Source organism: Myodes glareolus, chromosome 12 (genome assembly GCF_982192425.1).
Source record: "Myodes glareolus chromosome 12, mMyoGla1.1, whole genome shotgun sequence".
NCBI classification, from domain to species: Eukaryota; Metazoa; Chordata; class Mammalia; order Rodentia; family Cricetidae; genus Myodes; species Myodes glareolus.
The window spans coordinates 24,462,800-25,522,099 of NC_142037.1; the positions used below are offsets into that span (position 1 = coordinate 24,462,800).

The 1,059,300-nt window shown below is 44.1% G+C and overlaps 8 protein-coding genes, 3 long non-coding RNA genes and 1 pseudogene across 37 annotated transcripts; 7 read left to right on the plus strand and 5 right to left on the minus strand.

Moving 5' to 3' along the window:
- The first annotated feature begins 4,213 nt into the window (after window positions 1-4,213).
- Rcbtb1 (RCC1 and BTB domain containing protein 1) lies at window positions 4,214-45,149 on the plus strand. 4 transcript variants are annotated; one of them, XM_085698605.2, is made up of 14 exons: window positions 4,305-4,443; window positions 16,106-16,265; window positions 16,846-16,914; window positions 17,023-17,192; window positions 17,520-17,670; window positions 21,607-21,773; window positions 27,636-27,794; window positions 30,881-30,988; window positions 31,352-31,494; window positions 33,398-33,588; window positions 35,508-35,634; window positions 37,260-37,411; window positions 38,043-38,173; window positions 42,988-45,149. In XM_085698605.2, the coding sequence occupies exons 4-14, from the start codon at window positions 17,067-17,069 to the stop codon at window positions 43,126-43,128; spliced, it is 1,596 nt and encodes a 531-aa protein (XP_085554731.1). In that variant the 5' UTR covers window positions 4,305-4,443; window positions 16,106-16,265; window positions 16,846-16,914; window positions 17,023-17,066; the 3' UTR covers window positions 43,129-45,149. The 4 variants fall into 4 exon arrangements, with proteins under 4 accessions (XP_085554735.1, XP_085554732.1, XP_085554731.1 ...); XM_085698607.2 differs by having other exon boundaries at window positions 17,026-17,192; XM_085698609.2 differs by lacking the exon at window positions 16,106-16,265 and having other exon boundaries at window positions 4,214-4,443; window positions 17,026-17,192.
- A 2,314-nt stretch (window positions 45,150-47,463) lies between these two features.
- Window positions 47,464-108,778, minus strand: Setdb2 (SET domain bifurcated histone lysine methyltransferase 2). 2 transcript variants are annotated; one of them, XM_085698602.2, is made up of 22 exons: window positions 108,584-108,778; window positions 105,599-105,939; window positions 102,196-102,321; window positions 100,859-100,918; window positions 97,802-97,895; window positions 91,865-92,425; window positions 89,414-89,530; window positions 86,786-86,955; window positions 85,329-85,527; window positions 84,595-84,694; window positions 83,979-84,069; window positions 81,789-82,126; window positions 78,873-78,961; window positions 76,678-76,765; window positions 61,957-62,076; window positions 58,779-58,886; window positions 55,812-55,945; window positions 53,596-53,645; window positions 52,441-52,505; window positions 50,926-51,057; window positions 49,246-49,317; window positions 47,464-47,531 (listed from the first exon to the last, which is right to left on the minus strand). In XM_085698602.2, the coding sequence occupies exons 2-20, from the start codon at window positions 105,612-105,614 to the stop codon at window positions 50,980-50,982; spliced, it is 2,604 nt and encodes an 867-aa protein (XP_085554728.2). In that variant the 5' UTR covers window positions 105,615-105,939; window positions 108,584-108,778; the 3' UTR covers window positions 47,464-47,531; window positions 49,246-49,317; window positions 50,926-50,979. The 2 variants fall into 2 exon arrangements, with proteins under 2 accessions (XP_085554728.2, XP_048304069.3); XM_048448112.3 differs by lacking the exons at window positions 47,464-47,531; window positions 49,246-49,317; window positions 50,926-51,057; ... (3 more) ...; window positions 58,779-58,886; window positions 61,957-62,076 and having other exon boundaries at window positions 76,357-76,765; window positions 108,597-108,778.
- A 131-nt stretch (window positions 108,779-108,909) lies between these two features.
- Window positions 108,910-214,342, plus strand: Cab39l (calcium binding protein 39 like). Of its 7 annotated transcripts, none has more exons than XM_048448199.3 (11): window positions 108,910-109,050; window positions 119,603-119,741; window positions 120,919-121,018; window positions 159,630-159,771; window positions 162,850-163,014; window positions 176,036-176,154; window positions 185,631-185,799; window positions 195,298-195,357; window positions 197,410-197,475; window positions 203,001-203,144; window positions 204,776-205,555. In XM_048448199.3, the coding sequence occupies exons 4-11, from the start codon at window positions 159,661-159,663 to the stop codon at window positions 205,004-205,006; spliced, it is 1,065 nt and encodes a 354-aa protein (XP_048304156.3). In that variant the 5' UTR covers window positions 108,910-109,050; window positions 119,603-119,741; window positions 120,919-121,018; window positions 159,630-159,660; the 3' UTR covers window positions 205,007-205,555. The 7 variants fall into 7 exon arrangements, with proteins under 7 accessions (XP_048304156.3, XP_048304147.3, XP_085554737.2 ...); XM_048448190.3 differs by having other exon boundaries at window positions 120,949-121,018; XM_085698611.2 differs by lacking the exons at window positions 108,910-109,050; window positions 119,603-119,741; window positions 120,919-121,018 and adding an exon at window positions 121,751-121,859.
- A 15,446-nt stretch (window positions 214,343-229,788) lies between these two features.
- On the minus strand, window positions 229,789-231,457 carry LOC148120224 (uncharacterized). Its single transcript, XR_015739449.1, has 2 exons — window positions 230,316-231,457; window positions 229,789-230,229 (listed from the first exon to the last, which is right to left on the minus strand). It is a non-coding gene; the product is annotated as an uncharacterized LOC148120224 (long non-coding RNA).
- Window positions 231,458-238,278: 6,821 nt separating this feature from the next.
- Cdadc1 (cytidine and dCMP deaminase domain containing 1) lies at window positions 238,279-265,524 on the minus strand. Of its 5 annotated transcripts, XM_048448059.3 has the most exons (12): window positions 265,318-265,524; window positions 264,671-264,746; window positions 264,319-264,416; window positions 261,621-261,695; window positions 259,182-259,359; window positions 255,193-255,762; window positions 250,276-250,325; window positions 248,670-248,839; window positions 247,095-247,284; window positions 242,879-242,939; window positions 240,950-241,160; window positions 238,279-238,718 (listed from the first exon to the last, which is right to left on the minus strand). In XM_048448059.3, the coding sequence occupies exons 3-11, from the start codon at window positions 264,361-264,363 to the stop codon at window positions 240,991-240,993; spliced, it is 1,509 nt and encodes a 502-aa protein (XP_048304016.2). In that variant the 5' UTR covers window positions 264,364-264,416; window positions 264,671-264,746; window positions 265,318-265,524; the 3' UTR covers window positions 238,279-238,718; window positions 240,950-240,990. The 5 variants fall into 5 exon arrangements, with proteins under 5 accessions (XP_048304016.2, XP_048304011.2, XP_085554730.2 ...); XM_048448054.3 differs by lacking the exon at window positions 264,671-264,746; XM_085698604.2 differs by lacking the exons at window positions 264,319-264,416; window positions 264,671-264,746.
- A 46,171-nt stretch (window positions 265,525-311,695) lies between these two features.
- Shisa2 (shisa family member 2) lies at window positions 311,696-318,025 on the plus strand. The gene is made up of 2 exons (XM_085698599.2): window positions 311,696-312,835; window positions 316,141-318,025. The coding sequence occupies exons 1-2, from the start codon at window positions 312,502-312,504 to the stop codon at window positions 316,692-316,694; spliced, it is 888 nt and encodes a 295-aa protein (XP_085554725.1). The 5' UTR covers window positions 311,696-312,501; the 3' UTR covers window positions 316,695-318,025.
- Window positions 318,026-323,812: 5,787 nt separating this feature from the next.
- LOC125409380 (eukaryotic translation initiation factor 4B-like) lies at window positions 323,813-330,196 on the plus strand (annotated as a pseudogene).
- A 3,373-nt stretch (window positions 330,197-333,569) lies between these two features.
- Atp8a2 (ATPase phospholipid transporting 8A2) lies at window positions 333,570-910,892 on the minus strand. 7 transcript variants are annotated; one of them, XM_087912148.1, is made up of 37 exons: window positions 910,710-910,892; window positions 791,115-791,259; window positions 747,623-747,722; window positions 746,816-746,914; window positions 746,016-746,061; window positions 745,403-745,443; window positions 740,440-740,513; window positions 738,593-738,662; window positions 736,809-736,936; window positions 735,276-735,387; window positions 729,254-729,419; window positions 727,510-727,637; window positions 726,659-726,736; window positions 721,277-721,365; window positions 720,986-721,030; window positions 717,640-717,715; window positions 712,455-712,560; window positions 711,716-711,798; window positions 704,762-704,811; window positions 702,249-702,318; window positions 699,809-699,893; window positions 698,380-698,519; window positions 694,979-695,117; window positions 684,915-684,979; window positions 613,306-613,478; window positions 549,624-549,807; window positions 546,445-546,555; window positions 495,207-495,281; window positions 487,723-487,845; window positions 485,234-485,312; window positions 468,972-469,033; window positions 468,727-468,783; window positions 466,488-466,595; window positions 387,131-387,219; window positions 379,775-379,879; window positions 342,467-342,558; window positions 333,570-333,971 (listed from the first exon to the last, which is right to left on the minus strand). In XM_087912148.1, the coding sequence occupies exons 1-37, from the start codon at window positions 910,804-910,806 to the stop codon at window positions 333,874-333,876; spliced, it is 3,588 nt and encodes a 1,195-aa protein (XP_087768274.1). In that variant the 5' UTR covers window positions 910,807-910,892; the 3' UTR covers window positions 333,570-333,873. The 7 variants fall into 7 exon arrangements, with proteins under 7 accessions (XP_087768274.1, XP_087768281.1, XP_087768280.1 ...); XM_087912155.1 differs by lacking the exon at window positions 910,710-910,892 and adding an exon at window positions 884,428-884,632; XM_087912154.1 differs by lacking the exon at window positions 910,710-910,892 and adding an exon at window positions 884,395-884,413.
- On the plus strand, window positions 581,819-584,446 carry LOC148120225 (uncharacterized). The gene is made up of 2 exons (XR_015739450.1): window positions 581,819-582,275; window positions 584,018-584,446. It is a non-coding gene; the product is annotated as an uncharacterized LOC148120225 (long non-coding RNA).
- On the plus strand, window positions 902,450-911,464 carry LOC125409230 (uncharacterized). 3 transcript variants are annotated; one of them, XR_015739452.1, is made up of 5 exons: window positions 902,450-902,592; window positions 903,888-904,005; window positions 904,993-905,040; window positions 905,528-905,708; window positions 909,955-911,464. It is a non-coding gene; the product is annotated as an uncharacterized LOC125409230 (long non-coding RNA). The 3 variants fall into 3 exon arrangements; XR_015739453.1 differs by having other exon boundaries at window positions 910,826-911,464; XR_015739451.1 differs by lacking the exon at window positions 909,955-911,464 and having other exon boundaries at window positions 905,528-905,936.
- Window positions 911,465-918,476: 7,012 nt separating this feature from the next.
- On the minus strand, window positions 918,477-974,798 carry Nup58 (nucleoporin 58). Of its 4 annotated transcripts, none has more exons than XM_048448020.3 (15): window positions 974,540-974,798; window positions 971,019-971,161; window positions 967,023-967,172; window positions 966,075-966,212; window positions 964,916-965,026; window positions 961,804-961,828; window positions 960,504-960,569; window positions 959,605-959,779; window positions 956,023-956,102; window positions 954,212-954,330; window positions 953,738-953,820; window positions 949,876-950,077; window positions 944,478-944,576; window positions 942,760-942,855; window positions 918,477-918,847 (listed from the first exon to the last, which is right to left on the minus strand). In XM_048448020.3, the coding sequence occupies exons 1-15, from the start codon at window positions 974,644-974,646 to the stop codon at window positions 918,765-918,767; spliced, it is 1,677 nt and encodes a 558-aa protein (XP_048303977.3). In that variant the 5' UTR covers window positions 974,647-974,798; the 3' UTR covers window positions 918,477-918,764. The 4 variants fall into 4 exon arrangements, with proteins under 4 accessions (XP_048303977.3, XP_048303967.3, XP_048303965.3 ...); XM_048448010.3 differs by lacking the exon at window positions 918,477-918,847 and adding an exon at window positions 939,333-941,362 and having other exon boundaries at window positions 944,529-944,576; window positions 974,540-974,797; XM_048448008.3 differs by lacking the exon at window positions 918,477-918,847 and adding an exon at window positions 939,333-941,362 and having other exon boundaries at window positions 974,540-974,796.
- A 12,531-nt stretch (window positions 974,799-987,329) lies between these two features.
- Mtmr6 (myotubularin related protein 6) lies at window positions 987,330-1,028,975 on the plus strand. Of its 2 annotated transcripts, XM_048447999.3 has the most exons (15): window positions 987,330-987,487; window positions 1,003,708-1,003,824; window positions 1,006,173-1,006,335; window positions 1,009,122-1,009,279; window positions 1,012,808-1,012,936; window positions 1,016,791-1,016,925; window positions 1,017,957-1,018,070; window positions 1,019,284-1,019,416; window positions 1,020,235-1,020,344; window positions 1,020,696-1,020,821; window positions 1,023,243-1,023,292; window positions 1,023,661-1,023,861; window positions 1,024,912-1,025,043; window positions 1,025,697-1,025,823; window positions 1,026,872-1,028,975. In XM_048447999.3, the coding sequence occupies exons 1-15, from the start codon at window positions 987,464-987,466 to the stop codon at window positions 1,027,118-1,027,120; spliced, it is 1,968 nt and encodes a 655-aa protein (XP_048303956.2). In that variant the 5' UTR covers window positions 987,330-987,463; the 3' UTR covers window positions 1,027,121-1,028,975. The 2 variants fall into 2 exon arrangements, with proteins under 2 accessions (XP_048303956.2, XP_048303961.2); XM_048448004.3 differs by lacking the exon at window positions 1,017,957-1,018,070.
- The last annotated feature ends 30,325 nt before the right edge of the window (window positions 1,028,976-1,059,300 follow it).

Here is a 1,059,300-nt window from a genome sequence, read left to right on the forward strand (position 1 = left end):
AAATGGCAGAGGCAGAAGTAGGTGTGTCTCTGTGAGTTTCAGGCCAGCGAGGGATAGATGGTAAGATTTATTTATCTCAGTCTGTGGACGTCACAAAAAATTACATGGACTTTATAAAAAGGTCGCTGTCAGATAGAAAATATGAAGGCGCGTATACTACAGTTTGGACCCCGAGCCTCCATCAAGTGGCTCTGTATTAATATCTTAGTCACCAAGTGCTGGAGATAGAGCTTAATGGTTAAGAATTCTTACTGCTCTCGCAGAGAGCTTGGGTCTAATTCCAAGCATCCATATGGCAGACACCAACCATTCCAATTCCCAGGAATGCAATGCCCTTTTCTGACCTCTGAGGGTACCAGCATTATGGGAATCTCCCTAGAATAAGCACTCTGACACCAGTGAGAGGGGGAGAGAGGGGTTGTCACTGGTGGACTAAAACTCCTAAAAAGCGTCAATGCGAAGACTAATTTGTATTCCCTTTTATACTCTAAAACCACAAAGTTGGGCAAGTATGCAAGATTTTACAGACTCATACACGGCATTCTGCAGCTTGTTAAAGTCTGTGACCCGTGGTTTCAGTTATTTCTCCAAATCATTCTGTTCCAGGTAGCAAGGGAAGTCATGCTTGGCAAACAGGCAGTACACGCAGTGCTATAGTAAATCACTAAATAAATTAGTAAATCAATATCCAATAATGGGTCTTTTCTACCTAGTTCTATTTCAGAAGGAGAAAGTAAACTCCTAAAAGTTGTCCTCTGACTTCCACACCCATACTATGACATGTGTGTCTGCACACACACACACACACACACACACACACACGAACACACTCAAGAAGTCATGTAATCAACACTGGGTAAACAGGAAAGAAACAATATCGGGAGTCAATCAATGGAAATTCACTGCCCAGAAGAGGCCTTCCTTTGAGTGAGGCAGCTCTCCTCAGCTGAAGCGATCCAAAGATGTCTGTCAACAGCTGTAACTGAGGCAGGGCAATACATCATCCAGAATGGTTTACGGGCAGCAGAGCCTCAGAACTCAGCTGAGTTCTGGAGCAGCTCCTTTAGGATGCTAGAGGCCATCTTTCCATGGTAACAACAGACAGAGAAGATTAATGGAATGAGTAGCGCCCCTACTGCCACAGCCGACAATAACCCTCTCCCTTCTGTGCTGTGTCTTCCAGACCCTTGCTGGGGGGGGGGGGAGCACTTGTGAAAGTTTGAGTGATTTGTTGTAGCACGAACAACAGAAGCCCAGAGATCGATACTGCGGCTCAATCTGAAGATCAGAAAAGCAGAGCAACCAGACCACTAGAGAGCTCTTAGCGCTATGAAATCTTCAGACTGCAAAGAGAGTGAGCTTCTGTCTTATCCCACCTTATGTTCCTCTCTAGTGCTGGGATGAAAGGCATGCACCACCACTGCCCGGTCTCTATGGTTAACTAGTGTGGCTGATGGGATTAAAGATGTGTGCCACCACTGCTGGTCTGCATGGCTGACTAGTGTGACTGTTTTGCGTTCTGGTCTTCAGGCAAGCTTTATTTATTAAAATACAAATGAAATATCCCTACAAGAGAGGTTGAGTAGCAACTAGGTAGCCTTCTGTCCTTGTTTGTGTCTCCCCAAGAGAATATCCTTCAGTTCTGCCAAAACAAAATAGAAAAAAATCCGCGCCACTCCAAATTCCTCCTCACTATCTCCAGTGCGCCTCTCTAGCTCTTCCAGGTGCCCTCTGATACTCTAGGATTACCTTCTGTCAATTAGTAGGTGACTCAGCCTCCTGGTTCAAGGTGAATTTTACTTAATTAATGCAGATGCAAACTTCGGATTCACAGTGTGAATGAATACCCCCAACACCTGCCTATCCTATTAAAATAAATGGCTGTCCTTTCCTGTCCTTACTCGTTTATGAAATGATCAAAGACGTCAATTAAAAAATCGAGTTGGCATTTATTAAGTGATTTTTAAGACAGAGTTAATAGAGAAGCACTTGAACAGAGCGAAGTATACCCCCAAGCGCGTATCTGTCTGCTCCCCAAGAGAGAGGGCCATGATTGTCGTTTATCAGCTGTGGTGTAGTTGGGTTTGAGTCTGGGGGCACCTGCTGTTTCTTGCTCTTGTTTCCTGGACCCAGGGATATGATGGAAATGTAGGTTTCATAACAGAAGAGAGAGGCTGTCCCCAGAAAGGGAGCCATCTAGAGGGGTAGAACAGGACCAAGCCTCAAATGCCTTGGTCCCCCAGTGTCATGACCCCTTGTAGGTTAACTAGCTCCAGTCTTTTCCCACAAGCAGATGGCCATCTTGGAGGCTTTTCTCCAGCATGCTCTGGTTTGTTTCGTGGAGTTCCTGGGAGGGTTTTCCAGTCTTTTTTGCTAACTGGCTTCTTTCATGTTAAAATGAATGTTTTTTTTCAATCCCTACCATATTTTGAATGTGTTATAGTTATATATAAACAATGTTGGTGGTTTCTGAAGTTGCACTCCTAAGGGCTCCTAAGGAATATAGATGAGACTACAGTGAAATTCTGATAGATTTACTATCAGGATTCTGATAGAAATTGGATGGGATTATAGCCGATAGGTAAAAAAAAAACTAGACCAAGGATGTGCGGGGAAGTTGGATGTTTTCAATGTTTTCAGAAGTTATCATCTTATGAGAAGCCTACATAATATCTGGGAAAGAAGTAAGGCAATATTCAAGGTCAGATACGTTCTTGTGGTTCACAGGCATTTAAACATTCTTACTTGAAAATGTTTCTATATAACGGGAGTATTGTCTCTCCGCAGGCAATCTTGATTCTGCCAAAAAGCCTTCACAAAAACTCAGAAATAAAGGAGAAAGTCGTGTCCCCATAATTTCTCCTCCCTATTCTCCCTCAGGTCTACCAAATTGCCATTCTTTCGGTGGAGCTACTCCATTTAGGATCTAGCCAATTGTCAGTTATTGTAAATCCATACAGTCCTGTTTCAAATAGTTCGTCGCATATCAGAGCAGGTGACAAGAGAAAGCACCTTAGGGGAAACACACAATAGCACATTTCCTTGCATTGCGGAATCCCTGTTTTGAATATGCAGTGTGTTGGAAACTGAATGAACTTCAATAACTGAAGATGTTGAGTCTGCAAGAAGGAAGAGTAGGTGGTGTTTGACCTCAATTTTGAAAAATGAGAGGCCAATGAGTATTTCGGGAGTTGTTAAAACAACAACAATAACAAAAAGGCAGGGAATCATTACACTGGTAAAAATATGTTTTATTCAGGAACTAGTACACTACATTAGAGTACAGAACGGGGCTCAACTCCTATACTGCAACAATTTCTAAGTAAAGTCCGTTTTTAACCTCTTCACTGCCCAGCTCTTTTCCTTCCTCCTCCTGCTTTCCTTCAAGGAAGGTAGTGATGATTCTGGACATTGTAGATTGAAGAAAAAGAATGAACAAATCCAGAGAGGCCTACAGCAAGTTAAGGGAAAATGTAAGCCACCGAAAGTTTAAATACTCAAGAGAACCAAGAATTCTCGAAAGGCAGAAAGCAGTGTTCTAGCCAAGGAAGTCCCAGCGGATAGCAAGGTTTTTGTAGGAACCCATCCACTTACTAGGGCCCATTCTCAAACTAGGGGTCTCAGGTCAGATTTACAGAACGGGTCTTAACTAGCAAAATTACAACAGCTCTGAGGTAGCAACGAAATAATTTTATGATGTGTGAAGGGGTCACCACATAAGGAACTGTATTGAAGTGTCACCGCGCTAGGAGGTTGAGAACCACTGGCTTAGAGGCGCATAGCAAAAGAGGAAGATTTGTATTTACTTCTGGGAGCTCCAAAGGGAAAGGTGAGTCTGAACAAGATTGCTTGGATGCTGTGCCAAGAAGTTTGGACTTTATTCTCTAATGCCAAACGGGCGCTCCGAGAGTAGTAGGGGACTTTACAGCTGATAGCGTTCCTTCACGACCTTTCTGGCCTCAGTTTACCCGCTTAGCACAAGAAACGTGTTGAGACAGACAGCTTTCAGGATCCTGGCCTCTTTGTCCGCTTGGCCTAGGTGTCCCGGCTTTCCCTCCGGTGCTTTTAATCCGGGCCAGGGCGGGACGGAGAAACACGTGTTCAGATAAACAGCCGCTTGGAATAGGCGGGGCGCGGGGCGGGAGGAAGGCGGCGGGGCGCCGCCATTTGCTGGGTAGCCTTCGGGTTCCGGTTCTCCCTGGCGAGTAAAGTCCTGGCCGCGGCTAGTCGTGCCCTCGTAACCCAGCGCCGCGCCTCAGGCAGGATCTACTACCAAACCCGAGCCCGGGGCTTCAGGAGCCGGAGGGCGCGCGCCGCCCGGGCGTCACGTGACGCGAGCCGCCCACGTGACCGGCAGCCCCGGCGCTCGCACCGGGGCTGCGGGCGGAGCCGGCTGCGACGGCGGCGCTGAGGAGCTGGGGGAGCCGGGGCCCGGCGGAGCAGGTAGAGCGGCGGGCTGGCGGGGGGCCCTTGCCAGGCGGCTGCGGAGGCCGCGCACCGGCGCCTTTCGGGGGCCGGGGGTTAGCAGGCGCGCTCGCGACCCCGGCGCCGCGCACCCCGCACGCCGGGGTATCCCGTGTGTCGTGCGGGAAGCTGCCCCAGGGGTGCGGCGAGCTGAGGAGAGGTCGCCCGCGGCCTGCAGCCGACGAGACGCGGCCCCCGCCCCACCGGAGAGGACCGTCGAGGCGAGCCAGTTAGCGGTGGGTGGGAGGCTGGCCGCTGCAGAGCGGGGAAGCCGAGGGCTGCCGTTTTAGACGACAGGCGACCTCGCTTTTTAAAAAGAACCCGCAGGGTCTCCCGTGCCTTTGCCCGGTTGTTGACGAGGTCTATGGCTAGAAGGAGGCAATCTCTGGGTTTCTGAGGCTGATGTCTGCTGTAGCGGGGATAGCATCAAAAGCAAGGGATGCTGGCAGGCATGAGAAGCCGCTTGGACCCTGACAGGAGATTCGAGTATGCTGTGAATTCTAACTTCAACTTAAATCACAACTCTGTTTAGCTTCTCTTCTCTTCGTATGTGGGCTGGCTTATAACCTATTGTGTGAACACCAGTGAATTTATTAGTACTTCTAAGCGGGTCTTTTTCTTTCCCCCTCTGAGCTTGTGCCTATTGAAGAAGTGATGCCTTCATCTTTGAAGTGTTTCTTCCGCAAGCGACTTTTATGGCTTGTGATCCAAAGCATTGAGTAACATGAGTCCCAGAAAATATATAGAAAACCAAAGCTATGAACTTGTAGCTTCAAGTTTGTTTTTTAAGATTTTCAGTTGAGTGCCCGTGTGTTCCAGGAGCTGCAAAATATGCGATCTTTATCTGCCAGTGATGAAATTGCAGGGCTGCTTTGTATCCGGTACTTTAAGGAAGCATAGGAAACATGAGTCTAGAGGCCAGACAAGACCGCGAGACACATTTTTCTTTCCTGCTAGGTTCTATGGGTAAATTTTTAAAATGTTACATTACCTTGTATGTATGTATTGAGGGATGTGATGAGAATTCCTTGACTTTAGCTCAAATGGATTTCCTAGGATGTCAGTTAATAGTTTTCTGTTATGTATTTGACTCACAATATGGTCTCAGTTTTCAAGTTTTCAGGTACATCTAGGCCACAGTGTACTGCTTGCAAAATGTTTACAAGCAGAGAGAGGAGGAGACTTTAGGAAATGTTAATATGAAGAAGAATGTACATAGTCTGCAGTTTTACTACCTAGAGAAAACAGTTCGTATTTTAGGGTGTGAATTCTATTTACTTTGGAAATTTGGGGAGTTGCAGAGTTCACGTAGATTTCAGTTTGTAAACTAGCTAGTGTTTGGGGATTCAAGATGCCAAAGTCTGCTTGACTCTAGAATTTTGATAGTTTGCATAACAGTTCAAGTAACTAGGCTTACTACAGGAGTTTTGAGATAGCGAATATACTCTATAAAATATGGTCCTACTCATCTTCCCATACTCGCTGATGGCAAGGTGTGAAATGACTCCAGGAAGCACTGGAGTTCATTCTGGGAGGCTTTTTCTGGAACCTTCTCTGAAGTCTTAGGGAGTCCGTTGTTTGCAGAGGTGAGCGGCCCAAGTGCCCCACTGTTTACTGGAATGGCTTTGTGATGCACTAGAAAAAGTTGTGGTTATGGAGATGAAATGTGCTTTCTCAGATGCTCCGGCCAATCCTGAAACCAGCGTGGTGGAGGCATTTGGGTGCCGTTGCTGACAGCTGTGGGAATTTCTTTCCCGAGACCCCTAGAGCAGCCTCACTGCCTGCTTCTCTCCTCAGCAGGTGAAGATGGTGTTCTCTGCTGCATTGGAATCTAGGCTTTTGAAGGGTGTTCACCAGTTCTGGGAATGGCCATTAAGAGGCATGGCAGCTTTAGTTTGCTGTGGTGAAGGAAGTCGGTGGGCCAGCTCTGTGCTGGTAAATTACGTACCGAATCTCAACCCTTTTGAGATTGAGAGAGAGAATCTTGAGTTCAAGGCTGTATTGAGCTGTGAAGTGAGACATTGTTTAAGAACTAGGTAATTGAAGCAGCATATTCTTCTGTACTTTAAAATCCTTGGTATCAGTCTAGGCCACGTATAACTGAGTCCCAGGGTTGAACCCTGAGTACAAAATTATTGTCAACATGTCTGGTACCAGGCTTTGGTGATAAGTCTTTATATCTTATTTTGTAACACATAGAAATATACTGAATTAAAGGGAAGACTATATAGCTGGCTAAATATAAAAACCAGTTTCCTTCCGTGTCATTGTCTATTACTGATGTGATTATTACCACTGGTTTTACTTGATTGCTTTGTGATGTTATCCGAATGATGAAAGCGTGATGTTCCCTCTGTATTTTGTTATTTCATGAAGCTTAGCATGTAGTTTAAATCCTTGTTTTCAAAAGATGTTAGATCTTTCATGAACACATATGTTCACATATAACACATAAGCAAACTGTCATCTCTAATGTGTTTGCCACCAGTCCTAAGCAAGCAGATGTTTTCTGAGGAGTACTTTTGTCTCTGCCTTTGAGAAGGATCCTCTGAGCAGCTTCCTGTTCCATTTTAGGCTGGAGCTTAAAAAAGAGCAACAGAAAGAAAACCTTTTTCTTGGAGAAGAAAATTCTGAGATCAGACTGTACCTCTAGACTGTAGACTCTAGCGACTGTGCTATCCAGTTTTGGGGCTCTGCCTCACCTGGTTTATTTTGTTTCTTTGTTTTTAGGACATAGTCTTACTTTGTAGTCTTGAGTGGCCTGGAACTGGCTATGTAGTCAAGACTGGCCTTGAATTCACAGAGATCTTCCTGCCTCTGCCTCCTGACTGCTGGGATTAAAGAAAAGTATCCTTTGTCATAGCCCGCCTCACAAGATCTGTTTTCTCCTGCTAACCCTGTAGGCACTTGGGTCGTTTGTTTTCCAACCAGAGCATATGAGTTCATTATTATTTCTTCACTCATCAATGAGCTGTCAGAGTCTCTGTCCTAGAATTGCCAGAAACTTCCGGGCAGTGAAATGAAAGAAGCCCCTTGGGTGACAGGGGCCATTACTGCAGTTTATGCTTCAAGTCAGGTAATTTCTGCCGCTCAGGGAAGGACAACTATAGGACCTCCCATTCTCATCTTAAGTAATGAATTTGAACAAACCAGTTATACAAAATGTGGACACTGTCAGTGTTGGGAAATTCTAGGACAGTAGTCATGCTGCTTTTACACGAAGGTGGGAGGGTGATCCTCAGTGACCTCTGTACAGGTGGCCTTAGCTGTGGCTGATGAGGAGCGGATGCTGTGTTCACAGGTGTCAAGTCCTAACCAGACTCAGAGCATGCTTTCCCTTTGATTCTTCCAGTTCGGTCAGCAATCCTTGCAGCTGGGGCAGTGATAGAATTAGTCTCAGAAAAATTTTGAAATTGCATTTTATTTGTATCCCTTATAACATTGAAGGGGTGAAGTTTTAAGGCGCATTTCTGTTTTAAAAGATTTGAGGTTGGTCTATCTTAGAGGCTGGACCTGGACACACTATGAGTGTTTAATCAGGAGGGATAGCGTCTCGGTATCCCAAAGCCCACCAGAATAGGTCTGAAAGAAGTTCCTATAGGAAGCATTTGGCTCTACAGTAAGCCAAAGGATTTCTTGATCTTTTGCTGTAACATAGACGAATGATAGTTGCAAGGTTGTATTCCAAAAAGTTTGTCCCAAACCCTGGAACCCTTTTATTAGAAAGTTTTCCTAGAATACAGGTACAGTGAGCTTAGAAATGGAGACAACAGCCATATTGTTAAATCTTTATGCACAGATGGGCACTTAGAGCTGGGCAGGGCGGCACATTCGTGTCATCCCAGTGCCTACAAGACTGATCGGAAAGGAAGAAAGTTAAGGAGGCTTGCTCTGGAGAGAATACGTTGTTGTTTCCTAAGGAAATGCTTATACTTTATCATTATTTATCCTTGAGCATTTGACCTCTAGGATTTCATATTCCAGCATTTCTGTGATAATTTTCTTATAATTGTCGCTATTTTTGCAGATTCAGCACATGCTTGTGTCTTGGGTTGTGTGCTTGCTTGCTGTCTCCCATCATTTGCTCAGTCCAGTATGTTTTTTTTGCATTCGGGGTTTCCACTTGGAATCAGCATCTCTCTCAGGGCTTTTGACCTTCAGAGGGTGTGGGCCATGATTGTATTGCTCTTTACAGTGTCCTTAGCTTGATTCGTGTCTAGGGTGAGTGCAGAGGAATTAGTTAGCTATGCTATTAATTTGGTTCACATTATTACTTCGTGTTGGAGTTTTTTGTGAGGCCCCTTAGACTTTATCAGTAGACCATGAACTACAAAAAACAACTGAGTTGTGAGGCAGCTTAACTTCTTAAACTGATGACACAAATCACAACCCATTCAGTCTCTAAAATAGAAACACTAGTAGGAATCTTCATCATGTATCTTAAGTGCTTAATTAAACACAGCTGGAATTTAGAGGCCTTGTGTATTTGGCATTGAGACTTCTAATAGCATCAGTCTGGCTTTCGAGGAGATGCTGGGAATATCCAGCCCATGGGGTCCTGTGCTTTCACTGCCCAGTGTTTCCATGCTGGAGAAGGTGGAGACTCCCTTCCTGCTCCGCAGATCACACCCAATTGCTTAGAATTCTGGTGCTGACTGTCTTTGAAGAGTTGCTTTCTTTACTCTCTTTTTCTTAGTACCTTTCAGGTCAGCGGAAAAGCTGTTCAGAGGGAGACAGTCCTGTTGGTGACATCATTCCCTTTGTTCCAAATACGTTCTGGTTGGTCAGGGAACCCTGAGGTCTATGAAGGACATATACTTATAGGTCAGCCGTACATTCTTAGTATTTTTTTTTAATATTGAGACTATTACATCAAAAACAAACTTTCTTGTACTATTGATCTCAACTTTCTGTTTTTCAAACTCTGTAAACAAATTCAAATATGTTTTTTGCCAGGTCAGCAAAATAAAAATTTTCCCCGTCTTGGCCTTAATACTTGATTCCTAGGGGAAAGTAAAATAAATGGGCTCTTCAGAGGGCACAGGGGATTGATTCACTGCTCCTTCAGCCGTCTAGTTCTAAATTTGGAAGGTTTGTGTTTGTATTTCCTGAATTTACTTTTGAGAACATGACATAAAATAGTCTTTCCTCAGTATGCCACAAGCTCTCTGAGAGACAGCACCATAGCTAGGAAAGCCATGGTTAGCAGTGGGTTATTGATCTGCAGTGCTAATGGGCAGAGAGGGGTCAGGCTCTGTCTTCAATGCCAAAGAACCAACTGGGTGAAAGGTGAAAGGTGTTCAAAGTCTTCTTCTGCCTTTGCTTGTCATTTCTCTGTTCGTTCCGTTATTTATTATCGCCAGAATAAAAAAAATAACATGTTAATACTGTTGATGAGAAAGCATTTCCTAGAAAAAAAATACAGGTTAGCAAAAATGACTATCTTAGTTAAGCATACAGGAATAGCTATTGAATATGGTGAACGTGCTAATTACCTCTCCTGGTTGTGGTTATTGGTCCAGCCCTGGGAAGACTCTTCACCTTTGCAGTTTTATTGGGTCTGTTATATTGCTGTATGTGCTAGAAAAGCCTTTTTTTCTTTCTGAAAAATTGTAAGAAACTATTTCTTTTAGAAATATTCTGTTGAATATATCTCTAACCTGTATTTAATATTCAAAAGAGAATTAATGAAATATAACTATACTTTAGCAGATGCGTCTTTTTAGAATTGAAACCTTTTTATGCTTAATTTTAATAATGTATACTTGAATTTACTGAAGGATTAATGTAAACCTATTATTGCTTGAATTTTTCTTGAGACAGGGATTCAGATCTCCCAGGCTAGTGCCAGACTCACATTGAAGCCAGAGGAGAACCTTGAACTTGTGATCTTCCTGCCTCCACCTCCAGAGTAGCTGGTGCTGAGATTACATGTGTGTTTTGCTATGTCCAGTTTTATGTGGCATGTGGTGCTGCTATTGAACCCAGGCTTTTGTGCATGCCAGACAAGCACTCTAGCAAGTGGACTGTATCTCAGCCCATCAAATTGCTGGATTTTTTAAGATTATAGTAAAATATATGTAACATTAAGTTTACATTTTAAACTTTTTTTTTTTTTTTTTTTTTTTTTTGGTTTTTCGAGACATGGTTTTTCTCTTTAAAAGCCCTAGCTGTCCTGGAACTAGCTGCTATAGACAAGACTGGCCTCGAACTCACAGAGATCCGTCTGCCTCTGCCTCCTCAGTGCTGGAATTAAAGGTGTTCGCCACTACCACCCAACTTAACATTTTTATTTTTTAAGAATTTATGTATATGATTTTTTTTTCTACACTGTATGTATGTGTGTGCCTGATGCTTGTACTCCAGATCCTCTGGACCTCAAGTTACAAATAGTTCTGAGCCACCATGTGAGAGCTGGAAACCAAACCCTGGTCCTCTGCAAAAGCAGCTAATGCTCTTAATTGTTGAGCCATTGCTCCAGTCCTATATCATTTTTAACATTTATAAAAGTCTAATGATATTAACTACATTGATAATTTTGTTCAGTTACCCCTACTATTCATCTCTAGAACGTTTGTCATCTCAAAACTGTACCCCCAGAGCAGTAACCCTCCCTCCTATTTCCTCTGATGCTCACTTCTTGACGACCACTGTTCTTTCATTCTTTTGTTTGTTTGTTTTTTGAAACAGGGTCTCACTGCATAGCCCTGGCTGGCCTGGAACTTACTGTGTAGACCAGCCTAGCCTTGAACTCAGAGTTCCTCCTGCCTCTGCCTCCTATGTGCTTCTGATTTGACTGTTCTAGATACCACACAGTGGAACTGTGTATTTGTTCTGTGTGATTAGCCTGTTTCATTGTAATACAGTAACTTCAAAGTTTATCCTTGCTGCAGCATGATCAGGATTTCTTCCCAAGGTGAAGTTTATGGGTAGGTCACATTTTACTTCACTATTCACCTGTCAAATAATATTGCTTGTCCACTGCTGCATAACCGAGTTTATGCTTTTAGTTCTTTTGACTATACTAGAAGTGGATTTGTTAGATCATATTTCATTCATTTGAAGAACTGTGTCCTCATCTTACATTCCAACTTTTTGTTTTTGAGACAAGGTCCTGTTATGTAGTCCAGGTTAGCCTTGAACTTTCAATCTTCATCTCTAGGTTTCTGAGTGCTGAGGTCATAAGCATGTGCTGCCATGCCCAGCTTGATACTCCTACGTTTTAAATTTTTGTTAATGATTTTAGAGATTTTAACGTCAGTGCAATGACACTCTGGGTAAAAGCACTCCCTGTGTGAGCCTGGTGACCAAGATTCAATCCTTGGAACTCAAGGAAGAATTAGAGAAGCAAATCCCATAAAGTTCTCTAACTTCCCCACGTGCACACACACCATGCGAACTACATATGACAATATTAGTAATACATGCTTTTAACTATAGTTTTGTGGTGTGTGTGTGTGTGTGTGTGTGTGTGTGTGTGTGTGTGTGTGTGTGTGTGTTTGGAGGCCAGAGATCAATTTTGGGAATCTTCCTCTATTCCTGTGTCTCAGTTTCTGGGCCAAAGCCTGTCACTGAGCCATCATAACAATCACTTTCCCACTGAACCTTACTCCCAACTGTCGAGATTATTGTCTAAACAGCCTACTATTCTAGGTTAAAAACCTAAGACAGGAATAAATCTTCAACTCTTGAAGAATTAGAGACTAAAACATAATTCAAATAGATGTGATGTGAGGACTGCTGACTGGGGCTTCTGCCACCCTGCTGATCATCGTGGTTGAGTTGGGTGATTGGCCACCTAGGCAGGTGTTTCCTCCCTCCCTCGTGGCTCCATGTGCTTCCCTCCTGAAACTACATGCTTGGCCCTGCGTGGTGGGCGACAACCTCCCCCATGAATAAAGGAAGATGGGTTCTCCTTCCCATGCTAGAACCTTCAGACAATTCCCAAATAGTTAAACTTATATTTTTATTTAAAATGCATATTTAAAGGCTGTAAAGTTTTATTTTTTATTGCATGAGTATATGTGATATATTGGGGGGGGCATGTGCCACAACACCATGGAGATCAGAGGGCAACTTCGTGGAGTTGGTTCTCATCTACCTTTATGTGGATTCCAGGAATTGAACTCAGTTTACCAGGCTTGCATGGCAAATGCCTTTGCCTTCTCAGCCAAGTTTGCTGACCCTAAACTACTTACTTGTATTGGTCAGAAAGTATTAGAGAAATCTGAGGATATATTTTTAAAATATAAAGAAATGTCTCCTGTAACCTCTAGAGATATGTGTTAGCCTTTTCTTTGTATTTCAAAACTGTAACTATACAGTGTATAGTACTTGGTGACATAGCTGTTAAATCTCAAAGGTGCTTTTTGTGTTTTTGATTTGATTTTGAACTTGACTAAGCACATGGTTTGGCTATGTAAGATTTTCCTTAGTGTCTTTCTCTGTGATGTTTCCTTAGGAGTAGCTTGGTTTCTAGGTCACAGGATTGCATGAGAAAGGACAGCATGGCGTTATGTGTCTGAGGAAACATGACTGAATAGTTTTCAACACGTAACAGAGCCCATGCCTGTTGGAGTCTGGGCTAAGTAGGCAGTTACAGCTGCTTTCTGTCAGCAGTGACTCTGGAGCACTTCAGTAGAACCACTTCATGTCTTACCCTGTGAAGCACCAAAATTACTCTACAGCCTTTGAGATGATGTAAGCGAAGTTTAATTGAACTATATCTACATTCTTTTAAAATGAGGTTAGGAAGGGCTGAAGTATTGAGCCAGTGGTTAGGAATATGTACTACTGGTCTTGGAGAGGACACAGGCTCATTTCCCAACAGCCACATCAGGTTCCTACAATTTCCTGTAACTGGAACTCCAGGGGGATCCTACACTTCTTGCCTCCATGGGTACTTGCGTTCACATGCACATGCACACATACGCAATTCTAAAAATAATAAAAATAAATCTTTAAAGTGGGACTTGGGATGGCTTGGTAGGTAAAGTGCTTTGCTGTGCACACATGAGTTCATATCACATAAAGAGCAGATTGTGGCAGTGTTGGCCTGTGATCCTAGTGCTGGGGTATGGGGGGAAGAACAGGTGGATCCTGGAGACTTGCTCCAGACAGTCTAGCCTGTCAGTGAATTCCAGGTTCAGAGAAGAGAGGGAGACACCTGACCTCGACCTCTGGCCTCCACGTGCACATTCATAGACGTCTGTACCTGCTTATATGTGCCTACTTACCACATACCCCAATAAGTAAATTAATATATTTATAATATATGATTGCATAATTAATAACCCATGCTAATAGCAAATCTGTCAATAACTGTGTTTCTTGTTTGGGTCAGCCTAACTATTGCTCTTTAGACAATGGTCTTGTTAGCCAGGCTCATCTTAAAGACAGAGTCCGACTTGATCAGTATTAGCACTGACTTTCATGCACTCAAGAAATCCCCCATAGATGTTCTTTATATGTTGAATATGAATTATATAGTTTTAGAACAGGAACCGAATTTTGAGAAATCAAGCGTCAGAAAGATAAAAGTGTATCACACTGACTAGAGAATGTAAATGTGAGCCTAAAGCTCAGACCTTGCTCAGGACGTTGTCCCTGCTCTATGCGAAGGTCTCTGGTGATATTGTGTCGTGGGGTGGTGTGCCTGCGGAGATGTCTGAGCAGTTTCTTTTATTGACTCTTAAAAAATACCAGCCTTGTAAAATAAAACTTCACCTAATTCAGCCACATGCAAACTCAGCTCATAAAATTAACCCTCATTTAGAAGGTAAACTTGATCTGGAAGAAAATTGCCAAGCCCTGAAGGCAGAGTTGCCAGTCTCAGAGTAATTGTACTGTTGGAATTCGTGTGGCTTCAGGTGCTGGTGCCCCTGTGTTGTGGTCTCTGAGGGCAGAGTGAGTCCGTCTCTCAGTGCTCCCCCAGCATGCCTGATTTGTGTGTGTATGTGTGTGCGAGAGAAACAGACAGTCAGGCAGGAAAACATCCCAGGCTGCTCTCAGAATCATTGTGTAGGTGAGGATGCCTTTAAATTTGTGATTCTGCCTCCATTCTATCATGTTGGGACTAAAAGGACTGAGCCTAGGGCTTTGTGTGTAGGAAAGCACTGTATCAACTTAGCTATAGTCCACAGCCTGGGAATCTTGAATTTAACAATTTTTAAATTAACATTTTTTTAAAAAAAATTGTGGAAAGATGTGAATATGCTTCGGAAGCTGGTCTGTCCTTTCTTCTACCATATGCAGGGCATAGGACAACTTTGGAAGTTGGTCTGTCCTATGGGTCTTGTGGATTGAGCTCAAGTCCTCAGGCTTGACAAGAGGTGACCAGTTTTCACCAATCATTGAACAGTTTTGCTGACCCTGAATCATATGTTTTCAATAAATTATATATCATAAAATTCTGAATGGTTAAGATGAATTCTGTGTGGTTTGTATTATAAAAGAAAAGATGCTTCTGAATTTTCTTAACAACCACCTGCTTAGAGGCATTTACATCACACATGGCTTCTGCCCCATTTGTTCTGTAAGAGGTGCAAACCTGACATTTTGGGGACATTTCTTCCTGCTCACTCCTCCTCTCTTCTCTTTCCTTCCTTCTTTATCTTCCCTGTTCCCCTTCTATGTCTCTGTATTGACAATAATCTAACCCTGCTTATAGACCAAGGGTAACAGACGCCGATCTACATTTATGGCGAGTCATAAAGGACACTTTGAAACAATTGTCAAGGGTAAAGAAATTACTAAACCTGTACCCAGAAGTTTCATTTTTAGGAGTTTACTTTAGAAATTTATGTATCAAATGCGACATTTTTTTCAGTACTGTATGCAAACAGTACTTTCAGTGTTCTAGAATAAAACTGCCAAGTACTTAACTGTGTATTAGTAAGAGGTAAGCAAATTGCTACATCAGCGTCATAGACTACCTTAGAATGTTGAAGTGATGTAGCTCTCCTATTGCTAAGCGGGAGCAATTTCCACTAGTAAGATGGGGGTAAAGGGGATGTTTGTGTTTTGTTCTAAAATACATACATGCTATGTACACACATACAGATCGTGTACACGCATGCACTCACTATCCTCATGGGTATTCACTACCCCTGGAAGGAATTGCAAACCACTGATAATAGTGATTGCTTTCACGTAGAAGGAGAATTCTCTTTCTAGTATTCTTTTGTACCATATGAAACAGTTTTCTTGTGCTTATGTGTTTTACCTTCCCCCAATATCCTTAAGATGCTTAAGTTTCATGAGAGGTGCCTGGCTGCAGTGACAGACACATCTAGTGATGTTCTGTGGTGTTCACCCCTCCTTGACTGTGTGATACGTTCAGGTCGGTGCTGTTTGGAGAAGTGTGGATGCCAGGAGCTGAGGCATTGGCTGGTGTGCTGAAGTGCCAGAGCACTCTGAGAGAATGTCTTAAGTAGGGAGGTGTTATAGCAGAGAAAACTGCCTTTCCTGGCTGTTTTCAGAGAGCAAAGGGTGAGAAATGGGAGCTTGACTGTTTTGGGTCCTCATTAGGAGAGCCTGGTTTTGTTCTGTTTGCAGAGGTGAGAGCTGAGTGGAAATTCACTAGCTTGATGGGGTTTTGTGTTTATACAGACTCCCTAATATCCCCACCCCTTCTTTTCAGCCTTGCAGAAATAAGAGCCCCACCTAGGATTCTTTACATAAGGCTCCATAAACAATATCATTTACGGCACAATTTAAGCTAACCAAGCCTGACCTGAAGTTCAGAGTCACCAGCTCAGCACCCATGTGGAAGGAATCTGTCTTATCTTTGTAAATGTGAGGTGAGGACTGCGTGTCAGTATGTAGACAGTTTCATTCAGTTCCTCTTGCAGCTTTACCTACTCTCGGCTTTCTGAGGAGGGTTACCACATTCTTGTTGTGAAGCAGTGACTGTGCCAGGCGGTTTCTGCAAGAAATAAGTTTTTCAGGTACCCTGGGTTTGGGCATGTGTGAGTGTGGAGGTGGAGATGATGCTTCTGACTTTTCTAATTCCCTCCCTCTCCTGTTTAAGAACTGACAGACAATTTATGATGGTAATTTTTTTGAGACAGTCTCTCTTTGTTATATGTAGTTCTGGCTGTATTGGAACTTTGCTCTATATCCCAGGCTGACCTCAAACTCACAAAGATCCACCTGCCCCTACCTCCAGAGTGCTGGCATTAAAGGCATGCACCACCATGCCTGGTTTAGTATTGTAATATTTATCTGAATTCCTGAGTGAAATATCCCTAGGAGAATCCAGATCCATGTAGGTAGCCAGCTTTCTCTTTGTTAGATACTAATATGTGCATGTATGTAACAGTAAGTCTGCTGGAATTTGGCAAAAGAAACTCCTTATAGTATGCTGTGCTCTCATTTCAGGGAGAGGCCTGATTTTGAAGGCTAGAGGATTGGGCAGGCTGAGCAAGTGATTGTTTCATTTCCATAAAGGTGGGTCTGGGATTATCTTTTGGTAGCTTTTATTAATAATTAGTGAAACTCTTGTTAAAGTTTGCTTAGTGGTTATTTTTTCTTGAAATACTTCTTTAATTCTTGCAGCAGAGATGTCAGCTTATTTATAGGAATCACCCAAAGCCAGAGTCATGGTGGATGTAGGAAAGTGGCCAATCTTCACTCTGCTCTCACCCCAGGAAACTGCATCGATCAGGAAAGCATGTGTCTTTGGTACTTCTGCCAACGAGGCGATCTATGTCACTGACAAAGATGAGGTAAGACTAGAGTTTAGTTTGGGGCTTGTTTTGGGGTTGGACTTGAAACCCTATAGTTTGAAGGTTGCGAGTAGGTTTGGGATAAAGAGAACCTGAACTTCAGGATGGGTAACTCTTGATGCATTCCAGTTTCCTGTTAAAATGCCTTCTGTTCTATAGTATAGACTAATACTGCAAAGCCTGCAGTGTTCTCAGCAGAGGCTGGAAGTTTCCTGCTATATTAGTCTCTGCTTGCTGCCTGGGCTCAAACTAGACTTGAATGTGTCTTATTTTCTGAGCAGGGAAAGGAGCCTTAAATGTGATTAGACAAAGGTATTTGTTTTCTAGGTCTTCGTGTTTGGACTGAACTATAGTAACTGTCTAGGAACTGGAGACAACCAGAGCACTCTGGTGCCCAAGAGACTAGAAGCCTTGTGTGGAAAAAAGATCAAAAGCCTTAGTTATGGGAGTGGCCCCCATGTCCTGCTCAGCACTGAAGGTAAAGAACTCTGGCATTGGGATTTGTGAGTAATTGAACAGTTCATTCTGAGCAAGGAGAAGTGCTGTATCAAGTAACTAACTTTGAATTGTTCTTTATTTGTGGAAGAGTATATAATTAAGATAAGAATTTAGGACACTCAAGGACAATTGGGATAGCAGCAATGTGTCTTGTATACAGACAGTCTCTAAGATTCTTAGACTTTCAGTGTCAATTGCAGAATGCTGGAAAAGTCAAAGGATGTGGTTCCTCCAGTCTGATTTTTCAGTGAATGTGTGGTTATAGGGCAACTTTGAGAAGATTTCTTTTATATATTTTTTAAATTTATTTTTATTATTATTTGAACTATTTGTGTAAGCAGTGTGGGGGGATGTACATGCTAGCACAGGGCCTGCAGATGGTTGTGAGCCATGTGATTTGGGTGCTGGGAATTGAACTTAGGAAGAGCAATACATGCTGTTAACCCCTGAACCATCACTCCAGCCCTCTTTGGTATATTTTTATAAACACACATAATCTGGCTTTTCTCCTTTATGTAGCTGCTGAATCTTGAATCAAGATATCTTAGTTTATTCTGAAGAGTATCCATGTGGGTGCCATATTGAAGGGCTAGAAGAAATGGACAGATTCTTGTCCTTTAGACTGCCTCTCACCGAGGTCACCAAAGCGTAGCTATTCTCCTTTGGTAATTGTCTGTGCTGTGGGCAAGCAGCATTCTGAAAGTTTGTCATGTGTAACTGCTTCCCTTTGGGTTTTAGGCCTTTTACCCCTTACAGAGGCCCTCAGATTTTATTAGATGGTTCTGTAGGGCAGGCTGTGGGAGACAGAGTGCATCTCTGCTTTGTGTGTCTGCACTAGGAAAGCCTCAGCTCCCATGTGTGCTGCTTCAGCCTCTGTGGTCACCTGACTTCAGTGGCTCCAATCTGAATCTACTCCATGTTCTCTCCATCTCTCTCAGGCTGTGAGAGCCAGTCCCCATACAGCAGTCTGACGAGGTTTGAGCATAGCATGGCAGCTCTGTCACACCTGCTCTGAGTCATCATGTGGTTGCTCCACTCGGCCCTGTCAGCTGACACTCTACCAGCTGGTTCACTCTCACCCATCCTGACCTAAGGGTTTGAAGTGTTCAAACATAGCAATCATAACCAGTGCTTGATATCTGACCCTAAATACTGAAGAACATTTTTAATATTGCAAACACATTAAAAGACATACTTTCAAATTACTGCCTTTCTTTAAAGTTGTGTCCTTTGGAATATGTCATGATTCTTTTGAAATTATGCTATAGTCTAAACAATATGTTTTAAGTATCTTGAGTATTAAATTTAGTATACAAATAATTAGGGCTTGATGAGGAATATTTTCTTTTTATGTTTAATCTTTATATAGTATATTTTATGCAATATGTATTAAGTATACTATATATTGTGTGCCATATCTATGATTGATTACAATATCTAGGTTATGTGGTTATAACCAATCAAATCATTTTAAAAACTTTGTGTGTACGTGTGTTCACGTTTGAGTTCAGGTAGCTCTAGGGTGTGTATATGGGGGGTTGCTGGAGATTCAACTGCTGTTTAGAAGGAACCACTTTAAGTCTTCAGATGTTTCTTTGGAATTTGATCTCTCATATTATTGTTGTGTATGTGTGTGAGGGTGAGCACGTGTGCCACAGCGTGCATAGGAATTGAGAGGATAACTCTTGGAGTTGTTTTCTCTTGGGCTTGCATTTTTGGGTAACAAGTACCTTTGCACACTGAGCCATCTTGTTGGCCCATCATTCTACCTTATTGAGGCAGTCTCTTGTTTCTGCTGTGCTGTGTACTCCACTGGCTTCTGGGAGATTCTCCTGTCTCTGCTTCCATCCTCCTGTAGTGCTGATTACCCGCGTGTGCCACCACATCCACCTTTTCTTTTCGTTTTTTATGTGGATTTTCAAGATTGAACAGCATGAGCTTTTGCCCACTGAGCTACTTTGCCAGCCTGTTTTCTTTCTGATTTTTAAAGTAAGGTACTTATACGTCTACTTCTGAGTTTCCAGTCTTGGGTTTTCTTTCAACTTTGTATTGGGGCAGACAGAATTTAGCTCTTTGTCCTCTGTCTTTCTTCCCTTTATCCTTTAAACACATGGATACTAGTGTTTTGGTTAAATTAGTGTTGATGCTTTCATTATTGGGGACTGTGTATTTATAGCGAAGCCTTTCCCTTCTTGTATGACCCCCACCTCCACTTCCTGAGGTTGATAATTGCTTTGTGCATTTTCACTTACTGACACCTTGACACATTTATCATTAACACATGTCCACCTCTTACAGAATAGCACGTATCAGATGATCTCTGGAGCCTCGTCTCTCCTCCAGAACTGCTAATCTTGACTGGTTACACTCCCAGATTGCCTGCACAGGTGCCAGCACTATCATCCTCAAAAGTCTCTTCACTTTTTCCTCTCTAGTTCCTTTTTGTATATGTGTGTCTCATGTCATTCTCCTTAAATTCTACCCTCATCTGGGAAACACATTCTCTAGAACTTTTCAAGACAAGGATCTGAGAGGGATCCGTGAGTCTCTGTCTTAAGGTCTTTCACTCTCACAGATGTGACTCAGTGGCTTGGCTGACATCAGAATTCTAAGGTGGGAGTCTGTTTTCTCATCATTTTCAAGCCATGGTGCTTGTTAAGATTTAGCACGGACACTAACTCCTTCCACTCTCCTGTGTGAGTGCACACCTGTGAGCACGTGTGGACGCAGGAGGTCCGTGTTCTCTATTCCTTTCCACCTGTGGCTTTGAGACAGGGTCTCTCACTGAGCCTGGAGTTCACCCATTGATTAGACTGGTTGTCCCATGAGCCCCTGGGCTCCTCCTGTTCTGACTCCCAGCCCTGAGATCACTATGTATGCCGCTGGACCCTGATTTTTACACATGTGCTGAAGTTTGGGCTCAGTTTCTCATGCTTGTGTTGCGAGCACTTTATCCATAGAGCCATCTGCTCAACCCCACTCGTACTCCTTTGTGTGTGACTGTTTCCTCCTTTTTTGAACATTAGAGACATCTTTTTCTTTATTCCATATATTTTTAAAGAGTCATGATTGCTCTGGAGTGGGAACGTTTAGCTTATTAGTAATCTGTAGGTCCTGCCTTCATCTCTAGAAAACATTTTTATAACTTTTCATAGATAATTTTTTTTCCTGCTCTGTTCTTTTAGGACTTTTTCTTGTATAAAAGAGATTCTGATCTAATTTTCTTGATTTTCTTTTATATGTGTTCTGTAAAATTAACTTACTAAAACCATGTATAATTAAATTTTACTTACACCCATGTTTGTACAATGTCTGTGTGTGTATGTGTGTGTCTGTGTGTGTGTGTACCCCAAATTCTCACCCAATTCTTGCATCACCACACAACCCAGTCCCAACTGGTGTTAACAACAGAACCGTGACATACTCTTGCTATGAATTTCTCATAACTGATGGCACATCTTTTTGGAGTTTTCAGCTGGAATTGGCTCTGCACCCACTTCCCCTTTTGCAGCTGCTGGTTGATGCCTTTTCTGGTTTGCTTTGTTAGTTACAATATCTGTCTGCTTTTCATCTCCAAAGTTTTGTCTCACGTAGCCCAGGCCGTCCTCAGATGCATCGTGTAACCAAGAGTGACCATGAGCTCAAGATCCTCTTGTCCTATTGCAAGAGTCCAATATAAAAAAGCCTATTTTTATACATAAATTTTGACTTTGACCATCAAAACTGATCTTGTATATAGGTGCCAAGTCCTTTCATGAAAGGTTTGCTTCTGTCCTCTCTATTCTGTGATCCTTTGCTCTCTGACTCCCTACAAGTGGTTATCTTACAGAGAGAAGGGCACAAACGCTAGAGCAATGGAAGTTACAGGGGTTACCAGTTCTGTCAGAGCTAGTGTTTCATGTGCTTGTATGTTTAGATGGAGTTGTCTACGCCTGGGGCCATAATGGATACAGCCAGCTGGGGAATGGTACCACCAATCAAGGCATTGCTCCTGTCCAAGTCTGTACTAACCTCCTGATCAAGCAGGTGGTTGAGGTAGCTTGTGGTTCACATCATTCAATGGCTTTAGCAGCTGACGGAGAGGTAAGTGTGCACTTTGATTCCTTTTAAAGAATTATCATAAACTACACAATACAAAGCTTCTTATCATAAGCATGTTGAATGCACAGCTTGATAGCATTAAGTACATTCACACTGTTGGCTCTGTCCACTCACAGACCTCTTTCATCTAAAAAAGCTGAAGTTCCAAGTCTGTTAAATGTCGGTTCTCCTTGACATTACAACTGTGATCACTGTAGGTACTGCCTGTGCACAGAACTGGATAATATCTGTCATTTTGTGACCGATTTCACTTAGCATAGTGTCCTCAAGTTCATTCATTTCTCTGGTGTGTGACAATTTTGTAAATAGATACACAACGTATCTTGAGCCTCTCTACCTCACTCTTCCATTCTTCTAGGCCCCTCCAGCATGCTACCCCTACCTTTATGTCTTCTTTTTGGGAGGGGAGGTAACCCACTGGGTTAGTGCTTCTGGACTATTGACTGATCTTGTTGCCTTAGTCCTGTGCAGGCAGCCATAACTCCAATGAGTTCATTAGTGCAACATCTTTGTCATGTCCACAAGACATTTCACAGTATTCTTCCAAGTATTTCTTCTTCAAGAGTTAATACCATTGCATTATTCCATTGTAAATATGTTACATTTTGTTCATGTGTGTGTGAAAGGGGTATTGGGAATTGAACCCATGGTCTCACATACACTTGGCAAGTGCTCTACCCTACGCCTATTTCATTGACCTTGATGTATATACATAGGGCATTTCCACTATACAGCCATTGTGAAAACCCCTGGTTTTACTTATTAGACTTTGTAGTTAAAAACAAACAATAAAACACATATGAATGCATTCTTTCTCCAGTAGTACTTGTGTCTTGTCATCAGAATCACCCTTAGCTGAATGTGGTGTGTACGTGTCCATGGTCCCAGCACCGAGGACTTAAAAACAGGATGGAAATTTCTAGGCTAGCCTGTGTTGCAGAGGAAGAACTTGTCTCAACAAATTAAAAAATAAACTAACAAAAACCTTTTAAATAAAAGGTTTTTTTTAAATTGTTTATTTTTATTTGCATTGGTGTTTTGCCTGCATGTATGTCTTTGTGAGGATGTCAGATGTTGAAGTTACAGATGGATGTGAGCTGCCATGTGGGTGCTGGGAACTGAACCTGGGTCCTCTGGAAGATCAGTCAGTATGCTCTCAATATCTGAGCCATCTCTCCAGACACTAAATAAGTTTTTAATTGTATTTATATGTGTATTTATTTGGGGGCTATACCATGTTGTGCGTGTAGAGGTCAAAGGGAAACTTGTGGGAGTTGGTTCTCTCCTTTAACTATGTTTGGGGATAGAACTCAGGTGTCTTTACGTGCTGAGTTATCTTGTTGGCCTCAAAAAAAGTCTCCTTTGCTGTCGTGTGAACCAGCCTTCAGCAGCTCAGGTATAGAGGGGGAGCCACGAAGTTGGTGGACTAATTACTCAATTTGACATTTCTGTCTGAGTGAGTAAAACTTAACTCTTAGGGGCCCATGAAAAAGGGAAATAAACACACACACACACCTTTAGGGTCTATCATCTTCTTTCATTTCTTTATTTCTCTTATCTCTATCCTGATGTATCCCTTCTGTATCTTCTTAATTTTTCCTTTATAACTTATATAACCCAGCAAAATCTTTCAAGCAGTATAAAAATTACAATGTGGTTACATTCTGTTTTTAAGTGAAGAATTAACAATAAAACAACAGCATGTTTTCCGTGTCCCATACATGAGTAAACATTTTACATATTACAAGTGAAAAACAAATTATCCCCAAGAACCCAAATACATTCAAATCCGAGCAACTTGCTATAGATTAACTGAGTGTAAGCAGGCAAGGTATTTTTCTCAGCTAGTTACTCTTTTACTGGCAGACTGCATTTTGTTGTTGCAAAGAAAGGATCAATCACCTTATTTATCTCAAAATGTCATCTTATAAAAAATTCTTGAAAGAATCACAGATCTAAACTATTACACATGAAGCAGTCAGCTCTACTTTAAGTCCTCAGGGTGCACACCCACCCACTCTTACATTGTGTTTTTATCAGGAAGCTGAAGGCAGAAAGGGGTACAAGGAATTAATCATCACCTTGGTCACCAACCCATCCTCACAAGAAGGGTACTTTAGGCAGCAAGAGCCAGGCTGCCATTGTTTTTGTTCCTTACTTCAATGAGTCCCTCGCTCAACTATTAGAAGTATGCCATTCTAAACTTTAAATTGTTCCCCAAGATTTTGTTCCTCAAAGCCATTAACAAACAACATAACCCTAAGTCATTATGTAAAGCTTTGTTTTAGCTGTGATTCACACTGAAACCCGTGGACACATCTCCCAACATTAATACTGAAAGAACTTGAGGTAGCCTAGCTGGGACTAAGTTGTTTTCCTTATTAACCTAAGGCACGTCTATATGGCTTATCCAGAGATACTCATAAGTCCTAGCTGTGTGACATTTCCTTGTCCCTATTTTCTGTCCTACCTATGCCTATATTGATTTTCCCACTAAACTAACCTCTATTGTAATCCTTTAATCTATTTATTTAAAAGTCTCAATCAAAATTTTATTTAAACTAACGCTATTATTGTATAACACCATTGCTTCAGTTAAACAGTACATCTTAAGAGGAAATCATCTTCATAATCACAGGTAAAAATGTCAGTAGAATGGAATATTTCCATGAAATAATCACACTATATTAAAGGCAATGGGAATTCCCTGTTCCCATTCATACCGTGTTAGATACCAGAGAAAAATGGCATTGGACATACATACAAAGGCACAGCAGTAGCAAGAGACGTTCTGGAGCTGAAACCCTAGGGTCTTGCCTGTCCGAGATTCACCCACCAGTGTCTTTCATTCTGGTGGGCCAAACTCCTGAATTCAAGTGCCACCTGCTGCTCCTCTGATATGGTCACCGGCACCTTTTGATAAGGAAACTCAGTGTTCACATTCATGCTCTTTGCCATGATCTCAGATAGATGTGATATGTAAGCTTCTAAGGACCCCCAGTCTTCAGGTAGGTTATGTTTTTCAGTGTATGTAATAATTTTGGAGAAAACAACTTTTCCAGCAATGTAGTGAGTAACTTGCTCAGCCACATGCCCCTGCTTATGTTATGGTTCCTCGCCCTGTTCATTCTCCCTCTGACCTCTGGAACTGTTGCTCCACCTTATGCCTTTGCTTGATCCTTGCTTCCTGCCTGCACTGTTGCCATTGGTCTTTGTTAGTAACCTTGAGTTTCACCTTTCCAGTCTTCCTTGGCCCTCTGTGATTTCAAAGCACAAATTAGGTCAGTCACTTTGTTCTCTGTTTAAAGTTCTCCAATGGTGTTAATTAGTTATACCAGTTGGAAACAAGGTAGAGAGGAAAATGCCACAAAACTGATGGTGACCCAGGTTTCATTGTTGGGATGTATCAGATGTAGGCATAGCACACAGGCTGTGTCCAAACCTACCGTCTCCTTGCCCATTGCTTGTTGAGTGGAAACATGGTCCCCCCATTTAAAGTGAAAGACAGTGGTGCTTGTAAGGACCTTAGAATGTTCCAGAAATACCTGAGGAGTTATCTTTGAAGTTAGACAAATCTTGCTCATTTTGAAGCCTGGATTCTTGCTTTGTTTTAATTGTTAGCATGTGTTAATTTTAATAATGGTGCAGAATCCAGAATCTTTTCCTTATTAAACTAAATGTTTCTGTGACTGTCCCTTGGTGAAGTATATGTTACTTTTCTTCTACCTGTAAAATGCATATTTCATCAGGGTTTTCATAGTGAAGACATCGGCAGCATGTTGGACTGTTGTCAACATGTGAAATTAGAAAGTATCGACAGGGAAGAAAGATGTAGAAGCCAGACTGAAGGTGTGTGAAGACTGCTTGTCACAGGCCAAGGAATGGGGTGAATGTAGGCTCTTAGGAATCCTGCCAGTATTAGAAGAGGTTCTTTCTTCTTCTGTCCTTAAACCTCTCCAGTCCCTATTTCCACCTCCAAGTTGCCTATATCCTTCCCAAACACATCTCCATCATACGCAGAAACTCAACAGCTGTGCTTACCCTCATGAGACCAAGTCTGTCCAGATTCCCACAAGAGATAGGGAGACATCTCCAGACTCCACTCCTTACTGAGAGCTATTAGCAGTCGGTAGCTGCTGTGGGAGGGGCAGGGGGAGTCACTGTTTCTTTTTTAAGGGTGTGGCCATTATTTTCATTTCTCATATTTGTTTCTGGTTTTTGACAAGCATAGAAACCTGCCTGTGTGTCTCCAATAAAAATCTAGTGTTCAGATTGTGGTAGATAATAGCAAAAGTAGGTTGTGCAAAGTTGACAGGTAGCAAGTGAGAACTCTAAGTACTTAGAAGAACAATCTAATAATCAACGCTATTTCTGTAGGAACAGACACGCCCTTAGCACTTATGACTATTACTCCTATATTACGGTTGAGAAATTACAATGGAAAGTTATAAACTTGATGGTTTTTGTACTGTGTCAGAAATAGGCCAACATGTTTGTGTCTACCATCATGCCTTTTTAGTCACATAACAATAAATTCACAAGGTACAGCAACTTTCGTAGCAATTTGTCAAGTAGCCCTGCTTTCCTTGTTAGCCCTGACTGAAGGCTGTCACAAATTATTTATTCCAGTCTTTTAACATTCCAGTCTTAATTATTTATATTAGCTCTCAGAGCACACATTATATTGCGCTCTCTCTCTCTCTCTCTCTCTCTCTGTGTGTGTGTGTGTGTGTGTGTGTGTGTGTGTGTGTGTGTGTGAAACATAAATATTACAAAGGAATTAAAGAGGCCATGGCATTTCAAAGAGACCTGAGAGGCAAAAGCTGATAGAAGTCAGAAACAGTCTCTGGCAGTTAAGATGCACTCGGGCTGGAGCTCTCTGGGAGAGGTGATAGCTGCTGCTGCTGCTGCCAGAGTCAAGGCTTGGGGTCAGAACTGAGCTTCAGAAGTGAAGTGAAGCCGAGGCTCTAGAGGCCAGGAGTAGGCTTGGGTCCAGAGGGATGAATGGCAGGTGGATGGACAGTAGGTCCACACAGGTGCATAGCAATTTGACTAGAACTTGTAGGACAGTTGGGAGCTCTCTGCTTCCTGTACACCCTGCTCAGATGACAAACCTGTAGAGTCATTGTTGCCACTGCCAAGTGAGTGTTGCACTTTGTTCCTAGTCTGGTGTGTCTGGGAAGTTCTTGTGCCTGGTTTTTCTGATATAATTTTAATGGGCGGTTCCAGTCCCAGTTTATGTTTATGAATTTATGCAGTAGAGCTCTTGTTTATCATTCTGTGTCTTGTGGATGATGCCAGACGGACGGTGCTGTTTAGGTGTCCACCAGGGGCAGAGTCATCATCCTTAGTAGAGTAAAAAGCTGTTTATAAGATGGACCCTCTCAGGGCAAGGCACAGTCTGAAAACCATTTTTACACAATGTGGAGTTACTTAGGGCAGGGCACAGCCTGACCTCAACAGTTGTCCTGGGGCATCAGTTGTGCATTAGTGAGACAGGGAAAAGAACAGTATGGTTTGGAAAGCTTTCCATGAGAAACAAAAGAATTTCTGCCCAAAGAGCTGGGCATGCTTTTTACATCATCAATGCTTCACCTTACTAGTTCCCAAATTAACAAATGTATGTGTCTATCTCATTGCCAAACTCAGAGAGTACCATAGTAAGTTGTTGAAAACATAGTACAGTACTTGGGCTCTATATATCCATTGCCCAGCTGATGGGAATACTGACCCCAGGGCCCCTGTATGGGATTACTCTGAAGATCAGTGGGTAAGTGTGTGTAAAGCATTCAGAGACCATGCCAAAGGTCTAACGACTGGTTTTCCTTGTTCCTTCTCTTGTAGGTATTTGCGTGGGGCTATAACAACTGTGGTCAGGTGGGATCAGGATCCACAGCAAACCAGCCAACTCCTCGGAAAGTTACAAATTGTTTACATACTAAGAGAGTGGTCAGCATTGCCTGTGGTCAGACCTCATCCATGGCTGTTCTGGATAGTGGTGAGGTTCGTCCTCTTCATTTCCCTGTCCCCTCCACCTGCATGCAACAGTGCCAGCATGCAGAGGAGGAGAGTGTGTCTTGTTTACTGGCCCCTAAGGAGGACCAGCTAGCGAGTGCTTGCTCAGTCCTCAGAATGACTCAAATCTGAAGGTGTCAAGTAAAAATTCTAATGTGTCTTAATTTTAGTTTTTGCAAGATCCCTGTAGCCTCATGGTAAAGGCAATGGGTGAGGTCAGCATTAGATCGTGCAGTCTCATCAGTGTAGGTGTTTGGATTTAATGTTGGGACTGAGAATGAACGACCTTCCTTCCAGTGGAAGAGTTGTCTATACAGTTTTAAAGTCAGCTAATGAATTCTTCATAAAACCATCCATGACATCTCACGCTTTACTGGAGGAGGCATCTTGTTTTATGGGAAGATCATCATTAGCTACTTTTATAAACCTACTCTCTGCCCTGTAACCATGACACCTTTTGAGCTGATGGTTATGTCTATGAAATTACTGATGCTACTTAAATGGGTCGTGTACCACCTATGCTTTCCTTGTTGCGTGGGCACTAAACAGTCTTTGTGTATGGCATCATGCAGTGATGGGTTTGGCGTGCTGTACATGTTACTGAGAACTCAGGTAAGTTGACTTTTTCCTGTTTTATTAAATCCTGCTATCATCCATGAATACTTCAGAATCTGTGGGCAATCAATCATCTGTTCAGTATTCTTCATGCTTTTATTTTCTCAAGATTTATTTTTATCATTTTTGAATTATACGTGTATATGAGTGTCTATGTGTACACACAAGTGCAGTGTGCCCATGGAGTTTAAAAGAGGCCATCAGGTTTTCAACACATGGAATTACAGGCTGTGGGAGCCCTCTACTGGGAACTGAGCTAGGCTGTCTTCGAGAGCAGTACCCTGTCTTACCTGCTGAATCACTGATTTAACTTTAAAATGATTATTATGTGGTTACTTTTACAATGGGGAAGACAATGAAGCCTACAAAGTAAGCATTAAAAAGTTTTTTCCTAATCTCATTAGTAGTTTCATGTGTGTCCTTGTGGATTTTTCTTTATAAGCAATTGTTGTAGAAGGTTGCTTGTTCGTTCCCCAGTCACCCAGACTCCTGAAATAACCACACAGAAACTGTTTTAATTAAATCACTGCTTGACCAATCACTATAGCATATTCCTATCAAGTTCTTACATATTAAATTAGCCCATTTCTATTATTTTATATTTTACCACAAGGCTCGTGGCCTACCAGTAAGGTTCCAGCTGGCAGCTTGGGTCTTTCCCCTGTGGCGGCTCCGTGGCATCTCACTGACTCTACCTTCTTTCTTCCAGCATTCAGTTAAGTTTTCCCCACCTAGCTCTGTTCTGCCCTGCTAAGCCACTGGTCAAAACAGATTCTTTCTTCATTAACCAATAAAAGCAATACATATACAGAAGGACTTCCCACACCAAGCAATTATCTACAGATGAGTTTAATTTCCTTATTTAATTACCTATACATTGCTGCCTCTGTCTGTCGTTCTGTTCCCTGCCGGACTTTCCAGCATTGTGTTTTCTGTGCACTGTCTGAGACTGTCTCTGTAGCACTTCTCAGAGTTCTGCTTAGTTTGCTTCTGTGGGTGACGGACACCTGGACCTCTCTGGAGGACTTTGGGTTGTTTCTGCTGTTGTAAATTATGATGCACTGATTTCTGTTGGTGTATGTTTATCTTGGTGCATCATATAAGCATTTCTATAGAATAAATTCCCAGCATAGAATTTTTAGGTAAAGAAGTATGCCATTAAGAATAGGATAGCTGCTGCCAAATTTCTTTCCAGAAGGCCAGTACCTGTTACACTAATGGCTTTGATGAAATTGCACTTAGCCACCTCTTACCCTCTGCCCTTTCTGCTTTACTTTGTCCTGGAAGCCCCACTGTGCATTTGCCTGCATCTGTGTGGGTCTTGGTGCCACCAGAAGTTGTAGGCGTTTAATTTGAACTTGACCTTTTAAAATATGTTCTTGGTTAGAATTTATTACTATGGCCCACACTGAATATTCCAAACCATTAGCCCTCCTGACTAGCCCATGCCAGCTGCTGCTACTTTCAACAGATGGTACATGCTGCAGAAACACCTAAGGGACCACCCGGTTCTGTGATTCTCCTGGCCAGCTCCTTTCTTACCCATCCCGTCTCTTGGTCCCCATCACTTCTTAGCTCAGCACCATATGAAAACTCACTTGCTTACTGATGGAACATGAAATTACCTACTGCTGGGATTAAAGGCATGTGCCACCACCGCCTGACTTATTTATTTATTTATTTTATGAGCTTTTTTTGTTTCTGTGATCTTTTAAAAATGAAAATTTGATCTCTGTTTTTGAATACTATAGTAAAAATTCTTAAATATATTTCATTTTCTTTTTTGTTTTGTTTTTTGTTTGTTTGTCCCTTTGTTTTGTTTTGTTTTGTTTTTTTGAGGTGGTGCCTTGCTGTATAGCCTTTGCAGGTCTGGTTCCTATTATGTAATCCAGGCTTGCCTTTAATTTGTGGCAGTCTCCTGCCTCAGCATCCTAAAGCTGGGATTACAGGCATGTACTGCCTAGCTCTAGGGGGTTTGTTTTTATCAGCGTATTATCTGGCTCTTTGTTCTTTTCTTCCACTACTATTCTTCCCTCTGTCTCTGCCGTGACCCTCTGTGCCTTCTGCCTGGAGTGCCACCGTCTGTCCCGCTCAGGCCTCCATTTCTAACAGCTCTCCTCCTCACACCGCTCTCTGTTCCTGCAGTGCGTTGATCTCTGTGGTGGCTCTCACTACCTGTCACCAAGTGTGCACATGTTCCTTGCCTTTGGCAGGCTTGGGCTAAAGATTCCTTCCTTGTACCTCTCATTATGTAGGTCATGTGGTAGGTGCCTGCTAATCATTAATGACCCTCAGTTTTTCATTTGTGAAGTCATGGAATGGGAACAAAATCAGTCATCTGCTTTGCATTTGTAGGACCCTGTAGCCCACAGTGTAGGTTTGGAGATTCTGATCTGCGTAGGTCAGGACTTCTGTTCCCGTTGGCAGTTTGCACAGCTTGTCCTCTCTCTCTCTCGCAGGTGTATGGCTGGGGCTATAATGGCAATGGACAGCTGGGCTTGGGAAACAATGGCAACCAGTTGACCCCAGTGAGGGTGGCAGCCCTGCACAACGTGTGTGTGAACCAGGTACACATTGCATTTCTTGCCATACATTTTATGGCAGAGGTATTGGAGGTTAATTCTTTTGTCATTCATTTCTGGCAACTCTTTATACCTTCACTTCTCACGCTTAATGTTTTAGCCTTCCTCGTTTTCTGTTAGAAAAGGGGAGCCCATGGTATTGGACATGGTCTTCTTCACAGGGTAAAGAAATTCATGAAGACGACCAGTGGGTAAAGAATTAGACTTCCCTGATGCTTCTGGCTGCTCCAGCAGATGCCAGTCCACACATGCTGCTGGCCTGGCATTCTGCAGAGACCAACTGTGGCCCAAGCAGGGGGTTGCTCTGCCATGACTGCCAGGATGGTGACCATGTGTGTTTTCTTTCAGATTGTCTGTGGGTATGCACATACTCTAGCACTAACAGATGAGGGCTTGCTCTATGCCTGGGGAGCCAACACATATGGGCAGCTGGGAAACGGCAGTAAAAATAATCTGCTAAGTCCAGCACACATCATGGTGGAAAAAGAAAGGTAAATTTCCTGTGCCATTTCTTGGAGACTATGTGTGTGTGGCCTTGGGACTGTGTGGCTGTGGTGTTCAGCTTGTGACTCATATTTCTTAACATTCTCGTTTTGATCCAAATGGTTTATAAGTTGTAACATGAGGGCCGGCTTGTTGGGGTATCTGTCCTGCCCGGTACCCCTCAGCCGGCATGCCCCAAAGAGAAATCACACACAAGACTCCATAAGGTTATAAACTGATTGGCTCATTAGGTCAGGCTTCTTGTTAACTCTTATAACTTATATTAACCCATTATTCTCATCTATGTTAGCCATAATGGCTCTGTACCTTTCTCTGCTGGGCAAGTTACATGCTGCCTCTTCGGTGGTCTGTACAGGAATGGCCGAGGGAGTTTCTTCCTCCCTAGCCTTATCCTATTCTCATTGCCCCGCCTCTACTTCCTGTCTGGTTGACCCGCCTATACTTCCTGCCTGGCCAATCAGCGTTTTATTAAAATACATGATTGACAGAATACAAACAATTCTCCCACACCAATAAGTCAGAATGAACATGTGTGAACTTGCCTGTATCCCGCAGCACCCACCTGTGATTGGTGGGAACTAAGGCATCTTAGCTCTGAAAGTCTTGGAGCTGTCTGTTATGTAGGGAGGTTATTTAAGGTCTGCGGTCACACTGAAATTCAAAGTGTAGCACTAACTTTGTACCACCTAAATTCACTTTTAAATAATAAAAATTGCTCTTTAATGGACATTATTTAAATATTAATTTTGTTTATTGTATCCTACTGGGATAGGTGTGTAGTGTTTGTTCATCAAATTGTGAGTTTTATGCAGTTTGTTTGGGGTTCCCTGTCTTAGGAGTACTGTGAAAAGTGAAGCTGATCTGGCTTGATAACCTTTTGGTTTGGAATGTTCAGAGCCCATGCCCCTCAGCCCAGTGGTAGACATCCTAATGAAGATGTTAAGATTTGGGTGAAGATAAGGGAAAAAATATATGTATAAGAAAATGTTTATTGAAGATAATGTTTACGGGGGAGGGGGGAATGGTAGAGATGAGAGGGATATTTGAATCAGGAAAGCGCTTATAAGTCCCTGAGTTAGATCACCAGAACCTATATTTAAAAAGCCAGATGTGCTGGTGTGCACTTGTAACCGCTGGCTAGCTTGGCCTATTTAGTGAGTGCCAGGCCAGTTAGAGAGCCTGTCCCAATAAAAAGTTTTACAGTGTCTGAGGTGGTCTTCTGGCCTTGACCCAGATGTGCACACTACTGTCACCCCCCCATGAAAACACACACACACACACACACACACACACACACACACACTAGGTTTTTTTTTATTTAAAAATATTATATGTGTGAGTGTTTTGCCTGCATGTGTGTATGTGCGCCATGTGTGTGCCTGTTGTCTGGAGTCAGAAGAGTGTGTTGGACCGTCTAGAACTGGAGTTACAGATAGTTGTGAACTACCATGTGGGTGCTGTGACACAAACCCAGGTCCAGTACAAGAACAAGAAGTGTTCTTAACCTTTGAGCCATCTCCCCAGTATCTTTTATTTACTGCTTATCTTCCCAGAGCAGTGAAGACATTCTGTCATTGTCCACTGTCCTCATTGATTTTTAACTTCCAGTCTCTTTCCACATTTGCCTCAACAGTATGTATTATTTATGTGTTCCTACCTCAAGATGAACTTAGGTGAGAAGTGGGCCGTCAGAGAGAGACAGAGAGGAGGGAGGGAGATTAGGGGAGCCTTTTCTGACCTTTGGTTCTGTAGGCAGGGTTTGTGGCTTACATCACTGACCTTGGGCTGACTTGTGAGGTGTTGAAGCGTGAATTTCTAAATTACTCTGTAGAGTGTGCTGGAGGCACGTGTGGTAAAGTAGTAACATGGGTGTTTCTTCAATGTTTCCAGAGTTGTAGAGATTGCAGCCTGTCACTCCACCCACACATCTGCTGCTAAGACCCAGGGTGGGCATGTGTACATGTGGGGCCAGTGCCGGGGCCAGTCAGTGACCCTTCCCCACCTCACCCACTTCTCCTGCACCGACGATGTGTTCGCCTGCTTTGCCACCCCTGCTGTCTCGTGGCACCTCCTGTCTGTGGGTAAGCCACTCAAGCTGTTTCTCCCTGGGTAACCAAATACTATCCATTGCATATTTGGTAGCTGTGAGCTACTTAGGTTCTAGGATGTTCTCTGTAAGCTAGTTTTAATGTTTTTCCTGAATAATAATGAGATTTATTCATAGGTCATGAAACATTCTCAGAGACTCTTGTTTTTGTCCCTAAGTTCTTCTATTTTAGTTAATTCATATTTAATAACAAAATTAACCAGTACAATCAAGTGGAATGTAGTCCATTTATAATGTTTTGCACTCACTGTTTGTATTAAGCTCCAAATGCTTTTATTACTTTTAAGGCAACCACAACTCACTAAGCAGCCACACTTCATCCACATCCCTTTTCTTGGGGAAAAGAGGATGTTCAGGAAAAATTAAGCTGCTAATAAACTTCAGGAGAAATAAAGAATATTTTTTAAAAATACTTTACCAGCTCAGTTAGTGTAATACAGTATATGTTTGCAGTAAATACAATGACTATAAAGCATTTGGTCCAGTGAATGGAACTATTTGATTGAAATCACATTTATGTTTAGCATACACAGCCAAAAAGGCCAATACAGCACAGCCTGAGATTTCCATGTCCTGCTCAAGCTGGCCTAATTCTGACAGGCCTCTCTAGGTTCTTGTATCTTAAAATGCATATATCTTTTTCAGAACAGAATTTAGTAATGTTTGGAGAGGGGAAGAACTAGCCACTGACCTTGCAAATTGTTTCTTTCCTTCCAGCTACTAAAGTAAGAGGGTTTTCCCCTCTAGATGGGAGTTCCCCTGTTAGAGAGAAGTAGTTCTCTAAAAGCAGGATACACTGGCCATCACAGACAAAGAGGGAAGGTTATTTCCATGCTGTGATGAGATGCTGAGACACCCATAAAAACCTTGGTTTTGGGTGAGTGGTTGGCCATCACCCGTATTCTGGACACCTTAGTCATCTCCTTTCTTTTCTCTTCAGCACTCAGGCTATGGGGTCGGGGGGCTGGTCTTTAAATAAGCCGCTACTCCTGGCTCCTGGCTCAGTCGTTGTTCTCAGCCCAGGGGTGGGTCTTTCTTGTGTCATTTGTTATTTTGTTCCCCTGTATGTATGAAGTAGCGGATGGTGTGCACAGTAAGATCGTGTTCCTTAGGTAGACTGCTCACAGCAGCTCGTGTCATGGAACATCTTTGGTTTTCCTGTAGAATGCTTGAGTCCTTCCAGGGAAAGTTGGCTGCTTCTAGGTAGTGTAGAAGAATTAGTGTTATCAATCACATTAATTTTCAGAGTTAAGAATAATGTTTAGATATCAGATGACTAACAACTTTCTCTTCCTAAGAACTGTTTGCATGGGAAGGTGTTTTGGGTATTCCATCCTATAAACTGATCAAATCAGAACAAAGATGTCAGTGTTTCAGTCAAGGAAAATTGGTGAGCACTTAGTCCCAGAAGAAAAACCACTCAAGTTGTGAGAGATCAGTTGTATCCCCATAGAGTACCTATGAGGTTTATTTGTTTGGTTGGTTTTGTTTTTTTAAGACAGGGTTTCTCTGTGTAGCCCTGACCATTGTGGAACTTGCTTTGTAGACCACACAGCCTCAGACTCACAGAGACCCACCAACCTCTGCCTTCTGAGTATCATGATTAAAGGTGTACATCACTACCACCTGGCATGAGATTTATTTTTAGTGTGTATTTTCATGTTTAATTATACTTGAAGACTGTTATTTGGCTTTCCCAGATACTCATTTTGTTTTATTTGTAGTTTACAGATCAATTACCTTAATACTGTGAGTTTGATTTGTTAAATGAGTCATGAGCTTTATTGACCAGAAATAGAGTGGAATTAGGTACCATAATTTATCTTTTGAAAGCCTCTCATGCCTGATTCTGTCTCTTGAGCTTTGTGTTAATGGTGTGTCTGTTGCCTTCAGAGCATGAAGACTTTTCAACAGTTGCAGATTCACTGAAGAAAGAATTTGATAGTCCAGAAACTGCTGATCTGAAGTTTCGAATTGATGGGAAATATATTCATGTCCATAAAGCTGTTTTGAAAATCAGGTATTTTTGCATGAGTTTAGAGCCATCAGTAACTTACCTCCCTTTTGTTATAACTGTTTGTTTAGTATACTGCAGAGTAGACACTAAGAAGAAATTGTTATGGCAGTACAAAGAAGTTTGACAATTTAGTATTCTGGGCAGATAGTTATCAGTTCTACTTATTATCAAAGACTGTCTTGTATTCATGCAACTTTTGGGTGGTATAACTACTTACGTTTTTTTCTGTCATTTAGTTTTCTGTAGTCCTAGAAATTATAGTCAGTACTTGCGCATACTATGCAAACCCCTGATTGGGAAGTGGAGACTGCTTGTTCGTTTCCCGGCCACCCAGACCCAAATAATCACACAGAGATTATATTAATTACAACACTGCTCAGCCAATGACCCAGGTGTATTACTAGCTAGCTCTTACCTTGTGAATTAACCCATTTCTATTAATTTGTGTATCACCATGAGGCTGTGTCTTTCCAGAAAGATTCCAGGCATCCTTCTACTTTGGCAGCTACATGGCCTCTCTGTGACTCTGCCTACTCTCTCTGTCTCTGTTCGGATTTCGTGCCTGGCTTTGCTTTGCTAAGCCATTGGCAGAAACAGCTTAACTTATCAACCAATAAAAGCAACACATATTTAGAAGGACATCCCACATCACTAATTCTTACATTGTTTTTCAGATTACAGATTTGGCTGGGGCTATAGCTCAATAGTAGAGTACTTGTCTAGCATGAGCAATGCCCTGGGTTTGATTCCCCAACATTAAAAATAAATGAACTAATAAATTAATTGCAGCTCTAGTAGATACTCAATTTTATTTGCATGTTAAATTTGTGAGTAAGTCTCAGTATATATTCTCTTCTATTATTAAAGATTAATTTTTTCCAAACAGAAAAAAAAGACATGTTTTTACCTATGGCTCTGTGATCAGTGTGGCTGTGTGTGTCTTTCTCATAGCTTTTCTAACCTGTTACATCCATTCTGCATTGCTTAGAAATATTTTTTAACCCCTCAAAGTAACTATCACTGAATCCATTTTTTTTTTTAGAACTCTGAGTAAATATTGTGTATTTCTGCACCATACCTCACTCTGCCACTAAGCTACATCCCCAGTCCTCATTGTATTGTTTAAAATGCATTTCTGGGGGGCTGGAGAGATGGCTCAGAGGTTAAGAGCACTGACTGCTCTTCCAGAGGTCCTGAGTTCAATTCCCAGCAACCACATGGTGGCTCACAACCATCTGTAACGAGATCTGGTTCCCTCTTCTGGCCTGGAGGGACACATGGAGGCTGAACATTGTGTACATAATAAATAAATAAGTCTTAAAAAAATGCATTTCTGTATACATAAAACGTAAAACAAATGATTGGAACACTTAATTAGGATGGGGACTGATGGAGACAGTGCTGTTGTACTCCTGGGCTCTCTATCTAATTGATACTTTTAAATGGTAATATCAAGATGAGAGTGATTTTAGCAACATTGCACTTAAAAGTTCTTGCATAGCAAATACTTTTGGTGCTAATAGTGAGTGAATGATCCCAATTTGTGCCAGCCCAGAAGGTAAAGGATACCTGTAATACCTTTTGTTTGCTTTCAACCCTTTCATTGGTATGGTTTGCTTTTGTTGTAGGTGTGAGCACTTCCGATCCATGTTCCAGTCCTATTGGAATGAGGACATGAAGGAGGTGATAGAGATAGACCAGTTTTCTTACCCTGTGTACCGTGCCTTTCTCCAGTACCTCTACACAGACACAGTTGATCTGCCACCTGAAGATGCCATAGGTACCGCATAGGGACTGACCAGGTCATGTGCCCGTGACTTTGTCCTAGTCTTAGAGCAGTGATATATAGTTAATTACAAGTTTATTAACTTTTGTATACTTAAAAATAGTGTTTGCTGGGTGGTAGTGGCACGTGCCTTTAATCCCACCACTCGGGGAGGCAGAGGCAGGCAAATCTCTGTGAGTTCGAGACCAGCCTGGTCTACAAGAACTGGTTCCAGGACAGGCCCCAAAGCTACAGAGAACCCCTCTCAAAAACCAAAAACAAAACAAAAATAATGTCTAAAGTAAGCATCTCTAAACTGCTGCTATTGTTTAAAGTTATAGACATACTTCGTAACTGTAAACTTATTTAAAATATGAAAATATAAGTTTCTAGTGCATTTAACCTTTTGTAAACAAAATAAGGAAGAGACTCCCTTTCTTATTCTGTGTACTATGGAAGAAATTGTATAAAGTAATTAATTACAGGACAGGTAGATTTTGGGAGATATGAGGAATGAAATAAAAAGGTATTTACTCAGATTCAGAATAGCGCTTGCTAAGAAATCGCTCTCACGAACTGAACATGGCATGTACCAGCTGCCGTGGGTGCTGTGAGCTGGCGTGACCTTGGTGCTTCTGCTTTTTAGGTCTTCTGGACTTAGCGACGTCATACTGTGAAAACAGACTGAAGAGGCTCTGTCAGCACATCATCAAGCGAGGCATCACTGTGGAGAACGCATTTTCTTTATTCTCTGCTGCAGTCAGATATGACGCAGAGGTAACATAGAAGTGCCCAGCTCCCTCCCTACCAGCCCACCTCCCTTTCTCCTCTGACAAGGAGCGTGGCTAGCTTCACCTCTCTTAGTGACTCAGCGGCAAGACCTCAGATGAACTCGGCCTTGCTTCTTTACATCTCTGTTCGCTGTTTCAGGATCAGCTGTGTTTCTGCTTCTGCTTTTAACTGATTGGCTGAAGGCTGCACAGGGGGAGTGTAGAGTGCTGGACTCCCTGGACTGGCAGACAGCATGCTTTAGTTCCATCCTCTGATGTCAGCGCATCTGTGTTTCTCAAGGCCATTTTGCTAAGTTCACCTGTCAGAAGCCCACGATACTGTTTGCTTTACATCTGTGTGCTTGCAATTCCGTCATTGTCATGTAGCTCAATCGTTCTGGTGTAAAGAACTTAGTGTGTATTCCCTCTTTTTTAAAAAAGTCTTTGCGTGTGTACACGTATCTGGAGACTAAAGGACAACTTTCAGGACTTGATTCTCTTCTTCCAGTCTTGCATACACTCCAAGTCAGTTGTTAGGCTTACGCAGAAAGTGTCTTTACCCATTGAGCCATCTCAATAGTTCCTACTTTGTTTTATACTAGTTGAATGTTAAATCTGGGTTTCTCAGATTTCTAGAGTCTGATGAGTAGTGTTCTGTAGTATGTATGACATTGAACTTTCATAAACTTACCAGAGCCATAAATCATGAGCACATGCTGCACCTGACTCACCATGCTGCAGCACCTGGCACAAGCAGTGAGGCGTGGCAGATGCTCTTGCATTGTGAGGAGAGTGCCACAGAAGGGTGCAGCAGAGATAGTTAGTGAACTCATAGCTGACCTGGTTAGATTTATACAGATCCATAAAAATTAGCAGGTCCAAAATGGCTAGCTTTGCTAAGTACGCCGTGAGCCTCTCTTTTTGGAGGTGTTTTGTCATTTGACAAGACAGTCAGTCTCTGCTAGCCGGAAATTTATTAAAGATACATATTGTGGCTTTTGAGGTATAACAGAGGATAAACTTCCTATCTGCCACACTTAGGGATTGAGTTGACCATTATGCCTTTTATTTTCAAAGCATATCCTATTTTTGCTTGAGGTTCTTTTATGATAATAAATATTTCACAAGGTCAATTGTAGCTGACTCTGGAGCCTGGTGACAAAGGGGAAGATGGTCAGGTGTGGTATGTTTTCTTCCCTTCCTGTCACACCTTGAGCCTGTCTGTTACTAGTGCTGCTCTAACTTAGCCTTCGTTTCCACATAACTGTAATTTAAATTGGGTTGATGCTGTTTCTCTCCTTTGGGGATTGACTCCAGACTTGTGCCTCTCCACACTTCTCCATGCTCTGTGCTCAGTCTGTTGATGACAGCAGTCAGAGCAACCTGCTGAGAGGCCCGCAGCTTAGACTCTCTTACTGCAAATTTGTTCCCCACTTTGACCTGAAATCTACCTTTCAGAGTTTACAGGACAGGGCCAGGCACACACCTTTAGTCCCGGAATTCAGGAGACAGAGGCAGGAGGATCTCTGGGAGCTTAAGGCAGCCTGTTCTGTGTAGTGAATTGCAGTTCAGCCAGGGCTACAGAGAGAAACCCTGTCTCAAAACAAACAAACAAACAAACAAAAAACCAACAAACTCTTCCTTTAGAGAGACTACAAATGAATGTGATTACTTGGAGTTTATCCCCAAATAGGCAGAGACAGCACTCAAAAGCATATGCTGAATTGAATAATTGAACATGTTTGAAATTCCAAAAATAAATATTGAATGAAAAAATATGCTTAAAGCACTTCAGTACAAAGGGGCACCTTTGTAAACAGGTATTCATGGGAGCAGACAGACATGACACATTCAGTGTGGAAATAGAGTAGAGTCATTATGGTACACTTCTAGGACTTCGATACTGAGCTATCTGATGAACGGGTATACTTGTACATTTTATTTCCTTAGTACCTTGGAATGTAGTCAGTGACCATAGTGTTGGATGTTCAGATCAAACCCATTACATACCTTAGGTGATAGGAAGTGGCTGAGACTGATAATCAACTGTGAAAACTGATTTTAGAAGCCTAACTTTGGGGTAGCAGCTGTCATTGGGCCATGGCTGGTGCTTTGGAGATGAAGGCTGCCTGCTGCTCAGTTACCTGCTTCATTACAGTGACTGACTCCTCCATGTGCTCTTTGAAGGAAACTTGAGGTTAATGTCCAAAAGAAGTGCAGGCTTAGTAGTTGTACCTAAAAAAGCAAGGCCATGGTGGAAGTCTTAGGGTGTGTACTGTCAGACTTGACGTGTTCTACAGTGCACTGGGAGGAGTCACGGTCCTCCATCACGGAGTGGTGAGGTGCTGAAGTGCTGCAGGAGGACACGTGTTCAAACACAGAGGGAAATGCCAGCTGAGGGGCCTTTCAAAGAAGGGACAGAGTTTGTGGAAGTCTTGGGCTGCAAGAATTCTTCTAATTGCTGTTTTAGCATCTTAAACAGAATGTTAGGGCTCCAGCCCAATATTTTAAGAAATTGGTGGAAATAAAAAGCAATTTAGTTTTCAGATTTGTAATGATTGGAATGATTTCAAGATAAAAGATTGGACCAAGAGCCTGTAAGATGGCTTAGTGAGTAAAGGTACCTGCCACCATCCCCAGCAGGGGTCCAACTCAGCGGGAACCACACATGGACAAGGGGGGAGCCAACTCCTAAAGTCCTCTGAGTTCCGTGCCTGTGCCCCTGCCCACAGGTACTCTTTTTTATTTTGGAATATTTTTTCAAAGTAGTCATTTACAAGTGTGTTGCTCCCTGCTAACTACAGTCTAGGTCTGACGCTGAATCTGCCTGGAGCCACTTTGTAATTTCTCCACAGATTTATACATCTTAGTTCCTAGTACAAAGACCTCTCAGTTTTGTTTTCTCTCCTCTTCCCTGTCCATGAAGCTTATGATTCCTTAGTTTATTATGTATGAATTTTTTTCATCTGCTGATTAAATGCCTCTTCATCTACTTTGATTTTGTTGTGAACATCTTTTTTAATCTGCTGGTAAAACGGCCCCCCTTTTAAAAAAATGTTTTATATTTGAAGCATAGCAGTTCTTGATGGTTGGTTTCTAGTTGTGCAAAGGCTGTGGTTTCGTATCTAGTTGCATTTTCAATGTCCAGATCATTGAAGGGCTGGCAAATGAACACGCCCAGTGCATTCTTAGAAGGTGAGGATGACCCCGTCACATCAGAAGCAAACTGACTTATGTATCCAGGGTTGATGAGATGGCTCAGTGGGTTAGGGTGCCAAGCCTGACATCCTAAATTCAATCCCCAGATTGAACAATCCCCAGGACACAAGTGGTAGAAAAGGAGAACCAACTCCTGCAAATTATTCTCTGACTTCCGCTTGCTTACCTTGGCTTGCCTGTGCTACTCTCCACCACAAATAAAGAAATTAAAATCCAAGGAAGAAAGAAACATGAATCTAGCCAGGTGTGGTGGGACCCACCTATAAGCTCCCAACTTGAAGAGGATGAGGCAGGAGAATTATGAGTTTTTATCAGGGTCAGCCTGGTCTACATAGTGAGACCTTGTCTTTCAAATTATTTATAGTCCCAGGACAGGCACCAAAGCTACAGAGAAACCTTGTCTTGAAAAAATAAAAAATAAAAAATAAATAAATTAAAATAAAATAATTTATAAACCACACAAAAACAAACAAAACCTGGATCCAGAGATATGCTAATGTTGTAAATGCCCTTTGAGTTGTCTGAAAAGTAAATCTTGGGCAGCAGCTGGCTGAGACAAATTAGTTGTGGTTTCTTTCTTGGTGGTTGTTCATCTGGTGAGTTTTCTTGCAGCAGGATGTTTTCAGTCTTGGACAGAAAATCCTGTGGTAAGGAAATACAGATGTCCGTAGGAGTCTGCCTGAGTGCAGAGAGGGGCTCTGGTTCTCTGCTCTGCTTGCTGGGGTCTTCTCTGCACTGTCTAGAATTCTCACCTCAAGGCAACGAGGAGCAGGAAGTCACGACCCTTCAGTTTAAATGGAGAGTTCCTCACAGCTTGCCAGCTGGCCCAATACAAAAGGAAAAATCGAGCCATTTTGATTAAAAAATAAAACAACTTTTTTCTGTTGTTTGCTTTAATACATTGAAGTTCTCTTTATATCTATACCAATTTATATAATGAGTGTGTGTTTGAACTTCCGGCTTACTGGGGCCTTTCAGGGATGAGTGGATGTGATACCATATCTATATGATGCTTTACAAATTAATGTTGGCTATTGGTGACTTCATTCATCTGCCTGAGAACTCTAGTCTGTGTAAATACACTTGTCTGGGCTTGACTGGGAGCTTATTAATAGCATGCTGGAAGACATATTAATGAGGGCTATAAAAATAAATTCATTTTTATTAGACCATGAAAATAAAGTTTTGGAGATTTTCTTTTTAAATATCATTTTAGGTAGACCATAAATTTTCATCTATTTCCTAAAGCCTTCTGTTCTTTAAACTAGTCCATATTTTAATTTGTTTCTGTTTTCTTAAATGTACCAAAACATGTATGGACTAAAGTGGCATTGGGCTTTGTACAGTGTCTTGAGATACTTGTGCCAAGTGACAGCCATGAAAGGCCGCCGATGTGTGTCACACTTGGGTTATGGAAACCATGCTTTCACTCTTGTGAATGGATGGCAGGTGGTTTTCTGGCGAGATGTAGTCCTCTTGCTTGCCTCGTGTGAGCTATCTGGGATGGGTGAGAGAATTGGGATGAGGGGATTTTCAGAGAAACAGTTCACAGTTAATAAACAAAGGCCTCTTCCTGTTCTTATTTTTGTCGTGTATGTCCAGGATTTAGAAGAATTCTGCTTTAAGTTTTGCATCAATCATTTGACAGAAGTTACACAGACTGCGGCATTTTGGCAAATGGATGGCCCCCTGCTAAAGGAGTTCATTGCTAAAGCCAGTAAATGTGGAGCCTTTAAGAACTGAAACCCAAGGCTGCTGGGCTGGGTGTGAGTGGGTGATGTGAGACTGCAGGTAAAACCCGCCAGGTCGCTTTTGTCACATCAGAGTCAGTAGGAGTATATGAAGGATGCTTTTCATGAGCCTGTTTTTCACAGCTCTTCTTTCTGGATACGTGGACTTGAAATGTGATTTTCTTACATTTGGCTGAACACTCTGAAAGGATGAAAGTTTAGTTGCTTTTGATTTTTTAATTTTGATGAGAGGATCTTATGAACGGGGATTAAGGAAGCTGGTGAGATATTCCTGGACCTTTGGCGACAAGCCTATTCACACTGCATGTGGAGGACAAGCCCCGCCATTGCTCCTGAGTGCTGCTTGCTGCCACCACCTTCCTGTGGGGCACCAGACTGTGGGAAGCTCTCAAGAAATACTGTCGAATATGCATCAACTCCACGTAAACAGTCAAGAAATGTTGAGGCTTGCCGAGATTCTCTTGAGATGTGGGCACCTCAGGCTGGAAAGATGGCTCAGCGGGTAAAGGCTGTAATCACTAAGCCCGATGACTTAAGTCCCCAGGACCCTCATGCTGGAGAGAGCAAACTTTAAAAGTTGTCCTCTGATGTGACTACACATATGCACACAATAAAAAAGTGTAATAAAAAATAAAAGATTTAGGTACCAAAAGAGTAATGGCTAGAACTACTGTGAGACACGATAAAAGAAGATGCTTTGTTTGATAAAGGAGAGTGGTTTAGAACTCCTAATTCTCGACTTAGCCTGACACACTCACTCCCAGCAGTGTTTCATTAGGTTGCATTTGAGAGTGCAGTACACACTACCCCTCAGCCTCACCCTGTAACCACACATTCTCTTTATCTGATCTTTTGTGACTTGATGTGACTGTTAAAACCACCTTTCTTACAGGACTCAGAATGGTCACTTTGTGCCGGGGAGTCTGGGCCACATTCCATCACAAATTTATTTGAAACTTCACCTTCCAGGTGTTTTGGGTTTTTTTTGTTTGGTTTTTTTTTTCTTGCTTTACTTGTGTTAGGAGTACTTTTTGGCTTATTTTAGCCTTGCAAAAGGGTTCCTGAAGTTATAGTTTTCCTAAAAAGACTGTCATCTGGCTATGAATGTTACTGGGGTGTAGAATGTTGTTGTCCCAGCCTTGCCCATTGAGCTTGCTTTCAGAATGAGCCATTGTCTGTTTGCTCTCTGCTCCATGAACTCCTTTACATGTATGTGTGTTCCCTTCGTGTGTTCTGTTTCCTGCTTACAGAGGACCGTCTGGCCTTAGCCTGCGTTCGGAGCCACATTAACGGGGAGGGAGCGCAGCAGGCGCTGTGCAGCTTTCAGATGATGTGTTGGGGTGGAGTGCTGAGGGAGGCACCAGAGGCAGGATTTGTTGACAGGCCAGACAGATGCCAACCCAGAACCCAGTCCCCTTCTCTTGGTCGTGTCACAGGTGTATTGGTCAGTCAGAATTGGCTCTTCAGTGAGAGTTTTCTTCCTAGGACGATGAGTGCATATTGATACCGTTTGCTGGAATAGGCCATCTGGATAACCAGAGTTCTCTAGACTTAGAGTCCCAAGGTGGTAACATTGATATGTTTACTATTATTCTTACTTGAAAAACCTCTCCACAGAAAAGCACAAACTACAGCTGTAAATCCATATCCATAGATAATTCACCTGGCAAGAACCTACTGAGTTCTGACAGCTGTAGACACACTTCTCAGCTCACTGGGGGCTTGAGTGTGTATGGCAGTGAAAGAACAAGTCCTTTCAGAAAGGTTGGAGGATTTTTTTTAATGCAATCTTTTTATTTTTCTATTTGGTTTTGTTTTTAATCATCATAGAAAACAAAAATTATTCTTGAAACTGTTCTCTTCTGATGCAATAATGGAAGCCAGAGAAGTCACAATTTCTTAAAATAGCCTAAACTGTATCCTTGAACTTACTGGAACAATGTTTGATACTTGAGTATTTAGGATGCATTTGTGTAATTTCTTGAATGACATAATAAACAATCTCTTAAGGCAGGCCGTGTACAGTTGTGGTTATTTTCTCTCTTTAGAGTACAGTAGTATATACATCCTGGAAAAGGGAGGAACTTGTTATTTTGGTACAGCATGGGTCAATTTGTGGACTTAAGTGAAAAAGAAATAAGTCACAAAAAGACAATTATGTGTTCCTAGAGGTGGGAAGAGAGTGATTGTCGGGCTGGGAGAGGGAGCTCTTACATGGGCACTTTTCGTTTTACAAGAGGAAGATGTTTTTGGATGAATGATAATTTTTGACTATATTTGATGTTACTGAACTATATTTTTTCTCACATACATTATTTGAGTCTCTCACAGCTGTATGAATTAAGCACAGATTATTTTGACAGTTAGCAAAGCTTAATAGACAAAGAAGTTGATAATCTTAAAAGGGTTGAAATGGTAAATTTTGTTACATATATCACAATTTTAGAAAACTATATTAGAATAAAAAGATACCACTGTGAATGTGTCAACTACTTCTCAACTACCCCCAACCCAAAGATTTTTTTTCTGTTAAAAGAGCATAGTTGAATTATCAGAGGGGGAAATGCATTTGAATTGGAAGTACTTAAAGATGAAAAGTAGCAGCCACTGTCCCTGAGATACATGGCAGTTATTAGGGCAAAGTGGAGATTGGGTTAACAACCAATGATATAATAGGATATTTGTAAAGTTTTTTAAAGTTAATTTTGTACATGGGGAACATGCATGTCATGGCACTCTTGTGGAGGTCAGAGGGCAACTTGTAGAAGTCGGTTCTGCTGTGTGGGTTCCTGGAATTAAACTCAGGTCATCAAGTCTGGTGGCAAGTGCTGAGCCATCTTACCATCTTTTTATTTATTTATTTATTTTTAAATAATGGAACCAAATGGAGTTGACCCAACCAACAATGTTCAAAAGTTGGTTTGTGTAGAATGGGGGTTGTTTTTAGCTCATTTATAAAACAGGGTGTTTATGGGCTTCCCCCTAGGCTTACAAAATGCAGCATTGAATAAGGGAATGTGTGTGCGAGATCCCTAATGTTACTTCTCACAGTGCCATCTATTGTACCCTGGGCTTCCATACATTTTCTTATATAGAAATAATGGCTGGGATTATTTGGCTCATTTTCCAGTAGTAACAGTAGGTTCATTTGGTCAGTTTGACCAATATATGCCAACAATATGAACCCAAACACATGGTGCTTCCTTGTGCCATATAATTTATTGTGATTGACAAATTAAAGTTGAATGTAAGGCAGGAGGGGAAACTTTGGCGTGAAAATATCCCAGCTCATTCTAATGGGTGGTCATATTGCCGTCATTCCAGTTCACCCTTCATGAAGTGACATTGGAAACCACACTCGACACCATGCTGGAGGCACGGCTCAGTCCCGTACTGGTCGGTAGCATTAATGTGGAACTGAGAGGATCATGGTAGGAAATGAGAAATGTGAATGAGAAGGAGCCGAGGGTTGAGTGATGTGGGCATACAGATCTGAATTGCTTATTGTTAGGTGGGGGAAAGGTCTTCATTTTTCCCATTCCATATTCCTAATGATGCTCTTATTCAAAGAGCCAAGTTTCAAATGTTGGTGCTTGTCTTTAAGACGACACATGCCCTTGTAATAATAACTGTGATGAAAAAGACTGATGAAGACACATAAAATCATTAAAACCGCTGTGCATTCTACATTTTTACAGCTGAGGGCTGCTGTGAACTATTAAATAAACCGTCCACTCTGTACAGTGTATTTTACAAACATTTATTGAGTGCGCTAAGTCTTGGAAGTGTGGTAGTGAGCAGGAACCCTGGTTAACAGTAAGCAAACCACGGGAATGAGTTTCTGCTCTATTGTAATGGAGTTACTAATACAGAGAGGAGACTACCATGAGACCTGGAGGGCCAGCGGAGGCAAGGAAAAGTTCTAAGACTTCGCAGGAGGATGTGCAAAGGCTCTGGTGTTGCTGCAGTTGACTGGGGTGAGTAGGGAAGGCATCAACCAATAGAAAGACTTCCTTGTTCCTTGGCAAATACATGGGAAGATCTGTTCTCAGCTGATCCAGTTGACCTGAGGAACAGTTTTTACTAACAAGTGAGATGACGAGAGGTGACAAGAAACAGGCAGTCAGGTAAACAATGGCGATGGGCAGTAGCGGTCGGGGAGGGGAACCTACGCATCTGTCCCAGCGTGTCTTCTGAGCCTGCTTGCGTTTCAGTCAATAGACTCCTCACATTTGAACAGGGAAGATGGCGAGACTCTTGAAGTAGAACTTGAGTGGTCCAGGTCTCCGTTTTCTTGAAATGAGCCCAAGATTTGTTCTAAGTTCCCAAGTGCCTCAAGCCGCTGCTTCAGCTGCCTCTGCATTTCTTCTTGTTCACAAGCTCTACTCTTTATTACTTTGAAAGGAAATAAAGTGGCTTTAGTTTTATGCACTAATTGGTTAGGAATAATGTACTGCCTCTAGTCTGAGTCAGTTCAAATATACACTCCATGGTAGTTAGTTGTGCCTCAAAGGAGAAGACAGTGATATGAGCAGAAACGGCTCCTTCCAGGTCTTTGCGTCCTTTTGTGACTCAGGATGGGACCCCAGCATGTATCACGTGAGTGTGCATTCCTTTATAGTAGAACACGGTTACACGCATCATTCGTCAGAGACTGGAGGATGTAGCTGGACTGCCAAGGAAACTCATTCGTGAGCACATCTCTGGCTCTAAGGACATTGTGACGTCACAGCTGTGGGGGTCATTTAGGGAGGAAAAAGCTTTCCTATGGAAACCTCCCAGGGTCACTTTTGATAGCTCTAAAAGCTTCACAGCTGAAGCTTCAAATTCATAGTCGCCAGAGGGACCACGCACCGCAGTTAGCTTGAAATACCGGGTGAGGTCAGCCAGGCCAGAAGGGCCTGTGTCAGGTGTTAGCCTTTCCCACAGGTTCTCATGCAGTCCTGGCTAGGATCTCGAGGAACCCACATCATATGCTGTATGACATGTTTCAGACATAGAACTTTCATACCAATTGACAAGGCCAGTATCATAGGAAACACAGCTTTTTGATGACTTTTTTGAACTATTCGTATTAACAGACATGCTCAAGCAACTTTTAAAGTAATTTTTCTGACTAAAAATGAATATTTCAGAATTCGAATAGGAATGAGTAACAGAAAATCTCAATGAGAGAGGCTGTGCATACTGAAGTGACATAGGCAGGAAAACCTGCTGTCTTACCATTACGTACTAATAGGCGCACCTGTTGAAAAGAGCAGTCTAGGGCAGTGTGAAATGCAGTAATGAGAGCTATCCCTACCAGTCCTGTGGGAATCCGGCCCTCACCCAGTCCATAGGTGCAGCACATAGAGTACTGAAGGGGGGCATAATAAATGAATGCTTCTTAACATTTTTCAGACACGGTTTCACTGTGTAGCCTAGGCTGGCAATCCTGCCTCACCCTTTTAACTGATGGAATTACAGGTGTGGACCACAACACCAAGCTAACCACATCACTTTTTTTTTTTTATATAAACACAAAAACAAAACACTTTTCTTGGCTATTCTTGCTTTTTTTCCCCCCGATGAATTTTAGGATTCCAGTACTCGTTGCTTCAGGAGATGAACTCTGAAGGTAAAGCCTTAGGAAAAGAAATGACATTTCTTCAAGTGCGAGGGAGGCACACTGCAGGGAGGGTCACTGTTGCCTCCATCTTACTCCTGGGGTCAGAGGCTGCAGGAAGTCTCTGTGCCTGTCTATACATGGCTTAAAATACTCTTTCAAAAACATGTGTTCCTGTCTTTACAGTCAGTGTTTCTGATTACAGAAGCATGTGCGTGTCTCCCTAGAAAGCAGAACTGTATATAATCCACCCACTTACAAATCACTGCTCTTTCTAGGGTGTGGTCTTTCTATCATCTATGTCTGTGTGTGTGTGCGTGTGCGCGTTCGTGTAACTATGGGTTTTTGCATGTATTTCTTCTCTGTGTGTCATGCTGTTTTTGTAATGGGCTCTTTTCATTAGATACAAACTGTCTTTTAGAAGTATGTTTATTGTTTTGTCACCTGTCGTTTTGATCTGAATCATAAATGTCTCTAAACCGCATCATTTTATGAATCACCTACCTTTTTGGAATTTTATTAATGTGTCTTCAAACACTCCACAGTCAAATAGTAAAGTTTCAATGTCTTCATAGTCTAGAGGGAGAAACAACGTCCTGTGTTAGTTGTAATGTGGATAAATCACACGCGGAGAAAGCAGAACATAACCCCATATGGAAGAGTAAGCAGCCGCGGAGTGCAGCACAGTGCAGAGCCACCAGGGAACCCATGAGAAGCATCAGCTCAGCATCTCTGTGCGGCTGAAGCTTCTGGGGAAGAATGCCCATGTTTCGGCGAGCCCCCAGGTGATTATGAGGCACCCACAAATTTGAGAGTTCTTGTCCTTCAGAATGTAAATATTATGTAACAGCTGAGCTCTTGGAAATGCTTAGCTGTAGTTGGTCTTTTGGTTTTACCATATAGAAAATGGTTTTTAAATAAGTCCAGATTATACATTGTCACTTACAGTACGAAATATTCAGATTCCCCTAACAAGGAACTAACTGTAAAGCTGTTAGCTCATTCTGTAGGTTAAAAGAGGTCGCCGTAACTACATACCTGCACACTGCAAGTGGACCTTTTGATTCCCTAGGAACTCATTAAGAAAGAACTTCTGTTCCAGAGTTGATCTAAAGAACTATACTCCATGATCTGCCACGATAGCTCAGCAGGTGGGGGTACTTGCTACCACCCGATGACTTAAGTTCAGCCTCCAGGACCCACATGGTGGAAGTGGAACCGGCTCCGACAGCCTGTCCTCTAACCTCCATGTGTGTACTGTGCCGGGTGCACAATACGATTTTTAAGAAAAGGCTTATTTGTGTGTGGGTGGGCATACATGCACATGCGCACACATACATGGATGTAGGTATCCTCGGGGTCCATAAGAGAGTCGGATCCCCAGGAGCTTGAGGTACAGAACCCAGGTCCTCTGCAAGAATAGTATGTGTTCTTCATGTCTTTCCAGCCCCTGTAATAATTTTTTAAACCCTTTATTTATTAAGGAATAGAATTTGAGGCACATCAAAATTGGAGGCTGCTTCCCAGCACCCATGTTGGGTGACTTACAACTGTCTACAACTCTGGCTTCAGGGTATCAGACAGTTTTGTCTTCTATGGGCACTTGCACCCCCATGTCCATACAGTCCCATATATAAACATAATTAAACATTTTAAAAAGTATACTTTAAAACATCAACTGCAGCAGCGACAACACAACCAGCCAAACGAACACAACACAGCCGCAATAACTGCACCTTTACCCATTCAGCCCTGGGTGTCTCTGAGGAACAGCCTTCCAGGCTTCCGTGCAGTTTGCTGCTAACTAAAGAATCTGACTTTTCATGTCTTGTTGATTTATTGTGGACAGTAGATCTGGCAATAACTTGATTATTTTAGATGTATTTTTGTGTGTATGGGTGTTTTTGCCTGCACGTACATATGTGTACCATGTGCATGCAGTGACTGTGCAGGATAGAAGAGGTGTTGGCTTTCCCTCGAACTGGAGTTACGGTGGTGAGCCACCGTGTAGATGCTAGGAGCTGATCCTGGGTCCGCTACAAGAATAGCAAGTGCTCTTCACTGAGTGATCTCTCCAGCCCACAGTTAGTGCTTTTAAAGAATGGGGTAAAGAAAGGAGGGGAAAAGCTTGGAAAGAAAATGTTTTGTTTTCTAATATTTGTTTACATTTAGCCGATTCAGTACCTGATTCTGAAGCGGTCTCATTCAGGAGTTTTTCTTGAATTGAATCAAGTTTTTCTAGTATCCCTTCAAATAATTCATTAAGAAGTCCCGCTTCCTTGCATTTCTTAAGAAAAGGAACTTTGACACTTGAATCTAAGAACAAAGAACACAGCATTCATTAGCAGGAAATGGTCTTAGGGCAGCTGTTCATGCTATATGGTGATCACTCTACACTTTACCAGTTGATGGGTGAGTAAATTATCTATTTTTTCGTAGTTCAAATAGTAAATGGTACAAAAAACTGAAAGCTTTACTTATAGTAATATTTGAATACATGTGATTTTGTAAAATTTAGCTTCAAGTTTTGAGGTAACAGCCCTCATTTTTGTGGCAGATGATGTGTTGTAAGGACATCCCCTTCTCATAGATCAGAGGCCACCTGTCACCTGAGTGATAGCACACCACTGAATTCTGACCTCAGGCAAACCTGCCTTCTTTTTAATTGTGTCTCAGACTGAGAAGTAGGCCACTCCAACTCAAATAGTTTTATATGCAGGGCTCTAATAGAGTGCATAGTAGTGATAAAATAAAGACTTATCAGGTACCAGAATCCAGAAGAATAAAGACCAGAGCCTAACACTGGCATCAGAATAGATGGGCCAACATTTTTCTGAGTATTTGGAGGCCACCATGTTGGTACAAATTCTCACTGAAAACAAACCTTTGTGGTCAAGGGCCTCTTCTGTCATGCGTCTCTTGGATCTAAACTTCATGTTTGTTGGCTAGAAGAGAAAACCAGATTATGCTGACTTTTCATGTTGCCCTTGAATACCACATAAAAATGTTTTACTATATAATTAATTGTATTTAATTAAATGTAACAGAAGATCTGTATTAGGCAAACGTTTTGTTTATTCATTTTGTTTAGTCTTGGCGAACTCCAGGATCCAAATGGCACTCTCAAATAGATAAAACCTATGGGATGTGCTGTCTGGGGCCAGGAAAACAATGCCCGAATAAACAATAAGAAGGATAGTTTGCTATCTTGTTCTAACTTAGTTTATATGAACTGATAGAAATACTGTTTCAAATCTCTCCAAATTCTTTTACATTTTAGATTTACTGATCTAGAAATTGAAAGTTAGAAATTAGGCAGTGTAGCTCCCAGTGTGGATACGTAGCCGGAAAGCACTTGGTTTGGAACGAATGCTTGCCTCTGCTCTCTGCCTGTTTAGAGCTAAATATCCTGTAATGTCAGATCTTTTTCCTAAAATGGTGTCAAGAGATGCTTGATAGAAACCAAGGGAATAATGTCATCTGTTGAGCTTTTAGCTTCTTACTAATCTCAGTATGCTTCTGCCATGTCCGGGTTATTCCCAAGACGGTACCTGACAACTAGCTTCAGCCCCATCAACACACATGAAGGGTGGTATGCAAATGCCAACTCCTCCAACGATTTCAAAGTGTGAATCTCTGCTGTTCAGAATTTTAAGTGGGAACTTTAGGTGAGGAAATTAGATCTATAAGTTAAATTACCTGTTCGGGGATGCTTGATGGGACGTGTTTGGTCTTTCCTCTCTTCTTTTGTAAGCTTGAGCCCCCTAAATAGAAACCATTGAAAACTTAGAATATATAAAGCAAAAGATTGCTGAGTGGTGGTGGTGCACACCTTTAATCCCAGGAGACAGAGACAGGAGAATCTCTGAGTCAGGGCCAGCCTGGTCTACAGAGCAAGTTCAAGGATATCTGGGGTGACATAGAGAAACTATATACATATACATATATATACATATATATGATTCCTGTTTGCATAAAATAAAAAATATATGCCAAAAGTTGCTACAAAACCAGAATACTGGGTAAATTTGGACTTAAGTATGTGAACTTACAACAAAGTGTTCATTTTAATTCTAAGCTCATAAGCTAGTATAACACTGATAAATGGTATAGACAGATGGTGTTTCACTGAGCAGGAAAATCAGCTCAGGCCTTAGGTAGTTGTTGAGAAGATGTAGTAATGCATGTCCACGTCAGAGCTGACAGATGTTCTATCTAATGCTTGCAGGGATTTGGGCAGTCGTGTTTTCCTCGTTTAGAGTTGGCTGTTCAGAAGATTATTAGCAGTGGTTGCTTATCCAGAGTTTTACCATTTGTGTTCTTTGGCCCAGTGGTTGTTCTTTAGCAAGTGTACTTAACAGTGTGGTTAGGAAGTGGGACAAAGTTTTATGGTGAATAATTTTGTTTGAAATAAGGTCTAACTATATAGCTCAGGCTGGCCTACAACAAATTCTCTCTCTCTCTCTCTCTCTCTCTCTCTCTCTCTCTCTCTCTCTCTCTCTGTGTGTGTGTGTGTGTGTGTGTGTGTGTGTATACATATATATACATGTATTATCATCATTCCCTCATCCCTTGTCAGTGTATAGCAATGGCAAACAACCCTTTCATGGTACTTTCTAATGATCTAAAAACATAATGACTGTGACTAGAGCTAGCTCGGTGCTTAAGCGCACTAGCTGCTTTTCCAGAGGACTCAGGTTTGGTTCCCAGCACCCACATGGCTCTTGACAACCGTCTGTAACCTAAGGTATCCATGCAAACAGGTACACATGAAATTATAACTGAGAAGAAATTAGCTTATTTCATGTTTTACCTACATAATTAACTTTTCTTAAGCCCACTTTAGAAACTTACCACTTTGACTGGTCCCTGGTCGTTCTGGAGCATGTTGTTGGCAAAACAGTCTGAAAGTGCAGAGTTTCAAAGAGTCATTGAATCTTTTAATTTGTAGAGATCCGCCTGCCTCTGCCTCCCCAGTGCTGGGGTTACAGTTGTATGCCACTACATACAACTAAAGTATTTGTTTTTAAAAAGAATGTGTGTAAGTCTGTAAAATGATTGACCCACACCAAGTGTGGATGAGACTGGTCCATATCTTTGTGCCCTTTGAGAACGGGGACTGTTCTCTGAAGGCTGAGTCAGGATTTTGAGCAGCACTGGTTCCTGTGCTGTGCTGAGGGATGCCTAAAGAACTAATGTCTGAGGGTTTCAAGCTTCAGTCTTACTACCCAGAACTTTGCTGATCTTGAAAAGTAACACAGAAGCACATGCATTAATCTGGAGGACTATTCCAGACCAGAACATGCCTTCACAGAGCTTGTATTTGAAGGGCGTTGCCAGGACAGCAGCATAGCGGGGTAGAGAGCTGACGTTCTAAGGGACTTCCTGGCTCCTAGGCTTGCCTTGTCTTAGCCACTTATGGGACCTAATGCCCTCCTCCTTTTTGCACCAGGTCCCTCCATGCAGCCTCCCCAGCAGCACTGAGCTCAGACTCCTCTCCCTTAGACCTGATACTCTGAGCACTGCACATTTGGTCTCAAGCTGTAACCCCAGACTGACTTCGAACTTGTGCCCCCACCTCTTATGCTTTGACTTTAGGCATGTGCTACCACGTTTGGCTATAGGTTTTCTAAACATGTAAAAAAGTATAGGAAGTCTTAGCATAGACCCTCCCACAATGTCCTCCCATCCCCAGGGTCAGTAATTTTCAAGTCAAGGCAAAGTCCCTTCCTCCTACCTTATCCCCTCCCATGTGTTAGTGTTCACAGTGGCCTCTCTGTGTCCCTCCCCTAACCTGTGACACCTTCTAGGTTCATTCTATCTTCGTGTCCCTTAAGTCCCTTGTGAGGTAGTCTCTGCACCTCAATGTTCAAATTCCAATGTAAACTGCTGAGAAGCCCACCTCTTCCTTCTGGAAATGGTCTAAGTTAAACAAAACGAAACTTTTAAGGTACCTCCTGGAGTTCAAGGCAGCCTGCTCTACTTAGTGAGATGCTGTCTCCAAAACAAAAAGTAGGTACAGCAGAGTCTTCAGTCTCTTTCATTTGATTACGTATTTAAAGACTACTCTAATAGTAAAGCGAGCTGTTTGTGGAAGTAAATACTGGAAGTGAAGTTCCAAGAATATAACTACGTGTAAGTTTCACAGCAAATCAAATATTAAAAGTGCAGCGCAAAACTGAATGGAATTTTAAAAACTAATAACTGGGGGGCTGGTAAGATGACTCAGCAGGTGAAGGTGCTTGCCATCAGGTCTGAACCTGAGTTCTCTATATGGGTCCAACACTGGAAGAAGAGAACTCATTCCCACCAGGTGGAAGTGTAGACCCCTGAGCCTGTGCCCGTAGGATGTGACCCGAAGGGAGATCTTCCTGCTGCAGAACAGCAGGCATGAACTGGCTCCTGGCTCCGGGTGACCCGTTAGGAGGCCAGGCTGCCTACAGTGAGCCTCTCCACCAGGAAGAAGAGAGTACAGAGAAAACCTGGAGTGGCTCTTTGGTGTGGGAGAATTATCTGTATTCTGTCAATCATATTTTAATAAAATGCTGATTGGCCAGGCAGGCAGTATAGGCGGGAAAGCCAGACAGGAAGTAGGGGTGGAGCAAAGAGACTGGGAGTATTCTGGAAGCAGAAGCTCTCTCAGCCACTCCTGCGCAGACCACCGAAGAGGCAGCATGTAACTTGCCCAGCTGAGAAAGGTACGGAGCCATTGTGGCTAACATAGATGAGAATAATGGGTTAATATAAGTTATAAGAGTTAACAAGAAGCCTGACCTAATGAGCCAATCAGTTTATAATCTTATGGAGTCTTGTGTGTGATTTTCCTTGGGACTTGCTGGCTTATTGGGGTACTGGGCTGGACAGATATCCCAACAAGCCGGCCCCTCATGTTACAGCTCTTCTTCCTGTTCTGTGCAGAAATGTCGTGAAGCGGCGTTCCTGGTAGGTGACTTCAATCCTGTTCCCATGTGAAAACCACCTGCATAAACTAAACTTTAGAAGTATGTCTTAACCTAGCCTTTCATACCCACCCACCCCCTCCACCACCTAGTTTTAAAGAACATAATTACGTATAAGTTCCTTGATCAGCATCAACTTGTAGAACTGAGTTGTCCTTCCTGGCACAGAAAAAGTGGTAACTCTTCGCACAGGATTTTTCCTCACATCCCACAGTGGCTCCTTTTTTATTACAAACTGTGCAAGTCTGTAGAAGGAGAGATCAGACTGTGTAAGTACCTATTTCTTTGGTAAGAAGTAAGGATGTTGGGCGAGGGCGATGGCTCAGCCACTAAGAACACTGGCGGCTCTTCCAGAGGACTTGGGTTCAATTCCCATCACCCATATAACAGCTCACAACTGTCTGTAACTCTATTTCCAGGGGATCCGACACCTTCTCATAGAGTATATACAGGCTAAACAACAGTATAAATCAAATAAATAAATAATCTTTTTTTTAAAAAAAAGAAAAAAAAGTAGGGATGTCATTAAATGTCATTTACGCCAGCGGCCCTGCGTTTTTATCCTGGCTACCACTGGTATATCCCAGCCTCCATACCCACACTAAATGTGACTTAGATTTGGCAACCCATGTGGAAGTTTTAGCAAAACTGCAGCCAACTGGAATATAAGGCCTGGCATAGACAGTTACATCATGGTCTATGTAAATGCAAAAATATGTAGATGGCTTCAAAAAACAATCTTTCCATTTTAATAGCGATTTCTTTTTTTAATTTTTTATGATTTATTTAGCTTTATTTTATGTACATTGGTGTGAAGGTGTCAGATCCTCTGGAACTGGATTTTCAGACAGTTGTGAGCTGCCATGTGGGTGCTGGGGAATTGAACCCAGGTCCTCTGGAAGAGCAGTCAGTGCTCTTAACTGCTGAGCCATTTCTCCAGCCCCTTAATAGCGATTTCTAAAGAGCAAGACTGGCAGGCTTCTTTATCCCTAGGTAGGGAGTTGGCTGGAGGACCCGGAACCTGAAGCCAGAGCAGCTCCTGGTTGTGCCACTGACATGTGTGACCTCAGCTGGCACTTGCTATGACTTCCTCTTAGACATTCATTCCTGGGGTAGTGGTGACTGCTCTACCGAGTTACTATTGGGGATATTATGGAATAAAGGAAACCTGTCTCAAATTTGTAGAGACTAAACAAAAACACAACAGTGCAGCATTTTTCTTGCTCCCTTGTTCTTATTTCCCTATTGGGTTTTATATGAAGATGATATAGAGATGGTTAGGCATTGTGTAGCTCCAGGAAACCTTGTAAGCAGTGCTAGTTCTTATGCTGTGACGAGGGGCAACCCAGCCATTACCAAGGCTAACTGGCACCATCCTCAGCTGAATGAGGTCCAAGCCAATGAGACTATGCCATAAAGCAAGAGACAGCACTCGGCACTCATGGTGTCCCAGGTAAGCACAAGCAAGCACGTAAGGAAAATTCGAATGCAGCTGAAAAACAAGATTAAGACATAGGTAGAATTCTAAATCAGAGCATACAGGAGTGGCTGTTTTTAATTGTGAAGCTGCATGCATAGCAATAGAACTGCATGAGACTGCTACCTCAATACACTTGCTGTCAGTTCTGCAATGGTTTAAGTTAGAAGCAGAGTGAAAGTATTTTAGAAAGCTAAGAAATACAGTAGGAGAAAGCATGGTATTATAGCAAAGGGTGGCTATTTAAGAAACACGGTCAACAAACAGAAGCTCCAAAAGAAAAGCAGAAAGGCTGGTGGTTCTGTTTCTTACAGGGACGAGTAAAACCTGGAGATGCTAAAGGTGGGGAAAGACAGGAAGGAAAGTATTCACAGAAAATTAAAGGGTTATGATTTAGATTCCCCAGCCTGGTATGGTAGTGCACACTTACAATCCCAGCTATCCAAGAAGCTGAAGCTGGAGGATTGCAGATTCAAGACCAGGATGAGCATCTTAACAAGATCCTGGGACACTCAGCCAGGTATGCTACTGTTCTCTTTCCCGAACCCTCACTCCTACATAGCGAGGTCATCGCCTAGCTCAGTGACAAGTGTACAACTATGTTTCGCCATCACAGGCAGTGCCAAGACAGACATTTCCGCCTGACCTACTAGCGCATTTCTCAGTGTATACTGATAGTTCAGAACTCCATCTTAGCATGCTGGCCTGTATGGAGAAACCGTCTCTGGAAAAGGCTATGTCTGTTTAAGCTCCATGTGTGGTGGGCAGTTTCTGCAGAGAAGCTAGCCTTACCTTGGACCTCCAGGATCCCTGGAGAGGTTAAACGTGGTTCCTCTCCTCTTTCCATCCCAGCTAGAGCAGTTCCTCCGGAAGCCCTCTGCAGTCTGTGGACCACATCACAGTCCCAGCCCACCAGCATGGCACCCCTTCCTCACTCAGTGAGGAACCTCCCTCTCTATGGTCCGTGTTGACCATAGCACCAGCACTCACACAGTGCAGCCCCTAGAGGAAAGTCCCCTCTGCACTGATGCCCAAGTCACAGCTACAAACCGCAGCAGGGCCTTGCCACTTCCTGTTTTACAGCTCACCTTTCGGCTCCTCTGAGACCTCTCCCCGCCCAACAGCAAGCTCAAGTGTCCTTATTCATCAGGACTCATCACTCACTCACTCACCACACATCTGCTAGCAAGCCTACTTGACTGACGGGTGGGATAGTCTGTGGTGACTAGGACAGTGTTTAGAGAAGTCTCAGTTTCTCAGTCCTACTGTCAGCTCTCCAGGATGTCTCTCTAACCCCACTTTACCAATAGACTTTTTTTTTTTTAATGAGAATTTTTATTTTATTTCTGTGGATGTGTGTCTGAGTGAGTATGTTAGTGCAGGCGCCCCTGAAAGCCAGCAGAAGGTGTCAGATACCCCCGAGCGGGAGTTACAAGCAGTTGTGAGTTGCCATTTGGTTCCTGGGGACCAAACTCGGGCCCTCTGGAAGAGCAGCAAGCATTCTTAACTGCTGAACCATCTCTCTAGTCCCAAATAGACTTTCCCTTAACTGGAGCCCCCAAGACTCATTCTGTATGAGTAATAAAAACACGTCAACTTACCAATCTTCTTCCTCTCCTGAACTCTTTTTTCACTGATTTCACATCAAAATTTCTGGTTTTACTAAAGTGACCATGAGCTTCACATTCCACCAGTGCTGATGAATACAGCTGCAGGTTGGGGGGGGGGAGGAATCCAGAGTTGGCATGAAGTAGTCCTGATGGATACAAGTCAAGAGAGGGCACCGAAAAGGCCGAACCGGGCCTGGGTATTGGCCACTTTGCAGGTACATGAACACACATGAGCCATCGGACTGCCATGAGTAATCTCATTCTCAGACAGGGTGTGTGCTTTGTAACTCATCTCGGCTGACTCTGGACCCGGGCAGACAGTGGCCCCTACACCACTCTTCCTACCCAAGGAAGGTGCAGCAGGCTTAGCAATGGTTGAAGCCCTGCAGTCAGAGTAGTAAAAGAAGGACAAGAGGCCATTCCTGATGGTTTTCCAGGGCCCATTTCTCTAACTTCAAGAGCCATACCTACCTCCACAGCCCTTTGCTTTTGTTGTTGTTGAGACAGGGTCTCCCTATAGCCTGGTTGGCCTGGAACTCACTCAGAGGTCAACCTGTGTCTCTGCTATCTAAGTGCTGGGATTAAAGGCATACACTACTACACCTGGCTTTTATGATGTTTTTAAAAAAATATGATCTTGTGGCTGGGCTGTGGCAGCACACACCTTTAATCCCAGCACTCAGAGGCAGAGGCAGAGGCAGGCGGATATCTGTGAGTTCAAGGCCAGCCTGGTCTACAACAACTGGACATCTAGGACTGTTACACAGAGAAACCCTGTCTCAGAAAAAAAAAAGTGATTTTGCTATACACCAAATGTACCTGAACTTTGACCTCTTTCCTGAGCCTTCTGAGCAGTGGAAATGTGGGTATCGGCTACTACAGCTGGCCACAAACCTCCTTGTATGTTTAGCAGGCACGAGTTTCTTTCCTCTTCAGTATTCTAGGGGCTGGAGAGGTGGCTCAGCGGTTAAGAATGTGTATCGCTCTTCTAGTGTTCAGAGGACCAACATTCAGTTCCCAGCACCCACTTGGGGCAGCTCCCAACTGACTGAAGCTGGAGTTATCTGAAAGGAAGAACCCTCAATTGAGAAAACACCTCCATAAAACCTGACTGTTGGACATTTTCTTCATTAGTGATTGATGAGGGAGGACTGGGCCTACTGTGGGTGGTGCTATCCCTGGGCTGGCGGTCATGGGTTCTAGAAGAAAGCAGGCTAAGAAAGCCATAGGAGCAAGCCGGTAAGCAGCATCCTCCATGGCCTCTGCCTCAGTTTCTGCCTCCAGGGTCCTGCCCTGTTTGAATTCCTGTCCTGACTTCCTTCAATGATGAACAGAGATATGGTAATTTAAGCCAAATAAACCCTTTCCTCCCCAATTTGCTTTTTGGCCATGGTGTTTTATTGCTGCAATAGAAACCCTAACTAAGACAGCTTATCCCTGCCCTACTGTGTGCCTTTCTGTAATAATACAATGTAAATGCTGTGGAAATGTTGTCTGCTATAATTGTTAAGGCAACAGGGTAAGGAAAAGTACATGTATGCTGAGTAGCAGGTGCATTTTTTTCTGACTATTTTGAATGAGTACATAGATACAGAACCCAAAGAGGTCCAAATGCACACATGACATAGAAGAATCTCCAAAACACTACCGAGCAAGGGAATCTATACACTAAAGAGTCCTGTCACGTGGTCTCTGAGAAACGATCACTCTAGAAGGATTTGAAGGAGGTGGGAGCTGACTGCAAAGAGACATGAGGGAATGTTCTGGAGTCCTGAGAGCTCTCTGGATAGTGACAGTGATCACACGGGGACGTACATCTCTCAAGACTCAATTGCACGCCTCAGGAAGCTTCAGTTTGCTTATGAAAAGTATGCCAATAAAGTTTACTAAAAATACTGGCAAATTAACAGTCCATCAGAAATGGTTTAACAACAGGGAAAAATCTAAGTACACTCAGGTTAAAAGGAAAAGGCTTTGGGGCTGAAAGCTTCATGGAACCCACATGCTTCAACCTTAGGATAACAGGCAAAACTCCAATTTGGGGACTGGATAGTACTACAGACCCAATGCTAATGTCCGATTTTGTTGGCTAAATTCTAACTAAGTGAGAGAATGTCCTTGCTTGTAGAAATAGTAAGTTTACAGGACAGATGGCACATAATTCCAAACAGACCTGACAGCTGGGGGTGGTGGCACATAGCTTTAGTTTCAGCTCTCAGGAGGCAGAGGCAGGTGAATCTCCATGTGTTTGAGGACAGCTTCCTCTATATACCGAGATCCAGGCTAGCCAGGGAGTCCTGTCTCAAAACACATACAGAAAAAACAAACAAACAAACAAAAACAAACAAACAAACAAGCAAACCAACCTGAAATAAAATAATGTACCCTGCTGTAGCCAGAGATTAAAAAATAAATTTAGAAGATCGTTTCTTTTTTCTTTCCTTTTTTGGTTCTTTGAGACAGGGTTTCTCTATGTAACAGCCCTGGCTGTCCTGGAACTAGCTCTTGCAGACCAGGCTGGCCGTGAACTCACAGAGATCCCTCTGTATCTGCTTCCTGAGTGCTGGGATTAAAGGTGTGTGCCACCACCACCCGGCTAGAAGATCATTTCAATAGATGGAGAGAAAACATTTTTAATGTGCTAACTTTCAACACAAAATAAGTAAAAGATGACATCTGTGTAGAAAGAATAGTCGAGACATTTTTTTAAAAATGAAATATTACAGTATAAAGTATATGCAAATTTAGATGAGACTTGAAAAGCTATACTCCTGATTAAAACAATACTCTTGATAGAAACAAGACAAGGCTCCTAATTATCACTACAATAGAATGCTCCAGAGAAACTCAATAAAACAAATAGTTTAAGAGATCATAAAATTGGGGGTTGGAGGATGATTCAGTGGGTACAGTGTCATCAAGGGGAAAGTGCTCACATAGGTGTCATGTTATGCTTTTAAATCTTTATTTTGTATCTGTGGGCATTTTGGCTGCATGTAAGACTATTACCACGTGTGTAATAGATGCCCTCAGGGGCCGGATACACTGGGACTGGGGTTATGGGTGCTTATAACCGAGGTCCTCTGGAAGAGCATCCAGTGCTCTTAACCACTGAACCATCTCTCCAGCCCCACACATGTAGTTTTAAAGGTATTTTCAAGTAACTTACCAAACAGTTTTCATGAGCAGCTATATTCTCTGATCGCGCACAGTATATCACATTCCAGTCATGGTCTTCGGGGCAGAAGATACAGATTCTTTTTTCCATCATTTCTGGAGCCTGACAGTCCTCTACAAACAACATCCAGGTTAAAAACAGAAAAGCATTTCATGGCCTTGCTAGCTCTTCCAGTCTTAAGGAAGCCGGTTTTTATGACAGTCTTAACTCCCGGAACAACGACAAAACCAGCACTGTAAGGGGTAGCGTTTCTCGTGTGGTATAGCTGCTGTTCCGTGTTCTAGACCAGTGTTGTCAACAGAAGCTGAACAAGCCACAAAGGTGGCTGTGGTGTCATTGGAAAGCTTCTAGGGGCCTTACTGAATGTGTAAAATTAACAAGGAAATTCTCTGATTTCTGAGAGCTGCACTTATCTTTGGGCAGAGATGGGAATTTAGAGTGATGTTTGATACCGTGTCTATTTAGCTCTGGGGCCTATGAGCTCTTGGTCAGATTTACAGTATCAGGTATGTGCTGCCTCCTGTGGGCCTTAAATCCAGGTAGAAATCAGTTGGTTCCCCCTATAACACTTGTGCCATTATTGCACCCAGGAACATACTTTGCTGTGCTGGTTGTCATGGGAGCTTATAATGTTCACAGCTATGTAAGATTGTTGACTACTTTTTTTCTCCAACAGTCTACATGGCAACTTCCACAACTATGAAAACTAGTCAATAAGGAAGAACTTCTGGTAATTGCTTGATTTCTCTGTGTTTCTTGACTAAAAAGTGTGGCATCTTCAGCAATAGAGTCTTATTTTCAAGTTCACGACTCATCCAAGTGTATAGAATAAGTGTCTGTGGAATGCTCAGCCATAAATGAGACAACCACAATAACCCCACACCTTCCCCCAAGTCTGGGGAACATTGTGGAACAGGGGATGGAAAGATTCTAAGGTCCATAGAAACAGTGTCTTCTAGATATGACAGAAATGCTATAATCATAAATTCAAAGCAATTGTGTTTGCAGCTGTATTTGCACCTGTGTTTGCAGCTGTGGCTGTCTGCACAAGACCGGCACAAGATCAAAGCAGTCAAAATTCTAGCTGAAATGGCGGGGATGGGGTGGGGCAGAACTCAGGAGCATCCGCCCCATTGTCAGTTGATGGTTTGTGGGGGAGGGCGTGTCAGTTTTCTTTTAGGGTGTGGCCCCTGGTAGGTTCACCACGCTCCAGTGGGTGGCCACATACACGAGTATATGCTCAGGACAAATTGGAGATAGTAAACTAGTCCAGATGGAGAACAGATCAAGGGAAGATTTGAGAAACACAAGGCCAAGGATGGCACAAGATAAAGATCCCAGCAGACGTAGCAGAACACCCCAAGTCCGGATCAGAGGCTAGATACACAAAGAGAGAAATTCTACCCCACTTCCCCCAAGAGGGTTTTAGGTTTAATGTAATTTCAACCCAAATCCCAAGGTTAAAGAATTTGAAAAATGCAATTATTAGGGAAGACTACATGGGGATTGATAGTGAGGAAGCTTTGGAGAAAACAAGACAGGGTCTCACACCTGCTTGATTTAGAGTCGTATGTTCATAGAACCGCTTGGACAGATGGTTAGATGAACAAGTCAAAGGACATCATAGGCAAAAATGGGTCATACCCCACATTTGTGAATTCAATGGCTGACACGGTGTTATTTGCATTTCTTCCCTAGCAGCATTCTCTCAGCCCATTTTTCCTATTGAATTATTATATTCTTACAGATTTATAAGAGCTTGTCACATGTTCAGAATATTATCACAGAGAGCAAGACATCCGGCAACCTCCCCTGGCCTCTGCACGTACACCAGTGGACACCCCCCAACAATGCATATATATCATACACATACATAATTAGTATTTTAAAAGTCTGTGTGACACTTGGGAAGCAGAAACAGGTGGAGCTCTGTGAGTTTGAGGTTAGCCTGGTCTACAAATTGAGTTCCAGGATGGACAAGGCTACACAGAAAAACCCTATCTTGGTGTGGAGGAAGGAGAGTGGACACAATAGTCCATAGGCTTTATGTAATAAATTTAAAACTATTTTATGGGGCTGGAGAGATGGCTCAGAGGTTAAAAGCACTGGCTGTTCTTCCAGAGGTCCTGAGTTCAATGCCCAGCAACCACATGGTGGCTCACAACCATCTGTAATTCTATCTGGTCTCCTCTTCTGGCATGCAGATAGAACACTGTATAAATAATAAATAAATAAAATTAAAAAAAAATAAAAAATAAAACTGAAAGACCTGGATAAATCCAGATCCCCCAACAGGAAAATAGAGCCAAAAATCTAGCAGGAAGAGAAGAATCAGAAATCTAAGGTTAACCAGTTCCAGGGTTCCAGGAACTAGCTGAAGATAAAGGTGGATTGTAATCTTGAGAGTAATCTTGAGAGACAAAGAGATTCCTCCTAGTAATTGTCACCCCCTAGTAATTATCACCGGAATAGGAACTAGCTGATTACGACCTTTGAGAATGATCTTGAGAGGCAGGGAATTGCCCCTTTGTAATCATCACTGGAATTTTTGGACATCCTCCCTGTCCCCCCTTCAGATTACTGGGCTATGTGGTTTCTTCCTATAAAAACTACTTCTCCCGGTCACTCGAGGTCGAACTCTTCCCCTGCGTGGGTTATGAGTCTCGGCCCCAGTGCACTGGTCCCCATCTTATAGTCTTGTCATTAAACCTCGTGTGATTGCAGCAAGGATGGTCTCTCGTGAGTTACTGGGGGGGTTCGCGTCTTCCCGAGGGTCGAGTGAGAGTCTCCCCAAATCGGGGGTCTTTCAAAACTATTTTATGATTTCTAATCTTAGGTAAGGGAGATATATTTGGAAATAGTTAACTCTCATTTTCATATTATTAATATGGAGTTTATTTTAAAGTACAAGATGAACATATAACTCATATCCATAATGGTTAGCCATGGTTGTTTCTGGTCCTGTAGCTTCTATTTTGTTCCCTGACCTCCCACTGATGGAGGAGGGTTATCTGTATATTGTGTTATTTTCATTGGTCAATAAAGAGACTGCCTTGGCCCCTTGATAGGACAGAAAATTAGGTAGGCGGAGTAAACAGAACAGAATGCTGGGAAGAGGCCTATGAGGCAGACGCCATGGAGCCAGCCACCAGGTCAGACGTGCTGAATCTTTCCCGGTAAGCCACCACCTCGTGGTGCTGTACAGATTATTAGAAATGGGTTAATCAAGATGTGAGAGTTAGCCAGTAACTAACTCTCTAGAGATAATGGGCCAGGCAGTATTTAAATGAATACAACTTAAGTGTTACTATTTCTGGGGCTAAGCTAGCCGTGCGGGAGCTGGGCAGGATGAAAAGCAGGCCTGCCCGCAGCCCCTCACTACATCCCACTAATATTGTACTTAATTTTTTTATTAAAAATTGCGTGTGTGAGTGTTTTGTCTGTATGTATGCACTGCATGAATGCCTGGTGTCTATGGAGGCATAGGATCCCCTGGAATTGGAGTTGTTGTGATGGTTGTGAGCCAATGTGTGGGTGCTGAGAATCAAACCAGGGTCCTCTGCAAGATCAGCCAGTGCTCTTACCTCCATCGCCATGTCTCCAGCCCACTTTCAAACTTAAAAAAATCAGAACACTAGTTCAGGGACAAACCCATTCTGCGTGTGGAGACACAGAGTATGGGAAATGGCCTGGAGCCTCCTCTCTCTTGCCCCTCACCCTACAGACCATACAGATTAGGTAAAGGAAATGTGTGCCACGTTGGTATTTGGCTAGTGGTTGCCATGTATTTTGAAGATTGGTACCTTATTTGTGTCATCTTCTCTGCCTGGATCAACTTTTCAAGTTTTCTACCTATGACAGACTCCTGACCTGAAAAAGTAAGATGGGGGCTGGAGAGAGAGAGTGCTTGCTATTCTGAAGGATCCAAGTTTAGTTCCCAGCACTCATGTTGGGGAGGCTTACAAATACTTGTAATTCCAGCTCCAGGGTCTCCACACGCAAATACATAAATATGTATATACACATATCAGCCACTAGAGTGCTAGTTCAGCAGACAAGAACTCTTTTTGCTCCTGTAGAGTACCCAGACTCGATTCCCTGCCCCTACGTGGTGACTCATAACCATATCTAACTCCAGTTCCAGGGGGAGTCCCTATGCCTTCTTCTAAACAACAGAGGCATCAAATCCACATGTGGTACACAAACATATATTCAAGCAAGGCATTCATAGATATTAAATAAATCTTCAAAAAATGCTAGTGGGGGATGGTTACCAGCTGGAATGAATCAGTCCCCTAAAAGCTTTGCTGCAGACATCTACCAAGTGAGTCAGGATGATGGTGGCCTGGGTTAAGTTTCAGGGATGGAAGACTGCTTTTGCTGAAAATACTGACTTCACTTGGGCCAGGGATCACTGCAGGCACTCGCGAGTGAGGGAAGGGACTTAAGTGAGGGAAGGGACTGAGAAGGCTTGACATCAGGGCTTCCCTACTGGATCTGTTTTTTCTGCTTTAGCCTTTGTGTCAGATTTCTACTGGAGACACAAGGCGGGCTGTAATAGCCTGTCAACACCAGCGTTTGTTTCTATTTCCTGTCCCGGAAGAGCCCTTCGTTTACATTCCTCAGGACGTGCCTTTCTAAGACAATTCCGGGAATCTTTGGATCACAAAACTGACAATACCATGCTCTCAAGAGAAGATCATACCATCACAAGGAGATTGTCACTATGGGTGGACCTGAAACATCAGCCTGCACACCTGAGGGTTCTCAGAAACTGATGGCTACTTGCAACCCCTACAAGCTTTCCCTCAGTATTCCCCAGTTGTGCCAAACTGTTTCTCCTGTCCAGATTTCTAGCATCCCCAATAAAGTTTACCGTCCCTTCCCAACAGCACGTCTTGCGTACTAACTTTAAAGTGCAGAGCTCCCGAACCTGTGAAGCAAGGACCCAAGAGGATGGACCCAGAGAACCTACAGGTTTCCGCTTACTGAGGTCCCCAGTGCCTACAGCTTTCCCAGCTGCTGAAAGCCCAGCTCTGCCATTGGCGGTACCTTGCAGTCTCCATGGTAATTAAGGCTCGCAGAACTGGGGGAAGGGAGAGTGGAGAGTGGCCCCTTCCCGATGGCCACCACCTGGTACTCACCAGCAGTGCCTCGGCCACCAGCCAGTGGTATCTCTTGGGCCATGGCTATGCAGCTGTACTCCAGGAAGTGCCACCGAGAGTTAATTTCTAGTTTCGTTTCTCTAAGTTTCAGTGGCGTGAGCAAGCAGGATGCTGGGAGGAGGTGCAAACCAGGGCAGTTTGCTTGCAAATCTTCCGCTCTGAATAATGTGGGTTTTTTTGTTGTTGTTGTTTGTTTGTTTCGTTTTGGCTTTTTTTTTTTTAATGACAGGCTGTCTCTGCCTGACAAAGGTCAGAATGTTTGCTGCTCCTTTTCTTTGTGATTAGGTTGCCTTATAGAGATGCTAATTGAAGTCTACAGGACAGCTAGCATACTCAGCAGACAGGTAGGTGCGGACTTGACAAAAGGCTATTCACCTGGTTACCTAGGAGACAGAATGCTGATGTATTTTCCCGCTCAATTTATGTGTTGGTATAAAAGATGTCTGGAGAATAAACGCGGGGAGATCTTCAGGAGGAAGAGGCCTGAGATGCCCTTTTCTGTAATAATGGTGTAAGCTGTTTCTGGTTATTCCTTGCGCCTCTGTACCAGTCCAGTTAGGGAAAATAATTATCTGTGTTGGAGCCACATGGGCTCTAACACAAATGCGCCCAGCAACGTGCCCCGAGAGGAATGCCGGAGGAAGAACAAGAAGTTCGAAAAAGAACGTGGTGCTGACAGCCAAACTCCATGAAAAGCCGGAGATAGGGCCAGAAGAGAGAGACCGTGAATGCTGATTGCTGAATCCCAGAGGGAAACCGGACAAAATGTGGAGGAGAACGTGAGGCTGATCCGCGCACCCCAAAAAGCAAGGAAGAAGGGACCAGAAGTGAGGAACCCGCGAGAAAAAAATTGATGGATGTGGGAGTATTGAGCGCTCAGAGATAGAGATCAGAATTTAAAGAAATGTAGACAAGTGGGACAAAATTTAAATCGGGAATAAAAACTTGTAAATATAGAAATATGGGATAAGGGAAAAAGTATTCAGTTATATATGTTGGTAACTAAAGGGAGTGAGAGTAGAGCAGAAACAATGACAGAGTTATTGAGAATCTATAAGTGTGATAGATGCAGAATTGCAACTTTTATTGCTTGCTAAATGGGTAGGAAAGGTGAAGGAAAAATGACTTTTGGCCCAAGAATCACCAAGTTACCGCTGAGACTGAGTAACCACGTGGTCACAGTAGCCAGTAATCCAACTCACCTGTGGGTAAGGGGCAAGCAGGAACAAGAGTGTAGAGAGCAAATTTAACCTCACAGTCTATAGAACAGAGGAGAGGATTCAGAAATTTCCCTAATTTTATGATTTACAAGTTAAAATAAAAAAAGATAGTTAAAAATCCGCCCGCCAGAGCTCGGGAAGGCAATCTGACAAAGTGAGCCTGTGTCCTACCCCCTGCCGTGCAGCACAGCTTCAACTGAAGAAAAAAAAAGACAAGTTTAAATTAAGGTAGCCTCTGAGATAAGCAGGTTAAAATGCTTTTCAACTTCACGATTTTGCCTTTTTGTCAAAAGTCTGCTGTTTGTAGGTAGGTGAATTCGTATCCAAGGTGGATTGATTTCAGTACTGTGGCTCTGTGGTAAGTTTAATGTCAGAGATTGTAATGCATTCAGAAGTTCCTTATTGTACAGGATTTTAAGATTGTTTAAGCTATCCTGAGTTTTGTCTTTTCTCATAAAGTTGAGGACTGTTTTCTCGAAGTCTGAAGAATTTCGTTATAAGTTTAATGGGCATTTGCATTAAATCTGTAGATTGCTTTCAGTAAGATTGTCAATTTTGCTGCCTTTACAAGAGAATAGGCGATCTTTCCATTGTCTGATAGCTTAAATTTCTTTCTTCAAAGATTTAGTTCTTGTTATAGAGGTTTCTCAATTTGTGTGATTAGAGTTACTCAAAGATATTTAAGGTATTTGTGGCTATCTCATTTATCAGGATACATTTGGGTTGTTTTCAGATTCTGTGTATGATAAAGTAATTCTGTTGTGAACATGGTTGAGCATCTTTTGTATATAGGCCCAAAAGAGGTATAGTTGAGTTTTAAAGTAGTTTGTTACCTAATTTTCTGAGAATTCGCCATACTAGGATCCAAAGCAGCTGTGCCAGTTTGCATTTCCACAAGCGGAGGAGGTGTTTTTGATCTTGGTCATTTTTACAGGGATAAGATGGAGTCTCAGAGTTGTTTTGATTTACATTTCTCCAATGGTTAAGGATGTTATATTTGGGCAATTTTTTGATGTCTTTCAGTCATTTTAAATTCATCTATTGAGAGTTCTCAGTTTAGGTCTGTTGCATATATTCTTATTGGATTAATTGTTCTTTTGATGACGATTTCTAGGAGTTCTTATGTTTTTGAAGTGGATTAATGGTTAGTAAAGATATTTTCCCATCCTATGGCTATTATGTCTTGTTGCTATACAGAAGCTTCTCAGTTCAAGAGATCCCATTTATTGTTTCTCTCAATGTGTATGCCACTGAGGCTGTGTTAGTTGTGCGAGTGCATTCAAGTGTTAATTCTAAATTTTTCTTCTATGAGGTTAAGTATTGGTTTTACCCCAAAGAAATTAAGCCTCAGAAGATAGAAATTAGGAAGGATGACTTAAAAACTCTTAATGACTTTCAAAGGTTGTTAGGAAATATACAGTGGCTAAGGCCTTATTTAAGGTTTCCTTCAGGAGACCTCGAGCCTCTAAATGAAATACTTAAAGGAGACAGTAATCCAAATTCTAGCAGGCAGCTTGTTCTACCCATTACAAATGTTCTCAGTCATATATATTCTTAAAACCAACAATTCCCCAGCCCTAGCAGGTTCCAGGGACCCATAGAAAATCAGATAAGGGTTCTCCCCCCGCCCCCACAAACACACACAGATCCATGGGAGTGGCTAGTAGACGTCCAGTGAACTTAATGGAGAAAGTTAAGAAAGGAATTAAATGATCAGGGGATTCTTAGAGGTAAGGTTAGTGCACTACACTGCATTATTAGGTGGTAGATAAAGAGCTAAAATGTTTATTTTCAGGAAGATTATGAATAGGGCACAGATTGTATTTTAAATCAGCGCACCGCTTTTTTTCCTTCTCCAAGCATACATAGAATCAGGTAACCAAGCAAGCTACATAAAAGGCTCTTGATCAGATTAACACATACACCACATGCTGTAGATTCTATGGGTCTAGGTCTGGAGTTAGACTTACGGCTCTAAGGGAAGAAGAGACCCAGGCCTCTAAATGAGCAGTTCTGGGCTATGCTGAACAACGTGGGTGTTGTGGGTCTTTCTCTGAGCTGCAGTTAATTATCTCTTCTGTTGTCCTTGAGAGCCCTCAACTAAAATTCATCAGTAAACTGAGGCGAAAGTGAGCATAAGGAGTTAGGAGTCTTTTGAGTGAGGTAAAACCAGAGCAGCAGCTTGGTCAAGTAGTAATTCTATGTCCTTGGAGATCTGTGAATATCTTAGATGGGATGCTCTTGCCTGAACCCTAAGCACTGACCATATGTCTGCTGATAAAGATAACTGCAGGAAGGCAGATCTCTATTACCTAGGAGAGAGGAATGAGGCCTGACGGTAGGAAACTGTTCTGAACTAGGGAATTAATTCCCAAATATGTAACAGAAGGGAAGTCAGCTATAGCAAAAATTTATAGCAAAGGACAGCCACTTTATTCACAAAGCAATAATGCTAAAAAGCCTTGCTTTTTGGTTTAGCTCTTATCAGATCCCTGGGTTCTGATAAGTCACTCATGAAAAGATGACTGAGCAATTCCTATGTAATGCTGCAGCTTGTAGCGTTTGGTTTCTGTTGATGTGATGAACACCGTGGCCCAAGATAACTTAGGGGAAGAAAGGGCATTTTTCACCAACAGTTTATAGTTGCCATCCAGGGAAGACAAGGAAGAAGGCAGGAGCAGCCAGGCTTTCTGGCTTGCCTCCCTTGACTCTCTAACCTGCTTTGCAGTACAACCCACAACCGCCTGCCCATTGGTGGTGCTGCCACAGCGGCCTGTGCCCTCCTCCATCAACTAGCAGTTAGGAAAATGTCCCTCTAGTCTGATGGAGGCAAATCCTTGAAGTTTCCTCTTCCCGGGTCTGTCAAGTTGACAACCCCAAATAGTCATCAAAAAGTTTAAAAAAATAAAAAAAACAAAAAACACATCAGGAACCCCTATTCTTTTCCTGTTTTTACTTAAGAAACAACTGATCTGTATTTTTGAAGATTCTACCACACCCTTTGGCCTATGCAGTAGTATCTTTAAAGGAAACAAAATTAAGAATCCTAGACGGAGTTGCCAGTAAGGAATCTTAACATCAATGTGGCACAATGCACCACGCAAATCCAGACTTTTCAGTCCTGTGACAAACAGAAATATCCACGTAGGCACTAACATAGAGAAAATATAATTTAAAAAGCTCAGGGCTTTGCTGGGGATTTAAAGATAAGCTTCGGGGAGGTTGCACTGAGGACAAAGTGCAGACAGCCTGGCAGAAGAAAGGGCGACTGAACAAGGCAACTTGGACAGCTTGGGCAAAATGAAAGGTCCTAGCACAACATGGGTCCAAGAAAAGTCCTTTCTCACACTCAACAGAAAGAATAAATGAGCAAGCTGGGCAGTGGTGGTCTTCCTTTCCAGTCTCCTCTGGAAATAGATACCTCTGCGGGATATCTATTAAACCTGGGCTTTTTCTAATTTGGTTTGATTTGGTCTGATTAAGATTATTGCATCGGTGGAGAGGCTTGTTGCGGTGCAAAAACTTTACAGAAAAAACAGAGGCCTTTAAGGAACATATCCACATGAATGCTTGTATATGCAGGTACATACACATTTAATAGTATATTTTTATTAGTGCACATTTCATTGTGTGCACGTGGAAGGCCCTCCTGCTGTTGTAGGGGACCAGGTGACAGGTAAGGGGCAGAACTTGTCTCGTAAAGGGACAGGGTACCCAGGTGACAGGGCAGACCAACATAATTACACCACCAGGGACTGAAGTCAGGTTGTTGGGCTTGGCAGCATGTGCCTTTACTGCTGAGCCATCTCTTTGGCCCATAAATAATATCTTAAAAGACATATCTATTACAGCTATGGACCAAAACAAGATTCTTTAAAGGATTCTCCCTGGGCATGGAAGCACACACCTTTAACTGCAGTACTTGGGAAACAGAGACAGGCCAATTTCTATGGTTCTAAGGCCAGCCAGGGCTACACAGCGAGCCCCTGACTCAAACAAAGAATTCTCAAAGAAGATGAGAAAGCTCTTAGAAACAAAACTCATGCTGGGCAGTGTTGGCGCATGCCTTTAATCTCAGCACTCGGGAGGCAGAGGCAGGCGGATCTTTGAGTTTGAGGCCAGCCTGTTCTACAAGAGCTAGTTCCAGGACAGGCTCTAAAAGCTACAGAGAAACCCTGTCTCGAAAATCCAAAAAATAAAAAACAAAACAAAATTCACAGGGGCTAGAAAGATGGATCGGTGGTTAGAGCGCTGGCTGTACAAACATATAAACACAAGGACCTGAGTTCTCCTCTCTTCAGCACTCCATAATAAAAGTCAGGGGTGGAATGTGCAACAGAGAATGCTGGGCTTGCTGGCCACCCAGTCTGGATAAAATGGCAAGCCAGGTTCGGTGCAGACTGTCTCAAGGGGATGGGATGGAGGTTGATAAAGTGGAACACACAATGGCCATATTTACATAAACCAAAGAAATAAAAATTAGCAGACTAGAAAAACACAATGCAACAGATAGTTTGAAGACTGGGTACCCGTAAAGCAGAGGAGGAAGACAAAGCTACAAATAAAAAGGTAAGAAATCAGAAAGTGCAGGGGGTGGGGGTGGGGCAGGAGACATAAATACAGGAGAGAGGGAAAGATCTTAAAATAACAGTAAGGAAGTCTGAACAAGTCCTAAGAATCATAATTTATCTAGCAAAAACAACTCTAATACACTTCAGTCTGTGTACACATGTAAGTTTAAATGAAATTTCCCCATTTGGGCTGGCAGTGTTTCCCTCAAGACTATCTAGCAAGACCCCCAACACCAGGCACAGGAAGCCCTCTTCTAATTTGTTGGCCAGGGTTGTCCAAGAGACTCCCCAAACACACAGGCTATTGCTATTGCCCTCGGTTGCTCTGAGATGAGAGGGTAAGTCCCTATTGCTGAAGACACCATGCACTTCAGACATAGATCCCAGAGGACAAAACTTAGGTCCTCCCTAAAGACTAACTTCTATGGTACCAGAAGTTTCTACGCAAGCTTCTGAAAGAGGGCATCAATCGGCTATCTTAAAGGTTGAAGGCATGCATTTATGGAGATTGGCTGATAAACAGTATTTATAGTGCTGCTTCTTGTAGGGATCAATTGGGATCAGTTGAGGCCAATAACTCAATCCTTTGTAAAACTCTTCTAAAGGCTTATTCCTTTGCTCATGTGATCCTTTCTGTGCTGTTCAGTAAATACAGAACAAAGCCCTTTACGAGGGACCCTCACACAACACACACATACACAGGTACATGGCAGATACACACAGAACAGTTACACACAGTCAGATTCGCAAGACAGCAATCTTCAGGTGGGGACAGATTTAGACTCACGCAACAGACAGAAGATGGATGGCACAGGGAACATGAAGGAGACAATTCAAATCTGGACTTACTTGCCCTTGGTAAAATGACTCCAAGAGGGCGGAGTGCTTTTATTTCTTGCCTTAACACAACACTGACGTATCATTGGCAACTCAGTGTTAGTTCCTGATGTGTTGTCTAACTTAACTGCTGTCTTAACTGGTCTTAAGACCTGCTCAACAAGAAGGGAATCACACCTGGTACTATAAACCTAACCAATTTCCCAAGGCTAATGAAGTCATGGACCGTGGAGAACCTACAACGACCACTTTACTAAACCAGCATGATCCCTAATTACAGTCAAAATATTTGTCCTTGTATACCCATAAACATAGCTCTACCCTTCGTGAAGAAAACTTCTCTTTGCACAAGCAGATGGAGAGCAGTAAAGAAAACTACAATTCATCAAAATGCAGTTGTAGAGCCCAGCCCCAACAAATACATCAATACACTTCCTACACCTAAGGACCTCTGTGAAGAGCAGGCAAAAGGATGGCTGAGAGCCGGAGGAACAGTAGGTCTACTGTGAGATTGTATTTTCTAGAAATGGCAGGGAAGCTACAGCCATGAAGTCTCACAAGGCTGCCTAAACATAAGCTGAACAAGGACGACACCAAGACACGCTAGCACGGAAAGGGAAAAGCCCAGAAGGTCCCAACCCTAGACAAAGAACTGCAGGTTACTAAGGTGTAAGGAATGCTGAAAGCAGAAGAAATAGTTGTCCCTAGGAAAAACCACATCAATTGGTCATCCAATACCATCCTTAAAAATAGGTACATGCAAGTAACATTATAAAGGCTGAGCAGGATGCATTTATTTATTTAGGAATATGTATTGTAATATATATGAATATATAAATATTCCTAAATAAACATACACACACAAACGTAATTAAAGGAAAAGACCATGAATTTGACAACAAGGAGTGGGGTGGTACATGGGAAGTACTGGAGAGAGAAGAGGGAAGGGCAGAACGATAGGACTGACCTGAAACAGTCTTCGGGACATGACAGGCTCTCTGCTGCGGCTGCCTGCAAAGGAGCAGACCCGCCACGAGTCTTCTAGCCTGAGGTGGAGCTCAAGAGCCCCAACCCTGAGGACATATTCAGTTGATGACTTTTGGGGAAAGGAGAGTGAATTTTAAGAGTGTGGCACCTGGTGACCACAGGAGTATATGGGCAGCATAAATTGGAGTTGGGTTATTTAAAAAAATAAAAAGAAAAAAGAAAACGTAAAGTTGAGAGTGGGAAAATAATGGATGGACAGAGGCAAATATGACCAAAGTACATTGAATGAAATTCTCAAATTAATAAAAAAAATTACATTAAAAAATTGGAAAGCCAATTTGTAATTCTAACATTTTGGTACCTAATCCCAAAGAAGAAAAATTCTTTAATTGTTTAAGATTTTCTTATGGAAGGACAAAGTTTTCAGGCTGAAAACTCATCAAGCACCGACAAAAGGGATGAAAACAGACCTTGTCTGGAGACAGTGCAGCAGGACAAAGGTAACACTACAAATGTCAAGTGGTAAGAATTCTACACCCTGCCAAAACACTCACAAAGTCTCAAACACACATTCCAAGACTGTGTAGTCTCAAAACACTGACTTCTCATTCTTTATTTTCAAAAGTGACTGTTTCATCCATTTTGGGGGAAAAAAACAAGGAAAAGGATAAGTCTAGGCTGTCAAGTGGAGCGTGCTGGCAATGACCAATATTAGGTAATGTACTCAGGCTTTCTGAAAAACTTTTTCCAAGGGGATGACATTGATGGACTCCCTAAGGGAGACCTCAAGGAAACAGGCTGTTTGGCCATAGTCCACTTTGGACAAACAATTCCCCATAACAATCAGGTCTCCTCACTTCATTTTAGTAACTTACTGTGAATACTCACCTGCCTGCAGTGCCAACTGCTGTTTCTCTTTGTAATGTAATTCCTTTCATTCTACATAACACAATTTTCACTAGCTTCAAGATTCCTTTACTGGTAGCTCTATCTGTGTAGAAAAAAAATATGAATGTTCTTCCAGGTTTCTCTGCTCCTTTGGTCTTGTGCAGCCCTCACAGAGGAGCTGGAAAGGAAGTTTCAGAACAACTTCCTACTTACTGGACTGGCTAATGGGACAATGAAGTAATAAATAACTTTGGAGGGCTGAAGATGTAGCTTTTGGTAGAGTGGCTGCCTAGCATGCAGAAGGCCTTGCGTTCAATTCTCAACAAGGAATAATACTTTCAATTTCAATGTACATATAGTTAGTGTCTACGCGTTCTTCACTCTTGTCCCTCGTGTGTAGTTCATAATGGTCAGTGAACTGTCAGGAATTCAACATCAACTTTGTAGGTTAAAGATGTAAAATTTTGTCCTTTGGGGCAACACACACATACACACACACACATGGGGCAACACACACATACACACACACACATGGGGCAACACACACACGCGTGCGTTTGTGCTGGGTGATGGTGGCACATACCTTTAATCCCAGCATTCAGGAGGCAGAGACAGGCAGATCTCTGTGAGTTTGAGGCCAGCCTGGTCTAAAGAGGAAGTTCCAGCACAGCCAAAGCTACAGAGAAACCTTGTCTCAAAAAACAAAACAAATCACAAAAACAATTTAGAAACATACAAATTCTATTGTAATTTTTGTCTAAATATATAAACTATAAAGTATAAATTATACAATGGTATGTACATAAAATATTACATTCTACTCAAGTAAAGTTAAGTAACAATAACAAGTGATACTTGATGCATATCAAAGTGTCCTTATTTTGTTTCTGACCTAAGTTATACAAAATTAGATATAAAACATGAATACCCTGAGCAAGTGAAACCAAAGGATTAACCATGATTTCACTGACAACTGATGTAGTTCTATCTTGACAAGAGATAGTCAAGACAAGATTATATTATTTTTTTCCGACACTTATTAACCCCACACTGGCAGAGTATTTCCTTTTCAGGCACAGTCCCAGCTTCATAACCATAATCCCAGGTCAGTTCTGTTCTTGCTTTCACATACCTAGAAAGTAGAAATAAAAAAGAATCATAAATCATCCTAAATAATTCTTTCACATGAATCAACCTTGACTATGCCAATTTTCATATTCACAAAATTAACCATCCTCAAGTTGTTCTATTCTCTTTCCACATCATCTAAACGTTTGACTTTTATTTAAAGCCTCCCAAAATGCTATGTAACAAAGTTTATCTATGAGGAACGGTGTTTTGCAAACATAAAGGCTATGGCACACAAGCAAACAGAGTAATTCAGACTTTAAAGAAGATATAGGAGCCAGGCATATTTCTTATGTGGGACAGCTTTCTTTCTCAATTGCTATTTTTACTTCAGGATACTAAAGTTTTCCTTTGGGTGTTTTGACAATGATTTTGTGAATTAAAGCCATTTGCTATTTTTCCCAATATTTCTTCTTATAATTTTCTCCTACATTTTTAAGAACTGTGGAAGACTGCACTTCCCATTCAGTGTTGTTTTGGGACTCACTGCTGCATCGGGCTGTGAGCTGGTTATTCCAGCTCTGGGAGACCTGGCAGTCAGAAATGAGTGCCTCCAGAACCAGGAGGAACCTGCTGTAAGTTGTTAAATAAACCTTGCTGTCTGAATGGAGGGATCTGCATCCTGGGGTCCTTCAGGACCTGTCTACCTTCTTTCTATGGACACAACTGAGAAATGATATATGCAAACAATACTGTCTGCATCACCTGGCACAAGGCTGTCCAAGAAGTGTTCCCTGGGTAGGTACAAGACCAGTTCCACTGGCTTTCTCAGACCTCTCTACCTTGCTATGATGATCACGTGATGGACCAGGATCTCGTAACATCACCCTTTCCATGATAATTGGCATTTGCCCTTTCCTGTAAATTCAAGTGTAGGTGTCATATGTATTTGGTGGACAGTGTCCTAAGACAGAGTCAGTCACTTGTCATTTGTCTTAAAATAATGACTACATTTCCATGCTGTTTCAAAGCATTGACTGCACCTTACCTTTGCAGCACTTGTTCACTCCTGTGCTGGTGGTCAGAGCCATAGCTTTGTGTGACGGGTGTTCTAAGGTTGGGCTATATCCCAGCCTAAAGGCTACTTTACTTTTTAAACACTGTCTAACACATGCCCACACCCTGTTTGTTCATAAATAAACTCTCTTACATTTTCATACTAATACTTTTAAACAATTTTAAAGATAGTCAGTCGTCAATGGAACTGGGAGTTAATTTGAAGTATATAAAAAGTTATCTTTTTTAAAAAAAAAAAAAAGTAAAGGTCTAGGTGAGGTCTTCAGTCCTGGAACTCGAGAGGCAAAGGCAGGCAGACCTGAGTTCCAGCAGATCACACAAAGAATCACTGTCTCAAAACAACAACAAAACAAAACAAAAAGAAAACCAAAAGAGTTCATGGTCAACCTGGGCTGTGTCCTGAGTACCTGGTCAGCTAAGTGTAAATGGTAAGACCCTGTCACAAAAACAACAAAAAGCTAAATGAATCTCTTCTGCAAAATTACTGATGGTTTTTGCCAACATATATAATTTTATTATTGTTGTAAAAGAAAATGTTTATATTTAATGGTAAGTCAAATTATAAAACTACATATGGAAGTTTGTTCTAATACTATATTCTGAGTATACACAGTAAAAATGGGAACTCTGTTTATCAAAACAAAAAGGATAAACCAGTTTTCCTTATGTTCCCCTGAACTGAACTATGCAATCTGATGTCCTCAGTCCCTTAAGAATTAACTCTAAACCGGGAGGTGGTGGCACAAGCCTTTAATCCCAGCCGGGAGGGAGAAGCAGGCAGATCTCTGTGAGTTTGAGGTCAGCCTGGTCTACATGAGCTAGTTCCAGGACAGCCAGGGCTACACAGAGAAATCCTGTCTTGAAAAACAAACAAACAAAAACCAACCAGCCAAACAAACAAAATTCTAAATGAGAATAAGAATAGAAATTCCAACTGTTTAAATGTTTTACTGAATAGTAAACAGTTTAGGATAACAGTATTTTATGATATCAGATATTTGAGGTTATGTTTCATCTTTTCATTCTTTTTTCATATCTACTATTTTAAAAGTCATAGCTGCAGCAATAATTGTATAAACAAAATAACTGCAAACCTGTTGGTAAAGAAGGCGACCAATGGAAAATTTCTGTCATGTGTTTCTACAAAAACATTCTGTACACAGAGATTCGGGGAACAACTATGCTGTTAAAAAAAAAAAAAGAAGAATTAAAGGTGAGATAGAGTATAAAATTTAGAACCTTGTTATTTAAATATGTGAATACCATTGTTTCCTATATATCTCACTGATTTCATCTTTCTCATTTTAAGTAATACACAATCTACCGCAGCTCTTAACAGTGTAGTTTTAGCAGGAACCCATTCAGTAAAGCCAGATATCTTGCTGAAATATAAGATAGAACCCCCTAGATGGGAATTTTTTTCTCAGTATTTAATATTATAAATATATTTATATTTCAATTCAACAACACTATATCAAAAAATGTATTGTACAGAACCTTCTGCATAGATATCTACATGTAAGATTGTTAATGAACAGTTTTTAAACAGGAAACATTTGAAAATAAAAGCTGCCTGTAGGGAGCTAGTTAAAATTGACCCAATGGCATTCTATGCAGCATAAAGGGAGAAACATGCTAATAAGAAGAATCGGGGCCAGTGAGATGGTTCAGTGGGTAAACGCATTTGCCAATAATTAGCCTGATAACCTGAGTTTGATTCCTGAAACTTACATGATAAAAAAGGGAGAACCAACACTCCAATTTGTCCCCTAGCTTCCACATATGCATGTGGCATGTATATATCTCCACCCTATATACAAAATAAATAACTAAATGTAAAAAAGAAAGTACCAGGAGCTCCTGTGTACTGATACATATTGATCTTCAGGATAGTATTGTTCACTCAAAAAGCAAATATAAGAGGTAGGTCAAGCTGGGCAGTGGTGGTGCACATTTTTAATCTCAGCATGCAGGAGGCAGAGGGAAGCAGAGGCAGGTAGATCTCTCTGAGTTCAAGGCCAGTCTGGTATTCAAAGTCAGTTCAAGAACAGCCAGGACTGTACAGAGAAACTCTGTCTCAGAAAACAGAGAAAGAGCTCAATTAAAAATGGACTAAGTAGACTTGAGCTCAATCCCTAGACCCCATGTGAAAAAGCCAGGTGTGGCAGTACATGCTTGTGATATCAGGGCTCGGGAGGTAGAGAAAGGAGGATCCCTGGGGCTTGTGCCAGACAGCCCAGCCTGACTGGTAAGCTGCAGGCCATTATTGTAAGTACTCTTGTTTTAAAAAATCAATGTGAATGGCACTGAAGGAATAATACAATTGACCTGTGGCTCCCAAACACACAGGCACACAAATGCATGTGAATAAGCTATATAGAAAAGGACAACACATATGCATTTACCTGCATTTGTAAAGTGGGGGCGGAAGAAACAAGAGCCATAGAATGGGATCAGGGAAATTGGCAGCGCATTACTTTTCAAGAAATGGCCCTAGCTGGGCAGTGGTGGCACATCTTTCTTTAATTCCAGCACTGGGAAGCAGAGGCAGGTACATATCTGAGTTTGAGACCAGCCTGGTCTACAAGTAAGTTCCATAACAGCCAGGGCTACATAGAGGAGAAACCCTGTCCTGAAAAACCTAAAACATACATACATACTTACATACATACATACATACATAGAAAGGACTTGAAAATGAGCAAGACAGAGTTTTAACACAGAGAGTACACACAATATAGTTCTTATATCCTAATCCAAACCAGTATCTCTGAAGAATAGACATGTATAAACAGTCGATTTCTCAACACAGCCGTGTAACCCCTTTCCAAGGTTTGTAACATGGCAGTATTCTCAGTACCACCATCCCAGTTCTTCTTAGCTGCCCACTGTCTTCTCAATATTGACATCTATTATTGAAATCACAAGACTCATAGACACCAAGTCTCTCCAATACCCTTGAATATGTCCATCACTTAGTTTCAGTGATTATTTCCTATTCAAGTTTTTGTGCAACTTGGACAACTAAATTTGAAAACTGTGTGTTTTATGCACACGTGTGTGAAGACATGCATATATGTATGCCTGTCTATGGAAGCTGGAAGTCAATGTCGGATATCTTGATTGCTCTTCACCTTACTTTTTCATCATATAGCAATTTTTTGTAACCTTATTTTTTGAGACAAGGTCCCATTGAACTTGGAGCTTGATGTCTGGCTAGACCAGTCAGTAAGCCCCAGCATCTTCCTGTCTTGTCCCTAGTGCTAGGATTACAGTGCATGCCATGAGGCCTGTTTTGTGTGTGTGTCTCTGTATATGATGTACTGTGTGTGGTAGTGTATGTGTGTATACTAATATACATGTCTGCGTATGTGTGTAGGATGCAGCTCTCTCCTGCTCCAGAACAACCCCTTGAGAGAGCATCTCTCACTGAAACTGGACCTAACAAGCCTCTATCCCCACCCCTAAAGAGTGCTGGGGTTACAGACATGCATATTGCCACACAAGGTTTTTATGTGGGTGCTGGATCCAAACTCATGTCCTCCTGGTTGGCAAGCACTTTACTGACTGAGCCATTTTCCCAGCCCTGAAAACTGACTGATGTATTTAGTTTTCCTTGGTTTTATGCTTTGTTTTGTGTTTTAAATACAGGTTCTCACACTGTAGCCCAGGCTAGTCTAAAACACAGGAAATCCTCCTGCCTCAGTCTGAAAAGTGCTGGGATTATAGGCATGAGCCACCATGCCCACCCATTTCTTAAGTTTTCGAATGCAAATGTTTACTGTATGGTAAGCACTTTCAAGCAATTTATATTAATTAGTATGATCCTGAAAAAACCCTATGTAGTCATTCCCATATTAACAGCAGAAATTAAGTATCAAGAAGTAGCATGCAGAGGTACATAAACAGAAAACTGGCTCGGTCTGTTTTAGAATCTATTAGTTCTATCTTCCTGATAAATTTTAAGGAAAGGAGTGCTTAGAAATAGGAATCTTAACCCTGATACTCACATTAAGGAAACGGCCCACATTTCCTTCTTTTGAAGCATCCAATAGAAACACATCCTCTTTACTGAGCCTCATTAAAGAAGGTGACAGAGTCTTCATCCCTTCATTTGGCAACTCTTCATCACAGAAGCCCAGCTGACTGTGAGAGGCTGCAGATTCTTCTTCTCGGGATTTTACTGGAACCTCCAGCACCTTTTCAGTTTTCTCATCATTCAATGTGGCTATGTGCTTCCACCTGCCCTCCGGTGAAGTGTCTTCTCGACTTCTAGTTATATCTATCACGTCTGATTCCATCAGCTGTCCGTCTTCAGAGTAACCAACTTGGTTTGAACTTAAGTCCTCTAGTAGACATTGTTAGGAAGAATTATCAGGGCATATACTTGGCTGAGTAACAGTGCTAAGATTAGGTTAGAAGACAGCTGCCTTAAATAGCATAATCCTTATCATGCATTAAGGTAGGCAGTATTACTCGACTTTTATAAATGAGAACACTGAGTCTCAAGGACTAAAGAGATTTCCCTGACTCATAGAGAACTAGAGAAATACACAGGTATGCCCAAATTCTAAAGCCTGTTTTCTTTCTGTGGCACCACAGCTTTTCATGCATCTACATGTTGCTTCCTCATTAATGTATTCAATATCAAATTTAGTAAAAGTGGCTTTCCTTCCACTGACTCTGGAATCTGTATTTAAGTATATTCTAGATTCATGCAACAAGAGAGGGGAGAGGCTGCTAACATGTCATAGTTCTAAGGACACTGCCAGGACTTCTTTTTCTCAAAGTCCAGCAAAAACAACTGTGTTTCCGGGGCTCGCACACACTGATGATTGGTGCCTTTAAGACCAGTCAAAAATTGTACTCTTATAAACCAAAAAAAGGAGATAAACTTAGTCATTAATGGTATATTTCCAAATAGCCAATAAGGACAATTTTAAGTGTTCCCAGCATCAAGAAATAACAAATCTCTGAGGTAAATGATCATTACACACTGTATAATGACCGCCTTATCATACTCAGAAATACACACAACTAGTAAAAATATTTCTAGAAAAAAATTCTACTTATTAAAAAAATTAAAGTTCAAGGTTTAATCATTATCATATGGAGGCTGCTCCTATAGTACTTGTATTTTACTCAAGATTTCTGGTAGTTTCTACTAGCTATATGGAGTTGTTATTTGATCTGCCTGCTATATATACTTAGCAACTGATGAAAATGGGGAAAGAGCCAAAGCAACTGTACTCACTATGGCTCATGTGTATTAAAGGGTATAATAACTATTATGTAAAATGCTCTTTCTTAGTAGAATTTCCCAGTAAGGAGCAACCCCACCAATCTACCCTGTAACACTACCTGGGGAGTTGGGGTTACAGATTAAGGGTATGAAGTGGGAGAAGAGGCAGCAGTGGCAGGCTTGCTCTCCAAAACAGGGCATTTGTCATCCATCTCTCTACTGAGGGATTCATCAAAATACAAAAGTTGCAAACTCCAGTCTGCCCAAACTGTAACATTTGTCATAGAGAGGCGGAACTCCAAAAGACAGTACTCTGTGGAGGGAGTTTGTATTCTCGCTAGCATTATACTGAGGATCCTATACAGTGGTATGGGCAGAACTGCTAGAGAAATGCCCCTTTAGGAGTCCAAAGGGAAAGATGTGAAGTGGGCTGCTTTAGCTAGAGCTTCCAGAGCCACAGATGGCACCTGCAGACCACACAGTGAGAACAATCCAATCCACCCCTCCTGCCATGCACTAAGTCATTGCTGAAACCAGACCAGAAGTCTACAAACTCCTGTAAATGGAGGACTAGTCACCAAGGATTTGCTAGTCATAGAATCTCTGTGGTGACTATTCAGTTATGTTGATGTAGAGGGAAAGTAGAAACATGTAAATCAATGCCTGTAGCTACATTCCACCAAAACTTTATTTACAGACACTGGTATTACAAGTTCATATAATTCTCAAGTGTTATGAAATATTATGCACCATCTGATTTTTCAACTATTTAAAAATGTAAAAAGCGTCTTTTACCAACCATAATTAATATTTGGCAGGTCAGATTCGGATAGAGGTTACCAGTTTCCACATGACAAACCCACCAATTTGTTATGAAGTCTATGGAAAGAAGCAATAGACACTGAACAAAAGGGACAGAGAGGCGAGGGAGAGACAGCCATGAGGAAATGAGGCCTACCGTGAGCTCCAGCTTTAGAGCTCAGGTCTTCTGGAGCTGGCTTAAGTCCGTTCTCGTCTTCAGGGGCGGTAGACTCTGAAGAAACAAAACCCTTCAAAGAAAATAAGAAAGACAGCTCTACTCGAAGTCAGGAGAAAGTACTGAGCAGTTGAACCTCTTTCACCAAGTATCACCCTTTATAGGCCGCACATACTAGGTTAATTCTGAAAAGGCCCAGAGCTGATATCGTAAAGAGCCTTGACATAAGTGGAGCCAACACTTGTGCCCTTTCCCCACTATCTGTAGGCACTTTAGCAAGCAACAGCTACAACAATTGTCAAGATACTATTTGAACTAAAAATACAGTAATAAATGTGTGTGTCTCAGACTCAAGTAGCCTGTATGCTCAAAACAATGTCAATCCTACATTGTATTATGTAGCATAAATATTTCAGTGAAGGCTAGAAAGGTAAGATCATAGTTAATGGCCTTGGAAAGGAATAGTTCCTTTTGTTTTGAAAATAATGTCTTGCTATGTATCCCGAGTTGACTTCAAACTCATGATCCTCCTGAACTGGCCTCCCAAGCACTAGCAGAGCAGGCATGCAACCATTCAGTCTGTTCTTGTAGTTTTTACCATGTCTTTCTCATTGCAGTGAAAAATAGCTGTCTTCGATTTAGGGCTTCTAATGACTGAGTGACGCTGAGTTTTTGAAATACGTCTATAGTTCATTTCTCTGAAAAGGAAAAGAAAAGTTATTCTATATATCACGAAAATATAGGTAACATCTCTACTTCATAAACTTTCATTATTGTTAGAAATTAATCTAGGGACTGTAGAGATATCTCATTGGTTAAAAGCACTAGCTGCTTTTCCAGAGGACCTGAGTTCAATTCCCAGCACCCACCTTGGTCCCTGAATGCACCACCATATACATAAAATAAAATTAAAAAATTTAAAAAGAAATTAATCTATATCACATCTATATTATTTATTCGAGGAAGGAAAGGGTAATCATTAGCTACCAATAATTTGAAAATGTATTTAAAAAAATGATCCTAATAAAGCTTTTCAAATAGAATGGTGATATAAAAGTAAAATTCATAGCGTCAGATGACAGTTATCCACAGTGAACCCAGAAATGGGACACCAAAGGAAATGTGTGGCCAGATTTTTAAGGTTAGAATGCTGTATTTCTAGGAGTGTTAAACTTAATTTATGAGGTGAGAAGATGTTTAGGGGAGGGGAGGTGGGAAGACACACACACACACACACACACACACACACACACACACACACACACACGGAAAAACCCAAACATTCTTGATCCTTAACAAGGGAGGACACCATGATCTGAAGTTTTCACTTACATTACAGACTCTCTGAGATCACTGCTAAACTTAAGAGAACATTGTTCAGTTTTAGGACTGCTAGGTTGTGTTTCACAATCTGAACATGCAACTTCTATTTTCCTCTTTTTGGAAAACTCATTTTCCACATTGTTTTGTTGTTCTCTTCTGTTTTTATCAGTATTGGTTTTCTCAGGAGTGGCTCTGCTTAGTAATCTTCCTGAAATACAACAGACAGCGATCAAAACAGAAAACAGCCTCTGCCAACAAGTGGGCACCAGCTTCTCTGTAAATAAAAACTGTGCTAAGTGCACTGTGTTTCTAGTAAAGATAAACTCACCCTACAAAGTCTAGCCTTGAGGTAACTTATCCAAGAAAACCATTCCAAGACACTAAAAAAAAAGCTAATGGGAGACTCATTGTCTTACATTCATAATAAATATGAGCTATTTAAAAAGAAGCAATAGTCTTTTTTTTATTTTGGTATTTTAAAAAGAAATCCACAGTAATGTAAAATAAAAACGAAAAAAAGTCCTCTAGACCATGAAAAGCAAACTTGTTTAAATTCTTTTTAAGTTTGAAACCTTAGACTCTTGAAAAAATGATCTATTTAAAATGTGTGAGGTCTACCTATTATGCTCACACTCAGTTTAATATTAAAATCTTTGTCTCATTGAATGCGTTTTTTTCCAGGATTCAAAATTATACTTCTTAGGTTAGAATTAGTGGCTAGATATTCCACTCATCTTTCTAGGTCAACCTTAGGTGTATATTGTAGCTCTGCAGAGACTGCCAATAATGCTTCCTGGACACCACTTAGGGTGTGGTGCAGAGACAGCTTCCACTCAAGAGCTACTCTGAGAAACAGGATGAATGTCCACGCAGGCTGGGTGGAGTAGTGTATGTAGTGGTGTGGAGTCCCTGAAATAAGTGAGATGGTCTGAATCATCATGTGCAAATACTCATTACAATACTAACTTGGGAAAAACGTTGAGGAGCTTGAGCTTTGGTTTGATTGTTTCTACCTTAGTGAGCCATGCAGATCTCTTATTTAGAATGTTCCCTCCCTTACTCCAGAGTTTCTGTGGCTGTGAAGACAGTGTAAGTCCCAAGTCCTAGTGCAACAAAGCCTTTCCTTTTTTTAAAAAAAAAAATATTTATTATGCATATAGTGTTCTGGGCACCAGATCTCATTATAAATAGGTGTGAGCCATCACATGGTTGCTGGGAATTGAACTCAGGACCTCCGGAACAGCAGTCAGTTCTCTTAACTTCTGAGCCGTCTCTCCAGCCCCGAGCCTTTCCTTTCTGAAGTACCTATGGCTTTCGGGCACAAGACTTAGTGACTTGTCTCCTTTGGTGCTCCCCCTACATCTTGTTGTTCAGCACCCAGCTAAAAGGTGCCAATGCTGACTAGGACAACGTATATGTATACAGATCCGATTGGGAAATAACCAGAAAACAAATCTTTGCTTTACCTGAAAAAATGCACACAAATGTCCCTCTGTCAATGTCATCCAGGCAGCGCACTCCCCAGCCCTTCTTCTCACTCTTAAACACCTGCAGCCTCACCTGGGGACCATGCTGGACGACTCGGTTTTGACACAACTGACGGCTACACTTGCACAACAGGTTGCATTCGTAAATGCTGGCAATAACACATAAGACAATGTAAATTAGATGGCCTAGAAAGCAAAATGAAACATATATTGCTACTTCACTTAACTTAGGGCTAGATTGCCTGGGTTACTAGCTTTAGTTTTGTGGAGGCCCAAAATGTGAGTCTATTCCACCTTGTCTGAAGGTCAGAGTCTTTGAGGTTGTTACACACCCTGACCTAGAGTGTTTTGGACATTAAGATGGCTTGTAGAGGTGTATCCTCTCCGCCCTGAACAAAGGTCAGAGAATTCAAGCATACTTCTGCTTTTTCTTCTAAATTAGGAGGTGTGGTTGCTTTCAGGATACTTGATGCCTAAAAGGTCCACTGCCTATAGGACAGAATGCTTTTCTCATGAATTCATGACTTGATGTCTCAAAGCACTGAAGCAAGTAACTGTTCCCACTGTCCTTTGTATCATGTTAAAGCAGTTTTTTGGGTTTTTTTTGTTTTGTTTTGTTTTTTGCCTACTACTCTATGAGGATCTACGGATCTATGATGGACACGGTGGGAGACTGTGTGTGGGGGTTGTTCTGTAGGCCGCCCACTAGGGGACTGTATATACAGAACTATGTGCGGTGCCAGGCCGGGGATAGAACTCGGGTCCCCCGGAGGAGCGGGCGGGTGCTCTGCCCCGAGCCTTCTCTCTCCGGCCTTAAAGCAGTCTTTTGTCTTCTTCCACCCTTTCATATTGGCATTTAAAAGTATATGGAAAAATAAACATGGGCAAACTCAGGACTGAGAACTCAGTATGCAGGAGATTGAGTGGCCCTCCCGATACTATCCTATGTCTCTGTGATTCTTTCTTATCTTTGTTCCTACTGTCTAACATTTCTAATCCTCGTGCCCCTACCCTGGACTGTATAAACTCTCCGTGGCTAGGATCATAACAGTAGTCACCCCAAAAAGGTGGCATATGACATAAGGCAGCTCAAAATGGCCATGCTGTGGCTTACAACATAGTTTATGTTTTTAAAATGGAGTTTGTTCTATCTATCTATCTATCTATCTAACTTTATGTATATGACTGTTTTACCTATATGCATGACTGTACCACCTGCATGCCTAATGTCCACAGAAATCAAAAGAGGGCACTGGATCTCTGAGACCAGAAGTATAGTCCAATGTGAACCCTCATGTGAGTGCTGGGATTTGAACCTGAGCAGCCAGTGCTCTTGACCACTGAGGCATCTTTCCAACCTCAAGTGAGAAGTTTATATAATAGAGCTTAGCCTACAGGGCTGTTTCAACATCACAATATTTACCAGATATGTAACATGGTGCTCACCACACAGGAAATGTTAGCTTTTTAAATGTGTAAAGGAAATGTATAGGATGAAACTCTTCTAATTCTAGTTCTATGTTTTATTAGTTAGCATCAACTTTGATGGGCTGAAAATGATCAACTGACAAATTAGTTTCCTTCATTCTTTTTAATAAATACCTATTAGTGTATGTGAGTGTGGTCATTCTCATGCGTGTGTTGCACACAGCCATACAAGCACAGAAGCTAGAGAAGGATGTCAGGTGTCCTGCTCTAAACTGTCTGCATTGGTCCCTAGAGACAGGATCTCTTCACTGAACCTGAATCCACGCTAGGGCCAGCAAGTCCCAGAGGACCTGTATCTTGAACCTTGAATAGCTCTGTGGTTACAGGTGTGTATAGCTTCTTATCTAAGTTCTGGGTATTTGAACTCACGTCCTCATGCTATTTCCCACTGAGTTAGCTCCTCAGTCCCTTCATTTGTTTTTGAAACAGCTTCCCTATGTAGCTCAGGCTAGTTTTGAACTCAGTATCACCCAGCCTCTGCCTCCCATGTGCTGGAGGTGCAAGTTTTAATGGGAAAATTGACAACTCAGAGTCACTCATTTCCTAAAGGCCTAGGCTTGAAGCAGATGAGTGTTTGAGTATATTTTGATATATGTGTAGCCTCTGAGTTCCATTTCTAAGAATATACAATGCTTTTATGTTACTATCTCTCAGTAATTTAGATTTTCAGTATGAGAAACAAATATAAACAAAACCTGTAAGCCTGTAGACAATATTGAAAGCCAGTACTCTCTGGGTCTGGGAGATGAGCCAGCAGTTAAAATGTTTGCTATGGAAGCATGAGGATCTGAGTTCAGCTGCTCAGAACTCTTATAGAAGCTGGAGATGGTAGAGCCCATCTGCAACCCCAGGTTTGGGGAGGGCAGCAGAGGCAGGCAGACCTTGGGGCCTGCTGGCCAGCCAATCTAGCCAAAGTGGGAAGCTCCTGTCTTAGAAAGAGAACATATCAGAAAAAAATAAGTAAGGTGGACAGTGACTGAGGAAGATGCCGACTGTGACCTCTGGCTCCCAGTGTGTGCACACACAGGCACAAGCACCACCCCACCATGCACACAACTTACAACAGTACCATCCTCAACAGACACATGCACCCTGCAACAAATCTCTAAGGTTCCTCACCCGGTAGGTATAAGTCTCTGCAGTCTTTTATAATTATATCCAGTATATACTCCATCAGGTGACAAGGGACATGCTTTGGCATTCTTTGCTGTCAACTGAAGACATGCACATTTTTTTCTATAAGAAAGGCAGTAGAGAAGTCAGAATAAAAAAAAATCACCAAGTTATGGGACTCAGTAAAAGTGTAAATGACATATAAAAACGGTGTACTTTTATTTTATAAGAGGGCTTTTGCTCAAGGGTTATATGGAAACTCCTCTAGACACAATATGAAAAATAATACCAACCAAAAGCTTATTACAACTAATATCAACTGCACTGAGATTTAGTTATATGGGTTTTAATTTTTCAAAATGGACATTTTATCTAGCAAATACTCATTTGTTGATAGCTGTAGTTCTGCTCGTCCATCATAGGTTATTTTAATAGTTGTTCCCTCATTAGCTGAGAGGTATATTCAAGGACCTCTGAATGCTTAAAGTCTTATATTAGTACCAAAGTCTATTTATTTTGCTTTTCTTAATACTCTGAAACATTGCCACATGATGCCAGAATTAATCTGCCCTTGCAAGCTTTATTTTCCTGCATATTAATTATTACTTTTGTAGCCACTATTAAATAAAATTCAAGTCTTACTTGAATGTATTGCAAGTATGACACTTGATCTGATGATCAATGTGGTTGTTAAATGACTACCTGGCAAGTCATGAACAGTGTGGATAAAGAGACGATTCACATTCCAGGGGGGATGAAGTGGGGCATTCCGTCACATGACTCCAGAAAGCATGTAGTAAAAAACTTATGAAATGAATGGATGTAGAATTCTCCACCTAATGATTATTATTATAATTATCAATCTATGTAGTTTTTTTTTTTTAAATCTGTGCACCATTTGTGTGTTTGATGCTTGCTGCCCTGGGAAGATAGTGGATCCCTTGGTACTGGATGTGAACTGATATGTGGGTGTTGGGCATTGAACCTGGGTCCTCTGGATGATGCGGGAGAATTGTCTGTATTCTGTCAATCATATTTTAATAAAATGCTGATTGGCCAGGCAGGAAGTATAGGCGGGAAAGCCAGACAGGAAGTAGGGGTGGAGAAAAGAGACTGGGAGTATTCTGGAAGCAGAAGCTCCCTCTACCACTCCTGTGCAGACCACCGAAGAGGCAGCATGTAACTTGCCCAGCTGAGAAAGGTACGGAGCCATGTGGCTAATGTAGATAAGAATAATGGGGTAACATAAGTTATAAGAGCTAATAAGTAGCCTGACCTAATGGGCCAATCAGCTTTATAACTTATAGAGATCTCTGTGTGATTGATTTTCTCTGGGATTTGCCAGCTGTGGGTTACCAGGTGGGAACAGAAACCCCAACAAGCCGGCCCTCGTGTTACATCTGGAAGAGCAGTCAGTGCTCTTAATCTCTGAAACAACTCTCCAGCACTGTAATTCTAGACTACAGTTGACCATAGGAACTGAAGCTATTGTAAAGGAACTGCTGTAGTGTAAATAGTTTTCATCATGTTTTCAATATGAAATGCAAAGTGACAGGCAATCCCATGGCTTATCAGTCAGTCAGTCACTAAACAACCATAGGGATTATCAGGTCAAGATACTTGCAGTGCTTCAGGTTATGTACGGAAAATAAAAATAAATAGACTTTGTTACTAACACAAAAATTTAAACATTCAGGGATCCTTGAATATACCTCTTAGCTAATCATGGAATAATGATATTAAAATAACTTCCCTTTCTCTTTTACTTAGTATAGGTAGATAATTTGAATAGAGATAACTATACATGTAACACAAATCTACCCTATTAACTGCAAACCTACAGATGCATATGAATTACACATCTTTAAAAGAATGTTTCTCAAGGTCTTGACATATCAGAACATGTTTTCATTTTCTTGATGGAATGCCAATACAATGGTTAAAGAATAGAAGCTGTGAGTACACTAGCATTCTAAAAAATTAGCCAGTAATGATAATTAATTTGTAAAAGTAAAATATAACAAATGACACAGAAATTAGGAATAAATGTCCAAATACTGCCTCTCCTACTTGTCTGCTGTGACCTCTTTGAATCTGTTTCTGAGATTAATTCCTTATCTGTGTGATAGAAATACATCACCTAACAAACAGGTTTGTGTGGTGACAAAGAGAAGGAATGTATTTAAAGAGTCTGGGTATGTGTGATACTCAAAAACAGCACTGCAGTTGCTATTATAACTAAATTACTACATAAAAGGAAATACTCATCCTTAGAGGAAATAAATTTCAAATTACCATTTTTGGCAGAGTTATAATTAATGAAATGCTATCTTTTCATCTATTTTAGACAATTTGTGCACAGGTTTTAGACAGACAAAATGACAACCAGGAACGCAGTAAGACTGGACAAATGTGTCTACATGCGGATTGTCTGAAACATCACATTTTTCTACTTACATGTCTACGCAGCCCTCGGAACAGTCACACGAATCAGAAAACATGCTGGAAGAGCTTAGATAACATGCTCGGGGCCACACTGTCCTTCTGTACTTAAACTGTGGGAGTTTCCTTCTGTCTACCTCATTACAGAAAGAAATCGGCACTGGTTCCATTCCATTACTAATATCTACATCCGAAACAACTTCATCTTGCTTTGGGTGATTTCGAGTTAACTGAACGTATGTATTGAAGGAAAAGTTGTCTGTGAATAAAAAGTTACACTCTGTTTCAATAAGATAATGGAAAACTTCCTCCATGTTCCGTAGGCTCCGTCCACAGGGCGTTTTGTAATTCACGTGGAGGGCAGAAGAATGAGAGTTTGTCTTTGCGTGTCGTCTTTGGAAGTGACATCTGACTGGTAGCTGGAGAGGGTTTTCTCCCTTCAAGGACTGCGGTGCTTCCAGCAGACAAGCACTGGAGCAGATGTGGCTCCGGAAAGATACACTCAAAGGGCGTTCCTTCTCCCCCAGGTCTGCAGCCTTACTGTTGGCAGGCAGGAGTGCTTTCTGTCCTGGAGACCTATTAGAGTAAGTTAATCATTAGTATCTCAAATTCATAGTCTTGCTTCATTTTTTAAAATGCAGACTAAGGTGGCAATTGCTTTACTGTATCTTCTTGGACAGCAGGAAGATAACCTAGACTCTGAAACATTTCATATATCCTTGAGGCATTCAAAGATGAGATATAACTTAGACTATTTCAGGAAGCTTGAGCTAGCTGTGTCTTTCTCCTAGGCTCTGACATGCACACTCAGAACCTGCCCTTGTTCACAGGCTGGGAACAGCATTTCTTCATGTAGGATTAGTTACACCTTTGCCTAGTAAAACTAAGGTAGCTAAAAAAAAAAAATTGTTAAGATTCCTTTACAGTGCCTTCATCCAGCAACTATTTAGCTGATTTTTCACCCATAATATGTAATCCAGCTGCCAATCATATTGATACTCTAAGAATAATAGCAAACTCAGGCTGGAGAGATGGCTCAGTGGTTAAGAGCACTGCCTGCTTGTCCAAGGGTCCTGAGTTCAATTCCTAGCAACCACATGGTGGCTCACAACCATCTGTAATGAGGTCTGGTGCCCTCTTCTGGCCTGCAAGCATGAATGTAAGCAGAATACTATATACATAATAAATAAATAAATCTTAAAAAAAAGAAAAATAAATCTTAAAAAAAAAGAATAATAGCAAACTGGCAAGAAAGGATAGTATTTAAGGGGAAGAAATATAAAAAGAAAGTTCTTGTATTTTGAACCCAATCAAAGAACTTGAATTTTATTCCACTAAGTGTCTATTATACATTAAAACAGGTATTTTATTTATTTTGTCCCAAACACCAAGTACTAGACACCGAAACACACTGACCTTCCTGAGGTTACACATCAGTCGATGACTACTGGCATGTGAAGCAACTCCATGGTGTACAGCTATCTCTGTCATTCCTGTCAGTCAATCACATTATACTACTGTATAACAATTTTTGTTAATATTGTCAATTTTTTTCTCAGGGGACAAGTTCCTTCAACTGGTTATGTATACAATTTCATCAATGAAAGGGGTCTCAGTGTTTTTGGATTACAATCTAATGGGTAAAACAATATACTACCTCTTGTTTGTAAATCTTCCAATGTTGGAACTATTTTCAATTTGTCTCTGTGTTAGGGCTTTGATGAACATCTTCAGACATAAATCCTTGACCAAGTTCCTGACTATTCTTGCATCCCTTTAGAGGAATTACTAGTCAATAGGAATACACATTAAACAACAACAAAACCTTGATTAATAAAAATAATCAAGCACATACATAATATATTTTCTTACAGAGACCCAAATGTCTCTTTGAGAATTACAGATATCTTAGCAAATAAGGACATTATCAAAGCTTCTGCACTAGAAGGTAACTAAACTCTGGCATAATTCCTAGTAAGCATAAGGATACACACCCATGATGATCCGTGCCTTCCTTTAAAAAGCCCGAGGGACGGGGATTGCAGCTCAGTGATATGCTATACCTTAGCATGCAAGCATAGGTTTTGTTTGGGTATACAGAATGGTAAAAACAAAACAACACTAACAAAACCCAAATTCTTCCTGTGAAAGGTCCATACTACCAGGAGAATGTAAAGTTGTTCCAGGATCTAATGATGGGAAGATATACTTCTCCACATCTTCTCAGAGGACTATTAGGAGCTAATAGTCATGCATTTCCTATTCCTTCCAGTTTACTATGTGTGTGCCTCCAACACAAAATTATCTTTCTCAAAGATGTGAAAAAAATGCTTTGGGAGAACAAAAGTAATTCTGAGGTCTTCCATTTTCCTTAGGAGAATGGAATTCTAACTTCAATGTTAATGGCATTTTGTTCTGAGCCTAAAGATAGCAAACCTTGTGCATGGTAGTCATGGGCTCTACCAATTCACTATATCCTCACTTTGATAATAATGTTAAATGTTAACTAATAGACACAGCTGTTCTAACCATTCACACCAACCAAACATTCTTAAATGCTTATGTGAGCCCAATATTACTCTCTAATTCATAACCCTATTAGATGCCCAGTCACTCCTACACAATAAAGATTGGAATTTAGTTCTTTCTTTACTGGTAACTATTAATTGAAGTCTCACTAACATGGCTGTACCAACCTTTAACTTTGATCTTTGGCAATGGACTTTACTAATTATAGACCTTTTTAACTTAATTTATTCTATTCTTTTCTTTCTCCTGCCCACCCATGGTCTTCTGAAATAGTTTAAGGCAAGCTTCTGTCATCACATCTTTTTGCCCAAAACAATTCAGCAGGTGTTTCTAACAATGTTGGCTTTTTACTGACCCACATCACCTATTTGTCCAAACCCAAACTTCATGCTATCCTTGCCTCTAGTATTTTTTTCCTTTAGCCTAGTATCAGTGCATTCTCCACTTCATTTTAGGATATTTGTTAAAATTGAATTTTGTCACTTGCTCCATGTCATTTCTCACATTTGGAAATTAGCCAATGCCACCTAGTGGTGACAATATTTAATTCAATTCTCCATCTATTATAATGTCAGTTAGTTGGTAGTCCTAGAAACTAAGATTCAAATTCAAAATTTTGTTGGGGAGAAGGGCAGGAAGGAATGACTCCCTGGCACTGGTGTCAGTTTCCAGGAGGGACAAAGGTCTTGTTAATTCACTCTTCCAGATGCAAAGACTGTTAAGTGGAATTTGGGTTTTTTCAGCCAAACTGTCAGGATTGCTTCATGTTGGCCTTGTGATCATTTAAAGTGCATGAAAACTTTTACAGCTACATTTTATAGGACTATTGCTTCTTCACGCACTACAACTTTAAAACCAGAACACTGTCCTCACCACTAGATGGGAGGCGACTTACTGGTCGCGCTTGTGTTATGGAGGACACAGACTTGAAACTGAACCAATACAACTCTGGGCTGCAGTGGTTAAACACATGACTTTTTACATTTATTTGTTTATTGTGTATACATGTGGAGCCAGAGGACTACTTTTGGGAGGCTGGCCTCTCTTTCCATCCTGTGAATTCCGAGGATTACATTCAGATTGTCAGGCTTGAGACAAGTGCACTTCCCTGCTGAGTCATCTCACTGGCTGAAATTACTTTACAAAGAAGAAATTTCCTCTTTGAGTTATCCTGGTACTTAACTAGTATAGGGTAAGTGTAGTGTCTGATGCCTCCTCTCCTATGTACTAATAAAATCCAAAATAATGGGCTATATCTCAGCAAGTGTCAGGCTGACTTTTAATGTGATTAAGAATGAATGGAATTTATAATTTAATAATCTGTGCTGCCTAGTTTTATGTCAGCTGAGGAAGGAACCTCAACTGAGAAAATGCCTTCGTAAGATTGGGCTGCACTCAAGCCTGTAAGGCCCTTTTTAAATCAGTGATTGGTGGGGGAGGGCCCAACCCATTGTGGGTGGGCTACCCCTGGCCTGGTGGCTCTGGGTTCTATAAGAAAGTAAGCTGAGTAGCCACTAGGAACATATAATCATTAAATATCTAAAATCATCTCTCAAGATATAAATTAAAAATACATCAAAAGTAGCACGTGAAATTAGGAATTCGTAAGAGTTTAGTTGGGCAGCTTTGTAAAATACTATGGTAACAAGAACCTAGAACAAGGAAGCAGCATTTCAGCACCCACTTCCTGGTTCCAATTTAGTGCCTACACTGCTTGCTGTGCCACACTCTGAGTGTTTGTGAATGTATACAGGTGTGTGTGTGTGTGTGTGTGTGTGTTAATCTGCCAGATTCATGTGCTCATCTAATAGAAACCAAGTGATTTCTATTTATACCCATGTTTTAGCACCTGGAAGTTCACTGTCACTATGTGATGGCCAGAACTGCACCTAATAAATTCTACCAAGATGTTCTAGATAAACCAAAGCACTTGATTAAGAAAAATGAATTAAGCTAATTTTCATAAAAGGAGAAAGTCTTTTAAAAAAATGTTTTACTACATTTACCAATTTGAAATATCACCTATGTGGAATGGAAATCCAATTAAACTCAAAACTGAAATGCTGAAAGTCTATTGCCTACCCCTAAGACTTTCATACTTGATTTTGCCACTATGACACGGACATACTGTTTATCTTGAGCAATTCTGGGGCTGAGAACCATGTAGCTTATTAGTCTGCCTATGTGACTACTATCCATTAAGGAGTTTAACTACTGAAAGAAAAACAAAAACAAAACACACTAACCAAACAAAATACACATACACACCCCAAAACAAAATGTCCTCATAATCTCCAGGGGAAATCCAAATGGAATTATTTTAAAATGACTCTAGTTTCTAGAGTGATGGTACATCCCTTTAAAAATTCCAGGACTCAGGAGACACAGAGGCAGGAAGATGACAGACGCAGGCAGATTGCTGAGTTCAAGGTCACTTGGTCTACAGAGTGGTCCAGAACAGTCAAGCTACACAGAGAAAGCCTGTCTTGAAACAAACAAACAAACAGAAGTCTAGTCAAGAGTGAGCTGTAGCTTTGGAATTCTTAACACAAAGAAAAAAATTATGAGTCTAATTAGACATGTACTTTCATCTGGAAATATCTCTCCAGATTGCGAACTCAGGTCTTATTTCTGAGTGACAGCCCAGTTCGAGAGTTCTCAGAAGTACTAAAGAAATGAAGTTTTGAGTGTGAAATCACGAGCATGCCTAATCGATGTCTCTGGGAAGCTTACCTACCTACCTATCAATCAGTCATTCAATCAGTCAGTCAGTCAATCAATCAACAAGGTCTCCCAGTGGAGACCTCACTGGACTGGAACTCACTAAACAGCCTTGAACTCACAATGATTCTCCTCCTTCTGTCTCCTCAGTGCTCAGATTATAGTTATGCGCTCTATGACCCACTGAAATTTTAAAAGAATATAACAAAGGAAGGATGATCGGTTATGAGCAAAAATGATGGTCTAAATCTATAAGGAAGGTACTATTAAGACCAAGTCTGGTAATAATTGAGGCTTTCAAAAAAGCAAGTGAAAAATTTTCAAAATTAATCCTATGCTTAGGACAAGAAACTAGCATTAGGAGACAGACGGTACCTACCAGAGAATGAAGAGTCTCTATCCATTTGTTGCTACCATTTTCACCTGTTAAATATGGCTCTCAGGTTATGAAGATCAGACACAAATGGAAAGGAACTGAGGGTCTAACAATTACAAGAATTAATAGAATTTGACTGTACTAAAAGTATCAAGGACTTTTATAAAAATATTCAACTTCAGAGGTTTCGGATGGAAAAAAGGCACTTCAAATACTAAAGAGCAAAATAGAGAAAATGCTACCCTGATTTGCTAGAAGAGGGCACCAAGCACATGACTTCTAAGTATTTAGAATTTAAAAAGAAGACAACATGAATATATACATACAGAATGGTACAGTCCTCAGGAAAGTTCTCACATGATGTGGAGGGAAATGCATTTGATCTGTGTTCCTGCTCAGCCTGAGTCACAGGTATAGGATCTGCATGGGAAAAGTACAAATATGGGCAACAGAAACACAGAGTTAAAAATCATTCACTAAAACAGCCAAACAGTGTCTTCACTGGTTAGAAATCATGCTCATATGGAACACTAAAATTTCCAAAGATACTAAGATTTTTGAGACTCGGCAATAAGATTGTAGATATTTTCAAAAGTATCAAGAAAATAATTCAATATAAATTTAAAACCTTTGAAGAAAGTACTCCTGGAGAATGAGTTTGATATCAACTTAATCAAAATAAGTTATTCTAGGCAAATATCAAGTACTGGTAGTTCTGCCTACATTTTAAATATAAACAGCATGGTGTTTTAAGGCCTTTAGAGGTCATAAAACGTTAAATTTAGGTAACTTTTGTTTTCTTTTGTTTGAGAAAGGGTTTAAAGCATGTGACTACCTCTTTTGATCTATTTGTGATTTCTTTTTTTTTTTACCCAAGTCTATTTTTTCCTTGTTCTTTTTTTTTTTTAAACTGGGAAACAAGTGATGACAGTTGTAACTAAGCAAGGGAAGAAAGAGTAACTAGTGGCTTAATCAGTATCTAGGGAGTACAGACTAGATCTCTAAGGGCTTGTTTTGACCTCAACACCAAGTCTTTTTGCTTTTCTATACTGGCAAATAGATATGTTTTTGTTCTGATAAAATTGTTCCAGTTCAGGTGAACAGACTATATAAAACCTAGAATCATGATATAGTATTTCTATTGACAATGACTCCAAACAAAAACCCAACTGAGTTGAAAGTAAGTTGCTTTAGAGAGGAAAACAAATCTCTCTTAGGATTAATTCCTTGTCACTAGTTCCTCTGCTATAAAACTACTGCCGTCCCTTAAGGATGTGTTCATTATGAAAGGTGCAGAGGTGCTACAGGAAGGAGCAAAAGGACTGCTCCGAGCTGAAATATCTGAGAATCAACACATGCAGAAAAAGGTTTTCTCTCCCCTTAATATTCTAAAACAGGTATCCCCAAAGGAAAAGAAGGAAAGCTATAAACCTCCTCTTCCAGAAGATCCAACCAGAAGACTGACTATCACATGAAAATACAGGATGCTCACACCATACCCATACAGACCCTATCACAGTGGATAGTACATCCATCCCGTCTACTCTCCTCAGGGCTCACTGACCTTTCAAGTCACACCTATTTCGCTGTTCCCCACTCTCTTCTAAGAAGACATCTGCCTTAGAGTGCCCTTCTGTCTACCTTCACTACTAACATGACCTCAGCTTTCAAAGCTTGCTGCTACATCGAGTATTCACTTCTATGTACACTGAATTAATACATCTGCATACCTTTTAGACTACAAACGTTCTTTTGCAAGTTTAATTTACAGGCTCCAATACACACACACGCACGCACGCACGCACTCACACTCTTCCCCTATAAACTCCAAATGCTACTGAAGAATACTGAAAGGAAAAAATTTTTAAGAGAACCTATCCTAAAAACATAAATTAGCACTGAATGGAGAATAATGAGAGGGAAAAAAAATCCCAAAATACACTTGCATCACACTGGACAACTTTTTCATCGTAAAAAAATTTAAGGCTCCAAATTTTAATAACAAAATAGAGCTCAACAAAATCTGCTAAGAATACTTAGCAGGATAAATGGAAATTTGGTAAATGCTTTCGACACTTACAGTGAAGTTATGATAGACTCACATTTAGGGAATGATAACTGATAAAATAACTTCAAACTGTGTTTTCTACTCTTGATATATGTGGCATAATAAGAATTATGTATTTTATCTGTCCTAGTTCCTGATAGAATTACTGCAGTCCTTGTGATTTCCCCAGTGACAGTGAGAGCAGCATCTTCTATTACAGCTTTTGTTCTTACTTCCAAACACTTCTAAAGGCTTTGGGCCTCCAGGGTGATGTTTGTCTAGTTAGCTAGTGAAGTGAGTGCTACCTAGAATCCCTAGAGAGCTTCAGATGGTGGCTGTTCCACTAGAAAGACAGAAAAAAAGCACAATTACAGGGTTGGAATTTTCAGACTGAACCAAGTGCAGGAAGTAAGAAAGGCAGGAGACAGAGTCAATCACGAGTGGCCAGTGATTCCCACATTCATGCCTATGTAATGAGATCTCCACAAATGCCCTTAATAATGCGGGCCAGAGGCTTTTAGGTTGGTGAAAGCATTCATATACTAAGAGGGTGGGATACTCCCAAAACTTGAGGCTGGAGTACCTGCATTCAGGCTCCGCCAGATGACTCCCACATTCTTCATCTGGCTGTTAATCTTTGTAACACTTTCATAATAAACTGTGAAGAGGACAGGATGAATTTTCTTGAGTTTTTTTAAGTAATTACAGCAAAAATTTCAAGAGATTTATATTTATTTTTATATGATGTGCATGCATGTCTATGTGTGTGTGGATGTGTGGAGGAGGACATGGACGAGTGCAGGTGCCCACAGAGGGCACACATCTCACAGGTAGCTACATAAAACTGGAAATTTGCTTGCTGCAGAAAATGCACACATCTGATGGCAGAAGTCTTAAGAATAGTTTTCATTTGTTATCCTTGATCGCTTTAAACCAAACATGCTTGGCTCTTCAAAGACTGGTAGTTTGAAACCAAGAAGAATAAAAAGAAAGAAAAAATTAGCCATCAACTTACCTATAATGGGATGTACCTTCCTAACACTGCTGTTTATAGAAAACAGGTTTACAGTGCTTTAGACTCTTAGAAATCTGTCTGCCCTCTTTACATGGCATTTATGAAGAAAAGAAATAAAGTCCTATTTTCCTTGGGCCCTTGGCATGGGTGTGTTCCCTATCTCTGGAGGGATGAGATTTTTCATAAAGAAAAACTGCGGTTCATAAAACTTAGCAATGCAAATCTTATATGTTAATTCAAGTTACCTTTAATTAACTTGACAGATTAAGATTGGCAAGGAAAAAATAGAGATATTAGGATTGGAATAAGTAATGAACATACCCTTTGTTGAACTGTTACTTAGAGTTGCTTCATTTATCAGAATCATTGCTTGGACATATTCTGTTAAAATTTAAAAAAAAAGGAATAAGTACAATCACCATCACCTCTATTCAAGTTACCAGCTATAATACCAAACAATTTGCATTTAATCTTTATGACTCCCCTGAGAGAACCTTATGATCATCTGTAATAAAAAAAAAATTAGGCTGGGAGGTTAGCTATTTAGGTTAATAAACTAAAAGTCATAGAACTGTTTCAAACTTACATATATCTGACCCATGAAGGATTGAAAGTTTCTTTTATAAAATAAACAAAACAAAAAACAAAAATGAATAAACAGTGGAACTGTCACAGTCTGGAATGCCATTAGCATAGTATAGCAGAGATCCCATGCTGAGAGAAAAGGCTTCTGGCAGTGACAAGAGGTACCTGCTCCTTCCCAAAGAAACTTTTAACCTGCATCTTTGCTAAATCTATATGTTTTATGTAAACTTAATTTTTCACATACAATTTAATGTTCCTGAAGAATTAGAGAAACACATGAGCTTTCCCACTTATAAATAAAACTGTAAAAAAAAAATCCTCCCATTACCAGTTCATCTTCTGATTTTCTTTAAGATCAAGGGCGAGAGCATCAACAGCTGGGGACATCTTTGCTTTATGGCTATATTCTCGTGAGCTAGAGGAGGATCTTACATTTAGAGCCTAATGTTCTACAACCAACTAGAGTTGAAAACACACAGAAAAATCAAAAGCTAAAAGTTTGTTTTCATAAAACTAGTACAGAGAGTTCTGTTTGAAACAGGCAATATTTATGCTGTTGTATGCTGGCATAGGACCTAGGGCCTTACACATGCTGGCCACGCCTTCTACCATGAACAGACCACATGGACCAGCTGTCTAAATGATGGAGGATTTGGATTCTCCTATTTATGCTAAACTTATACGAAAAGCAGGTATTATCTATGCAACATCCTTCCCCTCCACTTCAAAGACATGAAGTATAAATAAAGGAGAAAAATGTGGCCTGATTTCAGCTACTAGGGAAGAGGTTAAAGGAGGGGGAGTGCTTACAAGGAGTTCTGGGCCACATATATAGCGTGAGCGTGAGCGTGTGTGTGTGTGTGTGTGTGTGTGTGTGTGTGCGTCTTCAATAGCTATCATGTACAGAAATCAAGTTTATCCTCTTTTCTGGGATATATGTGAAAAGCAGGTCTGTAGAAACAAAGCATACACAAAGTAGATAAAACTCAAATCAGGGTTTTAGAAAAGTAGTGTTATACTTTTTCGAGTATGTAACACTAGTAGGAAGGGTCAGAAGGTTTCATTTTGCATACCTTTATTTGTGGCAGACCCATCTTTTATCTTCTTTTTCAGAGACTGCAGCACATCTTGTGTTTTGTCAAACATAAAGTCCACTTTACCATCATCTTGTAGCTCCAACCAGAAAGTCCTTGCATCACCTAAAATAAAAGTGAGTAAGTTTAATAGAAACACATCAATTCTCTAAGGCATAAGTTACGGAAAAATCTACTTCATTTCTAAACAAAAATTAAGATTCACTTGGTCTATCACTTTTCTTGAGGAAAAAAAAGATTTTGGTCATATTTCCTTATGAAGAACTAGACACACAGAATATGAACCAAGTATCTTACCTATGGTGGTGCACGCCTTCAATGCCAGCACTCAGGAAGCAGAGGCAGGTTGATCTCTATGAGTTCCAGGACAGCCAGGTCTATAGAACAAGTTCCAGGACAGCTAAGGCTACACAGAGAGACACTTTCTCAAAAAAAAAAAAAAAAAAAAAAAACCAACAACAAAAACAGAAAGTGGTGCTGGGGATAGAACTCAGTTGGTAGAGAGTGTTTGCATCCCATGTATGAAACCCTGAATTTTATCTCCAGCACTACGTAAAATTGGTGGTACTACAGCCTATAATCCCCTTAGGAGGTAAAGGCAGGAATAAAAATTTCAAGGTCACTTGGCTACTTTGTGGAGTTCAAGGCCAGCATGGGTCTTACAAAACAGCTTATCTTAAAAAAAAAAATCAAAAACTTCAACGGCATTATTTCTTAACTGGAAACAAGAAGAATGACTCCAGGTTAGAATCATAGTAGGGCATATGTACAGATAATATTCATCCTTAACATTCCTAAGATACAACCTCCACTATGTGTAGAAGTAGATCATTTCAGAAAGAAACATCTCAGTGACTGTTGAAATAATAAAATGTCTAACAATAACTTTTTAAAAAGTCTTTCATAGGGGCTGGAGAGATAGCTTAGTGGTTAAGAGTACATACTGCTCATCCAGAGGGCCTGAGTTTGGTTCTGATGCCTCTGACCTCCAAAGATGCCTTCATTTAAGGCCACTCTGTCTCGATCTCTACCTCACTCTCTCACTATGTCTGTCTCTGTCTCTCACTAAGTCTCTCTATATCTGTCTCTCAATATGTCTCTCACTATGTCTCTGTCTCTCTCTATGTCTCTGTCTCTCCCACTCCCTCACTATATCTCTGTCACTCTCTCACTGTGTCTCGGTCTCTCACTATTTCTCTGTCTCTCACAAGTACACTTAAATATTTACAAAATAATTTTTAAAGTATTTTATATTAACTTTACCTGGTTTTTACAAGGGAATTTACATAAACTTTTCTGGAAGTTTTTCAAGTTGAAAACAAATGACACAAGTAACCAAAGTTAACAAAAACCAAATCTCATATTTACCTTACACTTAAATGTAACAGAAAACCCTAAAATGTCAAACACAGAAGCAGACAGACCTCTGAGTTCCAGGCTTGTCAAGGCTACACAGTAGAACTCTGTCTTCAACAACAACAAAATAAAATTACTTAACATTACTAGGATCTTAAGCAAAAAAGAAATATAATAATAGTCATCTGGAAAGGTTACTTGAGTAGTCACTGGGAACATTGATGTATTAATTTAGTTACATAAATCGTATTCTTAATAAAAATTGAGTCCTAAATGCACAAGTTTGACAATGGAGGCAGAATCTTCATAGGAAAGAGGCTGAGTGAGCCCTCTGATTTCCCAAAGCAGATCTCTGGTTAATTAGAACTACTGCCAAGTAGCCTCAAGAGGGGTGCTATTTCTCTGATACACACTCCACAAGATGAAGCCTACTTGTAATTCCCCATAGCATAGCTACAAGGTTTTTTAAGATTTGAAACAAAAAAAACTTGAGAGAGCAAAATGAATGGCAAGTGGTACTTACAGGCCAGGAAGGGGTGATGACATCAAGGGCCTAACAGAGTGAATACTTGTGAGCTATTGTTTATGGATAATTTACATTGGTATAGTTTTTGTATATTGATGCAAGTTCAAATTATATTTGTTACTTTTGTTTACATTATTTGCACACCTATACAAAGTTATTTTGTCAGATTATATATGTATGTTATTATCCCTGTTTAGGACATTTTGTATATTAATACAACTTTTAGGATATATTTTCATATTGCATTATATATTACTCCTACTTCTGATCGAGATACTTAGACATTGTTTACATTTTGAGGTCACTGTCCTCATTTGTTGCACATTTGTTTACAGATTATTTAATATTCTGACATGAAGTTTTAGTCTTTAAGTTATACAGGTACTAATTATTATAGGTCAATAGTTGTTCATGTTTGCTGTACAGTCAGATCAATTAAGTTCTTTAGATACATAGAGATTGTATTCTGTCTAGATAGGTAATCTCCCACCACTTCAAGGATCTGTGGAACTTAGGGTTTTGTTGACATGAGACACGACTGCTTCTGACAGCACCAATCTACTCCTGAGAGAATGTGGAGCACCAAAGACACTCCACTTGGAGCTTGTTTTCTTCTTGGCAAAACTGGCCTTTGGGCAAGGAACTGACAACGCCTCAACCACCGACAAGTTACATGATATCCAGAAATGGATAAACAGGACTGTCAAATCTTGCCAAGACAGGATAAGATGGTTTTGAAAAATTTCCTGCCTCAGAAAATGGTCTGTCAATTACCCTAGGCCATAGCCAAAATTCAAAATGATAGCTTCAATGTTGCAAAATGAGACTCTGGATGATTGCTCAGGTAACTAATTGTCTCTGTCATATATTGTTTGCTTTGGAAGCTACTTGATTGTACTTCCTGCCTGCTCAAGTAATATTATCTCCCTTCTCAGGCCTTTGACGGGGTTGAAGATTAGATAGTCGTAGTTACTGTCCTCTTATGACCTAGCCAAGCCATTTCCAATACAAGAGTCATGCTAACTTTACTTTTCTAGATAAGGCTACTCAGATCTAAGCATATTGTGTTGTGATTAGATAAGCCCCTTCCAGCACTTAGCAGCCAAGCATGCTGGCACACACCTGGGACCCCAGCACTGGGAAAACAGCTGAAGAAGGAGAAACACAACACCAAGGGCGACGTGGCTAGTCTGGGCTGCAAAGAAGAGATCACCCAAGAAGTGAGGAAAGACTTGACAACGGCCAAGGCAACCATATGGACAGGAACACTGTGCACTGAAGTAAGGTGAATTTGTAAGCACAGGAAAATAACCCATTTCTGACATTTGACATCCATAAGCGTGGACTTCTACACACAATGTATATATAGGCCACACACACCCCAAATGGGGGTAGGAAGGAAAAAGATATGGCTGAGAGTGAAAACGCTGAGAGTCCACAATTTAGAACAAACTGTCTACAAACATTTGGACATGACATAACAACACGCTCATGACCTACCATTTCTTTCTCCCATCTTTTGCTGTTACGTACATAAAATTCTTCAAAACTTAGTGAACCAAGAGAATCACTTTGATTGGAGAGTATACTGGAGTCCAGATGGAGTCTCTATGAACTCAAATAGAGTGTGTCGCTACGTCATTACCTAATATTCTTGGATACTTGAGTTTTCAAACAGAAGCTGTGCTTGAAAAGACTTTCAGAATGACTACGAGTTCAAGCAAGACAGGCACAGCATCTTCGTCAATGCCAAACTGTGCAGCTGCAGCAGGACCACTGACACTGTCTTTTCAAATATGAAAATTAATCCTATGCTCTGGTCCACAAATGCATGAAACATCCTGCAGAGAAAACAAAGAATGGTGGGTATTTACAAATAAATAAATAACAGGAGGAAAAAGATACTGCTACAACAATTCTATCTCTAAGAATAATACAAAGCATTATGAAAAGAATATACGTCAACTTGAAAATAAACTACCAAACACCAAAATTAGGAAAAGTACAGAAAAGAATCACCCATAATCCTGCTGTCCATGTTGAACATGTTAGTTAACCTTATACTGCATTACTAATCAACAAACTATTATTCTTCATACTTCATAAAACTTTACAAACTAGGAGTAATAATGGTATCTGCCTCATTTTATTGTTGTGAGAATAAAATTATCACACAGAATAGTATTTGACACAGGAGGAATTCAATGTTACAATTATTCTCAGAATAGAATTTTTAAAACAAAATTTAGATTTTAGTGTTTATGTTTTTTTCATGCTCACAATATCTATTCTTTCCCCATCATTAATATTCTTATATAACTATATGGCCACTTTATATGCTTTGGATAATAATTCATATAAAAAAGTTTTAATAAATTTTTAAAAATTATTAATTGGCAATATAAAGTTCTGTGTTAGTCACTTAAATTCTATTTTTTAAACTGTTATACATAATACCGGAACAAACATTTTAGGGTTTTTTTCTTCTGCATTTTTCTGATTGTTTCCTTAGGGTATATACCTAGTGGTGGAACTAATACAATTTTTTTGAATTATCCAAATGTCAGTAAATGCATGGTTAATTTTTCTGTCTTTTCTACATAACAAACCAGAGGAACGTGAGAAGACTTTAAAATTATATACAGTCATGTTTAAACTAAAAGAGAACTCTCAACAGATGCAGGCTGTGAGGCCTCTGCGAGAAAATGAAACAGGAAACAAGATATGAAGCAAAATCGGAACACAAAAGGATGATAGGAAGCCTCTGCACGAGGTGAGAGCACTGGAATAAATGAATACTATACCATGAAAATGAGAAGTAACAAGTCCACAAAACTGCGGGGGTTGTGCTTAAAGAGGGTTAAATATTTCTAAGGCAAATGTGAATGTATCTGGTATCCTCAAATGGCTGATGAGATGTACAATTCTGAAAATAACCAATGAAGTTTCATGGATCTAAAAGCATTTCTTCAAATAAACTGTTTAGGTGAAAACAACAAAGATTCATGGGAAAAGTCACTTAGTACTCTAGAAAATCACAGTTGGGAAGTTATGAGGAAAAATAAAGGAATGAACTGATAATGACTAAGAATTTCTCAAAAACAGGAAAACATAAGCCGCTGTCCAAGAGCCAAGTAGGATACACTTTTTCTGTTTTCTTTTGGAGACAGGCTGGCCTTGAATTGGCTATTACACCAAGGGTGGTTTTGAACTTCTGATCTTCCTGAGTCCTGGAATAACCTACACTGTGCCACCACACTGCATTTACAAAGCGCGCAGGATCCAAGCCAGGGCTATTACTTAGGTGAAAGCCTAGAACAGGCTTCGCAGACACCACCAATCACGATATGCTTCAGCATACCAAAAGAAGAAATGTTCTTAGAAACTCGAAGAAAAATCTGTTCATCAAAAAGGGGTGTGTATCGGACTGGTAATGAGACTCACCAGAAATGCAAAATGGTAAAAGATAAATATAAACCACGAACTGTACTCTAGCCAAGCAAACTTTCAATTGTAAATTAAGTCTACAGGTATCCAAGGACCCCTAAGAGATGCTGCCCAGCTGCCTTCCAGGGTGGTACCATCAGTAACTTGGCAAAGGGTTGGTGGAGACAGGAGGGCCAGTTGTTCAAGGTCAGCCTCCTCTAGAGTGGGCTCCCAGGTGGCAAACAATAACTGAAGCAGCAGCTCTCCCCAGGGAAGCGTGAAGACGACTGATTTACATTAGAAAAAAACAATAATTAACTGGCAAACTTTGCAAAACAGAAACGTTAAGAAAAAAAATTAAACCACAAACTCATCTTCCGGAGGTGGGGCTAACATTTCCCCGCCTGGGGAATTTTTGTTCGTCTTTCAGAGCAAGCTGGCCCTGAACTCTTAGGTGGACCCCTCGGTCTCTGCCTCCAGAGGGGTGGAATTAAAGGCGTAAGCCACCTCCACCAAGCTAGCAGTAAAATAGCAAAATTGGCTCTTTTCCGGTCTCGTAGAAAACACGTCCCCTTTTACTTAGATCTAAGTTTTCCTTTCACTTTTCAGGCTATGGGGGGGGGGGAGTAGGCGCTAAGCTAAGAAGGCTAAGATACCACTACCCCCTTGGTTCCTTGACAGGCATGCCATTTCCATCTGTCAGTCTGGGGTCGGGCAGGTTTTCCTTAACAGGCATGCCATTTACGTGTGCCAGTCAGGGGTCGGGCAGGTTTTAAGCTACTCTATGTGCTCCCATTTAATCCACACAACAGTAATAACGGGAAAACAGCACCTAGGGTAGAAAGCACGTCGGCTCGCCTCTGGCAGCCTAGCGCGGCTAAACGTAAATAAACTTCCCCACGCCCCAAGTTTCCTCACGCCTGAGAGCTGTCAATCATGGACTCTGTCCCATCTTTACTGGTCGCGGACTGTGGGTGGGAGCCCGTCGGTGGCTCCTACGACACCAATCGACTTCAGTCGGTAAGCAATTTCATCTATTTGGGGCGTGTGTCATCTTACCAGTGGAACGGACCTGGTTTTTAGTCAACCTCCGAGTCCGGCTCCGACGTTTCACGCTGCACTCGGCCGCCCACAGCCCGTTACAGCCGAGCTGCTCGGGAACCCGGCCGCCTCAGCTACCGGGACTGCGAGCCTCCCGCACGCGCAGGGACAGCCGGGCGAACCCGCAGCGCGCCCCGCACACCGTGACACCCTGAGACTCTCCACAAAAGACGTCCTTCCCTTCTGCCCGGGAGACGCGAGCCCACAGCGAGCTCCGCTGGTGCGTGGCGCCCGCCTTCCCCAGACGCTCATTGGCTACAGCTCCTGCCACTCAGTGTCTGGACGCCCCGCGCGCGTTCCGTGGCCCTGAGGCGCTGTTTAGAGAGCGCCGCTTCCTGATTGGTCAGCGCCGCTCTCGGCGGGTCTCGCGCTCTCCGCAGTCTAGAGAGCAGCCTCGCTGGAGTGGCGGTGGGGCTCTTCCCTCGGTAGGTGTGGGGCTGCCATCTTGTGTGTGGCTGACAGAGGGCCTGCTGCCCTGGAAGTGTGTGTAGCGGCTGGTTCTAGGAGACCCCGCGCGGGGACCCGACTGTCGGGAGTGATGGATGGGGAGACCTCCCTAGCAGGGGCTCTGCTCGGCCGCAACCTCCTCCCCGGGTTTGGGTGGCAGCGGCGAGCCCAAGCTTTGGCTTGCTGCTCTTTAAAGACGTTCATGCCTTAACCTTGATTCCGGACTTTCCGAGAGTTCTCTCGGCAGTGTTTGCGGCGGGAAGATTCCCGCCATCAATCGGTCCCTCTCCTGATTGAAGGAGGTTGACTGCGGGATTCAGAACAGAAAAGGAAGGGTGCCGGTGGATGTCTCAGCAATTGATCCCCGGGGCGATAGAGAACCCTTCTTTTTTTGTCAATTGCCAGGGACCGCCTGCTAAACTATTGCCCTTCTCAAAAGTTCGTGGTAGTAGCCCTTTAGACTATGGTCACATCCCTTGTTTTAAGTGGGCATCAGGTTGTAGGAGAGTACTTTTATTCGTAAGTGTACGGCCAACATTCTTTCAGTTGCTCAAAACGAAACAAAAACTATTGGTCTGCAGAAACGGGAAGTGAGGGGGGGGGTAATTTCACTTAATTTTTCGTTGTGAAACGAAACCTCACATATTCCAGATTCGATTCAAACTAGGTATGTAGCTCAGGCTGACCCTGAACTGATCCTTCTGCTGCCACTGCCCAAGTTACGGGTTCACAGGATCGCTTCACCGCAGAACCTGTCCTTGTTTCAAGTGCGTTGAAAATTTATTGTAAATTCCTTCTTACACATTTTTTAATTTTACAAACTATCATAGGAAAGCTTGCAAATAAATAAATAAAAATGTCACACCAGAATTAACCGAACTTCAACTCGGTACAACTCAATGAACTTCAATACAGCCAAAACTTGCTTTCAGAAACAGAGTAGAGAAGTTTCACCTTGAATTTACACATATTGAATATGTGATAGTGCCACAACCAAAACCAAAATATATCCTCGACGGAGTCGTAAATTTCTGGATCTGTCATTGTTATGCCTGGTGGTTTCATCGTAGAGGACTTTTTTCTTTCTTTTTTTTTTTTTTTTTTTTTTTTTTTTTTTTTTTTTAAGGAGAATGAGTTTTCAGTGGTCCTGGGAGCAGGACACTACCCTTTACTCTTCCGATTCTTCTGCTTTTGGAAAAAAAATTGACTACCCCTTGTGAAGTAGAAAGCAGTTGTATCTTGGAAGAAGCTGCCAGATCTGAAAATCTAGCCAGTGGGGAATATTTTGTGATTAACTTTCGCAGCTCTGATAGACTGAGAAGCTGAGACTTTCCTTTGTTGTCCTTGTTGCTTTATTTTCTTAAAGGATAGAGCATCCTTTCCCAGTCATCCTTTAACTCTGTGTTCACAATCTCATCTGTTCTGTTAGGTAAACTAGCTTTTTAATGCAAGTGAGAGTGATATGTCAATTTTTTGCTTAAGCACTAAAAACACATTTCAGATAGTCTTGACAGATCTTAACACGAACTTACTTCTTGCCTCGTGTTTTCTGTATTATCCTGATCATTGATGTGGGGAGTCTTCTGTGTGGTCAGATTTAAAATCAAATTAACCCTTTGTTACACTTAATAACCTGACTACAGCTGCAGTTCCTGTAACGACTTTCCTTTTGTCTTTCTGCTCTTTCTCCTTCACTAAATTCAACATTTTATCCTTGGGTGTGACAGTGCAGGTCTCAGTCCCCAGGGTGACTGGGATAGGCAGGTCTCAGTATTGAGTCTTGTGTAGTCTTTGTAGTGAGACCCTGTCTTAGTAAAACAATTTATATGCCACTGTATTCATGACAAGTCCTATAGTCCTTATAGCTTGGAATTTAATTAAGATAAAGTTTGGCTACTATGATAAAGATACTAAAAAGTAAATGTGGTCTTAGAGAATGAACTTTTCCACGTAGAAGAATACTAGCTATGCAGGTGCCCATGCTGCACACAGCTGTCAGAGACCCACACTCCCACCCTTCTGACGCTCTGACCAAGTGGCTCCCCTTTATGAACCGATGTGACTGTTTCGTGTCCTGTTTATACATATCACGTTCCTAATGGAATGATAAAATCTAATTTTGTTAGAGGACAAGTATTTGCAATGCTAATAGCTGAATTTTGTGCCTTCATTTATTTCAAGTAATTTTTACATGGTCACACACATTCATGTAATAATTTTATCCCTTTTGGTACCATTTATGATGGTTCTCTGAGGCTAGGTGGATAGACTTTGTCCCCCTCAAATATCATATGTATGGTACCTTATTTATCTGTGGACATAAAACTTCCTTTGCTTTTCATTTGTGTTTGCAGCAGTGGTTCCCAATACTAACAAGTACATTCCTTTGGAAGTAATTGCTGCTGTTACTTGATCCAGCCAGGTCTGGCTGCTCCGCACTGCTCCTCAGTGATTCAGGAAAAGATTTGGAAAGACAGATATCAAAGAAGATGGGAAACTGCCACCAGCAAAGACCACTTAGAGAAGAGTTTGGGTACAAAGAGCTTTTCCAGAGGGATAAGGGAGAAGCAAGGGTCAGGAAGTCTTCATGATGAGTAGGGTCTCTATCACCCAGAGCCTGGGTTTTGTTTTCTCTTCTACTGGATTAGCCTTGAGGCAACAATCAACTCTTGTAGTTTTTCAGGTTAAAAAAAACACATGATTTCTGAGCCAGTTTAAGATGAGTTATTTTTAGTTAGAGAATAAAATTAGCAAATCTGTGATCTATTGTTGTGTGATCTTTTACTCTTTTGGCTTTTTGAGGGGCCCGCCACCCAGCTCCAAAGTAAATCACACAAGACAGTGTGTTCTTAGTTTTGAATGCTGGGCTTTAGCTTGGCTTGTTGGTAGCCAACTTTTCTTAAATTAACCCATCTACCTTTTGCCTCGGGGCTTTTATCTTCTGTATACCTTTCTTTACTTCTTTCTTCGTGGCTTGCTGGGTAGTCGGGTGGCTGGGCACTAATGTCTTCCTCTCCTTGTTCTCTTATTCGCTCCTCCTTCTCGTTCTCCCTCCTCTGAGAGTTCCTGTGTTTATACTCTCAGCCTGGCAACCCCGCCTATCCTTGCTTCTGCCTCACTATTGGCCATTCAGCTCTTTATTAAACCATCGGGTGTTTTAGGCAGGCAGAGAATCACAGCTTCACAGAGTTAAACAAATGCAGTGGCAACAAAAGTCACACACCTGAAAAGAATATTCCCCAACAATCTATACTTTGATACCATCCAAAGATAGATACCCTGAGTTCTCTAAATCTAGAGAAAAGCAAGTTTTAAGATGCTGGCCTTGGAGCCTGAGTGATGGATGGCTCAGTGCATTGAGGTACCTGCTACCAAGCTTGAGAACTTGAGTTCAGTTCCAGAACACATATGGTAGAAGTAGAGTTCTCACAAGTTGCCTTCTGAACTGCACAGGCACAGACACACACAGTAAATGGTTTTTGTTGTTGTTGTTGTTTTTAAGGACCTTAGTTGTAAAAAGAACAAACTGTTTGGACTTCTTTAAAAAAAAAGAAAAGATGTCTGTCTGCAGATAGTTCCTTTGCCCAGGAATAGCTAACCTTGCAGTTAATCACTAAGCTACTAGTAGCAAGCCAGGCATGTTTTCTCATGCCTGAAATGCCGGGCTGAGGCCTAAGAATCATGAGGTCTAGACCAACCTGGGACTAGACAATATAACACAGTAGAAAGCTTATGTTCCTGAAGCAAGACTTAACAATTTGAGACTATTAGGAGCTCCAGCTGGCTAGTGGGAGACTGATCAGAATCTTGCTATGTAGCCCAGGTTGACAACTTCCTGAGTGTTGGCATTATCAATGCGTATCACCATCAGGGATTGTTTGCTCTTTTTGTGTTTGAGACTGTGAATTGTTTACTTGTTTTATTTTATTTTATTTTTATTTTTTTTAAATATATGTTTATTTATTATGTATACAGTGTTCTGCCTGAATGTGTGCCTGCATGCTAGAAGAGGGCACCAGATCTCATTAAAGATGGTTATGAGCCACCATGTGGTTGCTGGGAATTGAACTCAGGACCTCTGGTAAAGCAGGCAGTGCTCTTAACCTCTGAGCCATCTCTCCAGCCCTACTTGTTTTATTTTTGAGAGTGGGTCGTACTGTAGGCCAGACTAGGTTGGGACTTGAGAGTGTCTCTGCCTGACACATGCTGGGATTAGGGCCTAACCTAACAAATCAGACAGAATTAGTCAGGTTTTTGCTTTGTTTAAAACGAAAACAACTAAAACAAGCGAAGCAGGAGAGCTTATATATCTTTGGGCTATTGTGCCAGGCCCAGCTCTGGAGAGCGTAGACAGGGTTCCTTCAGTTAAGAAAGTTAAGTTAGTGAAGCTAGCTGGGATTCCTTGAGAGGAAATACCTCTTACTAAAAGTAGTGAATATTCTGTGTGATAAATATCTGCTCATTTATAGTATGTCTGAAAGCTTCGGTGGAGAGGCATGATAAAGACTTTCTCAGGCATTCCAGTTAGGTGTCCAAATTGAGGCCCAGGCAAGCTATTGTTTGTAACTTGATGGTGCAGTATCTTGTGGCAGACTTAACTGAGTTTATGGTTGACAGCATTGTTCTGCAGTGTCAAAACGTAGGATCCACTGGTGCAGAAAGTCTGTCTTCTCATAGTCTTGTTTTTTTCTTGCAAGTAAGTAACAGTGACAAAATCAGATAGAAAAGAACACACAAGGACGAGGAAAAACAACTTCTTTAAAAGAAAACAAGAACTTGTCAAAATGAAGGACATATGGAATCAGTGAAATTATTCTTTAAAATTTCTAGATAAATACCTCCGGGATATAAGAAAATAAAAGTCCTTAGTAACTGGTTCGAGTGGGTTTGCATCATTTTTTCAGGAAGCATCAACCAGGAAGTCTGTCTTGACCTTTTCTAGGAGAGTCTTGAAGAAATTAAATTCAAGTTTTATGCTCTCCTATAGCTTTATCCTTGTTAAAAAAAAAAAAAAAAAGAAAAGAAAAAGAAAATGGAGCTACCAGAATGGTCTGCACATTGTACATTGTGGCATGATCATCATGGTGGGTTGAGTCGCGACTTTTTGAAAGGGTTTTTGGGGGTAGCTGTTTTATTTCTAATGAAAAGTGGGTATCTGGAGAAACAGCTTGTGAGGATGAAAAGGGCATTGCACAGCAAGGACTAGACCGCTGTTCTAATGTACAGCACACCCTTGGGCTGGGTGAGTGCGTCTGCCGCTGCTGCTACAGCCGTCAGCTCCTGGGGAAGCACATCTGCACATAGAAAGCTCAGCCGGCATTTGGCACTGACAGTTCTTGGTTCTTGTTTACATTTCTGCTGTTACAGGAGAGAGACTGGTATCTTACATCAGGCTTAACCTGCATTTCTCTTAATGATGTTCTCTGATGAAGAGATGAAAACCTGTATTTGTTTCTCTGTAGGTATTTATAGCAATTTTGTTTGTCACCACCGCCAAAACTGGAAACAACTCGGGTCATTTGGGCAATACGGTTTCAAAAGCTCCAACTCATGCGTAAAACTAACACAAGAGCCCTCTTTTAATCCGGAAAATATGTAAATATATAACAAATTATAAGGAAAAATAAAAGTTCAGACATTAGATTATGTTATGAAGAGATACTGTAGAAATGTGGCCTCAAAGGAGATAAAAATGGTAATTTTTAGTATTTCAGCTTAAAGAAATTGTAGTGATGGTGAAATCTTTTGTTCTTTAATTTGTATGTTTTGTAGCCGAGGCTGGCTGAACTTGATCCTTCTGTGTCCATAATGCTAGAGGTGCAGGTGTGAGCCACTGTGCCTCGTTTAAATGAAATCTTCCAAAGAAACATGTAAACCAGAAAGAAAGGGATCTCAGAAGGAACATAGCTACACCATACGAGAATAACAAATGAGGGCTTATAGAACTCAGGGAAATCTTGAGAAAAGAAGGCATTTTTAGTGCCAAATTAGAAGATGATAAATATGCACCACAGATGGCACAGTAAGAGAAAAGGAAATACGAACTCAAAAGAGGGCAGAAGCCGGCAAGGATAGTGCAGACCTTTAACTCCAGAGCCTGGGAGGCAGAGGCAGGTGGATCCTCTGAGTTCCAAGCAAGTCAGGGACTACATTCTTAAAAGAAAAGACAGGACAGGCGGCCAAATAAAGGGTTTCTCTCATGTAAAGTGAAGTTCAGTGGTGGCTGTATAACATTGTATACTCAGTGCCAGTAGATTGAAAGGTTAAAAGTGGTTTAAATGGTAAACCTTGTGCTCATGTTTTCATAATGAAACCTGTAAAGCAGAGCATTGGACTACAATAACTGTCAGAGCCACAGTTCCTGAGCGTTTAACACTAAAGGCTGGCTATGTTGAAAGGCACCCCAAAATATGGAACTCAGCCCAGAACACTTAACACTGAGATGTAGTCGTAAAATGGTTGGATTTTAAAACTGGACCTTTTTTCAGTTATGGACCAAAAAAAAAAAAAAAAGTGACTTGGAAAAAATGTCGGGAAATCTATTTTAGAGGAAATAAAAACTCTAGACGTGCCTGAGCTGAATATGAGATAAGTAGCATGTCTTAGGAAGATGGATTCAAGTTATTCTGATTGATGAGGTCTTTTCTGGAAGGAATTGCATGAAGTTTATAGACGCAGTCATCAATCAATTTAAATTATTTTATTCTCTGCTAATTCATTACAAATACAATGTAACGTGGTTAGATCATATCCATTCCCACTACCTTCTCCAACTCATCCCAGACTCCATCCCCTTCCAACATCGTAGGTCTGTTCCCCACCAAGTCCTTTAACTACTGCCCGTACACCTATGGGTATAGGTTGCCATCCCCTGGCGTATGGGCAGATTGCCCTGGGCCGTACCCCTGAGGAAGACCTCCTCTTTCTTTCCCAGCTTCTGTCTACTGTCCTCATGCACCTCTCCCCTTTCCATGCCGGATTGCTCATCGGCTGGAACTTGTGCCCACAGCCACAGCTGCTCTGAGTTCGAGAACAGTGGCATCACCATGTCCCGAAGACAGCACCAGACTGCCAACCCTTCCTGAGTGTTCCCTGAGTCGTGAGGGAGGGCACTAAGGGGTGTGGTGCGGAGGTCCTATTCAGACCTGAGCATAGACATTTATTCTTTGCACTTGACCACTTTTCAGTCTTTGCACTAACTTCTGTCCACTATGTAAAGAAGCAATAATGGGTGAGAGTTGCACTGGTCTATGGGTATAAAGATAAATATGTAGAAGGCAGTTTGATGCCATGTTCCTTAAGCAAAATAATAGTGGTAGGGCTTATGACCTCCCCCGCCATGGGTTCTTGCCTAGTTTTAAAGTATCAGACTTTGTTGTTGGTTAACTCTATAGCATTTGTGCCTCTATCGCACCAATGGACACACCTTCCAGGCTAGATGTTATAGCTCACAGGTCCACAAGTGGGTAAGATTTGATGACTGGGCAGCCTACATGGCACCTTCTAGCACATGTAAGCTAGCCACCAGGAAAGAAGATTGGGGGTGATTGCCTGATGAACCAACTGTCATCAGATAGTTGAAACTTCTAGGGCTACAGAGATAGCTCAATTGGAAAGTGCTTGCCTTGTAAGCAAGCACCAAGATAGGAATTCAGTCCCCAGAACTCTAGTAAAAATCTGGATTTGGTAACTCAGGCTTGTAATCCCACTAAGGAGGCAGATATGGTAGGTTCCTGGGGGCCCCCTTGCCAACAACCTAGCCTACTCATACCCCAAAAGAGGAAAAACAAAGGGTGTGAAGATGAATTTTTGAACTAAGAAAATACATCTTTTAAAATGAAACTAAACTCTGAGGTACGTAAGGGGAAATGATCACGCTAAGGCACACTGAACAAGTCATGAAGACAGCCAAAAATCAGAAAAGAAAATGGGACTAGAAAGATACACAGGTGTGTGCGCACACAGCAAAGAGACAGATGTGTATTATGCTAAGGATTGAACCCAGGGCCTTATATTTTAGGTATGTGTTCTCCTCCAAAGTCGCATCATGAATGTCTATGAGTTGATTAAGATACAAGATGAAAGATTTAAGTTTCTGAGAAGAAAAAAAATAGTACAGCTGATATTTAAACTTCTGTCCTTGGAAGCATCCTTTAAATAGAGAAGACTCAAGTGTTCACACTGAAAAGGCCTTCAGACTAGAGGTGTCATTGGTACAGTGGTGACCCAGCATGACCAACCATGCAGTTGTAGGCAGTGCCGCCCCTTCCCCCATTTTAAAAGAGATCCTTTGTGTTAGGAGCATTGACCCATAGTGGTCAGCTTCAAGTTATAGATTAGTGAAACTTTCAAGACAGTGAAGAAAATTTCCCTTGAGTTTCCAACAAGAAAAGAGGCTAGCAGCTGACTTCTCATAGCAACACTGAGCAAAATAGCTGGGGCACAGCCTGGCTAAAGTGTGAAAGTATAAGCCAGGGTTTTTATAACCATGACTCACTGTCGGGGAAATCAGGATAAATCCCAATGTGTTGAAAAAAAGTATTGACATGGTGAAAAATGCAAGCAAAGATAAATGACAAAATGAGGTAAATGTTTGAAGCTAGTGTAAATTAAAACCAGTTTCTGAAAATCTAGGCAAATCATGGGCAGAAGATTTGAAGAGACCTCACAGGAAGAGAAGTCATATGATAGCTGGATAAAAGAGGTCCCTGCTTCAGTCACAAAGAAGTTCAAATTAAAGCCGTGCTGAATGAAGAGCCAGAACTGTTGAGGGAGGGCTAGGAAGATGGCTTCACTGGTAATGTGCTTGCTCTGCAAGCGTTAGGACCTAGGTTTAGATCCCAGCAACCACGTAGAAGCCAGAAAGAGCAGCCTGTTTCTGCAGCTCTAGGACCAGCTGGTGGAAAAGTAGGCACATGGGTACATTGCTTGTACATGTGGATACATTAACAAAGTATCTGGGAAGGAATCCTGCCGAATCCAGGGAAATCACATGCATGTATCCTTTAGCACAGGCATTAAACTTTTAGCAATCTCTTCTAGAAACACTAAGAAAATACACTCTCACAGTTTTGTATGGTTGGTCACTGAGCACTGCTGGTATTAGACAGGGTGCCCTGGTCTACAGAGCCAGTAAAATGAACATACATTTTTTAAAAAGATTCATTCAAGTGACTTACATGTTAGCAGGTGGGTAGTCCAAAAATGGCTATCTGTATGCTGGAGAGGCTAAGAATCCAGTAGGTATTTGATCTATGGAATTGGATGCCTCTGTCCTAATTTGGTGCTCAAGACTTTGAAGTTTCTTGGAGGATCTCTGGATTTCAGTTTTGGAAGGCCAAAGGAGCAGGAGTCTGAGCTCTGAAACATGGTGGCACTAGCAGCAACAGCAGCAGCAACAGCAGCAGCAGCAGACATACTCACTAGCAAGAAACAAGCAGTCTGGCCACAACACCATTTTCTCTGGTCCCTATATTTGGGCCAATTATGGGAAGGTGCACTCATTCTGAAGGATAGTTTTTTTTCCCTCACCTAGTCCTTTCTAGAAACTCTCACAGAACTGTCTTGAATCGTGTCTCTTAATTGACTCAGTATCTCACCAAATTGACATTTAATATTAACCATCACACGTAATTAAAAAATCAGAAACATTTCAAGTGCCTGTTAATAGGAGATTGACTGGATATTCTGTAGTGTAGTGCAGCCAAACAGTAAATAAAAGGACAGTTTCTAGGCCGCTGGTGCCCACCCGCTTTCTCTGAAGAAACAATATATAGAATCCCCTAAAGACTGGAGAAGATGCCAGTCGTTAAAGAGAGCTTTCTCTTAAGATAACTTGCTTATATTTTGACCTCAGAATCATTACTATTTACACATTCAGCCACAACATTAAATAAAATGATAGAATGAAAGAAAAAAACTTGAAAACTAAAAGATTTTTTACACTTTGGGATCATCAACACAAAACAAAAGGAACTTTCTTAGAGAGGTATATGCATTTACTAGGTGTATTTTGTGTTGCTCAATATTGATAATCATTCAAAGCAAGTTCATCAAGTCTATGACTTAAGAAAATTTACACTGGAAAGGCATTTTGTACAGACTGAATTAAATCAAAAGTACTTAGAAGAGCACTAAACATAATCGTCCCCCGAGTCAGATGTCTTCTCACACGTTTGCAGCCCCAGCACTGGCGAGGTGGTGGCAGGCGAAGGGAGACCTTGTGGCCATCCTGGGTTACAGATCAAGAACCTGTTGAGACAGAGGGAAGGGCCGGGGAGAAGGTTAGGGGGCAGAGAGGACATGACCAATTATACTGCAGTTTTATGTTATGCTGGCATTTATTTTTTCATTTTGTTGTGTCATGTGATCTATACATTGCCACCTAGGATTCTTTTTATGGGTCCAAAGAGTTTTCAAGTAATATGATTCAGTTTATACAAATATTAAGTGGAAGATTTGAGATTAAACACAGATCCATGAGACTCTCAGGCCTAAATTACTTCTATTTATTATTATACATTATTGCAGGATAAACATCCACTTTGAAGAAGAAAGAACACTAGGAGCTAAGAGTCAGTTTAAACCTGCTTGGAAAATGAAGATGCGGACTCCAGATTGGTGGTTTCTATGTTCTTCATGCAAGAGTAGTGTACTAAAGGAGAGAAGTGTAAGTTTTCCTAATTTCTGATGGGGGATTTTCTTAGCGAGGGTTACTATTGCTGTAATAAAACACCATGACCAACACAACATGGGAAAGAGAAGGTTTATTTGGCTTATTTGGTTTATTCATCATTGAAAGAAGTTAGAACAGCACCTCAAGCAAGGCAGGAATCTCGAGGCAGGACCTGATACAGAGGCCATGGATGAGTACTGCTTACTGGCTTGCTCTCATGGCTTGTTCAGTCTGCTTTCTTATAGAACCAGGACCACCAGCCCAGGGATGGCCCTCACTCACAGTGGGCTCGGCCTTCCCCCTGCAGTCACTAATTTAGAAAATGTCCTCTAGCTAGGTCTTATGGAGGCATTTTCTCAACTGAGGTTTTCTCCTTTCCACTGACCCTGTATGTCAAGTTGACCTAAAACTAGCCAGCACAGTGATGCATACACAACTGTTATTGACGTAGAGATAAATATTACAATGTCCCAAATGGCTGAGTAAAACGGTTTGGATTAAAAGTATGGCGAAGTTGAAAAGAACAAGACTTGGTTGTCATGTAGACTCATCATGTATAGTGTTTATCACACATGCGCCTGACAACCTGAGCTTGATCACTGGAATCCACAAAAACATGGAGAGAACCAACTTCATAATTGTCCTCTGAACTTCATATACACACCCTGAACACAAGCACGCACGCACACACACAAATGTTAACGTTGAAAAATAAAAGAGCAAACCGTTTTAAAGCCCAGATGTTCTTTGTGACGAATCAAAGTTGTGAGGGTTTTGTTTTGTTTTTTTTCCTTTTTTTGTTTGTTTTTTGCTGTGAAATAATAGAGCTAAAGTTTACCAGTCTGTGATAAGAGGAAAATAGTCTTACATCAGCCAACGTTCTCCACATCTTTTGTAGAAGACAAGAGATCAGCTGAAATGTGTTATTGTTCAGGTGCTGGTCCCAGAGTTCCCCTCCCCATGCTGACCCTTCATGGGAACTCGCTTCCTTGATGATAAAGCACTTTTTAACTTTAGCTACCTATTGGAATAGTTAAGTAGGAACTTTTTTGTTTTGTTTTGATTTCTCTGTATTTGATTATGCTAGAGAATGTAATTTGTAATTATCTATAACTGAAAAGTATGGGAAACAGTATTAGGTTTGCTATAATGTTTTCTATATGGTTTACAGAATTAACTCTGAGCGTTTTCTGGTTGTCAGAACTGTGCTGACCAGTGACTGGAAGCTGCAAGCCTTGGAAGACATTTGCAGAAGACACAAGTTTTCTGAGGTGAGATAATAAAAGCCCAAGATCTGGATTATCATTTCTCCTGACTATTTGCTAACTATATTGAACATTAAGAATTTAGCAAGAATGAATATACTATTCCAAACGGAAATTTTACAAAACCATTTTAGAAATAATAGAATTCCATTTGCTGTAGTGTGCAGTCAAGAGTTGGACCTCCCCCCTCTACCAAACAAGCAAATGCTCTTTAAAATAAATGGATGGGCATGTAAAAATAAAAACTTTTGGAGGTAGAACCAAAATCCATGTGTTTTATAAGGTAAATTGGGTGCTGGAGTCACTGGATACTTTGAGGATATCCTCAGAGTGCCAACAGAAAGTGTTCTCTCACCAGCAAAGACTATCCCAAGGGATGGCCTGAAAGGAGTTGTCTTCCTGATGTTGGGTTCAGGTGCTGGTGGAGATTACAGAGATCTGAGTTTCCCTCCCCAAACTGGCCCTTCGTATTCCCTTTGGCTTCCTTGATGATACGGAATTTTTTTAAATTCAGCTACCTATTGGAGTAGTTGGGTAGGGGATCAGCACTGACAGTTCATACAAGAGTTAGTTAAACTTTGTCTTTGACTGTCTCTTCCTCCATCCAGTTTTGGCGTGACTCACTTGTCTGTTGCCTTTTCTTCACTCACAGTTACTTCCTTTCCTCCACATGGCCCTTTCAGGACATTTTCCCTTTACTGTAACACCAGAACACTTCAGCACTTTTCTGTTGGCATAAATCTTCTGTACGTGATGGCTGGGTCCTAGAGAAAAACAGCTTGTTTCCTGCAGTAAAGTAGGAAGGATGCTCAGAGGCCATCTGCTGAGGCTTCAGGCCTACGTGTAGGTAAGAACTCTGCTAATAAGCCCTGGCCATGAGCTTTTACTTTCTTGAACTTTAGAGCTTCAATTTGTAATATTTTCACAGTTCTAAAACTCTACAAATGGAGATGTTTAATCAAAACTGGATATAGTTCTGTAATCTCTTAGATACGAGGTAGAAACAATCACAAATTCTCTGTGGATTGACATTTGCGCCCATAAGATAATTATAGTTAAGACTCTTACACAGAATGTTAGAAGAAAATCACAGAATGTAAGAGCGAAAATCAAGGTACTATGATCAGGACTCAGCAGAAACAACAAAAAACTAGCATCTTTAAGATTTCAGCTGTTAGAAATATCCAGTACATAAGTATTTTTATGTAGCACAAATTCTAATTGGTCTTAATAATAAAAACCTGGAATCAGATATTGGGGTGAAAGCTGAAAGATCAGAGAAGCAGAGCAGCCAGCCACTAGTTCTTACCTCTACGAACTCCTTAGATCAAAGGGGATATTCTGTTTCTACAAGTCCTCAGACTGAATGCTGTTTCTACAAAACCTCAGATTGAATGCTGTGAGCTCCTTTCTTCTCCTGCCTTATATTCCTCACTCTGCCCAGCCGTATCCCTTCCTATCTCCACCTGCCTATTGCTGGGATGTTACTCACAAGTACTCGGGTTAAAGGTGTGAGCCACCACTACCAGGCTCTGATTCTCTTTTAGACTGGATCAATTTTGTGTAGCCCAGGGTGGCCTTGAACTCACAGAGACCTGCCTGCCTGTGCAGAGTGCCGGGATTAAAGGTGTGTGCCACCACTGCCTGACCACTGTGGCTAACTAATGACTGGCTCTGCGCTCTGATCTTCAGGCAAGCTTTATTTGTTAAAGCTTTACCACTCAGTGAATCTGCTATGGCCTTGATCCTACACTTTCCAGCCCTCAGAACCATGGTGGAAATATCTGTGTTCCATCTTAGCAGCTTAAGCAGATCAAGACAGATGCTGTCAGAACAAAAGAGTTTATTTTATTTTATGTATATGCATGTTTTGTTTATGTGTATATCTGTGCACCACATGCATGTAATGCTTGCAGGGACCAGAAGAGGGCTTAAGTTTCCCAAAAACTGGAATTGCAGAGGTTTATGAGCTGCCATGTGGGTGCTACAAATTGAAATGTGTCCTCTGGAAGAGCAGTCAGTGTTCTTAACCACTGAACCATCTCTCCTGCCTCAGAACAAATAGCTTTTGAAGTAGATATAACTTTGAGTAACTGATGTGTAGTTAGTGGGTTTTGCAGATCCACTTGAATGAAAGCATGAAGTCCCGGTTTTAAGGAAACTGTAGATTCATGCCCTTTGATGAGGTCGCCAATTAGGACTCAGAAGAAACTCAGGGGAATCTAATTAAAAGCGAGGAAAGAGGATCATTATAGCACTGTCACCATAGTTATGAACAAACTAGAAAAGGTATGTTATGAACTGGGTGATGTGGATGAGCAAATTACCACCCATAGAGTTAAAGGTGTTGCCTAATTTATTCTTGCTCCTTACAGTAAATGGTTAGAGAAGTATGTAAAGAAAAGTCTACTGGGTAGGGTGGTGAATGCCTGTAACCCAGCACTCAGAAGGAGGAGGCAAAAAATTGCTGCAAGTTCAAGATCACCCTGTCCCATCTAGTGAGTACTAGGATAGCCAGGACTACAATCGTTAGAATCAGACTCAAAAACAAGCAAAGGGATCAGTAAACATGAAGAATATGGCTCAGTAAATGACATAAAATTTAAGAAGTAGCTGTTTTCATGGTTGGAAATTTTGCTTAGTAGTAGAGTGCTTTCCCAGCATGCCTGTTTCTGGGTTCCATATCCAACAGAGGTGTGGTAGGGAGAAGCTGGTTCCAGTCCAAGGTGCTGTCATGAAAATAAGTTCTGAGGATATGCTGAGAGTCCTGTCGTAAAATCCTGTGTTGATAAGAAAGGTGCTGCCCCGGAGGACTTTCCAGTCAGATGTATTTTCAGATTCCCTTGCGTTTCTTTCGAGCCCTACTGCCTTAATGGCTAATAGCGCTACTGGCGAATTCATTTAGTAAATAATAGGACTTCTCAGAATCTCGGGGGATGATCCTCATCTCTACTGTTTCATCAGAATGCCAAGATTAATGCTGAAAAAAAAAACCTGAGACTCCTAAGAGACCTATAAAGTTTTAAGAAAACCATGTTTTGAAGATTCATGCCACCTTGAACTTAAGTGCTGCACAGAGTACAAAATGCAAAGATACCTCTCCTCACAGGCTTATATAAGTGGGAAGAGCCAGTAAGGCAGTTCAACATGTGCTAACATTCATGGAAAAGAATGACTCAAAGAGTTGAGTCATGAAGATGGTGAGTTTATCTATGAGGAACTATTTCTGGTAGAGTCTTAACAAGGAGCTTATAGCCGTTACCTAATGTGGGATTCCCCTCTATATGGGAATATGTTTTATTGCCATTGGTTAATGAATAAACCTGCTTCCACCTATATAGCAGGGAAGAATATAGCCAGGCAAGAACAGATAGATAGATAGATAGATAGATAGATAGATAGATAGATAGATAGATAGATAGATAGATGAGAGAGAGAGAGAGAGAGAGAGAGAGAGAGAGAGAGAGAGAGAGATAGGTGAAGTCAAAGAGTTGCCATGTAGCTGCTGAAGGAGAAGGACACGCCGGAACCTTACAGACCTTACTGGTAGGTCACAACCTCATGGCGATACACAGATTGATAGAAATGGATTAAATTAAGATATAAGAGCTAGCTAGGAATATGCTAGAGTCATTGACCAAGCTATATTGGAATTAATATAGTTTCTGTGTGTTTATTCAGGTCTGGGCAGCTGGGAAACAAACGAGCAGTCACCTACTTCAGTTGTCTGCCTACTTCAATCTCGTTTCTTTTTTGTGTTTTTTGTTAGCTTTTGAGAATTTTGTGCAGTATTTAAAAAGTTGTACAATCTTTTTGCAGTAGATGTAGACTATTACAGAGACCCACAACTGGTCAGAATGTAGAGAATAAGTGTGTGGGTCCCTAACTCACAACCTAAGCAGGCCGCAACTGTAAGCTTGCTAAGACTCCATTCTGCCTCCACCAGAAATAGTTCCCAATAGAGCTGTTCTTAGACAGGATGTGAGAGTGAGAGTTACATTATTTATGGGTGTAAAGTTAGAAATTATATATTGATTTAGGAACATGGCAGTTGAAGATTCATCTCTAAGGTCTATGACCGCTCCAGCCATAGATCTTTGGCTAGCTTTGCAGTATCAGACATAAATTCCCTTCTGCTGAGTAGGCTCTAAATCCAATTAGACAGCTGCTTGTTACCCCCAAGATAAAAGTGCCACTATTGCACCGTTGTGGATAGCTTACTGTTCTAAGCATTGCTGTGGTTCATGGGCTTTACAGCTGAGTAGAGCTGCTGATGGCTTCTCTCTCTTGCCAGCTTGCATAACACCCTCTGGAACTGTGAGAGCCAGACCTCAGAGAAGAGGAACCTGGATCAGTTGTGGCTCAATTCCTTGAAGTCCTGTGTCTCAAGTGTGTGATATCTTCAGTATTAGAGTTTTTCCTTCAAGTTCTGGGTAGTAACCAAGGGAAATATTGTTTCGGGAGTCTCTTGACTTCCCTGACAGCAATTTGAAGTAGTTTCTAATGCCTAGATCCAGGGGTTTTGTTAATTTATGGCTCTTGAGGGTCAGCACACTGCCACATGATTTTCTTACTCATGGATCCTAGCTCCAAATCTTTAAGATAATGAGTGTATGACCTGGAATAGCCGCAGAAACCAGGAAAATAAAAAGGAACCACAGTGGGGTGGGGGTGGGAGGGGCAGAGGAAGGAGCTGTAGAGACAGAGATAGTAAGAAACAGGTACTGATGCATGGAGAGTGGGCCCTTGTTCTGTCCCAGCCGCCCAGCTAGCTTACACCCAAAATAACCACACAGAAACTGTATTCATTAAATTACTGCCTGGCCTATTAACTCTAGTTTCTTATTGGCTAATTCGTACATCTTAATTTAACCTATTTCTATTAATCTATGTATCACCACGTGACTGGTTTACCAGCAAGATTCTAACCAGTGTCTGTCTCAGGCAGGAGATCCATGGCATCTGCCACTCTGCCCTACTTCCCAGCATTCAGTTCTGTCTTCTCCGCCTACCTAAGTTCTGCCTTATCAGGCCCAAAGCAGTTTCTTTATTCATTAGCTAATGAAAGCAACACATAAACAGAAGGAACTCCTACACCAAGGTACTATGAAGAGAAAAATGGGAAAGGGAGCTTTGTTAGGATTGAGAGGAAGGAGGAAAAATAAGGGATACCAGGGTTGATTGAAAAAGTCATGGGGAACTATATTATTTTATACTTGAAAATGCATGTATAGGGGCCGGAGAGATGGCTCTGTAGTTAGAGCCCTTGTTCTCCAGAGGATTGAAGTTTCGAAACCAGCACCCACATAACTGGCGCCTGTTTTGCTAGGTCCATGAACTATGGTGCTCTCTTCTGACCTCTACAGGCAACCACACATTAGACAGACACCTATACATAAATAAATAATAAATATGCATATATAATATATAATTATAGGTATAATATAAAAATTTAGCCATGAATGAAGTTATACATGGCTGAATTTCAGTGACCTCCTCATGTACTTTCCATTTCTCCTTTTTCAAACTTAGAATTGAACCTAGGGCCTCAAACTTGCTAAATACATGCTCTACCACTGAACTGTATCCCAGGCCCTCCCCCATTCTTGAATAGGATTATATATAGGGTTATCTGTATCTAACCAAAAACAAATTTAAGCTAATTAACCAGTTTCTTTAGCTCAGGCACAATAAAAACACCCATACACATAAAAATAAAATATAAAATAAAAAATAAAGATATTATTTTTTGTTAAAAGCCAAACAATAAGTACTTTGACGTTGTGAGCCACTTGGTTATCATTGCAGTTACCAAACTTTATAGCATAAAAGCAACTATAGACAATGAATGAAGAACTATGACCAGATTTGGCCCAAATTTGGTTTGCCAAATGCTGTTGTCATAGCACGACAGAAACCATCCTAGGGAATGCTTGTGGAAACACAGGCCAGGAACAACCTGATACCTGGATCTAAGTTAAAGGTAGAGATACTGATGATATTTTAGGCTTTTTGCAAATTGACAAGTGAATTCAGCATAAAACATCACATTACCAGGAGTCAGAAGGTATAATAGCCAGCTTTTTAACATAATCCTCAATGTCTTGATGGTATGCTTACCTTTAACACTTTCCATACCAACACACAGTGGACCAGAGTTGGTATATTGGTTGCATAGAGTGACAGAAATGATAGCATCACCCTGAGATTGTTACGAGGGGTACAGGTTCTTCTTCTTTTCCCACAGAGAACACTTTCTGTGGGAGAGGTCTCATGCCCTTCTGTAAGCAGCTCTGGGAGGGAGGAGTAGGGCAGGCCTTTAGGCTGATTGGGAAGCCCTAGTGGAAAGTCTCCAAATTAAAGATGGTACTTCCCAGATACCTGTGGTCCCCTGGAACCTCAGAAGATGCTTTGAGGCAGAAGACTTCCCAGAGCCCCTTTCAGATTCCTGACAGCTCCAAAGCTGAGTGACACGGTACACACTTCTTGTTTAAAACCACTAAGTTTGGGGTAGTTTATCATGTAGCAATAAAGAACTAATACACTGTTCTATTGCTAGGTGAATTCCTTAAAGTCCTTTACATCCCTCTTTTTATTCTTTTCACATCGGCATAGTGTACATGTATAGATTTGCAGGTTCACTTATATCTGCAGTGTGCATGTGCATGCAGCAAGTGGATAGAGGTTTGAGGTTGGTATCAAGACTCTTCCTCAGTTTATCTTCTGTGTTTTTTGTTGAGGTCTCAGTCAAACTCAGAGCTTAAGAATAAGCTAGTCTAACTAGCCAGCTTGCTGCATGGATCCTGCCTCCCTGGTGAGGCTGTAGTTATAGGTGGGAAGCTCACCCAGCATTTATGTGTGTTCTGTGGGTTCGTTGAAGAGTTATTCTGGTTAGCATGGTAATTTGTTTTAACTGAAGACAAAGGTGATAGAAAAATAATGTTTTGTACATTTGCTGATGTGGTCTACATTTTTCTCTTTATAACTATAACTAATTTATTACTTTATAATTTACTAACTCTTAGTCTGTGTTACTGTTTCTGTTGCTGCGAAGAGACTACAGTAACTCTTATTACGCTAAATCATTTAATTTGAATGCTTACATTTTCAGAGGTTTAGTTTGTTATCATCGTGGTATGGCATAGTGGACTGCAGGCAGACATGATGCTGAAGAGGGAGCTGAGATTCCTACATCTTGATTTGCAGGCAATAGGAAGTGGTCTGAACCACTAGTCATGACTTGAGCATATCTGAGACCTCCAAGCCTGCCTCCACCGTAACACTTTTCTTCCAACAAAGCCATACCTGCTTCTACAAAGCCATACCTCCTAGTAGTGCCACTCCCTATTTTTGTTCAAACTACCACATAGGCTTTTGAAATTTTCAAGATGTTCTTAATTAAAGTTAGCATTGCTGGGGCTGGAGAGATGGCTCTGCAGTTAAAAGCACTGGCTGCTTGTCCAGAGGATCTGGATTTGATTCTTAGCATCCACGTGGTGGATTGCAACTCTAGTTCCAGGGTATTTGAAGCCCTCTTTTGGCCTCCTCCGGCACTAAGTGCATAGAGGTGCACAGAAATATGTGCAGGCAAAGCACCCATACACATAAAATAATAAACATAAATCAAAGACTGCGTTTTAATAAATAGCATTGCTTTGAGAGTCTTCCATAGATAATACTTCCACTCTTACGTTTAATTCTGTGTTTTTATGTAAATAGGGGTTGGATGTGTTCGCTACTATTTGAGTTATTGCCATGTTACTTTCCATAAAGTTGTAGCTGAAGGGTGTATCATCTTTTGTGTCCTCTTTCCCTGTGGTTTTGCTTTCTTCACTTTTATTTATCCATGGTCACCTGTGGTTCAGATGTAGCAGGTAGGAAATCCTGAAATAAATCATTCAAAAGTGTAAGTTGTATAGTGTGATAAGACCTCTTGCCGTCACTCTGTGTCCAGTCTGGGGCAGGAGTCATTCCTTTGTTCAGGGTGTCCACACTTCATCACAGTCTTTGCACTCAGTAAGCATGGCCTAAGGGTACAGGAGAGGATATGCTGCCAGCAGCTTTAAAATCTAATATTATAGTTACCCATTTTGTCATGTTATTGTTAATCACTTAATCTATAAAGTAAACTTTACCACAGATATGTACATAGAGGAGAAAATCAAAATAGACAGGGTTCACTGTTATCTAAACCACCCAGATATCCACTAGGTGTCTTGGAAATTATTCTCTCCTTATATAGTGGGGGACTGTTGTAAATTTGCCTGCCCTTGGAATTTACCAAATCATTTAGCTAATGTGCCTACAACACATTTTTCTGTGTCTTGGTTCACTTGTTGTATTCCTACTTAGAAATTATTCTCTTGATCCAACATAATTGAATTTTTATATTCATCTTTATATGTATATAACAAATGCGTGTGTAGCTTGTACACATGCATGTATTTTCATATGGAGTATTTGGGGGTAATGGGATATATAGTCTTATAATTCATCCTGTCTTTTTGCTTTATTAATTGTACAGAAAATTCAATGTTTTCAAATATCTGAGCTTGTTATTTTTCTTTAAGGTCACAGTTTCTTTCAAAGTAGTAAGTGTAGAAAATTATGGGTGTCTTTGTGATTTTTTTTTAATACATATCTCAGTCTCACGTGTCAATTCTGCCTATTGTTTCTAGAAAGTTCTTACTTATGTCTATGTCTTTTAAAAAATTTAAATTGTTTTATTGTGCTGGTATCTTTATTGTAATTTAGAAAAAGTGAGAGAAAGACACTATACAACAGAGTTCATAAGGAGGGATTTTTATTAAGGGAAAGGGGCCATAAAAAAAAGAGGGAAGGGGAGTGGGAAACGCCCCCTGGGTACAGGAGCAGCAGAAAAGGAGAGAGACTGATGGGAGGTGGGCAGGGCCCCTAAAAGGGAAGCCTAGTGAATGAGCACAGGAGGTGCTCTTAGTGGCTGCAGCTGAGGACAGATCCTGTCAGGACCCCAAGGGCAGACCTACATGTATGTCCATGCACCGAGTATATAGCTGGTGCCTACAGAGGCCAGAAGGGGGCATTAGATTCCCTGAAACCGAAGTTATGGACTGTTAGAACGCCTGCCATGTCAATGCTGAACCTGAGTCTCTGCAAGAGCAGCCAGTGCCCCGCTGTTCATCTGTTTCTCTCTGAAGGTCCATGCTATGCTCTCCTGGCTGAGACCTTTTACCCTTTGTGTTCAGGATTTCTCTGTATATCTTCTGCAGTGCCAACTTGCTGGTGATGAATTGATTTAGTTTGTGTCTTGAAATGTTTCTTTTTCTCTCACTTGATGTTTAATGTAATTTTGCTAGCTACAACAATGTTCATTGACATCATTTCAGATTTGTAATACATTATTCCATGGTTTCCATCTTTTCAAGTTTCTCTTTAGAGGTCTGTAGTGTAAATAAGTGGGCATTTTTCTTACAGCATTTAATGCTGCTATTGTTTTAAGGGTCGCATTAGAAGGATGTATCATTTACATAGCTTCCTAGTGATCTGCCAGTATCCACCCTTTTGGTCTAATCAGAGTAAAACATTGTGGCTCATAGATATTGTTTAACTGTATAAATACAATTTTTTTTGCTTCCTTTAGAAAAACACTGTCAGCTGCTATTGCCCAGCAGTAAGAGGGCATACTCTGGTTTTTGAAAAATCAGTACAAATTGAAGAATTTATCCCATTATCTGAAAGAGAACTTGCCTGATGGTGCCCTTGTTACTGGTAGTTTAAATGGCTTCCTTAAATTTTGGAGTTCCAAACTTGGGACAGACACAAACCATCCTAGAGAGCTATTATGCTTTTGTTTTTTTTGTTTTGTTTTGTTTTTTTTAATGAAACAGGATTTTATTGGGTAGTCTGACTGGCCTGGAACTCTAAATGTAGACCAGACTGGGCTTGAACTCACACAAATCTGGCTGGTTTTGCCTCCCAAGTGCTGGGATTAAATATGCATGAAGCACACCTAGTGTCCTTTTTGAGAGTATGCAAAGCACATTAACATTTGTTGTCAAAATTATGAGCTCACAGCTCGGCAGTGGTGACCCACACCTTTAATCCCAGCACTCAGGAGGCAGTAAAGTGGATCTCTGAGTTCAAGGCCAGCCTGGTCTACAGAGTAAGTCCCTCCAGCACAACCAAGGCTATACAGAAAAACTCTGTCTTGAAAAAAACAAAAACAAAATTAAGAGCGATTAGAGATAGGCAGTCTACCATCTTTGCTCAGAACATGCAAGATTAGGGATTTATGGTCCTAGTGCTGGCCAGCAAGTCAGTGAGGATTCCCCACCATCAGTTGTACCTGTGTACCCTGTGGGGCGGTGATGATCACAGCCTTCAGAGTCATGAGACTCCTTAGGCCTTGGTGAAGGCACCACTCTCCTGTCTTCTGGAGCTCTGCCCAGCTCCGCAATAGGTTGTTCCTTTTTGTTGGAGTTTAGGACAGCTGTTTCTGCAGTGTCTTATTTTTTTTTATGTATTGTATACTGGGCTTCCTTTTTGAATAAAGTCTGTGGCCCTAAATCCCTGGCTGTGGATGTTCTGAACAAAGATGATAATTTGTCTGTCTGTATCTTTCTATCACAATCATTATAAATTTTATATGCTATATTCATCTTCTGGGAATGGTTGGTTCTTACAGCCTGTGATGGCTGTTCTTGGTTGTCAGTTTGACTACCCCTAGAATTAACTAGAATCCAGAAATGGAGGGCATGCCTTTGAGGAATTTTTTTTTTTTTTGGCTTGGTTTGAAGTGGGTGGATTCACTTCTAGTCCTGACCTTTGAGGTGGGAAGACACACTCCTTTGATCCAGGTCTTGAGGCAGGGAGACACACCTTTAATCTTGGACACACCTTCTACTGGAATCCTATAGGCTGTAGAAGGAGGAAGCCTTTTCTGTTTTCCTTGCTTGCAAATCCTTCTTTCGCTGGCATTAGAGCCTACTTCTTTGGGATTCCAGTGTTTGCTGCAGATCAGCTGAGATATCCAGCCTCATAGACTGAGCAACTTCTGGATTCTTGAACTTTCCATTCATAGCCAGCCATTGTTGGGTTAGCTAGACCACATCCTGTAAGTCATTCTAATAAATCCCACATATATCTTTATAATATATATTTATTATAATATTTTATATGCATTGTATATAATTATGCTTATATATTGTTTACATATTGTGTGTGTGTGTGTGTGTGTGTGTGTGTGTGTGTGGAGAGAGAGAGAGAGAGAGAGAGAGAGAGAGAGAGAGAGAGAGAGAGAGATTCATTCTATAAGTTCTGCTGCTCTAGAGAACCTTGACTTCACAGTCAACTTTCTGTGGTTTTTGTCTTAACTGAGTCCTGGAAAAGATCATGGTGACCATCCTTATATTCTTAGGAACATCTGGATCTGAATCAGTATGTTTTCCATAAGTTTGATATTGCCCTTGTAGCCAAGATAAAGGGGTCCTTGATTGACCTACCTTGTAGATTCAGCATGGTAGGTCATAATTTGTGTCTTAATAATATGCAATTAAATAACTTCAACAATATCAAAGTGTATCAGCTATAATTTATGAAGTGTTCTGTGGGGCTTGTGCTTTAATTACATGCATGCTAGTTTTTGTTGGGGCTTGAGTGAGGTGTACTTTTTTATTATGGGACATGGTGCAGGTGGAAGAGGTTTGCTCAGGGAGGGGATCAAATTCTTCTCACTTGGAACCAGGCTGCTGCTCTGTGTTTGTTCTGAAGCCTCTTTAGAAGGAATAACATGTTCTGCTCTTCCTGTGACCCAGGTTAGATACCTCTGCTCGTCCGTAAGTAGCAAGACAATGCGATAAAAGCACGACTCTCCTAGAATATAAGGTTTAGCATACATTCTCTTTTATTATGAGGCAAGTTGCCAGCTGTCCCTGTTCACCTGCCTGCCATGGCGTGCACACACACACACACACACACACACACACACACACACACACACTCATATACACACAAAATAAATGTAACAAATTTTTTAAATAGAATATTTTGAACAAATATTTGTTTGTCTCACTATGTGTCAAGCACTATTCTAGATGTTGAGAATGGGGCAATAAACAAAGCAGACAGAACCAGCCCTCACACAGCTTCTATCCTAGAGGCATTGACATCAGCTCTTAGCTTCAACAGGACCCTTCCTGAGCATGGAGTTGTAACAGAAACACAAACCTTCAGGCTCACTAAATAAAATGCATGCATAAGATACCATGGCTATGATGGTTAATCTTCATTATCAACTCAATGGTATTTAGAGTTACCTGCATGGCTGTGGTCATTGACAGAGAAGTTGAACAGAGCAGGGAAGACCACAAATGACTTGGTGTCCTGGACTGAAGAAAAAGGAAATGAGGAAGGCAGCTGGGTGCCAGCATCCATTTCTCTCTGACCTCTGACTGCAGACATGTGACCCACTCTTTCACAGTCCTGTCACCAACCTTTCCTGCTGGTGAAACCACAAACCAAAATGAATCCTTCCCTCCTTGCATTGATTTTATGTAAAATATTTTGTCCTATTGGTAAAAAAATAACTAAACAATATTGGAAAAGGCTTATTTTGTAAGAGCCCATGTTTTTTTCTATGTTTTGAAACAGAGTCTACCTGTGTACCTCAGGCTGGCTTTGAACTTGGTACAATCTTCCTGTCTTACTGTGCTAAGGGCTAGATTTACAAGCATGAGCCACTGTGCCCAGCAGAATTCATATTTTGTCTTAAATGGCTATTTATATGTTTATCTCTTGTTTTTGAAATGTATTAGTTTTTATTTATGAATGCTATGATAGAGAGTTTGGTTATATAAACATAAAAGAAAAACACAAAAAAGTCATCCATAATCTTAACTGTAACTGGAGGTTTCTTGTCCTACCTCGTCCTGCAGCTGCTTTTAAAATAACAACTCAGGGGCTTAATATTAATTACATACTGTTTAGCCTATTAGCTCAGGCTTATTATTAACTAGATCTTACCATTTAAATTAACACTTTTCTATTAGTTTATATTTTACCATGAGGCTTGAGGCTTCTTATCTCACATCTGCTTCTCCAGTGGCTGTTTGCATCTCCCACTACTCTGCCTTCTTTCTCCCTGTATTCAGCTTGGCTTTCCCGCCTAGCTATAATCTGCCCTGCCATAGGCCAAAGCAGCTTTTTTATTAACTAATGGTGATAAAGCATATTTACCATATACAGAGGGGCATCCCACATCATCTCCTCTTTTCTGTCTAATTAAGAGTAAGGTTTTAACTCTAACATAGTAATATTACATAAACAAAGTGGTTATTAAGGAAGAATTATAGTTGCAATATTTAGTCTATTTGTATTAAACAAAATTAAAGAAAATACTCTATCATCTGTTCTCTCATTGTGAGTCTAATGTTTCATATGCAATTTGTTGTTTATCATAACTTAGGAAAACTATAATTATAACTATCTCATCTTCAACTCCATCAAAGGCCCCAGAAGGCTGTAAATATTACCTAAGTAAACAGGAAATACATTGTAAGCAGCTTTCAAAACTCTAGAAATGACAGAGATAACTGGCTGCCTGGACAGTCACCCAAAGTAATTCTGTAAGATCAGGACATCCATCTTCAGCCTATATGCCTTGCGTATCTGGCAGATTTTCCAGTGAAGCAGGAAATTTGAAATTGTCACACTTATATTGGCAGTTTGTTAGTCATTTTTTTCTGTATCCTGCAGAATGTTTGGCAGTCTCTTCCATGAAGCAGGAACCCTGAAAGACTGTCCCATCTTTCTTTGGCAAGTTCAGCAGTTATTTTCTTGTGGGTCCTGCATGTCTAGTTTATACAGCACACTATCAAGCAGTCTAAGCAAGAACAGTTTCTTGTCCAAATGACTAACCTTGCCACATTGAAAGCAAACTCCATAAGAAGCTTCTTTGATGTCCATCATCCTCTTGAAGAAACTGATGCTCTCTTTCACTGTCAAATAAAGTCTAAGTTCTTAAAACATTTTAGCTATGTTCTATAGGTCTTTGAAGTGTTTGAAGATTACCTATCCATCTGAAATACATCTCTGCATATCTAGAAAATCAAACTAACATGACCAACTATAAGTTTGAGTATTATAGATGACTATTAATTTGTATTTCTTTACTCTATATTACATTTTAAATAAGCTGCACAAACATAATGCCTTAAACAAGAGTAGAAATATACATACAGTATAACATACATACAGTTTAATTGACCTTAAATTTATATCAGTAAGCCAAAATCCATTCCAATATAATGTATTTTGAGATTAAGTTATTTTCTAATTAAAGTAGATTCAACAATCTGCCTTTTTTCATCATTTCTATATCATATCCCCCTTTTTTCTTTAGAAAGAGATGGACAATGACCATAATGAAAACAAACATACGCAATATTTTGGGAATTTAGGTGTAGTTTTTTTATACTACTTCCTGCTGGTTGGGGGCACTGGTAATATTATGGGGATACTGAGAAAATTTAGAATTATGTTTAAATCTTGACTGTAGTAGTCTGTGAGGATGCATTGTCTCAGTCAGTTGCCTGTTCTGGATGTTGGCTCACCTGGGCCATTACTCCCACGGAGACCTCTCAGGGTCTCTTACTTGATCAAACCATATTATCCTGGAAGAAATCCATAACTTCTCATCTTCTGGGGAAACAAAAACAGAACCTCAACATATCCTTAGACCCAAATTTTGAAGTCAAGATACCTTTTTTTGGTTTAGCTTAGCAGCCCCCACAATGAAATGTCTCTCTGCAGTTAGCTCATTAATAGTCAAAAAATCTAAAGAAAACACAGAATTATACATAATCCAGGATCTATGTATTTTCTGTTTTTATGTGACTTATTATAATTCTCTATGCTGTGACAGAGAATTTGGGTAGTATAGAAAAACATAAAAAACTAATCCATAATCTTAACAATCAAAGAACAGTATCATTAAAAACTTATTATATTTCCTGTTAGTATTTCAGCTGCATTAAATTGTGTGTATATGTAATATACATATGACTGCATGTACATGCACATATGCAGTTGCATGTATATATGTGTACATAATTTGAATTTGAAGGGCTGGAGATGTAACTCAGTGATAGAGCAGTTACTCAGCACGTGTGAAGCCCTAGAATCGATTCCTGGCACTAATAAAAAGGGAGAGGGAAGGAAGAAGGAAAGAAAAACAAAAAAATTAAGAAACAAAATTAATGTATTTCCAATTTCTGTCCTATACTGGGGACTGATCCATAAGCCAACATGCGGTAGGGCATTGCTCTGCTGCTCATTTCCTTTTCCTAACTTTCACCTTTCCCTCAGAGTGGTATACGCTTCTCTAAATTGTCCTTTGTCACAGACTTCTTTGGGATTCTTTAGAGAACACTGTGCCATAGTAAGCTTACAAAAACTCTGGAAAAGACTTCAACGTGATGGAACAATAATGGAGAATTAGTGAGATTCAGTTCTCAAATCACACTGGCTATGCAGTGCATTGCAGAAGGCTTTGTGTATAGCTAATTTGAGAAGCAGTTCTAGATGTAAGTTTTCAGAATTCTTGATAAGATTATATTGAAAACAGTGGGTAGTTTGGGGTTTTTTCCTATATGGTTACCAACTTTCAGGAGTCTACATCAGTTGTAAGAAAATGACTATTTCTCTTAGATGATCATTTCTTATAACTTGAACATAAATCTTGATTTGTGCTCCTGTTATAAGTGAGTATAGTATAAATTAGGAAAACAAACCTAAATGGCTTAAAGAAATAGTTGGGATTCAACAGTGAACACCATGCTGCTTTTTTAAAGGAATGAAGATCTAGCAAATCTAGTGTGAAGAAATCCAAGATCTACTCTAAAGAAATAAAAATAAGTTATAAAGCAGTCTGTTCAGTTTTAGAGACTTATCTCATTATGAATTCAAACAAGCATGTATGTGTGTGCCCAAGTAAAAGGTCTGCAGGGCAGCGGGCAGCTGGTACTTGTGGGTGATTGGAGTGCAGTGAAAAAGAGAGCAGGGCGTTTGCAAACGGTGGACAGGGTGTCAAACAAACACAGTCTAGTTCTGTTTTGTTTTGTTTTGTTTTGTTTGTGTTTTGTTTTTCAAGACAGGGCTTCTCTGTAGCTTTGAAACTCACTCTTTAGACCAAGCTGGCCTTGAACTCACAGAGATCCACCTGCCTCTGCCTCCTGAATACTGGAATTAAAAGCATGTGGTTCTTAAGGACTGTATATTTTGGAATTTAAAATGCAAAAGACTTTTTTTTAATCAACTAGGAAAAACTTTATTTTGTGTTTGAGTTGTGGAACAAGATGTAGTTCTGACTGCAGTTAGAAAAGCTATTTTCTGTGACTGACAGTTTTGAAAAGAAGTTGTGCGTAGGACTTCCTGAATGTGATCCTTTGGAAGTCAAGGCAGGAGGACAGAAAATGAGTTCCGGTCCTCGTTCCGGGGTGAGCTCCTACTTACTCTGAGCTCAGTGCCACATATACTGACCATGGAGTCCACTATGATTGTTTTGTAGAGGGTTTGCTGTTGTGTGAACTTTGGATAGGCTTTATTCAAATACTGTGTTTATTTATGGCTGTGTCCCATGTTTCCATGCTGTCTAAAGTATTCCTATTACCAATTTTTAACTTTGCTGAAGGAGACACTCTGAGACTGGTTTCCCTTGACATTTTCAATTGAATTTTAACTCAAGGTTTTCTGTCCTTTTATTCAGCCTCCTCTTTTTCCGGTTGTTTTTGGTTTTGTGAGGGTTTTTTTTCCCCTGTATTTTTATTAGATCCTATTTTTGGTCTTGCTTTAGAGCATCAGATTTATTACAGTATTGATATGATTGTACAGAAAGGGAATATTGTAGGTATTTTGTAGTATAGTATACAGTATTGTAGAGTATTGTAGGAATTTTAGAAAAGTGAAAGTTTGTAAGAACTTAGAAAATTAGCGTTATGCTAATATAAAAAGAAAAGGTATATTCTCCACAGGGTGAGACTTAACTTTTTTTTTTTTGAGACTTACTTTTTTATCTCCATTTATTTTTAAGATTTGTTTTTAATTATGTGTAGGTATTGGTATGTGCTTGCATGCATACAGGTGCCCTTGGAGGTCAAGACCAGAAGAGAAAGTTGGATCCCCAGAACTGGAGTTGCAGGGGGTTGTAATCCATGCTGAGACTCAAAGTTGGGTTCTTTGGGAAAGCAGAGAATGCTCTTAACCGTTGAACCATCTCTTCTACAGCCTCTTTGTTTATTTATTAAAGGGTATTTTATAGTTTTGACCTGCCCATATACTCTTTTATTAAAATGTATTTTTCATTCTTACCTTAACAACTGAAGAAAATGGATCCAGGAACAAAAAAAGAATAATGAATATTGTTACTATGGTCTGTGGATATAGTACTGAGCCCATTCTGTTGGTTATAATGCTGGTATGTTATTTTTGAAATTGAGAACTTAATGGAAAACCACAGCATGTATTTCACTTAGTGTTGTGATATTGTTCGGAATTGTAACTGTTGAATTCAGTATATGCCATACATGAATTGTATTCTTTTTTTTCATATGTTTTGTTTCTGATTTTTGAGAAGAACAGGTTTACCTAAGTGCATTCTATTCTATGATTTGGGTTCTACTTTTCAGGTTGGGGGAACAGAAGCCAACATGTGCTTCCTAACTTCGTTCCTCTTACCTGGACGCTGCCTGTCCTCACACTTTCCTTCTCACTGAAGAGAGACTGCAGACGTGGTGGTACACCCTCCTAACCTCAGGAGGTTGAAGCAGCAGTCAATAACTCTACGAGTTCAAGGCAGCTGGAATACGTAGAGAGAGCTAGAGAGAGCTTGTCTTTTCAGGAATTTAGAGAACGTGACTTCTTAAGAAGTCCCTTTTGTTTTCGTGAGTGGTTCTTTGAAGGCCCCCTTTCCTCTGATACTGTGTGTGGCCTTGAAGCAATTAAAAGTGGACACTGGAGTCAGTGCTCTCCGCAGTCAGAAGCGAACACTTCCTGTTCTTGAAGGTCTCTTCCCGACAGCAGTGATGGTGTAGTATGCTTTCTGCTCGTTCCTTTTGTGGCCGCTGTGTCTTCGCTACTGTTTTCTCAGCCCCATAGTTTCTCATACTCCACTGGCTGAACAAGCTGTCCATCTGGGTCTATTGCTCCTTCAGAGTCTGTGCCTGTGTCTGTTTGTCCCACTATAGCAGGAAGACAGTTATCCTGGAAAGAGAGGAAAAGAATCACTTCTCAGGTACAAATACCACCAATTAGAAAGGGATATTCCATGATTTGTTTGTTATTCAGCTTCTTCCTTCCCAAAAATAGCCGTAGCAGATGGGCAGTGAGCCAGGAGAAAACAGAACAGTTAAGTTTTGGGATAGTCCCAAAGCATTCATCCTTCAGAGGTTTCTCCATATTCTGATTTTATGAAAGCCAAATTAAATATCTAGGGCCACACAGTTGACTCTTCCTAAAATGAAAATGAAAAGAAAGAAAAGCTAGAGGCATCTCCACATACAAATGTCCCGGCAGTCTGCCTGGAGAAAAGGCAGCGGCAGGTTCTTTGCTCTGTGGCTCTTTTCTTGTGTCAGGCTATTGCAGAATAAATCCTGTGCTCTATATCAGCCAAAGGTAAATCCATAATAGTTTATATCTATGCTCTGTTGCTTAAGGATTCGAAAATTATTGAAATGAAACACGAGTGGAAAGTGAGAGTGTGCAGGACAGTGGGAGGTGTTAGAGCGGCCCACGAATGAAGAACATACACTACTCCCCTAAGAGCCAGAGTGTGGTTCCTAGCACCATGTCAGGCAGCTCACAACCAGCTCCAGGGGGGCTGTCACCCTCCTCTATTTTTCACAACACCTGCACGCATGTATCCATACCCCTCACAGACCTGCACATTCACCTAATTGAAAATTAAAGTCTTTCTGAAAATTAAATTTTAGAAAGACAGTGGGGAGAAGAGAGATAAATGTCATTTTAAAAGCCAAAGGTTTGTGTTTACGCATTTTAGAAGCGTCTGACCATGGGTCTCCACAATTTTAATATATCTCATAGTGTAAAACATACATGTATTTTATGAAGGTAAAGTACAACAGTCGTTTTTGATATAACTTGTTTTGAGTATAAACTTGCTGTATTACATACAATTGCTTTATTTGAGAATAATTAGAGCATAATGTAGGTATCTTGTGTGCTTTGGGGCAGTTTCAGAGGTCTCCATAAACACACACACACATAGACACACACACACCTACCTACTTGTTTGATAGGAAAGATCTCAGACGGGAACACCAACAGTGCCTGTCAAAAGAAACACATTTCCTCCCTTATAGGGTGGGCTATGTATGTTGATGTTTCTCCATCTTTGCTTGTTCATATATGTCTTAGTGTTCTATTGCTATGAAGAGATATCGTGTTCATAGCAGCTCCTATAAAGGAAACCATTTCTAATGTGGCTGACTTACAGTCTCAGAGGTTTGGTTCATTGTCCTCATGGCAGGGAGCACGGCAGGATGTGAGCAGAGATGGTAGCTGAGAATCCTACGTCTGGATTCACAGGCAGCAGTTAGAGAGAGACTCTGAGTTTGGCATGGGCTTCTGAAACCTCAAAGCCTACCCTCGGTGACACATTTCCTCAACAAGGCCACACCACCTAATTCCTGTCATTGAATGTGTGGGGAGGGCAGTAATTTTATAATCTAGGTATAGCCAGCCAACAGGTTGGGGTGAGCACACTGTTAATCTCATCTGGAAAACTTGCTTAATGTTAGGCAGAACTGTTCTTGAAAGTATAGATTTGGGAAGGGATAGGAATGGTTGCTTAGTAGCTAGATTGGACTGGAATAGCAGTACGCGAGTGTGACCAGCTGTGTGCTCCTTGCAGGTAAATCATGGTGCATATATATGATCTTATATATATGTTCCGCTTAATGTCTGACAGGAAGCTAACAGAAGATTTAAGTTGTTCTTTCCTCAGCCCCTAGGGCCATATAATAGAAGCCTCTCAATATATCCCTTTTTGACCTTTTAGGATTCTCAATCTCATACCACTCGTTTATACCTAGTAGCCAGGTGGTTCCATGGTTAAGGCCAGGGTCCTGATTCAAAGACTGACACAGTTATCAAGAGGCTTTTGAGATATTGATGACCGAGGGTCTATCAGAACCATCACCATGTGGAGAGAGCACAACTGTGAATGGAGAAAGTTCAGGAGATAGGAATGCAGAGAAATAAGCAACTCCGTGACGCTCTTTAAGCTTGAACTGAGTCAGCTTTTAATCCAGGCTTTCTCATTTTTGTGACTGTGGACATTTTTGTCTGGATGATCCTTCGTTGGGGATGTATTTTTCTGATTACAGGATGATTACCACTACACCTGGGCTTTTCTCTGTAGATACTAGCTATGACAATTAAAAACATCTTGAAACATTATCAAGTGTATAGTCTCTTTTTGTTGTTTTATAACTTAATGTTTTAGTCTTTTTTTCCTTTGACACATTGCTAGATATTTGTAAATTTTATCAAATTTTTTTCAAAGGATCTATTTTTTTCATTTATTTCTATTTTTCATTTAGTTGATATGTTCTTTATTGTTTCTTTGGTTCTTGCATTGGTTTAGTTTCTTTGTTGCACACGTGCATGTTTGTATGTATGATGCCCCATATGTGGTACATGTGCTCATATGAATTATTCTTGTCTAGCTTACCCATATGAAAGGTGAGGTCTTTAGAAGCCCATGTTCTTTTTTCTATATGTTTAAATGTGAAGCGTGTCTCTAAATTACACCAGCAGGCAACAGATGGTCGTATTTGGTAATTTTGTTTTCCATTAGTTATAGTACTTTCTAATTTATCTTTCTCCATTTTTTTGAAGACTTATGGATTTTTTGATAGTGTGGTGTTTACTTCTCAAATATTTGGGAGTTTCTCAGACACACTTTATTACTTACTTGAAAGTTATTATGACTTAAGTTGTTATTTAAGTTCAAGTGTATCTTCAAGCTTTTTGTGTATTGTGGAGTATGATGTGTCTTGATAATCAGCCCAAATACATTTAGAAAGAATGTGTGTTTGCTTTTGTTTCATCTTCTGTATACCTGCGGATAGTCTAACACTTGTCCTGTGAATTATTGAGAAATGACTTTATATTTTAGACTATAGCTGTAGATTTTTACTCTTTTAGTTCGCCCATTCTTTTCTTAATGTATAGGCACAAAATATTTAGAATGCTTGTGACCTTAATGGATTGACTCTTTTGTAAGTGTCATTATCCTAGGTAATAGTCTTGCCTGAAAGTAAAATAAATGGGTTTCTTGTAGACAGCATATAGTTGAATCTGGTCTTTCTTTCTTTTCTTCTACTTTTTTTTTCTTTCTTTCTTGAGACAGGGTCTCACTCACTACGCATTCCCAACTGACTTGAGCCTGTAAATCCTAGCACTTAGGAGGCAAAGAGGCCGGAAGATCTCTGTGAGTTCAAGGCCAGCCTGGTCTACAGAACAAGTTCCAGGACTGGTGCCGTAACTACCGGAAAGCTCTGCTTGCACCCCCCACCAAAAAAAACCCTCTTAAGTTGGTGTATGTGTATTGGCCAAGGGGCAGAGGTGTGTGCCAGGTTAAAAAAACAACTTGCAGAAATTGATTCTCTTCTTTTACCATATGGGTCCTGGAAGTCAACTCAGGTCATTAGGTTTGACAGCAAGCACCTTTTCCTGCTGAGCTATCTTGCTGGTCCTGAAAGGTATTTTCAAAATAAGGAAAAATATGTTTTATTCTTTCTAGTGTTTTTTATTGCTTTGTGCAGGTTTCGTGTAATTGCGATGATTTTTTATGCCTTCAGAAGGGACCTCAGTTTGTTTGTTTGGGGTCCAGGGTCTCTTGTGTAGCCTTGGCCATCCATTATGTATGTATAACTCAGTATGCCTTCCGAGTACGGGGATTAAAGTGTGTGCCGCCACCACCAGACTCTCCTTTACCGTTCCTTATGGTTCTGGACTGGCTAATGATCATATCTTCATTTCTGAAAGAAATTGACAGCTATTTCCTTTCAGTTCTTTGATGTCATTACTCTGATGGCTCTTCATGTACCATGTGTTTGATGCTTGCTATTACATGTTTCTTTGCATGTAGTGTGACTGTTTTTTCTTCAAGTACTTTAGTGATATTCTTAAGTGATTGGATTATAGTGTTCATTGGAATTAGTTTCTTCTTGTTTCTTACATTTGGTAATTTTTGAACTTGGATTTGTGTATTTATGGTTTCATGAAAATTTGAAAACAGCACTAAAAGATTGCTCAGTAGGTAAAGAAAGGCTTTGTCAACAAGACTTATGACTTGAGTTTGATTTCTGGAAACCACATGGTGGCAGGAGAGAACTGAGACTTGCAGGTTGTCCTCTGCCTCATACACATGCAATAGTGGGTTTGCCCATGCACCATGAATAAGTAAATATAATTACAGTTTTTTTAGACATTCGTTCATTTTTTTTTCCTCAGGCATGCTTTGTGTTTCCTATTCTGTTTCTTCTTTTGAGATCCAAATGCTATATTTATTCTTTAGTCTGATTGGGGTTTCCCATAGTTTAAGAATGCACTATTCTTTGGTTTGTTGGAAATGGTTCTTCTCTTAATGTTTTATTTTGATAACGGATTTTGTAGCATCTTCAAAAGCCAGCTTTTCTTAACCTAAATTACCTTGCCTACCTTTTACCTCTGAGCTTTTACCTTTCTCTATTTTTGTATTTCTTCTCTTTCCTTTTTTGGGGGTTGTGGGTGGGTTTTAGACAGGGTTTCTCTGTGGAGCCTGTCCTGGAACTAGCTCTTGTAAACCAGGCTGGCCTTGAACTCACATTGTATTCCACAACACATTGCCATGAGGCCTCTGTCAGCTCCAGGCCTCTGGTTGCTGCTACAGAACCAATAATGAATTCCCACTGGGGCTCCTCTTGGATATCCTATTGTTGTCCTGTATCATGGGGATCCTGTTGTTTTGGATCTGTAGGTTCATCCCCTTCACATGCTCCAACAGTTAATAGACTATGTGGATGTTGGGGTGGGCCAATACCTAGCCCTGGTTCTGGGCCTGGGTAGTAGCTGGTTTGGTCAGCTCACCAGCATTCCCTCATCCTTACTACCCACTGGCTACAGTGAACGAGAAAGCGGCCTCTGCTTCCCATATGGGCAGCTCACTAGAGCTGGCCCTGATGTTGGCGAAGCAGGTGTAGCCAGTGGGGGTCGGGGCTAGTTCTCCCACTCTTGTGACCTTAGTGCCACCTAGCTCTCTCCTCTGCTATAAGTGGTAATGGGTGAAAGGGGGAGAACATCTTTTCCTCACCCATGTCAGCACATGGTAGGCGAGGGGAAGCAGGGTCAGCTCTCTTGTTCTCACACCCTCAGGGTTGGCTCACCTACATCACTGACCGCAGGATTAGCTTTAGTATGCTTCCCAGAGAAGGTTTGGTGCCATCTTTCTGGGGTGGTGGGGAGAGGGTGAGCTGTCCCCTGAGGGGTTTGACCAGTTCACCGGCTGTAGTATCAGGCAAGAGGCAGGGCCAGTGAGGGGTGGGGCTGGCTCTGCACAGCATTGTTCCAATGACCCCATGTTAATTCGGGCAATGGACATCACCACAGACCCAGCAGCAGCTTGGGCCCAGACACCCAAGCACCGTGGCCCCTGTGGCAGCACAGACCATTCAAATCAGCACATCCCCATGGCAGCATGGCCCCAGGGCACCAGCGTGGTCACAGATGGCTAGCCAGACCCCGGCATCCACAGAGCCCTTGGTGGCAACTGGAGCCACGCACACCATCCAGGACCCCAGTTATCACGGGGCCATAGACCCTGACATGGCCCTATGCAGTGACCTCTGACTGGACGACACCATGGTCCCTGGTGGCAGCATGGCCCTTGGATACACTCATGACCATAGGTTGCAGCCCAGATCCCGAGCATTTATGTGGCTTTTGGTGGCAATACAAGCCACAGACATTACAGACCCTGGGTTTGGTAGGACCATGGGCACAGCCAGGATGTCACCATGGTCCCAGATGGCAGCACAGCATCAGCATGGCCTTCGGACACCAATATGGTCCCGGGTGGTCCCAGACCCCCAGCATGGGCATGGTCTTCGACTGTCTCAGGAGCCACAGACATCCACACAGACCCTGGCTGCAGCAGGGCCATGGACGCAAACATGGCCCCAGTTGACAGCCCTTGTCACCCAGTTGGCTTGACCCTGGCAGCAGCACAACCGTCCCTCAGCCACCAACATGGATACAGGTTCCTTGCTGCCCAGACCTCTAGAATCCATTTGGGCCCTAGCACTAACATGGTCCAGGGATGTAAACACAGACCCCAGCCACAGCAGGACTGTGGACCCAGATGTGGTCCTTGACAGCCTGGGCCAGCTTGGCCCCAAGTGGCTGTGCATGCCACCCAGATTGGTGTGACCCCCACAGCAGCACAACCCTCAGATACCAATAGGGCCACAGATGAAGCCCAGTCACAGCCCAGGCCCTGATATCTCCCTGGACTCGAATGCCCCTCTGGCCATTCATATCAGCTCATTCCTCACCACCCTCACCTCTCCAGATCTGCCTCTTCCTAGCCCACAAACCATTCTGCCTCTCCCTCTCTTCCATATCCCCAGCCTGTACTCTTTCACCACATTGATGCTCAGCTGCCCATTGCCTGGACTCTTAGTTGGGTCACAATGGCACTTGACTGACTTGTCGCCCCAGCCACAAGGTATAGCGTGGAGCTGTTGTTCTTCCTCTCTCCCATATCTAGGCCTAGCCACCAGGTGGGCTCCTGGTTTATTATGACCCCTACAGACTCAGAAGTGGTGAGGGGAGTGGGCACCACCTGTGTCCACCAGTGAATCAGGCCTGAGTGGGGCCAGCGACTTCTGGTTATAACGTCTGTTTCTATTACTGTGGTCAGAGAAAGAGGCCCATCCCATTTTGTCTTTTAGAAAAAGTAAAATCGACGTCTTTGTGGCCTAATAACCTTCTATCTATCTATCTATCTATTTATTTATTATGCAATATTCTGTCCGTGTGTATGCCTGCAGGCCAGAAGAGGGCACCAGACTCCATTATGAGATGGCTGTGAGCCACCATGTCGTTGCTGGGAATTGAACTCAGGACCTTTGGAAGAACAGGCAATGCTTTTAACCTCCGAGCCATCTCTCCAGTTCCTTCTAATAACCTTCTTACTAAGTCTGTGTATTCATATGAGAGGGGCAGTGGGGCCTGGAGTGGAGCCCTGGGCCTTTGTAGATGCAGGATAGACTGAGTAGGCGAGTGCTCTGCCCTCAGATAGTGCTCTGCACCCATGCTTATCCCCTATGGATCTTACTTTCTACAGTGAGTTTCGAAGCCATGAGGTCTTCTGATTTTAAAGACACTTTAAAACATTTACCTTGAGGTTTTTTTAAGAACCACCCTTACAAATTCTGAATTTCTTTGATTGTGGTAGGACTCTTGAGAATATATCCAGGGTACAAGGCACTTAATGGTCCTTACCAATTTAGAATAATTTGCATTGGACATCAAGAACTGGTCATGTCTGTTAACCCAGCACTTGGGAGGCTGATAGGAATTCAAGGCCAGATTTGACTTAAACATTGAGGCCTTGCTTTGAAAGGTGAGAAAAAGGAAGGAAGACTTACAGACTAGGACATAAAATTGATTTATTTTCAATTGTGATTGAAAGAATAATTTTTGGCTAATCTCTAGATAAATTTGATACCTGTTCTTAGATGGTAAGAAATATCTAAATAATTATGTATAGTATACTTAAAATTCAAAACTATGTGTTAGCTGGGACTTTGGCTCAATGATAAGGCGCTTACCTAGCACTCAGAAACCTCTGGATTTGATTGCCAGCTTGGGAAAACAGAATTTACTACCCCCAACTTCACTGCTTTAAATGAATTTCATTTAGTATATATATTCCATTTATTTATTGTGTGTATTTGTGCATGCGCCACTCTGTACGTGTGGTCAGAGGACAACCTGCATTGTCAGTTCCTGCCTCCTGCTGTTTGGTCCTGAAGATTGAACTAGGCTTAATGGTGGTCACCTTTATCTTCCTCGCTGTCCCACTAGCCCAGTAATCTCTATTTTAAAGCCAAATTTTATATGCTTATTTTTCTTCAGGCATTTAAACAGCTATTTAGAGATAGTTGCACTTTAATTGAGCTCATACTCTTAGAGAAACTAGTTCTGTCGAGGATTAGTGTCTGAGTGATAGGTCCCATAACTACTGTTGTCAGGTCCGTAAGTGGGAGTTCTGTCGGGAGGAAAACCAAGGACTTTTGCATATTGGAGGCTGGAACTCCAAAGCAGCTGTAACTGGCTTCAGTACAGAGCTGGGAATTCAATTCCAAAGAATCCTGAAAATGTCGTCCGAGTCACCTTTCCACTCTACCTTCCTCAGAGCCTAGTCTCCAAGTCATAATTTGAAGGTGTTTTACTATACAAATATGGATGTGAGAATTTTTAACTGTTCTCTGTGGCCTTTCTAGTACTCACTGAATAGGTATAGCAGAGCTTGACCACAAATGCTTAGGTAGAAAACTTTCTGTTGAAATAGTTGCGTCTAGTTTGCAATAAAACATAAGAGACTCTAGTTAGATTTCTGATGTCTGTATTTTTCTGTGTTCTTATAATTTTTTTCATTATAACTGCAAGTGTTAACTCTGCATCTGAAAACAATGTGCTAAAAGATTGATTGCATTTTTATAAAAAAATTACACTGTTAAAATTCAGTTATTAACACTCTGAAGTCTCCCTTGTTTTCTGGTTACATTGGTAGTGCCTGCATATCTCCTCACTGCACGTTCTCATTGTGACAGAGCATCCTCCCTGAGGAGCCGACACATTAGCAGTCAGGTCTCTTATTGTTACTGTCAGTGAGCAGTTGCTGGGAATCTACATTTATATTTTTAAGTAAGATGGTCGAGCCAGCTTAATCATTTGACAAAATCCCATACAGGAATTGGTTCAAGACGTAAAGGGAAAAAGTGATGACAAATTATTGTTTATCTTCAGACTTTTCTTTTTGCCCGATAATTAATTTTGCCTCTGTTAATTGCTTTACAGGCAGTCTTGTAACGTTACACAGCAGGGGCGGAAGGGAGGGGAAAAGGAGCTGTGACTGTGGTGTGCGTCTCAAGCCCCGTGCTAGAGAGGGAGAGCGAGCGAATAAGCAAGCTGGTTTGACCAGAAACAGAACTGCCTATGACAGATTAAGAGACAAGCAAGGCTTGGAATCCGAGAGCAAGCAGAGTGGAAATTTACTGCGGCTCTCTGTGAGTGTTCAAGTGATCATTTTCTGCTAACGTTTTCCGGTGGTAACTGTTACTCTTCAGAGAGTCAGAAAGTCCAGGCAGAATTGTGCAGTCTTTCTCCACCACACTTGAGTAGGAGGAGGCATCCTTTATTAAATGGAAGAGAAAAGCTACTTCATCTGAAGTGCTTTGACCCCGAGACAAGAGCTGTCTTCAGCACCTCACCATGGCTCTATGTTTTGTTGCTTAGACACGCTGGGGAGTTTCTATAGCCCTTGGTGAGTAACCGCAAGGTTTTCTGTGTTGGTTTGGGATGAGGAAAGTGAATTAATAAGAGATAATTGAGTTCTACAGCAATGCTTATATGTTAAATTGGACTGTTGCTTGTTTCTCTGCACGATGAACTGCTGTTACTAGGAGAGGTCCGGAAAAACAACAACTACAAAACAGTACTTCTCTGTTGCCTAAGGCACTTGAATCCTTACCAACTTTTCTGTGTCCTCCAAATATCTTATTTTGGAAATGGTTTTTTATTTACAGTTTCCAAAAATAGTGGCAGTTTCTGTTCTTCATGTTTTTCTATCAAGTGTTTGAAAATTTGGTTCTATCTATATATTGTCAGGAAATTTAAAGCTATTGTCATGGTGTTTGATATTATAAGTTACTATGAATTACATCCTTCCACCATAATTCAGCTTAAAGTATTGCTAGCATTAATTGAAAGTACATATAATTTAAATGTTAGATGCTACTATAAAACCCAAAGTAACACCTGATTTTTCCAAAGTTCTGTGAGGAAAATAAAAGGGAGATAATTTACCTATATAATTTATCATTGGTGTAAGATGAATAAATATTCATTTTTGAGTTAAACGAGTTAGGCATTTTCTTCTTATAGTGAAACCAAGTTCCCATATAGTCGGTCATGTAGCTCGCTTGCAGAGAATATAACTAGAAGTATGTGTGTAAAGAGAAAAGAAAGTAAATTCTTAACTGTGTTTATTTACATTCCAATGGAGCCTTCATTTGTATAATCTTTAAAAGGATATTGTATATTCTCTACAACTGCATATAGGTGTAGACATATGTATTATATAAAAAGGTATGCATATAAAGTGTGTGATTATTCTCCTGTAGAAGGAAGTATATATTGTTAACTATTAAATTGATTCATTGCATAAAGACAACTATTTTGAGCAAAGTTTCTATTCTACCCTGTGCAGCCTCAGGAAATATGTGCCTTAGGTTATTGATCCAAGTGAGTCTCTTAAGGCAGAAAACATTAATGAAAATGAAGATTCCTGCAGAGAGCCAGTAAACTCTGGGCAGGCGTGGAGCCTGGACATAAAACAGCTTGCTTTTCCCAGTAGCTCCTCTGTCCTACGTGTACAGAAGCCTGTAGAACAGGTTTTCTTTTGTGGCTTTTTTCCCCTCCAGTTTGTTGATCTAACATATAAGAAGCAATTCAGTTGGCCTGCGGAAACTTCTGAACAAACTCTTAAACGATTAAAGTCAGTATTTTTATTTCCTTATATAATCTCAATACTCCATCCTTAGGTGGATGGAATTTACATTAAACTTGACAATCTTCTGGGGAAAACTGCTTTAGTAATTTGCTAGTGTTACCTAGTGATGTCACCATTTCTTAAGCACACAGTAATGTAAACACGGAGAGAAAGAGTATGCCATCGCAGTTTACAAACGCCTTATTTCAGGAGCTCATTCGTGAGCAGACTGCTGAGGGTAAGAGCCTGTTTCCCTGGGAAATCATTCATCAAGTGGCTGTTAGCTTTTTATTTTAGGCTGAGAATGTAATTTATCCATGCTATAGAAAGACCATTATCACCTTTAAAGAGACTAAAAAGTCAGTTCTAGTGCCAAAACCAAATGAGAAACAACTGTGGCAAGGTGCTTATTTCTGCTACGTATCAATGCTTAAAGAACAGCAAGTATGGTACGAAGTCAGTATGTTTGGAAGGGTGCTTAAATGGGATTCTTAGTTATTTCCAAAGTTGGTTTCAATTTTTCTAGTGCCCAATCTAACATTGCTGTCAGAGATTTCTTTTGGTATATAAAACGTTCTAGCCTTTGCTTCTCTGTGTAGCAATTCTGGAGTCCAGTACAGTGTGAGTAGCACATTGTAGGCACCTGATAAGATTACCACCTGAGGACTGGCCTGTTTCTTTGGTCTACATCAATGGAATGGAGAAACTGGTGAGATGCTTAGTTGGTCCGGTGCTTGCCACCCCAGCACCCTCTTAAAAATCCAGGTGTAGGGGGCCAGAGAGATGGCTCAGAGGTTAAGAACACTGACTCTTCTTCCTAGAGGTCCTGAGTTCAATTCCTAGCAACCACACAGTACCTCACAACCATCTATAAGATTTGGTGCCCTCTTCTGGTCTGCAGGGATCCATGGGGCAGACCGTTGTATACATAATTAACAAATAAATCTTTTTTAAAAAATTTACAAATCCAGGTGTGGTAATACACTCCTGCAATATTAGTACTGGGGAGGTGAATCCAGGATTCCAGTGCTTGCTATCCAGCTAGTCTTGTTGAATTGCTGAGCTGCTGAGCTCCATGTTCAATTAGATACCCTGTCTTAGTAAAATAAGGTGGAGAGAAATAGAGGAAGACGCTTAACATTAACCTCTGGCCTCCGCTTGTATGCATACTTATATGCATACCCACTCACACATACATATGCATACGTGAACAACACACACAGACTTTTCCCACAAGAGGGAGGAGAGAGAGAGAGAGAGAGAGAGAGAGAGAGAGAGAGAGAGAGAGAGAAATAGCTTTCTCAAAGTGTCCAAAGAAGTATAGGGGCCCAAAGGCACACATTTTCCATTATAAGAAAGAGATGGCCTGAAGTGGATGGATTGAATTATGAGATATGAACAAGCAAAATAGGACAGAGTGGTCATAACTGACAAAGACTGTAGCACATCTAGGTGGCAGTCCTGAGTTAATGGACTTGGTGATGAGAGGAAGCCAGGGTATGTGTTAAGTATCTTGACTACATGAAACATTTTGAAGTCAGAAGTCAGGTGTCAACTCAAAGGGATTACCTATTTCATATATATAGTAGGAACAATATGAAGAAATGTGGCCTACTTGAAAAATTCAGATTAACTCTATCCAAGTTTAACTATCCAGTTCAGTTAGATTGGACCTGAAATTTTCTTAAAAGTGTTCATACACAAAATACCTAAAATATGAAAGCTAGCAGTACCATCGATGTGTTTTGTGAGCCAATAAATAGTTGTAGGCTACACTTAGCTGGAATCACCCTTTCTTTCTTCCATTCCAGAATAATTTAAAAGTAGTGATTTTGAGTTGTCCTAAGTGGCATATAATAGGTCTTTAATTAGTACTTATTAAATAAATTAATAGATTTGGATACTTCCCTGTTATATATACATAAATACACATATTTATATTACAACTTAGAGAAACTAGCCTTTTTCCTCTAGAAGCAAAAAGATCTATTATGACCTTATTGGCATGCATATTATAGTCATACTCATCCATTGGTAATTAAAGGAATTGCTTAAACAGTAATATTTACTGTCTATAAGTAAGAAAACAAACTTCCTAACTTTGTAATTTAAGTTTCCAGCAGAGACTCAACAAATTTCTTCCAACTTTGGAAAGACAAAGAATTATATTAGTATATCAGCCAGAAAAACTAAACCTATTGTGGGTGTATTTTGAGTAAGTAGCTTCAGCTGAGTCACCTTATGTCTATACCCTTTGGTAATATTTTTATAGACTGGCAGTAACAAGGGCAGAGCTTACTGATGCTAGGAAATAATTATTTTCACAGTATCCCTAGAAATCAGACTAATGTCAAGAATGGGATCTAACCACAATTAAGAGTTGTGTTCACTATGTATGCTTGCAGAAGACTGAAAAATGCTGGAGAATCAGTCTCTTAAGTATTTTTTTTTATATTTGCTAAGTGTGTGTGTGTGTGTGTGTGTGTGTGTTATGCACACACACTTGCTCATGTGCCATGGCGTGATTATGGAGGTCAGAGAATAAATTGAGGTTATTGGTTCTTCTGTGGCACCACGTGGGTTTCAGACATTGAACTCAGGTCACCAGGTTCAGCAGCAATTTTATCCTGAGCCATCTCAGCAGCCCTTGATTATTCTGTTGTAAAGGAAGCCATTTGGGGATTTCAGTGAGCTTGAATGCTGTCATTATGGCTATTGGTTTGGGAGAATGCTGATCTAACTACAAATCGCGATTGTGAAACTCTAATGTAAAATATCCCTCATTAAAAGTCATTCATAGTTTTTAAATGTAGAACACTTTTGCTCCTGTAAACGGCCGAAGCTGTCAGCGGAAATATTACTGTGGAACTAATAAAGTTCCTGGCCCTTTCTGGAGGAGTGGTATGTCCCTAAACTCAATGTGAGTAGTTTTATGTCTTCTTAATTAAGCTCATATATTATTTCTGTTTTAAATTTATGTAACATGGTGCACTGGAAATAAAGCATAATTACTAAAAGACATGAGTCTCTCTTACAAAAGAGTTTTTATTCTCATAGAAGTCACCTGAGGTGTCTAGATGAATGAGAATTCATAAGATATTTTCCACAAGTATTCTATTTCTATGTAAATTATTCATTTTTAGAAAATATTTCTCCCCCACAGACACTGTTAACAAAATAAACGTAAAAACTAAGTGAAGTCAGGCCTGGTGGTGCACACCTGTAATCCTAGCTATTAAGAGCCCAGAGAAAGGAGGCATTCAAATCAATTTGAACCTCTAGAGCAGTGGTTCTCAACCTGGGGGTTACAAGCCCCTGGGGAGTCAAACAGTGCTTTAATAGGGGTCACCTAAGACCATCAGAGCACAGATATTTACATTACAATTTACAACAGTAGCCAAATTTACAGTTATGAAGTGGCAATGAAAATAATTTTATGATTGAGGATCACCACAATATGACGAACTGTATGTATTAAAGGGTCGCAGCATTAGGATGGTTGAGAGCCACTGCTCTAGAGTAAGAGTTACCTGTGAAATCATTTTTTATACTTTACTGGTAGTCTGCTGATTTTCACTTGTCTGTCAAAGTACAAAATTCAGTGTGGTTTCTAACATTGGTATGCATATTTAAATTCAGTGTGGTTTCTAATAATATTAGTATGCATATTTAAAAGTTGAAATAAGTTTGAAAGGTACTTTGCCATATATAATACATGGTGCTGTGGCCTATCTAACTATAGTCATGCATTTTGTAATTTATCTGTGACAGTATTTCTCAATTTTTATTTGGTAGGGTTATCTTTGGACACAGCAAATATAGAACTTTTAGGTATACTTTTCAGTTTTAAAATTCATATCTAATCAAATTACCCATTTTAAAAGAACAATTTAATCAACACTGTTTACTCAAGATATAACTCCCTGCCATTGAGTTTAATAATACATCTTTATGTGCCTAGTCATTTGCTACTGATGCATTTTTATTGCATTTATTTCTGTTTGTGGTCCTCTTAGAATACAGTTAAAAGAATGCCAACCCTTGGAACTTCCTGAATGTTTTTTAATGTGGTGATTGTGGAGATTGAGAGTGTTTAAGAAAGGTGCATTTGGAAGACTGGGGTGTAGCTCAGTGGAACTCAATTGTGAAGCCAGGACGTCATTGCTAGCACTGCAAAAGCAACAAAAGTAGTAACTTGGATTTGTCTGGGGCTGTCTATGTGGCTCAGTAGTAGAGCGCTTGCCTAGCATACAGAGACACCCACACTCAGTTCCCACGCACATGTATGCACACAAGTACACACGCGCACACATGCTTTAACTTAAGAACTGTGGGAACCTTGGAAATGGTCTCAGCTTGTTCTCTGTCGGTTGAAAAATAAACTTAGGTTTAAAAAACAAAAAAAAAAACAAAAAAAAACCTGAGTTGAGATTTTTAAAGTAACGAGTTTGGCAGTAGAGGCCATACAGATGCTTTTGTGCTTGTTCAAAGCCTGAGATTTCTTCAGAGATAGACTTACCACTCCCTTCAAAATCCTGGTGAAACCTTTGAATTGAGAATTGTTATTGAACAGCACAATTGGAAGTTAGAAAAAAAAAAAAGGTCTAGAAATATTCACTACCCACCCCAGCCAAATACTTATAAATCCCTTTGAAATGTTTGACGTAAGATACCAACAGGGACATGCAGTGTCTCACACACCCCTTTCCAAGCACACCTCTCCATTTAAGTTGCTCAAATGACTGACCCTGGGCCATCCTTAGTGGCTCTTACACACAAGTTAGGAGGGCTGCCAAAGTCTTCTGCACAACCTCCCCGCCTGTGTTCGCTGGGCACAGAGCTAAATGATCTTTTTGGCTTTCTCTCTAGAACCTGCGCCAAGTACCACTCTTGATGAAACTTCATAGCCTAGGAAATCTTAAATGACTAATGACTTGAAAAGATGGGGAGGATCAGAATTCCAGTGCAGACTTTAAAACAAAGGGGCTGTTTAGTAGTTTTCAGTACTGTGTGAGAGGTGTTTTCATGATGAATGCATTTGCCTTTTATTAAATAGTTTGACTGTGTTGTCCAGAGTTTGCTACTATTAGCTCCGTGGGGGGGGTGGCGGGGGGCAGATCCTCATGCACACATATGTTTGGAAACTAAAGGACAGCTTGAGGTATACCTCAGGGCGGCTCTCAATCTTGTTGAAACAGTTCTCTCACTTGGACCTTAGACTAGTTTTGACTAGTCTGACTGACCAGCAAGTAGCCTATCTCTACTTCCCAATGTTCGAGTTTCAGGCACACACCACCTCACCCAGCTTTTAGGTCGTTTCTAGAGACTGAATGTGTTTCCTCATGCTTGCAATAAGCCCTTTGCAAATGGAGTCAAACTATTCACTTTTTAAAGTATTCTTCTTGTGCATAGGCTCTATGGGTTTGTATTTCTGTTTGCGTCACATAGTTGCAGTTGTGCCCTGTAACATGAACATGACAGTGTTTCTAACATTTAATTTCCATTCTATTTCACATTGTTTAGAGACATCTTCATAGTTATAAGCCATGTTTCATCAAATTTCAGAAGCTCTTGGTGGTAACGAACATGACTAATTTATCTGTCACTAAAGGGGGATGGGTGGGACCTTGTTAGTTGGTGTGAAGCACTATCAACCAAGGGACACACCCCATTTTGGGAGGTGTTAGTATTTAAAAGACTTTTTTTTTCCCAAGTTGGAAAAGCTCGCAACATTCGCTATTGGTGTACAGAGTGGTTATAGCACTGTTTTCTTTTTTTCTCTTTTTGGGTTTTTCACTGTTACAGTAATATTGCAATAAACCTGCTCTACACAAATTTGAATATTAAGGTGGGATAATAAGATTCATATTTTGATTATCTTAGGTTGTCAGAAATGCGTTTAACTCCTAAGCCAGAGGTTGTATCTAATATTCTAGAACCATAAGGCCAAATTATTATGCAGCTTTAACTCTCAGCAGTTAGTAATGAAAGAGTCAGTTGCATTGCACCATTATTCAGTTAGAGTTTTGTCAGCATAATAACAAAAGGCTGCATTATTTAGCTGGGTATAGTGCTGCACCCCTGTAATTCCAGGACTTAGGGGATAGAGACAAAAGAATCAGAAGTTCAAGGCCTCAACTATGTAGTCATTATAAGACCAGCCTGGACTAAGTAAGACACTGTCTCAAACAAAATAAAACAACAAAACCAAAACTCACTTTATTGTGTAGTGGGGAAAATAGTTTTCACTTTGAGTTTTCAGTTTTAAATTAAAGAAAGTGGTTAAATGTTTACTATGTATTTGTATTTCTGTGTTTTTCTATTGTCTATATATTATTTCTCTGATGGATTTTTTTTATTCTCAAAGAGATTTTCAGTTTTAGCTGGTTAATATGCAGGGTCTTACTGTGAAGCTCAGTCTAGCCTTGAACTCATGACCTTCCTCAGCTTGCACCATAGTCTTCAACCTGGCTAAAGTCTTCCGTTAGAGGGATGCTAACCAGTTCTCTTTTGAATTCCTAGCACAGAATTTTCTTGTTTGCCTGAAGTTTTAATTTTGTATAGAAATTTAATTTTTGTGTTTGTAGTCTATTTATAATAAATGCTTGGGTTGTTTGTTTTGCTGTTCTGGGAATAATAGAACCCTGAGCCTCATGGCTAAGCAAGCACTCTGTTGCTAAGCTGTACTCCCCTTCTTTGAGATTTATTTCATTGCTTCTAAAATTTTAGAAATGTATCTGTATTTATTTCGGGTATTTCTCCATTAATCTGTGTGGTTTTTGATGTCACTGTTGCTTACAGTAATTCATTACACTTTTCATTTCATTTCCTCCCTGCTGATCTTTTTAAATTTTGTTTTTGCCTGTGAGAAAGATGCAGTGATAGGAAACAAGCTTAGTATACTCACGGCCCTAGTTTCCATTTACATTTGCAAAAATATATTTAAAAAAAACCAAATCTGTTGTGCTTGCTTATCTGCTATTTGTTCATAATTTCAGCTAGGGGTGTTTTTGTAACCTGTGATTGGAACTATATCAAACCATGAATTTTAGGAATCATTGGTATTTTGATATTATTTAGACTTACCAGTCAAGCATAGAAACTGGTGCTCTGGAGAAACCCGGTACATATGTGTAAGCAGGCAGGCAAAGGAATATGTGATATGGTAATTCTTGCCATTGTTAGTAGTTAAGAGCAGTAAGAATCTGGAGGACAGATGAGGTCACTGGGACATAGTTATACAATAGGATGCTCCACAAGCAGCCTAAGAGCTTGCTCTGTCTCACCTCTTTCTAAGAAATGGATAGGAAGCTTTCTACTCCTTTAAAAATAGTATATTTAGGGGCCTGATGGCCCAGCAGTTAAAACATGTACTTCTCTTTCAGAGGACTGGAGTTCTGTTCCCAGCTTCCATGATGGTTGGCTAACAAATGTCTGTAACTCCAGCTTCCCGGGGTCTTATTGCCTCTGGTTTCTACAAGTACTTCTCATATGCACATACCTACATACAGACCCACATGCATACATATAATTAAAAGTGATGGAAAAAATTTTAAATTATTTATCTAACCATTTTATTTAGAGCATTAGAACTTTATAATTTGTTATATTAAATAAAATATCATAGTAAAATAGCAATTTCTTTAGATTAGAATATATTATTTCATTTAGCTTAAAGCATCAATGAGGAAAGTGCTAGTGAAGAATTTTATTTTCAAATATAGACCACATTATTACTGCTCTTAGTCACCCTGTAGTATTAGATCTGAAAATCAATCCCTTCTATCTGAAGTTCTCAATCAGCAACTGCTCATTCCCTCCCTTCTCAGTTGCCCATCTGGCAACCATCATGGTACTCTCAATTTCTATGAATTCACTTGTTTTAGAATACCTGTCTCTCTGTGCTTGACTTAATACAGTAATGGTCTGTGTTGTCACACGTGACATAGCCCTCTCCCCTTCAGTATTGTTTGTGTGTGTGCGTGCGCCACAGTGGGTTATGTGGATGTCAGAGAATTGGTTTTCACCTTCTGCCTTTACATTGGTTCTAGGGATTGAACTCGGGTTGTCAGACTTGTATAGCAAGTGCTTTACCCACTGAGCCATCTCGTTGGCCTGACTTCCCCCGTTTTTAAGATCAAATAGCATTCTGTGATATCTGTCTTTATCAATCCATTCATAGACATTTTGTGTGTTATGATGTGTGATGTGTGTTAGCTGTAGGAGTGGTGCTCGGTGTTCACGGGATGCAGATACCCCATTCACGCATTGACTTTTATCCCTTTGGCTATGTCTCCTGGAGGAAAAATATTGACCAACTAGTGGGTGGTTCTACCAGTAACTTTTTGAGGCCCTCCACACCATTTCTTGTCCTAGCTATACCAGTTTACATCTCCCTTTTGTCCATATTCTCACTAACGCTTGTTATCTTTCGTCTTTGTATTTGATTGGCTTGTGTCACAGTTCATTGAGACCTAATTGTGGAGCATGGTGTGGAGCATATCCTGGCACTGCTCAGGTGGTCATCCCTCCCTCCCATGGGTGGGGGTGTGGCCCAAGGCAGACAGATGCTACCAGACAGGGATGAAGTAACTACAGGATTGTTTCTGTTCTTTCTGCTTCTGTCACTATTCCTATTCTTTTCTTGGAGATATTTGACGTGGTTTCCTTTTGAACTTTTTAAATTCTTTTTTATTGTTCTTCTCAGATGAATGAATTATAATTGTAAATTCACAGCCTCCCACTTGTCCTGCCAACTATATGAAGGCTTCCTTTCAAGAACCATATCGGATTTTTAGCATTAATTTTGTTGAGCTGTTTGTGGGCTTGATTCCATTTATTCTTTTCAGCATTATATGTGTAGACATACATAACCTGTGTGTGCAGACACTGTATTAGCTAGAGATTTAATTGTGAGGCTGTACACTTTCCTTCCCAGAACCATGTTTATTTTCCCATGGTTCTATGAGAATGCATGGGGCTGCTCAGTCCAAAGTTTTTTTGCATTTTTTGCACGTTGCTGTTGTTTTTGAAAGGCCATTCTGTTGGAATGTGCTTTGAAAGAGGAATTTTATTTCTTTTAAAAGCCACAAGACAAATTTACGTTTATATCTGATCATTAATCTTGACTAGAAAAGTCCTTTAAGTGATGGAGTTTAAAGAATTCTTCTTCGTTTTTGCTGTTGTGATTCTATTTCTTGGGTTTTTTTGTGTGTGTGGCTGACTTTTCCACTACCCTCTCTGCTGTTAGGTTTTATGGGGTAACATTTTATTTTCTTCATATTGCTATAAAGTACCTACAAAAATATAATAATATTTACGCACATTTATATCCTTTCCATCATTTTAGGTTTAAAAATGTTACCATTATCATTATTTAACCTTTCCTTCTTTACTTTAAGAGCCTTTTCGTTTTAAAATAGAAAAATGATAGTCAAGAATATTCTGAATCTAGTCCATTCATCAAGACTAGGTAGGAACTCAAGTATTGTTTTCCCAGTCCTGACGGTAGAGTGGAGGGCCCTTGCACATGCTGGGCAACTGAGCCACACGCTAGCCCTGAGCTTGTGTTTATGTAGCAAATGGTTCTGAGTCACAGTTGACTCATTTTAAGTGTGAGTGGGCGAACTAGACACAGGTCGAACAATGCCCAGAGAGTAAAATCAGTAGCCAAGTGTGTGCCATGGGAAAGGTATCCAATCAAGAGTGGATGGGACTGGCCAGTCTGGAGAAGTGGGCAGGCTAGGAGCTGAAAGTTACCGTGTTTTAACTTGGCTTGTTTTTGTTTCTTTGTTTCTTTAGCATTCCATATTGGAAGAAGAGATCTTTAAACATGAAAAAAATGCCTTTGTTTAGTAAATCACACAAAAATCCAGCAGAAATTGTGAAAATCCTGAAAGACAACCTGGCCATTTTGGAAAAGCAAGACAAAAAGACAGACAAGGTATGATTTAAAACAAAACCATTATTAAAATGTGTGTTTCAAGGCCACGCCCATGTAAAAGTTTAATGAAGAATTAAGAGTCGTAGGTTGTTTTGGGTTTTTATGCAGCTAGTAAATGTTGGGTCTGTTGTACTGAACCTTTCTTCAGTGTCCCTCTGACCCAGCCCAAGTCTCTGCAGACATAGAGCTGTCTCGTACTGTGTTATGGTGATGGGAAGAGAGAACTGCGCAGTTCTCCACATTGTTCTGAGGTCTGACCAAGGGCTTTCTCATAGAGAGGCCTTTGTTCATTCTTTGAAGGAATTTTAAATCCCACATGGTTGGTTCTCTCTGCAATGACTAGATTCAAGATGACCTGTTATAAAATAAGAGATCTTAGGGTCATAGTGTGCTTCTATCTCAGTATGTGATAAACCCTTAACCTTTCTAAGAAATTGGAGAAATATCTTGTTCTAATTCTGATAGTTTTTGAGACAGCCAAATTTTGGTTTAAATACAAACTAAAAATAACCTTCATAAAGTATTTAAATGGCAAACATTAAAAAGAAAAATTAAAAACCTCCAAGTTTTCATTATTAACCGGGAGAAGGCCAGTTAAGCCCAGAACACATTCACGTTCGCAGCAATGCTGACGAAGATTAAGAGCAGGACCACTTCTGCTCGCTACACATGTGACAAAACACATGTGTCTGAACTTTGGAGACATGTTCAGTAATATCTGATGAGTAGGAAATATGCATTGTGAAGATCCTACAGGCCCACTAATGGTACGTGGACACATTCTGTGGGCATGTTTGTGAATATGCCCACTATACCAATCTTTTTCTTTTCAGCCACCAGCCACCACCCTAATCATGACACAGAAACTTATTAATAGTTTTGAATGCTCGCCCCAGCTTAGGCTCATGTCTGGCTGGGTCCTTTAACTTAGATTAACCTGTTTCTCCTTATCTACCTTTCGCCTTGGAGCTTTTTACTTCTCCCTTCTGTATATCTTACTTTCACTGCTTCTCATGTCCGCTTTGCTGGCAACTGCCTGGCTTCTGGCCCCAGGCATCTCTCTTGTTCTCTCCTCTTTTTCTCCCTCATTCTCCTCTCGAGCCAGGATTTCTCCTCCTGTTTATTCTCTCTGCCCGCCAGCCCCACTTATCTTTTCTCTGCCTAGCTGTTGGCCTTTCAGCTCTTTATCAGACCAATCAGGTGTCTTAGGCAGGCAAGGTGAAACAAATGCAACACATCTTTACATAGTTAAACAAATGCAGCAGAAACAAAAGTAACACACCTTATACAGTTAAAGTAATGTTCCGCAGCATAAACACATGTAACATATCTTTGCCTAGTTAAAATAATATTCCACAACAGCACACCAGGACAAACACATGCGAATGTATTGTAGATCACGGCTTCTTAATGAGAACAGCCCCCAAATTCACAAACTGTAGGACCAAGAAAGATGTTGCAGCATACCCACCCGTGAGTGGAGGAGTAGAGATGGGGCACTTGATGAATGACTGCCTCCATGCAGCCGCAGAGATGAGTTCCCCCAATGGAAAGCTGAGTGAAAGGAGTAGAGTGTGTGGGTGCAGGTCTTCCTTAAATTTCCAAATTAGAGGGGTTACAGCAACACGAAGGTAAGGAAAGTAGAGAAAGGTGAAACAGCCATTGTGCCTGAGGTTACTTGCTTATACAAAGGCAAAGTTTATTTGTTCTCCGAGTTTTGGAAACTTCAGTCTATGATCAATCGGCCACATTGTTCTGGGGCCTCTTGTAGGGACAGCCCATCATCGTGTAGAGAACCCATGACAGAGCTTGTAGCTGGGATGGGAAAGGAACAAAAGAAGATCATATGGCCCATCCCACAATCCCATTCAAATGCATATTCTCGGTGACTAGGAGAGACCTCCCCTGAACACTTGAGCCTTTGGGGAACATTTAAAATTCAAATTATTGTAATCTCATGAAGTGTATAAAGGTAAAAAGGTGCACAAGGTGACAGGGTGCTGAAAATATGGTCTCCTGACTCGACCTCATGATAGCAGAAAGCTTTTCTTATAGGTATTCTTAAGCCTGTAATAAGCTAAAGAATTTGAGAAATGCCTTTTAAAAAGTAGTGCCATGCTGACAGAAGTTGTTTTTTGTAATCCTGTCTTATTCCATTCATTTTCTTCTCATTTTTGGTGATGTGATACTTGCAATATAAAATCAACCAAAATATACTTTTTTAAAAATAGAAACACAAATTGTTAACTAGTCTTTCTTTTGTCAACTGTACTAGTTTAATGAGGGCTTTTGAGGTAGAATTCTCATGCCATATAATTTCTCAACTTTGGATTTTTACAACTCACAAGATTGTGCAACCATCACCGCTATTTAATTCAGGAACATTTCCATCATTCCCGAAAGAAGCCCACACCCATTAGTAGTCATTCCTCACATCCCACTCCCAGACTTGACACTAGCTGCCTTCTGCCTCTAGTTCTGCTTATTGTTCTTGAACTGTGGTAAACTGATATAAGCTTTACAAGTAGAAAAAATACGATTGTGTAGGAGGAATAAGCATGTCAAAAGCTTATGAGTTGTATATAACAACTTGGGATTTTATGCCTGGACTGTTGGAAGACCAAAAGAGTAGGGATCCGTTGAGAAATTGTAGCAAAAAATTTGTAACATTTGGTAATTCCTCAAAACACTCGACATACTTTTCAAGAATACACTTTCTTTTTAGCTTGTCTCAAATTAGACTATGAATAATATTGTTTGAGTCTTTAGTTATATTACTAAGAGAAAATATAAGGAATCTTTTCACATAAATTATAGTAACTTTTCTTCAAGATTAAAGAAAGCAATACCTACTAATGTTGCTGCTATTGTTTATAGTCAGAAAATGATCTTTGGTTATAAAATAGACAAGGCCCAAGAAGTGTGTGTATGTGTGTGTGTGTGTGTGTGTGTGTGTGTGTTGTTGTTGTTGTTGTTGTTGTTGATGATGGAAGTTGTTTGCTGTGTGTGTGTTGTGTGCTCCCTTACAACCTAAAATTTGTATTCTTTCTAACTATTAACATGCTTTCTGATCTCTAGGCTTCAGAAGAAGTGTCGAAGTCTCTGCAAGCAATGAAGGAGATTCTGTGTGGTACAAATGACAAGGAACCCCCTACAGAGGCAGTGGCCCAGCTGGCACAAGAGCTCTACAGCAGCGGACTGCTGGTGACACTGATAGCTGACCTGCAGCTGATCGACTTTGAGGTGAAGGCTCTGTCCGAGACTGCCCCTCCTGCTTCTCAAGTAACTAGTGAGCGTCTGTGTTTGACTTACAATGACTGATGTCCCTCCTGGGTCTCAGCAGTAAACAAGTTCGCACTTGACTTAAGACAGTTAATGTCCACATATGGTAGAAACAGCTTTCCTAAAACCTTTACAGTCAAACTCATTAGCAAGCAAAAAAGCAAATTGTAATGATGTTTTCGGCAGCTGGGTTAATGACCACTGTTCACAGGAGAGAACAGTTGCTTGTACACAAGGTACAATTTCAAGCTCACAACTCATTCTTAGAACGACCTTTATGGCAAATAAATTGTGTTAATTTATTGGTGTGTGTGTGTGTGTGTGTGTGTGTGTGTGTGTGTGCAGTTAGTTGTGTGTCCTATCCATGTCAGGACGACTCTTTGGGTTCTCTCCTGTCACCTTGTGGGATCAGGAGGTCAAACTCAGGTCATCAGGCACAGGAACCTTTTCTCATTGAGCCCTGTTTCTCATTGAGCCCTGTTTAACCCGTGGTATAGATAAAGAACCCAAAGCTCAAGATTTTAAGTAATCTTCTTAGAGCCATGAAGTTGCTAAGCTGTATCTGCGATCCAAAGACTGTATTATCAAGCCTGTTCTCATTAAAATACTATACCAAACCAATAATTTATTAGATGCCAATATGGTCGTATGTTTTGACATCATTTTGAAAGCAGTTTAACCAAATTTACCAAGCAATTAGATAAAATAAAAGCAGTATGTTATAAGCATTTTATTATTATATATTATTATTTATTGTATACCTTGCCTAGTAGTGGATAATGGGAATATTTGTGGCAGGTTTGTATATACACTGTTTAGAGGATAGCCAGCCTGTTTTCCTATTTCTTTCTTTCTACCAGTATACTTGGGAGTATTAGGTGTTTGTTTTTTGTTGCTTTTTATGGACAGAAGATAATGCAGATTTTTAAAAGCAAATTGCTGTTATCTTTGATTATAAACAGGTAGAAGAAAATTAACTACAGTGATTCAGCAGACATAAGGTCAGGGTTCTAGGAATCTGTGGAAAACTAACCCATGGCTCCCTGAACAGATGAGATGGGTATAAAAAGTGCGGACAAGACTGTTGGGGTTGTAAAATCAGGGTGTGCTGGAGAAGGGTTTCAAAGGACCCCAGCTTAACTCATTCTTCCTTTCAGATACGACTGGCTGTCTCTTCCTTTCTCTCCCTTATTCTGTTTCTCCATCTGACATTTTCTGACCCATAGTGTCTTCTGTTCCTTGGGCTTGACTTGTTAAATCTCTGTCTCCCTCCACTTGTTCTCCTTTTCACCCTGGCTATGCATGGAATCGAAGCATGCTTTTACTGTGTTCATATACGTAAATGTTTCTTATTTAGTTTAAAATTAGATATCATGAACATAGTAGAAGCTTGGCATAGTGGAAAACACTTGACTTGGTTATGCAGCTGTCTAGAGTCCAGCCTTTGCTACTCTTTGTACAGCCAGTAAATGAACTCTTTTAGGCCAAATCTTCTCATCTCTGTCGAGCAATGACGGGAACTGATAACACTTCTGACTGTGCTAAACTATGTAAAGACATGCATCCCGTCACGTGCACACAGAGCCATGAGGATGAAGGCAGTCTCTCCAACTTTCCTAGCCTGCCTACGGAAATGTGCTATGCATTTCCATGAACAGCAGGCAAGGCCTCGCAGCCTGGAGGCACTTTTCCTTCTTCAGACCAGAGTATCAATTCAAGCCAATGACTGCTTGATAAAATTCTTCCTTGTTTCAAAATGTATTCTAACCATACAGAACCCCTAACCCTTGTCTCTCAGTTCATGGGTAGCATTCAGAAGCCCCTTCGGTTTTGAAAGTACCTTGGATTCTAGGACTGTGTTTTCTACAACTGAGCTACTGCTAAACAGAACTTCTGAGGCACCTGGGATTTTCTTTGGTGCACTTCGTCCAGTGTTACATAGCACTTTGAACATGCTGTTCTGCTCCTGCCCTTGGTCATATGCTTTCCAGCAGCCCTCTGGAAAGGGACTAATCTTAGATTGGTTGGTTGGTTGAATATAGGATATAATAAAAGAAGGTACCCTAGCCAGGCACAATTGCACACTTACAACCTCAGAAAGGAGGCTGCGCTGAGAGGATCAGATGTTCTAGGCTTGTTGGGGGCTATGTAGAAAACTGTTTTTTAAAAAAAGACATCAATAAGCCACTTTTCTTAAGGAATTAATAAATTATTTGTTAGACAATTCAGGCTCTTTTGAATGGTGATCATAGCATTTCCCAAAAGGGGAAATCTTTCACCGTGTGTCTTTGAAGAGCACAGCAGGTATTTGACTAGAATTTCTGATGTTTGTATAACTGGGAGGAAAATTACTGTTTTAGGGATGGGCTGCTGTTCTTGCCAGATAACCCAGGGGAAGAAACATTCCTTGCAGAGAGGGGAAAGGAACAACAAAAGTATGAACTTTTGTTTAGAGTCCACCGAGGTGGGTATGAGGCAGGTTGTTAACTGTAAAGGTTGTATAGTCTCTGGGCAATGACTGGCGGGAAAGCAATGGACTTGGCTACCCCTTTCAGAGAACGGTAACAGAAATAGGAGAGTAGTTTTCTTTAGCAGAAGGCTAATAGAGTAGGAAATGGAGAAGTGTTTGGAACACAGAAAGAGAAGGCTTGAGAACACCACCAGAAAGGAAGGAATGTAAGGAAAATGATGAGTGGATGTTTTTCATGGGTCCCGGCTTCACCCTTATTATCCTGGAGCCTTTCGTAGGGACTGGTGTGAATGGTGGCTGTTGAGGGAAGGACACAGAATGGTTTTCTACACTCAGGAGGATGAGAATTACCTGTTGCTGGACCAAGACAGTTAACAGGGTTTGCAAACTGGGAGTCAGAGATTCAGAGCTCACACTGACAACAGTGGTACTGCAGAAAGCAGGGACATTAGCGTTGACATCTGGGACTAACGCAGAAGTATGTGACAAATTCATTTCTCCTTTAAGAATCTGGAGGAAAGGGGGCTGGAGAGATGGCTCAGTGGTTAAGAGCACTGACTGCTCTTCCAGAGGACCCGGGTATTCCCAGCACCCACATAGCAGTTTACAACTGTCTGGAGATCCAGTTCCAGGGGATCTGACACCTTCACACCAATGTACATCAAATAACGTTAAATAAACCATAAAAATATATATATAAAAAAAGAATCTGGAAGAAAGTGACCTGTAGGGAATGGGACAAGAGAGGAAGATTCTGCCATCAGTAAGTAAGAGCAAAAAGACAGACCTGAGTTTAAAAAAGAAATCTTATTTCTCAGCCATAAATTCTTATCTAATCCTTTAAGCCTTAAATTTGCTGACAGAAAAGAAGCATGTGAGTATATTATAAGGTTGAGGGGGGGACGGATAGGAAGGAAGGACAGACTGACCTAGCTTTACTGGATTCAGAAAGACTGATAGAGCCAAGGGGTGCTGACACAGCCTTCCCTTCAAACACCTCCAGACATTTCCTGGACCCCATTAGAACAGAGCCCATAGCACAGTGAGAGAAAAACCTGGAGACGGCCTCATTCAAATTGTAAGTTTGAGTGACTCCTGATAGTAAGTGAAGGGAAAGGAAAATAGGACAGGAAAGTCATTCAGTTAGACCATGGACTCACCCTGGAGTCTGGAGGTTGAGAAGCAGTTTAAATAGGAAGGGAAGAGTCATGTGGTGTCCAGAGCAGTTGCCAGCATCTGTCTCAGTCAGGTGAACATGGAGAGTTGCACATATTGGCTGAGCTTACAGGATGTGTATTGTACTGTCTGTAAGGCAGTGAGAGACTAAGGAGTGTAGACTGTTTTGTACTGACAGAAGTTCTGCAGAGCATCCTGGGATACAGATTGGAGGACAGTGACCTCCCAGACCTTCTTTATGATGCTGCTGAACTCCCGTGTACCAGCAAGGGGACTGTGGCATGCTCTTTCCTTTTTGGGAAACTGCAGTGAGCCCGTTCACTGGAGATCGTTGTAAAGGATCCAGTGGCACTAGGTCGGAGTCCTAGGACATGAGTTTTCCATAAGCAATTCCATTGCTACTTCCTGCCATTGCTCCAAGAGCCTCAACCTCAGCAGCAAGATCAGCCTCCTCAAGAAAGACAACAGAAAGTTTATTGTATTCTCTCTTAAAAACAGTGAAATGGTGCCATTTTGTAACTGGTGGCTCTGTCTTATTCTTTAGTACCAGCATTCAAAAGGAAGAAACACCAGAACTCTGTGAGTTTGAGGCCAGTTTAGCATACACATTAAGTGCCAGGCCAGGCAACATCATTAGACCCTGCCTTACAAAAGAAAACATGGCACTTATGACTAAAACAGCAAGACCTCTGATGTTGTGGGCTCAAGATTAAACTTAGAACTGTGTCTTTTGAAGTTTGGCCACTACTTAAGACATAGTTTTAGGTCATTTTATATTCTGTAGTGCAAGGTGGTAAGAGATCAAGGGGTTAAAAATGTATTGCCTGGCAGGACTGATGCATTTGCTTTAAAGGCAGGTATGCTTTGCCACGTAGGGGTGAGTGCAAAAGTCGTGTGTTCAGGCTGAATGAGCAACAACTCAAAGTGGCAGAAAATTGCACTGTGACCTAGCGATCATTTCTTACTATTGTCCAACTAGTTTAGTAAAGCAAGGGAACAAGCCACTGTCAACAAAAGTGTGTGAACGAAGGGTTTCAAGCCAAGATGAGGAGAGCCACCTGAAGAGGCAAGGATAAGTGGAACGAAAGGGGGGTGCGGAGAACTGGTTGGTACAGTTGGGCTGGTTGACTAGAATAGCACAAGCTCTTGACTGGTTGTTGCTCGCTGGTGTTACACATTCAAGGAAAGAAAGCATTTTTCAAGCTGTTTAACTCTCTCTAACAGTACTCGTTCTCAACACAGAACCAGGGATGAACCAGTTCAAGGTTAAATTAACCAGATCATGAGATTTCAGAGTCCCAGAGGGTGCCGCTGCTATGGTAACCCATGACTGCCTGCACAGTGAGGGCTTTCAGACCTTCTTCCTTTATATGCAGCTTTGCCATGGTAGAAAGCCCCACAAAACAGACTCCTCATCATTTCAGTAAGATGCTTTATTGTCCAGAGTTTATGAAAAATCTTAGTCCCTAAATATATTTCCCTCTTCTCTGGCCTCATTTAAAGCCATTCTTTTATTTTTATTACTTTGAAAAACTGAAATCATAAAACCTGATGGTCCCAACCTTCCTTGTGGAGGTCAGAGGATAACTTCGTAGAATCACTTCCATCCGTCCACCTTTACATGGGTTCTGGGGATTGAATTTGGGTTCTCATGAACACTTTACCAAGATTTCTCTTCAGCCCTTTAAAAAAAATCACAGTACCACAATACTGTTACAGTCAGTCTGTTTTGTTGTTGTTGTTGGATACTTGAGGTTGGATAATTCATCAGCAGTTATTTGTTGAATGAATGATGAATGACCTGTAAGGAACCTTATGTAGCTGAAAAGTTCAAGAGCATATCTAGGTGTCAATATTTTCTGGCTTTGGTTAAGGACCTTGTTCTAATTTAATTTCTCTAGGAAGCAGAAGGATCATAGCCTCATGTGGAGGGAGAAAGGAGACCCAAGTCCTGAGGTGACTAATCCATCCCTGCAAGACAAGCATTAGCCTACCCACAAGACCTCTGTCCTCCTGACTAGCACCCCACCAGTCCCCACCTTTCAGCACCCACTACTTCTGACCAAGCTTCAGCATGAACTCGGTGGGCACAGGGCATAGCAGCTGTGTTACAGCGCCCTTTTTAGTGCTTTGCTCTGTAATGGTAGACAGCTCTGACACCCAAGGTTTCCTTCTGCCCTTGGCCAATCAGCTCCTTTCCCTACCCTCAGCTTCTTTGCTCTGGTAATGTTTACCATACAGCACTAACCCCATTTTTACCTTCACAGAAAAGTCATGAAAACAGAAACAGTGTGCAGCCCTTCAAGTCTGGCTTCTCTTGATGCAGGGGAAGCTTGAAGTAGTGAAAGTAATGCCATAAGGGCTAAGAAACTTGCTTAGAAAATACAAAGTTACACAACGTAGAATTTACCTAAGGGGTGCGGCCTCCTGTGTGACTAGGAGATAACCAGTACTAGTGCACTAGGCAGCCATGTTAAAGACTGGGAAGAAAGTCTGTACTAGGAGATGACTAGTACTGGTGCACTAGGCAGCCATGTTAAAGACTGGGAAGGAAAGTCTGTACTAGGAAATGACTAGTACTGTTGCACTAGGCAGACATGTTAAAGACTGGGAAGAAAAGTCTGTACTAGGAGATAACTAGTACTGGTGCACTAGGCAGCCATGTTAAAGACTGGGAAGAAAGTCTGTACTGTAACTAAAATTCAGGGTTGCTGACAGCCCTGACTTAGAGTTGCCCATTAGCTCTGTCCTCATATCAGAGGACAGCCTCTAAGAGGTAGATTGAGGGGCTGTGGCAGGGTCACAAGCACCACTAAGTCCTGGTCTACCGAGAAGTACCCTGTACTCTCACCAGGAGAAGCCTTGTTCTGCCAAGTGGGCAAGAGGAGCCTGGGTAGCTGACAAGTCAAAAGGAGCCGCCGTGGTGTATGCACTTAAGGAACAAGTCTGAGAGCATCCTTCCTGTCTCCCATCTGTCCAGGTGGCCAGGGTGACAGTCTCCTGTCTCTGTAATAGTCTTAGTGATGATTTGGGAATGTCTCGTGATATACCACAATCACACTTACTTCCCAGGTACACTCCTCACCCTTTGACCCCTCCCAGAATAAAGAAAAAAAAGCAGAAAACTTTTTACCTATCTCTTTATAGCCTGTGTTTTGATATATGGGCTACAATTGTTTTTCTTTATACTTTTAGAATTCTTTTAGAAATCTTTATGATTGGTGTTACTATACCTTTTTTGAGACCAAGTCTTACCAAAATAGCAACAAATAAACCAAGGATGACTTTGCCTTAAAAAAAAAAAAATTGTTCAAAGTATAACCTGAAGCCTGCACCTAAGAGAGATTTAAGGCTGGTAGTATATGTGGGATGTGGAAGCCTAAGGTGTACCTCAGTTAATGCCATCTTCTCTTTGAAGCTGGCTCCTCTCTGGGCACCAGCCAGAGCAGGGCATGCGCTATTATTGAAGAGCTTTTCCCTTTGTTAGCCTCTAAGTGTGTAGTGAGTTCTCACTGAGAAGGTGAACTAACTCACTCTCACTCGGTGTGACACCCTTGAGATTCTCCTCAGCCTTTGCCTCGCCCAGTCTGTTTCTCATGGATGGGTTCATTGTATGGATGTTACATTGGACATTCATCCCTCCCTGCTGTGTTTCCAGTTGCTGTGTTTTCAGTTTTATCATTTACAAGGGAAGCTGTATGTCCATTTGTGTAGAGTGTTTTTCAATATGAAAACAGATTTTCATTTCCCGTAGACAGAGTGCCCATGAGTGAGATGGCTGGGTGCTGCTGTTTGGTTCTGTCTTGTCATTTATCTGTTCAGGTGCTACTGCTAGCTCACTGCCGATTGCTTTGCAATTTCTTAATAACTAATCAGAATGAGTTTATTTTCCTGTGTTTATTTACCATGATATCTGTTAGGAACTGGGGGCTCTGTTGTCCCTTTTTTATTTGATAGCTAAATTTTGAAGAATACTTTTATTTTCCTTATTATTGTGGGTGCGTGGACATGCAGACCACCGCATGTGTGTGGGGACAGGAGAACAACCTCATGGAGTTCTTTCTCTCCTTCCATTGTTGGGGAGTTCCAAGGATCCAGCTCAGGTCTTCAGCTTCCCGGCAAATGTTTTACATGCTGAACCATCCTGCTGGCCCAGGAATCCTTTATGTGCATGATGTCTGTAAGTCAGCGCCAGCAATTTTAAAGCAAGTATTGTCTAGCCCTCTCCTCTCATTTCTTGTCTCTACACTTACCAGCAGTTACTTCTGACCATTTTACTCCTTTGCTCATTTTATGATTTCCATCGATACTCCCTTGCTTGTCATTCATTGATTCATTAAACAAATGGCTGCTGGCCTTTTATGGATTTGCCAACTAAGAAGTGCTTTTCAGAGCCTGGCGGTGGTGGCGCACGCCTTTTAATCACAGCACTCAGGAGGCAGAGGCAGATGGATCTCTGTGAGTTCAAGGCCAGTTCCAGGACAGTCTCGATAGCTACAGCGAAATCCTGCTTGAAAAGTGCCCTTTAGGCTGAAAATCCATTAATTAATATGTAATCCTAAATTACTACATAATTTTGGTTCATTTTTGGTACATTTTGGCACATGTATTTGTGGGTGTGTGCTGCATCATTTTGGGATGCAGCTTATAATCTACAACATGTTAGTGGTTTTCTATTTTTTTACTTCTCTGGCAACTTCTGCATTCCCATTTTCTCTAATTCTCTTTATCTGGACCCTCTGGTCTGGTTTGAGAAGTGGTCTCTGGTAGCAAAACTTGTTCCTGTTACCCGCAGGGGTTCCCTCTGCCTCTGCACATACTTGCTAACGAACTGGAAGAATGCTTCCCTCTGTGTGAAAGTTGGACGGGGCTCTGTGGAGCTTCATTGCTGCTGTTCACCGGGATGCCGTGTGGAAATGTTCTTGTGGCATTTTACTGGGAGGTATGAAAAACAGAGTCTTACGACATTTCAAACAGGACTGGCATTTAGTTCACAATATTGCCCTGCAGAGTCTAGGAAGATTTGCATACCACAGAATTGCTTTCATTTAAAGCTCCATTTATGCTTCCAGAAATGCCTCTTTAATACAACAGACATAATACTTACAATGCTCATAAAAGAAGTTCAGGTATTATGAACATTTTTTACGGACTGAAGTGCTCCCCTCCCATAGTGGGGGTAGGATGGGACTAGGGCATGCCTCGCAGTCCTTCTCCTCCAAGTACATCACAGGCTCTCAAGAGTCCTGCTTTTTTTTTTAATTAAAATTTACATTTCGGTATGGTGACTTAATTTGCTTTTACAGTACTGAGTTTTTATTTCCCTGTCTTCTCAAGTCCCTTAAATCAACCAACACCCCCCCACACACACACACTTAACTTTTCCATCCTCTTTTCCTCTTCTGCCCTAATTTCTTAATATTTCTGAAAGAAAGTGACAGCAATGGAAAACTGTAGCTGTTTCGGATATTAAATCATCTGTTGATATTTTGATATTCCAATTTCTTACTTCTACTAGTTAGTTAGACCACAGTTTTTAGCACATATATTTGTGGGTGTGTGCTGCAGCAAAACTAGGGAGGTCAAAGGACAATTTGCAGACGTTGGTTCTCTCCTTCCAGGATTGAACTTAAGTTGTCAGGCTAGACCGACAACACTGATCATTACTAAGTCTTTTATTGCTTAGTTATTTTGTTGTTTTGTTCCTTGACACAGTCTCAGTGTGTAGCTCAAGCTGATCTGGAACTCACTATGTAGCTCAGGCTAACCTTGAAATTGTGTCAGGCTAGGATCATGGTTGTGAGCTGCCACACCCAGCAGTTGGCCGCTCTTTATTGTAGCAACTAGGATAAAGTTCTTTGTATCTACATAAAAACAGAGCTGAATTTTGTTATTTAAAACATGATCAACAAAGAAAAATGCCTTTTAAAAATTTCACCTCTTTATTTCTGAACCTCTTTGTTTTGGAGTAGTTGTTAATTGCTTGTAGTTGTAAAGAATGGGTCAGAGAAATTCCGTGGACCTCACCTTCTTTTCGGGAGAATAAAGTCCTCAAAACTGTGACACAGCCAGGATGTCAACGCTGACAGCATATAACGTGGATCTGTTCCGTTCCCACAGACATCCCTGGTTACAGCTGTTCAAACTAGACTGTTCTCCATTCCAGAACTCGGCTGTTTCAAAGTCCTCGTATGGATGGAGCTCTCTAGTGTGGAACCTTCTCCTTCTGGTTTTTCATAATGGACAAATTCCTCAAGACCCATCCAAGTTACTAAACTAAATCTATATATTACTCTGACTGCTGAATGACCACAGTTTGTTTAACCATTTGACTGCTGCGGAGTTTCTGGGCTATTTCAGGCTCGGCTACTACAAGTAATGCATGAGCAACATGGCTGGGTAACGCATGCACTTCTTCCTCCATCCTGAATGCCTAGAGTGCCTGATGGGCTAGCTAGTTATGTGTTTCTTAGAAAGATGCTGGAATGTTTTACGTTTCCTTTCTAAACCTTCATATTTATTTCTAAAGTGTGAGCACAGGCACACCTGCAACAGCTCACTCCTGTGGAGGTCAGGGGACGGCTTTCAGGAGTGGGCTCTCTCCTGTGAGGCTGTTACATGTAATGATTACCTGATTTGTTCTAGTATAGTAAAACCTCGTAAGTCAGAAATTGAAATAAAGACCCAAAAAAAACCCAATGAAAACAGAGTGATTGACTGACCCTCTCTCCACGGTTTTTCCAAACCACCAGCAGCAGAAACTCCCCAGAACTACTCCTCCTCTTGGGGGAGGGGCCCCTAAACCCTCCAAGAACTTTATGGCTAATCCTGGTGAGCCAGTCGCTGACTCCGTCCTTTGATTCAGGTTGCTTTACTGGCACAATGAATTGGCTGTGTGGTCAGTTCTCCTGCACCATTCCCGCCATGATTGGGAGTATCAGACTCAGGCTCTCAGCGAGGTCATTTATCCTTTATCCACTGAACCATCTCCCCGCCCCATGTTTTACATTTCCGTTAACAGTTTCTTCATTTTTGCTGTATTTCCTGTTGCCTTTAGTTTTCATTTCAGCCATATCTGTCAGAATGAGTAATGTACATCTCGTGGTGCTTTTGCCTTACACTTCCTGAAGGTAATGATGTTCCTGTCTTTAGCTATATGGCCTCTGTCTTCACCCGTTAAGTCTGTACTCCAGCTACTGGTGTTTTGTCGTGGACTTTTTTTTACAGTATTTTCCCCACTCTACCCAATGTTTTCATCTTATTGACAAAAACTTTTTGAAAGCGAAAGTTGTTGTTTTGGTTTCAGCATTGCTTGTTTGTGTTTTTTAATTTTATTTATTTTAATGTGTATTATATTTTCCCTGCCCGTACGACTGTGCACTGTGTATGTATAGTGCCCATAGAAGTTGTATCAGATCCTCTAGGACTGGAGCTACCGGTGGTTGTGAGCCTCCCATGTAGGTGCTGAGAATTGAACCAGGTTCTCTGAAAGTGCTCTTAACTGCTGCGCCATCTCCCCAGCCCCTGATTGTTTGTTTGTTTGTTTGAGTGTGAGTGTTCTTTTGAGACAGGGTCTCTCAACATAACCCTGGCTGTCCTGGATCTCACTCTGTAGACCAGGCTGGCCTCAAACTCACAGAGATCTACCTGCTTCTGCTTCCCAGGGATTAAAGGCATGCATGAAATCAGTTTATTACTTCTTCATTTATGTTGTTATTGTGAAGGCTAAGAACTTTTTGCCTAATCATAGATCTTGTATCAGTCTGGTATGGTGGCACAGACCCATCATCCCAGCACTCAGGAGATAACAGGCAGAAGGATTACAAGTTACAGTTATCATTAGCTATAGCAAGTTGGAAGCCAACTAGGAATATATGAGATCCTGGGGAGGGTGGGAACAGTTTTTAAACTGAGTTAATAATGAATAACCTTATTGATTTCATTTTTGGGTTTTGGGCCTTTTTTAAGTGTGTCTTTTGTATTAAAAAGTGACTAATTTAAAAATAGAGGGTTCCGTTCCCTGTTTATGGTAAGAGATATATGGGTGTTCCATGTATCTGATGACACACTCTTATTTGTTTGTTTACCTTTTATTGGTTTTTTTTTTTTTTGGTTTTTGGGTTTTTGAGGCAGGGTTTTTCTGTGGAACAGCCCTGGCTGTCCTGGAACTCACTTTGTAGACCCAGCTGGCCTTAGACTCAGAGATCTGCTTGTAGGCAAAGGGTATTATTAAATATAGTAAGGATATTCATCTCAGAGTCGAATATCCTATTGAGTCTCAGAAAATGAACTGTGAAACAGCACGTAGGACACAAGGAGAACCTGAGCCAGAGCTGCACAAACACCGAAGACTGTGAGCATACATCACACGGTCAGTCGGAAGCAATAGAGCCTGATGCAGAAATGCAAAGCAATAGGCAGGGGCCATGTAATGGAAGGCACTGGACTTTCCTAAGCATAAGGGAGGTATTGAGGAACATAGGGGAAGAGACTGCCGTCGCTTCTTGGTAGCTGATTTTGCAGAGTGAAGATGCTTTGAAGGGGACACAGAGTAACTGCCAGAGCCCTTGGCTGTCAGCTGACAGACAAGGAGCAGGATGATCGGTGTCATTCTTTTTGTATGGGAAGCATGGTCCAGCTCATGGGTTCTCTTAGCGGATCAGGCCCCGCTCAGGTGGTGAGATGTGTGAAGACTCACAAGCCCTCTCTCTCCAAGAGTAGCAGTAGTTCTCACTCAGTCAATTAGGGCCAAAAGTTTCTTCTCCTCTAGTCTGTTTTCACATAGGTAAGACATAGACATGCAAGTTATATATTACATAGGGGAAACTTGCATTTTAAACTTACATCTCATTTAAAAAGTAGTTTTTTAGAGGCTCCAAGATAAAAGAGTAGATAAACTGAAGGGATAGTATTACCCAGAATTATATGTCAAGAAAGAAAAATTTGACCCTCACGTTTTATTTATTCTTAACTTCTGTTCTATTTTCTCTCATTTATGAAGGTTTAAAAATATCAGTTACTATTCTTTTGGGGAGAACTAAAAGGAGAAAAAGCATAAAAATTCAATTCTTGCTGCTACTTTGTACCCGTCTGTGCCTTCCTATTTCCAGTTGTGCAAATGGACTCTAGCTTGCCAAGTTTCCCACTGTGTGCACTGGGTGAGGCGTTGCACCCAGTTAGTGGACTTTGTGAAGATAAATGAACAGAATAAACTACTGCTTCTTCATTTCGTGTAGGGCGACACTATCTCTGTGAGAATGTGTGTCTGTATCCCACGTGTCATCCAGTTTATCCGTTCAAAGTGTATTACTTAATGGTGACATGTCTCTTTAACAGGGAAAAAAAGATGTGACCCAGATATTCAACAACATCCTGAGAAGACAGATTGGTGCACGGAGTCCTACTGTGGAGTACATCAGTTCTCACCCTCATATCCTGTCTATGCTCCTCAAAGGGTAGGTACCTGGTTTCTTGGGCGTAGCTGTTAAAAAGTATGCAGTGTGCCCCCTGGCCCCAGAACTGCAGGGTCAGTGTCTGCAATGTGAGCGCAGCCCTCCAGATCCGGCTCTAAATGGCTAAACCTAGAGGACGTCCTTCCTTTGTGCGCTCCTCTCCGCAGTGTTGTTTGCATTTTCTGCCTCTCTTTCCTCTGCCTTCTTGCTGTTCGTGTCTCTTTCTATATACTTCTTTTGCTTCCTCATCTTCCCTGTGCATAACTACCCTATTACTATTTTTCTGCTTGCATGATGTTATGTCCCATCATCGCACACACAAATGCACCGACACTCATACATAATCTAGTTCTCCAACTCAAACAATAGGGCTAAGCCTTCTTGCAGTAGCTAACATGTCAAGGTGGAGATAAATGATCTCTGTGGGTATAAACAGATGTTTACACCGAGCTATAAAGGGGGAGAGGAACCCTGAACTCCAGGAATTCCTGGTCATTGCTTTCTGAGTCTACTCACACGTGTGTCTTGAGCATATTGAAGCTACCCTGAATCCTCAGCATTGGTGCTCTAGGTCCCATGAGACATGCAAACATGCATGTGACGGTCCTCCCCTGTGCTCCCTTTCTGTGCCTGTTCCGTATCTCAAGCCAGCACAGCTCATTTTACTGCCTAGTGTTCTTGTTTCCAATGCTGTGGGGCACGTGAAGTCTAGTCCTCCCCTGCCGATGTGTAAATATTTAACTGTGTTAGTGGCATATACACAGTTTGAAAGTCAGCTGTCCAACAAACAGGAGCTCTTTCTTCTCCATCCCTCGGTCCCGTTGCCCAGTGTCAGCCGTTCTTTTTTATTTATTGAGTTTTAAAAATCATACGTTTACCTCTGCATTACAAATAATTCTTAGCTTTTGAGTTGGTGGAATCCACTGGTCTATCAAGTTAATAGATTCCTGAAGGTTTTCGTCTGTTAGTCACAGGGTGTTCTGACACAGAAGTAAGCAAGAAAATGACTATTTAGGGGCTAAATCCAGCCCCAAGACAAGGCTCAGCTCTGCAATACAAAAGCTTCTCCACACCACTGCAGTTCTCCTCAGCCAGTCAGTTCTACAGAAACCACTTCTTCCCAGGAATTCTCATTCAGACTTAAGTGGGGGGAGGGGGAGTTTAATTCTTCTGTGCTACTGGGGACAGGGTGGATAAGGAGACACATTGGCTGGAATAGCTCTAACTCATCCAGTGTAAGAAGGGGCACTTCCTGTTCAGCCCTTTGTTAAAGTCAGCATTTTTACTAAATTACCTGCTGTGAAGGTCATTGAAAATTTAGGCTCTAACTTGATTGGTCCATTTGTATATCCAACAGTGGCATTGTTTAGGGGCTCACTGGTAACATGCTACACTGAACACAAGCCCAGCCACAAGGAATATCACATAGAAAGAAATTGATGCTTGTATAATAAGAAGAATCTAAATGTGGTGCATAAGGAACTTAGAGCTCACATTTTATGAAAAGGACTTTTGAAAGGACCATTTCATTCTAAATTAATTTTTTACTGGCTGAGACAGATGGTATTCCAGCTGCCGATGAGGTTGCTAAACTTCTCTCGGTGTTCCATAAAGAAATCATAGCTACAAGATGTTCCATCTAATGTTAAAACCACACATATTTCCTCAAATCTTAGTTTTTAAGTTCATTGCAAAAATTTTCAGCCATCTACAAATGCAAGAGCTCACGTTCTCATCACTCAGCCATCACTACTTAGCTTGGTGCATGCCATCTTGCCGCTGTGCAGCATCCAACCTTCTTTTTTTTTTTAAATTTTTGTTACTCATTTTATATACCAACTACAGTTCCCCTTCCTTCCCTTGCTCCTGCTCCCTGCCCACCTCCCTCCAAGTCACTTTCTAGCCACTCCTCAGAAAGGGTAAGGCCTCCCATGAGCATTAAGGCTGAGCAAGGCATTCATCCCACCACAGGGAATGGGCTCTAAGAAGTCAGCTCATGCACCAGGGATAGATCCTGGTCCACTGCCAGGGGTCCCACAGACAGATGAGACCACACAACTGTCGTCCACATGCAGAGGGCCTAATTCAGTCCCATGCAGACTCCTAGCTGTCAGTCTAGAGTCCCTGAGATCCCACGAGTTCAGGTCAGCTGTCTCTGTGGTACCCAACCTTTTTAGTTGAGGTATTTTAAAAAGCAAATCCCTGAACACTTTGATAAGCATCTCAAAAAGGAAGATAATTTCATTTATCTACAGTGTATTTAAAAGTTAATAAAATTCTGCAACAACCAATACCCTTCCTACACTCAATTTTTCTTACAGTTTTTTTTCCCTACACTTCACATATTGAAATAAGTATCCTAACAAGGTCTACTTAGTGTATTTGGTTATCATTTTTGTTAGCCAAAAAATTTTAAGTCCCTCTCACTCAACACCTCATCCATCCACACAGTTCTGTGCTATGAGTCTGTTGAAAAGTGGGTTGTCCTGCACAACTCTGTTGTGGCGTTGTCACGTGGCGTTCTATAGAATAATTTAAATTGTTACAGAATCTGGCATGGGGGGGCCAGTGGGTAAAAGTGCTTGCTGTACAAGCCTGACACTAAACCCGGGAACCCACTCCTGAATCCTGGTAAAAGTTGTTCCACTTTCAGGAGTGGGAGAGAGGCACATATATTGCCCCTCCCCATAATACTGAATTAAACAAGTTCTTAAAATAATCGTTAATCTTTCCATTTTTAAAGATCTGTTTAAAGACTTGGATTCAAATTGAGCTTTTATTTTGGCAGTAGTGTTTCCCCATCACATCAGTAAACATCCCTCTAAAGATGCTGAGACTGAGTCCTAGGCTCAGATGGTAGCATCTAATTCGTCATAAGGCTTTCCTGTCGTCCTTACATTGACCTTTTTATCAACTTAGTTAGGGGTCACAGAAAGTAATTTGCAAAATCAGTCCTTCGTTGGTTAGTTTTATAAAAAAAAAAACAACTTTCACCCACTATAACTGTTATTTTCAAGTAGAATTCATATCAGAAGGGCAGAATAAATGCTTATTTTCATTTTCAGCTTGGATAAGTTATTGTCCTAGAAACTTCCATTGGTATCAGTGACTTTCTGCCTCTCCTCTCTCCCTGTCTGCCTCTGTCTATACCTTCCTCTCCTCTACACAGCATGCGCATCTGGCATCTTATTAACTAACTGATGACATATTCCCACATAGCTCAGCATTGTGCAGAATTTTCTTAACATTCCATTAACTGTGGCCTTTTCTGGACACGGTCTTTTCACCTCACCGAAATATTCTGAAAGAGCTACTTTGCTTTCTGATGCAAGATTTCCTAGACCCAACTTCACATCTCCAGACAGAGATCTGGCCTCTGCTTCTTTGATGAGGAATAGTTCTTGGAGAAATTAGTCTGGACTCTCAGTTCTTACTCACATTGAATTGTTACCATTCCTAACCCTTCACAGTGGACCAAGGTAATTAATTAATTTTCAATTATGCAAAGGCTTCCAGATTAGAAGCAGATCTTTTTGACTGTTAAGTAGGTAAAATGTTCAGTAAATGGCATTTCATGAGACATTTTCCAACGACTGTCACATGGCATTATTTGTTCCCGGCAGTAACACCAAGTCTTTTTCTTTTGTATAATGCAGTCTTTGTTCTTGAGATGTTCTTACACAAGATCTTTCTTCTGGTACTTTCTATGTAATTGTCATTGCACTCATTACCAGTTGAAGCATTTGCTCTTTTTATCCTTTTTATTTTATTAACACTTTTTATTCTTTAAAACTGTTATATAAAGTATTTTTATCATATCAATGAATGCCTTCTGGTATTAATAACTCCATGATATAGGAAAAATCACACCTTGAGTCCAATTAATGCTGTCCACATGTACTCAGATGTGGAACCATCCACTGAGGTATGGGCAAACTATCAGTGGTCGTGTCTCCAAAAAAAGAGTGACTCTCATTCCTTCAGTAACCATGAATTGCTTTTAGCTCCTTTGCCTAGGGTGGGACTTCCAAGTAAAATTCTTACTGGCTTGGTCTTATGCAGGTCTTATGCAGGTAACCACAGGTTCTGTGCATTGATGTGTGCCGCTGTCATGTCGTGTCCAGAAATCTGTAGTGCATAGCTCTCCTCCCCATCAGTCACCTCTTCTCTTCTCTCTGGCTGCTCTCTAACTTTTCCCTGCACCTTGGATGGGAGTTGAAGAGTTAATCGAGATTTTCAGCTAAACACTTATGGTTTTTATACTCAGCACCCTGACCAGATGGGAGACTCTACATTCACTACTGTGCACTGCAAAAAGTAACTTCTTTAAGCAAGGTTGAGAAGAACACAAATCTGTGGGTATAAAAAAACATTTAGAAAGCAGTTTAACAGTATGATCATTTAATAAGAATAGTAAGTGTCGGGGTTGGAGAGATGGCTCAGCGGTTAAGAGCACTGGCTACTCATCCATAGGTCCTGAGTTCAATTCCCAGCAACCACATGGTGGCTTACAACCATCTATGAGATCTGGTGCCCTCTTCTGGCAGGCATACATGCAGACAGAACATTGTATACATAATAAATAAATTTTAAAAAAAGAAACCTGTGCATTCATTTAAAAAAAAAAAAGAATAGTAAGTGTCCCCTGTAGAGCCTATGATCTCCCTGGCCATAGGCATTTGACCAGTTTTAAATACCAGTCATTGAAATCCTTCGTATGGGCCAGGCCTCTTATCTAATTAAAAAAAAAAAAAGAAAGAAAGAAAAGAGAAAGTGTTTTGTTATCCCCATAACCATCATACCACTGTTTGCACCAATGGGTACATCTTGCCAGCCAGGTTGTTAATTCTAACATATGGGATCCAGTGGTGGGTGAGACTATTGGTGTCTTTCCTCCTACAGCAGCGTGCAGAGTACCCTCCTGTACTGCCTAAGCTAGACAGCAGGGAGAGAGTTTCCTGGTCAGTTGAGGTTGATTTCTCTAAAGAAACTCACTCTTCTGTTTTGCTTTAAGTTTAAAAGGATCTTCTGATCTGCTGCCATAATGAACATGCATATACTGTAGTACGCCTTCTCCATACTGACACAACTAGTCGGGCTCAGACTGTGGTTGTCTAACCTATAAATCAGGGAAGATATGATTCAACTTTATAAAACAGTGACCCGCCCTAGGCTAGCCATTGTGGCGTGGTTAGTCACAGGCCCTGTGACAGGAATAGAACAGATTAGAAAGGATAAAGACTAATTTCGAAACCTAAGACAGGCTTGGTGCATGGAACATGTCTTTATATAGTAAGCATTAACTTATGAAACCAGGATTGTCAGGTTGAAGTGATGTATGTGAGTCATGGACCCCGTAGACAATATTGAGGAAAATCAGAAAATTCCCAAACATCCCAGGGTTCCATACTTTAAGAAGTGCTGTGTCAGAGAATGACATTTTCCACTGCTGGGGACAAACTCCTGGGATGAATTGATAAGTATTCTCCCCAGTGGAGTACTTTATAAATGTTCTCTTGGTTCTCAAAAATAAACCATCAGTGTATCACAGATGGTTCCAATAAACTTCTTGAGCTGAAAGGAAAAATAGAACTAATTATACCCAAAACATAGAGTGGAAACTTTTTATAGATGGTCTCAGCTTGGAAACTAAATTCAGGAATGAGAGATGTTGGCTGGAGATCATTCAGCCTTTGTATAAGGCAGAGGGACTCTCATTAGAGTTCTCTGGTATTGGTAGATTCAGTCTGAGTCATTGGAGTCATCATGTGCCTACACTGAAAAGCATGCTAGGCACTAGAGGTCATGGGGGAGGGGAAGTAACAATAAACAGGACGTAGATGCCCACTGGGACTGGAAGAATAGGGAAATGTAAAAGGGCAAGTGAGACACATCCCCAGACATGAAGTTATTTAAAATGAAGTGATAGAAGCCGGCTTGTCGGGACTGAGTACAGTGTGACAGGATAGTACCCGATGGGAAGAATGCTGGTGTGGGGCTAGGGACGGCTCTGTGGGAATGCAGAAGAGGAAGAGCACAAAGGACTGGAGATGGGCACTGAGCTAAGTGCTGGAAGATGTATTGGTGGTGCCAGACGTATGAGGGACATTCCACCCGAGAGAACTTCGTCCTCTAAGGGCACAGGGGCTGAGATGGGACAGAAACCTGGTGGCCTCAAGCCAGAACCTGTAAGGTCACAAATATCTAACCAGTGAGTGTAGATTTTAATTAGTCCTAGATACCGTGTCTATCTCGTGCTGGTCTCCCCTTAGGCCAGTGCTTCTCAACCTGTGGGTCACGGCCCCTTTAGTGTCACACATCAGCTATTTGCCTTACAGTTACAGCAGTCGCAAAGTGACAGCTATCAAGTAGCAATGAAAGAATTTATGGTTGGGGCTCACCACAGCATGAGGAACCGTGTTAAAGGGTGGCAGCATTAGGAAGGTTGAGAACCCCTGCTCTAGGCCACTGGCCTTTATTTTATAGCCTCTTTAATACTCTTACTTGTAGTAAGGTAAGTGTAACTAGTATTTTTTCCTTGACATTTAAGAAAATATGCCCCTCTTTACATCTTTAGTAACATCTCATATCTAACAGCAGTGAATTCCAGTAGGCTGATTTCCAAATTTCTTTCATAAGAGGTTGCTAATAGGGCTGGAGAGATGGCTCAGAGGTTAAGAGCATTGCCTGCTCTTCCAAAGGTCCTGAGTTCAATTCCCAGCAACCACATGGTGGCTCACAACCATCTGTAATGGGGTCTGGTGTCCTCTTCTGGCCTGCAGGCATACACACAGACAGAATATTGTATACATAATAAATAAATAAATATTTTTTAAAAAAAGAGATTGCTAATATAAATTGCCACTATTTCTTTTCTAAAGAGAATTACGTTTATCTGAATATATTGGCATCTTGTGCTGCTGTGAGCTACTGAAGGAAAACTAAAATAGTACTGAACAGTGGTTCTCTTTTAGCATAAGTGAAACTAAATCAATACCACTCTGAATTTTCTTTGCTATTTCCCTTACTGGTTTTTTTTTTTTTTGTCAATTTGAATACTGTAAAGTAGCCTACTTCCTAAAGTGTAGGAAAGGGAATTTTACTTTTGTATTTGAATTTCATACAAATAATATGGTCATATGAAAAAGGGCACATTGTTTTTTATTACTTAACAAAATGTTAACATTAGTAGTTGGTAAGTTTTCATAAGCTATCTTAAAGTTGTTTGTATATTTACTTATCGCTATGTGTAAAACGCATCTGTGTGTGGGAATGTGCACGTGAGTTCAAGTGCCCTGGAGGCCGCAGTGTTGTCCTCCCCTGGAGCTGGAGTCACCCACGGTGGTGAGCCCCTCTGCAAGTACAGTAGTGCTTGTAACCACCGAGCCCTCGCCCCAGCCTCTTTAAGTTTTATTTAAGAATTATTTAGTTTTGGTTTTCAGACATTCGGGTTTTTTTTTATTTTATTTATTGAAAACATAATCTTCTGCCACAAAATTAATTTATGTTGCTATTTTTCCTTTTAAATTTTTAAAAATAAACTTTATTATAAAAACATTTGCAAATAAATAAAATTATACACCAAAATAAACCAGACCCAAAATCTATAGTTTAATGAGCTTATAAACAGAATTGGCATTCAAAATGGAAGTTGTGAAGCTTCACCTTAAATTTTATACTTTCTGTGTCAAATATAATTTATGTACTTAATCCACCACTAAACCCAAAACATCCATATCAAAATCAGAGCTAGAAGATATCCCCTTTTATAACTTGTGGTAAATTTGAAAGATAAACCAGCTCCTTTGTGGGTGTCACACCATCCTGTTCTCAGAGAACACTGCACTCGGGTGCCTTTTCGAGAGCTGAGACGTTGAGAGGTCTTCTCTGTAGGCCTTTTACTGAAGCCAGATCTTAGTGCGAATTTGATTGAAATGGGAAACGATGAATCTGTTTAAAACCGTGGTAGAATCTTGTTTTGACTCTGGTTCTCCAGTGTCCTACAGCAGCAGCCGCCTCTGCTCTGTCTCCCTGCATTTAGCACACAGTTGTCACTGGATCATTCAATACAGGAATTGTCTTCTCTGGACTGTTACCATTTCTTGAAGTGGAATGTGACGCAGTCCCGTGTTCATTCAGATGTTGAATTTAACATTTGGAAGACACGGTGTTTGGACATGGAGCTGATCTGGTGTGCCAGTCTTTCTCTGTTTCCTCAGTGGATACCATGTTTCTCTAGTGTACTTTTCTACGAGCCATAATTCCATTTCACGGTGTCAGTGAGCCAGGCAGTAGGTAGTCCTCTACTGTTCATCAGTTGCTTGCAGGCTATATTATATATAATCCTCTCCTGTCTTTTTCTTTAATTCAAGACGGGTACTCTGCTGACAAGGAGTCATCAGTGCTTAGGTACTAGCCATCTCCAAACTGAGGCTGACCGTCAGTGGCAGTTTCTTAACTTTTTCACTATCTCATTTCTCTTCAGTTTGTGCATGGTGCCACCTTCCACCCAACTAAACCAAAAGCACAGGAGTCATTCTTGAATCTGTAGCATGGATTCGTTCCTCATCAACCTCACGTCCTGTATCTCTAAATCTTGTTGGCTCTTCTTTTAGGCAGCATCAACATCTACCGACAGTCTTGTGTTCTGCCTCTGCCACCGTACCAAGCTGTCATTACTGTTGCTAGGCAACCCTTCCCCCTCCCCACCACTGCTCCTCAGCTTCCACTCTAGCTGCCCAGTCTACTCCTTATTCCCAAGTAGCCAGGGACTTTTTAAACTATTTTGATGATTCTGGGAGTCGAACCAGGGTCTCCAGCATGCCTGAACATTGCTCTCACTGCACTGCACCCCACCCCCAGAGCCTTCTGTTGAAAACAACATAACTTGTTGCTTTAAACACTCCATCACACTTAAAACCGAGCTCCTTACCTTAGCTCTCAAATGTATGTATAATCTGGTCCTGCCCTGCCCTCTTGTGATCCTACTCACTACTTTGTCCATTCCACCATACTGGCTACATTTCCTCTCCTCTGACTCACCAAGCTTGTTCTTGCCTTGAAGCTTCTTCCTTCTCCTTCAGTATAAATTAAAATACTCCCTCATATTCTCACAGGCACGCATGTAAGTAGTCCACTCGAGACTGCCGAGTTTACTGCCTTCAGCTTTCACAGCACTTCAGAGTATAGGAAATGACCTTTATATTTCTATTCAGCTTCTTCCTCCCAACAAACACACCCTCACTAAAATGCTAGGGCTGCAATGACAGTGACCTCCCTGTGTGCTCTTGTGTCCCCAACGTCTGGAATAGCACCCAGCACATAGCAGTCCGTGGGTTGAATGAATGGTGTTCGAATGAACTGTAACAAATAGTGTCTGTATTTCTGTGATGAGCAGAACTGAGCTGGTGCTTCTGATGCTGTTGATGGATTTTGTTAGTGGAATAACTGTTCTGCTTTCTCTCTTGTTTGTGCTTTAGATATGAAGCCCCACAGATTGCCCTTCGCTGTGGGATTATGCTAAGAGAATGTATTCGACATGAACCACTTGCCAAAATCATCCTCTTTTCTAATCAGTTCAAAGACTTCTTCAAGTATGTGGAGCTATCGACATTTGATATCGCTTCAGATGCCTTTGCTACTTTTAAGGTAAAATTCCCCCCTAAAGCAGAGAGGATATTTATTTCAAGTAAGTTGACCTTCAAAGAGGCACTTCTACTTTTTAGGCCTAAATGTAGCCAGCCATGGATGAGGTGAGACCAGCCTTTCACATGGCAGAAAAGTTTGTAAAGTACTTAACACAAGCTTAGTGGAATGCTGTCCAGTGAAGAGACAGAAGTTGACAGAAATTGGTAGCAATGGCAGTTACATATTCAGTTTCTCTATAATGGAAAACCATGTGTTAGCACTGCTGCACATTAATAATAGGTTAAGGTGATAAGCCCCCACTTCAGGCACGTGTTCAGGGTAGCTCTGGAAGGGTGTGGGGAAACCACAGCAGAGGCTCCCTCCAGGGCGGAACTGGGTGAGAGAAGGAGATGGGCACCACCTCGTGGAGGGTGAAGACGTGAAGTCACTATATCAGTGTAGCTTTCACACTTCCATGGGGTAAGCACAATATTAATAAGAATATTAATATTTTGATATGGTCGGTCGTCTATGTGGACTTGTGTTTTATATTTTCACAGTGTAATCATCTGTGTTTTTAATCATCTGTTGTCTCCTTGGTCGTTTTGTGGGTATACTTCTCCTAACTTAGTTTTTTAATTTGAAAATGCTTTAGTCATGGTACAGCGCATGTACCAATAGCCCTTCTTTAGGCATGTTTAATATGGCTAAGTCTTTGTCCATCCTTCACCAGAAGCTTTTTATCTTGCCGTATTGAAACTCTGTCTTACTTAACTTCCCTTTCTCTCCTCCCTCTAGTCCCCAACAATGATTCCACTCTCTGTTTTTATGTGTTTTACCATCAGAAGGATGTTCAGAGAGCATGTCAGAAAGTAGTATAGCTAATTTGCAAATGAAGCTACTGGAACTTAATTTGATGCATTCACCTTTAAGGATTTCATCTTAGAAAGCAATCCATTTATGGTTATGATTCTGCTATTATTTAATTTATTTGAAATTGGTATCAATGGCAGTTACATATTCAGTTTTTCTATGAAAACCTTTTCCTTCGAAGACAGCTGAAAGTTTTGGAAATGGTCAGACAGGGTAGTTCAGCAGCTACGTGCACTTGCCACCAAGCCTGTTGACCCTGAAACCCAACAGTGGAAGGAAAGAACCACCTCCCATCTGTATGCTCGGGTGCATGCACCAACACATAAAATATATAAGTAAGCAGATATGGATTTTTTAAATTTGAATAACATAAAGCTATTTGACACCCAAGTTAAGAGGACAGGGCAAATGACTCGCTAGCTACAGCTGTTTTTCTTTTGTCTTATAACAGAAGTCGCAATGGGAAAAAATAAATTCCAAGGTAACCAATATACAGTCTGATTTTGATTTTCTTCACTATTTATCACATTTGTTTTGAAGGTAATTTCTGAAGAGGAATTCCAAAAATTGTGTAAGGGCATCATTAGAAATGTAGACTTTGGGAAGTGGATAAAACTCATTTAAATATATAGATTAAGTCATTTCTTCAAAAATATTTCAGCAATTTAATCATTCACATATTTCTAAATGTACTTCTATTATTCTTTTCAGGGTATAAATACATGATATCTTTTAGAAAGCTTGTAACTTGTTACTTTTAAGTTCTATATATTATCTTAAACATGCATTACAGCAACATTGATACCACTTATAGTCTAATAATGACATATACTCTAATCTTATTTTTTAATAAAACTGCTATTGTCAGACTCATCACACAACTAAATTAAAGCATCCATTCAGATAGTAACTTGCTCAGTCCCATATTCTGTACATCATGGTGAACTTAGAGTTTATACAGTTGGAATGACTAGGTGATAAACAGTTCTTTACAGAGTAGTTCTTTAGAGGTGGAGAGAGGAGAACAGTGGTTTTCAGCTCAGGAAACCATTACTTGCACCTTAAGAACCTGCTTAGCATATTCTGAGAATGTTTGAAGACAAATAGCAGTATATGAGCTCATGAAAGCTAAGTCGGGGAAGCATCAGAAAATGGGAAGAGTCCAGAGATGGCTACAGACTGGGCTGGGAAACACAGAAGTGGGGACTGAAGGAAAGGAAAGTTGCTCTAGGGAAAGGAACAAGACTGGAGTGCAGTGGAGGCTGTGATGATGTGAGACTGGTGAGCAAAGTCAAAGTGTGGTCAAGGGGAAAGCAAGTCTGAGCAGCTACCTGGGAATATTACGAAATAATGGAAATTGAACTGACAAGAACCATCAGAAGAATACAGATTAAGATGATGGAAGTAATGATAGTCACTAACAAGTGTATTTGCTTGGTAGCCATGCCGAATCTCTGGGAGCTATAGAAGAAAGGAACTGCAGGCTGGCCTGCAGTAAACAACTTGGGGCTTGAAGGAGGGCCAGCACAGCCCACTAGGGTATTTGGCTCTTTTCAACTAGTCTGCATGAACAGGAAGTCTAGCAAGACTGAGGATGCGGGGCAGGGGACTAGTTCAGAAGTCAGGCCTAGTGTATGAGAGTCGGTGGTAAATGACAGAACCAAAAACAGCAGACAGATTCAGAGCTACACAAAGTGCAGCTTATTGGGAACTCACGGAAAGAAGCACGTCTTGGGCGGCAGGGAGGGAGAATTCTTGTGCCTCGGGCAGGAGGAAAGCTATGCAAAAGTGAGCTGTGACCAACTGAAATGTACTTGACCTTTCTCCAAAACAATTAGCATGTCAGGCGTTAGTTAGGAAACAGTCCAGACACAGGTGGCCATCAATAAAAGCATGGCCAATTATCTTAACAGTTTGATTTACCCTTCTGACTTTGGGAACTCCTTTGGGTTCCCAGACAGGCAAAATGTTTGTAACAACTAAGACTTCTGTAGCCATCTTGAGCTGGTTCCATCCAGGGGAGAATTAAGGAGACCATGAAAATCAGAGGAAGACATGCAGTGTAAAGAAAAAAAAAAAAACTGGGAAGACCGGGGACAAGGAAGGAGAGATTCTGGGAACAAACTGCACCAAGTGTGGAGGCTTCGAAGGTTTATTACCAAAACACACAACTGAGCCTCTGAAAGGGCAAAGCATTCTGGCTGTGGGTCTGTGTATTTGCTTCCATCTGCTAGATGATGAAGCTTCACCGATGATAACTGAACAAGGCCTGGATCAATGAGTGTACCAGAATGTCATTAGGAGTCATTTTATTGCTACATTCCTTTAGTAGAACAGTAGTTAGTATATGGTTTTCTCCTAGGTCCTTGGCCTATCTTACCCAGGTTCTTGGCTACCCAAGCAATGTGGAGTATAGGTTCCATCTCATGAAGTGGACCTTAATTCAAATCAAGTATTGATTGGGTACTTTCACAAGCTTTATGCTAGTATTGCACCAGTGTTTCTTGAAGGCGGGGCAACATTCTAGGTTGAAGAATTTTTAACTGGGGTGGTATGTACCTTTCTTCTTTGCTAGCATGCAGAGTACCTTCCGGTACCATGAACATTAGTCAATAGGTGTGGTGAAGGCTCTAGGTAGGCACTCTTGATTTCTCCATGTTCAATGGATTGTGCAGGTGTCGTCTTTAGCACTAGGTTTTTACCTTCAGTTTGTAGGAGCCACCAATGGCCTGAGCAATAGCCTGCGTTGTTTGGGTGTTCCCGTGGGACCCCTTTGGCTAAGAACTCGATTAGATATACCCTTTTCCTAATATTGGCAGCTTCCTTTGGTAGCAAGAGATGGGCAGTTGGGTCTCTGTCTTCCCCATTATTTCTCAATTTTATTTAGAACCCCTTCATATATGTGTATATTTTAAGAAGCTTCTACTGTATTACATTTTCATATTACATCTCAAATAGCTTAGTTTTATCTGGCCCTCTCTATATTCCCTCCCTTGCCCAACCCTCTTTCCTTTCCCTCCTTGTTTTAATCCTCCTGTTCCAGGGCCCCTCTTCATCCATCCCTGATTATCTATTCTATCTCCCCCTCCTAGGGAGTCCATCCTTACACCCTAGTCTCTCACACACTACCTAACCTCTGTGACTGTAGGGGTTGTCGCTTGCTTATGAATGACTTAAAAGTTAATACCCACTTTTAAATACATTTCTGGGTATTTTACTTAGAATAATTTTTACTTAGAATAATTTCACCCATTTACCTGAGAATTTAATAATTTCATTTTTTAATGACTGAATGTTGTTCCACTGTGTAACTGTTGCTTATTTTCTTTATCTGTTCATCCATACACAGATATCTAGGTTGTTTCCAATTTCTGTCTATTGTAAATAGAGCAGCAGTGAATATACATGGTTAAACAAGTGTCTCTGTGGTAGGATGGGTTCTTGAGTTAGATTGATTCCCCATCATCCTGAGAAACCGCCATACTGATTTCTGCAGTGGATGTTCAAGTTTGCAGTCCCATTAGCAATGGAGGAGTGTGTCCTTTACTTCACACCCTTACCGGCATGAGCTGTCATTTGTTTTATTGATCTTGCCCATTCTGATGGTTATAAGATGGAATCTCAAAGTAGTTTTGATTCATATTTCCCTAATGGCTAAGGATGTTGAACATTTCTTTAAGTGCTTCTCAGTTGTTTGAATTTCCTTTTTTGAGAACTCTCATTGTAGATGTATAACCCCTTTTTAATTGGGTTATTTTCTTGTTGTCTAGTTTTTAACTTTTATATATATATATTTTAGATATTAATCCTCTACTGGATGTATAGTTGAAAAAGTTCTTTTCCAATTCTGTAGCCTGCTGCTTTGTCCTACTGACAGTGTCCTTTGGCATACAGAAGCTTTTCAGTTTCGTGAGGTCCCATTTATTAATTGTTTTTAGTACCTGAGCTACTGATGTTCTGTTCAGAAAGTGTTTCCCTGTGGTGATATGTTTAAAATTGCCCCCCCCATTCTACATGGCAACCGTCCAGTTTGACCAACAGCATCATCAGATGCCATCTCTTTTCCAGTGGATATTTCTGGCTTCTTTATCAATAGTTAGGTGTCCATTGGTAGACTGATTTCTGGGTGGTTTGACCTTGCTGGCCTCTTATTCTGCTCCAGGATAACTGCTGTCCAGGTCAGTCAGTCGTGTCATCGTTGCCAGCTGTTTGCCCCTCACATTGTCTCCGGTTCCCTGGCACTGTCTGCAGTAGGGTCCTCTTCCTCTAAAAGGTCCCCTTGCAGCCATCCACCCTTCCCTCCAGGACTCCCGCTGACTCGGGCATTTCAGTTCTGGCGCTCTTTGCCACCCCTTCACCCTGTGTCACTGTCCTTGAGCCTGTGAGTTTCATTTTCCTCCTGTGGGATCTGGAGAAACCGCAGCAGGTGGCTCCTCCCACTGACTGTCTACCCCGCCCCCGCTGTCAGGTGTCTTCCTCATCTCACACCACTTTCTCCACGGCCGACTCAGTAGGAATGTCAACGGCAGATTTTTTTAAAGCTTAATATTGATACTGTGAAGAACTTTCCCTTATCAAACCAAATGGTTAGGAAATAAAGTGAAAGAATTCACTCAGTGATTTTTTTTTTAATTTAAAATTCTTCAAAATTTCACTTGTTTTTACTTTGCATGCTTCTACCGTTTCCTTCTTGAGTAGGATTCAAGCTAATGTTTCTGCATCTCCCCCCTCATATTATATTATGATCTATAGTAAATTAACAACTGTGTACATAGGCATGCACATGCAATATGATCCCTGAGTTTTAGCACATGGTCTCCATATATATGAACTTGAGGGTTTGTTGATGTGTTTATCATATGCTCAGAGACTGATGCAGTGGTTAGAGAGCCCCCACAGGTGCACAGCTTACAGCGTCTGCTGCAACCCATAAAGATACACCTTCTGCTTTCTCTGAGCATGGAAAATTCCCTAAACTGCACAGGGGCTCCTACCAGATGTGGGGAAGGAGCTGCAGCTACAGATGAAGATCCCATATCTGCTTAGAGATTGCCCCAAATGCTCTGCAACAGCTTAATGTCTCCTGGATGTCCTGACACAGAACTCATTAGAAAGGACCCCAGTCGGGTAGGAATGGAGCCCCCATAGAGTGTTTCCCTACTTGAAAGCCCCGGTTCCAAAACAGTTCTCAGTGCTCTGCTCCACGAAGAAAAGTTTCACCATATCAGCAAAGGGACCAGTCAAGTTAAAGGCTCATGACGTTGTGGTTGAGCTTGAAGATTGTAAAACTACAAATAGCCTCCTCTCATCTTCAAGAAAGGGTATTCTAAGAAAGACAGAAGCTTGCTGAGCTACACAGGCCTGTCATCTCAGTAGCTGGGAGGTAGACGCAGGAAGATCAGTTCAAGACCAGCTTCAACTACATAGTGAGTTTGGAGCTAGCCTTGGCTGCATGAGACAAAGATGTGAAGAAAAATAAACGGTTGCATATTATTTATATGAACTCAAAATGGTGAAGTACTGTGGAAAACAGTATGGACAAACCTCAGAAATGTAAAATGGGATTATTATAAGACTTAACAGTCCCATTCATGGGTATTGACAAAGAAAATGAAGTGTGTTGAAGAGTAGTTACTATAGCATTGTTCACAATAGCAGGGAAAGGAATCAGCCTGAGTGTCCACTGACAGACAAGTGAATAAATAAATGAGGTAGTGCCTGGTGAGAGGCCACTGCGAGCCTGGCATCCGGAATTTTATCCCCAGAATGAAGCCACATGAAAAGTCAAATGTGGTGGCATGCATTTATGATGGAAGCACCTCAGTAGTGAGATGGGAGGCAGAGGGAGGAGAATCACCCAGAAGCCTGGAGTGTGCCGCTCAGTAAGAAATGAGAGAATACTGCTCAAAACAAAGGTTGAAGGCAAAATAAAAACAGCTCCCCAAAATCGTCCTCTGATGTCCATTATTGCATTGTCCTGACACACACCATATACACATCATACACACAAACACAAAAGAAAGGAAAATGTGTTGTACACCTGCAATGGAGTACTATTTAGCTATAAAAAGAAAGAAATCCTGCCATTTACATCAACGTTGAGGAACCTCAAGGAATTATGTTAAGTAAGTAAGACACAACAGGAAGATAAATGGCATCGTTCATATGTGGAATCTAAAGATATTAAACTCATAGAAGGAAAAACCAGAATGGTCCTGGGGTAAGAGATGGTCTGGGGATACAAGATTTCCATTAGGTATACAAATATATGTTGGTTTATTATGGAACATGTTGGTCCCTGTTAATAGCAGTGTGTTGTGTTGTGAAAATCACTAAGAGTGTATTTTTTGTTATCAGTGCAAATAAGCAAATATATTAGGTAATGCATGTGCTAAAATTACCTGACTGCATCATGTGTTACCTTTCCACAGCTTTGTATGGCAAAATACTTGAGATACCCAACCGAAACTTCATCTTAACTTACAGCTTCAGAACATGGTTAGCTGGTTGGTACTTTGGGGCTGTGGTGAACAAAACCTCCTGGCAATGAGGGTGTGGTGGGGCAGTGCTGCACGCTTCAGTGTAGACGGAGAGTGGCAGTGCTGTCCCTTCAAAGTCCCCACTCTGTCCAGCTGAGCTCTTGTGTTTATAGCCACTAGTCCCACCCAGGCGGTCAAACAGCCTGAGCCTGAGCCAGCATAGTGAGACTTCATGTCCCTCCCTCCCTCCCCATACCTCAGGCAGCAGCACTGCACTGGCATTTGGGACCATTTAACCCGCGGTCTGTAGGTGATCCTAGCACCATGGGGAGATGATCCAAAGCATAGCAAGCCACAGACCAGTGCACACTGCGCCCGAATATCATCCACATACAGTGAATGTGTTTACAGCCAACAAATAAGGTTGCTTAAAAGCTGTGCAAAAATGCTTTAACCAGTCTCCTTTTTTATTATTTAAATAGAAGTAGGGGGCTAGAGAGATGTCTCAGGGGATGTCTTCAGAGGGACCTGAGTTTAGTCACAAGCACCTTGCCCAACAGCTCAGAGCAGCCTGTAACTCTAACTCCAGGGGATCTGGTATCCTCTTCTGGCTTCCATGGCAGCTCCACTCACATGCCCCTCCCCTCCCCCACCTACTGTGTGTCAGGGGAGGGGGAGAATTTTTTAATTAACTGTATTAAAGTATTATACTTTATTCTGGGCAGGTTAAAAAAAATTGTTTTTAATTAAATTTTTCACATAACCTAAGTTGGGTATTTAGCCTCTAAGTATATAATAGAAATTAGATGAGGCATTTTTTTTTTCAAACATTGGGGTGAAATAGGGATATGATTTAGGTGTGAGTTAAAGAAAACCAGAAGTTCCTTCATGGTTTTTTGCAGTTTTCTGCAAATTTATGTCTATGGTAAGATGAGATTGATTCTCTTCAACCCTGAGAAAACACATTACATAACTCAGTAACTTGCAGTGTGTGTCTATCTCATGACCTGAGGGCAGGTAGACAGTGCTGAGGAGACATGTCAGATGTCACGCCTGTGCTTCTAGAGTCCTGCTCTCGCCATCTGGGGTGGGAGCAGAGATGGCTCAGTGGGTCCAGCAGGTGCTTCACGGGCCTGGCCTGAGTTCAGCCCTCAGAACCCACTTCAGGGTGGACGGATGAAGCAGCTCTGCCGAGCTGCCCTCTAATCTCCACATGAGTGTGTGGCCTGCACGCCTCTCCCCAGACTGTGCACACAACCGCAATAGTAAAGTATAAAAGTAAGTAAATAATTGAAGTGGTTAAGGGTCTGGGGAAACGGTCCAATGTTTTAAGAACATAAAATATCTGAGTTGCCCACATACCTACCTGTTAACCCCAGAGCTGTGAAGGGCAAGAACAAGAAGACCACTGGGGCTTGTTTTCCACCAACTTCAGTGAGAGACCCTTTCTTAAGGGAATAGAGTAGAGACAGAGCAGGACCCAACATCATCCTCTGATCCCCCCACCCATACATGGGCAGGTGCACTTCAGCACACATTTGTGCATACAAAACACACATACATGCGTGCGCACGGACACACACACACACACACACACACACAGTGGTTAGGAAAGCGATGAAAGATTAGAATGTTGGGAAATCTTTTGTATTAGTTTTTGAGGTCAGGTTTTGTGTCATTCAGAATTCTTGTTTGACAATTAGTTACAACAAGGCGCTGAAGCATGCATGTGTCTCAGATCTCTATGCTGAGGCTGAGGCAGAAGGATTGCTGGAGCTCAGCCTATGTGGTATGGGGCTTGACAATTAGTTACTGGCCTTGATAAAGATCATCAGACTTTGTTTGCATGTTGATTATAATCATGAAGTAAAAATATTCTGTAAAGTTACCTCATAGATGTGTTTACCACTTAAATTTTATTTCTACTATTTAAACACTAGATTTGACACTCAGTGTTTTGCCATTGTTTTCATCTGAAACAAATTTGGACTTCATATCTTAAGGTATGGATGGAAATAAGTTTGTGTTGTAAATGAAAATGTTCTTTTCCAGCTTCTGTGTTTGAAGTGAATCAATTTATCAACCCATAGAAGCAAAGATTATCCTCCATTTTAATAACAAGGTCACTAGCTATAGTAATATTTCTTCATGGCTTGTTCTTTTTTAGGATTTGTTAACCAGACATAAAGTGTTGGTAGCGGACTTCTTAGAGCAAAATTATGACACCGTAAGTAAAGTCATTTTTAAGACTTCTTTCTTTTTCCTTCTTGTTTGTTACTCATGGCTGGCTGTTTAGATGGAACCTGCATATAGGTAGGAAATGAAGAAGACTTGGGGTCTGAGCTGACAGTCTCAGAGACTTATAGTTCTAAGACCTGAGAACTAAAGACCTGTGTCCTTTGAAGCCAGAAATTTGCAGGTCTAGATAACCAGGCTTGAGGCCTATGCCTCTGGGTTCAGATTGCCCATTGGAAGGAAGTGTGTTCAGCATAGATATCCGGTCTTGTCTGCTTTGGATGGGTGTTCTCCTCTTTGGCTGCTGTCACCCCACTCTGAGTCCTAGCCCCATATGGTGGCTGTAGTAGAAAATATTTCTGCAGTAGATGGGTGTCACAAGGAAATGGAGATGGACCAGAAGGAAAGGCTGAGAGGGACGGTGAGAAAGAACCAGGACTCTGGCTCCACTGTATTTATATTTTAGATTCACAGTGAGCATAATTTGCCTGGTGAACATATTAATCTATAAAATGTCAAGTGTTGGTCTTCTTTTTGTTGCTGTGACAGAATATAAGAAGAATAACTTAGTTTATTTTGGAATATGGTTTCAGTCCATGGTCACCTGGCTCTGTTACTAGACCTATTGTGGGTCAGAGCTTCATGTGGAAAGCATGTGGCAATGGAAATATACTCACCCTATGGCAGCCAGGAGTCAGAGGAGGAGTCCAGAGACAAAATGTACCCTGAAAAAGCATGCCCCTGGGGTTGGAGGGGATGGCTCAGCAGGTTTAACATGAGGACTGGAGTTTGGGTCCTCAGAACCCACTTAAAAACTCAGATGGGCCTAGCAGAACCCCAGCAATCTCAGTGCATAGGAGACAGAAACAGATGAACAGACAATCCTTGAGACAAGCAGACTAGCCACTAGCTGAACTGGTGAACTCTTGGTTCAATAAAATACTGTGTCTCAATATATACTGCAGAGCAATCAAAGAAGACAGCCATCAACGTGAACAAACATACATGTACACTACATACACACTCAGAGAGAGAGAGAGAGATCATGACCTTTAGTGGCATATCTCCTCCTAAAAATCCATTCAACTATGACTTTATCAAGAAATTAGTCTATTGATGAAATTAACACTCTTATTAATAATCATTCTTATTATGATTGGGGGGGAGGGGCAGATTTCCAGTACATGTACTTTTAGGTAAAACCTCCGTAGCTGAGCTATAATGTTTTCCCTGCGTTCAAGAGAACAAAATGGCTTATGAAAGAGAATAGTGTCGTGACTTTAATCTGAGCTGCATACTTGTACTTCTCAATTCTAAATCAAAAGTTTTGTTGGGTATGCACATAAGCCTATCACTCAGCCGCCTGAGGCTGTCCTGTCCCTCTCTGTCCCTTAGGTTTTTTGCTTCTGGCTGTTTGTTCCTGCAGCTCTAATGTTCTCTGAATGATGTGCCCACAAATGGAGGGCAGTGGATAACAAGCTTCCCCCACTGCTGTGCTCTGTGCTCCCAAAGGCTCTAGCCCATGACCAACGACTACATTGAGATGCAGCAAGATCCATGTCCCGGGGTCATGGCTTTTTGTGAGAATGGTGAAAGTTCACACAAGCCAATAGGAGTGACATGGTCACTGTCTAGCAATGGTCACCCAAGCCTCACCTGTTGACTCCTATTGACATTATGGATTTGACAGTCCTAAGCAAGCCCTAAGTATAGTTTACTCTTTTCACAAAGTGTGGACCTGCAGCCTCCAAACTATAGAAACAGATTTCTTTAAAATGTGTTATCTTGAAGCTTTTAATAGATTTAGAGGATTCAAAATTATTCCATCTTTCAACTGAATTTCTGGTTTGTAGAACTAATGGTCAGCATGGATCCCATATGCCTTCAGTTTCCTGTCCTGGTCCTGTGTCCAGATGAGGAGTAAGCTGCTGAGCCCTCTGTGTGCAGCAGTGTTGGGGCTCGGTCTGAGGACCTCTGGAGGAGTGAGCACACTCCTGCTACAGAGGACACTGCTGCTCTTACAGACTTCCTTTCTTCTTCTTAGGTCTTTGAAGAGTATGAGAAACTGCTGCAGTCGGAGAATTATGTGACTAAGAGACAATCTTTAAAGGTAATAGCAGATTTCCTTAAGTCCTTGTAAGCTGACATCTTGCTAGCAAACAGTGTCTACTCTGCATAAGTAAATACAGAAAATTCAGGGTCCTTCAGTTTGAGAAGTAACTCAACGGTTATGCTTTGTGCTCTGATTGAGCTTTGCCGCAAAATAATGGAAGTGTCCTACTTCGGATACTCTGGAAGCAACAACATGAATAATAAGTATATGCTGAAGTCAGATGTGGAGTATTTTACTTAGGAATATTACCAAACCTAAGTTGACATAATCAGAACCACACGGTTCTCTCCTGAGAATATTTTAGAGATGAAGAGAAAGAAGCTGGCCACAGTGACTGGGATGGAGGTGACTGTCGGGAAGACCTGTTAAAGCCCCTAGAAATCACGCCAGTGTACCTTACAACAGAAATGGGAGAATGAACCAATCCAATGCCTCTGCTGCATCTCTGTGCAGGACACTCAGAGAAGTGACAATTCCAAAGTATAACACACAAAACACAAATATTTAAATTCCCCTCAATGCTTTTAGTTTGGAGATGATAAACCTAATGTTTTCGAATGGGAACAGCTCTTAGCTATGATACAGGCTTATAGAGTTGAAATATCATGGGGATTCTAAATTAGGAGAAGCGTTTCTCTCCCAGGGTTGTAACTATTTTCCTAAAATACATTTGCCAACCACATTTCATTGTCAGAACACTTTTTATCAGCTAGTAATCCTGAGTCAGCCATGCAGTTTGTTTGCCTTCTAACTGCTGCGCAGCTCACTTGGGATGTCAGGATGGTGGTGACCACAGGATAGACAGGGTATATACTCTCAATATTCGATGCAATTTTAAAGTAAGGTAATGAACTAAGTCTGTTTTGTAATACTTCTCCATTTCTTCTCCTGTGGTTTGCTTTAGTCACGCTGTGTTTCCCTTTATTTATGCTGTCATTGCCCCAGCTTCTGACTTAGTTGACATCAGTTTTCAGCCAGTCATTCAGCACTTGTTATTGAGGTTCCCCTTGCATAGAAACCAATGAAAGGTGACCCATTTAGAGAAACTTTGTCCTGTTCCGGAGCTCCTCATATTGAGGCCAAGGAACTGACCTTAGACAGAGCAGTGACCTCAGAACTGTTGTACTATGTCCAGAGATGTGCTGAAGCCCCCTGCTTAACTGTCACTACTGAAAGTTCTGAGACGAGGAATCTTTGTGTTTAGTTGTGAGCTCCACTGGGTAGCTCCAAACCCGCGCTCACATCACTGGTCCTGGTTAAATGTGGAAAAGACCTTGTGGGGATTAATGGGGCTTAACAGGAGGGAGATGAGAGTAGGGGCTAAAAGTAACAGCAAAACAGTAAAAGTAACACAGAGTTGTCACTGAGCAAATTTAATTAGCAAGACAATTAAGATGTGCCCCAATGTCACAGCTTTAGACCCATCTAAGGGCAGAAGGACAGGCAGAGGAACTAAAGGACAGAGGCGCTGGAGGGGAGTGGCCACGGGACTAGTAGAAAAAGTGAGAGTGCCCTCAGACCAGCATGAGAGCTGCCTGAGAGCAGTGGTTCTCAGCCTGGGATCACAGCCCCTTTTGAACTGAACAGACCACTCATGGGGTTCGCATGTCAGATACCTACACTGTGATTCCTAACAGTAGCAAATAAAGAGTTATGAAATATCAGGGAAAATAGTTTTATGGTTGGTCACCATGACATGAAGAACTGGATTAAAGAGTCACAGCATAAAGAAGGTTGAGAACGGCTGCCTTTGATATTTCCCAAGTTCCTCTTTGTTTGTTTGTTTGTTTGTTTGTTGAGACAGGGTTTCACTGTGTAACTCTGTCTGTCCTGGAACTTGCTTTGTAGACCAGACTGGCCTCGAATTTACAGAGGTCTGCCTGCCTCTGCCTCCCGAATGCTGGGATTAAAGGCGTGCACCACCATCGCTCAGCCTCAAGTCCCTTTTGTCAGTGTGAGGCTGACAGATACTGAGCCACAGTAGAGTTTGTATGACACTGAGTGATTGAACCAAATTAAAAGAGGAGGTCTTTGGACTTTATTCTTGATCTTAAAATTTTATCCTTAAACCATTTTCAACAATGACCAGAAACCAGACCAAGCCTTTCCTGTCGCTGAGACCTCAGGCCCAGTCAGAAAGCTCTCCCCCTGGCCTGTCTTGCCTTTTCTTTCTACCAGGTTGTCTCCCCACCCACCTCTCCATTTTTTTTTTCTCTAACTGGCTTTGCCCCATCTCGTTCTCTTTTCCTGTCCATATTTTAATAGATTAGAGCAGAGCCTTACTTGTTGTAAGAACATACTGGCTTTTTAATTTATTTGTTTATTTTTATAGTACGGGGGATGGAACCCAAGGGCCTGGGTCAATAAGCTCCATTGAGCTCCATCCCTGCCCAGAAGTATGAACTATAGGTATTTGTTCAATGAATCAAACTAAGTTCTTCAAGCAAATATTGCTAGTCATGAACCCTAGAATTCACCTTCCTTAGAGTTCGGTCTCCAGAAGGGTCCAACAATATTCTGTTGGTAAAACTGGGATTGGTGGGCTTATGAAACTGGTTCCAACAGTGCATGTCTGCACCCAAGAGTAGAACCTACCCATCCAGCACCTGAGTGATGATGTGGGATCCCCCCATATGCTGTGGTTACCATTAATGAATAAAGAAAACTGGCTTGGCCTGATAGGGCAGAACAGAGGTAGGTGGGGAAAACCAAACTGAATGCTGGGAGAAGGAAGGCGGAATCAAGAAAGAAGTCATGCAGCCCCACCGCAGACAGATGCCAGAACTTTACATGGTAAGCCACCGGCACGTGGCCATACACAGATTAATAAAAATAGGTTAAATTCATATATAAGAGTTAGCCAATAAAAAGCTAGAGCTAATGGTCCAAGCAGTGATTTAATTAATACAGTTTCTATGTTATTATGTCAGGGCTAAGCAGCCAGGAACTAATTAGTAGCCTCCTTCCAACAGAGTGATGGACAGCAGAATGTGCAAGAAGCTCTCTGTCCTTGTGGCCTCAGTGCCCTTCCCCTGCTCAGAGGTTGTCCACTCAAGCCTGGAGCAGACTTTTGCACCTAGTTCAGAAACACCTGTAACACTCCCTTTCCTACTGATTTACAAACTTCTGTAACACTCCCTTTCCTACTGATTTACAAATGTTCCTGTGTACCCAAGAGCATTGTTAATCTCCCAAGACCTGCTTTTCTTGTCCGAATTCCTTTCTAGACCAGGTATCTCAAATTTGGCGGACACACATGATAAAGTCGAGCATTGCTTGATGGGACGGTGAGGAGCAGACTAAAGTGTGTGTCAACACACAGAGCTATGAAAGGGCAAGTTGGCTTCCGAGTGCTGGCTTGTAAGGCAGGGATGCTGCAGAAACAGTGCTGCGTCTGCCGCCCTTGCAAGGGAGCTGGAGGGTGGTGGACTGAAGTGGTCCACGTGTCAGCATCAAGCTTACTCAGCCTTGCTGCCTCCTCTCTCAGAGAAAAGTGGTACTCTGGGGAGCTCTGCTGACACCAGCGTGATTTTTCCTTTGAGGAATCAGATGTATGGCCACAGTAGCTGCTGTCCCTGTAACCACATTTACAAATACGGACCCTGTAAGGTTGTGTCTGTGATGTCCCATAGTTGTAGGAAATGAGAAGTGAAATAGTTGCAGGGGCAAACAGCTTCATCGTATAAACTGGCTGAAGTGCTAAGTCAGTTTCTGGTTCCAAAGCGTTGGCTACCCACTGCCTTTTGTCAATCATGTTCTAAAGTTTCCTAGACTTTGTTGGTCTTGGGATGCTTAGACTCCTGGGCCAAGAAAAAGTAATTAAGAGAGAGATTCCTTTCCCTCATGTGCTGGAGCTTAGGAACTTATTCCTGACCTCCTTCAGAAGCCTGGCATTTAATTACTAGCAAGAAAGATTGTAATTAAAAAGAAGCTTGGTGGAATTTTTTGGTGCTTTGGTCAATTTCATTAAAATAGCATGTTTTGGAGGAGAACCTCTTAATTACACTAGCTACATGATTAAGTAAAATGCGGATGTGTTCCCTTTACTTAGAATAATACTGCTTTGTGGTGTGTTGTATTGCCCTACTGTGCTTCACCAATGTCCTTGTCACTACTGATTAAAGTAGATTGTCAGTTAATGGCCAAAAGACTTTAAAAAACTAAACATACTGTTCACATGTTAATTAACACAAAGCTTGCATAAGCATGGCCCCCTAAAATAGAAGAATAGAGAAATATTTATTGCCTGCAGCACTAAGGACAACATGGGAGTCATTCCAAAGTAATGCCCTAATTACTAATTCCAAAGTAATGTTGAGTTAGAGATATAAGCTACGCATATCCATGAATATCCATGTAGGAAATCACTTTAGGGGTGGGTGTACTACTGAGCATGCTTAATTAAAAATGCATTCCTGAACATGCTTATTTTAAGGACAGCTAGTGATAGCAGTTTTGGAACACGTTGAGCTCAAGGTCATGGGTATTTTGTGTGTCTGTGAGAGAGAGTATAGGATTCTGGAGACACAGGGCCCTGAGCGTGCTGTGCGAGTGATCCTCCATCTAGCTATACTCCCGCCCTTCGCTTTTTCAAGTCAGGGTTTCCTCAGGGAGCTTAGGCTGACCTTGAACTTGTTTCCTTAAGTGTACCACACACCTGGCTAAAGTTGTAAGCTTGTATGAGCAGAAAATAAAATTAGAATTACTTAATCCAATTGAAGTCATAAATGGAACCTCAACAAATCCTTACTGAAGAATCAGTATAAATTTTTATGTAAAAAAATTTTATAGTATACTTATTGTATGTAGTATGGGGGCTTCTAAAGATTAATTTACATACTAGTATATCATACATTTAGAACATTCTCATTTCTCTTCTTCCTCTAGTTCCCTCATTTTCCCAGTCTTGACTTTCCTCTCCATGGTATATGTGCATATGATTTTCTATATCTGTATAAATGGGAGAAAACAGGAGATTTTTGTCTTTCTGATCTGTTTTGCTTAGTGTGGAGATCTCCAGTTGTTAACAACTTACTTCTAGCAAACAACTTACTTTATTCTTTTTTATGACTAAATGAAATTCCACCGTAGAGGGATTTTGTAGTTCAGTTGGTAGAGTCCTTGCCTAATGTGCACAAAACTCTGAATTCAGTCACCAAGAGTACATAATCCAGATGTTAGGACACATGCCTGTGACCCTAACACTAGGGAGGTAGATCAAAATTTCAAGGTCATCCTAACTACGGAGTGTGTTCTAAGCCTGCCTGGGCTATGTGAAACATTTCTCAAAAAAAAAAAATCAATTGTATATGTGTATTATATTTTCAATATGGACTCAAGTGTTCTTCCTGCCTCCACCTCCTGAGTAGCTGGGGCTGCAGCAGGTGCCCTGCCGCTGTACCTGGCACACACCTGTCATTTACAGTGCTTCACAACTCTGCAGACCAGCCTTGGGTTTTGATTCCATCCTGGTGAGCTGTATTTGAAGAGTCGAATAATGGCTTTGGCTTTGTGTCTTGCAGCTGCTAGGCGAGCTAATCCTGGACCGCCACAATTTTGCCATTATGACCAAGTACATCAGCAAGCCAGAGAACCTGAAACTGATGATGAACCTACTCCGAGACAAAAGTCCTAACATCCAGTTTGAAGCCTTCCATGTCTTTAAGGTAAAGAGCTGATACCTGACTGTGTTTTTCTTCAGCTGTGAGATGGCAAAGTACCTGTTTTTTTTCCTTTCCTTTCCTTGGGAGAAAATGAGATAATCCTTTTGTTTTGCAAACTTAGACTATATTCTAATCTAATTGCAGAAAACCAGTGCTTTGGTTCTAGCCACAACTGGGCAAATTTAAATTTGCCTCTGGTCTTTGCATAGAACTTTAGAGAAGTTTGACATCTGCAACAAGCTGGCCCAACTGCAGAGGGTCTGCCGTCCAGTATCATGCAGTAAGATAAGCAGTTGTTTTCAAATTAACATCCACTGAAAAGTAAATGATGTTTGACCTGCCTGGTAAAGGCCTCTTTAGTATTCACTAGAAGCCAAGAGGATGGGGAAATTCAGCAAGGCCAAGCTTTGTGGCTCTGCCACCATACTTAGCAGCTCAGTGCTTCCCTCATACGACCGGAGAGATGGCTCACAGGTTAAGCACTGGCTGCTCTTCCAGAGGACCCGAGTTCAGATTCCAGTACCCATCTGTGGTTGCTCACTGCCATCTGTACATTCCAGCTCCAGGGGATTTCATGCCTCTGGTCTCTGGAGGCACCTGCAGTCATGCACATGCCCATATGGAGACACACATACCTACACATAATTAAAAAGAAAGACTTATTTCCCCCACAGATTACAAGTGCGATCCGAGAGTAGCTAGAATGGAAGACCTAAGTGCTGCTGCCTTCTGCTTTCGCCAGTCTCCTCTCTGACCCCGAGGGACGTCCTGAGGCTGGGCCCAGCTCCCAGGGCTCGTTTGTTACTGCTTTAGAAATGGGAGTCTTTTTTCTAACATTGAGTAATAAGACTATCCCCTGAAATTTTAGATAATAGACTTAAATCTATACAGATAGAAGGTAAAAGTTAGTTTGTCATCCTGGACTCCTAACTACTGTGGACACATGTCCTTCGGCTGTATTGGCAGTATCCCACTAATATATCCTAGTTCATCACATCATGCTGTGCCATACGTGAACATTTGTGCCATGTGTAACGTTGGAACAGTAGACATCTTCCTTAGTCCTTGGGCATATTTATTCTAGTCTGAATGGCCCTGAACGGTGGCTAACTAATTGCATTTCTTACTACTATAAGGTGTGTTGCAGTTCACACTCTGCATCCGGCCAGCTTTTGCCAGGTTCAGGTTGTTTTCTCGAAGTTGATGTGTAGAGTAGATATGAAAAGCTTAGTGAGCTCCAAGAAGTTTTGGTCTTAAAGGTGTATGTTCAGGGACAGAGTTCTTTGTCTTTTAGTGGAGAACATAGCAGTTTATAAGGCTGTAGTTGCTTTGACAAGTTAGAAACTTAATATTTCTAGATATTTCCAGATATTTTCCAAGAAGCCACTAGAATAATTAAAATGTTAACTTAAAATTTTCATTTATTTCCACAATTGACAAGCTGATTTTTTTTTTTTAATTTGAAAACTTGACTCTGCCTAGATTTATAAATTGCAGGCCCAGAGGAAAGGTGTGGGGACAGGGGAGGTGTCCAGCAGTTGCACTGTGGTTGAAAGCAGGCCAGGCTAGCGATGTACAACTTGTGTGTCTGAGGTGCCGCGCGACATCTTACTCTACACTCTTCTCTGTGTTAGAACTGTCTCCTGAACAGTAAGCCAGCAGTGAAACAAAGAGTGAGCGTGTGGTTCCGGGAAACTCCCAAGTGGCCGAGAGCGGCAGACGAGCCTCAGACTCTGCTGAGGAATGACAGCACAGAAAGCCCTGTGCCAGGCCGCCCTGTGCCTGCGGGTGTGCACCCATCAAACGAGATGAGATCTGCTGTCATCTCATCTTGTTCAGAAATGCATAAATATAGGAAGATTTAGTATGTGGCCAACCAGAAATGGCCTGCTCCTGTCCCTGGACAATCTGAATTTCATTTCCCTAATCAGTTGACAGAGTAGGAACATTTAAAAGTGTTGACCACTGTTTGCTTGTGTGTGTGAACTGGGCCTACCCTGCACCTCAGCTTGTTCTTCCGCTCAAGCATGACTTGTTTACTTCCCAAAAATAATTTTTTGCTATTTAGAAAAGCAAAAGTCCCAGACCTTTTCAGTTTTTTATGAATAGGTGCCCTCCCCTCAAAGGGTCCTCTGTAGAGCTACACAGAATCTGGGACAGGCTCCTGGAAATGCCTTCGCAGGCCGGCAATGCCAACCCCATCACCTGGCTGAGTTCAGGGATCCTGTGCAGCTCCACTTCAGGACGTCCAGGGCCCTGGACAGTGCAGCTGCAACATGGGAAATCCTGGGGTGAGAGTCAGGAGAAGCAGTCTGGGTTGTGCACCAGTGCCAGCGGAAGGCATGGGCATATTCACCTGCTTTTGTATTTGAAAATGAAGTGCTTACATTAAAAACGAAGTTACTGGGCTCTGAGGCCTGTGTCTTTGTATCCTTGCTGTCCCAGAAAAGAACTTGAGCCGCTGTTAGCTCACCTCTCCCCGCTCCGTTCCTTTCCAGTTTCCCCAATAACAATGCCACTTCCCACCAAACTTTGAAAGGGGTTTGCCTATGATGTGGACTCACCCCTAAAGCCACTGGAACTCAGATATGGCCAGTGAGTGACAAGAGCAGTCCTGCATACACCATGCTTCACTCAGGCCCCCGTTACTACAGACGGACATGTGTATGAAAACGTCGGGTACAGAAGGCAGCCTGACAGTCCAGCGGAAAGTTAGTGCACAGTGCCTCTGGACAGGAGTAGCTTTGCCACCAGTAGCTCTGGAAGGAATGCCAGACCATAGGTCAGCTGCTGAAGAGCCAGCCATGAACCACTCACTTCCTTGAGGACAACCTCCCCCATAACACCTGCTCTGTTGGCAGCAGCTCCAAGGACATTCCTGGACTAAGTGAGCTGGAGAACTGGCAATGATTTACTAACGTCCCATATTGTAACAGTACCTGAAGGCTTGTGCATTTGGGCGTGGTGGTGCATACCTGATCCTCTTAGCTCCTCCAAAGGCTGAGACAGGACAGTCGCCTGAGTCCAGGTGTTTGGTGCCACCCTAGGCAGCTAGTGAGACTGTCTTAAGACACACAAACTGTTTATAGTACTGCTGGTTTAATGTTTCAAGGCACGCTTTTAAACAGTGAGTGTTCGACTTCACGCTGTCCTCATTTGGTGTTGCTTGACTCCGTTCAGTTACTAACACAGGCAGAGCAGGGAAGTGAGAACGCGCAGTCAAGACGCTGCTTCTTCCTATTTAAAACATGCTTCCCTTAAGAGATTCATAAAAGGTTTTCTTTGCAGTGTGTGTGTGTGTGAGAGAGAGAGAGGGGTGGGGAGGGAGGGAGGAAGAGAGACAGAGAGAGATTGATTTTTAAGAAACAAAAAACATAAAGTAGAGTGGATAGGATCTGGGAAGAATTGGGGGAGGGGAAAAATAAATTCAGAATATATTTTATAAATTTTTCAACAACAACAAAAAAGAAATTCCTAATGTAAAAGCAGAGCATATAGCTTAGTAGGGTTCTGCTTGGTGTGAAAGTACTCAGAGCGTCCTAAAACATTTTTAGGAGAATAAAAAGTGAAGCCTGTATTTAGTACCTGTAATGCAGAATAAGAAAATAACCATTTTTTTTCTATACTGGAAATTGAGCCCAGGACCTCATGCATGCTTAGCTATTACTCTACAACCCAAGTAGGCTTCAGTGCTAGAAAATTTTAGGTGGCTTTTGATATAATTTTGAATTGGATACATAATCTACATTATTTCCCCAGTTGTGTGAAGTCTCCAAGATGTATCTGAATACCTACCTAGTCAAAGGCAGTACTGGCAGGGCATCATCTGTGTTGGCAGTGCTTTCCCCAGCGGAAGATGCCTCTCGCCCTCCTAAAGTTAGGCAGGTGGAGGACCCTCATTTTGTGACTGAGGAAGCTGTTTGTGTGGGAGATTCAAGGACAAGTTTATTAGCATACATTCTCCACTGCACCTCATCGCCTAGCTGTGGGGCTTTAGTGTGACACTGGGTATTTGGGAAACAACTGTGTGGTTTGGTGACAATTTAAGAAAGGAGATAAATAATAATGTAGTCAGCAATTACTGTGTGAGGGTGACTGCCAAATGTATGTGAGCAGGAATTGCCTCCATTAATCCTTCTCAAAACTCAGCAATGTTTTGACAATAAGCGTGTGAGGAACTACTGCAGCCGCAGCATGACCAGGTCACGAGAACACTGTGCTGGGTTACATATTGTCATTGATTAGACTGTCTATTGATAGGAGGTAGGTGGCGGGGCGGGGGGGGGGGCACAGTAGATGTGACTGCTGGTGAGTGTAGGGCTTCTTTGGGGTGACAAAAGTATCTTAAAGTTGAATGTGTTGACACACAATTCCTTGACCATACTAGAAATCATTGGGATATAATTTTTAAATGGACAGACTACATGGAATATGAATTATGTGTCGATATGATTGGTTCTAAAACCTTTAAAACCTAAATGGCTTGCAAGTCATCAGAAAGCCTCATATCCGTTCAACAGACTTGCAAGGCTTGATTTATATGAGTCAAATTAATATATTCTATATCTCTAAGTAAATTCCTAGAGACATCCAAGGACAATATGAAGAAAGCTGAACAAACTTGAGAAGGAAGGTCAGAGGCACTCCGGTTCTCTTGCCCTGCTCTTTGCTTTTGAAGCTGTTTTACAGAAGTGTTGTGACCATACACTTCACCTCCCTCTCCTTGCTCTCGTCTGTGGGTAAGAGCACGCACTTTAAACCAAAGGCGTGCTCTGCTTGCATGTGGCACAGCTCTGGCATGGCACCAGCAGTAGCCATCACCTGTACCAGTGCTCTGAGCCTCACCTAGAGAGCACAGCAGGCAGCCTCTGCCCAGCCCACCCTCTCCCTATAACGATGAGAGTCTACGGCATATACAAGTCAGCTAGCCAATTCCCAGTGAGTCCACCCTGGCTTTGTTCAAGTGGAGACAGCTCTGGCGTATACAGAGACTCTGTGTTGAAGGCTTGTAAAGGCTTGTAATAGTCCAGCTGACCAGGAAGATCACGAGTTCAAGACCTGCCTGGGTTATAGAATGGTTTCAGGAGCAGCCTGACCAATGTCGTCCCAAAAAGCAAAACAGGGCTGGCATGTGTGTGACCAAAGGCAGAGGGCTTGACTATAATGTGTGAGGTGTTACCTTCAACCCCTGGTACCGCAAAAACAAAACAAAAAGGCAAAAATGCAGATTGATAGAACAGAGTACATACCCATGTGTAAAATAATGCAAGCTCAGTTTTCTTTAAGATAAAAACTGCGTAAGCCTTTCTTCGTAGTGAATCTGTCTGAGTGGAGGAGTTTAGAGGACTGAGTTAGTATTATTTATTGTGGTGCTGGGATGTAACCCGGGGTTTTACAAGATCTCCGCCACTGTAGCTGCTCTACTTACTTCACGTGTCATTTCCCTGGTTTCTCTCCTCATCACAACGAGAGAGCAATGACAGAACAGTGTCTCCGTTGTGGGCGCTCTGGGAGTCAATTTCCAGCCTGCTGGCCTCTGCCACCCTCGCTTCCTGCCTTGGTGTTCAGGGAGTCTGGTCATCCATGGCATGGCACCTCCCTTGTAGAGCTTGGCCAGTCATTCTGTAACAGAAGCAAGCTAGCCGTCTCTAAGATCACCAGTTTGTGTGTGTGTGTGTATGTGTGTGTGTGTGTGCACGTGCGTGTGTGTGCACGTGCGTGTGTGTGCGTGCATGTGTGTAAGAATGGCTACTTTATTTTTACTTCTATGGAATGGACTTGTACATGGGCAGCTCCATGTCACATGTACAAAGTCCTCCTGTGCCTCATCAGCTCCAATCCTTCCTGGTGAAAAAAAAAAATTTGGATGAGATCAGTGAAGGTGTATGCAAGGCTTAATATTCATAAGAAGCATTCGAATCTAAAATAAAGAATAAAATATTTTGTTTCCTGAATTAAATATTTGAATGTGGCTACTGCCTTTTCCTCTGTGCTTGAAAACTCCATAAATTACATTTCTGAGACCTGTCATGTAAACTGAGGGATGCAGGCCATGAGACAACAATCCAGAACACAACAGGCAGTTTTCATGTGTTTACATTGGTCTAGCGGGACTTTGAAAATCGCACATATTTTAGGATGGGAGCTACAACGGCTATTCTGTACACATCAGTCAGCAGTGAGCTCCCACCCTGAAGTCTCCTACACGTCACCTTGTGGTCCTGCCACCGCACCAGTAAAGCCTTAGACAGTGGCAGTGTGAGAGTCTAGTGACAACTGCCTTCTGAACAGAGGGCTCGGGAGTCATCAGCAGAAATACAAGGGACAGTGTTGAAGCTTTCAAGCCTCCTGTAGGTTTCTGCAGGTTTGCGTCTAGGGTGTGTGCTCTAGAGTTCCTCCAGCATGCCTGCCTGGTTTGTCCAGTGCGCTAGTCTCGCTCCTTTGTAAGCAGTGCTTCTGTGAGTTATTTCTGTAGTTCCCACAGAACGCCAGGCCGTTTGTAGTGAGAACTTTAGCGGCTCTCCTATAAACAAATGTCAACCAGAAAAGGCCAGAGAGTGACTGGCGATTCCTACCACACTCACGGGTATTGTGTGAACAAGACTGGAATGCCTTTTCTGTAAGTAAATTTTAGTTTATTGTAGCAAAAGCCATGTCTATCAAAATTCATATGTCGACTGTTTGAAAGGGCAGAGCTGTGCTTACAGTTGTCACCCCCACAGATTATGTCAGTGTTCCAGCACCCCAGAAGGAAACCCTGTGCACTAGGCAGTCTCTCCATTCCTTTCTCCGCTACACTTGGAAGCCACCAGGCTGCTCTTCACTCTGTGGGTCCGCCTGTTCTGACAGTTGTATGCATGGAGTCAAATCCATGTTGTGTCTTGTTCAGCACATTGTTCCTTGTGATGTCCATGGCGGACCCCACAGCGTGGGTATCATTCATCTGTTGATTGGTACTCAGGCTGTTAACACTTGGGCTGGTGACTGCTCCTGCTGTCAGCACTGAGCACAGGTGTTATTTGGACATTCCTTTTCCCTGTGTTGACAGCATGTTTGGGTCACACGGTCACTTGCTGCTTAGCTGACCAGGTAGATGCCAGACTTTTCCATGGCAGCTCCACTATGTGCATTCCAGTTTGCAGTGTCTCCTGTGCTCAGCACACATTTTCTGTTTGATATGTCAATGCCTGTACATCCTACTGCAGTGTGACCTGCATTGCCCTATCTCTTTTCTTGTGGATTACTGGTCACTTTTATTCCTCAAGTCCTTTGCTCCGAGGATATATTATGCCTTGTTGAGTTATATAGTTCAGATATGAGATCCTTAAGATTATGACCTGCAGATCCTTTCTCCCTCCGTCTTAACAGGGTCCTGTATACCAAAGAGTTAACTTCAGAGCCGCTCCTCTGATGGGTAGGGCCATGAGTGTGTCCTCTGTTGTTTTCTCCAAATGTCTTAGTAGCTCTTAAGAGTCCTTTGGTTCATTTTTAATAATTTTTGTGTAGGGTTTGAGGTGAGGACCCAGCTTCATGCTGTAATATTTTTTATCTGAAAAGTGTTGAACTTTGTCAAATTCTGAAAAAATTGAGATGACCGTGTGGTTTTCCTGCATTCACTCAGTGTGACATCAGCTTGCTAGGGCATGACAGAGCACTAAGAGCAGAATGTATTCTCTCCCACTTCTGCAGACCAAAGTCCAAGGCTGAGGTATCAGTGAAGTCGGTCCTCGAAGGCTTCGAGGAGAATCCTTAGGTCCTCTCTCCTAGCTTCTGGTGCTTGCCAGCAGTCTTTCCTCGTGGGCACATCAGTCCATTCCTCTCTGCGCCCATGTACCTCTGTATCTGAAATTCCTTGTTACCAGTCATGAGATTGGGGTCCTTTAACCCAGTATGATGTCATCTGAGCCTGATGAATCTGTAACGTTCATGTTGCCTCAGAAAATGACACCTTCAGTGCTGAGGGTCGGGCTGTAAATGAATCTGGAAGGGGAACACAGTACACCTGGTGTTTCACTGTCTTAAGAGGAACTAAGTTTTACTTGGTCACTCTGTACGATTCTGTTAATTGCCTTTTCATTCATAGGGATATTGACCTTTGAGAGCTCGCTTTGTCTGGCTTTATGTCAAGGTATTGCTGTCCTCATAGGATGGGCTAGGAATGCTCCTCCTCCTTTGAAAAATTGAAGAAACACTACATTCATTTTTTTTCTTTAAATGGTCGATAGAAATTTTAACAGTTGAAAGTCAGCTGTCCTGAGCTTTTCTTTGTTGTGGGTTTTGGTTAGGTTTGCTGAAATTTTCTATTTCTTGAGGAATTTAAATATCTTTCTCAGCTATCTGTGGTGGTTAATATTGCTTGTCCACTTGACAGGACCTAAATAACTGAAGAGACAAGGCTCTGGGGACATCTGTAAGGAACTACCTAGATCAGTTTGCCTGAGGTGGGAAGCCCCACCCTAAATGTAGGCAGTGTCTTCCTGTGGGCTGGAGTAAGGGACTGGGTGAGGAGGGGACAGGAATGCTGGCCTTGCAGAGACCAGGAACTAGGCATTATCTGGACTGGCCCACTGCTCGTCGACTTTTGTTTCAGCAAAGTTGCTAGCAGTGCTTCACTCTAAGTTTAACCTTTCAGAATCCAGCTCCTAACAGTCTAAGCAGAGGCTTGACAAAGTGCTTCATCTCACGAGCCAGTTTCTGGCTTAGTCATTTCTCTGTGGGTTTTCTCTCCTCTGCCTCGCTCCTTTGTTTATTGCTTTGATTCACTGCATTTCCTAGTTTCTTAAAGTGTGAAGTTAGCGCTCTTCAGAATGTAGGCATTTACAGCCACGATTTGCCTGCCTGAGTGCTGTTTCTCACATTTTCATTTTCACTTGTCTTAAGGTGTTTACTAATCACCTTTGTGCTTTCTTTGCTCTGGTAGCTAAGAGGAACCTAAGATACTGTGTAACCAGGAGGCCCAAGGCTGATCCTTGTCACCCATGGTTCTGGACCTGCTGGGTGGAAGTCTCAGGAGCCTCTTCCTGGACTGTGTGGGCCCCTGGCCCTCTAGGGATTGAGTCACTGTGGGTAGCAGTGCTAGAGACTGTTCCGTTACGAGCCGTAAGGACCAGGGAGACCATGGCCTTCTCGAGGGAGCCTGTGCTGCTTCCTCCTGCTGAGGAAGCAGATGCTCCAAGGCTGGTGATGAAGGAAACAAGCAACAAGGATTATTGAGTCATATTCCTGTCACTGGCCTGTGAATCATTCCAGAAAGACATTGCTCAAATGTTTCCCTCTGTTTTAGGTGTTCGTGGCCAGCCCTCACAAAACGCAGCCTATTGTGGAGATTCTATTAAAAAATCAGCCCAAACTCATTGAATTTCTGAGCAGCTTCCAGAAAGAAAGGACAGATGACGAGCAGTTTGCTGACGAGAAGAACTACCTGATTAAACAGATTCGAGACTTGAAAAAACCAGCCCCGTGAAGATGGACCCTACCCTGGCAGCTGTTTGTCTCCCTTACCCAGTGTGTGCAATGCTGTTTCAACAGTTTCTATTCTTGGGGAGGCTTTGGAGGTGCCTGTTTCCTCAACTGATTGTTCAGGGTAGATGGAATATAAACATTTGAATGGGGAAAAAATCAATCTAGAATAATATATTCATTTTAATCAAATCTCTGATTGCTTATATGGAATCAGCCATTATATTAAACATTGATAAAAGCAAGAGTAATTCCAGAGCTGGACCCTGGATCAGCCAGGCCACCAAGTAGAAGGATCACAAGTGTCTCTTGGGACAGAACAGGGAGGGAACCCTGTCTGTGTGTATTCATTTAGACAGGATTTTTCAGACACCAAAGAGACAGGAGGTGGGGCTGTATGTGTGTACACTTTTACCTCTGCCTGCCACCTCCAGTAAGTGACTCCTGGCTTCCGGAGGAACAGTGCTCAGTTTCTGCTCGCTGTCCCTCATTGTGTCCCAAGCCTGATCCAGGGCTCACGCCCATTCCCACTGTCGATGGCTAGCCTGGGAGCGACTGAGGACCAGGGGAGGTCAGCGAGGGCCACAGGGGCAGAGAGCATCCATGGGTGTGACTTTCAGAGGAGAGATGCAGACAGGTGGCTGTAGAGTCCACTGCTCTGTGCGCCCCTCAGGAGGGTCAGTGAGTGTGGGGGTATTTCACTAGCATCTGTTGTTGTGGGAAGAAGGCTTTGTGGTAACTGGAGAGGTGGGAGTCATAGTGGATGCAAGCTGTGGGGCCAGAGGGCTGTGGTTGGCTTTCATCAGTAGAGGGAGACGTGATTCATGCATAAAACTTTCTCAGATGACTGAAGGTTCTCTCTCATCCAGTTTGTTCTGTAATAAACTGCACTCTGTAATTGCCCACCGGTGTCTTCCATGAGAAGCTAAAAAGCCTGAAAGAGTTGCTCCCAGACACCCTCTTGTGTGCTAGAGTAACTGAGGCGCCCATCTGTGCCCCACAGGCATAGAAAGAAAAATTAATTTAAGTCCATGATTTGCTTTCAGACCTCAAACCTCTGAAAGGGAATTTGAAAGTGTTATTTCCCAGACGCTAATGCTGCAATTGCTTGTCTGCTCTCCATTACCCGAGTTCCCATGGCCCTTAACTGCTGAGAGACAGGAAGGGAATGTATTCTCCAGTGCAAATGCCTCTAGTGGGTTTTCCATCCAGAGAATTCCCTGGCAGGGCCCTTTGCCTTCTGCCCAGGGTTCAGGTATATTGCCTCCGTGCAGCCCCTGTGACCTGTGTTCTTTAGTCATAGGAGTCAGATTATTTTTATAATATTCCCTGATAGTATAGAGCCCCTTAGAATTTGACCTTTCTGGATTTGCTTATTTGATTAAAAGAGATTAAAAAAAAAACTTTTAAAATGTGTTTCTGTAGCATCATGGAACACGGACAAGGCCATGTACTAATTTTATTTCAGTTAAGAACATGTATTTTCCCTGCATTTGAATTGACTCACTTCCAGCATCCCTTTACCAAGGCTGTGTGCCTGCCCAGTGGGAAACTGTAGTGCTTGAGATGCTCTGCAGTCAGTGAGGTGGCCGGGGTGTTGGTTTGAATTTGTAGGTTATTCGCTCCAAAAGGGCACTGGAGCTCCCTCACGATGTGCGCACACACTGTAAGACTGGAGTTTGGAAAAGGTCACATTTAATAAGAAGCACAACTTAAAGACTGAATAAAAGCACCACACACTCTGTTGGTCTTGTTCCTCTCTCTTTACCCATGCGGGTTCTGTTGGATTCTTGTCCTGTCTCCAAACAGGAAAGGGCCCAGGCCAGGAGTACCCCAGGGCCACACTGAACCCCCCAGTGCTACCATCCAGTACACTGAACACAACAGAGACCCTATCTGCATCCCCTGACCACGCACTAGCCACTGTTGTAGCCTCCTCAGTTAGGAGCCATTCCCATCAACAGATGTGGAAGTCGTAAGAAGAATGTTCCAGACCTAGGGTGGGACATGCCACACAGGCGTGCGGAGTGACCTGAGAAAGGCCGTGGTGTTGGAGCTACGTGGTGCTCTCCTGCTGAGACCTGGGAGGTTCTCAGTGTCAGGGTCTTGGAATGCAGCCAGTGGGGATTGAGATCACAATGTTCTTGGATGCGGCTCTTGGCTAAAGCCAGGCATCTGCCCAAAGTTAGGACTGTTCTTGGAGAAAAGGCCGGGAAGCAGCACACGCCCCTCGTAAATGTTCTTGACTCCAAGCCTCAGCCATTCCTCATCCTGCGGTGCCTCTGGGGAATGATGTGTGAGCATCTCAAAGTCTCCATCACTAGCCATGCTAGCTGTGTGAGCCACGGTGGCTCCTGAAAAGCCCACAAGTCCCAGGAGTGGTTAGGATATGAAGGGAACAGAATTCAAAACCACCACAATTGTTTTCTGTAGTGTGTGTATTCACTGTCAAATTATGGACTTAATTATGACATCCTCATGCGTGTGTCATACACTTTGAGTATATTCGTGACCCTCACCTTCCATCCCCTCCCCGTCCTGCTGCTCCCCTTCCCTAATGCTCTCCACCGTGAACTGTTTCAGTCTGCAGACGACCATGGTAGCAGAGACAGCATTTTATGTGTTTGGGTTCTTTTCCTGCTTACCTGCCCGTGTGGTGTGAATAGCCACACCTCCTCACTGGCACTCCTTCAGGGAGGTTTTGGATATTGTAACGAGAGCACACCCGCACCGCACCTTTGGATAAAGACCTTGGAAGGCTAGACTTGGTTTGCCTGGGGCGACTGGACAGGCTGAAGGCTGTGTACAGGAGTGTGATTTAGTTTTGAAGTATGGGGAATGTCTGTGTGTGTGTGCCATGATTAAAGCCTAGCAGAGCTAAGCCTACCTATGCTGGACCATGCAGACATAGCTGCATCTGCCCTGGCAGGGAACATGTAGCCTCAGAAAGAGTGACGGGCTCTGCTCCTGATCAAGCAACAGGATCAGGGCCACCTCTGACCCAAAAGTCTGAATCTTGAAAGACAGGCTGTCTCCACAAGGCCATGCTTCAGCCTCCCTCCCAGGCAGGCCCTTCCTTCCTCCATGGCTCAAGAGAGAAACCAGATCCAGCACTACCAGTCACAGCCATGCGTCTGGGCCCCTCTCAAACCTGTGCACATACAACATGGTCATCCTAGCCATGTGAAAACCCAATCCCTACACAAAATGGGTTAACATTTAGTCTGCACCTACAGCCTTAACTAAGCTAGAAGCTGAAGCAGGAGGATCATTTGAACTCATGAACTCCAGACCAGCCTGGGCAGCATCCTCAGACCTGTCTCCAAAGGGGAATGTCAAGGCAGGAGGTGTAACTGAGTTGTTAGTATGTTTACCTAGCAAGCCTGAAACCGTGGGTTCCATTGCTGCATAAACCAGGCATGCTGGCATTCAGGAGATAGAGGCAGAAGAATCAAAGTCATCGTCCTCAACTACATAGCAAGTTCAAGACCAGCCTGGGATACGTGAGACCCTATCAAACAAACAAAAACAGCAAAAGGAAAACGAGCAAAAAACCCCTAAGTGCCATCATGTCCAAGTAGTTGACCACAGACCAGGGACTCGCTGTGTGCCCAGCCTGCCCTCTTGACCCAGGATTCAGAGGAAGGGCAAAGCTCTAACTGCAAACAGTTGTCTCTGTGAGGGGAAAAAAGCCTCTGCCATCTCTGCAGGCACAGAGTGTGACATTCACATGGCCCTGCCCTGCTCTGCCTGGATGAATGAGCCTCTGTATTGCCGTGGGTGTGGGAGGAAAAATAAGGGCACACCCACAGCTGGCCGGCCGGCTTCTGGCAGCTCCAGCTGTGACCTTCACCTTGACTAAGGCAGAGCAACTTTACCCAGCTGTCAGTTTGCTGTGCCCATCTGAATCCAGGTGGAGTGTGTGGCTAGCAGCCAGAGGGTATACACGATGAGAGAGCCAGGGCAAAGGAAGTGAACTGCACCCTGAACCTCCATACGGGAAAGGCTCCCACTCTGACCACAGCTCCACTGGCCAGATGCTGTCCCTTTCCTGCCAGGACCCTCTATGGGGGTCCTACCAACCCCTAGAGGCAAGTGTGCCAGTTTGCCTTAAATGAAACCTCCTTGGGGGTTAAGCTTGGAGAGATGTCAAGGGTTGCAGTGAGGCTAGCTTTGCCCTCTAAACAGTGACTCATCTGGGAACAAAGGCTGCAAGAGAACCAGAGCCCCAAGAAGCCTGTGTCCAACTGTGAGTGTCTCCACTTGTCCCTTCCCAGGTGGCCTGCATCTCTCCAACTTGGGGAGGGAGGGGACATTTTTGGCACTCAGGTACATTTACTGCTCTGTCCTGAAGTGGTGGGTAAGAGGTCAGTTGGTGTCACTCCTACTTGGGTACAGAGAGAGGTCACCTTTTGCCCTGAGGACTCTGGTTGGCTCTGGGGTTCTGTCTGCACATCTATGCTCAAAGCAATCAGCCCTAACCCTTTGCGCTGGTGCTGGGCACCTCCTGCTCAGATTGCTCAAAATCTAGTTAAGAAGAAAGTGCCCACGTGGAAGAAGGAAGGCCTGCCTTGGAGGAGACAGAAAGGGACTGATGTTCACGAGTAGTAGGCATCGCCTCTGCCTCCCTGAGTTCTTTGCACGTTTTCCGTAGCTCTGAGTCTTCAATGAGATCCTTCAGCTCCGTGGTTCTCAATCTTCCTAATGCTGTGACCCTTTGATACGGTTCCTTATTTTGTTGCTACTTCCTAACTGTAAGTTTGCTACTGTTACGAATCATTGTATACATATCTGCTCTGCGGGATACCTAATATACATCCCACAGGTTGAGAAGCACTGCTTTAGCTGAGAACTGGTTTCCATCTGTCCTTGCAGAGACCGAATCTACAGGCATCTGCTTTCATTTGCCCTCTTGACACCTCAGCTCGTCCAGGCTGGGAGAGATGTCTCCCACAGTCCCCTCCCCTACCTGTGTGGACCGCTAGGCTCTCCCTTCAGCCCGCTAGGCTCTCCCTTCAGCCCGCTAGGCTCTCCCTTCAGCCTGCCTCTGCTCATTATCGAGTTATCAGAGTGCATCTTCAGTTTCTAGTTCGCGGCCACCCTCTCCTGCTCTGCCGGCCTGTGGGCTCACCCCTAAAAGCTCCTTGTTTCCCTGTATTGCCTTTGCCAGCCAGAGATTCCCTGCCCCCTTCTAAGTCTTTTGCAACCTATGAAGTTTACACTCTGACTCATCATAAAGCAATCTTTTCATTCAACTTGGGAGCACCAAATCATAGTGGCCAAAGGGAGCCGAATAGGACAGGACCTTTGCAAGTTGCAGGGGATAGAAACACATCTCAAATTAGCTTAAGGGAAAAAAATATACATACATACATACATAGACATGCATATGCATACACACACACACACACACACACACACACACACACACACATGCATACACACCTGGGACCTCCTAGGATCCAGTTTCGGGTATGACTGAATCCAGAGACTCAAGCCCCATCATTAAGACCCTTTTCCACAACCCTAAATATATGGTTGTACTCCTAGGCAAGATGAGTCACATGGTGAGAAGGGTGTTATTGACCTCCCGAGGCCAATACACAGTGGCACATCATTGAAAAGGAGACAGACTTCCACCCAGTGTCTGTTTAGCTCCTCTCCTGATGAGGCTTTGATGACTACTGATGATCATGCTAACCCCTGAACATTGACCTATGCAAACTGTCACGTACAGAAATAATGTTGGGGCCAGGAACAGGGGCGCTGTGGAGTTGGAGCAACCTGGCGCTTTGTCCTTCTTTTCCTGTTGCAGGAATAAAGGCTCTACTAGAGCGACTTAAGAAGAAAAGAGTTGGGGGGTTGAAGAAAAGAGTTGGGGGGTTGTTTTGGTTTGTTTTATTTTCTTTTTGACAGCGAAGGGAGAGGTCACAGTTAAAGGGTATTGTAGCAATATTTTGTTTGTGATCTGAACAAGTAAAGCTTGCCTAAAGATCAGAGTGCAGAGTCAAGCCACTAGTTAGCCTTAGAAGCCAGGCAGTGGTGGCACATGCCTTTAGTCCCAGCTCTAGGGAGGTGGAGACAGGAGTGATATGGCTGGGCAGAGAGGGGAATATAAAGCGGGAGGATACAGGAGCTCATTGCAGTCAGGATTCAGTCTGAGCATGCAGTTTGACGTTTCGTAGAGACAGCAGCAGTCTGAAAATTTGTAGAGACAGGATCACCCCTATGGTCTGAGTACTGGTAGAGGTAAGAACTCTCTAGTGGTTGACTGTTCTGCTTCCCTGATCTTCAGCATTAACCCCTATATCTGAATCTGGGTTTTAATTATTGAGAACAATTAAATTCTTGCTACAGGGTATAATCAATCATGGTTGTAATGATCTGTCCTGTCCCTTTAAGAGACAAGCCATGCCCTCTCCCTCCCCATCCACCATCGAGGCAGCAGATCTTCCTTCCTACTTACAGCCCAAGCCCCTTTCCTTTCCAGCTCTCTCCCAAAGAGGTAGCTGCTACCATGGTTCCTCTCCTTCCCCACCCCTCTGTTTCTCTCTCTCTCTCTCTCTCTCTCTCTCTCTCTCCCTCCCTCCCTCCCTCCCCTTCTCCCCTTCCCTCTTTCCCGTTTCCCTCCATAACCCACTAAATAAATATCCAACCTCACTCTGCATGGTGTGCCTATCAGTCTGTCTCTCACCCGTGGCTGCAGCTCCTCATGGAACTATCTGCCCCACCGAGGTCTCTCACCTGCTGCGTTACTCCCTGCCTGGGATCCGCTGCCCCTTGTGGTCCATGGGCCACTTGGGGAACAGTGGGCCACTTGGGAAACAGCGCCATTTTACTTTTACCATAACAATGGTGGGAAGACATACAGCTTCCAGAGACGAGACGAGAAGTAGAGAGGCACCAACACTGCCCCTTAATTCACTTCCTCCAGGATCCTAGCTCAGGAAGCCAATCACAGATTAGAACCATCATGACCAATAGGCAAACAAAGCAAAATAAAGAGGATAAAAAAAGTCTGATTTGTGGTTTGAGGCCAGCATTGACTACACGATGAGTTCCAGGCTAACCTTAAAGAACACACACACAAACAAACAGACAAGCTAAGCTACCAGAGGTAGCTTTATACTCACTAGAATGGCAAGAATCAAATGGTTAGTTAACATGCAGATGCAGAGAAATTGAGACGCGTGCTCTGGGTGAGGATATGAAATCGTGGAAATCAGTCTCGCAGTTCCCCATCCAGTGAAGCACAGTGCTGATCATGCTGATCAACGGCTCAGCGATTTCCCTCCCAGCTGTACACTCGAGAGAAATGACAACATGCCCGCACAGGAACTCACACGAGGAATCGCGTTTAGAGGCATTCCGATGAGCGCTGAAGGCTGGAAAATGGACAAAATCTGCTGTAGCCACACAGTGACACTATCAGTCACAGAAGTAAACGACCCTCTGCTCCACGACACTGTGTGAGAGTCTCGAGAGCACTGTGCTAAGTGAAAAAAGCCAGACACCAAAGCTCATTGTCTGCCCACTTCCTGCTGCTGTAGCAGAGTGTATGAGCTCCAGTCCTGTGAAAGGAGCAGGAACGCTTCAGCTCACGGTTCCAGGGGCTGGGATGTTCAGTGCCGAGGCACCGGTGTCTGGAAGGACCCTCTCACTACATCAACGCATGATAACGGAAGTCATGGCCATGCATGAAGGCAGAGCCCATGACCTGAGCATTATGCTTTGTAGATTGTTGTGCCATAGGTTCAGAGTGTGATTCCCCTCTCCCAGGTCCTCCCCACCCCCACCCTCCCAAAACCACATCCTTTCCTGCTGTCATTTAAAAACAGACATCTAAATTAAAAGCGAGAATAGAATGAAAACAAACCTGACTAGGACAAAACAAGCAAACGTTCTCCTTTTGCAGCTTTTGGGAGACCCATTGAAGTCACAGCGGCTAACACTAAATGGTCTGTTCACATACAAAGTCCAGCGCAGGAGTCCAGAGACAGAAAGCTTCCTGATGGCCTGAGGCTTGGGGTAGAGTATGAGACAAATGTGTGAGGAGACAGCAAAAGGTTGGAGTTTCTGAAGGGGCAGAAATTTTTAAACTAAATATCATAGTGCTTGTACATTAGTAGGTTTTCCGTCCCCCATAATAGGTTTCTCCACACAGTAAGCCAGATCAAGCCGTATTGAAAAGGTGTAACAACAGGTACATTTGAGCAAAACAACTCTCGGACAAGTGCTCTGGTACCAGAAACGGAAGCCAGAGAAGGTACACCCCTCAAGCTGAAGCAGGGAAACTGTATAGGTTGTGGGTGACGGACGGTGACGTGTTTGTCACAAGCTGGGTTTGTGCTCAAGTGTGGTCAAAAGCTGAGCACTTTAGGTGGGAACTTGGACAGTTAGCAACAGGGGAGGAAGCTGCAGTAGCCACCAAGAAGGCAGAACTGGGTTTTCTGGTGCCTCCCCTTTGTTTGGTGGTTCTCTGAACTGGTGGGGTTTGAAGAGAGAGACAGGAATGGGGCTTTCCGGATCATGCAAGGGCAAGCTGGAGGTTCCAATCAAGCACACATATCTGGAAATTAACTCACTAAAACCATTGAATTTTTAGTTTAAACGGGTCTGTGAAATAGTAATAAAGCTGTTTAAAATGTTAACACAGACTTGAAATGCTTATTGTCCACAGAGCTGGGGCCAAACACAGGCTAGACAAGTGCTCTACCACTGAGCCACATCCATTGTCTTGTGGCCCAGTTTATCTCCATGTTACCTGCATTTTCTGTGTGATTTAATATGTGTCTTCATGCTACATATTACTCCGTGCTCTTGTGCCAGACAGCCCCAGCCAATTCTGGTGTCCCACTAGGTCCATGTGAATATCAGGATAATGAAAGTGTTTGTGCCCACCTACGAGTCTCTCCTCATGAGCAATCCCAGACTGTATGAGGTCACTCGTGCCGTCCTAGCAGCCCTAGGGAAAGAACTCCGTTCTCACATTAGTCCCTTGCTTCTCCGCCCTCTAGGTGAGCTTGATACTCTTCCTTGGCTTCTCTCTACAAAGCCTTCCAGTCTGATGTTCTTCCTTGGCTCCTCTAGAAGGCCTTCCAGTCTGATGTTCTTCCTTGGCTCCTCTAGAAGGCCTTCCAGTCTGATGTTCTTCTTTGGCTCCTTTCTAGAAGGCCTTCCAGTTTGATGCTCTCTGGCTCCTTTCTAGAAGGCCTTCCAGTCTGATGTTCTCTCCTTTCTAGAAGGCCTTCCAGTCTGATGCTCTCTCCTTTCTAGAAGGCCTTCCAGTTTGATGCTCTCTGACTCCTTTCTAGAAGGCCTTCCTATCTGATGCTCTTCCTTGGCTCCTGTCTAGAAGACCTTTCAGTCTGATGCTCTCTCCTCTCTAGAAGGCCTTCCTGCACAAGTTGTGTTCCAGACCCACACTTCTATAGCTCTCTCCTCCTGACTCTCAGACCGCACTTAGTTATGCTTGACCCTCATCCCAAACTCTTGATTTAAACCAGGGGGCCCATTCCCCCGTGGACCTCTGTGTAGTCAGCTTTCCCTCACTGTGACAAACCCCTGAGGAAAACAAGAGAAAGGAGGGAACGAGTTGGTTTGGCCCTGTCTGCTCCCATGCTTTTAGGTGTGTGGTGAGACAGAAGCATGCTTGAAAGGACCCACAGGGAAAAATGCTTCTCTCATGGCGGCAGGAAACAGAGAGGGGCATGAAGAGGCTGGGACCATAAGTCCTTCCAAGGCATGTCCCAGTGACCTACTTCCTTTACTAGGCCCTATCTCTGGCCCTGCCTCCTGCAGGTTCTATCATTGATGAACCCATTGATGAAATCAGCAGCCTCGTGGTCCAGTCACTTCCCAGAAGGTCCACATAACTCTCCTGGCCTGGGACCTGAAATTTCCTGTTCCCTGGACTGCCATTTTGTCCCCCTGTCATATATACTGATCCCCTGTTTCTAATCCCTGGCTGTCTCCGTTGGAATAGGCATCCATATGACCTCATTAGCTTCTGCTCTTCGCTGAGCTCTCTGCAGCCCACATTAAAACCCTTCCCTTCTGGAGCTCGCCCACCCCAAGCCCTGCTTCTGTCGCTCAACACTGATTGAGTCCATTTGTCAGCTCTTCTCAGCTAGAGGAACCACCCTTGCTGCCCTCTCGCCTCCCCCCTCCCCTGAGATCTGAGATCCTCTTTTTTCTAGGCCTTCCGGATGCATCAGGTCACATTCTGCAGTGGGACATGTCCTGTGCTCGTCAACACCCCTTCTAGCTACATGGAAAGAGACAGCCTTTCTTTTAGGACAGAGTCTCATGTGCCCCCCAGTTGGCCTCAGCTTCCCTGTGTAGCTTGGGACAAGCATGAACTTCTGGCCCTCTGTCCTTGCCACCTATGAAGATTGCAGTCCTAGCTCTACCAGGGATTGAACCTGGGACCTCGTGCCTACTAGGGAGGTACTCTACTAAGCTACAGTCCAACCATAGGCATCCTCATCACAGCTCCACCTTCTCAGCTCTCACAGGCCTCACCCTCCTTGAGCCTATGCAGAAGTCCAGCTGCAGTGGAGCGCAGGTCCCACAGAGGAGGAGGTGTGGAGTCTGTAAAAGGAAGGAGGAGGCTGACGTGATCTGAAGGTGAATCAGGATGGCTGCCCCTTTATTGCAAAAAGACTTCACCTTTTATACCCCAACCATTTAGTGACAGGCAAGACTGAAAATGGCCTCAAGGACTCAAGGCTGAGAGCAGCCTAGCCACAGCATTTTTCCTGAGACCAAAGCAAAGTTCAGCAAATATCTAAATACCTATTGTCCTCAAAGGGTATAGAACCCCACCAACGAAGGGCCACAAGTTCCTCCTGCCAGAGATGAGGAAAATGACTGCTTTTAACCAGCAGGAACTTTTCTCAAGCCCCTGAGGGGAAAGGGGGCCCTTATCCAAATGCCTGACCTTGGAGAAAAGGCTTCCTCTGGGGCCCAGACACTGCTCTATAATTTAAACCACTTTTACTCTTCAGGGGGCATGATGCAATGTTTGTGCTGAGCTGTTCCCTAACCACATCACTTTGTGTCTTGTCTTAATCTTACTATATGGGCCTGTTCCCCTCATTCACTCCCCAAAGGGAAGGTTCCGATGTCTTACTCTTTTCCTGTTATACTGTATCATTTTGATCACTTACTAACTGAACTTTTGCCCTTAATGGCTTCAGGCACTGGATCTGAACTGTAGGTGCTTCATCCTTGGGCTCAGGTGTGTCTAGTAAACCTGTTCGTGGTGTATTCAGGAGGGCACAGTAGGATTTCTGTGTGCAAGAGCCTTCACACCATACAGTTCCACAGTGGTGAGGAGTTTTTCCAAAAAAAACTTATTTTGTTTTTGTCTAAAGAGGCTGCTATTTTGTACATTTTCATCTTTCAGAGCACACACACAATTTCCCAAAGGGGGAGGCATCAGGGAACTCCCACAACACACAGTGGGGATCATAAAAAAAAAAAAAAACCGACAGGAAAGGGCTGCTAGAGAATTGTGATCCGCAAAGTCGAAATGCTGGAACTTTGTCAAGCAGCAATGATCACCATGAGGGCCACACCAACCCTACCTCTCAGTAACGACACACCTAGCGTTCCGCCCTTGCTGGTCTGCATCTCCTTTGCATTCAGAATCTAGACAGGCTGTTGACTTCATGGCTCCTGAGTGACCGATGACCTCCGAGCGCTCAATGCTCCTGCCTGTCGATAGTTCATAGGCTCTCAGCGGGGTTTCGGCAGAACTATCACTTCTTGCCTTTCTTCTCCTCCATTCCAGAATAACTTGAGCATGCATTACATCTCTTCCAAGGGGCCTCCCCTTCAACTTCTGGGACATGCTGCCCTCTGTTGGCTAAAACAAACCTTGTGCTTTACCGGAGTCCTGCTGGACTATAGTTAACAGGACCTGTGTGCCTTGGCCGAGGGTAACTCACTGATGAAATGCCTGCGTGTCAGGAGTCTGAGAGGCCCACTCGGGTAGCACATATAGCCAAACTTACAAGGAGCTTGGCAAGCTGCAAGGCTGGGCTAACTGTAACCACAGGTTAATACACAGTCACATCTCTGTCTCTGTCTCTGCCTCTGTCTCTCTCTGTTGTCTCTCTATTTCCCTCTCTCCTCTTAGCCTATGAATCAGAGTGTAGCTGTTAGCTACTTCTCTAGCAACATACCCGCCTGCTGCCATGCTCCCGTCATCTTGATAAGGGACTAAATTTCTGAAACTGTGAGCCACCAATTAAATGCATTCTTTGATGAGAGTTGCCATGGTCATGGTGTCTCCACAGCGACAGAACAGTGACTAAGACAAGTGTGGAGATAGGAAAGCTAAAACTTGGACCATCGATGTCTCTCACACAGGAAATGGTTCCTCGTGAGAATCAGATGATGTCAGAGGGAGAGGCTGGACAAAAGTCACAACTTCCTGCAGATTAGGAATTAGGAGCAGCAGGCTCAGGCGTTGCCCTATTAATCCCTATCAAACGGTGAGTGAGTCAGTTATCATGATGCTCTTTGGCAATCACCCCTGCTCTATGCTGTGAAACTAAACCCCTGGCCTGACAAGTCTTTTACAGTGATGTGCTGGCACAGTGCGTCTTCGGAATGGGTGGGAGGCTGTCATGGGATGGTGGAACACAATAGCCATCTTCAAATACTGATGGGTAGTCACGTGGGGGAGGAAACAAAGAGGTCTGTGTCCCTGCTGAAGGACCATTGACAGAGAAGAGGGAATGACCAGGGGTTGAGGCGACTCCACAAAGTTAACAGTTTGCCATAGAGGTCTGTCCCGATGCCGTTTAAAGACAGGGTGACTTCTTCCTCATCAGGGTCTTGTGACCCAGCCTGAGTGACTGGTCACACCTAGAGAAGACCTGAAAAGATGATGGGTCATACGGATGGGGTGGGTAGATTCGTCCGCTGCTTTTGAACAAGGGCTATCTATCAAGCACACCACTCAGTGTGAGGGCCCTGCTGTTTTCGAAGTTTCTGGTTGATAATGGAAAGTGACCACACACCCAGGACACCTGGAGCCCCTTACAGAGAAGCCATGATCAGGTGATGTCAGTGGTCTGCGTAAACGCATGTCCCAGAATTGGCGAGCCTTCCCTTTGTTTCATCAGGACTTTGCTACTCTGACTAAGAAAGTATTTGACCTTAGATAAACCTCAGATAAGACTCAATAAGTAGCCACAGAAGTAAAGAGTATATAATCTACCCATGCAGGAATATTATATTTGGTTGTATGAAAGGCATAGACATGCACGATTATTAAACTGGTTGTTTTACTATGTATGGAACAAAAGCCAGGAATCCTGCTTGGAGACAGCGCACGAGCTAAAAGTGGGTGGGGCTGTCGAGATGTAGACCACTGTTTATGAAGCCCAGTTTATCTACCCCCAGCACTTCAAAGCAAAAACAAACTATGCTCACTGCAATGAATGATGGACATTTACTGAATCGCTATTTCACTTACTTGCAGAGAGCCCTGAAAGGCTCCATAGAGAACCACTGGGCGGGCAGTTGGACGGCTGCCTTTCTAATTCTGGCCAATTCCCAGGGAGCAGAGGCAGGAACTGGAGTTTGACTGTCACTTCGGCAGCAACTTTAGTCAAGAAAGATCGAGATCCCCTGGCCGACATTCATCTGAAATGTAGCTTTCTGTTGTCGAGGAAGGTGGGTGGAGTCTTGCTAGCCGGATCCCATGGGGCTGCTCCTTGCACACGGAACGTAACCTTTCAGTAGCGCACATACATTTGCCTGGGATTTCTGAGGTTCACCAAGTAAGGCTGCAGCTGTGGGCCTGACAGCCGCAACTGCATATGAGCTGCAGTGTGAGGGCCGGATGCCATCATGAGATGGTGATGGTGGTGAGCGTGGTGACAGCCAATCACCATGCCTCCCTCCTTAGCCATTCTCTGAAAGATAACATCATTGGACTGAGAGAATGGAGCTAGGGGGATGGCTCAGTGGGTAAAGCACTAAAGACCCAAGTTTGGTCCTCAGAACCCATGTGAAAATGCCAGGCATAATGGTGCATGCTTGTAGTCTCAGCACTGGGAGAGAGACAGAAGGGTCCCTGGGACTCGCTGTTAGAATGTAATGGCCTCCTACAAACTCATCTGGAGGGCCACTATTAGGAGGTGTGGCTTTGTTGGCGTGGGTATGGCTTGTTGGAGGAAGTGTATCACGGTGGAGGCAAACTTTGAGGTCTCATCAATGCTCAAGCCACATCCATTGTCTCAATTCCCTCCCTGTTGCCTACAAGAAGTAGAACTCTCATCTCCTTCTTCTTTGCCATGTCTGTCTGCACACTGTTAAGTCCTGCTATGACGGCAATGGGCTAAACCTCTGAACTGTGAGTGAGCCACTCCAATTAAGTGTTTTCCTTTCTAAGAGCTGCCGTGATCATGGCGTGTCCTCACAGCAATAGAAACCCTAACGAAGGCACCAGCCTAACCTGGTCAATTAGAGACCTTGTCTCAATGGAAGTTGTTGTGAGACGCTATTCCTAGGGAGCCATGAATAACATTTACTTACTCTAGAACTGACACAGACCAAAGTCCAGATACCACTAAAGTTCAACTTGGTGAACCAATGAGTTTATTGGGGTTACTTGTAGGAACATGGGTGAGGCATTGCTTATAGGAGCGGAAGTGACTCAGAGACATATGCATCACCAATGCCCACCCCAGCCTAGGTGATCACTAGGGAAAGCCGGAAGCCTGGACCATACTGACAGCATCAGGTAGTTCAACACGGTGGAGAATATCCCTTCTAGGTAGCTCAACTGGGCTAAGTCTCTTCCAAGCAGCTGGAGCTTCCGGGCAACAGCTGATCTCTGCTTCCTTCAACACTAGATAATGAAACCATTATCCTCAAATTTTATTAAATTCTTTCAAAAAGCTCTAGTACTGTGGTCACAAAGAATGTGATGGGCCTTCGGTCTGACTTTCTTTTTTTTTTTAAAGTCAAATACTGATAGTTTTTAATGTCAGTGGCATTCGACATCTGCTCTGAAAACAGGAAATTATATGTAATTAAGATCCCACACGGTAACACATGCTAATCTACACAGTAAGTACTTGTATCCACTGCAACTTGTATTCCGGGGTGGATGCTGGAGGGTGGTCCCCATAACACAGCCCTAGAACTTCAGGCAGCCCCCCAAATGCCAGCGGTGCCAAGCACTAAAATACTCTGATCCAAATTGATTTTCTTATGCTATAAAAACAAAGGGGTGAACTCCAAGAGTGCCAGCACCGCGGCTGGAGGACACCAGCAAAGAGCTTTGTGCACAGAGGGCAGTTCAGTGTCTAGCCGGCACTCGGTGAATTCAAAACAAAACAAAAAAAACTCAGCTGATCAAGGGGACTGGAGAGGTGGTTCAGCATTAAAAACACTTGTTGCTCTTGCAGAAGACTGGAGCTGGGTTCTCACATCCATGTGGTAGCACGCAGCCATTCATGACTCTGTTCTGAACTCTTAGCACATATATCCATGTAGGGAAAACACCCACATTCGCACACAAAATAAATCTTAAAAGAAACTTTATTGAGTGTCTATGCTCTGTTAGGTGCCATTTTAGAGATCAGAATTAGGTAATTAAATGTGTATGTTTTAGGTTAAGTAACTTAAAAAAAGATCTTGGAAGAAACTTTTGATTTTTGTTTTCTGGGTTTTTTTTTCTTAACAACAAATACAGAGGTATTTCAAGAGCTAGTAGATAGCTCAATATGCCTATTATATTATTGTTTTTGAAAGGACATCCAGTTTCCCCCTAGGAAGGGGCCATTGCTCCACCAAAATGTGTTAGTGCATTTTCCCTAGGAGAGCAATGGGTTTTTATCTTTCTAGATAAATGACCCCGATCAAACAGGGTCTTTCCTATTATTTACTGAGAGCATAGTTTCCATTGTTGCATTTCAGGTATCCCCACAAGATTATGGTTGCATCAAATATCAAAGGCTTCAAAACAGCTAATTGGGTTGTTTTTTTTTTTCCATCTAAGGTGTCTAAAAAATTCTGAAGCTCTGTCATATTTGAGATATCATCCTTATATCAAAGACCAGACTTGGACTTTCCCCCTTGGTCCAGTTAATAGGCCTGTGTTTCAAGGCAATAATTAACATATCAGCATGGGTAGCCAATAAACCGTGGAACTGACTCTGCTATCCAGATCATGTATTCAGATCTCTGTTTAGCAATTAAAATCTTGTACCACCAGCCAGTCTGTCGGCATGGTCAGTGTTGGGAATTACAGAAGGCAATAGAAGCAGTTGTACATCTCTTTTGAGGCCAGCAGATGGAGGGCTTTGTCTACCAATGTCATGACGATTATCTGAACCATGATTATCTGAATCAATAACCCTTGAGCAGACATTTAAACCTTTAAGCGCCCAAATGCTTTTGCTAATAAGAACCCCATAGATCCTGTTGGCAGAGGGTCAAATATCTCTCTGGGTAGAAAATTTGAACATTTTTATCATGAGACCCACCAAGCGGTGGTGGCACATACCTTTAATCTCAGCGCTAGAAGGCAGAGTCAGGCAGACCTCTGAGTGTGAGGCTAAACTGAGAGTTATAATATATACGCAAAAGACCTGGCACAAGACCCATGCTGGTCCTTGCTTACTGCTTCAGTCTCTGTGCGCTCATACTAGATTTGCTCAGCTGATTTAGAGGGGCCTTCTTCTCCTCATCGTCCAGCCTCTCTGATTCCCACACTCTTTCTCCCTCCTCTTCTGAGGGGTTCTGTGAACTCTAGCGGGAGGAATTTGATGGAGACATCCCATTTAGATCTGTGTGTTTTAAGAGTTCTCTCCCTCTCTCCTCCTCCTCCTCCTCCTCTCTCTCTCTCTCTCTCTCTCTCTCTCTCTCTCTCTCTCTCTCTCTCTCTTTATTTCCCAGTTGTGAATCTCTGTATTTGTTCCCATCTGCAGCAGGAGAAAGCCCCTCAGATAATGGTTGAATAAGTCACTGATCTGAGTATTGTTGTTGATTAATGTTGGCCTGTTCCCTGGCAGGCTTGCAGAGCAGTCGCTAGTCCGACAAGGACAGCTGTGGGTCCCTGTAAGATCTCCAGGGTGGCAGGCGGGTCCTGCCATGTGGCCAGGCAAGTCAGGCGGGCGGGTGTGGCAGATGGCAGAGTAAATAAACATAAGGCTATACATAAAGCTAAACAGCTAAACATTTATTACTTAAAGAAGAGACAGAGAGACGGAGATAGAGAGACATAAAGACATAAAAACATAGAGACAGAGAAGACACGTGTGCACACGCCAAGAGACGGGGATAGAAGAGGTTAAGATGGCGACCGGGAGGTCAGAAGTGGCTGGGAGTGGACGTGGCTTGCCCTTAAAGGGACCAGAGCAAAGGAATAACATTCCCAGATCCTTTTTATAATAAAAAGTAGAAGATTAGACATTACAGTTTGAAGGAATTGGGGCGGCGAATTCTCAAGACTGCTAGACTGTTTCCGGCTGATTTGTGGGCGTCGTCTTTGGGAGGGGGGAGATCCAAGAGAAGGCTGGGTGCTGGTCACATCCTGGCATACTTGGTCTCTGCTCCCGACAGGTGTCTGTGGCATGGAAATGTCTGGTGTCCCTTGTACCTGGTTAGGGTATTAGCAGAACAGAGGACAAAGTTAAATTAAGAAAAAATTTTTAGGACCAGGGAATTGAGGGGTCTGTATCTGACCTGTTTACGGTGGGTTCTTTAATTAGGCTCCCTGGAACTCATAAGAACTCCTTGGGTTTGTAAAAACAGAAATTTTAGACATATGCATTGTATAATGGCTGTTACATATTTTTGTACAATGAAAGGTATTTTTATTTGGTGAGGCAACCTGGCAAAACCTCTCAGCTATCAAACTGTCAGAGATCTTTGAGAAGGATACAATTTTACTTGAGTTACTGATTAAAAAATGACAGAGAACTTATTTGCTTGGCACCCATAGCTACTCTTTTGGGTCCTCCCTGGTCGCTGAAGGTTGTATTTGACCTTTGCTGTTTAGCACAGAGCCTGTCAGGCTTCAGAAGACCCTGTGGGCTAAGAAATCTGTAGGAAGACAGGCCTACCTTACCCGGGCAGCTAGGCTGTCAATTCCAGTGATTCTGTCCACATTTGGAGGTCTTCAGTTTAGGTGAAAGGCAGTTTTTGCCCAATGGTCAGCGTTTGGCAGTTGAAGCGAACTGCAGATGGACATTGCTCTGTACTGCAGATGGATGTTGTTCTGTGACTGTTTCTCTTCTGTCTTCTTGGAGGAAACAGAGTGTTCCTGCTAGGAGCCAACTTGTCTCTTTTTATTATGAAAAGTTATTTAGTAATTAAGTACTTAAATATCACATTCCCCAGATCTCTGAGCAGTTGAGGCTGTTTATAAGGTATAGTTGCAGTACAGAATCTGTCTGGAAGGTTGGGTCTGAGCTTGACTGTACTGGCTCTTAACAGGTAAGATCCACACTTGTAAAAAGACAGAAAGAAAGAAAAAAACTGTTTGTAACATTAAGATTAGTGGTAGAACTGACAATGGTAGAGAACAGCTTAATATTAAATATAAGAGAGGTAAAAGTACATACCAGTTTAAAATATGAGACTTATGATTTTGTAATCTGAAATGAGATGTAATGAATAATTATTATACACAGAAAGAATGAACAGGAATTGGGCAAAGTACATGCTTCTGATGGGCCCTATGAGAAGCACGTCACTATGCAAAACACCTGTAATCAGAGTTAACGAGAGGATTTCAGTGAACACCGAGGAGGGGGAGGGGAAGGCAGGACATACATAAGAATGGGAGAGCTTGGTCACATGACCTGGCTCTCAGCTGAGATAGCAATAAACGGAGGGTCTCTGATAAACCTAGAGGAGGAAGAGGAATGGAGGGGACAAGAGACATGAGAAATGACAGTAAGACAGGCTTTCTGATCAAGCTGCAAATTTTACTTTTTCTCATGAACTATTATATAGGTAACAGGCAGCGGGGAGGGGAGGGTGTCAGGAAAGTCTGGTCTGCTGGTATTCTGGTCTGGAAGGTCTCTGGCTGAGAAAAAGAGATATTAAATAACAAAGGAAATGCTAATTGCTTCTAAAGCCTGGAGCCTGCAGGTGTTACAGGGAGGCAAGAAACTAGGTTAATTTCCTAGGTCCAGAACTAGCCCTGCAGAGGTGAATATTTTACACAATTTGTGAGCTTAAGATGGCTATAAATAAAATACAGGTCTTTGCTTCTGACAATTTTTAATTGAATTATTTTTTAATATCTAGTTTCTTGAGCTTTTATTTTGGATATTAGTCCTCTATTGGATGTGGAGTTGGTGAAAATCTTTTTCCATTTTGTACATAAATTATGGTGTCCTTTACATTACAGAAGCTTTTCAGTTTCATGAGGTCCCTCCCATTTATTAATTATTGATCTTAGTTTCTGAGCTAATGGTACTCTGTTCAGAAAGTCTTCTTTAGTGCCAATGAGTTCAAGACTATTCCCCAATTTCTCTTCTGTCAGGTTCAGTGCATTTGGTTTTATGTTGAGCTATGTCTCTTGTGTTCCTAATCTTTCCAGGACTTTTGTCATGAAACGGTGTCAGATTTTGTCAAAAGCTTTTTCTGCATATAATGAGATGATCATATTATTGTTCTTTTAAAAAATATATGATGATGAGATGCCCCGGGCGGCCTGCGAGCCAGGCAGAGGCTGCCGCCGCCAAAGCAGTGCAGGGTCCCCGGGCCAGCGGCAGAGTCAGGCGGCTGGATGCGGTGGATGGCAGAGTAAATGGACATAAAGCTATACATAAAGCTAAACATTTATTACTTAAAGAAAGGGAGACATAGACAAACATAGACAGAGACAGAAAACACGTGTACACACGGCAAGAGATGGGAAGAAAAGGGAGAAGCAAAGAAGGCAAAGAGGTCAGAAGTAGCTGGGGTGGGCGTGGCTAGCTCTTAAAGTGACAGCAAAGAATAACACATATGGTTTTCATCTTTCAGTTTGTTTACATTGTGGATTATATTTGTTAGGTTATAATCCTGTAACCTATATATAGGTTATATATGTTGAAGCATATCTGAATCTCTGGGATGAAGTTTATTTGATCCTGGTGAATGATCTTTTTGATGTGTTGTTTGATTCAGTTTGCATGCATTTTATTGAGTGTTTTGCATCTATAAGGGAAATTGGTCTGTAATTCTTTCTTTGTTGGGTGTTTGTGTAGTTTGGGTATCAGGGTAACCATGATCTCATAAAATGAATTGGACAATGTTCCTTCTATTTAGTGGAATAATTTGAGTAGTATTGGGGTTAACCCTTCTTTGAAAGTCTGGTAGAATTCTGTGCTTGGCCCTGGACTTTTTTTGGTTGTGAGACTTTTAAAGACTGCTTCTATTTCACTAGACATTATAGGTCTGTTTAAATTGCCTATCTGATCTTTAGTTAACTTTGGTAAGTGGTACCTATTGAGAAAATTATCCATTTATTAGAGGTTTTCCAATTTGGTAGAGTATAGGTTTTTAAAAATATGACCTTATGATACTCTGAATTTCCTTGGTATCTGCTGTTATGGCCCCTTTTCATTTCTAATTTTGGAAATTTGAATATTCTTTGACCTTTAATTAAATTGGATAATCATTTGTCAAACTTTTTCATTTTTTCAAAAAAAAAAACCCAACTCTTTGTTTCATTGCTTCTTTGTATTGTTCTTTGTTTCTACTCTTACTGATTTCAGCCCTGAGTTTGATTATTTCTGGTCATCTACTCTTTTGGGGTGTGATTTCTTTTTGTCCTAGAACTTTCAGGTGTAATGTTAAGTTGTTAGTATGAAATTTCTCCAGTTTTTTTTTTTAATGTAGGCACTTAGTGCTATGAACTTGCCTCTTAGACCCCCTTTCATTGTGTCCTGTAAGTTTGGGGATGCTGTGTTTGCCTTTTCATTCAGTCTAGAAAGTCTTTTTTCATTTCTATCTTGGCACATTTTCAAATAGTAGAGTTGTTCGGTTTCCATAAGATTGTAAGATCCTGTTGTTTCTTGTTGGCATCCAACTGTAATCCCTAGTGATCTGATAGGATTGGGGTGTTATTTCTATTTTCTTTTCTCTGTTGAGACTTGCTTTGTGTGAATGTGTGGTCGATTTTGTAGAAAGTTCCATGAGGTGCAGAGAAGAAGATATTTTGTTTCTTTTTATGTCCGAGTGAAATGTTCTATAAATGTTAGGTCTATTTGGTTTATAAAGTCGTTTAGTTCCAGTATGTCTGTTTAGTTTTGTCTGGGTGGCTGGTCTAAAGATGAGAGTGGGGTACTGAAGTCTCCCACTATCAATGTATCAAGCTATAGTAGTGTTTCTTTTACAAACTTGAGTGTCCTGGTGTTTGGGAGCATAAATGTTAAGAATTAAAATGTCTTTCTGGTGGATTTTTTTCCCCTTTGATGAGTATTTCATGTCCTTCCCTGTCTCTTCTGATTAGTTTTGGTTTGAAGTCCATTCTGTTAGTTATTTAAATGGCTATACTAGCTTGCTTCTTAGGTCCATTTACTTGAAATATCTTTTTCCAACCCTTTACCCTGAGGTAATGTCTATCCTTGATTTTGAAGTGTGTTTCTTGTATGCAGAAGAAGGATGGATCTTGTTTTCCCAACCATTCTGTTAATCTGTGTCTTTTTTATTGGGGAATTGAGACCATTGATATTGAGAAATATCAACGATCAATGATCATTGAGTCCTATTTGTTGTTGTTGTTATTGCTGATGTTGTTGTTGTTGGTAGTGGTGGTGGTAGTGTGTGTGTGTGTGCGTGTGTGTGTGTGTGTGTGTGAGAGAGAGAGAGAGAGAGAGAGAGAGAGAGAGAGAGAAAGACAGACAGACAGACACAGAGAGAGGGGTCGTGTGTTTCTTTTGATTTTATGGGTCTTAGATTGTTTATCTTTGTGTTTTCATGGGTGTAGTTAACCTCTTTAGATTGTAGTTCTTTCTACTACCTTCTATGGGCTGGATTTGTAGATAAATATTGCTTAAATTTGGCTTTATTATGGAATATTATCTATGGTCATTGAAAGTTTTGCTGGGTATAATAGTCCGGGCTGGCATCTATAGTCTCTTAAGAGTCTGCAGAACACTTATCCAGGTCCTTTGGACTTTTAGAGTCTCCATTGGGAAGTCAAGTGTAATTCTAATAGATCTGTCTTTACATATTACTTGGTCTTTTTCCTTTGCCTCTTTAATATCTTCTTTGTTCTGTATGTTTAGCATTTTGATAATTATGTGACAAGGGGACTTTCTTTTTAGTCCATTTTATTTGGTGTTCTAAATGCTTCTTGTGCTTTTATAGGCATCTCCTTTAGTTAGAAAAGTTTTCCTCTCTGATTTTGTTGAAAGTATTTTCTGGGCCTTTGAACTGGCTTTCTTCTCTTTCCTCTATTCCTATTATTTTTAGATCTTTTTTTTTTCATAGTGTTTCAGATTTCCTAGATGTCATATTTTGGGAGTTTTTCAGATCTAACATTTTCATTGACCAATGTATCCATTTCTTCTATCATATTCTCAACACCTGAGATTCTCTCTTCCATATCTTGTATTCTGTTGGTGATACTTGCCATTGTGGTTCCTGTTCAAATTCCTAAATTTTTCACTTCCAGATTTCCATCAGTTTGGGTTTGATTCTATTTCCGTGCTCAGGTCTTGAAGAGTTTTATTCATTTCCTTACACTGTATATGTTGCCCTGGATTTCCTTAAGGGATTTATTCTTCTTTAAGGACCTCTATCACCTCCGTGCAGGCTGTTTTAAGGTATTTTTGTGTACTCCAGCTATGTTGAAAACTTTAGCTGCCGTGGTGGCGTTACTAGGCTCCTGTGGAGACATGAGGTCCTGGTTGTTATTGTTTTTATACTACCACTAGGCCTCTGGGATCGGGACGACAAAGTTCAGGGTGCTGATATCTGTTTTGTCTTTGCTGAGCAGTTGTTTTGTTTCTCTCTGGATTTAGGGGAGTGTGATGGCCGTTCTGTTGCCTGGTAGGAAGATTTCCCTGGAACTTTTTCCAGGAAGCTTTTTCTGGCCTGCTCAGTGGTGGGTTCCCAGGAAATGTCCACCGGTATTGGAGGCTGGGACACTAGGATGGGTTGAGGGAAAGGAAGCTTGGAGGAGGAGATGTTTGTGATCCCTTGGGGACGGGGCTCAAAGAGGAAAGGAAGAAGAGCAGGTGTTCCGATACTGAGCTGAGGATGCCACTGGGATTGGAGGAGCTGGAGAGGTGAAGATCTACAGTCAACCTACCTGCTTCCCTGGCAGGAGCGGCCTGTGGGTTAGCTGGGATTACCTGCGGGAACAATAGGAGATGTGTGGGGGGGCATGGTGTGGGAAAATATAGCCAGGCTGGAAGAGATATCTATAGGAGAGTAGGCGGAGTCACTGAGAAGCCTTGTAGCCCATGGAGACAGAAGCACCAGAACCTTGCCTATAAGCCTCAGCCACGTGGCAATACACAGATTAATAGAAATGGGTTAAGATGTAAGAGTTATCTAGAAATATGCATAAGCTAATAGGCAATGCAGTGTTGTAATATAATTTCTGAGTGATTATTTGGGTCTAAGCGGCCAGGGAACGAACAAGCAGCCTCTGTCAACAGAGGGGGAGGGGCAAAGAGGGCTGCAGCAGGCAGGTGTTCTATTGCCGAGCTAGGGATGAGATTGGCGGATTGTATTTGGAGGAGAGGATGGAGGGGTTCAAGTCTTCAGCTGGCTTCCTTCCTTCCTTGGTCTGCTTAGCTACTGTGTTCTCCAGGAGTGCTGCTGGTGTTGGAGGCTGGGACGACGGGATGAGTCGGGGGAAGGAAGGCTGGAGATAATCTTTGTGATCCATTTGAGAAGGGGGTGAGAGGAAAGGGAGACCAAGTAAACATTTGCTGGTTGATTTAAAACGTACTTGGCATCGGCACAATATTCCAAATAATAATAATAATAGTAATAATAATAATAATCATGCAAGAACTTAAGGCATGTATGGCGACAGCAACCAAGAATCCTGACAGTGGGCAATCTCAGGGTTTTATATTAATAACAGGAAAGACTTAACTGGTGGTGTCCGGAGCAGCATTCCTTACCCGTAATGCTGCTCACACTCCCTCTTCATGTCCTGGACCTGTGCGGGCTGCTGCTACATGAGCAGGGGTCTGCTTTGTCCCGTTTAGCTCTGAAAGGCTTAGTGGGAGGATGCATCATACCCTATGATGCTGTGAAGGGGGCAGGGGAAAAGACAACACCAATCTCTTCTACAGAGCCATGAGGCACCCTCCCACCCAAGAGCCAGCCGTTCCCCCCACTCCCAGGTACTTTCATCTTTGGACTCATTTTCTGAAAGTTCCTCAGCAAATAAAGAGAACTCACAAGGCAGAATTAGGGATGGATCTGTTTCTCTTTTGAAATCCTGATTTGATTTATTCACTTTATCTTATATGTGACTGTTTTGCTTGCATGTGTGTATGTGAGGTCAGAAGAGGGCACCAGATCTCCTGGAACCACCATGTGGGTGCCAAAAACAGAACCTGGGTCCTCTGTAAAAGAAACAAGTGCTTTGAACCTCGGAGTCATCTCCCCAGCCCTTGGCTATGTTCATTTTTAAGACTGAGCATTTCTGAGGTCGGCAAATGTCAAAGCCCTCCTCTTCCAAAGTCAAAGCCATCAGACACGGCTGTTCGGTATATGGGTGGGGAGTCATGTAGGAGGTGGTACACAGAGGAAGAATTCTAAACAGTCTCTATGCTCCGCATGCAAATGGTTCATCCCCATCCACACCATGATCAAAGCTTGTGTGTATGTGCAGGGTTATGTGTGCATCTCACATGGAGAAACTTGAGCCCTTGTTCCTCAGCTGCTATCCACCTGATGTTCAAGACAGAAGTCACTGGGCCAGAACTCACCCAGCAGGCTAGTTCGGTCAGTCAGCAAGAGATGCCTCTCCAATGCTGGGATTACAAGTCTTCATCACCATGCCTAGGTTGTTTTTGGTTTGTGTTTGTTCTGTGGGGAATTGAACTCTGGTCCTCATACTTGAAAGGCAAGCACTTTACTGACTGAGCTATCTTCCCAGCCCTAAGCCATGATCATATTTGAGGTTCACCATTAGTGACTTCAGAAGTCACTGACATCAAACAGCAGAACTGCCCGAGAGTCAGATTCTCTTCCTGCTGCACCCAAATCAGTGGTGTAACTGCACTGTGGTCCAACAAGCTACCGAGAATCTACACAGCAGAAACATTAGGAGAGGATGGGCATGGCGGTGCGTGCCTCTGAACTCACTACTCTGGAGGCTGAAAGAGGCAGGAGACCAGCCATGAGTTCGAGACCAGTATGGACTATGTGATGATTTCTGAGGTGAGACTGAACTACAGAGTAAGCCCCTACATCAAAACAATAACAACTCGTTTAGGTGCGGTTGACGATTTATTAGCTTTGTGGTGCTAAGGGAGAAACTCGGGACCTTGTGCATGCTCTCGTGGCACTGCTCCACGGGTCTAATCCCCAGGCCACTTACAAAGCGCATTCCAAATGAAGGATGGGCACAGCAACCAAGAGTCGATCCTATCGCAGCAAGTTCTGGCTAGCTGGACTTAGTATAATGCAGCTGTTTGGTTAGCTATACATAGAGTTGTAAAAGATGACCATGCCATTTTATTTCCTGGAGCAGTTTATTGATCATTATCCTTGAATCCAACCAAAGGAATTACTACTTGTCAAAAGAAGATCCCCTCCTGTGAACGAGCCCTTTGGAAACTGGCTCCACAGAGTCCGGAGAAACAGCACTAGGTCCTGTTGGTCTTAGACTGGTCTCAAACTATTGCTACAGCATTTAATGTAATGAAAGCATATGCTGCGTGCTGAGAAAAACATCTAAAATAAAGGTCCTTGGTAAGATCGCTCATAGGCTAACTAGAATTCAGCTCCGTACAGGTTTCTCAGTCATTCCCAAGCCCACAGGCTGAATTGGAGAGGTGCGGTTAGAAAGCACACGTTACTGCAGTGTAGCCCGGCCTGCAGAGCGGGTTTCCAGATGCGGCCTCTTGCTGCTGCACTGTTCTTCCTGTGTAGACCTGCGCCTCAATACACCGTCTAGCATGCAAGAATAACTCGTGTCAGGAAGCACACACAGAACCCATGGGGACCTGTTCCAGCCGTGAGGCTGGGAGGAGAGATCATGCTTATGGCAAAGGAACAGGTATGTTAGCTTGACCTTCAGCTTCTCACCCATCTCAACATCCCATGCTCTAAATGCATCCAGTCTATACTGATTCTAGACAGCTCAGATAGTAGAGTATCTGTGAGCCCTTGAAACACCGGATTCACTCAGCAACGGATAGCAATGACTCACATAACTTTCTTGGGGTGGGGAGTACTCAGGAGCCATGATTCATCTGGAAGAGACACAGACTCATATTCACAGGCCTCCAGCACAGGAAGCTGGCCTTTGGCAGGGGCCATGCCAGGAAAAGGACTGGCTTCAAGCTCCTCCTAGCTTTTGGTTTCTAACAGCTTTACCGGCACCACAATGTACATGTGCTTAAAAGATATTAAGAGGGTAAAACCGAGTGAGTTTGGCGTCACCACACAACTGCGTATCTACCAGCCAACATACCTATCACTTGCAAGTTCCCCCGACCCTCTCCTTCCAGCTTCTTGATAAAAACTGTCTTCCCGAGGGGAGCTGGGAGCCCCACCCTTGACTTTTTCTGCTATATTTGAAACACTCAGAATATTTTTACAATTTAGCCAGGTAATAAAACAAGCACTTAAGAATCTACTATCCCTAAAGAATTCTTGCTTAAATTTGCAGCAACTTTGTATGGGGACAAAAGAACATGCTGTCCCAAACAACCACATCACCACTAATTCCCATATGCTGCCCAGTCTCACCCCGGCTCCCCTTTCAGCTCACTCAGAGGTAGTTGTCTTGTTTATTAGCTCACTGGTTCTTCAATACTTTTCTCAGATATGTGAAACCGTGCACTGCTTGGCTTCCTCTTGAGCAGTCTACAGTTTGCCACTGGCAGCTCACTCTCCTCAACACTGTATTTCTGATCCATCCATGCTGACAAACGGAGCCACAGGTCACTCGCTAAGTATTTCCTTAAAACCCTAATCTCTTAAGAGATACTCTCCTGTCGTCATTTCCAGCACCTGTCCTGAAGAACAACAGCATTACACTGAACTGCCTGTCACCTATACACAAGCTCCTTCGGGGGTTATACTTGCAAGATGACTTGCTGGACTACAGGATGTACCATGTGGGCCTTTATAGGTAATCTCTAATCTAGACCGCGTGGTTCAAAGTTCCAGCCCTGTCTGCCACATATGTGAACTCTGAACACCCATGTCCTGCTCACTTGGCCCTAGTGCCCTTGGTGTGCTCTCTGAAGATGCCTGAGCCTGCTCACAGATTACCAGGCATTTGTTTCTGCTGCTATCAAGTCCTTGCTAAGAATGTATCCTAATTTGTCAATTATTTTCTTTTACAATCATCATCTATCTGTATACTATCTGTATACTAAACAAGATATATATATATATATTTTCCAGGTCTAAAAAATATTAAGAATTTTTTTTTTCAAAAAAAACCCCTACCTTTTAAATTACTTTTTTCTCTAGTCTTTTAATTCTAGGGATTTAGTCTTGAGCATCACTGAGGTATGAGCTCATCATCGTGTTCCACATGAACAACTCACTTGGCAGCAGTATGTTTTAGGTGGTCTATTGTTAAGGTGTACCCCTAAAATACCAACAGTGTGCCTATTGTAAAACAGCAGCTTGCCTCACCTACTGTTTAACAATAATTTCCCATTTCCCCAAATTCCATTTTCAAAATTGCCTGATCCTTTTTTCATATTTTGTTCACATTTTTGTGCATGCTGTCCCCAATTCACAATCCTCCTGCCTTAGTTTTCCTGGAGCAGAGATTAGCGCACATGTCAGCACACGTAGCTTCCCTTTTCAATGGGCTCTTTCTCTGATATTTTACTCTCTCTGGTGTCTCCAGCACGAGTCCCCAGGTCTAACTGTGGGGCTAGCTGCTTCTGTCACCCTATGCATGGAGTCCATCTCCTGCATGTCTGCTGCCTTCCAGTTATGATGGCAAATCCCATCCCATAAGCCTATGCTGCAGCTTCCTCTTAGAAGAGACTGCATTTGCTTCTGCTGGGAGACCCCTGGGAGCACCTGAAAGCAGCCTCAGGCTCAGTTCCCCACCTTCCAGCAGATCCCCACTGACGGGCGTGGCAGCTTCCACGGCTGTCCTGGATCACCTGACTTTAGTGCTTGCTTAGATTCTAGCAACGTGTTCCGCTGACCTCTTCTTTCTTGAGGGCATCTGGGTCCCTGAACATTTCCTTTATTGTCTCCAAAGTCTAGTATCGATTTTTAAAAAGTGCTTTGTTTGGGCTCCATTTCTACAGCATAGGATGCTTGGGACATTATCCACAGTTCCACCTCCCTGCTGTGTGCTCCTGCCACTGTCACTGAGAGTGCATGAGGCAGCATGTCTCCTTCCCATGTTGACAGCTGGACAAACGATATGGCCTGGTGTCAAGCTTCTGTGTGGCAACAGAGCTGAAGTTTGGCTTTATTCCTCTAATTCTCCTGTCTGTTTCTTAACAGATGGAAGTTTAAAAGGGAACCACCTACTGTATGAGTGCATGCATATGAAATGGCCAGTGGAGACAAATCCATAAAGTTGCTAGCACTGACTCGGCTGGGGTGGGAAGGACAGGGCGACTATATTGAATATCATGTTCTTTGTAAAGCAATGAAACACTGTAGTGATGGGTACATAGCTCTGAATGTATGAAGGCCAGGTAGCTCTGTTCTTTAAAGGGGTAAATTCATGGTAAGTAAATTATACACTAGGAAGCTATTCCATAATTGAAAAGGAGATAAGAATATTATTTATTGGTATAAAATTCTTGTTTAAAAAGGCATCAAAACATAAGCTGAACTTAATGAACTGGCACAAAAAGCAAACAATTTCCTGGGTGGTTAAGAACCCTACCTGAAGGGGTGCATGGCCCTCTCTTAAGATTGGAGGGGGTAGGGTGGGAGGGTCTGTGGAGGGAGAGGGAGGGGAGTGGGAGTTTGGTAAAAAAGTTTAAATAAATTTAAAACAAAAACAAAAAACAAAAAAAGAAGCTAAAACAAAAAGAACCAGCAGCCTTTCTTGTCCTCGCACGATGGCGCCCACAGGCGTGTCTTCCTCCTCCTGAGACGCGGGTGTGGGAAGTCCTGGACACAGGCCCTTAGCTGATTTTAAGTGGCACATGTCTTCTGTTCCGTGGCTTGCCTTTGCACCCTCTTAGTGGGCTCTTTTGATGGACAGATGCTCTTAATTTCAACACAGACAAAGGAATATGTCTCTCTACAGTTGGAACTCTGCAGTCTCCCCCTAGCCAAAGCAACACTTTCACTGCCCCTAATACCTTTGATCGGTGTCATATCTTTTATTGCTTAATAAAATCTTAAAAAAATATAATGTAGCACTTATTTTTTTCCAGATTGTGGATAATAAATAAAACATTCATGTTTTCATAGAGACCTTCGTATTTTCTGGATTTTTCAAGATAATCAAATCATTGCTGCTCTTAAGAAAATATACAGGAGTCTCCATTTACCTAGAATCCAGACAGTCACAACCAAGATACTATTTTAAAATAAAACTGGAGAGCACCATGTTCAAAATCATGCACTTATGGAATTGTAAGAACGCTCAAAGATATATTACATTCAATATGGTTTTTCTTAGTATGTAAATAATTAAATGTGAAGACTAGTTACCCACTTGCAATATTTTTTTCTTAATTAAGTAATTGAATAAACAGAATCTTTCCATTCTTTGAGCAGCCTGGGCTACTGTGACTTTACTCTAGAAGAACACAGATACTCTCATCACTTAGCCCTCACACATCTGTGCTAAGCACTCTCTCACTCCCAAGCAGCTTTTTCATTGATGTAGAAGAGTGTTGTTGCTCACTGTTTCAAACAAATGCAACCTACACATTGAGTTTGTCCACAGTCATTTACATGACTGGAGTGGTTAGCATGCAGCACTTTGCACAGCTCCTCACTGACAGCACACACATTTACGAACAAACTCAATGGACCGAATGGACCTAATCTTTAGAAGGAGAATATCCTGCATCTACCCACACATGAGTCCATCTCCTGACTTAGGAACTTGCTCTCTCTCCTCAGCACACAGCCTCAACAGAACGCTCAGAAATACTTACTTTCTCTCCTTTCAGGCTCATTTGCATCAAAACTGTAAGCTTCAGATGGATTCAACTGCCACTGTAGGAGGCACAAATATTTGTATGTTTAAAAAGAAGTAATAACAGCTTATCAGTACCTTGCTTTCCATCACTAAAATAGCTTTTAAAAGTACAAGAAATGGAGTTAGTTTGTCTATGTTTACCTGCCTAATAAGACACTGACCTTGAATGACCCTCAATCAGATCATCCAAACCAGAATCACTAGAGGCGTGTAGTAACTTGTCCCAGGTCACAGGGACAGAATTAGAATCTGCATGCCCATGACGAGCAACACAGCCTGTCTATCTCCAGGACCTACTGAGGTGTTGTTTCTTTTATTTTTAATGTTTGTCATTATTGATATTTTTATTATCTTTATATCCCCAGTGTTACCAGAGTTCCTGGTGTTTGACAAACATTTGGTCAGATCACATTAGTGCAAGACACGTTTCTGGTTGATGTATGGGTAGCAGTCAGCATGGTTGGTCACGGGCTTATGTTTCCATCCAGGCTTGTTCAGGAGCCTTTCAATCTAGAAGTAGTTGAAGCTGGAGACACCCAGGACTGTTGTGGACTAGTATTTTAAGATGTATTACATTTGTTTATGCTGGGGAACATTTGTTTAATGATGCAAAGATGTGTTGTATTCTTTTATGTTGCATTTGTTTAATTCTGTGAAGCTGTGTTACTTTGCCTGTCTAAAACATCTGATTGGTCAAGTAAAGAGCTTACCAGCCAATAAGTAGACAGGAGAAAGGATAGGTGGGGCTGGCAGGTAGGGAGAATAAATAGGAGTAGGAATCTGTGCAAAAAGGATCTAGGAGCAAAAGAAGGATAAGGAGGAAGACACCGGGGACCAGTCACCCAGTTACACAGCAAGCCACAGAGGAAGAAGTAAAGACAGGTATACAGAAACAGAGAAAGATAAAAGTCCAGAGGCAAAAGATAGATGGGATAATTTAAGGGAAGCTGGCTAGAAATAAGCCAAATTAAAACTGGGCATTTACAAGTAATAAGCCTCTGGGTGTATTTATTTGGTAGCTGGGAGGCAGGACCCTCAAAGAGCAAAGCAAAGAACAACAGCAACAACACAGGACTTTCACTAACTCTTCATTCACCAGGTCTTCCCTGACCTTCCCCACATCCAAGAAGGTTATTTTACTGGTGAGAACATTGACTTTATCACTTGGGGAAAAGCTCTCTGGGCTGAAGTCCCCATGGCCACTGAATAAGCTGAGGCCCAAACAGTCTAGTTCCAGATCCTGAGGGGCTTCTGATGGCTCCGTTCAGCAGTTTTCTCTCAAAGAAGGTGGCCCACAACTTGCTGACAATGAAGAAGTCCTCTTACTTACTTCACACCCTTCTCTTTCATCTGACCTCGGATGTTCTCCCTCTTCATTCTTGTAATGATAAGCATATGCAGTCAACATGGCAATATCCTGCATTAATGGTCCCCTCATGGCTTTCCTGACGTGGTCTGGGGAAGACTTCTTCATGCCCAGGCCCACAGTGGCCATCTTGGCTTTGGTACTGAGCTCCATGAAGGTGCCATGCTTGCTGCAGACATTTTTCAGAGAGAGTAGATGTCTGTGTTGTTTGTTGTTGCTGTGTTTTTGTATGTGTGTGTGTTGTTCAGATGCATATGTGTGAGTGCCCATGTACTGGCCGGAGGAGATTTCAAGTGTCTCCTTCTATTGCTCTTCACCCATTCCCCTGAGACAGAGCCTCTCACGGAACCTGCAGTTCTGTCTGTCAGCCAGGCTGGTAGCCAGCAGTCCTTAGCAAACCTGTCTTTGTGTCTTCCTTCACCCAGCTCTGCGGTTATAGGCACATGTAGTCATGCCTGTTTTCATGGTAATTCCAGAGCCGCAAACTCAGGTCCGCACGTTTGCACAGCACCGAGCCATCTCTGCAGCCCGCCTACGGAATTTACATCTGCTAAAGAAGGCCTGAGCACTAGAGAATGAAAATGTGACTCAGACTTTGTCACTTCTAAAAACAGGATGGCTGAGGCTAGCCCCAAGAAAAACACACGAGGATGAGAAGATGGCTCAGTGGGAAAAGTGCTGGTTATATACGCAAGAGGACCTGCGTTCAGACTCCTTGCATCCACATAAATGCCAGGCACAGTGCTGAGTGCCTGTAACCCTAGAGTTGGGGGTTTACTTGCTGCCTGTCTAGCTGAATTTGCTGAACTCAGACTCAGTAAGAGATCTGGTCTCTAAAATCAAGATGGAGAGTAATAGAGAAAGATGACATCAGCCTCTGACTGGTATATGAGAATTCATCAGTGAGCTCACATATACATGCATGTGTATAAAACACACACACACACGAGGGAGGGATTTTTGAAAGCTGTGTGGGAAGTTACATAAGAAATTTTCAAAAAAGGCATGTTTTGAAGTAAACCAAACCACTAAAATCTATTAATTTGAGCAAAACAGTATAAATCACTAACTCAAAAGTTTCATTTTAAAATATTTATAGAAAGGATTTTATAATTATGAAAATGGAGATAATATAGTTCTCCAACAAAGAAAAGAATTATATAAGCTAGGTATTCTGGCTGGAATATGTTAGATTATTAAATATAATTTTAGGACCTTTTAACAACACAGAAAATACAGTGTTGACAGTGGTATTTATAAGTTACAGAATAACATAAAATTTGAAATGTTCCTAGTCTTCTGCACTGAGCACATATTGCTTTAATAACATATACATGTGTATATAGTACAAATATGCTCTGGCGCCCTGTGCTCAAATTGTATATAACAGGAACATAAGGCTGAAATTTTCAAAGAGTTTGTTATAAACTTTCCTACTCACTGTAAATTCTAGACTACTAATGGAGCACTAGGAGCTGGGACAGGACCCTGGATGACACAGAGTGGACTCTGATCCTGGACAAGATGGTTCTACTAGAGCATCACTGGGATAAGAGGAGACTGGCTAAAACCTTGATTCACTGTAGCAACATTTTACTTTATTTCTTGATTCTGTGGCTTCACCATGCTCCTTGCATTGGTGATATGGGATTCCCCTCTGTATGCAGTGAATACCATTGGTTAATAAGGAATCTGTCTTGGGCCTGGCAGGGCAGAATAGAGGTAGGCAGGGAAAACTAAACTGAATGCTGGGAAAAAGAAGGCGGAGTCAGAGAGACACCATGTAGATGCGAGAGGGGGAAAGACATGAGCTGTTGGCTGGAACCTTGCTGGAGGCCACAAGACTAATGGCAAAATATAAAATAATGGAAATGGGTTAATATTAGATATAAGAGCTAGCTAGAAATACACATAAGCTATTGGCCAAGCAGTCATTTAATTAATACAGTTTCTATGTGGTTATTTTGAGTCTGGGCAGTTGGGAACTAACAAGCAGCCTCCTACTACAAGAAGGTAATTTTATATCATGTCAACAACCTCTGGGAAAAGTATTTTTCAGAATTCTTATAACTTTTCTATATGCTTGAGAGTATTCCAAAGTAAAATACTTTTCAAAAAGCCTAAACAGAAAGAAGTATGTTAAAAATTCTGAGTTTTCCATGAACCATCTCTATTTCTTTTTTAAAAATATTAAGTAGAGCCAGGTGATGGTGGTGCACGCCTTTAATCCCAGCACTTGGGAGGCAGAGGCAGGTGGATCTCTATGAGTTTGAGGTCAGCCTGGTTTACAAGAGCTAGTTCCAGGACAGCTACGATGGTTACACATAGAAACCCTGTCTCAGAGGAAGAAAAAGAGAAAAGGAAAAACGCTAACATGGCACTGTAGCTTTCAGGGCTCTCATGAGAACGTGCACACGGTGTGTGTGCTCTGATGCTTTCAGGGCTCTCTCATGAGAATGTGCACACGGTGTGTGTGCTCTGATGCTTTCAGGGCTCTCTCATGAGAACGTGCACACGGTGTGTGTGCTCTGATGATTCAATGAGCTGCACCTCTACCCAAGCCCAGAGGCACGGTGAGCCACCTGAGGGCACCCAGACTTCAAAGACCAAAGAGCAACTCTGCAAGTTGTAAACGCCTGTGCAGGCCAGGGGTTCTGGGCTGAACACTTACAGTCTGGTAAACTTGTACACATAAAGATGAGCCCAGTGATGACAACTCACAGTCCTAGAAGAGTGAGAATCGCTACCTCGCAATGCTCAGCGGGTTACCAGACAGGAAGTACTCTGGGAAAAGTGCGGTACTTACTGTAAATTTGCGAACACCCTCAAGCTCCCCAAACTTCATGTAAGAGATGTCTGCTTTCTTTTTCCCCACATCGACATCCCCAGCATAGATCTGCTTTATGCCTGCACCTTTAATTAAAGGCACACATTCATCACAAGGGCATTTTGTCACAAAAATCATGCTGCGTTCTTCTGGCTTTATATCTTGACACCTATAAAATTACAAAGCTGTTAGGAAAGAGCAAGCACGTTTGTAGAGAAATCCTTAAACTTTAAATTTGAGATTTTGCAACACAAATTTGTGATATTACAAATAATGATCAAGTCTTGTGCTTGCTAAATTAGCAAATGTTCAAAATATGCAAAAATATGACAATCATTATAACTGAAATTCATTGATTGTACGGTAACATATCGGTACATTGGACATCATATTAAAAAGGAAGTGAGAACAGAGGATGGGGGAGGGAGAAATGAGTGCACATACATGGGAGGTCCTCTCTGCACATGCACTTCGTCATGATCCTGGAGAATGGGGTTCGGTTCCCCAAGAGCTGAGTAACTAATTGCTTCTCCTTAAGCCACCACAGCAGCTAAAGACTGAGCTCTACCTGGACATACACTGAGAGATGCTTCCTTAATGAGTAAGTGGTAATGCCCAGTTTTGAGCTACAGTTCTCTTAACCTTCTCCAACCATAACTTTTTACAAATGTTTTGGATATGATGTGTCAAACCTTCATCCAGAATACAGCAAGGAACCCTGCACTGAGGAGGATGGAAGGAGAGCTGAGGATATTCTTAGCATGCTGCGGAAGCTCGGACTAGAGGCTCTCGTGTGGCTGCAGGGACTGTACCTCCAGGTCTGGTGGATACCCCCCTCGGCCAACTGTCTTCAATTATGCACCTTCTAGATCTATCTTGCTGAGTTTCATTCCTGCTTACCCGGCTGAGGACAGCAGAAACTAAGGGGTCTGTGCAGTGTTGCTCTATGAATACATGTCCCAGCCCCCACAACTGCCTCCTAGGCAGTCTAAACTCAGAGTTCACCATTACCCCATCCCAACCCACCATGATCACACTTGTCTCACCTCTGGGCTGGTGGATCTGGGTTCTATAGGAAAACAGAGTGAATAAGCCATAGGGAGCAAGCCAGTAAGCAGCATTCCTCCCAGGAATCCACCATGGCCCCTGCACCAGCTCCTGCCTCCAGGATACTGCCCTATTCTTGCCCTGACTCCTTTCAGTGATCGATGGATTTTGGTCATGATGTTTCATCCCAGCAATAATAAACATGATGAGCCAGTATTTCATAAATGTAACAGATGTGTTCTGAATCTAGAAAACAAAGGGGATACTAACATCCAAAATAGCTGTGCAAGTCCCCAAGGACAAACTCTAGTAGTTCCTACTATGGAGAGTAAGGAGAAAGAATTTCTGAAGAAACGTGACCATACTTCCAGTCCAGGAGCAGGACCTAGCGTTATCAAAATTCTTTTTCTGAGAGTTTTAAAAGAAAAACATAAGACAATGAAAGAAAACTAGCTCCAACCAACCTCTGCTCTATCTTAAAGAAAAGCAGGCAAAATTATCTCATACCTAAATGTCAAAGCATTCTGCTCGGCATGTATGATGTATCTGAACTTCCGTATTTCTCTGTCCTTGTGCTTGTCATCCATGTGGGGGAAATCAGCATACTCTGAGCCGACAGGAAAGGCATTGTAGCCACATCCTATGAAGTACATAGCACCAGTTCCATCACAGCTTCTCTGCAAGGGTCAGCAGAAGCACCGTGTGAGTTTGCGCATTCTGAAAGGCACTTTGCCCTCACACTCCATGTAAAGAAGGTTCACTCCATTTCTATAATAAATGGAGCCATCGGGAAATACAAGATCTGAACTGGAGAAATGGCTGAGCTGGTAAAGGCATGTGCCACCACGTGGGGAGCTGAGCTCCATCCCTGAAATCAACAAGGTGAAAGGAGAGGACAACTGTGTGTCTTGAGGCATACACATCACCTACCACAAATAAGTAAACGAAATCTTAAGATTAAAATAGATACATAGTATCAGATCATCTTAAGTCTGCCGTCTTCAGAGGTAACTTCAAGATGGTCTTTGATGTTAGTAGTTCTAGCGGGACCTCAGAAGACAAAAGTGCTAAAAACAAAACAAACAAAAACCCCAAACAAACAGAGTGGAGGCCTGGTTCATAAGACTTTCTGTGGACCAAGAACTCCATCAGGAGCTGGGCTGTGTGCTGACACTGTGATATCATAGAAAAACGGTCTGGCTGCTTTCTTCCCATATCCGGAGAACCTGGTTGACGCTGTATTTAAAGTCATGATACATAACTTAAGACAGGATGGCCTTCAAGCTGTGTACAGTTACTGCTCATTGTTCTCATCCAGCGAGGAAGGGCAAAGAGCGGAGCAAAGGGTAAGAACATGAAGCTTGGGGAGTAAGTCTAAAGTTCTAGGGAAGGAGAGTGAGATGAGAAACCATCAGTGGTTTTTGGTTAAGAGTTTAGCGTTTTTAAAGAGAAGCCCAGTGTACTGGTTAGTTTTTATAGTCAACTTGGCAAAACTAGAATCATCTGGAATGAGAATGTAAACAGAATCGTCTCTATCAGACCAGTCTATGGGAATGTCTGTGGGGCATTCTCTTGACTGCTAGTTGATGAACCTTGAAAACTGTTGAGTGCTCTGGGACAATGGTCTCTTGTATTTTAAATAAACGCTAATTGACCGGTAGCCAGGCAGGGGTAGAGGTGGGGCAACCAGGCAGGAAGTAGAGGCAGGGTAATGAGAATTCAGGGAAGAGGAAAGAGTCAGTCTGCAGTCGTCACCCAGACACAGAGCAAGCAAGATGTGACTGCCTTGCCAAAATAAGGTACCAAGACATGTGGCTAACACAGACAATAATTATGGGCTAATACAAGTTATAGGAGTTAATAAGCTTGAGTTAATAGGCCAATCAGTTTATAATTAATGTAGGCCTCTGTGTGTTTATTTGGGACTAACTGGATGAAGGACCAGGTGGGACAGAAACTTCGGTCATCAGTTGAGGGAAGGGCAGATGTTTATACAAATTAGTAAAATGCATTCTATCAACCCAGTCAATACAACCCAAGACTTCAGCAGGTCAGACAGCATGAGCTGTAGTTGCTATCACTCAGATGTGAGAGGGAATGATTTCATACTTACAGCTTTCCCTTCTGCCCAAATGACAGCTCCAACTCCCGTTTTATGATCCTCTGAAAGACAGGATGTTTATCTCAGTAAAAATCAACACTCTCAGTTGGATGAGTCCCTCCTTATAAAACAATAAAAACACATTTACTGAAACAGACATCATAAATGTAATAGCAGGAATCCCTTGTCCTACCTACACAAAACTCTTGAAATAAAACCTTTTTGGTGTGGAATATGGGAATGAGGTACCAAATAACCAGACAGGGCAGGGCCACTGTCCACCCTCACTCAGCATGTCAACATCTCTCAAGTGGCCGTGGAAATTCGACCCACACTGTAACTGTGACAGCCCAGCCTCACTGACTCTTCTTACCTGGTCAGGATCTAAATGACCACTTTTAACACATGAAGAAGCAGAAGGAATAGGAAGTTTCTGAATGATAGATTTAGAGGCATAAACATGTGCTAAAATCAAGTTTATTTTTTTCTGACATTTTTTACACTCAACTTATGGAAAACTGACTTTGTGGAAATATTTTTGGAAAAAAAAATTCAAGTGGAAATTCTACTTAAGGTCTTGTTTTCCTTGTACATTAGGGTGAGTTTCAAATTTCTAAAACAAATTTGAATGAATTATAAACCCATAGCATTTATCAAAACCACAGCAAGGGACAAAGTAGGTACATTTATGTAAACGGAGTCTGCACTTTCAGTTCCTGGCCATGCAGACTCGAATAATCACACAAAAACTATAATAATTACAACAGTGTTTGGCCAATGGGTTAGGGATATTCCCAGCTAGCTCTTATATCTTAAATTAACCCATTTCTATTATTTTGTATTTTACCATGAGGCTCATGGTTGTTACCGCTTGCTTCTTGGGTGACTCTATAACATCTCCCTGACTCTGCCTTCTTTCCTATCTCTGCTTAGATTTCCCACTTGTTATATTCTGCCCTGCCATAGGCCAAAACAGCTTCTTTATTAACCAGTGATAATAAAACATATTCATAGTATATAGAGGGGAATCCCACATCACATTTACAGAAAAAATAAAACAAAACAAAACAGAATTATCTGTACCCTTACCAAGGGCCATTTATACAACAGAGGGTTGAGTACAACTGTCTTTCCTACAACTTCCTTCAAGGTAAGCTCGCCCATCAGAGTGCATTTAAGCATCTACTTTCCTATTACAGACAATACAGACAGAAGCCCTGCCACTGTTGTATTAAATTATAGTTTGCCTTAGCGTTAACTGAAAACATTGTAGTTATGCAATAAAATTTCTTATTTGCAATTCAAGCACATCCAGGTTTTCAAAATTATAGTGTAAAATAAGTATTTTTCTGAAAAGTATTTTTATATAGGTTCTCATTTTTGCCTATCAATAGTTAAAATTTCCATTTCTATATATGAAATTAACTAAAAGTTAGTTCTCTTAACCCAACCTAGCTGCCTTTTCTCCATCTCTTTCTGACATTAAGGATTCCCTAAAAATGATTTTCGTTTTCTGAGTGTCACAGATGTACAAAGTATGCGAAAGGCTGACCGTGGAGTGGGGAGGGATGGCAGTCCCATCCCCAAGCAGCTAATGGCCGAATGGGGGCATGGCAGGGAGGAGGAAGCTGCACTGAGAGGAGGTGCCTGTGACTCTGGGGAGCCTATGGCAACGGCTGCTACAGTGTCAGGGGCGAGATTTGGCAGCAAAATTCCCTTGCTTCCTAGACCTTTATAGTTTAATGCAGGGGAATAATATAATGTTTCATGCTCACGTCTAAGGCAGTGGTGGAAATTATAACCACAATATTATAATTACTTAAGATATCAAAACCTAAGCAAAGTTTAATACATGCATAAATAAAAACCAAACAAAACAGGAATTCTTCAAACGAAAGTCACATCTCCCGCACCAATACCTTTCTTATATTCAGATTCTGGTTTTGGGAGCTACCATCTCTATCTCAGTCTGGGGACAGACTGGACCTCTACACAGAGGGAAACAGCATTTTCCTATCGGCAGCACTTCTGCTTCTTGGCAAGGGCTAATTGTAAGAGAACAGTCACTACCTCCTTTCAAGTAGGGATGATCCTTGATTTTCAGTTTGTTTTAAGATAGGATTTTGCTGGATAACCCAGGTTGGCCTTGAACTTGCAGTCTTCCTGCCTTAGCTTCCCTGAGTGCTGGAATTAAAGGCATGTACCATATCTGTAATTCTTTCAAAATTGTCCCTTATAATCTGATTATTCTTCAGGGTTTTTTTTTTCCTGCAGTTTTGAAGGAAAGGCCAATTTATGACCACCAAACAGATTCCTGAGGCTTGCTGACCCCTGAAGTCAGAATATTCTTTAGTCTATTGTTCATGCCTACAGGTACATCTATTTCTTTAATTTTTAAAATTTTATTTGTGTGTGTGCACACACACGCACGTGCACGTGAATGTCACAGTGAACTTGCAGGAGTCAGAGGACAACGTGCAGGAGTTCTCATCGTCCACAGCACGGACGACGAGAACTCAGGCTGCAACTCAGGCTTGGCAAAAAGGTCCTTGACTCTCCAAGAAGCCAGCGGTCCCTTCCACATCAGCTTCTATTACAGATAATTCTATGTTAACACTGGCCTTGATCTAAGTGTGTTTTACAGAACACTTGATAAAAATTGCTGGGTGCCTGATAAAAAGACTGACTCCTGGCTCTGGTGAAAAGCCCTAATCAATCAGAGCAAAGTGGCCAGGGACCTGCGTTATCCACAGCTGCCTCCTGATGCTGTGTCACACTCATATCTGACTCAGTGGAGTGAGTAAGAACGGCGTTGGGGTTACTCTCACCTACTTTTATCAACAACATGTCTACAGAGCACTGCCCCAACCAGAATGGGGAGTGCCTGCCCGAATAGCACACACCACCTTACATTCTTAACATCCCCGAATTCTAAACTCCTTTACACTCGCCCCAAGGGCTTTAATGATTATGAACTCTGTATGTGTGTACCTGTGTGTGCCTCCAGAGGCCAAATGCTGATGTTGGGTGCTGTACAACACTTTTCACCTTACTTAGGAGGAAGTTCTCACTGGAATTTATTGGCTGAACTATAAATCTTGTTTCAGCTGCAGGCCTGGGGCTATAAACACGTAGCCATAGTCTGCTTTTCAGGGGTGTGCTGGGGACTCAAATTCAGGTCTTCATGCTTGCATAGCAAGCACTCGACCTGCTGAGCGACTTCCCAGCCCCTGAACCACTATTTTGAATATGAAAAGATCCCTCCATTTAATAAACACTCTTTAGTTCTCAGGGAAAATGCTAATTATGCCAGTGGTTGTCCTCTGGAAGAGGTCACATGAGTAAGTGATAGTCAAGTTTCATCTTAACTAGGCGTTGAGGTCCAGAACCTTCCCCTGCAAAAAAAAAATCCACTGACAAAAACTGTTCCTTGAAAACCCTTTTAATTCAAATGTACCAGCATGGATTTATATATAAAACTCAATAGTAAGTGGACATATGTATAATACAAAAGGTAATTTATAGTAGAGTATATAAACTCTACATTACAAAGCAGACTTGGATTATCAACCCTGATGAACATCAAAACACCTTGCAGAACTTTTAAAGACCTAGACTGTACCCAGTTGTAGATCTGGGTGGGTTTGAGCACCTGTACCTTTTAAGGTTTCCATGGAGATTCTGTACATTGTTGGTTGAGATCCTCCATTCCGTTTACTCGACCTGAGGTCTTTTAAAGACCAGTGCCATCTGTACAGGTCTTTCTTATTCTCCTTCTCTTCTCCTTTCTCGGGATAATTAAGTTTCTGGGCAGGGGATGTAGCTCAGTTGGTAGAGTGCTTGCCTAGTGTGCATGAGGCCCTAGGTTCCTTGCATCTTCAGCACAGCACAAATCAGGTCCAGGAGGTGCATGCTTGTAATTCCAGCACTTGAGATGGAAGTAGGAGGGTCAGAAGTTCAAGGTCATCCTCAGCTACTTAGGGAGCTTGGACTGCATAGGACCCTATCTAGTAAATAAATAAATGAATAAAAAAATAAGTTCTACTATAGCATATATCCCAAATAAGTCTTCACTACTTCTCCTGTCTGGATTTTCCCTCCTTACTTCAAAATTGGATTTTAAAAAGTGGTAGTTCTACATTGAAAAACATTATGGTAGCTTAGATATGAAAATAATGCTACATTTTTATCAAATAAAGAACATCACTGAGTAGTATTTTCCTTTTACACATGCACAGCAGAGTGAGATCACTTAACTTGCTGACAGGAATGTATCACCAGAAACCCAGTAACGGCATTCTTTTACCTTCATTTCTTTCCCTCTAAATTTAAAAATTCCCAGAATTCTAACTTTTTAATAAAAATAGAACGCACGGGCTGGAGAGATGGCTCAGCAATTAAGAGCCCTTATTGCTTTTACAGAGGACCTGAGTTTGATTTCCAGCACCCACATGGTGACTCACAACTAACCGTCCATGACTCCACCCCACCATCTTCTGGGCTCTAAGAGCACCAGGAACAAACAACATGGTGCACAAACCAAATACATGCAGACAAAACACTAACATATATAAAAAGCATCTTTTAAAAAACCGAGTATGAACAAAAAAATTGTGGAGTAAATAAAAATGAGAAATTCTAGTTTTCTTTTTGTGCCATTTTTACTGAGGGACTTAGTGGGTAATGGGGACCATTTGTTTAAGAAGCAAATAGGACTTAGGTCTCCTGGTCCTGGTTTGTAAATGCAGTGCTGAATTAAGAACATGGAATACACAAAGGTCGGGGTAACTCCTCTACGCTGTTGGAGCAGCAATGCTTTAGTACCTAAGAGTCCAGGAACTCTACCATGGATGATAGGAAGCCACTTCACCTCAGTGTTGCTGGTAACCCAACCATTCAGCCCGTTTATGAACTAAGCGTTGAACTCACCAGTTCGGTATGCCAATAGCCTGGCCTGCACCATGCAGTGCCTTGCAACTTCCTGCGGCAAGCTTTGGTTGTGACTGTCATTAATCTGTTCTGGGTTGCTACAGTAGAATCCGAAGTGTTTCAAGCTTGGCACACTGGAAGCTACTGTGGCCAAAAGTAGAATCAGGTCTTTCATGTTTTGCCTGAGATTGCTAAAATAGGGGTTTTCACACAGGTTCTCCAGACCTATAGTCATCAGTATCTGCTTATGCATGTCTTCATTTGAAATCAAAAATAACATTTCAAATTCTTTTATTCTTTCTTGTCTACACTCAGAATAGAAATCAGTGTCAGCACCTTGCAGTGCTTTTGCAGTCTTTTGGATAAAGTCACACTTGTAAGAGGTTTCCTCTACAAACTGCACCATGTAACACACCAACGGCTGGAGTAAGACACACACATGGGCCCGGCTGTTTGACTTCAACCTTTCTGCTGCTTTGGCATCTAGCTTTGCATCTTCAGAGCTAGAAGCCTCGGTGAGCAAACTTATTTCTGGGTCAGAAGGCCAGTAAGAAATTCGGTTAACTCCAGCTAAAATATAAAAATATAAAAGGTCATTGTTTTGATATAAGCATAATAGAGGCTTTCTATCTAAACCCAGCCTACCATTTCCAAGACAAACATCTACACTGTCACTGACACAATATGAGGGTTAGCAAACAAATACCCATAGGCCAAATGGGTCTATGGCCAGTCTTTTTTCAGTTGATGGGATAAATATGGGCTTTACAAGAGAATATTCTTTATCACATGAGATTATGAAAAATTAAAATTTCAGTGTTTGTATTCATTCAAAGACACAACCCTTTATTTACATATATAATGAGTACCCTCGAATGGCAGACTTGACTAACACAGTAGAAACTATATTGCCTGCAAAATCTGAAATATTTATACACCAAGGTTTTCCATATTGCCATGGCTGCCTCTGGAAATGTTATAGCCAATACTTGGTAAGGCCTAGAGTTTTGTATCTAAATAACTATAAATAATATATTTGTGCACTAAAAATGTTCCTGTCTCAGATTCAGCATTCTTCTGAAAAGCTATATTCTAAAGAGAGGAAAATGTTCATGCTTTTAATGCAGCATTCTTTGAATTAAAAACAACTCCAGACAATCAAAACGGGAATAAATAATGTGACTTCTTATCCAGACAATCAAGATGGGGAAACACATGATGGACCCCTCCTCGTTAACGCCCACCAAGAAGTTTCTGGTTTAAAATGTGTTGCTTTCATTTTCTTTAACCTTGGTTTTGTTAACTAGTTTTAAATTAGCATACGAAGTAATGAGTTTCATGATGGTATTATTTTACACATTTTGTTCTTGTTGACCACAAAGAATTTTTAACAGAAAAATTTCATAGATGAAGATGGAGTGATGAGAAGGGCATCACCAATCTTTAAAAAAGCCTGTAAGTCAAAGAGAACAACAAACTTGCAGAATAATTTTCACTCAGTACGACAAAGGAAAGGTAAGTAGTTTTTACTACACAGAAACACAATTAGCTCATTAAACAGAAGTACATGTTGATAAGAAAAATAAGACCTTAAGAGAAACAAAAGATATGGACAGGCAACTTGTAAAAGAAACATAGCTAGATAACAAGCATGAAAACATAAGGTTAAATGAAATTGCTATGCAAGAATCAAGCGTTTAATTATGAATAGTTTACAACAGAAAATTTTCTGCCACCATCTTACATCATTTCAGCTCAACAAGATTAAGTTTTTATTTTATTTATTCATGGACATGTGCAATAAAAACATTTTATTAGGTATGTATGAGTCCTAGCGCTCACAGAAGTCAAAAGAGTAGCTAGATTCCCTGGAGCTGGAGTACAGGCAGTTGTGTGCCACCTGACCTGCGTGCTGGGAACAACTTGGGTTCCCCACAAGAACAGGAAGTACTCACAACCACTGCACAGCAATAGAAAACCTTACTAAGACACATGCAGAAGTAGGCCAGTTCACTCTGAACTCATATCATTTACATGGTCCTTAATGCAACCCTCATACTGTGATTTGTAGTAATGCTTTATATACTTATAATTTGTAGCAATTGCTTCAGTTTTGATTCATGCAGAACACAAGAGAGGTGTACTTGGCTGAGGGCTAATGAAACAGATGACTTTTCTTATTTCTTATGTTCTGTTCCATAACATAAAACCAAGAGGCTATCAGTCTTCCGAGTGCTCCACAGAAGCCTGACCTATCACCTCAATCCATCCACCAGCACTCCACAAGAATACCTTTCCAGTTCAAATGCTGAACCTTGCTTCATGATTCCATTACTATACGTGCTGCTGCCTTGGCTAGCAACATGAGGACCCCTGTTCTACATCCAACCCACTATGCTGGTTTTAATGAGAAATGTCTCTTTTGGGTTTGATTTTTTTAACCCTTGGTCTGGCTGGTGGTCTGTTTGGGGGAGACTACAGAACCTTTAGGGGATACGGTCTTGCTGGAGGAACTAATTCCCTGGGGTGGGCTTGGGTAGCTTGTAGACTTGTTGCACACTTCCTATTTTCTCTCAACTTCCTGCCTTCTGCTATGTCCCCCATCATTAATGTACTATAATCCTATGGAACCAGAAGCCCAAATAAACTTGTGCAGAAGTTGCTTTGGTCATGGTACTTTATCACAGAAATAGAAGAGAACCTAATACAGCCATGAAGATCAGGTTTGTGCCACAGCTTTCAGCACAGCACCCAGGCCTCTGAGCTCCTGCATCACTTACAGTCGTGTTTGATACCAAGTCACTGAGGAAAAGGATGGGAGTCATATTTGTTGTCTTCTTTCTTCTAGAGCTACCAGGTGCCCATATGTAAGATACATTCTCTAAAATGATACAATCACCTGCTTATTTACCTATCTATAAAATAGAATGAGAAGCAGTCACGTGTTGTGTGACCTTCCAGGGTATATAGTAACCTTTGGGAGTGTGCTGGCTAGTTTTTGTCAACTCTACACAAACTGAGACATATTTAGGAAAAGGGAATCTCAAGAAATTGGAAAACTGCCTCCATCTGATTTGAAATTTGATTTGAAATTGCCTCTATATCCAGGACTGTGGCCATGTCTGTGAGGCATTTTCTTTATTAATGATTGGTGTGTAAGGTCCCAGAGAAGGGGGTGGTCCCATTCCCAGGGTTGTTCAGGAAAGCAGGCAGAGCATGCCATGGAGCAAGATAGGAAGCAGTTCCTGAACTGAGCTCCTACCTGACTTCTCTTAATGATCAACTTTATCTGGACTTGAAAGTCAAATAAATCATCTCCTTTCCATATTTGTTTCTGGTCATGGTGGTTACTACAACATAAAAGAAACTAGAACAGAAAGACAGCTGCCCAGCCAGAGCCTACAGCTCCCACAATGACGTGAACAGAAAGGATGTAATGTAGCTGCCAGTCATAGTTCTTGTTTGGTTCTATGGTGCTGGGAAAAACCTGGGCCTCACCCATGCCAGGCAAGCACTCCACCATTGAGCTACATACAATCCCCAGCCGCTCTCCCCCAAGCAGGATTTTAAGAAGCAGATATGCCTTCTCTGGATGCAGAGGACTCAAGTGAGATCTCAGTTCTGATGAAAGCAGGGAGAAGAATGATGTCTACCCCCACAAACCAACCACGTCAACAAAACCGCCTGCTGTTGTCAGCGCCTGCATGTTACAACTGTAGGGGTGAAATGCATTCTTGAGCCACTGAAATTTGGGGGTTCTGTTGTAAACTAGCGTCAGCCTATAATTTACCAAAGGTCAGTTAGCTAATCAGTAGGCAAGGCTGAGCTCAGAGTCCACATTTTCAGACCTATCCTCTGACAACGTGTAAATGGTCTTCAAACAAGCATTTCCACTCCCACATTATCTCTGTGTATTTGGGCAATGTCTTCCCTCAGGGCTGCTCTCTGATAAAGGAGCTGAATTCCAGCACCACCTTATCTGTACTCACCGTTCACAATCATTTTCAAACAAGCAGAACACGGTTTTCTTGAAAAATAAAGGTCACAGTTTTTCAGCCTGGACCCATGTTTGATAAGAGCAATTTGCCCAGTATGTAAGTCTTCACTAGAGCAGTGAAGACCAATGATTTTCATGTTTTTCACCACCACAAGACCAGTTTTCTTCACCTAATTAAGACACAAAATAATAAATTATTAGTTATGACTAATACTGTCCTTCCATGGGTAATACTTGATTTTCTAATGATGAAAGCTGTGCTCATTTCTTACCTAAACACAGTCTTCATAAAAATAGATTTCTAATTAGGTTCACAAAGAATTTCTGAGAACTTCATATTGACTTTAGAAGAGAAACTTCCAAAACTAAGACTATTGATTAATTACATGTGTGACTATTATTACTTGGTTCTAGTGAAAGATGAACTCATTTTAACCTAATAAAGGCCACAGGCCGAGCCAGCTGACTGGTTTCTTCCACCATCCAGGTGAGGATTACTTCACTACAAGCTTCATGATGGTGTAAGGAAATCCTCTGGGTTTCATGCACGCCTCAGAAGAATCACAGGTGGTAAAGGCAGAACTAAAGCAGGCATCATCTCAATTCTAAAATTACAAGTTTGTTTTTTTTTTTGAGTCAGGATTGCATTATATAGCCCAAGCTAGCCTTAGCTTATGCTAAAATGATAGCGCAGCTATTAAAGGTAAGGGCACAACTAAAACGTAATGCATTTGACTCCAAACTTACAAACCTTCCCCTCTTCATCTAAAGTATAGCTGTACATTCCCTGAATACAAAGTGTATGTTATCTTCTTTCAGCAAGTTTGAGTGCAACACTGTTCACTTTAGAAAGCAACCACTGAAAATTGCCTTAGCACAGGATCTGGGCACAGAGCCAACACTGTTAAACTGAGGCAACATGGCCAACAGAGTGGCTTCAACTCAGCTGAATGGCATTGGCTTTACACTGTCAGCAGACAGAAATAAACCAGAAATAAATGATGGGATGTGACACCGTTCCCAAGATACAGGAAGTGCATTATCAACCTCTTACTGGAACAATCTTTCAGGCCAAGTCTATCACTTTTTGAGTCCTTTTAAAACAAAATAAAAATAGCTGGGCGTGATGGCACATGTTTTTAACCCCAGCGCGTGGAGGCAGAGACAGGTAGATCTCTGAGTTTGAGGCCAGCTTGGTCTACAGAGTGAGTTCTAGGACAACCAAGGCTACATAGAGAAGCCCTCATCTCAAAACAAACAAACAAACAAAACACTGCTCCCCCATTCAAACAAACAAACAATCAAAAAATTGTTAATTTTGCTTCTAGCTAAAGCCAATGTATCTAGTTTGAGATAAAAATTTTCATCCCAAATGGGAAGCCCAAATTGTGTTCCAGCCTGGGACTTTCTTTTAGTTGCTACAGCCCCAGCACACTGACTTTCTGAGAACCGCTCTTCAGGGTCCTGGCTTGTTTCACTTCACGCACATCTTGGACCGCTTCTATGTAATCTTAGTCATAGGGGTTTACATTAAAAAATGATGGAACAGGACCACCTTTCAGTGTATTTACTTTGGTGATTCACTACTTTTTTCCCTTTGTGTTTCTCTTCTACTGAAAATATCTAGCAAACTATTTCTAAATCACACCAGGCAGTGAAGAGCCTCACTCCCAGAACTAACCAGGAAACTTATACAGACAGACATCAGAATAATAACGCTACAAAACACATGTGCTTATTCTCTGCATGTGATGAACAGCCATCTCCGGAAGCTACAGGTAGCATGACAAGGAATACCCGGTCTTTCGGTCTGATGGCCCATGTTTCTTAGATATAAGAGAAAACATGAAACTCCTGGGTCAGGGCCAGAGGACTCCAAAGAGTGAGAAGCGTGTGTGGTGGTCCACACCCTCTAGTTCCCCAGGGCGTAATGCAGCTTGGACCCACAATGGCTATGTAGAGAGAAACATCAAGGCTGGTATCCTGGTGTTTGAAGGCAAAAAGCAAACCAACCTGTTGTTGGTCCCAGAGGGAGATACTACCTCAGCTCTTCAGGAATGTCCAAGGTAAAGACTAATTAGGCTTTGCATTCTCACTATTATAACCAAGAAACACGTGTGGAGAAGCTCAGGAGCATTGCTCAGTCCATCCATGTGAAACAGAATTAGATCAGGAGCATTGCTCAATCCATCCATGTGAAACAGAATTAGAAGTTACACTTGAAAACAAAACAAGCAGGAGAACATTACAGACAACTCTCACTTGAGGTTTTCAAACAGAAAAGGCATACAGGCTTGTCAGTACACAAGAGGCCTTTTAGGAGAATCTGAGCAGCTCCCCGGAGCACGGGAGGTCTTGTACAGGACTCTATCCATTCCTTTTGCTTTTGATTACGAGCTTGTATATTTTTTTAAAATTCACAACAATTCACCTGTTTTTTGTCAGCAGATACTCTGGCCAACTCTTCATTATCTCCTAGGGGGCCACGGTTTTCCTCTTCATTTTTCTAATTAAAATCAGATTAAGAAGGAAATGATTAATATGAAGAATTATATATGTACAATGTATAGGATAAATACATTTCAGTATTTACGGGCTGGTTTCCTCTGGATCATCTTCCCCCTTATGAAGCTCTGTGTTGACATCTCACTATGCTTGAATACAGACTCAAACCATATCCAAGCTAGCAAGTAAGGCCACATAATTTACACTACAAAGAAAGCATGAACCAGTACCAAAGAAAGTAATGTTAGCCATCTTCACAGTACCTAACTTCTAATTCAAAACTGTTTATTAACTGTCCCCCAGGCTTCTTCTAAGCCTCAATAGACAAGTTCTTTTCCAATCATTGATTGGACACTTTAAAATTCTGCTTTTACTGCTGAACAATGTAAGTACTTGGTAGCATAGTGGAACTCAGACACTAGTCATATTTGTAAATATAGTAAACCCGTTAAATATTAAATTTGGCAAAAGTGGCAATGTAAATGTCCGCCAACACACTGTTCTACAATTTATCCAAACACAGTCTACACAGTGCAAGGCATGAAGAGAGCTTTCAGTTCATTCACTACGTGTAAGAACTCCACATGGGCTGGGAGTGTGCTCAGGGTTTGGAGCACTTGCCTTGCATGTACACGGCTATGGGCTCAATCGACAGGACCTCAGAACAAAGCAAGGCATGTTGCATGTACACGTGATTTTCCACTGTGCTAAAAAGGAAGCTGACACAAAAACAAAATATCTTACACAAAGTTACACGAACTACCAAGAGCTTGAGCTGGAATGGAACCCAGGCAGCCTGGCTGCTCTGAAAACACTAGACAAAGTTGCTGCCCACGCACATAATGCCACAGCATATGTATGTCTTACATTTGGTCAAAAAGATCCAGAATAAAGTATTTCAAGCAAGTATAATAAAAAAAGAAAAAGGATAAAATAATACAAACATGTCAACAGTCTCTAGGTAGTAAAGTGTGAAGACCTTTTCTTCTGTTCCTTTTAAAATAATGAACACATACTAATTTGGGAACTCATAAAAATATTTTATACAGTTACATGTCAATTGCATCTTGGAGCATCTGTGCTTACTCTGTGTGATTAGTTTTGTCAACCTGAAACACCTGGAAGCGTCTAGGAAACGAGAACTTCAGTTAAGAAGTTGTCTCTATCAGGCAGGCCCATAGGCACGCCTTTATGGTATTTTCCTAACTAATGATGGGTATACGAGGGCCCAGCCCACTGTAGGCAGTGCTACCATAGGCAAAACTGCAAGGTTATTTAAGGTTATTAACTAGCACAAAGAGAACCCTCCTGAAAGCATGCACAGTATGATTTTTTTAATGCTGCTGGTTTATTGAGTTATCTTCAGCTTCAATAAAAATGCTTAAACAAAAAGGATGAAAGTGGGGTGTCATGTGCTCCCTTTCATTTGTTCCTCCCCAAACCTATCACTGGTTTTCTTCTCTGCAGCAGCCATGGCACCAGAACTGATGAAACTAACATGCACATCTGCTTTCCTGACAGTAGATGCATCCAGAGGTGATAACGATAATCTATGCACTTTGTAAAATTGCTTTTTTAGTAGCTAAAACACATTTTCCATGGAAACCTGTTAAAAGTGATAACCAAGTCCTCAAGTGCACTGCTAGAGTACTCTTGAAGGTGCTTCAGTCCAGTACTGTGGGTCGCAAGGCTTAGAGCTAAGGAACAAGAGGGAAGCCTACCTAACACTTTGGCTTGACAGCTATGGGAAACATGGGCGTAAAACACATTCAGTTAAACATTAACACAGTGAACAGTGCAGGGAAGGGTCAGGATATATAAGTAGTAAGCTTTCCTAGGCCAAGCCTCTTCCTAAGTTAGCTGACTTTTAGAAAATAAGAATTCATTTTGATGACCCCTGTACTTATTTCTATGTCTAGTTAATATTTTAATTTAATAGCCGTAAACTGATACAGGTGTGAGCCAGATTCCTAAACAAGATTTCAAATAAAATATTTAAAATAAAACTAACTTATTTCTCTTAAACAAACAAAACTTTCCTGGTACCTGTCGGATGAAGGAAAGGACATCAAAAAGCAGACCACCTCAGGGTGAGGAGGAGGCACAGACACATTGTTTAAAAAGACAGGAAGCTGAATCAACTCTTGTTTCTAATGAAGTTTTATAGCCCTGAAACTTGGAGGCACTTTCATGAGAATGCTAATAGCTTTATCTCTGTCAGAATGAGGACATTTCATAATTAAAACTTACACATTCTAATTAAAAAAACTTGTGCATCAATAAAGGACTCAATTTATGTGTGTATAAACAGACTCATGTTGAGATCAAATGTTGCTAATGAAGTTAAAAAGATTTTCAATTTTAATATTTAATTACTAACAAACCTGACTTCTACAATGTACTTTTAATATCTGATAATCAAGGCATACGCTAGGGCTAACTTTTCAGACTGGAAAGATGAGCTATTGTGCTATGAGCTATTTATTTTTCAACAAGCAGAATGCCGTGATAATGCTATTTCTCAAGTCTTAAGGACTGTTGGGTTTGACTATGAGGACTACAAATCAAACTTACGACTACTGCTTTCTCCAAGGGTAAAAACTATCTACAGAAACAAGTTATACCTGAGACTTTTGCCCTTGGGCTTCTACTCCTGGGAAGAGCTCCATCCAGAGACTGAGCAGAGTGAAAAGGTTGACTTTAGAAAGCCTTGGTATTTGACCTACAAAAGAGAGGGCATTCAGAATTTCACTAGAGATGTGAAAGGCGCTAAGCTCCAACCTACTTGTGAGATGCAAATAGATTGGCGGGTAGGAGAAGCACAGTTTCATTAGGAAGAGCGGCCACAACTTCACTTTCAATGATCTCCGGTGGCTCTTTCTAAACTTGGGTCCCTTTTTCCCTCCAGGTCACCCCATAGGTAAAGTAATACAACCGACACAGAAGCTCCGGAAATAAACTGGGGCAAGTCCTCACCTCTGACGTCGTTGTCGTGGAGGAAGGTTTTTGTTACTTTGTTGTTGTTTTATTTTGTTTGCGTTGGAAGGCATTGCTAATAAGAAAAGGGTTAGAACTCGCCTGATTTTCAACCAGAAGGCAAAACTTGAGAAAAAGCATCACATGAGGTGAATTTGGAATCAAAGCAAAAGCGCAATTCCAGGCTCTTCATCCCCGGGATACTGTGTCTAGGTCCCGCAACCAGGAGTGCAGGAGAGCCTGGGGAGCACAAACCCAGGACACGCGTCTGGCAAGGAGACTGGGGCGCAGCCGGCCTGGCGGGAGTTGCTGAGAGACCGGGTGCTCGGCGGGAGACACGAAGCAGGCAGGGCGCGGGGAAGGAGGGAGACACAGGGCTAGCAGGGCATGAAGGAGACACAGTGCAAGCAGGGTGCCAAGCTGGAGGAGGACACGGGGCAGACCGGGTGCCGAGCTGGAGGGTGACACGGGGCTGGCAGGGTGGAAGGGTGCCGAGAGGGATGGAGGCACGAGGCAAGCACGGCGGGGACACAATGTAGGTAGGACGTGGAGCTGGAAGGACACCAGGGACAGGCGGGGCGCCAGACGAGGGCAAGAGACACCCCGGGAGAGAAGGCGGACGGCTGCAGGGCCCGCCCCGCACTCACCCGTCATGCTGCCAGTCTGCGTCCCGACTGACCGCCCGGCCCCCGAGCCCTCCAGACTCTGCATCTGATCAGCTTCTTTCAACCCCAGCCCAGAGGCCTCGGCCCAGGGCAGCTCGCCCACTCAGGCATGGTAGAAAACACCACACCTTCCTGCCAGCCGCCTCCACGGCCTGTCAACAACCGCTGGCTTCGCGCAGCAAGATGACGTCTCAGCTTCCGGCGCCCGATGTGACGTCAGAACCCGGGCACGCTGGTGGAGGAGACTGTTTTCGTTGTCTGTAACTTGCGGCGATGTTTGGCTGTGTTCAGTGACTTCTGCTGAGAAAAAGGGCGCTTGAAGTTGGCTTGGCCCGAGACCGTAGATGGTGTAGCCCGCCGCAGGGACCAGGGTGGCGGAGTTGGGCAGAGAGGGGCGAGCGTGGAACCGAGTGGGCGAGGGAAGCAGGGCAGCCAGAACCCGGCCATCATAGATGGACGGATCTAATTGTGCTTTTGGGATTTTGGGATTTAATTGTGCTTCTTTTTTGTTTGTTTATTTTTTGAGACAAGGTTTCTCTGTAGCTTTGGAGCCTGTCCTGGGACTAGCTCTCGTAGACCAGGCTGGCCTCAAACTCAGAGATCCGCCTGCCTCTGCCTCCTAAGTGCTGGAATTAAAGGCGTGCGCCACCACTGCCTGGCCTCTTTTTCACAATTTTTAAGAGTTCTCTTCATTGGTTTACTGTCTAGGCTGTTACTTTCAGGGAGATATGGTGGGGTTGGGGTTGTCACAGAAGCCTTTGTCGCTCTTTCTCAGTCATTGATGCCACTGCAAACGTGTAGACAGACTTTTCTTTTTGGACTTCCAGTTGACAAAAAAAAAAAAAAAGACACGGATATTTGTTAATTATGAAAGCTCAGCCTTGGCTTAGGCTTATTTCTGACTAGCTCTTATAAGATAGCCCATATCTTTTAATTTTCATTGTTTTACATGACTCGGTTATCTTTACTCAATATCTATACTTTCCATTCTGCTTCCTCTCCCGATCTGGCTGGCAACTTCCTTTTCTCCTTCCCAGAACCATCACTGTCCAGAAGTTCCACCTATACCTTCTGCCTAGCTATTGGCTATTTAGCTTTTTATGAAACCAGTCACAGTGACACATCTTCACACACTATAAAGGAATATTCCAGGTTTCCTCTTTTTTTGTCAAAAAAGAAAGGTTTTAACTAACACAGTAAAACTATATATAAGAACAATGATCAGGTAAGAATTGCATTTACAATCTCCAGTCCATTTGCACTGACAAATTTGGAGAAAATGTTCCATTATCTATCCTATCTTAGACCTTGTATTAACATCCTAAAAATATCTTTTTAGATTTTAAATATCTTTTTAGATAAACAACTCAAGTTGTTCTGGATGTAGAATTCTGAGGAAACAACAGAGACATTCTGAGAGACTAACTCACCTGGGCCACATGTTTTCATTGGTGTCACATTGCTCTGAAAACATAAAGTTTCAAAGATAACATACATATCTACATTAACACAAGTATAGACTGTCTCTTGTACATAAGCCTGGCAAAGATTATTTTTGTTTTATGTTTGAGTAGGCAAAATATATGTTACCTGTCTTGTAGTTTTTCTAGGTTTATTTCTTTATAAAGCCAGGATTTTCAGGGTGGTCTCCTCCAATCAAATCTGATCTCTATCAACCTTGAATGAATCCAAAGCCTTTTGTTTTTTTGTGGAAACAGAAGCATAACCTCTTCCCCAATGTAAAATATTTTTGACTTCCTTTTTGAAATTAAGACGTTTTAAAAATATGTAGGTTGGTTTAATTTAGAAGTTTTATAATTCCAATTCCCCCAACAGCTGTTGTTCACTTATCAGCAATCAAAAAATTTAAAGTCAACAAGATACTATAGAGGAGTCAGACTCTCTGTGTATTTTCCATCTTTACTTGACTTATCTTCTTTTTATATTATTTTTTCTTTAAGGATTTTATCTTTTTATTTATAAACAATTTTTGGATGACTGTCTATACCTAATTTTTTCTTTTTTAAGCCTATGCACATTTTTTAAACACTGTAGCCAGTTTAGAGGTTTTTTTGTTGTTGTTGTTGTTTGCTTGGATCTGTCTTTACTAAGCATTTGTAACATTCTCTGATCATGTGAGATAAATTTTAAACTGCTATGTCAGCTGCTGGCTCAGTTCAGCTTGGTGCATGGCACTGGTTCATAGTGCTGGTGGCTGGCTCCAACCAGCAGACAGTCTCCATATGCCAAGCTCTCAGTCACCAGGAAGCTGTGTTTGACTCCATGTTTTGAACCTTTTTTAACTTTCTTCAGGCCTTATGTGGCTGGACGTTGGGTGCCGTATGTAGATGGAATTTTCTTTTTGGGCTGCCAGTTCACAAAAAAAGATATGGAGACTTATTCTTAATTATGAAAGCTTGATCTTAGTTTAGGCTTGTTTTTAACTAGCTCTTATAACTTAAATCAACACATATCTGGTGTAGGAGGGTCTTCTTTCTATGTGTTGCTTTCATTGGTCAAATAAAGAAACTGCCTTGGCTTTTTGATAGGGCAGAATTTAGATAGGTGGAGTAGACCGAACAGAATGCCAGGAGGAAGAAAGCAGAGTCAGGCAGATGTCATGGCTCTCCTCTCCGAGATGGACGCTGGTTAGACTCATGCCAGTAAACCACAGTCAAGTGGCAATACAGATTATTAGAAATGGGTTGAATCAATATGTGAGAGTTAGCCAATAAGAGGCTAGAGCTAATGGGCTAGGCAGTGTTTAAATGAATACAGTTTCCATGTAATTATTTCAGGTGTAAACTAGCCAGGAGCCAGGCAGTGGGAAAGCTACCCGCCACTCCTCATTACAACACATATCTTTTGCTCAACTTGGTTACCTTTACTCTTCACTGCTGGTCCTGCTTCCTCTCCATCTGATGGGTGACTTCCTTTTGTCCTTCCCAGAGCTCTCTGTCCAGAAGTCCCTGCTCTACATTCTGCCTAGCTATTGACTATGTAGGTTTTTATTAAACCGTTCAAAGTGACACATCTTCACACAGTATAAAGGAATATTCCACAACACAAAAGTAGCTTCGCTGGCTTTGCCCATGGCTTCTGGGCAGCAGCATGAACCCCAGACATCCACATGATCTGCAGCATCAGCATGAGATGCAGCCCTAAACATGGTCTCCAGCGGCAGTACAGACTGTGTACATCAACACTGCCCTCGGCCACAACATGGGCCATGGGTACTAGAAAAGAAACTCTTTTCAATACAAATTCTAAAAATTGTTTTATTTTTAATTAAAATACATCAGTCCTCTTCTCTCCAGCTCTCTTCCCTCCCCCAGGTCCTGCTCACTTTTAAATATGTAATGGTCTGCTCTGTTTCTTTAAGAGACAAGCCATGCCCACTCCCTCCCTGGTCCACCGAAGAAAGTTAATCTTCAGTTTCCAGCCTGAGTCCCTTTTTTGTCTCCCTCTCAAAGAGGCAGCTTCTGTCTCTCCCTTCTCCCCTCTTCTCCCCCTCCCTTCCCCCTACTCTGTCCCTCCCTCACTAGATAAATATCCAATTTCTCTGCATGGCAGGCCTATCCATCTGTCTCTTGCCCACCCGTGGATCCCTGCCCCAGACTAGCCATCTTCTGAGGCCTGCAGCATGGTCTCCCTGCGTGCCCATCTATCTGTCTCTCCTCATGGGACTGGCTGCCTCATTGAGGTCCCTGCCTGGGACTCACTGCCCCTGATATCTCACTGCAGCCAATTGGGGAACTGCGCTGTTACTATCTGGTATTTGCTGCTCTCAGGGCCTGCTGCCGACTGTCACCACTCAGGGACCTGCAGCATTTTACTTTTACCATTACAATATTACTATACATATTTTATATATATAATAAATAAATACATTTTAAAAGCTGGTGGGTCTGTTTAGTGGTGCTTGTATGTATATGCTTTGGGGACTAATCACTAGGTACTGGATAAGCAGTTAGGGACCTTATTCCTGTGTTGTTAACAAAATCTCAATCATTTGATTTTACCAATGAAGACTTGGGAGCCAAATGCTGGGGTCAAAGCATGCTAGCTCAGAGAGGCAGAGAAAGCACCCAGCTGACCTTCCTCCTCAGCCAACACCCCAGAAGCCCCTCTCTTCTATGTTGTCTCAAAACAAACTCCCCAAACTGAATGTCCCCCTTCTCCTCCAGTGCCCTCGAGAAAGGAGAAAGACAGTCACTTTTTCTTGGACTTTTTAAAAGTGGAAATTGGAAATAATTCTTTTTTGGGAATCCAACTGTGTGGGAAGCTGTGTTTTCATTTTCTTTCTTTCTTTCTTTCTTTCTTTCTTTCTTTCTCTCTCTCTCTTTCTTTCTTTCTTTCTTTCCTTTCTTGATTTTATTTATTATGTATAGGGCTCTGCCTGCAGGTAGACATGCAGGCCAGAACCGGGCTCCAGATCTCATTACAGATGATTGTGAGCCACAATATGGTTGCTGGGAATTGAACTCAGAACCTCTGGAAGAGCAGCCAGTGCTCTTAACCACTGAACCAACTCTCCAGCCTGTGTTTTCATTTTCACTTGACCCTCAGAATCTTCTTCTTTTCTTCCTATTTTTTTTCAAAGACCCACGATCATTGCACATTGTTTAATCTCTATTTTTAAAATATTTTCTGCAGTTTTAGCTACTGATTTCTAGTTGCATTCCTTTATGTTTGGATAGGAGAAGAGAAGTTCTGTTCTATTTTTAAGGAGTGCTCTGTGGCCTAAACTGTGCTCTGGGCTGCTGAAGAGTACGTGGTCTGGGACTGCAGGATGCAGTCATCTCTAAGTGTTATGTCACACCCAGCTGAACTAGGACGTTCCGTCCAGGTGGTCTGTCTCATGTTAGTGAGCGTGAACGTGGAAGCCACTCACTGTTACCGCGTCTGGACATAATCTGTCCCTTTACGTCAAAGAATTGATCTTAAACTGGGGCAGCAGCATTCCGTGCATATATACTTACAACCACTGTGTCTTTGACTGTTCCCTTTATTAGTGTGTCAGACAGTTTTATTTCCTTGCCGGATTTTACCTTGACATCATCTTTGTCAGGTATAAGGCCTCTGTTGTTTGCACTTCGTTCTCCACCTCCCACTTCCCAGCTTTTCTGGTGTGGAATATTCCTTATTGGACAGCAAACAGTTGAGCCTTGGTGTTAGACCAACCCATCATTTTACATTTTTTTTGAAAGGTAAGGTCATTTATGTCTAGACTAATAGGTAATGGCAGGTTCCTGAGATGCTGCCCCCCACCTTGGCCCTTCCCCCCTAACACCTGTTGGTTTGCTTTCTTTCGTCCTGTTCATCTTAGGAATTTGATGAGTTGAACATGCTAGATGCTGTCCTGATTTTTACTTGCTCTCTTCTCCCTCCTGTGGGATTGGTTTTCCCGAGAAGCTGTGTTTGCATCTGTCTCTTCCTCTCCTCTGTGTCTGCGGTTCCTCTGAGGTCCTTATGCCGCTCTTTCCTGGATGTTGGAGTGCTGCTGAGGGGTCTGATGCTCTTCTGGCAAATTTGCTCTTTTAAGTTTTTCTTTTGCACCTGTTCAGACAGCTTCTTGGTTCTGTGATCTTAGAATTTAGCTGTGAGGCAACTCGTGGAGATAGATTGGACTTCTGAGTGCTTCTTCGCTTGTTCGGTATTTTCACTTGATTGGGAGACGTTTCTGTTACCATTCCATTGCGGCTCCGGCGAGTTCTGCAGTTCACGTGTGGCATACTAGCTGGGGCTTTTGGTGAACGGGAAGTTTCTGAACAGAGGTCTTACCATCGAACCTACTGGTTGGCCATAAAAAGAAGACAGCCGTTCACTCTCGTCTTCAAGCCCCAAAGTCTGAGCATGCGCAGTATGCACAAGAGCCTGGGCTTGACCCTCAGTGATCAAAAGAATTGATCATAAGCAGGCCAAGTCAACTGTAGAGTGGACAAAAAGAAAAGTTTTGCTATGTTTGATGCCTTTTAAGATACTTGCATAGCATTTGACCATCTTTTTGGCCCAAGAAAATTATTTAATTGAGCAGAAGTGTAAGCATAGATAGCAACTAGTTTACACTTTTAAAAAATTCCATCTCAGCCCGTGTTTGGCGGTGGCGTGATTGTTTTCTGCACAGAGTGGTAAGCTTTCACTGGGCAAGCTTGTGTCCTCAAAAATGATAGAATAGAAAAATTTGCCCAGTAAAAAGCATGAGAAACATTTGCAGATAAGTAGCTTAATAGGGAGCAATAAAATGACTTTTTCCATAGCCTGGAAGCCCCCAGCCCCCTTACTCAGTCTCATTAGCTTAGCCTCATGTTTCTTGGAAAAGTTGAGCGGACCCGCGTGTGAGCCCCATAGAGCAGTGGCTGGGAGTGGACATCTCTGCAAAAGGAGAGCATCAAGGGCTTCCCTACACTGTGAACACCACGCGAGTGGAGAACTTCCGCTTTGTTTCTTACCGGAAAAATCAGAGGCCAAACTGGTTTTCCAATGTGATGATGTAAATGAAGGCCTGATTAAGGAAAGTAAGGGGAGAGCCTTTCTCTTAGCATTTGGAGAGCACAGTTTTTAGTTTGAGGGATGGGTGGATGGTGCAAGAGTGAGGTCTGGGGTCCAGATCCCTAAAAACCATTTTGAGTGACAAATGGGCTAGGTGTTATCATTTATAAAACTGGGTGACCCGAGGCTGGTCCCCTGGCAGGTGGCCTGAGGCCAAGGTGGGTTAGAGACAGATATGCCATGCAGAGAGAGTTTGGGTATAGAGTTTATTTAGTGGGTTATGGAGGGAAGGGGGAAAGAGGAGAAAGGGAAGGGAGAGAGGAAAGAGGCAGAAGCTGCCTCTCTAGAAAAAGGAGAGAGAGAGAGAGAGAGAGAGAGAGAGAGAGAGAGAGAGAGAGAGAGAGAGAGAACAAGCTTGGGCTGGAAAGGAGGCTGGAAAGCTGCTTGCCCCAGCAAAAGGGGAAGATTGACAGTGGGTGGGGCTTGTCTCTTAAAGGGACAGGGTACTAGGTGACAGGTCAGGCCAGCAGATTATAACACTAGGGTGATGTTGGAAAAGACTGTTGTGTTGATAATTCCTTAATGCGAGATGATAGTCCATAGTTTATTAATGTTAAAGGCTCTCAGTAACGGCCTCTACCTTCATATTATCTTGTCATTTCTATAAGATGTGTTTGTAATACTGTTATCACAAAGAAGTTCCAGAGACAGTGTCTCAAGATACTGGGACAATACTAGGTAAAAATCGATGGGATGTCAGTCAAGCAAACCTGTCTTCATGTTCCAGACCTTGAAGGCCTTGTCCATCACAATGGCAGCCCTGCCACCAAGCGCTTAGTATGTTCAGAGAACAATGATGTTAGCTGTATTGGGGGCGCTAGGAAACCACATATAGGATAGTTTTTATTCTAATGACCTAAGTAAAAGCATTAGCGAATATAGTTTAGAATATATAAATATTGCCTAATATATAAGATATTCTCTCTCTATATATAGAGAATATATAAGATATTGCCTAAATATCTCATAACTAGGTAGATAAGTACTAATTGTCAAGTATTTAAAAAATTGGTCCTACTTTCTGCAAAGAAATAAAATTTACAACGAGAATGAGTTGTTTATTGCTTTCCTATTTTCTGTTCTAGAAAGTCCTGAATCAAACTGAAGTATAAACACTGCCTCTAATCTAGATTCACCTTTTATCCCAAGCCAATGAACACATAAATATTTGGTATTGATCAGGGACTGTAATAATTCAGTATGTCTGCCAGCGGCATTTTCACATAATGTTATGATACCATCTTTCTCTCTCCATCTGTGCATGTAAGGTTCTGTGCTAAGAAATTATCATCACAGGTCATATGAAACTTTCTGTTACCTAGAAATAGAAAATAAAATGCTCTCCTTTAAAAAAAAAAAAACAAAAACTTGTGCTTGTTGCCATATTGGAGGATCGGCAGGTGGCAATTGATTGCAAGGGATCTGCCCACCAGGAAACAAACCCTGATGGGTAAACCTTGGAGATACCCAAGGCTCCGAGAACCTCAGCTCCAGAATGTTTTTTTTTGCTACTGCTGTGTCTTTGCATGTTTGCTGCTGCCATTTTTCTCTGGTATCTGGCATGATGTGAATAGGCGTGGGGAGAGCCCTGCTACCTTTAGTGTAATGTGATTATCTCATGACAATATCCTGTTCCACTGGACATTTCTATCTGTGGATTATTATGAAGATAATTTTCTCTTAAACTATAACGTTTAACTGAAGCAATGATTTTATACAATAACAGTGTTAGCTTAAATAGGATTTTTATGATTGAGGGTTTTTAATAAATATAGTAAGGGATTATGATAGATTAGTTCAATGACTCCATGGCTCCCCATTGAGCCCTGAGCTGGCAGAGGTTGGTCCTCACAGTGGCAGTATTTTATTTTTTGTTTTTTAAATCAGTGTTTCTCTATGTTGCCCTGGCTGTCCTGTAACGTGGTCTATGGAGCAGGCTGACCTTGAACTCACTGAGATATTCCTGCCTCTGTCTCCTGCATGCTGGGATGAAAGGTGTGCACCAACACCACACATTTTAATGGAGTGTCAGTTGAAGCAAAAAAACTGATTAACCTTTTTATTTATTTATTTTTTTTATTAAATTATAAAAGTTTCCATTTCAGCCCCTCCTCCCAACACCCTCCCACTCCCCCCACTCCCTCTCCTCCTCCCTCTCCATCCCCTAGAGCAGTCAGGGTTTCCTGCCCTGTGGGAAGTTCAAGTTCCTCCCCCCTCCCTCCAGGTCCAGGAAAGGTGAGAGTCCAAACAGACTGGAGCGCCAAAATCCAGTATATGCAGAGGAAGCAAGTCCCAGTGTCATTGTCAATGGCTTTTCAAAAAGGCTCCGGGCCAGCCACATTCAGAGAATCTGGTTGGATCACGACCTCGTTCAGTCCCAGTCCAATAGGCCTTGGTGAACTCTCATTATATCAGTTCCCTTGTATCAGTGGGTGATCGCATCCCTCGCAGTCCTGATTACTTTTTTTATTTTCTTCATCTTTCTGTTCCTCATTTGGACCGTGGAGTGCTCAGTTTGGTGTTCCAATATGGGTCTCCATCTGTATCGCCATCCAACGTCGGATGAAGGTTTCCTCTGCCCTTGCCTTCTTTGCTCACGTTCTCTTTCCTTCTGCCTCTTATTTGGACCTAGGGAGCTAGGTCCAGTGTTCCAACGTGGTTCTCCGCCTCCATCTCCATCCATCTCCAGATGAGGGTTCTCCTGGCGGATAGCTAAATAATCTTCATCAGGTTCATCTTCTTATTTAGCTTCTCTCACTCAGTAAAGCGTTTTCTATTTCCATCCATTTGCATGCAAAATTCAAGATGTCATTGTTTTTTACCGCTGAGTAAAACTCTAATGTGTATATGTTCCACACCTTTTTTAACCATTCTTCTATTGAGGGGCACCTAGGCTGTTTCCAGGTTCTGGCTATTACAAATAGTGCTGCTATGAACATAGTAGAACAAATGCTTTTGTAGTATGTTAGGGAATCTCTAGGGTATATTCCCAAGAGTGGAATTGCTGGGTCCTGAGGGAGGTTGACTCCCAGTTTCCTGAGAAACCGCCACACGGATTTCCACAGTGGCTGCACAAGTTTGCATTCCCACCAACAATGGATGAGTGTTCCCCTCATTCCACATCCTCTCCAGCATAGGCTCTGATTAACCTTTTGTCAGGGCAAGTTTGTTGCTGATCATCACAAAATAATGGTTGGTATAAAAATGTCGATAGCAACCGGGTGGTGGTGGCGCATGCCTTTAATCCCAGCACTTGGGAGGCAGAGGCAGATGGATCTCTGTGAGTTCGAGGCCAGCCTGGTCTACAAGAGCTAGTTCCAAAGAAACCCTGTCTCGAAAAACCAAAAAAAAAAAAAAAAGTCAATATGTCAATAGCACTATTGCTTAGCCATTTGCTGATAAATCATTATTACCACACAGACAGCATTGCACCCACTCCACATATGTATTATTTTATTGGAATAAGATATATCAATAAATTATAATTAAGAAGCAATTTATTTTATTTGTGTGGCTATTTTTAAGCATTCTTAAAATTAGATCGATTCTTTTACCTTTTCTATTGATGTACTGTTGCCGTGGTATTTCTTTCTTTCTTTTTTAAACCAAAGATTTATTTATTTATTTATTTGTTTATTTATTTATTATGTACAGTGTTCTGTATTGCATGTATGTCTGCAGGCCAGAAAGAGGGCCCCAGATCTCATTACAGATGATTGTGACCCACCATGTGATTGCAGGGAATTGAACTCAGGACCTATGGAAGAGCATAAATTATCTGTGTCTTATCAGATCATAGTGCAGCCAAGCCAGTGAAGTTGCAGAAGCACATAGAGGCAAATGATACCAGAATATTTGGTATGCAGTAAAGATAATTTTAAGTTCTAAGATCTTAGCTTAGCAATGAGCGCTTATAAAATAAATTAGATAAATCTCAAATAGATGGAGATGGACACCTGCCCACAATTGTCTCCTGCAGCACTACCATCAGAGCTAAGAAACAGGGCCAGCCTAGGCATTGATCTACAGATGGACAGGTTTAGGTCAGTCTGCAGTTTCTTTGCTGACGGTGTGTGAGTTCCTTTATGTCCAATTAGTGTTTCTTTTATAAGCCTAGGTACCCACATAATATGCCCTTACATGCACATGTGTGCACACGCGCGCACACACACAAACATGCACACCCTGATGAGGTTGTAGGGGTGTGTGATGGGGTGAAGGAATATGTGTACTATATATGTGGCAATATAAATTAGTAAGGGCAATATGGAAATCAATTTGACAATTTATCAAAAAATGTGACACTTGAGGTTGGGGTTTACTTCAGTTGGTTTAATGCTTACTTAGCATGCATGAAACCCTGGAGCCACTAAAACTAGGTATGGTGGCATACCTGTAATTCCAGTACATTCAAAATGGAAGCAGGTGGATCAGGAGCTAAGGTCATCCTCAGACGCATAGTGAGTTTGAGGCCAGCCTGGACTACATGAGACCCTGGATTTATAAATAAAATAAAGTACACATGAAGAAGAACTATAGATTATATTAGGGATTTCCAAGTTGCAGAATCAACCTAGATGTCCACGAACAGATGAACTACTAACATAAAATTATAAGATATGATCATAGAACATATACACTATATATAACTATAATTTTTCAGCATAGTGTTTTTTATTGATTCTTTGGGAATTTTACATTATACACCTCATCATATTCCATTCCCAGTCTTTCCATGTCTTCCCTCTGCCCCAAGAGATCAGCAGCAGCAGCAACAACAACAAAAACAACAAGAAAATCCAATTTGTGTTATCTATTTTCTCGTTTGAAGTGTGGTCAAATTCTCAGTGGTCTGTCCCTTAAACAGAGCCAAGTCCTTCCCATTCTGTACTGCCCCTAACTCCCCAGCCCCCCATATCCCCACCTCTGCCAGAAGCCATCCTTGTGGAGAGATCCACTTCAGCATCCTTATTACACCTTTAAGAGTTCTCTTTGATAGCCTTCTGTTTAGGCTTTTGGGGGGCGGTTAGGGAGATAGGAATTGTCGTAGAAGCCATCCATGACCTTCTTTCTCAACTGTGTCTGCAGTCGTCTATATAACTGCCAAAGTAGCTTATTTGCTCCTTACAGTCTGAGAGAGCACGAATCATGGGCTCCCACGTGGTTTCTGGCATCAGCAAAGACCATGCACACAGCCCCCACCAGCGATAGTACTACAGACCCAGACAAAGCCCTCGGTGGCAGCATGGACCCAGATATCTCCGTGGCCTCAGGTGACAGTGTAGGCCACTACATCAATATGGCCTCTGTCAGCAGTATGGCCCACAGACATCCATGTGGCTTCAGTCTGCAGTATAGACCACAGACATCCAAATGGCCTCTGGTGGTGACACAGGCCGTGGACATCAACACAGGCCTCAACTACAGTAGGACCTCTGATCCAGATATGGTCCTCGGTGTCAGTATGGACCCTGACATCACCACAGCCTTGTGGGATGGCACAGGCTTCTCACAGCAACAAGGCCCCAGGTGGCAGCTCAGCCTACACCAAAAGCATAGACCATGGACATCTGCCTAGTGTTAGGTGGTAACATGGGCCTTGGATATCAACCCAGTCCCAGGCTGCATCGGGACCACTGACCCCCGCATGGCCCTCAGCGGCATCACAGGCCACAGTGGTCTTTTGAGAGGGTCCAGTTTAGGACATGAACGGTTTCTCGTCTTGGGCCTCCATCATTGCCCAAGTACCTTGTCAAAACAAGGCTGTGACAGGAAGTTAAATGACCCCATTGTGTCTAAAGGAGGATAAACAACACACTGACCATTAAAAGTTATTCTAGAGTAGGATCTAGAAATCTGCTCCACTAAAACTGCAAAGAGCTGCCTGCCAGTACAAAGGAACTGACTTAAATATACTTAGCTTGCTTAAACCTTTGATAATTGGCAATAAAGGAATCATTGCTTTGGGGTGAAGATGTTATGGTGGAAAAATTAATACAAAGAAAGATGTTTAACCATTTGTGGGCTTCTAAGAAAAAAACATGTAACATGATCTTAATATGATTTCTTATGTACAGATTTTAATCTGTTTTGGAAAATATGTAACTTGTGATGAGGTCATATTTTCTTGCATAGAGATTAGGTGGTATAAAAGGGATAAGGGAAAATTGTAAAATGGAAGAACAACCAGCAGAGGGAAAAATAAAATTAAAATTTAAGCCTTGCCCTCATGCCTGTCTGTTCATCTGTCCAGTAGTTTGCCTACTCTACATTTCCTCTCCAGTTTCTCTGATCTGCTGGGGGGTAGGCTCCTCAACAGCAAAGGAGAAATAGAATCTCTAATGGAAACTCAAACTGAGGGAAAACTGGAAAAGAAGCCAAACAAAAGCCTCAGAGGTAAGCTTCATTAACAGATTGCAAAACATGGAAGACAAGGTAGAAGAAACGGATACTCAGCCGAAGAAAATGTTAAGTCTAAAAAATTCAGGCATAAAACATGCAGGAAATCTAGAATACTATGAAAAGGCCAAATCTCCAAATAATAGGAATAGAGGAAGGAGAAGAAACCCTGATCAAAGGCACAGAAAAATAATTTCAACAAAATCATAGAAGAAAATTTCCTCACCCTAAAAAGGAGGTGCCTATAAAGATACAAGAAGCATACAGAACGCCAACTAGACTGGACTAGGAAAGAAATTCCTCATGATGTATAACGAAACACTAAGCATACAGAATAACAAATATTAAAATCTGCTAAGAATAAAAGACTAAGTGGCCTATAAAAGCAGACCTATTAGAATTACACTGACTTCTCAATAGGAACTCTAAAAGTCAGGAAGAAGAGTCTAGATGAATTTCTACAAAGGCTAAAATACCTCAGATTCCATCCAAACTACTATGCTCAGCAAAACATTTGATAAGAGACAGAGAAAGATATTCCAAGATAAAACCTAACCCAATCAGTATTGTCCACAAATATAGTCCCACAGAAGATGCCAGAAGGAAAACTCCAATCTGCAGAGGCTAATGACATCCAAGAAAACTCAAGGTATAAGTAATACCGAACCAGCAAATCAAAACCCCACACCATAGCAGCAAAATAGCAGGAATTAACAAACACTGCTCATTGGCAACTCTCAACATCACTCAACTCCTCAATTAAAAGGCTCAAACTAATATACTGCATGGAAAAACAGGATTCATCCCTCTGCTGTATCCAAGAAATACACATTAACATCTAGGTTAGATGTCAACTCAGGATAAAAGGGTGGAAAAAGATCATTCCAATCAAATGGACCAAAGAAACAAACTGGTATAGTCATTTTCATATCTGACCAAATAGATTTCAAACCAAAACTAATCAGAAGAGATAGGGAAGGACATGAACTATTCATCAACGGAAAACTTCACTAAGAAAGGACATTGTAGTTGTAAACATTTACACAAAAAACTTAGGGGCACCCAAGTTCATTAAAGGAACACACTACAGCTAAAAATCACATATTAACCTTCATACAGTGGTGGCAGATGACTTCAAAATCCCACTTTCACCAATAGACAGGTCATCCAGACAAAAACTGAACAGAAACACTGGAGTTAAATGACATCATAAATCAAATCTATCTGCAGATACTACAGAACCTCTCACAGAATCACAAAAGAGTGCCTTTTCTCAGAAGCTTGTGGAACTTTCTCCATAACTGAACACATACTTGGATAGAAAGCAAGTCTCACCAGATATGAGAAAATCGAGATAACACCCTCATCCCAGCAGATTACAATAGATTAACGCCAGGTGTCAACAACGAACACAACAAAGTTTGCAAACTCATGGCAAATGAACAATTCACTACTGAGTAAAAAAAAATGGGTCAAGATATAAATTAAAAGAAAAGTCAAAAACATTTTAGAATTGAATGAAAATGAAAACACAAAATATCCAAACTTATGGACACCATGAAGGCTGTTATAGAGACAAATTCATAGCACCAAGTGCCTACATAAAATAATTAGAGAAATTTCATATTAGTAACTTAACAGCACACCTGAAAGCCCTAGAACAAAAAGAACAAGATGGCACCCAAGGAAACTCAAGGGTTAAATAATACAAGATCAGCAAATGAGAAACCCACACCATAATAACAAATCAGTAAATGATAAGAAAGAATCCAACTCATGGCCGAAATCAATTAAAATAGAAATAAAACAGTACAAAGAATCAGTGAAACAAAGAGCTAGGTCTTCGAGAAAATAAATAAGATTGACAAACTCTTATCTAAATTGACTTAAAGAATGTCCAAATTAACAAAATTAGAAGTGTAGAGGGGACATAACAGCAGATACCAAGGAAATCCAAAGACTCATAAAGGACACACTTTAAAAATCTGTACCACTAAACTGGGTAGTGGTGGTACACACCTTTAGTCCCAGCACTCGGGAGGCTGAGGCAGGCGGATCTCTGTGAGTTCGAGGTCAATTTGGTCTACAGAGTGAGTTCCAGTACAGTCAAAAGCTACACAGAGAAACCCTGTCTTGGAAAAAACAAATCAAACAGAATCCACAAAAATAAAAATCTGTACCCCACCAAATTAGAAAACCTAAATTAAATGGATAAATTTCTTGATACATACCACTTACCAAAGTTAAATCAAGATTAGGTAAACAATTTTAACAGACTTATGACCTCTAGTGAAATAGAAGTGACTCAACGTCTCCCAACCAATGAAAATCCAGGGCCAGATGGATTCGTGGCAGAATTCTGTTGGACCTTCAGAGAAGAATTCATGTCAGCTCTCCCTGATTATCCCACAGAATAGGACAGAAGGAGCATAGCCGAATTATTTTCCGAGTCCTCAGTTGCTCTGATACCTAAACAAAGACCCAACGAAAAATGAAAATCACAGACCAATTTTTCTTAGGAACACAGACGCAAAAATTCTCAATAAAATACATGCAAACCAAATCCAAGAGCACATAAAAAATATCATCCACTGTGTTCAAGTGGGCTTTATCCCAGAGATGCGGGGATGGTGGCTCAGTAGATGTAAATTGTCAAATGTAAGCCACCGTGTAAACACACGAAAGACAAACACCTCATGATCATCACCTTACACGCAGAAAGGCCTTTGACAAAATCTCTTCTCAATAAATAAAATGAAATAAAGAACCCAGAAGGATGGGAGCTAAGGGTGTAGCTCAGCGGCAGGTGCTTGCCTAGCAGACCTGAGGTCGGGAGTTCACATCCAGTTCTTCTATTAATGTCTGGCTGGTGAGTGGCGTTACTGGTCACCTCTTAGCCCCTCTTTTTTTTTTTTCCCCCCCCCGGATGAGAATGCTCGCTGTTCCCCATGTGCTGTAGTTCAGAGCACTAGGCAGCCTGGGCCCCAGGGGACCCCAGTTATGGAAGAGTGAGTCCAGGACGATCATTTCCTCTATGGGGATGGTTCTTTATTGTTTCTGACTAAGTTAAAGTTTACCTAAAAGCTAGAAGGGATCCACAGCCAGGCCACGAGGCACCCCCACCCCTTCCCAAACAGGTTATCAGACAGCGCAGGTCAGGTCTTTCAAGGTCAAGTTTCCCACTCCTCATTTGCAGCCCTGCCACTTTCTGCTGCTGGCGATGTAAGGGAAGGGAGCCTTGGATTCTCTTGGCTTCCCTGGCCTCTGTGCGTGAGGATAGCCACAGCAAGGGAACCACGCGACAGTGTGCGAGTTCACTCGCTCCTGCCCTCTGCAGGCCAGTGCATGTTTCTAAGAGAGAGCACACCGGGAGAACACTCTTTTCAGAACTGAAAGAGAGGTGAAGAGCCATTGAAAATGTTTCCCACACACCCAGCTTTCTCCCTCCTCACCCAATCTTACCAGCCCCTCGAAATTCCTGCCCCTCACAGCGACAGTTCTAGGTGTGCGAGTAAGTCTTCTGCACTCGGAGGTGTGTGACTTGTACAGGGCTCTTGGGTGTGCTATCATCAACTCCCAAATCTGTTTCTAATAAGCAGCATTGCAGGTAATTCGGACATGTGCTAGCCAGATTGTGTGTGTGTGTGTGTGTGTGTGTGTGTGTGTGTGTGTGTGTGTGTAAGAGAGAGAGAGAGAGAGAGAGAGAGAGAGAGAGATCTCAGTGCATACAGTCACACCCACTATGGATTTTAGTGCTTAAAACCAAACATGCACAGGCATTTCTAACACAGAACCAAGAATGGGTAAACTGGTCCTGCTTCCTTGTAGGCAAAGCAGGTGCTTCCAAAGGGAACGCAGATTTATTCTGTGCCAGATGTGAGTCACTATCTCTCAGCAGTGTAGATGGGTATGCAGGCCTCTCCACAGGGCAAGCTCCACCCCAGAAGTATGACATGAATTTGTATTACATAATGCCAGATTAAAAGAAAGGCATACGCCAACGCATTTGCTGGGTGGGAACATGAGGGAGGCAGGTTACAGCAAACAGGGCCATCCCTGTTGTAGGCTTCAGGGGCTGTGTGATGGCATTAATAGCTTTCGGGCTAGAGAAAGGTGGTGTCAACATAACACATTCCAATTTTACCCAATAGTAAAAGGATGCTAGGTCTGCACAGGGATGGGTAATACATGCCTACAGAGGGAGTCCATGATAGCTGGAGAGAGCCTGAGCTTCACTGAGCAACACTCAGCCTCTCATGACCACAGAGTTCTAGGTTAGTCAGGCCGCAGAAACTTCATCACAGGCCTGGCATTTTCAGGGCCCTTCAGGCCACACGTGTATTTCTTCATCACAGTTTCCTTCGTCTTTAGAAGATCAGAAATTTGGTACAATTTAAAATTTGACAGTTCAACTTCATGCATAAATAACCATGTTGTGGAAGCTTGTTTCTCAGAAACTTAGCTTATAAAAATACCTTCAAAGAGAATTTTAAAAAAAAATGAAACAAAACTGTAGGCAGAGGCTGTTCGTTTGTTTCTGGTCGCCCAGACTCAAAATAATTACACCGAAAGTATATTAATTAAAAGTGCTTGGCCTATTAGCTAAGGCTTCTTATTAAGTAACTCTTACATCTTAAATTAACCCATTTCTATTAATCTGTGTGTCACCACAAGGCTGTGGCCTACCGGTAAGGTTCTGGGCTGTCTGTCTCCTTTGGTAGCTATCTGGTGTCTCCTTGACTCTGTCTACTTTCTCTCTCTCTCTCTCTCTCTCTCTCTCTCTCTCTCTCTCTCTCTCTCCATCTCTGTTTGGATTTTCCACCTCTCTGTTTGGATTTTCCACCTGGCTTTACTCTGTTAAGCCATTGGCTGAAAGCAGCTTCTTTTTTAACCAATGGCAATAAAACATATTCACAGCATACAGAGGGGCATCCCATATCACAAAACAAATGAAACCACTGTTCAGGGCGATCCTTCATTGGAAGTCAGAGCTTGATTTGGGGACATCATGTGTGTGCGGTTCCCACCTGCTCACATGAACACTTGATCTGAACACTTTCATCTGAGTAAGATATTGGGGTCACAGAAGTGAAATCTGTGGACCAGGCTGGTGTGGGGGCATACTGCCCTCTCTGGGTGCTGTGGCTACAACAGTTGTCTTGGTTTAGTTACTGTGTGTATAACTTAAGATCCAGGCATAGTCCATATTCTCTTGCTTCTTGGGGAATATAAGCCTGACTGTTGTTTTCACTACCCTGTGACAGATGGGCAGGGGCACATGTATTTGAAAATGCTCTCTGGGCTGGGAATGCGTCTCAGAAACAGAACATTTGTTTAGCACTCTCAAGGCCATTGACTCCATCCCCAGCACCGCCAGAAGATAAAATATTCTCCTCGGAGCAGAAGAACATCAAGCAGGAAGTTGTGGGCTTGAAACATCTATTATTCCCAAACTTTGGATCCACATATAGTAAAACAGGGCATTGTTCAATAAGGGGAAATTATCTTTTTCCTTTGAATATAATTACCTTATGATACCTTGACCAGTAAGATGTTAGCACTTAAACCTCACAAAGTTTGGACTTGAGTTTTGTGCATGGTGATAGATATGGATCTTTTTTCATTCTTCTACATGTTGATATCCAGTTATGCCAGCATAATTTGTTAAATATGCTTTCTTTTTTCCATTTGATATTCTTTGCTTCTTTGTCAAAGCTCAGATGTTCAAAGGTGTATGGATTTATATCTGGGTCTTTGATTCAGTTCCATTGGCACTTCTGTCTGTTTTTATGCCAATACCAGGCTGTTTTCAGTACTGTAGCTCTGTAGTAGAGTTTGAAGTCAGGGATTGTGATGCCTCCAGAAGTTCTTTTATTGTACAGGATTGTTTTGGCTATCCTGCGCTTTTTGCTTTTCCAAATGAAGTTGAGTATTGTTCTTTCAAGGTCTTTGAAGAATTTTGCTGGGATTTCGATGGGCATTGCATTGAATCTGTAGATTACTTTTGGTAAGATTGCCATTTTTACTATGTTAATTCTGCCTATCCAAGAGCATGGGAGAGCTTTCCACTTTCTGGTGTCTTCTTCAGTTTCTTTCTTCAAAGATTTAAATTTCTTGTCGTACAAGTCTTCCACTTGTTTGGTTAGAGTTACTCCAAGATATTTTATGCTATTTGTGGCTATTGTGAAGGGTGTTGTTTCTCTGATTTCTTCCCCAGCCCTTTTATCATCCGCGTACAGGCGGTCTACTGATTTTTTAAATTAATCTTGTATCCTGCTACATTACTGAAAGTGTTTATGAGTTGTAGAAGTTCCTTGGTAGAATTTTTGGGGTCACTTATGTTAACTATTATATCATCAGCAATAGTGAGAGTTTGACTTCCTTTCTGATGTATATCCCCTTGATCTCCTTTTGTTGTCTTATTGCTCTAGCTAGGACCTCAAGAACTATATTGAATAGATATGGAGAGAGTGGAAAGCCAGCTACACCGAACCTCATAGAAGAGAAAGTGGGACGTACACTTGAATGCATTGGCACAGGAGACCACTTCCTAAATAGAACCCCAGTAGCACAGACACTGAGAGAAAAAAATTAATACATGAGACCTCCTGAAACTGAAAAGCTTCTGTAAAGCGAAGAACATGATCAACAAGACAAAACAACAACCTACAGAATGGGAAAATATCTTCACTAATCCCACGTCAGACAGAGGTCTGATCTCCAAAATATACAAAGAACTCAAGAAATTGGTCATCAAAAAACAAGTAATCCATTAAAAAATGGAGTACATACCTTAACAGAGAACTTTCCACAGAGGAATCTAAAATGGCTGAAAGACATACTAAACATCCTTAGTGATCAGAGAAATGCAAATCAAAACAACTCTGAGATTCCATCTTACACTTGTAAGAATGGCCAAGATCAAAAACACTGAAGACAACTTATGCTGGAAAGCTTGTGGGGAAACACAAGCTGGTACATCCCCTTTGGATGTCAGTGTGGTGATTTCTCAGAAAATTACAAAACAACCTTCCTCAAGACCCAGTAATACCACTTTTGGGTATATATCCAAAGGATGTTCAATCGTGCCACAAAGACATGTGCTCAACTATGTTCATATCAGCATTGTTTGTCATAGCCAGAACCTGGAAACAACCTAAATGCCCTTCGACTGAAGAATGGATGAGGAAAATGTGATACATTTACACAATGGAGTACTACACAGCAGGGAAAAAAACAACATCTTGAATTTTGCAGAAAAATGGATGGAGCTAGAAAATATCATTTTGAGTGAAGTAACCCAGACACAAAAGACAATTATCACATGTACTTACTCATAGGTGGTTTTTAAACATAAAGCAAAGAAAACCAGTGCACAAATCACAATCCCAGAGAACCTAGACAACAATTAGGACCTTAAGAGAAACATACATAGATCTAATTTATATGGGCCGTAGAAAAAGACAAGATCTCCTAAGTAAGTTGGGAGCATGGGGATTGCTCTCTGAAACAGAACCTGCCAAATTTGATAATGATTCTTTGTAGAAAAGTGAAGACCTGGGCAAGGCTGGAAATGTCTTTGGTTGTCGGGAGGGAACAGTAGGTGAATTGGCCTGCAAAGAAATCTTAAAGAACTCCCAAGCTTCTCAGCCATGAGCAGCTGGCCTCCCAGAGACCTTCATGCCTGTAAGTGAATGTTAGAATAGTTAGTACAAGAACAAGCCTTGACTGAGATTTAAGGCACCAGTTAGGACAGCAGGGCTCGGGCTCTGGTCTTAAGGATATGGAAATTTGACTTTCAATGCAGCATGAGTCAACAAATTTACTGAGCCCTGTGTTCTGTTTCCTTTCCTACCCAAACCACCACATTCACCCAAGCACTTATTCCCCCCCAACCTGCTGTCCATCTTTAAAACCTTCCCATGCTCTTTGGAGCATAGCTGCTTCTGCTTCTGCTTCTGCTTCTGCTTCTGCTTCTTCCTCTTCCTCTTCCTCTTCCTCTTCCTCTTCCTCTTCCTCTTCTTCTTCTTCTTCTTCTTCTTCTTCTTCTTCTTCTTCTTCTTCTTCCTCCTCCTCCTCTTCTTCCTCTTCCTCCTCCTCCTCCTTCTTCTTTTGTCCCAAATTCCAGAGACTTCTAATCCAACTGGTAAATATAGAGGTATAGAAATCATTTGTCACCAGTTGTTTGGACAGATGAACTACTTTTCTGAAACAGGATTCTTCTTTCTGGAATATTCTGAAGCATGTAAGTTCTACTGTGCCTTAGATCCAAACTTAACTCCAAATGCCCTTCCCTTCGTGTTTCTCGTCCTCTTGTGTTCAGCTCTGCATTTTGACTTCCCAGAGAGCACCCACTCTGGCCTTGAGTGTTTTCCATCATAGCTGTGATCTCTGCTTAGGTCTGCTGCAGGTTTTCTGACGTCTACTGCTCTCCGTGGACATGCGCCGCTTAGCCCCATCCCTTCTCAGTAATGACGTCAGAAGATGACATCACAACCATTCACTGTAACTACACAATGGTCATGTTCTCCAGCTCCTCGTGGCTCTTCAGTTGGCCTCATTTTATAGCTAGCATCAAGTTAATGACAGCCACCAGCAAACACCAGCCTTCTTGGCTCCCCCACTTAGATATCTGAATTCCATTACTGACGGAGTCTTTCACAGATAACGATGGAGAATTAAAATGCATTAACAGTGATGGCAAGCGCTTTGGGTCAAAGAAAATTACAGGAATCTTCTTCTCCAGTCATTCACACTTTGTACTGTTCCTGTCAGGCTGTGGACACCAGGGGGCGGGAGAGGCTTCATTTCTAGCCGGGCTTGCCGATGAGGCACCAAGGTCTGCACACTTGCTGACAGCTTTTCCATGTGTAACACCTGCGTGTTTCCTGAGGGTTCATACAGTTCTGCTGTGGTGATCTTGATAGCCCTCTTGCGTTATGTAAATATCTAAATGACCCTGTACTGGCTGGAAATAAAACATCCAGGCCAATCAGTTTTTGTCACTTGCTCCCCTGTGGTGCTCTCTCCTGGACAGGCAACATCCTCCTTCTTCAGAATCTTAGGATGGGTTCAAAGGGGTTTTACAGAATCAGAGACATGTGGCACTTATTAATCATGTTCATGTATGCCTAATAAGGAAAACATCGCTTCTCTTTCTGGTGTGTGTGTGTTTCTCTAAATGACACTGGACATTTCAAAGCAAGTTCTTTGACGAGATAGTTTCATTTTCTACACAGTGAACTAACAACACTGCATTTTGTCCTGGAGGGGGGTGGATTCTGAAGCATTTGGCTGATTTGGTTGGAAAAGTCTCATCTGCAGTTTGGGGAGAGTTAGGGTTTTTTTGTGCAATTAACAAATAGGAGAACTGTGAACGGTTTCTCTGGTGGTCTCTAGTGAGAGGGTCCCAGTGGAGTTGTCAACCAGCTGGCTCTGGAGACTGACTAACTCCCCACTGCCTATCTTCCCTCAGGTTCTTCCTCGCCCCCACTCCGCTTTCCCTCAGACTGTCTTCTGGGCTCACTCCTCTGGCTGCTGGAAATGCCTTCCTGTCCCTCAACCCCAGCAGAGAAATGACCTCTCCAGGGGGGCTCCCTTCCTGGCCTCCTTCTGGCCGGAACTAAGCTCCACATATGGCAGCCTTGTTGGGTCTTTCAGCTGGATACCCCAGTTCACTTGTATTTAGCTTTGAACACCCGGAGACCGGGAGGCCCCAGAAGTGAGGGTTCTCTCCTTTCTCCCTCAAAGCCTGTCTGTATAAACCTCCATTGGCTGCCCATGTAGGAACTGTACCTCTTTTTTTTTTTAAAAAAATATATATATATATATTTTATTTATTATGTATACAAATATTCTGTCTGTGTGTATGCCTGCAGGCCAGAAGGGGGCACCAGACCTCATGTGGTTGCTGGGAATTGAACTCATGACCTTTGGAAGAACAAGCAATGCTCTTAACTTCTGAGCCATCTCTCCAGCATCAAATCCCCATCAAAATCCCATCAAAATTCTTCACAGACCTTGAGAGAACAATAATCAAATTTATATGGAAAAACAAAAAACCCAGGATAGCCAAAACAATCTTATATAATAAAGGCACTTCTGGAGGCATTACCATCCCTGACTTCAAACTCTATTACAGAACTATAGTATTGAAAACAGCTTGGTATTGTCATAAGAACATAGAAGTCGACCTATGGAATCGAATAGAAGACCCGGATATTAACCCACAAACCTATGAACACCTGATTTTCGACAAGGGAGCTAAAGGTATACAATGGAAGAAGGATAGCATCTTTAACAAATGGTGCTGGCATATGGATGTCAACCTGTAGAAGAATGAAAGTAGATCCATATCTATCACCATGCACAAAACTCAAGTCCAAATGGATTAAAGACCTCAACATTAATCTGACCATTTTGAACCTGATAGAAGAGAAAGTGGGAAGTAGTCTACAAGACATAGGCACAGGAGACCATTTCCTAGGTAGAACCCCAGTAGCACAGACAATAAGAGAATCAATGAATAAATGGGACCTCCTGAAACTGAGAAGCTTCTGTAAAGCAAAGGACACTGTCAGTAAGACCAAAAGGCTACCTTCCGACTGGGAGAAGATCTTCACCAACCCCTCATCAGACAAAGGTCTGATCTCCAAAATATACAAAGAACTCAAGAAACTAGACACTAAAACTCTAATTAACCCAATTAAAAAATGGGGTACTGAACTGAACAGAGAATTCACAACAGATGAACTTCAAATGGCCAAAAGGCACTTAAGGTCATGCTCTACCTCCTTAGTGATCAGGGAAATGCAAATCAAAACAACTTTGAGATACCATCTCACACCTGTCAGAATAGCCAAACTCAAAAACACCAATGATAGCCTATGCTGGAGAGGATGTGGAGTGAGGGGAACACTCATCCATTGTTGGTGGGAATTCAAACTTGTGCAGTCACTGTGGAAATCAGTGTGGCAGTTTCTCAGGAGACTGGGAGTCAACCTCCCTCAGGACCCAGCAATTCCACTCTTGGGAATATACCCAAGAGATGCCCTATCATACTACAAAAGCATTTATTCAACTATTTCATAGCCGCACTATTTGTAATAGCCAGAACATGGAAACAACCTAGGTGCCCCTCAATAGAAGAATGGTTAAGAAAGGTATGGAACATATACACATTAGAGTTCTACTCAGCGGTAAAAAATAATGACATCTTGAATTTTGCATGCAAATGGATGGAAATAGAAAACGCTTTACTGATTGAGGTAACCCAGACACAAAAAGAGGAATATGGTATGTACTCACTCATAAGTGGATTCTAGCCATAGTTAAAGGTCTTTGAGCCTATAATTCGTGATCCTAGAAAAGCTAAATAAGAAGGTGAATCTGAAGAAAATCATATGGTTATCCTTCTGGATATTGGAAGTGGACAAGATTGCCAGGCAAACTTGGGTGCACGGGGGGTGGGGGGTGGAAGTAAGGGGAGATGGTTAGAGAGAAGGGAGAGGGGGAGGATAGGGGATGGCTTGGGGGAATGGGATGGGGGGGAGGGAGGAAGGATGGATATGGGAGCAGGGAAGTATATATCTCAACTAAGGGAGCCATTTTAGGGTTTGCAAGAGACTTGATTCTGGAGGGGTTCCCAGGCCCAAGGAGAGGTCCCCAGATTGTTCCCTGGGCAGCAGACAAGAGGGTGCCTGAACTGGCCTTGGCCCATAACCATACTGATGAATATTTTGCATATCACCATAGAACCTTCAGGCGATGGATGGAGATAGAGTCAGTGACACATATTGGAACACTGGACTTAACTCCCTAGGTCCAAATGAGAAGCAGAATGAGGGAGAACGTGAGCAAGAAAGGCAGGACCAGAGGGAACCTTCATCTGACGATAGATGGAGGTAGAGACGGAGACCCACATTGGAGCACTGGACTGAGCCCCCAAGGTCCAAATGAGGAGCAGAAGGAGGGAGACCATGAAAAAGGAAATCAGGACCATGAGGGGTGCGTTCACCCTCTGATACAAGGGACTGATCGAATGAGAGCTCACCAAGGCCAGCTGGACTGGGACTGAACGAGCATGTGATCAAACCGGAGTCTCTAAATGTGACTGACATGGGGGCTGACTGAGAAGCCATTGTCAATGACACTGGGTCTTGTTTTGTCTGCATGTACTGGCTTTTTGGGATCCTAGTCTGGTTGGATGCTCACCTTCCTAGACCTGGAGGGAGAGGGGAGGAACTTGAACTTCCCAGAGGGCAGGAAACCCTGACTGCTCTTAGGACTGGAGAGGGAGGAGGAGAGGGAGTGGGGGAGAGGAGGAGAGGGAGTGTGGGGAATGGGAGGGTATGGGGAGGAGGGGAGGAAGTGGAAATTTTTATAAACATATAAATAAATAAATTTGGAAAAAATATTTTATTTATTATGTATACAAATATTCTGTCTGTGTGTATGCCTGCAGGCCAGAAGGGGGCACCAGACCTCATGTGGTTGCTGGGAATTGAACTCATGACCTTTGGAAGAACAAGCAATGCTCTTAACCTCTGAGCCATCTCTCCAGCCCTAGAATTGGATCTCTTACAAGCTCATTTCACCCTTCCCCTTCTCGCTTGTCCTCTGAGGACCTCAGCCCAGAGGGTCTCGAGATACTAACATTTTCATCAGATGATCCCAGAAGGCCATGCAGAGGCCAAGAAGAATCAGCAGCCATGCTGGATTCCCACTCAGCCCACTACCACTAATGTCTATCCCCTGTCCAGTCACACCTCTGCAAGGCTGTCTATTCTCCATCCAACCTAGGCATTAAAATGCACGTGTCCTGAGTGCTCTTGTTCCTGTGGCATATAAACTATGCTGATGTTTATTTGTTATGGTTTTCTTTTTCTAACCTGTCTTTCCTTATGGGTGCGTTGGCTGTGACCCTGAGATGGAGAAAAGGGGTTTGCCTACTACATGCTCACCATATCACATTTAATCCCCCATTTGCTCCTTCCTTATTATGGCCGGTGACCCGCACCACATCTAGCTCAACAAGTGACCATTGGATCAATAAAGTGTGGGTCTGAGCTGCATTGTTTTCTGGTGGCTGGTGTCTTTGGACAATGGTGATCAGCCAGTTTTACGTGGCTCTTTAAAACTCATTCTTAGTGAGAATAAACTTAGAGACTAAACCTGTCATCTAGTATCTCTTGGAGTATTCCAGAATATGAGCAGATGCTAACCCAGGCCAAGCAGCCAGCTAAGGGCTCACTTCCCCGGAGGCCACGTGGCAGATTTCATCTTCAACCTCTACATCTCATGAGCACATGGCAGGTCCATTTCTTGATATTGACACAGGAAGCTGGTGACAATAAAGTTTATAAAGCTCAGCCTATTTGAACAACACAAAAACCTAGTGTAGGAAGATGACATCGCACTTCTTTGTACATTTCTTTCCCTCTGTGTGTTACTCCTTAGCATTGGGGGTAAAAAGTTGAGCGCGCACACACGCACACACTTCTTGTCCAGTTTTAAAATAGCAAGCGCAGCTGCTGGCAGACACTCTTCAAGGGTTTTAAAGTCACTAATCAATTTCACAGCTGGAGGCAGAGCACTTTCCCGGGAAGCATTCTGCACAGGACATGTGCTCTGACCTCATCAGGGCAACCATGGCTCTGAGGGAACCAGAGACGCCGCCTCAGAGCCTGTGGTGATGACAAGATGGCTGCAGGCATCCAGGCCTCAGAGACTGGCTACATTCTTGGGGGCTTTGCCTCTTCTTCAACCCCCACTCCCATTTTTGGCAAACTGAGCCAGAAACAAAGGAACCCAGCTTCAAGAACTTCTGTGGAAGCCCTTTTGGTTTGCAACCAAGACTTTGAATGTGGGAAAAGCAAGCACTTTCTCCTACCCCCAGGGCCTGGGGAGCACCATAATCTAGAAAGGTTGCATTAAAACACACCACAACTGGTTGTGGTGGCTCACACTGTCAACTCAGGGCTTGGGAAGCTGAGGCAAGAGGATGGCCTCAGGTTTCAGGATAGCCTGAGCAGCGTAGTGAGATTTAGGCCAGCTCAGGCTACAGACAAGATCCTGTCCAAGAAGCTAACACACACACACACACACACACACACACACACACACACACACAGAGAGAGAGAGAGAGAGAGAGAGAGAGAGAGAGAGACAGACAGACAGACAGACAGAGACAGAGACAGAGACAGAGACAGAGACAGACAGACAGACAGACAGACACACACACACACACACACACACACACACACACTGATGGTACTGGGGTCATTGTGCTCAGCAGAGAGTGTATGAAATGTGTGCTTAGCATGCAGAGGTCCTGCCTTCTTGACTCTTTGTCCCCAAACAAGGACTCCTCCTGCAGCCGACTGCTGAGAGAGCCCGGATTGCAGAGTTCTGATACAATGTGTTTAGAGTGAGACCTGGCATTTGCTCTTGCTGCCTATGGTCCTGAACCACCCACAAGAATGTTGCTTTCTTTCACTGAAGTGTTTGCTTTATCATAGTGCTGTGTGAGGAAACAGGTTTTTGTTTGTTTGTTTTGTGTGGTTCCGTAGATGGAACCCAGACCAAGCAAAGTCATGCGAGTGCTCCACTGACGAGCCACAGCCACTTCTCTTTGCCCGCACATGGGACACATGGCTCTACACTGGACTCGCCTTTGTAGATGTCAGTTTGGTAGGACCTGCGGGAAGTGGCAGATGAAGATTCACAAGCTGAATTACTTCTCTTGTGTCATCCTGCTTCAGGATGGCAACTGAAAGGACTACACTGTGAGATCATTTTAAGGGCTTTCTGGTGTAGGATGGTCTTCTGTCTATGTGTTCCTTTCATTGGTTAAATAAAGAAGCTGCCTTGGCCTTTTGATAGGCCAACCCTTAGGTGGATGGAGTAGACAGAACAGAATGCTGGGAGAAAGGAGGCAGAGACAGAGAGCTGCCATGGAACCAGCCACCAGGTCAGACAAGCTAAATCTTTCCTGGTAAGCCACAACCCCATGGTGATACACAGATTACTAGATATGGGTTAAAGCAAGACGTGAGAGTTAGCCAATAAGAGGCTAGAGTTAATGGGCCAAGCAGTGTTTAAATGAATACAGTTTCCATGTAATTATTTCAGATAAAGCTAGCCGGGAGCTGGGCGCCAGGAAACAGCCTGCTGCTCCTTTCACTACAGATTTTTTTCCTTGAGCCCCATCATACACTTCCCTGAAGAGTGCCTCACTCACTCTGGTGCTTTATGGAGGGAGCATCTGTATATCACTGTGCATGGGGATTTTCCTGCTCTTCAAACCTTTCTCCCAAGAAGCAAAAGAAGCAAGGTAGTTTAAGATAAAGAGGCCGATTTTCAAAGGGAAGCAATGCCCTTTATTTCCTACCTGGAAGGAATCACGTACCATGGGGGACTCATCTATCGCCCTGGAGCTCATTTCAGACACGGAGTTAGAGAATGGATGTGGATTGTTTATGACATAGCTCTAGGACCCTTGAGGCAGCTCAGCTGTAGGTCATTTGCACAGTATGTGCAAGGCCTAAGTTTGTCCCTACCACCATTTTTAAAAAAGGTAGAAAAGAACTTACAGGATAAGTGTGTGTGTGTATGTGTGTGTGTGTGTGTGTGTGTGTGTGTGTGTGTGTGTGTGTGTAACCACAAACTGGAGATAGTCCTTGCCTAATATAAATGTAACAAATCCACAATTTCTCCAAATTCTAGACAGCCAAGTATTAAATTCAAAGCCAATACTTACCACCTTAACACAAATTTTCGGAAAAAAAGAAAGAATAAAGTTGAAACAAATATAAGAGGCAATCATTGATCCTATCCATTATCCGCTAGCCCTCAAGACGGTGTCACCAGCAATGAGACATCTTGGTGGTGTTTGATCATAGTCTTGTGTCCTGTACCATCCTACAGGTTGACTGGGTGATGCTGTTAATGCTGAACTAGGCCAAATTCCATAGTTTCTTTCCTGGGCTCTCTAGTTCTGTGGCTACAGTCACTTGGGGGGACTGGTTGGTATAGGCTGCCCATTGTCATCTCACTGCGGCTATCCACCCTCTAGCGGGGATCTGAGCTTGCTCTCATAGTGGCACCGGAGGGTATGATGCGGTTTGCATGAGATATGTCCCCTATGGGGACATTTGAATAGTTAGTGGTACTGTTAGTGGAAGGTTAGGAGGTGTGGCCTTACTGGAAGGACGTCCCTGGGTCCAGGCGCATTGAGAGCTTAAAGCTTTGCTCTTCTTCCTGTTGACTCACTCTACTTCAGCTTGAATCTGAAGATGCGCATTCTTGGCTTCCTGCCATGCCCTCCACTAGCTGCCGTGGCTCCCATGCCCTCCGCTCACTGTCATGGCCACCATGCCCTCAATTCGCTGCCGTGGCCTCCATGCCCTCTGCTCACTGCCAGACTTGTCTATGCTGGTGACTCCTATGCCTCTGGAATTGTAAGCCTAAATAAGTTGTCTTGGTCCTGGTGTTTTCTCAGGGCAGCAGAGACATAACTAACACAAGTGTAGAGACCGACGGAAGAAGGAGGCAGTCACCAGTCCTCTTCAGCACTGGGCTGGGACCCACACATCAGTAATTGGTGTTGCACTCTGTTAGCTAAAGCCACACAAATTCAAATTTGGGTATGAAGGCCTTAATCAGGCGACTCCGAGATCATCTTGGGAGAGTAAAGAATTAGTGTTCTGTTGTAGACAACGTTTATTCACATAGTTTTTTTTTTAATATTTATTTATTTATTATGTATATAATATTCTGTATATGTGTGGATTCTGCAGGCCAGAAGAGGGCACCAGACCTCATTACAGATGGTTGTGAGACACCATGTGGTTGCCGGGAATTGAACTCAGGACCTTTGGAAGAGCAGGCAATGCTCTTAACCACTGAGCCATCTCCAGCCCCCTATTCACATAGTTTTTATCATTAAGATTTATGGGCCCTAGATCTGATTTTCCCCACCCAACAGCAAACTCCTCAAATCCTTTGCCAGGTAGGAGCTACAAACTTGATGTGTGCAAGAGGAGCACTGCTTTCTCCATTATCAGCCACTGTTCCTCTTGTGCGGTAGCTGCCAGCGGGGCTACAGAAGCAAAGTGGAGCTGATCGACAATAGAGACCCCATGTTCTTCCCTTAGTCATCACATCTGGAGCAGGAATGACTTATCACAGGCTTTGCTGCAGAAACACGTGGGAGATTTTCTTCCTTGGGAAAGTCTAAGCAACAAGGTCAACAAGATGATTGTCTAGCCCTCACAGAATGCTGCAGGAGCACCTTCCGCTCCTTCAGCCAATAGCCGCTGAAATACCAGCCCACTGGGGTGAGGTATATTTCTCTTTAAAAAAGAGCGGCAAGCCTCGACTCGCTCTCTTGGTTCCGGCGCTTGGTTCCGGCTCCTGCTCCAGCGACGAGGCTCCTTTTCTGACGATTGGTGTTTTGTAAGTTTTACCCCCCAAAATAAATACCCCTTTAAAACCTAACTGGTGTGGGATTGTTTTCGCGCATTAACAGACTACTTCAAAGCAGCATTTTCCTGTGAGAAAAGTATGACTTAAAGCAGGATTTATAAATGAAAGCTAGCCACAGCTCTCCAATGTTACTCTAGCATGTGAGAATGCTAATGTGCCGGAAGAAGCTGTGAAGGGTAAAACTAGGATCCCATCTGGTATCCTTCATCATCCTTCTTTGTATTATTATGTAAATTTACATAAACATTTTCTGACTCAAAATATAGGACTTGTAGAAGCTAAAGTGATGGGTCAGTGGTTAAGAGGACCTCTTGCTCTTCCAGAGGACCCACGTTTTGTTCTCAGCACCCACTCGAGGAGACGCACAACCACTTGTTAACTCCCCTGAGGGAACCACAACAGCTCTGGCCTCCTTAGGTAACTGCACACCTGTGCACATACACATGCACACACATACACACACAATTAGAGGTAAAATAAATATAAAAGTGTATGTATACTAAAGCTAGCATGCTTGCTTCTGTGTAAAATTAGTGACTGTCACACTAATCAGAGTCTCATGATACCGAAAATGAACTCCCGTTTCAGCCGACCCAGACGACTGTACACATATAGGAGAATTCATACTCTGAACTTCACACGGAGTGTCTGTCTTTATTTGAGAATGGATACTGTATTTCAATATTAACAAATCCAATCGTCTTTATTTCTGAAATTATATAGCTAGCTACAGTGGGAACTCACACAAGCAGATGACCGTCAATCATCCACAAGTTCAGAAAGGCCAGCGATATCATTCCAACCCCTTCCAAAGATGAAGCCAAATGCAGACGGCAAAGGTTCCAGCATTCTACCCAACCAGAGCTGAGCCCTTGTGTCTCCAAGCTCCACTGTGGTGACAGAAGGTGTAGAAAATGTGGGGTACAGCAGGCCTTTGATAAATGACTGATAATCTTTGTTTCCTTGCCATTTTTGCCATTGGTCAGAAGTAGTTATAATAGTATATTGTTCTTTGCCTCCCCGTCACCCCTGGGAGCTCATCAACAAGGCTTCTTGAGTCAAAGCAGAGAGGAGGGAAAAGTAGGAGACACCTGCAGAAATCAAAGGGTCCTGGTGTCTGGGGGATTCAATCTGAGTGTGCCTAAGAGTCGTCTTGGGCCCTTGTTGCTTCAGCTGTCCAGAACCGCCACCTTTCACCGTGTGGACCCTCTCAAGGCCACAGCATCAGCATTACAGCCCTGCCTCACCTCTTGCACGGCTGCACATCAATGCTATTCCACCCAAAGCAGATTCCCAAAGGGCTTGGACTTGGCTGCTGGAATCTAGAGAATTATTTAGGATGGTGGATTAAAAACCAAGTAGGTAAGTGTGGAGAAGAACATAAAGCAGATAATCATTGTAGGTCCTGCTGGATCTGGAATATTAGAATTTTAAACAAGCACAATATTTCTGCAAGTAGATTTTAGTCGCAAACTGAGAGGTGTCAATTTAGGGCTACGTGGTTTAGTTAGGGTACTAAAAATCACAGTTCCAAGATAGTTTGTGTGTGTGTGTGTGTGTGTGTGTGTGTGTGTGTGTGTGTGTGTAAGAGAGTCATTTTCTCTCCTCGCCTTTTCCTTTCTCCCCCTTTCTCTCCATCCCTTCCTTCATTTATTTCTCTTTCTTTCTGGTAGGATCTTACTGCACAGCTCAGGGTACCCTCAATTTTAGGATCTGTATTAGTTACTTTTTATCTCTGTGATAAAACACCATGAGCAAGGCTACGTAGGGGTAAGGGTTCACTGGGGCTTACAGTCCTGAGGGTTAGAGTCCGGAATGATGGGGCAAAGGCATGGTGTCAGGAGCAAGAAGCCAAAGACTCACACTTTGAACAGCCAGCATGAAGTAGAGAGAACTAACTTCAAGTGTCAAGAGTCTTTAAATTCTCAAAGTCCACCTACAGGGACACACTTTCTCTAACAAGGTCACATCTCCTAAACCTCCCAAACAACACCATGAGTTGGGGGCCAAGTATTCAAATGCCTGAGACTATGCAACATCTCACTGAAAGGGCCACAAGATCCTCCTGCTTTTGTCTCCCATTATTACTTTAATATTTATATTTTGGATTAAACATAACTTGTAGCATGATTAATAAAAACCCAGAGACATAAATTGGGGGTTCAACCTGAAGGTCGGAAAAGCAAAATAGTCAGCCATTCGTTCTTACCTCTACCTCAGTCTGGAGGCAATCCTGCCTCCAGAAATCTCAGAATGAGACTGTGTGTGAGAGCTGTCTCCTCCCGTTTTGTATTCCTCTCTAGTGCTGGGATTAAAGGCGTGAACCACTATCACCCAGTTTCTATGGTAAACTAGTGTGGCTACTGGGATTAAAGGTGCGTGTCACCACTGCCTGGTCTGTAAGGCTGATCAATGTGGCAGTTTTACTCTCTGAACTTCAGGCAAGCTTTATCCATTAAAATAATAATGAAATATCACTCCATTAACTGACAAAGTTCTGCATGTTAAAGATCACCCTTGTATTTTTTTTCTTGGCTACTTCTTTAAAAAGTATTATGCATATTTAATATATAAAATATGATGTTATGGGATCTATATATTCAGTTAAGTGTTTATTAAAGTGAAAAATAGTTTATTTACCTCACATAATTACTCATTTTAGATATCTGTTTGCAAGAGCAGCTAAAATCTATGTATTTTGCACAAATCCCATATAAACGATTTGATCATTCTGATTTCACTCAACAAGAAAATACCCAGTCTATAGATGACACATTGGTATTATCTAGATGAGATACAGTGGACTAGGCTCTTGCCTTCAAAGAGCCTAGATCCTGTTTGGAGGAAGTTTACTTATGATTTAAAGTAAGATCCTGATCATCAGAAGGTTGTTTGCACTGCCTCACACCCAACTTTCACTCTTTCTCACCCCCAGCATGTGGCCACGTGGTCTCAGTTCTGGGTCTGACACCCTAAAGTCAGATGAAGGCGATTGTTCCCACAAAGAGAGTACAGAGGAGGACGCTGTGGCTTCAGCTCCCCCTGTACTCGCTGGTCGCATCTCAACTCCTTATTTGTTTAAATGGACTACCCTCAAGACCTACACCTTTGAGGGTAGTAATTGATGTGTTCAATTTTAGGGTCGCAGGTCTGTTGTCTTTCAGCCAGAAGAGGGCGCGCAAGAGCCCCGACAGGGAACGCGAGAATTTTTATGACTTTTCATATATTTTCCTATGTTCTGTAACACCTGGAATTTTATTCTTCAATTTAGCACTTGGAATGGGCTACCAAAGCCGTGTTCTAACAACACATGATTTATATTTAATAATTTGTTAAAAACAGAAAAAGCATAAATCAGCCACTGATACTGAAGAACGGGCTTGGGCTCCAACCTGCCAAACAAGAGCAACCAGGAATGCTGACCCTTTAGTGTCTAAATGACAGAGCACCGAATCAGAAGGGTAAGGGTTAAACCATTTCTATGTCACCGTGTGAACAGGAACCAGACTGCCATGAATGCTAACAGTTGGTGAACTGGAATAGGAGCAGTCGGGAGTCTTTTGTGCAACTTTTCCTGCATTTGAAATTAGGTGTAAGCAAGAAAGGAAAAAAAATTGTCATTTGCTTTGGTCAGTCAGGCCCAGAGTGATTTTACTATTTGGTAAAGTCAGAGCTCTTGGACCCACTTCTCGGGGGCAAGAAGCAGTGGTGAAAATAACTTGGCAGGGATCTGTACTTATAGCTGGCTGTCAGGTGGAACACAATTGCCACTGATGAAGGAGGTATGGCGATTGGTGCGCACGGATGATCTGAATTCAAGTTTTCTTTACCCTAGGAGTCACAGCGTCTCCCCTGCTTTGAAGACGCGACCGCCAATGGCAAGGATGTTTCCACAGAGAGGTGATGTTCGCTCGCAACTGTGGAAGCTGGAGAGAAAGAACCGCCTGGCTCAGAGCCCTTGCTGCTGCTCATGTGACGTCACTGTGATGTCAGCCTGTGTCATAGCACGCTGCCCCTTGGACTGGAGCTCAGCAATTGCAGGGTTATGTCGTGAGCGGGAGAGGCAGACTCTAAGCTGACACTCTGGCCTTTTCTCTGCATTTGCGGTAGAGTCTCCCCATGCGGCCAGGCTGGCCCGTCACTCCTGAGCTCAAGCAGACTTCCTGTCTGGCTCAGTCTCCTGAGTAGCTGCCATGACGGGTGCACACTACCATGCCCAACTGACACTTGGATCTCAAAGTCAACCAAGGCCAAACCTTCTGTTTCACCTGCGGGTCCACAGCCAGGACCCGTCATGATGAATAAAACAGAGTGAACTCTGTGCTGGAGAACTGGTTATTCACGCTTTCAAAAAAGTTATCATTTTAGAGTCTGACTTTTTTTTCTTCCTAAGCTGCATATGGATTCTCTCTCTCTCTCTCTCTCTCTCTGTCTCTCTCTCTCTCTCTCTCTCTCTCTCTCTCTCTCTCTCTCTTGTTTTGTAGACCAGGCTGGTCTTTGCCTCCCAAGCACTGGGATTAAAGGCATGTGTCACCACTGCCCGGTGGATAGTATTTCTCAAAAATTCAGTTGAGCTTGTCTTCTGGCAATACATAAGCAGGCAGCCTTTTGCTCTGTGGGTTTGTTTAGCTTTACATTGTTTCTATGTTTTGTTCTTAGCGCCTTTGCCCACTCGCTCCCATCCGGTATCGAATGCGCAAACGTATCTGAACTGTAAGAAGGAATTTGGAAGTTTTGCTTCAGTTTGGCCTTTCCTGTGCCCGATATCATGACCGGTGTATTCAGTCCAGCCCGCAAGATTTCTCCAAGTGGAGAAGGACAGAGGTTTTACTACAGTCCATAAATATGACCGTTTATTAGCCCCAACATATTTATGTTCTGCTCATTCAATGCTCACTTAAACTGTCCAATTTGCTTGACCCAGTCTATAAACGTAAATTGCCTATGTCGGAAAGAGACTCAGGATGGTTTTCGACTGTGTATTGAAATTCTACAATTTCTACAGGTGAACTAGCACCCTGGCAGAATGTACCAGGTCTCCTGGGACCCCAACATAAGGCTGCCCTTTTCATCTTCCTTTCTGCCTGTTCTTAGGGGCACTAACTGGCAGGACTGTAGTGATCCTCAATGATAGAATGCTTGCCTAGATTCTCAGGTTCTATTTTATTTTGTGTTTTTCATTTCTAGTGTGAACCCAAAATAGTGATAAAACATTAAGCACGTACGCGTTGCCAAAACGTTCACTGAAACACCGTTGGATATATATGACAGAGGTCACAGTTTGTCATGTATACAATGCTTGCTTGAGAAAGTTTGCAATCTTGCTCAGGGTCCTAAGTGTCATATTTACTATTTTACCTAAACATTCTTGTTCTGTATCTCTTGGTATGATCCAGGAAATACCAGTGAGAAGTCTTGAGCATGGACTGCTCTGGTTCTATCAACTGCAGTAATTACACCTTAAGATCACTCAGCACCTGCAAGGGAAGGCTTGTTTGGTTTGGTTTTGCTTTGCAGGCTGGGGACCAAATCTTGCATATTAGACAAGCTCTTGAGACACCGGGCTGCACCTCCAGACCACTCCTTCATATTATAGCTCATGATTTTCTTTGTGCACAAGGATAATTATCTCAGCCTACCTTTTCCTGTTTTCCAGTTCCCCTCAGTGTTCTCTTTGTGACCTTGTTTCCAGCATAAATTGACCCACTTCCAGGATTAAAATAACGAAAGATGTGTATGTTTGTATATATCTTTACAACAAATATATATATATGTAATATATATATACATATTTATGTGTGAGTGTGTATGTGTGCATCTTTACAACAATATATATGTATATATCAAATATATTTACACATATTTGTGTGTATGTGTTTACCTTATAAAATCTATGTGTGCACCAACGAGGAAACTGGTGTTGGAGAGTCTGAGCGCCAGTGACTTGTTCATTTCCTATTGAGACGTCATCTCATCTGGGCAATATTAGAAGACACCCATTGCAAATGAAAAGGGGTAAAGGAACCTAGCAATTACTTGCGCCACAATTACTTGCGTGACATTTTGCAGGAACTGGAAATTTCTTTTGAACTTATTAGGAAATTCTAGCAAGTGGGGATGAACTCAAAACCTCTCAAAGCTTACTTAATGACTTATTACAAGAGCCACTATGAGGATGCCAAGAAATCCAGCAAGATGCCCAGGATATGTCTGATGCCTAATCTGCGGTTATTACCTGAGCTGAGCTATAGTCTGTTCAACTATATTTTCTAGCATGAGAACATTTTTAAACCTTTCCTTCTAATTAGGCACTGAAAGCTCACGAGTTGGAGGCTCTCCAGCTAACTGTGATATAACGCAAGAATCCACGCTACAAAGCAAGATACGTCTTGAACACTATACGCTATAAAAGGTCTGAAATCCCAAAGGAGTCTTCCTTCAGCTGCCACTGGGATGCTGATCTTACTTGACATAGATTGCCTTAAACATTTCCTACTCCTTAGAACGCCGCACCACACAGAAAAGTCTCCTCTACTTTTCCAGCGAGGCCGTCCCCCTCCCACTATTCAGCATCCAGGGCCTGATACATGCTGTGTCAGGTCTCTGCCAATGACTACAGCCCCAGCCCAGGGACAGATATGGATTACTACGTAAGAACTCTTTAAACAAACAAAGTTTAATTCAATTGTTTCATGAGAGACTGGCTTCTTGCAAAAGCCAAAGAAAATCACAGATTAATTCAAAAGGTACGAAACTAAGGTTGAGACTCTAAAACTAAGGGGCGGGTGGAAATGTTAGTGTGCAGGACGGGGTAATTACTCCTGCTCTCAGGCAGTGCAAATCCCTCCATCGACTTCCTGCCGCCCTGAGCAGCACAATGGCTCTTTTATCTGGGGAGGCTGCTTTGATAAGGGAAATTATTGTTTATATCAAATCTCAACACCTACAATAAGGGGGACTTTTCTTCTTCCTCCCCTCTCCCCTTTTCTTCCTCCTTCTCTTCTTTGACATGGTCAGAGAAAAACAGTGGTCTTGCTAATTAGAAATCCCAGGGAGAATAGGGTCCAAAACCACCTTCTACATTATTTCAGTGAAAGACAATGAAATTATCTTTGCAAAATCCAGTTTCTCCGCCTGGATGTGGGACCATAGCGTCTGTCTGTCTGTCTGTCTGTCTGTCTGTCTGTCTCTCTCTCTCTCTCTCTCCTGTTTTGTTCTGGTACAGGATTTCTTTGTAGCTTTGGAACCTGCCTTGGAACTTGCTCTGTAGACCAGGCTGTCCCTGAACTCACAGAGATCCTCTTGCCTCTGCCTCCTGAGTGCTGGGATGAAAGGCATGCACCACCACTGCCTGGCAAGACTGTAGTCTCTCACCACACCATAACATCAGACATTTCTTCACTTCTTGCTGTTGGGACGAGGCCCACCTCACTCAGAAACTGCTCCCGCTGAAGTCCTATTATAGTGCAGGCAAGTGTTTCTCTGGTATATGGTGATCACCTAGTGTATGGGGGTTCCTGGTTGGGATACTAGGTTTCGGCAATGCCTCCTCCAGAGTGAGACTTATGCTTACAATCGGTGCTAGCCCGAGAGCACCCTTATCAGTCTCTAGGAAGTCAAGGGTAGAACACAGCGGCCACCTTTCCCATAGAGCGGCTGACAGCTCTCTATAGAGCCTGGCACTTCTCTTTTTCTGGGTCACATGGAGAAAGCAGTTTCTGTGGAGAGCAGAGGAAGCTCTGAGCGAAGTCCTAAAGGAATGTGTTCTCTTGATGCGAGCAGGCTGTTAGGATACCATAATCTCAGAACCATGAGAAAATGGCAATTACTTGTCCTCCACCCTGCCAGGGCACGGGTTCAGTAAGGCTCAGAGGAATGGAAACCCTTCCTCTAGTCAGAGTGCGAGTATTGGCAGTGCGTACAGTAACATTTTCCCCTGGATATTTATGGCCTGAAGACTGCTCCCTACAGAGACTGCTCCTACAGAGATTAGCTAAACCCATTGGCTTGGTCCAGCTCTGCACCATAAACCCCGCCCCCTTGTTTATCTCCTCCTTCCTGTTTAGTTGTGTGTAATAACCCTACCTCTCCATTCAACTGTATATAGCAGACACTCAGAGTTTCTGGGTGGCTGGGGCCTCTGCATCAGAGAGCCCAGGTCACATGATTCCAACCCTTTCCATGTCTGGCTGTCTTTCCTTTTTTCCCCTCAAATCTGTCCCTGGTCCCACACTGAACAAGGCAAATTTCCTTTCCTCATGGTCTTTCATTGCAACTATCTCTCACTTATTGAAAAAAATTAATACTTATTTATTTCTGAAACAAAGGGCATTATGAATCTATTACAGATGCTAGTCAGAAAGTACAGACCACCAGGGCAGGTTCCTGCAGCCCCCAGAGGCAGGGGTGGGCAGAAGATGGAAATATGTCCACTTGAACAGAATCAAGGACACTTTTTAATAAAGAAAACGTGGGAATACACCAGCGTTTCTAAGGACCCTTCACTGTAGAGGAGGGATGGAGCTGTAAGAAGCAGGGAGACTTTTGTGGCGGAGGGAGGACCACCAAGAAAAGTGCATGCTAATTCTGAAGGGACTGGGCCTAAAGGATCAGATGGAACTCGAAGGTTTAATGTATCTTTGAGAATGTGATCTAGCACTGTGTTTTTCACTGGTCTGTGGTTGGTCATCTCTCCCCTCCCCCATCCCTAATGAGCGACTCTCCAGGTCCTTGAAGTTAAAGTTAGGAGACTTCCTGGTGTTCCTCTCTCCATTCCTTCAGCTTCTCATCTGTGCACATGGGAACCACAGGATGCTCCGTACAGTATTTCCACTTTGTCCGTTAACTGGGGGTCAGCTGCAGCCTGAGGTGTTAGGTGCAAAATTCCAGGAACAGCTCGCATTTTAAGCTGCATGCCCTTCTGAGTAAAATGATGAAACCTCACACGGTCCCACTTTGTCCAGCTCAGAACTGGAGTCATTTCCTGTCAGTTTCATGAGCCGCACTCCGCCATCTTGGCTACAGCAGTCACTCGGCGCCCACCTCAGACACCAGCCTGATTGCTAAGGTGTCACTGTGTTACATTCAAGTAGATTGTTCTTTTATTTAATAATGGCCTTCAAGCACAAGAGTAGGGATGCTGGCAGTTTCAATATGCTGTATGTATTTTATCATTAGTTATTGCCTCCTGTTGTACCTGATTTATTAACTAATCCAACATAGATATCCATGGGGGATGTGATACACCTGTGGAATGTGTATACAGGTAGATGACGTAAGAATCAGAGGTGGGACACTCGGCTGGTCAGTTGTTGGTGGGCTGCTTGCTTGGCATTGGAAGGGAAAGTTCCCATATATATGAAGGCACAGGGGTACCTTTCTATTGTGAGAGTATGGGAGAAACTTTCCCCCCCATATCCTCAGCATAACAAAATATGTAAATATAAAGCGTGCATTCCCAGTGTGTGTAGTCATTGCCACCCTCTTTTCGAGGACAATCAACCTACAGCTCCACAGCCATTGTCAGCCATTTCCTCTTCCGTCCTCTCAGCATCTGATCACCGTTAGCCTGCTTTCTGTCTCTTTGGATTTGCCTTTTCTAGACATTTCCTGTAAGTCTTGGTTCTCAACCGTCCTAATGCTGTGACCCAGTTCGTCATGTTGGGGTGACCTCCGACCATAAAATCATTTCATTGCTACTTCATAACTGTAATTTTGCTACTATTATGAATCATAATGTAAATATGTATTCCAATGGTCTTAGGCAACCCCTGTGAAAGGGGCATCTGACACCCAAAGGTGTCTCAGCAGACAGATCTAGAGCCTCTGCTAGAAGCAGATTCATATAACGTATGCTCTTTGAATCCGTCTTTTGTCCACAGTGTTTTCAAGGTCCATGCATGTTGAGGCATGGTTTTACTTGGTTTTACTCCTTTTGTAGGTAGAATCTTATTGTAATTGTATGAATTTAGTTCATTTGGTCTATCCATTCTCCAGTTAGCAGATAGCCAGTAATTTCCACCCTTAGACTATTGTGAACAGTGGTGTTGAATATTAATGTATAAGTTTACGTATGGACATATGTTTTCAATGCTTTGAAATATATATATATATATCCGTATATATATATATATGGATCAATAGAATGGTGGAACCACATGGCCATTCTGTACGTAATTTTTTTAGGAACTCTCAAACTGCTTTGTACAATGGCTAAGCCATATCTCGTTCCACTAGCAGAGTTTTCAGGTATCAATTTTACCATATTCTCATACGCAGTGTTTGCAGGTATCACTTTTACCATATTCTCACAAGCACTATTTTTTGTTATCATCATTATTTCCATCCTAGGAGTAATGCTATATCTTGAGTTTCTGATTATGGCAACTAGTGACTAATGACAAAGAATATCCTTCCCTATGATTAACCATTTATTAGTGAGGGAGCTGTTCAAAGCTTTTGTAGGTTGGGTTGTTTTTATTTTCACTCTTGAGATATGGAATGCTTATGTTATAGACACTAGACTCACTATATATGATTTATAAATCTTTGCTGAAAGGTGTGTGTGTGTGTGTGTGTGTGTGTGTGTGTGTGTGTGTAGGCCTGAAGTTGATGTTGGATGTTTTTCTTGATCACTTTCCACTTTATATACTGAGATAGGGTCTCTCATTGAACACACGGATTGCAAATCTGTCCAGTCTCTCTCCTAAATTCTGGGATTGTGGTGTTGCGGAATATTCCTTTACAATGTGTGAAGATATGTCACTATGATTGGTTTAATAAAGAGCTCACAGGCGGGAAGAGGTTGGGTGAGACTCTGGGGACAGAGAGGTCTTGGGGAAGAAGAAAGTCAGAGTAACCAGCCAGACACAGAGGAAGCAGGACATCGAGGAGTGAAGGTAAAAGCCACGAGCCACGCTACAGCACAGAGACTAATAGAAATGGGTTAGTTTAAGCTATAAGCGCTAGTAAGAAACAAGTCTAAGCTAAGCCTGAACTTCCATAATTAATAACAAGTCTCTGTGTCATGATTTGGGGGCTGGTGGTCCTAAAAAGCTTGCTCCGTTGCGGGTAGCCAGTAGACCTGCTGGGGTTATAGCCCACAGCGGCAGTGGGTGTGAAGGAGATAAACTCTGGTCCTTCATGTTTCCATGACAACTGCTTTGCCCACTGAGACCTCTTCCCAGCCCCGCTGCAATCATTTTTTATAAACTGGCTGGTTTTGCCTTCATGTATACAAAATTTCTAGATGACTTTTAACTCCACATTTCTAAAAGAAAAATATAAAACAGTAAACATCCCAACAGGAGTTGTATAAAGAGATGGAGCAAGATGTAGAGTTGAAGTAACAACAGCAAAAAAAAAAAAAAAAAAAAGAAAGAAAAAAGAAAAAGAAAAAAGAAAAGAAAAGAAATAAAAAATAACATAACTATTTAGATTTGAGCATGTATTGGGTAACAAATACTAGAGCTTAAAAGAACATTTAGTGTAACAAACGTGAAACTTACAATACTGCTCCTACTCATGAAAAAAGAAGGGAAAACCGTGAGTGAACATTAAATTGTTCTGCTTTAATAGACTGCTGCTGTGTGTGTGGAGGGCGAGAGACTTCGGGTCTTGCTAAAACCCACAGAAAATCATAGTGGAGCTGAAGCTTTTACGACTACCAGCCACCCGAAATAACATGGCCTTCATATGATTCATATCAATTCCAGATAGCAGTTAGGACTAGTCATAATTAATTAATTAGTCTTGTAGTGCTGGCAATCAACCCAGGGCTGGTACTTGCTAGGCAATTGCTCTCCCGCTTGCTCCAGCCCACCCTCGAGACAGACGATTTTCAACAGGTGCTAGTGAGATGTCAGGAGTTTCTTTTCTTTCTTTTTGTCAAGTGTTGACACTGTTTTATTAGTTAACTAGACAATCCTCCAGTCCCGGAAAGTGTTAATTTTATCCTTTTCCTCAGCATCACCTACCCCAGCACCACCAAGGCCCTTCTTGGCGTTCTTCCTCTTCACACAGCCTGGGCCGCCACCGTAAGGAGAGCGGAGGGAGAACTCAATGTGTTTCTCGGAGTCCAGGTGGACAGCCAAGGATGGGCTTTCAACTACGGGCTTGTGGACCCCGATATGATGCTGGCGGGTGAACACACAGGCATGGCGTGGTGAATAGATTTGGCCAGGTCCAAATCTAAGCTGGGTCTGCAGCCGCCTGACTAAGAATTCCTCAATCTTCAGGCCCGATGCAATCCAGCTTGATCTTGTTCTCATCAGCACCCCAGTGAGAACAAGTGGCCTCGGCTAAGCATTGCCTTAAAACAAATACGCCATGGGTTCTTTTCGCCCAGCATCAGCAGCTCAGGGCAGCCTTGGGGATCTTGACCAGAATAAATTTGATCCTCGGTGCCCCACCTTTGTTCGGGAGCCCGCAGTCTCTGAGCAGCAACAATTCCTGGTTGAGACACAATTTTTTGAAAAATTTTCATACGGTCACAAAAGTCTTGTGACAAATCCTGCTTTGGAGAACATGTATATTGACTTCTCTAAGAATGCTGTGCCAACAAACTTACCCACATGACAAAGACCAGAAGTTTCTTTCAAAAATTATTTTATTCACATAAATGTGTTTGTATATGCACCTACAGGAAGGAAAAATGGTCCGAGAGTGTTTTATAGAATTCAGGTTTTAAAAAAGAGGGATCAGACTTTTGCATGTTTTAAATATGTCTTGGTCAGAGTGTCTAGATTTTGGTTTTTATTATAATAACCCCAGCACTGGGTTAGAAACAAAGAGAAACAAATAAAGAGGTACACAACTATTTATTGCTGCTACTCATACGCTACGGGAGCTAGTTTGGGTGTCTTAGGAGAAAATAGAGAAACCCAGCTGGCCTGTGAAGGAGAGCGATGGAATTTCTTTAGGTTTCCTCCAGAAAGAGCAAGGTCATCTTAAGCCCCCTTTGCAGCACCCATAATAGAAAAGTAGTTGATAAGCTATTTCATAAAATTTCAACACAGCGTATTAGGTACACAGTAAAAATAAAAACAAGCCAGAAGATGAGATAGAATGAGTGGGGCCTTTGAACACTGAAGACAATTATCACATTGAGTCACAACAAAACAAGTCTCCCCTTAATTTGAAGGAGATGTAACTCAATAGCAGACATCTGTTTAGAATGGACAAGACTTTGGGCCCAACCCCCAGCACTGGGTTAGAAACAAAGAGAAACAATTATGAGATGTACAGCTTTTTAAAAGAGAAAATGAATCTCCTCAAAGCACCATACTTCCAAATTTACCTATTATAGACTAATAGTTGAATATTTGGGGAAAAAAAACCAACAGCATTGTACTTAAACCAAAGTAAAACCAAACCATCTGACCAATTCAATGTGAAGTGTTGAAGAATTTTTTTTTCATGAATTATGGCAAACTGTGAGTTTTAGAGACCCAGATAAAAGGGACAGGAAAGGGGGGTACAGAGCAGGTGCTCTCCGCACTAAGTACAAATATCTTGTATCAGACAACAGTTATGGAAAAGACTTCAAGTGCTCACCCTCTTACAGGAGATGGAGTTTTCCGGCACTCCCAAGTGGACAGATCACAACTGCCTGTAATTTCAGATCCAGCGGCTCTAACGCCCTCTTTGGGCTCCTGAACTTACACGTGTACATACCCACTCATAGACAAAAATTTATACACATAATTATAAAAATAAAATAAAATTTAGAAAAGTATTTAACCCTCAGAATACCAAGTAAATCAATTTATACTGATATGGGAAATGGTAACTGTGGTGACCAGCAGGTTGGTAAATGGTCTTTGGAGTCAAGCAAGAAATGAGTCCAAGAAAATTGATACTTTCTGTCAGTGTGGGCTGGGAAATTTATCCTCACCTATAAAATGAGCAAAGTGATGTCTTCCTTATTAAATGAGACCACAGATGTGAAACTCTTGACAAGGTGCCTAGAATATAGACAGGTCCCAGTAGATGGTAGCTGACAAGATTGACCAAGAGAATGGCTTCCTCTGACAAACCTTGGCTTGTCTGGGCCTCAACTTAAATACCAGTCCTCTGATGTTTCTCTAGGCCTTTCCCCTCAACCCTGTGCTGTGAAGGGCAGGGAGATGGATCAGTCAGTAAAGCGTGTGCTATATAAGCCCGAGGACCTGAGTTTGAATCTCCAGCACCTACAGAAAAAGGCAAGTGTGGTGGCATTGGCCTGTAACCCCATCACAGCACACACACACACACTGGGGCATGGGCCGGGGCTGGGGAGCGGAGGGGCGCAGATAGGCAAATCTCTGGAGTTTATAGGCCAAAGTCAGTCTAGCTCAATGGCTGAGCTCCAGATTCAGTAAGAAAGATACCCTGTCTCATAATGGGGAGTAATTGAGAAGGAGGCCTTCCATCAATCTCTGGCCACCATACCCATGCTCATGTATGTGGACATACATGTACATACCCATCTCTCACACAGAGATTGGCTGTGAACATGGCTGCTCATAGATCCCATCATACTGCATTGTTTTTACTTGTTTGCTTATGTTTCAGTCCAAATTCTCTCTCTCATCTCAGAGACTTTAGGGTCTGCCTGAGTTTATGGTCATACCAACCTGATTGTGCCCAACGTCATTTGATCACTGATGCTAAGCAGGTTTGGATCTGGTTAGTATGTGGGTGGGAGACCACCCTGCTCGAGGGAAATGACCAAGGCATCTGGCTTCAAGGACGCCACACAGAATGTGTTTATGAAATGAATGGCTCCTCCATGTTGGAGTTGTGTTCATTTCTGAGATTATAGAAGGTTGGCATTTGGTTCAATTAAAATGCATGATTTCAGGACTGGGGTGGAGCTCAGTGGTAGAGCATTTGCTCATCGGGTGCAAGCCCTGGGGTGGTACTTGGAGGCAGCTTAAATAAGAATAAAGTGTTTTGTGGGAACAGCAGACACACAGGACAGTTTTCTCTGCAAACATTTTGGGGTGATAACTGGAGGGCTAACTCTCACTGTCTGAGGTGAGGGGGTTGTATGAAGAGCCCTATAATGGTTTAACCCAAAATGTCTTTGCTATGGATAAAATTGCTTTGTATTCTGTAGCTGTCGACCTGAGCAGGACACGGGTATTAGTCACAGCTAGTGCTTCATTAAATACACAACGAAACAGAATCCAGCAACACGCGAGGGCTCCCCCATCAGGGACTGGGCCCAGAATTTCCACGGACTGACTCCAGGCTGAGAAAGGCGCAGTTGGTCCTTTAAAAATACTCATCGCTCCTTCAATAGCATCAGCACCTGTTCCGTTCTGCAAGAGCGGAGCTGTTTGTTCCTTCTTAGTGTCTCTTGTGTCTGGATCCTTGCCTTCCTGGCTGCAGCTGTCTAAGCCACCGAGGTCACATGTTTCACGGGGGCACCTTTCTGCCGGACTTCGACAAGCACCACACCCAACTATGGGGGAGGCAAATAAAGTGACATAGACCATTTAGACTGGCCATACTATTGGTGTCCCCGCTGACCTCTTCACTCTTCCGTGCAGTGGCACCAGGAGGCCACGCACGCAGCTTAGACCGTATTCGTGGTTCTTCGTGAGCCGGGAGGCTGGAAGCTGAGCAAGACAAGTCTATCCGAGTGACGGCCGCGTCGTCTGTAACATGGAAAGTAATTAGTAATTATCCTTTGGAAGGTTGTCAGAGTAACTCGAAATGTTGGATGTTGAAGATTCGCACCAAAGTTTTGCTTCTGCTCTCTTTGCTTTAATTGTGCTTCCAAGGCGTGGCCGACTTAAAACGCGTTTTCCACACGTCTGTTCAGTTCACTCGCAGCGCTTCCTGGCCACCGCCACACCTTTGGTGTAGGAAAGTGAAGGGCTGCGGGTGTCCCCTGGCGTCCCGAAGCAGAGGGGGAAGCCCTCGCAGCACGCATGCGCGCAGGGGAACCGCCAGCCCCTCTTAAGAGTGGAGCGCAGCGCGCAGCCCGGCAGTCGGAGCTGGTTTGCAGCCGTGCAGGGCGAACGTGGGGCGGCCGCGCGCTCCTCCGCTCCCGTAGCCCGAGGGACTGAAACTTCCGTGGGCGGCTCCCACCGGTGCGCACTGTCCCGGACGCACCAGCGACAGGGAGAAGGAGACGGGACGCGAGCTGCAGTAGAAGTCGGGGCGGGCAGCCCGCTGGCCCCGCGCCCAGCAGCAGCCGCGGCCGCCGCCAGCCGGGCGGGCTCCGGGACTACAGGGGAGGTGCGGACACTCGCAGCGTCCCGAGCGGTGGCTGGAGCCATGAGGAGGATCGATCCCGGGGCTGCGGAGCTAGAGGGCGGCCGGCCGTTGCACTTGCTGCCCGGAGCTCTGCTCACACTGCCCTCTTCTTTGGCGGCTTCTAGCTCCGGAGGTAAATAGAGGAGAGACGCACCCCAGCTGCGCGGGACCCCGACACTGAAACGCTCCAGCGATAGCTTGACTCCTGGCCCACAGCTCGGCGTCCTCTCGGGGATGCACAGGGAGGGTTGGATCGCACGCCAAGCCTCCAGGATCGTTCCTTGTGATGCCCCCTGAAGGTCGAGTCTAGTCGGGACCGGCTCACTAGCAAGGAGGGATGACTTAGACCCTGGCTGAGCTGCCTGGGTGTCGCGGCAGAGGGGAGTGGCCCGCACAGAAGGTCCCTGGCGTCGCCGAGCCATAACTTCTTGGGGAGATCTGCATCCTCCAGAGACAGCACCTCCCATCTAGGGCAGTGCCATGTGGGGCGGACGCGGCTCACCCGCCACCTCTTCTGGGCACCGCGCGTCGCTGCTGCAGCTGCTGCTGGCGGCGCTGCTGGCGGCGGGGGCGCGGGCCAGCGGCGAGTACTGCCACGGCTGGCTGGACGCACAGGGCGTCTGGCGCATCGGCTTCCAGTGCCCCGAGCGCTTCGACGGTGGCGACGCTACCATCTGCTGCGGCAGCTGTGCGCTGCGCTACTGCTGCTCCAGCGCCGAGGCGCGCCTGGACCAAGGAGGCTGCGACAACGACCGTCAGCAGGGTGTGGGGGAGCCTGGCCGGACAGACAGAGAAGGCCCAGACAGCTCGGCAGGTAGGGCATCAGCGACCAGGTGCAAAAGGGGAGGGCAGTTGCTTTGCCTGGGCAACAGGGACCTGGACGCTTGGAGAGTTTAGGAAAAAGCCTGGTAGCAGGAAAGACCTAGTTTGTTTGTTTGCTTGTTTGTTTTGGTTTTTACCCCCTACCTATTAACTTTGTGTGCAGTAGGGCAAAAAACTCAAGACAAAACACGTTGCTTCTGTTCACCAGTTTCCAGGGAACTTAATGGCAAGGGTGTGCCCCCTCTCTGGAGAAGACCTGCCCAGGGTTCTCCTCCAAGGGTCCTCAGAAGGAAGGCAGCTGGGGGAAGGAGAGTGCGGGGAGGGCAACTTCCCGTGGGCGAAACTTCACCTCCTAGGGATCTGGTCTCTTCCGGATGAGCCAGTGCACAGTTCCCGGTGCCCACCTAGGCCTCTAGAAATCTGGTTGGTCTCCCGAGGCAGACTTGATAGATATGACATTGGAGCGGTGCCCAACTTTGCTCACTGAGGCTTTGATTATTTAACAGTCAAAGCCAGATTTTGAAAAGAAGCCTGTCAGATAACTCAGCAGATAGCATTTCCTCGTGAGACACATCCCCTCAGTGGAGAGGCTGCACAATCGTGTGTGTGTGTGTGTGTGTGTGTGTGTGTGTGTGTGTGTTGGCATTGCCAGAACCTTGGCATAGGCAGCTTCTGGCTGACAGTGCGCCCTCCCACCCATCAGCTCTTTTCAGTTGGTGGGGTCTTAGCAGTCAAGCATTTTATAAGTTTGCCGCTCCTGCTGTTGCACAGAGTCTGAAGGGAGGAGAACTGAGGGTAATTCTAGAGAAGGTACCATCCGAACTCCAGCTCAGCTTTGCAGAGTGTGTGGTCTGGGAATAAAGCCTGCAGAACGGAGCCAAATGGCTACAATAAGGTATCTGTTAAGTTGGGCTTGTTAATATTTTCTAAAAAGTCGGGATGGCGTTGATCAAAGCTGGAGGCGGCAGCTTGTGCATTACTGCCGCTATGGGTCATGGGTACCCTCCGTTCTGCTCCTAGGTCATGGGTACTCTCCGCTCTGCTCCTAAACTTTCCCTTTAAATGTCCTGCTCCTTTCACAGCCCTGATGTAGTGAAGGACAACGTGCCCAATTAAGCCACTAGGGGCTGGCTCCTGGTAGCACCGCATTCTTTACCCCTGTATAGTTATTTACACTTCCAATTAAAAATCCTGGAAAGAGAACAGTTATTTCTCCCCAAAACTCATTATGTGGGCTGAGACTGGTTTCAGCTAGTTTTTGCTATCGTATTGGAGGTGGAGCTCACCTGTGTTCTTTTTGTTTACCTCGTACAACATGCGGGGGCTGCTATCTCAATTTAGGGAGTGAAACATTTGTAGTGTGTGTAGGAAAAAGCTTGCCTTTCACTGCTCCCGTCCTGGACTTACTTGGCCTGCAGGGCTAGTCTAATGAGCGCGGTACAGCTGTGGGAGCCAGCTGGGCTGCAGATGGCAGCAAGCCTTCCGGTCTGCTGAAGGGACCCGGATCGTAGAAGTGGCTCTGTTCAGCCATGGCCACTGCCCAACTTGTTCCATACCTCTGAGATGTGTTCAGTTGTAAGTCATTATTCCTCCATGCTTCCGTGTGGTATGTGAACAGCATGACTCCCCGAATGGAGTCTGTGTGAAGGGTCTTCGCAGATCTAACCTTTGAGGTGTGGGGCTCCATGCTGCCCCATCAGAAGCGCTGGCAGCTGAGCTCCACCAAGGCTGGTGGGATGGAGTAGTTAGAGAGGGCTGGGCTCAGTGGTGAGCTGCTTCCTTAGCATGGGTGAGGCCCCAGGTTCAATTCCCAAAACCTCACGCCCACGCCGGCGCCCAACCTGCGCCTAACCCCCGCTAACAAAGGGACCGGAGTCAGGAACACATCAGAAAAGGCAAGTTTCTTGGATGTAGGTAGAATTCCACAGAAGTGCCTCTGAGGTTTTCTGCAGGCTCCTCCTGCCTACTTGTGTCCTGAACAGTTATCGGACCACTTGCTAACATGACTTGCTAGCCCTATAGAGTTGCCATTCCTATAACTTCCACAAACATTTTTTAATTCTTATTTATCTTAAAATATAATACATAATTAAAAATATATATTAAGACAAAGTCTCACTTTACAGCCAAGGCTGGCCTAGAAATTACTGTGTGGCCTAGGCTGACCTTGAACTCAAGACAGTTTTCTTGTTTCTGCTTCCCGTATGCTGAGGTTAAAACTGTGAGTCACCCTGCTAGGGTCCCAAAAGGTTTTGTTCATTTGGTTGGTTTTATTTATTTATTTTTTAAATAATTTTAAAAAGGTTTTGTTCATTTGGTTGGTTTTACTAACAGGCTTTTATTGCTATTTTATGAATTTATTTTTCAGACTAACTCAATACCCACTGGCTCTTCCTATCCCTCCCTCTTCCCCCTCTTTCTCAGCCTCTGGTAACTATTTTTCTATTTTCCCTTTTTATTAAGATGGGTTTTTAAGACTTGTGCACTTTTTAAATATTATATCTTTTAAACTTTTATCCTTTTTTTGGCGTGAGTCTGTGTGTGCACATGTGCGTGTTTGTGCTGTGGCATGCATGTGGAGGTCAGAGGACAGGTTTTTAGGAGGACACTCTCTCCTTCCACCGTGTGGGTTCTGGGGGTTGGACTCAGGTCGTTAGGCTTGGTGGCAAGAGCCTTTATCTGCTGGGCCATCTCACTGCCCCAGCGTTAATTAGTTTGTCTTTCCCTCCCGTGACCACCCATGTCTTATATAATGTTTGGAAATGATAGCAGTTCATAATCTGATCCAAGTTACTTGTTTTTGTTTTTTTTTATTGTTCTGCCTGTAAGAGAAGAAACTTGTTAAAAATAATGTCTAGAAGAAGTCAAGGAATGTGCAGAACTTCCTAGAAGAAGAAGACAGATTTAGAGACGTGTAAACTCGGTTCCATTTAGATCCCGGGGCTTCCTGTTAGGGAAGACTTACGTAGGCTGCTCGGCTACTGCAGGGTCATCTAGATCAACCTGGACAGGGCGTCTGGTGTTAGATTAGGGAAATCTAAACGGGATTATGACGTTTAGCTTCCGGGGCGGGGGGGGGGGGGTGTGTCTTGCCACGTCTGCGGAGGCCTTGACCACTTTCCAAAGCACTTGGCCCTGGGAGTTGCGCCTTGTGCACTGGTGACCAAGCTGACCCAGCCTTTGTCCTTCGCTTCTGAGTGCACTGTTTGTGCACACCTGTCCCTGGCGTTCGCTGCTCCCTGGGTCTTACGATCGTCATATGTGAGCCGTAACGTTACGTTTCTGTTCTCTCTCCAGTCCCCATTTATGTGCCGTTTCTCATCGTCGGCTCCGTGTTCGTTGCCTTCATCATCCTGGGATCCCTGGTAGCTGCGTGCTGTTGCAGATGTCTCCGGCCAAAGCAGGATCCCCAGCAGAGCCGAGCCCCAGGGGGCAACCGCCTGATGGAGACCATTCCCATGATCCCCAGCGCCAGCACGTCCCGGGGGTCATCCTCTCGGCAATCCAGCACAGCTGCCAGTTCCAGCTCCAGTGCGAACTCTGGGGCCCGGGCTCCCCCAACCAGGTCACAGACCAACTGCTGCTTGCCCGAGGGAACCATGAACAATGTGTACGTCAACATGCCCACAAACTTCTCTGTTCTGAACTGTCAGCAGGCCACCCAGATTGTCCCCCATCAAGGGCAGTACCTGCACACCCCGTATGTGGGGTATGCGGTACAACATGACTCTGTGCCCATGACACCAGTGCCCCCATTCATGGATGGCCTGCAGCCGGGCTACAGGCAGGTCCAGCCCTCCTTTGCCCACACTAACAGTGAACAGAAGATGTACCCTGCTGTGACCGTATAGCTCACAGGTCTGCACGAGTCGGTGGTGTTTTCGTCGGTGATCTCCTGGATGACTTCATTTGTAGGAGAACGTCTCCAGAGCAGCCTCTGTGCACGCTTCCTGACTCACAATGGAAAGACACAGCCCCTGGAGTCGCCACCTGTACCCTCAAGCATGTGACAAATGCTTGAGCCCCTAAGTGCCCTTGAGGTGCGGCTGCCGGAGCCAGAGCTTGTCTGTCGCCATTGTTACCTTCTGTTTCGCCCCACGAGAGAACACCTGTTACCTCCCCTTCACCTAGGCTGGTTTGTAAATCAGTGTTCAAGGCTGAAAGGAGATGTAAATAATATAATTATTATGAGAAGAAGCCGGTTTGAACTCGGACACTCGTCAACAGCCTCAGTCCTCCAGAGGCATGTCTTAATTTCATTGTAAAAGATACAATTTGTCTATTTTTATGCTTTGGGGGAGCTATTTTGTGCTATTTTTTAATTTGATAACCGTGTGTATAGATCATATTACGAAGTGATTTTCTATGTTAAAGAGATGAAAAAAACGAACGTATCTAAAGAAGACATTCAGAATTCTGGGGGTGGGGTGGATTTGCGTTTTTCGATGGAGCCTTTTTATTTCCTGGCTCTCCACTGGCACCTGAGAAGTAATTTGATGCTTTTGTATTGAAATCATGAGCTGCCACCTGCTGTGTTCCAAGTTACTTCTGACTTTGCCATGCGATGTCGCCTGGGGCTCTGTTTTTTTCTGCCAGGTTTCTGAACCCCCTTGGGTAAGCAGTACCAAGGGCAAGGAATTATCGATGTGTGGATGAAAATCAGTAAAAGATGCAGAGAAAGGCACTGTGGAGATGCTTGGTATAGGTCTTCAGTCATCATGGGGACCCCAGACACGAATCGCTTTGCAAATCAGAAGGCTTTTTTTATACTCTTGTTATCAGAATGGTCTATTTTTCCAGCAGCAGGGGCTAGGAAAGCCAGAGCAAAGTTCTCCAAGGAGACACGACTTCTGGGTCTTCAGCAAACTCTGCAATCACTGCCAATGTTTTAAGTTATCAAATTCAAGTGAATTTGTATGCTGATTACTTATGGAAAAAATTAAATGTGTGTAAGTAAGTTTTCAACTGCTAGAAAAGCCAAAATTTGTTCAATAACTGTGAGGTTTGGTCTTCTGTAGGTCTGGCCACAGCATCTGTTACCTGTCCGTTGTCTCATGATGACGGGAATTGTGTGACGTTGTTGTTGGCAACCGGTATCACCAGAGATAGGAATCAAAGAGTTTTCATAGCCAAAGCAGGAGAAAATCACTTTAAATTTCTAATAAATATTTTATGGTGTGAATTCCTTGGGGAGTGTTTTCTTTATAATTAGTCCTTAGTAGAATAGTTACTTAGAACCAGAACTACCGTGAATTTCACTGTAGCTGGTATCCAGGAAAGTCAGATGTATTTGTGGCAAACCTTGACATGCCAAAGACAGTTTTTTTGGGGGGTCACCTGTCATCAAGCTAATGTAAAGTCCACGGACCAGTCAACGGAAACATCTCAAAAGTAGTCGGGGATGACACTTCTCAAATACTTGAGCTCCAACAAGACCTTATTTATATACTTATTTATGGTTACACCTATTTAGTGTGTGTGTGTGTGTGTGTGTGTGTGTGTAAAATACTGAGATCTGAAGTCCATGAAATCGCAGTGTCTCAAAAACAGTTTTCACCCCACCCCCTTCATCCCAGCCATCTCAAAGGGTAAAACCCAGTCTAAATGCTATCTCCACAAAGCCAGGCAAAACCCAGTTTTACCCAAGGAGCTGTAGGTGGCCAATTCTTCAACTGACACCAGGACTTTGCTTGATGCAGAGTCACCTCTGGGTGCTTCTGAAACAAAGGATGGTTGGTGAGCGCTTGCTTGTACCTGAGTTTCTTCCCTTTTCTGGGTATTGAAGAAGTAAGTTTTATTAAATAAAACAGGAGTTTTTGCCCAATGAAACCCCATCCTTTTTTTCCAAAGATGACGTCACCAGAAGCAATTGCTGAGCTTTTGGATTTGGGGGGGACCTGGAGAGAGTCGACAGAGTAGAAGTACAAATACCTGGTTCTAGCATGCCTTCCTTGCTCTCTTGAGAATATAAAAATTTCTGAGCCTCTATGATGTAATTTGCACGCAGTTGAAACATTTTACAGTCTGTCTAAAAGGGGGATCATTTGCTGATGGAAAAATAGTCACATTTTCTACTGTGAATAAGCCAGCAGCTTTTCTCTAGATTTTAGGAGAGAAAAATCAGCTCTTCGCAAGGAAGAAGAAACTAAGCAGCTCATCTGTTGAAAAGTGTGGACCTAGCGCGGTGGCTCAGGCTTGTAATCTCAGCACTTGGAAGGCAGTGGCTGGGGGGGGGGGGGGAGGACTGCCACGAGTTCAAGGTCAACCTGGTTCAGAGGGAGCTGGCTACAAACGAGTGTGAACTGGGCATGGCGGCTTCTCCCTGTCATCCCAGCACTTCGGGTCTAAGGCAGGACAGTTTGAGGCTCTCATGGGCTAAACAGTGAAACGTCTCAAAGAAAAGCCCGACAAAATGCAAGGGGAAACTCCGTTTCCTCTCTGCTATCTCTACTGCAGGGGAACAGTTAAAATGTGCCAATCTCAGACTGGGAGATGTAGCTTAAGACTTCACCTGGCTATATGTGGGAGGCCCCGAGTTTCATCCCCAGCCTCGAAAACTAACAATGACATCAGCATTTAGGGTGGTCAGCCGGCAGAGGCGAATGTGATTCACGGGTTTATTCTGCAGCCTGCACCTTCCTTACCCAGTCATTTCTGAGCGAGTTCCCACAAGCCCCTTGGTCTCAGGCTTTTAAGATTAGAGCTTTATTTCCCGAGTTCAGTGACCCACATGGCCCTGGTTTCGTTCTAAACTAGATTCCGCTTCCCTCGGAACAATTGACAACCAAGCTGTATGTCCATGAGTGTCCTGGACTGTAGGAGGGAGAGGGGGTGGTTCTCAAAGCTGAGCCCAGCAGGACTTCGGAGCTTGATGCTCTCTCTCCTCAAGCAGTCCCACCTTGAACCAGCACAGTGACCTTTCTTAGGGTGCCAAGCCCCCAGCCCACAAATGCACAGTGATTCCTTGAAGTGGCTCAGCCAACTGGTAAAGGGCACACACACTTGGGTTGCTTTAGCCCCCCAGATGCCAAGGGATAAAGTTGATGGACTTGAGAATTGTGATTCCTGCTGACTTAGCCTGGTCAGTCAGAATGGCGTCCCTAAAGTTATGTGTGTTTTTACTGCGAAACCCAGGGCAGACCTCTGTGTGTGGTTTTAGAATCAGATTCTGCTGGGATCTGGAAGAAGGGTGACCAGAGACAGAGAACTCAGATTGTCTGTTGGTCATTTGGGCAAAAAGCAAGTCTCTAATCATGGGCTACCTCACAGGACTTTGCTGAATAAATAGTGAGTCTGTATTAATGGCTCATCGAACTTTCTGGAACTAAGAAAAAAATCTGATCACTTCCTGCATATTCTTTTTGCATTTTGAGCAATAAAGCAAAGCTGCCCAGTGTGGCGAGGTTAAAGGTCTTGAGCAGATGACTCAATGCGTGGAATAGGCCCTGGGAAGCTTTAAACATTTAAACACATCTGGGGCACACCACAAGACAGGGCAGGGGCCAGAGCGGACTGGACAAGGTCACCGGGGGAGTGCTCTGCACTGGACTTTCACAGACCTTCTCGTGCTTAAAAGGGCAGCCCAGCAACACAAGGTTGACAAAAGTCCAGAGGCCCTGTGTCCAGAGGACTGGTGACAGCATGAGAAGGAACCTTCCTGAGTGCCCAGGGCCACGCCAGCGCCACTCCCCTCCCCCTTCATCCTTCACACAAATCAATCAACATTTCTTTGCTTTCTGAAAATGTTGCTTCATTAATTAAAAAGCCCGGATATTCCTTTGACTCGAGAGCCTTCCAGGGATTAAGTAAGAATCGGAAACTCTTGAATCTCTTCCTGACAACTGTGGCAGTGACTCCCTGAATGTTTTGGGGCTTTGATTCGCTGCCCTCTTTCTGTTCTGTTCTTCTGTGTGGAATCAATGCTCAGTGGAAACCTGAAGAGAAATCCCTAGGAAAACCCTCAAGTTCCTCATGGTAAAGACATTGGGTGTAAGACTTCCACACTGCGAAAGAATGATTTGGGGGGTTGAGACAAGGTCTTCCATATAGCTCAGGCTAGCCTGGAGCTCACTATGTAGCCCAGGATAGGCCTCAGACTTCTGGCCATCCTCTTGCTTCTGCTTCACATGTACAGGGGTCGCAATTGGGAACCACCAGTTCTGGATGCAATGCTGCAAAGTTTTGCCGGAGAGTTTGACTCTGAGAGTCATTTCACCTCCTACAGCTGTGTCTTCCAAATGTCTCCGACATTTATGCCCAGAATCAGAGCACCTGGACTCAAATCATAAATGTCCAGAACAAGAAACTAAACTTCTAAATGAAAAATGGTGGTGGCAAAATTAAGACTGATTTTTATTTATTTATTTATTTTTAAATATTTATTTATTTATTTATTATGTATATGATATTCTTTCTGTGTGTAAGCCTGAAGGCCAGAAGAGGGCACCAGACCTCATTACAGATGGTTGTGAGCCACCATGTGGTTGCCGGGAATTGAACTCAGGACCTTTGGAAGAACAGGCAATGCTCTTAACCACTGAGCCATCTCTCCAGCCCCCTAAGACTGATTTTTAAGCACAAAAACTTGCTTTTTAATTTCAGCCATCTTGAAGAGTAGGCCATTTAGAAAACTCATACCTTAATAACAGTTTTTACTCAAGAGACTGAACAACCACAGGCCACTGATTGTCATCTGTAACTATAACATAAAATTGCTGTGTGTGTACACATGCATGCAGACTCATCCCAGGACGTTTTGAGCACAACAGACTATGCATATTCAGGTGGCTCACACAGGACTCTGCAGTACTGAGCTTGCTTGGACCCACTCAAGATCAGGCAAAACCAATTTAGAATTATTAATACCTCATGCCCAGTGACCTCTGATGAGAGAGCCTAGTGTCTCTGAACCTGAGGATTGTAATTCTCACCTCTGGGGGACAAAAGGACATCACGTAGCAGGCACCAACGGCACCCATAAACACAACCCCAACTCCTATCTAGATATTTTTAACTGTTCAATATAGAGAAGTACATATATTTATATAAACAAATATATCTAAAAGAGAAAGAACCCTGGAAGTAACTCAGGGCAGGGTCCTTATTTTCCTTCCACTATAATAGTTTACACTTCCACTCAGTAGTGCTCCACTTTGCCTGGGTTAACCTAAGTGTCTTCTTTCCAGCTTTCTGTCCATTGATCAATACTTTCTCTGTGATATGCCTGGTGGGCCAGTCTTATTTCCTTACACAATGGTTTTATTACCCATAGAGGTTCCTCTCATCCCTGGGTCTCTCTCTCTCTGGCATGGCTGGCCATCTGAAGCCCTCTCTTGGATGGAACCAGATTCAGGAAATCATAGAGTAAGGGCTGGGCTAGGGCTGAATGCTGGAACTTTTAACAGGCAGGCAGTTGTGTTCCAGCAACACATACACACATACACACACACACACACACACACACACACCACATACCCCATCCCATCCCATACCACATGTCCTCTCCCCAGTTATTGCACATACTGAAACATTTAATTTTATTATTAATTTGAGTTTTAATTGATACTGAATCACTTCATTTAACTTTCCTATCCAGTTAATTACATTCACACACAGCAACCACATAATTATAACCATCTAGTTCAACAAACCATCCCCAGATAAAGCAGTTCTCTTCCTTGGGACATGAACTGTGCCTAGAATTGAGCCTCATATATAAGAAATTCCACAGCATCAAATCTTTTGTTTTGTTTTCGTTTTACAAGAGACATGGTTTCTCTGTGTAGCTCTGGCTGTCCTGGAACTCACTCTGTAGATCAGGCTGGCCTGGAACTCAGAGATGCTCTTGCTTCTGCCTCCTGAGTGCTGGGATTAAAAGCATGCGCCACCATTGCTTGGCAGCACGGACTCTTTTGGGTCTGTTTTTCCTTCTGTGTAATGACCACTGTTGGACAGAACAATGACTTGTGTCTTTCAATTGTAGTGTGGTATTCCATTGTAGGACTCTTACCTAATTATCTATATTACTGTTAATGGACATCCAGGAAATTTTCCATTTTATGCATTCAGGAACTTTTAAAACTGCTTCTCGGAGAATATGATACTTGCCTCTCTCAGATGGGATTCCAGGGGCTGGACTGTCATATCCCAAGATGCCTGCTTTGAGCTTAGCAGGGAGTCACTTCTGATACTTGGGGCCTTTGGAGAAGCAGCAGTTACAAGTTGGACAGCAGGTGATGATGAGGTTGTGTATGTGTGCATACGTACCTGTGTGTGTGTTTGTGTGTGTGTGTGTGTTTGTCTGGTGTTGGAGATGGAACTCAGAGCTTCATCTATGCTAAACAAGTTGTCTACTACTGAGCCACATTCTGGCCCAGAAAATAACGCATGAAAGAATACTTTTGGAAAGTTGGGGGGAAATCAAAAACAATTTCTCTGCAAATAATTTAGAATAGTTCAAATCAAAAAATATTTAAAAAGTTCAGAGTAGATGGCAAGAACATGATTCTCATTCAAGTCTGTGGACAACTCATTGATAATGTTACAGCATCTGCTGGGGCAGGCCATTCAGAACCCAGGTGTGGGAGGAGCCTTTAACAATCATCACTCGGGAGTATCAGATCCAGGGCATTTAATTGCAGCCGACAATGGACGTTTCAGGCCAGTCTTTAAGAATTTTACGTAATTTTACCCATGTGTATGGCACACGAATACCCAAGAGCAGCGTTGTAAGGGAAGGGTTGCAGCTGGCTTTGATAGTGCCAGCTGTGACGGACAGCTTTAATCATCAGCCTGACAGTTCCCAGAGTTACCTGGGAAGTCTTGATGTGGGATTACCTACACTGGGTTGGACTGTGGGTGTGTCTGTGAGGGACTGTCTCAATGAAGTCAACTGATGGAGGAACCAGTGCACTGTGGGCAGGGCCTTGGGTTTAATCCTCCATTGGAAGACGGCAAGAGTAAAATGCCCATGTCGTGAGTTGGTGCTGTTCCCAATGGAATTTGAACAGCTCCCTCCCAGTTTGCAGGTACATGAAGATGACCCAGGAGGAAAGATTGTTCTAGACACAGTTCTTTCCTTTGGCTGACACATCGAAGGCTAGTGTGACTTCTGGAACCTTTCCTCATGAAGGGTCCTGTAACATGACGGGCCGGCTTGTTGGGGTTTCTGTCCCGCCCGGTACCCCACAGCTGGCATACCCCAAGAAAAAATCAATCACACAGAGATCTCTATAAGTTATAAAGCTGATTGGCCCATTAGGTCAGGCTTCTTATTAGTCCTTGCAACTTATATTAATCCATTATCATTATCTATGTTAGCCACAAGGCTCAGTACCTTTCTCAGCATGGCAGCTCACATGTTGCCTCTTCGGTGATCTGGGCAGGAGTGGCGGAGGAAGCTTTCTCCTCTCTAGCCTTCTTCTATTCTCATTGCCCCGCCTCTACTTCCTGTCTGGTTGACCTGCCTATACTTCCTGCCTGGTCAATCAGCGTTTTATTAGAATACATGATTGACAGAATACAGACAATTCTCCTGCATCAGGGTCCTGGCTACAGTAACTGCTTCTGGGTACAAAAGGGCATTCCAAAATAAAACACAGTCCAATCTTCTGCTTTAACTAAAGGTTTATTTGAAATGTGTTTGTGCAGATAGACGCCAATTAACAGGATTGATCAAGGCCTGATTAATACAACCAATGGACAAGGAGATCCCCTTGACATGATCCCCTGCCAGGAAGGAGACTGACTTCACACCACCATGCTGTTGTCACTTAACGAAGGGCCAACATTAACAACACTGAAAATTACTCCTCTTCCGGATAGAGGGAACAAACACCTGCACGTGTCATGGAAGCACTCAGGTACCTCCTGAGAGACACTCTAACAGGACCCCCAGCCAGCTTCCCTCGCATGGCTAGATTAAGGGCCGTCCTTGGTAAACAGTATCTGAGCAATCTCAGAACAGATATAACAGGAGCCGGGGCGCACATGGCTTTGCTTACATGACAGATACGCCCTCACTGTGGGTTCAGAGACATGTAGGATATAGGTCTCTACCCTTGCTGTGCAAGCTGCATTGCTCTGGGAGAGAGGTGCAGAGGGAGGAGCCCTGGTGCTGGGCTGCACTTGGTCATCCTTGGCAAGGAGAGAGAGGAAGCAGCAGGCTCAGGCCTGGCATAGACTTTCTGACTCGAACACCAGACAAGTCTTTACCAGCATAGGGATCTTGTTTGTAATTGCCACGGGATAATTGTACATAGTTATGGGCTATGCTGCTGGGATCTTTCTGGAAGGAGAGAAACTCCATGACCAGGCAGGCAGGTTTCCTCTTTTTTTTTTCTTTTTTAAATTGGTGTTTGTTGCTTTCCCTATAAGCACATACCAAGCTACCTCTAGGAACACAGCTGGATCGAGTCCAGCCCCATGGCAAGTGGATTGCTGCCTACTCCTCAGCTTTCCTCCCCTCTTTCTCACACAGGAAATCAGAAACTCGTCCCCGCACAAACCTTGTTTTTATCTTATTTTATAGGACTTTGCATGTGGCCCAAGCTGGCCTCCAACTCCTCATTCGCCTGCCTCAGCCTTCAGAGCACAGGGAATCGCAGGCATGCACCACCAGGAAGGGCTCTGGGCTTTTGATAAGCCCTCCTGACCCCTGCTTTCCAGGACAGGATGATGATTTGAGCGGTGATGCTGTTTCAACTTCCCTCTTCCCATCTCTGCCATAAATCGCAGGCACCTGACACTTTGCTCCTGGTTTCTCAAACAAACAGGTCTCCTTCCTCTCTTGAGCCAGGTCAGAAGAAATGCCTGTGGGCGAATCCTGTGAGCATGTTTTTCTTGGTCCTACGCCTGGGAGAGGGAGCAGAGCAGCTATCTCAGAGGCAGCGAGAGCAGGAGTTTGTCATCCGAACAGGAGCCAGCCTGGGTGGAGAAAGAATCGGTCCTTTGTCTCCTCTCCCTGGGGATGGCTGAGAGGTGTTCCTAAGGCTAGGCTGGGCTGGGGGTGGGGTGACCTCTCCCCTCTCGGCTCAAGGCTTTCACTAACTCGCAGAGCTTCTGACTACTTGGATTTATGTTGCTTCCACCCCCTCCTCTGTCCACGCAAGAAATCACGCATCTGGGGTGAGTGGGGAGCTTTAGAAACACCAGGGCACACACAGTCTGAGATGTGGAAGTCAGTGAAGTGCGGGGAAGGGGAAAGGATGGACACGGGTGCTCAGAAGACATGTGTGAATGAAGGGTACCACACTCCATGCTGAGTACTGGCCTCTCGCTTCTAGGCACACTTAATAGTGCCGCTGTGGGAATCTTGTGGGTACCTCTGCTCCCCATGGGAAACCCTTCATTATGACGTTCAGTTAAGGCTAGCCTGAGATAATATCCCCTTACCATACTGACATAGACAACTGCCTTCGACCCAACACAGAATTACCAACACAGCCAACTGATGCACGCGCTCTTATTTTGCGGGGCCTTTATTTTAACTTTCCCATTGTTACATTTGATAATTCAAGCATGTTCATGCAGAGACTATGACATCTGTTCTGTTCAGTTTTTTTGAGATAGGGTCTTCCTATGTAGCCCAGGCTGGCCTAGAACTCACCATGTGGCCCAGGCGGATCTCCAATTCTTGTTCCTCAGCCTCCTGAGGGCTGGGACCACAGGTGTGTGCCGCCACACCAGAAGGCACACCATCTCTTGATTTGACCCAATAAACCAATTTCTTTACTGAGTTCTCACTTCAGAACTGTCCGGCCAATTTCTCTGTTGAGTTTTTAAAGAGCCCAGGAGGTGAAGGCTGCATTCCAAACGCTGAAGCTAAAGCACCCCTTGAGTGACTTGGGAACAATGACCCTGGGCAGTGATTCACACCGTGGCTGCACTGTGCAGCCCCTTTCATGCATTCCAGACAAAGCCCACCTCCTCTGCCAGCAGGGCCGCAGACACTCGGCTACGGCTTAAGACAAATCCCAGGACAAGAAGGGTGACGGCAAAGGGTCATCTTCATGATTCAAAAGAAAGGCTCATTATGATCACAAATGAGAGATTATACAGGATAGCTTTCTTTATTTTTTAAAAAAAAATTGACCTGAAAGCCTACCTATCCATTTACATCTTCAGACTCTTGTTACCTAGTTTTGCTTAAGAAACAAAACAAACAAACAAACAAACAAACATCCACCGATTGGGAACATAACGTGGCTCAACGGCAAACATTAGTCTAGCCTTTCACAAGGTCCTGAGTTCCATCCCCAGCACAGCTACACAAGCATTCCATACAACACAAAGGAGGCAAAAAGGGTCAGATGTTCAAGGGCAGCTTCAGCTGCATAGTGAGTTCAAAGCCAGGCTGGACTTCCTAAGAATTTATCTCAAAACAATAACCAAATCACTCATTGCTTCTTGATTAGCCATCATCGATTTTTGCCGGGCATGTTTGAAGGCTTGGCAAAGAAAAGCAAATGCCCAGCTGGGCTCTGCAGGAGCCCAGGGTCACCGGCTGGTCCATTTCTCTCTCAATGTTGAAGAGGCAGCACCACTTTCACTTTTCACCAGAGCAGTTTATACCTCGCTCTCATGCTTTTGTCTTTGTGTTTGCATGAGTGTGGGGACTTGGGGAAAGTAACACTGACCCAGAAATCTGGAATATTCTGCACCAAGACAGAGTAGATACATCAACTCTGCTTCCTGGAGTATCACACTGTAGATCCTGACCAGCTAGGCGGAGCTGCCAGGCTGCCTGGTAGACTTGAGCAGGGTATTGTCTCCAATTATAGTGTGGGTTATCCACTCAGCAATCATCCCTGTGGCTGTGAAGTGAGCAGCTGAACCCAGAACTAAGCTGAAGGGACACTGGCTGCACTGTTTACAGTTTCAAGTACAGGATCGAGCCACACATAAGAACCTCTGGGAGCGGCCCCAGCCCCAACCCCATCTTAGCGCAAACCCGGAAGTGCTGACCAAATGTGACCTGCCAGCCCAAGATTCACGGCTATGTGACAGGAGTGTCATGACCCACATGACATTTCCTCTGAGCTGACAGCCAGTGTGCATAACTTAGTCCAGGCTACTCTGTTCCCCAGGGAGGGGTTGTGTATGAGACATTCTGACCTCAGTTTAAAGATAGCCCAATGACCTGACTCCCCAGTGGGCCCTGCATAAATAGTACGCATCACACACCATGACAGCTGCTTTGCCTAGAAACCCAGTTTAGTCATTTGGCTAGGAGAAAGCTTAATCAGGACAGAAAAAAAAAATTGAAAACAATCCCTCCCAGAAATGATTTCTCCTGCCTGTATATCTCATTACTGCAGAGACAGTTTAGTACAGAGAGTGTTTAGTCTGCTTCTCAAAGGAAGTAAATACGCTCCAGAAAAGTACACAACATAGCATAAAGTCAAAAGACAAGAAAACAAACAAACAAAGAACCCAAACAAACACCTTCATTCACTAATCTGGTTTAAAAGCCTTCAAGCCCAAGAGAGGGCTAAGTATCTGACAAAAAGCTGAATTTTAATTCCATCTTTCCAAATGGGTTTGGTTCCCACATGAAAATTATTTTTGGCTCCTGTCTTCCCCACCCACTCCGGCCCCCAACATGGTGGCCTCAGCAAAACAGAAAATTTGGAAGGGGAGGCCCATCTTCTAACAGACTTTCTGGCTGAGGATGGCTGGCGGAAGCAGCTATGTCTCCTAAACAGTTAGCTGGGCTGATGTGATAAGTGATCTGGAGAGGTGTGTCAAGGACTCGCATGGTACTGTTGATGGCGTGTACAGGGCACCTCCAACGGATCATTCCGTCCTCTCCACTGCTCCACAGGCTGCTCAGAAACCAAACACCCACCAGAGCTGTCTTCCCAACTCACCACCCTGCATTATTTTCCTAGGGAACCTGCCCTGTGATGTGACAGAAGATTCCGTACGAGTTCTTTAGAGGATGAAATACCAGTGTGATAGACTCGTCACGTGAACCCAGCCATCCTGACAGGTTGAACAGGCTGGGCTATGCAGACTTTGAGGACCTGGGTGATCTGCTCAGTGCTCTGGGTCTCTAGGTAACAGGGGGAAAATCAAATGAGTCGCTGATCAAGCCCTGGACAAAGACAGGGATAATCGTTCTTTGGGTCAAGACAGAAATTTAGATTTCTAACAAAACACAGACCAGAGGACCCATCCTGCTGCAGACGGCTTTGAGAAGTACCCAGTTAGAAGAGGTGATGGTAACTTGGGAGACAAGTGTTGAGATCGGTACGATTCAGAGCAGAATCAGGATGGGTTTCAGACAGGTATCAGGATGGCCCATGCTGAGATGTGGATATTGCTCTGGAGGCCAGGATCGCTATGATGACCAAGGCTGTGACTGCAGGCTAGGCACTGGCAGAAGAGAATTTGGTAGTGGGTACTGTAGGGTTGCTGACTACAGAGAAGGTGGGGACTGCTATAAAGGCAGGTATGACAGATGGGACGAAGGGTCATAGAGTTCCAAGGATGATTACTCTCCGGATGATTATAGGCATGATGACAGAGCCCCCCAACCCCAACCCCAAACTGAATCTAAAGCCTTGGGATATTCCCAAGGAAGATGCTTCCTTTGCTAGTACCTCCCAGTAGAGTTGAGCAGCTTCTATCTTTGGAAGGGCAAAGCCTGTTGACACAGCTGCTAGAGAAGAAAAGTAGAAGGGGGCAGGGCTACAGAAGGAGCAGAAGGCATTGCAGCATCAGCTGGACGAACCAAAACCAGATGGTCGACCCCACGAGAGACACCGGTGGGTCAAACGAAGCAGCTCAAGAAAGAGAACAGTTGCGGACAGGAAGCGAGTCGTAGCAGACCGGGGCTGCAGTGACATCTGGCAGAAACACACAAAGAAGAAGACTCTAGAAAACAAACCATTCAAGAGAGAAGACTGCCATTTTCTACTCTCTAAACCTCCTAAATTGACTAGCCTCTAAAGGTAACGCCAGCCTCTCTACCAGAGGAGAATGTGTGGGGATAGCGATGCCCTAACCCTCCTGCTCGACCTCAGAGCTCAGACACAGTGACAGAGAGAAAGTCGCTCTGGCTCAGCCCTCTGAGCAAGGACCAGCAAGGGAAGAAGAAAGCTAAGGAGATGGGGTGAGGGTCCCAAAGGCCAAAGTGGGGACTCCAGCTGTGGTCCTGGAGATGAGGGGAGCAAAGACCATGGGAAGGAGCTGGGGAGGAAAGGTGGGACAAAGACTCAAGACTCCAGATCTGCCCAAGCGAAAGACATTTGAGGAGAATCCAGCCTCCAAGTTCAGTTCTGCAAGCAAGAATGCTTCTCCCGTCGTGGATGGAGAAGACAGAATGGAGGAGGGCAACCACACTGTGTAGACCTCCACCTCCTGTATTTTCTCCTAGTCTCTCTGCCCTGGAGCATTCAAGGGCAAATCAAACTAGTCTTGCACATCCTGTTTTGCCCCTTCTAAACACTGCCCTGTCTAAACTTTCAAATATGCCCACATTCTTTTAAAACCTTGTCCCTCTGGTCACCTCATGTTCCTGATGACAGCATCAGCCTCCCCAAAGCGGTCTCTGTAAATCGCACCCCTGAACTCACAGGCCTGGTATCTTGGCCACCAGAAGCTGTGGTCTGAGGAACCACTGTTTCTCTCAAGTGAGCCAGCTCTGTGATGTCTTTGATTCCTGCTCACACCCTGCCCCCAGTCTGCCTGTTTCCGGTGCTTCACATCTCCCCCACTTGGAGGTCAGAGTACTCCGACTGGTGGACATGCGTGTTGACTAGGGGTCTATAAACGAGGAGGATGGAGTGGAGGCCTTTAGCCTTGACTGGGGTGGTTTAAGGTTTCTGTAAGTTTCCTTCATGGGCGCTCATGCTAGTGCTTGGGTTTATAATGTGACCTACATTGTGAGGTTTTTCTGCTCAAGGGGGTGGGTTTCTTAGCTTCCCTCAAGAATAAAGGATGATGGGGAGCATGGGGACCATGAAGGGGAGGGGAGCAGAGAAAAATGTAGAGAGCAATAAAAATCAATAAAATCAATAAATAAAAAGAATAAAGGATAATGCAAAGAACTACTGAATAAGGCTTCTCTTGCAACACAGTTGCTTGACCTATCTGCATTGCTGTGCAACTTTGTAGAGGTCAGTTCCAAAGACGGCAGGTTTCCCTGTTGCGGTAAGTCAGGGTCCCTGCAGACAAATGAGACTTTGGTCTTAATGTGTAAGCCTTGGGCTTGCTGGGCAGGAGGGTTGGTTTAGTGGGCTGCGTCAGTGGGCATGGCAAGAACTTATCCAGCGGGCTTGATTGGCCATAGCTAGGAAGCGTGCTTTCAGAGAGGTACCCATAGCTGAATGGGTAAAAACCCATCGGCTGTGGACAATGAAGAGGTAACTACCCTCTTCATGTCTATTTCCCTTCCAGACAGAGGCATCTGAGAGGAAGTCGCCATGCCCCACTCTTTGCTCCTCTGTTAAAATAAAATCAGGGGTCAACTTACACATTCCTGAATACATCAAAATTTGTGCAAAGATATTTCTATGAAAATTATTTGTAATCTGTAGATGTTACTTGGGGGATGTCTTGAGATATTAAATTCCATCCTTAGGTTTGAGGGTTTGTTCTGTATTTTTTTTCCTTCAAATAAATCTAGCCTTTAAAGTAGAAAGAAATAAAGAGAAAGAACAGAAGAAAGAAAGAAAGAAGGAAGAAAGGAAGGAAGGAAAGAAGGAAGTAAGGAAGAAAGGAAGGAAGGAAGGGAGGGAGGGAGGGAGGAAAAAAACTTGCAAAGAGCCTAGAGCACATCCGGTTGGTTTTCCTTTGCTCTCCGCAGTTCTGCCCCGACCCCTCTGGGTAAAATGTACACCATGGCTGGCCCCCCTAATCTGAGGCACACTTCCTGCTGTTTCTCCCACATGGTACAGTCTGTCAGGATTCCAACTTGCTGGGCACACTAGAGTTTTTACTTGCCTCAAGGAGCAAAGAGAGGTGACTTGCAAGATTCTTGTTAATTGTACCACCCTGCCTCCCTTCAGGCCATCTCAGCCTCCTGGACATGCTCTAAGTGAGAATCAGTTTTCTTACTCAAAGCAAATCATAACCAAATTTTTTGTTTGTTTGTTTGTTTGTTTGTTTTTTTGGTGCCCATTCATCTCTGATGTTCCAAAAGTAAAGCGTTAAGTAAAGCAAAGTGTAGCATCTCTTCTTTCTGAACGCGGCACCTTGGACTGCTCAGCCATTCCCCCCTAATGCTGCTTTATTTCCTAAGCTAGCATGCATCCCTGGTGGTATCGTACCAGTTCACCCAGTAACAAGTGCCCAGGGGTATTTACTTTAAGCCATCCAAAAACTCCAGTTCGGCAGCCAAAATAAAGGGAAGAAAGCATGCTGAGGCTGGCCCGCATTTTCTGAGAGCCCCCAGTTCTCGCACGCAGGCTTGGAGCATCCAGGTTCTGTTCCAGTTCAGAGTGGGGGCCTGCAGTGGCCCAAGCTTGGAACAGGCACTTCCCTTCCTTGATTGAGAGACCAAGTCACTGTCCAGAAAGAGGCCCTTGGGCTTAACACTTGCCAGGTACAGAAAGGGGACCATGTTAATATTTTTAAAAGTTATGAACTTGAAAATGTTTGGAATTGTTTTTCTTAGCTGTGTATGGTGCCGAGCGTGGCAACTCACACCTATAACCCTAATATGCAGGAGGCTGAGGGTTGCTGAGAGTCTGAGGCTAGCCTGGACTGCAAAGTATGTGATTCAATGCTAGGTGGGCATCAACCAGACAAAATATCTGCAGGACAAGGTCTGGTTTCTGCGACAGCATACATGGGTTGATCATTATAACTGTCCATCAAAAGTAGGACCTTGAGAACTTCCAGTATGATATGGTGAAAACGTCCTCCGTGTCTGCCTCCTGAGTCTGGTGTCCTTTGCCACCTTCCAGAGAGATCTCAGGTGGGGTGCCCTGTGCTTACCCTCCACCCCAAGCTCACCCAGATTCTAGAATTTCAGAGTGCCAGTTTTGCCCCTTCAGTGCACAGACACAAACTCACCTCCAAATTGCGGAAAGCCTAAAATGGGCTTTGAGCATCTAGAGGCAGGTATCGATTCTGAGATGCTGCCAGAGGCCTAGCTCAGAAGTGATATGCAGGGCCTGCTCCCCTTACCCACGGGATCCCCTCAAAAAAGACAGTTAAGTGTTTAGGTTAGGTGTGGTTCAGCCACGGAGCTTGAAGGCAGCAGTGGGGCGGGGCAGGGCAGGGCAGATGAGGCTAGGTAAGAAGATTCTGACATCCACATCTGCATGGAGAGAGGAACAAAGACACATGGGACCTGAATGGGTGGCTGCCAGCTGCGAGGCACCACACCCAGAGGCCAGCTGTACAGATCTGCGGACAAGAGCACAGGGCAGCAATGGCAAGACCTAAGGCCTGCACCTAAAACCGGTGGGTGCAGAAGGCATGGAACTCTGGCTGATTGCCTTGCTGGGGCTGGGGCCAAAAGAGCCAAAGAAATGTTCTCAGGATTGTCCTTCAACCATAAGGTTTTCTGATTTCAGTGTAATCAAGAAGTTTATGCCGACTTCACGCAAACAAAACGGGAATCAAAGTGAGTGAGCAGTCTGCAGAAAGCGAGGCTTGCATGATCTGGACATGCACCGAACAGGAAGTAAGGGTACCCTGTTCCAATTACACAGGACTGGTCTCTAGTAACATAATGCCCCCTTCCCTTTCTTCCAGAACCACTAGCGTTGATGTTTGAGCATTGGTGAAACGTAGTTTTTTAATTTCACACCTCACAGAGCCCAGTTGAATGCTTCATAACACCGTAAACAGAAGTTGGGCCAAGCACGGCGGACAAGCTGGGAGAAGAGCTTCCCGATGCCTATACCCTGGGACTGCAAGGGGACAAGACAGCTGCTAACAAACTGGTCGGCTAAGGCCACAGAAATGTGTTTTCTGGTGTTGAGCTGCGGGCGCCAGTCTCTTCTCACAAAGTCGTGTTAACACTGCTTGCGCCAAAAAGAATCTCTTTCCCTGGAGCCGTGCGGGAAAGTCGCCTCATTTCTTCCTTGACTTCGTTTTGGTGGTGTCATAAGCACGGACTATTTCCTCCTGGGTGACAGCTCCATGCTCTTCTTGAGAAAAGGCATACCCGTCTACAAAGAAACGCAAAGGAAGAAGTGGGTTAGGGAACATTCTAGATCAGTGATTTTCAAGCTTCCCGGTGCCACGCCCCTTTAATACAGTTCCTCATGTTGTGCTGAACCCCCCCACCATAAAATTATTTTGTTGCTACTTCATAACTGTAATTCTGCTACTGTTATGAATTGTAATGTAAATCTCTGTGTTTTCCCATGGTCCCATGAAAACCAGGAAGACCCCACTGAACTGCGTGGTCACTGAACTTTCTTAGCGGTGGGTACAGATACCTGAGAAGAAGACACCTGCAAAAGCAAAGGGGACCATGGTCAAGAGGGAGTGAGGTGGCAGGGGGCTGATCAAACGGGTGGGAATGGCTTACAGTGGAAGGACTATGTTTTTTGTGCCTGGAAAAAAATACCATGGACCAGGTGAAGTATAAACTGGCAGTTTGTTTGGTTTACAGTTCTGCAGACTGGGAGTCCAACGTCAGGAGGCCGGACCTGGTGAGGACTTCCTTGCTGCGACATAGCGTGGCCGGTGCCAGCCTCACTCCTGGACAACAACGTTAATCCATTGGCTGCAATAGAGCTCACGTGACACCGTCACCCCTAAAGCGTCCCCCTCCACTCGGTCATCAGAGCAATCGCAAGCCCACATGTATTCTGCAGGGCACTCAAACCATAGCAGGCAGGTTTTCTAATTTTGGGGGGCTCAATGTAGAGAATGTAAACATGGACTAGTGGGCCACGACCCCACTCCCCTACCATCTATCAAGATGCAAGGTCCCTCATCTGCCTGATGCTATTTATAAACACGTCAGGAAAGACACCCTTAAGAGCGAAGCCGTCAAAGCGCCTGGGATGCTCGGAGAGTTCCAGTCTGTATGTCGGACTGGTTCCGGCAGGTGAGTAATTGAAGTGGGTTTGTTGCTGAGTAATCAAGGAGAAAGAACACACGAGAGGGCAAATTTAGTGAATGGCTCCGTGACCACAGAAGGACTGAGCCTCACAGGGTGATGAGACAAGCGTCACTTCTATACACAGCTGGAAAACGGCTCAAGGAACCCGCCCATCGGCGGCACAAGATACTACGTTCCCGTTTCACGGCTGAGGAAACTGAGGCCCAGAGACGTTTCTACTTCCCCAAGTCACAGATCCAGGAAGCACAGCTGGGCAGGGTGACAAGTCCTGAGAACTCTTGCTGTGGCAGAGGGACAGAAGTCCTGGTGCTATCAGTTAGAGCACAGTCAAATCCTGACAGTTGTCGGGATCCTGTCTTCCTGCTGTGCTTCATCAACGGGGCGGTCTGATCGCCAATGTGCTATTTTTAAACATTTTTTTAAAAATTTTTCATAGTGTGGGTGATGGAACCCAATGGGGAATGGAACCCAAGGCCTCCTGTATCCTAGGTAAGCGCTCTGAGTCATACCCTCCCTCTCTTGCCATATTCTCTAAAAGGAGAAAAAGAAATCAGAAAAGGCAGGCAGCTGTCAGCTTGTTGATTTGGGTCGGTAATCTCCTCAGATGTTCACAGAGAGAAAAGTCGGCAGGGTGGGAAGACACAGTCACAAGTAGGACAGGCTGGCAGAAGGTTGGAGGGGCAAGCTCCATGCTATTGTTCATTTGTATGGTCAGAACCCAGAATCCCTGTCCCTAGGGTGGCTTCCCGTCCTTCAGGAGAATGAGCCTGCCAGCTATTCCACAGAAGTCTAAGGGCTTGGGTGGGCCCTAAGGATTCCTAGGCATAGTGGGCATAGACACTGGGGGTCCCCTGAGGACACAGGGTCTGGGCAGTCGGGAGGAAATTTCAGACCTGGGAGTCAAAGGAGGGAAGATGAAGTCAGGGAGACTGAGGAAGCAGAGACAGTGGGAAGACGGACCCTGTGTGAGCAGAGATGCAGAGACACGCACTCCTGCCTGCTGCCCATATCCAATAAAAATGACACCCCAAACAGGAAAGCCAACCTGTGATATTTTATTTGTATTTTAATAAATAGAGCTTGCCTGAAGATCAGAGTGCAAAGCTAAGTCACTAGAGGTCAGGGAGTGGTAGCACATGCTTTTAATCCCAGCACTAGGGAGGTGGAGACAGGAGTGGTATGGCTGGGTGGAGAGAGATCTATAAAGAAGAGACAGGAACTAACTGGAGTGTGGAGCCTGAGGTTTGATGGGGACACAGCGCTGGCTAGGCAGTCTGAGGATCACCCACTTTGGTCTGAGCATCGGGAGAGGTAAAAGGTCTCTCTAGTGGCTGACTGCTCTGCTTCTCTGATCTTCAGCTTTAACCCTTATATCTGTCTCTGGGTTTTTATTATTGGTGCTGGATCCACCACTTGGTTGTCGTAGGGAAGCAGCTCCCAGTGTAGCATGGATCCCATAGCCAGGCCAAAGCCAAATGGAGGCTGGGGAGAGGGTTCAGCAGGTGCTTGCTATTTAAACTTGGGAACTGACTTTGAACCCTGGAACTCACATAAAGGTGGAAGGAGAGACTGAGCCTACAAAGTTGTCCTGTGACACACACACACACACACACACACACACACACACCCCTGGTACTCCCCAAAAGTGGGGTGATTCTTGAGTAGAGGCAGAAGCCAGCCTGGCTGGGAATTTCCACTGAAGCCACACCCTGTCCTCAGGCCCTGGGGACAGGGGCTGCTGTGGGACAATGGTTTTACCCTGTAAAGATTTGTTTCTTGTACTTGTTTAATAAAATGCTGATTGACCAGTAGCCAGGCAGGAAATATAGGTAGGGTGTAGGGAGCCACCTGGAGGCACAGGTGGTCCTGCAGTTTGGAGGTATACAAGTCCATACCTGGCTTAGCCACATGGGGCTGAGCACCCTTGCCTGCACATGCTCAGACCAGCAAATGGCATTAACCAATCAGGACAGCATTCAAGCCTCTCCACCGTTTAAAAGCAGCTGCCTCTGGGCTCTACTCGCTCTCTCTAAGTTTTCTCTTGTCCCTGCACTCTCTCTTCCCTTCCCCCAATTTTCCTCAACCGAGTGCTCCGAATAAAGACGTGATAGAGAAGGAATTCTCGTTTTTAGTGGCGTTCATTCCTGCTGGTCAGGAAGCGCGCCGCAGCAGGGCGACCAAGCAGGAAGTAGAGGCGGGGCAATGAGAACAGGAGCATTCTGGGAAGAGGAAAGACTCAGTCTGCAGCCGTCATCCAGACACAGAGGAAGCAAGATGTGACTGTCTCGCCGAAAAATGTACCAAGTCATGTGGCTAACACAGACAAGAATTATGGGCTAATATAAGTTATAAGAGTTAGTAAGAAGCCTGAACTAATAGGCCAACAAGTTTATGATTAATGTAGACCTCTGTGTGTTTCTTTGGGACTGAAGGGCTGCAGGACCCGGTGGGACAGAAACCTCTGTCTAGAAGGGGTTTCCTTATAGTGCTGTCCACACAGGTAAGGACACCTCAGGTAAAGTGAGGTAAGGAACAAAGGCTGTGTCTCACCCTGTTCCCAGAGATATTCTAGAAATGGGCCACGGCTTGCTGGAGTTCTTTGTGAAGAGGAGGAGCTGCTGCCCCTCTGCCTCAGCTCTGCCCTGACCACATACAAGGTGTGCTTTGTGAGGCATTTTTACTGCAGTCCAAGAGGACAGTCTTTCTTGGAATAGTTCAAAGCAAAATCTAGTTCAAAACAAAACAACAACAACAACAACAACAAGAACAACGAAACCCCAGTGTGTCCTTTGGTACCAAGGCTGTTTTCACCACAGTTAACCTTGGCGATGTGCATTCCCTGGGCCTCTAACAAGGAATGTTTTGTGTGTCCCTGAGGACTGTCAGGTCTCCGCAGCTGTCCCTGGATGGGATGTACTGCTGGAATGACGGCTGTGGCTGCTGTGACCCACCGGGGAGACCCTTTGGTCTGAAGGAAGCCATTGTGGTAAAGGGCAGGCTTTCCAGAGAGAGTCTAGGAATGAGGCAAGAGAGGAGAGGACTACTGTGCTCCCTCTAAGAAGACAGCGTTCTCAGTTGGCTGGGCAAGTATCCTGGGTGGTGACCAGATGGCTGGAGTACAGGGGGCACAAAAGGGAACTTCTTGTCCTTGCTTGGCCGTTACTAGGCTTTGTAACCTTGGACTGGTGAAGCTGTCTGGGTTTGGGTTTGCTTCTCTGTAAGATGAAATGGCCCGGGACAAGGCAAGTCCTACCTCTAATCACTCCAGTCCTTCTCTCTCTCTCTCTCTCTCTCTCTCTCTCTCTCTCTCTCTCTCTGTGTGTGTGTGTGTGTGTGTGTCTGTGTGTGTGTGTCTGTCTGTGTCTGTGTGTGTGTTTGGGGGGTTGTACTGATTGGTTTTGTGTGTCAACTTGACACCGGCTAGAGTCATCAGAGAGGAAGGAGCCTCCAGTTGAGGAAATGCCTCCATGAGATCCAGCTGTAAGGCATTTTCTCAATTAGTGACCAATGGAGGAGGGCCCAGCCCATGGTGGGTGGTGCTATCCCTGTGCTGTGGGTCCTGGGTTCTATAAGAAGGTAGTGCTGAGCAAGTCATGGGAAGCAAGTCAGTAAGCAGCTCCCCTCCATGGCCTCTGCATCAGCTCCCTCCTCCAGGTTCCTGCCCTGTTTGAGCTCCTGCCCTTGACTTCCTTCAGTGATGAACAGCAATGCTGAGGTGTAAGCCAAATAAACTCTTTCCTCCCCCACTTGCATTTTGGTCACGGTGTCTCATCACAGTAATAGAACCCTAAGATGTGGGTTATAGATGAAGGTTGTGAATGAATGCATGTTAAGATATAAATATTATTAGGGTTAACTCAAACATAAGTAATCAAAACATAAGTAAATGAATAATAAAGACCAGTTAGGGGTGTTGTTTTGAACACGCAACTCTGGAAGAGTCTTAATTTCTTGGCAATAGGGGCTGGTAAGGGGCTGCCTCAGTTAACTCTGTGTGAGGGTTTTTAGGCTTCACTTCAGAGAGACAGGCAATACTCACTTTCATCCTGACCTGTTCTCAGGTGAGCGGAGTGTGACCAAATGGCTTTCTTGAGGCAGGAGGATAGTAAGTTCAAAGCTAGGTGGGGCAATAGATTGAAAACCATCTCAATGGGAAGTAAAAAGAGCTCTAGCACTCTTGGTCAACGGCAGAGGGCTTGCCTGGTATAAGGTTCTAGTTCCCTCTTGAATGCAAAGGAAGGAAAGAAGTAAGGGAGGGAGGGAGGGAGGGCAATGTGCTGATAGATTTATTCTAGGAAGGGGTAAGGTTTTCCTAGGCAGAAAATCTCTTCTTTTAGAAACCAAGTCTGATGGAAATTAGGCTGGCACAGGTCCAGCAAAAAGATAGGTCACGGGGTCACTCACTGACTATACCTGCCAACCCCAAAGCCTGGCCAGGAAACAGGGTGTCTTTCTAGGTTAATTTGGGGGACATTTATCTGGTATTTGCATCCCTACGGTGTAACATGAGTGTCTGCTTATTGAGGTTTCCGTCCTGCCCAGTTCCCACAGCCGGCAAGTCCCAAAGAAAATCACACAGAGAGTCTATATTAATAATAAACTGATTGGCCCATTAGCTCAGGCTTTTTGCTAATGCTTATAACTTATATCAACCCATTGTTTTTATCTGTGTTAGCCACATCCTGCTTCTTTGGTGGTCTGTGCAGGACTGTGGAAAGATCTTCCTTCTTCCCAGAATACTCCTGTTCTCATTGTCCCACCTCTACTTCCCGTCTGGTTGACCCACCTTTATTTCCTGCCTGGCCAATCAGTGTTTATTCAAAACATGATTGACAGAATACAGACAATTCTCCCACACCACTATGGGGAGTCAGGAGAATCTCCAACTCTTTGCATTTCTCACTTGAGTTCATCATAGGGAGTCTTGGTGAGGAGCTGGGGACCTAGAGGAAGCATTTCCTGATCCAACTTGGGAACCTCCCTTGCTCCTACTCCTAGATCCCACCAGAATCTACAAAAGGCTCACGAGAGGGGCAGTGATGGAGGGGTGTGTGATTTATTTCTTTAGTTGTTTTGTCTTGTTGGGGTGGGACATTTGGTGAAAGTCAAGCTGACAAACTCAAGTTATTCCCTCACCCCCCCCATTTTAGAATAAAATTTTTACACTCTATTTCCTTGATACTGAGATCTGATAGTAGTTTAACAAAAGTATTATTTCAGAGGTGATGTGAACCATGGTTCTGATGAGGAAATTTAGGCTGTGTAGGAAATACTGATTTCAGTTATTAGTGCTGCACACCAGCCGGTAATGAGAGCTGTATTAGTCTAGTTTTCATCACTACAATGGAACATTCAAAGATGAGAACCTCACAAAGATTTATTTCATCTCACAGGTTTGGAAGTTAGAGGTTGAGAGACCATATCTACTGATGTGTGTGTTGGCAGGGTCCCAAGGTAGCATAGGACATCACATGGCAAGAGACAGGGATGTGCACATGACTTCTGGTCTCTGTCTCTCTATCCCTCGCCCCCAATATAGTCACAGGATTCAGTTATGAGGCTCTGCCCTGATGCCTGAACCTAGTCGCAACCATTGCTAAAGATTCTGACTTAAGTTCTGTCCCTTCTACAAACCATGGTGACAACAGAGCACTGAAGATCAGAGTCTCTCAGGTTTCCAGGAGGCTGGGGTCTGGGACAGTAGGACAGCTGGAGGGGGGACAGCCAAGGCTCGGAGATATTACACAGGCCTTCTGAGATCCAGAGCTAGCTCTGGCACTTGAAAGTCTTGCTGGAAACGGCAGGAGCATTCTAAGCTGTTTAACAGGCTCCAATACTACTCATTGAGGGTTTAAGGTTTTGTTGAGATTTTATTTATTTTTATTTTTTGTGTCTGAGTGTGTATCTAAATATAGGTCTGTGCACCCTGAGTGCCTGCAGAGACCAGAAGAAGATATCAAATTCCCTGGGCCTGGAGTCACAGATGATTCTGAGCCACTATGTGAGTGCTAAGTATTGAACTTGGGTCTTCCGGAAGAGTAGCTAGTTAGTGTTCCTAACTGCTGACCCATCTCTCCAGCCCTCCACTAAAGGTTGGAATCAATGTGGTATACTTTTAGAAGCTGTCTTATTTCTTGCATCTGTTCAGTAGACTTTTTTTTATTTTGACTTTCAAGTGTTGATTTAAGAAAACCATGAGGTCATGTTAAGAGTTCTAGCTTTCCTTTTAGATGTATGAGAACACATGTAATTGTTTTGATACTGAAACATGAGCCTCGGCCTTGTGCATGCTGAGTAAGAGGTCTGTCACTGACTTCTGTCTCCAGCCCTCATTTCACTTTCTGAGACAGGATCTCACTGGGTTGCCCAGGCTGGCCTTCAACTCACTTTGTAGCTCCTGCAACTTTGAACTTGTCATCCTGGCCTGGCTGCACATATTCTTCCTGTGATTATTCTGAGACATTTGTTAGGGAAGCAGTGTGGTCCATAGTGCGAATGTATCCATCCTAAAGGCTTTATATACTTCCTGTGATAATGTGTAAGGATGCCATACAATTCTATTTTCTTTTTCCAGAGGAAAAAGTTGAAACTGTGAGAAATACATATGCTGTCCAGAGCTACTCAGCTAACTGAACAATAACCACAATATCTAACACCTACTGAACTCTTTAGGTCCAACACCCTTCTAGAGCTCCATATATATGATCTCATTTTACTCTCCCAACAACCCCAGCTGGGTTTTCACATTGCTCCCATTTTACAAATGCAGACACAGAGGGGTAAAGTGGCAGGATAGGAACCCAGTGCTGTGAGTCTCAGAGGGGACCCCCGCAGTGTGAGTCCAGAAGGGACCCCCACAGTGTGAGTCCAGAGGGGATCCCCGCAGTGTGAGTCCAGAGGGGACCCCCGCAGTGTGAGTCCAGAGGGGACCCCCGCAGTGTGAGTCCAGAGGGGATCCCCACAGTGTGAGTCCAGAGGGGACCCCCACAGTGTGAGTCTAGAGGGGACCCCTGCAGTGTGAGTCCAGAGAGAACCCCTGCAGTGTGAGTCCAGAAGAGACCCTACAGTGTGAGTCTAGAGGGGACCCCTGCAGTGTGAGTCCAGAGAGAACCCCTGCAGTGTGAGTCCAGAGAGAACTCCTACAGACTGCTCTCCTTGGAGAATCCCATCAATCCTCATGCCTTGACTTCTACCTCACCCCTTCAACATGGCTGTACCCAGAGCCCATGACGATGACCTAGAAGCCACAACACAGCACTACGGCCTGTTGTATATGGGTGCTCTCTGCTTGAGTCTCTGATTTTGTGCCCTCAGGGCTTTGCTATACCTTTCTTGGGCTTGGGAAATAGGGAGGAGTGGAGGGGCTGGCAGGTAACATAATACCATCCTTCTCTGCCCACTGAGAATGTCTCTGTTGGCAGGCAGAGTTCAGCGGAACTTCCCAGCAGACCATTAGTGTACTCACAAAGAATTTTGTGACCTTCAGTTCCCAGAAAGTATTCTCACTCTGTCAGGTGTGGTAGCCATCCCTGGCCTGGCTGTCTTATGCCCCGTGCCATCTGCCACCCACTGCTACCCACTGTCACTTACGGGTGACACACTGCTGGATGGAGCCTGCTCGGAAGAGGGTCGGGGGTGTCTTCCTGCTAAGTCGCTTGATCAGACGGTCACGCTCATTCATCCTGCAAGAGAACAAAGAAGGTCAGGACCCAGATCACCCCAACACCTCTCTGAGGGATCCAGATAGCTTCAGACCGAGAGGAGTAGAGTGGCCTCCTGTATCAGAAGGTTCGTTCCTGTTCCAGAGCCATCAGGCAGGATGTATGCCCTTTCAAGCCAGGAAGATATCTATCTCCCTGCTCCACCTCTCTCTCCATGTTGAAGCCAACCCCAGAATGATTATGTACTTGGAGACTGGACCTGTCATAGGGTAAAATGACATACCAATGGGCCTGATCTGTATGGAAAGGCGATCAGGAGTTAGACAGGCACACACATGGAGAAGTCTATGTGAGTACCCAGGCAGAAGACACAGGGAAGCTGCAGACATCAGCCCTGTGGACATTTCTGGCTTAGATTCAGAGCTCAGGACAGAGAGGCATTTTCCTCACTGAGGCACTTGGTCGAAGCAGCTGGAATTCTGAGAAGACAAGTCCACCACTCTCACTACTGTTTGCCGAAAGTTCAAGCACCCTAAGAGCCCGGAACCTGAGGATATCTGTGCAGACCACAGCCCCTGCATGTACCCAAACAGTAAAGACTAGAACTGACTTCATAAAATTAAGAACTTTAAACTGGGCACACCTGTAGCTTCAGCTACTCGGAGCCCGAGACCTGAGCATCACTTCTACCCAGGAATTGGAGGCTAGCCTGGGCAAATAGGTAGGTAGCAAGATCCAATCTAAAGAAAACAAAATAAAACAAACAAAAACCAAAACAAGTGGAGCTGGAGACATGGCTCAGTGGTCAAAAGCACTTGTTGCTCTTGTGGAAGACCTAGGGTCCGATTCATTCATTCAAATCCTTTCTTTAGTGTTTCTGCTGGATCGTTTATCTTTTTGCTGTTAAGTCATAGTGGTTTCTTATGTAATTGACATGCCAGATGACATGACGGCTCACAATCATCCATAACTGCAGTTCCAAGGGATGTGATGGCCTTGAACACCATGTATACATGTGGTACAGATACACATAAGCAGGTCAAATACTCACACACGAAACTTTAAAAATCTAAGAAAAGTTAAAATATATCAAAGGATCTTACAAAGGAGCAAGAGAAAACTGCAAAATGGGAGAAACTATAGTGGTATATTATTTGTATTTTAATAAATTAATCTTGCCTGAAGACCAGAGCAAAGCTAAAGCCACTAGAGGTCAGGTAATGGTGACAACACCTTTAAACCCAGAATTTGGCAGATGGATCTCTGTGAGTTCAAGGTTACCCTGGTAATGAGGAAAGTCCTTCTGTGTGTTGCTTTTATGGTTAATGAATAAATCTGTTTTGGTCAGTGGCTCAGCAGAATAGAGCTGGATGGGAAAACTGAACTGAATGCTGGGAGAAAGAAGGCAGATCAGTGAGAAGACAAGGAGCCGCCAGAGGAGAAAGCGCGAACTGCCAGCCAGAACCTTGCTGGTAGGCCATGAGCCTCATGGTAAAATATAAAATAATAGAAATGGGTTAACCAAAGATATAAGAGCTAGCTAGAAATATGCTTAAGCTATTGGCCAAACAGTATTATAAATAATAAGGTTTCTGTGTGATTATTTTAGGGTCTGGGCAGCAGGGAACAAACAAGCGGCCTCTCCCAACACCCTGGGCTACACAAACTCAATGCAGAAGCCAATCCAGGTAGTGGTGGTGGCTTACACCTTTAATCTCAATACTAGGGAGTCATATGCCTTTAATCCCATCACTAGAGGAAATATAAAATACAAGGAGAGATTAGTGGCTGCTTAGTCTGCGGTCACCCAGTCTTAGGCGAGGTAAGAGTTTTCTAGCGACTTGGCTACTTTGCTTTGGTTTTTGGGTTGAGCCCCAATTTCTGTCTCTGATTTTTATTATTCATGCTACAAGGAACATTTGCTAATTAATTGCTAATTAATCATATCTGATAAGGACCTGGCATCTAGAATACATAAGTAACTCTTACGAATGAGCAGCAAAATGATGAATAATCCAACTGAAGCATGAACAAAGGACTTGAATACATTTTTGTACAATGAAGATGCACACTGGTCAGCAAGCAAATGCAAAGGTAGCCAACATATTCACGACTGGGAAAATGCTAATCAAACCACAATGAGACACCATTTCACACCCACAAGGATGGCAATGAAAACAATCAAAACAAACTCTCAGGAAAGGATGAGGGTTGGAGAAGGTGTGGAGAAACTGGAACCCACTATATCACTAGTGGGACTACAAGATGGTCCCTCAGAAGTTAGCCTGAATCAATGATATCAATGATATCACTGAGCCACTCTACTCCTAGATGCAGATGCTCCACTCCTAGAAGCAGATGCTCGACTCCTAGATACAGATGTTCTACTCCTAGAAACACTCAAATTAACTGAGACTGGAATCAGAAGATCCCTGCATACCAACACCCATGCCAACATTATTCACACACATGAAAGGGTGAAATCAAATATCCATCAATTGATGAATTAATGAACAAAATGTGGTATGTCCCTAGGAACTCATTACAAGGATTATTATGTTGTGTAGTATAGAAGAATTCAGCCATGGTCCACGATACACACAGGCATACTTTGAAAACATACCTGGTCCCAAAGACTGGGCATGAACATACAAAATTTCCAGACTAGGCAAATGTGTGAAAACAGAAAACTACAAGTTGAAGCTGCCAGTGACTGCAGGGCATGTGTGTGTGTGTGGGGGGGGGAATAGAATAAATGTTTCAAGTGTGATGAGTTTCTAGGGAGATGAACATGCTCTGAGACTCTGGCAGGGATTCATAATATTGGGAACACAAACACCACAGAACTGTAGACTTGAAAATGAAAATTATAAGTTCTGTAAATTTTTTCACAACTGAAAACAGAAAAATTCAATTTTAAAAAAGAAGAAGTAGGTCTTGACTCAAGACCAATTCCCTCCCATCCTCCAAACTGCTGGCATCTTGATAGCTCATTTCTCCAGCGCCCGCCGCGGGGGTGTTGAAGTAAGGTGTTGTCTTCGCTTACTCCCCCCTGTGTGCTGGCACAGGCAGGTAAGCTAGCTGGGATCTACTGGTATGGAAGGTGTTAGGTAAACATGAACTCAGCCTAGCTATGAGCTACGTGCGGTCTTGGTGCCTCCCCAATAATGACGTTGAAACTGAAGCTCTGACAAGTCCTCACAAACGGGCCCTTTTTAGAAGCTGACATACCTTGGAGGAGGTGTTATGTTCCTGTCCTGGAAAATAAGTCATCTGAGGAAAAAGGTGCATGCTGGGAAGGGTTGTGCTGGAGAAAAATAAACTCTCATGTCCGAATTTCTGCTAGGAAGAGCTCCCCTCCCCTCGAAGTCACATAAGGCTGGAAATTGTAGGAGCACTGCAGCCAGTGACTACTGGCCTGTTTTTACCCCCACCCCAGCAGATCCCACATCACAGAAGATGCCATAACAAAGCCTCGAAGAGATAAGTTTTAGAAGTTCATCGTTAAATTAGCCACTGGGCATTCTTGGAAACATAGATGTGCAAGGCTTGCCTAAAGAGTTCAAGACCCTAAGTTCATCCCCAGCACCCTAAAAACCAAAAACCAGCAATAAGAACAACATGAAGATGATTACAATAGGTCCCTTCCCTTCAGGTAGAGCCAGGCTCCTCCCAACTCAGAAGGCACTGCAAAGTCTCCCTTGCCTCACGTGACGGCTGTTCTTGGCAGTCAACTAGACTACATCTGGAATTAACTAAAACCCAAAAATGGGGGGGCACACCTGTGAGGCACTTTTGCTTAATCTGAAGCGTGAAGATCAACTTCTAATCTGGATCTTTGAGGTGGGAAGACATGTCTTTGCTCCAGATCTGATCTGGGCCACGCTTTCTGCGGGAAGCCTGTAGGAGGACATGGAAGAAGGAAGCTCTAGCTTTGCCTGCTTGCTCTCATCCTGCTGCCAAGTCCATCCCTTCACTGGCATTAAAGCCTACTTTTTCACACACACGCATATGTAAAGAGAGAGGGAGGGAGAGAGGGGTTCATTCTCTGAGTTCTGTTACTCTAGGGAGCCTGGCTAATGCACCCCAGGAGCAACCGCAACACTTCACATCTAGAACGGAATTGTTGTGTTTCCACAAAACCCATTCTTGCAAAGACTTGATCTATCTACTATTCAGAGTACAGCTTTAGAGCTTATTGCTCTACAAAATTTCTAGAATCTTCTCTGAGTTGTTTCTTCCATTTCACCCTGCTGAGTCTACTACAAGCTCTACCAGCACGCTCAGGGCCTTATACTGTGTTATTTATGTGCACAGCGAGATTCCTCAGAGACTGTCTTTCTTTCTGCATTTCTCCCAGTGCCAACACCAGGCTGAGCACAGAGGACTTGGCTAACAGTAAGAAGTTTCATGGACTATGCTGTGACCGCTTGTCCTCTTCTCGTGTGTACCTCGATGTGATCATGCCAACTTTTGCCTCTTCATGTGTCTTCCAGGACAGGACCGAGCTCAGGCTCCAGCAGATTTGCCAAAGTGGCCCAAATCAATACCTCTGTATTGTGCTTTGAACACCATAGAGTATCTCTTGTGTCCTAGGGAAGAGAGCTCATCTAAAGTGTAAAGACTGTGAGCAAAAGTCTGAATTTGTAGAGAAGAAACACTGTATTTTCTTTAAATTCAGATCGCAAGGAATTGCAGCAGGCCAGCGTAGCTGAGCGTGTGACAAGGTTAATGAACAATCTTAAATTCTATTCCAAAAATAAGTAGGCAATATTTCCTGTCCTCCCATCTCACTATCAGAGTTGGGGGCCAGGAGGCAGAGGCTGGCAATGGCCTGCTGCTTAGGTTACTTAGACAAGCTGTCAGATGGTGGGGACTAGGGAACGCTTCCGAGCGTCGAAGAAAACCTTATTTTCTCACAAGGTAACTTGGGCAGATTCCTGCCAAAAGGAGAATTTGTCTAGGGAGTACAATACCAAATCGGTACGCAGAGTAAAGGGGAAAGAAACAGATCCTCAGCCTCAGAATGGGTGGTATCAGCCCACAGTATCAGCCCACAGGGCCAACAGTCAGTGCAGAGGTAAAAGCTGATAGGCTGTGAGCAGGATGCTGAGGGCAGCATCCACAGAAGAGGGCGGGGCGCTCCTGGCATTTGAAAGTGTTATGTTGTGATTAACAGCTGGGATAGTAATGTGAACAATTCAGTGAGGTCAGGAGGGAAATTCAAGAGGAAGCACATTGTCAGCAAGCAGTTACCCTGTCCTCGGACCTGCAGCAGCAGCTGAGAGAGAAATGGTCATAGAGCTTCTTCTAAATGGCATTGTATCACCAGAACCTGCTAGCTCAGAAAACTAACAGCGATCATGTCAAATCCCTGCGTGGAGAGACCTGGAGAGCAGGAAGGTGGAGGGGGGCATCCCATCACTCCTGTTGCCGACTCCTGATGAGTCTGGAGTCAGGTGTGAAAAAAAAAAACAAACAAACTAATAAGCCAGAAAAAGCGGTGGGAGGAAGGGAGAGCCCTGAGTAGCCACAACATGGAAACCCAAGTGTCCACTGACCTCACACCTCAGGTTGAGAGCTGAAAAGCTCACAAACGCTCACAAGAACAGATAAAGAAGAGCTCAGCCTTTACTCTGTAGCCACAGCAGGGAAACAGGGCAGCCCAGCCAGTCGATAACCTTCTTAATCCCAGCCAGACACCCTAGAGGAAACCGTGATTCTCTCCCACCCATCCCAGCTGTGACCAAGGGGAAGCCTGGGCTTGCATCCTGAAGACACCGTCAAGAGGCTGTCTGGCAGCACCTCCTGCAAACAGAGAGCCCATAGTCCTCCCTGGCAGCCAATGGTGTATTAGTCCTGTTCCCTGAAGGGTCAGCGAGACCAGTGGGATGTCCACAGGAAACTGGACGTCTACCTCCAGCCAGCCAGTGTGCGGTCTTTCCTCCCCCTGCTCACTGCGAGTCAGGGGAGCTCAACTAGAGAGCCAGAACCCATAGTGTCTACAGAGAATATCTGAAGAGCAGGAACTTCCTCTTCTGCCCAGCAGGCATCAGCAGGGAGAAGTCTGACAAGACCCTTGACAAGTATAGGCTGCCATTTAAAACCCGAGTCTCTAACGTTCAGATTTTATCATCAGGATGACAGGGACAGTGGAATTATCTAATGGACTTTAAAGTGGTTATGACAAAAACGCTTCAACAAGCAATTATGAGCAAACTTAAAACAACAAAAAATTTTGGCCAGGAGATAAAAAGAATTTTAGAACCAAGATACATAATAACTGAGATAAAAAAAAAAAAAACCTTTAGCAGACGGGCTCCCCAGGAAAATGGCTGGAGAGGAGAAACAGTCAACGGACTAGAAGGAGATGGAGTAGCAGAGATCACCCAGTTTGAATCGTAGAGATAAAACAGATCAAAAGGACTGAAGAAGTCTGGGGACCTGGGGCGGGGGTGGCTGAAGATCTAAGATCTCTCCACAGTCACAGACAGGAGGAAGCATCTGGGCTTGAAGGCACTGGGAGAAATCATGGCTGAATGAGTCCCAAATTTGTTGGGAAATCTAAACTTACAAAACAAAATCAAAAAGAGAGAAACATTGAAGAAATGCAAGACAGGAAAGGCTTTAATTTGGCTTACCAAGGCTAAGATAAAGGTAAGATCTCCAAAGTAGCTAAAGAGAGACCGCACCTTATCTGGAGGGAAGGCTAATTGGAACGTTAATGTGTTTCTCATGAAAAACTACCAAGGCCAGGAGGAGGGACAGTCTCCCCCCTGCTGGAGAGCAGCCAGTCAACCAATGAACTGTCAGCCCCAGGAAACCATCCTTCAGAAACAAGAAGGAATAAGACATTCTCAAACGGAAATTGAGACTTTGTATCTAAAGACATTCTTATGCACACACACACACACACACACACACACACACACACACACACACACAGAGAGAGAGAGAGAGAGAGAGAGAGAGAGAGAGAGAGAGAGAGAGAGAGAGAAAAGAGAGAAAACGGACTGGGGTATACAGTGGAAGGAAAGAGAACATAACGGAACGAGTCTTTCTTCTGCAGTTCTCCAAGTTATGGTGGACGAGCTTAAGTAGAAATTAAGCACTACCTGATGCATGGTGAGGAGACAATTATAAGTAAAGATAGAGACAGGATATAAAGGGAAGGAATGTTTCCAAACGAGCAATTGAGTAAGCAGTTATGTATTGATAATGAAGTGCCAAAAGCAGATCTTAAAAAGGATTCTAAGAACTCACAATCACAATAGATACATTACAGTGGAATTCTGAAAACATGTTTTTATAGTGGGGATACAAGGATAGTTCCATATACAGACATCAGTGGAAGGAACCCACCTTGTTAATAGGCTATTTGTTTTCACAGTCAAAACATGTTATAAAGTTTGACACCCATTCATGGCTTTTAAAAAACAAAATTCCTCTTGGCAGATTAGATGGGAACTTTTGTTGTTTCTTTGTTTATTTTAATTTAAGTTTTTTTTTTCTTGAGACAGGATTTTTCTGTGTAGCCTTGGCTGTCCTGGAACTCACTCTGTAGACCAGGCTAGCCTCGAACTTGGAGATCTACTTGCCTCTGCCTCCAAAATGCTGGGATTAAAGGTGTGCAGCACCACTGTCTGGCTAAATGGAAACCTTTCAACTTGACAAGAAATTATCTACAAAAAAAGCCCTACAGCTAAAATCATACTCAGTGAAAACAGAGTGCTCCCCTTTGGGAACATAGCAAAGGTGTTTGTTCTTACTTTCTTGTTGCTGTTTCAAGACAGGGCTTCTCTGTGTAGCCCTGGCTGTCCTGGAACTTGCTTTGTAGACCAGGCTGGCCTCGAACTCAGAGATCCACCTGCCTCTGCCTCCTGAGTACAGAAACTAAGGGCATGCGCCACCACCTGGCTGTTCTTACTATTCTTATTTATCATGGTGCTAGAAGTTCTAGACTATGCAATAAGGCAAGAAAAGAAAAAAAAAAACCCTGGGGTTCAGGATATAAGTAATAACAGTGCCTGCATTTGTAGTTGATAGAATGTCTGGAAAACTTCAGAAAATACATCATCAATATTTAGTCAGAACACTTTCAGTAATAATATGTGAGTTCATCAAAGTCACATGATACAGACACCCCAAAATACAAAAATGAGCAAGTAGTAATTAACATATGGACTCTGGAACTAGAAATACGCAGCTTACAACTGTTCAAAGAAATATCTGGGGCTGGAGAGATGGCTCAGTGGTTAAGAGCATTGCCTGCTCTTCCAAAGGTTCTGAGTTCAATTCCCGGCAACCACATGGTGGCTCACAACCATCTGTAGTGAGGTCTGGTGCCCTCTCTGTATTCTGAATATTGTATACATAATAAATAAATAAATAAACAAATAAATATTTAAAAAAAAGAAATATCTGAAATATCTATATGCAAAGCTAACAAGTCATTAATACTATTGTGAATTGAAAGCTGCATGGCTCAAGTCAAGATTTAAATAACTGTGGAGCGATTTGTCATTTGTAAGGGTTACAAAACGGACTACTCTTAACTCTCCTCAGTTTGCTAAAGCAAAGGCTTAATGTAATTTCTAACGAAGTCCCAACAACATTTTTGTGGCATAGGTAAGGTTATCCTTAACACGGCTGGCTCAGGGGTTAACATGCTTGCTAAATGAGCACCAAATGTGAGGACTGGAGTTTGGATCACCAGAACCCATATTCACTAAGAGTGCGTGGTGCCCCGTTGCAATTCTAGCACTCAGAGGATGGAGTCAGAGGATCCCCAGTACAAGCTGGCTGTCTAGAGGAGCCATACCAGCCAGCTCTGGCTTCCAGCTGAGAGACTCTGTCTCAATGAGTAATGTGTGGGCCTCCACACATGTGCACCTGCTCACACACTTGTGAGCATACATGCACATATATAGTTGCACCACACACAGAGACACATGCTGAAAAGATTATATTAAATATGGAAAAGCACAAGCAATTGTTATATTGCAGTGGGGTAGCAGTCTTCCCGACTCAAAGATACATGATATTCCTGTAGTTATACAGATGCCGTGGCTGTAGTATTTTTATTCATTTAAAAATTTTATTTTATTTTTTAAATTGAATTACTGATTGGCCCATTAGCTCTAGCTTCTTTTTTTAACATTATTTTTATATATTTATTTTTTATTGATTTTTATTGAGCTCTACATTTTTCTCTGCTCCCCTCCCTGCCTCTCCCCTCCCTCTTCAACCTACCCCCAATGCCCCCATGTAGCATGGACCTTTTAAGCACACAGATATAGACGGACTAGAAAAAAAATAGAATTGAATAGAGTAGAAGAACCCAGAAGCAATAACCCCTCCCCAAACGCTTTCCATGTAATTGTTTTCCATTCCTTTGTTCTGCGGCAGGGATGGAGTCCAGAGCCTCACATGCAGGGGTGGTTTGAAAGAAAATGCCCCCAAAGGGAGTGGCACTATTAGGGGGTGCTGCGTTGTTGGAGGACGTGTGTCACTGTGGGGGTGACCTTTGAGGTCACCTTTGCTCAAGCTTCACTCAGTTCACTTCCTGTTGCCTGCAAGATGCAGGACTCTCGGCTACTTCTCCAACACCATATCTACTTGCACGATACCATGTCCCACTCTGATAATAATGGATTACATCTCTGAAACTCTAACCCACCTCAATTAACTGTTTTCCTTTATATCATGGTCATGGTGTCTCTTCACAGCAATAGAAATCCTAACTAAGACACATGTGACAGGCAAGCTCTTCACCACAGAGTCACACCAATGCCCTCCATTTAACTTTTGACAAATGATCAAAGGAAATTTAGTGAAGAAAAAGCTTTCTCAACAAATGGTTCTGGAAAAATCATGCACACACAGGCAATAAAAGAAAACAACACAAGAAGCCTTAAGTCATGAACCTCATAGAAGGTTAACTTAATATGCAATGCAGACTTTAAAGCAAGGTATAAAGATAAGACTTTGAGGGGAAAAAATCAATTCAGGGGGCAATGTGGGGTGCAAAGAATTCTTAGACTAGTCACCAAAAGCATAAGCCATGTGAAATTGGAACTCAATTGAAGTTCATGGCTTTCTTTCTGAGATTATTTTACTATGAGGCTGGAAGGGCAGGCTTTAAGAGTAGAGACAGAACTTATGGACCACATATCTGACCCAGAGTCAGTATCTAGACTATATTAAGACGTCTCAGAACTCAATAACAGCAGACAATCCAGCTAGAAAATGAACAAGAATCATTGACAACATCTCAACAGCTAAGACCCGGGGGGCACAGGAACACTCGACATCAGGGATGCCGGGGAAATGTGACTCAAACACATAAGATACCACTTGAACAGGATCACAATGGCCAAAGTAGCAAAGAAATGGCGGCAGGGATTGCTCTCAAGGACTGGGAGGGTTACTACTGCACCACCGCCAGAAATGGAAGACGCCTGGTTTTTCTGTAAAACAATTTATCACCAAATATGCTACAATCTTGTGAAAATACACGTTAAGAAGATGGTGTTTATATTTGCATTATATCTCAGACACTAAGTCAGATGACTGTGGCTATTGGGCAGCCCAAACTGTCAACCCACAGAATCATGAGCTAAATAAATGGCGGCTTGTCAAAGCAGACAGGTAGCCCAGTGCAGGGCTGCGCTCTTCCATTGACGGCACTTAGAGGAGAAGCGGGATTGCCCTGTAAGTTTGAGCCCCCTCTGGTCAACACAGCGAGTTCCAGGTGAGCCAGGGTTACAGTGTGAGCCCTTGTCTCAAAAGATTAAGCATCAACCAGTTAACAAAAATGAAATATATGGGGTTGGAGAGAGGGCTCAGTGATTCGAAGCACTTGCTACTTTGTAGTGGACCCAGGATCAGTTACTAGCACACGTACCATAGCTCCTAACAATTACAGTTCCAGAGGATCTGCCACCCTCTTCTGTCCTCTGTGGGTACTAGACACACATGTTGTACACATACACACATTCAGACAAAAACACTAATAAAGTAAATACATCTTAAATATATAATATAAAACACTAATATATATAAAATAAGTAAGCCTTAAAAATAAGTATATAGCTGCCATAAACAGAGCTACTGTACTCCTAGACATTTGTCCTATAGAGATGAAGATAATGCTCTCAAAATTTTGTGAATATTTATAATTGTTTGTTTCCTCCCCAGGCCCAAACTGAGAACCGACATGTCCTTTCATGAGTGAATGGTTAAACCAGGTACGGCATGCCAATATCCCAGAATACTACTCAGCGATAAAGAGGCAAAAACACTGATAGAATCAATAAGCTGGAAGAATCTTTAGAAAATTAAGTTGGGGGCAGAGGCACTGCACAAAGGGAATACATGATGTGATTCTACTTAAATACTTACTACTCTTGAGGTGACAACATTGCCAAACTAGAGAGCAACTCAATGGTTGCCTGGCGTCAGGGACAGCAGCTGGCAAATGCAAAGGAGCCACATGCAGGACCCTGGTGGAATGGAAACGTTCTGATGGTGACCATATCAATGGCAATTTCCCGGTCCTGATGTTGTGCTAAGGCTTTGAATGATGTCACCACTGGAGGGAAGCGGGAAAGGGGACCTGTGACCCTAAGTTATTCCTTGATTGCATACGAATCTTTAATAATCTCCAAAGGAAGGTAAAAACCCCTGTCTATTTTTTATGTATCTCCTGTTTCATTCATGTCCCTCTGTCCTCAGGCCTTTCTAAGCATTGCCAAGCTTCCCCAAGGGCCAGATCTCTTGCCTCCACCTCCTGCGGGCACTCACTAGCTGAGCAGGCAAAGGAGAATTTGAATGACAGTCGCAGCACATGTGGAAGCCATTACCTCATTCCATGACCCGAAATGAGGTAGGAAGGCCTCTTTCGAAGCAGGCTGGGCTCCATGGTAGGGCGGGTGAGCCTAGGGGAGGCCAGGCTGGAGTCACAGGGCTGCGAGGAACAGATAAATTAGGAGGCCCCAGGGGAACACTATATGGTAGGTTAAGGAGGACTAGGCGGAATGGGGCGAGGGACCGTCTAGGCAAATTGCGCAGATTTGCCAGCAGGGCAAAGGACAAAGCGAAGGACCCTGTGAAGCAGGAAGTTAGGCGTGGAGACTCAGCTGCAGAAGCTGGAGCCACACACAGGACCATGCATAGTGTTTATTTCAAAGCCACACAGTCAAAAATTCAAAAGACCTACTTCCTCTCAAGCTGTTTCCAACTGCTTCCCTTCCTTTGCTCTGCTCCAGCCATACGACTGTTATCCCTGCCATGGCCAGGCCTCTATATTTGCTTTTGCGCTCTTGCTAGGTTTATTCCACGGACTCCCTCCCAGCCTCCTGCCCAGCAGGATGAAAGCCCCCTCCACAGTACTCTCCAAGACAGCACCCACCTTTGCTTTGGTTTTCTGACCATGTAGCTAGCATTAACTTTTGGGTTCTCTGTCGGGAACTATGTTCTACAGAGCAAGCAGTTCATTGCTTGGTTTTATCTCCAGCACCATTGTGTCTGGTACAATGAGGATGCTCAGAGCTATTGGCTGGGCTGACAGGTGACTGACAAGTGGCCGAGTGGTAGATGCTCACTGGTAGAAGCTGGACCACTGATGTTTTAAGATGCAGTTGAAGGGAACCCCTTTTTTATAAGATGGGATTTCCAGGACAATGGGATGACCGGGTCCACATCTTGTCACTGTTATTTCTCAGACCTCGTCACATCGCTGGGATCCAATTTCCTGCTGGGTGGAAATGTCACCCGGGTGCAGTATTCAGTCTTCCCTAAGGATGAGCATACTTCTTGTTAGGGATGAAACAGGGAAGAAGGGAGCCAAAGATGGTGGCAGGAGCGTGTTTTTTTTTTTTAAAAAAAGGCAAAGATAGGGCTACAGAGATGGCTCAGTGGTTAAGAACATTGGCTGCTCTTTCAGAGGTCCTGAGTTCAAGTCCCTGCAACCACATGGTGGCTCACAACTACCTCTGATAGAATCTGATGCCCCCTTCGGTTGTGCAAGCATTCAAGCAAGTAGAGTGCTCATATACATAAAATACACACGTTAGAAAAAGGCAAAGATAAACCTTTTGTGTGGCTGTCACAGCTAAGAGGCAGGGGAGAGAGCAAGCCCTGGGTGATAAAAGGAAGTCGGGTGGGGCGAGGCTCAATGGTGGATGCTTGCCCAGCACAATTCATCTCCAATGCTCAGCCAGCCAAGGAAGCAGATTAGCTTCTGAACCAGACCCTGATGGTCTGGGATGTGAGTCCTTACAGTACTCTCTCTCTCTCTCTCTCTCTCTCTCTCTCTCTCTCTCTCTCTGTGTGTGTGTGTGTGTGTGTGTGTATGTGTGTGTGTTGGCGGGGAGAGGGGGGATGCGAAAGTGGGGGGACAGCTTCTCATGTCAACACCGGAATCTTAAGTGCTGACAACCAGGTACCACCGATGACTTGTAAAGATAAGTTGTAAGACTTCTCGGTCTCTCTCGCCTCCCCCAACTTTCTCTCTCTGTTTCTGTCTTTTAGCTGCATTGTTAGACCGATTTTTCACATAGTTTTATGTTTTGAACTGCACACACTCACTGTACACAAAAACGGGATTCCTTATGGCATTTTTGATGTGTGCCTGTCATGCACTTTGATATACCACTACCATCTCTTTCCCTCCCCCCTCCTCCCCTCTTGTTGGCTCCCTTTTCTCCACAAATAATCCCCCTTCTGCTTCATGTCTTGCTGTTTTGAAGTCTAATTTGACATAGAAGAGAAACCATGGTCTTTCTCCCTGGGTCTGGCTTCTTTAGCTCAATAGATTGGTTCTAACCATCCTCCTGCACACGATACACCGTTGTTGTATAGAGTGTATATACATCATATTTTTTATCATTCATTTATTGATGAACTTAACCAGCTCTAGTTTATAATCAATTAAATTCTTTTAAGAACTTGCCCTTACATGACAAACAGATTTGCCTGTTGGGGTTTCGGGTTTGGATGAGGTTTGAAACTGCTGTCTGTCTGACGGTTATGCTCCCGAGGTCCCTAAACCTGCAAATTAATTACAGTTAAAAACAACTGTGTCCATCACTCTGAAGTTTCCCTAGCAGCCCACCAAGGCTCATCTGTGCAGTAAACATCCGACTTTATCAATTCAAATTAGCACGAAGACAAACAGAATAATTCAAAGCTGGCTTCGAGGACCCCCTGCCTCAACCGCTGAAGTAATTAAAGAAAGATGAGCCCTGCCACTAATTAACCTCCTAAACACTAATTAAAGATAATGAGGGTTCAAGGTGCTTGGCACAGCCTGACCTACTGGCAGAGTCCGCACAGAGGGAGAGGACAAAGTGGATGCAGGTGTCCGCTCTGAGCGTCTCCCTGGGAAAATGGCTGCCCCGTTGGGGGAAAGTAGTCATTCTCTGTGCAAGAATTCCAGATGGGATGTTCCTCCAGTCCCGGCTGGAGTGCTGGTCACAGCACTTTTGATCCCAGGGGGACATTCAGCTCAGCTCAGCATACAGACTGCGTCAGAGGATGGCAGAAATTATCTTTTAAATTCCAATCACGCCTTGGGTTGCCTGGAGTCCTTCTTAGAACACATCTGTCATGGGAGGAGATGGTGTCATGAAGGGCGAACAAACTCAGGTCAGGTGCACTACTGTTTTGTCTCCTAGAGCCAATACACAGAGGCACAGACTCGGCATCCACCTTCTGCTTCCCCCTTAGGTGAGGATACCTTCTTGGCAGATGCAGGAAGAGCCAAGGAGGAGGCAAAGGGTGCACTGTCTGCAGCTGAGCCTCCTGCACCCCAGTGATTGGGCTCTAAGCAGGAGAACACGGTCACTGGGCAGGTGGTGGCTAGGCACTGCAGAGCAGGCTGGGCAGGAAAACAGCATGGGGCTGCCACCATCTTCACTGCGCAAGGCCACCGCCACGAGTACCAGGGGAGATGCCATCACGCGAAGTTCCTATCCAAGGGTCCTCAGGGCTAGGCCAAGGCCGCCACAGGTCACAAAAAGCTAAGGCCAGCGTCCTCATCCGTGCTTAGACACAAGAGGACCCTGCCTCTTGTCCTTTAGTCACAGCCTGTGCTGGTCCAATAACTGACTGAGCTGCTCTGTGGTAGAAGATCCAAGGGGTTAAAAATTCGAAACTCCGCCTTTAAATCATTCAATGTGCCTCACATGAGCAAGTTAACCTGTGGATTTTAGATTAAGAGCAACAGGAGGAAAGCATGCAGTGGCCACCTCTCCTGGGGCTGCCAGCAGGACGCTACCATAGCTGCCTTCTCATTTCAGGTATGCTTTAAGGTTTATGGTAAACGGTAAGCAGGATGTGATTCAGCGCAATTGCGAAGCATTCAGGAAACCCAGTTAGATCCCCAGCACCACAAAAGAATAGGAATAAAAGAATCAGAAGGATAGATCTGGGGGTATATCTCTGCAGGGTGCTTGTCTAGGATGTATGAATTCAAATCCCTGGGTTCAGTCCTTGGTAACTAACTGGCTATGGTAGCATAGATCTGTAATCCTAGCACTTGGGAGCTGGATGCAGGAGAAACAAGAAATTTAAGGTTGTTTCTGGTTACAAAGTGAGTTTGAGGCCAGTCTCAGCTCAAATTTGTGCTATGTGAGGTCCTGGCTTTAAAAAAAAAGAAAAAAAGGCTGGGTGATGGTGGTGCATCCCTTTAATTCCAGCACTCGGGAGGCAGAGGCGGGAGGATCTCTGTGAGTTCAAGGCCAACCTGGTCTACAGAGCTAGTTCCAGGACAGCTAGGACTGTTACACAAGAAACCCTATCTCAAAAAACAAAACAAAAACAAAAACAAAAAAAAAGGAAGGAAGGAAGAAATAAGAAGGGGAGGAAGGAACATTTATTTATTTATTATTTTATTTTATTTTAGTTATTTTGGTTTTTCGAGACAGGGTTTCTCTGTAATTTTAGAGCCTGTCTTGGAACTTGCTCTTGTAGACCAGGCTGGCCTCGAACTCACAGAGATCCTCTTGCCTCTGCCTCCCAAGTGCTGGGATTATACGCGTGTGCCACCACCACCCAGCAGAACATTTTTTTTTTAACATGGTACCCACTGAAGGTCATCTTCAACAAAGAATCATGCCTAGAGTGGAGCTGTGTTGGGCTAAGAATGGGTGCCCAGCCCCATGTAGCTATAGGTCATATTTAATGATCTCCGGGCCTCGCATTTAAAGGGACTTAGAGTGACGCAGTGTGACGCACCAGCCTTGGCCAACCTTTCTCTCATTGCCTTCAAAGCCATTCAGAGTTGATCAGCCCTTCAGAGGCCATGGCCCTGTCTCCCTCCAGAAGCACTAAGCCCACCCAGGACTTCTGGCAAGGCCTTTCACTTCTGAGGTGAGATGCCTGTCCTCACCAGAGCTCCTGCTGTTCAGCTGTGATTGGAGTTCCTCTGGAGGGCTTCTTCGGGCCCCATGAAGTGAGGCTGTCCCCGCAAACAGGTATTGTGAAGTCATCTTTCTCTTGGTACTCTCGGTACTTTCCTGTGTGTGGGAAGATCCACAGAGACCGGCCACACAGAAGCAAGCAGGAAAGAACGCCTGCCGTTCCCGCCCACGGGGCCAAAGGATCCATGGGTTATGAGATGGTTGAAGAATGAAGTTGGTCTGAATTAATTTCTGCTGCTGGGATAAAAATACCGGAACCAAAAGCAACTTAGTGGGGAAAGGGAATGTTAGTGCCCAATCCCAGGTTTCAGTCTATCGCAGCAGGAAAAGTCATGGTGACAGGGACTTAAGACAGCTAATCACACGACGCCAGCAATCAACAGCAGATAAACAAACACACGCATGCGCAATACTCAGCTAGTTGTGGCCACTTCAATAGTCCAGAATCCTAAACCTGGCTATTGTGCTACCGTCTTTCAGGCTAGGTCTTTATATCAATTAAGGCAATGAAGACAGTCACCCCATCCCTGCCCCAGACATGCCTACAGTCTAACCTGATGTCGGTTACTGATTGGCGGCTCTGTCTGGTTGACAGAGCTAACCATTACGGGGACGCATATATGAAAGTAAGTGTTCTTAAGTTACAGGTCCTCTCTCTATGCCACCCATAAAAGTGAAACCAAAAGAACTTAGATCACCATTTAACTTCAGTGTCGACTCCCCGTATTCCCTGACAGATTAATTACTCCAGAACATGCTGGAATCCAAGGTGCACTTTGCCTATGAGAGGCAAGGCCATCTAAGCGACTCCTGCATGGTGCTGGTAGGGAGGTAGAAGGGTACGGCGGCTACAGAAGCATTATGGAGTCTCTTCAAATAATGAGTCATGAAACTGCAACTCCACTACAGAGTATAAATCCAACTGGGTAGAAATTAATATTGAAGAAACATCTGCCTGCACTCTCGCATTTTTTACAGCATTGTTCATGGTAGCTATGGTACGGTTAACAAGAGGATGAAGAAAATGTGCTTCCATACAGAGTTGACTGTTTTTCTGCCTTTCAGAGGAAGAAATCCTTTCATTTGACACCGCGGATGAAGGTGAAGGCCACGGCACGAGGTGACAGGAGCCAAAAGCTGCATGGTTTCAAGAAAGAGAGTCATCGGGATACAGGGAGTAGACCCATCCAGAGTGTAAACGCTTGGCTTTACCCTGAACAGGTTCTGGAGAGTCAATAGGCAGGACGGTGTCCGCCATTCGTGATGACGCATGCTTGGAATCTGCTGGAAGGGTTCACTAAGCATCACTGCACGTGTGAGCATGTAACTGTGAGGATCGCACATGCTGATTGACTTCCTGGTGACAATCATGTCACAGCACCAATAGCACGCCGTGACCCGAGAACACTCGGAACACACAACTGAGACACCCGATTTCGATTTCTCGCTTACACCCCAGTAAGTGTGGAGAGAAATTAAAGAATTGCAGACCCCCAAGGATGTAGTAAATCCTAGTCAAAATGTGTTCTGAGAGAGATGGAGCTTGGTACTCTGCTTACCAGTGGTCTGGAGGAGACATGTGACATGTTAATATCCCCCCAAAGCCATCCCACCCTGACCCAAGGACCCACCCTCCCATACAAGGAGCCGTTTGGGAACTCAAGCCTAAAGCAACTCAAAGGCGTTTGCACAACTGAATGGCCCAGCTTTTGATGGTCTCATTGAGGGAAACAGGAAGTTCTGTTACCTACCTGTGAATAAGGGTACATACAGTACCTGAAGGGTACATACAGTACCGGGTAGAATGGCTCGTGCCTGCAAGGCCAGCATTTGGGAGGCGGTGTTTCTCAGTCCAAGGCCATCTTCAGCTATACAGTAAGACTGAGGCCTGACTGGGCTACGTGAAACACTGACACAAGAATGTCATCTCAACCCCCCTACTCCCAAACCTGGTCTCCGCCACTCAGGACAATCTCCTTGTGATACCAGGTAGCAGGAAATGGGTTTGCACACCCCATGGAAAGGCTTCTCATGACATCCCACTGACATGACATCCCACTCCTCGCACCCAGAAAGTCGGGTGGCCTGGGTTTCTCTAACTTGCAACTCAGAGCACGTTCTTCTGACCCAGAAGTTACTGCTCCAGACCAACTCTGGACCACTGACTTGGGACAGACTTTCAGGAACCCGAGAGTAGGTTGCAGGGAGAAGGTGCATTACAGCATCAAAGAGGGGAGAGCTTGACTATTTTTGCCTCCAGGCCTTGTGAGATTCTTAGTGATTACAATTTTTACAGGGTACTTCCTGGATGTTGGCTCATCTTCTTTGTCAGCCTGGCTAGATTTAGAATCAGCTCGGAGACATGCCTCTGTGCCTATCTGTGTGGGCATTTCCAGAGAGGTATCAATGAGGAAGAAAGACCCACCCTGCATGCAGGCTGCACTGCTCTGTGGGCTGGGGGGTCCTGGCCTGAATCAAAAGGAGGAAGCCCCCTGGGTACCAGCATTCATTTCCCTCTGCTTCCTGTCCGGGGATGCATGTGGCAAGCTGCGCATGCTCCTGCTGCCATTCCTTCCTGCCATGGTGGACCGTACCCTCAAATAATGATCCACAATAAAGCCCTTCTTTGTTGGCTTGGTCAGGTATTTTTTAAAAATGGCAACAAGAAAAGTGATTCAGATGGGACTCCTACCTGCTGGATTTTAGAGTTGTCATGGTTTCCGTCCTCATGCCTAGCACGCATGACTTGTATGAAGCGAGCAGCTGCTCGTGTGCCATTAAATGGTCAGCCATGCTTCCCCCGTGAAAGTGCTTTGACCTTTAGTAAGGTCAGCCAGGGAGCAGCACTCTCTAGTCACACGTTTGGCTGTTTTGTGGTTGTCTTAGTTAGGGTTTCTATTGCTGGGAAAAGATAGTATGACCATGGCAACTCTTACAGAGGAAAACATTTAACTGAGGCGGCAGCTCACAGTTTCAGAGGTTTAGCCCATTATCATCATGGCGGGAAGCATGGCGGTGTGCCGGCGGATGAGCTGCGGGAGGAGAAGCTGAGAGTCCTATATCATGCAGGCAACAAGAAGCTGACTGAGACACTGGGTGGTATCCTGCTCATAGGAAACCTCAAAGCCCATCCCTGCAGTGACACACTTAACAAGGCTACACCCACTCCGACAAAGCCACACCTCCTAACAGTGCCGCTCTCTATGTGCTTATGGGGGCCAATTACATCCAAACTACCGAAGTGACTAAGGGAAAGACAATTAGTAAACTACAGTTTTTTTGTTTTTTTTTTTATTACCCAATAGGCGTGAGGTGACTCTGAGAAAACCTTCCTACAATACAAACTATTCCGGAGAGGAGGTAACTCTCAGAGGAAGTGTGTGTTCCCTAATATGTTCTGCTTGGGTAAAGATCTCTGGAGACCTGTGACTTTGTTTCTGCATGGCTATGTTGCAGAGGCCTTGACGAAGGCAAGATTTAATATTCTCCACTCACGATTTCTACCTGTAGACATGCCTTGTAGGCAGTGCTCCAGTGACTCACAGTGCAAAGCTCCAACTTAATCCTGCAAAATGATTCAGCCTTTCTTACGTATCCAGGTTACCTCTTACTATCTTTCTGGATTCAAACTGTAGAGTCCAGAAATCTCATGATGCCTACCTGGGCACATCTACCAAGTCATTCTCTTTAGCTGGAATTCCTTTCCTATTTCATTACCTGGAAAAAAACTGGGATCCACCCTAGACTGCCCTGGGATTCACTGTGTGTCTTAGGGTCACTACTGCTGTGAGGAAACACCACGGTCAAAGCAACTTGGGGAGGAAAGGCTTTATTTGGCCTATGCTTTCACATCACTATTCATTGTTAAAGGAAGTCAGGAGAGGAACTCGAGCAAGGTGGGGACCTGGTGGCAGGAGCTGATGCAGAAGCCAAGGAGGATGCTGCTTACTGGCTTGCTCTCCATGGCTTGCTCTGCCTGCTTGCTTATAGAACCCAGGACTACAGTCCAGAAATGGAACCACCCGCAATGGGCTGGACTCTCCCTCATTGGTCACTAATGAAGAAAAAGCGCCAAGGTTTGCCTACAGCCTGGTCTTCTGGGGTCATTTTCTCAACTGAGGATTTCTCCCTTCGGATGACTCTAGCTTGTGTCCAGCTGACCTAAGACTAGCCAGCACAGTATGAAAACACAGTTAACAATGAATTTCTATTCCTGGGCTAGTCACCTGTCACCGTTACCTTCCATCTTTACTGCCCACTCTGATGTCTGACAAACTGTCAGGGTTTAGCCCAAGGACTTGCTTGCATCAGCGCCGCTCAAGGGAGAAGAGGGGAGTAGCTCAGTCGTATAGAAGCCCTGATGGCAGCCGAAAGGCCCAGGTTTCCATCCCCAGCACCGCAATGAAACAAACCCCTAACCACACGAAATAGAAAAGCAACAACATTGGCACTTTAAGTGAGAAACATGAATGAAACAGTCACACAAGTTCTCTGATCCCAGTTGACCCTGATGGTTAGGAGGGAAGCTGATCAGATGTTAGCCTCTGAGCAGGACTTCTTCACAGCATGTGATCCTCACAGGGACTTCTCAGAAATTATGATGCTACAAATCCAGCGTTTATTTGTGGGCAAAACTTTGGCAAGGACTAGTACGTGAATGGCAGTTTATGGAGAAGCAAGTACTTAAGGGAAAGATGCTGGCCCATCTGATCCCAGATGCATGCACCAAGATCCGTAAGATCACTCTGCAAACACCACCCCTCACTCCGCTGTCATTGTTTCCTCCTGAAGCTAACATACAGATGAGAAAGAAAACAAAATCAGGCAGGCAGAAGGTGCATCTGGGAACCAGAGCACTGTGGCTGCTGCTGTCCTGGTCGGACACTCCCGCATAGTTATATAAAAGGAGGAGAGTTGGGAAGCAGGAAAATCCGTGCATGCTGCATGCACGCTGCCTGCCGTGTCCAAGAAGCAAAAGTGCAGGACAAAGCAATGGCAGGGACAATGAGGAACCTTGATGGGATGCTGCGCTTCTGCATTGTGTGCTTGGAAAGCACACAAAGGAGGAGGGGAGAATCACACAGGATGGAGTGTGCACTGCGGATCTAGAGCTCTGACAAGAGGACATCCGCAGGCCTTGTGAGAGAATTCCCCAAAGAGCGTGGTGTATTCCTTTTCCTGGAGTCATGTGACACAGTTGTCTGTAGACACTGTGTGCGTCCGGGAACGGACAGGCGTCAGCCGTCTTTGAGGATATGTTTTCCTTTTGAAATGCTGAAGAAACTAAAGTGGAAACTCCGCAGAAGGGCAGAAGGGCAACACCAGAGGGCTGCATCGCCACCGCTGCTGGTGCAGGAGCAGAGGCGGAAAAGTATGGCTGTGCCATTTCTCGGGGTGATGGACTGAAAAGCGTATTGGGACCTTGTTGTGAAATAGTCCTGGTGTGTCAAAAGCTCTTTATCCAGCGCATACCTATAGCTGTCCATCACAGAACCCATCCGTCGGCAGTGCGGCAGCGCACGTGTTGAACCAGGCCAGGCTGCTCCTGGTTTCTGTGTCTCCTCTGCTTTACATGAAAGGGACTGTCCACAAATTGGGTACAAGCTGGGGGGCTTTGTTGCCAGCTTGTGACAACCTGGGCCATTCTTGAGCCTTGAAAAGATTTAAGAGGGTGCTGAAAAGATAGTAATCTACCCAAGGAGGCCTGCGGTGGCTACACAAGGGTGTTTTCAACAAAGGCCCCATCCAGGTCTTTTTTAAAAGGCAAATGCTTTCTGAATAGGTGAAGGACAAAGCAGGTTCACGAAAGGCCTGGGTGACAGATCAATGCTATAATAAAACAAGAGAGCCGCCATTAAAGAAGTACCATGATATCTAAAATGTCTTCCATTTGGAAATTCTTTGGCTGTGTGATGAATGAACAGAAGAAAACCAACAGGAGACTTAAGGAGCTGAAGCTGCTGCCTTGAGAGGTGACCATTGTTAAGAAATTCAGTATAAAACTTGGGCTACACCCTTTAACCCTAGTATCAATATTTAAGTATTGACATTAATCAATTTATGATCAGTTATAATCAATTTATCCTCAATTCTGAACTCTTGCATAATTAACATGAAAATAATTAGATGTGCTTTACTCTCTCTAAAATGAATATTGTTATGAAATATTTCAAGTCTTTTGAAGAACGCATGAATCTGGATTTTGTGACCATGTTGGAATATAAAGTTAATAAATGTCTGTAGAGTTCCATTCATGTTAGCTGTTTTTTCAGCACTGGTTTTTAAATTATAATTTTATATATCTAAGAATATTTACCCCAAGTGAGAGGACATGTTTCATGTAACCCACGTCCAGTTTGAACGTGTTGAGACCCACAGATGTTTCTATGTGAATATGTTCATAAATAAGCTTCAGGGCAGAGGGCCTTCTTGATCTCACAAACAGGGCATTGAGGAGGAAGGCTTGAATCACAGTCTGCCCTGCTTTCAAAACAAAGCCAAACAAAACAAAAAACCATTCTTATTCTTCATATAAGAATGGTAATCAATCGATTCACTTTTTTTCTCCCCTGAGACAGCCTCACCATAAAGGCCAGGTGGCTTCCAACTCGAGATCCCCCTGCCTCTACCTCTTAGTGCTGGGATTATAGGATTTTGCCATCACACCCAGGGAAATGAGTTGGTTCTGTTCAAAGCATTTAAACGGGTCCGTGGTCCTGTCTGCACAAGCTCGCCATAGTACAAGAACACCATCACTGTTATTTCTGCATTCTGGTACTGACTTGTGCGTTTTGATAAGAGATTTAAATTAGACACAGAGAAATAAACAAATGAAGGGTCACTCGAGGCAGCAAAGTGCACTATGAAGACATAAAACTGGATACTAACTGGCACACACGAGGGTTTCCCCGTCACTCAGAACCACTGCAGAGTGCCTTGACTGGGGGAGACTGAAGGCCTGCAGAGTGGAAAGTCACTGTCAGCTTCCTGTGCCAGCTGAAGCAAGGGGGTTCTCTGACCCGGTTTGCCAATTTGATTAGATCAGTGCTTCTCAACTTGGGGGTCACAAATCAGATATCCTACATATCAGATATTTAGATCGTGATTCATAGCAGTATCAAAATTACAATTATGAAGTGGCAACAAAATGATTTTATGTTTGGGGGTCACCACAATATAAGGAACTGTATTAAAGGGTCGCAGCGTTAGGGATGTTGAGAACCACTGAGCTAGAACAAAGACCCTCCTTCTGAGGTCCTGCCCCACATGGGGGCAGAGGTTGCTGTACACAGTGGCCTGACAGAGGTCTCCGAGGCTGATTACCATTAGATAACCCTTCTTGATCTAATCATATTGCTACAGTATTGTCCATTCTTCATGGACCCTAAACACGAAGGACCCATTTATTCCTAGCCCTTTGGGTACTCACTTCCGAGAGTTCTCATGCCACGCACAACCTTGATAAGTAGATGATGGGCTTTGCTGTTCTCTCACGAGTCTGAATTTTGCTATAGCGGTGTCAGCTTGCACATTCTGGTGAGGAAAAGACACGACCTTCCATCCTATGCTTCCTCTTAGGCTCCACAGAACCCTGCAGCCATCTCCTCTGCTCATTCCTCCCAGCAGCCCTCCCTTCCCTTGCTTCTCTTACTGAGTTCTTACTCCAGGGCAGCAGGAACCTGCCCCGGCTGTCTAGTTGGCCACACTCTCCCCTGGCACGTCCTTGGTTTTCCATACTTGTCTGTGGCGGGGATGGATGGATAATGACTCGCCCCCTATTGTCTTAGGCCAACCTGCGGGCTGCATCTGCAATGAAGCCAACTTGTTTACTCATTAGGAAGGCTGACTCCCAATTACCACCACCTGGGGTGCTCGGAGAGCATCCTAATTGCAGAGGGAAGAGAATAAACACTGAATGAGCTTATCGTTGCTGCCAGGCCAGAAGGGGAAGGCTTCACTGGGGCTCAGTGTGTCGCTGGTGACTGGAACACCATGGTAAGCAGACCGTGGATCAAGGTCTGCAGAGAGCCATGATAGTTATATTCAGAACCAAGAACAACTGTTAGGATTATGCCAGAGTTCCCTGGCAGGATGAACCCAGACAATACTCTGTCCCTTTAAGAGACAAGCTCCACCCACTTCCAATCTCTCTTTCAGCCTAGGCAAGCTCCTCTGGGGGAGGAGGAGAGCTCTTCTCTCCTCCTCTCACCGTCTCTCCCCCCTCCCAACTCTGCTAGTCTGTATCTCTCCCCAAGCTGTCTTTGCATGGCGCTCCTCAACCACCATGGGACCCACCAAGGTCCCTCTTGTGCCGGATCTCACAACCACTCCCCTCCAGGGGGAGGGTTGGGATGCTGTTTTAAAAGAATTCTACTTCTGTTAATTAAAAATATCTCCAAAATTCCTATAAGTAGACTGCTAAATGCATATTGAATCCTAAGGACTGTGTACCAGTGGTAACCGACATTCTCTGAGTGCTTTTGAGCCACCGGCTACTAAGTCAGGCCTCGCCTGGCTTTCCTAAAGCCCGATGGAAATAGAACTCTTGCACCCGTACCAGAGGCCACAACTGGGGAGGGCAGGCACGCTCTGTGAGGCCGAGTGTCGGTGAAGCCGGCTGTCCAGGACTTCCCCGTGTATTCTCCTTTCCTCCCACAGTCCATGCACCAAAGACCCTGGAAATTCTACATGCTGTACACAAATCAGACGGTTCTAAACTCCAGGATGCCCCCACTAGAGTTTCCCCATTCTGCCCTTTCAGGCAGCCAGACCCTGGGAATGTTGATTGCTAACTCAGTTTCAGGATGGCTGCAGGTGGTCACTGCCTTCTGCTGCCTGGAATGTCTTAGCCCGAGAGAGCTGACACTCTTGGAGCTGGGAGGAGAGGGGTCAACTAGAAAAGCAAACAATTCCCCAGGACTTAACAGCGCTCAGCAGAGACCTGAGAGTGTCTGAGGAACCAGCTCCTGCCTGGAATGTGTGAGGCCACTGTCCCGTATACCACCCGCAGAAACACCACCCAAAACATCAAAAGTCTCCTATTGATGCTCAAATGGCTAAAGCAGAACCAAGCTGCAAGGAGCGGAGAATTCAAGCATCCCCGTCGGTACATTCAAGGGGGTTCAAGTATCCTGTCAGTACTTCCCAGGGAGTTCACAAGCTTGTGAGCCCTGGTTGAGCTTGGTCCGGGACATTCAATGTTGAGTAGAAATGAGTCTTGAAATGTAGAGAAAGTGGGCATGAAACTAACAACACGCGACTCCGAAATAACTTTACTAGCGTCTTCTGAAGCTGAGACCTGAGACTGGGCAGCAGCAAGCTACCAACTGACCCTCAGTCCCACCTCCTCAGCACGCCAGCCTCCCTCTCAGCTCTGCCCAGGCAGTTCCTATAGTCTGGTCTGTCTCTGCAGCAGGGAGCAGCCGAGCCTGTAAGACGTCTCATCAGCCAGCACATCATCTTCCTGGGGAACAAGCGGCTTTTGCTTGCTTCAGTAATCAGTATCCAACCAGTGCTTAAAATTGTTTCAAATTATTAAACATTAGCCCATCAAAACAAAGGCTCTGGGGATTTAACACCCATAAAGTGACAGAGAATCGATTCTTTTCGGTTGACAGGGGGAGCTCAGGGGTTCCCGAAACGCTAATGATGTGTTTTACTTTGGTAAGTGTTTACCCTCCTCCTCCTTCCTTCCTGTGCCCGGGATGCAGGTCTCAGCAATCCCCCAGTGGGTAATCCAGTCAGCCCTTCTGCAATTTCCTGGACCATTTAGTCCCTTTGTTCCGCTAATGCCTTTCCTCACCTGTGTTTGTCAGCCCCCCTCCCCCCAGACTGGGCAGATCTCGCCTTGAGCTGCTGATTTCTGCACTTGTTTTTCTAAGAACACTCCCTCCCTTGTGGGTAGGCCTTACTGGTTCTTCTCTCCCCGCTTCCAAAATGAAATGCATTTATTAATTTCTTTCACAGACCATACTGGAGCCCCTGAAAGCAGTTCTGTCTGGAAGTCAGGACAGTTCATGGGCCCATTAGCTCCTTCCCTCCTACTTTGAATTCGTCACTTCAGCCTGCCTTGGGGAGTCGGGGATAGTTTCTCCGCTTGCTTCACGATCCTCCTGCAAGTAGGCCTTGAGAAGACAGCAACAGGACCCGAGCGACGGCTCGGTGGTGAGGAGCAGTGACTGCTCTTCCAGAGGACCGGGGTTCAATTCCCAGCACCCGCATGGTGGTTCCCAACTGTCTGTAACTCTGGTCACAGAAGATCCAATGTCCTGTTCTCAAGTCATCAGGCGTCACCAGGCATGCAGGTGATACACAGACACGTATGCAGTCAAAACATCCAGACACGTGGATGAAATAGAGATAGATGTTACCTTAAAACAAACAAAAAAAGAAAGAAAGAAAGAAAGAAAGAAAGAAAGAGAAAAGGAGAAGAACAAAACAAAACAGGCAACACCATGCAGCCTTCATTCCACCATTTCCTCCAAGTTCTCACACCTTCTTGGCAGGCCTGTCTGCTCTGACCCTGTCCATCAGACGTCTCAGACAGGCAGGTGGCCTGCTGAGCACCCCAGGGAGAATGAAATTATATATGGAAGCGCTGCAGAGATGCATTACCCTGAATGTCAGCTTACACCGACATGATCACAGTGGGGAAAGACTAAACGTATGAGTGATGTCCACGAGAAGGCACTTTCCCCCCAAGGCTCTGAGTTTATCTGGGACAACTGGCAGGGGTTGGTTGGGACACTGTTTCGGGCAGCCATCAGGAGAGCCTGACGTGTAAGCCGGCAGCTTGCATGGGCCCAGCCTCTTGTGTGTGAGAGGAGCTCCTGGAGGCAGTGACCCAAAGGCACATTGGGTGAGCTGATGTCACTAGATAGTCCCTTTTTCCCAATCCAAAACTTAATCTGTAGCCTGGGGGTGCGGCTTAGTGGTAGAGCACCTGCCTAGCATGTGTGAGGCTCTGGGGTTAGCCTTAGCACCACAGAAAAAAACTAAACCTGTTTCCGGATGCCTCCACCCTCCTGATAAGACCGGGACTCAGCTAAATTTCTGCACGGACCCAATAGGAAACAGAGTGCCTGCTGTGTTCACATCCTCTGTTGGAGAAAAACCTGTGGCCTTTAAGAACGGCCAGTTAGGAATGGTCAGTAGAGATGGATTATCTAGCTATCAGGCTAGAGGATGAGATGGGAGTTACCTCTCTCCATGTCTATACGTGTTGCAGATTTACTGCGGATTTTTCCATTTCACCCTCAAAGCGGACTCATGACTGGAAAAGGAAAGTTCAGAGAAGTTAATAACCCAACCAAGGTCTGCAGAGCTAAGAGAGTGGCAGGGCCTGGAGCCCCATTCCGTCCCGTCTGTCTCCGCTGGGCTCCTTGCTCTGCTTCATGACACAGCCATGGAAAAAATGCAGCTGGAAGGCAAATAAATCTCAACCAGGTGTTGGAAGCAGACACTGGCCACCTGGTCTGGAGAAGTTTGCTGAAATGATGCCATAATTTCCTACCCTTTTGGCCAATAAAAAAAAAACTAATAGTCATTTTAGGAGAAAAATGTGGATGGGGTAGGAGGGGAATAAGGAGAAGATGGAGGTACATGATGCCAACAGCCATAACTCTGAGAAAATGCACTTCCCCTGCCCCCGAACTGATGCAAAGTCCATATTGGAGAAACCTGCACTGATGTGGGCTCTCTCATGGGGAAGCCTTGCCTAATCCCACCTCCACGTGGCGGTTGTACCACCACCAAACACCTTCAGCGGTGTTATGATTTCACTTAACTCATTCATTTGAGGCGTTGGCATTGGAGCTCAGGGCGCCTTATGAAAGGGAAGAGCCCTTCTCCTGAGCCACACCCCAACCCTTAAATATTCATGGAAAGATGCAAGAATTTCTGTTTAAAGGTCACAGTCAACAGGTGTTTTGGTTTTGGAATGATCTGGTTGTATTAGGAATTTTCTTGTTCTACACAAACACACACACTCACACACACATGTGCATGCACCCATCCTTTTCCCCAACCCAAAACTTAATCTGTGACCTGGGGGTGTGGCTCAGTGGTAGAGCACCTGCCTAGCACATGTGAGGCTCTGGGTTTGGCTTTAGCATCACAAAAACAATAACAACAAAAACCAAACAAACCAAAAAACTAAACCTCTTTCCGGAAGCCTCCGCCCTCCTGATATGCCTGAGGGTCAGCTAAATTTCTGCAAGGACCCACTAGGAAACAGAGCGCCTGCTGTGTTCACATCCTCTGTTGAGGAAAAACCTGTGGCCTTAAAGAATGGCCAGTTAGGAATGGTCAGTAGAGATGGATTGTCTAGCTTTTAGGCTAGAGGATGAGAGGGGAACTTACCCTCTGCATGTCTACATGTGTTGTAAATCTACATATGCTATGAATATATATAATTATGTGAATATATACATATATACAAAATATATATATACATATATGTACGTACACACACACATGATGAATATATATATTTTTGCCAGTTTCAAAGGTAGCCCTGGGAAAGCGTGCTGTGGAAGGGCAATTTGGTGGACTTGGAAATCCTGGGAAGGCTGCAGGCAGGCGCTGGCCCCTATTCTTCAGCAGGGAGCACTGTGTCAGGGCAGTAATCCGTCCACATTGTCTGTCCCGTTGTCCCCACTCCCCACCTTCCTACCCCCACACCCCGGCCCCGGCTTGTCAGTATACATTCAGTCTGTCATGGAGGCTGAAAGGGAGAACTCAGACTTTGCAGCACACAGCTGGGATCAGATTCCCTCCTGAGGTCGCCCTATGAGAGGCCCCAGAGCCAGGCATCAATGTTCTCAGAGAACACAAAACCAGAGGGAGACACTTGATCGCCGGCAGAAGATTCCAAGCCAGACAGGCTGCTATCTTTACCCAAGGCCCAGCCGGCCTTAGGTCAGGGAAAGCACTTAGGTGAAAGAGAATCTGCCTTCTCCTGGGAAGCCCGAGGCAGCAACCAGAACGGCTTGGCCTTGAAAGCGGAGACAACTAGGTTGGCCACCTGCCCTCCTTGAACCAACTGTGATGAACGGAGAAAAGGATCTAGAATGAACAAGAACCTCCTTGTTGTTTATCCGGACTAAGATGACACCATGCCCAGTCCCTTCCCTCCGCTATTCACCTGTTTTCTTGCCATATGTGAAACTCAGCATCACAAAACATACCCTATTCCTCACCAAGGAAGAAAAAACACTGCGGGGGAAGCAAGTCTGTTCCCGTACGTGTTGTTTTGGACATAGGTTTGTAGTATCTACAAAAGTAAGTAGTCATGGTAGATTTTCTTCTACCAAAAAAAAAAAAAATCTTGAGTTACACATTAGGAATAAAGAAGAGAAAGTATTAAAACACTGAAGAAAGAGTTCTGTTCCTGTATGTGTTGTTTTTGACATAGGTTTGTAGTATTTATAAAAGTAAGTAGTCACGGTAGATTTTCTTCTACCAGAAAAAAAAAATCTTGAGTTACACATTAGGAATAAAGAAAAGACAATATTAAAACACTGAAGAAAGAGTTCTTTCATTTAAGCCTTTGTTTCTTAAACAAGATAGCGCTATCCAGGGTGGCCCTTCTACAGAGACCAGTGTGCCTGCCAAAGGGCACCTGGGAGGATGGCTTAGGGGAGTGTCCTGACCAAGCCAGACAGCAAGAAGTGTTAGCATTTTTACAGCACATAACCACACACAAGGAGCAAACTCTGCTATGGACAAAGAAGATTGAAACAATGTTGCTCTTGGTTACCAGGCTCTTCTCTGTAACCCTGTGCTCGCCACATCTCCAACCCCCTGACCCATCCTTAAGACCAATGCCTTAAGCATAGGGCTTATTTGTGCATGAATCCCACGGGTTAACTTGATTTACTGAAGGAACAGCATAGAACTGTTGAAGCAGCTATATTTCCATCACTAGGACAAAACTGAAAAAGGAACCATTTGGGGGGGATTAAGCCTGACAGGGAAGGGAAGGCGTGGTGGAGCGTCCCCGTTCATTCACGCCATGGTGGTGGGAGCACGTGAGAAGACAGCTGTCCACCTCAAAGCCTACTGGGAAGCAGTGGGCGAGGCTGAAGCCTAGGCAGGTACACCTCCAGAGGTTTTTACTTCTGTTCAACCACACTCCTCTTTCCAACGTTTCCAGAACCTCCCAAAATAGTGACAAGAATGAAAGGCCAGGCATTCAAAAACTTGAGCCTATGGAGGACATTCAGATTCAAATGGAAACAAAAGAAAATGTAACAGCTAGTTAAACTATAGGCAGAGACTGGTATAATGGTCTGCTTTGTCCTTTTAAGAGGCAGGCTACCCCCACCTCCCCACCCCTGTCCGCTGAGGCAAGCTGATGGTTAGCTTCCAGCCTGAGTCCCTTCTCTCTATCTTTCTTCTCTCTTCTCTTCTCTTCTCTTCTCTTCTCTTCTCTTCTCTTCTCTTCTCTTCTCTTCTCTCTTCTCCTCTTCTTTCCTCTTCTCTTCCTCCTTTCTCCCTTTCTCCTCATAACCCACTAAATAAATATCCAACCTCACTCTGCATGGCATGCCTATCCATGCCTCTGTCTCTCACCCACTATGTGGCTTGCTGCCAGGGACCAGCCATTTTGGGAGACCTGCGCTGTGGTCTTATATGGTGTGCCCATCTGTCGATCTTTCCTCGCGTGACTGGCTGACCCATCGAGGTCTCTCACCTACTGCACCCTGTCCTCAGCCTCCAACCCTCACACCATTCTCCAGGGACCTCTTAGGGATGTTTGCTGAGCCATGACATCTAGGTCCAAGTCACTGACAGAGTCCAGTACTGTCCGTTAGGATTCTACTCATGGGAAATAAAAGGAAAATCTTTAGGCACTAACCTTTAAAAACCCTGTTGCACCAAATTTGTAGCTACAGTCTTGAGATGGTGCGGAGGCTGGGGACAGGGTGCGGAGGCTGGGGACAGGGTGCGGAGGCCAGCCAAGGCAGGCACTGCTACTCTTGGTTTAACCCATAGCACGGAACTAGTGCCACTCTTTTTTAATGTAAGCATATATGTGTATGTGTCTGTATGTTTGTGTGTGTGTGTGTATATATATATATATTCATTTTTTAAATTTATACATATACATTTGAATGTATGTGCTTTGGTGTACCACAGCACATGTGTGGAAATCAGAGAGGACACCTTTTTTTTTTTTTTTTTTTTGATTTCTCTGTGTAGACCAGGCTGGCCTTGAACTCACAGAGATTTACCTGCCCTCGTGTCCCAAGTGCTGAAGATTAAAGGTGTGTGTCACCACTGCCCAACCAAAGGACAACTTTTGAGAGTTGATTCTTTCCTTCTACCATGTGAGTCCCAAGGATCGAACTTAGGTCACCACCCCTTAGATATATTCTTTTAAAAAAATTATTTTTGCTATTTACAAATAATGAGTATACATGCACGCCTGTGTACTAGCATGTCCATGAACTCAGGTATCTGCTGATCCTAGAAGAGGGGGTCTTCTTCATTAGAGCTACAGTTGGTTGTCAGGAGTCTGAGGGGCGTACAGAGCTAACTCTCCAATTCCTCTAGTCTCAACTGTTAAGAGCAATGGTCTGGAAACGAAGTAACTGAATCTCTTTCAGCTTTTTCTCTGTGGCCACCTCCAAGATGAGCCAGCAAACCAGACCCCAGGTCACCTTCCTTCATTACTGTCACCTCACTGAGCTGGACTTTTGCATATCCAGATGGTCAGTCAACTAATATGTATGGAACTTCCTCTATGAGCCAATATCACACACACACACACACACACGCACGCACACACACACAGAGTCAGGGGAAGTGAACTGACAGTCAGATAGGGTGGAAGAACAAACAGTATGATAAATACTTTAGCCAGAGTCTAGAATATCTTCCAAGGGAAGGCCTCTGCCCATCCCCCAGTAGTCCCTTCCAGCATGGAGGTGCCCAGGCATCCAAGCAGGTGTGGAAGAAGCAAACAAAAGTGATCAAAGAACAGGGATGGAGCAGCTCTCAGGAGGTCAAGTGGATGAAATCGCCTCCTGAAGAGAACAGCATGCCTCCACTTTCTAGTAGGCAGACCGCCTGCAGCAAGCCTGGTGGCCTTAGAAGGGAGAAAAACAACTGGTAGAGACTGGGGAGGCCAGGGGGTCCCCACACCACCCTGGTGAGCAATCCCAGAATGAAGTGCTAGACAATAAGGAAAAGGACCGACTGACCTTGTGGTGGTGCGCTCACTCTGAACATGTGTTCACCTAGATGTACACACATAATCCCAGCAAGTACAGCCATGAAACTCACCCTAGGTTAGGAGCATGGATCTTCAAATGCAGCGATTAGAAAACCACACACGAATTTTGCCTTTTGAGATCTGCTAGAATGTTTAGGGGTAGATTTTTCTAAGTGGATGCTTATTTATTTGACTTTTTCTTCTCTCTCTCTCTCTCTCTCTCTCTCTCTTTTTCTCTCTCTGAGGCAGTTTCTTTGTGTAGCCTTGGCTCTCCTGGGACTTGCTTTGTAGACCACGCTGGCCTCAAACTCAGAGATCTGCCTGCTGGCCTCAAACTCAGAGATCTGCCTGCATCTGCCTCCTGAGTACTGGAATTGAAGGTGTGTGCCACCATGCCTGGCAGATGTTTAAAACATATTCACAAGGTCTGGGAAGGGGGTAGGGTGCTTTCCCCGTGTGCCCAAAGCCCATTGCCACAGAAAGCTGGCTGTGGTGTAGCAGGACGGCACAGGCCCACCATCCTGCCACTAGACAGACAGGAAGATACATGTTAAAGGCGAGACTGAGAGGCAGGAACACCTCAGTGAGAAGAGAAAGGCCCACTCACTGGCCTGTCCTTAGCCACGAAGCAGAAATCCCAACAGCCATCAACTACTGCAAACCTGCAGGAATCTGACCAGAGACTCAACAGACACAGAAAGGACATGGACTGCACTCCTTGTGTAACCCTAGTGGCTCCTGGCTCTTACTTTATCAGATTATAAATCAGCCCAAGACACCCGACTACCTTATTATTTCTCTTATCAAGAGAGTAAAGGGGGAGGGTCCCTAAAAAATTTTTGAAATGGAACTTCAGAGCCACCGAAATGGCATCTGTGAATAATCCTAAGACATTCAATCGTGTCTCCTCCCACTCCCCCTTGAGAAGCAGAGGCCTACACACAGGGATGACTTTCTCAGTGTCTTCTCCTAATTCTCACGCTCGAGACTCTATTAAAATACCTTTACTACAAATCTCCAATTCTGCTTCATAGTGGCTAAGCCTGAGAATTTTTTCTGAGTTATAGCCACAAATCCAGGCTTAGCCTGAGTTCCCTTAGATTAGGGAGACTCCTCCGGCTGCTGAGGGTGAATGCCTGACACAGTGGTTGGTTGGACTAGGGAGACTCCTTAGGCTGCTGAGGGTGAATGCCTGATGCTGTGGCTGTGTCTCTGTCCCCTTTTTGCTGAAAAATCCAAGGGTTTTGTGTAGTTCAGGGATGGAGCATACGCAAGGCCCTGAATCAGTTCCTAGTATAGCACAGAAAACAAAGCAGAAAGGAGCCCATCTTTTTATGAAGGAGGACGGGGTTCTCTCTTCTTTCAGGCCAACAGTCCACAGCTCCCTCCCACACGCGCCTCTCTGGCTGAACCCACACCTGAGACTCTGCACTCTCATAGTGGTTCAAGCTGTCCATATTACTTCACACACCTCCCTCTTCCCCTCTAAGTATTAGCAGTCTATGACCGATGAACAGACAGTGTGACTTCGCTCCTGGGTTGTCCAGGTGCACACAGTTAACGGCTCAGCTAGAGGTCACACAGATTCCAGATCTCTGCGGAGTGTCTGTGGCCCTGCAGACTAGGGTGGAGCCGGGTCTGTGTCTGCCCATCTCTATTGATGTCTTTACAGGGGTGCTCTCTGCCTGACAATGCACTGCTGTAGTTCCCTTGGGCCCTTTATACCTTAAGCTCTTTCCCAATCCCTCTCCAGGATGGTCCCAGCCAGATGGTCCTCTGACTGTTCATGCTGCCAAGTGCAGGCCACACAAAGAAACTTTGGGGCCACATGAAGCCCCCGCCCAGATCTGCAAACACAGACCACAGTATAGGAAATGCTCTCCTCTGGTGTATCTCATTAGAGTTGACAATTACTTTACTTAGATATTCTGTATGCTTGTCTAGCGATCTCACGTAGACTTGAGAATCTGTGGTACGTAAGAGGGTCCACGGCATTCTGAGGATGACAACTGTGCTTACCCCATTTTTGTGTATGTTATCCCTGTGACTATTCACCAACCTCAACTTGCCTGAGTTCCCCACTCCAGCTTTTGCAGCCTATGGCTATGACTTTTCAGGTCTCAAAGAACATTGAGGATGGGAATCTTGTAGGTACTGAGTACTGCGTCTAAATTGTTTGACATACAGAAGAATCCTGCCACCTAGTCACCATGTTACAATAGGATTGTTTCTTGTTTTTCTTCCAGCGATGGTGCTGGGATCCAGGGCTATGGGCTGGCTAGGTAAGCGCTTTACCACTGAGCTACATTCCTAGTCCCAGTTCGAAGCTTACGGAAGACAGCGATTTCTGTTTTGTTGCTTTATAAATACCAACACAGTGCTTGATGCATTCACTCATTAGCCAGTACACCATGGGGGCTCAAGAGGTGGCTCAGTGGTTGAGAGCACTTGTTCAGTTCCCAGCACCCACGTGGTGGCTTGCAGCCATTTGTAGCTCCAGTCCATGGACTTCTTCTGACCTCAGAGAGCACGAGGCACACAGATGGTACACATACATATATACAGGCAAAACATTCATATACACAAAATAAAATAAATAAACATAAAACATTTTTTTAAAAAAGTAAACCATAAACAAAGCCAAAACTACAATGCTAATTGCATGCTCTGAAGCTGTCCCTGAAACATCTATAGCTATTTGAAACAATGTTTCTAAAAACCCAAAATGCTTGACTCTTAACAGGTGTGTGTGTGTATGTGTGTGTGTGTGTGTGTAGGCCAGAGGACAACCCTGGGTGTCATTCCTTCTACTTTAATTTTTGGAGACTGGTTCCTCACTAGGCAAGACTAGCTGGCCAAGGAGCTTCCAGGATATACCCATGTCTAGCTCCCTCACTGTGTGTTACACTGACTTCTTTCATGGAGCCTCCCGTGGTGAGGTTTCTAATGCATCATCTTACCCAGACATCTCTCCAGTGGTGGGCGTGCAAGTGCTGCCATGCTTGGCTTTCTACACGCTTGGGCTTGGTGTTACACACAGGTCACTATGCTTGCCTGCGAGCACTTTGTGGACCGAGCTACACTCCCAGCCCAAAAGCCCCTTTGTTACAAACCAAGTATCTTTGATTCCATTGATGTAAAAGATTCTAACAAATACAACATAACATGAAGTAGAAACTTCTAGAAGTACTTCTATTTCTGTGTTTCATTAGAAGCTAGCTACAGATTTCCTTCCAGTCACTTAGGAGAAGAATACTCAAAAGTTTCTAGACATTCCGCATTAAACAAGGCCATCTTTCCACACTGCAGCTGATCCTTGGCCCAGAACCATACAGATTCCTGATAAATTTATCCTGATTAGAGAACTTACGTGTACTCCTCCCAGGTACCTGTTGAGTGTAGGACCGAGCAGCTTGGTGACCAAGGAGGTGAAGCGGCAACTTCTAGGCTGTAATAGGTTGAATGCATTTGGCCCCCATGAGCTCATAGGGAGTGGCACCACTGGGAGATGTGGCTTTGTTGGAGTAGGCATGTCCTTGTTGGAGGAAGTGTGTCACTGTGGGGGTGGACTTTGAGGTCTCCTGTGTTCAAGGTACCGCCCAATGTCTCAGTTCACTTCCTGTTGCCTCTGGATCAAGATGCAGGACTCTCAGCTCCTCCTCTAAAACCATGTCTGCCTGCATGCAGCCATGTCCCACCATGGCAATAATGGACTAAATCTCTAAACGGTAAGCCAACCAATTAAATGGTTTCCTTTATAGGAGTTGCTGTGGTCATGGTGACTCTTCACAGTAATAGAAACCCTAAGACATATGCCAAGAGTGTTCTCAACCTTTCTCAAATCTACTAAGTTGTGATAATTCATGAAAAATATCCTCCTTCAGGGGACTGGAGAGATGGGTCAGAGGCTAAGAGCACTGGCTGCTCTTACAGAGGACTGGGGTTTAACTCCCAGTACCCAGATAGTGACTCACAAAACCATCTCGTCAACTCCAGATCTAGCAGATCTTATACCTTCTTCTGGCCTCTGGGTGCGATATCCACACCCTCTGGTACCCTCTGTGGGTACCGCACACACGAGGCACACAGACATATATTACGTGTCAGTAAAACACCCACATACATAAAATATAAATAAAGAGGAAACCCCCTCAGGTCTGTTGACGAAGACTGTAACAAAACTTTTATGGACAACTAAGGCTCTCCATCATTAACCACATACCCCTCTACTTACTCAGCCTTGGGTAACAGGGTTGGGCCTGAAACCAAAAGGCCTGTCTCTTGAATCTGCTCTAAATCCCACCTCCTTCCCTTTAAGAAAATATTGATCTGCTGTCGATTATGCACAAGACCGTTTGGTCGACATCCCAAACCCAACAAAACCACGACTATTACCTGGGGACAAGCCCAGTGACCCAGAAACTCCGATTCTCATGGCTTCTGAGAAGATGCAATCTGAAGCTCATCACGACCGCATTCTTAGCAAGTAATCAGGATGCCTGAAACGGAGCCCACCGTGCTCCCCTTGAAAGCTAGCCAGCGAGGAGAAACAAGAGACGGCGGGGGACAGGAGAACACTCTATGGGCTGCCCACCTCTTTCCATTGCTGTCTCGCAGCATTGCCTTCCCCATCACTCGGGACTTGGTCTCCAGCTCCTGCACCTCCTCCAGCAGCGTCTTTTTGCAGGTGTGCTTGGTCCTGGAGCAGAAGAAACAGAAGATGGCATGTGACCGTGGCATAGCTGCGAAGACTTCTGATCCTCCTCCCTAGCACACTGAGGTGCCTTCTGGACACCCTCCCTGGCACAGCGAGATGCTTCCTGGACACCTTCCGTAGCACAGCGAGGTGCCCTCTGGATACCCTCCCTGGGCAAGGTGCTCCCTGAACATCTTCCCTAACACACCAAGGTGCCCTCTGGACATCCTCCTTGGCACACCAACATGCCCCCTGGACACCCTCACTGGCACAGCGAGGTACCCTCTGGACAAGCTGGCATGTCACAGGGGTTCACCTCTCCAGCCCAAATCATCCTGAGTATCTCAGATGAGACCTGGATTGTGAAACATAGGTGTCCTACTCCATAAAAGCTGGGGACCAGGCTATTCTAACCAAGGACAGGAGGAGGCCCGAAGATCAAAGAGTTGGTCCCTAGAGCTTCTGCTGTAGGCTATGAAGCCCATGAGATAGTCTAAGCCTTTCTCTTTGCACAGATTCTGGTCCCTGTTTCCTGCTCATTTGGGTCACAGGGACCGGAGTTAGCAGCACTTGCCTCCCTATTTACCCTCACAAGAGCCACTGCTAGAGCAGAGATGAGGTCTAAGATATCAGAATTCATGCTCTCAGTGTGAAACCTTGGTCTGAGGTTTGGAATCAATACACATCCAGTGTAGCTTTCCCATCTTCCTCTGGCTGTGGCTTACTCAGGAAACCCAGGGCTGGTTTCCTGCCACAGTGAGAAACCTGGCCTGAGGCTTAGTCCCTCCTGGGTAGCGGAGGAATTACCCACTACTGGCTAAATGAAATCCCTCGCAATGGTCAAATAATCTGTCGGTCTCAGGTTCCTCTAAATTAAAGCTAAACTCTACCCTGTTGAACACACATACTTAGCTCCTGCGCTGTACCCCACTGCCAAGCACACTCGGTGGAACTGAAAATGACATCGTCATCACCAAGGTGGTGTCTTCAAAAGAGACACCAACTTTCTGGTTTCAAGGCATCTTATCTCTTTTTGTTTTGGCTATGCTGGGTATTGAGCCCTGGCATGGTACACACTTGGCAAATACTTTGTCACTGAATGACCCTTCCACCACCCCAGCTTATTAACTCTCTCTCTCCATTCTATTTCCTCATTAAACAAATCTTATGTCTATGCATTAATATTTTAAAATTTGAAACTAAGCAAAACTACACAAAACTAAAATTGATCCTCTGGTTGGAAACATATAGATGAAGAAATGGGATTTAACAAGAAATAGGCTGGGAATGTAGCTTAGTTAGTAGAGCATTTATCCCTCTGAACAAGGCCTGAGGCTCAATTCCTGGCAATTCCATTGCCACCACCACCACCATCACCGCCACCACCACCACCACCATCACCGCCACCACCACCACCATCACTACTACCACCATCACCACAATCATCATCACCATCACCGCCATCACTGCCGCCACCACCATCACCGCCATCACCACCACCATCACCACCATCACCACCATCACCACCACCATCACCATCACCGCCACCACCACCATCACCACCATCACCACCAACACCACCACCATCACCACTGCCACCACCACCATCACCACCACCATCACCACCATCACCACCGCCACCATCACCACCATCTCCACCACTACCACCACCATCACCACCAACACCACCATCACCATCACCGCCACTACCACCATCACCATCACCGACATCACAACCACCACCATCACCGCTGTCACCACCATCTCCACCACCACCACCACCACCATCACCACCACCACCACCACCACCACCACCATCACCACCACCACCACCACCACCATCACCACCAATACCACCATCACCATCACCGCCACCACCACCAGCAACAACAACAACAGAAAGGAAAAGGAAAAAAGTAGGCTAGAGAAAGGAAACAAAACGCTGCGTACAGAAAGTCAGGATAATCTTAAGGGAGCAGTGCCGGTGGTCTACTTAGGAATGGCTCTGCCACATCCTCATGCTGATGAGCTGTGTTTAAGGAGTTTTTTCTGTTTTCCTTTCACCAAGCTGTAGACAGGCTAGGACCCAGAAATAACTGAGTGTGACTGCTCAGCAGAGGAAATGGTGACTGGGAGATGGGGTTTGCTCCTCCCAGCAGTCCTCTGCACGTAAGGACAGTGGACCTGCTGAGATACAGCGGGTCACCCAGCACTTCATGTTAATCTCTAATGGAGTACTAGCAGGAAGACATGGGCGATGTGCCTGCCATCCTTCCCCACAGAGTAAACAAGTCAAAACCACACAGGCCTTAACACATGATACCTTAATTACTTCGAACGGAGTTCTGAGGCTCAGTATCGATAAAATACCAAGTTCAAAGCGGGAGCCATGGAATTTTTAAGTTAAACAACAAGTGAGAATATGGCCAATATTTTGCAGGAGAGAGAAAGGACATTTACATGTATGCTGCCCAGTATTGCTAAATGCTCCTGTGTTGATAATAAACAAAGTGACATGTTCCACCTTCCAAAGTCGCTTTCGACTAGGGTGGGCATGCTTCCCCACATTGGCCTCCCTTCTGCACAGGACAGTGCACCTCTGGGCTAGCCCCGTTGCTGTCTTCTGGGTCAGGAGGGACAAAGTTGCTGGGGGTTGAGACAGGAAGAACGGACATGGAATGGGCATAGGATAATGGAACCTGAAGCTTAGGCCAAGAAACAAAGAACGTGACACCCAGCATTGCAGACACTGGCCTTGGGAGAGCAATGGCTTGCTTAAATGGTTTCCATAAAGCCAGAAACACTGTTTTCTCTGAGGATGCAATGCCAGGCTGGCTTCTATGAGCTAGGCTTGAAACTCAGCCCCCATTGAGAGCCCTCGGTTGTAAGCCGAGGGAGGCATGTAGCACTTGAGTAGAAGGCTGTCAGAAATTTAAAAGCACTGCCTCAAGTACTATGGATGACCTACTAAGGGCTGAAGTCGGTAGAAAAGCGGGTTAAATCTCCCTGGAACACACGTGTGTAGTGATTTCACACGGACCCGCTATCAAGCAAAGCTAGATGCATTTGCCATTGGTGTGTGGTCACGTTTCACTGAGAGCTCGGAAGTCAGATTATTATCTGTGTCTTTCCCACAGTGGCCCAGCTCCCTTAATTTCATCCCATTCAAGACAGTAGGTGACTACAGGAGGGAGAGACTCAAGCTATCTGGGGGCCAAGAGATAAGCTCACTCTGAGCTTTTTGGTGCAGGAAAATGCATCTCTAGGTTTTAAGGGACTTTTGTCTTTTGTATTAGCTTTAGTTGCACAAAGGAGCGGGTTTTACTGTGAGATTTTCACACACACGTGTGTGTGTGTGTGTGTGTGTGTGTGTGTGTGTGTGTGTGTGTGTGTAAAATCATTTTCAGCCCCTCACTACCTTTTCTAGCCCACCTCCCCTGGTCCCAGCCTTTTTCTGCTTTCATGTCCTAGGTTACTTTAGAAAAAAACAGCTTGGGGTGGCATCTTTAACATCTCGTAGTTTTGTTTCTAAAACTTATCATCTGAGCTCGCTCTTTTGCCCTCAAAAACAGCCAGCCATTTGGAAACAGCAAATTCCGTGGCTGAGAGCGGAAACACAGTGTGCTTCTACAGAAATTGGTTTGGTTAGAATGTTAAAATACAATCAAGGCCCATTTGTACACAGAAATTGCCTTTATTGCCATTTAACTACCTAGCTGAAACTATCCGGAAATGAAGCCATTCTGGGACTGGGGAATGTATTGTATGCTGCCTAGTGAAAAAGATAGGAGACTAGTTTTATAAAAGGAAGCGTGTTCCTCCGTGGTCGGTGGCCTTGAGCCCTGCACCGCTTACAGAGCGTGACAGTAACCAGTTTCTCCTGGATGCTGAGCCATACGTACTGGGCAGTTTGCTTACGCTGTCACAGGTGAGCATTCTGGGAGAGCGCAGGCTAACAGATATTAAAACAGTTCTGCACGGTTTACACTCCACACATCTAACAAGACTCCTCATTAGCCAGGGGTCACAGAGAGTCAATTATGTTAATAAACAATAGGGCCATTTGGGCCCTCATCAAACTTTTGAGAAATAATAGGGCAGGCTTTTTATGGTGTTCCAAATCTGACTTCAGATAGGCTAACAATGGACCTTCATCCAGAAAGCTGACAAACTGTGGGAAAAGTGAATGACCTCATCTTGACTCTTTCTTTTTACTCTTAGCAGCCCAGGTCCTGGAATGGAGATAAGGGGCTGGCTAAAGAAAGTAAGAGGTGCCTAGAAGTGAGTCACTCAACCTCTTAGGTGCTCGTGATGTCCCCTCAAAAAGCTCAGGCCTGCTCTGTAAGAAAGACAGGGCGACAGCCTTTGGCAGTGCCTGCAGGATCAACACTCATGAACTGAGGCACGGGAATCTTAACATCAGGGCCAGCCTGGACTAGGCAGAAAGAACTTATCTTGAAACAAAACCCCAAAAACGAAACAAACAAGGGCTCAGTGGAAGAATCTTTGTTAGTGTGAGGGCTGTGTTAGAGAAAGAGAGAGTGAGACATCAGAGATCAAAGGATGGGTGGATGTAGACAGTGACGTTGCAACCCTTTAATATAGTTCCTCAGTGTGGCGGTGACCCTCAAACGTAAAATTATTTTATTGCTACGTCATAACTAACTTTGCTACTGATACGAATCCTAATGTAAATATCAGATATGTGATCCCCGAAGGGGTCGCGACCCACAGGTTGAGAACCACTGTGTAGAGCATGGTGGGCAGTGGGAGTGTGGAGAACGTTTTCTAAAGCTTTGCAGAACTGCAGTGCAGACACAAGGGCCACAGGGGAGCTCTGTGGCTTTGCCAGGGGCAATCAGTCTACCACATAGTTTCTGTCCTTGGGAGGAGCCACCGGATTCACTGGCCTTGGCAAATTCCAGCTCCCAGTATAATATGGGCCCATATACATTCACAAAACTCTTGTTCTTCAGGATGGGGACAGCAGAAGTTTAGGCATCAGGCAGATATTGCAAATGGGCATATATGCTGGGCGGTGGTGGTGCACACCTTTAATCCCAGCACTTGGGCAGAGGCAGGCAGATTTCTGTGAGTCTGAGGCCAGCCTGGTCTACAGAGTGAGTTCCAGGACAATCAGGACTGTTTCACAGAGAAACCCTGTCTAGAAAAAAACAAAACAAAACAAAACAAAACAAACAAAAAACAAAAAAAAACAAAAAAACAAAGACACAAATGGGCATAAACTTTGGGCTAATTTAATACACTGTTCTAGCTCCTCTCAATAATGCAAGAACAAAATGCATTCAGAAAGTGGTTATGTAAGTCAGTAGGGCCCCTTCTGGCTCTGCCAAATGATAGGATGCCATTTCTAGGAAAAGCTGTGCTTACCAACCCTGCCAGGCAGCAGGCAGCCCCTGCCAGGACCCAACAATACAACCAGCAAGGGTAGCCCTCCCTGCTGGCTCCTCAGACCTCTCTGTGGGGTTCTGGTCCCGGCTGGAACCCAGTTGGCAAGCTCCTTGAAGAGAAAGTGATTTTTACTCTTCCCATATGCCTGAGCGGGAAGTCGTATCATCTGATTTATCATCGTTAAAATGTAAATGGTGCTAATTTTATAGCCTGGGTCCTACAAATGGGACCGAGACAAATCTTGCTGGAGGCAGGAGATCATCTGTCTGCTTCCTAGTGACAGAGAACTTGTACTTGCAATGTATTAGAAGGGGTTCTGGAGACACAGGGGAAGGCAGAGCCCTTGCAACCCATAAACACTCTTGTTGGAATGAAACAAAGATACTTTTTGCTGAAGACCCGCTTGGCAGAAGGAATGAGCCTCAATAAAACTCTGCTTTTGTGACATTAATTTAAGATAGCTGAATTAAGATAGTTGGGGACGAATTTGTAAACCCGTAATTACTTCCTGTCAGACGCAGCCAAGTCAAGAAGAAGCTCAGCCCTGAGGCTAACTTATTTGCAGAGCTGTACAAACTCAGCTAGGGAATAAACACGTTGTGTCAAAACTGGGCCTACTGGCTCAAGGAACATGTGATGGAATGACTGTTTCCTCACAGGGCGTCTTGTAGGTTAAGGAAATTTCTTTCCTGGCTTTAGCCATCCCGAAGGTTCCAACTGTGCCGTTTACAGAACACAGTCGTAGCAGACAAAACAGAAGCAGTTGGTTAGTTAGCAAATGAATTTAAGAATTTAAAATGATTTGGTTTTTTGGTAGTAGTCGAAAAACTTAGCAGAAGATAAACATAAGCAAAATATTCATTCTAGAAAAATTATTGCTCCCCCTCTCTGCACCAGCATAATCAGCTGTCAAGACAGTGGCCAAATGAAGACTTTTTCAAAAGATATCCCCGTCAGGCAAGAATAACTCCTGCCGAGTGTGGGAGGAATGAAGAGATATAAAAATGAGGCCTGATGTCTTTTCCTGGAAGGCGTGGGTTAAAAATCTCATTTTGCTACCTCAGGGCCCTGAAATAATTGTGGTTTGCCCAAGCTAGGAGTCTCAGTTTTCAGGGAAATTGGCCATATTTCTAGGAGGAACTGGGCCCATCTGAACCTACACCAGTACTACGGGCATTAGAGCCATCTCATCTCCTGAATGAAGTTAGAGGCTAGATTCTCTTGGGACATCAGTGTTTCTCTTATATTTTAGGAAAGGTATGAATGGAAAACAGAGGAACAGAAAGCAAGTTTGGATTAATTCCCATGTAATCTGCATTATAATTTTATATTTGTGATGCGATTTTCTTACAGCTCTTGAGAAGACTTGATTGGCAGGGCTCCTGCGGTGAGCTGGTGAGAAGGATGAGGCCTCCTTCCCTTCTGTCAAGGGAGTGACTGACATGCCTATGATTTTCTACTGTACCCGGGGCTGCGAGCCAGGCACTATCTGGGCTTGCTTGGCATCAGCTTTAAGGTGTGAAAAGAGTCTTCGGTCGTGTTTTCTAACCGTGATGAGATGCGTCTGTATTTGGAAACAGACTAATAGTCACACACAAGGCAATGGCCCTACTGGCTGTCAGGTGACCTCTGCTCTCTGTTCCTTTGCCTCTGCATTCTGCTATCAAAATAAAGCACAAGCTTAAACTTAAACAATGTCCCCCAAAATAAATAAATAAACCTTTTTTTGGGGGGCAAGCATTAGGAGCCCTGTTTCTTCTTAATTCCCATAGCCCCCACGTGAGAGACAGCGGCAAGGAGAGAGGTGCAAGGCCTGACGGCATGACATCACTGGGTACTTACGCTCGCCACATCACGTCTTCAATCAGACACGCAGTTGGAACCAGGAACAATCCCAGCCAGAAGGATGCAGAGCTCAGAACCATGGTCGCCTGCAAGAAGCACAAGTCACAGCCTGTTACAGGTTCTCCGTCAAACAGCGGGAGGCGATTTAATCAGTGTGGCGCTTCCCACAACATGGAAGCAATGGGGAGGCTGGGGACAGTTGGCCTGGCTCCTTGTCTGGTCTCTGCTGGCTCTCACCTTCATCCTTTCAGCTTGGCTTGTGGTGCTGTCCCTGCTTTGGAACTTCAAGCTCCCTCCTGAAAAGAATGCTGCTCTAATTTCCCAGAGAGAAACGTTAGCGCCATCCTTCTGCGGAATCAACTGCTTCCTGGGGCTCCCTTTGTTCATCATGCATTGGCTTCCCTTTACTGCTCTTCCCAGGCCCAGCATCCCATGGCTGACCAGTGTAAAGGTCATTAGTTCCTTCCATTCGGAAGTGGAAGATGTCCATGTTACCTGGCTTCAAGGGTTGAAAACATGGGGTCTGGCATGGGCAAGCATGACCGTTATAGGAGAACTCCTTTGTTAGGTTTTATTGTAGATTTTTATTTCCTATTTTTATGTCTTATAACTTAGGTCATCTTTCAACTCCTGAGCCTACAGCCTTACTATCCCCAGGCAGGGATCACAGGTGTACACTACATGCTGGGCTTAAGAAGACAAGGTAAGGAAGGCAGAGAGTGCCAGTGATGGAGGCCACAGAGTCAGCCTGGTTATGTGAGGTGCTGTGTCAATATCCACCCCCCCCCCCAATTATCAACAGCACCAGCAGCACACGACAGACCAACCCCAAGCACCACAAACCAAAGGGCAGCTAGAGAGGGACAGAAGGAGATGACAGCAAGGGGACAGAGGGCACGGAACACAGCTTTTGGTGGACTTTCTTGCTCCCAGCCGTGTAAGCGCAAAGCAGTTTGGGTTGGCAGCACAGAGGCTGGGAGGCAGAGAGGCAGCTAATTGTAGTAAGGGAGATGCTGGGGACTAAAGCAGAGGGCAGGAACAGCTTGCTCTGAACAGAAATGGGGACTGGAGGGGGGGGGTCCTGACTCCTCATAGCTTGGTTCTGAGTCAACGAGGTCAGAAGCACGGAACCGGCTGATGACTGGCAAGGCAGTTTCACAGGGCAGCTGTGGGGCTAAGGGAGCGGAGATAAAGTATGACTAGGTCCTGCTTCTCCCTGGGTTTTGCTAGAACTTAGTGCACAGTGGGGTTAGGGTCACAGAGGTGAGGGTCGCAGAGGTGAGGATCCCAGGGGTGAGGGGTACAGAAGTGAGGGCCGTAAAGGTGAGGGCTGCAGAGGTGAGAGTCGCAGAGGTGAGGGCCGCAGAGGTGAGGGTTGCAGAGGTGAGGGTCACAGGGGTGAGGTTCACAGAGGTGAGGGCTGCAGAGGTGAGGTTCACAGGGGTGAGCGCCACGGAGGTGAGGGTTGCAGGGGTGAGGGCCGCAAAGTTGAGGGTCGCAGAAGTGAGGGTCACAGAGGTGAGGGCTGTAGAGGTGAGGGCCTCAGGAGTGAGGGTCACAGGGGTGAGTGTCACAGAGGTGAGGGCCACAGGGGTGAGGGCACAGGGGTGAGAGTCGCACGGGTGAGGGTCACAGAGATGAGGGTCACAGGGGGAAAGAGCAGAGAACTGAGACTGTCATCTCACTACCTCACAGGGACTGCAGGGGTGGAGAATCAGGGGGATCCCGGAGCAACTCCTGTCCCATGGATACACCCTGGTCCCAGCCTGGCATCTGAGCATCAACTCAGGTTACTTTGTTGCTTTTTTCTACCTGCAGCGCCTCTGTGGGAGCATCTCCTAGTCAGAGCTCCTACGCAGCCTGTCTGGACAAGCCCACAACTGATCACAGCTTCTTGCCTCTGAGCTCCATCATACATATGGTCCTGCTTGTGGTTCTTGGCATTCATGACAATTCTGCTGACCCCCAGTGAAGTTTGAGGCAGGGGAAACAAAAGCACAGCTTGGTCCCTGACTTTTCCCAAAGTTGAGAGTATCCCTTTTTGTGAAAGAGACATTTAAGAGTATGCAAATATGTGAGTGCATTTTCCCATCAATTACCCCTCTGGGAATTCATCCCACAAAAGGGAAGCATGAAGAGGCAAAGCAAGAATATTCTTGAAAGTGCTCTACTAACATAGAAACAAGAAGGGATACAATGGATTCCAGAACAGATTACGGTCCGCAGTGACAGAAACACTACACTGTACGGACAGAGAGATGTCACATCACATTGCCAAATTAACCAGATGCTTTCGAAGACTCTCCATGGGATGTGTCATAGGGTCCGTGGAGAAGGCAGGGCCACTGATCCAAGCCTCAAGCTAAGCCTGAAGTGGTCTTTCCAGACACACTGAGGAAACCCAGGGAACATCACCCCAAACACTGCATCTGGGAACTCTGAGGAATTTTAATCCTACACATAAGGGTCAGCAAGCAGTGCGGAGACTTTTCTCTGCTTCTCCTGTTTCCACCTGGAGGAGAGATCCAGCAACTAGGATCCTGGTGGCCTTTAGCCTTCTCACTGGAATGCTATCAGTGAAGAGGATTCAATTTCCCTCCCAGAGGAAGACACCCCAAATCAAACAAGACACCGGGGTCCAACAGGCCACCAGACAACTTTGGCCCTTCGGGCCCATTCCCACCCCTGAAGATTTTTCTCTTCCTTGACAACTCCGTGTGCCCCCCCCTTCCCTCTCCCCTGTGGAGCTTCTAGATCTCAGAGATCACTGGGAGCTCTATTTCTTGAGAAAGAGAAGGAAAATACAAACACACATTTCCCCAGATACTATACCACTGCCAGTTGATTTCAGAAGATTTGAAGCGTCATGGATTGAAGGGGAAAGAGAAAGGATATTTCCCCCAATGATGAACCTATACGTTTCTGCATCTTGCTTAGTAGGCAGTGGACGTACATCAGTCTCTATCAACACACATCATTGTGTTTTCAATGTGTCTTGTCATACCCCCACATTTAACAAGGTGGAGTGGTGTGGTGGAGTACACCTTTAATCCCAGTGCTCACGAGCAGAGGTTGCTGATCTCTGTGAGTTCGAGGCCAGCCAGGTCTACAGTGAGTTCCAGACCGGGAAGGGCTACATAGGAAGACACTGCCTCAAAAAGAAAACAAAACCCACCAATCAACCAAACAAGAACTTTCCAGAATGCAAAGTCCGTGGAGTGGCTCATACCCTCGAGGTCTGGACAGGATCTAGCCCATCATACATGCATCTACTTATGCAATTGGAAAAAAAAACACACACACAAATGACACATCGAACATGTGTCTCGGTGGTAACCAGAAGGAGCTGTATCCTCACATCTCTTTGTCTATCTCTACTTCCTGTTTTTCTACAGAATACAAGTGTTAATACGTGACAGCAAGGTCAACTTCACTCTCCACCCAGGCAACCTAGGCAGGGGCTGGATCAGCTCCATGACTAACGTTATCTACAGAGTCCAAGGATGCACTGTGACTGTGAATGGCCAGGCTGGTGCTTAGTTCATGGAAGGATGGGATCAGGCTCTCCAGCAGAGGATACGGACAGAAACGTCTGCTGGGTTCACTTATTAAAGAATCTAGTCATCCCACAACCATAATGTAGTGTTTCAAACGGAGCCCAAGACTCAAAGATAGCCATAAGTACGCTACCGTTCCAAGGTTGTTCTCTAAAGCTAGGGGCTACGACTATGAAGCATACAGAACTGACATTAAAGGCGTGTCTCAGAAACGTTGGAAAGATGTGGTGAGTGTGGAGAAGGCTACAGTTTCCCTGCAAGGAACAGGGACCAAGGCTGTTGGGTGCCACTGTGTAGAAAGATGTCCCTTCAAGTGCGGTACTTAGTCTTCTTCAGACATTTTTAAAGGAATGAAAACACTGCGGTGTCTTCACACACCTGCCTCCAGAGAGGAATCCCCCCAGCTGTGGTGTCCTGACCTTGAACCAGCTCCCTGTCCTAACTTTAGGGAGACCAGCCCCTCCCGGAGTGAGTGTCCACAGAGAAAGGAAGCCCCAGAGTCCCAGGCGAACACAGGTACTCACTACGGGGCCTTAGCATCTGCTTTCGCCAGAAACGACAGTCACCAGCTTCACCTTTTAAATAAAAGAATTTCTGTAGAATGTAGGAAATAATAAAAGCAGAAACATTGAAGGGGATGAGAGCTCCAGCCTGCCCAGTAACACAAGGATAGGTTAGGATGTGAGCCTGCGCTAGGCTTTGCTTGGCCCATGTAACCTTCTCGACCCATCACTTACCCCACGCTTGGAAACTGATTTTCAAGTCAAAGGCTAAAGAGCTTCAGTCTGGCTCTGGAGGTGTGTCTCTCCAAGGCTGTGCTGTCTATGAACGTGCGGGCGAAGGCTTAGGATGTTGTTCTCTGCCCTTTCTACTGGGAGCTGATTTTGTTGTGTTTGCTTTTATTTTGTTTTGTTTTTCGAAACAGGTGTTACTCTCTAGCCCAGTGGCCTTGAATCCCAGCCTCAGTCTCCTGCCTCGGTCTTCCGAGTGCTAGAGTTGGAGGAGCCAGCTTTAGGGTGAGCTGTTCTCTGCGGGGCGGTGACAGCTTGGTCTGCCCAGGTTGTTGGGCAGCAGCCTACACAGATGGGTGCTGTGTGGCCCTCGGGAGGCCTGACCGTCAGGCAAGTGCGCTGCGCACGCATCGCTGGGAGTAGGGCATTCCTGTGTCTATCCTTTCCAGCCCATTTCTATCCCACAGAACAATGGCCGCCCTGATTTATGGCATTGTAGCAGTCTGTCTGATTCTAGAATGTCATCTAAAGGACACAACAGAGTACGGGTTTGTTTGATCTGGCTTTCTTCACTCAACATAAGGCCGTCGAGACGGAACCATGTTGCATGGTGGATCTGTGACACACCCCCCATGCTCTCTCCGGCAGGCATTGTGCGCGTCTACGGCATCTTGTTTATTCCCTCTCCTGCTGATGGACATCTGGGTTGTTTCCACCTCGGGCCTGTTGCTAAGGATAAGGCTGCTGTGCAGGTCTCTGTACAGCCTTGTTTTATGGACACGTTTCCATTCCTTTCAGGAGTGGGAATGCCCTGTCACCAGGAAGCCCGTGATTCACCTCACAGGAAGTCCAGGAGGCCACCGATGGCCCCACAAACATAACAGTGAGAGTCCTCCGGGTGCTCCTTAGCCTGGCGGTGGCTGGCTTTTTGTCACCCCAGTGGCTCCCTGGAGCAATGACATCCTTCACAGAGTGGGACCTACTCTCACCAAGGGCCACCACCCCTGGGGATAAAGACAAGGAAGCTCCTGGAGAGAGGGAAGATGCTCTTTTCTGAGCAGGTGTGGTGGTGGCTCATGCCTACTGTCAATCCCAGCCCTCAGGAGGCTGAGGCAGGAGGCCTGCTTTGAGTTCGAGGTCAGCAGGGGCTACATATGGAGTTCCAGGCTGGGTTGGAACACCTAAGACTGTGTCTCAGAAAATCAGAAAAGAAGCAAGTAAGCAACACATAAACAAACACATGCTGTTGGAAGAAAAAAAAAAAACCCTGAAGCAAGCAAGGCCCTCTTCCTCTCCAACACACAACACAAGACGCTCTTGTTTTGAATAACAACAGCTAAACTCTAGGACGGTCACCAGGCTGGTGAGAGGACACTGCCCAAACAGGGTATGGACAGCAATTTTCTTACTAGATTGAATCTAAAATTTCTGCAAATTCGTAACTATTTTTTCTTTTCAAATGCTCATATGGTTTCTCCATTTTTCTCTTGGGGATCTTGTTGTAGAGAAAGGATGGCTGATTTCACTACATTCCTGGGTTATTTGTATTTGTTTGGTTTCCAGTAACTACTTCCACAGTCCTTTATATCCTGGGGCCCCCCAGGATACCCAAACCCATAGGTGCTCAAGCTTGCCACACATAACTGTAGTTCTGCATAGAATCCACACGTCCTTGTAGACTTCCAGCCCTCTCTAGGTGACTGTGACACCAAACACCAAGCCGGCACTATGGGAACGGATGTCATGCTGTATTATTTCAGGAATATTGAAGAGAGAACAAACTTGTGCAGATTCAGCCCAGATTTTCCCCAACCATGGTTGGCTGGATCCCCTGGTATGGAGTCAGCATACACAGGTACTGAGGGCTGAACTGATCTGGATGTCAGGAGATGTAACAGTTCTCTGTAAGGCATAGGGTGTGGTGTGGAGAATTAAGGCAAGGAAACAGCTGCTGCTGACTTGTATGGCTCTCATTCCTGGGGGAAACCGGCCAAGGTTAACACTGTGTTGGGTAGTTTAAAACATGGGGTCCCTGCTTCCACCCTCAGGAGTGATGCATCGAAGCCAGGCTTGCAGCAAATGCTTCTGCCATGTCCATGCCGCCTGTCGGCCAACCTCAGCAAGCTGCAACTCCTCTGGCTGGGGCACATCTGTGGCTTCCAGAACCTTGCTGGGGACCCGTGCACACACAGGATATCATGTTTATTTATAGTCAAGTTCAACAAACCTCATTTCTAGGCTGCTAAGAGAAAGCTGGACTTTTGTTGCCAGTGTGCACGGAGAATAAGAGCCAGAGAGCTCCTGGCTGCCCCTCTTAGGAGGCGCACAAGCTACCAGAGGAAACCAATTCACAACTGCTCTGATCGGATTTACCTGTTCATGGCTCTATCTCTTCTGCCCATTACAGTGGAAGAGACTGCTTCCACATCTGAATTTGGGGAGTGCCACGAATATTCAAGCCTCACTAGACAGGGATAAACTGCCACCAACATCAGAGCTGCCACTTATTTCTTACTTAATGACGGTGCCTCAGTTCCTCAGGCCCACCTGAGGAGCGGTTACCTGAGGTTTAAATGAGTTAATAAAAGTGAATATGTCACATAGGTTATTAGGCTTCACTGGTTTCTTTATACTGATGACTCTAATCACAGTTTCTGCTTCTACGTCCTAGAAGTGGACAAGATCGTCACACAATGATTCCTGAGTCACATTTGGGGGAAAAATGGGTTTAAGAGACTCTGACCTGCTGTGGGGTTGTGCTGAGGGTCAGACCCTGCAGGTCTCAGGCGGGTGACCCATGGAGCTACACGCTACCAAGTTCCCACACTACATCACCGGGGAGTTGCTCACTGGTTTCTTGCACAAAGAGGTTTCTCAGCGCTCTTTATATCCAAGGCTCAGCACTGCTCACGAGTGCTGCCACGCTGGGTACCTTTGAAGACACCACCAGGCACGCGCTCAGGCGCTGCCCCTTGGGGAAGGATGTTAGCAGTAACTTTGTACTCAACCAGAAAAGAGGAGAAAGGGGATATTTGCTCATGAAAATGTCCCCCCCCTCGCCCGCCCCCGGGGCTGGGCATCAGAAAGGCTGCAGATGGAACCTCTTGGATTCCCAGAACAGGAAGAAGGAAATGCTGAGTGCAAACTATTCCAGAGCCTCAGCTGAGGTTAAGGATTAGTTTGGGTGGAACTGGAATTCCACAGATTTCAGAGCTGGAGACACCAGGCTTCCGGACAGACGGGAGCCAAGCCGGAGGCAGATAGCCACCACCTCTGATGGTGACAGATTCTGCTCCCACCCGGAGTGCGAGCTGTCCGGGGTACTAAAGACAAGCTGCGATAATTGACCAGATAGGGATGGTGCTGGGAAGGACCACCTCCCAACCTCTGCTGTTCTTGTCGGACTGAAGGAAGACACAGCAACGGAAACCAGGTAATTTACAGCACCTTAAAATGCACAAACATCCTATCTGTGAGGCATTTTATCTCACTGAGCAGCCCCTGTCGATCAGTTCTTGGGGCATCCTCAGTCTCAATGACAGGTTTGGGAAGCAGATAGTTTTACCAAGCAAGGACCATTTGACCTAACACCAGCAGTGTAAGATGACCTTTGAGAATCAGTGTCAGGGGGTCAATGACTGGCCTCCTAGGCATGTGCCCTCTGTCCTCCACTATTAGAGGCATCCATTCCTGTGGCAACTTCAAGGGAAGTAGGACGCAGAGCCAGGGATGAACGTCAGCATTTGAAAGGTGCTTGGATGTCAGATGACTTCACTGGCATAGGAGGCTCACGGGGGTAACACACGCAAGACAAGCACGCCTCGGTGATGTGGGATGTCTTAAATCTGTTCTGTATTCTAGGATCCTCCTGAGACTTGGTCTTTTCTTGGTGGGTGTTGAGCATCCAAGACATTTTCTCTCTTCGCAGAGAAAATTTTCTCTCTTTGGTAGAGAGAGTGGTATTTCTCGGTCTGCCTCTTATTCAATATCTCAGAGCTATGTACTGTGAGTAGGATGCGCAACAGGGTGTCCCCTCAGAGACAAGGCCCCAGGGCTCTTACCCGCAGTGAGAAGAAGGTGCTAGAAGGGTAGTGGGTGGGGCTTATAGCATGGGTCCCAGTAGCTAAGTGGTGGAGGTGGAGACTGGACCTCCATATTCAGTAGCCTCAGAAACACCACTGACTCTGGTCACTTAGCTTCTTGGTGGCATAGCTCCTCTCCCGTAAACCAAGACTGCACAGTGCCCTCCTCATGGAGTCAAAGGCCTAACATTCACTTAACTGTTTTAACTGCATTCCGTCTCCCCAGAATCTGAGAAGCCCTGGGGCGAGCCCTTCGCAAATAAGCACCTACGGCAGCTTGTTTCCTCCGCGTCTGGGCTGCTCCTCCCCTCCCGAACGTCTGCACACCGCAGCAGTGTGCTAATCTCGAGACAGCTCTGCCTGTAAAATGACTTCTCTGGAGCAAATGAGCTCAGGGGCTGGCGCAGGTACCTGGTGTCTGAGCCCCTGCCAGCTGGCTGTCATCCACCCCTCAGCTGCCTGCCCAGAGCAGAACAATCCAGGGACCCCTCGATGAGACATTTTCTCCAGTGTTTTCTTAAGCCCTGACAACTGCAACTGAAATTTAGCAGCAGCCTGCAGCCCCCTCGAGATCTCGAGATTCCTCTTGTGTATTTCTCTCTCTCTCTCTCTTTCTCTCTCTCTCTCTCTCTCTCTTTCTCTCTCTCTCTCTCTCTCCCCTCTCTCTTTCTCCCTCCCTCCTCATTCTAAACCAAAGTCTCCATCTTTCTTTCTTTTCTTTCTTTTTCTCTCTCTCCCTTCCTTCCTTCCTTCTTCTTTCCTTCCTTCCTCCCTCCTCTCCCCTCCCCTGATTCCTTCTTTCTTTTTAACGAAAGTTTCCCCTGGAAGAAGACTGATGATAAATCTATGATTATGGAGGAAGTCTGGAAAGTCTCTGCCATCCTGAGGACTAGATTAAGAACCTAAACCAGGACTTTCTGACTTTCACTTTTTAATGTATTGGTTTATTTATGTGTGGGGGTACAGCATGCGTACCCCAGTGCACACATGGAGGTCTTAGCATCCTTGTGGGGGGGGGTGAGTTCTCTTCTTTTACTATGTGTGCTCTGAGGATAGATATCAGGTTGGCAGTCTTGGTGGCAAGTGCCTTGACCCCCTGAGCCACCTCTCCAGCCTGCTTCCCACTTGGCAAGTTTATTTATTTCTCTCATGGACGTACACTGCACAGTGACAGCCAGTCTTCCCTCTTGACAGCAGTGTTTGAGGCCTCATGATGTGCCACTCTCTCGTTATTCAGGGGAGACCATACACCTTCACCACAGGCTTTGGCAGACATCTGATAGAACCTGGTACACATTAAAGCAATTATTTGTCACATGACCACCCTATTGGGTGCCCAGGGTTTGCCAGCACATCCTGTAAAAACTTTCAACTCCTAATAGGGATATCGCAAAAATATATCTGTACGTTGTCTAAAACCAATCTTCACTTCCTCATCCGTCTCTGTGTCCATCAGTGAGACCACCAGCCCAGGATACACTCGAGAGGTGGGTCTTGATTTCAGCATCTATTCTTCCAATCAAACCCCTTTCCTGGCTTCCCCTGCATACTGCTTTTTAGACCCTTAGAAAGGGAGGGGACCTCGCACAAGGGAGACACTAATTGCTCCTGCTTCACAGAGGAAGCAACCAAGGCGCTACAGTTGAGAGGCTTGTCTGAGGTCACTGAGCTGAGTCAGGATGTGACTGCCGGCGTGTGGGACTCTAGAGCTGGGACCTGTCCTGCAGTTGGCTTCAGAGCCAGTCCTCGCAGACAGCAGCTGCATAGCCGACTCGGAGCTGAGCCTGTACGCCCCTCATACCATCTGCTGGCGTTTTCACAGCTCTAATTTTCATGAACTGCCAATTTTTCAAAATGTACAACCCAGCTTCCACTTTCCAGAAATCCCAGCCTGGCATTACCGACACACCCTCCTCTGTGGTCCCTGGAATGTAGCCTCTGAAGATGTAGGGGCTGGACTGTTTCTGGGGGCTGTTGTTAAATACTCTGAGCGGGCAGCTGTGTGTTTTCACTCGGAACAGCAAAGTTGTTGGCTCTTTCTCAAGGACGCTGGATGGACAGGCTGAGGAGTGTGACTGGCTTTCCTGCTCACTCCTGGAACTCATCATTGATCACTGTGAAGAAAATGTCATCTCGCTTTTTACACCCTCCCCAGAGGGTGTCCACAAGTACTGAAAGACCATTTTTTGAAAAGGACAGTAACTGGACAAGAGAAACGTGACTCGGCTCTACAGTCTTGACGGTTCATCCGTGATTACAGTGAAGACACTGGGAATCTGCTAAGAGTCTCTCCACAGACTAAACCAGCCACACAGGCAGGGAGGCCCATCTCGGATGCTCTGGGGGACAAGGTCTTGCTCCTTTCAGCGTAGAAAGCAGTGTACCCCAGCAGCTTTTAGGTGGCCCTTTCTGCAGATGCAGCGGACACACAAAGAAAAAGCCTAATATGTGGCTCTAAAACAAGCACACATCATTGAGAAGGGAATTTATGATATAATCTCTCCTTATATATAATTTCAAGTCTCTGCAAAGTAATGTTGTACATTATATTTCCACAGGTTGGTATATAGAGGATTGATGTATGAACACAGTCGACAAATGAACTAAGAAGAATGTTTCTGTCATGGGGGAAGAGAATGCTGGGAGCAACATCGGCAAAGGTAGCTAACGTTTAGTCAGCATTAGACAGATTTACATACGTGGTATGATCATATTTGAATACACAGAATACTTTATCCTGTGGCTTTTGGTCGTTTTGTGTGGAATTTGCCACAATTTGGGTAAATTCATTCTTGGATCTCAGTGGTTGGCATAGTGGGCGTAGAGGTCTAGCTTAAAAGATGTTTTTTTGTTTGTTTCTATCATTGGTTTGGTTTTTTGTTGTTGTTTTGGTGGTACTAAAGTTGGAATCCGGGTTCAGGTAGAATCCAGGGTTTGGTGCTAACCAGGCAAATGCTCTCCCACTGAGCACACCCAAGACCTTGAGATTCCAAACTCAAGTGGCTCCTGGCCACAGACAACAAGGTCCAGCTGAGCAGGTGCCGCGGCCAGGATTCATGGGGACCCAAGGAATAATGCTTGTCCTAAAGCAGAACCTGGTCAGTGTCAGAGGGCAGGGCTCTGTTAGGGCCGATGCATCTAGAGAAGAGAACATTGGGTAGAGTTCACTTTGAACAGGGAATAGGAATTGGGGGCACCAGCTATGAGAGCCGTCCAAGTGAGGGTAGGAGTTACGCCAAAGAGGAGGCCTCTTCAGCAGCTGGGCATGAGCTGGAGCTACAGTTGGCAGGAAGGTGTCAGAGGGGGAGCGTGGAACCCTGCAGGAGAATGGGCTGGGCATAGGGGAGGTGAGACCAAGGCCGTGAGGCCCAGCGACTGTCTGTTAGAGAGAAGGCAGAAGGTGCGGGCTCCGGAGAGAACCTTAAAAAGGCAGGAATGGGATGTTTAGAGACAACGAACACACTGAGACAATGAACACACTGAGACAGCTGGAGGTGACCGTGGAAGAGGAACTGAGCACAGTTGCTCCTACGTGAGGGGGAGGGTCCTACTCCACCCTCACTGGATGTCTGAAGCCCACACATGTGCTTGGTGGAGGTGGGGGGAACTTTTTTTTACCAGAAGGTAAAAGCGAGTGCAATTTCTTCACGACAGAATAAGAGCACTAAAGATGGTGGTGGTGAGAATGGTCAGAGCCGGCTGTGGACTGTAAAGTGGAGAGACTGGCTGACGGCAGTGAGGAGAGGGGAGACTGAGGGACTGAGAGGTTGAGGCAACAGGGGCCAGAAGTCAAGGGGAACCCAGAAATCAGCTTTAAGGTCCTAGAGGAAACTGGGTTACAGAGGAGGGGCCTTCCTCAGGATGGTGAGGGAGCTGAGGAGGGGGACTTCACAGGCACGGGGGAGGTCCGAGGATCATGCCGACATGCTAATAGATGGATGACCCACATAGGAAAGCCTCCAGCGATGTCGCAACAGTCAGAGAGAAACGCGAAAAGTCAGTGTTTTGTGGAGGGAAGGCCACAGAATGGAAGACAGCTGGTCCAAAGGATGACTCAGGAGAAGAGTCTGGGCGCCTACACCCATGGGGCTGAAGAGAGATACCCCGGAATAAACACTGCTAAAAGTTGATGAAGGTCAGTGTCAGCAAAGGGCAGCAAAAAGTCAAACATCCAGATCTATGGTTCGGAAGCTTTCAAAGGAAAACACGGTTTGATTGCCAGTAACGAGATCGTATTAGTTGACACAGAGAGGCCCACAGGAGGCTTTCCAAGGGAGGAAAACTCAGGGGTGGGAAAGCATTTAAAGCTAATAGGGCCCCCTGGGGTGAGCTACAGACACCCTTCCTCCTAACTTGTTAGTGGTTATCTGGAAATGGCAACCCTTTCCACTCAGGCTCACTTCCCAGCTCCTTCTGCTGCAGCGCGCGGAGCAGTTAGGCTCCCAGGTCCCTCAGTGACCTGGCACCGAGGCAGGCAATCCATTCCTGTTCACACCTCTGCTCCTATTACAACGCTGACTCCCGCCAAACACACACACACACACACACACACACACACACACACACACACGTATGTTTAGGTGTAAAAGTTAACACCGGACCGTGATATGAAATACTACACATATGCAAAGGAATTAATTTATAGTTACTGCGGGATCCATAACTTTACAATTTCCTGGCTTTGGTTCGTGCAGTTTTTCAGACTCAACATGTTATTGGCTTTCTCTCTGAGGCAGCTCTCTGTCTCTGGGCTGGTATTCCCCGCTGTATTAGCTCGCCTGTTTCCAAGTGGGATATCGTGTTCTGAAAGTTTGCTCACTTCCTCTCTTCTCTCTCAGTCCATCTGTATATTTTACATCTAATCTCCCGGGGCTTCACCTTCCCTGGCTCTGTAAATTTAATTAATGTACTTTTGACTCTCTTCCCCGGGTCACCCTTGAAAATTTACATGAAACAGACCTCCTTTTTCCGCATCGCGGCCTCATGGAAACACATTTGCTCCGTTTCCTTTGCCAATCTATTCCAATTTATCTTTCCCATATATCGTCCCGCATTTCAAAGTTCTCAGACACAATCAGGCAGGAATACGGCGCAGTGACCCTTCGGTGGTGGACAGCCCCGCTGTTTGGGGCACGTCCCCATCTGAAAGCCGAGTTACTATGTCCATCACACTTGCTATCATGTGCTCTCTATGAGCCTCTAGACCTTTCTATGCCTTTGCTCTCCCACCGAAGCATTTCTTAGGCTTTTAGAGACCCGTCTCCTGTTTCTCCACTAGTTCTGGACGCTTTTGGAGAATGCGAAACAAAAGACAACTCGTGCTTTCCTGCAGTTTTCATAACCAGAACAAAGGAAATCACCAAAACAAAACAAAACAAAACAAAAACTCCAGAATGAATTCCACTAGTACAGTTTAGATTGCCCTGCCTTGGTTTATGAAGTGAAGGAACAGAAGTTCAAGGCCATCCTCCTCCATGTGGCCAGTTAGTGGCCACCTGGGCTATCTGAGAGCCAGTGACTGCAGGAGGAGCCAGGTCACAGCCATTCTCTTCCTCCTGACCGGCTCTCGGAAATGTCACTGTGCTGCACTGGAAAGCAAATGGCCCCGGAGATCATGTGCCTGAGATTCCAGTTGTGGGGCATCGGCTGCCGAGGTGCACTGTGTTCTGGCTCATGCTTTTAGAGACTTAACTCACAAGGGTGCTCAACCCCAAGGAGATATAATTTTATGCTGATTTTAATCTGCTTTTCGTTGAAAATGTCGTAATGACCCTATTGTCAGTTATATTGTTCTCCCTAGTAGCAATGAGATGTTTTTCCCTAGCAGAAGCATCTCCATATTTACTCTAGACAAAGGCATATCACCGACACTTGCAGAAAGTAACCCTAATGTCATGCTGAGCCTGAGCAGCCCAGCTGGGCACGCCCCTCACTGCTCCTCCTTCTACCAAGACTTCAGAGCATGGTAAATAAATCGGCAGTGAGAGCCACTGGGGGAGAAATCGGAAGATGGTTTCTGAAAATTATTTCCTCAAGAATCTTTATTTAAATTCTTGGCAAGCAATCTGGTTCTTAAAGTTACAGCGCATACTGAAATATAGGTACCGATATATTTGGGTTGCTATGAGAAGTGTACCGTGTTCACGACGTCTGCAGTGCACTGCTGGGGGTGGATACAGCTGTGGAACGCTTGCCTAGCTTGGCAGCAAAGCCCTGGGAGCCATCCCCAATGAGGCAATACATAATAAGTAAATAAATAAGTTTTGTTTTGTTTTTTTTTTTAAAAATAAATATGAAAACGGTCCAGGTATGGTGATGCCCAGTTCTTGTGAGGTAAAGGCAAGAGGATCAGGAGTTCAAGGTCAGCCTGACTATTCAGCATATCTCTGGACTACACACTACCTCAGAAAAAAGTCAGAGTGACTACATGTTAACACTTCGGCAAATGTGGTGCCTCTGGCCGGCTGCCTACTGAGAACTACTTCAGTCTTCAAGGGACCGTGGATCAGAGCTGCCCAGCTCTGATCTAACCTTTGCCACTGGAGTCCTGCTGGTGGGGTGGACGATGCCAGGAGTGGAGCCACTAGGGAACGACGCCGTGAGTGGGGCCACCAGGGGATGACACCGTGAGTGGGGCCACTAGATAAGCTCAGGGCACCAAGGAAGAAATGCCACACTGGGGAAGTTTGGGCTCAGCCTAGGGGGATGAACTTACCCATGCACTGCAAACTCTTCCTAAGAGTCTCCATGGAAACCAGAGGATGCTTCTCCAAGGCCTTGGTACCAAGGTCCTGCTAGTTCATTCACAGATCGGATGAAATTGGAAATCTGCGTGGCTGGGAATTTTTCCTCTTCTCCATCCAGTTTGCCTTAAAAACGCCGCCTTACTTGTGCCCTTCAGTTGAACACCAGGAAGCATTTGTTCTGAGCCTGTGGACATGGGCCCACTAAAGCCTCCTCAAACTATGGACGTGGGCCCACCAAAGCTTGCCTCCTCAAACTTCTTACTGGAGTTTCAGCAGCGCCTGTCTGCGTCTCGACAATGAATTACTTCCACAGACGCCACAGCCTACAGCCTTCTCAAATCCTTCTCTGTAATCCCCAACATCTGTCCTGTGCTTGGTGCTGGCCAACATGGGACTCGGCCAGGACCGACTGTCAGAAGAGCAAGTGTGCTCACATCAGCTGGACTGGTTTTCAGCAGAATGTGCTCGACTTTGGTCTAAGACATTACAACCGAGAGGAGGCACCTGCTTAGCACTCTTCCAGGGCAGATGTGCCCAGAGACCCTCACTGGGCGGAACCAATAATAGTTCAGGTTCTAGAACTGGGTAAACGGTGACATCACAGTCCAGATTTCTAGGAGAATGGCATCACCCGTTTCTAATCTTTTGGCGGAGGATGGTACATTTGACACTGGTTTAAACTCTTTGGTGACATGGGAATTCTCATGAGCCCATTCCTTTGACCTCTACCAAAGTGTCTCATGCAGTTTATAACACGCTGATTGACTTATGTGGGGGAATGACATGGCTCAAGGTAACAATGACCCAGTATCAGTAAGTAGGCTAGTGAGTCTCCTCTCTACTTCTCCCAGCTAACAGCCTGCTGGGGAAGGGACACACTCAAAAGCCGAGATTGGTGGAGAGTTTCTTTGATTTCTTTGGTTCCAGGTGAATGTGATAATCATGGAGATGAAGTTTTAAGAAACGAGGCAACAAGATGATGGATGCCACGACCGATGAGACAAGGTGTCCTCAGACAGGCCCCGGCCACGCCTGCTGGGACTCTATGCGGTGACCTCTATGATTTAGTAACCTAATCCCTACATGCCCAGGTTTGCCCACCAGTCCAGAGGCCATGGAATCTGACACGGTGGCTGTTAAGCAGACAATCACATACACAAATAGTTTTGTATAGTACTTAACAAACGAGAGCTGGAGCTTTTGGCACATCCTTCTGAAATACAGCAAAACTGAGCTCCCTAGACTACTGTTAGGTCATTTATAATATAGCCCTGATCATTCAGAGCCCTACTCCTGGGTCCCAAACACCACAGCCCAGTCTAGTTATGCTGAACCATTTGAATTTCTTGAGAATCTGACCATCCCACTCCCCCCCACCCCCGAGCCTGTCATTGACATCTTGTCCTCTAAGCTGACAGTGTTCTGCTCCATCTTTGAGAAAATGCCTTACTGAAGATTCAGCTTTAATCTCACCTGCGCAGCTTTGGGCAGAGTGCATGCTCCTTCCCTTGAGTTCCTCTAAGGTAGTGGTTCTCAACTTGTGGGTCTTTAACAAACCTCTCTCTCTAAAAATATTTACATTATGATGCTCAGCAGTAGCGAAATTCCAGTTACGAGGCAGCAGCTAAAAGACTTTCATTGTTGAAGCCCGTTAAAGGGTCGCAGCATGCGAAAGGTTGAGACCCACGGCTCTAAGGCGACAACAGTTCCATAGCTTCCACTTGTGGAACAAAGAAAACATGTCAGGGGAACAGAGAGGTGGCTTAAAGGGTACGGGCACCTGTTGCTCTTGCAGAGGACCTAGGTTCAAGTTCCAGCACCCACATGGTGGTCCACAACCACCCACAACTCCAGTTCCAGCACCCTTTTCTGACCTCCCTGGGCACCAGGTATGCATGTCATGCACATACATGCAGACAGTCAAAACACTTACACACATAAAATAAGATGAGCAACTATTCTTTGTAGAAAAGAAATGAAACTGTGTCAGGCCCCATGCCAGTTGTGCACCTCCCCCTCCTTCGGCGCACACCCTCCCCCTCCTTCGGCGCACACAGATGGCCCTAGAAAACAGTTGTCTTCTCCTGATCGAAGAGGACAGTTTTGTTCAGAGAGGGCAACAGTTTCACAGAGTCTGCTCTTACCACTGGGCCTGTTATTTTCTAATACTGGTAAGAAATAAAAATGCTCTACTTTCAAGATGAAGTATCTTAAATCAGCTTAGGGCTAGCTAGAGATAAATAGGAGATTCCGGACCCTGCTGGAACATACTACTATAGCTACCTCCATCAAAACCGGCCACGCTTGCCTAACAACCTGCAGATACATCAAAGTTCACAGGCTTGAAAAGATTTAAAATATATAGGATTTGAAACATAGAGACCACCGGGCACAGTGGTGCACATTTTCAATCCCAGCACTCAGGAGGCAGAGGCAGGAGGACATCTGTGGGTTCGAGGACAGTCTGATTTATAGAATGGGACCTGTCTCAACAACAATAACTCAATAAAACAAAACAAGCAAATACCACCACAAAATCTACAGAGAGAAATGTGTGCATAGACTTCGATGAGAACTAGGCACAGGAGCGGATGATCTGCAAGAATGGAACCCCCTGAGTGCTCAGCCAATGAGCAACAGGAGGGACCTGCACTCAGAATTACACACACTGCCCTCTGTGCTTGATTGGCATGGCCACCCTTCTCTGCACTGGGACTCAGTATCACAAGACCTCTTTTAGGCTCCGAGTCTCTAGTCTCATTATCAGAAAGTGCTCCTCACAGTGTTGGATGATGATCACGTTTACTTGCTGATGGCATCTCTTCCATGTGACAGCCTTCTAAAAGGAGGCACACATTTTCAGGATTCCTGTGTCCTTAGGAGCTAGCAGCTGTGAATGGAGGCACTGGAGGCAATGGTGGGCATGAGATCGCCTTCACTGAGGTCTAGACCTGTGGGGAGGTGGTTGGGGCCAGCACCTGCACACCACTGTCACTAAGTACTTTGGTGAGGATTCTTGGCGTGCCATCAGAGGAAGATTCTTCTTCTGACTTCCCGCAGGTCAGAGTCAGGTCCAGTGCCTGCCCATGGTCTGTTTGAGCTGATGAGTCGGAAACTGTGATGGACCGACAGTGCGTTCCCAATCAGCTCGATGCCGCAACCTCTGCAGCTAGAGCTAGTTAATGGTGATCGGTTCCCCTGGAGATCTGACTCTCGAGTCCGCCTTCAGAGCAGGACTCAGAGGATGTAGTTACAAACGGCTGCTGAGGGGTTCTCATCACAGATGGTGGTTAGGCCAGGTTTGGGGAGATAACACCACTGACTGTGTGGCTCACATGTGTGACTGCCTTAAACTGGGCTTGTGGGTGGCCTTGAAACCAAGTCACTCACGTCTTTGGGAAGGCAAATCGCACAGAGCTTCCAGCCATCTTTGTCTCCCAGGCCCATTGACTGCAGGTGACAGGGATGGGGCATGTAGTGGGGCAGTCATGGTCACTGTCACTAGTTAGGGAACACTCCTCTGAGTAATGGTCACTGTCACTAGTTAGGGAGCACTCCTCTGAGTCATGGTCACTGCCACTAGTTAGGGAGCACTCCTCTGAATCAGGCATGCAATATGAATTTTCTTTTTTAAGATTTAGTTATGTCTACTGTGTTATGCCTGCAGATCTCATTACAGATGGTTGTGAGCCACCATGTGGGTGCTGGGAATTGAACTCAGGACCTCTGGAAGATCAGTCAGTGCTCTTAACCTCCGAGCCATCTCTCCAGCCCCGCAATGTGAATTTTTAAAAATCCGAATTAGCCACGAAACCTTAGGGTAGTGGCACAGTTTCTTCAGTTCTTATCTCTGTTTTGCAGCTGATGGGACCAGACACCAGATACAGAGAGTTTGGGTGACACACAGAAGGTCAGACAGGCGAGGAGGGGTCCATCTTTGAACCCTGCTACTCTACCTCTTGGCAACCTCATGTCTTATGACAACAAAGATCACAGTGAGAAGAAGAATAATCCAGGAACATGATTATCAGCCCAGAAAAGCGAACCACCGAGCTGGCCTGCTGTCAACCAGCAACAAGCTGGTTGTGAGGAGGTGACCATGCAGAACTTCTATGGGGCGGGGAGGGGGGGGCACAAAGCCTTGGGTGGCTGGACAAGAAGAAGGAAAGTGAATTGGGGGATATTAACTATGGCTCCTTTCAGGTCTAAACTCATGACTGACTTCCCCAGCAGGCCTTGAGCAATCAAAACACCCAAGACAAATCCCATACGCGTACCTAATTAAATAATCCAGATTCTGTTTGCTTGGGTTTTCCACAGCATCAAAACAGTTCCTCTCTGCGCTTACCTTGGCTCCTCTGCAGTTTTAATTGAGCCTCCCAAGGCTCACAAGTATATTAAAATTAGTGGAAAGAAAACCTGCAGCCTTTGATGCCAAGGACCACAAGGTGCAAGCATCCTGGCGTGAGCTCTCCCTTGAGATGTTCAGCCCCAGCTGATGTTCAGAGGCGACCTGAAGGGAAATTTTTCTGTTTATTTTCCTTTGCAAGGAGGGGACAGCGATTGTCCCGGTGATGAAAGGGTTCCTTCTTGTGGGAACCTGTGACAAAACAGGCACAGGAACTCCCTCTGCAGAATATTCTCCAGTGTTCCATCTCAGGCTGGCTGAACCAATACACTCTGGCACTGCTCTTTCCCACTAACTTAGGGGGATTCAGGTCCCAGCAGGCCTGGGCCTGAGGGTGCATTCATTACAGTTCCCTACTCTCAACTCTCTAGCTGTGATGTCACTCTGAATTTCTTACTAAATATCTCTTCCTATGCGGGGGCTGGCCATGAACTTAAAGATTCTTCTCTGATTTCAAGCCTTTTTGGTTTGACTTCAGTTCGGTTCAGATATTGTGAAGAAGCTCGTTCAGTTTTCTCCCTGAGACTGCGGCACAAAGAGCTGAACTGCCTGGGCACCCTCTTCCCAAACAAGACTTTGTGTCTCGCTATGGAGAAGTGGGGACAACACTAATACCTGTGTGTGTGTGTGTGTGGGGGGGAGAGACAGAGAGAGACAGAGACAGAGACAGAGACAGACACACACACAGACAGAGAAAGAGACAGAGACAGAGACAGAGAGCAAGACAGAGAGAGATACACACACAGAGAGAGACAGAGAGAGAGACAGAGAGAGACTTGCTTCTCTGGCATCTTATATTCTAGTTCAGCAGAGAGGAGACACACGCATTCTTCACAGCTGCACAGCCGTGGACAAACACATGATGCTGGGCCAGGTGCTACGGTTGCTTCTTGCTGGGGACAAATTCAATGTGCATCATAAATGACAGGACTTGGAGCCATGAAGGAGAGGTTGGGTTTTGATAAAGAGGAGAGAAGGCTGAGGTGAAGGACCAGCAACAGGGAAGGCATGCAGTGACCAAGAAGGGGTGGGATTCGTCTCCTTCACACAGGCAGACAGCACAAAGAAGGAAGGTCGCTGGCATCAGACCTAGAGGTCACTCAGCAAGCCTAGAGGCTCAGATTCTGTCTGCTAAGTGCAGAGGTAACACAGGGCCTTCCTTTCTTATTCATTCAAAATGTGCTTTTGAGCCCAAGTTCTGTGAGGTTGCTGGACACACAGTGAAAAGGACCCTTCATTTACAAGATGTTTCACGATTTGGGATAATGGCAATGGAGCTTGGAATATAGATGGTGTTGACGTTATTGTCTTAAGTGGTAAAATGAAGGAAAATATTTTGGTATCGTTACCAAGCATAGAGAGAGTGCTTAGGCCTTCTCTTACTTTTACTTAGGACATAGTATTTGACAGCAACTCCCAAAATGATGTGAAAGTAAGGGAGAAGGATCTGGAAAACAGTGAGCAAAGGTCTGAGCGGGAAGGACTTTCGGGAATGTGAGGAGCCAGATGTTCAGTGTGGATGGATGGTGCCTCACCACAAGCCCCAGGAGTGACAGGGATGGTCCATCCTGTAAAGGATTTTGGTTGTAAATATAAATGGAAATCAGTGAAGAGTTTGAACAAGGGAGGTATATAATTTGATTCACCTTGTTAAAAGAATGTTCTGGGGCTGGAGAGATGGCTCAGTGGTTAAGAGCACTGGCTGCTCTTCCGGAAGTCCTGAGTTCAATTCCCAGCAACCACATGGTGGCTCACAACCATTCATAATGAGGTCTGGTGCTCTCTTCTGGCCTGCAGGCATACATGCTGGCGGAACATTGTATCCATAATACATAAATCTTTTTGAAAAGAAAAGGAGACTCTGCTTTTAAAAATTTGAAAACAAAATCATATAAAAAAAACAAAATAAAGAAGTTACTACAAAAGAATGTTCTGGATTCACTGTGGAAACAGAACATGGGGGAAGGAGGCTAGGAATAGAGAATCACGTGAGAGGCAATGGCATGGTGGTGGCTTGAGGGAGGAGAGGGGGGTGATGAGAACAAACAGACAGGACTTAGTGATACGCTTAGGTATGGACGGAGGGAGGGGAAGTACCGAGGAGCTGGTATTTCAGATAGACTGAAATAGGAAAATCAATTGAGTTATTATGTACTTGCCCTGGAGAGGAAGAAAGGGCTGTCATACAGGGGTGTAACAGTGAGAGGAGACGTTTCAGGAAAAGGATAAGGAAGTTTACTGGTGAAAACTGAAGACAGGCACTGAAGGAAAAGAATGGGGAGGACTCAAGGAAGGCTTGGAGAGCCATAATGTGGAGTTGGAGGTGGCTGGAAAGGGAAAACAGTGGGTGATTATTCGTATGGACATGATGTTTGAAGTACAGGTACAGAACAGATGGGAGAGAGAACTGTGGCAGAATTCCATGAATCTCTCAGGAGATGAGGAAAAGGCTAGATGGGGCCAGGGGCTGGAGCTGGACCAGAGCAGGAGAGAGAAAACATCAAGTACAACTGAGACAGGACAGAAAACGATAAGAGGGACTTCCCAAGGCTAAAAGGATGCTCAGGACTGCTCAGAAAGAGGCCTAGCGGAAAGTGCTTCGGTGCGGTGCAGGGAATGTGAGGATGCAGGCCATGAGGATGGCAGAGGAGCAAGTTAGGTCACTCTCTCAACAAGTTCGCAGATGCAGTGGAGCAGCACGGCACAGAGGTGGGGTAGATGGGGCCAAAGTGTTTGCGAAGCTCCTACCAGAGAAGTTTGAGCAAGCAGGAAAAAAGACAGAGGGGGAGAGAGAGGGGGCGAGATCTTGGCTTAGGCAAAGTTCCTAATGGGTTTTGCTCTGGGGTTGAGCTAGGGCAGAAAGATCTGTGAGGTTGTTTTTGTGTGTAGTGGGAATTCTGCTAACAATGAGGACAGCGTGACAACTTCCCTTCCTAGGTATGTGTGGAATTCTGTAATTGCTTCTCGCTGCTACCAAGCACCCAGGTCCTTTTGGTCCTGATGCAGCACCATATCTGCCAATGGCTTGCTTTCCTTCCTCTTGGATATTTACTGTGGCAATGTGCACTGTGCCTGTCATCAAAGAAGAGAGAGAGAGAGGGCAGCCCACCCGGTACCATTCTCATGCTAGAAGCTACAGCCACCTTCTCTAGCACCCACTGGACAAGTCACATGACCACAAATGGCTACGAGGCAGTCTGGGGAACACATCGTCTTTTCAGCGGCTGCTGAAGAACATGGCAGATCTGAAAGGCGTTTTAGTCATGGCCAGGGTGAGTGCTCACCGAAAGCTTGGTCTCTAGGGTAGGAAGGTGTCATTGAGACATGGTGGAACCCAGAGGAAACAGGCCCTGGGGGAGAAACTTATGACTTTGGGGGCATAGTTTTGAAAATGATGGCAGGATCCTGGCCTCTCTGTCTGTCTTTTGCCTTCCTGTATGAGGTGAGTGGTCCTGTTTCACTATGAGTTAGCACCAGGAGAGTTAGTACTCACAAATGAGATAATTGATTATGGGATGGAATCTCCCATATCAGTCAAAACAAACCTTTCCAAGAGATTTATAAGAATTATAAAATTAAGCAGATCATCTCAGTGTTTAGTTACAGGATCCAAAGCTGTCTTGGTCAGCCATGTGGGTGCAGTCTGTGATATGGGAGGAGGCTGCTAGGCCTTGGTGCAGAGAGGTCATGTTCCCGAGGAGAAGATGGATCACACAGAGGAATTTGGGGAAATAGAGGCAGAAACCTACAGGCGTGTGAGGCTGGCTGATCACCAGCCAGAGGAGGTAGTTCATTTCTGGGAAGAGAAGCAGGCTGAGAGGAGGGGGTTGGTGAGTGTCTCACCTTGAGGGACAATGACAGAAGAGCACAGGGAACCCCCAAGGGCAGACCACAGTGAGGGTGGTCTGTGCAGGAGAGGTGGCTGAGTGGTTAAAGTGTGCACTGCTCTCGCAGAGAATCTGGGTTCAGTCCCCACAGCCCGCGTCAGGCTTCTCTTATCTGTCTATAACTCCAGCTCCAGAGTATCCGATGCCTCGGACTGCCCTGGTCACTGGCGTGCATATGACATACACTCACACAGATACACACATACATGTAACTAAATAATAAAAATACACTTCGCAAATGCACACAGTCCTTGACATAGTTCAGGACTGATGACATCACCTTCGAGAGGGAGGGGAGAAGTACAATGTCCATGCCACGTAAGAAGGGAGAACTGAGGAAAAAAAAAAAACAAACCCGACTGGGATCATACAACAAAAGCTAGTAAATGATTCTTTCATGCTCTTCAGTGATGGGAAGAGATAATTCTGTTCTTTTTTATTTTTTAACTTTATTTCATGCACATTGGTATAATGATGTCAGATTCTCTTGAATGGAGCTACAGACAGCTGCAAGCTGCCATGTGGGTGCTGGGAATTGAACCCGGGTCCTCTGGAGGAGCAGTCAGTGCTCTTAACCGCTGAGCCATCTCACTAGCCCGGGAAGAGATAATTCTGAAATGTTTGAAGAGATTCCTCTATCTACTGTTACAAAGGAAGGCTTTAAATGTGCACTACTGGCCTCTTTCCTCCCCTACCGCAGCCTGCCCGCCCCCCGCCCCCGCTACAGGCTTCCAGAAGCCCCTGGTGTCAAGGAGGTCACCTCTTCTACCAGCAGGAGCTGCTTTCTCACTGATGGGGAAGATGTGGGACTGTAGAACTCACTCCCTTTTTTCTCTGGGCCTTGAAACCATCACATTTCCATCCAGAGGAAACAGTCTGGAATGTTTATTTTTTCAAACCTCATGAATATTAAAAAGTGCTGTAACTGAAGCCAAAACATAAGAAAAATGAAGGCGGCGGTATCAAGTGTGGGTGTTCCGCTTTCAAAGCTGTCTCCATCAGTGTCAAATGTTTGAAGCAGAAGAAGATAGATGTTATAAACAAAGGGTAAAAGCCAGCCTGCCTGGAGATGAAGCAGGATCAGTTTGACTCTGGCTCCTCCCTCCCCGTAGCCCTAGGAAGGGAGGCAGCCAAGAAGGAGCGGAGAGCGCTGCTGTTTGAGGAAAGGGGGGGGGGACACATCTACTGGAAATTCAGAGTGCCCATTCCGTCGTTGTCATTACAGTCATAAAGGTCCGGATTTATTTGGCCTGGATACACCAGGAACCTCTGAGGATTTGCATATCTTTAACATAATGTGAAGAACTAATAACCAGTGAGCAGCTTAGATAAGACCTTATGAATATTCACACTCTTAAATCTCCAGTGCATATGTCTCCACGATGCAAAGTACATCCAATTTAAACCCTGCTAGTTCAACAGCGACCCCAGGACTGGGGAAAAAACATTACGACAGAAAAATAAAAGTTTGGAATGGGATGCTAGAGTAGGCCGCTACTTTGGATTTGAAAATTATTCGGGATTGTCCAAAGTCAAACTTAGTGGTGTGTGTGTGTGTGTGTGTGTGTGTGTGTGTGTGTGTGTGTGTGTATGTGTGTGTGTGTGTTATGCATTCGCACACTCGTGTGGGCACATGTTTATGAGTGCACATGCAGAACCTAACGGCTGACAGTAGAAGGATGTCTTCTGTTCTCCAGTTCACTTACTGAGACAGCTTCTCTTGCTGAGCTCAGGGCTGGCTGACCCAGCTAGTCTCGAGAGCCAGCCCGCTTTAAAGACTCCTCCTGTCTCAGCTGCCTGAGTGCTGACATTTCACACAGGCCTCCCTCCCTTCCTGGCTTGTGGCTATGGAGATCTGAACACCAGTCTTGACGCTTGCACAGCAACCCGCTGAACACCGTCTCCTCAAACCCTGATTTTATCTTTTAAGATGAAACCAAACACGGAAGTCACTATTGACATGGAGATGTCATTAACTTGCTCAAGGAAAGAGATAAAATATAGAATCGAGCATCCTTTATCTAGAAAGAAACATTTAAGATATTTTCTTTCAAGTTTTAGAATTGACTTTACAGAGCATCTCTAATCCCAAAAGTTAAATTCAGAAGTGCTCCGAAACACCAGACATCAGTTAAAAGTTTTAGATATTTTTGGATCCGGGGTGCCTGGTGAGTACAAACTTCTCATTTTTTCCCTTGGTGCCATGGAATAAACTCAGGGCCTCCTACATGCTAAGAAAGCACTCCACCACTGTTGATGTAGAGGTGACAGACAGTCCCAAGTGCAGGGCCAGTCTCCCGGTGCAGTGCAGACAGCAGTACTGAGCCATGATCTAGGCACTCAGATCAGCATCAATTGCACATGTGAGTCACTGGGAAGGGAAAACAGCATGTGGATAGGAGGAAAAGGGAATGGAGGTCAGCAGCAGGGGAGAAGAGAGAGGCTCTGGAGGCTGAGGGAAGGGATTTGTCTGCTATTCCTTGGCCCTCTCCTATCTCTGAGGCATCATGACTGATCAACATGGAGTGACTGCTCAGTTACTTCCACTCCACCGTTCTTCAAACATTTCTGAGCACCAATTTAAAAAAAAACTGGATAGGTTCTGCCATGATCTAAAAATGCAACTTATTTTGTGACTGCAAACTATTTTCTCTTCCAAACTTTATTTCTGGGACAGCACCCATCCACCTATTGTTCGTTTCTTATTTATTCATTCATTCATTTAGCAAAAACAGTCACTGAACACTTATCCCATGCCAGATACAGTACTGCAAGCAGGAGACATGGTGGTCTAGACAGGAGACACAGTTCCTGCCTCTAGAGTGTTCTGTCCACTGGGAAGCAAAGGAAGTGAAGGCCACATTCAGAAACAAGGCGGGTGCCTGGGGAGTTGGGAGTGGCTGTGAGAGGTGGCCAGCAATCAGGAAAGATTTCCTGTAAGCCTGAAAGGTAAATTGGTCTTGATCAGGTGACAGGAATGTCACAGCATGCCAAGGAACAACAACAAAAACCTTGTTCTATGCACAGGCTCAAGTGCATGGGATGCAGGCCCCAGAGCTGGGACTGCCAATCGGGAGTTTGAGAAGCTAACATGGAGGACACAGGAGAGAGGCTGGAAGAATTGAGTGCTGAAGGTCCTCACACCCTAGCTAAGATCCTGGATCGTCTCCTACTGTCAAGGTGCAAATAGTTTTAACATCAAGATGACACACTCAGATCACATTTACAACAGATGATTTAATTCTGGAACTTTTCTCTTCAAACTGATGATTTTAGTCTGAAACCTTCAACTCTGAAGATAGTTTTACAAGGATAAGCTTTTGCACTTGGAAACATATTTACTAACACATCTATATTTATTTTAGTTCTAACCTATAAGTTAATCTTCATCCTGGACACCGCTCGCATCATACCTTTCTCTCCTGTGTCTGTTAAGCATTTTTGTCCCCAAAGGAGTGGGAGGCCCTGCCCCTTCCCTCTTTGATCTCATCTCCCCAGGTCTTGAAGCGTGCTGCTCTCTCGTACTGAGATGCAGTTCTGCCCTTTAGATACCACAGGGTTGGGGGTGGATCTCTTTCTTTCCCCAAAGAATCTGTACACATGTGTGGAGACCACAGGTCAACTTTTCATGTCATTTCTCAGATGCCACTTACTTTTGTCTTTGAGACAGTATCTCTCACTGGCCTTCAAATTCAGTAAGCAGGCTTTGAAGCAAGCCACTGAACCTCAGCAATCCTCCTGAGTCTACCTCTTAGTGGCGTGATGTATGCCACTATGCTTAGTTTGCCCTCTCTCTCTCTCTCTCTCTCTCTCTCTCTCTCTCTCTCTCTCTCTCTCTCTCTCTCTCTCTCTCTCTCTCTCTTTCTCTCTCTCTCTCTCTTGGTAGGCTCTGGAGAGCATTTGCACACTTTATCAAACAAGCTATCTCCCTACCCAGCCCCTTCCAAGACCTTTCTGGAAGCAAGTGCCACTACTGTCCTTCTCCTTGACTCCCAACACTGACTATTCATCTCTCTCTATTTACATGGAAATTCAGGCTGTATGTGCTCACATGTACATATTTCCATCAATGCACAGAACAGACTGAACTCTGGGTCCATTCTCTTCACGAGCATTTTGAGGGCAGTGACCAAACATGGCATTTTTATAGCCCGAGCCTAGTTCAATCAATGCCTTGCAGAAACGAAACCCATTCTGTGATTCTTTTCCTTTCCTGAACTATTAATAAGGTAAGAACAGAATCTCAAAGTCATTGTGTCTCTGAAGAAACAACTGAGAACTCTGAGAAACAGGAGCTCAGCCCCCCCCCTTAGAAAGGAAGGGAAGGAAGGAAGAATGGAGAGGCGCAGAGGGAGAAAGGAAGGATGTAGTCGAGTAGTCGAGTCTGTTGTTTAATGGGTGCTTAGAGGGGGACTCAAAACGCCTCTGTGGAAAGCCCGCTAAGGTCTCGTCATAGGATGGATTGTGCACCCTTAAAATGTAGATGCTGCTGGGAGCCAGTCACTGGGAGAGTGCTTGTCTGTGTGTGTGAAGTCCTGGGTGTGATCACTAGTATCGGGATAAAGAAAGAACTTCTCAAAGATGATAGTGATGAAACCAAACCAACCAACTAACCAAGCAAAGACAACAACAATAACAACAACAACTAAACAAAAGTCCAAACACCAGCATTCCAGTGTCTCCAGTATCTCAGTGGATCTGTGTATGACTTTATTCAGAGAAAAACTATTACATATTAAGTTACAATGAGGTTATTACAGTGGTGGGCCCTGATTCAAAGTGACTGGTGTCTCTATAGAAAAGGAACATTTGGACAAAGATAGGCACATGGGGTACTCTTCTATAAGCCAAGGAATACCAGAGATTGCTAGCAAACTACCAGAAGCAGGGAGCGAGGTCTGGCACACACTGGCTCTTCTAGTCTGCCAAGGGAACCAGCTCTGCCAGGTCTGTGGTCTCAGACTTGCAGCCTCCAGAGCTGGGAGACAGTCATTTCTGTTGGGAAAGCCACCTTGTCTGTGGCACTATCTGTCAGCTTAGGAAATGAATCCTGGTATTTATGGGAGTGCATTCTCCACCACTTAATTGCTTTTATCAAGCCCGAAGTAGCTTTGCACTAAATGGAAAAGGCCCGGCAAACCCCTGCTGGAAATAGGATTATTTTCTGGGACGGACTTTGCAGGACATGGTGAGCCCATCCTGTTTGTACAAAGACAGAAGAAAGTAGGTGGAGAGGCAGCTGGCTGGCGTGCTGTGTGTTTCCTTCGTCCATGCCAGCTACTTGGGAAAGAATTATTCTTCAATAATGGGAAGGTCTGCCATTTAAAAAGCCGGGCACCGGGAGTCTACTAGAACTCTCTGGTACTGGTTATAGAGGCAAAGAGCAACTTCAGAGACAGAAGATGCCAGAGCAGTGGCTCTTGACCTTCCTAACGCTGCGACCCTTTAATACAGTTCCTCATGTCGTGGTGACTCCCGACCATAAACTTATTCTCATTGCTCCCTCATAACTGCAATTTTGCTACTGTTCTGAGCTGTGATGTAAATATCTGATATGCAGGATATCGGACATGTGACCCCTGTGAAAAGGTCAGTTGACCGCCAAAGGGGTCACGACCCAAAGGGCGCACAGGTAGAGAGTCACTTTGGTGGATAAAGGAAGGAAGAAAAATGTTTAAATCATTCAACCCTATGTCACCTGAAAGGTGAAAAATCAGGGCCCATAATTAAATGCTCCTAGCCTGGATAATGTGGCTTCCTTAATGAGAAGCTTGCAAGGACTTCCTCCTCTGCTGTTTTGATAGGCTTAAGGTTGAGTTAGCACAAGTTAGGACGGAAATGGTTGGTAGAATGGAATGCGGATTTGACCACTGAGATTTTAGTTTCAAATCTGTAAAACTAGGTGTTGGTTGGACAGCCATCAACAAGAAGCGAGCCATGTTTCCCAGATTACAAAAAGCACCGGTAAGAGGTGAAAAATGACTTTAGGAGCTGAGCATTTCACGCTCTCGAAACCCCAGGCTGACCCTCTGGCCACAGACCAGCTCGCCCTCTCTGTCCCTGGATGGGTGGAGAGCTGGCTTGGGGTGGGAAAACAATAACTGTTCACTGAGAGTGAAACACAAGACTTTAATAAAGGAGTATTTTAGAAAAGACTCCATGAACTGGCATCACGGAGCAGCGGCTCTTGGCAGGACTTCCCTGGTGGATCTGCTCATGGGAAAACTTCACTGTTCCGGTTCAGCTGGAATGGAGAATCACCAAACCTTCCCCAGTGTGAGCAAGGGTGGGTGCCACATTCCCCTGTAGTCCCAGGCAGACATAAGTTCCTGGGTCATTCTTTGGCTTTCTGAGGTGTCTGCCTCCACAGTCTCACGGCTCTTCCCGCTTTGGGATCACAGCAGGGACAGTGCCCCTCAGAATCAAGACCCACCCAGCCCAGAATTGGAACCTGCTCTCCATCAGAAAACCAATTGACAGGGCTTCCTCATAGGCAAGGCTCTGGGCACATTTCAAGCCAAGGGGCTGCAGGGCTCTAGTGAGCTGGAGCCCGTACGGTTGGGAGAAGGCTGACTCATAGTACCCTTAGATACGAACAGAAGAGCAACACATGTGCCCGGAGCCCACCAAGATCCCGCCCCCTCTTGGGGACTCGCACCCTCAATACCCTTGTGTGAGGTATGCGGACACATGCAGGCGCATTGGCTGTGGCCTTCTAATTCCAAGAGTGAGCCAAAAAAAGAACAGAAAGTTGCCAGCCCTTCTGCTGAATGCTTTTCCGAAGGAGCTCTAATAAGCGCCTATTTATAACCCTGAGCACTTGGTGGCCTTCCATGGAAGGAGCAGGCAGCTGCCACAGGAAGCCAACTGCCCTGCCCACTGACTGGAAACAGATGTCCTTTTCTGTCATCTTTGTGAATAGTTGCGATATTCCATGAAGCGATCATTGTCAACGTGTTTCCTTGTGTTCACGGCTCACTAGGACTTCAGGATGTAAAGAGCTCATCACTTTGTCAGCAGACACGGCTCAGGCCTGGAGCAGAAGTGTCCCAAGGCAAGCCACACCATTCCTTCACCTTAAACATCTAAGTCTCGGTTTGCAATGCCAACAGGGTTACCTAAGAGTATCCAAATTCCGAACCTTACTTTAGAAGAAAAACTCATATTCTTTTCGGTGATGCTAGGGATTGAACCCAGACCCTCACACAAGGTAGGTAACTCTTCTAACACTGAGTCACACCCTTGGCCAGCTCCAGTGGTTCTCAACCTGTGGGTCGCGACCCCTCTGGGGGTTAAATGATCCTTTCACAGGGGTCGCCTAAGACCACTGGAAAACAGATATTTATGATTCATAACAGTAGCAAAATTACTGCTATGAAGTAGCAATGAAAATAACTACGGTTGGGGGTCACTGCAATTCAAGGAACTGCATTAAGGGTTGCAGCATTAGGAAGGTTGAAACCACTGCTCTAGAATAAGAACTCTCCCCAAGCATGATACTGACCAGTTCTTTTCAGTTGCTTGGTGCTGTAGCTGGGAGGTAGGTCGCTCGCCTAGCGCATGTAAAACCCTAGGTTTCATACCAGTGCTGCAGATGAACGGAAAGCATTAAGGATTGGGCTGACGGATCTGCGGGCAGCATTTTACAGTAGTGAGGCAGCTAGTGACGGTGTGGGTACCTTCGCCACCTCCTTTTATATGAAGTGACAGGCAATCAGAATGGCAAGGTCTTTCTGATCTATTCCAACACTCTGAAAATTCAGCTGATTTTTAATTTTATTTTAACCACTTATTTTTGAGAATGAGCCTCATGTATCTCAGGCTGGCCTTGAACTCGTTTTGTAGTCAAGGATAACCCTGAACTTTGGGTATTCCTATCTCTATCTCCTGAAGGATCTGAGAGATTAAGAGTGTTAGGCAAACTTGCCAGATGCAATGTAGATTCTGAGGGTCACTGTAGGGTTAGTGCTAGGCTGATGGAGCAGCAGGCAGGGAGACATGGCCAACTGGTTCTTGATTCTGTAAGCTGGTAGACAGAGGAACCATTCCCTGAGTCACAGAGTGTACAAGACAAGGAGGCGTGCAGGGGGGATATGGGGACTCTTGTCACACTTGTGTGACCTAGGACGTGTACCATCCACAGTGAGAAGTCTTGGGGGTTCGGGGCCATTGAGACTGGTGGGTATAGGAGTGACGTAAGCTTTCGTTCAGGTCAGAAGAGCAGCAGGTGCCTGACCATCAGGAGGAACCGGAAGAGGAGACAACACTCTAGGAAAGCTGAGCCAAGAGTAAAGGCTGGCCTTGGGGAGCAACACAGAGGAGAAGGGCGGGCTGGGGGATGGAAGGATTCCCAGGGGAAGGCATAATGGTGCAAAGGAAGTGTGAGTTCAAATGAAAAGAAAAGGACAGAGGTATCTGGAAGGAAGAGTAAACCTGGAGTCGCAGTAAAAAGCTGTCTGCACTGCTGGATGTAACCCAAGGGAGACGATGTTCAACGGAATGAGAGTCGCAGCCAGCTGAAGGCCTGACCTGGGAGTGAAAGTATGGCTGAGGAAGGACAGGACTCCCTGAAGAGTGACTGTGAGTCTCTCAGGATTGGAGCCAGAGGAGGGAGACAGTATCCCTGCATGCAGCTTGACGCTCTTGCTAACTCAGGGTTCCGGAGCCTCACTCACTTCCCCAGCATGCATTTCTCAGTTCATGAGAGTATACATACACTGCTACATCTTAGAACGAAAGTCCCAAGCCCTGTTCTTCAGATCTCTTAGGTACAATGATCCAAATATGATTTAAAAGAAGGTGCCACACTCAGATAAGAGTCACCAATCCTGTGATTACTGTGGCTGATGGTGTGAGGGTACTTTTTGCAATATAGAAGATACAATATAATATGTGCCATTATAGTATTTTGAGATTTCACCAGTATGGAATTTTCTAGTCAATTATTTATATCAATGTGAGTGATGATTCCTGATTCTATGTTATGGATTCTAATTTGCCAGTTGACAATATAGATTCTAACATTGCACAGTGACAGACATTATTTATTTTAAAATAAGTATGCCTGAGTATTTGGATGAAAAATATCCATGTGTGTAGAAGCCAGTGGCTGAAACTGGGTGCCTTCTTCAATCACCAACAAACCTTATTGTTTGAGACGATTTTTTGTTGAACCTGGAGCTCATGGATTCAGCTACTCTGCTGGCCAATAGACTTTGATTGTCTCCCCTTCCGCCTGCACTAGGGTTACAGGTATGCGTCACAACATGCAGCTTTTGAGAGAGTATCTGGGGTCTGAACTCAGACCCTCACTGTTATGCAACAGGTATATTTACTAATGGAGTCATATCCCCCCAGTCCCTAAAATACATTTTAAAAGGTAGATGTTTAAATAAAGAGAGAAGACTGTAATCAAGGTAATAGTCATGACAGACAGATAACATTTTATATCTTAAAATGCATAGAATAGCCTCTATTCTAATAGGTTGTAAAGAGGAACAGGCAGCAGGGACCTTGCTGAGAACACACTAAGTGTGGCCATGCTTAGGACTGCCATAACCATGGCCAAAGCTCTGAGTCCTTAAGCCCATTCAAAGGCCATCCCAATGGTCTGGGGACTAAGGCGCCCTAAGGGCACAGCCTCATGGCATGCCAACCTTCATGAATACACATGGATGCATTTCTGCCCTCCAAGGCTAGCAGGGCAGCTTTTTGTGATCTTCCTCACATATATGAACAGCATCAGACACAGCACAGCTGCCCCTCCATGCTCATGTGTTCCACATCCATGGATCCAGCCAACTACGAATGAACAATATTATTAAAAATAAACTTTCTCTGTACTCAATGCATACAGATTTTTCTTGCCACAATTCCCTAAACAGTGTGGCATAAGAATGACATAAAGGATCTTTACACTGTACTAGGTGCTGTAAGTCATCTAGAGAGGATCTACTGATGGATATAGCATCCGTGCCAATACCACGCCATTTTATGCATCCACGGATTTTAATATCCACAGGGGTTCCTGGGACCAATGCCCCATAGATACTGGAAGATAAGTGTGTGTGTGTGTGTGTGTGTGTGTGTGTGTGTGTGTGTGTATTACAATAAAATTAATCAAAGGGAAATTTTATATCTAGTAAGAATTAGAGGCCATGAAGCATTAGTTTCCAATCCCACACTTCACTCTTGAAAGACATTTAGTGTTCACCTCCATGCCCTGAGCTGCAGGTTCGAAGTCATGCTAAAGACAGAAGAGAACAGGCTGCATGTCACATGCTCAGTGTTTTAGCAGAGACCTTGACTGTGTGTCTCTCAGGTGAACGGGAGTCATTTTTCCTTCATCCTCGTCTTACTATGAGCTCATCCGAGCATTGCAGTGAAAAGAAGCATGCGAAATTTTAGAATGGAATAATATCACACCCCTTAAATGTGAATTTCATCTTTCCAGACAGGATTTAATTAAGTGTTCTTTAAAAAGGTTTTTTTTTTTAATTATCTGTGATCACGGTTTATTCTGTCTTCGAATGCATTCAATGTTATTAAATCTCTCGTGGCAATCATGATCATGGTTTATTCTGTCTTCAAATGCATTCAGTGTTATTTATTGAGTCTCCTGCGGCAACCATGCCTATCAGCAGCCTCGCTGGAGCGGAACTCTATTTTAGATGTTTTCTACTGTTTTAACCTCCATCCAGGATCTATGCACACGCAGCATTTTACTGTACAAGTTCATATATTGGGTTTCAAGGATTTTGGTGTCTGATGTTTTCATATGTAAGTTTTTTTAAAGAATAAAGTTTATACAATTACAAAAACAATTGCTTATTAAGACTGTATTGGGGCATTAATTTATAATAGTCACAGTAAATAGGATGGCAACCCATCCTCTGGGACAACAATCACGTTCCAAGTGAGGCCCAAACAAAATGAAATGAAATGTGAAGGCACTTGTTCAGAAGAGCCCTTCTTAAACTTTTTCTTCTTGTGATATATCTTTTCGCCTGAGAGATGTTCATGGGAACCCAAACATACAGGTGTATGAAATGGGTATGCAAACCAGATATTTACTCATGATAAATCATAACAATTCTTTGCTGCATGTCTAATTTTACCATTCACTAAAGACAAGGGTGCATTTGTCTATTGGATGCATTTGCTTGTCTGCAACACCACAGCCAAAGACACAATGTGATAGGAACAACGGTAGGAAAACATTACATTATTTGTTTTCTGTAATTAAACCATTGTGTTTTTTTTAATCAGAGCTGAAAACTTTGAATGTACACTGAAAATGCTGTAATTCATAATATAGAATATCCTAGAATTTTTGTTTGCTGGCATTGCGTGGTGAGAAGGCCTACACAGTACAAGCTATACGTTTCATGTTCAGAGCCAGGGTTGTAGCCATAGGAAGCAACATGCCAAGAACACTGTCAGAGTCACGTTGGACTCATTATACCTTTGGGTTTAAATTAACTTTGGGTTGTTGTATGTTCAAAAGCCTTTTGCTGTTGCCACAGTGTTTTCTATTTTTTTTTTGTGATCCCCATATTCATTTATGGGGTCCAGATACAGGTGGCCAACATTTAAGAACTCAGAACAGCTTCTGATGGGCTACTGGGAGGGGTGGGAGACAACCGCCAATCAAATGAACCTCAAATCACATTCTCACATTAACCTCATTGTATGTATGTGTGTGGGGGGAGGGGCATAAATGTGTGTGTGTGTGTGTGTGTGTGCACGCATGCACGTGTGCAATATCTTTCATAAGTGAGATGGACTTCTGGACTGATGGACTCTTGGTGCCCCAGGAAACACACTTTTCACACTGGTATGTACTCTGTGCACTTGAACCTTTCTCCCTCTGTGCTACAGAGCTGGCTTTTACTGGGGCAGGCAGTGGTGAAGAGCAACCACATGACTGTACTCTCAAATAGCGAGGAGCATTTGCTGTCAAATCAGCGAGGATGGCAGTTTTTTGGCCTGCTTGTTTCCTGTTGCAAATCGTCCGCTCCTATCCTATTTCAGGAACTGGTGTTCTCCCTTGGGACACCTCCTGTCTCCAGCATCCTGAGATATCTGGTTTCTCCCCAAGCGCTCTGGGGATGTAGCCTTTGGGCTGTAGCGCTGTCCCTGTTTTCTGAACAGCGCTGACCTGGCTCACATTTCCAGGCTATTCGTGTGTTTGGCCAGAATCTCCATTTCATAAAAGACACCCCCACTGATCCAAAAGCACATGTCCCTCTGCAGACGATCACTCTCTTCAAACATCCACCTTCTCTTATTTGCTTTCATCTGTCATCTTTTGGGGCTTCTAATATACAAAGACAAATACATATTTTTTAGTATGATGAAAGTTTAGACTTAAATATGTTTCCCATCATATGTTTATGATACATCTGTTATTTTAAATAATACATAAAGAAATTATTTTTATTTAATGGGAAAATAAATCTTTCTTGAAGTATTCTTAGTACAGGGACAATTTTGCTATTTTTAAACCTTATGATAGAATTTTCGAGAAAATTAAGCCCACATTAGTGATTATTTATGAAACTATATTTATATGAATTGTAATTGCTATCACCACCAGTTGATTATGAAGATTATAACACAGCACCGAGTGCAATATAGTCTAGTTAGTAACACGGTATAGTGGTCAGGTCCACAGTCGATCAGACTTGGGGCTTGAACCCCAGCTTTGTGCAGCTCCTCAGCCCTGTGACCTCGACTACACTACTCACCTCTCTCTCTGTTCCTCCCGGAAGCACAGCCATAGAAACAATGCTTCAGGGCTCTGTGAGAGCTGATGTAGACAACAGAAAACAACCGCTGTCTGAGTTGTCTTCAACAAGGCACTCAGTCATCTGACCTGCCCAAGTCGGTCAGACTGGGTCACTGAAGACTGGGGAAGTCTTTATTGTTTAGTTATTTATCTTGTGATGTCCTTAGTACTAGGAATTAAACCCAGGGTCATGTATGCACTAGGCACATATTCTACCACTAAACTATATATACCTGAGCCCTACAGAGTCATTAGATAAGTGGAGGGGAGGCAAAGAAAATAAAAAGGGAAGGGAGGAAACTAGTATACTATCATTACGCTTAACTGTATCCATGGCAATGGCCAGGACAGAGGTGCCATTACTCTGGGCCAGGAGGAGACTACAGGATGAAGTCAGAATCTCTAAGGCTCTATCTACCAATGGAGGTTGCCCCAAGGGGAGGGTGGCTAGGTCCAGTGCCTTATGAATATTTTCATGTATGAAGAAGAAGAAGAAAAAGAAGAAGAAGAGGAGGAGGAGGAGGAGGAGGCAGAGGATGAGGAGAAAGAGAGAAAGATAAAAGTGAGATTAAAATTAAAGGACAGGATTTTGGTGTGAGAACAACTGAATCAATAGGAAAGACATATAGAAATGAAAAGGAAAGGAAAGAGATGCATCCTGAGCACTGCACTCATCACAGCACGTGTCCAATACATGACTTATGACTTCAATCTAAAGTCATCTAATACAGGAAGTGTAGAAGGTTGTGCAGATGGCTCGGTTGGCAGAGCACTTGCCACACAAGCATTAGGACTCCAGTTCAGATCCCTAGGGCCCATGGAGAGCAGACACAACAGCACACCTCTGTCATCCCAGTGATCCTATGGTAAGATGGGATGCAGCTAGCAGAAAATCCCTGCAAATCTATGGGGCAGCTAGCTTGGTACACATGACACAGCACAGACGTAGGGGTCAAAGGACAAGCATGGTGTCAGTCATTATTGTTCATCATGTTTCAGACAGCATTTCTTGCTGCTACTATGTACAGTGGGTTTGTTAACAGTACACCTGAGCCTATAGCCAACTTGCCCTATCCCATAGCATCTTGTTTTGCCTGGGTACCCATCATCGAACAAGAGACTGTATCTTAGACAGGGTGGAAGGGAGTACTGGCCCCCAAGGCTGTCTTATGATTGCCACATGTGTGTTATGGTTCACACAAACACACACACCACATATATAACAAGATTTTAAAAAAGAAGTATATACAGAATACTAGTGTAGACATATTAGTGTAGAGAAATTACAGGTAAGAAAGAAGGGATGATCAGAAAGAGGAGCCGCAAACTAATTCACGAACATAGTCAGTGGCGACACAGGAGGTGGTCCACAATTCACAATTAAACGGTTTCTAGAATTGGATACACTGGGTACTGGCTCAGGCATGCTCCTGTCAAGCTATGGTGGCCACAGAGCCCTCTGTCAACTTTCTTAGCTTTAGCTTTCTCTCGCAGAAGCAAAGGATGTGGGACATTCTTTAAGGTCTCCCCCAGCTTTGTGGGGTCACATGGTTCCAATGCGGGGTCTGTGTCACACTGTCCATTATAACCTTAGAGCAGAACGCTGTGGGGACAGCCTTTGTCCCTGAGACTTTTCCCTCTCAGGGAAAGGAAGAGCTATTAGAAAGGAAGGCTGGAAGGCTGCTGGGGCCGTGAGCTGGGCCAGCTGTACTCTGCTTCTGTAAGAGTGGCTGGAATTCTGAAGGGTTGGTCTGAAGGGCACAGGGAAGCCCAGGAGCATATGTAGGGTAGGGTGGGGTGGGGTGGGAGGTGTTGGTTCAAAGGTACATTTAAGACGAGTTATGCGAACAAGTGCCCACAGCGCATCCGTTTCCCCTCTCACACTGTTAGTGTGGGCTAGAGCAAAGTCTCCATTTCTGCTTCTGTATTTAATCTGAGGCACAGTTGGTCAAAATGTTTTCAAAACCAAGCTGGAGCTGATAGATAGTCCTGGCTTAATGTTAATAGAGAAGAGGGTTGAGACTGAACTCAAGCATGGGTTTAAGTAAATAATTACACAAAGGCTATGATTTTTATAAAGAAAAAAAATTCAGGGAAGTGTTTCGTGTTTTCATTTCAACAGCATGACAAATGGGGCCATGTATGGCTGAGAATAATATAACATCCATCTCAGAAGGAAACATGAGTGTTCATGTCAATGCACTAAACATTAAACCCAATGTGGTGCTAAGCACTGTGGTTGTAAAACCCACTAAGAAGCAGATCTTGTTTTCCAGCAACTCACAACACATTAAGAGACAGATGCGACCGTGTCCCCACTTGGTCTCCTTTGCACTAGAGTCTATTCCCCACATGCCCTGCAGAGGTCAACTCAAGCAGGCTGTGGTTTCTGGAGACTTCTAACTGGATTCTGCCAATGGGAAACTCTGGCAAGAGATCAGAAGGAGGGAGGAGCCAGAGGTTTATGTCCCTCCCCATCGGCCCACCTGGGGAGCTCGAGAAGTTGCTCAGTTGGCTCGTGGTTTCTTCTTCTGCAGAGACCTGGTGTAGGAGGTCCTTCTGTATTTGTGTTGCTTCCATTGGTTATTAAAGAAACTGCCTTGGCCTAGTTGATAGGGTGAAAGTCAGGTAGGCGGGGAAGACAGAACAGGATTTTGGAAAGAAAGGCAGTGTGGCAGACACCATGAATTTCCTGCCTGAGATAGACGTAGGTTAGAATCTTTCCGGTAAGCCACGACCTCATGGAAATACACAAATTACTAAAAATGGGTTAGATCAAGATGTGAAAGTTAGCCAATAAGAGGCTAAAGCTTAGGGGCCAAACATTAATTTAATTAATACAGTTTCTGTGTGGTTATTTCGGCGGTTAAGCTAGCCAGGCAGCGGGACATAGCCCGCTCCTCCATACTACAGAGTGGGGCCCAACAAAGTTCAAGTTTCCCGGTACTAATAACGGTACTCTTGCCATTGTCTTTCCAGCCTAGGATGGTGGTGGTCTGCTTTCACCTCTAGGTTTTCTCCCAACCTCTTTTATCCCCTCAGCAAATAATTTTTGACTTAGTACAATATTTTTAAACTAAGCAGCCTAGCTTCTGGTCCTTAACTAAATTCTGACTTATCTATCTATGGCTCAACACACAGAGAAACATGGATTTAGCCGGGGAGTTTGGACAGGATTCTGTACAGGAAGTATACCTTCCATGACAGAGCATTGACAAATGGAGAAGGTTTGGTGCTGGCAAAGTGAGTTGAGTCTTAGCAGGGAATGTGGAGAAGTTCAGGCACAGGTAAAGAGCCTACAGGGGGTGGCAGAGGGAGGCTCCATTGTGGGCATTAGAGAACTCTAGTTTAAGAACAGTGTCCAGAGCTGTGACCATGACCATGTTTCTGAGCCACGGCAAGCTGTACTGTAGGACGAAGCCTCGGGTGAGAGAGATCCTGACACTGTTTGTCCTGTGACAGCTCTGGCATGGCTGAAGGGGACAAGACCTCAGTCAGCATGGCATCATCAGAAATGTAGAAATGAGGAGCGTACTTACAATACATGCCATTGAGGCCGGGGCCGAGCAACTTAAATTGTGTGAGATGTGGCTGTGTATTTCCAACATGCTCACACACACACACACACACACACACACACACACACACACACACACGCACACACACACAGAGTGAATGAGTGGGGAAATGCAGCTATAAGAGGGTTCAGGTTGGAGCCCAGGGATGACTACTGATGTCTGTAGATTGTAGAAAATGAACTTGATTTAGGGGTATGTCTTAGTTGTTGTTCAATTACTGTGAAGAGACACCATGACCAAGCGAACTGTTATAAAAGAAAGCATTTAATTGAGGGTTTGCTTACAGTTTCAGACGTTAGTTCATTATCATCGTGGTGGGAAGCAGACAGATATGGTGCTGGAGTAGCAGCTGAGAGCTTCAGATCCTGATCCACGAGCAGCACACACGCACGGAGTGACACTGGGTCTGGCATGGGCTTTTGGAACCTCAAGCTCACTTCCAGACACGCGGCTCCTCTGACAAGGCCACACCTACTCCAACAAGGCCACACCCCCTGATCCTTCTAAGCAGTCTATCAACTGGATGAGCCTGGGGGCGGGGGTGCATTCTCATTCAAACCACCACAGGTCATTAAGTGACCACACTGATGAAGGATATGAGAGGCCCTAGAAATGCAAGTACGGCACTCAATGGAGGTCTTGGCTAGATGTCTTTATTTACTACATGGACACACACACACACACACACACACACACACACACACACACACACACACAGAGAGAGAGAGAGAGAGAGAGAGAGAGAGAGAGAGAGCAACATACCTGATGGGCATTAGAAGCAAATAGATGAGCTGGATAGTCAGGGGGAAAGTCAGAAGAAGCAATTAGGATAATTAGGATGTTTGGAGAGCGGAATTTTGAGGAACAGAAGCTACTCCGAGTGTGTCTCAGGGTACAACCACCAAGGGAAGTTCTGGCTATCTTCTGGTGAGAAGCTGAGGAGTCCCACCAGACTGTCTGGCTCTATTCTTTCATTGCACGGTAGAAATGTATCCTAGAGTGATGAACTGAACCAGGCTTTCAGTCTGGGGCTGGAGTTAGCATGTGTTCTACTGTTGAGCTAGATCCCTGTCTCTTTTTGTTTTTTGAGATAATATCTCACTATGTAGCTTAGATCAGCTATGAATTCACTACAGAGCCCAGGCTAGCCTCAAACTCACAACCCTCCTGCTTCAGCCTCTCTAGTGGGAGGATTGTAGCCAGGGGCTACTATGCCTGACTTCATCTAAACATTCCAGCCGCAAGTTAGTAAATTACACTGGCATGTATTTATGGGGTACAAAGACACGGTTTATGACTACAATAACAAATGATGAAATAAAACTAATAAATCCATCACCTCAAATAATCACCAGTTTTTGTGGTGGGAACATTTTATTTTTCCTATCTTGGGAATTCTGACAGTGTCATACATATTGCTAACTAGATCCATCTCGTCACACCGTGTACTACCTACAAAAGAATAGAATCGCATCTTCCTAGCTACTGGACTTGGCCATTATCTCTTTACCCCTCACCGCTCACCCCATAACCCCCTTAAGACTCTGCTGCTGTGGGCTGGGCTGCCTTAGAGTCCTCATCTAAGTGAGCAGCGGAGGCTGCCCTTCTGGGTCAGGCCCATTTCCTCTGATCTGCTTTTCAATTCTGTTCATGTTGTTGCAAATGACAGAACTTACTTTTTTTTAAGGTTGAATTTTTTAAGGTTGCAGTGTGTGTGTGTGTGTGTGTGTGTGTGTGTGTGTGTATGTGTGTGTGTGTTGTTCACATTATCTTCACCCATTCATCCACTAACTGAGAGGCTGATTCCATGACTTTACTATTCTGAAGAGTATTGAAATGAACATAGGGGTGTAGATGTCTCTCTTCTAAATCAATAAGCAGAAATGGGATTTCTGAATCATAGAGAAGTTCTATTTTAAACTTTTAGTTTTTAAAAAAATAATTGCACTAATTTGCACTCATACCGATAACAGGAAACCAATATGGAGGCTCTTAAGGAAGTTAAATGCAGAAATACTTTAAGACCCACTAATCCTCCTGAATGTACAACCAAAGGAGACAAAAGCAGCTCAGAGTGCAACTAATATTAAGACGCTGAAACAGACCAAGTGTAAGTTTTTCTCCCTCCCTCCCTCCCTCCCTCCCTCCCTCCCTCCCTCCCTCCCTCTCTCTCTGTCTCTGTCTCTCTGTCTCTCTCTCTCTCTCTCTGTCTCTCTCTCTCTCTCTCTCTCTCTCACACACACACACACACACACACACGACATTCAGCTGTTTAAAAAGAAGACCCTGAGGCTGGAGAGATGGTTCCCTGGTACAGGTTTGGTTGCCCACACCCACATGGCGGCTCACAGCACTCTGTAATTCCAGGTCCAGAGATCTGCCTCTGCCTCCTTCTTCCAGTTTCTACTGGCACCAAACACACATGATACACTTACATACATGTGGGCAAACATGCAAAACCTTAAAGGAAAAAAAAATGATTTTTCTTTAAAGGAGATCCTGCCATTTGTCACAGAGTGGTTGGTGGCAGAGGATAGTACACTAAGGGAAATAAGCCAGATACAGAAAGAAAAATCTTGCAGGGTCTCACTTCCATGGGGGTGGGGCTGCTGAAATGTTTAGGTGAAAGGATTAGAAACAGAAGCTATGCAGGGTGGAGGCAGAGCTCAATGGTAGAGGGCTTGCCTTGCACACACAAGGGCAAAGCCCTAGCCTTCATTCTTAGCAAAAGGAAGGAAAGACACGTTGAACAGAAATCCTCGATTCTTGTTACTAGGAAATTCCAGGATCTGTTTGGTGGGATTTTAGTCTCACTAATTAAGCAATTTAAAAACAGACACAGAGGATGCTCAAGGACCAGATAGCTGATTAGCGTTGATCGATTAGCCTTTGAGAGAAAAACAAGAGGACAGGCAATCTGGAGGTCTGTGGCTTCCGGGGGGGAGGGGATGGAGAAGGGGGAGAGGGAAAGTCATGTCTTTCCCAGCCGAGGTCCAAGAAAGTCAGTGTGTTCTGCAAGGGGCAGGAACGGCAGAGGGGGACGGAGAGAGAGATTATTCAGAGGGTCCCAGCGGGCTGGGAACACGAAGATAATTCCCCAAAGCATCTCCAGCTTTGTCCACTTCTGCATGCTCTGGTTTTTTAAATGAAACCCATATGAGGAAAAGCTTCTAGTCTTTTGTCTGGAAAATGACCTGAAGAGGCTACACAGTGGGAAAGACTTTCGGGCTTTCTCTGCCAACTGGATTTTTGAAAATATGTTAATCCTGGTGGGTTTCTTTCTTACCTTTTTTTTTCCCGGTTTATTCTCTTAACAATTTAATGCACTACATGAAGACTAGTGTGTAAATTTGCATTGGGGTCACTGTTAGTAAAGTAGTTTTTAGATGCTCTTGTTAGAAAACAAAACAAAAAGTGTCTCTGAGGTGATAGGAGGGTCAGGGGGATTTCACCAGAATCTTCTCACGTCACTATTTATAGCTACATAATCTTGTAAACTTCAAACATACAGAATAAGATTTGCTTTTAAATACTCTATTCTCCCATCCAATGCTATACAATTTCCCTCTTATCCATTTTTTTTTGTATTGTTAGGCACTGAGCCCAATTCTGTATTGAATTCTGTCAAGAATTGCTCCAGTGAGCTTCACCCCAACTTTTCCACAAACACTTTTTAAAACAAATTCTTTAAAAGTCACTGTTTTTGTTTTCTAAAAAAATGTGGTCCGGATCATTTGCAGGTGATGCTAAGGATGAACGGGGACTAGGTTTTGCCCCCTTGACCTGAAAGCAGGGGTCCAGACACAGCTGGAAGAGCACAGCCTTGCCCAGGTAGAAGCAGACACAGCGCATACTTCTCCCTGCATTCCAGCCCTTGGGCCTACACCCTGCCGCTGACCACAGGAGCCCCGTCACACTGCTCTGGGGCCTTCAAAACTCTCTCACTCTCTAGCAGCTCCTTTCTATTCCGATGTCTCCCTGTCAAGCACAAATTAGTCCCCTCTCTTGGACTCCCACTGCGCAGCCTTGGTACAGCACAGAACACTGGCTGAGAAAATGGCTCTTTAGTCTGGACAAATCACTCCCCTACCTGCTCCGATGACTAGGCCTGCGTCATTATTTATTATGGAACCAGCACTAGCTGTTGAGGGTCAATTATTCCATTGACCAGGCATTACAATAATTCCCGGTAATTAAAAGAGGTACTTATGTGAATCTGGATGCGTATTGAAAGAAACGTTAGTCCTTTTGTCAGCTTGGCAAGCCCATTGTTCTGAGCCAGGCCCAACCAATTAACATCTTTTGCCAATCCCTGTCATCAGGGGCTTGAAAAGAGGAGAGAAAGGGGGGCCGGTCAGATGCTAATTTAGATACAATTGTGTCAGGGTGGATGGGAGGGGTGGGCTCTGGAGAAGAGACTGTGGTTTAATGAAGCAAACAGCTTGGGTCCCAGTGACCCTGCAGGGGTAATTTTAAAAGGCCCTTCTGTGTTCCCGTGCCAAATAGCAGAGGGCCATCACAGAGGCCCTTCCTTAAAAAAAACTAAGAGAAGGATAATCATCCATTTAACCTACTCATTAAACAAACCTCTCAGGCGGACGTAACATGAATTAGCACTTCTCTGAAAAGGCAGCCTTGACATGCAGCAGACAGCTCAGATCATTTGGAAGGTCACAGTTTTTTTATTAGATGAGCCCAGTTGTTATTAATGTATTCATATTCGAAGAAACTGAGCAGAGACCACTTCCATTCAATCTGGTGAGCAAAACAGTATGTTTTCCTAAGTGGAAAACAAAAGCATAAATGCTAATCCGGTCCTTGGAGAGATCAAAGCCAGCTAAATATAGCAGGCACCTTTTGTTCCCTGTTTTTTAAAATACAGAAGTGAAGAAAAAAAAGAGGGAGAGGAGGAGGGGAAGGGGAAGGGAAAGAGGAAGAGAAAGAGAAAGAAGAAGAAGAGAAGAGAAGAGAAGAAGAAGAAGAAGAAGAAGAAGAAGAAGAAGAAGAAGAAGAAGAAGAAGAAGAAGAAGAAGAAGAAGGACATTGTTGTCTTCCTTTCTGCTCGCCCCCCTGACACCAGTTAGGTTCACTTGGGGCCAGAGACAGATGGAAAGAAACCCAGTTTTAACAAGACCTCGGTTCTACGCAGAACCTTCGGAAACCATTCACATGTGCTCCTGGGCCATTATGTTGAGAGAACCACATTCTGGACTCTATGACTTTCAGCCCCCCCCCCCCCGGAAGCTCTCCTTCATTCACACATGAGCTCATCTTTCTCACAAGTCTCCCACCCTGACTACATTCAGACAATTCCTCTTCCCGTTCCATTTACTTAGTCATTTCTAGGTACAGCGAACGGACTTGTTGAGATGGATGGAGCCCATAATGAGGTCTGAGGATGGAGCAACCCCCCTAACTAGTCAGCTAGACCACAGTGGCTTCCTATCCAAGTGTTTCCCCCTGGAAAGCAGCAAATGGCCGGACTATACTACTATCAAAAGAGATGAAGAGAGGGACATTTAGAAACAAATCTACATGAAAATAGGCACGGAGCAGGTTCCTAGCAGCAGGACTTACAAAGCCCAAAGGGAAAAGCCACAGATGGCCGTCCACAGAAGAGCACACAAAGACGGAATTTACGTGTATGGGGGAAGTTCCTTAGCCTGAAGGAGAAATGAAAGCTGATGTGTGCTAGGATGAACAGAGAGAACGCAATGCTCCCTGAGAGAAGCCAGGCACAAAGGAATACCCTTTGTGATTCTGCTCCTAGGTGGCTTCTGGATTCGATAAATCTTCAGAGACAACAAATATACAGCAATGATGGCTGTATCAATTCATGCAGCTCCAACGAACTGTACAAATAAAAATGGCTGAGAAGATTAAAATTAATACAACATGGATAAACTCTGTCATAATTTATCTTACTAGCTACAGTTTGTGGATAAATCATGTTGTTAAGCTTCTGAAGCTACTACGTGGAATAATTTAATTGTTTTTGTTATAGTAACAAGATTTGTAAAGATATTTAACATATGTTATTTGCAAGAGATAACTGTAAGAAAATCAATCAGTTACTATATGGTAGAATTTTTATACATAGTTAGGATGTATCTTGTTTAAATAAATATGTAGAGTGTGTATATTGCATCTTCAAAGCTTGAAGTTTGCACCGTGAAACCTAAACATTAAGAAACAAGAAGAAAGGAGGTCGGAGGCATTACATTCACTGTTTAGCCGCTTGTCTCCACGCAGTGCATCCAATAGACTACTCAAAAGGAAAAAAGAAAAAACAAAAACATCAACAACAAAATACCCTCAAAACTAAAAAACCCAACCCTAAAACTCCAGGAGCCCGATTCAATTAAAGCCACATACACATTATCTAAAGTTTCAGACTCAACACTATTAGCCCCTATTTCTATCCAAATAATATTTTCCACTTTATAGGCTTGTTGCATAAATTCTGAGGCTCCCAGGGCATAACCATTTAGCAGGGCAGGGTCCCTACTGTCCCCAAAGGAAACTGAAGTGCTGCACCCAAACCTCCCTTCTGAAATCACTTCTTTGGAAGACGGGTGCAGTTGGTATTTAAATGTTTTGTCTGTTTGGAGCTTGCTGCTGGAATGAATAGTAAGCCATGTCAACTTTAGCTCAGCTCCCTTGAGGCCCAAACCAAGTGCGGCCTGAAGTCACCAGTGGTCTAGCAACTGGAGCAGCTGTGGGTGTCTGGAATTTGTCAAATGCATGGAGCCTTCAAACAGAACAGCTGCTGTGGGACGCTGCTACGGGACACCTACGGGGACTCAGGCCTCAGGGACACTCTTGTGTAGTCCAGGGAGGGAGGACAAGTCCACTCCAGTACCGGACAAATTGAATTTCAGAAGTCTGGAGGAGTGGTGTTGGGATTGACCAACCGGAGACTCTGATGTCCTGCACAGTCCCAGCTGGACTGGATTATTCAAGCCACGGGTGTCCCCGTAAGAGCTGACCACTCTGTGATGCACAATGACAGTGACTTAGAGAAGCTGCATTAGAAGGTCTGCTGTAGCCAACCCAGTGTCAAACCAGTGTCTCTCCAAACACACTCTCCCTGAAAAGACCCACCGAGCACACGCGAGAAGGCTAACTGTAAGTGCGCCCTCTATGGCCTCATACTATGGTGCTTTAGCTATCTCGATCTCCACCACTGGCAGAGGATCCATACACTCTTCATCTCTGCTTCTTTACCAGAGGAAAGAAAAACCTGCTGAGCACACACACAAAACTCCAGCCAGTTCTAAACTGAAAAGCAACACAATAGGCATTTCTAGAAATGCCTTCTAGACCCTTCTTCTTAGCCTGAAGGGCAGAGTGCCGGCACAGGCTTCAGCCTCCAGCACCTACTTCCCCTGCTGTCCTCAACTGAAAAATAATCCTGCTTTTATGGAGTGCAAGATGTGTTCCCTTTATTTTAGACCATCATTTAAAAGCTGAGATCCTCGTGCAAGCGCACACTCGACCACCAAGCCCAAGCGCCACCCCCCAGATCGCTTCACTCTCTGTTCTACTCCGTAGATTCTGAACTATAGCATGGAGCCGATAGCTAGAAGGGCAGGGGGCCCATCTCGTGGAAGCCATAAAATTAAGATCTAAGAAAAAAGTAGGAGGAGAGGTTGTAAGAGATATGAAGAAAGACTGGAATGGCGAAACGGAGAAAGATTTCCCAAACAGACTTACTAACGGAGTGAGGTTTTCATCGTTCCCTTTTAGGAACTGCCGTTGTTGTCTTAAAGTTCAAAGGCTGAAAGGCCCCTTTAAAGACCAACAAGGCCCGCTGTAGATACTCATGAAATGGTTGTTAAGTGGCTAAGTCCATAAAGTCTGAGAAAAGCTAGCGAAGGAGATGCGGGACCTCTGTCACCCAGAAACCCAGGGATGTCTCTACATGACAGAACATGGCTCAGCCACAAATAAAGAATAAAATCTTATCACTTGTGATAACACAGCCATCATGTTAAGTGAAATAAGCCAGACACAGAAAGACAAACACTGCATGAGCTCACTCACACGCTGTTCTCGTTAGCTGCATGTCAATTTGACACAGGCTAGTTATTTGGGGAAAGGCGCCTCAATTGAGAAAACGCTCCTCCATTAGATTGCAGCAGGCCAGACTGCAGGGCATTCTCTTAATTAGGGACTGATGGGGGAGGGCCCAGCCCATCGTGGGTGGTGCCACCCCTGGCTGGTGGTCCTAGGTTCTATAATAAAGCAGTTTGAGCAAGCCACAAGGAGCAAGCCAGTAAGCAGCACCCTTTCATGGCCTCTGCATCAGCTCCCGCCTCCAGGTTCCTCCTGCCTTACTTGAATCCCTGCCCTGACTTCTCTTCACAATGGATTGTGATGGAGACGTGGACGAGAAAAGCCGGCTTTTCTCCCTCAGTTGCTTTTGGTCAACTTTATCATAGCCAGAGAAAGCAAACTAGGACTCACGTGAAAGCTATGAAGTTGATCTCACAGATGATGTGGGCACAGTGGTGGTGACCAGAGGCTGGAGAGAGTGGGGGGTGGGGGGAGACACCCCGGTCCATAGGTACATTACAGTAGGCGGGAAGATTTTTGGTACCCCCCACCCCAAAAGGACAGTAACTAAAGCTAACACAAAAAGTAAGCTTCAAAAGAGCTAGAGATTCTGATGTGCTCATCATATGATGTGTTCAAAGGGAAGACCATGATATTTACGCTTCACTGAAACATGACATCATACTCCTCAAACATATACAGTTATGTACAGATGCTAGCACCTCATACCTGCTATAGGCAAGGGCACTGCCACTGAGACACCCTCAGCCCAAGAAGAAGGAATCTCAAAAGAACCTGTTGCCAGAAGGCTGAGGAAGAGAGAAGCTGTATTTGAAGCCTGTAATACGGAAGGTAAGGTTAGCGTGTGCTGTGTGCAGTAGGCAACACGGACCGGTGCTAGGAAAAAACGCCTGTGAGAGCCGGGGTAAGCGTATCATGTTAATAATTTGCTAGATGCTGAAAGTGAAATAGTGGAATGTTCTCATCGTTCTTTAGGACTTGAGGTAATGAGGAGCAGATGCGAGAACTGTAGGTTATAATGGAATACGATCCGGATGGAGCAGACAATGGCTTGTGAAAGTGACCACTAATTATAGGAGAGAGTGGAGGGCAGGGAAGGTGTAAGACAACACTATACTTAAACCCTGACATTTGAATCAGGACTTTATCCACGAGCAATTTACCCAGCACAGCGGGAAGGAAGCATTGGAGGCAGAAAATGGCCTGTGTTTGGGTTGAAGAGGGCAGAACACCGCGGCGCACTAGGGAGGACAAAAGCGTCTCCAGGTGGTAAAGAGTGGAGGCAGGTGAGAGGCGGTCATGAGTCTGTAATGCCCCGCCCCCTTCTGGGGCCCAAGAGGTGAAGGGTCTTGAATGTCCTCTTCAAAATCTCGTGTGACTCTGGAAGAAAGTGGAGCTGGTCAAAGGCTTAAGAAGTTTGATAGCCGTGGCTCTCAGTCAGACAGGACAGTGGACAGGGGAACCGTGTGAAGATGTCCCCTTTGCTGGGCTCCACACCTGAGGCTTCTGATTCCGGAGATCTGAGAGAATTCCCAAAATGTCTTTGCTGCTGTTTATTTTTGAGACTGTATTTTAATCACCACACTTCCCCCTCCCCTTGCTCCCATGTGCTCCTCTCCACTTCAAATTCATGACCTCTCTTCATGGATTGTTTTTGCATTCACACAAGTATTTGTATACATAGAAACACACACACACACACACACACACACACACAAAACCTGTCGAGTCTATATCATGTTACTTGTATGTATGTTTTTCAAGGCTAGCCTGAACAGTCAATTACTGTGCTGTTCCCTGTTGAGGACCACCTCTCCCAGCCTTGCTCGGTTGTCTGGAGTTCTTCCTGTAGGGTTGAGGCCTTGTGGGCCTCTTTTCTGTCTACTTTGTTTGTTGGTGTCTTCCTTGTTCATCTCAGAGTTGGGCAGTCATGTTGGTGAGACTTTCTGGGTGTAGTTTCTATAGGTGCTAGGAGACACAGTCACCCAGCAAATCCCTGAGCCTCTAGCTCTGACCATCTTTCTGTACTCTCTTTCTCTATGTTCCCTGAGCCTGAGGTATCACACAGTGTTCTAAAAATAGTCCTTAGAAGATTCTCATTTATTTCTTTTAAATCAACTTTATTCCTAGAACTATAAAATTGAAGATTCATATTAATAGGAGATATACTCCAAGATACCTAGTGGATGTCTGCAATGCAGAATACCAAACCCACACCACACACCCATACTGTGATTTCCTGCTATATGCCCTGCAGAACTGCCACACAGAACCAGCATTAATTTATCCCTCCATGTTTTTTTGCTTTTTTTGTTCTGAGACTTCCTTTATGTCACCATTCCAGGCCTTTGCTAAGCAAAATAAAGGTGACTTGATCACTACAACACTCCTACCACTGTCCTGATAATGGATCCAACTCTGAAGTCACTCACAGGGCAGGTAGCTAGGATTTGCAGCAGGGACAGGCTAAACAAAGGGATGAGTCATGTCTCATTTGGGACAGGACAGAAATCCAACATACTAGTTAGAATGAAAAACTTATGAGTCGTTATCTTTGGAATTTCCTACTTAATATTTTGGATCATCCACATGTATGGGTAGCTGACTGTCAAGAAAGAGGAACTGGGTAGGTGGTGACTACGATGTATGCTTTGCCAGGGGATAGGCGGCAGCATGGACTGGGGATGAGGTGGGTACGGATGGAGCGGGCACTGTGAGCCGCACAGAAGACAGCTCTGAGACCCAGGGACTAGTAAAGCAGGTTGACAGCATGGCGGAGGAATGGACATCTGACACAGATGAGTGAGGGGAACAGTACGTAGAGAAGAAGGCATGAGGTGACAAGGGCAGTCTTGGGATCATGAGGGAAATCTGACTTCGACTCTCCAGGAGGCTTCTGAGAGACAGGTGATCAGCCTGGATGACTTAGGTTCCAACAGGACGATGGCAGTTGAGGATACACTGGAGGTGGTGGTGGTGGGGGGACGTAAAGGGTGGGACTGACAGGAAGCTAGGGAGTTTGGATACTTACTGAAGGATACAGACAAAATACCAAGGAAAGAAAGCACAGGGCAACAGAGGGTTAAACCAGTCATCTGGGTGCTGCTGGCTCAGGAGAAGACAAGGAGAATTAGCGCGGGGAAACTAATATATAGACCAGGCTGGCCTCAAACTCAAAGAGATCTGTCTCTGCCAACTGAATTTGTCTTCAAGTGCCTGAAAACCTTAGTTATTTAAGAGGGAACAACCTTTAAGTGAAGTTGAAATTTGTTTAGTGAGAATGAGCCTGAGGTCTGAGAAGCACCGTGCATTGGGGCCTGGAAATGAAGGGACATCAGAGCAAGAGCCCCGGGTTGAGAGACTCACATTCAGGGGTGAGGGAAGGAGGAGGGGAGGGTAGACTGAGCTAGCATACTGCTCTTCAATCATTGAAGCCTGCATGTGCGTTTTGAAATGCAGAGAGGGTGAGGGACCGGTTCCCAAATCCGGCAATCTCCATTCCTTTCTTGCTAAGTGGTTGAGTTTTTCTGTTGTCCCTTTTAAATCCCACATGCTTAGTCCACTTGATTGCCAAAATTGTTTTTAGCCTTTTCTATAGCTACTGGGCCAGGTCCTCTACAGGTCTCGAATCTTGGTTAATGTAACTAAAGTACCGTGAATTAGCTCTAAGCAGTCATTTTCAAATTTGGCAGGACCGCCAGTGTTTATATGCTGTACATACAATGTTTTCATTCAAATCATCTTGCTACGTCTGTTTAAAAAGAGATATTCCTTTGAGATCATTGTCAGAGAGACACGATCATTTACAAATAATCACTGTATCCTGTTTGGAGACAGATTCTGGGCCAAAAGGCTAGCAGAAGCCTCCATGGCCTTATTAGCTTAGCCGAGTGAAACCAAACCTAATGCTGAAACCTCAGCCCTCCAAGGCAGCCCACTATTCAGGCCAGCATTAAGGTTCACTCCTCTCTGAAAGCGCTTTGCTCCTGCTTCTGAAAGACAGAACTCAATCCTGTATGTTCTCCTTTCTAGCTGATTTAATTTTTTTCCTTAAATTCACAAATTCGAGGAAGGCATGTAATACAGTTGTAAATTTAGATCTCTTATTGAAATTGTATTTTTACAGTAAAATACGTACCTACAGGTATAAAACTTCATTCCTATGAAGGCACACACACACACACACACACACACGCACACGCACACGCACACGCACACGCACACACGCACCTGTAGCTTCCTGACTCTGAGCACCGTGTCTAATCTCTTCATTTACAGGCAAACAAACGCCACTGCAGCTCCTTATTTAAATCAAGCCTTCATGCCTCACAAAACTCCCAAGGCCCTTCAGGTTCTGACCCCCCTCGCCTGCTTCCCTCACAAACACAGATACTCGCAAAGCCTGTAACCCAACATTATCCTGCAGCCACTTCCAGTGCCACCCAGGCTGCTGGCAGAGCTCCCAAGAGCCGCTTCTCTCCCAGGTCGGCCAGGCCGCATTTCTTGTTCCTCCTCAGCCTACTCCAGCCACACTCACGTTGGCCACTCTGCAGCCCTGACCTCCTCTCTCCCGCCCAGCTTCCCTTCAGCCCCCAGTTTCTCCTAGACCAATGGGAGGTTGTTTCCTGGTTCTTTTCTATAATTTTATTTATCAAAAAAGAGGAGGCAGAAATGGAAAAAAAAGTTTCTTAGCAATGTTTTGAGATAAAACTTGGAGCCACTAAAGTCACGCACATGGCTACTGCTCGGACACTCATGTAGTGTGTCCTTTGCGAAGCCACTGGGCACCTGAGAGTTATGGTCTTTCCCCCTTTGCCTTTCTAGCGGGCACGCACTCACATTCAATCCCTTCTTAGTAACCTCCACTTCTGCTTCCTCCCAATGCCCCTGGCATTCTTTTCCGTGGCACAGCCAAGAACTTCACCTTTGTTGTGTGGTGAGATGGCTCCGCGGGTAAAGGCTCACTTCACCTGGGTTGAAAGGGACTTCAGGCTGCTGCAGGTGACATCATTCAGTGGCGTCTCTGTCCCACATCCCCACGGCTGCTGGTACCACCAACATTCACACGTTGGAAAATGAATCTCAGATTCATGTGTTGGTGGCACTCGGGGGTGGGGCCCGTGGAGGTTAGGGTGACTTGTCACGGCATGGATCCTCATGATCACAATAGTGGTTTGGGAAGAAGAGAACCCTAAGTGGCCACACTGGCCCTGTCGCCATCTGAAGACTCAGTCAAACTGGAAGAGGCCAAGGGCAAGCCCTTACCATCCTCTCAAATTGGAAGCTAAAATAATCTTTATTTGACATGAAGCATCCAGTCTGAGGTTATTTTGCAATAGCAACAGGAAACGAACTGAAACAACTGCCCACTAGGTTCTCAGATGAGCTATGCTTCAGACTGGTGAAGAACTGGTGATTTCTTCCACCTAGGTCTAAGCTCCAAACTACACTCTCCGGTCCTGGGGCTATTTTTGTGCATTTTCTAATTAGCAGCTGACATGACAGGAGTAGAGATAAGTGTCTTGTCATACCCATCCCTACCCCAATACATATACGCATGCACGCACGCACGTACGCATGCGCATGCACGCACGCACGCACGCGCATACACACCCTTCCGCTCTAGGCCTTCTGCCCTAGGCAGCAACCCTACTGCCTTCCTACCCGCACTTTGCTCAGGACAAAACTCCACTGACGTCTCTCTGTCACTCGGTCCACGCCTCGTATGGGCTCTGTACGTTCAGAATACAGCCACCCCCCCTCACTGCTTCCCGCCCACACTCTAATCTGGCCTCCCTGCTTGTCCTTTTTTGTTGAGCCCTCTACTTCCCACAGAGGCTATCTATCTTCTATAGAGTAAAACTGTTTGTCACTCTGCCCTTTACAAAGACCTCCAAGCTCCGGCCTCCGCAGACCTCCTATCCTCTCCTCTTTATTCCGCTCTCCCCACCCCGGCTCCCACCTGGCTTACACTACCCTCTACTATGACCACACATCCACCGTGTTCTTGGGACACAGGCTCTGCTCCGTCAGGTCCCTGCCAACACAGCAGCCCCCTAGAGGCCTCTACGCCCAAGACATCTGGTGAGATGTTCATCACTGTCCTCTCTTCCTGATTGCACATCATTTAGCTCCACTCGCCTGCCATCTCTAAAAGAGATGCCCCATGGGCATCATGGTCTGTGTGGGACTCGGTCCATAAACCTCAGAAGAATGCCTGTACCTTCTAGGCATGTATCTGATGTAGTGGATGGATACACACAGAGGTATTAAAGGAGGTGTTCCTGAAGAGAAATCTTTCATGTGTCATTTACTAAGCCGTTATTAGGAGCCAATAGACTATCTATTGCCCATTATAACTGAAAGACTCTCATGAGGTTGGGTCACTTGACCTCCATTGCTCAGTCATACCTAGGACACTGAATGAGCCCTGAGATGTTATGTTACAGGGCTAGTTACTTAGATCATTCCTATGGAGTCTGTTAGGGCACACGGGAGGCTTATCAGGAGCTGGGCCAGCATCCAGACTGGGAGCCAAGGTAGGCTACCTCTAGGCTTGCCAACAATAATCTCTGCTGATTTACACCAAAGCCGTGTGATTAATAGGTCTAATACACTGGATGGAAACAGTCCTAGATGTGAACCTGTCGAAGGTTCCCTCCCTGCTAGCACTTGAAACGAACTCTGACTGCTTTGCTTCTGGGCATTCATCTAGAAGTGTTATCAGTGGTCATCTGAGGATTAGCCAGTCCTCACTTTCATGCAAAGGGCAATTGCAGACACAAAACAAAACTTGTAGGCCATGGAGGCAAACACCTTGGGAGGCAGAAGTAGGAAGATCTCTGTGAGTTTGAAGCTAGTCTGGTCTACATAGAAAGTTTCAGGCCAGAGTTATATAGAAAAAGCCTGTCTCAAAACAATAATGACCCCCTAATCAAAAACACTATGGACTTTATATAGAAGCAACATAGTTTGTGACCCTATGTAAGTCACTGGTGCCATCAACTAGACCATGCGGAAGGAGGGGAAAAGGACCCATCCGCAAAGGAGAGGGAACACTGGGTTCTCAGAGCACAAATGACACAAATCGGGGGGGTCAACAAAAAGTTGGGGGCAGGGAATAGAGGGAGGAAGTGAAAGAGGAGGAAGCAGGAAAGCGACTTTTGTCTCCATGGTGTGTTTGTTTGTTTTATTTTTGTTTTTTCTAGACAAGATCTCTCTGTGTAACATCTTTGGATGTCTTGAAACTCACTTTGTAGACCAGGCTGGCCTCAGATTCATAGAGGTCAGCCTTTCTCTGCCTCCCAAGTGCTGGGAATAAAGGTGTGCATCACTATTGCCCAATATTTTTGTTGTTTTTTAACTTAGTATCAGTGAAGTTTCACTTCTAAAACCAAATTGAATCTCTCATAATCAAAGAGATGTGTACCCACTGACACTGATCTGTCCATCGGTGTCTATCTATCTATCCATCCATTCATCATTAATCTATCTATCTATCTATCTATCTATCTATCTATCTATCTATCTATCTATCTCTGTATCTGTCTCTTTTGTAGGATTAGAAAGACTTTGAAAGTCCCATACTTTTATTTCTTCAGTATACCAAGTCTTAAAATCAAGTGAACAGCAAAAGACCACCAATCCAATCCAATTGCTAAATATGCCCCCACCCCCATGCCCAGGGGTGTTTTCTAGCATGTCAGTCAAAAGGCAAGCTTTGTGGCTTTTCACTTTGGCTCTCCTTGAGGTCCTTTAGGTATGGAGGAGGACACTGTAGCATGACAATGTGGATCAGAACCATCTCATGGGGTTCCATCATGCATCATTCATAGAGGTTTTTAATTCATTGGCGGGGGGGGGGAGAGCGCATATGGTTCAGATCTAGGAAGCAGGGTTATTTCTAGACCATTCCCAGTAGGATGAGCTGGGAACATGATCGTTTTCCAGTGGAAATGCCTTCAAGCAACATTGAGGATGCAGGGAAGAAAAAAACCACAGATAACTTGAAACCAATAGCAGTGAACAGCGTCTGCGAAGGTGCATTTTCATTAAGAAAAGGTAACTCTCAGGACAGCATGGCCTGCATTTTCAACTTGTTCTTCACTGACTCAACCTAGGGAAACAAGCAAGGTCCCTCTATAGCCACGGGAGCCTCATTTCCTCATCTCCAGCTCGGCAGGAGCCCGTGGTCCAGCCCACACTGCAGTCCTGGGGCTGCAGATCCTCCATCTCTGAAGTTGTAAAAATGTGTTCCAGGTTGTAAGAAGGCAAACATGACTTAACCTGAGAGTAATGCTTTAAAACAAATTTCATAACATCTGCCATGTCATTTTTAAGCAATACCGTCTGTTTCCACCCAACTTCAACACAGTTTTGTTTTTAGAGGCTAAATTTCACAGGTCTTTGCTTTAGCTCTACAGAATATTCCCCTCTGGCAAGAGAAGGCTTCCGTGCTGAAAAAACATGTTCCCAAGGGTGGTGACATTTCTATGCTGCAGACTTATGCTCAGAATGTTCCAGTATCATAAAGAAAATCCTTCAGTAAGGTGTCATCTTAGTTCCCACAATACTCTTTTGCAAGAAATCTAATAGAAACTCTAATTAAGAATGAACCAAATGTGACAGGGTACAATCAGGACCAGGGAGAGAAAAAGGCTACATTCATCCTGGCAGTATATCAATGGAGGATAATTCATTAGAACAAAATTCTGAAGCTGAAATGGAAGCTACTAAGGAACTCTAACCAATATAAGCATGCTTCCCAGCCATCTGATACTTATTACGAAGGTACCACTAGGTATTTGAAGAAATACAAAAACGTGAAAAAGATCTGTCTCCACTTTCAGTGAACAGCCACAGCCTAGCATCCTCAAAGGGATGGCTTTCAGGACCCCCACCTCTTCCCCCACACTAAAATCCATCGGTGTGAAAGCCCTTTATGTAAAACTGGCACAGTGTCTGCATAGAACCTGTTTGCTTTACATAATCTCCAGATGACTTGTGACACCCTATACAGTGCACATGCTGTGGGAATCATCGGGCTGAACTATTGTTTGGGGACCAGTAACTAGAGAAATGCCTCTCCCTGTTCAGTACAGATACAACGTTTTTCTGCGCCCCCCCCCTCCATAGTTAGTTGAATGCATGGATAGGGACTCCCATGCATACAGATATGGAGGACCAGCTGTCAATCAAATTGTAGAACAATGTTGCACTAACGGTAAATAAATTTCTTTGCTGAAATTGATATTTGAGCGGCTATGATAGAAACTAGAAAAAAAGTAAAAAAAATAAATGAAGTCACCAAGAAAAGGGCCTTTTAGACCAGATATATTTAAGCAATGGGCCATAAAGAAGACTAGCCCAAAGTACTAGGAAATTAACAGTCATAAGATATAGGAAAGAATCATGTCTTAGGAGCAAGCGCTGGGGAGGTGAGCAGGGAGGGGAGAACCAGGGCAGAAGAGAGCGTGTGCTGGGAGGTGAAGCAGATCTCTGGGTATGGAGGAAGGATGCAGGTGCTAGAACAACATCCTCCCGGAAGGGAGCTAAAGTTTGCATAAAAAAATCAACCGTAGGCCTAAAATAACAGCCCTTGTAGAGGAAGGCTTCATTAACCCCAGGACTCCATACCTGGGAACAGAACTGTGGCCAGACCACATGGCAAAGAGCTGTGGAATTATTTCCCAAACAGTCTTCTTGCCAAGAAACCAAGAAAAAGTAAATTGATGTAAATAAAACGTATTCATACAATCCTCTACCTAAGGGATGCCCAACTTTCTGATGTTGTAAAATATTTACTTAAATGATTTAAGTTATATAAATACATGTGATTATATATTATAACCTGTCACAATGTGACAAATGAGCGGTAAAAACAAATCTAAGGGCAACCAATAGACTTTGGTCTCTGTTGAGGGGGAAAGACGAGGGAAGAAGCAACAAGATGGAGAAATAGACTATTGTCTGAAGATGGCAAACAGTGTTTATCTCTTCCCTGGTAGAGGATGCTGATCCACAGTGACGGAGCACAACACTGTTGCTTCCCTGCCGAGTGCAAAGGAAAAGCAAAAGGCCACACCGAGGGACTAGGGAGATGACTTAGGGTAAAAGGCTTGAGATGCAAAGCAAGAAGATCTGGTTGCCATCCCCAGCATCCACACCCACAGCCTGATGCATGCTGAGAATCTTAGTCATGGGGAGGTAGACACTGGAGGAGCCCTGGAGCTCGCTTGCTAGTCAGTCTAGCTCCATCAGTCAGTGAAGGGACCCTAGCTCAAAAACCAAAGTGGAGAGCTGCTGAGGAAGACATCCCATGTCAAACTTTGGCCTCCAAATGCATGTGCATGAGCACCCATGCATGCGTGCACACCCCTTCACATGCATGCACATGAGCACCCATGCATGCGTGCACACCCCCCAACATACTCACACAACCCAACACCATATCAAGGCAAAGAATTCCCCAGGAGGGATGTCTCCAAGATAGAATTTCCACATAAGCTTAACTTACATGGGAATCTAGAGCAATCTGTGGACTTGATTTTGAGTGAATTCTCTCAGGCAGCGTGGGAACTTTTGCGCAAATGTTCGGCTACGTTTAAGGTTAAAGTCCCCAAGTCAAAAGACCTGTGCTGACGGGGAATTAACACATCAGATGGCTGCTTTCACAGGAACTTCCTGCCGTTCTCCCTGTACTCCCGGAAAATAAGTCCAATTTAGTTATAGTCCACTTATAATGTAACCGCTGTGCCGTGTCTCACTAACCCGTGCTCCCTTTGGTGAGTAGAAGGTCTTTTACCCACCTTTAAAAATGCTGTTTAGCAAATACTAGGGGCCCTAGGTCCTGGCCATTTTTTGTCTTTCACCGCCTTTGGAGATGGGTGTTAGAAATTGAAGCCAGGGCCTTATGCATAATAGGCCCGAGTTTTACCGTTAAGTCATGGCTCCAACCTTCTTTACCCAAGTTTTTAAAAATCATCAGACTGGGTGAGATGAAGTCATTTTCCTGCAAATGTATAATGCACTTTGAGCTGTTGGGAAGGTGAGCTAGTCCAGGCATTATGGAAATCAGCATGGAGGTTCCCACTCCTGGTAGCCAGTGTCATTTACGTCCATGACCTTTAACAGGATTCCAATGGTGGCAATTTCCACGTCACAACGTTGAAACAATGTTCTGAAAGTTATGCATTGCCAATGCAGCCAAATGACACATTTCTTCCAAAGCATTTCACAGGATTTGAGAATGTTGATGAGCTTACAATTGGTCTGTTTTAAAAATCATGCAGGCTGTGGTTAGTTTGAATGTAACTGGCTCCCATAAACTCATAGGGAGTGGCACTGTCAGGAGGTGTGGCCTTGTTGGAGGAAGTGTGTCACTGTGGGGGCAGGCTTGGAGGTCTCTTTTGCTCAAGATACTGCCCAGTGACACGGTCCTGTTCCTGTTGCCTTCTGATCAAAATATAGCCAAGACCAGGTCTGCCTGCACACTGCCATGCTCTCCGCCATAATGATAATGGACTGAACCTCTAAAACTGCAAGCAAGCCCCCTAAATCAAATATTTTCCTTTATAAGAGTTATCAAGGTCATGGTGTTTCTTCACAGCGGTAGAAAGTCTGACTCAGACACAGGCAAACAAAGCTGGGCACTCTTGACTGACAAAGCAAAACTTCCTAAGACTAGGAGAAGGTAAAGTGCTCAGGGTGGGTGTAAAGGAAGCCTCGTGCCAGGATTCCGCCTGCTGAAGGCATCCATTGCCCCTTCCTCCTCTTGTAGGCAGTGACTATTAATAACAGCTGACCAAAACCATAGAAATTTTTCTTTTGGTTTTTTGAGACAAGATTTCTCTATTGTCCCTGGTTGTCCTAATTCTGTAGTCCAGGCTAAACCTTGAACTCAGAGTTCTGCCTGCCTCTGCCTTTCAACTTGACTGGGATTAAAGACCTGTGTTCCACCACCACCCAGTGCCTCATAATATAATTTAATGCAAACTTTTATCAGAGTACCCTCTATATAAAGATGCACATGTGCATCTCAGATCTTTATCCTCCCTCTCTCCCTTCCTTCCTCCTTCCCTCCCTCCCTCCCTTCCTCCCTTCCTTCCTTCCTCCTTTCCTCCCTCCTTCCTTCCTTTTACAAAATGCCATGCTGTGGACTTATTCAGATCAAAATCCCCAGGAACTTAGTAGACGCCTCTGTGGCTACATTCATCAACAAAAATAAGCGGCACATACACAGAAGGACATCCCATAGCAGGCCGCCTCAGGCCTCTCCCATTCCTTCCTCATCTCTGCCTAATCCGGCCTAGCCACATCCCCGATGCTAAGACTACAGGTTAGTTTTGCACATTTGGAGACTTCCTACAGATGAGTGTAGGACACTGACATCTGTGGAGCTGTCTCAGACACTATGGACGGCTGCCTTCTACAGAAGGAGACGCAGTCCGTGTCGGCTGTGCAGCCAGCTCTTGGCAGTGCCGTCAGGCTCACTCTTTCGCTGTAAACTCAATTCTATAACAAACAACCTGTAATACCACAGAATAAAAACACGGCTGGGGCTGGCAGCCGCCTCATACTGTGCTCACGTTTTCCACGGCGCAGCACGTCTCTGATTGTCCCCTCAGAGGCCTAGAGCCTCAGACTCTTACAGCTCCTTGTGGCACTGAGAGGCTCAGGGCTGTCATAAGATGTGGATTTCCATGGGCTGGCCTGGGAGATGCTCTGCCCTGTCCTGCTTAGGCCTGCCTAGCTCACTGTCAATGTCCAGTGTCTTCTGAGAGTGTGGTAGCAGCCATGGTTCATACCTGGGTCAGGATTCAGTGAGCCATTTACACAGCACAGACTGTGTGCAGGTGGCACGCAGGAGAGTACAGCTGACAGGGTACCTCCCACATGGCATTTTGTAGAAGGCAGAGACATAGAACCCTCTTCCAATGAGAAAGGCTCACTGGACATATGCCGTCTAACCCAGCGAGAGCTGTGTGCCACCATTTCCACACGGAGAATTTCTAGAACGAAAGCTAACTTAGATGTTATCTAATGCCAGCAACAAAAACTTTATCCTACCACTACGGCCCTCAACATCATTTCTTTTGGGTGTGTATGTGAGGGGGATGGGTGGTGTATCAGGTAACGTGGTTACTGATGGCAACAGTTACATAAAAATATACACCTTGTCTGTGAGTCCCTACATTGTTGCCCTCCAATCTCGGAGTTAGCAGTTATTCTCCTCTATGGAGAAAGAACCCAACTTCCTCTGACCATGTGCACTGGAGCCCGTAAGAGTGGGCAGCGGCACAGGGCACCATTTGAACCGGAAGCTCCTGCTCAGACGGCTGCTGCCTGGCCCACTTTGCTAGACTTTTCTTCTCTCCTTCAGTGGAATCTTAAACTAGGAGCCTTCCTTGGTTTTCTTTGAAAAGTCCCTTCCTGCCCGTAGGAATCTTGGGTATTACCAGTTTATATTGGATTACCCAGGGCAAACGGGAACCGTGTCAGGCTAGGTAAATAAACACATCATTAAGGCACAATGCATGAAAACAACCCCCATGGCTGTGAAAAGGCCAATTTTAAGTGGAGATAAGTGCCCCCGCTCCACAAATACCCAGCTCTGATCAAATTCCCCTCATCTCGGGCTGTGATTGTTTAATTCTAGGATAAACAAGACTATAGACTTAATAGGAAGAAAATGTCATAATCAGGAACAGTGGGTTGCCCAGATTTCCCTGGCTCAAGACAGACTCTGTTCAGGCTGTGGCAACTCCCATCAGCATGCCGGGGAGCAGGGGACCACATTCTTCACACAGTTATAACCTCTTGGACCACCTCTGAAAGAGTGGGTCAATCATCTCACATGGAAGGATGGAAGGAGAGAGTGACTGGCCACACAGAGGGACAGAAGACAGGAGAGGCAGATAAGAGAGACTGATGCATAGGTTAGAGGAAAGCCCTGGACAACAGTGACTGCCTCCATTCCCAACACTGGGGACACAGCAACTGGAGGCTCCCAGCCAGCCTAGCTGAACTGGTGAACGCCAGGTTTGGTGAGATGCCATGTCTCCAAAGAGGAGGTGGAGAACAATTGAGAGGACACCTAGCCTTGACCCTTGAACTCTGCATGCATATGTGCCTATATACACAAGACACACACACACACACACACACACACACATCTCTCCCTACAGACACACCCCACCCCACCTACACCACCCCCACCTCACACACACCACCCCCACCACACATACACACATATACAAATCTCCCCCTACATACACACACCACCCCCATACCCCACCCCCACTGCACCACCCCACCTCACACACACCACACATACACACATGCATACACCATACACACACAGATACACACGGACATACCACCCCCACACATACTACACATACCTCACACATGCACACACATGCATGTACCATACACACACAGATACACACATATCACCCCCACACATACTACACACACCTCACACATGCACACACATGCATACACCATACACACACATATACACTCACACACACACACATATACCCCACACATACCACACACACACACACACACACACACACACACACACACACACACCACATTTCTAAGAGGGTAAACTGAGCTTCCTGTGCCACCACTCTGTGATGGAGAAGGACACAGAGGTGGAACCAACTTCTGCTTGCTCTGGTTACTGAAGGCCACCAACCTCCTAAGGGTGGACATTTGTGCCAGGCAGGAGTGAAAGGTCTCTGTCCTCTCACAGACCACTCTCCCAGGATGTCCTCACAAAGAAACCACTGTTGAAGGTGGGTTGGGTGGATGTACCAGAAGGCCCATATCTCTCACATCCTATGGACCAGGGTCTCCCCATCTTACAAAGAGAAGAGCCATTGTAAAATGGGATAAACTACAACACTGACTTGGGCTGGGCTATGACCAGGGGGTAGAGCTAGGTATCTGATGTCTACAAGGCTACAGGTCCTATGCCCAGGACCCAGGGCCTGGGAGGGGAGGGGAAGAGGGCCTTATTTTGGTCCCTGATGATTTTGCTAGGCTTTGCTTCATCTCTCCTAAGCCACAAGCAATGTGTCCACCCAAAAGGCCCGTCAGTGTCTCAAAACCCCGGGGCTAGCGCTACGCTGGCTCATACGGGCATGTCAACTGCACTGTTGCCCACAGCGGTCAGCAGCTGCCTGCACTGCTGGTGTTCCTTTCGTCCTGCCTGGAGGCACCCGCAGTGGTTTTTGAGTCATTTGAAGAAGCTGGGAAGAAGCCACATGACAAGCCCTGCTCCTCGCCAGTCTTCCATTGCCACAGGACCTGCATAGAGACGGAGATACTGGCTTACCAGCATTTGGGAGGGGCAACTTGCTGCTCACTGGGGGGCTAGTCCCTGCCATACCTCATCTATGGGTCCTTGGTGAGAGACCCGCATCACCGATACTTATAAAACAAATTTTCCACAATGAAATGATGCAGTTGGCAATGGAGCCTAGGAGAAGGAGAGGCCAAAGGAGGGGGCTATGTTTGTAGTGGCTCAAAGAGGAGGTATTTTCCGGGGACTGCCGGCTGCTGTTAGGGTTCTGAGACCTGCCAGAAGGTATATCCCAACTGCCCTCCAGGTTTCATGACCATGACCATGTGCCTGAACTTCCACAAGGCCTTCGTTTCTTGTATGAGTAGCAATTATGGTGCAGATTAAATATATAAAACATACAGTAAGTTGTGCAGTCTCTGGCTTAGCCACCATCACTGAACCACCACCACCACCACCACCACCACCACCTCCACCACCACCACCACCATCATCATCTTGACTCCCTCCCAGGCACAAAGGAATTCCAGACAATTTTAAAGATGCAGCTGCCTCCCTTCATTTGCCACCCCATCAGTATGCAGGGACAAAGGCTCCACGGCTAATTAAGTTGGGAAACAGGCAACTCTTTAGAGTAAACAGTGCTTGCTGAACCTTTGAGAGTATCAGGGTGGTAAGAACCATCTTCTTAGGGTCAAGCATGTCTTCTCTCGGGATTCCACACAGGGCTTAATAAATCAGCCCCCCAAACAGTCCATGAATGGGAAGGGCCCCAAATCAAACCCAAATATGCTTTACGGTCTCATGGCACCTCGGGCTTGTCCTTCACCCGCAGAATTCAATGCACTCAGCCTCGTTTCTTCTGAGTTGTCCTGTCTGGGAGTGTGGCTGTGAACAGGTTGTCTGGAACCGGTGCCAGGTTGAGGACAACAAGACACCGTCCTGTGTTCATTAACCCAGGAAATCGGATCTGTAGTTATCTCTCCCCCACACCCCCCGCCCAGGAAAGAGTGGCCATGGAAGCTTAATCTCTTCAAATAATGAAGATTTTTATCTGCACCGGGGCAGCCTCTCTGATTCCATTTGGCTCAGTGATTTCTGCATTTAAAGCCCCTTAATGTGATAATGATAATACCATCCCTGCTGTCATATTCCCATGGTCCAGCATCATCCGCAGAGGCCCCAGTCAGGTTCCTTGGCCCTCTGGCCCTGCGTCCTGCCTGCACCCCGCAGGACACACAGCCCTGCAGCTGCCGCCGTTTATTTACACACATTCCTGACACAAATTGAATTAATGAGTATAATTTGACTCAGCCCATGCGGTGTCCTTCCCAGATCTCTCTCTCTCTCTCTGCTCCTCTGCCCTCCTCCTCTGCGCCCCACACCTTCCCTGGTGGCCTTCTTGAAGGGGGCTCAGGCAGACTGGTCTGTGGGAGAGTAGGACATGGTTTCTATAGAACATACACACATCCTTTGGTTCATTTAGGTCAGTGTAGGTGACTTAAGTTCCCAGTGGAAAGCAAAGCTACATAAATCAATGTTGGGCTATATTGTTTAAGGTGGGATGGCAAAGAAAAAGCAGCTGGTTGTTCTCTATAGATTTTTTTTTCTTCAAATATTTCCAATCTGAAGTAGGTGGGTGAATACCCGGATGGGGAACCTAAGGTCGAAAAGGACAAACAAACACCAACAGCATCTTTTCCCCTCTCTATAGGTGATGTGTTTAGCCTCATCTACCTTTATTGACTGCCAATGAACAGAGAAAAAGTCAAACCACGAGGCCCACCAACTCCTGAACGCAAATTCCAAAGCTGGGGAGCTAAAGGAAGCACGGGACGGGAAGGCTGGAACCCTTAACTTTTACTCAGAGAGCTAAAGTAACCCCACATGAGAAACTTCAGCATGGATGTGGTTAGATGCAGGAGGTCTGTTTATTGCCCTGGGCAGACCAACGAGGAATTTCCTGCGTGCTATGCCAGAATCCAAGCGCAAGTAACTCTGTCTGAAGCCTGCGTGATGAAGCCAGCGGCTGTCCCGTGTATTGACACATTGTATGCCTCTGCTACTTGTTTGCCAGCGGCTGCCCCGTGTATTGACACATTGTATACCTCGGCTACTTGTTTCTGGCAGAGACCCTTCCTTCCACGTCCTACAAGTGTAGAAAAGTATTAAAAAGGGGAAGGGGGTAAAATTCCCTCTAAAATATCCAAAAAAGTGAATTAAAAGTGAACCTCACATCAATGTGTTGGACTTTGTTCTTCCAGAATGCAAACATGCGTAGTGCCTCTACCAATAAAACCCTAACCTTGGACCCAAGACTGTTTTCCTAGGTCCACACAGCTTCAGCCGCTGGCTGCTTTAATAGAAACGGCTTTCATGTTGAATTCCACCCAGAAAAGTAGATCTGGGGATTTTTTTTTTTTGAGGAAAGATTGAATTTATCATAAAACATTTTTCATCAAGGTCCCAGTAAAACGAACCACCTTTTTACCCAAACCACAAAGGCTGTGGATTCCTTTGCTGGGAAAGTTGGCCACGTCTGTTGGAAAGGTTAAGTTCTGCTGAGTAGTTTGGGGAAGAGAAAGAGAGGAGATGGCTTTGTCCTTAATGGAAGCTCTGAGAAACAGAAAGGGCACTGCCCGGGCACCATTTCCTTACTGCAGATTCTCACGGCCGGGTGACATGAGCTGACCTAAATATGCTCTAGAAGGAACCTAAACCATGCAGCCAAACCCAAATTCACCTCAAATCTTCCACTGCCCAGAAAGGACTCCCTACAAGGATGATGGATCAGGGGCAGGTTCCCTCTGTGCTAGCAACTTGCGTGCTCCAACGGAAAGCATCACGATTTCCATCAACATGATGAAAGAGTGTAGAACACACGCTTTCCCCTCCCACTCCCATTCTGGTGGTTCCTGACCCGATAGCATCTTGAGGAAAAGAGCACATTTTTTAAAATATGGTGGGATATTTGGACAGTTTAGGAAAAGTGAGGGTGCCTATGAATTAGCTGCTGGATTTTCTTGGAGCGAAAATACAAATTATTTTTTTTTTTCAAATTGCTTTAGATACTGGCAAGTTATGAATTGTTATACACGGAGTTAAATTTGACTTTTGGAGGATCTGGTCCTAGCCATCTGCATTTCTCTGCCCCACAGGCATCCCAGGCCAGGCCCCAGGTCCTCAGGCTCTCCGGAAGCCACCTCTTCCTTCCTTATCTCTTCCTAGTTCATTTTGGCACAGGGTTTCACTATGTAGCCTCGGATGGCCTGAAATTTCTAACCCCCTTGCCTCAGTTTCCTGAGCTCTGAGATTCCAGCTGTGTGTTGCCACAGCTGACCCTCCCCCTCCTCCCCCCCACCGTGGAGAACCTGGTTCTCCACGCAACCTTTTCATATATAATTGGGGCCACAGTTTATCCTATGATTGCCTTGTCTGTTTCTTAGCTCAAAGCCATTTTGGTGGGGTTTGTTGGTGTTCACTACATTCAAGGATTCTGACCACGGTAGCTAATGAAGTTTAGCGTGTTTAGGTGAAGCCAGCTGAGCGCCCGGTTCTCCTTTAGTAATTCCTACTTGGTATCATCACGATGAAGACTTTCTCCTAAGAGAAATGCTGATATGTCTTTCAGCTTCCAGATATGCTTCTGTGGAGAGAAGCCACACAGAATACAGTATCCGGAGCTCAGGCTCCTTGACCTTGCTGTAATCACCATCCTTGGTGTCTGACACAAACCCTCCTCCTTCTTCACCGTCCCGGCAGACGAGGGTGCGGTGGAAATTGCGTTGTCATGGATGCTCTAACCAGAGGGGCACCTGCTGCTCTGATGAGAGTGGTAAAGGGAAGGGTACTGAAGGATTTGGGTATGATGGGGAGAGGATGGCGCCAAGTAGAGGGTAGCGTGAGCAGACGACGGAGGAGTGTTCGGAGTCTGAGGGACCAAGAAGCTATTTGCATGCATGGGTGACATGGAATTAGCCAGAATTACTTCAGTTCACAGTGTGGTTGTGATGCCATCATTAGTCACTAGTCACTGCTCTCCGTGGAAGCTCCACAACACATGGTGAGGTGATCAGGAATGGTCGGGGGAGGGTTCCTGTGGCTGATCTCCTCCCCCAGGTCACCCCTGTCCTCACTGTCTCCGTGGGGGCCATCTGGACAGTCCTATTTAAGGGACAGCAGGGACCCCTTTTGCTGACCAGAGAAAGCAAGTGGCTAAACTGTTAGCTTTTCTTCTACAAACTTCTTAGCAAGTTGGTTATTTTCTCAGGCAACCTTCTCAGAGTGGCCTTCACACTTCAGGTCTCTACGCACAATAGAGGCTCTGTTAGAAAGTCATTAGAAAAGGACCGGTTTCCCCTTTGTCAGCAGTTGCGTATGGTAAGTAACGTCCTTAATGAGTCCTTAATGAGCAGAACTACTTTACTCCAGCAGCCTGGAGGCTCAGGGGCTTAGAATGAGGATTCTTTGGTATGAACAGCTCAGGAGGGCTCTCTTGGCAAAGCCGGAGCAGAGCAAAATTCTGACCTAAAACTGAAACTTAAGCTGCCACGCGGGTCTCAAAAGACGCATGCTGTAAAGAGCTGCAGAGATGGGAAGGGGCAAAGGTAGCGGCTGGACTAGCACTAGCGAGGACTCTCTTTAAAAGTGGAAAATTGAGCAGCAGGGATGCAGAGTCAACAGCGGAGAGAGACATGGAGAACTCACAAACCACGCTTTCTTTTCAGACTACCTGTCTCCTACAAATTCAAGACGCAGGGTTTCTAAGTTTTGGAAGCTCATTTAACTCCCTCAGTGGTGTGTATGTGTGGTGTGTGCAGTGAAGAGTACATGTGTGTGGTATATGTGTGTGTGTGTGTGTGTGTTGTGTAAGGGGTGTTGTGTGAGGTATGTATATGGTGTATTGTGTGAGTGTATGTACAAGATATATATATATGTGTGTGTGTGTGTGTGTGTGTGTGTGTGGTGTGTGTGTGTGGCATTGTGTATGTGTATGGTGTATGTGAGTGAGGTGTGAGATGTGTGTGGTGTGTGTGTTTGTGTGTGGTGTATGTGTGTGTGTGAGATATATGTGTGTGGCATATGTGTCTATGTGATGTGTGTGTGAGGTGTATATGAGTGTGCTGTATGTGTGAGATGTGTATGTGTGCAGTATGTGTGCCTTATGTATAGAGGCACATGTGTATGCAGAGTTCAAGGGTCAAGGCTAGGTGTCCTCCCAATTGTTCTCCACCTCCTCTTTGGAGACATGGCATCTCACCAAACCTGGTGTTCACTGGCTCAGCTTGGCTGGCTTGTCAGTGAGCTCCAGGGAGCCTCCAGTTGCTGTGTCCCCAGTGCTGGGAATATAGCCAGTCATTGTTGTCCAGGGCTTTTTCCCTCTGTGTTCTGAGGACTGGAAGCAGGCTCTCAAGCTTCTACAGCACGAACTCTCACCAACCGAGCCATTTCCACAGGCCAAAGGCAGGTTCTGCTGAGCGCAGGCTCAAGCACACCTCTTAAGAAACAGCACTTCTAATTGAGGGAGTTACATAAGGGACACAGGGGAATAAAGAATAATTACTTTTCTTAAAAAAAAAACGAGAAAGTGGTCTAAAATGGCATCTGGTAAATGGTATTCTTACCATGATGATCCAAGCCAGAACTACATAAAATTAAACCACTTTAATGCTGGGAATGAGACTATTACTCTAATAAATTTACCAAACACGGGATAGGGTAAGTCTTTAAACAATGGTAAGTCCTTCAGAGAAAACCCCTGCTAACTGCAGTTGCTTCTTGACTTTTTTGTTTTGTACTAAAAATAATGTTGCTTCTGGCCACAGTGGCACACACTGGTAATCCCACGTTTGCCAGGCACGGTGGCACACACTGATAATCCCACGTTTGCCAGTCATGGTAGCACACACTGATAATCTCAGGGCATGGGAGGTTGATGTAAGAGGATTGTGATCCGGGGGCCAGCCTGAGCTACACCACAAGGTCCTTTCTTCACAAAGTCAAGGGTTGGGTAGAGCACTTGTGTTGCTTGTGAGGACCCTGGTTTTCTATCATTAGCACCGCAAAGACAAACCCCAAATGAACATCCATTTGGCAATCCATATTATGTTTTAGAATCAAAATGCCAGAGTTTCAATGTTATTTATTATCATCAAGTTCATGTGACATGGAAGCCTTAAAACGCCCTAATGCAATGTCTGATTCCCTGTGAATAGTAGATAGTCCTTAAACATACAAACAATAAACAAACAAAAACAAACCAAACAGGACAGGACTTTCGAAAGACTCTTCTAAATAACCTAGCAGTCAGGCAGACAGCTCCCAAGAATGTCCACGCTCTCTCGTGTTTCTTGAATTACTCTTCCCACATTTATCATGAAAGAGCAAAACCCAGACTTATTCAGTTACAAGACATTTTCCACGGTCACTCTTTCTTTCCTTACCAGACCTGGCGAAGTTTCCCATCAGGCTAGTTGGTGGAGCCTCAGCCTCTCCCTGCAGGTCTTTCCCTCCACCTGGCCTTCTCCATCACACTCGTTGTTGGTCCCCCGCCTCTGCCCTTTCCCCTGCACCTTCCTGTTCAACAGAGTTCTCGACCACAGTGTGCACTGCTTTTTTTCCTTTCATTGTGACGCAGTGTTGGGGACAGACTTCCAGATACGAGGTGCTTTCTTTTCTTGCCACATCAGTGAAGTTGGCACTAAGAATCCTGTATCCCCTTCAGCAGGGACGCCAGATCTACTCACTACTTTCAAGCTGCGCTGAGCAGCCAGTGACCTGGAGCTTCCCGGTCCCTTATCCTCCTAGGAGCAATTCCCCAGGAAGCTCACTTCACCCATGAAATCACCTCCATGATTTATTGGAAGCCAGATGCTACCAAAGCCTTTGCCTGACATTTTTTTCTGTCCAAGCCTCTTCCACACTTCCACAGTTATTTAAATTTATTACTCCAGATATTCCAGGCCCTTGAACATCATTTTGTAAATGTTGTCCAGCAATGTGTTGGTGACTTCTGGTGTGGTCTGGGGAAAGCCCATCAGAAATACACTCGATGTGGACTAGATTAAAGGCTCCTGGAATTAGGTACTTCAAAATTTATCTTGTTCTCATTTTTACCTTTTTTCCCACTACCACATTCCAAATAAATACATTCCATGAAATAGTGAAATATGCTTATTAACTAACTCTTTACAAATACAAATATCAGTGATAGTCCATATATTCTCACGGGGTAGCCAGCAACCTTTAGCCATTCCTCAGGTAAGAGAATTCAGCTTCTTGAATATACTTCTCTAAGGAAGAATACTAATTCATCCATGTAGCCATCCTTTCCCATGTGTTGATCTTTGGTTTGCTAATGGATGGAAGAGTTCACCGGAGCCAGTCTCAAGGGCCCTGGACTCTAAGCCATTTTTGAATTGTTGGCTGCCAGGAGAAGGAGAAAGCGCCTTTTTTGTTGTTGTTACAATTTCAAATAATTAGCTTCTAAAGTAGTTGAAAGAAGGACATTCGAAAAGAGGAGGTCACTTTGTATTTCATGAGCTAGATTCAAGTTAACCAGCTGGTTTTCGACCATATGATAATGACTGGAGATTTTCCAGAAGGAGTAAGAGTTCTCTCTACCTTAATATGACCCAGACAACTTTGCCTTCCATGTCTGTAACTTGACAGATCAACTTTTCCATTAGTCAAACGTTTTTACCGGAGTATCAGCAACCAAACTTCGGAAGAAGTGCAAATACAGGGTCCTATGGTTATCTGAAAGTCCAGAGATGGCTATGGCTCCAGAGAAAAGCTGCTTAAGGGATGCATGCCTTGCCATCAGCCCTCAGTTCAGCTGCGCTCCTTGCGAGCCAACAGCAGACAAGTAACTTCTCTTATCCCGACACAGCCCCTGGTAACTCCAGGCTCGTACAGCAAACTTGGCAGCCCATAACTTTATTCCCAGCATTGGTTTTTATAAAGATCCCTGACGTATCCCCAGACTGACTAGTGTGAGCTCGGTGGCCATTCCTCACTGAGAGCTGCAGTTTATGAAAAGGGACAACCTTGGAGACAATCCCAGGCTGAAGATCCAGCATCTAGGATCAGAGCAGAGGTACCAGAGTGTCCTTCTTTTTCTTTATAATTTTTTTTAGGGGGCTGGAGAGATGGCTCAGCGGTTAATAACACTGACTACTCTTCCAAAGGACCCAAGTTCAATTCCTACCACCCACGTGGCAGTTCACAACTGTCTATAACTCCAAGATCTGACACCCTCACATGGATATACATGCAGGCAAAACACCAATGGACATAAAAATAAATAAATATATATATATATTTAATTTTAGTAAGTGTGTTTGTATGTGTACACAAGTGCACCCACTGGTCACACATGGTAGTGTTGGTGGGGTACTATGTGTATATGAGTGTTTGTACCCATGGAAGGCAGAGAAGGGTGTCAGATCCCTTTCAACTGGCGTTATAGGCAGCTATAAACTGCCCGACATGGTTGTGAGCCACCTGAAGTGCATGTTGGGAAATGAACTTTGGCCTCTGTAAAAGCAGTTCATTTTCTTCACCTCTTTCCAGCCCTAGAAGAGTACTTCTTGAAAGAGAGGGGTGGGGGGCTGGGAGCACAAGGAAGGGAGACAGAATCAGGGCAGGCAGATGATGATGAGAAGCCATGGGACTTTGCAAGCTGCTTCTGGGTCATGTGGGTGGGAATAGCCCTCAGAGCACACTGAGAAATGTAACAAACATTTTTCCAGTCCTCCTGCTCCTCATCACAATCAGGACTCAACCATTAACATGAACTTGGACACACACACACACACACACACACACACACACACACAATAATGCCAGACTGCCTAATCCTAAGCAACTGATAACTCTCTTTTGTTATGTTTAGCCAAAGGAACACTAACTACTTACCACAGTCACCCATTTCATCTGACTTCCGCAGAGGCAAACCTGGCACCTGGAAACACCTATTTAGATCCTGTTTGCTGAATTGTCCATCACTAGCTCAGCACCGACGTTCACACAAAAGCTTTCTACTACCAGGTATATAAATCAGTCATGTCCTGGCCATGGTTAATAGTATGTTGTACCTCCATTTCAAGCCCCTCTTCTTATCCAACTTATCTTGGTCTTACTTTCTTGTATAGGTCTTGGCTTTCTCCATAACCCTTTGAACAGGGCAAACCTGAAGATTCCCACCATCACTGGGAAGGGCAGCTGCTGCATTGGTCACCTGCCAGCAGATAGGGCCACCACCCTCTGAAGACGTCAGAGAAGTAGGCCTCTTTGTGGAACGCGAACAAAACTTGCGAAAGCCCATCTCCACATGTTGTGTGAAAGGAAAAGCCCCAAACCACATGACTCAGACTCCGTGACCACCGGGCTTGAATATTACAAACAAACAAAATCAGTGTGTAACGTGTACTTTAATTTGCTGACAGATTTTTAAAGAAATGAACACGAACGGATGACAAACGGTAGGAGCCCCACAAAGCGTCTCACTGAGGAGAAAAATAACCAACAATCAAGGCCACCTGGCTTCTGACACACAGCACCTTTGAAAGAGAGGGCAAAACGAAGTAAACTCCCCAAGGGGAGAGAAATGTGCACTGGGGGAGGGGAGAGCTGGTCTCCCAAAGTTGAAGCTTTCCATTATGTTTTCAAAAAAAAAAAAAAAAAAAAAAAAAACTCCGGTTGCCTGAAACCCCACACCCCTGTGTTTAAGACTCCATCTCCTTGCAGGGCAGGTCACGTCAGAGAAAATGTAACATTTTAAGGAGGGTTGACTGGCGTTCGGCAGATAGCTGGTTTGTTATCATCGTCCTTGCTGCTGTCTGCAGTGACAGAGGGAGGTGGCTCAGACCCTGGCGTCTAATAGACTCACGAGAATCCCCATGCTTACTCCGTCCGGCCACAGAGCTTCCTCGGTCTAAGCCTCAGTCTCACCAGACAGTGGCAGATTCATGAATGAGCTGTTTCATTCATTACGTGTGTAATTGCACATGTACAGTGTATCTATGTGCAAAGTATACAGTCAACCCTCTACATGGGCACACTGTCTATCTGTGCATTCAACCGTACGCTCAAAACCTTTTTAGAAAATTGTGGGCAGGGGTTGGGGAGATGGCTCATTTTGTAAAGTGCTTGCTGCATAGACAAGAGGACCTGTGTCTGACCCAGAACCCAGGTAAGGTGGCACTCCCTGGTCACCCCAGTGCAGGGAGGCAGAGACATAGGGCAGTCTGAAAGATTCTGGAACCAACACATAAGAACGGAGCCACTGTAATCTTGTCTGACAATCAGTAACTTTGGACTGGACTACTCACTGATAGTTACATGCACATTCTCTCTGGTTTCTCTATTAGTCCCCAGGTACACACTCTCTTTCTACATACCTTTGACTCCGCACACCTGGCAAAACTGAAAGATCAGAAGTAACACAAACAAGGACACTACAAACAGTGAAGTTAACTGTCTAAATGTTTCAGGTTTCAGGGGTTAATTCAATGCAGGTCGCACAGTCACAGACAGAATCCATACTGAGTGGGAAGAAGTTGGACACGGCTCTTTTTATCACAGCGATGCAGTTACTTCTGAAGTTCTGCTGAGAAGCAGGTAGGCTACAGTGGTGAGCTCCCACGACTGCCACTAGCAAGAATTGGAAGGCACGTCACAGGGTCTTCAACTTAAATATACAGACCCCCTGTTTCTTAACCAATGAGAATAAGCACAAATGTACTTATTTTCATGGTTGACCTCATGCTCATGATAGAAGGAGCATCCCAACCTCCACTCAAGCCTGAATAAATTCTTCCTTCCCAGGGTCTACACACAAAGGCCACACAGTGCACACGGAGCAGCTCCCAGGAGAGACTGACCAGGGTGGATCTGCGGCAGCTGCCGTCCATTCGGTTCCTCCTTCCTCCACAGCCGCCCTTGAGACTTTTGTTTTTGTCCTTCCAGTCTGTCTTTCACACAAGTGTTAGGATTCTGGGGGCGGGTTGAGTTCTGTTAACTGAACAATTCCTCAGGTCTGCGGTAGCCAGATTTCCATTACTATAACAAATTCCTGAATGATTAACTTGTGAATGTTACTTGATTCGCTGTTTGGATCTATGGGGTTGGCCATGTTGCTTTAAGCTTGTGGCAATGCAGCATATCATGAAGGGAGCACATGACAGAACAAGCTCCCTCCTTTCCCAGAGGAAGCAAAAGAAAGTCTGCCACTAGTGCCAGAGGCTGTGAAACTGGGTATATGCTAGCATTTGAGGAACATTCAAGAACTCCAACTGCATCAGGCTCACAGTTGCATCCACACTATTGAGAAGGTGGGTGACTCTTGCTGGATTTCTTGAGTGAGCTAATGCCTCCCCCAAACTTCTGAGCCACTTACTACTAGCGAGGGGAAGAAACAACTCCTGAGGGGCTGTGCCCCTCAACATGTTGACATGCCACAAATGTGTGAAAATACCTTGGGAAAGGTGAAGGAGGGCAGATGACCCCATACCAGACCACGGACATCCACCCGAAGACAATGCCTCACTGGTGCCTGGACAATGCCCACCAGGCAACCCTGGTCCTTGGGAGACACTGAGGAAGGACTGCAGCTGAGCAAGGCGGCCTATGCAGGCCTTTTCAGCCTGCCTTTTGGAGCACACACAATTTGCAAACTAACTCAATGTTTTCACATTTCATGCGGGCATTCCCAGACCTGAAATCAAATGGGCAATGCAATCTAAGGAGAAAACTTTTGGGGGAGGAAGAATCACAGATCACTTTGACTTAGTGACAGCAAAATGACATGCCTCCACCATGTCTCCCTCTGCTGGCACTTAGCCCAGTGGGGTGTACACTGTATCCCCAAATGTGCTTGGTAAGCTCACAGATAAATCCAGTCCCATATTTAGGATGAGAAAGAAGAAGGAGGAGGAGGAGGAGAAGGAGAAAAGGAGGAGGAGGAAGAAGAGGAAGAGGAGGAGGGAGAGGAAGAAGAGGAAGTGGAGGAAGAAGAAGAAGAAGGAGAAGGAGAAGGAGAAGAAAGAAAAAAAAAACCCGCTCCATGCCAGTAACTGGCTGGGGCCTGGTGTTTGGCACTGAAGTTAGCAGTTTGTACGCTTTGAAGTGCGAGGGCTTTAGCCTTCTTTTATTAGCAATGAAATGAACTTTAAAGGGAAAAAAGTTGATGAGGAGTATTTTTCCATGGCAAGCCACGTAATGTCTCTGGTACAATTCCCTATTTAGAAAGCCGAGCTGCCCCAAGGCACTTGGGACTACCTGGGATAGCTCACACAACTCCTGCCCGGGAGAACTTGGTCAAGTGTGCGGGATATTTCAGAGCAATGACTTCCAAACCAGGCCTCCACACACAGCTCTCTCTCTTCTCCCTCCCTGACTCTGTGTATGCATAATTACTTGCACACATTATCTTGAGGGACTGTCATTTTAACAGACAACCTGGGTGAGGCCAATGCAAGCCCTTACTGAGAAATCTCACTTAGAATCTTTAAGATTCGTTGGCTAAAAGAATCGGGGTTTTACATTGCACAGAGTATTTCTGTGCAGAAAGATTCAGACTCATTTGCCCGTCCAGGAAAGGAGAATGCATGCTTTGGACCTCCCATAGGCTATTTCCACGACTGGAGAGATGGCTCAGTCATTCTAGGCTAGGCTCACAGCCATGGGTTATTTATCCAGAGGGACTAGGCTGGGCGACCTTCTTCTGACTTGGCTGAGTAGGATGTCACTGCAGGTCAAGAGATGTGCCAAGGGGGTGGTGGCATCTGACTGGGGCAGGGTCTCCATCTCCTGACTTGGGAACAAAGGTGAAATGTGGGGCCTCCCTTCTCACAGCCCTGAAGTCAGAAGTCCTGGGAACTGCCTTGAGAAAATTCCAGCACATTACTGTCCTGGCTTTTGACCCAGTTTCCCTGGAAGCCCCACACCAGCAGGGACCTTTGGGGATGGAGGTCAACTAAGAAACTTAGCTGTGTTCTACTTCAGCGTATTTATGCCATGGCAGAGACATTTCTATTGCCTGGCTATGCTATCCTGGGAAAACCATCCACAACAATTCTCCATAGCCCAGGGCCATGCCATTCACCGTGATAGACAGATGCAAGCCAAATTCTCCAGATCTAAGTGTGCTCCTAGAAAAATGAAGAGATGTGGTGTCCCTTAAAGGAATGCTGTGTCTTTAGAAGAGTCCACCGGTAGCTTCTTTGATTTCACAAATGTTCACCGAGACTTCCCGGGTGGCGGCTGGGCTTTTCCTCACCACACCATCAAATGCCAGGGGGAAAGTAAATCTCTGACAGTGGGAAAGACGCCTTTCACTCTACAGCCCTTCCTTCCCTTTGCCCGCAAGGGCCTTCCACCCTGTGAGAAAAACTCCAAACAGGATGGACTAGACAAAGAAATGTTTAATCATATTGGTGGGGGAAATCTCAGCAGACACAATGCATCTTTTCAATGGCTGAAGATGTTATGAATAGACAGAATGCTTGCTGCTATCGCTGCCCCAGCTCTGGGGAGAGACACTATTTGCCATTAGATCCTAATTCAGTCCCGGAGCGTCCAAGAATTAGGTTCATCTGCTAAAACCCCACTGTGAAGTCAACTACAAAGCCCAGTTTATGAAAATCACTAGAAGCATTCTTAAAATAATAACTTCCAAAAAAAGCATCTTTTTTTTTTTTTTCTAGAATGCTTCTTGGGAGTGGACGTGGCTTGGGCATGCTTGCAACAGTGCCCCTTGGGACTCTTCCTTCTCTGATCACACCTAAACTCAATCGCTGTCTCCTTTGATGACACAGTTCCTCTGGTCACTGGAGCGAGCCCTTCTGAGGCTTCATATGGGATGTCAGACTAGTTCCGGGCACGCTCTAGACATTCCTGTCCAGCATCATCACATGGTGTTTGATAGGTCCTTGCTACTACGCAGAGAATCGACAGACTGCCAAATCAGGCAGCAGGTGTGATGCTGCCGTGGGCTATGGCTTGAAAGCCACACATGGCACTCTCATGCCCTTCCCATTTGGATCTCATCCCAGAGGAAGACTAGAGATGCTAAATATGTCTTTGATGAAAGCTCTATCTGTTCTCTCAGTCGATGCTGAGCAGAGGCCTCAGTCTTACCCAGCTGTGTTGTTCCAAAACGACCCATTTGCTTCCCATCGAAACCGCTCCACAGGCAGGAAGAACATGCCACAGTTTAAGTAAAATACCAAGTGTTCGTACCAAAGTGCTGTGCAATTTAACCAACCTGGAGTGCTTCTTGGCTCCTTCTTGATGAGAACAGCCCATTGTCTGCACAGAGAGCCATGTGTCACTTGAGGAAGGGGACATCTGGGAGATGAATTCTAAGGTGACCTCTCCATTTCCCGTCGAGAATACCTATATATACCAAGATGACTAAGATACGATGTCACCGGGACATATGATACCAAGGGACTGTCTATAAATGTACGCTGTCTTTTGTTGACTGAACTATTGTCGGCCAGCATAAGACACACATGACCTTCGCCCCAGCCCTGGGGAGCCGCGAGCACCCTAGCGGCTCCATGAGGAACTCAGCCCCTCTGTAATCTGAAAGGCAGACACTTCATGAGACTGCAACTTGGCAAGTGGCCTGATTCACCACTTTAGAACTGGAGTTACTGAAGCCAACATCCACAGAGCGGGGCTTGCTAGAGCAGTCAAGGAAAGGAAGCCTTTGCCAAGAAAGGGTTTTGTCTGCCAGTCGGGTGCCTACTGACCCCATCCTGCCAGCAGTGACTCTCTGCTATTTTAGACATTTGCATACTGTTTGATTCCTTTTCCTAAAGACACCAATGAGGGGCATGCAAGGCCCTTCCTGCAGGACAGGGCCAGCATTCGTGGAGGTCCAGTACACTTAGGGGTATTGGCTGACTTATTTACCAGGTAAAAGACAAGTGATAATAGCTATCTATTGATATCCGGGCTATCTCATGAACAAAAGTTCTTGGACATGTCACTAGATCCAGGGGTTTGTAGTCATTTCTGTAGAGCAATGCTGAGCCGGTTGTCAGGATTGCCATGCCTTGATGCTCAGTTAATCTCTTCCTAGCCCTGCTTCTGTTTCCGGTATTGTAAACACCCAACTGCACACTCAGTAGGCTAAACCAACATGAACATCCACTCTAAGAGCATATGTCCTATAAGAGATGTCTAGTATTAGTGACAATGACAGTCTCACAGATAATTGAGACCTAGGTTTGTACATGTTGGTTTGCATCCAGAGAGATGCCAAGGCAGAGCTGGAGAGCAGGTTTCTGGCTATTTGGGAAGGAAACCCAGAGCCTAGAGAATGGGCCTACAGTGGTCAGTCAACAGTGCTTCACTTTACAAAAAGGGATGAGCCTAGCTAATGAGGCTCCTAGCAGCTCCTAAAGCCTAGGGCTTGGAGCAGCCTCTCTTGGGGATCTAAGAGGATCCTGACTATGTGTAGTCCAGCATTTATGGGGTGGGCTCATACAGCCTCACTTGGGAACGGAGGAGGCTAGTGCTATAGGCCATACCAAATCCTTTCTCTCTCTCCACACTGGATGTGATAGAGTTCAATGACCTAAGTGGTCCTTGTTAGTGGCTCAATGTTAAGACAATTGGGCATAGGTAATGGAAAGTAAAATCAGAAACAATTCAAACAAATGTAAGATCTCCAATCTCAGCCTCTCTGGCTGGCTTGAAGAGATGAACAGAGAGAGAGATTCTGGCACATTAAGTATCTGATTACTAGAGTTCTGAGGTAGATATTTTACAAGTGACCAGTTAGCAATTAAGCAATCATACACTTGACACTGAACCTGTAATCAACACACGCTTTGATCATGACGGCCTTAAAACCACTCCCATTCTGTATACAATTACAAACAGCGTTGCACACAACCAACACATAACTAAGGAAATGTGGCACACAGCGTAAGTCAGAGGACCTAGGGTGACATTTTTCACGGTACTTAAACGTCTCATACCACTTCCGTGGACGAGGCAACCTCTTCCAGCTGCGCTTGAATTGGTTCCTCTACTGTTAAGTTCTGACGCAGGCAGATGGCAACAGGCTTTCCTGAAGCTCACGGTCACAAGACACAGAGAGCGGGTTCACTCCCATGTGCACAAACACAGTGGAGAGACGCACACAATTCGTGGTACTGACCTGCCCTTTCATGTCAGGAGCGATAGGGATGGTTGGCCAGATGGTTGAGTAGACACCAAAAAATACCAGCCAGATCAGCATGCTTCCCCACACGGCCAGGTGACTGAACTGTGGAAGAAACACATGCTTAGACAGGGCTTTCTGCTAGCCTGGGCGGTGCGGGGGAGGGTCCACTCCAGCCCATAAGCTATCCAACCCCCATCTCACATCCAAGCCCCTTTCTTGGTGGGGAGAAACTGAGGATGTACTAGTTACTGGAGAACTCTGCCTTTCTCAGTAAGTTCCTTGTCTTAGGATTTGTAATGATGATGTCTAATTAATGGAGGCTTATACTACCCTGAAGAGGAAGGTGCTGTGTGCCTCATCTTCTTCTAAAATCCATGCCCCAGTCATGACCCACCAATCCCTGGTCTTATCTCAAGGGTCTGCTTTTTGAAGCAAGGGTGCAGCCATCTAGTGAGAGAGAGGTGATTTGGACGAATGGACAGAATATTCTTACCACCTAAAGACAGCATCTCTCCTAGTTATTGCAGAGATTATTTAAAAACAACTCAGAATGACTAATACCCATTCTAAAAACTTGAAAGAGCCTATTTGATAGAGTTTTAAAAATCTACTCGCAATTGTTCACATTCACAGGTACACTGTGACACTCCAAAGCATGTTCATAGTGAGCAATGACCAGACCAGGGTAATTGGCATATTCACATTCACAAAACATCCACAATTCTTTCTTCCAGTTGTTCTGAAAGTGGGGGCTTGATGTGGGAGAATTGTCTGTATTCTGTCAATCATATTTTAATAAAACACTGATTGGCCAGGCAGGCAGTATAGGCGGGAAAGCCAGACAGGAAGTAGGGGTGGAGCAAAGAGACTGGGAGTATTCTGGGACACAGGAAGCTCCCTCCGTCACTCCTGCGCAGACCACCGAAGAGGCAGCATGTAACTTGCCCAGCTGAGAAAGGTACGGAGCCATGTGGCTAATGTAGATAAGGATAATGGGGTAACATAAGTTATAAGAGTTAACAAGAAGCCTGACCTAATGGGCCAATCAGTTTATAACCTAATGCAGACTCTGTGATATTTTCTTTGGGACTTGCTGGTTGTGGGGTTTTGGGCGGGACAGAAACCCCAACAAGCCAGCCCTCATGTTACAGGGGCTCAGTAGAGCTACCCCATATCCGACAGAACACTAAAGCGAGTCCCCCCACCCTGCTCCACTCTTCACCCACTAGATCTCCCTGTGTGTCCCCGCCGCCTTCTCTTCCTTGGCTCTAGAAACTAAGACTCTATTCTTCACTTGGATGAGATAAACCTTGGGAAGCTTATGCCTCTTTAAGTTGTTGGTCTCTCTTCCTTGTGCTCTTAATACAATCCCTGACTTCTCTCTTTACAGCCCTCTAATCCCTCGCAAGCTCTGCCTTTTAGGTTCTATTTTTGAACCAGCATTTCTGTATTGCAACCCTCCCTGCCTCTTCCTGCAATACTCCTGGCTAAGTTGGTATTTCCACCTCCCGACTGCCATCATCCTTTAAGAGACGCCCTGGCTCCCTGATGACCCTTCCGTCCTACCCCATTTGCTTATCTCCAGAGCGGGAGGTAGGTGAGCTACAATTACACCTTGGTAGACAGACACTGTGAAGCGTGGTTGTTAGCCCATCTTGGAAATAATAAGAAATGGGATGCTGATAGAATGAACCTGGATAGCTGCGCAAACAGTATTCTTTACTCATGAGCACACAGAAGTGTGCTTTAAGGACTCAGAACATGAGATTCAAGGAGAAAAAAAAAGTTGACAAAACTGTCCGTGCCACAATGCGCCCTCTTCTTGGAGAATGCACACAAAAGTCAGAGTGTGAAAGGCAGCACAGGACTGCCATAGTAAAGTTATGTGCAAATACCACACTTTCTGATCTCTCCTTCTGTGTGTTTTCTCTCTCTCCTCCCTCACTCTCTTTACTCCTTTCCCTCTGCCTCTCTCCCCACCCCGTCAGTTATAATGAGAGTTTTCATTTCAGGCAGATTATAGTAAGCTTGCTAGGCGCCGGGCAAACAGAGCACCAGGAGTAGTTGGAGTCCAAATTCCAAATTGCCTTCATAAAGATCGAAAACAATTTTACTTGCAAAATTCGAAACAAGACAACTGTATAGTATTTATTGTTTCCCCCAAGGATTAAATGGCAGTGATGGCATACAACTATCTACCATGGAGAAAGAAATAATTCCAAAGACAACTCACTTTAGTCCAAGCTGTCGTCTCCAAACCAGCTTTCAGACAAACTGTAACCACAACGTACTGTGAAAAATAAAGACAGGGGTTTGGTGTGACGTAAGTATTTCTCGATCGGAAGTCTGAACTTCAGGGAATCTGATAGCCCATAAAGACATAGAATATCTCACTTTAATGTGGAGAGCCTTGCATAACCGGGGAGCTACAACCCACATGTGTGCCCTTTAAGGATGGCTCGACGGTGCTAAACTTACCGTGTAAACAATATTTCCGACAAACAAATAGTCTGTGGCGTGACCGCTGGCCAGCGGAGTATCTGGAAAGCAAAGAAGTGCTGTGAGTATTGAGAAGGCTACAGTACGATCTGTTGTCCGCCCCCCCTCCCCGAATATAGACAATGGAGCAGTAGGAGTATCTCTCAAAGTCTGAGGTCATTTCAAAACAGACTCTTTTGTGACTCTAAAGGAACTTTCTCATTATAATGGTGTTACTTTATCATCTCATGTCTTCCTCAAATGAAGAATACAAAGTGGCAGACCTTCGAACAAAACTAATGGGTTATTTGTACTGAATATATAGTTTCCCAAAATCAAGTTATGGTGTGGGAGGTCCTTCTGTCTATGTGTTGCTTTTATTGGTTAATGAATAAAGAAACTGGCTTGGCCTGATAGGGTAGAACAGAGCTAGGGTGGTGGGGGAACTAAACTGAATGCTGGGAGAAAAGAGGCAGAGTCAGTGAGAAGCCATGGAGCCCTGCCAGAGGCAGATGCCTGAACTTTACCGGGTAAGCCACAGCCTCATGGCAATACATGGATTAATGGAGATGGGTTGAATTAAGATGTAAAAGTTAGCCAATAAGAATCTAGAGCTAAAGGGCCAAGCAGTGATTTAATTAATACAGTTTCTGTGTGATTATTTCAGGAGTCTGGGCAGCCGGGAAACAAACAAGCGGCCTCCTACAAGAAAGTTATTTTTTGGTCTGGCTTGAAAATAAGCAGAACAAGGATGATGGGGAAGCTCAACCAATCACATCTGGTTAGGGTGTGGCTGCTTGGAGCCCAGGTAGAAAAACTGGGAGATGCAGGTGTGCACCCTCTCTGTGTGGTGCCCGCCGGATCTACTGGATTTCGGAACTCCCATTTTTATAGTGTAAGTTTCCCCTCTTTAACCATTAAAGTATTCCTGTTACTCTTGAGCTAGCCTGGTTAATTATTGTAACGACCTAATTTGCCAACACAAGGACTGGTCTTGAGCACACCAAGTGCCTCAGCCAGAGGACCTTCTCGAACCTTTCTCCTTTAAGTTTTGCTAACATGGGACTGTGAAGCATCAGAAGTAGTACAAAGTGATTGACTCTATTTGGGGAGATTTTCACTGCTCTGTTCTCTCATAACCACATGAGCTTCTGGGAGTCAAACCGATCCAGTGAGAGGTGTTTCAAGCATAGCTAGGACTTTAAAGCTTCATTTTCACACTTCCTTCTTCCCAGGAGTCCCTAGCAACGTCCCTAGTAGCTACGAAGGCAGAGAGACCCTGCTTGGTGACATCGCTCAGTGGAAACCTGACTCTGATCCTGAGCGTGCAAAAACTAGTTTTAAGTCAGGAATAGCTTCCCATCTCTGTCCCTCCTTGGCACTCAGGTTCAGACTGGGAGGAGGGGTGGGGAATGATGACAACAGCACAAGCCAGGTCTCAGGGACGTCTGTGTTCACATTACCAGTGCAGCTGCTGCTACCCACACGTATTTGGGCTGACTTACTCATCCAATCTGCTGAAGATTCTGTTTATTTTCCTACAAAGGTGTGCTAATCAAATTGCGTTCCTGGTGAGTTCTGGTTGTGGGATGGCCCCTGGGTCCAGTTCTAGGGTACAGCTTTGATCCTGGTCCCAGGAAGTCAGTCTGTGGCCAGAGGAAACTTAAGCCCAGAGTGGCAGGCACCAGGGCTGCATTAACCGCAGTCCTGAACTTCATGACTGTTGCTGGGGGTTGTTAAGAGTTACATTAGGAGTTCAGAAAGAGATTCCACCATGGACAAAAACAAAGCTCTGGGCACCAAGGGGAGAGGTAATAAAGAAAGGGGAGAAGGTGAGGGAGAACCCCATTTAAAGCAACCACAGAGAAACTTGGAAAAGGGAGCTGCTAAATTAATTTCATTAAGACAACACACTGACCTGTGGGCCGAGTACCCCTCATCTGAAAACCTAGACTCTCAAGTGCTTTGAAATCCCATGAAAGCCTTTTAGGTGTTGGGCTATGGACAGTCAATGAGTGGAGTCTATGTTAATTATTCCACAGTTCAAAATCTTCGAGCAAGGAAATGCTTCCGGTCCCAAGTTGGGGATACTCACCCTGTCCTTGCGGACAGCCGTTCTAAACTGACAGTGTCTATTTCTAGAAACTGGGTCTGAGGTTATCGTAACAGTGGATGCAGCTCTTCAAAGACACGCTCCACTGAGGGTCACGTGACATTAGACAGGGGAGACTTATTTAACAAAGATCATAGCCATGAAAGGAGTAAGTTCAGTGTTTTATGTACTCAAATCTACCCTGTGCAAGGCACTGTGGGAACTGGGAAGAGGAGGCTCCCGCCTTCATGGAGTTTGAATGACAGAGGGGGAACAGAGCATACACACACGAACAAATTGATACTCAGTCAGCTATGAAGGAATTTAAGCTACACTATTTGAGAGAGGTAACACATGAACAGATCAGAATGACAGAGGGGAGTTAATTCAATGATCATTAAATATAGGCTCTGGGAAGGAAAAGGAACGGCTAAGAATCTTAATGAAGACAGTGCCTGACGAGCTCAAAGTCTCTCACGAAGACCAGTCTGGAGATTCAGGGAGAGAGGAAACAGCCAGAGGCCAGCAGAGGCGGGCTGTCCCAAAGCATCTGCACTTCCATGGTAATCGTGGCTGATGATGACCGGGGGAGGGGGGATGCTGAGCCTTCGGTGAAATGGTTTCGAATATTCTCAGAGGAACAGTGCGACTCACAGGCGAACAGAATAGGGATGGTGACAAGTACAGTGCCAGTTTGGCCAGGGACGGCGGCCAGCTGTGTGGGTGACGAAGGGTGACACTGGTGACGGTAGAGTGGCACATCGGCTATGGCAGCCGCCGGCTCCATTCACTCGCTTACCTTTAAATTAACTGAAAAAACATTGGTTCAGAAAGAACCCCCAGAGGCTTGGGAGGAGGAAGAAGGGAGAATGAGATGTTGCTCGCCGGGCACAGAGCTAAAAGATGGAGGTGACGAAACAGTTTTGCAAAAGCTAGACCAGTAAGCTCAGTGTAACTAGGGTCTCTATTTCCACATGGAGGAGGGCTCAAATTTCAGAGTTTACTTATGTCCATGCCTATCGTCACAATATAAAAAATTAACAGAACATGATCAAACATGATCACAGGGCCCAAATAATCTAACCTTTAGAATAAATGGAAGAAGCACATCTTTCTGGCCCCAGATTTAAGAATGATCTCAAGAAACGGTGCCTCAAGCGTAGTGATGAACCAGGGCCAAATAGACTGAAGCAAAACTAGAGACTCTTGTGTTTCAGATAACACCATCAAGAAAATGAGAAAAAGAACAAAAGAACGAAAGAAACACATTCATCATGTGTCTGATGAGAAGCTTGTGTCTAGGACATGGAAAGACCCCAACAGCGTGAAACTTCTCAATATGAGCATGGGCAAAGGACCTGGATAGATAGATTTAGCAGAGAAGATACACACATGCTGATAGGGAGTCAGAGAAACTCAACATGATTGGGAATAAAGGAAACAATTTCATATCCACTAGGATGGCTATACCAAAAGTGACAATCAAAGGGTCGTAGACAGGTGATGGTGGCACCCACCTTTAATCCCAGCACTTGAGAAGCAGAGGCAGACTCTGTGACTTAGAGGCCAGCCTGGTCTACAGAGGGAATTCCAGGATAGCCAGGACGGTTACACAGAGAAACCCTGTCTCGCAAACCCCCCCCCAAAAAAAAGGGAGTCAACAAGAGTGCGGAGACCTGTAATTGTTCCCACACGGCCGGAAGCTGAGTAAGCTGTGCAGACATTTTGGGAAACTATTGGCACTTCCTAAAAAAGATTGTGCACATTTATTACATGGCCCAGTAATTCCCAAGAAAAATGAAAATGCGAACGGAACACAAAAGCTTATACATGACTGTTCATAGCGGCATTATTCACAACTGCCCATGAAGCCTAAAACAATGAGCATCATTATTCCTCAGCCACAGTAGCCTATTCATAATGCAGATGTCCATCAACCGGCGAATGAACAAATAACTGTCCATCACTCAGTGAGGGGCGCATCAATACAATAGCGCATTATTGAGAAATAACAAGGAACGAAGTACGGGTACATGCCACAGTACGGACGAACCTTGAAAGGGGAAGGAAACCAGGATCAAAAAGCCATATGTTGCATGCTTCTGTTTTTACAAAACGTCCAGAGTGGACAGATCTGCACAGACAGGCTGCAGTTGCCAGGAGCTGAGGGTTTGAGGGCCGGGTGACAGCTTTTGGGAGTGATGAAACATTTGGAAGTTAATGACGATGACGTGGTTGGGTTGTGTAATGGAATGATACTTTGAAATGGGTGAACTACGGAACAGTGGACATATAGAGATACAATTCTGTAATGATGGAGCTGCTACAGAGACTTGGTTCACTGGTCACACTGGACACACTGGTCATATTTCAGAAGCTCAGAAGCCATAGGTGGCCCCTGGCTACTGTCCTGGGCAGCAGATACATATCCCCCCCCCCCCCAAGTCCAACTGACAATACGGGCCAGAAAGGCCATGTCAGAGGTACTGAGAAGTGACAGAAGCTGGCAAATATTTCAAAGTAGAATGTCCTTTTTTCTTTTTGCTCAAAAAAGGGAGAGTGGCAGGGAGTGTGAGGGACCTCAGGCTGAGCAGGGAGGTAAATGGGTGGCTGACTTGTCACGGAGACAGTCGCCTAGTCTTTGCCATCGGAAGATTGGCTGGAGGAGGAGCCGTGAGGACCCGTAGCAGCGTTTGTAGTTTACGATAGGAACGGCCAACATGAAACATGACTGTATGCAAGAGAAAGACTTTGGTGAACAATGTAGAGGAAGGAATTAGCTTAGCAGGCAAATCCGGGTCATGAGAGTTAGGAGACATTGGCACAACCTGGCTTTCTTAACCCAGTTCCACTGGCAGAGAGGTTGTTTTCTTTTTTCTTCTTTCTTTTCTCTTTCTTTCTTTCTTTCTTTCTTTCTTTCTTTCTTTCTTTCTTTCTTTCTTTCTTTCTTTCTTTCTTTCTTTTTAAGATTTGAGACTGAGCCCTACAAGCCTCATTTCTAACATGGAGGTTTCATGGAGGGACAGAGATTAAAGAGGAAGATGTAGTGACAATGCCTGAAATGAGCCCTAAGTTTCCCTTTGGGCAGGAAATGTACAATGCTCTTAGCTGTTTCACCAGCCCCTTGCATTCAGTGGCAGAGATGCGAGCCTAGGCTCCCCTTCCTCTACTAGGTCCAGATGGATTTTCCAGTCTACCCATCCTGTGTATTCACAGGCACAGAGAGTTTTAGCTGGGATGAGCAGTGATCCGGAGCCTTGATGGTCCATCTGCACTAGCCTTGGGGAACCTAGAAAAAACTCTGGCCGGGTGGGAGTTAGATGGAGAGGAAGACTGAGCCAAAACACAAAGCCCACAGTCACGGTCTCGCAGCTTTGGTTGTTGTTTGAGTGTTGGGACAATCCCCAACTGCCAGCGTTACTGACGTACACGACCACATCTGGCCTGACATTTATTTTCTTTTATCTGCTATACTGGTGACAGAACTCAGGACCTTCCACATATTAGGGAAGTGCTCCTTGCTGAGTTCTAACTCCCCTATGCCCAGTCGTTGTTTTTTGTTTTTGAGACAGGGTATTGCCGTAGCCTCGCTGGCATCAAGCTTATTACACACGCCTCAGATTTACCAGGGTCGGAATCACAAGTGTGCAAACCACACTCACTCCGAGTCTCCTTCAGTGTCAGTGTTTCCAGTGGAGGCTGATTCATGGGACTAAAAGAGATTTGAAAATGTGAAGCATCTGTCTGCTACAGAGGGCTCAGAATGCAGTCCGCATTTTATGCACACTGTAAAATAAATAGGAAGGGATAATCTGAGAGGAAGGGGGGCTGACCTGAGAGAGGAGGGAGGGCTGACCTGAGAGAGGAGGGAGGGTGGACCTGAGAGAGGAGGGAAGACTGGCTTGGGAGAGGGAGGATGATCTGAGGAGGAGGCCTGACCTGAGGAGGAGGGAGGATTAACCTGGAAAAGGAGACCACTCACCATCGATTCCTAAAGCCTACTGAATGATTTCCACGGGGTGAAGAAAAAAGTCAACTTACTATGTATTGGCTTGACACAGCTGAGCTGCCTTTAGATTGAGCTGCAGCTAGCTGTATGTGACAGACCCTCTGTCATGAGGGTGCTCAGGCTCCATGCAAGGGAGGAGAGCTGTCCTGGAGAGCAGGGTACTCTCTGAGACACGGACAGTCTGAGGTGTCAAGAGGAGCCCCATGCAAGCAGCTTGGGAGTCTGTTCTTCCAGACACATGTTGTTTGCAATTTTTATGTTGGGTTCAGGGACCAGCATAATGTAGGCTTAGAAAGATGAGGTGCTGAGGTAGCCATTATAGCAAGCTTTTGTGGACAACTGGGACAAGACCACACTGGCTTCCGTATTAAGTAGTAACAGTTCCTAAAACGTTGTATGCTAAATTTCTTTGAAAATAGTTGTGGGAAAAGCCACAATTTATAAGAAAAGTATGTCTCGTTTTCTGAACAGACAGAATGATCAGGGAACCCCTTTAGAATCCTCCAAAGAGGAGACTGACGACACTTCACAAAGATGCAATTAACTGTTCATTAAAAACATCACATCGTTACCCAGCCAAGTCACAGCCTTCAGGAATGGCTCCGACAAAAGGCAAAAGGTCCTAGCAGGATGCTGTATGGCTAATACGATAGGATGTGGCGATCCTGAAAGCAGATGGGAGATACGTATGTGTCCTTCTGTTGGAGTATGAACCAGGGGACAGCTGAGTGACAGCCACAGGCATCTTGTCCTGGAGAAGGCATTAGGGAGCAGTCAGGAACACCGGCCTCTTCTCCTGCCATATGAGCATTTGCCAAGACATTTTGGTTGGAACCGATGCCAAGTCCCCACTGCCTTCTCTTCCTTTGCTCCGAAACTTTCAGCAGAAGGATTTCAGAGCAGAGCAGACTCCAGACTCTCAGGCGGGACCCCACCCCTTGCCTAAGCAGCTGGGCCTCTTAAGATTCCAGAGGCTCAGAGAAGCTACAGATGGCTTGCTACTCCTGGGTTTATATCCAGAGCAGAGATATTGTCCAGGATTCAGATAACTTTTGCAAATAAACGTTCAGAACCGAACCTGTGGACATGGCTCCACTATCGCTATCGCTGGCACTGTTATTTCTGCTCCCAACTACACATTCATAAAGAGGACATTTATTTTCTTCCCTGTCTCTATAGAGAGTGGGATGAAATGTTGGAAAGCACTCTCTAAAAAGAAGGGTTTATACAAGTGGTAGCGATTATAATTACATTCATGACGGCGCTGGGTTAAGTTCCTGGTTACATGAGCCTTTGGGTTTTCTTCTTGCTTTGCCATCTCAGCTGGATGAAGTTAAGGATACGGAACTCAGATTTCAGTATCTTTTTCCCCTTGTGTTTACTAAAAATAGACTTGAAAAGGGAAGTTAAAAATGAGAGAAGGTAAACTTGATGGTGACACCTAATATCCTAATATCAATGTGGCCACGGATAGGTGGTTTTTTTTTTTTTTTTATCTCTGGCGGTCAGATAATGGACATTCCCCAAGTGCTGGTACCTGGACGGGGGGGGGGGGGGCTGACAAAATCCTGCTAACAGTTATCAATAGAAGTGAGAGATTCATTTAGGAAGGAACAAACAAATTTCTCCGGCTCGTATGGAAGCTGAGGGTGAGCTCAGGGGCTGTGGGCTCAGGGGAGCCTGTGGGACTGAACCTGATGGCTGTTGGCACCAGGTGCAGTGCCCCACTGTCCTCTCTAAGCACAAGAATGGCTCTGGGAAGCTGTCCTTCTGTGAAACCCACTGGTAGCCATATCAGCTAACAACAGATAGAGACAAAAGCTTGTGTGCTAGCCTCTCTCTGCCTAGAAAGGACTTGGGTTAAGGATGAATAGATGGAGGGTCTGATACATGGTCCTCACACAGATGAAAGCAGGTAGCTGTCACCTACATCGTGAGGAGATCTCAACAGCAGCTGTGCCCCTCCTTCCCCAGTCTCTCACAGATGGAAGCATCTCCTTCCCACCAAAAGAGCATGTGCCTGTTTCCTTGTTAAGGGCTGTGGGTTCAGCCACACTTCACTCTGTGGCCATGAGGCTCCCGAGCTTAGGCATACAATGGGAATGAGCACGTTGGTGGCTTGTCATTTCAGCATTTGCGAGGCAGAGGCAAGACTGAAAGCTCAAGGCATTAACGAGTGAGCGTGGAAACCAGAGTCATTCGGCCAAATTATCGAGGTTCTACTTCTGAATTAAAAAAAAGAGGAAAAAGTAAGAAGAGGGCTGGGGATGTAGTCCAGCAGTAGAGAGAAGAGGGCTGGGGATGCAGCCCAATAGTAGGGAACTTGCCTAATATGAGCAAGGCCCTAGGTTCACCCACTACCACCCCAGATAAAAAGAATATATTCTCTTCACTTGATAGACTAGGATCATCAAGACTTTTATGTTGTTTAAGACTTCCTTACCATGGAAATCATGGACCAGAGGGGTACACAGGAAAATTCCATGGAGGATCCCATTAGAACTTGCAGGAGAGGAGGGCAAAACATGGGCCAGAACTTTCAGGGTTCTCAGAGAAAGACGTGGTTAAGGTGCCCTGAGCACATTTAGGATTGGGAAGCCTGAATAATGTCAGCAGATCTGGATCACAGGGGTGTTCCCTGGTGCTTGGAGCACTGGCCAGAGCTAACATAAGGAGGAGTATGGGTGTATAGATCTGATGAGGAGATGCCTGGAGGCCTGTCTATCTGCCGAGGTCTTGTCACCAGGAGGCCTATCTACTGAGGGCTTGTCACCAGCCACCCATGGAAATTAACCCGCCCTGGAGGAACAGCTTCTCCAGGATCAAAGGCTTAAGCGGGAGTGCCAAGAGTACAGAAAACACACAGTTAATACACTCCTGACCTGTGCACACCCCTGACCAGCACACGCCTCTGACCAGTGCACACCCCTGACTGGTGCACACCCTGACTGGTGCACACCCCTGAATGGTGCACACCCCTGAATGGTGCACACTCCTGACTGGTGCACACCTCTGATCGGAGCACACCCCTGACTGGTGCACACCTCTGATTGGTGTACACCCCTGACTGGTGCACATCCCTGATTGGTACACACCACTGACCGGTGCACACCCATGACCAGAGCCACTCCCAAGTGGAGTGCATCCTGGTTAAAGATACTCCCTTGAGCTTTTTGCCAAACTACAGAAACAGAAACGTGGGATGCTGTCTCACACCCGTTTATTCACTTAGGTGTTTGCCTCTGTCTGGTCTATTGCTACATTCTCAGAGTGTCCTTATGGTCTGGAAGGTTAGGTTTCCCGGGAACACATTCCATCTGACCTGGGGCCCCCCTCTTCAAGCCTTCCCTGGCTATGAGTTCCAGAGCAGAAGGGGTCATGTGTTCTGTGCATCTCTAGCACTTGGGAGTCCCCTGGTCTAGACTCTAGAGGAATGTGCCCATTCCTCTGCTTTGCCTCATGAAGAGGTGTGATGGAGTTTAAGAGCTCACAGAATGCTGGCAGACTTGCCTAAATCCAGCTCAGTGTGGAACAAGTCATGAGTGTTTACAGGATGCACATCGGAGCTCACAGCAACAGTGACAGTCATACTATTATGGGCTAGCACGATCAACAGAGTCACTTCCCAGCATCTGTCACAGACCCACTCTCACAGTAGTGACACATTTGGTGCATAACTGCCTTCTCCAATGCTGAAAAGCCCGTTTCTTAATCGGTGTCAATAGTGAAGTACCGCCATGCTACATTTCCTTCTTAAAAGTGACTGATTATTTCCACTGCAGACTCCAAGGAACTGGGGTCAGCATTGGAGCATCTACCTCTCTATTGCCATGATAAAACACTACAGTCTACGGCAATTGGGGGAGAAAAGGGCTTATTGGTGCACAGGCTCTGATCCCAGCCCATCACAAGGGGAAGTCAGGGCAGGAACTCGAGGCTTGAACCTGGGGTTCGGAACTGACGCAGTGACCATGAGGGAATGAGGGAATGCTGTTTCTCAGGCTCACACTCAGCTCCCTTTCTTATACCTCAGGACCACCTGCAAAGGGATGGCATCGCCCACAGTGGGCTGAGGGACCTCCCATATCAATAATTAATTAAGAAGCACCCCCACCCCGCCACAGACCTCCCTATAGGCTACTCCGACAGAGGCATTTTCTCAGCTGAGGTTCTTTCTTCCCTGATGACCCTAGCTTGGGTCAAGTTGAAAAACAAACAAAACAAAAAACAAACTAACCGGCACCAATATTTTAATGGAAGCTTTCTCTTCTGAAAAGCGCATTCCTTCTTCTATTTTCTTCCTTTATAAATTTCATCAAGGAAAATCAGGAAAAAATTTCTTTCAAATCAAAATTAATTTTATGTTCTTTTGCCAATAATCACATTCTACTTCAAGGAGGGCCGTCCAGCTGGGTAGGCTGGAAATGCCAGTGGAAGCCTGAGAGCAGCCAACATGGCCCTTGAGTTGTGGGACCTGAGACCACGCCATCCATAATCTTAACCTATGGACATGTTCAGATCAAAGTGGTGGTGGATTTAGGTAAATCACATCGGGTGCTTGATGGTAGGACATTGAGAGAAATCTGATTTATTGATTTTCCTGAGAGGAAAAATTTATTTTGAAACTTGAAAGGAGTCCTCACAAACTCCATGAACACGACTGCTTTGGAAGTCTATCCAAAACCAAGCAAAAATAAGCAAAGGAAAATTCTTGGAAACATTCTAGAGAATGAATGACCTGCCCACACCTTAAGAATATTTCTTCCCTAGATCATATTGCCCTGGAAAAAAATAAATAGAGCTCATAGGTACCCGAGCCTTTTGTCACCAATGGTTGGGAGAGGGTTTTATAATAAAACTCATCAATTTTTATGACATAATTCACATGGTAGCATAAGAAGATACAAAGTCACTCTAGAGACCTTAGTCCTGCTCAAACAAAGGTTCCTCTGGACTTTGAGTAGGGGTGAGGCTAAGGAAGGGCTTCAGGAAGTAGCTGAGGAAGGAGGGAGGTAGGCCTGAAGACAGTCTGTACTAGATGGGGTCCTTAGCTTTGGAGAACACCCAGGATTGTCTCAAATTGGCACTATGTTCCTGTACTCTTGGAGACAGAGTACATGTTTCTTATTTTTTTTAAAAGGTTTTTTATTGCCAGGCAGTGGTGGTGAACTTGTGAGGCAGAGGCAGGCAGATCTCTGTGAGTTCAAAACTAGCTTGGTCTACAGAGTGAGTTCCAGGACAGGCGCCAAAGCTATACAGAGAAACTCTGTGTTGAAAAGCTAAAAAATTATTATGATTACTACTATTACAATTATCTTAGTTATAGATTTATTATTATAACTACTACTATTATTATTTTAATATTTCATGTATATGTGTGTGTTTCTTTCTGTATGGTTTTGTATATGGGAGAGTAGGTGCCTAAAGAAGTCAGTCGCATAAGATACCCTGGAGCTGGAGCTATAGATGGAGGGAGGAAGGGAGGAAAGAAGGAAGGAAGGGAGGGAGAGAGGGAGGGAGGGAGGGAGGTCGGAGAGAGGGAAAGGAAGGAAACAGAAGAAGGAAGGAAGGGAGGGAGGGAGGGAGGGAGGGAGGGAGGGAGGGAGGATGGAGAGAGGGAAAGGAAGGGAACAGAAGAAGGAAGGAAGGGAGGGAGGGAGGGAGGATGGAGAGAGGGAAAGGAAGGGAACAGAAGAAGGAAGGAAGGGAGGGAGGGAGGGAGGATGGAGAGAGGGAAAGGAAGGGAAGGAAATGGAAGAAGGAAGGAAAGAAGGAGTAAAAAAAGAAGGGAGGGAAGGAAAATAATTTACTTGTATTTAGGACATTAAATCACTTTCTGGATTTTTACCATTGACATCCTACAAAATCTATCTATCCAAATAAAATGAAACACACATGATATGGGATGTCCTTCTGTATATGTGTTGTTTTTACTGGTTAATGAATAAATCTCTTGGGTCAATGGTTTAGCAGAGTAAAGCCAGGCAGGAAATCAGAACAGAGATAGAGAGAGTAGACAGAGTTGGAGAGACACCATGTAGCTGCCTAAGGATAAAGATGCCAGAAAATTTTACTGGTAGGCCACAGCCTCGTAGTGATACATAGATTAAAAGAAATGGGTTATTAAGAGTTAGCCAAGAATATGCCTAAGCTATTGGCCAAGCAGTGTTGTAATTAATATAGTATCTGTGTGATTATTTGAGTTTGAGCAGTCAGGAAATGAAGGAGCAGTCTCTGTTTACAAATGGCATGCCAATGGGGGGCAGCTACATTCACATAACTGAGAAAGCTTGAGAAGGAATTCTAGACACAAAAGAAAAGAATTAAGCACAGCTTCTTGGTGGCCACATTTTTTTTCAGACAGACTCTGCTTGCTGGCAGCAAGCAAAGGCACAGCTCCTTTAAGAGATGTCTTTCTGATTTAGTGCTAGCAGCAAAAAATTACATGGCTTCTTTAAGATCTGGCTTCCCGGTTTGAGCTGGCAGAATGAACTCTGGTTCTTTCATGAGATCCTGCACTTAAAGGGGTCTGTGAACAGCATGTTACAAATTGCTTAATGGCAACATAGACCTGTTGCGTCTCTGAAGCTGGAGCAGTGGCACGGCTCACAGAGCTGGTGATAAACATATCTCCACCATGTTGGACTGGGCAGGGCCAAAAAGCAAAGCAGCCTTAGTCCTAGCCATGCTGCTTAGTATTTTAAGAAGCACTCCTAGTCAGAAAATGATTACAGATATGCAATAAAGACAGATTCAGACAAAAATAAACCTCCGAACAGGTCACCATGTGTTTAAAAAGTATGTAAGATATAGTCAGTTATAAAAAGAAATAAAGCTTTTAAAGAGACAGTAAAAGTAATATAAAAGAGTACAGTCATAGATCAAAGGAGTAAAGAAAAATAAGCCATGTAAAGATAGAATATACTACACAGAGAGTCTGGATTATTTATGTTATTGTGTTTTCTTTGAATTTTTTTGACTGCAGAGAAATGTTTGATTCTGGGGGCTGCTAAGGTAAAGCAACATATATATTTTAAGGGTATCTTGACTTAAAAATTTGAGTCTAAGAATATGTTACTTTGGAAAAGAGATTAGCTTTTGTTTCCACAGAAGATGAGAACCTGTGGATTCCTTTCAGGCTAATGTGGTTTTATAAAACAAGATCCCTGAAAGGTCTCCATGAACCCCTAAAAGTATTTTGCCCAACAAACAGTAGGAAGCAGTTTGGAGAAAACTACACCCAAATTCCCAAAATGATTGTTTATAAATGTTTATTTTCATTTAAAAGGGTTGATTATAAGTGATTAATGGTTATAGTCAATTTCTCAAAAAAAATAGAATATGATATAGAGATGAATACTTTGCATTGGTATGGGTCTTGGTCTATTAATACAAATTTAATGTTGATTTTATTACATTGTACATATGTATTTCTACTCTTGTATATGGTATTATGTTTATACAGTTCAATTAAAAATGTAATGTATAATTGAAAATTGCAGATTAATAGTCATTCATAATAGTCAAACTTGTAGTCATCTTAAGCTTTCTAGCTATATAGAGATATATTTCAGTTACATAGATTATCTTCCACACTCCAAAGCCTACAGACTATGGCATTTAAAATGTTTTAAGAACTTAGACTTTTCTCAACAGTGAGACATGTCTGCTTTTGGCAGCACCAATTATTTCAGAGAGGTTGATGAGCATAGAAGAAACTTGTTATGGAATTTGCCTTCAATGTGACAAGGCTAGCCATTTGGGCAAGAAGCTGCTCTTGCCTAGATTGCTTTATGCTATGCTATATGAACTGGACATGCAAGACCCACAGAAAAGTGACTGCTGAACTTTTCAAATGATGGAATGGTCCTTCAGGGTTCCCTCCATAGAAGAAACTGCCAGACATTCTGCAGAACATAGAAGAAAGTAACTGATGAACTTTGCCAGTACAAGACAGAACAGATCTTCAAATTTCCTGCTTCACTGAAAAGTCTGCCAGGTATTATCAGCCTATAGGCTAAAGATGGATGCCCCAATGTTATGGAAAAACTTTGTGTGATTGTCCAGGCAGCAAGATGTCTCTGTCAATTCTAGAGTTTTGAAAGTTGCTTACAATGCACTTCCTGTTTACTTAGGTAATATTATATCCTTCTGGGGTCTTTGGTGGAACTGAAGACAGTTATAGTTTTCCTTAATTATGATATAAGATAAATTAGATATAAAACTTTAGACTCACAAAGATAGGATAGATGATAGAATATCTTCTTTAATTTTTCCAGATACAAAAAGACTAAATATTATAACTGTAATTTTTGCTTTACCTGTTTTGTTATATGTAATATTACCATGTTAAAGTTAAAACCTCCCTTTTTAATTAGACAGAAAAGGGGAGATGATGTGGGATGTCTTTCTGTATATGTGTTGCTTTTATTGGTTAATGAATAAATCAAGCTTGGCAGCAAGTACCTTTACCTGCTGGGCCATTTTGCTGGCCCCTAAATTTATCTTTCACCCTTGAAATCCAGCACATGAAAACATGAATGCATATGGTCTGTGGTATTAACAATTCCTGCTTCTAAGTGAGAAACTTTACAAATTGGCTCAAAAAGAGTCATCTACTTTGTTAGGGAAATCAGATCAAGAAGAACAAAAATGACCCCTATGCCAATGCACCTAATATCTGCCATTTAGTTCCCTCTGACACTTTGACTTTTTAGGCTACGTGCAACTCTGCTATAAGAAAACTCTTACGCTAAAAATTTATCAGATGACACCGATGCTGACAGTGACAACAAATGCAAAACCCCAGTACTCTCTGGTTCACTTGCTGGGCAAACAACAGAACTGGAAGGGACAGGTAAGGGAAGCAAACCCCAACTTTAAATCCATCGGCGATGCATGCTGAGACAAGTCACGGGCCACATCTGGGGAGTGAGGGAATCTAGACAGACAGTAGCAATGCCACCACCCCCTGTAGGTCACAAGCTCAAACATTAGAGAGCCACCCTGTAGCACATAATGGCCGTCTGAAACTCTGCCAGCGGGAAGGCCAACTTTTCTAGGGCCGTCCTGATGTGAACACAAGCCTGACTTACAATCACCAGCCGCCGAGTGCTCTCGAGCTCCAGAGTGTGCCACACTTGTCACTAGTCCATCCTGCAAAGGGGACGGCCGCTCTGTCACCAACATGCCACAGCTTCTTAACTGAAACCATAGCCCAGGCCCTTCTACTCATGAACACTGACTTCAAGAGCCCTCAGAAATCGAATCCACCGCAAATAAAGATGAAATGCAAAGGGGCTTTGGAGTTCAAAGACAATTGGTTTGCTAAAAAGTTCTTTTTTGGGGTGGGAGTGAGGGATCTAGAAGCAGTCAGTTTCATTTTCTGACCTAGATCTTTAAGGGCCCTCTAAAGAGAGGGAGCTGTGAGGTGTCTGAAAGGAAAGCACATGGAACATAAGCAGCTGTCTGTCCATCTGACAACAAGGGATGGGTCAGAGAGCATCAGTGCGATGAGCCATTCCGGCGGAACACGGGGCACACCGACAGGAACAGTTTGTAAACTTTATACTCCTATGTCCTTCGGAAAATCCAGGGCCTTGTCTAGCCAACATTAGCAATTACTTTTTCCCCGGGGAGCTTCTGATGATTTGAGAGGGATGGCATTTTTATGGTGTGTTTTCATCAAGAAGAGGGAACTAGCACAGGCTATCCTGTGCAGAGGGACTAAAGCCAACCTGGAGAATCAGCTATGACTTCAGAGGGGTGTGTCAGGGAGAATGCTCTCAGGAAACATGGGATGGGATTAAATGTATAAGACCTGCATACAGATATGAGGAACTTGAAGCAGAAAGCTTAAGTGAGTAACAGAGGCTTTTAAATTCACGGGGAAGAGACATAAGTGCTCCCTCAAGGTCAAAGACTCAGTTATCACAAACCGAGTGTGGAGTTTCTAGTATTTACATAGCCATTTCAAAGAAAATTCCAGAACTGACAGGACTTGCATGCGATAGACTTGGAACCAGCTCCTGCTGGGTGACTGGTCTGTGTTCCCTGTCTTTAATCTCGTGTGGTGCACAGCTGGGGAAAAGGGTCCACATGCTGGCCCCATGGCAGGCGACATCCCTTGCTGGTGGCAGAAATCACGAAAGCATTGCCTACCGTGTTCCAGTACTTTCATGGGAAGCCAGAAGAGGATGAGGGAGTGGACCAAGGCATTGATGCAGTGACCCCAGAAAACCTGTGGGGAGACAAACCAGGGGTCAGGGCGCTCAGGATTCGGATCTCGTGTGCAGCTTGTGACAGGTGAGGCATGGGGAAGGCCCCTGGTATGGCGGCGCCCCTTCTGCAAGGGGTACTGCTAGTCTCACATTAAAAAAAAAAATCTGAGATTAAAACAAACAAAAAAACTGTTCTCCCCTGTTTACATGTAGATGGCAGGACGACCTCCAGATACTATTACTTTAGTAGAGCCTGCATGGAGATGACACACCATCCATCCACATCTGAAAACTGAGCTTCAGTGTGTGAGCGCTCCCCATCGTAAGAGGGCACGTCACAATCACTCAGAAAAGGGGGTACAGGTTAAAGGTGGAAAGCAAAAAAACAAATTCTATTTATTTTGAAAACATTAAAACCCATTTTATGTATAAATTTTCACTTTTTTCACCTTAATGTCTTAAAATACCCGCCATTCTTTTTTTTTTTTTTTTTTTTTTAAATCATCTTGGAGGTCAATGCCACACACACTAAAAAATTCTCTTTGGGGGCAGGTAAGATGTCTCTGTGGGCAAAGGTACTTGTCACCAAGTCTGAGGACTTGAGTTCAATCCCAGGAGTCTCGTGGCGGACTGCTGAGGGTTGTCCTCTGACCTCCGCGCATCCACAGTGACATGGCACACTGCTTCCCAAGATACAAAATGAATAAAAAATGTGAAATTCTCTTTTAATGTTTGCAACATTAAACAAAAGGTCACAGAGTTCTGCTTATCCTTAATGAGAGTGTCATGAGCCTTTTGACGCTTTTAAAAGTTGTTTTTTGAAGCCAGGTTATACATGTGCTGTGTTACTAAGCCCCAGCCCAGGAGACACATGCTCAGGGGTCTCCAGGTCGCTACAGAATGTCACGAAAGTGGCTGAACCGCAGTTAGGAGCACCAAACAGCATGACTTGTCACTTTATAAGGCAACCAGATTTGTCCCCAGTTTTATTTACCTGTAATTTTACCCTGATGACTGGTCTCAGATCCAGGCCCCGTGTGTGCTGGGAAGACTGTACCATTGCTCCTTAAGTTCAGCCCTTATGGGTTCATGTTTGCCCATCCTTTTCCTGACCTCTCCATTAAAAAAGTCAAAAAAGCCTCCTAGGTGCCTGCAAGGCCGAGGCCCACCCAGTTCTTCAGCTGGTAGAGTGGATTTATTTTCTGCTTACACGCCACCCCTAAAGATCCAGACTGCAGACAATAGACTTGGTTTGTGAAAGCAAAGCAGTGTGGCAAGGAGGCCTCTACCTCCCCACTAACAGACTCAGTAAGCAGAGGCTGGCAGATTAGTCAGCAAGCATGAGAAGTGGCAGAATCAATAGAATGCCTCTTATTTTCTCCAGTCTTGCAACTGCCCAAGGATAAGGCAGCCGCGACAGCCAGCCATCCTCAGTAGCATCTCCTCGGGAACAGCCTGAAGAGGTGGGTGGTCCTCTACACCCTTGTAGTCCCCTCCCACTCAGCACCAGGGCCATGCTCACCATTTGCCTTCTCTGCAGAGGAGATCCATGGCTTCCCTTCAGGCAACATTAGCCAATGTTAGCATGTATATATGGGCCCACCTTGGTATTCCTGGGCCCCTACAGAATAATCTGTCCAGGTTGAGCATCTCCATTCTGAAAGTAGCAAATGCTGACTCCTCCAAAACCCAAAACTTGTTGAGCACTCGTTGACTATTTAGACTTGATTCCGTCTCCAAGACATATTATACAAGGCAAGTATTCCAAATTCTATCCTTTCCCCCCAAAGGCCTCTGAAATACACAACACTTTTGAGTTCTAGGCATCCCCAGAAGACAGAAGGACCTTAGTTTGGATGCCCAGCTCATTTGAAAATCAGAACAGGCTGTGCATGCCTTTAAACCTGGCACTGGGTGGTGCATGGCAGAGACAGGCAGATGAGAGCTTTCTGGTCAGGAGGCCACCCCAAAATACCCAAACCAGTGAGTTTCGGGCTTCATGAAGGATTTCGTCTCAAAAAACAGAGTGGAGAATGATAGACACCCAATGCTCTCACCTGGCCTCTGCATGCACCTGCATCTGTGTGCCCCTCCCACCATGTGCAAGCATGCATATACCTCACACACAAAATTAAAACCAGTAAGCTAGGTTTGTAGCCAGCCTTAACAAGGGCCACATGAGAGCATATGGCTGACTGTAATGGGAAGGGACATGGGATGCTGCTGCCCACAGAATACCAGAGCTGTGGGTAGTAGGCAGGAGACGCTGGCTGGATCTGAGGGAATTTCATCTGGCTCACAGGACCCGATGTGAAGGCCCTGTGTCAGCGCCCTCTGTAAAGGACCGCTCATCTCATGGGAGGGTACTCAGAGCCGAAGGAGAGGCAGAGTTGTGCCTTTTGTAGACGAGAGTTTCATCACATCGTTTACCTTAGTGTTGAAGCCTTCTGCGTTCTGAGTGATCTTGTAGAGCTGTGGAAACCTCAGCATGCTCTCCTGAGTACAAGACCTCTCAAAGATTCCCAGAGTGAAGGGCGGCAACGCGGTGAAGATCTGTGTGGAGACAATAAGCCATTAAACACAGCCCTCTGCCTCACACTGTGCCAGGGTTTCGGTTCTGCGGGCAATGACTTAACTTCTGGTCAAGTCCAAACCCGAGACTCCATGATTCACAACTCCCCACTCATCTTCCAAATAGGACAAAAGAAATAAAAAAATTAAAAATAACAATTTTTTTATTGTTAATCCATGTAAATGGATGCACGGAGTGCTAAGAACATAAGTCCCGATGAGCCCAGAACTCAGTGGTGAAGGCTGCCCTCTTATCTAGAACCAGCAGTGATGGGGCTCACGCTACAGTTAGCTCCAGGAAGTGGCGTGTGGGTTGTACAACTTTTCCTCCTGGGTCTCTCTGCATGGTTTAGGAGGCACTGGTACCCCATTTACTGTGGTCACTTACTGTGAACGAGACGGGAGCAGACAGTGTGGGCGGCACTGAGAATTCAGACATGGCTTCAGTGAGGAAGAAAAGCCAGGAAGTTTCTGAGCCCCTGTGTGTACTGCAGAGGAGGTAACCTGTGACAACAGGGTGATGGGGATGCAACGGTGGGAAGCGTGGGGGCTTAGCGAGGTTGGTCAGCCAAGGATGTTCCTGTGCTTTTGTGAAATAAGGACTCAGTGCATCAGAGTACGGGGCTCACAGGGCATGGGCCCTACAGGATTGGGCAGGATGATGCTGAGTATGGGGAAGGGTGCTCCTGGTACCTCCTTTGAGAAGAGCACCCTCTAACACTCTCAGGCATTGACAGCGTGTTTTGGGGAAACCTGTAGCATGTGAAGGATGTACCTGACTGGGGGCACAGTACAAAGGTGAAAGGAGACCACAGAAACACTCCCTGGGGCACTAATCTTGGGTAGATAGAGTCTCTGAGGTGCCAACTTTCGCATGCTCTCCTCAGGCGTCAGAGGTGCCCATTTTTCTGTTTTGCAAAATAAAGATGATGAAGACGTGTTTGGAAGGAGTGAGCTATCTCCGTCCAGGGCACGTGAGTCACTCTTACTTGATCCTGACAAGTTCAAAGAGACTGGCCCATGATTTATCCTCTGTTTTGATGGAATCTATATCCTCAAACCCAGTCAGCTCTGCAGTCATGGAATCGAACAAGCCCCTCTAAGAGAATCTCAAACCTACACCAGTTACCTGGAGAGAGTCTGACCAATGACACACACCTTCCCCAAGGCTGCTGGGGTCAGACAGGAGAGCCAGGCCAGGGACTCTCTCAAGTGCTGGCTTTAGCCCAGGGTTGATGGGAAGCAGCCCTGCGATTTCACCAGGCTATAAGGAGACTAGGAATGACTGCTGTCACTTCTCTACAGCGACGGCAGCTGGGGTCTCATGGCGAGCAGAAGGCGTGGCCAAGGGCTGTCTCAGCAGCTCCGCATGCATTTTTGGGTTCATCTTTCTCCTCCGCTGTTCCGTGTCGGTACACACATCGTACATAGACTCTGCTACCTTTCCCCTTTCTCTCTTTTATTTGAATCTCTCCTCAATACACTTCAAGCCCTCTCTACCCCTCATTCCTGGGGGCTAGCCCAGCAAACTCTGCCACACTTCCATCTGCTTAGAGCATACTGCAGTCACCTATGTAGCCTGCTTGGGGGACATTTTTTTTTTAACAAAATGGAGACATTACACACACTTATCCTCATCATGAATTTTGCTGCACAATACAACACAGAAAGCTCTGCAAGCCTCTTGGATTTAACACCAATGCAGTCTTTTTAGTGTTCTTTAGTGTTTATACAATAATTCACAGCAGGGATGTGCCATGCTTTTGAGTTATTAATCCATCGGCAGACATTCACCCTTTTTTGGTTACCACGAACATGCAGCAAACATTTATTATATGGTCCCCTATATGCTCTGCTTTTATTGCATGGGAGGAAGAGCTGCTGGGTAAGGAAGGAAACATGCAGTTTGAATTTTATAAGATGTTGCATGCCTGCACTCTAAAAAGAGTTCCAGCCTTTTGTATCCTCTTTTGTAAAGAACATGCACGACCTTTTGCCAGCTTCCTGTCGGGCAGGGGTTATACTCTACGTTTATTATTCTCTTGTCTCAAAAAGTCAAGATATTAACTCTTCCTTTAAAATTTTTACACTTCCCTGTCTACCAGTGAGTCTGCACATGCTGACCATCTGGGTCTGCCTCCTTCGGCAACATTCAGTTCCTCCTTGCTCTCCGCCCATGCTTAGCTGAACTGGGGAGTTCTACGGGGTCCCAGTTGGGTCTTCCAGTTGCGTTCATTGTTTACCAGCTTCTTTTCTTCCCCACATGGTTCTTTTGAAACCTAAAAGTTTTCAAGTTTTAAGTGGTCAAAAAAGAACCTTGGACGGCCCACGTGGGGACGGTTTTCCCACCCTGGAGTTTACGTGTAGTTTTTAGGAGCCTGTGAGGGGAGTCTCATGGTTTTATTTTTCCCATTGAAGTCTTTAATGCATTTAGAACTTATTTTTCTATGAGGAATAAGCAAAGAATTCATTTTTTTCCCAGATAATGAACCAGATGTGAAAATACAATTAATTCACACTTTCCCACAACGTTGAAAAGAAAAAAAATCCCCATTAGCACTTATTAGACTCTGATGTATTGTTTAGACTCTGAAAGTAGAACCCGGCTGTAGAGTCCCTGAGCCCGTGAGAAACACACAGTTCGTGATGGTCTTTCGGGGCTGGTCTGATAATAAAGACTACAGTCTCTTCTGAACGTGTGCTGCGTATCTATGTTCAGGTCCTCCCTATTTTCACTCACACCTTCTATAGCGCCGCACAGCTCCTCTCGCACCCTCAGACCTGTTCACATGTGTAAACGTGTACGCTAGCTTATGAAGTGATGCCTTTGTAATGACCTTGGAGCCCTCGGAGTTTGGTCCATGGACATGTCCATAGAATTTTGTGCAGTTGTACCATACGATTTTATTTTCATTTATTTATTCATGGTCTCATTTATGTTCTGTTTAATATATAGTTCGGTTCTGGCCATCTTTAATGTTGGGCTTACAAGAGGCTATACTGCAGTATTACAGCTTTATGACCAGCAGATTTATCGCTAACTTTTTGTAACACAAAAAGTCTCAGACGAGTACTAAAGAATAAAGTGTGTCTCGGGCTGGTAACTCACAGTTGTGACTCGGGGGCTTTGATTTTACAAAAGATGCTCATTTCTAACATGACAGAGAAGCTCATTCCAGTAGAATCCTTTCCCCACACTAAAAGTCAGCAACAGTGTTGTGGATTACACGCAGCTTGACTAGGCTGTCACATTTGTATTAACCCACGATTCGAAAATCATCTTACTAACTCAGTCACGAAACCATACGGGCAAATAAAACTTTTAATGTTATTAAAAATATTTTTAAAGGTAGAATTTATTCTGGACAGGATAAAAGAATTTAATATTTAGCTCTCAAGTTTGGATTATCAGTATATTATTACAGTTTTATGTATCAGACTTTTAAGTGTGACAGATACAAAAAGAGTATTACTTGTCAAGTGAACAACGTTTAGCTGAGTCTCTGCAGCATACAAATTAAATACATTTTAAAAGAATTTGCTATGAATTTAAATTATATTAACTATGAGAAGCTCAGGACTGAACGAATGTTTAACCAGGTTGAATCCTGCATATACTTCTGTTCTCATATGTGCTATGTGTAAAAGTGTTCAAATATATCACACGGACTAACACAACAACAAAAACCCAATACGAAAAGTTTAAGCCCTGGTTTTAAGTCTTTATTTCCTTGTCCTTTCTCAGTGGTCCTGGGGACTATGCACGGTAGGCATTTACTCTACATTGAGCTGGATTCCCAGCCCTGCTTCTGTTTTACTTTCCGTTGAATTCTGAGACGTGTCTTACTAAGTGGCCTGGGCCAGCCTTGAACTCACTCCACAGCCCAGGCAGGTGTGAAATTTAACATCCTCCGGCCTCAGCCTCTACAGTAGCCGGGACTGTGGGAGGTGCTCTGAGGCCCAGGTGACTTACTCATGAGGACAGTGGGCCATTTCATATGGATACCATAAAATCGCAACTATGGAACTTATAATTTTAAAATACATGAGCAACAGAATCATACTGTGCTACCTGGCTGGTCCCCAAATCTTGAGGCCAAATAATTCTCCCTGCCTCAGTCTCTCAAGCAGCTGGGACTTGGTCGTGGGCTGTCCTGTCCAAGTTTGCTTTCTGAAAGGACTTCTGACTACTTCTGCAGTTTTTAGGAGTCCATCGAAATAGGAAAAGACTGAGATTTAGAATTTAGAAATAGCTCATAGACCTAGAATTACTGGCTACAAGGACAGAAAAAATGTCGCATCTGGCTCTTTTGGGATTTTCTCATATGTCTAGCATTTTTTTTTTTTTGGTTGGTTTCTCCTGGATTTTCTGGATAAACGATCGTAAATGATCACATTAATGCAACCATTGTTTCATTTGCAGGAGCATTGGTATAAGCATTGAAGCTGCTCGTGATTTCCCTAACATTTGCAACCCTTGTCTAACTTTATTGGTGGCTGCTGAGAACTCTAGGATGAGGCTGAACTCTGCAGTGATGATGGCCGCTCCCCTGGTGATGGCCGGTGCCCCCTACTCCGCAGTGATAGCTGGTCCACCAACTGGGAGCTTGCTGGGGATGGCAGCGTGTGCAGCTTTGCAAGCGTCTGAAATCTGGCTGACTGGCTTCTTTGTGCCTGCATTTTTATTTTTGGCTAGGTCTTATCTTGGGAACACCAGCTGAACTACTTCAAACACTTGTGTGGCACTTACTGATGGGACCTCATTTTTATTCATTTTAGTGACATAGTCAGGTTGATTTCCTTTGAATTTGGAATTCTTGTATTCATGACATCAGCCTTCCTTTGTCAAATGCATTACTTTTTTGTTCCTCCTTTGGTTTTTCGAGACAGGATTTCTCTGTAGCTTTGGAGACCAGGCTCGCCTCGAACTCACAGAGATCCTCCTGCCTCTGCTTCAAGAGGTAGGGCCTAGTGTCAGGGAATCAGGTGAGGGGTTCACCGGGGCTGAACAGATAAAAAGGTTGGCCAATGTGGGACCTTCAGTTTCCTAGACTATGACCATCTAAGTCTGTTTTCTATATAGAGAATTCAGCCTCGGATACTTTGCCATGATACTCACAAATGAATGAAAATCCCTTCATGTTCTCAAAAGGTTTCAAGCTTCTAGTGGAAGAGACTGCAGGACTGCTGGTCTGGTGCAAGTAGAAAGACCTTTCTGACCAGCACCCCCAGTCTCCCAAGCACCCTCAATCCCCCAAGCACCCCCAGCCTCACAAGCACCCCCAGCCTCCCAAGCACCCCCAGCCTCACAAGCACCTCCAGCACAGCCGAGCACTTCTATCATGCCCCAGCACCCACGTTAATACCTATTCTAGGACTCTGGTAACTGAGGGTCGGTTCACCTCAGAACTGATTTATCTACTACAGAGCCTTCTTCTCTATTGGTTGGTGGGCACTGTGTACACAAAACATGTTCCCTACCCTACACATTAGCGGTCACAGTGATTCCTAACTTTCCACAGGCACGCACTCCCTGTGAGCAATCGTTTAAGAAGATGCACATCTCTGAGGCACTCTCTACTGAGTGACTGAGGGCTCAGGAATCTGTGTTTTTAAAAACAAATCCTTGTTTTTTGTTTTTTTTTTCCTGTGAGTGGACTATGGGCCTTGCTTTGATCAACACTGTCCTTCACCCTTCTTCAGCCTCCTTCAGCCCATGGGGCTCAGGCATCACCTAAAATTTCTTAGGTTTAAGTTGAATTTTCTGAAGCTATCTAAAGCGAAGAAAACCATCCTGCCCTCATAACCTGAGCATGAAAACAGGTTAAACTCTACTCATTCCGTAGGGTGACATGCATCCTAGGCTGTCCTTAATGCTGAAGCCTATCCTCCAAGGGATCAGCCTCATGTCTGAACTAGGTGTACAGCATGGGTTTCTATGTGGCTTCTCTAGCTATCTCTACTCTCTGTCTGCTATCTATCTATCTATCTATCTATCTATCTATCTATCTATCTATCTATCTATCTTCTTCTTCTTCTTCTTCTTCTTCTTCTTCTTTTTCTTCTTCTTCTTTTTCTTCTTCTTCTTCTTCTTCTCCTCCTCCTCCTCATCATCATCTATCTACCATCTATCTATCTACTATCTATCTATCCATCTATCTATCATCTACCCACCCATCTATCATCTATCTGTCTAGTTTCTAGCCATCTCTAGTCTCTCGTCAGTACACAGAAGTGAGGCCCTTGAGCCATGGTTGTGGGGGTAGGTGGTTTGAGGAGAGCTTTAACACACTAAATTAGCCCTTCTCTCTCTCCGGCTCACCTTTTAGTAGCTCTGCACAAGCATGTAGTACAGGATGCAGCAGGTAACATGGTCCACTAACTGACCATCACAGCTCACCTCAAAAGCAGAACCTAGCCTGGCCAGTGTCTGAGCCCACACACTGATCCTTCTCACCACTAAGTCCATAGGCCCAGGTCATGCTGTGTAGTCAGCATTTTACAGCTACTGAGAAAAGCGGGCTGGAGGATGTGGCTAAACAGCCACTGATACACGCAGTCCCATGAGCTGTTTTAGCCACGCGCCCCCCCCCCCCCAACTCCATCTGCACCTCCCTGGGGCGGCTACTTCCGAGGTGAAATTCCATGAAGTGCAAGAAGCCAGGATTGGTGTACCAAGCAGTAGGGGAGAGCAAAGCCATTCAAGAGACGAGCCACTACAGTGACCCATAGATGGGTCACCATGGCGTTTAGCCACATCTGCCCGCCCCTTAGTTCTTTCTGCCAGAGAAACAAAAACCAAGAAAACCAGGCATTTTAGCTTATACTTTATAGTTATTTTTGACTTTTGTATTTATCCATCAAGTAATGGAAAAAAAAACCCAAACCCAAGCAAACAACAACAACAAAACCCTCAAAGACACTGCTGAGAGTTCTTCAAGGAACTAGAAGTCAGAATTCAAAGACATTCTTCCAAGAAGGGCAGAAAGCTCACTAGGTCCTATGCGTACTTCCTTTGCCCGTATCCATGTAGGACAGAAATTTTTACTTGAAAATGTTGCAGCAGCATTTAGCAAAGGGGTAGCCAGGGGGTCTATTACCAAGATATATGGGTTAATAATTTCATGGGGCTCCTCAAGAATGATCTGCTGTGATTGAAACCACGTGTGGCGAGCCTGGGCTTCTGCAGGATGTGTCACCGCAACAAAGGCCCAAAAGATCTATTTGCACTGCCTGCTAAGTACACAGACGATTGGCTCAGATACACTTCCCAGACATAAACAGTGAAGGAATGCCCTGGGGTTCTGCGTGCTATCAGACAGAGTGGGGGGGGGGATGCTTACCACATTGTACAAGCCGATGCACCAGCGCTCAAACAAAATCTGCCCAGAAAATCCATTAACAAAGGCGAACCAAAGCTGCAAGAGAACAAAATTCGTCAAGTTTTATATCAATATTGACCTAAATATTTCCACTCACTGGAGAAGTAGCCAAGAATGCAGACCACCAGCTGGACACAGCTGCCAGGAGAGACTGTGTGCCAGGACTGTGACAATTATCCTTTCAAGGATTATAAATCCCCAATATCATAAATATCAATATCTTAAAGAATATTTATATTAAGGATGCACTGACTTTGGGAGGTCATATATGCCATGTTCACAGGGATAAAGAATTTATAACAAATACAAATTTATACCAGAAAGTCAACTTTCTGGTTGACTGAAGGAGTCTGAACTTCATGCATTTTCACCTATAAAAACTGATTTGATAAATATGCTTTCTGTTTGTAGGACTTTATCAAATAGCTAAAGATCATAACTAATTAAAACCAAGAAACACTTCTGTCGGTCATATATGCTTTTAGTTGACACAATAGTAACTTCTGTGATTGGCTGTCCTCTACCTCGGCAAAGGCCAACACAGATGAGAAGGAGCAAGCATGCTTAAATCATCTTTTATGGTAACCTGTGGGTATTAGTGAATAAAATGCTGGATTATCATTCATGAGCAGTTATGGAGCAAAGTGTTCTACACCAGATCGCAGATTAATAACTGAAATATACAAAGCTCTGGAAAAACTAAACACTAAATAAACACTTCTATCAGTGAATGAGAAAATGAGTTAACTGGTCAGGTCATTCTCAGAAGGTGATGTAAAAGGGCCGGTAAACACATGGGAAAAGTCAGCAACCTTAGCTGGCAGGGATATGCGGATTAAACTACAATCTTAATCAGAATGGTGGTATCAAGAGGACAAATGGCAACTGTGGTGGCTGGAATGAGAACGTCCCCCAGAGGCTCACAGATTTGGGTGCCTAGTCAACAGGGGGTGGCACTATTGAGAAGGATTTGGAGATGTGACCTTGTTGCAGTGTAGTAGTGAAAGTGGCCGGCTGCCTGGCTAGCTTATACCCCGAAATAACAACACACAAATTGTATTCATTTAAACACTGCCTAGCCCATTAGTTCTAGCCTCTTTTTGGCTAACTCTCACATCTTAATTCAACCCATTTCTAATAATCTGTATGTCACCACGAGCTCGTGGCTTACTGGGAAAGATTCAACATGTCTGACCTGGCAGCTTCATGGCGGGCAGCTCTCTGATCCTGCTTTCTTCCTCCCAGCATTCAGTTCTGTCTCCCTGCCTATCTAAGTTTTGCCCTATCAAAAGGTCAAGGCAGCTTCTTTATTTAACCAATGAAAACAACAGAAATACAGAAGGACCTCCGACGCCATTGCAGGAAGTGTGTCACTGGGGGCAGGCTTTGGGATTTCAAAGACTCAAGCCAGCGTTTCACTTTCTGCCTGCTACCTGCCCATCTCGGTGTAGACCTCTCAGTTCCTCCAGCACCACATCTGGCTGCATGCTGCCATGCTTCCCACAATGACGACAATGGACTGAACCTCTGAACTTGTAAGACAGCCCCAATTCAACACTTTCTTTTATGAGTTGTTGTGGTTATGGTGTCTCTTCACAGCAACAGAACACCGACTAAGACAGCAATCAAAGCTGTCGAGGACCAATTCTCTAGGAGAAAACTCAAGACACACAGAGACTCACTGTGGTCCCACAGGAGTCCTCTCCCAAGAGAGTGGTTTGAAAAAAAAAAATGGCCCCCAAAGGGAGTGGCACTATTAGGAGGAATGCCCTTGTTGAGGAAATGTAGAGGTGGGCTTTGAGGTCTTTTTGGGTCACATGTCCCTCAGTGTGACTTTCAGTTGTTAAAACTGTAAGCAAGTTTCTTCAATTACATGTTTTAATTTAAAGAGCTGCTGTGGTCATGGTATCTCTTCACAGCAATAAAAAACTAAGACCGAGGTTGGTACCAGGGACTGGGTATTGCTATGATAGGCTGGACCATCTGCTGTTTGGAGAAATTTGGATTTTGGTACTTTGGGCTGTGAAAGCAGTGGAATGCTTTAAGCGCTGCTTACTCACTGCTTACTGGGTCATACTAGTAGGAGCATGGATATACTGCCTAGAGTGCAGTTTGGTGATTTTTTTTTGGTGAAGAATGTGACTGCCTTTTGCCCTTGTCTAAAGAACCTGCCTTAAGATAAAGTGAAGAGCTTTGTATTAGTTCCATTGGCAGGGAAAAAAAAATCTTAAAACAGCCTAGTATAGACTCTGTCATGGAGGCATAGCAGTTGAGTGCCTTATTGGCTGAACTATCTTTCTGACCCCCGCCACACACACACACACACACACACACACACACACACACACACACACACACACAAATGTAAAGTATATTAAAATAACAAAAAAAATTTAGAAAAATAGTCAACGATACAATAGAAGAAAAATTTCTAAAACCTCATTATGCAAATGGAGGATGAGCTGACATAGGAGATAATGTATTTATTATTTACTGACTTCTGGGGTTGAGGCGCCTCTAATCCACAGCCACATGTATGCTAAGAACATGCTCTTTAACTAGATCTTTCCCCCAGCCTGAATTTTGAAATCTTATAAAATTAATGGACTATATTTAATGAGAAGAGGCCATTAACATGCAAAGGGACACAATGGAGCTGGCTCCCCACTTCTCCCCAGAATGACGTCAGAACAGAGGCAGGTGGCTAAAGTTTAGAAGGCTCAGTGAAACAGTGTGGCCAGAACTTTAGCAAGTCACAAAAACTTAAAAAAAAAACCCAGCCCTGACAACATACAGGGATGAAGGAAGTAATACCATCTGTCTGTTACATTGGTTACAACTCAGACTGCCCAACAGATAAAAACAAAATCTAAAACATGTATTCTAACCAAGAGAGACATTTTTAAAAGCATGGGAAAAAAATACTTAGAATGAAGTGGAATTCCTAACTCTGTCTCACAAGCTAGCAGAGTCAGAGCACACCCTGCTGCTGCTTCTTTTCTTTGCCTTCTCCTCTTCCCCTCTTTTCTCCAGTCCCTCTCTCCCTCTTTTTCCTGTCCTTTCTTTTCTCTTTCTTCCTTCCTTCCTTCTTCTCTCTTTCTTTCTCCTTCATTCCTTCTTTCTTTTTTCCTTCCTGTCTTCTTTCCTTCCTACCTATCTACCTTCCTTTTTTCTTTCCTAATCCCTTCCTTACTTTCTTCTTTTGTTCCATCCTATCTGTCTGTCTGTCTATCTATCTGTCTATCTATCTATCTATCTATCTATCTATCTATCTATCTATCTATCCTTTTTTCTTTCCTAATCCCTTCCTTACTTTCTTCTTTTGTTCCATCCTATCTGTCTGTCTGTCTATCTATCTGTCTGTCTATCTATCTATCTATCTATCTATCTATCTATCTATCTATCTATCTTCCTTCCTTCCTTCCTGGAAGCAGCAAGCAGAGCCCCAGTAGCCCGTTGCATTGTCTGCCTCTTTGCTCTGTAATTGTGGTGCTAGGAATGAACCCAGAGACCAGGTTATTCCAGGCCAAGCACTCCACCACTCAGCTACATTTGAGACCCTCAGAAATTTCATTTTTAATTAAATATCCCCCAGAGTTTTCAGATTTAGTCATGTAGTACTCAACACAAAAAAAAAATGTTTGCTTTGACATTATCTGAAAAATAGGACCTGCATACACTACGCAGTGATAGCTGTAGAGGACTCATCTGTTTAACAGGCACAATAACCCATCTAGAGAATGCTATAACTCCATATGCACTGACTGTCATAGAACAAGCTCCTAGACACATCATGAAAAGAAAAATCAAGGTGCAAAACAAGGATGTCTCTTGAAAGCCCTGCACTTCAGAGGCTGAGGCAAGAGGATCTTGAACTTGGTGTCAGTCTAGACTCCATAGCAAGACCAACTGACATAAAAACAGACAAACAAAAAAATCCTTCAAAACAACAACAAAATCGAGCCTAAACCTGAAATGCCCCGAATCCAACAAAACTCACACTGAAAAGTCAGGACTGTAAAAAGGAAGAGCAAACTCAAGTACCTATTACATCTTGCTGGGACATACCATGGGCCTGAACTGCCATTATTGCTAGATGGCTCTTTCTGAGTGACTAAGAGGAGACTCACATGTGCCTGTTCAGTGAGACTCACATGTGCCCTTCCAGTGCTTTGAGCTTTCAAAACATCTGTGCTTTATTTCCATAACTGAGGCAGTTTTCAGCTACAAACCAGTCTCCAAGGAGGAGACATTTCACACTGTGTGGAGATCCCCTCCACAGTCACCGCCTGAAGGAGGATGCTAATTGTCACGGAGTCTGTTGAACCCCCTACACAGCCCAGGAGAGTCCCAACAATGACCTGACATGACCCCCAACTGTCAGTAACGCACTGGGGAAAAATGCTGCCTATAGGCTAGCCTGGTGCATCAAGCTGTGTCCACGGCAGATTCCTAAGGGACCAGCGTAGCACTGGACGTGAGTTAGGCAACTTCACAAATGTGGGCCTACACACGGTCATATATTCCTAAAATAAATCACTGAAAGGTTACTGAAATCACTGAAAGAGCAAGTACAAACTTTGTGTGACCACGATGCCCACACTGGTGAAAATTCCTAGTAAGAAGGAAGGCAAAAAAATCTTAGTAGAGTTCTTGTCTCCTCTGAATTGACTCTCGGGGACAGTGAAGGCACTCTTCCTACCAATCACCTCCGGGGGGGGGGGGGCAAGTCAGAGTGAGGACTCTGATCACCCGCCCCAATCCCGCTCCCCTCCCCACCCCCCAGCAGCAGCTGTTCCCACAGCTCGGCTCAGCTGGCACAGGCCTGCTTCCTCACAGTCTGGCTGGGCTGGCGCACATTTTTATCATTTGCAGGTGCTGCCGGGGTTTGGCGTGTAAACAAACTCATTTTAACATCTTCATCTGCAATCACCCGTCATTGGATGATTAGACGCGCTTATTTGACCAGAACTCTTTTGGGGGGGAGGCGGGGTAGAGGAAAATGAAACCCAAAATATGCAAAACAAGCTCCTCCCCCAAACCCATTCTATAATTTCACAACCCATGAGCTGTTTATCCCCCTCACCCCCCCGTAAAAATTCAAACTTGATTTCATTTTAGGAAGGTTTCCACAGGTAAAGGGAAAGTATGAAAGTGTACTGTACTTTCAAACATTTATACCAACGGACTTAGTTTTTTATTTTATTTACTTGCGAGGCAGGTACGCGATGCCTCTCTGACACACTATAAAATCAGGGTTTCACACCCCTTAGTCGTATACAAATGTGAATTCATATGTAAAAAGCAGCACCACCCAATTCCTGAACACTAAGGTCATTTTGGATGGGCCACTGGCTCTCAGGTTCCTAGACCAAACAGCGCCCTCAATGCAAACAGACGGCCTGTGCCCTCAACTGGCAGCTCCTGCAGGGCGGCAAGCTTGCGGCCGCTGTGCTCTACTCCTGTGGATTAATGGGAGAAAAGATTCCTCTGCCTTAGCTTTCTTATTAACCAGGAATGCTCTTAAACGAGCCAAGCCAGAGCCTAGACTGGGCAGCCTCAGACTCGGTGGGTTGTTGGGAGGCCTGCCAAGCACTGCCGCGTGCCAAGCTCCTGGGGTTTGGGTCCTCAAACGTTGGGCTGTTATGAGCAAACTGACCCAAACTTATTAAATGGCTTTTCCTTCTTGGAGAAAGATCCTTCTTTGCTCTAACTGCTGCCGAACTGGAAAGAGCAGGAACCTTGCTGGTTAATGGTACAGGCTCCCGTCTGGAGGAGCGGCTGCCATTGTTCAACCTTGGTGGAACAACGCTCATACCTGTCACTGCTCCTGCTGACAGCCATCATGTTTAATAGATAATTGTTGGTCTGGGGGAAGGGATGGCTTGTCCTTCCAGGTGCCCGGAAGAATAAGAGAGGGGAAAGAGTCTTACAGAGGATGATGGAATAAATTAGCCATCTGACTTCATCCTAAAGGGAAACTGTAACATCATCTAAGAGTTTACACATCAAGTCTGAGACAATGAACTGGGATTAAAGACATTTGTTTTAATGACAAATTGCTGCTTTCCTTTTTCTCCCATTTAACCTGACCATCTGAATCAACCCACCCCCCAAAAAAACTAAAAACCAAACCAAAACAAAACAAAACAAAAACCCAAAACCTAAAGATGTCCTTTGCCTAAAATTCTATTTCTGGAAATCAATTTCCCATTGATAAAAGCACTGGTCTATAAAATCATTGCCTTATTTTACAACATTGTTGGCAAAGGGTAAGGGGCTGAGACTCTTTCTAAACGAATTTTTGTTATTGTATATGATCAACATGTTATTGAGTATGTGTGAGGTCAAAGAAAATGCTGGAGAATCCATTTTCACTTTATAGTTGATGTGTGTTCAGGCACTTGTTGTTGATGATCAAGCTTCCTCAGCAAGTGCTGTACCATCTCTCTGGCCCAGACACTGAAGTTCATCAGTAGAGATCACGTGACTGCAGCAGATCTACAAAATATTAAGCACTAAAAAACGTGCATAGGAAATCAAGGGGAAAACACAATCAAAGGTGTAATAGAGAGGAAGGGGTATGAGACGCAACAGCAAGGCAGGTGACAGGCTTTAGAAACTTGCCCCTCAGGTGATCTTTTGTCTGATAAGTTGTATGACTGAGAAGCCAAAATGAAGCAGAGACTCAAAAAGATGATGTGGTAGCCAGGCACGGCCCCATTTTAACTCTTGGGAGAGTTTTCCCTTGTTCAGTCAATATTAGATGGGTAAAAACCAGAAGCAAAAACTGCAGACCTATAAAACGAACAATAAAAGGAGAATGGTGTGCATGGGCCTAGGTCTTGTAGGAGCGTATAAAGAGGCACATTCATATGCGTTTATTTGAACCCAAGAGAGAACACTAAAGGCTGGTCCCACCGTTTCTGTGGATGGCTGAGCAGAAGCAGGGGCAGATGGGAGGAATATTGTCAGCTATAGGCATGACCGTTATCATCACAGCACATAGATGTTACTTCAACTTTTGAAATTACATGGAACTCAGTCTTCTGCATACCCCACTACACTCGTGTTTCTCTTAGCCTGTCACACTCTTTAATCTTTGCTGCATTTTCGGATTACCCCATACGACCAAAGGTTGTATGGGTTTGATTCATGACAGCATCCTGCAGACCTGGTCCAGGGCTGGGAATACAGCAGCAGTGGATGCTCACAGAATATTAACACTTCAAGAGGAAGCCAAGTGAGCACATGATACATTCACCTTAACTCAGCTGTTTTCTGAGAATGGACCCTTACTCTCACAATGGATCACTATCTTCACTTTCCAATGAAATATGAGAATGCTAAGGAGTCCAAGGCCTTGTTACACCCCCAGTGGATTAGTTCACTTGAACCTCATCGCCACCTTAACAACTATAATTTCATCTCATGGTGAGGAAATCGGAGCACAGAGAGGAGAAAGGCACAAGGGTCCACAATAAACTGATGCCTAAAGACCACAGCTATTCATGGCAAATCGTGCATATTGAATAAGCTATTTTCAAAACATTTAAGTGGAGGCAATTCAATATCAAATCTGTATCTCTAACTAATTTGCTCCTGATATTTTAAGACTGTAATATCAACAAAACACTTTCCAAATGGAAAACTCATTGAGAAAATAACCCAGATTTTTCTGAGATTTCAAGTTAAAGATGCAGAGGTTCTTTGGGGTTTGGGAAGCAGGTTACAAAAGTCTTCCTCACCATTCCAGTCTGAAATAGTTCCCAGTAATATTCTGAGCTAGTTTATTGCTAAGACAGTTGAGACTGACCCAGCAGACAACAAAAAGCAAACTTAAAAGAAAAAGTAATGTTTATTATCGAAATTCCTTGAGTAAAAACATGCAAATGAATACTCTTGGAACAATCGATGTTGTTTAAAAGGAACAGAATCTGAAAAAGCATAAAATAAAATGGAAATTATCACATCAAATGAATTATAGCATAAGATGCGTGATTATACATTTTATTACTTTTTTTTTCTTTTCCATTCAAATTTCAGATGATCCAACAAGTTCAATGTTATGGCCCAAAGCCACAAAGTTGGTAAAGGGAAGTCTGGTAAACATTTTTAAAAGTGTCTTTAATTACTAATTTTTCAGTACTATGAAATGCCTCTGCTTCTACATAATTACATGGTTATACTGCTAAACTATAGAATATCAGGTAAATATGAAGTCGTGTTTTCTCCCCATAAAAGACTATAATTCTGACCAGATGGGGTATGCACAATTAAATTGATTTTTAATAAGGAACTCTTGGCACAATAGAATGTAATCGTTCTAAATTGTATCAAGGACTACGTCAAGTTTTTTTTTAAATAGTTCAAGGTTTCAGCTCCTCAGCCCAAATCCCGTGTTGGCATGCTATGGGACCAAACGGCTCTGGAGACCCATAAGGAAGTAATGAGCCTTTCATCTGGAGGTCACTGGCTAGAATCTGCTCTCGTTCATTAATGGCGCAGCTGCGTTCAACCTCCTGATGCTGGAACGGTGGCGGGGGTTTGCTATGCAAGGGGTAGCAGAAATATGTGTAAGATCATTTCATTTATGGGCAGGACCTGTGGCAAGTATTTGAGAACATGAGTTTTATAACCAATAAAACAATGCTCTTAACTCATCGACAGTAAGATTTAGTGCCTGGCTCTGCAGACCGGGATGGTCAGAGAGAACTTAGGTGCTCTACTGTGTCCCCATCAGTCGCTTCAAGCTACTTTCAGGGCGAGCTGTGGGCTTTGTGTTTGGGCTTTGTGTTTTATTCTGGGAACTGGAGGGAAAGGCCACTGCCGACTTTCTCAGAGGAGTACTATAAGAGAAGATTTCAGGTTTCTTTCTTTCTTTTCTTTTTTCTTTTTGCAGGAATATGTATGAGAGAGAGAGAGAGAGAGAGAGAGAGAGAGAGAGAGGAGAGAGAGAGAGAGAGAGAGAAGTATACAGAAGTCAGGTAAACCTCTGTATCATCATTTGAGGATGGGTATCATCCTCAAAAACTCTATCTATCTCCTTTGAGGCAGAGTCGCATTAACTATGCTTGACCCACTGGCCATCAAGCCTCTAGCCTCTGCCTCCCAAGTGTTAATTACAAGCTCATGCCAACAGGATTTTATTTATTCATTCTGGGGACCGAGCTCAAGGACTTATGCTTGCAAGGCAAATGATTCTCTGATCCATCCTATCTGTTTTAAAAACATGCCATAATCAAGCTATCTGCGTAGACTTTGTTTCAATTCATGCTTCATGCTGCCAGCAGCAGCTACCTCCGTGCTGAAACAATTCAGTGTGGTTGGGGACCGGAAAAGTCTTTTGGGGATATCATAGAGGGAGGGTGATCATCTCTCTGGAGGAGTCCGCACAGTATCGCCAAAGGGGGTAGGGCCCCAGAAGATAGGGGGGCAGCTGGAAATAGAGAGGGCTGTTTGTAGGGGGTATACAGGGTGTGAATTTGGGGGAAAAGAGGAGGAAAATGAAGGAGGACCTTCAACTAGCAGGTTCTTCCCAACAGAGGCACATATGTCCTCTGATAGAGACTTTACAATCCACGTACCTGGACATTTGAAAAACTACCTCAATATAGTCATGTTTTACTGTGGAAAAAAATGTATGCTACAATTTAACTATTTTGAGCTATTTTTTAGCTTTTAGTTCAGTAGCACTAAGTATGCTGACAGGGTTAGCAAACACCAACAGCCTCCACCTCCCAAACCTTTGTACATCTTGACATCAAGATTCTGTCCCCTGTAAGTCACTCTCCCTTGACCTCACTGGATATCTCTGGGACCATTTCATGTTCTGTCTAGAGGAATTTGGCTGCTCCGGTTATCTCAGTAATAAGGCATTTGCCTTCTTTATTAACCTTACAAGGCTTGGTTCTTTCATTCTTTTTTAAAGTTAAAATGCCAAGGTGGGTTCATCTACATATGAATACTTGGGTTGTTCCCTACTTGGGGTCCTGATCATCAATGCAAAACATCTGTTTGGGTCCTTGATATTCTGATCTTGAGGTAGAGAGGAGCCACTGAAGCCAGGAAAATCTGACTAACACAAAGGACCTACTAAACCAGTGGTGCTCAGTCTTCCTAACATCGCAACCCTTTAATACAACTTCTCGTGTCGTGGTGACCTCAACCTTAAAATTATCTTTATAGCTACTTCGCAACTGTATTTTTGCTTTTGTTATGAATCTTAATGTAAATATTTGTGCTTTCTGATGATCTTAGGTGACCCCTGTGAAAGGGTCATTCAACTCCCAAAGGGCTCGTGACCCACAGGTCAAGAGCCACTACACTGAACCATCTTCCACAGAAGCTGTTTCACGCTGCCATCCCAGCAGCAGGATGAGTTCTCTTCATCCTCAGCAACACTATTTCCTGTCCTTTCATTTCCTGCCATGCTTTTCCAGTATCTTTTCTAACGGGCATGCCATGACATCATTGTGATACCGATGATGAGTGCTGTTGAGAACAATTTCATATAGGAATTGGTCACTTCCACATCTTTGTCTATTCAATTTTTTTTCTTTTTTAAATAAAAATCTGGTTTTTGTTATTATATTGCAGTTCTTTCTATATTTAGAATACCAGTTCCTTATCCTGTTTTGCAAATATTTTCCTATTGCATCTCTTGCTTTCCACTGTTGATAATATCCTTTATACAAAGCACATGTAATTCTGTTAAATCCCCAGTCCTCTTTTCCTTCTGTTGCATGTACTTTTGGTGTCTTATCTAAGAAATCTCAGGAAAATCAAATAGTATGAGTCTGCTTCCTCTCTTAGCTTGTTCAGTCAGTTTCTGACTTTCCCGGTTGAGCGGTCTTGGCACTCCTACTGACAGTCATTGCATGGGTTTGTGTCCAGCCCTTTTCCCACCTCCATGGCTCCCATTTCTGTCTGTTCCCAGAGATACATTGCTGTGGGACAATAGTCTGTACCCTGTCACTTGTATTTTAAATAAAATCTGATTGGCCAGTAGCCAGGCAGGAAGTATAGGTGGGGCAACCAGGCAGGAAGTAGAGGCGGGACAACAAGAATTCTGGGAAGAGAGAAGTTTCAGTCTGCGATCATCACTCAGGCACAGAGGAAGACAGACACAGAACAAGCAAGATGTGACTGCCTTGCTGAAAAAGGCACCAAGCCATGTGGCTAACACAGACAAGAGTTATGGGTTAATATAAGTTATAAGAGTTAATAAGGAGCCTGAGCTAATAGGTTAATCATTTTATAACTAATGTAGACCTCTATGCATTTCTTTGGGACTTAATGACTGCAGGAACTGGGCAGGACAGAAACCTTAGTTAACACTACACTTTTGTGAATACTGCTTCCTGGGCCCCTAAACTTTGCTCTTCCTTGTCACGACTGTTCTGGATAGCAGGGAGTCTATCCACATGCCACAGGGAAACCTTTCCATTTCTCCTGTACTTTGCCTTCTATTTTTTTTTTGTTTCATTTTGAGATAGTTTCACTAAGTAGCTCAGGTTGGCCATGAACTTGAAATTATTCTCCTGCCTGAGCCTCCAGAGTACTGGAAGTACAGGTAGTTGTGACCTAAGCCAGCTTAAGTTTTTCTATTTCTGACTTCCAAGATTAGGACACCACCCTCCTCCTCCATCCTGTGATCTTCCTGTATTACACAACACACCACTCTCCTCCACCCTGAGCTCTTCCTGTACCACACAGTACATCACTTTTCTTCTCCATCCTGAGCTCTTCCTGTACCACACAGTGACATCACTCTCCTCCATCCTGTGCTCTTTCTATACCACACAGTGACATCACTCTCCTACATCCATCCTGTGCTCTTCCTGTACCACACAGTACATCACTCTCCTTCTGATCCTGTGCTCTTCCTGGAACACCTAGATTGCAGCTACAGCCTGACAATCTCTTATTCTAAACACTAGGGGACAAATGGTTTCAGATTTCAGACGTATATGCTTTGAACTTTGAGAAATTTCCATTTATATATAAAAAAATGTCTAGGAAGATGGAACCCAAGTCTCACTAAAAGGTCAACTTTTATCTTGGTTAGGGTTTCCACTGCTGTGATGAAACACCATGATCAAAGCAAGCTGTGTAGGGAAGAGTTTATTCACCTTATGCAGCCACATCACTGCACACCACCAAAGCAAGTCTGCACAGGAACTCAAGCAGGGCAGGAACCTGGAAGGAGGAGCTGATGCAGAAGCCATGGAGGGCTGCACTGCTCTCAACATTTTTATCTTTCAAACTCCCACAGAACAGCCCACTGAACTCTCAACGGTCAATGGTTGTTTTAGCCCAAAGTTCCAACACCCTTCCATAATCTTTCCCCAAACAAGACAGTCATACCTGTCATAGCAAAATCCCCACTCCTGGTACCAGTTTGTATAGTCTCAACTTGTGTAAATAGTGCAGGGTACAAATCTAGGAAGGTTCTAGAAAAGCTGAAAGAAGACAGAATATATAAAATAGAATGGAACAGTTTACATAAAAGCAAGCTGAACCCAGCAGCATCTGCTTACAATCCCAGTCACTTGGACAGTTGAGGCAGGAGGATCACATTATTGAAAAAGAAAAAAGAACAAAAATCATAGGTTAGAAAAAAATAAGTCTATAGGTTAAAAGGCAGAGCGAGAAAGGGAAAACCACAAAACACACACACACAGCTTTGTAAATGTCAGAACACTAAGCATAAGCAGAAAAGAGGAAAAAAAACAGGGTATAAATAAGGGTAGAAATTCAAAGTTACAGTGAGCATCTTGCTCCAGCCAACCAAAAGAAAGCTAAAGGACACACAAAGTTCTAAAAGAAAAGAATGTCAACCTAAACTTTTGTAACCAACCAGTTTAGCAGCCAAATGAAATCCTAGAATACAGATGCATCAGAAACATCATGGGACACTTCTTACGAACCTACTAATATATGGGCTTCATGAACACAAGTCAGGAAACAGAAGAAAGAAAGGATCCAAGAGCCATTATGTCCTTGAAAAACACCAAAGAAGCAAAATCCAGCACCAAAGAGAGACCTACAAGTAGTGTGGATAGGGACAGGAGAACCAGATAAAAAGGGCAGGGAAGGGAAGGTAAAAATGGTGTAGGAGGTCCTTCTGTATTTGTGTTGCTTTCATTGGTTATTAAAGAAACTGCCTTGGCCTAGTTGATAGGGTGGAATTTAGGTAGGCAGAGAAGACAGAACTGGATGCTGGGAAGAAGGTCAGAGTGGCAGCCGCCATGAAGCTTCTGCCTGAGACTGACGCTGGTTAGAATTTTTCCTGGTAAGCCACAACCTGTGGTAATACACAAATCACTAGAAATGGGTTAAATCAAGATGTGAGAGTTAGCCAATAATAGGCTAGAGATAATGGGCCAGGCAGTGTTTAAATGAATACAGTTTCTGTGTGATTATTTCAGGAGTAAGCTAGCTGGGCGGCAGGATGCAGCCCGCTCCTTCTACAACATGGAGGTGAGAGTTGAAAACACCTACAGAGATGAAATCCTGGAGAGTGTCAAATGCACATGGGGTTCAGATAGGATAAGAGACAAAAGAGAATAAGAGACCTTGTCCAGGAGCTGGGCATAGACTTATATTCAACTGTAACCCTAGCACTCAGGAGGCTGAGGCAGGAGGATTTTAGTTTTAGCCCAGTCTGGGCTACAGAGTGAGACCATGTTGTAAAAGATCAAGACCTGGGGGCTTAGTTCAGCGGCAGAATACTTGTCAGGAATAAGCAAGGCTCTGGGTTCCATTCCCAGCACCATGAAAATGAACCAACGGATACAATACAAATAAGGAACCACTCACACTGAACAAGAAGAAAACCCCACTCCCCAGCTCTACAATAAGCATTATTTGCATAATTTTAGAGAAGCTGATGTGGACTCTCTGAGTTAACACAAACACTGTTAGGGAAAGGCTGCGAAGTCCACAGGAAAGCCCCACCCACCAGGATAAGAGTCAGCCCTGTGGTGTTTAGCCTGGGCTCATCAGTTCAAACACATTATTTCGAAAGACGATGATAATTTTGAGAGGAACAATCTAAAAGGTTTTCTTTAGAGATTATGACTAGGAAGGAAACATCTTTGTAATAACATGTAAACATATCCATTACACTGTATGTACATATATGGATGTACACATATGCACTATGCCTTGGGTACTTCTCTGTGAGGTCTGAATTAACACTGGAATTGATCAGACTTTACAGGGGCATTGAGTAAGTCCAGAACTACCTGGCACTGTTCAGCTCTACACTGGTGGTTGGATCACGCTTGGCATTTTTCGACTGCCAAAGTCATACCACTGATACTGTTGTATCGCGCTGCCAAGTGCATTCTCCACGCTAATTATCAATTGAGGTTGTGTTACTACATCACAGTCAGAACAGTTTATATAATGAAACGGGGAAACAAGTATGGAAGCAGCTGCCTCCTAATTAGGATGGACAAGGTCTTTTAATAGACACACAGTCTTTTGTTTTGTCTTTAAGGGACAGTAAATCATGGAAAGTTTTTACAACTCTATTAGATAGTCCCTTGCCATCTTTAGCTATAATGTTACAGGTAAAACTCACAGACAAACTGAGAATAAGATTATGAAATAAAATGTAAAATTAATTCATAGTTCTTTTAATATTTACTTTCCAAAAAGCTGACAAAGTTCGATGATTTGACATGCCATAATCATCACATCAGTTAACACACACACACACACACACACACACACACACAATGGTCTATCAGGAAACACCTGACTGGCTGGTAACTGTAGGTTAGTTTTGGTTTGTTCTCCCCACCCTTTCTTTTCAATACCCCATCTCTCTAATGAAGCCACTAGTGCCTCTCTCTGTATTGGAATTTTATTTACTTTTATAAGCATCGTTACATGAAACCGAGGCTGGAAATGGATCTCTGAGTCAGTTATCAGCACTGGGCAGCTGGAGGAGATGAACTCAATTTATTTTTACTTCCATTACTATATCGGGTATTGGGGACCAGTGAAGAGAAAGTCATCTCTACTCTCAGAGGTTTCGAGGTTGGGATTGGAGGCAGCGGCAGACGGCAGAATTGATTTCTTTCATCTTGAATGCGATAAATGCTCCCAACTGGATGGGAGGATGCCCAAGAAGAGGCCCTGTTTGGTCAACAGGAGGATGCCCAAGAAGAGGCCCTGTTGACCAAGGCCCGAAAGGCAGGGAAGTGAGTGCCCTTCCCTCAAGCTACCATCTTTACCTCACTACCCAGAGAAACAAACTTCTGTGTGAATTGGGAGCCGAGGTCAGAAGGGTGGATCAGTTCCCAGGCAGGAGGAAACTTCATTCAGAAAAAGTGCTTTTCCCTCAGCAGCCAGTGGTGAACGGTCAGACTACAGGCGTGGAGAAAAAGTTGTCCTGGCCACTGTTTTTATGAGACTCAAAATAAGCAAAATGAAAGAAAACCCAAGCAACTTTCTGTGTTTCAAATGCTCGGAGCTGTCTCCCCAGGAGCACACTGCTGTGACTAGAACCCAATGACCGTGAGGCATATCTGTTACCTCTTTGCACATGCTTCAGGCTCCAGCCTCTGGAATACTGCTTGAACACGAGACCTGGCGCCACTCCAAGTTCTAGAGATACACGGATGTAGATAACATCCTGCTTCCCAGGCCATGATGGAGGGGGACACATGGGCAATACAGGCTGGAGTGAAATCAGACCCTTAGCGTGACAAAGAGAAGCCTCTCGGAGGGGAGGGGACAAGGCATGGCCCATGCCATCTGACGGAGAGGACACTCCTCCTCTGTTCAGGTTACGGTAGGGCTGGCCACCCAGCAGCAGCATGCTAAGCCTGTGGGTGAACGGTACAGGCAAGTTTGGAGTTCACCGGAAGTTTACCAGGCAGAGAGAAGAGCAGAAGGGCTTCAAGGGAGACCAGCAACAAGAATAGGTTCTGAGACAAAAGAGTCCACAGCTTTGTGCCCACAAAGCTTGAAAGGGCAAGCTGTAAAAATTTTCATTAACACACTTCATTTTGAAAAGCAGTATGGCGCTGCCCGATCATGTGAAGCTGATCGTGTCTACGTCAGCCAACTCACTGCCCAAATCAGATCATTTAAAATGCAGCACGTGAGTATTCATCATGCGATAAATGTTAGCAAATATAAACCATTTCCCATGGGTGGCTCTTAAATAGCACACATCCTTCCTTCTGGGGGGTTGTATTTCTGTCTTCTTAAATTCTCTGGGAAAAAAAAAATCTCTTGCCTCTGAACATATGGGCTCCTGCTTTAGTTCTAAAGCAATTCGTTTATACGGCCACAGAGGCTTCTGAAACTTAAGTCACGGGTATTAGAGTGCAGGTATTTGAAAGATCTTAAAGAAAGCAACTTAAGAAGAAATAGTACAAACATACTTTAAATCGATATTTTGGTATTAAGAGGGCTTTGGGGAGCAAGGGAAATGGTTTGAACCTTGCTTTAAAAGATGTTTGTTTGGTTCAGCATGCTCTTACTTCTTACCCTTAATAAATTAAGGCAACTCGTGAATTGAAGTGAGGCTGAAAATGCCTTCAAGTGTGTATTGGGTACAGACTAAAGCACCCGGCTGATGACGAACCTCAGTAGGGTATACACTGAATAATTCTGTTCCAATGGTTGACCAAGATTGCTACAAAATCCAAGAGACCCGACTCCTTCCTCTGTTTTTGTATCTGTGAGGGAGAGAAGTGTCCCGACAGGCCTTCTGTCTCCCAGAGAGCATAGGGGAAAGAAGTTCAGCACGGCAGAACAAGCCACTAAATAGGTAGAAATAATAATTCCAAAATGTTAAATGGCTTAAATAAGACAGGAAAGAAACCCACCTCTTCTGGGTCGCTGGGCAGATGTGAAACATTGGGTAGAAACCACTGCATTAATGATCGGATCTTTGAGTCCACATTGTAAGTACTCTTTCTGACACTCATGTTTCCATACACAAGCAAAGACACTGGGAACAGGGCAAAGTGACCCTCTGAGTAGAAGTTGTTGCGTTTTTCTGTTCTGCTCTGACTGCCCAGAGTAAACAGACTACCCACCTAACAGATAGACAGGCTACCTTATGTCAACGTCAATTTCCTTAATGCTCCAAGATGCCTAAAGATAACCATGCCAAGGTCACAGCTCACTGTCCTGGCTCCTGAAGCCCCAGCCCCAGCCAGGACAGCAACCACAGGTCTCAACAGACTCTAGACAACCCTGTGGCCATTTCACCTTGGCCAGAGTGGTAGGAGGACCTCTGTGGCTGGTTCTAAGCTACATGGCTGTGACTCGCCCTAACACATAGCTGAATTGGTCTACAATAAACAGCGGTGATGGCCCAAGCTCCCATTCTTGGGCTATATAAGCCACACAATTTTATATATATAAAAAAAAGGACAAAAAGCTCCCACCATATGATTCCATATATATAAAAATCCAGAAGAGAAAAATCCATCCAGACAGACGCTAGATTAGTCACTACCAGGTGCTCGGGCCGGGGAAGAGGTGGAGCAAGTGCTGACAGATGGAAACCTCCTTTTGAAATGATATAGCCACGCTACTTTGAGAGTTTTCTGGAACCACTCAGCTCTGTTCTTCAACAGGGCCAATCTACTGGCTCGAAGTCACATCTTAGCTTCATAACAGAACAGTGCTGCTCAGTTCAGACCCCCCACTCCAGCAGCCGTCTGTCTACAGCTAGTAACCAGGGGCCTCGCTGACTCAGCTTACAGCCACCTGTGTGCAGCAATGGGGAAGAAGAAAATAAAACTCTGCTGAGACAAGTCCTCTGCTTCCGCCCGCATTCTGCCCCTCCGTGGACACTGGATTTCCAGACAGAAACTATAGCCTCTCTGTGTGATGCTCTCCTTTTTTTTGGAGTGGAGAATGCTTCCCCTTGTGGGGGATTTCAAATGCAAAGGCCTCAGAATTTCAACTCAGCCAACGCCATCAGCACACTACATGGATGTGAGGTAACTCTTGACTGAAGACAGAGTTGATAAAATGCTGGCCTGCTCTGTTAGCTTTTCTTTGAAACCCCAAATCTTGGGTATAGCAAGACCACCTTGTGTTTTTTCTGATAATAAATCTCCCGGCTTCTTTTGCTTGCCAGGCTGCTTTTCCTTCTTTCCTTCCTTCCTTCCTTTCTTCCTTCCTTCCTTCCTCCCTCCCTCCCCCTCTCTTCCTTCCTTTTTTTTGTTTTTGTTTGTTTGTTTTTTTTTTGAGACAGCGTTTCTCTGTAGCCTTAGCTGTCCTGGAATTAGCTCTTGTAGACCAGGCTGACCTTGAACTCACAGAGATCAGCCTGACTCTGCCTCCCCAGTGCTGGGATAAAAGGCCGTGCCACCACCGCTCAGCTCACAAGGCTGTGTCTTAAGATCCACCCTTTCTACCGTTTCATCCACTTCTATCTCTAACAGATTTGTCTCCATAGCTTTATCTTGGAGACTGACTTTTATAGTTTAAGAAAACAGTCAATAAAAATAAAAAAGCCACCTTCCAGTTCCCTCAAAGGATGCCTATTTGTTCCTTCAAAGGATTCTCCATTCCTGAGCCCAACTCTCTCACTGTCACCGTCTTAAATGTTTCCCCAACCCCAGGTCTCTCCTCATCATCCTCAGGCTCCGTAGATATTTTCAGTCCTCTTTATTCTCCCTGTCTTAGAAAAAGCGCTAGTAACAACCAATTCCCCACCACATTCTTCCCTCTCCTGCCTGCTGGACTCTGCTGGGACAGCTGTTCTCCGCTGTAGTTCCATTTCTTCTGGCCTTTCGAGCCGGCCTCCTGTCCATCCAGGAACACGGCGGTGGGGGGCGGGGCTGGAAGTCTGACGTTCGTGCATGCTTGCCTGCCTGCGTGCGTGCCTCCTCTATCTCTCTTCTGAGAGTTCATCTCTCCTGAAATCCCAAATCTTTCCGTAAGGCTGATGATGGTGATTTTCCGTGGTGATCAGCCCCTAAAGCATGCTGTGATGGTTAATCTTCATCATCAACCCGACTGCACTAAGAAACACCATGGAAACATACTTCTGCATGTTTGTAAGGTTGTTTCCAGAAAGGTTTAAATGGGAGAGGTAGGGCCACCCTGACTATGGGCAGCACTGCTCCACAGGCTGGGGTCTGAGCATCACTGTTCCTCTCTCTCTGCTTCCTGATGGAGGAGGAAATGTAAGACCAGCTGACATAGGCTCCTGCTGACATGCAGACCTGTATTTCCAAACTATAAGCCAAAATAAACCCTTTCTTCCTTGTGTGTGTGTGTGTATGTGTTGTGTGTTTGGTGGGGGTATCTTGTCACCACTGAGTTGTATGCCCTCAGTTCTATGTTGATGATTGGCTATTGCTGGATATCTTCATGGTTCTTCACTCTTATTGTTTGGGATGGAACCCAGGGCTTTGCACATACAGTCACATCTTGCTTCTTCTGAGGCTGGGTCACGATTGCAGACTGTGCTTCTCTCTCCCAGCATTTTCATTGCCCCACCTCTACTGGCCAACCAGCATTTTATTAAAAATAATACAAGTGACAGGATAAAAGACTGTTGTCCCATAGCACATCCCTACCCCGCCCCCACAGTGACACAGTTCCAACAAAGCCACCTCTCCTAACCCTTCCCAACAGTTCACCAATGGGGAAACAAGTATCAAACACGTGAGACTGTGAGGCCGTTCTCACTCAGCCCACCACAAACATCCTCCCTCAGCACAGTGTGTCTGTTACAACTGACGAACCAGTATCTGCCTCATTGTTACTCACTACAGCCTACAGTTTGCACTAGGTGCAGTCTGCACTGCAGAGTTCTGCAGGTGTAGACAGGAGCATGACAGTCTGTGTCCGGGACCACAGTGTCAAGCAGAACATTTCCCCTGCATGACATGACTCCTGACTTTTAGGCCTCTACAGTTAATGCAACACTTTCCCCCAGACAGGTTCCTCTCCAGAAGTCTCCTCTTTTCTTCCATGTGTCTCCCATTTCCACACGGTGTCTTTGATATTCCCCCACCTTCACTTCAGACTGCTGTACTGTTCTACTGTGTATCCCGTGAGTTACTTCGGGTAGGAAACGAGCCCTGTGTGGCTTTCTAGGGCACACGCAACATCTCCAGGCTGGAAATGCATGTTTAAACACGTGAGCAATGACCCCACCATGTCTACCACTCAGGGATTGCTCTTACGGTTTACTTTCCAGAGCGTAGCGCTGTTGTGTAGCAAGTGTGTACCTCAGTGTCTTGAAGGGAAAAGAAAGTCTGTAATTGTTTTACTTTCTTACAAACATGAGGGATACATCGTGGAAATTAAGAACTATGATGACGACAATCACAACAACAGGAAACGAAGAGCTGTCCTGGCCATCCTTGATCTGCAGCCTTCATCTGGACAGTAATAGTTCCAGCTTCACAACTGAGCGTGTCGTGTGTCATTTTATGAACAGGGCTTGTGTTTCCTCTGAGTGCCACTTTGATTTCAGTTGGCCACACAGGGGCTACGTGAATTCATGTGTGAGCTTCAGACTTGGGGGGTGGATGTTCAAAGAAATCACTCCTTTTGAGTAAATATGCAAAGGAAAGAGCTTTTATGACTAGACAAAAGATGTCTTGTCTCATGGCCTTAAATAAAGGGGCAGAAGGAAAAGGATTCTAATTATTTTTTTTCTTGGTGGAGGCTAAAACAAAGAGAAGGTTTAGGAAAAGAGGGTGCCAACAAGAGATGTTTTAACAAAATCTTTAGCAAAAGCCCACAACAGAGACTACGATTTAGCCAGGAGGACAGAAGCTGGCAACTGAACACTTAACCTTGGCGATTCAGCTAACAGTTACACCCCAGTCCTGAGACTCCAACAGTTGACAATCATTAAACATGACTAGAAACCTATGGGTATCATTCAGGGTGTCATATCTCATTTTTCTCCTAAATGGCTACTGTGCTCAGTTAGCTTCGGTCTTCTCTTTAATGCTAGCAGCTCCCTTGGATGGGAGCTATGCTTTTAGCGTCACAGAACTCCTGTCTGTATACGCCAAGTCAGGAAGTCATTTAGTGGGGTCCCAGTCCAATCCAGGGCAGGCAGCTCGGTAGCAGGACCCCTTTGGTTCAGAGTGCCCCTCCCTCACGAGCCCCAGGAAGCAAACAACGGCAGCTCAGGGCAAAAAGAAAAGAGAAAGTTTATATTGAGACATTTTTAGACTTAGGATGTGTTTACAGAAAGTCTGCGACAGATTCTGGGAGCCAGTGATAAATGAAGAAGCTAGCCATATACACTAGCTCTCAAAAGACAGATGGCCAATTCCATTTAATTGCTCCACTGGATACCTGTAAATCTACAAAACTCATTAGATGAAGTTGGTCAACAGGAAGATGTTTTATAACTTCTATTGTTTTGTGCGGATAAATGGCTTGTTTGTGTTTATGTCTATGTGCTTGTTGCCTACAGAGGCCAGAAGAAGGTCCAGATCCCCTGGGACTGGAGTCACAGACGGCACTGAGCTGCCATGTGGGTGCTGGGAATCGAACCTCAGTCGTCTGGAAGAGCAGCCAGGCTTCTTATACCCTCAGACATCTCTCTAGCTCCACGTCGGCCAATATTAAAGAATACTAAATCATTTTTATATATTCTAAACCCCTCCAAAAGTGTCTCTGCATTTGAACAAGATGCTTGATCAAAGTCTAGAATACTAGTTGCATCGATCATCTCTCTATAGAATTATTATTGATATTCCTCCTGCCCGAAAGGGGCAAATGACAACTTGTCATCTCTGAGATGCAAGTGTTCTTTATGCGCTGACTCCTCATCTCTCTCTCCCACCTCATCTGTGTGTGCACACATGCATGTGGCATGTGGTCTTATATCAGGGAGGCGAGAGGGCTGGGGTCTGATACTTAGGGACAGAGGGTGCTGCTTCTGTATGGATGCTGTGGACCACAGTCTGATGCGCTACCGCGCACAAGTCTTCAGGGCGAAGCAGAAGAACCGGAAGAGGTCGTGATGCAAAGACAGCCTCTGAGTCGGGGTGTGAAAGAAGAGTAGAATTCTACTATTAAGACATGAGTATTGGTGGGTACAGCCTTTGGGGTTCACGGGCCCGTGTGAACCGAAGCATGGGAACAGTTTTGGCGCCTGAAACCTGGGCAATGACTACTTGCTATGTGGTGATAAATCAAATCTGTATCTAGGTCATGTCTTGACAAATAGGCTATTTAATAATATACACTTAGAGTTTCATATATAAATCGGCACCACGAACCTCTACTAAATTATAGTGCTGTAGGTTTAAATATCCCCCCAATACTGAGATTATGGTTTTAATGCATTTTTAGAAAGCTCATTTACCGATCTGTTACGATTCTGTCGTCGAATGATTGAGCTTCAACCTGCAATAAGTCACTTACAATTGGAAAAGCAGCGAAACCTGATATATAAATATTGTATTTAAGTTAGAATACACAAGTGTACATTCATCCATCACAACTTGATCCCGTGGCCAAGAATGCTAGGCTGGAGTGCCCTGCTCCCCGTCACACACAGCTGCCACGGCCCAGCAGCGCACTCCAGCCATTAGGAAAGGGAAAATGTGCAAACCAGTTTGAGTACAGAGCCTTCATGAATAGTAAAGGCTTTCGCAACCATCTTACCGATCTCTAACTATTTCGGCCCCCACTCCCCAAACTCACCTTTCTGTCCTCCCAAGGCATACAAATTACCTTCCATTCAAACTCTTTTTCACACACATGATTTGACAGCTTGTCCCTTTCATGGGATGGTGGTGACTGAGGGCTGTTTTCCCAGAGGAGTCCCCCTGGGCACACACGGAGCCAGCCAGGTTTTCATTAGGGGCTGGAGCTGTTTGTTCTATATACAGCTGGCTGAGAGCAAGACCACAGTCCCTCCCCTCATCCAGAGCAGCAGACCGCAAGTGATTGACTCTTTCAGCCCCCAAATCACAGCTCTCTGAAATGCCCTTGTGCATGGGAGTGAATCACACAACCCCTAGACTCTGGGGGAGCTCATCTATTAGTGCGGCAGTGGGTTAACTGTGACTTGACCAACTCATGCATCTTGGCTAAAAAGGCATCATAGAAACAGTGGGCCCAAGAAGACCACACTGACCTTTCTCTGGTTCCTTGAAGCAGGTGACGTTTCCACCTTCAAGAGGCTCTTCCTGACTAATGAAGCGAATGAAAGTAAGACCCTATCAAGATAATGGTAAGCTGGCCACAGAGGACATCCTCACAAGCAAACCCAGGGAAACTCCAACCTGCTCGGTCACTTTCACAATGAGCTACCCTAAGCCCAGCCCTTGCACCTGTCCCACGCACAATTGAGCATGCTCTGTGAATCCCGACTATAAGTGACTGACATGGACTGCGGCTTTGGATCTTTAGAGTCCATGTGAAGCCTTTGTCCCAACAGAATCCCATGCTTTCTTCCTGATCATCAGGCCCAGCTGGAACCTCGAGGGTGAAGATAGAGTCGTCCTTGCATCCCTGGTACTTTTTAGGGCCACAGCTCCCCTGAGAGGTCACTTAGATTGCCATCTGCCTTCAGGCCTCAGAGTTTAGCTCTTTGCATTATGCAAGTCCTGCCTTCTAGCTCCTCCCAAGGATTGGCTTTGAAAGCATCTGTCTGTGCAAGCACTGTCTTCATGCAAAGCAACTCAACGGCTATATTTTTAAGCATTGGAACTATTTAAACAGTCTCTCCCCACTGTGAGGAGACACCTGGAACCATCTGTAAAGTAGCTTTGGCAGGAAGTTGGATCAAGTTGGATCAACAGTCTCTCCACTGTGATGAGACACCTAGAACCATCTGTAAAGTTGCTTTATCAGTAAGTTGGACCAACAGTCTCTCTCTACTGTGAGGAGACACCTAGAACCATCTATAAAGTAGCTTTGGCAGTAAGTTGAACCAAAGGTCTATGTCAAAGCACACAGATGCAGACGGCTGGATGCTACAGTCACCAGTTGTGGACAGCAACCTATCACGGTCCTGTGCTTCTCTCTAGAGCACACGAAGTAAAGGATCTTTTTAGAGAACCAGCTAATGCTTCTCTCAAGGAGTAGATATTTCCCAGAGGGGTTTTCACTTAGGGGCAGTACTAGCTTTTATCATGTCTTTACATTACAACAGAACCCTACAATGCACATCAAGCAACTTGCTTTGATTTTAGCCTGGAAGCTCACTGTCTGGCTCATGTGGCTGTTAGTGGCCTCCACCACATTAAATAGGAACACAATATGAGTGTCAAAGAATTCTTGAAATAAATTGAAAGTTGACTATAAAAAGTTTTTTTGCACAAATTCTCTAAGCTTCTCAAGATAGGTCAGATTTAACCAAGGCTGGCTTCCTGTGGCACACGTGAAATGGAACCAACCTGCTGGTTATATGCTTCTTTCCTTTTGAATATAATGAAACAGCAAGGACTTCATTTTTTCAGGAGTTCAGCATAGAAGTTTAACGAAACCTTAACATTCCAAAGATGTGTCATTCTGAGAAATGACCTGGTCCCAAAGCAGTAACGGTCCTTGGGGACTCTACCTATAAACAGCTCCGCCATTACACAAACCAGCATGGGTTCTCTAGAACGTTAAGATATGGTCAGATATAGGAAGGGCCTACATGCAACAAAGCCTGTAGCACCAACACAACCAGTCAATCGGGCTGCTGAAAAATGTTTGCGTGTGGTTTATTTCACAGTCTACGGAGCCGCCCATCATTCTCCACGAGACTGCAGTAAATGCAAAACCTTGATCCCAGCAAAAGGTCCGTCTAGACACAAAGGAATAAACAAAGAAATCACAGAACTGGTGACTGGAGCAGGAACTGAGCCCCTCTGGTTAGTAGCATGGTCAAAAGTTCAAAAACAACAGCAATAAGAAAGCCCAGAGCAATGAATGAGGAAGACAGACTTGGGGAAGGTGATTTTGTCTTCCTATCACATCGTGGCGTTCGTGGCCTCATCATGTAAACCCAGCTCATGCAGAACAGTGAAAGTCCATGGGACTGACAGATGATTCTCCATACCTGCTCACAGTGGGGCACTGCTGAATGGCACTTAGTAGGGAGAGTTCTTTGTAAATACAAACAGTAGCTTCCTTGACAGTTAAAGGGCTTCAGACGCGTCCCGTGATACCCTGACTCACGGTGCCCTATTTCTGTCCTTTGTTCTTGGAGTCTAAGGATAATCATTTTTACCTTAATATGTAAACCAGACACAATTTCTGGTTCCCTTTCTCTCTAATCTCCTTCATTACAGCACCTATTCAAAAGCATGTATGACTGAATCGTGTGTACTTTACTCAGGATAGAAAATCAACATATCACTTTAGGACATTAAAACAATTCTGTAAAAACCACAGAACATAGCATCCATAAATTTGGTAGTCTAATAACAGTATGCATGTTAATATCCTCTCCCCTAACCCACCAGTGTGTTTTATATGCACATATATTTGTGCCCTGAGTTTCCATGGTGTAAAAATATCACTCTCTACCTTAACAAAGCTTCCTCTTGGTCATTAAAAATGCTTATTAATCTTATTTTTAAGTATACACAGGGGCCTATACCTACACATAAAGTGAGAAATAAATGTTTGTGGTCCAGACCAGTGAGGTAAAGCTCAGAAAGGTTCTGGAACTCTTGCCTCAGCCTTCCAAGTGCACAGATTACAGGTATGAGCCTATACACACAGTTTAAAAAAATACACGAGGGAAATACTGTCCTATAAACTTTAGATTTTTAGTTTGAAATCTAACAAATAAATGTAAAGAAATATTTTCTCCATCTGCCAAGTTATAACCAGTCCTCCACTTAAAGGGACCGATTAGTTGCCTAATAAAACATAAGAAGCCACTAGAGGCTCCCAGGAGAAAGCCTCAGCAGTGTGGTGGGCCATGGCAATAGCAGTGGGCTCCAGAAATTATCTGACCACTGGAGCCTTAGCCTCAACCATGCATGGACCTGGAGGAGTGACACTCTCAGCCTTAATCCTGTAGGCACACAGAGGAATGATCACCGAAGGCTCTGCCCTGCTTACACCTGAAGGAGTGTTCAATGGAGCCACAGTCCCCAACTACACCAGCTGGATGAAAAGTGACCCTTCTGAAACACAGGCTCTACCTGTTCCAATTGGAGGAAGAGATGGGTAGACACGGGTAAGAATGTACTCAACAACACAAAGAACAATACAGCACCACCAGAAACCAGTGGTTCTACAACAGCAAGAACTGAACATCCCAATGCAAATGAAGCAGAAGAAAAAGACCTTAAAAATAACTTTATGGGCAGTCCTGGCCCAGTCACAGAAGAAGCAAGATATGACTGACTCACTGCAAAAGGTACTGAGCCATGTGACTAACACAGATAAGAATAATGGGCTAATATAAGTTGTAAGAGTTAATAAGAAGCCTGAGCTAATGGACCAATCAGTTTATACCTAATATAGACTTCTGTGTGATTTCTTTGGGACTTAACCTGTGGAAACCAGGCAGCACAAGGACCGGGTGGGACAGAAACCCTGACAACAGAATGGTGTGCCAATGTCGGGCTGACCAAATATACTTAAAAGCCTAAGAGAGCTTTGGAAGTTATTCTAAATAAAAAAGAATAGAGTTAAGCTTGGCTTCTTAATAGCAGCATTTTCGCATATGGGTTCTGCTTGCTACAGGCAAGCACTCTCATTTAAGAGAGGCTTCCTGACTGAGCTTTAGCTGCAAAACCTTGCAGTTCTTTTAAGAAACACTTAAATGGTGTTGATAAAAAGCTGACTGCATGCTTTTTGGTTTGTAGCTGTAACAGGAAAAAAAGTCATGCCATTTTAAAATGCCGGCTTTCTGAACCATCCTGCCAGGACAAACTCTGACTCTTTCAGGCAGGAGGTCCAGCTACAGAGCATTTGAGTGTGGTTTGTGAGCACACTGCTGCAACTTGCTTGCTGGCAGGGATCTTGAAATGCCATAGAGTTGTGGCAATAAACATGGCTATAGCCGGTACCTCCACCATGAGGTTGGAATCTTAGAAAGCTAAGAAATGGGCTGGATCTAGCCATCAAAGACACAGCTTTAATCCTACCCATATCACTTAGCAAATTAAAGACTCATGTGATCAGAAAAAGAGATATAGAAGTAAAGGTAGATTCAAAGATGAAAAGAAAACCTCTAAATGGTTTACTATGTTTAAAAATATATGTAGGCTTGGGAGAAAAAAGCAAAAAGAGAGTAGTTGTGTGTGGTGGCATACACTTTTAATCCCAACACTGGAGAGGCAGAGGCAAGCAGACCTCTGTGAATTCAAGGTGTGGAGGCACACACCTTTAATCCCAGCACTTGGGAGGCAGAGGCAGGTGGATCTCTGTGAGTTCAAGGATAGCTTGGTCTACAGAGGAAGTTCCAGGACAGCCAAAGATACACAGAGAACCTGTCTCAAAAAGCCAAAAATTAAAATTAAAAATAAAAGAAATAGAGGTTAAAATAAAGCCATGTAAAGATGAAAAATACATAGAGAGTCTGGATACTGTATCTTATTGTCCTCTCTTTGAATTGTTTGAATGCTGAGGAAGGAGCAAAAGCTGCTAAAAGATATTTGTTTATAAATGCTACTGAATTAATCCAAGATAGGTATTTTGAAAATACCTTGATTTTAAAATTGAAGTCAAAAGGTATGTTACTTTGAAAAAGAGGTTTTGTTTTTATTTCCACAGAAAATGAGAAGCTCTGGATTCATTGAGTTAAGAAAGATCAGGTTTGGTCAAGGAAGACTATCTGAGAAATCTCCGGTTGGAACAGATGGCCCAGATGTCTGAGTACTGCATCCAGAACAAATTCAAGACTGCTGCCTGAGATGATCAAGCCTCACAGGATACTCTAGTCAGGACTTGATCATAATTCCAAATTTTCTTTAGGTCCCGTTAAGATTATCAGTGCCCTTAACCAGTAGGAAGTATCCTGGAAAACTATGCCCACATTCCCCAGAAATGGACTATGGATATTTTCCTTTGTTTAGAATGTTGATTACAAGTTGTTATGGCTAATGGTCAGGAGAAAAGCTAAACAAAGGATATTAGATTTAGAGTTCTTATTTTTTTATTAAAGAGGGGGAAGTGGTGTAGGAAATCATCTGTATTCTGTCAATTATATTTTAAATAAATGCTGATTGGTCAGTAGCCAGGCAGGAAGTATAGGTGGGACAACCAGACAGGAAGTAGAGGCAAGTCAGTGAGAACAGGAGAATTCTGGGAAGAGGAAATCTTGATACACAGTTCTGACCCAGCCACAGAAGAAGCAAGATGTGGCTGCCTCACTGAAAAAGGTACTGAGCCATGTGGCTAACACAGATAAGAATAATGGGCTAATATAAATTGTAAGAGTTAATAAGAAGCCTAAGCTAATGGGCCAATCAGTTTAAACCTAAAAAAAAACTTTATAAAGATGACTGAGGACCATAAAGAGGAAATGAAAAATTCTCTTAAATAAATGGAGGAAAGACAAACAAAAAAATAGAAGAAATTAACAAATCCCTTAAAGAAAACCCAGAAAATAACAATCAAACACATGAAAGAAATGGTTCAAGACTTGAAAACTGAAAAAGAGGCAATAAAGAAAACACAAACCAAGGGAAATCTGGAAACAAAAATCTGGGTAAAAAATCAGGAACCACAGAAGCAATCATAAACAACTGAATATAAGAGAAGGAAGAGAGAATCTCAGGCATTGAAGATATGGTAGAGGAAATAGATTTATCAGTCAAAGAAAATGTTAAATCCAACAAATTCTTAACACAAGATATGCAGAAAATGTGGGGCATCATAAAAAGACTAAACCTAAGAATAATAGGAATTGAAGAAGGAAAAGAAGTTCAGCTCAAAAGTACAGAAAATACCTTCAACAAATCATAGAAAGAAACTTTATCAACCTAAAGAAGGACAGGTCTATGAAAACTTACAAGAAGTTTACAGAACACCAAATAGATTGGATCAAAAAAAAAACCCAAAAAAACCAGTCCCCTTGCCACATACTAATCAAAACACTATACATACAGCATAAAGAAAGAATATTAAAGAGCTGCAAAGGAAAAAGGTCAAGTAACATATAAAGGCAGACTTGTCAGGATTACACCTGACTTTTCAATGTAAACAATGAAAGCCAGAAGGTCCTGGTCAGGCATTATGCAAACACTAAGGGACCATGGATGTCAGCCCAGACTTCTATATCCAGCAAAGCTTTCAATCAACATAGACAGAGAAAACAAAATATTCTATGACAAAACCGGATTTAATCAATACTTATCCACAAATTCAGCCCTATAAAAAGCACTAGAAGGAAAACTCCAACCCAAGGAAGTTAGCTATACCTACAATAACACAGACAATCAATAATACCATTGCATCAAATCCCAAAGATAAACACACACACACAATACCACTACCAATAGCAAAAACAAAAATAACAGGAACTAGCAGTCACTAGTCATGAATATCCCTTAATATCAATGGGCTCAATTCGCCTATAAAAAGACATAGACTAACAGAATGGATACAAAAACAAAATCCATCCTTCTGCTGCATACGAGAAACACACCTCAAACACACCTCAACTACAAAGACAGACATTACCTCAGAGTAAAAGGTTGGGAAAATTTTTTTACAATCAAATGGACCTAAGAAACCAGCTGGTATAGCTATCCTAATATCTAACAAAATAGACTTCAAACTAAAATTAGTCAAAAGAGATGAAGAAGGTCATTTCATATTCATCACAGGAAAAACTGTCAAGATAAAGTCTCAATTTTGAACATCTGTGACCCAAATACAAGGATACCCCCATTTGTAAAAGCAATTTAGAGACATTACTAAAGCTTAAATCACACATCAAGCCCCACACACTAATAGTGGGAGACTTGAACATCCCACTCTTACCATTGGACAAGTCTGCCAGACAGAAACTTACGTGAAAAATAAAGGAACTAACAGATGCTATGACTCAATAGACATCTATAGAACATTTCACCAAAACACAAAAGAATATACCTTCGTCTCAGCACCTCATGGATCCTTCTCTAAAACTGACCACATACTCGGTAACAAAGTAAATCTCATCAGATACAAAAAACAAACAAACAAACAAACAAAAACCAAAACAAACAAAAAGAAAATTGGACACAGGTTATTCTCTGTGTCTTATCAGAGCACCATGGTTTAAAGTTAGAATTCAACAACAACACTCATTGCAGAAAGCCCACAGACTCGTGGAAATAGGTCAGTGCTCAACCGACTCACCACTGGGTCAAGGAAGAAATAAAGAAATTAAAGATGTCCTAAAATTCAATGAAAATGACCACACAATATACCCAAACTTATGGAACACAATGAAAGCAGTACTAAGAGGAAGGTTCTTAGCACTAAGTACCTACATAAAGAAGATGAGAAAAATTTCACAATAGTAAAATAACAGAACACCTGAAAGTTATAGAACAAAAAGAAGCAAACTCACCCAGGAGGACTAGACAACAGGAAATAATCAAATTGAGAACTGAAATCAACAAAGTAGAAAAAAAGCAACATAAAGAATCATTGAGACAAAGAGTTGGTTCTTCAAGAAAATCAAAATAGACAAACTTTTATTCAAACTAACCAAAAGGCAGAGAGAGAATATCCAAATTAATAAAATCAGAAATAAAAAGGGAGACAAAATAACAGACATAGAGGAAATACAGAGAATCATCAGGTCATACTTCAAAAACCTGTACTCCACAAATTTGGAAAGCTTAAAGGAAATGGACAATTCCCGGATAAGTACCACATACCAAAATTAAATCAAGATCAGATAAACTAATTAAATAGACTATAGCCACCAAAGAAATAGACACAGTCATCAAAAGTCTTCCAACCAAAAAAAGCCCAGGGCCAGATGGTTTCGGCACAGAATTCAACTGAAATTTCAAAGAAGAACGAATACCAATACTCCTCAAGTTATTTCACATGATAGAAACAGAAAGAACATTGACAAGCTCTTTTATGAGGTTACAAATACCCTGATATCCAAGTCACACAAAGACACAACTAAGAAAGAGAATTACAGACTAATCTCCCTTATGAACACTGATGAAAAAATATTCAAAAAAAGATACTGGCAAACTGAATCCAAGAATACATCAGAAAAATCATCCACCATGACCAAGTAGGCTTCATCCCAGAAATGCAGGGATGGTTCAACATACGAAAATCTGTCAATGTAAACCACCATATAAACAAACTGAAAGAAAAAAAAAGATCATCTCATTAGATGCTGAAAAAGCCTTCAAGAAAATTCAATACCTCTTCATGATAAAGGTCTTGGAGAGAGCAAGGATACAAGAAACATACCTAAACATAATAAAGGCAATACAGCAAGGCAACAGCCAACATCAAACTAGACGGAGAGAAGTTCAAAGTGATCCCAGTGAAATCAGGAACAAAACAAGGCTGTCCACTCTCCCCATATCTATTCAATATAGTACTTGGCTAGAGCAATACAACAAAAGGGGATCAAGTGGATAAAATTGGAAAAGAAGAAGCCAAACTTTCACTATTTGCTGATGATATGATAGTATACATAAGTGACCCCAAAAATTCTACCAGGGAACTCCTACAACTAATCAACACCTTTAGTAATGTTGCCGGATACAAGATTAACAACAACAACAACAACGGCCCTCCTATATACGGAAGATAAATGGGATGAAAAAGAAATCAGAGAAACAACATTTTACAATAGCCACAAATAACATAAAATATCCTGGGCGAACTCTAATCAAACAAGTGAAAGACCTATATGACAAGAACTTTAAGTCTCTACAGAAAAAATTGAAGATATCAGAAAATGGAAAGATCTTCCACGTTCTTGGATAGGTAAGATTAACATAGTAAAAATGTCAGTCTTACGAAAGGCATTCAATGCAATACCCATCAAAACCCTAACACAATTCTTTACAGACCTCGAAAGAACAATGCTCAACTTCATATGAAAAACCAAAAAAACTCAGGATAGCCAAAATGATCCTGTATAATAAAGGAACTACTGGAGGTATCACAATCCCTGACTTCAAACTCTACTATAGAGCTACAGTACTGAAAACAACTTGATATTTGCATAAAAAAGACAGGAAGACAAATGGAATCAAATTGAAGACCCAGATATCAATTGACATACTTACGAATACCTGATTTTTGACAGAGAAGCTAAAATTATAAAACAGAAACTTCAATTAATGGTGCTGGTATAACTGGATTGTCAACATGCAGAGAAATGAAAATAGATCCATATCTTTGCCATGCACAAAATTCAAGTCCAAATGTATCAAAGACCCCAACATAAAACCAACCACACTGAACCTCTTCTAACAGAAAGTGGTAAGTAGCCTTGAACCCATTGGTATAGGAGACCACTTCCTAAATATAACTCCAGTAGCACAGACACTGAGAGAAACAATTAATAAATGGGACCTCCTAAAACTGAGAAGCTCCTGTAAAGCCAATGACAAGGTCAACAAGACAAAATGGCAGCCTACAGAATGGGAAAAGATCTTCACCAAACCCACATCGGACAGAGGGCTGATCTATAAAATATACAAAGAACTCAGGAAATTAAACATCAAAAGAACAAATAATCGAATAAAAAATGGGGTACAGATCTAAACAGAGAACTCTCTACAGAGGAATCTCAAATAGTTGAAAGACACTTAAGGAAATGCTCAACATCCTTAGCCATCAGAAAATATAAGCAAAACAACCCTGAGATTCCATCTTACACCTGTAAGAATGGCCAGTATCAAAAACACTGATGACAACTTATGCTGGAGAGGATGTGGGGTAAAGGAAACATTCCTGCATTGCTGGTGGAAGTGCAAAGCTGCTTTGGAAATAAGTATGATGGTTTCTCAGAAAATTAAAAATCAATCTATCTTAAGATTCAGCAATGCCACTTTGGGTATATACCCAAAGGGTTTTCAATCATACCATAAGGACATGTGCTCAACTATGTTCATAGCAGCATTATTTGTAATAGCCAGAACCTGGAACAACCTAGATGCCCCTCAACTGAAGAATGGATAAAGAAAATGTGACACATTTAAACAATGGAGTACTACTTAGCAGTAAAAAAAAAACTGACATCTTAAATTTTGCAGGCAAATGGATGGAACTAGAAAAAAAAACATACTGAGTGAGTTAACCCAGATCCAGAAAGACAAATACAGTATGTACTCACTCATAAGTGGATATTAGACAATAAAGCAAAGAATAACCAGTCTGCAGTCCACAACCCCAGAAAATCTAAACAACAAAGAGGACCCTAAGAGAGACATACATGGATCCACTTAGGAAGGAGAAAAAGGCAAGATCTCCTGAGTAAATTGGGAGCATGGGGGCAGGGGGAGGGTGAAAGTGGAGAGGTAAGGAAGGAAGGGGAGTGGGAAAAAATGTATAGCTCAAAGAAAAAAACCAATAAAAAAGAGAAAAGGGGGGAAATCCCTCTCCCAGAAAAAAAAGGCACCAGAAAAAAAAATTGAGACTATTTTAAGTTAATTTTTATCTCTTAGGTAAAGGAGGTCAAGGTAAATTTTTTCTTACTGTTTTTTTCACAGTTATCTTCTAAATACCAGAATACTTTTGAACAATCTTGACAACTTTTATTTAAGACATTTGTTAATAGATACTAACTAGATTGACCTTTAACCCTAAAAGGGAAAAATGTCCCATAAATTTGACAGATGGAATAACATGGAATAACAATTATTCTTGTTGTATTTCTGGAAAAGCTCACTAAAATCATCCGTTCCCACTAAAACTCTCCATCTAAAGCAATCTTTGTCAGTCTGCTGACAATCTGCCACACCAGAGAAGCCCGTCAGCTGTCACTGGGTGGATATGGAAGAGAAACAGACTAGATCTGCTAAGTGTGGCATGGAGGCGCTTATATGTAGGAGCGTATATATGTTGCGGTTGCTGTAACAGTCACAGTAAAAGGTTAAGGAAATATACACAACACACGAGCATTGCAACTATCCTATCTTTGCAGGTCACAAGTAATGAGGAACATGAATCTGTGGGTGACCAATGGTACAAAAGAAGATTCTGCCTTCCCAGAATGAGACCATGGGATTGGAGGCAATCTCTTGTGACTAGTCACAAACTTCATGAGAAGCACTGCCCAGACTTCTCCAGGATCTCATCGTCTTGCAGGAGGCTAAGTGTTGAGTTTTTCAAATGTTCTCTGTGTTCAGAAAGTATTAAGCAATACTGTGATCACAGCCCTGTTGCTTGAATGAGAACCCAGCCAGGGATAGGTGGACCATGCTCAGCAGGTCTAACTACAAAAGATGCAGATGGATGTGGGTGAACTGGGAACTTGCTATTCGTTATAGAAATTTTACCTGCATGTGTGCATGCGTGTGTGTGTGTGTGTGTGTGTGTGTGTGTGTGTGTGTGTGAGAGAGAGAGAGAGAGAGAGAGAGAGAGAGAGAGAGAGAGAGAGAGAAGTGCAGAAGGGAGCAGAGGGAAGAGGAAGGAAAGGGAGGGGAGGGAAGGAAAGGGGAGGGGACAAGGGAAAAGAAGAGAGCTGAGGGAGATAGAGGGAAAGGGGAGGGAAAGGTTGGAGGTGTTTCTTAACTTACTTTCCACTTTGTTAAGTGGCTTAAACAATGACAAAGTGGTCTGTCTCAGCAGGGATTGAATTAATTCAGTATCTGTTGTAGGGCTAGGGCTGCATCCTAGAGGTTCCCTCTCTCTTATGGTTGGCAGCTGACACTTAAGAGAGGCTGTTTGTATGTGTCTCAGTCATGTCCCCCCTCCATCATGTGTGTCCTGTCTCAGTCATGTGTATGTGTGTGTCCCGCCATCTCCTGGGGAATTTTCTTCCTTCCTTCCTTCCTTCCTTCCTTCCTTCCTTCCTTCCTTCCTTCCTTCCTTCCTTCTCTTCTTCCTTCCTTCCTTCCTTCTTTCCTTCCTTCCTTTTCTTCCCCCCTCCCTCCCTCCTTCTTTCCTCCCTCTTTCCTCCCTCCCTCCCCTCTCCCCCCCTCCCCCGCTCCCTTCCTTCCCTTCTGCTCTTGGAAGTTTTCAGAGTCACTGACATGATCATGCTTTGACATGGCGGTTTCACTTCTGCCACTTTATCCAACATGGCAGCAGCGTTTTCTAGAGGAAACCTGGGTAAGATCCGGAGGAGTTGGTTAAACACACTGTTGACCTCACTGGACACTCTGCAAGTCTGTGGCAGGCAGAGGGCACAGTCTGGGGCCCTCCTTCCAGCCTGGACCAGAGAGGTCCTTTAACACTCCCAGGAAGAATTATTGACTGAAAGACCTGTTCTACATCAGACAATGGCATCGTGAATACACTAGGGACAGCAGAAACTCCAGTGGCCTTCACCCCAGACCGATAGACACCAAAGAACTCGTTCCCACTGTTGCCTCGTTCATGGTCAGCACAAACATTTTCTTTTATAACCAACAAAAATTTCCCGGGGAAGATTCAGAAAGGAAGAATGCTATGTCTCCCCCCCCCCCAGCTTAAAGGTGTGTTGGGCTTATTTGTATGTGTACCCCCATATATTTACATACATACATGTAGATATACAGAAAATGCAGACAACGCACAGTAGGAAAGGAGGCGCACTGGGGATGCAGTCCAGTTGGTAGCGTGCTTGGGTACCACACACAAAGCATGAGTGTCATCCCCAGTACTTCATAAACAGAACAGAGTGGTACCCAACTGTGACCCTGCCACTTGGGAGGTGGGGGAAGAGCTAAAGCCAGCCTGGGATGGGGTACATGAGACACTGTCTCAAAAACCAAACCAAAAAATTCTCTGCAGTCTTTGGGGGAGAAGAGGGAGGTAACGAGGCAGCTAAACAGGCATTTGCCGGAGCAATTAAACAGGCCGATCAGGACATTCTCTCATGAGAGTCATTTGAAAGAGTCACAGAGGCACACATTCTTATGCAATGGGGACCGTGTCAAATGTTAACTCTAAATTGAAGTCACAGAGACAGATGCCAGAAATGCCTACAGCCAGTTATTCCCAGAGATGGGCGGGCCCAGGAAGAATCCGAGGTGTCTGCTACAGGGCACAACAAAGTCTGGCTAAAAGGAGGGGTGACAAATCATTCCAAGGACCTCCAAAGAGACCAGTGAGTGGTGAGATAGATTAAGAGGGAGGCTGGCCGAGCACACATGACTTCCTAATTGCCACTTCCAAATTGCTTGAGGCCTATTAATAAGATAAGGAGAAGATTCAGTTCTGGCCATCTAGGGAGTTTATGGTCTAGTTAGAAGGATTAGAAACCACTTTGGAAAAGCGTTACAGAAGTGGTGTGTTTCACCACACTGGGTGAACGGAGGTCAGAGAAGCGGAGGTCACAGGCAGGAGAGGCTGTGTGGATGCCAGCAAGGCTGAGGCACTTGACCTGGGCCTTGACGAACGTGGTGCACCCCACTGACAGTGTCCTCTCTGGAGATGAGCATGCCTTGCTGGGTGTGCACGGCACACAGCACTGTTCTGGTATTTGAATAATTTGGGGTGAAAAAATCAGAGTCTTTAACTTCAGTTATGCAGCAAAGACATCTGCCCCACCAGTGGTGTCTGGAATGAACGCATTCTTCATGCATGGCTTTTGAGTTGCAGTTTTTACAACTTGGAGATGAGAGCTTATTGTTTCAGTTCCCTTTCTGCTTCCTCAAATTGAGTGCATCAGCTTTGGTCATAGATGCAGACAGAGGCGAGAAATCGCTTTGGCAATGGGCCTGCTAGGTTAAGGTCCAAGCATGTCAGTGAGCACAAGAAGAAATCCTCCTCCTCCTCCTCCTCCTCCTCCTCCTCCTCCTCCTTCTCTTCTTTTTCTTTTTTTTTCTTCTCTTTGTCTTTGCAAACTGAATATGACTAAGTTAGCCTTGGGAGTAGATTTCCCTTGCAAGTTCCCCTCACCAAAAAGTCACCACATATAAAGTACACCTGAACTTCATAAAATTGGAATTCACTTATCCCCAAAACCAGCAACGCGAGTCTGGAAAGTTGGCTTTCCATCTTCCTATTACACACTAGTTACTCGATACGCACACTGGCTTGCTCGTATGTGCGGAGCAGGTGAGGTTTGTATGTGTGCACGCTGAAGGATTTAAGAGCAACAATGATGAGCCAATGTGGCGGACAAACTTCTGACCCGTTAAACCTACACGAATGCTCTAGATTTGGCATGGCTCGATGCACAATGTCTCAGTTTTCTTCAGGTATTTGCTAGGGCTTATGTTGAATTTTGAGAGTTGCTCTTTGCCCAGACGGTTGCTGAGTGATCTGGTGTCTTGTGTCAGGCAGCTATAATGACCACAGGTCCTAGTTAGGCCCATCAGCATCTGGGGCGAGCAACCGGTATTCTACAGCGTGTTGTGCAACCAAGCGGTCTTGCGGCTTGTTGCTCAGGTAGATTGCATGTGCTTCTAATGATATATTTGTCAGAAATAGGCTAACACAGCAATATGTCTATCTGAAAGTCAGAGCATTATTTTTATTAGTAGTTTAATTACTAACCAGGACCTCAGAGAGGTAGGAAGCATATCTTCAGTTCATCCGTAGTTCCCCACAACTGGTGGTCTTGTCCCCTGCCTTCCAGCAGACATCTTGACTCAGTGTATCCTGGAGAAGGGGTTGGGGCCCACAGGAGATGCTTTGGCTTTGAAAGAAATCATCCCAAGTTACATTCTGAGAACAGTGGAATCGCTTTCAAGTGGATTCCTTTATGGTGACATCCAGGTAGACAGGACTGCTGGGGACCGTGTGACAGGCTGAAGGTGCAAGGTACCAAGCCCATCGGCTTCCTCCTTTCATCTACCTGCTCCTGAGGGAGCTCAGAAAGGGTGAGGTGCCTGGATCTAGACCGATGACCGCATCTGTAAACTATTCCTGGGTCAGTGCAAAGGCAAGGGCACAGATGTGTGAGAAAAATGATTTCTGGTTTTGGACAGGGGACCACTGGGAATTCCAGTGTTGGTTGCTGTCTTGGCTATTAGCAACACAGACGTGAAGCAGGGCAGCTTAATCTAGCAGAGGTGGCCATGTTTCTTTGCCATGGTGACGACACAGGGTTAGAATGTATCGTAATGAGGGGAGACTTGCCACCTCCTCCAGGTTCCCAGCAGATGATATCACTGTTTTGGGGTACAGAATTTTGAACTTGGGATAGGAGTACCTAGACTAGAGGAGTCACAAGTTCTATAGTTCTATAGTTGTGCCTGCTAACACCGTGTCTCTAAAAATGGCGCTCCTGTTCACTCTACAGGTTTACTACGTGACTGACCTTTGCCACGGGGTTTCCTGATACCTCACTTTATCCTCTCCAATGTTTTAGCGTGTGAATTTCTGTGACCATCATTTACTAAGGATGAGGTAGTACTGGGACTGGGTCCAAGTTTGCATGCCTGGAGCTGGAATCTCAGTGTTCCAAGGTCCTAACTACAGAATGTCACCCGGTGACCAGTAAAGATAACAAGGTAAGCATGATCTACGGAGAAGCCAAGCCCATGGCTCCTGCCATTTCTTCTCTATAGGAAGGGGAAATATGGGCTGGGTACCAGGTCACCTTCTACCACCTTCATCATGCAATGCTATTTTCCCCAAACTTTCCTCAAACCCTCCTGTAAGGCTGTGGTGTTCCCTAGTGTCCTATAATGCCTTGGTCCTGGGCTTCCAGGTCTTGGGGCTGGGCCTAGGCAACTATCAGCTTTCTAGCCACGGGCAAGTAAAGCTAGGGCAGCCCCAGGTCAGATACTCTGTAATATGGACCCAGAGGCCTTCGGGTAAAAGTGCTGCTTGACTTCTTCCTCATGGAACCCAGATAAGTCAGATGATAATGGGAGCCATATTTTTTACTGCTTGATATGAAAATGAAATTTTCTTCAGTTTGATATCCAACTAGGCAGTTGCTGAAAGATTGGAGGTAGGGTAGCAATTTGCCTAGACATGCAAATCGGGTTTGTAGAGCAAATTCTCTGGCAAGGTAAAAATGGGAAAATCCATTATATAGCAGACTGCTTTTGCGGGAGCAGGCAGGGAGGACTCTGAACTTGCTCACTGACCAAATGCACTATCTAAAGTTCTGCAGTACCAAGAAAGATGTGAACAGACACTTCAGCAAAGAAGACAGGTGGATGGCAGATGGCTTCACAAAATAACTGTCAATGGGAAAATCATACAGCATGCCCATTATTTGGTATCTACCAAGTGAAATGAAAACCAGTTTATGCTAAGATGTAAAACTGCAGAAAGTTGGAAGAGGCCCGAATGTCCTTCAGTAGATGAAATGAACTGGGGTACATCTGTGCACATCCATGCACTGGAGTGCTACTTAGCAATGATGGGTAACGAAGAATAAACTCCTGATGCTCACAGTGGCAAGGGAGAATCTCCAGTGCATTAAATCAGGCAAGAGGAGCCATGAATGTACATCCCATTCACATGACATTCTGACCAAGGCAGAACACATACCAGTGACCTCTAGGGTCTGATGCAGGGCTGAGCAATGGCAGCAAAGACACCTGGGAAATCTCTGACACAAAGGGCAATTCTGTACCTGACTGTGCGTGTTTATCTGGTAAGGCTCAGAGAACTGTACACCAAAAAGGGCTAATTTAGTGCATGTAAATGATACGTTATTAAAAAGGGGCTATACCGTACTAATAAACACCTTCAAAAGAATTAAAGAAACCTCTATGGTCAGGCTAACGAGGAGTAAAGGCTTCTAGTTAATAGCTCATGTTATGAAAAAGCGACCTTCAAATTGGCAAGGGACTGACGAAAAGATTACCACAACAACATGCGGCTTGTTCACAGAGCGGCAATAAACTTCATCCTATAATCCCCGGACTAAAGAGAGGCCAATATTTTAATCGATATTTTACTGGCAGACGCTGGAGGCATAAATGGCATTTAATAGGATGAGTCTGTATTGCTCCTTCACCTGCCCCGTTGGCTTGAAAAGCCAGGCAGGAAATTCTGTACATCCCTCCTCTGCCTGGCTCTGCTTTAAGGGCACTTGGCCTATGAGGACTTGAGACTGGAGGAACAGAAGGCAACCCAGCAGCCTAGAACATCAGTCAGAAAGCAGTCTAGCTGCTAAGGTGATGGTCAAAACGCAGCCGATGTAATTTAGCACTGAAAGAAGAAACACTAGAGAGGCAAGCTTCCTGACATGAGGCATGTAACAGAAGCCATTTGAACTAAGAGGACAGGCAGCAAAACCCAACCCTAGGACTAAGAAAGCAAGTGTGCTAGCATGAACAGTTAGATTGAACTTGTGCATCTAAGAGGGCTTTAGAAACAGGCTTCCAACATTTAGAACATCTCCCTCCCAAGTTGGGGTGACAAGCCGATAGCTAGAGAGGAGCAGAGGAGCTCACGCCCTGCTTGGGACTCTCCACAAGCCAGTGCACAACTGTCGAATGCTGGTGATAGGTTCCCACTCATTGACAGTATTCTAGAAACACCAGCCATTCACATGGTCTCATGCCATGATTGTCTACTCCTGCCACAGAACACGTTCTTTCTGGGCCATAGCTTTCCTACTACCTATTACAGAGTGTCCACTCTCGAGCTTGGACGTTCTGTCATTCCTAACCAAATACCAATGAAATCCACCTGCTCAGAATTGTGCTGCTCAGGGACATAGGAGCCAAAATGGAGAGACTGACATGATCAGTAAATCTGTGTTCAGACTCTACCGGAGTTAATTTTGGAGTGTGTGTGTGTGTGCTCATGTGGTGTACACAAATGTGTGTGTGCATGTGTGTTCACGTGTGTGGAGATCAGTGTAGATGACAAGTGTTTTCCTCAATTGGTCTCTACCTTATTGTCTGAGACAGCTTCCACGGATGCTAGAGCTCACTGACTCAGTTAACGTGACAGCGTGCTCCAGGGACCCTCATATCTCCAGCTCCTCAGCCCTGGGATTATAGGCAAAGGACACCACAGCTGGCTCTATGACGTGTGCACCAAGGATCCAGACTCGGGTCTTCACAATGGCTTGGCAAGCACTGTAAAGATCAAGTCATCTCCCAGTGCAACGAACCAGCTTTAAAAAATTAAACAGTGAAAATTTTAGGTACGTCGCTAGTGCAGTGGTTCTCCACCTGCGGGTCATGACCCCTGTGGGGGTTGAATGATCCTTTCACAGGGGTTACCTAAGACCATCTGCATATCAGGTTTTTATATTATGATTTATAACAGAAGCAAAATTACAGTTACGAAGTAGCAAGAAAAGTAAGTTTATGGTAGGGGTCACCACAACATGAGGAACTGTATTAAAGGGTCGCAGCCTTAGCAAGGTTGAGAACCACTGCTCTAGTGGCCAAAAGAAAAAAGAGAGAGAAGCCATAAAGGAGAATAATACAAAAGAACTATAAATAGCAAAACCAAACCAAAACAAAAACCACTAGGAAGAAAAAAAAGACCATTGCTAAAGTCAATTTCACAAAGATCCAAACCTGAGAATTTTAGGCAAAATAAAAATTAGGTTCGAAACCGGGCGGAAACAGTGTGGCCTTAACTTTTTGGGAGGGGGGCGGAAATGGAAACTTTTATAATTTAATAAACTTTGAAAAAAAATTAGGAAAGGGCAGGAATGCGCTCAAGATGTACAATTAAAATAATTCATTATTCTCCGAAAAGACAATGCTTGACAGATGCTAACATACACCCTGGGTTCTCAGGGGGTACAAGCTTCTGTGTGAAAATGATGCTACGGAAGGTTTAGGTTAAGTCAGAAAGCCACCAAAAGGCGAGTCATGTGTCACGGCCCTCTTAGGAATCCCCCATCGCTGGAAACAGAGCAGCAACCACAGACTGGCAGGTGCTCACGGGACTGTCTCTACTGAGTGCGGTCAACCTGTTTAGTCAGGAACAAAGAGTTCAGGAATGGATCCTGTTCTCCGCGAAGTCACAGCCGATCTCTGAGATAAAAGCAAGCAGTGCAACAGGAAGGGGAGAGAGTAGGAAGTCTTGAGGCTTTCGCTCAGGAGTGGAGCATGCCATCCCACACAGCTGGCGCAGTTTTGTTTCTTTCTCCCCAGTGCCAGTCAGGGAAGGAGCGGGCACCGAGTGGAGCTTTGGAACCATGACAACCTCTCAAGGTCCCATAGTCCGGCAGGTCCTCTACTCAGCTATGTTTTCAGACTTAAAAAAAAAAATTATTATTCCAAGGAAATTTAAGCATTTTATAGAGTTTCAAATTCTCAATTTTAAACCCATCAATGTCTAAATATGTTTTTTTTTTAAATGCTGGGTATTTATAATGATCCTCTTAGATAAAACAGCTGCAAAAACATCATTTAAAAAAAGTTCACACTGTCACATGTAAAAGGCAGTAAGAGTCTATTTTTATAAAGTTCAAAGCGACTGTGAATCTTGCGGAGGAATCCCTGAGGACGCCTGGTCGGCTGTTTCTCTGCCGCTGGGCCTGCCTCCCGCCTGCCCCTACTCCCTCTCCACCTTGTGCTAATAAACTCCCAGCTCTATGCACTCGCAGCAAGCCTCTGGCCTCTCAGAGAACATTCCCGGCACATGGCTAACGACTTCCCCAGCCATCTTCTGACTGAAATACAAAACCCCCTGTGTTCCTCACCCAAGCCTCCGCTAACGTTGCCATCTATCTGAGCTAGAATGAACGCTGAGTGTGGATGGGGAAGACAGGTGCTGGCCTCTCTTGGCACACTGACCTACGCCTCTCCCCTTGCCCAGTCCTTGCTCCGCATGGCTCCTTCCCATCCATCTATCTTAACCTATTTCACCCCGGGACCCGACAGCTTCAACACCCATGACCGCTGTGAAGCACCACTTCTTGGAACAAGCACTGCTTGCTCTGCCTAGCCAGCAGCGGCTACAGGACCCCTCACCTGCATCCCCATTCTCCTCCAACAGCACAGATCTTGGGCCCAGAGCATCTACTTAAAGAATGAGGTCAAAAAAGTAAACTTCAGAATACTTCTATTTTATAGTAGTTTCCTCATTGCCCCCCCTCCCACCATAGGAAACCCCTTCGAATGGTTTTAGGAACCACCCAGGTACTCATGGACTCGATAAACTGGGATGCTCTCAAGACAGGTTGGCACCAAGCCTGTGCATGCAGTTTCCTGGATACATGGTCTCTAGGACACTAGGCTACACTCACCTGCGAATCACAGATGGGAACATGGTAAGGTTTATCCTGTATCCCCTAATCTTAGCATTCCACTGGGTACAGGGCTTCTATAGAGAATGCATGGTCTGTACCTGTCATGGGGTCACATCTCTGGTGGGAACACTAACAGGTGGGCTGTCTTCCATGCCTCTGATGGCTACCATGTGCACATTAAGCTCACAGCTTCCCATTAACATCAAAACATATCAAGGAACATCAAGTCACCTCTGCCAGGGCAGGCACACAGATCACAAGGGAGCTTAGCTCTTGGGAATTTTGTCTTTTGATACAGTGACATTTCTTGTGTTAAAAAAAGAACACCGTGTGTGTGTGTGTGTGTGTGTGTGTGTGTGCAAATGTGCACACACGCACATGCCTGTCTCTGTGTGTATATGTGTGTGTGCACATGTAGTATGACTGCACACATACATACATTGTACACGTGGAGGTCAGAGTTCAACACCGAGTAGCTTTAATCACTCACCACCTTTTGTGGAGACAAGCTCTCTTACTGAACCCAGGCTTATTGTTTCAGCGAGACTGTCTAGCCAGCAAGCCCCCGGGATCCACGCCCTGTGCAGAGATTACAGGTGTGTGCCACCACATCCTGGTTCTAGGTGGACACAAAAGATCTCAGGTCCTCAGACTTGTGCAGTAAGCCACCTCACCTACTGAGCCATGTCCCTATCCCCAACACACATTTGAGGGTCGTTGAGCTACGTTCTGTTTTCAAGAGACTGGGTCACTGGATGGATTGTGTGAGTGTGTGGTATGGCAGGGCCCTGGCAGCCTAGTGCATCCTGGGTAGGCACACTACCACTGAACTCTATTCTTAATTTCTTTTTTTTTTATTTCTTAATTTTAAAACAAGGTCTTATTAAACCCACAGTGTACCCCAACCAGGAATTTGTAATCCTCCTGTCTCAGTCTCCCAAGTAGCTGCAATTACAAAGCCTGAATCAACATGCCTGGTTTGGATGAATTTTGTGGCATTGGTTTAGACAGCTATTCTCTATAGGTGCTAACATGAATTGGTTTTAGATTCATTTTTCATGTATATGTTTTTTTCCCGCATGCTAAGCCTCTCCTTCTGTTCTGAATGTTGAGGGGATAAGAAGAGGGGAAGGGAGCCTGTGGTTTATCTGCTTGTTTTCAGCTTGCCAGGCAAGGTAGATCGTCACTGGCCATCAGCCAAATTCTGCTAGTTCAGGCTCATTTATGCCCACGAACCTCTCTCACTCACCGGTAGTATTTGCAGACCTTCATGATGAATGCAAGACTTAGAGCCCCGTATTCTGTAGCAGCTTAATGCCCCCTCCCAAGCCCAAAATGTCTGATAGGCATTGCCATAAGTAAGCTGGCACTTCAGATCCCTATAATCCCTATAACAGCCAACATCACCGATGCTCTCTATATCCAGACCAATCTCTTCTCTGAGACAATGTGGTACACCGTTCCTAAGTGACATTAGAGCTTATGAGAGGCCAGTGTCATCATCTCCTGAAATATCAGCTACATGCAAGTAATGATTCTGTTAATCTACTTAAATCTAATGAGTACTGACTTTTAAAAGGAAACTCTGTTCCAAAACTATTTTTTCCCACGGGTTCAGGGAGGCAGTGGGGTAGTACCATTCCAAAAAATGCTTTAAATGCTGCTGGAGGTCAGTCAAGCTGTGTGTGATTTAGAAAACTGAACAACTGGGTAACTGATAGCCCCACACTGATAGTGTGACATACCGCACAGATGACACATCAGGATTTCAAAAATTTACACGCATCCTTCCCTAACTTCTTTATCTTTTGCAGTTAAGGCAAATTCTTCATATTATCAAAATCAAAGAGGTTTTGTTTTGTTTTGTTTTCAGAAAATCTGTCTCTGCCTTTCGTTTACAAATCACACAAGAAGATAGTTGCATAAGAATCATGAGCTATGATTAGGCTTAACATTATAAAAGCCATCTAAATTCTCGACTCGCTGTCTGCCCTGCATATTGATAGGCAACTCTTCTGAAATCACTTTAACCACAGAATTTGCCTGCTGCAAACACAGGAAGGGATTTTCAGTTTCGTAAAGCGACAAAAGCCCTACCCTGTTATTAGCTCACACTCCTCAGACACTCATGCATCTTGGCCAGCCATCTCTCCTGATCTTCACTGTTTTGTTCCAACTCTGGAACCCAGTGCAAAGGCACAGGGATGTTCTTCTCCAGCTGGCTCCAGCAAGCCCATCTGCACAGAGCTGGAATCTCCCAGGCCTTAGCCAGCTTAATGTTTGTAGGACAGCCCATCTGGCTGCTGTGACAAAACTTAGCATGTAGCTGGTTTAGTGCAAAAGAAAACTCCATGTAAAATTCCATACAATCTGCCTCTATACTGCATTTCTCAAGGTGGCTAAGGGGGCACAGGGCTGAGACCCTTCTAGCCTTTATTTCAATTGTGCTAAAGTCAATCTAACACAAACTCTCTTAAAGTGCACCGCTCTGGACATTCACATCACTGCACAGCCAACACCCCATTCTTCTCCAAAGTTCTTTATGACATTCTTATTACCTGTAGGAGGCAGACATTAATTAATTTTAATTAATGGAACTGTACACTAGACAGGGACCATCTTGCAGTATCTTAGTTATATGCCAAAAGCACTGACTGAACACAGAGGAAGATGGTGCTGTGGGAAATGAAGCCAATGAGGAACAGGCTCACACGGGGGCAGGCAGATGGAGAGAGCTCACTGGCATCCCGGGTACCTGGCAGCTCATGGCCAGTGCTTCTGAGCACCTCTTCCCCAGCCTCCATGCCAGCTACTGGAACTGGTCATGCGTATGCTTCTGGAGTCCTATCCTGGCTTCCAAAGAGACAGCTGAGAAAGTGCAACCCTCAGGGGTGAAGGTCCTAAAATGAGGTGCTCTCGAAGGAACAGAGGCAATGGCTATGATCTGTTCTTAGTGTCGCCTGCTGCAGCATCCTTGGGGGAAGCCACAAGGACCACCTTTTGTTCCTATTTCAAATTTCTTGAACAATAGCCACTTCACCTCAATAAATTTTATGTGGTGCATTCAATTGAGTGCTTAGTAGATCTGTTGGCAGCAATGAATCTGTTATGCAGACAGAAGTCCCCACATTAAGCCCGTGGTCTGTTCAAGGCAGTGTGATGAAATAGACTAACTAGACCAACATCATTTTGGAATATCTGTGACCTAAGGAGCAGGAACACTGCTATTCTACAAGGCTTCTGAAACTGAAGACGACACAAATGCTCAATCAATACAGAAGGGACTAAACAGACTGTAGGGGATCATATAGTGGGGTGGTAAATCCAGACTCTATTTGAAGGGGAGGAAAATGGTTCTCAAGGGTGCATACCCAGGCTCTATGTGAGTGGGCAACGGTTCTCAAGGGTGCATACTCAGAGTCTATGTGAAGAGAAAGTAGGAAGAAGGCTTGAACACACTGGCACAGGAGACCACTTCCTAAATATAACTCCAGTATCACAGACACTGAGAGTAAATTAGTAAATCAGACCTCCTGAAACTAAGAAGTTTCTGTAAAGCAAAAGACACGGTCAACAAGACAAAATGGCAGCCTACAGAATGAGAAAAGATCTTCACCAACCCCACATCAGACAGAGGGCTGATCTCCAAATATACAAAGAACTCAAGAAATTGGTCATCAAAGAACAAATAATCCAAAAAATGGGGTACAGACCTAAACAGAGAACTCTCAACAGAGAAATCTAAAATGGCTGAATGACACCTAAGGAAATGTTCAACATCCTTAGTCATCAGAGTAATGCAAATCAAAACAACTCTGAGATACCCTTACACATGTCAGAATGGCCAAGATCAAAAACACTGATGACAACTTATGCTGGACAGACCGTGGAGTAAAGGGAACACTCCTGAATTGCTGGTGGGAGTGCAAACTGGTACAATCACTTTGGAAATAAGTATGGTGGTTTCTCAGAAAATTAGGAATCAATCTACCTCAAGACCCAGCAATACCACTTTGGGGTATATACCCAAAGAATTCTCAATCATACCACAAGGACATTTGCTCAATCAAGTTCACAGAAGTAGTATTTGTAATGGCCAGAACCTGAAAATAACCTAGATGCTCCTCAACTGAAAAATGAATAAAGAAAATGTGGCACGTTTACAAAATGGAGTACAACACAGTGGTAAAAAATAATGACATCTTTATGCAGGCAAATGGAAGGAACTAGAAAAAAACCATACTGAGATAACCGAGACTCAGAAAGACAAATATAATATATACTCACTCATAAGTGGCTTTTAGACATAAAGCAAAGAATAACCAGCCTGCCAGAGAACCTAGACAACAAAGAAGACCCTAAGAGAGACACACACGGATCCGCCTAGGAAGGAGAAAAACACAAGATCTCCTGAGCAAATTTGGAGTGTGTGAGGCAGGGGGGAGGATGGAAGGGGAAAGGAGAGAAAGTGGAGTAGGGAAAAATATATATCTTAATTAAAAACAATAAAGTTTTAAAAAATCTATGTGTGACTGTAGAGAAACAGGCAAGAACAGATAACATGTAAGTAGTAAAGACTTCCAGTATGCATTCCATACAGCATCCAGAATAATGCATATTTTCCTTGTACAGAACCCCACTTTCATGGACTAGTATACCAAACAGGAAGAACCTGCCATGCCCCAATTTTCACTGGAAATCTAGATAACAGTCCTTGTAAAATAAGGTAGGTCACAGAGTGGGTGCGCATATGCATGCTACCCAAATTGCCTTTAGACTATACTTTAAAATGTCTGGTAGTTATGTATATTGGAGGGTGTTTGAGATGAGTACATATTACTACTGCGTAGGTGCCTCAAGGTGAGCCACAAGGAAACCACTTAAGACACATAAGTAACATGCTTAGTTTGTTCTCACTTAAATCATTAATTATAACTTTATCTTCACTTTTTTTTTTTGCAAATGAGCAAGTCTTTCTTTGATCTTTGATCCTGCAGTTGAAGACCCACCGAAATAGCATGCAAGCAGTGCCTTCCCACTCCAAAGGTCATGCTTAGAGCACTTGCTGGTGCCAGGGCATTGGCATCGTTTGAGGGGACACTCTGACCAGGAACCAGTCAAGGGCTTTGTTCTTTTGGTTTCCAAATTAGAACCTCCCAGAAATCCTAACCAGAAATGGAGACACAGAATTGCCAGGGTTTTACATTCTTAAAAGCTTTCTGGGGAGTGTGTGGCAGAGCCTTTTGCAGCAGACCATTTAGCAATTCTCAGCCTAGTCATTTGAGGCACTCACTCAGCGCCGTCGGGGCCCCGTTCCAAGCAGCTCTCTGCAGACAGACTAAAAGGGGGCTCTACTAAGCTACAGCCCACTTGAAGAGAAAAAAAAGGAGACAGAAGTAAGATAGTAGGTGTTAAGTGACTAGGAGGGCCCTGAGCACTGCTCTGGGAAGCGGAAGGCTCGGAGCCCCATGTAGAATGTCTCGATAAGAAGCCTAGCCCATCAGCCATCTGCTGATGGTGAGGAAAACCAGATTATAAAGAAGCTACATAAAGCCAACAGCTATAGGGACAGAGTCCTGGGAAACTTGGGAGGATGTGTAGGATCCCAGCTCCTTTTATATTGCCCATGCTATTATCTGTGACCCCAACTGACACTAAGGAGTGACTTCTATCATGCGTGCAAAGAAAAAAAGAAAGAAAGAAAAAAGCTGGCAGCTTGCAGGAGAGGGACAGACATTTCTAAATTCCAAAGGGGAGCAGTAAAGACGAGAACAGGAGGAAGATAGTGATGACCAAACATGCGACATGATCGTCTATATGGATTGGAACCTCCCTACCCTGAACCAAACAGTAATTACACCTACAAACACTGCCAGGTCCTGCTATGCATGTACTTGCTGTTCACCATAAGCAGGCAGGGCCTTTGACACAGAGGACTCAGGGTAGGAAAGAGGCCAGGCTGCAGGATGTTACCCAGGTCTCTTCCAATCACTTGTAAGGTTCATTTAAGGATCAGGATGCTCCCAGCACAGTGGGAGCTACTGGGTCAATTAGAGCAGCCGTCCTCTATGCCGAGGCAACTGCACTGTGGGTACGCAGAGCAGCAAAGAAACTGTCCTTTATGTAAGCCAGCAAAATGTTGTTTCCAGGTGGGCTTGAACACGGAGGCACAGACTGCTTCTGTCCCACTGATGCCTTCGGCTGGGCAGTCACGCAGTATAAACAACTGCACAGCTTCGGAAATGCCCTGTCCTGGTTTTGGTTACCCGACAAATAGCATCAACCTGTCCATGTGACCTGATGGATTCATTAGCAAGGAGTTAGCCTGCTGGTAAAGTAGTAATTGGTCACTGTTACAATAGCCAGCCACCTGCTTGAGCTGGGGACTCTAGGAGACAGCACCGGGAAAAGTCAGTTTCGTCCTTCACTAGTATTTTTGCTAAGAGTTGAAAAAATTATACCATAATAAAATGAGATATTAAAATAGAGGCAACTTTGATTTCTATTGCTCTCAGATGGCCTTCCATCCCATCGGCCTCCTCCACCGCTTCTTCCTCCTCATCATTTTAGAGAAGATCTCATGTAGCTCAGGCTGATCTGGAACTGATTGAATAGTTGAGGCTGATTATGAAAGCCCCATCCTCCTGTCTACCTAACAAGTGCTGGGATTACAGACATGGGCCACCCTGTCTGGCTGAAACATTTTTATGGTCTCATTGACAGCAGCCAAACTTAACCCCCATGCCCACCATAGAACCCCATCCTAGTTCTCTCCTCCAAATGCATTTGACAATCTGATGTGTCAAGATAGCCTCACAGACACACTTTTAAAACAAAGCTGTTCTCAGGAGGGAAGACCCAAGTGACCAGTACCAAACAGCAAACATAAAGAGCCTCCTCGACTCTGGGGCCTTGCCCTCCCCGTAGCAAGAGTGTGCTTTTCTCATAAATGAATTAGCATCTTGGAAAATTGTAGCCCTGTGCTGGTTAGCTTTTGCCAACTTGACCTAAACTGTAGTCATCTTGGAAAGGGGACCTCAGTTGAGAAAAAGGCTTCCATCAGATTGGCGTATGGGCAAATCTGTGGGGCATTTTCTTGACTGACAATGGATGAGGGAGGGCCCATCTCACTGTGGGTGATGTTACCCGTGGGCAGGCAGTCTTGTAAGAAAACAAACCAAACAAGTCACGGGGAGCAAGGCAGCAAGCAGCCCTCCTCAAGGGCTTCTGCATCAGCTCCTGCCTCCAGGGTTCTGCTTTGAGTTCCTTCCCTGACTTCCCTCGTTGATGGACCACAACTAAGCTAAACCAATCCTTCTATCCCCAAGCTGCTTTCAGTCAGCATCTTATCACAGCACTAAAAAACCTAAACAAGGACAATAGAACATGAACTCAATGTAAGATTTTTAAATGACCTCATCCACTTCCTACTAGACGTTCCCCAACCCCTATTCCCACCTTTGCCACATGAGCCTTAGCATCCAAAAATCCCAGGGGCAGTGAGGACAGGTTCAGGAAACAGCGGATGCCATGACAAACACAGCAGGGGATCATGCCCCGTTCGTGCAAGGAAAGAAAAACACAGAACAGGCTGCCTGGAAATGTCTCAGAGTCACCTAGAAAGATGGGTATCTCTGTTTCCTGGCACTGACCACACTGGTCTCATTCTGCCTTTGCAAGCATTCTCTGCCACCACTGGCACAAGCTAGGGACAAGGAAAAGGAGCCCAGGATCAGGACAGGGAGGGGGAGCTTGGGAAGAATACATGGCTGAATGAGGAAGAGAGGCTGCACTAGCCCTGGTTACTTATTACAAGCCTCATGGTACAACTTAAAGGAAGCTGCAGGACACGGATCTTAGTAAGACCCAAGAGTACCTTTAAATTTCCATTAACCAAACCCTTTCTTAAGAAGGATTTAATGTCGAAAAAGAAGGAAAAAAAAGATGGATTTGCTGTCTAAAGATGCCCTCTGCAGAGGCCTGCCTCCTTGAGGGAAGGGATATCCTTACCTCAATGATGTAGAGGACCACATTCTTGTAGAAGCAGTAGAGGATGCACTTGGTCACCCGATTGTAGCTCCAGGCTCCATGAACTAAAAGCAGCTTCTCCAGGTACGAAAACTGAAAAGAGACAGTGACAAAGTTCAGAGAAGCCGGCCATGGAGGAATAAAAGACATAGGCTGTCTTCATTAGCAGAAAACAGACAGCGAAGGGGAGGAGACCAGAACCTTAGGTAACCAACAAAACAAACAAACAAGATGCAAAACCTGTTCCCCTGCCATAGAGCTTTCAGGGCAGCTGAGAAGGAAAAAAAAAATCTTTTCAACTGACTAATTACTGTTGTCCCCAAACAAGCTGATGGCTTCTCACTATGACTGTTTTTGGAATTCTTTGAGCTAAATGCCTTTCAGGGACTTAATTAGGCAAAGAAGGTGACTATGTGAACTGTAAGAAAGGTAAATGGGAACGGAACAGCTCCATAAGATCCGGTCACACATTTTATGGTGACCACAGGAGGAGGGACACTCCCTAGGGAAGGTTTTACTCAAGAAAGGGTATGCACATGAGGACAGTGTTCTGTCAGCTTGTCAGCTAAAAGCAATTACACTTCCCATACCCTACAGAGGCACGGGGACAGACTTACCCAGGGCACATAGATATAGAGACATACAGACATACAAATGTAATACACACACACACACACACACACACACACACACACACACACTGTCTCCACTTCTACATCCGTAGTACAGTCCTTTTTTATCTCCCACTCAGAGCACCCACCTGTGCAATCAGGGGCAGCTGATTAGCTCTGGGTAGGAGTGATTTAAGGGCTCTTGTCATGTGAGACAAAGCCACAATATTCCAGGGGCATGTAGTGTAAAGCGGCTGTCTCCCCAGAGTCAGTCAAGACAGACAAAAGCAGGGGCAGATGGAATGTTCTCTGGCAGACTGGGAACTGAGGGCTGTGGACACACACTATACCACACAGTCCCTCTGCCTAGTTTAAGTGGCCAACAGTGGCCAGTCACCTGTCCAGCAGCTGCTGTGTGTGCAGCATAAGGCGGATAGCAAGGGCTGGACCCAGGCTCTGGCCACTATAAGACTGTCTTGGTATCTTTTCTTTACCTTATGGGTGCTTTTTTCAAAACACAAATTAAAAAAAGAAAGCAACTACCCATATCAAAATAATAAAGAACATGGTGTTAACTTCTACCAGACACGGTTATCACTTCAATGGGGCAGAGGAACTCACCCTACTGATGGTGTTTCTGGCATAGTAATTAAGGAAGAGGCAGTTTAGAGTCCAGTGCTTGGCACAAACTCAGCCCTGAGATGACAGCATGCCTCTGCAGGACGATGAACAGGGAGATTCAGGCATGGATATCAGTGACTGCCTTAGGTTCCTCTGAGAGTGGTGGCCACTGCCCTGGTGGGCAAAGGAAACCCCCAAGCGGACTCAGAAGGCTCTGTCCCGCCCCTCTCAGATGCTTCCTTTTAATAAAAACGGTTGCTTCGCCTTCCACATCCTATCCCTGTGCAGCTTCAGTAAGGAATCCCTGCTCCCTAGACATCCTAAAGAGAAAAGCAGACAAATATTTGCCTGGAACTCCTAGGAAACCTCTTAAGTTCCCTTCCAGCCCCATGATGTTATAACTCAAGTATTTAATAATGCTGGGGTATATAACATCCACAGTTGCTGACAGCAGACAGGAAGCGTGGGTCCCACGGGCCTCTGCGCAGTTGATTCGGCAAAGTAAAGGAGCAGGTGTGTGTGGCAGCCTCCGAGTTCACAGGGGTCTGCTGTTCTCTGATGTTGGGCCTGTGCTCAGCCCCGGGGGCCAGTCGTTGGGTGCGTAGGACCTGCAGATTTCTCACCGGTAAAATCAGAATTCCTTCTGCCTACCTCAGGAATCAGCTCAGGGGTTTGATGTGCACAAAGAAAGAAAACTGACTTATTCCGTTTTCAAAGCCACGTGGTCTGGATAACTTCTCGCTGTCTTTGCCGAACCTCAAACCAGAAGGAAACCTGAGAGGCAAACAAACTGAGCTTCCTTCAGGGATGGGGAGCCCCCAAAGGAGCAAAGGACCAGACCATGAGCCCCAGGGATTGGAAGAAGGTGTTTTCTATGCATTGTAGCTGCAAAGGTGACAAAACCACTGCTCCTTGTAACCACACAGTTAGGGTTGGCACATTCTACAAAAGCCTGTTCAAGGAATTGGGGGTGCGCGGCCGGTGCTACAGCAAGTACAAGCATTTAGCCACATGGCCCCACAACTGGGTAACTGGGAGAACATGCCAGTATTCCCTGGGACTACACTTCTGGATGATCCACCAGGACAGAGAGCCCAGATCTTCCGTAGGAGGGTCCTGAGGTTGACTCTTCTGATTAGCATGAAGAGTTAGATGTTTTTTGGATTCTTGGGGCACACGTGAGGAAACTAGGAAGCAGATCAGTGTCCGTGACTACAGAGCCTATCAGAAACACCCTGGCGACACTCAGTTTAGAGAGGAATGGACCGAACTCAGCCTGACTGCAGGAGGCTGCTTGCTACTGACCACGAGTCACCTGACTCCTGCCCTCTCAGTTCTCCTCACAGCAGGGGTCCTCGGGGGTCCCCAGGCGTGATTGCCAAGGGTGGGGGATATCTGTAAATGACTGCTTTGTCCTGACCTGAACTACTCGGCCAGAGCACGCCAGCCCTTCAAGAAGAAGGGAGGTCCTGGAGTGAGAGTCCAACTGAGAAAGGTACTCTGAGAACAGCTGTTTTCAGTGGAGGATGCACACACACGTGCACACACACATACACGCGTGCACATATACACAGGCACACACAGGCACACACACATGTACACACACACATGCACATGCACACACACACACAATAGCAGCAGCAGCAGCAGCAGCAGGAACAGGAGTAGAGCTCAAGAGGCCTAGGGACCTGTCTCCCAGGAAAGACACATCTTTGAAATGACAGCTCCATGAGCCAGTCCCACCTCTGGCCCAAGGCAACCCAATCCAGAGAAGGGGTCTCAAACTGTTCAAGACTCAAGCAACAGAGACATCAACAGGTACCTGCTATTAATCCAGATGGTAACCTCCTAAGGTGGGCAGAACCCTTGGGCTGAGCTCCTGTACCCAGTTGCCATCACTGTGATGAGGGGGGGTCTGGGGGGGCTGACCTGTGCAATGGCGTAATCTGAGTTGTTGGTGGCCTGCATGCCCTCGTTCCCGCTGATCCCGACCCCTACGTGGGCTGTCTGGATCATCCCCACGTCATTGGCACCGTCCCCGATGGCCAGGGTGATGGCTTTCACCCGCTTCTTCACAACATCCACAATCTCAGACTTCTGCAGAGGGGACACTCTGTGAGAGAAGAGAGAAGAGGGAGGAGTAAGGACAGCAGGCACCCTTCCTGAGGGGACAGCTGCGGCACATGGGCTACATTCAGAGGCAGACACCAGACAACCTCCAAATCCAGTGTGTACATTTTACGTTCACATGGGAAGAAGCGTTGAGCAAACAGGGGTTTGTGGCTTTCAAGTGTTTGCCAGGTTCACAGATGCAATACTTATCTCTAAAGCAGCCAGTTTTTCATCCAAGGCTGAGTGGAGTGAGTGACAAGCAAACCTTCTGGGGCTATGGGCATTGCCCAAGATCGAACACAGGTAATCTAGCTACCAGAAGTGAAAATATCTTCCAAATAAACCAGAACACCGGAAGAGACTCCCTTTACCCCCTGTATTGTACTAGGCATCCTGGACATGCTGGAGCTGCAAGGAAAATTCCAGAGAATTCACAGGAAGGAAAGAAAATGGGGCAGGGCACAAGAAAGGGCAAGGAGAAACCAGAGCGACAGGAAAGAAGATCCCCTCTGTCTCTGCCCAGAGATGATGATGTGTTTGCTAGGCAGCCAGGGCAAGAGGCTGAGACTGGATATTCCCAGGCCTGAGGTCATCTGCTCCTGGAGGGGCAGGAGCACAGCCCAGTATGGGAAGACAAGAGTAGCCCTTGCCTGGGAGGATGGGCAGATGTCAAGATCCCTCCACACTCTGGGAAGAGGCCTTCTATGATCTAAGGACCCCATGGGCAGCCATGTTGGTTAACGAACTGTTCCACCACAGTGTAAACCAGGATGACTCAGCGGCATGAAAGGTGCCACTAACATCTCAGGGCTGAGTTCTTTTTAGTCCTGAATTGGTAAACTGACATTTGATTTGGGGAATTTACAAGGAAGCCTCCAGTTATCTCCAGAGGGAAGGACACAGTGGCTGTGTATAAACTAGACCTGTACTTTTGCTTTTAAGTAATTTATTTATTTTTATTTTATGTGTATTGGTATTTTATCTGAATGTATACCTGTGTGATAATTTTAGATCCTGGAGTTATAGACAGCTGTGAGCTGCCATGTAGGTGCTAGAAATTAAACCTGGGTCCTCTGGAAGAGTGGTCAGTGCTCTTAACTAGGGATCCATCTCTCCATCCCCAAGACCTGCTTCTTAAGAACTGTACCACTTGGTATATCTTGTCCTCCACCCCTAAGCTCAAGGGCACCCTGGGCAGACATGGGGCTGCAGATTCCTGGGTTTATTTGTCACCCAAATGAGAGTGAGCTGGTCTTTTATTAGGTGGTGCAGAGAGAAGGGACATCACTTGGAGGGTGGCCACTGCTCACTGAAGGAGGGGCTAAGAGAACTGTGGACATGAAATGAGGGTGGAATTAAATAGTGCAAGGATGTTGTTTGAGCTGAAAGTTGTTGGATTTCTGTTGGGGGTTATAGTTTGGTTTTTAACATGTCCTACAGAGGCCCACATGTTAAAGGCTTAGTCCCCATGTACTGGGAGTGGTGGAGCCTTTAAAAGATGGGGATTGTGGCTGGAGAGATTGCTCAGCCGTTAAGAGCACTGAGGTTGATACCCAGCATCTACATCATGTCTCACAACCACCCTTAAGTCCAGCTCCAGAAGATCTGATGCCCTGGTCTGACTTCTGTCAGGGCCAGGCACACACACGGAACATAGACATACACCTAGGCAAAACACTCATACACAAAAAGCAAATGAATTTTAAAGTTTTTTTTAATTAACAAAAAGATGGAGCCTAATGGGAGATCTCTCACTCAAGACGAGCATGATATCGTGGGACCAAGCTCCTCCTCCTTCTCTTTTCCACTTCCTAGGCTCGACGTAAACATCTTTGGTCATGTACTCCCTGCCATGGCGTCCTGTTTCCATGGGCCCCAGACAACAGGATGATCAATGATGGAGACCCCCAAGTCCCCCAAAACCAACAAAACAAAACAACAATCCAAAACCCCCTTCATCCCAAATAACTTTCCTTATAGTAACAGAAAACAGGCTAAAGTGATCAACAGGAGCGAGCTGCAAGTCACCAGGTTTGTTCAGCCTGGCTCTGAGATTTGGCTCTGAAGTCACTCAGTTAAGCTTACTGCAATGGCTGACCGTACACTCCATGAATATCCAACAGCTGTCTCTTTCCAGCTAGCAAAAGCCAGAGGCGTATAAGGCAAGTGCTACCCTGGCACTGTAGGCGCATGAAATTCTCATCAAGACTTTATTACGCTCTTATGCTGTAAGACCTTGAGAAAATGTAAGTCGAGCACTCGCTCAGGGTTCAAAACAGATGTCAAACGGCCAATTTCTACAGAGCCAACGGAGCACCGCTACACTTCAGCCGCGCGAAGCACTTGAGGATGCCAAGTTGCCACAGAGCAGAACACAGCTCTTTCCTCATCTTAATTTGGGACCTGGAACCATGCACCATACTTAATAAGCATTCCCAGCATATAATAGGTTCACCCCATAAAATAAAGCCCCAGACCACATCTGAACTGAGCAGGGAGCTTGGCACACTTCTGCAACCAATTTTGGTGCGTTATGAATGAAAACATAAACGCGAAAAGTTCCATCAACTGAAGAAGTAATCTATGTATATAGAGAATGCAATCGATTCGCAAATGAAAAACTCCCTCTTGAGGCTTAAAGGAGGGCTCAATGCCCCCACAGCATCTCATTTTCTCTGTCTCAACTTTTTAAAGCTCATTTTCCCAAGTTACTGCGAACATAATGCACAAGTCAAACCAAGGGTGGATGCTTCCACAGAAGTGACGTCATACATTAGTTTACCTGAGCTATCTTTCAGAGTGGCATAAGTGAGCTTAGCAAATCCCTTTCAGACGGGGCTGGGCCTAGATTATGGATCCGAGTACAGCGTTCCCGCGAGCTGGAGGGGTCGAAAAGGATTCCTTTCAGAAGCATTCAAGAGAATGCCAGGCAGATCATTAACACCAACCGACGAACCAGACTCACTGGAACCTTTCACTAGCTGATCCCAAATGATTAACGAGACAAAGTACAAGAAGTTTTCAGGTCACTGTGCCAGATCAGTGATTTTTCAAGCGACCAAGACAAGGACCAAAGTAATTGGCAGACCCTCATTCGGAAAGCCAGGGAAGGGCCTGTGCCATGGTTTGGATGAGAGATTTCCCCCATAGGCTCACGGATTCAAGTGCTTGGTCCCTGGCTGGTGGCACTCTTTGTGCGGGCTAGAGAACCCTTAGGAAGCACGGCACTTGGCCAGCCTTTGAGTTTTAGAACTTGTGGCCCCACTTCCTGTTCTCCGCTACTTCCGGTGTTTCTTTGAAGTGTAATCCGTACGCTTTCTGCACCTGCTGCCACGCCTTTCCAGCATTAAAGGGCTGGATCCCCTCTGGAAACAGGAGCCAAATCAACTCTTTCTTTCTTCAGCTGCTTTGTGTCAGGGCACTGCCACAGCGACAGAGAAGTCACAAAGAGCCTGCGATGGGCATTTCTAAGCAGCTCCTAGGTAATGCCGAGGTGGTTTGTGTCAGGGGCGATCAAAGTACTTCCTGGTTCCCATGTTTCCTAGCCACACTTCAATGATACCACAGGTGCACAGAAGAGGTCAGATAAATAGTAACAACAACAACAATAATAAATAATCGTTTTTGCAAAAATCATTGAACCTCATTCAGTTCTTAAACCTTACAGAGTTTTTCTTCAAAATCAAGATGTAGCCTCAATTCAGGCTGGCATTTCATTTAAGATATTCTACAAGTGTGAGTACATGACAGACGACAGTAATGGGGGATGTCGGGGTGAGAGAGATAATATTTGCACCCCTCTTTCCTGTGCCACGCCGGAGAAGATTGTCTATATGAAGTCTAAAGCCCAGGACTGAGCGATACACTGCCAACATATCAGATTTCACTTGAAAAAGTGTTCACTTTCCTGTAATGGAAACGATTCCACGATGAGGATTTTTCTTTGGGTAGACAAGCACTGACATAAAAGACTATGGCACATTCCTTCTAGCTGCCACTTATCTTTCAAGGTTACAGTTCCTTTCAAGATTTATTTACTTTTACTTAATGTATATGAGTGTAGTATGTAAATGCATGACATGCATGAGGTACCTGGAGAGGTCAGAAGAGGACATTAGGTTCTCTGTAACTGGGGCTACAAACAACCGTGAAGCTGCCATGAGAGGGCTGGGAATTGATCCTGGGTCCTTTCATGAAGTCATCTCTCCAGCCCCGTGAAAGACTCATATCTCAGTCAGTGAGGTGGTTCAGTGGGGGAAAGAGGCTTGCAGCCCAGCCCAGTGACCCAAGTTTGAACCTCTGGGTCCCAGATGGTAGAAGAAGAGATTCAGCTTCCTCCAATTGTCCTGTGATCTCCACATATACACCATGACATGCTTGTGACCATATGTATATACATATATCCAAACAATAGTTCATATAATTTAAAGTTCTTATTTTAAGCACACACACACATACCTAATTTGTAGAAGCCCTCTCATAAGGAGTCCTGAGGAAAGCACCTCCACACGATGCAGCAATCAAGGGCCGGGTCTTCCCTCTCATGGCTCCCTTTGTTGTCTCATGACCCCCCCCCATGCATGCACACCCCTTTCACACGGTGCCTTCAAAGCAGTGAAGATTGCTTCTCCACCACCCGTACTCCCCACCAGACTCCTAACACCAAATTCTATCATACAGAAGAAATTCCATAAATAATGTTGAGATTTAGATCCTGCTCCCCGGATGCAGTACACCCCTAGTCCTAACTACCAAGCATGACAAAAAGCTGCCTCAGAGTCCCACACAAGCAGCAGACCTGGGAACACGCAGCTGTCAGACAACCACGAGAGACCACGGAGACAAGCAAAGAATTCAAGATTGTCTGGACACCTCCGTGAAATCCGTATTTTCCATGAATGATAGTTCACAGAAAGCAGATAAAAATACGTCATTTTACCGTGCTCCGGGGACAGACCCTGTTTGCAAACTTCCTGACCAACACGCTGGTGGTCCAGACTCTATTTCCTGTTAGGGTCCTTGAAAACATTCCAGACTTCTTCTGACAGCTCCCATTGACAAATGGGCAGCAGCGATCTCTGGCCTCACCAAGGCCCTCCTGGGAAGGGCTAACATGTGAGCCTGGTCTTTGCTTCCACCTCGCTTTTGCAGATCACAATGCTTTGATTGTTAGAAGCCAACCACTAGCCCCTGGATATCATCTTGCATAAGCACTCTATGGGCTTTGTAGATACTTGCTCTCTGGGCATCAGGACTTCTCACGTGGTCGTTTGGCAGCATTGGGTAATGTACGTCAGTATTTGCCTAGAGTCACCTTCTCCTACCATCTGACATGCCTCACGAGGACCCTGGCACTATTAAGAACTATTCAGCAGTCTCTGGTAGGATAAGCATTTAATTGGTGGATTAAATGCAATGATGAACCTCTATCTATATTTGTAATAAAACCTGGCAAAATATGACATGATCCCTGGTGTGGTCCAGGCACCTTTGTGCACTGTAGACCAGACAACATCTGATAACACTCTCCGTTTCTTTACTATCATTCACAAGGTTTTGCAGCGGAGGCTGCTATGGTCAAAGCACCAAGAGTCTGCAAGGGAGATGTGGAGAGCAGGCAGCAGTGTGAGCAACTGGCTTCTGTCTTGGTAGTGTAACTAACCAGTAACTTTGGAAATTTCACACATATATTAAATTTAAATTGCAGGAGCTTACTATTCCTATGATATCATTTAAGCCCTGAAGCTTATTAACAATAACATATAAGTATTAATGATCAAAATCACTAAGGTACAATGTTTCCATCTTCCAGGATAGATCATTGCTATATGTTCCCCACTTTGAGGTAGGAAGGAAGGTAGCCCAGGATAGCAAAATGTGTGTGTGTGTGTGTGTGTGTGTGCGTGTGTGTGTGTATCCCAGGGTAGGATCCAAACTCTCAATTCTCCTGTCTTATCTCTCCAAGTCCTGGGGTGACAGACAGGTGTCATCATGCCTGGCATACACAAAGTTTTAAAATCAAGATTTGAACGCTGGATTGTACTTCACAAAAAAGGGGGTGCAAGCTTCAAAAACATTCTTGTATAACTGTTGCTGTGGCAGTGTGCCCTTTCAAGGCACATTTAACTCATTGTCAATAGCAAATCTTTACTCATGCAGTTTGTTCTTCCAGTGCATGCATCACCCACAAGACAGTCTTAGTTCTTCTGTAAACCATCCAGGTACGTTGAGCTCTCACCCTGAATGACCTACCCAGAGCTATAGATTGATGCATTCTATCTGTCTTTCTCTTGTGGTTCCAGGAAAACAAGAGGGAAGGTGCCCTAGCACTGAGCTACTTACTCATAACCCTTGGAACATAAGGATGTAAGACCAGCTACTCTAGTAACCCAAAGCTATTCTATCGCATCTACAGCTAGTCAACTAGCTCAACACTGCAAAAGTTTCCTTTAAAATCTAGACTTATATAGAGAAACTCCCTAACAATTGATTTAGAGATTATCTATCTATCTATCTATCTATCTATCTATCTATCTATCTATCTATCTATCATCTATCTACCTACCTATTATCTATCTATCTCTCTATCTATCTATCTATCTATCTATCTATCTATCAATCATCTATCTACCTACCTATTATCTGTCTATCTATCTATCTATCTATCTATCTATCTATCTATCTATCTATCAATCATCTATCTACCTACCTATTATCTGTCTATCTATCTATCTATCTTCTATCATCTATTATCTATCTACCTACCTACCTATTATCTATCTATCTTCTATTTATCTATCTATTGATCTAACATCTATCTATCTATCTATCCATCTACCTATCTATCTTCTTTCTATCTATCTAACTATCTATCTATCTATCATCTATCTACCTATCATCTATCTACCTATCATCTATCTATCATCTATCTATCTATCTATCTATCTATCTATCTATCTATCTATCTATCTATGATCTATCATCTATCTATCTATCTATCTATCATCTATCTACCTACCTATTATCTATCTATCTATCTATCTATCTATCTATCTATCTATCTATCAATCATCTATCTACCTACCTATTATCTGTCTATCTATCTATCTATCTATCTATCTATCTATCATCTATCTACCTACCTATTATCTGTCTATCTATCTATCTATCTATCTTCTATCATCTATTATCTATCTACCTACCTACCTATTATCTATCTATCTTCTATTTATCTATCTATTGATCTAACATCTATCTATCTATCTATCCATCTACCTATCTATCTTCTTTCTATCTATCTAACTATCTATCTATCTATCATCTATCTACCTATCATCTATCTACCTATCATCTATCTATCATCTATCATCTATCTATCTATCTATCTATCTATCTATCTATCTATCTATCTATCCACCTATCATCTGACTGATATCAGTGACTGTGTCACTGGTGCCTGCTCTGACCCTTGTAAGCCTTCTCTTCTAGGCACCACACATTATCCTACTGCTCTGAGTAGTCATGGCAACTTAATACTCTTTATTAGCCGAGCAAATCTTTATAACTCGATCCTGCCTAAGGCTGTAAAAGCTGCTTCAGCAGCTGAGATTCAGAAAGGGGCTGTGAGAAAAGGGGAGGCTGCCCGCCTGCCTGAGATCAGCTTACCCTGCCACTGAGAAAGGGCACACTATGAAGCACAGACATTGTGTTTGCCAGTTCAGAATATACACACATTCGTACTTGTATCAATAGCAATTTTATCACTTCTCTGGATACAGAACAATTACTGTGATGTTCTCATCATCTGAACAGAACCTCGCATCTGAACACCTAAGTGGGCCAGGAAATGGTGTGGAATGTTCTAAGATCTGGGCGACCTTACTTGAGGTGGAAACGGAGTGTAGTGCCCATTGCGAACTGCACGTGGTTTAACAATCACTGAAAGTAACTGGCTATAGGGACGCCTCTTCCTCAGTAAGGTTGAAAAGAAAGGAGCAGTCTGGGAAGGCTGGGATTTAAGTAAAAGATATTAGATCCTCCTGTTCCCAGGCTGGAACGAGGATTAGAATAACACATTTAAATACCTTAATGTTTTTAGCACAAAAGCATTAATTTGATACTCTGCTTCCTTGAAGGGCTTCATTAAGGCCTGCGACCCTCTCAGGAGTGTCTACCTTCCTCAACGTTGACATGCATGGACTGTCCCCACTGTGACTTCACTCTGTTTCCCCGACAGTGCGTCTGACCTCTGCTGTGGGGGAGGTGGGAAGAAGAAACAGAGCCCAGGAAAGCTGAGAAGTGCTGGAGTTCCTCACGGTCCCTACAGGACCGAGCCGCGTGAGCTCAGGCGGCTCTGGAAATTAACGACGGTGAGGAAATGTTTTAGATCGGCTCCAATTCGGCTTTCCCTTCCGCCATCACCTGTGTCAGGGGCCAAAAGTCACCTGACTCCCAGTCCGACAAGCGCCCACTGTGATGGCTTGAGTTCTGAAAAACAGTTGGTCAGCCTGTCCATTTTGTTGTTCCATCTGACCGAATCAACTGAGAGACCCCAGGGCCAAAGGAACAGCCAGGGCCAGGGCCATGCGTGTGCCAGAGTTGGAAGCCATCTGCGGGTCAGAGGATTTTTCTCCTGATTTTTTTTTTTTTATCTTTTTCAAAGTGGGATTTGTGGAGTGGGAATAGGAGTCTCACAAAGTTCTTCCTTACAAGCAACACACACACCTTCTAAGACTTAAGCCCATATTTAACCATTTTCTAATGCTGTATCTCAATAGCAGGGCAAGAGGATGTTTTCCTGCCCTATGGCCATTTGAATCAAACTGTCTAAAACAAAAAAAGCTGGAGGCATTCTCTTATTCCAAACCAACATGGAAGTGATACCTACAGAGTATACACACCTAGTAAAACCCCAAAAGAATGACAGAGAAAAACAGACGGAAAAGCATCAGGTTGATGGTGCGGAGACACAGTGATGGTAGGCAGGACAAATGTGGGCTTAAAGATTCATGACGGGAAGGTCTGGATGCTCAGTAGAAATGGTTGCAAGGCACTGCACACCCAGGGGAAAGAAGCCCCACCGAGGGTAGCGCTTTACATTGAATGTCAACCGGAGAGCATCTAGGCACAACTTGGAGGCAGATTTCTGAGCACAAATGTGAAGGATTTTCTAGACTGGGTAAGCGGAAGTGGAAACCAGAAACATGGGGGGAGGTCCCAGACTGAACAACAAGGATTTATTTATTTATGCCAGCCGGGCACCATCATGAGTGCTCCCCGCTTTCTGACTATGGACACAATGAAACCAACTGTCTTCCTCCTGCCTCCATTTTACAGCTTGAAAAAAAAAAAAAACCAGCTCAGAAAGAGTGACTCCGTGTGGCCAAGGTCACGTACCTATTCTAGACCTGAAGGCAGCTGGGCCTTCCAGGGTCTGCCTCAGCTGGGATGATCTTAGCTTCTGTGGAAATATCCAGAAGATTTTGTGCTCTTCTGCTGGGCAATTGGGGCACAGCTGAATGCAGGGCGCAGAGTACAGCAGAACAAAGTCTATTCCCAATGCCAGCCAAAGCCAACAACTTTATTACTCCTCCAGTTCTTACGACATGGAGCCACCAGCATCGCCATCTGTCTTATAAGACAGTTACAAAGACCTAACCACTGCTAACGGTAGACAAACACCTCCCTGGATCTTACCTCACTGCTAGGTTAGGCACCTCTACTGCCTGTGAAGCCCAGCACCACCCACTATCTCTGTTGAGGGTTCCGCGGGATCCCAGATAGTCTAAGAGTAAAGACTCTCTCCCGCTGGGCACCCAGCCTGGGAACCTCTCAAGGTCTTCAGAATGGAGATGGATTAGAACTAGGAGAGGAATCTTGGCTGACATGTTCCTGCTTGGATTTTTTTTCCTCTTCCCTTTAAGTCCCATTTCAGATCATTTCCTTATGTAATTTTATAGAGACCTTTTACAGGACATCGTACAAGTTAATCATCCCTAAGTTAAAAAATTAGAAATCTCATATACAAAACCTTCTGAGTGCCAACACGATGCCACCAGTGAAAACTTCCACACAACAAGGTTTCATTCACAAAACTATTAAAAGTACTCTCTAACATTACCTTCTGGCTATGTAAATGAGGTGTATGCAAAATGAACAAATTTCAGTGTTAGGGTTGGGTCCAACTACCGAGGGATTTCATCATAAATATGCCAAAACCTGAAAAATTCTGAAACCTGAGATCGGTCTGGTGCTGAACATTTCCCGAGGAAGGCCAGCCTGCCGCCCTCGCACACCCTGGAGATGACGAAGCAGCAGGAGCAGGTCTCGGGAGAAGACCCAGGGCTCGGAGCTTTGGCTGCCCACACTCCCACGGTTTGCTCTCCCTTCAGTTCCCTGTGCAGCAGCAACCACAGCACAGCAACCAGCGCGTGTTATAAGGAAGCACACAGGTGTGGAGCAGGGAGTCCTTAGGGCGGTTGGAGGGAAGGCTTTGGCCACTCTCCCTGAGGTAGCTTTGTCCCCCCCTAAAGTTGAGAAGTACACGGAGTCAGCCCACTTCTGCGGACTGTAATATCATGCTTTTTCTCGAATGACAGAATGGGACAATCAGATCAATCTGTCCTCATGCCCTAAGCCCACACCAGCTGTCTGCTAGAGTAAATCAGAAAAACAGGGGAAACCTGCCGCCGCAGGCATCACCTCTATGATGTCAACCACCACAGGGGGATTCTTTTCCCTTCAGTGCTGGAACAGGCTTCCCCCTTACTCTCAACAATGCCATTACAGCAAAACCAAGAACCCCGCCTAGCTGGCCAAAGAGGCAGTGGTGATGCAGGTCTACGAGGGGAAGGTTCTAGTCTGCTCTCTAGGAGAGCATGGTAGATGTTACAGGAAACAATTTTCAGCTCTCAGAGGACAGGGGAGATGGAAGGTAAAGTGTGCTTGCCTTGCAAGCTAACGACCTGAATTCAATCCCCAGAATTCGAGTTAAAACAAATGGACATGGTGGAGTACACTTGTAAGCCTAGCTGGGGAGACACAGGCAGGCGGATCCCTGGGGCTCACCGGGCATCTAGCCTACCTGATTAGCAGGTTCCAGATCAGTGAGAGATCCCATCTCAAAAAACCAGCAGATAGTGCCTGATGGTAGGAGATGTGCTCTGACCTCCACGCGCACACAGTGCACACACCCCTGCATGCATACAAGCCCCCACCACACAGATGTACACAGGCAAACATATATGCAAGGAAGTCCAACTATGTAAAATAGCACTAGATGGTTAACAAGTGATGAGCACAGCTGTCCACTCCAATGGGTGACCTAATGAAATCCAGTTATTAAAACTAATGGACTTTCAGGCTGACCAAAATGGACTGAGTGCCAGGCCTTCCTTGGGGCGAGCAGATGCATGGTAGTAATCCATGATTGCTGGACAAGTCACGCAGATTTGTGGCTCTGCCAGGGGAGTCATTCTTTTTGCGTCCTTGAGTAAATGAAAGAAAAATGCACAGGAATGTTGGCTTAATGCGCTTCAACCGTGATGAGGATGGAGCCCACCCCTACGTCTTCCAGATGGTGTGGCAGGAAAGGAAATGGTCTCTCCCCTCACACTGGGGAGTGAACGCTTCCTCAGTTTTGTGGCGAGTGGCTTTTATCTTTTGAGCACTCCCTAAGCGCAAGAATAAGGAGACCCTCAACATAATCCAGGGCTTTGCCACAAGACTCCCATGGGCTGAGATGATGCCAGAGAAGGGCCCACCCCTCCAGTCACCTCCCTGCAGGTGGGTTCTGTGTCCGTCCCTGGTACAGAGCTGGGTCTGTGCCATGGTCTGCTCCACTACAGAGATTGACCCCATTACAGCTGCACCCGCTCCGCTCTGCGAGGCAGAGAGAGCTCTGTGTATACAGCAGGGAGCGAAGCCAGGAACCACACTGCCCAGAGCGTCTAGCCAACCCTGAGTTCCATTGCAAGTGAGTTACAAGCGACTTCTTTTTGCTTTTCCTTTTATTTTTTAAGACAGATTCTCACAACACAGCTCAGGCTGACCAGGATCTTACTATGTGGCCCAGAATGGCCTCTAATTTATGGCAGTTCTGCTGCCACAGTCTCCAGCATGTTGAAATAACAGCAGTAAGCCACCAAGCGAGGCTATCAGAGGATTGTACCCAGGAGAGGTCACACTTGACAGTGGGCTTCTGATTTCAAGGTTTGTCACCTCTTTCTTGCATAGCAGTCTGGGATATGACGTGGCTTGCCATTTTCACCTTTATTTCACAGTGTCTCAGCCCTGTCTAGGCTTGTCTCTTCTCTTGCCAAGCAAGCCTGAAGTCACAGAGGGAGGGCCCAGCTCCCCCATCAGAGCAGACCCTGTGTTGTTATTGGTGCTCCCTAGTGAAGTGGGGGATACAGCATTCGTTGACACATTGCTCCTGTCCTGTATCAGGCTGCTGCTATGCACAGCCCAGCTAGGTACACAGTTGAGGGAGGTGACACAGGGAAAAATAGGTTAGAAAAACTTAGGAAGCTGGTTCTGAAATCATGGACAGAGGTACTGGCCAAGCCCCATCCAAGGAAGTTTGGTACCAGTGACACTGAATAATTTGGCAGAACATAAGCAGACTGGAACTATACAAAATGCTTGCTCAAAAAACAAAACAAAACAAAACAAGCCATGAACCTTATTTTGAACCACAGTTGAGGGTAAAGCCCATTATGGTGGAGAAGGCATGGTGATCAAAGGGGCTCTAACTGTGGCAGTAGGAACAGAGGCAGCTGGCCATACTGCATCCACATACAGGCTCCAAAGGAAGATGGATGCTGGTATGCCAGGCTAGCTTCCTCAGTTTCCCCTTTTTATTCAGTTCAAGATGGCAGCCCATGATATGTCTCACTCACATCTAAGGTTAAACTTCCTCGGTTAAACATCTCTGGAAGCATCCTTACAGACATGTCCAGAGCGGTATCTCCAAGGAATCCTAAACAAAGTCATGCTGACCATGGAAATTTACCCTCACAGGACAGAAAACCCATCAAACGAGTTGAGTTCTATTTACACAGAAAGCTGCTTTCCCAGGAAAGGGGGAGGGGGCTTTGTATGCAGAAAATGGCAGTACTAGCCATGATCCCAAAGGTGCTTGGAGAATGCAGTAGAAGAGTTTATAAACCCAGGAGTCTTCCTCACAGAACCTTTGGCTTCTTTGTGCCCATGTAGCTGGGCACAAAGTCATTGCTCAGGAATGCAGCGATGGCAGTAAGAACCCCAGGCTCCCAAGCCTACCTCTCCGGGACCTGAATGTAATGATTTCTGAAAACACATGACATGGTTGACACGGAATTGAGGTCACCTGACCTCAAGGACTAGACTGGGAGGGGATGACAGCATTGGGGTGAGGACAGCTGGTGGGAGGTGACAGGAGAGGCTGAGGGGGGCTGGCTTAGGCTATCTATCTAAGCGGGTCACTGATTAGAAATTGCAGACAAACACAGGTTTCCACAGGAGGGCCGTTCCAGGGGAGAATGTCACATTTGAACCTCCAAATTTGACTCTGGTCAGTCCTCACAGTTGTGGGTTTTTTGTTTGTTTTGTTTTTAGTTTATTTTTTCTTCAGATTCTTCTCCATTATTTGTGGAAGCCTGATAAACCCACCATGTGCTAAAAAATATTCTAAGCATTCCTAACCTGCTCATCACACTAGTTTAGCCTGACCCATCTTATAAAACAGGGCTAGGAATATGTCTATTTGCCTATACAGTCAGGCAAAACCACCTAAGGCAAAGCCCATCTTATGATTAAGAGTTGGATAGATCACAGAATTGACCCCATGATCACGTGGTTGACTGTCTAGGTCCTGAATTTAAGATGTCTTACAGTTTTTCGGTGTGGCTTTATGCATTCCAGAAAAGCATCCCATGACTGACCTACATCCTCAGACCAAGGTTTTGCTTTTATTATTATCTATTTTGTGTCTGTGCACCACATGTGTGCAGTGCCCATGGAGGCCAGAAGAGGGCACTAGATATCCCAGGACTGGAATTATTTACAGAAGATAGTCAACTACCATGTGGGTGCTGGGAATAGAACCCAGGTCCTTTGGAAGGGCAGCCAGTGCTTTAAATTGCTGAAGCATCTCTCCGGCCCCTGCTTGACTTTTTGATGGTGTGAAAGCACACACATATAAACATCTATTTTTCCATGTTCACTATAATATTAATAAACTCCATGAGATAGTCAACACTCTTGTTATAAAATTAGCCTTGGGCTGGATAATTTTGCTCAATTTCTGGCTAAGAAGTGTTCTGAACGTGTTCAAGGTAAGCTGGGTCCAGATGTAGTGTGCAGTAGATTCCACATATTAAATGCATTGCCCATGTGTTCAACTTATTGTGGGCTTATTGAGGTGTGAGTCATTGCAGGCTCAGAAGCATCTGTGTTTAACTGGAATGTTACCCAGTCGTGTTTGATGAAAAGTGTAATGTGTGCTCCAGAGAGCCCTTATGAAACAGTCTACTACATCCCAGCCACAAACCACTGGACACGGGAATTCCAACATTTGACACCCCCACCCAGGCCACAGCATCACCGAAGTCTCTGTTCTGGGCCCTAGAGGGATGCGGAGGAGCTGATACCCACCAACACAGTGACATGTGACCTGTGACCTGTGAACTGCTAGCATCTAAGCCAGGGCTCATCCACATGCAAATGCTCTCTCTGAAGTAAACATAGATGTTAACAATCAGAAACAAAGGAAAAGTGTGACAGCCAATTAAGCCATTCAATGACAAGAATATTCCGTCTATGCTTTTTAATAGAAAGCCTTCAGGAGCGTAGCAGGTCCACTCCTATTCGCTGCCCAGCTACTTCCAAGACCTCCCTTGGCTCCTAAGAAGCTGCCATTACCTCCCTCAGAAGATCCTTTGTGGCCTCTCCCAGGCAAGCCTGATTCAGGAGACAGCCCCCTCCAGGGCATCCTCCTACTTTCTCCTCTAAACATGCCCCCTCCCTCAGGGAGGCCCCACTCCCTACTGCCTCTTCCACTAGCTGGAGCACATGGGTCCTGACTGTTCATGACCCAAGCACTTGCCCCAGTCCTGCCTTTTCTGTTGACCAAACCTCCTTCTGTCCACCTCCCTAGCTCCCAGGCTACAACTTGTAGGTTCTCCTTTGGTCCCACCTCCTCACCATCTTGCTCTAAGTCCTAAGACCTCCTGGAAAGGGAAAGGACCAGTCAGACCCCTCCTCCATCATCCGGAGACAGTCACTGTGTACCTGGAAAAGCTGTAAAGCTGTCTCCTTCAGCATCTCCATGCGCGGCAACCGTTCAGCACAAATGGCCCTTATCCTAATAAAAGTGTCAACCGGTTCTAAGAGGAAGGAAAACTAGTAAGTGCTAAGGCCCCCATACCATCACGATGGCAAGCTACTCTGAACGGCAGTACGTCAACTGCTGTTACAACTTCACCATCCTCCGGCTACCAAACGTACTGTCGCTTTCCAAGCTTAGGACAACGTTCCTTTGTTTAAGCCTCTGCGTATGAATGATGAAAAATGCTGAAAGTATATATAAGTGGTGGTGGCGGTGGGGGTGGCCTCTCACTACTACCCAAACATATGAAGAAGAAAAAGAGAAAATCCCATCTTGGAAAAGCCACGAGCTGAGCGAGAATGACTGCTAATACAAACAGACGCCTCGTGCCACCTGAGCGGGTCACAGTCACTGCTGGACCCCAAGCAACCACAGCCCATCTGCTGACTCCCCAGCTGGTGCCCTGAAGTGTTTCAGCTGATGAACAGGCCCTGAAGCAGAAGCCTCTAAAGGCAGGCTAACTGCCCAGCAGAGCAGGGACTTCTTTGGATTAATTTACTATTACCGAAAGCACAAGAAAGACAAGAAAGAAACTATGTTCCACAAGACACAATTAAACAAGTAAGTGGCTGCTACCTCCTCCCGAAGTGCCAACCATGAAAGCTGGGTGGGGCCAATGGAAAAGTGACAAACACTCTATGTTGTCTCATGCTTATGGGGTTTCCCCTTTCTGTGTTATAGCATTTTGTTCAGCGGCTCAACCAAAGAGTTTCTGTAATGTTATTAAAAAGTTTCAGTAAGCTTAAAAAAACTTCAGATAGATATGTTGTGGGGAAAATCAGATTACTCCAAACAGTTCTAAGGAACATTTAAAACACGAGGCAGACAGAACTCTGGTTGCTTTGCTGGAATGTTTTCAACAAGAAGTTTCACAGAAAAAAAAAAATCTCTTTTCATCAAAAAATTTTCTACCATAGTTTTTTTTTATTTTTAAGTTTTATAATAAATAAAATAAGCTTGCATATATAGTACACTCCTACCAAGGCTAGGCATTTTCCTCTATCACTCTGACCGTATTTTTTGAGCTAGGATCCCCCACTCGGCCTAGAGTTTGTTGACTGAGCTGGCCTGGCTGGGCAGTGATCCCGGGATCTTCACTCTGCCTTCCTGGTGCTGTGCCCAGCTTCTACCTGGGAGCAGAAGATTAGAACTCAGGTCCTCAGGCGTGGGCAGCAAGCCCTCCACCATTGTGTCATATCTGCAGCCCCACGAGAGAAACCTTCCTAACACAAGCAAGTATAGCTCACTTATCATGTTAGCGCCACTCATACACTGCTGGGAAACAAACACAGAAGGCGGGGCTTCCACTCAGGGGCAGAGCATTTAGCATGCATGTGTGAGGCTCCAGCTCCGCCCCTCAGTGTTGAAAAGAAATGTAGCCATGCAGAGGAACTGCTTACTCACTGATTTCCTTTCCCACATTGGGCTTTAAACACTACAGTAATGCCACAGTCAAAGGGAACTAAAATCATATAAGGAAATATTTAACTCTCACAAACTTTAATGAATGACCAGCCGAGTTAGGTTCCAGAAATCGAAAGAATGTCTGAGGTGAAGCTAACTTACATGTTTGTAGAGAAATGTCTGAACGCAGTCAGAGGAAACTGTCATCATACTCCAAAGTCCAAATTGGGTCATTTCCTTTTCTGAGGACCACTTTGCAGGTGATTTAATTTTATGATTACAAATATCATTTGAAGTCAACACTCATTATCCAACTTGCCATTCTCCTGTGTCCACCTCCCAAATACCAGGTTTACAGGTGTGAGTCACCACACAAGCTCATCTTACACTAGTTGAAATAATATACCGGCATTTCTTGGGCAGCTCAACACTACTCTACCCTAGGCTGTGAACTGGAGATGAAGATGAATACTTTATAAGATTTCTGAGATTAAATGAACAAATATTGGGTAATGTATATCTACAGACTTTAGCAGATTAAATTCCTCCCTACATTCTGTAACAAATGGGTTTCAACACCCTCACAGTGGGTATTGAAGTCAGTGATAGTAACACACACACACACACGTATGCACACCTGCACACACATAAGCATGCACACACGCACATAAGCATGCAGGCACGCACATAAGCACACACATGGGCAGGCACACACCAGTTCATTACAGCACTCGTCATGTGCTGTAGCCCTAACTTTTACAGTTTGAGATGGGACGGCACAACTGGCAACCTCTTTTTTTTTTTTTTTTTTTTTTTGGTCCTTCACGGTTTTGTGGAGAACAGCAAGCTCAACATAGAAGCTTTCTTTTCTCACCAGGTCTAGGGCTTTCACCTTTTCACTCCAGGGAAACACTTCACAAGCTCTTCTTTGGCAACCAAGTGGCCGACATGGCTGATCTCACACTGTGGGTTATTCCTGAGCAACTAAGGGTTACTGAGCACAGGCATCATGGTCCTGCAACTGTGGGCTTCAGGGCCGAATGGGCTAACTGGTGATAGTTTATGAAGCTTCCCCCTAAATATTTTGCAGCACAGTAGACCATGGGCAACTGGGCCATGCAGGGTGAAACTCCAGGTGGGGAAAGATAATGTTCATGAAGTCTCTGTTGAACTATTTGCAGCACATTCTCTCTGCCTGGAATGTATCCTGCCTGCACCAATTCCTCCCTTGTGTCTTAGACATAGCCCCACTGCTTACATCTATTCCCACTTTAGTCTTCATTTCATTTACGCATACAGAAAAACAGATATTTGCTATTCTAAATCTCTCAAAGATAATGACACCATCCCTATTAAAAAACAATTTAAAAACTCTTGGGTGAGAGCAGGAAACATGGGGAGGAAGGATTCTCATGTTCCAGAGGAGGCCGGAACTCAGCAGTGGCTCCCTGTGGTCCCTGAAATGCTCCAAGATACAACTAAGATGGGTTCATCGACAGCAATTTAGTCACAGTGGTATTTTGAACATACAGTCCAAAAAGCTGGAGCTGTGTCTACATTGTTAAGTTAAAGTTGAGAAATATCTATGGATTATTCAACAAGGACTTGGACCCCAGCTGTACAAACAGCTTTCTTGCTACCTGACTATGCAGTCCAGTATCCGACAGACTTTCCCTCCAATTTCTGGCAAGAGCTGTCAGATGTTTGACTTTATTAAGGATGGGATCAGGATGGCATAAATAATACTTGTCCATGCAAGAGAACACGTCTCAACTACAGCTACATTTTCCTTTCTAACTACAGTGCCATCTCATAAATACTTGCACAAGTATACAAAGTTATACAGAAAATAATATACAATCTCTATGAGATACTGTACAAAGTTACTTGAAAGATTTTCCTACAGAAAGATCATTGCCTGCATCGAAGGACCAAGAGTCCAAATTCAAGCTCCAAGTCTTTGCTCAGCTTCAATCTAAAAGGCTTCATTTACCCACATGCCAGACTTCCTCCTCATGTCCCAGGCTGAGCACTGACAGGAAACCTTTACACAATCATCCCACATCCCACTTCACATCCATGTTATCATCCAAAGCCAGTGATAGTCTGGAAATCATCACCACCAAGTCTCCCTTCTTGTTGCTGGAATGTCTGCTTGCTTTTAGGTTCTTTGGTCTTGAACTGGCTATATTATCAGTTCACTAAAAATGTCATTGAGAATGCCAGTCCCAACTGGAAAAGTATCAATCAATATGAATAGCGTGTGCTTAGGAATTTTTTCTGAAAAGCATCTTTTCATTTATAGACTAATGTTTATCTGTCTGTCTATCTGTCTGTCTGTCTGTCTGTCTATCTATCCATCCATCCATCCATCTATCTATCTCCTGATTGGCATACAAAGCACTGGGATATGACCTAGTATCGTCATCATACATGCCATTCTACTTAGTTTTCAGTTGTCTGAAAAGCATTTTCGACGGGGCATCTTTTAGGTGCTGAAGAGCACTTTAACAACGACTCACTGTGGAGGTATGAGAAGCCAGTCATGACAGCATCCAAAGTTAGGCAAAACCCATAGGAACATTAAAAAATAAAAGGTAGATCTCAGGGTCATTAGACTCAGCTCAGCGTTCTGTCAGGCCTGGGGAAAGCAGAACTTAGACTTTCTCACTAAAGTATTTCTTTGAAAACCACCACCAGCAGCCATTCTGTATTCACAGAAAAGGTTCCGAAATATTTAGGTACTTTTATTTGCTTACTTGCTTTAAAGTACTCTTGCTTGGAGAAAAAACAACCAATATTCTGCTAGCATTGGAAACTAGTGTCAGTATCATTCACAAAATTATTTACTTGAATAATTATCTTTTTGTTTGTACCAATTATATCTTGGTTGAATTTATATTTATTCTTCACAAAAATACTCCAGCACACCCCAGCTACCAGAAGGATGCCAGGCTTGGTCACCGAGCAGACCCTTCACCCAGAGCATAGGCAAGCATAGACCAAACAAACAGAATCAGCAAGAGCCCCATGCAATGATCTAACAATGATGTCATAACGGTTTGGGGAACTCAAACAGGGTAGCAAAGCTAAGTTGACTATAGTTGACTTTTACTTCTAGGCTGATCCTCTACTGATGAGCATGCCAGTTCTCATCAGTGTTGACTGGCTTGTGGCATCGTGCACATGGCCCCTCAGATTAGCGTCAGGGAAGCAACCGGGGCAGGCAAAGCATCCGCCACCTGCACGCTCCTTTACAGCTCAAATTCCCAGCCAAATCAGAACAGCGAGGCCTCCATCTACTGCTCTCCTGCAGCCTCCCCTCAACCACACAATGCAACCGCAAAATGCTGCAATTTTCTCCAAAGATGCTCATCTCCTGTTTGCTATCTACAGGATGCCGGCGGGGAAAGTCCCTGAAGACAGAATGTGTGTGGCTGGCCAAGGCAGAACACTTTCTCTCTGGGGTGAATATACTTTAAGATCAAAGCACATCTTGTAATGGGATTGTACTATTATTATTACAAATATTTATTTAAGGCAGGTTACTATCACTATGGTGACTTTTGTTTGGTTTTTCAGCATCAAGGATTGAACAAGAGGCCTCACACGCAGGAAGGATGTGATCTATCCCTAATGTACTCTCCCAGCCATCCACGCTGCTTTCATTTTGAGAATTCTACTCAATTATCATATAAGGACTTAACTATTTTGATGCCTAATCTATTATCATCCCATTATCACTTCTAATGATTAATATCATTATAGTATGTCATATCATATCATTAATATATCATTAGTATATATCAATAACACATTAATATACATTAATATATTATTTATATATTAATATACCAATATAATGTATGATATATATTAACATATAATTCATATCAATTACTATCATTATTAATATCACTTCTAATTATTAATATCATTGTAGTATGTCATAATTTTACCTGTAAATATTATGTCCTCCCCTTCCCTGATCCATGCTCTTTAGAAGGACTAGGGAAGGTGACCTGGGCAAACGGACACCTTCCCACCTTTTGGAAGCATCTCTGGCCCACAAACATGGCCCACCTACACGCCTGAGCAGCCAGAACCATCCCCTCACACAGTCGCACATGTGCACGGTGAAGAAGAGGCAAGCAAGTCCTTGGGCAAAGTGGTGACATTTTATTTTACTAGTGATAAAAAAAAGGGGATGAAGGAAAGAACATTCTATCTATAGTTTCATCACTAAGTAAAATTTACCACACTGCCATTGACTGGTAAGCAGAGAAGTGAGGAGGATCCAGGCAGCTGCCTTAGACAATTCACATTCAGGACATTCTCCCAGTCTTACAAGATCAAGGCACCCGTTGGTGGATGTAAAAAAAAGGACAACAGCACATCCGTGCAGTCAGAGAACTGATGACTTCAGATGTCTATTTTATACCAAAGGGCGGCGGGGCTTCTTCTCTCCTAAGTAACAGGTGCAGGCACAGGACTAACTTCCAGCCTCCAGCTTTCCTGGTAACCCAAACTGCTCTTTCCAAGGACAACCCGTCAACGAATAAATCAACGGTTAACCAATAGCACGTGTGCTCCTTGGAGGGCCTTTACCTCACTTATCAATATAAGTTTTCACAACTAATCAGTGTCCTTGCCAAAGGTTAGGGCAACTGAGCAGCCGGTGAAATGGATGGAAGCGGCCAGCCTGTCAAGAGCGCCAGAACAGATCACCCGCTTCACCGTGTTGCTCCATACCTCACGCACATCTGTCTACTATTTCTTTACACTTTTCCTACCCCACATCTGCCAGAAGCTGGTGCACCATCTCCCATTACAGATGAAAAATGCAACTGCCAAATTCCTCCCACGAAAGCTCAGCTCAGCTCCCAGACTCTTGCGGCCACCCATACTGGGAATGGTTCGCAGTACCTCCTTCCTCACCTCACCGTTGAGCATGTGGCCCACCACTTGCTAGAATTCTAGAACAGCCTGTGCGGGACCATCTCCCCCACTTTAATGGGTTCTTGGGCTTCTATAACAGTGCCATAAACTGGGCGGCTTCAACATGATGAGCTCCCCATCTCTGCAGTCTGAGGCATTGGCACGGTGGGTTCCTTCCCTAGCCGGTGAGAGCATTTTCCTCCAGGCCTCCCCAGTTTGCTCTCCAGGGCTTGTTGGCAGTCCTTGGTAACCCTTGGAGGATGCCCCTCAGGTTTCTGCCATTATCTTCACACGGAATTCCGTCTGTGTACCCATGTCTAAATTTCCCTTCTTATAAAACACAGTCATATTGGATTAGCGCCATTCTAACAACCTCATCTTAATTCTACAAGTGATTCTTCTCCCAAATAAAGTCATATTATAGGGCATTAAGGGCTAAAATCTCAACCCCCCCCCATTTTACACTTACATTTCAACTTACAATCCCCAATCTCCCTCTCCCTCTCTCTCTCTCTCTCTCTCTCTCTCTCTCTCTCTCTCTCTCTCTCTCTCACACACACACACACACACACACACACACGAGTTCCCTACTCACTATTGTTCACCTTTACAATGGTGAGGAAACACACACATACAACCATTTTGGTTTTTTCTTTTTTCCTTCTCAGTGCAGAATTCTATTACAGGGGTGAGATATTACACACTTACTATAAAGCCAGTTTTGTGCTGATGGTTTTGCCTAATCGTAGACTATGGAATATTCTGAGCACAACTAAGGGAGGACAACTGGGCTAGGATACTCAGTGGGTTATGTTAGTAAAACACCCTTTACTTTCCACTGATGTATTTTCCAGCGTAAAATAAGGTTTCCTAGGGTGGGTGACACCATGGTCAGGGGAGGGGCACTCATGGCATCTGCTCCCCTACACATACTCTATTAGTCACCATTGGCACCACTATGACAAAATACCTGACCAAAAGGCATCTAAAGGGAGGAAGGACTTTGTTTGAGGGGATAAAGTCAATCACAGTAGGAGGCATGGTGGTGGGAACGTGAGGCAGAGAGTCATACCACATAATCAGAAAGCAGATGAAAGCCGATAATAACTCACTTTCTCCTTTCTTCCTTTCTATTCAGTTCCAGACCCCAGTCCATTGGGTGATGCCACCCTCATCCAGAACGGGTCTTCTCTCTTCCGTTAAAACTACCTGAAAACACCCTGGACAGACATGGCTAGAGGTGTGTCTCCTAGGTGACTCTAAATCTAGACAAGCTGACAAAGAAGATTCAATATCACACAGGCACACTTACGATAAAGCTTAATTTATAAATCAGACAATAATGGAAATAGCTAACCATAATATACTATAATAAAGTTCTGTAAGTGTGGTTGGGCCTTACTGTACTGAACTATGTTGATTGAAATAGAAAGAGCAATATATATATATATATATATATATATATTGGACCCAGTATTCACACAGGTCTCGTTGACTTTTGAGAATTGGCTGTTGAGTTTGAAACTGTTTTATCTTTTCTCAAAAGGTCTATCCTATAAAACTAAGGGGCTAGGATGAAGCTTAATAGTGGGGCTCCCACACAGCATGTGTACAGTTCTAGGTTCTGCCCTAGCACCCAATACACAAGATAATAAAACCAACCTCAAAATACTCTGAATGCAAGAACTCGGGTTTTTCTTTAAAATTGTTTTTCATTTTCACAAGCATTTTAAGAGTCTGGCTGTGTTTAAGAAGGGTAGAAGTCTCATGAAAAGGAAAGAGCTCTTAAATGATTGGCTTTCATTATTGGCCAAAGTAGCTGGGATCACCACATTTTCTTAGCCCTTTGAGAGAAAACACTAAATAAAGGTAGTAGTACACACTAGCTGATCAAACTCTGCTACAGACCTACCCAGCTGGACCTTAGTGTTCACCACTAAACTGCAAACATCTACAAATATCCTCTAAGCTGCTGCAACCCAGCCAGGGTGGAATTCATTATCTTTCCTGCCAGGTCGGAAATTCTGCTCAGAGTCTGTCTCACAGGGAGTAACCGCAACCACCATTACCACCAAGCTATCAGGGTGGATGTATCGGTGCCCTCTCCTTTCTCCGCCTTGGGTCGCCGCACTGCTGACACTGCTGCCCACATTTGATTCATGTCCGCCATGAAAACCGGCCTGAGAATGAGCATCTCAGCTCCGATCTTCAGCATTCCGCTTGCTCTATTCCAGTCTTCTGGTTGTGTCACTTTCTGCCCATAACTAGATGTCTCTTAAACAGGAAATTTGCAGAACCTAAAGGAAACACTGTTGATTTTCTGTACAATCAGCCGCCCTTCTCTGATGGGGGTGGGCAGCCTGGGTGGTCCCTGCTGGCCAGCTCATCCCAGTGTTTTGCAGTTCAACGACTATTCCGCAGGGTCTCTGTGAGCATTTGGGTGTGCCTGTCTTCTGCATTGTACATTATTTCCCCCCAGCTGTGTCCGCAGGCATCTCCCAAGCTGTACCTCATTTTGTTATTTCCTGTACGTTTCCTATATTTTGATCTCCTTAAGGTATAATTATAATATTTCCATCCTCACAGATTCTTGACATCTCCCCCGTGATCCAGGATCATCTGCCAACCTCATCAACGTGACGTTTATTCCTCCTTAAATAAAGTGAGACGCATTACGCAAACCCCACGGCTTCAAGCCGCAAGTGCCCACTGCCTTTGATACTCCATTTTATCTACTGCCTTCCCACTGCTCTCCATCTGTGACTCTTCAAGCCAGGCTGAATTTTATCTTCCAATATAATAGACTAACATCTTATGTTGAAAAAGGAAAACAAAATACCCCAGCCTATACTTTACTAGTGCGGTGCTCGAGTCCTCTACATTGACTTAGTCAAGCAAAAACTCACGGGCTCTGGCTTTAACCCCTTCTGATCCGCACTGCCTTTGTTCCAGTATATCTGATGACCTTAGCTGCTTTCATTATATACTATTCTCGGATATGACTAGTTTCTAATAAAAAAGAACTACTTTTTTCTTTATAGACAGGAGCCTAAGATCTTTAAGCTTCATTCACAATAAAGGGGCTGGGTAGAATGGGTGAGCAATGACTTGGAGGCTGTGTCGCTGTAGGCTGGTGCTCCAACATGTGTGCCGTGACTAAGGTCACACGGGAATCATGCGGACACTCAAACAAAACAGATTTTTTCCTTCCTCCAATGTGTGTGGCCACTCTCCTGCCTCCTGCAGCAGTTCAAGAGAAAAGAGCCCTGGCTGTCGCTAATTTCACATGTCCGGGTGCTTCCCAATCCCCCCTTCTTCCCAACAAGGTAGGGAGAGTTTCCTTCTGCCGAGCGAGCCTGCTTTCCAACCAACACTGCCTTCAGACTTGGAGAGTTTCCTGTGCTCACGTTCCCCTTTCCAAAGCAAAGCCATAGTCGGATCGCCCGTGGCCACAGCTGGGACAGATGCAGACTTATCTTGCCACCTCATTAGAAGGAACAAACAAGCAGGAATCTTGTAGGACATCCAGAAAGTTGTCAGACGGAAACAAACTCTGGCGAGGATCCAGGTGGCATGTGCCCCGATCCCAGCCATTTCGCCTGCAGTTCCACCGTATGTAAATCGAGAAGCTGTTAGCCGAAGCAAGCCAGATGAAAACTGAAGTGTTTAGGGTACACAGACACATCTGTGGGCCCTTCATACCCAGGCCCCTTCACCACAAATCCCTTCCTACTTCCTCCTCTGCACGCCCCCACCCCACACTTGCTCCCCCACCGCCACCGCCCATGACCACATACTTTTATCATCTGCTACCGGCTGAGTTCACGTGCCCAAGCCACAGCGGTAGACCTCAGAATGAGAGTACAGGATGTAACAAAATTCCTGAGCCCTATAACCTTCTTAAAGATTAAACTTCAGCAAATACTGGCAGAAGAAGGAGGAAAAAAGAGGGGAAAGGCGGAGACCACATAACCAACCAAGGCCGGGCTAGATGGCATTATGGACCAGGATTTTCAATCAGAGTCTGTTTGTGAGAAACCCTGGAATCTTAGGATTGAAACCCAGACCGCGCCGCTCTCTGAAGACACCTTGAAGTTGTAAAAAAAAAAAAAAAAGCCACCAAACTATAATTATCACAGCAACAATAACACCTCAAGTATAAGGTACAAACACAGGAGCTTGGGTTTTGGTGTAGGCTTGAATAATTTACACTTGGAAGAGTCTATTTCCCACTATTGGAACAGTGAACGACATCCCTGCCTTCCTCCCTTGCAGGGACCTTGTAGACTCTGAAGGGCAGCATGCATGAAACATTACCTAGATTTCTGTCTTCAGGTCCTTGCCCTCTAGTTGCTCTTCAAACTACTGCTTCTGGCACACCCCTAAGACTCCCCTCCTGTCTGACAAATGAATCCAAAAGAGGTGCATTTGTGCACACACTCCTCGCACTGAACTCCCACACCCACCTGATCTCCCTTTGCTTACTTCACAACAGCTGGAGCCCTCCCCCTGCCCCCGATCTGTGTTTACACACTCACATGCTATTTGCGCAACCACTTTATAATTAAAAAAAAAAAGTGGCCTGTCTTAGAGCAGTTATCTGCACCATGGTCAAATCCAGCCCACCGCTCCCTTTTATAAATAGCTTCATCGAGTTTTATTGGCACCCAGACCGGTGCATACACGTCCATGGCTACTTCTGTACAGCGAAAACGGAAACATGGCGGCACAGACAGAAAGCCCCAAATACCTATTAACCCACCCACTGCAGAAAAAGCTTGCCAGCTCTTGGTGCAGACATGCCTCCGAAGTCACACTTGACTTTGTGCCTCCGGGCAGTCTTGCTGGCCTTCTGTCCCACGGGCTGCTCCCCAAACGACACAGACACTTTATAAGTAACACCTTCCCTCGTGCCACAGTTTGAGTTAAGTATGAATCTCACGCAGGAGCAGTAGCTCTATGTCAGATTCAGCCTTCTCTTACCCTTCCCACACATCCGCCAAGTCTGAGGCTGTCTGACCTTGTAAGTCTCCCCCATACCCCATGACTCTGCCTTTCCAGCCTTTTCCCGTGCCACCACCTTTTCTCCCTTGGCATCCACCCACCTCCTGCATCAGTTGTATTCCCAACACTTACCTGTTCATCAATGTTCTCTAGGACATGGCCACCAGCTCCCCATCTATATCCACAATGGCACGTTCCTTGGCATTAGGTACTACAGCTACCCAGTAAGAGTCAGCTGCCCTGGGATTCCTAAAATTGAAGACTAGCGCTCATCTTCAAACTGGGGACCTGGAGCTGGTAACTGAGTGATAATTTTAGGTGCTGGGCTTGTGCCCACATTAACCGCCTTTCCTTAAATGTGTCCTGACCATCAGGTAGACTTAATCCCCATTCCGTTCTGTGAGCATGGGTCTCTCTGGTCTCTCTCTGTCAGAAGCCATCATAGTGAATCATGACTGGGTTCCACTAGCCCGTGAGCTATCAGAGGACAGTCTTTGCACATTGGAAGTGATGAAGTACAGAGGACGCTCAATGTACACTAACGCACAAACGACTTGTGAAACACATAGAGCTCTTTAGACATCAGCGGAGGAGACACAAACCCACACTGCTGAGTGTTCTAGCTTCAGTTCACTGCTCACTTCGACTGTCCAGAGACACTGAAGAAGGAAGAATCCTGCCTTACAGATGATCCTCCTGGGGATCTCAGGAGGGGGCCAGTTCTCAAGGAGACACATGGCTGGGGTCCTCAACAGGATAGAGATGCGGGTAGAATGTGGAGAAGGCAATGGGGGAGAAAGGTGGTGCTTCCTTCAAGCAGCAGCAATTAACACTAAATTTTATTCAATCAAAACGGCCTAAGGCGAACCGCATGTCAGGCACCTGTGCTGTGCCTAGCACATTTCTTGTGGTAAAAGGAAAGGATGGAGAAGAAGAAACTGAACACAAAGAGAAAGCAGAAGGGTAATTTGATTTTGTCTTTATATTGGGAAAAGGCGATTTTATGAAATGGGCAATCACTATTCCCTTCTACCAATGAAGACAAACCAAAAGGAGCAGGGCTAAGGTGCAGGTGAGGCGTTCAGAAGTTAGGTGAAGGGAACGTGACGCTAACACCAGAAAGCGAAGGCACAGAACCTAGTGCGTGGCTTACAGTTTTCTTCCCAAGAGGTCCTTGGACAGCATGGGAGGTCCTGGGCAGCGCTTTGGAGGAATGAGCTAAAATGCCAAGATGCCTCTTCTGATCGTGACTGATTTTATTCCTTATCCAGGCCCCCATATAAAATAGATCATGTGATTCCGTCCTTTCAGCTGCCATCTACCAAGTCATTGGAAAAACTATTAAAATCGAGGGTGTGAGAGGGCGGACTACGTTTAAAGGGAATAGGATGGAGAGACGTGACTACCAAGTTGACAGAAGATAAAGACTAAGCCTCCTCGTGGGAAGCAGGTAACACTGGGCTACTGACTGGGTCCCGGTCTCCTCTGTCATCCATGACCAAATATTTGACACAGGTCACCAAAAGATGATGCATACATGAACAAACTCACTGATATTTGCCAAGTGTCCATAACAAACCGAGAATGGCTTAGGAAAGGTGACATTGCTGGGAACTTCTATTCCCTTCGTTGCTTCCCAGTTCTACAAGCATCTAACAGTCTTGCTTTTGGGGGAGGGGTTGTCTCCTCATGCCCAAAGCTCTGGCTTGGGTTTTGAGGAGTAGAATCCCTCATGGCTTCTTTATTATGCTCTAAATGGCTTCTCTGCTCACTGGGACACCTGCTGTCATTCAGATTGCTCCCTTCGTGGGCGCTGATGGTTTTCACACACATGGCTTTCTTCATCTACCATGCAGGCATGGAGCGTTGTTACATGACTGTGCGCTGTCCTTAGATCACACACTTTTGACTTTTTTATGTGTGGGGAAATGGCACCCTTGATATGGAACAGAAACTCCAGCCAGCCATAATTATTCTCCATTTTGGGTGGGAGTTTTAAACGCTGTCAATAACTTCCAAATGTGCATGCTTTCCAGGTTTGTTCACACCCGTGGGACAAAATAACACGAAGGTGGGAGACCACGCCTCTTTTTAAAGCAATAGGCCAGTTATTTCGCTGGGGGAAACTATGCTTTTAAGGTGAGTATGGGAGTTTTACCCATTTGCAAGGTGACTGACAGCCCATCCTGTCATCAGGGAGTGGGCAGGCTGCGTCAGCTTAGGGGCTGAATCCCTTACAGAGGACACAATGCGACCAAACATTGCAAGTAAAACATGGACCCACAGAAATGATTCATTTATATCAGCTAACATTCTTGACAAGGAACTAAATATTAGTTTAGGAAGTGCATTTCGTTTATTTCTCCAAGCATTGAAATTTAGGTGGCGTCTCCAAGCACCAACTAAAGAATACATACATCCTGCTTTAACAGTCAGGAGAAGATCACTGCGATCTCCACTTCCGTGCAGAGCTGTGGAAAGACGATGGCCTCCTTTTGGAGAACACAGGGATGAGGCTGGGAAAGCTCAGCCCCCGGTGCTTTGATGATAAAAGGTTGATATTTTGTTTGTTTTGCTTTTGTTTTTGTTTGTTTGCTTGCCTTGTTTTTGTTTTTGCTTGTTGGCTTGCTTGCTTGCTTGTTTTCTCAGAAATTGCACAAGCAGAAGTCTGGGAGAGGACCACAGTGATCCACAGACATGGCAGCAGCTCCTGAACTGCACTGTCCCTCACATCTACAGTAAGAGCCTTCTCTTCCCTCCCAGCATCCCCCCGGGAGCAGGCATGCTCTCATGTCACTCACAGACCACCAGGGACACCAGAGTTCTGAGTGACAGAGCATTGTGCAGGCCACCAACAGCAGATACTCCTGGATTCCACCTTATCATCAAACCAACCGCTGCCATCGTGAGTCTAAATAAACTCTCCACAACCTGAAATGTGGCTTAAATAAACATATGATCATTCATAAGCCCTTGGTGGACTCCTGTTTAAGGGAGGTGAACAAGCCCATTGCCGCATATTATAATAATGTGTTCCTTGATCTAGTGGACATACGCTAACATTAGTTCTATCTGTAACTCAAGCACGTATGTATTAGTGTATGTGTGTGCGTGCATTTACTATTTGAATTCTGTGATCGAATTTGGTGTTTTGTTTTGCTTTGCTGGTGCTTACGGGGCGGGGGAGCAGGGTGGAACCCAGAGCCTTGTACACATTAGCAAAGTATACTTTCTGCCCATGGGCTTTTGAAACAAGGTCTCACTATGTAGCCCAGCCTCAGTCTGCCCTAGCCTCTTAAGTGTTGGGATTACAGACATGCAGCATCAAGCCTGGCTCCCTCAAGTTTATTTTTTAAGCTGAAGACGGTTTTCCATTCTACACTCTGTCCATTTGATTACAACAGCACCTGGGTGGCCCAAGACGTTTATATCAGCACTCACAGACTCAACCCGTCATATCCAGAAGAAAGAAAAGTCAAGAGTAGAAAGCATTTCCCCTAAATATATAGCCTTCTGGTCACAGCGGTTTGTGAAGAAAATGAGGAGGCTGCTGGCACAAGAGCCACATTGAGTTAGTGTGGCTTGAATTCTTACCTGAATTCCCTCTTTAAAACAACAAACAGGTCCATAAGGTCCAAGAACTCAACATCCACCTTTTGCATAATGCATAGTGAGCTGTTAGGTAACAAGGCAGGGATTCCACACTGGGACTCCTCTAAGGGGTGTGTGTTAAACATGAGAAAAGAATAGAGACCAAATGAAGACGCTCAACCACGAGGAGGAAAAAGTGCTGAGCACGACCTGTGGGTGGCTGGTGTCACACCACTTGTGGCTATCAACACTAAGAAGGCCGGAACAGCAACACCAAGGCTTCCTTCAGGTCACATGTTTATTACCGGAAATAACAGGAGGAAAAACAGGGGCCTTGGTGTACCGGTTGCGCATCCTCATTCACATAGGCAGAGCTGCTAATCTCTACCTTCCTCCCATCTCCTTCTGCATTGCTTTCTAGGCATTTCCACCGGAGGGGTGGACACTTTGGTCTCTGCCGGCTGGATGCATGTTAGCATAGTAAGGCTTCTAGAGAACAAGCCAATCATATATTATTTATTATTATTTGTGCATGGAAACTCTGCCCCTGATGTGCACCACAGCTTCCAAATCATCTCCTTTGACTGCGGCTTATAAAGTACTAGAACACAGGAGAAGCCAAACTGGGGACGGATCTTCTGTTTTATGTCCCTTTCTGGCTTCTCCTTTCACCTTAGGAAAAGGGAAACCAAAATCAAACAAACACGCCAACAGGTGCAGAACAGGACTGACCCCACGAAAGCCTGGGTATCACTACATCATTATTTAATAATTTTGACACAGAGAAGGACAAAAATGTCACCAGAGTTTAAATAATTGGTGTCATCATTGGTTTCAGACCCAGGTTCTAACTAAACAATTCCTAAAAGGGACAGAAGGCATAAATGGCCCAGTTTCTTTGAAGCCCAGTTAAACGGGGTCATCAAGGCCAGCCATGAAGGACACTAATTAGGGTCAAATGAAACAACAGGCAAAAGGCCCTGCCACAGGGCCTGGAAGCCCTGAGGGTATTCAGAGTGGAGGAATGGAAGAAAGGTGAGAAAATGGCTCTGAAACCAGAGCAAGGCACTCTGTGATTCTGGGGTGTAAGGTTTCATTTGCCATCCCAGACCAAGAAGAAGACAGAACACAGGGTGAGGAATTTAAGGCATAGCCACAGAAGGGAACCCCCGATATCAAGGAAAACCCTACACAAGGACAGGGTGGGGGGCGGTATCTTCAAGATTAACCCTGAGCCTCTGACTACAACAACGAAACATGGTGAACTCACGTTTTATGAAAAAAAATGCTCCATCTTCTAACACCTGAAAGGAAGTTATTTCCAGCCCCCTTCCACCCAGGGAATCAGTGTGAAGTGTGTCTAAATAGCAGTTGTTTTCCAAGAAGCACACTTCTGGAAACACGCCTCCCAGTTCACCTGTCACACCCCCTTATGCATCTCTACATGCTGATTCCCAGTTCCCACCAGGCGCTCAGGGGATGCCTGCTGAGAAGCCCAGGCTTGCAGAAGCAGCCCTCTGTGGAGGATCTAGGCTTGTCCTGTCGGCCCTTGCAACTGTGTGATGGGGGCACTTCTCAGCGTAAGATGTCCAGGGGACCACCTTGAATATCTGCTAGCGAGACAGAGAATGTTACTGCCTAAAACACTAATCTCTTTTACACCAGAGATACACTATCATCTCGTGGATTGCGAACCACCCACTGTTATTCCTTTGGCTCTGGTCCCTTTAAGAGGCAAGCCACGCCCACTCCTAGCCACTTCTGACCTCCTGGTCGCCATCTTAACTCTTTCTCTTCTATCCCCGTCTCTTGGTGTGTGCACACATGTTTTTTTTCTCTCTGTCCTCTTTTCTATTTCTGCCTTTCTTTTTCTCCTTCTTCTTTAAGTAATACATGTTTACCCTTATGTTTATTTACTATGTCCTGTGAGCCTTTTATACGCCGCACCCACCCGCCTGACTTTCCAGGCCTCATGGCGGGACCAGCCTGCCACCCTGGGGACTTTGCAGGGACCCACAGCCGTCCTTGTCAGACTAGGGCTGCTCTGCGAGCCTGCCAGGGAACATGCCGTCATTAAACAACAACATTGGTGCCACGTGACTCGGATATCCTGAACCGGGTTCTTTTTCCACTCCTACCACTGGCTTCCCGGATGGCTTCAATCAGTGAGTCGCTCCTCGTTCTGCTTCATTCTGCTATGGTTGCTTTCCTTTACCGGAATCGTGCTTGGACAACCCCAGGGGTTGGTCTGCCTGCGTTAGCACTGCACACTTCCTGTGCTGTGCATTCGACTGGGGACCGGGTCCTCAGTTTCTTTCATTCGACTGAAGACCGGGTCCTCAGTTTCTTTATCTTTTTTCATTTTCACTTCTTTTCTTTCCCTTTTCTCTCCTCTCGTCATAACCACCGCTACAGAGTGGTCCCAGCCCCTGGTTTCTAAGTAACCGACCCAGATCCAGCTAGGCCCATAGCACCCCACCCGTGGATCGAGGATGCTCGTCCACGTGGTCCTGGGTGTTCGTTCTGTTTACGCGGGTTTTCACGATTCAGACTCTGGATAGCAACTGCCCATGACAGGCAGTCCCCGGCTTTTCCATTCCAGCCGCGACATGGTACAGTTTTCTCCGTTCCAGCCTTTTGCCCCCCTCTGTGGTTTATGGTTCGGCATGGTGACTCAACAACAGGGCAGATCATGCCTTCAGGTCCCTCTTGTTAAGCTTAAAATCCTTACAGCTCAAAAATTGTAACTTTTCCCTCACAACACGTGGCCGCTGCCATGTTCATTGGGGTCAGGTGACTTTATCGCTAGAGTCACTGAGAGCCAGGTCACATGACCAAGCTCTTCCATTCTTATGTATGTCCTGCTTTCCCCTCCCCCTCCTCAGTGCTCACTGAAATCCTCTCGTTAACTCTAATTGCAGGTGTTTTGCATAGTGACGCGCTTCTGATAGGGCCCATCAGAAACATGCACTTTGCCTAATTCCTGTTCCATCTTTCTATGTATAATAATTATTCATTACATCTCATTTCAGACTACAAAATCATAAGTCTCATATTTTAAACTGGTATGTACTTTTACTTCTCTTATATTTAATATTAAGCTGTTCTGATACAGTCAAGCTCAGATCCAACCTTCCAGACAGATTCTATACTGCAGTTATACCTAATACATAGCCCTCAACTGCTCAGAGATCTGGGGAATGTGATAGTTAAATATTTAATTATTTAAAAAACTTTTCATAACAAAAAGAGACAGGTTGGCTCCTAGCAGCAACACTCCGTTTCCTCCAAGAAGACAAAAGACAAATGGTCACAGACCAGCGTCCATCTACAGTTCGCTTCAACTGCCAAACGCTGACCATTGGGCAAAAACTGCCTTTCACCTAAACTGAAGTCCTCCAGACGTGGACAGAATCACTGGAATCGACAGCCTAGCTGCCCGGGTAAGGTAGGCCTGTCTTCCTACAGATTTCTTAGGCCACAGGGTATTCTAAAGCCTGGCAGGCTCTGTGCTAAACAGCAAAGGTCAAATACAACCTTCAGCGACCATGGAGAACCCAAAAGAGTAGCTCTGGGTGCCAACCAAGTAAGTTCTCTGTCATTTTTTAATCAGTAACTCAAGTAAAATCTTATCCTTCTCAAAGATCTCTGACAGTTTGATAGCTGAGAGGTTTTGCCAGGTTGCCTCACCAAATAAAAAATACTTTTCATTGTATAAAAATATGTCACAGCCATTATACATTCTAAAATTCTGTTTTTACAAACCCAAGGAGTTCTTGTGAGTTCCAGGGAGCCGAATTAAAGAACCCACCGTAAACAGGTCAGATACATACCCCTCAATTCCCTGGTCCTAAAAAATTTTTTCTTAATTTAACTTTGTCCTCTGTTCTGTCAATACCCTAACCAGGTACAAGAAACACCAGACATTTCCATGTCACAGACACCTGTCGGGAGCAGAGACCAACTATGCCAGGATGTGACCAACACCCACCTTTCTCTTGGATTCTCCCCCCTCAAAGACGACGCCCACAAATCAGCCGGAAGCAGTCTTGAGAATTCGCCGCCCCAATTCCTCCAAACTGTAATGTCTAATCTTCTACTTTTTATTTTAAAAAGGATCTGGGAATGTTATTCTTTTGGCTCTGGTCCCTTTAAGGGGCAAGCCACGCCCACTCCTAGCCACTTCTGACCTCCTGGTCGCCATCTTAACTCTTTCTCTTCTATCCCTGTCTCTTAGCATGTGCACACATGTTTTTCCTCTCTCTGTCCTCTTTTCTATTTCTGCCTTTCTTTCTCTCCTTCTTCTTTAAGTAATAAATGTTTACCCTTATGTTTATTTACTATGTCCTGTGAGCCTTTTATATGCCGCACCCGCCCGCCTGACTCTCCAGGCCGCATGGCGGGACCAGCCTGCCACCCTGGGGACCTTGCAGGGACCCACAGCCGTCCTTGTCAGACTAGGGCTGCTCTGCGAGTCTGCTGGGGAACATGCTGTCATTAAACAACAACACCCACCATTCGGAAAACATGATGTAAACTTCATTCCTGGCTTGACTGAAGGTGGAGGCTCAGCGTAGAGAAAAAAGTGGACAAGACACCGCTCCTGCTTTCACCTCCACTTTTAAAGGCGTTTACTGGCTATATATTGCACTCCCTACACTTTCACAGACACTTTCCTGGGGCACCCACAGCAAATGCGACCCCAGTCACTTCCTCAACAGCTGGTGAATGTTGGCGACAGGATCCAAAGCCAGGTGTGGTTCACTTCCAAGCTTCATCAGTTTTCCCGTCGGAGCTTCACACTGGGAATGTAGGCACTGTTAAACTTATTCTGAGTTTTTGACATATAATAGAGATTATAAAAACAGGCTTGTGTTTTAACTAGATGGGACACGGTATGCGGTTCTTTGAAAGACGAGCCCGGCATTCTGTGCAGGAAGGAACCTTGCAGGTGACTTGATCCTGCTTGCTGCCCCCCTGAGCTCTGAGAACTCGGAGGCACAGAACAGTCGGGCAGGTGAGCCAGCCAGGTCCTGTGACTCTGGCTTGTATAGCAATGCCTGACCCAGGCCAGGGCTTCCTCCCCAAAGCCAGGGTTCTGGCCAGTTAAAGACTTCCGTCTGGGGCAGTTTCCCATGTGGAGGTTTTGCAGAGTTAATGTCCTGTCCATAACTGGGGCGAGTGGGTAGGAAATTACAAAGGGGACTATATTCCCAGTGGCTCGTCATGCTGGAGGAAATGAAAGGATTTAAGCAGATCTGGCCTGAATAAATATTTTCTCTATAAAAGTTAATCTACAATTACACTGAATGTGAAATATTATATAGAAAAACATCCCATGTGTTTTTGTTGCTGAAGGACACTTGGAGTTTGTGTTTTATTGCTGATCTGCTGCTTGGGTTGGAAACCTTGCCCCTGGGGAAGTTTATTTGGGTGAGGCCTGACTTGAGCACTGCTCAGCCCCTGGGACACAGGTTCTCATGGGCATGCGGGAGGGCATCATGCTGTCCAAAGGCTTCGAGATTTGCTTTCTAGAACTGCAGTATGGAGCTGCTCCTTTGGCTTCGAGAGGAGGGAGCACAGGTGTGGCAACACCACGTTCATTTCTCTGGTTGCCTACAACTTTTTGTGGCATATTATCTTTTACTGTGTTTTTAAAAACACCAACAGAGACACAGATTTCTTTTGATATACTAAATAACATTCTTTTGTTTGTTTTTTGAGACAGGGTTTCTCTGTAGCTTTGGAGCCTGCCCTGGCACTCACTCTGTAGGCCAGATTTGCCTCAAACTCACAGAGATCTGCCTGTCTCTGTTTCCCAAGTGCTGGGATTAAAGGCGTGCACCACCACTGCCCAGCTCTAAGTAACATTTCTTAGCATGGAAGAAAGTGTGTTACACAGGGGCAAGCGTAAGCACCTGTCAGGTCTCCTGGTTTATCCATCCTACCACGTGTACATGAGCTCCAAGGAGAAGGACCACTTTCAAGCCAGCCGTGGTGGGCTGAGCAACAGCCCCAAGCATGTCTATACCCTAATCCCTGGAAACTGTCAATTTTACCTTAAATGTCAAAAAGGAAGTTTTCATCTATAATTCTGGATCTCGAGAAGGGGAGATGATCTGAGATGTTCCGGGTGAACACTAAATGTCATCTTAAATGTGCATATACGGGGGTTTTACCACCAAAGACTGTACCTGGGGAAGAGATGCAGGGGTTGCTGGACTGGCAGGTTGTAAAGAGGGAGGAAGCTGAAAACAGGGAAATGGATTCTGCCCCTGGAGGTCTCAGAACCTTCAGAGAGTACCATTTGAAATGGACCGAAATGAGGGACACTGGGAATAGGGACATAACACCTTCACATCCCTACCCTTTCCTGTCCTTCCCTTTTACCCTGTCACGTGACTTACAAAGTTAGCGACAGCAACACCTGCCGTGACTCCATGGCCTTTCCTATCATCTTATCAAAGTACCCCGCGCCTCTCACAGCAGTGCCTCCGGTCCCATCCACCGTCTCCCCTCAGGGTCCCCCATTCCTCTCACTCTCTCACTATAGAGACCCCTCCCAGTCCCTACACAAGACCAAGACGGCACCATCTACTTCACACCAATAAGAAAATGATTCTCCCGGCAAAAGAACTCACCAAAGCGCTTCTTTAAAGGGCGCACGCTGCTGATGCATTTGAGAGGGACTAATGCAAAATAATGTTCTTAGTTTCCTGCTCAGCCTGTCGGCAAGGCAGCACATGGAAAGGTATCAGGTGACAGGCAAGTGTTAGCTGGTGAGGCTATTCACCTTTTCTGAAGTTTGGTTTTCTTGTCAGATGAAAGACAGCGCCACATGAATGGGATAAAAAACATGAATAAAATGTCTAGTGCAGAATGTGGCACAAAACGAATGTTCAATACGTGCTGGTTTTCTTGCTATCACACGGCACATCATGTCTAACCATAAGGTCACCAGACCGAACTTCTGGGGTCCTTTTGGGCATATGATTTAATACTATCAAACTGATCTATAAGTGATCCCCCCCAATCCGTCTGGTTCTCTCCATCTTACCATATGTGTATTTATGTGTATTTCCTCATAGATAAGACCTTCTCAATGTCAGTATGGGGTCATGGCTGAACACCAGAAACAACAAAGTAGTCTACAGTGGCGGAACTGAGAATGTACAAGGAATTGTTCTCAGCGGAATGTCTGATACAAAACCAAGGTGAAGTCAGTGATAAAGAGACGAAGAGAAAGCCACACAGGAAGCAGCATCCGGCATCAATGGAGCAATGGAGCTGAAGCTCCAGGAACAGGGCACAGCGAGTCTCGGCTTCTCAGCCCTACCTGCCACCCTCCCAACACGCCTATCATACGCTATTTCAGCATCCCGTCCACTGCAGGATATGTCCCCTCCACATCCATAAACTGCCAGGGTTAAGGACAGCTATCACAACGTGGCACCGACGGTGATGGTATCTGATAAAGGCAGTCACCGGCTTCCCAAGCTAGACTTTGTGAGGGTCACTCTTGGTGACCTGGCCAACTTAATCAGAAAGACAACTTCATGTCCAAAGAATAAGTGACCGTATCTCCAAGATGGCTCCTATTCTCTCCCCCCCTCCACCCCCACCTTGGTTGGTGGAGGAGGAAGCTTCCTTGTGGTGACCACGACCTGCAGAGACGACAATAATGAAGTAGGCAGCGTTTCATCTCAGCTTCTTCAGAGAGCTTGAACATGTTGATTTTGTGTGACATTTATGCTCTAACGCCCAGGACATAGTGCAGCACATAAGTCTTTTTTCACGTGCTTTTTCTGGTAACGTTTGTTTATGATAACTATTAACAAGGAAAGTCAATTGCTATCCAACATTGGTATAAAATGAAATGAATGTTGACTTCATATTGATTGTCCAGACTAAGGACTCACGCTGTGCTAATGGTCCTGTGATACTTTAAAGACACAGACATGGTCTTCGTTAATTAATCTGTTCCCAATACAAGATATTTCTATTGAAGGAGACATCAACATAATAGCTACTATATGTCTCCCTTATCTAATAGAACAGCCCAAGGATTAGAGGTAGGTCCTGTGGGGCCCTATGCCAAAGTCAGCTTGTGAAATGGAGAGACAGCACAGGAGGGACCAATTGTTCTCTTAGAAAGCAGTTAGTCCGTCATGAAAGCTCACAGATTTGATAACTTATATTGCCCTGAGGTAGGACTTTCATCCCCTCCGGCCCTGGCTCCCATTCAACCCCAGACAGTACTGCTTTAGGCTCTGTGCTCACCGCCTGCCAGCCCAGCTAACCCTCGGGTCACATTTTCTCAGCTCCTCTGTGCTCAACAGCCGCTGCTAGAGCTGTCTCCCAAATGCTCCGCACCTGTGCTAGCTGTCTTCTGAAACTGCTCAGACAGTGTCGCAGAATCTTCTCCAAGGCACAGGATTGTCAGCACTGAACTCGCTCGCCATAGTATGTAACAACAGCATCTATTTATCAGTAACTTTACAGACACATTGTAAAGTGGGCAGTGAGTGTTTGGGGTAAACAGGGAAGGGGAGAAATGAATTTATCAGTGCGGCATAGGGAATTTTCTTTCCTTTCTTCTCTCTTTCTTCTTTATTTCTTGGTTTTTCGAGACAGGACTTCTCTGTATAATCACCCTGGCTGTCCTGGAACTCTGTCTGTAGACCAGAATAGCCTTGAACTCACAGAGAGCTGCCTACCTTTGCCTCCTGAGTACTAGGGTTAAAGGTGTGCACCACCATGCCTGGCTGGGGCGGTTTTCTAAGATGCCATCAGGATTTCTGTTATATCATTAGCAAGTAGAAAAATACAAAATAACTTGGAAATACCATTTCACATTTAGAAGGTGGGCAAACATCTAACCTCCCTCCCATTTTATACTTCATTAGAATAGGTTTATCCTTATGGTCTCCTGGGGTCAAACTCCAGGCATTACACAGACTGAATTAGCTGGATCACCTTCCAAACTTATATTGTCATGGTAGAATTCACATCCACATAGCTATGGAGCCGAGATCTCCATGATCATGCCAGAAGTCACCTGGACCACTCCAGGCTCCCAGAGGCCACCTGCTTATCTTAGTGTGCAGGCTCCTCCTTAACAAATAAACAGTACCCCATCAAATTCTATTCCCTTTAAGAACCTACGTGACTTGATTGATTGACAGATTACTTTTGTGGTAGAATAGAATCCAGAGAATTATGCGTGCTGAGCACGTATACCGAGTTACCTTCTCAGGCACAGCCTCCCACTCCCCAGATTTAAAAGGCTTACACAGTAGCCTAGGCCCACTCGGGTAATCTCCAGCTCTTACAGATCAAGTGTACCAAGTAACAGAACCTAGTGATGAGGCCAAACCCATACTCTTCTTGGTGATTACGCAGAGGGTGGGAATCCTGGTGTGTCTTAGAAAGTTGCTCAGTACCACAGCTATGAGCTCTCCTCTCTCTTTCTCTATCCACTCGGACACCAGTATTCAGCACAGGCCTTGCACAAGTGGACACAGCTCTCTAGCTACACAGATCTTCCCACAACAACCAAACTCCAGCTAAGAGATGTTTTAAAAGAATTCAGAAAATTCCAATGTAAAAAGATAGAAAAAGAAGTTATGGCCACATGATAGCTAGAAGAAAGCTTGTGTGTCCGGTTCAGGTAGAATGAGAGCCACTACTGTAAAACCACCATGTCACTGCTGAAGACTCGGCCATTTCCCTAGCAACCAGAGGGACAGAAAACCAGGAGACACCATTTCATAGCCCGAAGAACCCTAACAGTAATCCAGGCAAGATTTTACACTAAAGACCTTTTATACACTCGCTCAAGGATATAATTTTTGCATCATCTAGTGAAGTTAAACATGTGTGTTCTCCACTACCAAGCATTTCTACTCCCACACACTAAACACTAGAAAAATATTTGTGCAAGGAGACTTTTACTATTTCTGTCATCCGCATTGCACGGAAAAGCCCAAGTCTGGCAACAGGCCAAGTATCTATTGCCAGGAGAGTAATAATAAGTTGTTCTAGTAATCAGACAATGGAATTTCTGCAGCAGTGACGGTGAATAGACCGTGACTAAATGAATTAATATGGATTAAACATCAGGAACCTTCAGTGACAAAAGCCAAATTGTAGAAAACAATACAATTCCATTTATTTGCCTTTAACAGACAGGATAAAAAATATGGAGAAGGGGCTGTGGGGGGGGTCAGGAAGGGGTAAAGGTGCTTGCTACCAAGCCTGATGACCCAAGTTCAATTCCTGGGTCCCACCATGGTGGAAGGAGAGTATGGATTTCCATGAGTTTTCTCCTGCCCTCCAAATGCATGCTGGGGCATGTGCACATGTGTGGGCACACACACTTCACTAAGTGAATGAAGAATAGAGATAACATGTTTTATTATTAGGGAACAAGGAAGATAATGGAAGTATCAAACTGAAGACAAAGGAAGGATATGATTTGAGGCACATAGATCGTCTGCAGCCTCGGTAAGGAAGGGTTCCTTGGTCAGAGACTGAGAAGGATGCTTTATTGTGGCTTCTACGCCACATGCATTCTCTGTATGCACAAACAGCAGTCCTAACTAACACAAAACAATGCATTATGTCCACACACTAGTAAGTGCTGTAGTAGTCTGGGAAAAGTCTCTTCCAGATGGCAGAGAGTCACCACGTCAAAGAGACCTGCAGGAAGGAAGGTCAGATGTCCCAAAGCACATGCCACACAAGCACGTGACACACACGGGATGCATGAATACATCAGAGCGAAAACAGGAACCAGGCTGAGGCAAGTTATGGAGTTCCTGTACCTCGCCAATGCAGACCCCACTTTAGGAGATGGGGACCTCCCACAGACCTTCATCAGGGAGAGCTAGAACCAAGAGGTTTGGTAAGGCTCTGAGGGTACAGCCTAGCTACAGGGTCCCTAGAAAGAGAGGGACAACCCAAAGCCACCCAGAGGAAAGAGAAACTCAACCGGGGGCTATTTCTTAGCAGTAGGCATTGCTACAGGGTTCAGATCCATGGCTTCCTCAGTGAGATGCCAAGGGTACATCCAACATGATGGCCATTAACCTGAGAGTCACAGGACATGTCATAGTATAATATAATAATATATACAACAATCAGCAGTGGTGACAACCCGAGGGAACCCTGAACACTGGTGGGAAGGGGCAGGGTGCCTGCGAGAACAGTTTGACAACACAACACACTGACAGGCATACACCTGGCAGCAATGAAAACACATCCACACAAAAACTGGCTCACAGATGTTCATAGGAAGAAAAGCAGGGAATCATCCAATTGTCCATCAGCTGACAAACAGATAAATAAAATATGCTAGGTGCATTTAACAGAAAATCAGCCAGTTGACAAATACTATTGGCTATAGGGTTGGCTTCGCACCAGAGACTTAAATGGTTGCATCTCATAGAGACAGAAAGTAGGTAAGTTACTGCTTAGGGCTTGAGGCTACAAAGTACCACAGGGTTTCTTTTCAAGGTGATGAAAGTATTCTAGAATGGATTTGAGAAGAGGGTGTGTATATCTGTAAGGGGATTATCAAGAATTGAACTGTACACCTAAATGGCTGAGCTGTTGGCATATGACTTATATTTCAATAAGGTTATTTTCTTTAAGTACACACATGGCTTGAACTTTCAGAACCAGGGTCTCTGCCTCCATTTTTAGGGCTGGGACAGAGACATGGCACAAGACTTTGTAAGCATTTACTAGGAGGAGGCGGCTCATGAAGTTTGAGTTGAGCAAGGCCACACCACTGAGCTTGCGGAAGGCCGTGACTCTCATCAATAAGTAAGAAAGAGGCTGGGGGATGATTCTGTTGGTAAGTCTCCTGCCTTACAAATGTGGAGACCTGAGTTGGATCCTCAGACACTGTGTGGTGGGGCGACGAGGAGTGGAGACTTGGGGACCCCAGGGCTCTGTTTGGTGTCCAAGTCCTTGTATAGCTGGAGTTATTTCTTCTCCTGGCAGTCAGGATAACTGCACGAAATGCAGAAGATTCAGCTCTTTAATCATCTATCATGGAGGTAGCAAGAGGCTCGTGAGGCCCCTCCTGTCCCCGAGGACCAGACAGCCACCGAAAGAGGGACTCTCTAGGCTTTACCACTCTCCGGGAATGTGTTCGATTGCGGGGAGAAACACTGTCTTCAGTGGTATAGCCACTGGTAAGTTACCCACGTTCCCGTAATACTTTGAATTATTGCTCACCAAGTTCCCCTTGAATGGAATTGTTTCCTTGGCCTGTTTCTGGTACCCAGTCTGGGGTGAAGAGATGTTTGCTTACCTCAGGAAATAGTCACACAAGACACATGCTCACCCACAGGTCACATCCCCCCCCCCCGCCCCGATTCTGAGCGTTCTCCTCACTAACTACTCCTACTAAGGGGGAGGAAGCACAGCTGCAATCTCCTTAGGAAAGCATTGAGAGAGCTCATCATACTGCAGGGAACAGGAGTCTGATTTTCCTTCTGAGCACCAACTGACCGATCTGGCCAGTCCTTAAGGGAGTGTGCAGGCTGCCCAGACAGTCAGGCTTGGGTTGTGCTAGTCTTGAAACGTGAAAGTGAAAAGACATTCCAACCAGAAGGAAGGCCTGGAGCCAGGCACCAAATTCCTCCTTGTACTGGTTTGGGGGATGAGAGCTCAGTGGTCCACCATGAAATCCCAGGCGGCACTACATCCCCACACCACCCAAGAGCCCTTTACTGTAATCCTAATTCAAGCGAGAATAGGGCAAAGGCTCACTGAAACCGAGACGCTCACGTCCCGAGTGTCCACATGCAGGCAGGAATGCTCTGCCACTTGAACGGAGAGAGGCCCATTCCCTTCCACTCCCGCTGCCATTCTGTAGCAGCAGGGTCTGTCTGTCTGCTTCTAAGCAATGCCAGAAGCTAATTAGAACAGACAGCCTTGCTGTCATTCAGTAAGAGAGCATGCGTGTATAAATACTCCCTTTGAAATGAAAATGTGAAACCTCGATTTAAAACAATTTACTGGTGACCTAATCTTTGTTGTTCTTGGCTAAAAAGACCCAGAAGCCCTGGCTTCCTTCCTTGGATTCACATTTTATGTCTCAGGAGGCGACTTGGGCAGATCTTCCCCAGTTGCTGCTGGCTCCTCCGCAGCCTCTGTTTTGCTTTCAGGGCAGTGTTAACAGCACATCAGCAGCAGAACAAAGCACCACAAAATCAACCAAGAAAACAACAACAACAAAAAGAAATTGTTAATTATTTAATGGCAGAGAAAAAGCAAATTGGCGCTCAGTTTGTTTATCGGTCATCACTCACAGCCAAACCCTAGAGCATAGGTAGAAAGGGGCCATGAGGTTCAGGATGCTAGGCCTAAAAATAAGGGCAAAAGTTAAAAAAAATGGAATAGTAAGTAAAAACCATGTATTCATAGTAGTCATTTATATTTTTTTATGTCCCAGATACTCTGAGCTATTAAGAAGTTCCCTAATAAACTTAACAACTCAGGAGTTGTTTCAACTCAAGATATATGTGCAAGCATCAGGTTTTGAAATATTTGCTCTCCCTTATGTCAAAATGGTAATCTCATCCCGATTTTCCTAACATCATTATACTGCTGTAAAACCCAGCACTCGAGGAAGGCAGGTCCTGGGGTATACATGACATAATTGTAGAACACACACACACGGCCAAAGCCATCCTGTATCCACTCCCCTGACCGTTGCCTACTGATGCATAATTACTATTTCCTTTTCCTCCTCAGCCTGGACTTGTAAGTATTATCAATCAGAAATGCATCATGGGAGGAAGGATGTGTCAAGAGCAAGCAGGCTTCACTTCAACACTTAAATCTACCTCTATGCCTTAGGCGTGTGCCACACCTTGGGAGAACCAGATGCCTGGCATGAGCTACAAGACTAGAAGCAAGGGTAACAAAGCAATCAGGTTAGGGCTGACTTCTCGGAAGGGCCATGTGGCTGTTACTGTGTGCGGTCTGAGGGTACGGGCCACAGTGGTTTTGCTTTAGCTGAGTTTTCCCTCGCTATTGGGTTTTTGATTGGAACTGCTATTCATCCAATGCTGCTCGGAAAGACCTAACAATGTAAAAGCAGCTCATTATACTGGTAAAAGGCATCGTTGTATTTATCAAGCTTTACAGCTTCGGGGTCTAGAGTGAGTGACTTGCTTCCCTAAGCAGAGGTTTGGTCCAATGAAGGTGGAGGTTTAGTTTGGAGGTTTGGGTCACTTCTGAGTGTCACATAAAATAATGCCTGGACAGAGCTCAGTAGAAAGCCTAGCTCATCCTCAGGACTTAACTAGCATTACCATCAAAATCCTGAACAACCGCTAATGCCATTCTTAACCCCAACCCTCCTCACCTCACTTTTTGTGACACCATGCCACCACTAACTCAAGCCGCCATGACTTAATGTCAGCATAGTCCTCAGTCAGTCTGCCACGCCCTGGCAGTGTTGCAGCTGTCAGACACCACCATGCATGCATGACAACAGCATGCATCTGGCCACAGGTTTTGGCTATGCCTGACTTGCTCATTACCAGGCGTCCAGTGTCTCCTGTAACATCCAACACATGGGCTGTGGTCAATTGTATACTCTTCTGCCCTTGCCCCCTTTAAGCCCTTCCCACACTGCACTTAAGAGTGATCTTTTAAAAATGTATATTAATTAGATCTTTTCTATTCCATCCATTTCCCTGCCAAACTCATGCTTTCATTTTCCTTTACAGCTATTGGAGAGTGTTGCCAGGTACTTTTATGTCAACCTGACTCAAACAAAAGTCATCTGAGAAGAGGGAACCTCAATGAAGAAAAAGCTCAGTAAGATGGGGCTGTAGGCAAGCCTGTAGGGCATTTTCTTAATTAGTGACTAATATGGGAGAGCCTAGCCCTTTGTGGATAATGCCATCCCTGGGCTGATTGTTCTGAAAGCAGGCTGAGCAAACCATGAGGAGCAAGCCAGTAAGCAGCGCTCCTCCATGGCCTCTGCACAGAGTTTGAGTTCCTGTCCTATTTTCTTTAGTGATGAGCTGTGATGTGGAAGTGCAAGCCAAATTAACCTTTTTCTCCACAATGTGTCTTGGTCATGGTGTTTCATCGCAGCACTAGTGACCCTGACTAAGACAGAGAGGTAACCCAGACCCAGAAAGACCAGCATCTTAGTTCTCTCTCATCAGAGCGCCTAACTCCAGATCTTCAGGTTTGAGTGTATATATCCTGAAAACCAAGAAAACAAAAAGGGACCATGGCTGAGGTAGGGGCATAGAGAGCGGAATAGCAGGGATAAGGCATTGATTCAGGAAATGGGAAAGGGGAGGGCTCTAATTTGAGAGAGAGAACAGAGATAAATACAGGAGGAGGAGAGAGGAAGGCAAAATAACAATAAGGATGTTTGGAAAAAGTCACAAGAAATAATATGATTAAGCAAACCTATAGTTTAAATACATCTGTGTATAGATATATTGTTTAAATAAGATTTTCTGGAATAATAATGTGGTATGGGAGAATTATCTGCATTCTGTCAATCATATTTTAATAAAACGCTGATTGGCCAGGCAGGCAGTATAGGCAGGAAAGCCAGACAGGAAGTAGAGGTGGAGAAAAGAGACTGGGAGTATTCTAGAAAGCAGGAAGCTCCCTCCGCAGTTCTGTGCAGACCACTGAAGAGACAGCATGTAACCTGCCCAGCTAAAAAAGGTACTGAGCCATGTGGCTAACATAGATAAGGATAATGGGGTAATATATGTTATAAGAGCTAATAAGTAGCCTGACCTAATGGGCCAATCCGCTTTATAACTTATAGAGATCTCTGTGTGGTTGATTTTATCTAGGACTTGCCAGCTGTGGGGTACCAGGCGGGAACAGATACCCCAACAAGCCGGCCCTCATGTTACAATAATGCTTCCTCCAAGAGCCAAAGACCACTTAACAAGAATCTCAATACCAGGCATGAAAGTCCTCTTTTGAGTTGTTGGTCAGGTTGTTCAAGATACTTCTAAAATCAACAGGCTGTTGATTTCTATTGCCCTTGATTGTCCCCAGAGGTAGAAGGTGAGTCTCTATTGCTGAAGACACCAAGCACCTCAGAAATAGTGCCCAGAGAACCCAGAGATGGAACTGACTTGAATGTCCCTTCTCTGGGGGACCAGCTTTCATGGTACCAGAAGTCATCACGCAAGCTTCCACAGGAAGGAAGTAATCAACAGTCCCACTCAGCTGTGATGCCTATGGTACAAGGACCACCATGGCACAATAGCCCTAAGGCTGTAGTAGTGCACACATACCTTAACATCTCTCTGATTGGATTTAAGAACTGAGCAAAAGAAAATCATGTCTGGTACTGGAAATCTAGCCCATTAACCAGGGCTAATGAAGTTATGGATCGTGAAGAACCTACAACCACCACTTTGCTAATTCTGCATAATCCCTAACTGCACTCTTAATATTCGTCCTCATACCTACAGATGACTGTGTCCTCACCCCTCATCAAGAAAACGCTGTTTTGTAATAGATGCAAACTATTACAGAAAACTGCAACCAATGAAAATGCAGAGTGGTGGAGTCCAGTCCCAATGTGTATATCCGCAAAACACCCTCTCTACACCTGCAGCTCGGGAACCATGGTGGAAGAGGAGGCAGGAAGACGGTAAGAGTCAGAGGACCAGGTAGGGAGCTTGCTGTACCTCCTAGGAATGTCAGAAGCTACAGCCCACAAATTCTCATCAACACAAATGCCTCAAAGTGAGCTGAACCAAGGCAATAACAATAGGCTTGCTGAAGGGGACAAGGGAAAGACAAGGAGGCCAACCTTACACAAGGACTACAGGCAACTAAGGAATGAGGAGAGAGGGAGAAACAGTCTTCCCCAGGGAAGGGCACACCAACTGGTTATCCAATACCCAATAGTCAGCCCTGCAAACATGCACAGATGAGCTAACGTTATACAGACCCAACAGGTTAGATTTAGAAACCTATATGTAAATGCATATACATAAAATGCATTTAATGGCAATTAATGAAAACAGAGGCCATGAATCTGAAAGGGAAGTATAGGAGGACAGAAAGAAGAAATAATTTAATTATATTATAATCTTAAAAATAAAAGAAAAATGTATACCAGGTAAAGACTATTCAGAAATCAAAGGCAACTGTCTGCAACACGGTACTGGATATTCACATGGATAAGTGTTAAGTTGGAACCTCATGCCTCATGATACATAAAAAATGATTCAAAACTGAGCAAATGATCACATGGAGGAGCTACAGTAAAATCTCTAAGCTAAACTCCTAGCAGAAAACAGAGGAAACTATTATGACGTTGGTTCCAAAAAAGACTAATTTGGCACAAAATTAAAGATGACAATAGTAAGAGAAAAGGGAAATAAACTGAGACGTGACAAAATGAAGAGATTCTGTGCAGCAAATGATGCCATAAGGAAGGGAGAAGAAGCTGGGCATTGTGGCACGGGCCTGTAATCCCAGCACTTGGTCACCCTGCAGGAACTGGTTCTCTCCTTCCACCATGTGAGTCTCCGGCATTAGAGTCCAGTTCTTCGGTGTGGCATGGCCACACGCTCCTCTACCCACAGAGCCATCTCACTGGTCCTGTTAGAACAGTTTCCCATTACCTCCGGCCAGAAAGAAACCTAGACCCATTTATCGCGCCAGATCCCCAACCCTGCTGCTCCCTCCTGGGCTCTACATAGCTGCTGATCTCAGTTGTCTCTGTAGACTTGTCTATTTGGGGCATTTCATGTCACGGGGACTCTGCATGGTTGTGGCGGTTGACTTCTTTGTTAAGGGTCATGTTGTGATGCCTTCCTATACATATAATCTCTCTCCCCCCGCCCCCCTTAACTTTTTAAAATGTTCTAAAATGGATGGCACCAACAGCTAAACCGGTCTATTAACAGAGTAAACATGATTCGATTGCAGACTTCAAGTGTGTGAAGTGTGTGTGGTCCATGACATATGCATAGCAACAATGCTACTGAAGCTATTATCACAAACAAATATCTTATGCTGCCAATCAGTGATCATGATTTTTCAGCTTCGTCTTGTGTCTGTTGACAATCAGGCCCCACTTTCACCCAAACTTGAAGACCTGAGTGTTGGCTCAAGCTTGCTCCTCCTGCCCATCCTGGTTCACTGACTCCAGTAGCACGTATGCACACAGTAGTTAACCAAACAACTGATTTGGAGAGTAACTCCATAGTAACAGCTACAGATGAAGTCAACGTCCCCTTAAGAGATGGCATGAGAATAAGAAAAAATAAAGAATGTGAGTTTGAAAAAAAGTATTTGTCCATTTCTTGGGGCTCAATGTTTTGTTTTCTCCTAGTACCCAGCTATCACGTAGAATGTAAATTCAGATACAAGAGGCTTTCCCCCTAACAATGGATGGCAGTTTCCTACAATAGAAGGATAAAGACGGATGGGCAGAAATGCTGAAGAGAAAAGAATATAAGAGAGAGTACAGGTGGGTCTGACACCATTCATGACTTCCCTGCCCGTGTGACAGCCACCCTCGTTTTCACCATACTTCAGTGGTTGTCACAGACGGATGTCGCCTCAGTCAGTAGAATCAAGGCTGGAGTGGGGCATCATTCTAGTTGTCAGGGATAGAACAAAGGACAGAAGAGACAAAAAATCCCTGCTCTAATGAGATAAAAATTCTATAGTGGAGATAGGAATATCAGTAATTAGATCGCTGAATGCAGGAGAAAATGATGCAGGCCCAGAGAACCTGTCAGGGAGAGAGAGCCTGCCAGGGAGAGAGAGGCTGTCAGGGAGAGAAGCTGTAAGGGGGAGAAGCTCTCAGGTAAGGAAAAGCTCTGGGGGAACCTTCAATCGGGGGTAAGCTCTCACTGGGGGGATATCAGGTAGGGAGGCTGTTAGGTGGGGAGAAGCTGTCAAATGGAAGAGGCTGTCAGGTGGGAGAAGATGTCAGGTGGGGAGAGGCTGTCAGGTGGGGAGAGGCTGTCAGGTGGGGAGGAGCTGTCAGGTGGGAGAGGCTGTCAGGTGGGGAGAGGCTGTAGGTGGGGAGAGGCTGTAGGTGGGGAGGAGCTGTCAGGTGGGAATGGGAGAGGCTGTTAGGTGGAGAGAGGCTGTAGGTGGGGAGGAGCTGTCAGGTGGGAAGAGGCTGTCATGTGGGGAGAGGCTGTCAGGTGGGGGATGAGCTGTCAGGTGGGGAGGAGCTGTCAGGTGGGGAGGAGCTGTCAGGTGGGAGTGGGAGAGGCTGTCAGGTGGGAGAGGCTGTCAGGTGGAAGAGACTGTCAGGTGAGAGAAGCTTCCTGGCAAAATAAACCAAGCAGAAAGGAATCTTTTACAACGATTGCTGCCTCTGGTTTTCAAGACTAGTTTGCTGGACTTAAGTTGAGACAAGATGTCAAGTCGATCTGAGGATGGTTTTGGTGGAAGATGAGGCACAGCAAACTAAACACAATAGCTTGCATGAGCATATTCCTTATTTGCCTTCATTAAATGACAATTCCCCTTTGTTGGAGTGGCAGGACTTTAAAGTCAAGAATTCAAAGGACCCTTTTGCAAGGAAATACATGCAAAGCTATTGTTTCTGGCTCACAGTAACCCCATCCTCTCCCATCCTGCTTTCCAACCCTTTTATTTACACAAACGCTGAGCTTATTAAAGAAACTGTAACTGATCGAAACAGTAGTGAAGACTTTACTGATGCCTGAGCACTGTGGTGCCCTGGGCTTGGCTTCAGGTTCATCTTCACTGCCTGTGGTCTGCAGATGAAGCATGGGCAGAACCGAGCCCTCATATCCCTCCTCACGAATAATCTGGTCCCTCTAGGTCCTTGGTCTACCCTTGCCATTAGTGGCACGTGGTTGTCCAGCAAGTAAGCTTATTTCTCAGCAAGAATGCTCCAAGTCTGGCCAACCCTAAAACCTTGCGGCCATACCTCTACATTTCTAAGTTGCCTTTCCAGAAGGACTGAGTTATGGGAGAAAGCATCTTTCACCCCTATGTCCTGAAAGGACACTTGAATGGAGGAACTTCTTACACGATCCTAGACACTCCATGGTCCCAGACAAAACAGTTCGAGACGGTGTAGCCCACTGCAGCACCTGGAAGACAGGCATTCTTGTGGTTCCTCACAAGAGAGGGCAAGAAGAATCCTCTTCTCGTGGGAAATTGTACTGCCCTGTGCAGGCGACGGCGGACCACACCAAACACTGGCACTGTGTTCCCTCTCCAGGCCCTGCTCTGACACACCCACCTTAGAGCAACCTTAGTTGTCCCTCAGTCCTCTGAAGACCAGTTTCCCTAAGATTTACTGCTTAATGACTTTGAGTGTGAATCATAGTATCTTCCAGAAAGCTAGGAAGTTCTCGGTTTTTTTTTTCTTTAATATTTACAAGTGTGACAGAGACTTAGATTATATCCTAAAGGCCTCATCATTGCTAATCTGAAGCATGACCAGAGCTTCACACATAGACTCTAACGTGACCATTACAGTGTTGTCTTCTAAAACCATTATAGCGCTAAAGCACTCAAAAGCCTTTGACTTCGTTATCTTTAAAGTTGTTTAGCCAGATTTTGAACTCAGTGTTAGCTTTTTGTTGCTGCAACAAAAATGCTTGAACTAATGAACTCTTGTGGGAAAGATCTTGGCTCACATTTGAGCCCTTAGTCATTCCGCCCTACTGTGTCCGGCCCTGAGTGAAGGGAGCCCACTGCGTGTGATGGAGGACGGCTGCTTACCTTGCGGCCATTGAGAAGCAAAGCATACAGGGAGGGCCAGCATCCAGAATATCCCCTTCCAGGTCATGCTCCCATTGATCAAACTTCCTTCCATTAGCCCCTGCCTCCTGAGGATGCTACCACCGCTTACTGGTGTCACAAGCTGGTGACCAAACTTTTAATAGACGGGCTTTGAGGAGTTAAGATTCAAACTTGGACAACTTGGAATCATTTGCTAATGGTGACAGGACCTCAGGGAAAACACACATGTTCTGTGTCTTAGTTTTGAAGCGTATAACTGGGGTAATGAGTTTGCTTTCTGGGATCTACTCTGCAGATGCCCAGAGGCAGGACATGACCAGTGTTTACAGTGTTTATAGTTGGGACACAGTGACCACTGGGGTGAACATCACTATCTCATAGACACACCTCACCAGAAACCAATCAGTCTCCTTTCAAACAACATACTGTACACTGGATTGCCTCTGGTCACCCCTGGACGTGCCCTCCGGCAGGCTGATCCACAGGGCAGAAAAAGATGGCATCGCTTGTACTTAGTCAACTAAGCTTCACGATAAATAGGTGACTCCTTCCTTGGGCCTGGGTGAACCCAGGGATGGCTCTTAGCAATGTGCTTACCTGCTTAACCACACTGAGATAAAGACATCATCACCATCATAATTCTCATCATCATCACCACCACCATCATCATCACTACCATCATCACCACCATTATCATCATCATCACCATCATCATCCTCATCACCATCATCATCACATCATCATCCTCATCACCATCATCATCACATCATCATCCTCATCATTGCCAACTAGCACCACCAACACCACCACCATCACAATAATCATCACTACCATCATCACCACCACCACCATCACCATCATCATCCTTATCACCACCACCGTCATCATCATCATCAACATCATCATCCCCATCAGCACCACCATCGTCATCACAATAATCATCACTACCATCACCACCACCACCACCACCACCATCATAGCCTCAAGTGCTTCACAGAATAGACAGAGCAGAAGGAGGTCTGTGGGGGTGGGGTTAAGACAATGCTTCTTATCTACATGATCTAAATGTGTATGATACTGGGACCAGGTATGTTGTGATACTTTTGAGGGAGAAGCCTAGAGATGCCAGGCACCAAATCACAGACTCATATTGAAAATTCCTGGTAGCAGTTTTTAAATCAAGGACATAAAATACACATACGCAAAGGAAAATCTGGTTGGTTCGTTTCTTTACCTTTCCTAATGATAAATATTTTAAACTCATGACTTATGATTGATCTGTGTCCTAATTCATTCCATTATTTGCTATGTTCACAGTTGCCTGAACTAAATCGAATTACAGTTCTACAGGACAGAACTGAACTAAATCTAATTGTAGTTCTATAGGATAGAATTGAACTAAAGTAAGTTACAGTTCTACAGGACAGAACTGAACGAAATCTAATTACAGTGCTACAGGGCAGAAGTTCATCCTGACCACCATGAACAAAGCAGTGAGAGCCTGCTTGACCCTAGCTAAAGCGCCTGCATTCATAAAAACAGAAATTAAAGCCAGGAGACGTGGCTCACACTGTGACCCTTGTCCTTGGGAGATGAGGCAGGACAGTCACAGCAAATCTGAGGCTAGCCTGGGCTCCATGAGGAGGTTACAGAGTGAGACCCTGTTTCAACCAAACAAAAGACAAAAAAAAAAGGAAGGAAGGAAGGAAGGAAAGAAGGAAGGAAAGGAAGGAAAAAAGGGAAAAAGCAGAGAAAGGGAAACTTTGAAATTCTATTAGTAGAAATACAAATTAGTATATTCATTATGGAAATCATTAGGATGTTCCTAGAAAAAAGGAAAGAAAAGAACTCCCAAATGATCCCCTTTATGAATAAGCCCAAAGAACAGCACATTGTTATAGTAGAGATGACTGCACGCCCATGTCTATGGCTGCTATTCACAACAGCCAAGTTACAGTGCCTACCAACAGATGAGTGAATTGAAAGAGGGTTTTTATCCAGTCACTTAATAAAGGTTGAAGTCCAGTTGTTTGTAGCTTTGTGGGTAGAACAGGAGTTGCTCCCGTGAAGGGAAAGAAACCAAGGGCAGAAAGACAAGACATAGTAATCACTGGAGACCTGGAAGGGCAGAGAGGACTGGAAAGAAGTGAGATCCGGGTACCAAAATACACAGGAGGGGTTAATTCTATTATTCCACAGCAGTGGGGCAACTACATTCTCTAAGTTATATCTCACATAGCTAAAATTGAAACATCAGAATTGTCTCCAGACAGAGCAGTGAGCAGTGATCCAAATGTAAACTTCAGCTAGTCCAATCTTATCAGCACACATGTAGACGTGTATTGGATGAATAACTATTACTCTCCACTAAAAGGAAACTAAAAATGGCTATCATTCAAAAAGTTCCCCTTTCAAACTGATTCTATCCCCTTTACATTGATTCCTGGGTTTGATAATTCAGTGTCATTATCTTGATGCAGAGCATCGGGAGTCAGAAGCGCTGGGCTCAAAGGTATACACACACACATATGTTCACGTTTTAGATAGAAGCCTTTAATCTCTTATTGTTGTTATATTCTATTTCAGGAAAATTAATTAAATGTGTGTTTATCGTGATTTTTCCAAAAGGAAAACAAAGCCATAAGGTTCAAGTATCTATAAAAAAGAAAAAATATTGTGATAACACAGGACTAATTTCTAAAATTCTAATACCCTCAAATGCCACCCACCCATTAAAACAAACGAAAGTAAGGAAGAATGAACAAAGGACTGACAGACAGATTTAGCCCGGCGTTTGTGTGTTTGAACAGGGATTATCTCCACACTGGGCCACTTTGGTCTTAATGACTGGTGTGTCCGAGTGGTGACAGACACTCGTAGGAATACTTGCTTGGAATGAGAACAAATGCCCGCTGTATTTCTCAGATGACCCAGGTGTCAAGAACTTGATGGACAAGTGTGAGGAGAGGGTGTCTGTCTGTCTGTCTCCCCCTCTCTCCTTTGTATGCCTGACAGGGAACAAACCACAGGAGATTCGACCCTGGAAACCTGGCAGAATTCAGCCAACATCAAACAGGAAACAATGGGAACCCAGGCATTCAGCAGACATGCTCCCTCTGCTGCCCCAGGACCTCAGTAACAAAGACAGGACTTCATTACCATCAGAAAGAGAGCCCAGCACAGGCTCCCAAAATGTAGCCATTTCAGTTAGCTCCTTCATCTACCACAGCAACTGGGAAAAGCTGCGGCCTAGGTGGAGTCAACTGAAAATAGAGCATTAAGAAATTAGGATGTGTTTTAGTGGCTGTTTTCGTCAAGCAGTGTGGTGTTTTTGAGTTCATTACAATGAAGTGATTTCATTTAATTACGATAATAATAATAAACTTATGTGGGGAACCCTTAAGTACCATTCCCTTGTTATCTCAAATAAGAGGCTGAATCACAGAAGTGTGTGGTGGGTGCAGGTTTCATGTCGTTAAGTGACTTTCTGGGGCATCCTAGTAAAGCCACAGCTGTGAGAGTGTCTGGGATGGAGAAGGCCCAGTGGTTAGTGGTTCTCAGAGTGGCTGGAGAAATCAGAAAAGGGAGCAGGTCAATAATTCTAGGAGCAGGACATTAGACAACATGCCAGATGTACGCACAGGAAAATATAAAACATAATCTTCCACGGGGCCAATTAGTATAAGAAGGGCTTGCATTCTCTCAGCAAGAAGGCGCTGTGAGGAGAAAGGGCTTTCTGTTTGTTCCCATAACGGGAGTTAACATGATACCTTTTTGTATTGATGAATCCCATCCTGAACCTCCTCTGAAAGGAACAAAATGAACACAAATGCTCTTGAAGTACAAATGTCATCACAAGGCAGGACTTGGGGCAGACATATTCATGATGTATTCCACATGCTTAATTAAGCTCCGTTCTCTCTCCCTCTCCCTCTGTCTTTCTCTCTCTCTTCCGCTATTTTAGCAGGAAAAAACTGCCCAATATTAGGAGCTTCTACTTCAGTGTTTTGCAGCACAGTTTGGCCTGGAAACAGGAATCACCCTGTTTCATTTGGCAAGCAGCATTGTCAGGAATGACCAGCAGCCATGAATTCATCACTCGTGAACCCAGGCAGCAGGAAAACACAGCAAAAGCTTGGACGCGCCAGTTTGCTCTTGTGGCGCCGCATGTGGTTCCACACGTGGTTCCGCACATGGACACGGGGCAGAGCCAGTGGATACAACTGAAGTTTCTAGACTACTCCACCCAGGAAAGGGCTTCGGGGCTTCTCTTGTCCTTCTTGACCTGGCTTCTGTGCAGAAACCCTGGTGCGACAGTCATCTGAGGGTTATGGTTTCTGACCAACATAGAAAGGAAACTGACCGACGTAAGCATTTCCAGAGCAAGCAGGGAGAGCTCTCCCAGAGCTGCTTCCCCAGCAGCACCACACATCGCCAAGGGTCAGGCTCGCCCTGGACTGTCCCCCGCGGCTTCGCTGTTCACCTCAGTGTCTGCCCCAAGCCTCTGCAATCCTCCATCTTACACCATTTGTCAATATTTCTGTCAGTTATATGATAGCTCTGCCCAGTTCAACAAATAAGCAACCAAGTTGAGATGCTAAGTTGTTTCTTGTTTCCCTCTGAGTTTAACAGTGACAGTTTGTAACTTTCCTGGAGGGGGGAAGTGAAGGTGAGTGGGGACAGCTCATTGCACAAAGTCCAGGGTTAAATCTCCCCAGATTCTCTTTCAGTCTGTCTGTTCTCATTTTCTCTCTCTCTGTCTCTCTCTCTGTCTCTCTCTCTGTCTCTCTGTCTCTCTCTCTCTCTCTCTCTCACACACACACACACACACACACACACACACTCACACAAAACCAAACCAGCCAACCAAACAAATAAAAACAAAACCCTACCAAATCTATAATATTTGGTTGGAAGGGAACTAAAATCCCTAGCTAATCAAGAGTTGCTCTTGTAGGGGGTTGGTATTAATTATTTGCTGTAGGAATTATTTAATATGAAAACAATCATTCCTTTATAAACATGTTTTCTTAGACCTAAAATATTAATTTTTATTTTTCAGCATCAGAAATAACTACTTAGAAATCATTCCTTTTTCTAGTTTGGATTAATACTGCAAAGATGAAAGCTTTTCAGATTCCTAGCATGGCTTAAATATTTGAGTTATGTTTGTAAGACCAATAAATGCAAAGAGGTATGATTTTCACATTGGAGATACATTGGTAAAGTATATGGGGAAATATTTTCAAGATTCTCAGATTTTTAGAAATAGTTTTTGTTCAAGAAACAATCTATCTGAGAGTACTCAGTCTCAGAAGAGTATCAAAACTAAGGAAGATGAAACCGGGCGGTGGTGGCACAGGCCTTTAATCCCAGCAAAAGCAGGAGGATCTCTGTGAGTTCAAGGCCAGCCTGGTCTACAAGAGGTAGTTCCAGGACAGGTTCCGAGCTACAGAAAAATCCTGTCTCAAAAAACAAACAAACAAGCAAACAAACAAACAAACAAAAACCACCAAAACAAAACAAAACAAACAAAAAACTAGCAAAGAAAATTGCCTTAACCTTGCAAATAACACTGTGTTAGCGCTAAATGAAAAAAAGACAAGTGATAAATTCTGCCGTAGTTGCGTACGATCTAGAGGAAGGTGTGCAGCCCTGACAAGTCACTAACGCTCCTTGGATTGAAATGCCGACCAGGAAGCTGACTTACACCGGACATACACACTGCTGAGAAATCACGCCGCGTGAGACACTAAAGCAAAGCTTTATTTTTGCAAGTGTCTGACTGGATCCCTACCTACACGCAGGCCAATGAAAACACGGTTGGTGATACAATTCCAATTACCGGGTCTGAACTCTGCTTTGACATAATTCTGTATGTCATTTGAAGGTTGAAGGGTACCACACACAAAATACCTTGAGTTCTGATTTCCTGTTATTGAGCCGGAGTCATTAATGTAAAAAGCTAAATGGGGGAAGAGACCAAACTAGAAGCCATTTCTAAATAATCAAAGTTAGGCCAGATGTTCAGGGTTCTGGACGCAGGCTGAGTGAGTGACAGGTTTGAGTCCAGAACATGACAGGAGGCTGAGTCAGCTGTGAGAATGAGGTTTGACTAAACTAATCAAAGCTGGGCACTTCTGCTCAAGACAGCAGCATGGGTTGATTCTTGCCTTTTTTAGATTATTGCTTTATTTTTGTGTGGTGGTGGGTTCATAAGCACACACACACGCATACACATCTTGTTTGGCATACACATATAGCATACATATGTCCACGCCACACACACACACACACACACACACACACACACACACATACACACACACACTCTTGCCACAGAACTTACGCTCAGACTCTAGGCTTGTCGATTAAACAGACAGAACCAAGTTTGCCCCAACAAGGACAAAGCTACTGCCACCTCCCTTGCTCTAAATCACCTCACTTCCTCAGGCGAAGGGCACAACGTCTGTGACACACCTCTAGGTTGCTTACCCTTGGACTCATTATCGTCTTATGGAAATTCTCAAGTGTTCTCCTAAAAGTATAGCTGTAAAAAGTCTTTACAGCACTGGTCACAATAATGGAACACTATTCAACAGTGCGTGCATGCATGTGTTTGTGAGTTGAACCCAGGGCCTCAAACATGCAGGCAAGTACAGTGTTTGCCACACCCCAATCTCATTATCCAGCCTCTTACAAATGCGTTTTCTATTTCCTACTTCACACACTTTGACTTTGTACCCGTGTCCCCCTTCACTTCAAGAAAATATCTTTCCACAGGCAGAGTATAGATCACAGCACCAACTCCCAACTCTTTTTTTTTAAAAAAAAAGTTTCATTTACCTTCTAAACACAGTTCTCCCTCCCACCCTTCTTCCTACCCCCCTCCACCCCGCCCCAGCTGTAGGATAAGGCTTTTGTACACTCTCTGTCAGTAGTCGGGCAGGAAGTCTAGGCAGGGTGAGCAGACTAAGAGAATTCTGGGAAAAGGAAAGACAGAGAGACACAGTCACCAGTTAGATGCAGAAGAAGCAAGATGAGAAAAGGTACCAAGTCATGTGGCTAAACAGAAACAAGAATTGTGGGTTCATTTAAGTTGTAAGAGTTTCTTATTAACTAATAAGAAGCCTGAGCTAATAGGTCAAACAGTTTACAACTAATATAAGCCTCTGTGTGTTTCTTTGGGACGGAACCGCTATGGGACCGGGCAGGACAGAAACTTCTGACAACACTCCCATAGCCCCAATTCTTAAGAGCGAACAGATAGTCAGCGTCACTTCTGTGAGTGCTGCTTCTGGTTTGCACATCTCTATTTTCTAATTTTCTTTTCTATGAGGAATATAAACAATTCTTAGGGAGGGAAATAAACCTCCAAAGTCTAGAAAGACATTCGGTGTGTCCTGTGTTGCTCACTGCTGTCTCTGTTCTGTGGCTTCCCACCTGGTTTTTCATGTTTACTTTTAAATCTATCTTGAAAGACGGAAGTCTAAACACATGCAGAAACATAAATGATGACCTCTGCTATCCTTGCCACGCACGTCCAGTGCGAACCCCACTGTGGGCCTCGTCTCCACTTCATCTCCTGCCCAGACACTTGGAGTCATCCATCATCCTCGCTAACTAGGCACTGCTGAGGGACCACCATCGTCACCTGCACTTGCAGGGGTCTGTGGAGGGGCCATTGCTAACTTCCTCACATGGGAGACACTGATGGGCCTTTCACGACCCTCTTCCTGATGAGCCACAGCCACTTAACGTTTCTGCATGCTCCCAGGAGGCCGAAAGTCTGCCCACCCGCCACTAGTCTCTGCTATGAAATTTATTTCCATTTTGACAAGAAACAAAGAGCTTCAAAGAAAAAGGAGAAAGGGGGGAAAGAGAAAACAGAGAAGTTGTTCTTGCACACATGAAAACGGCTTACACATTTTCTCTACAACATTCTCCCTCTGGAGAGCCACAAATCCTCGGAAACTAGAAGGGGAGAGCCCTGAACTGGGTAAACTGTGAGTGAAGCTGTGAACACTGACAGTATTATGCACATGTGATGGAAGTAGCAGGCACAGTCAGCTAGACAGGCCCCGGCATTAGTCAGATCGACCCCCATCCCAGCGGGTCTTCCTGCTATCTCAGACCATGTGCAAGAAAACAATTTTTGAGGCTTTTATTTACTCATTTGTTTAAAAAAGAAACCCCCAAACCAAAGGTGATGCTTGTTAAGGATTGACAGAAGAAATTACTTGAATTTCTGACCTCAATTGCATAATCTTTGTATGTGGCTCAGTCTTGCAAAAGGTTCCTAACTTGTGTACAAAGCTGTATCTACTGATGTCAACAAAAGGCTCCCCTGTCCTGACCGCCCATCACAATCACTTAGTGATCTGTAAAGCTCTCAGGTACAGGCTGCTTCCTCTGTGCGGGGAATGGCCTAGGAACCGTTTTTTTTTTCTTTCACTTGACCTATATTTCATTCTTTTTAACTCGGTGAAATTTAATTTAATTAGGTAAATTCTTGTACTCACAAGTTACATATTTTATTGTGATAAAATCACAGAACATAAAATTCACCCTTTCAGGGCTGGAAAGGTGGCTCCATAGTTAAGACTCTTGCTCTTCTCAAGAAGACCTGCGTCCGGCTTCTTACTTATGTTGAGCGGCTCACAACTGCCCGTAACCACAGCTCCATGAGATAAGATTCCTTTTCCATGTACCCACACACATGTGGCATGCACATGTGCATACACACACATACACACACACACACACACACACATAAATCTTTAGAAAATTACCCACATTAAAGAATAATCATCTAATGGCATTTAGCATAATCACAACACAACCATCCTCTGCATGTAGATCCAGACCATTTCACCAACTTCAGAAGCCAAGCCTACACTCACGAAGTAGCTTCCCTCTTTCTCACTTCTAGCTGCTTAGCTATGGGTTTGTCCCCTCCGAATATCCCATAGGGTTGGAATAGCACCATATACCACCTCTTGCCATCGACTCCCTTTGCCAGCCATAGGTTTGAAGTTCCTCACACTGCAGCATATATCAAGGACTCATTTCTCTCTACGGCTGAATACTATTATACAGATGGACCCCATTCTTCTTCCCCACTTCTGAACCGATGGACATTGGAGTTGTGTACGTAGTTTGGCTATTATGAACAATGCTACTTTAAATACATGTATATGAGCTTTTGCTCGAGTACCTGTTTTGAATTCTTTAGTGTCTATTCCTAGGAATAAAATTGCTTCATCATTTGGCACATTTACATTAGAACACTCTCCCCATTACGCCCCATCCTGTAAAGTTCTCTGGATGGTTCTCTGTAAAGCTGAGACCAATGTGGGGAATGCATGTAGGGAGAAGAGACGAAGATGAGGCCATGACAGGTTCTGTGACCAAAGCTCTGGAAAATATCCAGAAGCTTCCAGAAATACAGCAGACACAGCGGGATATATAGGGAGGTGATAGAGATGTCACAGAAATAGAAAAAAAACAAATCATATCAGGAAGGAGTCATCAGTGGCCAGTAAGATGGCTCACCTGCTCACTGCACAAGCCTGGTAACCTGAGATTCAGCTTTAGAATCCAGGTAAAGGTGGGAGAGAAAAGACTCTATGGATTTATCCACTGGCCTTCACAGGTGTGCTGTGGCAAAGCAACTACCCACCCGTCTCACTCACACACACAACAATGACAACAATAATTAATTTTGAAGAAGGAGAAACCACGTGCTAGTTAGTTTTTGTGAACTTGATACAAACTAGAGTCACCAGGAAAGAAAGAACCTCAGTTGAGGAAATTCCCTCCAATTGGCATGGGGGCAAATCTATGGGGCATTTTCTTGATTAATGATTGACAGGGAGGACCCAGACCACTGTGGGGCATGGGACCCCTGGGCAGGTGGTCCTGGGTTGTATGAAAAACAAAAGGGATTAAACGTCGTTCCTCCATGGCTTCTGCTTTAGTTTCTCCCTGGGGTTTCTGCTTTGGTTTCCCTTGAGGACTGACTGTGACCGTAAGTTCAATAAACTCCTTTCCCCGAGTAGGGTTCCATCAAGTGTTCCGTCAGTGCAACAGGGAAGCAAAATAGGACACACCATCAATGACAAATGCGAAAAGGAACTAGAAGCCAAATGAGAAACGGAACATGGTAGTTGCTTATGACAAGTGGAAGTGTGTGAGAGCACAGCCTCATTGAAGGCCAGTGCCCAAGACCGGGATGCAAGGCGATGCAGAGCATTAACACCGATACGCTAAGACACCCTGACCTGGAAGAGCAGAGATCACACATCTTCAACTCTCTCACAACACCCAGAATGTACAGTGCAAATATCAAACCTGCAACTGCAGTTGTCTCTAGGTGGAAGTTTACCAGGTCAACAAACAATACAGCAGCATCTAAGAATCCCAACAGGAAACTGAATGGCACCCGTCCGGCCGACTACAAAGGACCTTGCTAAAGTTTTTAACTGCATAGAAAATACTGGAGTACAGCAAACTGTAATTAGCAAAATTGAGTATAATTTAATCAAAATATGTAATAGACTTTCAAGGTCAAAAATTATATAAATAAAGACTAATTTATTCCCATTTACCTAAATATTACAGAGCGGGTATTTGAGCGTGTATCGGTTGAGCCAGGCACACTTGAATGTCCGAAGACATCACTAAGGAGGACCTTAGGCTGAGATGGAGTTTTGCATGTCCCTACAAACTGATTTGATCTCTTTGACTCAAGCAATCCTCCTGTCTCAGTTCTCTGAGTACCTGGGACTACAGTGGCTTTCCCATGTGCTTGGTTGAAGGGTATTTCTGTGGGGTTATTGCCTTTGGAATACAGGGACATTTTTCAGTGTAGAGACGAGATCTTTGAGTGTGGCTGGTCTCACTGGGGACCTGTGGGGGTGGGTGAGATTCCTCTTCTCACTACTTAAATCTTAGTTTGAGGGAATTTTTACATTATGTTATAATTCTTACACAACATTCAACCATCTACAAATCCATACTGATAAGAAAATACATAATGATTTCCCAGAAAATTATTTTTTGAGAAAAAAAAACAGAACTTTTTCTTCTGTGTTTCAAGAAAAGAATGACTCAAAATGATTATCTTTTCAACACAAAAAGTGAAATAAAGCCAACTTTCTGTGGAAAGTCACACGTGAAATTTGGCTCACAACTCTAAACACAGACGAAGCAACTGAAAATTTTGTTTATAAAGTGTGTATTCAGTTTTTATTGTTGCCATTTTTAAATCAGAGGCGTGACATTGGCCAAGAAATGTCTGAGAGCAGGGATGCTGAAAACTACTTTAGATCTTTCTGATGGACACTTTTGTGTAGGAGATGGTCATTGTATTTAGTGTGAAATTGACTCTCAGTGCCTACTGAAGTTCGAGCTCTTTCCTGTGCCAACCTAAGGTTTGCACCTGTGGGACACACAAAGCCGGGTGAAGGCAGCCTAAGCAAGAGGAGGACATGGTGTCTTCTTTAGTACCCAGCAGTCTGATGTGTACACAGCCGTACACAGCAGCTAGGATGGAGCCTATTCCCGCAGTCTGGAGACCCAGACGGACACATTTTGATTGGCCCATGAAAGCTTCTTTAAGGGGTTAGCGTGCTGGTTTTGAGTTGCAGTTTACTAGGCTGGTCCTTCTGCTACTACTGTTTGCTTCAGCCACTGATAAGCTGGGGACTGTTTCTTGAATAATGCAGGCAGCAGGCGGAAGGGACTGGACAGCACTTATGGATCAGGTAGAACGATAATAACTTCCAAGTGTGGAAGAACCCATAGAAGACAGGTCCCATCCACTTAGCAACTCAGCATCTTAAACACAATAAGAAACAAGAGAACACCGGGTTCCCAGCATGCTTGTTGCTCTCCTGGCTGTCATGGGCCCTTTACCTACGGTGGCCTCTTATCCTCCTACTAGAGAAGTGGATCCCCATGTTATATGTAGTCAGTGGAATGTTAGCAACATCCACCCTCCAAAGTCTTCTCAGACGCCATAAAGAACCAATGAGGACTTTCAGTTGTGGGGTGCAATGATTGATTCTAATTGTCAGTTTGACTGGGTTAAGAAACACTTATTGCTATAATTAAGCACATCTTTGGGTGTGTCTGTGAACGTGTTTTTGGAGTGCTTTAAGTGGGGAGGGAAGACCCACCCTGAATGGGCATGCCACCACCCCATGGAGTGCCAAGAAACAAAAGCGCAAAAGCCACCTGCTGCTTTGATCAAAAACCTACGAGTCAATGGCCAAAGAGAAACTCCTGTCTTTGTTTAGCTTTGTCCATTTCTTTTAACGTAGAATTTGAAGCCTAGAGTTCCTGTGCCTCAATTCCTCCAGAAGCCCACAGCGCAGACACACCAAGCTTGCAGACTGGTCCCAGCCTACGCGTTCTCACCTGCAGCAGATGACCGCCTTGCACGAGAGCGCCAGGTCCAGGAAACTTCTGCGGACTTCAAAGGAGAGGGCGTACTTCAGGGTGTGGCCATCGATGATGAGGGCTACATCGTTCTCTTTGCCCAGCAACTCTCCCAGGTCTGTGCAGTGCTGAGTGATGGCAGCCCTTGTTGCCTGGAAAAAGTGCAAGAGGGTGACGTCTGTGGGCTTCATACATAAAAGGCGGACTTAAAGTTTCTTGAAATGAGAAGATGGGACATGGAAAAAAACACACGGTTCAACTTGGTACAGTCACTGGCAATGTCATCTGTGGCTGTCTGATGGGCAAAACAGCCTCAGAGTTAGAGACCCCATGACAGTAACAATGATTTGACTTGGTTGAAGTGTACAGCCTGGTGATGCCAAAAAAACCTCTTCCCCAATGGGACTCTGTGTCTGCCTGTCTCTGTCTCGTCTCTGTCTCTCTCTCTCTCTCTTATGTGTGTGATGTACATATAGACATATACATTCTTTTAATACTATTTAAAAAGGAACCTCAACCAACGCACATATGCTTTTTTTTAAAAAAAAAAAGCATTATTGGAACTTACCTGAGAAACACTAACATATCTCAGTTTGCACAAGATAAAGATTTAAAGAGCCCAGAAGGGGTGTGATACCAAAACATATCTTGACATGACGATTAACCTTCACACCTACTGAGCACTTCAGATTATGCTGCTGCCTCCATGTATCACAGAGATAAGAAATGAGCTGGTCATTCTCACATGAAGAAATCTAATCAAGCTAAACTGCCCCTACCAACCAGACCACTGCCACCACTGCCACCACTGCCACCACTGCACCCGCCTAAACAAACACCAGGAGGTGTCTGTTGTTGCATGCAAAGCCTGAAAGTCATTCCCATGATTAATAAAAGATGTTCTTGCATGGAGGAATGCACAGGCTCAACCAGAAGAATGCACCTTTTGGCTGATTAAAAACGCAGCTTATGTTTATTCAGAAAGCACGGAAATCCACCAAAACTATTCTTCCCAGACAATGGATCTTTTATCCATGAAGTTATGTTTTCATGTAATTTACCTTATGGTAACCTAAATTATGGTTTAGCAGCAGTGAGTTTAATGGACAGGCATTTTTCTTCCCCTGGTTTCACTGAAGCTCACTGGTGCTGACAGTAAGAAACTGTTTCCATTGTCTCTAGGCCCAGCGTTCATTATCAAGATCCCAAGACGCAGAAAGATTTGTAAGGATGCCCACTCCAGCACCTCACACTAAGGTTAGACATCCTACTTTTATAAGGAAAATCTATATATAACATAGCTCTAGTCCAAATTCCACGCTTACCATCTCTTTGGCATTGGGCAAGAGACTTCATGTCTTTCAATTGCCCTCTCTTCATGTATAAAACGAGGCTAGGAACACTTGCCGGCACATTCGTTATGAGCAAGTGACCTGACCCAAATAAGGGACTGAGCATGAGTTTGGCATCCAGTTAACACTGAATGAAGCCCTTTCTTTTTCTCCTACTGTTTATTCATGAGGAATGTCTTCTATCGAGGAAGACACACAAGACAATGAATAAACACCACTAAGGAAGTCTTGCCACTCTAGAGAGATGAGTAATTAATAGAACAATGTGCTCTCAGTCAAATTACACTGATTTCTATTAAAAATAGAACATAAGGCATTTTATCCTCAGTTCTACAATTCTGAGTCTATATTTTTTCAATGATTTATTTATTTTTATGTTATGTACATTGGTCTTTTGCCTGCATATGTGAGGGTGTTGGATCCTTTGGAACCAGAGTTCCAGACAATTGTGAGACGCCATGTGGGTGCTGGGAATTGAACCAGAGTCCTTTTGGGAAGTGGCCAGTGCTCTTAACCACGAAGCCATCTCTCCAGCCAGGAAACATCTATGTTTATCTATGGAAACGACCTGGCCTTTAGCATTCAGATGGATAGAAGAAAAAGCTTTTCCACTTTGCTGAGACCTGGTTTGACAAGACAGGCTTTTATTCATGCAGAATAGGAAACCTTCCTGAGACCACATCCTGCTGCCTTGGCAGTTCAGTCTAGCTCAGTGCCTTCCATCCCAATGGCTGCCCCATGGGTATGTCTTGGCCCAAGAAGGAAAAGTCTGATGGATAAAATTTGCTGAGACTCAGGGTTCACACCTTTGTACAAGGGCATAGCGTACAGAGAGTGGAATTGGGGAGGGCAGTTTTCATATCAGGGCTGTTTCTAGATTATGTATGAGGATAGACTAGACACTAGTCACCTTTCACCATTGGAGGTAGAGGCTCTATTGGCTGCTGAATATCATCAGCATGGGGGTTGTAGGTGGGCGGGCTCTGGGACTGGAAGAAGAAGGGTGTTTTCAAAATAAGAACAAGCAATGGGAAGATGGATGGCAGAAAGGTGATACTATGGTGTGAATGTGTTCCCAGAGTTCACTTGGAAACTTCATCCCAATACTGCAATGTGAAAGGCAGGACCTATTACAGGTCATTGTGTTACTGTGTCCAGAACGAATCGACAGAAGTATTGCAAGAGTGTTTTTTAAAAGCAACCCACTCTTGTCTGTCTCCATCTCTCCCAGTCTTCTGATTAGGAAGGCACAACAAGAAGACTGGGCAGACTAGTTTTGCAATAACTTGACTTGAGCCAATCGTTTGAAAAGAGATGACCTCAGTAGAAAACAAGCCCCACCAGATTGGTCCGTGGGCAAGCTTCCTGGACATTTTCTTCACTGATGATTGGTGTGAGAGGGCGCAGATCACTGTGGGCTGTGCCACCCCTAGACTGGTGGTCTTGGATGCTAGAAAAAATCGGGCTGAGCAAGGCATGAGGAACAGGAGGGTAAGCAGGAGGGTAAGCAGCCCCCCCTCCCCTCCCCGTGCCTTCTCCTTCAGGGCCTGCCTCCATGTCCCTGCTTTGAGGTCCTGGCCTGATTTCCTTCAGGGATGGACTGTGACATAAGCCGAAGGAACCCCTTTTCTCCCCAAGTTGTTTTTGGTCATGGTGTTTTATCACAGCGGTAATGGTATTTTATCACAGAAACCTAACTAAGACAAAGACCTTTGCTGGACGCAGTCCTCAAACTAGGACTTCTCATGCCATACAACCATGAGCCAAATACATTTTTGTTCATAAACCACTAGGTCAGGGTTTTCTACCACAGAGCGGACAGTAGTGTAAGACACGATGCCTAGGAAATCTATGATTCTGAGATGTGTACAACCTTCCTTTCCCAGGCAAGCAAAAGAAAAGACCTGAAAAAGTACTTGAGTTTCCATAGCAACAGAGGCCCTGGGACAGAGCAGCACTCACACCCATTCTTTGAGAGTCTCTTCCTATCTTACAACTCAGGAAGCAAAGGTCTTAACCGCAAAAGGTGTCCCTGGAATCCTCCCAGATTGCTAAATCAAGCCCTATTATAAAGCAGAGATTGGAGTGGGTGATCGGAGCACAAGGGTGGAGGCTTGTAGTGTGGTTAGTGTATGCAATAGATGGAAGTGTACTTGCATTTCTTCCCCTCCCCATCCCTCCCTTCTCCTCCCTTTTCTTCCCCTCTCTTCCTCTCATCCCCTTTTGCTTCCTTTTTCTTCTTTCTTTTCCCCACCACGTGCAGGACACAGCAAGATGAAAGCCATCTGCAAACCAGCATCTAACCTTGATCTTGACTTCCCAACCCCCAGAACCATAAAGAAAATGCCTGTTGTAGCCTCAGGGCCCGTGGTGGTTTTGCTATAAGAGAAGGAGCTGACTAAGTAAAAGGCAAGGTGGTTTTTTTGTCATCACAGATACTTAGATGAAGCCAGCACGGCACTGTGAGGCCACAAGTGACTGGAGGGGCAATGCTGTTATCATGTTGAGTGTTTGGAAGAGGCCTTCCTTGAAGACCTCCACTATAGACACCTGCAGAGTGTATGGAAGCAAACCACATGCACAGTAAGCTCCAGAATCTGGGAGACGCTGTGTGCTCTAAATGTAGGATAACTTAGTCTAGGAAGTCTATAATGAACAGAAACTTATTGGCTCATGATGACAGAGGCTCAAAGGCCATGATTAAGAAACCAGCATTGATTGATGAGTCTTTGCGTTGTGTTACCTCAGGGAAGAAGGAAAATGGAGGGGCAGAGAGAGAGAAAGAAAGAGAGGAATGAAGGGAAGAAGGGAGAGGGAGAAAAGGAGGAAGGGAGAGAGGAAGAGGGAGGGAGAGAGAGAAAACTCTAAGCCCTAAGTTCTTCTAAGCAGCATTAACCCATTCACAATCACCTATTGTTAGGCACTGCCTTCCAACATCATTACCAGGGATTAAATTTCCACACATAAACTTCAATGAACACATTCACAGAGTAGCAGCCAATAATACATAGTGGGAAGACAGGACAATGCTCCTGTAGCTGGGATACATGTAAAAGTGAATGGTGGCATCCCATGGCTGTATTAAACATCATACTGCACATACAGAGAGGATACACTCCCCACAGAGAGAACCAAACATACTAAGCTGTTTCACATTTTATATCCTATTGATCACGAATTTTCTCACCTAGGTTAAAATGCATGCATAGCTTTCTCAAGCAAAGAAATCAGCCATGGTTAGTTCTAGTTATGTGAGCTAAACCCTATTTTAATCATTTTAATCAACAAATCATATCTACTCATCAGAGGAGCTACCATCTACCTAGGTAGTAAAAACAACATAGCAATTAGACATACACACTTTATGTAATCTATTCTTACACATCTTACAGCACAACCAAAATGGCAAGTCTAAAAAAAGATGCGTACACACAAGGAAAGATTAAGGCAGATAAGTTTGACATTCCTTTGAACATTCCATGTGTCGCCACCATCATGTCCTGCCTCACTGCCTTGCTCTGGTTCATGTCTGTGGTTAACTGGAATTATATGAACTTGCAAGTTTGATGAAGTCATTAACTCTTCTTACCAACCTTTGCCCACCCTGAGCCATGGCAGGGGCCCTATGACTGTGCTCCACCCAGAAATGAGCTGATATACCTAGGCATCGTTTCTAAATCTTCCCCTTCGATAGCCATGGGAAAATATGTGTAGGTCTGAAGTAGCTCTTTGCCTTCCTTATAGTCAACACAGTCTTTCAGGGACACATTTAGTTGTATTTGTCTTTTTTTTCTTTAAAAATGATTGGTTCTTCATTTTTTTTCTTCTTACCTCATGGCCTTCTTGCCTGCAAAGTCAGCTCATTTTTCATAGTGGTCCCTCCCTACTCCAGCCATTCACATCGCTACATTTGCCTCGGAGATTTCAAACTCCTTACATCTGTGCCTCTATCCCCCCAGCTCCCACTTTGACCCTCCTGAGTATATGCCTTGTCTTAACTCTCATGCTCTCCCTGTATACTCAGCAATAATCTTTGATCAAACCCAGACCAGCTGAATTCACCACACATGTATGGAAGAATATAGGTCCCTTTGGTGCCATTGGGCGAGTCAATGGAAGGCATTGCCATTGCGTACAGCTCCTTAGTCTCAAGTGGACTATGATCCTAAAGTCTATTTGTAAGGTAGTTATTGAACACTTAGAATCCTTTTCCCAAAGGAATGATGCTATGCATTGTGGTTGGATCCCAGGGTCTTTAATGCCTACTTAGCCTGGATGCTAAAATTTATACTGTACTCTTTTTATTTTAATAAAAAAACCCAATTACTAAAAGTTACAATGGACTTTGCTGTTATTAGGGCCATAGGGAGTTGAAGCAGGGGAGTTCATTCGCAGAGGAATAAAACACATTCCAACCTTCTTAATTGGCATTTGCCTTCTAGGTGTTAATACTGAACTTTCTGTTTCTAGCTGCTCATTTATGTTCTATAATCTCATCTTTCTTGGGATTAGAAGCATACGTGATTAAGTGCCAAAAGCGGGTGACTGCACTTGATGGTTGTCCCTTAGTCATGCTGAAAAATCACTCTGGGTTGCTGTCATGAGGCCAGTGCTTGTGGTTGCCTCTCCAGTGTTTAAATAAAACTGTGTAAAACCACAATGCCACCAGTCATCTCAAGGGCTGACTCTGCAGTTGCTCATTTATAGACGCTCCCTCACCCCAGGTTCTGATGATCCCTGGAGCACCACTGAGGTCTGCAGTTGCTCATTTACAGACACTCCCCAAGTCCAGGTTCATCCAATGGTCCCTGGAGCAACACTGCAGAACAGACTTACTCAGTCCCTGAGCAGATAGGCCCCCTATAGTGCTTTGGATTTAGTAAACAAAGCAGGAGAATGGAACATTGTCACACATTGGCTATATTCTTTTCAATCTGCAGCAAGCAAGGACCAGTCCTCAGAATCAACCTTGTTCAGCAGCTCCACAATCCGTGGAAGGAGAGAGCCCTTCCCCTCCTTGAGCTCAGCAGAGCCATAAAGGATTTCTTAGAAGCCTTGGGAGCAGCAGCTGCCTTGGTTGTCACTTTGATGTTCTGCAAATTCCAAGTGGGCCCCTGAGCTGACTATGCTGAAAGCTAGAAGGGTTCAAGTTTCATTGCAGCAATCTAACCAGACCATACTTAGTTTTTAAGGTGGAGAGGAGACAGCCTGCAGACTGACCTTGGGCAAATGGGTATCTAAGGGTGATACACGTCCAGGAGTCCACAGGCTCAGTTGGGTTTTGTTGCTGCTTTTAGCATCCTGTCCTATTCTGCCTGTGCCCTGCTTTGGGCTCTACTCATCCTCATTGTCCCCCCACCCCAATTCTTCAGACCCTCTTATTGCCTAGCTCTCACATTTGGGGTAGGTGGAGACATCGTTTCCCACCATTCTTCTTCTGTTATTTTTCTTTGTGTGCATGTCTAAGAAAATCATACCTCCTTCTCAACAGCCCTGAGGTTTGATGCTTTTGCACTTAGGGAACCTAACGGATGCAATGTGAGTTTGGAAAACTTGGCCCTTCCACAGCAAAGCCATTGTAGGCTGTCACAGGTTGCCAAAATCGATCCCAGAGGACGAGAGCCGGGCCTTTGTGCTCAGGATGTTTGCTTTGCTCTCATGCATGAACATCCCTGGATGTAAAGTCCACAAGCACACAGGCTGAATCTTGGTTAAAAGTGTTAGATTCTGAGACTACCTAGATTTCTAATCATGTTAAAGAGACAAGGCGGCGGTATTCCGCAAGAATCACTCCACCATTTTCAAGAGACATTTGGCTTCTTGCCTGTGAATACCAGACAAGAACCAGGCAACACCAGGGACTCCCGTCTAGGTGTTCCAACATGATACCAACGCTGGTGCCCTTGGGTATTCCTGTGCTACCAACTCCCAACTTTATACTTCCCTATAGCACCCATCCTTCCCTACCACAAAATGTTTCTACTTTCATTCTAAATAGTGCATCTCCTCAGACAAAATCAACTCCACTTACTACATTTACTAGGCCATAATTTTTGACAGGAGTATCACAGCAGTGAGGAGCACTGACTGCTCTTCCAGAGGTTTGATCCCCAATGGTAAGAGCATGCGTGCATGCACACACACATACACACACTCACACATATGCATGAGTGAACCTCACAACTGTCTGTAACTCCAGTGTCAGGAGATCCAATACCTTCTTCTAGCCTCTGAGGGCACCATACACACACATGATAGTACAGAGGGAGACACTCTCACACACGCAATACTAAAATAATGTTTAAAACACTTCAAGTATGTACTTCTGCATTGCTATCACTTATGACTGTTGCTGTTGCTAATTAGTGTCCTTGTGGCTCAACCAACCTAGGGTACAACACAATTCTGTGAGTTTTTCCAAGGATAGGCTGTTCTGCAGTCACGATACAGAACATACCAGCCATGCTCATGCTGGCCTGAGTCTGGTGGTTAGATTTTACCTCCTGTAGATCACACAAAAAGAAACACTATTGTCCCACCTGTCTGGCCAATTCAATTAAGCGGATGTTTTGCGACTTGTTTTGTGACTTGTTCGAATCATTTGCTTGTATCAATTACTTTTGTGGCTGAGTAGCATTTAAAGACAATGGAGAGCACACGCTGCTTATCTATTTATCCCAGTGTGCATCTGGGCTGCAATCCCTCTATGGTCAGCCACCACAAGCTCTGCAGTCACCTTACCAGGTGCTTCCAGCATGACGTGCAGCCTCATTAGTGCTCCAAACCCAATTGACCAAGCAGCACAGACAGAAACTTCTGCAACAGTCCAATAGACTTTCCACCTCTGTAAGTTGCCTATTCCAGGTATTTTGCCATAGCACCAGAAAGCCTACTAAGACACAAAGCAAGGACATCTCTAACTTCACAGGATCTGTGAGGGTTTTCCGAAGTGCATGTGCCATTTTGGTCCCCAGCAATTATGTGTGAGACTCTCATTCATTCCTTATCTTTACCAAATCTTGGATGGAGCATTTGATTTTTTGTTCACCTAGTGATTATATGGATTGACAATTAGTTTTACTTTGCATTTCCCAGATGATAAATAACGAATATTTGTTAGGGTTTAACTTATATTGAAAATAAAATAGTATATATTTATTGTATATATGTTTTAAGATATATACTGTAGCAGAAGTCTTAAGTTACTAGTAATTATATATTTCTGAATTTCATTTAATGCTTACTGAAGTAAATGGATTTCTTTTGGCCGAGATTTCAAGAAATATAACTAAGGAGGAATCATGGAGTACCACACCGTACACACAGGACCCTCTCAAGAGTCTCATTGCATGGGGTTGGAAAGATTGCTCAGTGGTTAGAGCACTGGTTCCAGAGGACCTGGATTCAATTCCCAGCACCCATGAGCAGCTCCCACCTGTCTGGAGCTGAAGCTCCAGGGATCCAGCACTCTCACACAGACGTACGTGCAGTCAAGACACCAATGTACATTAAATAAGATCCTCATTGCATGGCGAATGGGAAACCCTGTTTTTAGGTTTCTTCTCCTTCTTCTTTCTGCCCCTTCCCTGTTCCTCCTCATTTCAATTCTCTAAGAAATTTCTCGTTTTCCTGATAAGGCACGCCAGACAGCACTCCGTAGGAGAGATTTGGAAAGCGGTAAATGAAGATTTTCTGTGACTGCTTGTGAATTCGCAAACAACACTCAGGAGGAGGAGGCTACTCATTCACTGGTACTTTGGAGCCTGCAGAATTTGACCGCCTCTAAGTACCCTGTTTACCTAAGGAAAATGTGGCCAGCATTTGACACAGCTACCTCTCCGAGTTTAAAAGACGAACCCTAAAAACATGCCCTTCTCTTCCCAAAGGATAAAAACAGTAAGCATAATAGCTTCATTTGCGTTCTTCCCCAAAACTAGATTTTTCATTTTAGACCCATGAATCTCCTTGCACAAGAAGCAAACATATTCTCAAATAGCTGTGTCCAAAAAGATCGCCAAACAAACTGACACGCTTTAAGAAGCATTTCAATCTGAATTTGGACTGTGGGTCCTTTAGGCAGTTCTTTAGAACGTGAAATTCTTTTTAAGAGAACCATTTCCCACAGGCCAATTATTTCAAGGAGTCACAAGGAGAAGGTGACAATGGCACCTGAGAGCTGTCACTCAGCTAGGGTACAACGACCCCTGTGATTCCTTAGAGCTCTGCTCGACCCGCAGTTGGCAGCACAGTGATCCTGAAGACACTGGACAGTTGACACATAGTGACTCATCTGCCACGTTTAGCATCTTCACACTTGGTGGGAATCATTTTACTAAGCACTTCTACATAATCACCAACGTCTTTCATTTTGAAGGGTAAGACTTTCGCCTGTAACATGTCCGTTACAGTCATTGCGCTGACTATGTCTAAAACCCCTAATGTCTTTCATTTTTCGGGGTAAGACTTTCGCTGTTACATGTTCGTTACAGTCATTGCACTGACTATGTCTAAAACCCCTTGGTTCCTAGAGGAAGCTACAGCCCCTAAACCAAACACGAGAGCCAAATTTATAAAGAAAACTATGGCAGAGGCTTCTTTCTAGACAACTACAGTTTGTAGAGTGATCTCAAAGAACTGTGTGATTAAGCAGCTCAGGTAAATTTTAGCAAAGAGAGCACGATAAATCGCATTACCGCCTGTGCATGGGAACATGTGCTAATATCTGCTCAAGCAAACACATGTTAATCTCCGCCAGCCCAGACGAACTGCACGTCACAAGAAGCACACTGTGCTTTAATGACTGACAGACTTTCTGCTTCATGATCCAGCCAGTTTCTCAAACAGGCCGCGCTAGCTTTCCAAGGCTGTGTAAGGAAATAAACACAAGTAGCTAAGCTTCCTGCAGCCCCTGCCCCTTGAGGACTGAAACTTTGAACTTCATTATTTTAAACAGACCCTCTCTAGTTAATAAAGGCAGCAGCATGTACTACTATAGGTCTAGAAAGGAAACTAAATAAATAGGCAAATGCATAGAAAAGATCTAATTTCTTTGGGAGTACACGCCACTGGAGAAAGACTAAGGACAGAGTCCCAGTAACCTCTGTTTGTGACTTGAAGGTTGTCCTGGTGGTACAGAGGCAATCACCAACTGAACCAGGTGGGTAGTGAATGGACCACTGGGCAGACTGCAACCCCATTCGTTTTGCTACATAGGCAGGCAGAGTTGAGATAATGGGACTTGATGTCAAAGCTAAAAGAGAGCAGGAAAAAAAAATCCTAGAAGTAGTGTTTTACCTGTAGGGGCCTATGAAACACAAAAAAATTCTAGGACGTATGCAGCCCCAGAGGTAGAGAGTAACGTACACAAACATACAAAGGAGCCAAACCACTGTGTGCCTGTCACATATAGACAGGAATGTCCCAGACACGAAAGGCGGGTGAACTGCAAGTCAAAGGAGCAAGATGCTATGGCATTGGGAGTCTCGTGGGTACGGGGGAAGCCTTGGATTTATCTGGAGCCTGTAGGGGACCCGTGGAGACTTTCATGGACAAAAGCACGATATTCATAATTTGATTCTTAAAATATCTCCATCCACAGTGTGAAGGACAGACTGGGTTAAATGAGAGAGATTCACACAGAGGCTTCTGGGGATATGGACCTAGATCTGTGAGAAGACACAAAGCAAATTTCAAAGCCGGGTGAGCTTCTGTGTTGGTCCCATCACCTTCTGGCACACGTGAGGTGTGAGGACAGCATGGGTTACATAGAGAGTTCCAGTACCATCTCAAAAAGACCAAAGAGGGGGTGAGAGCCGAAACAGTACTTGGCAGATCATCTAGGGTGAGGAAGAGGAGATGGGTGTTGACCCACATGAAAAGACTTCTGCCATTGGTCACAGAGCAGGAGATGCCGAAGGGGAAGTAGGATGCTTGTGACTGGGGATGGAGGCTTATGCTGCTAGAGAGTTGACTGTAACTTCACCTATGCTTGCAGCCAGGTGGCAGCGGGAAGGCCCGTCACAAAAGGCCTGGACTGGGCCCTCAGCTGCCCTTGGGGACACTGCCACATAGGGCACCCCCCAGAAAAAGTCTGTCCAATCAGGACCCCCTCATGAGCGTCAACACATTCCTATGGAACATCTAGCAGCTGTCACTATGTGGACCACACAACCTTTAAATTGGCATTCGATGAAGAGTAGAAAAGAGGAACCACTTAAGTTATTTCTTACCACACTCCCTGGTCAGAAAACAAACAAGCAAGTGACCTAGCCTAGAGCAGGTGTTGAAAACAATGCTGACCACCCCTTGTTTGGGGAATAGTTGCTGCGGCCTGAACTCTGACCCTACCAGAGCAACTGCGCTCTGGCAGCTATGGGTCCCATAATCCTCTACTCCACCACTCTTACTTGTAGCTACGGTGAGAAAAAGGCCTGTCATCGAGAGTCTGAAGAGTACTCGGAACATGGGTCCAGGGTGGGGATGTTTACATTCAGGATGGAGTCATGGAACGTAACCACGACGATGCACTAAGCAACAAAACGGCAAGGGATCCGCTCTCAAGGCGAGTGAGCAAAAGGGCGTTGTAGAAGTGACACAGGGACAATGCATGGGCTGCAAGTGCTGGAGGAAATTCACACACAGCTTAGGGAGCTGAAGCCAAGAATGAGATAGACAGAGAGGCCTCATTGAAGAAGGCTGAAACTGGCTCAGGGCCCTAAGTGCAAAGGTCATACCAAAGGACACAGAAGGTCCTTGACCATTGTGCATGGCCAGGAGAGGAAACCATGAGGTTGGGCAGATAATAACTATTCATCCTATGTCAAAGGGAAAAAAATGCTTTGTATTCAACATTTAAAAGTTAGGAGATTTTTTTACAAAAACCACATATTTAGATTCTCTTGAAATATTATCCTATATGGGAGCCTCCATCCAGGTTACACAGGTATAGCCTTCTTGTCTCTGAGGAATATTCCCATGTGATGGTCACCTTCTAGCTCAAAGTCCCCATCCTTCCTATTCCAGGATACAGAGGCCTACTAGCTACTGGGAAAGTACTGGTTTGTTCCTCTTTAACGCCCTCTCCATTCATGGGGAACTAAGATCAGTACAGTGGCTGCAGACAGTTGGCATGGGTCCATATAGCATGGGCACTTCTTCAGTGTTCCTGTCTGTCGACTGGTGTCACACTTGCTCATTTTACGAACACTGTGTCCTTCATTTCTGGCTGAATAAAACTTGTCCATAAACACTGAGTGTCACAATGGCTCCAAACATCTTTTGGGGAACCACAGGTTGTTTCCAGCACGCACGCACACACACACACACACACACACACACACACACACACACACACACACACAATGTTCTTTATTCCCCCAATGGGTGAAGGCTCAGAATACAAAATTACATTAGAAATTTTTACAGACTATCCAAATACCAAGATTTAAAAGCCAACAAGGTATCCAAAGTTTTCCTGAAGCATCTTAAATTGCCTAGCCTCAAATTCACAGAGCTCCTCCTGCCTCTGCCTCTGCCTCTGCTCTGCTGGGATACCTCTAAAGAGGAGGCATTCAGGGAAGCAAATGTAATGGCTCTGGGGACACACAAGGAAGGGCAGACCAGCAAAGACGGTCTGCTCCAATATTCAGCTCACTATCCCTCCACATAGTTGGGCATCCAAAGGACAACAGGTCCCAGAAGCAGGAATTCCTGGTTCCCCCACTGAGGCCTGTTTTGCAACAGGGTCAACCCTATCACCACTACCCCACCACCATGAGAACCAGCCACCATATCCCCTGGTCTTTGCATCTCCTGACCACTATGTCATCTGGCCACTGTATCCACACATCACTATCCCCCAACCACTATGCCACTTAACCACTATGCCACTTAACCACTATTTGTCATCCAAACACTGTATTTTCCACCACAGCACTACCTGGTCCTGGTGCCATCAGACTGTGCCACGTGTGGCCACTGTGCCTCACGAGCAGCTCACACAGAAGCAAAGGCAGGGTACTGGAGAGCAAGTCTGCAGCCATAAGAGAAAGGTTCCAGCATAAGAAACTTTAGGCTGGAGAGATGGCTCAGGGATTAAGAACACTGGCTGCTCTTCCAGAGGTCTTGAGTTCAATTCCCAGCAACCATATGGTGGCTGACAAACTTCTATAGTGGGATCTGATGCCCTCTTTTGGTGTGCAGACATACAAACAGACAGAGTCCTCATATACATAAAGTACACATATACAAATAAAACGAGAGAGAGAGAGAGAGAGAGAGAGAGAGAGAGAGAGAGAGAGAGAGAGAAAGGAAGAAAGAGAGGGAGGGAGGGAGGGAGGAAGGAAGGAAGGAAGAAAGGAAGAAAGGAAGGAAGGAGCTTTTGAATCCTGTACTTTTGAATCCTACAAAAAAAAGTCTGGGGCTCAGTTCAAAGATGCTTCCCATCTGCATGGGGCCTCCCTCTGCTCTGACTTTAAATAGCATCTACAGGTTAATCTCAAATTTCTATCTCTGGGTACAAACTCTCTCCCAATTCCAGCTCCAGCTCCAACCCTCTTACTGTCCCTCTACATAGTCGGGCATCCAAAGCACAGTATGTCCCAAAGAGAGCTTCTGGTTCCCTCCCCCAGCCAATTTTTCTCCCGTGTGGGACAGTTCAGGAACATCAACCACACCACTTCTGCCTTCAATGCATACGCACACCTGGAGCACACCTCTCTAGGACAGTGTAAGCTCCCGGGCCCTCGTCATTCCTGCTTCCTTGATGTCACTTTCTCAGCGAGGTCTTTGGCCTTGTGTGAAATCATCCCCCTCCCTATTCTGGTTCCTTATTTGCCCATCCACTCTCCATCTTCATGGGGCAGATACTCTGGTCCACCCTCAATTTCTTCACCCTTACTTGGTGGTATCTTCTCTCGCTGCTTGCCGTCCCTGTTAAAATAGCAACTCCTGGGGACCTGCGATTTCTTGGCTAATTCTTTCACTATTTTTGTCTTCGAAGAGCATCACAAAGTCATGGAATATGTTCACATTCTCACGGAATAAAAGGAAGGGTTATAGAGGCAGAGATTAGAAGTGGGGAGTCAAGTTCAGAGAACAAAATAGTTCCTACATAACTACTGAGGCCAAGGCCGAATCAGGGGCAGGACCAGATAAATACAGTTTGAGGCAGAGATCCGCCAGAGCCTATGCAGATGGTCGGGGTTTGTTAGCTGAGATAATGCCTGATAACCTTCATAGAGAGGGATGGAGAAGGCTTGAACAGGAGGATGTAAGGGGGGAGTGAGAGGAAGAGCTGTCGCATCTCAAAGATGCTCGTTACTATATTTATGACTACTTCCTTCTTAGGTATCACTAAGGGGCACTAAAGTCTTCAGACAGTATTTCAAGGTTTAAATTATTCCTAAATTGAATAAGTCTAAAGTTTCATGAGAGCTCATCTTCCTGTGTAACACACACTATTGGCTACACAGCAAGCTCCAGGTAGAGGAAGGTCTCATGGAAAGGCATGTGTGGAAAAGGATGACTTGCATAAGACCCGCGACCCCACTGCTCACAACTCCACAGAAAAGAGCAGCCCTGGTCTTGTTCCCCAGCCTCACATGCAGTGGGCTCTAACTCCAGTCCAGGGTTGACCTTTACTTTAAATAGATTTTCCTGGACTGGGGGGAAGAAAACATTGATTCATCCAAGACTTCTGAACAACCTACTGTTCACATTGCTTGAAATAAAGTCTGCTTTAAATCAGAATTCTTGAGACACAGAAATAAATATACCAAGAGGTTTCTAATTTGGGGCTTTCACCAGCGGGTTATTTTCATTCACAACACTGGGCAAACTTGATACGGTCTTCCAGAAAGGCTGGCCGTGGAGCGCCTGGCCGGCTAGATCAGAGGGTCTGCCTCCGACTTCGGCTTGTCTGTAGACTGACACTTTCCATAGAAAGATCTAGGCATGTGTGTGAACGGACAGTGACTTCCAGACAGTGACTTCTCAGGCCTTTCCAAGGCCCATGTTAATTTAGCCACACTGAGCGATAGGGGAGATCTCTGAACAACATGTTTCCAGAGAATCAGAGCATGGCGGAGCAAAGCCTCCACTACTTGGGTTGCCCAAGAACAAACTCACAACAGGCAGCCTCCCCAGTCTGCTGAACTCACCCATTACACGTTGATGCCTCAGCCTGAAGACCCAGTGAGTCAACAGTTTGCTGAACAGAGGCCTTTTTGGTTGATTCTGTGGTAATGTAGTTTCCACTCAAGTCTTTTGAACACTTCACTGTTTTAAATCATTGTAAGACAGCTGGAGAACCAAACGATGACATAAACCTAATAAAAAAAAATTGTCCTTTTTGCCTTGGAGAAGAAACATGGTACTTGACATAATACAGAGGTAAATGAGCCAGTGCACCAGGAAAGAAATAAAGGTGTGGCCTAATCATTAAAGAGTGAGCTCACCGGCCAAGCACCTGCCTCACCTAGCCGTATTCTCAGTGCCATCTGAACAGAACAGCATTACCGACTACAGCGTCACAGGCCAAGTGTGACCTGCTGGTCCGCAGTCGGCCAAAGCCAGGCACAATCAGAGACAAAGAAAAGGATGGTTCAGGACTCTGAACATTTCAACACATGTCCCACGGGAGTGGCCATCTGTAGTCTGCATTTGGTCCCCCGCCCACTCCTGACTAGAGGAGATTAATGGCACCAGGCAGCTCAGCTGAGGTGGGAACTCTTGATCTACCAGCATTCAAGTCACGGCTCGACCGATGAGCAAAACACAGATGCGCGGCTTGAAACAATGAGCAAACCTACAGATGCGTGTGCACACGTACATACACGTACCCATCCATACGAGACATCCAGCAGAAGTGTGGCTCTCTGCTATCAACCCAAGCGTTCCGAGAACCTGTGCATCTACAACACACACAACCATGAAAATCAACAGGCGTCCAGAGAGTCAGAACTGATGAGGACCACAGCAAGCCCCTCACCTGCACACTCAACCAGAACCTCATCGTGAATGCTTCAGGCTTGTACCAGAAATCACTAGGTGCGCACAGCACTCTTCCTTCTAAATTGTCTGCCCAGCTAGCTCATCCTAGGCCCCATTACCAAAATACTGTAATATTGACCCAAGTGTGTGCTTATATAAACACGCCATACTTAAAATGTCATGATAGCCAATCATTTTTCTCTATGGCCCTTTATTCTGTTCTATCAAATGCAATATTATTTCACATTTACTTTCTTGATATTTTTAAAAATACAGTTAAGGTAAATGTCCACAGATTTTCTAATTGCATGAAGAATTTCTCCTTGAAAATCAAAGACTGGAAGATATAAAAGAAGCCCCAGGTAGCCATGGAACCAGCCAAAGGGAACTAACTAACTGGCTATCACCACAAGCCGACATGAGCTCCAACCCCAAGGATGCCCTGCCTTATTGCACTGAATAATTGAGTGATTTAATATTCTACATGTGTGAATCCTTGGGGCAGGCCTGACAGGGCCAGATCCAGGGAAAGACAACCACAGTTGAGCTCAGAGTTCAAGGAGCTCAAGGTCTCGGGCTGTGACTCAGTTGCTGGGCCTGCACACACTCACCTAACGTCAGCAGTGTTCTGAAGACAGGAAACGGAAGAGCCCACCTGAGGGCCAGAGGGCCCTTAGAAAGAGAACTCTGGAGGCGGATGGGGGGAAGATGGGCTCCAGGATTCCTGACTGACGAGAAGAGCTGTGGCCAGTGACAGCAGAGACATGGTTAATAAAACAATGGGCAGAATGTGCAGGGCTGCAGCGGCTTCACCCCTGGAAGGTGGGTGGGGTTCCAGCACAGATGTGGGAAAGGATCTTATTCCCCGATTAGCTCACCCAAAGCTAGAAAGCTTGAGAGGGGCTGAAGGAAAGATCCAATTAACCAACCATAAATCCCACAGGGAGCCATACCAGGCTGGGACAGCAGCCTTGGGAAAGGCAATGCCCACCAGGTTCTGGCATTTTCCCTCAAGTCTTACACACACACACACACACACACACACACACACACACACACACCTCCTACTAACAAAGAAATCATCTCTTTAAAACAACAACAATAGTCATTAATTTTGCTTTTCTCCAGCTTGTCATTCACTAAAGCTGTCATACACAGGCCACAACCATATTGCCTCTTCTTATTCTTCCATACATTGGCCCGGGACCAGACTGTTCGTTGGGGTCGGGATGACATTCCAACACTGCCACTCAGTGGGGACCTATCTCTGTCGGTTCCAAAGGCAGCCAGCCCAAAGTCCTCGTCTATTCTCACTTCATTTAGAAGGTATGCACAAGGATGGAACAAGCCGCCCAGGGTTAGGTTTTTCTTTTAATATCTAAGATCACCATTTTCACACTTCTTGGGCAAACAAATTTTCGAAAGTGTTTTTAAGGAGTTGTTTGCTGTTTTCACAGGTGTCTCAGAGAGTTAGAAATAAATGCTTCATCTATCAGGGAGGGAGCAAGGCTGTCTACAAGGTTGCCCTGGTTCCAGCTCTTTTTACACCAGCCTCAAGCAGCTGTTCCTACACCTCACGCCAATGGCTGCACAGAGCGGCCCCTGCTGGATTATTTTTCAAGCATAGACTGAACAGTGTAGGCACCTGTCCTGGACCTGCAGGGACAGAGCCTGCAGGAGTCACACAGTCCAGGCTGTCACCTACAATAGGACCTGCCAATCTCTGGAAGAATTATTAGCATCGAGAAGTTATTATTAGCATTGATAATTATTAGCATTATTATTATTATTAGCATTATTATTATGCATAATAATTATTATGCATAATAATTATTAGCATTATTAGCATTGATGGCTTAGTGACGGGCGGGCGTGCAAAGACTTAATTCTGTTCCCAGTATCAGCAGATTCTCCTAAAATCCATGTCAAATTCATTTCCTAGTGCAGTTAAAGACACTCGTTTTCATGAGACAGTGTCTGGAGCCCTGGGAGAGAAATAGAACGAGTCACGCCCTCGGTCACTCTAAATCTCCAATACTGTCAAGGCTGGATCCTTTTTTTGTGCTTAATAATTTGCATTGATTTAGTCTTTGACAGTTCCATACATGTATGTAATATGTTCTTCTCATCATCACCCCGTGCCTCTCTTCTCCCATTCCTAACCCGTCACCCCTACCAAGCCCCCATCACACTCTCAGGTCTCTCTGTCTTTTCTTCGTGGTCCACTGGGTTCAAGTAGGGCTGCCCACATGGGCAGGGGTATAGATTTGTGCACTGGAGCAGGAGCAGCTCATCAGTGGCCACACCCCTGAAGACAGTGACTTCCTCAGCTCCACCAACCCTTGACTGCTATCAGCTCTCCTGGGTGAGGCTACCAACTGGATTCTGAGACACCCATTTTTCTTTTTCCTTTTCCTTCCCTCCCCATGTAGTTCCCGGCTAGCACGGCTCTTCTCTCCAGAAAGGCAGTCGAGAATTCTCATATTTCTTGGAGAGGAATTAGCCACTTCAATACTAATTGTTTTCTTCCTTCAGAGTGATGTTCTGCAGCTGACTGTTTATGTGTTTTTCTGTGGTGGGAATTGTGGAGGCAGAGAGTAGGAGGCCCTTGAATTGCTTCATCCAGAAACACTCAGCTCCGTTTAGAATCACAGACGTCTCTTTCCCAATTCTTCCCTCAACAAGCCAATGCCCACAGTAGGCATCCTCTGACCTCAAATGCCAGGAACTAGCAGGTTTGTTCACCAACATGAGCAACACTGTGATAGTAGACGGCACCTTGGTGACAAGTGCAGAAGTGGATTGGTTTCAGTGAGACAGGGAAAGAGGACTGATGGAGGCCCAGAGCTCCGCCCCTGTAGCCTTCCCTTCATCTCCTCACACTGATCTCTGAACTCCTTCATTGCTGTTGAAGACTCATACCACTTTGGTCTCCATGGCCTTCTCTTCCACTTCACCTTGTGCCGCAGTTACCTTTTTACCAGGGCTGCCATAACCAAATTCCACAAACTGAGTGGACCGAAGCGACAGAAAGTTATTCTCTCGCAAACCTCAATGCTAATGTCTGATTCAAGGTGTCAGTGGGGCTATGATTCGTCTGGAGCCTCATTCACACATTGGGTGACATCATCAGCTAAGTGCAGTTACAGCCAACTTCAATCCCTGCCTGCCATCCTGTGGCAACCACGGCTCCCCTTTGGTGTCTCTTCCTTCTATGATAAGGACACCAGTTGTTGGGTTAAAGCCTCAACCCCAGTCAGAATAACTTCATTCTAAGTAGCCTGTCTTGACTACATTTATAAAGTCCTATTATCTGTGGGACACAGTCATTTCAACCCACAAAAGCAACACAATCGCCATGGCCATGAACAAGAGGCTTTGGCATAAAGCTTCTTCCACTAACTAAATGCTTCCTATCTGGTTTTTAAGAGAATGTATATTGTTACTAAGCCACCAATGACCTACCCTGCAGTTGAGTTTATTGCGATTTTGCTTCCCGGTTGTACCACTCTGAATTTCATGGATACTGAAACTGTCCTAATCCCTGGATCCCTGTTACTTCTACCTTTTTGAATCTACAGTCAACAGTCTAGTGTTTCAACTCATATCCGCTACACACAGACCACCAGACTAAAGAGACAGTTGATACCAGTGGTTTCGTCTTAATGTCATCCAACAGTGAGCACCTTGGCCCAGTTCTCTCCTGAATTCCCTTCACAGTGACCACCTCAGCTTCAGATCAGCCCTCCCTTTCAGTCACAAGCTGACTACAAGGAACACAGGAATATTCACCATGGGACAGTGCACACTTGTCTTATCATCGGGATTTTGAGGTTAACCCAATCCCTATGCTCCCAGAATGGAGAGCGTTGGAAAATTGAATCAAAGAAGAAGTGTGACAAATCCTCTAGTCACCGAATATGAAAATCATGTTGGTTAGTCTTTGTCAACTTGACACAAACTAGAGTCACCTAGGAAGAGGGAATCTCAACTGCCACTATCATACTGGCCATGGACATGTCTGCGGAGCTTTTCTTGTTCAATGATTGATGGGGGTCTCTCTGCCCACTGTAGATGGTACCACCCCTGGGTAAGTAGTCCTGGGTTGTATAAGACAGCAAGCTGAGAAAATCACGGAAAGCAAGTCAGTAAGCAACGCTCCTCCATGGTCTCTATGGAGACCTGTCTTGATGTCCCTTGATAATGGAATGTAACCTGTAGGACAATAAAGTCTTTCCTTATCCAAGTTGTTTTTGACCAGTGCATTATCGTAACAACAGAATCGTAACAAGAACAGAAATGATGCCTGTGTAAGGAAGAGCCAGCAACAAGGGAAGTGAACTCGCTTATGTGACTGTAAGTCTATCCCCAACAAGGGATGCTAACTCACTTACATGCTGTAAAGTTTATCTCCAATCAAGGCAGTGAACTCACTTAGGTGCCTCTAAGTCTATCCCCAACAAGGGATGCCAACTCGCTTACATGTCTATGAGTCAATGCCTTCCTCAAAGCATTGCTGCACTCTGCCCCACCGACAGCAATCCATTCCAACATCTCAGATACTTCTTTTCAGAGACCATCACCCAACTCTAGCCTCAACTTTCCCTCGGAGACTACAGTCACATTTTCCTCTTGCCACCCATATCAGGATGTTCCAGCAGTACCTGAAACTAAGTTCAGGGCAAAAGCTGTTACCCAGTTCCCAATCTCCATCCCTCAGCTAAGTACAACACCAATGTCTCTGTCATTCAAATTCAGAGACCCGGGATCTCAGTCCTTTCTTTCCTTTATTCTGTGTCATTTTTGTCTCACTAATTCTTGCTTTATCAATTCCTAGTCACACCAACTTGTAGTACAGCCATTATCATGAAGACATTCTCTCACTGGGCTTTCTCTGAAAACCTTCCCCATTGACACTGACACACACACACACACACACACACACACACACACACACAGAGAGAGAGAGAGAGAGAGAGAGAGAGAGAGAGATTATATTTGGTAGCATAAGGGTATTAAATGCTTTCATATATATATATATATTTGCTTTCATATATTTTATATATACATTATATATTCATATTAAAGCATATGTATTTATATATGAAAGCATACCCACACACACACACACATAATCACATATATCACTTTGGTCCCTGTATCAGCCTGGATGACAGAAGAGGAAGTAATTCTGGAGACTGTAATTGATTTGCCCAAATTCACTGAGCAAGTGAGCAAAGAGCTGTATTTCACCCCAGGTTCGATGTCAAATACACTGATCCCGATCCATAGCTACGTCACTGCCAAAGTTATCCTGCTACAGAACGGCTGGGACAGCAAGTCTGCTTCAGACGAGTACTCATTGGTAAACTAGCACCTGGGACACACGTTCCAGGGATGGCTGTAGAGGTGTGGTGACACAATCCCACCAGCTCTGTCCTCCTGTCTCAGACACAGCCCCGCCCCAGGTTCAGCTCTCACAGCCAGGTTGGGCTGATGGGGATGTGCTGGAAGCTGAAGCAGCAGCATCCACTCTGACATCTTGGATCTAGGGAATCTAGTCACTATGGCGGTTCCCCAGGAGGACTGTTGGCCTCCGTGACATCATCAGTGCTCCCAATGGCACCATCCTCTTGCTGTCGGCCACCCGCTAGGCATCTCCTCTTTTCTCCCCAACCAGATCTGTTCCTGAAAGTCTCACCCGAGGGGAGGCCTGGAAATCCATTCAGCACCCAGCTCCCACGACTATTCACCTTGGAAGCCCAACCTCCCTGCCAGGAGACATTTAATCGAATCCATTAATCACCAGATAATGTACAGATGCTACAGATGGCTGGAAGCTATCCTGCAACCAAAAACCTACTTGTAGGTCCATCCATTATATTTTTTGCTGTATCCTGTGGGAGCCCTGAGACGCCATGAATGAATACTCTTCATCTGAAAGGTCTTGAATTCCTTCATTCATTTAATCATTAAAAAGTCATTAAAATCAGGCTTCCTCTGAAGCTGCCATTTGCACTTTAACCCTGTGTGACCCCGCACCACTCTCCATCTCCCATTTCTCTCAGCAGATCACCATCAAGTGTTGATCAAGACTCCATCACTGCTGATCTTCCATCCGAAGCTCACACTGTCAACCGCCACCCTGGCTCCCATCTTCTCTGCAAACGTGGGACACGCTCCTGTGTTCTGTTTTAAAGGCTGACGAGACTGGAGATGACTGACTTCGAATAGAAGATGACAACCAAGCCCGTGAGGACATCTGTCTCAATCCCTGATGGAACACAGGCCGCCTGGCTCTTTCCACTTGGCTTTGATGCACTTATTCTCGATGAGACTAAGCTGTTCCATGCTCCTCCAGCTGATGTTTACAGTCATACCCTGTCCTAGAACCATCTCCTGCTGCCTTCTGTCTAGAAGAAAACTCTACACTCTTCCCGAAGGAACTGAGAACCAATTACCACTCGAGTCCCTGGTGCATTGAGCCCACTGCATTTTCTTCACCAGCTTCTACATTGTGTTCCATCTGAACAGAAGGTGGGACTTGAAGAGGCTGGGAAAGTGGGCAAAATGTTTACCTTTTAAACTTTAAAAAAACAAACAAACAACGAAACCCTCAGAGTCACTGTGGGTCTAGATCGTCAGTGTCTTAGTTACTTTTCTACTGACCCATGACCAAGGCAACTCAGAGAAGAAAGCATTTAATTGTGCGCTTGCTTATAGTCTCAGAAGGTAAGTTCATGGTCGTCAGGGTGGAGAGCATGGCAGCAGGCAGGCATGGTGCTGGAGCAGCAGCTGAGAGCTTACCGCTTGAGACACAAATGTGAGTCAGGAGTGCGGTCAGGGAGGGAAGGACTGGGATGATGTGAGGTTTTTGAAACAAGGAGTCGGGAGTCAGGAGTTTCCTAAATCCTTTCAAAAGAACATGAGCGCAGAGTGCAGGTTACTCTGGGTGTCTTAATTTGTCAAACTGGAAGTTTCCTGTTGAACAGCTTGACTCAGCTGAGATTTCTGACCTCTCTCTCTCTAATGTGGATAAACTTTCACCAAGACAGTCACAGTCGCCAAGGAAGATCTATATACTTTCCAGAAAAATCACTTCACACACACTGTCAATCTGTTCCTTTTCGATTTCATAAGTCAGTTTTTAACAACTTAGAAGTACATAACACAATGGGTTTCCAATGAGGCAGGCTGAGGCTGGTAGAGGCAGGAAAGTCACATGATTTGCTTACATGAAATGAGATGCACGGCCAGCTGACGGCTGGTGAGCTTTCAGCAGGCATACATGAGGGCTCTCAGCTCAGTAAGTTTACCACTCTGTCATGGACCCTGACATGACTTGGATAGTTCCTTGCCATTCTCTCCTCTCTCTCTCTCTCTCTCTCTCTCTCTCTCTCTCTCTCTCTCTCTCTCTGTCTCTGTCTCTCTCTCTGAGGGAATTGGGGTGGGTACCTACATGCCCCAGTGCATATGTGGAGGTCAGAGGACAACCTCAAATGTCAGTCTTCGCTACTCTACCTTGTTTGAGGCAAAGTCTCTCATTGGCTGTTGCATACACGAAGCTAGCCAGTCCATGAATTTCTAGGGATTCTCCTGTCTCCCTTTTTCATTTTGCCCCATGCACACTGGATCTCCTCTGGATCTTCTGTGGGATCTAGAGTTCTGAATTCCATGCTGTATGCTTGTCTGGCAAGTGCTCCAGCCACTGTATCACCCCTCTCCCCTTTGATTTCTCCTCGGATTCTTTCATTTATTCCCCTTTATTTATTCTCTGCCTCTGTTGTTGTTGTTGTTACTGATATTTTGCATATATGCATATGCATGTTTACAAGATGGCTGCCCTTGCACATGTGTGCACATCACATGTGTGCACATGGATATGGGGGCCTGAGGTTGACACCCAACGTCTCCCTGTATTGCTCTTTACTTAGTAAGGAAAGGTTTCTCCGCTGGACACAGAGCTTGCCTATCAACCAGGCAGCTTGCCCCTGAGGATTACCTGTTTCTACCTGCAAAGTGTTAGAATCACAGGCTGCCACCACACCTGCCTGGCTCTTACGTACCAGAGCTGGGTACCTTGGCCCCAACCACCTGGGGGACAGCAAGAACTTTATCTGCAGGCTCAGCTCCCCAGATATTTTCTTGTATTTTAAGATAGACATTCAATGTGCAGCACTGGTTGGACTTGAACTCACTGCTCACTATGCTGCCCAGGATGACCTTGAACTCACAACCTTCCTGCTTCAGTCTCCTGAGTGTTATAATCACATTGTGCACTGCCACACCCAGCCTCTTGCAGGTCTGTACTTTACAGATACAACTCAAGCCAGAGGGCGATCTGTTAAATAGAGCAAATATAGACCTACATAAGCCATACAGACCAACAAAAATAAAAAATAAAAAAATAAAAAAACAAAGAAACAAAACAATCTAGCTCAAGTTTCCTTAAATATTAAACACATAAATAGTAAAGACATTTAAAGCTACCTTTGTTATACTGCCCTGTTGGAAACATACTCCCTAATTTCAAATTCCAATTCTTCAACCGTCATCCAAACCTGTCACTTATGTATGTTGTCAGCATCTATGTGATAGGAATCTTTCATGACCTTGCTGATTTTATATGTTATCCATGAAACCAGTATCCTTATCCGTGAAACCAGTATACTTACACGCATAAAATCAGCAATGCACATACAAACACAACAGCCCTCTGTATACGGAGGTTAAACTAATTTTGGGTTGAAAATATTAGAAAAGGAATTCCATCTGCATTAAACATACACAGACCTTTCTCTTGCCATTATCCCTAAACAAAATAGTAAAACTACTATTTGTGTATTTCCAGTACATGAGATATACTAAGTCAGCTAGAGATGATTTAAAGGATAAGAAGGCATGTATTTGTGTTCCATACAAAAGACAGGAAACAAGAAAAGACTGTGTTGTCACAGTTTCCAAAATATTAACATGAGAAACTTCACACGCCAGGCGACAACTTCCAGCAATTCACAGGCAACTCAAATAGCCAGAGGAGCTTTGTCAGGCTTCGTCTGGCCTCGCTGGCTTCTGCCTGTTCCTTCCAGGGACCCTGTAGTCCAGATTTGATTTCCACAGCATGTGTGAGCAAACACGGGGTGCCCTCTGGACGAATAGAATGCTAGACATTCTAAAGCGCCTGCAGATTGACAGCCGCTGAGCAGGGGCCCCAAACAAAGCCTATGCTGTAGACACAACACTAACACCATTCCAGAAATGCTGTCTTGCTGTGGTGTGGAGGCTCCACCACGTCTGCTCCATCTGCTCTCTCCTTCACAAAACCGAATGCTCAGATCTCACTCAAGCACGTGATTGGAATTTAGGGGCAGGGCAAAGACAAAGAGGAAAGCCAGAGCTACCCCCACAAGGGCCTTCTAGAAAAACTCCACATTCCTTTGGTAGCTAAGTAATTTGCTCTCGCCTGACTCAGAAACATAACCTTTGAACCGTATGTGTCTAAAAGGCCACCAGTAAAATGCTTTTGGGAGGCTGACAAGAAGGCTCAGCAGGGAGAGGCACTCGCTGCCAAGTGTGACAACAGGAGCTTGGGCCCCAGGACTTAAATGGTGGAAGAAGAGAACCAGTTCCCGTCAGCTGCCCTCTGACCCTCACACGTTCTTGTGAGCATACAAGCATGCACATTAAATGCACATTTTTTCATTTTTAAAAATTATCCTTTGAGAGATAACAGAAGAGTAATTTGATCCTACATGCAACTTCTCAATCAAAACCATTCTGATTATATTCTATTTACTGTTATAGCTAGCGTATAATTTTGAGATTTTTTTTTTCTTGTCAAGTTTCACTGACTTGCTGGACGAGAGGCAGGAGGAGGAGCAGTACCACTGAGAGCTGGGGAAACATAGCCCTGAACACTCTTGGGCTTGAAGTTTTGCTCTCATTTAGCTCCCTGTGTCTGGCGAAAATCTCACATTCTTTGAGAAAAGGAGGAATTAGCTTGCTGTAGGGGAAAGAGTGGTGGAAGGCACACAGTTGGAGAGACCACCACCACAGGGAGACATTGGAACCCACTCTAACAGACCGGGTCTCCAGGGATCAGGGACACTCAGGAAAGTTTATCTCTGACAACCCTAGAGAGGTCGTGATTTGACTTGAGAGCCTGAAACTGACCACAACGAGAAAACAAATGATTTAAGGGTGATGAGTTATCCAAAGACCGAATTTGCACACTGTGCCCACACATGGCCGAAAGCTAGAAAAAAACAGGTAAGAGGGTTCACAGGACATCAGAGGGCAGATGGAGTTTCTCAGATTAGTCCGGCAAGATACCATGGTCAAGATCACTTTATTTATGCAAACCCCAAAGGGGGCACTGGCCTGGAGGTTTCCTTGATTGCAAAACTGTTAGCCAGGAAATGACAACTCTTGTATAGCTGGATTTTAATTACAGAAGCCATTATCATGAATCTTCCTAGATGGTTCCAAAGTCTCATGATCATAGCAGAAGATAGTTGTATTGGAGTCAAAACCCAACAGGACCCCATAATTGCAGCTGCACTGCTGAGCTCAAAACACTGGCTTCATGACAGCCAAGAAGGTTACGGACAATTTAATCTTCACCAAACGACTGACACCATCCTTAACTTATTTCCCCTAACCTTGTTGCCCTTCCTGTCCCTCTGTGAAACTAAGTACAAGTAGGCCCACACAGGCAAATAACATTAGACACATATTTTCGAATTACCGGGTTCCTTCGGTAAGTTAGTTCAATGGCTTCCTGCTTCATTTTCTACTTTGTAAATTGCCTTCATGAGCCCAAACAACCATTTTCTCTATCATCAACAGCTGCGTTTCACAAGAAACAGGGAAGATTTTTGAACAGGTTTGATGCTGGGGTAGGAAAGAGAAAGCTTAGGAGAGGAGCAAAATTCTCCCAGAACACACTGGGAGAATAAAGGCCAATTTGTAAAATATGCAATCAGGGGAAACTGGTAGGCTGGTATGATTTTCAGGACCACATTTGTTCAAATTTTTTGGGTTCTGTTCCTGTAATTACACTTGTCCACATGATAGAGTCGGAGTACTGAGACTTGTCCCCTGGGTGGTATGTCGAAATCACCCTTGGCCTCAGAGCTACATCAGGCAGTGCCATTTGCCACAGCATGGCAAACTTCTTTAGCCTACTCAGAACCTCTGGGAAGTTAAACAAGAATTACCAATTAGAACCCACAGGTATTCAGAGAAGAGCCTCATGTTGCCCAGCACAATTTCTACAGCACCCTGCTAACAGCACAAGAGGTAGGAGCCTTCTGCCTCTCCAGCCCTCACCATGGTTGGACAGAGACCAGGACTTGCCACTGACCAGGGGATCCTGTGGTTTTAAACCTAATTGTTACTCACATCTTTATTCTGAAGAGGGAAGGCAGAGAGATTATTTTTAGGGGCAGCTAAACAATGACTGTGTTGAGCCCACTTCCCTCTTTTCTACCAGTGCCCTATTTATTCACATTTACCAGAGTCGCAGTGCACGCAAGCCTGTGTACAGGTTTTTGGCCATAGGGATGCTGTAACCCATGTAGTCTACTTATCTCTACTCCAGAGAAATAGCACCTGGCAACTGGGAGAGGCTCCAAAAATGGTACTGGAAAAAAAAAAGCAACCTCAGAGAATGAAGAAAATACACAGCATTCCAAATTATAAGTTTAGAAGGGATTGGGAAAGAACAAAATCATTTTTGAATTGAATGTACACATTTGAAGAAACTATTCCTTAAAGCAGAGGCCAAACACCCATCATCAAGTATGTTAGAAAAGAATATCCCACCCTTCATATACACCTCTAAGAGAAATGAAAAGGCTCTGCCAGCGTCTAGACGCATGGCAGTGACATCGTAAGAAGCAGTGCAGTCCGGGAGAAAAGCTGTTGACACTGCCAGTGAGAACAGAGAAGACCTAGGACATCTTTCCCCAGGGCTTTTACAAGGACAAGTTGAAATGACACCCAGATAGCCATGAGCCTATCATGCTCCCCCTCCAGGAATATAGGGAATCTTCAAACACAAAATCGAAGTGGAGAAAGGGAAGCAGAGAGGCAAATACTGATTCCAAACTGTTCCTGTCAAGTAACTCTGTGACCATCACATTCTTTACTGGGCACTGCTTGCCTGTGCCTTGTCAGAGGCTATAAATGTGCATAGCTCCAAGCTGTCAGTAGAAAACCTCAACACTCACTCAGTGACAACCCTCCTCCAGCAAGGCCACACCTCCTAATCCTTCCCAAACAGTTCCACTAACTGAGGACCACATAGTCAAACCTATGAGCCTGTGGGGGCCATTTTCACTCAAACCACCACAGCCATCCTCAGCAGCAAATAATAGCCAAATTTGGTGAGAGAAATCAGATTTCCTGAGTTACAACACAATCCTAATAGTAAACAGTAAAATAGTAATAATGGCAATATAAAGCTGGCAAGAAGTATCCAGGAAATTTAAATAATAGACCTGATAGACGTGTACTTTAATTAGCTATCTGTACACACAGTACTATAAAAACAATAAATAGAGGACATTAACACAGAAACAAATAGGTCATCAATAAAGAGGAAGACATTAGACAATGGAACCAAGTAGAAATTCTGGAGTTGAAAAGTATAACACCTGAAATAAGAACCTCACCAGAGGAATTCATCAGCAGAGCGGAGTAGGAGTCAGCCATTGTGAAGACGTGACAAGTGAAATTCTAGACTGAGAGGTTGTGTGGACACCATCAAGCATGCCAAATATGCACGTGGGACTTCCAGGAGCAAGAGAGAGAGATTAATGGATAGAAAGCAGACTTTAAGAAATACTGGTTAAAATCCCCCAAGGTTTACAACACATAACCCACACATCTATATAACCCAATAACCTCCATAAAGGAGAAACCCAAGACCTACAGTGAGACCCGTCTGTCACAATCAAAGGCGAAGCAAGAATCTGGAAGACAAAGAAAGAAGCGATGGGCAGTGAAGTGTTGGGCAGGAAAGGCTACCTCATTCCCAGCAGAAATCGCAGCAGCCCGAGGCACTGGGATAAAATACTTAAAGAAAGAAATTACTAAAATGAAGGGGAATGAAGCTGGTCCACAGTAGGCAAAGGCTGAGCAATCCCATGACAAGACCCTCTTAGAGAGGAGGTGAAGATGAGCGCTTCCAGAAGAGATGGAACCAGCTAAAGCCCTAGAAATAAAGGCCACTGCTAAGACCGTGCAGGCAACCACGAACGCTGGTGTGGCTTAGCATTGGGTCTGGTGCGCCATGCTGTCTACTGTGTGATTAAAGGACAGGAGGAGTCACCAATTATAAATTTACACGAACACAATAAATGAAATGAAATCTGTGACAATACAACACAGAGGCAGAGGCACAGACAGCGCTCTCACATGCAACTGAAGCTAAATTAGTGCTAATTCAGGTTACATAGGTGTAAATGAATGACATTAATTATGACTCCCATGTCTGTCACCAGGAAAACAGTGTAAAACCGTGCAGAAAGGGACAACAGAAGGGACTCCACAGATACACTAAAAACAAACAAAACCCCACAAAGGTAGGCCAATAGTAGTGCATAGGTGGGAAAAGTCAGATATAAAATGTCACACATTAATAATTTCATGATATGAAAAAAATCAAAATAGGTAAAGCATGCAGTCAGAGTGCAGACTGGTGACTTCTAGGTCCTGGAACAGGGAGAAAGGGCTCCGTAGCAGCTTGATTGGTGCAGGGCTTAATTTGGGATGATAAATGTTTCAGAAATAAGTAGTGGCAGTGTTCACACAACACTGGATGTGTACTCACTACTACCAAGTAGTTCATTTTAAGATGCTCAGTTTATGATACGTAAACAAAAAGTAAAGCTAGAAAATATTAGCTCTAGCTTTCTTTTCATCCTGCTAGTGGTGAAGTAAAATGACTAAAGCTTAGCCTCCCAATGAGCAGTCCTTAAAGAAAGGGCATGGGGCAGTCGGGGTCATTGCAGCCTCACCTCCATCCAGGACCCTTGGATCAGTTCACAACCCACCTCAGAGTTCTACTCCTCAGCCAAAACCCCCTTGAAGGCAGAGTTCAGCGTATGTCCATGTGTGTGGTCAAAATGCCGGTCAACATACGTGATATGAAGACCAGAAGCACCAGGGGACTCACTACAAATTTCTTCCCCAAATCAAGCCGTTGTGACTGTGGTTAGCCCATACGTGACACACTGACGCACACATTTGGTGTTCCCCATGTTTCCAGGAGCACAACTGCTGAAATCTTCTAACTGATGTCTTTGTATATGCTAGGGAGCTGACTGGTCTCCCTTGTAGGCATCAGGTTGGGGCTGGTGACTGAAAGGTGGAGTGAAGGATCGAAGGTGAGGGCTTGTCATCCACTTACTCTACTGAAGCTCTGAGGAGCAGGGAAGGGCTGAAAGACAGGTAGTTCACAGATGGCCAGTGACACAGGCATGTGTCTGCCAGGAAACTTCCACACAACTCAGAAATGCCTGGGCTCAGCCGGCCATGTGGAAGTTCTTGAAAGGTGGCACCCAGAGAGGGTATTATAGTGTTGTTCCACGCCTTCATGCTCTTTCTCTCCTTACCCTGTACATCCCTCCTGCTGGCTGGGTATCTGCATCTTCTAGAATAAGTCAGAAATTCACTTCCCTGACATCTGCTAGCCTAGCTGGCATACAAACTGAACCCAGCAAAAGGCTCACAGGAACTCCAACTGACAGCCTCTCAAGCAGAGGCAGAGGAGACAGTGTGGGATTTGGAACTGGCACCTGAAGTGGGGTGGGGAGACAATCTTGTGAAACAGTCTCAGTCTGTGGAATGCGATGCTACCTCAAGTCGCTGGCACCAGAAATGAGTTAAATGAGAAGTCAGCTCCAGCAGAACTGGCGAGGAGAGATCCGCGCGCATGCCAGTGGCTTAGAGGCGCGCAGCTGTATTGACTCTCATGAGAACAGAAAGAGAAGCCGAATTCCCTTTCAACTCAGTTCAGCAAACTTGAATCCAGAATCATTAAAATGAACAGGCTCAAGCTTCGCCAGTGAACGTGTGCTAAGGAACAGCTCTCCACAAATCTCCAGTAACTGCGTTGTGCCATGTGCTTGAATACAAGAAGGCAAACCAACCTTGGCCTGGGGAAACACATAATCTGCTTAGACCCCTTGATGTCCTTCCCACTGACCAACAACCAAAGGAAGGAAAGAGCAGTCTTAAGTTTGATATTTCTGCATACATTTTGTCAATACATAAGCCTTAGGAAACAGACCCGATGAAGACCTAGGCACCATGCTGTGCACCCCCAGATGTGGTGCATCCTGGATTTGCTGTGCAGCCCAGGTTTCTGGACAATTTAAGACCAAATGATGGAAATGACGAGGGATTTTGATTAAGCCCTTCTCTAGCACGGACACAGGCATACCAAAACATATGAGTATCCTTCCCCACAAGTCCCCAGTCCTTGGCTTTATTTCATACATGTTACTGATGAGAATGGAAGCCATATAAAAGGGACATAAAGTCTGTCCAGAGGAGATCTGCGATAGGGAAAGACTAATACATCATCCTAACATTCCGAAGCAAAACGTGGATCTTCTTGAGTGTATCAGCAGATGTTTTGTTCAGAATGGCATAATTTATTCAGTTAAAGTTCTCTAGCAGGCAAGAAGATTGGTGTTGTCCCGTACTAGCTCATGGGGAAAGGTGTGGAATCACTAATTAGGTGGGAGGAAATGAAAGCCAAGTCTGAGGAGTCCAAGAACTAAGTGAAGCAGCAGTCGGGATGTGAGCAAACTTCCATTAACACCTCAGTGGAGCCTTCACTCCTCTCTGAAGTTTTCCCTGTGTCTCCTATGTCTTCTTGATCAAACGTCCTCTTCTGACTACCTAACTTGGGCTCTTTGGACCCATCAGAGCCAACCCTATTTGAACTCAATTTGGCTCCCCAGCGCCAGCAACCCTTGCCCAATAGCAACTGTTCACTGTGTGCCCAGCGGTCTTCTGGGCATTCTTAGTAAAACAGTGTCTGGGAGCCAATAGCAGCACCTCAGCCGACCCACTGAGGACTGATCCCTAACTCCTGTAAGGGCAGTGACTGCAAACTTGTGCTTCTGTCTGATTATACCACTGTGCAATTCCAGTCAGGAGTTTAGTCAGTCATACAGAACATTATAATAATATATATATATTCATATATGTAATTATATATATTAGTATATGTCATATATATATAATAAATCATAAATAAGTTAGACCTTATCGGTGCTTGATAAAATTAAGAGAGCAATATTCCCTAGGTGAAGCTGGAATGGTGGCGTTGACTTGAGACGCACACCCCTCTGGAACCAGACTACACAAAGGCTACAGCACACATACCTTTAGCCTCCAGACTCTTTCTTCCTATGAGAAGGGAAGTTCATCTCGGGAGCCCAAAACTTCACCAGGGAGGCTTTCCACCAGACACTTTCGCTCTGACTCTATGAGCTGCCTTCCTGTCCCACTGAACTTCTGCCCATCACAGAGAGTGAGCAAATGTGTGTCAGCTCTTGCTTACGCCAGGTCGTGTGTCCTTCAGAGATGCACACACGCCCAGTCACTTCAGTGAGTGGTGTAGGTGGGTTTTATTACGATGCCATTTCACACATGGGGAAGCCTGGGCAGGGAAATGGGAATTCATAGGTCCCCTGTCAGGGAAACTGGGAACCAACGACAGGGACTTCAAAGACAGGCAATCTGATGCCTCCCTACCTAGAACAGAGCTGAGTGCATACAATCCCTTGTTCCCACGGGCTCTCCAGATGAACCCTGTCATCAAGCCACGTTCTCATGCAGCCACTTCAATTGGCATCTTGGTACTTTCGCTCATATTTTAACCTAACGTTATGTGGTTGTTATTAATGACTTCATGCAAACAGCACATCTGCTCAGCAGTACCCAAGGATGAACTCAGCCAAGTGCTGTGCTCCCTGGTGCTAAAAATATAACACACAGAAAGAAACATTATACAGACTGAGAAGGCTGTAGTTATCTAGGAATATAAGTGTGTGTAACAATAATTAATAAAGAAAGGGATCGTGGATTTGAAAGAGAGTAAGGAAAGGGAAGGGAGACATGTGAAAGGGCTTTTCTATATAGGCATCAGCAATGCAGTCCCCACAAGAAACTTATTATTTGGGAACATCCTCTTACTCATCCACATTTGTGAGCATGGCAAAGCCATGAGCATTTCCAGCATGTGTTAACCTGGCCTAGGGGATGCTGGTGTGGGAGAGTCACCCAAGCCGCTGTGGCGTTGCCGGGAACTCCACTTGAGGAGGTCTTATAATAAAAGGATTTTTTTTTAACATTGTGGCTCAGTTTAGTATCATTATTCTTTCTGCTACATCTAGTGTGATCCTTTTCAATCCCAACCTATCTGTAATATCTTTCTTGTTACTTTACATTCAGAGTGTAGAGACAGAAACATTAGGTTCCAGACCTCCATCTCTCTCTCTCTCTAGGCCAACATGGGTCACAAAAATCTCTTATGTGATGTTAAAGTTGATCCAGTTTGCAAGTTAGTTAGCCTCTCAATTGTCTTTTGGGGTGTCTGCTTTCCGGCTGGGTATTTCCCACTGAGTCCTACCAAGTGATGGGGGTATCCCCTCTTCTCAGGTCTGCTGTTCCGCAATTTGTCACTGACATTTCTGATCCACTAAGATTCCATATGGATTTTAGAGTCATAAAGAAGTTTCAGTAAAGGTGCATTGTTTCACCATAAGGAAGAAAACTCAAATGCATCCCCTGAGCAGAGAGGTGGTAATGGGTTGTCTATTCCATTTTACTCAAGGAAGAAATGGACTTCAGAGAAGATGAGTTTCAAATTCTACCATTTTACAAGAGTCAAAGTGATTAAAAATAAAGGGTCTGACACAAAAGATTTTTTAGTTTCTTGGTCATTGTATCCTACTAGGAACAGCTGGTGTCCTGTCAGTCAAATTTAATAAAAATGAATCTGGGAAGAGGCTAACAGCAAATTCAGGGGAGTAGCCAGGCTCTCAGTAACTCAATTCTCAGTGTAATGGCGTGCTTATTAGAAATGGAAGGTCACTCGCCTCAAAATTTCCCCAAAGGCAGAGTTGCCAAACTGACTTCTGAGCTAGTCTTCTTAGCACTATTAATTCAATAAAGCAGTAAGTTGGCAAGCAGAGGCGGCCTGTTTGCAAAGGGAGATAGCCGGGCTGAGGGGCTGAGGACCCGTGCTTGCTAGAAAAGTGATCTGGGAAAGGAAAAGCTACGCTTGCTCTCTCTCCAGCAAACACCTTCCTGATAAAGACCTAACACACTTTTTCTTTAGGGAACAGTGGATTGGGATGGACTGCCTTCCTTCCCCAACCTCTGGTTAGCCGCAAGGCCGTCTGCTTTCAGAGGAGCAGAGATTGCTTATCTCAGGATAAATCCGAGGTTTGGTCTCAAGAGTGATGCTGGCTACAGCGCACAGGGCCTCACAGGTTCTTCTCGGCCTGGGCACTGTTGAAAGACACCTGGCAGGGAAGTTGGCCTTGAAACCAGGACTTGGCAGCAAACTGTAATTAAATGAAATTTGACCGCGGAATGCTTGTTGATTTTAACTTGTCTAAGGTTCCAGACTTGGGCAGCAGGCTGAAACCTGCTGTGATGGTAATCAGTGCAATCGATAGCTTCTAGAAAGAAATTCTTCTAAGAGGGTCTCCAAACATCATCTTCTATCTGCAAGGCTAATCAAACCGTGTCAGCAAACCTCCCTGGTGTTACTCACCAGCATTCCCGGACGCCAAGGATCGGGCTCACACACAACCTTTCAGGGGACTCTGCTTGCTAATGGCTTTTACAAACACCAGCACGTTTTCACCAGAAACCTTCCTTTTAAAAAACGTGGCTCCCTAGGGGATAACTTCCCACCTTAAATTTTCACAGACAGCACGTAAACAGCCAACATCGCCACCTTCACCCACTGGTCACCGGGCATCAACTTAGAGAAAGCAGGTCAGATTCATCAGCTCACTGCAGTGACGGCCCCAACAGGCTCCGGGCCCTCTGGGTGGTCAGAAGAGAGGGTTATGTGGAACCTGCTACAGGTTTGGGCGCGTTGGGCTTTGCTCTGAATTTGGAGGTGTCTAAAGCAAAGGATTTTATCCAGCAAGAAGAAAACAGAAAGACTGACCCATGGTCAGTCTAATATTGATGGCTCAAGTTGATTGGATTGAGAGGTGCCTGGATAAGTTGAGTTCCTCTAGGGTGCCTGGGAGGAGGTTTCCACAAATGACTAAGGAGAAAGACCAACACTGAATTCAGGCAGTGAGCGCTATCCCTCAGGCTGGAGGCCCAGAGAGAATGGGAAGGGTGAGTGTGCTGCTAGCTCTTACAGGCTGCCATGAGGTGAGCATTGTTCTTCCACCAGGCTGTTCCTCCAGGCCATCTTTGCCGCCATTAGAGACCTAAGAACAATGGAGTCAGGCCAACACCTACTGAAAGCCATTCCCAGGAGTCAGAATTTCTCCTTTAAAATTGCTTTGGGCACTCTGTCACAGTGACTGAAGAAATAAAGTCATACAAAACACCTCCAAAGAGTAGAGAGGCAGCCACTCACTTTAGATAGCCAAGGAAGCTGCCTAGACCTTTTCTGTGGTTTGGACACAAGTAATTCTATACGCACATCTGCCTGCTAATTTTTTCTTTTATTCTTGTTTTTTGAGTAATATAACTTAGGGGATTTTATAGACAAAAGCAAGCACTGGTCTGCTGAGGTAATCATTCTGTAATTCAATCAACTATGACTCAGTGAAGCACAAGTTTGTACATCTAGACCAGTGGGCTTGGTACCAAGGGGCCTGACATACCCTGCCGTCTCTGTTAGATCCTAACGCTTCACTGAGTTCAAGACTGCCATTCAGGAAATGATGGTGCTATCAATTACGCGCGCTAAACAGGAAAACGCCGCATCACTACCCTCTGAACAATGAAACACAAAACAAAACACAGGCAGCTCAGACACTTTACAGAAGGGCAATTTCTGCTTCTGGGCCTGTGTCCATCAAATTGCTCACTCTCATGAGAAAATGTGAACTACAGTGTGTGCTAACTCATTTGCTAGGTATACGCCAAATAACCAAAAAGGGGCACAATAAATTTCACAAAAAAATTCAAGTGTAACTACTGGACAGCCTGTCTTTAACATACCACATGTTAAAGGACAGACATTGTTCTACGGAGAACTACTAAATAGAAGAAGTATTTCCCTGTCATGGCAGAGCTTGCAAATTCACCCCTCAGCTTGGATCTAATCTAAAGGTATGATTTGGCTCCTCCGATAATACCCTGTAAGTGTTGGTTTATAGAAGGCTCGTATTTTTAAAATTCTGGCTTTGGGGACAAGGGATTCTCCCATACTCAGCAGTGTGTTCACTGAGCCCTGATTACTCTAGTCCTATGCCACCCCCACAACCTGCTAGAGACTTGCCATGAACACAATTTATAAGGCAGGAAACTGAGGCACAGAGTCTCAGCATTGAGTCCCAGGTCATACAGCATGGGGGTCACTTTAAGTCCCAGAAATGTGACCCAGCCTGTGAGATCCTTTCAATTTGTTGAAAGGTTTAAAACAAAGACCCAGTGGAGAAGAAGAACCTATCTGTTGACATATTGCAATCAGGTGACATCTGGACAGCTGCCCAAGTACTTTTCAACTTCTTTGGGTAATTTTCCACAAGTATTTATTTTGTACAAATTAACTTTGGGCCGGGTGGCGGGAAGCAGGCCACCACTTGTCCTATAACAGTGTTGTATGTGATCCTCTGATATCCACACATGGTGTGGGATGACCAAGGCAGGTTAGTATATGCAGTCAGATCCCTCATATACTAAGCATTCTCTGTGTTAAGAACATTTAAAATCTACTCTCTTAGCAATTTCCTAGTAGATGATACGTCACTATTAAATATGGTCCTTATTTTACATGTATGAAATGTCTCTGGGCCATATTCATCTTGCCTAACTGAAATTGTGTATCATTTGATCAGCACCGTGCCAATGACACCACCCTTAGTAATCCTCTCTCTGCTCTCTGATTCCATGAATTCAATAGGCATTGAATTCATAATTTATTCCACATATGAGATGATGTTGTATTTGTCTTTCTTAGTCTCGCTCATTTTGAGCGTAGTCTCCACAAAGTTCATGTGTGCTGTGTAAATGATAGAATTTACCATGTAAGTGGAAACTGTTCTTTCGTTTTCCTGGCCACCCAGGAAATAAAACTTTCACAGCCTATAGAGGGGAAGCCCACATCAGAATACTTTTAAAAGTCAAAAATAATTCCACTATGTAGGTACCACACTTTCTGCATCCACTCATGTGTTAATAGACACTATGTTGATCACAAATCTTGGCGATTGTAAATAATCACGCAATGGAGGTAGTAAAGCAGGCATTTGTTTGACAGTGATTCCATTTCCTTCACAGATGTATTAGTTACTTTTCTCGGTGCTGTGACAGGAAATTCTGATAAAAGCACTTTGAGGAAGGGTTTATTTTGGATCATAGTATGAAGATACAGTTCATCATTGTGGGAAAAGGAACTTGAGGCAGCTGACTACACTGCATCCAATAGTCAATAAAAAAGAGTTATGAGTGTTGGTAGCAATCTCTCTTTCTCCCTTTTATTCAGCCTGGACAAGAGTCCACAGAATGGTGCTGCCCGCAGTTAGGTGAGTTTTCAGACTCCTTAACATAATCTAGAGAATATTTCATAGATATGCCCAAAGGTTTGTCTCTTGAGTGGTTCTAGATCCTGCCAGATTGACAATATATAAAAACTATTACAAAATGCCTTTGCCAAACTGGCATCCAAGCATATCGCTACTAAAACATAATCTTCCATCCCTTATATCCATAAGCATACGGCCATCTTATAATTCAAAACACATTCAGACCACTTCAGAACCCCCATATTTTTGAACACTTTAATACAACTCATTGGTATAAGGACTGAGTCACTCCTGAGACTCAAAAAGTCTCTTAACTGTGACTCCTGTAAAATCAAAAATATAAGGTCCATGTTTCTGACATACGATGGTAAAGAGTCAACATTCCTGTCCCAAAGGGAAGGATGAAGCTTAGCAAGAAATAATCAAACCAAAGCAAGATGGAAACGCGATAAGGAAGGCAACAATCCCTGCGGCTGCATGTCTGGTACCTGGGACTCAATGACAAAATCATCTGGGAACCAAAGGGCTTAGCTAGCTCTGTCCCTCCGGCGCTACTGCCTGTAGCACGTGTGCTCGCACACACGTGCATTGGGCACACACACACACACACACACACACACACACACACACACACAGCCTCTCTTGTGAGTCAGCTGCACTCCACGCTTGCATCTTTCCTCGATGGGCATCACATGGTCCTAGCATCTCCAACATCCTAGAGTCTCTACTGAAATCTAGAATTCACCTTCCCAGCTCCATGCAGCGGCCCCTCCGGGTTTCCTTGCGGGAACTACCACCTTGCCTCACATTGCCTTGCCTCAGCATCACTAGAGAACTGTGATCTAAGACTCCATGGCCCCCCACAGTCCTGCATCTTTCATGCCTATAAAACCATTCCCCGTGGACAAATTTGCCAAGTTCTGTTGGCCAGCTTGGGGTGGAGCCTTGTTCTTTTTAAACCTGGACCACCTTCAGCAGTGTTCTCAAGCATCTTTTCAGGTAGCATTGCACAGGTAGTTGAGTGAAGTGCCCTTTAGTGGCCTGTGTCCTGATGCGGCTGCAACTTTGACAATCAGCATAAAGTCTGGTGACGCAGCAGGCCACCCCTAGGCAGATGCCAGGGAGGTACAAGAATGTTACTACGTCAGGAGAGGTATAATAATGTTCACAGAGACACTGCTCCTAGCAGAAAAACAGATAGCAAGTGTCTGTCAACAAGAGAAAGGAAGAGAACATGACCGACGGTGTGAAGCAGAAAGGGGGGCCGTGTCTGCACGAGAACACAAGCACATTTCCACATCCAGGTAAATGAAAACAAACAAAGTTGGGAGACCACACACGCTATTCTCCAGCCTCAGCGTCAACCAAAGCCTCACCATACAATACAACTGCTACTGAACTTGAGCTCACAGCTTAGGCCCATGAGCTGGGTCAGGACGCTTGTCCTCAGCAAGCCAATTAAAGAACCTAATTAATAACGGAAAGCAGAAGTAGGAGATTTATTCAGTGTGGTCCCTCTGGAAGAGGGATAAAGAGATCCAGTGAATGACCCCAACCACTACCCCTACCCCAAAGCTTTGGGTTTTGAAGTGAGACTGAAGTTTAAACACAGGGCCAGGATAGACACATCGGAGTGGTCCCAGATCAAGGTGTGCCTGGGTTTCAGTGTCCTGGAAGGTGGTCGCCAGGTTAACCTGTAAGAAGTGTCTTTCCTGGAGACAAGCTTCCTCTCTGGCTAGGCCCTTATGCTGACGTCAGCGTGAGACTCCTGGGGAAACACTCGTTATTTCAACAGTCTGATAATTAAACCAAGAGATGGAAGCGACTCTTCAGATCTCCATTTCTACCAGGCTGCTTGCCCACCCATACGGAAAAAGACCTGCATATAAAGCCAAGGGAATAAGACACAGACTTCAAGGTCTGCATGAAAGGAGACAGACTGTGGTAGGGGAAGTCACATAGGAGTCCCCAAGTTGGGTGCTGGGTTCATGGTTACACGTTACAGCTTACCATATCAATTTTATGCACTATTGATAACAGATTCCCCCCAAAAGTGGTAGGAATGTATTATCGCCAAGAAACAAATCAGAGGTGGAAATACTTAAAAAAAAAAAAAAGACTAGGGGCTAGAGAGATGGCTCAGAGGTTAAGAGCATTGCCTGCTCTTCCAAAGGTCTTGAGTTCAATTCCCAGCAACCACATGGTGGCTCACAGCCATCTGTAATGAGGTCTGGTGCCCTCTTCTGGCCTGCAGGCGTACACACAGACAGAATATTGTGTACATAATAAATAAATAAATAAATAATAAATAAATAAATAAATAAATAAATAAATACAAGACTACAGAAATGTGTATATGGCCAATGATAATGGTCCATTTACAATTTTACTATGCATTAACCACAAAATGCAGAAACATGATGCCATTATGTATTGATCTCTAAGTAACTGATATTTAGTAGATAATAACATTGAATAATGCAAGCTATAGCAATCTGTCAACTTACACATAGGAATCCTATGTGTACACGTGCAATCTTGGATGTATGTGTGTGTGTGTGTGTGTGTGTGTGTGTGTGTGTATGAGTGTGTGTACCACTTGGGTCTGTGGGTGTGCTCACCTGTGCAGGAGCATGCAAAGGCCAGAGGTTGATGATTATGTCTACCTCCACTGATCTCTCCATGAGTTTTGGAGACAGGGTTTTGCACTCAACCTGTGGCTCACAGTTAAATGGCTGCCCAGTGAGCACCCGGGACCCACCTATGTCTGGCTGCCAGCACTGGGTGTCAAGTTCAGAGAGTACACTTGGCTTCTGTATGGTGCTGAGAATCTAGACTCAGGTCCTCATGCTTGGACAGCAGGCCCTGTGTCTGAACTACCTGTCTCCTAAGTTCCTACTCAGTCTTGCTTTGTAAATTATAATCATATATTTTATTTACTGCAGTAATATCAAAACATTTGCAATTCAGGCTGTAGAAATGGCACAGTGGTTAAAAATACTGGTGGCCCGTCCAGAGGACTTGGGTTCAAGTACCAGCACCCACACAGCAGCTCACAAGCATCTGTAACTCCAGTTCCAGGGGCCCCAATGCCCTTTTCTGGCCTCCATGGGCACTATATACACCCATATGCATACAGTAAAGATCAACAACTTGTGAAAATTATTTTCAACACATGACCAAGATTTTAGAATTGCTAATGATATCATATGCATTTCATTTTAAGTCTTCAAAATGTACTGTGTATTTTACACTGTTGGGGATAGGTTTAGAAGCGTCTTTTGCCATTGTTGAAGGAGGCGTATCACTGCGGGTAGGTTTTGAGGTTTCAAAAGCCCATACCAGGCTTGTTCTCCTATCTCACTGCCTGAAACTTTCAGATCAGACGTGAGTTCTCGACTACTGCCCCTGACCATGCTGGCCTGTTGCCAGGCTCCCCAATATGTCAATCATGGACTAACTAACCCTCTCAAACTGTAAGTAAACCTTCAATTAAATGCTTTTCGCTATAGGTTTTCTTGGTTATGGTGTTTTGCCAGAGCAGTAGAACAGTAACTAAGACAGACAAGCTATTAGATTCCATTGTGACATTTTCACGTATCATATGGTCAGTCACCTACAGTGATCACGGCTTCTTGATGTGCACTCTGCATAGAGTAACACTGCACATGAAGACATGGCATGGCTGTGCTTCTTTACAGCTCTGCCCAAAGGGAGAGCATCTGACAGCAAGTTACCTCACATAAAAATTTGCAAAATTTGAAGACAGTCCTTCCTATCTTCAAAATCCACTCCCACAAACCTGCAGCTCCACCTTCTCTGTCTCTCTCACCAACCCCATGGCCTTGATCCTGGCATAGTAATGTGTTCTGCTCCCTGTAAGGCAGCTTGGTCACGCCTCTAGGTCTTCAGACCCATACCTAGTCTTCCCAATCTCCGCGGTTCAGTCCCCAGCGTAGAACAAGGAGCACATCGCCCTACGGATAATGCCGCAAACACTGAACTTCAAACATCAACCCGGGAGCCTGACAGCGTGCATGTCTGCTTCCCATGAAGCTTTGAGCCTCTTGAAGATGGAGTCCAGCATTTCCATTTATATCCCTCCAAAGCCACGAGTGCCCCCGGAATTACACAATTCCATTCTAGGAACGCGGATGCACTCCAGCTGTGAGACAACAGAAAAGACTCCCAACTCCAGCACATCCTGAGAGGCTCGCAGCGTCCAGCCCCGGTCAGCCCCTCCAGCTGCCCTTTCACCCGGACCTAACAGACAGCCCTCCAGAAACCCACCAGCAGGAACTGCGCTGCCGACTGGAAGAGTCCACAGGCTGCAAAGTTCTGAAGTTCTGCAAGAAGTCACCTCTAAGAACTGAAAATGCCATTGTGATCCAAGGCTCTCCCAAGGGGATCTAAGACATTGTGCTCTGAATCTCACCTCACTATAGTCACCCCTTCACCTGGGCACCTCCGAACAGACTTGTAACTGAATGCAACAGCAAAGTCTCCAAACCACGAAGGTTTCCCGTAAGGAATGTTTATCCTGCTTCATATTGCCTTAGGCTTTCTCTCCAACTTTGAGTACAGTCCTGTTCCCCGATCTGTTTTACTTCTACCACGTTCTCTATGTCCACTTATGTGTTTCCAACTTTTAAAACATCATGTGAGCCATCCTCTTTGGACGTGAGAGATTGGTTCTATGTCACCAGCACAGAGCAAAACCCCTGGCACATGACAGAACTTCATACAACCTGGCAGCACTGGCACAGGGCTGTTATGCCCAGGTATACTATTCCCAGTTGAGGATGCTCTTTCAGGACGCCCAGGGATACTTTCTCTTGGCTTTGCTTCTTCACTTTTCAGGTTATAGGGAGCATTCCTCAAGGTGATTATGCAAGACAGTTTGCAGGTTCTTAGATAAACAAGTAGAGCGCCAAGTAGGTGCTTTCATAACTTTCAAGCTAATTGCTAAACGCCATGATAAGCTTCTTAAGTTTCCTCTTCACTGTGTCACCAGCACACTCTGAGAGGCCTGTGTTTGGCCACAGTTAATTATAATTGGAGTGAGAGGAAGGAAATGAAGAAATGTTTAATATAGACTTTCATTTCTTCTACACGCAGGGACACACACACGTGCGCACGCACACACACCCCGAAACCCCACAACCTCAGGAGGCAACAGCACAGGTTGACTTTCAATGCCACCATTGGGTGAGGGAGCGCAAAACCAAACCTTAGTTCAAACTTCTCAGTGAAGCCTTGGGAGATGATATCAGCCCTTGTTTAACACCTTCAGATACACCGCAACTCATTAGATTTTGATTGGTTTTTGTTAGCGTAAGCAATAAAGACTCATTAAGGAGAAACTTTTTCTGGACCAGAATTTCTGGCCTAGGTGGAGACCTAACTTTGCAGCTGTGGCCGAGGGCACCCGCTGGAAGGCTGTCTCACCTTGAGCCATGTTGGAGAAATCGATGGAATAATAGTCCTTTGATGAGAGCTGTACTTTTTCTTCCCAGAACTCCCCTCTCCCCACTAGCGCAGTAGATTACTGGACCACAGCCATGTGGCTACGCAATCTGCCAGCTTTTTCTAACTTACTAAGAGTACTGTAACTTTCCTTTTTCTTCTGTCTTTTTCTAAGCGTGCTTTTCCTAATATTTTGTCCCTTTTCACTCTTTCCATGGTAGCTTATCGGGTTCTTTTCTTTCTCTCCTCTGCCCTCCTTTTCTGAAAAGCTGCTAAGATTTGCCTGCTCCCCGCCCTGGATGTGTTTTTCTTCTAAACTCTACTGAAACCGTCCTTAAGCTTCTCTTTGAATCCATTCTTAATGCCCTTTATTAATGAGGCTAAGAACCCCAATATTTCCCCCATATCAGTTTCCTAGCTTAGCTTGGGGCTGAAGGAGCACCACGAGGGACAGTTAGCGCACACACCTGTCCCGACCCCACCACAGGGACAGCATTCTAGGGCACGAGATTTAAAAGAACTATGAATGCTGTGGACTGGGTGCATTTCTCCCTCATTCCAGGGGAACACAATTCCCGACTGCTGTTTCTGCCTCACTAGGAGACTGGAGGCTTGCTGACAATTCCTGGGGAGGTGCTGTCTCAGGCACGACAAGTTCGGCTGAGTCAATCTTCTTCAAATTCCCACAGTTCCTGCAACGTTTTCATAGCTTTCAGAACAGCACTAACGTTGGCTTTTTAACCCATCACTCAATACTTCGGCTTTTGTCCATCAATCAAAAATATGTGCGAGAGAGTCTATGTCCTTATGATCTTGGTTATTGATTGGTTAATGGCACTGCACAGCCAGTCAGTTTATGTCACAGCTGAATTTCAGGATAGGAGCACTTCCCCTGGGCAAACTTACAGGAAGCGGCTACTGCAAGACTGTCACCATTGACACGGTGATGTCACTGTGACTAAAAAGCAACATAGAAAATGCCAGGTGACTTGCTGCTGGCATGCAAGATTTTCAAATAGACAGAGAGATGATCATTTTTTTTTTATTTTGCTCATGCCCCTGTCCCCATGAGAGGTATGTGTCAGGGTGGGGGGGGGGAATCTGTCTGTCTCCCCTGCCCCAATCTCTCTGAAAGTAAGCAAGGTTGAAATTCAAGCCAACTCTTCTCAGCATAAAGACACATTACCGCCCTGCATCTTAGAAACTATCATCTGTAAGACCAGTCACCCAGAAAGCAAGCCTGCCAGCATAGCCTGTGGAATCCATGATGGATATTCAGGAGTTGGCCTGCACACTTCTTAACATGCCGCTTTGTAAGAAAGGCTAACGTGCCTGGTGTGCACACCTGAATCTGTCAAGTGCATCATTGTAGAGCAGTATGAACTAGAAATCCATTTTAAAATTTACATTTAAATTGAAGATTAGGAAGGTCAATCAACTGATTTTGTGTGTGTGTGTGTGTGTGTGTATTGGAGAGTGGGAATGCTGCGTATCAAAAGCCAAGATGGCATTGAACTCCTCCATCCTTTCATTGCCCCCCTCTGACCTGATATGCTTTTGACAAAATGAAAATCCTTGGATTGCACTCACTTAACACAGTAAGTTTCAAAAAACCCAGGAACTAGGAACTCACGAGACAACACTTGAAACCTGCAGCAGAGATTTAGCTGCTTTGCACAATATGCTGTTCTCATGTCCCCACCACGGCCTTCATGACTTTCTTTCATTCCGGAACTAGTAAAAACGCACAGAACAATTTCAGTGTTGGAGCAGGTCGCTCGCTCAGAGCAACGTGCATCTGTGTTCTTGGGGCATGGCCACTCATAGCTGGCTGAGAATGAATGCTTTTTTATTCGTTTTGGAACAAGGCTGTTTCAGGTCTGCATCTGTAACCGTCTCAAGGGACTATTGCAAAGGATGCCCCTGAGCTCCTGAGGAGGAATCATGCAGTTTCTTGGCCAAGGGGATAAAACGGATGCAGAATTAAACAAACCAACAGTCTTTAAGGACTCAGCTGAACACTTGCCATTCCAAACACATGTCTTGGGACTCGATATATTTACTTAAAAGGCTAAATTACAAACATTTTGTCACTTTGGCATACAAGCGTAGCTAAGCTGCCTGCCAAGAGGAAAGCCTTGTGTGGCCCGCGAGTGTCTTCTGCAGTCCCCTCAACGGAGAGCTGAAGAGATCCCTGGTGGGGAGCAGGTGGAGGCCAACTTTCCCACAAGAAAGAGCAGCTTCGGGGTTGAGTTAGAGACCAGAAGCCACCCTCAAAAGAGCTGGTTTCCACTCATATCCAACGCCATCCTAACCATGGTGGGACTCTTAGGTTATAGCCTCAGTCTAGACCTGCAGTAGCCAGGCAGGACGGGGGCCTTCACTTCACAGAAGGAGGCAAAGGAGTTGTGTATGAATGTGTGTGGTACTGAAAAACACATCACCCCCTCTCCAGATACACACAGCTCCTAAGGCCTTGAGACTCTGTGGAGGCCCCGTCTCCCGTGTCTCGTCTCCCGTGTGTCAGCACAACAGACTTAGAGGGTGAGGCTCCTCACAGGGAGGACTGAGAGAGGACAGAGAGCTGCATCTGACCCCAGCTCTGAAGAGAGGGGGAGCTGACCTCAGGAGCCCACAACTGTATCAGTCACAGCCATGTGACAAAGCGGTCGCAAAAGCCCCAATGGCAAGATGCAGAGTATTACAGATGATATCTCACATCCCTCAAAGGCCAGGCATTGACAGCTTGGTCCCAAGCCTAAACAGCTGGGAGGAGGTGGAGAAACCTTTAGGTGGAGCAAAAAGCAGTTAGGTCCCTGAGGCAAGACCTTTACTGAAGGGAACAGAACAGTAGGACCTGGCACCTTCCTCTCTCAGTTTCTTGGCCATAATGAGCTCAGCTGCTTCCTCTGTGCCTTAAAACGTCCTCCAATGTGACCATGGTCTAAAATCTTAAAGAACCATGAGTCTGAGCAAACCATTCCCCCTTTAAGTTCTTTCCCTTTGATATGTTGTCACACGACAAGAGGCTGCCTACCACAGAGAGACAGGGGACAGCTGAACAGAGGCTGCCTACCACTGAGAACAGCTGAACTGGGCACTCCCGGCGGGAGGTGCACCTGGAGAGGCACGGGATTCCACCCCGCTTCTCACCTCACCCTCTGACTCTCCTCAGCTGCGTCTCTGATAAAGTCTTTCCTTGTCCGTGGCCATGCTTGAGAAGTGTGTTCCCGTGAACGAGGTGAACTGTCCCAGGCAATCATCAAACAAGGGGAGGGGTCATGGGAACTCACCCATTTACATATGGCTGGCTAGTGAGAACTACAGGTCACCATCCAGGGCTTGTGGCTGGCAGCTGAGAAGGCTGGGGGCAGAGATGTGAGCCCTTCCCAGGTGGGATCTGACTCCAGCTCCAGATAGATTGGATCTGATGTCTGGACTGAGTTCAATTGTGCAACTCCACGGGTGCCTCCTATCTGAGAAATGCTGGTGTGCAAAGGATTATTTTGAGTGTGCAAGGAGAGGGAAAACCGTGTCTCAAACTACGGAAAGCTGAAAGAAGAGCTCGGAGGGGCTGCAGTTTTAAATGTTTGGCAAACTCGTATCCTGATGTTCCCTGGGTCACTGCAAGGCAAACGAGCAGCAGATGTCCTTCCTGTGTGTCCTTTCCAGCATCTCAATGAGGAAATCGCCGATGAGCTGTGAGCCTTTGCTTCGGGACAAAGACAACCCTCGCAGCCCCGGACAAAACGCTGCCGGGGAAATAAAGGCTTCCAAGATTCCGAACCACAAGCCTCTCCTCAAAGCATAAGGACCAACGAGATAGACCTACCCTGGCCTAAAGCCAAGTCCAGCTGTCTTCCGTCCAAATAGTCTCATCTGCCCCACCCCACATGGTAGCCACTACGAGTTGCGTGGCACTAATTACATTTAAATTAAAATTAAGTAAGCATAAAACTTCATTTCTGCAGCGGCACTAGCCCATGGGTCCCAAGGCAGCATTGCCATCACCCACAAAGGCCCCACAGGATGGCGCCACTGCCCCTGCTGAAGAATCATGAGTAAGACAAAGTTTTAGAAAACACAGAGCCAACAACCCAAGATGCAGACACTGTAGCTGATCAGTAACAACTGTCCCGCTCCAGCCTTTGCTTGTGAAGCCTGTGGTCTCTGGCAGAGCCAAAGGCTTCTGAACCAGAATCAGTCCCCAGAAAACACCCCAGTCAGTCCCACAAGCAGTTACTGTTATCCTAAATTAAAATGAAGGATGAGAAAAGGGACTTGAGGGAGTCTGCTTGTTTGTTCCCCCCCCCCCCCGCTACATGAGACAGTGGCCTTTGGTATACACAGAGAATCAGGAGGAAACCAAATCCTGCTCACTGGCCAATCAATAATCATGCTCACTTCACCCTCCAATGTTGTACTCACTGGCTGCCACCAGCGTGCACAGCGAGTGTCACCAGCATGCACAGTGAGTGTCACCAATACACACAGTGAGTGTCACCAGTGTGTACAGTGAGTGCCACCAGCATGCACAATGTCACCAGCATGTACCATGAAGTGCCACCAGCGTGCACAGCGAATGTCACCAGCGCGCACAGCGAGTGCCACCAGCGTGCACAGTGAGTGTCACCAGCAGTGAGTGCCACCAGCATGCACAGTGAGTGTCACCAGCAGTGAGTGCCACCAGCATGCACAGTGAGTGCCACCAGCGTGCACAGCGAGTGTCACCAGAACGCACAGCGAGTGCCACCAGCGTGCACAGTGAGTGCCACCAGCGTGCACAGCGAGTGTCACCAGAACGCACAGCGAGTGCCACCAGCGTGCACAGTGAGTGCCACCAGCGTGCACAGCGAGTGCCACCAGCGTGCACAGCGAGTGCCATCAGCGTGCACAGTGAATTCCACCAGCGCGCACAGTGAGTGCCACCAGCGTGCACAGTGAATGCCATCAGTGTGCACAGCAAGAAGCACATTCAGCAGGTATCAGCACCATGGCCCGTCTCAGGACTTCCTGTGCAGCCACTCCCTTAGAAAAGGTTCAGGAGGTCCCTCCATTCATAAGTGTGTGAGTGTCAGCTAGCTGTACTCAGCAAGTCACAGCCCTGTCACTTGAAACTGCTCTCCTCTGGCCAAATTTCATCCACGAGAGAGGCACAGCGATGCATGTGAAGTGAGGATTAAAGCAGGGGCCGCTGGCAGGAAAACCGACACTGTGAAATTAGTGTCACAACATATAAGTGTTGCCTCATGAAAGGGGGGAAAGCCTTGGTTCCAACTAATTAGGCATCTCTCTGGAGATCCGCACTGTCACGACTCTTGGACACACCACAAGTCTTGGAATGGACTTGCCCCAGAGGATCCTGGGAGTTATACATGGCCGCAGAACACATTATCTTTCACTAATTGCAAGCAAAACTAGGAGCGCTCACAGTCACGCAACTAAATCCCTGAGCCACGAAACTTTGGAGTTTCCATGACCAGATGGCCCCAATTCACATAGAAATAAAACTTCAGACACACAATCTCAAGCCTGGTTTTCTCCTGCTCAGGGGGAGGAAGAATAAAAAAAAGCCTTTGCTTGCATGAAGGTGGTGGGGTTGCCTCTGCTGGAAACATAACAACCATTTGCTTTGAAAGCAGTCACTGGCAGAGTTTGACTCTTTCAGCAAGGTATACTTTGTACAAGTCAAAAAGCCACTGGTTTTACCATACGGTTAATCTGTGCTGCCATGAAAATTATAACACTGTCAGTGCTGGGTAGTGACTGCCAGCTTGACATAGAGTCACCCGAGAAGAGGGATCCCCAATGGAGGATCTGCCTCCATCAGATTGGCCTGTGGGCATGTCTATGGGGTGTTATCTTGATTTGATGAGGGAGGGCCCAGCCCATTGTGGGCAGCACCACCCCTGGGCATGTGGTCCAGGATTATATAAGAAAGCCGGCTGAGCAAGCCAATGAGTAGAGAACAGAAGCAAATGGGACACTGTCTTCCCCCTTTCTAGGCATCCTAAGTTCCCTCTAGATGGTAGGCTAAACATATTAATGTAAGTTAGAGGCTAACATTATTAATATAAGTTACAAGTTTAACAATATATGCTATCCTTTACCACGGCATTTCTTCCTGTGGCCAAGGGAAAATGGAAGCTGCTACTCTAAAAAAGAAAAAAAAAAGGGGAGTGGGGTGGGAGTGAGGGAAGGAGATGCCCCCGAGAGAAATCGCCAAAAATAGAACTAAGACAAAGACGACTGAGGCCTGCTCTGTGGCTTACACCTCCACAACGGAGGATTTTCTACCAAAGCTGGAAAACTGTGGTACTACACACACGCTACCTGGAGCAAAACATTCAGCGGGCCTTCAGCTAAAGATACTTATTTCTCAGTTGTTACTCTTAAAATTAAAATAATATTCCTGAAGAGGATTGTAAGGGATTTATGAAGACTGTGTATTCAAGACTGGAAAACTAATTAAAGACTATGGTTAAGGTCATCTTTTTAAAGCGTGAAAATGGTGAAAGGCTAATGGAATCTTATGGATTCATTAGAGTGGACTTTTAGGCTCTGCTGGCAAAAAATAAAAAAGGCTTTTGGGGGAGGGGGTGCAGAAACACACATGCAATAGGCACACACAGGCTAGGACCCTCTGCATAGCTCAAGGGGTACTCAAGACGCCAGAGCCTGGCCTCTCCCTGACGGCTGGGAGTTTTAAAGTCTTTGGAGTGATTTAGGTAGGGTTGGTCAGACTGAAGAAGGATGGGGAAGCTGATTGGCTCACGACTGTTGTTGAAACATGCCCTGATCTGGCCCTGAACTTGGTGAGACAAGCAATCAGTAGAGGGCCCCAAAGAAGGGAGGAAAAGCCCACAATGCCTTTGTTTGAAGCTGCCAGGCTTTTGCCTCAGGTCAGGAGGATGGGGAAGAAGCCAATCCAGCTTGAAAGTTCACCTTGCTTGTTACTTAGCCATGGCTCCTCTCTCTCTCTCTCTCTGTCAGTCTACCAGGGAATCCATCTAACCCTACTCCCACATTCCCCCTTCAGGGGTTACCTTAACTCCTGTCCGGAGTTTAGGGGTGCAGACCAACTGCTTCTGATGCAACGAAAAGGGCAATGCAGAAGGGTGACCAGTCGAGTGACTCAGAGGAGGGCCAATCTAAAGGGTCACTGGTAAGTACTGGAGCCCAGTTACTGGGTTTCTCCATCAATGAAATAAGCCAAATCAGACCAAATTGATAAACCCAGATTTAAAAAACAGAGCATAGCGAAGCAACTCCTGGGTGACTCTAGGGAAGGCAGGAGAGAGAGAGCACAAAGCTGACCTATAGGTCCCAAGACCCTGTAGGCATAGTCTTGATCAGCCCTGGGGGAGGAGCTGACCCTTGGAGGACTTTCTGAGGGGCAGGGTCTGAAATGGGAGGAGTGAAGCCAGAGCGGAGATTCCCAAGATCGGGATCAATCTTAACAGATGGCAAAGGTCTAAACCGAAGAGAGGCCTGTGATGACAGCGTGCCTCCTTGGAGCACGCTATGCAAGTGAGGGAGCATCAATTACTGAAAGAGCGAGCCTGTTGGTGCTGCTATAATCCCTGCTGGGAGCGTAGTTAGGAAAATATTTGGGGCATATTAGCCTCCAAAGAGAAAGGGGGCAGACAAGAAAACCATCCAAAGACCCCTTGGCAGCTTCATCAGAGGCATTAGCAAGATTGATGGTTTGGTTTAAGAGCTTGAGACGCTTTCCACTGGCAGGGCGAGTTCAGAAGTCAGCCATCAGGCCTCGTCAGTTACAATCCCACGGGGAACATTAAGAGGCAAGGTTAATGAGGAAAATTCTTTGACATTATGATTAACTTAGTAATCTTACAGCTGGGCGGTGGACCGTGCTCCAGAGCCCCACAGAAGAATAAAAAGAGGGGAGATGGACTTCTCCATTTCTTGATTGACATGTTTGGTTTGATGGGCATGTTTTGTTTTGACAGATGGCAATGTAACTGCAAATGACTGTCCGTTATGTCAGTCTTCTACACAAGGGACTGGACACCTAGAACTTGGCAAGGGAAGTCACTTAAAGTCATTGTCTTACTGGCAGTGCCCTCCCAGCAACAGATGCTTGCACCTGTGTTTCTGATGCAATGTCTGGTAGGGATGGGCAATAAGGGCCGAACCTGAGGGAAACCCAGATTCTATTTGTTGAGGTCACAGACATCTGTATCCAGCTGATAATCTAAAGGGGAAACATAATGCCCCTGGGTCTTTTAAATACCCAGGAATACCACTCAATTATCCTGGATATTAGTTTAATTTTTAGAATAGTTAAATACCTATACTTTTCAATGATAAGAACTAATGTATTCTTTTCCTTTATAAATCAAATTGTGTGGAGTTCAACAATGCTGACTGACGTGGTGACAGAAACCCACAGCCACCGGGTGCCTTGACAGTAGCCATGGCTGCAGGCACCTTCTAAGTGCCCAGAGGGGTTGCAGCACTGATCCTGGTTCAGGTCCTCAAAAGGAATGTGGGCTAGAGAATAGCAAACATGTCACAGTATCAAGTCAACAGAAAGAGTCCAGACAGTTTTTAACTGACCTATGGTTGCACTATCCATAGAGATGGTCCATCCTCTTATCAAACGCAGGCTCGGGGTGTTTCCAAGGTAATGCCTATCCTCACCACAAAGAAGAGACAGGGTTACAGGGTGGGGCACGTCCAATAGTAACAGACATGCTGAAGGACAGACCTCCAGCATCATCAGAATATAACCTTATTTGGAGACACGGCCTGTAAGAAGTAGTTAGGATAAAGGAATTAGGGCACCTAACCCAACCCCTAGGAAGAAGAGAAATGTGCACAGAACTGTGGACAGAGAAAAGGTAATGAGGAGACAGCCATCTACAAAACAGAGGGCAGAAGTCACCAGACACCATGGAACCTTGCAACAGGTCTTCCTTCACAGCCTCGGAGGGCGCCAATCACCCACACCTGGATGTGATGGCTATTCTTGGTTGTCAAGTTGACTATATCTGGAATTAACCAAAACCGAAATGATTGAGTACACCTGTGCTTGACTTCTTCTTAACTAAATCATGCAGAGGGTGAAGACCCACTTCGAATCCAGATCTTTGAGGTGGGGAGATCCACCTTTAATCTGGACCACACCTTCCGCTGGCAGCCTCTATAAAGGATGTAGAAGAAGGAGGCTTGCTCTCTCTTTGCCTGTTTGCCCTCCCCCTTGCTGGCAAGTCCATCCCTTCACTGGCATTACAGCCTATTTCTCTTGAATTCTGGTGTACACAGAAGGCCAGCTGAGACACCCGACCTCATGGGAACACCTACTGGCTCCTTAGAACTTTGTTGGTAGACAGCCATTGCTGAGCTAGCTAGACCACAGCTTGTAAGCCATTCTAATAAATCACACACACACACACACACACACACACACACACACATACACACACACACACACACACAGAGGAGGGGGGGGAGGAAGAGGAAGAAAAAGAGATTCCTTCTATAAGTCCTGTTCCTCTAGAGAACCCTAACAAATACACTTGATATTAGCTATAATAAGAGGGTGACTTTCTGCTGTTTTATCTCCCGGTCTGGGGTGGTCTCTCTCTGCAGCCCTAGCACGTAGACAGTGCTGTGGAGGGAAGAGAGGAGGGGCAGCGAGGAGAAGGGAAGAGAATGCACACAGGCAGAGAACAGCACATCTGCAAGTGTGAGCTGCAGAAAAGACTCAGAGGAAAACGGCTGGCTCCTGCACCAGTGGTTGCAACTGGAACTTGTCTGCAGAAACTTACATTAAGGCAAAACCTTGAATCATAAAAAAAAAAAAATGTGAGGCCCCAAGTCAAAGACTTTCAAGAGTCTTAGGGGCAAACAGCACAGGTTTCTAAGTCAGCAAAAGTGGAGGCTACCTGGGAGTCCGGCAGGCATGCAGGAGTGTGTCACAGACACAGCCGTGCAATTGATGCCGTAAAAGTTTAAGTCACAGAACGAAGCATCTACTGGAGCCCAGGTTCTCTAAGCAACCATCTGATAGACAACGCAGATCCTCAGGCAGCGTCCTCAGCCCTCAGCAGAACCTTCACTGTGCACCTGGCACCTGGCATTTCCATATGTTGTCAAGTCTGCGTTCCACAGGGCAGAGGGTACATTAGCATGGCTTGTCAAAGATAGGATGTCCAGCTAGACTGTGAAATAGCAGGCTTCCTCATCTGCTGTGATTTGAGTCTTAAAATGTCCCCCGAAGGATCCTGTGTCAAAGGCTTGGCAACTATTGGAAGGTGGTGGCGCCTTCAGGGTGTGAGGCCTGGAAAGAGCTGCCAGGACGACTGGATCCCTCTCGGCTTCCTGGCTGGCAGGAGGCGGACAGCTCTACCTGAGCCTGCACACCTGCCACAGCGGAGTGTGGACTCACCACAGGCCCCCGAGCATCCAGACCAAATGATCCCGGACTTAAGGTGTGTGAGCCAAAATAAATGTCCTTCCTCATAAGTTGCTTACCTCAGAGTTTTTGTTTCCATGGTGACAGAACGCCGACTACACACTCTCTTAATCAATGACAACACACTTCCCTGTGCTGGCTCAGGTTTTCACAATTAAGTGTGCTGACCACGCAGCACAAGCAACTGACATTTGCTTCTTATATTCTAGAGGCTGAGCCAAAACTAAGGATCAAAGCAGTTCTGTGACTAGCAAGTCCTTCCCTTCCCGGCTTTTAGCTAGAGGATTTCTTGTGGCCCTGTAATGGGTTTGCAACGGGATGTGATGGTCAGTCTAGATCAGTGGTTCTCAGCCTTCCTAATGCTGTGACCCTTTAATGCAGTTCCTCATGTTGTGGTGATTCCTAACTACAAAATAACTTCCATTGCTACTTCATTACTGTAATTTTGCTACTGTTATGAATCACAAGGCAAATGTCTGTTTTCCACTGGTCTTAGGTGACTCCTGTAAAAAGGTCATTGACCCCCTCCCCAAAGAAGTCACAACCCATAAGCTGAGAACCACTGATCTAGACTGTCGACTTGACTGGACTGCCCGGGAAAACAGGGAAGTATATATCTGGATGTGATTGTAATGGCGTTTCTAGAGATGATTATCTGATAGTGGATGATTTAATGATATAACAGCATTATCGGTGCTTGGTGAAAAGTAGGAGCAAGACCCAGCTAGAGGAAGTAGGCGGTTGGGGCGTGCCCTATAGGATTATGTCTTGCACTAGCAAATTTCCTATTTTCCCGTTCTCTGCTTCCTGTCTGCAGTGAGGAACAGGATCCACTCCCACTGCCGTGATGTGCTGCCCTGAAGTATAGGGCCAAACCATCACAGACCGAACTCTCTAAAACCATGAGTCAAAATAAATCTTTCTTCCCTTTTCCTAATTGTGTTAGATCTTTGGTCAAAGTGGGAAGATAGCGCACCGGCTAATACTGGAGGTTGCCAAGGGTTCTCTTATCTGCCCTGTCTAAAGATGCTGTCTGTGGGACTGGGGCAATAACTTGGCTAATGAAGTACTTGTCTTGCAAGTCAGAAGATCTGAGCTTGATACCCAGAAACCACATATATAAAATGAAAGGCTTTGTAGCATGCACATATAATTCCAATGCTGGGGAGGCAAAGATGGGCACGAGAGGATTCTTAACCTAGTGAGCTCCAGGCAAGTGAGAGGCACTGTCTACAAAACAAGTATATGTGTCCCAGAAAACAACCCCACCCCCTCTCCTTTACCCAACCGCAAGCACCTCTTCACCCAGAATCTTCTTAATGGCCCTTCAAGACACTTGCGCTATTGTGTTCACTCCAGTTAGACCACCAGTGCCATTTAAGCATCCTTCTGTGTCCTTCCTGTTTATCTCCAGTTGCTCACAAGTCTGCTTAGCAACTAGGAAACAGCGAATAAATCATTTATCCCATCCACACCCAGGCTTCCCTCCCTCAGCTAGAACCGGTGCTTCAAATTCACGCCAGAGTCAATGTGGACTGCGAAATATTGGGAGCACCAGAAAAGCTGAGATGGAGAATCTAAGATAATTACTTTGGAGCCAGGAGGTCGGCTCTTGGTTGTGTGACCCTTTAAAAGCGACTCAAGCCTGGCAGTCCCACGTGTGAAGGCAAACGTGCCACGGCAAGGGTTCAACAAAAACAACTGGCTACATACCGAGACCTCTTGGTTCTTAAGTAATTTTATTTAATTTCTAGCTATTTAGAAGATCAACACAGAACTCAAAGGAACCGGTAAATGATGCGAGAGACCTCCAGTTTTGAAAACATTCTACGAACTGAAGCGCTAACAACCCAGAGTCTGTGAAGGGCGGGGGCTGGAAGGAGACCCCATCACTCCTGCCTCTCCCCAAACCTTCCCTGCTCACTGCTCCAACACACGGTGTTGGTTCCCACACGAAGGCATAATTTAATAAGCTTTCAATTGCCGAGGCCTGTGTGTTGTAGAACCCGGAGGGTCAACTAGCACTAGAGTGCAGGCACTAGGGTAGTACTCGTAATTTAAGACCAATACCTCCGGTGTGCAGGAGCACGGGGCAGTGCGTTTCAAGGCGCATTTGGAGTATTGCATTTCTTCATCGTTTCATGAATATTTGATATTTTCAGAGACCATATTTGCTTGTTTCCAGAAAGGGACAGACAAAGGTAGGAAGCTAGTCTCTCATTAACAAGCCCTTGTCAGGCCTCCGTATCCCACGTCTCCACCAAGGCTCAGTCAAAGGCTAGGCTCAGGGAGGAGCTCATTACCCTTCGACCACAGTTCTGATTGGTCCACTCTCACCTTCAGCACCTTCTTAGCCCAAAACACAACTGCATGAGCACTGTGGCTACGATTGATTGCCTTATACCGGGGAAGGAGAACACAAACGTTTAGGATCTTTGGAGAAAATTTACATGCAAAAAGACCTTATAGATCGCAGCTACCTCAAGTTTGTCGAAGGCAGCCCACTCCTGCAGATGGAAGGAATTAATTTTTTTAAATAATATCCTTGGTTAAACATACAGGAGCCGAAACAGAAGTGAAGAGCTGGAGAGGGCCGGGCGTCAGGAAAATTGCACCGATCATTTCATTCGGGTAAGTTGACTATTTTCCTGCAAAGCAGCTCAGAGACAAGACCACCCCTGGGCCAGCATAGTTCCCACAGCTTGTGCTTATCCAACTAATAACAGTAAATCACTCACTTGGTAAACACATAGCCATGTGTAGGCTTCCGTTGCTTTTAGAGCAGGGCATTTTTTTTTTTTTTGAAATACTGTAATTTGTGCTTGGGAGGTAAACTGTTTCAAGGCCACGCTCAACTCTGCCATATTTGTGCTTTCTAAAACATTAAATTATCTTGTTAAGATTACCCGGGACACCTGACCACTTAGCAAAATGTAAGTTACAGAGAGACACGCTATGAGACACTCTGAGTGTCTGTCCACTGGAGGTGACAACACAGCCACGTGGGAGCACATCCCATCCCACACTCCCATTTCCTCTCTTTCTCCTCTTCCGTCTCTGTAACCTATGAGTGAGCCGTAAGCGACTGAGGAATTCCAGCCCCTTCACCACTGTCAGCCAAAGCCATGGGGACCGTGACCTTGAACACAAGACTAGGGAAAGCAAGCTGTGCTGCTTCTCCTACAGAAGCATGGCCACTGCTAATACCCAAGAGAGAGCAAGACGGTTTCCTGTGAGGAATAAACATCTTCTCAGGGTTTGGATTCAGAGAGTGTCTGAAGCACTCACTTGGCACCAACTGTTTTAAAGACGAGGTCCCTGGGAGGAAGCTCAGTGGTTAGGTATTAGTGTGAATGAGGCCTAAAGTTGAGTTCCCAGCTCAAAACCCACAAGCAAACGAAGCAATCACACATATGTAATCTGCATTTATATGTACATTTTAAAGATAGAATACAGTTTCTCTACCGTCAAGAAATAGTATAAATCTGGCTTCCTTATACAGCAGCGAGGAGTGAGTCAAAGGCCTGGTTATTGCCATACTTTAATGCCTCGTGTGTGTGTGTGTGTGTGTGTGTGTGTGTGTACGTGTGCATGCACATGTGTGAGCAGGCATGTGCATATGTTCACCCATGCATGTGAAAACCAGAGATGAATGTAATATTTCTTCTATTGTTCTCCACCTTGATTTTTAGATGTGGGGTCTCTCATTTTACCTCACACGTCTCAGCCCTAAGTTGTCGTTTTTAACTGGCAACAGTCAAACAATTCTTTCAAAGGACTACTCCACTTATTTTAATGGCAGCCTTTAATTTTTCATCTCTTTCCTATTGGATGCAGCCAATGAGAGGAGAGAGTGGCCACATTCGGGGAACAGGAAGGCTTGTTAACATGAAATATCACTTAAAACCAAGGCACTGTGACCTTGTGAGCACTGCAACTGAGAATGTTGTGTTTGTAGTGTACAAATCCATGAAATGGGTGAGTGCTAAAGCTCGGTGTACAAGCCAAGCTATTTCCTCAGCGTCTGTGTGCTGACCTGCTTTTACTGTGTGATTTGTGATCCCCAAAAGACATTTTTAAAAAGCACATCTCTACACATGGGTGACTCACATTGACAAAGAAGTGTTCATTCCAGCAAAGGGGATAAGACAAGCTGGAGACCATCGCACGGAGCAGACATACCCTAGCAGGAATCCATGGAGAACTAAATCTTCATAAATGGTTAGGAAGCAATCCTATTTCACACGAGCAGAGCCAGGGCTATCCAAGAGAGAAGGAGAGATGGCAAACAGAGCCTAAAGACCAGGCAGCTGACCCCTCAGGTACTCAGAACACCCTTCACAGTCAGGGGCCGGGCCACACACTGTGACAGGATGTGGGGGGCTCCAGCTATGCTACTAAACAAAGTGCCAGGGAGATGTGGAAAGATAAGCTTGGGGTCTACAACATAAGCAAGGTCTGTGTACCTTAACTTCCTTCAGTGGAAGTCCAGTGTCCTAAAGTCATCAAGGGACTGACCCAGGGCAAGAGAGAAACTGGCCATACTGACAGAAAGAGGTTTTCTATAAAAACATGCATTTTGTAGACTTGTATGACTTTTCTATTTTTGACTGATATTTCCAAATCCTGCATAAATTAAAAAATGGAGGGAAAACCCTTTCATGACTTCAGAGTCTGCAATTAGATCTGTAAGGAAAATCAAGATGCAAGTGAATGAAAATGTCTTTACTAATAAAACCACCGCTATGTGCAATGAATTTCCATCTAATACAATGTAGTGAGTAATACATAATGCTTTTAACACCACTTTACATGATATGTATGTGTTTGCACAAGTGCGTACTTGTGCATGTGGAGTGTGCCTGCATGGATGTGTGTGTGCTTGTACATGCATGTGCATACATGTGGAGGCCACAGTACAAGTTCAGGTAGTGATCCTCAGAAACTATGCAGTTTTTTGAGACAGGGCCTCTCACTGGCCTGGAGCTCACCTAGTATGCTAAGTTGGCTGGCCAGTGAGCCCAGGGCCAGGCTGTCTGTGCCTCTCCACCCAGCTCTGGGATCACACGCAGAAGTCACCACCTTGGTTTCCAGGCAGGTGTTGATGGAACTCCTCACCTTACACACTGATCCATCACTGATCCATCTCCCCCAGGCCCTTGCCGTGGCTCTTAGAGCTACCAGAGCTCGAGGAGAATTAGCTCCAGTCCGTAAACTGTTGTTTTCCACAAGTTTCCAGTCTTGACAACAGGACAAACCTCCAAGCCCTTGAAAGGAATCTGTGCTTCAGCAGCAACGCTAATATCAGCACTGGGTTTGGTAACTATCGATATTAGTGAAGAAACGAGCTTTCATCCTGACATCTGCAGGAAACGACATTCTCTGTCCATAAGGCCCTGGCTGCAGAGAACACAGGTTACAGCCTGTGTGTGTCTAACTATGAACAATACAGGACAATGGCAAGGAAGTTACAAAAGGGTTGAATAAAACAAAACAAAACTAGATTCAGTAAATGGACAGATTTCGAGGTTAATTTCTCCTGGCATGTCCCCAACAGACTAGGAACCTGAGTCCAACCTGCTAAGTAGAGTTCCTGCTCATTAATTCACAGAGCAAGTTACACTGGCAGCATCTTTCCTAAGTGTTAACTGAGCTCCTCCTACAACAACCTTCCTTCGGCAGGAGGGTAACCTCGCCTCCCTTCCTTGTAAACCGAAAGCAGAAGCTCAAGCTTTTTCTTAGTACACTGCTGCCATGTCCAGAACGGGAGTTATTTTCCTCTTGGTGTTCAGGGTTTTTTTTCTATTGCAGGAGAATCTCACAGAGCACGCGGTTGATATACCTAGCAGAAATGTCACCCCATTTGTCCCTGGGACAGCTCAAGGCAGTCACTAACTACGTCTAGGCAGAGTTCTCCCAGCAGGATGCAATCCCCGAAACACACAGGAATCCTACTAGGAAGGGCATAGTAATTATTAAGATTCCTAAAAGACCATTTCATTTTTAATCTGGTTACTGCCATTATTACAATTCTCCATCACCCTAGGGTGGTGGTTCTGGACCTTCCTAATGGCTGTGACCCTTTAATACAGTTCCTCACGTTGTGGTAACCCTCAACTATAAAAATTATTTTGTTGTTACTTCATAACTATAATTTCGCTACTGATACGAATCATAATGTAAATATCTGTGTTTTCCGATGAGCACAGGGGTCACGGCCCACCAGTTGAGAAATGGTGCTCTAGAGCCTCGCAGTCACAAATTACCTAATTAGATTAGTCTCCAGTATCCTAAGCAGGGACTCCGACTAGTGTGAGCACAGGACCAGGCAGGATATTATCTACACAGGGAGCAGCCACACGCTTCCTACCCCGCTGGTACCTGTGCCATCTGACTCTCCCACTACAGATCTTACCTGGGACAAGAACGCAGACTTGCTGGAGAAGGGGCAGTGGGTACAAAGAACCACCCATAACCAAGACACTATTTGCAATTGATACCTGCTGGGAGAGGGAAAATCAGTTTAACCAGTGGAGCGACGCTGGGCTGTCACCCAGGCAACCGCCAGGCCTGGTGCTCAGCAGCGGTAGGTGAGCAGTACAACATGGACTCCATGTTTTCTGTGTGCCTTCATTGTTGTTAAGGTTTGGTGGACTGTTTTTCTTCTTTTTTTTTAAAAAAAACTTTTTTCTTGTTCTTTTTTCCCCTTCTTTTGTGGGTTTTTACCATTGTTTGTTTTTGAGAGAAAGTAAATGAAATTGGGTGGGTGAATAAGGAGGTGGGAAGGATCTGGAAGGACTTGGAAGGAAGGAGAAGAATACAAGGAAAATACACTGCTCAAATATTCTGAAAATAATTTTGAAATGCAATAAAGAAAAAAGCGGGAAGGAAGAATGCAGCACTCCCACACAGAACTGTCCACCCATGGCACTCCCACGCGAGAACTGTCCACCCATGGCAGAACCTTCTCCATGTCCTCCCTCCCCAGGCTGCCCCACAGCTCCCTCATCCTGCACATACACACAAAGGGCTCTGACCCAGCAGTCTTGCTCAGCCTTAGCAGTGACCTTTCAATCTCTCTTCCTCTCTTCACTTTCAAGACTCATTGAAGAATGACGAGTTCTGGTCTAAAGTATAGCCAGGTACAACGTCTACCGAGAGGTAGCAAAACTAGGGATCTACAGTACATTACTAGGTACAGTAAATTACTTGGGCCATCAATGTCTTCAATTCTTGAGCCCACCGAGGAGTCGCCTCTAAAACTGTAACCTTATTCATTCATAGACATGATCTTTCAATTCCTAAGCACATTTCTGGAGAACAGTTCTGTGAAAATCACATGTTTACATGTTAGGAACATGAACATAGTCTACAGACCAATAAGCAACTTCTATGGTCTCTAACATGGGAATGTATAAACCAGTATCAACAGGAAGTCATCAAGCGGCAAAAGCCATTGGTTAAACAGACATTAAGTCCAAACGTGTGTGCACACCGTGGCTTCGTGGTGTGCAACACATGCAAAGACCTCGCGCCCTTCTCACGCTGCGTGCGTTCTCACCCGGACACTGAACGGCAACCTCTGCCTTAGGATGAAAGAAGAGACACTCGGAGGGAGAGCAGAGGAGGGGCTGACTGCTGCCTACGCCAGTTTCCCAACACTGCTCTAGCTTTTCCAACTCAGCATTAAGAAAGAAAATCCAAAGGGAAGAAATGAAACCTTGGCGATTTCAGTAAGTCACATGATGGAACTCTGGCAAAAACTAACCAGCTCAATTCACCCATAAATGCAATCACTATAAAAAGTCAAATCAAGAATGCTTCAAGGAGGAAGGGTCAGAAAAGGTCAGCAAAGATCAGGGGAGTATCTGCTGCTGCCTCTGCTCCTGAAGAGTCGTAACAGACCACTGAGTTTTCACTTCTATGCTGTCAAACTGTCCAGGCTGCTCCCTAGTCATAAAGTAATCCAGTCATTTCTCAGAGAAGATTACTAAAATACCAAATACTCAGATCAGCCATAAACGTAAAATAATAAATAAGTGTAAAAAAATTTTTAGAACATCAACTCTAAGAATTAAAACACAACGCTCACTTTTAAATGGCTTGAGAATAAGGAAAAGACAAAATCTATTAGGCTATAGTATTTTAAAATTGGACACGGCCACTCGATAACAACTATATTACTATATTACTGGAGTCAAAACAATTAAAACAGAGGAAATAAAACCGTTTCTCCATCCGGTCTGACATGGCAGCCTCTGCCATTTTCATACAAACGCCCAGGGTTTTCAGTCCTGCTTGAATCTGGTGGAGATTTATCAGTTGAATCTTGTCTTCCACCCAAACTCTAATTAAAATGAACAATAAGCTATTTGTATGTCTGCAATGATTTCCTTTGCAGGGTACACCAGACTTCAGCTTTACTCTGCAAAAATCATTTCCAATTAGCTATTTAATCTCTACATGTTTGCTTAAAATCCACCTGCGCCACCCTGGAGCTCAGTGGCGGCTGCAGGCTGGGCAGCAGCTGCGGGAGGAGTCAAGGGGCTGTTATTAAGTTCAATGGGAGCCACATGTACATGCGTTTGACACAGTGATTTTTGCGGCTCATGACCCAACTCGACCTATTGGATTTGACTATTTAAAAAGAAAAAAAAAAAACACAAAAAACATGGATCCCTGGCATGATTGAGGCATAAAAAAGTGAATGTTACAGAGGCAAAACACTCTAGGACCGCTGTTGTTTCTCTAGATTCCCCCCAGCAGGGGACGGTGAGGGACACTGAGAACCTGAACAAGCAGAGCTCCAGCAAACGCCGCTCCCCAAATTTTAGTTTTGCAGCTGGTTATGAAAGATCAGAAACACGGAAAGGATCCAGATTTATCACCTGGGAAAGAAAGACCTGTTCTCCGAAAGGCTGCAACCACACAGCAGCACACAGCAGGCCAGCCATACGGCACCAGGACACACTACTAAGACCACGCTACTGAAAGAGAGAGGCTCTAAGTGCTGACAGGGGATGCCTTACACAGCCCGGCAGACTTGTCCTGAATCAGAGGGAAGCTACCCACTGGGAACCCCCACAGTCAGGAAGCAGGCGTGTAACGGAGAATCCTAGCATACATCCCTGATGATCACAGGACAAAGGAAACTCCTGGACAAGGTGAGCATGCTAGAAGACTCTGGCTAGAAATTGAGCATGTCTAGATGCATTCAAGACAGTTGAGTGGCTCCTTGCCTGCAGATGTGAACCCGGGAGATGCCTGCCTCTGCAGCACTCGGGAAGACAGGAAAAGTGAAAAACTTCCAAACTGCCTCCCACCGGCTTTGAAACACCAAACGCTCTCTAATCTAAACACTAATCTAGCTGCCTGAGAAAAGTGACAGAAACGTGAACCAGACACGCAAACTGTACAAAGATATCTCAAATATTATTTCATTGACATGAAAACCAAAAATCCAACTTAGAGACCCATAACTTAAAGACATTATGGAAAATTATAAACAGGATTCAGTGATTTCTCCAAAGCTACTGGACAAAAGTAAGGTACAAAGAAGCTTTAATTGCCCTTGAGGCTTATTTCTTTCAGATACATCCAACAATCCATTTTGACCCTAATTATGATTCATCTATGGCTTCTCTTCTAACGTCTGCATAGCCAATCATACCGTTAATTATAGGTGACGTCCCCCTCCTGCACCATAATGAATCAGGTGCCTGCAGTGTACTGTTAAAAGGAACATGACAAGGACATGCCTACATCATGGTTGTCTTCTCAGAGAACTGTCTGTCACTTCACCACCAGCGTTGGTGGGAGATGGGTGGATTAAGTCTTGACAGGTGCACTAGCTCAATAGGATTCACACCCCTGCCAGGCTTCCAAGCGTCTTCCTGGTGCTTAGCCATAAACGAGTATTGGTTTTTTCCTACATCAAGTGAAATGATTTTATGGTTTTTCTCTTTTCTCTGATAATAAAGTTTTAAAATAGAATGAAAGGATTTCCCTAACTAAAATACTTGGTAAAGAAAATGCATGCTTATGGAAGCATAATATATCTCCTTTACACTACATGATTTGGTTTGCTAATCAATCCTATATTATTTTCCTTCTTCATTGCTGCGATAAATCGGAATTTTTTCTTTCTTACCCTGCCTCTATTGGCTTAGATCGGAAGGTTATAACAATATCACACCATATTAGAAAGTGGTGCGGTATTCCCTGTTCCATGGGTAACTGTGTACAGCTGGGATTCTCTATTCTCCGGGTACTCTAGAAAATGGGACCACAAGCATCTCACAGCTTGTGGCACGCTCCTTGCAGGACACACTGTGAGCTGTGGCCCACATCCCTCCAGCTGCACACCCGCACACACTTCCTACGTCTTCAAGTCTGACTGTACAAGTTCCACGTTTTTCCTAAATAACTTCCCACTCCCTTTAGTAGAGGGGTTTCCGGACATTTCCTTATGGCTATGGCTTTCCATTTCCCCAAATTAGCACAGATCCCATTTTCCCAAGAATTCATTTGAACTCTTAAAATCACCACTTTAGAACAGAGGGATAATTGAGCCGTGTGCCTACAATTGAGGGCCTTTCAACTTGCCAGACATGACCAGGCCAGGGAACTCCGTAGAGAACAGGATAGTGACTCTCAGCATTTCCTGCTTGTGACCTGTGTTGCCCTCCACTGGCCTCTGCCCTGGTAGCATTGTAGCCGTCACTGGCAAGACATGGACAAGCGTGCACAGCTGTGTTCCAATAAAACTTTACAAACTCCATGTGCGCATTTGGAACCTGACTGGATCGCTGCCCTGAGAGTTTCTAAATTCCCTGTACTGCGCCTCTCAGTGTGGGAGCCAGCAGCCACATGAAGCCACTGAAACCCAGCTTACTTGCAACTGACAGTTCTTCTTGAAACCTAGTCAGTTTCCAGTGGTTATTTACCATACCTGGCTAGTAATTTACCTGAGGGCCAGCAGAGACACGGGTGTGAGAGCCCAGCACTCAGGAGGGTGAGGATCATGGATCCTGAACAAACCTTCGCTAAAAGACAAGTCCCTAGCTGTGGAGGGCCGCAACCACATTCTCCATTGCTTCAAGGGACAAAGGTAGAGATTGACCTCTGTGACCTCAAGGTGTGGTGGTACACGCCTTTGGTCCCAATGCCTGGGAGGCAGAGACAGGCAGATCTCTGTGAGTTCAAGGTGTTGTAGCACACGCCTTTAATCCCAGCGCGTGTGCTTGGTAACTTACTACTGCTGAGTCCCTGCCTACTTCCGAGGCATCATCTGGGATAATGGGCAGCGGACCAATCCAAGAGTGACACGTCAGAAGCGAGGACTGTTTCCTTTATAAGGGCTGGGTTCCCCTCGTTCTGGGTCTCCGCCATGTAAGCTTATGCTCTCCCTCTCAAGACGCATTAAAGCTTTGCTGCAGAAGGATCCTAAGTGTCCCGCGTCGTTCTTGCGGGCGAGATGGTAGCGCGGGGCACCTAGCCAGTCTTTTGCTTTTGAAAATTTATTTATTTTTATTTGACGTGTATGAGTCTGCCGAATGGATCTCCGCACACCACGAGCACGCAGTGCCTCTGGGGTCCATGAAAGCACATTGGATCCCTTGAGGACTAGAGCTACACACAGTTGTGAGCCTCCATGGGGGTATTAGGAATTGAACCTGGTTCCCCTGGAAGAGCAGCTGGTGTTCTTAACCACTGAGTCATCTCTCCAAGCCCCCTCCTAGCCTGTCTTGACTACACAGTGAGATTCTCTCGGGAAAAGGAAAGGGACAAAGAGAGGGAGAGAGGAGAAACAGAGAAGCAGGAAGCGTTTTCATGTTTCCAGACACTAACTATTGAAGACACATGGCTCTTCCAATCATTTCGTTTTATGTTGTTTTTAAATTGAAGTTCCTGGTGTGAGGTATAAAGGTCTGAACGAAGTGTAGGAAGATCAAATGAGTAAGATTGGTTGGAGGTTCGAATTCTCCAAGAAGTGGTCAAATAATGTAAGGAAATCAAATTCCTGGATATACGAGTAGAATAGTGACTTCTATAATCTGCAGATAAGGTGAGAAATAAACATTATCATTTGTGTGTGTGTGTGTGTGTCCATCCATCTACTCATGGAAGTCAGAGGAAATGTCAACTGTCCTGCCCTTATTCCCTGACTAATTCTCTTAAGAAAAGCTCTCACACTGAACCTGGAGCTAAGCTGGTGGCCAGCAAGTCCCAGTAATCCTCCTGCGTCTGCTCCCCAACCCCAGCTGGGGTTACAGGTACACACGGAGCATGTGCAGCTTTTGACCTGGGAGCTGGAAAGCCACTGCCCTCAGGTCCTCATATTTGCACACCAAGCTCTCTTTTGCCAAACCATCTTCTGAGTCTGGAAGATGTTATCTAATGGGCACAGAATTTTAGTCTAGAATGAAGAAAGGCGCTCTGGGAAGGGATGGTGGTAATGGTTACACGACAGTGTGGATGTCCCTGATGTCATCCAGCTGTGCGTCAATGTCAAAATGGTTACGGTTTACCTCACAATGTGAACATGTGTGCATGCATGCGTGCACACACACAGCATATTTCCAGTCATGAAAAGCAAAATAAAGACACATGTGCTGGCGAGTGCTGGGAACATCAGGACACTGTGTCCAAAGAAGGTTTCCTTAGTGTTCCAGAGAAGGAAGGAAGTGAGTCTGGGAGGTGCTCCATGACCTGGGATCCTAGGCTTCTTACCTAGTTTGGTTGCTGAAAACTCTACAAAGACCCCTGTGCTAATTAATGCCTTGGTCTCCAGGGTGATGTTTCTGGCAGATGGTGAAACCTCGAAGAGGTAGAACCTAATAAAAGGTCTTGGAGTCACCAGAAGCATGCCCTGATGGGGATTATGGGCTCAGACTTCATTCTTTGGCTTTCCTGGTCTTCTGACCCTGAGGTGAGTGACAGTATTCCACCACATGGTCCCACTAATGCTCTGTCTTGACACAGCCCAAAGAAATGGGGGGACCCAACCATGAGGGCCAAATAAAACCCCCAAAGAGTGAGATAGATGAAGCTTTTCTCTTTGCAAGCTGATTGTCCCAGGTATAGAGTTGACTAGAAGTTTGCACAGACAAGAACAAGCCTCATGCAGAAGCACCCTAAAGCACTCAGCGCAAGGCTGGCATCTTACACATGACATCCTGGACTCCACACTGAGCCTGGGCTCAGCTGCTGACCCATGAGACCCTAAGGGAGTACAAAGAACTGGTCTTCATAGTAGGGGGTCTCCCAAGTTTTCACCAACAGAAACTCCACGCTCTCTCTCCCTTTTCAAAGTGTAACCAGAGCAGGCATTGCTCCCAACACTGGCGCTAGATATACCACCTAGAGGGGCACTGTGAATACCAACAGAACCTGCTGGAAGTCTGGGCAATGGAATGAAACCTCATATTCAACTAATATTTTCACATCAAATAACTTTACAGGGTCCTTGGTTCCCCTTGAGTCAGCCCCGGTTGTTACTTTCTCAGGGGGCTTTACGCCAGGGCCTTTGTTAGGGTTTCTACCGCTGTGATGAAACACCATGACCAAAAACAAGCATGGGAGGGAAGGGTTTATTTGGCGTACACTCCCACAGCACTGCTCATCATCAAAGGAAGTCAGGACAGCAATTCAAGCAGGGCAGAAACCGATACAGAGGCCATAGAGGGATGTGCTTACTGGCTTACTCCTGATGGCTTGCTCAGACTGCTTCCTTATAGAACCCAGGGCCTCAGCCCAGAGATGGTACCACCCACAGTGACTGGGCCCTCCCCATCAATCACTAATTAAGAAAATGTCCTACAGGCTTGTCTATGGCCCAACCTTATGGAGGCATTTTCTCAGCTGAGGTTCCCTCTGCCCCAGTGACCCTAGCTTGTGTCAAGCTGACGTAAAACTAGCCAGCACAGCTGACCCCTTATCAACTTGACACACAAGTACATCGCTATTAAGACACAACCTTTCTCTTCTTATTTACCCTCAAGATCTCCCATGAAAAATATAAGGAACTTTAAAAGTTCACATTCTTAACAAATCGAAACACATTAAAAGTTCAGTCCCTTTAAAATATCCAGCCTCTTAAAAAAAATCCAAAATCCCTTTTAAAGGTTAAAAATTTCTCAGCTGTGGACTTCTGTAAAAATCAAATTTAAATGTAATACTTTCTTCAAGAGGGAAGAACCGAGGCACAGTCACAATCTGAACAAAGCAAAAGCAAACTCCAACTGTGTAGATAACTCAATGCCTGATTATTTGGGATTCACTCATGGTTTTCTGGGCTCCTGCAAGGGGCTTGGGTCATCTCTCCAGCTCAGCCCCCTGCAGCACACACAGCGTGTCCTCCAGGCTTTGGAAGGCTCCACTCCACTACCGCTGCTGTTCTTAGTGGTCATCCATGGTGCTGGCATCTCCAAAATGCTGGGGTCTTCTGCTGCACCTGGGATGCACTTTCTTTCACCAATCCCCTCTCCTAGGCTCTCCTGATGGTGACGAGCCTCAGTTTCTCTCCATGACCCCTTCAGTTCTGGGTCTTCACCTGCTTCTGAGGCTCCACTTTCTCCACTGGTCTCTCACAGAGGTAAGGCTCAGCTGTTCTTCATGGCCGCTGCATGTTTTCAAAACCAGTGCCACCTGGGGGAACTCTTACATGACGACAGTCCCCAAATATACAGTGAATGTACCATTGAAGGCTCTGTTCTATTAGACAAATCCACAGGAGTGAGGACACTCCATACGGAGAACCCGACTTGCAAAGCTTCGGGAACACCTGTCTTTTGGATAGCCACTCTCAATTCTGCAGAAATCTTGTGAAATCACGATGTTTCTCCCTTCCAAAATATCCCAGCAGTGTATAAACCATTCATTGAGATAACTTCTTCCCATACAGGCAACTGTATACCTTTTTCCACACCATGGAGCCCTTGTGTGGAAGCATTTGCTCAGCCAAACCTGTATTCTCATAGTCAAATCTACATAAGTTAATGTCCCACAACTATCTTTATTGACAGGACTCATTGACAAGAAAGGAGCCCCAAGCAGGACGCACTGAACACAGAGACAGTATGTCTGTTCTTACTGATAAACAGGCCTGCGTGGCCCTGAATTCTCTAGCAGCAGACTCAGGAAGGTGTAATCTCCTGGCTTTTTGCTCTAACCTAACAAGCTATTAATATTCTGTATTTACCCTTCACCTCGGTTTCAATTAACGTAAGATCACAGCCCAGGAGATTAACTGTTTATGCCTTTACCCCTAGAGACCCAGGAAGAAGGCTTGGGTCAGTAAACCGGACCCAGAGAAAGAAATTCCTTCTGACCTGGGTGCCAGCAGGTAAGTCAGGTAGCTGGACGCAAATCAAACACCTTTGCCTTTCCCCCAGGCCTGCGGGTTACTATGGTTACCAGGGCCGTGTTCTCAGCCGCCAGGGAAAGACGCAAAAGTGCTGAAAAAGCGCCACAGCACTGCTGCATCTTTCCACAACAATTAATCCCAAACTTCCAGCCTAGCTAGTCACACTTAAGAAACCAAGTCAGCGCACGCAAACGACTTCTTAGAATTTTGTATGGGTTCTGAATTAATCCTCCCGGTATCTGCCGGGGAGCTTCACAGCCACGCCCCCTCTGAGACACAAGGCACCTCCTTGCCGGGTCCACCTGGTTTTTAGGATTCTGTGAAATGCACACTTGTTAACTCTGTGTGTGTGTGCACACTGGAAGCCACGCGGGATGGGAAGCAAAGCAACAGCGAGAAACATCGAAGGGGAAACATAGAGCAAGCTTTGGAGACAGCACAGGAGTAGTAAATGAGACATGATAAAAAGACTTAAGTGAGCGAATTTATTTTATTTACCCTCAGATAACTTTAGCCGGTTTTTGCCTGCCGTGGCGGTCCTTCTGAACCCTGAGAGGCTTAGTGGGGTTTACCCCCAACGCTTACACGATCAAGTTTGGCTGCCGGCACCAAGCACAACTTCGGCCACCTCTAAACATAGCTTGTGTATGCCGACTCTGAGGAAATATTTCCCAGATCTCACCTCAGTGATGCTGGTCTCTTCCTAATGGCAGATTCTCCAAGCCCAGCAGACTAACAGCCATTGTCCCAGCAAAACAAAGGTTTTACCTCAGTGGTTTTGGTCTCTTGTTAATCACGGCTGATTCTTCAGCTCCAACTGACTAGACACTACAGATTCTAAACACAAATGACCCACCAGAGTTTTTTTCCGTCCCTTTGAGACTTCGTAAGTCAGGCCTTTATCATCTGCACTGCCTTCAACATTCTTATCTTCCACGCTCCTCCAGAACAGCCCACTGAGCTTTCAACACTCAGTGACTTTTCTAGCCCAAAGTGCCCACGTCCTTCCAGGATCCTCTCCAAACACCAACAGGGCAATAGTCCGTTACGCCTGTCTTAGTTAGGGTTACTTGCTAACTGCTGTGATGAAACAATCATGACCAAAAGCAAACTGGGGGTGGTTTATTTGGCTTACACTTTCCACATTACTGTTCACAATCAAGGGAGGTCATCACAGGAACTCAAGCAGGGCAGGAACCTGGAGACAGGAGCTGAGGCAGAGGCCATGGAGGGATGCTGCTTATTACCTTACTCTGCATGGCTTGCTCAGCTTGCTTTCTTGTAGAACCCAGGACCACCTGCCCAGGGATGGCACCACACACAATGGGCTGGACCCTCCCCTGTTGATCACCAATTAAGAAAATACTTTGGAGGCTTTCCTACAGTCCAATCTTTTTTTTTTAACTATCAACTTTTTTATTAAAAAAAAAACCTATCTTATATTACATACCAATCCCAGTTCCCTCTCCTTCCCATACTCCCCGTCTCCCAACTTCTCCCCATCCCACCCCCATCCACTCCTCAGAAAGGGTGAGGCCTCCCATGGGGAGTCAACACACTCTGTTACATCATTTGAGGCAGGACCAAGCCCCTGCCTATGTCCAGTCTTATGGAAGCATTTTCTCCCTTGATGCTTCCTCGTCTCCAGTGATTCCAGCTTATGTCAAGTTGACACAAAAGTAGCCAGCACAGCCAGGAATACACATACCTATAAAAATACTCTGGTACCCATACTGTACCATTCTCCATGATCTGTTGGCATCTGGTTTTGGGGAATTAAATGCACCTGAACCCTATTGCTGCATAAAACTAAGCAGCTACCAGAACTTGACTATTAGCTGTATTGGGAGGCATCTACCCAAAAGAACCTCCCTAGGAACCTCCCTTGGAACCTTGAATCAGCCATTACCACTTTATGCAAATCAATAGATGCCATCATGCCATGTAAAACTTCAGAGTTAACAAAGCCAAACAAGAGCAAAACCGACCCATTGAAAATGTTTGGGACTATGAGAGTATAATATTACCAGGAGGTAGTATTCTAAGCCCACAACATTTTGATGTTTAGCGATGAGGCTTTATGGAATGCATTCATAAGGACATACTAAATAGAGTAGTTTTACAATTGTCTTTAACAAAAAAATTAAACTGATTAATAATCACAGTAAATAACTTCCTGCAGCTGTATTAGATATAATGTTTGGCAAAGTACTTACGTCTAAAGAGTCCTCCTTCAACAGGATAAGGGCCATGTTCTGTGACACCAACCGACAGGAATACCCTGAAATGGAGAAGGGACAGCATGTGAGCTTCATCCTTCCTGGGAATTCCTAACTCAGTGACTGAGACTTCTCTTCTCTTTTGAAGATTTATTAAATTTTTATTCGTGTATGTGTGAGGGTTTGCACACACGGGTGTGCAGGACCCAACATATGCACTTGAGTGAAAGTCAGAAAAGGGTTTCTGGGGTCCTCCCCAACCACCCTCTTCCCATTTCCTTGAGACAAGGTCTTCCCCTGAATAAGAAGCCCGTGTTTTCTCAGTTGGACTGGAAGCCAATAAACCCCAGCCACCCTCCCATCTCCACCCCCACTTGAAGCTGAGGTTACACGCATGCTCAGAGATCCACCTCAGGACCTCCCCGCCCCCTTATGTCAACCTCGTCACTATTGGCTAAAGGACTAGGGGCACGAGCCTAGGCTCACTGTGGATCTTGCAAACAGCTTGAAGAGAGAAAGCTGGGAAGGTCTTTATAACCAATGGCTAAAATAAGTACTTGCCAATTTTCTGTGGATTTTTTCCTTTATTTTGGATATTCTGGAATAACATTAAGACAAACTTTGGTTTACCTAAAATAACAGCAAACAGATTACGGAGATGGATGGAATCTATGCTCCTAGTTAGCATGGCTACTGTACAATAAAGTTCCCTGCAGTAATCTTTGAAGTTTCCAAAAAGAAGATGGGGCTCCGCAACAATGATTACACCTGTCTATATGATGGCATTATGCTGATAGCACCAAGATTGGTTTTGGGTTACAAACACCTCAAGTTGATTCTAACTTGGCTAGCTGACATAGTGCACCTTCTTACAATGTTCTGGCAGAACTTCAAATAAGAACTTCAGAAAAACCCTACCGACTACTCAGAGACTATCTGCAACTGTACTAGATACTAATCTTGAAACTCAACCATGAATTTAGTTTTACAGGATCCCATAAAAATAACATTGCCCCATGACAGCTGGAAATAATTCTAGAAGATAATGTCCTCTCTCCCAACAAAGTTTGTCCTCAGGGTTAGGGACATCTATTAGGGGTTGGTTATAAGTGGTATAGGATTGGGAGTGGAAATTAAGTAGGCTCTGGAATCTCTTTTTTTAAAAAGGGAACTGGAAGTGATAATAGGTAGATTAGTGTGAACGTATTTCCACTAATAATAATAGTGAGTAACAGTGAGAATACTCTTGAGTTATTATTTATAGACAATTTACATTGGTATAGACTCTTGTTTATTGATACAAATTCAAATTGTATTTGTTATATTGAATATGCTCCTATTTCTGTTTACAATATTTGTACACCTATGCAAAGTTATTTTGTCATATTGTTTTATTTATGTTTTTATCTCTGCTTAAGATATTTTGTATATTGATGCAATTTTAGGATATATTTATCATACTGCACTATACATTTCTACCTCTGATCAAGATACTTATACATTGTTTACATTTTAAGGTTATTGTCCTCATTTGCTGCATATTTGTTTAAAGATTGTTTAATATTTTAATATGAAGCCTTAGTCTTTAAGTTATATAGGTATTAAGAATTGTAAGTCAAAAAGAAAATGAATTATAAGTCAATAGTCATCATGTTTGTTATACTTAGATGACTAATCAGGTTCTTTAGATGCATAGATATTGTATTCTGCATATATAGGCAATCTTCAAACACTTCAAAAACTATAGAATAAGGCATTTAAATAACTTGGGATTCTGTTGACTTGAGACACGGTTGCTCCTGGCAACACTGATCTATTCCCAAGAGAGTGTTGGGCACCAAAGACACTCCACTTGGATCTTGTTTTTTTTTTTTTTTTTTTTTTTTTTTTTTTTTTTGCAAAACTGGCCTTTGGGCAAAGAACTGCCCCTGCCTCGACCACTGACAAAATGCATGGTGTCCAGACTAGACAAGCAGGATTCACGAAAAAAAAAAAAAAAGATTGCCAAACCTTGCCAAGACAGGCTAAAATGGTTTCTAAATTTTTCCTGCCTCTAAAAATGATCTGTCAGTTACTCCAGGCCTTAGTCAAAGTTGGTTGTGTTGCTTCATCATTGCAAATGAGACTTTGGGTGATTGCTCAGGTAACTGGTTGTCTGTCTTTTTGTAAGTTGATTGATCACACTTCCTGTTTACTCAAGTAATATTATTTCCCTTCTCAGGACTTTGAGGGGGTTGAAGACTAGATAATCACAATATTTTCCTCTGATGACTTAGCCAAGCCATTTCTAATACAAGACTTAGCTTTCTTAGGATAAGACAACCATTAAAACATCTAGCACATGCTTCTTGCTTGAGGTTGTTCATGCTGGTTGTAGTTATAATTTTAATACTTAATATTTATTCTTATTGTATATAGTTTTGTATTAGGTTTAGAAATCTCTTATTTAAACAAAAGGGGGAGGTGCGATGGGAACTCCTTCAACCAATAGCCTTTAAGATACTGGCCCACTTTGGGCATGGTCTCATATACTATGTATGCAGACAAAAAGCATGTGCAGGGCCCTTTGGCTGCTGGATTCAGTTCTGGTTCCCAGCACATGCAGAAGACTATGGATCACTACTAATTCTGTGAGTTTACCCCCAATAAATAAACCTTTATTATCCTCCATTCTGGACTAGTGTAGAAATATTTCCTATCGCAACAAGGGCCTATTTAAAGAGATTCCAAAGCTCTCTCAAAACCTGCTTTGTGACGATGGGGTGGAGGACGTAGGTCACGGGGCCACCTCACCGCTCTAACGCAAACACCGTGTTTACATTTTAACAACTTAACATCAAGGTGCTTAGGGCTCTGGGTGTTCAATTTAGTTGGCAGCATTTTTTTAGTGGGACGCATCAAAAAGGCTCATTTGTAGATTGGTGATATTTCTTATGTTTGGGATTGTTGGTTTTTTTAGCAATTGTTTGTCAATATCCATCTCTACATATACTAGTTTCAAAACTAAAAATCAATTAAAACTTTTTAACACGTGTGTGTGTGTGTGTGTGTGTGTGTGTGTGTGTGTGTGTGTATACATTAGAGGATACCTCCCAGAAGTCACTTCTCTCTATCCACTATGTTGGTTCTATGGATCATGTGGGTTCCAGGGATCAAACTCAAGTCACCAGGAATGGCACCTTTACCCACTAAGCCATTTCAACAGCACTAGAACTTACTTTTATGATACTTGGGTTTAAACCCCGAGACTCCCACTTTAATGCTCAACCTCCATCTAGTCTACCAACTGTCTAATTTTTTTTAAGTAATTTTTCTATAATACATTAGAACTAAACTTAGTCAGATTAATTTCTGGAATATTTATGTCTTGTGAGCAACAGTGGTTTGTGTGGCTAAATGGCCATCTTGCCCAAGGAGACCACGTCCTACAGAGCTATGCATGCTCACTAGCTGTGGGCAAACTGGAAATTTTCTTTTCTTTCTTTTTTTATTAAGCTTAAAATTTTGACATCTGTTGTTTCCAGTTTCCGGCTATTATGAATAAAGCTGCTATGAACATGGTTGAGCAGGTGTCCTTGTGGTGTGGTAGAGCATCCTTTGTGTATATGCCCAGGAGTGGTATAGCTGGATTTTGAAGTAGGTCGATTTCCTCATTTTCTGAGAAACTACCATATTGATTTCCAAAGTGGCTATACAGCTTTGCACTCCCACCAGCAGTGGAGGAGTGTCCTTCATGCTCCAACATGAGCTATCACTTGTGTTATTGATCTTAGTCTTTCTGACGGATAGAAGATGGAGTCTCAAAATAGTTTTAATTTGCATTTTGGTGTGGGAGAATTGTCTGTATTCTGTCAATCATATTTTAATAAAGCGCTGATTGTCCAGGCAGGCAGTATAGGCAGGAAAGCCAGACAGGAAGTAGGGGTGGAGTCAAGAGACTGGGAATGTTCTGGGAAGCAGGAAGCTCCCTCTGCCATTCCTGCCCAGACCACCGAAGAGGCAACATGTTAGCTGACAGCTGAAAAAGCTACCAAGCCATATGGCTACCATAGATAATAATAATGGGTTAATATAAGTTACAGGGGTTGACAGGAGACCTGAGTAATGGTCCAATCAGTTTATAATCTTACGGAGTCTTGTGTGTGATTTTCTTTGTTGCTTGCCAGTTGTGGGGTACTGGGAGGGACAGAAACCCCAACAAGCCAGCCCCTCATTCTACAGCATTTCCCTGATGGCTAGGACACTGAACATTTCTTTAAGAGTTTCTCAATCATTTGAGTTTCCTATACTGAGAATTATCTGTTTAGATCTGTACCCCACTTTTAATTGTATTGTTTGGGTTTTTTTATATCTAGTTTTTTGAGTTCTTTATATATTTTGGATTTTAGCCCTCTATCAGATGTGGAGTTGGTAAAAATCTTTTCCATTCTGCAGCATAAACAATGGTGTCCTTACGTTACAGAATATTTTCAGTTTCACGAGGTCCCACTTATTAATTGTTGATCTTAGTCCCTGCACAATTGGTGTTCTGTTCAGGAAGTTATCTCCTGTGTCGATGCATTCAAGGCTCTGCTCCACTTTCTCTTCTACCAGGTTCAGTGTGTCTGGTTTTATGTTGAAGTCTTTGATCCACTAAACCCTCTGCACACATGTTATAGCTGAGCAGCTTAGCTTCCTTGTGGGACCCCTAGCAGTGGGCTGTCTCATCCGGCCTTAATAGGAGATGGGTGGCTAGTCTCACTGCAACTGGATATGCTGTAGCTGGTTGATAAACATAGGAGGCCGGCCCTTTTCTTCTCCTTTCTTTTTTAAATTAAATTTAATTTCATTAACCCTTTTTTTAAATTTTATATTCCAATCACAGTGTCCCCTCCCTCCTTTCCTCCCATTCCCTCCCTGCACCTCCCATTTACCCCTCCCCATCCTCTCCTCCTCTTTCTCCATTCTGAAAGGGGCAAGATCTGCTCTTTTCTGCAGAGAAAGAAGGAATGGATTGGGGGAAGAGGGGAGGGGAGGTTGGGGGAATTTGATGGAAGAGAGGAGAGAGGGAGGGGAAAATGTGATAGGACTGGAAGAAATTATTAATTAAAAACAGCATTTTAAAAAATTTGGCATTCCAGTTTAAAGCTGGATTTCAGAGGAGACCTTTTCAGATCCCTACGGCTGTCGCTTCTTTGCTGCCATGAAATAGTCGTCTATCAGACAACTGTACCGTAAATACCAGGTTCCCACTCTGTTGTTCTTCTTAGGAATGTGGGATTAAGACCCCAAATGCTACTGTGTACTCATTCCATTTTAAAGTCTTGATGATAGAATTAATTTTCATCTCAAATGATTTCGAAGTTAGCAATGTGAGCTTGTCTCTCACTGTCCCTGAATTTTGTCACTTATCGACTGTGGCTTTTACACACTTATAGTCTTACAAATTTATTTTAAATAATAAAAAACTCACCGTATGAATTTAACATATAAGATGAATAGAAGCTTACTGTCACAAGTTTGGGTGCCTGTTCAGACTCCTATTGACTATGCATGGCCTGTTCCTTCGGAGGAGATAAATCCTTATTCCCAGGTGAATTCAGGCCACACCAATTATTTTAATGGCAGACATTCCAACCTTAGTGGTTACTGATCAAAAAAAAAAATTAAGACTTGCACTTCTTTACAGTGTGAGGCTAGAGCAGTTGCCAGCACTCTACACTGGAGTTGGGGAACCTAAATTCTCCAGCTGGGGCATGAGTCAATGATGAACTCTTCAGAGTATGAATGGATGGTAAAACGTTCATTGTGTAGCAGATTGTGAGCCTGGTTAGCTCTGTAATCGCTACTAGTAAATGTAACGGATGATGCTCAAGGTACCACGCTAAATTCTTTACATCTGGAGGTGGCCATTACTTGCTTTAAAGGTCAAACCGAAGTACAGAGAGATGAAGTAACTCAGCCTGGGTCCAACACCCCAGGGTATGTGGGGTCCAATCCCGGGAGGAAAAAGAAATATATAGTGAAAGAACAGAGACGGGAGAAAAGCTAAAGAGTTCCTGAAATATATAAACAAGCCCAAATAAAAAAATACAACAGTTTATAGAATAGACAAGGTTGGTGCACTCGATGCTCACAAGATAAGGCCAGCTCAGCACATACTTCCATGGGCGAGGGTTCATGAGGGAGCCTAAGAGTCTGAAGGAAAGGTGCCCAGTAACCAGGTTCTGGGAGGAGCCCTCTGCTCCCTGGCTCTTTAGATGACAGGCCTTTGCCTGGACCTTCTGGTTCCTATTGGAACATCTTGTGTCGTGATGCCTACCAATGGTTTTCATCCATCCACATGCAGGCATTCATTGGCCAGATTCTCTGGAAAACAACTGAGAACCTCCAACACAACCCACTTTTGTGGACTGGCACCATCTTGAATCACAGTGGTGGCCGCCTGGTGTTGCTGAGATCCCAGAATGTACGATCGGGAAGGATAGATAAATTCTTTCCAATCTTTCAAACATGTCTTCATAGAAATTTAGATTTAGACACACTTGGGAGTGTGTGCTTCCTCTCTCCTCTTTCCCTCCAAAGGCAAACACTAGTTGGCAGAGCTGAAAGCTTTGGGTTGTAAGAAGATGAACGCCTATGCTGTGTGCTGTTAATTTTAACCGTGGTGGGAAGTCACCCCGGAGGTGTCGCTCTCAGCCCCTGATGGCTGGCCATCTTACGGATTCCAAGATTAAAGAGCTAGATCTCAACTTACAAGTGTGGGTTGACTTCTTTACCTGGCTCTTCTCCAAGAGTTGATCTCATTTCATCCAAAACCGTTAAATATCAAGAGTGGTAAACTTGGGTCGATGCTCACAGTTAGCAGCGTTAAACATCACAGGCCTGTTGAGGGCAGGTGGTCTCGGATAATTTTCTGTGCGAAACCCAACTTCATTTTCCAAATGAAACAAAACAGCTTAATCTGCTTCTCCTCAGGAGCCTTTAGCTTTCTCTTTCAATTCACTCAAGTGACACTCACTTACTCATTGCCCCCCTCCCGCCATGCTGGAGGGGAAGTACTTAGGGGGTTCTCCACCATGTCTTTGTGGACCCTCAGTTGTCAAATAGCATTGTGCTTAAATTGCAAACTACGAAAATGAAGCAGAAATCCAGGGTTTAAAAATTACAGCTTGCTTCAGCAGCTGTTGGTCAAATAAAATACTTCCAGTAAATCCTTCCGCAAGAGCGCCAGTAAATCTCTAGCAGTCTGGCGCCTAGGGCTATGGGAAGTCCCTAGGGATGAAGAGGTAGGCCAACAAGCAGGGAAACAGTTAGTCAAAATGTCCCCCTTTTGAAAGCGAAAATCAGATATAGCTCTTCCTTCTGGAGCTAATCTAAGAGCGTACAAGAGGGAAGAAAGCATTTGTGACTCCCAGAACCACTCAGCACTACCCACCACTGCAGTTAAGATGGGTCTGTATCTGTGTACAAAACTGGTTTGTGTTACCTCCCTGTCTTTAATTTTTTTTAAAGGATCCTAACATGTTTATTTGTCCATCTGGCTTTGGAGTTTTAAATGATTCCATCTCTTTTCGTTTTAAAAACACTTGGTAGTTTTAACCAGAGAAATAACGACGTTCCCTTGATGTAGCTCAAACAGCTTGGGTGATACCCCTGGATCTCTTAGGGATGAAAGAGTACTGCGGAGCAGGCAGAACACATCCATGCTCAACTCTGCCTCCTGCCCACTAGTCTATCGCCTGTTTGCTGGCGGAGTTCAGCATGTGTGCGCATGGGCATCCAGATGCTCTGCAGTAGAACCCAGGCTCCTTCTCATGTTAGGAGCACGGTCAACCCTTTCCTTCAAAGTCGTCACCTACTTGCTTGACGTCTGCCTTTTCCCATGCTATGACGCATTTCCCTCAGGATATGGGGAATTGAAGAAGTTTATGTATGACCCTAGTAGGCTAAACACATTTTTCTTATCAGCATCAGAGGCAGAAGGCATCCACCCCGGGGCAGCAGTCAACTTGTTCTACCCTCTGTGATCGGGGCTCATAGGTTGCAGCAAGGAAAACCCTGCTTACAGAGGGAAATAATGCATGAAGGACCGGAACAAATACATGCAAGGAAAAAGCAGTACTGAAAAACCAAATATGTGCCCTTCATTTGAGACTGATACTGGCACATTCAAGGGCTACACGCTTGAAGGTTTACTTTCTAGTAATAGCAATGGGTCGGCAGAGAAATGTCGCCACACTGCTGTCCACAATCACACACTTGAGTGACAGCAGCACGGATATGCAGTGTCCACTGTGGGTGTCCTAGAAACTCAGCAAGCACTTCCTGTTCTCGCGCGAGTCTAGCGTCAGATAGTTGGGAGCCTAAAGTGCATATATTTAGTAATTACCTCAGATTTTTAAACATGATTAAATTTTTGAAAATGATCTGCCTAGTTTTTAAATAAAATTCACCCCCGTGGGAAGGTGCTGTCTGCAGCTGAGGTTGTCTGGGGACAGCTGATTCCAAAGAGAAGGGCGTGAAGAAAGGGCAGCCATTGGCATAAGGCACAGAAGCCTGAGGACCTATCCTGAGGAGGGCCAGGTCGTTGACATCAGAGTTTCTAGAATGTTTTCTTCTAAGATGAGCTAGGATAGAGTACGTCCATGAATAAATAGGCGACATAGCTCCTGGATTTTTTTCATTTTTGGTGTGCTGGGGATTTGTGTACACTAAGCAAGCATTCTCTACCACTGGTCACGCTTCCAGCTCATGAGGTTTACAAACCTATGTATTCGCTTTACTACAAAAATGCCAGGTCTCATGAAGCCATAATGCCAAAGAGCCAGGTGGTTTAAAGTTAACTGAAATGAGCGGAGCTAGATTTATTTTAAGTCTAAAAGTGATTTGGTTTTTATCTAATTTTCTTAACAACTCATTAAAGTAAGCAACCAATAGTGGTTTTTGATATTTCCATGCATATGCATTCTTGTTCTTTGCTCATTTTCGCCCCTCATCACCTTTCTCCTCCCGCCCCCCTCAGTAGTCCTCCTTCCACTCTCCAAATAAGAATCCCCTTCGGCTTTTATAGCATTGCGAGTATACATTCTTAGGTTTACATCTAGGTTCTCACACCGTTCATGTGCAGTACTGAACTCTATTATCCCTGCTTCCCCCTTCAGACTCCGTCCTCACCCGTGCATTCCCCTTTTAACCTGCCTATCATATGTGTGTGTTCATCTAGATTTATACCTATGAGATGGTACCTGTTAGAGAAACATGTGGCATTGGTCTTTCTGAGACCGGCTTATTTGGCTTAATATGGTAAGACTCTCCAGTTCCATCCATTTTCCTGAAAATGACATCATTTCCTTCTTAACAGGCTATGATTATTGTGCATATAACACCTGCGTTTTACCCATTCATCTGCTATGGAGGGCACCTAGAGCCTGGTCCACATCTGGGCTACTGTCAATAGCACAGCCGTAAACGTGGATGTGCACATCTCTGTGGTATGCGGATTTACACTCCTCTAGAAACATACTCAGAAATGGTGTAGCTGCATCACACAGCAGTTCTACAGAATGTGTGTCATGATCGTCATTCTGACTTGAAGTCCCTTTCCTTCATCCTCAGGATGCTCAGCAGCAAGGATGTGAAGAAGGGTGGGGAGGACAAAGGTGAAAAGCCCCTAGAGAGGCCCGCCAGGTAGTAAAGTCACTCACGCTGACTGTAATGATAGAAAGTAGCAAGGAACCTGTAAACCTACTAAGAATATCCGTCAAAGAAAACTCGGGAAAGAAAGCCAACAAAACTAATCTACATTGCCCATTCCTAAATTCTCTTTCCTACCTAAGAGTGTTTAATTCTTTTCAGGAGGCCACAGTGACTTGTTTGCGTGAGTGTGTACATGTGCGTAGGTGTGTGTGGGCGTGGGTGTGTGTATACATTTGTAACAGGCAGAACAGACTCATGAGCATTTCATTGGCGTCTTGGTGGATCTTTGAAACAAAAGAGAGATTAGTAAACTGCCAACACAGCAGAAGGACACACATTTTTACAACAGAAACCAGCATCCGGAATTTTATAGAATTGATTACCGATATTGATTGCAGTTTCTTGCTTGTCTCCTGTTAACACCCATATTTTAATTTCTGCCTTCAACAGAGTAGCTATGGTTTCGGGAACCCCGGCTTGAAGACGGTCTTCGATGGCTGTGGCTCCAAGTAACAGTAAATTCTAGATCAAAAAACAGCATCAGTTAAAGGACAGTTCATCTTAGGAGCAGAGACGCTGACATCCCTGATAGGATCATCACCAATGAATGGCATTCAACGGTGAAGCAGTAACAAATCATTGATTATGTTGAGCTATTCAAAACACTCCCGCCAATCATTCAGTGGTGCTTGGGTGTCCTGTTTAGTTTTTATCAAGTAGACACAGGCTAGAATCACCTGGGAAGTAAAGTCTCAGTTAAGAAAATGCCTTCATCAGATTGACCGGTAGGCTGGTCTCTGGTGCATTTTTTTTTTTTTTTTGCATTGATTGATGATTGAAATAGGAAAGCCAGCAGGCGGAGCAAGCACGTAAGCAGTACCCCTCCATGGCCTCTGCTTCAGTTCCTCCCTTGAGTTCCCACCCTGACTTTCCTCCATTGTGGGGAACAAGAGAAATCCTGAATGTGTACTCTTTGACACGGGCATGGTCACATCCAGGACCAACGCTTCAGGCCATGGGCACGGCAAAGCCTTCCCTGGGTGAGGTTTAGACGGATGGCAACACTTCCCTCTGGGCCCAGTGCAAGCGTTGACAGTGTGTGCAGAAATGTCTATCACAGCTTTCTCTTCCCCTGGATGTTTACGGCATGAAGACTGCTCCCCTACAGAAATGTTCCTATGGAAATTAGCTGAACCTGTCTCCTTGTTCAGATGTATAAACCTGTCTCCTTATCTGTATGTGATAACCCCGCCTCCCTGTTCAGTTCTATGCAACAACCCCACTCCCTTGTTTAACTCTTTATAATAAGTACATTGCGCTTCCAGGGTGCTGTGGCTTCTCCAACCAAGAGTTCAGACCACTCAATCCCAGCTTTTCTGTGTCCATGTGTCTGTGTGTTTGCCATTTTTCACCCCCTCACTGTCCTGGTCAGGATTTGGGAACCCAAGCTGGCTTGGACACAGCACTTCATGATAGATTCTAGCCTGTGAGTTGAGATAAGCCCTTTTCTCTCCAAGTTGCTTTTGGTCATAGTGTGTGTCACAGTGCCAGAAAGCAAACTGAGACCCTGCGCATCGTCTGGAAACAGGGTGTGTGAGGGTTGGCCTAATATTAAACACGTGAATGAGGACATTATCAAGATAAATTTACCTATCAAAGACTTGATTCCCATTGTGACAGTTATCTGGCAGGATAGGAATTAAAAGCCTGTGATTGAAGAATTCAATAGTGGGGTGCTAGAAGTATAGCACAATGGTACAGCAAGCAGCCCCAACTTCCATCCCCAGAACCATGCAATGGTTAGTGGAATAAACTCAAGGTCAAGGAAACTACTAACGGCTGCCCCATCATCCTCTTGGAAGCAGAGGAAAGTCAACTCATGCAGAGGACAAGTGTCAATGTTTCAAACTCCCTAGGTGCCTACACTATGCCTGACAACCTGGCAGGTACCTGAGAGACTGTGTAGAGGGCCTTCTTACTTATTCATCCCCCTTAGTCTGTAATACAGTACCTCAGTTTGGTTATCCAAGTAAAGAAAAACCCAACTGCTGTGTGGTTGCCCACTACATGGGCATGGCACCCATTTGATCACTTTTCTGACCGTAAGCATAATATTCAATATTTCCAGTGTTGTTCATTGTACTTTTTTCTGTACTTGGGTAATAAAATGTGGCCCTAAATGGACTCTACACGTAGGAAATGAACAGGAACATAGCTTGAAATGCAAAGAAACTGTAACCTAACTTAAGAGTGTCCCAGTAACCAAACAAATGAGTCCTAGACAATCAGAGGAACTGGTCCTCTAGCCAACCAGGGACAGAAACACACCCATAAAAGGTAAAGGTAACAGAAGCACACAGTTCTTTGTATATGTCACGTCGCCATCTGACAATGTGTAATTCGCAAGCGAATTGTTGTGGGACATCCTGGGCATCTTTTTCCACCAGTAATGCTGCCTCGCTCAGGACCTTGTCTCCTTTAAGTGAACTGATAAATGTAACTGATTTCCATCAATAAAGCAGGGTGATAGACGCTTAGCTTCGGTTCTATCCCCTACCCCAAATAACTTGATATAAGCAGCTGAATATCAAACTCAAGCAGAAACTGGATATGGAAAAGTAAAGTGAAAATATAAAGCTAGAAAAGGAATGAGAAAGAACAGCGGGCGATGGCTTCAAAAGCACAGAAACTAGAAGATGGATAGTCCAGAGGTGGCTGACATGATCCAAAATGGTTGAAATCTAACTTCCAGACTTCAGGGTATTGAAATAAGAAGTATAAAAATTAGCTAACATACTAGAACACACAAAAAACACCAGGACAGAAAGCAAAGCAGGCAGCGAGGGACAGTAACACCAAAGCATGGGCATCATTTGAGTGAGTGTGGAAATTCTCCACGGATACAGGGTCTACCCAGCATACACAGTGCTCCATGCATGGGGCTCAGCAGGTGAGCCAATCTTAGAGCCAAACTCAGGCAAAGCAGGAGCCATCAATGCTGGTTTGCATGTGTGTTTTTGTTTGTGTGCTTATCTACTGATGCAAATGAGTTTGTGTGTGTCTGTGCTTGTATGTGTATATGTGTGTGGGCATGCTTTGCATGTGTGCTTGTTCACATGCTTATATACTGACATATGTGTGTGTGTGTGTGAGAGAGAGAGAGAGAGAGAGAGGGAGGGAGGGAGGGAGAGGAGGGAGGGAGAGAGAGAGAGAGAGAGAGAGAGACAGAGACAGAGACAGAGACAGAGAGAGTGCTGTGTGTACCCACAGAGGCCAGAGGCCAGCCTTGCGTGTTGTTCCTCGGGCATCATTCTCCCACTACCCTTTGTTTTGAGGCCAGGTCTCTCAAAGGCTTGAAACTTGTCACATAAGTTAATCCGGCTGATCATCAAGTCCCAGAGACTCTTTTGTCCCCACCTCCCCAGTACTGGGGTCCCCGGCGGTGCCATCATTCTCTGCTCTTTTGTTTGGTTTATTAAATCCAGGTTCAGGGGAGCAAACTCAGGTCCTTGTGCTTGTAGGGCAAGCCCTTTATAGACGAGCCAACGTTTCAGCCCATCAGCACTAGTTTTGATCAGATAGTTAAGGTTTCATCAATTCCTGATTGAGGGTGACTAGATGTTTTAGATAACCTAACCTGAGAACATCCCAAAGCAAAGGAATGACGAAAACCTGAGGTCCATGGGGGACGCTTAGAGAAAGCAACAACAAATGGAGTCTTATCCAAAGACTGCTTGGAAGTGTGCCATCCTCACTGGGCAGACGGTTTGACTCGTGTAATTACCTTCTCGATGATCTCATAACACTCTTCCAGCCTCTGCGCTCTGTCCTTCAGTATGATGCTGGCCTCTTGGTAGACTTTCAGCCACTCCTCATACTGATTCTCAGAAAGATCCGCGTAGGCCACACACAGAGTCCGCAGGCCTGCAAGAGAGTCGCAGGTAAGTGGTGGCGAGAAGGACATCACATCATACTCTTCATGTCAGGGCGGCCCAAAATTTAAAAGGTCATCTGATTCTCAGGCCTCTCTAATGTAACGTTCACATGTCTACAAAGGAATTTGAAAATTGACTATCGTGATGGTTAATATTGATTGCTAACTTGCTAGGATGTTGAGTCGTCTAGGAAACACATCTTTGAGCGTGTCTGTGGAGTCTTTCTAGGTGCAGGGAGGAATGTCCATTCTAACTCGGAGTGGACCCACTCCACGGGCTGTGCCCTGTGTCCCACACTGAATACAGCACAGAGGCAGAGGTGAGCACCAGCTTCGTCTCCCTCTGCTTCCTAAGATGGAATGCGAAAGGCTGCCTCAACTCCAGTCGCCACCCTTCTCCTCCTTGATGAACAGCACCCTCAAACTCTCAGCCAAAATAAACCCCTTCTTTCTTAAGTGGCTTTGGCCAAGTATCTTGTTGTAGCATTAAGAAAAGTAATTCATATCCCCCCTGTGTTTTCATATAAACTAACATAAGCTGCCCTTCCTATAAATTTAGGCATGTATGAGATCCCGTGAGTGAATTTCCCGATGCGGACAGGTATAGAATCTGTGTAGCTCACATGTGTGTGTGTCACTGGCAGCTGGAAGCAGAGGAGTTAGGAGGCACATTTTAAGGCATCCATAAGAAGCCTATCGTGTTATGATTTGGAGAAGCTGGGTTCTCAAGCAGTCATGTCCTCGTGTGTGTGCATGTGTCTAGACATGGGAGCATGCTACACTCAGAGAGGAACACTCATTGCTTAAGCCTCTGTCATCACATTCTCTAGCCGGAAAACCTGACATCACCATTATCCCAAGGTTTCCAGAGAGTTCCTTTCCTGCTTACAGTGAGCAATGAGAGTTATTATCTGCTTACAGCCTGGACAAGCCAGTGATAGCACAAGAAGATCAGGGAAAGGACCCCTAGAGTATCGGAGCAAAGGGACAGTTGTGATTCTGTATGCTGTGGGTTAGCTGCCCTCTGTTTCCGTGCCACCTGGGAAGAGCAGAATCAAACACAGGTAACTAATTTTAGACTCTGCCAGGACTCTGTCACCTACTTCCTCACTGTCACAGAAGATGGGAGAGGACAAGGGAGGCAGCTGAAAACTCAATCCTGCGAAGCAAGTTGGTCCTACATGAGAAGCACATATCTGTCCACAGGCACGCCTGTCTATCCATGTAGCAGCCATGGGCACATGAAAGCTCAGCTTCAGAGTCAAAAATTTTTACTTACCTTCTGTGGCAAAATATTCCAGATGGCACAATGTCTCCTCCATGTACTTCGAGTCTTTTGAAAGTCTTTCAAAGATTACATTATCCTGCGAAAGAGGGAAAGACTCACTGAGACGGGCAGAACCCAGAGAACATCTGCCAGTGGGCACGCAAAACACCACTTTCTTCGTAAGGGTTTATGTAATGTACATGAAAATATTTAAGGGAGCAAAAGGGGGAGCTCTCGGTTGGGCCAAACGTGAGCTCTGTAAAAATGCATCCAAAAATACCAAAAATTGAGTACATGTAAAAAGTCAAAAAGAAATAATGGGGGGATTCTGTGAGCAGAGACACGATTGAGGTTACCTCAGTGCACACATTTGCACATACGTGCAAAACTCAGACCGCAAATGGAAGTATTTCAGATTTGGAGTATTTGCAGATTTCGGAGTATATGTGTACACATATGATGTGATATCTCAGGGATGGGAGCTCATCTAAACATTTACATTTCGTGTCTACCCTATTCACACAGCCTGAGGATAATTTTATACCCTTCCCCCAGCTACATTTAGACTGGAACTCATGTCATGAAGTCGGATGTGGAATTTTCTACACCATGTCAGTGTTTACGATGTTTTAGATTGGAGCTTTTTTAAAGTTATTGTATTTTTGTAGTGTGTGTCCGCCTGTGTGTGTGTGTGTGTGTCCGCCTGTGTGTGTGTGTGTGTGTGTGTGTGTGCCTGTGTGCCTGTGTGCCTGTGTGCCTGTGTATCTGTATGTGATGTGATGGACCACAAAGAGAGAATGGTAGAATGAGAGGTAGGGAGGTCAGAGGACAGCCAGCAGGAACCAGTTCTCTCCTTCCAGCATACGGGTCTAAGGATCAACTCCTGTGGTTAGGCTTGGCAGCACGCATCCCCACCTGCTGAGGCATCCCATCAGCACAGATGTGGGAAATTTTTGCTGGTAGGTTGTTTTCTGTTTGTCTGTTTTCTGCTTTTTTGAGGCAGGTTCTCACTGGAGCCCACAGAGGTCTGCTTGCCTCTGCCTCTCAAGGGCTGGGATAAAAGGTGTGAGCCACTATGCCCAGCTAATTTGGGATGTTTTTATTAGGGTGTTATCACCCCGTAACATCTTTATGCAGAAGTAGAAAGAATAAAGTAATACCCTAATTTATTCTAATACAACCTTACTTGCCAATAATGGAAGTTTCCATAATCAAAGTGACCACGGGCCTAGAGCTTTTGACTCACGTTTGATGAGAAATACCTAGTTTGGCTCAGCCTGCACCTCATGACTGACAGGCAGGAATGGGTGCCTGTATGTTCCTGATAACCCACTATATAAATTAGCATCTCAAGACACTAATAATTTTTTTTAAATTAAACTAGCTTTTCAGAGGGGAGGGGAAGGTTTGGACAAGACGAACCCTACAAGAGTCCGACGGGCACGAGCCGCAATTTCACATCAACACTGCCTGCTTTCACCGCGGTTCTCTTCCAGCTGCTGCAGCTACAAGCAGCACACAAAGCCAGCCCCAAAACAAGGTCATGTGTTGCTATGACCTCAGTGGCCTTAACTAAAGCTGTCTTTACCATAAAGGTAGAATTCCTTTAGCAGGGCGGTGGTGGCACGCACCTTTAATCCTAGTACTTGGGAGGCAGAGGCAGGCAGATCTCTGTGAGTTGGAAGCCAGCCTGGGCTACAAAGCAAGTTCTAGGACGGCCAGAGCTGCTACACACATTGCATTCCTAACCATGACTGATGAAGATGAGTATGCTTGGCTGCTCATCACTGACCCAGGTATATCCCAGCATTGTCTCAAACTAAATTTGATCATGTGTCCCTTCACCCCGCAGAGCCACCATATAACAGGGTACAATTTTACAAATATAATTTCGTAAGCAGTAATAGTTTTCCTTAGCAATAACGCCTTTGGCATTTGGTTATTATTTGTTAGGGATACTGGAGAAAAAAAGCCAGACTTCAGAAACAAGTACAAAAGGAAGTGTAAAAATAGACCCACACGCAAGCACACTCTTGTCCCCCATGGCGCCGCTCTCTCTCTCTGACACGAGGAAGAAAATGATCCCCAGCAGACGGAAAGACAGCTGCTGGGGAGCCAACAATATCGGAGGGCAGAAAGTTCACCACAGGCCAACACAACGCCGTCACCTTTACAGACGCAGAGCGATGGTGGCAAGACCAGATCTGGAATCCCTGTCCAAAGGATTCTGGGAGGCACACCGTGTGTCCAAAGCTCACTACTGGATAAAAGTAGGCTTTTCACCGACCACTCTTATCTAATGGCGCCTCGAACCCACGCTCCTGGTGTCCTATGGGAACTGTGTTTCCGCTTTGGGCAGACTGTGGAGGACATGTGCACAGCAGTTTGGGAAGCAATATTTTGGCAAAGCAGCCTCCAAGGAGTTGGCCACTCCTTGTAAGTTGGTACTTACAGCTCCCTTACAGTAGAGTCGAAGTTGTCCCGATGGAGTTCGAACAATGACAGACATCCTTTTACGGTCACTGGAATAGTAAAGGGGTGGGGGTGGGGGAGGAAAAAGTCATCACCTGTTTGCTTTATAGGACCCAGCTCTAATAACTGAGCACAGAACAAAAGGTGCCGAGTCTGGAAACAGTAAGCTCCATCCCTCCGCAGCTTTGTCCTCCAAGTAAAACTTCAACTGTATGGTTTACTGATTTATCCCAAAGGGACAGAAGCTCACATGCCTTGCCCTGCCATAAGGACCCACAGCACGACTATTCGCCAAAGAGCCAGAAACGGAACATTTGCGCATGAGCCGGGCACGCGGAAGCACTGTCGAGTCCTTCCGGGACCACTCTATTTCACAGCTCCAGAGTCGCCCCCCCCACCATAAACAGTCAGGTGGGAGAGCCAGCACACTTCAGAAGCCCCTTGTTGGATAAGGAAATTACAAATTCGTGGACTTGGCTGGCCCAGCACCAGCTACTTTCTCTCCTTAGGGTCAAGCCCACTTGCTGAGCCTCAGGGACTTCTGCTGCCAGAGGCCCCCTAAATTCTCTTGTCTTACTTCTGTAGTGTTGACTCACTTCCCAGTGGCCCTCTCATGCGCCGCCACATGCCGGCCGAGACAAGACCCACCATGCTCTTTCCCTACATTTTCTGGGCTGTGCTTTGCCAACACTTCCCTACGAGAACACATCCTCCACCCCCGGTGCCTTTCCTCGTGGTGATTCCCACAGTCTGAGCCACAGCACTCTCTGGGATGGGTCTTCACTCTCTCTCAGCTCCTAGGCTGCTTCAGTTTCTTAGTGTACAAAGCAGATGACCAGAGACTCCTCCAAAACAATCTTACGGAAGGGAGTGGAGTTAGGGAAATGATGTGTCCATTACAAAGTATCAGAACCTGTAGCCACAATTGACACTTCTGCTCCTTCACCTCAGACACTAGACCCCTGTGTTTCCATCCACAGCCACCTGCTATGATTTTATCCCCTTTCCTCTTCCTTCTGGACTGGCTGCCAACAGCTGGCTGCAGTTAATGCAGCCCAGGGCAGCAGTTGCCAACAGGAGACATGCTGGGGCTGGAGAGATGGCTCAGTGGGCGAAGGGCTCCCAGTATGAGTATGAGGATCCAAGTATGGGTCACCAGCACCCACACGGAAGCAAGCCATGGTGGTGTGTATCTATAACTCAGGGCCAGGAGACTGGACAGGCAGATCCTGACTTTTCACTGAGCAGCCGGTCTAAACAGTGGGCTCTAGGTTCAGCGAGACACTGTGATAGCTGTCTGCCTCAAACACCAGGTAGAGGATGAGAAAGAAGACGCAGGATTTCTACTTCTGGGTTCCATAAGCACAGACACAGGAGAGCACACACATACATGTAACACACATGCATTATGAGCCAGGAGGAGGGAGAGAAGGAGGAGAAGGAAAAGGGGGAAGAGGAGGAGGAGGATACAGGAAGTCCCAGGAGGCATCTAGCATGGCGGACGCTCCACGCAGGCACACCATCACCGCCCCTATGTGAACTGCTACCATCAACATCTCTGCGGCTCATCTCCCCCACAGAGCCAAGCTCACGGCTCCAAGCTCCAAGTTAGGCAGGAAAACATTTCCTTTGAGAGGACAGGAAAACATTGCACCTTTCAAGCCGTGGTGAACCATTTAACAAAGGTGTCTAGGAAACTAAGTGTTTTCATTTTGTTTTTTTTTCAGACTAGCCCGGGACTCACTATGTAGCTTACACTGGTCTCAAACTTGAGGCCTTTCCTCAGTTTTTCACAGACTGGAATTACATTGCCTGAGCAACCATATCAATTTTTTGATATCAGGAAAAGGTGGTCTCACTCTAGTATTGGAAGGCAGCTCTGCTCACACGGCATAACCACAATGCCGTCCCTCTGCTCTACTCCTGAGCGTCCAACGTGCATGAGAGAGACCTTCAGACACGGCTCCTCAGAATAAACCATGGATGCTCCAGGGGAGCCAGAGAATCTGACAGATATTCCTAGATCTAAAAGAAGCTGTGCTGGGTGTGAAGGCTTCAGGGAAGGCCTAAGGGAAGGGCCTTGTGAAGGCCTAGCCTCCTGCGAGGGTGAATGGACTCTCTCTCCTCTGTGGTCACAGGTTAGTTTCTTGCTCAGATGGCAATGGAGGGTGACCTCACAGAACCTGGGCTGAGACAATGAGAACAACGAACGCCCTGGCCACGTTCTCCCAGCCACGCTCTGCGTCTGCAGCTGTTAATGCAAGAGCACCTAGCTCGAAACAGCAAAAGGATCTCTCAGAGAAAACAGAGGGAAGTGGTGAACTTCGCTCTCCTCAGTAAAACCCTTAAATTCTAAGATGGGGGCTTGTGGGGGGGCTTTTATCATGATTAATGCCTAAAACAAATCATGCTACACAATCAGAAAAATCTTTAAGTGAAGCAGTTAAACATATATGTAATGTTTCATGTCTAGTGTAGGAAAGAGAAACATACCTAGAAAATTCCAGAACATTGAGGATTCCAAATGTCTGTTCTTGCCCCATCTACAAAACAAAACAAAAGGGGGGGCTCTTATCTAAAGTGGAAAAATATTAAATCAACCACCCCTCCTAAATACCAACACACACACACACACACACACACACACACACACACACACACATGTTTGAACCAATTGGAGTCCTGGCCTTCAGCTGCTCTTCCCTGCTAGAGCCTTCTAATTGAAGTTACTAAAAGCTGTGCCTAGCCTAGAGGATCAGAGGATTGGATTTTCACCTGTTGGCCATTGACTGCTGGGTATTTAAGCCTCCATGGTGCTATTAAAGAAGGGCCTTTGTACCAGAGATTGGAGGTCCTGTGTTGGTCTGTCTCTGCGTGTTTCCTCAACCTTCAGCCCCTTGCCCAAAGCTCGCGAACTAGATTCTAGCGGTGAGGGTGGATTGGGGTCTGTATTAATCCTGACGTCCTTAGATCGGTTTCGGGCCCGCCGAGATAGAGAGGTAAGCAGACAGGGTCGTTTCTGGCCGACGGGGACGTATTGAGGAATTAAGATGGGAATTGTTAGCGGTATCTTTTCTTCCTTGTTCAGAGAACAGTCAGTCGCTAGGGAGGAGTTTGATGATATAGAGTTTGTAGAGGATAGTGAGGAATCATCAGAAGATGGGAAGAAATTATACGTAAGGAAATAAGAAATCTCTGTAGAAAACTGAGGAAACGTAAAGTAAAAAAAGATTCACACCCAACTCCCTCGGCCCCACTGGCTTATAATGATAAAGGGTGGTGGTCACAGTTAAGCAGGGGCTCTAACACTGAACACAACAAAAGGAGTTTGCTTCCGTCCTACACACATGGTTGCACCAGTAATGGAGGAGCCAGACACCAACAACTCAAGGCAAATAATTCGCCAAATTTTGTGTTACAATTTAAAGAAATGAAGCGATTGAAGGAAGCTGTTGCTGCATATGGGGCTCAAGCACCCTTCACGTTGGCCATGGCAGAATCTTTCTCCGCCCTGAATTTAACACCAAGTGATTGGCAGCAATTATGTTGTGCTGTCTTATCTGGGGGAGATTATCTCCTATGGCGAGGGGAATATCAGGAAAATTGTAAGCAAACGGCCCAGTTAAATGCTCTAGTGGGTCAAGCTCAACGTAATTTAGATATGTTAACTGGGGCTGAGACTTATGCTGATTTGTAGCAGCAAATTCTGTATGATCCAGGTGTATTCGCCCAAATTGCTGCAGCTACCACTAAAGCTTGGAAGGCCCTACCTGATAAAGCAGCTGGGGATCAATGATCAAGTTTTACAAGGACCATCTGAACCATTCCAAGATCATGCTGATACTGTTACAATTAGCAGATAGATTGTTTGGAGACGTGACAACAGCCACGCCTATAATAAAACAACTTGTATTTGAAAATGCCAACAAATATTGTAAGGAAGCCTTATGCCCTCACAAAACAGTTTAAATGAATATATAAGGATATGCAGAGATATAGGTGGGAATTTCATTCAAGGCCAGGTTATAGCGGCAGCTATTCAACCTCGGAGAAACATAAGAGGACTGGGAGAGAGGGCCGGAGGCCATAATTGTTTTAACTGCGAAATGTCTGGTCATTTTCGAAAGGAATGCCCACAGCTGATAATGAAGGGAAGGAGGAAACCTGGCATGTGCCCTAGATGCAGAAGGGGAGCACATTGGGCTAATAATTGCCTTTCCAAAACAGATATAGATGGGAAACCTCTGCCATGTGCCATTAATCAACAGCAGGGAAACTGGCAGAGGGCCCTGCTCCAGGGTGCCAAAACCTCAGTTTGTGGAGCAATGACCACGGGACCACAGGGACGGTACCCCAGCAGTGGTCGTGTCCAGTTCTTTCTGCAGAGAAATCCTTTCACATTGCAGACCTTGTCGAAGGCACACCAGGGAGTGCAGGATTGGTCCTCTGTGCCTCCGCCAGAGCAGTCTTAACTCCACAAATGGGAGTGAATGCACTCCCTACAGGAGTACATGCACCCTTACCACCGGGTACCGTGGGATTTATATTAGGCAGAAGCAGTACCCTTTTAAAGGGGATCCAAATACATCCTGGGATAGTAGATGCAGACTATAAAGAGGAGATTAAGGTTTTGACGTCTGTATACAACAGGGGGTGGTGGTAATTCCTCAAGGTGAGCAGATAGCACAATTAGTGTTGATTCCCAAAGTTCTCAGTCCTTAGGATAGGTACGATGGAATGACCTTACTACAGGACAATGGAAGGACCCCACACCCCTGTTGGCTAGAGTGAAAGGAGCTGTTTGTGTTTTTCCTCCAGAAATGGACAAGCCCATTTGGGTACCAGAGCGATATGTTCGGGCTGTGGAAAATGATGGGAAAGGACCCTGTGATGAGCCTGAGAATGACACCTGTCAATCTCTTGATGAGCCTCCTGGTGAGTCCCCATCAAGCGGAAAGCACTGTGTGAAGCCTGGTAAGGAACCCCCTTGTATTGACCAGTGAGCCAAGCTAGTTCTTTGTATTCATCTTTGTATTGCTCAAAGTATACTGCTGGAACTGCTTTGAGCAATATGGTGATAAAACAGGCTTCTATCAATCAAACCTTTTCCTTTGTGAATACCTTACATTTTGGGGGTTATGAATATTACTTTAAAGAAATCCTATACAAGTGAGTGTAGTTCCTATCTTTCTTTTTTGGAATATTTCTCTGAGAGCCCAGGCACTATTAAATCCCGTGTTTGTTTTAGTGTCTTTCTTTTTTTCTTTTCCTTTTTGAAGTATGGAATAGCACCTTTGGGGGAAAAGACATTCTTGGTTGTTCTTTCAGAAACTGTGTCCTGAGCGACTGCTGGGATGACCACTCCAGTGCGGCCTTGTTGGTTCGGGTACCAGTCATCGTCCCACTGCCAATTACCAAAAAAAAAAAAAGGGCTAAGCAGACTGAGATGATCCTGTATCGAGAGAAACGAGATTCTGGAGAGACAGCTGCCGTGGTTGCTGTCATGGTGGTGTCTGCTGCTGCAGCCATGATTGCAGGACTGGCAATAGCACAAACATCGTTGGCGTCGGACACCGTGGAGAAACTGGCGAGACAAGTCAACGATGCTCTCCAGGCTCAGAATGCCCTGAATGTCCACATTAAATTTGGACTTTCCAATTTAAATTAAGAGACTGCCCTATTGTCGGAGCAGGTGGACCTATGGCTAGTACAACAAATATCTTGTTCACACCTTTATCATTCCATTTGTGTTTCATCTGTTAATACTGCTAATGCCTCTTCTGTGGTGAAACAACTCAATGGTTACTAGAATAGCCCTTGGAAGGTTACAATTAGCACACCAGATTGATACCCTGTTTTAGCCAAAGGGTTGGTAGAATACCATAGTCCAAATGGAAGACTGTGTCCAGTGGTGATTGGGGACCCTATTGCTGGGTCCCCTTAATGCCTGCTTCACTGGTGCAGCAGAGGGTCTCTTTGCCGACTGCTTTATTCTCTCAAGCCTGCTCATGTCCTTCTCTGAAAGATTTCCGATCAGCTTGAACACCTGATCTCCACGCAGGCTCACCTTTCCATCCAGTTGCTACTGTCTAGAAGCAGAATACAGGTTGGGAAGAACAGCCGGAGCCTTTTCTTCACCCTTCCATCGAGAGCTCCGGCTCCATTTCTTTGGTCTCCAACCCTTCCTTACTCTTTGTTCCAGTATTCGCTGAACCACCTGGGGCAGCAGTTTTGCCTTTCTGAGGCGGTCCACCAGCCTTAGTAGTAGGTGCTTTTTTTTAAAGGTCCTGGTTTGGATACTGAAACATCCGTTGTGTCTTTGTCCCCTGCAGCTCCAGATGCAGCAGCCCTTCCCGGTATAGGCTTGCAGTCCTTCTTTTCAGCTGCAGAACCAGCTTTTTTTAACCATGAACCAGCTCTCCTTTTTCTGACCATTCTTTGATCTTGTCAAGTTTTGAGTTTTGTCAACATCAGCTAAGTAAGAATGGATTATCCTCAGTGCCCTGCTTGTTTTACTTCAGGACAGCCTGCTAGCAACAGCTACTTCTCCCAAACACTCAGAGCTTGTTATGAAGTGTCTATGGAGAATGGTTCGACTGTTGCCTGATACCATCAACAGCATCAACCTAGACAGAATTCTTCTGGACATCCACATTTTCATGAAAATCTTGCCCAAAGAAACTGAAGCAATGCAAAAGCGACTCTAAAGACCCTTCTGCATACCTTATGCAAACTGAAAGGACCTAATATCCTAGACCACCTCACAGTGATTGATAATAGGAGTCTGAGCTGGAGGCCCACCTGTGTCAGATGCTGAAGCACAGTATGGACCAGACTGGGAGCAAGTCTGATAAGGAAACAGAAAAGGGAGCTTCTCGAACCGATGAAAAATCGTCAAAGGCCAAAGTAAATGATCTCTTAGCTGAGATTTTTGAGAAGACTGTTTCTAAGGAGAACACTAAAGAGGGCTTAGCAGAGTTATATGAATATAAGGAGAAATATTCAGATGCTGACATCGAACCATTTCTGAAAACCTCACAGTTCTTTCAGAGTATGTTGAGAGAGGCCTTCGGGTGATTGAGATGGAGAGGGAAGGCAAAGGCTGCATTCCCACTTCGACAGCCATCTCTTCTCAGATGGAGGTCACATGTGTGCCCACCCCCTGCTATTGCTGGCAATCTTAACGCCTGTTGTCGTGGGCATTCATCTCTGAATTCTGTGTAAGATCAGACAATCCATGAGAATGCAGCATATGGTCACTTAGCAAGTCCTTCTGAGCCTGTTGGCCAGTAACTTGAACGTACTCCAGGTTTGGTGGCAAATACTGCACCAACAATGAAGACTCCTCCATTGACGTGCAACTTCTACCGAAGAGGGCCCGCCTAAGACAGGGAAGGGGCCTCCCAAAGACGGGTAAGAGTTTACCCTTCTGAGATGACCTAAGACAGGAGTGTCTTCCATTTTATAAAAATTTTATTGGGGAGATGTTGGGACCAATTGGAGTCCTGGCCTTCAGCTGCTCTTCCCTGCTAGAGCCTTCTAATTGAAGTCACTAGAAGCTGTACCTAGCCTAGAGGATCAGAGGATGGGATTTTCACCTGTTGGCCATTGACTGCTGGGTATTTAAGCCTCCATGATGCTATTAAAGAAGGGTCTTTGTACCGGTGATTGGAGATCTGTGTGTCTGTCTGTCTGTGTGTGTTTCCTCAACCTCCAGCCCCTTGCCTGAAGTTCGCGAACTGGATTCTAGCGCATAGAGCGCAGACGGGGGATGGGGGGTGGACGCGATGTGCAGTACACACACACACACACACACACACACACACACACACACACACACACACACACGCTGCCCCTACCCTCCACTAGCCCTCTACACCAGCATTCACAGCCTGGACTGTGTTCTCACAGTCTGGCGGGGTCAGCGCGCCCTCTTCTGGTAGAAGCTCTCATTCTCTTTCCGAGACAGGCTCCTAAACTCTGTGCGCTCACTACAAAAGCTTTGAAAATGAAAGATACAAGCTGCACAGCAGCATCTGAAACCTTGGGGTCAGCTCTGTTTATGAATGATGTAGGAATCCACACATGACCTCAGGTCTCCCAGCAGGTCTGAGCACTTCCACACCCGCCACGACACCATCACACTGAGTTAGCATCAGAAAAAGCAACCAGCAGGCTCAGGACAGCTCTTCCAAAGAACTGTCCTCAAAGTTAATGGGAAACCTTGACATTTAAGGATTTGAAGATTCTGAATTTCCATGTAAGGGACTCTGGTTCTGAACCTGTTTTTTAGGGCAATCAATCAAACACTCCTTTCCCCTGTGTTCGTTGCAGTGGGAGATCAATATATGTGTGAGCCATTTTCAAACACTTTAATTTGCTAATTTTGACACAGCACAGTGAAAACAATGGGGGCTTGGGCATCCACGCACACTAAATTCTGACAGACTTGCTGTGAATGGGAACAGTGCTCCTGACTAGCTTATCTGCCCACTATAACACTCTCCTCTGGCTGCATCCTGAAATATAACCAACAGCCGAGTTCACCTAGCCTTGTAGATCCTCTTACCTCTCTGTACCCACCAGCTTACCCCTCAGCCCACCCAAGATTATCAGGATGTGGTTTAGAGAGGCACCCAGCTCCCCTTTCCTGCTCACTGCCAGGTGCTACCTCATCTCTGCACGTTGGTTCCATGATCAGCCCATGCACAGCCCATGTGCTGCTGGGATTATCGGCGAGGATACCTGATGTAAATACCAGGCGACGCAGGGAGACTCTGGGCTTCAGTGATCCCCAGAATTAATGATTGACTAGGCATTTTAATGGTTGTTGATGAGACCTAATTAATCAGGGATATTACCTCTTAAAAAATGTGGCCTTAAACCTTTGGTAAATTCACAATGTAGCCCCTGCTGGTGAGCTATGGCCCATTGGGTCATCTACAACAGTCTCTTTTGAGGATGCTCACTCTGCTGTCTTTGTTAATCAACCTGCTTAAAATGACTGTGCTTTTCAGCGGAATTCTTTTCTTCAGGAAGCTAAGAACTGTAATAAATGTAGGAGGAGAAAACACCCATCCAGGTAAGAGAAATCCTAAGCTCCAACTTCTTTCTCTCATAGCCAGAGATGGATGCCCAGTGGTCTGAGGCCCTACTGGTCAACCGTGAGACTGAGGGGGCTACAGAGACGCAGGGCCAGCCTTAGAAACAGAGGGAAAGTGAAGAGGAGGCTGGCAAATTCCCTTACTACAAATAATTTCCTGGGAGTGAGAAAGATTCCAAGGAGCAGCCCCAGGGTTATACTGCTGCCTCCCATGTGACCATAGCATTCCCACAAAGTGTTTCTAATCTAATCTTTCACTGAAAGACAAATAGAAAATCTGCCATCTTATGTATGATCAACACACTATTTCATATGCACATCTTCCAAAGTACCGGGCACCTTACCGCTTCAATGATGACTGAGTACGGCGTCCTGCCCGTAAACACGAAGCCAAGTTTCTTAGCTCCTTTGACCAAAGCAGCTTCATCTGTCAACGATACGCCAACACACAGGTTCATCCCTTGTCATGACAGAATTCTGCTAAATGTCGAATCAAAACCCATCATGATCGATAGGGCCTGGCGCTATCCGCACACAAGCAAGGACTTGAGACAGACACACTGACACACAGTGGGGCTTGAGATGTCTATTGGACAGACTGCATACCAACCAACAAAGTCTCCAGGGCCGCAGGATTTTACACCCCTATCGGGCTCTGCTGGATCAGTTCAAGGGGAACTCCCTCTGCTGATCTCTCAGCAAGGCTGTGCTTAATTGCAGTACTGTGTGGGTCAGACCACTAGGAAAAGGGCACACGACAGTGGTTCCGATGCTCCATGGTGTGTGGTAGATGAGGCAGTCATGGAGCCAGCCTGGTTCTCTCTGGAGACCATTGTCTAGCCCAAGATCGTACACCAGAATGTGCAAGATAGCCCAGGCTCTTCCTTGCCACCAGAGCACCCTGAGAGTCGGATACCCCAGCACCAGCTCTCCTTGGTTTTCATGCCTATAATCATGAACTGGAGGTGCTGTCAGGCCAAAGGGAAACAGCAGGTCTTACAGGGCAAGGCGCATCAAAGCATCTTCCAAAAATAATAGAAAACACCTCCCAAAGAAACAAGGCACTTCCAGGAACAGCCTCACCTGGGGAGGAAGCCTGGTAGATGATTTCATCTCCATCCTTCTCAGGGACTACGGTGTGACAGACGGCCAGCAGGGTAAGGAACTCTTGTATACAAGGGGCTGTGGGCTAAAAACAGAAGAACCAGTTAACCAGTCACCAGGCTTGTAACACACAATGGATTCAAGCCATCCTGGTTTTAAAAGTCAGTGAGAAGTCACCGGCACACATCTTTGACCCCCAGCACTTGAAAGCCAGAGGCAAGAGGATCTCTATGAGTTCAAGGCTAGCCTGGTCTACATGGTGAGCTCCAGGCTAGCCAGAGAAATAGAATGAGACTGGTCTCAAAACAAGACAAAGAAAAAAGAAACCCAGTAAGAGTTTGCCATTGGCTTTTGCACAGATCTTAGGTGCTTATCTAGCCAACTCTAGGACCAGACATTTGTGTTCCACAGAGTTCACCTCCTGCCGCTCTGGTCTTCAATCAAGCCATATCTTTTCTCATTGTCCCTGCATGCCCACAGCCCTCCACCTGCCTTCAGCATGCTCTCCTGGACAATCATTCGAGTCACATCCTGCAAGCCTATTATGCTGGGCCTCAGAGCAAAATCACCCTGTGCCACCAGGAGACATTGTCCTTTCTACCCAGTGAGCTGGCTAGTATTCTGAATGTCTGATTTTTCTAGTGTCCATACCTAAAATCCAAGATGTCCCTGTGTAATCAATATTTTCCTACCATCCCTAAGAAAAAACAAATCCTGGGATTTTAACTGAAATCTCAGGCTACAATATACTTTCACATTTCCTAAAGACTTCTAAGTCTTATAAAACTAGAACCTGGGGCTTACATATTGTTATTTTATTTGTTCAAACATACTCAAGTAACTAGTGTGATCAAGCACTATGTTCACCAAGGTCGGGGGTTGGGGGCACTAAACACATGCACTGTGTGGGCCAGCTGAGCAAACCAAACCACCACTGCAATTGCCCTCCTGGGCTTTGGTCTCCTGCAGGGCCTGAGGCCAATTAACCAAACAGGAGGAAGCAAAGAACTAGTTAAGGTATAACCTAGTAGTTGGCACACTAAGCCAATAAGGTTCTTTCCTATATTCTACCCCTACTCCATTTTTATCCTCTGTCTTGTCTTGCTTGGAGCAAGCCTCTCCATATACTAACCAAGACGTGCACTACTGTTGCTACATATAGGATCTGGATTCCAGAACCTTCAATTAAGACCCAGGAAGACTTCTCCACTCCCTTTTGCACAGAGTTCAGACCCTTGGTTGAACCCCAGGTCCCCCATGACCTGCCATCCCTGGCTCCGGCATCATTCCTTTGCTTTATGTTTTTTTATTTTTGTTTTTTTTTTGTTTTTGTTTTTCTGGTATTTTTTGTTTTTTTTTAATTTTGTTTTGTTTTGTTTTTGATTGCATAGACTCTGGTTTAAAGGTCTAAAGGATCTTCCTTTCAGGCAAGACACTTTGTCTATTGCTCCTTATTATAAATCTTATTTCCATTATGTTTGTCGTGGTTTACTCTCCAGATTAAGACACATTGTTTGTTATTTGGGGTGGTGTCACTGGGCTTAACTTAGTCTCCACCTACAACTGAGCTCTTACTCCCTAAGTTTCAGTTCCTTTTCTAAAATTCCAAAGATTGCTTGCTTGGTTTTGGTCATTGTTGTTTTTCAAGACAGGGTTTTCGATGTAGCTCTGGCTGTCCTGGAATTCACTTTCACTCTGGACCAGATCCACCTGCCTCCGCCTCCAAGGGCTAGGACTAAAGGCGTGCGCCTCGACAGCCTCCTGGCCCTAGGCTGCTTTCCACTGCTGCAATAACCACCAGGACCAAAAGCAACCTGGGGAGAAAAGGGTTATTTCAGTTCTCAACTCTCAGGTCACACCCCATCACCGAGGGAAGCCAGGGCAGGAACCTGGAGGCAGGAACCGAAGCAGAGGCCATGGAGGAGGAATGCTTACTGGCTTGCTCACCGTGGCTTGCTCTGCATACTTTTTAAAAATAGTTTTTAATTTTTATAGTTTGAAATTAAAACACAACTACATCATTTTCCACTTTTCCTCTCTCCTCTCCATCCCTTGCACTCTCTCAAATGCATGGCCTCTTTTTAATTAATTGCTGTTATATATTTTCCTTAAATGTGTAAATACAACCTGCTCAATCCTGATAATCCAACTTGCTGTATACTTCAGGGCTGACCACTTGGTATTACAGAAAACACTAGGTCAAAATGCAGAGAACAAGTGCTCACATGGTGCTCAGTCCCAGTGCATCAAGAATATAGTTCCTGCCTCTAAGGCTCAGGGATCATTGTTGGGAGGGGTGCTCAGTCCCAGTGCATCAAAAATACAGCTCCTGCCTCTAAGGCTCAGGGATCACTATTGGGAGTGGGTGCATCTAAGAACCAGAGTAACAAGGAGTCTGCTGGGAGAATGTCTCCTAGAAGAGCCAGGGAGGCTACAATCATGACTTCTCAATAACATGGCTACCTAAATAAGGACCTGGACAAGGACAATACCAATATACACGCTAACATGGAAGCGAGGACTCTCATGGGGCCCCAAACCTCGCAAAGACTAAGGAATGCTGAGAGCAGGAAAAGATGCCTTGTTGGGGACACCACAGGTGACTCAGGAGGAGCTCAACCCCAGGGTTGAGTTGTTATGATCACGGTCCCTACTGATATTGTCATTCTAGGAGAGGTGGCTGTCACCTACTTGGGTACTGCCTAAAGCCCAAGAGGTCTGAACCAGATAGTGGCTGGTGCCTGGAAGGCTCACACTACCTGGTGGCTCCTTATGTCTCCTAACACCTTTTTCTGTCCCACATTGGTGATTGGTCTCCAAAGAGAGTTACACAAGTTTCTGCAGTGACATATCAGCTAAGAGGCTTGGAAGCCCAAATGGGGGCTAGAGCGGATCGCTCTGTGCCTACCCAAAAGGAGGTCCCTCATTTCAAAGAAGGGTGGAGGCAATAATCAATGAGGACCCTGAGCTTAATTTAATGGCAAATGTCTTCAGTGTGGCACTGGATTTGATGGATGCTCCACAGAAGAAAGTTCATGTCTGATGCTATAAGCCTGGTGACAAGCCCTTGATTGGAGAGTGTAGGGTCCTATGGTGAAACCTTCTATTGTTGTTTTGTTGAACGGTCATGTTGTCAAACTGCCTTCTGAATGCTGGTGTTTATAACAAAGACATGCTCTACCCTCTACCTAAGGATCAGAGAGCCTTCCTTTTGCAGCGGTCAGCAGTTAGTGAAGAGACTTGCATGCTGTGGGCCAAACTTTCTTTATGCTGTGAATATGTTTTGCTACAAATCTCAGAATTATTTCATAATTAATCAGCCTTGTTTCGCGGAGTCGCCCCATCAGAGTCAGGAACTCCACGTGGAGGATTAAACCAAATGCAAGGCATGTTGGAATTATTGCCTTTGGAATAAAGTGGCTATTTCTTGCTGTAGATTTCTCACTGTACCTTGTCCCCATCTGTTATAAATTTGGGATTTATCTCACATAGTTCAGCACTGGTTGGTCATTTATTGGGCACAATTTTCCCTATGCGTTTGGGGTTTACTGATTACATCCCCTAGCTATGTGTGAAGACAGTCACACAGTCAAGAAACCTGCTTCCCACTACCAGGACTGTGTTCCTTTCTTCTGTGTAAACATAGAGATCTGCCTTCCTGCAATTATCTTTACTGGCAGGAATTTGGTCAGTGTTTAGGGTCCAAGCAAAGTTATTCCATTTAAGACATTCCCAGCTACCCAAGGATTTACAATTACCACAGCCTAAAGCTGTTGAATCATAGCTGCTCAGATAGATAGAAAAAAAAAAACAAGCATGCCCTGATTTTATCTCACTTATAGATAAGAAAAATGATGACCTAAAACTAACCTTGCATTAAAAGACTCCTAACTCCTCATGATCACCTTCACCTCAGTTTACTGATGATTTTAGTTCAGGAGATTTACTGTTTGTGTCTTACTCTCAGGGATAGCAGAAAAAATAATTAACCATCTATCCACAGTGTGGAGGAAAACAAACCTCCAACTTCACATCTGATAGGCATGAAGCCCAGGTTCTGACCATTTAGAGGCTTGGGTCTGCTCTTTGTTTCAACCACTTAGAGTAAATTGTGTAGACTTCACATCTAACGGGCCCTTAGACCTCGCAACATTAGGCAAAAGTGCTAATGGACCAAAGGCCATAAACTTCCCTTGTCTGTGTACTTGGGTTGCCTGGTTATTCTGTATGCTTGCAGGATTTTGTGGGTCTTTATAGCTGGGTTATAGCAAAGAGAGTTAAGAGGAGCTGGAGCAGAAGTTGGAGCAGAAGCATCCCAGAAATTAGCAGAGATAGGAAAATGAAAAAAAAGGAGAAGAAGAAAAAGAAAGTAGCAGAGAATTGGAATTGGAATTAGCATTGAGACAGAGAATTAGAATTAAGAAATGATAGACAGGACAGAAGAATTGGCATAGAGAACAAGAAAGAGGGAACAAGAAAGAGACATGGATAGAAAGAACGTGCCATGAGTACATCTCTTCCTTTTGCTTATTGTTGTGTCTTTTTTTGAATTCTGAGAGAAAACTTTAGAGGCTGGTCTTTTAAAGTTTTTGATAATGTTTTACTCCCACTGGTTAATAAAGAAGCTGATTTGGTCTGTAACAAGGCGGGATAAGGCCAAGCGGGAAAGCCAGACTGAAAATACAGGGAAACCGAAGGCAGAGTCTGAGACAGACACCAGCGAGCTGCTGGAGCAGCCATGTGTACTGGAGAACAGACAAAAGCCATGGCCACGTGGCAATACATAGATTAATAGAAATGGGTTAATTTAAATGTAAGAACTAGTTAGTAATAAACCTCAACTACAGGCCAGACAGTTTTTATTAATATAAGTTTCTGTGTGATTATTGGGGACCCTGTGGTCAGGAAAAGAAAGCTCTGCCTCCGTTTATAGTTGCAACTGAACAAAATGCTGGGAAGTAATGGTAGTGAACGTCCTGCCTCAAATGGGTCATCATCAAATGTGGGAGATGCTGTCTTCTGGACAGGACAATGATATTTCACTCACGAACTCACTGCAGCTGGGATTATCTGCTAAGACTTGTAGAAGATCAGGCCAGCATCTGTCACATAAAACAGTGAACCGCAAGCCCCTCTTTGTCCTAGAGGTAAGAGGCACACTCACGTGTTGGTCCTCGATGTTCTTTAACAGCCTGGGATCATTAAAGTCACATGAGTCACTGGGGCAAGGAGCCATTCGGCTGGAAGAAATAGCAAAATTCATTCATTCAATTTCAAAGTCAAGACAGTTCACACATAGAGAGAATCCACCCTCAGAAAGAACCATTTAAAAAGTTCACAGTCTTACACTCACCATCTAAGGATCTGAAATAGTGAATCAAGATTTAAGACATCTTAGGTCCCTAAACTTTACTATAAAGAAACTGTGTTACAAGTTTTTATAGAAACCAACAGATTTACAAGGGAAAGGATCCTAAGCTATGTGCCAATGCTGTAGCTTTCATCTGGGGGCAGTAGGGAAACAGAGGAAGGACTGTGCCATGCTTCATCATTCATAGCCAGAGTGCACATAGAGAAGAGAAGGCAGCATGCAATGGGAAGAGAAGACACTGGATATGACGGCTGTGGACCGTCAGGCTGGAGCAAGCGAGAGCATCACACACACTTCTTCATCTCCACCAGCTCCTGAAAGCCACTCTTCAAAACCACAACAGTGAAAGACCAAAGGGCAAGTTGATGCCAGTCTTAACTGTGAGTGGATATCAGAGATTGCTACAGCAGATGAAACAACTATTAGCTCGTGGGAGGGGGCATATGAAGTGCCAGCTGACACCACCACAGGACGCCAGAGAAAGCCGAAGAAGGGCACTGTGTGAAGAGTGCAAAACACCTGTGATGCATGGCAGGGAGCTGAGGGATGTGAGGGCATCAGGGCCCTGTGATGGATATCAGGTACCTGGGAGGGGCATGGGTACCTGTGAGGGGCCTGGGTACCTGTGAGGGGCATGGGTACCTGTGAGGGACATGGATACCTGTGAGGGGCATGTGTACCTGTGAGGGGCCTGGGTATCTGTGATGGATATCAGGTCCATGGGAGGGGCATGGGTACCTGTGAGGGGCATGGGTACTTGTGAGGGGCCTGGGTACCTGTGAGGGGTATGGGTACCTGTGATGGATATCAGGTGCCTGTGAGGGGCATGTGTACCTGTGAGGGCCATGTGTACCTGTGAGGGGCATGGGTACCTGTGAGGGGCCTGGGTACCTGTGAGGGGCCTGGGTACCTGTGAGGGGCCTGGGTACCTGTGAGGGGCATGTGTACCTGTGAGGGGCATGGATACCTGTGAGGAGCCTGGGTACCTGTGAGGGGCCTGGGTATCTGTGATGGATATCAGGTCCATGGGAGGGGCACGGGTACCTGTGAGGGGCATGGGTACCTGTGAGGGGCATGGGTACCTGTGAGGGGCATGGGTACCTGTGAGGGGCATGTGTACCTGTGAGGGGCACGGGTACCTGTGAGGGGCATGTGTACCTGTGAGGGGCATGTGTACCTGTGAGGGGCACGGGTACCTGTGAGGGGCATGTGTACCTGTGAGGGGTATGGGTACCTGTGATGGATATCAGGTGCCTGTGAGGGGCCTGGGTACCTGTGAGGGGTGTGGGTACCTGTGAGGAGTATGGGTACCTGTGAGGGGCATGGGTACCTGTGAGGGGCATGAGGTACCTTTTATGCATGTCAGATACCTGCGAGAGGTGTGAGGTGTGTGTGAGGTGAAGAACTTAAGATACTTGAAAGGAACATGAGGAACATGAAGCTGCTGAACCAAGAAAGGCCATAAGGGAATGCAGATCACTGAGTAAAAGAAGTCAAGTTAAGCCGGCAGCATGCTGTAGGGTCCCAGCACTGCCTTTCTGGAGAAGGCAAAACTGTAGAGACACGAGAAATCCCAGTGGCTACCAAGGGTGGGGTGTTTATGACAGGGGGGTGGACAGGCAGAGCAAGGACTTCAGAGGCAACGGAAACACCCCTCATGACACTGAGATGACAGATGTACATACATCATACATACATACATGTGTGTGTATACACACACACACACACACACACACACACACACGTCCATACTCACAGGACATAGAGCACTGAGCGACCCTGCTATCTGATGTGAACTGTGGGCGATCATGAGTTGTATTGGTCCCTGAATTATGCTGAATGTACTGTGGTGGGAAACTTCCATCTTGGAGGTCATGGAGTTGGGCAAGGTTTTCATCACTGAGGTCATCGGGTGAGCCCGGAATTTTATGGGAAAACCTTGTGCTTTTGTGATTTTACCGTGAAATCAAAACTCCTCTTTTAACTGGTCTCAAGTGGTTAAAATGGTTGGTTTCCCATTTACTACGCTTGCCACAATGGAAATGCTTTCTGCACAGACGACTCAATGGTTAAGAGCATTGCCTGCTCTTCCAGAGGACCCAGGCTCAATTTCCAGTACCCACATGGTGGCTCACAAATGTCTGTAAGTACAATCCCAGGTGATGGAGCACCCTCTTCTGGCCTCAGAGGGCACTGCAGGCCCACGGTGCACAGACACACAGACAGGCAAAACACCCATTCACACAAAAGAAAACTAAAGATTAAAAAAAATTAATATAAGCCCACAGCCAGTGGTCACCAAGTTTGTGAAGAAAATATAAAGGTAGGTGTTGGGCACAGGAGACAGAGCAGAGGAGAGGAGCAAGCCAGAGCAAGAATTGGGGTGAGTTCCTGAAAACTGGAAATAAGCATTCATAAAAATTATTAAGGAGGATGAAAGGTTAAAAATGAATGAAAACAAATACATGGCAAAAAAGGCAAGATCGATAACAAAATCGGAGGGTCAACTCAAAGACTGCCTAATAGGAGATGACAGAGACAGGAGGGGAGACAGATATTACAGAAATAATACAAGGACATTCTCCAAATACTAATAAGAGGAATTTACAGACAAAAATGGCCCGATAGAAAGTGAATTAACCACCCAACATAATAAAGAAAACACAGCCTGCCCAAGGGTTGCAGTTTAAGTTCATAAGCTAAAGAAATACCGAAAATGACAAACTCTTCCAAGGGCTGGGAAAGATGGGGAGAGGTTGGGAAAATGGCTTTGGGGGATGGGCTCTGGGAGGATGACCTGGGGGGATGGGATGACCACAACAGGGCAGGGAGCTGAATCTTCCCCAGAGACACAAAGTCCCACAATGTCTATAATTTTTAATTAGTATAAAAGTATTATTTTGAAACACAGGAATCTGAAGAAAATAAGTACAAAGGCTGCAGGTGGCTGGAAACAAAAGGGCTGGATGAGGGAATATTGTTAACATCAGAGGCTCAGGGGCATGGATTTACCCCGGGTCTCCACTTACATCTTGTCCTGGCTCTTTTTCAAACTAGCATACTCACAATTTACACTTAGATCTAAAACTGTCCTGCCGCATCCCAGCTAAGGAAGCAAGACGTCCTGGACTCTACTTACCAGAAGTCATCTGAGGATGGCTCTCTGGCTAGTTCTGGGAAGTGGCTGGCAGGAGAGAACAGAGCGGTCAGAAGCAAAGCCAGTTCTTAGCGTACACACACAAACCCACGGGTGCCCGGTACCTCTCAGGAAAGTTGAAGAAACACGTTCTCAGGGAATTCAATAAGTGTCACACGTACTTTCACAGCAGCTACACACTCAAATCACTCACAACACTGGACAAAATAGAAAACCCTATGCCCTGTTGGGAGACCAGAAATGCGATTTCCTGAAACTGATAAGCACGCTCACCCATAGGTCACGCCGGCAATGCTACACTTCTTGAAGTTCATGATATTGCACGTTAGCGTTCCAGTCTTGTCGGAAAACAGGTATTTGACCTAAGCAGAAGATGAACAAGATTCATGAAGGGGCAATAGGAGTGGCTCGAGGGTAAGAGAACTGGCTGTTCTTCTAGAGCTCCTAGCATTCCATTCCCAGCACCCACAGGGGAGGTCACAACCATCTGCAACTCCAGTCCCAGGGGACCCAATGCCCCCTTCTGGATTCTGAGAGTGCTAGGTACTACATGGGGGCACAGATACACACATGATCAAAACACTTCATTTTTTAAAAGGATGTAATAAGATGCAAGGACCGAGAAATGAAGTGGTCTTGTATGTCTGTGAATCAGAATGAAGTTTAAATGAGAGTCTACAAAAGGAAGCAAATAAAAGACGCACTTTAAATCACAGACCATTCACAAAAGCTTTTCTGTTACTAATTCTAAAAGCTGGGTAATAAAGAATAAAAGCTTCCGTAACTGCCCTGGCCACCGTCTATCACAGTGGCTCTCCACCTTCCTAACGCTGCAACCTGCTTCCATAACTGCCCTGGCCACCGTCTATCACAGTGGCTCTCCACCTTCCTAACGCTGCAACCTTAACCCAGTTCCTCGTGTTGTGCTGACCCCCAACCATAAAATTATTTTTGATGCTGTTTCATAACTGCAATTTTGTGACTGCTAAGAATTGTAATGTAAATATCTGATATGCAGGATATCTGATATGCGACCCCTGGGGGAAAAAGTCACAGTCCGCCCCCTGCAAAGGTGTCACAGCAAAGGTTGAGAACTTCTAGCCATAAGCATCACCACAGGTCCTGCCACTTGGCCTTCAAGTCTCACAGAAGATGCAATTCTTCTTAAGAGTCCACCCCTGACTAGATTTACAACGGTCACCATGGCAAGATACCCCTAAAGGTGCAGTAAAGGCGCTTATATTTTGGCAGTATCCAACAGCTGTCTAATCAAACCTAAGGCATCAACAGGATGGAAGTCACACAACTACCTGGGGCTAGTAAGGGCACAGATTTTTGAAGAAAGCCTACCACCCCAGACCAGCATTATTTCCTAGTTTTTTTTTGTTTGTTTGCTTGTTTTTTTATGGCAGTCTTCAATGTAGCCATGGTTGGCCTGGAACGTGCTTTGTTGCCCTTGAACTAACATGTCTTCCTGTTTCTGCCTCCCAAGGGCTGGAAATAAAGGCATTGTGCTACCATGCCTGGCCCGACCAGCATGATTCCTAACTAAATTCTGAATGCCTTTACTCACAGTTAAATGCAGCTCTTACCCCTCATCAAAGAACCTGCTTTCTGCAGCAGACAGAGATCACCACAGAAAGCCACAACTGGTCAAAAGGCAGAGATCAACAGGGGAGTCCGACCCCAAGGGGTATTTCTACAACACAGCTCCTACTCCTAAGGCTCAGGGATCATTGAGGAAGAGGAGCTGAGAAGACTGGAAGAGGCAGAGGAACCGGAAGTCTGCTGTGAGACTGTGTCTCCTGGAAATGACAGGGAAGCTAAACCCAAGGTACCTCAACAATATGGCTGCTCAGCAAGACTTCAACAACGACAACCCATCAGAGAGCTAACACGGAAAGAGAAAAAAAACCTCACCTGACTGCACTCCTAGACAAAGAACTAGAGAGCTAGTGGCTGCTGTCTTGGGGCTTCTATTTCCACAGTAAAACACCCTGAGCAAAAGCAGCTGGGGGAGGGAGTTTCACCTTCCAACTCTCAGTTCACACTCCATCACTGAAGGAAGTCAGAGCAGGAACTCAGGACAGGAAGCTGGAGGCAGGAGCTGATGCAGAGACCATGGAGGAATGCTGCTTACTAGCTTGCTCTCCATGGCTTGCTCAGGACCGCCAGCCCAAGGGTAGCATGCCCCACAGTGAACTGGGCCATCCCACACTAATCATCAATCGAGAACACGCACCAACACCTTGCCAATCTGGTGGTATCATTTTCTTAATTTGGGTTCCCTCTTCCTAAATAACTAGCTTGTGTCAAGCTGACCTAAAACTAGCCAGCATACCTTCTGAGAGAAAACTAGTTTTTCCCAGGGATGAGCCTCTTAATTGGTTGTCTAATACCAAGTGGTCATCCCTAATCATATATGCACAGTAACACTAAGTGGACTCAGTAGGTTGTATTTGCATGCTTATGCATTTATATAAATATATGTGTAACAATAATAGTCAAAGAAAGAGTCCATCAATTTGAGAAGGAATTGACTTGATAAAGGTGTGGAAAGAACTTGAGTCGGGAGGGATTCGAGGAAGGAAAAGGAAGGGCAAAGTGATACAATTACATTTTAATTAAAATAGTTTTTTAAGAAAGATTACATAATTATAAAATCATGACAAGCAGCTTTCCATGCCCTTTACATTGAAACTTATCTAAAAATAATAATTACATATATTTATGACATATACATGATATTTCAAAACATGTATACATGCTGATCATATTGATCAATGGGATAATTAATATTTGTTGTTTCAATTAACAAGAAATTTTATAGTTCATACAGAGCAAAGTCTAGGAACATTAAAAACACAGTAGAATCAGTTCCATCTGTCTTTTTTAAAAGAAGAATTAGAAGATTATCAACAGAATAAAAAGGAAAATCTATAAAGGATTATAGAATTTGTACTCCCTCTCCCTCTTGACTTTTCACCTCTCCTCCTTAGGTAAGCCACCCTATGCCTGGTCAGGACAGGGTATCTCATCCTGGGCACTTTCTTAAACATCTTCAGTCCATCTTGCTGGATCAGGGCATATTGTGGGAGCCCACAGAAGCGGATCCATTCCACTTTGACCAAAGATCAGAGAGTTCAGTCCTATTCCTGTTCCTTCAAGGATCTAACAGGAGGTTTGACCCAGGGAGAGGCTGTCTACAGGCTGCTTGGCCTAAGGTGTGGCTGCTGCATATTCCATCTAAAATACAGAATACTTAACTCAGGGTATAGCTGCGTGGTGCTTCAGGTATTGGAGAGGCAATTGCTCTGTTTGCTCTTTGTGTCATGTAAAAGCAGTCTTTTGCCTTCTCCCCTTCCCCCCCCCCACTTTTTTTGGATTGTGGTATGTATGGAAAATAAACACAGGTGAACTCAGTATTCACTGGACTGCCCTCCCAGTTCTATTCTGTGTCTTTGTCTATTTCTTTTGTGTCTCTGTTCTGTCTGCCTGGCATTTCTAATGCACATGCCCTCCCCTGGAATGTGCAAACTCCATCAAGGCTGCACTATAGCACATGAGAACAGCCATATACTTAGCCCTGGGAACTGACAAGGGTCACTGAAGGCTACATATGCAGTTATCCCCAAATATCCCCAGAGGTAGTTCTAAGAACCCCAATGGGTACCAAAATTATCACATGCTCTAGTCCAGTATATAAAATGGTAGTGTTTGTATAAAATCTACATACAACCTCTGGTGTGTTTCACATAATCTTAGATGGTGTATGACACCTAAGACATTAGAAATGTCACACTGTAGTAGCTGAGGAACAGTGACAAGAATCTTCTGTGTGTGTTTGATACAGGCGTAACCATCACAGGCACGATCACACTTTTGACCTGCAGTTGGCTGACTACACAGGGCTCACACCCGCTCCAGATGGACTCAGATACCATTTAACTAACCACATTGTCATTTCACTGTGTGTGTGTGTGTGTGTGTGTGTGTGTTTGGAAAGAACGCTTAAGAGAAAAGAGCAGACAGACACTAACGTTGCCTGGAAATACTGGGTAGGATTCAAAAGCAGCAACCCATGGATTGTTATAGGAGTAGAATTTTACCAACGACAACGTCATTGAAGAAGGAAACAATTCAGGTAGATGATAGACAGACAGACAGATAGACAAATGATAACACATGATAGGTAGACAGATAGATAGACAGACAGACAGATGATAGATAGATGATAGATAGATAGATAGATAGATAGATAGATAGATAGATAGATAGATAGATAAATAGACAGATATATATATATAGATAGATAGATGATAGATAGATAGATAGATAGACAGACAGACAGACAGACAGACAGATAGATAGATAGACACATAGATAGATAGATAGATAGATAGATAGATAGATAGATAGATAGATAGATAGATAGATAGGGTGGATAGGTAGATATTTAGACAGAAATACAGACGACTAGATGATAGACAGGTAGCACTGGATTCTGCCTCTCATCATGTGTACCCGAAGTACAGGTGCTCAGGTGAAGATAGGAATGCGGCCTCACTGAGGAAGCTTTCTGCTTTATGACAGAGTATTCTCTCTAAATGACAATCTCTTTCCTACACCAAATAAACAAGTAATGCCTTTAATCCCAGCACTCGGGAGGCAGAGGCAGGCAGATCTCTGTAAGTTTGAGGCCAGCCTGGTCTACAAGAGCTAGTTCCAGGACAGGCTCCAAAGCTACAGAGAAACCCTGTCTTGAAAAAAACCAGAAGGAAGGGAGGGAGGGAGGGAGAGAGGAAGGAAAAGAAAATATGACTGCAGAATTATATTTTATTGCAAAACCTGACTGACAGATTTGAGTTTCAGCTTTCTAGCAATGAACTCAAAAACGCTCCAGCACAAATCCTGAACTGACTTAGTCCTTAAGTGGGGAGAAGAGGGAGAGGGCACCTGGCCCAACTCTGGCTCAGAAAATGTCAGGTTTATATCTTCCCAGAGGGCCATGAGGCGGGTGGTCAGTCCCAGGAACCAGCTTTCCTGAGGTGAGTTAATCATTTTCTTATCTAGAAAAATGAAGATGTGGCATGCCACCCTCCCATAGGATTGTTGGGAAGCTTAAGGTGCATAAAATAAAAAAAATCATAGTTTTTAATTACTTTAATTCAAAAGTAAGTATTATGTATTCAAAAAAGGCTATAGACTGCAGTGATTCAATGGAAGAGGCAGACATAATGCAACATGAAAGGAGAGACAAGCAGAAATCGAGACAAAGATACAAATGTCGCCGACTCTCTGGACTAATTCAGGATCCCTGTCCTTCCAATGGCCCCATGTGCACTGTGAAGCGGTCTAGCAGCCATTGTCCTCCCCGTTTCCCTTGTCATATGTTCTAAGAAACACGTTTAAATGGGTCCAAACTGACATTATATTGTTGTACAATGTTCTGTACTTTCTTCCCAGATATGTTCTTGGCAAAACGATCTACGTGTGCCTCCAAAACCAAGGGACAGCTGCACTCACCGCCACCTGCAGACCAGATGTCACAAACACAGTTGTGCAAACTATCTCCCCAGGGCTCCTCTGCTAACGCTGGCTTCCTGCTCATAGCACTGTCCCCCAAGTCCCCAAAGTCCCCAAAGAGACTCTCACCTGCCCAAGTTCTTCATTAAGGTTCGATGTTCTGGCCATAGCAGGAGTGTCGTTTTCAATATAATACATATCTGTGTCCTGAAAGGGAACATGGGGGAAAGGAAGGAAGAAGGTAGGAAGCCTTCAGAAAAACATGTAATTCTAATATTTCATTAAGATTACCACAGACCCTGGCAACTTCAAATCTTTTCATTTTCATTCAAATGCCAACTTGTAACTTGGGTTGAAAATGAAGTTGCAATTAAGATAGCAAACCCCGTGACACAATATGACCATTGTATTTATGTTTGGGTTCAAAGTGATCTGCTTGTGCCCTAGCTGTGGATTTGGCCAATGCCTCACTCAGAGGCTTGGGGAAATCAAAGCAATACACACATGAAAGTGCTTGGTTTGGGAAAAAAGTTGCCAAGACCCAGTGCCTAATGGCCATGGTCATGACAGTCCCTTAAGAACTCCACCTCAACCCCTAAAATCCATCCAGGGTGACTGTCATGCTGAAATCCATGCAGAATGGACACTCTGGTGAGCACACTTGAGAGGCCTGTTCATGCATAAAGGAGACTTGGGAAGCACAGCCATGGTGTCCAGATGACAAGCGCCCACTGAGCATCCTCCCCCACTCTCCCCACCCCTGGGGTTATGGCACGGCTTGCCAGTCATCAGTTTGGCTGGCTGATGACTGACAAGCAATCCAGGTCCTAATAATAAGCATGACTTAATAATAAAGAGCTCCTGTTACTTATTTTCTGGGAAGCAATGAAATGACAAAGGCTGCTCACAGAGAGTACTAGAAAGCAGGGGCTGGCAGGCGCCCAGTAGCTCATGTCCCCACACAGCGCCTTGAAACTCACCCAGTTTATGAAGAGAGCTTGCGTGTACTTCACAACCTCCAGCGTCACCAGCAGGCTGATGGGAATCAGATTGTTGTACAGGATGATAAATGTCAGCAAGTTGTATCCAAAATTATCTGAGCTCGTGTCTATGGATAAAAGCCAAGACATCCACACAGCTTTAGTAGAAGTCGACATCTCGTTTCTTTCCGTTTGATTTCAGACTTCTTCCAACTCTAAAAAGTGCTCACAACAAAAGCCTATGTACTCATCTTGAAACTGAGGGGTTACTGTGCCAGTTCAAACTCCTAAGATTATTTGAATTCAGTCCCTGTAGGCAGTGCTGGCTTCTCCTTAGAGGATAGGGAAGGAGGCAGAGGAGGAAGTTTTCCTGCATTTCAAAACCTGAGAGTCTTATGCTTAGAGAAATTGAAAAAGTAAAATTACGTCTGAATCAATTTAAATAATGCCAAGGCAATACCCTAAAGTTTTAAGATTTATCATGAAATTTTTATCACTAAATTATATTACTTTTCTTGATTTGCTGAGATCAGAGAATGGCAGATCTTCCTTCTATTCCCTAGCCAAGCAGCAAAATGAGGCAGAATCATCAAAATCAAGTTAAGTCTCAAAAAATGGATCAAGTGCATATATTAAGAAAATTTGCCAGCTCTTGTTAAGAACAGTTGTGCCTTGGACTATTATGGCCACTCACAGGCCTTTGCCATGCTGGTTCTGCCCTAGGGGGCGGCAGTGGTCATTGGATTGACTACCATCACCTACGTGCCCTTACCCCAGCTGCAGACATGCCCTAGCATAGAACAGGAACACCAGGGAGCTCACATCGTAGGAATGGAGAATGAAAAACACTATATGCAATGCCCAATAAAAAACAATAGATATCAGTGGCTAGTGGTCAAGGAAGGCAAGTGTTTCCATACAATAGCAGGGAAAACACAGAACACTGGGGGTATTCAGGGAAGTTCTTCTAAGTTCACCCTGGTCAGCACAGAAGACCGTGACTATGGACAACCTAGATGCCAGCACAGACAGCAAGAAGACAGGGAGATGGACAAAGCAAGGAGATGATACTGGCTAGTAACTCATCCACAGGAAGACACAGAGACTACCAGGAATGGTGAACAAGTAGGTTAAAAGTAACAGTTTCATAAGCATGTATTTTTTTTTAGCTCTTTTAAGATATCCAAGATTATACAAAGCACTGATGATAATGCTGTGCTATTAGGTTGATAGTACATACACACCGCATTTATATGGCAATAGTAGGACTAGCAGGGGAGAGCCTGGGGATGAGCTGGTCTGATGTAATACAAAGGATGCTCATGTTATCATCCCTAGAGTAACCATAAGAGAGCGTCTTTAAAAATAGCTGAGAAGTGGTGGCTCACGCCTCTAATCCCAGCACTCAGAGAGGCAGAGGGAGGCGGATCTCTGTGAGTTCAAGGCCAGCCTGGGCTACAGAGTGAGTTTCACAACAGCCGGAGATACACAGAGAAATCTTGTCTCAAAAAAATAAAAAAAAATAGCTGAGAAATTATCATTAGAGCATACACAGTCCCCAGATACACCCATCTTTATTTCACCTTGTGATTCCTAATCTGTTCTCTCTCCAAGAAGATTTGGCATAGGCAGGGTAGCCATGGGGACAGAGAGAGGGCATGGCTATCACCCACAGACCCTACGTGGAAGGACCTTCCCAGAGGTTTGTTCCACAGAAGGCAGCAGCAGCCACCCCAGCACTCACCCATCTTCTTGATGTACCAGCTCTTTCCACCATGGGACCCATTCCAGAACAGGGCCCCCACTGAGCTCACCAGGGCCATGACCAGGAGGATGCCAAACAGCACCAAGATCTGCACGTTGGTTACCTTCTCGACGTTCGACCTCTTGAGAGGAGCTTTTGTTGAATTCTGTAAACCGGTATTGAAAATCAGTAACCATCACAGAACAGGTCCGGGGGCAAAGGTAAGGAGAAACTGAGTAAGACAACCACATACAAGGATGGAAATGAAAAATACCATTTCTCTTCCAAATTACAGATGGAATTAAAAGATGCACCATACTCTTGAGTAAGCAGCCCAGAGTTTAAAGAACTCACCTATGGCAGTTTGAATAAGAATTACTCATATATTTAAATGCTTAGTCACCAAAAGTGGCACTATTTGCAAGGATTAGAAGGATTAAGAGTGGTGGCCTTGTAGGAGGAAGTGTGTCACTGGGGATGGATTTTGAGATTTCAAAAGCCCATGCCAAGACCAGAGTCTCTCTCTCTCTCTCTGCCTACTGATCAGGATGTAGTTTTCAGCTCCAGTTCCAGCATCCGCCTGTATGCCACCATGCTGATAATGAACTAAGCCTCAGAAACTGTAAGCCTCCAATTCAATGCTCTCTCCTAAAATAGTTGCCTTGGTCATGATGCCTCTTCACAGCAAGAGATCATTGACTAAGACAACACTCCAACTCTACATGTTCAAGTCAGTACTTCTATTTACATATTAGCATAACATCAGCTACTTTCGTAAACATAGCAGGCTCTGGGTAGCCTAAGTGTGGTCTAAAAGAAACCAACACACTGGCAGTTCTTCACCATAAAAATCTGAGGAGAACCTCCAAAGCAACAATCCAGTTCTGTGATAAACATGAGAGACATTTAAAGTGTACGTATTCTTTTCAGTAGGAAGGAATAAAAAAGAAAGAAACACAAATACAAATGCATCAAAAAAGCAAGAGAAAACATAGGTAGGTGTCAAACAGAACAAATAAAAGATTCACTTGGAGAGGCGTAAATAAATAAGCTCCTTAAGTAAGGCAGGATCATCTTGAGTTAAATGAAGAAGGTAGACAAGATGGCAGACAGAGGACAAAGCCTCATTTCTGGTAGAAACAACTCAGTTGGAGCTGAGGCCTGTGATGGGACCTTTAGGGAAGTTGCACTCAAGATTCACTGCATCTCATATGGAAGATGTGAGACAGCATCTTCTCAGCAGTGGAAAAGTCTATCATGTAGCATCAACAAGACAGTTATATACCCAAAACCTTTTATAAAAGAAATTCCCAAAGATGAGCTCAGACTAGTGCACAGGGATCCTCACATCCCAGTCAACACCCACAGGGTTCTGAATCCCATTGTAGACCCAAGATTCTGTCTACTGTGAGCACCATGAATTTCACTGAGGGTGGGGAAGTTGGGGAACAGTTGCACTGGGAACTTTAGCCTGTCTTCGGTGTATCTTCCATTCAGTTCTTCCCTGCTCCATGGTTAGTTCACTAAGTTGCCTTTTATGAACTTTGAAGAAAAGTCCTCCACGGTCAAGATGAAAATTTGCTAGGAAAGACCATCTTCTAATCAGTCAGGCACCTCAGGCAGGCTCCCGGGACAGCACACCCAACTCTGGCCTCACACTGAGAGACAGGAGCTCTTCTGTTACAAGACTGATTATTCAAATTTTTTAAAGATGACCCTATTGTGTTTAACTGAGTTATAAAAGTTTCAGGAAGGAGAAAAATGACAAAAGCTGTCACTTCCGTGAGCCTGTCAGTTAGCTGAAGTCACTGAAAACCAGCCAGTCACCAGCTTTAGAAAAATAGACTTTTCCTTCAATACAAGCAAACAACCTAACACTCCAGGCTTTGACACGCGCCCAGCATGGAAAGTCAAGTCTGGCACACTCACCCCCTTTTCCAAATATGTCTGCTTACAACCACGAGTTTTTAATGCCCAATTCCTATTAGAATAATAAGTTCCTTTACAAAATTCTTAGAAGACACTATCACTTTGATGTCTGGTACTACAATAAAATGGGTCAAACTCAAAAGATTTTGTACAACACTGGAACCTGACCTGAATTGTATACCTCTTATGCCTCCTGAGAAAGTAAACATTAGAATGCTCATCAGAATAAGTCTGAAGTGTGTCAACCTGGATTTCAGTCCAGTTCTTGCTCCTTCTAGATTCGTAAGCTAAGCTGGGGTTAGTTCAACAGTGTGCTTTAGTTGCTCTATCTTTAAAGTAGCAGGGCTGGGGCTAGAGATATGGGTCAGTGGTTAAGAGCACTGGCTGCTTCTGCAGAAGACCTGAGTTTAACTCCCAGTACCCAGAGTGGCCCACAACTATCTCTCATTCCAGTTCCAGGGGATCTGACACCCTCTTCTCTCTTCTGACCTCTGCCAACACTGGCCACACATGGTGCACAGAAATTTATGCAAGCAAAATGCCTATACACAGTGAATAAAGATAAATATTTTTAAGCAATGGCTGTACCTTCCTCACGCCAAAGATAAATGAACCCATTTATATGTGAGTCGCAAAACAACGTATGCTTTGTTATAATCAATGTTTCCTACAATTATTGATTACCTCTTTCCCGGTAAGCCGACCAACAGAAAAGATCTGAGTGTTCGCTGTGTCTAAGCACACTAAGCATGAACTGAGGGAGCTCTGGGAGGTGAGAGGGACGCAGTGGAAACTCGAGAACCCTAGGGGCACCCAGCTTCCCCACTGCTGTCCAAAACTCAAATGTAGACACAGTGTTATTTCATGAACAGAACGGCTTTCAGCTGTGTGTGTTATTTTATATTCCTTTTGAAATTTCATTGTTCCTGCTGTTTCAGCCCTAAAGGGACAACAAGTCTAGCACAGATGTTTCTGGGGTTTTCCATCACTCTCTGTATGTCAACAACAGTAAGTCTTGCCAAGGTTGCCACACAGAGGGCAGGGAAGTGCCTTGTGACCGTCACAGGATGTGAACAGCATAGACTCATCTTGTCCACGAAAGACATAATGGTGATGTTCTGATACAAATTATACTTGGCCTGATCTCCAAACCTATAATATTAATATGTGATCTAGAAGAACAACATTATACCCTGAAAAATCATCCAGGGTACAAGGGAACTTGGAGGAAGTTTGAACTTTTAATAATCCTGATCTAAACCCTAGCCTTGGGACTCTACCCAAATCTGAGCTGCCCTCCCATGGTCTCCTCACCACTTTATTACAAAAAGACAGAAGCTGGGGTGAGCACAGCTGCAAGGGTTGGCTGTGGCTACTGGTAATGGGCTACGAATGTTCATGGCTGCTTCAGAGGTGGCAGTGTGAAACTATCCGTCAGGATGGTCTTTGTATGCAGACTGCTCAGAGACAATGAACTTGAAGTGTTTCAGTCCTGTAAGTGAATGAGGGCTGAGCAGGAAAGTAGATGAGACACATCTCAGGCATACTGAACAATTTCCAGTCACTCAAGGGCTGCGCGGTGGCCATTTTTCTCCTTGCTATGAGTGCTCTCCAACACACACCTTCTATGAGTACTCTTCCAAGCCTGGAGGCCTCCCTGGTACGCCCTAAAATGCTGTGTGTCTTCCCCATGCTTCTGGATCTCTCCTCCTGTCCCTTCTCAAACCCAGCTAAGGACACATGACACCCAAAATCAGACACCTCTCCCAAAAGGCCATGTTTCTGTAAGACTCACACCCATTGGCACCTGGAGGTAGTGCTCCTGGATTGTAGTATTGATTGAACCACTGATCCTCTAAGTCCCTGCCTATTGGACATATACCTTCTTCCCTTCCCCAGTGGGTCACCTTCCCCAGCCTCACCAGTACTGCAAACTCTTCTCTGCCCCAGCCCCATTTTCAGCCTACTTCACAATCCCAGCCCATCGTCTGCCTTAAGCGCTGAGTCCCTTTCTACTCAGCATCAGGAATCTGACACTGATGGACCATGAGCTTTTACCGCCATGGACCAGCCACACATCTCCCAATCTACGACTCCTCAACTTCAGAAACTCAGAGGTGAGTACCACACCCTCACATCCACCTGTCGCTCAACTCCAAAGGTCAGCTTCAGTTTCAGGAACTCTCAGAGCCCTCAAATCCAAATTCCGTCCATGCCTTCACTGTATTCACAGCACTCTAGACCTGGGATGGGAGACTCTTGCATATACATCCACAGAACTTTACAATGGCACAGTTTACAATAAGTGCATCCCTACTTTCTACATTGTCCCATGTTACTCCTTTACCTACTCAGTCCCCAGCAGTGAAGATTTAGCCTTTACGCTAATGTACCCAGATTTCTTAGCACAAGACTCTGAGGACAGTGACTATAAACATTTTTCAACCAAGACAAAAACCAAATGTGAGTCATAATTAAGAAAACACAATGCTGTTATGCAATAATTTCCTCTGATGTAAAACCTTTCATCTAGAAGGAAAGTTTGTTGGTTAAGATGCAGGATTTTCTAAAGGGAAGTGACACAGTCCATCGGCAGGGAAGCTACTCAAGCTTGGGAGGTAAGCAACCCAAAGGCTTCAGGAAGTCCCTGAAGCCGATCAGATTCACTATGCCTTCCCCTCCCCAAGAATTTACAAATAATAAGGACTGTGCTGAAAGATAATTTGAGCCCACTGACCTGCTTAGAAGAGGCTCAGACCAGCTGAGCTGTCTGGAAGAAACAAACGAGGCACAGACCAACTAAGGTGCCTGGAAAGGACATCCCTTGGCCCACCAAGCTGACTACAGACTGTGTGGTGTGCTCCAGATTCTGTGAACCATCACCAGTGCTGGGTGGGTTGTAGGGGGCCTGCTTGTTCTTCCTGGCCACCCGGCTAGCTTACACCCGAAATAACCACACAGAAACTATATTATTTAAATTACTGCTTGGCCCATTAGCTCTAGCCTCTTATTGGCTAACTATCACATCTTGATTTAACCCATTTCTATTAATCTGTATATCACCATGAGGTCGTGGCTTACCGGGAAAGATTCAACATGTCTGACCTGGTGGCTCCATGGTGGCTCTCTGACTCTGCCTTTCTCTCCCCCAGCATTCTGTTCTGTCTTCCCCACCTACCAAAGTTCTGTCCTATCAACTAAGCCAAGGCAGTTTCTTTATTCATTAACCAATGAAAGCAACACATAAACAGAAGGAACTCCTACACCAGGTGGGCTCTGGTGATGTAACTATCTTTGAGTCAGTTCTGTTTCTCTATGTAACCCCTCCTCCATATTCCTATGGGTGACCCCAATAAACGCACTGATTCACCAAGTTGGACTTTGGTGGTATCTGTACTTTGGTTTGTCATAGTTCCCTGTCAGAGGTGAACAGAGGTTTGTCCACATCTCTCCAGGAATAGTGGCACACAACAAATGCCAACATATATCAGAGGAATGTAAGAAATGATCCAGAGATTTATGTAGAAATTCTGTAGTTATGTATTATATAGAAGATATTTGGTCAAATATGTCAAATATAAATATGGGCTATGAACCTATAAACAAAAATATTAAAAAAGCACTAACAGTGGGAAAGAAAAATTCTTTTAAATTAATACTGTTTCTTTGGTATATGAAGAATAAACATTAGTTCAAAGTCCTTTTCTTTTAAATGCCCTAGAATTCATATAATAAGAGTTTACTATAGCATCCTAATTAGTGGGATTCAGAGGACAAATGGAGCAGTTATTGAAAGGTTACTAAGCCCTCCTTACACCCAGAAGGCAGAGTTAGAGTCAGCTGTCCCTCTTGAACCTAGACAACAAAGACCACTTCTATTCAGAGAGAACTATGGCCAAGAATGTGATGACCAAGGGTCAGAAGGAATCGCATAAGGAGATGAAGCTGTCACTCTTCCCAGGGTTTATGTTCTTGGATGAATTCCAGCCTCATATTTTCCTTTATTTTCTACCCTCAAAGAGAGCAGAGACTAAGGGTGAACCAAACAATAAGGCAACCAAAGGCGGCATAGCTTTCCACGGAAACATTTTACCTGCATGAGCTTGCTGTCATGGCCGGTATATACAACAACGCCAAAGACCCACTGAGTGTTCCTGAGCTGGGTGCCTCTCAGTAAGAGCTGGTCGGGCCCGAGGGCAACAGAGCTAAAAAATAAAAATAAGAAAAACATTTGTACTTCCTGATAATCTGTCCAATAATTATGTATTTTCCTTTACATAAGCCTAGAATAAACCAAAGTCAAATCTGTGAATTTATTCTTTGCTTAATCTACTTATTCCACCCCAAATGCCTGCTTCTTCTTTGCTATAGAATAGAATGGAACTTTTTCCTAGAAAATATCAGAGAAGATTATATCTCACTATCTTGTTATGAATACTGAAAAGGGAATGCTAAAAGCCATGTGTTTACTCATTTCTGAAAAAATCAATTTACTTTATAGGTTATGAAAGAAAAAGACAGCAGTAAACTCATCCCAAATGTTGTAGTGAGCGGACGAGAATCTGAGGGATGCTCCATAGAAGGAGAGATGCTGGGATGGCTGGACAGGAAATGTCAACCGAGAAGCAGCCTTACTCTTGCATTGAGCCCCATAGTGTCTATCCACCAACCCCCCACAGCTAAGGGTCTATTCAAAGTACAGGGAAGAGCTCAGACAGCGGACTATGAAGTATCAGCAAGCAGACTACATGTCAACATCACAACACACACACACAGACAGTAAATCATTCAACGTGCACGCACGTGTGTGTGTGTGTGTGTGTGTGTGTGTCTGTGTCTGTACGTGTGATAGCTACATGTTCATGTGTGTACACACATGTGGAAGCCAGAGGTCAACATCATTCATCTTTCTACCTTGATTCCAAGACAGAGCCTCCCACTTTCATTAATCCAGCTGGCTAACCAATGGGTTTCAGGGATCAGCCAATCTGCACTTCCCCAGCACTGGGGTCGCTCTGATGTAGACTGGGAGTCCAAACTAAGGTCCTCATGCATGCATAATAGGCATCTCACTGCCTGTGCCTGTGTTGTGTTCACAGCCCCGTTTCATTCAGCTTTCTAAAGCCAAGCAGAGTTGCAGTGAGACTCACCGAAGTGTTGCTCTACCATGTGCAAGACCCAGCTGCAATGCACAACACCGTACAATAAATTAATGTGATAGAAACAACGCTTTTTAAAGGAAAGCTAATAAGAAACTGTGCATCTGTCTCTATGCATCTGTCGTAAGCCGAGTACACATCTCCTGCATCATTTAATGCAACTTGAACTGCTTGGCCTCAGCAGTCACAAGCAAGAAAGAATAAGCCCCTGTCTATGAACCCCGTGTGAGGTCTTTGGCTTGCTTCTTTTTAAAAATCTCTTCGGTCCTTCAATATACAGGAAGTTTTAAATGGATCTAAATAGTGTGTGTCAGTCTCTCAGAAATGAGCTAAGCATGAAGAAATCTCACTATTTTCAAATACTATGAAACTAGGATTCGTCAAAGTTCCAGGCATTCTTGACCACATTAAAAAAGGAGGAGGGGGGAGAGGAGAGAGAAACATAATTAAGAGAAGGTGATTCGGACCTCTTCCCATCCAAGTGCAAGTTGCCGGTGAAGTCGTAGAGGTGGCGATTGGGCCCTTCACACTCTATCCTTCCCGTCAGCTTCATCAGCACCTCTCTGGTCTGCATGTCGGCCGTGTGGCTCAAGCCCTGAAACGAAGCGACAAGCCAACAGAGAAGATCAAATGGTGCCACCCGTGTTTAAGAGACACTGTGACGTTCTGCCAGTCACAGGGACATAATGAGTCATCTGCCATGCAATAATTTGTCATATAGCACCCTCAAAACTGCACACAGCTGGACACAAAGATGCCACGATTTCATTGGTGCAGAAGAGGAAACCCAACCCCTGCTAGAAACCCCCATATTTAAATAATAGTCTAGGTGCTGAAACATAGGACAGAGAGCAGTGCTGCCACCGCCCTGCACTGCTGCTCAGACAGTTAGAAGGTCCTTTAATATTCTATAATATGTAATATTCTATAGTGTACACCACTGCACTCAGACAGTCAGAGGATCATTTAATATTCTATAATATATAATATTCTATAGCGTACACCACTGCGCTCAGACAGTCAGAGGATCAATTAATATTCTATAATATATAATATTCTATAGCATATACTACTCGCTACACTTAAAACTTTCAGCACTTTAGTCTGAATTTTCCTAGCAAAAATAGTTTGACAAACCTCATCAATGCTTCTTCAAACAGAATAAAATTTATACCACAGAGAAAGGAAAGATACAAGGACAGAATTAGTAAATTCAGCTTCAGGAAACAGAAAAAAAAGAAAAAACCCTCATGGGTCTTAAGTACTTAGTACTTTTTATTCACAAAATTTACTTAAATGCTTAGTATTTTTATTCAAGAAAGATTTTTTTTATATTTCAATACAACATATGGTAAGAATGCTTTTCAATTTTTATCTATTTTGTGCTGAATTTATTTCTCTGACATAAGGTCCTTTTTTTCCTGAAAAAAAAATTTAATTTGGTATATTTGACCATGTTTTTCTCCTCCCTCTATTCCTCCCTGTGTCATAAGGCTTTGTTCTATCAGTTTCTCCTAGGACGTTTTTTCCTTCCAGGTAACTTCCTCTTCTGGCTTTGGAACAATGGTTTTGCAGCCCAAGCAGGGTTAACTCCACTAAGGGCACTCACTGTACAGGTGGTGGCCCATCGGGAGATCTTCAACAACTAGAGAATCTACAGCTAAACTTCTGCTGCGTGTTACTCTGTATTTTTCAGCTCTCTTTTACAGTCACAGAGCCGAGGTCTGGCCTGGACACACCTACCAGCCTCCCCACTGGGACATGTCTTTAAACATCTTTCAGATACTTTGTAGCTTTGCAGATGTACAGATCCCGGAAAGCCTGGTCAGTCTCCTAAGCGTCCTTAAAGTGAACACAAAGACTTGAACCCTTTGTTTTGCATGGTTTATAGGGTTTGCGGGGGAGGGATGGTTGAGATGGTAGTGGAACATTTTCACCAGTGAGCCCCCGCAGCTTCCAGAAGAGTAGTAGGAATAGCTCAGTGTTCGGAAACAAGGATGAGGATGCCCCTAACCTGACCGGAGTGGGCAGAGCTTAGGAAGATTTAAATGAGTCATGACCCACTGAGCTGAAGAATCTCACCTTTCTGAGTTTCCTTTCCTCCTAATCCGAGGCACCGACTTCCACTAGAGTTTACCATGTAAGGTTCACAGCCAAACAACGTTTTCTCCACAAAGTGTGTGGGGGATATTTGTATCATATATTTGCAGTCTGACCTCCTGTAACAAAGTGAGTCACGAAGTGACTTTACCTGTCGTATTTTAAGGTTCGTCTCCCCATCCAGGTTAGCGGTTTCAACATAGCACATCCCCTGAGGCTCACTGTGAGGAAGGGGAAAAGCCAAGGTTAGTACAGTCCTCTCCACAAAGCCCCAGTTCATGAAACCTCTGATGTGGAATATGGGGGCTAAGTTTAAACTTCCTGATGCTACTTTTAGGGGTCATATGACTTTGGAATGATATTTAACCTCTCTGTGCCTTGGTTTTTCCACGTACTAATATGAAAGCTATCAGAGGTTTAAAACCACTGATCAGGCGACTCACAGAGAACACCCACTCAGATACAAGGGGTACCCCAAAGCCGCTGTCGGTGTGACAAACCATCTACGGTGAGCCAGCTTACCTGAGGTCACAGACAAGTTTCCCTGCCAAACTGCCAACTGACTCATATTCTAATAGTGTCCTCGTCACTACTGAATAGGGCCAATGAGTCACACCCCTTGCTTATGGCTCTTTTCCCCTCCATTGGTTTGGGTCCTATCTTTAAACCTTTTATCCCTTGGTTTCCAACACAGGACAAATCCTACACAAGAAACATGGCTGTGATCTAAGAAAAGGCAAACTGCTTAAACACCTGCACTTCCCAGTGGCGTATAAATAGAGGGGTTAGAGTCTTAACAACGCATCCTATAACCTTGAACTCCAGAAGTTCTTGGTGACCCTGGATTTGGCTTTCTTCCTTTGCAGTATGTGTTCCACATATAGAGCCAAGAAGGCCAAGGGTGGCGGGACCCAGCTCCGCCCATCCCTGTGTGGTGATGATCATCTGAAAGCCAAGGGTGATAGGTTCCAGCTCCGCATATCCCTGTGTGGGGATGATTGTGTGAAGGCCAAGGGTGGTGGGACCCAGCTCTGTACATCCCTGTGTGATGATCCCGTTTGAAAGCCAAGGGTGATGGTACCCAGATCCACCCATCTCTGTGTGGTGATGACCGTCTGAAGGCCAAGGGTGATGGTACCCAGATCCACCCATCCCTGTGTGGTGATGACCATCTGAAGGCCAAGGGTGATGGTACCCAGATCCACCCATCCCTGTGTGGTGATGACCGTCTGAAGGCCAAGGGTGATGGTACCCAGCTCCGCACATCCCTGTGTGGTGATAACTGTTTCTAGCACAACACTATCCAGAGAGCAGCAACTGTTTGGGGCAAGAGTGAAGCGCAGGGCCTCCTGCAGGTGGTGTCTATGCTTAGAAAATACCTCAGGTCCTCAGAACAGTTGTTCCCAGGCAACACTGAGAGCTAGAAGACAGACAGCTGGCTGCACTGACCAAGAAAGGGCTGAGGTCTCAGCCACGCTGCCTCCCGGGGTCACTGAACATTCAGTCCCTTTAACCGGTGTCCTGACCAGTGAGGACTACCCTAGAGTGGCTGAGAGCTAAAGCTGTGAAAACCAGCAAAGGGGTTCTAAAAACCTAATGCGATGAAGAGGGGACAAAACGAAGCCAAACCAAAAAGCAACAGCCAAGGCTCACAACAGGGAAGGCAATTGACCAAGCTCCAGGCTGAGGAACCCAAACTTAGCCAAAATGCTTGAGGCTAGATATACTCCCCACTTCCACTGCTTCAGGTTTTTAGATGTTTGCATAGACTTGCACAACAACTCAACATCTCAAATCTCAACATCTGAAATCCAAAATGCTCCCCAAATTCGAAACTATAGTTCATTACGGATGCTCAGGTTATAAAGGAGGTCAGGCTTGTGGGAGGGGAACTCGTGGGCTAGAAGAGAACAGATGAATCCAGATTTCTGCAGTTCACTTAGTACTTTACTGTCTTTAACGTTCGTTTCGAAACCTGTGCCCACCGGCACTCCTGACCTGGAGGAGAACAGGACCATGTCTGCTGGAAGATACTGTCCATTGAGGACCTTCACGACGTCTCCCACTGCCACCTAGAGACCAGGGCCGAAGACAAGGAAGAAAAGAAAGCACACATGTGATAAGGGCGGTTAAATACGCGAAGAAGAAAGTTAGTCTATAACTAAGCCACATCAGACAAGAACACAGGGCAGATGTGTCTACTGCGCCACAGCTGGTCTCCCTACCCACAAGCTCCACATCTGTGAGTTCAGCCAAATATAAACGCAAAATATTTGCCAAGCCAAGCGCATCTGCCCTAGAGTGGTGGTGTGCACCCAGGATCCCAGTGCATTTGCCCTGGAGTGGAGGTGTGCACCCAGGGTCCCAGCGCATCTGCCCTGGAGTAGAGGTGCACACCCAGGGTCCCAGCACATCTGCCCTGGAGTAGAGGTGCACACCCAGGGTCCCTGCGTGCTGAACACCACAGACTATTTCCCTGGCATTGTCCACTAAGCTGCACACCACAGAACTGTTCCCATGGTGTTTCCATTGCATTGGGTTTTCTGTAATCTAGAGGTTTTACATTCGTGGAAGGGCATCATATGAATGTCCTGTGCAGTGTTTCTCTACTTTACATAAAGGGCTTGAACATTTATACTCTTTGACATCGGTTGTCAGCAACCTGGAACTAGTCCCTACAGACACTGAGAAATGACCACACTGCATTTTTTGGTTTTAATAATAGCTTTTGTGTGTCTGTCTGTCTGTCTCTGTGTCTACACATGCATATATATGCACCTAAGTGTAGGTGTCTGTGGAGAAGAGGGTGTCAGAGTCCCTGGGGCTGGAGTTACAGGTAGATGTAGGTTGTTCTCAATCACTGAGCCAACCCTCCAGGCCCAGCCTTGCAATTTTGTGGTGATGTTTTCTGAAAAGAATGGAAGAAAGAGAAAGGAAGGAAGGAAGGAAGGAAAGAAGAAAGGAAGAGAAAGAAGGGCAGAAGGAAGGAAGGAAGGAAGGAATAGAAAAAAGGGAAGAAGGGAAGGAAGAAAGGAGGGAGAGAGGAAGGGATAGATAAGTATGAAGAACATATTTTCCTCCAATTATCCACTGTCTCAAATACTCAAACGTTTCAACAGTTGCTCGTGGTAGAGGGGTTACACGTGTGGCTCTGAAGCTGGCCTATGCAGCTGGACTGGAGTCCCTCCTAGGTCTCTGAGCAGCTGTGTACCCTGGGGAAGCTATGGAAGGTGTGTGCCTTGCTTTCTCACCTGTGTGACAAGGTTAACAGCACACATCTCACGGGACTGCTGATGGGATCAACTAAGTCAGGGAGCTAAGTTCTCCTGCGCTGCAAAGGGAGAAACTTAGCCCGAAGGCAAAATAACTGACAGAGGTCACACAGCTGGAGTGTTACCGCCGTTGGTTATTTTTTAAATATGTATTATTGGCGTGTGTGCATTCCACGGTGTCTGCGTGAAGGTCAAAGGACAACCTCAGGCTCCAGTCCTCACCTTCCATCGTGTTCTCGAGACAGGACATTTCTCGCTGTTTGCCACTCACTACACTGCACAGTCCAAGCAGCCCTTGGCTTCTGAGAGATTCTTCTGCTTCTGCGGCCCATCTCCTCATGGGAGCTCTGGGATCTCAGACACATGCTGCCATGTCTGGCTTTGACATGGGTTTTGGGGATCTAAACTCAGGCTGTCAATATTCCATGGCAAGTGCTTTTACGCACTGGGCTATTTCTCCATACAGCCGTAGTTTAGAACTGACGGGACACTAGTGCAGTGCATCGGTTAGAGGGTAACCAACTGCATCCTCCCTGGGAAGTGCATTCTAACGGGCTCCGGGACCCTCACTTTGAAATTGGGCAACACCTTTGGATGGGTAGCACATGATATTTAGTTCTTAAAAAGCCAGCTTGAGTGTGTGTGTGCATTAATGTTGTGGCATGTGTGCAGAATGGTGGTAGCTATGTGCATAATTCACTACAACTTCAAATCCTCACCTTTCACTTTGGATTTTTGGTTGTTGTTTTCTATTTGACTTCTTTGTGTGTTTGTGTGTGAGACAGACGACAGGCAGAGACAGAGAGAGCTGGGTGAGCATGAACATATATGTCACGGCGCATGTGTGGAGGTCAGAGGACAATCCCCAGAGGTTAGCTCCTTGTACCGTGTGGGTCCTAGGCATGGGACTCGGGCTGGCAGTAAGCACCTGTTCCTACTGAGCCCCCTCACTGGCCTCCATTTATGTTTGAGATTAAGAAGTGAACGCGGTTCCACGGCTTCAGGCACGGTACAGGTACAGGATAAGCAGATAACCCCTTAGTGGGCTGGGTATAGCTTAACAGACTGTGTCAGCGTGAAGGTCAAAGCCAGCAGAATTCACTGGTGACAAGGGAAACAATTCCTAGTGCACTAAAAGGTGAGAGTACAGAAGAGGCGCGGAGGCTTCTGCTCCTGGTCTACTCATTTTATAATGAATTTCAAAAGCTACCCTTGTGGAACCAACTGGATCACACAGACCAGCAGGTACCACGGAACTTTCTTTTGGGCGATGGAGGTGAGTCCGTGGTAAGAGCTTTTACCCAGCATGCACAAGGCCCAGTTCCATCTCTAATACCACCACCACTACTAAACCCACTGATTTTCTGTTGGGGAAATGGGAAGGCTTTAAACAACTACCCTACAGGTGCAGAATGCTTATCAAAGGCCAGAACAGCAAACATTAAAATCCAAATGCTGGGTCACTTGAAGTTAGCATCAGATCACAAGTCAGTATGCAATCTGAAGGCAGAAGAAAGGCACAGATCAAAGCCGACTCCTAATAACACAGAGCAAACACAGGGACTGCTCATGCACACTGAAGAAGTTTTTAAGTAAAAATACGTTATATAAACAGGTTAGAAAATGGAGCAATTGATTTTAAAAAAAACTAGAAAGAAAAGTTAGTCCTTTTAAAAGAATTGGATTCCCTTTCCCCGATTTGAAGCGTGAGGACAAGCGAGACAATCTTCGCTCATCTCCAAAGGACACTCACGCCCCAGGAACTGGGTGCTAAGAGGGTCCAACTATAATAAGAAGCTGCTAACTCAGAACCTGAAGATGGCTTTCTGTTGGGGTGTCCTAACACATGACCAACCGTTCCGGGTGTGTGTGATACCCACTGAAAGAACTAGCCCAGTGAGCAAACTGTTCCGGGTCCCTGGATTTGCTGCAGCCTCAGAGGGCTCCTCCTGTCCCTCAACTGTAAACAGCTAAAGGACCCTTCTGAGTTGATCCCACTAGTGAGATCTTCCTCTCTGAGATTCCCAGAGTTGAGCAAAACCCAGGGACTGCTGCTAGAAATATAACAGGTTCATGGAAGCGCAGCTGTGTGTGGCTCTCCAGGACAACTGGGCGTTTCCTACCCTCTGTCTTGAATGACATCTTTTCGTGTCCCCTGCCAAGTTCTCCAGGGGCACTGTGCCGCAGTGAGCTGCCCACGTCGCCAGCAGTAGCCTCGCTGTGAACTTAAAACGGCAGCTGCAGAGCCTCTGTATTCTGGGCATAGGGTGCATGTGTGCTTGACCAGTGCTGAGTACCCACCCAGTGGCTGAGGGCAGCTCCACAAGACCACTCCAGTATGAGCTCCATTCCTGACAGTCTCTGGCCTCTGCTAACAGACCCACTTAAGATGGCTCACCATAATGCACTGAAAATTGAAATCACAGTATATCCAGCCAGGCTTATAACAAGGGGATGATGTTCCAAGCACCACGTGGGAGGAGGAAGGAACTTCGGGTGTCCATAATGCCACCAGCTCTTGGATTCAGAAATAATGAACACCATTCAGGTCCCGCCACTACTTCAAGTGGTGTCAAGACATTTGGACGCAAGTCATTTTTTATCTGGCCACTGCTTGTACCTTTCTGAGGATGGAGCAGCCATCCTGTGATTCCTGGGAAAAGGAGGAGCTATGAGGATTCTCCACTTCTCATTGGGCAGGTACCAGCTCTCCCCTGGAAATTCTGCCTTTTGACCAAGAACCATCACACTGAACTAACAAAGTTCAGGAGCCCCAGGAGACCACACGGGTTACAGTGTTCCACAACACTACAAAGGGGAGTTTTCTGGAAAGGGTAGATGGTTCTCATAAACTGGTAAAATCAAATGAAAAGCACAGTGGGTGCTGTGGGCAACCTGGCAACATTGTTTCCCACACAAGGGCTACAGGAGACACTTTCTGGAACTTAGATATTTAAGCAAGAAGCAATACTTGAAGTTGCCTTTCTAAAACATTGTTTTCTCTTAAAATACAAAAATAAACAAACCATCAGTTTTGAATGTCAGAATGACAGACTGTGGCATCTCTAAAATCAATACCATGTGTCCACCAACAAAACCCAGCTAAGATAGTTAGATGAATAGCTGGCTTGTCAGGTACAAAACACCAAGGCAGCACAGTTGATTTCAGCCGACAACTGACGACGTCTTTCCTCCATGAATGGAACCCTCCCACTGCCGTAGGCAGGGAGGAAAACCACCCTTGCTACCACTCTAAGGATAAAAGCAGCAACTGGCTCCACACCCTGCCTGGAAACCTGCTCACACTTTCCACCAAACACATCTGAAGTGAGACTCTCGGAAGTTAAAAGACAACAGCTCTAAACATTTGAATTTAGGTGAAGAAAAGACGGGAGGCAGGCGGGATGTTTCTCACGTGGGATTTTCAAGCTAGAAGAGCTATGAAGTTCTGGAACTATCCTCGGAGAATAACGATGGTCATAGCTTGAACATTAGGTCCTTATAGAAGATGCCGGAAAGGAGGAAGCACATGTCAGTTCTCACAGGAAAGCAGACTACACAAGAAAACTTTTACAAAGTGGTCAAAGCTTGGGCCTTAGAGCAATTTTTACATTGCCATCAACATCAGCAATTTGCGACAAGTCTCCAAATCAGTACTTTCTGGCATTATCTTTAAAAATGGTTCTTACCTCTTTCCACACGATGGTATGCCACATACCATTTCTTAACACTGTAAAAGAAGAAACAAGGAACTGATTAACATTGTTGAGACTCAGAATAAAATGCCAGCTTTCTCCAAACCGAAAAGGCTTCTGGGAAGCTTGCACTTATTAATCCTATCAAATCACATCCTTGGTGGAATGGTAGATGACCAACCATGCCAACATATATGTCTCTCCATATATGTCCCTCTACAAGATACAAGCTTCTGTGTGCAGGTAAGCAAACCAAATTTATGCCCAGGTATAGAAAGGCCTGGTGTTACATAATTCCAACAGGAGCAACAATAGCAACAAAAAACTGAAGTGATACAAAAAGCAAAATAATGAGGAAAGCAAGTAACAAAGCATGGCCATGAAGCTGTGAAACTTGTAGGGACAGAAACTGAAATCCTGTCTTCCAGAGTATACGAATCCCATCGATAAAAAGACAAACATCTTATTTTAGCACTCTCCCATTTCTTTAAAGATTTTATAGATAATGTTTCCGACTTAATCTCAATATCCATAGCCATGACCAAGCATTACTTAAGCCCGGGACTGGTCGTTCAATCAACACTGGGAAGAGCAATGAGCAGCTTACCTATTGTTTTTTTCTTGTTAACTGCGCTGTCTGCCTTATGTCGTTTCTGTCACAGGAAAAAAAAAGCAAAGGTTCTTACACTCAAATGTTCCAAATGAATAATTGAAATGGAAAGCAGTAAAATCAGCGGGTGATAGGGGCCAAGAACCCTACGATGCCAATGCTCTAGATTTAAGCTGGGTGGTTGGCCATCTGACTAGATCTAGATGTGGCGACTTGGGGCTTAAGTGACCTTTTGGTTCTAATCATTTGCAAGCCTTTCAGAGTTTCAAATTCCTCATAGTTATTTGTGGACAGCCTGAAACAATGACTCAGTATTATAAACCTGACAACAAAGAGCAGGTTTCATTCTCAAGTTAATTTACTATGTATTCCATGAAATATGTATGTAGGGGGGTGGAAGAGTCAAGTGTGTGTAGGGTGTGTGCATGCAAAACAGAGACAGGGAGAGAGATAACGGCAACGTGGTAGTAGCCAATGAGGTGTGAGGGAGGTATTAGGAGGAAGAGTCTTGGGGAATTGCTTCAGGCACATTTGATACCTGAGTACAGGAGCTCTAAAGTAGGATACAAGGACTAACAGCCATAGACACTGGCAAGGTTCTAACCAAATGACCCAGGACATAGAAGCGCCTCAGAGCACAGGCGTTTAGGGCTCTTGGAGTGTACCTTCCTCCCCAGCAAACACTACCACTCCACTAGCAGCTGTTTAATCTGTAGCCGTTTCCTGTACTACCACCCAGTCACATACATCTCAAATGTCATAACACCATGTTTTAGTATGCATAGTCGAAAACTTACAAAATCTTCTACAATCTCTTTGATGCCTGCAATTGTTAAAATGATGATCAATGGCACCAGGGTGGTGTATCGTCCGGTTGGAGATACATCTGGAATTTGCTGGAAGAGAACACAACAGAGAATGTGGCACATGGACATCTCCACAAAGCCGGAAAAAGTTGTCTGAGGTTTCTGTCCTGCCTGGTTCTCGCAGTCATTAAGTCCCCAGAATTCTCCTGTTCTCATTGCCCCACCTCTACTTCCTGTCTGGTTGTCCCGCCTATACTTCCTGCCTGGCTACTGGCCAATCAGCGTTTATTTAAAACATAATTGATAGAATATAGACAATTGTCCTGCACAAGGAAAGCATGGTGCTCAACCCTCGCTCTTACTAGTCTAGTCCATTTCTATTATACGACAAAAGGCCTGCTAATTCAAAACTAATTATGTAGTTTACATGTTTGGAAAATGGGTTAAAAGTATGACTTGATGGTCAAAATACATGTGTGGTACATATGTTTACAATATCACAATGGAATATAGTATCTAATATAATAAATGTGTATTAACAAAAAAAGAGAAAGTGAACATGAAAAGCATGACCCATGAGAACGAGTTCCCCCTCCTCTTTTAGTAACGTCTCTTCTCAAGGCATTCCCTCCTGCATCTGTTTTATACAAGTTCATGTCTGTTCATTCCAATGATAATTTGAGAAGGAAACTATCTGCAAATATTCCAACACTCTTCCAGTAAAGATACTCGATAGAAAAGAAATCTCACTTTACGTGTAATTGAATTTGCAAATTTTAAGCACTTAAAAAATATTACCTGTAATAAGGCAATGAAGAGGAAGAAGGCATTAGCAGCCCTCCTAATCTGCTCATACAGGAATCGAGGTAGAAATGTCAACACGCTGTACTTGGCCGTACTGAAAGAACAAAGAAAAGACCGCTAAACAAAGTGACCCCTACCAGCATGTCCTGGGTAGGAGGGCACAGCTGATCAGAGAAGTTTCCCAGGTGATTTCAGTTCAAACTCTGATGCGCACATTCAACCTTCCCATGTGATGATCAGGCCATTTACCCCCATCTGGGAGCTACATGCTAAGAGCAACACGTGTGAGAAGCAGTTCAGTGAAGCCCCGTGCACATGACACGCTGCGGATTCACCCACACCTGAAGAGCTTCCATTCCCCATCCCCACCATGCATCCTTCACTTGGCAACCTTTGCTTAGACTTCGACTTCACCTGGCTACCTTTTCCCTTCACCTTGTAGCCTTCTAATGAGTGATCTTTCTCTCATCTCATCCCAGTTACATCATTAGCTTCCATTAAATTTGGTCAAATTCTACAGCACCCTTCTGCCTTCAAACCCACATTGGTTATTCTCAGATCATATTGCCTCTGCTGGATTCATACATCAGTCCTCTGCATTCATAGACTAGAAGGAAACTGTATCTGAACTGAACACATACAGGCTTTTCCATTCTAATTCTCTGATCGGCACCCTATAATGATGATTTCCATGGCAATTATATTGCACTGAAATATAATCTGACTGTCCTCTCGATGCAATCTAAAAGTATGGGAGGAGGTGTGTGTGTTCTATGCACAAGCAATTGCATTTATAGAAAGGACTAACAGCCATAGGTTTTCATATCTCAAGGGGTCTTGAATGAATCCTGCATGGCTACTGAGAGATGACACTATTTCTCTGTCCCCAGAAGAGGTTACTGGAACAGGGAAAATGTGCCTATGTTTGTTCCCCACCATAGGACACAGCAGTCAATGAACAAGAAAATAAACTAAATCAAAGATAAACTGAGAGCCAGAGTGACTCTCGGCCTACTCTCTGAAAGCACGACCCTAAGACTACTATTTCCTTTATTTGGTTATTTTTATGTATTGTTTATTTTTATGTGTTGGCTGTTGAAACAGGGTCTCGTGTTGGCGAGTGTACTCTCAAATTCACTATGCAGCTAAGGGTGACCTTGAACTCCTGATCCTCCTTCCTCCACCTCTCAAGTGCTGGGACTGATGGTTCTAAGCCTATCCTTGAGTATAGTCACACAAGGTATAGCAGGTTCCAAATGCACACACCAGAAGAACCAAACCAGAGAGGCCAAAACCCAAGAGACGGCATATACAGGATGATGTGGACTGCTGGAGGCCCTGACAGCAACTGAGGCCAGAGCAACCGAGCAAAAGCCAGGCTGACAACTCAGAACTACAACACGTTCTTACTTTCGAGGTTCCCAGAGGGAAGAAAAGAAGAAAAGACCTGGTGGTTGAAAGCGATTATCAGTTTAAAAAACACAAAAGGTCACACCAGTAAGGTAAAACTATAGAAAGCATCTGATTATACATTAGAACCTAGGATTCCATCTGTGTAACAAATGCACACAGTGCACAGACACACACACACAAATACACACACACATACATACGCATCTAGCAAATAACTCTTTTGAGGCTGAACGCCTTCCACTTGAGCAGAGTTCTGAATATGTTTCAGCAGCCCATACCACGAAGGTGGAGAGCTGGGAAGGATGGGAGTGCTGCTTACACCAATGAAAACAAAGGGAATATGTGCCAGATACAGGAAAAAGAGCCAAAGGTTTTTTCCTGAGGCAGAATGAGCAAGGTCAGCAACCCTTTCCTCTAGGAGAGAATCATTGTGTGGCACCGAATATGATTAGTTATAAAATTATATAAATAAATAACTCAGTACACACTTCTCTCTCTGATGCGCAGAGGAGATATTCTAGGTCCCTCTGAAGACACCAAATCCAGATTTCACGGGAGGCCAGTGCTGTTGGTCCAGGGACCATGGCTACAGGAGTGGGATTTTAGAGAAGCTCCCAAAGGAGCAAAGTAGATCACACTTCCCATCTGAGTGTAGTCCAGCTGTGGAATTCACATTGTGAGATTTTACAATGTGAGGGGAACAGAGTGGCAGGTACTTTAGCAGCCATGTGGCAGGAGAAAGACCATCTATAATGCTGACCACGCAAATGAAGAGCTGCTGGCTGTACTGGCTCCCCAGAACAAGAAAGACTGGGACTGATAATTGTGAGTTTCACCAGTGGCTCAAAGCATGAGTTTCCCTGAAGAAGTCTCCAGAAACCTGCCTGTTGAACCGGCTTAGTACGCATCTCCCAACTGTGAATAGTAAATCCACAAGAACCTTGAAGGCAGCCATACCACCTCTTCTCTTGTAGACATGCAGAACATATATCTATCTGCTCAACAGTAAAGGTGTCATTTAATAGCCACCAAGAGAGTAGAAGGCCAAGCTGAAGTCCGCACAAGATGCTGGCTTGATGTACAGACTGGTGTTTCAGGTCCATGTTCTGGGAGCCGCACATCCTCCCAGCTCCCTGGAAGACACCATCCCATCTCCTCTTGAGGATGCTCATTTTGCAGACTGGAGGTGAAATCCAGTGGCACGCACTCTCCTAACATGTTCAAGGCCTGGGTTTGATCCCTAGGACAACCAAACCAAGCTGCTACCAAATCTGCCAAGCATGATAATGCACTCCCATAAGCCTAGCACTAGGGAGGCCCAAATCATGAGCTCATGGCCAAGTTAAGCTGCACAATAAATCAACATGTCAAAAATTGACGGGGAAGAAAGAGGCAAATGGGGAAAAAAGAAAGGTGGGAGGGAAAGGGAAGGAGGAGGAGGGGAAGTCACTAAGGGGTTCTAGACTACAAAGATTTGAAGGGAAAAAGAAGACAATATTAAATGTCCTAAGAACTTATGCGTGTCTTTATATAAGTTTATTTATTCTTAATTCATTTATTATGTATTCATTTTATGGTGATGAAGATTAACAGGTTCTATTGAAGTGCTTAGTTCTACCTGAAGGATTCCTGTTTCTCTCCCACATACACACAGGATTGGGCATAAAATCAAAGTATGTGGTCTGAATTCTCATACTTATGCGTATTCTCATAGACAAAAGTTGCCCCCATCCTTTAAGAGAGAAGCCTCTCTGACAATGAACAGTGATGAATGCAGGCTCATGGCTGCCCAAGATGCTGAGAAGAAGTGAAAGCTGTGAGCTCACCTCTAAAGGAGTCGTTTTCACCACCCCCTCTAAGGCCCAGGGAGCACTGCAGAAGAGGAGGCAGGAAGTGTTTAAGAGCTGGAAGATAGGAGTTGAAGAACCGTGGAAGGCTATTCTCTAGACCAGCGATTCTCAACCTGTGGGTTGCAATTCCTTTGCGGGTGGCATATCGGATATTTACATTACAATACATAACAGTAGTAGAATTACAGTTATGAATTAGCAACAAAATAATTCTATGGTTGGGGGTCACCACAACATGAGGAACTATGTTAAAGGGTCTCATCATTAGGAAGGCTGAGAACCACTGTTCTAGACTCGCACAACCATGGTAATCATTAGCTCACAATAACTATGCTCTCTCCCACTGGGTTCACATAGGGCTAGCCCTGGCAACAATCGGTCACAGAAGAAGGAGGGCTCATAGTGCCCTAAGGTTTACCACTGAAGTGTTGGCTATTGATAGATTCTGGAAGAGAATCGCTGCCTTTAGTTATGTCCAAATTGACCTGGTTAAACTCAGCAGATCCCAAAATAAAACAGGTAGACATGATCATGGAAGGTAATGTATGGAGAAGGGGCAGGGAGATGACAGAGTTGCTGGAAATGACCATGAAATGAGACAACTGAGTTGAAAGCCAGGACGTGGTGTATTGTGTGCATGCAACAGGGCCAGGGACATTGGTTCCAAAACTGAGCCGCAAGCTCAGTTAAACAGCTTTTTTACGCCCTCTTTTTCCCCCTTAGCAATCTAGAGTGACATACATTTTGATTGAATAAGTTTGCTTAAAAGGATTTGCTGAAGTACCCTACAGAAGAAGGAACTTTTCCCAGAGCAACAGAATTTGCCATAAGCCATTTATAGGGCAAAGTGGAGGAAGGAGGAATTTAGTTACACATGAGTCGTGGTAAATATTACAAGGGTGCTAGTCTGCTGCAAAAGTTTATAATTGCACTATAACACATGTTTCCTAAAGACACAAAGCTATAAAAAAACATATTTGCAAAGAGAAAAGAAATCAATTAGACATTGGGCTTCTTGCTAGTTACACAGACAGCTAGAGAAACACTCCAGATTTTTATAACCCAGCCAAGCTCCAAATACAAATACTATGCGTATTCTCCACATTTCACGGTCTTAGGAAGCTCCTTACTGTACCAGGTGCATCAACAGTACTGGATAGCAATTACTGACTTACTGGATCATTGCACACTACCTATAAATTGAAAAATCCCAATGAACACTATAAGTAAGTATTACAAGCAATTACTTTTTTAAAAGAAAGAAGACATACATTTCAGCCAAAACCTGGGGATGTAACTCAGGAAAATCTTGTGGTAACCATTTTAGAACATAGCTCTACAGTGACCAATCTGTCCAGTGAGGAGCTTGCTAGTGTAGACATAGAGACCATTTGACAGGATTACTTCCAAAATACAGAGAAGAGCCAGCGTGAAGCTTAGCACTAGAGGGCTCCCCTAGCATGTCAAGAACCAGATTCAATGCCTAGCACTGCAAAATAAAACAAAATACAAATATAGAGAGGATGGATAATATAAATATGTAGAGATGTTAATATGCAAAAATTGTTTAAGCTGAAAGGTGAGGAGGGAAAAACAAGTTATACTAAAAAAGAAGGAACCACGATCCACCACTTCACCCTTTAGCCCTAAGGTTGGTAAGTTAGATCTTCATTTGTTAAACAATTCCATGAAGACAATTTCTAAACTTAATTTTAAAAAAATTACAGGGAAGGACAGTGTAGCTCAGAGGCAGAATACTTTCTCAGTACATGTAGGGCTTTGGGTCCCATCCTCAGCACAATGATCATAGTATGCACACATTCAAATACATGCACACACATGCAGGGAAACTACATTTCTGATTCTAATTTTGAAGTGTAGGGTGCTGGAGAGATGGCTCAGAGGTTAAGAGCACTGGCTGCTCTTCCAGAGGTCCTGAGTTCAATTCCCAGCAACCACATGGTGGCTCACTACCATCTGTAATGAGATCTGGCGCCCTCTTCTGGCGTGTGGGCATACATGGAGGCAGAATGTTGTATACATAATAAATAAATAAATCTTAAAAAAAAGAAAAACCAAAACAAACAAACTAAAAATGATTTGTGTTTGTAAAAAAAAAAAAGTAGAAATTAAAAAAAAAAAGAAGTGTGGTAGAAACTAACAGAAATCAAGACAGAGTCCAAAGTGGTTGCTTCCAGAAGAGTATTTTAAATGAAGATTATTGGTTGATTTCTATCATAAGCCTGTCCAACTGCTTGAACTTTTAACCACCTATATATGTTTTTTTCATATTAATTTTATATCGTCTGTGAGAAATTGAAGAGTCTCCAGATAGAACTAGGAAGGAACAGTTGTTCTTGGAGTAATTTCAGAGTGACCACACCTCAGCAGCTGTTATTAGAAGATGATGTTGGGCTAAAGACCAGCTTGTTGTTCTGCTGCCCCCACCACAGAATGGTCTGGCAGCCCTTCCTGTCCGTATCTTCCCATCAGTGCCCAACAACCGCTTCCTCTGGCCAGCAGCCATGGAGGAGCCCCAGGCTCACGGATGGAAGGGGGGAGAATCCTGGCCAGTTTCACAAGGGCCTGGCAGCCATTAGTGCTCTAATACACATTTGGATAAACTTTCTGGTCATCATTCTTGGAGGTGAGCTGGTTGGATTTCAGCACCAGGCTCCCTTTCTTGCTACCCTACCCTTTCACCCCTGCTCCCCACAATACACACACACACACACACACACACACACAGAGAGAGAGAGAGAGAGAGAGAGAGAGAGAGAGAGAGAGAGAGAGCACAGCCTTCTCCTGAAGTGGAAGTCACTTAATTGCGGAGAGAGCTAGTCCTTACTACGTTTCCTGGCTCCTTTCATCCTCTGCCAGATTCCCATGACATTTTTCTTTCTTCTTTTCATCAAACCACATCCTCCTTTTCTGAGCCAACAGCCCAAGGGGTAATCTACTCCAGCAAGCTTTTCCCCATTCAGGTCAAAGCAAAATGTACACTGTGCATCAACTCACCCATGTCAACATAGCGTAAATGAAACAGCGAGAGGGCCAGGCAGACAGACCGTCTGCAGAAGTAGCCTCCTTTCTTATGTGGCTATCTCTAAGATGGCCACATCAAACATGCTCTTTAGTGCCTCCCCGTGCCTTGTAGCCTAAGTGGACTCTGCAGACAGACCAACAGCACAGTGCCCTCTGCTGGCCAGCACCACAGCAGCACGTGGTTCAACACCATACAACAGTGTGGCTCAGCAATTCCACAAATCCTCCTAGACAGGATGCTTAAGGCACTACTTCAGTGGTTCTCAACCTGTGGGTCACGACCACATTAGGCTCAAATGACCCTTTCATAGAGCTCACATATCAGATATCCAGCATACCAGGTGTTTACATTACAATTTACAACAGTAGCAAGATTACAGCTATGAAGTGGCAACAAAATACTTTTATGGTTGGGGTCACCACAACGTGAGGAACTGTATTAAAGGGTTGCAGCATTAGGAAGTTGAGAACCACTGCACTACTTGCATGTCTCCATATGCTTTGTTCTTATCCATCCACTGATGGATATTTTGTGCAAAAACAACACACTAGCCATTCCTACAAAATTCTATTGACCTTTTCATTTGACATACTCCAAGGTACAAACCCAGAACTGTATTCCAATTTTGTGGGTCCTGGATGCAATTGCACATACAGAAGTGGGTGTGATCGTGAACAGCTCACAGCACAATGCAAATACGCATAAGAGATTTCCTCACAATATTATAAAGATCCTTGCAAGTCCTTCTTTATAATAGCTACATAATATTCCATAATTTACTGTGATTCTATCATGAACATTGCTTTATAATACATCACAATATGTAGTCATATTTCATTTGTGTTTTAACAAATAAAGCTTGTCTGAAGATCAGAGTGCAAAGTTAAGGCACTAGAGCCCAGGTAGTGGTGGCGCACACTTTTAATCCCAGTACTCGGAGGACAGACAGATCTCTGTTAGTTCAAGGTCACTCTGGGCTACACAAAATTATCCCATCTAAAAGATAAACAGAGCTCACACAAAGGTGACCCCAACACTTGGGATCACACGCCTTAAACCCAGCACTAGGGAGGTGGAGACAGGAGTGATATAGCCGGGCAGAGAGAGGAGTATAAGACGGGAGAAGACAGTGCAGTCTGAGGAGCAGGGCAACCTGAGGATGCAGTCTGAGGACAGAATCGCCCCTTTGGTCTCAGCATTGGCAGAGATAAGAACTTCCTAGTGGCTGGCTGCTCTACTTCTCTGATCCTTTAGCTTTTGCCCCCTGATAGCTGACTCCAAGTTTTTAATTGTTAAGACCAATTAGAATTCATTTTACACAATAAATGCTTGCACTCATATGCTCATGTTATTTTGTGAGCATAATTCCATAAGACAGATTACCTGAAGGAGGGTTAGCGACTCCAGGGGGAATGTGGCATTTTAAAAGTAGCAAGTCACTTTCCTAAATTCTAACTAATACATTTCTGTTCCCAGAGAATCACAGATATTTGATTATAAAATGCCATAGAGAACATCCCAAAATATTTTGAACTTCATACTTTACACAAGAGAAACTCAGCTGCTATTTTGTGTCTCTGTCCTATGATGCTGGGGACTCAGGATCTGAGCATGACAGACAAAGGGTCATCCCCCACAAGCAACAACCCTAGCTGTGTCATGTCTAACTGCAGTGAATGGGAGCATTCACTATAGATTCTCATACAATAGCCTGCAAGCAGTAGCTGTCAGTACTTTTCTTTATGCTGCGGGAGTGCCTTCCGCTGCTTCAGCCAATAGTCGCTGAAGCACGAGCCCACAGTGCTGCGGGAGCGCCTTCCGCTGCGTCAGCCAATAGTCGCTGAAGCACGAGCCCACAGTGCTGCGGGAGCGCCTTCCGCTCCGTCAGCCAATGGCCGCTGAAATACCAGCCCACTGGGGCGTGGTATATTTCTCTTTAAAAGAAGAGTGGCAAGCCTTGGCTCGGCCTCTTGGTTCCGGTGCTTGGTTCCGGCTCCTGCTCCCGTCTCCTGCTCCAGCGACTAAGCTCCCTTCCTGACGGTTTATGGTGTATGTAAGTTTTACCCCCCAAAATAAATACCCCTTTAAAACATAACTGGTGTGGGATTGATTCGCCATTATCTTTATAGTGCTGAGTTTCACGTCAATAATGTATCAAGTTACATAGTTGTTTCTTGATCATTATTAAAGTCAAACATATCTTCATAAGTCTAGAGCATATGGTTTTCCTCCAGTATCAATTTCCTCATATATTTTACTCATTTCACCATCTCTCTCTCTCTCTCTGTGTGTGTGTGTGTGTGTGTGTGTGTGTGTGTGTGTGTGTTTGCAGGCATGCACCTGTGTATGGAGGCCAGAGCAAGATTTCAGGTGGCAGCTATGGAAAGACAGACTGACCTCAGACCTTCTCCAAGGTCCTGATGAGCAGATGAAGTGAATTTCACCTCTATGCCATTATCTAGGATAAGATTTGGCCATGCCTGTTTGGGGATGGAGCCAGAGCTTCCAGAGTCAGGGCTGTGGTTTCTGGGGAGCCAGCTCTTTTTTGGGCTCCCGTTATCGGTCCTAAGGTAACTGTGTCTGAGATAAGCCATCTTCTCTTCGCCAGCATTGTCTGATTTAACTCTGTTGACCTTGGCCATCTCCCTATGCCCTGGAAACAATATGTATGATGTCACACTTCTTAACCAACTCGTTAGGCATAAATGTAGGGTAAAAGGGACAGCTGGAGCAGGAAACCAACCAATCACTGAGCACCCTGACTCTGAACCTAGAGTCAGTGAAAGAAACACACCCTGGAGACCTGAGCCAGGGAAAGAAACAACTTTATCCCTGAGCCCAGGACCAAAGAAACACGACCTGACTCTGAAACTAGTGTCAAAGAAACACACTTTGTCCCTAGAATCAGAACCAGTGAAAGAAATATGCCCTGGTCCTAAGATTAGAGTCAAAAAGCTAAAAAGGACCAGTGAAAGAAACAGTTTGACCATGAAGGCAGAGCCATCTCTGCCCCTGATCAGCTAAACTGACCAATCCCTGAGCAGGGAAAAACTAATCAATCCCCCATCTTCCTGGGAAAACTCTTCGCCTACGAAGCCCTATATAAAGTCGGGCAGTGGTGGTGCATGCCTTTAATCCCAGCACTCAGGAGGCAGAGGCAGGCAGATCTCTGTGAGTTCAAGGCCAGCCTGGTCTACAAGAGCTAGTTTCCAGGACAGGCTCCAAAGCTACAGAGAAACCCTGTCCAAAAAAAAAAAAAAAGCAGTTAAAGGTTGACTATGAGGGACTGCCCTTAATCCCTCCCTGGAAGAGGCAGCCACTCTCCTGGACTCCTCCTTCCCAAATAAATATCTTTCTCAAAAGAGTCTTGCCAGCACAGACTAGAAGAACCTGGCAAAAGAAGAAGCATCTTAGGCCAGAGAAGAAGCAGATAGCTCTGCTAGGATGCTCCCATAAGGGAGCAGAGCAGAACTCAGCTGTAGCGACTCTCCAGGAGAAGAGCAGGACACCCTATATCCTGCGAGGAGACTATCCCCCACTGCACCCAATTTCAGGTAACCTGACTTCCCAATAGTCAGGACACCTTTCCTCCAGGGCTGAGCTGTCCTATTGTGGCTCTATCATCCAAAGTTGAGCTGTCCTTTTGTGACTCCAGCTTTCAGAGCTGTCCTATTGCAGCTCTAAGTATATCGGGGCTTCCCCATAAGTCAGGATATCTCTGTAACACAATTGTAGCACATTCCCCTACAATATGTCCTCAGTTTCCCCAAGGCCTCCTTATCCGAGGTCACAGCTGTTGCTTTTTGTCTTCTTGATTCCTCAATCTCCAGTCCTCCCACTCACCATTTGGGAACCCTATACCTGCAGGTTCAGGTCGGTCAGCTCTATCACTTGTCACCTCATTCCCCTGAAACACAGCCAAGCAATCTCCCTATTCCTTCCCCCATCATCCCCCCCCACCGCCACACACACACACACTCTGCTCTCACTCCTTCTCTGCGCCTAGAGCTAAAAGCCAGGACTCTCACAATCTTCTGATCCCTTGTCCCCCACAGCACTAGGGTATAGTTGGTGTGTGTGTGTGTGTGTGTGTGTGTGTCCATGCCAAGCTTTTGAATGTATCCTGGAGATCCAAACCCAGGTATCCTGCAAGCAAGCACTCTTACCCACTGAGACTTTTCTAAGTTTTTTTTTTTTGAGGCTGTTGCTATTTTTCTGTTTTGAGATAGTCATTCTGTGCAGCCCAGATTGGACCTGAACCTCAGGTCCTCCTGACTATATTTTCTAAATGCCAGGTTTATAGAAGGGTACCCATATATCAGTATTCAGCTCTTGTTTTGTTATTATTTGAATTCTTATGTAGTCATTGGTAAGAATTCTTGTCAGGGAGGTGGTAGATTCTAGCTTTTAGTATTTAGATATGTGTGTTTCAATTGAAATACTCATAGCAGTCAGGAAATTAGTAAGGGGTCGTGGGGTGGAGTTCCAAGGGATGGAAGAAATAAAACAGTAGAAAGGGGTAAATGGTAATAATGGAACAGGAAGAGTTAAATGGGGTGGGAGCATAGAATTGAAAAAGCCATTATAAAAACAATTACCAAAGAAACTTCCTAAAATACAAACATGTACACATAAAAAATGTTTAGATGATGTTACCCTATTATAGGGGACAACATCCCATCTAGACACCACAGAAGAACAAATGAAACCTCCAGTACCAGGAAAGAGTTGCCATTGTTTTGAGCTGTTGGCCAATGGGATCCCATAGACCCACACACAGACTATCACCAATGTTCTTAGTTATTCTCCAGAACTTGGTAGTGAGACTCTATTACTGAAGACACCGCCTACTTGAGTCAATGAACACAAAAGAAAGGTGGCATTGAACTTCATCCCTGCTGGCTGGCTTTCCTACTGCTGAGAAGAGCAATCATCAGTCTTATCTAGCTGCAAACCCTGTAAGCCATAACAGCCAGCCTGACAAGACACGCCCACCAGCCTGACAAGACACGCCCACCAGCCTGACAAGACACGCCCACTAACGCATCAGTGGCACAGCTGTCGTGGAAGTAATTAACCACTTTACTTGTGGATCCTTCAGAGGAACCCATACTTGGCACAGTTATGAGACCTAGAACAAAGGTTCAGGTGGGTTGTAGGCCCTAGGGGACCATCTACTACTGTTACTCCACTAAAGGAAAATTGAATTAAACTGACACCTACTGACTTATCACTGTACCCATAGGCTACTGCAGCTCTCAAACCTTGGCAGAGAATGTCTTACTCAGCAGAAAAATTAATACAGAGACTCTCAATTGGTCAAGGTGCATAAAACAAGAGGCAGTGGAGTATTCATCCCTAAATGGAACATCTATAACATACTCTTATCTGTCCAAAGCTCAGCATCATTGCAGTCAAGGAGGCAGAAGGATTGTCAAATAAAGGTGGCGGATGACAGCAAGGGAACAGTGTTTCCAAACACAGCAGGGTAGTTGCATGTGTGTATTCACAGAGGTCATGAAAGCATGCACAAGACTTTTGAAAAAAATAAGTCAAAAAAAAAATCCCAGCATAGGAAGGAAAGCCCTACCCCAAGCTAAGAAGTTACTGACAATTGATAGCTATCAGTAAAGAGAAAGTTAGTTTTCTATAAGTGTGTGATCCCTGGTAGCTCTAACATGCTCCAGTGGACAGCCATACATGCAAGAGTACATGAGAAACACTAATTGGACTGGATGAATTTTTTAAAAAAGACTCAAATTTGGGAGGGTAGGATGGGGTGGATCTGAGAAGAGAGAAGGAGGTATACAGATGATCAAAGTACAAGGTGAAAAATCCTCAAGAAATTAATAAAATATGCATTTATTCCATAAATGTGTGTGTATTTGTATGTTCTTCAATAGTCTGTCTATGGTTATGTTTTTAATCATGAAACAAAATCTGGGATTGGACATCATGACTAGACAAGAGTGTCTCCATCCTAAGCTTCTCTGGAGGGTCCCTTAAAGCTATAAGCCACATGCTTTGTGCTAAAGCAGAGTCTCAGAAGACAGGGCTTTTAACACTGCCAAGTCATCATTTTGGCAATATACACCCGGAGTTTTTCTATAACTTTCCACATGAAGATTAATTATTCCAATTACTACTAATGAAAAACTCATTAATCTAAGATAAATCCATAGTATTTGTCCAACAGTTTGCTCAATTTTCCAGGGCAAAACAGATTCTATGACTCAAATGTGAAAATCTTTGTTTACTGAAAGTCAATGACAATAACGACTCCAAAATGTTTCTGGAAAGCAAACAATGAAGACACACAAATTAGACAAAGGCGCAAATGCTCTGCTAGAACAAAAGCAGTTCTTCATCAGAAACTGAATTACCTCCCTAGACAAGAGTCTCCTGTAATTCCACTAACACAGTGAGTTACTTTCACTCCTGACTCTACAGAGTCTGTAGAGTCAGGAGACCCAGTGCTGGCACCAGCAACAATGTCCCAGACTTCTCTACCGCATCACAATAGCCTGGGCGGTCCCTCGATTGATTCCTGGCTGTCTCCCCATAGCATGGAAAGCAGAGGACTGCACACTTCTCTCTGGGCATGGGGGCGTCCTCAAGCTTCCTCAGCTCCCGTGCTGTGGGCCCTGATCCAATTCCACAGCCATGTCTAGTGTAGCACAAGGCACACTTGGAACACAATTGCTCAGGAGTCCCTGTTACAACACCTTCCCAAGACAACATGTCTCCTGGATATGGCCTCCCTGATTTATTTATAGAATAGTCCCCAGTGCATCCCCAGAGGGAGTCAGTGTTAAGTGCCAAGGTGAACAGGGACCTTTGTATGTACTGCGTAGACAGAAAAAGAAACAAAAAAAAATATTTGTCATCTCCCCTCAAGTGAGTCTAACTGAATTAGAAAATAATCAAAACATTTAAGATAGGAACAGAAATTGGGCTGGAAGGAGAGATGGCTCAGAAGTTTAGAGTGTATGCTCCTCTTTCAGAGGACCTGGGTTCAGTTCCCAGCACCCACATCAGTCAGCTAACAACCACCTATAACTCCGGGGTATCCTTGCCTCCTCTAGGCTCCATGGGCAATGCATATATGTACATACACACCACACATATACACACGCAAACACACACATGCATGCACTCACAAGTACATACACTGCACTGCTCACCCTCTCTGGATGTCACCGTCACACATCACAACTCTTTGATTGTGAGTGCTATGTCAGCTTGACATTTTCCTAACATTTTCCTCCATATATTACCTCACAGGAGGGTAAGATAAGCATTCTTCAACTTACGTCTGTCCAACTTGAACTAAGAACCACTTTTGGTTTGAAATCTAGTCCCCTTTAGGTAGCAAAAACATGACCAGATGTTCACTGTAAGTAATGGACCTCAATATTTGACAGTAAAGCCGTTTTTTAACGGTATCGTGTCGCAGTAAATCTGGAAGCCTAAAGATTTCTGGAGATACTTGGCTATTTCTCCCGTAGTTCATCACTTCCAAGGCTACTCTGGCTAGTTAGAAGTTTCCATCACCATCATCTCCCAATTCATTTCCAACTGTTTTCCAATAGAATAGTGCCATATTCAAAACCACTCTAGGACCCAATAACAGCTAGTGTTGGAGAACATGCTGTATGCTGGATTCTTGACCCAGGACCTGGGTCAGCGTGAGCCACAGCATCATACCACCTGCTCAGCTCAGGTACTTATCCTCTGGCATCCCGAAGCCCAAGCTTACTATCAAGCATGAGACATTCTGATCTGCCTTCTCTTAGGCCATTTCCTTTATGTACTGATTTGGAGGAGGACCCTGTATGTGAGTTTCTCAGCATTCGGGTCTCAGTATCTTTCTGCAGGCAAACCACGGTTGCCACAAACCAGACTTCTGGCTCGCTATGAGACACTGGATGGGTTATTCAGCCATTCCAGGTCTTGGTTTCCATATCTGATAATAAAAATCATCAAGTAAGTTAACAGAAATACAGGAAATACAGCCTTTACAGCTGGGATGCAGTGGGTTCTCAGCAAAGGTTTGCTCTTACTCTATATTTAAATGTCTGGAAAGAGAGAGAGAGAGAGAGAGAGAGAGAGAGAGAGAGAGAGAGAGAGAGAGATTGGGGACAGAAGGGCGGAACCCAAGGCCTTGCACACACCAAGAAAGTATCCTAAAACTGGACTTCCTGCCCCGCTCCAAATTTTTACTTCAAAACCTTTTCAGATGAGATAATTACTCTTTACCTTGCACCCAGATCCCTGTGCCCCAGCATCCTATGAGGTCGGCTAAGGTAGGAAACTAACCAAGCTATGGCACATACACAGCCCTTCTCACAACCAGAAGGGGAAGTCTGTCAGGTTTTCACCATCCACGTAACAAAGAGCACTTCCTGGAGACATCAGTCTCGCCACTGGAGACTCTGTGACCACCAGAGACGGACACTCACTGTGCGGCAGGAAATCACTGAACAGCGCCCAGCTTTCCGATCTCTCTCCAGGATGGGACATTAGAGGTAAAATTTCAAATGCTAATAATGGCAGTCAGCCACCTACAAGGCATGCAGGAGCACAAACAGAACACTTAGACGTGTGGCCTGAAGACAGCATGGAGTAAGCTCTGCTCACCTCTCCACACTGGAGACCCCAAACTTTACCTGTGGTTATTTCTCATGGTTCTGGGGATGGAACTCGGGGCCTTACTCATGCTAGGCAAGCACTCTGCCATTGGGCAACAACACAATTCCCCCTCTGACTTTGGGACCTAACACAGAGCAAGGCAGCCAGTCGTCAACCTGTGTTCAGAGTGAGTGTCCACATGAGTGGATGGACCAGCCAACAACTGTGATAACCAAGTGCCAAAGGATGGAAACTTCATTGTTATTTTCATGAGGCAAAGAAGACCAGGAAAAAGCAACAGTCTCAATTACAGCTGTCGGCTTAAACTGACTTAATAATCCGACAATTCCTCCCATTTGAGAAACAGTCATAATTCATATTCCACAAAAATTACTTCACTCTCACACCTGAAAGGGTTTTATCTTCTCAAATTTGGTAAAGATAATTTAATTTTTATCCAGCTTCTAACCTTCTCATTTCCCTAAGTAGTCAAGATAGCTCGTTAGGCAAAAATCAGCCCTAAAACTAACCATTCTACAGAGGTGTTAAGTCATCCTAAAATGTAGCTCCTGTACTCAGTTCCTCTAGGTTTAGTTCTGTTTACAAGGACATGAAGCTGTCAAGCCCACACGCTTTACAGAAATACAGTTGTCTCCCATCGCGTTAGCCACACACGGTATTCTCTAGATGACACGCACAGCCTGTCTCAGACTGCAAAGTATTCTCAAAACATGAGACTAACACACGTCAGTCGTTTATCATGCACCCACAGCCCAACCTCACATGGGGGACATGCACCTGCCAGAAGTGACCAATTCCCTGTGGGATCCAGAGCCCACCTGGGACAGGGTCAGGACTTACCCTTTGATCTCTTTAGCTCTACCTTTTCCACACTAGGCTAATCAAACTTAAACAGTGCTCGAGGGAGGCCTCGGTACAGGAGACCAAAGCAGAAGCTCACACAGCAGGTTCTAACATCAGTCCTGGGTGTTGGACCTCGATACAAACAAACAAGGTGGGGGGGGATGGCTAGTAACTTAGAGGTTATGGGGCTTGCTGCTCTCAGGGAGAGCCAGAGCTCAATTCACAGCACCCACACAGGGCAGTTCCCGAGCACCAGAAATTCCAGCTCCAGGAGCTCCGAAGCTCTCTTCTGGTCCGCAAGGGTATGTGCATTCATATGTTCACCCCCCTCCACATAATTACAAATAAAATAAATAATAAGGTACATTTTGGGAAATGTACATGTACTGAACATATAGGGACATTCTTACTTTTACTTGGACAACACAGTGCGTCGTCACCTCACTGAGAGGGGACAGAAGTTGCTGCAGGATGTGCACAGGTTCTGTGTACGCACTGAGCCATTTTACTCATGGGTCTTAAGCATCCCCAGGTTTTGACATCTGAGTGGATCCTGGTACCAGTCTGCCATGAATAGCAAGGGACTATACTGAGAGTTCCACTTTCCCAATCCTAGTAAGGTTGTTAGAGATTCAATCACACACACAAAAATCCATGAATGCGTAAGTGCTCAGTTCATATTTTCATACAGTGTTCAGCTCTACTGGTGTCTGGCTCCGAGAAGAAATGCTCCCTCTGTGTAGAAGAAGTTTTTAAAACTCCACATTTGGTTTATCTTTTCAAAGCAGAATTTGGAGGGCAGGCCGATGGAGAGCACTGCATCTGTCAATCACAAGTCATAGGCCCTCCCAGTTTACTGGGGAGGCATTTCCTGAAACCCAGCATCCTGGGCTTTCTCTGAGCATTTTGTCGCCATGGGGACAAAATGTTTTTCATCAATGACCTCATGTTCAAAAGTCCCCTGGTCCACACTCCTCGTTTCTCTAGTGAAGAAGTTGAGACCCACTGAGATTGCGTTGCCACCTGCTTTTCCAAGTGTCTATAACTACAGCCATCCCTGTCCAGAGTTTAATGCAAAGAAACAAGCAACACCAATTCCTGCCTCCAGGGCGCCTTAAATGTGGGGTTCCAAAAATGCCAAGAGGTGGTGGCTCACGCCTTTAATCCCAGCACTTGGGAGGCAAAGACAACGGATCTCTGTGAGTTTGAGGCCAGCCTGATCTACAGAGCTAGTTCCAGGACAGCTAAGGCTGTTGCACAGAGAAACCCTGTCTCAAAACAAACAAACAAACAAACACACAAACAATTTAGGTTCAAAATAAACCAGAATCAGTGAGAGGGGAGGGATGAGGTTGTGAAGGTCGTGATGGGGACGGGGCAGGTGGGGCTGAGTCCAGCGTACCAGTTCACTCTTCTTCTACAGAATAGAGGCTCTTGGTTTTTGCTTACCCCTCTGTCTCCTCTTCCACAGTTATTCATTCCTTGTAAGACTGCCCTTGTGCATTCCCTCCACCAGGCTGCCACTTCCAAAGAAACAAAAAGCAGGACTGTGGACACCACGGGGGACACCATGGCATGTTGTCTGTTGGGAGTGATGATCTGAGTGCAAATGTGTGTGAGGTTCTGGTGGATGAAGTCCTCAGGCAAAGACAGACAGGATCAGGCCCTGTGTGCAAAGGACTTAGATCCAGGGGGAAACCCGGAGCATGGGCTGTGCAGCTCAAACCAAGGGACACTCTGCATGGATCTGTGACAAGCTGGCTGTGGCACACACACACACACACACACACACACACACACACACACACACACAAAATATTATACAAAAACAGACCAGGCGGCCAGATATAGAAGCACACACCTGAAATCCCAGCATTTGGGAGGTAGAAGCAAGAGGACTCAGAGTTCAAAGCCAGCCTCAGCTACACAGAAAAGTCACCAAAACTGGAACATGGTGGGGGAAGGCTGAGAAGCCCCTTCAGCTCCTGCACACTGCTCCTCTCCTAACCCCGAAGTGACACTCAGGGGACACCAGGTTCAGTCCTCCATCCTTCCAAAAGCTATGGCTTCTCAGAACCAATTACCCCACCCCCAACCTCTCGAAATCCATTTCCGAGCTAATGGTATCCTTTGATTTTTCCTGAATATAGATGGGACAGGTAAGATGGGCTCTAATAGACACACAAAGGAGTTGCAGGAGTGGAAGACTGTCACCAGATCAGCTTCCTGCTCCACTGTGTTTGCCCAATTGTGTTTCTGAAAGTCACCCCCATCACCAATGGTGGACTTGCAGGGGTGTCAGCTCTGGGAGTCACCACCAGTCAAAGCGAAATCTGAAGGAACACCAGACTCAGACAGTTAGGGAATGGCAATGTTAGAAGGGAAGTCTGCAATTCATGCAGCTAAGTGGAGAAAAGGTCGCTTGGTAGAACTTCAGACGGTGATGGCTCATCTTGGTTGTCAACTTGATGGCACTTGGAATCAATTAAAGGCAAGACTGGGAGCTGCTGTGGGAGATTTTGCTGGTCGGATTAACTGAAGTGGGAAGACACACCTAAATATGCGTGGCACCTCCGGTAGACACCCAGCTAACAGGACATGGAAGAAGGAAGCTGTGCTCTTGACTGCTTTCTTTCACCCTTGCTGGTACATTCATCTACCCTGCCTCCGCCACTGCTACTGCTGCTGCCGCCACTGCTGTGGTTGCTGCATTCCAGGAAGCAGAACCAGCTTCTTCAGGATTCGGGGAGTAGAACTAGCTCTCCAGAAAAGCAGAGGCTCTCCAGGAATCCTCCCTGTCTCCAGCACCCAGCCTTGCAGAATGAGCAGCTGCTAGGGTCTCGGCCTCTCTGGAGTGAGAAGTCACTGCTGGGTTACCCAGCCCATATCATGCAAATCATCAGATAAATCCCTTTAAGTATAGAGATGTGTGTGGATTAAATATAGATTGAGTCTGTCAGTTCTGTTCCTCTACAGAACCCAAGCACAGCATGACCTCAGAACATCTCTGCAACAAAAGAAACCATCACAATGCCAAACTCACTCCCGGGCGGGGGGGGGGGGAGTTCAGACAATGTCCAAACAATACATAGGAAGATGGTGTTAACAAGTCGGTGCTGGAAAATAACTACTAAAATGTTGTAAGCCTCTAGGCCTATGCTTCAACTTTTTAAAACAGAAGTTCCTATAAATATCGGAACAGCAACATCCCTCTATACATGGGTGCTGACACTAGGGATAATATGCTCCAAACCAGGGCAAACCAAAACCAGTCTTGCCCCACTTCCCAAGTAACCTGCTATGCAACCTCCACCCCAGCTACCACACATACACAACGTACTCACCTACACCCCCCCCCTCTCTCTCTCTCTCTCTCTCACACACACACACACACACACACACACACACACATACACATACACGCTCCATGGGCAGCATGGTTAAGGACTAATAGACTATCTACAACTGGTTCAGTGCTGGCAGCAGGAATGCAGTGGTAGGAAGGTCAAAGCCACATCCCCAGCTGTGCCTCCCACTTAGGAGATTTTATGTGCTACATGCAAAGTCAACGCAGCAAGTCAAGGCTGGTCTTTCGCTGCACTTACTAGTTTTTGTCTGCAAGATATCGAAGCTACTTTATTTGGTAGAAATGTGAAGTGGGTTTCTGAACATCAAACCCCAACTTCCAGGACACCTAGGTTCTAGGTGCTGGGAACTGTAGATACTTCCTCTCCAGGCTCCCGGCTGGCTATTTCTACCCTTCCTTTCCTCCATCTCTCTACAGCCTTTGCCCTGGTGCTCTGCTCAGTCCTGTAGTGGTATTATTATTTGTACTTTGATAAGTAAATCTTGCCTGAGAACCATCCTGACCCAAGTAGAGGTCTCTCCTCTTGTCCACATCTGTTTACTGTGCCTGAGCTCAGAGATGCCCCACAGGATCCAAACTTGCATGCTCCCCCACCAACATCTTCCACCTGTCCATCCATCTTTCTTCTACACTGCTTTGCTGCATACTATGAACATCCTTGAGACTCCTTGAAATGAGAAAAATATCACTAGAACAAAAATCTCTCTCCACCCATTACCTGAAGAATGCTTTCTGAGGCTTTAGTACAGCTGAAGTCATGAACGGACAAGTTTTCAGCTCTGCCACAGTCTTACAGGGCTGCTGTCATGTGCACATGGCCCACAGTGCCTGTTTTACTGTGTATAACTCTTAGAACCGCTCTGTGTTTGCCTATCCAAATGCCCCACGGACTGCACAGGTCAACAGGACCAGGAGTGATGTCTGTATCCCTCACTGTTCTCATTTCCTTAGCAACCCTACAATAAATTTTACCAACCAATAAAAAAAAAGCCAAGGAAGCAAAACTCAGGAGGATAAAACAAAAATCACAAAGTTGTCACAACAGACTAAGTAGCTCCCCCTGCCAGGCTAGAAAAGGGTCTCTGAAGTCATTTTATTTAATTCCAAATTTTTCTTTAAATTATGAGCCCAGTTATATACCACAAACTTGAGTGAAAAGAAAGCAAAAGATATTAGCACCAAAGTCAAGGTCAAGCCACACCCTCTCCATGTCCCATTTATGAAAATCTTCACTGTTAGGGAAAGCCCAGGACACAACATGACCACACCCTCTCGGACCAGGGAACTTCTGGAGCAGGTTCTCAATTTCATTTCTTTATTTTTTTTTAATCATTTGGTTCAAGAAGGTTTATTTACGTGCTTATTATTTTGAGACAAGGTCTCATGTCTCCATTTCGTCTGAAACAATGGTTTCTCTGCACTCACTGTTGAGAACAAAAAGAGAATGGAGTGAGAGGAATCGCTGTGCAGTGAAGGGTTACTGATTTGTTCATTCTTCAGATGGAGAAAGCATGTGTGAGACTCTGTATGGAGAGGTTTTCACATCCTTCAGACACCTGTAGCAAATTATGTTGGCCATAAAAAATATTCAAGGTCTAGGCCTAAATAATGGATAAACACACGGTGACAATAAAAACTATCATGATATTACCAAAGTTGTAGTAAATTTTATTTATGGGTAATTAAATTTTACACAAAATATAAATGTTGTTTTACATGACTATCAAAAATCATGAGCAAGTAGTGTAAAACTATAACTGTATCACTTGGGAAACTGAGGCAGGATGATGGATTCAAAGCCACCTTGGGTGACACAAGTGAGACTGTCTGAAACAGAACAAAATTCACGCATTAATTGGTAAAAATAAAAATAAATCAGGAGTGGCTGTCCCACTCCTGGTTGCAGCCACTAAAGCAATAAGGGCAGAGAGGAGACCAAACCTACAGACTACACCAAGGCACAAGAGAAATTTAAAGCAAACTCCAGCGGGTCCTCCACATCTCCTCAAGCAGGCAGGAATGTTGATGGCCATGCTAGTTGACCCCCAAGTGAATGGTGACAGACCACACTGTCAGGTCCCAGCCTAGGGGCCATCCGCACGCAGACCTGAGAGGACCATGGACACTCTAGTGTGCGCTCATCGTCTTACACAGCAAGACACAGACACCTTGAAAGATAAAGTGTCGCCTCTTCCCGAGGACACCTACTCAGGAGCAGCCAGGGGAGCCCAGCATGGCGCCCCAAGGTAGCCGACTAAGAACACAGTCGGGAGCCGGCATCTTACAGTGAGGTACCTGTACCTGCTATGGCTAACCCTCAACTCCCCTTCTCTATGCAGCAAAGCTCATTTTAGCAACAACATATTAAAAATAACCAGAAAGAAACAGAGAGTGAAAAATATTAGGGTTTGGGGTACAGCCCAGTGGTAGAGTCCTCCTGTACAAAGCATGTACAAAGACCTGGGTATAGTCCCCCACTGCAACAAAAGAAAACTCACGTTTATTAAGCTGTGGTTTAATCATGCTAAGTGTGATGAAAGTAAAGTATATGATCAAATTACACCAAGTAAAATAATAATAATATATTATATTACACAAAAGTTAAAAAAAACCCACAAAATTACATATTCACTATTCTTATTTCCACATAGCAGATCCAGGCTGGTGGGGAAACTTTTGTTAATAATCGTCAGGTGACTAGTAAGTGAAAGCTCACTGAAGCAGCGCACTTGTGGGATCCAAGTTGGACAGCGACCAAACCACACCACTCTGGTTTCATCCTACTTCTTGATTTGGCTTTCAGTTTTAAAACGATAAAATATTACCAATAAATTTTAATTTTGGGAATACGATTGAATAGAATTTTGTAAACATTAAGATTTATAATGATCAAGCAAACATCTTACACCTCGTAATTTATAACTCTCAGTGTTTTAAATGTTAGATCCACGTGGTCACAGAAAAACGAGGGAACTTGAACTTGAGTGTGTAGCTCAGGGACAGAGCACGCGCCTAGCCGGCGCGACGCAGCCCTGGGTCTGAGCCCCAGCTATGGGAAAAAGACGCTAACAATGGAATTGAAGCGTCTCAGATTCTACTTTCCTTGGAGCTTGTAAATGCTACATAATCATTGTTGATTTTATAATTGCTGTGAAATTCAGCTACATGCAGCATTATGGGTATCGTGAGGACACCACACTTAGCTCAAAGTGAATTTTTAAGCCACCCTACTCTTTGGACCTTGCACTCCAAGCAGACAACTGATCATTTTTGCTGTTGTTGTTGTTGTTGTTGTTGTTGATGATGATGATGTTGTTGTTTTAAAATTCAGGGCCAATCAAAAGAAATAGGTTGGAAATTTGAGGGATGATTTAGCAGCTCGGCTGCGGGCTTCTGGGGACGGGGTTGTGGTGTCAGGGACACTTCTACCAGACTCCCTTGGAGAATGCAGCATCGTGTGAGCGAAACCAAGAGATACCCATCTGAAACACGCATGCGCAGATATTTTAAATACATACTTTAGTTTTTCACCGTGCATCTCCTTGTCTGTGTGATGGGGGTAAGAGTTAGGAATAGCTCTGCCTTCCTTCTCATGGCTCCTTGAGGCCTGGGACTCCGCTGGAGCAGCGGCTTCTGTGACTTTGTTCCCCCAAGAGGAGCTTAAAGGAAAAGAGCTATGGCATTTAAGCCGTAAGGTAGAAAACCCAAGGAGGAGGCGTGGCATGACCCACGTGGCCCCGGGCAGAACATGCTGGAGGGCTGCTCTCTATCTTTCCACCCAGAAAGTAGCTTCTCCTTCAAGAGACTGAGACAAAGTGCAGAGAGGCCAACAAGGGCACCAAGCAGAGTTCCAAAAATGGACAAAGCACCGCTAACGCTCCCTGCTCCCTGCTCAGAGAGCTAGAAAGGAACAGAAAGTTCAAACTCGCGGCAGCCCAGCCGATCGCTGGTCTCCAGCACTTTGTCCGGTTATCGACCAAAGGTATACACCACTATATGCTAAGTACCAAAAATGTATTTGTTGAATGAACAAATTTTAAACCTCAACTGCTATAAAAGACTTAAGGATGCCAAGGAGCACATTAAATCCCAAACGTGCCTGCATCTGAGGACAGACATCAATCTATTGTTTCCGAAGAACTGACACTAAAAGCATTTGATGAGGCAGCGCTCTCAAGAGTGGCTTGTTTATAAAAGCATGTCAAAACCACACACTTCCCTTCCCGATGCCTGAGGACTGACTGCCCGTCACCACGGGGGTCAGCTTTGTGCACTACGCGTAATGAGCGTGAAGGCAAGCACCGGATTAAGGCAACCCCTATATTCTGGACTGTTCTGAACTTCATCTACCTGCAAAGTCCTTTGGAAAGGGTTTGCTCCTCCCACCGGCTGAAAGCTGAGCGAGTCCCACACGGAGAAGGATCCAGAAGATGATGACTTTGTCATTAAGGATGACACAGCAAAGCAGGAGAGTTGGGTGCAAGAACAGACATGGCCTCCCGATGGTCCACAGAGAGTGGATGGGCCACTCCCACCCGCAAAGGGCAGGAAGGTGGACAAGCAAGGCAACACTTCAGAGAGATGCGAATTTGGCTTTAGAAGCCTCAGCAGAGCCGGAGGAAAAGCTATAGAGAGAAGACAAGAGCAGAGCACACCAGAGAACATCCTGCAACCTAAGGCATAGCCTGAGCACGGGAAGACAAGGAACTCTGGGAGATGGAGCAGAAAGTGAGGCTAGAATGTGAATGGCCTTGTAGATGACCCAGGAGGTAAAACAGCAGCCAGCAGTGGTCCCTGAACAGGAAGAATCATAGTGCATTCCTCAGCAAGACCGCCTTGAGAATCTACTCTTTTGAATGGGATCCTCCATCAACACAGAAGAGGAAGGGAAACAGGGTTGAGGCAGGGACCTGAAGAGGAGAGACATCAGAGACTGGACTGCTTCAGAGAGGAAAAACAACCTCACTGTCCAAAGGCAGATCTGGTTGGAAATCTCAAACTTGGGATGCAACTTTTCCAGAATATTATCACCATTCTTTTCCAGAACAGTCTTAGGGGCAAGATGTCGACAGTGAAGTCAGCCACCCAGAAGATGGTGAAGGGCTCGTGTGAACTTCCCTTTAAATATGTTTTTAATAAACCACTAACAGATTTTAAAGACGTTTTGTTGGTTTATTTTGTTTTTTTTTCATTTTTTGCTTTTTGTTTGTTTTGGAGACAGGGTTTCTCTGTATCTTTGGAGCCTGTCCTGGAACTAGTTCCTGTAGACCAGGCTGGCTTCAAACTCACAGAGATCCGCCTGCCTCTGCCTCCCAAGTGCTGGGATTAAAGGTGTGTGCCACCACCGCCCGGCTCAGATTTTAAAGATTTTTAAACTTAAAGATGTTTAAATGCACAAGGATATATTATGCATTGCCCATACCCTCCCAGAGGCCCCTAGTTTCCCTTTCTCCACCCTCTCCCACTAGTCCCCGATGATCCTCTGGACAGTTCTGTTCTCGTTTCATAACATAAACACACACATGATCTTATGTATCTACAGAAAACTGAGGAATCTGAGAAAACATACAACAGTTGTGGTTGTGAGACTGGCTTAATTCATTTGACAAGGTTATTTCCCATTTCACCGAGTTTCCTGTAAGCAGCACAACTGCATTCTTTCTTAGGGCTGGAAAACGTCCATTATCTTTACCCATTTTTATGCAGTTTTGGGAACAGTGTGTACTGCAATGATAGAAAGACATAAGAAAAAGCCCAGAGAGAGCTGGAGAGACGGCTCAACAGTTAAGACCGTTTGCCCCTCCTTCAGAGGACAGGAGTTGGGTTCCCAGCACCCACACTGGCATATCCTACAACTCCAGATCCAGATCTAATGCCCTCTTCTGGCTTCTGAAGACAAGTGCACACGTGCATTCACACACACACACACACACACACACACACAGAGAGAGAGAGAGAGAGAGAGAGAGAGAGAGAGAGTAAAATAAATAGTTAAATAAGAAGAGACACAGTAGAAAGAACAGAAATGCCATTTAAAAATGTCCATTTGATAACTCACCAAGACTTGGTGGCAGAGCTTCAAAGTGCAGCAAGACTGTCTTGTGACAAACCCAGAATAATCAAATACGCAGCGACAGAACACCGATTGGTGGGCAGGGAACAAAAGGAATGGGAGAAGATGTTCTTTGCCAGATAAAAAGGTTTGGGGGAGCAGGTTACCTTGCAGTGTGAACACACTGCCATTGAACTGTGCACTGACAAGGGTTGAGAGGGTAAAGTCTGTGTTATCTGTGCTTCAGAACTGTTAAAAAGAAAAGGAGGAATAAGTCTACCCATGGCAAAGAAGATGGGGGATGCAAGGCGTGTGGTCGGTTATGCTCTAGACTGCTCCTGTCTCAGTTTCCAGACAAACCTTGAAGGGGAGCATGCTCCCATCTCACAGACAAGGAAACAAGGCTCGTGAAACTGTGACCCTGACAGAGTCAAGACTTCTACTGTGATCGACAGGGCTTTTTGTTGCTTGTTTGTTTTCTCGGCATTGGGGCTCCAAAGCCAGGCCCCACACACGCTAGGCAAGTGCTGTGCCCTGGGCTACACCTCCCCTTTCATCTAGTCTCCCTCTCTAGCTATTCTAGCTTAGATATTTCCCTACAAATGCTTCCAGTACAAGCCTCAGACAAACACTAGAAATACTCTTCGAAGCTAAATCACTGCAGGGAGAAAATGTTTCTAGTCTGTTCCCTGAACACACTCATCCCACTCAACTGCTGTGTTGCCTTTAATCTCTTTGAATACAATGCAAAGTCTATTTTTTAGAACTCAAGTGTTATGTACCAAGAAGGTGGGAGAGCTGTTCTCAAACATACAGTATGCAAACAAAGGCTAAACTGAAACCTGTAAGACGCTCAGTGGGTACGGCTTAAAGTGTTTATGCTCAGAATTCATCTAATGTTCACAGGACACCTATAAAATACCCACCAAAAGATGGAGGCGATGACAGACCACCTGCAATGGAATCGCAACAAGGGCCAAAGAGCAGCCAGGACCTTGCCCCTGCCAAATGCACTGATGTTAAACACCAGCACCTTATCGCAGACTTGCTAACCAGGTTAGCTCTGTGCACGACAGGTCACTGCAGCAAAGGGAACGCAAACAAGCCACAGCTATGACCAAGGGACCAAGAGAAAAGTAAACACCCACACCGATAGCGCCTTGCAAAGACACTACCCAATTGCACGTGATTGTTCTGTGAGGCGCAGAATCTCTTCAGTCTTACCGAGCGAAGAACACACCCTATGAACAACAGCAGAGCTCTCACACCTGCAGAAACCGGCCACAGCACTGCCATTCTCAGGTAAATATGACACATGTTATGCCATCCCAATTTGAAAATACTCAACATAGTTTAAAAACAAAGGGGGCATGAATTTCTTAAGACTAGATATTATTTTAAAAAAACTGAGCACTCTGTCTGTATGAACGCCTTTATTCCATTAGAGGGCACCAGATCCCACCATGGATGCTTGCAAGCCATCATGTGGCTGCTAGGAATTGAACTCAGGACCTCTGGAAGAGCAAGTAGTGCTCTTAACCACTGAGCCATCTCTCCAACCCCCAAGACAAGACATTCTTACTGTCATTTCTAATAATAGTACCCCAAAATATCAAAACCCATGTTGTCCCACAGCACAATAGTCCAAAACCATGAGGAATCGTCAACTTAGCATGAAGTCACCTGTAAAATGGCAAATGGCAAAGGAGAAGTTGGACGGATGATTTGGGACTGGAGAGGCACTGTGATTTCAAACTCACCCCAGGGTGCCATCTCAAAAAGGCACCTTACTACACCCAGCTCTTAAACATCACAGGCCGGTGACATAAGACACCTATTTGGCTCCCGAGCAAATACCAGCACCGTGTTGCAGCAGCTTCTTAGCAAGTCAATATATGACATGTGACAAAAAATCAAGAACCCTCATTGCACAATGAAACAACAAAAGACAACACCCGCCAAACAAAAGCTTGTGGTCCCCAGAAGAGCAACTAGAAACATGTGCATGTCAACAGGTGATGGGACACTTCCAGCTTGGTCCCTATTTCTCCAAGTTCATGCATTAACCTGGGGTTTCACAGCATCCAGGTAAAATTTTAAGGGGTAAAACATTGAGAATGTGTTGCCTCTCAGTGTTGTTGATATAGGCTTACTGTACATGTCAAAAGCCACCAGGGACCTTAGTGAAATCAGAAGCCTCACTCCTGCCCAAGGACTCAACAGAGGATCCCACATAGGAGGAACTCAGATCTGCTTCCTGGGAAATACTGAAATACTCTGTAAATGGTCCCCTGACCATTGTGCTAAACATTGACAGCACTGTTAGGGCATGACTGTTCACAAATGCTAATTCAAACACGATGCTTGGAGGAATGCTTTGTCATGGCGGCTACAGAGGTTTATGGTTGCTTTCTTGCCATTTCCGTCTTTGTAAGATTAGGGCCACAACCTAGTATCAGGGTCTGGAAGTCACAGGAAGCTTTGGTGTCGAGGAAAGCCTTTATAGACAAGGCATCCATGGGCTTGAAAGGCTTTCCAGATGAACTGTCCCCTTTCTAGTCATGGTTCTATTGGTGGGAAGTGACACCATGGCCAAGGCAACGCTTACAAAAGAAAGTGTTTAACTGGGGGCTTGCTTACAGCTTCAGAGGGTTAGTCCACGATCATCACGGTAGGAGGCAGACAGGCATGGTGCTGGCGTAGCAGCTGAGAGCTTTACATTCACTGGTAATAGGAAGAGGGAGAAGAACAGTAGTCCAGCATGGGCTTTTGAAAAGCCTACCCCCAATAACATACCTCCTCCAACAAGGCCACACCTCCTAATCCTCTCTAAACAGTTCTACAAATTAGGGACGAAACACACATATATATACGAGCCTATGGGGACCATTCTCTCTCTCTCTTTTTTCTCTGTAGCTTTGGTACTTGTCCTGGAACTAGTTCTTGTAGAGCAGGCTGGCCTTGAACTCACAGAGATCTGCCTGCCTCTGCCTCTGAAGTGCTAGGATCAAAGGCATGTGTCATCACCGCCCAGCAGGGGGACCATTCTCATTTAAACCACCACACCCTTGGAGGCTGATGCCCATGTGAGGGCCACATAAGTTGCCAGCGTTTCAAGTTGTGGGATGTGTGTACTCATGGCCACATTTCATACAACAAAGTGGAAAATGGTCAACAATAAATTAAAAATGAGAGTACTGTGCTATATTATCATTTTATTTGGAGTTGCCTGACTTTACAATTTTGCAATCGTCTTAATTAGGGTTTCTGTTGAGACAAAGAAATGTCATGACCAAAAAGCGAGTTGGGGAGGAAAGGATTTATTTGGCTCACACTTCCAGATCATAGTCCATTATTGGAAGAAGTCAGGGCAGGAATTCAAGGAGGGCTGGAGCCTGGAGGCAGGAGCAGATGCAGAGGCCGTGCAGAGGTGATGTTTACTGACTTCTTCCTCATAGTTTGCTCAGCCTGGTTTCTTATAGGATCCAGGACACCAGCCCATGGATGGCACCATGGGCTGGGCCCTCCCCTACTGATCACTAACTGAGAAAATGCCTTACAGCTGAATCTCATGGAGGCCTTTCCTCAACTGAGGCGCCTTCCTCTCTGATGACTCTAGCTCTGTCAGTACAGCAATGATTGGCTTACCAATTTATCTGGGTAAGTCAAATCAAGTCCTCTGAACAGACACAACTGTGGTTTCCCTTCCTCCTTTTCATATCACTCGGTGGTTTAAAATTACTCCAATCAGCTGTGGAGAAAGTCCGACAGTCAGACCTTTGCTGGGAGGGGGGGAGAATGGTTATTGTATAATGATTATTGTATAACTATATAAATCCCAGTCACATGCCAAAACTCAGCCTCTATATTATGGCCGTTATATGAACAGCAAAGAGGAGAGAGGGAGGGAGTGAGGGGGAAGGTTAAGAAAAAGAAGAAAAGGCAGATGTCCTGCTGTCTAGTATAGAATGAAAGGGTGTAGGATGAAGTCGCGAGACAGCTGACAGGCAACACAGAGGTGCTGAGAGAAGCTAATGTTTCCACCGCCCCCTGGCATCCTCATTCTAGGAAATAATTTAATTTGCTCTGGTGAAATGGCACTAGAATGATTAATGAAGCCTCATTTAAAAGGACCATTAAAAACTAACCTGAGACAGTTCTAACAAGGATGGCTGCTGGGGAGCAGCAATGACACTACTGAGAAAGCAGCCCCACTCCTGTCAAAGAAAGAGCTGTGTTCTCAGAAGGCAGGAGTTCCGGGACTTAGTCCACATTCTGGATGGTGATGCTTTCAGATACGCCACCACATACTGGAGAAAATAGAGAAGGGTAATACTTTATTGGGTAATTTAAAGAACATGTCTTAGTAAAATGGACTCTCCTATTAAGAATCTAGATTAGTCCGAGAGAGATGATCAGTGACTACAAGCACTGGTTGCTCTTCCAGAGGACTCAGGTTCAAGTTCCAGCACCCACAACCATCTGTAACTCCAGTCCCAGAAGGTCCAACGCCCTCTTCTGGACTCTGAGGGCACCAGGCAGGCACATGGTACCCAGACATACACAAAGATAAACTATCTGTACACATAAAATAATTTTTCAAATTTCAGATTAAATACTGTGCACATTTCTGGATCCCTTTGAAATATTAAGCAGAGTTCAAGATGCCATGAAATGGATAAGAAAAGAAGGAATTAAGGGGACAGGGGAGGAGCCAAGCTGGGTGGCACATGCATACATTCTAGCTACTGAGGAGGTTAAAGCAAGAGGATCAGTCATTTGAGGCCAGCCTGGGCAACTTAGCGGGACACTGTTTCAAAATAAAAGGTATGCAGTGCCCCCATAGAGCATTTGCCGATTCCTGATCAGGCCCTGGGTTCAATACCTCGTGCCAGCAAGGAGGAGAGAAAGACAGTTTCTCACCCATCCTAAGACTCTACTTATCTGCCTGGACTAGGCTTGAGCTTTTAGCCAGTATATACTGAAGAATCTTCTGGGTGTTCTGTTGCAGGAGGAAGTAACATTGAACTTAACATAACCTTATATAACATTGTTCTTCCAGCACACCAAAAGCTAAGAATCAGTTTCATGATTTAACAATTCATGCACATGTACGTGCGCGCGTACACACACACACACACACACACACACACACACTTACTCTCCACCTTTCTTATGCTCTCAACGAGCCTGGTCATGTATAGCATTTGCAGGCTAAAACTGGATACATTGAATATGTATATATTTTAAGTATACATGTATTTACATAATAAATCTGTAACTAAGTATGTTTAAATACCACATAAGTAAATAGATTAAATCTATATACAGAGAGAAGACCCCAATGTCCCAAATCTGTCAGGTTATTCTTTAGCCCATCCGTTATTCTCTAGACAACATACGCCCTTGAACAAGTCATACTCGAATCCACTTATGTTTCCCCAGATCATCAAATTATTGGATTATCAAAGAATGAGACAGTGAGTGACATGAATGGCCAAATAGAATAACAGTGGTGATTACTAATGCAGGGAAGCAGCCAACACCTGTAGCCATGATTAGTTGCCTTTTGGTCAGCTCTTAACTGCAAAATGAAGATTCCTGCTCTACAGACAGAGGATGTTGGAGATCTCTCCAGTAGAGTTCATGCATCCCCACATGAGACAGAGACTCTTCCTTGTGGCACACTGCCAGAGGTGGCCCCCATGCACCTCTGACCACCCTGTAACATGAGGGTCTGCTTGTTGTTGGGGTTTCTGTCCTGCCTGGTTCCCACAGTCAGTAAGGTCCCAAGGAAAATCACACAGAGGTCAACATAAGTTATAAACTGATTGGCCCATTAGCTCAGGCTTCTTGTTAACTCTTATAACTTACATTAGCCCATTATTCTTATCTATGTTAGCCACATGCTCAGTACCTTTTTCAGCAGGGCAGGTCACATCTGGCTTCTTCTGTGTCTTGACAGGACTGGGGAGAGAGTGCGCTTCCTCCTTCCCAGAATTCTCCTGTTCTCATTGCCCTGCCTCTATTTCCTGTCTGATTGTCCTGCCTATACTTCCTGCCTGGCTACTGGCCAATCAGCGTTTATTTAAAACATAATTGACAGAACATAGAATTGTCCCACACCACCACCCCAGTAGGTCTAATACTGAGGGAAATCGGGGATTTCTGTTACTGTGAGGTCAAGCCCCCTTTTTTCAATACACTGTTCAAAATAGTTCCAAAGAGAACAAAGCAATAGAAACCATCAATACTTTTTCCATCGCTGAAATTTGAACCTAGAAGCAGGTATGTCTATCCATCCACTCGAAGATTCTCCTTCTCTTCCATGGCACCCTGAGGACAACCTTGTCCCTGCCCCTTGTGAAAACCTTTGCTGGCTATGGGCAGACTAATATTCCAAAAATCCTGGCATGCCCCGAGCGGCCTGCCCAAGATCCCCGGGGGTTCCAAATGCTAGCGTGACCCCGGCAGGCTCGCAGAGCAGCCACGAGCCGGCAGAGACAGCTGCCAGAGCGGTGCAGATTCCCAGCGGCAAGGGGCAGACACATGGCAGTTTATGAGCTGTGGCTCATCCCAGGCAGGCTGGTCCTGCCATGTAGCCAGGAGAGCCACCCAAGCGGGCAGATGAGCAGGTGGTGGGTAAAAGGCTGACAAGACACAGTAAATAGACATAAAGCTGAACACTTATTACTTAAAGGAGAGAGGGACAGAGAGACAGAGAGACAAGAGAGACACGTGTGTACACGCCAAGAAAGAAGACAGTAAGAGATTTAAGATGGCGACGAGAGGTCAGAGGTCGCTGGGAGTGGGCGTGGCTTGTCCCTTACAGGGACCAGAGATCAAAGGAATAACACAGACCCATACCTGAAAAGATACACTTGGCCACCACACTCCACTGCCTCCCATTTCCCTGTATAATCAGGCTCAGAGTTGCTGTGGTCTGAAGCAGAAGTGACCCCCACATCTTCTCCAAGGAAGGGGAGCAGCCCCACTTGACAAAGAATTACAATGCAGGGTTCTACAGTAAGGCTTAGAAGGGACTTATCCCCAGGGCTTACGCAGACATGTCCCTATCCAAAATCCCTCAGTCATAGCTGTTGGTACCTTGACATTGGAGTCGCCCTCACCACTTGGTCCTGTATGATGGGCTGGAGGGGAAGTGTTACAGGAAAGCACCCAGTAAATTACATCCTCTAAATAGATGAAGCCCTAAACATGCTGATATTTGCGACTGGGGCCTTTGGAAGACAAATGGTTTAAATGAAGTGATGAGGGTGTCACTTCCAGCAGCAACAGCTAGGAGAAAGCACATTTCTCTTTTCTGAGCCACCGGGCCCAATGTATGACACTTGGCTCTGACAGCCTGGGCTGACAAATTCAGGGTGGCAGCGGCACCCACCCCTCCATCTGTCTCTCTGCTTATGACTCTGTGCTTCAGTCTGCGTCTCCAAGCCAGGTGGATTTACGGGTTATTTGACCTAATCTCAATGACACCAATCCTCCCATAAAGAAAAGCTATGCAATGAATGCATGCAGTGAATGCACATCAGAAATGATGACACCATTGCACAGCTGCCCGCAAACAAAAGTCAACACAGACATATCTGCTCTGAATCCACGCTCGCAGAGGCCTTTATCTAGGCACAGCAAAAGGAAAATAACTAAGTCTAATAAGGTAGTCACAGACATTCAAGACAACTAAGCACACGTATGTATCGATCCACAGGGCTTAACTGAGAGTCTTAGCAAATATACGCCAAGGGTTGAGATCTGGCGACAATACCATGTCCCGATATCTAAACACACTGGCAAAGATTCATGCTGTCAAGTTATACTGAGGGGACATGAAGTCCAAAAGTTTGGAGAACACTGATATAAAGAATTTATGTGACTGTATGGGGTCCCACAATATGTCACCCCAAATACAACATCCTATACTGGACTTCATTTCCAGCTATGGACAACACAGACTCGGAGGCTGTGCTTTGACAAATTTATTCTGCTGGTGAAGTGAACAGGCAGGGTGTCCGAACAGGCTTTCCAGGATGCCCCTTTTCTGCCTTGGAAAAATATCACAGGAAGATCAGAGGACTCTGTCACCCAAATTAGACGGATGACCCTGGGCAGCTGTCCCCTTAGAAAACCTCATCTGCATCTTAAGACGGCTGTGCACCATCTTCCATCAGCCTCCCACAGCCCACACCCCTCCTGAGAGCAAGTCCCTGTCTCTTTGTTTAGCTGTACGATGTTAGGCCACTTGTGTCCCTCCTCTGAATTCTGTTCTCTGTGCCTGGTCCCCAAGTTTTTGCAGGTGCCTTTATAGTGGCTTTCTGTCCCCTGCAAATCTGCCTGTTGTTGATACAGTTCACACACTAAAATCATCAACACTTGGGAAAGAGAGATGAGATCTAGGAGTTGGCTCTCAAAGGCCTGAAGGCTGAAACTGACCAATGGGTGGTGGCTCTCCAGAGCCATTTAAGTGAGGGTTCACACAGCAAGTCCTGAAAAGGCAGAATAATCCACCTGAAAGGCCAGCAATGTCCTAAGTTCAACCTTCAATCATTTGATCACCTCGAATATAAAACGAGAAGACCAGCTGAAAATCTCTGATCTATGCTGTGGAGCTGACACTCCCTCGAGAGAAAAGAGTGTGTCAGCATTTGAATCTACCCTGACTTCATGGTTTTCAGGAACTTTCTCGATAAAACATCCCAACAATGGTCAGACTCCCCTTTTGTTCTCGCTGAGTGCTCTCCTGGAAAGAGCTACTGATGCGGTTTCTGAGAGCGCATCGGTTATGTGCCGAGGAGCCACAGATGGCACCGCAGGTTCTTTGGTGCTGTTTTCCAGAAGGTGGACCCAAGATCTAAGACCAAACACTGACCACAGCAGAACTGGCCATGGTCTAAGTGCTGAGGCTTTCTCTCACCTCTGTACACCCAGCCCAGATGTCCTGCGTGCAAACTGTGGGCAGGGAGCTTAGGGGAGACTCTTGGACACCAGAGAGCAAGTGTTCTCCCATATACTTAGTACAGCAATCTGGGGAGACTTTGCCCCTTTCTTTTGTCTTTTTAAGAAAAACTGTTGTTATTTTTTTGAACTCCACGTGTGTGAGTGTGGGTATATGCATGTGAGTGCTGGTGTGCGGAGATGCCGAAGGCATATTTCTCCCAGAGCTGGAATTACAGATGCTTGTGAGCCACCCAACATGGATACTGAGAACTGAACTCAGGTCCTCTGAGGAAGCAGGACATGCTCTTAACCACTGAGCCATCTCCAGTCCCAAGGTACAGCCCTTTTCTCCTCTGTTCTAAAGCTCTGTTTCCACCCCTGTTCTAACAAAAGACCTAGGCATCTGCCAACCCGTCCAGCAGAAAGAGGAGAGTTTGCCATCCTTATTCTCCTGCATTATTTCTGGGGTTTTCGACTTTAAGTTTATTATTCTTGCTTCTTTCTTAATCTTGAGAAAAATCATAGACTTGTGGAAACTTACAAAAGACACAACAGAATAGCTGTCTGCCTTTCTTTTCACTCCACTTTCTGGGGTCAACATCCGGTAAACACCTGTCAGGAGAGCCAGACGGGAGAGACGCTAGTCTTCGCTTTGCCTATCAGACTTTTGAAACAATGAACCTTGAAGACTGGAAATTTCCCCAGACATCCAGTGCTGAGGAAGGGAAAGGCTGAAGCCATTGTGCTGGCCAAAGGGGGAACTTGCCTTCCAAGAAAAGATTTCGCACATTCCTGACAACTTAGGCCAATGGATCCCTTCGTTACTCTTCCTCATGTGGTTGTATTGAATAAATCTCATGTCTACTAGCTTCTTTAATTGATATACTGCGGACAGGTGGGTAAACCTTGATGACTGGGGCTGCTAGAGCCCAGGCTATTAACCTTCCAACTCTGGTAACGACCCCACCATCACCACAACAGCAGACGGTCCAAAGGAAGGAGACCACCAACACACACACTGCATCGTTCTCATGCACAGGTTCTTCTCGGGGCTCGGCAGGAACCTTCTCCTCTTGCCTTAATCCCCATCTCTCTTTGGTTTCCTCACAGTCTGGTTAAATTTTAACTTCTTTTCAATTAATGAACCTCTGATTAATTGAGCAAGACTAAGACACGGTTTTAAATCTGCAGAAAACAGTGAGTTTGTAGAACTCTGCCAGTCTAGAGAAATGAGTGAGTTCAAGAACAACCTGGGCTATAGAGTGACAACATGTCTCAAATTTAAAAAGAAAGGGGAGGGTGAGGAGGGAGTGAAGGGAAGGGGAGGGGAAAGAGGAGAAGGAAGAAGGAAAAGGAAGGGAAGAGAAGGAAAGGGGAGGGGAAGGAAGAAGGGAAGGAAAAGGACTTGGGAAGGGCAAGGCAGTAAAATAGGTCACTGGTCCAGATTCTCAAACAGAGTGGCTTTGCCTATTTATGAACAGGAGCAGCACAGAGGTTGCTTTGGTTCCATTATGCACCCACACAAAGGTCAGCTTGATAAATATCACCACCAAAGTCTATTCTCCCAGACATTTGCCGTTTCCTTAGAAACATCAAATACTTAACTAGCCCAAGGCTGACATGCTTTTTTTTCCTGTTTCTAAAAATACAGTTCAAGACAACTTAGGTATCTAGTTGGTGCAGGAGAATTATCTGTATTCTGTCAATCATATTTTAATAAAACGCTGATTGGCCAGGCAGGCAGTATAGGCAGGAAAGCCAGACAGGAAGTAGAGGTGGAGCAAAGAGACTGGGAGTATTCTAGGAAGCTCCCTCCGCAGTTCTGCCCAGACCACCGGAGAGGAAAGATGTAAGCTGCCCCGTTGGAAAAGGTACTGAGCCATGTGCTAACGTAGATAAGGATAATGGGGTAACATAAGTTATAAGAGCTAATAAGTAGCCTGACCTAATGGGCCAATCAGTTTATAATCTTATGGAGTCTTGTGTGTGATTTTCCTTTGGAGTTGCCAGTTGTGGGGTACCGGGCGGGACAGTAACCCCAACTAGCCGGCCCTCATGTTACATCTACTGGTTTCCTGAAATACATGATGCCAAGCACCGGATAATTTCAGTATCTCCAACTGTAAGATACCTCAAAATCCTGCCCTAGGCATAAATCAGATAACACTTTTAATTACCAAACTTTCCTGTCAAACTCTTTGCTGTTGGTGTGTACAAAATAAGTGTTCCTGATCTATTATGATGTCCCTACTTGTTGGGCCTCATGAAGCCTGGACACGAGGCCCAGTGTGATTTCCTAAGCCTAATTTGAGTTTGGTGAGGCCTAGTGTAACTTCCTGAGCCTAGCTAGAGTTTGGAAACCTGTCTCTGGCTACCTGACCTAGTTCCACCTCCACCTAGCCACCACTAACATGGCAGATTATTAGCCCTTGTTCCTTGCTCTGCCTCAGCCCATCCCAAGCTTCTCCACCCCCTATCTCAGCCTATATAAGCCTACATCTGCCTAATATCATTAAACGAGATCCCAACTCAATGTGTGTGTTTCTCCCCAGTGGCCAAGGGTCTGGGTCATTCACCATTACCATCCCATTCAGCCTCAGGTAGAGTCTGGCATGTCTGGCTCTGTCCCCCAGCCCCCAACTGCTCTTTCTGCCAGAGAATCTGGCACCTACTCAAGAAATCATCTGCTTTGGAGATTAACCAAGAGTATGTGACTCTCAAGAACAGCAGAGACAGAGATGAGATCTCCAGGGGGCCTGAAGGTAGATGTGTTCAACATAAGCAATGAATCAATGAATATTTTATCTTCCACAAACTTGGTGAGTACAGCTGTCCCCGGTCAGAGGCACATAAGCTTTGTGATTTATTTATTTTATTTATTTGCACATGTGCCCACGTATGCGAGTGTGTGTGTGTGTGTGTGTGTGTGTGTGTGTGTGTGTGTGTGTGTGTATGTGTGTGTGCACATGAGGCATGGGGAGGCCAGAGGCTGGGTGTCAACTTCAATCACTGTTTTTTGACACATGGTCTCTCACTAAACCTGAAGTTCCCTTACCGGCTAGACTACCTGGCCAGCAAAACCTGGGACCCTCTTGTCTCTGCCTCCTCACCGCCAGAATATTGAACACCAACAGTCATATATTCATTCATTCATACCCATATGCCCACAGGGGCCAGGAGTGTAGGATTCCCTGGAGCTGGAGTTAATGACCATTGCAAGACCCCCTGATGTGGGTGCTGAGAACAAAACTCGGGTTCTCTGCTCTTAGCCCCACCAAGTCATCTTTCTCTCTCACATGACTGACTCTCCGTGAGTGCTACGGATCCCATCTCTTCATCTTCAGTCAGTGAGCACTGAGAGAAGTGAGTCATGGCCCTAGCCCCTGTGTGTTTGTTTTTGAGATGCTTTGTGTAGCCCAGACTGGCCTGTTTGTGCTACACACTTGAGGATGACCTTCAATGGATCCTCCCGCCAGCACTTCCCAAATGCTGAGATTACAGCCACGCAGCACCATGCCAGGTTTATTCCACACAGAAGACCTAACCTCTGTGCCTGCTTGGCAAACTCTAGAAGGATTGGCACCCCTGACTCCTTTAAATAATGATCTTTTGGAAATCAACAAAAAAAATTATTAATATTTTGGTAGTATTTCCTTACTAAATAATAAGCAGGTTTAACAGAAACCAGATTCTGACTAAATTTTGAAGCTTAAAAATTTAGAGAATTCTTTATCTTCCTAGTACCCAATGCCACTGTCTTAGTACCATATACACTTATCATCTGCACCACAGTGTACCTACAAGTGGACCGGTATAGGTTATTATGTTCTCTCCATCTCTCAGGACAAGCATACTCTAGGTGACATTTAGGTTCCAGTATATGGGTTAAATATCCTTCACCAAAATAGCTGTTTCTGATCTGGCTTGCTCACTTGGTTTTGTTGTTGTTGTTGTTGTTCTCTTTTGTCTTTCTTGGACTTGGGAATATCAGCATAGACACAATGAGATTTTCTGAGTCTAAACATAGAAGTTATTCATGTTTCACATGTATCGCATGTCTTAGAGCCCGCCAGTAACTGTACTGGATATCTTTGCTGTGCCTGCGTTCAGATGGTGAACCCCCAGGTGAGGTTACATGTAGAATTTTTTATTTCTGATATCATGTCAATTCTTTAAAAGTTTCAGATTTTTGAGAAGTTTTGTTTTTTATTTCACTTTGGATTCTCAAATTAGGAATGCCTAACCTGCTTTTTTAAATGAGGATCCTATACACACCCAGCACCGGATGCTCAGTTCTTCTCTCCAGACAGGTGAGACTCTATTTTAAACTTACATTGGCAAAGACAGCAATATATTTACATTAAATAGAAAGCAATTTTCCCTTAAGACAAAGCAGCCAGAAGAAACACGCTAATCTGACACAGCTCACTTGCTCTCCTGCAGAATGCTGCTCGCCGAAACACCCACCTGAAATGAATGAGTCACTCCAAACCCAAATGAAGTATCTAGAACTTGCACTGAAGACCTGACTCCAAACATGAAAACTCCTTACAGCTTAGAAAGCCAGAATTCCAAATGACAGACATTGATAGCCACAGAGAAAGACGGCATGCTGCTGACTGTGGGGCCACAAACATTGTTCATCATCCCTTTGGAAAATCATGCCAAGATATATAAAACTAAAGAGTTATCATCACATCCCTCTACAGAGCAAGTTTTTGTTACGCTTTAATTTAAATAAACTACACAAGAGGATATGGTACCATTCATGGGAAATGCCTGACTCAGGAGAACATAAAGTAGATTAGTGGTTATCTAGGTGTGGAGGGGGAGAGAAGAGGCAGAGGGGAGAGAGAAGGATGACAGATAGATGGTACAGTAAGGGAGAAGGATGATTTATAGGTGATGATACAGTGAGGGAGAAGGATGATTGACAGGTGATGGTACAGGGAGAGAGAAGGATGATTGACAGATGGTACAGTTTCTTCTTCAAGTGGAATAATGGTCTAAATTTTACAATTATAATGGTTACACAATTCCATAATTAAGCAAAAACATCACAGAGCTATAACTTTAGGTGTCTCAAGAATGCACTTAAATGTGTAAAGGAGATGAGAGTGTACGCTAGAGAAAGGAGATCTTGTTAGGTGCAACATCCCAACACTGAAACATCCCATTAATTACCATCCATTTATTTGTTTGTTTTGTTTTGAGACAGGGTCTCATTATATAACCCTGGTTGTCCCAGACATCACTATGAAGATCAGGCTGGCCTCAAACTCACAGAGATCTACCTGCATCTGCCTCCCAAGTGCTGGGATCAAGGGCATATGTCACCATGCCTAGCTTGACCATTAATTTCTACACAATAAAGAAAATCATTGTCCTCTTACCATACTATTGACCCATACCTAGGAGAAAGGCGCTGCTTCAAAGCCGACAACCATGGTGACGATGCTGAGTCCCTGGCCTTCTGGTGGAAAACATCAGCAAGCAGCAGATCAGATACGACATCAGTGCTGAGTCCAAGACTCGCACACACATGACGCAGATCTTGGAACTAAATTGATTGACCAAAATTTAGAATTCCCATATAGGGCATTCACCGGAAGTGTAGGGCCAACCAGATATGACTGCTCACTCGGTCTCCAAGCCATCTTCCAGGTCAAGCCTCCTCCTTGAGTCCCACCAGTTCTAATGGGACATCATCTTTAATGCACTTCCCCAGATGCTCAACAGCCCCCTTCCTCACTGTCTTTAAATACAACCTTGTCAAGCACCTGCAAAAGCAAGTACAGAGTAATCGCCAGAAAGGGCTTGGTATGGGGGGAGTCAAAGAACCCTGACCTGGAGAACGCAGGCTTCGAAAAGACACCCCAGTCAATGGACCATTAGGACCCTCAGCTGCCCCTGGGATCTTTTCTTTCCAAAAAGCTTAATGTAGAGGCAGCATGTCTAGGTGTGTAGCATGTGCTTAGAGTGTGTAGGGCAGGTTCTGTCCCCAGCAAGAGGGGGAGAGGGTGGTCTGAGAAAACACCCCTCCCCCCATTCTTGCCCATAAAAAACGTATCAACCTTTCCACATGGAAAATTATATGAAGAAAAAGAAATTCTTTAGCAATTCTCTTTTATGAAAATATTCCCTTGAATAGCTTAGTTTTAAGAAAATCGATGTTTTTAGAGTTGACTTTAGCATCACTCAAAGTGCCCCAGTTCTATACCTCAGTGTTTTGTAAAAGCCAACACTCTAAGGTCAAGCTTTGTAATCAGTTCCTAATGAACTACAAGTCATTGACAGCCATTAGTGATTCCATTAATACCGAGCACAAGCGGAACACAGAAGCTCAAGGACCTCACGGTAAAGTTCTTAGCCTAGGTCAGATGTGTTTAGAAACATTCTCACAGGATAAGCCACAAAGTCAGAAATTGATACTTAGTATCAATTTAAATTTAATCATTAAAAGAATCCAACCATACAGTTATACAGCTGATACATGCCTGCTTTGTTCCTAGCCAATTCAATACACACACTTACACCAAACCCTTCTCGAATGAAAAGAACAAATGAAACTATATATCAGGTAGCCCATTGGAATCCCTCTAAGGCTAAAACCAGCCCTGATAGAGACAAGTATTGAGGTCCCTTTGCTCTTAAATATTTGCCTCCGGTCCTAGTTCACTTTCCATTGCTATGATAAGCACAAGACCTCAGCAACTTGGGGGCAAAAGGCTTATTTCAGTCTATGGTCTTCAGGCCATCAGGATGGGAAGTCAGAGCAGAAACTTAAGGCAGGAGCTAAAGCGGAGACCATGGAGGAGTGCTGCTTACTGGCTTGCTCTCCACGGCTCCTCTGCCTGCTTTCTTTCACACTCAAGTACCACCTGTCCAGAGGTGACACTATCCAAGTGGGCTGGACTCACCCACATTAACCATTAATCAAGAAAATGTCCCCTACGGACTTGCCTACAGAGTCATCTAATGAAGGCATTTTCTCAACTGAGGGTCCCTCTTTCCAGGAGACCCTTGCTTATGTCAAGTTGACAAGAAACTAAACAACATAATACCTCCTATGGAAACTAGGGATGGGGTGGGGGAATCCCCCATTTTATTGTCACTGTTTCGAATCACCACAGAGATACCAAAATTGGTGGGAAAAGCAAAAATACATTTTGAAAAGGACTAAAGTTTTTTTTTTTTTAAAAAAAGATCCAATTGAATCTCCTCACATAATATTTAACTTTTAAAAAAATGACCTTAGTGGTTTTTGCAAGGAACTCAATTAACAGAAATATGAAAGGCGTGCAGGCATGGAACAACATGGCCAAAGCCAGGCTCCAGTGACTTTTCGTGTATTCAGAGTGACACAGCCATCATTCCAGGCTACATGGCAGTCACTCTGCATCTCCCATACCGTCGCCTTCCTTCACCAGCCCCAGGAACCACTAATGGACCTCGAGATGCAGCCCTCTTTTAGGTATTTCACATACATCAGTTCATACAAATTGAGGCTTTTCATGGCCGGTTCTCTCATTTAACAACTTTTAAGTTTTATCCATGTTGTAACATTCTATAGCCGGACAATATTCCATTGTGTGGCTCGTCCACACTTCATAGACTCATCCAAATGAAGACCTGGGTGTGTGTGTGTGTGTGTGTGTGTGTGTGTGTGTGTGTGTGTGTGTTGGCCACCATAGTCCTGCTGCTATGAGCATCTGTGTGAGGACCTGTTTCCACGTGTGTTAGCTATGTATACCTAGTCTTGGAATTGCTGGTTCTTGTGCTAACTTTACCCTGATCCTTTTGGAGCCATGCCAACCTACTTTCCATGGCAGCAGCCCCATCTCTCATTCTCACTGACAATGTATGAGGCTCCAATTTCCCCTCTCTTATTTTATTACAGTTACCCTGATTTGTAAAACTATAATGGGCTGTTTGTAATACCTGCTATGTTCCATATTTCAAAACAAGACTACGTATTCAGGAATGAAGACCCAGAGAGCCTTAAAGTGTCACTTCTTAAATATAAAATGTGTTCGAAGGGCATTCTTGAAACACAAAATAAAGCCACACAACCTGACGCTCCTTTAATAAAATATTTTTGGTTGTGAACCTAGCCTTTAATGGTTGAGACATCCCTCCAACCCTCCCTTAATAAAATAAATGCACATAGGTGTATTGTTATTCTTTCCCAAATCTTATCCAGTTATAGAAACGACCAAGAAACAGTTCTTGCCGCAAGCTAGGCAGCCAGTGTGGCATTACTGGGGTAGTGTAATAGTTAGATATGTAACAATAACAAAGTTTTAGTCAAGGGGGGGGGGGGAGAGAGAGAGAGAGAGAGAGAGAGAGAGAGAGAGAGAGAGATCGCACGTGCACTAGGTTGCATTTCAATAACCTGCACAGGACTTGGTCCATCAGTGCCTTCCAGACCTGAGTATGGTGATCTTTGTAGCTCACAAAACTATCCTTGGAAATCACTCTCAGGGGTGAAGCTGGTAAAGCCCCAAAGTTCAATGACATTTTAAAGTGTGCTAACACCAAGCTAAGAAACAGGTTTTGCACAACAGCTGGAATGTGCTTGCTGGTCAGGTGAGGGGGTTCGATTTCTAGCCTTCCCACCGAGTAGCTATTTATGTATATAATATGAGCATAGTACAACATGTCACATCTGTGCACTCCAGTTTCCTGACCTGGAGCTAATGACTTGCTCCACGAGACACTGGAGATGCTGGCACTGCTAATGCCTCTAACCCAGTGGCCAGCAGACAGAGAGCAGACACAAAGCAGGCACTAAAACGCTAAACGTTACCTTCCCTTCATTTTTCTGCTGACTCTGGACAAAGTTTCCTAGCAAATAAGACCCTTGGCAAATGCAGTGGGTCCCTGGGAAATGAATGTGAGCCCCTATGGCCTGTGGGATTCCCTGTAAAAAGCACTTCCCCACAGACGTTCCACAAACTCCTTAAGAGAGCTACGACAAAGAGAGCCATCAATGAGGTTACATGGAGACTATGGGGATTCTTGGAAGGCAGTCCAGGCAGTGAACACCTTCACTTTTTGAGCACTAGAATAACTTCTGCAGGGTCCACAGAGGGACTGGGCACAGCACTGCAAAGGGAGAGGAGACAGCAGATGTGCTCACATGGCCCGCTGGGTACCGGGTGTGGACCTCTGGGCTCAAGGTGCGTGCAGGAGGCAGAGATGCGAAGTGCTGGGGGAAGCAAGTAGACTTAGGGTTGGCAGAGTGATGGACAAGCCATCCTGTGAAGGTGAGCGCTGAGCTTCCCCCCAGCTGCAGCTTCTCCTACCTGATCTGGTTGTCGCAGAATTTGTTGAGATGAGATTGGTTGAGGTAAATTATGCGGGCCGGTGCCTCTAGCTGGTCTCCAACAGACGTGGCCCGGGACATCTCATCCTCTGCCTTCTTGTAGCCCGCAGAAGAACGAACGGGTCCTGCAGAGATGAGGCGCGGGGCAGAAAACAAAACACAAAAGAAGTCAGCCTCCAGGCCCGAGGCTGCGAGCGCGCTGCAGGCGGGGACCAGCCGCAAAGGATGCTCTGGAGAGACTAGGACTGCCTATGTACCTTGGCTGCCTCTGGAGACTAGACTGTAGTCACAGCCTGTGGCAGCAGCGGCAGGCCCAGCCCCACCCAGCCGGGCTTTGGACCTGTGAGTCCCCACCCCTCGGTGACTGGAGACGCCCCACCTCGACCTGTGAATAGGCCCCACCCCTAGGACCCCGCCTCGCCGTGGATCTGCGGAGGCCCCGCCCCTGCCTGACGCCCTGCCCCTCCGTGGACCAGTACTGTCCCCGCCCCTCCTCGGAAGCCCCACCCAACCTGGACTTGTGGAGAAGGTTCCCCAGGCTTCTCTAGATCTGGACTTGCCAGAGACCTCACCCCGCCCTGGACCTTCGGGAGGCCCCGCTGGCCCAATCCCAGCGCTCCGGTGCGTCTCGGCAGCCCAGAGCGCGCGCGAGGATGGATTTGGCCGCGTTTGTAGCTTGCGGTACCCGCGCTGGCCAGGCAGGTGGGGGGGCCAAGGCAGAAGAGCCACCTTAGATTGCCCGAGACCTCGCTAGCCGAGGGAGTCAGTGATAAAGCCAGAAGACATTCACCTAGCCGAAGGATTCCACTCAGGAGCTGAGTTTCTGGGCCCTAGGGAGACGCTCCACGTGCATTCATCACAGAAACAGGAGGTGAAAGCACCTCTGCGCTGTGGCATCAGAGTCCCAAGTCAGGTGGGCAAAGCTTGCTCCCACCGCCATCCTGCAGGGTTCTGCAGCTGATGTTCACAAACAAGTCAGATCATCCCAGCGACTCAACTTCACCATGGCCAGCTCGGGTCCAGAGCACGAGCTCTCAATTCCTTCCTTAAGAAGTTTCCATGGCTCCCACACAAGCTTCCCTGTCTCCCAGTTCTATAAAATTGATAGCAAGCCTTGTCTCCAAGCTTTGAGTGAGCTAAACTCCCAGGCACTTTTCCTGAGGTGTATGCAGAAGGTTATACAATTTGCACTCATGCAAACACACACACACACACACACACACACACACAGAGAGAGAGAGAGAGAGAGAGAGAGAGAGAGAGAGAGAGAGAGAGAGATACAACCTCCAGCTCTGCAGGTGGAACTTTGTTCTCCTTAAATATTTATCCAACTAATACCCATCCTCTTTACCTAACAAAGAGGTGTATATTGCACCTCATTTAAAAAGCATGCATCTTACTGGAGTAAACTTCCACTTGCTAGCTATACAGAAACCTGTTAGTGATGTGGAGAAAATCTGGAAGACTAAAGGTTGGGTTAAATCATCTTGTTAACTTGACTGTAAGGATTACAGTCCTTAACATGAGAAAAGGGAAATGAAAGGCAAAGTGAGTGTCCAGAGCTGACATGCTTTCTAGACTAGTGAAGAAGGGTTAAGCCTGCAGTAGGGTAATGACTTTCCCTTTCCCAAAGCCCAGAGCAACGTGGTAGGTTCAGGCTTTGGTGCTCACGCTTGGGTTCACAAGCCAAACACACCTGCTTTCTGCTCCTTCATGAATGGGTGCACCACACCCAGGCTACTTCTTACTGCAGAACCAATCCCTCACCTTTCCCCTTTCACCACCTCCTTTTTAAGGTCTGCCCTGGCCACAAGACACAGACAAGCCCTCTCATGGCAGAGAGGGGGTAGCAGGAAACAAGAGTGTCTACTTCCATCCTAACTACCCCATCGGCTCTGCTTCCTGGATTTCAATCAAGGAAGAATGGACTTTGTTTTGTTTTGATTTAGATTTCTTTTATTTTCCTCTTTCTGCAGGCTAGGGAAAGAGTCCGGGGCCTTGTGAGTGCTCTACCACTGAACCCTATCCCCAGCCAGGCTGCATTTTAAAGCACCCGCTACTTTCAGACAGATGGAGAATATTTTTGTGACTAGTTGGTAGAAAAGGACAGTTTGTCTCTCTGCCACTTAACCTGTGTTGTCTTCTGCCTCAGCGTTCATTACATCACCTGATAGTATTTATTGGCGATATTTTCCCAGACCCAACAGCCCAAGCTCCAGGACAGCAGTTTTGTCTACTACAGACACCTGAATGAGACTCCCAGAGTCCCACAGCCTGCCACGTGATGGGAACCCATAAACGATGGCTTTGAGTTTCCCAGATAGGCAACTATGTGATAGGCAGAGAGGATGAAAGGCCTACCATTAGCTTGAATCAAACAGTCCGTTGCCAGGACTGCACTCACTTAGTGGCTCTCCATTCCTCTAAGCATCACATCCATGAAACCCATATCACCAAGGGAACGCCCACTACTTCCTACTTTGTGGACCACATAGTTCCCGATTCTCCACTGTACGGCTTTGTAAGTGATACCCATAAGCAGCCACACCTGAAAAAATCAGCGAGATGCTGCTGGAATCACAAAATAGGAGGTCTCACCTCTTGTCATCAAAAATATCAAGAAGCTTAAAGAATCAACTGACAATCTGCACCATTACAGCTACCTGGCAGTGAGTGAGAGCTTTAACCAGGTAACTAAGAGTGGGACTGAAGGGTGAGCGAGGTCAGAGGTTATGACTTTCTGCTTTGATTGGAGAAGTGGCTGGAAGATAGAAGACCCTTACAGGTTGGACATGGGTTTCGTTAGGACAGAGGAGGGCATTGTGGACGAAAACCCAATTGAATAATAAGTAGGCAAAAGTTGTATTGGAGGCCAACTGAAAAATAAGTCCAGGTTGAGGGTTCAAACCGAAAAAGAGCAGAAAAGAAACACTGGGAATAGAGCCTGTGAGCCGACTGCAGATGACATACAGGGTCTAGAAGGGCACAGACAATGTCTAAGCAAGAACGATGAGCAGTCATCAGTGATGAACAAAGTAGCAGGAGACAGAAGCAAGTCGGCTGTATAGAGATCGGCTGTGCAGTCTAGATGCAAGCCAGTAAGTGCATGGGTTGAGTGAAGAATGAAAGAATACTTAGACCTGAAAAACATCCCAGAAGGAAATGGTAAGACTGTCTTCTGAGAGAGGGAAGCTGGTTGTGTGGGTTATAAGGGGGAGAGAATGGCCAGCAGTTAAGAGTACATACTACTCTTAGAGGGGACCTGAGTTTGGTTCCTAGCACCCATGTTAGGTGGCTCAAAATGGCCTGTAAATCCAGTTTTAGGCAACCTGATACTTCTGGTCTATATGGGCACTTGCAAGCATGTGACATATTTACACACACATATGCATGATTAAAAATAATAAAGAATGAGAACAATAGTTTGCGTAACATTTACATTCTGATAAGTACTATTAATGGCAAAAGATTATTGACACAAATAAGAGGTAAAAGAACAAGACTGACATTGAATCTCCCAAGTTCCTAGCATGCCACAATGCTAATCTGCCTTTACCCACCGGAGTCAGACTGGGAGATTTTAGTCTATGAAGAAACAGTCAAGAGTTCCCTAATGCCAAGATTCGGATAAATTTTTCTACCGCCATGACCTCATCTTGACCTACCCATTAGCTGGAAGACACGTTTTCAAAAGAACACAAATTTGTATTGCCTAAGGGAAACACTGTGCCATATATAGCAGAGCCCATTATGGTGAAGGTTTCAAATTTGGACTCCTGAGACAAACCCTGAGTTAATGCATTTTGCAGATACCACCACACAAAAGCCAAGTGTATGCTTATAACTCCCCCAAATAAGCAGGCACAGTGTCAGCAGATAGAGGGGGTCAATAAATACTTGGTAGATGAGAAAGAAACCAACGGGAAGAAAAAGGATTAAGAGAACAAGACTGGGCTAATTGGCAAGTGCTCAGTTTGCACCCACAGAAGAGGACAATCACAGAGGGCAATTGATGGCCAAGGCTTTGAGGAACTCACCTTGCCTAACCTTGAACAGTGGTTACCACATCAGCTAAGTTTATGATGGATGAATGCATCTAAACCTAATGGATCAGATACCTCCTGAAGGCACCTATCCATCATGGAACTATGGACTTCTTCCTTTTCCGGGCAGTGACTCCTTCTCCTCTCAGGGACAAGCCAGACACCAGCAGCCACATCCATGCTGGGCAAGTCTGTGGACTCAGTGCAGTTCTTTGGACTGTTGATGGCTAAATGCTCCAAGGTGACCACAGTGAATCAGCTAGCATGGGAACTAGAATGGTCTCGCCTGTGGGCACACTCTGCAGGTCTGAAGGCTTCTCTTGCCCACGAAAGGGACCAAGAGACAGAGGAAGAGTTTCCTTTGAAATAAATATGAAGCAGCTGAGTTCCCTACTCCATCTCAGCCTTTGGTTTCCATGAGCTACACCCTGATCATTCCATCCATTACTCATAACCAGGTATAGCAACTAATGCATGAAAGATCCCATAGAGAATTTATGTAACCCTATAAGACAGGAGAGCAAGGAAAGTGAGCTATTCACTTACAGTTCACTCTGACACAGGCCTCAGTAGATTAGTGGTTCTCAATCTTCCTGATGCGATTGCCCTTTATTACAGTTCATGTTATGGTGACCTCCTCGACCATAAAATTATTCTACTGCTACTCCATAAGTGTAATTTTGCTACTGTTATGAGTCACAATGTAAATATCTGACAAGCAGGACATCTGATATATGATCCCCTAAAGGGGTCGTGACCCACAGATTGAGAACCACTGCATTAGATGTTAGTGCTCAGACCCAGAGATGCTAGATCCCAAGAAGAAAGTCTCCATGGCAACATCCCAGCTGCTTGTGTGAATGAATCCTTAAGTTGTTGGAAGGTAACTGAGAGATGAGACACGATATCTGAATCAGTGATCATGGGTAAGGCAATGAGTGGAGAGAAGGAATGGGCAGAGGGGAGCCGGCTACTGTCGACACACTAGTGACGCCAAGCTCCAAGGGCACTGGATAGACAGGGATACCCCAATGAGCTGCTATAGCTTCTCCACCTCGCCCTGCCCATCTGTAACTCTCCTCTCAGCTCTGGCTCCTCTGTGCATCTCTTTCCCCACGCTAGTGGGAGGTAGCATCCACATGCGGTGGGAAAGCATTCACTTCAAGGACCTACACATCCCCTAGCGTTTCACTTACATGCAACGCATGGGTGATGGCAAGACTGTGCCGCTCACTAGTTAGGAAGCAGGACCACAGACCTCCCCTGCGATGTAAGCAGCTAGAGGGGACGAGGAGGGCTCACTTCTGACCATCTTAGAAACCAACTGCTTGGAAACCATGCTTTAACAAAGCGAAAATTCCTAGTAAGATTTAACATTTCTCCCCAATACAAACCAGAATAGTAAATATCTTGCAGATATTTATTATTTTATTACTTAAGACTATGCATTATTATGAATAATATTAGCATAGTAAGTTAAACAGATCCAGACAGTTAAGGGCTTTTAAGTAAGGAATTAAATGCAAAATGGAAGTTAGCATAGCTAAAATATTACAAAGTGCTTCACTGAAGTAAGGAACATTTTGTGGGGAGATCCTTCATTCCAAACCGCAGCATTTTTCCTTAACACAATCCGTCAATATGTCCACAATTCCAAACAATGCCGAAGACTTACCTAGTAAAGCCACCCCTGTGATAAAATAAAGTCTTACCATCTCAAAGTAGAGATCTGGAGAAAGAGTCAGCCTAGGCCTCCTTACTCAAACTGTCTTCTAGTCTGTATGTAACTAGCTCTGAAAGTCTTGTGGAGGGAGAGGAAACAGAACTAGAATCAGACCCAGCTTGGATGGTAGAGAATTCGTCTGAGTATAACATGGTAGTACACTCCTATGATCCAAAAGACTAGTGCAAGACTTGAGTTTAAAGCCAGTCTACACACCAAAAACAGAGAGATGACAAAAGAGATTCCATCTGGTATGTATTTTGGGGTCCCAAGGGGGAATATTTGAAACCCTTGGAATTTGCTGAGTGACAGGAACATAGGAGCCCATGGTGGGTATGTTCATCCACTCTCGAATTTATCTTAAGAGGAGGGCTGGAGGAGGGCCTCTAGTTTTAGATATATTTAGGCAATGCAACTAATGCCAACCACGTGATGAGAAGTTCAAGACTCTGAATCAGGGCTATCAGCCCAACATCCCAAAGTGTAATGCAGCCGGAGACTGAGCTCTATCACACAGTCAATGATCCCACTGAGAACATGGACATAGTGAAACCAAAAAAGCAAAAGGAAACAAAAGCCACTCTGGATACCAAAGTTCAGGCTAATGACACAGGTTCATAATAATGTGGAGACAAGTGAACATATTACACCTCAGACTTGGGGTCCCCCACAGTGTATCCTACCACCTCTAATTGTGGGTGGTCCCGAGTTACCCTTTATAATAAACTCATTACAAGTGTACTATGTTCCTGAAATCCCTGAAGGGCTTCGTAAAAACCTGAACTCTATATTTGGTTGGCCAGAACTGCTAAGAGTCTGGGAGCCTCAGTTTGGGCTGGTGTCACCAGGGAGTGCAGGCTTTGGTGTCCGTGTCCTCATCCTGTGACATTGACTTAATTCCGGCCAGTCATAACCGTGTTACAACCATGAACTCTTCTTATCTTTGTGTGTGGAGGTGGATATGTATGGGAGTGTGTGTGTGTGTGCGTGCGTGTGTGTGTATGTGTGTGTTTTATAGGTGCACACTTGGGGTGGTGTGCACATGAGCACACAGTGCAGAGGCTAGCGGTCACTATCAGGTCACTTCTTCACACAATCTCCACCATATCTTTTAGACAGAAACTTTGATTGGACCAGAAGCCTATCATTCAATTAGGTAACTAGCCAATGAGCTCCAGAAATGTTCCTATCTCCACCCCTGAGCTCTGAGATTACAGAATCACACCTCGACTTGTGGCTTTTCTGTGGGAACTGGTGATCCAATTCCAGGTCCTGATGCTCATACAGCAAACCTTTTAGCAGCTGAGCCATGGCCCCAGCCCCCTACAATGGGGAACTCTTGAATGATGAACTCATAAGCGAAACCTTCTTAACAATCACAAAACACCTTCGAGCACAGGAAAGCCAGGACTAGCACCCAGCTTTGCAGGAACTTGAGTCCTGGTCCCCTTTCATTGGTTCATGCTACCCTTGTGAGCCTAGCTAAGCAGCATCCTGCTGAGCCCTGGTTTCCTCATCCACAAAATTGAAATCGATTATAGAAATCAAAGGTTGACAACTGTTTTTGAAAAGTGCAAGTCTGTAAATATTTTAAGCTTTGTGGGTCATGTGTGGCTGCTCATAATCCTTCTCCTCCTTCCACATTCTCTTCTCTTCCTTCGTTCTTAAGCACAAATGTCTCTAAAGTTTTTCTTATTGTTTATTTCTTCAGAGTTTCCCAAATGCCCTTGTTTTCAAGGCTTGGCCACCAGCAGCATCATTATTGGAAGGTGCTTTAATCTACTGGTGGGAAGGCCTAAAGAAAGGGAGTTAAGTGGCTGGAAGGGATATGGGGACCCAGGTCTCTCCCATCCTGCCTTTCCCTCCCAGTCACCATGAAGTGAGCTCTTTCTTCCATCATGGACCCCCTCCATGACGCTCTGTCTTACTGCTGGACCAGAGTCCACAGAACCAAGCGACCATGAACTGAAATCTCTAAATACCTAGGCCAAAATAACTTCTCCCTACATTATTTACCCGGACATCTTGTCACAGTGTTGGAATGGGAACTGATACCCCTTTTACCTCACAGCTCAGCTTGCACCTCCAAACCACAGTTTGCTAAGCACTTACATAAGCAGATTTTTTTTTCAGTTAGATTCTACCCCAGCTCCACCTCCAAGAAATAATAGCTTGACTTTCTATTACCGCACACTTCTAGCAGAAGTGGCTATTCGGACTTTTATAATGAGGGATAAGAAGTTGATGTCTTCACATCATACCACCTTGGTATGAAAAGCATACCAAGGTGGCTCTCCCTGTGTCTCCAGACACACTTCCCCTCTAGGGAAGCAGTCCCATGGCTAGTTACAGAGCTTTCTAATCAGAGGCATGTAGATGCGCACACACACACACACACACACACACACACACACACACACACACACACACATGCACGCACACGCACACACACCCCTGCTCAAAGTTTCAGGCTCAGTTCTGGCTTCCACACCATACTGACAAAGCTGTTTCGTGACTCTTGAAAAGACAGGCACACAGCAGCAGTTCTGGTGCCGGGGAGCACCGGGGCTGATGAGCTCTCTTAATCAAGCAGACACAATGGAAATGCTGGGCAAATTCAAATCGTGGTTATTTTCGCCTTGGCAGACACATTTCAGAGGCTTTTCAAGACCCCACTCTGCACAGACTGTTTCTCTCCAAATATAGCAGACGTGATCCACTCCTACCAAGAGTTCCAGAGCTCAGAGCACAAAGGGAAGATGACAGTGATGGGTCAGGACTTCTTATTTCTGTCAACATTTACTGGATTCTTTTCTCTTTTTTTTTTGCCATGGGAACAAAGAAAACGCGGCAGAAGTAATTGCCTGTGGACTGTTTATGACTTGAAATTTTGTGGACGCTGGATTCACTCAGTTATTAAATACCTCCTACATGTGAGACGTTCTGGTAGGTAGTGGGAGGAAGAAGCACACGCCGAAGGCACGGCTTTTTGTCAACTTGACACACGCTGGAGTCACTAGAGAAGAGGGGACCTCAATGGAGGGACTGCTTCCATCAGATAGTCCTCTGAGCATGTCTGTGGGCCATTTCCTTGATTAATGACTGACACAGGAGGTCCCAGACTACTGTGAGTGGTGCCATTTTGGGGCAGATGGACCTGGGATGTAAGAGAATGTTAGCTAAGCAAACCTGTAAACAGCGTTCTTCCACGGCTCTTGCTTCTGGTCCTGCTTAAGTTCCTGCCTTGACTTCCCTCGGTGATAGACCTGGGCTGCGACATGTAAGCCAAAGAAACCTTTTCCTTCATGGCATTCATCATGTAAGAGAACCAAACTGTGACACCTTGGTTTTCAGTAAGACTTTCAGTACAGGCTTCCGTCCCCAAAACCAGTTCTGTGTCTTATGCTAACTCATCCTGTAAATTACACGAAGATAAATGTGCTTTTCTGGAAACGTATTCCAAAGATAAACCCAAACTTTAAAAAAAAATCTATTTTTCATATACTCAATTAAGAGGATTTTTTTTTCCAGACTGGGTAAACCAAGGATTAAATACAAGCGTAGTCACTTTTTATAGCAATCCCCTCTGTTAAGTGAGATTCTCCACTGCTCCTAGGACCTCAAGTCTGGGATACAGGCATGGGTGTCAACTTTCAAACCTACTGAGAATTTCACAAGGATAAATCATCACTAGTTGTGAATACAGAAGGCTGGGTCCAAGATATTCCTCTCTGCTTTAGATACCAGAGTCCACTAATGCTCAGGCCCCTTCCACAACGGCATAGCATTTGAACAACACCTACGCCCACCCTCTCTCTCGCCTCCAGATCATGCATCACGCAGGACACAGCCTAAACTGCATACGGCAACTGTGCCGTGCTTCTTGGCTGTCTGCCCGACAGTCATTGTTTTTAACATACATTTTTTCTATCCACGGTTGTCTGAACACTCAGATATGGACTCTGTCAGCATAGAGCACCAACTCAGTTTTCATGTTTGCCCCACGAGAAGGCGAGCTCCTTGCTGACACACGTGTCACCGTTTCAACCTCCCTTCACAGAAACATGGCTCCCTTTCTGACTTCAACTTTTGACACGTGCTCCAGGAGGCAGAGCTCATGGTCACACCAGTCATGTGCCTCCTCATGGGACACGGAAGACATCCAGTAGACAAGTTGAGGGCTCGAGCCAAGTAAACACAGGAACCTCACCTTCACCCTTAATTGGGCACAGGAAGATGCAACTCCTCAACGTCTATGCAGCTACTCTGACCACCTCCCCCTCCTGAGACAGCATGTAACAAACAGTTGGGAAAATGAAAACGTCTGGTTTCTCAGAGCTAACGCTACTGGGAAAGTTCACGTGAGCTACTTTCTGTCTGATGATCGATGCTTTGGCTCCACTTCATTTCCCTTGTGTGACTCCATTAAATGATCCAGTGTGGATGGAGGGGAGACACAGGGATACGGAGAAGATCTGGGCTCCTTAGCAGAAGGCTTTCTGCCCCCTCTGGCCTACAGAATGATGACCCGTTCTTCCTGCTTGAATTCACATCTACAGCCTTTGCACGGTCTGCTTGGCTTTATCAAAGACAGGCGTGTCCCCAAGTGGCTCTGCCCTACCCATGCAGACAGCAGCATCGGCCACCTCTTGAAGTCCTCTGCTCACAGCCTCGTTAAAGGGTCCCTAGGCTCAGCAGCAGTCCAGAAGACCCTGAACCTCCACTAGTCTGGCAGGTCAAGAGAGCAAACCCTGTTGACCCTCACATCATCGTTAATTCTCCCCGACAAAAGAAAGAAACTGAGACGCAATACCTGTGTTGTTCTCCCGCCCCCCTCCCCACACCGCCTTTAACTTCTCAAAGAGCAAAGAAGCAGCGTTTTCTGCACTCTCCTGATGCCATTCTCCAAGCGATGCCTAAAATCCCAGTGAGGCACCTCTCCGTCTGTGTAGACAATGCCGAGCTCTGAACCGTCCAAGCACTTTGTACATATGCTAAAGACTGGAAGATTCACAGGTGGCTCAAAACTAAAGGTTATTATTCCATGCCCCTGTGCTTCTTGACATGGTTTTTCTTCCTCGGGGAGACGGAGGCTCCAAGTCTGTGGAAGTCCGATGTCATGCACAAGGCAAAGGCAGATTCATTTTCTTAACTATCACTTAAGACATCCCAGCTGGCCGTGTCGGCTCATCCTCACTGGTCACAGGAACCCAGTATCCGCTTCCATCAGCGATCTTAGTGCAGCTTCAAAGTGTATGTAGTAGTCAGACATGAGCACGTCAGTGGAGGCCAGCTCGTCGCCCCCATCCTCAGCGCCCTGGCAAAACACACTTCCCCCAGTAGTCTGGATTTTCCCGACTTTCTCGCTGATTTGACATTTTGCGTACCACATTTTCTTCCCAGACACAGAAGTGAGAATGCTTAAATATAGGAACATCTGTTAAGGCAAAGCCATAAGGAGTGTCTGCCTCGCAATATCCTCAGCCCATTCAGTACCGTCACACCAACCAGGTTTGCCATGTCACAGAGGGGCCACTTGTAATTACAACTCTAAAAAGAACATTGGGCACGGCAGCACAGGCTTGTGACCCCAGCACAATTTTAGTACAAAGCCAGGCTAGGCTACATCGTGAGTCTGAGGACAGCCTGGGCTACATAGGGAGACACGACCTCTGGAAAACAAAAATAAATGTGTGTCTTTTGTGGAGCCTACCATTATTCTAAGCTTTCTATATTTCCTGACCCATCTATTCCCTTCAACAGTCAATACACTCACTGTGGAGATCATTAACAATAAGTCAGGCAGTAATGAACCAGCCAGCCAACATCCAAATTTAATTTCCTGATTTTTATGAGAGTTATTTTATGACTGTTTCAAGGAGTATCCTAAAATGACCATCAGGTTTATTATCAGCTGAATCTTGTATCATTCTGAGTTCTTGTCTGAAAATAAAAGACTACTGAAGTCTATGCACTAAAGACCTAAAGACCAAGGAAAAGAAAATGAGAGAGAGAGAGAGAGAGAGAGAGAGAGAGAGAGAGAGAGAGAGAGAGACCACAGGCTCACAGGCATCCAGGTTTAACCACTTTAAGCCCAGAAAGCCAACCCCAACTGCTAGAGATCAGCTACCCTGGAGTCAGGAACACACAGAAGAGAACAGGATGTCAGGATGCGCAAAATATTGAAGACAAGCAGTTATCCATCCACTGGAAATTCCAGGCCTTCTGTGCATCAATGCAGGAGTCAAAGTTGTCCCTGGGCACAGAAGAGAGGGACCTTGGACCCCAGGGGTGGGAACACAGGCTTGCACAACTACTTACAGAAATGGGTCTAGAATTTTGCAAAAACACTGAAACTAGGAACACCATCCAATCAAGCGACACCACTTCTGAAGAAAGTAGACGCAAGCACACAACAAGGAGACCTGCAGGCTGAGGATTAGCATGGTGTGAGTCACAATCTCCAGGTTACAGAACCGGCCTAAGGGCTGTTCATAGCGGGATGGGCAAAGAAAATGTGCTGCGCATATGCACAAGTCCCACCATAGTGTGACTCTGCCACAGAGGAGAGCGAGGCTGTACCCCTAGGAGGAGGGTGGAGGGAAACACAGAACATGGCCTTAAGGAGAATTAATTAGCCAGGCTTAAACTAGCAAGTGTGTTTTCTCTCATATGTGGAGTCTGGAAAGATAAAGATGTAAGAGTGGACTATTAGAACGGGGGCTTAAAGAGGGAATAGCAGCCATTGATCAAAGTACATCAGATGCGGTCTATGCCACAGTGAAACCAATAATTTTGTGCAATTAATATACACTCTTAAAAATCCAATTTTTAAAAAAAGCCTCTTGCATTTAAAGTTCTTCCAATCTGGTGTGGAAACATGAGGGCCAGGAAAACCACACAACACTGACTATTGAGTGTCGCCCTCTGCCTGGAGTGCCCTTTCCTCACTCTGTGCTCTGTCTGCCTACAACCCACCATCAGGACATAGTTTAGGTTTTCTCTCCTCTGAGGTCGTATGCTAATAACCCAGGCCAGATTAGATGCCCCTGCTCCAGGTGCAGCTGGTACGGTTCCAAGAAACCCCTTGCTATAGCACGCACAACCACGCCACTCGCAGCCACGCAGTGTGTGGAGCAACACTCGCAAAATCCTAGCAAGAGGCACTGCCAGGAATGAACACCAGACAGTGGTCTCTGGGCACGGCCTGTCCTGACTCTTGAGAGGGTTCATGGCTGTACAATGCTCCCTTTGTCCGTTATCCACTCTCTTCCTTTAAGGGTGTTCCGCTCTATTCTGTGAGGAATGCTTAGTGTCCACACGACTGTATCTCACATGAGGTCTTCCAGTGGGGACTGCAAGGACTGGTAAGCTGAGGGGGCACAGAAAAATATCCCACTCAGCTGTAGTCGGACTCCCATTGCCTTTCCATACCATGGACAGGTAAGGACTGCCTTTCCTTGGACCATGGGAGTCCATCACTTTGCTCTTATGGCATTCCGTGGTATAACAACAGTCCTCCTTAGAGTCCTTGTCTGTCCATTTAGCACTTGTCCTAAGCCCTTTTGAGGTGCTTTTCTATTATCAAGGTTAAATCCTGTGTGCATATACCCAATAATTCTATTAATGTCTCATCTGCTTTAAATAATCTATGCAGTCAAATCACATCAGACATTACCATCACTTTAGGTGAACAGCTTTGGGATTGGGTCTTGGAATTTTCATAGTAAAATGAGTTACTCCTATTATAATATCTTAATAGCAACCCTATTAGGCCTGGACCCTGTGTTTAACTGCTGTATTAATTCTATCTCCTTACCTAAACAGTCAACTTAGCCTCAGATGGTCCTATGGTGATCTAACTACATCTATCGGGGGTCCCCTTGATTACCCTCAGACATGAAAATTGGGAAGAGTGGAGGCTCTAAACCTTTCTATGACCCTTTCGGCCATAAGTAGCCATATCAACTGGACACCATCTCCTACATGATTCAAGGCCCTCAATTCCTGAAGGAGGTTGTTGGATATTGGCAGGCTTGTAGGTCACCGGGAATGGACCCTCTTCAGAATCAGCAGTGTGAAAAGCAGGAATGGAAACCACAGGACTCTGTTTATTACTCAAATCACATGCTGTCCAAGTTATGACAGCCAACTCTCTCCTGCCATAGAGTCACCACAGTTACGCCAGTCAACTCTCTGTCACTATAACAAACACCGAGAAATACAATGATAAAATGAGCTGGGTGGTGGTGGCACATGCTTTTAATACCAGCAGTCGGGAAACAGAGGCAGGTAGGTCTCTGTGAGTTCAAGGCCATCCTGGTTCACAAAGCAAGTTCTAGGACAGTCAGAGCTGTTACACAGAGAAATCCTGTCTTGAAAAATTGAAAGAAAGGAAGGGAGGGATGGAGGGAAGAAGAGAGGAAGGAAAGAAGAAAGGAAAAAAGGAAGAAAATGAAAGGAAGAAAAGTGAAAGTTGATTCTTGACTCTCAGTTCCTGGCAGTTTCAGTCCTGTCTTTGTCCTGGGCCTGAGGTCACAACCAAGGTGCAGTAGAAATGTCTGGAAGACCTCAACTGCTCACCTCATAACCAGGACACAAGACAGAAAGAGAACGAGTCTGGGATCCCACAATCCCCCTTGACCTCGATGACAGACTTCAGTTGTGGCCCAATATTTTTTTATTGATTTTTATTGAGCTCTACATTTTTCTCAGCTCCACTCCCTGCCTCTCCCCTCCCCTCTTCAACCCTCTCCCAAGGTCCCCATGTTCTCACTTTACTCAGGAGATCTTGTCTTTTTCTACTTTTCCACTTCCCATGTAGATTAGATCTATGTAAGTCTCTCTTAGTGTCCTGATTATTGTCTAAGTTCTCTGGGATTATGGTTTGTAGGCTGATTTTCTTTGCTTTATGTTTAAAAACTACCTATGAGTGAGTACATGTGATAATTGTCTTTCTGGGTCTGGGTTACCTCACTCAAAATAATGTTTTCTAGCTCCAACCATTTTCCTGCAAAATTCAAGCTGTCGTTATGTTTTTCTGCTGTGTAATAAATACTCCATTATGTAAAGATACCACATTTTCCTTATCCATTCTTCAGTTGAGGGGCATTTAGGTTGTTTCCAGGTTCTGGCTATGACAAACAAAGATGCTATGAATAAGGAACTTCTACAACTCATAAACACTTTCAGCAAAGTAGCATGATACAAGATTAACTCAAAAAAATCAGTAGCCCTCCTGTACACAGATGATAAAAGGGCTGGGGAAGAAATCAGAGAATGAACACCCTTCACAATAGCCACAAAAAGCATAAAATATCTAAGAGTAATGCTAACCAAACAAGTGGAAGACCTGTATGACAAGAACTTAAAATCTTTGAAGAAAGAAATTGAAGAAGACACCAGAAAGTGGAAATATTTTCCATACTCTTGGGTGGGTAGAATTAATATAGTAAAAATGGCAATCTTACCAAAACAATCTACAGATTCAATGCAATACCCATCAAAATCCCAACAAAATTCTTTAAAACCTCAAAAGAATGGTACTCAACATCATATGGAAAAGCAGAAAACCCAGGATGGCTAAAACAATCCTGTACAATAAAAGAACTTCTGGAGGCATCACAATCCCTGACTTCAAACTCTACTACAGAGCTACAGTACTGAAAACAGCCTGGTATTGGCATAAGAACAGACAGGAGGACCAATGGAACTGAATAGAAGACCCGGATATTAATCCTCACATCTTCAAACACCTGATTTTTGACAAAGAAGCAAAAAAAAAAATCAACGGAAAAAAAGAAAGCATATTTAACAAGTGGTGCTGGCATAACTTGATATCAACAGGTAGAAGAATGAAAATAGACCCGTATCTATTACCATGCACAAAAGTCCAAATGGATCAAAGACCTCAACGTAAAGCGAGCCACACTGAACCTTATAGAAGAGAAAGTGGGAAGTACACTTGAATGCATTGGCACAGGAGACCACTTCCTAAATAGAACCCCAGCAGCACAGACACTGACAGAAACAGTTAATAAATGGGATCTCCTGAAACTGAAAGGCTTCTGTAAAGCAAAGGACATGGTCAACAACACAAAATGACAGCCTACAGAATGGGAAAAGATCTTCACCAACCCCACATCAGACAGAGGGCTGATCTCCAAAATATACAAAGAACTCAAGAAATTGGACACCATCACATAATCCAATTAAAAAAATGGAGTATAGACTTAAACAGAGAACTCTCCACAGAGGAAGCTAAAATGACTGAAAGACACTTAAGGAAATGCTCAACATCCTTAGTCATTAGAGAAATGCAAATCAAAACAACTCTGAGATTCCATCTTACACCTGTAAGAATGACCAAGATCAAAAACACTGATGACAGCTGGTGCTGGAGAGGTTGTGGGGAAAAGGGAACACTTCTGCATTGCTGGTGGGAATGCAAGCTGGTACAACCCCTTTGGATGTCAGTGTGGCCATTTCTCAGAAAATTAGGAAACCACCTTCCTCAAGACCCAGCAATACCACTTTTGGGTATATATCCAAAGGATGCTCAATTGTGTCACAAGGACATGTGCTCAACTATGTTCATAGCAACTTTGCTTGTCATAGCCAGAACGTGGCCCAATGTCTTACATGTTTCATTCTCTTCTAATAGCACCAATTAGGCCACCAACCCTTTAGCACACAGACCTTTGAGGTGGCTCCAAATCCAAAGAATAGGAATAGCCTAGGTAATTCAAGCCTAGGGTAATATCATATTTACAAACACATACTTCAAATAGGAACAATACTGAAGATGGTGATAATGATGACAACTTCAACCTTTACTCCAAGAATAAGAGGGCAAGAAATTCATGAACGTTCCTAGCCATGAGCACTTCCTATGATTCCTAATCTCTTTGGTTCACAAGACCCAGCCCATTTCTGGGTATTTTCCTCTGCCAAAGGTTTTCCACCAAAGGCTTGAAGAAGGGGTCTGGAGCGAGGGTGGTAATGATTGACAGCAGCAGAACTTCTGGGTAAGGCATAGCAGAGAGATGATGGCTGACGGCTCTGGGTTTCAAAAGAAGCCAGAGGAGAGGATGCTCATCATCCCAAAGACAAGGGAATGATGTTGCGATGAAAATACTAGACGACCTGGTCTGATCGCTATACATGGTAAACATGTATTTAACTATGTATAAATGTGAATGTGCGTGTGGTATTTTCCATACATTGGCTTTAGTTCACACCCCCCAGTTAGGTAGAACAACTAAACACCTTCCTTAAAATGTTCTCTAGTCCCTGGCATGTACCATACGCTGAAATTGAACAAACGTATCGTTTTCCTTATTCTGTGTGGGACTATGATGCCTGGTCTCAGTAATAACTGAATTAATAGGGTAGCATTTATCTTTGCAATTACTTCCAAATGTTTGGATTCATCTCCTAAGCCCACATCTAATTGTCAGAGAATCCTAGCTATACCTGCACACCACACACACACCCTGTAACTGAGAAACAGATTCTGAATGTGACCTCCATCCTCATCTTGTCCCAACGCTCCATGTGCCGACACTACAGTAACTTCCTTGATCAGCCCCTACTTGCTCTTTCCCCGAGGAGTGACAGCCACACAGCAGCCAATAGGATATTCAAAACGTAGACCTAAGTCAATCACTCGCCCAAGCAGGCTGACAGCTTCAGAGGCACCTCGAGTGGAGCGCAAACTCCTCATTCTCTAAGTTTTATGGTAGCTTAACAAAGCCTCAGGTCAGGTAATTTATAATGGGCAGAAATGTATTTGCTCAATAGTCCCGGGTGCTGGGAACTCCCTGTTTGACGCTGCATGTGCAGCAGACCTTCTGGCTATCCACCCCCTTACACGACAGAAGACATCATATGGGTCCGTGAGAGCATGTCAGGGCATCAGGCTCGCCTGTGATAAAGACGTCACTCTCAGAACGATGACGCTTTCCTAGAGTGGTGGCATGAAGCCGCTTGCAAAGGCTGGGCCCCTGTAACCTAATCACCTCTCAAAGCCTATTTCTCCACACTGCATTGGTGATGGGGTTTCCAACACATACCTTAGGGTCTTCATTCAAGCCCCGCCCCCAACATAGAATGCCAGGTTCTAATCTAAGTGCAAGACCTTCTCTGCGCTCTCTCTCTCTCTCTCTCTCTCTCTCTCTCTCTCTCTCTCTCTCTCTCTCATAGACATCTGATTCATCCCTGCTCCTTCTGCCTACAGCGAGCTCAGCTGAGGCTCCATTCACATCTCCTAGTCTTTATTATTTGGGTCTCCAAACCCAAAGCCGATCTCCCCAAATGGAATTCTTAAAAAGGAATATAATTTAACTACATGCCACACACAATTCATCATCCACACAGCCCTGAGCTAGGTAATGCATAATTCAACCTCTTGCTGCCCCTTTGTTCGGAGGCTGAACATCTGTTGACTGCTGCTGAGAGCTAAACCCTCAGCCCTGTAATAAGTTTTCAGAACTCTATGGAAACATTTGCACATCTGGCACAAAGGTTGTTAACACAGTCTCAGCACAGCCACCACACCAGATATATAAAAAAATCAAGTACAATCCACAGTTAGGACCCCAACGCATGCTTGAGGAAACCTAAGACCTAACTTTCTTAATCTTAATGACCCCAGACACTGACAGGCTACTGAGTAGAACAGAGCACAGCTAAGTAAATTGTGTAAATTTACTTACTATAATTACAAATTACGATGTATAATTCTATAAGCAAGAAACCAATAAAGAGCCTATTACCTACGATGGCTGTGGCCACAGAAGGTTTAGCATCTCAAAGGCACCTGCTGGACTCCTGAGCCAGAGCTATCTTACTTCCTCGGGGTTTGCATGAGCCACATTTGTCAAAGTCATTCCTTCCAAGAACTCCTTGGTGCTCACACTCTTCATTCCACCAAGGAACGCTTCTGAGTGGTCCCCTGTCGAGCCTGAATTGTGATTCCAAGGGTGCAGGCCATCAGTGAGTCCATCATTCCTTTCTAGCCATGTTATTGCTTTCCTTCAGAATGCTAAACTACATGACATGTTTTCCTTTTACATAAATATCACTAGACAATGAAGCTTTCTTTTCCTACTGTGATGGGATAGCTTATCTTAAAAAAAATTTTTGCTGTACTTAATATTTGCATCAAATTTCTTATTGTAAAAGGTACTAAATCATAAAGATCCTCACCAGACTCCCAACTGGTCAAAGAGCAGAGAACAACTGTCAGTGGAATGATCCCCTCTTCCCAAGGCTCCGCCTCCCACGCTGCCAAACGGAGGGTAGAAAGATGGTCAGAGCTAAAGTGTGGGGAGAACTGGGGTGAAGCAATGTCTTCTAGAAACAAGACCAGTGTACTCCTGAACTTAGCAGCTGTGGTTACCTGCACAACACATGAGCAAGATCAAGCCAGTCAATATTCCAGCGAGAATAGAAGAGGGGAACAGGAACTTCACACCTAGCTGAGAACTACTCGTGGTTGTTGGTTGCTAGAGAAAAAGAGATTGTTTTCTTTAAGGTTAAGGTCCCCAGCAGATGGCTTCGAATCCATGCACACATGGACAGCACTAATTGTATTAAGTTCCTTACCTGAGAGAAAGAAACAGACAGACAGACAGACACAGAAAGAGCATGATGTTGGGAAAGGAGATGTATAGAGGTGCGGAGATGGATCTGGAAGGAGATGGAAATGGGAAGCTGGGCATGGTGAAATTCCTGGAAGAGGAGGAAGTGAACTACGGGAGGTGGATATGAACAAATATATTATATACATGTTGAAATTCTCAAACAACTTTTAGAAATATGAAAGAAAAGCTTAAGTAATACTTTCATCATAGTCTTGATGCTTTGCCCCAAGTTATTTTTTGTGTAGAATTTCCCTAAATGTTTGACTTATGAAAATTGTATTTCCAAGCTTCAGTCTTTTGTGCCTAAATCAGTTTCTATTGATCAAGCTAAATAACATGTTGCTTTAAATATTTGGGATCTTTTTGGAAACATGTAAATAATATATAATGGTGTGTCAATAAATGCTCTGGTGGCCAGTAAATTGCTGATAAATACTCAATATAAACAAACAGAATATCAATCTTTGATTGCACCTTTCTCAAGCATACTATATTAACATGTGGTTTGTACAATTATAGCTACTTGCTCATATAAAAAGCAAATTATCAAAGTTAAACTATAACAGTACCAACAATTTAAACAGGCTTATAACAAATAGAGAGATTAAACAGTTATTTAAAACATTCCAATTAAAAAAGCCCAGGTTCACATGGATTGGCATTCAAAGATCTACATCCAGTCTTTCTTAAACTATTCCAAAAAATAGAAAAAGAAGGAGCATTTCCAAATTCCTAGGAAGCCAATATTTCTCAAATACTAAAACCAGGTAAAGATACACCAGGAAAAGAAAACTACAGGGAATATCACATGAACATAAATGGAAAAAGTCTCAACAAAATACTTGCAAACCAAAATCAGGCATATATCAAAAAGATCATGCATTATTTTCCAAGCGCATGCAGGGGTAGTTCACCATACATAAGGCAATAAATGTAATCAATACTATAAATGGGCTTAAAGAAAAATATCAGAAGATCATCTCAATAGGTGCTCAAAGGACTTTAACAAATCCAACACGTCTTCATGATGAAAGTTCTAAAGAGGCCGGGAGATAAAGGTGCATGCCTTTAATGCCAGCACTCAGGAGGCAGAGGCAGGCAGATCTCTGTGAGTTCAAGGCCAGCTTGGTCTACAAGAGCTAGTTCCAGGACAGTCTCCAAAGTCACAACAAAACCCTGTCTCAAAAAGCCAAAAAAAAAAAGTTCTAAAGAGAGTAGGATGGGACAAAATATACCTCAACACAAAAATGGCTTTATAGAACAGAAACACAGCCAACATCATCCTAAATGGAGGGGGATAGAAGCAATCCCACTGAAATCAGCAATGATGCTCCTTTTCAATATAGTGCTCAAAGTACTTGCCAAAGCAATAGGTAAGAAGAAGTTAAAGAGAGACAAGTAGGATAGAGCAAATCAAATTATCCCTATTTTCAGATGATATGATATGATATTATACATAAGATATTCATAAAACTTCTAGAAATGATTGACTCTTTTAACAAAGCGGCAAGATACAAAATAAACCTACAGAAGTGAGGAGCCTTTCTGCATACCAATAGCAAATGGTCAGAAAGAGATTGTGAAAACACTCCCATTCACGATAGCCTAAAATGCACCAGGAATTCCTAACAAAGGAAGTGAAAGACCTCGACAATAAGAACTTAAACTCTCTGAAGAAAGAGACTGAGGAAGGCACGAAGTGACAGACAGACCTAATGTTCAAGCTGAGAGAACTAATGTAGTGAAAGGTTGCCATCCTAACAAAGACAATTTATACATTCAGTGGACTCCCAACCAAATTCCCCAAGGCATTATTTAATAATATTGAACCACAAAAGACCTTACATAGCAAAAACAATCCTGAGCAAAAGATACAATGTTGAAGGAACTATGATGTCACATCTCAAGGTATATTACAGAGCTATAATAATAATTTAAAAAAACAGCATGGTAATGGCACAAAAACAGACATGTAGATCAATGAAACAAAACAGAAGACTCAAATAGCACACAAAACTACAGTCATTTGATATTTGACAATGATGCCAAAAATACATACTTCTGAAAAGACAGCATTTTCAGCAAATGCTGCTGGAGAAATTTGATGTAAAAGGGTAAAAATAGACCTGTATCTATCACCCTGCACAAAAATCAACTCTAAATGAATCAAAGGCCTTGATGTGAAACCTTAGACACCAAAATGCAAGAGGAAAACACAGGCAGTACCCTATAAGATAAGGCTGTAGGAAAGGGGTCTGAACAGAAAACTCATTTGCCCAGTAATTAAGGCCAGCAACTAATAAATGGGACCTCATATAAACTAGGAAGTTCTGTACAGCAAAAGAACAATTTTATAAAGAGGAGGCCCATGGAATGAGAAAGATGCTTGCCAGTTATACATCTAATAGATGATTAACGCCTAGAATACATGAAGAACTAAAAGCACCAAGAATGAAGAAAACAACTGACCCAATTAAAAAGTAGGCTACAGATATGATCAGAGTTCTCAAAAGAATAAATATCTGAAAAAAGTTCAACATCTTTAAAGTGCATATATAGTACATGAGTATATGTATATATGCATAGATAATGATGGTGGTGATGTGCTGGTGATGGTGATGGTAACAGTGGTGGTGATGGTGGTGGTGGTGATGGTGGTGGTGGTGGTGGTGATGACGGTGGTGGTGGTGGTGATGATGGTGGTGATGGTGGTGGTGGTGATGGTGGTGATGGTGGTGGTGGTGGTGGTGGTGGTGGTGGTGGTGGTGGTGGTGATGGTGGTGATGATGTGTTTTAAAATTAGAATTCAACAGCAACACTAATTTCAGAAAACCCACCAACACATGAAAATTAAACAGTGCTCACCTGAATTATCAATGGGACAAGAAAGAAAGAAAGAAAGAAAGAAAGAAAGAAAGAAAGAAAGAAAGAAAGAAAGAAAGAAAGAAAGAAAGAAAGAAAGGAGGAAGGAAGGAAGGAAGGAAGGAAGGAAGGAAGGAAGGAAGGAAGGAAGGAAAGAAGGAAGGAAGGAAGAAAAGATTTCTTAAAATTCAATGAAACTGACCACACAACACACACACAAATTTATGGGACAGAATAAAGGCAGTATTAACAGGGAAGTTCATAGCACTAAATGCCTACATAAAGAAGTTGGAGAAATCCCAAACTAGTGAATTAACAGAACATTTGAAAACTTTAGAACAAAAAGAAGCAAACTCACGGAAGAAAACTAGATGGCAGGAAATAATCAAATTGAGAGCTGAAATCAACCAAAATGGAAACAAAGAAAACAATACAAAGAATCAATGAGACAAAGAGTTGGTTCTTCAAGAAAATCAACAAAATAGACAAACCTTTATCCAAACTAACCAAAAAGCAGAGAGGGAATATCCAAATTAACAAAATCAGAAATGAAAAGGGGGACATAACAACAGACACGGAGGAAATACAGAGGATCAGCAGGTCATATTTTGAAAATCTATACTCCACAAAATTGGAAAACTTAAAGGAAATGGACAACTTTCTGGATAAATATGACTTGCCAAAATTAAAACAAGACCAGATAAGCAAATTAAACAGACCTATAAGTGCTGAAGAAATAGAAACAGTCATCAAAAGTCTCCCAATCAAAAAAAGGCCAGGACCAGATGGTTTCAGCTCAGAATTCTACAAAACTTTCAAATAGGAACTAATACCAATACTCCTCAAATTATTCCACACAATAGAAACAGAGGGAACATTGCCAAACTCTTTTTATGAGGCTATAATTACCCTGATACTCAAACCACAGAAAGACAATTCTAAGAAAGAGAACTACAGACCAATCTCACTCATGAACATTAATACAAAATTACTAAATAAAATACTAGCAAATCTAAGCCAAGAACACATCAAAACCATCATCCTCCATGACCAAGTCGGTTTCATCCCACAGATGCAGGGATGGTTCAACATATAAAAATCTGTCAACGTAATCCACCATATAAACAAGTTGAAAAATAAAAACCACATGATCATCTCATTAGATGCCGTAAAAGCTTTTGACAAAATATAACATCCCTTCATGATAAAGGTCTTGGAGAGAGCAGGGATAAAAGGAATATACCCAAACATAATAAAGGCAATTTACAGCAAGCCAACAGCCAACATCAAACTAAACAGAGAGAAACTCCCAGCGATTCCACTGAAATCAGGAACAAGACAAGGTTGTACACTCTCTCCAGACCTATTCAATATAGTCCTCGAGGTCCTAGCTAGAGCAATAAGACACCAAAGGGAGAGCAAGGAGATAGAAATTGGAAAAGAAGTCAAACTCCCACTGTTTGCTGATGATATGATAGTTTACATAAATGATCCCAAAAATTCTACCAAGGAACTCCTACAACTCATAAACACTTTCAGTAATGTAGCATAATACAAGATTAACTACAAAAAAAATCAGTAGCCCTCCTGCTGGGGAAGAAATCAGAGAATCAACACTATTCACAATAGCCACAAATAACATAAAATATCTCAGAGAAACTCTAATCAAACAAGTGGAAGACCTGTATGACAAGAACTTTAAGTCTTTGAAGAAAGAAATTGAAGAAGATACCAGAAAGTGAAAAGACCTCTCATGCTCTTTGGTAGACAGAATTAACATAGTAAAAATGGCAATCTTACCAAAAGCAATCTACAGATTCAACGCAATGCCCATCAAAATCCCAGCAAAATTCTTCAAAGACCTCAAAGGAATGGTACTCAGCTTCATATGGAAAAGCAGAAAACCCAGGATGGCTAAAACAATCCTGTACAATAAAAGAACTTCTGGAGGCATCACAGTCCCTGACTTCAAACTCTACTACAGAGCTCCATACTGAAAACAGCCTGGTATTGGCATAAGAACAGACAGGAGAACCAATGGAACTGAATAGAAGACCCAGATATCAATCCCCACATCTTTGAACACCTGGTTTTTGACAAAGAAGCAAAAAAAAAAAAAAATCAACGGAAAAAAGAAAGCATATTTAACAAGTGGTGCTGGCATAACTGGATATCAACAGGTAGAAGAATGAAAATAGACCCGTATCTATCACCATGCACAAAACTCAAATCCAAATGGGTCAAAGACCTCAACGTAAAGCCAGCCACACTGAACCTTACAGAAGAGAAAGTGGGAAGTGCATTTGAACACACTGGCACAGGAGACCACTTCCTAAATATAACCCCAGCAGCACAGACACTGACAGAAACAGTTAATAAATGGGACCTCCTGAAACTGAAAAGCTTCTGTAAATCAAAAACACGGTCCACAAGACAAAATGATAGCCTACAGAATGGGAAACGATCTTCACCAACCCCACATCAGACAGAGAGCTGATCTCCAAAATATACAAAGAACTCAAGAAATTGGACACCACATAATCCAATTTTAAAAAAATGGAGTACAGACCTAAACAGAGAACTCTCAACAGAGGAAGCTAAAATGGTTGGAAGACACTTAAAGAAATGTTCAACATCCTTAGTCATCAGAGAAATGCAAATCAAAACAACTCTGAGATTCCATCTTACACCTTTAAGAATGGCCAAGATCAAAAACACTGATGACAACTTATGCTGGAGAGGTTGTGGGGAAAAGGGAACACTTCTGCATTGCTGGTGGGAATGCAAGCTGGGCCAACCCTTTTGGATGTCAGTGTGGCGATTTCTCAGAAAATTATGAAATAACCTTCCTCAAGACCCAGCAATACCACTTTTGGGTATATATCCAAAGGATGCTCAATTGTGTCACAAGGACATGTGCTCAACTATGTTCATAGCAGCTTTTCTTATCATAGCCAGAACCTGGAAACAACCTAAATGCCCCTCGACCGAAGAATGGATAAAAAAAAAAAGTGATACATTTACACAATGGAGTACCTCATTGCAGAAAAAATAACGACAGCTTGAATTTTGCAGGAAAATGGATGGAGCTAGAAAACATTATTTTGAATGTGGTAACCCACACACAGAAAGATAATTATCACAATTATCACTCATAGGTGGTTTTTAAACATAAAGCAAAGAAAGCCAGCCTACAAACAACAATCCCAGAGAACTTAGACAACAATACGGACACTAAAAGAGACTTATATAGATCTAATCTACATGGGAAGTAGAAAGTATAAAAAGACAAGATCTCCTGAGTAAATTGAGAGCATGGGGACCTTGGGTGAGGATTCAAGTGGGGAGGGGAGAGGCAGGGAGGGGAGCAGAGAAAAATGTAGAGCTTAGTAAATATCATGGAAAAAATAAATAAATGATAGATAGATAGATAGATAGATAGATAGATAGATAGATAGATAGATAGAATGATAGATAGATAAAGCTATAGACTTTCTAACAAAACCCCAGTGGCAGGCATTGAAGCCTCCCTTGGAGATATTGGTCAGGGGAGCCCAAGAGAAGCCTCTGAAACATTATAGACTGCTGTGTAGCCTGCACAGGACAGACTTTCCTACACTGTCCTGCTGCATCAACTCTGTTCCACTAGAGCTCTGTTTACTCCCTTGAGAGGAGTGCCTTCCCCAGCCAAGGAATGCCATGCAATTCCCTCGTCTTCCTTACCATCAGTTCAGCTTAGCACACTAAAGAGCATCTTGCACACAGCCCCCATTAGTCCACAAGACCCTCTGTATCATGAGCATATCTGATGATAGTAATGAGAAATAGTCTGGGTTTTTTGTTGTTTCTCTGCCCCTGCTTTGAACCCTGAACTACCTTGGAATAAATGCTTCAGGGATGCCTGATAAAAGGCTCTTGAGAAGTATGGCCTAGAGTTCCCTGTTATGTTGACTCTTGAATTCCATTTCAACTCCTTGGCAACAGGCGCTGGAGGATGGAAATGCCTTGACTTCAATTCCTCAGCAGCCGTCCCCGGAAGGCCCTGATAGTGTTGTCCTAGGTTTCCCTCCCTCCAGAACTCAAAGGCAAGACTATTACTGCTGACATCACATACCTCAGTCACAATAATTAAAGCAATGAAGCTGGGACTGACCAAGAAGCCTTCTCCCTGAAGACCTCACGGTTTCAATAGGAAGGGGGATAATTTCGACACAGGTCTAAAGCCTATGGGCCACAAAAAAGGGCCACTTTGTCAAGGTATCCCCAATGGCACATCTTGTGAATAACCAGCAGTCGTCTAATTAGAATTAAGATCCTCTCAATAAGAGGATATCCGTGCCTGGTCCTGCTAACCTAACTGAGCATCAGTGGCTGGTAAGGTCAAGGGCCCTAGAGGAGACCCTACTACTTCCAGTTTCTCAAACCAGATTAATTTCTTACTCTATCCTAAAAACTCACATTCATGTGTAGATAAGTGTAGTTTTCTGTTTTCATTTGAGAAACTCCTTGTGCAGCAGGTGGAGACCATTATGAATCCACAATGGTCAAAATGCAGAGCTCAACAGACTGCTGTGCCCAGCCCAGCTGACACATCTGCAGTGCAACCCCACACCCAAGGCTCAGGGAGCATCACGGAAGAGGGGGCAGAAAGACTAAGAGCCACGGACCAGGACTAAGGCCAGGACGTCAGCTGGGAGATTGTGTCTTCTGTATAGGACCGGGAAGCTGCACCCATAAAAATCTCAAAAATATGACCACCCCAAACAAGACCTGCTTAGAAACCTGAGTTTGGCAAGGCCAGAATGGCAAGATCCTGCAAAGCGGAGCCCTGGGGAGCTATACAGAGCAGAGCCCTGGGGAAGCGATACACAGCAAAGCCCTGGAGAAGCTATACAGAGCAAAGCCCTAGGGAAGCTATACACAGCAAAGACTCCAGAGACATACACAGGTCAACCTGAATTTTTGCCCTTCAACCAGCACAGATTTAGGGCAAATTAGTCAAGACCCAAGAAAGAATAATCACTGGTAATAGAAGAAAAAGGCCAGACTTTTAAGAGGCTCCAGGAACACACGTCACTGAGAGAAGTGGACTTAAGGGGAAGACTACTCCAATCACGTTATATAACAGCTTACAAACTAGCCGCAACATGATCAACTGATCTACAAGTAACTAAGCCAGAAGGACATATAAAACAGCAAACAGAAATCACCAAACCCAGCGCTCTGTTTACAAGGTACAGAACTGGTCAAACAAACTGGCCTGAGAAGAAATCCCAAATGAAACAGGTAACCTACAGCTGTGAGAAAATCCAATGACGAAAAAGGCTGCCAAGGGAAGGAGGGGAGGAGTGGCGCAGCCTAAGAGGCAACCGCAGGGGAGTCTAGTGTGTGTGTATGTGTGTGTGTGTGTGTGTGTGTGTGTGTGTGTGTGTGTGTGTGTAGTCCAAGGAAAACTAGAAGGTGGGAAGGAAAGTATATGAATATTTGAATAAATAATATGGTCAGTTCTTTTCAGATTTGACGAAAACTATAAATTCAAATGCCAGAAATAATGAACACCAAACAAGAAAAATATTTTAAACACACACACACCCCAAGGTACATCATACCCCACTGAACAAACCAGTAGTAAAGAAAATAATTTGTTAATAACCAGAGAAGACATGACCATACCCGATTTCCCAATCAGACAGGGAATAGAGTTGGTGATCTCTAGTACTACAGTGTGGTGCTCACAGTTAATGACACTTTCCTAGTGGGAAGGGATGGCAGACTTACCATAAGGCAACAGAGACGCTGAAACAACAGCTTTCAAAACTTCCAGAAACTGCCAGTTTCTCATTCTACACCGCCAAGTAGTAATTTAAATCCAGCCACCCTTAGAACTACATTAAATATAAATGGTCCAAATATGCCAAATGAAAGTCAAACTGGACCAAACAGGAGCACTTCAACTACAGCCCTATTTTTGAGCAACCCACCTTAAATATAAGACCCAGATTAGTTAAAGGAAAAATGAATGAATATATTACACATAACATCAAAAAGAGCTAGACATCATAAGTGGTAAGTATAGGGAAAGAAGGATTAGAGTTAAAAGACTCTATTCATAACACTAAGTGGGTCGGTTCTCAAGAGGAATGAGCAACCCTGCCTTAGTTGTCTTTTGTTTGCTTTGTCAACTTAACATGCACTAGAGTTATCTGAAAAGAGGGAACCACCCCTGAGAAAATACCTCTGTAAGCCTGGCCTGTGGGCTAGCCTGCGAGATATTTCCTTGATTGGTGCTCCTGGGTTGTTTAAGAAAACAAACTAAGTGAGCTGGTAAGCAACATTCCTCCTTCAGGTTCTGCCTCTGCATCCCTGCCTTGAGTTCCTATCATCTTCCCTCAACAGACTATAAGCCAAATAAACCCTTTCCTCACCAAGTTACTTTTGATCGTGTCCTTTATCACAACAACAGAAACACATATTTTGGCTTCTATTAACAAATATGGAAGCAAAGTAATCTCTTTATGTGTGGAAGTAAACCAAGAGACAGCTACACTCACAGTCATTGGCACAACAAAAACAAACACCATACAGCAACTGCACACCAGTGCCTCCTACAGAGCACTCCATCCCACAAACGCAGGGCACACTGCCTGGCAAGGCAGCCCTCCGCCAATGCCGTCACCTATTGTCTCTGCACCGAAAACACTGGAGGGTTATAAAGCATTCTCTGCTCCAGCCAGAAAGTGGCCAGAGGCTCTTTGGAAAATCCACAGATATTTGAAAATCAGGTAATACTAGGGGAAATCAGGGAACAATTATGGACTGAACATAAATATATGTCAAAAATTATATGCTTAAATATAGACACATAAATACTTATATTAGAAAAGTACATACACATACAATGCAGACACCAATTAAACACATACACAGCCCAAGTAGAGTAAAAGGAAGGTTACAGAGAAGAGAAACCAGTGAAATTGGAAATGGTCAAAAACAGACTTTTGAAGTCAAAATCGATTCTGTGAGCAGATTCTCATCCTGTCTACAGATAACTGACAGAAATCACAAGGAATTTTCTTACAACTGTTGATAATTGAGAAACACAAATTATTTTATTATTCTCGGGGGACACTTTATGTTCATCTACATGAGGCCCACTTAAATGTTAGAGATGGATAAAACTGAAAAAAAAAAGTTGGAGATTTCCTAGCCCAGTGTAATCAAATTTCAGCCATCCAAAAACAAAGACAAACAAACAGAAAAACCAATCCATAAGTTTCCCTAAATACAGATACTCCAAACCCTGACCTTCTGTATATGGTTTGCGATCTCACACTGCATCATCAATACATAGAATTCCTATGTGTCATCTTTACAAAGAGAGAGGCAGCGCCCCCATTGAAACACCTCTTAATTAGCAGCTAAGGTGGAATGACATAGTAAATTGAGTTATAGTAAAAATGTTATTTGCCAAAACCTAAGCTCATGCTATTTTAACAAGAAAGAAAAGTACGAATTAGAAAAAAGTTAAAACATTACTTGACTCATTTAATTTGAAAAGCAATTTGAAGTTAACCTTTGATGTGTAAATACTTAGGACCTTCCTAGCTGCCCCACTGTTCTGTGGAATCAGGTTAAGAAGATAAAAGTAGTATGCACCTCTAAGACTTGCCCACACAGCAGCCAAAGAATTTCCTTATTCTCTTCTGCTTAGCCTAAAAATATGTTCAGCTGTAGTCAGACAGATTTGTTTTAGATAAATTTTGAATTTATAATGTCCTTCCCATAATAAATATTTCACTCAGTGAGAAACCTCAAAAAATTACCCAGTAATTCCATACTGCGGTCTCCTTGGAAGACGACATGAGGCTAGCAAAGTGACTGTGTTCCTGAAAAATAATACCTCCCCAAACTGAGAAGCCCAAGTCTATCCTGACCAGTTCCACAAGCAACAGATTCACTTGTTCAGCACAAGTAGGTCCCACTGACCGCTGCAACACTCTTGTTGAGGGTAGAACAGAACAAGGCCGCAATTTGGGAGTTCACACAGAACTACATGTAAAACACATTCTGTCCTCCTTTCCCTTGGAGCTGTTTAGGAGAAAGGGGGGTGATACACGTCAACACACATTCTCTATGGAGACACGAATGTCACAAGAGTTATGCACAATGCCTTCCGCAGAAGCCCAGCTGGCTTTCCTGTGAGGGGGCCATGGCCAGGAGAAGATGGTGATGGTCTGGACACGTGGACAAGAGGGGGCAGCCAGTGACAATGGCAGCAAAGGGTGGAGGACAGCCCAGTCTTGAGAGTCAAGGTGCTCTGGAGAATCTAGGAGCACTGTGGGCCCTTGCTCCCTGTACCCACCGCTCCTCTTGAAGCCCTGCCATGCTCTACATGAGTCCCATTTGGTGTCTGAGACTCAGGAGTCCACCTTCCACCTTTCTCAGTAGCCCCTTTCATTTTAAGTTGTCTCCTCCTCCTTCTATAGTCTCTGTTTAAGAAGGATATACTAGGGGTTCATGCCAGTACATAAGGATGGAGATTTTGGCTGAAATTTAAGAAAAAAAAATCAATAGTTGACTAAAGCCAGCATCCCTCAGCTCAGTCAATAAAACCAGATCCACTTTGAGCTAGGAATGCACTTAGGGCGGAGATGCTGGAGACAGGCACTGACCTTGCAGGTTAAGGAGACAGGGACACAGAGTGCCAAATGCCATCAGGAGCTTGTGTGCCCAGACTCACACAAGCACAGAGGGTGACCTGGTAAATAGTAGCAAGCCCAAGCAAGGCGATGCCCACTGCGGGGGGTGGGGGGTGGCGGGGAATGACTAGGCCCCTATTTTAATAACAACAACAACAACAACAAAGATAACTCTCAGGGCCACAAAACAGCATCTGGATAAAAGAAACAAGATACATAAAGTCTACCAAGACAAGACTAGATGCTCAGGGTGTCACATCCTGGAGGACGAAAAGAAATGTGCGTTGTGTGCTGAGGGAAGGGTGAGCTCAAAGGGCAGAGTCCAGGCTGAGGGCTCTCATCCCTGGGGAGCATCTAGAACACTCCAGCCTTCTGGAAGAGAAGCGAGAAGGGGTGTGGCAGCAACACCACCAGGGAGAAGCAGAAGGCTCGGAGTTTCCGGAGGGTCACTATCAGGGAAACCACTGTGGAGACAGACAAGTGAGAGGCAAGGCGGAACGGGCAGAACAATCACCAGAGAGAGGAAACCAGAGCTAAGAACGATGTCCTCTTAGGCACTTGAGACTAACAAATGAAAATGAAGCAAATATTGCCTAGGAAAAGAGAGGGTTCTTCATTTTTGATCCTTCAAGACCTCCCCAGAACAGGTTGTTATACATGAAAAGAAAAAAACCGGGGTTCTGGAATGGGCAGGATTTCAAGGCAGCTTCCCTGCAAGGCTCCGTTTTAAGAACTCCATCTGCCCAAGTGGTATACACCTGCAATCCTAGACTCCTTTGGGAGTCTGAGGCAGGAGGATTGCGAGTCCTTCCCACATATAATGTGTCTGCCCTCTTTGACAGCAGATAAAACCGTGTTTCTTCTTGTTAAAACGGTGTCTCTAGTCCACATGTTGTGGCAATGCATTTTCTCAGCCATTTCTGACTTGGACATTTTAGAGATATCAGTGTTACTTTTCCGCAGTGAGGGGTGACACAGGCGCACGCGTGATCAGTGTGGTGGCTGTCTCCTCCACCTTTGCCTGTCACAGACCTCTTCTGACTTTGCATTCCTGGAGTGGAGTAGATGCCTCTGGGGCTTAGTTGGTGGATGTGACTGCCCTGTGAAAGAGGAATTTCTGTCGCTGGGAAGCCATCAGGGAAGAAGGGAACATCTATTTGTCCTTCAATAGGTCAAAGAAGTGGGTTTTCTTTTTGTCCTAAAACACTCTTCGTGTTAAAATAACTATAAATTTACATTTGAAGTTAGCTTTAGCCATAATTGTTCGAGCAGAAATTTTTACATTTTTATTTGCTTGATATATATGATGTTATATGTGATGTTACGGCAAGGAAGCATCAGTCTGTTTCACAGTTATAGGGATGAGGTTAAATTATTAAAAGTGAACTTAGGGTACTAGATTTGCCACGGGTCTCTTGGATAGCACCAAAGGCATCGTGCTTGATCACACAACTTAAGACAACTTGAGCTTGACCACAACTAAAAAGGGTTTGAGGATCAGAAGACTACCAACAGCAAAAGGGAAGTCTAGGAAATAGAAAAAAACATTTACTGCAAATCAAATATCTGATAAAGGATGAATATCCAAAACATACAGGAAATTCATGACCTCATCAGTAACAAAAACCAAGCAGAATGAAATGTGAGGCAAGGACATAATCAAGAGCTTCCTCCAAAGAAGATAACCAGCAGAAAGAGACAGTCAGCATCATTCACCAGCAAAACACAAGCCAAAACTAAGGTGAGGTTCCACAAGAAAAATAATGTGGAAACCGAATTGTTGGCAGAAATAGGGAACAGGTCACTGTTAAGGGAAACGTTATGGCAGTTCCTCAAAAATTCACAGTAGGACTGTCATATGTTCTAACAGTTCCACGTTCCGTGCGTGCTCCAAACAACTGAAAACACGGGCGTGTGAGCTACGTCTACGCCCGTGCTCCCAACACCAGTGCTCACAATAGCTAAAGTACAGAACAATCTAGCGGCCATGGGCGGATCAATAGATAACCCAAATGTGGTACATATGTGCAGGGGAGGATCTCTTGACCACCAAAGACAAGGAAAACTTAGCATATGCTACATCAGGAAGGAAAGTTGAGGGTATTGTGCTTGAGGATATAAGTTAATCAAAAATATTCTATGTGATAATTATACAATTATTGAATGTACTCAATGCACTTAACTGTACACATAAACATAGTAGTGGTGGGCTGGAGGGACAGCTCAGTGCTCAGCTCAGTTGGCCATGAGAGCATTGACTGGGTTTGGTTCCAGCATGCACATGGCGGCTCACAGCTATCTGTAACTCCGGTTCCAGGCACTCTAACACCTCTTCTGGTCTCCCAAGGTAACTGGCACACATGCGGTACACACACACCACACACACACACACACACACACACACACACACACACACACACACCACTCATAGACATAAAATAAAGAATAGATAAATCTTAAAAACATTTTAAAAGTGCTAATGGCAATGAATTTTGTGAGTATTTTACGTAATCAAAAATTAAGGGGAGAAACCAGGCTCGATTTAACAATTGAAAAAAAAGTACGTGGATGCAAAAAAGGAAATTATAGTGCTCGATATTGTTTACTGAGGCGATTTTCTTGTCTCTCCAATAATGTTGATACATATGTCCAAGGGGGAATCATGATTGATTGCAAACACCTGAATCCCAAGTGAAAGTGGACCAGTAACTGAGTTGATGTGGCACAAGAGGACAGACAAGCAGGGGAGGCCCCCATGCCCCGTGAGAACTCTGAGCCACTTCCTCAGGACATCATCTTGCCAGATAGTTCCTGAAAGTGTTGTTCTAATATAACAAGGACTAATATATTCAGGTGCAAAAGGCAATGTCTCCCGGCAAGCAGTAGGTTAGGATTATCTCTCGAATACAGTTTTTATCTGTGATCATTGTTGCCACTAAAAAAAAAAAAAAAAAAAAAATGCTCAGAAGCTGAGAATGCATTCACATTCAAATTTGGGGTTTATCTGTTCTGGGCACACCACTGTTCCTAAGCCACATAAACAAATGAGATGCCTAATGATAATTCAGCCTGATATGAAACCAAATGAAACAGTCTCAAAAAAGGTAGGTAGGAAGAGAAAATCTTTTTCTTCTGGCAGAACTGAGGAACAAACCCAGCACTCCACCCTCGGCTAACAACTGCTCTGCTGCTGAGTCCAGGGGGAAAAGCAGCCAAAAACAAGAGAAATATCATGATTTCCAATCTAAGCTATAGTTCTGACCTTACGACTATTCTCTGGTGACCATTTAAGCAAAGAAACTACTTCAAGATGACAGAAAAATCCAAGACCCTTTCCAAGCAGAATGTATGAGTTTCTTACTAGCCACATAAAGATGCATTGAAACTTTGAAACACAATTTCAAAAGTTTCAACATATGTAAAACACATATGTTGAAATTATAAAGAGAAAAGGTTCCCTCCATAAACACGGATGCTGTTTCGCTTTGTCTTAAACTTCCGGCCTACACTCCCTGTTGAGAGGGTGTGATGTTGATACTTCTTCACTACAGTCATCCGCCCAACACCCTGCTGCTTCTGCTACTGCCCCTCTCCCCCGTGCCTGGTAGAGAGGCAAGGTCTGTGTTTTTAAAAGGCCGTGGCATCCATTACCTATGGAGCAGCATCTTCTCCAGCCGCAGACAGGAGGCATGGCGCTTAGTCCTTCACCCGGCGGCCTGCAAACAAAGGCAGCAGCAGTGCACTCAGGTTCTGAGTGTTTAGAAAGCTTAAGAGCCTGGGATAATCCGGGAGGATTATATTATGCCTGCCACTGCCCTCTTCTAATGCACCTGCTCCTCAGTGCAAGAGACGGGATGGAGCGTAGAGAGTTATGAATCTAAGGGAGCAGCTTTTAAATCTGAGTTGCAATTAATGCAGTAATTGCCCATTTTCCTGGGATGGAGAGTGACAATGTGACACACAAACCCAACATGCAAAGACCAAATCAGGGTAAGAAGCATCTTCCGCTCTTCAGACACGGCATTTCTCCTGTGGGGATGCTCTCGATACCCCTCTCCTAGATACGACACAACGTGCAACCATGGAAGAGTGTGCCCAATGGCACTCTACACTAGAGTTTATCCATCCTGTCAGCTTTGAAAAGTCACTTATTTTCAGTGTGTGTGTGTGTGTGTGTGTGTGTGTGTGTGTGTACACAATGTGTATGTAGTGCCCACTGCCCACTGAGATCAGAAGAGGATGATGGATCCCCTGGAGCCGGAGTTACAGTTGTGAGCTTCTACGTGGGTTCTGGGAACCAAATCTGGCCAGCCATCTCATAAGTCTCTCAATTTAAAAAAAAAAAAGGATAAACTTTAGTTAATATGTGTATGACTTCTTTTAAAAGAAATATGGATTTCAATTCTTTGTTTTAGACACCTGGTGTGTTAATTTCCAGAGTCACAACCATGTTTTAAAACCTTAGATCAGTGGATTCCTCGCCTTCGACTCTTCCCAGTCTCCAGTGACCACTAATCTAATGTAAATCACAAAATCAACGCCCTTCAATGAGCAGGTTAGCCAAGGAGAAAATACCCTGGAGTATCCTGACAGACAGCCTTCCTAGACGGACTGAAAGCCTCCTTAGAGTTGGCCAGTTCTGCATCACTGTTACAAACACCTGAAAGAGGACGGACATATTTTGGCTCATGGTTTCAAAGGCTTCATTGCTTGGTCCTTTGGTCCCGATGCTTTAGGTCTTAGACCAAACTTCATGATGGCAGAAGATACTTTCTGCTATATGATGACAGAAGGCAGAAACCATGCCTGGATCTGGGAGCATATCTTTTAACCTTTAGTTCATGTGGACCCCAGCCTATGGTATCAACCATATTCAGGATGGATTTTCCCCTTAGCCCCTCTGGAAATGCGCTCACGGACATATCCAGAGGTGAGCTTTTCAAATTTCTTAGGTACCTCTCAATCCAATCAGGGTGATCCCAGGATCACCCAGCACCACAGTAGCTCACCACTGACATCCCATTCATGCAGGATTATGCTCTATGACAGAACAGCATCTGGTCAGTTAGGAGAGGCAAAGGCTGGAGAGATAGATGGCTCTGGGGTTTAGAGCACTTGTTGCTCTTCTGGGGGACCCAAGTTTGAAATCCAGTACTCACAAGGCAGCTCACAGCCACACGCCACTCCAGTCTGACACCCTCCTCTAGCCTCCATGGGTATGCCCGTGGTGCGCAGACATGAAGATAGAACATCTGTCTTAGCTAGGGTTTCTATTGCTGGACTAAGGCACCATGACCAAAAGCAAAGTGGGGAAGAAAGGATTGGTTTCAGCTTCCAACTCTAGGTCACACGCCATCATCAAGGAAGTCAGGAAAGGAACTCAAGGCAGGAATTGATGCAGAGGCCATGGAGAAGTGCTACTTCCTCGCTTGTTCTTCATGGCATGCTCAGTTTGCTTTTTTATACTATCCAGGACCACCAGGGGTGGCACCAACCACGGTGGCTGGGCCCTCCCATATCAATCATTAATCAAAACAATATCCTACAAACTTGTCTGCAGGTCACTCTTACAGAGACATCTTCTCTGTTAAGATTTCCTCTTCCCAGATAGGTCTAGGTTTGTGCCAAGTTGACAAAACCAAACAGTACAACACCCATAACATAAAATAAACCTAAGTCAAGGAGGGGACGTTGGTAGCAATGGCCAAAAGTGGTGTACACACCTGCAATCTCAGCACTTGGGAGGCTGACTCAGGTTTATTATGAGTTCAAGAACAAGCTTGAACTATGCAGTATGACCATCTCAAGAAACAGAAGAAAAGGGAAGGTGGTAGGGGAAGAGGAAGAAAGGGAGGAAGAGAAAAGAAATGCAGAGAAAGGAAGAGAAGACAATAGGGAGAAGGGAACAAAATGGGGAGAGGAGGGTAGAGAAGAAGCCAGTATGCAACACAGCCACTGGCCTCTTCCTTCTTTAATTTCTCAAAAATATGGCCCTGGATTTTTTTTTTTGAGACAGTCTTATGTATCCCAGGCTGGCCTCAAACTTACTATGTAGCTAAAGAAACAATCTTATACAATAAAGGAACCTCTGGAGGCAATACCATCCCTGACTTCAAACTCTATTACAGAGCTACAGTATTGAAAACAGCTTGGTATTGGCATAAGAACAGAGAAGTCGGCCTATGGAATTGAATAGAAGACCCGGATATTAACCCACAAACCTATGAACACCTGATTTTCGACAAGGGAGCTAAAGGTATACAATGGAAGAAGGAAAGCATCTTTAACAAATGGTGCTGGCATAACTGGATGTCAACCTGTAGAAGAATGAAAGTAGATCCATATCTATCACCATGCACAAAACTCAAGTCCAAATGGATTAAAGACATCAACATTAATCTGACCATTTTGAACCTGATAGAAGAGAAAGTGGGAAGTAGTCTACAAGACATAAGCACAGGAGACCACTTCCTAAGTAGAACCCCAACAATAAGAGAATCAATGAATAAATGGGACCTCCTGAAACCGAGAAGCTTCTGTAAAGCAAAGGACACTGTCAGTAAGACAAAACGGCTACCTTCTGACTGGGAGAAGATCTTCACCAACCCCTCGTCAGACAAAGGTCTGATCTCCAAAATATACAAACAGCTCAAGAAACTAGACACTAAAACTCTAATTAACCCAATTAAAAAATGGGGTACTGAATTGAACAGAGAATTCACAACAGATGAACTTCGAATGGCCAAAAGACACTTAAGGTCATGCTCAACCTCCTTAGCGATCAGGGAAATGCAAATCAAAACAACTTTGAGATACCATTTTACACCTGTCAGAACAGCTAAACTCAAAAACACCAATGATAGCCTATGCTGGAGAGGATGTGGAGTGAGGGGAACACTCATCCATTGTTGGTGGGAATGCAAACTTGTGCAGCCACTGTGGAAATCAGTGTGGCGGTTTCTCAGGAAACTGGGCATCAACCTCCCTCAGGACCCAGCAATTCCACTCTTGGGAATATACCCAAGAGATGTCCTTTCACACTACAAAAGCATTTGTTCAACTATGTCCATAGCAGCACTATTTGTAATAGCCAGAACCTGGAAGCAACCTAGGTGCCCCTCAATAGAAGAATGGTTAAAGAAGGTGTGGAACATATACACATTAGAGTTTTACTCAGCGGTAAAAAACAATGATATCTTGAATTTTGCATGCAAATGGATGGAAATAGAAAATGCTTTACTGAGTGAGGTAACCCAGACCCAAAAAGAGGAATATGGTATGTACTTACTCATAAGTGGATTCTAACCATAGTTAAAGGTCTTTGAGCCTATAATTCGTGATCCTAGAGAAGCTAAATAAGAAGGTGAACCTGAAGAAAATCATATAGTTATCCTCCTAGATATTGGAATTAGACAAGATTGCCAGGCAAACTTGGGTGCACAGGGCGTGGTGGGGTGGAAGTAAGGGGAGATGGTTGGAGAGATGGGAGAGGGGGAGGATTGGGGATGGCTTGGGGGAATGGGATGGGGGGAGGGAGGAAGGATGGATGTGGGAGCGGGGAGGTGTGTATCTCAACTAAGGGAGCCATTTTGGGGTTTGCAAGAGACTTGATTCTGGAGGGGTTCCCAGGCCCAAGGATAGGTTCCCAGATTGTTCCCTGGGCAGCGGAGGAGAGGGTGCCTGAACTGGCCTTAGACCATAACCATACTGGTGAATATTTTGCATATCACCATAGAACCTTCATCTGGCGATGGATGGAGATAGAGACAGAGACACACATTGGAACACCGGACTTAACTCCCTAGGTCCAAATGAGAAGCAGAAGGAGAGAGAACGTGAGCAAGGAAGGCAGGATCAGAAAGAACCTTCATCCAACGATGGATGGAGATAGAGAAGGAGACCCACATTGGAGCACTGGACTGAGTTCCCAAGGTCCAAATGAGGAGTGGAAGGAGAGAGAACATGAAAAAGGAAGTCAGGACCGTGAGGGGTGCATTCACCCACTGATACAAGGGGACTGGTCTGGTGGGAGCTCACCAGGGCCAGCTGGACTGGGACTAAATGAGCGTGTGATCAGGCCGGATTCTCTGAATGTGGCTGACATGGGGGCTGACTGGGAGACCATTGACAATGGCGCTGGGTCTTGTTTCGTCTGCATGTGCTGGCTTTCTGGGATCCTGGTCTGTTTGGATGCACACCTTCCTGGACCTGGAGGGAGGGGGGAGGAACTTGGACTTCCAGCGGGGCAGGAGGCCCTGACTGCTCTTGGGACTGGAGAGGGAGGAGGGTAGGGAGTGGGGGGAATGGGAGGGTATTGGAAGGAGGGGAGGAAGTGGAAATATTTTATAAATAAATGAATAAATAATAATAATAATAAATAATAAAAAAAGATGGTCTTGAGCTCTTAGTCCTGACTCTCTGCCTCCTGAATGCTGAGATTGCAGCTGTATACCACCTGCCTGGCTCAGCCCTTGGATTTTTAGGAACTCTGTAGACGACTAAGCTGCCTCAGCCTGAGAACCTCCCATCAACATTCATTCATACAGAAAACAACAAGACAAAATGCGGGGAGTGTGTCTAGTGGAAACCAGGAAACAGATGTGGAAAATGAGTGCCACTTTCAAAGCCTGCCAAGAGCAAGATGCACAGAAGTGATGGGAAATGTCCCCTGAGTGTGATGCAGAGCAGGCTCTTCCTTATGTATATACAAGGCCTGAGAAAGCCCCACTGACACAGCGAGAGGCCAGTAGGATGGCGAGTGAAGCTGAGTCGGCAGGTTTTGCATCTCTTTTAAGGACACTCTAAGGATTTCAGGCTTGTATATGACATATTTAGATCAATATAACCCCCATTCCTCCTCCAACTTCTCCACCTTCCAGCACATTCCCCTCCTGACCAAATGTCCTCTTGCATAGTCCACTGAGTCCAAATTAGTGTTGTCTATTTGCTGATGGTGTATGGCCATTCATTAGATCATGGGCAGCCTATCAGGAGAGACTTTCTGGAGGGGAACACTGTCTACCCCAGCAGTTTTCAGTTCCAAAGCTCGCCAGATGGGGGTGGGGCTTCAGGAGCTCCTCCTCCATCTAAGATGAGATGTGCATGGCTTCATCTTCTACAGGCCTTGTGCAGCAGTCACAGCCACTGTGAGTCCTGCCAAGGGTGCTGCTTTACAGCGATTCTTCCCAAACGGAAACTGCTCTGCCTCTCGGGGGCTTTTCTGTGATCAGCTTCTGCAGGGGCAAAAAGTCATAGCCTTTCCAGCAGTCCCAGTGTGGCGAGGTCTGTGGGTTGTTCTAGGATTGCTCTGCACAGGCTCAAGTGTTAGAACTTGAGCATCCACTTCTTACCTTTCTCCTAGAAAATGTGGTAGTGGTGTGTTCCTCTCACAGTATCTTTTTGCTTTCCCAATGCAGATACCCAGCTCTGGATTCAGCATACCCTTGAATCTTTGAGCACAGCTATTCTCTCTAATGGACATGGAGGCTCATGATGGATCACCCCTCCAGCCTTTGACTGCATGAAGGCTGCCAGCCAAATGCATCTTTGACCTCTGACTCTGTCTTCCTTTTCCTTGCTCCTGTTTTCTCTTCTCCACTATTTCCTACTTATTTTTGGTTACAACTTACTGTGCCATGTTGACATGGAGGATAAATAATTATTTAGACGGACCACAATAGGGTGGCCGTGGTGGCATACACCTATACTCTAAACACTGGGGAGATAGACGGAGGAGTCTCAAGTTCAAAGCCAGCCTAGGTCATATAGTAAAGCTCTGTATTAAAAAGACTACAGTTAAATAATGATATGATGAAATAATTTTAAATATGGGGATAAAAACCAACATGCACTGGGTCAATTTGTCCAAAGCTAGGACACAGAGATCACATTATCTAATTTATCACTTCTGGATCATTTATGGAAAACAAGCCCCACAGAAACACTGTGAAGGCTGATGATACCCTTAAAAGCCCTTTGGAAAGCAAGGTGGTCTTCCATGGGAACTCCTTCCTTTGATGTTGACTGGATATTTCTAGGCTGCCTGTCTCCAATCTACCTAGCCTTCTTTCTCATCTGCCCTCCGAATTGCACAGTTGTACAGTTCAAAAGTCAACTAAGGATCACGGAATGACAAAGACGATGTCTGAATTAATACCTTAAACAGCGAGGCAACTACTGTAGCAAAAAGAAATGAAAAGCCCGCCATGTTAATAACGGCATCTTCAGGCATTTAGGAAGATTTAGCAATGATTCTATATTCCTGCTTCTTAAATATATATATTTATGAACAGAAAAGGACTGACCTGGGAAGGTTTGTCTCATTTCTGTTCAATCTTACTTTCAATAAAATGGCTTTCTCTAATCTATCAATGCTGAACTAATCAATCACACTCACTTTATCATATGGTGTTGACTTTGTGTCCCTGAGACAAAATGTCAGGGAAGCAATTTTTAAAAGGAAAGGTTCACTGTGGTTCAAGGCCTCAGAAGTCCCCATCCATCTCGACTCTGTGAGCTCTTCCTGAGGCAGGGCAAAGTATCACGGTGGCGGGGGAGCATGGGTAGAGGAGGCTGTTCACCTTGAGCAGTGGTGTAGGGAGTAGAGGGAGTGGAGGGAGACACGAGGAACAAGTATTCCCTTTGGAATCATATCCACAGTGAACTACCTCCTCCATCTAGGTCCCACCTACTAATAGTCACTCGTCAGCAACCTTATGATGCATCCAGCCACCTTGCAGCCCAACCACCTATTTCTTAGAAGACATGGAGACCATTAATTAAGAAAGGGAAAGCCTCTCAGGAGTGGATGTGGGCTGGTGAGTGGAGCAAGGCCTACACTCAGGAGCCAACAAGGGAGTAGAGGGGATATGTCTTATCCAACATGAGCGCATGATATGCTAGGCCTACACTGGAGCTGTGGTGAGGAATTCTATCCGGAGGCATGAGTACTACAGATTATCAACAGATTTAAAACATCTCTGACAGATGTGGTGGAACGCTCCTGCAGTCCCAGTACTTGGGAGGCTGAGGCAGGAGAATCATCACGAGCTCAGGGTCAACCTGGGTTATACAATGAAACCCTATATTAAAAAAAAAACCAACCAGCCAAATAAGCAAAACCCCAGAGCTCATTTTCTCTCTAAAGCAAGCACACACTCTGCCCTACCTGACATCTATCCTTACTCTTCGTCTTTGAATAAAGCAGGGATTCTCTTTAATGTACTTTCTTTAAAACCCATTTGCAATGGTGTCTTTAATAAGAGCTGTAGGGTTTGCTAATCCTGTTTGGCAGTAAAGCTTCTACCTTGCAAAAAAAATCTTTTAGAAATGCTAAATACAGTATCCCAGAAAGCCCAGAAAAGACTCTATTTCAGACAGTCATGTTGATCTACGTACACCAATATCCTGAATGTGCCATAGTCTCAGAGCTTTTGACCACTAAAGTCACGGGGCTTTGATCTGCTAGACAGCCCCAGATTTCTCAGCATAGACATATACTGTGGCAGAAAGAAGCAAACAGATATAAAGGTCTCCATTTTTACCGGAGTTAAGGCAGTCAAACAACATTGGCATATTGTTCACTGTTTACTAAGTTGTTCTAACCTAGACCGCGATGTTACTGAAGATTACTGCCAACTAAAGTTATTGCAATTTCGTCACTTGAGGCAACTTTGAAATCTCCAGTGAGAAACCCAAGTGACATGGTCTCAACCCAAGGAAAAGATGACCCACTGCTCAGATTGCTCAGAAAAGGCACGAGTGTGCCCGCACGGGGCCTGTTTTCCCTCTCTCTCCTAATGATACTGAATTATTCATGAGAACAGTTTGCCCTATGGTTTAAGACAAAATTAGGGGAAGAATAAATAAGATGCTTTTCCAGGAGGTGTTCCTAAAATTAATAGTCTACTTCATATTTTCCCAATGCAAACCTTTTAAAGAAGGACAGAAACACAAATCAATATAATACCATCAGTGCATGTTCCGGGGGGGATAGAAACCACAAGATCCATTATCTGTGCAAATAAGGCTCAGAGGGAACAGAAAGCCCTACCCCACAAAAAGCAAGGAGTAACCTATACCATCCATTCTGGACACTTCTTCTATACTTTGGGTAAAGATGATTCCAGAAGAAATCTTTATACACAGCATCGAATATTTTGTTGTAGCAATAGAACGTGGCCTAATACATACCGAAGAGAACCCAAAGCATCCATTCCCATTCATTTTGTCAATAGTTTGCCTGTCCCTTTTCAGTGCTTTATTTCTATATGTAAAGTACAAGCTTTGGAAGGTAGGATGTACAAGCAAGCATCTTGCCTATTTCTGCCAACATCAGCAGACTCCACTTCAGACGGTCTTCCAACAAAGATTCTTGCACAAGACTTTTTCACCCAGAAGCTCCTGTAGCTCTGAGGCTTTGAGTATTTCCAGTATCAAGTGCTAATAAATTCATCCAGTAAATGAACACAGACGCTCAAGGCAGTCAGGCAGTGGTGGCACACGTCTATAATCCCAGTACTCGAGAGGCAGAGACAGGCGGGTCTCTGTGAGTTTGAGGCCAGCCTGGTCTACTGAGCGAGTTCCAGGACAGGTTCCAAAGCCACACAGAGAAAGCCTGTCTTGAAAATCAGAAACAGAAGCTCAAGGCACCCCAGTATGGAAGGGTGTAGGTCCTAAGGAGAATATTTGGAGTCCAAGAAAGCTTAATGTAGCTGGTTTTCCCTAAACTTCCATCATTTCCCAGAGATGAGATGGCATGCCATAAAATGATACAGGATCCCTCCTTGAAGGAGGGTTACATTCATGATAATAGAACCTGCTCATACACACACACACACACACACACACACACACACACACACTGAAATTGCCATCATTTTATTTTTTGTCAAACCATAAAGAAATGATTGGAATGTGAATATGGCTCAATAGAGCACTTACCCAGCTTGTGCAATCCGGGGGTTCCTTGCCCAGCTATGCAAAAAGGCAACTACCTTCATATCACAAGCATGAGGGTAACATGACCTTCTGCTTCCGAGGTGACTGGGGCTAGATATGTCTTAGTGCCACCTACAAACTTCTTCAAACCTGTCTTCCTCAAAGGGGGACACCTAGCTAGCTGTCCATCTCCCTCAGAGCTTCGTCCTCTGCCTGGCTCATGGCTGCTGACTGGCCCCTGTCTGGACTACCTGCCAATCCGACTTCAGGTTCTGGATGGGACTCTCTGACTCTTCTGTCCTTTGAGGGAAACGAGAATCCCTCAGCGAATCAGACAAGGCCCTTACCATTGAGCTAAAAGTACTGTTTCCCAGTTCACCAAATAGTGGTCTACCCAAGCACACGAAAGACCCTAAAGGATCCGGGGATCTGGCAACTACGATTTCAGCAACTCATTTCTTGAATTACTCACATTAGGGAAATAAAAAGCTGAAACATGGAGACTAACAGCCTTCCACTCGTCTGTCTAGCTCCCCATTTTCCTCCTAGGGACTCACATCTAGGACTCCTAAGCAATGAGCATGGTAGCTGCTTTCTGTAGATTGTGACCTCTATGTCCGCGACAGCAACAGCTTGCTGTCTACTCAAAGTCGTGTGCTACCCACTCCAAAGCCTGGAGTTATAGCCTGAGAATGTTTCCCAGTCGTGAGAGGGAGTCACTTCGCAAGTTCTTGTGAAGGGGACAGCAACAGAAATGACCCATCTGTCCAGGTGGGTGGAGCTCACCAAGCTCTGCTTCTTTCCAGCTCTCCCCGGGGTGAAGGAAAGAAATGTGGTCATTTTGGGTGGACCTTCGGGTACCAAGGCCTGCTTGTAAGTGAGCCTCCAGGAGACCTTAAACTACCTCACTGAAGTGAGCCTCCAGAAGGCCTTAAATTACCTCACTGAAAGGAAAGATCTGCACTCCGTAGCAGCCTCCCACAAGACACACCACCATGAACATAGTGTTACTCCTCTACTAACAGTGGTACAGTAACACACAAACCAAGAACTGGGAAATATTTGATATTTTCAGACTGGAAAGACTTTAGAATGACAAAAAACATTAAGTGGACAATAATCTCAGAGATTGTCACAAAAATATGGAAGGCACTTTCCTGTGGTCTTAGCACTTGAGAATCTGAGGCACAAAAAAATTATGAGTTTAAGGTTGATCTTAGTTTCTTAGTATACTCTCTCACTCAACACCCCAAACACACACACACACACACACACACACACCTACACACGTAAACACACACACACATACACAATGGACCAGTATGACCTTTAGCAACAGAAATAAATATACAATAAAACTCAAGACTCAGATCTACTCTCAGACTATATCATACAAACACACTTTAAAACACACAGAAACACCACCCGTGTCTAAGTATCACTTAGCAAGTACAAACTGAGACGCTGAGAACCCACATAGAGCTGCACGGGTGGTTGGCCCACACCTGCAATCCCAGCACTCCCTCAGAGGGGTGGGAGGTGGAGACAGGCGACTCCCCAGACAAGCATGGGTCAGCTAGCCCTGTGTGCACAGCAGCAAACAACAGTTGACTGTCTCCATGTGGAAGGCAAAGGCTGACACAAGAGGCTGCTGTCTGTCCTCAAACACACACATGCATGTACCCAACCACGCACAGAGATAGTAAACCAATTTCTAACCCTCAATCAATGCTTTTAAAATAACCGTCCCGTAGGTTTACCAGGCAAATGCTTACACAAAGATACATTACTGAGATCAATAGGGCATGTTTTCAGAAAGACTTCTGTATACTTTAAATCCTTAAGGAACGTTTTATATGTGCATTTTCTATTCATAAGTGTTCTGTCTGTTTAAGAAATGCTACAGTTGAAAAACAAGCCTTTTAAAAGAGAGCAACGATACCCACTCTTATGATGCCATCCGCCAAGAGGTGACGAGAAGGGCCAAGGTACCTCTAGCTAGAGCGTGAAGTGTGCTGCGTAAGTTTTCAGCCTTGAAAACAATGAACTGAATTCATCTCCTGCTTTGGACACCACCCAGTCTCGCGTAGTTCTCCACAGGAAGAGAAAACAAACCAGGGAAGTATTTCTTGCCAACTCTAAACTCCAGAACCTGAAGCTTCCATCCTATTCATTGCTAATAATTGCTTCCTATTGTCATTTGTAACTGGTGGGACTAGGGCAAGGAGGACGGAGCACAAGGATCAGTTCTAGGTGCTCTGTCATACAGGAAAGGGGTTGTTAAAGAGAGAGGAAGAGGAGAAGGGGGAGGTGGATGAAGACGATGGGAGGAGGGGAGGAGGATGGGGAGGGAACAGGAGACAGAGGAGGAAGAGATTATTCGACTATCCCCAAAAGGAATTTGAGTAAGATTCTGCCTCTTGAAGACCCGCTGGACCCCAAGTTTTGGTATAAATGCCTGTGCACAGTTGCTTCATCTCCAAAGCATCCTGCAGCAGCCCAGAGTCACTGGGCTGTCTTTTCTTGCTCACTTGTTTGGTTTCTGCTGCGTTGAGATGGCAGCTGGTGCCCTGCGTGTGCTAGGCAAGTACCCCACCACTGAACTACATGCTCAGCCTCCAACCACTTCTGTTTTGTATTCTCTGCCATCAATTTCCAGTTCCATGCAGGTAAGAAGTAATATTACTTGCACATTTTTTTAAAGTTGCCACATGGTTAATTTTTTTTTTAGAAGAACAGGGAATTTAGAAGTACAGAGAATTCTAAAGATTCTTAGGCAGTAACATTGCTTGTGGTGTAACCATAAGGGCCTGCATCCATGTGTAAAATCCCCAGCCTCCATGTATAAAACGTTGGGCATGGTAACATATGGTTGGAATCCCAATACTGAAGGAGCCAAGACAGGAGGCCTAGCCTACTTGGTGAATTGTAAGCCAATGGCAGAGCCTGAGACAGGAGGCATAGCCTACTTGGTAAGTTGTAAGCCAATGAAAGGGCCTGTCTCATAAACCACAGGGACAGCTCCTAAGGATGGAACTCTAGCCTCTATACGCATGCACAGACACATACGGAGAGAGAGAGAGAGAGAGAGAGAGAGAGAGAGAGAGAGAGAGAGAGAGAGAGAGAGAGAAGGAAGAGTTCTCTGTCAACCTAGAGTATATCATTCTTCTTCACACAGTAAGATCATGAGCCCTGGAAGTTGAATCCAAACTTTAGAAACAAAAGGAAAACATAGTGAAAACTGCAAGGCATCCCATGGATATGACATTTTTAAAGAATTTGTACAGATTGTTTGTGGCTATGCCAGTTTAAATCTTAAAAGCAATGTGTGTCCTTTCACAGCCCAGTTTCCCGGGAGAAGGCAGCCCTTTCAGGTGAATCTGGGGTCACACTGACACAGTTCACCTACTCTGATACCCGCGCCCACCACAGTGTACCCTAAATACTTCCTGAGACTACCTGTGTTTATTAGATCATTTGTCTTTACAGGTGAAATATTAAGCCCACTTCAGTTATCACCCCAAAGTTTGTGTTTCCAAGCACATCTCTTTTGACATGTGACAATCTTGGAGATGTCACATTTGTGGAGAAACAATGTTTAAGACGCTATCCAGAGAGACATAACTGCCCTATTCACCCTTGCCTCTGTTCCAGCCATAGGCGCTCCGGGTTCCCCCAGCTCACTGTCTCTGATCGCCAACGAGCTGTACCATTTGGTGGCCTGTGTTGAGGCTCTTTCTCTTCAAAGATTGGGCAAGCGGGAAAGAAAAGAGCTCCATGGAGTTCTCAACTCATATTTCAAAATGACATCCATTCTGAGATGCTCCCGAACTGTAGCTCTGAGAACACACATATGACTGGGTTTGTCCAGAAACTGTCAGTTACGTCTGGGATGCAGTGAAGCCACTTACGCAAGGCCAGCATGTACAGCTGATGTGATGCAAGTGTTCATTCCACCTAGAATTATGCACACGCCTGTCCAATCCCTGGGCCCTTTCAAGAGCATCATCACAGTTTGTCAGAGAATGGAAAGTTCCAGGACCTGTGTAGGGCACGTGTCCCTAACACCTTATCCCAGGATGTTCTTACCAGATTACAGCTCACTCCATGCTCTATTTCCTACGGCTTTCCCTTCTGTTTCTAATCCAATGTGTCCTAAAGCACGGGATGTTTGCTCTAAGTGCCTTATAGATGTTGGGCAACTAAGAACCTGGATGTTGGTTCCCAAAAACTGCCATCTACCTGTTTGTCCATAACACGTTGGATTTTAAAGTTTTTATTACATTTTTATTTATTTTTTTGTGCGTGCAACATGTGTGCATGTGCTGGTGCTGTGAAGGTCAGAGGATTACTGGGTCCCAAGGACTGAACTCATATCTTCAGGGTTGGCAGCCACCTTTCCCTACTGAGCCACCTTGCCAGACCTCTCTCTGTTTGAATCCAGCACTTTCATCTCTCAGAACCCAGCTGGCCTGATGAGGAGGGTGCACTGAGCGTTACTGCAGCTCTTTGGTCCTGCTCTGTGATCTGCCTCTTCCTTTACCTCCTGCTCCTCTTCTCTTTGACAGAACACACAGCCAAGAGACCCTGGGAAACGGAGCAACACAGGAGACGCCTGGCCCCAAAGAGATCAGTTCTCAGGGGAGGTCTTTAGTAGGAGCTTCCGTGGATCTGCAGGATCTGAAATCCTTGAAGGAAACTTCATCTGATGCCTCTTTGATACAGGCCCTTCATGGTCCTGGACCATGTGAAAGGCATTGATTCAGGAGATCAGTGTTTCCTTCCGGTGCACACCTGAGGGTTTATCCTCATAGCAAGTTATGTGCTGGGCAGGGAGACATTGGCTTCCTAGTTGTTGAGGTATCATCAAGAGTTTCGTAAAGCTAAACACCCAAGGGAAAGAGCTAAGAAAGTCTGTTCACGGAAAATGTATTAGTAGTGTGGGAGATGTTTGAATGGTATGGGTTAAAAGCTGCAGGGCTAGGGTATTGAAGACGAGACAGAGAACCAGTTAATTTTCTTGTAGACACTCAAAAGGCCCACTGAACAATGCCACAATAAAACTGAGGTGCTGCTGCATCCAATGTGTGTTGCCTATTCCTCTATGCTTTTTCTTAAGCGTTGTTTTTATGTTTATTGAGGTTTGGGGGGAAGGCATGTGTGCATCATAGCTCATGGATGGAGAGGTAAGGGGATAATCTGTGGGATTTGGTTCTCTCCTTCTACCTTGTAAGTGTCAGGGTTGTTGGTCCTGATGGCAAGCACCTGTATGTACCCTGACCCATCTCAGTAGTCCTAGACGCTTTAATTCTGTATGTAGTGGCTGATACTGACTTGAGATTTGTTAATGAATTTGGTAAATGAACAGACATTAGGTAACATCTATGCTGTACCAGGCACTCTGTTAGCATAAAAAGCAGTCGTTCTCAAAGCAGATGGTGGGGTCTCCTTGGGACCAGGCTGCCGTGTCTCCTTGTGATCTAGCACCTCACTGTATTAAAAGACGAATTTCCTCAGATTGAGTTGAGGATGTAGCTCAGGGGTAGAGCTTTTTGCCTCGCAAGAATGAGGCCCTGAGTTTCACCACTGGTCTCTCTCTCTCTCTCTCTCTCTTTCACACACACACACACACACACACACGCATGCACACACGCACACACGTGTACACCCACTTGAGAGTATATTAATATTTATTTAATTTCTGAATTGTTATATTTAGGTCAGCATGAAAAATCTGCATTTAAATCAAGTAGTGAGAACAACTCAAGATTGTGTGTGTGTGTGTGTGTGTGTGTGTGTGTGTAGAAAAAGAAGAAGCTAAGGCATAAGGGCAACATATAAGGCTAAGGGCAAAAGGGTAAATAAAAAGTGGGGGAGATCTCCACAAAGCTTTCAGTTTATATGAGCATACAGACAAGTTAACGATCCCATAGACTATAACAATAGGACCAAGACGCATTTTCATAGGATCACAAAAACCGTTGGATCTGGCAAGGAGGCGCCTTATGTCTCAGAGGAAGCAAGGCTGTGAAGTTCCCCTGTAGCTGGGAACACATCATTGGTAGCTACACTAACCTGCGGGCTTGATTTGCATTAGCATCTAGCTGGTTGAGTGAAAAGGAATCTCTTCTGGGGACCCTGCTTTTGACTCTAGCATGGTGTCCAGGTGAGCATTTTTCTCTCTGAAGCTAGCTTTAGAGACTCGGGCCTTTTTCCTGTATAAACCAGTTAATTTCCTGGGTTATGATCTTATATTAGTTGAAAAAAAGGTAAAAGGGTAAATACAGAATATTAGTAGCCTGTTAAGTCAGAGCAGAAGCCCAGTAGATTACACCTTCCCGAGTCTGCTGTTAGAGCAGACATATTACCTTCTGTACGAGGCTCCCTTCTAATCAGTGACTACTGTCAGTAAAGAAAGTCTGTGGGGACTATTTTTATGTAGATTTTGGCTATGAGAACAAGGACTTGACTGGATCCTTTTCACACCATGGCTTCATGGTGCAGGGGGAGGTATCCAGTTGCCCTACAGGAAATGTCAGGTTTATACACTGCTGGGATACTATAGGAGGGAGAAATGCCATGATTTCACAAGATTTCTATGGAATTGATAGTGACTTATCCAAAGGATAGATGCCCCGTAGCTCTTCAAGAATGGGTTACTTTAAGTGGGGTGTCCTTATACACATCCTGTGGATAGCCCAATAGCTCGGTCAGCTGTACATTTACTGTACAATACTTGTGAACTCACCACAAGAAGGCAATAGGAAGTATATATGCTAATTTAATAAATTGTTACTAAATAAATTAATAAAAAATGTTCAAGTAGTCCAACACCATCGCAGTCAAACATGTGAAGGTGAGCCACATTCTGTGCACAGTGTGTGTGTGTGTGTGTGTATGTGTGTGTGTGTGTGGTGTGCGTGTGTGCGTGTGTGTGTGTGTACTGCTGAAAATGCAAATTCAAGGGGAAAGCTCAGGAATCGTGGTTGCCACTGTCTTATGGTGATGGATGTCTCAGGAAAAAACCTCCCCTTATTTCATTTGAACTGACAAACCACCATGCTCTTCTGCCTGGCGCATCTGAAATACGTGCTTTCCTTGGTTAATTATTTACAAGGTACCTGTCACATGAGTCAGTGCTACTGTGCCCAGGGAAAGGACTCATGAAAAGACAAAATACCAGCTGGGTGGTGCCGAGGGCACAGAAGGAGAGGAAAATATATAAATTAACCAAGGACCATTCTCCAAGAACAAAGGGCCCACTTGGTAACCAGCCACAAACCACGCAATAAAATCCAGGGTCGCCTGTACTCTGGAACTTTGAGAAACAAAATTACCATGTCCACCAGGTTTATCTAGCATGTAGAAAGCCTGAATTAGGAAGGTAGAGACTCCCATAATTGAATAACATATGTAAGAGGAATTCACGGGACCGGCTTATGAAACGTTCGGGCCACTCCTGGGGTTGAGAACAGCCACCTCGATCTTATGAACCGGAGTCTTTATTCTACCTGCTTAGGAGTTCAGACCTGTGGTGACACAGACAGAAGCACCGGGTCCAGACATGGCGCTGATTATGACAAGTCTTGACTTGGTCTCCATGGGTCAGTTTCCCAGCGTGAGAAGTACAGACAGACACCCATTTATAAAGCTGTCTCTGGCTCTAACACGGGCACCCCTGGTTTGTTCCAGGGTATGTTCTAAGAATCCCACAAATGCCAGAGATTGCAGGTGGGTCTGAGTCTCACGTTTCATCTGCTAACACACACTGTGATAGTCTGTTGCTAAAACTGTTACATATTATTAAATCACTGCTCTCTTAGTATGGCCAACTTATAAATTAAACATTGCCAAACTATGATCCTCCATCCCACCATACGGATATTCCTAGTTTATTAAGGCGGTCTTTCCTATCACCTAACAATATAAAACACCTTCGTCACATGACAGAGACCAACATTTAGTATACTCATGGCAGGGTCTACTAGTCCTGGGTATGGACAAGACCCTGAGAAGGTCCGGGGCTTGTGAAAACTCATGTGTCTAGCCAGTGGGAGGCCAATCAGTAGCTGCCATATTGTCCCTCTTCATCTAGGGCTCCTCTCAGACTGCCCTATTCCTCACAAGAACCAGGCCATGTGGAGGCACCTCGGATTTCCCGCTGCTGGCTGGCAAGGGCACAGCACAAGCTACACCAGGGACAACCGCTCAGACTGGCAAATGAATCTGCCAGTGCTTAGGCTTCCAGCTTGTGCAGCCCACTGCTAAACTAATGAGACGCTTCAAAAACACTCATCAAGCCTTGACGACATTATAAATAAGCCATTGTCATTTGCTAATATTGTTGTGATGGACAAAGAGAACAATCGTATGCAGGAGCGGGGGATGAGGAGCATCCCCGAGGGCAGGCAGCCCCGGCCCAGAGATGCTAAGAACTCAGCAGAACAGCTGGGTACCGTTCACAGGACTGGACAGATGACAGTGGCAGTTGTCACAACAAAGGGAGATGATTGAACATCTGACCATGAGAATTTGAATGTGAGCCGCAGATCCAGAGGGGGTAGAATCCAATTTTACAGGTTGTCAAAGGTAGAATCTCTAAGACAATGTGGACCCCAAACAGCTGCTGAGAGAAAGTCTGTTACAAAGATCCACAACTGGCCAGAATGCATAGAAGAAATGCCTGCAGGTGTCCAGTCCCAAATGAATCTGCAACAAAAACTCTACACCTCAGGGCACAGCACGGAAGAGGTTACGGGAAGAGTGTAGAGCCGGAGGCCAGGACACCTGCTGTCAGACAGTGTCCCCTGGACAGGACAAGGAAAAGGTACCCAGGTACTTGCAACAGTATGGGCTGCATGAACAAGCCCAGCACGGTATCATACGTTGACATTTCAACATGGCTGGGGCAGTTCCACAAGTCCCCACCCCACAGATGCAGAGTTACAGGTTATCAATGGATTGCTGAGAGAGAGAAAGAGAGAGAGAGAGAGTCAGTTTCCTTCAGAGACAAACTCCCTACACAGGCTCTCCAATCCCAAATGGTCATCCCTGGACACATGTACATAAGCTAAGGACTCGCTACGTATACATATACATATACATATACACATACACATACACATACACATACACATACATACATATACACATACACATACACATACACATACATACATATACACATACACATACACATACATATACATATACAATGACACGGAAGAAGAGATCATGAATCTGGCAGGAGGATGTGGGACAGAGGGGGTGGCGTGATGTAGATGTGGCCCACATGTATGAAGGTCTCAAAAATAATAATAAAAATGAATATTTTTCTAAAGTGATCTCAGAGGCAAGGCTATCCCACTGAAGAGGCCACTGAAGGCACAGCACCTTGACATTACAGTTAAAGTTTTGAGAGAGAAAAGTAAAATGCCACTTTGGCAAAATAAACCAACCCACAATTTAAAAAGAAAAAAAAAAGGGCTTCATTCACCTTTTCCACCGACTCTTTTAAGATATTTGTTTTACCATCTTGTTCTTATTACAACTCAAGTATTTCCTGTGGTATTTGGAATTAAAATCAAGCTCTTGAATCTTAGATGTCCAGTACCCCATCCTGTCTCTCATATTTTTCATGCTTGAGCATAATTACGCTCAGGGTGATATCCAAATCCCTGTAACCATCTTCTTCCTTCCCTAAAGGATATGAGACCCATTAAGTTCCTTCTCTATAAACAGACACAACAGACATTATTATCAGATATTATTATGAAGCCTGCAGCCATTATTTCTCGGCAGACAGCGTGCGTCACAGCCCACAGGAGATGAGAGCCTGCTGGTCTGGCCAGCCGTGTTAGCTCTAGAAAATTCTGTTTTCAGGACAATCCAGACAGACAGGGAAAATAAACAACAGAGGTTGTCCAACTGCAATCTCATGAAATATGTGGATTTGCAAACTGTAACTGAAGACCCTGAAATCAAGCATCGCAGCCACGCTTTATCCCAAGGCATTCTTAAAACCCTTGTACCATTGCCGAGCGTCCATTATTTTAATTTCTGAGCAGCTCTTTCTGCAGCATTCCAAGGGGATCTTGGTCATTTTTTTTTTGGTATCTAAGATCAGAAATTAAAAGTTAAATATGCAAAATTAGTTTCCTTGAGGTATCCAATCAAAGAATGGAGAATGAGGGCGCATCAGAGATTTGAGTGTTTCCCAGTTTAAGTCTAACCCCACAGGCAGCACTAATTAATGAGATACTCTTGTGACAGTTTTCAATTGCTTTGCTCTATTGAAACCTAGATACAAAGGGCACGTGCAGTGACTGAACAAAGAGTCAGTCTTTCTCAGGGTGAGTGCATCACCTCGCCACAGAAAACCACAGGGAGCTCCTTTCCACTCACCCCTACGGAAAACCACAGGGAGCTCCTGCCCACTGACCCACTGGTCTGGCAAGAACCTAAAGCTCAGGAACAGATCACTTAGGACCTGAACTACAATTTTATTACTGAAACAGAGGGGGGAGGTAGTAATTTGACCAGGAAGGACTACAGTGCCACATGAATAAAATCAGACCGATTATGAGGACCTTGCGGCAGCCAAACCAGCCTACTCCCAGGACCGGCCATATCACCATGGACAGGAACACACAGCAGAGCACAGACTAGCAGCAGTAATGGCAGGTGCTGATGCTGGCTGCGACACCACAGAGGCAGGACAGTCCACTGCACAAAGAAACCAGGGCTTGCTCCATCCATCACAACAGAGAAAAACAACTGTCAAATGTCATCATGTGGAACAACTTCAAAGGGTGTTTTTTTTTCCCTGTGAAGGCACGTTTTCAAGTTCAGTGCCCAAGGAATGTTGACCCTTTGACTCTTGTCTCTGCACCAGGAGGCATCTGGGAGCTCTAGTGAGCTGGAAGGGGCGGGGCTGGAACAGTATACAACACTAAAGGGAACTAAGCCCTGAAAAGACAAAAAAGAAATGTAATCTCATGCTACCAAGAGAAAGAAACCAGGCTGGCTGACGAGGGTTGCTCATGGTAGGACTCCAGCTCTGGTACTCCGGAGAAGGCAAAGCTAGGAAGACACAAACACAAAGCAGGAGCTGCTGGAACTTACCAGAAGGGACGGGTGACCTGTACAAAGCAGTGAACCGTTTTGGTAGTGAAATGCTCCATGGGATGCTGTAATGGTGGGCACATGTTCTCGGTCTTTGTCAAAACCCATAAAATGTACAGACACCAAGAGTGAACCCCAGTGACAGCCATGAGGTCTGAGTGATAAGAGAGTGATACTGGTCATTTTTATCATAAAAATGTACTATGAGCTGGGGAGACGGCTCGGTGGTTAAAGTGTTGGCACAAGCCTAAGGACCAAAGTTGAGGTCCCCAGCATCCATGTAAACAGTGGGAGAATCAGTGCATGTGTAGCATGTGGGGACAGAGTTGGGGACAGATGGATCCTTGGAGCTCACGGGCCAGCCAGACCAGCTGAGTCATTGAGCTTTCAGTTCAATGAGAGATCGTGTCTCAGAAATAAAAGCAGAAAACAGCAAAGGAAGACAGCCAACACTGACCTCTGACTTCCACATGCACAGAAATGCACATGTTCCTGCACAAATGTGCACACATGCATGTTTGTGCACACACCACACGCACAAATGCACCATTGTGATTTAAAATTTAGAGGGGGAGTCTGAAAAACAAGAGTAGGAAAATCTCTGTACTCAACACTATCTATCTGTCTGTCTATCTATCTATCTATCTATCTATCATCTATCTAACTATCTATCATCTATCTACCTATCATCTATCTATCTATCTACCTATCTTCTATCTATCTATCTATCCATCTATCTATCATCTATCATCTATGTATCTATCTATCTATCTATCTTCTATCTATCTTTTATCTATCATCTATCTATCTATCTATCAGTCTATCTATCTTATCATCCTCAGTGCAGTCTGAGGAAGGACAAAAGAGAAAACAATTCTGGAACAAGGGTTGGATCCAAAGACTGAGGTATTCACGAAGAATCATGGAGAAAGTTGGAAGAAAGAATTGAGCAGTGCCTGAGCTGGACCAGTGGCAGACCAGGATGATAAATACTCTCTACCATTTGTTCCCTTTCTGTTGCTGTGTTGAAACACCACACCAAGGCAGCTTACAGAGGAAGGGTTTAGTTGGGCTTGTGGGTACAGGGTCCATCACCGTTGTGACGGGGAAGCATGGGCACTGGCAGGCATGGTGACGAGATCAGGAAGAAAGGCTGAGTACTCACATTCAAACCTCAGGCAGCACAGGGGCAGTGTACGACAAAGCCGGCCCCCCAGTGACATACTTCATCCATCTGGGCCATACCTTCTAAATCTACCCAAACGGTGCCACCAACTACTAAAATGACTGAGATATGCAGGTGACATCATTCAAACCACTGCATCGTGTTTATTTTTTAAAACCTATCAGAACAATAATTTATTCTCTCATGTAAACTGAGAGCTTATGGAGTCAGCTCTCAGAATGAACGATCCCACAGGGCCTCCTTGTGTGAGTTTCTAGTTATCACAGCTCACATCTAAGACAGCTTGGTACCCCTACCACGGTGCTGATGTGACGCCGACGTCTTTGAATTATTCACCAGGTGAGTAACCGTGACCTCTCTGGGAATCCATGGAGAACTTCCCAACAAAATGCGGGCAGGAAACCTCCCGATGGGAGACAGACTCTTCAACTTTAATAGACAAGAAAGTCTTCCCTGGTGGGCAACAGCCTTTGCAACTTCATCCACTTGCTTTCAGATCCCTCTGTCGTTTCCCCTCTGAAAAGTCTTCCAACGGCTTATCACTTTTCACACGCTGTTCTTGTCTAAGCCTCTTCTAAATGAAGTAAACCCTGTTTGCCAGACTCATAGACATTTCTCTAGACATGTTATGAATGGAAGTTCTGGGGAGTGAGAAACCAGGCAAATAAATCTACAAAAAAGAGCCATAACTGCCTCTATAAATGGACAGAAATGCTCTGGAGTCCCCATTGACTGGTTCACTTCAATTACCTGACCATCCTAAGTAATTCTAACACTCCAGAAATTAATGCCAACTGCATTTCCAAAATAACCACAATGGGAATAATTTGGCTCTTAAAACTTATTTCTTTATGTACCATGATTTTATATGGAAAGTCCCCCACAGGCTTATGGTTTTGAATACTTGGTCCATAGCTGATGGCTTCATTTGGGAAGGTCGTGGAAACTTTAGGAGGTATTTAAGAAGGAAATGGATGGGGTGGCCTTAATGCTACTGTCTCCTTCCATATCTGCCCAGGTGTAGTGTGCCAACAGGGCTCCCCAGCCTCCATGGCCTGTACTCTCAAACCATAAGCCAAAACCTCTCCTCCCATAAACTGCTTCTCACCACATATTTTATTGTGGAAATGAGAAAATAACTAATAAAACGAGTGAAACTCCTAATGATGAGGAAGGATCTTGGGCGCCTAAGGTTCCTCAAGGTTCTGGGGATAGGCTGATAAAAGACGGAAATGACAGGCTTCCACAGCTCTCTTCCTTTATCTTCCCAAGAACACAGCTTTTCTCCCGTCTCCAGCCCCGGGTTATTTATTCACACATATTCCCACATATTTCCCAGTGGCATATTCCCACAAGGGCTCCAAGCTAGAATCAGCTCACATCTACTGGAGCAGGCATTTCCGCAGAGATGTAGGTATGTCCGAAGGGAGACCTAGCTCTGAAAATGAACCTTAACCTTCTCAGCTCACACTACATATAATCATATTAACCTCAGGTAGATGCCAGGGTGCCCCAGAGGTCTATGGGAAAGAAAGAGACTATTTCCTCTCTTCCTTGGATATACCAGCACAATAAAGCCAGCAAGACAGAACCAGAAATCCATCTGTAAGGGGCAGAAAGTCCTGCGGGCTCCTCACTGGATAGTTCTCTCTAGTCACTTAAGGAAGCATCATTCCTAGATCGTCCTGGGTCACACATATTGCATCCTACCTACAAAGACACAGCCCACTAAGTCCTCAGAGGAGAAGAACAGGTAAAATCGGAGAAGAATCAGCAGCTTACATTTCTCACACATCTACAAGATAGGCCCAGTCTTGACTCAAAAGCAGAGAACTAACTGCCTCTGGCAACTTAAACTTGGCATGGCACAGGGAACTGTGGACTTCTTCAAGCTTTCACTTTCCTCGTCTGGTGAATACACACTGTGTGCCCGTGTCTCCTGGTGTCTGGAGAGACATTGGCAATTTCGTGGCTTACAAGTTCACTTTGGCAAAAATCTGTTCTGCGCTTTGTTGAAGCCCAAATACAAAGACACCTTGTGTAACCTGAAGTGGGCCTTCCAGAAAGAAAAATGCACAATCAGAAGGGAGGATTATTTACATTTCTTATTGCAGTCATAAAGTACCTGAAAATTCAAATCCATGAAGGTCAAATGGATTTATTTTGGACTACAGCTTGAGAGTATAGTCCATCATGGTGTGGACTGTAGGTAAGAGGAGGGGGAGGCAGCTGGTTACACTGTGTCCCCAGGGAGAGGGGGAGGCAGCTGGTTACACTGTGTCCCCAGGGGGAGGGGGAGGCAGCTGGTTACACTGTGTCCCCAGGGGGAGGGGGAGGCAGCTGGTTCCACTGTGTCCCCAGGGAGAGGGGGAGGCAGTTGGTTACACTGTGTCCCCAGTGGGTAAGCAGAGAGCACTGTATACTGGTGCTCAGTTAGGTATCTCTCTCTCTTATTCAGTCACTAAATCCAGCTCATAGGATGCGGCCATCCAGACTCAGGGCAGGGTGACTCTTCTATCTTCATTTAAGCCATTCTGGAAACACCCTCAGAAACACAATTAGAGGTATCTTTGCATGGTGATTCTAAATCAAATCCAGTCTACAGTTAAATTACACTGAATGGAGCTAATCTAATCTGGTGCAAATCAAACTGACGAGTGACATCATTTTCATCCCAAGCCATCAGTTGCCCAACAATAGCTCCTTGCCATAGGCATATGTTGTCTTGACTGAAAATATCAGCATGGCAAATTCAAAAAAAAAAAAAATTCACCAAAGAGATGTAAAGTTTATAAGGTTGAGAGATATAAAAGCTTAAATTGTTTATCTAATAAAATATTTTAAGGTTTAAAAAATATTTTTAGGTTGGTAACACAAGTTGCAATAGAAAGTGGTTTAGGTATAAAACTTTGGGCTCACCAAGATAGGACAGAAAATAGAGTACTTCCTCCAAATTTGCCAAATACAAACAGACTAGACATTGTGAATGTAATTCTTACCTGATAATTCTTCTTATTGTATATAGTTTTACTGTGTTAGAGTTATAATCTTTCCTTTTATTTAAACAAAAGGCAGAAATGTCATGGGATAATCTTTTTGTACACTATGAAGATGTGTTTTTGTCAAAGAACCATCTGATTGGTTTAATAAAGAGCTGAATGGCCATTAAGCAGGAGAGGACAGGCAGGACTTTCAGGCAGAGATAGAAACTCTGGGAATAAAAGAGACAGATTTTGCCATGCAAACATGGAGGAAATGGGGATGCACGGTACTGAGCAGAGGTAATGAGGCATGTGGCAGATGTAGATTAATATAAACAGGTTAAAAACTTTTTTAGTGATTTTTATTGAGCTCTACATTTTTCTATGCTCCCCTCCCTGCCTCTCCCCTCTCTTTCAACCCCCTCCCAAGGTCTCTATGCTCCCAATTTACTACTTCTTTTTCTACTTCTCATGTAGATTAGATCCATGTATGTCTCTCTTAGAGTCCTCATTGTTATCTAGGTTCTCTGGGATTGTGATCTGTAGGCTGGTTTTCTTTGCGTTATGTTTAAAAAACCATTTATGAGTGAGTACATATGATAATTGTCTTTCTTTATGGGTCTGGGTTATCTCAATATGATGTTTTCTAGCTCCACATCCATTTGTCTGCAAATTTCAAGATGCCATTATTTTTTTCTGTTGTGTAGTACTCCATTGTGTAAATGTACTGCATTATCTTTATCTATTCTTTGGTCGAAGGACATTTAAGTTGTTTCCAGGTACTGGCTATGACAAACAATGGTGCTATGAACACAGTTGAGCAGATTTCCTTGTGGCATGGTTGAGCATCCTTTGATATATACCCAAAAGTGGTATTGCTGAGTCTTGAGGAAGGTTGTTTCCTAATTTTCTGAGAAATCGCCACATGAATATCCAAAGGGGTTGTACCAGTTTGCACTCCCACCAGCAGTGCAGGAGTGTTCCCTTTTCCCCACAACCTCTCCAGCATAAGTTGTCATCAGTGTTTTTGATCTTGGCCATTCTTACAGGTGTAAGATGGAATCTCAGAGTTGTTTTGATTTGCATTTCTCTGATGACTAAGGATGTTGAGCATTTCCTTAAGTATCTTTCAGCCATTTTAGATTCCTCTGTTGAGAGTTTTCTGTTTAGGACTGTATTCCATTTTTTGATTGGATTATTTGTTCTTTTGACGACCAATTTTTTGAATTCCTTGCATATTTTGGAGATCAGCCCTCTGTCTGATGTGGGATTGATGAAGATATTTTTCCATTCTGTAGGCTGTCATTTTGTCTTGTTGATCGTGTCCTTTGTTTTACAGAAGCTTTTCAGTTTCAGGAGGTCCCATTTATTCATTGTTTCTCTCAGTGTCTGTGTTGCTGTGGTTATATTTAGGAAGTGGTTTCCTATACCAATGCATTCAAATGTACTTTTCACTTTCTCTTCTATGAGGTCCAATGTGGTTGGCTTTATGTTGAGATCTTTGATCCATTTGGACTTGAGTTTTGTGCATGGTGATAGATACGGGTCTATTTTCACTCTTCTACATGTTGATATCCAGTTATGCTAGCATCATTTGTTAAATGTGCTTTCTTTTTTTTTTTTTTGACTTGATATTTTTTGCTTCTTTGTCAAAAACTCAGGTGTTTGAACATGTGGGGATTAATACCCAGGTCTTCTATTGGGTTCCATTGGTCCTCCTGTCTGTTTTTATGCCAATACCAGGCTGTTTTCAGTACTGTAGCTCTGTAGTAGAGTTTGAAGTCAGGGATTGTGATGCCTCCAAAAATTCTTTTATTGTACAGGATTGTTTTGACTATCCTGGGTTTTTGTTTTTCCATATGAAGTTGAGTATTATTCCTTTGAGGTCTGTGAAGAATTTTGCTGGGATTTTGATGGACATTGTATTGAATCTGTAGCTTGTTTTGGTAAGATTGCCATTTTTACTATGTTAATTCTACCTACCCAAGAACATGGGAGATCTTTCCACTTTCTGGTGTCTTCTTCAATTTCTTTCTTCAAAGATTTAAAGTTCTTGTCATACAAGTCTTCCACTTGTTTAGTTAGAGTTACTCCGAGATATTTTATGCTATCTGTGGCTATTGTGAAGGGTAATGATTCTCTGATTTCTTTCTTAGCCCATTTATTATCTACGTAAAGAAGGGATACTGATTTTTTTGAGTTAATTTTGTATCCTGCTACATTACTGAAAGTGGTTTTGAGTTATACAAGCTCCTTGGTAGAATTTTTGGGGCCGCCTATATAAACTATCATATCATCAGCAAATAGTGAGAGTTTGACTTCTTCTTCTCTGATTTGTATTCTTTTGATCTCTCTTTGGTGTCTTATTGCTCTAGCTAAGACCTCAAGAACTATATTGAATAGATATGGAGAGAGCGGACTTCAGTAGGATCACTGTGAGTTTCGTTCTATTTAGTTTGATATTGACTGTTCGTATGTTCCTTATATATGGGTTAAAAAATTTAAGAGTTAGTTGTGAACAAGCCTAAGCAAAGGCCACACTCTCATACTTAATAAGAAGTCTCTACATCATTATTCAGTAGCTGGTGGTCCAAAGAAAGTCTGACTACAAGAAGCACTTAAAGAAATGTTTAACATCCTTAGCTATCAGGAAATGAAAATCAAAACTACTTTGATATTTCATCTTTCACCTGTCAGAATGGCTAAAATCAATAAAACAAATAACAGCTCTTGATGGTGATGATATGGAGCAAAGAGAATGCTCCTCCATTTCCGGTGGGAGGGCAAACTTGCACAGTCTCCTCAAAAAGAGGAGACTGAATCTACCTCAAGTTCCAGCTATTCCACCCTTGGGTATATACCCAAATACACTTCGTCTTGCCAATTGACCATGGTTGACACTTGCACAACCGTGTTCAGTATTGCTCTACTCATATTAGCCAGAAACTGGAGACAACCTACATGCCTGTCAATGGATGAATGGATAAAGAAAATGGGGGTACATTTACACAATGCAAAATCACTGAGCCATTTTTTTAAAAAATGAAATCATGAAATTTGCAGATAAATGATTGGAACTAGGAAAAAATTATCCTGAGTGAGGTAACCCAGACACAGAAAGACAAACATGTATTCGCTTATATGTGGATGTTGTCGTTGATGAACAAGTTACAATCCATATAACCACAGAGATTAGGCAGAGAGTAAGAACGGAGGTAGTGGTGGATCTACCTAGGAAGAGGAAATAGAACAGCTCGATATGGATGCGGATGGGGACGAGAATAGGAAGATCTAACAGGAAAGGGGAGAGGGAGATGAAGGATGGAATGTGAAGAGGGAAAGGTAAAACTAAGGACCATTTTAAGGGTCATATGGAAATCTGACACAGTAGAAGCTTCATGCAATATATACATATATAAAGTGGCTCTAAATGAAACTGCCAACTAATGAGGGACACAGAGCTCTAATTATGTATTTCTCATCAAGAAATGAAAGTTCAAGTTTGAGGAATGGGTTACATATAACTGATTTCTTAGCCAAAGAGGTCCTGTAGGAAAACCCAAACAACAACCCAGGTCATTGTTAAGGGTATTGGTGTCTCTGTATAAACCAATAGTAAGGCCCAGCACTCACTGAGCCTGGAGAAGACAGATTGGTGCCTACCTAGAGCCTTCATTCCTACAGACTAGTATTCAGAACACTGGAAGGTATTCTGTACACTACCAAAAGAGAAACATAAATACCAACACAGTTACAAAGTCTCCGATCTACATAGGTCACCTGCCTGCAACACACTCACGTGCAATAGTGGCAGGAAGCTTGTGGGAGTAACCAATCAATATCTGATTTGAATTAAGGCCCACTCCATGAGATGGAACCCATCACCAATGCTGCTTGGGTGGACTAGAACCTGAGCCTAGACGAGCTAAGAACTGAGGTGAAAACCAAATACTACAGTTCTGTTAAAGGGACATAGCAACAAAATGTCTCCTAATGACATTCTGCTGTACTCATAGATCTGTGACTTGTTCCGTCATCACATAAGCTTTCTCCTGCAGCAGATGGGAACAAATCCAGACCCATGGCCAGACAATCTTCAGAAGAGGGAGAGAAGTTGAAAAACCCAGCCCTAAAAGGAGTGTCTCCACAAAATCACTCTCCCCAGGGTTCAGGGAGCCCCGTGGAAGAAGAGATAGAAAGATTATAAGAGCCAGAGAGGATGAAGGACACCAAAGAAACAAAGCCTTCTAGAAACAACAGGCACACAGACGAACTCACAGAGACTGCAGCAGCCCATTCCTAACCCAGAAGCTATCTCCAGTTGATTGTCACTTAACAAATGAAAAATTAGTTTTCTCCGATGGCATCTCACTGGAGAAACAAACCATTGTTAAGGGTGGACATCAGATGTAACTAGATACCAGATGAAGGTAACCAACTGGCAACATTCCATTAAAATCAGATCCAAGTTAAGGACAAAAGATACTTCTAGAACATGTGTTCCCATTAGATTCAAGGGGGGGGGGGAACATGATTACCACTGTACAGAAAAAAATCCTAATCTGATACAGAATGAAAAATCTAGATGCAAAAGAACTGAAAACTCGCTTAAAGTGGGCTAGCGAGTTTCTGGTGGAGTTGGAGCCAGGCTGCGCAGCTCCTCCGGAATTCTCTGGCAGGAGACAATTCTAACTTCTGCCTCACAGCTCATTCTACACCTTCACAGCCCTGGGTCACGAGTCTCTTTTAGCACAATGTAACTAGTCAAGCTGGACTGCGCTTGACCAGCAGGAACCTGTCCCCCGGAAACCCCCCGTAGGAGGGTCTAGCAGCTCAAAGTGCAGAGAACCATTGCTTAAGCTTTGTTGTGATGATAACTACCACAGCCGGGACCATCTATAAACGATACAAACATCTCTCATAGTGTGAGAGGCTGGCTGTCCACGTTCAAGGCCCGTGCAGATCCAGGGTCTGGCAATAGCTTACTTTGCTCCCAAGACTGCGGAGTGTTCATGTGTCAGAAGATCAAAATGGGGTGCTGTGGTTTAAGTGTCTGGATCTCTTCCAAACTCCTTGTTGAACCTTAACTCCTAATGCAACTAACTGCATTAGGATTGACTAAATCATAAGAGGTCTTCCTCATAGATGGGGGTAGCATCCTTAAGAGATGACTCTGGGGAGCAAGTTCATCTCCTGCTCCTCTGCTCTCTTCCCCCAGGTATGCTGTGCTCACTTCTCTCTCTTCATCTCCTGCTCCTCTCCTCTCTTCCCCCAGGTATGCTGTGCTCACTTTCTCTCTCTGCTATCACGAGATGCAGCTGCGAGGCTCTATCTTGGAACCAAACCTCACCAGACATGGAATCTATTGGTGCCTTGACTTTGGACTTCCAGCTTCCCAAACTGTGAGAAGCAAATTCTATTCTGTGGTGTTTTGTTATAGTTTTGAAGAGATGGAAGGAAAGACAGCCCCCCCCCCATGACAGAACCAAACGAACTTCTTCTGAGAGCCCTGCGCCCTATTACATTGGTAACTGACTCTCACCAATGGAACCTACCTTCCTTCCTCCCTCCCTTCTTTCCCTCCTGCTTTCTTTCTTTCCAGTGGTAGAGTTTGAACTCAGGGCCTTGTGCATGCCAGGCACAGACATACTCAAACACTTACATTCAAGCCCTAACATGAACTTCAGAAGGACTTGACAAACCGTGTCTCTGCAGGGGTCTTCTTAGCACCCAGTCTGACTTAGCTACTGCCTATTGAAGAGGCAAATAGAGGAGAATGAACCAATAACCCAGCCATCTACTCGCTTTGGCACTAACCCAGAAGCCAGTGCCAAGGCAAACCAGAGATGTTCTAAAAATTCAATAAAAAGATGCACGCCTTGTGCCACACAGCGAGCCCACAGCCATGGAGACCGGCTAGCACCGCCATCTCACACAGGCAACTGCTGCTTTCCCCCTCCTGACCCAAGCATCTGTATCAGTCACAATGTAGCCTAAACTGCTTTTTAAAAGGTGCAGATCAAAGCAGGGGAGGAGTATGAGAAATGTTTATTTTCAAAGATAAGTGGGGAAAAGCTTTGTGATATAAAGGAAGCAAGATCCCCCTCACTCACATTCTAAGCCAGCATCTATTAGGAATATGCGCTGGATCTTTGTCTGATTAAATGTGTAACTTGATCACATAAGCATCTGCTATTTTGTACCAGGTTGGGATTGTTTGAGAAAAGTCTTTTTAAAAGACAGTCTGCAGCTGGGCAGTGGTGGCACATATCTTTAATCCCAGCACTGGGAAGCAGAGGTAGGTGGATCTCTGTGAGTTCAAGGCCAGCCTGATCTATAAGGGCAGTCAAGTCTGTTACGCAGAGAAACCCTGTGGGGGGGGGGGGGAGCACAGACAGTCGGAAACGGTTTAAAGGCATGAATATTGTCTTAGTTACCTTTCTATTGTTGTGAAGAAACACCATAACCAAGGCGATATACAAAAGTGGACATTTAATTGAGGGCTTACTTAGTCCATGACCATGATGGCAGGTATGGTACTTGAATAGTCACTGAGAGCTTACATCTTATCCATGGGCATGAGGCAGAGATTGGGACTAGCCCTTGGCATGAACTTTCAAAACCTTAAGCTCACCCCAAGTGACACACCTCCTCCTCCCAGGACACATGACACATTCCTAGCCCTTGGCACGAACTTTCAAAACCTTAAGCTCACCCCAAGTGACATACCTCCTCCTCCCAGGACACATGACACATTCCTAAACAGGCCACCAACTGGGAACCAAGTGTTCCAATATGAGCCTATAAGGACCATTCTTATGCAAACCACCACAAATATATTTAGATTTTACCAAGAGAATCCAATGTCTCAGGAAAGCCAAGGACGCACATCCCTTCCAGCCGGGCAGCACACTCATCGCGCGCCTGGTTCATCTTGGTATGAACCCAGTCTGCCTGACGGTGGATAATATAAAAGGTAACTATGAATAAGGACCTGATAGCAAGAAAGCAAAAACATGAAACCCAAACCTGTCATTCAATAGGACGTCACCAAGCTGACGGGCACTGAAGCGTGACACCACTGCCTCACTATAGTGTGGATCTAAAATGTCCCTTAAAGGCTCACGTGTTCGTGGCTTGGTCTCTGTCTTGAGAGGTGACAGACACTCTTAGAAGTGGAGCCTGGTGAGAGATTTTAGGTTGCTGGGAGATGTCTGCCCCCTTGGAGGATACTGTGAGGTATCCTCCCAGTCACCCTAAGCTTTGTTCCACCACACACTCCCCACCATAAGGTGCCACTTTGTCCCAGCCTCAAATCAACAGAGCCAAGCAGTCATGAACTGAAACTTTCAAAGCTATGCACCGACATGAACCTTTCCTCTTTATAACCTGATTATCTTAGGTGTTTTGTTATACGAGCAGTAAGCTGGCAGATAGTACAGCCTTACTGTTCTGGAAACACTGAAATGCCTCTCTATGGAGGTAAATGGCCATTGTCTTAAGCTCTTTCCAGAGCTCAACTCCCTCATATCCCTCTGTGGCACCCCCCAAAGCCTTTTCATAAGCACACAATCACAAGCCAAGGAACAGAAGGACACACACACCCCTCCCTGGCTCCAGGCCTGCCCTGGTTTGTTATGACGGCAGTCTGGACTGGCTGGCGCAGTCTCAGACTCCTTGGAGTCAGATGGCTTAAATATGACCCCATGTGCATTTCTGAGAACAACCATTATGGATGCTCACTACAGTGGTCCTGAGTCAACAAAAAAGAGCCGATGGTGGTCAGATCCCTCGGGACAAGAAAGCATCCGAAAGAAAGGGCTTTCCAGAAGTAAGTGCTCTCAAGATTGTAGGAAGCTAAAGCCCTCATTGAAGCGACAAGTTTCCACAGTCTGGCTACATATATGAAACACTGTGCTTCCCAGAGGAGCCAAGAAACTGCGATCTTAGCAAACACAAGGAGTTTCCGAAGTATTGTCACAGAACAGTTAGAACACAGTTCTCTGTCCTCCACTAAGACCACATAAGCCAGAGCCCCTGGAGGTGGGGCCCAGCCATGCCTACACCACAAGACCCAGGCTACACCATGCAAACTTCAGTTTGAGAATTAACCTGCACCCAGCAGTCCCTTGCCTGGCAGTGTATGAGTTCCTCAGGGATGATCCCCAGGAATAAATTCCCCATGTATGATCCCCAGGGTCACACATGTAGATTAGATACCCGGTTCTCATTTGCAGGTGTGGGATTCTGCTTCAGTCAGTCTGCAGACGGATGCATGTGGGCAATGACCGTCCCCTGCAGCAACCTTTTCAAGTAGAGATAAAGACCAGAAAGGCTAACGGCACACATGTGTGCAGAGGCTACTGCTAAGGAAGGAGACTTTGTGACCGGTGGCATCACTTCTTCTCATCTCTCTGTCACCTCCATCCCAGTAGAGAATGCACACCCTCTTTTCTGTCTCCTCTAAACCTTATCTATAGCTTTTTAAGCTTTTATTAAAAGATATTTTTAAGATGTATCTTATTTTACGTGTGTTTCATCTGCATGGCCCAGGAAAGGTTAGAAGAGGTCACTGGATCCCCGGGAACGGGGTCCTGAGACTGAACCTGGGTCATTTGCAAGAGCAACTACCCTCCACCTCTGAGTCGCCTCTCCAGTCACGTTATCCATAGCTTCTGAGAGGCTGCATCTCCCTTCCCTCCAGTCTCCTCAAGGACAGGCCAGAAGCTGCTCAAGTTTGTATCTCTGGGATTCCGACCACAAAGCACACAGTCAGCAGTGTCTAATGGTGCAGGGGCAACATAGGAGGCGACCGTTACATGGTGGCCTACAGTAGTCACCTGGCTGTAAACATGCAAAGAGCATCGTGAATTATAAAGGAGAATGTTAAAAGGGGGTGATTTCTGGTCAAGAAAAATGAGTTCCAAGAAGTAGAATATGAGGAGTGGCTGGTCCTGCGGAGTGAGCACGAACTGAGTCAAGGTGGGTGACGAGCAGAGCCCCCCATCCCCGTGTCAGACTGAGAAGTCACACACTCCTGGTTCACCGGCAGCACGACAAGAAGGTTAGAAGGGGCCTGTGCAGCTTTAGATTTTAAGCACGTGTTTCAGAACACTGGCTCTTTGGGGCTCCACGTAAACACATGAGCAGGACACCAGCAACAGGCTGGGCTCTGACAGTCCTCCTAGGACCATCATGAAGTGCTTAGTCACCCACTCCCGTGAGCCCTCATTGTAAAAACCCTGGTAGAACTAAACACAGGTAGGGGATATGCAGACAAGACTCCTTCTGCCATGGGCAACTCTCCTGAGCCTTGGGGGAGCAGCTCACCCTGGTCTCAGGTTTCTAGTGTCCTCAGATGCCTGTCTGTGATTAAGAGAGCCGCGTTGCTTCCCTTGTTTCTGAGTGCCCTGCCCCGACACTCCAGTGTCAGAGGATTGATAGCTATGAAGGACATCACTGGAGTGCTTTGCGTCAACCCCCGAGATTGATCATGGCTCGTGGTGAGCTTGCTTTTTGGCCGTCTGTCTGAGAGTAGCCGAGAAAGCAAATGCACCCATGAGAAAAGCAGGCTTTCCTCCCCACCCCACCACCAGCTCAGAGCCAGCATTGAAAATCACCAAAATATCAGCCTCAAGATCCAGTTAGTAAGAGGGAAGGCGCAGACCATGAAGAAAAGCATGTCCCCATGAGCAACTGCGTGGCTGAGGGCCATCTGGGGCTACCTGGGGTCAAAGGCAAATTAGTCCAGGATCCTAGAGGCAGAACCCAAGAGCCAGAAGTAAGCATGACACATAAGGCACCAAGTCCTTTCCTTACATAATTTTTAAAAGCATTACTAGGTGCCATTGTACAAAGCAAGAGGCCATATTATGGCACTTTCATATCACTATATCATAGACTTTCAGACATGTGTATACATGTGTAACATTCTGTTCAGGAGAGACAATGTAGCATTTGTCTTCCTGAGTCTGGCTTATTTCTCTTAACAAGATAATCTCCACTTCTATTAACTTTCCCGCACATGACACAATTTCATTCTTTTCATGGGTAAATAAAACTTGATTATGTACATACACCACATTGTAATTATCCATTCGTCTCTCGATGGACTTCTAGGTTGCCACAAAAACTTGGCTGCTACAAAGAGTGCCACGATAAACATGAGTACATTGGTTTGCCTGCGGCGCACTGGCTTCAAGTCCTTCAGGTGTATTGCCAAGGCCTGTCTCTGAAAGATGGCTCCTACTGTGGACACGTCAGAGTTGGACCAGTGCCAACTGAGGAGCAGCCAGAAGAACGATGACAAACATGGGGAGAGACAAAACCCCTTCCCTCTGCCAGTCCCAGCCAGTTCAACAGTTGGGCCCTGTCACTCAGACTGAGAACGGGAAGATTTCCATCTTAAAATTTTAATTGCATTTTGATATCTTAGATGCATATGGAGGCTCTCTTATACATTAAGAAAGGGAAAGAGCCAGAGAAAGACATTGTCCAGAGAACTTGCACACCATCTCAACAAAAGATAACAACTGCACCGTTTCAACAAGACAGAGAGAAAGGAATGATTTCTGCATTCGGGAAACAGTAAGAAGGAAAATGTTCAGAGAAAGCTGTGGAGGATAAGGGTTGTTCAGCATGGTTTATCATGGAGTCCCTGGGTGCTCTAGGATGCTGAGAGTCCACTGTGAAGGAGACACCTTCACAAATGGCCATGCATGACCTCCTTTAAGCTAACACGGGCAAAGTGGTTCGCTTTTTCTTCTCTGTCTGCTGTTTCTTAACTGCCTCATTCTGAAATGATCCTTCCATCAAACAGACATACGTTAGGGTGGCACAGTCAGTAGGGCTCACAGTCGGAGCAGCCTGAATCCAAGCTGCCTGGCAGGCAACCAGTCTTCCCTTCTGCCTGCTCTACTTAGAGGACCCTGCCGGCCCAGGAGTCAAGTCAGCTCTAAACTGCTACATTCTGTTCAGACTTAAACTTCACTTGTGTTGGTTTTCTGATTGCTACATTGCATCATTGCATCATTGCTACCAAACAGTAACTTTTTTGATTGCAGACTAGAATACAGATACTGAGAACTTCACAGAGCAAGCTCATGGGTTATGAACTCTCCTAAGGCAGCATCTTTGCTGACACCTGCCTCAGTCCAACTTCTCTGCATCAATCCTAACTTCCGCTGAGGTTTCATCTCCTAGACCAGTCACACTGCCCTCTCTCTCCATCAGGGGTCTTGCTGGGCACTAATCACAAGCCCAGCCTATCCACGATCCATAAGGTAGACTGAGATAATAGAAACTGTACATTAAAACCTCTGAAATTGGTTTTCATTTTTGCTGTGTTAGTGACTGACCCAAGTTCCCACACATTGGGGGATAGTTACTCTCCTAGCCCTTGCAACCCATTTTTAAGATGGCTTTTAAGGTGATGACAGCTATACTGACCATTCATTTAATTGCTCAACAGCAGCCCAAAGAATAAAAACAGTATTTATGGGAAAGCTAACAAAAGCCAGGCAACTCACAGGTTGTCTGGTGTCCCCCTATCCTGAGAAGGTGTTCCTGTTTTATAGCTTGGTTGACTGACTTTTGAGAAGGTCCGTGCCTTTCCCAAGATTTCATGGCCAGTATCTGGAAATTCAACTCCATCTGTCTGGTGCTGAAGCTTGGACCCTCCCGAGGCCTGAAGTTAAACTGACCATTGAGCATCTACTACAGTTCAGGTCAGTACACAATGGGACCAATCTCAAATTCTTCCCTCAAGGCAATGAAAGGTGTTAAGTTTAATCTATATACTTTTGAGAAGGTTTTTTTTTTTAAGCAACCATAAATTCAAGATAGAGTGTCACAGCGATTTGAAGAAAGAAAAGTTGTCCATCTCGATCAGGGAAGCGGACACCACCAATGAGGACCACTGGGGTGGGACTGACATGTGTGGACCTATGGGAAAGGCACAGCTTCTCTCGTTGCAGTCCCCAGCCCTGCCAAGTCTGCAAGGACATCAGTGAGCATCTCTACTCTCCAGGCAGGAGATATGGCATGCCGCTCCCATCACATGGCTCAGCATTAACAAGTGCACCCAGGGACAAGTGCATTTCATAGTCTTATTTTTAAACTATGTATTTGTAATAGTGTGTTATAATAGATTGCTGCCCACTGACATATCACAAACCATTTTCTCAGCACCAAATCCTCAATGAGGACAATGACACTGTCACCACATTTTCATTTTTCTGACCCTAAAACTCACTTAAGGCAGCCTGAGCAAGGGTCTCCATAGGCTTAGGATTTCTTAAGGGTGGTCTCTGAATATCACCACGCAGGGCCAAGAACCTCAAAGGACTATTTCCCTGATACAAAAACAAACAAACAAGAAACCTAAAAGGCTTTAACTCCAGTTATTTTTACCATTTGAACTTATAATGATATTCAAGGCATGAAACTGAAGGCCAAGTGACCTGCTGCCCCTCAGGGGTCACACGGAAAGGGAACAAAAATACAGAGTGGTTGTCACCTTATCTGATTTCGTTCCTTGTCCACTTTAATGCTGTCCCTTCTAGTGGACATTAAGAAGCTCCTAGGGACAGAGATTGGAAGTTTTAGCTCATCTGACCTGTTCACAGCCCAGTGCCTGGCACAGCAGAGGCCTTCAGCAAAGGTTCCCAAATGGTGAATAAGAAAATGAGCAGACGATGGGAGGATGGGTAGATAGTGGATGCACAGGCAGACAGACAAGGAAAGGGCAGATGCAAAGGAACTTAGGGTGGGGAGAAGATATGGCACATGAGAGCATACGGAAGGAACTAGACTCGGGATGGATTTGTTCACAGTGAGGCAGAGCTGAGCATCCGGGAGTGCAGCTCTCTGACTCAGGGGTTCTGTCAGAGTCAGGACATGTCTCTGCAGCACAGTCCTCTGACTCATGCCACTGTTGGGGCTTAGGGAACGGTGGAGGAACTAATAGGAATACCTCCAATTTCTCTCTGGCATTTCCCCCCTTGTCTCCAAATCCCTTCACTCTTTCACAGGTGGGAGGGAGACCTTCTGGTAACTCTCTCTCTCTCTCAGAAGAATGGAATTGCTGTTCATCAAGCAAAAACAAAGCCAAGACCATTGGTTTGGGTTTGGGTCAATGGGCCCAAGACAGGCCAGTGGGATGGTTTTCATTTATGTGAAGACAACTCTCAGAGTTAGCCTGAGAGATTTTGTCTCCTAAGGCAACCCACATCTGTGTCCTTCCTATGACTTGCCCTCAGTCACTTCCAAGACACCCCAAATTCTGCCCCGCCCAAGCATCTGTTCCTCTCAGGAGTCAGGACCCTGCAGGGAAGCTGTCTTAGTTTGGGTTTCTATTGCTGTGAAGAGACATTATGACCACAACAACTTTTATTTTTTTAAAAAAAAATTCATTGAAAGTGGCTGGCTTACAGTTTGGAGGTTCAGTCCATTATCACCATGGTGGGAGGCATGGAGGCAGACAGACAGACTTGGTGCTGGAGCTGAGAGTCCATCTTGCAAGCAACAGGAAGTTGACTGAGACAATGGGCATATTCTGAGCATAGGAAACCTCAAAGCCCACCCCTACACACTTCCTCCAACAAGGCCATATCCATTCCAACAAAGCCACACTTCCTAAGGGTGCCACTCCCTATGAGATTATGGGGGCAATTACATTCAAATGCCACAGAAGCACTGCTGTTGGGTGTTACCCCATGCATGCTGTGTTTTCTTTCCTTGTTCATGCTGTGCAAGTTACATGTCACTGCTATGAGAAAATACCCGAGGAAGTAACTTAAAAGAGGGTTTGCTTTGGCTCATGTTTTCAGTAGTGTAAGTGTTCAGGCCAATGGCAAGGTAGAAACTTCATTGACAATAGGTAGAGGCAGAATAGCTGCTCACACCAAGGGCAAGCTACATCCTTCGGGGATATACTTTTAGTGACTTCTTCAAGCAACACCTTCCCTCCTACTTTCTACTACTTCTAAAGAACACTATCATATTATGAGTTTTGAGGGTTATTTCACATCCAACCCATACCACATATTAATGCACTTCTGTGTTCTTGTCTCAGTCTGTCATCAGTCCAAGGCAGTGAACCTTCATATAGTGAAGGAAATTTCCCCTTGTCCCCCGCAAACCACGCCATCCCCATCACTATCACCACCTCCTCCTCCATCCAAGAAATCCCACAGGTAGTATATGTTGGTTTCTTCATAATGCTGAGTGCTATCACTGAGATGGACATTACAGTCGTGTGGTAAGTGAAAGCAGCCAGACAGCAAAAGCATGGGGTGATCTGTGCCTAGAGTTCCGGCTCTCTGGAGGCGGAGGCAGAAGGACTGAGGCTGAGTTCAAGGCCGGCCTACTAGTCCTATCAAACTCCAGATGGAGCTTTACAGTGATACTCTATGGAAAAAAATAAAAGATAAAGATTGCCTATGCCATTAGAATGACATTTTGTAAAGGCAAAACTCAATTGTGCATTTAGAATTCTGAATTAAATAACTCAAAAAAGAGAATCTAACTCAAATTTTCTTATTAAAAGCATATCATCATGCTAGCAAGATGACTCAACAGGTAAAGGGTCATGCCACCCAAGAGACCCTGACAACCTGAGTTCAATCGCTGGAACTCACATAAGGCAGGAGAGATACCAACTCCACAGAGCTGCTCTCTGGCTACCACATGCCCTCCTCATACGCACATATCCCTCTCTTCCCTCCCTCCCTTCCTCCCTCCCTCCCTCCCTCCTTCTCTCTGTCTCTCTGTCTCTGTCTCTGTTTCTCTCTCTCTCTCTCTCTCTCTCTATATATATATATATATATATATATTCATAATTAAAAGCTAAAAGCACATGCCACGTACAGTCTCTGCTTCCAGTATTCATGTATCATTGTGAAGTCACCAGCCATGAATTATGCTGTGTGGAACCTTCCATGGTTACCTTGGCATAGCATTTCTTTTCTATCCTTGCTTCTCTGTCCAGGTCTTATCTCTCAAGCCACAAGGCAGATTCTTTGGAAACAGAAACGGCGCATCCTTTATCAACGAGAACCAAATTTTGCAGCCTTTATCACCCTCTGAATTCAGGTCGCTGCTTGACACATTAGACGTGAAAAACATTCAATAAAGCTTGGGAGGTTTGAGTAAGAACTCACTAGATGGAGATATTTTTGGTACTTCTCTGCAAAGCTGAACATGATAAACAGGGTCCCAAAGACACTTCCTTATCTGTCACCAAAGACAATGGTTCCTGAAGCCACTCAGAGCAGCTAAGTCCCTCATCCCTAGGTCCCCCTGCTCTGTATTTGATTTATCACTGGCCTGAGAGGGGAGCCTGAAGGTTTCCCAACGAGTCTGGTCCACTGGGGTCTGCCTCATCAAGAGTGTTGAGTTTGTTGGAGCTGACACCTTAGGCTGGGTCCATTTTCTTATTTCCTCAGCTAATGAATATTTATTAAGTCCAGATTTAATATTTTAAGGAGAACATATAAGAAAAATAAAATTTCAAATCAATAAAATTATATTTCTGCTTTAACACCATAAAGTCTAAGAATTTCTACTTTATTTCCTTTGCATCGAAAATATTGGATTTTCCGATTGGAATTGCATGGAATGGGAAAGCAAAGGAGACACCCAGCAGAGTGAAGGGGCAGCTACGGAACTGGAGGGAATCCTTTGCCAGCTAAACATCCAACGTCAGGGAGCCAGGAGATGTTTAATAAACAAGCACAGAAAGAACTTCCAAATTAAATACAAAGAAAGAAATCATCCAATCAACAAATTGAGCTGGTAAACTGAATAGTCCTCCAAGAAAGAAATACAAGTGACCAACAGATTTTTGAAAACACTAAAACTAGAACCATGTGATCATATTTACATGCCTGGGTATCTGCCCAGAGGATTGTGAGTCAACGCACACGGGGATGTTTGCATGCCCGTGTTTATTTTTAACAGCTGGGAAGTATAACCAGCCTAGATGCTCGTCCAAATGAAGGAATTAAAATATGTGGTAATATACATGATGAAATTCTATTCAGTTGAAAAGAGAAATCATGACATTTGAAGGGAAACTGACGGAACTGGAGATCACTGTGTTAAGCAAAATAAGCCTGACTTAAAATAAAGAACCTAGACTCGTGTGTGTGTGTGTGTGTGTGTGTGTGTGTGTGTGTGTGTATGTGTGTGTGTGTGTGTGTATGTGTGTGTATGTGTGTATGTGTGTGTGTATGTGTGTGTGTGTATGTGTGTGTGTATGTGTGTGTGTGTGTATGTGTGTGTGTATGTGTGTGTGTGTGTGTGTGTGTGTGTGTGTGTGTGTGTGTGTGTGTGAAAGAGAGGAGGGGCAGAGGTTGAACCCCGTAAGAAGTCAGGAAAGTGTCTAAAGAGAGGAGGAGCAGGAATACCGGAGAGTGGGATGCATGTGGTGTGAAAGCAAAAGTTGGAATGATTGGAGGGAGGCAGAGAACAGCAAGGGGGATGTGGGAAGGCAGTGAAGGGGCAGAACAAAGTATAATGACATACCTGTGTGAGCATGTCACAGTGAAACCAACTTCTCTGTGTGCTAACCAAAGAAGTAGATTAAAATGAGTAAATAGCACAAAGAAATCCTGTCTCGAAAAAATAAAAAAAAAAGAGTAAATCAATCAGCTGGAGTTTCCTTTTCCATGCTTATCTTCAGCTTGGAGAAGAAAAGTAAAGACTTCAGCCTGCATCCTCCAGGTCTCGCTGGCTGCCACCATCTTACCCAGGCCACTGTTGGCTTTGTCATTTCATCTTATGAGGCAATGTCTTTACTGGCCTCCCGCTGTGGCAGACAGCTTGTCTTGGGTCATCGATCCCCTGCAGCTGCAGAATGATCTTTTCACATCACGGAGCTCTGTCTGAGACCCCCTGATTTAGTTTATCGGATTTTTCTTAGCCTTCTTGGCAAATCAATTTCATTCAAACAGGTAGAGAAAGCATTTTTACACAGTCTTTGCAGACTCACTGCAGACATTGGCAGACTCACTGCAGACACACTCACTGCAGACATTGGCAGACTCACTGCAGGCAGACTCACTGCAGACATTAGCAAACTCACTACAGACTTTGGCAGACTCACTGCAGACTTAGGCAGACTCACTGCAGACTTTTTGCAGACTCGGTACAGGCTGCACACCTGTTCCTGGGACATACTACTGTGCCTTAGACTCTCCCTCCAGAGGCAGGCAGTCTTCTAACTTTTCACTAAGACAGGTCCGTCCTTTCTTCCTTACCTCTTCTTCCTCTCTCTCCTCCTTTCTATCCCTCTTCCTTCCTCCTCTCTCTGCTCCTTCCTCCCATCCTTCTTTCTTCTTTCTCTCCCTTCTCCTTCCTGCTATATCAGGTAGAGCAATGGTTTTCAGATTTTGCTTTCCCCTGAGAGCTATGTGTTACAAGCAGCACTCAACTCCATTTTGAGTCCAAACCCAGAGGCTGTCTGACTGAGCCCGTAACCAGCACCATCGATCTGGTGCCCACAAAGCACACACTGGTAACTTCTAAAAGCAAAGAGTGCCACCCTAGAAATTTATCTAAGTAAAACTGGGGTGATAGAGGGCTATGGAGGTAATAAAATCATATTGGGAAAACTGGGCCTAGGAAACCACCAAACCTATTAGACTGAAGAAAGGGTGCAAACTCTCACCTGGGCCCTGTGAGAGAGAGGACCCCTGTCACTTCCATGGCTGCAGCTCCTACTGATTTCACCGCCTGGAATGTTTGTCAAGTCACCAACAGGCAGAGAACTCCTGTCTGACCGTCTCAGGGGCTCCAATCCAGCTTGATGTCCATTATTGTCATGGTCTACCCGAATGGCTATCTGTCATTATGCTTGGTCACCATCAGAACATTGTCCCACCCTTCACTCCCAGTCTCCACAGGCCTGTACTTCGATACTGCAGCTAAGTGTGACACCAAGGGTCAACTCAACCCTGACTCTGGCTTGTCTCTGCCGTTACGCTTCAGCAGAAGGGCAGCACAGTATCTCATCTGAGCCCTTCACAGTCTTTCTTTGCAGCCCCTCAGCCTCCTGCTGCTTCCAACCAGGCTCCCTGAAGCTCCTTGAACTTGGCTACAGTCCCTTTAACCCTTTGTAGTCACTCTGTAATACAGACAAAAGGACAGACAGATGACTGATAGAAAATAATAGATAATTGGTAGATGATAGATTATAGATGATTGATAGATAGATGGCAGATAAACATAATAGATTGCTATGGGATAACCCTTTTGTATGCTATGAATGTGTTTTATTTCCATTTGTTAATAAAATAGCTGATTTGGCCTACAGCAAGACAGGATGGAGCCAGATGTGAAATCCAAGCAGAGATGCAGAAATACAGGGAGATGAAGTGCAGAGTCAGTGGAGATGCCAGCCAGCCGCCAGAGCAACAAGATGTAAGAACAGATAATGCCATGAAGTCACATGGCAAAATATAGATTAATAGAAATGGATTAATTCAAGGTGTAAAAGCTAGTTAGTAATAAGCCTGAGCAATAGGTCAAACAGTTTGTAATTAATATTAATCCTTCAAGTGACTTTTTAAAGTGGCTGTAAGACTGGAAAAGAGAGAAAAGCCTTCATTTACAATAAATAATTGATAGGCGATAGATAGATAGATAGACAGACAGACAGATAGATAGATTTACTTTGTAGTATGTAATGTGTTCCAATAGTTAATCTTAGTAGCTAAGACAGGAACAAAAGGAAAAAACTGCCTCAGCTGGCATCAAGGGTAGCTTGTAAAACCATTGCTATTCAACAAATTCTGACATTGTGGAAAGACATAAATGTGTCCATCTACATTTCTGAACTAGCACACTCATGACAGAGGCCTTGAGATGAGTTGATAAAGTGGTCAGTTATTGATACCTCTTTTAGAGACCAACAAGGCATATGAGGCAGAGGTCCTGTGCTTACATTAGGAATGATGCCAACTGCCACTGTACATGGGGTCTGCTAAGGAAACATCACTAGTAGCTCATCAGGATGTAAACTCTGCCACCCCAGAGTCTCCTAGAAAGGCAGAAGCAAGCATTAACAGAGGTGAATGTACATAAACGAGAGAGGAAAGGCATTAGGAGATGAAACACATACATCACTTCCCCCTTGCAGCTCAGACAGATTTGTGCTATTTTGAGTCTTGCTAATGCGTGTCATTTGAGGCTCGTGACTGTTACACTGTCCTGGAAATCCTCAATTGCTTTCTAGGTAGAACCAGCTCAGCAACATTTTCTCTGGTTATGGTAGTGCCCTTGGTCCCAAGCTCACAATGATCCTGTTTGCTTTGCTTTCAAGGAGTTAACTGGACCGTTAACATCCCTATGGCTTGAGAGAGAAAACAGAATCCTGTGTTTACAGGACGAGACAGGAAGGCAGAAGATCACTCGGTAAGATGTGCTTTGTGGAAATAAAGAAGAAAATGGGACATCATTACATTGTTGCAAAACCTGGTGGTCTTTCCTGCCTTCCATCTTTAGTAAGGAGAAGATGGGAGTGATTGGGTCCAGAACACAGCCAAGAACAGCTTTACTGAATCGACATAGCCTGCTTCCACAACCATTCCAGGAGCGAGGGTATGGCGTGGGGCTACTTAACAAGACTGCTTGATCGCCATTCTAAGTTTAACAAAATACCATAATCACGTAGAAAAGATCCTATTCCTCCCATGGGAGACAGATTTGCCCACACCTTCACTGCTCTGTAATGTGGTGACAGCTGGACTGTCCCCACGATGCTGCTGATTCCATGTGGAGCTCAAATGGCACAGAGGTGAGAAGAGCACAGATAGAGAGGCAGTGAGGTGGGGGAGGCACTTCCGTCCCTGTGCCCCTAGCGTGACACTCAAGAATGTCATACCATCGTACCAGCAGCCATAGCTTCAACAATTGATTTCCACCGTGATCAGCCACACTAAGTCCTGGGTCGTGGTCCATGCTTTTCTGGTGTTACCTTGCTTAAGTTGCTCAAGAATTCAGGGTAGGAAGGGATTTAGCAGCCACTTTTTACACACAGGAGACGGTGCGACTAAGAGAATTAGGTAACTCCCTTGAGGATACTTAAGAAGTAAGTTGTCTAGGTCATCTGGGTCACTGAATTGCCTAAATTCAAAATCCATGTCAGACAAAATCAAACAAAAATAGCATCACGGGAAGCACACATTCCAGAAAAAGGAAGGATAAGGAAAGACTAAGAGAAATACCTGACGTGGCTGATATGACCCACAATGCACTTCAACATGTCAGCCTGTGGCAGTGGGGAAGCTGCTTCCCTCTGGTGGGGTTCCCTTCCATTCACAAGACAGTGCACTGTGAACATGACAAGGGCAAGGGAAGGAACCATGAGCAGCCAGGCTCAGGAACGAGTCTCACCAGTGCAGTCCAACCAGGGTGATGGGTCCCACCCAACCCTACGCTCACTAAAAACACGTTCGAGGCCCCTGCAGCTTCTCTCTGCACCTTCCAGGAACCCTTGACTTCAAGGGAACAATGGAGTCCTAGAACCATAGGTAATTTCTGTGCATGAGAAAGGAGGCAATGATTCACATATCAAAAAACTCAAATATCAAAGTGGTTAGAAAGGGTCCTCACGTGACTACAATGCATCTTCTCCAGGACAGGAGCCAGACACCAACATTCAACACTGTCCTACAGTCACAAAGGAAAGAAAAGAAAATAGACTAACTTTTGGAAGAAAGCCTGATAGCTTCTGGAAATCGGAGAGGAAAAGCTGAATTGTGGATTACAAAGTAGCAAAGACAAGTAATTTGTCAGAAACAGATGGAGAAAGCAAAGGCGGAACTGGGGAGAGGAAGGTGTCTCAGAAGCCTCCTGGGAAGTTGTGGGGAGAGAAAGCTTGAAGCTGTGTGACTTGAAAACTTCTCCCCCAAAGACAAGGATAGAGACAATCCTCAGGCCAAACGGGAATTCTCAGCACTGAGGAGGTAACGGGAAACACCGGCCGAAGTTTCGGAAGGCGAGGAACAACGACATCACTGGAGACCAGCCAATCTGCAGTCAGCCCAGCTGAAATGAATGAGAATGAGGACATGGATTTCACTCAGCCAACCTGGGGCGGGGGACCACAGAGCAGTATCTCCAAGTGGTGAGAGAAAGCAGTGCAGAACCTAGATCCCATAAGCCAAAACTGTCCTTGACTACAAGAACATAAAGAACATTTTCTAAGACACAAAGAATCAGACTCCATGTTGGGGACTGGATATACTGCCCAGAGAGTAGAGTGTTTGCCTAGTGTGTTCCAGCCTCAGAATTGCATATGCTATATGGTCTCAACTCTGTAACCTTTTGGGTACATATCCAAAGGATGCTAATCATGCCACAAGGACATCTGCTCAACCACGTTCATAGCAGCGTTGTTTGTCAAAGCCAGAACCTGGAAACAACCTAAATGCCCCTCGACCGAAGGATGGATAAGGAAAATGTGGTACACTTACACAATGGAGTACTACACAGCAGAAAAAAAAAATGACATCTTGAATTTTTCAGACAAATGGATAGAGCTAGAAAGCATCATTTTGAGTGAGGTAACCTAGGCCCAGAAAAACAAATATCATATGTACTCACTCATAAGTGGTTTTTAAACATAAAGCAAAAAAAAAAACAGCCTACAAATCACAATTCCAGAGAACCCAGACAACAATGAGGACTCTAAGAGAGAGATAGATGGATCTAATCTACATGGGAAGTAGGAAAAGACAAGATCTCCTGAGTAAATTGGGAGAATGGGGACTTTGGGGGAGGGTTGAAGGGGAGGGGAGAGGCAGGGAGGGGAGAAGAGAAAAATGTAGAGCTCAATAAAATTAACAAAAAAAAATCTTAAAAACTAAAAAAACAATCTGCTTGTCAAGAAGTCACTGTTACATTAATGAAAAGTAAACCCGTGAGCTAGAAGAAAGCATTTGGGAAATGCATCTTTGATAAAAAAGACTTGAATCCTAAACATATAAGTGACTCTTGAAAATCATTAATAAGAAAACAGCTCAGTTTGAAAAGGAGTAAAAGATTTGGATAGATGCTTCATCAAAGAAAGGTATATGCATGGTAATTGAACATAGAAAGAAAGGTATACACATGGCAATTAATCATGGAAAGGTATACACATGGCAAATTAATCATGGAAAGGTATACATTAATCATGGAAAGGTATATACATGTTAGTTAAGCATGGAAAGAAAGGCATATACATGACAATTAAGAATGGAAAGAAATACACATGGTGATTAAGCATGGAAAGATGTCCATCCCATATTGTCATGAGCTTGCAAATTAAAAGAACAGAATATTAATACATGCCTTTTGAGTGGCTAAAATTCCAAATAATGACAATGCCAAGTGTGGGTGAGGACATGGAATGGCATGAACTCTCAACAGGAGTGCAAAATGTCACAGATGTTTTGCAAGGCAACAGACACTCTCACCATATGGCCCAGCAATTTTGCTTTGTTATGAGAACGTTTGTCCACACAGAAGCCTGCACACAAGTTCTGAGAGCAGCTTAAACCATAACTCCCCTAACTGTGTGCTCTTCGTTGCTGAGATGAACACCAGCCATAGGCACTTTAAGGGAGGAAAGGGATTATTTCATGTACAACTTGTAGTCTACCACTGAGGGAGGGCAGGAACCCAAGCAGGACCCATGAAGGAACGCTGCTGACAGGCATCTCTCTGTTTTGGTTTTCCGAGACAGCGTTTCTCTGTAGCTTTGGAACCTGTCCTAGAACTATCTCTGTAGACCAGGTTGGCCTTGAACTCACAGAGATCTGCCTGCCTCTGCCTTCCCAGAGCTAGGATTAAAGGCATGCACCACCACCACACGGCTTCAGCTTGGTTTCTTATACAACCCAGGACCACTTGCCTGAGGGTGGTATCACCCACAGTGGGCTGGATCCTCCCGCAGCGGTCGTTAAGACAATGTCCCACAGACTTGCCTGCACGGCCAGTCTGGTAGCAGCAATTCCTCCGCTGAGGTTCCCTCTTCCCAGATAACCCTGGCTTAGGTCAAGCTGACAAAAGTGAAACCAAACCACTAGCCAGCGCATTCCACCCATCCTGACACAAGCAAGATGTCTCTCCTGTGGAGGAACGGAAAAATATGCAGATAGCACACTGCTGTTCGGGAAAGGAAGAAATAAATTACCGAGACAGATAAAATAAGAAGAAACATCAAACGCATCTGACAAGGTGAAAGCAACCAGTCTGAGAGGCTAGCGACGGCATGGCTCCCAATGTCTGACATTTACAGAAAGCAAACGCGTGGAAATGTAAAATTCACAAGGGCTCCACGGGGTCAGGAGGGAGGATGGGACACGTGGATGCAGCACAGCGATCTTTAGGGCAGGAGAGCAATTCTGTACGATACTGTTGTGGGGAGACACGCCACACCATTGTCTCCGCATACAACTACAAGTGTGACCTCATACAGTCACTACCGTGCTGACATCACGGCGCCGACACCACAATGTGACACTGTGACGTCATCACACACCCTCAGTTTATCACCACTGGCATTGCCCTGCATATTCCTCATGCTCAAAAAGTCTAGATGAGAGACTTAAAACTATAGAACGGCTCCCCTTCCCTGGGTCCCTCAGCTTCCCTCTATCCCCATGTGCATAGTCTAAGACTCCCCGTTGAAGCCTACTGACCACTACTGTCAGCTGTTCGTCATATATGGGACTCCTAGGTCCGAAGAGCAAGCACACTAACCATACACTACCCAGGCCATGTTAGCTACACACAATCACATGGTGTTTGCTGCCTGGCCACCGCCACTGGTTACTCTGACAGCTGAAGAAAATCTTACGGATGTGATTTAAAAGTAATCCCTAAGCTCTCAGAATCCTGGCCAATTAAAGTATTTTAGCATCACCCCTTGTAATAAAACCTACCTTTGTCTTCTCCGCAAGACTTGGGGCAGCTAAGAGCCCCAGTGTGTTTCCACGCAGTCTTGCTCCATTTTCTGCTGCTCTACTGAAACACTTGAAGGGAAATAACTTTAATTTGAAAAGAGGTTTGTTTAACTCACAGTTCTGAAGGGTCTGGGCCTCAACTAAGTTCTCCCGAGGACCTCATGATGGGTAGTATTACAGAGGAAGGTACACACGTGTGGAGGAGAGACACATGGTGTGAGAAGAAGCAAAGGAAGCCGCTGAGTGTCCAGGCTGATCCTTTACGGCAACCTTCTGGGAGAACTAACTAGAGGTCACACAAGAATGACTTCAATCTCCTCGGAGGCACATTCTCACTGACTTAAAGATGTTCTGCTAAGCTCCCAAGTCACGGCATCACCACACGGAAAACCAGACTTCTGACACAAGAGCCTCTGGGGACAAACTCAAACCACATCCAAACTGTAGCAAATCTACTCAGGAGTTTTTCCCCTTTGGCGTTTACTTCCTGAGTTTTTCTGTTACACTTAGGTGAGAAGGTAATGCAGTAAAAAGAAGAAATGAAGAGAGGGTGAGTGTGGTAACACCTGTCTCTCTAAAACAAGCCCAGTTCAACACTAATTAATAACCAGAAAGAATCCAACCAGATTCTCTGAATGTGGCCGGATTCTCTGAGTGTGGCTGGCCCGGAGTCTTTCTGAAAAGCCATTGACAATGACACTGGGACTAGTTTCCTCTGCATATACTGGATTTTGCGGATCAAGTCTGTCTGGACACTCACCTTCCTGGACCTGGAGGGAGGGGGGAGGAACTTGAACTTCCCACAGGGCAGGAAACCCTGACTGCTCTTAGGGATGGAGAGAGAGGAGGAGAGGGAGTGGGGGGAGTGGGAGGGTGGTGGGAGGAGGGGCGGAAATAGAAACTTTTATAATTTAATAAAATTACTTTCTTAAAAAAAAAATAACCAGAAAGAAAATGACATCTGAGACAGCCACTGGTCTTGTGAAGGGGACTGGGACTGGACGGTGACAATATGATACTGTTCTCTCTACAAGGTGCCACATGGGGTCATGAGTCCTTTATCCCATGAACTCATAGATCATCATATTCAACAATCTCTACAAACCTTGGCTAAAATTATCAGACAATAGTCAAAGACTGAAGCAGTTTGATTTCGCCAGAGACTGGGTTCAAAGAAACAGAATAGAATTTCACAGTACTATGACCTAGTTTATTTTCAAAATTAAAATAGATTGTTCCCAAAGGAGATTTCATACAAGGTAAGAAGACAATATAGGCCTGGAAGGAATTCTGCAGGAATCTAAGACGTGGGCTCTGATGTCTTCCCTGGGAAGAAGCTGAGGACCCTAGGCAAGCATCTGGAACCCACCCTCCCACAGTCTCAGTTTCCTACTCGGATTGTTACATTAGGAAGCACACAATTTCAAGGACAACAGAGAAGAACTGTTTAACCAGACATGACTTATGAATCACTGGCAGCTGTGGTCATCTACACAAGGCCTCCTTTGCAGCTGTGGTCACCCGCACAAGGCCTACACTATATCAAGACAAGACCAATAAACATTCTATCAAGCAGCACGAACTGGACTCAGTGGGTTACAAAAGCGGGGAGCATGAAGGTAGAAAGGGACATGTTGGGGATATTTCGAGAGAAAATGAGAGGATGAGGGAGAATTGGAGTGGACATGGAGTGAGCATGATCAATGTGACATGCATGAAACTGTCAGAGAATAAGATAAAACTTGAACCTGATCTGTAAAGGTGCTGTCCAACAGAAATACAACACAAGCTATGAACATATTTTAAATTTTTTAACACAAGATTTAAAATACCACAATAAAATCTAATACCCTGTATACTAATTATTTCAATTTCTAGCAGGCATACAAAATAAAAGTAAAATTAAAAGCTGGGTATGGTAGTGCTTGTCTTTAATCTCAGCGCTTGGGAGCCAGATGTAGGTGGTTCTCTGTGAGTTCAAGGCCAGCCTAGCCTACAAAATAAGTTCTAAGCAAGTCAGGGCTACACAGTAAGACTCTGTCTCAAAAAAAAAAAAAGTAAAATTACATAAAACAATTAACTATTACATTTTAACCTGATACATGCTAGATAGTTTTTCACCATGTAGTAAACAGAAAGCAGTATCACTAATGTATAACTGAATATATGGATGATGAATAACTTTCATATATATATATATATATATATATATATATATATATACATATGATATATATGTTGAATGTGTGTGTGTGAGTGAGTGGTGTGTGTGTGTATGTGTGTGTGTGTGTACTCTCTGTGTAGCCCTAGCTAGCCTGACATTTGCTGTGTAGATTAGGCTGGATGGTGCTCACAGAGACCCATCTGCTTCTGCTTCCTGAGTGCTGGGATTAATGATATGGGCCACCATGCCCCACAAATTTCCTTTTCATACTAAAGTCCTGTAAATTTGGTGTGTATTTTACAGTACAGCGCAGCTCTGTTCTGACTCACCTTCAGTCAGTCCCACAGAGCTTGTGCCCCCATACTGGCTGGCAGACATCTACAAAGTCACCTTCCTCTTTGTCCATCTGTGACGGTGGTCTGCAAAGCATTGTTTACCATACCCATGGCATCTTGGACTTTCCCAAAGACGATATAAAATATGGGAAGCATAAGGTCAGTGAGATGGCCTACCAGGTGAAAGTGTTAGCTGATCAGTCTGATGACCTACATTCAATCTCACCCACATGGTGGGAGAGAACCCACGCCCGCAATTTGTGCAACTCTCATAGTGTGCCATGGCAAGTGCAGGAGCACACGCACACACATGTACACACATACACACACACACACACAGAGAGAGAGGGAGAGAGAGAGAGTGAGAGAGAGAGAGAGAGAGAGAGAGAGAGAGAGAGATGCCTCCATGTACACATTTTAAAAATCTAAGACATTATCAGACAAATGAGGTACAAACACCACTGTCACAGCTTGCTTCTCTGTTATGATAAACTGACCAAAAGTAACTTAGGAATAGAAGGATTATCTGATTTATGCATCCTAATTACAATCCATTCTAGAGGGAAGTCAAGATAGGAATTTAAACAGGAGTAGAGGCAGGAAACATGGAGGAAAGCTGCTTACTGGATCATTCTCTATGACTTGCTCAGATCTTTTCTTTCTTCTTTCTCTTTCTTCCTTTCTTTCTTTCCTTCTTTCTTTTTTTCTCTCTTTCATTTTGTAAATTAATATTTGTGTATATGGGTATTTGCCTGCATAGATACTGTGTACTATATGCATGCAGTGCCTAGAGGCCAGAGGAGGTCATCAGAACTGGGGTTATAGACTGTTGTTAGCAGTCAGTGCTCTTAACTGCTGAGTCATGGCTCCAGCTCCTCAACTTACCTTCTTAGACAGCCCGGGACCACCTGCCCAGGGAGGACACTGCCGAGAATGGTCTGGGCCCTCCCACATCAATCATCAAACAGGAAACTATCTCACAGATATGTTTACAGGCCAAACCGATGGAGACCATTTTTTAATTGAAGTCCCCTCTTCCATAAACATTTCGGTCTTGTCAGGCCGACGAAACGAACAGCACAGCCACTTCTCACGAGGAGGAAAAGCTTCTCACCCCTCTCACCCCACTGGTTCCACCACTAAAGCAAACAACCACAGAGTTAAAGAATGATAAAGCAAACATTTAATGTTTGCCATTCTGCGTTTGCCAAGACACGACCAACCTTTAGACTTCATTTACAGTCTCCACTCATCTCCGGTGTTCGCATCCAGCCTAGCTGATTCTCACTGGGAGATCCCACCCACTTACCTGCCCACATTTCTGCATTCCCTTTATTTATTTATTTATTTATTTTAAAGATTTATTTATTTACTATGTACACGGTGTTCTGCCTGCAGGCCAGAAGAGGACACCGGATCCTTACTACAGATGGCTGTGAGTCACCATGTGGTTGCTGGGAATTGAACTCAGGACCTCCAAAAGAGCAGCCAGTGCTCTTAACCTCTGAGCCATCTCTCCAGCCCAAAAAAAAAAAAAAAAAAAAACAAAAAACAAAAAACAAAAAACAAAAACCTCAGCCCAAACCCTACCAGCAGAAAAATGAGACCATGGAAGAAAAAAATAGAGCTGAAAAACCCATTTCCAAACATCTAGAAAGAATAACAACGAAGATGTTACAAGCTGTGTAAACTTAGGTTGTGTTCCAGCAGAAAAGAATGGCATGGTCATCTGGGGCAGCATACAGACTGGGCCATGACACCAATGACCCTGTAGTAAACCCTAAGCCAACTGCTGGGCTAAAACCTAGCTGCTGGGCAGGTTCCCTGGCACTCTAAAGAAGGGACTGTCACTTAACTTGTCACAGAGACAGTGACTGCGACTGTGGAGTTTAAAGGCAAAAACTCCAGAGTTTTGAAATCAAGATAGATATGCATGCTCAGGGCATTAGGATGAAGAAAGTAAAAAGAAAATTGACAAGAGTCTTACATGGGGCTAATGGGTTACGGAGCTGACCTGAAAACGGTTTGCAGGAGGCCTAATCCCTGACTAACTGGATAACTGCGGACCAGCCACGGCTGTGTCCTCTGAATAAGAATGAACAGCTCCTTGCCGTTAAGGTGCCAGGACCTGACACCAGCAACTGTCTCTGAACGAGGCATCTGCAGTGAGATTCTGCGCGGCAAAAGTGCTCACGCCAAGGAATCCTTTGCTGCCCCAGTTCTCTGCACAACCAATCTCAGTGATGTGCTTGAAACATTTACAGTAATCCTAGGAACCCTCTGCCTCTGACTGACGTGGTGTCTCTGGCGACGAAGTGCTCAGATGCTCCTTGGGAAATGTCCGAAATGAACGCATGCTCATTACCCAACACAATAACTCAAATGCAGGGGACCACGTTCCAAATGTGGAAATCTCTGAATCAAAATGAGCGAAGATGAGGCCACAGTTTTAGGAGAAGCTACGACATACCCATTTTTCTTTCACTAGCAGGTGAGAGATACTCCTTCAGTGCAAGGAGCACAGACACAGACAGAGGACACACACAGGGGTAAGGGAGCAGGCCAGCATAAGGAGCCCTCCACCACACTGCTGTGAATGGACAATTATCATATGTGTATGTTTCTCTTATTCTATTTTTGTTGCTGACACAAGTTCTCGCGGAATTGCCCACATGGACCCAAATGGGGCTCAGGCAATCTACATGCCTCACCCTTCCACAACCCCTGGAACAAGGGGACGAGCCATACCTGGCGGCACTCTCATAGACACACCTAAGTGCATACACAGCCTGGGAGGCACACGGACATAACTGTCCCCATCTCGGAGGTGCTCAGCACCACGCAGCAGGTTAGGCATTGTGTCTGCCCTTGACAATGATATGGAGAAGCTGCCAGGGAGTGAATGTGAGCTCACTTTTTTATTTTTAGCCTTTCTTCGTGGTTGTTAACATTCACCCTGGGCACTTTCACTGGCCTAAGAGGAAGGAAATAACATCTTGTCTCGGTGTGCGACTGAGCGGGGTTTATGTCTATCAAATGTGAAAAGCCCCGGGGATAAGGGGCTTCAGAGGCATTGTCTGAACATCCTCTCATAAACTATCCAAAGGGTCTAAGAGAATAACTTTAATGTAATCCATCTGTCTAGCTGGCACCTCTATCAGATGAGGATTTAAGATACAGCAGCCATTGTAAAAGTGAATTAATTATTAAACAATGAAAGTCATCAAATTAAGGGCATAGTGGCCACCTGCAGGCATAAGACAGGACAGTGTAGGGAAGGTGACAACTGTCAGACACTAGAGAACGGACAGGGTAGGATCTGGGTAGTAGGTGAGTGTGGATTTCTATATCATGCAAACCGAGAAATACCTCTATGCAGCCACATCCTGGGTAAGCCATCATTAGATTTAGAAAGGGAAATCCAACAGCTAAAGATGTCCCCACTTCTGTGTCACATGAAATAAGGGTCTAGGTAGAGGAGACCGTGTCGGATTGTGATGGGCAACCTAAGAACTAGCAACTGTCTTGCTTGATTGTACATCCAGTAATTAGTATGTGCACTGCTGTACTATGCAAGTCACACACACACATATACACACACACACACACACACACATGAGCTCTGGTGGGGGGGGGAGACTCTTTCTTCACATCCTCATTCTATAATGTAAGTAAAGAAATGTCCCATAGGAAGCAGAAGACAATTTCAAAGTTTGAAACTATTTCTCTCTAAACCTAGTCTGGCATTTGCCCCCAACAGACACTGTCTCCAAGAACTTCCAAATATAATCTAGACCCTCAGGTCAAGCACAAAAGTATCTAGGTCAGAGATGATTTAAGTCTGTGTGTAGAGTGCCCACTGGGTAGTGCAGACCATAGAAGCGAGGGATATGAGACCCGTGTCTGCCTTATTTCCTACCAGGGAAGAGGAAACCGTGTAGAATGAGCAAATATGCCCTGTTCGGACTGGAATTGATCCTGAACCGCGCCAGCGGGCCTTGGAAATTAGTTGGTTCTGCTAGAAATGAACCAGCCGCTCTGAAATAGTTTGCTGTAAAGTGAAGGGATTAAAGCTCTTTTGTGCCATCTTCCAGCTCTTAGATTCTACACCACAGCTTTTGGCATCTTCCGTTGTCCCCACTCCCTTCTTTTAAAACTCAGGGTAGGCAGTTACAGGAGATGCAAAAAAACTAGGCCCACACAGGAGCCCATTCAAACAAACAAACAAACAAAACACCTTACTGATCTGAAGAGGCCAGGGGAGAGGAAAGGGTTGGGTAGAGAAGTTGGAACCGACCTGCAAGGGCATCTTCAGTAGCACTTGAAGTCATCCAGGTCCTGTATTTAATCTAATTAAAGGCACAGGCCCTGGGCTTGCTGTCTGCCTGCTCTTCATTGCCAATCTTTCATGAAGCCAAATTCAGAAACTCGGTAAGAGGAAAGAAGCTTCTACCCTGGAGAACATGAATGCTGCTGTCCCCAGAAAACAGCTCTCCCTTCCTTTCTGTCCTCACTCCCCCATGTCACTGCCCACACACCCATACACACATGGGTGCTTCGCTTCCCTGTTCAACTGTGTGCATTGCCTGTGCACGTAGACTCAAGGCTGGATATGAGTTGAGAGCATTGACACTGTGCTTTGGACTCTTTCCTAGACCTTGGGCTCCATCCAGAGAGCACCTATCCTGTCCAGGGCTCCATCACCAGAGCCCTGAAGTGTCTGGCACACGGAAGGTGGTCAATACATATCCAAGAACTCGTGTTACAGCCAACCAAACTCAACTGGTCTCTTGATCCCCATCATTTGGTGAATGACAGATGGCTGCAGAAAGGAGCAGACAAAGGTACGGCAGGGCACCCAGCATAAGAAGGGAGTCCAAGGTACATTCACCAGAAGTAACGATCCCGGAACTGATTTAGTAAACAGTCGACTGGGTGGCACCTGATCTTGAAGGAGCTATGAGCCTCAGACCGGCTTTGCTAGTTCCCACTAAATGAGAAGCAGCAGGCTTCCTCGAAAGTCACACATCCCTTATACTTCATGGGAGTAGGCAATTGTCAGGGCCTTTGACCAGGTTTCCACCCCAGCCTCCCTCTTGCCCATCCATGATTTATGTGCTCTAAATAGACCCATCTTGTAAAGCCACACAAGGTCCCAAAGCCCTCCACCTTCAGAAACTCCTAGACCTTTCTGAGCTGCTGAGTTCTGAACTCTGCTCCTTACTGATGCTCACACCGCAGACCACTGAGAAACTCTTGACTGAGTGTTCATACTATCGCACAGCTGGACCAGGCGGTCAGTCCGCAAAGCGTCCTCTCCCGAATTTACTTTCTACAGCTGCCACTTTGTTTGCTTTTCCCTCCATTTTCTGCAAAATTTTCCCTAAAGGGTGTCACAGACAGTCTGTTTTCAAGCCCTGTCTTCCCCTCTTGCACCCCCTCTAATAGCTATTTTGCCCCACAGTTATACAATAGCAGCTCTTCCAAGGGCATCCGTGACCTCCACAAATAAAGCCAAGCATCAGTGTCCAGATTCTTCCTGGAGTTCTTGGCGGCTTTCCTAACTTGCTGGGCTCCCATACATCCCATTCCAGTCCCTTTCTGTTGCCCATAAGACCCTCCAATTTGAAAATAATGGAATGCTCAGACACCTTCAGAATCCTCTGGTATTAGTTACATAATCTTGGGGGGGGGACCCAGTGAACAACAAGATGGTGTGCCCCTGTGCAGAAATCAAGACCTGAAGCTTAAAGATGCAAAACATTAAAGAGGGGGCTCTTCTAGGAGGAGGCCCCGTGTACCTGCAGGGAGGTACCCACTGAGGCATCCTGGGAAGCACTCTGAAACTTAGATCTTTGACTGTGAACTCAGGCTCATAAGCCAATCCATCCCCACTCTGCTCTCCAGTGAGCATCTCATCTCTGATGGGACATGATTAAAACTAAATCTTACATTCTCCCTTCTTCCCCAATGAAGAAGTTCTGTACCCCTCCCATCCCGGAGTGCTACTTTCTTCACAAAGCCTTCCATCCTTGGCACTGCTTTGAAAAGCACACACTTCCTTCCCTCTGCTGGCACCTAGGCTGTCCTTCTGCCTGCTCCCCAATGCCCCTGGGACTCCCCACCTCGTAGTCTTGGTGTGTTGCCTAGTGACCCTTTCAGGAAAAGATTCTGCTAGAAAGGAATGTGACGGTGTCCCGATACTGCCCAACTTGAACAAACACTAGCTAAAATGAGTTTCTTCTTCCTCACATTGCTCAACAGTGGAAATGGAAAGGTCATTTATTTTTATATGCCTGTTATCTCAAAACACACAAGCCTCAACTCCAAACCCAAACCTTGAACCCTCTACATCAGAGATCTACCCAGACTCCTTTCAAGGAGGACTGAAATGCAAGACAGGGCATTATTTTTGGAGGTTCCCCCTCCAGTTTTGCAACATATAAGCATCTAGGTCACCTGTCAAGTGCTGTAGCCACAGCGCATTGGATGTGCCTGGTTCTAAGAGTATTTATACAACAAAAACATACATCTAAAGTGACTAGTTGGAGAAGCTGTATTTCCAATCCCACCCAGGCCACTGTCAGCGGGTGCTTATGAGCGCGTCAAGTCCCCGAAGCCTCCGCAGCTTCCCCTAAGAGTCTAAGCCTCTCAGTCCTTAGTGTAAGCACTTGGGCCCCAGGTGGTGAAAACACTATTAGTGACCTTCTGCTTCTTTTAAGTCTCTGTAGCAGACAGCCTGGGAGGCAACAAGTCCTCCCAGAGGCCAAACTGTGCCCACCAGGACTGGGGACAGGGCAGAAACTGATGCTCTGGTCCTTTCCGGCATCCGCAGCACCGCGTAAGTGCGCACAGATCTGCACGCGCGCTAGCGTGTGTGTATACACACACACACACACACACACACACACACACACAGGGACACATGCACACGCACACATGCATACACAACGGTGCCAGGGGCCTGAGAGTTCTCACACTTGCCGCTCCCTCACCCCCGCAGGAAGCCTAGTACCGGGTGGGTGCAAGGACGTCCAGCCAGGGGGCAGTAGGGCGTGGCGTCCGGAGTCCCGCAGCCCCAGGCGCCCGGGGAGGAGGGGACAGTATGAAGGGCGGAGCAGTGTCTCCCAGCCGCGAGCGCCACCCCCGCCCCAATGGCCCACCCTCCCCGCTCACCCACGGACGCGCCGATCCTTGCCCTCCGCGGCAACGACATCTTAAACGCCTGGTCCAGGCCCGTACCGTTCAGCATCGCTCGCGGCTGGCGGACTGGGCAACCAGAGGCGGGCGATAGCGACTGCGTGCGGGGCTGGGCGCCAGGGCCACAGAGCCAGGGCCATGGGCGAGCGGACCTAGGGCAGAGCGAGCGCCGCGGGACGCCCCAGTTTGTGCCCGCAGCCCCGAGGCTGCGCCGACCGCGCCTCCCGCACCGCAGCGGCCAATGCGGCGGCGCCCCGAACGCCGCGGCGGCCTCGCTGGCCCGGCAACGCGGGGGCGGGGGCCCGCAGGAGGCTGCGCCACCAGTCGGAGTCCTGGCAGGTGGCGCGGGAGGCGCAGGCAGGGTTACGGGACTGGGTGCGGGCTCCGGGAGGGGATGGGCGCACCTGGGCGGCTCTGGGCCTCAGGAAGTCGGCTACCTTATCTCCCTGCCTGTCACTTGTGTTGTGCAGCCGTGGGTCCTCCTACTCTTTCGTTTAGCAGCTTCTTTTCTTTTGCATCCAGTCCGATGGGGTCCGCCTGGCTCCTTTGCGCAGAACAGGAATTTCCAAGCTGGGACCTGAAACTCAAAGAAGTGCTGGGTCTGCAGCCCCTGTCCTCCACGGCTTGTCAGAACCGTGAGTCCTCCAGAACGCTGTAAGGGGCACCCACCACACACATCCACGCCCACGATACACGCACTGCACCTTCTACATGCAAACAAATCCATTGAGAGGTAAGGGGTGACTGGCCCAAGGTCATTCGACCCTGCTTTTGTTTGATTTCTCCCTTCACTTAATGTTTAAGCTGAGTCAGTTCCATGGGGGTAGTGAGGAAGAGACCAACTAAATCTTTACTATGTCTGATGAAATCTTGACCTTAGACTAAAAAGGCAAAAAGCAAACCAGCCAACCTGATTGTGCTCCTGCGCTTGCAGAAGTGATCTTTGCCTTTCCTTTTGCATAAAAATGGGGGAGTCTCTGAGACCTTAGGCGGCTTCAGAGAGATGAGCTGTAGGAGGTAGGAAGGCAATTGGCTCAACACGACTCTGTAACCGGTGTGGGTTCAAACTTCCCGAGTCTGACGGCGAGCGAGGGGTTTATTTTAGGCGTATTTAGCGCAGCACAATTTGGTGAAAACTATTCTGGTGTTAACTCTGTCCCAAGTGCACAACAAAACATACACAAATCTCCTTAAGAAACAAAGGGAGCTAAATACGGGTCAAATTTTCTGTAAAGTCCCTTCATGGACTTTATATGAGTTCTATAGATCGACAGAGAAAAACAAGGTTGTGATCAGGGTCTGGTCCTGGAGAAGTCCCTGGTCACAGAGACAGGGCAAAAGGTCACCAGGCTAGGGAGAAGCCATTCAGCCTTCTGGGCAAGGACAGGCCTTACTTTCCATCCCTTGAAGACACAGCCCTGTGTGCTTAACATTCCTGGTTCCTCAAGGGCTTATCTGTGAACACAGAGACCCCCATACCTTCTACAAAAAAGCTCACCTCTGGTCCTCAGAGGAAACACAGTTCTGAGAAGAAACGAATCATTAGCAGGAAGGTCCAAGAGGGAAATGTCTCAGGTGCTGAGCTGAGGTTCGGGGTGGCAGAATTTCTCAGTGAATCCCCCTGGCCATGGAGGATGCTTTCAAAGCTTAGGTTGACCATGGCACTGCAGATATAAAAATGGGCCACTAATGGTTCCATACACTTTCTGTGATAATGCCTTGAGGAATAAGCAAAATATTGAAAGGGGCTTGAAGGAAAACTTATTTGTTATTATTATGCCCCCAAACAAGAAAAAAAATTGAGGAGAACTAGATGAGAACAATAACAAAATAGGCAATGGTTATTTTTGATTGTCCTTTGATTTCACAGAATCACAGCATAAAACAAGTTTATTGATCCTGCCTCCTTGGGTACCTTCCAGTAACCAAATTGGCCAAGCGCTCTGGAGAAGTGTGATGGGCAGTGATATGGAAGAGAAAGAGTCTTACCATGCTGGAGCCCTGGCTGGCCTGGGGCTCACTGTGTAGCCCAAGATGATTTGGAACTGGTGATAATCCTCCTGCCTCAGCCTCCCAAGTGTGGGGGGTTACAGGTGTGAGCCCTCATTCATGTAAAAGGAGCATTTAAGGTAGCTCGCTTGCCACACGCAGGAGGGATTATCAAGAGCCATAGAGGGGAGTTGCATTTATCTCCACGGTAAATTCGCCTCCCTGCCTTTTACAAAGCTGAAAAGATTAGACTGGCACCAGCCCCAGCATCCGGGCCTCAGTCCCATCATCCAGGTACTAAAAGGAATCATAGGTACTCAGGAGAAAACAAAGCAACGAGCGGTATTCCATTGTTTCCTAAGCATAGAATCCTATGGCTGTATGAATCGCACACAACCTGTGTTGGCTTTGAACAGAAACCCTTTTGTCCTTGCCAGGAGCAATCTGGGCTAGAAGTATAGAAGACCCACCAGCAAGGGGAAAGAAAAGCAGGCACAAAATCCAGAGCAATAGGACGGTCCAGGAGGTGTGTTTTATTCCGTTTTTTTTTTTTTTTTTTTTGAAAGCAGTATGACATTACCTTCAAGGTCATTGCTTCAGTTCATTGACCATGGCTGCAGGTTTTCCCAAGTCAAGAACAGAGCAGCCTGTCGGGGGAGGAACGATGCCTTGAGAGAGCCAGCATTTCTGAAACTGACTAAGCTACCAGCCCTAGAACCGTTTCTTTTCAAAATATTTATGTGCGTGTGACTATTATAAACATACGTAGGCGATATTTTAAAAAAAGAAAAGGGCATGAATACAGCACATTGAAAGAAAATCTCAATCAGAATATCCTATCGTGGGCCTATAACCCAACCTGATCCTTTCCTTTCCTCCTGTCCACAGACTAATTCCTCCCTTCCTTGTATACTTTCTCTTCTTGCTTGTTATTTACAGACCAACAAGTTAACAGCCAACTCTAACAGTATTGGGTAAACGGTCTTTGAAGGGAGATCACGTCAGGTAAATCTCCTTTTTCTACAGATTCTTACTAAAGATTCCATGGGTACATTTTGATGGCCTAAATTCTATCTGAATTCTCATTTTTTTTTAAAAGAGTTTCTTTCCTTTTTGAAAGATAGCGGTGTCCCCAAACTGTGCACAGACTAATGACGTAGTAGGCTGTGGCTCCCTGTGTTCCCAGTGAAAACAGGACAGTTGTCAAGGAGCTCCTCCCATCAGTTATTCTATTCGTCCATTCACGTTCCTTGTCTGGCATTTGCTACTGGCCTGCTGCTGGGACCTCTCCTCCTGGGCTTGTTGAAACCAGGTGATAGGATTCCAAGAGTAGATAGTTCAAGACACAGGGCCACCTGTCCTAACCTGGCCTGAGAATGCAGGGTGTGCCACTTCTGCCATATCCTGGTTGTCCAGAAACAAAGGCCCAGTCAGCACAAGCAGGCAGGAGACAGAGCGACAAGATTCTGGAAGAGCATGGGAGGTGGAAACATCACTGCAGTCCTTTGGGGAAATACAATCTAGCAGAACTAGAAACGAGCTCATTTAATTGTAATAAAATATTACTGGAAAGCACACTGTAAGGTGTACAGAAAACTTAATAAAAGGTATGTGAGTTCTCCACACTTAATATGCTGAATACATGGCATGCAGACTCCCAGAGAACATGGTAAAAGCAAGGAGACCGTAAAGTGTCAGCAATAAATAGAGAACTAGCTCTTTGAAACAGAACAGAGAGTCTAGAAATAGACTCAGAGCCATATGGTAAAGTAATTTTGGTAAAGACACTAAAAAGCAACTCAGTAGAGTGGAGACAATCTTCTCAATAGACAATCTTGTGACAGTTTAATGCCCACAATGGAGGGGGGTTAACCTTTTATTCATGCACAACACTTAAAATGAATCATAAATACTAAAAAAAAAAAAGTATTTCAATCTTCAAGAAAAAAATGGGGAAAAGCTGTCAAGCAAGGACATGAAAAGTGCTAGCAATAAAAGTAAATGTTATTATTAGCATTAGAAACAAGCTTCTACTCAGCAAAAGATAGGACAAGATGGAGAAGAGGCACGCTATGAACTGGGGAGAGATTTTTCCACAACACTTAAATCAAAGGACTTGCTATATGTTAATCATTCCCACAAATCAAGAGTTTTCAAAAATGGTCAAAATACCTAAACAGACACTTATTAAAGAAGATAAGCAAAATGCACATAGTCACCTGAAAGGTGACAACTGTCAGTAGTCACTGGAACTGTGAAAATTAAAATAGTAATCTATTTTGCCATGGTCAGCATGTCCAAATCAAAAAATAATTCCAAATACTGTGGAGGATGCTGAGCTACCCAAACTTATATATTGCTAGTGGGGGTGTAAATTGGTATAACCACTTAAGGGACAGACAAAAAAGACATAGTGATTTCTCAGAAAGATCAATACACACCTTCCTTGTGGCTAAGAAAGTCTACTTTCAGATATACCCAAGAGAAGTGAACATTTCTACAGAAATATTCAAAAATTAGTATTAATAGCAGCCTTGTTCATAATAGCTCCAAACCGGAGACAGTCCAAACAGCCATTAACAGGTCACGGATGCACAACTGGAGTCTGGTCCTAAAATGGAAGGTGAGTCAGCAACGGGGAGCAGATCAGCAAACAACGGAGATGAATCTAGAAACCCATTCAAAATGACTGAGTAACCTGACTCAGCTGGATTCACAACAATACGGATCAAGTTGTGGAGGTTTGCTGGGAGGGGAAGGGACTCGAGGGTCACAGAAACTTGTTTGTCAACAAAGGGTAGATATGGGGTGCATATGCTAAGACTTGTCAACAAAGGATACATACGGGGTGCATATGCTAAGACTGTAAAATTGTATAGTCAAGAGGCTCACAGTTCACAATCTTGACCTTTGAAATACAAATAGAAGAAATAATATTTTAAATACTATAGTAGTCACATTATTTTAGCAGGAAAAATTTGGAGAACAAACCCAGTGAGTAAGAAGATGTGCAAATAAATAAAACGCCCTGAATCATTTTTAATGTTTAAAGTTGGCATGCCATGGAAAGAGAAGCTCCACTGTGGCATCCTCAGACATATATAGTTTGCTCACTTCATGCCCTTCTTCCACGATCATTCTCCAAGCCCCTGTCTGCCCCTAGATGATAATCCTTTCATGTCAATTTCTTTTTATTCTGAGACAGAATCTCACTATGTAACCTTGACTGGCATGGAACTTGACAAGTAGACCAGGCTGGCCTCCAGCTCATAGAGATCCACCTGCCTCTGCCTACCGAGTGCTGAAATCAAAGGTGTGCATCACTATGCCAGCCAACTACATTTTATTGCATCATCTTACCCTTCCCTCCTTCAAGAAGCTGTTTGTCCCTCTCATGGTAGCTTTTTTTTATTTTCACAACCTATACACAACACACACACACACACACACACACACAGATTTAAACCCAGATTCCACATGTAAGAGGAAATGTCATATTTTCTGGGTCTGACTTATTTTGCTTAACAATGATTTCCTGTTGAATGCATTTGCCTATAGATGTCATTATTTCATTTTCATTCATAACTGAATAAAATTTCATATATGTATCATTTTTTTTCTGTACCATTCATCTGCTGATGAACATCTAAGCTGGTTCTATTTCCTGGCTGTTGTGAATACTAGAGCAATGGACATGGGTGTGCAAGTGTCACTGGTGTATTAAATCAGAATCTTTCAGATTATAGACCCAAGAGTAGTACAGTTGAATCACATGATAGTTTTCAGTTTTCTGAAGAATCTCCATGTGGATGTCTATAGTATCTGCACCATTCCCACCATCCATGTATAAAGAGAACCTTGACAGTCTTTAAATACAAATGTTTTAAGACTATTTGATAAATTGAAAAGTATTTATAGTATAACCTTTTTTAAAATCTTTAGATTAGGTTTATTATATGTATATGAATGTTTTGCCTTCATGAATGTGTGTGTACCATATAAGTTCCTGATACATGCAGAGGTCAGAAGAGGCTATCAGATCCCCTGGAATGGGAGTGATGGATGGTTGTGAGCTACCGTGTGGATGCTAGGAATTGAGCCCAGGTCCTCGGGAAGAGCGACAGTTGCTCTGAATCACTGAGTCATTTCTCCAGTCCTTGTAATATAACCCTTAATGAAAAAAGAATAAATGTCTGTCATGGGGCTCAAACATGTAGTCCCCGTACCTCAGAAGGCTGAGACAGGATGATCTTGAGTTAGAAACCAACCTAGGCTATATACAGTAAGATCTTATCTCCAAAAATGGGAGTGGAGATGTGAATCTATATGTATACATATATAATGTATGTGTGTATGTATATATATACCTATTTTCAATAGATAGATGCAAACTATATAAACACTTGTCATCATCAATATGTCTTTATATTATGTATCTATGTCCACATCTAGAGAAATGAGTATTAAAACTTCTAGATCCTTCATTATTCTTTACATTTTTAAATTTCTTTTTATTTCATTTATTTCTGTGATGAGAACATACACATGCCACAGTACCCATATGGAGGTCAGAGGGCGATTTGCAGGCTTCACTTCCCTCCCACTGGCAAATGGGTTCCAGGGGTAGAACTTAATTCATCAGGCTTGGCCATTTCACAGGCCGGTTTTACAACTTTAAAAATCCAATAGGAAACAGTCCTCTTTTTGTTGCTTTCCGACAAAGCCTTGATTTTTAATCTCCTCATTACTGGGGTCACCGACATAATCTCTGATGAGAAATAGGATTACAGAGGGACCATTGCCCTAAAAGGCACTTCTTCCATTCAAGGCTGGACTTGTGTCTGCAGTGAATACTGAAGAAACCACAGCAATGGTCGCTGCTGTGGTTGGAATACAAGTTTTCCTCATTGTGAAGGGAAAGATGGGAAGGTCTCAATCTAACTATAGTCTTAGTGGAAGAGTCTTGAGAAGGAACTCGGGATCCCATAAGATCATCAGGGTAGAGCCCCATGATGGAATACTGCTAAATCTGTAAGGGGGAAGAAAAAACCGAAGACTCAGGCACACCTCCCTGTCTCTTGCCAGCTTATGGTCTGCACCACCCCAGGATTCTGTCAATCAACCTTGGAGTAGAATGGAGAGCTGCAATCCCTGGTCTTTATAATCTTCCCAATTTGTGGTACTGGGATAGATATCAGCAGAAAATGGAGTAGTGCAAGTGTGGAGAGGTGGGGAAGAGACGAATGTCTAGACAAGAGGATGGGGGTGGGCTGAGGCTGTGACTCCATAGCAGAACACTTGCCTAGCTTGTGAGTGACTCTACAATTGATTCCCAGCACCATGAAAGCAACCGACCACAGGGAGAGACATGGCATCTCTTTGGTAGACACACACAGGCAAGGATTGTGGGAGTTTCCTCTGCTAACACAGCAGTCAGATGATGTCAGCTGGTCTTCTGCATATGATCTGTTTCTACAACAGTGATGACAGAGTGCCTCCTCCAGATCAGCTAACAGGATAAATGAATTGCTAGCACTTTCTCCATTAAGTTTCAAAGCAATGTGAAGGGCTAAGAATGCCGGCATCTGTTTTGCAGATGAGAGAATGCTGGGTCAGAGGAGTTAGAGAGTTTACCCACAACATCAAACAGACCGGTAACAGAATGTGAGCTAGTTCAAAGCAGACTGGCCACAGAGAATTGGCAAGTGCAGACATTAATTCTCGACTGTCAAGGGCACAAATAGAAAGCCGTATTTTAATGTCAGCGGCACAGAAAGCTTCAATTGGGCATCTGTGTGTCTCTGTGACAGCTGCTCCCAGAGACTGACAAGGCCACAACATCTATGGATCGCTGGCTCTTAGCTCTCTAGTGATGAGCGTCAAAGCCCAACAGTAGCACAATCACACAGGCTCACCTCTCCAACACTTCATCTGTTGGTGATCACATGACCCAAGCAGGACCCACCAGAGGGCTGGGGCTGTGACTCAGAGGCAGAGCAAGTCACCAAAAGGCAGAGACTTTCCATTTGGAGAGGATATGAACTGGGGGCTTCCTGAAGACTCTGTGGTCATCTCAGCAGGCAGGGGACTGAGTTTCTGATGACGCAGCTTGCCCCGGGTAATCAGCCCTTCTGAGGCCCCATGTGCTTTACTGGACTTCACAAGGCAGTAAGTTCCAGCTACTTCCAGAATGTCTACAGCTCTAGAATGTGTGTATGGAAAAGTTTTAAGGATGGAATAGCTTACCCCTAGGACTGCTTCACTTAGGGTATAGATGTCTGGAAGGAGAATGGAGATGGGTGGGAGTGGGAAGTAAACGTCCCCAAGCGACAACCAGGACAATACAAATTACTGTAACATTCATCAGCAGAAGAGTATGGGCTCTGTTGTTCTTGTCTTCATCACACTCATCTGGAGCAGGCCATTACACAGAACGTGAGCCTACACAAGTGTGTCAACATAAAAGGGAAGCCACCCACTGCTTCTCAAGACATTTCTCAATGCTTGCTTATTGAGCATTGGCTAGTAATCCATTGTGGAACCTCACTTCTAGGACCCTGGGACCCTGGTTCATTTGAATGGGGGTGATTAGCCTGGCTCTAGGTGAGCCATATCCAATGTACCATGCTTGTCCTATCATGCTTCAAAAACAAACAAACAAACAAACTGTAACCTTGCACCTACAGGTGTATTTGGGTATTCTTGTTTCCCAGTGTGTAAAGCTTACGGGAAAAGTAATTAAGACCACAGCTTAACGTGGCTCTGAGAATTCTCCCTCGCTGTCTTCATTTATCTCATTTCCCATGACTAAAGTAACTGCTTCAGGGCCTGGGATGTGGCTCGGCTTGTAACGCAGGCCTAGCATGCACGAGGCCTTGAATTCCATCCCCAACACCACACAAATTAGGTGTGATGGTGCAGATCTGGATTCCCAGATCTTGGGAGGCAGAGGCAGACTGACCACAGGTGCAAGGTTGTGGTGAGTGACACAGAAAATCTGAAGTCAAAATAGTAACCGCCTCCTCACTTCCGGAATGGCCTCCTCACTTCAGGAACGGCCTCCTCACTTCAGGAACGGCACAGCTCAGCAAACATTTTTCTCAATCTGTTGCTTTTCTTACGACAAGCTCAGGGTTCAGTGTCTAGGCACCCATACAGCAGTCTTCTGGGCTTTTTTCCCCCCTTAATTTTAAAATGTTTCTTCTTTAATTTTTAAATATTGGCATTAGAAATGTCACAGAAATATATAAGCTTTTAAATGCTTTTTAAAAATACATGTTCTTGCAATGCATGCTAATTTTTGCAATCCTAAGCTAGTCTTGAACTCATGATGTGGCTCAGGCTGGCCTCAAACTCCCAGTCTTGCCTCAGCCTCCTGAGTGCTGGGATGAGAGGCTTGTACTACATGCCTGGATATATTATTTCTGAAAGATGAAGTTGCATGACTTAAGCTCCTTTCAATGTGGAGCAAAACAGAGTTGACAGATTTGACTGTCCAGTTCTTGCATTTTCACTTTGTATTTATTCTAGGCCATCTGTATCACCAGAAGAAGTTGGTCTTCCATTTGCAGAGGAATTTGGAAGGTGATTGATTGATGCATAAATACCACTTTTGTTTGCTCATCTCTCTTTCCCTCAGCCTTTCTTTTTATTTATTTATTAAAATTTTCCACCTCCTCCCATCCTCCCATTTCCCTCCCATCCCCCTCCCCCTTGCTCTCCAGTCCTAAGAGAGGTCAGGGTGCCCTGCCCTGTGGAAAGTCCAAGCCCCCCCCCCATTGAGAAACCCTCAGCCTTTCTTTTACCTATTTGCTTCCCCCATCAATAAGTAGATTGTTCATGGAGCTGTCACCAAGAACATGTGAAATAAAGAATATGGCCCCTTGACCAAGTCACTACATGAATTTTGGCCTTGTTTCTCCACAGTAAAAATGCTGTGAGTAGAGCTTTTCAAACTCTGAAAGTCAATGGCTACAAAATGACAAACTCACATTGTATAAAGCATCTAGTGCTGGCCACTAAATAAGGACGGTGCCACTAGAGACAGACTTCTCTGTCACTGTGCCTTCACAGTAGCCTTTTCTTTACAGTCAGGTAACATTTCATTGCACAAGCTGAACATGCCCCGAGGTGTTTCTATCCCTCACATAGGCTCCCTGTTCTGAAACTGCGCATGCTCAGCAGTGGACTCCCCCTGACTATGCTCATGAGTGGGTATCCCCACTCTCCATCGTGCAATTAGGGCATTGCTTTGGAAATGACTGCTCTGCTCTTCTTGACCCCTTCAGGTAACCAATGTCTCTCGTGTACATCTTGGCTCTGTATTTTGATTTTGTACTCACCATGGTACAAAGCCTCTTCCTCCCCTTATGGCAGAATTCACTCAGTCCACTTGCCTTTCCTTGCCCCGTCTTAGGCTAGTAGATGTCCAACTTTAGTCCATAATTTTCTCCTCTAGTTAAACTGGGGCATTTACTGACCTGCAGATCCCCACTTGTGGATCTTGCCCAATCGTGACTTTGGAGAGTCCAGTGTATCTGAGTTTTAGAAGCATCGAGGTGATTTGCATATGCATAATCTGTGCCTCACTCTGAAAAAATGACTTCAGATTTGGCCCAGTTGTCGGTGTTTTGCATCAGCAGGAAGTGGGTGTGCTCTCTCCTGTCACTGACCCTGCAGATAGGTCTCTGCCTCCTGGGGCCTCCAGTGGAGAACAAAGCTCAGGTACCTGATTAGCAGAGTCGAACCACTGTGGGTGGGCTCAGATGGAGAGAACACTAGACCGTAACTGCAGGAATAGGTGTATGGAGACCCAGAGAAAAAAGCGGGCTGAGATGAGGACACGGTGATCCCATGGGAGGTGTGACAGCACAGCGCATACACGTATGACCAAGAACAGGAGTTGTCTCCAACCCAGGGGTGTTTCTCTGTGACTGAGCAGACAGGCGGCTGTGTTAGTCCAAGCACCTATTCTATGACATTCCAGTGAGCGGAAGAAGAGTATGGGCTTGCATACTTGTCACCCTGCCCTAAGACACACAGGGCTCCAAGAAACAATCAGGAAAACAGCCTTGGAGGTGTAGCTGCCACCCACACCACTCTTACCTCTCTGTCTTTGCAGTCAGAGGCTAAAAGGTGACTTTGATACTGGGCCCTCTGTGAAATCATCTCGGGAGGACTTGCTGTTTGAGGGAGGGAGGATGAGCGTATAGAACACAGAAGGATGTGTAGAAGTAATGACTTCTACATTACATTTGGACTAACTTCTTTTTTGTCTTCTGTAGTTCTGCTTCTCATTATCTGGTCTTGCTAAACAAAGTGTGTCTACTACAATGTGGGTTTTAGGTACAAAAGGCAAGAGAACAGTGAGAGTTTGGGCTATATCATTTGGGTAAGTTCCCTACATTGCCCACTAGTCAGTAAATAAAGACTTTCTATTGGCTTTAAGAGTCCACATGTTTGAGGCTGAGGACATGCCCTAAATTCCAGCACTCAGGAGGCAGAGACAAGTAGATCTCTGCATTCAAGGCCAGCCTGGTCTACACAGTGATTTTCAGGACAACCAGGATTGTATAGAAAGATCCTGTCTCAAAATACAAGACCAAAAAAAAACAAAAACAAAACAAAACAAAACAAAAAACAAAAAAAAGTTCAGTGGGTTATGTGAAGGAGTTGCCTCCAAACATTCTGGAGACCCCAGCAAGATTGGGGAGGGGGAAGCTTGGATCCCCTGGGCCATTAGTGTAAGGAATGGAGAGTTCTTAGAGGATGAGCAACCGGAGATGTTCCAGGGTCCCAGGAATTTCCCCCATCTTTGCCAGAGGCTCCAGATGTCTCCACCCTAAACAGGAAACTATAGAGAGCTACTTGGATCTAAAGACTTTCTATTGGCTTTAAGAGCCTATGTGTTCTCTGAAGGAGTTACCTTGTAACACCACACCATCTCCACCAATAACATCTGTGATTCCCCAGTCTTTTTCTCTTAGCAATATTCCTAACTGTGTGAGCAGTGCCACAGTTGAAATCAGATAGTGCAATCAGCACCTCAAAATAGTCAGGGATGCAAAGACTGGCCTCTCTCCTACATTCCCAAGACAGGCATGGGAGAAATGTGGATATCCACCCCCTGTATCTGCCCAGAAGAGAGGGCACAGCAGACATGCCCAAAGCTGTGCAAGCAGAGCAAAAAGACGGACACTAAGTCCACACAGTGGTTATAAAAAAAGTTTATTTTTTACTTTGTACATTAAGATAATAATTCTCCTCAAATGATGCTGAGATAAGTGGAAGCCCATGTACAAAAAAAAAGGAATAAAAAGAACCACTGAGATGGCTTAGCAAGTAAAGGTGTGTGACGCACAAGCTGGATAATTTGAATTCAATCCCTGGAAGCCACATAATGGTAGGAGAGATCCAACCCACAGTGTGGCCCTCTGACCTCCACATCTGAGCTATGGAACACACATGCATGCCCACATATACATCATACATATAAATAAAAAATTTTAAAATGATTAACTCAATTAAGATCCTTTTATCTCACCACCTCCTGACATGAGCTCAGGTTTATTTCAGTACAAAGGTTGCAATGTCACTGACCATTTAAATCACCCCTGAGCAGCTTAGGGAGAGGGTGGGCTCCTGAGGCACGGTCCTCCTGCCCTGCCTTTATCACCACCTCAATCTCCAGGGAGACAGGAAAGAATGGGAACTTTCCCTCTGTACTTTTCACATTTCGTATTTCAGGCGGCACACTCACTATGTGCACTCCCAGCACACAGTGTGGCAAATCACGTGGGAAGGTGTGATGTCAGGTCAGAGAAATCAGCACCACAGAGGTTCACAGTCTTCACTGACATCAGGAACCTTCTCCACAACCACATATCGCCAGTCATGGATGTGGTCTGGAGCGCTGAAAAAAAGCCCTCCTACCTACACACCCTGTCCCCCGTAGCCATACTTTCTCCTGCTCCCTTCCCGCCCTCTCCAGACTGGTAACCACTGTCTTACCCTCTGTAGATGAGGTCATCTTTTAGCATCCTCACACGAGGAAGACGATCAGCATTCATCTGTTCTGGGTTTCAGTTATCTCGCTCAGCACTGTGTCCTCCAGGTCCAGCCACGTAGCAGTCAATGACAAGCTTTCAAAAGATGCGAATTTTCGGTCTGCCTTTAGGATGCTCACTGCCCAAGGGCCCTAGTCTCTCCGAGTACCCTGGACTGATGGGGAGGAAAAATGTGGATCCCAAACCTCAGAACTGCCACTCAGAGGACAGACGGCTGAAACAAGCAAGGACACAGCTTTGAGACGCAGCCTAGTGAGGAAGGACCCCGACAAATCCTGGACAGCAAGGGACAGACAGCTACTTCCAGGGCTGGGCTTTCAGTGATAGTGGGAGCCTTTGTACATCGGGACTAACTTTTATCTTGGAGTAGGAAGCTTGGAGTGCACATGCCACTTTTATACACGCTGAGCCATGCACTACGTTAGCCAGCGTCTGCTACTGAGTCAATGGCAGAAGAGGAAGCCCAGAGCAGGGAAGCGTACAGGAAGACTGGGGAGACCTGCTCACCCTACACTGACAGGCTTATAAGACACCGCCATTATACTCATTGTCACTGTTGTCCTATCTGCATCAGAGAGACTGGTTGGCCCATGTCCTATCACATGGGTTCCCACAGCATGCATCTATAAAGCATGAGCCCTTCTCGCTCCAGAAGACCGGTTCCTGAATGCCTGCAGAGACCAAGATCCACAGGTACTCAAACCCCTGTTCTAAAATTGTATAGTACTTGCATAGACCGCCATATGCTTCCTCAAGAATAATTTTCAGGCATGTCCAACCTGTGGCCCATAGGCCGCATGTGTCCCAGGATATCTGTAACGATGGTCCAGCATTTTTGTAGATGACAATGTCGTATTGCAATGTTGGGCCCTTGCATCATTCTAAGTAGCTTGTGGTACCCAGTACAATACCGATGTCCTACAAATAGTTTTAAGATTGCATTGTTTAGGAAGTGATGATAAGAAAACAAAGTCTGTGGGTGTTCAGCGCAGACACAGTTTGTCCATTTTCCAGCTGCAGTTAATTGAATCCATTAGAGGAAGCAGAACTAACAGATGTAGAGACACAGCTTCATTTTTTTAGCCACTATTAAAAGCTGCTGGAGACTACTGGAGTATGCACAGTCTCTGCTCGTGTTAAGAGCCTAGTGCACATACTCACACTGAGTGCTGGAAGCTGAGGTGAGCATGTCCCTTCTGAAAAGCCAGGCAGTAAGCTGGGTAGGTGGGATACAGGGGTATCAGTTCTGAGAAGGTCTCTTCTTGCTCTCCTAGCAAGATACCACCAGGGCAGCCACACACGCAAGTTAACCCAGCTTATACCAGAGGCAACAAGGACACTGACAGAACCACAGTGGGTTCTCTCCTGGGGTAGGAGAGACTTTAACCACATGGGGAGTACAGCAATTTAACTTGTGTCCTTGCAGGCAGGAGCCATCCTTAAAATCAGTCATCTGAAGACTGTGTTATTTGGGGGTGGAGAGAGGTCTCAGCAGTTAAGGGTACTTACAGTTCTTGCAGAGGACCTGGGTTCAATACCCAGCACCCATATGGGTCACAACCATATGCTACTCCAGTTCCAGGGCTCCAATGCCCTGTTCTGACCTCCAGAACTCCTGGATGCCCACGGGACACATTCATACACTCAGGTACATCATTGGTTTTTTAGTTTCTTTTGTGGGGGAGGCTACAAGGGTGGAGGAGGGGGGACATGGAAAGACTGGGAAAATGAGTAGGATTGGAGTGTATGACGTGAAATTCCCAAAGCATCAATGTTTTAAAAATATATAAAAAAGAAAGAAATATACATTATTCAAAATCTAAATCTTGTGTTAAATCAAGCTCCGGCGTCTAAGAGTTCTTTGAAATGAGGGGCCTATTGAGTGTACAGATGCTAGTCAAAGATGAAAGGACCCATCCCAGGGCAGAGTCCCTGTGCTACCAGCAGCTTGGCCCGTTGCAGCTGGGGAAATGCACACAGAGCGAATAAAAGACTGGGTTGTTTTATGATGTAATTACGGAGCGAAGCATAGGTTATTAGGTGAAGAGGAATGGGGCAGGATGGTCCAGAGGACAAAGCCTGGGAAGGAGTGGGTCTAGAGGAGGCCCCTGTGCCCCTCCCTCTTCAGAGGGCTCCAAGAGCAGGCACAAGCCCTGCAGCTTTGGGGGTGGGGCCGCAGCACTCAGAAGAGCACCCAGCAGTGTTTGTTCTCTTTGTTGACCCAGCCTGATGCTATCAGTTACAATCAATATGTCTCTTTCCTTCACTCAGTATCTGGTCTGCAGCTTGATTTAGGCCATGGGAATTCCTCCCACTTGAGAACAGGAAAGGGGTGGGGGGACCTCAGAGCGCCTATGCAAGAGCTTACTAAAACATAAAAGTGAGTGCTGGGACACACACACACACACACACACACACACACACACACACACACACTCCTCTCTCACCTCAGCCTCACCAAAGGTCCTGGTAGGGAGAAGAGCAGGAACATCTCCATCTCAGCAAAGGGGCTCCTCAGTGGTGAGGATTTCCTACATGGGCAGAATTTAAAGGTATTTTTGTGAAAGTAACCTTGCAAAGTTGATTTGCAGACAGCTCCGTCGCTTTCAGGGGGCTAAAAACACTTTAGCTCGGTGTCCATGTGTGTCTGCATCTTTCCCTCACTCTTTCCTGATCTCTTTTTCTGAATACAAAGAAATAGCAAAGGTAGTCACATTTCAGCCAAGACCGGTCTTGAATAATTTAGCATCCAAAGACGCTGTGGGTTGCACACTGAGGGAATGGAGCAATCTCTGGGCCTTCTGAATGTGATGGCCATGGAGGAAGGGGAAGAGCCAGCCAGCACTTGATAGGTCTGAGCTAGACCACACAAGAGAGGGAACGTGCAGAGGTGAGACAGGTTCCCGCTACACAGCTTGTGCAGCCCACCAAGCTGCAACCTACCAGAAAGTGGGCGGCCTCAGCTGCCAGAGGCTACCCAGCACAGAGCAGGTGAACCCCATTTCTGTGGTAGTTGAGCAGCTCTCTTTGTACCATGCATTTGAATGTTTGCCAGAATGAATTCAATTATTTCTCCCCAGAAATCAGTGCCAATCAATACCATTTCATTGGTGAGTGACCTTTAGATAAACAAGTCTATTAAATATACTCAGCCCAATTTGCCTCTCATATTATGGGGAGCGTGGCGCTCACTTACAAATAAAGAGTAGGAACAAGCGGGATGCGGTAAGAGCATTGCTGACTTCCAAATGTCAGAGACTGGAAGAATCATAGGCTGCCTTCAGATCTTGGGAACAAACCCCCACATGCTCACTTGCATGTTATGACGGTGTCTCTGGTGTTTTTTTTCTTGCCTCATCTGCTGGAGGAGGTCACCAGGCCCTACAGGGCCCTGAGCATTCAAGTAAACGCAAAGCTGCCTCTTCTGGCCTCTACTCACCCCACCCCTGCCCCCCCTTCTTCTTTCTTCCTTCCCTCTAGTATCCAGGCTTACTCAGCAGACTCCAAGACTCCTGCACACACATCTCCCTTCCCTTCCTCCTCCCTTACAGATAAGAGAAGAAGCTCAGGGGATGGGGAAGACCTGGCCATAGAAAAACCACACATTAACCAAAGTCAAGGACATAGAGTTCCACTTCAGAACAGAGTCCCCTGAGAGCAAATAAGTAGCCTTGTAATGCAGCCAGTGGTTCGTCTTGACAGTGTAGCTAGTCAGAGGCATCAAATGCCTATTTTGGAAAACTTGCATAGCTTTGCTCAGGAAAACTACACACTTTTTCATGCTTGTTGGTGATAGTATCCATTTTTGTGATTTTTTTTTTCTTTTTTTGAGACAGAATCTCAGGGTCTCACTATGTAACCCTGGCTGTCCTGGAACTCTGTAGACCAGACTGGCCTCTGCCTCCTGAGAGCTGGAACTAAAAATCCACACCACCACGCCTGGCTGCCATTGACATTCTCAAGTCTATGTTTCTCTAACTGGTACTTTATTCACACAATATTGTGTTATTTTTCTTTCCATTTTGTTTTGTTTTAGAGCTGCGCATGAGATTCCCCCACCCCAAGAACAATTATTTATTAGAGATTCCTTTCAGACGCTGACTATGGTTAACCCCCACAGAATTAATTAAAGAGCATGACCCTCAGATACCCAAAGCCAGTGAACCACTGAGCCAGGGCAAGGCCTAGGTGCTCCGAGATATAGATACTATGGTGGCCACTGAGCCATCTGTCCCTCACACTCCCCCTGGACGGAGCTTGAGGGACCAAGAATTAACAGGCCGCCAAGCTTGCAGGAGTCGGAAGAGATTGTCAATGGTGACAACCACAGGTAGCACAGGACCCAGGAGATACAGGACCAGGAAAGGAAGCCTACAGACGGCAAGGGGCTTTATGCCATCAAACTCTTTCAGGGTAGCACCTTGAATGTTATGGAATTCGTGATGGAGAACCTTCTTCGTCCCAGGCCACCCTCTAAAGCAATGACCTGTTTCTCGAGTTATTGTTTGTGTTCTCCCGGTTCAAACTTGAACCTTCATCCCTTTTTGGACGATGGTTCTAGAAGGATAGTAAAAGTTTACTAAACTCCAGGGGGCAAAATTAAGAATGTGGTGGCAGAGAAGGACACAGCTGTCTATCTTTACCCCAGGTGTTCTATAATCACTGTTTAGGGTGGTCTTCCTTCATCACCTTCATCACCTGTTGGGAAAGCAATATCACTGATGGTTTTGGTCTTCAACTTGTTTTCATGGTCAGGTTTTTAACCCTGATCTTCATAAAGGATCCGTGTGCTCAGGTCACACCAGGAAATATTTCTATTCCAAAGTCTCTCTGCTAATGTTTCACTAGGTTATTGCATTTTAAAATATTCAATTGAAACTGTAATTGGAGACCCATAGATGATCTCACCATAGCAGTAATGCTTTCCTTCCTCCCCTCCATACCTCCCTCTTTTCCTTCTGTATTTTTCCAATTTTCCCCATAGGGATGTATTTCTTTTCAGAGCAGGGGTTGAGGGGTGCTAAAATGTCTTGTTAGTGAACTGGGGGAACAAGAGACCTTATTTTTAAGTGGAGCCGTGTAGTCTGGACCCAGATCCCTCTCATCCTTCACATATTCTCTGGTCCTTCTGGAAAGTGGACCATGCATTTCCCCTGGGATGCTGAGAGAACAAAGGACAGGTAAGGTATGCATAACACATTATGGACTCTGCAGAAGCCGCCCATATTGGGCAACTGGGGACATAGAGATGGAGTTAAGAGACCTTCTGCCTGTTTAGTTAGAAAGCCACCGAATCAATGCAGGGGTAGGTTGTTCCAGGGCCCTATAAAACCACTGCAGAGAACTCATTGAAAAGTCACATCTGTCTCTACCATTGACAATCATGGTCTTGTCTTTCAGAAGGCGGGGTGTTTACGTGGCCTTCTCAGGGATGGAGCCTTTGACTTCCTGAAAAACCATCCCCCGTTGACGTCCTGATCTCTGTCTGTCAGACCTAAAGACTGAAGGGACACCGGCTAACAAGATGGCCACTGCTGCAGAAGAAGGGTGAGTGGGCAACGAACTCCATATCGGTCCTTCTCTGACATGGGACCGCTCAGGTAGGAAGTAGCGTAGTCGTCATGATTCTGCATTCTCAGCCACTCTGCTGGACCCTTTGGGAGAGCTTTTCTCTGGCATTTAAATTTTTCAGAATTATTTACCTCTCTTTCCCTTAGGCCATAGAAAGGGTGTTTGTTTAGACCGGTTATTAGATAGCCCCTGATGCCCTCACACCCCAACTTCTCTAGAGAACCAGGTTACAGGCATGTGCCATCCAGGCCCTGCTCACAGAAAGGATGTTCTGTTAACCTGCAGAGTCGTCCCAAAGGCCAATAGAGGAAAAGAGATTGCTATTAAACACGCCTGCCCCAAGCCAGACCTATAAATTAGCATGGTGGGTACTGTGCGTGCTGCCTAACCTGAAGACTGAAATGTCATCCCTGGCACTCAGATGACGGAATGAGAGAACCGACTCCCAAAAGTTGTCCTTTGATCTCCACGAGCATGTCAAGACACACACACACACACACACACACACACACACAAACACACAAGACAAGAAAATATTAAATGTAACTCCCCACACCACATCCCCCCATCCAAGGCATATGCCTAGTAGTGATTCAGTGACCCCAACTACCAGAGCTATCCTGTAAGAAAGAGATCTGTATCTCCCTATTGGTGCCCACTTCCGGCGGTGGGCTGGCCCTAATCATTTCAGTTTCTCTCTGTCCAAACAGAATCCTCACCATCCTGTTCTGAGGGATGCAGACAGGCTTAGGTTATGGGCATACCTATCAAATGGCAACTTATGTCAATAAAAGAGAAAGGTGGAAGTCAAGGGCAGGGGACAAGAATGAGTTAGCCTTGTGGGAAGTGAGAGGATTGGTACTTAAAAAGTCTTTGCATCAGAAACTGGCAGCTTTGAGACTGCTCAGCAAAAATGGCTAAAATCCACAGAACAGTCTCCGGGGAGCCGGGGAGAGGATTCAGAAGGCCCGAAAAGCATTTTGCGCTGCGAGCTGGAACCACGCACGCCACAATCGAGTTATAAATAGATGACAGGCTTTTGTGCTTGTCATCAGCCTCATCCGCTGAGACAACGAATGGATGTATTAAAGCAAGCCTCCGTCGTCACCAGATCAGATCACAGCATGCTCAATCACATAAGCCTGGCAGCCGTGCCCTCAGAGGCATCCCCGGAGACACAAACAATTCTCAGGTCCTACTCTGGTCTGCCTCATGTCACAGGCTACGTTAGTCCTCAGTCTACCTACAACTTATTTCTTCTGTTTCTGCAGGTCTAGTCAATCCTTTCTGCTCCTCCTAATGGTTCTTTCTCATCAGACTGCCACGAGCCCAGAGACAATGAAGATGATTGTCATAGAAAATAGCCCATGGGGACGAGTCCTGGGCCTGGTAAGTGATGTTTCAAACCTTTGAAAGCATTAAAAGAAAGTTTACAGAAAAAGGTATCGAGAGATGTGGGGTGAGGGGGTAAAAAAGATTGGAAACATTTTAAAGAAAAAGCAGTGACCCAAGATAAGACCCGTGAGCCATGAGGAAACTTGTAAGATGAGCAAGGATTCCCCTGAGGCAGTATTTCCCCCTACAAAACCCAATGTAAGAACTGAACTCCCTGTGTAAGCTTGAAACCTCCAAAACAAAAATATACCTTAAGTAAAAATGGCTGTTTCGGCTGGAAAGGGGATTTGTAAGAAAATCTGAAAATGTTATTTAGACGTCCAATATGGAGAACAAGAAGACAGAAATATTAGTCATCGAAAGGGTGGATGCCCAGAGGGCCGAGACAGTAGAGGCCATCCACAGCTGAACCTCTATGCAATGGTCAGAAAATAGCGAAGGACAAATAAATTATTCTATGTGAGCTGTAGACACTGGAGACAAAAAGGACTACAGACCTCAAATAACCTGAACACAGAAAACTAAATAGCAACTTCCAGGAAAGATGTAACTAAGATCCCAGCCCCAGTCTTTGCCAGGAGACTAGGAACATCACCATGGAAAAGAAGGCAAAGAACACAAGATGTGGTGGTTTGAATGAGAATGACCCCCACAGGCTCTTATGTTTGAATGTTTGCTCCCCAGCTGATAGAAGCACTTGGGAAGGATGAGGGGGTGTGGCCCCAGTGTGGCCTCAGCCTCCTGCTTGTGAGTAGAACGTGAGCTCTCAGCTACTGCTCCAGACACCTGTCGCCACGCCTTCACTCTGGCATCGTAGACGCTAATCCTCTGGAGGCAGAAGCCCAATCAAACTCTTTCTTTCTAAGTTGCCTTGGTCATGGTGTCTTATCACAGCAATAGAAAAGTAACTAAGACACAAGGCTGTAAGATTTACCTAAATTGGGCAGCATGGTAAGTACGTGCTCACCATTCTTGCTCTAGGGAGGTTGCAGCAGGACCACCGAGTTAAAGGCCAATCTGGGAGAGAAGGTAAGACACGTCTCAAAAACAAATCAAAATAAAAACCCGATAAGGATGAAAACTCCTTCCCAAGGGTGACAATGCTGAAAATGACCGCTAACGCCTCAAAGTTCTGAGTACAGGGAGGGCTTAGCTGTGTGTGAGACCTGAGCTGGTACTGTGGGGAACTAAGATTGGCAAGTGAGTTCCCTTTTGGAGAGTTAGTAACAAAGTAACAAACTAATGCTGAGTGGTAGTGGGTTCAGTTTTCCAAAGATAAAAGCGAGCCAGAGAGAGACAAGAGAGTTGTCGCCTTAGCATCCTCAGAAGAATAACACAGTGTCTGATGCATCTCTTTCATACACACTGTCCCCTTGAACCAGCATTTTCCCCGTGCTATTCACAAGGACTAGTGCACCAACCCCTCTTCTCGGCTACCCAAGTCCCTTCAGTTTACCTGGGGGCTAGATTTCTCCTTCCTTTGAATCTGGACTAGTACCATGATTTCCGTTGCCAGGACACAATGGAACTGTCACTCTGGAAGTTCTGAGATGAGGCCTCACACATGTTCACAATTTCCACGGACACTTTCTGAGGATGTCACCTTTAGCCCAAAGGCTAGAGTGACAGAGGGACCGAACTACCCATCCCTGTCATCAGCCAACCAGAAGCTGAATGTGGCTTCATGAATGAGCCAGGTAAGGCACCTGAAGCTCCATCCGCTCAACAATACATACTTACAAGCCACTGAAATTTTGGTCCTGAGCAAGTAATTTTGTGGTGATTTGGTGTTGTCAAAAAATAAAGAGCTAACCAGGCAGTGGTGGCACATGCCTTTAATCCCAGCACTCAGGAGGCGGAAGCAGACAGACAGATCTCTGTGAGTTCAAGGCCTACCTGATCAAAATAAAACTATATATATATATGAGTTGACTGATACATGCATACAGACATAACCAATGGGCATCTATGCAAACCTACTGAGGGAGAAACACGACACAATGAAAAACCCAGTAAATAAAAACCAAAGCATTTACACCAAAGAACTCATGCACAGTACCCCCCTCAAGCAGCAGGAGGAAGCACTAGCTAGCACAATACTCACACAGGATTCAAAGTGTACTGGTGCGAAGAGCATGGCTTGGCTGCAGGTCACTTACAGACAGGAAGAAGGGGATAAAATCCAGTTCAAACAAGAAAATAAATTATAACAAAAGGTAACATCCTCTCAGAAATGAAAGTCAAGTTGATTACTGGTTAGCAAAGAAAGAATAGACTCAAAGGGAAATTTTATAATGAGCATTAAATAAAAGAAGGAAAACAGCAAAGAACATAAACAATAAATTAAGAAGAAGAAAATGTTGAAACAGGGGCTTGAGAGATGTCTCAATCTCTGACACTGCTCTTCCGTCAGACCAGAGTTGGGGGCCCAGCACCCATATCTGGAAACGTACAGCCACCTGTAACTCCAACTCCAGGTCATCTGACATCCTCTTCTGGGCCCTGTGAGCACAACACTACACACGACTAAAAACAAAATAAATTTTAAAAGTAAAAAAAAAAAAAAGCTGAAGCAAGACAAAAATGAGTGTCTGGCATATATACTGACATTTACAAAGGATCATCAGGAGAGTTTCTCCCAAGCTATACTCATGACACAGAGAATGTTCCTCACATTAAACAAAACCTGACTGCACAGTCGGAAAAAACAGAGCCTAGTTAAAGCTTTCAGACTTGTGGCAGGCAGTAGTGACAAACGACTTTAATCCCAGCATTCAGGAGGAGAGTCAGGCAGATTTCTAAGTTTAAGGCCAACCTGGTCTACAGCATGAGTTCCAAGGCAATGGTCAGGGCTACCCTGTCTGTTCAGGACAGCAGAGAAACTCAACCTCAAAAATAAAGTCAAACTAACAAAATACCAAATAAAAATTTTAAAAAGCTTTTATTTAGATATAAAGGGAGTCAAGTAACTGACAAGGCAAAAGACTTGGACTGCTCTCTAAGCGTAACATAGAAAAGGCGGCATACAGAAGCAACACTGCAGAGGAAAGCAGAGAGACACTGGGCCAGAATATGAAGGAAAGAGCAGGCAAGAATGAGCCTGCTCTGCTCCTTAGAGACATAAGCTCCAGGGTCTGGGGAGATGGCTCCGTAGGTGAGAGCCCTTGTTGCTCTTTCAGAGAACCTGGCATCACTTCCCAGCACCCACATCGTGGCTCACACAACCATTCAAAATTCTAGTTCTAGGGGATCTGATGCCTTCTTCTGACCTCCTTTGAATATTGGGCATGCATGTAGCACACACACATAGATGCAGGCAAAACAATTATACACAGAAAATCTTTTTAGAAAAGAAAAGCTACAAGCCAGGCAGTGGTGGTGCCCGTCTTTAATCCCAGCACTCGAGAGGCACAGGCAGGTGGATCTCTGTGAGTTCGAGACCAGCCTGGTCTACAAGAGCTAGTTCCAGGACAGGCTCCAAAGCTTCAGAGTAATAAACCCTGTCTCAAAAATCAAAAGAAGAAGAAGAAGGAGAAGGAGGAGGAGGAGAAGGGGAAGAAGAAGAAGAGGAAGAGGAAGAGAGAAGAAAGACAGACAGACAGGAAGGAAGGAAGGAAGGAAGGAAGGAAGGAAGGAAGGAAGGAAGGAAGGAAGGAAGGAAGGAAAAACTACAAAAAGCTGACAACCGACAGACATGAAACGCATCATGTACACAAGTGCTCAAGCATGCCATCCTCACAAGGCCCTGAGGAGCATCACAGAAGATGAACTCTTTCTAACTCAAAGCAAAAGGTGCAGCCGTGAGCAGTTAGTGTGTTCAAATGCACACCTAAGGGAACTGTAGTGAAGGTCCATGAGTAGGGCATCCACTGTAGGTTTTGACTAGGTGACATCATCAGCGAGCATAAATGCGAGTGGGGAAAGAAGGTGGAATAAGTTTGTTGATTATTACATAGGTAATAATTAGAAGTCAACAATTATTAGAGATCAGCAAACAAAACAAGACATGGCTGTGTATAACAAACAAGACATTTAGGTTGCATGACCCTAGCACTGGGGATAGGGCAGCAGGAGGGCTGTAAGTTTGAGGCCAGTCTGGGTAACACAGCCGGATTTGGTCAGGAAATAGGGAGGGAGGGAGGAGAAGGGAAGGGAAGGAAAGACAGAGGGAAGAACCTAGCAAACAGGTAAGATGATGTTAAGTGAGAAAATGGAGAGTAAAGACAGTAAGAAGGTCTAAGTACCAAGTACTAGAACAGAACCTGAAGTCATTTTTTGAATTTTATTTTCTGTGTATGGATGTTTTGTCTGCATATATGTATATGTACCTCCTATGTGCCCGGTGCCTAAGGGGGACAGAAGATGGTGTCAGATTCCCTGGGACTGAAGTTATGGACAGGTGTGAGCCACGGGTGCTGGGAACCAAACCTAGGTCCTCTCGGAGAACAGTCAGTGCTCTTAACTGCTGAGACATCTTTAGCTCCCCTAAACCGAAGTCTTTCTTACCATCAGAAATTAAAATCTCAACCATAGCGAAAAATATATGAAGAAACACAACAAACACAAAATAAAATAATTACAGCATAAAATAGCACAATTGAGTTAGGCTTAAATATATTAACTGTATCAATAAATGTGATGGGCTCACTTAACACACTAAAAAGGGGGTTTTCAATTTGGCTCACATAGTAGATTCTTTATATGCTGCCTATAACAAACACATAAAACACAGTGGCTCCAAAGGGTTAGACCAAAGGGAAAGGTAAAGTAAAATAAGACTGCTAATGTTGAGATTATGACATCAAAGCAGGATTTCAGCCCATAAAAGTATTACATATAACAAAAAACATTATAATTCCCAAAGCCTTGACAATGGAGATAGCGAAGATCTGTGCTCCAAATAAACTGTCAGTCACTTTTACAAAGCACAAAGCTATAGGAGATGGAAGGAGAAAAAGACACCAAGCTAATAATAGATCTTATTTTCAATTACCATTCTCAGTGCAAATCAAGTGATATGGGCAAAAATAAAGATGACGACCTAAGCAATGTAACCAATAAGGCAGGATGTATAGGATACATATAAGGATTTTGCACACTGAAAATAATCGACATGCCTTCTGGGCTTTGAGATGGCTCAACAAGTTAAGGCATTTGTCACCACGCCTAATGATTAGATTCAAGCCCAAGACCTCATGGTAGGAGAGAACTGACTCCCACAAGCTGCTCTCTGACCTCCACACATATAATGGTGTGCTCGAGTATGTGTGTGTACGTCTACAATAAATGCATAGGTGTAATTTTAAAATAAAAAATATATTCTTTCCAACTTCATGTAGAACCAGAAAAAGCTGAACACACATTAGGTGAGAAGGGAGAATGAGAGGCTGGGATAAAGTCAGCGGGAGAGTATTGGCCTAGCATGCAGCGGGCTGAGGTTCAGGTCCTTGCAATACACACACACACACACACACACACACACACACACACACTACACACCAGAAAGCTCCATAAAACCATTCACATTCGAGCAGTGAGGAGTGAACAGATGATTCGATAAACTGCTGAATTTCCACAAAGAGAGAGAAAGAAAGAAAGAAAAAGTTTGATTTCTCACATCGCACATAAGTCTGTTTCCATCAGAAAGGCTAAAACCACAATAATGCAATAGATAAGAATGTCCTATGTCTTTGTAATAAAAGCATTTTTAAGAACCATACAAACCCATGAAGGGAAAAAAACAAAGTCCAATGGCATTAAAGCCAAGAACTACTTCTATCCATCAGAAGACGTCATAGGTGGGGAAAACAAGACACAAACTAGGACTGAAATAACCTGCTAAAGCTGGTTATGAACAGCTGGAATATTTGCATTAATAAAAAAAAGAAAACGTGAGGTTTTTTTTTAATACTTTGGTTTTTTGTTTGTTTCTTAATTTTACAGATTAATTCTAGTTCTTCCTTCCTTCCCCTTATCCTGCTCCCCACACCTTCCCCTGGCCCGCTCCCATCTCCCCAGAGAAGGTACAGCCTCCCACGGGGAGTCAATGAAGTCTGCTCCATCGCTGCATTGAGGCATGACCCAGGCTCTTCTGCCGTGTTTAGGCTGAGCAAGGTGTCTCTGTCTAGGAAATGGGCTCCAAACAGCCAGTTCATGTACTAGGGACAGATCTGAAAACGCGAGTTTTAAAATGAGCACCACCAGGAGACACCACTGAGAACCAACTCGATGACCAACAGTCAATGGATCTCTTGTTGAGCGTGCCAGTGTGGTTCTACGGCAGGAACATGGGAAGAGCGCAGGCACAAATTCACATGGGAAAAACTGCACAGGCGCATCCCCCAACCTGTCTTCTTACTGTCACCACCACCATTAGAAATACCCTGTACCTCAGTGTGGGGTAAGAAATAACCTGTACCTCACAGTTCTCTGAGTTCAAGACCACCCTGGTCTACAGGGCGGGTTTCAAGACACACAGAGAAACCCTGTCTCAAAAAAAATCAAGGAAAAAAGAAAAAGAGTGAGCCTGTACCTCGGTGCAAAGCTAGAAATAGCAAGCTCAGAATGCTTACAAGTGAAATTGGTTTAACGAAAACGCACTTGCTCTTACTATGTGTGATACATGATGACATTTTCTGGTTTCTCACGTCTTTGACACCCTCCCTGCGGAAATATATGTAGGTGCGCTGATTCCTTACCCCGGAGCTTCATGAAGCGGCTTTCCCGGGGTAGAGCGCTCAGCTGTTTGCTTTGAGACTGGGAGTCTCTCTCTTTTGGCTTCCATTTGGCGTCCATGCGTTTTCTTCACTTTCAGGAACCTGTCTCAGCTTGTGACAGTGCCCAGACGCTCAGATCACACATCCATCCTCTTGGCAAGCAGCTGTTGGAGCCACCAAACTCAGCCGCAGGGACTAACATTCTACATTCCACTTTTGCCATGGAAACGTCTGTGAGGTCTCCAGATAGGCCCCTCCTCATTCCAGAAGGCGTCCTGTGTGTGGCTTCCCACTGAGCAGGTAGAGATCAGGACCGCTGCAGATCTGGCTGGAACCTGGAGCCTTCGCATGCTCCTAAACCCCCTTTGCGTCTGTAATACTAATGCTGTCCTCTAAATTGATTTTCAGGGCTTATGTATTATGACCCACAGTCTGACAAAGCACCTCCCAAGATAGTCTCTCACATGATGTCTCAGGAAATACGTGAAAAACATTCATGACAACCATTTATCGTAATAGAAAGCAATGTGGGGTCAGCAAGTGCCTGCTTTCTGGAGAAGGGGTAGCTAAATATTCACAGCTGAAGAGTACAGGGAAGTGAAGAGCTCATGAGCTGCACATAACTGTAACATGGGTAGATATTGAAATTATGGGCACGTATAAGCGATTTGTAAAAGAACAAACAATATACTCCCTCATAACACTCAAAAATAATAAAAGTGAAGTGTTTAGGAAAATGTGCACGAGTCATACAGCTACTTTTCAAACATCAAAGAAAATGTAAAATTAAATCCCAGGGCACTGGCTTATCCTCTCGGGAGACAAGGCTAGATGAGAAGATAGTTTCAATAATGTTTTTAAATATTTAACATTCATACGTGTATGCATATAATGTGCTTAGAGCAAATCCAGCCCCCAAGTGTCTTACCTTGTTCTTCTCTCTAACTTGAATACTGACCTCACCAGTGTTTATCATTTATTCCTCAGGATCTGCAATCATATTTTCCTTATTTAGTATTCTTCCACAGTCTAACCCCACCCTCCCCCATCCTTCCCCAGCCCCCTTGTCCCTGCATGAAAGAACCTGAGACCTGATTCAAACCAAGACTGTCACTTACATGCCAACATCAGCCAGTCTAAAGGAGAATGGCTGGGCATATTTGTCTACCAGGGTGGTGAATCCCTAACGGCAGCCTCAAAAGGGGCCTTCGCTACTAAGCGAGGCCTCTCCGCTCTTCCCCATCCTGCGTCCTTCCTCTCTAAAGCAGAGAGCCAAATGCCAACATTCTATGTACCAGGGCTTTTCTTTGGGACCACGAACCAGCTCCCAAATCAGGACACAGAGACTTATTATTAGTTATGAATGCTCAACCTAGCTTAGGCATGTTTCTGGCTAGCTCTTATAACCTAAATTAACCTGTTTCTCTTTATCTACCTTTAGCCTCTGGGCTTATTACCTTTCTTACACCTGTATATCTCACTTTCACTGCTTCTCTATGTCTGGCTGGCATCTGCCTGGCTCCTTGCTCTGGGTGTATTCCTCATTCTCTCCTTGTTCTTCCCTTTTCACTCTTTTTTAACCTAGATTTCTCTTCCTATTTATTCTCTCTGCCTACTAGCCCCACCTATCCTTTCTCTGCCTAGCTCTTGACCGTTCAGCTTTTTGTTAGAACAATCAGGTGCCTTAGGCAGGCAAGGTAAAACAAATACAACATATCTTTACAAAATTAAACAAATGATGTGGGATGTCCTTCTGTATGTGTGTTGCTTTTATTGGATGATGAATAAAACTGTTTCAGTCAATGGCTTAGCAGAGTAAGGCCAGGTGGAAAATCAGAGATATGTAGAGAGAGTAGGTGGAGTCAAAGAGACGCCATGTAGCTGCTGATGGAAAAAGATGTCAGAACATTACTGGTAAGTCACAGCCCCATGGTGATAAATAGGTTAATAGAAATGTGTCAATTTAAGGTATAAGAGCTAGCTTGAGTCATTGGCCAAATAGTGTTGTAATTAATATAGTTTCTGTGTGGTTATTTGGGTCTGGGCAGCTGAGAAATGAAAGCACAATCTCTATATACAAACAAATGCCGCATAAACAAAAGCAACAACACAGCTTTACACCCCAAAGTGCTATTCTGCAGCATAAACAAATGTGACACATCTTTGCCTAGTTAATAGATATTCCACACCAATCCAGTCTCTGCCTTCCTTCTGCCATGAGAACAGCTGCTCCGCCACACCTTCCCTGCTGTGATAGACTGAATGCTTTCTAGCCATACTCAAAGAAAAGTCCTTGTTTGTTTCCGTAGGGGTTTCTGTCACAGTGACACAAAGTAACCAGCACAGTAAGATGTGGCATCTGTATTTACAGGAGAAATCATCAGTGTCATTCCCAACTGTGTTACCTTGTGTCCTCTGAACACTGTTGCCATGATAAAACACCAGGACCAAGTTAACGCAAGAAGAGATTTTACTTGGCTTACAGTCCAAATGGACAAGTCTGTGATAGCAGAGAGGCAGCCTAAGGGATGGAGCTGCAAAATGAGAGTTCACATCCTCAAACAGCAGGTATGAAGTAGGGAGAATAACTGGAAATTGCACGATTTGATGGTGCAAGCCTTTAAACTCTCACAGACTGCCTCCAGTAACATTCTTTCTCCAACAAGGCCCTCCTGAGGACCATGTGTTCAAACACATGAGGCTAGAGGGGCATTCTTACTCAAATCAAAACACACACACACACGCATACACACACACACACACTTAACATTCAACTTTGTTGGAATCCCATGATATCTCTTTGTAGTTTTGTTGATGGCGTTAGCTATTGTTACAATTAGAATATACACTTACACTTTCAGGTTTATATAGTGACATAAATCATAAAAACTTTAAGCTATGTAAAATTCTTGACCTTTTCCCAAATGTCCTTTGTGTGGAGTGATCCTGTGTACAACAGATAACCCTACCAGACAATGCTGTAGTTTCGGGTCTAAATAGTTATATGTGTTTTAAAGAGTTTAATAAGATCCAATTTCTATTTGCTATTATTCTTTTATAAGGTGAAAAGGGCCAAGGAAAAACACCCTGATCCTGACTTGGCCCCAGGACCCAGGCTTTAAATCCCACCAATCCCTGAGCTTGCCCCAGAGTCAGGCTATAGAATCATAACAATCCCTGAGGATCCTGAGCTTGAAATGCCACCAGTCCCTAAACACATAAGGCCACCAATCCCTGAGCTTGGTCCAAAATCTGACTACAAAAATCCACCAGTCCCAAGCTGCCCTAGAAAGCTCCACCACCCCACCACCCCGCCTAAGAAACCCTATATAAGGTCTGTACCCTATTCAGTTTGCTTCTGTTTCTCAGTGGAGGCAGTCACCTTCCTAGATTCTTCTTTCCTGGTCACTCTCTTGGGTGAGGTTTGTTGTGGTATGACATTTTCACCAGAACAGAGCCCAGCTGTAACACTTCTCTGGAGCAGAACAGAGCGGAGCTGTAACAATTTGGATGGGAAACCCCATCCATGGGCGCCTCTAATGTACCCACTTTCCTACCATTTACAGTGACTTTTCGGTTAGTTCTTATGGGCACTGGTTCTCTGCAGCCTTTCTTTCTCCAGTTGGATTTCTTGTTTTGATGTTTCTATGGGTCTCTTTGGAGTCATAGGACATCTTCCCTTGACTTGGTTCTCTGTAAATGTGTCACGTAGATCTGTATTGTGTCCTGAGCACAGTGTTTAGACCACATGCCCTGGGTTCTGTTCAAATCCCTTAGGGTACACTGATACCTGTATATCTGTGGTCCACTGGCCTGGTTAATCCCACATTGCCTCTGTGTCTGCTTCCACACTTGCATCTGCCCTGCACACATATGATTTTTACAAATTTCCCTTCTCTGTCTTTCCCTCCTCAGGTCTCTGGTCTTACCCAATATACACACTCCAGCTCACAGAATTCCCCTTACCAGAAAGACTCATGAGTTACTATTTGAGTTTTAGCCACCTGCATCACATGGTCATGTAGTAGAAGGCTGCTTGTTCATTTTTGGCTGTTCAGCCCCAAAATAACCATACAGAAACTGTATTAATTAAGTTACTATTTGACCTATTAGGTCTAGTTTTTAATTAGCTAGCTCTTATATCTTAATTTAACCCATTTTTATTAATCTGTGTATTGCCACGTGGCTGTGGCTTACTGGCAGGGTTTTGTCTGGCGTCTTTCCCTTCTGGCAGCAACATGGTCTTGACTCCACCTTCTTTCTCCCAGCATTTAGTTTAGTTTTTCCCGCCTAGCTTTATTCTGCTCTGTCACAGGCCAAGGAAGTTTCTTTATTAATTAACTATTGTACCTAGCATTGAGAAGAAAAGAAATAAACAAACAAACTAATTTCCCTAATTAGAAAGCAGAACAATGGGATACAGTCCCTGTGGGGCCCCAGGTTCTATGTCCCTATGTCCCTTCTACAATCTGTCACACACTTTTCAACTTGGTTTCCATGTTTTGTGCAGAGTTGTTATTGGTAATCGGTGAGGAGAACCACGTGTAATTCACACCACAGGACCCCTCAATTCTCCCATGACCCCGCTCTAGTCAACCTTTCCTTCTCACCACTCACCCAACCACACGCTACAGGACGATCAGGGATGCCCTCTGACCTTTCTCTGGCTGGATGAGCATCCCATGTATGTTTGTGGCTTCCTTCCCACTACTCTGACTGGTTTATGTTGGAGAGTCCCAGACAGAGCCTCTTTCCTGGTCTCCCACTCTGTAGATCATCTAGCCTGGGAACCCCCCTGCTGACATCACATGCAGAATTCTCTTCGGGACCCCAGGCAAGCCTATTCACAGGCCTGAGTAGCACCCACACTTAAAGAGATGGCTTGCACCCTCAGCCCTCTCCTCACTTGCTCCTCCTCCAGTTCCAATATTTTTCAATTGCCTCCACCTCCACATGGCCCAGCACTAGGAATAAAAGCCTACAGTTACCTTTGACTTTTTTCCCATTGCCATCAGACATGCCAGGACTTCGGCAACTCCATCTTCAAATATCCACAGTTCTTTGGTTTCTTTATTGTTTACCTCGGTTTGTTCCAGGCCACCCTGTGGACCACTGGATTATAGCCTGTCAGTTCGTCTGCTTCAGGCATGTTTTGTGACTGTATCTGGCCTTATTGTATTTTACTGGGACTTTACAAGTTGGAGCCTCTTGGCCACCCTGTGACTAAGCAAGTTTGTGCTATTTCTTCCAAAAGCAAGTGCTCCGAGGTTCTATGGCAGGACTCCCAATGTTTTAAATGTTGTAAGTTCTCAGTATTGTCATGCTTTGGTGATCTGAAATATCTCATGTTCCTGTTGCAGCCGTGTAGCAGAGAAGAACAGCCACCCCAGAGAGGGTGGTGGGTGTAACTGACAAACGTGTGTTATTCCACTCACCTTCGGCACCTCTGTTCTCCAAAGCCGTTATCGTGATGAGGCTAGTTAGCAACCCTACAAATAACTCTGTGCTCAAGTGTAGAAAGAGTCCCGTGTCAGACTGACAGTCATACATGGTTAGGCTTAGTGAGAGAGGTATGTCAAAAGTGAAGAAGGGCCTCAAGGTGCATCTCTTGAGTCAAACAGCCAAGTCATGAATGCAAAGAAAAAGACCTCAGAAGAAATTACAAGTCACATCCCAGTGAGCCCACAGATGCTATAAAAGCTTGGACGGTCTTGATAGAATATTAAAGCAACTGCCAAATTCTTTGAAGCCAAAGCTTCATCCAGAGTAGGTTTTCTTCAATTAAATAAAGGTAGAGAGAGCCAGTAAGACGGCTTGGTGTGTATAGGTGCTTGCCGCCAAGCCGCAGGACCTGAGCGCAATCTCTGGCGCTCACATGGTAGAAGGACAGAGCAGACTCTGTTGTCTGACCTTCATACACACATTGTTACATGCATGTGTCACCCCTACCGAATAAATACATGTAAAATTACTGTTAAGATCACTTTTCTAAATAAGAAACAAAGGTAGACATATATGAAAAGCTGCAGAAGGCAAGTGTGAAGGTGACTGAGGTTATTTTGGGAGGGTTACGGGGAAAGGCTGTCACTCTGAATTCAAGGTAAGATGGGGAAATGTGGGTTGACAGGACAATGCACCCACGAACTCATGTTTTTAATGCTTGGACTCAAGCTGGCAGTGCTACATTTTGGAGTTGTAGGAACTTTCGGCGTGGGTGCCTAGCTGGAGGAAGGTTCACTAGGGATGGGTTCCTGTCATATAGCATCCCTAGCTGCTTGGTCTTGGTCCTCTTCTCTGCCAGTCTGAAGTGAGCATCTCTCCTCCATCAGACGCCCGCTGCCACGAGGTTTTGCCCAAGTCCACGAGGCCCTGTGACCATGGACTGAACCTTCTGATGCTGGGGACAAATAAAATCCTGGAGTTGTTTCTGCCAGGGATCTTGCCATGGCAGTAAGAAGTGCCTACACAAGCAGCAAGTGCTGGGGGAAGAAGCTGGGTCAAGCCCAGATCTAGATGGGAAGGAGGCTTGCAGTGTCAACACAGGAGCCTTCTGGAGGAAGAGGGTGCCGTCTAGGACTCTCCCGGCTGGAGAGAAGGCAGTACCTGGCTCCAAAGCTGCAAACTTTGGGCAGCCTCTCCTGTTAGAGGTTTGTCATTGGACTCTTGACTTTACATTGCAGTCAGGGTTTATTTACTGTCTGACATCCTGCAGCACTCAGAAAGGAAGCAAACTCTACCTGCCTGTGCCCTGTAAATGGAACAACACAGCCTGAATGGTAACATCCGGTTAGGGATTAGTGACTCCTTCGGGCCTACTGTTGAGATCTCTTGCTCACAGAAAAAAGACACCTTTCCAAATATTAGTGCTGATTGACAGCACGCCTGGACACCCAAGAGCTTTAGTGGTGACAGATAATGAAATCAGTGTTGGTTTCGTGGCTGCTACTACAACATCCATCCTGTGGGGCATAGCTTAAGGAGTTACTTTGATTTCAAGTCTTTTAGAGAAATTTTCTTTCCCAAGACTGAAGCTACCATAGCAATGATTCTTCTGATGAAACTGGACAAAGTCAATAGAAAGCCTGGGGAGAATTTACAATCTAGACACCACTGGAGTTCATGATTCATGGAAGGGGTCAGCTGACATTCTGATATTCTGTCTTTCACCTAGTCCATGCATTGCCAGTGTTCTCAGACTAGAATGCATGTTTCTTTCCCGAGGAGATTTTGCTGGGTGTGCATACTTACGATGCCTGGCACAAAGTAGGTACCACATGACCCAGAATCTCTACTTCTTAGTACAAACTACGGGACAACCAGAATCATTTTCTCACACGGAAACTCCTGTCCATGATTGCTCACAGTAACATTAGCTGTACTCACTGAAAAGAGGAAACTGTATGTTTGCTGACCCATAGATAGATCAACAGGTCAGAGCCACACAACCAAATATCATTTAGCAAGGAAAGGAACAAAACACTGATAACATAATGCCCTTGAAATCATCGTGCTAGTTGAAAGGAAACTATATGGAATACTCAGATAGGAAAATATAGAGATGTGGGGAACAGACAGCTAAGGGAGGCAGAGAGATGGTGGGGGAAACGGGGAATGAAAGCTAATGACAAAGGAGTTTGAGTGGTCAGGAAATAAATAAAAACCACTGGACTGTAAACTGCTATTAGACAAACGTGCATTGTATCTCAACAAGACTTTCAGAGTGGCACAATTAAAATTATAAATACTCAGTTCACTCTACTGGGGCCATTTTATTTCGTATCAATGCTGCCTACTTCATCTGTGTATTTCCCACAATCCACCATAACTGAATCGGTAGCCATCTTCCCAACCCCCAGGTCTAATACATGATCTATTAGCTTATTCTAAAACATGGAGGCCAAGTTTTCCTTCCTGAATTCTAAGCATCTTGAGTAAACTCACTCTATGCCTCACATCGTTCTTCTGAAATAACAAGAGTCACAAAAGGCGTGTCAGGCGGTCCTTGCAAAGTAGATACTTGTCGATTTCAGTGCCTGCTCAGAACTGGATTTTTCTTCCCAGTTCATTAGTTTCTGTAACACTAGGTTTTCGAAATCCAGTTAAAATATGTGATTTTTGGCCTGAGAGAAAGAGAGAAATAGTTTAGACTGCTACAAAAATAATAACTATCATCTATCACATTCTGGCCTGCACAAGGCATACATTTACACACCTTACCAGTGCTAACTTATCCAAATGTTCGCCCTATAAGGTGAGTGTTACCTCCTTTTTACTACGGAGGCAATGGGATGCTCAGTCATTGGCCTAATGGCAGCTCTGTTTAGTGGTGTGTAGTGATGGAGCTGCGGGCAGGCCTGCTTTTCGCCTCATCCGGCTCCTGCACGGCTAGCTTAGTCCCAGAAATAACAACACACAAATTGTATTTATTTAAGCACTGCCTGGCCCATTATCTCTAGAGAGTTAGTTCCTGACTAACTCTCATATCTTGATATTAACCCATTTTTAATAATCTGTAGCACCACGAGGTGGTGGCTTACCGGAAAAGATTCAGCATGTCTGACCTGGTGGCTGACTCCATGGCGTCTGGCTCATAGCCCTCTTCCCAGCATTTTGTTCTGTTTACTCCGCCTACCTAATTTTCTGTCCTATCAAGGGGCCAAGGCAGTCTCTTTATTGACCAATAAAAATAACACAATAGACAGATAACCCTCCTCCATCAGTGGTGGTAGTGAGATCCAACCCTAGACACACTGTTGGATGCCTATCTGAAGGAGGGTGATTAATTACCAATTAAGAAATATTCATAAAATTGAATCCCACACTAATGAGTGATGATACAGACCCAAACACATTAAAAACAAGACAGGACCTCTGGGATTAACAAGGGACATCAGTGTATCACCAAACAATAGAAACCACAACATGGCGGGTGTGGTCTGAATCAGGTATCACCCACAGTCTCATGCATTTGGATATTTGGTCCCCAGTTGGTGGCACTGTTTGGGGAGGCTTAGGAAGGGTGGCCTTGTTGGGGAAAGTTAAGTCCTCTCATTGTTCCCGCTTCACCCTTTCCGCTGCATGCTGGTGGTTCAAGACATGAGCTCTCAGCTTGCTGCTCCAGCTGCCGGGCCTGTCTGCTGCCATGCCTCCCCACTCTGATGAGGATGGACTCTCATCCCCGCTGGAACTAATGAAACCAAGCAAACTCCTCTTTCTGTAGGTTGCCTTGGGCACAGCAGCAAAAACTTAATGAATGCGCAGTATTTATCACACACAGGTCAACCATCTGCCAGAGTGAGGTGGTTGCAGACTGTCTGCTGTAGGACCTGAGGAAGGATAGAGAAAGGGGGCACCCACAAGCTAATGTTTATCCCAGATGAGAGAAACCACCCATGCTGTGAGCTGAAACTGTCCAAGGGCACATGGGGTTTTGGAAAGGTCTCTGAATGAGAGGTCCAGAAGGAAGGTTTGGTGAAGGGAGTAAGAGCCAGTCTGAGGGCCCTCGTGCGTGACGAGCTACAACATGGAATAATGAGGAGCCATGAGTACGGGGCTTCACGCGATCATCCTTGCATTCTGAAGAGATGAAGTGTACCAACTCCGAGGAGAAACAGGGGTATAGCAATGACAGCAGGATCCCAGACCAGACGCTGTGTGAACCGTTGATTTAAGAGTTTAACAGACAAGGAGTGAATTAAACACCTGGAATCCCTTCCTCTCTGAAGTATGTAAGCTGGGGTGGGCTTACAATCATGGCTGGCAGTGTGGAAAGAAAACAGCATGGCTTGATAGAGGTACAGGACAAACTGCTTACATAATGTTAAAAGTTGCACTGATTGCATTAAGGGTCTGGGGATATGGCTTGCGCTTGTCTAACATGCATAAGGCCCTGGACTCAGCAAAGTACATTATAACCAGTACACACATGCTATTAATATGAAATTTGCTTATTTTTTTACAATAAATCTTTAAAATCCAATGTGACTTTTACATGTAAATGACCTCAGGTTTTCCTGGAAACTATTTGGTTTAAAATAAATAAATAAATTGAAAATGCAGATTCTAAGCCAGGCAATGGTGGCATAAGCCTTTAATCCCAACACTCCAAAGGCAGAGGTAGGCGGATCTCTGTGAGTTCAAGAACTTCTTAGTCTACAAAGCAAGTTTCAGGACAACCAAGGCTACACAGAGAAACCCTGTCTCAAAAAACAAAAAAAGAAGAAAATACAGCCCAAGTTGTTCTAAACACATTTGAACGTTTACTATTTTAGATAAGTGTCATTCAAAATGCATTTTTAAAACTTTTTAAAATGTCATTTTAAAGCTCCATTCCTAGCTGAACTTGCCACATTTCAAGCCCCATGTGACCGGCCGGGAGTTACCATTTTAGATGGTGCAGATTACATATTTGTTCACCTACAGAAGAATTACTTACCAAATTCTTGGTTAGCTTATAACAGGTCTGCTATGGGATTTTGATCCCTTTAGTCAATGGCTTCTGAGGATTACAAATCCTAGGGCATGGTATTATCTGCAAACATGACAACATAGAAGCTTAGGCAGAGGGTCTTGCCCTCTCTTGCTCCTGTGCTCTCTTGGGAGGTCGGAGCAGAGCAGGCAGCTTGCTCTTTACCCCTGCACAGAACAACTGGATGATGGTAGCTGGATCAGGGGCCGTGTCTAAACTATCTGTATCAATGAGTGTTTACCCCTATTTTATACCTGAATACATTCTTGAGAACCCTTAACAGACTCTTGTAGCATCTTGTAACAAGTGGCACTCAACATGGGGCTCGAATCTCGTGGTATCTCGTAACACATATCTCATTGTTTTCTGAGAGGGGATTTAAAAAAAGAGAATTCCAGGGATCTAATGGCCTCTTCTGGCATCCACAAGGACCAGGCACATATGTGGGACACCAAGACTGGTGGCTGTCAAAGCTTCTAGTGGCTCCCAGTGGACAAGCAAGCCCAGGCGCTTGTGGCGGTGTGCTGCACCCACAGTCCCTTACTAAATCCCCTTCTGTTTTCCTGCAGGATTCTGAGTTCATGACACCTATCAAAGGACACACCACGGCCCCACCTGCAGCTGTGTGACGAGGTTCTGGTCAGTGTGGTACGCAGCAGTGATGCAGGTCACCTTCGGATCACAGCCTTACAAAGAGAGAAAGCGTACTCTCCATTGTGCCTTTCTGTGCTGAGCCGGGAAGCACACTGACTCTGCTGTTCAGAAGAATTTACTCTAGGACTGGCAGGTCTTCCCTAGAGGAGTCTGAGCAGCTGACCCCACCGAGCAGCCACACCCACTTGGCCTGAACGATCAGAGAAATAACCCTTAGACCACTACGTTTAAGATACTTAACAAAGCTTTCTGCCCTATTTAGGACATGTGCAGGGAAAATCAGTGGACCCCATAAACCAGGATATGCAGAGAGTTATTTTCTCTAACGGGTCAGAAGACTGTGTTTGCCTTCCCGACTGAACTCTACCACATACTACACAAGTACCAAAGGTAACTTGCAAATAAACAGACATGGCTGTGTGTCAATAAAGCTTTATTTACAAATCAGTTGGTAGGATGGCTTTGGTTCGCATTCCATAGTTCATCAACCTTTTGTTCATACCACTACCCTCTCTTACCCACAAAGGTGTCTTACAAATAAATACATATAAAACAAACAAATAAATAACTTGGCTCTTGCAACCTTGACTTCTCAAAAGGAAAAACTAATCTATGTTCTGAGAATTCATTATTTTGGCGTGATTCTCAGAAGGAACTGTAGGCCAAGTGTGGTGGCACACACTCCCAACACTCCCAGAACTGTGAATGCAGAGCCAGGAGGACTACACCAAGATTAAAACCAGCCTGGGCTACATAGTTCTAGGCCAGCCAGGGATATATGCTATTTCAAAACTAAAAAAAAAAACAAACAAAGAAACAAACAAACAAAACAAAAAGCAAGCAAGCTAAAAGGAAAGGGAAGTAAAAGAGAGACAAACGGTGCCATGAACTACCTATCTCTCAAGAAGACTCTCTAAGTGGAGTTTATTTTAATACAGTCCTGTTGGGGTGTGGGCTCAGGAACCTCACAGAAATAAATGAAATTTCCTCTGAAGAATTTATCACCAACCTCAAGGAATTTCCAAATGATAAATGCCCATCAAAGACAAGTTCACAAAGAATAAATACAAAAGGGGGCAAACTAGTCACACCGAGCAAAAATCAGCAAGTTTTGCTTTGACTTTTTTTGGGGGAGCAGGTCTTAAGATAGGGTTTCTCTGTGTAGCCCTAGATATTCTGGAACTCACCCTGTAGATTGGGCTAGCCTTGAACTCAGAGATCCACCTGCCTCTGCCTCCCAAGTACTTTGACTTTTTGAGATGGGGTATTGCCATGTAGTCCTGGCTGGTCTAGAACTTGTATTAGCCTCACACTTAGGGAGAGCCTCCTGTCTCTGCCTCCCAAATACTGTGACTGTGGTCATGTACAATATACCCAGCCTCTTGACCACTTTAAATATTAAAGTTATCAATGACAAATACAAATGTGTTGAGCATTATTATTGAAAAGTGGATAAACATGATTTTAGGGGGCCAATTAGAACTTCTAATAGTGGAAAATGAAAGAAGCTTACATTAGATGAATTTTGAATAATGGTATAAGGACATTAAAACCTCAAAGGGTGCCCACAAACTGCAAAGACACCGAGAACAGGAAGCAATCAAAGAAAGAAATGGCCGACTTGGGAGATCATGAAAGCTAAATTTTAACCTTAATTGTCATTTGTATTTCTACCAGTGTAAAGAAGGGACTGAAAATGGTCATTTCCAAAAAGAGAAACTAGAAACTATTTTCTTTGTGGAAACCCTAGAGTCCTATGAGATTTCCCCAACTGTTTCTGACCTCACAGAGGCTGTGGCTGCATGTACAAGATCAAACCAGACAGCATTTCATCCTGGAGGGGTAGGGGCTCATTAAGTCCCAGCTCTGGCTGATGAACTATCGGCAGCTGACGCCTGCTTAGAGAAAAGTCTGGTTTCTTCTAGGAGAGTCTCTGAAAGGCTACCCATGCTCCAATACTATGTGGTCCTGCAACCATGAACATTCTGGCAGCAATAAGTACACTCAGCGGGATTTAGAAAAAGAAAAAAAGAAAAAGAGGGAGAACACGGAGCTGAGACAATGGCTCAGCATTAAGAGCACTAGCTGCTCTTACTGAGGACTCGGGTTTAATACTCAGCACCCTCGTGGCAGCTCACAATGTATCAGAAACTCCAGTTAGAGATAGACCCAGTGCTCTCTTCTGACCTCTGAGGGCATCAGTCGAATGGGTGGACAAAGACACATGCAAGTAAAGCACCCATCACATAGAAAAAATTTTTCAAAAAAAATTTCAAAAGATCACATAAAGTCTGGAAAAAAATGTGTTGGAGTTGGAAAGAATAGGAACTGTGCTGCCTAGGTTTTTGTCAGCTTGACACAAACTAGAGTACCTGGGAAGAGGGGATCTCAATTGAGAAAATTCCTCTATCTAATTGGCCTGTCAGGCAGGGGTGGGGGGCACTTTGTAAACTGATGGTTGATGTGAGGGCCTAGCCCACTGTGGGTGGTGCCACCCCTAGGTGAATGGTGCAAGCTGAGCAAGCAAGCCATGGCGAGCAGGCCAGTAAGCCGCTTTCCTCCAAAGGGTCCTACTCAAGTTCCTGTCCTGACTTCCTCAAAGACGGAGTGTAATTGGGATGTGGAAGCCAAAGAAACCTTCTCCTCACCAAGTTGTTGTGGTAACAGTACTCGTCACAGCAATAGAAAGCATGCTAGGACAAAAACTGATACCAGGAGTTTGGAGTATTGTTGAGACAGACTTAACCATGCTGTTTTAGGTAGGACTTGTAGAAGTGTTTGGAAATCTTAGAAGAGCGTAGAGAGAAATGCAGATGGCAGAGACCTGGAACATGAAGTTTCGGAGGGAAGTCAAGACTCTTTCAGGGTTATTTGTGTGATGTATCTGGATTAAGAATCTGTGGTTCCTACTCAGCTGAGTCTGAAGAATCAGCAGTGAGTAACAGGAGACGAGCGCCTCTGCAACGAAACCTTTGCTTACTGGACAATTAGCGCTAGCTAGCCACGGCTGAAATGTCAGGTTTCATTTCATTAATGAGATCAGCGTTACTGAGGTCAAATCTTCTTCCAAGTGTTTCCTCAGGGTCACCACACAGAAGCAAGGGTTCAGAGGGGGACTACAGCTTTGTCTCAAGCTGGAAGCAGAACTGGACAATAGGTAAGAGCTTGCCAGATAGTACTGGCTTTAAAGACATGAAGGGGTCATGGACGGCAGCTGAGACCAGGAGAGGATGCTGGTGAAGGTACAGCCTCAGTTGCAATGGAGACCCCAGTATAATGGAGTTGCCAAGGCCATGGGACAGCACACACATGCTATGACAACCAAGGATAATAGCACATGTGGAATGGAGTTGGCCTGTGAGACAAGCTGTGTATATTACGGATGGAATCTGAGAAACGGAGTTGCCCAAACCCTTTGAAGCCCAGAAGATCACAGGTACCAGACGTCAGACCCCTGAACCATGAGACAAGGAGCTACACTGCTGGATACTGGTTTTCTTAAGTGTAGTAGATGTATGCCTTGGTTCTTTACTCTTGGAATAAAACGTACATAATTTGTTTTTTTGTAATTTGTTTATTAATTTTACTTGAGAGATGTTGGACTTTTAAAGAGAAGTTGGATTTTTTAATGAAACTTGGACATATAAGTATCAAACTTTTTAAAGGTCATGCAGCTCTGAGTTGGACTGTGTTTTATATTACAATATTAACATGAGATCTTGGAGATAAAACAAAAGGGAGAGATATGGTTTAATAGTGACGTGTTTACTGTATGCCAAGGTGACAAGGGGTCAGAGAAGAAACAAGCCATAAGTGTTTTATAAAATTCTCAGAAGAGTTTTAAAAAGCCATGTCTCTGAGTAAAACTTAAAAAAAAAAAACCTACTTTCCAAAGTTTCAAAATAACTTTGAATTTTAAAAATGGAAACTCACTATAGTATTTCCAAGAGTTTAAACCAACCATACTACCACCAACTTATATAAAATAAACAAAGTAAACTCAGACCCAAGGGGGAAAAAGTGGCATGTTCTCATCCTCACTCCTGCGTGGATCTTTATACAGATTTATATAGTAAATATATACAGATTTATATGTTTGTGTGTTTATACAGATTCCTGTAGAATTCAAGAAATTAGAAAGGGATCAGGTTTGAGTGGGAGGTTCTCTCTCCAAGCAGTACCTGCGGAGATGTGGAATTCACACTTGTGTTCTTTATCTGGATTTTGTATCTTTAAGTCCTTGTGTTCGGTGACAGGGCAAAATTGCAAAGAAACAGGTGGGGGAAATGCTTACTGGCCACAGAGGAAGCTTTCTTCTGCCTTTTCAATTTTTCAGAAGACAGAGAGATTATTAACACAGGGAACTACAGACTTCAAGGGTTCTGCGTGAAAGGCACCTGGGGTGAGAGTCTTAGCATCATCACGTAGCACAACACTCACTGAGCTGCTTCTGTCACCAGATGAAGGGCAAAGGAGATCACACACAATAACTAGAGTTACCGTGACTAGACACCAACGCCACCTATCCTAGCAGAAGGATAACGTCTAATTGTAAAGGAAAGAAACAATCGTAAGCCACCAAGAACTACAGAACAAGATGAAAAAAGTTGAACAGGAACGTGGAGAGTGGAGCACAAGTTACATTTCGGAGCCCTTTTAATATGTTCAAATGTAGATGATTATTACAGTGCTGAACCCAGGCCCTCATGTGTACCGGGCAAGTGTTCTACCTCTAAGCTACCCCTGCAACCCCAGGATTACTTTAAATTGTCTGCCTCTTTAATATTGTGATACTTCATAAACCAAACTCATACTCATTGCTACAAACCAACTATTGTTTTGCTGACACTTAAGCAGATTAATTGCATCTCTATCAACTAACAAGAATCCTTTCTTACAGTGTGGAGTTAAAAGCCTATCGTAGCTTGCTCATTTGAATCTAGGCTTATCCATTCATTCGTTCAGTCCCTGTTGGGGTATTTGTCTCTGTGCCCACGTCCTCATGTTAGAAGAAGTACTCACCTCATAGGGCTGAGGAATTGATATATGGAGCACCTGTATCAGAGGCGGTCCTAGCCACTTCAATGCTGACAAGTACTGTTAGATACAGACAGCATTGCCCCATTACTGGTAACCTCTAACTTCACACTAGTGGTTGACAACACCGAGTGGCAGAAAAATGTGTACTGAAGTCAGTTAACTTGCCACGAAGGGAAACAGACAAGATAGTATCACTACTTCAAACACACGGGAACACTGCGACCTTGCTGAGCCGCTGAAGATGTTCTGATTTCGTTGACAAGTAGACCAGTTAGAAAAGCAAGAAATGCATGAAAGCGAGAAAGAAAAGTAGCAGGCCATTCTAGGCCAGTAATCCTGTCCCTTCATCCTATGGTTCTCTTAGACTATTTCAAGGGCCAGTTGGAGTTCTAGCCACGGGTGAGAGAGCCAGATTGCAGCAGGAGTCACACAAGCTTCCTGTAGATGTTCTTGTAAAGGTCTCTTCACTCCTAAAAATCAAATAGTTACAGTTGCCCCTCAACCCTCTGCATGGCAGACAAACCCCTAACCCTGCTTGCTAGGGTAAGTGTATTTTCTCTATGAAACTCTCCATGAAGGGTCATGGATGAATTACCTCTTCTTCAGGACACCCTTTGTACCCGCTTTCCCCTTAAAAATCCCACAGCCTTGGCTACTTACCTCCCTTGCCCTGATTTACAGTCTGTGATTTGCTTACAATCACGCACATAAGTCATGTGACTCCATTCCTCTTGTGCTTTGTAGCAGCTGGGTATGAACATCATCAATGCACCGTGCCAACCCGCAGGCACGGGCTGTAAACCATTCTGCAAAATTAAACCGATCCGGTTTGACCCTCAGGCCCGTGACCTACCAGTCCTATGACCTCAAGTTGCTTAACTTCAGCCTCGGTTCCTTCATCTATAAACTGAAGATTTCCAGCCAGGCTGTGGGCACAGGTCTACATAGAACCTGTGCTACTCTGAAGGCTGAGGCAGGAGACTCACAAGTTGAAGGTCCACTGAGCTAGAGTGCAAGGCCAGTCTGAGCAACTGGGCAGGACCCGGTTTTAAGATAAAACACAAAGAGTGCTGGGGGCATAGCTCAGTGGTAGAGCCTTCCCTAAGTGAGGCCCTGTGTTCAATCTCACTGTGGCACAAATAAAACAAAAAGGAAAGCACCTCGAGAGATTTTTGCTCATGGGGTGGTACTAGGACCGTGTAAGGTCAGGCACATGAGGGCCAAGTGTGGCGGCCAGAACAGTTTCTACACAGTAGACATGACACCCTGAGCTGCGTAAGGACCATGTTCTGAACAAGCCTTCAACTGGGTTCAGACTGGCTTACACATAGGAGAGGAACACAGATGCAAGCCCAGCACTGACACAGAGCATATCGCAAGACAAATATCCCAGGACAGTATTTCCGAAGGTACCAAATTCACATTTGGGGGAAAATAAATAAATAAAGAAATAAATAGTTTGAGATGGGTAGGATAGTCAGCTGTCTGCAATGCATGGTTTTGGAAGGGAAGCAGGAATGGCACTCGGGTTTTCTACCTGCCAGTCAAGTGCTCTGCCACTGTTTTACATGGATGTCACGTCTCTTCGGAGCAGAATGCTGATATAACTTTGTGTGACTACAATCGAAATCTCAGTTAGGACTTTCGAAAGAAAAATCAAGCTTGATAAAAACTTATCTTAGCCGGGCAGGGGTGGCGCACACCTTTGATCCCAGCACTCGGGAGGCAGAGGCAGGCGGATCTCTGTGAGCTCGAGGTCAGCCTGGTTTACAGAGTGAGTTCCAGGACAGCCAGGACTGTTTGACAGAGAAAACCTGTCTTCAAAAACCAAAATCAAACAAAAAACTAACAAACAAAAACAAAACAAAAAGCTTATCTTAAACAGCAAATGTCCCAGATGCTGACCATTAGTGACGAGCGCCTGTAACCCAGGCTTCGGGGCAGAGCCAGGAAGACATGACTTTGACTGACATAGCAAAACCATAAGCATAAACTGAACAAACATCCAGCAAGGCCCCACTGCTCCCAAGGGGCTACTATTGACACCGCCACGGCTGTGAGGGAGAGGAGCCGTTTTCTTCCGTGATACGTGGCCCTGGTTCCAGTAAAGAACTTCCCACTCGTGCTCAGGCAAAAAACGCAACTCAGTAAATGACACAAAAGGGAGAAATGACAGGAGTGGGGTTGGGGCTGGAGAGATGGCTCAGTGGTTAAGAGCACTGGCTGCTCTTCTAGAGGACACAGGTTCAGTTGCCAGCACCCACATGGCGGCTCACAACTGTCTGTAATTCCAGTTCCGGGGGATCCAGTGCCCCTTTCTGGGCTCCCACAGCACCAGGTATGCGTGTGGTACACAGACATAACGCAGGCAAGCCCCCATACACATGTAATAAACAAGGAGGGGGCTTGCTGGGAAACAGGGCTTCCATGAGAGAGGAGGCAGAGGAGAAAGTAGGGTGGGGTGAAAACAGCTAAAGTTCACAAAGGAATGGAAATGTCAGTGAAAATTAACATGCAAATCGAAGTGTCCTAGAACAGACACCCCTCACAAAAACAAAGAGAATGAACAAAAAACAGGGCTCTTCCTGAGCTGTCTCTAGTACGTGGTTTTCTTAATACAACCACCGTGCACATCAGGTTCATCTTCGGCTGGAAAAGCTGAGGTCTGGGTTAGAAAAGATCACAAAGTGTGAAGACACGGTTCCAAACCCGGCTGACTCCAGACATCCACAGCAATTAAAATAAATAAATCAATCAATCAATCTCAGTGCCCATTAACAAAGATCCTATACTCCACCAAGGAAAAACTGCCAGGTGACTTGGTGTTCAAAAAGGCAAAGACTGCTGCATACGATTACATGAATGCACACAGCTAAGATGTGTAGGCACACGTATTTAAAAGCTCCACTCTGGTAACTACTGATTTCCAGCTGAGAATTGGAATTATAAAGAATCTGAGGAAATGGATACTGCCAACACTGGTAGTGATGTACAGGGCAGTGGCGGGAGACAATCTAATTTTAAAACATACTTTACATGCCATTTAGCAAATTCTTTTGAGAATCAATCACAAAGAAGCATTAATCAGACACAAGAGACAGCAAACCAAGAGAAGAAAACCCCAAGGTGAGAGCCAGAAGCAGTGTTACTGTGTTAATACAACAGCCCAGCAGACAAGTCTACAGACTGAAGGCCTCCAGCTGGAGAGAGCTCTTTAACCTGCTCTGATCCCTTACCCCCAGCCACAGCAATCCAGAGGGAAAGGTATTTTTGACTGGTTTATCGAGTTTGCTTAATAGAGTTTGCTCAATTCCCCCATAGGCAGAACTTTTCATCCAAGCAGCAGAATTTACAAGCCATTTATTGTGCAGGAAGGAAGAGGCACAGTGAGATATCACAGGAATGTTAGCCTGTTGCTTCCCGAGGCCTTCTGCTCCATTCCCTGGCTTTGATGCTAGATCCCTTTCCGGGTCACAACACATCATCTTGGCTTATAGGCTTTTAATCCAATCGTATCATAAATGTCAGTTTTTATCTCAATTGTGCCTTCTACTATGAGCACAGAGATGTTTTTAGCCAAGGAAACTAGAGGGCAGAATCAAGCAACCAACCAGGATTAAAAGGCACAGCACCTAAGAGGCTTTTGAATTCCCCCAAGCACCAAAAACATCTTCCGATAAATCCGAGGGATCCCAAAGTCTTTCAAATTTGGACTGGGACACAAGTAAGCCCTGTCATCCCATCTGCGATGCCCTCTAGTCTCGGCTGCTCTGCTTAGGCTGACCTTTCCATAGACGCAAGCAGATAGTCTAAGTCCAAATGGTTTTGATAAACTGCACTATAGATCTTGTCTTGATTAGTTAGCAACTCAAGAGCAGGGTTGAGTTGTATTAATCATAAATCTAAAGACAGTCTGTGACCTAACATTGCAGTTTAACATACAGAGACAGTATGCTAGCCCCGGGACCTATCTACTATCCTAGTGGCTGGACCAGAGAATATTGAATCATAAAAACTGGTCACTAGTTCTTATAGCTAGTGGGTTTTGTTTCCTTTCTCTGAATAACCAGCCCATGCATACACATCCTCTGGCTGTTCCCTGTTCCTGAGGGGGTAGGAAGGAAAAAGGCCATGTGGCACCATCAGTACGCAGGAGTCTGGCTAATTTGATGGAATTCATGCTATTCTCCCAAAGAGCCAATACACTCCACATGGGGCTCCACATCATCTGGTCCCTATCAGAGGCGAGAACAGTGTGATAGTGGATGGGAGTTGGGTTCATAGCAGTTAGGAGATCCTCACCAGAGTTCTTTGGGTGGTAGCATCCTAAAACCTCTGGGCCAAACATGCCAAGATTTCCACAGGTGAAGTGAGTTTGCTTCCCCATTGGGCAATAGTTTGCCCAGTGATTTAAGTTTTGAGGAGCCAGACCCCTGTAGTTAGGTGGTTAGATCTTATTATAGGGCTCTAGAAAACTAAACCTTCTAGGATCCCAGGGCCATTCCTCTCCTGTGTCAATTCCCCCATATGTGTAACAAGGACAGATGTTGAGAGACTAGGCTATAGTCGCTGTCATGATTAAGAACGGATGTGAGTGCACCCTCATAGTAGAAAGAAGGCTGCATGGGCGGAGGGTCAGTGCAAAACATTAACCCTTCAACCAACAGAAAAGTCCCTGGGTTCGGGCTGACTATGTGTATTTCAAACAGAGGACCTTTCTCAATTCTGGGCTTCCTGGTTCAAAGACAGTAAAGTCAAAATGCTTATCAGCCCGACTCACGGCAAGGTGTGGTTACATCCACCTGGAGGCACCCCAACTACCCAACTGGAGATATGTCATTACTCTGTTGTCCTCAGTTTCTTTGGGGAACCAGGGACCCCCAAGAATTTTATAGCTAGCTTGTTCTAGACCCCAGCACAAATCAGAGTTGTTTATATGGGAATTATTTTATTGACTGTATGACTGTCCTTGTTGGAGGCTGCCGCATAAGCTGCTGTAATGGACTGAGCTTGCCTTATGATTCCACATACATCAGAAGAGATTGTCTTTGATGCAGAGGGATCAGAGGCTGTATTTTTGTAAAAAGGTTCTATCCCATCTTTGAATTTCTCACAAAAGGGGGCAGGTACTGGGGGTTAAAACAGGTACACTGGTCTTCAGAGTCAAGTTCTTGAGGTATTTTCCTGAGATTCAAAATGAATGTGACAGAACAGAGTCCAGGTAACCCCATGCAAGAATCACAGAATGGTTCAGAGACCATGACAGAGAGCCAAGTTACAAGAAACAGAAGGACAGCCATGCACCTTGTGCAAAAGAGGTAAGAGATGGCTAACAGGAGCCTCTGGCCACCAGTCCGCTGGGGCAGCCACCTGTAGCTCAGGCCCAAAACAGGATGATTGCAAGAGGTAAGAGCGAGGCATTGGTAATGCATTCACGAGCCAGTAGGCAGAGCAGCAGCTTTCGTCCCACCAATGGCTGATTCCCCCAGGTTCCAGCATGAGTAGGGCAGTCAGCTTGCTGGAGCTGGGCTGTTGCTGTTCTCTGGTCTAGTTGTGCCTCTTGATCTCTTCAAGTCCTTTCGTGGTGCAGCTGGATTCCTTCGGAAGGTCAGCTTGCACGGCGTCGCTGGATCAAGAGCACATTCCCAGCTATTGGAGGCTGGATTCTCTTGGCTGTGATGAATCCTGGGAGTCATGTCAGCCGCCTTCACTGCAGTGGGAGTGGATAAAGTAACAGTGAGTCGACCTTTCCTTAAAGGCTTCAGGGCCTGGACATTCCATTCCTTTATGCAGACTGCATCTCCTGGTTTAAAGGAGTGTGTGTTTGGAGTTAGGCTTCCTGGCTTTGTGAGGTTATGGGAGCGGGGCCGAGCGTAGCCCCTGCATCTACTGTCTTAAAGTACTATTGCCTGCTCCTCTTAAATTCCCCTGTACTCCTCTGACAAGAGGATGCCCACAAAGGATTTCAGGAACAGAAAACCCTGTTTGTTTGGAAGTGGTTCTGATTCTTAGCAAAGCAACTGTCAACAACTGGTCCCAGTGTTTTGTGAGCCTTTTGCCAGTTTGCTTATTTGTAATTTTACTGTTCACATACCCCACCTTTCAAGAGCTCTACGGATGGTAGGATTTGTGTAGCTTCCAGGTGATTTTTAACCCCTTAGCTACCAATTGTACTTTCTCTGCTGCAAATGCTGGTCCAATGTTTGACCCTAGAGCAATAGGAATCCCAAACCCAGAAATTACTTCTCTTAGAAGCCATATTACTTCAGATGCCCTTCCCATAAGCATAGGAAAGACTTCTATCCAAGCTGACAATGCACATACGAAGACAAACAAGTATTTGCCGCCCCTAGCTTGGGGGAGCTCTGTAAAGTCAACAACCACAGTATCAAATAGGGTTCCTCCAACAGGTTATTCCAAGCAGGGGTGGTCACAAGCTCGCCAAGCCACATGGGGAGGCAGGAATGTAAGGAGCAACCTAGCATACTTTCCAGAGACATCCAGCTGACATGAGGTCCCATACAGAGGCAATGGCTTCAGCAATGGTGATCTTCGTCTTTGAAATTTCCACCACCCACGGGAGTCCCCATTTTCAGTCTTAAGCCAAGCCATTTCCCTGGCTGGCTGGGAAATAACGGGACTGTAGCACCTGCCAGCCCTACCCTTCCAGTTGTTTCACCTCTTGACCCATTCTGCAGTTTCCCCGGAAGTTATAGCACTTCCCTCCTGGTGTCCCCAGAGCTGCACAACAGCCATCTCCTTAGGGGCTACACATCCTCTAAGAGTTCTGATTTCTTTGCTGTGTTTTATGCCTTTCCTTCCTGAGCTGATCAACCCCTTTCTTTACATAGAGCCCTGAGCACATGCAACAGGGCGCAGCGCACGAACCTGTACATATGCTCCGGTTCATCCCACCGCCACCTGCGGCACTGTTGTGGAAGCTGAGTTCTACCTTTTGTGTTGGTCCCCTTGGGCAGACTCTTTGCCTCAGTGGAAGAATTGAGGGTCATCAGAGCACCCTTCTCCTTCTATAAAACTATTGCCATCATAAGACAGGCTATATCAGGATCTTTAGGTGTGTCTGTTAGATCCGGCCTGCCAGAAAATATCTCATCATGGCATCAACGGGGTCATGACTTGGTTAGCCTGGCCCAACAGGCAATGCTGCAGGGTTTAGATTTTGAACCACTTCATGGGCTTCACACAGCATTCCCTGCTATCTGGCCATCCTAGCATTTGTGAGTCAGTGTAAGAGCACTGCCTGCTCTTCCAAAGGTCCTGAGTTCAATTCCCAGAAACCACATGGTGGCTCACAACCATCTGTAATGAGATCTGCTGCCCTCTTGAGGAAGAGACCTAGTCAGTTGTCCTTATCAACTTAGACCATGAAACCCTTTTCTATATGAAAAAAAAATGAAGCCAAGAGTTAAATCTTCACAATTTGTCAGCATTACCAATAGTGTTGTGGCATCGATGCACATAGGCAGGACAGCCAGCACAAAGTCACAGACCCCAGCAGTCTATGAAGCTATGGGGTAAGGCAGAGACCCCCACATCCAACAGCATGTTTACACACAAGAAATTAGAAGCCTGATTTCTTCTAAAGCTTTTTATTGGCCTTTTTCTCCACAGCAAGGCTTTCTCCCTGCTCTGCCCCTTTATAAAGCTGTCCTCCTCCTCCCCTCGCCAGAACAGAGAAATCTGGTACCCAGACAAATCTCTCCAAAAGACTCCTGACACGGGGGCCTGCAGAACTGAACAGAGCGGATGGCCTGCTTTCTCTGAGGACCAAGCTGGAGTTGCCCTTGTGACTAGAACCTGAGATATTTAACCTTGTCAGATTTGTGTGTTTGCGTGTATGGCATGGGGGTTGTTTTGAGACAGTCTATGTAGCTCTGGCTGGCCTGGAACTTGCTATGTAAATCAGACAATCCTCAGACTCAGTTTGGTCTGCCTGCCTCTGCCTCCCAAGTCCTGGGATTGAAGGTCAGAAAACCTGGCTAGATAGGGGCTTCTTATTAGCGGTTATATTGAGTTTTCCATAGCATGATAAAGCGTGCTATGTTCCTCCAGGCCTCTTTGGTGGCTCCAGCCAGCAGTAAATCATCTCCATTGGAGCAGTCTACAGCTACACTGGTCAATGAGCACAGTGCCAAAAATGGTAAGGGAATTTTTAAATCTGGGGCAATCTGGTTCAAGTTGACTTTTGTCCCTGTTTTCAGGAAATTCCCATTGAAAGGCAAAAATAGGCTGCCGGGATGGGGGGAGGGGGTGTGAATCCAGAAGCTGATCCTTTCCATCTAAAGCGAACAGCCTCAGCAGGATCAGACCCTGGAGGACGATGTAAGGGCTGGGGACAGTTGGATGAAACGTTCCTGTGATTTGCTGCCCCTAAGTTCTGTGAGTATCAGTCCTGTGCTTCTGGCCTGGCAGGAGAGGTGCCCCCAAACCTCTTTGACAGGACTAGAGGATTCTGTATTTTAGGAGTTTTTCTAGACATTTTAAAGCCCAACTTACGCTTCTTTGAGAGAAATATTGCCTCTGACGATAACCCGGGTCTTAACTGGAGGAATATTTCAGGAGAGCTCTAGTGAGCTGACCCCAATCCATAACTCAAGAAATGTGAGAGGGAGCTCAGGTGCCTGTTGTGGCTTCTCAGCCAGGCCAGAGTCATCATTCCTTTCCTCAGTGGACAGTAGGAGTCAACATTTTTGTTTCAGGTCTTCCCGGTGTTTAAGTTTCCTGGTCCTGGGGAATTAAAGGTTATTTGAGCTTGCAGCTTTCCCAGGTAGACCCAGCAGTGGCACTGTACAATCAGGATGACACAGAAAGTCACAGATAACTTCATGGTTTTCTAGACTCCCAACAGCCAGACATGGGGCCATGGGTTAGGTGACAAATAGGTGGTCCCAGCATCCATATAAGGTCAACTGGCCAGCTCCAGCAGTTGACTGTATGTTCTTGCAGGCCCAATGGAATGGACCTTCCTCAGTTTTCTCTATCAGCTAAGCCTACAATCTCATTTTCCTGGGGCCTCTGACTTTCAGAGTCTAGGCTGCTATCATCCAGGCTCTCCTTGCCTGGGACCTGAGCAGGCACTCTCTGCTTTGCATGGGTATTCATTTTCCCCAATAGTTTTCCTATGGCAATATGCACTGGCTAAGCCAATTCCACCTCCGAGCAAGGAGGTCTTCCCAACCTCCCTATTGGCCACAGTTCCAGTTTGGTAAACACTGCGCCATGCCAACCTTTGATCGGCTTCACATGCGGCTTCCTAGTCTCAGAAACTTTCTAAGACACCCATGCAACTGGCTGACATCCATTCAAAACCTCTCCAAGTTTCTGCAACTTGCTTCTGATATCTCTAAGCCTTGCCAACTCAGGTTGCATTGACTTTGTTGTCCTTCCAAGAAAGCAACTTTTTTAGCTGCTATGAAGTCAAATGGAGTATATAGATTGTTTCAGAGCCTCTCATAGAATAGATTCAGGCTCTCCACAGGTCCCCAAAGCACTTCTGAGGTTTCCACCCCCCATGTTTATTGCCTTTCTACTTCTTTTGTTTCAGATTAAAAGTATTTCCAGTCTATCACCTGAACCTCTTCAATCCCACCCCACCACCATCAATGGGGTCCCAATGGGACCTCCTAAGGAAGGCCTTGGATGTCTTCATTTGGGGCTAAGCATGCTTAGGAGTAGTGGTAAGCAATCTGTCCATATGCTACCAGTTTGGATAAGAGACTGCACTGAGTCAAGGCTGGGCCTTTTTTGTGAGGGGTGTGATTTTTTTCATTTTAAGAAGTCAGTGGCAGAAAGGTTGATACACTGCCTCCTAGGACCTGTTCTTATTTGTCCAAGTCTCTCAGAATGGTACCTGCAGAGCATCCAGGACATCTACCATGTCCAATGGGCTGGGATTTGGTTTTCTCTGCTCTTTCCCACTGGCGTGAAGGGAGATATATCCAGTGGTCCCAGGGGTCTCAGAAGGAATGGTTGTTCCCAAGGAGGGGAAGTTCCAAATGATGGTTCTGCTGATGAGTGCTCGTGATGATGCTGATACCAACAGGGCGAGGAGGGTACCGGCAGGGCTCCGTTCCCACTGGGTGCTGATGGCATGGGTGATGGCAGTGAGGGTTACAACTGTACATATGGTGGAGGGACTTCTGGCTCCTCAGCTAACACAGGTTTCATGGCAGGTTTAGGCTCTGATCTATATTAAGACTATTATCCTACCATTACGATTTCACAGTTCTTTTCCACGCAGGCTTTTAGGCTGCACATCTGAGAGGGCAGTGTTCTGCCGCCAATCAGTGTAAGAAACTGGCTGGGGTGCTTTCAATATCCTGTTTTAAACACCTTCCTATCTCTTTATCATGGGGCTGTCCCACCTCCAAATTCAGGAAGCATGTTTCACAAAAAAAAAAAAACAAAAAAAAAAACCAAGAATCTGGAAGTTTCGCACTCACTGCAAACCCTAAATTTCCCTTTTGGAAGTTGTTTGTAATACAATCTACAGGTGCAGGCTTACTGTTGTCCACCCAGTAGACGACACTCAGCACTTTCTCAGTTCTTCACATATACAGGATTTCCCACCCCTTGTCCACAGTTAGAATACACTCACTCCACTCCCACCCCTTGCCCGGCGCTCAGAAGTCACTGCAGAGCTGTTGTCCTCTGTTGTTTGTAACCAGGTTATTCAGACAGCTGCAGGATTCTTGGACAACTGTTCTCTTCCACTCAATGGAGTGAGCTAACTGGAACCCAAACCATACGAACCGAGTTCTTACCAATCTGATGAGAGATCTCCTGACCTGGCTCACGGGTCTGGATTCAGCTGCACATTCAGGAGCTTTGTCCCAGTTCCCCAGAAAAGTCAATCAGAAAAGCCAATCTCTTACAGATTAAATGGCCCATTGGTGCCAGGCAAGTAGCCACTCCCCCCCCCCCCACACTGCACACACACACCAGAGAAGAGGAAGGGGGAGACAAAGAAAAGTGAAACCACTTCCTGGTCAATTCATCAGAAATCCCACAGAAAACCAAGGGATGAAAACCCCAAGCTGAGAGCCAGAAACAGTTTTACTTGTATGCATACAACAGCCCAGCAGACAACAGTCTACAGGCTGAAGGGCCATCCAGCTGAACAGAGGGCCCTTTAACCTGCTCTGATCCCTTATCCCCAGCCACAGCAACCCAGAGGGATAGGTATTTTGATTGGTTACGCTGTGCTTGTTTAATAGAGACTGCTCAACTGCTCCCATAAGCAAGCAGCAGAATTAACTATAAGCCATTTGTAGTGCAGGGGCAAGGAATCTGGCGACAGAGGATAGGAGATGCTGCAAAGTGCGGACCAGCTGCAGGCATTTCCTGTTAACTTCTAGGGGCCTTTTACCAGGCCATGTGCAAGGATACTCACCACAACTACAGAATTGAACCCAACTGACCAACAAGAGAGAACGCCATTGGGGGATGGAGGAGAAGGAAAGTGTACAAATGGCAATCTCTATGAACTGACATGGGAAGAGAGGGATAATATACCACAAAGGGGAGAAATCAAAGTCATAGGATATGTTTGTTGTTAGCAACCTGCTTGTTGAAAAAGAAGCTAAGAGAAAATAAAATGAGAATACCTCAGGGGGGGAAAAAAGCAGAATGATCACTCATACACACTGAAAGGATATTTGTAGAGCAGTGTGGCAAGCCAGACTCAAACAAATAAAGGGCACACTTGGTTGGATAAGACTGAGGCCGAGCTGAAGGAGCCTTAGCTTTTTACTCCAATGTCCACCCGCCTAATTATGATGTGTAACGATATCATTTTTTAGAAGACAACACCAAATGACAAAGAACCTACTATCCTCCTTTTCCCTCTTCCCAATTATATGTACGGGGGCGGTACACTGAGGTTGAAGCTAGAAGTCATTCTTGAATGCTTTTCTACCTTATTCATTGAGGCAGGGTCTCTTGGTCAAACCCAGAGCTTGCTGATGTGGCTAATCTCCCTAACCCCACATGGCTGAAATCAGGAGGGCCCTCTCTCTCTCTCTCTCTCTCTCTCTCTCTCTCTCTCTCTCTCTCTCTCTCACACACACACACACACACACACACACACACACACACACACACGAACGCTCACTTGCCAAGCACATTAACAACTGGGCCATCTGCCCAGACAGAATGTACTCCATTTTCTTTAGATTGTTAAAAACAAAAGAAAGCAAGACTATAACTTACTAGCGTAGAAAACACTAAAAGTCAACCAAAGAGAATAAGGAAGTGAGGCCAGCTCACTTACAAGAGCAAGTTCCAGCACAGCCACAGTGGTTACACAGAGAAACCCTGTCTCAGGAAACGAGAGAGAAAGACAGAGAGAGAGAAAGAGAGAGAGAGAGAATAAAGAAGCAGTAACAAAATTATATATGCACAACTGCTGAGACCTACAAGGATTGAAAGCAACTAACACAATTTTATTGTTTCCATAATAGGCTCTGGACAAGGTGAAGACAAAGGAGACAAGGACAACACTGACTCCTACCACAAATGAACATTACAAGTCTCCAGTGGTTCAACATATGAAAATGTATATAAAGAAAAAAAAAGAGAAATATAAATATTCAGGTATTTGCAGCACATTACAACGTCCTTAAAAAACAACAAAGCAGTATTTTTGTAATGGTATATGTAACTGACAGTAATTTAAAATATCAAAGTACACCTTTTTCCTATCCTCCCCTGTAATCTAGACTGAGGATTGCAGAATTACAAAAATATACAAATAAAAACAAGTTTAGTACTCAGAGACAGATAGCTCTCCTTATGTTAATACATCAAGATGCAAATATTGAATTTAGGAATGCCAATCAGTTATATGCAGATAAATAAAACAGACCAACAATAATTCAAATCCAACTAACATTATACTAAAAATATATGTGTATATATGCATCTATATACACCACACCTATTTTAGAAAAAAGGTGCCTTGGTGAAAAATGATTCTGAAAATATTCACTGATGAACATTATGTATGAAACGTTCTACATAAAAAAATTAAACTATTTTTGTGCAATTCCATGTTTTCCTTACACCTGGAAACTATTGAAAGACATTTCATGCTGACACGGTCCTAAGGCAATTCCCTCTACGGTGTTCTCCGCTCACTCAACACCAGATGGTGGCACAGACAGAGGTCACACAGACACAATCTAACGTACTTCTGTGGCACTCCTGGGACTCTATTCACTCCTGAAACCACAAAGTTTACAGTTGCTTCAACGACTTATCCTAAAATGCAGTTTCTCTAGTCCAAATTAAGCACTCAAGATATTAAGAGGCTGAGAAGCTACCTCATTTGGTTTCTCAATAGACCTATAAAAAGGAACTCTGTACTGGAACAGCTAAACAAGTTCTCACTCAGTTAACATTGCATCCTTTACCTGCATAGATTCAATTTGGCTTAATAGCTCTTTGCCCCAGAACATCAGTCTGGAGTTCACATACACTTCTTAAAGTCCATCATTTATGACAAAAGATTCCATAGAAGTACCATGAGAATATATAGGATAATATAGGTTTTTAAAATCTGTTTGATGAACCTTAGAGCATTCCTCAGTTGGAGTAACTACTAAGGGTCAAAATATAAGTAAAGTTGAATGGATTAAATATTTATGCCAATAATCACAGCTAGTAAACAGATGAAATGACAAGGTACCCCAAGCTCCTGTGGTAAGCACTGAGGATCTAAAGCATAAAATGAGTAACTGAGTACACTAGAAAAGGACAACAGTCTGAGGCGAGAGTTGTAGGTGTGTAAATATATATTTCATGTGCACACACGTTGTGTGCATTACGCTATATATAATTACATACATATCCACAAAATGCCCTGCAGCACAGTTCTAAAGGCCTTGTCAAAGAACAAACTACTTCTACCAAAGGACCTGGAGTTCATACAATCTGCATAAGAAATCAATGTGCATGTATTCACAGCATAAACCTTAGCCACAAAAACATTGCTATTAACACTAGAATAAATCACAGGTTGATGGTTTTTTTAACCGCTATCAATAAGTAATTTAATCACAATATTTCTTACATGGCGAGTCAAAAATAATAGCAACAAAACTGCAACTGGATTTTGAATTCACAAGAAAGATGTTGGTAAGGTAAACAAAGTTCAATTTCCAGAGTAAGAATATCAAAACTTTATAAATCTCCCGAGATGCAGTTCAATTACTACATCATTAGAAAAATAGAATCATAGAATGAGCGCCTGCTAAGCATTCCCAACACATTGACCCGTATGTTTATCTCTTTCCTCTTTTGTTTCCAGCTGGAGGTCTCTTCAACTGAAGGAGTTGTCCTCCTGTTCCAAACCCCGCAGAGGCAGGATTGGACACCCCAAATGTCAAACCAGCTGATGCCGTGATGCCAGGATTGCTGAAGTTAAACCCAGACGTACTTGAGCTGCCAAAGCCTTATGTTCAAGGAAGAAAATATTCAAATGAGAAGTTAAATCACAAAAACAAATATAAAATACAGGGATGAGTGGAAATTTCTATCTGAGAATACACAATTTATAAGAGTAGAAAATGCCTACAGCCCTTGGATCTCTACCATGGAGCGTCACAGAAAGTGCTTTAGCTGACAGCTAAGGAACATCTGAGATAGAAGTCCAGTGACACAGACCAAGAGAGCAAGCTAGCACAGATAACTGAAATCTGCAGGAAAGTTAAAGCTGCCAGAAACTTCCTTGTCTGTATGCTAACGTTTTGTGTGCTATGTGCATAAAATTACCTTACATCATTATATAGTACCTTCCCACTCAAGCTCACCAAAAACATTTTAGAAAAGGCTTTCAAGGCATCTGGACCTGCCCTCAAATTCCAAGCCCTTTCAGCAAAGCCTCAACCCACCTCAATGTTCAAGAGAAGGCAATAATGTGTATTATAAGAGCCTTTACAATGAAGAGCAAGTGTTTTGACTGCCTGGTTACCCAATGTAGTATTTAGATTCTAGTCCTGACACCAACGATTACAAATCTTACTCCACTGGTAGTGCTGGTTTTAAACACTTCTTATAATAAGTGGAATTTCCTAAATTTGAACACATTTTTAACAGTTACATCATTATTTTAGACATGCTATTTATCCCTACACATTACATATCAAAACAAGTAATATTTACAAATATAAAGTGAATAGAAAGGTAAACATAATTTTGAGTTTTCTACTAGGAGTAGATTAAACCTATTTAAAATGAACAAAGAACCAAGTTAGCCATTATTCATAAACTACACTACACCTTAAAATAAGAGGTCCTAACAACCGAAGGTGACCTGCTTGGACTAAGATGCATCTCCTAGTTGGGCTGCCTGGTGGTATCAGCAGGTGATATCTACTGTATCAGCTACTCAGGAGGCTGAGGCAGGAGCAGCCTACACAACTCAGTGAGACTATGGTTCAAGGTAAAAGGTAAAACTAGGCTGGAGAAATAGCTCAGTGGTATACTTCTTGCTTATCATGGGTAAAACCATAATGTCCACCCCCAGTATAAAAAAAAAAAGTTCTCCAGCATGGAAAAACAAAGCACCAACTACAACTACTGGGTTACTAGGGAGAAAAGAAGCCTTCAACCATAAAGTCACTCTCTAGGATTCAAATGACTCTCTAATTAACTGTTTACAGGTCTTATTATATACAACAAAAAAAGTAAGGCCACACAATTTAGTCAGTTGTCAGTCGAACATGCTTCCTCAGAGTGGAAAGTAAATTGGGGATCTCTAGGGTTACTGGGAATAAGAATGTGTGTAATCTTTAGTAAAATGATTTGTACTTTTTAGCCTGCCTAGAATTCAGGCAAAAGCACACAAACCTGCACTAAGACTTCCTGAGGGTTTATCTGTTGTTCCAAATCCAAATGTGGAGGCCCCTGTGGTGCCGCATCCGAAACCAGAGCTAGCTCCAAATCCTAGTGGAAGGTAACAGAGAGATACACAGTGCGCATAAAACACAGTTCACAGGGCACTCACGAAAACCAACCACCACCACAGGTCAAGTCAACGGTGTTCACACATGACTCAGTAAGTCTGCGACCTACTCCCTTACCTAAGATTTCTTGAGTAGATTAATTCTGAATAAAACACTACTTTATCCAGACTAGTTCATGACCTAGCAGCAATTTTTAAAAACAAGGCTACTAAAGTCAAGATCATATTGGTATTCTGACCACTGAAATGACTAGACTGTTAAATATATGCCTAGCTAAAAAAGCATTACTTCATTTTGGAAAAATAAGAAGGCTGACTAAATCCAGAAGCAAGTGTGACTTGCACAACAGTGTAAATACTACAATATTCCAAGGTATGTGCTCTCCGCTCATTACTAAGTACAGGACAGTTAGCTACCTCAATCTATGTATTACAGTAAATTTTGTCATGTTACTCTCCATATTAACAAAACTGTCTTCCCTTTTAAAACATATTTTTGTCATATAAAGCCCATGAAGAAATTCTAAGTACTCAAAGATAGTTCACCAGAAATTCTCTATACAAACTCCGAATTATTTTTATTACAGTCTTATGTTATTTCCCACGTAGCTGCAGATGACCTTCTGATCCACCTGCCTCTGCCTCCTGAGTGCTGGGATTCCAGGTATGCACCACCACTCTCTATTTGCAGTTGATGGAACCAGACCTTCACGTGTGCTGGATAAGCACGGTACAGCGAAGATGCACCTCCAGCAAAGCCAAATTCTTCTTGCTATTCTGCAATGGCTTTACTGAAATACTTAAGTTGAAAGTGAACTATCACTACTTATAAAAACACTATGGAAAGTGGACGGTAGTCAAAAGATTATGCTACCTGCCATGATTCTAAAATTCTCAATTAGAACAGTTAGTATGAAATAACTGTGGTAGCATGTAGCCTTTCTTTGTATTTTAGTGAAACCTTCGTAAAAGAACCTTCTTTACAATATCATACTTTTGTCAAAATATAATAAATTCCCAATTATGCACTAAGAATTGTGAGTGCATTTATCACTAACATGTTTTATAGACTTACCTTACTAATTTATGAAACAATTAGAATAATCTGAATTGCTTATGTATGCATACAGTCAAATATGCCTAGCATACATAGAAATGACAAAAGTTGAGCTATTTAATTTACAATACAATTAATTACATTTTAAGAGGTCACTATCAGGTAAAAAGATAATGATCAGGAGTATGTATATAACCTAGATGTAGATTGGATCTCAAAATTACATTAGAACTAATATTTAAAACTTCAATTAAAACTAAGTTGATTTAAACTAATTCTCAAGTTCATATTTCAGCATTCTGATTGAAAAACACCCTCTCTGGTGCTTAGTTTTGTTTTTTTTAAAATCTACTTTCCATAGAGGACAGAATTTTTTAAGCTCTGAAGCTAATGCTAGAAAGTAGTGATATGTTTAGAGAATCCTTTTTGCCAGATGGAAGGAGCCTTAACTTCCCAAGCAGCAGCAGATCCTCTCAGAAATGTGTTATAGCTACCATCAGTTCAAATGTCATCGCTCAATGAAATAGGAGAAAAGGGAAAGTGTACCTCCAAGGTTTGAAGAACCTAAGCCACTTGATTGCAAGCCAGTGCCAATACCTGAGCCGAATGGCGTTCCAAAACTAACTCCCAGAGATGGCTGTGGCCCTGGTATGAAAAAAAAACGGGGGGGAAAACAAATTTGCCTTACTCTTTCAAGATTAAAGTTCCTATATGAGATTATTTTTAAACTGAACATTGATTACTTTTTAAACAAATTCCATGTTAAAACTTTGATCTCAAGATTCCTTTCTGACCTAGCTTATCTATCCCAAATGTTTTATCTGAAAAAGAATTTTTAATTAATCTGCGTATAGCTACACAGTTAAGAGGCTTACCACAATGAAAAATGTTCAAAAGTTTAATGTACTAATAGTCTGAAATATTTAATGCATCACAAATTATAGGTTTTTTATTTCTAGAATTGTTTTAGTTCTATTTGTTTTCTGATACAACTATTTGGTGTAATAAGTAAGATTTTACTTTCCTTTTTAAAAAACAAGCTCCCAGTGTTAGAGTCAAGTCCCAGTAATCAAGAGACTGACACTAACATAGCAAAAACTATCATGTTACTTCATAAAGTTACTCAAAAAATTAGGCTTGACTTCTTAAGAGTATAGAAATGGTATATATAATAGATAAAAAACAAGACAATGTTTTATTTTATTTAATTTATTGTTCATTTTAAAAGCAAACCAATTACACAGTAACATGACAATTCCAACTTGTTCACAAGGTTATTGAGCTCTAGCCTCCAGCTCTGCTACATTCCACCACTCATGGCCTGGTCCGTGAGACCCAGAATGAATATTCACAAAGGCACGTGTGTACCTTGACAAACCCGATACATTCAAGACTTCAGAAGCTCCAACATTCGTGAAAACGCACTCAACAGAGCCATGTGTCACCCTCTCCACACTGCCACTGTAGGGATTTTGGCTGAGTTTGTTTGGCAAGAACAGCATTACTAGGCCTCACATAACTACACTTTTTTTTTGTTAACTAAGTAGAATACAAAAATCTAAGGACTGCCATTTGATACTGACTTCTGGAAACTCCTCAGTAAGTCTCACAGTACAATCTTAGTTCTCGCCTCTGCACTCATTGGTTAGTACATATCAGAGGCAAGGGAATGCCAAAGACATATGCATGTTCAAATTTAACTTCAAAAAAATCAAAGTCTTCACGTTCAATGAAGAATGAGGTTTGTATATTCAAAAGGTAGTGTAAAGTTATAAAGCACAAAATAACAAAATGAGGAAGTACATTTTGCTACCCTGGGACAGAAACTGGACTTTTCAAATAGCTTCTATCCAGAAAACAGAATAACTAAATAGCAGCCAGAGTTCTTACACTACTATTAAAAAAATAAATTAAAAAATATTTTTAAGTTTTTATATCCAGTTTGAGATTAATTTAAGAATAAAGACCTGACTAGCAGCTCTTTTGTAAAATGTTACAACAGGGAAAAGAAATTTGCTTATTACTTTCTACATCTAACAAAAATAACAGAGAGAGCACATGTCCAGTTTCTTTAACATTGGGAGACTGTCACATTTTCGCAGGAGGCACTGCTGGTGAAGATGCTAAAGACCAATGCCCACCACAGTCCTCAGCCTTACAAACCGGGAGTCACCTAAATCCATGATTTTGTTATGTGTGGGTCCATTTTTAAGAGCAACAAAACAGTTTCTGCAGTCATCATATAAGGACACAGAACGCATCTAACAGTGACAGACTCCCATTGCACAATAGATGCGAGATAGTTTGAGCTTCTACCTTCACACGAATTCTGAAGGCAACATCATTTATAAAACTAGTAGGCAAATGTATAACATTTTAAGTAGTAAAAGCTTATGATGACTTATCTCCCACGCCAAAGTGTTAACATATGATACTCTGGCCACAATATATATATATGTATTAGTTTCACTATCAGAAAACAGATTCTAAATCCTTCAGGTAGAAGCTATGTAAACAATTCAAGTCACTTTGAAATCTGAATAGTCATTCAACGAGAGGCTCTTAGTTCCACAAGTAAAATCAAATCAATAAATATAAGCCAATGATTGCCTAGAGTGAAATTTCCATGTAAAGAAACATTTTACAAAAGTTTCCATGATAAATTCACACAACAAAATCAGGTTTGCACTGTAATCCGTATTCTCTAGAATAAATATTACCTTATTTAATGTAAAACTTTCATTTATAGCTAAAGTGCTAGAATTTCTTATAATTTTCCATGGTCACAAAAAATGTCTAGTGTAACTACCAACACTGCTCAGAAGCTACCTTTTAAAATAACAAAAAAGTCTTCCCCTGGTAAGAAAAATTTATTCTTGTTACTTCTAATGGGGAATGTTCCTTTGGTTATTAAAACAAAATCACAAATTCATAAGAAACAAAGATGAAATACTTAACATTTCTGATTTAACTCTACACCTCAAATGTCCAAACCTTCACCTAGAGTCAGAAAGCAGGAATTCCTCACAAACACCTCAGCTCTCCGTAAAAGCAGCAGCTAAGTCACACGAGAAGTCTTATGTAAACATCAACAACATTTAAGTGTGAAAACATAACAACAAAATTCAACCTCAATACACTGAAAATAAATCTATCCTAAATCAAGTTCATATTGAAAATCCCAATATAAAATCTACTAAGTTTTTTGGGAGGTTTGAGGAGCATTGTGGGCGAGTATATATGAACTTGTTCATGCATTGATGCTTATCTTATGCATGAATAGCCTATTGGGTTTTTATGAACTCAGCCTTCACAGCAAACAGCCACAAATTGAACATGCCTAAGCCCAAATATATATTTGTTTTCACTAAAAAAGAATGAAGGGTTGGGGAGGCAGTTCAGTAGTAGAGTATGTGTTCATTAGCATATACAAGGTCCTGGGTTCAATCCCAGAACTACCACCAAAAAAACAAAAACAAAAAAAACACAAAACAAAAACCCAGCAAGTCATTTAAAATTAAGTCCACCTTTCCACCTTCTAGAAAGGGAAAAAAAAAATCTACCTTCAAAAAGAGTCAACAATCTAAGAAAAGCTATCGTCCTTGTGTCCCTGTTCACACCAAATTAAATCAAGAATCCATATGTAAATGAAGCAAATACTTTAATATTCACATCTATATAGCAATGATTGTGTGTAAAAACATTATGCAAGTTGTTTTAAATTGGGACTCAGAAGGATTTCATGAAAAGTACTGCACAGGATTGCCTCCCTGGGTACAAAACAAAACATAACAGGGCTTTACTAAATGGGATGCAGTTGATAACACCATTACCCATGGCCCTAACAGAACTCCTAACTGCCACAATCCAGCGTCCTAAGTAAGAACTAAACAAGTATTTGTAACGGGAGGGTTATAGAGCGACTACAGAGCCTGGAAGAAGCTTTTAGGGAAAAAATAAAAAAGGGAAAGAAACAGAAGGCATAATTGTAACCACTGTTGTTTATCAATAGTTCAACAACTTGATATAACTCAAAAATACATACTGTAATATTTCTGAGGTTGATAAATTCCAATTCCTGCTACCTAATTAGAAAGTCTTATATACACCCTAAAACTACAAGGATACACTAAAAGCAGTTATTGCCCCTGGTGGGAGGATGTGGGGTGTGGTGAGGGCGAAGCCTGGTAAAAGTACAGGCAAAATTAAAGCGCATGAGCAAAAGCTCCCAATAATTCCTGCAAGGTTAAACAAATATCCTTTAAATGACACAAAGCAAAGGCCTTTTTGGCACTGACTACCTTTGCATTCCACAAACCTACTTCACTGTCTTCATGCCTGTGTCCTACAAACATCTTGAGATTACACAGTCTACACGATTTAAAAAAAAAAAAAAAAGCCAGGCATGGCGGCACATGACTCTAATCTCTGTACTCTGGAGAAAGAGGCAGACGAGTCTCTGCTTTTAGGATAGCCAGGGGTTCACAAGAAAACTCTTAAAAAAAAAAAAAAAAGAAAGAAAGAAAAAGAAAAAAACAAAGCACTCTGACAAGTGATTTTGCTTCATATTTACCATTACTTAAAGCACAAGAGTTTGGACAGTTCACTTTTCTCAAGCTTTGTTTATTCTCTTGAAAATAAACTATAGTTTATTAACACTTATCCAAATCACATTTCTCTGACCTATCTTAGGACGAATTGTGACTCATTAGCTGTTAAAATAGTGAAAATGAAAAATCCTACTATGGGATTGATACTCCATTACTCCAGAGCAAAGACTCCCCACAATCTGTCCACAGAAGTCTATACTCCAGCTAGCTAAAGAGCTACTAGATAGTGCTTATGGGAACCACCATTCACACAGATGCAGGGATGGAATGTGGAGGGTTTGGCCTACGTTCATCAACAACTCTTTACTGATGGCAGGTCAATGCTGTCATTCAAATATGAAGACAGTAACTAGGGCATGCTTCTTTAGTATACGTGGCCTGAATGTAACCCAAACATGGGCTTTGTTTGGTTTTAACTTTTTAATATTGCAATTTACTGGATTATACAGAATTTGTCAGAAAGACATATACTACAGAATAAGTAAGCCTCACTCAAAAATCTGTAAGTGACCAAGGGAAAAAAGTTAAACTATTAAGACTGCACTTTCTATGTCAAACATGAAACCTAATTAAAAAAAAAAACTATCAAGAATAAGGCAACTGAGCAACTTCCAAAATTCCAAATGAATCACCAAAGAATCACACCTCATAAACACTACAAATGGTGTTCAACCACTAAGGTCTACATAATGTACAATCCATCTCAAACCTTCTTCCTAACCTTGCTACTGTTCAGTCCATGCTGGAGTTACAAAAACCCTAGCATGCATCTTTTTCAACTCTGGTTTGGATTCTGATAGAGGACCTGTTATTTTGTTTCCAGTCAAATAACATCCAAATAAACCTATTGACCTTCAATACACCAACAGTCAACAGAAAGATACTGCATCTAGAATACAAGTACTCTGCAATCAATATGTATGAGAATAAAAATGCACCATCTATTATTATCATTAAAAAACACAACATATGGGTGGGATTACCTCTGAGTTTAAACCAATAAAGAATACAATCACAACTTGAGAATCTAATGTTCTTTTTAAATGTAATTCAGTAGTGAAACACTATGTTCTAAAGGGCATCTACAGCAATACAGCAAATAACAATAACTAAATTCACAATATTCAACATCTGATGTATAATTATTGCTAGACTACCCTGCCTTTTGTTTCAGGTGTGTTTATAATTGTGTCTACCACAACTTTTAGATTTGTATCGGAACAACTATTGATAGAAATTTTGTCAGTGCTCACACAAAAGGAAGACTTATAAAAATGCACATAATGTTCTCTGCATTTGAACAGTAAGAAGCTATAACTTGAATGCATTCAGACCTGTAGCAGGCTGTTGCTGCTGTGTAAGTGTTGCAGCCATGGCAACGGCTGCTGCGTTTGGCATGGTGCTGAAAGGAGTAGGTCCAGTAGTAACTCTGGGTGCATTCTGCCACTTCTTGGCTTCTGTTCTCCTGGCTTCAAACACATCTACTGCATCACCCAAAAACATTTTTCTGTAGCTAAGGTACTGTTCTTTAAGCACCTAAAATAAATAAATAAATAGATAAATAAATAAAAAAAAAGACAGAGGGAAAAAGAAGTTAGGTTCTAGGTTGAGAATATGTATTCATATGAAATAAGCTGCCAAAAGTCCAAGGCAGTGGCCATATTAGACATTCCAGCTCCAGGTGAGCTACAAATGAGACTACTAATAACTGACCCACTGACACTGACAAGACAAGGGCAGGGCTTGAGAGCTCTAGCACAGCCATGAACAATGCTTGTTACTGCTGTCACAAATCTTTAGAATATTCCACCTAAAATATTCTGGTTTCATAGGCTAAAATTATAGGCAAGTAGAATATTTAAATAGATACAGTTTATCACCTAACTTTCCCCTTAAGCAACCAGTTTTTTTTATAACTTTTAGATGAAAGTACTAAATATATACCAATTAAGAAAACATTTTTAAATGATATTTTTATTTTTACATGATAAAGTAAGATTTCACAACTTTAGCACAGAAAGGCTGAGGGTCTAAGTTGAGTTTTACAACTCCAGGGTAAAAGAAATTAGCAAGTTATCTAATGCAATATAAAGCACCATTACCATTAACCCTATTTCACATTAATTATTAAACATTTTTATTACAGATCTAACGTAATTATATAGATCTGAAGAGAAGTAGAGTTTTCATGTTTCTTACCTTTCTTAAATATTAAGCTCTTTACCACTACCAGAAACACACTTAAAATTTTACTATTACTTATAGAACTTAAAGTTATTATCATCCTTTTGTGTGGTCGTGCATTTTTAATACTCCAGTTCCAAGCTTCACTACTGTTATAGAGAACTGAATATTAAGAAATGTGGCATTAGCAGCAGGTGAAGGAAACAATCTCATTACTGTCTTCAAATCCATTCTTACTTTCCCTGCATTTCATATACATTCCCACATAGTGCGACTTCCAATGACAAATAATGGCCTAAGACTTTACAAAAACATACGGGGTGGGGGGCAACCACATAAATGAGAAATAATGGCCTAAGCCTTTACAAAAACATATGGGGGGGGGGTGACCAACCACGTACCTAACACCAGTCATGGTTTATAAGATGAATTCTCAAACTTCCCACTTTGTTAATGTCACTGGGGTGTGCTGGATAAGGTAGTTCACAAAGACAATTTCTTGTTGGACTGGCAAAGATGTACAAATGTAGAGCGTCTATGCTTAGCTCACTTACTACTTCAGCAGAAGATAAACGGTAACATATTTTCCTAGATAGTTGTTAACTATCAAGACACATGCTAGACTCACTTGGAAAGACAGACTCCCAAATTAGAGCATGTCTTCATAAAACTGACTTACTGCCAAGTCTATCAAGTATTTTCTTAATTAATTATTGATGTGAGAGGACCTAGGCCATTATGAGTGGTGCTGTCCTGGGCCAGGAGATCCTGAGTTGTATGAGCCAGCAGGCTGAGCAAGCAATAAGAAGCAAGCCGGTAAGCAAGACTCCTGTATGGCTTCTGCTTCAGTTCTTATCCTGACTTCCCTAAGTAATGAGTATGACCTGAGATTTATAAGAGGAAATCAATCCTTTCCTCCCCAAGTTGCTTTTGGTTATAGTGTTTATCACCGCAATAGAAACTCTAACTAAGACACACACGAATCTGATCAGAGTAAAATCTTTAGTTCTTGGAAACAACTAGGGGAGCTGCAACAGGAGCTCTAGGCCTATTTATCAATATACAAGACACTGACTCAAATAGAAAACAGATTAAAGACAACAGACTATTCAAATATCTATTTAGGGCAATCTCAGCCTATTTTCTGGTCTCATTACTAAAAAGGTTATTTTTCAAACCAGAGGGGAGGAAGTCCATTGCAGACAACTTTGTGATGAGGCCTGGGGTCAAAGGTCTATAATACCAGATACTCTAGAGGATAAGCAGGATCTAACTAACTAAAGGCTTGCCTGGGATGCAGAGGGAGCTCAAGGCTGACTTGTGCAACTTATTAGTTCACAACCACTTATAACTCCAGTTCCAGGAGAGGGGGAAGTAATGCCTTTTTCCAGTCTCCATAGGTACTAGGCACACACATGGCACACACATATGCATGCAAACACTCATACACATAAAAATAAAATAACTTCTAAAAAATTTTTTAAAATAATCAAAGAAGCAAAAGCTCTGAGAGTGGCATATTATCAAACAATCAGGTTCTGGTGATGGCTGAGGTGAAGGAGAGAAACCTAGGCACCCATTACTATTTTGTTTGTTTTAGAAACATTCATAATAAACTAGTTTTAATATCAGCACATACCTCAACACAAAAACATTTTTATCAGTTTAAAATCTTAAAGCAACATTTGTTATAGTGATGAGATTTTAAAGAAAATCTTTTTTTAAAAATATTTATTTATTATGTATACAATATTCTGTCTGCAGGCCAGAAGAGGGCACCAGACCTCATTACAGATGGTTGTGAGCCACCATGTGGTTGCTGGGAATTGAACTCAGGACCTTTGGAAGAGCAGGCAATGCTCTTAACCTCTGAGCCATCTCTCCAGCCCTTTAAAGAAAATCTTATAATCTTCATTCAGAAATTAAATTTAAATTAAAAAGCTTTTGTTTCCAATCTGTTCACAAGTGCTAAAAACTTAAAATTGACCCATTTTAAAAGTTAACTTTTAAAAAAACTCCATTATCACAAAGCAAGCAGATATGAACATACTCAATAAAATGTCTATATAATTTACTTAGATTCAGGTTTAGCTTCTTTGAATTTTCAAGGTTTTTCTGTAGTATAGATAACTAAAAATTTACATTTGTTTAATTAGCTGCAATTAAGAAAAAGTGTACTTTATGTTTCACTTAAATTAAAAGAGAGCCATCTGTCTGGTCTGCATATAAATAAAATTTAAATCTAGCATTATTACATAAAGATCAAGATACTCAGTAAAAAAATTACTTCATTTACATTATTCAATATATGTTACTTAAACAAATATATTATTTGGTAAGAAGATTTCCTCTACTTAGAAGGAATTTTAAGCAAGTTTTCTTTAATTTTATGATAAATAAATATTAATAAAACACAATTAGAATAGGTCAGCATAAAAAAGAATTTGTCAGTATGGATGTTTGTTTTCTTTTTTTTTTTTAAATATTTATTTATTTATTATATATACAATAGTCTGTCTGTGTGTATGCCTGCAGGCCAGAAGAGGGCACCAGACCGCATTACAGATGGTTGTGAGCCACCATGTGGTTGCCGGGAATTGAACTCATGACCTTTGGAAGAGCAGGCAATGCTCTTAACCACTGAGCCATCTCTCCAGCCCTGGATGTTTGTTTTCTATAGTGTTATTTATACTGGGAAAGAGATGGAAACAATCTGAATGCTGGTTACACAGGCATCACACAAACACACAATCACCGTCTGTAAATTATCAAAAATAGTAATGAAAGAAAATGGGCATTGATATCAAAATTAGTCCCAAGGTCCTATTTTAAAGCTTTTTTCTTTTTAGTTTTTATTAATGAGTGTGTTTGGGTATGATCATGAGTTATAGTAGTGTTGGCCTTTTTACTTACACATCATTTGAGCTGCTCCTGAATAAGCATGGCAACATGTTACCAGATAAATATTGGCATCTACATATGCAGACAGGTGAACTGGCAACGAACACTTACCTTGACATTTTCATGAATAGACTGAAGTTGTGCAGCTAAAGCTACAAATGTTTGATAAATTTTCTGCATAGCCATTGATAAATCTATAAGAGAAAATTATGAAACAAATATGTAATAATTTTTATTTTATTTTTCTACTACTCAGTCCTAGTTTTGGAAAAGACTCTATCAATGTTCCTCTACAACTACAAAGACAGTAGGCTGACTGAGAGAAGGCCGTTTCCATCAGTGACCTGGACAGGAAAGGGACGTTCTAGACCACACCCCACGTCCTCCCACCCCCGTTACCACAGCAATGACTTTCAGTAAAAGCATTCTAAAGTTCCAGGAAACCAAGACTTACCTAGAAAATTTTCTGAAAGCAGCTTAGGACAAGCACTAGGAATTGTATGCATGTATGTCTACTATCCAAGTTTAACCACCCACCAGTTAACATAATGGTGCCCTCAAAAACTGCCATGGTAGGGATGTTACCTTGAGGGGTTATATGTGAATTGTTTGCTTGAGTGGCAAGATGATTTTCTAGTTCTTCAATCTGCTGCCTGTACTGCTGAAGCTGCACTTCAAACTGCTGAACCAAGACTCTGAAGTAGCTATAAAAAGTTAGAGCAAATATTTAAAACATTATTTCCTATATACTTAAAAAAATAAGTAGCAATTGTCCTCTTTTAAGTGGGGCTTTCAGTTTAGGATGAAGATATAACTCACAGATACCACTGAAGCAAGTTCCCAAGCACTAAATATTATTGATGTATCGCTACTCCAATCATGGAGGGCAAATTACACAAAGTGACTTCAGTCTTTAGAAACAGCAAAGTCATCCAACACAAGCTAGAACTTAACTATTACAGACAGGTAGAGATTAAGGAAACTACAAATAAATGCAATATAACCTACAACAGGAGCTTAGGTGGTTGAAAAGCACATTAATGGGGGAGAGGGGAATCAGTAAAATTCTAATAAGTTGTTTTAGTTACAAACGTTTTAAAGCTGGGTAGTGGTGGTGCACGCCTTTAATCCTAGCACTTGGGAGGCAGAGGCATATGGATCTCTAAATTAGAGGACAGCCTGGTCTACAGAGAGAGTTCCAGAACAGTCAGTGCTACACACAGAAACCCTTATCTCGGAAAAAACAAAAAACAAAAACAAACAAAAATATCATTTTATCAATGTTAGTTTTAAAGTTCTACAATATGTTAATATTGGTGACAATGAAATAAGGAATTTATGCAAATTCTTTGTACTACTATTTTTATAAGTTCTCTGAAAGTCTAAAGTTTAAAATTAAAGTGTGGCTATCACTAAATTTTACAATCAAGTACTTAACAGCTTTTAGAATAATAAAGGAAATTTGTATATTTTTTTTGGTAAAAAATAGGTAACAGATAGAAGGGCAGTTTAGTGATAAAGCACTTACTTGCCAGGGAAAGGAGGAGGAAAATGGGACAGAGGGGAGGGGAGAAGGAAAAAGAGGAAAAGGGGACGGGAGGAAAGAATGAAAGCTTTTGGCAACATGAACTCTATTGTTAATATGAAAAGGGCAAGATGAAATCATTGTGGATGTATGTCATGTTAATCTGAGTAAGATCAGTATCACAGTTATTGCCTCAACTTGGGTAACTGTAATGTAATATAAGCACTTATCCTTATTTTTTAGAAATTCACAGTTAAACATAAGAAGCTATTATGTTTGCAAATAATGCAAGGTGTTGGGGGAGGGATGTAAATATACAGAATATAAAAACAAAATACACAAGATAAATTTAGTAAGCTGAGAATTTGGATAAGGTACATAGAAAATTTCTGTTGTTGAAATTTTCTGCAATTCTAAAATAACTTTCTGGGAAAAGTAAAAAGTGGAAAAGTACAGGGGCAAGAATCACATGTACACACACGCGCGCACACACACACATACACACACACACACACACACACACACACACACACACACACACACTCTGGCCTGCTTCTGTGAACTCCAAGGTCATGAAGACTAGAAGTCACAGACTGAAAGATGAGGTGGCACAGGAGCAAAGCTGAGCATGCTGCCAGCAGACAGGAGCATATGGACTACTTCATGCTGCTATCTTATCAAATACGGCTGGAAATTCAGATCTTACTTAGCCATTCTTTTCAATGAGCCAGAAATAAACTAGCCTCTTGGGATAATTAGGAGAAATCAAAATAAAGATTCAAGTTAAGCCTTCTCAAAAAATTCTGTGTGTGATTACTGCTCTGCTTAAATGAAAAACTTTTGTTTAAAAAAAAATGACCCAGTAACTTACTCAGCAGGAGCTGTATTTTCATGTTGAAGTCCAGGAGGTGTTTTCTGGGTTCTTAAAGCTATTTCAGCATTCTTTAACTCCTAATACAGCAGAGATTTTTTTTAAACACACATAGGAAACAAACGAAAAAGCAAAGTAAGAGTTAGGCTGGCATACAAACACTTCTGAACTGAGATGTCAAGCAACTGAATAGACATGCTTTAAAAACAGAATAGAACAAGCCGCTTTACATGTTGCTGAAAACTCTTCTTAAACTTTCAATAAATTTTATGATAATCTTTTTGAAGAACTATGTATAAAATTCTGCAAACTGATAAAATGAATTCAACCACAGTAAAAGGAGCATGGTACTGTTTTAGAGCCTCCACGATGCAAATGTGGAAAGCACTATTTTAGGAAAGGCAAACAGGCAGAGCCAAGTAGAGGCGGGGCGGCATCAGCAGGGATTCTCATCCGGGTAGCCGACCACTATACATAAGACACTGCTCGAGGCTTTACTCGTGCCATCCCGCTTCTCGATAACCGAGTAACACAGTTGCTTCTCTTCTTAAATGAGGAAGTGGGTCTACACAGACTTCATTGCCTCATACAGGGTGTGGGAAGCCTGAGAGCAGAATACTGGTTCTCTCTTCCTCCTCACTGTCATCTGAACGCCTATCCCATGAGTCCTTAGGAGTAATATTCTGTTTAAACATTTTATACCCACACACTTGTCATTCCACTGCTTTCTTCTTTTCTTTGTCTTTTCCTTTTGTAGATTTTTTTTTCTGGTAGTTTTTCTATACAAAATTTCTTTGTGTAACAACCCTGGCCCTGGCTGTCCTGGAATTCCCCTCTATAGACTAGGCTGGCTGGAAACTTTCAGATATCCATCCACCTGTCTCTGTCTCCCAAGTGCTGGAATTAAAGGCTTATGCCATCACTACCTGGCTACTTATATCTTTTAACTTATTTTTTAACATAAGTACCTCAAATTTATGCTTCCAATAGTAACTTTTTTACCTTATTAAATTACCAAACTGTTAAGTCTAACTGGCTCTCTGTACCATTTTACTTTTTGATTTCCCTTTCTCTCTCTCTCTCTCTCTCTCACTTTTATTTTTATTTTTATTTTTTGGTTTTTCAAACCAGGTGTCTCTGTAGTTTTGAAGCCTGTAGACCAAGCCGGCCTTGAACTCAGAGTTCCACCTGTCTCTGAGTGGTGGGATTCAAGGTGTGCACCACCACCACCGACCTTTTTGTTTGTTTTTAAGACAATGCTCTAAACATGTAACCCAGACAAGCTTCATCTCATAACCCCCCGACTCGAGTTCCTGCATCACTAAGCCTGATACTGCCTTTACCCCTGGGCTCCTGCCACCACAGTGACTCTCACCCCTGCTCAGGAGAGCATGGCTCCAGACAGGCGCTCTGCAGCAATGAGCTGCAGCAGGTCTTCACACACCCATGTCACACTCCAGGCCATCGCCCCTTCTCTGTCCTGCACACAAGCCCTTGTAACACTTAAAACCTTCGAGATTCAAACATATCACACATGAGACTCAAGGTAAAAGTGTCGGTTTCAGCCCTTTGTGCCCTAACATATTAGGTTTCATTTATTTAAGCTTTGTTTGTTTGGATTTTGTTGTTGTTGTTTTAGCAGAATTAGTCATTTGGTCCCTAAAAAACATAGATTTTTAAAACAGAGTTTACTGAATGCTATAACAACTAAACCTAACAACACAGCTCCTAAAACCATCTGGCATCTCCTGCCATCAAGGAATACAACCTACTTCAACTCTTGAGTTACTCTGTCAAAAACAAGAATAAACAAAGTATTTATGAGTCTTTGTATCCATCAGATTTTGGTCTGTCACCCTTACTGAACAATTCCTTTATTTCCTAGAAGGGCTCTCTTTGAAGATTCCAGCATATACTGATGACCAGAGGAGACATCCAGCTTCATAGACTTAACAACCACTAGATTCTTGGATCTCTAGTAGGTAAACAGCCATTATTGGACAAGCTAGACCAGTTTGTAATAAATCCCCTTTCTTACTCTCTCTCTCTACATATATATTTATGGAACGAGTATATGTATGTGTGTGTGTGTGTCTGTGTGTATGTGTGTTTTATATTTCCTCTAGAAAACCTTGGCTAATACAGGTTGCCTTAGTTTGCTACCTCCATTATTGACTAATTAAAACTTTTTATAAACATATATAAACTCATGTATTTCACATACAATATTCAGTTTCATATGATTTTATGTTTAATCAATGCCTAAATATTCACTCATCTAAAGCATAATTAACATTGTTTTTCCTAAAAAGTACCTAATGGTAAAGGAAACGTGACTAAGAAAAACACGCAAAGGAATACTGCATTCATATTTAATGAAAAGACTAGGATATGGGGATCTGAGAACAGAAAACAAAGTTTTCCAATTCTTTTTAAACATCATAGTTTGTGTAGTCCTAGATGTCCTAGAACTCACTCTTGTAGACTAGGCTGGCCTCGAACTCAAAGATCTGCCCACCCCTGTCTCCCAAGTGCTGGGATTAGCCTGGCAGTGGTGGTGCACGCCTTTAATCCCAGCACATGGGAGGCAGAGGCAGGTGGATCTCTGTAGCTCGAGGCCAGCCTGGACTATAAGAGCTAGTTCCAGGACAGGCTCCAAAGCACAGAGAAACCCTGTCTCGAAAAAAATAAAGCAAACAAACCAAGTGCTGGGATTAAAGGCAAACGCGTCCACCGCCCAGCAAATATAATAGTTTAAAACAACTATTCTAATGACATTACTTAAAAGATTACAAAGTATTCTTTAATAAATGACTTAATGAGATATTACATAATCCACGTGAAAATTCTATCATTTCACTTCTGAAGAGCACAGCACTTGATAAGTCCACAATAAAAAGTCATCACACGAGACTTACCAAAACTCAGTCAAGACAACAGGAAAAGATGACTTTCTAATTACAATACTTAAAACACAAGTAAGTCATACATTATCACTGTTCTTCCATGGTGGAGATAAGAGCCACTTAACTGTATTATCTATATGATGCCACAGGTGGAAAAACTCGGTAGGCACAAGTAACAGATGGCATTAGTCTTACTGCTATTCTCACAGGAGAGTTTAACCATGGCTAGCAGATAACCACCAGCTAAGCTTATTATTAACAAGGCATGTCCTAGTTTCTAATCTAATAACTAACAGAAGAGAAAACATTTTCTGTCCAGTTATTTTCCTCCTTTGTCATATAATCTCAGCAAGAAGTTTCTATGAGAGCTCATAGTTAAGGCCAAGACTAGCAGGGAATGCTCCTCAGCCTCTTAACAAAGCTCTTTGTGTACCTAATTGAAATGGCTGTCATGAACACTAACCTACACAAAAAGAGTATAAGCTATTTAGGATATTGTTGCACATACATATCGAGCACATATATAACTTTAAAGGACAACTTAAAGTTTTACGAATGCTCTAGTTTTCTTATTAGTGTGTACATATCAAACTTTATAATTAAGTAAACTCTTATTTCAGGGGAAAAAAAAAATCAAACCAAATGCATACAGTAATATGGCTGATGACTGGCATACCTGAGCTGTTTCTAACTTCAGTTTGTCAATATTGAGGGTATTCCTCTGCAGCCCACTGGCAGCCAACGACAGAAGCTGCTTCAGAGCCTTGATATCTTCCTGGACTTTAAGCATCGCTTTGGAAGACATTCGACTAATTTCTTCTTGGACTTGTTTTTGTTCTTTGACAAATTTCCTAAAAGAACAAAAGAACAGAACAAGTGATAGGAGTGGGAATGGGGCTAGAGCTGAGGAAGGGAAGAAGATGGTATACATGGAGACAGCTCAGGCGGGAAGAGCAATATACTGTTCTCACACTCAGCCCACAACTAGTTCTAACTCCAGTCCAAGGTCCTCTTCTGACATACACAGCAGACATCAGGCACACACACAATGCACAGACATACAGACAGGCAAAATACTCATACATGTAAAGCAAATCTCCAGAAGAAAAGTTTAAGCAAAAAAATAAATAAAAATTAAAAGACACCAAAATTTAAAAAAGTTTTTTTCCCTAGAGAAAAAGTACACTTAAAATAAGTTGGTCAAAAGTCTAATGTTCAAAACTATAATTCGCACTTTTTAATAACGTTATACTTAAGTTATAATCCTTACTTTTCCACTTAAATTTTTTGTGTGTGTGCCTGCTAATTTTTACAAGCTTGACACAAACTAGAGACACTTTTAAAGAGAAGAGGAACCTCAATTAAGGAACTGCCTCCATTGGATTGTCCTGTAGACAAGTCTGTTGGGCTTTTCTCTCTCTCTCTGTCTATCTGTCTGTCTTCTCTCTCTCTCTCTCTCTCTCTCTCTCTCTCTCTCTCTCTCTCTCTCTCTCTCGATTAATGTGGGAAGGCCCAGCTCACAAAATATTTAGCACAAAGATATTTTTTATTTATTTATTTACACTTGGTACTTACTGGAGATTTTCAACATCCTGACAGATGACAGGAGGCAGATTCTCGTCTTTCAGTGCTTTACTATCCCTAAGAAAAAGTCACACCTACATTAATGCCATCCACAAATGCACCAATACTATGTAGATTCTAAGAACCGACAAATGAGTTGTATTTTCCTATATTAAGGAATGAAAATATAACAATGTTCTCTAATATTTTCTTTGATTTCAAAGTTTTTATAAAGAAAATAATTTTCCTGACTTGTAAATAATTTTATTAATTTATCAGACACCAACATTTCTTACTCAAGACTGGTGTCCATCATAAATATTCTTACAAGTATTTAAATAAATGCCTGAGAAAAATCAGAAAATACTAGACTGAATGAAGTGTTGAACTGTTTCTACTTATTCAAAGATTCTATGATTGATATTCAATTAAAACAATAGAAAGATATTAATTTAAAAAAACCTACAGCATTTTCCACAAGGTACTCAACATAGTTTAGTACTTTATAACCTTCTCGGAAATGGGAAAATACAGCCTACTTACGTAACTACAAATAACACAGAGAATAAAGGTTGGCACACTATCAGAAAGTCATTTTACAATTCAAAACTTTTAAAGCTTTGAATTTGGCGTTAGAGATAGATGTTCAACTTGTTAATCCATACAAATACCCCAAATCTGAAACACTTCTGGTGTCATGGATACTCGACCTTAACAGGTTAGAGCAATACACGTTTCTGAGAAGTGGACCTGATGTGCCCTCACAAATGGCTGACAGAACACAAGCCGGGCGGGTAATTGGCAGTAAAGAGATTCCCAGTGACTGGTGAGTAAGCAGTGATTATATTCCAAACATGCACACAACGCATATGGAAGGCATGATCTTGGCTGAAGACACGAGGGAGTAAAATGGTACTGGCATAGTAATTTGTAGCTGTAAAACCAATAGTGGAAGGGCTGCAGGAATAACTCAGTAGTAGAGCCCACACTAAGCAAGCACAAAGCCCTGGGCTCAATACTCAATACTGAGAAGGCTAAAACTAAAGTATGTGTATTATTTGGAAAATGTCAACTACCTCCCCCCCAAAAAAAACAAAAAAAACAAAACAAAAAAAAATACCAGCTTTATATTTCCTCAAAGATCTGACATTTCAGAGGTTTTCCCAAACATATATTTATCATTTTTGGCAGACACTAATCTTTGCCTTCTAAATGCACACTTTGTAATAATTTACTTCTATTAATACAATCTGCCAACAATTTAGTAAATAAAATGTAATTAAAATATTTTAAAGTCAAATTTTAAACTTACTCTGGCCTTGTTCCTGCTTTATCACCTAGATAAAAATGTAAAAATAGGTCATTTAGCAATACATTAACACATTCCAAGTTCTAAATAAACAGAAATTAAATAAAATACAAACACAAGTATTTTAACACCATGCAATGTGATTTTCCCTGTCCTAAACTTGGAGGAAGAACACAGCATGACGATGGTGACCTGACACCCAGCAAGCACATTACAGAGCTCAGCTGCTTCCACTTCCCTCAAGAAGAAACTTTTCAAAGAAGTTCCCTGCATGGACAGTTTTTAATGTCTCTGTCTATCAGTTTAACTCTAGACACTTAAATACCACCATCACCAGTATCGATGCCCTAAAGCCTCCAACCTAACAATCAATAAAACATTCTGTCAGTCCTTTAAGACAACCGTGCACGTGTACATTTTCATCTGCCCTAAGCACAGAATGCATCTCACTCTCAACAATGGGCATCATACTTAAATGCCAATCTACCTTTCTCTTGCAGCAGTAATGAGGGAAACACTTTTTCAAATGATCTTTATATAAACACGTTTTCTACATTAGAGAACTGCTCACGCCTGTGATCCATACATTTTCTCTGAAGCACTGCTCCTACTGTCAAGCTAGTCCATACTAAGCGTATTTTTGTTTCAGACATCACATTTCATTCATCTGTTTCTAAAATTGGATCTATAAGACACACACTGATTTCAGGGATTAGTCCTCTACTTTGTAATGTCACTTATCTTCACATAGAGACGAGTTCTGACTTAGTTCTTCCACATGACTGCTCATGTTTATTTTCCCATAAAAACATGGATTAGGTCATCATTATCTTTTACAGCTAAACGTTTCTGAATTTGGAACCTTCCTTTCCTATAAATGATGTCTAATATTTGATGAGACAAGATAATAAAAGCAAGGATTTAAAATTTTTTTTTAACCCAAATGGCACATTTTCTTGAAACTGATGTACTATGGTGGTCTGAATCAAGATGTCCTCCATCATCTAGGGAATTTGAAGACTCGGATTCCAGCTTGTGGTACTTTTTAGGTAGGATTAGGATACATGGCCTTGCTGGAGAGGTGTGTCACCAGGAGCAGGCTCAGCTTTCAAAAGCCACACGCCATTCCCAGTTTGTTCTCCCCACTTCTTGTTTGCTGTTCCTGATGTGGGCTCCCAAGTGCCACTCCAGCTGCCTGCCACCGACCATCTCTGCTCTGAGATCATGCACTGCACTATTACCCTCTGGAACTAAAGCCAAATAAACTCTTCTAGATGCTGCCTTGGGCACAGTGTTATAGCACAGCAATGGGATAGAAATTAATAAAGTACTCCTTCTTTTATACTTTACTTGAGCTATAATTCTCTATATACAACATGCAAAAAGGGCTACATTTCATAGGCCCTATCCGTCCACCCACTCTGCCTCAGTAAATACACTTACAAACATTCCTATGCCTACTCTTGCATTCTCTGCCTTGCTACTTTTCATGCAGTCAAATGTTCTTCATCCTTCTACCCTCCACTTCCCCCTTTTATTTTTCCACACACATATATCACTAAACTTGCTTTATTTCCTCACTCCCCATCTCTTGTCCCGATGGTCCCTTTTTTCCCCTCAAACATTTCCCACTCCTGCTTCCATGGCATATACATTTGATTATTTTTTTTTTTAGACCTTAGTCCTCTTCTCCTTTCATGACCACTACCCCAACACGAGACGGGAAGCAGGAGGGAGGGAATCAAGGGATATTTGGGTTATCTGTTTAACACAATCTCCAGGATCACCTAATTTTACTCTAGTATCATCATTTCCTTCTTCTTTACAACTGAACCCAGCTGCACTGTGAATATGCCACCTTTTCTTTTTATCCATTCATCTGCTGATGAACTATCTAAGCTGGTTCCATCTCTTGACTATAATGAACAGTAAGAAATGTTCTGAAATCTTAAAACAAATCATCAAAACCCTCCAGTTTAATTACAAAACTCAATTTGTTATAAAAAGTCATTAATAACTTCTGACATGATGCCTGTGCCTATATTGTCCTCTGTTAATTCTTCAGAAGGGCAAAGTCTTAATCCATGTTGCCTCTTCTTTATTTCCTACTATTCTTCCTCCATCTGGCTAAATCCCATGGATATAAGCCCAGAGCTAACTGCTATAGCTACTAGATAAAAAGAGACACCTGGGGCTGGAGACACAATCAATGGTATCTTAGTTAGGCTTCTACTGTTGTGATTTAAAAAAAAAAAAAAAAACCTGACCAAATCAACAATGGGGGCAACAATGGGAGGAAAGGGTTTATTTTATTTTAGAGATCCCAGGACTACCAGCCTAGTACACAGTAAGCTGGGCCCTCCTGTATCAACCAACAATCAAAAAAATGCCTAACAGCCTTGCCCATGGCCAATCTAAGGGGGTCATTTTCTCAACTGACAAAACCAACCAGCACAAGTGGACTACGATCATGTACTGCTCTCACACAGAACTCAGTTAGGTTACTAGAGCCCGTGTCAGTGGTTCCAGCTCCAGGGGATCTGATTCTTTTTCTGAACTCTGTGAGCCTTTACATCCTCCAATACACATATATACACATAAGAGAAAGGGGACTACTCCTAACAGACAATCCCAACTAAGGGAAATGGAAGGCGGTACATGTGACCATGGGTACTTATTCTCCCATCATCTTTGTTCTACTCCAGCGCAGACACAGGATAACAGCAGGACAATGGGGATCAGGAAAGAAAGGAAATAAAGATGTACATTTCTCTTACTCTTCTCTTGAGTTTAAAAAAAAAAATCCGACTAAAATTGTTGACATAAGTATTTCCAATGTTAGCTGAGTAAGAGTAGATTACAAAACACACTGATCATGATCTTTAATTATAAATAAGCACTGACATTCGCGTTACTGTAGCTATGTAAGACATATACACATGCGAATTTAAACTACTCACAAAAGCCAGTACTTTATGCTCAATAAAATATTGATGATAATATAAACAAATTTAAAGGTACTAATGGCTATACAGCTAGTGATCTTTCAGGCAGGAAACTGAGGAAGCGTCTTCACAGTGCTGTCATTACAGGAAACTGGAGTAACATCACTCACTCTTTTTATCTGAGGAGGTGCTAAAATCTATACCACCAAGGCCTTCGTTGCCTGCAGTTGAAACAGGTGCCGCAGTTCCCAAAGATAAGCTTAAAGCATTCTGTCCGAGGCCTGTAAATGAACCAAATACCATATATCAACTTTCCTGACTTTAAAAGAATCCCCTCTTACTGACCAAAGACTTAAAACTTTATGATACAAATTTTCTTACTATCTGTTTTAGGAAAATAACATGAAACAACTCTGTAGCAAAGGATTTGGGTAAATATTGATAATCTCATATATAACAATACATTTAGTTTGGAAGTTGAGGATCTTTCATTATCAAAGGGCCCAACTATATCTAATTTGATATAGGTAATTTTTATTTATCTTTTTCTACAAAATTTGTTTTCCATGATATATTTTCAGGTTTTTGTAATTAAAAATAAATATAAACCTTTTCTAATTGGTGAACCGTTAACCAGAAACTCCTGAAATTACATTCCTATGTGAAATTATTACACAATGGGGGGCTGGAGAGATGGCTCAGCGGTTGGGAACATTGCCTGCTCTTCCAAAGGTCCTGAGTTCAATTCCCAGCAACCACATGGTGGCTCACAACCATCTGTAATGAGTTCTGGTGCCCTCTTCTGGCCTGCAGGCATACACACAGACAGAATGTTGCGTACATAATAAATAAATAAATTTAAAAAAAAAAAAAGAAATTATTACACAATGTCTTCAAGTAACAGGAAAGCTTTACTTACTCTCAAAAACGCCCTCTTGACTTTCAGAAAGAAAACCACACTTAAAAGCCAGGCTTACCTGGCTATACCACATGAAGTGAGGATATAAGCCTCCCTTCTAACTCCATCTAGGCAAATTTCACCACTGAGCCACATCCCCTGCCCAAGACGACTTAGTTGACATTCATTTAAAAGACAAATTTCTGTGGAAGATTTCTGAATATTTCCTTAAATAGGCTCACTGGGGACAAAGGACAACTATTCGAAAACATGGCTAAGATGTTCCCTTACATAGAAAAACCATTATTTTAGTTTTCATACTTAAGGAAAAAATAGATATTTTTTTTTAAAGTGTTCTTTTTAACAAGCTAAAATAAAGCAAATTTAAATACAAGTATTTACTATTTTGGAAAAAAAATACAATCAATTACCCGATGTTCCTGTGTTTGCACTCTGGAAAAGTGAGCCTCCCAAACCAGCTAAGGCTCCCCCTAAAGAAAGCCCTGTTGATGCTGTTGTAGTTGTGGCTGGTGTTGTTCCCAAGTTATTTAGAGTAAATCCTGTGGATGCTGAGAATAAAAGAGAGAGAAATAAGCCTTCATATAGAAATAGCAATTAACACCACAGAAAAATAATCCATTCTCAAAAACAGAATCCCATTGACACAGCTGAATCTTTGGGGAAACCACTTGCTCAAGAAAGCTTTGGAAATACTCAGAATAAAGAGGAATGGTAGCTTCAAGGCAGAACCCTGCCCTCTGTCCCTTAACTCAACAAAATAGCTTTAAGCACTAATACTGTGGATCCAGTCACTGATTCTAGACGACAATAGTTTATAATCCCAGCCTTTAAAATTCTGCCTTTAAAAGCAAATGAATCCTGAACCAGGTGAGTTTCCAAATGTCTTTATACTTCCTGCCATAAACAATCTCTTGAAAACAAAGATAAAAACATTTCTGCATTTCACCCCTCTGATCCTCTTTACTCTGAGTAGAGGCCATATGTCAAGACGGCCACGACTGTTTTAATGGCCAATGCTAACTTTAGTCCACATAAAGTCTTATTACATAGGCAAATCTTGCCTTGAACTCCACATCCTACTGAAGCATCCTCCCAAATTATTAGGTGTGGACCACTAAACCTGGCTCTAAAAAGTCAATAGTTCAGTAAGACAATATTGCTAACTAATTCAATTAAAAAATTCCCAAAGAATACTTGTTTTAAAATTTTTTTATGCTTGTACAACGAACACTTTACCCACTGAATCATCTCCCCCGCCTGATATTATGTTTAATATAAATGGTTACTGATGTTCTCTAACTGGATAACATTTTAATGTAACTTTCTTCTAATTCAACTTTCTTCCCATTCTGTCTCACCTGCTGGAGTGGATGTCAGAGCAGATGAAAGAGTGAGCCCACTAGCTGAGGTAGAAGTGCCAGGCAGGGTAAATGGTGTGGCAGATGCTGCAGGTTTACTGAATCCTAAACTGAAGCCTGTTGTAGATGCAGATGTAGTAGCTGGTGTTCCTGTTTTAAAAACAAACAAAACAAAATCTCATTTTACCTCAACCAAACAGATATTATGCTGGCTTTAATTAGTATCCTTATGCCTGTGATCCTTTTCTCTATCATAAGTAGGATAAAAGGATTTTAGGTATGAAACAAAAGACTTAAGTTGGGACTAAATCATGCTGAATATAAAAAAAGATGGCCCTTTGGAAAAGAAATGCAAAATGAGTGTGGTGACACACACCTTTGATCCTAACACTCTGAAGGCAGAGGCAGGCAGATCTCTTGTGAGTTCTAGACCAGCCTGGTCTACAGAGTGGGTTCCAGGATAGCCTGAGAGACAAAGGGAGACCCTATCTAAAAAATAAACAAACAAAAACAAAGAAAAAGAAACACTCACCTATAATAGCACTTATCCCCTTCACTCTCCTTGCTCTCAACAAAGAGTAGTTTATCCTGTCCCGGGCTACACAAGCACCATTCTATACTCCCGAAAATCCTCTTCTTCCTGGACCCCACTTCTGTCAACACCAAGCTTCTTCCTATTCTGCCTTTCCCGTCTGTGCCTGTAGATCTCTTTCCGCCACACAGGCCTAAGTATAATCCCAGGTTCTGTTGCTGCTTCCTCCGCTGCTGTCTCCACTGTCATCATTCCAACTACAGGTACATGAATCTAGCCCTAACCACCACCAGCTTTTTTGTTTTACTGGCAGGATCTCACTAAGTAGCCTAGGCTAGCCTTGAACTCACAATGCTGATGGTTTAGCCTCTCATATGTCACCATACTCAGCTATGAGTCTAAATTTGTCTACCTGAATCCCCACCGGCTGGAGGACCTAAAGTCCCTTTGACTCATGCATTTCACCACAACAAAACCTTACCAAATTCTTCACCTCAGTCAATTCAATCACTCAAGGCAAATATCTTGATACTTTTTCCTACTTGTGCACTGCTTTAATTCCAAATCTTATTAATAATTCTATTTCAAAAATATTGCTGGATTACTGGCACCTGCCATCTCCAACAACAATCTCTTAACCTGTCAGTCTCTTCCAATCTCTCATCTACTCTTAGTATTTTCTCAGTCACTTTAACGACATCTTGGTGTTGGCATTAACTTTTCTTTAGGAGGCATGAGCTAGTGTCTATTCATCCCACATGAAAAACAAACAAACAAACAAACAAAAGAAATCATTGGTCAACAATGAGTTTAGTTGGGGAGACCCAAAGAAGCATGAGTGGTTGATGGCTTAGCTATAGAAGCACTGGCAACTAGAACACTGGAAAAACAGTTTCTCTGCCCACAGCATTTACAAACTGCTTGTATACACTTGCCTTTGCAAGCAACCCAGTGTAAGTGAGCATCCCCTCCCCAAGAGGGAATGATAGTAAGTCCAATCTTATGAGCCCAGGTGGTTGACCACAATTAACCTCATTTTAAAACAGCAAAACTAAGAGGACAGTGCTCTACAACATCTGGTAACTCTGTCCACCTTAAGGATACCATGAGCTCTCAAGCATGTCTAAAAGTCAAAAGGCCTGGCAAAAACACTGCTCATTCTTCTGTGGTCTTAACCAGATCTTCACATATCAATTATTCCTTCCATTTCCACCTCTGAATCCTAAACTCCAAGAACAATATTTTTTACTTTCCCTTAGGTCATTTTATGATTTTGACTTTGTATTTTTATCTGCTCTGTGTAAAATATTTCCCAACTCCAGATAAGCCTTCTCTCCTCTGTCTTCCACGCTGCCATCCCTGTCCATTAGTACTGTATCAGACACAAGAACATGTCCCTCCAGATCAGAGCTCACAAACGCCTCGTCCCCTGCACTAGTGGTTTTGACACAATCATCGTCTTAGTACCATGTTCGCCACTGTAAATTCAAGTTACTACTGAATGTCCAAGGCATAATGTATATGCAGGCTACACAGTTCAGAAGCACTAACAGCTCAAATAATATTAAATAAAGAAATGCAACCCATATTTGAGCTTCTCCTAGAGTTACTGACATAAGTCAGAAACCATGCTTCTGGGTAGCCCTCAGGACAACTGGGAGCTCATCACCAGGCACAGTGCTTTACTATTATGTGAGGATGGGCTGTACAAGAACAAGGTCTACCGTTTGCCCTCACAGCCAATGTTGACAAAACTATTAGTTAACTGGTAAACAGCAGGAAAGTCTGCCAACGATGACCTTAATCTTACACAAGACTTTTAACACACACGCAGTATCTCTCTCTCTCGAGACAGTCCTGCTAGCTGTCCCAGGCCAGCCTAGAAGTCACTGAATAGCCCACACTGGTATTCAATCTGTGATCTTCCTGAGTGTTTGGACTACAGACACACACCACAATGGGCTTCAACCCCTTCACTCTTTCCATTTTGTGGCCACCCATTATCTGCTGCTACCCAGGCTGGAGACAGGCTGACACTCCAGTTGTTCCCGTTCCCTTAAGCTTATCACTAAAAAACTACTATGTCTTCAAGGTGGAAGAGAATCCAAAATTTTATTAATATATAGTTTTTCATTTTGACAGCAGCAAAGATTAAGCCTCCCACACACACATGCAGACGGGCAAGTGCTCTTTCACTGAGCTAAGTCCCAAGTCCGATAACTCTGTAATATTATAAATAACAAAAAGCTTTGCTCCAAGATATAATAGGACAGTTAACAACTCAAAGCTTTTCAGAGATGCAACCAAAGCTTAATCCTAATCCTCTCACCTAGTCTGGTACTTTTCCCACTAAAGTCATATACCTGGAAATGTAGTGTGACATAAACCTCCACATCAAAAGCCATCTATGCTCAAAATACCCTGTAACTGAAAAAGGCATGATATAGAAGCATTGTTTTTTTTATATACTCAAATACTGAAAAGGTTCTGAAAAACAATTATGTGGGATCCAGAAAAAGTTCTTTATAATTATTTTCCTTGCTCCTACTCTAAAATACTAGATGAGAAGAGAAAAGTTATTCAATTCATTAGAAAACTAGAGTTTAATCTCTTCTCAAAAATTCTTACCCAGAATTAATTTTATGGTTGTAGCTGTTACTCCCAGAAACAAACACAGATAAAATTGAATGACCAATGACGATAGCTTCCTTCTAGACTCCACCTTCAGAAACTAACATGCTTCTAATAAGACCAATATGTGTATTCTAGCAACAAACACAAGCATTTCTTCTAGGGCAATGGTTCTGATAAAACAAACTGTGTATAATTTGATTAAAAAGAGAATAAAACGCAAACAAGCATTAGTTATAACAGAGTTAAGGGCAGGTGCGGAGGGTATGGTGGGAGTGCTGTTCCGAGCGGAACCCTGGACCGGAGAACTAGCCATCGAGATCACTGGTTGGTATTCCTGCTGTTATCTCATTTCAGGGGCTGCCTGTGAAATGTGCACCACACACTGAACAGCAATGAGAGGCTACACCTGAAACCCAGAGGTTCTGGAGAGGTAAATAAGGAAACAGGTATCTGAAGCATCTAGTACTAAAGCTCTGAAGTACTAGAAACAAAGGCTATCACTCAAATGTGTACCAGAAATTTCCAAAAACTATACTTTTTTCTGCTAGAACAACTGATTTAATATCAAAATTTAAAACAAATAGGTAAAAGTGCCTTAAGCAATTTTTACTAAAGAAGAAAAACATACTGCATTATATAATCTACTACAAAAATCATCCTGATTCACACTTACTACTTTCAAGTGCTTGTCTGGAGGTGCTCCTTCACCCAATCCTCCAAATCTTTCCTTCTTTTTAGAGTTCTACAATCAGTGACAGCCTCTTAAAGAGAGGTGGAAACCAGGGAAAAAATACCTCATTTACCCTGGAGAACAAGACTATCCACCTTACCTGAACTTGTTCCTCCTAGAGTGAAGCCAGTGGAAGGCTTAGCTCCAAAGAGTCCTGTTCCAAAACCACTGGTAGAAGCAGATGTAGATGCTGGGGTGGCAGAGCTTCCGAGAGTTCCAAAGTTGAGTCCCACAGAAGGTGTGCTTGTTTATAAAAAAACAAAACAAAAAGTCTATAAAGGCTAGTATTTACTTTGGGAAAATAAAAAACTGCTTAGGATTGTTTTTTCTCGTAATATCTAAGATCCAAAAGATATTAAAAGGAATACTCCTAACAAGTCCAAAAGATATTAAAAGGAATACTCCTAACAAGTTCAAATACCTCCCTTTTCTCCTTAAAAACAAGCCAAATGTAAAGTTAATCTTACATAATACAATATGGAAACACACCTGAACCTGTTAGTTCTTTAGGAGCCTAAAGCAAAGGAATCCCAACTTCACAGCTGGACTACAGAGTGAGTACAGGGTCAGTCCGGGCAACTTAACGAGACCACGTCTTAAGATTTAAAAAGAAAACTGTGTGGCTTGAGGTACAGCGCAGCAGTAAGCACGTGCTTTGCACGTGACCCTTCCACCTCACTACTACAGAAACAGCGGGAAGACAGAATCTTCAGCAATGAGGACTGGATTGTAAGACAATCAGTAGCAGGGTCACAAACGTGGTTCTGAAGTTTTTAATCTGAACCCTAGAATACTTGAAATAGCCAAAAATGACTGTTTTTCCTTTGAACTACCTGAGTACAGTTCACACTTAAGTACAACAGTTCAACAGCTGCTCACATAGCTGTCGTGAGAGCACACATGTGGAAAGACACACATTCCAATATTCTAGGTCTCTCCACTGCTACCCCATCACTGCTATAGTACCATGCCCTCTGTCAAGACTGTATTCACAGAAACTACAGACTTCTGGAAATCTGAATAAAGAACAGCTGGTAAAAACAGGGAATGGGAAGTTCAAAGCTTCGTGATTGTTCACAGCAGCCTCAGAGGCCCACGTTTGCTATCTATGGGGAGAGGGGTTATGAAAATAAAAAGTTTCAACAATCTGACACCTCAAAAATCATGTAGGAAATTAATAGATTATATGTAACACATAAAACACAATCAGAAATGTTATATAGTGATATTTCATTTGCATTTTAATAAATAAAGCTTGTCTGAAGTTCAGAGAGTAAACCAGTCATACAGATCAGGCAGTGGTGGCACACACCTTTAATCCCAGTAGCCACACTAGTTAGTCATAGAGGCTGGGCGATGGTGGTACATGTCTTTAATCCCAGCACTAAAGAGGAATGAATATAAGACGGGAAAAGACAGGTCTCAGCTCAGTCTCATTCTGAAGATTTGTGGAGGCAGGACCGCCATTTCGGTTTGAGGTAGAGAAGGTAAGAGACAGCGGCTGTCTGCTTTGCTTTTCTGATCTTCAAGTTGAACCCCAATACCTGTCTCTGGGTTTTTATTTATTCATGCTACAATCTTACTACTCATGTTATATATTCATCACTTCCGATTCTGCCCTTTCAGAAAACCAAAATCATGCCAGGCATGCTAACAAGCCTGCAATCCCAGTTATTCAGGAAGCTGAGACATAAGAATTACAAGTTTGAGGCTAGCCTAAGCAACTTAGAGAGTCTCAAAAGTTGCCAAATCAAGGCCTACCTGAGCTACAGAGTGATTTCAAGGTCAACCTGGACAACTGAGATTACCATGAAATAAAAAAGGGTGTTGGGGATACAGTTCAGTAATGGAGCACCTGGGTAACACCTTCAGCTGAATGCAGCAGAATACTTGTTTGAAAATCCCAAAGAGAGGCAGGGCATGGCTCAGGAGTGGAGGCTCACCTACCGAGCACAAAGCCTCAGGTGCAACCCCCAAGACAGCTCCTACTAAACAAACATACATTGGCTAGCTAAATTAAGACAATCACAGTCCTGGTCAGAATATTACTCCAAGTTACTGAAGTCCAGAAACCATCAATCCCAGTCAGTTGAGTCATTCAGCTTTCAGTACACTTTTAGGAACCCAAGCAGGAAAGCTGCAATTCTAGCAGTAGGAATGTGCATGTTCAATAGGGGGCTGAAGTAGCAGATGAAGCCTAATGAGTGGTTCGCGGTGACAAAGGAGCTTCCTGAAGAGCTGGAACTCAGAACGAGTTCAATAGCAGGAGCACTCCATTGTGTTGGTCATCCACTGGCTCGAAACCAGTATTTGTAAAACACACAATTGACTACAATTAAAACCAAGTAGAACTAGAGAGATGGGTCAGTTGGGTCAGTGTAAAAAAGCAAGGGAAAGGGCTTCTTGTCTCAGCACCCACATGAGATGACTTAAAACAGCCTCTGATCTGTAGCATGCACATTCTGTCGCACACACACACACACACACACACATACACACTCTTTAAATTTAAAACGTGGGAGCTCAATAGTGGGCCTTAACTCCAGGCCTGGGGAGACTCTGACACCCTCTTCTGGCCTCTGAGGGCAATGTACACGCATGGTGTACAGAAGCAGGCAAAACACACACACACACACACACACACACACAACAAAAACAATAAGAACTAAGTGAGATACACCATTAAAACGACAAACCTAAAGCCAATTAATCAAACAAAAAAAGTGAAAGTTTAAAAAAATATATATATAACATACAGTGGCTTGTGTTCGGACAGCATAGGTAGTACAAGAAAGCATATCTGATACTACTGTTATTTTTGATCTGCTGTATCTAATATAGGATGGGGAAAAATTAGCTTTCTTGGGATATTAAATTCCTAGCCATTTTAGTCTATATCTGCATTATTGTTAAGCTTCAGGAAATACCCTGTCCTTCGAGTACACAGCTCCTGATTTTATGAACTCTTTACAAAAGACTTGCATTTTAACCTTTATTGAAACAGCCGTCTGAAATCCCTAACTATGCATCTGTCACTTAACCTGAATATATTACACAAACTGATGAATGTACTACTTAAGCTTGTAGTGAAAGGAAGCAATAATGTTGATGGTTATAATATAATACAAAATTCTTTAGGATGTTAAGCATACGGTACAAAATTACTACTAATAAGCGCTATAAAGGCTTAAAAAGATGGGATTGGTTCCTCTGTGGCACAAAGACTAGAGTATCTCGTGAAACAAAAATAAACACAAATTCAAAATGCACCGTAATCGTAAACACTGTAATGAAATCTGAACTATCAAGGGGAAATGTTTACTTAGCCCCTCCTATTTTTCTACTCCGAAAAGTCAGCAACAAGTTGTCACTCATTCGACACCCATTTCACTCCTGAGACCGAGGTGTCGCGAAGGCGTAGGCGCGATGGCAGGCCGCCTCCCGCAGTCGGGCCTCCGCGCGGCTGGGGACCGCAGAGCTCTGGCAGCACAGGTCCCCAAACCCGCGGTCGCCGGTCCGCTGCGGGGTTGGCAGGGCAGCCAGGCAGCCTGGAGGCAGACCTCGACAAGCCGAGCCACGCGGGGAAGCCCCAGGCCATTGAAGACTTGTTAACACGGTTACCTAGACGTGCCGGTCCCAAAGGAGAACCCGCTGCCCGTGCCGGTCCCTCCAGGGGCCACGGTAGTGGAGCCCAGCGCCCCGGACCCAAAGGAGAAACCCGTGGACATGGCGGCCCTGGGCGCGACGCCGTCAACAACGGTGAAGAGACCTGGGACGCGTCTGCACCCTCACAGCCGCACCAGAACCTGCAGCATCGCTGTGGCCCAGCAGGGACCGAGCGGGAAGTTCAACCCCTGCAGATGCGCTGCGAGACCGGAGGAGGCGGAGCCACACGCGCGCCGCCGTCCGCGCGCGCCGAAAGAAACGGAAGCGCACCCGCCGCGCAAGGAATCCTGGGACCGGATTGGAGGTGGTGCTAGCGTCAGGCAGCAGCCTGGCTGGGCGCCCCGCCTACTCTCTTAAAGAGATAAACACCGGGAGCGAGATTCTCGCGGTAGTTTGTGCCTTACTTCCTGAATAAAGACCACCAAGGGCTGTTTCTTTCCGGCCTTCTGCCCAAAACCAGGCGAAAAACCGCAGAAGTGGAAAGGACCTTGGTGATCACCTCATATTCCTTCAAGGGGGCATCTGGGTTTCGTTGGGTGTCGCTGCACCCCATATAAAAGGGTGTCTACTTTCTGATGGTCCGGAAGTCCGCGGGTTTTAATTCACACACGCTTCCGGCCAGATTCTCTCCTGATGCTCCCAACTAGGCGCACGGTGAGCCTCCGGAGGGGCTCTGGAGCAACGCAGCACTCCCTGTCTCCGCTGCCACTCAGTGGGTGTGGCGTTTGCCATTCTTGGGGACCTTCTCTGGTGGCTGCTTCGTGTCCGCATGCTTTCTCCACACCTTGGGCTATTTACTAGAGGAACTGCAAAGTGAAAAATACAACGATAGAAACGTACGATCTACGAGATAGAATGTTCGGGGACCTGGTGTAACGTGAGCACTAAGAAAAGCGTCCTAGGTGGTCTGAAGGTGCCGCCATCATGATGTGGCTCTTAGCTGTCCGTCAGAAGTTGGCATATTGTTCCTGCAAATGCTTTGTACCAGCAGAGTCACGTTCAGTGAAGTTGATCCCATCATCCCATCCTCAGGTGCTCTGAACCAAAGCTCACAGGCCTCTAGAAATAGCACTCAGTGCCCTCTATATGACAGATTTTTGGAACTTCCTTTCTCACAACTCATCCATAATTCAGCACTTCTTTTGTGTTAACCTTGGGCATTGCGACCTGCAGTGGACTGAATTAGGGCACCGTCCAAAACCATAGTATTGTCCTATCCTCTCCCCCAAATAATTATTGTAAGGGTATTGGCAAAGGACACACCAAAACCAAGATCTCAGCACCAACATTTATTTGTCCCAGAGGACAGGAAACAAGAGACAAAGACAGAATATAGAGGACAAGGAAAAAGGCATAAGGGAGAGGGGCAGGAATATCTGTCCCGGAGTGGACACTAGCTCTGGACAGAGAGGAGACAGCATGGCTCATAGAAAAATGTCGGTTTATAAAGGTAGAAGGGGAAACACCGAGTTAGGATGAGCTATTTAATTTTAACTGGGCATATTAGTTAGATGAGCCAAAAGGGGCTTTGATTGCTGGACTTCAGTACTTTGATAACTAGACCTTGGTGGTCAGCCTTAGGAGGACGAAGTGGCCAGATAAGGAAACAGACGTTATGGATAGCTTTCCAAATGTAATATAAGGGTTTTTACATTAGCTTATATTACAGAGAGAGAGAGAGAGAGAGAGAGAGAGAGAGAGAGGCATGCCAGAGCCACGTGCTCCAGTGGGCTAGTGTCCCTTCACTTATAATGTTAACGTACTGTTCCTCATCATTTCTCTTTGGTAGGTGATTAAAGTTAGATGACATCAGAAGGTGTGTTTTGCGTATGATGAGATTAGTACCCTCTAAGATTACAGAACTCTCCACCTTGGGAGCGGCTTTCTGGAAGGCAGGAGTAAGGCCATTTGCAGGAACTCAGTCTGTGGGCACCTTGATCTTGGTCTCGCAAACTCCAATGCAGTGTGAAACAAGTATTTTACCACTCTGGTATATTGCTTTTAGTTACAGTAGCCCAAGCAAACTAACACTATTATTTATGCGTTGATAGAGAGGTCCCATAAACTGCCAAAACAAAAAAGGCTATTGCCATTTTCTCTTGGTTACTCACCGGAACTAGTGGTAAGACCCTGTTGGAGAAGATATCATACACACACACTTAGATCACAGGATATGAAGGGATAAAGCAGGTACTGACCTGAAAATTTTCTCCCTGCCAGCCAGTGTACATAGTGCCAGAAGGTGCTTTACAGTCTACTAAATGAGAAAAAATCATCAACAGTTTCTCAGCCATGAACCATGCAAGCTACAACAAGAACTAACCTGGCAAGATACCTCTATTGGTGCAGTAGTGGCATGAAGGATATAGGGGTAACCAGCCCCCTTCTGCTTGAATTTAACATGCAATCCATAGGGTGGAACTCATGTCTGACACTGTAAAACTGGCCAAGAACCTATGGTTGGCCAAGAGGATAATCTGATATTATCTTGCTAACCAGGCATACTATCAAACTGCCTTCTAATGCCTAGCTCTATATTCAAAGATTAGTGCACCACTCGATCCTCATCAGAGAAGCTTAATTTTGCAGCAGACAGAAATTAACATAGACCTGCAGCTAGCAGAGCAGAGAAAGTGAGTGGTGTTGAAATCGCGCGCGCACACGTAGCTCAGAGAACATCTTGAAGGAGGAGACAGAAAGATAAGAGATGGACTTAGGAAGGTTGGCTTCTAGACAGGTAAGATCCATTCCTCTCAGTGGCTATGGTTAGCCACATAAGACCTACACAAGATCAAGCAGCCAAAATGCCAGTGCAGGTGAGAGAAGGGCTCATGAAGTCCTGCTACTAGCTAGGCAGCTTTGGCAGTTGATAATTTCTTGGGTAGAAGAGTCCGTTTTCTTCAGAAAGGCGCCCTCTATTAGAGCACCCTTGCTCCAGTGTGTGGTCTACACACGCACATAAAGAGAGCGCTGATGGGACTCACAAGCTGTGAAAAGATGCTGTGAAGTTGGGGGGGAGCATGTGGTGAAGGATATTGAAGGAGTCGAATGTGGAATGGGGGTTAGTATGACCTAAACACATTGTCTACATGTATGAAATTATCAAAGAATGAATAAAAATTTATGTTAGAGGAAAGGTAAATAGCATTTGAAACAAAAGTGATAATGGAAATGATTTTTTTTTTTAAAGAAAGGGGATGTGAACTGGTACAGGGGGAAAAAAATCCTAGCTGCTGGAATGGAGAAAACAAATAGTTATTATGTGTTTAAAATCTAGAGAACACCATGGCTAGAGGAGAGGATAGTAGGGCAGCTGTCTTACAACTGAGAATGTTTTCTTTTGACTGAAAAAAAAAACCTTTAAAGATGAGTTCAGATTTTTATAGAAAGATAGTCTCTTAATTCTCAAATGTACTCTTTCCAAAGCTTAACGACATCAACATAAAATTAGCAAGAGCAATGTGTCTGGCACTTAGGACACATGAGGTCAGTGGGAAAGGTTGATTGTGTTAAAATATAGTAGAGACGAATAAGTTCATGATTAGAAAAACTGGCTGTATATATATTGGAACAGTCAGTTGTGAAATATTAGTTTAAGATGTGCTACTTTTTATGCTGTGGAATTTTTGTTTTAATGATGCAAAGATTGATGCATTCTTTTATGCTGCATTTGTTTAACTCTGTGGAGCTGAATTACTTTGCCTGCCTAAAACACCTGATTGGTCTAATAAAGAGCAGACTGGCCAGAATCTAGACAGGAGAAAGGATGGGAGGGACTGGCAGGCAGAGAAAATAAATAGGAGAAATCTGGGGAAAAGAAAGGGAAGATCAAGAAAAGGAGTAGGAGAGGAAGTTGCCAGGGACCAGACACACAGCCACACAGTCAGCCATGGAATAAGAAGGAAAGAAAAAGATATAAATAAGAAAGTTTAAAAGCCCAGAGGCAGGCTGGAGAAATGGCTCAGTGGTTAAGAGCATTGCCTGCTCTTCCAAAGGTCCGGAGTTCAATTCCCAGCAACCACATGGTGGCTCACAATCATCTGTAATAAGGTCTTATGCCCTCTTCTGGCCTGCAGACATACACACAGACAGAATATTGCATACATAATAAATAAATATTTTTTAAAAAGCCCAGAGGCAAAATGTAGTTAAAGAAAAATAGAATAATTTAAGTTAGAAAATCTGGCTAGTAACAAGCCAAGCTAAGGCCAGGCATTCATAAGTAAAGATGTCTCCATGTATTTCTTTGGGAGCTGGGTGGCAGGCCCCCAAAGAGAAAACAAAAAAACCAACTACACTCAGTAATCTGTAAATCGATAACTTTAAAATTCAAAGTTTACTAAAAATTTCAACCTAAGTCTAATAAAAGCTTTTGCAGAAGGAGGAAAAGGAGAAGAAGAAGAAGAAGAAGAAGAAGAAGAAGAAGAAGAGGAGGAGGAGGAGGAGGAGGAGGAGGAGGAGGAGGAGGAGGAGGAGGAAAAGGGGGAGGAAGAGGAAGAAGGGAGGAGGAGGAGGAAGAAGAAGGGAGGAGGAGGAGGGGAAGGAGAAAAAGAAGAAGAAGAAGAGGAGGGGAAGGAGGAGGAGGAAAAGGGGGAGGAAGAGGAAGAAGGGAGGAGGAGGAGGAGGAAGAAGGGAGGAGGAGGAGAAGGAGAAAAAGAAGAAGAAGAAAAAGAAGAAGAAAAGAAAGAAAGAAAGAGAAAGAAAGAAAGAAAGAAAGAAAGAAAGAAAGAAAAAGAAAAGCTGTGCTTTCAGATGAGCCCTCCAAGTTAACAAGAAAATTATTCTTTCAACTTAATAAAATTTCCTGGACAAAAAATGTTTGATCAGTGGTATTACCTATTGCACGTTACCAGAAACAGCAAACTTAAAAAGTCCTGTCTCCATTGGCACTTCCCAATCGTATGCAGTTCTGCCCTGGCAGCATGTGCTGGAGTGTGTAAAGCTACACTGTGTGAAGAGGGCACTCCATCTATACACTTGTGGAGACGTCACTCCCCGTACTGAGCTAAGACTTCAGTGTGCAGCTGCTTTGTGCTCATAACCTCCCCCAGCCTGTTCCTGAAAGTAAGCCCAACGAATTTGTGGGCTGCCCAAACTAGACTTGGGTGGGGTGTGTCCTTTGTGCTCTCCCTAGAGTGAGTGGGTGTTCGTTCACAGCTCCCTAGGACAAGGTCCCACAGAACCTAGTCCAGTGTAAGCAACAAGGCCTTCTCCAAGGGTGGTCTAAGTACCACACCTGTTTCTATTGTCTTTTATTTTCTTCTACATAGCTAGCATATTTTTTTTAGTAAGCTAAGCCTGATCATTATATAATCTCTTTTTGTCATCGTGTTGCTCCTACTTCAAGATCTTTTCCTCATCTGCTGCTTTGCTGTGGTTTTAATTTAATGTTCCTTAGGAGATTAATTATAAGAATCATTTGAGGCTCATTATAGAGGCATATTCCACCAGGAAAGAATTGTGTTTCCTACAATAAAATCTTGAGGCTCAATTAACCCCAGCCCACTTAAGCTCCATTTACCTCTCTCTAGACAACTTGATTTTCAGTTCTTGGGTAACTGAAGATGAATCCAGGATGCAAATCTGTCTCGTGATATTGTCATGTTGTAATGTCAGGCATTTCCCTGTCTTCTGTTCTCAATGCCAAGGTAGATTTCCTTCTTCAGGGCACAGCATTGGCTGAGTTTCTCTCTGACTGTGGCTTTATGTAAGGTGGGTCTCCACCTAAATTGGGTCCTGCACTTGGGCTTTGATCTGGGCGTGCTGGGAGGGTATGGAAACAGTCAACTGACCGGACTGAAATGGTCTTTCTGCAGCATCAGCGTCAGTGTCCTGCTCGCCTCGGAGAACGCACGCGTCCCTTCAGATTTCTATATACACGTTCTTACATCTCACCAGTTATTCAGTGCTTCGTAGAATTTGAGTTTCTGTTTTCCATTACTTGAACTTTGTTTTAAGCAGAGTGATTTTCTGGCCTCTCATATTACCAATAGATGGAACTTTAATATGAGTTTTGAAAAGCAAGTCGATATAGAATGTCTAATAAGAACACAGGCTCTTGAGTCAGGCTGTCTGGCTTTCTGCCATGACTCTTGGCTTTCTCTTCTCTGTCATATCAGACAACTTACTTCATTTCAGTTTTGTCATCTTTGAAATAAGAGAAGTAACAGTACTCGCCCCTTTCTGTCTTTATTTAATATGCAGTATATAGTGTTTTATCTGCACATATGCCTGCGGGCCAGAAGAGGGCACCAGGTCTCATTACAGATGGTTGTGAGCCACCACGTGGTTGCTGGGAATTGAACTTAGGACCTTTGGAAGGTTAGCCAGTGCTCTTAACCACTGAGCCATCTCTCCAGCCCTTCTGTCACCTTACAATCACAGCAGACATTAGTAACCATCCGGATTACTGCCTGATCATTTGGAAGAAAATGGTAACTGTCATGAAGTAGGAGGGAGAGGGTGAAAAGCAGATAAGAGATTAAATCAAAACGACATGAAAAGTTTCCTTGTAGGAAGGAGTCTTGCTATATTATGCAGTGGAATTCGCCTTTCTGTACTCTCCTCATTTCCATTCTTTGCAGAGCAGTGTGTGTGTGTGTGTGTGTGTGTGTGTGTGTGAGAGAGAGAGAGAGAGAGAGAGAGAGAGAGAGAGAGAGAGAAAGAGAGAGAGAGACATGTGTGCCACAGGACATGTATAGAGGTTCCAGGGATTGAACTCGGATTGTCAAATTTTTGTTGCAAGTGCTTTCCACATTGAGCCACCTAAAAGTACCACTTTCTAGCTACAAATGTGAAACTGCTGAGTTCAGAAGTCTTGAAGGGCATAGAGCAGGCCTTCTGCTCCTCTCCACTGGTGCCCTCTAGGGCGGAAAGGAGGACTTTGTTGTGTGGGCGTCTCTGGCACACTGCAGCTGGCTTGGATCCACTAGATGTCAGTGGTATTATGTCAACCCCCAGCCAAGACAACAAAAACATCTTCAGATTTCACCAGACATCTCATGGAAAGAAAACGCTCCTAAACAGTGTCAGAGCAATTACAAAAATTGCCCGTGGTTCGGCTTGCAACCTCTACAAACTATTTGATGATCACGTTGAATTTGCTGTACTGTGGCTAGCTTTTTGTTCCTATAATAATACATCATCACCATTTGAGAGAGAGTTAGTTTATGTGTATGAGGTGTGTGGTGGGGGGGATGCATACACGGAGGCCAGAGGCAGGCATCAGGTGACCACCTCTATACCTTGTTCCTCTGAGGTAAGATTTATCACTGGACTTGAAGGTGGTGTATTTTAGTGAGGCTGGCGGTCAGCAAGACCTTGGCCATCCTGTCTTCATCTGCCCTCAGCTTTGGGTTTACCAGCATGCACAGGACCACAGCTGACTTTGATGTGGGTGCTGAAAGCTGAGTTCTGCTTCACAGCAGCGAGTGCTTTTAACTGCTAAATCACCAATCACCTCTCCAGCCCCAGCCCACCCCTCTACCCTCTCCCCCCCCCCCCCCGCAGCCCTCCTCCCCAGGGTCAGTTTTAATGGGTGTCTATCCTAACATTTGAATGAATGTACTGCAGTTATGAGGAAATGAGGGATTTGTTTCAAATAAAACTACAGTGTCTTATTTCTTTGAAGTAAATCCTAGGGGGTAGTAGAATTGCTCCTCAAACTGAAATGCAAGTGTTTCGAACCAACTGGCTGGGTCCTTTCAATTGATCTGTGCAGATGGATTTTTCTCTGGGCTGCCAACTCACAAAAAAAAAAACACAGAGACTTATTAATTTATTAATTATGAAAGCTTGGCCTATGACTTAGGCTTGTCCCGTTAGTTCTTATAACTTAAATTAACCCATTTATATTAATTTACATTTTGCCTCATGTCTTTTTACCTCTCTTACCTCTCTTGCAACTCCTGTTTCCTCTCCATGTCCTCTGTCAGCTCTCTTCTGCCTAGATTTCTTCTCTCTCTCTCTCTCTCTCTCTCTCTCTCTCTCTCTCTCTCTCTTCCTCTGGCAGCTCTCTTCTACCTAGATTTCTTCTCTCTCTCTCTCTCTCTCTCTCTCTCTCTCTCTCTGCCCTCTGCCCGGAAGTACCATCTAACCTCCTCCCCTATTGGACACTCAGCTCTTTATTAAACCAATCAGAAGGCATCTTGGCAAAGACACATCTTCACAGTGTACAAAAAGGTTATTCCACCACAGACCTGTGTAGAAATCCTGGAGTGAGCAGGAACAAGCTGGTCTTCTGACAGCCTGTGTAGCCCTCAGTGTCTGATAGCTGAGGACAACTTGGTGAAAGCCTCTGCTGGCAGGATCCACTAAGTTTTCATGCAGGCATGCAGAGCTGTGTGATTGTCACCGTTCTGGCATGAGCCTAGAAGTAGGGCCCTTCGCTCTTGGTAGCAGATGCAATTGCAGCATCCAGGCTGGCTCAGGGATTCCTCAGCATTCGAGGCAGCCAGTGTTACAGCTTCTCTCATGTAGACCGGTCACTTCTAAGACAGTCTTTCAGTGACCGGCCCTGCCATGTCTCTCACTGCTGATCTTTTCAGTGGATCTGGAATGTATAGGCTGGAGGCTCATGATCTCATGGGCCCATGACCCTCCTCAGTCCTTCCTCCATTGGGGGCTTGTCAACAGGCCTGAGCATGCAAGTGTCACAGTTGGCCTGATGAAGATGTGAGCTCCTAAGCTCTGAGGATGCCGCCCGCAGCAGCGCTGACTTACTGTGCTTTAAATATCCACGTAGCAATCAATGCATTTTAAAGGGAGATGACCATGACGCTGGCGAAATGAAGAACGGGAAAGGCGAAGGAAAGATAACGCTGAATTCAGCATCTGGACATTTGCCCAACGATGTGCTAGTGACTTTTACAAAGGGATTTTAAAAAGTCTGCATAGAAAATGGCAGTGTTACAGGGTGGGGGGCTGGGAAGGGTGGGAGAAGCTGTATGAAAGGTATCCTCTCACTTCAGAGAAAGCACCAATGACAGACCAAGGTTACAGTTCCACCCAAGTAGAGTGTGGGGCACCAGTGAGTTTTTTGGGCTTCTTTACATGTTGTGTGATATTTTGATTGCATTCTGACAATAAACTTTGCTTTAAATCAAAGGAGGGGGTTAGCCACTAGCTGATCAAAATTAACCATAGAGGTTTTGGAGGATTGAGGACAGATAGGAGACAGGAAGTAGTAATGCAGGGTTGAGAGAGGGTGGAGGAACGAAATAGGTCACTGATGGCTTCTCTGCCATTTTCTGATCGTTCAGGTTCTTACCCCGATATCTGACTCCCGCTTTTTTATTAAAAACAATTAGATCAACGCTACACTTACAGGAGCCTGGGTGGAGGCTGAGCCATGTGAATGTAATGTGGAGGGTCCCCAAAAAGCTGCACTGATGATACCCCCTTTCCAGTTGACCTTGCACACTCTATGCTCCAGCGCCACCAAGACCAGCAGTGGCCAGAATCACATACAACTGAGATGAAGCCCAGAAAGAAGTGACTGGACCCTGAGCTGAGGGTCTGACCACACTCCACCCCCTTTTCCTACAAGAGGGTCCCTTGCCTGTATCACAACTGTCCTGATTAGGATGGTAATAACTGTCGTGCTCAGAGGCCAGCGTTCTCCTATAACAACCTTTGATTGTATAGTGGTATTAGGCCCTGAGTACATTTTATGTGGTCTTTGCTGCCGAGTAGCAGGCTGCAACACTGCCAGGCTTTTAGATAAGGCTGAACTTTGATTTAAGATGCTACGTGAATGCCTTTTTTTTTTTTATTTGGGAGACTTTTGGTAGGACAGGAGATAACTGATAACTGATGGCTTACCAGTTAGGAGCACATGCTCTTCCAGACGACCAGCTTCCAGTACAAGTCAAAGGCTCACAGCCTCCTGCAGCTCCAGTTCCAGGGGCCCAACACCCTCTTCCTATCCTCTCTGACGCCAGCATATCTGCGGTGTCTACTCACACAGACAAACACATATACATAAACACAAAATCATAAAAAAAGGTTGTCAGAATATAAGTAATAAGTTACAGGAATCCAATCAACTTAATGTTAAAAATAAGAAGAATAGTTGGGTAATGGTGACACATGCCTTTAGTCCCAGCACTTGGGAGGTGGAGGCAGGTGGATCTCTGAGAGTGTGATGCTAGCCTGATCTACAAAGGGAGTTCCGGGACAGTCAGGGCTGCACACAGAGAAACCCTATCTTAAAAAACCAAACCAAAGCAAAAACAACCCCCCCCCAAAAAAAAGTGGGAAGAACAATCTTTTTAAATAAGAAATTTACATTTTTTGTCGCAGATCATTATATATGATGACTATAAGTTGATGGGCAGGAGCTGGAAATGCAATATTCTTGGATCTAAATGAAGCTTAAAGCGATAAGAACAACTCTCAAAGAGAGTAAGAGTTTATTCTAGAGCCAGGTATGTGCCCAAGGAACACAGATCCAAGTTACCCCAAATACCATAGTAGAAAGACTGTTATAAATCAATCCATTTTTCAGTTAGGTCAGTAGAAACATCGGAAGGGCAGGAAACAGCAAAGCAGACTAATTTCTGCTTTGGTGTCAGGTGTTCTCTGATGACAGTATCGGCCTTGGGTTGTAGAAACTAGGGTTCTTGTTTGTACATTCTAAAAAGATAAATGCATCAGACATAAGGGTGTTAGGTCACACACAAAAATGGGCAATCGGTTGATTGAATTATTTGTTGTGAGCAGTGAACCCCCAGATCCTGAATTTCTTATAAACAACTCGTTTTCCTCTGCTCTGAGACAGCCTGCAGCTGCTCTGAGCACGAGACCCTCAGGAGTTCCTGATGGCGGGAAAGTGGTTTCTGGTGGGTTTGGCTGGGGTGTGGCTATCAGTTAAGGACCCCCCATATAAGCCGCTCTGGTACACAATAAAGGGGCATTCCTGTTTCAAGGATGACCCTGGTTTCGGTCTGTCTTTGTGTGTTTAAATCTCCAGGCCCTTGCCTAAGGCTCGGGAATGGTCCTGTAGTGCGGTGCCACAATACAAGAGTAGTATCATACTGTCACGCAGTACAGGTGGGCGGTTACAATTATTTAGGGGGGCTAAAGACAGCTCATGTTAATTTGGCTCCCACCTCTGAATCAGGTCTGGTTATGTGGCCAGATTCTTACTAAGAATCATTTCATTTTTGACAAACATTAACTTAACGGCATCTCCTTTTAAAAGTAAGTTTTTGTGAAAGATCCTAAATTATTAAAAGTATCACTTAAGGAGAAAATGAACACAAACCAAAACCAAACAAAAATGTATTGATTGATTCTGGTTTAAGGGTGGCCTGTTTGAAAATCTTTTTAAAACTTTCCTCTTATGACCCCTTTTTAGCAGAAAAATTGTTGTCCTTGGTTATATAGGCATGTTAAAATAGGTGTACAAATCAGACATTTGCTGATCATATTTTGTTTGTTCTTTACAATCTCACTGTGTGGGTTGGGGTGGCCTGAGACTTAAAGAGAACCACCTGCCTCTGCCTTTGGAGCGCTGGAATTAAAGCCATGCCCCAATACATCAAATTGTAAATTTATTTCTTGAAACAATTCTTTTGGACATATTCATTGTAACTACTTATTAATGACTAAAACGGAGAGGGGTATGTTTTTCTAATTCAGCTCAAACCAAAGATACACTAATTTGATACGTGCTAAAGAACGCTAACAGAAAAATATGATAAGTTTTGCTTTCTGTAATTGAATAACTGTTTCCATAAGAGCAGAACGTTTTGTACAAAGGGTGAAAACACTTCAATTCATAACATATAGTAGATGAAATCTGAGCAGAGGCTCTGCACCAGTGGTTACTGACTTGAGCAAAGTCCTCAAAGAGAAGTAACACCAGAAACAGGCTGTATCCTTTGGATTGACTGCATATTTGGTTTTTAATTAAGATCTGGTTAGCTATCCCCCACCCATGCACAGTTTTTTTTTTGTTTTGTTTTGTTCTTCGAGACAGGGGTTTTCTGTGGTTTTTTTGGCACAGTTTTAAAAGCGTTGGTTTCATTGAAGAGTTTTGTTTTTGTTTTGTTTTGTTTTGTTTTCAGAAGGCAGCCAGAGGCGCAAGGGTCCACAGCTATTAGTTAGGAAGCCAAACTGTCCATCCCCAACTCCCTTTGCTTATTTACGGGAAAACAAACATCAGGAAAGTTTCCAATACAAACTGAACTGACAAACCATCTCTCCAGCCCTGGAAAAAAAATATATATCTTTCAAATTAAAAAAAAAGGCATTGATGTAGCATCTTAAGTCAAAGCACAGACTTAACTACAAACCTCTAAGCGTTATATCCTAACACTTGGCAACCAAGATCAAATAAAATGTACTCAGATTTAATACTAATACTCATAATAGATTTTAATAGTTCATTACACCAGCCCAGTGCCCCGTGGGTTTCTAAATGTGATTTAAACTGGCAAGGTAATGGAGTTCAGAAACATCCAGCCTCTTCCTCACTGGCCAATTCCTTTCGGACTTATCTTCAAACCTAGAAATGTCTTCTAGCCCCTTAGGGACCCAACTTTGTTGGTCTTTGACAGACAGAACAGGGGTCGGCCTTGGCAATGTCAGTCCTCCACCAGGGAGGGCGCTGTACATTCAGCCACGGGTGCGACCCTGCCAGCGCCCATCTCGGTTGGAGACGCTCTGCTCGCAGCCAGGATCCCCTCGGTGGTTGGGGTTTGCGGAAGTGTTTCTAGGCGACAGCGCTCGCAGACAACGCCTGCGCAGTGGTCGCCGGCGGCGGGCTGGCTGACGCTGGCGGGTTGAGGGAGTTCCTGCCGGTGGCTGTCACCGCCCCGTTTCTCTCCCGATGATGCGCTCCTGAAGCCAGCTGCCTGCGGGCGTCGCCCCGTGATGGAGCACATCCGGACGACCAAGGTAGCCGGCGGAGATCCTCGCGGCCGCCGGGGTCCATCCGGCGGAGGCGGGCGGGCAGTTTAGGGGTGCGGGGCCTCAGCTGCGGGCCGGCAGTTTGGGAGTGCGGAGGCCGTGAGGACAGCGCAGGCGCCTTGGCAGAGATGCTTGGGGAGTTGACGGACGGTGGGAGCCCAGCGAGCTCCACTCTCTTGGGCAAGATTGGGGCTGCTTTTTACTTTGAGGTTTCGGCCGATCGCCGCCTGGCTCGCCCCCGGCCGGGTGGTTCCTGCATCATCAGCACTAGTACTGTGCAGGGTGAACTGGTCTTGCTCTAGCTTACGTGCCTCGCCCGCACATTCGGGGTGCTAATGTTAGAGCATCCGAGCCCGCTCACTCTTCTAGTCCGCCAGCCACTTAGATCTGGTACTTCTGTGCTTTCAACTTTAGGCATTGTCCTAAGTGTTAGGAGCCAGCATGACAGCAGTTATGCAGAAGGGGAAAGGCTGTGTCATATTGTAAAAGGTCCATGGAATTTCCCCATAACTGAGCTTGTCAAGTCCGTGCTTCATTTTTCTGTGTGAGAGGAATTTAGAGAATGAACGATTTTTTTAAAAATGATTTTTGTTTTAAGTTTAAAAACTGAAATGACACCGGACTGTTACCAACAATGTGTTAGCCAAACTCCAGCTTCATAAGGGACCAAAGCAGAAACGGAGATCAGTAGGTTTGAATATCATTTTAAGATGGGAAAATTAACTCTCCTGGCTTTGCCAAAGCCATAACAGTCACTTGCTACCTGTCCTAAAGGTCTTAAAGTTACAGGTCATTTGGGAACAAGCTGCATTATCTTCACTGTTCTGCAAAATGTTTCACAGCTCTCTATGTTATGGATAACATAACACGGACTGTTGTTAGGACTTATTTTGGAGTTTGCCTAACCTGTTTGTAGTAAAATTGGAAATGCTGAAAATTCAACTTCTTTTCCAAGACTTTTTTTTTCTTTAAAGAGAAGGAAAATAAAGTAATTGGAGAGGTTAAGTTGCTGACCTTTAAAATTTGAAACGGGAGGGTGATTAGATATCCAGTAGAAGGTGCTAAGGTAGGGAAGGGAACAGTGGGCATGAGAACCAGTTTTTGTCCAGGTCACAGGGCTCTGGCAGCTGTTGGCTCAGAAACTGTCTTCTACTCTTTGAACCTCATTGCAGCTCTCATTTGCTTACTTCTATGAAACACACACACACACACACACACACACACACACACACACACACACACAGTGAAAGCACACTGAAACCACTGAGCAGAACACGCCCTATCCCTAAGTGAATGGCGAGAGTGAACACTGGTGGAAAAATCTTGATGATTCACTTTATTATTTAAGAAATGTCCTCCTTCAGTTTATGATTGATAAATATCTCTGGCTTTAGGGTGTGTGTGTGTGTAACTAGAGCTTTTATGATCTTGAAGACTGTTCTTCATTAAGCCTGATTTTTCATGGCTGGCCCATGCTGGCGTTAGGCAGGCTGCTTTTGCTGGTGTTTGGGTAAGGGTCCTTTAAGGTCTTTTTAAAGGCTAAGAGCGTTTCAGCTGGTTTCCTACTGAAGTTGCTTCTCAGGGGAGCTCCTTCGTTACTGTGTGTGATTGCTGTGGCATCCAGTCACTTCTCTGGAATGATCTTAAGTGGATGTATGTGGACTGCAGTGGAACAGAGGTTTGCTAGGTCCTAGTGTGTGCACACTTGACTGACACTAGGTAGACCACAGCAAGATCAACACGAACCTCGCCATGTAGCCTGATACTGTATATATATCATATAGACTGTACCATTACCGTAAGTCCTTGTTTGGAAAAAGAGCATATTCTTACACGATTGCTTTGAACATAGCCAACATTTTGTTTTTGTTATGTGTAGTTTTTATCTAGACATATTTAATTTGCTGCAAAAAAATTGTATTTCAAAGCCGGAAATAGATTGCCATTTTCAACTCTGCTGCATAGTTTAGTTAACATGGTCCGAAATTGTTTGTAGAGCCGTCAAGATGGCTCAGTGGGAAAACCTGCCGCCAAACCTGACAACCCACGTGGTGGAAGGAGAGACCCAACGTCTGAAAGTGGCCCTTTGTCCTCTACACATGGCCTGTACTTGCCCACCCTGCCCCACCCCAAGTAAAAGTAATAAACATTTTTAATTGGCTATAATGCTGTATGACTGTTTAGTGATGTTTTATGTTGTTTAACAGCTGTTTTTTTGAAAAGTTATAGTTAACTTTTGTTGGCAATTATATCAGTGGACACAGTTATGTAATATTGTCATAATTCCCCAATGTTTACATTTCACAAATCTGTTAATTCATTAGATATTATGACTATGGTGGTTCCTTTTAGTTGTCAACATGCCACAGTATAGAATCACTTGGGGAGGGAGGCCCAATGAGGGACTGCCTGGATCATGTTTGGACTGGGAACTTGCTTGTTCCAGTGAGGGACTGCCTGAATCATGATGGCTTGAGAACATACTTGTGAGGGATTTCGATTTTTTCCTAATTGATTTTTGGTCCATCCTGATGTGGGTAGCAGCATTTTGTGGTCTGGGTTCTGAATGTATAAAGTAGAGACAGTAAGGGGACAGCTTTCGTGCATTTGTTTTCTCTCTGCTCTTGACTCTCAAGCCCCTGCTGCTGTGACTTCCCGACAGTGTTGGGCTGTGACCTGAAATTTTAAGCCAAATCAACCCTTGCTTTATGTCAGAGTATTTAATCACAGTGACAGAGATGGAACTAGGATAGTCACTGATTTAAGAATGGACCCTGGCAGTGATTTTAGAGTCTCCATTTGTAGAGAAGGAAGACACTGGTGAGTCTGGACGGCCTGCCGGGTTAGCCACATACAGTACGGCCGTTAGAGTTTAAACTGATGTCTCGTTTCAGAAGCTAGGTATGATTTGCCCAGAATGAATAGTTTTAATAAAATTGTTAAATTAGTATTCACTTGGGCAATAATGGCTAAAAGGATTTCCTTTTTAAGTTTATAATAAGTAATAGTTTTATATTCATGTTTTTGCATCATTTAGAGTTATTGTTTGCTTTGCAATCTGCTATTAGAGGTTAGTTTTTTTGCTGAGTACTAATTAAATAATTCCCAGCTCCAAAATTCAGTGTTAAGTATGTCGCCCTATTTTTGTCACATTTGCCTTGAAACAGTGTCTCTCACTGAACCAGAAGCTCAACCTTTCAGACAGGCTGGCTGAGCGCCTTAGGTCTCCTGTCTGGCTCCCTCAAGGATGGGGCCATAGGCACGTGTGACCATGCAACTTTTAAAGTGAGTGCTGGAAATTCAAACTGATGTGGGATGTCCTGTATATGTGTTGCTTTTATTGGTTGATGAATAAAGCTCTTTTGACCAGTGCCTTAGAAGAGCAAGGCCAAGCAGGAAATCTGAACAGAGATATAGAGAAAGAGTAGGCAGAGTCTGGGAGACACTATGTAGCTGCCGAAGGAGACAGATGCTGGACCCTTACCAATAAGCCACAGCCTCGTGCCGATACATAGATTAATAGAAGTGGTTAATTTAAGATGTAAGAGTTAGTTAATAAGAAGCCTGAGCTAATAGGCTAAGCTAATAGGCTAATGTTGTAATTAATATGGTGTTGGTGTGATTATTGGGGTCTGGGTAGTTAGGAACAAAAGAGCAGTCTCTGTTTACAAAATGGTGCCTATGTGGGACTCGAACCCACAACCCTGAGACTAAGAGTCTTATGCTTAGTTTGTTTGCAGAACAAGTGCTCTTACCCATTGAGCTATCTCCCCAGCCATGCAACCTTAAGGTTTTTTTTTTATTAGATTTATTTTTTATTTTATTTTTAATGGAACCATCCAATTGGAGTTTATTACTGGCACTGTACTAATACTGATTATGTGACAATCACACCTATTTAATAAATGAAGAAGTCAAGACTGGCTGAAGGAAACACAGTAAGCCAAAAATCAAAGGCTTAGATCTAGAATCCTGATTAGCAAGTACCTTCCTCTACAAGTCTCAGCTAGAGGCTCCAGGTTGGGAAATGACTACCAGCAGGGATGAGGGGCAATCTGGAATGTAATTAGTTAAGACCTCTGGAAACTTAAAAAAAAGTTAATTTAATAAAATATTTTTTGAGAATTTCATACATAAGTACTGTATATAAGTTTTGCCCTTCCCTCCAACTTCTTCTATCCCCCTCCAACTCCTCCTTTGTGCCATATTCCCAAATTCATGACTCTCCTGAATACATTGGGAGCGTGGAGGTCATAGGAGAGGGTAGAAAGAGAGAGGAGCAGAGAAAAATGTATAGCACAATAAAAAATAGATTTATTTCTTTTATGTGTGGATGTTTGCCTATGTATATATTTGTGTATGCTTGGTGCCCAAAGAGGCCAGAAGAGGCCAATTCTCCAGCCCCTGAGATCTTAGACTTTGAGACATATTTGAACACTTGCCCCAAGAGGGACACTATTTTATCTGTCTTTAGTACTATCCCATGTTACAGGTGAGAAACCTGCAGTTTGTCAAGATTAAGTAACTCATCCTGTATCAGCTGACTGAGAATTATTGACTCACTGGTTGCTGGTAGGAGCTGGGTTCTGCGAGCCAGGTCTTTCTTACAAGGCCTCTCTCACTACCACAGTCACCTGTGTTAACAGAATCGTTACCTAGTGAAGAGGTTAGAGGGTGGGGGCAGGGCAGCTGAGTAGGAGTGGAGACCGAGAGACCACAAGAGCAGCTAGGCAGTGAGGTTTTGTGTAGTAACCAGTTACTCGGTTGTTGAGTGAGGGGAGAGGTTGAGGGAGAGAAACAGGTGTGGATGTCTAGGTAATCTTGGAGAGTCTGTGTACGAGAACGCTGTGAGACTCTGTAGAAAAGAGGAGTGTTAGGGCCTAGGGGCCCGTAGACTGGTGCTTGCCAAAGTCAGGGCGCTGAGGTGGAAGAGCTGTGGGTGAGAGGGCCAGAGAGCTCCGTCCTTGCCCTAACTCCCTTCTCTGTGCCCACTGTGCCCCTCTCTGCCGTCTGCTCCGGCCAGGCACTGTCCTACATACTAGGAAACAAGGCAGATGGCAGCGCACTGCACAGACAAAAGCTGCTCTGAGAAAACGTGTTTTGAATCAGGAGAGACAACAATAGAGTTGATGGATCGGGTCTACGCTGCGTTAGGTGGTGGAAAATGTGGGAGAGCCAATGAAGCAAGCAGGGACTCTGGAGGTTACCAGGGCACTGTGGGATGGACAACACAAATCGGGTGGGGGGTGGGCAACAGAGGCAACAACGTTCCCCTTTGCCAGCCTTGTAGGTAAGAGCTAGTGAGGAAGATAGAGCGGGATAGGTAAAGGAGGTTTCTATAGAGCATTAACATTGGGGGAGGGCAAGCTACTGCAGAAAAAACTTTTTAAAGTGTGTGTGTGTGTGTGTGTGTGTGTGACAGAGAGAGAGAGACAGAGGCAGAGATGTGAGCGCTGCAGTGTATGTATAGAAGTCAAAGGACAACTTTTAGGAGGTGTCTCTTCAGCCATGAGTCCTGAGATTTGAACTCTGGTCATCAGGCTTGTCAGCAAGTGACTTTACCCATGGAGCCACCTCTGCTTCCTCTCTGAGATAGGAAGTTCTGTGCTCAACACTGCAGAAGAGCAAAGTGAAGTAGAACTGAAAAGTCCCCACTGGACTTATGATCCGAGAATGCTCTTTTCTGTTTTATGAAGTCCGTAATTGCTTTACTGTTAATTTACACTGCTGGATGTCCTAGCAGCTGAAAACACAGGATCGAAGAGGTGGTACCTCACTTAATATCTGCCGTGTACACACCAGCATAATGTCCTCTTCCTTTCCTACGGCTAGTTCTGCATAAGATGTTTGTGGAACAGTCTGAATGTCTTAGGAGCGGTCTGGCTGGAGGGAGGGAGCAGAGTCCTCCCAGTAGCTAACTGTGTTCTGTGCGCCGGAGCCATCGCCCACAGTGGAACGTAGCTAAGAGTAACCACAGTTCTTAGTCGCAGAAGTTTGGTCAAAGGAGGCTCTTGGTCCCTCCTTTCACAGAGAAGGAAGAACAGGGTCTGAGCTTCTTATACTTTAATTTTCTGTTTGTGATGGCCTGTGTTTTTATCTCCAGTGTCTTAATCAGCTGAAGTTTGAATTTCTCCTCTAGGCGCTTAGCCTGTAGTTGGCAACAGTTCAGTTAAGTAACATGGGCTGGCACTTATCACCCCTGGACAAAGTGACCGCACCTTCCATTTTCTTTCTCCTTGCCCCATTAGTTTTTCATCCTTTTGCCATTATCTTTCCCCCACATTTTTGCTTTCTAAGGGTCCTGATGCTGTTTTCATGATGCTTCAGTGGTAGTGACCTAAAATAGTTGTAGTTGCTTCCAAAACAGGTACCTTCAGGCGCCCACAAGAAAAGCTGGGTACTTCCTCCCAGGGCGGGGAAATGGGAAGGAACAGCTGGGCCCTAGTCTGGTTTGTAATTGTATGCTGATGATTATAGCAGAGAAAATGGTGCACTTCTGTCTTTTGGAGGTCATTTGCAGCAAAAGACAGAATGATGAGTGTGTTTCCCATAAACCACTCTTATATTCTCCATAACTTTAAGCAGAAAGTAAATGTTTTGGCTTAACTTGAGAGTAAGTCTCCATTTGTTACATCCATATGCCGAGATGCTGTAGAATCTGCTGGTTATTATTTTCACCATTGTAGTTCCCTGGTCTGAATGTAACCTGACACTTACTAAGGTAGCGATTAGCTCTCCAACATCAACCGTACTCAAGACTGGCTGTTCTCTGACTCACTTTCCCTTCTCGGTGCCCATTCTGAGGGGCTTAAAGGCGACACTAATGAATAAACAGAATCCTTCAGTTTCTCCTTCCTGACATCAGTTTTGCTGTTAGACCAGAATTATTAGACCTCTCTGCTCTGCTTATTTCAAACCCGATTGTCACCCTCATCCACACCTGCAGTCTCCTCAGTCTCTGAGGTTTACCCCGCCTGGCCCGGCATTTCCCCTCCATGTTGACACTGGGGCACTTAAAAGCCTATTGTGTTTCTCCGTCAGATAAAACACTGTTGTGGCTCCTCCATCAACAGTTCCGTTTGTTCTTCATTACAGCTTAATTAAATAAGTACTAAATTTGCTTTTTAAAAAATAAGTTATTTTGTGTGGGGGTGGGTAGGATGAGGAATATATGCTGTGGTACACATTTGCCATGGCACGAGTGTGAAGGTCAAAGAACAACTTGTGTCAATTCCCCCTTTTCCCCCATATGTGGGCCTAGGAATTGGCTTCAGCTGGTCATGTCTGGAGAGAAGCAAGCATCTTTACTTTCTGGGCCATCTTGCTGGCCCCTGAATTTGCTCCTTAAACACCATATACACTTTTCCTTTCTCTTTTTGAGCTCAGATGGGTAAAACGAGGACGTGCAGGCCACAGGCTGCCTTACCAGATAACTGTTGTCATTTTTGCAAAGGTTTGTTTCATTTATTTAAACATTTTATTGCCTCTTTTTGTAGGACACCCAGGGTATAATACTTGACATTCATTATATAACCTGTTCCTCCCTTAGTAGTAGTTGCTTTTGTGTTACAGGCGAGGGAATGAGACCCAAATGAGTTAGCCTTGAGTTAATAGCCCATAGATTTTTACTGAGAGACCATTAAGTGCCCTATCTTTAATACTGTGTATTCATGTACATGTTCAGGGACATATGTCTGTGTGTATGTTTAAAGATTTATTTATTATGTATACAGTGTTCTGCCTGCATGTCTGCCTGCAGGCCAGAAGAGGGCACCAGATTTCATTATGGATGGTTGTGAGCCAACATATGGTTGCTGGGAATTGAACTCAGGACCTCTGGAAGAGCAGTCAGTGCTCTTAACCACTGAGCCATCTCTTCAGCCACCCCCCAACATGTGTGTGTTTTTAAAGGGTCAACACTATAATAAAATGATTTTTAAAGGGGGGAGAATTAGACATTAGACATGCTGAGCCTTAAGTATTTAGGGAAACAACCTAAAGACAGACAGGGAAGCTAGCTTGTGTGAGCTGAGGAGGAGGGGCAGGAGGAGAATTCATACTGGGAAGTCTAAGAAGTAGAAGGAAAGTTGTACAAGAACGAGTAGAACTTCTTAAATACCCCCTTGGTTTCCATTCCTCCCTGTTTAGGTAGAGTTGAGGTGAGGCTGGGGACTGGCATCTTTGCAGTTTTGGAGGTTATTCCAGTGAACAGCTGGACCTTGAATCTTGAACAGAGCAAATCAAATTTAAATATAGAACTTTTGAGTGTAACACGGGGTGGGGAGGGAATAAGCACATAGGTTATTAGAGCATTTTCCACTCAAATTTTCCACCTTGTTGTAGACCCATAAGAATCCTATATAGTGGGCTGGAGAGATGGCTCAGACGTTAAGAGCATTGCCTGCTCTTCCAAAGGTCCTGAGTTCAATTCCCAGCAACCACATGGTGGCTCACAACCATCTGTAATGGGGTCTGGTGCCCTCTTCTGGCCTGCAAGCATACACACAGACAGAATATTGTATACCTAATAAATAAATAAATATTAAAAAAAAAAGAATCCTATATAGTTCTTTATAGTATTCTGAGAAAATCTTGTAGAAAATTCTAGATTACATGAAGGATTGGGAAGGGTTTCCCTGATTGGGTAATGAACTGGGGACAGAGGACTGAAATTGCCAGTAAGAATTGTATTACCAAAGTAAATGGGTGGATGGATGAATGGGCAGACAGATGGTAGAGCAAGGTTGACAATAACTGTTTTCTAGTAGTTTTTCTACTTGTTTTCAATTTATAGCTCATGCATGGATTGCTTAATGAGTGCAGCTCAGCCACTGTAGAAGGTAAAGGCAGCATGGGGAAATAACAGAATAATGAGACAAAGAATCCTATTTTAAAATCCCTTGAATGATTTCAGCAAGGGTTCACTGGTATACTGTGGGTGTTGGGGGATGTGGACCCCCAGACCCTGAATTTCCTGTAAACAGCTTGTTTTCCTATGCTTGCAGCTACTCTGAGCAAACAACTTGTTTTCCTGTGTTTGCAGCTGCTCTGAGCACGAGGCAGGGGAGTGGTTTCTAGTGGGCTTGCAGCTGAGAGTTAGGACATGGCCATTATTCAAGGAGATCCTATATAAGCTGCCCTGGAACACAATAAAGTTGGCATTCTTGGTGTTCTTGATGCAAGGGGGCATTCTTGGTGTTCTTGTTTCAAGAGTGACCCGTGTCTCTGTCTGTGCAGGTGTGTGTTTCAATCTCCAACCCCTTGCACGGCTCACGAACCGTACCATAACATGTCGCACATAGAGCAGGTTTTGGATTACAAGTGGAGGCTCCCAGCGAGATCAGGAACTAGGGATCCGCTGAAAGGGTGCCCTCAGGAATGGTGAGGGTGGATTGAAGATGGGTGTGTGTCTATGTGTGTTTTCATCCCCAGACTCTTGCCTGATAGTGGTTCCCAGTGGTGCAGGTGCCACAGCAGGAGGCATGGCTGAGATCAGGAACTAGAGACTCTCTAAGGGATGCCCTCCAGAAAACTGGCCAGCAGGAAAGTAATAAAGAGGAAGCAGGAGGGTGAATTGAAGGCCTCAAAAAGAACGGAAGATAAAGAGTTAGTCTTTAAAGAGACAGAGTAAAGACAGTCAGATTAAAAGGAGTAAAAAAAAAAAAAAAAAGCCTCGAAAAGATGGAATGTGCACAGAGAAGACATTTGATTCTGGGGACTGCTAAGAAAGGTTAAGGATTTGTTGCTTTGGAAAAGAGGTTCTGCTTTCGTTTCCACAGAAGCTGAGAACCTGTGGATTGATTCCAGATTAATGTGGTTTGATGCACCAAGACACTCCCCCCCCCGAAGGTCGCTGTGAATACCCCCCAAAATTTACGTCACCCAATAAACAGCAGGAAGTAGTTTACAGTGAATAACGTCCAAATTCCCTAAATGATTGTTTCTCATCGGCAACAAGTGCTGGAGCTGAGGCAAACTGGAGCCACGGCAGTGGGGTGATGGCAGGAGTCCCAGCTCTGTAGGTCCAAGAGTTTGCTGCACAAACAGTGGGCTTTTCCCAGCGGCAGTGGGAGGCACGTTGCCCCAGTCGGTGCCGCTATGTCCATGCCAGTTGCAAATGAGAGTTTGGGTGATTGCTCAGGTAGCTAATATTCTCCGTCATATATGCTTGCTTTGGAAGCTGCTTGATTGTACTTCCTGCCTGCTCAAGTAATGTTATCTCCCTTCTCAGGCCTTCGATGAGGTTGAAGATAAGATAGTAATAATTACCACCCTCTTATGATCTAGCCAAGCCATTTCCTATACAAGACTTAGACTCCTTAGGATAGAATGTTTATTAAAACATTTAACATATGCTCCTTGCTTAATATTGTTTATGCTGGTTGTAATTCTAATTATACTTGATATCTGTTCGTAGTGTATATAGTTTTGTATTGGGTTTGGAACTCTCTTATTTAAACAAAAGGGGGAGATGCTGTGGGAGTACATTCTATTCCTTGAGCCAATAGCCTTTAAGATACCAGCCCACTTGGGCGTGGTTTCTGATACTCTAAAAGCAGTTGTAAAGCATGTGCCTGCTCACTCTTGCTTCCGGCTCCTGCTTCTGGCTGCTAGACTCGGCTCCTGTTTGTGCAGAGGACTGTTGTCTAGGACAGTGATCTATAAGTTTTCCCCTTAAATTAAAAAAAAAACCCTTTTATTATTCATAATTCTGAACTGGTGTGGAATTATTTTGTGACTTCCATCATCAGGTGTTGTGTTACATCTTCCATTTGGTTTTCCCTTATGAGAAGTAAGTTCTCAGTGGCAGTTCATCTAGGTCAGTAAGCATTCGTTGTATCAAACACTATTCTAGCCATTTGGAGGGACTCAGAAGGAAAAAAGGAGGCAGTGATTGCCCTGAGATACGTTCCAGTTTTGGTGGGAGAGACGGGCACTGGAAGAGGCGGTCATCTTAGCTCTGTCAGTACTCTGATATGGTAGGAGGAGCAGAGCTTGAGTGGGTGATGGATGAGTCAGGAAGTCAGTAGGGTGATTTCCAGTGCTGGCATAACATAAATCACGTGTGAAAATGCAGAATTAGGATTGTGTTTGTGAGGGGAGGGAGGGGAGTCAGCAGTTTGTGACTCCTAAGATTTCAAGTGCAGACAACATAATGCCAGGCCAAGTGTTGTAGTTCAGGAGTGAACCCACACAAGGTTGGAACATCTGTCCTGGTTAGCAGCTAACTGCTGCTAGTTGTGTGTGGGTAGTAAGTCCCCACTGGGCTTGTGAAAATGAAAATAATGGATGGCAAGAATTTATCATACTACTATGTCAGGAAATAAATATTCTTTTTTGCTTTGTTTTGTTTTTTTGAGACAGGGTTTCTCTGTAGCTATGGACCTGTCTTGGGACTTACTCTGTCGACCAGGTTGGCCTCGAACTCACAGAGATCTGCCTGTGTGTCTGCCTCTTGAGTGCTGTGCCACCACTGCCCAGCTGGGAAATATTTTTACGTGTGTAGCAAACAGTAAGAACTCGGAGAGTTCAGTTAGAGTTTGGAGAGTCATTAGCAAATAGATAATATATTGTAATATAATGGTAATGGATAAGATTCATATGGGGAATGGACCCTTAGCTGGTCAAGGCAAAAGGTGTGCCTGTAATGCCTCAATCCCAGGTCTCAGGAGTCTGCATCAAGAAGATGGAAAGGTCCAACATAACCTTGGCTATGTAGCAAAACTATTCCCGTACCCTCCAAAAAGGAGAATGAGCCTGCAAGCAAAAGTAATAGGGAATAGTGGATGTAATCTTCATCTGGGTGAATAAGATGCTTCCTATCTTTCTTTTTCCCTCATTTTGAGACTGGCTGTTGATGTGCACTAGTTTCCATAGAGACATGCCGCACTTTCCTGTCTCCGGCACTGCAGGAGACCAGCACAGCATAGGATGTATTAGTCTGTTCTGGGGATGCAGAGCTGCGAGGGACCAGTAGTTAAAACTGGAGTGGAAACTGTGGGATTGTTTCCCTTACAGACAAGCTTTGCAAGAAATTGCACCAAATATGAAAAAAAAATTACAGTTTAAGACTGGAATTAGAGAAACATTTCTGTCTTTAGCTTCACATGGGCTTCCTTTTAAAGCAGACTTCCTGTTTACTCATAGCCACACCCTTTAAAACCCTTTTTTATTTTCTCTGAGGAGCTCTTTGAAGTACTCCAGTCACTGATCTCCCCAGTGGTGTTGATAATATCACTCTTGTGAAAGGAAGTGAGGTGAGAGAGAGCCCGCCATGAGAGCCCACCAGGGTCTGGTCTTGGTTGCTGGCTTTGTCCCTTTTCAGCCAGCTCTTGACAGTTGGAGAGGAAAGTTTATTTTTAAAGGTATATAAATTAAAGTTTCAGTTTTCAGTGTGATAAAATGAAACCATGTTGATAGCATGATTAATAAAAACCTAGAGACAGAAATTGGGGTTCAGCTTGAAGGTCAGAAGAGCAAAACAGCCAGCCACTGGTTCTTGCCTCTACCTCAGTCCAAAATGGCGATCCTGCCTCCAGGAACCTCAGAATGAGACTGGGCCTGAGAGCTGTCTCTTCCCATTTTATATTCCTCTCTAGGAGTGGGACTAAGGGTGTGCACCACTACCACCCAGTTTCTTTAGTAAACTTGTATGACTACTGGGATTAAAGGGATGTGTCACCACTGCTTGGTCTGTAAGACGGATCAGTGCAGCTGTTTTACTCTTTGAACTCCAGGCAAGCTTTATTTATTAAAATACAAATGAAATATCACTACACTTATTTTTACTTGAGAAAGAATGGCCTAGACAATTAAAGAAATGTTGACCTTTATGAGAAATCTTCATGGAGCACAAAACTTTCTTACCAACCCCCTCCCCATGCATTGGTCTTAAACCCCTGATCCTCCTTCCTCAGCCACTCCAGGGCACCGCCACACCTGGCTTTCCTGTGTTCTTGACAGTCTATGTAAGATGATCACTTATTATATGTTAGATGCACTGTCAGACCTGAGTTACATGTTAGATCATATCTCTCAGTTTCCAGTGGGAAGTATCCATAATAAGTTTATTGTCTTAACCACACAAATAGTCTTGTATTAAATATTTTTAATTACATTGAAGTTTTGACTCATTTGAACAGTGGTATTATAAGTGTGCATTCTCCGTGGAAGAAAATTATAGAGAGTGAAGAAGGGTGAGATGATCAGCCTTCTGAGTGGTGGCTATTGATTAATCATTTCATAATAGGAGTGTATTGTTCTTGAGCTGGTAGGAGAAAGGTAGAATATGTCAGGGAAGTATAGAATTAATGATATAGTGGTGAGCTCTCTGGTCTGAAGATCTACACAATGTCAAGGACAGGCCACAACCTCCTGTGATAGAGCTGTACATTAAAAGCTTATTTTATATGTTTTCCTATAAGATGGATGACAATAAATTTTAAAGCTATAGTCTCTTGACTAGTCCCAGTCCCACTCTGCACTCCTATAGCAGCTGTGTGTGTGTGTGTGTGTGTGTGTGTGTGTGCACCAGTATTAATAGACATGAATGCTGTTATACTTATGTATAACATGTGGACCTCAGCATTCTGGACACCATAGGAAGCCAATGCAACTTAGGACAGTTTGTGTCAGGGAACTCAGCAAAGAGACAAGGTGACATAAGTAACAACTTTCTAAGTAAGAGTTACTTTTGGTGGTAGGGCATCGGTGAGTCTAGGATAGGGCTTGTCACTGGGCTGAGTGGAAGAAAGCCTTGTAGGAGGACAAGAGCCAGAGCTGGCTGCGCAGCAGCCATGTCTGTGCAGCAGGGAGAATATAGAGCATAAGCTGGAGCTTGCAAACAGTGGTTTCTTGGTTTAATTTGCCCAGTTGTATACTTCTAGAACTTTATATGATTGGATAGTGTCGAGTGACAAAACTTCCTGGGGAGACACTACATACATCTCTACTCACCTCAGGGAGCCCACAACAGACCAAAGTACAGGATACAGGAAGTCCAACTTGGTGAACTATGAATTACTTACAGGAATGTAAGTGAAGGATTGCTTACAGCATCATACATGGCTCCAAGATAGCTGCATCACCAAACCTGTTGTAGGAGGCCGCTGTTTGTTCCCAGCTGCTCAGCCCTGAAATAACCACACAGAAACTGTATTAATTAAATCACTGCTTGGCTCATTTGCTCTAGCTTCTTATTGGCTAACTCTTACATCTTAATTTTACTCATTTCTATTTATTTGTGTATTGCCACCTGACTGTGGCTTACTGGTAAGGTTCTGGCATGTCTGTTTCCGGCAGTGGCTACATGGCATCTCCTTGACTCTGCCTTCTTTCTCCCAGCATTCAGTTTAGTTTTCCCCTCCTAACTCTATTCTACCCTATCAGAGGCCAAGGCAGATTTTTTATTCATTAATCAATAAAAGTAACACATATACAGAAGGACCTCCCACACCAAAGCCCACCCCAACACTGGTCACACTATATAAAAGTTGGTACCTGGAACACACTGCACCACCTACAGGCAGCTCAACAGATTAGAGAGTGCCCGTTTTTTGTCTTTTGTTTTTGAGACTGGGTTTCTCTGTGTAGCCTTGCCTGTCCTGGAACTTGCCTTGTAGTTGCTCTGTAGACTAGGCTGGCCTCCAGCTCATAGAGATCTGCCTGTCTTTGCTTCTCAGTGCTGGGATTAAAGGTGTGTGCCACCACTGCCCAGCTGAGAGTGTCCCTTATAAGTGGTTTGGTTGATCTAAACCTTTTTGAGGCAGCTCAGCTGGTTTCTAGTCTCTACTTCTTTCAGGCAGAGGATCTGGGCACAGAGTCTGCTTTGTAGCTTTACTTGTCTGAAGAGTGACTCTCAGCAACTTTATTGCTTACTCTGGAAGGGAGGGGCTTAGTGAATCTGGTCAGTTTCAGGGACTTCCTGAAGCTCTTTTGAGTTTTTACCTTCTTGATTAAGGAGAATGGGAATGTTTCAATCTTGGAGGAAAGTGCGGCACAACAGATACTAGGTACTCTCTTTGGCAACACATACAGTAAAATGAGCTTTTAGATGTGAAAAGTACTTTGCACACACAATGCACACTCCTTGTATGTTAGTGTTGGTGTTTCTTAAAATCTTCCCTGGCTTGCATTGGCATCTAAATAATATCTGTGTTGCTTGTGACTTTTTTGTGTTCTTCCAAGAGACAAATGAAATTTTACCCAGAATATTAAGCAACTTGTGTTTGGGGACAAAAAGTAGAAAAAAACCCATAATGATGCATGCTGTTTCTGGGCTTAGAAAAATTTCATTTATATTGCTGAAAGGATCTCAGAGTTGGGATAAGACACCCCAAGACCAATTTCTCAGCACAAAGGAGATTTATTTGCTTCAGAGAGTCAGAGGACAGGGAGTAAGAGACAAAGACAGGAAATAGAGAAAGAGGGAGCAAAGGGAAGAAGGCAGGGATATTTGTCTCAGAGGGACAAAGGACTGCCTCTGGATAGAGAAGAGACATAGGTAAATGGCAGTTTATAAAGTTAAACGGGGAAACCCTGTGTTTGGATGAGTTAGTTAATTTTAATTGGACATGTTAATTAGGGTAGTCAAAGGGGGCTTTTGATTGCTAGATTTCAATACTTTGATTGCTGGACATTGGTGGTCAGCCTTAGGAGAAGGAAGTGGCCAAATAAGGGAATGGACCTTGGTGGCTCCTTTAGGAACGTAATCTAATGGATTAGCAAGGCAGGGAAATGGGGGAAGGGTAAGGCCTGCCAGAGCCCTTTTTGCCATGCTCAGGCCTGCTAGAGCCCTTCAGCTACTGTCCTGGTGAGCCTAATTATCCACTTTACACAGTGTAGGGTCATCTGAGAGGAGAAGCTTCAACTGAGGAATTGCCTAGATGAGATGGGTCTGTCGTCATGTCTGTGAGTCTTGATTGTTAATTGATGTAGAAAGGCCCAGCACACTGTGGGCAGCACCATTCCTTGGGCAGATGGTATTGGGCTGTGTAAGAAGCCAGCTAAGTCAGCCTGGGAGCACACGAGCAAGCAGCGTTTCTCTGTGGCTTCTGCTTTGATTTCTGCCCTGACTTCCCTCAGTGGTGGACTTTGACCTAGAACTATAAGCCAAATAAACCTATTGCTCCCCTATGTTGCTTTTAGTCAGCAACAGAAATAAAAATAATTATGTTTGAAATGAAAAATAACATCTTTTTCTTTCTTAGGTTGAACAAGTGAAGTTACTTGACCGGTTTAGTACCAACAACAAGTCACTGACGGGAACCCTGTATCTTACGGCCACACATCTGTTATTTATTGACACTCAGCAAAAAGAAACCTGGGTAAGGTGAACCTTAGCAGGACTGTCTGCTGTCACAGTAACAATGGGCTAACGGTTGTTTAACCACTGGTTATTTATCTTAACCACTTTTTTTTTTGATTAGTTTTGTTTCGGACAGGGTCTTGCTAAATAGCCTAGGCTGTCCTTGAATTTGCAGTCTGTCATCTTCTGGAGAGCTGGGATTACAGGTCTGTGCTACCTACCACTCACAGATCAATCAAATTTTTTCTTCTCAAGTGACTTCTGCCTCCCTTTTATGGGTTGTTTATGTCATTTGTAATATGGAATTATGTAGAATATTAGACTTTTTTAACATCTGTAAAAACTTAAAAAATGCCTCTTTCTTTCTGTAGTTTTTTTTAGAAGTCTAGGTAATGTTTGTGCACATTAACAATCATATGGGTTGTATAGCATATTCTATAGCATTTTAATGCCAAATTACAACTAGGAGATTTATTTTTTAGGATCAAAGGGGGCTTTTGATTGCTGGATTTCAATTCTTTGATAGCTGGACATTGGTGGTCAGCATCAGGAGGAGGAAGTAACTAAACATTATAGAATAATGTTTACAGTATTAAATATTTAAGTACAGTAATTAAATACAGTAACTAAACATTGCAGAATATATATATGCAGGTTCCTGACTTTTTTTTTTTTGTTTGTTTGTTTTTGTTTTTCGAGACAGGGATTTTCTGTGTAGCTTTGGAGCCTGTCCTGGAAATTGCTATGTAGATCAGGCTGGCCTGGAACTCACAGAGATCTGCCTACCTTTGTCTCCTGAGTGCTGGGATTAAAAGTGTGCACCACCATTGTTCTGACATTTTTTGATGTCTTGGTGAAGATGGATTATTGCAAGGAGAGAAGGGAAAGGAATGGCAGACCGAGTGTTTCTGCTCGACACCTCTCTGTAAAGGGCGTAGTATCTGTCACTCATCATGGGACAGTTTTATGAATGTTAAATAAGAGAAAATAGGCAAAGCATGTGTTGAAGTAGCAGCTCAGGAAATCCCAGCTGTCCTTAGCCTTTTCTGAGCAGCAGAACCGAGATGAGATGTGGTGTCTGCCTCCCAGGGAACCACACACGCCTGCAGTACAGCTCAAAGTACGCAGGTTCTTGTTTTCTCTTGTTGACACGTGAATGCAGTGAGTAGGATAAAGGGTTAGCAGATTGAGGGATAGCGAAGAGATGCTGCTGCTCCCCTCTCTTCTCTCTCTCCTGCCGTCTTAGCAGTGTGGCCCATTGGTCTCTCCTGGGGTCTGTGTAGCAGGAGCACTGTGGTCCTAGAAGCAGCCTTTCTGACACTGGGCCCTCTTTCTCTCTGTACAGATAGGCTTTCTTTCACACTCATATGACGTCAGCCCCTTTGTCGCTCTCCTGAAATGATCTGGGGTCTTAGCTGGGATCCTAATAATGATACAATATTCTCTCTACGTCATAGATCTTATAGGTTCTTGTCCCTAATTCCGTGTGGAGATGGCACTGTCAGATGGTTATGAACAACTTTGTACAAATGTTAGTGGAGCTAGTTCCTGAGTGTGAGCTCTGTGTGTGTGTGAGCCATTTGTACAGTTTTCATGGACACATTATCTCATTACTGCTCTTTCAAGCTTTCCTTGATTACTTATGTGTGCTTATTCTTGCATGTCAGTACAGTTAATATAATTGGTAATCTTAGCATAATATAATCATACTTACACAGGTAGTCAGTCATCCGTCCCTCACCTTTCGACTGAAGACAAGCAGATACAAAACAAAACCTACTCAGCAGGGTGGAGTTTGCTGCTGCAGCCTTTGCTTCGTTTTAAGGTGCATTTAGAACTGCTGGAGCTCTTCTGTGACCGAGTTTTTATTGTTCAGGAACCTAAAACCTCTTCTCCAGAAATTCTTCTTTAAATATTTTAAGTGGCTAGGAATGGTATTGAGAAAGAGTAAAATTTCTTAGTAGCGAACAAAGTGTCAGTAGCAGTGGAGATGATCTTACGTTTTCAAAATGCCATCAAGCCATTGTCTATAGTGAGACCTTTTTATTCATACACTTGGTAAACATTAATTAATTAAAAATTTTGAGATGCTTGGGCTGGAAACCAGGACCTTATGCATGCCAGGTAGGCATTCTGCTGCTGAACTGTGCCCCAGCCCCTCATTCAGCCAGCATATACTGACATGGGAAAAAACTCGCAAAAATGACAACATAGTCTTGGCTCAGGCATCAAGTCATCGAAATGTGCTAAGTATGACAGCACATAGCATTTGAGGTGTCATTGGAGCATTCATGTGTATGCACTCTGGGGAAGAGCATGTGTCAGTGCTTTGTGTGTTGATGACACGGGCATTTGTTTATGCCGTAGATACTACACCACCATATTGCCTCTGTGGAGAAACTTGCTCTCACCACTTCTGGATGCCCACTCGTGATTCAGTGCAAGAACTTCAGGATTGTGCATTTCATCGTTCCCAGGGAAAGAGATTGCCATGACATCTACAACTCTCTGCTGCAGCTGTCAAAACAAGGTATGTGCTTCCTAGAGAGCCAAGCTCACAATCTCAACTGAGATGCGGTTTCCAGTGTACTTTAAGGTAATATTATTTTATTGTTACATTATGGTTAGGTTGTATGTACTGTCAACCCCTTCAGTGGTCTAGAAATACCCCACAATAGTTCAGAAATAACAGAAACAATTGCTTTGAACTGTAAGAATGTTAGTGTCCAATGAAGGAACAATGTTAAGGGAAGACTTTTATATAGTACAGCCTGATGTTACTTTAGATTATATTATTAGATTATATAGATTATATTATTAGATTATATTAGCACTTCATGTGTGTGTGCAGATGTGCCGGCACATGTATGCATGTGTATATGGAGGCCAGGGTCCAGTGCCTTTACTTAGGAGCCATCCGCTTTGTTGTTTGACACAGTCATTTGGGACCTGGGACTTGCTGTAGTGAGGAGCTGCGGGCAGGCCTGCTTTTCGCCTCACCCGGCTCCCGCAAGGCTAGCTTAGTCCCAGAAATAACAACACACAAATTGTATTCATTTAAGCACTGTCTGGCCCATTATCTCTAGAGAGTTAGTTACTGGCTAACTCTCATATCTTGATATTAACCCATTTCTAATACTGTGTAGCACCACGAGGTGTTGGCTTACCGGAAAAGATTCAGCATGTCTGACCTGGTGGCTGGCTCCATGGCTTCTGCCTCATAGCCCTCTTCCCAGCATTCTGTTCTGTTTTCTCCGCCTACCTAATTTTCTGTCCTATCAAGGGGCCAAGGCAGTCTCTTTATTGACCAATGAAAATAACACAATAGACAGATAACCCTCCTCCATCAACTTGCCAGTTCAGGTGAAGCTGGCTTGCTGCAAGTTCCACATTTCCAGCACTGGGGTTCCAGCCATGTGCTACCACACGTGGCCTTTCACCTGGATGCTGGGGATTGAACTCAGGTCTTGTTTTCATAGAAAGCACTTTTCTGACCAGCCTACCTCTCTAGCTGCTCTTTTTTGTTTTAAATGTGGGTGTTCTCTATTAATGAAAGCAGTATTACTAAATGGAAAGTCCCAGAAGGTCATGGTCCTCTAGCAGCAGTGGCGAGGGTGGTAGATGTATCAGAAACAAGAGTGAATCCCGTCTTAGTAGATGGAGGGCTGGGAAGGATAGAAGCCCTAAAAATGAATCTTACCATTACCCAGGCCTAGGGCTCTGAAGGCTTCTATGTTGAAGTCCAACCTTGACGGGGCTTGCACGTTCCAGGGTAGGGGCAATTGGATTAGAAAAATTAGGGAGGAAGGACAGAGATAGAAAAGGAATGCAGAGACATAGGACAGTACCAGGAGAGCTATCCAGTGAATAATGAATACGTCTGCATTTATTCTCCATATGCTTATACAGTCCAATTCAAAAAGGGGGCGGGGAAGAAGGCAAAAGACTGCGTTAACATGACACAAAGGACAAACTAAACAATTTCTTGCTTCAGTATTTGAAATATCAAGCAACTATATCCTTTAGTTTAAGTATTCTGTTAGGCAGGATATGTAATAACCAGTTAGACCAAGTATTCTGTAGGCAGCCGCTTCCTGGCTCAAACCTCTGTCATATCCTTCAAGGAATAGGCTTAAATTCTCTGACCTTTGGTCAGGGTGGAGCAGATCCACCTCTATGGGCCATCTTACTGTCCAAAACACTAAGCAACCACACCCTAGGTCAGGATATCTTGTTTGTAGCCGCTCCTTACGTCAGACTTCTTCTCAATGACTTTGAAAGAACAAGAGTAGGCTTAAGCTCTCTGACCTCCAGTCAAGGTGGAGCGGACCCCCTTCTGTGGGCCCCACACTTCTGCCCCCAGCATGACTTGGGTTACTTGTTAACGTGGATTTTAGTTTAGATGGAAGCCCTCATGGGTGACCTAGGAGCAGGTCCATGTTCTCTCTGAGCGCACAGAGCCTGATACACCCCATTGTCTTAGTGGAATCAAGGTATATAACAGAGATAGTTATGTGCCGATGGCCTTGCTGGTTTGGGTCTATACTGACCTATGAGAATGGGTGATTCTGGGGCTGGAGGAGACGATTCGGTGGTTAGCAGCACTGTCTGCTCTTCCAGAGGTCCTGAGTTTGATTCCCAGCACCCACATGATGGTTCACAACTGTCAATAATTCCAGTTCCCGAGGACCCGATGCCCTCTTCTGGCCTAACAGGTGCCAGGAACCAGTGTTGCACATACTTAGGTGCAGACAGAACAGCCATACACGTTAAAGTGATTGAAATCAATGTGTAATGCAGTTTCTTATTCTCTGCCATCTCCATTCTGTTAGTTATTGCTTGATCCGTCCCTGTTTCTGTCGTAGAGGTGCTCTCTGTGTTGTCTAGGCCGCTCTCAAACTTGAGTCCTGCCTTGTCTTGTGAACGCTGGAGCTTTAGGAAGGTACTACACCTGGCCATTTCTAGTTTGTTGTTATGGTATTTTGTTTGCATTGCATTTGGGGAAAAGGATGAGTAAGATGTTTTTTGTTTCAAAAATTTAATATTCAAGGAAAAAGGAAAGCATGCAATAGAAGATTTAACTTTGATGATACCTTTTGCTATGACATAAATCTTGGGTCTATACATATGCCTTTAACTATAGTCATTGGTTTTGTGCAACTCAGAAAATATTAAATTCAGATATGTACATGTCTTAACCACCTCTTTGTTGAAAATTCTAAAGAAAAAAATAGGATGGAAAAATCCTGGAAATTAGTTTTGTTTGTAGTCTACTGCCTTAAAAATTACATTGTATTGATTTTTATTGTTTTACAGCAAAATATGAAGATCTCTATGCGTTCTCTTATAATCCCAAACAAAATGATTCTGAACGACTGAAGGGTTGGCAGGTCATTGACCTTGCTAAGGAATATGAGAGGATGGGCGTGCCCAATGAGAACTGGAAACTGTCCGATGCCAACCGAGAGTACAAGGTAAGCCAGCCTCTGGGGCAGACTGTCTGATGCCAACCGAGAGTACAAGGTAAGCCAGCCTCTGGGGCAGGTCAAAACATAGTTCCAGAGGGCAGCACATGGCAGACTCCAGTCATCTGAAGAACAGTGTGCTGCTGTCACTTCTTTAAATGTCTTGAAGTTTTTTGGATTTTTTTTTTAACTTAGTCTCATAGTTTTTGTCTAACTTTATAATCTCTCCAGTATTTTATGTAGACACTCAGTGCTATGAACTTGCCTCTTAGAACTTCCTTCATTGGGTCCCATATGTTGTTTTATGTCTGAGGCACAGCTGCTACACCCGATCTTACCTCTGCCTCAGCTGCTGACTGAGCCACTTCAGTCACCGCCTGGCTGCCTCCATGTAAAGAGACGAATGTTGTTTTAACTATGTCTCTGTCCTTCTATTTAACCAATAAAGACTGAAGAGCCAAATGCTGGGGTGAAAACCTGCTAGCTCAGAAAGGCAGAGGAAGCAGCCATCTGATCTTCCTCCTCTGTTGCCCCAAACCAAAAAGGACTGCCAAACTCAAAGTCCCTCCCTACTACTTCCGGTGCATCTATCCGTCTTCCTGACTCCTCTCTATGACTACTTCCTGTCAGCTGGTTGTTTGCTCTGCCTCTTGACCTATGATTGATTTTATTTAATTTTGTTTACCATAAGCAGAAAGCTCTTGGATTAAGGGTGTATACAAGAGCTGGGCCACACCACAGCTAGAGTCAGATTTTTCCAATAAATAATATAACCTTGGGGTTCATAGTGTGGTCAAATATCGTGCAACACCTTTAAGTTTGGGTATATTGTATATTTTCATTCAATTCTAGAAGGTCTTTAATTTCTTTCATGACTCATATTAGGTCATGAGTTGTTCAGTTTTCATGAGTTTTTAAGCTTTCTGTTATTTCTGTTACTGATAATCCAGCTTTAATTCATGGTGGTAAGATAGGGTGCAAGGTATTATTTCAATTTTCCTGTATTGTTGAGACTTGGCTTTGTGTCGGAGAATGTGGTCAAGCTTAGAGAAATTTGAGATGCAAAGAAAAAGACATCTTTGTTTGTGTGTGAGGATGAAATGTTCTGGATATATCCGTGAGGTTCATTTGGTTTATAGTGATCAGCTCTGGCATTTCTCTGTTCAGTTTTTGTCTGGATGACCGGTCTACTTGTAAGAGTAGGATATTGAAGTTTCCTACTCTCAGTGTGTGGGGTTCAATATGTGATTTAAGATATAGTAGTCTTTCTTTTATGGACGCGGGTGCCCTTGTGTTTGGTGCGTAGATGTTAATAATTGCAGTGTTCTCTTGGTGAGATTTTTCTTTGATGAGTATGTAGTGTCCTTCCCTTTCTCTTCTGATTAGTTTTGGTTTGAAGTCTATTTTACCAGATATTAAAATGGCTACACTGCTTACTTCTTAGGTTTATTTGCTTGGAATATCTTTTTCTATTTTTTTTTTCCTTACTGAGGAAAAAAAAAACATCCTTGATGTTGAGGTGTGTTTCTTGGATGCAGCAAGAATGGATCCTGTTTTCTCTTCCATTCTGTTAGTCTGTGTATTTTTATTGGGGAAGTGAGACCTTTGATATTGAGAGATATCAGTGACCAATGATTTTTGTTTCCTGCCATTTTAATGGTGGTGGTGGTGACGGTGCTTTTGTGTGTATGTGTATGTGTGTGTGTGCGCGCGCACACACAGGCATGCATGCTTCGACATGCATGTGTGATTATGTGCATGTGCGTACTTCCCCTCTTGATTTTACTAGTCTGGGATTATTTATTCCTGTGTCTTCTTGGGTGTGGTTAACTTCTTTAGGTTGGAGTTTTCCTTCTAGCACCCTTAGTATAGTGGATTTATAGATAAATATTGTTTATATTTGGTTTTATCATGAAATGTCTTATTTTCTCCATCTATGGTGACTTAAAGTTTTGTTGAGTATAGTAGTCTGGACTTGCATCTGTGGTCTCTTAGAGTCTGCAGAACATCGGTCCTGGTTCTAGTAGCTTTTAGAATCTTCATTGAGAAGTCGGATGTAATTCTAATAGATCTGCCTTTATGTGTTACTTGCTCTTTTTCCCTTGCAGTTTTTAATATTCTTTCTTTGTTTGCTGCGGGAGCTCCTTCTGCTCCTTCAGCCAATCACCGCTGAGATACCAGCCCATTGGGGCGTGGTCTCTCTCTCTTTAAAAAAGCAGTGGCTGTCCTCCACTCGCTCTCTGGCTTCAGGCTCCGCTTCCAGCTCCTAGACTCATTTCCTGTTCGCGCAGAGGGGCTGTTGTCTGGGACGGTAATCTGTTAGTTTTTTCCCCTTTGAATAAATAACCATTCTATTAATCATAATTCCAAACTGGTGTGGGATTGTTTGTGACTTACGCCTTCATTTGTTCTGTATGTTTAGTGTTTTGATTATTGTATGCTGAGGGGACCTTCTGTTCTAGTCTAGTCTGTTTGCTGTTCTGTAGGCGTCTTGTGCTTTAATAGGCATTCCTTTAGGTGAGGGAAATTTTCTTCCAGGATGTTGTTGAAAGTATTTTCTGAGCCCTTTATCTGGGTTTCTTCTTCTGTTCCTAAATTTGGTCTTCTCATAGTGTCCCAGGTTTCCTAGATATTTTGTGTAGGAGTTTCTTTAGCTAGCATATTCTTTGACCAATGTATCCATTTCTTTTACCATGTTTTCAATGTCTGAGATTCTCTCTTTCATCTCTTGTATTCTGGTGCTGAAGCTGGCCTCTGACGTTCCTGTTTGAATTACTGAATTTTTCATTTCCACACTTCTCTAAGTTTGGGTTTTCCTTATTAATACTATTTCCACCTTCAGGTCTTGATCAGTTTTATTTCTTTCTTTCTAGTGTTTGTGTGTGTGTGTGTGTGTGTGTGTGTGTGTGTGTGTTCATAGATTTCTCTAAGGGGTTTACTCATTTCCTCTTAGAAGACCTCTACTGTATTCATAGAGACTGTTTCAAGGTCTCTCTTGTGCTTCGTCGGTGCTGAAATACTCACAGACTGATGGTAGGACTGCTTTCACTCAGACATCTGGCTGTTTGGTTTTGGGGTGATTGTAATTCTAGGTGCTGATGTCTGGTTTTGTCTTTGTTGGGTGGGTGTTTTGTTCCTTGGTTACTGTTTCCTCTCTGATTCTTAGGAGAATGTGATCGCTGTGTGCTGCCTGGTAGGACGTCTATATGGGGTCCTGATAGGTGTGGTCACTGGGGGTGCAGGTAAAATGTGTTTCTAGGTATTGGGAGCTGACACTTTGGAATGGGGAGGAGGCATGAGTGAGTTCATAGGAGGGAGGAAAGCAGGGTGTTCCACCAGGATCTCCTTAGGTTCCCGAGAATGTGGGCACAGAGTGAGGGAGGCCACAGCAGAAGGGCTGCTGTAGAGCTGGGCATGCGCCTTGGGGATTGCACGTGGATGGATGGAGGAGAACGGAAGATCTACAGTAAGCCCATCTGCTTCCACTGTCCTCACGGTTTCTGAGTGGAGTTAAGTACTCTCATTTGATATTTCCAGGTCTGTGAGACTTACCCAAGAGAGCTGTATGTTCCAAAGACAGCCACCCCGCCAATGATCATGGGCAGTTCCAACTTCCGGAGCAAGGGCAGACTTCCGGTCCTGTCCTACTGCCGGCAGGGCACCGAGGTAAGAGACTTCTCTAACTTTGTAAGTGCAGTGAACTCAGGTAATGCTCTAAGCATCCAGAAGAACATTAACTTTTTTGTTTGTTTGAGATAAGAGTTTCACTATGTAACTCTAACTGTTCTAGAACTCACTATGTAGACTAAGCAGGCCTTGAACTCATGAGATCTGCCTGCCTTTGCCTCCTGAGTGCTGGAATTAAAGGCATATGCTACCACACTGGGCAGTGAATGCTAGCTTTTACTTCACAGGTTTGCCATTAAAATGTTGCTAACAGAAACATGCTGACTTTTCACTATTTTTTTGAAGTTTTACAAGAAAACTACCTGAAATTCTTCTTTCCTACCTTTCTCTTCCAGAAATTCTTTAATTATGGGACCAGTGAATAGATAGGTCTGTTTCTTTTCTGTAGTTTTCCTTTAGTCCTATGTGTACTAAGAGAAATTGGATCGCTTGCTTGTGGCAAGGCAGGCACTGAAAGCAGGAAGGGAATCCAGGGCATCTGGGCTCTGTCTGAACAGTGTGAGCCCTTCCCATGGGAAGAATTTGGTGAGGAACAGGTAGAGGAGGCATGTCCACACTGCTGCGGTGGCAGGTCTGCTCTTCTTGTGTGTCTGCACACACCTGATGCTGATACTGGAACCCAGAGTCCCCTGCTCTATCCTGAGCTCCACCCTCACCCCTTGGAAACTTACCTTCCTAGTTTACGTGCTGTGTTAAATGTGTCTTGTGTGCATCTTCGCAAGCTCAGAAAGCAGGCTTTGCTAATGGCTGAGGTTCAGAGGCAGCTTCTACATGGGTGGGTTGAGTACCTTGCCATTTCTCCCAAGCCTTTGTAAATACACTTTTAAACACATTCCCCTCCCCACCCAGAAGGTTTTATTCCTGGGATCAGGAATTTCTTTGTGATGGTGTTAGTATTCAGGCATCTGTACAGGCCTGCCCTTGGGGTCCTGACAGGTTATATCCTCAGCCGCTGCCACTAAGAGCACCCCTGTGCACGTTTGCTACTGTCCCCTCTTTCTCTGTTTTCTCTCTCTCTCTGTCCTCCACCACTCTTCTTCCCAGGAACTGGTATGTGTCGTCGTCCCCGTGTCCCCCTGCTTCTTTGCCCTATTCTCTCTCCTCTCCTAGTAGACCAATGTGAGAGCCTGGTTGCATGGTGTGGCTTCTCTTCATGTCATTAAATGAATTACAACAGAGGAGCATGTGCATGTCATTTACATATGACCTAGAAGCTCTGATCTCAGCTCGGAGAAGACACTTCTGTTTCTGCAGCATTTTCTTTTCTCTGTTTATTTTCTTTGTATTTTTGGTTTTTAAAGTTGACAGGCTTCCAGTGTAAGCCTCCATTTCTACAGGTTTCCTCCTGCTTTCATATCTTCCTGTTTTCTGGAAGAGTTTAACTGTATTCTCATCCAGCTCTCAGGTTCTTTATTTCTTGTTCTTTCCCTTTTCTGAATTTCTTTAGTTTATTTCCTGTTTTCTGATTTGGTGTCAACAGCTCTCAAGCAGACAGACTTTGTGTGTGTGTTTATGGAATTCATGTGCCTCTCCCTCTCCCCGTGTTCTAGCTGTTAGGAGTCTGAAGTTGTATACCTTTGCACTTTTTTTTTTCTTCTGTGCATTTGCCTTCCTCGCAGTGTTCTTTTGCTGGTGGATCAGTAGAAGGCCTTCGTGTGATGTCACAGTTGCAGGGGTGGTGCGAGCCCACATTCTGCTGGGTAGACTATATTTTATCCTCTTGTTAGGGAAGTTCAAGGCTTTGTTCCCAACCATTGCTGGGTCCAGTTGTGAAGTTAATCCTCTTTGTAGACTAAACTTTGTGTTCAGCGAGGAAAGATCTGGAGGTCCCAGCTCATCCTTATGTGTGTTTAGCTGCTTGTCTTTTGAGCAGCACCCTGCTCCAGCAGGTCCCAGCTATGACCTTGCCTTGCTGCTCGATTCCCGGTGCTCCTTCCTATAGCAGGCACTTCCTCTGCCAGACCAGTTGCCTGTTGTCAGTCTGCTGTTGCCCCAGATGCCACCACACCTCTGTTGGAATTTCTTTGTCCTTGATTGTCGTGGTGGCTTTATAGGCCTTGTAATTTTTAGAACTTTGTTCAGGTAAATTTTTAAACAGAAGTTTCTAACTAACTTCTAGTACCTTAAGCCATAGGGAATTACTTGGGCACACCCTTTTAGAACACATTGTTTATTGGACAGATAGGCCAAAAATAGTCAGTGGTTGACTTAGTAATCAGAGGATAGGTGTAAAAGGCATTAGAATGTTTTTTTAAAACAACAAGAAGCCTGTTTATCCTCAGAGAGCTAGGGCACCACATTAAACAACAGGAAACTGACTAAAAGTTGTTTATTTTCAGAAGATGGGGAAAACATTAAAAACAACATCACAGTCCTCATTTTCTTCTGCCATTGTAGTTTTTATGATAGTATTTTGTGTGTGCAAGAAAAATATACAGACATGTACTTGTAACACTTTCCCCAATGTTACTCTATTGGAGTGTTTCTGTAGAGTTAAGCTGGTGGGGATATGGAGAAGTGAAGAAAGATATATGCTTCTAAATCATTTAGTTTTTTTAAGGAATTAAAATATAGTAAAAGACAAACCACTGATTTTTTTTTTATAGATATGCCTCCTCTTAGATCACCTTTCCTCATCTTTATGCCTCACCTTATAAAAACTTTCTGATTTTTAGTAGGGAAGTAAAATTTCAGATGTTGTTTATTTATGCTTTAATTCTTATTTACATGTATAGGTGCTTTTCTTGAATGTATGTCTGTGCACCAGGTGCATGCCTGGTGCCTATTGGATCCCTTGGATGTATGTCTGTGCACCAGGTACATGCCTGGTGCCTATTAGATCCCCTGGAACTGGAGTTTCAAAAGGCTGTGAGTCTCCGTGCAGGTGCTGGGAACCAAAACCTGGTCCTCTGGAAGAATAGTAGGTGCTCCGACCAGTTGAGTCATCTCTCCAGCCTGAGATGTTGTTAATTTAAAAGTTCCTTTAAGGGCGGAATCCATGGCTTGTGAGTAAGAGTGCTTCCTGCTCATCCAGAAGACTTGAGTTCAGTTCCCAGCACCCATAGTATTCCCAGCAGCATCTTAGAATTTTCTCTTCCATATATATTGCTAGTCCATCTTTTTTACTTGAACTTGAGCTGAAAGTTATTTGTAGCTTATAGAACCCCTGGAATACAGGTGTGTCCTCCTTGATAGACAGTTGACCAAGTGCTGTTCCTTGGGGCTATGGTGTTTTTAATTTGGTGTGTGTGTGTCTGTGTGTGTGAACAAACTAGGTATGGAAACATTTAGTTTTCTTAGGGGAAGTGCCCTAGGGTTTTATTGCTATGAAGAGACACCACAGCCACTGCAACTAAAGATCAGCATTTCATTGGGGCTGGCCTACGGGTTCAGAGGCTTAGTCCATTATTGTCATGGTGGGAAACATGGCGGCACGCAGGCAGACATGGTGCTGGAGAAGGAGCTGAGAGCTCTGCATCCAGATCGGTAGGCAATGGGAAGAGGGTCTGACACTGAGCCTGGCTTGAGTATCTAAAACCTCAAAGCCCAGTGACACACTTTCTCAAAGGCCACACCTTCTCCATCAAGGCCACACCTCTAATAATGCCACTCCCTGTGAGTCTGTGGGAGCCATTTTTATTCAAACCACCAAAAGAAATGCAGACAACACCTAGATTCTGACAGGTATCTAAATTAATAGTATTTAAAAGTTAATGCCTTCTTATTTTCTTGCTGACTTTAAAATATATAGTGTGTTTGTTTTTTAACACTTTAAGTCTTTTTCAAAACTTTTAAGAGTCTTTATATAATCTGGTTTGTCTTTTTAAAATTAGGCTGCCATTTGTCGATGTAGTCAGCCATTGTCAGGCTTCAGTGCCAGGTGCGTGGAGGATGAGAAGTTGCTTAAAGCCATTAGTGCAGCCAACTCAGGAAACCATTACATGTATGTTGTGGATACCAGGCCCAAGGTATGTATCCAAGTGCAGTCTCTTATCTTTATTGTTTATGTCTTTAATTGATGGAAATAAATATATGTGCCCAAATATACTTGAATTGTAGTTTTAAGTTAACAGAGGCTAATATTATGAAGAAAATCAATCTTCTGAAGAATACTAATTAGGAGACCAGTTCTCAGTTCTTAGTGCCCTAGGTCATGATTTCTTCTGTCTCCTGATATATATATATATATATATATATATATATAGTATATATCATATGATATACATATATATCACACATGCACGCACACACACATATCTGTACACACCTATATGGAACTCTATTTTGTTTCTGCTTTTGTTTTTTCATGACAGGCTATCACTATGTAGCTCTGGCTGTTTTAGAACTCATTATGTAGATCAGGCTGACCTCAAACTCACAGAGATCTTCCTGTCTCTGCACTGGGATTAAAGATGTGTGAAAGATGTGTGCTACCATGCCCTGCCACATATGGAACTCTTGAAGATGTATTAAGTCTTATCTTATACTACATACTACTCTCCTCCTAGTTTTTTTCTTTCTTTCTTTCTTTCTTTTTTTTTTGGTTGTTGTTGTTTTAGTTTAGTTTTCTTTTGTTTTTGAGACAAGGTCTCATGTACATTTGTACCGTGTAGCTAAGGATTCTGGTCATTCTGCCTCTACTCTCAAATGCCGGAATTATAGGCACGTAGGCATGTGCCACCAACCCCAGCTAATTACGCTCTTTGTTACTAAAGCTGTCGATTGACAAAACACTTAGTATTAAAATAATTTGGCCATAATTTGAAAGGTTAAAAACTTAAGGAAACAATTCAGTAAACACTGAACTAGAGAACTATAATGAACAAGAAATTACTGCTCTCCTGGCATCTGTGGTACGAGGCTAAATTGTTATTATTGAGACCGAATCTGAGTCTGTGCTTCTATGCACAGTAGAGAGCTGATTGTCATAGGACCCTGAAATTAGAGTGATTACAGTCTTCAGCAGTGACAGCTAACTTTATTCTGATTTCTGTTATAGCATCGCATGCAGAGCTGGTGGGATACACAAAAGGACATTGGCAGAATTATAGTGAGGATCTCTTCAAAGATCTGGAATGATGAGAAAATAAGAGAAAGCGATGAGAGAAAGCGAGTGAGCACTGTAGACCGCGAGCCATTTTAGGCAGACTGTGGAAGGGACACGGTGCTTCGCAGTGATGCTCACACTGTGCAGCCTCACCAAAGACTGTGGGACTAGGGAAGATGAGGATAGCTCGAGTAAATTAGAAAGTGTTAACAATTAGAAGTTGGTATTGATAATCTTTTGTTAAATATAAAGACTTTCTGAGGACTCAAGAGCTGGTAATGTCTCATAAGAAAAACTGTGTTCCCTTGTTACTGGAGACTTATGATCTAATGAAGCAAAATTTAGGCGATGTTAGATATAAAAGATGACTATAATATGTACATTTTGAAAATGAAATCTTACTGTGATTTTCAGTTTAAGACCTAATAGTTTTTATTTATCTAATTGTCATTGATACAAAAAAAATACTGATTTTTTTTTTACTTTTCTACATTAAAATTAAGTAGTGATGATGTGGAAACATTTTGAATTTTACTTCAGCCATAGATGCTGGTAACTCATGAGTCAGTGGGTCCAATTCACCTGTACTTGTTACCAACCCAAGGCCCATTCACTTAATGAAAAGTTAGTTTCAGCCAGTTTAGATCATTTTCTTTATTCATACTCCTATGAAAAGAATGCCAATTATAGTAACATATTATACAACAGAAGCCAGCAAGCCGAACCCTAAGGGTCTCTGATGAGTCAACAGTCTTTTTCCTCTAGAGACCATTTTATGATAGGCATGATTCTCGGAGCTGTGCCAGACTGGTGGGCGGTGCTGCACACAACACCACTGTAGCACAGCGGTGAGTCTCCATGCGCAGGCTTCATGACGTGGAGCCATAGTCCACATCTGGCTCTCCGGGCACATGTGCTTTGAGCTCACAGTCTGATTCTGCAAACCGAGCTCTCCAGGAACCATTCCTTTCGTTCCAATTTGAGTTGTTACAGAAACATGGGAAGCTGATGAGAATGTAGATGAACTGCCTTCCTGAGTTGGCGAGTCTGCTGGACTAGACTTTTCTGTGTGGCAGCCACGTTTCCCCACACACTGCCCTTGGTCACTGCTGGGGATGTGGCAGTTTTGTTTGTTAAAAAATAGTACCTAATTCAATTTTGATGAGTTTCTTTAAATGCTCTCCTGCCTAAAAAGTGTGATTTAGTGTTTTTGTGGCATTTTGGTAAACTAAAGATAAAAAATAATTTGATTGTAAATTTCTAAAATTTTGAATTTTAGCTGAATGCAATGGCTAACAGAGCAGCCGGAAAAGGTTATGAAAATGAAGACAACTATTCTAATATTAGATTTCAGTTTGTTGGAATAGAAAATATTCATGTCATGAGATCCAGTCTTCAGAAATTGCTGGAAGGTATGATTGTTGTACACCTTTTAGAAAACTTTATGAGATAGAAATATAGTGATGGTCACATAGGACTTTGAATTCTCTGTCAGTCACACTCATACAGTAAAGAGAACATGGGATTGATGTTGATAATATACTTGAGATAATAAAAGTATTATTCTAGTATGTAGTCAGTATAAAAACTGGTAGACTAGTCTCTCTACTCTCCCCTCCCTCTTCCTTCTTTCCTCCCCTTCTCTTCCTACATCTCCCCCTTCTCCCTCCCTCTCTTTCTCACTCAGTTGCTTGCTCATATCTTTTTGTTCGATTCACGGTTTCTTTGAACTCACTCTGTAGCCAAGGCTTGCCTTGAAGTCCTGGTCCTCTTGCTTCAGCGTCTCAGGTGTTGGGATTCCAGGTTTGCACAGCCACAACCAGCGCCATCTTTCCTTGTCATTGAGTCCTAGAAAGCAGTAATGTTTATATACTTATAGCTCACTTTGGCCTGACCTAGCATTTCAGGTGCTCAGTAGCCCCATTTTGGGTGGTAACTGCTCTATCTGCACAGTTCTAATGGTTTTTCAAATCACCGTTGTTAGAGATCATTGAATATTCAGCATATCCTAGTTATGATGTAATTAAAAAAATGTAAACATTTGCACTACCTTTTTTAAGGTGATTGAACATTTCTTCCCACCTAAGGACTGAAAAATGTCCCCCAAAGTGTTATTCAGACTCTAAAGCACTTTTCATTGATTTGCATTTTCTCCAATTGAGATATCCCGAAAGGATGAATGGGAGCTCTAGGCCCGTCCTAATTGAAAACCTCCCTCCCTGTTTCATAGTGAATGGCAACAAGGGGCTGTCTGTCAACGATTTCTACTCTGGTTTGGAGAGCTCGGGATGGCTTCGCCATATCAAGGCTGTTTTGGATGCTGCAATCTTCTTAGCCAAGGTAACTGTCTCGCATTGGTTTGGGGTTTGTCATGTTTGGGAAGGAATGGACTTAGCCTTGGTACAGAAGTTTGTTCTGCTCAGACAACCTTTGCTCGCTCTTCTTCACCTCTTTAATGAAGTTCACTTCATTTTGAAGTGGTACCTAATACAAAGGTTTACAATCCCCAAGTACTTAGAAACAACATTTTATTTGTTTGCTTTTTGTTGTTTTAATTACTGTGGCCACAGTGTCATTGCAGGGCCAGCTCTTCTTTATAATGTATACCTTCTGGTGTGGGTTTCAGCTGAAGCCTTGCTGATTTGTGTGAAGGGTGTTTTACAGGACTCTGAACGTGTCGTTTCCCCTCAGGCAATAGTGGTTGAAAATGCAAGCGTGCTGGTGCACTGTTCCGACGGCTGGGATCGGACTTCCCAAGTTTGTTCCCTGGGTTCGCTTTTGTTGGAGCCTTACTACAGGACGATGGAAGGATTCATGGTAAGGACTTATCCATCGGACCCAGTGATTCACCTGCCCAGGGATAAAACTGTTCAGAGACAGTTTTATACTAAGGTTGTACAGCTGGGAGATTCTGCTAGAACAGCTCTGCTTAAAAATCCTGGGGCCCTTGGTGTCAGCACTTCTACGGCAGAGGACCTGCACTTAGACTGATCTCCATTTGTGCCACATTTTTTGGCAAAACACTTCAGATCTAGGGTTGATATGTGTCATCCCCGTCTCCCCGCCACCGCCACCATCCTAAATTGTTACCAGCAAAACTGTTGATCTTTTCCCCCACATGTTTTTTTACAGCACCATGATGATAAGGGAAACACCACGGTGTCATTTTTTTCTGTGAAACCAAATTTCTAGTTGAACAGTTTTCTTCTAGTAAGAATTTTATCTTCTGTTTTGTATTTGATTCGATTTACTTTCAAATTTTACATTTAAGCCAGCTGTATTAAGCTAGGCCTGCAAGCATAGCATTTGGGAGGTGAAGACCGGAGTGTCACGAGTTCACGGTCATCCTTTACTATGTTATCAGTTTGAGACCAGCCCGAGATACCTGAAACCTTGTCTAAAACCAAAACAAAAATTTACATAGAAATACACGGTAAGTATGTGACAGGACATTAGAGAAGTTTTTAAGCTTATAATTATTAAATAGTGTCCTGTGACAAGGGTCAACACTGTTATTTGGCTCAGCTATCATACTGAATCAAATGGAAATAACAAGCTAACTGGAAATGGGAAACTACATGGAAATGGTGCTAATAACAATACAATTAAGCTTACTTTGTGAATGTAAGTGACAAGTGTTATTCTTAGCTTATTGCCGGGCAATCGGATGAAGCCTTGTAAGAAATGACCAGGAGCACAGCAGAGCCCCTTTAGGAGATACAGGTATGCGTGAGGGAGTGTGAGAGTAAGCCTGGCACCCAGGAATTGTAGGGTGAGAGTCTGAGGAAGAAGATGCTGAAATGTGTACTTCCCCCCTGGGCACTGAGAGCTATTAAGTAATACAAAAAAACTACAGTTGCTTGATGAGAGATTGATGCTCTGTATAAAGTTACCTTGGCATCTTGAAGTCAGAAGGGAATGGGACGGAGGCTGGGGGTTCAGGATAGCAGCTAAATTAGGCCAGCTGAAGAGGGAGAATTGAAAGTAAGGCAGCAGAGCACACACAAGTAGACGGAGGTGATGGACTCAGGGGACATGGCAAAGGAGGACCAGTGCAGCCATGGATTGAATGAGAGTGGAGGAATGGAGTCCTCACCTAGGTTTCCAGGCCGCCGAGTCAGCATCTGCTGGTCCCTGCTCTTCCCTGAGCTAAGGAGAGCAGCAGGTTCAAGAGGATACCAAGTTAGGATGCATAGGATGGTGGAGGCCCAGGGTGACAGCCGTATTCCCACCCGCGGTCACAGGGTAGAGGTGATAAAGCCATCCATGATAGAGCTGGGAATGTGCCTGAGAGGCTGCATCCTTGACCAGTATTTAAAACAACATTGGCAATGCCAAAAAAGATGACCATCGACAAGAGCATGCTTGGTGGCTGTGTGATGAGATTCTAAGGTGTGTCAAGCACTAAGAGATTGCTTCAGATCTGACTGGAAACACTAGAGATGTGTTCCCTCACTGGTTGTGGTGGTGCATGTCTTTGTTCCTGCACTTGGGAAGCTCAGACAGGAGGATGGAGCATTCAGGCCAACCTAGGTCTAGGTTTCATATTGAGAAGCTGGTTCAAAAAAAAAAAAAAAAAAGAGGAGCTCTTATTTTGGTGGGATTATTCAGTAGAGAATCCATGACATCAAGACTCAAGTGTGTAGTTCAGCCAGGTATGGACGTCAGCATTGAGATCTGAGTAAAAGCTGTCACTTTTATTGACTTTGTTTTGTTTTCCAAGAGACGGAGTCTTGCTCTTCATTTTCTTACATGTTTTATGTAAACAATGTACAAAAAAGCCAAATGGCTTAGAACACCCACCCCCTGTCCTGCTCAGAGTTGGCCATTATTAGAGCTTTAGTTTACATTCTCCTAGCTCCCTCTCCCAGCCCAAACTCTATTTGAGGTCAGGGTTTCCCTGTAAAGCCCTGACTGGTCTTTAATTCTCTATTCTCCTGCCTGAGCCTCTGAGTGCTGGATCATCCCTGGCTTTTCCTAGCCTTTTTGGTGTCATTTTTATAGGGACAAAAATGTAATTCTACCCTACCAGGCATGCTCTTAAATACAACAGGAATAGTCTGTCCTGAGCCCACTTCGTGTGGATCTTCACTCGCCTGTAGCGAGTCTCCAGTCTAGGGTCTGGTGTGTTTTTACCTGTAGTATTTTTATCTTTTTATTTCTATTCTTAGCAGAATTATCGCTTTTTTTTTTTACATTAAACATAGTTATATAGTTGCTTTTGCTTTATCTCACTAGGTTTTAATAGAAAAAGATTGGATATCGTTTGGGCATAAATTTTCAGAGAGGTGAGTGGCAATCTGTCTTTGCAAAATTGTACCATTGTGTTCCTTTCCTTGGGAATTTTCACATCTCTGTGGTGTGAGAACTGTAGCTATGAATTGAATGAAGTCAGATGTAATGTCTCTGTTCGTTCTTATGACCATTGAGTTTTTTTCTGAGACAAAGACAGTCTTGTAGCAATGCTGTCCTCGTACTTCTGGTCCTCCTGCAGTGGTTACAGATGTGCACTAAAATGATGGTTACAAGTGGACTTTTATATGTCTGTATTGTATGTAATGTATGTATTAGTGTTGTGTGTTTACATTGGCAATACCTAAGTAGTGAACTTCTTTCAGAGGCATTTTTAAAAGCATGTGCTCTCTGCGGGGGCTAGGTGTGGCCATTTGGACGGTGACCCGAAGGAAGTCTCCCCGGTGTTTACTCAGTTCTTGGAGTGTGTGTGGCATCTGACTGAGCAGTTCCCACAAGCCTTTGAGTTCAACGAAGCGTTTCTCCTTCAGATCCACGAGCATGTTCATTCATGTCAGTTCGGGAACTTCATTGGGAACTGTCAGAAGGAAAGAGAGGAACTCAAGTAAGTGGCTGATAAATGGGCCTTTTCCTCCTGCACTTCCCAAGTCAGCCCTCCCTACATCATGGCTGCAGAATGAAATGCCTCAGCAGTTTCAGATAGGACTGAATTTTACTTCAGAGTTCATGGTCTGTAGTTTTGAAGTTAAAGTACCCTACTAATATCTTCTCAGGTAATAGTAAAAATACATTTTGAAATATATTTTGAAGTATAATAGTATCCAAAAGAGTACATGTAGGATATGTAACCAGCTCAGTAAATCTCACTGCCTACATGTGTAATCTTTCCTAACGAGATTGTGTTTTGGGTTTGGATTCGGAGTTTAGATTTATTACAGTAACAGTGAATCTAGAACTCCCGAGTGACATAGAGAGGGGCCGACCCTGGTTGTAGGTGGAAAACCTTTGCATATTATAATTGGCCAGCTGACTTTTCTTGGGGTACAAAATCTATTTTGGGAAAACCTTCTCAATTGGTACCAAACATCCTTAAACAATGAGAAGAGGAAAATAACAATGGATATTTCTTAGTAGTCATTCTTATACATCTTAGGGCACATGGAACTGGTACATGCCTGTAGCATCTGTAAGTCTCACCTGCTGTGTCGATGCCTCCTCTGCAGCCAGCTGTCTGTGTGCTTTAGACAAGCATGTAACTGGCATTTCAAATTCTCCCCCCGAAATGTGTTTCTGTCCTGTGTAATAGCCCTGATGGCCCAGCATGGGGTTGTGACAACAAGGGGAACCGCTGCATCAGTGCCCTGCAGTGGGGCCGGGCAGTCCTGGTGCGTGAGAAGAGTCCCCGTGTGAACAAGGGTGAGAAACAGTGCTTGACCTGTGTTGTGCTCAGGACACATCTATTACACATAGTCACATTGTGCTCAGGACACATCTATGACACATAGTCACAAATGAGAAAGAAGACACAGGGAAAGGAGAGCTCAGGAGCCGTTAGTCTACAGCTGGAAGTCACTGGAAGCTACGGCCTCATCTGTAGAATTAGCGGCATACTGTACACCTGGCTGAGACTTCTGTGCTGTTCTTGTTCCCGAAGGTTGAAGGAGAAGACTTACTCCCTGTGGCCCTTTCTTTTGGATGACAAACAGAAGTACTTAAATCCTCTCTACAGTTCCAAATCTGAGAGACTGACAGTCTTGGAGCCAAATACGGTTTCTTTCAATTTTAAGTAAGTTGGCACCTTTGAAACATTTATATGTGATTTTCTGAAACAAATTTTAGGGACTTTAAAAAGTATTTATTTTATTATTAGTATTTGCATGAGTATTTTGTCTGTGTGGGTATCTGTACACTCTGTGTGTGTGTGTGTGTGTGTGTGTGTGTGTGTGTGTGTGTGTGTGTGTGTGTTGCCTATGGAAGCCAGAAGAGGGCATCAGAGTCTCAATAATTGGAATTACAGACATTTGTGAGCTGTGTGGGTGCTGGGAACTTAACCCAGGGCCTCTGAAAGAACAGCCAATGCTTTTCACCACTGAGCCATCTCTCCAGCCCCTAAAACTATTACATTAATTAAACATATTTATGGGGTGCAGTGTGATTGTTGTATGACCAAATGAAGACAGTTAGCATTCCCATGCTTTTACATTGTTCTCTTGATTTTAATGAACAAACAGTATATGTTTATGAACAGTGTGTTATTTTAGAACCTGTGTACAGCATGTCCTAATCAGATTGGAGCATCGTTACTGTATTTGAGTTACTTTCAGTTGTTTATAGAACTCAGAACAGACCGTGTGAGCTGTTCCCACTCGGCTATGCTGAGAGCCTCAGAGCTCACTATTCCATCAAATGGTGTCTGGTAAAAACTTCTTTGTCATAAAGGTTTTGGAGAAACATGTACCACCAGTTTGATCGGACGCTCCATCCTCGACAGTCTGTATTGAATATAATTATGAATATGAATGAACAAAACAAGAAGTTAGAGGAAGACATTAAAGACCTAGAAGCTGTAAGTATTTTGGGTGGTCTAATAAAACATTTGTTTAATGTACTGCGGTGTCTTCCATTTTGGGTTTCCTCAATTACAGGTGACGAAAATTGGTTGGACATTTTGTTTCCTTCTGTTGAGAATAAACTTCCAAATTGCCTCACTTTTTCTTGGCCTATTTGTCTTTTTTCGTTATGATTTTTCAGGGTTCCTTTTATACTAGGCACTAATTCTCTGCTCAGTTTAATGAAAATAGCTTTGTCTGGCCTATTCTCTTTTCCACCTGACTATTGTTATCTTTATGCTCTGTTACATGTGTGTATTAAATCTGTCTCCATGATAAGATTTTCCTATAATCATTTCTCTGAAATCATATATTAACTAAATGAACAAATATGTCTGTCTGTATATATCTGTATACACACACACACACACACATATGTTTAAATGCTCGACAGTTGTTTCTGTTTAGGGGACTGTCCTGTCTGCCGCTGAGGCAGCTGTAGGGACATGTTAGTGTTAAGGCGAGGAGGGGCAAGACAAACAGCATGAGACAGTTGATTTGGAGAGTGTGATGCCCTGCCAAAGGGCACTTTAAATCTTATGTTTAAAAAAAGAAAAAAAATGTAAAAAGATATTGTGACCTCCCAAATGTCACTTTGTGGCCCTTAGTGAGGGACACCCTCCAGGAATCTTGTCATGATCAGCAGAACGCTTATCTGAGTAATGTGTGATCATTGTTGTGTTATAGTGCCTTCAGGTTGAGCGTGTCCTCTCCATCCGAGTCCTTATAAAATGATTGCTTGTTAAACTTAAGTATATTTGTGCTTCTGGCATGTGAAAACATAACGATCTTTCCAGTCAAATCTGGTTGACTCAATTGACAAATGTAAAAAGTTAATGAAGTTTTCTTTGATACATTTTAAACTATTGGGATTTTTAGTTGCTGAGTTTATAATTGTGTCTCATGTACCAGGGGAACATTTGCAAAAGCAGATTTTCTTCATTTAACCTAGGCTGATCACCTGGTATCTGTAGTTATTAATGTTTGCTCCTTGTTCTGTCTTAGAAAATTACGCAGTGCAAAAATGGCGTCCTAACGAAGGACTTGCTGCTTGGCGTCCACCCTGAATCGCCTGCCCTCAAAACCTCCCTGTGTCTGAAAGAGCAGAGTCTGCTCCCGGGGAACGACACGCTGCGAGCTATAGAGGGCAGCAGCCCTGCGGATAATCGGTACTGCGACTACCCCGAGGAGTTCTCCAAGTCGGAGCCTGCTGTGGTCAGCTTGGAGTACGGCGTGGCAAGAATGACTTGTTAGATCCCTTCAGTGTTGCCTGGACTGACTGTCGTGTGAGAAATGTGTAGCTGGAGGATGATGCTCTGTACACGTGGCAGGGGGATTTTTTGAATGACTTTGGGGCTTAACAGCAGGTGAATAGTTGAGGAAAGGATCATGACTGCTCTTGAGAAGAATAAGTCAGCCGAGTGCCATTTGTAGCAAGAGCGATATTCATTTCTGTAGGAAGTAGGTGGTGGTGGGTGCACGTACTGAAAATGGTTTACACGGTACACCAGTGAGCGACAGGCTGTTGATTCAGATGTTAATTACAACCAAGCTCAAATAACTTTCCTTAAGTGTAATTTAACTCTGAGAAAACAGACCTGACAGTGTGACCCCTTAATGATTGACGCGGCATGTGCTTTCAGGTCTGGAGATGTGTGACTGTTTGTGTATTTTGCCACATAGTGACATTTTAACATCAAAGTGCCATGAGAAGTACTTCTGAGACAGCCTTAAAGTAAATTCTCAGCTTTTTCTTTTGGTATTACAGCCATGGACAAGATGTCTGATTTCTTCTTAGTCAGCCTTACTTCATGAGAAGAACTGCACTCTCATTCCCTGGCGGTCGCACGCTGTGACGGCGGCGCTCCTGCATAGAGAGCCTATACTCTGGTAGTTCGCAATTGACCAAGCCCACCCATGATCAGCGCTAAGGCCTCCGAGGGCTCTGTTCTGGTTGTCATTGGTTCGAGCTACAGCTGACAGTTCATTATTTACAGCTTAGAGGACTGATTTCTTAGAGTAGTATAAGCACATTTGACATTTACTTTTGGATTACTGCATTCTCTTAATTCTTGCTTCGTGGTTGGCTTTAATCCTTTGGTAACTGTATGTTTAAAGTGGCAAAGCTCTACCGTGTTCTGAGTGCTAACTACATTCTGAACTGCCTGGTCTCCTAGAACATTGCCCTGTCGTGTTCCTGCCTACAAACTTTCAGGTGAACTATCAGGCGGACTGATAGTGGGGGATTTTGCTTGGTTATGTCAGTTTTGAAACAATCATTTTTATGTGGAATATGTTTCTTTTCTCTTAAAATATAGACGGAACAGAAAGGGAGCCTGAGGGGAGCCAGTTAATGTCCAACAAAGCAGCTTTAGCTCTGGCAAGGGTTTGTTTTCTCTGTTACAGTCATCGTTTATTCTGTGCACTAGGGCGTACACATCTTTTCCAAAAATCACCTCCAATTGACAGTATTACCAGCTGGCTTTAGAACGGAGTCTAATACCATGGAAGACATATGAGGTACAGTTCAAGGGCACTAAGAAATCTACATAAGTTATCTTACATATCTCCTGATTACACCTGTATCTGTAATATTTCTTGTATTAGTTTTGAACATATGTATCTGTTTTTGAAAAAGAAGAAAGCTTTATTGTATGTGATTTTTATCTAGTCCTGTTTATTTTTACAGTTCAGTTCCGTGAAACCTATGTAATAAAAACACTGCATTTTAAAATGTAACAGAAATGTACTATAAAAATTTAACATATAATTAATGGTGTTTAGACATTGGGAACGGAAACTTAATCTCTGTGGCCACAACAGGAAGCTTTTGTGCCTTGGTTCTATCAGGTTGTGGTTTTAGACCCTTCTATGGCAGACTTCCTATAGTCATCATTTTGGTTCATTATGCTAATCTTCAGCTTCACATGCACATATGTGTTTGTGTGCTCACACACAGATAACATCCTGGGTGACGTACAGGGCATATGTTGGCAAAAGTCTGTGTGAATGTCTTATAAAATTGGATTTACGTTCATTGTGTTTGGGGATGTATAGCATGTAAATTATTTCATGTATTATTTAAAGGCAATTAAATGTTCATGTTTTATTTTGAATATTTTTCTTTTGGGAAAAAGCAAGTGAGGGTCTTAGAGGAGCACCTAGTACTGTCACGTTACTGAACCAGCATGATTCCCGGCTGCGTGCTGAGTGCTTGTCGTTTGCCCGCAGATCAGTTTCTCTCTCGTTCCTCATGAAGGAAACTTCTCTGTGTAGCAGAGGGAGGCCATAACAGAAATCCACAACTGACCATGGGGTGCCCAGTCCCCACCAACACAGCTGCAGCACAGCCCCAGATGTTAGGCCAAAGAGACATAGCAGAAGTGGGGCACACAGAAAGAGTCTAAGAGTTGGAAGAGCCAGAGGACCAGGGCGTTGGCTCTGAGAGTATGGTACTTAGAAATGGCACAAGCTACACCTATCGGACCGTAACGATGTGGCCGCCTAAACGAGACCTGAACCCTGACAGCACAGCTGGCCTGGCAGCATGGATGGGGAACATCTCACAGGGTCGCACTGACATAGAGCTCCAGAAACGAACGATTGCTGAGAGAGGGAGACTCGGTCTGCCCCAGGGTGAGCCTGGGAAATGGTTATCCATTAGCTAGTGGTCAGCTCTGGAATCATGTACCTCCAAGCAAGTCTAAACAAAAGACACGTGGCTCCAAGTTGTAATGTTGTCTTCTTTACTTAGACAAAGGGTCATATACTTTATTACCTTACCATAACAGTGAAGTTTTCAGCATTTCATTTTCCAAAGGTTGTTGATAAATCCCTTGCATATACAAAAATGCTTTCTGAATAATTAACCCAGGTGAGCGGTGGACAAGTTCAGTAGAGAGTGGTGACAGTTGTGGGAAGTCCCTTTGTCAGTGGTATGTGTTCTGTGCCACTGCCTGCTTGCAGGAGAAGGTGGGGTCCACCATGTAGACCCATTCAAGGTGAACTGCCCCAGGGAAGGGCTTGCGGGCCAGTGTAGAGAGGAAATCATGGGCCAAGAAATGGGCAGCTTTGCTAGAAGTGTTAGGAACCAGTTTTCTGGGTGAGAAGCAATGTGGGGAACCATGAGAAAAGAGATGGCATGATCTCCCTCTTCCTCCTTCCCTCTTTCACTGTTAATCTGATGAGACGGATGTGGGAGGAGCCTCTCTTATGAAAATTTTCTGCACGTCAGCATTTCTGAGTTGCCCACGTAACCATTTAGGTATGTTCTGCTGCCTGTGGGCCTCATATCTCCAGGGTGGGTATGACCATAGCCCACCACATGTGTAGACGACAGTGTCCTATTGCAAAAAAGGTTAGACCCCCACCTCACCCAATGACTTTTAAGGACATCACTTCCCATTTTTATTGGCCAAATCTTAATTATCATCTTTATTTTTCTATGTACAAGTCTGAGTGTTAGCACAACTCAGGTATGTGTGCAACTCTTAAACTTTAGGAAGTCTGTCTGGAAGAAAGACAGCCTACAGTCGAGAGCAGTTAAAGACTGTACCTCGTGTGCTTGAGATCTGAAAACGGGAAAACTTTCTAGGAAAGTGAAATGTCCCCATACACAGCAGCAGTGGGCTTCAGGAGATAGACTCTGGTATTATCCATCTCTGTTTCTGGTCCCATCCATGGGTTTATGTTGGGACTCAGGAACAGTAAGCATTGAATAGGAACGTGTGTTAGAATTTAGCACTGTTAGGACTGGAGATGTGTTCAGTTTCCAGAAAGCCATGTTGGATGGCTCACAACAGCTCCAGGGGTTCTGACTCCCTCGTCTAGCTCCCCCAGGTACCCACAAACACATGGTGTGTGCGTGTAGACACACACACTCAAACGAAAGGACAAAGTTGAAAAATGATAGTTTTTTCTTGTTGCTCTGATAAAATACCTGAAGAAGTGACTTGAGAGAGGAAGGACTTATTTTGTTTCATGGTTTGAGAGAATGCAGTGAGTTCCGGTGGGGAAGGCACGGCAGAATTCACACCTTGTGGCTATGGCAGGAGTGTGAAGCGGCTAATTCACGAGTAAGACATCTCCAGCTGGGAGGAACAGGGCCGACTGTAGTCCGTTAGCCTTGCTCCTACTGCCCAAGGTCTGCCAGCTACACTCTATACCCACAGTATTCTACAACCTCCCAAAACAGTGCCACCGGCTGGGGACCGTTCTCATTCCAGCTGTGCCAGTTTTGTGGCACCCAGTGAAGTGACCGGCTATTGTGAATGGGTAACCAATTGTGACTCCACCCTTTTAACCAGGGGATGACATTTAGAAACCCAACTACATTCTAGTGTGCTCCTTGATGAAGGAGTGTCATTGCTTCACGTATTTAATATTTTCAAGTATTTGGTTGATCTATATAGAATTTGTGTTTGTATATACAAAGAAGAATGGATCCAAACTTTTTTTCCAAAATGACTGATTTTTAATTAACTATCTTGTTCACAATGCATCACTTCTATGTAATTCTGGAATCTTCTGTAGCATTTGTCTTTGTCTGTATGCCAGAGCCCCGTACAGCCAGGCATGGTGGTAGAAACCTGCAGTCACAACCCTCTTGAGACAGAGATAGGTGGATTTTGAACTCAAGGCCAGCATGGGCTGGGCTACATAAGGAAATCCTGTTTTCCTGTTTTGTTTTTTTGTTTTTTTGTTTTTTTAAAATGAAACAAACTCAACAACCAAAACAAACTAAGACAAACCAAAAAGCCCTATATGGTGACACAGTTGTTCTTTTATCAAGGCTGTGTGGTCTGATTTTACCTCTTCTCTCAGGGTCTCAGGGCTTTCTTTGCTACCCCCCCCACCCCATTTTGAAGCAGTCTCAACCATAGAGCAAAGGTGCAAAGACAGTTGGTAGGTGCTTTTTTCCTGAGCTTCTTCAAGAATAAGATACTGATTCCATGCACTCAGGAGATGGAACCTGGAAGATCGTAGTGCATTTGAGGCCAACCTGAGCTACATAAGACCATGTCTCAGGAAAGAAGGAGGCAGGGGTCCAGTCTGGAATAACATGTTGAATTTGCTTCCGCATGTCTTTAGTGTCTTCACTCAGAACAAGTTTCTGGGGATGTAGTTCAGTTGGCAGAGTGCTTTTCTTTTTATATGTCCTACTACAAAGATACTTTTATATTCTTGGTATTGCTGCTGTACACAATAGTAAAGACAGAGACAGCATATGAGCGAATGAAAATGAATGGAACTGGAAAATACAGTAAGTAAAGTAGCTTAGGTTCTGTAAGACAACAGCATATGGTCTCTCCTTTCTGGACCCTAGCTTTTCTGTGTGTGATGTGGGGTTCCCCTCTGTATGCTGTGAATATGTTTTATTGCCATTGGTTAATAAAGAAGCTGCTTTGGCCTATGGCAGGGCAGAGTAGAGCTAGGTGGGAAAACCAAACTGAATGCTGGGAGAAAGAAGGCTGAGTCAAAGCAGACACTATATATCTGCCAAAGGAGAAAGATGCCAGAACCTTACCGGTAGGCCACAGCCTCATGGTGATACAGAGATGAATAGAAATGGTTAATTTAAGATGTAAGAGCTTGCTAGGAATACACCTGAGTCATTGGTCAAGCAGTGTTGTAACTAATATAGTTTTTGTGTGATTACTTGGGTCTGGGTGGCTGGGAAGCCAAAGCATCGTCTCCATTACATATGTGCATATTTCTGTAGGGGTGAGTGTGTGTCTGAGCTCAGGAAAAAAGAAAGGAGCGCATGAGAAGGGGGAAAGATTCCTTAGTGTGGGGAGGGTGGTAGAACAATGTGAGATGAAAGGGGAAAGGAGAATACTGGAGACGGAAAGGCTAGGGCGGAACGTGGGGGTGAGGGAGAATCAAAACTAATGGTTATGAAAAACTCACAAATCTGATTCTTGATAAGTTAATCAAATCATAAAGGAGGGAACACACACACAAAATTGAATGTAAATACTTTGTCAGTGGATAAAGCTGCTCCCAGAAGCAAGGTGGTGGTGGCACACGTCTTTAATTCCAGTGCTCAGAAGGCAGGGGCAGGCAGGTCTCTGTGAGTTTGAGGCCAGCATGGTCTACAAGAGCTAGGTCTAGGTCAGTTGGGATGTGACACAGAGAAACCCTGTCTCCAAAACAAATAAACAAAAACAAAAAACAAAACAAAAAAACTGCTTCCAGAAGCCATAGTTTATTCAATGAAAACCCCAGTGCCAAGGGTGGGCTGCCTCCCTGGGAGTTGGTCAGAGTGGCCCCTGAAACATCCAAAACAATACAGGCAGTTGGCTCTCAGAACCAGCAGCAAAACCTACTGCTGAAGGTACCACATGCCTTGGTTGCAGGACAGGAAAATCAAACTGACACTGGGAACTGGGCATGAATGCCTCTTCCCTGCTGGCTAGCCCCCATAGTGCCGGAAGGTGCTGTCCACTGCCAGGAGAGCACTGCCAGCCTCGACCCGGTCTGCAGCAATGCTGACTAACCAGGCAAGCCACGTCCACTGGGGCCACAGGGATCTGAGTGTTTTTAAATTAATGCATTTCACAAACATCTGACATGACTACCATGTATTACTAGGAGATGGGTACAAAAGAGGACAATGAAGGAAAAGATTTTGTCCTTGGGATACTCTGAAGGGGCAGCAAGGAGGAGGGAGAACGCAGTATGATGTGATTGTCACCCTGACTGGTTTAAGTAAGCATCCAGGGTGTCTGGTGAGACACATTTTTGGGCGTCTGTTGGCATTCCTTGTATTAACTGAATCCAGAACACACACCTTGAATATGAGTGGCTGTATCCCATTTGTGTCAGCCTAAATGAGAAGGGAAACGGGAGAAAACTAACTGCTGGCTAGTTTTGTTTTGTTTTGTTTTGTTTTCTGTTCCATTGAGATGTCAGCAAGCAGCCACCACAAGCTCCTGCTGTCCCAGAGCCAACTGCCCCATGCCTTGCCACCACGGTGAGCTGTCTCCTCAGGCTGTCAGCCCAAACACACTCTCCATTAAGTTGCTTTTTGCCAGTTATTTGTCACAAAAGTGGGAAAAGCAGCTAATAGAGATGGGGCCCTTGGCCTGAGGGGGACCCCGCTGGTTCTCGATCACCAGTGTACCCTGCTGACATGGATGGGCACCCGTGCCTCTAAGCTGGGCGCCCTCCATCTCTAAGGGCAAGCAGCTTCATTGAGGTGATTCACCCATGCTAAACTTGATCCTCTTTCAGGGCCCGTTTCCGTGTGTGCGGAGCTGGTGTGGAGCAGTGACGTCAAAGATGTGATACTTGGCCTCAGCTTTGTAAGACAGGGGCTCAGATCTCTTCCCACATCAGCTGAAGGCAGTGGCGCTCACAGGAAAGGAGAAGGGTGTTGCTCGGTTTTGATTTGTTTTCTTGGGTCAAGATTCCTCTCTGTGGCCCAGGCTGGCCTCACTCCCATGTGCCAGGCTGATAGGAGTATGGCATCATACCTGGCCACATGTCTCTCACATTCCTTGCATTTCTTTTGGGGTTTCTTACGTATTCTGCTGATTCCAGATTGTCCTGGAGTAGATCTAGAGGCTTCCTCTGAAGAATTCCTTAAGGCTTTGTTCTCTAAGGAAATTCTGTCCAAATATATGCAAGTGTTGGCTGCTTTCACAGCTGTCACTTGCATCCAGACCAAACATTCCTGTCCCCTCCCTCCGTGAAGCTTCTTCCCAGGAGCAAACTGTTCTTTCCTTTTTCTAATAATCGAAAGAAGGAAATCAGCCTCTCTCTCTCTCTCTCTCTCTCTCTCTCTCTCTCTCTCTCTCTCTCTCTCTCTGTGTGTGTGTGTGTGTGTGTGTGTGTGGTGTGTGCATCAGCATATATGAATGTAAATGTGTGTGTGAGTGTACACTTGAATGTATATGCGCGCACACACATGTATGTATATGCATGTACAAGTGCATATGGAGGGCTCAGAGGTCAATATCTGTTTTCTCTGGCTGTTTCCTCCACCTTGGTTTTGGAGACAGGTCTCTCGCGGAACCAGGAACAGTTAGAGGAGAAAGCATGAGAAGGGATGAAATATGAAATATAAGAGATGGTGATGATGATCAGGGGGTCAGAAGGTGTTCACACGAGCCGTCATAGGGATGAAACGGTGGGGGAACATGCTGAGAGCCATCCAACCCGGGCCAACGATTTGAGTCAGGTCACTGTGGTGGGAATGCCAGTGGAAAGTTTGGCTCTGGTTCATTTACAGCAGAGAATGATGCAGTGTATGATATCCTGGAACAAGAGCTGAGTCCTGTCATCAGGAATATAGAGTTACCTACCCTCTATCACGCTTGGTCTCCGTAGCAACTTCAGTGGGTTGAAGTCAGCTGTCTGGTACATTTGATTCACATAATCATATTTGGTGCTGGTATTTGATATTTTAAAGTCATAAAACTACCTTACTAGCACTACATGTGTCAGGTGGCTGGCTGGGGAGCCAGTTATTGCGGTGACTTTCAGAAGATGGTTCCTGATCAGCTGCCTTAGCTGTATACTAATACTTAGATGTATTGTTAAAATGGGGAATCCTGAGCCCAGTCCCAAATCCCTTGGTCTGAATGTTGGCACAGGTCTTCAGATCAGCACTTCGAGAGGTCCACAGGTGACTTGGCATCTTTTGTTGTGAGCCCCGTGGTGACTAACTGGCCCTGGACACTAGTTAGTTGTTGCCTTGTCTCTCTCTGTGCCGTCCGCATCTGTACAAGGGCTGTGGTTTTTACTACTCTGGCCTTAAAAAAAGAATCCTAACCCAAGGCTTGGGAGATGGAGAGCAAGGTGCTTACTGTGCAAGCATGAGAGCCTGTGTTTCACACCCTCAACACCTAAAAGGCCTGGTGAGGTGGCAGGCACCTGCAACCTCTGCACTGCGGGGTGGAGGCGAGCAGTCCCCAGACACTCACTGACCCGCCCCTCGAGACAAAAGTACAGGCTCCAGGTTCAGTGAAGAATCACGGCTTTGACAATCTTAGGTAGAGAACAATCAAGGAAGACACTTGTCAACTTCTGGCCTCCACTCGCACCCTCACACTCGTGCACACACGCGCTTGCGCGCGCACGTGCACACACACACACACACACACTGCCTGAGAAAGACTGGCTACCCAGTGCTTCCCTTTCACCTGTCCATGTGTAGAGACACAGGAAATGCAAGCGAAATTGATTCTGAGTAGCCTGCCATGGGGTCACCATGAGAATGTGGCTCCAGATAGGGATGGTTGATAGGGTCACGTGGAAGAAGATGGAAATGTTTTCACATGAAGCCCATTCTGCCTGCCGTCCCATAGGCTGATCGTCAAGGCTACACATTTCACGGAAGAATTGCTCCCTGGGTGACCAGATACAGAGCTGTAGAAACGCGGAAGCTCCGCTCCCACCCTGAGGACAGGGCAGGAATGTTTACAGGAAGAAGCAGCAGGACGGACTGTCTGAAGCACAGGGAGAAGAGAGGTCAGCGGTGCAGGGTTCTGTCAATGTGCAAAGTTGCTGGGTCTTCAGAGGAGCATGTTTTGTTTGTTTGTTTCTTAAATGACTGTGTTCGTGTGCTCTAAGGGTGAAGTTTTCAGCCCCCTGAGGTCAAGGGTCATCCACCGGACTCTTGAACAGAACTAAATGAAAGGCGGGAGGTTTCGGTTGATTTGACGCAGACAAAAGTAGCCCTTAATGCACCTGATAGATACCGTTGAGATCTACATGTTTGGGTACCTTCTGCCGCACAGAAAGTGGGGAGCACTGCTGAGCTGTATGGCCTCTAAAAAATGGGGCTAAAATGGAAGACTAAAGCTACGGGAGCAGGACTTGTCCTTGGTTTCAGTTAGGAGCTGGAGATGGTTGTCACTGAGAGAGACAGTGACCAGACTTAAATGTTTGGACCCAGGCAAGAGCACAGGAAAAATCAGGTATGGAGCCAGGGCTGCCAAAGTAGATCAGTACAGGTTGGCGGGGGGTGGTGGGCAGTTTCAGGTGTGTGGTGTTGGCGACATCCAGGGGGCTCCGTGGAGGGGCTATTTTATAACACTTGGGATATGGAACTGGTGTTAGGGGAAGAGACCTCAATGAGAGAGGAGATCCGGAACCCACCAGTTTACAGTAGGGAATTAAGCTAAGGAAGTGTGTACAATTTCCCAGGACATCTTAGAATAAGATAGGTGATCTGAGTATCCGAGTGTGCAGTCCCGGTAGGCAGACCCGGAGCTGGGGCAGGCAGAACTCTGGAAAACCGGAGAAACTCAACTAGGTAGAAAGTTACTAACAATCTCAAATGCCACCTAGTGGTCATTTCATTTGAAGACTAGGATAGCAGTCAATTGTATCGTTGCTTTGGCAAAATACCTAAGAAAAGCAATCTGGGTAGGAAGAGAAGGTTTGTTTGGATCACAGTTCCAGGGGACACAGTCCATCACGGTAGGGAAGTTATTGTGACATGAGGTAGCTGGTCACATTCAGGGCATTTGGGGTGCATCATTCCATTTCAGTTGGTCTAATTTACGCCCTCCCACACACACAGAGAAGAAAAAGAGGAGGAGGAGGAGGAGGAGGAGGGAAGAGGAAGAGGAAGAATAACCCCTCACAGTCACTTCCAGAGGCTTGTATCCTTAGTGACAATCACTTGCTCCTAGTTAACAATCAGAATTAAGCATCACAAGCAGGATGTCATCATGTCATCACTGTTGGTTAAATCAGTTCCAGCAGTAAAGTAGTAGACACAGAAGTAAAGTTCCCATGGCTCTGTAATCCATGGAGATGAGCAGATAGGATGAATATGGGAAGAAAAACATGCCTTAACTTACCTGTGCAACTTTTTCTACTATGATTATATGAAAGACCATCAAAACCGAAAACTTGACTGAGTATGTCCTGGAGACTGGATATGGAAAAGAAAAGATACTTCGTGGGGAATTCTGGTTTTTCCTGAGATACATCATAAACTTTTTTTTGTCAGGAAGGATTGTTTTTTCATTAAAGGATTAAACACAATGCCTAGTACTCAACAGTAGGTCCATACTCATAGTGGATCTCAAGGATGTATGGATGGACAGATGGACAAATGGACGGATGGATGGATGGATGGATGGATGGATGGATGGATGGATGGATGGACGGATGGACGGATGGACGGACAAATGGGTGGATGGATGGATGGATGGATGGAATATGGATTGATGAATGGATGGATGGATGTTGGATAGGAGGATGAGTAGGTGAATGAATGGATTAGTTGCTGGGTGGACGGATGGGAGAAGTGGCAGATGGATGGATGGGTTGCTAAGTGGGTGGGTGGGTGGGTGAAGGAATGAATGGATGGATGGATGGGTGGATGGATGAGGTGGGTAGGTAAGGGGATTGGAGAGATGACAAATGGCTAGGAGGATGTATATAAATGACTCCAGACATCTCAGGGCCATTTATCCCTAATTTAAAATGAAGTTAAAGGAGAAGGAATTAAAGAGAACCATGTTAAAATATGGATACACCAAACATTATTCTTTTAATTCTTAACTAGCCTGGACTTTTTCAGCTCACTAGAATTGCTCCTTTAATACTCCCTTCCTTCCCTCATAATTGCAGGCAAGTACTTAATCCATATATCTTAGTGCCTTATATAATTGGAAATGAATTGGAACTTTAAAATGTGAATGTTGACCACAGACACCAAGGAAACATTAGATAATGGAGATGTCTTAACATTGCTACAGGCCCCTGTGCTGTCTGACATAGGGGCTGGCCCTTAGCAAGCCTGTGCACTCTGAAGCAGCCAGCAGGGCCTCAACACTAGGAGGCAGGCCAAGTGCTGCTTTGCCAAATGGTTCTGAAAATGTGCAGCGTTAATAAATGTTTCATGTTCCTCCTTCCTATGCAGCTGCTAGAGAAGAGGTTTCCTCTTAGCGAAAAGCTTATGTGTGACTGTTTTCTCAATCTTTCCCATTGACTGTTTTGACCCAATTTTTTTTTGCTCTGCCATTTTCTCCCTTACCCTTTCCCAGGGCCTCTTACATCAAAGCCTCTCATTTAGCATTCCATTTTGAGCTCCTGGGGTTTTGATTGGAGCTAATAAAATGTATAGCAGCTGCCCTTCCAGAACTGTAATTTAATGGGTAAAATATAAAAGGAAAAGATAGAGCTGCTTCCACCGGTAGAGCAGGGCAAATGGAGAGGAACCAAAGCCCTGGCTATTTAAAGCCACCTCTTTGTGCATTTACTGCCTTTGCTGCCTTTGCTGCACACTGACTTCTGGTGCATGTCATCCGAACACACTTCTGTGTCATCTGCACTGTAAAGTGGCATGTGCGTTAAACACGCAACAAAGCACCCGAACAAGTGACCAACTTGTGTCATTCTTAAAGAATATTTAGTGAATGACCTATGGGTCAGATATTGTGTAAGGACTAAACATAGAAAAACAAATAGAACATTGCAATCTCTGCCCTACAGTCTCATGAGAGAGCATATAATACAATGAAGCCATACATGGGGTCTGTCTGTCACATTTACCTGTGATGGCTTCCATAGAGACCCAGGAGGGAGCACTCCCTGTGATCCAGGGGAGGACATGTGATAGGAGTCAGGGAGATTGTAGGGGTACAGCTGCCGCTGGACTAGGTAGATAGGAATTCACTCATTGAAGAGGAGGAACATTTAAGAGGGAGAGGTGGACAAGCACCAAGGACTGAGGTAGACCACGCCAGTCCAGTGCACTTCAGGTGCTCGGACAGCTAGGACCATCACGTTTATGGGGTGGGAGGTGGGTGATGAAATCAGGCACAAGCGGGTGGCCATATTCTGTGGTCTTTCCTCTGTGGGGTGTGGTGCTGGGTTGTAAGTCTCATTAAGCTGGAGGATTTTAAAAATGTGTGTGCATGTTACACAAGGAGCTTTACACTTTAGGAAAACATTTTGAATAGTTGTGAATTGAATTGACAGGCATGTAGCCCTTCTTACACGGCTGTGGAACAATCTTTGCACACTGTAATATGCATTGCTCTCATTGTTAATAAAAAGCTGATTGGCCGATAGCTGGGCAGGAAGAGATTGGGCTAGACAGCCTGACACAGAGAGAATGCTGGGAAGAGGAGGGGTGGAGTCTGGAGTCTCCAGCAGAGACAGGGAGAAGCGAGCTCAGCACGTAGTAGTGAAACAAGGTACGACACTATATGGTAGAGTATAGATAAGAAATATGAGTTAATTTAAATATAAGAGTTAGCTAACAGCAAGCCTGAGTTATGGGCCAAGCATTATAATATTAAGACTCTGAATAGTTATTCAGGAATGGCTGCAGGCACAGGAAACTCTGCCTACACTACACCACTCTCACTTTCCCAGCAGTGGGCACTTCTGCAGCTCGGGCACACCCACACCAAAGCTTTATTCCAAGGCATGACTCAAACTTTGTGTTCTCCACCCTGGGTGTTTGTCTTAGTTAGGGTTTCTATTTCTGTGAAGAGACACCATGACCACGCAACTCTTATAAAAGAAAGCATTTAACTGTGGTTGCTCACAGTGGTTTAGTCCATTATCATCATGGCGGGACATGGTGGTATGCAGGCAGACGTGGTGCTGGAGACCGAGCTGAGAGTTCTTGCAGGCAACAGGAAGTGGGCTGTCTTACTGGGCATGGCTTGAGCATATATGAGACCTTAAAGCCCGCCTCCACAATGACACACTTCCTCCAACAAGATCACACCTCCTAATAGTGCCACTCCTTCTGGGTGGCATTTTCTTTCAGACCACCACAGTGTTCTTCAGAGTCCTAACCCAACTCGGAACTCTAGGACGTTTAACCTCCTCAGGAACGATTCGGGCAGTGAGTAAATGTTCTGGCTCACTTTCAGTAAGGAATGCAGAGAGGCCGCTGTGGGCAACTTTCTGTTGCTCCAGCATATACCGAATATAAACAATTTAGAAGCGGGGATCCAGCCCAGCCCCCACTGCTCTTAGACCTGTGGTAGTGATACTGGGTACACATTACAGCAAGGACATGTAGCACATTTTTTATAACCAGGAAGAGAGGGGGGAGGGCGGAGGGAGGAAGGTACCACCAGGGTCCTGTGGCTCCCTTCAAGATTATCCTCCATCACCCAAATGCCTCTCATTAGGACCCAGCTCTTAAAATTCTCACCCTTCCTGTGTCCATTCGCATTTACTAGTAATAAATGCATGGTCACCAATGATGCAGCAGTATCACATAAAGGAATCAGAGTGCTTTCTCTTGGTTTATTTAACTGAGAATGGGCCCTGATGTGAATTCTCTACTTTACCCTCGCTGTGTTTTCCATCACCCTTGTCTATCTGTTGTATGTATCTGAATCTGTGCCTGCCTGAAGGATGTCTTGTGAACCTGACCCTCACAAGAGGCTTTGCTTTCTCTTTTATTGAATAGCACAGAAAGCATCACAATGGGGGGAAGAATGAGGAATGCTTTACAGCAATCTTTAACAGACATTTTTAAAATAAGAGATTAAGTCGCTCAACCTAACCAACCCCAACTCGCACAGATGACAAGCAAACACTATTAAGCAATATCAGCATGCTGCTGTCAACATTCATGGATATTCATTTTGTAAGATTGCTTTTGACCTATATTTGCTATTTACAACAAATGTCTGTCTTGGGTATCTCATCACAGCAACGAAGAGCCGACTAACACTTCAGCACGTAACGCAGGCATGTGAAAAGATGTTTCCTTCCATGAGTTGACCATTCTTTAAGGACAAGGACTTGAGGCTTCTTTCACCTTTGTAGCCCCAGACACACATGCCAGGCACTAAATCACAAGAAGAAACTAGTATGACACCTGCTTAAAAAAAAAGATGTCAACAAATCTAATTTTAAAGATCTTAACTGGTTATATCTGAGATTATAGAAATGGCGGTAATTCAAACCCAAATGCAGTTCGGAATGTGCTGCCTCACACGCAGGCAGGTTATATTTATAGCAAGGTGGAAAGAAGTAACAAACAGAAAAGAGAAGTGAGGTTGTCCCTCTGGGCTACCTTCACTGAGTTTGTTGAGCAGTTGGTGACTTTGATTGACTCAGTAGCTTCATACAAGAGTAGATAACAGTATTTGTATGACAGAATGTTAGGTTGTAGTTCATGAGGTACAGAAAGTATCAGCTTCACCCCAAACTTAGCACACCCGAGGGACTATAAAAGGCAGGACAAGAGGTGCCCGGGTGCCCGGGTGCCCGGGTGCCCAGGAGAATCAGCAGGTGCTACCACCCAAGTTACTGAGGCTAGTTAATGTTATGTGGTGGAAACCAAGAGATGGTACGGCAAAACGACTCCTCGGGCTTAGGAGGAAGGGAAGGTTGTGTGTACATAGAGGGTCATGGCCTCACCCAGGAGGCTATGCGGGAGAAACAGGATGGGAGGGGGAACTGTGAGAAGTGAACCGCAGATGGAAAGAGTGATGGGCAAGACACTGAGTAAGAGATGCTGGTGTCTGTGTGGTCCCTTCTCTTGCCTACGTTTAAAGAACATTTTCAGTAGAACACAAGCAGTGTTTTTAATCTGTCAGTATGCTCACCTGAATATGTAGTCCACTAGAACAGGCTTGTGCACGTGTCTGATGTCACTCAGAGCCTAAGACACAGTGGACAATCAGGAGTTGTCCGGGAAGTCAAGACAAGAGATTTGGAAGGGAGAGCAACCATGGACGTGTGAAGGACATTGAAAGGCATCAGTGGTCTTAGTATCGAACAGGTAACTTGATAACTTACTGGTCACTGAGGGAAGAATCAGCTTCTGAATTATAGGCTGTGTTGGTGTGAGTCTACAATTAAGCCACACCTAGCTTCCGCTGGTCACTTCATTGCCTCATGAAAACTACGTTTTTCTGCCCTTGCGTTTGAATTCATATGTGCTCTGATGAAACAAAAGTCATCAATAATTGGTTCTCATCTGTTTGAATTACTGTATGCTCATGCATTTGTGCATGTGTGAGTGCATGTATGTGAATGTGTACATGTGTGTGTGCATGCGTGCGCAAGTGTGTGTGTGTGTGTGTCTATGTGTTTGTGTATGTGTGTTTTGCCCAAGGTTAACCTTGGGTGCTGTTCCTCTGGAGCCTTCTACCATGTTTTTAGAGACAGGGCCTCTCTCTAGGACACAAGGCTCACTGATTAAGATGAACTGGAGCCATCAGCCCCAGGAATCCTCTGTCTCCAACTCCCCGAGCTGAGGTTACAAGTGTACTCCGCCATGCCCAGCTTGTACATTGGCGATAGAGCTAGAACCTGGGCCCTTAGTGTGTGGTTAGCCTCAATCTATTCTGTAGATTTCAGTTCATAGGTTTGACTTTGAATTTACTTCATTTCTATAATTATACGTTTTATAATCTAAATTTCCTTTACAATTATATTATTGGCTGGATGTTGGTAGAGCCGATTTATGAATAATAGCTTGCCATGGAGACTTAGCATTATGGGGGATCCTGTGGAGAACTTCTTTCCTCCTTTTTCCTGTTGCTTTTGAGACAAGGTCTTGCCATGTAGTAAGTAGCTCAGGCTGACCTCAAACTCATGGTCCTCCTGTCTCATCCTCCTGATTTGGAATTACAGATGCATACCATCACACTTTCCTCTTCTACACCTTAAAGGCTGGATGTGTAGCCAGGGCCATGCAGGCCAGTGGCAGGGCCCGGTAAGGCTTCTGTTTGAACAGGGAAAGTCTGTGTTCAGTTATCTCAAGTATTTCTAAACCTCTTCTTACTTACACATTGGAATAAGAGTGCATCTAGGGGGCTGGAGAGATGGATCAGTGGTTAAGAGCACATGGTTCTCTCCCAGAGGATCCAAGTTCAATTCCCAACATAAACATGGTGGCTCACAGCAATCTATAACTCCAGTCCAGGGGGGATCTGATGCCCTCTTCAGATGAGGCAAAACTCCCATACGCATAAAAATATAAAGTCTCTAAAAATTAAAAATAGATGAGCATTTAGACAACAGAGGGCAGTAGAGGTTCCTGATGGGGGTACACTAAAAATGTGGGTTCACTGGGAGGCAGGAGACAAGTCTTACTCTGAAAAGGCAAAAGTGGGTATATGGGATAGCCCTCACCAGTTCTTAGGGACTGAAGGGGATATATGGGAGGCTGTCTCCCTCTTACAGTCCCTATCTATATGTCCATATCAGTGACACTCAAGCAATTTGAAATCAAATTAAGCTAAATTATTCTCACAGAAGATGAAACTACACCCAAGACTCAGGCATGCAAGGCACAATCCCTGTGGGGTCACCCAGGTTAGCCATCATCACCTGCTCAGCATGTCTGCCCAAGCTGGACAGTCTGGGGGTTCTGTGACTCTCTCAGCTACTAGGGGGGCGGTCTATGGCCGGCCTAGTGCTGGCACCAGAGTTCTGTGCAGGTTTTTTTTTTAAACCTCTTATTTTAGAATTCTCCAAAGAAAATCCACACATGTGTGGTAAGGATTTTACTGCTATGACAATATTCAAATGCTGGGAATGTTTACAAAGGCAGAGAAATTTCAGAAGGCGCTGCACTCAGTAGCCGACAGTCTCTTCTCAGTGCCCGCCATGGACATTCTTCCTTGGGTCTCCAGCTTCTTCCCTGTTTGGCGGTGGGACAGCCTGCTTCCCTGTTCATTGAGAGCAGAAACAGCACTGGAAGGAACACCTAAGCTTCAGCTCCTCGTCTCCTCTCTGAGGACCTGGGTTCATTGCTCCTTGTGTCTGGCTCATGGTCTGACTTAGTTAGGGTTTCTATTGCCGTGAAGAGACACTCCGAGCCTGGCAGCTCTTAATAAGCAAACCATTTAACTGGGGCTGGCTTACAGTTCAGAGGTTTAGTTCATTACTGTCATGGCAGGAAGACATGGTGCTGGAGAGGTAGCTGAGAGTTCTACATTCAGATTGGCGGGAAGCAGGAAGAGACAGTGAGACACTAGGCTTAACTCGAGCATCTGAAACCTCAAAGCCCATTCCCAGTGACACACTTTCTCCAACAAGCTGCACCTCCTAATAGTGCTACTCATTCAAAGCACCACACTCATTTAGAACTCTTGGTGTATTTGGTTGGACCTGTTTCACAGCATGTTTGGCCTCTGGCTTCCAGGCACCTCATCTCTATAGCACGTGGCCGTGACTCTTGCTGTCCCTGGGCTCTGGCTATCTGGGACCTTTATCCTAGCACAGCGGAAGCTAGCAAAATGTTTGATATTTTCATTTAAGGTACAGTTCTGTTTTTATTGTGGGGATTTTCTCAAACATAAGTAGGTTAAAAAAGATGGCAATTGTTTCTGTTGAACCTTGACCTGAAATAAATGTGAGTCATTGATGTGAGACCAGGACCCAGAATACTGCTGATGTCTGCTGAAATTAAGGCTTTGTTGCCTTTCAAGTTTATAGGATACGTGGAAATCTGTGTTCTAAAGAAAGCAATGAATAAGTGAGCTAAACCTAAGATCAGAAATAAGGAAAAGCAGAAAGAAAAAAAAACAAAAGAAAAAGAAAGAGAAAGAACAACTTCAGGGCTAAAAACATCATCACTGAATTTTTGAAAAATAAATCAGAAATCAAGAGCCCCAAGAGCTGTTTCTTAGACAATCACAAGTCAGGTAAACTTTCAGAGCATCTGTTCAAAGGGGAAATGGCAACTGAGCCAACAAGAGAAGAACAGCACTGTAACTTCCCTAGACAGGGACTGCCACAGACGCCTGCTCTCCTGGTTCTCCTGGTTCCTGACCAATGTGCTTTCGTGGGAGGCGTGAGGAGGTGAGCACAGCCTTTGGGAGCTCATTAAACCAACTGGGTCTGCCCTTATGACCTGGACAGTGCACTGGCAAGAGGCTCAGACGAACGCTGTGGCCCCTTCCCCTCCACTGTGTGTGGGCAGAAGGGACCTGCCATCTAGAGGAAACAAAGGCCGAACATGGAATTTACTGAGTGTCCGACCTCTAGAATGGTGAGCAATACGTTTCTGCTCCACAACTCCAAGTGACTACAGCTGATCATAGTGTGTGCTTCCAGCATGCAATTCCTCTGTTCCCTTAGATATATCCAGCCTGGACTCCACAACCTGGAACCCTTCATGTTTCCACTGTGCCGCTTGGCCTCCTTTGTCACTGCCCAGCCTTTATTTCTGCCCTCCATTTTGTTCTTTAACCTGCCATGTGTGGCGGGCCGCAACCACATTCTCCATTGCTTCTAGGAACAAAGGTAGAGATTGACCTCTGTGACCTCAAGGTGTGGCGGTACACGCCTTTAGTCCTGATGCCTGGGAGGCAGAGGCAGATTGACCTCTGTGACCTCAAGGTGTGGTAGTACACACCTTTGGTCCCAATGCCTGGGAGGCAGAGACAGGCAGATCTCTGTGAGTTCAAGGTGTTGTAGCACACGCCTTTAATCCCAGTGCCTGTGCTTGGTAACTCTCTACTGTTGTGTCCCTGCCTACTTCCGAGGCATCATCTGGGATAATGGGCAGCGGACCAATCCAAGAGTGACACGTCAGAAGCGAGGACTGTTTCCTTTATAAGGGCTGGGTTTCCCTCATTCTGGGTCTCTGCTTTGGAAGCTGATGCTCTCCCTCTCAAGACGCATTAAAGCTTTACTGCAGAAGAATCCTAAGTGCCCCGCGTCGTTCTTGCTGGGGAGGCCGAGCGCGGGACAGCCATGTTTGCTCTGGCTTGGGAACCATGGTGCTATGGGGTTTACCTAGCCAAGGAATGTTCATCACCAACCTTGCCAAGTGGGCTTCCCTTAAGTCTTTGCTCCTTCCCTGGTCAGAGATCTTATCAATGGCCTCTGGGACACAGCCACACTCACCTGTTGCTGTTGTCTAGCATCAAGCAAGTTCAGAATGGGACTTTGCCAGTTTCCCATAGCATTGGAGTCAGCAAACTCAGCCAGCATCGGACAATTAAATCCCTAAGACAAATTCTCCAAGGCAGAACTATAGACCACCCCCCACCTCTAGACATAGGGACAAAGCAATGTGCAATGATAAATATTAACAGTAATAAACAATTGATTGTGATCATGTGGGACCACTACAGCAATCAAAGGATTGCTATTTGAAAGTATAGTCACAAGTCAATTATTTTGAAAGGATAAATTTTACTTTATTAGATTCTGGAGAGATACTTATGAGATTTAGGGTTCTTGTCCCACCAGGACTGGAAAAAATTCTGAAAGCTCTAAGAATAGAAAGGGGCATTTCTACAAAGAATGAATACACACACACACACACACACACACACACACACACACACACACACACATATATATATATATATATATATATATATATATGTGGGCTTTTCCAGACAGAGTTTCTCTGTTTAACAATCCTGACTGTCCTGAAACTCCCGCTGCAGACCAGGCTAGCCTCGAACTCATAGAGAGCTGCCTGTTTCTGCCTCCCAAGTGCTGGGTTTAGAGGCATGCACCACCACCATCCAGCAAACAAAAGTATTTTTATGAAAATCAAAAAGCAGGCCCCAGGACTCCACTATCAACATTTGCTGTTGCCTGAAGTTCTGAGCTGTACAATTAGATGCCAAAAAGTGATAAACACAGAATTATTAAAACCACTTAGAAAGAGAGTGGGCTGCCAGCACTATCATCTACCCAAGCGAAGCTGCTCATCAATTTAAAAAGCATTTCATCCGGTCAAGACTCAGCAAAGATCCTGGATGTGAGACACAGGTCTGAAAGTGGTTTGTGTACTCCCATGCCAACTGCCCCTTTCTTTACCTAGAAACAAATACTTTATCATGACTGAAAACAGCAGTCGCTCCATCAAGAAAAGATTATTGCCTGGGGATCTAGTTCTGTCTCTTTCCTCCTCTGGGTAACTTGTCACATGATGGCAACCCACAGAGTTGTTATTTATCTGCTAAAAAGTAATCTGAAAGGCAATTGCCAGCTAAGGCGGGTGCTGGGGGGAATAGCACACAGCAACATGGTTATGCTTTGGAAAAAGCCTAGTTGGGAAAAGAATTATCCGGAAAGAGAATTACCTTAGAAGTCGATAGCAATTGGGCAAGCTGAATAATTTAAGACCATTAAGTGTTCCTTTTTGGAAAAAGAAATCAAGGGTTCATTGAGCTCTGGCAGGAAATGCATCATAGGAAGCTGTGGAATGGAAAGGAATCAACAGTGCCAGGCAGCGACTCCACTTTCTGGGCAAGGGCACCTAGGAAATCATGAGCTCAGTGTCCTTGCCTCTGCAGTAGCAGTTGCTGCTGCTCCCACAGAGGAAGCAAAAGGATGCTGTCTGGGCACCTCCCTGCGGTGCTGGCCTCTGTTGAAAATTTGGTCCCTGGAAGTGATGGAAATTTCAGGCCTGCAGCCTAGCTGGAAGGAAGTAGGTCCCCGGGGGCATGCCTGGAAGAGAGTGCTGGAAGTCGGCTCCTCACACCTGTGGCTTCCTGGCTGCCTTAAGGTGAGCTTCCTCCTCTACTGTGTCCTTCCATAATGCCCTGCCTCACTCAAGGCCGCAACAGCAGAGCCAGCAGACCACGGCGGCAGCGCCTGAGAGCGCGAGTCGGAACATCCTTTTCCTCCACTTAAGCCATTTAAGGGATTGTGTCACAGCGGCGCAGAGCTGACGCATCTTTTTCCTTAAAGAGGGTTTGGGGATGAAGAGATGGCTCAATGGTGGAGCGCTTGCCTTGTAAGTACAAGGATCAGAATTTTACAAGGCCAGGCATGGAGGGCACTTAGGATCTCACTGTTGGAGAGGCAGAGAATCGAGGATCCATGGAGGTCTTTGGTCCGTCAGCATAGCCTACTAGACTGGCTCCAGCCCAAGGACAAGGTGGATGGTGCCCGAGGACTAAGAGCTGAGGCTGTCCTCACTTCCACATGCTTCCATGTGCCCGCACACACATGAACAAGTACACGCACACATACACAAGATAAAATGAAAGACAGGTGGCTTCTGTCTTTGAGATCCTCTTCCAGCCAGCGGATTCAGATTCCAGGTATGCTGTGGGCTGCTGATCTCAGACCATGATGAAGCTTTGCTAGATTTTGCTGAAATGAAGAACAATATGGTGGATTTCTGTGTATGGGGATCAAGCTGCTAAGTACATTTCCTCATGGATGATTCTTCTGCATGTGAGCATGTCATCTCTCTATATTTTGCTATTATAATATTCTTTCTTTGATTATGGTTGTTGATTACTTAATGCACTTATTTGGAGTAGTGCAATGCTACTATCTAGTCTGCTTAATTCTATTTGCTATGCTTCAGGACAACACACCTTACTTTATTCTATTTTTAATTTTTTGTTCAAATTATCCATATAATTTTATTTAGCATATACTAATGTGCCGGGTTCTTTAGCACACACACTGAGCTGGGAGTCTGTCGAAGCAGGATCTCACTTTATTGCATCAGGGCAGGATCTTTGATAGGGCTGAGGTAGTGGGCTGGAGTCTTGGGATGGGGTAAGGTGGAGTGAGGAATAAGGGCCAATAATATCCTGCCACGTTAGTGGCGGCTGGGCAGAGGCGGACCTAGGTCAGGCTGTGCTGAATCACTCCTCGCCAAGCTCAAGTTAGGCTCAGGAAGTTACACTGGGCCTCATGAGGCCCAAGAACAAAGATCTACAGGAAAGTTAGTAGGGCTTAGATCAAAGCTAGAAAAGTGGCATTGCCCTCATTAACATACACTCTGGGATTCCTCTGACCCTTTAATCTCAGATTAGGCTTTAGGTTCTCTCTAAGAAGATAGAGCAGGGAGACAGATGAGACATTTAGAATTCTAAAGAAGGAAGAAATGACCTGGAGGCCACGGAGCTGTCACAGTGCTGTCTTCTTAGGCGTCTACATGGTCAGCTGTTCACGTTGGCCAATTCATTCACGTCGACAGAAAGTTCTTTATTTTAATTCTTTGTGTGTGTGTGTGTGTGAATGAAAGACCCCCGAGGGATGTCTTCCTTACGAGAGAGGCCCCGAACCCACGAATCAGGCGAAACCACACTTACGGATGCAAACAGCAAGAGGTTTATTCGAATACACAGGTACCTGGGGCGACAAGGTCTCTCGGAAGACTTGCACGCCCCCAGGTTGGAGTGAGGGGTTCTTATCGGAGAGCAAAAGCGCGGGTACAGAAGCGAAAAGCGTGGTTACGGGGATTCATTCCATTGGTCAATTCAAATAAGGCTAAGAATGCACACTGAGTGGCACATTCTTGACCTTTCACCTAAATACCAAGGAGGGGGTTGTCCAGGGGCTTCCTGTTTTTCCTGCTTTCCTAGCTGGAGACCCGATGGCCAATGGCCGACTGTAATTACCCTGACTCACATCCTGTCACAGGACAAAAGGCCTCCCCCCTTGACTCTAATGCCTTACATTCCAACATCCAGGGTGGTATTCTTTTCTTTTTTCCTTTTCATGTGTATTCATGTGCACACACAGGCTTGAGGGCACAGGCACACTTGAGTGTAGGTTACTACGGAGGCCACAAGAAGCATCAGAGCCCCTGGAATTGGAATTACCTGTATTTGTAAATTGCCCGGTGGGTGTGCTGGGAACTGAACTCTGGACCCTTGAAAGAACAAGAAGCACTCTGTACACCAAGCCATCTGCCTATCCCTCAGAAATTCATTCTTAAATCACTTCAGAGATGATGTAAAAATTTGAGTCCATAGAGAGTTTGCTATGACGTTCCTGCTGCCTGATCACGGGCCAAGTTAACCACACTTATGACAGGTTGGTTTTCTCAGCTTGTGTTTTGTCTCCTGCCTCCTTGCAGAGCTGAGCTGTATCTGGAAGCTTGTAGCTCATTAAGATTCATGGCTCATACCAGTGTTAGCACTAAATGCATGTCCATTGATTGGGTAAATGGGAAGATGCTTCCCATTGCCCAGAGGCCCCTGTTTTCATCCTCAGATCTAGATCCTGTGTATGGCGGGGTCTCATGTAAGCTGCTTAAACCCTCTCAGGAGACAAGGACTATGGGGATTTTTTTCTTTTGATCCCAGTTTCCGACCATGTCATTAAAACTTGCAAAGGGCAATGACAGAATCCACAAGCATCGTCCCAGTTCCTGGCAGGTCTCTGAAGTTCCCCAACACAGAGTCCTTGCATGTCTGAACCTTTCAAAAAGTTCCTGGAGGTAGAATGGAATTTAAACCCCTTCCCATACATGGACCCATCCCACAAGCCTTTTTCTTTGGTGTTGTTCTAGAAAATGATGAAAAGGACCTCTGTTCTCTTTGGAAGACACTAGCAAATATAGGACCAAGATTGAGCTATCACCACTCTGCATGTCTGAATCCCAGACTACCGAAGGTGGCCGTGATGGGAAATTAAACAGCAGAAAGCAGTAAGGCCAACACACAGCACGATTGGCCTGGGACAGGAGCTCCATGGCTACCGGGTCAGTCTTGAAGAGCAGGGCCTGCATTGTGATCAGGTTGGCCTCTCTCTGAACTGCCACTCAAATGCAGTGGGCTGGAAGCAGGCAACCTCCTTGGCAAAGCTGAGTGGAACTGTGTGGACCATCTCCCAGCATTCCCAGCACGATCTTCTCCAACATGTTGGGAGCCGAAACTCTGGCGGGGCAAATCCTCCTCTCTGGCATCAGTCCTGCCAGGGGTGTGCTAAATGGCACCGCAGCAGAGAGGACTCAGTATCACCATCTCACTCATGAATACAGTTATCATCCTGCAGGGAGGACTGCGTAACCCCAGTTCCCTTGCTGTTCTTGCCAATGCAGCTTAGGGTTGATTTCCCAGGAGAAAAGGGAGCAAACTGTGAACTACAGATTTAAATCAGATAACTGTCTAGTTAATCTTTTATAATTAATTACCCCACATACAGGACTTGATAATTTCACAATCCCGATTCCCAAGTCAGAGGTAATTAAGGTTTGCTAAAGTCATTAAGTGCATTTGATTCTGTTTGTGCCATCTTGAGAGAGTCAGGTGGCACATGCCCGTTTTCTATTCCTTAGCCTCCTATAAATTATACTATTATTTTAGCTTCGATACCACGTGATGTGCATGCATATGAGTACATGTGTTCAAGTGTGTGTGCATGTGTGCTCATGCATGTGGAGAATAGACTGGTGTCTGGTGTCTTCTACAGCTTCCTGCCTTGCATATTGAGGCAGGGTCTCTTGCTAAACCCAGGATTTGCTGTCTAGCTGTTTCTTTGCCTCCTCAAGCTAGGATTACAAGGGGGTTCCAGGGACCCAAGCTCCAGCCCTCACACTTGTACAGCAAGTGTCTTACCCTTCAAACCATCTCCCTGGCCCCTGCTTGACTTTTTATCTCCCCACCCCCAGTGCTGAGGAAGGCCAGGCAGGTGTTCTACCATAGAGCTTTAACTCCAGTCCTCAGGTAGACTTTTGATTTTAGATAGTCAGGTTTATAAGACAACTTTAAATGTGCCTTAGAGAATCCGTGTCCTCTATCCCTCATTTCCCCCACTATTAGAATTTTTGTGGCTTTGGGGATGAGGGTTGACAGAAGTTATATAGAGCCTAGACTGGCTGAGAACTCCTGATTCTGCTCTCCCCTTGACGTCCTGGAATTATAAGTATATGCCACCATTCAGGGCTGCTATCTTACATCCTATAGTACTTATGCCACGGCGTCAGCCTATTGCTGGTCACTAAAACGTGTGCTTTATTCGGATGTCACTGGTCCTTATCTGTTGTTCACATTTCAGGAGTCTGTCCAAGTTCCATGTCCTCATCCTCCGTGACAATTCCCGTCTGTCCTTGTTTTAATGCCTTTATAACTTCGAGGAGGAGTGGCCAGGGTTTTCATAGGAACTGCTTATGCTAAGCTTGCCCGATACTTTACTCCCAGTGAGACTAGGGCTCTTGGGAGGAAGCCCACAGAAGGCAGAACTCTTCTCTCATCATGCCATGTCAGGGTTCATGCGACCAGCGGGACTCACGGTCAGTGCTGATGGCGGTCACTGGGCTGGAACAGTGATGACGAGGTGTTTCCACTGTTGAGTGACTTGGGGCAGTGACCACGCGTTTCTTTGTAGAGAGGGTGGGCACATGAGCGGTCTGGGATTCTTTAGTAAGGCTCCCCTCAGCTCTTACCTAACCGTTCTTTATTTATATTAGTAAAAACTAACATTTTGTTTGTTTTACATTTTGGATAGTAAAGAGTTATCATCTGTTGTGTGACAAAACTTACTTGTGGAGACACACACACACACAGAGAAAGAGAAAGAGAGAGAGAGAGAGAGAGAGAGAGAGAGAGAGAGAGAGAGAGAGTCTACTCACCTCATATAGTGAGCTCATAACAGATCAAAGTACCATACCACCTAAGCCCAGCTTGATGAACCAATGAATTTTATTGGGGATGCTCACAGGAGCAGAAATGACTCAAAGACAGCAGTGTCACCAAAGCCCAAGCCAGCATAGCTCACAAAGACCGTAAACCTGGAGTGCGATGCACAGCCTGCAGACAGCTCAACAGGTTGGAGAATTCCCTTTCCAAGTGACTCAGTTGGGCTAAACCTCTTGCAGGCAAATCTTCTGCTTTCTACTTCTCTCAGGCAGCTGGTCTGTTTTTTTTAGAGTCTTCTTTGCATCTTGTTTTGTCTAAGAGAGACTCTTAGCTTTATTGTTTCCTCTAGGAGGGAGGGTCCTAGTGAATCTTGTCAGTTTCAGGGACTTCCTAAAGCTATTTTGAGTTGTTTATCTTCATGCTTAAAGAGCTTCTTTGCACAATGGAATGTTTCAGTCTTAGAGGAAACAGTTACCAGCATCATTTCACTGGTTTTAATTGTCCCAACTTCAAGCATTGGTCATTGACGCTATTTCTGATTGCAAATGGCTGTACTGTAATGTGTGCATTAAATCTCATCCGTTGGAAATTTAATTTCCAAATTCATATGTTGATGGTTTTGGGGGTGGGGCCTTTGGGAGATGGTTGAGATGAGATGAGATAGTGCGGGAGGGGGGGGCTCTGGAGATGGCAATGTGGCTGCATAAGAAGAAGACGTTCGAAGCCCCAAGCCAACATGTTTTCCATGTCTCACCAGATGCTGGCCTCCACCATGCTGTAGTACATTAAGATGTCCCTCCCTGGATTCCAGCACCATGGTTAGACTTCCTGAACCACGTGCAAAAATGCCCTCTATTGTTTATAAATTACCCAGTCTTGGGTATCTTGTGACAGTCATGGAAAACAAGGCCAAGCCAGAAACACATCTACTGTTAAAAGTTTCCAGGCGTGAAAATTTGAATGTAAGTCTGGAAGAAGTCAGTGGCTCTAGAAAAAGTAACAGCAGAAGGGTAGCTTGTCCCTCAGACACTGGTTTCCAGGCCTTCCCTTCTTGGCCATACCAGCCACCTACACTTTTAGAGTGGAGTCCACACTGGCCTTAGTGACTTGCTAGTCAGCAGCACATGGCAGGCATAACAGGTCTCCTGGGAAAGAAGACTCAGAGAAACCAGCTAATGTGGTCCAAGTTGGAGTCTTCATCCTCATGCGGTCACAGATAAGGGGGAAGAGCGATCATGGTGGATTAGTCATGAGCTCCTCCGAGTCTCTGCTCTCTGTTTACCTGAGGCAGTCTCCTCCTTCTGGCCCTGGGGAGACTATCTAAAGGACAGCCACCATTCCAATGCAGTAGGACAGTGGCCACTGGCTAGAAGGAGCATTCGCTGGGCTCGGGCAGCAGTGGGTGTGTGGGAGCTAGTACTGAGAGCATAAGCCCTGAGTCAGGGGAGCTTAGAAAAGACAGTATGCCTTATTCTGCCTGCCTATCTGTCCCCCGTCTCTGGGATTGAGGACGGCGTCTTGCAGGTTGGCATCTGAGCTCCTCCCCATATCCTTTCACTGGTGAAACAATGGCCGGCCTCCTCCCTGAGTGGAAACCTATCATTGCAACCAGGACAGGACTGTTAGCATTTTCTGTTTGCTCCTAGTTGTGGAACTGTCTTTGAAAACTCACTGGCTATGTCACCTGTTGTAACTGCTTTCCCCAGCAGGTTTGCTGTCTCACAGACACATCTTCTTCAATGCCATCTTTGTAACTGTCGCTAGTTCCAAAGAGGTCCTTCTGGGGTACTGTAAGGTGATGGTGACACTCCAGGGGAGTGCTGATTCCTTGGTTTTAGTGTGTGAGGGACCCGGAGTGCCCTGTGAGCGGAGGAAGGACTGCTCACATAAGCCAAGCGGGATGACAGTTACAAGGAGGCCCGTGTGGCATATGAACTCCTCCTTCCCTTTCCAGTCCAGGCAGCCAGTCACTTTGTGAAGGACCTGGGGTTGGCTACCATCGGAGTTGCTATGCTAAAGTCACCAATGGGGGCTCTCTGGAAGACTGGGGTGGTGAGGGAGCAGTTTCCCCAGCACCATGTGCTTTCATGAGCTATAGTTTGGGTCTAGAATGTCCCCCAAAGGTCCCTATATTGAAGGCTTACACTCCAGGCTATGGCACTATTGGGACATACTGGAGCCTTTAGGATGTGGAGCTAAGTGGGAGGAAGTTAGGTCATTGGGGGTGTAGCCTTGAAGGGAGTACTGAGACTCCACCCATCCTCTTTCTTTTACTTCCTGGTTCCAATTAAAGTAAGCAGATTTCTCTAGCACGCATTGCCCATCATGATTGGCTGCCTCTGGCCCCAGTCAACAGGCCAATTGACTGCAGATTGAGACCTCTGAAACTGTGCTCCCAAATAAAGCCTTCCTCCTGGTACATGGGTTGTCTCAGGTATTTTGCCATAGCGAGCATGGGAAACTGGGTGTTACATGCCTTCCCCCCACCCCGCTCCCCCCTCCCCACAAAGACGCCGAACTGGAGAAGGGCAGGCAGGGGGGGAACACCTCAGAGAGGCCTCCGGCATTTTCCATGAAACGGCTGAGTACACATTGAAGGTGAACTGAGGTGATTCCATCCGGCTGGGTTGGCTAAATCCTGGCCCATTCTGATCTTCATCCTGCCTCCCTTCAGTCCTGGAGTTTTCTGAGCACAAGCAGCTGAACTGTAAAGAAAGCAGAGACTGTCTCTGTGTGTGGAAGTGTGGTACTTGCTCCGGCATGCTACGTTTTCCAAATGCACAGTTTGTGTCCAGGATAACACGCCCAAACCTTTCCACAGGTTCTCATGTACCCAGCAATCTTCTCGTATAAGCAGTAGAGTTGTGCATCTGTGCTTCCGTGAGAAATGTCATCTTCAATCATCACCCCATGCAGGGGACTCTATGGGTGTCAGAATAGCCACAGAGTGATGAATGGAGCCTGGAGCTACAGACCAATTTTATGCAGCCTGGGCCCTGCCTAATGAGCTCCATGCTATATTTATGACCCTCATAGTTCACTTTCAACCAAAAAGCTTAAAGTACTCCATAAATATTATTTTATATGGAGATGTGAAGAAACGCTGCTCGGGAAATATTCTATCAGTCACACCAGTGCTCTCAGTTCAGAGCTTGATGCGAACAGGACATGTATTTGGGCGAGCCAGGGTTTCTGCTGAGAGTCACTGCAGGTAGAGTCTGTCTCCTGCTCTGCTTCTCTGGCCTCGGAACACTGCAGGAGATAAGACTGAGGGAAACAGGAAAAACTATGTGACACTTTAGCATGGGTCCAATTCTCCAGACCACCCTGCAGCACACAGTGATGCACCAGCTGTCGGAGAAAGCCAGGGCATTTTATACCAGGGCAGAGCTTTCTGGTATGTGGAGTACCCCACAATCTCTCTTCTTCATAACCCAGGGATGGGCTAGCCTGTGCCTATGAAGGAGAATTTGGAAGGCGCTGAGGATTTGGCCCAAGGTCCTGTGGCCAACACGTGGGAACCAGAGATGTCACTGCTTCTTAGGATACCCAGGAAGATAGACAACTCAGGAGCCAGAAGACCTCACGTGGGCAGCTCCTTAAAATGCATATGTGATTGCGGCATTTATAACCGTCATCAAGCTCCAGTTGTCAACTTGGCACACCTGGGAGGGGGGAACTCTCAACTGAGGAGCTGCTTCCATGAGACTGGGCTATGGGCATGTCGGTAGGACATTTTGCTAGTTGCTAATTGATGTAGGAGAGCCAATCCTACTGTGGGCGGTGCCATCCCTGGGCAGATGGTCCAGGGTTGTATAAGGAAGCTAACTCAGCAAACCAGGGGGAGCAGTCAGTAAGCAGCTCTCCTTCATGACCTTGGCTGAGATTCCCGCTTCCAGTTCCTGCCTTAATCTTCTGCTCTGGCTTCCCTCGGTGCTGGACTCTCGTCTGTAAGCTAAAACAAACCCTTTCCTTCGCAAGTAGGTTTGAGCTAGTGTTGCATCAAAGCGACAGAAGTGAAGTAGGACACCATGCCATCCCTTCTCCCCTGAGTGCAGAAGTAGAGAGTAATTGCGCTGCTCCACAGCCCCTGTTTTTCCGGAAGTTTCAGTTATCCAATCAACCAAAGCCTGGGCATGCAAATGGAAAATTTCAGGTGTCGTTCATAAATTTTAAACAAATGTTATTATGCTATCCTGCACTGTATGGTTCCTGCACTTCCCTTCTGTCTCCAGTAGGGGAATGGATCTTGGTCAGTGTTCTATTGCCATGAAGAGACACCATGACCACCGCCACTCTTATAAGAGAAAGCATTTAATTGAGGTGGCTTACAGTTTCAGAGTTTTAGTCCATTATCATCACAGAGAACTTGGCAGGCAGCATGTAGGCAGAAGAGTGCTGGAGAAGAAGTTGAGAGCTGGGTCCCATAGACAGCAGGAAGAGAGAGACACTGGACCTGATTTGAGCATTTGAAACCCCAAAGCCCACCTCATGACACACTTCCTTCAATAAAGCCACACCTACTCCAATAAGGCCACACCTCCTAATCTTTCTCAAGTAGTGAGAAAGATTTAGAGCAAGCATTCAAGAATATGAGCCTGTGGAGGACATTCTTATTCAAGTACAGGTGGGCTTCCCTATTTCCCTCTTCTCCAAGCCACAGAACATCTTTTTTCGCATTGTTGTCGCCACTCACCTGTCCTCAGGTTCCCCAGCTTCCCCCTCAGCCCCCACCCCCGCAAGGAGATCTGGAAGGCTGGAAGGCCCATCTATAGGTGCCAATCACATGTGTGCAATAAATGAGTCCAGGCATGAGTTTATTTTTGTCTCCAGATACACATTGTCCACCAATGGCAACACCAGCAATCGCAGCATTTGGGAACTCAGAACTGGAAAACACATCACCACCTGAAACACATTATTATTGGTTCAGGCTCAAAATTGAGCCGTGGCAAACTGAAGATGAAAGGACAATAAGTGTCCAGACACGATCTCATGTAACTCTCCCGTGCCCCAAATGAAGGAACTCGCTCATCTGGTTGCCTTAGGTAGGAAGAGGATCTTTGTGAAAACGTGTCCCCATCAGGGACCCTAAGAGGATAAACCAGAAGGCTGGCTCTCCTGCTGAATACCGAGGTGCTCTGAGAGCAGCCTGTTAGGCCCCTCAGCAGGAGTCAGCCTGCATGAGTGGTAGCAGCAGGAGTGGGCTGCAGCCTCTGTGGACCCACAGGACTTTGCACCTTAAGCACTCGTGTCTTGGCTCTTACGTTGATATGCTTCCCATAGGCTGTGTATTTACTTGGCCCACAGCTAGTAGCTGTTGTAAAAATGGTGTGAGGTGGACCTTGGCGGGTCAAGGAGTCATGTGGCAGGTGAGAGCCCATGGTGGGTGAGAGATATGCTATCAGATAGAGCTTACATGGGAAGGAAGTTTATTGGGGGAGAGGAGAGAGAAAGAGAGAGAGAGAGAGAGAGAGAGAGAGAGAGAGAGAGAGAGAATGGCAGTGGGTGGAGCTGGTCTCTTGAAGGGAACTTCGCAGCAGAATACAGACTATGTAGTGAAGTAGAAGCCACAGAACCCTGTAATGGCCAGGTGCTGCCTGGGTTCATCCTGCCAGGTGACAGGGACCAACATAATGTCTGAATCCTAACAGTAGCGCCATTTTTTTTTTAAGACTGTGGAACCTTGAGGTGGTAGAGCCTGGCTGAAGGAAGTGCTCATTGTAGACTTACCTTGAGGTTTAATTGCTCAGCCCCTCTTCCTGTCCATTCTTCATTTCTAACCACAGACTGAGAGTAATCAGTCACTTCTAGATTCTGCTACAATGCCTTTACCAAGGTGAATTGAATCCTCTCAAACTGTAAGCCTAAGAGCACATAAGAAAAGCAACACACAGATTCTGACAGCCATCTATCTTTCTGGTTTTGTTTTGCTTCATTTTTTTTGTTGTTGTTGATTTTAAGATGCTTAAACAGTTCTCTCTATGGTGTGCCAGTAAGCCTCTAGTTTGGGTCCCATGGAGTTTAATCCTCTTGTCTATGACTTCTTTGTTGTCTTGCTCAAGCTGCCTTGGGCTCCCCGTGTAGACTTCCTGCCCCAAATCCTTCATGAGTTGTTTCTCTCAGGAGACCTGATTCTCCCTAGTGAAAAATGTTATTTAAAGGCCAACTCTACACGAAGAA

Coding starts and splice junctions, on each gene's coding strand:
- Setdb2 (XM_085698602.2), bottom strand. Junction 92,426..97,801: donor CCTGAGGACTGTACCATTCT/GTATGTATATAT, acceptor TTACTCTAATAG/GTCTCCAGGACAGAAAGCAC. Junction 52,506..53,595: donor ACCAGGGACCAGTCAAAGTG/GTAAGTTTCTAA, acceptor GTTTCTATTTAG/GGGGCTCAAGCTTACAAAAG.
- Atp8a2 (XM_087912148.1), bottom strand. CDS start 910,806: ATGGACGCCAAATGGAAGCCAAAAGAGAGAGACTCCCAGTCTCAAAGC. Junction 738,663..740,439: donor ATGGTCCTGTTCTCCTCCAG/GTCAGGAGTGCC, acceptor CCTTCCTCACAG/TGAGCCTCAGGGGATGTGCT. Junction 466,596..468,726: donor AGACGACAGCTTGGACTAAA/GTGAGTTGTCTT, acceptor TTTCTTCCACAG/TTCAGTCACCTGGCCGTGTG.
- Cab39l (XM_048448173.3), top strand. CDS start 148,558: ATGTTTTGTTGCTTAGACACGCTGGGGAGTTTCTATAGCCCTTG. Junction 176,155..185,630: donor CTGTCTATGCTCCTCAAAGG/GTAGGTACCTGG, acceptor TTTGTGCTTTAG/ATATGAAGCCCCACAGATTG. Junction 203,145..204,775: donor AAGCCTTCCATGTCTTTAAG/GTAAAGAGCTGA, acceptor TCTCTGTGTTAG/AACTGTCTCCTGAACAGTAA.
- Rcbtb1 (XM_085698609.2), top strand. CDS start 17,067: ATGGTGGATGTAGGAAAGTGGCCAATCTTCACTCTGCTCTCACCCCAG. Junction 17,671..21,606: donor TGTCCTGCTCAGCACTGAAG/GTAAAGAACTCT, acceptor TTGTATGTTTAG/ATGGAGTTGTCTACGCCTGG. Junction 33,589..35,507: donor GTGGCACCTCCTGTCTGTGG/GTAAGCCACTCA, acceptor TGTTGCCTTCAG/AGCATGAAGACTTTTCAACA.
- Mtmr6 (XM_048447999.3), top strand. CDS start 987,464: ATGGAGCACATCCGGACGACCAAG. Junction 1,009,280..1,012,807: donor ATGCCAACCGAGAGTACAAG/GTAAGCCAGCCT, acceptor TGATATTTCCAG/GTCTGTGAGACTTACCCAAG. Junction 1,019,417..1,020,234: donor TCTTCAGAAATTGCTGGAAG/GTATGATTGTTG, acceptor CCTGTTTCATAG/TGAATGGCAACAAGGGGCTG.
- Cdadc1 (XM_048448054.3), bottom strand. CDS start 265,381: ATGCAGAGTCTGGAGGGCTCGGGGGCCGGGCGGTCAGTCGGGACGCAG. Junction 255,763..259,181: donor TTTGAAAATGATTGTGAACG/GTGAGTACAGAT, acceptor TTTATATTTTAG/CTGGAGTTAACCGAATTTCT. Junction 242,940..247,094: donor AGGGTGTTCGCAAATTTACA/GTAAGTACCGCA, acceptor TGCCTCCTACAG/TGGCAGTTGAATCCATCTGA.
- Shisa2 (XM_085698599.2), top strand. CDS start 312,502: ATGTGGGGCGGACGCGGCTCACCCGCCACCTCTTCTGGGCACCGCGCG. Junction 312,836..316,140: donor AGGCCCAGACAGCTCGGCAG/GTAGGGCATCAG, acceptor TTCTCTCTCCAG/TCCCCATTTATGTGCCGTTT.
- Nup58 (XM_048448008.3), bottom strand. CDS start 974,646: ATGTCCACGGGTTTCTCCTTTGGGTCCGGGGCGCTGGGCTCCACTACC. Junction 956,103..959,604: donor TGAAGTTAGAAACAGCTCAG/GTATGCCAGTCA, acceptor CTGCTGTATTAG/GAGTTAAAGAATGCTGAAAT. Junction 950,078..953,737: donor CTATTCATGAAAATGTCAAG/GTAAGTGTTCGT, acceptor TATTTATTTTAG/GTGCTTAAAGAACAGTACCT.